The following is a 1153433-nucleotide window of genomic DNA, read 5'->3' on the forward strand; positions in this document are numbered from 1 at the left end:
AAAACTTATTTTTATGACTTTGAAAAGAATAAAAGATGCAGTCCATGTAGGAGTCTGCATTTCAAATACTTTCCTAATTCTCACAATTTTCTTATATCACAGGGGTAATGAACTTGCAGTTCGAAGAGTGTTCACACAGGGCCTTAGCAGTCCTTGAACCCCAGAAATTGCAAAACTGTATTCTTGAATAGAGGTAGATTTTTCCAGGGAGAATGCCCATAACTTTTACTAAGTGGATCCCCACCCCAGGGACCACTGTAGTGTTATATGTGTCTTTCACCATACTCTAGCTTTTCAATTATATACAAAATGTAATATTTCCTGCCTACCTTTATGGTAATAAAAATGGCTAAGGAGGGGGATGGGAATTGGATTAAAAAAGAGAATAAATCAGTAAATCAAGAGAAAAGCCTGGTGCAGAGCTACAAAGGTGGGATGAATACCCCCCATTCCCCGATCGGTGGCCCACTCAAAAGCAAGCAGCAAGCAGCAGCCCAGTGGCAGCAGATCCATGATGAGCAGGCGAACAGGATGATATTTGTAACAATAGTCAACATATCATCTTTTTTTTCTTCCTGTTGTATACATTTTTTCCTACTGTCACAGTCATGAAAATGTTTAATAAAAATGTAATGTCTCTATTGCAAACGTCAAACTTTGGAGCTGAAGGAACCATCTCTGAGCCCCAGGTGCTGCAGACCCAGGAGGGGCAGAGGGGAGCTCTGGTTCCTGCGGAAAATGTCCAGACCCTTCTCGCCTTCTTCACTCTCACCCCCATAGGCTGGTGTCCCCAGAACAAGGGAGAGTGCCCTTTGCCCTTCTCCCTTGGGCCTTCAGTGACGACTCTGGAGCCTTTTCCTGGCTGTGGTCTTTGGACTTGATCAACTTTCCCATGGGCAGGGCAGGGTGGCCTTCGGGCGCCTCAAAAATTTCCTCCTCTGGTAATGGATGCTTCCTAGAAACAGCTTTTACTTCTGCCACGTGGACCTTGGTGACTTCACATCTAGGGAGCCCTACGGACCCCAGGCTTGGCCTCCGCCTCCATCTGTGGACTCGAGGCTGCTCCCATCCACCCCCACTCTCCACCTCACTGCCATCCACATGGCACCGTCTCTTTGGGGGTATCTTGTAACAGGCAGTGATTTTCAAACTTTTTTTTCAAGTAGTGGAATTGTTCTTTCCAAATGAACTGCTGAGCCAAAATCCAACCTATAAAACAGCTTGAAGCAGAAAACAGAGCTTGGATAGGGAACTGGTCATATCTTCACAGACTGAGCTTCTTAGCCACAGAGCGACTCTACAGCATCCCACAAATCCCAGGAACACAACCGAGAAATGCTTGGTGGAAGGGAACAGAGCAGTCACTGGTCACTCGCCCTGTCAAGATTCTTGACTGTGCAGAGAGAAATCCAATTGTAGGCCCCCTGATCAGTGAAGAAATTCATAAAAAGGCTGCTGCAAAGCTAAGCATTATAAGGAATGCTGGGAGAAATAGGCTCAAAAACAGAAACAAAAGGGTCTAGATCAGCTGAGCTCTGAGAAGAAGGTCATGCATGAACACACAGTTTATGTACCGCACAATTCCAGGGTGCCAAGTGCGAGACTTGTGCAGTGTACAACCTGCACAGCTATCCATAACAATCCTAAGCAAGGCCTTTGGGGTCCCTTGGGAGGTGATGTTCAGAGAGTCGGCAGTTCAGAACAACAGTCTCCTTCCTGCTCCTGTGTGCCAAGTGCTTTACCTATTTCAGATTATTTCATCCTCTCCACAGTTTTCAGAACATCATACAAATCATTGGGAGCCCTTATTAAAATGCAGATTTCTACATTTTGCCCCCTGGGATTCTATCTGATGATAAAAGTTCTTGGGTGGCAGCCTGGAAATTTCCATTTTACAAGAACTTCAGCTGATTCTCATGAGGGTGGTATAGAAAATACACTTGGAGAAACACTGGTAGACATGCCAAACTTTATACAGACAGGGCAAGTTTCACCTACAGCCAAGATCCCACAGCTGGCAAATTTGCAAAGAGGGTGTTTGAACCCAAACTCTTCTGGCTCCAAAGCATGTACACGCTTCATTAGACTCAAGGTACCATCTCTTTGTACCTGTTTCCAAAACTTTAGCTCCCTAATGTCCCAAATATCACTTCATATGTTTCTTTAAAGTGATTTTATTAAAAATAAAACATTTATTTTAGAAGAAAAAAATGTTTATTTCCATAGAAAATTGGTGTCACTTGCCACTTGCTGTAAACGGGAATTTGCTATAAATGTCACAGATCCCAGGCCCGCAGCTGGAAGGCAAGAGCTTGGCCCATTCTGAGAACAGCCAGGCTCAAACAATACAGCCTCCACATGGAGCTCACTTGCTCACCCCTCCCTACTGAAAAACAAGCAAATGAACTTGACATTCATATCATACCCATAAGGTTTCCTTGATGTGCACATACAGGCTCAGAGGTGAGGTTTCCCCACTGGGGACAATTTTTTTCATGTTGCTTGAGCTATGTGAATGTCTTCCTGGGTTGAGGGTCCACAGCCCTCCTGAGTCTCAAAGGAATCCATTCTTCAAAAGAAGGCAAGAACTGCTGTTGAAATGAATGTTTTCAATCTTGCTTTTGTCTTTAGCTCCCACCCCTTGCTTCATCGTCAAGAATTCCTCCAGGTGTGCTTCGGTCGTTTTCATTCTTTCCAAGTGGGACTCGTTTGGAAAGGACATTTTGCCCCTGTTCCCAAGATGGCCCCTGGAAAGGTGCAAGGCGCCAACAGAAAGTCTGTGCCCTGAATGCATCACGACACGCAACATCTTGTCCTTCAGATGTCTGCTCTGTAACTAATCTGTACCTTTGGTCTGGATGTTGTAGTAAGTTGCAGCATTTCCCTATAGCTTTTATTTTTTTTTTTAAATTATAAATGGAACAGTGAATAGATGGATGGCAGATGGTGAGCGCCGGGTTTGTCACTGTTGGAGCGAGGGGAAGAGGTCAGAGTGACCCATGTGCTAATGGACTAGACCTGGCGATTCAGTATGAGGCTTTACTATTAGTTCTTGCTTGGTTTAATCTAGACCCAGTACATGTGAGTACCCAAGTTAGTACACACATTTATTTCCTTGTTCTATCAACTGAGGGGGCCTGGAAGCAGACACCCCAGTAGCAACAAGCATACCCAGTACCTAGATTTTGGTTTCTGATAGAATCCTCCAACAGAAGGAACCAGACCTCTTGGAGAAATGATTGCTTCCAGGACTGGGGAGGAGATAGATATAAAAGATCTGAAGTTTCTCCAAGTGGCAGGAAATAAGGAGGAGCTGAAAAAAAACAAAAAACAAAACCTCTGAGAACAAACAAAATGCAATGATGAAGACACGTCAAAGGGACCCAAAAGCCAATTGAAGAACTCCCAATAGCCAAAGCTGAAATAAAAGCAAAGCAAAATAAAGTTGAATTGAATTACAACCCCAAATAGGAAATAAATATACATGAGCTCATACTGACACAAATAATGACTAAAGAAAGGAATAAATGAGGAGAATAAACTAATCTCCCATGCAGAAGAACTCTAAATAATTTACGAAGAAACTCCACCATGAAGGAGAGGGAGCCTAACTTCCCACTCCTTAAGCATAGTGACTTTCTTCAAAAAGGGCAGAAAGGGAAGGAGTGGAAGAGTAACAGTGGAGAAAACTGATAAATTCTCCCTCAACCCGGCAATCGAGGCCATGTCGGGGTGCCTGTTTGTGTCCTTGATACGATGTGACAAGACGGCACTTGCTTCGTGGCTCTCCTCCCTAAAACACGTTATCCCCGTCGGATCATGAGAAAAACACCAGACAAATTCCAATCGAGCCACAGTCTACAAAACATCTGACCTGTACTTTTCAAAGCTGTCAAGGTCATCAGAAACACGGAAAGCCTGAGAAGCTCTCACAGTCAAGAGAAGTCCAAGAAGACATAACCCCTAAATGTGGTATGGGGATCTAGATGGGATCCTGGAGCAGGAAACGGAAATTACGGGAGAACTGGAGAATATTTAAATAAAGTATGAGCTTTAGTTAATAATGGTATATCGATATTGGTTCATTACTTGTGACAAATGTACAATACTAATATAAGATGTTAATAACAGAAGGAATTGAGATTGGGGTATACAGGAACTGTCTGTACTCCTCGCCAAAATTCTCTAAATTTAAACTGTTCTAAAATTAAAAGTGTATTTAAGAAAAGGAAAATGAAAATTATGAAATGATTCAACTGTAAAGAAAAGTCCAGAAAGTAATTGAATAGACACACAGGTACCCATCAGCTAGGTTTAACAGATACTAGCTAGGTTTAACAGATACTACATTTGTCTTTCCAAGAACCATTTCCATGCATATTTTATTCTTGGGTTACATATGTATATTTCCATTAACAAGATATGCTGTTGTTTTTGTGTTAATAGTTACATAAACAGTGCATGCGTGCATGGCTAAGTCACTTCAACCTGACACTTTGTGACTCCATGGACTGTATAGCCCTGGCTCCTCTGTCCACGGGGATTCTCCAGGCAAGAGCACTGGAGTGGTTGCCATACCCTCCTCCAAGGGATCTTCCCAAACCAGGGATCGAACCCAGGTCTCCTGCATTGCAGGCAGATTCTTTACCGTCTGAGCCACCAGGGAAGCCCTCATAAACAGTAGCATGTGGTTATTTAACTTTTGCAAGTTGCTCCTTCATACAATATTAGTTGTTAAATTTATCTATGTTGATCGTGATTACTTATATCTAGTTCACTCATCTTGACCTCTGTATAGTATCTTATTATAAAAATAACACACCATTTTTCATCCTTCCCCTGAGAGACAATTAGGGAAATTTTTTTTACTGTTGAGAATAATATTTCTGTGAACACTGTTACATGTGTCTTCCAGTGTGTATGTCAAAAGGTTTTAGGATATACTCTGTATGAGTGGCATTGTTGGGTTGTAGGGTAGGTACAAGAATTCAATTCTGCCGTTCATCCCTGTGAAAAGCTGGTACAGTCCAATTCTTAATTTTGCCAACCAGTTTGCTGAGTATATTTTCCTGCTTATTGGCTGTTCTGGTTTCCTGTTTCTTCTGGGAATTGCCTGTTTATAGCTATTGCTTTTTTTTTTTTGCACTGAGTTGCTTAAAAATTCCTTACTGAATACATATTTAATTTGTTACAAAGGTAATACAAGATTCTTGGGTATCTTAATCCAGTGAGGACTGCAGTGGGCTCACAGGGTCTCACAAAAGCCAGCTGTCCGTCTCTTCAGAATTCTGTGCTCAGTCATCTCACACTGGTTGCTTAAATTAGCCATAGTGGAATTTCCTTGATTTTCTAATCAAGGAAAATTAGAAAGTTCTAAAATTCAGGGCTCCCACTCCCCACTCCGACATAGCCCACTGTCGGACACAGCAGTACACCGGTTATCTTAACCTCCACCTGAGTCCCACTTGCCTCAACCATCTCCTTAATATGATTGGTTTGAAAGCAATCCCTGACCTCCTAACTTGACTTTCTGACCTGTTGGAACTCAGTTTTGGACCTCTTTCAGGAGCTATTTCATTAGGGTTTCTATAATATAAAATACATACAATATCCTATTAAATCAATACCTCTTCAACTTTGAAAGAAAGAAAGTCAAACTGTTAGTCACTCAGTTACATCCGACTCTCTGCGACCCCATGGACTGTAACCTGTCAGGTTCCTCTGTTCATGGAATTCTCCAGGCAAGAATACTGGAGTGGGTAGCCCCATTCCCTTCTCCTAGGCATCTTCCCGATCCAGGGATTAAACCCGGGTCTACCTGCATTGCAGGCCGATTCTTTACCATCTGAGCTACCAGGGAAGCCCAATATATCTTCAGCTTTGAAGCTGTTCACTATTCATTTAGAGCAAAGGGAGGCCCCTTAAGTGGCCATAATACACAATTATCCAGGACCAGAAGTAGAAGCCAAATATCTAGTGATCCTGGCATTGGAAGGGACCTCAGATGTTACCATGCCGGCCTCTGTCAATCCAGTGCTTATTTGGACCATTTGCCCAGTAGGTATGGATCCAGTCTCTGCCTCCTTCTGATGCTGAGCTCTTTCCCACACAAGGCAGTGCTGCAAGCAGAGCCTGCAAGACAATTGCAGTTTTTCATTTCTACTGCAGAAGAAGAAACATTCTTAAAAATAACTGATACCTCCTTTCCTTCCCATTGGACTGGCTCTGCCCATTGGAGTTACCCGGGTCAAGTCTAGTAATCATTTTCCAAGCATGTGAAAACAGACGTTGCATGAAACTTAATGTTTATATTAAGTTTATTAATATTAATGTTCATGATTATATCTTAATCACCCCTCACGGGATTCAGGAAGCAATCCTTTGCCATCCTTGCCCTGTGCCGGTACGGCGTTCTCTTGTGGATCCGTGGTCCTCCCCAGACAGACATAAACACGCCGATTCTCCAGATGTGGTCTGCACACTGGAGCAGCAGAGATCTATGTAACTTTAAGGTCTCACTTATTTGCAGCGGGTCCGTGAGGCCAGCAACAGAGTTTGGTGCTATTAAGGAGCCTGACACACTGATGCTGCTCAAATTATTTTTTTCACTGAAAAAATGTACAAATATATTCTATACAATAAGGCTTCACCAGAACTTAATATGCAGAAGAGAACATTTTGCAGGAACGTTCTCAAAGGTCAATAAAGGGATTATTCCTTCTGTGGGTCACCTGTGGTCACTTGTTACAGCTGCTGCTGTGGAGATATTTTTTGCTCATCTTTCCATATTTGTATTCTTGGAATAAATATGGGAATTTAGAACTGGTGAAAAAACCTGTTCTGCTCTAAGAAACTCCAATATGTGAAAAATCTAGATTAATAAAATACATTAGGAAACAATTATTCCTTGAGTCTGGCTTCTGTTGCCTGTGCATTGATTTATACATTATTAATTATTTGACAAAGAAACTAGAGGTAGAAACTACACTATGGGATACGAAGGTACCACTCTCAACTAGAAACCAAAGAAAGAAATCATGGTATTTTTAGAAGCAGGAAGGTCTACTCCAATATGATCATTTCATCGAGGAGAAAACAGAGCGAAGCGACCGCGGAGTCACACTGCTTTGCGGAGTGGGGCGGGGCATGCTGCTGACAAAACATCTCAGGGCTGGTGGCTTTAATCAGAGTGAAGAGAAATTTTGATTTAACTCCACTTTTCGGGTACTTCTAAGATGCATTTCAAAGATGAAGAAGCATCTTTTGTGCTCTCTGCCAGCCAAGGATCCTTAAGATTGAAAGTGAAGGAGTCAAGACGGCAGACCCATCTCAGAGATCAAGTGAAATAGACAAGTGAAGAAATACGGAGCCAGAACAGGGCTCCGGGCACGCTTACTTTCCCACAGATGATAATCGGGAGTTGAACACCCCCACATCCTCAGGCCAGCGCCAGCTTGTGGAAAGCTGGGCAGCGAGAGAAGCCTTCCAGCCTCCACCCTGGATCCGTGGTGAGCACAATGGTGCCTGTCCCTCCTGGCTCAGGCCTGGGTTTTCCAGGAACTCCCCTTACTGATGTTTCACCAGAACGTGATTCTGGAAGTAGTCCCCCAAAGATGTCCCTCTGTTCCTCTCCAAATGTTTTCTGAAAGCTCCACCTTGCCTTTCAAGTATTATGGAGGAATGTAGCACTGATGGCCCCGTGAGCTGGTGGTCCCTGAGCATCTAAAATAGGAAATCTTCTCAAGGTGAGTGTGAACGGATCTCAGGGAGACTGGGATTCACATCGCTGTGGCTGTGCAGGCACCGGGAACATCTGGAGATCGCTTGTCTCTTTCCTGCCCCTGGGTTGCTTTGTGGAGACCCGTTGGTGGCTTCCTCAGCTCAAGCCCTTTGTAGGAGACCTTGGGCAGATGTATCTCTGAAAGTATATTTATTCGCAGAGACAGCTGTGGGCATGGAGGTTGGAGACGAGCTCTACTAACTCACATAATAGCAAAAATGGAAAGCATTGTGCTAAGCTTTTTCAGAACAGCTGCAAAATTTCTAAATTACATAATGGACTCTTTAAAACTTAAAATTCAGATGTAATTACACACAACGAAGTGCATCCATCTTAAGTGTACAGTTTGACTTGTTTTTGATGAATGCATATGCTACCGTGCTTTTGAGGCTCATCTATGCTTTTGTATGCATTAATAGTTCTTTCTTTTTTATTGGTATGCAGTACTGCGTTGAATGGATAGATCACAATTTGTTTGCCCTTTTCCCTTTTGAGGTACATTTGGGTCGTTTCCAGTTTTTTGTCTTTAGGAGCAAAGCAAAGCTCCTATAACCTATAGGTTATAGGAGCAAAGTCCCCTATAGGTCTCCTTGTGGATGTATTTTCATTTCTTTTGGTTAAATAGCTAGAGGTAGAATTGCTGGATCATGAGTTAGGTATTTATTTAACCTCACAGGAAACTGCCCATTTACAGAATGCACTCAATGAACCTGATTACTTGTGAAGTCAATTCTCTGACATTTTTTGTTTCATGATTTGTTTTTGTCTTGAATTGCATTGATAGCATATGGGTAGTTATTCTTTGAAATATATCCTTAATAATAAGACCTTGATTAACTATACAATTTTAGTGATCCTTTAATGCTTCTGATTTGTTTAAACAAACAGCTTGTAACCTGGAAGAATCCCACTGGACACCTGGGATGATCTTTCATGAATCTCTCCCATAATTTTTAAATTTTCTTTAATATTTTATACATACAGAAATATGTGTAATGTATGTGTTAGTTATAAGCATAATTACAAAATAGAAACCTGTAAGTCTACCACCACATCCGAGGATGAGCTTGTTTCCCAGGAACACTGCATGTGCTTAGAGGTTCACTCCACTTCTTCTGGAAGTAGCCAAGATCCTGGGTTGTGTGCTCTGCATGAATCCCCTTGCTAAGACAAAACCAAAGCATAACAAAAAAAAAAAAAAATATCATAGCCTGTATTTAAATATTTTGCTTTAAAATTTGTCTCATGGTTCTTGTTTTCCCTGCTTTTAAGAGCTTTGTCAAAATGGGAGTATGGGTATAGTTTTTTGGAACTTGACTTTCTTTACCTAACACTGTGTTTCAAAGCTCCGCTGCTGTTGTGTGTGGCTGTCGTTTATTCACTCACTGCTGAATGGCATTCCTTTCTGGGAATATATCACAGTACACTGTATTACTTGTCAACTGTCATTTGTAGGGCTTCTCATATTTTTCACTCCATATATATTACACTGGCGGGGGGGGGTGGAACCTGGTACATTTAGCAGAGTAATTTGAGATATAACACTTTTCAAGTAAACAGTTTTTATAAAGTGAAAATGAGCAACCAGCTTCAGTTCCAAAATAAGGGAAATTTATAGGATACCTGAGGAAAACTGCATAAAACAAAACGTGTGACACATTGGCAGTGTAGTTGTAAAGACTCCAATTAATGCTTTACTACATGGTTTTATTTCCAAGGTTGAAAAAATAAGTTTGACTTTGGTATGTAGAATGTAATAATTGAAGAAAATACAAATCACCTTTGTGTAATCAAGGTAGAGCTGAAAGGCAATCTAAATTTTGATTCTGTTTAAATATTAAGGCATATAATTAAAAAATCTAACTTCTAACTGTCTATAATAATTTAATCTTATTGACGTCTTAGTACTTTAGGATAAAACAACATTTTAAAAAATCACAGATGAAAAGTCATTTTCTTTACAAAAAAATCCTACAATTTAAGTAACTATGCATTTCTCTTTATTCCATATACCCCTTATGTTCTCAGGGACAAATGAATGAATTTACTAATACTAAAACTATATTGTGTAGTATTTAAAGATTTTATATTAGCATCACTCTTTTAAAAACTCAACTCTAAACTTTTGTCTTAATTTAGAAGTATGTATTGTAAAATCCTGAATACTAAATATAATGAAGATATGATATTGATATTCCTCTACATTTAATGGCAAAATGGATCTGTAGGCATCAAGACCAACTTCATGTAGAGTATTGTCTGGAGAAATATTTTAAAATAAATTTAAAAAATATAAGTAGATCAAATTTTAATTATTCATATGGCAGTGCCTACTTTTAAAATGATACCTGCTAAGTTTCAATTTCTTTTTAAAGATTCTAATTTCCTTCTTTCTTTGTTAATGTCCAGAAATATCTAAAACTGGAACATTTTAAAATTAACCTGAATTTCAGTTAAACAAAACAATCCCATATGAATGACTTTCTTAAGTAAGAAAAGATTTATTTCCCTCTATCCAACTGACTCACTGAATTGAGCTAAAAATTTCCAAGAGGCAAATGATGTAGGGAATAAATATAGGGGGAAAAGGGCTAGGTTTCCATTATAATAGCTTTTGATTTGTTTTCAGCTCTTAATTAAAAAAATTATTTACGAACGATGGGATGCATAATGTAACGTGGAAATCTTTTACAATTAGAGTAAAAAAGGAAACCTACTTTCCTTTAGAACAGATCCGATCTTACCAGACAGCCTGATTATTTATGAGACAAACACTTCTACATCTCGACATCCACAACTCTTATTAGCCATCTTCTTTTTATTTACTGTTGACATCAATTAGCCTGAGTCATGAAGCCGGACCACCTTAAAGGCGACACGTGGTCCAATCACTATGCTTAAAAGTCCACGTATTTCAAACTCCTCTCTCTAGACCTCGCTGGGCTGTTTCCCGCTTTAAGGACCTGGTTTCCGCAGCATTTATTCATTAGATACCAGTCCAGGGGCAGGCTCTTTGGGGAAACCCCTCCTCGAGCACCTTCAAGAAGACCACGGAGGAGACCGGCGGGCGATAGTGTCCAGTCCTTTACCGAGCAAAGGAGGGAAGAGAGACGCGCCCGGAAGGACGCGAGCAGGTGCGGGTGGGCTCCCGCAGTGGCCGCTCGGCGATCCGGCGCAGCGTGTCCGCGTGCCGCGAGCCCGGCCGGGAGACTCCGGCCCCCGGCCCCAAGCGCATCCTCCGGGGACCCCCCCCCGGCACGCCCCCTTGGCCTCCGGGGGTCCCTGCAGCCCCGCACCGAGCACGCGCCCTGGACGCCGCCCGCAGCCGCCCACGTGGTGGGGCCCGCAGAGGAGCGAGTCGGCGAGCCGCTCCCCGGACCCGCCGCGGGTCTCCGGGGCCGTGCCGGCGCAACCCAGCTCGGCCGGCCCCCGGCCCGGGCCCCCAGATTTCCTCTCCCGGAGGGAGGGGACACTCAGCGGGCCGGCCCTCCCCGCGCCCGCCGCGCCCCCTGGCGGCTGCGGCGGGGACGCGCCCCGGGCGCGCGGGGCGGCCCGTCTGGGCCCCCCCTTCGCCCGCTCCGGGCCCCCGCGGGCCGTCTCCCCTGGCTCCCGGGCCCGAGCCGCGCCCTTCCCCCCGGCTGCCCGGGAGTTCCGGGACTGTGGGCTCCCCTGGGGCGATGCCGCGGCCGTCCCGGCCTTGCGCCAAAGTGCCCGCTTAGTAGCCTGGATGTGTGTGGGGGTCTCCTTTCTCCCAGGTATGCCCCTCCCGCCACATTCGAGCTGTCCAGCAGGCTGCGAAAAAATGCCGCATGCACGCACTTATTTATTTATTTTGCAACAGCTGCAAGACACAATGAAGCTTTTCAAGAACCGGGGCAACGCGCGCTCCAGCCGCGCTGTTGTTGTTTTCAATGAACCTCTCGGGCCTCACGCTCCCCGCCCAGCCCGGCCCAGCCCCTCCCCCGCTCCCCAGCTCGGTCCTCAGCCGGGCCGGGCCCGGCGCCGGGGGCATTGTTTTTGGAGTCTTGCGGGAGGGGCGCGCGCGTGCAGGCTGGCCGGCGCAGTGCGGTGGGGGTGAGAGCGGGGGCGCGCGCGCGCGCGCGGGAGCCGTTGCGCGCGGGCGGGGCGCGGGGGCGGCACCTTGCCGCTTCACCGCCCGCGCCGGGGCTCCGCTCCGCACGTCCCTGCGTTCCTGGGCTCCGGCTCTTGGCGCGCGCCGGCCGGGGCCCGGCCCTCCGCGCGCCGGGCCTGCGGCTGTGGCCGCTCCAATGCGCGCGCGCGCGTGAGTGTGTGTGCGCGGCCCCGAGCGCACGCGCGCGCCAGGCCCCAGTGTGTGGCAGCGGCGGCGGCAGCGGCGCGGCGGGGCTGAGGCTCTTGTTTACCAGCATTAACTCCGCTGAGCGGAAAAAAAAAAAAAAAAGGAAAAAAAAAAAAAAACAAAAACCAAACAACCCGAGGAGGAGCGAGCGCACCGGGCGAACTCGAGAGGCGGGCGAGGGAGAGGGACGCCGCCGGCGAGCCTGGCCCCGGCGCGCCCGTGCCTGGAGCTTGCCGACCCCCGGACCCTCCACGCCCCTCCCGCGCGAGGGGAGCTCCACGGCGCGCCGCGGCTTTGACCTTCAGCGAGCCGGAGCCCCCGCGCCGAGCCGGCGGCGGGCGGGGGCCGGGCGGGGGCCGGCGCGGGGCGGGCGGCGGGAGCGCAGAGCGCGGCCGGCCCGCCGCTTTGTGTGTGTCCTGGATTTGGGAAGGAGCTCGCGGCGGCGGCGGCGGCGGCGGCGGCGGCGAGCGGAGCCCGGCGGAGGAGGAGCAGCAGCAGGAGGAGGAGGGGAGCGGCTCATTCATTTTTCCTCCGCATTTCTGCCCCCGGCCGGCCTCCCCCGCGACCTGGGCTCAGGGGCCGTCTTGCGAACTGCGTCGCGCCCTCCCGCCGCGGAGGCTCGGGCGTCGGGCCGCCTCCCCCTCTGTCTGGGGTCGGGCTTGTTTTCCTTCGCTAAGACGGATCCGGGCTTGGCCCCCTTCTCTTCGCAGTTTTTCCTCCCTCCTGCCTCTCTGGGTTTGAAAATGGAGGCCGACGACGCAGACAGCCCGCCCCGGCGCGCCCCGGGTTCCCGACTTCGCCGAGCGCTGGGCCGCGGCTGCCGGCGCTGAGGGCCGCCCGCCGCCACCGCCCGCCCCGTCCGCGCCTCCCCGCGGACCCCCGGCCGGCGCCGCCTCGGGAAGTGTTGTCGCCTTCGCCCTTGTTTTTGGAGGTGGGGGGGGACGAAGACTCGGAGACTTTTTCTTTTCCTCCTCCACCCCCCCCCCCTTTTTTTTTTTTGAGAAAGGGGAATTTCGTCCCAAATAAAAGGAATGAAGTCTAGCTCCGGAGGAGGGTCCCCGACCTCGCTGTGGGGACTCCTGTTTTTCTCCGCCGCGCTCTCGCTCTGGCCCACGAGTGGAGAAAGTGAGTATGTGCCCGCCGCCCGCGGCCACTGCGGGAACTTTTCCTCCGAGGGGCTGCGCCCTGTTTGCGAAACCCGAGTTGCCACCGTCGCAGCTGTCGGGCTACCGGGCTCTGGGGCGGCGGGGCGGGGCGCCGAGGAGCTCGGCCGCAAGGCCGGGGGGGACCCCGGGGCCCAGGTCGTTGGTTCGGAGGCCCGCGTGGCCCCGGGCTCGGCGCATCCCCGCGCGGAAAGGGCCTCGGTGGCTCTCCCTTCCGCGGTCCCGAGAGCCCTGCCCCGCGGCCCGGCTGTCTGGGCTGCCCTCCCTGCCCGGCGGCCCGCGGTGGGGCCAGGCCCCCGGGGCTCCAGCGGGGAAGTTCGCGCCCGGCCGCCCGCACCGCGCGCCCTTCCCGGCGCGCGGGGCCTCCCGACACGCGGCGCGCGGGCGGCGGTGACAGCTCGCGCGGCGCCCTCGCGCCTGGGGCAGGTTCGGAGCCCGGGGTGGGAGCGGGCAGCCCGCCGGCCCCGGTTCTGCAAGGTGCCCAGGGGGAGGTGCCCGGCGGGGAGGCTCCGCGGCCCCAGGACAGGTTCCAGACATTCCAGCGCGACCTCCTGCCGCTCGCCACGCTTGGCCCCTTGGGCTCTTTGGGTTCCTGGCTTTCCCTGTCGCTTTCGCTCTCCGGCCTCCCGGGGCTGCTCAGTGCGACTGGGGGTGCGGGGAGCGTTCCCGCTTACATCTCGCACCCCTCGCTGCAGCCCTTGGGAAAAGGTGAAGTCGGGGGCTCGGCGTCAGGCGGGCTGTTCCGGACAGCGCGTCCGGATCCCGAGTTCAGAGGGTTTGGGGGACCCTTCTCCCCGTTTTCTAGCGGCCCGTGGACGCTCTTTTCGTTCCGGCGGGGCTAGGGCTGGTAGGGCGGCCTCTGAGTGTGCAGGAGTGGGTGTGTGGTCGGAGCCGACGTGTATTTCCACACACGTGCTCGCAGCCACACGGCCGCCCAGGAACACCGGGCCGCCGTGCCCGGGCGAGAGGTGGCCCGCGTCGCGGTTTCGGGCGCGCGGGGCCCCGCGGCGGCGGGCGTGCGGGGAGGGGGCTCCGCGTGGCGAGCGCGCGGCCGCGGCCTGGGCTTCGTGGCCGGAGTTGTGTTGCGCGCCCCCCCCACCCCCCGTCCGCACTTCCTCTGCTCGGAGTTAATAAGCAATATCGCTCCACGCGCTGCCGCTTGCAATCTGATAGCTTTTGTTTTGGTGGTGTCGGCTAGGGGTAGGGACGGGCAGGGAGGGAGGGAGAACTTAGCGCCCCGCGGTATGTGGAGGGCGGAGAGGAGGGGTTTCCATTCTTCTCCAAAAAGTAAAGGGAGGCTCTGCTGGTCCATTCGCGACGGCAGGGTATCTTGAGCACGATTATAAAGTTCAAATGCAGGCACAGAACTGGGGCTGGGAACGGCGAGGGCGTGTTGGTGAGTAATGTTTGCCGAGTGTATGCAGGTGGTGCCAATTAACTTCGAAAAATCACGACTGCGCCTTGCAGAGTGAGGGGGAGAGTCAGGAGGCAGCGGGGGCTGCCTGGCCCCGTCTTAGGTGCAATTCGGAAAGACTGTTCGTATAAACAAACCCTTCTTAAACGTTTTGTAAGAAATGCGTTCACGACCGAGTAGGAGCAGATTTTTAAGGATTAGGGTGTTGACTGCGTGGAGTGAGACTCGCCTGGAGTCCGGACACTCCCCACATCTGAGCTCTCCTGCTCTTTGTTTTCCGAAGTTTCCGCACGCTGGATTGGGCGAAAGGCTCTCGGCACCCTTCTAAGGCTCACAGATGGTGTTTGGGGGCACAGAGGAGGGCTTCTAGCTTTCAGGAGCTAAATATAGTTCAGGAGACACAAGAGAGTTAATCCATTTTATTACGGCATGTTGTTGAACTGTGTCGTGGCTCTAGTTTTATTGTTTAATGTTAGTAAGTTCTGAAATTCACAACACCAGGGTTGGCCTTGCTTCTCCGACGCAGGACTCCGGGATTTTAAAATAGGATGTCTTGTTGTTTGGAGTTCTTGATGAAAAATACCCTTTGTGAAAGGTGTATTTGTTCTGTTTTTCTTGACAAAACAGGCAGGAGGGGAAGGGGCGTTTTAACTACTTTTATAGTACAAGATGCCAAACTTTGCTCAAGGATCTCTCGCAAATAGTTGGTTTCTGAAAACTTGATGGATGGCCAGAAGGCTCCTCATTCCTGATTATGGTTTGTTGAAGTTCTAACTCACTACCTGCCCCTCCCTATAGCTAGGAAGTTTTCAGGAGTAAATGGTATGCTCAGCCTGTGTTCAGCTCTTAGTCCAAAAGGTGCTGGAATTCTTACTTCTGATAGAAATAAAACCAACAGCTCCTATCAGAGACAAGCATTGTTTTGTCTGTCTAGTATAATAAAGATTGGGATGCTGTTGATTAATAATGTGTTGGCCTATTTAGGGATTAGTGTTTTCTCTCAGTGTGATAGCAGTAGGGGTGATTAAAAAAAACACAAAAACCTTTAATTTGGAAAACCTAGGAGTTTTGAAGCAGATGAAGTCATAAAGACTTTTGTATCAATGTACCGTGAACAGTGCATCTAAAAAAGGGAGGTTTGGAAGTTAGGAGTGATAGCCAAATAATATGATGCTTAAAAAAAAAAATCGGTGTGCCCTTTAAAGGTATTGTGGCCATCTCATTAGAAAGATCCAGTCATCTTTCTGCCCCAGGCACAGTCATATTCTATTGTCAGGGAAATGTAGGTATGTGAAAGATGGGTGTTTAAAGAAGTTGCTGTTTTATTACCAGAAGAAGAATTCCAGAATAAGAAGTTTGGAAAGAACCTAAATAGCAAATTATAGTTTAGCCTCTCTAGAGGGAAATAGCAAGTAAAGGGTACTTTTGTGGAGGGGTGGGTGTGGGTTTGAAGTTTAAAAGGTTATATGTTTAATTTGTCAGAAGGATTAGAAAAGTCCAACATTAAGAAATATGCTAAGGTTGACTGGAAGAACCTTAAAAACATCGTGCTTAGTGAAAGAAGTCAGTCACAAAAGACCACATATTGCATGATTCCATTTATATGAAGTCCAGAATAAGCAAATCCGTAGAGACAGAAAGTAGATTAGTGGTTGCATAGGGCTGGGGAAGGAGGGGGTACGGGTTTCTTTTAGGGGTGATGAACATACTCTAAAATTAGATTGTGGTAATGGTTGCACAACTTTCTGAAAATACTAAAAACCATTGGATTGTGTACTTTAAATTAGTGACTTTTATGGTATGTGAATTATATCCCAATGAAGCTGTTTTTCTTTCAAGAAACATGTTAAGGTTAAAAAGAATGCATTGTGTTACTTTGAACATAGAATTTGTTGATAGATTAAAATTATTAAGTAAATTTGTCCAGCAGGTTGATGTCTCCTTTTTTAAAATTTATGGAGTTTTTCAGACTCATGAACTACAAACTGATCACTGAAGCTATAACAGCGGAGATTGAATGCCATAGGAGAAAGGACAGACAGGAAAAAAGAACCTTTGTTAGGAATAGCTCACATGAAGGATTAAGGGGTTGGGTTAAAAGAAATGCAAGTGCTGGTAGTGAAAGTCAGATTTGTGACACTGAAATCCTTGACTGAATCTGAAACGACGTTGGTCTTTCCAAGACTAGAGTTTAGGAGCTGAGTCTGATGGCATTTTGTATTCCAGTTTTCTTACATATTTTTTCCCAACAAAGAAATAATGTAATGTTTTAAGATGATAAAGAATTTCCACTGTCTTTTTTGGTATCCCATATTAACCACCCTGGTAGTAAAAACTTGAGGAAGAACTGCTCATTGTAAAACAGTAGGTTTTTTTTTTTCTCTTTTCTTTGTTACTTGTTTTATTTCTTAAATAGTTGCAGAGTCTGAGCAGGAAAGAGAACCTCTGTAGGATGCAGAAGTTTTTTTAGACACACAGTGATGATATTTTTTTAATTAAAATTTCTTATCAAGCAAAAGATTTAAAAACATCGCAGAGGGATTTTTATTTTCAAACTGGTCTGCCTTTACCCAGATTTACCTTGGCCTGTTAGTAGGAAAATACCTGAAGAATAACTGTTTACATTTGGTTTTGGTTTTTGTGTAAGACTCTGTTTACTAATAAAAGTGATTCCTGTTCTTCTTATTGTTGCAAGATCAGAGCAGTAATGACTATCAACTGTATCATTTTCACTTGCTGCCTTCCAGTTTTGCCAAGGAGAGCCCTCAAGGGACAGTAGCTTCCTTTTAAATCTGGTTTCATTTGTTTTGTAAGAATGTGCTGTAAGAAGCAGCTGAATCCAGCCAGCACTTATTTAGTACCTGCTGTATGGAAGCTGGACACTGCCTTACGTGATGCCCGCACAGAGAGAATTTCGCTTTTGTTCTTAGGACATTTTACATAATCCTGCGTGAAACAAAGTTTCTTGAAAATTCAGCTCTTTTTCAGACTTGGCCCAGGGTATGCAGTTCTAAAATAACATTTTAAAGGCCCTTTAACAACATTTCTATAGACTTAAGATAGGAAGCCTATCAATGTTACTGATTTTCTGGAGGCCTGTGTGGCATGCCTTGCCTTATGAATACCTGCCCTTGTATTGCATTGCTGCTGGCAGGCTGTGATGTACCTGTCAGTCACCCATCTCGATCAGCTGTGCTGCCTCCTTTATAACATTGGTTTGACAATTGTGATTAAAAATGGGCAGTGCCGTAGTTACCATTTGCCAAAACTTCAGTAGGAGTCACAGGTGTGCATGAGAATGTTGTATGGCACATTTTGATTTGTAAGGAAGATGTGACTTACTTTAAACCTTTTCTGAATTTATGCATTGCTTAGTTAGCTTTCTGGAAAACTTTAAGGAACTCTCATAATTGTAAGTCCTTGTTTAATTTCAAATACTTTGCTGCATTTAAAAGCATGAGATGGAGGAGGGAATTAAACCTTGAAGTATCTTTTAATTGTAAAACATCCAGGCCATGTTTCTTTCTGAGTTGTGATTTTTTTTTTTTTCAACTTGTTTTCAAAACTCATTTAAAAAATCAACCCTAGTTCATGGAGGAGGGATTTGTGCGCGTGGGCCAGCCTGTTTGAACTGCTGTTCTTAGCCAGCTTACGACAGGTGCCATCTGAGTCCGAGGATGCTCGGCGCTCAGTTGTACTAAATAGATAATGGTTGCACACAAGCCTGGGATGCAGTTTCTTGATTTCTCTGTCTGCGATGTTCTGAAGGAAAATTCTAAACGCTTTAAAGGCAACAAGTTGAATTATGAATGAAGCACTCTGACCTCTCCTTGAAAATGGTGTTTGGCATCTGATTACGAAGAGGAACTTTTCCAGTTATTTGTAAACAAATGATTTGGCTTAAACAGAAAGGTGGCCGGGTGAGGTCCGGGGTGGGGGGGGGGGGGGGTGCGCGTCGAAAGTCCTAATGTTTTTGCACGTTGAGACCTGTTGACATTTGGGGAGGATTTTCAGTATTTGGAAACATTAAAACTTTGCAAATGTGTCACCCTTACCCCAACCCCCAAGGATCTGGAAAGAACTGGTTGTTCTTAGGAAAGGGCATATGGTTGGTATAAAATGGTTGGTAAACAGAAGATCTTTAAAAACAAATTAAGTTGTTATCTCAATAGATGCATACTCACTGGGCATGATAAAGTTTGTTTCTTTTGTTAAATTATTTAGGTTATATTTGACTCAGAATATTAGCAATGTCTTTGATTTTGAAACTTTTGAACTATGAAGACTAAATTTATTTATTTTTTTTACTTGTAAAGCATCAGTTCTACTCATGTTGTAAAGTCCCTAATATCAGTTTTGAAGATCCCCTACTTTTCCCAGTTATGCCAACTTCACTTAGGGCTTATGAAATTGATTAATTTCAAAATCTGAAGGAAATACTGATATTTCTTTACTGGAATTGAGAATTTTTTTTTCTCTTTCCTCTTTTCCTAAATAAATATATGTTGAGTACTTATTGGACTCAGTTCTTTCAGTTTGACTATCTTCCCTGGTGGCTCAGACTGTAAAAGTGTCTGCCTACAATGCGGGAGACCCAGGTTCGATCCCTGGGTCGGGAAGATCCCCTGGAGAAGGAAATGGCAACCTACTCCAGTACTCTTGCCTGGAAAATCCCATGGACAGAGGAACCTGGTGGGCTAGAGTCCATGGGGTCGCAAAGAGTTGGACATGACTGAGCAACTTCTTTAAGTTTAAAAATTTGTTCTGATGTGATAAACATCCTACATACATTTTAAAAGATACGAGTCAAGCCATAGAAATTGGGCTCCCCCGATGGCTTAGCAGGTAGAGAATCCACCTGCAATGCAGGAGACACAGCAGATACAGGTTCAATCCCCGGGTCAGGAAAATCCCCTGGAGAAGGGAATGGCAACCCACTCCCGTATTCTTGCCTGAAAAATTCCATGGACAGAGGATCCTGGCAGGCTACAGTCCAAAGGGTCGCAAAAAGTCGGACACGACTGAGCGGCTAAGCAAGAATAGAAATTACTTTCTATGTTTGTTTAAAACACTAAAAAAAAAAAACTAGTAAGCAAGGCTTTCGTTTTTCTTACTTTTTCCTTACGGACTAGAAGAATTCAGATTTTACTGGAACGCAACAGAAAGTAGTTTCTTCTCTGGTGAGGAGTGAATGCCTGCGATCACAGCTCCTTGTCTGGTGCACCGTTGCTGTTGTTTCTGTGGGGAAAGGCAGGCAGGAGTCTGCCTGTTTTCTCCTGTCTGTCCTCTCCTTGGTCGGTGCTGGGGGTGTGTCCACGGAGCTGAGTGTCCCGACTCTGGTGGCTGATGGTCTTAAAGCCCACTCTTTCTTATTTGAAATAGATTGGTGACTAACCACATAGGGAAGATGTGCGTGCATATGATGGGTATCCCCAGATTCAGCTGAGATAGCTATGCCTGCTTTAAATTGTTCACATTGTAATAGTCTGGAAGTCTTAATTTTTTTTTTTATTTTAAGCATTTATATTTTTAAAGACTTTAGAAAGTATTCTATTCTTAATTTATTCCTAGTCCAGAAAGTTTTTCAGGTTTGAAACTTTATTTTTTATACCACTCCTCAGCCTCTTAGTCCCCTTATCAAGGCAAGCATCTACTTTAGTAATAGTTATATAATAAAAAAGGCCACTTATTCAAAATTGTGTGTATTTCCGTCCATTCATCCAAATTCTGACAGTTTCAAATACATTATTATTGCAGTTTTGTATACTTTTATATGGCTGCTTTTTTTTTTTTTTTTTAACCTGGCACTAACTTTCTTTAAACTGGCTGTGGAATTATTTGTCAGTTTGGTAATTCAGGTATATGCATACTGCTTTCTAAATTACTCTTGACCATGGGAGAGCAAATATGTGTTGACAGTCTTAAAGCATAAATGTTTTATAGAGTAGAACTTTAAAACTTTTGTGAGATACTTTGGATGCCTACTTTGAACTTGTCCTGTCAGATAAAATACAGTCAGTGGTTTGTCTTTATAAAATCAATGATTAGAAATGCATGTTGACTAAGTAAATGAGACAGTATCAATTTGAGTTAAGAAAATTTAGTTAATAACAGTTTAAGGGAGAGAAGTCTGATGATGATTAGGGAGAGATGAGTTTATAACAGTTTTTTCCAAATTGGAAGCATCCAAGTGACCTATAATAACCTCCTGGAGAAAACCAGGAAGCATAGGAAGCAAGCCCAGGTGAGAGGTCCTTTGTCTCCTTGCCTGGATCAGCTAGCAACAGGGGAGAGGTCCATGGTCTCCTTTCCTGAATCAGCTAGCAACAGGGGAGAGGTCCATGATCTTGCCAGTATCAGCTAGCAGTAGGGGAGAGGTCCATGGTCTCCTTTCCTGAATCAGTTAGCAATAGTTTTCTTAGGTCATCAGCTGTTAATTTAGGTTGTAAAGTCCTCAGCAGTTGTGCCGTTACTATCAGCATCGTCCTGTGTTTATTCTCCCCAGCTAAGTTTTGGGGGTCTCTCAGTAGTGGGGTAAAATACCTGCCATTAGCTCAGACTCTGAATTTGAAAGAGAAACACAGATTATCATGAAAACAAATGCTCAAAGAGCAGAGACGGAGGAAGATCTGCTGTTCAGCTTCCTTAGTTCTGTTGTCTGATTCCTGTGAATAATGAGTTCATGGAATATGTGAGGTCACAACATGTTATAGTCTCATCCCAGGAAATTCTTTTGTTATCACTGTTGTACTTGGTTGAGCTGTATACTTGGGATTTTCTGTCTAGCATTACCTCAGTAAGATTTTCAACAACAAGTGGTCAGGATGGAATTCCTAGTTACATTTCAGTTCATCAGCCCCTTTCTGGGGAGACTGGTTTATTGAATGTTTCCTTTCTCCCTCCCTGAGTCACTTGAAATTGTTCACATTCGCCCATTTCTGGCTCCACCCTGGTCCTGTCCAGACCTGCATGGACTCTCGGAGGGAGGAGATGCTTGGTTGGCCTCTGGGCCGGGCAGCTCTGACTCCAGCGCCCTCCCTCTGCTCTGATGGACTTGCCAGCCCCAAATTATCCGCGTGTGCCTTTTGTGGTGCGGCGCCCTGGTCCAGGAATCAAGTCCGAGGGCCCGTCCTGGGCTGTCATCCGCCTTTACCGAGGCTTTGCTGTAGGGATCCCGTGTGAATTCCTAGGACTTCCGTGGGCTCTAGCTCTGCGGTAAGGAAGCCCGTTCCTAGCTCCGTGGTTTTGCCCCTTCTGCATTCGAGGCCTGGAGTGCTTTTCCTCTTTGCTAATGTTGCCCCACAGAGGAAGTGCTGCTCTAGGGCACGGAGATCTCCCGGTTCTACTTGCTGCTTCCCTGACAGTCCATCCCACGGAAATGCAGAGACTTGAAACAACTGGGAGAGAGTCTTCTCCTTTTCTTATTAAATGCCAAAATAAAACCATCTTCTAATCTATTTAGAAGATTAAGGTCAGAAAAATTGGGGTTGGAATCTCTTTTTCATTTAAAAAAAAAACACAAAACACCAAACTCTAGGTTTCAGATCTGTGAAATAGGGACAAGACTGTAACTGTGTGAAGATGGGCCACTAAGTTAGTTCCTGTTCCCCAAATACCTCCCTAGAGTTTTAGTTCATCTGAGATGCCGTCTTTTAATTTCTAACACAGATTCCTTCTCCTCCATGAAGCTTTCCTTGATTACCCTCCTTTCTGTAGACCTGACTTCCTGCTTGTTCCTTTTGAGGTTGTACCCCCCTGCTGTGCCGGTTAGCAGTGATTGGTTTTGTCTGGGACCCGGGCTGTTGTCATTTTATGAGGCTGTAGAGAGAAGTGCAGGCAGAGGGCTTGGGTTTGAATCTCAGCTGCTCAGTAGCTAAGGCCTCAAGCCAATTGTTTAATCTTCCTGTGCCTCAGTTTTCCTCATCTGTAAAGTTATAATTCTAATAGAACCCACTCCATTTATTCTTAAAAGCAGAAAGGGAACTGATGCATGTGTCAGATCCTTAGAGAGGCCAGCATCTCCTAAGCCCTCCAACTTTTGTCTGCTGCTTCTCTAACAGACGTGGCATCCTTGAGCAGAGTGGTTGTTTGGATATGTCAGAGATACAGGATGCACTTGACCTCAGGCTTCCGTTGTCGTTTAAATGTTATGCGGAGCCTGGCACATAGTAGGTGCTCAGCTAATGCTCTGTAGTGAAGCTTTATTTTTCTAGGGTGCTTAATAGGATTGCAGCTTGCTTGTGTAACACAGTCTTGTGATTTTTTTTTTTTTTTTACCTTTTTTCATTAAACAGTGGAGGGTGCCTGCAGTGCATCGTCCATTTCAGAGGTCCGTTTATCATGCTTTCTCTCTGATGTTTGTCCGTTCCGCTGGTGACCAGGATGTGTCCAGGGTGCGCTTTGTCCGCCTCACCAATGCGTAGGCGCCATCTAGTGGCTAGAAAGGAAATTCGGCCTCTTTGGTGCCTGAGATGAAGATCGCCCGTGGCCCCCCGTCTGGCTTAGGTTCCTGGGAACCCAGTTGCAGGAAAATGTGGGGACTGCAGGCTTCTGTAACACCCATTGGGATATGGTTTTGAATTAAGCTTGCTTTGCTGCATCAGTGAACTGGCTTGAGAGAATTTGGGTCTCCCTAAGTGGCGTGAGCAACTTTTGACAAAGTTGTATCTATCTAGCGCACCTTTTACAGTTTGGGATTTAAGATGTTTTTACAGGATTTTAATAAATGACAACTTCTAAAATATCCCTTTCGAGTTTAGAGATTTAAAACATCTATTGATTCCTTTTGAAAAATAGGCAAGATTTACTTCCCGTTGCTCTACTTAAAATATGTGGTAAGACTTTAATTATCATTCTTATATGTGTCCTCTTGGGCAGTTTTATGTAGTTCAGGTGCTCACCAGTCAGAAATCCTAGCAAAGAATAGTAACAAACACTTTCATTGCTGCTGTTGGGTCTCACATTGGTTGTATTTTGTTAGACATTTTTCTGTATTTGGTTTCCTACTCGTTGTGTAGTTTCAGAATCCGCTTTCTCACTTCCTTAGTTGAGGCTACACTGAGGTAGTGGATAGGTGGTTCATTTAGAAAGTGTTAGGCTCATCTCTCTGTGATTGCTTTTGGCTCGTTTTAATTTGGAAGTCATTGGTTCGCTGGCTGATAGAGAATTGCAACTTGCCATCCTCTGAGACATTTTGAACAACAGCTCTGGCTGTTTCTGAAACAGACTGTACCCCCTCAAGTCTCTTTGCCTTGGCAGGTGGGCGCCCCTGTGCCAAGGGGCTCTTGGCAACTGTATTACCTCCTCTGATACAATTGTGTTACCAGCTCACCCTCTGGCAGGCTCCTTTCAGAATTAGCTGCATCTCTCCCTGTCCGGCGGCCTCGACCCTGCCAGCTGGATGGTCCCACAAGTCTCTTTATACCCCTGTTAGTGCGTCATCCCCAGACTGTTTCACTCTACTAGTCAGGGAGGTGAGAGGTACCTTGGTTATCCTTGAATTCTGAGGTCATGGCTCATGCATAGCACACAGGAAGATCTCAACTAACAGAAGACTTCTTAAAGGGACACACTCAGTCCCCTGTACCCCCTTCACTTTGAAGCAACGTGAACAACAAATTTATTTTCATCTTGTCATGATCACTCTTTGCCGACAAAGGTCCATGTAGTCAAAGCTATTTTTTTCCCAGTAGTCTTGTATGGATGTGAGGATTGGACCATAAGGAAAGCTGAGTGCCGAAGAATTGATGGTCTTGAACTGTGGTGCTGGAGAAGACTCTTGAGAGTTCCTTGGACTGCAAGGAGATTCAACCAGTCCATCCTAAAGGAGATCAACCTTGAATATTCATTGGAAGGACTGATGGTGAAGCTGAAGCTCCAGTACTTTGGCCACCTGATGTGAAGAGCTGACTCGTTGGAAAAGACCCTGATGCCGGGAAAGATTGAAGGCAGGAGGAGAAGGGGACAACAGAGGACAGGATGGTTGGATGTCATCACCGACTCGATGGATATGAGTTTGAGCAAGCTCCGGGAGAGTGAAGGACAGGGAAGCCTGGCGTGCTGCAGTCCATGGGATTGCAAAGAGTTGGACACGCCTGAGCGACTGAACAGCAGCATGATCACTCTGCCAGCTGAAACGTTTCATCAGGCCAGTTTCTCCTGCAGAGAACTTGGAAGCAGTAAAATTATCTTTAACATCATGGTTTAATCAGGCTTTTTGTACACTGAGGTGAGTGAAAACCCTAGAACCCCGGAAAGGTCACTTGTGAGTCCAGCCCTGTGTTGAGGCTGCCTCATCTCTCTGGAGGGAGGGCTTGTTGCAGAAGTTCCCTCTGCATGTGGTTCAGTCACTCAGTCATGTCCAACTCTGCCACCCCGTGGACTGTAGCCCGCCAGGCTCCTCTGTCTGTGGGGTTTCCAAGGCAAGAATACTGGAGTCAGTTGCCATTTTCCTCTCCGGGGGTCTTCCCGACCCTGGGAGAGAACCCCAGTCTCCTGCTTCTCCGGCATTGCAGGCGGATTCTTTACCGCTGAGCCACTGGGGAGGCTCTTCGAGCGTTTAACACATCTCTCTCGGCACCAGTTGGAGGCAGCCTGGGTCCCGCCATGTGGCGTGCCGGCTCGCCTGAAGCCTGGGGCAGGCGGGGCGTCCATGGGGCCCCCTCTGCCACTCCTGACCCCCACACTTTCCCCTCTGAACGACCACAAACACCCAGGCTGTTGCTCACGGCCTTCAGATCCAGAGACAGCATGCAGAGAGACAGGTTCTTAGGAAGGCCTGGCTGGCCCGAGCGGGACTTCTGTTTTTTGCACGGTTTCCTGGACGGGGCCAGTTAACTTTTGCCTTGACTCCTGGCGGGTCAATAGCTCACCTTAAAGACTCCTGTCACTTAAGTGCTCCCTTTCCCTCAGGGCTGTGGACGAGGCCTCTGACGGCCTCTTGTGGGGCCACTGAAGGTGGAAGCCTGCACCCCCCACCCCCCAGAAGTTGATGGAATAATAGGTCTCCTGAACGTAATTAACACCTGAGAGATTACCCTTGAAAGCTTCATACCCTAAGGACTCTAGTCCAGTGGGATATTTCCTACAGATAAATGGAAACATAACCATTTGAACCTGGTGCATTAATTTCAAGCATAGCTTGTTTAAGAGTGTTTTGGAAAGTGCCATGCAGATGTTGAACAGGGTGCAGGTGAGCTCCATCCTTACAAACCAGCACAGCGCCTACCTCTCGTCTGCCCCTGTCACGGCACTTTCTGCCTTTGAAGCCCCCCCAAGTCCCTCCGCCCTGCCACAGGCAGCCCCTGCAGATGTAGGCAGACGCTGGAGCCTCACTGTCCCAATCGGCGGTTTGCTGAGCCACGAGGGATAGTCTTGCATCGCAAGTGCCCGGCAGGACCGGCTCGTAGGGAGCATCCAACAGGCACATGTTTTAATCTGTCTCTTCTGCAGGCCCTGGTGGCCCTGCGCTCGCCCCTGGAGGACTGGCCCCCTTTCCTGCACTTGCCCTGACCTTCTGAACTCCTGAGACGGATGGGTGGCAGGGGTGGGGGGCGTCAAGCTGCTGAAGAGCTCGGGCGGCCGCGGGTGCTCCGACTTCTATGCTCCTTGAAGGTCTGATGCTCGGGTGCCGTGGGACAGGCTCCAGGGGTCGGGCAGGGCCGGTGGAGTCTGGGGCGGATGGGAGAGCTGAGCTCGCGGCAGGGAGCTCCTAGTGGGGGCGTGTGGGGGGCCCCGGGGGCCAGGTCACACCCTGACCAGTCAGAAGCGCGCCCCAGAGCAACGCTCGCCCTCGTCCGGGGCATCGGAGGTGCTGGGGAAGGAGGGGACCAGGCTGAAATGGGCACACAGCCTCCAGAGACATTCCTCTCCTCTGGAAACAAGAGTGAAGCCTCTTCAGGTGCGCTTGTGTGCGCCTCGCCAGGTACCGCTCTCCCGCTTTCCGGGGACCCAACCCGGCCGTGACCCCAGGTCCCCTCCGAGCCGCATGCTGGGCCCTGCACTGAGGCTGGAGGCTGACCACCCGGAGCAGGGAGGCTCATTTGATGGAAAGGGGAGGCCGGTTAGGCGTCCAGTTCTGGGCTCTGCTACTGGTGCTTTTTAACTTGAACGTGTATTGATGTTTCGAACTCAACCGGCACGTTGTTACTCCGCTGAGAAGCGGTCACTGGTCCTTCACAGGGGTGGGGGCGGTTGGTGCTGGACGATTCCTGCTGCCCTTCCCGCAACTGTTTCCGCGGGACAAGCAGCCTTAGAAACACACCAGACCCGCAGGCCGCCTGGAGGCCTGGGGCTACTTTCTGCTCTCAGCGTGCTGACTTCCAAGTTTTAAATGCCTTAGCCCGCGGGAGCGAGCGGACCTAAGGGGCGTGGTGTCTGTGTGCCGAGGGTGGAAACCACGCCTTCTGCTGGGTCCAGAACGCCCTTCTCTCCAGCCGTCTCTGATGCTCCAGATTCTGTACGGCTCGGGCTCTACCTCGAATGAGACGCCTGCTTATGGGCTGTGCCTGGACACCTTGCTTTCCTTGTGTGCCCTGGTTTTCTCATCTGCAAGATAGGAGTCGGTTGGTCCCATCTCAGAGGACAAGTCTAAGTATTTCCTGGGCAGATATGCCTACATTGGAATGTCGTGCCTGTCATCTGCCCTAGGGGGTTGGTCTTATTATTAAGGATGGAGGAAACCGGTGTTAAAAGTTGTTTACTTCCTTAAAAAGTGGTCAGTGCCCTCCTGGTGCTTATGGATTCTGATGTTCAGCTTTTAGGATCATTCGCCTTCTCTGACCTTCACATCAAGACTCTAGTAGCTTCAGTTGACTTAGAGGAGTTTCGTGAGTGCTGGCTCCAGCCTTTGTCTTTGCGGATAGAAGGCACCTTCGTCTGTTCTGTTCCCCTCTCTTCCTGTCATCCCTGCTGCCTCCGGGGAAGGATGCGGAACGTGCTCCTCCAGGAGAGGCAGTTATTCAAACCCCAAGATAGCCCAGGCGTCAGGGCTTACTGGAGCATGTTCAGCCCTGCTCTCTGCCTTCCTCGCGAGTGGCTCAGCGGCCAGATGGCCTTCTGGAGAGGAAGGTCTATATGAGAAGTGAGGGGAGCATCATATCCCCACCTGCATTTAGGACACAGATCCAAAACTACTTATCCAAAAACACTAGTTCACATATTCAAAATACTGGAAAAAGTGAGAACGTGTGGTGTGGGGTCCTGGCTGCCAGAGGTCTCAGTGAGGGGGTGGGAGCCAGCCCCAGAGATGGTAAGAGTCAGAGCGTTAGTGGCTCAGTCGTGTCCAGCTCTTTGCCACCCCTTGGACTGCAGCCCGCCAGGCTCCTCTGTCCATGGGATTCTCCAGGCCAGAATACTGGAGTGGGTAGCCATTCACTTCTCCAGGGGATCTTCCCAACCCAAGGATCGAACCCAGGTCTCCCGTATTGCAGGCAGATTCTTTGCCATCCGAGCCTCGGGAGAAGGTGGTGCCTGGTAGTAAATTCTTTGCTGGAGAGCCTCCTCTAGAATGGAGAGGAGGAACTGCCCTTCTGCTCTGCCCCCTTGGATGGTACAGGGTTTCTGGTTCCTGGGATGGAGATCAGGCTTAGTCCTGGTTCAGGAGCTTGTTAGCTGGGCTTGGGTGCTCTCGTTAGGGGGCTGTTACCTATGATAATGTTTCTTGGGGAAATGTGTTTTGAATTCCAGACCCCTTAATAAACCAACTTGATTAAACAGTTCACAATAAGAGCGCTTTTCTTAGCGGGAGGAGTTAATTCCTTTGGTTTACAAGTTATTCCTTGAGGTCAAAAAGCACTAGACAAGATGAGCCACTTACTAGACATTAGGGAAATGCAAATCAAAACCACAGTGAGACACCAGTTCATATCCGTGAGGACAGTGATTATCAAAACATTGAAAATAACAAGTGTTGGCAAGGATGTGAAGAAGTTACAGCCATTGTGCATTGCTGATGGGAAAGTAAATGGGGCAGTTGCTGTGGAAAACAGCGTGGGGGTGTCCCGGGAACAATTAAACACAGATTTGCAGTCTGATCAGCAGTCCTACATTAGTATATGCCCAAAGGCCTTGATTGCAGGGAATTGGAGATATTTGCACACCCATGTTCATAGCAGCAAATAATTGTTTGCAGTAGCTGAAAGCTGGAAGTGTCCATTGATTAAACAAAATGTGGCCCGTATAAGCAATCAAATATTATGCAGCCTTAAAAAGTCAGGAGATTCTGACACATGCTACAAGAAGGATGAGCCTAGAGGACATTATGTTACATGAAAGAAGCCAGTCACAAGTCAACAAATACCGTATGATTTCACTTAGATGAGGAACCTACAGTTGCCACATCGCCAGTGACAGAAAGTAGAATGCCGGGTATTAGGAGCTGAGGGAGGGGAGGATGGGGAGTTAGTGTCTGATGGGTTTGGAAGTTCAGTCGTGCAGGGTGGAAAGAGTTCTGAGGATGGATGGTGGCGATGTTTGTGCAACAGTGTGAATGTGCTTCATGACGCTGAACTGTGCACTTAAAGATGGTTCAAATGGGCTTCCTTGGTGGCTCGGTGGTGAAGGATCCACCTGCAGTGTAGTAGACCCGAGTTCAATCCCTGGGTCAGGAAGCTCCCCTGGAGAAGGAAATGATAACCCAGTCCAGTATTCTTGCCTGGGAAATCCCATGGACAGAGGAGCCTGGCGGGCTGCAGTCCATGGGGTCACAAAAGAACTGGACATGACTGAGTGACTGAGCAACAACACGTCGTGCTTATTTTACCGCAGTTTCAGAAAGTCTTGTTTCTTGAGTGCGTGCCGCGGGAGAGCAGGAGAGGCAAAGCCAGCCCGTGGCCGTGGTGGTGGAGGCAAGCGAGGGCTGTCACAGGTGCCCCGGGAGCTCGGGGGGGCTGTGTGAGGTCAGGAGAGGCTTCACCGAAAACGCAGCTTCGTGCTGAGTCACCAGGGACGGTCTGTTTGCCGTAATGAGAGCGGCTCTCTGATGATGTTTTCCTTTCAGGGAGGGCAAGTCAGGAGTCAGACTCCTGTGCCATCTAGTCACAAATGAAATTTATTACTAATCAGCCATGTGACGTGTAATTGCTTTTTCATTTTCTTATTTTTCCAGAAGAGAGATTTGTTTAGATATCTGGTTCCCTCACTGATGAGACGAGAAGTTTTTCATTTGCCTTGACAGCTCAATTTCTTCCCGCTTGCGGACTCCCCCGCCGCGTAGGAAGCCCTGAAGGAAAGGGCTTGACCCCTGCGTGCCCGAGTGGGAGCATCTCCTCAGCGCGGAGGAGGAGGCAGAGGCCCCGGGGTGTGGCCGGAGGGCCAGGGCACGTGCTGCCGTCCAGGCCACCTGCCCCGCGCCCGCAGCCGCTCTCCAGGCCTGCTTCTGCATCCTAAGCCATCACGCTCTGGCTTAACCGGGAGTCGGGGCTCAGGCCTGGGCCTGCCTTGTTCCACCAAGCCCGGGAGGCAGGCGAGCCTGCCTGGCCGTGAAGGGAGTCTCCTCCGCCCTGCTCGATGTGGGCCCCGTGGGAGGGATCTCATGGCTGCAGCTCCGCCGGGTGCGGAAGTTGGACTGGTACTTTGCCTGCGTCTCAGAAGTCAGCCGGAGTGACCACTCTGGTCTTTCCCTGGGCAGGAGGAGGTGTCAGGAGGGTGGGATCCTGCTCCCCAGCGTGGCGATGCGCTCCCATGAGGCTGGGGGGACGTCTGCATCGGCTCAGGCTCTTGTGACAAATCACCGCAGGCTGGGGGTTAAGCAACAGATACTCAATTCCCACAGCTCTGGAGGCTGGAAGTCCAGGATGAAGGCAGGGGCAGGGGCAGTGTGTGATGAGTGTGTGCTTCCCAGCTTGCAGATGGCCGTTGCCACGTGGCGGCGTCACGTGGGGGCGGAGGGAGGCAGGCGAGCAGCTCGGGTCTTCTAGCCCAGAGGACGCGCGTGCCTCCGTGGGACCCCCCCACGAGGTGCCGTGACCTCACTGATGCCATCCCGAGGGGCGGATAGGGCCTCAGTATATGAATTTTCAGGGGACACAAACATGCATTCCATAACGATGGAGTAATATACATACATATGAAGTTCTTGGTCAGTTTCAAGAGTTGGCTTCGGGTTCATTTGGAAGAACTAAGTGAAGCCCAGCACCTAAACGTGGATGCTTTTAAGATGGCCCTGGGCGCACTTGCCCTCTGATGCATTGGCCAGAGGCGTGAAATGTACAGGTGGTCTTCTGGGCACGCGGCTGCTTTTCTTAGAGCGGATGCTGCGTGAGAGGAGCGTAGTTATTGGGAAATCTCAGACGACCCCGCTTCCGCCAGTTTTGGACAAGGGAGTTGCTGCCTTTGAACTCTGCAGTGGCTCCTAGTGGGGCGTTATACTCCCGGCCCGTTTCACTTTGAGTTGTTGAAAGCTCAGGTCCTTGGTGAGGACTCACCTTTCCGATGAATGCAATGCGGTTCAGAGGCCCTCGTCTTAACTGCCCCCCACCCCCGGGTCTGTTTTGTGAATCTGACTCCAGCAGTGGTGAAGGGTTGGGCCGTGCCGGGAGCAGTCCTGCCGCTGGCCCGCTTGGGGTTATGGGCGAAACTCCCCTCTCAGCATGTCCACGCAGCTGGATGACTGGGGAGGTGACTGTTAATTGTTTATAAGCATGAACTGTTTACAAGTCGTACTTGCTATTTTCAATCTGACCCTGCTATTATGTTGTTTTGTTTCTGTTCACAGCTGAGTTTTAAGCTGGGTAGGATTTAAGGGTGAGTCATTCCCATGACGGTAAAATCGGTATCGATCAAGCCTTCCCGTTAATCCCACGCCCAGTTTAGAGAGGGATGAGGCGTCTTAAAGCTTCTGCCGGGAGGATCCCCGAGCATGCGGACCGCGCTAGGAAGGAAGCCTGAGGTCAGGCTTCCTCAGGACTCAGCTCACCGCTCTCATCTGCCTGTCTGGATTTGGCACGCTGCTTGGAGCCTCCGCTGCCTGAAATCGGGGCGTGTTTCAGTGAAGGGGATATGAGCCCCTGTGAGGGTTGCTCCCCTCCACGCAGAACCTCCCCTGGACCACTGGTCTGAATGTTCACTGAATATGTGTCAGGCATTCGTGGGGAACTTATGATCCCTTTCTTGCCACCCCGAGCTCTGAATTGAAGTCCAATTTGCCACCTCGTTCCTGCCTTGGTCAGAAAGTTGCCCTGAGGGTCGTGTGTGCCTGGCAGCTGTAGATTCTCCTGGATGGAAGGACGGCGGCACCTGGGGGGGCGGCACCCTGGCTCCTGGCAGGGCGGTGGGCCCTGTGCACGCCTTTCGGCCTTCTCTCCGACGCCAGGCCCACCCTGGGCACTGTGAGAGCAGACAGCCCACTGCCTGGATGTGGCCGCGGTGAGCAGCAGAGTGGAAGGGTCTGGTGACGCTTGTACTGCAGAGACGAGGGGGTGAGCAAGCGGATCAGGGGCTCGAAGGATGCTGGGCTGGGCTCCATAGAGAGGGTCTGGTTGGGAGAAGTTGAAGAGAGACAAATTGGAGTGTCTGGATGTTCAGGGACGTGCCAGCAGTAGGGCGGGCATGCCTGCCTTGGAAGGGCGTGCCGTGTGGCTGCAGAGAGATGCTCCGGGGAGCGGACCGGGGCCGTGATGAACAGGACCAGAGTGGGTGGGGGCACGGGCCATGGGAGCCCAGCAGGAGATCCTGGGGCCTCCTGGAGGAGGTGCTGGGAGGACTGGGGTTTACCCGGCATGGGGGTGAGCTGGGTGAGGGCTTACGCACATGTGCTGGGGTCCAGGGAACAGGCTGGAAGTGGGAGTGGAGAATGAGGCTGGGGGCAGGTTGGGGTGGGTGTCAGGGGTCCTCAGAGGCCAGGCTGACAGATGTGATGGAGTCTCACGGGCAAAAACAGTCCATGAAAACTGGTTCTCTTACTTGCATAAGTTAAACTAATATGCTGGCGGCCCCTGGTCTTTGTGAAATAACCCAGAGACTTTTTGGGGAGATGGTGGTGAGTGTGGTGTGGGAGATGGGAAAGGCTGGACCCTCCGTCACCCAAGCACCATCACACTGCATCCGGGGCTGATTCGGCTCTGTCTGATTTGCCAGAGTTACTCACTTCTGGGCCAGACAGAGGCCTCTCTGGTTATCACGTCCAATGGGAATAAGCAGAAACGTCCATTCTCTTCCTTTGCTTCGCACCCCGGTCAGCATTGTTTTAAATACGTCATCACATGCAGCTTGCTAGTGGAGGTGGTGTGTCTGACCCCCGTAGAAAGTAACCTGGGATGTTTTCCAAGCCCTGGCAGCTTTTTGGTGTTCGGACTGTGAGGCCTTTGGAATGGGGAGGCATTCTGGTTGAGGCGTGGAAGGAGGGAGACCTTTGCAGGGAGGATGAGAGTGTGGCCTTTCCCCCTCGGATCAGCATAGTAAACGCCTGTGCAGACGTTTGTAGGGTGTTTTTGTGTAGAGCGAGCCCTGCACTGTTGATCGAGCACCCTTAAATAAACAGGTGAAGGAGTGATGCCCCTCTCAAATCTGACATCTGAAAGCGTTCACGCAACTCTGTTCCACGGGCCTTTGAGTTTTACTCAGATTTAGTAGCCTCTGTCAGGTAGAGTTGGCCCTGAAAACCAATGTGACCATCATTATTCATCAACTGCAGGGTGTTCCGAGATGTGAAATACTTAGTCCCAGGTCTGAGGCGGGCTCCACACCAGGTATGAACACGGGGGCTGAGGCGTGAGGCCAGCTGTCTGTGCCCACCAGCATCCCACGCCCGCTTCTCTGGAGCAGCATCATAAACAAAACCCCATTTGTAGACAGTGAGTTCCCACCGAACCTTTAGTTATGGGGGCAAGGTATGTGTGCTGGTCGGGGCACCGAGCCAGAGGTTAGGGGCTTACTCACTGCTTAATTCTCCCTGGCCTTTCTTGCCCAAATCTTGGTTCTTTTAAGATTCAGAAAACAATGCAGAATGCCTAAGATTTCTGAAATTCCTAGTTCTGGAGACTTGACGACATGAAAGAGCCAGGATTTTCAGGCTGGCCATTTCAGCATCAACCATTTCCCACTTCCTGATTCATAGCTTCCAGGATTTGTAATGCCTGTGGACATTTTTTTCTCTCTCGTTTAAAAGCAGCCATTGAAAGAAAAAGTAAATAGCGAAATCCCCAGCCCAGAAGTTCTACTTCCTGTTGTTGTACTATTGAGCTCTGAAAAATAGCTTTGCAAGTTTAGGCTCTTGTTTGGGCTGTTAAAAAGGAATTCTTGAGATCTTTTTGTTTGGATAGGCTGTATGAAGGCGATCAATTGAAAGAACTTCAGTTTAATCGGCCCAGAAGTGCACAGGTGACATTTTAGGTTCCTTCTTAGCTTTATGGTGTGTGTGAGTGTGTGAATATAACCCAAGCAGTAGTGAGTTTGCTAGTGCACACACACATTTGCAACAATGCAGCTGTTTCCCTCATAATGTTTATTTTCGAAAGACTTACTCAGGTACAAGTGACACTTTCTGAATATAAAAGAAGTGGGAGTATTTATAATTCTTGCAACAAGGGAGAAAGATCCAAAGTAATCAAGAAAATGATGGAATGTCAGACTTTCCCTTTTCCCAACAACCCTTTTCGTGAAATGAAAGTGTGGAGCCACAGAAGTGTCTCACGTTCAAATGCTTCCATGCTACAAATTTTATTCCTCTGGTTTGAAAGTTCTGATCGAATTTGTGATCAGAGTCACAAGATTTTGAGAAATACAACAACCTTTTCAGCTTTAAGGGATGATGTCATGGCCACTGAAGTGGTCCTGGTTGTGGAAACTAATTCTGACCCCAGAATCATTTCGTCCGTGGTGAATGGACTCCCTACTCGCGGGCCCACAATCCAGGTGTCTAAAAAGTTGAAGCAGGATATCTAGTGATAACTTGATCTAGGCTTTCATGAAGGTGAATGAAAATGTTTCTGGGTAGAACTCCTATGTCCGGCTTCCAGTGTGTGGTTCAGTGCCTGTTACTTGCACCTGCTGGCCTGTGTTTGCATCTAGGAGCATGTGAAGGTGCTGCTGTCTGCCTTCCCTGGGGTTATGGTCTGTCTGTAGCATCTATTTGGAAGGCACGTGGTTTTACACAATCTGGTTAACTGATACGTTGGTGGAACAGCCTCTGTTCTGGGGGACGCTTCCTAAAGATCATAAGTGGGAGAATCTTTCCTCAGCTGCCCATCCAGTGAGGGAATAATAGCTCTCTATCTCTAGTTTTTTGGGGCCTCTCTCAACAATTAAAAAATGGGAAAAAATACATAATCCCTGGGTATAACTTTTAGTTTTTGGTGATTTATTTATTTATTTTTTTAAGCACAAAGACCTTGACTCTTAGTAGCCTTACACATGGGCTTCCCTGTAGCTCAGCTGGTAAAGAATCTGCCTGCAATGCAGGAGACCCTGGTTTGATTCCTGGGTTGGGAAGGTCCTCTGGAGAAGGGATAGGCTACCTACTTCAGTATTCTTGGGCTTCACTGGTGGCTCAGATGATGAAGAATCCACCTGCAATGTGGGAGACCTGGGTTCGATCCCTGGGTTGGGAAGATCCCCTGGAGAAGGGAAAGGCTACCCAGTCCAGTATCCTGGCCTGGAGAATTCCATGGACAGAGGAGCCTGGTGGGCTACAGTCCACGGGGTCACAAAGAGTCGGACACGACTGAGTCGCTCAGCACAGCACAGCCTTATACATCATCTTTGGAAACACCACCTTTTGAAGCAGGTGGTAACTGCTGGATTCTCCCACGCGAGGTGCAAGCTCTGTTACAGTTAGACACGCCTGCCTCACCTCTGGCGGATGAAGAAATCTCTCCAGTTTCTGCTGATGGTGTAGAGAGAGCTCTTGGGGGCAGGGTGTTTTGAACTAGCAGATGGAGCCCCTGCTTTTTAAACTTGCTGCTCATTCTGCGAACTAGTCACTGCACATACCTGACAAACAGCCCCTCTGTGTTGGGCTCTGCTGATTGGTTTCTCATTTTGTGTGTTTGAGGCCAGCATGTTCTTCTCTCTGGAAATCTAGCTAGCTCCCCTTTCTCTTCAGCCAGTGAACTTTACATTGTCATTGCAGTTTTCTCTAGGAAATATTTGCACAAACTGTGGAATCCTGTTTCTGTCATCTGTGACGGCCATCCTGGGGGTCAGAGACAAGTTCGGTTGGCAGAATGAGTTGGTGGTGGTCTCTGAATGGTCAGTGTTAATGCTATCTATAGCAAACCTGTGTCTTTAGGGGAAGAGTGGATTTTAGATATGCTTTAAAATAATGACTGCAGAATCTATCTGATTCTTGTATTGAGACAGAAGGGAGTGAGTGAGTGAAAGTTGCTCAGTCGTGTGTGACTGTTTGCGACCCCGTGGACTACATAGTCCATGGACTTCTCCAGGCAAGAACGCTGGAGTGGGTGGCCTTTTCCTTCTCCAGGGGATCTTCCCAACCCAGGGGTCGAACCCAGGTATTGAGATAGGATTTGTTATCAAATCATAATCGCTCGTATCAAAAGGACAAAACCGTGGTCACAATCACTTTAACCTAAAATTCTGGAAAGAGAAACTGAAGGTCCCATGAAAGCAAGAATTGTGCTCACTGTTGGGTCCATGGTACTTGATGGGTTTTATGAAAAGCAAAGAAATGGAGGCCAGAGAGCCCTCAGATCACAGCCCCAGCAAGGCCTCCTGCCTCTTCCACGCACTGCTCTCTCGGCGGAGCCCGCTGCCTCCTGGAGCCGAGCCTGCGGTTGAGAGGGTTCGGAGGCAGTGAGAATTGATTCAACAATCACGCGTGCATTGGCAATACAGCCGCCTCACACATTTGACCTGTTTAAACATAATATGCCACTACAATGAACAATGAACCTTTAATTAGGGGCAAATTTGCCTGCCACCTTATACTACAATTATTACATTTATTGCTTTTTTCAAATTATAATAGTAATAAATGGTTATTAGGGGAAAATTGGAAACTATCATTAGGAAAAAAGGAAAATAAAAATCATCTGTAGTCAGTGTAGAGGTAACCGTTGTTAATAGTTCGTTGTAATTTCCTGAGGTCTTTTTTTTTTTTTTATCTCCCTCAACTTACATGTGTACATAAGTGTGTATTTAAAAAAACAAAATGAGTGTTCAATAGATACAAATTTTTATCCTCATGCCCCTGCTGCTTAGCATCACATTGTGAATTTTTGTCTGCTGCATTGTATTTTTATCATCTGGAATATGGTCTTAAGTTATGAAATTTGTATAATTGTTAGATTTAAGCATTTTACAGTTTTTGCCATTAAAACTAATATGATAAAGTCATGTGTACTGTTGTTGGTGCTACTGTTATTATTTCTTTGGGTTAGACTCCTAAAAGTTGAAAGAGTGGAATACTGGGAATTTTTTTAAGTGTGTATACTTTTGATCCTAGATAAATATTGCCAGATTGCTTTCCAGAAAACTGTCGTTTAAACTTCATCGACAGTACCCGGCCCCCTGCTCTTTGTCAGTATTGAATGCTGAATTGAGCCTCGCAGTTTCAGTGTTTAAAAAAATTTAATATCACTGCTTTAATTTCCTTTTAAAAAATTAATGATGAGATCTTTTTTTCTATTTTTCGATTGGGCTTTTTATCAGTTCACTCTTAAAGGTTTGTGTGGACCTTTCTATCGAGGACACTTTACCCCGTGCAAAGTATGTTAACCCTGTGCTGTCTGGATTGCAGATGTTTCTTCTCGTTTTCTTTCTGCCTGCTTGCTTTTTCACTTGTTGAAATATACAGTGTTGCATTTTAATATAGAATAGCAGTCTCTTCACTATGATCTTTAATTATGGTCTTTCTTTTGCTTGGAAAGTTTGTACTCATGCCGAAATCAGTTTCAATTTTAGCTTATGTTTCACCTTTTTCTTTTAGTTCTTTAATGCTTTAAGGATTTATTTTGTATTTCAAGAAAATGAGATACTTTGCCTGTTGAATATTCAGTTTTCCCAACATGGTGGTGTTTTATCTTCAATGGATTATCTAAAATATTTTCTATTATAGGATCTGTTTAAGAACTATCTTTTCCCACTGATCTGTGTGCTGTTTGTGGTAAAAGCATACTATCTTATATATGGTAGCTTCATTCTGTATCTTCCAGGAAGACTCTCCACTCAGTTAAATGTTTTTGGAGAGGCATTCTACATGAAGTTTTGTGTGTGTGTTGTTTCATTTTGTTGCAAGTTGTCTTCTCCACTACCCTCCTAAAACATAAAAAATCCATTGGGTTTTGGTTTTGATTGTTAATAAATCAATTTGGAAGAAAATAACATTTCCAAAATTTGGACTTCTCCATCAAGGACATTTCATATCTCTCTATTTATTCAACTTTAATTTATCTGTTAAGAAATCATAGAATGGCATAGGGTTTATATTTTTCCTTCTGGGTTATTCCTAGGTAATTAACACTTTTGTTGCTAATGTGGGAGGACTCTTTATTTCCCTTTTTATATTTTAACTGATTATTGTTTATGTGAGAACAGCTATGGAATTTTGTGTATTTATTTTGTATTTACCCAATTCGTTGATTGCTTTTATTACAGTTTTTTTTCCCCCAGTTGATTCTCCTGATTTTTCTATGCAGAGTCACTGATAACCAATAAGGAAAATCTTGTCTCCAGTTTTTTCAGTACTTAACTCTGTTTCAGTTATGTATCATTTAGGACTATAAATGGCTGTGTTGGAGGGCTGCCTTTTCTCCAGTTTAAGAAGTCTAGAGGAAAGGAGCCTGTGGCCCCTGCAGTGTGCTCGGTGAGGGCATGGAGGACCACAGTCCAGGCTTCTGTTTCTCTGTCCCTCTGTGTGTCTTTGGTCCTCATGTCACAGGATGGCTCCTGTGCCTCCAGACATCACGTCTGTGTTTCAGGCAGGAAGAGGAAGATAGAAAGGCAAAGGGCAAAAGGGCAGGATGACTTGCCTGCAAACCTTGCTTTACCAACTGTCCCTTCCTCACATGGCCACCTGGGGCTAGTAGGTGGGAGATAGTTAGTGGGCCTGCTGTGGGGGATGGGTCAACCAAGCAGCATTCATTGGCTGCAGGGTCTTATTGCATTGGCTAGCTCATCTGAATAGTATTATATGCTGATTATGGAGATGTGTGTGTGTGCCTAGTCGCTCAATCGTGTCTGACTCTTTCTGACCCCATGGACACAGCCTGCCTGGCTCCTCTGTCCATGGGATTCTCCAGACAAGAATACTGGAGTGGGTAGCTATACCCTCCTCCAGGGGATCTTCCCAACCCAGGGATCAAACCCAGGTCTCCTGCATTGCAAGCAGATTCTTTACCGTCTGAGCCACCAGGGAAGCCCAAGAATACTGGAGTGAGTAGCCTATCCCTTCTCCAGGTGATCTTCCCAACCCAGGAATCGAACCAGGGTCTCCTGTGTTGCAGGCGGATTCTTTACCAGCTGAGCTACCAGGGAAGCCAATTATGGAGATATTTGTCCTTTTGGGTTATGTTAATGGTAATGGTATTCTTCAATATGTGTGATATTCTTTGGTTTAAGAGAGATTTTCATCGTGTTGAAGAGCTGTCTTGTTTTCACGGGTGACTAATTAAGGATGGGTGTTGAATGTCATCAGATGTCATTTTGGTATCCATTTAGACTCTGATGTTGTTGCTATACCCGTTGAGGTGATGTGGGAATGGATTACCTGGTAGTAATTCCTCAAATTCCTGAGATAGACTATTTTTGATTGTGGTGGGTAACTGTTTAGATTTCTAATTTAATTTAGTTTGCTCACATTTCATCAAAATTTTTAAGTGATATAATCTTGTGGTTCTGTTTGTATGCTGTCTTTCCCCAATTTTGCTATCAGGTTTATGCTAGCTTTGTAAAATGAATTACCAGTGATTTTTCTTTTTACCTTTTCTGCAACAGTTGATATAGTGGCAATACGGTGGAGGAGGATGTTTTTAAAAATGGATTGTTCTGTAACAACTTTAAAAAAATTCTTCCATGGCTATTGGTCTGTCCAGGTGTCTTTTTTTTTTTTTTTTTTAATTAATTCTGGTAAGTTAAAAATTTCCAACAAATCAGTCTCATCCCATTTAAAAATTAGTTGTTGGTAGAATTTTCTTTATGGTGTTATTTCCTCAGTATCTGCTTTTCACTATTTCTGTTTCTAGGTTCTTTTTTATTCCTGATTAGACCTGCTGGAGCTTGCTTTGTTTTGTGCTCCCTCCCTCCCACAAAGAACCAGAGTTAATTCCTTCCGTCTTTCAGCTTCCTTGGTCTGTTGCTTGTGTTGGGATTTTGTCTCTTCACGTGTCTGCCTTGCTGACAGATCGGGAGCTGCTTGAGGCCAAACGCCCTGTCTCCTTTCTCTGCATTGTACTTGTTTCACAGTCTGCCTGACACGTGACCCACACCTACTCGTTTAATTCTTGCTTTGCATCCACCATCAGCAGTTACTGTTGTTGTAAGGGAGATGTCCATTGATTTTGTAATCTGTGCGGTGCGTGTTGCATTGACCTTTCAGGCTTTATGAGAGGAAGATCCTGGCATATTTGGGTTCATCCCAAGTGGTAACCCCTTGGTAGACCAAGTTGAGGTAGCATTGTCGTTTGCTGGGTGTTTGGGGAGCTCCAGAGGGCAGCTTGCGTATCCTCAGGTCGTTACGGGCTGCAGAGCTGGGACACCGTCGCGCGGGTGATACTCTCTGATGGTGTAACGGGCAGCTCGGGTCCTTTCGGGCTCCTGCTTCAACCTCAGGGCTGTAAAAGTCTGGCTTAGGTTCATTTGAAAATTCTGCTCATGTCTCTGGCTTACACCTGCATCAAGCCAAGATTCTGAATTTAGGATTGCTCGGACATCATCTGAATTATTGTCTGGCACATGTAACCAGGAGGAGACAGTCATTATTCGGCATGGGTGGGTGGGAGAGGAGAAGTGCTGGGATTTGTCTTGGGTCATGTAAAACCGACCTGGGATTTTGATGGAGCCCTTGCACTGTTTCTTTTGCGCGGGGTGGTTGTCCGTGTAGGGTGGAGAGAGACTAGGGAGGGCTTAGGTGCCCTTGAGGGTGTCCCCAGTCCCAGGTTCCTCTGGGGGCAGGATGGTAAGCAAACGGCAGGGTGGATGTGCCTGCAGCCTGCATGCTGGACCCCACAGGGGTCTCCCGTGCCGTCTGGCCCCTGAGAGCCTGCCGTCATGATCTGGTTTGACGTGGTTTTGAGTAACTTCCGTCTCCCAGAGGATACCAGGGCCCTTTCATTCACAAACATGATCTGAGTTGTTTTCCAGGAAGGGCTGGGAACATTCTAGGAGATGCTGAGGGTGTACCTGTTGGGTGAACTGGTGTTCTGCTTAGGGTCTGAGGACACCTGCCTTCACATTGAAAATGCATGTCTGTGTCTTGGATTATTTTTTGTGTGGGGAAAAGTGTCAAATAAAGAGGAGTCTTTAAATAGTTGATTCAGAAATGTTAGAGATTTAATTGAAGAGCTTGTCTACATTTTTATATTTCCCTTAGGGACATAGAAACTAACATCTTTCTCTGGGATGCTTTTGAAATTTACGTTCAATTCTGTTCAATGGCTTGTTTGAGGACTGTCAGATGCAATGGGTGGTAATGCTGAACTTTTCTTGCTGTGCATTTTGCTCCAAGTAGGCTCTTGGGCAGCCCTCCCTGCCTAGAGTCGATTAACCTTGTGTGTCCGTGACCTCTTTACCCATCAGTGTATCTTGTATGCACTGCATGGTACTGGGGTGATGGCTTTATCTTTCCCTCACTGCCTGGTTACAGGGGTTCTTTAAGAGCAGGGGACATGTTCTTTTGTTTCCCTAGTGTCTGGCAAAGTGCCTGGCACATAGTAGGTGGTCATTAAGACAGATGGGGTTGAGTTGACGTTACAAGGATTTTAGAGGATCGGACTAGTTTGACTTCAAAGGGAGATAAAGTGCCTTTTCAAGGGTGCACCTCAGTGATTCCTCAAGTGATCTGGATGTTTACTTTAGGATTCAAAAAGTAAAGTGTTCCATTTAGTAAACTAAGTCTTTCTCAATCTGATGTTATCCTGTTGTGTTGACTCTCCTCTGGATTTGGGGGCCGTTCCCGCTTACAAGGCAGGGAGGGGGCTGGCTGGTCCCCCGGCTTCCGCAGATGGACATGTGCTCCTGTGGGCACTGTCCAGCCGGGCTACCGCGTGTTCACTGCCGTCAGTTTCTGAGGGATGAGGTAATCTTAGCTCAGCTTAGTTTCATATACAGTAGTTTTGCTCGTTGAGGAAATTGTTGTCTATTGAAGTTTTTAAGATGTAAGGGATGTTATGAACTGCAATCAAGTGGGTATCCTCTCATGTAAGTGCATCTGACAAGCCAATTTCACAAGCACATCTCATCAGTCACAGTTGGATGGCAACGTTTATTGTTTAAAGTTTTTTGTTTTGTGTGTGTGTGTATGTGTGAGTTGAGTATGGAAGGGAAGCCTCTATATAGAAACCAAATGCTTTCAGAGGCTAAGAAATGGCACGAAGGCATGGATGTTTAGACATCTGGACATAATTTCTCATTTCTCTTACTCTCTTTCTTCTTGGTCTCAGGGACACTGAGACAGCTGTTCATTGAACTCCTTGTTCAAAATATCGAGCTGTGATGAGATGCGAGTGTTGTGACCACCTGGTGGGTGTGGATCCCGGAATAGCTCTGCAGGCTGAGGAGGCCACTTGGAGCAGCATCTTTACCAGCCCGGCCTCTGAGCTGAGCCAAGCGCTTTTGTTCATTTGCAAACAGTGCTGCCCAGCCCTTAGCCAGTTGTTAAATCACTTTGGATGTGTTGACAGCCTCCAAAAAGTCACAACTTAAAAAAAAGTTCAAGCTTGGAAAAAAGGTAAGGAAATGATCTCCTAGGGAGACAACTTCTGCCTAAAAAATGAAAGCTTTAAAGACACAAATTCTATGTTATAAACAACTTGTAATTTTGATCTTTTTCAGTTGTAGCTCCAGCAGCCTCTACGATAGATCTAAATATGTTTATCACAGCTGGAAAAATGTTTTATTGTCATCCTTGTTTATCATAATATGCCACCTACTCTGGTTGTGTCTTACTGTAGCTCTGCTCCATTGTTTTATGTGTTTTCATAGAAGGGGGGCAGATGAATGTAAACTACACCTAGAAATTGAAACAGGGAAGGAAAAAAACACGATGTATTCAGCCAGCGCTCTTTCCAGGTTCTAGACGTCAGCTGGCAGCCTCTAAGCTGTGGTTTATTGAATAATACTTAATCCTTAGCACAGCCCTCAGTGAAGATCTTTTTATGGCCTTTTCTGAATGTTTTACAAACATAACTAGAGCTTATCCAGATGAGAGCAGGGAGCGTTTTTATTTTCTTTTTTAGAAGGAGCAAATTTAGCCATTGGGATGCGACCATTTAGTGACTAGGAGGGGAATTGCACTTGGAGGAGCTCCTCCCTATGCTGACAGTGTGCGTGGGGTTTGGCCTCGGTAAACCTGGGCTTGCATTCCACCCAGTCTTAATACTTAGTGACTGATTTGCAGCAAATTAATGTAGCCCCCCTGAGCTTCTAGATGTTTGGGATACCCTGGTGAAAGATGGGTCCCACAGTATGCATTCCACATATACATTTTTTTCTTCCTTTTCTTATCCTCCAAACTTGAAATCTTTCCTGTGTGATTTTTCAGAGCTTTGATTTTTGCCCTGCCACTCTGCAGATAATTGGGTGCCATTTGCTAACATAATTTGAAAATTGCAAATTCATTTTAATAATATCTTAGGCCAAGTATAATGAGGAAAGTCAGTTTTATGGCCCCAAATCATATTACAAAGCTAAATGGAAACCAGTTTTAGATGATTCTAATTTATCCATTTCTTGGCCATTCCACCCGATGTACCGGCTGATCTGGGTACCCACTGACTTGACCCTGATGGTTTGGGTAGGAGGAGAGAGGAGAGATGCGTGAACCACAGTTAGTGGCTGATGTTGTGTTTGTCAGTCATTGCCTGATATTGCTGAGACCCGCTACTCCTTAGACCTGGGTTGGGTGGGCCTTTGTGAAAGACAGACAATAAATACAGTCTCTGCCACCCAGGGGCTCATGGTCCAGTAGCGAGTGAGCCCCTAAACCCTCAGGCAGATGGATGCTGTCAGGGTCCCATGGCTGAGCAGAGAGGGAAGGGTCAAGTTGGCAGCAAGCTGAGTGTTGAAGGCTGGTGTGGAGAAAATGAGTGTTTTGCCTGAAGGAGCTCCTGGGAAGCCTGTGTACCTGATGTCCTGGAGTTTGGGACCCTGAGGTGGCTCCAGGTACTGTCCATGGAAGGGGAGTCCAGGAGCTGAGGCTGGCGACGTTGGCACAGTCGGACCACAAGGGCTCCAGGGAGGTTAGGTTTTGTCTGGAAGGCCCAGGGAGCCTTTGGAGGACTTGAAATGGAAGAAAGGGCACCGTCAGATTGGCATTTCAGGAGCAGGTAGCAGGTGTGTTGCGGTCAGTCAGCCAGGACCCAGCCCCCAGCCAGGTGCTGTGGGGTCATCAGGGAAGAGGTGGCCGCGGCCGCCAGGACTTGGCATCCGTGCCATTTGGCTCCAAGGCTGTCATCGTGTGATGGTTAAATGTGGACAAAGGACTAGATCTCTGAGAAGTCACGGCTGCAGAGCTGTGCCTCATTTTGTCTTTGCCCTCTCTGGCTTCGTGGGGAAGGCTGCAGCCACTCACCTCTCAGCCCGAGACACAGCTCCTGTGGCCCCCGCCTGGCTCAGGGCGGACTCAGCAGACGAGGACACGGGCATGGCGCCCCGGCGGTCTGTTCTTGTGGAGCCTCGCAGGCGCCGTGGCTCTGTGTTCCAGAAGGTGGTGGGCGCTGCAGCAGAGGGCCCTGGGTCCCGCCGGCTGAGGGCTCGGCGTGCCTGCTCGGTGTTGGGGGGAACGAGGTGGCCGCGGCCTGAGCCGCCTGTGTGTTCTCTGGTGACCTGAGCACGGATTCTTGCTTCATGAGCAGAGTGCAGGGTGTGGACTGGGCCTCCAGCCCTGGCCCGGGTTCCTGCAGGGCAGTTGTGCAGAGCTCTCATTCAGGCTTACTACGCAGACTGATACTGGGGGGGGTGTTAGGATGCTCCTGTTTCACGGATGTACCATTGTGCAGAGTTGGCACATATGGGAATGATGTTATAATGCTTTTTTTTTGGGCGGGGGCAAGGCTTACCTCTGCTGGGTGAGCTGCTTGTTCTCTGGAAACATCTCTGCTTGGCGTCATGAGATGAGGGCTGCTTTTCTGCCCTGCCACCAGCTACTGGGGGGATTTCGAGAAAGCCATCTGATTCCCTGCACCTCAGTTGATTTGTCTGTGAAGCAGTGTTATATTCAATAGATGCTAAAGACCCAAGAGTACTTGGTTAGTGATCTGTGGCTCAGGAGACCCAAAGATGAGGGCTCTTCTTGAAATTGCATGCAGAGTCTCTCTGAGTGTAGGCTTTTGGAGAAAAGACCCCGGTTTATATCAGGGAGGGACCCCAATCCTCGAAAAGAAACCACGATTAACCTCCAAGGCTCCCTTGAAGCCCCCGTGCATTAGCCCCCGCATTTGGATGGTCCCCCCACCACCCCTGGCCTGGTGTTCCTGTCTCCTGCCCGTCTCTGTGAGGTGGGTTAGTGACTTTGGCTTGCCCAGTTGTCAGTGTCAAGTAAACAGAAGCTCAGCCAGTGTTAGCAAAATTAAATCACTCCAGGAAAAAAAAAAAAAATCAATGTTAGTGAAATTAAGTCACTTGATCTTAAAAGCAACTTGGAATAGCGATTTCTCATATTTATTGTGCTGTTTCCTCCCTCTAGATGTCTTACAGTTCTGTCTCTTTGCTTTTGATGTCCTTTCAAGGAGCAGCAGCTTTGGGCAGCTGCAGTAGGTTTTCAGATACTCCGGTTGGGGACCCTGGGGTTTGTCCTAGGTTGATTAATCAGACAGTATTAATCCAAAATATTCGAATGTATTCACTGCAGGAGGAGACTGTGCATAGTTTACAGATGATTCAGAAGGCAAGTTAGGATCTTGCCATCCTTTCCTGTTGTTATGGGTATCAGTTACCACATTCTCCCAGCTCTGCCGGGAAGCTACAGGGAGAGTGGTGTCCACACTCGCGGATCCTGTTGGGCAGAGAGGCTCTGTTACCAGCGGTCCAGCTAACAGCTCAGGGAGGGCTGGGGGGCCATGTCCGGGGTGCTGCTTGATGGCACTCCTCCTGACTTCCCGCAGCCGCCAGGCAGAGGGGTGGGGGTGTCTGGCCCTAAAGGCAGAATTATAACGTTTGTCGGCTCCTTTGGGTGTGGTTCAGGGACAAGGAGATGGAAGGACAAGTAAGGGATGAACTGTGAGGATTTGTTGTCATTTTGATGATGATGATTCTTTAAAGATACATGCTTCTGATAAAACACTTGAGCAGAAGCTAAGGAGACAGAGTGCTGAACTCCTCACCCCCACTCTTCTTAGAGTCCTCCTCCTCCCAGCTTGTTTCCCAAAGGTAAGCGTCACAGATACCCACTACCTGGAGAAACATGTCATGTCCTGGGTGTTTTTTAAACATAAAAACTGTGCAGTTTGTGCTTTTTCAAGGTAATCTGTCTCAGATAGCTTCCTGTGGCAGAGAGAGCTACTTTGTTTTTAAAATGGTTTTGCATGCACACATAATGTACGAATGTGTGCTCCTTGTAAAAACAGCCCAGAGTCCCAGAGCAGAGGGGGTCGCGTTGCCTCTCCTCTCCCGCGTGTCTCTGAGTCCACTCCTCACGCCCCTGGAAGTAACCACTGCTGACAGCTCAGGGTGTCCCCTCCAGGCGTTCGCGCCTGTGTGTTTCTACACCTGCTGCCAGGTGAGAAGGGAAGCCGCCACAGAGCAGTATCGGTAGTTAAAAAACAGCGGGACCTGCCCTGGTGGTCCTGTGGCTAAGAATCCACCTTCCAACGCAGGGCGTGTAGGTTCGGTCCCTGGTCGGGCAGCTGGGGTCCCACATGCCCTGCTGAGCCCTCTCCCACAACTAGAAAGTCCGCGCACCCCCAGGAAAGGTCCTGCATGATGCAACCAAGACCCGACAAAGTCAAATAAGTGAAACAAGCAACAGAAAACGTAAGCAGGACCCCTCTTGTCCGAGTGTCTTCCTCCCTCTGTGTCGCGGTCTCTTTTTAGAGAGAACTTCTTCTGTTAGAGTAGTTCTGGGTTACCCAGAAGTTGCCCTGACGGTACAGGGTCCCTGTGTATCCTGTTAATATCCCGTGTTGCCATGGTGCGTGCCACAGCTAAGGAGTCAGCATTCCCACATCACTGTTCATTCATGAAAACTCAGCCCTTTTTTTCAGATTTTGCCTTTTCTGCCCTGGGTTTCTTTTCTGTCCCAGGACCCCAGGCAGGATCCTGCATTCATCCATTTAGTTGTGTCTGTCACCTCCTCTGGTGTGTGACGATTTCTCAGACATCGCTTGTTCTTGGTGGCTGTGACAGTTTTGAGGAACACTGGTCAGTTTTTACCCAGTGTGTCCCTCAGTTGGGGTCTGTCTGATGGTTTTCCTGTGAGTAGACTGGGGTCCTAGGTTTGGGGAGGGGGAGACCCCAGAGGTGAGGTCACAGTGTAGTCAGGGAACACACTGTCAACATGACCTGCCTTCAGTGATGGTAACCTTGACTTGCTTGGCTGAGGTGGTGTTTATTGGACTTCTGTATTGTAAAAGGGCTTTAAAAAATCAGCAACATGTTGATACTCTCTGTTCTTTTTAATTACTCTGTATTGCTCACTGTAAGGAGAACTTGCAGTTTATTTCTTATTTTTTAGGGTTCCCCAGGTGGCCCTAGTTGTAAAGAACCCACCTGCCACTGCAGGAGACATAAGAGATGTGGGTTTGACCCCTGAGTGGGGAAGATCCCCTGGAGGAGGAAAGGGCAACCCACTCCAGTATTCTTGCCTGGAGAGTCCCATGGACAGAGGAGCCTGGAGGACTACAGTCCATTGGGTCGCAGAGAATTTGACACGACTGAGGCTGCTTTGCGTGCATGCATGCATGATTTTTTTGGCTGCAGCATCAGATCTTAGTTCCCTGACCAGGGATCCAGGCTGTTCCCCCTGCAGTGACGGTGCAGAGTCTTAACCACGGGACCACCAGGGAACTTCAGCGGTTTCTTTAAAGATGGACATGGAGGTTTTTTCCTGGTTTTTGATTTTGTAACTAAGATTCTGGGGAATGCTTTCACATTTATCTATCTGCCCCACCTTACCCGAGGGATGGGTCCCCAGAAGAGGAGTTCCTGAGACAAAGAGTTTTGGGCACTTGAGTGTTGAGTCGGATGGTGCAGTTCAAAACAGCCGCACACTTGAGCTCCTACCAAAGGGAGGAGCGTCCCTGCGCTCCATCTTCACTCAAGCTTGGTGTTAGGAGATTTTTAATTGTTGCTCTTCTGATAGGGTAAAAATAGTTTGGTTCTCATTTGTCTAATTGTGGTGCCCTGGAAGTCTTTCTGTAGATGGAGGACCACAAATCCTGGACTCTCCAGGAGCATTTGCGTTACCAAGCTCTGCTAGAAATACAAACAAGATAGAGATCTCTTCTCCAGGAATCAGAGCGTTTATCTGAAATCTTTCCCACAGGCCCCGCATTTAGAAGTGGGGAGCACTCAGTACGTGTCCCCCGAGTTTGTTGCTTTCCATTTGATACCTTGGAGGCAACTGCTGCCTGCTGGTGTGGGGGCTCTGATGGGGAGAAGGACGGACGTCCTGCCCTGAGTGCCCGGGGCCCGGGCGAGGAAGGCCTGGAGGCTGCCGCGTGTGAGCAGCCGGGGGACCTTGGGCCCCGGTGTCTAGGCTTTGGCTTGTGTCTCCCCCCCGAGGCACTGCCCCGGAGTGGGAAGGAGGACCATGTTCCTCCCCTGGGGCGGGGGGACCTGCCTGCTCGCCCCCTTCCAGCCCTGCTGCCCGGTCTGTGAGGACCCCCTCTTTTTCCTGCCCCCCCCACCCCCCCTGCCGCCACAGACTCACCGCCCCACCTCCCGCCGCAGCGCTGTGCCCGGGAGCCCTGTTAGCCCCCGGGGGTGGGCCTGGACCAGCCGAGCACAGGGTGCCGGGATGGGATGGCCGCAGGCAGGCTGTGCTGATCTAGCCTGGGTGGGCTGCCCCGTGCCTGGGGGACGGGATTTGCCGATGGTTGAGACTTGAGGCTTTGGTTTAGACTCTTTCCTCCCTTGGGGAGCAGCTTCGTTTTCATCGCGTGCTTGGAGCTTGGTTCTGTGCAGCCCGTGAACACGGCTGCGGTCCAGGAAGCTCTGTCTTCAGCCACGGGATGCGGGGAACACGGCTGCAGAGGCCTCCCTGCCGGGGCCACGTGTGTCCCTAGTAGAGGAGCATCTCTTGTTTCCCTCCTGTCCACGGTGGCATCCTGAGAGGAGCACCGGGCCTTGTCCTGAAGAGGAGACGTGAGGGAAAGTCTGGGCTCTCTCAGAGCCCCGAACGGGAACCGCCTGGCAGCGCCCTCATCTCGTTTCTGGTCTGCATTTGGAAATGTGTCCGTTATCCAGTACCAGGGAGCTCTTGAAGGAACCCTATTGCACGAAATTGGCATACTTCTGTGTCTCCAGGTTTTCTTTTTTTTCTTTTTTTTTAAGTGTAATGGTTCTTGCCTGTACCGTGCTGCTGACTTCTAAGCAAATTTGCACAGTGCAGGCTGGATGTAAGGGTGCAAGGAGACTGAATCGGAGGGTCGTGTGAGGGGCATCAACCTGTTCCATTCCAGGCTCTTCAGTCCTCCAGGACAGCCCAGCAGGTGGGCTTGCCTATCACCTTCCACCAGTGAGAAGGAGCCTTGGATGGGCTCAAGGCCCACAGATGTATTGCTGTGTGGCTTTGTGAATATCTGCCGCCTTCTTGGAGTGAGGGGGAGTGGCAGTCTGGTATTCCCCTGCTTGGGACTTCAGACTGCAGTGCTCCTCCCCCAGCCCCAGCACCCCTGAGCGCTCCCATCTGGAAGGTGCTCCCCCAGCCCCCCCTGAGTCCACCCACCTGGAAGGTGCTCACCCCAGCGCCCCTGAGTCTGCCTACCTGGAAGGTGCTCCCCTGGCCCCAGTGTCCCTGAGCCCTCCCATCTGGAAGGTGCTCCCCCAGCCCCCCGAGTCTGCCCACCTGGACGGTGCTCTCCCAGCCCCCCTGAGCCCGCCCACTTGGAAGGTGCTCCCAGCACCCCTGAGTCCGCCCACCTGGAAGGTGTGGGTGAGAAGAATGCAAATGCTGTGGCTGCATTTGGCCCCTCACTAAGTGGTTTGCTTTAATTTTTTAAAGAGTCAAATATGTGCTTTATTACTGATTAGTTAGAAGTGAGGCTAAAAAAATTGTGTATGTAAAAAAAAAAAAAAATTGTGTATGTTTGCTAAGAAAAGTGTTAGTAAGTATGTGTGCTAAGTCACTTCAGTCATGTCTGAGTCTCTGCGACCCCATGCCCACCAGGCTCCTCTGTTCATGGAGTTCTCCAGGCAAGAATACTGGAGTGGGTTACCTTTCCCTTTTCTAGGGGATCTTCCTGACCCAGGGATTGAACCTGGGTCTCTTAGGTCTCTTGCATTAGGCAGGCAGGTTCTTTATCACTAGAGCAACCTAGGAAATTTAACATGAGGCTTATAAGCATGATATAGATCTTTAAAATAAAATCAGGAACATTTGAAGAAAGATATTTTTTTAAACGTTTTATTTTGTATTGGGGTATAGCTGATCGAATGTTTTAATAGTTTCAGGTGAAGAGCAAAGGGACTCAGCCACTCAGCCATACATACACATGTATCCATTCTCCCCCAAACTCCCCTCCCATCCAGGCTGCCTCATAACAGTTGAGTTCCGTATGCTGTGTTACACAGTAGGTCCTTGTTGGTTTCCCATTTTAAACATAGCAGTGTGTACATGTACCAAGCTCCCTAACCAACTCCTTTCTCCCATTCTCCTCTCCCCTCCCTTCTGCAGCCATAAATTTGTTCTTTAGGACTGTGGGTCTCTTTCTGTTTTATATGTAAGTTCATTTTATCATTTCTTTTTAACTAAGTGGTTTGCTTTAAAAGGCAAGTGTTGCTCAGTTTCTCAGAGTTCTCTGGGTACTTGAGGATTGTATTGTTCTCAACCTGAACTTGTAAAGACAAAGAATGAGCTTCTCAACTACTGTGAAAGAACATATAGATTTTTTCATTGGGTGGTAACTCTCTCAGCGTTAGGGCAGCTTGGTGTGATCAGAATTGCAGCACCAAATAAAGAGTGTGTGTACTACAGTCCAGAGGGCCGACTTCTCTGTGACTTGCAGAGGAAAGTCTGACTTGTTTATAAAGAGCAACTGATAGGTGGAAGGAAAGCTATTTGAGAATTGAGATAAAGGTGGGCATGTGCTTCCATGGGAACGCAAAGTAGCGGTCATCTGATGCAGTTGAAATCTTGCGTTCCAAATCTGTGAGCTCTACCTCTCTCCTCCAGGGAGAACTTGGCCTGGAGTTGGATAGAGTGTGTTTTCTGTCTTTATTTTTTCTCCGTGGCTTGTGAACAAAAGCAAGAATTTGACGTTCTGCAGTGGAATTAACTTGTGGCGACAGCGTATGCTTTTCCTCGGAATATGAGGTCGGAAACAGTAGCAGTTTCCCCCCATGGCAGGATTTCATGCCTTTCCACGTGGGTTGAGGTATCTGTGAGGCTCTCACAGGAGGGGTCCGGGCTTCGGGCTGACGGAGGTCTCTACCTCCGAGCCCGGGCAGATGGCTCTCTAGGTACACCGGCTGTGGGAGGACCCCTCTTTCGGTGACAGGCCCTGGGCAGTAGCATCCTTGCCAGCCTTGGACTGTCTCTCAAAAGGAGTTTTCTGCTCAGAATTGTGTGAGGGAATCCGTATTTTAGCCCCAGCTCTGGGCCCTGGTGACGGACTGGCCCTGGGTGGGTCCTTTGTTGGTTAGTGTTCTCAGCTGTGAACAGGGCAGATGTCACCCCCGCAGTTACCAGCGGTGGGCAAAGTCAGGACAGAGTCTCTGAAATGTGCCAGTCCACAGAAACCTTCGTCACCTCTTTAGCCCATTCTCACTTCACGTAAATCCTACTGTGTGTTCTTACACGGAACCCGAAGCCTCTGCACTGCGTTGGTTCTGTATTCTGCGTTTTCCTTCCCGCTCAGCCTTGCCCGGAACCAGCCAGCCGCCTCCTGTGGACCCTCGCTTGCTTGCTGTCTGCAGCCGTTCCCCGTGGGATGGACTTCACGGCCCTGTTCCTCCTGGCTATCCCTGGGGTGCTTTCCCGTTTCCTCTCTTCTCTTTTTAAAGTGCAGAGTCAGAAACCTCGTTTTGGGGACCCCCTCCTCTGGCCCCTCACTTTACAAAGTCTCCTTGAGTATAGTCTAAGATGGCCTGGCTTTTTTTTTTTCTGGCAGTCACAACGCCCCATCATCACATACAGAAATTATATCCAATTAAATCTCCTAAGTCTTTTTCACACCTCCTACATTTGTGCATTTCTTTTTTTGCACCCAAGTGTCCAAATAACATTATTTCCTCTCTATTGCAATTCCAATCTGTTGATCTTTTTAGCTCATGACTCTGTCATCCAATGTATTTGCCATCTCTCCTGGAAACTTGTCGTCCTTGATTAGATAAACATTTTATCTGTGCCATCACTCAAGTAATTGATGAAAATGTTGAAACATACAGAAAGAGCCTTGTCGCCTTCCACTAGAGACCTTCTTTGGGTCATTCGCGAGTCAGCACTTTGAAGGGTAAATTGTGTATTTACCAAGCTCTTCAAATGTAGTTTGTCTTGTTTTACCTTGTTGACAAGGATATGATGAGATTTTTAACAAGGCACTGTAGATGAAGTCTAGTGTCCCCCCAGTCTACCCATTGAAAAAGTCCTCAGGCCAAGAAGGAAAAAAAATCCCGAATTTCCAGGTCTTTGTGTCTTATGATGGTTTACCGTTTATGACCTCTGGCTTCACTCTGCGGGAGTGTTTTTCTTCTGTTCCGGCCTTTGGCTGATACCCCGAGAGTACAGGGAGGGAATGTTACTATGGCGGCGTGGGTGTCGGGCTGTTATCTGGAGCAGAGTGGGATTGAACTGCTTGAGAGAAAGGCATTTCACTGATCTTCGGGAAGCCAAGGCCTGGGGGTGCCCTGGGTTGGGGTGTCTTCTCCTGGCAGGATGCGGGGAGTGTCTTCCTGGAGGCTGCTGTCCAGGCACCGAGGGCATGGAGAGAGATCCCGAATGCGGAGGGTACCCGCCAGGCCTGCCTCAGTGGAGGAGTCAAGGATGCGACCGGCCTTAAGATGCTCTGATAGGAGCAGCTAACGCAGGGTACACAGTCCGTCCACCACCCAGGACCCAGGAGGACCCGGTGGGAAGGAAGGCGGGTCCAGCCACAGCCCCGACTCAGACAGGTGGGGCGTTGAGCCCTACGTTGCCAGGCCAGGCATGACTGGGGTGGGGGGTGGTGCTGTACCCAGTCCAGCTAGAAGACACAGGGGCCTCAGGGAGAGTCCTCCGTGGAAATGGGCTCTGAGCACACCAGAGGTGTGAGTGGTCAGACAGGTGGGCATCTGCACACATCTCTGTATAAACTGGGAAGAAGCTAAAAACCCCACTTGCACGGCCCCATTTCTGCAAACGAGACTGTGGCCGACCATCAGATGTGACTCAAGGGCAGAATTGTCTCGCTAGGCCATCAGTTTCCTAACTTTCCCATTCTCAGGTGGTTTCCTGTAGCCAGATACATCCGCACATCCTCGCAGCCCTTGTCTTGGAAGTGTGGTGAGGGGAGCAGCCTGTCCCCTTGCCCCAGCCCCTTCCCCTTCCTCCTCCCGCTCCTGCCAAGCCTTTGCATTTTCTGCAGCCTCAGCAGTGATGATTCTGCTCCAGCACCTGCAGATTCACCTCTCCTCCAAGGGGCGGGTATTCCTTCCACTCCGTGCTTGTCAGAGCCTCTGAGCTGCGTGCCCTGTCGTGTCTGTGCGGCGGTGCTCTGTGGCAGGCACGTGTTGACTGCGTGGGCACCCGTGGGACTGTTCTCTTTGTCTGAGTGTGCATCCAGCCGGCCGTGCGGACTGTGCTGGGGTCGTTGCAGGGGGGCCCTGGGCTCTGCCCTGGGGGGCAGAGAGTGCATGGTGTTAGGACCCTTCAGGACTTGCGTGAAGGCAGGAGCATGTTGGTTTTGTTCACTGATGACTTCCAGCACCTGGAAGGTACATGTTAGCGCTTGGGAGGTGTTTTTTACGTGTTTGTTGGGAGGATGAAGGTATCTAGCCCTGTGCTCTCATCTGATGTTGGAGGGAATGGAGGCAAAGCAGGGAAGGACCGAGCTTGGGCCAAGTGGTGGCTAATCAGTGATGGAACCAAGAGTTGCCTGGTCGCTGAGGACTGACCCAGTGCCCCTCCCTCTCATCAAAGGCCCCGATCAAGAGAAAAAGCTTCAGCAACTCAAGGGACGCACCTTCAACACCACGTTACGAGAAATCGCCTCACAGGGCCGGGGGAACAGGTGTGTGGGTTTTCTGCCCCGAGCATCAGTCTGTCTGGATGACTGGCTGGTTGAAGAGTGCAGGTCACTGGGAGAACTGGAGCACCGCAGAGGCTGGGACAGTGCTCATGAAACGAGGATGTGCACTGATACATGTTCTACAAAAGCCGATGAGATGGAGTGGGGGCCGCAGGGCTGATTCTCATTAGAAGGCTTGCCGGCTCCTGAGTAGGAAACCTGAAGTCCTTAAGGGAGAGGGGAGAGAAGGCAGACGAATGCCTATTTTGCAGGTCAGGCTGTGGCACACCTGCTTCCCTCTGCTGGGCTCCCCAGCGTCGTCCGCTGGCCGCACAGATTCAGGGTTCAGAGGCTGGGGTGCCGTCCCGCCCGCCTGGGTAGTGGGGAGCCCCACAGGGCCTGTGTGGGCCTGAGTGGGTAGCCGTAACCCAGAGAGGCTGGTCCCTGTGTGCTGCTTCGTCAAAAAGGCAGCCAGCCATCGGAACTGGAAATAACTAGAAAGGATGGGAGGCTCTCATGAAGGCACTTTTAAAATATAGAGACTTAGAAAGGATATCGGGCTTTCAATATTTTAAGATCAGAAAGGGATTTGGAGTAACCGTCAGAGCAGGCAAAGCTGTTCTTAATGAAAACCCAGGAAAACGGTTGGGGCACCTCCGTGGAAGCAAACCCAGCTGCCTTCTTCAGCAGTCTGTCTGGCTCCAGATGCTTTATGTGATGGGGTTGCTGGGGCTTGTGTTCGCGCTAGCCTTTGAATTAATTCCCGGTGAAGTTTCCCTTTCTCTGTTGGCAGGCAGGATGTAAACACCTTACCGGTCTTCGGAATTTCTGTGCCACATCATAGCTCTCTGTTTTCACGTTCAGAGCCTTCAGGACTACACCTCATGTGTGCACGGGTTTCTAGGTTTGTTTTTATGCATGGTAAACATGGCTCTTAGGAGGGGGGGCAGTGAATTTGTTCATTGCACATTGAAAATCTCACTTAATTTTTAATTTCTGTCCCCGGAGTCACGTGTGTAATGCAATCCCTTACATTCTGAAGATGGCCTGCAGTTATTGAATGCATCAGGTGCGTGGGTCTGTAGTCTGTAGAACATCCTGAGTCTGTAGTCCATGTAGAATATAAACGCACATGCACAGTGCAAATACATTCTCATTGATACACGAAGATAAAAGGCTTAACATGAATTGTATCTGTTTACATTTACACAGAAAATTCTATTTTAACAGACTCTGGAGTATCCGTAGTGTTTGTTATCACAACATTGTCTCTTCTCCCCTCCTCTGAGTTTTTTGGTTGTTGCAGTCTGCTGACAAGTGGGTAGAGACTCACGCTCCCACTTCCCTGAGGCTGGGCTGAGATCCTGACTCAGAGAAGGGGCTGCAGATGTAGCCGCCGTGGGTAGACCAGGGAGCGCTAGGGACACTCCGCCTCTGCCCCCTTTTTCTTCATCTTTGCTGTGCTTTCTGCATGGTGTCCATGGGCTTCCTATGGGGATTTTCTGGTGAAAATCACGTTGAGGCGCATAGGCGTGTCGCCCATCACATAGCAAGTATAGTCCGGGGGAGGGTACTGATAGGTTGGGGGCTTAAAGGATTATTTTCTGGGGCACTCGTTCTCACAGGGTGGTACCCAGGCCAGCAGGCACTTACTGGAAGTGCCAGTTCTCAGGCCCCTGCACCGTCTTGTTTTCCCAAGCCCTCCAGGCTGTTCGGATGCACGCTCAGGGTCTTGAATTCTGTCCTTCGGCCTGCAAAATGAAGCTGACCTACTGAGCACTTGTCTCAGTCTGCTTTCCAGCATCTGGTCTGCTGTTCCCCTGGTTCTCTTCCCTGTCTCACAGGCGGTACCCCTGGGGTTCCCCTGAACCGCTGCCAGCCAGCTCCAGGTGTGTGCCTCCCCTGCCCTCCCCCCTTTCCTGGCAAGACCCTGCTCACCTTTCAGATCATCTTTAGCGATCCCCTCCCCTGAGAATGCTTCCTGAACTCCCAGAGGTGGGAGGCCTGGCTCCCTTCTTTGCGGTCCCTGAGCCCTGTTCATTGACTGTTAAAACTTTTATCTTGTTTTATTTGCCCCAGCCCAAGAGGTGGTTATTGTATCTCCTTATACAAAGCTCAGTGACAGACACGAGTCCCCTCCTGACCTCTTGATTCAGCATGGCTTTTGCAGAGTGATAGGGTCCGGAGGTAATTTTGGTAGTACTAAGTGACTGGTCTCGAAGAGTTCATTTTAAGGGAAGTAGAGAACCCTTACTCTGGGCCTCAGGCTGAGACAGAAGGTTTGGTTTATAGGATTTTCCTCCCAGAACCAGAGGTGACAACTGGCTTTCTTATGAGCAGGTTTTTCTTTATTATTTGCCTCTAGACCTGCGGCAAAGTGATGCTAATTATGCTTCCCGATGTCTTTTATTTCCACGTACAGCCAAGGCTGTCCCATATTTTTAAAGAAGAGGTGATCAAAGTGGAGAACATTTTAATTAGGTAACTACCTTGGCTGTTCTTTAATGAAGCTGGTGTTAGAAGGCTAATCGACGGTTTTGTTCATTTCTCCCCATTGCGGTATATTAGTTATGTTTAGATTGGGGCAACACAACAGATGAATGTTTTTATTAATGTCTAATTTATGTAGTAATATTGCCTCAAGCTTACTCTTACGATAGGAACACAGAACACAGAAGTCCTCATCTGATGCTGTGACAGCCTCAGTGGGGTAGGTATAAGCCGCCCATTTTGCAGGTGTGGAAGATGAGGCTTAGAGATGGGAGCGGTATGACCTGTTGGGGTCAGGAACCAGGCTATATATATTTTATATATAGCACACTCCAGGGCTCAGACCTGAGTCACCCATTTTCTTTTTCTAGGACCCAGGATTGTGTTTAATGCAGAGCATGCAATAGCATTAGAATTGAATTTCTTTTCCAAATATTAATACTTAGATACACAGCTTTTGGGGGTTTTCTCAGCCAAATGCTTTTCATTAGCCCTTCTTATATGAGCAGTTTGTGGGATTTGTTTTCCAAAGATGTATAGTTTGTTTATGCCATTTACTCAAGTCCCTAGAGCAGAAATAGTGCCTTTTGATGTTGTGAGGAGGCATTTGTGAGGAATAGCATTTCTGTCGGTGGAAAGGCTGTTTAAAGTGGCATCTTAGGGGGAGTGAGCCCTGCCCGTGTCCCTCGCCAGCCTGGCTGCCCGCGCTCTGGCCCCTCCCTGCAGGGTGGCCCCCGCCGGCGCTTTGGTCCCCCCGCCCGCGCCCCCACTCCCGGTCTTGTCGGTTTCCCACCTATTTCACTTCTGCTGCGGCTGCTCATGGCTTCGGGGCTGCCCCCCAGGCCCCTGCCTCTGCCTTCCAGCTGTGTTCGTTTTCTCTGCTTCCTACTTGCCTTCAACTCCACGGGCTTCCATGATTCTTCACAGGCCAGCCTGTGCTCTCACGTGCGGGCGACTTTCCTAAGGTTTGCGACTTCTTTGGCTCTCCGTTTCTTTGAAAAGGGAAAAGCGGTGTCTTACGATCTCCTCCTAATGACCAGTGAGTCGCAGCAAGGCTGTGCCTCTCCTTCCCCCGCAGTGCGGCGCGGTCCCTCCCCGGCGCCTCTGTTATCTTGCGGCAGGGATGAAGCGTCTCGTGTTCGCGTCCCTGTTTGTGGCCTGTGCCCTGTGAGCACGGTGCGGGCGCTCGTGGCCCGGCCAGGTTTCCCCCTCTTCGGTCCCTATCACAGGACACCCCAGAGACCAACAGTGTCACTCACGGAATCCGAAACAGCTGGTGGCTGGGTCCTGCCTTGGACTTGTCTCTTGTTCCAGAAGAAGTGGGTAGTTTTTCCTGCCTCTTCCCTTTGCTTCTGTAAGTGGTGAGCAAGTGTCCAGTGTGAGGCAGTGCTTTGATCTGAAGAAGCTGTCGGTCCTGGCCCTGAACTGCGGCTTCTGTGCATGGAGTGGTGTATACTGGCCGTGGAAGGGGCCTGGGACGGCATCTCGGGATTCCTCCCGTGGCTGTTTGGGGGCCATAGAAAATTTCAGCAGACTTGGGTTTTGGGTCTTTATGCTCTTTCCCTGGGTACTGAATTTTTTGGTTTATTCGAAATGATTGCAAACAAATTGATATTAACACTTGCTAATGTCATCAGTATATGAATATCACTATGAATACTGCAATAATAAATTACATCCAAGTACTCCTGTATAAAAACTCCTTGTCCTATTTAGGAGTAAACTAATATACTTAATTTATAATGGCATGGAAAGAATATGAGTGTTTAGATTGGGCGTTGCCGTTGTTCAGTTGCTAAGTCATGTCCAGCCCTTGGTGACCCCATGGATTGCAGCACGCCAGATTCTCCTGTCCTTCACTAACAAACTCCTGGAGTTTGCTCAGATTTATGTCCATTGAGTTGGTGGTGCTGTCTAACCATCTCACCCTTTCTCCTTGCCCTCAGTCTTTCCCAGCCTCAGGGTCTTTTCCTGTGAGTTGGCTCTTTGCATCAGGTGGCCAAAGTATTGCAGTTTCAGCTTCAGCATCAGTCGTCCCAGTGAATATTCAGGACTGGTTTCCTTTAGGATGCACTGGTTTGAGCTCCTTGCAGTCCAAGGGACTCTCAAGAGTCTTGTCTAGCACTACAGTTCAAAAGCATCAGTTCTTCAGCTCTTAGCCTTAGGAATGATCTGGACATCACCAGATAGTCAATACTGAAATCAGGTTGATTCTGTTCTTTGCAGCCAAAGATGGAGAAGCTCTATAGAGTCAGCAAAAACAAGACCAGGAGCTGACTGTGGCTCAGCTCATGAACTCCTTATTGCCAAATTCAGACTTAAATTGAAGAAGGTAGGGAAAACCACTAGACCGTTCAGGTATGACCTAAATCACATTCCTTGTGATTATACAGTGGAAGTGACAAATAGATTCAAGGCTCTGATAGACAGAGCGCCTGAAGAACTATGGATGGAGGTTTGTGACATTGTACAGAAGGCAGTGATCAAGACCATCCCTGAGAAAAAGAAATGCAAAAAGGCAAAACAGTTGTCTGAGGAGGCCTTACAAATAGCTGGGAAAAGAAGAGAATCTAAACGCAAAGGAGAAAAGGGAATACATACCATTTGAATGCAGAGTTCCAAAGAATAGCAAGCAGAGATAAGAAAGCCTTCCTCAGTGATCAGTGCAAAGAAATAGAGGAAAACAATAGAGTGGGAAAGACTAGAGATCTCATCAAGAAAATTAGAGATACCAAGGGAACATGTCATGTGAAGATGGTTGCAATAAAGGACAGAAATGGTATGGATCTAACAGAAGCAGAAGATATTAAGAAGAGGTGGCAAGAACTATACAAAAAGGTCTTCATGACCCAGATAACCATGATGGTATGATCAGTCACCTAGAGCCAGACATCCTGCAATGCGAAGTCAAGTGGGCCTTAGGGAGCGTCACTACAAACAAAGCTAGTGGAGGTGATGGAATTCCAGCTGAGCTATTTAAAGTCCTAAAAGATTGTGTTAAAGTGCTGCACTCAATATGCCAACAAATTTGGAAAACGCAACAGTGGCCACAGGACTGGAGAAGGTCAGTTTTCATTCCAATCCCAAAGAAAGGCAACGCCAAGGAATGTTCAAACTTCTGCACAATTGCACTCATCTCACACGCTAGCAAAGTAATGTTCAAAATTCTCCAAGCCAGGCTTCAACAGTATCTGAACCATGAACTTCCAGATGTTCAAGCTGGATTTAGAAAAGGCAGAGGAACCAGAGTTCAAATTGCTGTTGGATCATTAAAAAAGCAAGAGAGTTCCAGAAAAACATCTACTTCTGCTTTATTGACTACACCAAAGCCTTTGACTGTGTGGAGCACAACAAACTGAGGGAAATTCTTAAAGAGATGGGAATACCAGACCACCTGACCTGCCTCCTGAGAAGTCTGTATGCAGGTCAGGAAGCGACAGCTATAACTGGACATGGAGCAACAGACTGGTTCCAAATCAGGAAAGGGGTACGTCAAGGCTGTATATTGTCACCCTGTTTATTTAACTTATATGCAGAGGACATCATGAGAAACACTAGGCTGGATGAAGTGCAAGCTGGAATCAAGATTGCCAGGAGAAATATCAATAACCTCAGATATGCAGATGACACCATCCTTATGGCAGAAAGCGAAGAAGAACTAAAGAATGTCTTGATGAAAGTAAAAAAGGAGAGTGAAAAAGTTGGCTTAAAACTCAACATTCAGAAAACTATGATCATGGCATCTGGTCCCATCACTTCATGGCAAATAGATGGGGAAACAATGGAAACAGTAATAGACTTTATTTTTTTTGGCTCCAAAATCACTGCAGATGGTGACTGCAGCCATGAAATTAAAAGATGCTTACTCCTTGGAAGAAAAGTTATGACCAACCTAGACAGCATGTTAAAACGCATAGACATTACTTTACCAACAAAGGTCTGTCTATTCAAAGCTGTGGTTTTTCCAGTGGTCATGTATGGATGTGAGAGTTGGACTATAAAGAAAGCTGAGTGCCAAAGAATTGATGCTTTTGAACTGTGGTGTTGGAGAAGACTCTTGAGAGTCTCTTGGACTGCAAGGAGATCCAACCAGTTCATCCTAAAGGAGATCAGTCCTGGGTGTTCATTGGAAGGACTGATGCTGAAGCTGAAACTCCAATACTTTGGCCACCTGATGGGAAGAACTGACTCATTTGAAAAGACCCTGATGCTGGGAAAGATTGAAGGCAGGAGGAGAAGGGGGCGACAGAGGATGAGATGGTTGGGTGGGATCACTGACTTGATGGACATGAGTTTGAGTAAACTCCGGGAGTTGGTGAAGGACAGGGACGCCTGGCATGGGGTAGTCCATGGGATTGCGAAGAGGTGGACATGGCTGAGTGACTGAAGTGAGCGAAGCCTTAGGAAGAAATAAATAGTACAAAACAAGAAATGACTTTCACGTTGAGTCGTGGCCTGAAGCAGGGTGGTACGACTGGGTTGGGGAGCGCTCCAGGGGCAGAACCTGATGGAGAACTTGCTGTCGCTGTTTCCCCTCGGCTGACTTAACTCAGGAGTGGGAAGCAGCCGTGAGGCTCCCCGGGCCCCCGCTGGGCAGCCCGTCTTTGCTGACGCCAGGCCTGGGAGACAGAGCAGGAAGCACGCAGGGCTGAGCCTCTGCCTTCGGGGATAAGAGATGGTGATCACTCAGCGAAATGCATCCTTTCAGGTACTGACACTCTGCAGGCTTGAAGAGTGCTCTGAAATGGGTGACAGAGAGAAATGAGGGAGCGGGAGGCGGTGGCGGGCTGGTGGAGCTTTGGTGTGCGGGCACAGCTCCGAGGAGAGGGCGTTTGAGTGGAATGGCTCGAGGCGGGAACGGGGCAGCCGCGGGGTGGGTGGGGGCGTGGGCTCTGAACAGCACGGGGTGAAGGAAGAAGCTTGGGGAACATACTCAGAGGAGGCAGGGACGGCCGGGGGTCGGGGCGGGATCCTGGGCAAGCTGTCGTCCAGGCCAGAGATGCGATGGCTCTGGTCAGAGTGAGGGCAGTGGGCGCAGACAGATGGGCGTGGGGGAAGGCACACCCACTGCGTGTGGACCGCAGCAGGCTCTGGAGGTAGAACTGTGGGCTACATGGGAAGTCCCTTCCTGTCCTCCCCGAGCTGCTGTTGTGGTGGGAGCGGTCAGTGTGGGATGCAGGACCAGGGCTTGGTCCTGGCGAGGAGTGGGTGGCGAGGGTGAGGGGCTGTGTGCTGCAGACGGGGGGCCTTGTGGCAGGAAGGCCACCTGAACCTCTCAGCTTCGCACAGGCTTGGGAGCTGCAGCCAGGAGGTCTGAGATGGTCCTGACATTAAGACATGGCATAAACATGAGTTTAAGGTGGGCAGTGTGGTTATTAGATCCATGTATACACGCCAGCATGATCGCTGATGTCAGATCCATTAACACCTCCGTCCCCTCTCAGAAACAGGACTTCTGCATGTGTCTGTGCAAGTTTATATGATAAGGACTTGTTCAGTGTGGTCCCCAGGCTGTGCGTTCACTCCCCCAGCCCTACTGGGGAGTTTGTACCGCGGGACCAACATCTCTCCCAGCCCCTGGCTCCCACCATTCTACTCTCTTTCTATGAGTTTGGCTTTTTTTTTTTTTATTCCACATGTAAGTAGGAGCATAGTATTAGTCTTTCTCTGACATTTCAATAAGCCTGAGGCCCAAGAGGAGTCGTTGCTGCACTGGGTGCCAAGTGGTGTGGGGTGGGGGTAAGAATCGCGAATAAGTCTGGTGTTTGATATGAGCAGTTCAGGGATGGGACTGTCAGTGACCAAATAGGGAGGCTTGGGCGGGGAGGACATGAGTTATTAGACCCCTAAGTGCAGCCAGGGAGTGGGCAGGTGGGTGTTCTCCCCCTGAGCTCAGGGCTCTGGACCCAGGATGCAGGAAACCTGTTGCCCTGTGAGATGATGGTGGGGGAAGCAAGGGGGAGGCCAGCACCTGGAGGTCGGGCAAAGAGGGAGGGCCTGGCGGGCAAGTGGGACCAGAGGGTCCTAGAGGAGGCGGCGAGGCCAGAGGACTCTGCCAGGGCCAAGTGAGATGAAGCCTGAGACTGTCCTCAGCTTTGATGGTGTCCTCGGGGGCTCTGCTGACCCTTTGGTGCTGTGACCAGGGTGGAACCGCCACTGGTTGGGCTGGAGATGACTTGTTGGTGAGGACGCTAAGGGCAGAGACTTTCGGAAAGCCTTGTGTCTGGTTTTGGGGAGGGGGCCGGTGTCTTGCCCGTGTACCCTTGAGCTGAGTTCCTCTCCTTCAGGAGGCGGTGGCATCGTGTGGTGTGAGCAGGTGTTGAGACCCGCGCGGGCCCGGGGGCACGCACGGGTGCGTGCAGAGCGCCCAGCACAGCCTCTGTCCGCTGCAGTGTTCTCCGACGTCTGGTTTGCCCTGTGCTCCTCTGTCTGAGAGGCTGCTTTTTCTCACCAGTGCAAGGGGGAAGTTGGGCCAGATGAAGAAGTTTCCAGGTCTAGGTTCTCATGCATTGCCCTCCGTTCAGCCGGGGTCACTGCTTCCCCCTTCCCGCTCTATCTGGTTTCCTAGCTGTGGCTGTGACCCCCTCTGGGCTGCCTTCTGTTCTGCCTTTCCTCGTCTCCTCCACTTGCCCTAGATGACCGGATTAATTCTCTGCGAAACCGCCTCGCTGAGGCTTCTCTCTCACCCAGGAGTACTGAGACAGGCCTCCTTTCTGAGGTCACAGCCATGACCCCGTGGGACTTGTGCTCCGCTGGACTCCCGTCCTCGGCCTCCTCTCGCCCCCGGCCGTCCGATTGGCGGCCCCATGACTGTGTCTGGCTCTGCCTTTCCTCTGGCAGGTTATACCCAGCTTAAACTAGGACCGTCCCTCAGGAGCCGCGGTGTGTGAGGGTGCCCCTGGGCACTGCCACGGGGAGGACCCTCCGTCTGCAGAAGCGCCAGCACCACCCCTGTCCTGGCCTTTTGGCCGCACTCACACGTGGCTCGGGCCGGCCGCGTGCACGCCGAGCGCCTCCTGCTTTGCCTGGTCGCCGCTCACGGGTCTCAGCTCCTTCCTCCCCCACCAGCCTCCTCCAAGGCTCCTGTGTCTCCTGCCTCGCTGTGCGTGTTGGGTGCTTCACAAGCTAACAAATCACACCCATCAGGAAACGTCACTTTGTCTGAGAAGCTGTAATGGGAGGTTTGGGGATCATTAACACTTTTAAGAGAGAATAGTAACCGAGGGTTTTTCTGCGTGTGTATATCTAGAATTTTAAAAGTTAAACACAGTTTCCAGTGTTGACATTATTTTATCAAAAACCTTTATAATCTGCAAATGTCTTGGCCCACAAAGTCTACTTCTAGGGATTTATCCTCAGAAAATAGTTTTGAATATCTGCAGGGAATGTCCACTGGAGTGTTTATGATGTGGAAAAATGGAGGTAACCTGGATATTCACCAGTAGGGTATTGGTTTAAAAAGAAAGGAACTCATGGTGCATATTTACGTATTACCGTTACTGTCTCCCTCATAAAATGGTGATGTAGAAGGGTGTTGACTTGGTAAAATGTTCATATGAAATGAAGGAAGTATGTTTAAAAGCATTATATTGTTGTCTGATTTCCTTTACCTTAAATTCTAGAGAAAGGATAATTTGCATAGTTAGTGATATCTTTGGATGTAGGGATTATTGATGGTTTTTACTGTCTTTTTGCTATCACCTAACCTTCCTACAGGAAGCGTCCTTTCTCAATTAAGAAAACACTTCATTAAAGTTGGAATTGGATACTTCTTTTATTCGTATAAATCACAGGTTCTTATCTCACTGCTGAGTTAGCCTTTCTGTCTATATGCAGTGCTGGGGAAGAGCCCAGGGCCGCCTGCCGGCGTCACATGGGCGTGTGCTTCCTGGGTCCCTGCCCTGCAGGCCACGGTGCCTGTTCTCCGGTGTACACGGCGGGGCGTCCTTGAGGCTGGCGCGGCAGTGGGCTCTTGTCCCTTGGCTGTGGGGTTGTTTGTTCGGGTGCGGGACACTGCGCCCTGCAGTAGGGGCAGGGCGTGTGTGGCCGGGCACCCGCTGGCAGGCCTGGGTTGCAGCCTTGCCCCTCTGCTGTGTCCCTGTGTGGCCCTGGGCTCCAGGCTGTGGTTTGCACGTCGGTGAGGTGGGGTGGCATCTTCCGCAGTGGTGAGGGCACTGCGTGCTCTGACCCACAGCGGGCCCATCCCGAAGGAGAACTGGCCAGTGAGCTCCCCAGACAGTCTACCTGCGCCCCGCTCCTATGGCAGTCGGTGGTGAGAAGGGGGTCTCACTTCTTTAGCGATAATGTAGGATTCCTGGAGACTGGCCGTGTGGAGGGCTGGGAAGTAGTTTGTGAACTGTGCTTTCCTTGTGACTGAAGCCTCCCCTCTTGTGTCCCTGCAGTCTGCGGGCCGGGCATCGACATCCGCAACGACTATCAGCAGCTGAAGCGCCTGGAGAACTGCACGGTGATCGAGGGCTACCTCCACATCCTGCTCATTTCCAAGGCCGAGGACTACCGCAGCTACCGCTTCCCCAAGCTCACGGTCATCACCGAGTACCTGCTGCTGTTCCGCGTGGCCGGCCTGGAGAGCCTGGGCGACCTCTTCCCCAACCTCACGGTCATCCGCGGCTGGAAGCTCTTCTATAACTACGCCCTGGTCATCTTCGAGATGACCAACCTCAAGGACATCGGGCTCTACAACCTGCGGAACATCACCCGTGGGGCCATCCGGATCGAGAAGAACGCCGACCTTTGCTACCTCTCCACGGTGGACTGGTCCCTGATCCTGGACGCCGTTTCCAACAACTACATCGTGGGGAACAAGCCTCCCAAGGAGTGTGGGGACCTGTGCCCGGGCACGATGGAGGAGAAGCCGCTGTGTGAGAAGACGACCATCAACAACGAGTACAACTACCGCTGCTGGACCACAAACCGCTGCCAGAAAAGTAAGACGAGGCTGCGGCCTCGGTCCCCCCGCCTCCCCGCGCCCCCTCCCGCCTCGTCCGCCCTCCTCTTTGGGTGCGTGTTTCTCCCGGGTGGGTGAGGCTCTATTGCCACGAGAATGTGGCATCTCAGGGGGCTTCCTTTCGCATCTGGGAGCCGGTGGGTGCAGCCCGTCCCAGCTGTGACACCCTTCCAGTGACACGCTAGAAACCATCCGCTGTACTCCTGGGCTGGAGGCTTGTGGATCTGCTGCTTTGAATTTCTGATGGGCAGGGTGACCCAGTGTGCTGGGAAGTGCCCAAGTCCCGCCAGTCAGGGGCTGTGTATGTATCGTCAACTCTTTTATCCTTTGTGTGAAAGGAGGTTTTTTGGTAATGCAGGGCTTCCTTTACATGAGTGCACCTGGATTATTATAGAGGAGAGGAGAGGTAAAGACGGGCTCATGTCCTGTGAAAGTGGTGAGCTGCACCCCGTCCTTGGTCCTTAATGATGAAGTTAAGTGCTTGAGCATCCTGGTTTATGATGGAGTGGAGTGTAGCCAGGGCGGTGCTGGCAGAGAAGCCCTGGACCGTGTCTAGGAGCCCCGGGTTCAGGCTGACCTGGCAGGTAGCTAGCTGCGCAGCAAGCTCATTTGTGTACCCCAGGCTTCTGCTTCCTTTCTTGTCTACCTCTTTCTTGAAGAATTGTGCAAATCTTGTGAAACCTCTTAGTGAAAGAACTTTGAAATGTGTTTACTGCTCTTGGGGGTCAGGTGGTGGCGTTTGGCGTTTGGAAGCTTCTTGTCTGTTTATCTGCTGTGTGTGATTTCCTCTGAGTATAACTGAGCTCTTGCCTGATTGTGATCCACGCCTTGAGCGCTGGGTTGTTGGGTGTTGAAATGGGACTCTGGGCCTTTGTCTTCTTGCTTTCGGCAATGTTTAGGTCTGTTGTCCAGGAGGGTTCCCCTCGCTGGCTGGAAGGCAGAGTGGTACCTATAAATAGTTTAGTGGTTGGCCCAGTTAGAGCCTCAAGGAGTCCATGTACTCCAGCTGGCCACGGAGAGCCAAGAAATCCCGAATTGGTAGGCTTGCCTAAACCGTGACGTGTGTAAGATAAACAGAGCAAAGGCCAGACCCCATAGGTAGCGTTGTTTCAGCTTCCTGCCAGCCCAGGGCAGAAGCAGAGAAAGGAGGCTCTGACACAGGGCAGGCTTTCATGCTCCCTGTCACTGCACTGGCGGGCGGGTGAACACTGGTCCAGTGAGGGCGGGGTTCCACGGGCTGCAGCCAGGACCTCGAAGAGCTGAGAACACCATCAGGCCACTTGGAACATCCCTGTTGGCTCGGGTTGGGGAAAATACTGTGCTAAAGTCACATTTGTGATTGATTAAAACACTACCCTGTCATTAGCTTACCCGCTGGTTCTGAAAAAACAACAAAGAATATTTTCAAGTAGTTTTGACATTTAAAAACTTTATTTTAAATGAAAAAGTCATCTTCAAATGAGGTGTCATGTGTCGTGGAGAGATGTTGGATGTGGTATAATGGGGGTGACCTTGGACTTGGATGTGGTATAAGGGGGTGACCTTGGACTTGGGTGTGGTGTAAGGGGGGTGACTTTGGACTTGGGTGTGTTATAAGGGGGTGACCTTGGACTTGGGTGTGGTGTAAGGGGGGTGACTTTGGACTTGGATATGGTGTAAGGGGGTGACCTTGGACTTGGATGTGGTGTAAGGGGGTGACCTTGGACTTGGATGTGGTGTAAGGGGCTGACCTTGGATGTGGTGTAAGGGCTGACCTTGGACCAGTCAGCCCTTCTGGGTGGTAGATGGCCATGTTTAGAACGCTCCATTGGGCAGCCCCATAGTACTCCTTAGTGATGGTCAAATGTGTGTGCAGAACTGTTCTGAAAACTCATAAGGTCTGTACTAAAGGGAGGTGTTACTTAAAAAGTCGTTTGGTGGGCACTTGTTCAGTGATTCATTTAGTATTTATTTAGGTCTCACTGTGGATTTTGGGCTGTTTCTGACCAGCTTCTTGTTGAAGAAGTCTGGTGCAGGGGCGAGGCATGAGTTCTGGTCCCAAGTCTGGTAGCCGTGACTGGACGTTTAACCTTGGGCTGGCCCTCAGTTTTCTCATCTGTGAAATGGGGTAGCCCCATGGTGTCGTCATAGGCTGTTGGGAGATTAGAGAGAAAAAGGGGAAAGGCTCCTGAGAAAGGCCTGGGGGGCGGGCATCAGACCGCTGCGTCTGATGCTGGCAGGCCTGCTGGCCAGACAACCTCTTCCTCAAGGCAGCACCCTGCAACCTTCTCCTGGGCCAGTGTCTCAGGCCTGCTCATGTTTTTCTGTGATTTCACAATGGAATATTTATTTAAAAACAATGACAGCGTTCAGGGAAATTGTCTTCCCTTCAGCTTGTACTGAAAGCTCCAGGGTTGGCAGGTTTCTTGGGGGTTTTCTAGTTGAATTGGAACTCTTTCCCTTTGCGTAGATTCCCTCCTGACCTGCAGGGTCCTGTGTGGTAGCCACTAGCCACACGTGTCTTGTCCAGTACTTGAACTGTGGCCTGTGTGAATTGAGATTTTTCAAGTGTGCAATACACACTGGATTTCAGAGCATAATATGGGGGAAAAGAAAGCTATTTCCTTAATATTCTGTATATTGATTACATGTTAAAATGATGCTTTGGACGGATGAAGTAAAACGTTACTGTGGTTAGTTTTGCCTGTTTCTCTTTACTTTTCAATGGGGCTCCTAGAGGATTTGAAGCCACAGATGGAGCTTGTGCTCTGATACGGTCAGAGAGCGCTGGCCCGGAGCATGCTGCAGAAGGTGCTGGGTTCTTGCCCGCAGAAGTCCTGTCTCTGCTGAGCACCGCAGCGCTGTGCTGCTCCACACCTCTCTAGGCAGAGCCGAGGGGTCGTCCGAGGAGCCAGGCGGGGGGTGCTGAGTCCAGACAGAACGTCTGCCTCGGGGTCCCCGTGAGTGTGAAGATGGCCATTTGAAAAGAGGAAGCACAGAAGCACCCCATTCTTCCCAGGGCTGGCTCCAGACGGAGGGGGAACGTCTGGAGAGATGTGTCAGATCAAGGATGTGTGTGAGATGTTTGACAGGATGGAGAAGCACTCAATTATGGGGTGCCCATAGGCAGTTTTCCCCTGACACCCCCCTTTAAACCCCCTCTGTAGACCCTGACTCTGCAGGGGCAAGTGGCTTTATTGACAACCACCCCTCCATTAAAGAAACTACGGTGTTGTGGGTGCCCTGCCCACTTCTGTCTTCCGATTTCAAGGGGTGTAAGTTACCCACCTCCTCGAGGTGATTGGCCTTTAAAGAGCATGAGTGTGGCTTCTTCCCTCCCTTGAGCCTGTAGGTGGGCCCCCTGAGCTGCGGCACGCTGACCCCGCCGTCCCCGCCTGCCTGCATCTCTGGTCCTCCTGCTTGCGCTGCAGCCTTTTTTCTGGCTCCTCTTCCGGGTCCAGTCTCTAGTCCTTGTTCTCCTTGGACCATCTTTCCACTGTCCTCTCCCCCGGAGTTTCTCACCCACTGCTTCACTGCTTCAGCAGCCTCCTGCCTGCATCGAGCTTCCAAACCCCATCTCCAGCTCAGACCTCGCCGTGAGCCCTCAAGCCCATCCCCAGTCATGTCTGGACCCCCACGGGCACTGCAGCTGCAGACAGTGGGGGAACCTCTGGAGAGAGGTGTCAGGTCAAGGATGTGTGTGAGATTTTAGACGTTACAGAGAAACGCTCAGTTCCGCGGTGTCAGCGTCTGATGGGGTCCCTGGCTCCTCACTTCCAGCCCGGGGTTCTCCCTGCCTCCCCTCTGCGTGGGCAGCGTTCCTGTTCTCCGAGCGCCTGTGTCAGACACTTGGGTACCACGTGGATGCTCCCTTTTCCAGCCGGACACCGAGGCCTTTCCACGCGAGGTGTTTCCCCAGTCTGCCTTCCTGTGTCTCCCCTCTGCTGGCTCAGCGACACGGCCTCTCCCTGGCCGCCCTGCCTGTCCGCCTCGCCCCAGTGGCCTTGCCCACACGCATGCTGACCCACAGGCTGCTCTCCCTGGAATCCTGTCAAGGAGCCCGTGGGAGCCCACGAAGCGGGCCTTGCACCTGGTCTTGTGCCTGCGGGTCCGTGGCCCCGCTGAGCAGCTGGCCGCCCGCTGCTGGAGGCCTGGGGGGCTTGGTGGACTCTGGTGGGCTCTTCCTGAGGAGGAGAAGCCTATCTCAGTAGATTCTGGGCATGTCCTGCAGTGCCTGGGCAGCACGGCCGTCCCCTAGGGGTGAGCCTGCTCCTGCTTTGTGAAAGACGGGTTGTCAGGAAGATGCATCTTCCCCCTCTCGCAGAGAGCGGTGTGGCCTAACTGCTTGGCGAGCCAGAAGCCGCAAGGATTATAAAATGCGGACGTTTCCTGTGTCGCTTTCATGGCCGTTGCTCCCCGGGGTCACCCCCGTCGTCCCCTGCCCTGGTCAGAGTGACCCAAGGCCGGGGATGATGGGGAAGGGTGGAGAGGGTGTGACCCATCCCGAAAGCTGAAGCCTGGCCCAAGGGTGCTGTTCTTTATCCTCTGGAGGATGGCGGCGTGCAGGGAGGGAACGGTGGACTTCCCCGGGCTCCTGAGTTCTCTCCCTGCCCAGAGGAATGCCCTGACCCTGTGTGGTGTTAGCTTACCTTCTGTGTTTCTGGTAGGAGATTTCAAGTATGGCACCCCCTGCCAGCCGGGAAAAAAAAGTCTGAAAACCTACTGCTAGACTTAGTCTCCAAGTACTTTCCAAGTCGTCAGAGTGAACACGGTGAGGTCCCTGACGTCACAGTGCGGCCAGTGAGCGGGCCTGGGTTCCGCCAGGGCCCCACCGGGCCGGCCTTGCTGCGGCGCTGCCTTCCTGCCGTCTAAAGGGGACGTCTGGGGACGGCGGCCCGGAGCGCGGTGGCTTTCCTCCCGCCGTCAGTGAGGAGAAGCCAGGGAGACAGGTTGGAGCCTTCAAGGAGAAGGCAGAAGCCGGCTCCCTTCGCTGACGAGTGGAACACGCCTCACTGCCGCCTCACCACCCAGGGGCCCAGGACTTAAAAGGAAGGCAGGTGGTGTAATCATGTATCTCCCCCCCAGTGGGTCCTCCAGCTTTTATCAACCTCTCCTCACGAGGGTGACCTGCTGTGACGGGTGGAGTTGCCCCCTTCCCCCTTTGCTTGTCTTGCTGTGTCAGGCCCGATGGGTGAGAGTGGCGACTTATTAGTGTCTGTAAACCGCCTGCTGGATTGAGATGAGGTGGGGAGACCCCGGGTGTGTGATGACGCCTCACTTCATCTCAACGGTTCTGCTAATTCCTCTTCTTGTTCTCGTTTTCGTTCTGCGAAACACTGTGTTGTGTTGCCGAGGCGGGCCAGCCAGGGCCTGCGTGCGCCCAGCGCTGAGGGGGTCCCGCTCGTCCCGGAGGAGGGGCAGGCCGTCCGGGGGCTCCGGCTCGCGTGTCAGTTGCGGCCTGTCTCTCCTCCCCTGGAAGGCCCCTGCTCCGGTCAGCTGAGCCCAGTGTGGGGGTTTCTTTATTTAGAAAGGGGGTCACATGCCCCGGGCCTCCTTTCTCTGCCTTTTATAGTCACGCGTGGAGATGGCGTTTCTGCTCCCTGGTGGTGACCCTGTTCCCCGGATGGAGAGGCAGTTTGAGCCCCTGTGTCCCTGGGACCCTCTTAGCTGGCCCCACCTTGGTCCCCGGGCCTTGTTGCTGAAAGGCGTCTTTCTGGGCTTGATGGCGCCGAGCTAAGGTGTCACTGTCCCACGCTCCCTTCAGAAGTTTGTTTTTTTTTTAATAGGGATCTCGTCTTGGAGATGAAAAAGCTTTCAGAATATGTCTCCTAGGGTGCTTTTTGCAATTCTAGATCTTTGGAAAATATTCTGGAGTCCCTTCCCATTTCCTTAGTTAAGCCTACTTATAAGACCATTCTGGTTTTTTTTTTTAACTCTTAAAAGGCCTCCTTCTTTTGTTGCGTTAATATTTCTATCTCACTCTCCATGTGTGGATGCCAGTGTGACATTGCCTACTAAAGTGGGGATGACGTGAAACGTGTGGGCCTGTGGCTAATCCTGTCCTGGACTGCGTTGCTCAACTTGAGGGCATGGGTGGGTTAGGACTTAGGTTTGGCTGGTGGTGGAGCCGGGAGCCGTGACTTGGAAACAGGCCTCCTCCTGCACATGGTGTGACTCTGGGACTCAGGCTAGAGGGGGAGGAGTCTCTGACACGGTTCTGGGACGGAAGGCGCCCCCTGACTTGGAGGAAGTGAGAGACAGCCCGGGTGTTCTGGGAACATCAGGGGCAGGAGATAGAATCTCTGTCTGCAACACACAGGATATTAAACAGAATAGTCATCTGTTTATCACTGTGCCTAACTCGGGAATCTGGATTTAAGAAATGTAGAGGTCTTTTGGTCGCGCTACTGGTAAAGAGTCCACTTGCCGATCAATGCAGGAGACATGGGTTCGATTCCTGGGTCAGAAGATCCCCTGGAGAAGGGAATGGCAACCCAGACCAGTATTCTTGCCTGGAGAATCCCATGGACAGAGAAGTCTGGTGGGCTACAGTCCATGGGGTTCGCAAAGAGTTGGACACGACTGAAGCGATTTAGCACGCATGCACAGAGAGGTCTTTTATGGGGAAGAGGGGAACCCCCGGTGGAAATCCAAAATCTAGACCATTTTGGGTTCTGCTGCTGGCTGACGCAGCCTGCGCCGGACGTTGTCAGGAGGGCTGGGTTTTGTGTGGGCTGACGGCCTGTCTTCCCAGTCCCTGGAGGAGCGGCTCCCTGGCCTGCAGGGGCAGGTGAGGGGGGAGCTTCTCGGATGTCAGGGGAGACAGCTGGCATCTCACGACAGGGAGGGATGGGGGCTCTGGGGCCTGCGTGCACAGGGTGGGGTGACCTGGAGGAGACAGCGCTCCTCCAGGGCCAGCGTGGCAGTTCTTCTGCCATTCTCAGGGGGCCGTGTTGCTGGCCGGGCCTCACTCCTGATCTCCCAGCGTGTTTATTCATCCCTGGCAGCGTCGTGGAGGCAGCAGCTAACCCCAGCATGCCTGCCACCCTCTGCCTCACCGGTCTTCGGGCATGTTTAGGCAGCCCTGCACCTGGACGGTGTGGCTTTCCCCTGTGGACCATCGTGGCATTTAAGATTGATGTTTGCAGGGATATATAATTTTGTACAAAATGGGACTCAAGAAAGTAAACCGCCTTCCAGCACGGGGACACGGCACCGTGTGGCGGAGGTTTGAGCACAGTCCGTGGGTCAAGAGGGCTCTGCCGCCACGCTCTGTGCCCCAGGCGCTGAGGCGCGGCTGCCAGGCCCATCCTCCGCCTGAAGCGGGGGTGAGCAGGTCCGGCGCTCGTAAAACGCCACAGGGCCCAGCACACAGTAGGTTCTTAGGAAAGACCAGCAGCTGCTGGCCTTCTTAAAAATTAAGTACCTAAGAGCTGCATTCTGAGATCGTTTAAAATTCTGAGCATTCTGACTGTGTCTGTTTATTGCCATGTCTTCTATGGTCTTTCTCTGTTACTTTTTCTAAATTGCAAAAATTCAATTATCATAAATAGCATGGCACAGTGTAGGAGTGGTTCTCGCTAATTTAATCCAAATTGTTCAAATTCCTATGTCTGTCCAGATAAGCTGTATCTTGAAAGAACATTCAGTGAGGACATATGTCCGTATGGGGAGGCGAGTAGGGGCCTCTGCCGTTACAGGTGAACTGTGTTTATTTGGTTATCAAACCCTATGAACTTATTGCGTTTGCAGGCTTGGTGTTGGGAAGAATTAAGAATATCAACAACAAGATTCTTGTTTGATACTAACCTTAAGTATTATCTTTTGTTAAAATTGTGTTTTCCTCAGCAGCAAAGTGGTTAGAGTGGGCCAATTTGGGGTAAAGATAACGAGGGTGTGCACTTTTATTTGTGACCACTGCAGGTCCCACAGAGTCAAAGCAGGTCAGCGCGTGCCCCTGCAGAAGCGCGTGCCCCTGCAGAAGCGTGTGCCTGTTCACGCCCTCCTTTGGGTAGCACGTGCTGTGTGTGTGCTCGCACGCACACGTGTGCACACCGCCGTGCCCTCCCACCCAGTCTCCTCGCCTGCTCTGGCTGTTCTGTTCTCTTTCCTCTCTCTCCTCTCACCCACAGTGCAGGAAACACACACTGGCTCCCGCTGTCCTCCCCGAGATCTTCCTTCCGTTCAGGGGGATCAGGTGGGTGGGAAAATGCCGTGCAGGAATGCAGGCCGTCTCCCGGAAGCCTGGCTCCTGTTTCAGCTCATTACGGAACAGAAGTCGCTGTTTGTTTCTCGGCCTTGGTCACAAGCAGCCGGCCAGCCCGCTTCCCTTTCTTTGTGCCGGTTTTCGCGGCACCCACGTGGGATGGGAACAGAGGCAGTGTGTTTGGGGACGCTGTGTTAAGGCTGTACGCGGGGAGCAACCCATGCGGAGCCGTCTTCTGCTTGTTTCTGCCCATCCTAATGAGGGGCTGGGGAAGGGGGAGGTTTGGGGGCCGGTACAGGGAGGCTGTGTGGCCCCCAGCCCCGAGCCGTCTTGCCCTGGGGCCCCGGGAAGCAGGGCCCGGCTGCAAGGGGCCTCCGCCTGCCCTTGGTGGCAGATCTGTGAACCGAGGCTGCCATTCTGGATTTCCAGATAGATGAAAAGGGCTTGGATGGTTTTTAGCAGCTGCCGAGACCGGGTAGTTGGGCTTAGTAGTAAAAAAGGGCAAAAAAAAAAAAAAAATTGGGAAGCAAAGAGCCTGCAATGCAAAAAAAGGCAACATGAAGGTTGCTATTATTAGAAGCACTTCCTGGACAGCCGAAGTGTTCAAATTAAGACTCTTTTTTTTTAACCCCAGAAGGTATTGGGTGGTAACTTGGAGACAAATGGAAACTGGTCAGATTCCCTGGGTCCAGACAAGGCAAAGAGCTTTGTTCCTGAGGTTCCCAGTGTGATGTTTCTGTCCTGACTTCTTGACTTCTGAATGGCCCCTTGTGCCTGGCTAAAATGATGATATTATTCATATCTTAGACTGCTCCTCAGGTTATAGGATGTATTTTGGTTCTCTTCTTCCGTGGACTAGAAGTGATGGAACTATTTTGTAACACACCGGTACTCCTCTAGAAGCATTTGCGTAACTGTCAGAGACGCTCTGGAGCAGGTTTTTAAGCAGGGTGGTGGGAAAGGCCCTCGACTTCTCCTCCATTCACGAGGAAAGACGGAGCAGCCCGGGTGCAGGATGGGGCGTCTTGGACTCCCCCTTGGAAGTAACTTAACTGGTGGTATGGGGGTACAGTTTAGGTGATGGGGTGTCATCCTCTGAGGTCACCGGATTCCCCACCACCCCGTCCTCGGCCACCCCCTCATCCTGACTGTCCTTTCACGTCCACTGTGGGAGTTGAGACTCTCAGGATCTTGATACCATCGTCGTTTATGAATAGAATTCTGAGAATGTATCATTTTTTTTTTCCCCAGAAGAATGCTTCTTTAGCTCCACAGATATTTCTTGTTTCCTAAGAAAAATATCCTTAGAAAACTCACTAGATGCCCGAGATGGGCGCCTAGGCGGGGGGTGAACTTCTGGGTCTGCTTCCATCAAGCAGTATTTTATTGAGAGGCGATTGATAAAACAGCCGCAGCCAACTTAACAGACTGTCACTGTAAGATAAATTTGTTTTGCAGGATTAGTTTGCTGTTCCGTTTTGGAGACGACAGCTCTCTGGGCCTGCCGGGCCTCCTGCCCGTTACCAGGCAGAGGCAGTGGTGAGGCTGCAGTCGCGGCTTCAGTGAACTTCATGCTCGTGAAGTTGGGGACTTCAGACACTCGACTCGACCTGGTTTCATGGGAAGGTTTAGACTGGGTAAATGCAGCTGTCTTGCTGGGCACTGTTGTAATTCATGGAGAGCCTCGGCCCTTAGAGAGGAGCCACTGAAGATGTGTAAGGAGGGACTAGATGGTGATGAGAGAGAGATGGTGATGGGGATGGTATTCAGACCACCCCTTCCGCAAGCAAATAAAAGGTGACTGGTTTGGGTGATTGGTTTAGCATGAGCCAGTGCAGATTCTCTTTGCAACAAGGCTGGTACACTTTTTTTTTTTTTTTTTAAGTGTGAAGCTTGGACTTTTGTATGCCAGCTCTTCAACCTTCAGTCTTAAACTCTTCCACAATTAGCAAAATAAAAGCAAAACTCTTGTCAGCATCTTCTCATCTCTGAAGCCAGGCTGGAGAGGCAAGTGGTGGGTGATCAAAAGGCGGGGAGGAGTAGGGGGCCTCCTGCCTCATGAGCTGATGGAATTTGCATGGAAACTGTGAACACATAGGCAGTGTCCCGCGGAACGCGCGGGCCAGACGCCGCTGGCCGCTTAGCTGAGCGGCCCAGCGCCAGCCGTTTGCCTGCCTGCTCCCCGTTTCCTCATCTCTTGAACTGAGTGAGTCCAGCCCTGTCTCCCTGCTGCGCTGGAAGGTGTTGGGGACCTGGGATGGGGCTGCTGGTGCTGGACTTCGGGAACCATGCTAGAGCATGAGATTACATGTTCCCAGCTTGCCATGCTGAGAAGCAGTTGCCTTCTTTTGGGGGATGGGCCCTACCCTTCCTTAGGGGCAGGCTCGCGAAGCGGGCCTCGGAGGGTGGGCTGCAATCAGCGGCTCTGACAGGCTCACCGCGGGGCAGCGGGTAGAGTGCAGGCCAAGGAACCATCTCAGGGGAAGGGTGGAGGGCAAGAAAGGCGGTCAGACAGGCATTGGGAGTAGGAAATTGAGTACAGTTTATGTTGGTCTTGTGTCTCTGACGGGACTTTTTCTGGTCTGGCTTTTACTGTAACCAAAGTGAATTATTCACAAGTACTTTTAGAAACCCCCATCTAATGCGGCTATGTTGCATGAATTTAAGTTCATTTAAATCATTCTTTTCAACTCAAGTAAGCGCTCCTTCACCCGCAGTCAGAGCAAGCTGACGGGCCCGCGAGCGTTTCCGGCTCTCGTGGCCAGCGGCTGACGTCTCCCACGATCCCGCCAAGGTGCCGTGGGCTCAGGAGCACTTCTGGATGATCTGGGTGGAGTCGCAGCACTTGCTGAGTAGCCTGGGAGTGGGGTGCGTTCTGCTCTGCAGCCTGGCTGTGGGACATGTGCATAGCTAGTTCTAGCTGGGCAGACGGCTGTGGCCACGCTCTCCGTGGTGGACCCTTACCGCCGTCCGCGGGGTCGTCACGGCTCGGCTTGGCTGCTCTTCCAGGACACCTCCCTGAGTCTCCCTCGTGGGGGGCTCACAGGCCTGCAAGGCCCACGTGCGAGTGTGGAGCCTGTGCCCCGTTCCTGGTCGGTGATGGTGCCTCCCGGAGCTCTGTCGGTGGTTTCAGAAGGCCCTGCACACTCATCACTAGTCTCTTTCTCCGGGTCAATGATGAGCCACTGTGGGTTCCGACTTGTCCTCTGTTTATAAATCTTGGTTCTCTAGCCTCACAGCCAGTGCCGGAGGAAGGCAAGGAGGAAGTCTTCTGGAGAAATGTGTCTGCCTGTGGGCCTGACCCTGCAGAGCTTCTGGGTGGGTCGGTTCTCATGAAGACTGGGGGAGCTGGCCGTGAGGAGTGGAGGTGCCCGGGACTTGCAGACTAAGAGGTCCTCACTCTTGGTGTCGTGTTGGGGTGAGGGTGAGTCCAGTCAGGATTTGGGGTCCTGAGTGCCAGTCTTGGTGCTAGGCCCAGTCTGGATAGGTATAGGAATTTTATTAATATAAAATGGGATTTATAACATGTTTTTGGATGACACATATGGTTCTCAGTTTGGTTGCTTCGTCATGTCCAACTCTTTGTGACCCCGAGGACTGCAGCACCCCAGGCTTCCCTGTCCATCACCAACTCCTGGAGCTTGCTCAAGCTCATGTCCGTCAAGGTGGTGATGCCATCTAACCCTCTCATCCTCTATCGTCCCCTTCTCCTCCTGCCTTCGATCTTTCCCAGCATCAGGGTCTTTTCCAATGAGTCAGTTCTTCACATCAGGTGGCCAAAATATCAGAGTTTCAGCTTCAGCATCAGTCCTTCCAATGAACACCCAGGACTGATCTCCTTTAGGATGGACTGGTTGGATCTCCTGGCAGTCCAAGGGACTCTCAAGAGTCTTCTCCAACACCACAGTTCAAAAGCATCAGTTCTTCAGTGCTCAGCTTTCTTTATGATCCAACTTTCACATCCATACATGACCACTGGAAAAGCCATAGACTTGACTAGACGGACCTTTGTTGGCAAAGTAATGTCTCTGCTTTTTAATATGCCATCTAGGTTTTTCATAGCTTTTCTTCCAAGGAGCAAGTGTCTTTTAATTTCATGGCTGCAGTCACCATCTGCAGTGATTTTGGAGCCCAAGAAAATAAAGTCTGTCACTGTTTCCATTGTTTCCCCATGTATTTGCTATGAAGTGATGGGACTGGATGCCTGATCTTCCAGTTGGAATGAATAAACTAAATGTCAGTAGAGTTTAAGAGCAACTGAGTGAGTGGGGGGTGTGAGAGGATGTGGACACACAAGATTTGGGGGAGTCTTACCATTCTCGTTTCTGCTGAGTCTGTTTCTCCTCCTCCCTATTCTCGTTAACAAAAATCCAGTCTCAGCAATGAGGTGGAAGAGCTTGTATTTTGTGCATCTCATTCCTGTGGTAAGGGAGAAGGGCAACAAGGTGTGGATTATCAGTAGCATCTGATTTCGGTCCTGATGCGTCTGTGCAGGTTTTGACACTTGTTACCTGGCCAAGATTCCCGCAGTTTCCATCAGTCAGCCTGTTGTGTGCAAGTCCCATGCCAGGCAATATGAGATGATAGAAACTTAGCATTTTATCTTGAGATAAGATAAAAGCACATGACATTCCAGAGAGACACACACGCAGCTCATACCATGTGACGAGCTACTCCACGATTTTTGCCTGAAGAGGAGGAGAGGCAGCAGGCTCTAAGAGCTCAGAGCGGGTAGAGTTCCGAATTTGGAGCTTTGCGTGGAAAGAGCATTTGCCTCAAGTGAGATAGAGGCCTTTCACGCAGCAAGTGCCCGCGCGCTCAGTACTGTTTGCCTAGCACTGTATACACGGCCCTCCACCCGTGAATAGCTTCCATTTCAGAACTTTGCAAGTCCTATGGAATGTGGAGGGTATCATTTCACAAAAGCAGAAGTCTGAGTGGTGGTTGAAGTCCCTGCTGGCGGTCCCGCCCCAAGCCTGTTCAGCTGAGATATCATTTGCGTGGAATTATTGCCCACAGCTTGGTTCTTGGAAGAAGAGACCTATTGAACTTTATCCCAGAAGGTGGTGCCTTTGCTGACCGACGGTTGAGGCAGGGGTGATGATGGGAAGTTGGTGGTTTCCACTTTATATCTGATTTTTAAAAAATCCTCCCTGAGGGCTTAGCACTTCCCAGGTAGTCAGACCTGGGGAACTAGGCTGGGTGTGCAGCGGGAACAGCAGTGTGAGGACTCAGCACTCTGGTGTCCTGCTTGGCCTCGGGGAGGGGGCGGATTTCAAGTTGATTCCAGGACATGTCCACCAGAAGGTGCAGTGTTTGCCCTTGGAGGACTCTGGTTGGTTATTGCGTGGCGGACTTTGGGTTCATTACTCACGTCATGATGTTTATGAAGTGCGGATTTGTGACCCATGTCTGGATTAGATTCCCTGTTCCACGAGGGCCACCAAGCAAGTTTTATTACATAAGGTCAGTGAAGTGTCTGACTGTGTTTGGAACCAGAACAGGCTCAGGACATCTCAGTTCTTCTTTTTTCCCTCTCTTTGGATCTGATGTGTAGGGCTGCCGATTTAAGTTTTGCGTTACTTGTCTTGCCATTAACTGTTCTTTGTGGCAACAAAGGGATCCCAGACAGCCCCCTCCCTCTCTTCCTGCCTGTCTTCCAGTTAGAGAAAAACTCAGCGTACGATCTTTGGCGTAGAGAAATGTTAAATCTATGTTAAGTATGCAGACATGAATGGGCAAAGGGAGGATTTGTGGCAAAGAGGATCTGCTGAAACAAATAAGTCATGTAAACCGGCAGAGAGAAATGTGAGATTGATTTCACCTTTTCAGCTCCTGGTGCTTACTGTGAAGATGAAGTACTGGGAACAGGTTGTCATTTGAAGTAATAGAAAGATGAGGGAGTTTTGAAGCTGACTGGGATTTTTCTGCCTGCTAGTAGAGTGACTTGGATTACAGACTATAAAAGTGAAGACGTTTGAGGAGGGCAGTTCCATTTAGTATGGATCATGCTTTCTGAGCAACCTCTGTTCCAGAGGGGAAGAAGCTGAAATCCCCAGGCCTGGAAGATATTGGATAACAGCTCATTAAACTCTTGTCATAAGCCTTCACTTAACGTTGTGGGAAAACTCACAGTATCTCCATTATGAAACCACTTAAATTTCTTTTCAAAATGCACATTATTAACATTTTTTGTTTATTAAGTGGAGCAGTAGATTGAAACTGAATGGATTTGATTCTCTTATCCTGTGTTGTATGCTCAGAAGACTAAAGTTTCCCAGAATTTTTATCATGGTAATGAGATCACATTTAGGTAGCAGGTTGGAAAAGCTTTGGAACCATTTAGGTCCATCCACAGTTAATTGGATCAGTGGTTAAGATTTTGAGAAAATGGAAAGAATTGAACAAATTTATATTTCTCCTAGGGTTTTGTTTTGTTGTTTAAGGTGATACTAAATGAGTTAACTTTTGAACTAGTAGAGCTAACTTTTGAACTAGTAGACTAGGAGATACTAAATGAGTTAATTTTGAACTAGTAGACTGGGAAATACTAAATGAGTTAATTTCGAACTAGTAGACTAGGAGATACTAAATGAGTTAACTTTTGAACTAGTAGAGCTAACTTTTGAACTAGTAGACTAGTAGATACTAAATGAGTTAGCTTTTGAACTAGTAAAGCTAACTTTTGAACTAGTAGAGCTAACTTTTGAACTAGTAGACTAGGAGATACTAAATGAGTTAATTTTGAACTAGTAGACTAGGAGATACTAAATGAGTTAACTTTTGAACTAGTAGAGCTAACTTTTGAACTAGTAGACTAGGAGATACTAAATGAGTTAATTTTGAACTAGTAGACTAGGAGATACTAAATGAGTTAGCTTTTGAACTAGTAGAGCTAACTTTTGAACTAGTAGACTAGGAGATACTAAATGAGTTAGCTTTTGAACTAGTAGAGCTAACTTTTGAACTAGTAGACTAGTAGATACTAAATGAGTTAGCTTTTGAACTAGTAAAGCTAACTTTTGAACTAGTAGAGCTAACTTTTGAACTAGTAGACTAGGAGATACTAAATGAGTTAATTTTGAACTAGTAGACTAGGAGATACTAAATGAGTTAATTTTGAACTAGTAGACTAGGAGATACTAAATGAGTTAATTTTGAACTAGTAGACTAGGAGATACTAAATGAGTTAGCTTTTGAACTAGTAGAGCTAACTTTTGAACTAGTAGACTAGGAGATACTAAATGAGTTAGCTTTTGAACTAGTAGACTAGGAGATACTAAATGAGTTAACTTTGAACTAGTAGACTAGGAGATACTAAATGAGTTAACTTTGAACTGGTAGACTAGGAGATACTAAATGAGTTAACTTTTGAACTAGTAGAGCTAACTTTTGAACTAGTAGACTAGTAGATACTAAATGAGTTAGCTTTTGAACTAGTAAAGCTAACTTTTGAACTAGTAGAGCTAACTTTTGAACTAGTAGACTAGGAGATACTAAATGAGTTAATTTTGAACTAGTAGACTAGGAGATACTAAATGAGTTAACTTTTGAACTAGTAGAGCTAACTTTTGAACTAGTAGACTAGGAGATACTAAATGAGTTAGCTTTTGAACTAGTAGAGCTAACTTTTGAACTAGTAGACTAGTAGATACTAAATGAGTTAACTTTTGAACTAGTAGACTAGGAGATACTAAATGAGTTAGCTTTTGAACTGGTAGACTAGGAGATACTAAATGAGTTAGCTTTTGAACTAGTAGAGCTAACTTTTGAACTAGTAGACTAGTAGATACTAAATGAGTTAACTTTGAACTAGTAGACTAGGAGATACTAAATGAGTTAACTTTGAACTAGTAGACTAGGAGATACTAAATGAGTTAACTTTGAACTAGTAGACTAGTAGATACTAAATGAGTTAACTTTGAACTAGTAGACTAGGAGATACTAAATGAATTAACTTTGAACTAGTAGACTAGGAGATACTAAATGAGTTAACTTTGAACTAGTAAAAGTGTACAGCAGGTGACAGTGAACTGTTCATACCGTGTGTCTCCCTCCAGCCCCCCGCACATTATTCCGTATCACTTATGAACCAAAAAAAAAGCCTGTGAACTTGCAAGATTGACTTTTGAGGAGGCTCAGCTTTCCAGATTTCCCTGGTAAGGGAGTTTTTGGTGCGGGCCCCAGGAACGAGAGCAGCCTGGGAGGAAGAGGCCGTCTCCCCGGCTGGGTCGGTGCGTTGAGCGTTGTCCCCTGGGCGCTGGGACAGTTCTGAAGCTGGCAGTGCCAGTGCAGGCTGAGGGAGCTGCTGCCCGTCTGTCTGTGTGGATCTCACAGGGGACAGGGAGCTGGGGGATCGTCAGGTCTGACCCCGACTTGGTTCAGAAGGCACCTCTCCAAGGACCTCAGCCTGTGCGTTCCCGTGTCTGCCCATTCTCACTCTTGGCTGCAGCCATCATGGTAACCTTCTCCTGGGCCCCCAGCCTCCCTTTCCCGTGGTGCTGAGACCTCTGTAGTGGACGCACCCTTGACCTGTCGCCTTGTGTCTGGAGTATGCTCGCCAGGCCTTCTAGCTGAGAGGGGTCTGGCTTGGAGCTGACAGACGGAGGGCTCCGGAGTCCCTTTCCCTCATAGGACATGCTCTGGTTCAGGAAGCGGGAAGAGGGCTTGTCCCGCTGTAGAGAAACAAGGGGCTGACAGCCCTGGTCTCCCCCTGGGGACTCTTTAGCCCTGCCGGGGTATCTTTGGCTTCAGTTATTCAAGGCTGTGGTGCCGTTAGAACAAAACAGAAGTCACTGGCCCTGGAATATATAGAAATTGAGTTAGAACTTTGTGTTCCATGAACACTTTCTAGGAACTTGCTTCACATGCCCTGCCTAATCCTCCTGAGAAGTCACAGCGAATCAGAGGGAAACTTCGACTTGGAACAGGTCTGGAAGGTTGAGCCAGGGCCAGCCCTGGTGCTCTGGGGGTCGAGCTGTGTTAGAAGCTGGGGTGCCCCCATCCGCCGTCTCGGGCTGGGCACGGCCTCCTTCCCCTGCACCATCCACCCTGCTCTGCTGTCTGCTCCGGGGCTCTGGGCCTGATGCGCGGATGGGCATGTGCACTTGGCCCCCGCGATACGCTGTGAGTGGTAAGAGAAAGGTGTTTGCCTGATGGCAGATACAGAGCCACAGCATCTTAGGAGGCCTGAATCTGTCTCCTCGTTCTGTCTCTGTTCGTGATTCAGAAAAAAACGTCCACGTCTAAATCCCAGGCATCTAACAATATTGACAAACGAGCAATTTTTGCTACTCTGGTTAGAGCTCTTCAGACCTGTTAGAAGATCCCCCGACATTCAGGGGTTCTGCAGATTAGAACCCCACCGGGCTTCTGCAAGTCCCGAAAGAGGGGGCCTCCAAGGAGCCTGCTGATCTGACCCTGGTGTGGGGACCCTGGCGGGTGGGGGCCAGCTGGCGGGGAGTTCTTCGGTGTAAGATGTCTGTCTCCATACGGGTGAGCCGCACTCTGCCCCTCTGGAGCCCGGTGGCCCCGAGGAAGGACTGGGTTTCTGATCATAGCTGGCACTCGTGGGGTAACTGTGAGTAACTGGGCTGCTGGAGTCACCCCTCCAGTGGTCTGCTTCAGGCTTTGTCACAGCCTGTGGGGTGTATGCAGACAGTCCGCCCTCCCCCCGCCCCGCCTTGTTTGGAGGTGAGGAAACTGAGGCAGGGAGACCTGACGTGACACGGGTGAGTTTTCATGCCGCCAGGCAGCCAACCTGGAATCAGACCTGCTTTTGTCTGATACCGTAGCTTGTGATTCTCCCCATCACACCACACCACTTTCCCGGGAGCCGCCCTGTGCCAGCCGGTGAACACGCACCTGGCAGTGACCGGCTGGTCTCTCTTGCCCTGGAGAAGGCAAGGTCCATGGTCGACCGGTTCTTGCTGTCCTCCTCTAGACAAGGGGCTTCAGAACACAGCTGCAGAGTGAAGGTCGTGAGGGTTCCGTTTGCACGGCCTCCTGCCTCCTCACCCTTCTCTCCCAACCTTCTTTACGTGACCAGAAAATGTAAGACTAAAGATAAAGATGAAAATGAAACAGTGAAGTAAGCGCAGTCAGAATACAGATGCTTAATCATGAAACAACTTGTTTCTGAATTTCAAATACTGTGCTTGTGTCTCAGACTTGACCCCCCATCCGCTCCCCTTAGGGTGGATTTATTTTTACATTGATGGATTATTTTCACATGGGGAGCAGAACTTTGATGCTGATCAGTGATCAGGTACCCTTGTTTGGCTGATTTGTAACTGGGAGAATTGTTTTCTTTTTAAAACCCTTCTTTAATCTTGTAAAAAAATATCTTTAATAAACAAGTGGATGCTCTAGCTCTGATGAAGGGCAAGTTGTGATAAAGGCAGAAAGGAAACTTGTTTTTCTTTAAAGAAATGAGTGAAAGTCATACAGGGAGTAATATGAAGTGTCAGGAACTGATTTCTTGAAATCAAATCTTGGATGGCCAGTTTCACCATGAATTAGTCTCCGTACATTTCTGCTTTTTAGTCTCTTTTATTTATTGGGCAGACCAAACTTGTTGCCTTTCCAGTGTTTCTGCTTCCTTGGAGCAAACCACCATCATTTGCTCAGAGTTTTATTCAGAGATAAAGGTGCACTCCAAAACTCTGTTCTGTGATGCCTCAGCAAAGGTAGGCCTCTGCAAGCCCCATGGAGGGTGGGGGGTCATGGGCTGTCATCTGGGCTTGGGTGCCTTGTCCTCTGCAGGAGTGACGCCTGTCCCTTCTCTCCTGCTCTCCCCGGGCTGGGGGCTGTGACCCCTTGTCCCGCCTGCTCTCCCTGGGCTGGGGGCTGTGACCCCTTGTCCCGCCTGCTCTCCCAGGGCTGGGGGCTGTGACCCTCTGTCCCTCCTGCTCTCCCCCGGGCTGGGGGCTGTGACCCCTTGTCCCGCCTGCTCTCCCCGGGCTGGGGGCTGTGACCCTCTGTCTCTCCTGCTCTCCCCGGGCTGGGGGCTGTGGCCCTCTGTCCCTCCTTCTCTCCCCGGGCTGGGGGCTGTGACCCTCTGTCCCTCCTGCTCTTCCCGGGCTGGGGGCTGTGACCCCTTGTCCCACCTGCTCTCCCCGGGCTGGGGGCTGTGACCCTCTGTCCCTCCTGCTCTTCCCGGGCTGGGGGCTGTGACCCCTTGTCCCACCTGCTCTCCCCTGGGCTGGGGACTGTGACCCTCTGTCCCTCCTGCTCTCCCTGGGCTGGGGACTGTGATCCCTTGTCCCGCCTGCTCTCCCCCGGGCTGGGGGCTGTGACCCTTTGTCCCTCCTGCTCTCCCCCAGGCTGAGGGCAGAGCTCAGGTTTTCTTTCCGGGGAAGGGGCCCTGGGCCGCTGCATCTGCCCAGCCATCCTGCTGTCCGGGGGGCCGGGCACCGCGGATTCCTGTGTGCTTAGTCACCGGGCCGAGGCTGTGGGAGGATGGGGAGACCATGGAGGCTGCTGTCACCCCAAAGGAATGCCCGCTGCCGGGCTGCCGGCCGGAAAAGGTCTTCTGCAGGCGGCGCGCTGAGGCCAAGGGAAGCCCCCTCCTCTCCTTTGCCTGACCAGCGCTGCACTCCCTGGCTGTGACTTTTTCAACTCACTTTTTAAATGCCTATTTTTGTTGTGTGCATTCCTGGGCCTGTAAACACCCATGGCTATTCAAGACAGGCGTTTTAGTGAAAAGCGAGGTTTCCAGCAAGAAACCCTCTCCACTGGATCGGATGGCCTGTCCAGGAAAAGCAGGCCAGGCCTGGTGGGGGTGCAGAGATCAGCTCCGAGGCTTTGGCCTGGGTGGTCTCCTGCTCCCGGGCCCCCATGAGACCCTGTTTGTGGGGCAGCAGAACAAGACGATGGGGGCCCCAGCCCTCCCCCTGAGCCAGCTCTGACTGAGACCCCCGGGCATGGGCGCTGGCCCTTGCCCCAGCAGCTCTCTCAGCGGCTCCTTTACTGCAGCGGGGAAGCCCCCAGGGTCGTCCGTTCTGCGGGCATTACCCGTGGAAGGTGGTGGAGCAGGCAGGGCAGCCCAGAGCCCTGGCCCTGTCAGCGCCGGCGCTGACACCTCGGTCAGGAGCTTCCTTTTCTGTGGCTTCCGTGAGCCGGGCTGCCTTCCTTTCCGGGCTGTGGGAGTAGAGGGCAGGGCCCGCGCCACGCCCGTCCTCAGCTGAGCTAGCAGACCCCCAGGGTGCAACTGGAGCCATTCTCAGGGTGAGGGGGTTACAAGGTAGGCGCCAAATATTGAATGGTCTGGATATTGGATCCGTCTGCAGAGAGTGACATTCTCACGACACAGCTTTTTTTTTTTTTACAGTTAGATCCTCACATGCTGATATAAATTAGATGTAAAAAGGTGCAGACCACTGCAGGTAGTGCAAGCCTTCAGGTCCACCTTTAAAAAGAATATTTATCTGGTAAAGACTGGTACAGTCAGGAAGTACAAACAACCTCCCAGACAGGGATAAGCACCTGCTTTCTGTGCGAAGTGGCTGGAGATGCCGGGTGACCCCCCACTGCTCATCTTGTGCTGAAACACTCTGTGGTCTTCTGACCATGCTCATTTATTGCTTTTATTCTTTTTGAAGGTCAGTAGGTATTACCTGGACAATAGGGTTATCATCCGTTTTTTATTTTCTTTATTTTACTTCTTTGCATTAAGCTGTTTTTTGTGTTTGTTTTCTTAGGTAGACCTCTTTCCCCATGTCTGATTGTCCTTCCGAGAGAGCCGGCTCTGTATGGGAATTTAGTGATGTCTCTGGCTCCCTGGAGACGGCAGCTGGAGACCTCCTTGCTGTTCCCACCAAGAACTGGGCTTTCTCGGGAGCAGGAGCCTGGGATTCACCTTCATCCTCTATAAGAGCCCAAACAGTAGGCGCTGGCAGAGGCCTCAGTTCAGAATGCCCTTGGGACAGTGTGTGTGTTTCCTTGGTAAACGGCCTTGAAAATGCCGTATGCTTTTGGCAGGCTTGGGTAAGGTTTTCCCTGCGTAACCCTTGGAAAGAACAATTCTCACTTGTAACACCCTGTTTCTGCAGGTCCACAATTTTGTAATTAAAAATTTATGGGATCCCAAGGGCCCAGTTACAGGGCGTCTGGCCTTAACAACACAGGTAAAAACAGAACTTGTGTCAGTGTTTTCCTTCAATTTCTCAAGTATGGTTATTTGTCAGTGCCTCCTACTGGATGCTTGTGTTGAATATTTTGTTGATGAAGGAGGCGAGATTACATAAGGGAAAGAATGTTTAAAAACCAGGAGGCCTCACATTTTAATGTCTGAATGCATCCCTGCTTCACGGGTATTACCTTGGGTAGGTCACCTCGCCTCTCTTGGAAACATGTAAAGGTGTTGTACCTCATCGGTGTTTTGCAGGGCTTTTGACCAGACCCACAGTAAGACATAGATTTATATTCTAGCCCCAGGACAAAATAAGGATTTGACTAAGATAAGTGTTTCCAAAACACTTCTTATCTGAAGCAGTGCTCACTGTTCCTACCTAAGAAGTACCATAATATTTTCTTATTTGAGTCTGACAATGGTGAGAAATGGGTTCAACTGATTTTGAGAACTATCACTGGTGGCAGCAGCTCAGGGTTTGAAAAGCACATTATTAAGGTCTTTTGAGCTCTGATTTTGAGTTGGTTGTCTCTGAGTTGAGAATCCTGACCCGAGTGCCTGTGAAACTGGCCTTTGAGTTCAGCTTTCCATTTTCTTACAGAAATCAGGAGGGAAGAATGCTCCGTGTTTCTCAGGGCTCCCCCAAGAACGGGAGGGTTATCAGAATTTGAGGGTGTGTTCCCAGTGGAAGGGTGTATTCTGTTGTCCACCCACAAGCATTTTTGAATATCTCATATACTTGCTATTACTTCCTATTTTATAAAATAGCTTAAAGTCAGTTATTGAAGTAACAGAAGTAATGGCAAATTTTATGCCTTCCTGTCTTTCCTCATACTACTTTAATACATACCAAAAACACAAAGAATGTATTGCAGCATTATAACCAGCAGTGAATTATTTTATACTGAGGGCTTTTTGTTAGGAAGGAGCTTGATTCAGAGTGAACAATTATTGTGCACGGGGTGCGTGTTCTGTTAACTCACACTTGCAAATAATCCCATTAGCCAACTCCTCACCAAGCTTTGCTGGGCATGTGAAGTCATTAGATGAATTTTGAAAATAACTTGGTCTGTTCTGAGAGGCTCTGCGCGATCCAAGCCCGTGGACTGGCGCCTGGTAACTCTGACGGCCATTTTGAAATGTTACCATAGTGATAATTCTTCTGGAATCTCAAGCCATTAAAAGTGATGTGGCTGACTCTGGGCTGTGTGCTGTAAATAGACGTCATGGGTCGTGTGAGCCCTTTTCCCAACACCGCGGTCTATATCAGCTGCAGAAACCTGCCGGTTGACCCAGAATCCTCACTAGGGACTCGATGCCCCGCTGCCCTTCTTGACGGAAGTCATCTATCCACGTAATCATTAACCTGCTGGAATGAGGGGCATTTAAAAAATGGCTCAATTTCCCCCTCGTTTGAATTCAGTTGATTTGCCCCTTGCTTCCTTCTGGTGAGTTTTTCAGAAGTTGGGTTATGACCAGAGATGGGTCACCGTTGATACTGCTCCCATGGATGGGCTTGTTTGCCTGTCTCCTTGGGCCTGTGGCTGGGACTTTGGCCTCTCACCCCCACCCCACGCCCCCACCAGGTCATGGCGCCTCTTTGCAGAGGCTTGGGACTTGGCACCAGCCATGTCCTGTTTCCTGGAATGTACTGTGGGCACGTCCGTGGACAGAGCACCCTTTCAGCTTTGCCCTGCCCGCTGCGCTCCTGAACCCCAGGGTAATAATTAAGAGAGTCTATATTAGTCCCTTCTCTAGGTAGCGGAATACAGGTTGCAGAACTCATAAATAGCGATTCGCTGATGGTTCGGGACACGAGGCAGGCCGCTGGAGAGTGTGGTCGGCCGTGACGGCTGACAGCATGTTTACACACAGTCGTGGTGCTGATCCTCCGTGTCGAGTGGAGTTCCTGGCCCTGGTGGAGGTGGTGGTGGTCCACCTTCACTCTGCCGAGTGGGGGCGTTAGGCTTGGTCAGCGTGTTTCACCGGCACGGTCCTCGCCTCCAGCTCTCGGTGCAGCCCCTGTGGGCTGGCCGCGGTCCTCTGCGGGCCCTGAGCTCGGCTCTGGGGATGAGGAGGAGGGCCCTCAGCTGCTGTCCTGGCAGAGACTGCCGTGTTCATAAACTACACAGCAGTGTGGCATGAATTTCATCAGGGCTGCATAGGAGGTGTCACAAGAACCTGGGAGGGGCTGGTTGGCATGGAGGGGTCAGGGGTGGGTCACTGATGAGCAGGGCCTCAACAGGTGGCAGAGGAGTTCGCTAGGTGCCGGAGCTTGAGGGGTGAGGAGAATACAGGAGTATGGGAATAAATCAGAGTGGCACGTTGCCTTGCAGAAGAAGGGCAGGGAGGCTGGGCTCCTTGGTCTATCTGTGTGTGAGGAGCCTGGACTGACTGTACAGGTGGGGGCTAGAAGCAGGAGCATGCTAAGGGCAGGTCTGTATTCAGTCATTAGGGGAGGGGGACAGAGAGGCTGGTGGGCTTGGTAGGTGGTGAGGGAGCCCCAGAGACCTTTTGGAGAAAGGTTTTAGCAGGACCTAGTGAAGGACGAGGGAGCTGGGTCAGCAGGAGAAAAGCAGAGAGCCCAAGGATGACCAAGACCAGCTGGAGAAACTGTGTAATCGCTGGTGCCATTGACCAAGACAGAGGAAAGCAGGGAGGGAAGGAGGGAGGGAGCGTGTTTACAGTTTCAACCTGTTAGTTTGGGGTGCTTTGCTGTAAGCAGGTGGACAGTCTCGGAGGCTTCTGGAAACACCAGTGTGTCTGGAGAGAGAGAGCCGTGGGCGCTGTTGTGGGAGTCATCCCAGGACTTGGGAGGGGTGTGCAGAGTGGGAAGAAGAGTCCCGGGGCCCATTTTTCAGGATAGATCTTCATCTTTTAAACAGTTGGTTTAAGAAAGAACAGCTGATACACAGAAGGCTGCGCCATAGTCAGGCGCCTGGCACACTCCCTGGAGGGGAGCTCAGTGACCCCTGCTTTTGCAGCTGGACCGCCCCCTGGCCTGGGCACTGGGTCCAGGGGCATCTCCGAGTCTGCAGGGGAGGAGGCCATTCTGAAGGGCCCCGGCTCTTCCTCTCAGGTTTCAAACGGAAAGACGGAGGAACCACCGAGAAAGCTTAGCTTAAGCTCCGTGTGGCCCAGAGGAGGTCGGGAAGGGAGCTGCGTCCAGGGCCACTCACTCACCCGTGGGGGAGCCGGGCGTCCCCTTGCTGCGGCCTTCCCCCAGCACTGTTACCTGAGAGAGGAATCCTCAGGACAAGCAGTGTGAGCCTGACCGTCTGATAAGGGTGAGAAGAGATGGGAACTCCACTCCACTCCACCACACTCAGTAAGATTTAACAAGATCTGGAGGTGACACAGGGCTGCCTGTGAGCCACTTCTGGCTCCGAAATCACCGGGAGAGGAACCCCAGACAGTGACTGCCAAGGTGTCTTAGGGAGGCAGAGCCTGAGGGTTTTGTCTGGTTTGCCTCTGATCACCTCTTCCTTCCCCCTTCTCGCAAGCCTGCTGTCCAGGTAATTCAGTGTATTCGATCTGCTGTGAGGCAGGAGCGTGAGGGGCTGATATTACACACCCTGCAAGTCCTTTGCAAACGTGACCAGTTTCCTGAGCAGCAGGTAACACTAGCCTGCCCCGGGGGACCCTCGGATGCCGCCCAGCATGTTGCGTCCTGAGATGGGAGTGTGTGTTTCCATCTGAGGTTTCTGCTGTACTGTCATTTCTTTGGATTTTGTATTTTCCGTAAGGGTATCACTTAATGTGAAGATCACTTGGGCTTCGTGGCTGGGCATAATCACAGGTATTCTCCTTTAGCTATTTTTCTTAGTCCTGTTAAGCTACAGTCATAGGACGTGACCCTTCCCCCCCCCCCTTTTTTAATGTTTAAAATACTTGGCCACAAAATGCATCCTTTTTTATTTCAAAGTAGGTCCACCTCAGTTAAGTCTCAATATTTCTCATCATGGTTTTTTTTTCCTGAAGTGGAAGCACAAGGGGAGAAAGTCACGTGTTTCTGTCCTCTGGCTCACCTAGTGCTGCCCAGAATGCCGTATGGAGTTTGCATCGAAGGAGGCTTTGTAAAGGTGGCATAAACTTTGCGGTAAAGTAACTGACCCCAGACCTGTGTCACTTCAGGATCGGTCAAGTGCTAACCGAGCAACTTAAAACTTAAACAGAGGTGTGAGCTTGATAAATCAGTGTGTGTTTTGGACTAATTGGTGACCACCGTTCTGAACATTAACTGCCCTTGCGTGCCACAAGGCTGATTGTGTGTAACCTTTGAATACCTCCCTGAGTTTGGACGAGCGCTAAACTCATATGGTGCATTTATTTTAAAGGACTTTGGTGGGGGGGCATGGATCCCTTTCTTTTAAGGGCAAGCTTTGCATTGTTTAGTTTTTATGCTGGTGGTTCTGAATTTGGCATTTCCTGTCCACACTAAGACAAGTTTGTAAGTTAAACTTAAAGAACAAAACAAAACTATATAAGCTTAAGTGTGAAAAGCAGTCCTGAGAAAGGACTGTGAAACTCTACAGGCAGCTTCCTGCATTTAGAAAGCATGTCTCTGTAGCAGTCTTCCTTTTCTCGTCTCAGCTTCCTGGTGGCTGTACGCTGCGGGCACGTGCCCGTGGCAGTGCTGACCGGGTCGTGGCTCTGTTCCCCGTGGGTTCCAAGGTTGGGTGGGGTGGGGGGGCTCCTGCCGCAGCCACTCCCCAGCCCTTCCAATTCAGGGAGGGCTCTTTGACCTCATAGGAAATGTGTTGTATGGAAACAGAAAATGTAGTTTCATTTCCAAGCGAAAACCCACCTGCTTCAACTGGTTAATGCAAAAAAAAAAAAAAAAGGAGGGGGGCATTTTTCATCTCACTTAATGAAAAAGTCTGAGAATGGATCAGGCTTCAGGAGAACCCCTGGGCACCTCCCTCTCCCCTCACCTGCCAACTGACGTGCCTGTACCCTGGCTTCACCCTTAGGATACGTGTGGTAGCGGGAGGGCTGTCTGCATCTTCATCCAGTGTCCGCCCAGCTTTGGGTTTGGGGCCCACGTGTCAGTTCTAAGGGCACAGACTCGTCTCCTCACGTCTCCGCTGGCTGAGCTAGGCCCCAGTCCCTGCCCTCCACCAGTGTGTTCCAGGGAAGTGATGCCAGGATGGGCCAGCCCAGGCCGCGTGGTCCCTGAACCTCACGGAGGAGGAGGACAAGGCGATCCCCTGGGGGTAAGTGTGGATGCTCTGATCAGAAGGACGGAGGTCAGGGAACAACACCCACCCACTGGAGACGGGCTGCACGGGGCCGGCAGAAGTGTATTTCAGCGTGTGAACAGGTTGGAGCTACTTCAAAGGCAAACAGGACTTTGGTTTCTTTCTCTTCGTGAGTTTAGAGAGGGAGATACTCTTTCTTCAGAGATACTCACTGTGGGGCAGAGACAGCCTCTGGCTTCTCCGTCTCCTCCCCGCTCCACCCACGTCTCTCTGCCCCGAGGAGGGCCTGGTGCCTCCGCTCTGTTCTGAGTTGCATTGAACAGGCACATCAAATTAAAAACTTTTGGGCTCACTCACCAACATGGTTTCCTGTACAGTACTCCCCTGAGGGTGGATTGCAAGTAGTTATTCATCCGTTTCATTGATCTATTGTTTTTATTAAAAAGAAAAAAAAAATCCAACCATCAGAGGAAGTGCAGCCAGCTGTCTCAAGAGGGGAGATGATGGGAGATGATATTTTGATTACATTAATCCATATCCTGTTAGTTCCCTTTGCTTCTGTCGCTGCCACTGGTGAAGTCACTAATGTGAACTAATTACATTTGCTCTGAAAAGCCAGAATTTTTAATGCGTCTCAGCAAGAAAGGTTAATATTATCAATTTAACAGCATGAATGAAACATTGTGTGTATTGAACTCGAACTGTCCTAAAAGCTTGGATAATAAAAACCCAGTGGCTTCTTTTGTAACTCACTGGATAAACAGCTGTTGGTGAAAGATGCTTCATCCCTTCTTCTTCTCTTTAGTCTGATGTGGGGAGGCAGTTCTGGATGCCCTCTGTTGACCGGGTGGTCTGGTGTGTGACATAGCAGACCACGTGATGAAAGGTGCTTCTCTCCCTTTGAAAAGCCTGGCGAGGGGGCTGCATATGTCTTCCTGACCATTGGGGTATTTTCAGAGAGAAACACAGATCGCCTCATCCCCAGTGCTAACAGCCTTCCTGTTCTAAAAGCCTCTATGAATTATCAAGACTTGGAGCACGGTGTTCACGTGCTGGCTGTTTCTCCAGAACCAGCCAGCCCCTAGAGGCAGCATCCTAGAGAGCTGGGTGTTCTGGAGGGGCGCTCTGCCCCAGGGGTCTCCGTGGCCCGGCCTCTGGCGCCCACCCGTGGCCCCTGCGGTGCCCGCCTCGGTGACGGCCTCTCGGGAACATCGGGCGCCTTTCTGCTGGCAGCGCGCCGAAGGTTCTGACTGGTGCCGCTTTGGTGACCACTGGGTTCCTTGGCGTCCTTCACTGTTCAGATTCGGAGCTCAGCGAGGATTTGTTCTGCTGGGAATGTGCCTGTCTCTCTCTGGCCCCAGAGGGGTAGTGGAGTGACCTGATGGGAGCTTAATGCCTGGTAGGAGCTGAGGATGAGATCTGTCAGATATGTTCCAAAAGGCCCTCGGCTAAGGTTTTCAATTGGAACTTTTCTCCAGTCATTTTTAAAAGAATAAAAGAAATGATTTTGTCTCCTTGTTTCCTGCCCCCTCCTCACTGGGATCCTAGGATGAAGAGAGGCAGGTTTAGGAAGCACATTTTTTCCCGCCACGGATGTGTCCGCAGTCTGAGCCTGTCGGGTGGCGTTAGACGGGGCGGGGGCGGTTCTGCAGCCTCCTCTGACCGCTTCTCTGGCCCCGGGACAGCCTGGAGCCTTGCGTGTCTGGCCGTTTGAGTGGTGCTAACAGGCCGCCCTGGCCACTGGTGTCCGTCGCGGGCGCAGAAGGGTCTCCCGGGCGCGACCCCTCTCCCCCAGGCGCGCTGACGACGCCTGTGAACCCGGCTCCCCTGGCCGCCCTCGTCACTCAGGGGTGTCTGGGTGCCCGCTCACGCGCGTGTGACTGAAAGCCCATGACAGGCACTCGCTGCGTTTCTAAATTTGGTCCAGGAGCCCGATGACAGCAAATGACGGCAGAGGCGGCAGCTACCCTCGCCCAGAGTGAGACCCGGCTTGCTCCTCACTGTGCTCCGGTCGTCAGGCCGCGGCAGAGGCCGAGGATGCAGCGCTTTGGCAGGACGGCTGGCCTGTTCACCTTAGACTTGCACGAGCAGCCGGTGCCTGAGGACCTGCTCTCAGACGGGGTCTGTCCGTGCCACGTCCCGCTGGTGGCGGCCCTGGATCCTGTGCCTGGCCCAGGGCTAAGCCTGATAAACATCAGAGAGGCTGTGGATGACTGTGTGCGGCCATTTCCTTTACGTTCCAGGTGCCTCACAGAACTTCAGTCCTGACATGTGCATTATTAGGCCATAGTCTCCTTTCTGAGGCCAAGTTGCAGCCCACCCCCACCCCCCTCCTCCCATTCAGGATGTAGGATGAATCTCAGTTTCGTTTTCAGCTGAATTTCTCCATTAAGATTATAAAAGACTGAAATGACTGGCAATTCAGACTTGCACTTGAATACCTAATGATGTCCAACACTCTTTTGAATCCCATCTTATGGGATTTGCCCAGCATACTCACTTGGTCCTCCTACCAGCTGTTTAGGTGGGCGTAATTAACTCCGGTTTACATTCTGGGAGTCTGAATGTTGTGCGTGTCTTTGCCCAGACTTCTTAAGTGGTTAAATGTGAACCCTCACACCCTTCCAGTGCCAGGATGTGTAGTCTTATATCCTGAAACACGAACAAAACAAAACTAAATAAGAACCAGGTCTAGATGACCTTTCGTTCTAGTTAAAATTCAAAGTTTACATTGCTTTAAAAAAGTTAGTTTTAGCTTTGAGCGTGGGAACGACACGCTCATTGCTTTTGCCTCATAGGTGTGCCATCTGAAGGCTGTCCTCTGCGAGTTTTAGACAGAACTGACCTTGATTAATGCTTGACTTGGGAACTATGCAGAACATCCAGGAAATGGTGATGGCTGATCCTGGCCACCCCTGGCTTTGTGAAATTGAGGCTCACGTGCTGCGTTATCTGGGTGACCTGGTGACGGTCCAGCGTGGGAGAGCCTGCTGTACTCCTGTTTGTCAGCAGTCCTCTTAGCGAATATTACTTGTACATGTTATTTTTCCGTCATATTCCTCAAAATGGCACTTTGGGACTTCCTCAGAGTCCTGCATCATAAACAAAATTATAAATCGATAAGACATTATATCTTTTGATAACAATTTGCTTGGTGCTTCCTCAAGCTCTTTCTTAAATATTTGTCTCTTGAACCTATATTACCTGTATGAGATCATTATGAAAATGTAAAATAGTTTGAAACGAGGTCCCTTTGCTTGGAGAAAATCCTGACTTCACGACTGGAAGTGGTCTGAAGGAGAGGATGGGTTCCTGTGACGGTACCCAGCCTTCATCCGGCCCCCTCTGCTCCACGTTCATGACGGGCAGGGTTCAAGCTCGTCCTCTGTGCAGAACACAAGCCCAGAGAATGTGCTTACATAGTGTCAGCATTCTACTGGAGATATTTTGGCTTCATTATGTACTTCAGAAAGTAAAAGCCTTATGACTCAATGTCCTACTAAATTTTGGTTAATTATCTTGATGCTTGAACACGTTAGCGTTCCTGGTGCTGCTGGGCTTGTGATGCAGCCTTTGACATAACCTCCGTACCTTGTGCAGGCGATGAATTCACCATGGGATGCCTGTGGTTTTTAAGGAACTCTTCCTTCCAGTTTTTCTTTTAGAGCATGTCGGGGCTGTGGTTAGGAAGATGATAATGAGGCCCAGAGTAAATGAAGGCTAAAAAATCATGAACAGGTCAGGTGTCTGAGGCTTTTGAGAAGGAAAAAAAAACAATAAACAAGGAACCCAAACAAAGCCGAAATACAGTCTTGAAGCACAAGCCATCCAAACCCGGGGCTCCGCACTCACACTAAGAGCCGCAGAGGCCTCTGTGGTTGGGCACGTGTGGCGGGAGGAATCGATGCGTCTCAGAGAAGGGGAGTTCTCTTTTCGAGGAGAAAAGGGCAACAGAGAGAAATGTTTTATTTAGAGATGTTTTATTTACAGTGAATGTGCGGCTTGGGCTCTGTAGGGCAGAGCTCGGTTGGTAGTGTTTGGAAGGCAGGGTAGGGAAGGATACTAAAATATCTGTGCTACGGAGCTTCCATTAGGGCTACATGTGTGAAAACATTCTAGAATTCACACCGTTTAGACAAATGATTGATTTGGGAATTTCTCCTTCCTGCTCCTTGGCACCCTCAAATGCCTCTCCCCTCTTCCCTGTTAGGAATCGGAACTGGCTCTTTAAAGAGATCGAGTGAAATTTAATCATGTAGGGAAACCTCCAGTTTATATTCCACAGGAATAGTGTTTCTGGTTGGCACATCTCAGAATATCTATAGACCCAAAAACCTCTTCCTGAGTAGAAGTAATGAAAGGATAGTATTTAATATTGCTTCAACTTTTGTTTTTAAAGATGTTTTATGCTCTGTAGTTCCCAGTCCGACTTCACATTTCTAGACTCCACACGTTAGAGTAAACTTCTTGGGTAAGTAATTAGCAGAAACGATGGTGCTGACCTGCGTTTTCTTTCCATTGAGCTGCCTCCACTGTAGGACTTCTACTAGGGCTTTAGTGAGGTTTTCCTGAGAAATGGGAGTGCCCAGGAATCTACACTCTAAAAGCAAAAACCCCTGGCTTTTCTGTTTATGTTGCTGCTGTTCAGTCACTAAATCATGTCTGAATCTTTGTGAGCCCCGGACTGTCACATGCCAGGCTCCTCTGTCCTCTGCTGTCTCCTGGAGTTTGCTCAAATTCATGTCCATTCACTCAGTGATGCTGTCTAACCATCTCATCCTCTGTCACCCACTTCTCCTTTTGCCTTCAATCTTCCCCATCATCAGAGTCTTTCCCAGTGAGTCGTCTCTTCGCATCAGGGGGCCAGAGTATTGGAACTTTAGCTTCAGCAGTGGTCCTTCCAATGAATATTCAGAGTTGATTTCTGTTTGTATGACTTCCTAAAACTTTTAGACACCATATAGGGAAGTGACTTTCTTCCAGGGTTAGGTAAAAGAGAAAAAGACAAACATTGTCTGATATCACTTACATATGTCTGTGTGCTCAGTTGATGACTCCTTGCAACTCCATGGACTGTATGTAGCCCTCCAGGCTCCTCTGTCTATGGAGTTCTCCAGGCAAGAATATTGGAGGGGCTGCCATTTCCTACTCCAGGGGATCTTCCTGACCCAGGGATTGAACCCACGTCTCTTGTGTCTCCTGCATTGACAGGCGGGTGCCATGTGGGAGGCCCAATATCACTTATATGTGAAATCTAAAAAAATACAACAAACTAGTGAATATGACAAAAAGAAGCAAACTCATGGATATGAACAAACCAGCAGTCACCAGTGGGAGAGGAGGACCAATACAGGGACTGGGGAGTAGGAGGTACAGAATATCAGGTATGAGATAGGCCACAAGGACGTGTTATATTATACGACACAGGTGAAATATAGCCAGTATTTTGTAATAATAATAAATGGAGAGTAACCTTTAAATTGTATGAAAATTTAAAAAATTATTAAATAATTCTGCAGAATAATTAGATTTAAGCTTTTGGGAATAAATGTGATTGCAGAGGTGAAAATCAATCAGTCATTCTGTTCTGAGAGGAGAAAAAGAAGACTTCCTTCCTAGATGACATTTGCCATCTAGTCTTTCTGCTTGGTTTGCTCATTTCCTTCTTCAGCAACAGGGTATTGCCTTTTGTCAAGTACCCAGAGGGCCGTGTAGGAAAATAGCAGACTCTTAGCAAAAGCATCCCCTTGTGGAGAAGAAACTGCCGAGTCCTTTGCAGGCCATCGGAGGGCTCCTCAAGCGTGCCATCGCCTGTGTTGGGGGACAGGCGCGCTCCTGTGCTTACTGGCTGACGCCAGTCCATCGCTGCCTCCTGGTCCTGCATTGCCCCCATGACCTAGGGTTGTTCTTCTTGGACTAGACGAACTCTTCGAGTTGTTGGATTTTCCTTGGAGATCCTGTGAAAGATCATCATAAAGAAATAAAATCATGTCTTGGTCTCAAGCTTTCAGCAAGCAGGTTTAAAGGCATAGCCCTGTCGTTCTCTTCCTCTGGTCAGTTCAGTTAAGTTGCTCAGTCGTGTCCGACTCTCTGCGACCCCGTGGACGCAGCATGCCAGGCTTCCCTGTCCATCACTGACTCCCGGAGCTTGCTCAAACTCATGTCCATCGAGTTCTCTTCCTACACGTGGATTTTTGTGTGGTTAGTAACACAATTGTATACATTTAATTATCTAAATTTCTGTGATCTGTCCCTGTTCGCATGGATACATATACACACCTGTGTTAATGACAGACTTCCAGCATCTTTGCAAAGTTTGAGATGCCTAGTGTACAACAGCCTCTGAGCAGTCAGGTGAAGGGGGCAGACGGTGAGCTGGTGTGTGGTGGGGACCTTAGGGCTTTAAGAACCAGTCTGTCCCTGGAAAGCTATGGTTGTAAGCAGCCTGCCAGAGCTGGGTCCTGAAATGGTTCACCCTCCTCTTGTCTGGGTAGGAAACACCTCTTCAAAGATCAGTCTTCTTCCTGAGGAGTGTGTCCAGCAGTCCCGCATGTGGATCCTGTGAAATATCAGTTTCAAATTAGCCCAGACCTGGGGTGTGGACAACATGGAGCCAGGTCTATAGCAGATCAGTTTGTGGACAAACAAGGAATTTAGCAGCATTTGAAAATAAAGCCACCAGAACTGATGCTGCTCTTGCTCCTTGTTAAAGCAGGCAGCATGTTTTGGCGGAGCAGTGAGATGCTTGAGGGGATGGTACGTCGCTCGTGGGGCGTCTGTGTGCTGTGACACTGTGGAGGTGGCATAAACACTTCTCAAGGGGTTAAAGATCATTTTGTAGCATTAACTCTAGGCTAATGTGACTTGATCTGAACCAGCCCTAGCCAGAACTCCTGTGATTTATGATTAGCGTAAGGTTTTCTGAAGTTCAAATTTTCAATGTAGTTTTCTTATTATTTTCTAAGAAGAGGTCCTGATCATTTGGTATTGTTTTAAAATAATATTCTCTTCATTTGTTATAAAAATTAAGTTCACCTGTATAATAATTGCCCTCATAACGAATCCCTTAAGGAAACATGTGTTAATTATGATTTCATGGTAAACAGGTTATTTTTAGATTTTTTAAAATCGCCCCTTCTTCCAGTAACTGGCACTTCTGTGTCTGCCTTTTGAAAATAAAGTACAGATTAGCTGGATGTAAACATAAGGGAGGTAAGATGGAAATGCATTTCTGTTTTTATAATTTGCTGCTTTTAAGATTTAGAAACATAAACACAACAGTGTTTCCATGACGCAGATATATCATCAAGTTCTTACAATGTACCTTGAGGTAACTAGGATTTTCATGTCATTTGGAGGAGGGCAGGCCAGTGACTCATTCATCTCTTATTTCATTGATTCATTCATTATGTAAACACACATTAGATGCTCACTGGGCACCAGGAGTCATTCACATCCATGGGTGCCTGCCCACATGGACTATTGGGAGATGCATTAATCACACCGACCACAAACAGATACACTGTTGTTGTTCAGTCACTTACTGCGTCTGACTCTTTGCAAGACCATGGACTGCAGCATGCCAAGCTTCCCTGTCCTTCACCACCTCCCGGAGCTTGCTTGAGCAAGCAAATCAGTGATGCCATCCAACCATCTGGTCCTCCGCCGTCCCCTTCTTTTTCCGCTTTCAATCTTTCCCAGCATCAGGGTCTTTTCCAGTGAGTCAGCTCTTTGCAACAGGTGGCCAAAGAACTGGGGCTTCAGCTTCAGCATCAGTCCTTCCAGTGAATATTCAGGACTGATTTCCTTTAGGATTGACTAGTGCCCCCCTTATTTGAGGGGTATATGTACATCCCAAGACCCCCAGTGGATGCCTGAAACTGACCCCTATATATACTGTGTTTTTTTCCTATGCTTATATACTTGTGATAAAGTTTATAAATTAGAGTAAGAGATTAACTGTAATAATTAACAATAAAATAGAACAGTTGTAAGTATACTGTAATAAAAGATATAAAAGTGGTCTTTCTCTCTCTAAAAATTAATGCCTTTCCCATCTTAACTAAGCACTGATCACACTCTGTGGCCATAACTTTTGCAGTGTGAGATGTGCGGGCAGAAGTAGCATAAGTTTTTTTTTTTTGCTTTGTCACGGTTTCCTGGCTACAGGCTTCATTCTTACCGTTGATCTCGACAACCTCAGAGTATGATTTTTCTTCCTTCTTTTTTAAGTCTAGAACTTTTACTTTGTCACTTAAAGGAAGCACTTTATAGCCTATCTTTGCCATGTCCGAGTTGCCAGCATCACTACTCTTGCACTTTAGGGCCATTTTAAATAAGATAAGGGTCACTTGCACACAAGTCCTGTGACACCATTGATCTGATAACCAAGGTGGCTACGGGCTGGGTAACGGATGGATGTGCCGGAGAAAAGGTGGACTCACATCCCGAGCCGTGTGAAACCGGAGCGCACGCTGTCGCATCGGGCTGTCGGCAGGACTGCGTGCAAGTTAAAACTCACGGGCAGCTAATTTCTGGAGCTTTTCATTTAATATTTTCAGACTGTGGTTGACTGAAGGTGACCAAACCCGTGGACAAGAGAAGGCCACTGTAGAACGTGACATCTGTGATCAGGGCCCCTGAGGCCAGAGGTGGTGCTGTGAGCCCAGGGGGAGAGGAGCTCAGCCAGGGCCCAGGGTGGGAACGGGGGTGGGGAGTGGGGCCCACAGGCCAGGTCCGGGGTGCATGTGAGCAGTGAGACATCAGCTGCAGGTGCGCTCATGGGGGAGGAATATTGTGTAAGGAATCACCCTGTTCAACCCCCCACCCCCACCCCCCAACAAGATTAGAGAGCAGGCTTACTAGGAAGCTATTGGAGGAGCCAAGGGGCTTCCCAGGTGGCATTCGGGGTAAAGAACCCGCCTGCCAAGGCAGGAGACCTGAGAGTCACCGGTTCGATCCTTGGCTGGGAAAGATCCCCTAGAGGAGGACCTGGCAACCCACTCCAGTGTTCTTGCCTGGAGAACCCCACGGACAGAGGGGCCTGGGGGGCCACGGTTCAGGACTGAAGCAATCAGCAGCGGCAGGCGGAGCGCATCTGTGGGCCAGACGAGGAGAGGATGAGAGGGCAGGGGGCCCAGGCTGTGCTGGGCGGGCGGCGTGCGGGGCTTGGGCTACACGCGGCCGCGGCGCCGCTGCCCCTGAGCGGGCCGCTGGAGGCGCGGGGTGGCGAGGAGTGGGAGCTGGCCTCTGCGGGCCGCGAGGCTGCGCGCCCCTGCGGCAGACGGGGTGGGATGTGCGTGGGGCTCTGAGGGCCCCTCTTCGGGGAGCCCTCTGGGGGAGGTGGCCCTTGAGAGCAGAGCCGGGTCCCCACGCGGACCAGACGGGTTGAGGGGTGAGGTGGCTGGGCCAGAGACGGAGCCGGAGGCGTGTGGATGGTCGGCCTGGCCGGGAGCACGGAACCGTCTAGGAGAATGAGGGCCGGACGGGAGGAAGGCGGGGAGTGCGTGTCTGAGACCAGGGCAGAGGATTTAGGGGGGCGGGTGGTCGAAAGGGCCCAGAGCCGCCTCCACAAAGAGAAAGGAGGGTGTCCACTGGCTCTTCCTGCAGGGAAACCTTGAGGAGGCGGCCTGACGGCTGGTGCTGGGGCGCGGGCAGGAGGACTGAGATGGAATTTGTTCTGTGGCTGTGGCATCTGCGATCTTAATTCCCTGCTGCTGCTGCTGCTAAGTCGCTTCAGTCGTGTCCGACTCTGTGTGACCCCATAGACGGCAGCCCACCAGGCTCCCCCGTCCCTGGGATTCTCCAGGCAAGAACACTGGAATGGGTTGCCATTTCCTTCTCCAATGCATGAAAGTGAAAAGTGAAAGTAAAGTCACTCAGTCCTGTCTGACTCTTCGCCGACCCCATGGACTGCAGCCTACCTGGCTCCTCCATACATGGGATTTTCCAGGCAAGAGTTCTGGAGTGGGGTGCCATTGCCTTCTCCGCTTAATTCCCTGACCAGTGATCAAACCCCTACACCCTGCAATGGTGTGCTAACCACTGGACCACCAGGGGCTTCCTTGTGGAGTTTGTTTTCTGTATCAAAGCCTGGAGTCCAGGGGTGGCCTGGGTGAGAGGGAAGGGCGGGTAAGTGAAGAAGAGGGGAAGGCCCCAGGGGGATCCAGAGGCCGAGGATGTCTGCGAAGAACACACGGAGGGACCTGCTTCGGGTCGGAGGAAGGGCCGGCGGTCCCTTAGGAGGGGCACTGGTGCTGGCGCTCCCTGCTGGGTGCTGAACTGTGGCATCGACTGGGTGTGCGTAGGTTTTCTCCTTCCTTACAGAGGCCTGTGAGCAGAAGCCACCATGCTCATGGAGGAGGATGCTGAGTCCTGGGGAAGCTTCAGAACGGTGCCCACAGTCCCCCAGGAGGACACGACCCCGGGCGCTGCCTTTCCGGGAGTCTGCAGCCCTGGCGGGGAGCTGGGCCGCCCTGGTGCCCTGACCCAGGGGCCTGGGGGCAGGGGCAGCTGCCACTGTGGCGTTCCTACCCAGTAAACGTTGACGTGAACTCAATGCTGTGGGAGATGGTTGCATTTATTTTAATGATTAGTTCTCTTCCAAGTAATATTAACTAGTGTCAGGAGAGGGAAGCTAAGCACTGTTGGAGTAAAATAGCAGGTCTGTATATTGATTTACTCGACTGAGCTTACTACTCAGTTACTGGCATTAATTTATACTTTGTTGACTCTTGGTATTATGAAATGATGGCCATGCATGTATTATCAAATGGTACTGGTTACTGTTTCTTGGAATGCACGCACCAGGCCGCTGGCTGCACTGAGCATTGTCTGCGTGAGCCCCATTTGACACCCCTGGCATCGTCTTGGGGTTTGTGTGTCTGCACTGACACCTGTTGCAGGTTAGGAGGCTGGGAGCACAGAGACAGGGCCTGGCCCGAGTCCTCGGCGGCACAGCGGTCTCTCCCTCCGGGTCCTTCTCTCTTTCTCACTTCCCTTGAAGTGAGGGCAGACTTGCAGACTTGCCTGTGTGGGGTCCCTGGTGGGGCAGGGGGGCTGTGCTTCTCTTTGGTCCTCTTAGGGTGTCCTGAAGATAAAGGAGAAAAAGGTCCTTGAGGAATTGCAGATGCTGTGTGAAAGATGTCAGGCTGAAGCTGCTGGGAGCTGTTCAAATTCCTCTTTGGAGAAACTTCTGTTGCCTCTTCCTTTCCTGTTTTGAAGGTTAAAGCTGCTCTAAAATCTGAAAATTGGTCCAACAGTCTCTATTGTCAAGACTTTGGAAAAACAGCAACTCTTACACATTGCTGTTGAGAATGCAAAATAGCCCAGCTCTCGTGGAAGACGGTTTGGCAGCGGTATATATGAAAGTTATGTAAATCTGAGTAACCTTTGACCCACAAGTCCTACTTCTGGGAATCTGTCATATGACACGCCTGCACACAGACAAATTGCAGCATGGCTTGTGATCGTGGTAACTGGGAACAATCCACGTGGGGGATTGGTTAATAAACTAAGATGCGGGCACAGGATGAAATACTCCGAAGCTTAAAGAGGCACAGAGGCACTCTGTTCTCTGTGTGGATAGATCTCCAGGATATTAACTGACAAAGATGAGATTTACTTCTTTTTTTGTAAAATTAAGGAGTGGAAATAGGACTGAATCATTGCACTTGCTTGTGTCTGTATAGACTGACACCAGAAGGAAAGCCAAGAAAGTGACTAATGTGAGGACTCCTGGGGGCGGGTGGGGACAGGGGGGAGGTGACACACTTCATGTACATTTTCATATCATTTTTTATTTTGTCTTGTGCTTATCTGTTTATCCGTGCTCTGTTGTGTCCCAGCTCTTTGGGACCCCACCAGGCTGTTCTGTCCCTGGGATTTCCCAGGCAAGAAGACTGGAGCAGGTCGCCATTTCCTCCTCCAGGGGATCTTCCCGACCCAGGGACCGAACCCACGTTTCCTGCATCTCCTGCATTGCAGGTGGACTCTTTACTGCTGAGCCACTGGGGAAGCCTCCCACACCTTGTGCTTACATTATGTATTAAAACTTAGAAAAAACTGCTGCGCTTTCTCCTGCTGAGGTAGCAGGGGGCGCTGGTGCTCCCTCTGCGTCGGTCTTGGGTGGCGTTCCGTGTTGTAGAAAGACCGAGTGACGGAGGCAAGGCCGTGCCCCTTGGATAGATTTCCCTCTTCTGTAGCTTCTGGGCCATTTGAGTGGCTGCCCCAGGACGCTTCTCGGAAGTCGCCTTGGTGTTCCGTGCTGCGGGAGCATTTCTCCCACGGCCCACACTGCTCTAACATCACCTGCACCAGGAGAGGAGGGCCTTGTGCGTTCCTTAGTTTGTAGAAAGGGCTATTTCCAGACGTGTTTGTCTTCTCCTTTTGGCTTCCTTATCTTGTCCTCATTCAAGTCACAAGGCCTGCTGGTCAAATATTTTCCCATGTTTTACAAGAACTTACTTTCTGATTGCTCTGTTTTACTTTAAACAGAGGGTTGAGGAATTCAAAGGACCACGTGGATGTGTCTCCCAGTTATTTCTTTGGCCCTCTTTGGGCACTTGAATGGTGTTGACTCTTTCACTAATAAGCATTGATGTAGAAATGCATTGAATGCTGATTCATTGTTGTTCAGTTGCTCAGTCGTTCCTGACTCTGCCAGCCCATGGACCGCAGCTCACCAGGTTCCCCTGTCCTTCACCATCTGACAGAGCTTGCTCAAATTCATGTCTGTTGAGTCAGGGATGCCATCCAACCATTTCATCCTCTGTCTTCTCTTTCTCCTCCTGCCTTCAGTCTTTCCCAGCATCAGGGTATTTTCCAGTGAGTTTGTTCTTCGTATCAGGTGGCCAAAGTATTGGAGTTTCAGCATAAATCCTTCCAATGAATATTCAGGACTGATTTCCTTTAGGATTGACAGGTTTGATCTCCTTGCAATCCAAGGGACTCTCAAGAGTCTTCTACAGCACTGAGTGATTCCTTATTAACTCTTAAAGTATCACCTATAATTCTTGTTTTGGTAGCGGAATGCTTCGCTTATGGTGTGTGTGTGTTGAGGGGTGTTATGGGTAGGGGATGGGTTAGGCCAAAGATGTTTGAAATACATTTGTAGGAGATACATGTTTGCCTATTGAATCATTCTAAAGCTAAAAGTACCCTGCTTAATTTTGATTTGCTTTGCTTACTACTACCAGGGAATGATTCTTATGTGACCAAAATATGCTTTCACGTATATACTTCTGCATGTCCTCTCTTTATCCATCAAGTGTATTCCTCAGTGATACTATATAAAACACAGATGTGCATGCAGATCATCTTATTCTATTGACTTTTGTTGTAAAATTTGAAAACTGGGATCTAAAACAAATCCCATTTATGACTCCTAACTTGAATCCCTGGTAGCTTAGTGGTAAAGAATCCGCCTACAATGCAGGAGACCATCTGCAATGCAGGAGATGCATTGCATCCCTTGGTCAGGAAGATCCCCTGGAGAAGGAAATGGCTACCCACTCCAGTATTCTTGCCTGGGAAATCCCGTGGACAGAGGAACCTACAACCCATGGGGTCTCAAGAGTTGGACACAACTTAGTGAGTAAGCCACCATCATTATTCACTTGTAGAACTCACTTTTCAGCATTCAGAATGTTTTAAAACTTTTTCCTCTGTAAGTAGAGTTAACCCATTGGCAATTAATCTGTGTTTTGGTGTCTTTGCTGCAAACATTTAGCTAATTGCTTTTATTCTTGAGCCATCCTTGCCTACTTCTAGGACTTGATTTTTGGCAGCTACCGTGGCTACTCCAAGAGTTATTAGAATTAAGAGCCAGAGGGAGATGCTGTTTAAATTCCATTTAGGTTGGGTAGGCGCGCTCACATATTCATGTGGGGTGTCTAGGAGCTCTGTGCTCTGGGTCAGGCTGGGGAGAAGGCCCTTTGGGTGCATCTCTTTTCTTTCAGTGAGACCCCACTAGTGAAGTGCTTCCTGCTGACTCATTATTCAACAAGTACTTGTTGTTCCTGGAGGTTATGATTGCTGCTTTTTCCCCCAATTAGTTTAAAAAGCTGAGTTTAGGCAGGATTCTTGTTGAAGCAGAATAATTTAATAGGTTATTGACCACCTCTCTGAAGCTCTTCATCTGTAAGATGGGACTAATACCACCTACCACACTGGCTCAGATTCTATAGGTTAACACCTACAGGTCAGCGTATGCAGTGTTGGGGGCTAACAGCCTAGTGATTGATTTCAGAGATGCTTTATTTTCATTTTGAGATTGCTTTGCACCTGGTAAGAGAAATTAACACTCCAGTTTGTGATGCTCTCCTCCGTGTGACACCCTTCTTGTTACTAATGCTTTAGAAACTATACTAGTACTCACCAGGAACTACAAAACTGTCCTTTTATTATAATAGTACCTTCTAGTTTAGCTGTTTTTAAAACTTAGGTTTTTTGTACTTGCCTAACATATAACCAAGCAAGAATGCTATCTTTTTAAGTGTGGAGGTAAGAGTTTAAACTGTGTCCTAAATATTTGTATTTCTGTTTGTTCTTGGTGACACGGAGTGCTTTGGGTCACTCTGACATTTAATCAAGTTAAACGGTGTGGCTCTTAGTAAATATGTCTAGCAGGTAATCTGAGAGCTTGATAACTAGTAACACCGCTGAGAAATTTTATCAGGACTAATTTATTAATTTCCTAAGCCCCTCTTGTCCAGTTTGCCTTTAATTTTCATTTTTCTAAGTTTCCATTAGCAACTGTGGACTGACTCGTTATTTAATAATGAATGGTTACAAATTGTTTGTGTGTTTTCGTAATTAGAATGTGATAGCAATCATCTACCGGATGAGCTGACACTGTAATGACATAAAGTCAGTAACAATTACGCCTAACAGGAAAATTAATTATGTAATCCTATCATACCCTATTTCACCTAGGAGATTAGATTTGGCCGTGACTAGGCTGGGCTAGGCAGGTGACAGGTGGTATAACACTTCTCATTTTTTCTGAGTCACTTATTCCAACATCATGTTCACTATATCACCCGGGAAAATCATTTGATTTAGATTTTTAAAATAAATATTTTCAGACTTTAGATTTTCTACTTAAAAAGAAAAAAAACTGCTTCTACTTGGATGGTTTATTCTTCCCATGTTTTTAGTTCATAAAGGTCTTTGCTGGATTTTTATTCAAGAGCAGCCATCTTTTCTTTTCGTCTTCGCTTACTTGTCAGGGATGTGAGCTGTGAGAGTGAGCTAACCATGCCCTCTGACCTGAGGCGCCCCTTCCTCCAGTACATGGAGAAGCTGCCAGTCCACGGTGCAGGCCAGGACCACACAGACCGAGGGTCCAGGGGTGACTCTGGAGCACCCTGCCATGCCTCTGTTGGGGTGCCCAACTGACTGGTCCCTCCCCACCTTGGAGGCCCTGTGGGTCTCAGGCAAGGTGGATGGTCTCTCAGGACCCGTGGGCTTAGTCTGAGAGGAACCCTGACATGAGCTTATCCAGCTCCTCATCTTTCAGGTATAAAAACTGCAGTCTGTCTAAGGGTCGAGCTGGGACCACAACCCACGTCTTCATGGTGTTCCTTCCATCACGCCTTGTTCCTACTTTGTTCTGTTTTTTAAAATTATTTATAACTACTCAGTATCTAGGGATAAAAGTTTGTCTCTAAGCAGAAGAATTTAGAAAACATTCAGAAAAGTCAAGCCTCCTATAAGTTCATCACTGATAACAGTTGTGTATATTTTCTTCTAACTTTTTAAAGCGTATTTTACCATAGTCTAGCCGCTTCTAGTGGCATGTTTATTTCTTGGAATCTTAAAGTTTATCAGTGCCATGAAGTCATCCTAAGCCTACAGGGTACTTAACCATTCTCCAGGGTTGGCATTTGCATGGGCTCCAGTTTTTCACAGTCTTTCACGATTGTAAGGAAGGCTGCAGTGAACACTGCCATACTGAAATCCTGTCCTTTACTTCAGACGAGCTCCTTAGGATGTCGGATTCCCTGAAGTCGGATTTCTGAGGAAAGGTATGAACTTAAGGCTCTTGCCCAGATGGCCTGTCCCGCTTTATCCTCTGACTTGTGCTCCTAAATCCTGTTGTGAGATGGTCACGTTCGCTTTGTGAGAAGTATCCACCGCACAAGTAAGACAGCCCCCAGAAGCCAGACTAGCACCGTTGTTGGGGGTGTGCTGTGGTTCCGCTGGGTCCCTCCTGCCTCTTTTCCCTCCAGCCTAGGCCAGTCTTGTTCCAGATGATCAGCATACACAGTGCAGACCCCTTCCTGTTTGCATTATACATCGGTCAGCGCCGTCAGCCTTTATTTCCGTGGCGGTCAGAGATCGGGCTGTCCTGGGGGTCCTCCCCACCCTTTGTGTATAGTGTATCCTCTTAGTTCTTTGGGGGTGGAGTCGAGGGGACCCCAGACCCACTTAGACACCTTCCCACGCTCCTGGCTTTGTCCCTGACTCTTCACATCTCCCTGCCGCAGATGTTAGTTGATGACAAGTCAAAACTTTCAACTAAGCATTCACTTGTGGACTTATTTTTTCTTTTTTCTGCTGAAGTATAGTTGATTTTTTTTTTCATTCTGAATTTGTGGACTTTTGACATTAATGACTATCTTCTAAACCCCAAACCAGGTCATTTTGTATAAAACTAGGTCACATAACTGTGAAAACTCAGGGGATGGGTTCGCACTCCTAGCCAGTGGGTTCTGATCTCTGTGGAATTGTCTTGCTTTAAATCTATTTTTAAGGAATGGAGTGTTTATCAGTGAAACCATACTTAAATCTTATCCCCTAAATGTATTTACATATGAATAATATAGCTCAAATTAGTGATTATATATAATTAAATTTACTTTGAGTTATTGTAAATGATATGTAATTGGATTTTAATTAAAATGCATTATTTCAATCAATATCAAACCTTCAAGAAAGAAAAACCTATAATCATAATTAAATAAAACAGTTATTCAGATGAGTTGAGAACTATGTTTGGGACTGGAAAATTAGGTAAATTTTGACAAATTCCTAGAGGAATGTAGAGGTTTTTTTCCTAAAGTATATTTATAAAGTTAGTGGGATTTTACATGAAAGCAGCTTTTGAGTCACTTTATTTAGTTTTTAACTTATCATCTGGGAGGAGATCGCGAGGAGTTCCCTGGTAGTGAGACTGTGGTGAGTTATGTTTCCTACAGATGGCTTTATTTCCTTTTTGTGACATTGCTTGGATCATGAAACAAGTATCTTGGAAAATGTGAGATGCAAAGATGTGAGTTGGGAGATCTCTGTGCATGTAAGCAAGCACTCTGTGTTAGAGAAAGGATACTTTCAGTTTAAGCTGCGGTATTTCTTCTTTTCCCCCTTGGCTGCGACTTTGTTCAGAGCTTCTGTGCCTTTCTGCTCAAGGACAGTGTCTGTGTCTTGGTGTTGCAGTGTCCACACCTCACCCTCTTGTCCAGCTTCTTTCCCAGGGAAGCCCAGTTTTTCTTTCTTGGAAACTCAAACGTATTTTCACACCCAGTTAAACTCCCTTCCCTATTGTTACTTTTTGCTTCTCTGTATTTTGTTCTTAAATACCATCTTACAGAATGGGACCAGTATCAAGATTGGGAGGAGAGGGGCCATACATATACCTATGGCTGACTCATGTTGATGTTTGACAGAAAACAGCAAAATTCTGTAAAGCGATTATCCTTCAATAAAGAAATATATAAATGAATGAAGATTGCGAGGGGACCAGGTCTCAACATTTTCTTTCCCTTTTTATTTTCCCTGATTTTAATGACCCCTCATTAAACAGGCAGCTTGGAAGCAGTAGCAGTGGCTTCTTCCTGAGGTTTTCTTTCTATGTTTCCTTATGGGATTTGGATGCAGCGGGTTCTACCTCTGCTTGCTTTGTCTTCTTTCATTGTCCGAAAGAGTCTGAAGTGATGTTCCCCACAATATCCCTGGCTGCTGTCAGGCAGCCTGCCTGTGAATGTTGGAGAGAAGTTGCTATCTTTTGAATCAGTTCAGTGCAGTTGCTCAGTCGTGTCCAACTCTTTGCGACCCCATGGACTGTAGCATGCCAGGCTTCCCTGTCCATCACCAACTCCCAGAGTTTACCTAAACTCATGTCCATTGAGTCGGTGGTGCCATCCAACCATCTCATCCTCTGTTGTCCCCTTCTCCTCCCACCTTCAATCTTGCCCAGCATCAGGGTCTTTTCCAATGAGTCAGTTCTTCCCATCAGGTGGCCAAGGTATTGGAGCTTCAGCATCAATGAATATTCAGGACTGATTTCCTTTAGGATGGACTGGTTGGAGCTCTTTGCAGTCCAAGGGACTCTCAAAGTCTTCTCCAATACCACAGTTTAAAAACATTAGTTCTTCAGTGCTTAGCTTTCTTTATGGTCCAACTCTCACATCCATACATGACCGCTGGAAAAACCATGGCTTTGACTAGATGGACCTTTGTTGGCAGAGTAATGTCTCTGCTTTTTAATATGCTGTCTAGGTTTGCCATAGCTTTTCTTCCAAGGAGCAAGCGTCTTTTAATTTCATGACTGCAGTCACCATCCGCAGTGATTTTGGAACCCAATAAAATAAAGTCTGTCACTGTTTCCAGTGTTTCCCCATGTATTTGCCATGAAGTGATGGGACCAGATTCCATGATTTTCGTTTTCTGAATGTTGAGTGTTAAGCTAACTTTTTCACTCTCCTGTTTCACTTTCATCAAGAGACTCTTTAGTTCTTCTTTGCTTTCTGCCATCAGGGTGGAGTCATCTGCATTATGTGAGGTTATTGATATTTCTCTGGCAACTTGATTCCAGCTTGTGCTTTATCAAGTCCAGCATTTCTCATGATGTTCTCTGCATATAAGTTAAATAAGCAGGATGACAACATACAGCCTTGACGTACTCCTTTCCCAATTTGGAACCAGTCCATTGTTCCATGTCCAGTTCTAACTGTTGCTTCCTGAGCTGCATACAGATTTCTCAGGAGTCAGGTAAGGTGGTCTGATATTCCCATCTCTTGAAGAATTGTCCTCAGTTTGTTGTGATTGACACAGTCAAAGGCTTTGGTGTAGTCGATAAAGCAGAAGTAGATGTTTTTCTGGAATTCTCTTGCTTTTTCAATGATTCAGCGAATATTGGCAATTTGATCTCTGGTTCCTCTGGCTTTTCTAAATCTCGAAGTTCTTGGTTCACATACTCTTGAAGCATAGCTTGGAGAATTTTCGGGCATTACTTTGGTAGTATGTGAGATGAGTGCAGTTGTGCAGTAGTTTGAACATTCTTTGGCATTGCCTTTCTTTGGGATTAGAATGAAAATTGACTTTTTCCAGTCCTGTGGCCAGTGCTGAGTTTTCCAAATTTTCTGGCATATTGGAAATTTTCCAAATTTCCATATTTGCTTTCACAGCATCATCTTTTAGGATTTGAAATAGCTCATCTGGAATTCAATCACCTCCACTAGCTTTGTTCGTAGTGATGCTCCTTAAAGCCCACTTGACTTCACACTCCAGGATGTATGGCTCTAGGTGAGTGATCACACCGTCATGGTTATCTGGGTCATGAAGATCTTTTTTGTATAGTTCTTCTGTGTGTTCTTGCCACCTCTTCTTATTATCTTCTGCTTCTGTTAGGTCCATACCATTTCTGTCCTTTATTGTAACCATCTTTGCATGAAATGTTCCCTTGGTATCTCTAGTTTTCCTGAAGAGGTCTCTAGTCTTTCCCATTCTATTGTTTTCCTCTATTTCTTTGCATTGATCACTGAGGAGAGCTTTCTTATCTCTCCTTGCTATTCTTTGGAACTCTGCATTCAAATGGATACATCTTTCCTTTTTCCTCTGCCTTTAGCTTCTCTTTTTTTCCCAGCTATTTGTAAGACCTCCTCAGACAGCCATTTTGTGTTTCTTTTCCTTGGAGATGGTTTTGATCACCGCCTCTTGTACAATGTCACGAACCTCCGTCCGTCGTTCTACAGGCACTCTATCAGATCTAGTCCCTTAAATCTATTTCTTACTTCCACTGTATAGTCATAAGGGATTTGATTTAGGTCATACCTGAATAGTCTAGTGGTTTTCCCTACTTTCTTCAATTTAAGTCTGAATTTGGCAGTAAGGAATTCATGATCTGAGCCACAGTCAGCTCCTGGTCTTGTTTTTGCTAACTGTATAGAGCTTCTCCATCTTTGGCTGCAAAGAATATAATCAGACTGATTTTGGTATTGACCATCTGGTGATGTCCATGTGTAGAGTCATCTCTTGTGTTGTTAGAAGAGGGTGTTTGCTATGACCAGTGCATTCTCTTGTCAAAACTCAGTTAGCCTTTGGCCTGCTTCATATTGTACGCCAGGGCCAAACTTGTCTGTTACTCCAGGTATCTCCTGATTTCCTTCTTTTGCATTCCAGTCCCCTATGATGAAAAGGACATCTCTTTTTTTTGGTGTTAGTTCTAAAGGTCTTGTAGGTCATCATAGAACCATTCAATTTCAGCTTCTTCAGCATCAGTGGTTGGGGCATAGACTTGGATCAAGGTAAATTGGAAGTGGTCAAACAGGAGATGGCAAGGGTGAACATTGACATTTTAGGAATCAGTGAACTGAAATGTTTGGACTGGAGTGAATGAATTTAATTCAGATGACCATTATATTTAGTACTGTGATCAAGAATCCCTTAGAAGAAATGGAGTAGCCCTCATAGTCAACAAAAGAGTCCAAAATGCAGTGCTTGGGTGCAATCTCAAAAATGACAGAATGATCTCTCTCTTTGTTTTCAAGGCTTTTTAAATAGTGAAGTTCAAGGCTGGTGGTGTGGTCGTGATCAATTCCCAGGGTAACTGAGGACCGCCAACATTTTCAGGTCACCTTTGACTCTTAATATGGCCGTGGTGGTAACACTGAAAAGAAATCCGAACAAAATCTTGGCTGTAGTTGGAAGCAGCAAAAGCTGTAGATTTAGGTACTGCCAGGCAGCCCTTGGAAGCCCACAGGGGGAAGTCTAGTTCCTTGTTTCTGTCTTTGTTTTTGAGAGGAAAGAGCTAATAAAAGGAATGAGTTAATAAAAAGACTTTAGTAATGATGAGCTTTTGCAGGTGAGATTAGACAGTTCTCTTAATAAGACAAAGAGGGATGGGAGACGCTAAGGGGCTTCCCAGGTGGCACCGTGATGAAAAATCTGCCTGCAGATGCAGCTGGATCCCTGAGCCGGGAAGATCCCCTGGCAGAAGCAATGGTAACCCACTGCAGTATTCTTGCCTGGGAAACTCCATGGACCGAGGAACCTGGCGGGCTACAGTCCATGGGGTCACGAAAGAGTAAGACACGACTGAGCACACACACACCCATTTTACAGATGAGGGGTCGGAGGCTCTGGGAGGCTGAGGAACTTGCTCCTACGAGAAGTCAGATTCAGACTTAGAGGTGGGTCTGAGGCCGCCGCGTCAAGGTACTCCTTTCCTACCTTCCCAGGAAATAACCGCGTGCAGAGAATCACTTTCCTAGGTTGTGGAAGGCTCTTTGTGCCATCAAAACAGGCTTCTTTTGGGGGGAGGATCCCTTTAAAGTTTTTTTTTAACAGAATGAAGATAATTAAACATGAAAGTTACACATGAAAGATAAAAAATAAAACACATCTCCAGTGTGTTTCTTTAGGAATATGAAAACATGCACGTTTATACAGTATAATTTCATGTTTTCATAAAAATGGATTCATCCATTAGTGTAAAGAGTATTATATAAATAGTATCTCTGTAGGATTTTTGTTGATTTTTCTTAAAATATGAATGTCACTTTAGGTCAGCTGCATATATTGAAATGAGTCAAAGTTATCGCAGTTTCCAATATGCATGTACTATAATTTGATCAGCCAGCTCATGTTGATGGACAACACCACCTTCTTGTTTGTTTTTTTCTTATGTTTTGTTTTGCTGCTAAAACAGGATTACAGTAAATTCACTTCCGTGTATGTATATATCCTTGTTTGTTTGCTGGTACTTGTTTTTCTATAGGAAAGGGCATTGCTACCTTGCTCCTGGTTTTAATAAAAATATTTCAGTGTCTTAAGCATTGAATATACCTTTGTTAAGTTTTGATAAATACAATTGATCATATTTAAGTATCATGTATCCATTCAGTATTTAGTTTTTATTGAAAGAAGTTGATGGATTTTATTAAATGCCCTTTTAGCATGATACAATTGTAAGCTTTTGCCTTTATTCTGTGGTGTAATAAATTATGTTGATTAGATTTCCCAGTACTGAATCATCTTTGCATTCCTGGAATAAACCCTGATTTGTTATGGTGTGCTATTTCTTTAATATGTTGCTAAATTTGATTTGCTAATACTTTATTTAATTTTTATGACTGCAGTCTTAAGATGGGTGTGGAATTTCTTCCATAGTTGCACTGTATCAGGTATTGATATTAGGATTTTGTTTTTAAAATGATTTAAGAGCAATCTGCTCTTTTTCTAAAGTCTGACAGCGTTTGTGTAATAGAGGAAATACCTAGTTTTTAAATATTATGGTGAAATCAACTTGAAAACTGCCTTGGCTTGATACCTCCCCAACCCTAACCCCCAAATCTTTTAAAGCACATTCTTTAATTTTTCAGAATATATTGCAGTTGTTCTACTTATCTTTTTACTTTTTCTCTGGATTTTTGATATTTCTTACTTGCTAGGAAATTAGTTTGCCTAGATTTAAATTTATTGCAGAGTTGTACGTAATATTGTTAAACATTTTTTTGATATCCATGGTAATAATCCCTTCCTCATTACTAATGCAGGAAGCTTTTGCTTTTGTCTTTTTCCCCCTTTAACCAGTCTTGTTGAGGATTTCCCTTGGTTCAGATGGTAAAGAATCTGCCTGTAATGCAGGAGACCCAGGTTCGATCCCTGAGTTGGGATGATCCCTCTGAGAAGGGACTGGCAACCTACTCCAGTATTCTTGACTAGAGAATTCCATGGACAGAGGAGCCTGGCGGGCTACAGTCCATGGGGTCTCAAAGAGTCAGACGCATTTTTTCCCCTTAATCAAGCTTGTTCAGCTCAGTTCAGTTGCTCAGTTGTGTCCAATTCTCAAGCTTGTTAGAAGTTTATATATTTTATTCTCTTCAAAGAACTAGGCATATTAATTTTATGTTCAATATATTTAATTTAATTTCAGTACGTGATCTTTATTAATTCACTTTTACTATTCCTTTTGATTTAAGTTTATTAAGTTGAATGCCTGCTTCATTTTAATTTTAGTCTTCTTAAAATAATGACATTTAAGGCTATAAATTTTCTTTAAGAACAGCTTTAATGGTGTACCTTTGGTTTTAGAGATCCATCTCCTTTTTGTTATTTTCTAGATGGTTTATAATTAAATTATTGTTTTTTGATCTTGAGATTATTTAGAGGCATGTTACTAAATTTTCTTTGGGGTGTGTTTTGATATTTTACTACCATCTATGAATGTAGCTCTGAAATCTCTATCTTAGGGGATTTATTAAAGTTTACTTGTGTCCAGGCAAGTATGGGCTTCCCCAGTGGCTTAGCGGTAAAGAATCTGCCTGCAGCACCGGAGACACAGGTTTGATCCCTGGATCGGGAAGGTCCCCTGGATTGGGAAGATCCCTTGGAGAAAAAATGGCAACCCTCTCCAGTATTCTTGCCTGGAGAATCCCATGGACAGAGGGGCCTGGTGGGCTGCAGCAGTGGGGTCACAAAGAGTCGGCCATGACTGAGCACACACACACTTGTGTCCAGGTACATGATCAGTTTTTAGTTGTTCTTGGATGTAAAAAAAGATTATATCCTTGGTCAAATACACAGCTTTCATTTTCTATATTTAGTAAATCAAGCTTATTGATTGTATTATATTCAGAGCCTGCAGATCTGTGTTTGTTTTTACTATCAAATTGAGAGTTATGTTAAAGTACCTTTTATGATTTTTAAGCTCTCGTATTTCTAAGAGCTTTTACTTAATGTACTCATGCCATTTTATTTGATTCATAAAGATGTATAATTCTTATCTTTGCCTCAGATTACATGTTTGTTATTATGTGATATCCTACTTTGTCAGCTTATTACTTATGGCCTTGAACTCTTTATTTGATTTTTATATTGCCATCCTTGCTTTCTTTTTTATTTGTATTTGCTTGGTATACCTTTGTTCAACTATTCATTTCTGAACTCTTTATCACTTTGTTTTGGGCAAGTTCCATGTTTTGTTTTAAACAGAGGCAGATTTTAAAAGTCCAAGGTGACAGTTTTGTCTTTGACAGGAAAATTCTGCCTTGTCTATTTTGATAACTGATAAATTTTGCTTTATCACTTTCGTCTTATTCAGTGGTTGCCCCTTATTTTACTTTGTTTTTCTCAATTCTTATGTTAGTTTAACACGGTTTTTAAATTAACAAAGGAATTGCTGTTTTCAATCCTGCCAGAGCCTAACAGTTGGAAATAAAACTCTCACATACCAGCATGAAGTCACTGATTTGTCCACCAGAATGTGCTGAATTCTTGTTGTCCCCGTAACTCTTATTTCCTGGGTGTGTCTTCAGATCTCTTATCTTTTGACTCCTGAATTCCAATTCCACGTTCTTATTCTTTGCTTCTTAATGCCTGTGTTTCTTCTCTTTAATCTTCTGGTACGTTTATTTGATACTTTAGAGCAGTAGGCATTTTCTCTTCATTTTATTTTATTTTTAAAATTTTATTTTATCCTGATAGGAACAGTTGACATGAGATTTACTTTCGTACAGATTGAAGTGTATAGTACGCTCTTGTGACTATAGGTACAGTGTTGTAAAACAGGTCTTTAGAATTCAGTCATCTTGCTTAACTGAGACTTTATGCCTTCCTGTTATTTTTTCTTTTTTTTAACTCAGAGTGTTTAAGCTGCAGTTGCATCTCCATGTGTGTTCTCAAGCCCTTTCTGGGTTAAGTTTCTCTGCTGCATTAGTTTTCCTTGTGCAGGTGGCGCTTGCAGTTCAGTCCGGCCTGGCCCCCAGCCCCTGTCCCTCCCCTGCTTCTGGCTGCCCTCGGCAGGCGCTGGGCCCCAGGTGGGGTCACCAGGCTGGCGGCCTAACAGCGTGGTACCCAGGATGGCTGGGGGCGGATCCAGGTAGCCTTGCGGCATTCTCCGTCCCAGCATCTCCTGGCCTCGAGGCTCGGGAATCGAGCCCCTCCCCTCCAAGCTCCCTTCCCGCGGGTCTCAGCGAGGCCCAAAGCCTTCCTCCATCCAGGCGGCCCCTCAGCTGCCCCGACCATGAAGGCTCACACCTCTTCTCTCTTCTGGAGATCCTCGCTGCCCCCACCACGCCCCCTTTGAAGCCCCTCAACCCCAGGCATTGCCTGCAAGCCTGATAGATGGGTGTCTTGTCACTTCAGGAGAGGATCTGGCAGAGAGTAGGATCATGTCTATGTGTTCAGGCCACCACGTGCCCCAAGAGAGTGTGTCAGGGTAGAAATGTGTTTGCTGTGTGTGATGTGAGATGGAAGGGGAAAGAGATGTGCATACCTGCCCTTGGAAGCAGCTCTGCAGAGTGATAATACATCAGTGGGGCAGGCCTGCCCTTCCTTTAACTGGGTGAGGTTAGTATACTTCTAGGGAGGAAGCCCAACACAGTAGGTTTGTTTGACAGAGAAGAATCTCTTTCTTACCTTTATCCCCAGCACCTTCTCCGCGACAGCACTCAGTAAGAGAATAAGATGTCCTCCCAATGGAGTAATCAGCGTCAATTATACACCTGTAAGTGTGTACACACACACACATACACACACACCACTCCTCCCCCCCCGCCCCCCCCCCCCCCACCCTGGAGGGAAAGTGGAATTTCCCACCCTTCACAGCTTGAAAACTTGAGGGAAAATAAGTAACCAGCTTGGCCCAAACTGGGTAATGTTACTGTCTGCATCTCAGGGGTGGTGTCTGTGGCTTATGTTTACAGGCTATTTATATAAAGTGGCACTGGGGTGTCCCAGAAAGGACTGCAGCATTAGGTTAAGGCCACAGATGCTTCCTTTTAATGAATCTTGTCTTTGGAATTAGTGTGTTTTTCTGCTCTCCAGTATCTTAGAATATAAACGCCCAAGAACCTCCAGGATTTGGTCCAATGTGGGAAAGGCCTTCCCTTGCATCACAGGATAAGGGCCCTCTGTGTAGTCCATTTGGTGAACACACAAATTATTGCAGCAAGATGCTATAGAAATAGCTTCATGTCCTTGCAAAATTGCCAAAACACGAACCTGGAAATTGTTGCTATGCATGTATGTCAGAAGATTTCTTAACCACTTCCACACTGAGTTTTAAAAAAGGATTAAAGATTTTTTTTTAAAGTTTTGTAAGCATCTGAGGGAGTATATCATATAAAGTTGCCTATTTTCACCACATTTTTAGATCCTTGGGTACATATTCTGTTGAAAGCATCTCTGTGTATCAGGTCTCAAAGTTAAAGTGCCTGTCACCTGCTAGTAAAATAGGTGTCTGCACTGGCCAGCTGTGGTTAAACCACTGCACGACTTGCTGGGTTACTGGATGTTGCTAGCTTTTTATTCCTCAGTTTAGCTGCCTATCCCAAAGTGCTTTGAGACTGACTTCTTATCTAAGTTGACCAGTATTTGCAGACAAGGCCAGTGCCTTTGCTGTCACTTTTACTTGGTTTTTGCAAGAGAGAACCATACTTTTTCTCTTTTTTAATGAAGCATTAAGGTCCGTTTACATAGTGATAAAGTAATTACTACAGCGATGGCATTCTGCCTAAGTCATCTCAAAAGCTGAATGCAAAATCTTTCTAATAGCCGCATAATGGTCTCTTGAAGTGTTATAGATTTTTATAATGATAGTTGTAATAGAAGTGCTATTATTTATTGGGAGGATTGAACCCTCTAGCTACTTCCCTGGGTGCTCACGTATCTCCAGCTGAATTGAGCGTGCATCTCTGCAGACCGTGTCCTCGGATGGGTGTCGGCCCGGGTTTCCCTCTGCCCGGAGATGGAGGCTGGCCTGCACCGTGTTGCCATGCCGGGGCTGGCTCGTCCAGTTCCCGGTTGCCATGGAGGATGTCTTAGGATATCTTCTTTTCTGGCAAAAGAGAGTTTCTGTTTTGGGAACTCTGAGGCATTGCCCGGTTTGGAGAGTGTTATGTAAGAAGTTTTCCTTCTTCTGTTTTCTGATTGCCCATCATTTGATAGGGACCAAAGAAAGAACGCTTCAGTGATGAAAGGGGAAGGGAACTGTCGCTCCTCTTCCCTTGCAGGTATCATTGGCTTCTTGATGTCTTAAGTTATTTCGACATTTTCAAGGGATATATATTCCGAACAGTCTCTTTTTGCCAATGTCAACTAGAGCCAAGCTGAGCCCAGAGCTGTCTGGACGGTGAGCGCGGTGCCGTGTGGCCCGTGGACAGGGGCCGCACGCTGAGCTGGGGGACCTGCAGCTTCATGTGGAAGGTGCCCGTGGCTCTCAGTCCCAGAGTGTGCTCCTGTGGGAAAGCCTGCAAGGGTGAGCTCTGCACGTCTGCCACTGGCCATCATTAGCTCTGATGGCTCGGGGTCTCAGGGAGATGTGCCATTGCCCCTCTCCGCGGTCTCCCTGTCGCCTTACAGCTTTCCAGCTCTTGCTGAGTCCCCGGCGAGTTTCAGGGACAGAGGCAGAGAGGGGCGAAGAATACAGTCCCGAGCCAAACTGGAGAAGAGAAAAAAGGGTTACAGAGTCGTGGCAGGATGAGGTGGAAGGGGCTAGGGTGAGAGCAGGTAGAGAAGTGACGTCACCCACAGTTCACAGAGGATGGCCCTGCTGAGAGCGAGGCCCTCTGGATTTGATTCGTAGCTGGTCTGGGATAGGCTCCTGGGGGACTGATCAGAGGCAGGGTACAGGCTAGACGTGACCGCCCCCCCCCCCGCCCCCGGCTGGGAGAGCCCACGGGAGCCTCCAGCTCTGGGGGACTGTGCCCTTTGCTGCTTGGGTCGGAGGTGGGCCGTCGAGCCACAGTCCTACCCAGTAGTCTAGTGGTCTCAGCCCTGGCTTGAGCTCCTGCCCCTGCCAGACAGGCCTTTCCTCCTGGGGGTACCCTGCAGGTCCCATTCAGCCCCGAGTCCTCTGTGATGATTCTCATCGATGCATCTTTTCAACAGACGTTTATCAGCCGCCTGTCACTGCCAGGAACCATGCTAGGCATGGAGGGGACAGTGATGAACTTGCCTCTGATCCTGCTCTGAGAGCACAGATGGTCTAGTGGGAGACAGGGAGAAAACTTACGTCTTAACTACACAGCCTTTTATTCCTCACCTGTTTTATCAGCCAGTCTTGCCTTCCTATCACTTATTCCCTGTCTGGAGTGTGTCTGAGGCCTGTGGCGCTTCCATACAGAGACTGCAATGTGCCTTTCCCACGTCTTGTAATGATCCCACTTACCTGCCTGAATTACTCATTATCAGTAATTCTTATCTGTGCATGGTGACTGTTACATTTGCATAAAGAAATGTGAAGTGTGTCCTGGAAACTCAGGAAAGTTGTTACCTCCTAAATGTATCATTTTGATGTTTGAACCATGTGATTATATCACCTATTTCAAAAAAAGTTTTAAATTAAAAAGAATGCATCTTTCAAAAATGCACGCATTCCAAAAGCTAATTTTTCTCTTCTGGAGATCATATTCACTCAAATGTGTAAATTAAATTTAAAAGAAAAAGTGCATATCTGAGAGAAAATGAAAACCAGTGTATTACCTATAAATGTAGGTATTTAATATTATTTATTTAATATTTAACATTTTATTTATTTAATTAATTAAATAAAATTTAAATTAATTTAAATTAAATAAAATTTAAATTAATTTAAATTAAATAAAATTTAATTAAAATATTAATTATTTAATATTAACATTTTCTGCTGTTCATCTGACCTGGTCTAGCCAGGGGAAATCTTTTCATTTTTATTCTGTCTGGCTTTGTTTTTCTTAGTGTATTTAGATCCTCTTCCGTTCTCTGTGTTAATTTTCAGTGTTGTGAAGTCATGTGAATTAGGGGTCACAAATGATCTTGGAGAGCAGGCGGACCTCTGCAGGGGCCGTGGTTTGTTTGCTTGTGTGTTTTTAGCAACAGTTGACATTGTACAACTGACATGGCTGGGACTCCCGTTTTGTGTTTTTACAACAGCACTGTGTGGTTGTCATCCCACAGAGGGACAGGTGCCCCCCGCCCCCGCCATCTGTAAGGCTTTGTTTGTGACTTTGTTAATGCGCAGCAGCCTCCCACCCTGGGAAGGATGAAGGGTCCCTTTGAAAGTCCATGGATCTTGGTCTCATCCAAGTTACAGCCTTAAATTCTGGTCCACACTTGCTTGTTAAAACTGGGCTAAGTGGTTTTAACCTCCTCTGTGCCTTCATTTGGAATGTTGGGGCTGGAGAGACCCTTGGAGACCACCAGGCTGAGTCAGGCCTGCTTACCTCTGCTGCCTGCAGGCTGCTTGGTCTTCACACGCGCCTGCAAATGACAGACCAGTTTGTTTTTTAGGTAACAGTTTAACTGAGATGCTATTCACATACCATGCAGCTCATCCATTTAAAGTGTACAATTCAATGACTATTAATACCTTCAGAGTTATACAGCCGTCACCACAATTAGTTTTTTAACAGTATACAATATTATGATTCGATATATGTATACATCGTGAAATGATTGCTGCAACCAATGAAATTAACACATCTCTTCTGCCTCACATAGTTATGTGGCTTTTATTTTGGTTTTTTTGTTTGGGTTTTTTTTTTTTTTTTTTGGTGATGAGAACACTTAAGTTCTAGCAAATTTTCTGCTAGCAAATTTCAAATATTATACAATAAAGTGTTATTAACTGTAGTCCCTGTGCTGTGCATTGGATCCTCAGAATTTATTCATCTTATAATGGAAAGTTTGTACGTTTTGAGCAGCATCTCCTCATTTCCCCCATCCCACAACAGTTGACAAATGTGTCTGGTTCCATGGGTTTGACGTTCTAGATTCTACATAGATAAGTGAGATTGTGTAGTATTTGTTTTTCTGTCGGGCTTATTTCACATAGCATAATGTCTACCAGGTTCATCCATGATATCACAAATGATAGTATTTCCTTCCCTTTTGTAACTGAGTAATGTTATATGTGTATAGAGTGGTAAAGAACCCGCCTGCCAGTGTAGGAGAGGTAAGACATGGGTTCAGTCCCCTGGAGGAGGGCACGGCCACCAACTCCAGTATCCTTGCCTGGAGAATCCCGTGGACAGAGAGGCCTGGTGGGCTGCAATCCATAGAGTACACAGAGTTGGACGTGGTTGAAGTGACTTAGCAAGCACGCGGGCATGGCCTGTATACCTACATACGTACGTTAGTGTGTGTACATGCACACGCATATATGTGATATAGAGGTAGCTCACACCTTCAGTTTCCATTCCTCTACCAGTGGGTGAGTAGGGTGGGCATGGATGACTTGACTCGTGAACAGTGCTGCAGTGAGCATGGCGCACGCTCCGCAGTGGGAAGCCTTGCGGCATTGCCATAAGCTTCTAGCAGAGCTCTCTGGCAGTGACGCCGTCCGGCCCAGTGTGACTCTGTTAATATGTGAGAGTGTCTTGTTTTTAAAGCATTTTTCCCCTTGTGGGTCCCTTAGGATCAGTCCTTGCCATGTGCGTGTGGCAGGTAGGGGTACATGTTTCGGCTTTTTTTATTCTTCTGGAGAACATAATTGCTGATAATGAGAATGCTTCGCTTGCATCTGACTTGTTCTTGCTGCTGTTGCTTTAGCAATAAATAAGGACTCAGTTTGTGTATTTAACATCCCATCTTCCTTCAGCCCACACCTCCACTATAGGATCAGCTTTTCATTGCTTGTACAGCTTTTAATTACATGGAGCTTTTCTGTCTTAACTGGGATATAACTTTTCTCCTTATTAATCAGAAAAAGTCACCAAGAATGTTATAATTGGGAGGAATAGTCACAAATAATCTTATTTTTCTTCTCTTTTTTTTTTGTTACACTACTTTTATCACAAGACAAGAAAAAAAGAGGATTTTTGGAAGTAAAAATAAATTATTCATTTGATGAAAGTTGGCCTAGTGTTTACAGCAAAGGAATTACATGCAGGAGAATGCTGGGGACTTACTGAATAAGAGAAACTAGATTTCATTACAGATACAGGCTTTCAGCACAGAGACAGGGACACTTTATAAATACTGTGAGGAGTTTTTAGAGATAATAGAATAACAGCAAATACTAACCTGGTTTCACCAATTTCTAGTGTATTTTTTTAATAACACTGTTTCAGTGATAATTTTTCATATTGTCTTCGAATTCACAGCTCCACTGAGGTGCCATGCGTTTTCAGAGCAATTGAGAGTCTGTCTTAAGATTTCATGATGTATGTGGTGGGACATTTGCTTTTTTTTTTTTTTTTGACATTTGCTTTTTTAAATAAAGTTTGTTATTTTTTTTTTTTTGAGGTAAAATTCACATAACATAAAATTAGCCCTTGAAGAGTGAATAGTTCAGTGACATTTAGTTCTTCATGGTGTGGTGCAGCCCTCATCTCTGTCTAGTTCTCGAACATTCCCGTCAGTCCTGCAGAAAGCTCTCTGCCCACTGAGCGCTTCTTTCCCTTCCCTCTTGCTGCCAGCCCCTCAGAACTGCTCATCTGTTGCTGTGTGTTTACCTGCCCTGGACTTTTCATGTGAGTGGACGCGTACAGTAAGTGACTTTTCCTTCCTAGCTGCTTTTACTTACCATATTCTTAAGGTTCGTCCATGTTGCAGTATATATCAGTCCTCCATTCCTTTTTTTAAAAGAATTGACATTATAATCTTAATGTTTTAAATTGTAATTTTAATGTAATCTCTTTCTTGTTCTAGTTCAATTTTTATTGAGGTATAATCAACATATATTAGTTTGTATAGATTAGTATAATCGACATGTACCGATTTGATTATTTGTATATTATAAAATGATCACCACAGTAAGCCTGGTTATCATCCATTACCACACATAGTTACAAATTTTTTTTCTGATGATGGGAATTTTTAAGATTTATTCTCACAGCAACTTTCAAACATGCAATACAGTATTATTAATTATGGTCATTGCTATGCATTACTTTTTAATGGCTGAATAATGTTCCATTGAATGCATATATTACAGTTTATTTATTCATTTTTTCCAGAAGATTTGCTCTGTATTGCACAAACCCAGGACTTAACATCTCAATCTTTGTTATGGGATGAATGCAAAGTTAGTGTATTCTTTCTCTGTTTCTAAAACGAAACAATCATGCCAACATTTATTTAGATATATAGTGAGAATGCCTCTGAGCAATAGAAATGAAAGGACTTTGAAAAGAAAATACTCTACAGTTGCTAGATAGCTTGTGTTCTCATGGCTCAGGCTAATGGTACCTTAATTTAGAGTGGCTGTATTCTGTACAGTCCTCTAGCATTGTAGACATTTGACAACTCACTCCTCAGCCAGCATGTATTACGCGTCAGCTGTGTACCAGGCACCACACTCAAGTTCCTGGCCTGGCTGGTCCAGCGGGGAGGAGACAGGTGGGTAAATGATGAGTGTTCCGTGGTGGGCAGGCCGACGGCCCACTGGGAGAGGACTCCCAGTCCTGCGCAGTAGCTGGCAGGGCTGGGGAACTGGGCTGGCCCAGGAGGGAGACTGGCGTCAGAGGTTGAGTCCAGCGCCAGAAGCTGCGTGTGCAGATGTGGTGGGAATGGGCGGGGGCAGGAGAGGCTGGACTGCAGGCGGGCAGAGCATGCCCAGAGCCGGGTGGGGTTCCTCCTTCTGCAGGCATTGGGCTTTCCGGGAGGGTTTTCCGCTGCACCAGCATGCCTCTGGTTCATTCATTCCAAAGTTTAAATAATTCAGTATTGATGAACCCAAGTGATGAGTTGAGTCCCACGAGGCTTTCCTCATCCCTGGAAGTCGTGGTCCCCTCCCACCTGACTTTGCTGAGTACAGGTCTACTCTTTGCTTCTCTTTCTTCTGATTCCTACCCTAGCTTTTCCTTGATTTTCTGCTTAGTGGATTTATATTTTAAGAAACTAAGGATGAAATAGATCTGAAAATTCAAATTTAATGAATGGTTAATAACTTTCATCCATTGATAGAGAAAAGCTAATCATTGTTTTTGTTGTAGTTGTGGAAGTGGTGGTGATGGTTTTTTTCTCTCTCTCTTTTTTAAGGGTTATTCTTAAAATGGCTTCATTTATCTAAGTATTTGAGTTGGTGATCGAATAACTCATTTCTTGATTATTTCACTCAATGGATCTACAGGGACCTGTCTTTATATCCCTATTTAAATCTTCTTTTTAAAAATTTCACAGTGTTAACCTCTGCCAAAGTGGGTGCAGTTACTGTGGCTGGTAGTAAGCAAGCTATTGATTTATTCTTGTAGGCATCAGAAGCAGCCGCCCCCCTTAAAGTGTTTTGTTGTGATCATCTCTACCACAACTCTGCACCAAGTTGTTACTTTGTTAATTCACAGTACTCAACAGGAGCTTACTTAAGCATGTGAGAGATTTATAATTTTATTTGTAGAAAGACCCATCTCATTGAGCCAGCCACTTTACCCCAGGGCTGCAGGATGTAAGAGTGGGCTTTTTCCAGATGTGCCCTTGACCCCTGCCCTCTCAGGATGCCCTCTGAGCTATTGGAAACTCATAAGAGTTTTGCATGGGCCAGTGGGAATCATTAGTTTTCCTATCTGTACTGTATTTGTTTTGTATTCTCTGGATCATTAGCTGTAAATAATCCATTTTTACATGCCTGTGTTAGATTCTTTGTGTAATTTCTTAATAAGTGCGCTAGGGGAAGAACCATCATGGTAGTGTTATTTTTAATGGTTCAGAGGAACTATCTTTTCTGAGCATGGGTTTTTCCGTTCCATCTTTCTTTTCCAGGTAGGCTGTAACTCTGTGCTGTGGTTTTGTTTGGAAGTGGTGTTTTTGTCAAGGTCGCTACCACTGTGAAGTTAGGAAGCGGATGTCAGTGCCTGAGGCAGAACCATAGTTACCTGGTTGGGCGTGACTTGTATAGTTGTGCGCCTCTTCATGAAATTTTGAAAAATTGAGTCCAAAAGTGAGATTCCCTTTTCCCCCCTCTAAAAACTGTTTTAAAAGAAAAAAAAATAAATGTAGGGGACACACAGTTTTGAGGGTATTAGCCCACTGTGGCCCCCTTTGCCTGGAAATAAAGCTATTCTTTTCTACTTCACCTCCCCCCCAACACAGTTTTTAAAAATGTAATGAAAAAGCTATATGACTGTTACAAATAACCCAGAAAATATATTTTTTTATTGTTGATATGCAGCAGTGTGCAAGTGTAATGGTCTCATAGGTAGATTTTATTTTGATATGTGGTTAGAAATGATGGAATCTAATATATTAAAATGCATGACTTAATTAAGGCAGGTTGTCATGGGGTGGAGAGCATGAACAAAGCTTCGTCCTTGGCCCTAAGCTCCTCTCATCTGGGCAGCCAGGGTCCTGGCTGGTGGGCCCAGCCTCCTGCTGGTCCTGGCGGGACAGGGGGAGGTGGGGAGCGCTGGGTCTGTCCCACCTCCCAGCCCAGACCCTGAGCATTGCTTGAATATTTGTGTGTTTGTGTGGGGGTGGTGTTCTCCTGAGAATGCCGCTAAATAGCAGGGATTCCCAGAGTTCCTCCGCCTGCACCCTACAGCTGAGTGATGCCTGCCTTCCAGCAGTGAGTAAGATTCAGGTTAATGGGAGACAGCCAGACTTAAAAAAGCACTCTAGTGGAGGCGGAGGTGGACTCTTTGGAAACCCACAGGTCCTTTTCCCACAGGGTCACCTGTCAGGACCCTGGATGAGCTCATTTTTCCAGGAAATTGGACGGAGGTCTCCTGATATCTTCAGCTCGCTGAGGCTTTCCGTTTCCTCCTGTAACTTTGATTTCATTGATATGTCGTCTCTCCAAAGAGAGTATTCATCAGATTCCCTTTTTACACCATGGCATTGTGCAAGAGGTATCAGATTTTAAAGTAAAAGCACGCCTTTCTGGCTGCTCCAAGCTTGCATATTAATACATTTAACCAGTGTGAAATGTTAACCCATTTGATGTTTGTTGCAAAAAAGTATAGTTTATCTCACTTCTTATTTTAACTTTTTTGGACACAGAGTATATCAGAATAGTCAACAAGAGTTTTAAGTTTGTGAATAAGTATTTTGCTCAGTGTTGTGAAAACTTTTAAACAGAAAGACCTAACATTTTCTTTGCCAGCAAAAACAACATCGAAAAATAGCCTTTCTCTGCTTTTCTGGTCTGCATCTCGCGACTGATTTGTCGGTGAGAGAATATGCTTTGTGTGGTATTGTTTAAATCACTAAAACCCTTTAAAATGTTATCAAACTCACCTCTCTCTGCTCCAACAAGTTAAGGCATCAGAAAGTGAATGGACGTTAACTCACATTCTCACACTTTCTGCCGATTCCCTTCTGTTCTTTTTCTGCAAAAACTCCTAGGGCTGTCCTCCCAGGCCTGCTCCCGGGAGCCTCCTGAGCGGGAGTGCTGTCTGCGAACTGGGAAAGGACCCACTGTCGATCCTTCCTTCTAGACTTGGGAAAGAAGGTGTCCCAGCGTATCAGATGCTGTCAGAATCATAACAGGTTGCACCGCTGGTAATTAAAACTGGGGCCCAAATTGAAGGAGAGGTGAATTTTTCTTTTGATCCCTGGCATTTGTGAAAAAGGTTTCATTAGATTGGGATACTATGGGGGCTTATTGGCACTTGCATCCACCAGCACTGACATGGGTCTTTGCTTGGAAATTTATGAGTCTCTCCCGCCTTCTGACGAGTGTGCCAGCACCATGGCTTTTATGCTCATTAATCATGGCCATTTTGTTTTGTTTTTAAACTTACACATCATGGCACATGCTCAAAAGTTTTCCTAGGCGCAGCTTCTCTGAAGTGGGACTTGAGGCTCTTGCCCCTTCTGTCCTGGGGCGTGTTGTCTTAGCCATTCTTGGTTTTCCTGTCCTTTGTGGCTCTCTTGGTGCTAGTGGGCCGCTAACTTCCTCTCAGGACCCTTCTCCCAGTTGTCTCCTGGCTCTGCATGCTGGTGACGTCTAACATGGACCACCCCCTGGAGATAGAATTTGGGGTCCACACCGGTGGACTCCCCGGTTTGGAGGTGGTGGTGAGTCACCATCGGCTGACCAGATGTCCTTCTGCAGGAATTAGAAGTTCGGGGAAGAGAGGTTTGAGCAGATTTGTATCTCAAGGGCCTTTGCAGTGGGGAGCGGAGGGGTAGGTTCAGGGTGTGGGTGTCTGTGAAACTGGAATATTGTGTCACAGTTTGTCTTTGTGTACTCTTCCGAGCTGGAGAGTCCCTTCTAGTCATTACATTCTCCGAGATTTCTGACCCCTAAACCTTCAGAAACCGCCTGTCGGTGTGACGGTTCCAGCTGTGCCTTGCTAGTCCCCATGGCGGCCTCTGGGGGACTGGCTCCCTCTGGCTCTGCCCTGTGGATGGAGCCCTGAGCGGGCTTGCTGCTGAGAACCGGGTCACTGCCGTATCGGGAGGTGCAGCTGTCCATCTCACGGGGTCTTCAGGGCGGGCCGTGGGGCTGGTTGGCTGTGGCCCTGCTGTTTCTGTTGACTCTGTCCATCCATTCATTGCGGATCTTTCTGTCCACATGCCCGATGTGGAGATCAGGAAGGGGCTGATCCGTAGCCTTTCCTGCTCCTGCTGCAGCACTGTCCTGATCTGTGGTGGGACAGTTGATATTTAGTCTGGGGAGCAAGTTGATATAGGATTTGGGCTATTTTCCCTGCACGCTCCCCTCCTGTGTTGTTGTTCAGTCACTAAGTCGTGCCTGACTCTTTGTGACCCCATGGACTGCAGCACGCCAGGCTTCCCTGTCCATCACCATCTCTTGGAGCTTGCTCAAACTCATGTCCTTTGAGCTGGTGATGCCATCCAACCACTTCATCCTCTGTTGTCCCCTTCTCCTCCTGCCCTCAATCTTTCCCAGCATCAGGGTCTTTTCCAATGAGTCAGTTCTTCACATCAGGTGGCCAAAGTATTAGAACTTAAGCTTCAGCATCAGTCCTTCCAATGAATATTCAGGATTGATTTCCTTTAGGATTGACTGGGTTGATCTCCTAGAAGTCCAAGGGACTTTCAAGAGTCTTCTCTCCAGCACCATGATTTGAAAGCATCAATTCTTCGGTGCTCAGCCTTCTTCATGGTCCAACTCTCACATCCATACATGACCACTGGAAAAACCACAACGTTGACTATACGGATCTTTGTTGGCAAAGTCCCAATGCCTTTGTTTGCCTGTCCGTCCCTGAGTTTCTCTGTCCTCACTGCTGTTGCCTGTGGGCTTCCCGGTTTCTCCAAATGGAGCAAACGCATTTGCAGATGTGTGTACTTACATGTGCATGTGTGTGTTTGACTTGAAAACGGGACAAGACAGTGGTGCAGCAGAAGGTGAGGCAGTCGGTCCGGGCCAGGCGGTGCCCACAGAGCAAACTCCAGTGTGGCCTGAACGCATCCCAGAAAGAGCGGCTCTCAGGCGGGGCTCCTGCTGCCCACGACGATCATCTGCAGATAGCAGGGACTTCTGCCAGAGATAAGGCCTTTGTTTCAGAAGGAACAAGTACAAGGATAAGCGAGAGGAAGAAAATAAAGGGCACGGTTAAGTTTGGATTGTTTGCTTGCTTGTTTAGATTCTGGCAATTGTTATAAAGCCCAGGGTGTTCTTTGTTTACCAGCCGTGCACAGATCGGGTTACGGATGTTCAGGCTGACTTTCCCTCCTTCCCTTCCTCCTTCCTTCTCCTGCTGTGCCTGCAATTTTTTTTTTTTTTTTTTTTAAGTAGGCAGAAAGGCTTTTAATTTTTTTAGCAGCATGGGAATTGCTTCAGTGTCCTCCCTTCTAGTGGTGTATTTGTAGCAGCTTAGGTGTGGAAAGACCAGTTTGCACAGCTGAGTTCTCAAATGAACAAGCTGCTCCTGGTTCTTTACACGCCTGCGCTGAGGGCTTCTCCACCGAGACCCCCAGACTGTGAATAAACATACAGTTTTAGTTGAACTAAAAGCATGAATTTTTTTTCTTTGAGATATAACCCCATGACAATTGTGGAATAATTTGAAAATTTCTGAAAACATGAAACAGGTGTTTGAGGATCAGTTTTCTGACTTACAGAATTTTTGCAATAAACCTTAAAACAATGTTATTAAAACTGGCTGTTTTACATGTGTGAATGTTTCTTACAGTTGATTTATTAATACTTTCTAGTCCCTGGTAAAAGAGGAGGTTTTTGAAAGTGGCTGGTACTTGTGCTGTACTTTTTTTTTTAACTTCTCATGGAGTAGTAGGCTCTGTTCCATGGATTAACATTGAACAGGCTATTCTGATCACAAGAAAGGTTTGTGAAGAATTGATGGAGGAAGACTTCAAAAGGTGCTTTGGAGGTGGGCAAGGTGCGGAGGGGGAAGTGGGCCAGGAGTAGCAGTCACGATTTACTGTTATTCTTTCCATGGCATGTGAATAAAGAGCAGGCCCAGAGCCTGTTGATCTCAGGACTGTGTCTGCTACTGAGTGAGGGGACGTTGACTTTCTCCTTCCCCCGTGGGGAGAGCCACTGCAACTCCTTGGTTCAGAGTGCTCCTTGCATTATAATACACAGGTTTATGTTCTAACCTCAGAGTTAGAGAATCTTGCCTCACAATTGCACGCTTCTCTTTCTGAATAAATACGGTTAAGTAAGATCAGGTCAAGGATAGATAAGAAAGTGAAAAGACTGTTTCCGGTGTTTATCACCTTCTCCCCTGGCTGAGGCACGCAGATAGTTTTGGGTCATTGTTGTTGCCCTGCAGGGCAAGTGCCTCCTGTTTCAGGGGCTCTCAGCCAGACCACTGGTCGTGTGCTCCCATTCAGGATGTTGGGGGCTATGCAAAGCTCGGGGTGCCAAGTGACTGTCATCTTCTAAAAGATAAATGTGGCTACTGTTGGCCTGAAAGTTCAACTTTATAAACATAGACATAACTAGGAAAAATTAAGGCACCTGTAAACTCTAACTTGATCGTAAGGGATGGATCAGTTCCCTGAGGCAGAAAGGGGAATTGTAATGCTACAAGCTTAATATTCTAATCAAAAAGTTCTTAAGAAGTACGTGAAACATGGACACAAGGCTTGCTATGGAGTGTTGCCCAAGCCATGAGGTGCCTTGGGGTGTATGGTCTGGCACCCATTTCCTTTTGCTTGCAGCACCCAGATTGTCCTTTGAGGACCCTATCTGTCCTGTGTAGTAGGGTCACGAATTGGATGACGTTAATCTCAAACTTGGCGTAAGGGGATCAGAGCATCCTCCCGTCCCCCAGAGACGCGCTGTTAACACAGTCCCACATTATAATCAGTGGGAGGCATTTCCTGGCCACTGTAAGCAGTATGATTTGGGTTGCCTCATTAGAATACTGCTCAGGACTTTGGGGGTTTTCGGAAGCAGTGTGAATAAGGTTGCATGATGCAGTTGTGCTGAAGCATTCTTGTGACCACAAAGGAAGCCAGTCTGAAGATGAAGCCAGTGGGGAGACGAGAGCGGGATGGAAGGAATCCCTGAAAGGTGGAGTGGGAGCCCGGAGCAAACTCTGCCTGAAATCCACCCTGTTTCTGCATGTTTCAGTTTTCTGCAAATCTCCTTAACTGCATAATCCATTTGAATCAATTGTTGTTATTCTTTTGGAGCTGACTGTTGGTCAATGGCTAATTTGGAAATAGCTGAAGAATTAGGCTGTGGGTCATACAGTACTATGACAAAATGAAGAGAATCTTAGAAGAAGAGGGCCCTTCACTGAAGTTTTATGAGCCCTCCCTCAGTCCCTTCAAATCGGATTTTAGTTTCTTCCCATCCAAGTCTTCTTAGGAATGTTGTATCTTAAATCACGCTGGTCATAGCGCTGTCATGGGTCCCTCGTGATTCAGGTTGGATTCATTGGTTTGATTGTGGGGCCAAGATACGAGGCAGAAATTGAAAATTAGAGGACATCTTTCCCATTGTCCCACAGAGGAGTAAAGGATCTATTTACCACAAATCACATGAGAATGGTGTGTTGCATGAGAGCAATGTCTGTGTTTTCAGGCATGGGAAGTGAAGAGCTTGACTATAGAGGTTAGTATTTTTCAACTGATAATTGTTTCCTTAAGAAGAAATGTAGAATATTATTCAGCCTTAAAAAAGAAAAATTCCATTGCACAGTATAATAAGGATGGGCCTTGGGGATGTTGTACTACTTACTTGAAGTGAGGAGGCACAAAAAGAAAAACTGTTTGATTCCGCTTGTGTGAGGTTCCGAGAGGAATCAGATTAGAGGCGGAGAGCTGGAGAGTGGTTGCCAGGGTCTCGGGGGAGCAGGGAGTGGGGAGTTAGCGTTTCTTGGGTACAGAGTTTCAGTGCTTTGAGAGGAATTGATGTCTGGAAATGGGTGATGATTTATGATGGTTGGTCAACAGTATGAATGTACTGAACAGTACTGAAATGTGCATTTAAAACTGGTTAAAATGGTAACTGTTATGTTTGCTGTTGAGTCGCTAAGTTGTGTCCGACTCTTTTATGACCCAATGGACAGTAGCCTGCCAGGCTTCTCTGTCCATGGGATTTGTCCATGTGTGTTTTGCCACAATTAAAATAATTAAAAAAACAAAGCAAGAGGAAATGTGTTGAGCTGCTCGTCGGACATTAGATAAGAAGACAGGAGGTAGGGTCTCGCGTGCTCATTTAGCTCGGGGAGCCTGGGGTTGAGCTCACACGGCTGCTGGGAGGTTCTGGGTGTGAGTCCTGACTCCAGTTGGGGGCTGTGTAATTATTGCCCTGCCTTAACCCCGGATTCCTCATAAGGAAAATAGGTAGATGAGAGCTGAGGCATTTGCATCGAGCCTTTGGTGATGCTGTGACCCCGTCTGCCCTCAGCGCGGGTGACACCTGACTTGTCCTAAGCCAGACTTCAGGTTCAGTTTACTGTTCCGCGCACCTCACGGCCCCTGTCCAGCCCGGGGTCTGTCCTCTGGGTCACAGGGCAGATCCCCTGTGTCTGGTATCTCTCTGTGCTGCCCTTCTTGTTTTATCAGTCAGGGATTAGCAGGTAACCCTGATCTTTTTTTTTTTAATGGCTGAAAAATATTCCACTGTGTGTGTATACACCACATTTTCTTTACCCATTCAGCCGGAGATGGACATGAGGCTGTTCCTATATCTTGTCTATTGTGAATAATGCTGCACTCAGTGTCAGAGTGCAGACAACTCTTTGGGAGATTGATCTGATTTCCTGTGGGTCTATACCCAGAAACGGGATTCCCGGATCATATGGTAGATGCACTTCTGATGCTTTCACGAGCCTCCGTGCTATTTTCCATGGTGGCTGCACCAGCTTACACTCCCACCGGGAGTGTGTAGAGGCTGCCTCTTCTCCGCATCCTCCCCAGCAGTTGTTGTCTCCTGTCTTTCCGAGGACAGCCGTCCCAGGAGGGCCAGGCGACACCTCACTGTGACTCCACTTTGCTTCTCCCCGATGGTCAGCTGGGTTAGGGCGTCCCAGGTGCGGCCCGTGTGGTCCTTCTCCGCGTGTCACAGCCCCGTGCTGAGGCTCTGGGACCCGAGCCCTGGGGGCTGGTGAAGACTCACCTGGTTGGGTCCCCTCTTCCGAGGGCTTTCTGACTCAGCGGGTCTCCTCCAAGCTCTCCAGGGACCCTGCAGCTCTGCTGGTGGTGGACCGCACTTTGAGAACCTCTGGCCTGCTGAACAAATGCGTGCCAGTTAGGGTGCCACGGGAGGTGGGTATCGGGAGTGGAACGAGTGTTTGCTTGAATACGTTATCAAGCATTTGCCAAGAACACGGCCTTCCCTGTGGCTTTAATCACACGTAGGCTTTCTAAATCTCACGCAACTGCACAGCTTTTAAGCAGCTTTTGACTGACTTTGGTTTTCTCTTTGTGGTGATTTTCTTAAAACTCCCGAAGGGAGGGTAGGTGGGGCAAGATGGTATTTCTTTTAAAAAAAAAAAAAAAAAGGAAAAAACCAAAACAAAAGGCGTGTTAGTTATTAGCAGGGTTGCCTTCTAAGTTCTTGACTTCAGCAGCCTTACCGTAAGGAGCCCCAGGGCCCCGGGTGGAGTCAGGGGTCTGCATAGCTTGGGCCCGCAGGGGCTGTCCCATCGGGCACCTGTGGTGATGCTGACCAGCCTCCTCTCCGCCCTGCCCGAGGCCACGGCCGTGAGCAAGGCAGGGGCTCTGTCTTGTCTCAAGGCTGTTTTCAGACTGGTTGCTTGGTCTGTGCCCAGATGTCAGTCCACAGGAAAGCCCGGTGGAGACCCGAGTCTTGACGGTCCAGGACCTCAAGTGGTCTTTCCGGCCGGGTGGCCGGCTCTGCGCTCCACTCGGCCCAGGTGTGTGTCCAGCCCGCCGTCGTGCTGGGCTGGATGGACACAGGTGCTTAGGAAAATTCCTCCCCGAAGGGCTTTCGGGACCGACAGGCTGTCTCTGCGACCTTGCACGGTGTCTGGTTTCACAGAAGGCTTTCTTTCTGGGTTCTCGCGGCTGCGCCCAGCCTGGCCCTGTAATCACCGGGCGCCAGGGAAGGCTGCGGTCTGCTTCCCGGGGTGTGTGCACAGACCGTGTCCGAGGCGGCAGGGGGCCTGGGGGCAGCGTGCAGAAGTGCACTCGATTCCTGATCGCAGCCTATGTTTGAATTTCGCACTTGCCCCAGACGGAGACATTCCTTGGAGCTGCTCAGTGGGGTTTGTTTGAAATGGGCCATCGCTCAGTGTCACGTGACCCTGAAGCTGCGTAGGGTAGGTCCACGTGCTTTTCCAGGCTTAAAGTCTAGAAGCTGTTAGCTGTGAGCTTTTAAAGAGGGAAGAACTTGCCTTGAATTTAATTTCAGGGTTGGGGAGTTTGGGGAAGGTGGTGAGGGGAAGGGGAGGCTCTTAGGAATGGACGTACTGGTCAGGGAGCCAGCCTCGTGGCCTGCATCAGAAGTCTTTAGTGAAGGAAGGGATGGTGACCCGAGGGGCGCCTCGGGGTGCAGATGGCTCTGGCATCACAGCTACACGTGTCCTTGATGGAGAGAGCAGCTCAGAATGATGCCCGTTGTAGATGCCACCCAGAGTCGGGAGATGGCAAGGCGGGCAGCTGGGCAGTGCAGGCACGGGCCGACAACTCAGGGAGAGAGTGGCCTTTTAGCTTGAGGAGGACGCAGATGCTTGCCCTGGACTTGGAGAGGAGCAGCGTGGAGCAGCTGTGTTGTTTATCTGAGAGTAGGGTAAGATCACTGTCAGGATCCCGAATGGAGATGGTTATAGTAAGACCTAGATGAGGACTGATGGGGGGAAGTAGAGGAGAGCAGAACCTGATGGTACAAAGACCCATGCGTGCCGTTGTGCTTTTGTGGGGGTGGGGGTGGGGGTGTTGACATTTATTAAGCGCCTACTGCATGCCAGGTGGAGTATTTCACAGTGACACTGCAGAACTCAGTGAGACCAGCCCTGGACCAGTCTGCAGGGGCATCAGTGAGACCAGCCCTGGACCAGTCTGCAGGGGCAAAAGGGAGCAGACATGGGCAGTTATGGCTCTGTGCTGAGAATGTGAAGAGTGGGGCAGTGGGCATCATGACCAGCTCCGCCCCTGGGCTGCTGAGGGTTTCACGGAGCGGGGGGTCTGCTCCAGGCTCTGTCACCACTGTCCTGTGTGGCGTCTGACTGTCTTAACTAGTGGGGAGCAGAGAACCTGTAAGGCCTGTTCAATCTACCGGTATCGACGCTTTCATTGTTTAGAAAATTAAGAGTGTCTCACTCCTTTGGGTCCTTTTTCATAATCCTTGATGCTAGGGGTATGGATAGACTTGGTTTATTCATTTATAATCCCTCATTTTTTATTATTCATTATTCCTGACCTGCATCCCTGCTGGAAGTCGCCCGGTCCCCCCGCCCTGCACAAGTGAGGACATCCAGGCTGAGGCTGTGATTGATTGTCACGTGGCGCAGAAGCCCAGTGGTCCAGGGGCTCAGCCTCTGGCTCTCTCTAGCCAGCAGGCTCTTTGAGAACAGGAAGGAGGACGCCTTCCCGGGGAGCAGAGTGGGGAATGGGGATGACCCTGGGCTGGGTGTCCACGCGCCGGTCTCTGAGTGAGCAGGCCCCCTCCCTGCTCTCTTTGTGGGGTAGGAGGCGAGGCTGCTCCCTTCGCACTGACCGCCTTCCCTTTCATCAGCCCTGCCCGGAGCCACAGGGTGGAAGTGGCCTCGCGGTGGGAGCCCCTGGAGCCTCGTGTCGGGCCTCGGACAGTGACCTTTGCAGTGTGATTGCTGGGGACGGCTCACTGTCTCGAGTCTCCGGAAGTGAGCGTGTGGGTAGTTCTCTGTCTTTTGAAAACAATGGAAAACCCATCACCAGCCCCCAAACCAGCTGTCTTCCTGCTGATGAGCAGACAGCACACCAGAAGAGCAGGAGAGTAGTTCCTTGTAAGTGCTCTGGGAGTGCATAATACCTTTTAAATGAGATTAAAAATTATGCATTATCCTTCCAGTCTGGCATCACTGTCAGATAATGGAGCATGACAGCCTTCAGCACTGTGTGCTAGGTACCAAGCAGTAACATCAATTCCGTTCAGTACAGCCACTTTGTTCAAGAACAATGTATTCAAGGTCAGTGTATTTTGGCTGTGCTCAGGGTTCTGGAAATTCCCAAGAGAATAAGTTCTTTTGTCTGTTATATAATCCAGCACAAGTGAATGCAGTAGCTCATGTTTAATGATTTTAAAAATGCAATTGATTCTAAAATTTAGCTTTTAAAAATTTTGACTATTTTTTTTTTTTAAAGTTCTCTTAAAGTTTAGGGTAGACTTTTGTTTGTTTCATTTATCCAAGAAATAGTTACACAGCACTGCTCTGTGCTAGGTACCATCCCAAGTGCTTTGCAAAGATCAGTTTATTTAATCTCAACCTCATTTGGTAAGTACTGCTGTGCCCACTTTACCGATAAGAAAACTGAACCACAGAGAGGCCAAAATAAGTTACTCAAGTGACATGGATAGTTGGAGGTTTTGATTACTTTTTAAGTCTCAGATGACCGCTGTGAAATTTTATTATCTAGAGCTGCACATTCAGAATCCTTTCTGATGCAGACCAGCCCTTGAACAGTGCCGTCTCTTCATCCGGAGTCGAGCGATAACAGAGTAGCACGTGGCTTGGGCTTGTCCCTGCAGGAAGGTGATGATGCCCCTGGGACCTGGGGCAGCCTCTGCAGCGCCTCTGGGACCACAGGCCTCCAGGGGCTCTGCCCGTCTCTGGGAGTCCTGCTGGAACAGAGGTTAAGGGACCAGAAGGGACCCAAGCAAAGAGGAGTCAGCGACAAATTTCATTAGCAGCGGAGCTTTCCTGCCAGGCCTTGGTGGGCAAGTCTGAGGATAGAGCTGGAGTTGCCTGTTCTTCTTTGATCATTAAAACACCAGGTTCTCTGGTTTGGGCATGTTCAGCTATTGGAGTGACGTGTGTGCAGCCTTACAAAGCTGTCGTCTAGAGAGTCCTGCACCAGAGGACTCCAGACAGCAGGTTCAGCAGGGTCTACTCAAAATACATACCTCATACAGTTTAATGCCACCTATGCAAATTAGTGGCCAAGAATGAAGCCAGGCAGACGTTTTCCTCTAATAACGACAGGCATTCGTATTTATTAAAAATATCTCTGTCTGTCAGACACGCCTCTTAAGTGCTTTGCAATGTATTATCTGACTTAATAATCCTTAATATTGTAAATTAATACAGTAGATGAGACTGTAAGGTGACTCTGTAGTCTTGACAGAACTCTTAAGTACCTTGACGAATTTTACTTTTTATTTACAGGTGAAATTAACATGCTAATTACAAGTCATCTTTCACTGTTCAAGCAAGCAGGTTGATTCTGAAGGATTCTCTAAAGGTTTAGATGGACGACTTAATTGAATTGCTCAACATATTTGAGATGAATAATACTGCATTCTTTTTAATGATATAATCCAGATGACAAAAGAATAACTCTCATAAGAAACTGCAGGATGTATTTATGGAAAATCTATCCAGTCTTACTGAGCAATATAGAAAAAAGATTTAAATATAGTGAAATGTCATTTTTCCGTGGTGGGAAGTTGGAAAATTACCAGTGTCACTCTTTTGTAATTGATTTATAATTTAAAATCAGTTTCACTGCTTCTGTACTTTGTTTGGAGCTTAATAAAGTGATGCTAAAGTTTTATGTGGAATCTTCAGTAGATGAGACAAATTTAAAGTTTTTTGGAAAAAAGAGGAATGTATTGGGATTGAGGAGTGGCGAGGGCTAGTCTGAGCACTTTTGCTAGGATTGAGTGTTGCCTCCATACTGCTAACGTTGCACCTCACATCGTATTTAAATCCGTCACAAGGCTTTCACCTTTTAAGGAGAACTACCAGATAACTGGGGACAACTCTGCTTATCACTTGTGGAACCCAGTTTCCCAGCTTTCAGTTGCTTTATTGAACTGAACTTTTTGTAAAGTAATACGTGGCTTTATTTTTCCTCTTTATCAAATGATTTTGGAAAAGAAATAGACTTGTCACATTTACTTTACCTTGGTAAATATGATAGTATTAACAAGATTATAAGGCAAATATGTAAACTACTTGGAACTGTGTATGTACCTTCTGGATTTTATAACTTATTTGCGTATACACATCACGTACGCCTTGTATTAATATGTGGACACCCTGTGCTATCATAGCACCAGGCGCTGAGCTCATACCGAGCCCGCTTCCTGCCTTTGTCTCCTTGACGGGCAGCATGGGCAGCGTCGGGGCATTGCACAGACGAGGACCACACTCTGTGTTTCTCAAACGCTGAAATCCACTAAGTGTCTTTTCACGCACCGGCCAAGTAACAGGCCGATTATCTTAGCCTCTTCCTGTTTATGTTTTAAACAGCATTTCTCAAATCTCTGAGAGCAGATAACTTTCTTATTAATATGTAGGGTTCCTTGAAAGACATGAGTTTATGAGTCCCTGTTCTAGTCACTTTTTAAGAAGGAGCAATTCAGTGACAGATTTGGATAAATGCCTGAATCTGAGAGATGATATGAAAAGAAGTAGCTTTTTTTTTTAAACCAAGTTAAATTAAATGGAAAACATACCTTATTTTAATCACAGTTGATTGATAGAACTCTAAAGTTGTGTTCTGATTTACTTTTTTTTTTTAACAATAAGATTACATTTTAAAATGTCTATAGCAAGAAGTCCTTCAACCATCCAAGTCATCACTCCTTTCCCTTGAATTATTACAAATAACTTTAAAAATACTCCATCTCATGTATTTACTCTATCTCATGTATTTACATCTGATTATTTTTTATATGCACATATTCTAATATAGTTTTGAAAACTGAAGTGGGATCATTCTTCTGCATTGTTCTGAACCTTTTTTCAGCTTAATAATTTACCTTGATTATCGTTCAGTGACAGTACATCTACCTTGTTATTTTTAACCACTGCGTAATGCTGGAATGATGGGCACGGTTTGTTTAATCACTCCAAATTAGGCATTTAGGTTGCTTCCAGTTTTTTAGTATTACAAATAACCCTGCAATAAACATGTCTTGGATATGCATTCTTTTAGTTTAAAATAGTCTTGTTCCTTCAGAAAGTTGCTCAATAATTGGCTTAGAAATTCTTTTGTACTAATTATTGTGATTGCTTACTTTTGAATTCTGTGTTTAGTTTATTGTTTTTGTAGTATGTAATCCTAAACTATTAAGATTGAAGTGGCCCTTCTGCTAAGAATGCAGTTTAGCTTAAAGATGAGATTGCTAAATAAAGACTTAAAAATTAACCTCTTTGGAGCTGTGACTTCCTGATGAAGTGGTAATGCATGGGCAGGATCTGTTTTACATCTGGACAGCCTACAGGGGAAAATGATGTGATTTGCAAGAAGCCATTTGTCTGCCTAGACTGGTGGAAGATGGCACATGAATGTATTGTCGTTGAAAGATTTTTTCCATTAATTTTTTTTTTATTTTGAGATGATAGAGTCACATATGGTTATAAGAAATAATACAGAGTAATCTTATACACTAGTTTCCCCCCCATCATGATATTTTGTAAAACTATATTACAGTATCACAGTTGGGGTATTGACATTAATATTAGCGTAGTCAAGATACAGAACATTCTCATCTCCACAAGGGTATCTGTCTCCTTTTGCCCTTTTATAGCCACATCCACTTCCTCTACTTCTCTGACGTTTTTAACCCCTCATTACGACTAATCTGTCCTCCATCTCTAAAATGTCATTTTAAGACGGTTCTTTAAGTGGAATCAGGCTTCCCTGGTGACTCAGGTGGTGGTAAAGGATCTGCTGCGATGCAGGAGACCCAAGTTGGATTCTTGAGTCAGTAAGATCCCCTGGAGAATGGCAGCCCACTCCATATTCTTGCCTGGAGAGTTCCATGGACAGAGGAGCCTGGCAGACCCCAGTTTCTGGGGGACTAACACGTTCACTTTCTGAAGTAGAATCATACAGTGCATACCGTTTGGGGACTAGTCTTTTCCTCTCATCATGATTCTCTGTAGCGTCACCCAGGTCTTTGTGTGTCCCGTTTATCGCTGACCAGTACTCCATGGCGGGGATGTTCCACTGCCTGTTTAACCATTCACTTCTTGAAGGACATCTGGATTCTTTCCAGTTTGGGGCTTTTTTTTTTTTTTTTAAGCTGCTATGGACATTCATATACAGGATTTTGTGTGAATGTAAGTTTTCATTTTAAGGGGTTAAATGCCCAGGAATGCAATTGCCAGGGTGTATAGGAGATGAACATTTAGTATTTTAAGAAACTGTCCGATTGTTTTCCAGAATGCCTGTACCATTCTGTGAACCACCAGCAATGTATGTGACCCAGGTTTTCCACATCCATGCAAGCATCTGGTGGTGGTGTTATTTTTTATTTTAGCCTATTCTGATAGATAGGGGATGCTATCTCATTGAGTTTTAATTTGCATTAGCCATCAGGATTTTAATGCATTTATTAGCAATCCATATATCCTTTTGGGTGAAACATCTGTTCCTATTTTTTGCTGATTATCTAACTAGATTGTTTGTTTTTTAATGTTGAGTTTTCAGAGTTCTTTCTGTACTCCAGAGACTAGTCCTTCACTCGATTATGGTTTGTAAATATTTTCTTCAAATCTGTAGCTTACCTTTTCATCTACTTAACAAGGTCTTTGCTGAGCAAATGTTTTAAATTTTGCTAAAGTGTAATTTAGCAATTGTTTTCTTTTGTAGTTTGTGCTTTTGGTGTCCAAGAACTCTGCCTGGTGCTAAACCCCTAAAAGACTTTCTATTTTACTTCTAAAAGATTTATGGTTCTATATTTTACATGGCTCATGGCCCACTTTAAGTTAATTTTTGATGTAGGTTGAGTTTCCCCCCCAGAGGATGTCTGCTTAAGCCTCATTTGTGGAAAAAGCTCTTGTTCCTCCATTTGACTTGCTTTTGCTCCTCAGCTGTGTGTATTTGTATGGGTCTGTCTCTGGGTTCCCTCTTCTGTTCCATTCATTGATCTCTGTGTCTCTTCCTCTGCTAGTGGCACATGGTTTTGAGTTTCGTAGCTCTATGGTAAATTTTGAAAACAGGTAAACTGATTCCTCCCACTTCATTCTTCTTTTCCAAAATTGTTTTAGCTATTCTAGTCCTTTGTGCCTTTTGATATAAAATCTAGAATAAACATGCCTACATTTTAAAATATCTTTTATGGCATTTTGTTAAGAATTACAGTAAACTTATGTATCAATTTGGGGGGAGAACTGACTCTATATGATGTTGAGTCTTTCATTCCTTGAGCACAATGTGTCTCCCCATGTATTTTAATTTTTCTTTGATTTCTTTCATTAGCGGTTTGTACTTTTCAGTATACAATTCCTGTGTATATTTGTTAGAGTTGTGCCTAAGTATTTACTTCTTTTCATTCCAGTATATCAAAATACAATATGCTGAATTCACCTGTTAGTTTTAGGAGGTGGGTTGGGGCTTGTTTTTGTTGGTGGTGGTGGGTTTTTTTTGTTTGTTTTTAGAATTTCCTGAAATTTTCTACACAGACAATCACATAGAAATAAAAGTTTTCTTTCTTTCTTTTCAGTATGTATGACTTTAATTTCTTTTTCTTGTCTTATTGTAGTGACTGAATAAAGACGATGAGGGGAGAATTCCTTGCCTTCTTTATGATCTCAGAAAGGTTTCCATGTTTTTTTAAACTTTAAGCTAAAATAAAATCTTACTTTTCCTAAAGATAGAGTAGACTGTTTTTCTATTTCAAAGTCTGTTCCTGTACTAGATGGTACTAACCGCTGTCTTATCACCACGCCATGGCATTTAATTTTAATTTAGTCTAAAGAAGTTAGTTTATGCACAGTATGTGTGTAAACTCCTATTATTTTTATTAAGAACCACCTGATAAATTTTATGGAGCATACTGATACTATTTCCCAGAAAAAGTGAGTTTATATATGTTTAACACAACTCTTTCTGTAAAATTCCTTGTTCTTAGGAAAGATCAGAAGTTATTTGGGTACTGTGTGCATGCACAGTTTCTGATTGATCTGTCACATATCAAATGACATTTAATCCAGTTTTTAAGTATAACAAGTTTTTCTCTACCTTGGGATTAGTTGCTATATGGTACAAAGAACTGGCGTTTTCCATCTTACGGCAGTAAACAGAGGAGGCCTAGGGGAATCTTTTCCAACTTTTCAATACAAAATATCTGAGAATCTTTTTTTTTTTTTTTTGCTTTTGTACTAGAAAGAATAGTGTCAGGATGAGGAAAAAACCAGGCTTATCAGGATTGGCCAAAACACGGATTATCCTGCTGAGTCCTTTAGGCCAGGCTAACTCATACTTGACCACATGTCCCAGTTTATGGTAATCTTTTACCTGAGTTATTACAATTTAAATCACTTATCATTTGAAACTGTATATTTACAACATGCCTAGTTTGTTGACAACTTAAAGTAGAAAGAATATGAACACACATACATTGTGTGTGTGTGTGTGCATTTAAGGGGGGGGGCAGCTAAACATGGGAAATAGTTCCTAGTCGTTTGTAATTTTACAGTTACAGTTCAGTTTCCAACTGAAATCTGTCTTGATTGGTTAATGTTTCATAGTAATTAACCTCCAACTCATCTTGTTACAAGGAATCTAATTTTCTTACATGAAGGATGTTTTTAGAAGCAATGCAGTGTATATCTTGTTTGTACCAAGAATTGAATGTACCCAGTCAAGTACTTGCAGGTTCTTTTAGACGTGTGAGTTTCTTCACCCCTCTTTCGCTCAGATGTTACAGTTCCCTGTTTCCCTGTAGCTTATGAAAGTAGTGTGTGTACACTGAATTTGGGAGCATCAAGTGATAGCATCTGTAGAAAATACTCACTCGTCATTGGATGTGGTGTGGATCGGTCCTGGGGGCGTGGGCTCTCAGAGCCCACAGACTTCTTGGCTCCTAGGGTTTTCCCCTCCTGCTTTTACTGAGATGTAATTGACATACTGTGAGTTTACGGTACACAGCATAGTGGTTTGACTTCCATGCACCATGAAATAAGCTAGTGACCATCATCCTCTCATATAGATAGAAAAGGAAAGGAAAAATAAGGAAAAAATACTTTTCCTGGTCGTGAGAACTCTTAGGATTTACTCTCAACAACTTTCGTACATAACGTGTGCTGCGGCGTTAGTCTTGTTAACCATGTTGTACGTTGTATCCCCAGTGCTAACTCGTTTTGTGACTGGAAGTTTGTACCTTTTGATCACCATTATCATGTTGCCGCTCTCCCCACCCCACTTCTGGGGACTGCAAATCTGCTCTCTTCTTCTGTGAGTTTGTTTGCTTTGCTGTATGGTTGACCTGCAACACTGTGTTAGTTCCTGGTGTCCAGCGCAGTAATTTGATATTTCTATACATTTCAGAATAATCACCACAAATAAATCTAGTTACCACCTGTCACCATACAAAGATATTACATTATTGTTGACTATATTCCCCATGTTGTCCGTTTTATCCCTGTGACTCACTGTTTTGTCACCAGAAGTCTGTGCCTCTTAATCTCCTTCACCTGGTTCATTCATTCCCCCACCCCTTCCCCTCTGGCAGCCCCCTGTCTGTGTCAAGGACTCTTTGTGTTTTGTTATGTTTATTTGTTTCATTTTTAGAGTCCATGTATAGGTGAAATCACATGGTATTTGTGTTTATTCTTCTGACTTCTTCCACTTAGCATAGTACCCTCTAGGTCTGTCCATGTTGCAAATGTCAAGATTTCATTTTCTATGGCTGAGTAATATTCCATTGTGTATTTATGCATATAACATATCTTCTTTATCCATTCATCTATTGGTAGGCACTTAGATTACTTCCATGTCTTGGCTGTTATGAATGATGCTGCAGTATGTAGAGGTGCATGCATCTTTTCTAATTAGTGTTTTTGTTTTCTTTGGAAGAATACCCAGCAATGGAATTGCTGAATTATATCCTATTTTCTATTTTTAATTTTTTTGAGAAACCTCCGTATGGTTTTCCATAGTGGCTACACCAGTTTACACTCCCACCAGTGGCACACAAGGGTCCCTTTTTCTTTACATTCTCAGCAGCACTTTTTATTGCTTGTCTTTTTGATAATAGCCATTCTGATAGGTGTGAGATGATATCTCCCACGGGTGTTGTGAAACTCGTCCAGAGACCTCATCAGTACATTGAGAATAAATACACCTTTAGAGGCATCTTGAGGATTCAAACATAATAAGTGGGTAAAGCAGTCTAGCTTGCTATTTTTATACTCTTAATGCTTTCCTGGTGGCTCAGAGGTTAAAGCATCTGCCTGCAATGCGGGAGACCTGGGTTCGATCCCTGGGTTGGGAAGATCCCCTGGAAAAGGAAATGGTAACCCACTCCAGTACTCTTGCCTGGAGAATCCCATGGAGGGAGGAGCCTGGTAGGCTACAGTCCCCCGGGTCGCAGAGTCAGACACGACTGAGCGACTTCACTTTCACTTTCAATGTTAATACTCAGTAGCCTGTGTCATTTCCCCTCGGAACTCCTTGCGGTCTGAATGCCTCCCCAGGCAGTAAGGGGAAGAGGGGCAGGAGGTCTGACCACGTGGGACGCCCAGCACAGGTTCCGTGTTGTGCTTGTGGAGTGACACACCCACACAGCCACTCGCTGAGCGCCGCAGCCTGGCTGGGCCGGGGCGCTGCGTGCCTGGGTTGCTGGTGGCTCTCTGACCCGATCATGGATGGCCTCTTCCTGCCCAGCCTTCTCATTGCTGTCTGTCTCACTCCCCCCTTTGGAGCACGGTCCATGCCTGCCCCAGACACCCCCATGCACTTGTGGGCTTCACCATGTAGAGGCTCCTGAATCAGAGGCATCAGAAGCAAGTTCTGAGGTCTCTGGTTGAGCATTAGATTTCCCAGCTCGTGACCTCTGTACCAGGGGCTTCTTCCTTCCAGCTATTCAGGGTTGGACACCCATGTTGAGGCCAGGAGATGCAGAGCAAGGGCAGGGAAATTTGAAGACGCAGCTTGGTTTCCTTGACTCATGGACCTCGGACTCAGAGTAATTATCATTGTTGCAGACGGTCCTTACTCGGTGGTCTTACTGTTGAGCAGGGAGTCAAAACAACAGCAACTAACATCTTGACCTTTTTGAACAGGTCAGCCATTTTTGGAAAAACAGTCGCTGACTGCAGGAGGGGTCCCAGGTCTCAGAGCGTGGGGCCCTCCATGCAGCGTCTTTACAGGTTGCATGCTACCGTGAAGCCTCCGTCCCCTTTTGCCCACGTTCGGGAGATAGTCCGGGTTCGTGTGAGGCTTTTTCTTTGACAGGGCTTGTCTGGCATGTTTGGGGGAGGACACTGTTGCCGGGCCAGCCGGTCACAAGATGACCCAGCAGGTGGACTGCAAGCTGGGCTGTTTGGAGCTGCCTCTGAAATGTGAACACCCTCCCAGCTTGTTGCCATCCTAACCTTTTGCTCAGCCACGGAGAACCGATCCTGGTATGGGCATTCCTCACCTCTCTCACCCACTTGAGGACTACGTGGGGCCTGCCTTCAGGGCAGGAACGGCACTATTTCTGGTTGTTGATGACATTCCCAAAGCCCGTGGCTCAGTTTAAATATCCCCAGGACTGCCCTGGATCCATCACCACCAGTGAGTCCTCGGTCATGAGACCTGGCCGGAGGGAGTCGGGTAGAGCCTCCCGCCCTGGCTCAGGGAAGGAGTCACCGTGCGGCTCATGTTCTGCCCTCCCCGGCGTCTGTCTGGCCTGCAGGGGAGAAGGAAGTTACCATGCAGGCCACTCCTGGCCAACCTGAGTGTTCTGCACCTGGGGCTTGGGTGGAGCATGCCCCCACAGCCTTCCAAATAAACACCTTCAGACAAGTGCAAACACTGTCACAGCGCCCCCCTCAAAACTCTGACCAGGAGGTCCCACCAGTCCGTCCTGAGGGAAATCAGTCCTGAATACTCATTGGAAGGACTGATGCTAAAGCTGAAGCTCCAACACTTTGGCCACCTGATGCAAAGAACTGACTCATTTGAAAAGACCCTGATGCTGGGAAAGACTGAGGGCAGGAGGAGAAAGGGATGACCGAGGATGAGATGGTTGGATGGCATCACCAACTCGATGGACATGAGTTTGAGTAAACTCCAGGAGTCAGTGATGGACAGGGAGGCCTGGTGTGCTGCATGCAGTCCATGGGGTCGCAAAGAGTCAGACACAACTGAGCAACTGAACTGATCTGAACAGGTTGACTAAATCCAGGAGAAGGCGTTGGGCTGTGAGCACGTGGAAATGGCCAAGGCAGTGTTGCCTGTCAGCGTCCAAGTTAACCTTACCCAGCCCCCTTGCCCTCACCTTTGCTAGAGCCCTGAACCCATGGAAAATGGGCACTGAGTGTCCTGTTTTTATTAAGCCTGAGAAAGGTGACCCTTTCTCTGGTTGCTCAGATGGTAAAGAATCCATCTGCAATGCAAGAGACCCAGGATCGATCCCTGGGTTGGGAAGATCCCCTGGAGAAGGGAATGGCCACCCACTCCAGTGTTCTTGCCTGGAGAATTCCATGGACAGAGGAGCCTGGTAGGCTACAGTCCATGGTGTTTCAAAGAGTCGGACACGACTGAGCGACTGATGCTTTCACACGGTCACTCACTTGCCCTCACCCCAGGTGTATTTCCAACCCAGATCAGTTCTGCATTGGAAACACTCTGTGGAAACTTTGAGAATCCTCAACTCAGAAGGAAAACCTTGGCATTCTCTGTTTCTGTGAGGGGTGTGTGTCTGCCTCTTGAATGGGTCACACGCATTTTATTCGTATGCCTGGAGGCCCTTTGTGGCGTGAGAGCCTCTCCTTTGAAGAGAGCAGGCGGGCAGCAGGAGTGAGTCGCGAGGCCCCCTCTTCGTGAGGAATGGCGGGGTCCCCAGTTTGCCTTTGGGACCCCCGGAGCCTGGGGTCACACTCCAGGGATGGCCAGGGTTGTTTTTTTCCCTTTTGTGGCATTTTTGGTTTTGGTAACTGGGTCCATGGTTGCTATAGGTTGGTGAAGAACACTGGGGTAACCTGCTTGTGCTAAAGCTGGACTGAGGGGCTTTGTGCAGAAGCAGAAGTTAGAGACACCCTCTGAATGGATAGATTTTAACCTGAAAGCAGTAGATTTGGGGCCACTTCCAGAGTCAGAGAGCAGCCTGCGTGGAAGCTGCCGTTGCCCTTACCCCGGGACTCAGGGGCGCATCGTGGGCACGGACGACGCTGGAGGAGGAGTCACGGGCATCTCCCTGGTGGGGAGCCGCGAGCTGGGACCAGCTAAGGTCAGAGGGCGAGTCATTCTGCTGTCTCCGGCATCCCAGACTCCCTTCCTGTGCTCTGAGCCCCGTCACTTAGGCAGGGTGCGCTTAGTCAGAGATACCAGTGTCTGTTTACATAGTACGTGCATCTCTTCCATTAAAGGATTTTTAAGGCATTTATCTAATGCATGTATCCTTCTGTCGGGGGATCTTTTCTCTGATTGCATGTAAATAATGATGTCAACTCTGCAGTTTGTGCGATTTCTCAAGCTGTGTGTTTACTGCTCGGCCTGACCGGGGCTCCCTGAGGCTCCTTGGGCCGTGCTGAGCCCCGACGGCCCTGCGGGGGAGGTGAGGGCTGGTGGCGTCCCCTGAGCTGCTGCAGATGATTCCGTGGCATGGGGACTGTGCAGAAGCAGCTTGGCAGCCATCCTTGTGCAAAAACACGCTTCTCTCTCCTCCTTCTTTCTCTTCGCTCAGTATCTCCCTGGTCTCCAGCAAAGCAGTGGATTTAGTGTTTATTTCTTGCCGTTTCTCAGCAGTTATTCCAGCATCAGTTTCAATTGATTACAGTGGTTCAAGAATTTTTATGCTCAGGAGTCAGTTAAATATTATTTTCTCTTTCAACTTAGAAATTAGTTTTAGAGTGACTTTTTTTTTTCTTCTGTAACCCCCTTCACCCTTTTTTTAAGTTTCTGAACGCAGATCCTGCTCGTAACAGAAGAGAACACGTGAGTTTGTGGCTTACTTTTCCCAGCTGACTTTCCTGGTCATTTACCTTTCTCTAAAATGGAAAGACAAACAAGCAAACCCTTAAACCCAATTCACGTCATGATTGCCAACTTCTTTCTTTGTGCGTAATATTTTCTTTGTATAGATATATTATTTCTAGGTTATGCCTTCTTTATTTATCTTTGCAAGACAAAAAAAAAAACAAACCTTTACACTGTTTACAAGAACTCGTTGTTCTAAGGCTGTACAATTGTGTCTGTGACGCTTTTTTCCATTTGGAACCATGGGGGCGATAAAGTTGATGTCAGCTGGCTAGCTGCCTTTTTTTAAAGGCAAAAATCCTTAATCTTTGTTTATACTGTAATCATTTTCATTATGTATGTAGTGTGTGTTTCAGAAAGTCAGATGTCACAGCTGCAGCCTCCTGTTTGCCCTTACTCTGCCCACTGCTTCCCTGTTCCTCCTCTAGTCCCTTTCCTTTGAGGAGGGGATCGTCTTTCATTTGAACATTCCATACCTTGTGAAGAAGGTGACATTCCATTTCTTAAATGTAGTTAAATGCAACCAGGACTATTGAAGTGGACCTTTAAACTTATGTATGCCGTTGAACTTTTTCTTTGGGGAAGGCGCTTTTTCATTGGATGGTCTCACAGTTTAATAAGAAAGAAAAAAGCAGGCTGTACATGGATATGTTCTTAAATCCTGTGACCAGGATCCCTAGTCTAACCCAGGGGCTCTCTTGTGGCCTTCGAGGGTCTCTGTCTCTGATGAGAGAGGGGTCCCAGGGAAAGTACCATTGGAGGAGATGGTCTGAGGGGGGGTGCTCTTGGAGCTCAAGAGAAGAAAGAAAGGCCATACTCAGAAAATAGCCCTGATTTGCTCTCGGTGCACTCTATCTGCCAGCATTTAGCATCTGTGACTTAGCCGGAGGAAGTGCATATCGGCTGCTGAGTTCCTATGGCCTTTGCACTGGGACTTTGCGCCCCAAGGGTAGTCTGTGAAGGAGCCGGTGGCTCTGTTCCACTTGGGTTTGGGAAGGAGCCGGGCAGGTGAGTAGAGGAGGAAGTCTTGGCCATGTCAGTGTGCATTTGGGGGTGCAGGCATGTGCCATGATGCTGCAGGTCTGAGTACAGCGGGGAAGCAGGGTGCACACTGCAGGGGGCACCTGGGTGACCTGTGTCTTGGCCTGGAAAGATCATCGCTTTGTTTAAACAGAGCGTGTGATGGAGCCGTCGGGGATCATCTCCCCCGTTTTTCCGGGTGGCCTGTCCGTCGGTGGGGCTGTGACAGGCCTGCAGAGGAAGCCTTCACTTCCACGTGGGAGCACACGGGGGGAGCGCGTCTCAAGCGCAGTTAGCTGCGTGCACAGGTGCTGGGGCGCGGCGAGTTGCCCAGGGAACCATCACCCTCATCAGGGGCCTGGGAAGGACGCTGACCGGGGAGCGGAGTCCCTCGTCCTTGCAGTTTCGATGGACCCTGTCTCCCTGGTCTCCTCTCTCTTTATGTTCTTGATATCTCCTGGTCAGGTAACTATAATTGCATACAAGACAATGCCCAGGTTTTCATGAGACTGAAGCTAGTCCCCAAATTTCCTTTAAAGTTTTTATAACTGTTAGTTCCTGTTCAGATGGCACCATGATCATGGATTCTTGAGTGCAAATGACTTAACAGTGCCTAGTGAACTACTGACTAATGAATGTTAGCATGTCTTCCTTTAGTGGCTAGATCACACCCTTGTGGTGCCAGGGAAGCTTTGTGTGTGTGGCTGCCCTCCTTATAGGGTGCTCTGCCTTTACCAAATGCAACAAATGTCACTCTGGTATCTGAAAAGAACTGAAAAGGCAGCAACCAACTTACTTTGTATCTTTTCCTCTAATAATCGACTTTTAACTTATTATTTGTAACTTATTAAACTGAGTAAGCAGTTTTTATTGTTGTTGTGTAGTCACTCGGTTGTGACCAACTCTTTGTGACCCCATGGACTGTAGCCCTCCAGGCTTCTCTGTCCATGGGATTTCCCAGGCAAGAATACTGGAACGGGTTGCCGTTTCCTTCTCCACAGTAAGCAGTTTATTTTTCATTATATTTTATACATACAAGGATGAAGCCAGGAAGAGTGGTGATCTGTTCAAGCATTAAAGTCCTTATCTGTGACCACCTGCCATGTAACGTGTGACCCATGGACTGTGAAAGAGGACAGTTTTCCAACCTTTGATATCACATTGATATCACAGATCGACAAGCTATTTTGCCACCTGATAGAAAGTAAAATGGGTGGATGGATCTTGGAGATACTGTCCAAGTGACAGAAGCCAGTCACATAAGACCACCTGTTGTCTGATCGCGTTTTTAAGTTGAAAGTGAAGAGGCTGTGTGATCAATAAAGGCTGAGTGTCTTACAGTAAACAGAATTGCAGTGCTGGGATGAGTCAGAATTCACAGGCACGCGTGGCGTAGTTAATGATCGGACAGTCAGCGCCGTGTTGCATGGCAGTGATGCAAAAGGCAGGCAGCACATTTAAGGTGCCTGTTATTTTACACAAGCACAGGTAGAGGGTCTTGGTGGTGTGGTTTGCAGGAAAAGCAGAAGGTGAGAGGAGAGTGGACATCCATCAAAATTGCCTCTGTGTGTACTCTCGTCATAGCTCCTCACCTCGCCGGGGATTCGGTGGAAGACACCGGGTAGGGTTTATACATCTCTCTTTCTTGGTAGGGCCAAGCAGGCAGTTAAGAGAAAAGTTTCTTTTTGTCCTCCTATTACCTTAAAAATCCCCAAATTCATTTCCTATAGAATACTTGAGTCAGATTGCCTTCCTGACATACAGGTTTAAGGTATGAAGGGTTGGCAGTAACACCACCCCCTGCCATTTATTTGCTGGTCCAAATGAGTGTTAACTGGCAGAATATTGTATACGTAGGGGGGATAGAATCGGAGCCTTCAAATGGTAGCTGCTTAATCTCGAGAGAAGTGAAAATGACTGGCACCCACACATGCCCACTGTTACATGAACTCAGCATTTCTGAGGCACTCGCGTGTATCTTGAGAGATAAGAGTACCCACAAGTGGGATTTCTGCCTGAGATTCATCTTTGGAAATGTAGAAGACAAATCAGCAAAACATGGCTAATTTTAAAGTGTGTGTTTTGATTTGATGTCTGTTTGTTTGGAAAGAGGCTTTTAAAGTAAAAGCTATCAGTGTGTAGCCGTTAGCATCAAAGGCTAAATCCTGGTGGGAAGTTACTACGCAGGTTACCACATTAGGATGGATCTTTTCATATGTATTTTTTATCTTACAACTTCAATCTTTTTGATTTACATCCCTAGATGGGGACAGGGGCCAAATTTCCAAAGCCTGAATTTTAAGCAATTATTATTCCTCTTAATTATTGGATGTTTCCTTGGAAAAGTTCACTTTCATTTTTGGATATTTTGTACCAATATTCTGGGCCTAAACACATAATTTTTTTTTATATGTTCAGTGAGTTGATATTTGGGGGTGGAGGGTGGCTGTGGGTTGCTTCTTGTGAGAGACCAAATACAGATTGGAGTTCAACAGACTTTTGAACCAGATATTTCTATGTACTAAAACTCTGTAAACACACGTAGCTTTGTCTGCCATTGTATATTACTGTATTGATTTTTTTTACCCCTCCTGAAAAGCTCCAGGCCTGTCTGTTCGATACCAATACAAAGGCTGCCCTGTTCCCCAGGGGCGCTACAGAAAACCTCGGGTCCGTGCACTATTAGATGTTACTGTCTGTGAAGTTGCTCCCAATTCTCTTGTACTTGATCATAGAATTCCATTCCAATTTTATATGACGTTTCGTTGTCAAAAAGAATAAACGATTGCTCAATAGATCCAGTTGTCAGTTGCTGACAGATGTGAAAATTAACAAACAGCAAAAAAAAAAAGAAAAAAGTCTCCCTTTTAGGAAAGGAACACAAGTACTCTTAAACACCTTGTATTGTCAATAAGTGACTCTGTTTTAAAAGCATTTTCAAATATTTGTAATGAAAATGGAGGCTTCTAATGTTTCAGAGCTTAGGGAGAGCCAGCTTGCATGTAATCAGATGCTCCCGTTACTGTTATCACCGCAGTAATAGGGCTTAGTTCTGCCCTTTAAGTCATGGACTCAGGGTACTCCTGGTCTTAGCAGTAGTCACTGTATGTTTCGCTGTGAAGAGAGACTGCGTCCCAACACTTCTCTATACCAAAACGCAAGGAGATGCCAGCCTGTTAAAGTGCCCGTTCAGATGTTTTTATTTTGACACAAATATTAGTAAATATGTCATGTTGTCCCTTGCTAAAATATTTATACCTTAGAGCATATGCTCTGGTGTATATAATATTTTATGAAAGAAACATCCGTTTCCTCAAATTTCTTCCACTGTGTGGACATCAATCTGTAATTTATATCCAGAGATCTGTACGAAAAATTCTCTGTGAAGACCCTTCTATTTCAATGAAGATAAAACTCTCTTCAAAGAGGGAACACCCTTGACTCTTTGTGACCCTTAATGGTAGAATGTCCTGAAATATGTGTGTTTTCCCCTTTGCTCAGATTTTAATAGCTTCACTTCTGCAAAACGCCTCAAAGCAGGGGTGACGTTTAGGGTACAGCTTTAGTTTCTGAGCTGACGCAAGGTGCACAGTGAGGAGTTGAGTTGATCTCGTTGCGGACGCGATGGCCATGACAAGTGTCCTGTGCGCGCCCTTCCAGAAGGGAAAGGCAGTTGTGAAAACGCCGTCTCTTCTGACTTCAGCTCCGTGACTGAAAGACGTTGTTCAACAGCTGTGGGTTTATAAGATGTTGCACACAGAGGACTTTCCTTGGCTTCTTAAAAAAAAAAAGAAACCAGTCTAGGCTTCTGCAGTTTGGGATTCAGGGCCGTAGTTCTGGGCTTGATGAGATGGCTCTCAGAGGTGCTCTTCAGGAGACAGGGGTTTCATGCCGGATGTCTGAGCTGGTCTTGCCTGAGTGTGGAGGGTGTAGACGGTACGGCCTTCAGGCGAGCGCAGTGCGTGTGAGAAGCCAGGGGGCAGGGCTGCAGGGGGAGGCGGGATGTCCCGGACAGCTCTGACAGCAGCCGAGTGACTCTCCAGGATGGGGCAGTCACTGTTGCTGTTCACGAAATGGACTTGAGAAGCAGTAAACAAACCGTCTCCTCCACACAAGTGGCGTTCTGACCTGTCTGTGCAGAGCTCCGCTTCCTAGCTGAGCTCCTCCGAGGCACGTCTGTGTACAGCTGCTCTGCCAATGTTTGCTCTCATTTCGTTGTAGTCGTGGGCTTCAAAATGGAATCGTTTCAGAGCTCTTCCTCTGCAGTAGTTTGGGGAACGCGTGCAGTACCACGTGACCGTGATTCACCACGAGCTCAACTGGAAAATGTGCCTGCTGTCTCCCCGAAGCAAGAACCGCTCGCCTCTTGACCCTGGTCATTTGAGGCCTGAGTGTTCAACCTCGCGGTGCGGACGTCAGCACTGTGTAATCTGTGACCTTCTCTGCTCTCTTCCAAGCTGTGGCCTGATTGTTTATACCTTAGCGTTGCTATCAGTTCGGACCACAAGTCATGAATCTTTCCCCGACCTTAACCTCACTGTGGGTTGGCTTAAGGAAGAATCTGGATCGGCTGATGTATAAGCACTAAATTATGTGAAAATTAGTAATATTTTAGCCCTCAGCTCCTTAAGTAAAGTAGTGGGAAAAGAATTGAATGTTTTATAGCAGTTGTAAATTATCTAGGAAATAGCTAAAAGGTAAGTTTTTATGTAACTGACATTTTAAAAGGTGGAATGAAAGAATCTGGGAAAGGAGAGAGTCATTAAGAAGGCTCACTTTAACCTGGATGCGGTGTTATTTTAACTTTGCCCTCTAGGCTTGGTTAAATAGTCATGTATTTTATGTCTTTAAAAACATATCCACATGTATTAGTAAGTTAAAAATTTAACAATACACAGTTTTGTTAGAATTATTATGTTTCTTGAAGAAATGATCTGACTTTAATGAGCATATTTTACAAATGCAATTTCCTGAGAGCCACTGCTTCTGGATGGAACATGCCAAATATTTGGGGTTTACACCCTTGTGTTACTCATGCTCTCTGCCTAGTAAGTTGAAACACTTATTTAAATTATTCTTTTGCAAACAATCTAATCGGGTCACCACTGAGGTTTGTGGTGTACCTTTTGGATATCTGAAATCCTGTCGATACTGAAGGACGGCGCTTGTCTGCTCAGCGTCTCTTTCTCGTGGCTGGACTGTGCTCCGCCATGTAGCCCAGTGGGTGGCGCGGGGTCATGAGCAGGTCTAGCGCAGGAGGCGGTGGCGCGGCCCCGAGCAGGTCTAGCGCGGGAGGACATGGTGCGGGGCCCCGAGCAGGTCTAGTGCGGGAGGCGGTGGTGAGGGGCCCTGAGCAGCCCTAGTGCGGGGGCCGTGGCCCCTAGCGGGTCTAGTGCGGGAGGAGATGGCGCGGGGCCCCGAGCGGATCTAGCGCGGGAGGCGGTGGCGCGGGGCCCCGAGCAGTCCTAGTGCGGGAGGCGGTGGCGCGGGGCCTCGAGCGGGTCTAGCGCGGGAGGCGGTGGTGCGGGGCCCGAGCGGGTCTAGCGCGGGAGGCGGTGGTGCGGGGCCCGAGCGGGTCTAGCGCGGGAGGCGGTGGCGCGGGGCCCCGAGCAGTCCTAGTGCGGGAGGCGGTGGCTCGGGGCCCCGAGCAGTCCTAGTGCGGGAGGCGGTGGCGCGGGGCCCCGAGCAGGCCTAGCGTGGGAGGCGGTGGCGCTGGGCCCCGAGCAGGTCTAGCGCGGGAGGCGGTGTCAGCAGGGCACCTGGGCGGCGGGGGCTGGGTGTTGTGTTGGGCACTGTGCTGGCTGGTTTGTAGTGGGTTTTTCTGTGCCCCCCTGGGAAGGTGGGGTGGAGGAGAGGTAAAGGTGCCTGGGTGTGTGTGGGGGGAGCAGTTGGGGGGTGTTTGGGATCTGTTGTAAAAGCCCACCCCTCTCTCAGTTCTGGATTAACTCCAGTCAGATCGAGAGGGTCCCTGGTCATGTAGCAGAAGTGAGAACTTGGTGCAGAGCATTTCGTGTCTGCAGCAAATGCTGCTGAAATCTGGCCTGTGCCCGGGGATCCTTCCTGAGTTGAGAGTCGCGCCGGGAGCCAGAGCCGCACGCTCAGCCTGGTCCTTCGGTTTACATTCCTCCGGGAGCATATTTGTCCTGCAAACAGCATCACTCCTCAGATGTCTCAGAATCCCGGATCCACAGTCTGAGCCGCTCAGTTCTCGTGATTGGTGATTTTAATCTGATTATTTTCTATATTTCACTTCTTATTTTCTAATATATGATTTAACTGAATAATGATGTCTCTTGGGTCCTTTCTCTCTGCATCCCCCTTAGCCCCACTTCACTTGACACGGGCAGGGATCTGATCCCCTTGCTTTTCTTCCCAATTCTCCCAGGCACCTAGGCGGAGCCCCGGTCACCACAGCTGCGGTCAGTGTTTGCCGAGTGCGCGTTCACACTGGGTTTGTTTGAACACTCTTGCTCACGGATCCTGTTGGAATTCTGAGAGTGCGTCTAACTCTCAAGGCCAGGGGCCCGGGGGGACAGCAAGCTTGCTGCCATCTCGTGTGGGGGACGCTGGTGCAGGAGTGGGTCCCCCACATCTCCACGGCTCTCCCCCTGCCCTGATGCGCGGGGCCCGCAGAGTCCCGATTCGTGGTCCCGGCTTCCCCGCCACCGCAATAGCACCACCATTCAAGTCCCACGTGTGGCCTGACGGGCGGCTGGTCTTGTTAGGAAGGTCGCCGGATGTTCCCGCTGCGTGGGCGGTGAGTGCATCTGAGGCCAGGGGCCTGGGTGCTGGGGTCCCAGCGCTGGTTTCTAAGCCCGTCTCCTGGCAGCCGTGATGAGCACGCTGAAGCCCGCTCAGGGGGAAGGGGAGCTGACGCCTGGTGTTTGGACAGGCCACGCCGTGTGGGATCCTTGGCCGTGTGTGGAGCTGCTCCTCTGTGGTGACAGATGTCGAGCTGTTATTTAGTAACTTAGGTTTGTTTTCCTTTGCGCACAAATAAGCCCCAGCTCTTGAGTGCTTCTGCCAGTGACCACGGAACCCACCAGCACACAGACGTCTGCAGGCGGCGGGGGTGTTGCATTGGAAGAGAACCTTCAGAGTGTGTGGTGCGGGAAGGACAGGCCCTTCCATTCTGTTCCCAGATTTGCCTTGTAAAAAACAGTCAGCGTGCGCACCACCATCCTTCACAAACCCAGCCCAGTGCTCGGGTGCGCTGCTGTGGGCAGTGGGGGCCCAGGGATGAGTAGATGCCCGCTTGGATGGAACCATTCTAGTGGCACAGATAGATCATAGTCAAGCCATCACGTTAGACAGAGATGGCGCGCTGTGAGCAGGAACAGATGAAGAACTCTGTGTGTGGGGTGGGGTTGGGGGGCTTGGTGTTGGGCTCTCCGAGGAGGGAATGTGTGCCCTGAGAGTGTGAGTCAGCCAGGAGGAGATGCTGGGACGCGATGGCAGGGGACCCGAGGCGGGAAGCTCCCGAGGCAGGGGTGATCTCAGGGTGTGTGTGTGGCGGGGCAGGGCTGTTTACTCGCCTGACACTCTGGGCACCTGCTCGGTGTCAGGCGCTGTTCTCGGTGGAGGAGTAGAGCCGGGAGTGTCTGCCTTCGTGGAGCTTTTGTTAAGGCAGGGTGGGCTGGGGGTGTGCCTGGTGGGGCGCTCTTTCCCATAGAGTGCTCAGAGGGGGTCTGCTGGGAGACGGCATTTGGGCAGAGACCTAAAGGAAGGGGCACAGGAAAGCCAGGAGGCTGGAGGGCCAGGAGCCATGGTGAGGACCTTGTCTTTGCCCAGGACAGGCGATGGCGGGGTTCTGAGCAGAGGCGCAGTGCTGGCTTCTGAGTTCACCGTGTACCCTAGGGCCCAGACAGAAGCAGAGAGGCCAGTAGGAGAAGGCACGTGCCCTGACCAAGGGCAGAAGGCGTGCACCTTAGACCAGGATGGGGGTGGAGGTGGTTGCGAGAAGCAGTCGGCATCCCAGAGGGCCAGCAGAACTGGCAGATGCACATGGGATGCTTATGGGATGGCAGAGAAGGAAGAAGAGGCAGGTCACGGGGCTGGAGCCCACCAGCGAGGGGCGGAGGACTGGCCAGGCCGATCATCACACGGGGAAGAACAGAAGAAGGGGCTTTGTTCTGTGTGCTGGAAAGTCAGCCGAGAATTTAGGTGGGACGGTGAGATGACACAGTGACAGCTGAGCAACCGCAACTAGCGTTTATTGAGCACTTATTGTTTACCAGGTCTTATGACTGCCTGCGAGTCAGCTCCATTGTTACACCCATGCTACAGAGGAGGACGCTGGAGGACAGAGAGCTTAGCCATCTTGCCCTGTACCACACATTTAGTTCCGATCAAGCTTGATTAGATGGCTGGATGGCATCACCGACTCAATGGACATGAGTTTGAGTAAACTCCGGGAGTTGGTGATGGACGGGGAGGCCTGGCGTGCTGCAGTCCGTGGGGTCGCAAAGAGTTGGACACGACTGAGCGACTGAACTGAGCTCAAGCTTGACCAAGTGATGTGCACCCTAGGGTGTATTTTAGTGTTCCTTTAGGGAAGTTGCCATGTCTTTGGGTAACTATACCCACACCCAAGGACTTAAGAAACATTTTATTGATTAGCAGTTGTTTAGGAGTGGGGCCAGAGACAATTTAAGTATTAAAATCTCCCTAAATCTGTATCCATTATCTGTGACTCATATACTTCCTCTTTCCATGGGCCCCTTAAGAATGATCTTGGGTACTTTCCCCTTACCTGTAAAGCCACAGAGAACCACAGACCTGTAGGTTTCTGTGTGGGAACTCTCATGTGATGGTCAGAAGGTCTGAGATGAGTTTAAAAAAAAAAAAAAAAAGATTGTGGATTCCTGGTAGCAGCCACTAAAGTAATCTCTTTATCAAGGCTGGTGTAATTTCTATAAGACTTGTTTATTTTGCTCTCAGTTTGTTATCTTGGCATTGCTGCCTTTGAGGAGGTTATAGAATTATTATGATTTAATTACAGACCGGGTATTTCACAAGATTCATTTGCTGTCTCCATGCTGTTTTCTCATTTCCTTGGCTGTCAGTCCCTGGGTGAAGGTGGGGAGGGAGACCTTCGGTGGGGGAGGGACTGTGGTAGAAATGGATGCTCTGTGAGGAGCATTGAGGGCCTCTGTCCCATCTAGCGGGGGGCTGGCAGGGGGTGGGTAGGGACATGGCTGCCTGGGCCCCAGCCCTGATGAGCACGGCCGGATTATCGTGGGACGGTAGTGTTAAAGTTAGGATTCTCTGGAAGTGTAACAGACTCCCCTGCACCCCTTGCCATTTGAGATTTTGAAGCCCTGCTTGTGTTTTTTTGCAAGAGTAGCAAGGGGACTAGTTAATAGCGCTGATCACCTTGTCTCTGGGAAGAATTTATATCTCAATTTACTGGAAGACAGCTCTGGTGTTAGGGCAACAAGAATGATTTTATTCCTGTCTCCGTCCTGCACTCTGTTCCTATTTAATTCTTGCATTAAAACCATTCCTGCTAAATGAGAACATGCTTTTGTGTTCGGGCCTTGTTTTGAAGAAGGCTTTGGAGTCTAAAGAAAATGGAGAGCCTTTCATCTATCGTGGTGATTTCTGACTTTCCTAAGGGAAGGCGTGTGTGAGCGAGGAGGCTTGTTCCTTTGCAGGAGGAGGTGGCCTGGGAGGTGGTGAGAGAAGCTGTGCTGAGAGGGGAGACATGGAAAAGGGGTGGACGTGGGGAGAGTCCCACCAGAAAGTGGCATAGCCATTGTTGTTCTCCGTAGAAATGTAAAAAGTAGAATTACAGTTGTGCATAACCTCCTGGAGATGTCTACCGTGGCTGTGAAAAGTTTGAGTGCGGTGCTATCAAGTTGAAAGCAGACAGTTTAAAAACTCCATCTCTTCTGGAGGTTTGTTGCCACCTCCACCCCAATTTGGCAGTCTTTAGGTAAACTGGCAGCCCCCATTTTGCCAACAAGGAAGAACCTTCGATTTTTGTTTTTTTGTGATTATTTTTTAAATAGCAGGGAGGTGAGACAGTCGGCGAGCGACTCAGCAGACGGGGAATTTCTTTAATACCACCAGCTGGGCCTGTAAGCCGGCTTCCCTGGTGGCTCAGCTGGTAAAGAGCCCGCCTGTAATGCAGGAGATGCCGGTTTGATTCCTGGGTCAGGAAGATGCCCTGAAGAGGGGCACTGGATTCAGCCCTGCTCCCCCAAGCCGCTCTGCAGAGGCACTCTGCCAATTCTATCCGGGAGCGGACCTGGAGCCGGAGAGGAGCGGCGCAGGAGCCCCAGAGAGCAGGCCCCTCGGGGCTGGAGGCTGCGGGGTTCCTCTGTCTGGGAAAATGCAGACACAGACCCAGTGCCGGCTCCGGCTCCGCAGCTGCTGAGGCAGAGCCGGCTTTTTATGAATGAGGCCCGGGCGGGGGAGGGAGGGCTTGTGTTACTGCCGCAGTCGGTTGGGTAATGCGTTTCATTCATGCCCAGCCATCTAGCCCCGGCTGTATTTTAAAGGATATTGTTCATTTTTTGTCAATTCAAATTAGGTTTTTCTCCCCCCCACCCCATGCAACTGTCCATAAATTCGGACACTAAGCATGGTGTGTGCATTGATTTTCTTTATTTTCTCTTCAGTGTTTGCTCCTTTAGTTGGAGGGAATGGCAAGGGAAGTGAACTGGCAAAGGGAAGGCAAAGCTCTGTCATCCCTGGGGCCCTTGGCCACGTCTTTGTCCCCACGCCACCCCCGCGGAGGCAGGCGGGGTTCCTGTGCCCGCTGGAGAGGGGGTGCTGATCTGGGCCACCTGCTGCCTGGGTCTGCCTGGCCCCCGGCCTGGCCCGGCCCGCTCTGCTGCTCCCAGTGGGCAGCTCGTTACGTGTGGCCCTTGAAGCCTCACTGTTGTGGCCACTGTTTGGCGTGAATTGGACGCTGTGTGACAATGCGGGCCGCCCTCCCTGCCCCCGCTTCCCGCTGGGAGCGGAGCCCAGAGGGCAGGCATTGTCCCGGCGGAAACGGGCCTCTGTGGAAACAGATTCCAGAGAGGGCGGCGGGGTTACAGTCCCCCCCAGCCCCGGCAGAGGGCTGCTGTCCTCGGAGAGGGCCTTGGGCCTGGGTGGGGCCTGTCCCCCTGACCGTCCCGCGTGCAGAGAGCAAACCCCAGACCGGCTGGCTGCCCACACCACCCTCAAAATGATTCCCCAGATCAGAAGTGCCAGGTGGGTGCTGTTGGGAAGGGAGTCGCTCTGAGGCTTCACGGCCGTGTATGTGGAGAGGGACTGCTATAAGGCGTGTGGCCATGGAGGGTGAGCATGCCCTCCACCGCGGACATGGAGAGTAGGGTGTGAGGCTGGTTTTTGGCCCCAACCTTTAAATAGGGCCCTGCCCTCCCCACTGCTAGTGGCAACCGGATGCTTTAAGACACCTGATGCCTGACATCACACACTCTCCAGATGTGCCGGTGCCTCTCTTTGGTGCTCCGTGTTCTGATGCGTATAAACGGAATCGGTGCTAACCCTCAGGTCCCCTGCCCAGCGCCCGCGTGGAGGCTTCCCGCCCCCTTCTGTTGGCCAGCTCTCTTCTTCCTGCTCCCCCTCTGCCGGCGGTGTGGACGGCCGGTCGGCCTGGGCTCTGCTCTGTGTGCGCGGGGCGGTCAGCGCGTTGTCCCGAGGCCTGCAGTTCACAGGACACTTTCTGGTGGCGCTGATTTCTCTCCTGTGTGGGTGTGGTGTGTCCCATCAGCATGGGGCCCGGCCCCGCCCCAACCTTGAATGCCACACCTGGGCTGTTTTAGGCATGGGTGATGCGACTTGGGTTTTTGTTTTGGTTTGGTTTTTACCCTGAAAGAAAAGTCTTTCACTGCAGTTACACCAGAGGAAGGGATGCTAAGGAATGCATTGAGGACTTGATATAGCTAGTCTTGGGTCCTAATTGTACAGTCTCTCTTTTTGGCCAGCAGCCAACATGATGTCACCGTGTCCGCATCCTGAGGGTCTGAACTAAAGGCCCGCTGCGTGGGCCAGCCCTGGGCACAGCGATGCCTTTGACCTTGAGGTTCAGCTGGGGCCCCGATTAGAAAAAAGTCAGAGCCGACCCCGGGTGTGCCTGGCAGTTTCTAAGATGACATTCAGAGTGTTACTGGTAACAGTGGCAGGTCACTTAAGCCCGCAGGCTAGGCCCTTGGAGGACTTCAGGAAGGAGAGGGATGGGGAAGGATTGCTGTAACAACTAAAAGAAGGAACAGGAGAGGACTGCTGTCAAAGGAGAGGGAGCAAAGTATTTCCAAAGCAGGTATTTCCTTATTTAGGAGATTGAGGTGTGGTAGTGGGTGACTGTGCCACTGGTGATAAAACCGTTTTAGTTGAGAGCGTGCTCCCTGGAGGACTCAGGGGCTAAGTGTCAGCAGAGGCAGGGGCTGTGGCCTCTTCTTTCTGAAAGATGAATAGAAGATGGAAGGGGTAGATAAAGCAGGACTGAGGGATGTTTGGGGTTTGGTTTTGTTTGGCTTTTATAGGTGGAGGATTTCACCAGTGAGGTCAAGAGAGCCAAAACTCTCAAATTCAAGAAGTATCTCAGAGATATTTTGACCAACAGCAACTTTGGGGAGCAAAGGCTTTGAACTTGGCTCCTTGAAAGACAATGTGTGGAAATTCACACTGAAAGCATGCATCCCATTGTAGCCACAGTCGTGTGTGCTTGTAGACATCTTCTGTATGCCTGGGCCTCGTTGAAACATAACTTTTGTGCTTGGGTAGATTTCCCAAGTAATCAAAGCTCACTTTAGAGTGCACGGTATTTGCAATTTTAATTGTTGTTGTTTGACAGCACTTTGCTTTCTTTAAAACAGATCATCTTTATGGCAACCCATGGCGCTATTGTGAAACCTGGTGCTTCAGAATCTGTTGCCTTGTGGGGCTCTGATTTTTCCTTGAATGGCCTTGGACATCTATACATGTGTCTATTTTATACATTTGGTATATTCTCCTGTATGCTGGGATTGCTAATTCTGAGCTTAGTCTAACTATATCTCTTGCTAAAGTAGATAACTGTGAGTTTTTATAAGTGATTTTCCATAATGGTGAGTTTTTATAGCTGATTTTCCATGAAGCTCAGAGGACTTTTGTGATTGCTTTTATGTTGGCGTCAGGTTGCACGTGTTCCGTGGTTGAGATTCTGTTAATAGAATTCTGTCCATCTGATCCATAGAGTGTTAAACGCATGCTCATAAAACGCATACTTGGCTATGAACTCCAAATGGGAAAGACGTCTTTTTAATGATTTTAGATTTTGAGTCATTGCTATGTATACTGTTACATTTTTCTTTCTCGCGTTCATGGTCTTCAGCAAATCAGGAATTTTTGGTTCATTTATCTTACAATTTTTTTTACACATAGTTCCTTGTGTTTTCTCAGACAGGAATTGTGCTGCTTGAAACGAAAAGTAAATGTAATGTGTCATGTTCTATTGGTAGTTGTTTGTTTCAACTTTAGGCCGACACTGAACTCATGATTTTTTAATTGTACCTGGCTTGAAACACAATGAAAACATGGTTTCCTACTGCTGCCGCTTCTTTTTTTCCCCTTAAGCTGGATTCAGTAACTTGGAGGTAATTAAAAATGAACAGATCTCGGAAAGGCACGTATGTTCATGGTCCTGGGTTCACTAAGTAGTGCTCATGTCTAATGGCTGGATAGGAGGTGAGAACACTGGGGTGACGAATAGCCTGTTTTATGTATTTATTACGTTATTGTTCATTGAGAGGAATGAACAAATCTTCCTCTGTAGTTCGAGAATGCTGTGAAATGTCTCTTTGAGGTATTATCGTGCCATTTTTGCAGGGTGAGCTTCTCTTCTGAATGTTGCTCTGTATTGTCAGTTTTCCAAGGACCGGTTTGGGACTAAGACAAAGGATTTAGGGGGCAGAAGGGAAGAAATAAACACATGCCTTTTCGTCTTAAAAGCAGGGTAGTAGTTGACTTCTTAATTTAGCTTGGAGACGGTGGAGGATGAAGCGCTCCCCGCAGGGTGAGTGCTGTGGAGGGGACCCTGAAGGAGAGGGGGGCAATCCACACACAGCAGGAGTGTGAGCGGGGCTGGAGTGGGGAGGGGGTGTGTGAGAGCATCAGAACCACTCAGAAGACACTCGCTAATCTGCTTGTTAGAAGATACACTGAAGTGGAGAGGATAAACAAAAACGGGAGATTCTTGCGGATAAGAAATCCAGGATAATCATCCGCCGGAGTTTGAAAGCATCACCATGTTCAAGGATGTTTTCTTTTGGGGTGGTTTTGTAGTGAAGATTTGCATTTAGATGCCTGATTCCAAATCCCGAGGGATTAGTGGAGTATGTAAGGTACAGGGGAATCTCGTAGACGAGCAGGTTAAATTTCATGTGAAGATGCACCTGTTTAAACTTTCTGCTGCTGGAGTTGGCAGGCAAGTGAAAAATTAAAAGAAATTTGGATAGGTCTTGTGCCCCAACCCCTTGAAAGGCTGACTTTCACTTTGGGGTGGAGGGTTTCTCTTTCTTCACAGAGCCTAATGTTCCTTGAGGGTTGTTTTCCCTGCAGCGTGCTCTCATAGACCCTACGTTTGGGCAGAGCAACACGACCAGACTTCCCAAAGGCAGGCTACATTGTCATGTGCTTTTCTGCTCATCCTCTCCAGGTCTCGGTCTGCTTATACGGGTGTGTGTGTGTGTGTTTGTGTGTGTGTGAGTGTGAGAGAGAGAGAGAGATTGATTCAAGGCACTTTCTTTCTGCCCAGCCTCACCTCCAGCACCCCTGCAATGCAGCCCTCTTGGCTCTTAGTTTCCCTGTAAGTGGTGACCTGTGATAGCTTCAGGAAGAAGGATTTGTTTTGCTTGTCTTGCTTAACTAACTAAACCTTTAACCATGGCCCTTAAAAGAACCTCTGAAACCCTAAAGTAGCTCTAAGTTATTACCATAAATTATTTTTTTCTTAGCTAACATAAAGAGCTTAAATATCCTTGTCTTTTGGTTGGTGGGCTTTACGACCCAAATCATTTCTAATAGTTGTACTCACCATTAGGGAAGACAAACGCATCTTTGGCCCTTTGAACTAGGAAAGCACTGGCCATGCATTTCCTGGCCCTTCGGGAGGGTGAATACTGGACGGAATTTGTTAGGGGCCCGGCCTGGGGGCAGGCGTGGACGTGTGTCTGTGAGGGGCAGGAGTCCGCGTGGACCCACACATGTCCCCATCCAGCGCCTGGTTCCTTATCTGTTTGCAGTTTCTGTGAGAGTCTGTCTGAATCTTTCCTGGGCTTTTGGGGAGCTAGTTAGGAGCACTGGGGAGGCCGGGTCAGCACAGTGACTGTGCCGAGGCCCAGCGGTCGGCCAGCGGCCCAGGGCTGTCCCACGCGTCAGAGAAGGCACAGGTCAGCCCCGTGCGCTCGGCAGCCCTCCTGGCTGCCCCCACAGCCCGCTCCCCGCCTCCCGGGTGCTCCCCCCGGCTGTTGAGGGAGTGCTGCAGTTTCTAGGGTGCTCCAAGGAGGTCCCCCCGTGGTTGTCACTCTCAGCTAGCCCACGAGCACCCCGACACAAAACGCAGCCTCTCCCCCCACCCCCGTCCTCGTCCTTCTCGCGCATTTGGGAAGTTGGGGCTCCCTGGCGAGAAGGTGGGAGGGGTGCTGGAGGCGGAGCTGGGAGCACGTGCACCACGCTTGTCAGAGGCGTGCAGGCCTCTCAGACAGGAGGGGGGAAGCTGCAATGCCTTGTCCACCTGCCGAGCCCCCGTGAGGTGGCTCAGCTGCATGTGCCGCGTGGACTCCGAGTGTCTCGCTGATTCCGTGTGCCTCGCTGTGTGCCATGCCGATTCCGTGTGCCGCGTGGACTCCGTGTGCCACCCCGGCTCCGTGTGCTGCGTGGACCCCACGTGCCTCGCTGTGTGCCACACTGATTCCGTGTGCCACGCCGATTCCATGTGCCTCGCTGGCTCCGTGTGCCTCGCTGTGTGCCTCGCTGTGTGCCACGCCGATTCCGTGTGCTGCGTGGACCCTGTGTGCCTCGCTGTGTGCCACACTGATTCCGTGTGCCACGCCGATTCCATGTGCCTCGGCGGCTCCATGTGCCACTCTGATTCCGTGTGCCACGCCAATTCCATGTGCCTCGCTGGCTCCGTGTGCCTCGCTGTGTGCCTCGCTGTGTGCCACGCCGATTCTGTGTGCTGCGTGGACCCTGTGTGCCTCGCTGTGTGCCACACTGATTCCGTGTGCCTCGGCGGCTCCGTGTGCCACTCTGATTCCATGTGCCACGCCGATTCCGTGTGCCTCACCGGCTCCGTGTGCCTCGCTGTGTGCCACGCCGATTCCGTGTGCTGCGTGGACCCTGTGTGCCTCGCTGTGTGCCACACTGATTCCGTGTGCCTCGGCGGCTCCGTGTGCCACTCTGATTCCATGTGCCACGCCGATTCCGTGTGCCTCACCGGCTCCGTGTGCCTCGCTGTGTGCCACGCCACTTCCGTGTGCTGCGTGGACTCCGTGTGCCTCGCTGTGTGCCACGCCAATTCCGTGTGCCTTGCTGTGTGCCATGCCGATTCCGTGTGCCGCGCCGGCTCCGCGTGCCTCGCTGACTCCGTGAGACCGGCACAGACCCAGCCCGTCTTGCAGGGCCTCTGCTGGTGTCTCCCAGCTGAGAGTTCTGCCCCTCCCTTCCCTTCCCTTTTTTCCTCATAAGAGAGAAACTAACATTTTAAAAAAGAAATTCTGATTGAATAGTAGGAGCCTCTCTTTCTAACTGGCGTGTGTAGGAATGAATATTAAACAAACACCTTCCGGTAGGTGTGACCAGCACCCTGTGGGGATTCTCTCACGATGCTTTTCAGCGTTGCGGGAGGAAGAGCCCAGGACGTGTCTTGCCCTGGTCTTCCTCGTGGGCGCGTGCTGAAAACCAGGAGCCTTCCTGTGGCTGGAAAGGCCCGTTATCTGGTCTTAGTAAGAGATGGCCGAGGGTGTGTGTTCACGGATACCAGGCCTCTGCACAACATTGACATGAGTGAGGCCACAGCTGACTAAACCAGAGGTGATAGTACCACTCAAGTTGAAAGTGCTGTAAGATCTGAGGGGGTGTGGTCTGCGGGCCCTGAAGTCAGAGCTGCCCCGCTCAGCCCAGGCCCACTCAGGTCATCCCCCTGCGTCTGCCTCGCAGCTGCTCCGCAGGATGCTTCGTCCACTGTAGCACGGTGGGATTTTTATAGATTCAAATAAGCCGGGCGTAGTTGTACATTTTTAACAGCTGAAAACATACTAATCATCCAGCTTAGATTCTCCCAAGTAGGGTGCTGAACACAGGCCGCGTCATGGATGTATTAGCAGAGGAACCCCATTGTGAGATGGACCTTTTCTTTGCCTGCCTGAACCACATGCCTCCTGGCAGTTTTCTGGAGACTCCTCGTGCAGTGTTGTCCAAGAAATGCATTCGCTGGTGCTGCCGGAGGCACTTTGGTCGTGTGGAGCTTGTTAGATTCCTGGCACGGTGTTGGAGGTGCTGTACCCTCGGGCCGTCCTGGCTCCGGCATCGGGGCCTCTCTTTCCCCCTCTGTCAGATGGCCTGGACAGGGGTGCCCCCTCGGGGGCTTGTGAGGTTTAAGGGGGTCTGTGCCCGTGAGGACCTCACTGCGGTGCCAGGAACACAGTAGAACACCGTCCGTGGAAGCGCCAGCCATCGCCACCGTTGTCAGCATCTTCAGTCGCTGATGCATGCGCTGTCCCTGACTTTTTTCTTTCTTTCTTTCTTCCAGCAGTAGGATTTTCTGTCAATATAAAGAAAGTCTCTATGTTTCACACAGTGTACATTTAGAGGAAACAAGAGCAAGCTGTATGAAAATAGTATTTGTGAACTTAGAACGTTTGAGCCACAAGTTTTCCTGTAGATATTGTCTTGTAGTTGGAAAATTGTCTTAAGAGCAGCTCCAATGAACGTTCCTTTTTGATGGCCGAGGTGTCACTTTTGCGTGGGAAAGAAGCTGTGATCCAAAGATACTAAATACACGCTGCTCAGGACACCTGTGTGACCCCTGGCTCGGGGCAGGGTGATGCTGGGAATCCCCACCAGGAGCGTGGATCCACCCAAGGGAAAGTCACATTTGTTGCTGTGAGAGCTATTAACATTGTCAAGAATTTTAAAGTAATAATAAGGTATTGGGATCTCAGCACCAAATTAGATAACTACAACTAAAATAGTGTTTCATTAATTCTGAAACCTGAAGTTGAAAGATTTCCGTTTGTCTCCCTCAAAAATGTTTCCAACTGTGGGATAAACAATGAGGAATTGTTTCACTTTGAGTTTTAATACTGCCCATGCAGCGGGTTTGCACTGAAAGAACAGTGGCTATAGGAATGATTATTTAGACCCCCGGGACTACTGTGTGTACCTGTGTTGCCAGCAACACATGGGAACCTAGAAAGTGGATCCATCCCCTGAGAATGCTAATCGGCCCTCATGGGGTTTGGTGCTAGAGTCAGGATGGTGACCGTGACATGACCTTCACCTTAAGTCTGTGCACGTGTAGGGCAAGTGTGTGCTTGAGAGAGTTCTATCAGACAGTTGAAATTAGGGGCTTTGAAGATGCACACCTATCCGGAACATGCCAGGCCACGCAGGTGCTAGGTGAGGAGGCTGCAGGGTTGCTGTGGTGTGGCTCATGGAAATCAGAGCAGGATACGAGTCCCAGGGCTCTGGCTCAATCCCTTTGACCTTCCACAAGGCCAGGACGCTGACTCTCCCAGGAGTGTCCTGGGCCAGGAGTCAGCCTCGGGCAGCACAGGGATTCAGGCCTTGGCCAGTGGCCCAGCAGGGTGCTGGGAGGCTTACGGACCTCCTGTTGTAAACTTGGCTTAGCCTTTCCCAGAGCACCTGAGATTGCACTCCACCAGCTCAGGGTCAGGAGCTGGAAGGGCTGGCTTCTCCTCTGGTAGACCCGGGAGAGGAGCCATCAGCGTGAGGTCCATGCCTCCCGGGTCCTGCTGGCTCCGGAGGCTTGCGTGGCGCCAAGGCCCAGGGCATCAGACGCACTGCCTGCCAGACGAGAGACGTGATCCACCGCGGTGAACCGGCAGTGACTTAGGCTCGCTCTTCTTCATTTTTTCCTCCACTCTGTGTTTTTGTAACTCTGCTGCGTGGACATGAGATTATAAACGCTGTGCGTGTAGTCTCAGAGTTGCTAGATTCAACCCCAGGGAAGACTCAGTTGGGTTTTGAGGAATGCTTAAAAAAAAGTGGGTCAGTTCCATTTTCCCATGTTAAGAACTGAATAGGGGCCCTGCCCTGCCCGCGAGGCGTGTCCTCACCGTCCTCGGGGAGTGCCTGCAGTGGACACGGCTGCTTTGGAGAGAAGTGGTTCCAATGGGTTTCTCACCCTCCGTCTTGGCTGCTGGGATCGTGTCCTCCGTGTTGGGTTTGTTCGTGCCGTGAGGACCCGCCACCCCCGCCGTGGGGCCTGGGGGAGAAGGACCGGGTCACCCAGCACTGACCCGGAGCTTGGCGTCCGCTCCTTCAGGGTGCTCCACGCCGAGGGGGCCCGCACAGGTCCTCACTTTGCGGATTTGGGGTGCACTAAGCAAAGAGTGGTCAGGGGAGACCGTGAAAGGCATGTTTATGGTTTGAGTGCAGGCCAGCCTTGGGAGGTGGGCCCAGGGTATCAGGCGTTACAGTGGGAGGTGTAGGGGGCGGGGGGCAGTTTTCCCTTGCATCTCAGAGTAACCTGACTAGCCCCCTGCTCTCTGCTTTCTCGTGGCCGCGGCTGTGCTGTTTGCTTAGTATCTGCAGTATATCAGCCCAGCCTATTCGAGCCTATTGTCAAGTTACTGCATAGTGAAGCTAGTACCGACATACTTTAGACAAGACTCCCCACCTCACCCTGAAAGTAACACTCTGCCATTTAAAGGTGAAAAGTTAAAATGTCTTGTTTTAGTCTTTTAGAACAAGTTAACGTTGAGAAGAGCAATACCTGTCAAGTGTTCACATGTGTATATGGCCACCCCTTTATATCGTATTCGTAAGTTGAGCACCTCTCCTGTAAACCAAAGATTCCAAATGATTTTCTCAAGTTTGAGTCAAGGTTTGGCAAGCTCGAGCCCACGCGGCCAGATCTAGCCCTCCATACCTGTTTTTGTAAATAAGTTTTCTTGGACCACAGTCATATGCCTTTGCTTGCCTCTGCAGCTGCTTTCTTGCTATGGTGGCCCTGCCAAGTAGTTGCCACACAAACAGCACGAGTTTCAAATCTCTTTTCAGAAAAAGTTTGCTGAACATCCATGTATTTGGTAGAGAAGTAACTGATCTCTGCCTGAACACCTCCGTGTCCAAGAACTTCCTCATCTAATGAGGCAACGTATTTCGTTTTCGGACAACTTAGGGGTGCAAGAAGATTCTTCCTTTTTAGAAACAAACAAAACCCTACTGGCTTGTAACTTGGTTCCTTTTATTGGTTCTATTTGTATCTTATGAGCCATAAAAAATAAGTCAAATATCCCTTCAAAATAATGGCCCTTTTGAATGTGTGAGGACAGCTCTTCTGTCCCATCTGAATATTTCCTTCTCCAGATTAAACATTTCTGGTTCCTTTACCTGTTCTTTACTCGAGAGTTTTTAGTCTCCCTTTGATAAATTCTCATTTAACAACCCTCTGAACCATGTCCCTGAGAATTAAAATACCATGTTTGATGGTCATAGCCAGTAGAAATCAGGCCCAGACTGTTGACTAGCCTTGGTTTGGATGCCACGGCCCCTGGGATGCAGCTGAAGTCTGTCATTTTCTTGGAGCTCGTTGACATGAGTCAGCAAAGCACCTTGGACCCTCTGACCCTTTCCGCTATTAGCCACATCACCAATGTATTGTGCTTGATGGTGGTCTACATCGATGTTATTTTCTATAAAGCTTTTTTAAACCTTGTTGTTTAACATTTGGACCCCCTTTCTAATGTGACCTTTTTATACCCAATTTTATCTAACTTATTTGCCCCTGCTGTCGACTTTATCTTTGAATTTTATACACATGTTGTTCAGGCCTCTCCTTGAGGCCTTGTCCTTGGGCTCACCAGTGGATCATCCCCTTGGGCTTGACTCCAGGCAAGCTGCCTTCACAAGGATCATGAAATGTACTGTTGTTGGCAAGCGACCATCAGCCCATTATCATAAGTCCATGGACGCACTTCCTTTCCTTTATGCTGTTTCTAATCTTCAGCTGAAAAGCAGTGGTTTAAGTGGCTTTGCTGGCCGTTCTGGTGAATTAGGAGTTCCTCTTCAGATGTCCTCATCATCCTCTTTGACTTGAACGAGGGTTCCTACCCGGGGCCTTGGAAGTTTTGACTTAACTGACGTATGCTACCCTGCAGGCTGCAGTCCATGGGCTTGCAAGAGTCGGGCCCGACTCAGCGACCAAACGACCACCACCGCCGCCTTTCTGTGTTAATCGTGCCTTTCTGTGCTCTGTGGTTCTGCTGCTTTAATACACTGAGGCCTTGCTGAGACTGCCCCTCCCAGAACCAGCCAGTATCTCGGGCAGTAGGTGAGCGCGCCTGTCACGTGTAAGCTGAGCAGCCCAGAGCCCGGGCCCCGTCCTCCCCCTCCTCTGTGGGGCTCTGACACTCGGCCCTTCTCACCCCGGGTACCAGACAGGCAGACTCAGCCCTGCCCCGAGCGCCCTCTCCAGTATTCAGCTCCAGCCGACCCTCAGCCTGCTTACCTGCCTCACCCACGCCTTCCTGCAGACGCCGCCGTGAAAGCTCCCCTCTGCCGCCTGCCGCCCCGGGACTTCCCCGTGGGGCTCTGAGCGGCGGGGTGTAACACTCCTCTCGAGAACCGGGGCCACACACTGCCTTTCAGTGGCAGTCGTCTCCTGGTCTGCTGGTCTCACCATACCCAAGGAGCAAGAAATGCACCACTATAAAACAAGTTGGGATTGCCTTATGCTGGGAAACGGATGGAAACGAGGGCAGTTTCCTCGATGCAGAGGGGGCCCATGCAGAGGGGGCCCATCGGTTTCTTGTGTCTGCGCTCTGAGACTTGACAGAAGGTGGGAGGTGCCTGGGTCCTGAGAATTTCCTCCTTTGGTGAATTAGGTTGGAGATAACCCCACCCAGCTTCATCATTATGACTCAATATGTTGAACATCACCGTGAGTTTTGATAACCCAGCTCCATCCAGTGGGAAAAGGTCTGTAACAGACTCTGGTCTGCCGTAGTTGAGACTTTTTACTTGAAATGCTGAAGCCCAGGCAAGTGTGGAGGCATCTCTCCAGTGTTTCGTCAGTCGTGAGATAAGTGAAGTCAGCGTGATACTGAGTAAACCGGAGTCTGCTGCTTGAGCCTCGTAACAAATGAAGCACATGATTGTGGCCTGCTCGCCTCACTAGGTCCTGTCGAGAAACCAAGATTAAACTTTAAAATACATTTAGTCTTAAGTTACTGGCATGAATGATAAATCCCCTCAGAAGAGCACTTTGCCATTCAGCTGAAGGTCCTTTTTCTGCCCCGACATTGCACTGATTACTGTAGCTTTATGTGGTTTGTTTACATGGTTTGAAAGAAAACAATAATGTGTAAGCTCTCCAGATGGCTTTCAGAGGCTTTATTAGTATGTTGGCAAATTGGAATTCCATTTCATCTAAATTGGGAGACTGAAAGAGGTGAGTAGGAGAAAGACCATTAAAATAGGAGAAGAAGAAAAAAAAAAAAATAGGAGAAGAAATCTCTTTGTGTCAAATGGCACTGGCTCAGAGTGGAAGAGTGGCCATTTTGAATTACTGGTAATAGAAAAATGATTTTCTGAATTCCTTAGTGGAAATACGCTGAAGACTTCCCTGGCGGCTTGGTCGGTAAAGAATCCTCCTGCTTTGTAGGAAACCCAGATTTGATCCCTGGGTCGGGAAGCTTCTCTGGAGAAGGAAATGGCAACCCCCTCCAGTGTTCTTGCCTGGAGAATCCCGTGGACAAAGGAACCTGGGGGGTTCCAGTCCATGGGGTCGCAAGAGCCAACTTGGCGACTGAACCACCCCCGCCTCAGTGGACACACTCCAGCTGGTAAATAGGGCATTCTGACTGAGGCACTTCCTTGTATCCGTGGGGAAAATCAAACTTAACTTCTGAAAGGGAGTCATAATGCTCTGTGTTTCTAAACACAAGTCAAGCAGCACCTATAAAGTAATGAGTTTGGTTCTTTAGTTCACCTTTTCCTAACCAGGAAGAGTACTAATAATTAGCAGAAAAATATAGGCACTCACTTAAACTCTATTTAATTCTGAAAGAGTATGAAGTTTTAAGACATAAAAACACGACTATTTTGAAACTTTCAACTTATTACAATTTAAAATCATGGGTGACATTTCCATAGAAAGCTTACAAGTGATCTCCTGCATAAAATCGCGTGGTTGGCATTTTAGAGCAGACGGTGAAAGGAGAGCTTCCTGGGCGAGGTCAAAGGCAGAGGAAAGCCTGGGGAACAGTGACCATTGTCCTGAATGGGCACTGCCCCTTTCCTCTGCTCACAGCCTCTTCCTTTCCTGAAGGAATCACTGCGGTGGAGTTGTTGAATAAATGAGGAGGGGGCATCGTACCCACCCTTCTGCAGTGGAGAGAGGCTGGCCTGTGAAAGCAAGCCTTTGTGTGCACTGGGCTGGGCCCCTGCAAACAGGGAACAATCTGGCTATTGTTTGTTTGGGGAAAGCTACGGCATCCTATTGCAATTATTTATGGAAGAAAAGAGGTGATGTTTTTGGAAGGGGTTGGGTGTGGGAGGGAAGGAGGCTCACCTCTTGGGCCGTCTACAGCCGCTGTCTCAGTTGGTGGAGAGAATGGCCGGTGGCCCTGCGTGTTGGGCTATGTTTGGGGGCAGTGACGGTCACAGCATCCCCGGCTTGGATCCCAGGGTTGAGAGGGCTTCGCCTTCCCCAGGTGAGGCTGCTGAGGCAGCTGTGTCCCCAGGCCGCCAGTCCCTCCGACCTTTAGGTGTTTTCCTGAGCCGCTGTCCACACCGCCCCGGCCTGGCTGAAGTCCTCACTCGGCGTCGGTGGGGGTGAGCACGCGTCTGCAGTGTCCCCCCGCCCTCGGCACGCCTCCTGCAGCCGGCCGTCCTGCCTCCTCCTGCCCGTGATGGGGGCATCGCGCGAAGCCCTGTTCTGAGCCCCCAGCCCACGTTCCCGTCCTCTCCGACTGGACTTCGTGCCCGGACAGTTACAGTCCTCGTGCCTGAGCTCACTTCATCTCCCCTGAAACGTCTGCCTCTCCCTTCTCTCCCTCATCACTCCCGTCTCCCCCTGAGGCTTCCCGGGGGCCCTCGTCAGGGTCTGCCATCCGCTTTCCCTGACCCTCTGTGACGCGAGCGCCTCGCCCTCCTCGGGGCTCTCCCTGAAATTCCCAAGCTGACGGGTGCTTTGCCCACATCAGGCCATCAGGACTGTGTGTGACTTTCTTTTACTGTACATTTTCCATTACAGAATCCTTATCCCTCATTCTGCGTGTATGCAGACTCCCTTTTCAAGGGCTTCCCTGGTGGCTCAGATGGTAAAGAGTCTGCCTGCAATGTGGGAGACCCAGGTTCAGTCCCTGGGTCAGGAAGAGCCCCTGGAGGAGGAAATGGCAACCCACTCCAGTATTCTTGCCTGGAGAGTTCCATGGACAGAGGAGCCTGGTGGGCTGCAGCCCATGGGGTCACAGAGCATCAGACACGAGATCCAGTAGTTTGGAAGCACCTGGGCTTATGGAGTGTGGTAGAAAGAACGGACAGCGATCCCAGCGGGCAGATCTCTCCTGGCCGCCCAGCCTGCACGACTTGCCTTGGGTTTCTGCAGCAGCTGAGACTGGGTCCATGGGAAGCCGCCTGTGAGCCTTACTCACGTGACACATGGACCCCTCCTCAGTCCATGGGTGGGGAGAACAGACACCGGGGACTCACTCTGTGCCTCCTTGGGCCTTTTTTCCCCAGGCCTGTGCTTCAGCATGACATTGATATCTGATGTTCCCCAGAGTGAATAAACATGGGTAACTACTCTCTGCAGATACTGCCATTAATTATTCTCTTCTGTCCCTCTCCACCCCCAGAGGACCCTGAGATTGGCACAAACGCGATGACTTTTTTGGGAGGTGGGAGTGGGCCAGGCCCAGAAAATGGCTGGAAATGCTCAGTTGTTTCCATTTGAAACCTGCAAAAGCAGAGTCATCCGCGTGCTTACTAAACTGATACATAGCCCCTACGCTGTGTCCTGTCCCTGGGTAGCAGTGAAGGAGATGGAATAGGTTTCTCTTGGGATGGGGGTGAGGAGACAGATGATAAACAGAATAATAAGCTAGAGAGGATTCCCCAAGAAGAACATAAGAAACGGGGCGCTGTGCTCGAAGGGAGGCGTGCTGGGGTGGGTAGGTGTGTGGCTGGGAGGGCAGGGGTGCTGTATTAGGCTGGGGAGTCGGGGAGGCCTCGCTGAGAAGGGTTGCCAGGGGTCAGCCCCCAGAAATTAAGGGGGAGAAGCAAGAACAAAAGGCTGTGAAGCAGATACGGACCGACGACCAGGCTGGACCTTGGCAGAAGAGGGAAATGGTGTGTGAATTAGCTCGGGCTGTGACGCCAGAATACCAGAGCCGAGGTGACTTCAGCTGGAGACATTTGCTGCTCACACTTGGAAAGCTGGAAGCCTGAGGTTGGGGTGCCAGGCACGGTGGGGTCTGGGGGCATCTCTTCTGGCGTGTAAATGACTGCCTCTGCTGCGTCCGCATGTGGCAGGGGAGAGCGGCTGTCTCCCAGGAGGACGCTAGTCCTGTTGTATCAGGCCTCTACCCTGATGACCTCTTTTAACCCTAATTACCTTCTTGAAGGCCGACCATCCAGTCCAGTCACACAGGGGTGTTAGGGCATCGCCCCAGCAGTTTGGAGCTGGGAGGGCGGGTTGGGACACGCACAGTAAGCGAGGCCGTAGCTCTGAGTTCTGAGATGGGCTGGACCAGAGCAGGTGGGGCCTGTGGGCTGCGGCAGGAGTGACAGCTTCCGTGACGTCAGCGGGGAGCCAGTGATGGGCTGGAAACAGACACGCTCTGATGTACATGTTGTAACAACATGCTGTTGCGTGGAGAAGGGACCAGGGGACTGGTGAGGACGCTGCTGGGATAACCCAGTGGAGACAGCCCGGGGGCTTGGACCAGAGCTGGCTGTCAATCTGGGGATGAGTGACAGCCGGGCTCAGGTAAGTCTTGGCTGGGGGGTGGTCCTGCACATTGTTGGGGGTTCAGCAGCACCCCTAGTCTATGCTTACTAGATACAGCGCTCCCTCCATATGGGCGTTTGTGAAGGGGGTGGGAACAGGTGGGCTGGGGCAAAATGGTCCCCTGATCACCTTGGGATCAGAGTGATGGCATCTGATAGTGGGATGGTCTAGAAATATCTGGGGATTTATAAAATGTGTAGAATATGAAGCATGGAGGGAGAAAAAGTTAAAGCCAAGAGAGACTTCGTGGCTTGGACAGAACAGGGGATGGAAGTGTTGGTTCCTGAGCCGGATGGGCCGTGGGGTGGGGCAGGTCTGAGATGCGTGCAGAAGGGGCCGCAGCTCTGACTTGGATTTGCAGAGTCTGAAATGTCTCTTAGCATCGGAGCTGAATATCAGAGTCTGGGGCTCAGCCCACAGAGATGAAGAGAAGCATTGGATAGGTTAAAAAGAAAAAGATTAATTCATCTGAAAATAATAAGCCCATCACATGTAAACATGTTTTTGTGGTGGGGGGAACCTTAACCCCCTCCGTCAGGGCAGTGAGTAGGGAGGCAGTGTGTTTCCAGATCTCTCTGCTGTCTGGCGTAATGGAATTCAGCTGGGTCCCAGCATCTGTTCCCACGTTCAGTCTGCTGTCAGTATCGCACGCTGGAAAAGTCTGCTGTGCACTCCTGAGACAGTGTGAGTGAAAAAGGCAAGTGATGTCTTTGCAGCGGTCTGAAATTGGTTGATCTCATAGCCCCCGCTCCTCCACATTCCCGACACGGACACAAGGGATGCAGAATCCCCAGGGGTCCACCGACCACACTTTGAGAACCACCATCCAGAGATTCAGTGCCCTGATTTTTATGCTGTTTAGCGTGTGTCCGGGGCTTCTCATCACTCCCTCTCCACAGATAGTGAGTTCTGTACCCCAAGCTGACATTTCAGTTTGGCCCTGTCTGCCTAGGGACTTGCTGAAACCATTTCCATATATGTATAAATTTAGATTTACTCTCTGCTCATCAAAAGACACATACATGTTGGTACCTTCATATTCCAGAAATACATCCTAAATAGCAGAAAACACTCCAAGGATATGAAGAAAAGTTTTCATATATATATAAAAGTTTAATATATATATAAAAGTTTATATAGATGATAACTGAGTTACTTGGATAGTGAAAGAGTCATCTTTTTTAAGCAACACAATTAAAATAATTATATTTAAAGGAAATATTTCTAAAGGACATTTTCAGTTGCTTGCATTGAAGAGAATATAATGAATATAATTGCGCTTTTCTCAGTACGCAAGGTCATCACAGTGAAAGTAGCTTCATTTTCTGATGAGATAATAAAGTGATGTTCCCAGGTGGGCAGAGCAGCTGTTTTCATGTGTGGCAGTTGAGACCCCTTTAAAGGTAAAAGATATTCACTGCCCCTCAGTGTCATTATAAATTACTCTGCTATAAAGATACTTAAATACTACAACCATTAGGGATAAATGTCTTATGATTCTGGATCTTTTTTACAACTATAAATTAAATGTACACATTAAACGCAGACTCCAAAATTCAAACCCAAACATCAATTTAGTGACATGGTGATCCTTTGCTAAGACCAAATTAGCATTCAGAACATGAATCAACTGCCGTCAGAGGCATGAGTGCCTGTGAGTTGTGGAATGCTTCTCTTTGGATTTCAGTTGGCTTTTCTCTTCAGGTATGGAAGAGCCTCAGTTCCCAAAGAACACCGTGACATAATGTGGTCTTCAGATGGGTGTGTAAACACGTGTTTGTATGTTAACTGCACCTTTTCTCTTCCTCTTGGTGTGCAACAGCTTAATAACACAGTTGTCTTCCGGTGTGTTTCGTATGTAAATACTGATGCTAAAATAACAGCGTTAAATTCTAAGAGGGTTAAATGGATGGACTCGAAGTTAGAAGGGTAGATCATATTCAGAATGGAAACAAACAAAATGAAAATTATAAAGGGGAACTCTCAAGCCCGCAGGAGTGTGCCTGACAAACTCTGATGTGTGAAACACGGCCCTGAGCTGAATGGCCAGTGAGTGCCAGGGGTTGGAGATCTTGTGTTGGCTTTTTTGTATAGTTGCCATTTCTGTGCATTCTTCATGTTAACTTTTGTTCAGATTTTACCACTATCTCCAGCCTCACTCCCTAAAATTGGCTGCTTATAATCTACTGTGGGCTTGGAACTTAAATATTTAATCATGCTTAAAGTACGTGCAAGTTAATGTTCAGTAACCATGAAATCAGATGAGTGAAACAGAATTGTGAATACATAGTCACCATGGACTCTTCCTTGCTAGATTTTGGGTTTGTAAGGGAGGTGACTTGCTAGCTAATTGAGTTATAGGTAAGGGAGGTATGAGATGTGGATTGTACTCTAAGATGCCTCAAATGTTTTACACCTAGTATGATGTCTTTTCCACAGATGATGAAGCCAAGGCAGAGAAATGAGATGTGGTTCTCTGACCTTTGTCCGTGATAGCAGTGCTGCTGGTTCATTCATGAAACTCGCCTCAAAATACTAAATTTGCTTTTGATATCTTCAAGGAGCTTTAAGAATAGGATGCCTGGGCCAACAGGCCAAGCTCTGAAGTATCACAGGGTGGAAGGGAATTAATTACTGGCCCAGCACGTGGAGAGATGTGTTCTCACACACACACGTTTACTGAATCCCAGCTTCTGAATCCCAGCTCCGGGCCGACTCGCTTTCCTTGTCCTCCACAGGTAGTCGTGAGCATACAAGGGATATAAAGTGCTAAAAACATTTGCAGAGTATATTGCAAATATGAACTACTCTATAAGTGGTAACTAATAACTGACAGGCAAATCTGGGCAGAGCAGATCTGTACAATCACAAGGAAAGAGGTGTCCAGCCTTTGGAAAAGGGGAAAATTCCCTTCATCTCTGCAGGCACTGTTTTCAAGTGGTTGAGCCACCTGCAAACGTTCTCTAGTGAGTGTTCTCCAGTGAAGATGGCCCGAGAGAGCAGCCCTTCCTGAGGCCCTGCCTTCCTGAGACTCGCTCCCAGGGCAGCAGTGGAGTGTGGGGCTTGGTCCCGTGGCCTGCGGAGGGGAGTCCCCACGTGTGTTCACGCATCTCTTGGTGATGTTTCTGCAGGGAGCAAGTTAAGTACGAGATTGGGGTCACAGGCATGTTCTAGCCTTGAGGCCTTTGTATGTTTGCAAGTTAATGTGGCTACATTTCCTACTTGATCCAGTTCTAGAGTGATAGGAGTTCCTGTCTTACAAGATCCCAGTGAGAATGACTGAGCTTAACTTAGAATTTAGAATGCATTTTGAACCATGGGTATTGGAAGCTGGTGAGTCATCGGGCTTCTTTATTGGTTTGGGTTTGTAAAGTCTGTTGATTTCTCTCTCTCTCTCTTTTTTTTAAACACATTATCCTAAAAGGAAGCATTTTGCTTTGAGTTGAACATGAAAAGTTAATAATTCACACTGGGAGCCTTGAATGCTTTGGGACTTGTGTGGTCACTGGCTCTAGGGAAGGTGGAAAAAATCAGAACAAACTGCTTTATTTTCCAAATCAGAAAGGAATTGTTCAGACTTCTGGTGGTCACATTGTTAACAGGAGAACAGTAGAGTTAGGTGAAATAAATTAAGATGACTTATTGTGGAGAAAGAGAGGTAGTGTTTGACTAAATTAGAAACATTCGCTGAGTTTTTGACGTGTGAATGATTTAAATGCGGCTCTGGCAGAGGATTGCATGTGGTTTCCATTTTACAGTTTTCCTGCTTGAAAACAAACTGTCAGAATTTTTATTTAAGTCAATCCGATTTAACTCACTTAAGTCTCAGCAGCAACCTTTTGCTCCTCTTCCCATCTCCCGCCTCAGACCAGGAGAAAGGTCTTTATCGGGGGTGGTGTTGATTGAAACCTGCATCCCACCAGTTCTGTTATAAACTGGGTGACTTCAGCAAAGGCTGTTTGACCCTTGATGCCTCCACAGGACGTGCCTCTTCTTCTTTCTCTTTTAAATGGCTTGGCCTGGTGAGGTCCTGAAGTCCCTGACAAGGGGAAGCTGAAGTACGAAGTTGAATAACAAAGTGATTTCACCGGGAGCCACTTGGAACAGTTGGCACCACGTGCCTGGCAGCGGCTTGAAATGCCCATCACACAAGAGTGGGGGCTTCAGACCCCTTGCAGACCCCCTTCCTCCCTTCTGGTCGGCATCTTTCAGGAACAGAGACAGAACAGTTACCGTGCCAGGCCTGGCAGTTCACGGAGCTTCACTGTAACCGGCTTAACGTAACTCACGCGTTCTCACAAAGCATCAGGGCTCATTCAGAGCTTGTTTTCTGTTTTTGCCCTACCGATCCGGCCAAACCGTTTCTTAGCGAGTGAGAACTGGGAAAGGGTCAGCCCTGATTCCAGCTGACCCAGGGAAGCTGAGCAGGGCTGGTCTGTGAGTCTTGTGGCGCCTTTCCAGGTGACAGACCCCTGGGGTTTTAAACTCACGTTACTTTTCCAGAGCTTAGAGCAATAACCTCTTGGTTTCATTAGCATGGGGAGGTTTTGCACAGCCTCCATAATTTTCTGTTTGTGACCTAATAGTTAAAACGCTCCCAGGACATGCTTCTCACTTGGACCACCCTGGTTTAAGAAAACATAACAACCACCACAAAAAACAAAAATAAACAAACAACTTGGTTAAACTACCACTTTCAGGCATATTCTCAGAGAGAGAAAAGACTGGACCTCCTTAAAACCAAGCAGGAGGAACTGCACTGATCTTTTATCACTCAGTTATTTGTGAATGATGTGGTTCAAGCAAAACTGAAAGAACAGTCTTTCTTACTTAAAATATGTTTGCTGTATCTGGACGGAAGTAACGAGCAGAGGTAACAGGAGAGCGTGTTCGCGACCTGGGCTGCCTGCCGGGCGGACTGCAGCTCACCCAGGAGAGGACGGTGGACGCCCCAGGCTGTTGTCTTGTTCACTTGTTCAGTCATGTCCGACTCTTTGCGACCCCGTGGACTGCAGCACGCCAGGCCTCCCTGTCCCTCCCCATCTCCCGGAGTTTGCCCAAGTTCATGTCCATCGCATCGGTGATGCCATCCAGCCGTCTCGTCCTCTGACGCCCTCTTCCTCTTCTGCCCTCTATCTTCCCCAGCTTCGGGGACCCTCCCAGTGAGTCATCTGTGCACATCAGATGACCAGGATACCCCCCAGCCAGCAGAGAGCAAGTGCCAGGCCTATGTGCACCCCCGCCTGTCTCCTCCCGCTTTCCTGGGTATCAAGCAGCTCCTGATAAATAGGACTTGGAAGGAGTTTTCTTCTCTGCCCCCTCCTTCCTTTTATGCAAATGCCCAACATTTCCCTCCCTGTCTCAGCCCCCCTGCCTGTCTCCTTAATTCGGGGTCACCCTGGTAGAGTCCTCACCATCAAGCCTTTCCTTCTCTCCAATCCATCCTGCAAAGTAGCCAAACGATTTTAGCTGAAGCACTGCTTTGCTTAAGACATTCGCCCACTCTAAATAATCCACACGGGCTCCCTATTGTCTCTGATGTGAAGTCCTAAACTGTGAGACTCAAGCTGTCCCCGCTCCAGGCCTGGGTTTATTTTTTGCAGCTTTCTGGAAATTTCTGCTTCGGTATCTCCCACCCTCCAGCCTCCAAGCATGCTTCCTCCTCCGTGATGGGACTTCCTTCCCGCGCTCCTTCCTTGACCATCACTCCCTAACTAAGGTCTATTTTCTCCCTAAGTTGTAATTTTCAGTCCCTCGCCTAAGACTTGATTGGGTACCAAGCTGGTTTTTCCTCTGACTTCACAAGCTTGGTATAATCCGGAGGCTGTCATGCTGGTGCCCTGGGTTGCTCAGCTCCCGGGACTTGGGAGCACTTGCCGTGTCTTTCGGGCAGAATGATCGTCTGTCTCTCAGGGACGTTGTGGGGATGGCGTGGTGCGGCCTGTGTGTGTCGAGTGCTCCAGCCAGTGCCTGGTGCATCCTCAGCGCCCACAAAGTGCAGGTCATGGGACCGTGCTGGACTCCTGGAGACCCGGAGATCCCCCATCCTCCTTGCAAGTCCAGATGCCTACACACCGAAGAAATACTGGTTGCATCCATGTCTGCATACACTACTGTACCTGCTGAAATTACCTGAGTATTTTTTAAAACTAGCCCAACTGTACATTTCCTTCAGGGACTTAGCTTGCTGAATGTAGGAAAATGATAGAATAAGTAAGCTGTGTTTTTCTTGTGATTCTACTTACTGTCCATATTGCAACTTAAAGATTTTTGGAAAGCAATGTAAAAATGATTTACTCTTCTATAATTGGTTCCCCGAAAGCAAAATTATATTTATGTGAGCTGCAGTGAGAGATGCAACTGCTGTAATTTATCGTCAAGGAGCACTTTCAAAGTATACGGGAGGACTAAAGCTTAAGTGTGTTAAACGTTCTAGAGGAAGACGTATTTAGACTATAAATCTATAGACTTTGGGGGAAATTTGTTTTCCTTCTTCTCTGCCAGGTGTATGAAGATCTTAAGTTCTTAGGCCTCACTGGGAGGAAGATTTAAGGTTCCAGGAGTACGTTTGTATCTCTTTTAAATTTTCTGTTGTTTATCAATGACACATGTAACTCGTTTGGGGTAAGTGTTTACTGCAACATTCCCCACGCCAGCTCTGAGCAGTTGTCTGGCAACCTTTGTGATAAAGACGGAAGGAAGCGTTGTGTTTCGCTGCTGACAAGGGTGTCTTGAAAGTGCTGGAGCGCCTGAATAGGCACACGCCACGCCTGGAGCAGTTTGCTCTCTGCGAGGTGTCCACAGGGTTTAAAATGGTTCTGACCATACAGCTGCCTACGACACCACTCCCATATCACACTCAACACTCTGCTTAGAAGAACAGAAAGATAGTTTATCTTGCTACGCACTTGCTGTATTACTAAGATTTGAATTTAGTACCAAGAATAAACGATTATCTGGTACAGATGCTGATGGGCTAAAACTTTTCGGCAGTGTTCCAACACCCCCACCCCCTGCCCAAGAAAAAAGAGGAAATAACAAATGAACATGACATGGAGTCTCATGCGGCATTTTCATACCTGTGTTCAGGAGTTTGAGAACCTGCAGCTCTTGGAAAGAGAATACATGGAATACAGTCTGTGTGGAATACATGGAGTGGGGGTCTGAATATACCCCTGAGGACCCGATTCCATTCAGACCCTAGTCCAGATGGCTTTTTTGCATTTAAGTGATGTTAACATCCTCAATGAGCCAAAGAGCCTGGACTAGGTGTCATTCTAATTCTTATGAAGAGGGTTGAAGGAAACCCTCTGACTTGGTGAACCAGGTACTTGGAAGTAGTGTGAATTGGTTTAAAGGCCATTTACAAGAGGAGGAGTAAATGGCCTCTTAAACCATCTCTTGCTCAGCTGATTAAATGTGGTCATTTCAACTGCTAGCAACAATCAGAAGGAAAGACGTCCCCATTGTGGTATTCTGCAGTGGAGAGGGAGACTTGAAAAGAGACGTTTCCTCCCATCCCCATCTCCCCTGCTGAAAACGGATGCATCAACCACACATCTAGTTTTCCCTCTTAGTGAGCTTCCCTGGGGGCTCAGACGGCGAAGAATCGGCCTGCAAAGCGGGAGACCTGGGTTTGATCCCTGGGTCGGGAAGATCCCCTGGAGGAGGGCATGGCAACCCACTCCAGTATTCTTGCCTGGAGAATCCCTTGGACGGAGGAGCCTAGGGGCTACAGTCCATGGGGTTGCAAAGAGTTGGACACAACGGAGCGACTAAGCACATTAGTAGTACTGAGTGTTAGTCACTAACAGTTTACTAACTGGCCTCCAAAATTTGTTGGTGGGAGTGTGTGTGTGGGGGGGCGGGATGTAAGAAATGTAGTCAGGAGACCTCACCAGAACATTCCGTGCTGCACAAGCGTGCCCTTTAGAGTGGTCCCTCTCAAAGGAATAAGACTGCCCAGTTTGACCCTATTGACTTGGTAAGGAGTGAGATACTTTGCCTTAGGAAAGGCTTTCCTTTGAGTCCCCCGGAGTCAGGCTCCGGGCAGGATCCTAAGAAGAGCCCTCTCTCCCAGTCATACAAGACAGGGCCCCTGGGTTGGGTCCCTGCCCCTGGATGGGCTGGCTCCTGGCTCTACAGGGAGGCGGGATGGCATGAAATGACTCCCCTGAACCTGACATCTTCCGTTTCTGACTCTGTTGGATTCTCTCTAGACAGAATGGCCTCTGGAAACACTGGGGAGGACAGGGGTGGCTGGTCCATTTTGGAGGAGCACACACGCTTTCTGAACCCCTCTGACCACACTGATCTTCAGCTCCTGTGCCCCTGCCTGCTGGCGGGGGGAGCGGTCTCTGGGCCCTACCTCCCTTGCCAAGTAATTAATGATTTGCAAAGAAACACTTACAGGTATGAGTGGGACCTATTATTCAAAGGAATCCTAAAGTGAATAGTTTTCTAATCCATATTTGTCCTGATTATTTTTGTGTTTACTGAGCATGTTTGTTTTTTCCTATTTTGAAGCTTGTTCTTTTTTTTTTAATCCTAGGGAAGGCCTACTACGTGCTATTTAGTAACTGGCTCATCTTAACCTCACAGTGCATGACTGAATGGACCAATTCAGTTAAATGCCATACAGTCCTTTAGATGAACTTAATGGTATTTGAACTACCAGAGAACGACTACTTTCAAGCCCTCAGAAACACTTAGTTACAATTGTTGGCTTAATTGCACATTATTCTTATTCAGTGAAACAAGTCCCTGAGGGCTTCTTGGGGTACTGCGCCTTGTTATTAGAAGTCCTTCTAGTTGTACATCCTTACCAGCTGAAAAACTTCATTAATTTGAAAATAATCTCCAATTCAGACTTGTATTCAAACAAGTCATTTTACCAGCAAGTCCAGCTGGAAGAGATTTTTTTTTAAAATACTTTTGATGTGTTTAGTAACAGGAGATTGTTTTTGCTCGATTCCCTGTTATTCTGGTGATCAGCTCCCTTCACGCCTCTGGCATTATCCATGCCGGAGACTACATGATGCTGAGTGGTCCTAGTGCTGATTTGACGTAATTGCTCCCTGACTTTTCCACCGAAGTAGCTGCTATTACCTTAAAAAATAACTTGAGTTCTTTCCCCTGCCCCACCCCCGTGTGAAGGTGTTACACAAACATATATTTAGGCTGTTTGGGGGTTACAGATGGTAAACAACAAATCCACATTTAAGAACGCATTTGCAAGCCAAAATCAAGTGGTGAGCCACTCCAGAGTGTGGGTCTGGGGCGGGCGGCGTGGGTGGGGGGGGATGATGTCTATTTTGCTTCGTTTTGTGGAATAATTTTTCACATTGCTGTTTAGCATTCATGATGCTCTAAATAGAAACAGGAGAACAGTGTAGCTCTTGGATCCTGGGAGAGACAGGCCATGGGAGCTCCTGCTGTTTGGGGACAGTCTGTGATTCTGTTCTTTTTATGTGCAGCAATTATGACCTTGAAAATGGGTGACTCTAATTGCGGCATTCGTCAAATTGAAAAATTTTTAATGCATCAGTGCCAAAAAGACCAGGTCATCTCGGACGGACCAGAATTGACCACTGCTGTGTTTGGAGCTCAGTGTTTTGGTGAAATCTGAAACCCTCGCTTTTCTCCGTGTACCTTGTATTTTATTGGGAAATTATTTATTTATGAAAATAACCGAGTATGAAAAACAAAGTATAATTTAAGTTAAGGGGCAGTTCCATAGAGCTGTAGCCAATTGACTAATCGGATGTCTATCATAAATGTGTTAAAGCTGATTTTTCAGTACTGAGACAACAGGGGCAAGTAGCTTGTCACTGAAGTCTTGTTTGTTTGCTTGTCCCCACTGTATCCTGGCCTGGAATGCCCTTTCCCCTCCATTTAGCAAAGCTGACCCACCCTTTGGGCTCAGCTCCAGCCTCTCTGGAGTGCAGTGTTTCTGCAGTCCGGACTCTTGGACCCACCTCCAAGCCTCTGGAGCAGTCGTCCCGTCTTCCACCTTTCTGTCTGAGTGGGAGCCACCTTCGTGGCTTTATCTGATACGGATGCAAAGTGTGTCCTGCCTGGACCTGTCTTTCCCCTGAGTGTTTTTTTTTCTTTCTTTTTGCCCCATGTCTCCCACGTCCACCGGGCTCACCATCATGAGGTGTTGGGAAAGGCTCCCATCACCTCATGCTCAGCTAGTGAAACACCACGTACCTTGCTTCTTCAAAGCCAGCATGCCTTCTGGAATGTACCAGTGATGAACTGGCCTCAGCTCAAAATCTTGAAATCTGTCATCGGGCACCAAATCCTGCCACTTCCTTTCTACTTAAAAGCTTACCTTTCCATTTCTTCCACCCTCATCCGACCCCAGGATTTCTAGCATCCCAAGTGGATTTTCTACACCCACTCTCTCCAGATCCAAATCCGTCTTGCATTCCCACCTGCCAACTTAATACTCCTTTGCATAGATCCTGCTCAGGGAGGAAGGTTGCTCACTGTTACTGGTTCTAGAACCCACCCCCTACTTTCTCACGTGACCTCCTCCCCCTGCTTCCTGGGGTGGGCAGCCCCTACAGTATCTTCACAGCATCTCTTCTGTTTTCCCCGAAATAGAGCTCACTCTCTTTCTGTGTGTCTACGTCCTTTTTTTATACAATTTCAGCAAATTCTTCCTCTCAGCTCGCAGACTTCACGTTGCTTTTACTCTGGTGCTCTCAGTTCATATCCATCTCAAGCTCATGTCCATCGAGTCGGTGATGCCACCCAACCATCTCATCCTCTGTCATCCTCTTCTCCTCCTGCCCTCAATCCCTCCCAGCATCAGGGTCTTTTCCAATGAGTCAGTTCTTCCCATCAGGTGGCCAACCTATTGGAGTTTCAGCTTCAGCATCAGTCCTTCCAGTGAACACCCAGGACTGATCTCCTTTAGGATGGACTGGTTGGATCTCCTTGCAGTCCAAGGGACTCTCCAGAGTCTTCCCCAACACCACAGTTCAAAAGCATCAATTCTTCGGCACTCAGCTTTCTTCACAGTCCAACTCTAACATCCATACATGACTGCTGGAAAAACCATCGCTTTGACTAGATGGACCGCCAGGGAAGTCCCAAACCACCTCTCATCCTAATCCCTGTGATTCACTGGGACTGACCCTGCTCTCTCCTTCCCAGGTTTGACCATGTGACTGCCCATCAGCATGTTGCATCTCTCAGTCAGACGAAAGCACGAGGCTCAAGATGGGCCCAGTTAGAGCTAATTCAGCACTTTCACTGGAGTTTTTGGGGAAAAGACTCTTGTGGTGGCTAAGCTGGTAATTCTGGAGTTATTGGAGTCCATCATTGTTACCATCTCTGGGGAGAAGCTGCTTGAGGGGGTGCAGCCTTCACCGAAGAAAGCATAGCTGAGAGATGAAGATTAAATATTGATGTCATTGCTTGTGCCCCTGGAACCAACCATGCCTGAAGCTGATTTCCACTGAAACTTACAGAAGCCAATAAATTCTTTCTTTGCTGAAGCTAATTTGAGTTGAGCTTAGGTTACTAACAGTAAGAAATGTTTACTAACAGCCGACACCTCATCTATCCTGCTTCCAGGCACACAGTGAACACAGAGAACAAATGTTTGTTTATTGAATGAGTGAGTCCATGTGTGGGAATAAATAAAACGTGAGAAACAACCCCCATTATCTCTCGAAGAGTTCAGATGAGGTGGTACTACTACCAGGAAGGCCCATAAGAAAATGGCTTTAAAAAATTTCTTTTGCTAAATTTAAATTCTGAAGCCAAACAAGACATAGGAAAGCTCACTCACTGCCACTCAGTTCTGTTCTTTTTGCTTTTAGACCATCAAGTCATCCTCATTAAACTAGGAAGGACCTTTGTTGGCAAAGCAGTGTCTCTGCTTTTTAATATGCTGTCTAGGTTTGCCATAGCTTTTCTTCCAAGGAGCAAGCATCTTTTAATTTCATGGCTGCAGTCAACGTCTGCAGTGATTTTGGAGCCCCCAAGATAGTCTGTTTCCATTGTTTCCCCATCTATTTGCCATAGATGTGATGGGACCAGATGCCATGATCTTGGTTTTCTGAATGTTGAGTTTTAAGCCAGCTTTTTCACTCTCTTCTTTCACTTTCATCAAGAGGCTCTTTAGTTCTTTTTTGCTTTCTGCCATAAGAGTGGTGTCATTTGCATATCTGAGGTTATTGATATTTCTCCCGTAATCTTGCTTCCAGCTTGTGCTTCATCCAGCCTGGCATTTTGCATGATGTACTCTGCATATAAGTTAAATAAGCAGGGTGACAATATACAGCCTTGCTGCACTGCTTTCCTGATTTGAAACCAGTCTGTTGTTCTGTGTCCAGTTCTCACTGCTGCTTCTTGACCTGCATACAGGTTTGTCAGGAGGCAGGTCAGGTGGTCTGATATTCCCATCTGTTTAAGAATTTTCCAGTTTCTTGTGATCTACACAGTCAAAGGCTTTGGCATAGTCAATAAAGCTGAAGTAGATGTTTTTCTGGAACTCTCTTGCTTTTTTGATGATCCAGTGGATGTTGGCAATTTGATATCTGGTTCCTCTGCCTTTTCTAAATCCAGCTTGAACATCTGGAAGCTCATGGTTCACGTACTGTTGAAGCCTGGCTTGGAGGATTTTGAGCATTACTTTACTAGCATGTGAGATGAGTGCAATCGTGCGGTAGTATGAGCATTCTTTGGCATTGCCTTTCCTTGGGATTGGAATGAAACCTGACCTTTTCCCATCCTATGGCCACTGCTGAGTTCTCCAAATTTGCTGGCATATTGAGTGCAGCACTTTCACAGCATCATCTTTCAGGATTTGAAATAGTTCAACTGGAATTCCATCACCTCCACTAGCTTTATTCGTAGTGATGCTTCCTAAGGCCCACTTGACTTCACATTCTGGGATGTCTGGCTCTAGGTGAGTGACCACACCGTCGTGGTTATCTGGGTCGTGAAGATCTTTTTCTTCTTTCTGGTGCTCTGCTTCTGTTTAATTTTATCACCATGTGCAGCTTCCGTGTACCCAAGAAAGTGAAAGTGTTAGTCGCTCAGTCGTGTCCAACTCTTTGCAATCCCATGGATTGTAGCCCTCCAGGCCCCTCTGTCCGTGGGATTTCCCAGGCAGGAATACTGGAGTGGGTAGCCATTCCCTTCTCCAGGGGATCTTCCCCACCCAGGGACCACACCCAGGTCTCCTGCACTGCAGGCAGATTCTTTACCATCTAAACCACCAGGGGCCTCAGCGAGCAGTCTGTGTACCCACGGAGCTCACAGCCTCCTGGAGGGCAGGATCGGGTCTCACAGGACCGGAGGGCAGGCAGGTGTTTTAATATCCTCTTACATGCCTGCCGCACTCAGAGGGGGAGGATTCACGTGTGTCTCATGCCGTGCTGGGTCCCTGGCACCTGGCGCAGACCCAGGGAGCTCGTTACACAGTTACGCGAGTGACTGAACGGAGGAGAGAGGCCAGCAAGGAAATATTTCATATTTTACATTATTAGATCATCACTGAGATGTTTAACCTCCTCACAAATTAGGTGTTTAGAGTTACAGTCTAGGCATTTTATTCCTACTCAAGCAGCGGAAAGATTAAGGATAATCCTTTTACAGATATATGTTGACAAGTCTCTGTGAATATGAATTAACTATGTAAATCTTGATTGCCTTTCGTGGGTGCTCAGTTTTCTCTAGAAAAGCAAACTTAGGTGGGATGCTTCATGAAGCTTCAGGCAGCTTTCTTTTCTATTTTTTAGGACACAATGAATTACCTTATGCTAAATGTAAATTGGCTTCTTAAAAGTTTACTTGCTGTGTCTACAAAAAAAAAATTGATGTAATATAAACCAGGGCTTACAGAATTTCTGACACATTCATAGGGTCCCTATTCCTCACAGATTTGTAAAACCAGTTTCTTACTGCAGATAGTACTATTATCGGTTAAATTGCTTCAGATCCTAAACAGCCTGTATCTGTGATAGTGATTACATTCATCAGTGGCCTTGACTGGGCCGCTCATTGGGCCACTAGGTTTCACTTAGTGTGGTGGGCTTGGATTGACTGGATGATGCTAGCCATTACTAGGAGGAGACGGTGGGGGCTGCATTATGGACCCTCCCTCCCATTCAGAACTGTCAAAGACAAGTCACTTTGGGCTGGAGTGTCCTGTCCCCTGGTACCCTCTCCTGAAGCTCAATGCAGTGATGCGATGTGATGGGCCATACTAGAAAAGCAAACAAACTTAGGTTCTTGTATTAACTCATTTGATCACCATTAACATCACTTTTCTCATCTGTCAAACAGAGATTTGAGCAGTTTTAACCTCAGTGCTCCCCATGTGGAAATTCTAAGAGCTGCCATTTATGGAGTCACCAGTTGCAGCATATTCTCTGTTCTAGACCTTTGCCTGTAGTATTGCTTAGAGTCCTCTGAGAATGAAAATGTTTGTTGCTCAGCCCTGTCTGACTCTTTGGGACCCCATGGACTGTAGCCCCTAGGCTTCTCTGTCCATGGAATTCTCCAGGCAAGAGTATTGGAATGGGCAGCCATTCCCTTCTCCAGGGGATCTTCCTGACCCAGTGATTGAACCCAGGTCTTCAGCATTGCAGACAGACTATCTTTACTGTCTGAGCCACCAGGAGAGAGTCCTATGAAGTGATATGAATGACAGTTTTTAGTGTTATATTGACTCTACTGATTGATTCAGTCTTGGTTGTTGACCTGGTCAGTCTGAGTTAGTTCCACCTCAGAATGGATTTACAAGTAGAGAGCTTCCTAATATTTGTTGCAGTTAAGCCACTGGAGTACAGTATTTGCATCAGCTGTTTTGTGGAAAGTGAGTGATATTTGATGGTTAATATACCTTTACAATTCCATATTAATGACTTGACAGTAGTTCCTATTATTGAATGGCTAGTTGGAGTTCAACTATTCAGTGGATAGTTGAAGTCTAAAATTTTCCAGAAATTACACAAAGAATTTTTAAAGTATGGTGGGAGTAGGCGTGGTGGAGGGGCATGTATCAGTTCCACAAGAATCTTTAGGGCAGTGTTAGGCTGCTAGGAAGAGCATGTAATAGCAACACAGATACGCAAGCTTATATCACACAAATCATTAATCATGCATGCTCTTGACAGGGAGATTATTTTCCAATGTTTCTTTTTTTTTTAAAAAAAGAAATCTTAAAAGCTTAAGCTTTTTTTGTTTGCTTTTTTTTTTTATTAAAAAGTAATTTGGAGCCAGTAACTTAACCTGTTTTTCATAAACGTGCTAGCTTGAGGCAGCCAAAAAAATATTCATGCTTACATAGTTGGGGTCCTCAAGTGAACTTATGTGTTGGATCATGATAGCTCTAGTAATTGCTTGAATTATCTTTGTTGAGTAATAGTATGGACCCTGAATACAGGGTTTGATTTTATTATGGCCAGATGTCCACTCTGCTGGGTTTATGGGACTTGCTAAATGCCATCTCTTAATTAAAACCCCCTACCACTCTTCTCCCCTACCCCCAGGAAATGAATCCATTCTGTCTTCATAGCATGTAATAGTTTGTGTTGTTATATGTTTACAGCTTGATCTTTGGCTAGACTGTGGCTTTTTAAAGGGTTTTTAAGACTTTTGAGCTAATTCTCACTTATCTTTGTACCCCCAGCATCACCATATACCTGGCACACAGTAGGATTTACACTTATGATAGAAACACTAGATGTTCGTGAGAGAAGTATCAGGAGTCACTTCCTCTGGCCGTGGTAGTTGTCAGCTGTTCAAAGTGGGAAATACTCTTAAGAAAATGGAGGCCATTAAAACCATCCAGCTTCGACAATATAATCTGTGTGCTTTTATTGTGTGAATTATTTCACTAAAGGATCAGGTTCTGGTGAGAACCCTTGGCTTCATGCTTGTTTCTGCTTTGTTCTGCCTTATTGACCATTTAGCCACCACAACTGATGCATGGGTCAATAAGGCCGTCCAGCCCTATTGGCACAAATGGAGCTGGAAAAGACACTGAACTCTGGGGGTTACCAGAAATATTGGAAATCAGAGCAGTTTCTGTTATGTGGAGATCTCTGAGCATTCTTAACTTTGCAAATCCTTAACAGTTCTGAAAGAAAGCCTTGCTAGATGGGCCAGCCCAGGCAGTCCTGTGGGGTTCAGTTGGCTTGGGCACTGGGGACCAAGGGGGCCCTTTGCCCTTGGACTTCGAAGGGTATTCATTGTGAAAGTTTAGGTTGTCCTCATAACCTAGCAGACATAAACCCAGCATGCTAGGTACATACTATTACTTGTACTTAGACGACTGTCACTGTTACAGCCGTTGTAGTTGGGGTTTTGGGGTGTGGGGGAGTCCAGTGGGACACACCTGAGTGCCTGCCTGTGTTTGTAAGTGGGAAAGTATTGAGCTGCCTCATAGGCTGTATTGTGAGCAGTGAGATCTTCGTCAAAAGTAACTCAGGCTTTTTCAGTGGCTGGGCAAGAGAAAACCCAACACACAGAATTTGAGGGCTCCGTGGAGAGGATACAGTTAATACAGCTGTTGTTCTTTTCTGTAAGTTACTGTTAAGAAAGGATACAGGTAGGACTGCCTACCATTAACTCTGACCAACTCTTAGCAGCAAAGGGGAAGCACTCGTCTTCCCTTTTTAGTGAAAGTTGCAGAAGAGGGATGCAATTTTCATGTGGCTTTAAAGTGGAGATTTCCTCCTGGAAGGATTACTCCTCTCAGTAGGAGAGAGGCTCCCAAAGTTGTTGAAGAGTGTTTGTGTTCCCCTCACAGATTAGCATGGGCAAACACGGTGACCCTCTTCAGTTAAAGTTAATTTTAGTTATTTTAGGCACACCAGGTCAAAGGGGAGGGTAAAGGTGGAGCGTTACCCGACCTAGAAACAGGTGAAGTTGGCTCGGCCTGGAAGGGCGTTGGGAAGGGTGGAATGCCAAAGCTGTCCCAGCAGCTCTCCATGCAGCTGTGGTCTGGGAGGAAGACTGGTTCCCAGAGCCTCTGACTTCTGCATGAGGAAGTCGCTGCATCATCCTTCAGTAGCTTACCAAAACCTTGTCAGGACTTTATTTTCCGCAAAGCCAAGTTCTGGATAAAGACTGTGCTCTGGAATTTAGCCCAACTACTGCCATGTTTTTGAGGGAGCTATGCCGACTGAAGGGGTGGGGGGTAAGGGAACTGTGAGGATTGTGCTACGTATACAGAATTTTATACTTCTCAGTAATTCCTTTTTCGTCAATGTCAGTGTGGCTTCTTTATGCACCTTCTTCCTTCAGTCTCTTGAATTTGAATTTCAGTATGTGACATGAGCAGTGCTGAAGATTATAAAGTCCATCAAGGGAGGAACGTCTGGAGTTGCTAGAACCAAAGCCAGCACGTCTGTACTGAGGATGACCCCACTCACTAGGGCGAAACGGAACAGTCTCTTTCTTTTCTGTCTTTTTAAAGTAACTTTGTGTTCTGTAATAATTTTAGACTTATACGAAAGTTGAAAAAATGCACAGAGAGTTCCTAAAAAGTCACCCAGTTATCCCTAATGTTAACATCTTACATAACCATAACCCGATTACCAAAACCAAGAAGTGAACATTGCCATGATACTGTTAGCTACAGACTTTATTTGGATGTCACCAGTTTCTCCACGAATGTCATTTTTCCAGGCGTCATTGAATTTGTTTGCTGCATCTGTGTGGTCTGCTCCGGTTCTGACAGTTCTGTCTTCCCTTGCTTTTACCTGGATCCTCTGGGAGATTATCGATCCTTTCTTTTAGAGCATGATCCTCCCCTTGTGCCTCTCCAGTGTCGTCTCATACTTAGACTCAGATTCTGTGTCTGGGGGAGGAGGACCACAGGCCTGAGCGTCCTCTCAGCGTCCTGTCAGGGTGACGCCAGTGTGTTTACCGCAGGTGAAGATAACTCTGATCATGGGGTTCAGGGCCGGTTTCTCTGCTCTGGAGTTTCCCCTTTGTAACCTAACTCCTTGGGGGTGGAAGGATGATACTTGGAGATGGTGCAGATGCCCTCTTTCTCATCATTTGCTAATGTTGGCACCCCTTGGTGGCACTTACCTGCAACAGTTACTGCTATGATGTTCTAATGGTGAGTTTCTGTTTCCTTCTATGTGTACTTAGAGGGACTTTTTTGTAAGGAAGAACTTCCCCTTCACCCCTGAATGTGCTCTTTAACCACATTTTTCTCCAGATAACTTTCTGGCTGGCTGAAAGTGATTTACAGAGAATGGAGATGCCTCTTAAATGTTGAGAGGACAGCGATGCACTGAATCCCAACAATGTCCTTACCAGGCATTAAGAATCTACAGACTGCCTTGACCACCATTCTGATTTAGAGCCATTGGATTACCAAACTTGTTAGAGATTTGAAAAATAGTTTCCAAGCGTTTAGAGTCCTTCTGATACTGTTTTTAGTTTTTTGTCTGTTTGTTCTTAGTATCTCTTTACCAACAACCTTATTCAGTAGGGTTTTATGGAACATATTTTGTGCTTACCTTTATTGGAAACAATTTAGATTTTTCTATTTCAGTGTTTCCATTTTCCTGCAAGCGTTTTAAGATACCATCCCGGCCTTTTTCTTTATCATCTGTCTGTATTTAACCGTCTCAGTGCTTCCGAGCATCTTCACCAAATACTGAAAGGTCAGCAAATAAAATGAAATATATTTCTTCAGAGTTGAATCAGAAGTACAGGCTGTAGGTTAGAAAAAAAAAGAAGTTGACATTATTGGCTAAAAGGGATTTCTGAGATTATCTGTAGATTTCAATTAGCCATGCTCTTTGGCCTTGCTTACCGCAGAGTATCAAAAGCTGGCCATCCTGCAAGGAGATAAGAGAGATAGGTTGCCAAAAATTCTACCAAATGATGATAATGATATATTATTGATGTACAATTGCTTAAATTGTGGGATCAAGATAGAGTCCTCAGCAGAGATGGTATGCAAACTCACTATGCTTAGTAAGAAGAAAATGAAAATATCCTCTATGTGTTGTATGTAAAGTGATGAAAACGAACATGTGACCCTGAAAAGTCTCTGCCTCCCATTTCTCGGTTTTGCAGTTGAAACTGATGTCTGGAATGTTAAGAACTCAGGCAGTTCTAGGACTTGTTGGAATATGCATACAGTATTTAGGAGGTGGAAATGGTAGGGGTGCCTGCTTGCTTTCCGGAATTCCAGACTGCTTGTTTAGAAGGTAGATGGCAGCCCGTCCACAGCCGGGCCAGGCTCCAGAACGGCCCGGGACCCCGTGCTTCTGCAGCACACGGCCTTCTTGTGCTCTCGCCCAGGGGCCTCTTCAGGACTCCAGGGTCAGAGGGCTGGGCAGCGTGCTGGTCTGAGCGTGGTGTTACCCTTGCCTCTCTCACCTCTGTTTATCGGTCGGGCCCAGGGGCCGGAGCATCCCTTGAGCAGGAGACCTGTAACAACTGAAGTCTGCTGCAGTCCCCTGGGCGCTGCTTAGGCCCCTTTGTCACGCCTGACACTCTGTCCCTCCTCTTTCTCCTCCTGACCACGGAAAAATACAAGAATTTGTTGTTCAGTGTCGGTTGGAGAGATAGGCTCCTGCCTGTGCTGGGAGAGTTTCTGTATCTCAGTCCTCACGCAGCCCCCGACTCCTGCCAAGGCCACTGAGGGCAGGCGGGAGGACCCGGGGACTCAAGGGCGAAGAGGCCCCCGGGTTTCACAGCGGTGCTGCCAGCCAAGCTGCAGCTTGTCAGCCGCTCAGGACTTGCGTTCCTGCTGCCGATGAGCTCACGCTTGGATTTCAGCATTTGCTGGGTGCTGGGTGTGACGCTTAAGCGCTTTGCACAAACTGAATCAGTTTTCACATAGCACGACTGTGCCCATTGCAGAGGTGAGAAGACTGAGGTTCAGAAAGGGTGAATGACCTGACCAAGGAAGCATGGTTAGTAAATGGTAGACCCGGGCTTGGAGCCCGATCAGTCTGGCCCCAGATCACTTTCTCTTAGACCCTCCTCTCGGCGGCCTCTTGGGAGCGGTGCCCCCGCTCACCCTCCCCCGCACCCCCTGCCAGACACACTCTGACTCTAGCCCGATGGCTCAGATGTTCAGATGGCTGGAAGTGGTAACTCAACTCTATATGCGTGAGACATGAAAATGTTAGATTCAAATGCCACTGAGACTTCAGATAAGCGGGTGGCTCTGTGTGGAGGAAGGAGGGCCTTTTTTAGTTGCGTTCCCCTTCTTCCTAGACTGGGGGGCAACAGCACTCCCCAGGGTGGTGGAGATGCCAATCCAACAGCCCCCGATTCTGCTTTGACCCCGTGAATGGCAGGTCCAAGACCTCCCATCTTGGGTGGATGTCTCCGCTCAAATGGTCCCTGGGTCTTCATTTCATTTCAGAAGGAAAATCATTTGCGTGCTGTCATTTTATTTTATATATATATATTCAAAACTTCTACCATATTATTAGTTTTTCAGTTACTCTTTTCACCTGCCTTCCAAAAGCTTAGTTGTTCCACCAAACTTCGGCATGGCCCTTGTGCTTAACTTTGTACTTAAATCAGTCGCCCTTATAGTTTTAACTGCATGTTCCATTCTCTGCTGTCTTCGTGGACATTACTGCTGGCACAGTTGGGGCTGGCAGCCATCAGGGATCCCCTCACCCTGAATGGGGGCATTCCAGCAGAGGAGGGCATTCGATGTGCCCAAAGCACGTGATGAGAGCCAGTGTTGATGAAAGATACTGCAAAAACAGTGTGTGCTATTATCAAACCTGACCGCCCTAAAACGTTGCTTTCTGTGGTAGCGAAACAGGCTTTTTGTATTCTTTTGAAAGAATTATTTTGAAAGAAATTCTTTCGAAAGAAAATTCTTCTGGAATTATCTGCCATTTCTTCTGGTATCATCTAAACCAGTGGGGGAAAAGTGAGTAAGTAGTAGCCTTCAGAGAAAAAGAGAAGACAGAGTGAGAAAATGTACCGAAGGGCTGGCTTTGCCATGAGTTGTCTTTAAAAGTGTGTGTGTTTCTGCAAGTGTGTGTCTGTGTGTGTGTGTGTTGAAAATCAGTCACCCAGCAGTCACACTGAAGGTATCTAGTGCATTTTCCAGGCTAGCGGGAGAGCTGTCTCCTCTGTCTTGCCTTCTCTCCGCTGGGACACTTGAGTGGTCACCCTGCCCGTGTGTGGCCGGCCCTCTGCGGCTACAGTGCCTTCCCAGCACAGAGCCAGACGATGGTGGCAGCAAGCCTTGGGGCGGAGTGTCTGAGGGACGCGGCTGGCCCGGGTGGGGGTGCGGCGGGGAGTCTATTTCCTGCCCCCTCGCTCTGGCCACCTGCTGCCAGGCCAGGGCTGTGAGCTGCTTCTCCTCCTTGTCTGTGGTCCTTGGGGACCCCCCCCCACTGCCACTGTGCTGTACATCTAACCAGAGGTTCCACCTGGAAAGGGGGCTTCACCGATGCTGCAGCATGTCAGCGCCCACGCTGCTGGCTTCCTGAGCAGGACTGTTCCCATCTTCCTGGAAAGAGGTGACCCCTGGCATCTTTGTTCTAGATTAACTCCCTCCTAAGACTCCTTCAAGAAGCACTTTTCTGGGTGCTTTGTTTTGCTTTGGTTTTGTTCTTCCCACAGACGAGAGCAACCTCCTGCTTAGAAACACCCTGTTATGATACCTAAAATGGCCTCCTTGGAAAGTTCCAGAACAGACCCCTCAATCTCTGCCCCTAGACAAGCAGATGATGTGTCTTCCTGGCAAGCCGAGTACCCACAACTGTTGCACAGTCTAAGCCGAGAAATCGACGCTTTGGACATTTGTTTTTTGGTTTTCACCTCTTTACTGCCTTTGCAAAGGCAGAGACTTCCTTATTAAAACGGATTTTGCTCTGAGGGGGCTAAGAGAAAAACAATCTATTGTCCTGTAGCGGTCAAAGCCGTGCTCAACAATGGGGCTGTTGTGCAGCCGCCTTGTGGGCTGGGGGACAGGGGGAATGTTTATAAAAACAAACTTCTGAAGCAAGGACAGTGCACGGCTTTGTTTACCTGGCACTCTAAACTTAAGGGACTTATTTTGCCTGAAGAACAATGAAGTGCAGAGCTGTGATTAGAAAAGGCTGGTGTAACTGATGCGTTAACAATCTTCCGAAGTTTCTCTCTCTCTGGCTTAGGATGGCCATGTACGTATTTTTCTGAAGCTAACATCAGAACTGTCCATCAAAGGCAAAAAATAGGCCTCAAGGAACACTGTCTTTTGGCAAACAAAGACAAAAGTCCTTGTTCTCCAGGCCAGTGTGCGTATGTGTGGAACGTTTGAAAGAACCATTTTGAAATGAACTCAGGACGAAAGGCTGTTCCAGAGTCATTCTTGCAGAGACGGGACAGGATTTGTGCAAAGTGGAAACACAGTCATAACAGGACTTGTTCTCTTTGACAGTGTCTCTCTCAGTCTGTGAGTGAACCTTTCCAGAAAATCTGTAGCAACTCAGTTGCGCTCTTTTGTCTTTATTAACAGATGACAGTATACACGTAACACGGTGGGTGGGGTTTAGAGTTCTCTTTTTGTTTCGAGGTCTGGGATCTAAGTTAGAAAGTTCCCGTTCTTAGGTAAGATATGTCTTTTGTTCACTCACTGGTATGTGCTCCATTTCCACTAACCAGCTGGTGGGTTTTAAGGTTTGCTCAGTAGCTTTGTTTCCTTATCACATCTTTCTTCCCCGACCTCCGAAAATTAGAATATTGGCAACTGGTCGGTATTAGTGAGATTCTCAGTATGCAGCTGTGCACCCTCTCACGTCTACAGAGAGGTCGCGTGCGTTCACTCTGAGTCTGGGAGTGGATGAGAGCTGTCGGCCCTGCCCTGGGTGTGATGTAGGGAGCCCCGGGGAGGACAGAGAGAGACGGGAAGGAGCCCTTTCGTGGGTCCTTCTCCTCGCCTTAGAGTCTTGCCGCCTCTGGGTGGCACCTGAAAGGAAATTCCTGTGCGCGCAGTAGATGGCTGGTTTAGAGTATGGTGGTCTTGTCTTCAGCGCTCACTTTCCCTGTGCAGCTGCATGCCTAGCTTTCCTTCCTTCTTTTCTTGTTAAATTGTTTCTCTACCTTTACCTGCGAAGGACACAGCTCCTCCTCCTGACACCAACATCCCAAGGAGTGACCGCAGCGCTGGGGACCTCCTTTCACACCAGCCTGAGTGCCCGACTCAGGCTCGCTGGGGAGCGTTTCCTTAGAGCGGGGGCCCACCCTGCCCTGGGTCTGGAGGGCCCGCGGCCCCCACCCAGGCCGAGCTGCACCGTCAGCCTTCGGTGCTCTCACCGTCACTCAGAGGCCATCCTGGAATGTGGAGGCAGGCAGAGCTGGGGCCAGAGGTCACGTCCAAGGTCTGACCTCTGCAGAAAGGCAGCTCCGGATGTCTTCAGCATCCTCTGGGTTCCCGTGGCCTGCCTTCAGTCCCGGGTCCCAGTCCTCGCTGAGAAGACCGGCAGCCTGTTCCTCGGGTGCACGGCCGGACACCCCTTCTGACGGCTCCCAGGTGTTCGGTTCCCCAGCAGAATCCCCGTCAGCCACGGCAGGGCCCCTCTTTAGATGGGCGCCTTCACCACGGGCAAGACCGTCAGGAGAGGTGCTCTGTGGTCCACCAAGCTCGAGGATCCTTGGTCTTCTCAGTCTCTTTCTCCTGACCAGAGTGCTCAGCTGGGCAAAGCCAGGGCCTGGGCCCCGGCAGGCTGGGGTCCATGCCTGGGGAGCCCTGCTCAGCACCGGGGGTGCTGCTGGGCCACGCGGTGCCTCTTCATTCCTAACCCGACCACGGAGAGCAACTTCAGTGACCATGGAGGTTCGCCTTGCTGTCATTGGTGGTGCAGAAGACACTCACTGCTGCTCACCCGTCTCCCGGGCTTTCTGCAGAGTGCGATTGTTTTTCTGTTTTACCATAAGCAGCAGTCTATCAAATTAACAGTTGCTAGAAGAGAAACTAGATACAGAATTATATTCTTGTCAGCAGTGCATTTTCATAATAGCAATGGAGAAAACAAAATCTTACCAGCAGCTGAAACACACTGAAGAGACTCCTGCGAACCGTGTCCTCTGCTTTTGTTTGCTTGTTTTTGGAGCAGATGGGCTTGTTTGCTTTTTGCTTAAACGTTAATCAAAAATCAATTTATGGCTATGTAAGTGGCATTAGATAATTCTCATTCTGACTCCAGTAAATAATATCTATTTGTTCACGTTAGATAAGTCTGGGGGGTGGTGAAATGTAAAATAGAATTACATGAGATATGACATATGGCTATGTGTTTTATAAATTAATACTTGTATGCATGTGGGAGGAGAAGTAATTGAGCTTTACTCACAAAAGGAAAAGCAAAAGGAAATTCCTGAGGAAAAACAGGGTAGCAAGTCTAAATAAATTTGGAAGATGAAGAGAATTGATAGTTTAGTTATGTCTATTTAACAAGTCATTTCTGTGTTGGAATTAGAACCATGAGAAAAGGAATATTCTAAGTGCTGAACATTTTAATGTACTCCATTAAAGTACATTAAGTTTAACTCTTTTTTAACTCTTCTGCTGACCAAAAAAAAAAAAAAAAAATTCATTTGATGACTGGGGTGGTATCATATAGGCAAATGTATTTATACATTTCCCCCCCTAATCTTTTAGCAGGCATGTCTGCATTTGTAAATAAGTTGCTTGAGCTAGTCATGTTTGTGCAAAGGAGACTAACATTTCCCTGATATGAGAAAATAGACAGTTAAGTTTTGCTGAGTAACTATTATATATCTTTATTCTATATGTAGAAAGGTATACATTCATTGAAATAGCCAGAGAAAGTGAGAGAATATTCAAATTGCTATTAATATTCCCTTTTTCATAGATGTGGATCTGTTAATTGTAAGAAATCTGTTTTTAAATTAATCAACGAGAACTTTTTATTGCTTCCCTAAGATTCATTTAGCCTTGAAAAGGCCAAAAGTTTAATGAAGCTTCTAAATGCCAATCTTTCCTTCCTTCTGTTAGAGAATACGCTTCAACTATAATTACATTTGCATTGTTTGAAATATTAGTAGTTCTACAGCCAGATCTCTGAGTTACCTGAGAAGTGTAAAGGTGAAATCTTGAAGGTTTCCTCAGGCACCCTGGAAACCCTCTCCTCACAGCACACATTGATCCACCAATAGGTTTCATATGAGGGTTCCCCCCACCCAGCTTTACTGAGCTGTAACTGACAAACGAAAATTGCCCGGCTTGACTGAGGTGTACAACTGAAGGTCCTCAGGTGCGTGTACACTGTGAGATGCTCCCCACAGTTGAGCTCATGACTATGTCTATCACCTCACCTTAAAGTGAAATTCCCCTCTAATGCTTTTGCCTGATTAAACCCGGAAGGGATCTGGGAAGTGCCCTCAAGCTTGGCAGACTCTTCTTGTAGCTCATATGCAGTAGGTAGGTACTCAGTGACTCTGAGAATCGGGAAACTAATACAAATACGCTTCTAACACTTTATTCAGGTGCTGTTAACAGAGTAGGCATTCTGACTTTTCCTGTGACTTGTGCCTTGGAATTTATTTTTCTTTTACCCTGATTCAGGATCAGAGCCGGCCTGACGACCTTAGAGGAGCTTTGCCTGCGCAATGTGGGAATTGAGCTGGTCCTCTGCTCCCGCTCCCCCACTCACAGAGGCATTCGCTCTTCTCTCTCCCCGGCCCCACTCCCCGTTATGTGCGCTCTGGTCCTCACCCCTGGTTTGCAGCCCTTGCTGTCAGTTGAGGTGAGCCTGTGAAGCTCCCTGTTTGCAACTGATTGGCAACGTTCTGTTCCCCTTCTGCTGCAGCAGCTGAATCATCCTCGCCTCTGTCAGCTTTCTGAACGCCTCACCTAGTGATCCTGGTGGGGAAATTACAGTGATTAGGGCTCCAGCTCTTGTTTGCCCATAAGTGTTCCAAAGTAGTATTTTTAAAAATTCCTCTAAGATATTTTCTTCTTTCATAGTAGATACAGTGAATATTAAATGTCCCCTAATTGCCTGAAATTTCTACTGTAAAATTGAGTTGGCAGCTTTACAGACTAAAAGGTTAGAGGTATCGGGTAGATGAAGGCTCATAATTTCTAACAGCATCCTTAGGTTGCCTTGCCTATCTTACTGTTGTCTGACTACTGTCAGTGGCTGTCTTTATTCAGTCTTTGTTCTTCTATAAGATATATTTATTTTCCCATAGCTTCTTTGATACCAACCATAGGAAAGAAACTTTATTTTGATTATGTATACTTTTCTCCCCTCCATTCATTGACCTTAGTATCAACATTTGTTCTTTCAAATGGCTTATAAAAATTTAAAATTACAGCAGTCGCACAAACAGGTGTGTAAAAAGCAGGTTTGTAAAAAGGATCCACTCATATCTTGTGTTGTTTAGCAGTTGTAACATTTTCTGTTGACTCCTTAGTGCTTCTGCTAGCTTGCTCTGATAAAGTTATCAAGGGTACCATGGGAGGCATGAAGGCACAACAGTGTGGCCTTACTAAATTTGGAAATAATAAATGAGTGAGGAGAGAATTTAAGGGTAATTTAGCTGAATTCAATTGGTCTTTCCTTTTGTGCCTATAGCTTCAACTGCAGTAGGAAGAATGTAACAATGGGGACGTTAGGACCCCTTTCCAGGAGCATCACTAGCAAGTAGGCGCCTTTGGTGTGACCTGTTGGTGTGTCCTAGCACAACTGCAGGGTGCTAGGAGCCCTGAGATGCTGTCCAGTCCCTGGGCGGGGGCAGGGCTCCCTGTCTCTGTGTGGGAGACACAGTGGAGAAGGGGCTGGTACCAGTGAATCAGGACCCAGTTCTGCACGGGCAGCGTGCTGCCTTAAAGAACTGTTTGAAAGTTGCCAGATAATCCCCTGTGTCCCCCACTCAAGATTAATTTTAGCAAGTCAGTGAATTAGTATGACTAAGGGAAGCTATACACAAACATTTTCTCAGGATGTCTTCAAGCAAATGTGTGAATGCTCAGTTTTTGGCCTGGTGTAAATGAAGTACAGCCTCGACCCGGGAACACGTTACTTGGCTACCAAATATTATGTTGGCTTATTAAGACACAGGCGCAGCAGACCATTCTGTGCAGGGAAACGTCTCAGTATAGGTAGAGAAGCGCTCAGGGATGCCCCGACAGCCCAGACCACAGCAGCTCTTTGACTCGGCGCTGATGAACTAAGAGGGGTGGACAGTGTGCTGTCAGGAGGGGAGAGCCTTCAGAACCAGACAGACGTGCTTATCTGGGCTCCACCGCTTCTGTACATCAGGTGGTCCCTACCTGTGAAATGGAAATGATCAGACCTGCTGCCGAAGATCGAAGTGAAGATGAATTTACCTGGACAAGTAGTGTAACTGCTAAGCATGTAGTAAATGCTCATTGATAGCCATGGAGGTTGCAGGATGCCTGAAATCTGATGACACTAACCTTTGAAATACGTTTATTTGATTCATGTGATTTGAGGCTTTTCTACTTCCAGTCTCAGAATTGTCTGGCCCTGCATTATATGGGGATTTTTATTCCCTTTTGTTCCCACCCAAATATTTGCTAATTATTAAGCACCTTTGTTGCAGGTTAGCTTCTCTGACAGACTCCAAGGTAATGTTAGGAATGCAAAAGATTAGTAAGGAGAAAGACTTGTGAAAGGGAGAGGGGAGGAAGATAATGATGGGGTAGGGAGGCAGGACACATGTGCGTCTAACTGGGATGCTGGTCTGACAAAGGCTGGGCCAGCGCTCGGAGATCAGTGCAAAGAGCGCTCATGTGAAGAGTCCTTGTGGGATGGAGCTAGCTAGGCCCTCGGAAAACCCCACTGCCATGCTCAGTTCCTGGCCAGGGGACTGCCCTTAAAGGGTATGACCCTAGAAGACGTAGCAGCTGGAGGCTGAGCGGCGCTGCAGCCAGACGCCGAGTCCCTTCTGGAGGAGGACCCACACCGTGCATCGCTTTGGTCACATAGCCCTTGTTTGAAGCTGGGGCCTCTCAATTTGAAAACTATGTGTTTTCAGTGGGAGTTTGGTTATTCCTGAGGGGGTATATCTTTAAAACATATGGCTGCAGGAGAGGGAACTCTTTCTTGACTAATAAAAATGCCAGCAGATCCTTGCAGTCATCACCTCAAGGGAATACAGGCCATTACCCATGTGTTCACACGTGAGTGTCAGTCTCCTTGGATGTTAGCTGGTTTAGACATTTGCACTGCTGATATAGTCAGCTTACTCAGCCTAGCCAAGAGAGTGCCCTTCCCAGGTGGCTGAGCAGTAAAGAATCGCCTGCCAATGCAGGACATGCAGGTTCTATCCCTGGGTCCGGAAGATCCCCTCGAGGAGGAAATGGCAACCTACTCCACTCTTCTTGCCTGGAAAATCCCATGGACAGAGGAGCCTGGTGGGCTACAGTCCATGGGGTGGCAGAGAGGTAGACACGCCCGAGGGGCTGAGCACACACATATACACAACCAGGACAACACTGTCTTCCTCCAGGAAGGCATGAAGTCAGCTGCTCATCACTGTTAGAATGAGTCCTTTTTTTCTTCTTCTGTGTATTAAAGCTTGAGGATACCATATTCTCCCTGCCAGCACCCTGCCTTGGCCCTCCAGTAATATACCCCACACCATTTAACTTACTTGTTTTGTGAATGCCAACTCAAAATGTGTCACTTGGATGCTTGATTAGGATCTTAACCCTTTTCTATTGTTAATGAGTATTCAGCCTTTGAGTTTTTCCATCCCACTGTATTCTTCTAACGGCACAGAATAGAATGTCTTCTGCTAGAAACATAAACACATTTATCGTAATTTAATCCTACAGTATGCAAGTAACTTGATAGATGATATTATAGAAGAAAAGAGTATTTTCAATGAAAATGGAAAAGCACCTAAGAATTAACAAAAACTTAATTTTATTAAAAAAATACAAAAACAACTTGAATAAATGGAAAGACATATTATCAGATAGGAATAATCAATGTTATCAAGATGTCAGTTCAAGTTAACTTGTAAATTTAATGTGATCCAAAGACCAGTTAGATGAATTCTAAAGCTATCATGAAACAAACAAGTTAGCCAAGAAAACTGTATCAAAGCAGTGAGGAGCCCCAGATTTTAAAATAGTCCATAGAGTCTGAATAATTAAAACAATGAAATACTGGTGCATGAACAGGCCATTAAAACAGAATAGACAGTCCGAATATAAACACAAGTACATAAGGAAATGTAGTATTTGATAAAGGCTGCCTCTGAAATCAGTGGAATAAAGATGGATTCTTCACTTACTGGCACTGGGGCATGGGTAACCATCTGGAAAAGAAGTAAAGTTGTGTCCATACATCATACCCTACACCATACTGAATTCCAAATGGATCCAAGGAAAAAATGTAAACAACAAAACTATAAAAGTGCTAAAACAACACATGGGGGAAATTCCTTTACAACCCTGAAGTGGGTAAGGCCTTTTTGGTTTCAACACAAAATATAGAAGGCAGAAAAGAAAGCATTCATAAGGACTGAATACATTATTAAAAATAAAAACAAAAACACTTCTGCATAGCTAAAAACCATGAGCAAAGACTAATGCTAAACTGGGAAAAATATATGCAACTTCTGTCTGAGACAGACAGCTAATCGTGCTGGTTAAAACAAAGAAAAGGAAAAATCAGAAATCTTGGAAATTGATAAAGAAAAGACTAACAATTCCAAAGGATTTGGGGTGAAATATTGAGCAGATCATTCGCAGAAAAGGAAATACACATAACTATTAAGCAATGGAAAAAATGTTTTAATCTCACTCACAAAAAAATGGAAATTAAAACAACACAGAGATACCATTTTTTTACCTCTTATATTGGAAAAAATTCAAAATGTTTGATAACACACATTTTTGGCAAACCTGCAGGAAAACAGCCCCAAGTTTCTGGGAGGACTGCAAAATGGTACCGTATCTGTGGAGGAGTATTTGGCAATATCTCTTAAGTTATAAATACATATACCCTTTGACTCAGCAACTTGGGGAAGGGCATTTACCCCAGATATACTTGCATACATGCAAAGTGACTATTGTGCAAAGTTATTCAATATGCCACTGTTTCAAATAGCAGTAGATGGGAAATAACTCAAATATCCATCAGTGATGTAATAGGTAATAAAGGTCTTCCCTGGTAGCTCAGACAGTAAAGAACCTGCCTGCCATGCAGGAGGCCGGGGTTCAATCCCTGGGTTGGGAAGATCCCCTGGGGAAGAGAATGGCTACCCACTCCAGCATTCTCGCCTGGAGAATTTCGTGGACAGAGGAGCCTGGTGGGCTACAGTCCCTGTGGCTACACAGAGCTGTACACAGCTGAGCAACTAACACACAATTAAGGGCAGTGACTTCCAAACCTGTGGGCTTATTAGAACCACTTAGGGAATTATTATTATTTTCTTAATTTCAAAGTTCAGGTCATACCCCGGACCAATTAAATCCATCTCTGGAAGGTGGGACACATATTTCATGTTTTGTTTTTTAAGTCCCTCAAGTGATTTCATTGTACAGATTTTGAGAACGATTGAATTAGGGTTTATCCATACAGTGGAATGTTATTTAGCTGTTGAAGTAGATATCTTCAACATAGATTAAGTGAGCAAAATAATAAGCAGAACAGTGTGTTGTTCAGTTGCTCAGTCGTGTCCAACTCTTTATGACCCCATGGACTATAGCACACCAGGCTTCCCTGTCCTTCACAATCTCCTGGAGCTTGCTCAGTCATGTCCATTGAGTTGGTGATATCATCCAACCATCTCATCCTCTTTTGTTCCCTTCTCCTCCCGCCTTCAATCTTTCCCAGCATCAGGGTCTTTTCCAGTGAGTCAGCTCTTCACATCACATGGTCCAAGTATTAGAGCTTCAGCTGCAGCATCAATCTTTCCAGTAAATATTCAGGATTGATTTCCTCTAGGATTGACTGGTTTGATCTTGCAGTTCAAGGGACCCTCAAGAGACTTTTCTAATACCACAGCTCAAAGTTAGCAATTCTGCGGCACTCAACCTTCTTTATGGTCCAACATTCACATCCATACATGACTACTGGAAAAACCACAGCTTTGACCGTACGGACCTTTGTCGACAAAGTGATGTCTCTGCTTTTTAATAGACTGTCTAGATTTGTCATAGCTTTTCTTCCAAGGAGCAAGCATCTTTTAATTTCATGGCTGCAGTCACCATCTGCAATGATTTTGGAGCCCAAGAAAATAAAGTCTGTCTCTGTTTCCATTGTTTCCCCATCTATTTGCCATGAAGTGATGGGACCGGATGCTATGATCTTAGTTTTCTGAATGTTGAGCTTTAAGCCAACTTTTTCACTCTCCTCTTTCACTTTCATCAAGAGGCTCTTTAGTTCCTAGTCGCTTTCTGCCATAAGGGTGGTGTCATCTGTGTATCTAAGGTTATTGATATTTCTCCTGGCAATCTTGATTCCAGCTTGTGCTTCATTCAGCTCGGCATTTCATATGATGTACTCTGCATATAAGTTAAATAAGCAGGGTGACAATATTCAGCCTTGATGTACTCCTTTCCCAAGTTTGAACCAGTCTGTTGTTCCATGTCTGGTTCTAACTGTTGCTTCTTGACCTGCATACAGGTTTCTCAGGAGTCAGGTAAGGGTATTCTCATCTCTTGAGGAATTTTCCAGTTTGTTGTGATCCACACAGTCAAAAGCTTTATCGTAGTCAATGAAGCAGAAGTAGATTTTTTCTGGAATTCTTTTGCTTTTTCTGTGATCCAGTGGATATTGGCAATTTGCTCTCTGGTTCCTCTGCCTTTTCTCAATCTCTTACTTGTGTGAAAGGCAAAAGCAGAAACATTCATATTTGTCAAATACTGTAAGCAAAGTATGGGAAGGAAGATTCTGTGTTGTATCTGATATACTAATATATATATATATATTTTTTCATTTCTGAGCTACAAAGTTACTACCTATGCCAAAATTTTTAAAAAAATTTTTATTGTTGAAAGTGCTGTTTGTCAATAATAATTCACCCTGTCCCACCATTAATCTGTATTTGTTTGGGAAAGTTACATAATGGATGATACATGTAACATGTTACACAGGGAGCAAAGAGGGACCCCTGGTTCCAGCTGTAGAACCTGGGATTCTCAGGACGACTGGGACTCCTTGGGTCAAGTGGGGCCACAGAGCTTAGTCCTGTCCCCGCCTTGTATGGTTCTGTGAGTGTCAGGTTGACGGTTCTGAAGCACACTCTCCCAGAAAACTCGTATTCCTGAGTTTTATATGCCCTGAATGTGTTGCTGAGTGGCTTCTTCTATGCTGTCCCTTATGGTGCTCAGAGTTGCTTTGGATCTACGTACGCTGGGGATGTGGTCGGGAGTCCAACAGAAGAAAAAGAAGACAGACTATAAAGCCAGCAAGTGGATAATCAGATAGGAAGGACGGTAGTTAAATCTCATGATGGAAATGAAACAGATCTGTGTAATCCTGGCTGGTAGGTGGGCGTGGTGGGGGTAGAAGTGACATTTGAGCAAGAGAGCTGAAAGGGGAGGAGGAGCCCGCCCACAGACAGACAGAGGGGGGTCTTCAGGGGGAGGCAGTGGGGAGGGACCCTGTGGCGGAGCCCAGCTTGAAATGGGTGCACTGTCGGCTCTGGAGACCAGAATGGACCGGTCTGTGGACACCTGGTGGCGGGGAGCAAAGCACTTTGTGGATTTGCCTTTCAGTTCTTGGTTCTTGGGTACACCCCGCCAGCTGTTGGACTGTCATTGGGTCTTGGCCTGGCGGAGAGAGGAGCAGATACTTGGAGGCCTCTGTCTCTGAGATGCTCTGGGGGAAGGGGTGGCAGGAGCTTGTGAAAGGTCTGCCCAAGGTAGGCAGTATTTTTTAGGCAGAAGAGGAATTTGCCTCTTCTCGGGAGAGCTGAAAAGGGCCTAAGTGGCAGAGGAGACGGCAGGAACGGCCGCGTGTGTGCAGGGAACACTGAGAGGGCAGAACTGCCAGGGCCTCCACCTGGGGGTCGGGCGGTTGGGGGTACGTGTCAGCCAGAAGCCAGCTCCGAGAGCACACTCTGAATGAGCTGGGGCGGGGAGAGGCTGAGGACCGCGCAGAGGTGCGGCAAGGCCAGAGCATGCCTACTGCAGGCCTGCATCCCCGTAGACACACACATCGGAAGCCAACACCACTGTTGCCCTTGGGAAGTTCAGTGTCTAGCGAGGCGGCCAGAGCTGCGATCCTAGTCTGCATGCAGAATTGGCCAGGCTGTCAGGGGCACTGAGAGGCGGGCTGCAGGGGCGGGAAGTGGTGGCAAACAGTGGCCTCTCCCGGGCTGGCAGGGGATAGCACAGAAGGCAGAAGGAGCAGACTGAGTGAAGGGCGTGAAGGGTGTGTGTGGCCGGCACTGGGGCCTGCGACCCGAACCGAGTGCCCGAAGGGAGGTTGGTTGGAAGGAAAGAGGCTGCAGACCTGGGGGCTGGGTCTAGGGTGGAAGGAACAAGGGCACTAACTCCACGCTGCAGGCAGTGTGCGCTATTGGAGCAGGCAGACAACAGAGGCTGGCAATCGGGGGTGGGGGCGGGGGGCGATACAGAGGACCCCCGGTTTCACTCTTAAGTTGCGTCCTGCAAGGAGCCCTTTGTATCTTTATTTTTAAAGCTCTCCAGCATTCTGGCTGTCTGGCCACGGGTGGCAACATGGCTTACCATGAAGAGTGTAGAGTCAGCAGGCAAACAAGTGTCGAGGAGATCCTACCTGTGTTCAGCCCCCGCCCCCCACCCCATCAGCGCCGGGAGGCCCCTCTGTGGACCTTCTCCCAGGAAGGTGGTTTCTGGAGACCTCTGTGTTGGGTGTCATGCCCCTTCTGGAAGCAGCCCCAGGAGCTGCCGGGCTTGGGGGAGCAGCACCTCCATGCTGGAAGCTGCCGATTTTCTTGCTGAGGTCCCAGGAGGATGGTGAGGCCAGGAGGGAGGAGTGGATTGTGATTCAAGTCAAACCAGATGGAGTTACCGTGGCATGCCATATCCTGGGTGAACTACCCCCTCTATAGAAAATGCAAGTTAACTGCTTATTTCTTGTCAAAGGAGCTTAATACAACATCATCTCAGTTTCTTTTTATATGTATGTTTCCAAACACAGTCAGCCCTGAGTGAGATCACAGCTCCAAAAACTTGTGATGAAAAGGTCTAACAAGGCGTCTAATTCACCTCTGTGAAGGGCACATTATGTAAGCAAACAATTTTTAGTACCAGGGTTTAAAATCACTTCTGCAGAGACAAAACTGTACACTGAGGAGGGAGGGGGGAGAGGGAGAGTCAAGTGAATCGGCCCTCACCGGCTCCCTTTCGGGGTTTTTTAAGTTGTAGGAAGAAAAAGGAGAGCGAGAATTGTAGAAACAAAACCTTTTTGGTTTTCCACGGAACAAAAATGATGTGAACCTGCAAGTCAGCAGTTCTCGCCCAGGGGATCTAAAGGGTGCTCACTCGTGTCTGCTTTTTTGGGGGGCCCTCGGCCGGCTCCCCGCCTCGGGTTTCCTTTGTCTCGGTGCCGCCCGGGCTCGGGGCGAGGACCCGGGTGGTGGGCATCCCGCGCCCTCCCCGCCGCGGCGGACCGAGGTTGTTTACTACTTTCTACTCCGAGTGGCACGCCAATCACGAGGGCCCGCCCTCCCCGCCGCCCAATCGGCTCGCTGGGAAAGTCCACCGAGCCAGGGGCCCGGGCGGCGACTGGCCGGCGCGGCCGTCAGTCAAGCGCGCATCCCGCAAGGATGCGGCGGGAGTGTTGGGGCCGCGATCAGCAGAGCGGAGGAGGAGTAACCTTCCCCATAAACAAGATCTGCGTTACCCCCCCCCCCCCCCCGCCTCAGTAAAACGGGGGTGCGGGCGCCGAAGCGTAACCCAGCCCTGGGGCCCCAGCGGAGCCGAGCGAGCGGCGCGCGGAGCCGGGGAATCCCTCCCTCCCTCCGCTCGGCCTCCCGCCCACCGCCGCAGTTGTAAACACGTTTCCCTCCATGTCTGTTTTCCTTCTTGCAGTGGCCATTACAGCCTGCTGTTTACCAGAATCTCGCAGGGCACGGACGGACTTCTGGCCCCGGTCCTCCGTTGCCCGCACCCCGCTGCCCTCATGCCGGCCTCTTTCTTTTCCCTCCGGGTAATCTTGCAGACTAAAGGAGGCTGGGTTGCCATCAGGCTGGTTTTCCTTTGATTCCTGCCCATGTGGGACAAGTCACGCTTTGTCAACATGCACCATTTTCTGCGGAGATCGTGCTTCCTTTTTAAATTGCGTGCTTGGGCTAGACGCATTTTGGTCAGGAACCCTGCACACGAAACTGGCGCAGCTCTGGAAGGACTGGGTGGGTTTTTTGTTGTTGTTCTTGTGACTGTTTTGGGAGGCTTGGAATGCGATTTTAATTCTGCGTTTCCTTCCAAAACGGGTCTTGAATCTCTCACCCACTAGTAGGTTTGAGATCTTTGCTCTACCATCACCAGCGGCACACGCAAGAAAGACAGCATTGTGTTGAGCTCAATGTTTTTGTACCTTCCTCTGTGGTCTGAATCAGGTTTCCCATTTCCAGCTGCACAATGTGGTTGTATTCAGTGTGATAGGGGCGTAGTGGACAGGAATTATTTGCGACAGGGCTGCCTGGAAGATGCGGACTGGAGTTTGCGCGGCCGGGAGCAGCTTCAGTGTCTGAAGCTTCTCTGTTTTGCTACAGAGGCTTCGAGCAGGAAGCGCAGGCAGAATGGCAAAATCCAGCATGAGCATGTGGCATTCGGTTCAAAAATGCGCCCCCCTTTTTAGGAGCGGCTGTTCCAGATGACATCCAGCCTTGTTTAGCAATTCTTTTCAAGAGAAAGGAAGAGTTCTCTATAAAGAGAGCTTGTTTTGGAATATTTTGTGAGAAGCCCCGTCCACAAAAAATAAATGATGATTTTGAGGTTCTGGTTTATTGAGTGGAGGTTAGGCCTCCTTCATGCCTGAATCACAGTCACAGAAAGAGAAGGCCCCTGCTTCTTGGTTTATAGTAGCTGCAGAAACACCGTGGAGCTGTAGCCATGGGGGTGGCCTGCGGCCTGTGTACCTTGTCAGCAGTGGGGCGTGTGAGGTGCTTACCGGGAATGAAAGGAGTGAAAGATACACCACAAATGTAAATACAAGGAGTGGTACGTGGTGGTTGTCATGATTTGCAAGAGCAGCTTCCAGGCCACTTAAGCCCTGGGAAATATGTCCCATTTCAACTTAGCCGTCCCATCCGATTTGGATTTCTTTCCCCGTCTCTGTCTCTTTGTACTCCACAACTAGGATAATTTTCCTGAGAGGAGGGGTCTCAGGGCGCTGTGGGTTGGGAGAGGGGCCAGGGCAGAGTTCCGCCCAGCCTCGGGGGCCCCGAGGTTCTGGGTAGCGGCATCACCCCACCATGTGAAGTTTCAGACCAGGCGAAGGCAGGCAGAGAGGCACTGCAGCGTCGGCAGGGCGCCGTCAGGCTCTGAGCCCCAGCTTCGGCCCTCCTGAGCTCGCGGGGGCCATTCCTTTAACCTCTGTGAGCCTCGGCGTCCCCCTGGGTGAGATGGAGAGCCTGACGCCCCGTGCAGGCTTGTGAGGCCTAGGGAAGCGGCCCAGGAAGGGCGCCTGGTCCCTGCGGGGCCCCTGGAGGTGCCCGACTGGCCTCTGCTCAGCCCTCCTTCTCGCGGCCCCTTGCCGCGGGCCTCCTCCTGGTTCAGGGGAGCACGCTGAGCCCGTGTTTCGCTGGGTTTCTCTGTCACCTGCTCTTCCCTGGCCAGGTCAGCCTGTTCGTTTTTCCACGCCAAGAGCCTCTGTGTGCCAGTAAGTCACGTCTGAATAACCAAAGCCTGTTTCCCTGCTGGCCGACGCCAGGGCAGGCGGTCCGGGAGCCAGGCGGCTGTCTCCTGTTCAGATAGAGCGGGGGGAGCAGGAGAGCCCCGGCGGCTCTGCTGACCTTGGTGGCGGGAGACCAGTTTGGAATCACCTTTAATCCCACCCTGGGGTCCGGTTCCCCGGGGCTTTCCCGCGTGACTGGGCTGGGAGCTCGTGGTGATCTGGCTGTAGCCCTCCGGGCGCCCGCCTCCAGACCCCTCAGCGCCCCTGGGTGGGCGCGGCCCCCGCGGCCACTCCTGACCAGCCTCCCCAGTTCTGGGTGCCCCCCAGGCCCACCCCGCCCCGCCCCACCCCGCCCCGCGGCTCTGGCCCCTCACCCTCTGCCCCTGTGAGCCTCATCCTCAGCACCTGAGGGACCCCTAGCCTGGCCTGGGTTGCGTCCTCCAGGACCTCGGGGGCATCTTTTACTTCCGAGGCATCCCCCAGCCTGAGTCATATAATGTCACACAATGGCACCCCGGGCTCCGGAGCCAGACACACTGGCCCCGTGGCCACATGACCGATCCTCTGAGCCCGGCTTCCCTCATTTGTAAAGAGAGGTGACAATACCTGTCCCTTGGGGGAGCCGCGAGGATTAACTGTGCTTGGCACCAAGTTTTCTCGTAGGAGGCACTTGGGAAGTGTGAGTTACGCTAAGAGGGTTTTGTCAGCCATAGATGGAGATGTAGGAAGGACCTCTGAGAGAGTAGGAAGTATGCAAAATCACTTACTGGAGAACCGTTGATGTTGCTACCTTTCCTCCAAGAGAACAGGTGCCCTTTACTGTTTTTATGCCTTTCTGTGTTCTACTTAGCCAGCCCTTGATAAATATTTATTAAACAAACAAAAAAAAAGTTAGCTCTTCATGGGTATAAATTTAAAATCTGTTGCTTTGTCAATAGTGATTTTTTATGAAATCACTTGTGAGTCAGACTAGAAGCCCGCCAAACAGGAAAATCTGAGCCCCTTGCTTGAAGACAGAGTGGTCCAATACACACCAGGGGCCCAACGGGTCCTTACTGAACCATTGTCAAGTGTGTGTTAAAAATAAATGGGAAATTCTCAACAGTGAAAAAAAAAATGATTGCACTTGCGGTGCCCGCAGCCCCTCCCGGTGCCATGCAGCGGGTTAGACTGCAGAAGCAGGCGGGCCCCTGATGTGGGATGGCCATGGTGTCCAGCGCATGAGGCTCTGCACAGAGGGCGGGCCCAGGGTCACCGTGATGCCCGCTGTTAACTGTGGGAGAGGTGTGGCGTGTGCTGAGCTTGCCCACTGCTGGGACCCAGGCACCTTCTCTGATGCTCGGGAGCCCTGAGCCATTAGGACTATTGAGTTTTGTTCAGAAAACATTTGTGGGATACCTGCGGGCAGGTGCTCGGCTAAACTCTGGGGGTACAAAGAGGCAGAGCTGTGCCCAGCTCTTTCCTTGAAAGTGTGCCCAGGACCGTCATCGCCTTCCTGACCCAAGCAGGAATTGTGTAACCTGGCATTATGATGAACCTGGTCCATAATTGTCACCAGGGGAGCTTTTCCAATTATACGACTACAGCTCTGTGACCTTGGGTAAGTCACTTAATTTCCCTAAGCCTTGATTTCCCCCTCCTCCTGGCAGAGAAAATATCAGAGTAGGGGGAGGGAGGCGGTGGTAGAGGCGATAACGTGTCTAAAATACTTTTGGAAGGAGCCATTGATGGAAGATACTGAACTGTAGCCTGCATACTTGCATGAATCAGTCTGCTGAGTTATTTTCAGTTTGTATCTGAAAATAAAGGGTGGATTGCTCTCCAAATATAAAAGAATTGGATCCAGTCTCTAAAAGGATGTTTGCTATTCTTCGGCAAAATACCATTCTTCTTAAGTTTCATTCAATCATTCCACAAAAATCTGAGCATCTGTTTTGTCCCAGGCACTGTGCTTGTAATGGGTGTACAATAGCAAACAGAAGACTTGCTTTCTGCTCACATCAAGCTGACAGTTGGACAGGGAATGTAGACATTAAATAAAGAGAAGTGTGATGATGGCCATATAGGGGGAAGCCTGGGATGTGTTTTAATATGTAACACCTGCTGTGTGTTTTAATGTTGAAATGAATCTTGGGGGAAGGTGTTTCCATCTGAAAATAATGATCTACCCTTTTGCCTAAGAACACCTCTGTTCTCTGTAGACAACAGGAATCCTTGTTCATGTTTTGGGTGAGAGGTTCTGTTGATAGGGAATAGGGGGATTCATGATAGAAAGTACACTAGACATGATGCGGAGGAGAGACTACGTATTGGATTTTCCTTGGCTTGAGCACTGATGTGGCTTAGGGAAAACAGTTGTGTGCGAGTAGAAAAGTGTTGCTTAGCTACCCTTAAGTGACCCCAAAATTCAGGTAAACCATTTTGTGCAGAGTTTTAAAAATAAAGGTACATACCCAAAGCTCACAGCTCTGTCTCTGATCTAGACCAGAGCTGTCCTGTGGAACTTTATGTGGTGATGGCAGAGTTCTACATCTGCCCCGTCCGGTAAGGGAGCCGCTAGCCACGTTTGACAGTGTAGCACCTGAAACGTGGCCGCTGGGGCTGAGAGGTGCATTTCAGATTGTATTTAATTTTTAATTAATTTAAATATAAATAGTCACATGCCGCTGAGGTGTGTGGCCACAAGTCCATATGGTTCCAGACACAAGATTAACTGACAAAATGCTTTTCTCTTAAAGTGCGTGTTTATTTTCACAAGGGTAACTAAGACCTGTGTATTTTACTTTTCCTGTCATATTTCAGGTTAATAAAGGGGGTGTGCAAAATTTTAAAACTGCAACACAGTCAGACCAGCTGTCTATTTGCACACATTTTCTGGAGCTATTGTTGATTATCAGCAAATGCTAAATAGTCCTAATGACCTGAGAACGATGAAACCGGCAAGTCATCTTCTGTAACCGGATCCCAGTGGGTTTCTTGGTTGAGAGACAACTCAGAACGGCTTCAAGGTTCTATCAAGTGGCTGTTGACTCACAGCCATTCAAAAGCTTTTGTGGCTGTGAAAGTAAGATGGATTTTAGAAATTTTGAAACAAAATTGAAGCTCTCATTTAAGGTTAAATTTTGAGTGGCCTTGATTTTATTTCTTCTTCTGGCTCATCTGTGGATCCCCCCTACACACCCCATCCCTGCTCTGTTGTTTCATCAGGGAGTGAGAATAAAGCCTGGCTGGTCAGTTTCAATTTTATTTAAATTCATTTTGTCTTCATTCCTTCTAATCTAGCACAGCCCTGTGATGCATTGAGATCTGAGTGTTCCCAGGAAACATTGACATATAAAAACAATTTTCATGAAAACATTTCCACTTATATTTAATGTTTCTTCTCAATAGAAAAATATTTCCAACTTAATCCTCCCTCTCCCCTCTTGAAATGAACTGCATGCTTTAGAAATAACATCAATCCACCCAAGTCCACAAGGACAATCTCAGCCATTTAATGGAGGTATAAAGCACTGAGAATGGTCGGGTGCAGAGGCACAGACTGCCTTTCAGGATGCTAACGAACGTGGGCAGGCCCCCGCCCGGACCCCCGGTCACCCACCCAGTAGCAGAACAGACAGCAAGCACTCAGCTGGGCCACAGAGCCATCTCGCTCCATCTTAAACCATCATCATCATTTTTACTTTGAACAGCTTGTGTTTGCCAAGGCCAGTTGATGTTGAAACTTCCTGTTTCCAAACCCCATCTGACATCTGGAATCAGCTTTGCTAGAAGGTGTTCAAACAGGCTATAGAGTGGCTCAGCCCTTCCTTAAGGAATGGCAGGCAAGCGTGCCCCTCTCAAGGCTGGACTTCGCTTTCCCTCCTACCCCTTTGTTTGGTTTTTGTTCCTCGGTGACTTCCCCTTACTAGGAAGCCCAGCCCTGGGGGAAGGTGAGCCTCTTCTTCCAAGGAAAAAATAAAAACTCCAAGAAAAAGACTTGGCCAACATAGAGACACATTCAGTTTGAGCTCCACCATGCAAAGCCTGTGAATATTGGGGTCTGTGCAAATACTTAGCACACACCTGCATAAAGATGAGTGCCTACAACATAGGAGTCAGGCTCATTTCATTTAGTTGTTTGCAACCACCTGTGAGTAGAGTCTACTAACATTGTTTTACTGATGAGCAAAGGAAGGCTTGAAGAAATAAATTGTCCATGTTCACACATCCAGTAGGCAGGCGAGACGGGATTTGAACCGAGGTCTGCCCAGCTTTTAAATGTATGCTTTTCTGTGCTCTGCGGCACCTACCATCATGGCACTCAGAAGTTAGAAGAAATTCTGTTTCCTGTTTTCCCCCAAGAGCTCAGTAAACGAAAATTTCCAGTTTGTAATCTTTTCTCTCAAGGGGGGGAAGAAAACCCTTGGGTTTCTAAAGCAGTAAGAAGATTAAAAAAAAGTAATTCGATTGTATCTGGGTTTTTCACTAAGTTGTATTTTGGTAATAATCGTGGACCTTTTTCAAACAATATCAAGAGATCTAGGATTTTTCCTGTAAAAAACTATCACTACTTAAAACACACATCTTTTCTTAAAAGCATTGATTACATGCACGGTGGTTCCGTTACGGGGTGTCACAGTTGAAATGTAAGAATGCATTGGGGTTAGGATTCTTTTCCTCAACAAGAAAAGCTGGCAAATTCAGGAACTATAGTTCTCTGGGCCTTTTACGTTGTTAGGTTTTTGGGTAAGCAGAGCTGCAGACCTTGGTCATGGGCGCTGGTCCTTGAAGTATTAACTGCGTGGATTCCTAAGTGTCTGATCAAAGTCTTAGACCAAGTTCAGTTGCTCATATCCAAAAATAAGTCAAAGCTTCTTTCGGTCTCAGTACAAAAGTGCAGATGGCCAGCTCTCCCGATTGTTGGGGTCTTGGGTATCTCCGATCCTTACTAGATGATGGTCTCCACGTGAGCAGACGTTTTGCTCTCACAGCTCTCTCTCCAGTGTGTTCCATAAATCATCCATCCGGTAAATAAAGCTGAGACTACAGCACCAGTGTTTGTATACTCTCAATCTGAAAACCTTTCCAGCATAGAGTATGTCCTTCTTCGCTTCTTATGCTCGTGAATATGATTTAATCATTTCTGGCTGACTCCGGGACAGCACAGAGCAGAAGTTGTTCTATTATGCATAATACAGCGATAGCCTCAAGGTCTAGTGGGAGGCAGTTTGCCCTATACTGGAGATTTCTCGTGCTTGTTGTGTTCTTATGGTCTGATTTTATCATTTTTATGTCTCCATTTCTGTTTTAATAGACTCTGCAGTAAGACAAGAAAGCTGTGTCTCTCAGCCCCTGTGTAGGTGATTACTGGCTGCTTGCTCTTTGCTGCGGGTATTTCAAACACAGATTTGCAAGCTCATCAGAATTGTGTGTAAGAGTAAATAGGCAATAAGTGCAATGTAGCTTCTTTCTGGTCCTTGGCTATATACCCCCAAACGTGGATTTGCTGGATAGCTGAGTTCCGGAAAAGTGAGGTATTAGTCTGTGAGCGGGATTTTCCTTCACTTCCTTCATCTGATAATTTTCTTCTTCTACTTCCCTCCTTCTTTCCATCTCTGTCTCTCTTTCTCACAATATGAAAATGGCTGGAGAAATGAAAGTGAATGGGACACATTCGTCCATGTTGAAAGCTAACGGAGTGGTCAAAAACCATCTTTGAAAGGCACGCTGTGCCCACTGTTGGATCCTAGACCAGCCTCATACCTTGTTTAATGACACCATGTTTTACAAGGGTCACCCTATTCCTCACTGTCAGATAAATATGCCTGCAGAGGCTCCTAATCAGCTTGGTGGGTCCTGCCACCCTGCTGGTCTCTCCGCTTGGCCCACAAGGACCCTGCTGGTCAGGGGAGCTCCATCACAGACCCTCAGACATACTGCTTAGCATAGCTGTGTTGCCCAGTTAGCACTCCTGGTCCCTCCAAAAGTCCCTCCTCCTAGGGAACACCAGCCTTCCCTTCTCTGCCCCACTGGACACCTCTAAGCCACTTTGTAAGTGAGCTGTGTCTTGATTTGGGAGGCCAAGTGGACAGTGGAGCCTGGATCCTGGAGTGAGGTCAAGCAGAACCCAGCCACACCTTCACGCACACACCCCCACACAAACATGCACACACAATGATCCTGGCAAGTCAGACCAGTCTTGGAGCCTTAGTCTCCTGTCCATATGAAGGAGCTTGTATGGATTTAATCAGCACTGCTCCTGGCCAGGCAGGGGCTGAATCAGAGGCACCCCAGTCCTGCAAAGATGTGGTTCGTGTACTTAAAGGGGTCTTGCATTCCTTAACAACAGTGCCCTCACCTTCTCTTGCACTCCTCATAATGCTGGGATCGCCAAAGTAAAAACTAATAGCCTTTGCACATTTGTTTTTGGCCTCAGTTTTCTGTTATTCCCCAATGAGGATCATTTCATTTGAGGCCAATATGTGAGAAAAGGAGATCAATTTTTTCCAATGAGATTTTAGTGCAACCCTGACCAACTCTTCTGATTGCCTTCGCTACCACATAGTGGCGGCTCAGGAAACTGTAGGACTTGCGATGCTAGGAAATTGCTGCTAATGCAGTGGAAATTTTTGCTGTTGAAAGAATTTGGTCTCTTCTGCATAATGGGAAGAGAGCAGAAGCCTGTTTATCTGCAGCAGATGACAGAACAGAGTATATGTTCAAATCAGGAAAATGCCATTCTGACTACATGTAAAACAAAAAGATAGAGAATTGTTATAAGGATCCAAGAGAGCCTTGCAGTTTTCTGCCATCCGTTCTGTTGATTGTTTTTCTTTACATCCCTCAACCATCTTACTTCCCTCTTGGAGGAATTAAATGTTCTGCAATACAGCAGGATGGAAGGGGCCCGCAACATGCAAGCCCAGTTCTCCACTGGGAGCTCCTCTGTCAGCTTTTCACACAATCTTTCTCTGGTAATCATCTTTAAAAAGCAGAGATTTGCCTTATCTCCAAACTGGGGTTTACCTTACCTAAGAAACTGTGTCTTGGAGGGATTGTTAGAAACTGGTTCAAGTGGGAAGCACACCAAGTGAAATTTTGGAGTTTACCAGTGATCGACGGGCATATACCCTAACAGCTCAAGAGTCCCTCAGTTTAATTGATGATAAAATTGTAAGTTGCTTTCTTTTCCTTTATGAACTTTTTAGTAAGGTCAGTTTGTAACATTTAGATTTAAAATGATTTCAGGCTGGCAAAAACTTAACAAAAGTACTGAGTTCCCAAACACCCTTCACCCAGCTTCATCTTATGTGACTGAAATACTGTGCATTATCTAGGCCAGGACATGGACATCGGTGCCAGATTCAGACCTCTCCCATCCTCCACTGACATCCTTCTGGCCCTAGATCCCACCTTACGTGTGTCATATCTCTTCAGTTTCCTTGACTAGGGACATATTCTTCAGTCTTCCTGAGATACTCACTCTCTTCACACATTTGAAGAGCATGGAGCAGTTACTTTGTAGAATGTCCTTCAGTCTGAATGTGTGTTTCCTCCTGATTAAACTCAGGTTATACATGATCAGGAGACACCGGATGCCCACGTGTTTCATGTCTGCCGATGATCACTTTGATCACTTGGTTCAGGTGGTCTCCGATATTGCTATGTCTCCCTTCATAATTAGGAGGCATCTATCCTGTTCATACTGTTCCTCATTATTTCATCTATTAATTTTAACATCCGTTACTGTGGTGTTTGCCAAATGGTGATTTTTTTTTTTTTCTATTTCTGTTTTCTACACTTAGTAATTGGAATTCTACTCTGAGGACCGTTATATATTTTTAAAAGGAGGGGCATAAAACTTTTTAAATAGCAGTAGCAGCTTCACTTTTTCTGGGAGGGCAATTATGAATGACATGAAGCAGAAAAATATGCAGAAGCCTAAGTAATCTCAAATATGAATGTCATTTGAAACGTCGTTGCCATTTTTCCCTTCAGAGGAGAAGGAGAAGGGAGGAGATCTCAACTGCCAAAAAGGTCCCATTAATTTTGGTCCTGGCTGAAAGGGCCTCTTGCTCTTGAGGACTCGGATGGAACATAATTGCAGGGCTGACTCTGAAGCAGAGGCCCTGAATGTTTTGGATGAGTTAGGAAGGCTTACCCACCATAAGAACTTCAATTAATAATATGAAATTTTATCTCTGAGCTTATAATGCTGTAATTGAAAAGGTGCTCCAGATACTGTTTTCTTCTTTTAGAATAGGTACTATTACTGGCGTCAGTGAATAATTTGGAGGAGCCCCCTCCCATTTAATTAAATTTCAGCAACCCAACATCATATTCATATAAGGAAATCTTTAATTTGAATTCTCTGTCACTGAAAGATTAAAATTACTCTTTAATCTTAGAATAAAAATATATTTAAATATATATTTTACAATATATATTTAAATATACTGGGCTATTTTATTCTTTGATTTTAATACTACTTATATGAGCTTTTATATTTCTTATGCCTTAAAAGATTAAGACAGTATTTGTACTCAACTATAATATTTTATTAAAGCTCGTGCATCTATTTGAAAGAACTGTGAATGACTACATTTTTTAATATCCTGCAATCCACCCCAGTTTGTAATTTTATCACACTCAGACAAGATCATATTAGGTACACTAGGCTTCCTGTGGCCCTCATTCTTCTTCACTTATATTAGTAACTTCTCACAAATTAAATTTTAGGAGTTTGAAATGTAACCGTTATATTCGGAAAAGGAAAAAAAAAAAAGAACCTCAGGCACTCTCAGCCATAGATGCTCAATGGGACAGACACACATTTTCAGGGCCAAACAGGAACGCTGGCAGCAGCACCGATGGTTCTGAATTAGTTTGGATGCTAAATATATGTGTCTTTTAAAGGTGTGGCCGCCTAGAATTCAGAAGACCTTGTACTAAGATTCTTCTATGTGTGCAGTTTCTTGGTGAATGTTTTAAACTTGGCCTCAGAGCAGAAGCAGATAGCTAACACTTATTTGTTATTTCTAGACCCCCAGTTCCCACGTTGGAATAAATCCCACCGAATTGATTGAATTATTGCATATGGAACAGCTTCAGTAGTTGTACTCGGACGTGCAGACTAGATGCCGTCAGCTTTTGCAACGCGGCAGGGTGGCCCCAGCCTTGGCCGGGTCGGGCTGCGGGCGGGCTCGACCGGCGCATGCGTGGTGCGGAGGGCGGGCCGGGCCACGTGACCGCGCCACGCCCCCGCCACGTCAGGTGGCCCGGGGCCCGCGGGGCGAGGGGCCCAAGAAGGGGGAGCTGCGGACGTGGCATGGCGGTCCCGGGGATCGCGTCCGCTCCGGGCTGCTGCCCTCTGAGTTTCCGATCCCGGTGGTGCCAGTCCGTAAAGCAGTCCCCGTGTGTCTCTGAACCCCGGGCTGGCTCACGTTTCTCCCTGAAACCGTGGTCTGAGGCGTGGGGCCGCTGGCGCGGTGTGGAGCCACGCCGCCGCCCCTGCGACGTGGCCGGGTGGGTGTGGCCGGGGCTTCCCGTGTCGAATTCCGCTTCCCGGTGGACGCAGAAATCGTTCACAAGAAACGCACTGCACATTCCGGGTTCTTAAGGAGGACTGAGTTTTGGTGGAAAACTAGCCGCCCTAAAGTTGTAAGGAGAGTGCTCTGCGGCTCCGGCCGCAGGACGGGCCTCGCAGGGTAGATGACCTGCTGAGGTCGTTCAGGGCGAGATTCTAAATCAAAATAAAAGGTGTAAATGTGATTGCAAGAGAGAAAAATTAATGCGAACGGAGAGGGTTCATTCTCACATTGAGCTGAAATCATGCGGTCCTGAGATTGCGCCCAGTTCCTTGTGCACTCAGGTCAAATACCGATCGACCTCGGCCGGAAAGTTGGCCCATCCACGGGAAGACGCTGGCGCCTCCATCCCCCGGCGCCGCTGCGGGCGCGCGCACACACTCTTTATTTCCCGGCACCCAGTAAACACAGATTCTAATTTAAATCCCGGCACTCTCATTTCTTCCCATTTTACGTGGGAATTTAAGGTTTTCTTCGGTTTGCTTTCTGTTCATCTTCATCAAAATGCAGTAAAGCAAGGGAGTTTGTTAATGGAGATCCAGGGTATAGAGACAATTTGGTGAGAGAGGGAAAGATTCGAAAGGTTAACCTCATCTTAAAAATCGGAAACAGACTTGTTATTAATAACTTTGAAAATGGACATCGAACTCTTGATGAATTATTTCAGAGGAGTTTTGGGGACCAGACACGCGGGAGGTAACTGTGTGTCTGCTTATCAATTGCCGTGATTTCCTTGCATCGGCTCCAGAAAATCAGAATATTCATGAGCTTTCAGGTCTGACTCAGACCTTCAGGAGCCCTGAAATTTTCCTGTTGGGATGAGAGGCAGTGCTGTCAGTGGTTTTGGCAGCTGAATGAAACCAGAAGGAGAGAAGCAGGGGAGAGAGGGGTGATGTACGTTGGTTTGGCCTCATCATCCTGCTTTTAATTTGTGAAATTTAAAGTTTTAAAAGTCATGTTGAATGTGTGATCCTTTTTAGAATTCACTGGTTATATATCGGAAGTGGTTTTGTTTTTGCGACTTTGTTTAAACAAATGACTGAGGTTTTTGTGTTTTGCTCTTTCTGCCCAGGCAGCATTGCTACACTTTTTTAAATTCATGAAATACTGACCAATGAGCCTGTTCTTTAGCCCTCCTCTCCTTTTGTGATGAGAGGAGAAGGAGGCAGACACCGATGGCGCCTCTCACAATGGAGGTTTGTTTGTTTATTTTTTAATTTAATGGAGCGATTTCGTTGTGCCTGGACAGAGAGAAGAGAGGAGAAAAAGGAATAATTAGTCTATTCTAAACAACTTCAGCAGTAGATAGTCCATAGGCATTAACTTCAGACAACAGCAGAAGCCTCATTCTGGACCTCATCCTCTGATGTTTTACACAAATTTGATTTGTTAATTAGAATCTTTCTTAAAGGCAGAAATGCACTGAAGTCGGTTTTAAGAACTTTAATTAAGTTACATGTTAATAAAGATGGCAATTTGTAATTTCCTGTTGAAATATATGAGAAGCCCTGCCCCTGCCCCTGCCCCTGCAACCCCAAGGCTCGCTGGCTGCTTTAAGAATTCCTACTCAGCTGCTTCCGTCTTCCAAGCCATGGTCCTCGCAGCAGCGGAGGTATGCTTGTCCTTCTGATGTGCATCTTTTATGACATGAGTGTTTACCTTGAAATTATTATCTGTGTGTACATCTCATCTTCAGAGCCTGCCTACAGAAGGCCTTGTGCATTTCTGTCAGCCCTCACGGTGCATGGTACGGTGCATGGTGTATCTTCCAGACACGTGCAATCAGGTGTCAGAAAGTGTTAGTGTTAGCTCAGTCGTGTCAGACTCTGCGACCCCATGGACTGTAGCCCACCAGACTCGACTGTCCATGGGATTCTCCAGGCAAGAATACTGGAGTGGGTTGCCATTCCCTTCTCCAGGGGGTCTTCCTGACCCAGGGATTGAACCAGGGTCTCCTGTATTGCAGGCAGATTCTTAACCACTCCACCAGGGAAATCCCAACCACCAGGTGTTAAATGAACAAATATTTAATCCATAAGAACTGACAGAAGAAATGCCCTGTGTATCTTTTTTTAAAAAAGCCATTGTTACTAAACACTGTGTTTGGGGTAGTACTAATTCTTTGCCCCACCAATTTGTGTGAATTATGACATGAAAAGTAGAAATAAGTGAGAAAAAATATAAATTTAGATTAAGCACAGCAATAAACATCAGGTTTTTTAGATAGCCGGAATCATGGGTTTTTGGTCCTTTGAGGTGGCCCAGAATGGCTCTGACAGATCTGTAAGGTACAGAACTGAGCCTCCGGTGGTCTTAGTGCTGAGCTGCTGGCCTTGAGTGTTTTTCTGCTCATCACCACTGACTTCCTGTTGAGTCACAGCCTCTTTGCTTCTCTGTCGCCTCATCAGTGAAGTAATGCTGCTTCCTTTCATCCTGAGCGGGTTATGAGAGTTACAGTGGAAGGTGCATGGTAGATACTGGTAGAAGATCGCCTGGGTTGGAATTTCTACCTCTTTGTCTTTCACGAAATGTGACTCTAAGCAAGCTGCTCTTTACGCGCCTCAGTTTGGGTTCAGAGGATGGGGAAGTAGCCTGGCTGTCCCTTTGTAAGTTGCAGAGATTAAATAGGCAGTGTTTGCCATACTCCTAGCGCATGCAGTGGTGAGTGCCCCCTAAATGCAAGTGCCTTGCTGTAATAACATTCATGTCTTCCCTCACCACCTAATACCTTCAGCTTTTACTTTTATCAAGCTTTTGAGAGAAAGAGAGAATTGTTTTCATCAAAAATTTTTAGGCTGCCCAGAAGCATGTATGACCTAAAAAACCTTGGTGTTGGGTCAGATGATTTCTTTGGTTATTCTAGGGGAAAACCAGCCGAGAGATAAACCAGTGGACTATGGGTTTATTTCATTTTATTCCTCATTATCTGAAGCGGCTCCTCTGATTTTTGTCATGTTTCTTCCTTTTTAGGTAGAGAGAATAGTTTTTCATATTATTATTGTCATTTGTTTAATAACAACTCACTATGAAAGAGTAGTTTTTCATATTATTCTTGTCATTATTGTTATGTGTTTAATAACAACTCACTATCAAAACATAGGAAAGTACTTATCCTGTGGGAAACTGTCTTCTGTTACTTATCTGCTTTGAATTTATACTTTGTCTAATGCCCAAGAGAATTAGAATTTTAGACTGATTTCAATTAAAGAAAAAAACAAAGACACACCTGGAGGACAGAAGACCTGAATGGCCAAGTCAGCAAGCTACCCCACACCACACCAGAAGGACTGTAGTAGAATCTTCCTGGGATCTAGTTGCTCTGGGATTCTTGGCACTCAAAGCAAGAGAGGAAATACAATAAAATCTGTATGTACCTACATGTATACCCTGTCCCATATACATATTTTATATACAATTTAAGAGCTTTGTCTTCCCTGGTGGTTCAGTGGTAAAGAATCCCTCTGCCAATGCAGGAGACTGATCCAATCCCTGGTCTGGGAAGATCCCCCATGCTGCAGAGCAACTCAGCCCGTAATCCACAGCTCCTGAGCCTGTCCTCTGGAGCCTGGAAACTGCAGCGACTGAGCCCACATGCCGGTACTACTGGTGCCATAGAAACCGTGCTCCCCAACCAGAGAAGCACCACAGTGAGAGGCCTGCACACCACAGTGAAGAGTAGCCCTTGCTCTCCGCAACTAGAGAGAAGTCCTCGCAGCATCAAAGACCCAGCATGGCCAAAAATAAGTAAATCAATACAATTATTTTGAAAAAGTCCAAGCGGTTTGCTCTTGCAAAGTTTGCATAAGTAACAGTCCAGGGTTAAATTAGCACCTGATCTCTACCTGTGTGTGAGGTCCTCTAGAAGGAGCTGTGAGAGAAATATAATTAAGGAATGGTATCCCTGCCCTCAGAGAGCTTCCAGTTGAGTAGGAAACATGTGAGTATGTCAAGAGCCGTTGAACTAGTAGCATCTGCTGTGGGCCAGAGTCTAGGCATGGCCCTGGAAACACAGTGATGCAAAAACGTAGAATTCCTACCCTGGGGGGCAAGAAAGGGTGAGGGGGATAAACCAGGAGTTTGGGATTAATGTGTACACAGTACTCTATATAAAATAGATAATCAACAAAGACCTACTGTGTAGCAGAGGAGACTCCTCAATGTTATGTGATAAACTGTATGAGAAAAGAATCTGAAAAAGAATGGATATATGTTAGGTATAACTAAATCACTTTGCTGTGCATCTGAAACCAACACAACATTTTAAATCAACTATATTCTGGTATAAAAGAAATATTTAAAAAAAGGATTCCCACCCTGGTGCAATGCACACTAGTGGACAAAAGAGGAAGTGGCGTTGCACAAAATTAAGTCCATTTTTTGAACTGCTATAAAATACATGCAAGATAAAATTTACCACCTTAACCATTTTTAAGTGTACAGTTCAATGGCATGGAGTCCGTGCACATGGTTGTGCACGCGTGCCCACTACCCATTTGCAGAACCCTTCTCATCTTGCACAACTGAAACTCCATACCCATTAAACACTAAGTCCCCACCCCCCTTCCCTGTAAGCCCCTAACCAGAAAAACAGTCTTTGATTGTTAACGTGGTCGGTGCTTTGTAGAAGGTGAGCAGGGTGCTGTGACATAAAGTGATGGGGCAGCAGGAATGGTCCCCACTCAGGAGAGGTTTTTTTGGGGTGAAGACAGTCAGGCCCAGCACTGTGGGCAGGGGAGGCAGGTTGAGGGTGGGAAGAAGCAGAAGCCAGGAGAAGGAACAGCCTGTCTGAAGGCCCAGAGGCTCCAAAGGGTCTGCCTTTTTCTAAAAGGAAAAAGAAAGCCTTGTATGTGGAGCAGAGGCCAGGAGGGCGGAAGTTTTCGGTTCAGTTTGTCTGTGTGCTTTGGTGTCTCTCTGTCCCGATTCAGTAAAGTCGCCCCCAACCTGGCACTAAACTAAAATGAGCGGTGTGCAGCTTTTCAGTAGCCTGGACCCCAACCTCCCAGCTGCATCCTAGAACTCCGGGCAGCGCCTGCAACCAGGAGATCAGAGATCCTCACTGCATGGGCGAACAAGTCCGTCCTCCCTGCTGCAGGCCTGCAGCCAGGAGCTCTGAGAGGAGCAGGTGGCTGTCCTGCTCCCGGCTGCCCTTCCCAGCCTGGTGGCCTGGAGGGGGGTCAGGATGCAGGAATATCCCCACGGCACTGGCTCACGGGATTGTTTCTGTGACGCAGGAGCAGTGGGTTCTAGATAGGGAGGTGCAGGTGGCGTGAGAACTGGACAGTCTGACGGGTGCTCCGGCCAACTGGCCGTCCTCCCCACCTCCACGAGGACGAGCCAGCCCAGGCTGCCCGTGCAAAAAGCCAGTGTTTTCCGGTTTTTTTTTTTTTTTTTTCCCCTCCAAACAGCCTGCACATCTTCTCAGTTGCAGTGCAGAGGTGTAGCCTGAAGATCCTGGAAGAGATTCCTTTGACTTGGAAAATTGCAGCAGCAGATATTTTCCCGCAGCTCTCAAGCAAGCCTCCAAGTGGTTCTTGCAGAATCCATAAATTTGAGGAACCTCAAAACGGACAGATAAACTAGTTGCAGAGCCCTTTTGAATGGTTGTATTGAGCACTGCCTGTTTGAGCATTGATGATGCTTGTCTCCAAGTGTTCCCCTCCTCCTCTCCCTCGCCCACCTTAGCCCAGAAATTAGCACGGTAGATGCTGCCTTATCTTTCTTTATTGCTTACGTGGAGTTTTTTCCTTCCCATGGAGGAAGGAGCTTGTATATTTCTTTGGTACTGTTCAAGAGTCTTCATTAAACCTGAAAAACAGTTGTGTTAAGTTATTTTGGAGCAGTTTGTGACTCTTTTTGAAGACTCAAATGAAGTCTTTGGAAACTTAGAAAATTTCTTTTTCTTTTCTAAAGCTTTCAGAGCTTACTGCTTAGTAAAAGTTGAAGTTTAACATCCATGCTCGTGAAAGCCTTCAGAAACTTTAATCTGTCCAGGAAAGTGAAAGTCACTCAATGGTATCTGACTCTGTATGACCCCATGGATTATACAGTCCATGGAATTCTCCAGGCCAGATTACTGGAGTAGCCTTTCCCTTCTCCAGTGGATCTTCCCGACCCAGGAATCGAACCGAGGTCTCCTGCATTGCAGGCAGATTCTTTACAAACTGAGCTATGAGGGAATCTGTCCTTGGCTCTCAGCATACCCACTCAACCCCACGCACCCCCTCGTTGATTTGCACCTTTAAAGATCTGCATCTTTAAAATAATAACTGAAACTGCATTGGACAGCAAATGATGTGTAGTCTTGGGTAAGTTACTGTCTACCTTGTGCTTGATGAAGATTATTTTGGAGCAAATGGATTTCAGAACAGCACTAAAAAAATGGAATCGGATGCTAAAGCTAATCCAAAATTTATATTTTAATTTGTTTGGACAGAGATGAAATTTGAGATATTTTAGAATCCTGTCTCTGGGTTTTCTTTCATTTTTCTTTTTTAGCCACGTTAACCCTCCCTTTGAAACAAAATCTTGTGTGATCCGCATTGTCTGAAACTGAGCAGAGACACAAAATCTTGTGTGATCCGCATTGTCTGAAACTGAGCAGAGACAAGGCCTCTAGGTCTCTCTGGAGAGAACTAGCGCATCATGGCCCATAGGCGCCTCCAGGGGATTAGATAAAGACATTTGGGTCACAATGAGAGGCCAGTTATCTCGTATGCACCGGTCAAGCTGAGTGGGCAGATAGTTGGCAGAGCCAGGATAGAACCCTCGGACCTTAAAATCCAGTCTAGGGACCAGATTGTCATGGCTAATATTTACAGAGGACCTATGACATGCTGGGGAAAATGCTCAGTACAGTTGCATGGTTTTACCACATTTAATCTTGCACCCAAAGCACAAGATGGTACTGTTTGTCTTCGATGTATACTGAGGACACTGGGTCCCTTTGTCATTCCATAGTCAATAAATGGCAAAGCTGGGATATAAACTCGCTTCTGTGTAACTCCAGGCCCGTGTTCTTCTCTGATCTGAACACTGCTCATTCTTGCCGTGTCTCCAAAACAGAGGGTGAACATCTCACAGTTTTAAACACTGACTCTCCCAAAACCAATTTATTTAAAAAGTAGATAGACATGACTTAGGCCCTTAAAAATGTGGCCAACCTGGCACATAAATGGGCATAGGCGGTTTCTAAGTTTTTGCTTTAAATTTTGCCAGCATAGCTTCTTGGCTGGTGGTCCTGTTTGCGTTGTAATGTATTTTTGACACGAGTTATGTGGAGAGAAATGCTACCACATGCCGTTGTGTTGCTCCACCCTGAGGGCAAACCAGGGGTGTCCTGGGGTCACATCAGGGGACGTGTGCCCAGAACCGGAAATTGCTGAGTGGGAGGAACTGGGGTAAAGGACATTATTCCAGGGCTGGTGGACTTGCTGCATAGAGTCTCTCACAAACATATCGTGACGTGTTAATATAGAAGCTGAGACTTGTTGACGTTTCCCACTCTTTCCTGTTCTGTTTCTTCATTTTCACTGATGCTTCTTTCAAGTATCAAAATATCTCCCATAGGTTTAGGACCCAGGTAAAGATTTATCTTTGTTGTTGCTCAGTCGCTAAGTCGTTTCCGACCCTTTGCAACCCAGTGGACTGCAGCCCGCCAGGCTCCTCTGTCCATGGGATTTCCCAGGCAAGGATACTGGAGTGGGTTGCCATTTCCTTCTCCACGGGATCTTCCCAACCCAGGAATCGAACCTGCATCTCCTGCATTGGCAGGCAGATTCTTTACCAAAGAACCACCAGGGAAGCCCAAAGACTTGGGCAGATTTATATTCTTAATGTCCATCATTGTCCAGTGTGAAGATACAGGAAAGAAGCCCCAGATAAAGGAAACAGGACCACTGGCTGCTTTCTCCTGGATGCTTTCGGTGTACACTAATTTGCAGATTGTTTGTATTAATCAAAAAAGCAAGACATGCCCCTTAGGAAGGGGCAAAGCCACGTGGCCGCTGCTCCTCTGCTCCCATATGTGAGACCTGAAAGCCAGCCAGGATTTGAAAGTATTGGATTGGGATAATGTAATTTTTTAAAAAACACCTGGCTAATTTAATATGAAGTGTTTATGGTTCATTTTTCTGGCAGTGGGTTTTCCATGTAGGTGGTAGAAGACTTCCTGTTAAGTTTTGCAAGTTCCAGGGGCGGGGGGGCGGTGGGGCGGTGGGGGGAGTTGCACGTGTACCCTCTGTGGTCACAGAGACAGGAAAGGGATTGCTTGACGCACTGTCATTACCACGGCGTGGGCGGATACAGGCTATTACAGAAGATGTCCTTGCAACCCCTGGACTGCTGCAGGTTCACAGGTATGCTAATGAAAATTAATAGGAATGGCCTTTTTAGGAATTCCAAATATTGAGTCTTGAGGAAGGATCGTCTTTCCCCCAAATGTGTGCTCCGGTTGGAATTGCTGTCGAGAGCACCCCGTGGGTGAAACGGATATTTCGAGCATGACTGAGCTTATTAAGAGCCTGAGGCGCTTCCTCTGCCGGGGGTTTAGAAATTTCAAAGGATGGGGGTTGAGGAGGGAGGAATTAAGAGCATGCGGTGTTGAGCTGGCAGGAGAGTGGAAGCAACAGGTTCAGTATTTATCTTCTGCTCTCCTGCAGAGCCCTGATGTGGGCTGAGGATGGGAATTTAGGAAGATAAGGTCTTACCGTCTGTGGAGCAAGAGAAAGTGGATTTGGGGGACAGTTTAGATGCTTTTATTTAGGTGGGGGGTGGGCAGGGCGGTCGCAGGGGGATGGTGAAAATACATTTAACAGGTTTTGCTTAGAGGAGAAGAGGTATATTTGTGCAGTGGGAGGAGTGTGCAATTCGGAGGGAAATACCTGAATAGGCAGTTTCAGCATTGGAAAATGGGGAACAAAGCCATTTTGAAATTTCTGGAAGTATCAAAGTGAATTTGTGGATGGGTTATGGCGAGGGATTCTGTGCTTTTAAGGTTTGAGATCCTTCTCTTTTCTGGGGAGTGTGTGTGTTGAGTTGGGGGGTGGGAACGTCACATCACAGGGTGACTGGAACCCTGGGCCCCAGGTCCTGGCATCAGCTCTCTGGGCTGAAGACAAGTGAAACCAGACATTGATCTGAACTCCGAATTCCAGAGACGCTCTCAGCTCCAGCAGACCGGGAAGACTCCTTCCTTTGGGCGTTTGTCTCATTTCAGAGATGCTCCCGGCTCAGTGGGGAAGCAAAGCAAAGTCCTGCAGCCTAGACTGGGAGTGGGGTGTGAGCCTTAGGGGAGGGGTCCTCCTGGGTGAACAGAAACCAAGAGGTCTTTGCCTTTCCCCGAGCCCGCCCCTTAAGAAGCACAGCATAGAGCCTGGCTCAGGCGAGGAGCAAACGCTGACTTCACCCTGGGTTTCAGGTCACTTTGATTGTTTGCAAAACACGTTCTCTCTTTGTCACTTGCCAGTACTTGTTCTCGCTGTGAGTAAAACACCAGCGTCCTGAGGGATGTGCTCGTGCGCCAGTCTGCAGCCAGGGCGGTGGCTTGCTTCTGCGCCTCCCTGAGCCCTCTGCTCTGAGGTGAGGATGCCCCGGAACGCAGGTTGTTTTCACAGGAAACTCGAGGAAGTTGCTACAGAGCTTAATCCTCTGAAGGAAAAAACAGATAGCTCTTGAATATTTTCAGATCTTTGTTTTCAGTTTATTCAAGTCCAGGATTTTGGATAAGATTTTGGAAGAAACGATTTATGCTTGAGGAGTCTTTTTTTTGTTCTTCAAGTGACTTGGCCAGTTTGAGGTTTCGTAGTTTTAGGGAAAGGGTTAAGAAGTTTACTTGGGTAAGGAGAGTCCTGTGTTCCGAAAGTTGCTTCCTGCTGACCCCTTCCTTTGCAGGCAGGCTTTGCGCACTCCCGCCGTGTGCCAAGCGCGTGCGTCATGGGCACACTCATTGGAGCCTGAGTGCAATTGGACCCCTTTATGTTTATGGACTTTTTGTGCAAATTACTTTAGTCTTCGAGCCAAGGGCAGAACGAAGGAATGATCCTCGGATGTGATTTCCAAGTTTGGGGCCTCATTTATGTTTTGCATTGCCCTCCTTTTTTTTTTTTTAAGACAAAGTTAGCCTGAGTGTTAAGTTGTTTCATCCTTCAAAGCAGATTCCTCTGAACCCTGAAAATCAGACTGTAGGATACAACAGACAATGTTCGGGAAGCAGTTGAAAGATGAAGACGTGGGGTGCAGGAAAGGTTGCTCAAACAGTCAAGCAGGAGGGGGAGACAGAGCCAGCCACCTCCCGGCACAAGCCAGGCTTGCCGTGTATTCTCTCTTGGTGGTCAGGTTGCTTGCCACGATAGCAGGGCGAATGAGTGGCAGTGTCTGAAGGGAAATCCCTGGAATTTCCACCCAGCATTTCAGAGCTCACAGTAAGCTCTATCATATTTTGCTTCAGATTTCAGCTTTCTTAGAGCCCTAAGTGATGTTGGGTGGGCCTGCAGCAAAACAATTCACTTTATAATCTAGGTAACACTCTGGGAGAAAACAGACACCTAAAATCAGAAATGATAAGCGGAAAAAATGATACTAGATATTTAATGGCTCAGAGAGCAAATAAAAATTCACTCTCAGATGTTTTATTAATTAATAGGAAAAGGCAGAAGATACCTGTGAGCCCATCTCTTGGGTATTTACAACTGAAACGCTGTCACCTAGCAGTGTATGCAGGAAATGCCTGTGATGCCACTCAAGTTGAACCAAATATTACCTGTTATTTACGAAAGAAAGCAAAAACCAAAAATCTCAACTCCTAGGGTTTTAAAAATGGGGAGGAGTTTTATTAAACTTGATTCCTTCAGTCACCCTTTCTGAAGTATTCAGTGCGGGTTTTTCTTGGTTGAAATGGAGGAGATGGCAGTTTCCAACACAATTGATTATCAGTATGAAATCTTAGCACTTTGCATACATTCTGGCCAGGTTCACAACATTTTTATTAAGTCTGCTGTCCCACCACCCACAAAAAAGAAAAGCTAAACAAAATATAAATATGAGCCAACAGAATTCTGTGAGAACAGCAAGTTTTGTAAGGACATGCCAACATCCTACATTTGTGTGCTTTTTCAAGGCACTTTGGAATCATGAGATAGATTAAATGTAAGTTCTGCAAACTTGGGGGTGTCGGTGTCCTCTTGTCCAGTTCTCCAAAGAGTGATTCTCCTAAAGTTCGTGTGGTAATTCTGTTAACCAGAATATACGACTATCTGGGACACCCGCTCTCCCTTTTCTCCCTATAACAGAGTCTACTGTACTTTGAAAGTCTGGTGGATCTTTTGTGGTTTCTCCACAGTAGTAAAAATAATTTAACTCCAGGAAATGGAGCCAGCAATCAGATTAGATAACGGAAAAGAATAATGTGGCGTTCTAGCATAACATATACTCCGAAATACATGTTTACAAGTCCAAAAGTGTACGACCAGGAAGTACCCAGATCAAAGGAAAAACGACCAGAGAGGCTGGAGGGTAATAAATCATTGGAAGGTTGTGATCTGTAGTGGTTGCTATTCATGCTCCTTGGGTAGATTTAATTACAGAAAAGGGGGAGAGGTGGGCAGGCATTTTTCTCTCTAGTCACCTAAAAAAATTTCGCAAGGCACAATGCTATGTTTAAAAAGCATAGACAACTGTAAGAGCTTAAACAAATTTAAATATACACTCAGAACTTAAGCTCCCAAGAAGAAAATGGACCAAAGATGTTGAGAGACCATTCAAGAGGTACTACAGTGGGGTTGGGTGGGGGTGAGGGTGAGGGTGGAATCCAGGTGACTCAAGGGACCCAGCCTTACAAGCAGCCAGAGAATTGAATGGAGATGCCTTTTTCCCCTTCTGACATCAGGAAAGAAAGGGGGAAAAAATGTAATTAGGGATCATTTCTCCCTCTTTTTAAGAAGACGTGCCCCACCTTGAGGCTGTAGCAAAGAATGGCACTATGGTCCCCAGAAGAGTTTTTTTTTTCCAAGAGTTTTCCAAGGGGGCTTTGCAAAATTGTGAGGTCCTCGGCGGCCAGGTGTGTGTGCTCCCAGGGAGGCAGCTTTGGAGGGACTCGTTCAACACCTATCAAGAGGCCCCAGCACAACCCATCTACGTGTGCAGGTCTGCGGGCCCCAGGCTCGATCCACACAGACTGTAAAAATCTACCTCCACGGCGACCTCACTCCTTCTGTTATCACTGTCTCCTGGTGAGCGGTTCCGCTGTTGACATACTTTATCCAAAACATTGCTGGTTTCTAAATAGTAGTTTCCCTGCGAGTGGCTGCCTCCAGTTGATTCATTTAAATTATGTTGACATAAATATTTATGCATATGGAAAGGGGCTTTTTCATGTTTCGTTGAAGCATTGCACCTTTTGGACTAGCAGTTTCTACCAAAATAAATAGGCAGAAGGGAAGTGTATAGCCGCAGCTATGGAGCATGGGCATGTGCGGTAGGCAGAGTATCCGTCACAATGATACTGGTCAACACCAGGAAGGCGTGTAATTGCCCAGAAATGGACCCTAACACCCGTTTTAAGAGACGCAGCCAAAACCCCAAAGCTGGAGGCCTCTCCCTCTGAGCTTGGTCTCCGCTTGGACGAAACAGCCCCCAATTTGTCCCTGCGGGACACAGGCCTGCCTTGTTTGGAAATCAGCAAAGTTTAGGAGCCCACAATACCTCACATAACTCTGTGTACAGTAACAGGGAGTGGAAATAGGGCTGTGAGCACGCACAAGCAGACAAGTTATAAATATAGACTACTCTCTCAATTCCTCTTCAGTTAGTCATGAGGGGACAGTGTGAGTTTTATAAACTTATAAGGAATATACAAACAGTTCCAAATTTAAAATAACTTGGAGTAATTTTTAAGTGTGTGAAAAGAATATTTTTTTTTTTCCACCCCGTCCATTTACGCGTCTGTGACAGCCGGTACCTCGTGTGCTCAGGCCTGGTGGTCACAGAACTGGGCGAGAGTCTCAGAAGAACTCCTCATCAGATGGGGATGTTTCTCCTCCTTTTTGGAGAAAGATTCAAGGAGAGCTGGAGGAAGGGTGAGGGGTGTGAGAGATACTGTGCTCCCGTGAGGAGAAGCCGGCAGAGACCCCAGAGCAGGGGCAGGTTCATGCTCCCGTGTCTCTTCCGTGGTTTTTCCCTCCTATTCGAACTTGTTCGTATTTGTAAAAATTTTTATACAGTCTTCGGATATGAGTTCAGCAGAAGGAATCTTTGGAAGATGTTAGATAGTTTAGGCTAGATTAGGATAGTTTGATTTTCTAAAGACTATATTCTGTTTTATAAATGCAGAAGCAGTGGAAGTCAGGTCCGCCCTGCCCTCTTAGCACCTGACTTTCTTCCTTTCCTTTTCCCTCCCATCGCTCTCCAGAGGCCTTTCTGGGAGGCAGCATCGACTCCATTTGCCAGGCCCTCCTCCAGAGGTGAGGATCATGAGGATACCTCATTTCCATCAGGCAGAGCCAGCAGGAGGGTCTCCGACTTGGGGACCCTTCCTCCACAGATTGCATGGCTTTTCCCCTCATTTCCTACTATCAGAGCGACAGAGTTTAGTCAGTGTGACAGGTTCAAGTCTTTCTCCCTGTAGGATAGATCCAGACCGTGAATAGATCCTGGAGTCCAAATAGTTGATGGAAGCATCAGCTTCTGACCGGCGTGCCTGTGTTTCTGTCACTCACAGGAACAGAAGGACTTGAGGGGCCAGCGTTGCTGCCTGCGGGTCACCAGAGGCAGAGCTTACGAACAGAAACGCAGGGGTGAGGGACTGATGCGCCACAGCGCAGACGGACCTCGGCTATGCCGTCCCACGTGGGAGAGCCAGCCCCAGAGGATCACGTGGGGACCGGCCCCAGCCACGTGGGCCCCGGGGACCGGTTTCGGGGAAGACACTTTTTCCATGGGTGTTGGGCTGGGGGCAGGGGGGTGGGTTTCAGGGTGATTCAAGCACATTACATTTATTGTGACCTTTATTTCTGCTATTGTTACATCAGCTCCACCTCAGCTCATCAGGCATTAGATCCCAGAAGAGGCAGATCTGTAGAGACAGAAAGTTGATCAGTGATCGCCTGGGGCTGAGAGGGGCAGGGGGGCAGGGGAGGGGTAGACAGCGTCCTCTTTGGGGTGATGTTTGTACAACTCTGTGAATATGGTAAAAACCATCAGTTTGTACACTTTAAATGGGTGAAATTGTGTATGAGTTCTATTTCAGTCAAGCTGTTATGAAAATTGTGAGGGAAGGAAAAAAAAAAAAAATCACAGCACCCACAGTAACCAAAATCAGCAGTTTAGCCAAAGGAAGATGCCTGGCCTGCCTTCTGCTCCTCACTTAGCTTTTGGTGTGAATTGCAGTCCTGTACTGTGTCTGCATTGATGGCTGCTCTTTCTTTATTCTTCCTAATTAGCTCTTGACATTTTTATTTAATAATGGTGCCCTGAAGAACCTCCCTCCTGGTTTCTTGATTGCCTTTTTCCTTTTTCTTCTGTTTTCTCAATGGTCCGCCCAGCACTGCATATTAGATCCTGGAGACTTCAGGGATCCAGTAGTAATTTCTGTGGATGATCATTTCTTTTGCTCATGAATGAAATCCTCATAGATGCCTTTAGTAGCTAGTATGAAACATATCGTCAAACATCATAGCTTACTGTGTACCTGTGTACTAGTCAGTAGGGATCTACTTGGAACTTGGCTGTTTCTGTGAACTTAGATTATATATGTTTATGTGCTCAACCAAGGGGAAGGCACAGACCTGTTTTTTCTTTTTTCCTGGCCGAGGTTGGAGCCTTGCTAAGACACAGGCATTGGTGAAGAGAGTGAACTCTGGTTATCTAATCTCATGAGTAAGACTTGTTTGGGTGGAAAGGGCTCTGTGGGTCGCTGAGTCTCCCGGGTCTGGCTGTCCTGGCTCCTGACAGCACAGTCACTTATATGCGTGGTTGCCTCTGCCCCACAGAACGCGCCCTCACTGCCTTCCACGACAGGAGCTGCTGCTTCCCCACCACAACCAAGCACTGAGGGCCATGGGTAGACTTGTCAGGGCTCAGCCTCTGAGAGTTCTGTCTGCTGTAACCCAATAAACGGAGAATCACTGCAGATGGTGACTGCAGCCATGAAATTAAAAGACGTTTGCTCCTTGGAAGAAAAGCTATGACCAACCTAGACAGCATATTAAAAAGCAGAGACATTACTTTGCCAACAAAGGTCTGTCTAGTCAAAGCTATGGTTTTGCCAGTAGTCATGCGTGGATGTGAGAGTTGGGCTATAAAGAAAGCTGAGCGCCAAAGAACTGATGCTTCTGAACTGTGGTGTTGGAGAAGACTCTTGAGAGTCCCTTGGACTGCAAGGAGATCCAACCAGTCCATCCTAAAGGAGATCATTCCTGAATATTCATTGGAAGGACTGATGCTAAAACTGAAACTCTAATACTTTGGCCACCTGATGGGAAGAACTGACTCATTGGAAAAGACCCTGATGCCGGGAGGGATTGGGGGCAGGAGGAAAAGGGGAGGACAGAGGATGAGATGATTGGATGGCGTCACTGACTCGATGGACATGAGCTTGAGCAAACTCCAGGAGTTGGTGATGGACAGGGAGGCCTGGCATGCTGCAGTCACGGGGTCTCAAAGAGTCAGACACGACTGAGCGACTGAACTGAACTGAATAAATAGAGGGCTTCCCAAGTGGCGCTGTTGGTAAAGAACCTGCCTGCTAATGCAGGCAACTTAAGAGACATGGGTTCGACCCCTGGGTCAGGAGGATCCCCTGGAGGAGGGCATGGTAACTCACTCCAGTATTCTTGCCTGGAGAATCCCATGGACAGAGGAGCCTGGCAGGCTACTGTCCATGGGGTCACAAAGAATCAGACATGACTGAAGCGACTTAACACACACACCAAATAAATAATGAACGCTTAGTGGGCACATCATCCTTAATATCACCTGCATGCTTGACCCTTCTCCAGAGCATGATGTTTTATGTTTTGTCCTTCCTCCAGACTAACTGGTTCACCTTAGAGGGAAGAAGAGGATGTTGAAACTGGTGATTTATTTCTTCCTGGTGGATGCCAACTTATAGAGAAAAGTGGCACGAGAAGAGCCCCCTGGCCTTTGCTCTTGGACTGCAGAGCCTGGCGAGAACTTTGTGCCAGCATGGAGCAGAGCAGTGGAGTCTGTGACCCAGTCAGATAGATCTGGGTTCCAAGCCCAGGTTTCCAGCTTGATAGTTACTCACGTGGATGATTAATAGCCCTGGAAAGTTATAAAATCTCTGTGCTTCCATGTGGGCATCTACCAATGAGCATAATGCTGTTGGCCCATGTCATCGTTAATATTAAGTTACATAATATATATACGATTGAGTCCTGTGTTTAGACTCAGAAAGCATTCATGTAGGAGAGACTCCAGCAGCTATTGTGAAAGGATAGGAACGTTAAGTGATTAGAAGGTCAGAGTGAGCTAGCTGGGTGTGACAATGGGAGTTATCTTGAAGGGTATACAGAAAGCCCCCGAGTGTGCCGCCTCGGTCATGGAAGACCGCTGCTGGGCTCCGTGCCCTCCTGTTCCAACTGTTCAGACGGCTTCTGCAGCCTTAGGTGGACAGGTGTTAAGGAGTAGTGATGTTCGTGTATGTTGAATGAACTGTATGTATGAAGGCTTGAGTATGGCCTTCAGGAGGAGGCCAGGATCACAGCCTTGGAATTTTGAGACTGAGCAACTGTCCAGGGCTATTAATCATTCACGTGAATAACTATTAAGCTATAAGCCTGGTCTTGGAACCCAGATCTATCTGACTGGGTCACAGGCGCTTCCCCTGCTCTGCTCCATGGTGGCAGAGGCCTCGCCAGGCTCTGCTGCCCAAAGGAAAGGTGTGCAAGACACCATCCACCTCCCTGAGTTTCAGACCTGAATGAGGCCTGGGGAGAGTGCCCTGTAGGAAAACGCATCCTGGGTGGGGGTGAGGAGGAACTTGGTCAAGCGGGGTGCGGTCGGGCAGTAGCACTTCCTCTAAGGGAAGGAGCTCCCTGCAGCACTGCTGTGAGGCTCGCCTAGGTTTCTGAAGAGCAGTGCCTCAGACACGCATGGGATGATGACCTCTTAACTTTGTTTCATCTCTGAGGATCGGGGCTTGATGAAAAGCAGAACGTGGATGCAGAAGCCCTGGTGTGTTTGAACTGGGGCAGATCTAAGGGCTCCGGGAGCTTCCCGCATGAGGGTCTCTGCTTCTGCATGTTCTGAAGCCACCTCCTGGCCCCTTGGAAGGAGTGAAGGCTGGAGAAGACAGGTGATGGGAAGGCAGGGTTGAGGAGGGAGGTGTATCACTTCCTGCCCCCTCTGCTTGCTCTGGCGCTGCAGAACATCCATCTGCTAACCCAAAGATGCTCTCTCCAGGGCCCTTCCTCTCAGGAAGGAAGAGGACTCAAAACCGAGTCTTGAAAACCCCTTCAAAGACTGCGAGGAGGAACTCCTCTGTGCACTCTGGACTCAGGAGAAAACGAGCGCTTTCAGGCTCACTGCGTTAATGGGTTCGGGAGCCGTGGTCTCCCTTTATTAATCAGCCTCTGCAGGCTCCCGAGAGCTCTGTTCTGGGATCTTCCTGCATGCCCCTGGGTGCCTTCCCCATGCTCCAGTGCTCATGCTAACCTTGCTGCTTCCAACAGAGAAACTGAAGTTACCTTCAGCTTCTAACCATGACATTGTCTCTTAGTCTGGCCACTATGATGATAGAATGTTTTCTCCTGCACAGGAGGTGGTTTCTTTTGGCTTTGAGAAGAGAAAGGTTAGAGCGGATGCAGCTCTTCTTTCTGAATGTTTCAGACACCAGGGTTACCACCCGATTCCTCTTAACGGCTACAGTTTTCCAGGCAGAGAAGCCGGCTGAAATGAACTCAGCCTAGGATTTCTAGGCAGTGGGTTCTCTGGAGTTTTCCAGTAGCAGTTTCTCAAGATGGTCAAGACAGAGTCTTCTTATCTTCCTTTTGAGAAAATTGTGCTTTACTCATTATATGTATGCATGATTTATAAATATATATACGCATGCATACATATGTTTGTGAGTGGAGCTCACACACTGTTGTGCCAGGTTTATTTTCATTTTATTTTACGAGTCTTAGCATTTTCGTGTAAGCCTACTTTTCCACGCTAGCTGACGTATTTAGAGAACTCCAGACTAAATCACTGGGGTGAGATAGCTTCACCTTGAGCCCCGGAAGCCTTGCGGCTCCTCTCCTCTCTATCCCTTTGGTGGTTTCTCTTCTTGGAATGGTGGGTGGGGAGGAGTATGTGCCTGAGGTCAAAAGGCAGGAGAGATGGAAGAGTACTTGGCAGGATGAAAGGCCGTGCGCCCCCCGGCCCGAGGTGGGCTCTCCCTGACCCTCTCTGCAGTCCGTCACAGCTCCTGGAGATGGGACATCCTTCTGTCCAGCTGGGACATCCCGTCAAGGTGGCTCACCCACCTTCTTGGCTGAAAGGACCAGCATGGAGCTCCCTAAGCGGCAGGGCCTGTGGGCCTCAGAAGCAGCTGCGGGGGTGAGCCTGTCTTTCTGCCCTCCTGCGGCTCGAGTTGATGAGCAGACGACGCAGTGAGCCTCCACTTTGCCTGTAGGTCCTCGGGATCACGTTTGTGAGGCTTAGAAGAGGAATTCCATAAATACATTATAATCCTTACTTTTAAGCCTGAGCGTTGTGTTAGGTCTATCAAGGAGTGGAGCAGGGACGAATAGAAATGTGGGACCCAGAATTCACAGCTGAGTATACGGAAATCCACTTGGGTGGGTTCTTTTAAAGGAATGTAGGTATCGGAAAGGGACTCTGGTGGGCGCCGCTGGGCCCCGTGGTTGGTGGAGGCCCCCGCATCCCGCTCCTCCACGCTGGTCTCTGCGTCCACCTGCTGACCGCACCCCAGGGCGCGGCATCCACGCAGACGGCGTGCCGGTTCGCATGTGTGCACGAAGCAGCACGCTCTGAACTGAAGCCGTCTCTCCCTGCCCCTGCTGGGGAACAGTTTCACCCTGCGAACCTGCCCGCTTCCCCCATCTGTGCGGCTTCGTCTCGGCCACCGCCACGGCTCACCGTCGTGGGGCCCGGGGCCCGCGGGTCGCCCGGCCTTTCTCTTTTCCGCGCAGCAGCCAGAGTGATCCTTGGAAACGGCCGACCTGCTCGTCCTCTTTTCTCTTAAGAATGTTCCAGACTCCTCCTCGTGAGTTAAAAGGCCCTTCTGGTGGCTCTCTGCTGCCTCTCGCCTCCTCCCCTCCCCACCCCCAGGTTCCAAAGCCCGCGTCCCGCAGTCACGCGAGTCTGGCTCTCTGGCCCCTGCACCCCCGCCACCCCTCCCGTCACCCCCATGCACCCCTGACTCCCACTGGCCTTTCAGGCTGGGGGTCCTGGCCGTCCCTTCCCCTGGAAGCCCTCCTCACCGGCCCTTTGCTTGCCCTCGTGTTCCCACTGCCGCCCTCAGGAGCTGGGCGGTCTTACCTGCGGAACCTGCAGGACCGGGCCTGGCTGATGTCTCTAACGGTCAAAGGAGGCTTGCCCATCCTCCCAGCGAGCTGGCTCAGAGGTCTCTGGAGGAGAGCCTTGGCTGGGCTTGTGGCCGTGCTGCATGGGGGCACTGCTGTGAGTTCAGCGGACCCAACCGGGGCCCCCTCCCCGTGGTGTCTAATGGAATCAGCTCCTCTCCTGGCCAGGCAGGAAAACCACAAACTCTCTCTGGACCACGTGTCTCCTGGATGTACTTGGGGAGTTGAAGTGTGCTTTCCTGGAGTTGCAGCCGTTCATCTTAGTGCAGGGTGACGCCTGTCTCTTAGGAAAGGCACCCTCTTTTTATGTGGAACTGGTATGTCCCTTTGGGTACCCAGAAATACCTAAGAGAACCCTACACTAGTCTGGATTTTGATACAGAAACTTGACCTTATTTCAGCATCCATGAACTGCTTCTGTCCTTTGGAAATTATTTGGGATAAAATGTTTGTGTTTTTTAAACTCGTGTGACTAAGTGGTCCCTTTCCCGTTTTTTTCTTGTGTGAAGAGGTTGAGTTCTCCATCTTCTCTTCCAAAACATGCTTTTAAAAATAGTTTCTCTGAAGTAAAGATTGTTAAAGAGCTTATTGGCAAGAAAAGAAAGAAACGTTTTTAAAATCCCTAGAAAGAATTTAATAAATACAAGGACTCTGGGGAGGGAAGGAGAGAGTTAAAGGCTGATGTATATGACTTTTTTCCTGTCCCCCAAAATGAAGAAAATGAGCTTTTAAATGCAGTGCCTCATTTTTATGGGATTGTGGCCCTGAATGAATCCTTTCAGTGCAGATGTGGGACCTGTTGTTAACTTTCTCAACAGTTTACATAGAGTTTGTTTTTATTGTTGGTCATTGTAAAAATTCCAATGACTAGAAAGATCTCACGGGCAAAATCAATTTGCTTTCCCCTCCGTGTATTTATTAGTTTATAGCACCTTCCATTTCCCTTTTATTCTTAGAAGCAGAAATGCCTTTCATCATGCTAGGTGTGCCCCTTATTCATGGAAGCCAAGGAAGACGTTCCTTCCTTTCTCCCATAGCTCTGTGATTGGAAATTTGGTAACTGTACTAAATTTTAAGTTTTGGCACTCGTGTGGAGCAGCCATCCGTCTGCTGGCTAGACACACTGCCCGGGGCTTTTCAAGAAATCCCTTAATAGTCCTGAACACTAATAATATTTATATACATTGAGATGAGGCAAAATTTACAGCGGGCTTCTGGGGCTGGCTCCAGGACTGTCTAATCCTGAACTTCTCGGGCTCTCCTGCCCGCCTCCCAGAGCCCTCATGGATCGTGCTGCAGGCAGGGGAACTCTGGCTTCCACCCCTGAGTTTATTCTCCAGCAAATGGTCCTCTTTTTTTCTCTCTCTCTCCCCCCATTATACCTGTTTTTATTCCCCCAAAGTATTTGATACGTGTTTGTGCACAGTGGTGTCATGTAACGTGAAGGATCTGTGGTCGTGATTTGTGATCCCTTTAAGAGGAATTGTTCTGTCTAGGAACAGGATTTTACCTAATTTAAGCTTTTACCGAAATTCCTTCTGTGGCAGCTCCCATTGCTGAAACAAAACCCTATCTCCTAGCCCGTGTGTTCCTGTGGCAGGAATTGACTAACGGTGCAATTCCACGCAGTGCACCCCTGGAAGGGGCGTGTGCTGCAGTGGACCACTGCCCAGAGATGCCATTTCCAGTGGAATAGGGAGCACAGTGCAAAACATTATCCACAGATGCCTGGTCAGGTTTTTTTTTCTCTTTCTCCTACTGGAAATGCCCAACATTTGTGTTTGAGTCTAAGCGTACACAGGGCATTTTTATATGCTTTTAAATGCTTTTAGTCTTTAGCGCTACATTAATACCTATTTGATATTGATGTCTGCTACTCATCATTTTATTGATAATGTAACATTTTATTTAAATTGTAAGCAAGGAAAAAAGGGTTTTACAAGTAGATATTGTTCCTAGTTAGTCTCTGATGACGAGCATAATATTCTTAGCCACTGTTCGTTCCTGCAAACACAAGCCTGGTGGTGGCTGATGGCCAGTGAGCAGCCCTGGGGCCTTCCGCGCTCTGAACGGGGAGTGTATGCTCAATAGGGCAGGTCTGTGCTATGACAAATGAGCACGGTTTCCACAGTTAGTTTCATTTTTAACTCTGTGAACCTCACAGATCTATTGTATTATGTGAACTCTGTAGGGACGGTGGAACATTTCTTCTCTGGCTTGATCCCGCTTCTTCTAGCATAGCCCCCTCTGTGCTGCTGCTGGATGACCTCTTTCTACCATGAAAATCAGACCATCGTGTTCTCCTGCCCGAAACGTTCAGTGATGCCCACTGTCCGCCACTGAGCCAAAATGGCTTGGACAGGCTTCCGAGGCCTCTCTGAGCTGCTCTCCTCCTCTCTCCCAGCATCACCTGTTACTGGATCCCTGCCGTCTTCACGAGCACCCACTTCTCTCATCGCAGCAACTCAATTGCTTTTACACATGATTTCATCTGTGTCATCCTTATTTCTCCTCGGCTTTTAGCTTTCAGCTCCAGCCTCAACACCTTTGTGAAGCCTTCCTGGGCACCCAGGTGCCCAGGGCAGGCTATGTACCACCACTTGACTCCTGTGCTTACCTGGTATATTATCCACCCCTTAAGAACAGGGTCTGGCACACAGCTACAGCACACACTCAATAAATAGTTGCTAGGTGGATGATTCGATGAAGGATAGGTAGACTTATTTTCCCTTGTTTTTAGTTTAAAAACCTGAACTTAGGATTTGCAAAGTTATTCCTTCTTTAGATCTTGGGCCTTGAAGTTACCTCTGTAATGGATATTTTGAACTTAAATAGTCATTTAATCTGCGATTATGAGATCAAGTGTGATGTCTGAGAGTCCAGTGTGTGGCATGCATGTGTGCGTTTACTGCAGATACAAGTTGGTGGTATCAGCTTCAAGATGCTGCCTTCCATAGACACAGCATTTTCGGAACTCCTACAACAACATGCTTTTTTGATGTGACTCCTTGTAATTTATTGGGTAGATTAGCTTTTGGAAACAGCCTGAAATCATTGAGAGGCAATTCTAGTAAACAACAATGACATAAACCAACAGTCACAGTCTTCTTCTTTGCTTATACATGGCTCTAAAGGCACTTCTCAGTTGGGATTTGTTCAGCTGCCTCTTAACAAATAGCAGGCACTTAAACAAGACACAAGTTTATTTCTTATTCATGTAGAGAAGTCTAGAGGTAAGCAGTCCAGGGTCAGCCTACTGGCTGCACAGTCATGAAGGACCAAGTTCCTTTGATCTTGCTGCACTGTTCTTAATGGGTCACCTTGTGACTCATTGGAAAAGACCCTGATGCTGGGAGGGATTGGGGGCAGGAGGAGAAGGGGGCGACAGAGGATGAGATGGCATCACCGACTCAATGGGCTTGAGTTTGAGTAAACTCCGGGAGTTTGTGATGGACAGGGAGGCCTGGCGTGCTGCGATTCATGGGGTCGCAAAGAGTCGGACACGACTGAATGACTGAACTGAACTGAACTGAACTGTGGCCTAGTATGGCTGCTTGAGCTTCAGGCATTATACCTGTATCCTAGCCAGCAAGGATGACAGGCATACCCCCTTTGTTTGAAGCACTTTTCTGGGAAGTTCCAGCCCAAACATTTGCTACTAGCAAGTGAGGAAACTCGGAGAAGGCAATGGCAGCCCACTCCAGTACTCTTGCCTGGAACATCCCATGGACGGAGGAGCCTGGTAGGCTGCAGTCCATGGTGTCGCTAGGAGTTGGACATGACTGAGCCACTTCACTTTCACGCATTGGAGTAGGAACTGGCGACCCACTCCAGTATTCTTGCCTGGAGAATCCCAAGGACGTGGGAACCTGGTGGACTGTCGTCTATGGGGTCGCACAGAGTCGGACACGACTGAAGGGACTTAGCAGCAGCAGTAGCGAGTAAACTAAAAGTTTACTCACTAGGTAGAACCTAGGTTGCTTTTAGCTATAGGAGTGGCTGGGAGATGTAATAGCTAGATAAGTGGCAGAATGCCTAATTAAAAATCAAGGTTCTATTACCAGAATAGATAAGAATGAATAATGGAAGGTAACCTGTTTGTCTCAGTCAAAAGATGATGATCAGAGGAGAAACCTGCAAAAAATTTTTTTAAGCCTGACAGTATCATGAGAATTTGTTTCTTTCGAGGTGACAGTATTCATTTGAATGTCCAAGTTCTGACAGCTGTTTTTAAATGCACCTTTTGGCAATAAAATAGGTACTCCAGCATGTAGCTACCAGATGTGTAGATTGGTACCAGCTTCCCAGAGGACAGTTCAACCCGGGAAGGCTAACTATGGAAATTGATTCTGTTGAAATAATTAAGAATTCTCATGAAGATTGACTGCTCATTGTCCTAATAAAATGTTGGGAATAAATGAAATATCTAATAGCAGGAAACTGATTACAACTTATGATGTACTATACTATGGGATGCGATACAGCTGTTAAATTATTGTCGAATTCACAGTATGTTATGCCAGAAAATGCTTTCAGGATGACTTGATCCTTTTTTTTATAGATGTTTACATTTGTATGTGCATGCACATGCACAGCAAATGATCTAGTGGGGGAGTGTTCATGGAGGTACTGATAAAGTGCCATTGTGGACAGGCAGACTAGGTGTTCAATGTAGTTTTTAATCTGATTTCTGAGTTTTTCATCTTTTTTATTATAAAGAAAAACAATAATAGAATCTTCACTAAATAATGCATGTCAGAGTCAATAATCTACATATTTAAATAATTTTGTGTTTTCCAACTCATGGAAAAAGTAGGAAGCAGATAATGCAAACCAGATTTCCTATTTTGTTGACTTATACTTTATTCGCTAAATAAGGCTAATGGAGAGTTAGTAAGGCACCTTTGCTAGTAAGGCACACTGCTCTAAGGCCCCTAGAGTGTGATCCTTATGGCATTGTTATAGAAATAAATGCCAGCTCATCTATTTGGGACAAGAATTGTGGCTCTCTGGCTTTTTTAGATATTCCTTTCACTTGTCTTTAACATAGATGGGCTCACGGGAGATGGTTTGTAATGATATCTTATGGTCCTCTGGGCTGGAGACACTGCCCACCCCTCCACTCTTATATGTGAGAAAAACCATCAGACAGGGGGCTTCTCTGTGATATATTAGGATGTGGTACATGAATAGGTTAATATCATTGTTTATCTGGGGTGAGACCTTTGGTATGATACAAGCAGACACAAACTTTCTAAAGCTAATTTGTCAACCGAATAGTATCCTCTTTAGCACATTCTAGTTTTAATCATTTTAAAAGTAAATGAGCATTTCTGCACACTATTTAAAGATATTTACAGATATCAGAAATAGTTAAAAGATATTTCAGTAAGGAACACATGCAAAATGCAGATTGAGTAGCACATATAAGCCTTCTAAAGTAATAATAAACTGTGTGGTCCACATGGTGCTTCCAGGGTATCACCCACACCACAGGTAACCTTCCAAGATGGGGGTTACGACCCCGTTTTGTAGGTGAGAAAAGAGAGGATCAAGGTCAGAGATTCTTAAGCACTCCTCCAAGACCAAACAGAGTCAACTAGGAGAGGCTGGATGTTAAACCCTGCTCACCTGACTTGACATGCAGAGTGCTTGCTCCCTGCCCCAGCGAAATTCTCAGCATGTAACACTGGGGATTCAAGCTTCGGCCCCGCGGGCGGCTGGTGGCTGGGGGGTGCCGGGTGGGGTCCCGGGAGCCCAGCGGTCTCACACCCTGCTTGTCCCCACAGTGTGCCCCAGCGCGTGCGGGAAGCGGGCGTGCACAGAGACCCACGAGTGCTGCCACCCCGAGTGCCTGGGCAGCTGCAGCGCGCCCGACAACGCCACGGCCTGCGTGGCCTGCCGCCACTACTACTATGCCGGCGTCTGCGTGCCCAGCTGCCCGCCCAGCACCTACCGCTTCGAGGGCTGGCGCTGCGTGGACCGCGACTTCTGCGCCAACATCCCCAACGCCGAGAGCAGCGACTCCGAGGGCTTCGTCATCCACGACGGCGAGTGCATGCAGGAGTGCCCGTCGGGCTTCATCCGCAACGGGAGCCAGAGGTCAGTGTGGGCGCGGGAAGGCGCGGCCTGGCTCCATCCGGGCGCGGCCCTGGGGAGGCTAAGGCAGTTGGGGCACTGCGGAGGGCTGGCGTGACTCCGGCTGCTGATGGCGCCAGGCGCAATGGGCAGGTCTTCTGGTTTGGAAGCGGCCCTCCTGGACGGTTGGAATGGAGTACCTGATTTGCTGGCTCAGGTCCCAGGAGGTCCCTGACTCCCTGTGCGCATGCGGGGCTCTCCCCCAGAGCGGTGGGTAGCGGAGACTGTAGACTGAGGTTTGCACACCTCCAGGGCTGCTCAGCACTAGACCAGTGAAGGCTTTGGAAGTACGGGAGGGAAGATGGAGCAACCCCACCAGCATCCGTGAGGCAGTGAGCAGGCGTAGGCTCTTAGCACTGGCTTCTGTCCTCCACTCCGAGCAAGCAGTGTGTTCCGTCACTTGCCACACACACACACACACACCCCATCACATTGCTGCACACACACACACCCTCTTAGCACTGGCTTCTGTCCTCCACTCCGAGCAAGCAGTGCGTTCGGTCCCATTGCTACGCACACAGCCTTTACCGTCCCTCCGTTTTCCCTGTGTCTCATTTTCCTTCCTGGACATTAAGCTTTGGAAGCAAAGAAGTTCCTGACAGCAAACAGCATCCCTCTTGTGCATGCAACTGCACTTCTGTGAAGCTGTTACTGATTTTCAGTTTTTGAAAAAGCAATGCCAGCATTCTTACAAAATATAGGATTATAACCCTGCAAGCAAGGTAAGGCTTGAGACCTGGGGTTGCTGGTCCCACCTCTGGAGCAGAGCAGAGAACTCTTCAAGGAGTCCTTCTGATGGAATGGACTAAAAATGCCTGCTTCGTGACTACACCAGAGGAGCCTTCCATTTCAGGTTTTTAAAAAATAAAGCTATTTTACAAATATACAGTACCGCTGGAAAAGGAAATCTTCATTTTGAGTGTAATGTGTAATTTCCCTTCTGTTTGCTGCCTTGTTTCTGCAAACCTCATCAAGCAAGTCTTGGTAAAGGGGCATCTGTTTCCGGTGTAATATTTGGAGATGTTGCTGCTTCCATAGGCTTAACTTCAAATCAGAGATAACACTCATGTTATTTCATAGTATTAAATGCAGAACACTCTACCTGTCATCATTTCTGTAACGACTGTAATAGTAAAAATTACTCTAAATACTTTAAAATGGTAAATGTGCCAAGGATACTGGTGAATTGTGGAGTATACATATTCCATCCAAAATAAATCTGCCACATTTTGCTCACATTTTATTGGCAGCCCTAGAACTTAAAAAGGCTTTACCAGTCCCTGGGCAGTGCCTGGAACCCAGTTTAGGCTCCGCCACAGTTCCTGCGTAGACTCACAGGACTCGGACACGACCTTAGCCACTAAATCACCACCGACACAGTTCCTCCCCGGGCTGGGGGCTGCGGTGGGCAGCTGGTGCATGGCCGGGGGGCTCGTGGCTTTGCCCTGCTGGTGTATGCCTTTTGATGCTGGAGGCATTCCGTCATTTGCAGCTGCCAGAGTCGTGGGTGAAGTAGGGGGCGCTGTGCCCTGTGACAGCTTCTTCTACTGGAATTCATCCTTTGAAGAATTAAGCTCTAATTTTTCCTACTCATGCTCGCAGTCACTTCAAAGCTACAGATACTGCCTTTTTCACTTTAAAAGAAAACACCATCAAGAACTAATAACAACCCCCTCCTCAGGCTTTAAGGCCTCTTTGACACTTATTTAAAATACTTACTTTTAATACTGTTTATACCCTCTCTGTAGCAGAATGGGTTTGAGGAAGCTTAAACTATAAACATGCAATCAGAGCACTTCCTTAGAAAAACATTTTTTAAAGTTCTAGCTGATTCCTAGACATTTTAAGAAAGGTGTTTGGCTCAGAAATTGCTATTTGAATAAAATGTCAGGGGAAAAAAACATACATTTAACCTACAGCCCAGAAGTTATGCCCCTGAGCATTTACTCCAGAGAGATGAAGACTTGAGTTTCCGCAAAGACAAGTGCACAACCACAGCCTGGAAATAGCACAGATGCTCCACAATAGGTAAACGGCCAAGCAAACCGTGATCCAGCACACCATGGAATATCAGTCAGCAATAGAAAGAAACAAACTATTCAGACGCACACAACATGGATGGATCTCAAGGACATTATCCTGTGTAAAAAAAAAACAAACCAGTCACAAGGTCACACACCCGATGATTGCATTTATATAAGATTCTGAAAATAACACCATTGCCGAGGTGGAGAATAGGGGAGTGGCAGCCCCGAGTTAGAGACATGGGTGCAGGATGGCCGAACGGGCAGCACGCGGGAGATGCTGGTGGGGGCGGGCCGGCTTGCTGCGGTGATCACTCAGGTGATGCGGGGACGTGGAAGTGCACGCGGGCATCGTGCCTGTGTCAGTTTCCTGGGCTTGATGCTGCGTCATTGTGTTGTAGGATGGTGCCATCAGAGGGGACTGGGTGAAGGGTACACAGAACCCGTCTGTACTATTTTTGTAATTTTCTGTGTGTCTGTAATTATTTCACACCAAGTTTTTAAAAAGGGAGGTGGGGCATTATATGGTATGTAGGTAAGGTAGAAGCAATAAAAGACCAACAAGGAATGCTGAGGAAAAGCTGCTGCAGTCTCTAGAAGTAAAAGTGTTGTGATGTCAGAGAAAGGGGAAACCTCTATCACTATGGTCGGCCCGTTTCCTCTGGAAACCTTCCCTCGTGTTCTCCCAACGTGAAATAAGAAAACAGTAGGGAAATTGTATTTGTCTATAAGCTTTTAAACAAAGCCCTTCATCTTTGCCTTAGATATGCAGTAAAGTTCAGTGATGGAGGGCGGTACTTAATGCTCAGAGCTTTAACTTACACTGCTTTCCTGGATGTTTCTCACTTATCTTCATGAAATTTGAAAGATCATTCAAGAATAATCATGTAAATATAGTGGCTCTCCAGTTCACCAACGTATTACACACACATCCCATAATGTTGTATCATTTATTTAGTTTGGAAATTGACCCAGCTTTCTGCGGTTCAGAGAGTTGGAGTCGTGTTTTGTCCGCTATTCCCTAAATAAGGAAAAGTACCAAGGTCACTCGTTAGTCCCTGGCTGTTGCTGGGTTTGTGGCATGTTCAAGATTGCGTGTGAAATAGGAGCTCATTACAAAGCAATGGAAGTTCCTGTTTTTATTGTGTATGCAGCAAAAACAACATTTGGATCAATTTACAAGTTTCTGCCAAACGCTGTCAAGAAATTATTTCAGTTGTGCTTTAGCAAGAAAACAATGGATCTGTGCTACAGCACGTGCCTTTTGGAATCCCCCCCCACCCCGGGCTGCCGGCTGCAGGAGTTAGATTCCGGTCAGCAGCGGGGACACTGCTGTCCCTTCGGCGTCCCCGTCCACTCTCCCAGTGGCTCCTCCGGATACGCCAGCAGGGCCCATGACCTCAGAGAGCAGCTCTGTTCTTGGGATCCCCTGGTGTCTCCCTTCTGCAAGGCTGTTTCTCGCACATGGGACCAGCTGGCTCACCAGCCCCAGCCTATGACACGCACATGCCTCAAGGGTGTATCATGTGTTTTGTCTGGAAACAGGCAGCACGCTTTTCCTTTGTAGTCAGTTTCTCCTTTGCATTGCCGTTTGAGTGGCTTACCCCGGGCAGGCTTGGGAATGAGAAACAGTATGACCACTCGAATGCTTCTGCCAGTTGCTTTCTGTAATGTGGACAGTAAAGACACCTGGAATAAAAGCACATCTTTTGAGATTTTTTCTAATGCAGGAAGACAGACTCAGCTCTCAGTGTGTTGGGTGGTTTTATTTTCAACAGCATGTACTGCATCCCTTGCGAAGGCCCTTGTCCCAAAGTGTGTGAGGAAGAAAAGAAGACGAAGACCATTGATTCTGTCACTTCTGCTCAGATGCTCCAAGGATGCACCATCTTCAAAGGCAATCTGCTCATCAACATCCGACGCGGCAGTGAGTATTCCCTCTTCCTGGAAGAGAGGACCAGACCTCTTGGTCTTCTTTTGTTGAGCTTTCCCTTCTCGTCCGTGACTCACAAGTAAACTATGGGCCTAGAAAAACAACATGGTGCGTAAGCCACATGCTCAGTGCCCCTGCTTGGAGCTTCCCTCAAAGATTAAAAAAAGAGAGAGCCAGAGATTGAAAGGCAGATGGCATTTTAGCCATCAGCGTTTATTTCTGCACAGGGTCAGCCCTCATCTCTCTTAAGTCACATCTTATGCAGGATATGCATGTCTCAACACATCCAAACCCAGGAGAGACGGATGGATCAGAGGTGTGACTCAGCAGACTCCAGCCAGAGCCAAGGCCTCAGAGCTTTAAGTCCAGAGAGTCTTGGTTACTTGGATATGTGGAAGAGACTGAGCAAGGGAGGGGTTTAATGATATCAGTTTAAAGTTTTATTCAGTCCAACACTGGCCCATCTCCCAAGTTTACTTCTGAGAACCGAGAGAGATACAAGTATATGTATGTCAGTGTGCATTTGAAGCTTCAGTCTCCCCATCCTCTGTAGGATTCCCCACTATTTGCAGTAGATGGTGTTCTGGGCAATTGCATGTGTGAAGCGTTTCCAGTTGACTTACTTGGTGATATTTTCAGTTCTGATCTGTAATTGACAGAGGCTTCTAGTAATGGTGCCTTAAATTCTCTGCCACTGGAATCACTTGATGAAGATACTGATCGTTTCCTAAGCTAAGAGAAATATAGTAAGAAGGTGTTGAGGTTGAAAGGGACTTTTTTCCTAAATTCTTAAAAAAAAAAAAACAAATTATATGGTTTGAGGGGCTTCCCTGGTGGCTCAGATCGTAAAGAATCTGCCTGCAATGCGGGAGACCTGGGTTCCATCCCTGGATTGGGAAGATCCCCTGGAGAAGGGCATGGCAACCCACTCCAGTATTCTGGCCTGGAGAATCCCATGGACAGAAGAGCCTGGTGGGATCCAGTCCATGGGGTCACGCAGAGTCAGACACGACTGAGCGGCTCGGCACAGCACACAGCATTCTGTGCATTTACTTTCCCTTAATGATACTGTTTGTGCAGTGAGTGAGTGCTAGTCTTAGGATTTAGAGATGACAGCATCAAGCTTTCTGCTTAGTTTTTTTGAATTTTGGATAGCCCTTGATTTTCACAACACCTTTCACCCCTTCACAACAGAGATAAGTTTATTTCCACACAGCTAGAATTTTATGACTTCCATGGTATTCTGAAGTTTTATTCTTTGTGCTCTTACTAGATTTCCTAATTTCTCATATGGAGTTCCTCATTTCCTAGAACATACCCTTTAAGTGCCTAAAAGTGTTAGTCGCTTAGTTGTGTCCAAGTCTTTGTGACCCCATGAACTGTAGCTCACCAGCTCTTCAGTCTGTTGAATTCTCCAGGCAAAAATACTGGAGTGGATTGCCATTCTCTTCTCCAGGGGATCTTCCCAATCCAGGGATCAAACCGAGGTCTCCTGTCTGAGCCACCAAGAAAGCCTTAAGTGCCTAACCCTTCTTTTATTTTCATATTTCTGTCCTCAGAATAGGAGAAGGAAATGACAACCCACTCCAAGATTCTTGCCTGGGAAATCCCATGGGCAGAGTAACCTAGTGAGCTAGAGTCCATGGGGTCGCAAAGTTGGCCATGACTGAATGACTGAGCATGCACACATGCATCCTCAAAATATTTTTTAAAAACTTTGATCCATGAATCAGGAAGTATAGTTTACTATATAGTTTGAGGAGAAACTGGTACATATCGGTGTGTGATCATGCAGTGTGGCTTCCAGTTCATGTCCACCACAGGAGATTGGTTGGACATCTTATTGGAAAGGCCCCTCCTCAGCCTTGACTGAAAGGCGTGAGTCCCGCCACATGTTTAATTCAGAATCTTTCCCCTGAAACATCAGCTGGAGGCAACCGTAGTCTTTACAACTTGAATTTCTCCATTTCTCTTGGAAAACCGTCACACTGTACAGAAACATAGGGCCTTGCCCTAGAGGACAGTACCCTTATTCTTTGATGTTTATCAGTTGAAAGCAAAACAGAACCTTTTATTAACTATGCCTTCACAGGTCATACACAGTACAGTTCCATTGGTTGAATCACATCCAGTTCATTATAGTATGCCTTGTAATTTTGGCATAAGTTGAACTGAAGTTTATGCTTTTTATTTACTATGAGAAAAAGGCTGTAAGAGTGAAGAAAATACATTGTTCATACATCTTGTCATTTTTGCACACGTGTTAGCAGTGATGTTCCCAACTCTTTTCCACCTGTGAGAATTATGTATGTGCATTAGAAAATTTAGAAGCATAGAAGTAAATGATTGAAAATTACCTGCCAATAGCCATTGTTAATATTTTGGTGCATTTTCTTGCAGTCTTAGTAAGATGGAGTCTTTAAATATAGATCACTGTATCTTAGGAACTAGGAATGCGGCAGAAGCAGCTCCTAGTGAGAGGGAGAAAACATTGTTTGTTTAGTCATGCCCTTCTACTGTGGAGGCAGTGCTGTTGACAGAGCATATTAGAGATGTTCCCTGGATGTGTCCGCCTCAGCTAATTGGCAGTCTGGTGTTTACGATTTTACATTCTGTTAATCAGCCTGGGAGCTGCAGTCCTCAGCCTTCTAGAAACTGCCCTCCCCCCGCCTCGGGGGCCCATCCCAGGCGATGGAAGTTGAAAGCCACGCTTAGGGAAACGTGTTTTTGACAAAGGGCAGGGATCCTGGGAGGCCTCACGTCTCAGGGGCACCAGAGAAACAAGACCTGAACTGAAGTGCTGTCCAGACGGGTCTGCGAGAAACCACGTGTGTCCCCCTTGTGTCAAGGCGCGCAGTAACCCTGTCCCCCTACCACAGACAACATCGCTTCGGAACTGGAGAACTTCATGGGGCTCATCGAGGTGGTGACGGGCTACGTGAAGATCCGGCACTCCCACGCCTTGGTCTCCTTGTCCTTCCTGAAGAACCTGCGCCAGATCCTAGGGGAGGAGCAGCTTGAGGGGTAAGAGCTCCGCGTTGCAGCAGCTGACGCTCTCCCGCAGCTGGGTCCGCACGCAGCGTTTAAGGTTTTCTCCTTAAAAAGAAGCGGCAGTGCCTGCGGTGGGGGCGCCCAGCATGGGGGCCGCCTCCTCGCAGGGAGTCTCCTGCAGTCAGGATTCTCCATCCTCACTCCTGGGTCGTGACCCGTTCGGGGTCGGGTGTCTGCCTGTGGCCGGCAAAGCTGCAGAAAGGGACGCGGCAGGGACCAAAAGCGCCGAGAGGGGGCTGAACGGCTCGCCTCGTCCCGGGCCCCTTGTCTCCCTCGGGATGCTGTGGTCCACTACATAAAAGCTATTCCATCTTTTCAGATGTGTTGGAATGCCAGAGATTTGGAGGCGTCTGAACAGTTCATTTTGTTACAAAGAAATCTTGATTCACAGAATAGTTTCTATTGATCAGCCCATAGGATTTGCCCTACTGATGGAATGTTTGCCTTCTGCAGAGATGCGCTTTGTGATAAGGGTTTTAGCCTCGCCCGAGGCCGTCCGCCGCTTGAGGAATGAAGTGGGTGCTTCGATCGCTGCGCACACACGGGCACTTTCCCTCCCGCATTCACCCCGGCTGTTACTGTGCGCACGCGCTTCTCTTCACACGCGCCCCTTTAAATATAATTCTGCCTCGCTTTAAGCTAATGCTTTGAAATAAAAGGAGACATCCATTAATGAGTTGACTCCTTCTAAAGAGAATTTGGGGAAATAATTTAGGAAAGCAAGATATGGGAAGGTCATGAGAAAGGTTGTCTTTGCTGATTTATGTGCCCCGATGGATAAAGTTACCACAAAAGGGTTTCCTTACAGCCTTCCTGCTTTTCTCAGACTCACTCTTGGTCAGTCTTAAATTCTTAAAATTCCATCATCTGATACAGCCAAAGAGAGGGGGCAGCACTTCATTCCATCCTTGAAAAGCACAGTGTCCTCCCCGCTGGGAACCCTGATTCTTTAGAACAACGTCCTTCTCGTGGTGAATCCACCGAGGCTGCCACTGTGCTCAGCCCAATGTCCCAGGTCACCAACATAGCAAGTCAAAGCTCTGCCAGTTTGAGGTGATGGTTATCGTTGGTTGTAGTAAATTTTAAAATGAATTTTAGCACAGCTATTTTTCCTTTTCCTCCAAGTAGGTTTTTCTGGAAACTCTGGTGATGGTAAGCACCTCTTCTTTAGCGTATTGGTACCTGCAGGTTTTCCTTCTGCTTGAGGATACACTTTTTTCCCCCCAGGTTGAGCAAGTGATACATATAGAGGGGAGAGCTAGCAGGAGAGTTTAATTAATTTTTATTAGGAATTATTACATAACGTGATTACCTATCAAGTTGTGTGTTAACTGAAAGTATTATGCACTCAAGTGTAGCTGAAAATTAAAGTGTGATTTTTATTTACAAAAATATTTATGACGTATTTCTTACTATCTGAATCTTGTGTAAAGCCCAAAGCCCCAGTGGGGCCTTCTTACAGATGCGTGTCGTCTCTTAGGTGTTTGGGCCACTTCCAGGCTCAGCAAAGCTTCAGGCCTCCCCTGCTCTTAGTACTTTATTTGTCAGGGGATGGCAGTGGTGAGCCTGCTGACCGTCTACCAGTAGCCCTGGTAGCTCTGAGGAGGCTGAGCTTCCAGCCTTGGATTTCTTCCTGCCATTGCTTCGGAGGCTTTCTCTTTAGCTGGAGCACTTGAGAACCTAGCCTCTTTTCCCAAGAGCTTTGTTCCTTTGACTGCCTTCCTCACTCATGACCAAAATGGTCTGGGTCGTAACCTTGCTTGTGATGAGTACCCGTGCAGCTGGCTTTGGGTCAGGTGTGACCAGTGGCAACTCAATTCTGTATTTCTCCTCCTCAGACTTAGGAAGGAGGTTAGGTCCAGCCTTTTCACCTGCTCCCCTCACCCCTATAAGAAGAGTCACACAGATACAGAGAACAAATGAGTGGTTACCAGCAGGGGAGTAGGAGGGGATAGGAGGGATAGGAGGAGGAGGAGGAGGATAGGAGAGTAGGAGGTACAAACTATTATGTATAAAATAAGCTACAGGGATAAAATGTACAACACGGGGAACATAGCTGATATTTTATAGTAACTACAAATGGAGTATAACCTTTAAAAGTTGTGGGGACTTCCATTGGCCCAGTGGTTAGGAATACAGGGGATACCTTGCAATACAGGGGATGCAGTTTCGATCCCTGGTCACGGAATTAAGATCCCACAAGCCATGTGGTATGGCCAAAAAAAAGTGAACTGTAAAAACCGTGAATCAGTATATGTACACCTAAAACTATAAAGAACGCAAAATGAGCTTTAAAAAGAGCCAATCTTCCACTCAAACCTTAAAAAAGAAAGAAAAAGGAAGAGTCCAAAGGAAGCAGAAAAGAAAGGAAGATGCTAAGTAGATAAATGCCAGCAGTGCTGAGTGAAGTTTGCAGAGTGCCACAGGGGAAGAAAAGGCACATGCCATGGGCATGAAGAATAGTCAGATATCTGATTAAGAAAGATCACACGGGCTTCTGAGAAGAGCTGGCTTTGGAGATGGGCCTTGGAGGGTTTCCGGAAACGCTCAGCGAGCAGAGGGTGAAGAAAGGCGTTTCAGGACAGGACGGCAGCAGCAGAGGCAACGAGCTGGGGCGTCCTGGGACCTGTTTGACAAAAAATGCTGGAGAGGTAGGTGGTATTAGGATTACGTAAGCTGTTATGCACCCAGGTGTGGAGGTTATAATTTGGATAGGCAGTGGAACCTATTCAGGACGTTTGAGTTACCAGAGTGTTAGTAGAACCTTTCACTTCCATGTGCTTTTGCTATAAGCCAAGATGACTTTTGCGCCAGGGGTTCCCACACTTTGCTATATGTAAGAGTCATCCGGGGGCCTTTAAGGAATCCTGATGCCCAAGTTGCACTCCATCCCAGTTCAGTCAGAACATTTAGGGGTGGGATCCGAGCATCATTCCTTTTCTAAAGATTGCCAGGTAATTTCAGTGTGTGGCCAAATTGGAAACCACTGCTTTACCCCTTTATTTCTTCTTCTTCGTAAGCATGTACCCGAAACACTTTGATTTTTTGCCTAGATATTTTCTTGTCACACTGCTGTCTTAAAGTATGACTTTTCTTATACCTCTCATGACCAAATAAGTGCTTCCACTTGGTCCAGTGGGAAGAAAGTTTTATAGCCTTTTGTTTTGATGCTGAACAGACAAATTGGTAGCACATAAATCCCTTTTATGTGTCACCCTTTGCTTTCCAAATTGGAACGGAGACCAGTCCCCAAATGTCTCCTGAGTAGCCCAGACTACAAAGTCAGGTCCAAAATATGAAATTCAAGAACGTTACCTGGGATAGACCTCTTAGTCCTCACTCCGAGTGAGCTGATTCTAGAATCTGACGTCCAGGACCATGATGGACACAGGGCAAAATCAGGTGGGAACAGGCAGCAGGGCTGCTTGTCTCTGGAGAAAGGGGCCGGACAACATATGTGGTCTAAAGGTAAGCCAGCAGAATTCAGATGGCCAGCGCTTCCTTGAGGACATCACTCTGTGTAAGGTGATGTGTTTCTGGAGTAATAACCTTAGACATTAAGACCAAAGTTCTGCTATTTTGGAAGGAAGTGGATTTTGGAATACACACATACAAGATATTTATGAAATGGCTAACTTGTAAGCCCTTGAAAAAGAAGATATTTCTGTTATCTGAAAAAATTCCCTGATGTTGAACAACCCGGTTTTGTGATAGCATGAGATAAATGAGTTAAAATTTCAGATTTGTTGGTGCCACCAAGGATGGTTAGCCTGAAAAGAATGAGAGTTAGACGGAGGTGGTAGGTTATAAGGATCGGAGTCTTGGATGCAGTCAGGCGTCTCTGCGCATGTCTCTCCCAATTGGCTGTGCAACACTTTGTGCTTTATTCTGTCTTCTTGCAATTCTAAGATTAGGTTGCATCATGGCTATACTTTAACACTTCTTTGGCACTTCCAAAAAATGTACAGTCAGACGTGTGACTCAGCAGTTCCAGGATCTATCCCAGTATCTACCCAAGAGAAACAAAAACATGCCCCCACAAGACTCGTACAGGATTGCTCATAGGAGGAGTATTCATGATACCCTCCTCCCCCCACAGCAAATAAAGGCCCCATTGGAAGCAATCCAAATGTCCATCAGCAGATGAGCAGATAAATAAAACGTGGCATAGTGGGTTACTGCCCAACAATAATGTCACAGCGGGAGTGAACCTCAAAAACATCAGGTTAAGTGACAAAAAGCCAGACACGAGAGACTCCACATTGTACGATTCCATTAATGGGTGATTTCTGGAAAAGGCAAAACTGTGGAGACAGAAAGCCGCGAAGGGCTGGGGGTGGAATCAGAGGTTGCGCACCACTGGGAATGCAGAGCTTTGGAAGTGCTGAGAGTGAGGAGGGGTGGAGAGGCTCCGACACTGCCTCGTGGGGATGGCTGGACCCCTGTGTGGGTTTGCTGAGCTCCCAGAACTGTAAAAACTTACAATGAGTGAATTTTCTTGGTAGATAAATTATACCTCAGTAAAGCTGTTTTTAAAACACTCAAAGAGGAAACATTTTTAGAGTATCTGTTTGGTTCTAGAGACATGTGAATATAAATTCCTACCCTTGCTGAACCCCCAAGGCTGGTGTAAATATTGAACTTCGGGGGAGATTTGGACGTGGCGGAAAGCAGTCTGTTGCAGACGGATTAGAGGCAGCCTCTGTACAAAGACCAAGCCCTCCATCCGCTGCAGAGTGCTGGAGACAGCCTGCATGTGCTGGGTTCTGATGCCCCCTAGGGACCGCAGGGAAGAGTCTGTGGATTTTTTTCTCTGAGAAATAAAGGGAATGGTGATTGCTTTTTTCCAGTCTGTCAGTGAAGTTTGGAAAGGGGGAGAGTGTTCCTTCCTGCCCCGCCCTCCCCCACCCCCCAGCCCCATCTGTCCCAGCTGGGGAGAAGCTGAAGAAATGCTTTGTCTAGAGTTGCTGCCTAGTGAGACTGGAGATGACGTTCCAGCCCTGGACCTGGCGTTGTCTTCTAAGTACGAGGAGAATCCCCAGCACTTTGCCTTCCTCTGCTTCCCGGCCCTTCCTTCCCTTCATCTGAGCAGGCAGGGAGGTGGTGGTGTTGACAACTCAGAGGTAAGACAGCCCTGAGTCTGGAGCCATAAATAAGACAGGTGTACAACATGTGCTGGGCATTTAGAATGTTGATGCAGGTGATATATAGATGTCCTCAAGGAGATAGCCTCCCACGGTGATCTACATTTTGGCAGATGGGACCCTCCCTAAGCATAGGAACAAACATTTTTTGCAACCTTAAGAAGAGCTGGGGAAAGGACTGTAACACAGATAAAATCCAGGCACCATGGAGTCTGTGTAAGGGACAGAAAAATAACCAGATAGTTTTTAAAAATACATTTTGAATGTAAAGGCAGACATCTTAGAAACAATTAGGAAATCACATTTACAGAACAATTGAGTTAAACAGCCCATTCCTTTAGGAAACAGTAAAATCTAAGTGTGTTTATGTGTGTTGAAGATGTGCAGACAAGTTTCTGCCTTTTCCCACCTCTTAATCCTCACCTGATCTCGGTAGGAATGTGAGGACAGCAGGGCGCCAGCTGGGGTTGGGAAAACAAGAACAGTATTGACAAGCAGCTCGTGAATGGCTTGGTTATTATTGTGATGAGGGTTTTATTTTTCTTTTCTGTCACTACTCCGGCTCCATAACGACCGGGTTTTATTGATATTGGTATCCTGGCTCCAGGCCTTCTCAGTGTTGTAAAAATAAAAAAAAAATGTTTATGTTTACTGTAAAAAGATAATCTTGCTTTTCAAAGTGATTAATCACATAGGCAGAATTTCAGTGTGCCTGCCATTCATTTGTCAAATTCCTGATTTATAATTCATGCTCCCTCCCCTGGGGAGAAGATGTTTTGTTCAGAAGGTATTTTCGGTAGGGTTATGTTCCCTGCTAGTGAAATTAGTTTACTAAAATAAAAGCCTCATCCTAGGTTGAGCCAGAAGTTTGACCTGGGTAACTGGCCTTCACTTCGGACTCAGAGGTTTCTGCACCAAGGAGATTTTGTCCTTCCCCGTTATGACTTGGACACCTGGGAGCCGCCAGGCCCACAGGGTTTGTGTTGACACCTCTGAGCGTCCTTCAGAGCTGGGACTAGCCCGAGGGCAGGGATGGCCCGAGGCATCCGTCTCCACCTGCGGACACCCCTCCTCCGGGGAGCAGCCCCAGCAGCCTGGTCCTCTCACGTGGCCTTGCGGTGCCTAGGCTGAGCCTCGGTTCCTTTGGACAATATGTCCTTTGCACATTTTCCAGCATATTCCTATGTTGGGGCGCAAGCTCTCGGTGAAAGGAAAGGATTTGTTGGCCTGCCCATTTCTGCCGCCTGACTTAGTGGCCCTGGATGAATCTGAGGCCTCGGGTGGGTCTGAGAGGAGCCCCTCTTGGCTCCTGAGCTGCCGCCTTCAGGCCGCGGGCTCACTGTGCCCTTCCCTCCCCGGCCCCCATGGGGTGCAGCCCAGCGCTTCTGAAGGGCTGGGCTATCGGGCAGGGGGCAGGTTCTCCCTGGGCGCAGCGGCTCCTTCTGGGCCCTGCCGAGCCGCAGGGCGCTCGGGTGACGCGGTACCTCCGCCTGCTGCCCCGTGAGTGAGCGGACGGAACCACAGAGCAGCTGAGGACCCGCGTGCACGCGCGCAGCTAGTAGACGGCACCGCTCTGGACCCTGTCTGGGAATGCCCGGGAATTCCCGGGGAGACGTACAGGCGGGACCCGGGCTTCAGCGTAGCTCAGCCTGTGGACTGACTGGCGGGTAGAGGCCTGAACCTCCCCAGGCGCCGGGAGGTGCCCAGCGCACCCCGCCCCAGGGCACAGGAGCGCTCCCGGCTTCCGTCTGGTCCGTCCCGGCTCTGGTAAGGGGGCCGGGGTCCGTCCTTCTCTGTGTGTGTGCTGGATCCCTGAGTGGGTCTTGGAAACCCACACAAGGGGCCACCAGTGCCTAGACTCAGTTTTGTAGAGGGCGCTGGAGCGAACCGCAGACGGGACCAGGCTGGGGTGGGGGGCAGGAAGGGGACGGTCTGAGGTCTGCGGTGCGCGGTGACCCTGCCCGCCTGGTGTACAGATGCGCTGCAGCTGTCCGCTCTCCTGCCGCCCCGAGGTGGGGGTTTTCTAGGGGACGCGGGCTAGCGGCTGCCGATGCTGGCTGTCCCCCCCCCCGCAACGTTTAGAGGCGGCCGTTGCTGCCGCTCTGTGCCCACCCACTGGAGTGGACGTCTCAGTTGGTCAGCTTTGGACCCCCGCCCCTCAGCACCTGTTAGACCAGTGCCTCTCCAGGTATGGTCCCGGCACTACAGCGTCAGCGTCCCCTGAGCGCTGGTTAAAAATGCGGATCTTCAACCCCCCAGACCTGCTCAGGAGAAACCCCCAAGGGGCTGGTGGGGGGGTGGGCAGCCCTCTGAAAATCAGCTTTGTGTGCCTTGAACTTGTTGGACATTGAGTTGCTGTCGCCTGGATGGGTGGCCTGGGGGGGTTGCCCCTCAGGGGCCATTTCTCCTCTGCCACCTTCTCCAGTGACCAGAGCTGAGACTTTGCAGGGTGGGGTGCATCTGGAGGAGGAACTGACCCATTTCCCAGTCCCGTTCTCTCTCCTACCTGCTGAGCTGCACGGAGGGGATGGGATGGGATTTAACTCCAAGGATAATGGCAGGCTTTCTACAGCAAATATGTAAGCTGTTCTGGTTGAGTAGCAGAGCATATCTGTTCTCCCGTGGACTGATTTCAAGTGCGTTGTACATACTCTGCTTGAGAGAAATAACCAGAGGCGTTTCTAGAGAATGATTTGAGTAACAGCCTCTAGTGTGAGAAGCATAATCGGGGTCATCAAATTAGTGTTTTATCTGTTTTGACATTATCCTTGAATCATATTGTTGCTATTGTTAATAGGGACTCTTCCTTCTTAGATACTGTTAAAAATTCCATGTCTGATCGGCAGAGGCGGTGTTTTCTGGAGCCACGTGGCGAAGAGTCCTGAGCAGGGTGGCTGGAGGCGAAAGATAACGGTCTGATGCTGATCTCTCTGCTTCCAGGAACTACTCCTTCTACGTCCTTGACAACCAGAACTTGCAGCAGCTGTGGGACTGGGACCACCGCAACCTGACCATCAAAGCTGGGAAAATGTACTTTGCATTCAATCCCAAATTGTGTGTCTCGGAGATTTACCGCATGGAGGAAGTGACGGGGACGAAAGGGCGCCAGAGCAAAGGGGACATAAACACCAGGAACAACGGGGAACGAGCCTCCTGTGAGTGTGCCCTCCCACACCGCGCGGTGGCTTCTGTTCGTGGCCCCTCCTCGCTTCACGCAGGCCTCTTAAACCAACACGTGGACAGCTTCAAAGGCAGTAGTGAGGCAGATTCGTATCTGTGTATAAACATTTATAAATGGGTTCTCACTCAGATTTTAAAGGGGTGCTTACAGAGTACACCGAGTTAAGCATCTTCTATGCTCACGCACACCGTTGGATTGTTTTCGAGGGGAAAGATGGTCCCTTCAGTGCTGGGAGGGAGTGAGTGTGGCCCTGAGTCCCTGGGGTGGAGGGGAGGTCTGAGGGCAGGGGGCCTCAGCTGCAGCCCCTGTGGCCTTGGGCCCCTGACCCAGATCCTGGTCCCACCACAGCATGAAAAATGGAGAGAGACTGCCTCCCTGAATTGATACTGATGTTTAAGTTTGGAACAGTATAATTATAATCTTATATTGGTTATATGACTTCTGCTTGAAGGTTTTGCCTCTGAGCGGTGAGTTTCTCACCTAACCCTGTATGTAAAACTGCTTTTAAAAACGGTGTGCTTCTGTGTGGCTGGATCAGGTTATGAAAGTAAACTGTCTCTCCACCATCAGCTTTTGATAAGGGACAGTATGGGAAAAACATAGACTAATCCCTGTGATCCGGGGTGATTTGCCTACGCGCACACAGGCAGGAGAGAATCTTAGAGACCGTCAGAATTGGAGTCCGTTTTGTGGGCTCTGGATTCACCCCGTAGATTCTCGAGTTGCCCAGGAAGGGATTTTAGAGGAGAGAAACCCCACACAGAGCTGGAGGGCCTTCTCCCTGCACACCCCACACCCGCCTCGCCACGCTCCTGTTTAAACCATCACAGAGTGGATGTTGCATAGCTCTGTCAAAGTGTTTTTCTGCTCAGAGTCAGCCAATCTGACCTTTCCAATCATGAATACAGTAGCCATTTATTTTCTTTTGGGGGGGGGGAATCATGTTTCCTCTCTAAATAACATTTTAGCGGAAACTGCAGCATTTTTTCCATCCCAATCCATCACGTTTTGCCCCACAGACATCTTGGTTTGTAACTGTTGCTGGCCTCTGCTTCACCTCCCTAGGGTGCGGTGGGTGGGACTCCGGTCAGGAAAAAGTTCAGAGGAGAGCTCGGTTCTCATGCCCGGCGGCTTCAGCAGCCCTCCCCAAGTTCCCGTCAGCTTGAATCTGGCCAGGGAGCACGAGGGGACTTGGGACAGCATCCCTGTGGTGCTCACGGGCCCAGGCTTCCTCCCACAAGGACGGGAGCCGTGTCCAGCGAGGTGGGCTCGGTCAGTGCTCAGTCCATTCCCTGCTACGCGTCGGCACTGCCGGAGCCTCCAGGGAGTTCCTGGAGGTGTCGTGCAGGAAGGTGTCGATACCAAGTTCAGACTAAGAAGCTTTCCCCTCTCGTGGCACACCTGCCCCGTTACTGAGGCGACCAGGCAGATCCACAGTGGTGAGACCGGTGTCACCATGTCTAAGAAGACATGCGTCAAGGTCCGCTCACGCTCCCCAGCCCCCTCGGCGGCCCACATCTCAGGCAGGGGCAGAGAGACAAGCTCCCTTGCTGCAGCCAGCAGTCCTCTTGTAGGTTATTAAGAATCGCTCACAAGTTCACATCCAGGGCCCCGAGTAAACGAAAACAAAGGACCTAGCCCCTTGCAGGCCCTGTAGTGCAGTGTTTGGGTCCTTAGTGGAAACAGTAGAGTCACGGAGACATTCAAACAGGGGCTTTGCAGGCACAGGGGAGAGGGCCGTGAGCCCGCGGGCACGTGGGAGGGGAGGGCGGAGATCGCTGTCCCTCACGGGTGTGCCTCTGCCCCAGGTGAAAGTGACGTCCTGCACTTCACCTCCACCACCACGTGGAAGAACCGGATCATCATCACCTGGCACCGGTACCGGCCCCCCGACTACCGGGACCTCATCAGCTTCACCGTCTACTACAAGGAAGCGTGAGTGTCTGCGCTGTGACGTCACTCTGTGGGCGGGGCTTCCTCCTCCCCCCACCCCCGCTGTCCGGTGACACCCACGACCCGCAGTGACAGCTGTAAACGGAAACGTGTTTTCTCAACGGCTTTCCTTCGTCAGTGGGTGCTTAGGGGTGCTTGGATAAAAAAAGTCCAAAGGGAAAAACTTAACTTTGTGACTTAGGTCAGTGCAAGCATTCACAAGCTGGGATGGAGCGTGTGGTCACGGCATCCTTGCAGCCTTGGTGCAATCACCCATAGTCCAGGGACACCCGAATCGGGGAGCCCAGCCCCCCTCGAGGTGACCCTCAGACGAGTCCATCGTCTAGTCCCGTCACTCTCCGTGGCCCCTCCCCAGATGTGCCCCTCCGCTGTAGATCGTAAGCCCTCCAAACAAGGGATGGAGAATGGAGACTGATCTCCATGTTGCGAACCTGTCAGGATCTCTCCCAGAATCTGCCAGGGGCATTTCTTGTCCTTCAGGGGACACCTGCCTGCCCGGGCAGTCAGCACATCTCTCCTGATGTCAGGGATGTCTTCTCGGTCCACTCCTTCCTTCCGGTGCCTCCTGTATCCAGGTGGCTGCCCGGGCCTCTTAGTCACTCTCTTCACCCTTGATGCCATAGGGCCCTCTCCCGGGCGCCTGGCTTCCCTGTAGCTGGAGCCAGAGCCACCGTGGCAGCATCTGGTACCCTTTCCCCTGCCCCAGCTGGGGCCCTGGGAGTGCTGGAGCCACGAGAAAGTCCAGATGCAGGATTCTCAGGCATTCCGTGTCCCTGCACTTGGGAGCCACTCGTCTTCCATCACGACGACAGGGAGGGGTGTGTGAGTGTTGGTTTCAGAAACCAGTGGCTGTCCAGCCCTTCCATCTGAGGGGCGTGGGATCCCTGCCCAGCTCCGCATCTGTGCAGAACCACCGTCCTCTTTGACAGTCCTACCAGTGCTCTGGCAGGGTCGGCTGGCACTTTCACCAAGTGGTTGACGTTAGTGTCTGAGATAATCTGGAAACTAAATATTTGAATGTGATAAAAATACTAAAGCAATCAGAATTGTTTGTGAGCAAATTAGATTTTGGAGGCTGTATTTGAGAAGCTGTTTTTCTGTGGCAAAGGCATTTTCCTCCAGAAGTTCTTATTCTTTATCAATAACTGATGTTTGCATTAAGTGACTGCCCTTGTTTTTTCTTTATGGTGGAAAAAAAAAATGCCACAGTGGGAAGAGAGGGAGCAGTGTTTCCAATCCCAGTAATTACAGAACTTACTCTTCCTGAGGCAGAGGATTTGATTCTGTAGTATATAGAGAACCAAGTGAAACCTGGAGTCTGGTAGCTTACTTTGATTCTGTAAGGATCTAACTGCTGATGTGTTTTACCTAGAATCCCCATTATGGAAGGTGGCAGGGGGCCCCCCGGGGAGGTTTCTTAGAGCTTCGATGTCAGCACCATAAGGCAGTGTCTGAGCTCCACTGACTGTGTTTCAGCCCCTTTAAAAACGTCACGGAGTATGATGGGCAGGACGCCTGCGGCTCCAACAGCTGGAACATGGTGGACGTGGACCTGCCACCCAACAAGGACGTGGAGCCCGGCATCTTGCTGCACGGGCTGAAGCCCTGGACACAGTACGCCGTTTACGTCAAGGCCGTGACCCTCACCATGGTGGAGAATGACCACATCCGTGGGGCCAAGAGCGAGATCTTGTACATTCGCACCAACGCCTCAGGTACCCTCGCACGGTCCCCGCCTCATCAGCTCACATTCCCCGCTCATGACAAGATTTAGTCAGAGGGCTGTCCCTGAGCTGCGCCCATTGTCTCCCCCCATCCTGGGCCAGTGTGTCTTTCATTTGTTTGTCTTGTCAATATATCAATATAATACCTTAGCAGTATCATATATTTTTTTTTCCTACTCCCAATACCCCAGCCTCCTCCAGGATATCTTCTGTGGACTTGGGACCCTCTTCCGTCATCATTCTGATTGTCCTGGACCAGTGAGCCCAGGTCCCCCAGGGTGCTGGGTTGGTTTCTTTGGAAGGCCCCAATGGGATACAGTCCCCTGGGCTCCCCTTCTTGTTTATTTGGATAGTTGGACCTCTGGGAACTGAAGCCCTGCTGGTTGGTGCTCCAGTTTATCTCGGGCTCATTGGTTTCTCACCTTCATCCTGTGGCGCCTAGGGTTCCAAGAAAACAAACACAAGTTGAAAAGCATGAGAGGAACCATGTGGTAGACACTGCAAATGATTGCTGATGACAATGTGCCTCCTTCTCCCCTGATCCCCATTTTCTAAACTACCTCATTTTTCAACTCCAGAATCTGAAACTAATGAGAGCAAACATTTGTGTCAATTTTCCAAGTGTATAAATACCAGGTTAGAAGTAGGGAAATGCACATCATTTTAAAAAGCACTTAAACATTCTTTGATGATAGCCATTGTTACAATGCGTAGGCTGTTAAAACACATATAAGCTAGCACAAAGTGAATTTAAATGGTAAAGAGGGAGAGGAAAAAAATGTTGGTCAGGAAATCCTTTTGCTCATGTTCTCTTCCCTCTTCCTCCCCTCCCCTGTTCCATCCCAATGCTCTTCTAAGTGGCTATGATCATGTCACGGATGGTACAGCATTTGTATCAATAAATGTGACACAGGCTTCTCATTCTAGGCCTGGGATGATGTAGCAGAGACTCAAGGGAACAGAACAGGTTGTTCAGCCTAAAAATTTGGAAGTAATTCATTGTGACTAATTTGGGGAAAATAAAAATCTTTCTTTGCTATGACCAATTCTTAAGAAACTTGTTTCCTTTCCCCAAAGATGGGAAACAAAACACTGCACAAATTGAGTCCGTTTGCTCCATTTGCACTATCCTTGCAGGTGGTAGTCAGAGAGTGGCTTAGTCCTCGGCTTCAGTTTTTGTGTGACACCTGTTATTGAAACATCTCCAGGTCAGCTGTGTGTTTCTTAAATACTTATTCTAGGAAGTGCTAAAATGGCCTCGCATTTAGTAGTTAAAACATTTTCCCAGAGAAAGTTAGCATTAGTCATAACTTTTTCGTAATGTGTCCTTCCCTGCAAGTGTTCAGAACCCCATGTATATGTTGTCCCTTAAGCTTTCGAATTTGAAAAGCAGCTTGCATAGGAAGCTCACTCAGCTCAGTGCTCTGTGATGGCCTAGGGGTGAGATGGGGATGTGTGAAGGAGCCTCAAGGAGGAGCGGACATATGTATACAAACAGCTAATTCATGTTGCTATACAGCACACTAACACAACATTGAAAAGCAGTTATACTCCAATTAAATTAAAAAAGCAGCTTCCATGACCACATTGCTTAAGTGGCATGTAGCGAAGGTGTTTTCTCGCACTTTAGTAAACCTACCAAAATCAATGCTTTTTTTGTGAACCTAATGAAAACAAGATTTCACTGGTCCCTGGATGCATTTGCCCTTTATACACAATTCAGCTCTGGGTTTGGGATTTAAGGGCAATAGTAAGTACAATTTGACCAGATTCTTATACTTTGCCTGTAATCAATATTCTTTTGATGGTAACAGAAGTCCATGACTTGAAATCAGGGCTTTATATGTGTTCCAGATATTTTTAGACTTCTCATAGTCATAACTCCATACTTCCACAGATTCATGGTTATACAGTTGTCAGACTTACAGACCCTTTTTCACCGCCTTTTCCTCCAGAGCCTCCTGTACTCTGCCCCCCACCCTCCATCATCCTTTTAAGGTCCCCCTTTCATTTTGGTTTTTTTTTTTCCTTTTTTTTTTTATCAGAGATTCAAAATCTCAAATAAAATAGAAGTCAGTCAGTTTTTCTTTTCTAATTTTTAAAAAAATTATTTTAATTGAAGGATAATTGCTTTACAATATTGTGCTGGTTTCTGCCACATACCCACATGAATCTGCCATAGGTAAACCTATGTCCCCTCCCTCTTGAACCGCGGCCCCCCCCCCCCCCCCCCCCCCCCCCCCCCCGCCCCAACACACACAAGGCAGTCGGTCTTACCATTTGCTGACACTGCCCGAGTTAAATGTCTTGGAGGATGGCAGCGCTGATACATGAGGACAGTCCAGCATTTGCATTAACTGTAGATTCTAAGTCATCTGTCCCAACCCTGGCTGCGCCCCCACGGCTCTTGGCCATCGACTGGTTAGTCATGTTTGGCATCGGAGATGACCTGAGAACAGATGCTATAAAGGGAAAGTAATACAGTTTGGAAACAAGGTTCGGTTTGCCTCTTGGGTCTCTGTGTCCACCGCCATTTTCCTATCCAGGTCACAGTCTGGTGGGTTTGCACTAAGCATCTGGCAGCCTGGGTCTCGACTTCCTTCCATTTTCTGAAGTGTCCTCTGCCCTCCTTCCCAGTTCCTTCCATTCCCCTGGATGTCCTCTCGGCCTCAAACTCCTCTTCTCAGCTAATCGTGAAGTGGAACCCGCCCTCCCTGCCCAACGGCAACCTGAGCTACTACATCGTGCGCTGGCAACGCCAGCCCCAGGACAGCTACCTGTATCGGCATAACTACTGCTCCAAAGGTGAGGGGGAGGCCGGGGGGCGGCCCGCGACCCCCAAGCCCCGGAGCCGCACCCAGGCCGCGCCCGCGTCTGAGGGGGCGAGGGGGCAGCGGCCGTCGTGAGCCCGGGTGCGCGGGGCTCTCCCTTCCCGGGCAGCCCGTGTAACTTGGCTCTCACGAGGCCACTCTGTTCCGAGCAGACAAAATCCCCATCAGGAAGTACGCCGACGGCACCATCGACGTCGAGGAGGTGACGGAGAACCCCAAGACCGAGGTGTGCGGCGGGGAGAAAGGGCCGTGCTGTGCTTGCCCCAAAACCGAAGCCGAGAAGCAGGCGGAGAAGGAGGAGGCTGAATACCGCAAGGTCTTCGAGAACTTCCTGCACAACGCCATCTTCGTGCCCAGGTACCGCCATCTTGGGGCCCAGGTACCGCCATCTTCGTACCCAGGCCCCGCCATCTTCGCGCGCAGGCACCGCGTCCTCCGCGGTGCTGCCGCACCCACCCCAGCCCACCATGCGCAGGTTGACAGCCCGGAAGTGAGGCCCCGGGGGCCGTCACGGAGAGACGACAGGGCAGGCGACCTGCTGGGCGGGTGGGCGCTCAGCCCTGACGGACGGGCCAGGAGCTCGCAGCCTGCACTGTGGGCGCCGTCAGGGTGACGGGCGACAGGGGACAGCCGCCCAGTCCCCTGTGGGCTGCCTGTGGGCTCAGGGAGCGGAGAGCACCGGCCACGGGCAGACACCTGCAAGTGAAGGAGCCGGGGTTTGGGCCCTTCCTGCGCCTCCCTGCCCGACTCCCAGCCTAGCCAAGGAGGAGTGAAGCGAGGAGAAACTCAAGAGTCAGTTTTGAAACGGGCTCCACCTCAAAGCATAACCGAGCACCACAGCGTCCCTCGAAAAACGGTTTGTGAAGCCGTGCCAAAGACAGCCTTTCCAAGACATACAGCTCGACCCCAGGGCACCTGTCTTCTCTGTTGCTCCAGCCTCCACTTCTGCCAAGTGAGGACAAATTGGAGGAAAATAAACATCTAGAGCAGAATTATTCAAGTTGCCAAAAGCTGGGAACAATCCATGTGTCCACTAGCAGATAAAGGGATGAGCCAATGTGGTCTTTCCCTGTGGTGGAATATTATTCAACCATGTAAAGGAATGAGATTCTGAACAACAGGAATGAGCCATGAAAACACTATGCTGAGTGAAAGCAGCCAGATGCAGAGGGTGATATTATATGATTCCATGTATGTGAAATATCTAGAGCAGGCAAATTCATGGCAATGGAAAGTAGATTACAGATTACCAAGTGCTGAGAGAGGGAAAATGGGTATTCCTTACTGTGTGTAGAACTTCTGTTTGGGGTGATGAAAGATTTTGGTGATGGTTACCCAGCATTATGAATGTCATCAAGGACACTGAATTTTACACCTAAAAGTGGTTAAAATTACAAAGTTTTGTTAGCTTTTTTTTCTGCTAAAAGTTTGTTTTACCACAACATAAAATAGTGGGAAAAAAAAAATCAGAGGGACATTCAACAGGGCAGCCTTGTAGTGTCTGGGGAAGGAGATGGAAATGGGGAGGTGGCTGATGGTGACTTTTTCTTCCTGAAAAATTGTAGCACAGGGTTTAGAAACAACCTCGTGCCTGAAATCTGGGCAGAGGAGCAGGATCCAGGCCAGTGTTGTACCTGCAAGCCCGTTTTCCCACCCCCGTGGTGTCCCTGCTGCCAGTGCGTTCTCTTGGGCATCCGTCTTCTCCCAGCTCCCTACCCGCAGGGATACCAGCAGCTCCTGGCTTCTGTTTATGCTGCATTTAGTTTGCCCTCAAAGGCATTTAGGTTGTAGCAACAGAGGGTTTTGAAAGAGACTTCTATTTTCTATCAAGTGACCTTCTTGATATTTGTACAGTAGTCAAAGATAGACATCTTATTTTAGAAGTCTTTAAAACAGGAAATCAAGACCTTTTAGAAGTGGAGTCACTAGTTTTTTCTTTTTTCCATAATAAACTTGGGTCATTTCACAGACTTCTTCCCCCTCCCTTCTCTGTCGCTGTTGAAACCATAGCACCTCCCACCCTGCCCCACCAGTGATGTGTTCTGCTCACAGTGGATGGTAGGGCTGCAGCTCATGTGTTAGTCCAGATGTTCTGTATGTTGTGCATGCTTTCAAGAATCAGGAAGTTTGAGGAAGGTTAGAAAAGAGCTCAAAGATGTTTTCAAACTAGAACCCAGGTTCAGTGGCTTTTCTACCACCCTGACTCATGAACAGTGAATCTGGGGTTTGGGCCCCCCTCCCAACAGACCAGGAAAGGACTGGTTCAAAATTGGAAATAGTGTACAAGGAGGCCGTATATTGTTATTCTGCTTATGTAACTTATATGCAGAATACATAGTGCAAAATGCCAGACTGGATGAATCGCAAGTTGGAATCAAGATTGCCGGGAGAAATATCAACAACCTCAGATATGTAGATAACACCACCCTAATGACAGAAGGTGAAGAGGAACTAAAGAGCCTCTTGATGAGTGTGAAAGAGGAGAGTGAAAAATCTGGCTTGAAACTCAGCATTCGGTGGCTCGGTGGTAAAGAATCCACTTGCTGATGTGGGAGACGTGGGTTCGATTCGTGTTCCTGGAAGAGCCCACATGCTGCAGAGCAACTCAGTCTGTGCTCCACAGGTGTTAAACCTGTGCTCTAGGGCCCATGCCCTGCAGCAAGAGAAACCTGAGCACTGCAACTAGAGAAAAAGCCCACACAGCAGCAAAGACCCAGCACAGCCAATAAATAAGTAAGTAAGTAAAACAAAACAAAAAAAAAAAACCTCAACATTCAAAAAACTAAGATCATAGCATCCAGTCCCATCACTTCATGGCATATAGATGGGGGAAAGTGGAAGCTGACTGACTTTATTTTCTTGGGCTCCAAAATCACTGTGGACTGTATGACTGCAGCCATGAAATTAAAACATGCTTGTTCCTTGAAAGGAAATCTATGACAAACCTAGACAGCGTATTAAAAAGCAGAGACATCAGTCTGCCAACAGAGGTCCACATAATCAAAGCTATGGTTTTTCCAGTAGCATGTATGGATGTGCAAGTTGGACCATAAAGAAAGCTGAGTGCCAAAGAATTGATACTTTTGAACTGTTGTGCTGGACAAGACTCTTGAGAGTCCCTTGGACTGCAAGGAGATCCAACTAGTCCATCCTAAAGGAAATCAACCCTAAATATCCACTGGAAGGACTGATACTGAAGCTGAAGCTCTGATAGTTTGGCCACCTGATGATAAGAGCCGACTCATTGGAAAAGGCCCTGATACTGGTAAAGATTGAGGGCAGGAGGAAAAGGGGACAAAAGAGGATGAGATGGCTGGATGATATCACTGACTCAACAGACATGAGTTTGAACAAACTCCGGGAAACAGTGAAGGACAGGGTAGCTGCAGTCCATGGGGTCACAAAGAGTCAGACATGACTAAGCGACTGAACAACAGCTATCGAGTAACCACTCTGGGAGCATGAAGTAGTTTGCATGGTGAGGCTGAGATTTGCGGTGCCGAGAAAACAAAATAAGTGATGCAGGAAATCTCCGTATTATTTGTTGGTTGTTATACAGGGGGTTGAATAGCTCCTTTTATTCCAAGGTGAAGATTTTTCTTTTATTTCTCTCACTCTGGCTCGAGCCAGAGGAGAGACAGGAGAGGCAGAAGCTCTCACTGACAGGCCACGTTTCTCTCTTCCTTGCAGACCCGAACGGAAGCGGAGGGAGGTCATGCAGATCGCCAACACCACTGTGTCCAGCCGGAGCAGGAACACCACAGTGCTGGACACCTACAACATCACAGACCCGGAAGAGCTCGAGACTGAGTACCCTTTTTTCGAGAGCAGAGTGGACAACAAGGAGAGAACTGTCATCTCCAACCTCCGGCCTTTTACTCTGTACCGAATCGACATCCACAGCTGTAACCACGAGGCTGAGAAGCTTGGCTGCAGCGCCTCCAACTTTGTCTTTGCGAGAACGATGCCTGCAGGTATGGTGTGATCCAGCTCACCCACACCCAACCTACTGGAGCAGACTATGATGTGAAGAGACAGAGGCTGACACTCTTAGTCTCAGTCCTGCTGATTAAAGAATGGTGGTCATCTGCAGGCGACCTGGTAGCCCAGTAGGGAGTGGCATTCATGCAGAGCAACCCCACTCCCACCCCAGTCTATCCATACAAAGTACTTGAGAGCAGGGAGCTTGATTCAGGATTGACTCTTCCTTTTTCTCGTGGGTTTGCATCATGCATTCCCACAGCCCTTTTCTGCCAGGCCCCTCCTGAGTTCCCAGAGTTTCAGTGAAATCCCCAGTGTGCAGCCCTGATTCAGAGTGAGCATCCCTCCTCAGGGTCAGCTCCCATGCAGTCTTTGGTCCTGCTTGCTTAGTCTCCACCTTCCTCTTGTAAGTTAGAAGCTGCCTGTGGCTCAGACAGCCCCACATCCACCTTTCAGGATGGGTGAACTGCAGCATTCGCTTCCCTGCAGAGCTGGCAGGGAACACAGTGTCTGTGTCTGGGGATGGGGCCTCCTGGGTGCAGTTCCAGCACGGATGTGCCTCTGCCAACCGACCCAGCCTTCGTCTCTTTACCCTCCCGGGAGAGACGCAGCTCAGCTGATTTCTCAGAGCCCTTCCCAGCTGGCACTTGCAGTGACTTTGCTCACCACCTGGCTTACTACTTTAAGAAAACAAAAGCAAGAGGGCAAGCACCCCAGCCTCCCCTGACAGCTGGAGGAGTTGCTGATTGCACCCCAGCAAGCTTACGCTCAGCACCAGCTTCCTGGCGGCCTCCTCACAGGCAGGCTGGAGGAGCATCCTTCACACCTGCCCAGAAATTGCGTCTGCCGTGTGCAGGTGCAGAGCATGGTCCAGAGCTTAGCCCGCGGGCTGGGGCCGCTGCTTCTGCTCACGCTGTGCCTTTGCTGTGCTGCCAGTATTGATGGCATCACATAGAAGCCGAGAACCAGACCTGAGTGACTGGAATTACCAAGATTGTCTTCCTGTGCTTGAGAGTAGGCTTTTCTGTTGGGGGACCTGAGCGGGAAGGGAGGGTATGATGGCATCTCGAGACTTACAGTCATTAGATTGTTCCGAGTCCAAAACCCCTGCTGTGTGGGTGTGGCCAGGCCAAGAGGAGTCACTGCGGCTGCTGTCCTCTGTCCTCTGTGAGGGGTTGGGGAGGCCGTTCTTAAGTTAGTCCAGTGTTTCTGTCCCTCCTTGGGGGCTGGAATCTAACTTTCTTGCCTGTTTCAATTGTTGCACAGAAGGAGCAGATGACATTCCTGGGCCAGTGACCTGGGAGCCAAGGCCTGAGAACTCCATCTTTTTAAAATGGTCAGAACCTGAGAATCCCAATGGATTGATCCTCATGTATGAAATAAAATATGGATCCCAAGTCGAGGTGAGTCTGGACAGTGGGCACGTGTGGGTGCATTTCTGTTACAGGTGTGGTGTATGTTACACCATGACACCGGGCACCCCCAGTCAGCTGAAGACTGAACGATGGAATAAGGAGGTGAGTCAGTGAGGATTTAGGTCTTTCTGGCAGCCCTATGCTCTTTGAGGAATTTTCACGGTGTGCAAGGAGCTGGCTTATCCTCACCCCCCAAGAAACTGTTTCTTTACAGAAAATGATCTTTCAGCCTGGAGACTGGTCTTAATAACTTAATCTTTCTGAAACTCCTTTTGGTTAAATAAATAAGGTTTGGTTAATGCTTGGGTGTGCTTTCAGTTACCGGAGAACTGCCACCATGTAAAGCTGGTATTTACGCTTTTCTTGCAAGTCGGGGTCAGCGTTCGGTGGGAGGCGAGAGGCCCGGCAGCCACAGCTGCTCATTTCCAGCGTGTGGGGGGGGACTGACGCGACTGTTTTCTTTCCTCCAGGATCAGCGGGAATGTGTGTCCAGACAGGAGTACAGGAAGTATGGCGGGGCCAAGCTCAGCCGGCTCAACCCGGGCAACTACACAGCCCGCATCCAGGCCACCTCTCTCTCTGGGAACGGGTCGTGGACCGATCCCGTGTTCTTCTACGTTCAGGCCAAGAGTAAGGCCGTGGTGGGACTGCTGATGGGGCCGGGCCGGGGACGCCTGGGTCGTCTGGTGTTCTGATTCCCGTCACCCACCACTGAGAAGGGGCGCCCTTCTGCCAGCACCCCGTCTGGGAGCTCAGGCCAGGGAGCTGCTGCACGTGGAGTCCCTGCCTCAGAGACCCTCTTCTGAGGGAGTCAGCAAGGGGGCCCTCGCTCTCAGCTTATGTCCAGAGCATTTTACAAAGCACTGAATTGACCATTCTGCCTTCTGCCTCGTCAGGGATGGTCGCTGGGGCTCAGACTCGGGGCTTAGAATCCTAGGGGGGACACAGACCTGGGGGCCTTCTGGTCCAGCCTGCTTCAGGGCAGGAGTTGTCACCGTGACGGAGTCCCAGGCCGAGGCATCGCCACGTCACTGCTCGTTGGTCAGATACAGGTGCGCTTATGAAGCAGCAGCACATACGGAGAGCTCACAGTACTCCATGTGGTGACGGGCTTCCCAGGAGGTTTGAGCGGTAAAGAACCTCCTGCCAGTACAGAAGATACTAGAGACTTGGTTCGATCCCTGGGTCAGGACAATCCCCTGGAAGAGGGCATGGCAACCCGCTCTAGTATTCTTGCCTGGAGAATCCCATGGACAGAGGAGCCTGGCGGGCTGCAGTCCATGGGGTTGCAAAGCATTGGACACAGCTGAAGCAACTTAGCACGCATGCACACACACACTCCCCATTTGGCACAGAGACGGCCGTGTGTTGAGTTTACGCTCAAACCATCAACACGACAGTATTCTTAGAAGGCCATTCTATGTGAGGATTTTTGATTTTAAAACTGAGTTTGTAAAATGTATGAGCACAAGGGCACTGTACTTGCTTGGCCAAGAAAATTCAGTATTTTCGGTTGGTGACATAAATATTCCTTGTTATTTCCATTTTGAGTTCGTACTATTTTGTAGTAGAAACCAGATTTTTAAGATTATTTCATGTTCAGATAGTGGGATCAGACTGGTCATAACACTGTTCCTGACTGCTTGCTGGAGAAAAAGTGACCCCCGCTTGCTAAGTGGTGCTTCTTTTGGGTTGAGTGGGCATTTCCCACTGCCCTGGTCCCCTCTGGTGTCCACACCTGTGTTGCTCTGGTCCGGAGTCTGAGTTATTGAACTCAGGATTCAATGAATCCAGCAGACCATCTGATTAGTGCCTCAAAGTCCAAGACACACATGATATTTAGAAATCTACGGCATGACAGATACCTAAAGAAGGATGGGGGGAATAGAATTGCCAACCTTGAGGCATCATTTTATGAGCCCGGCACTGTATGAGGAGGGCTAAACAGATGCTTAGATCGTTCCGTCATCTGAAATGGTCTGAATTCTCCATGCGCCCCGCTTCACCTGCTCTTTGCAGTTGGCGGGTGCCATGCCCTCCAGTGCGGGAGCTTTCTCCGTCCTCCCAGAGCCCTCCCCAAAGAAGTGACTTCCTGCCCTGCTCTGCTTCCTGCCTTCCCCTGTCCACATGCGTCCCTCAGGAGCAGAGCCCAGGCTTAGAGGACTCGTGTGGCGCTGTGTTCTTTGAAACAGCAGCACGGGCTTCTGAGGCGCAGTGAGCTTGGCTTGTCGGCGAGAAGACCGCGTCCTCGTTCTGTCTGCCGTCGCCCCCACTGTGAACCCTGTGGGTCCTGGGAGCGGGTGGGAAGCCCAGAGCCCCACTGGTGGCACCTGTCCAGCAGGAGGTGGCAGACATCCCCGGGGAAGTGGATCTGTGTGCCTGCTCTACTGTCAGGAGGCTCTTCTGGTGTCAGACCAGATTCCCTCCTGCTAGGATTGAGCCTCCTCTCCTGCCCGATCCTCAGAGGAGACGGAAGCTTTGGAAGCTTTCTGGCAACTGCTGTCCTTTTAGGAGCCCTTCATGTGCTTGAATACTACTAAATTACTCTTCAGGCTTTTCTTCTCCAGACTAAATAATCTCAAGTTTGGGGCCCTTTCTCATAAGCCAGTCTCAGAAACCAATTTTCCAGCCATTCAATCATTTTGTTCTTCTGTGGATGTGTTCCAGTTTCTCCATGTCCCTGTTGAAATGTGAAACTCAAAAAGAACACGGTACAACCTGACCAGTAGTATAAGTGATACAAATAGAAGAACTAGTCCTCAGGGGGCAAAAAAAAAAAAAAAAAAAACCCTCTGCTAGCTTCCCAGAAGCCCTGTTAACTTGCAACTGTATTCAAGAACTAGGAAATGTAGGAGCCTGCCTCCATTTCTAGAGCACTTTGATAAAAATACTTTAAAAATTAAAATAGGTTTAATAGTCCTTACAGAATAATAATAATAGTAGTATTTAGTGGCAAAGTAATTATTGATGGGGGGACTTAATAGATGTAACTGGGTCCCCAGTGAGTTCCACCCTCATTTCCACATAGACATTTCTCAAATATCCCACAGGCACTTGAGGTGTGTCGTGCACAAAACCAGAGTCACAGTTGGCACCTTCACAATCCCTCCCGCCTCCGTTCCTCAGCTCAGTCTGTGGCCCCATGACCCACACAGCACCCAATCCAGGAGCCTCATGGCCACCGCTCCTCTTTCCTTCTCTCCTGCCACCCACTTCCCATTCAAACCCACATCTCCTCTTTTCTGCCTCTGAGTTCTCTTTGGAGTCCAGCCTCTGTAGCCGCCACCACTACCTTGGCTCAGAGCCTCTAAGGCACTTACTTCGTGGGGAAAGTGCAAGGTGGGGTACAGGAAGCCTGGGTGCCAAGGCCAGCCCACTGCCTGTGTGACCTTGCGGGGGGCAGGTCATCTCTGAGAGTCTCGGTCATTCGTAGAAAAGGAGCAGTGATTCCCTCGTGAGGTCTGAGTTGGGCAATGCAGAACATGCCTAGGACCCCTCCCTGGGAGAGGGCAGAGGCCCCTGCCCGCTGCCAGCCACTCAGGCTGTCCTTGGGCACAGCCAGCTCTCCCCACCCAAGTCCCATCAAGTTCACTGCAGGGCTGGGGGGCTCTCCCCTGTTCCTCTTCATCTGCAGAGTACAGTTCACGCTGCTTAGCCTGGACAGGGCCCCTGGGAACCGGCCCTAACTTCTCTGCAGCGTCACTTCCAGCCATGCTCTGCTTGGCCAGCTTCTCCTGACTCCCTCCACACTCTTGTTCCCTCCGTGCCTCCTTGCAGTGCGTGTAGTCCACTTGTCTGGTGCTTCTGCTCCCTGTGGACATGTTGATTGCCAGCGTCCGGCTGAATTTTCTAAGCATGTGGATCAGTGTCCAGCCTGTCATCTGTCGTCTAAGAGCTGAGCGTGGTGATGAGCAGGTGTGGGCTCTGTGGTCTCAGACTGTAACCGTGGCCTCTGATGTTTGGGGAGAATTCAGAGCAGCTTTGGCAAGGGGTATCATCCAATTACTCTTGTTTTTTTTAAGTTGTCTGTGGAAGTGTCTTAAGACAGATTGAGCTTGAGCACTATATACATAAAAATCTATTCATCTTATTTTAGCAAATGTATGCAATGTCATTAATAGTCGTCTGTGTGTGTCTGTGTGTGTCTATGTGTGTGTACTCAGTTGTGTCCAACTCTCTGCAGCCCTGTGGGCCGCGGCCCACCAGGCTCCTCTGTCCATGGGATTTTCCAGGTGATAACACTGGCATGGGCTGCCATCTCCTACCCCAGGGATTGAACCTGTGTCTCCCAGGTCTCCTGCATTGCAGGCGGATTCTTTACCACTAAGCCACCAGAGATTAGTTTACTTGAATCCATCATTTGAGTTATTTCAGAATATACTTAGGTTGACAATAAAATGACTCTATTTCTCAGTATGCACTTCTTTAATATTTTTGCAAATGACTTGGTTTTCTCTTTTTTTGTTATAGCCAACTAGAATTCCTAGTTCATGTTAAGCAATAGAGGAATTCTCAGGGTTTTTTTTTTTCATACTTTCAACTAAATATGAAATATGTTCATCTCCTGACATGTTTTCATTTCTGGCTTGTTTCTGCAGCAACGTATGAGAACTTCATCCACCTGATCATCGCTCTGCCCATTGCGGTTCTGTTGATAGTGGGAGGGTTGCTTATGATGCTGTATGTCTTCCATAGAAAAAGGTGAGTGCCTTGGTGTGAAGTTCAGACACTTGCTGCTTTGGACTGATTTAATGATTTAAACCTGAGTTAAGATGAACTTTTTGAGGAGTTTAAGGAACTATCTTATGGATCAGAAAATCTGATTTTCCAGTCAAATGTTCTTTAAAGAAAAAGAGAACATTTTCTAATGATTCAACAGCAGAAATAATTTTTTTCTTGAGTCTGGTTGACCCATCACAGATATTGCTGCTTCTGCACAGCTTTTTCAAACATGGTATTTTAACCCTGTCCATAAAATAAGCTTTCAATTTCTAATGAAGTAAAGAAAGAAATGTTTCTAATTTGAGGCCAAGGAGGAAGCCAAGAGAGGCGTTAGGGTGAGCTGTCCTGATGGTACTCCCCTTCCCCATTCCTCCCGGTCCTTACTGAATCAGAACAAATAAAACAGATGAAAGTACAAACAGAAATGTGTGGGCTTTTTTTTTTTTTTCTCCCTAACCTAAATTTCATCTTTTTGGCAGAAATAGCAGCAGGCTGGGAAATGGAGTGCTGTATGCCTCTGTGAACCCGGAGTATTTCAGCGCAGCTGATGGTAAGTCCCTGCCTGAGGTCCCAGCTCGGGAGCTTTTGAGTGTTACTAATTCAGGGGAAGAGGTTTGCGTTGTTTTGAGGTACATTTGACCTCAGATCTGTCTTCATTAATACTTTCTTTTTTTAAAAAACAAAGTTTTGAGCAGTTCACTGCATGTGTCAAAAATTCTCGGACTGTCTGAGCTGCCCCAAGAGAAGACGGGCTTCAGAGATGAATGTGGCCAGCACAGTAATTCATTTATTTAATTGCCTGAAATTTTCTGCTAGAATGAAAAAAGCTGTGTAATTGTCAACATCTAGTTGGAAGATATGCTGCAGCTGACAAAGCAGTCCTTTTAAACTAGTTTTACCTCGAGTTTCATGTTTTTAAAATTGTCTTTGATCACCATGGCTTCTCAGCTTTCCATATCTTGGAGATTTTCTGTTCATTCCCTCCTGACTGGGGCCTTCATACCCTCATGGCCCATTCACATCCCCTCTGGTGATTACTTGTGAGAGCTGTTTATTTAAACAGCTGAGAAGGTCTGACTTGGAAGTTGGATCGTTCCTTTTCCCCCCTTTTTTGCTATCTTGTCTTCCTAGTTTGCCAAAATCCAAACTTTTCAAAGTTAGTCGGGGTGAGCCCTTGGCCATTGGGTGCCTCTAACTGGCCCTTTGCTAGGGGCATTCACAAATGCCTACCCATTTAATCCCTACATCCTTATGAAGATGAAAGTGTTAGGCACTTAGTCATGTCTGACTCCTTGCATACCCATGCATGGACTGTAGCCCGCCAGGCTCCTCTGTTCATGGGCTTCTCCAGGCAAGAACACTGGAGTGGGCAGCCATTCCCTTATCCAGGGGATCTTCCTGACCCAGGAATCAAGCCCTGGCCTCCTGCATTGCAGGCAGATTCCTTACCATCTGAGCCACCAAGAAACCCTGTAGGATGGATTTTCTGATGCTTCTCTGTCTCTTCATTGGGGGATGAGGCTCAGAGAAGAAACACGCCCAGGTCACAGAACTAGGCGGTTGAGAAGTCAGGGTAAAGCAGTCCCGGGCACCTTGTTAACGTGTGATGCTGTGGAGAAGGATTGTGAGGTTCTGGGGGTATTGGAGGCAGCTCTTCCATAGGAAGAGCTGGACCCAGTCTGTCAAATGCATAAAGAGTAGAATTAATTTAATGTGTTCAGAAAATTGTTTGACTCGCTCATGCTTCAGAAGTAGAAGTGTATATGCAAGAGACATGAAATAAAGAGTCCTGATTGTTCTAACTGCTCATCCTCATCAAATGAGGAAATGATTTAAAGCACTATATATATAAGTGTGTGATTTTTACTACTGTGATTTCTTTAATAATTTCTAATTCAAATTGTGTTTACAATAGAACCAGTCAAAAGCAGAGTCCTCTGAATGGGAATCAGATGTAGAATGATGAGGATATTATAAAGGTTTCATGAAGCTATATTTTTAAAAGTCATATATGTGCTTCCTTGGTGGTCTAGTGGTTTAAGAATATGCCTTGCAATACAAGGGACACTGATTTGATCCCTGGTCGAGGAAGATCCCGCATGCCAGGGAGCAGCTAACCCCTTGAGCCATGGCTGCTGGGCATACACTCACAAACCCACGAGCCACAGGTACTGAAGCCCGCACACCTGGAGCCTGAGCTCTGCCACAAGAGAAGCCTCCGCGGTGAGAAGCCTGCTCAACAACCAGAGAAAGCCTGCGTGCCGCAGCAGAAGCCCACCACAGCCAAAAATAAAATGGATAATGTTTTTAAACTAAAAGGCATATATGCGTACACACATACCTATACATCTGTTTGTGTGTGTATAAGGCACAGAGAACGTTCTGGAAGGATACATGCCAAACTTAAAAGAGTAATTGCTTGTGGAGAGGGTCTTTTTCTTTAAAAAAAAAAAAGATGATTTTTATGCATTGTTTATGTAAATGTAGTTTTTAATCAATCTAACATAGCTTATTATTATTTGTTTATTAATAACTTATTATTGATATAGGAAAATGTAAGGCCACTACCCTGCTCTGTCGGTTTGGAGTAAGCCTGCTGTAGAGAATAAAGCATATAAGATTGGCATTTGCAGCTTTGACTATGAAGTATCTAGGAAGTTTGAGAGAGCACAAGCAAATCAGACTCTAATGGCGATTTGAATTCAAGTTCTGTGTCTTTCCAGAGTGCTTTCATAATATAATCTCTTGATTCTTTAAAAATGAAACAAAGCTTACTGTCACTCAGGCCAACAGGTAGAAATCCTGTCACCTTATTTGAACTTAATTTATTTGGCCTTTGGACAAGCATCTTATAGCTAGTTTCCTCAAAGGGCAACAAAATGACATCGCAGTTCAAAAATGCTTAAAAAACTTCTCTCTCCGAAAGCTAATCTGCATGTCACCATTCTCCAAGCACACTGAAAATCCGCTCCAGGGAAACGCTGATAGCATTGTGCACATAAGCCTCTGCTGCCCGGCAGGGCTTAGGACTGCTGGCTAAAGTCAGAGCTCTTGGGTTGAATTGAGAGAAGGGATTGTGAGTATTGACTTCAGCCACCTCCAAGGGATGAATGTGATTGGTTTTAACTCCGTGTTTCCTGGCGTGCTACATAGTTAATTCTGATTAAAAGCAAGCCTGGATTTTCAGAGATAAATGGATATAGACTGTCTCTTTATACTTTCTGAGGGGTATCAGAAAGAGTCTTACCTACTGGGATGTCTTGCGTACTTACTCTCCTAAGCAAGCATCAGCCTCCTCTTCCAGGCTATAAACTGTCTAAGCCGTATGGAGGGTGGAATTCCATTTGTGACATTCCTGAACACATACCTACCTACTATGAAATACAAAAATGTATGTGAAAGAAAATTCTATATTGATTAACATAGTTCATATTGGACATTCCTTAGAGATGTAAATTGGTGGTATCTCCTGGGCGTGATTCATAGACATCTTTACGAGGGAGTTAGGATACAGCTGTCAACCCACTTCTTCTCTTACATCCAGCCGAAGGCCCACAGTTAACATCTAAAAGCATAAAGGCAACCACAGGTTCCCAGTCTTTCTGCATTTCTGAGCCAGGACCATCTCTTTCTGATCAGTGGAGCCAGCCAGGGGTTCCCCTCTCAGACAAGCACATGAGCATGCAGTATTAGAAGAATACGGTTATAATTGAAATTTCTTATGGATCTGTGGAACAAGTACATTTTATTTTAGTTCTCACCTACCCATCAGAGTGGTCGGATGGATTTTCTTCCGTTTTCTTTCTTTCCTCCCTTCTTCCTTTCCCTCTTTCTTTCTCTTTCTTCCTGCCTAGAATTATTTATTTTCTTAAACCAGCTTGAATCTGACCAGAAGCATAGGCTGGAGAGGAAATCATATTCAGGCTTAGTCATCGTCAGGCCTCATTCCCTAGCCCCTCACCCCAGTGGTGGGGGGTCCCTGAGTTCACAGAGCCCAGGCCCAAGTCCTGGGGAGACCCTTCTGCTCATGAGCTGTCCCTTCCTCCATGCTGGTCACCACTGACTACTCCTCGGTAGTAATGAGCAGTGAGACAGAGCTCATCGCTTCCATAGTCACTCAGTGCCCCAGGGTTTCTGACTCTGTCCAGGCTAGAACAGAGCTACCCATGAAAGTGTTAATGCCAGCCCTGTAAGAAACCTGAAATGTTTCTAGTAGCCACATGTAAAATTGGAAAAACAAACTAGTGAAATACATATTGATAATGTTTTCTTTAACTCAGTATATCCAAAGTAGTATCAGTTTTAATATGCAGTCAGTATAAAAATTATTGAAGTATTACATTATATTTTGAAATCCAGTGTGAGTTTTATACTTACAGCAACATCTGAAATTGGACAACTTTGTGTTTCTTACTTGCCATTGGTATCTTTGAATTATCTGGAAATCCGTGGGGACTTGAAAACCTAATGTTTGACTGTACAGTGGCCTTGCTGAAATCCCTAGCCTGCAGGAGATTCCAGAACAAGCCACATACCCGTGTCCCCCGATGCTCTCCTCTGTGGGCTTCAGGAAGTGGCAAAGTCCTCCTTGGCCTGGAGTTTGCCCAGACTGTGTTCTGCCCACCCCTGGTCCCGCTGGCTCAGCTCCGGCCTCTTCCTTCTCAGTGTACGTGCCTGACGAGTGGGAGGTGGCCCGGGAGAAGATCACCATGAGCCGGGAGCTGGGCCAGGGCTCCTTTGGGATGGTCTACGAAGGCGTGGCCAAGGGCGTGGTCAAGGATGAGCCCGAGACCAGGGTGGCCATTAAGACGGTGAACGAGGCCGCCAGCATGCGCGAGCGGATTGAGTTTCTCAACGAGGCCTCGGTGATGAAGGAGTTCAACTGCCACCACGTGGTAAGAGTGGGCCCTGGGTGTGGGCCACACACACTCACCCCGGCTTCCAGGGGGCTCCCCGTCACCCCGCTCTTCCCTTACACGCTGTGCACACAACACGGAGATTCCAGATGCGGTGCAGGGCCGGCCCGTGAGCCCCAGGGGCCCGTCATCCCGCTCTGCTCCGGCCCGGCAGCCCCGGCAGCGGGGGAGCCTGGTCGTGGGGGGTTCTCACCCGCTCAGCTCCTCTTTCTTTCCTCACAGGTGCGCTTGCTGGGCGTGGTGTCCCAGGGCCAGCCGACGCTGGTCATCATGGAACTGATGACCCGGGGGGACCTCAAAAGTTATCTCCGGTCTCTGAGGCCAGAAATGGAGGTAAGTTTCGATTTTCATCCTCATCCCATGTCATCTGTTCCCTTTCCTTTAGAACCTTCCCCAGAAGATGCTGTGCCTTTAAATTCATGTACTTTTCTTGCTGCATGCTTGGTTCTCCGTCCTTTATAGCCGCAGTCCCCAACCATTTTGGCACCAGGGACTGCTTTCATGGAAGACAGTTTTTCCACAGACCAGAGCCGGGGGATGATTTGGGGATGATTCGAGCACATTACATTTATTGTGCACTTTGTATGTATGCTAAGTCACTTCAGTCGTGTCCAGCTCTTTGCAACCCTGTGGACTGTAGCCCTCCAGACTCCTCTGTCCATGGGATTCTCCAGGCATAACGGAGTGGGATGCCATTTCTTCCTCCAGGGGATCTTCCCAACTTAAGGATCAAACCCACATGTCCTGCATTGCAGGCCGATTCTTTACCCACTGAGCCACCTTAAGGGAAGCCCTTATTGGGCACTTTATTTCTAATCTAATGCCGATGCCGATCTGACAGGAGGTACTGGTCGGTGGCCCAGAGGTTGGGGACTCCTGCTTTATACGAAGGAGTTCCCTGACTATAGGGAGACCTGGATCTTCAGTGAGATGCCCTTGCCAGTATGCAGATACCCTGTTAACCAAACCCCTGTGGGATTTTGCTGCTACCTCATTCTCTCTACCCCCGCGTGACCTCCTCCAGCACCATCTCTCCAATTCCCACCTACAGACCCGTCCACACTGCTGCCTCCCTGTAGCCTTTCCTGCCCCCTACTCTGTCTGGGGGTACCCATCTCTGCTGCCTCCTCTTGGGCCGAGCTCGTCAGAGTTCAGTGTCAGGTTGACCTGACTCCTCTGCCGGGATGGCTTCCCCCAGGTTGGTGCACAGACTCCCACTCCCTCATCAGCCCCCGCCTCACGTGCTCCTTCTCCCCTCCCGTGGGCAGTCTGAGCTGTTGAGCCGAGGGAGCCCTATTTCTGAAAATGGGGCTCCCCTCCTGCATCCGCATTCCAGCTGACTTCAGTCAACGTCTTGCTTGAGCTTCTGAATGATCACCGCCTCAGCTGAACTCATGATCTCTGCCTGGTCTCAGGAAAAATATCAATTTGTATTACAAGCTTCAGGTTCATCACTGTGGTGTGTCTCCTTCGGCAGCGTGAACCCAGCTTTTAATAATTTGGAGACATGACTTTTAAGAGAGTAGTTCTAGGAGTAAACTGGGAGATAAATACTTAGAAGGAATACCAGCCACATCTGCCTTCCACTTGACTGCCTCGCTGGGTCTCCGGTCCTCACTCGGATCTTGACCTTGCTGCCTATTGAGGAAGCACTGGGTCTGCTGTACGGCCTTGGGTCCTGCCCTTTCTTTACCCTTTTTGAATGTCTGCAGCCTGTCTCTGAGCTTAATCCTTTGTTTTCTTCTTTTAATTGGCAACTGAATCATCTCCCAAATAGTAGTTGCTTAATTTTTGTTCCAAGCACTCGTTCACACGTGGCTTCCTTTACTCACAGCCGATGGGTGTGGTTCTGCGAGGCCCACAGAGCCCCTTGTGGACCGAGGCCCCGAGCAGGGTGGTTTGCGACACGCCCACCCTTTGTTCTGCCTGGCGGGGCACCCAGCTCCCCTGGACCTCAGTGCTTTGCCCCAGCCCGCTCTGTGATTCCCAGACCAGCACAAGGAGAGAGGCTTCATCAGCTGGTGGCTGGAGACGTGGCAGCGTGTTTCCTATCAGGTTCATTGACGCCACCTCTGAGGAGCCTGAAGAACTCACTTCCTTCGTCCCCAGTCTCAGCCTCAGGATGAAAAGCCCGTCGCCCTCGGCCTGGCTCTGCCACTGCTGTCTGCGCCCTCAGGCGGTGGCTTCGGGCTCTGGGCCTTGGTTTCCTTCCATGTGCATAAGAGGGTTGGTCCTTCTCATATCAAAATTTCACTTTTAGGTTTGTCAGATTTAGAGCTGTGCTTTCTAACCCATGTCAAGTATAAAGCTGTGTGTGCTTGTCCTGTATTTCTGTTATGTTCTGCATCGCATCCTGCTCCCCGACCCGTGAGGTTCACACATTCCCCTCGCTGACTGTGGATGTGCGTGTGTGCGCGTCTTAAGTAGTTCTAAGCAAGTTAAAGATTTCTGTTCTCTAAAACATCTGAAAGCATGGCAGTATTAGCACCATGAACTGACAGAAAGTCAGCCCTCTCTTTCAATAATTAAAATCAGGTTCCTTTCTTTGCTTCTGTTTGTTATATTAATCATGAATGGCCACTTGTCATAAAGAAAGAAAGTGAAGTCACTCAGTCGTGTCCGACTCTTCGTGGCCCCATGGACTGTGGCCCGCCAGGCTCCTCTGTCCATGGGAGTTTCCTGGCAAGAACACTGGAGGGGGTTGCCATTGCAATCTCTGTCATATTAATCATGAGTGGCCACTTCTAATAAGCACCTAACTTAATACTCCACAACATCTTGAGCGTAAACTTAACATTTACCTGCCACTTTCCTAGTGTCCCAGGCACATCTAAAGCCCTGGAAAGGCTCATCCACACAAGGCCCCTTTGTAAAGGAAAGGGGTGTTCTGGCTTACCCTTCGGGTCGTCTCATCACTTCCCCAGGCAGCTCAGTGATGAGGATTTTAAACCACAGACATTGCTGATAGTAGCTTCAGGATTCAAGTGTAGGGAACCAACCCATAAGTACTTGGAAAGTTGTTACTCTGCTTCTCGAAGCCAGCTTTGGGGCAGAAACTGCCCCCTCAGTGGGCAAAGCCAGAAACCCGTAGGCATGGTGCCCGGTCATCCTCCAGCAGTGACCCCGCCTTGACCCAGGGGTGTGAAAGAGCCCAGGCAGGAGCCAGTGGACGCTCTTCCTGGGGCCCAGGGTTTGAGCTGGGGAGGGCATGCACGGGGCCTGTCAGAGCAGGACGGCTTTTCATGTCGCAAGAGGTGCTCTGTAGTCGGGGAAACCGAGGTAAAGTGTTGAGCTCACACAAGCAAGAGATGGTCAGCACAGAACCTTTTGGGATAAAGAAACTTGGCCACACATTTTATATGATGTTTTCCTAAGTGGACTTATCCTTTGGGGGTATTTCTTTTCAGTGCCGAAGTTGGTATGTTGCCCTCCTCTGCAAAGATGAAATGTTTACCCATGTTACTTGTTGGACATCGGTCTGCTCCAGAGTAGGCATCTGCTGGACTTAAATGAACTGTCAAGGGCTTGCTTTCCACAGCACGCACAGAAAATTATAATCCAAGGAATGCCACTCTGTAAGGGGAACATATTAGTCTTGATGTCTTTGTACTTTACAAGAAAGTGGAAGGGAAAGAGAAGGATTAAATAATTTATAACAAAGCTTTCGTGGGAAATAATGCATCTGGTATCCATTCAGGAAACCCGTTTACTTATTTCCACACCACCTTTGTAATGTCCTCTCCTTCCGTTTCCCTGTATGGGCTTGAATTGTAGACGTAAAAGGAAGACTTAGACTAATTGGACTTTGAGTGTCCAGAATTCTTAAAATCAAAAATCACTGGCTTCACTTTAAATGCTGTTGGTCCCACCCAGCACCAAAGGTCCGAGTTGTGCTCATAGGTGCTTCTCTCTGCAGCTCCGCGTTAGGTCAGAGGGCAGCGCCACGGCCTCCTCCTGAGCCCATCCTGCTTTCCTCGCAGAGTGGCTTGGGGTGCTCAGGTTGAACAAAAGAGGATTGACAAACCCTGAAAGAGCGTGGGGTGGGAAAAATTCCTAAATTCTCACGTGTATCTTTTTTTTTTCTCCGACTCCCCAACAGAATAATCCAGCGCTCGCACCTCCCAGCCTGAGCAAAATGATCCAGATGGCTGGCGAGATCGCAGACGGCATGGCGTACCTCAACGCCAATAAGTTTGTCCACAGAGACCTCGCTGCCCGCAACTGCATGGTGGCCGAAGACTTCACAGTCAAAATCGGAGGTGTGTGCCTAGCTGTTCAGATCTGAGCTAAAGTCGCACGTGTTTTAGGGACCCCGTGGGCATGAGCCTACCTGTGGAGAGGTCTCCCCACGCTTCCTGTGACTGCAGAGGCTTGCTCCTGGGGGTCATGTGATTGTGTCCCATTGGTAGTCAGCCAGCCAGGCTGGCTCTGATCTCGATGGCACATGGGCGCAGCGGGCCAGGCAGTGGGCAAGGGCGAGCTGAGGCCATGATCCCTGCGGTTGCCTCTCCTGGCATTTGGGGCATTTCTCGGCAGAACAGCTGTAAGCACCGGTTCCAAGAATAGTTGAGAAAATGTCCTCAGGAGATTTTGACTTGGGCCTTAAAGTCACCATCCAGGTGACCAGTATGTCCTCCAGTTTTCCAGCTTACAAGGGGTATTATCTCCCCCACAACAACCAGGGGTCCATGGAGTTTTCTAAGAGGTGAGGTCCCCTAGGTGAATCCCGTGCACCGAGCAGGAGTGTTGACAGGAAGGTGGTAATCCCTCGGCGGGGGAAGACCACCGCTCTCCAGGGCTCACACTTGAGCTGATCAGCCTCTGAGCTCTTGATGCTTGTGGTGTGTGCTAAGTCACTTCAGTCCTTGTGACCAACTCTTTGTGACCCTATGGGCTGTAGCCCTCCAGGCTCCTCTGTCCATGGGATTCTCCAGGCAAGAATACTGGAGTGGGTTGCCATACCCTTCTCCAGGGGATCTTCCTGATCCAGGGATCGAACCTGCATCTCTTACATCTTCTGCATTGGCAGGCGGGTTCTTCTGGCCCCACTTGGGATCTTCGTCGTAACCCTGACTTGATGTCTAACCAGACTGCTCCTTAGAACCCTTATTGTCACTGCCCACCATAACAGCAGAAGTGTGGAGTGGATTACATTTCTGGTCACTGGTTAGGAGTTTATTTCAGCCTTTAGGCTTGGTTTTAACTGTAGTCCTTGAAGCTTCTTGATCAACACACATGTAACATCAGGGCTGCTCAGGAACCACCTGCTCTTCCCACTATGAGATGACCATGGCTCAGAAAAATGCTAAATATTTATTCTGAGAAGCTGCAGGAAGACCTTATATTCAAAAGCTATTCAAAATTAGCCTCTTTGCCTAGCCCATAAGCTGTCTGTTCTGGACGTGTTCACCATCCTTTAGCAGCGCTGTGGTTTTTTCTCATTCACACAGTGATTTTGAATGAATATTTTGGCCCTTTGATGAACAGTGAGTAGCTCCTCTAGAATGCTTTCCCAAGTAGGATGTCTTTATCTTTCATTTGTAAGGTGCTTGAGGTGTTGGATGGAGCTGTATCACAGAGCAGATATACTTGGCCATCAATCACTTCATGTGTCCCTAGATTTGGCCCTTTGATGCCCCGAGAGTCTGAGAGGCTGTCCTGCCCCGGGGCTCCCAGGGAAGGCCCTCAGGCCGCTGCCGGGGCTTCCTCTGTGCGCCCCCTCCCTTCCCCGCCCTTCTCAGCGGTGACTCAGACTATTCCCACATGGATGCCCACCAGCTCCCCTTCCCCAGGTGTGGAGCCAGGCAGCTGCTAACTAGACTGAAACCTGGTTCTGCCACCAGCAGCCTCGAGGCTTGAGGCAGGTGTCTTAAGTTCTGTGAACCTCAGTGTCTTGACCTCAGAAGGGGGCGTGATGGTAAGAGCCGTGAGATGCTGGAGGGCTGGTGCGGGACGGCCCAGGGCGCCTCAGTGCCTGGCACGGGCACGTCCTAACTCCCTGCCGCTCCCTCTGGCCCTGCCGCCCCGCAGTGCCGCTGAGAACGCCCCGAGAGCCGTTCTTGTGCCACTTGCCACTGAGAGTCCAAATCAGCAAGGACTCAGTTTGCTGTTTAACCAGGTGGCGTATGTATCGTGACATTTTCTTTGTACCTGGGTTTTTCTTCCTAAAATTTGAACTTTTTCTTTTGAGTTAAGGAAGGAATAGTCTGTGCTGTTTTTCTGGGGTTTCCTTTTTCTTTTTTCCTTTTTGTGCAAGTAAAAGCAAATCCTCTATTTTGCATGTCACTGGATTAATTTGGAGATAAGACTTCAGCTCTTCATTTTTATTCTTTACTAGGGTTTTAAAATGTTTTTCTAATGCCCAGTGTCTGATGGATTACAAATACAGCAAGCAATTTTACCAGAGGCAGTTCAATGGCCCTTAGCATGGGACAAGGAAATTATGTTGGTTAGCGTCCAAGGAACTTTGTCCACTGTGTTTGCTTTGTAGCCTTACCTCTTTGTGGCAGAGTTAGAGACATAAATGAACATTTTAAAAAGGAGAGCGGCCCTTTCTCCTGAGGAGGATACAGAAGACGCCCTGTAAGGAGAGGTTACATGATTGAGTGGAAAATCAAAATCTGACAGAGAAGCAATAATTTAGGATTATAAAGCAAGCCTGCCATCAAACATAATTATGTGACTTCTTCTAGAGTCATGGAAAATGGAAGACATTTTCAAAAATGAGTGGGAGTATTATGTTGAAAAACATTATCGAGTAATAGCTTCAGGGCCTAGTAAATAGCATCTCTTAGGCAGCTTGCTGTGGACTTTTTTTGCAGTGAATTGGTACTCAATATTTTCCCCCTTATTAGATGGTGAAACTACTTTCATTTCCTCTGATAATGAGGTGGTGCTACCAAGTAAATAAAGTCAACATGCTCCTGGCTATTTGATCATGTTTTTAAACCACAGATAAATGACCTTTGCCCTACACAGTATGTATTCTCCTGATAATCTGTGGGTCTTGATAATTTGTAAGATGCCTCTCATTTTAAATGCAATGAGGGAGCTAACTTTTTAACAGAATTATGGTATAAATATATTTAAAGGCAGAGATGTCTGGGCATTTGCTTGTCGTGTGACTCACCGACCCTCAGAGTTTCCGCCTCATCAGACGGCAGCGCAGACACCTACATGAGTGCCCACTTGGCTTGGCCGCGGGCACAGGCCTTCTCTGAGCCGTCATTGTTCCTCCGCTTCTGCCCCGAAGTGCTCGCCCAGGGTAACCTCACGCCCTCTCTCCTCCTCACAGATTTTGGGATGACGAGAGACATCTATGAGACAGACTATTACCGGAAAGGGGGGAAGGGGCTGCTGCCCGTCCGCTGGATGTCCCCCGAGTCCCTCAAGGACGGAGTCTTCACCACTCACTCTGACGTCTGGTACGAGTCCTGTGCTGTCCTCCCGTTGTCTGTTCCCTGATGCTTGTGTCCAGCTTTGGCTGAGTGTGATGCGGGCCACCCCCTCGCCGTGGACACATCCCCATTGTCAGTGGGCACTTGTGGGACCTAAATTTGCAGGACCAATATTTCTTTCAGTACTGAGGTGCTCACCCGGTCGTTAGCAGAGCTAGAGACACAGCCCCAGAGGCTGGGAGGTGGGGACACGCCAGAAAACATCACCTCTTTCTGCTTCATCCCCTGCCTGCCTTCTCTCATTTTCTTTCACAATAAATGATAGCGTGTATGGGGGGTGGGGGTTTGCTTCACCTAACTAAACCTTCAGATTGCAAACATTGCTTATTTTAGAGCCAAAGCTTGAGTCTTGATGTGTTTTCCTGCTGGTCCCATCTGCTGTCTGCCCTCTTGCAATGGGTCTTCCAGGGGGTCATCGTTGTTGACCCAGGGATGGGGTGGAAAGCAAAATGTTCCCCTTGGTCATGGTCGTACCTCGGGGTAGGGAGTGTCAGTTGAGGGTGCAGGAGCCTCTCACTCGCAGTGCTTGTTGCAGCTCCTCAGCAGCCTTGTGGAGAGGTGGTCAGATTCTGAAATACGACTGAAGTTGTTGGCAGGCGAAGGCCCTGGCACGTCTGCCTTCAAGAACGTCAGCTAGTTTCTTGGCTGTCCTCTGGGGAGATCCCGTTGCTGATGGATCACAGAAATGGTAGTTGTTTACTCCAGCCATTGGGATGACCACATAGAGGAGCTATTTAAACAGTGACAGACGTCATTTTTTTTTTAAACTCTTGACCCTTTCCACACAGTTCAAGGACCTTGGATCCTGTTTTGAAGACAGGTGCAAATTGGAAATAGCATCTGAACATGACCCAGCAAAGCATGATTGCTTCTTGAGCTCAAGTATGAGATCTGTTTTGCAATCAGTCCGTTCAAGATGCTTCTCTCTTCATGGTCAAATCAAAGTGCTCAACGCCATTTTTAGATACAGAGATGACGGGGAGGGGCAGACTTGGGTCCATGCTGCGTCTGTTTATTCTGGGATCCCTGCTTCCAACAATTTTGAGGTCAGCTTACAGGACAATAAAATAGAAAACCACGGGAGCCAAGGAAAACAGGGGCAGGGCAGAAAGATAAAACTAGAGTTGTTGATATCCCATAGGCTAAGTTTACCAAATTCTGGTTAGCAGTGATTGTGACAAGCTGCAGCAAAGCGTGTTCATTGCCATTTTTCTTCCATTTGATGAGACAGATATTATGAACCATGAGGAAAAAATATATATATACAAATAAGAGTAGGGATTTCATCTTCATTCCATTCACTGTTCAGGCCTTGACAGTGCTTTAGCATTTTTTTTTAATAGTCCTTGAGGATAACACTGGTAAGGTGGGTAGGCCAGGATGATGGAGAATATAGAGGGCTTTTCAGTGGCCCAGAATCTAAAGTGCTCCCTCTTGAAGGAATGAAAATCATTTCTGAGTGTATTCAATGGCACAGGACACTCCTACATAGTTAAAGTCTAAAAAGAAATGCAAAGAAGTGTATTTGACTTTGAAGGAGATACCTCAGAATTTTAGGATAAGAAGGTGTTCTGAGGTCAGGACTGGTCCCCGAGCCCCATCTACAGCGCCCCTGACAGCTGGTTGTTGAGCTTCTGCTCACATATTTCCCTGGTACTGCTAATTCCTCTCCCACAAGACAGACTGCCCTGATCCTTAAGACATCCTTAAGTTGGCCTCTTGTTGATACCCCGTTGGCCCTTCTCTCCAGTTCACAGCCTGCTCTGGTTTTGATAAGACAGGCCTTGGAGTCACAAGGAAGTGGTCTCTTTTCTCTGCTTGAAATGTCTCTGTGTTTCCCTGCTATCCTCGGAGGCATTATCCCCAGGCCTTGGGCGCTGCGCTTGTCCCTCCTGTAGCCCCCTTGTAGCGGCGTGTCCCACAGGAGTGGCTCCTTTGGGTGAGAAGACCAGGTGTGCCTCTAGGCAGGGAGGGACCAAGCCCAGGACTTGGGCGTGGAACCCCCAGCTTGAAGGCGCGTCTCCTTCCTGAGCAACTGAATCGCCTACAACAGTCTCCATTTCCTGACTTACTGAGAAGCTTTCCAGATGGCCACAAGCATCCAGAGTCTTCTGCTCCCTCCTAGAGTTGTTGGTTCTTCAGTGGCAAATTCACATCAGCAGGGCGTGTGTAGGCTTCATTTGCTGATGAGTGGGACCTTGACCGTTCCTGTCCTGGTGTGAGGCGTGCTGACCTTAACCTGCACTGGAATTGATGTGAGACTCACACCCGGTTGTCCCTTCCTTGGGGAAAACACCCCGATGCTCATAATTAGGAAAGACTTCACACAAGTGCATTTGCCTAATCTTTAAGGACTAAATGCACAAAATTCAAGACTGGGTTTCGTATGAGGCATTGATGTCAAGTCACACTGTAAATGACCTGCTCCTGGAAAACCTGCAGGCATCACATATTTCCTAGTGTCTCTGGCTCTGTGGCCTTGGTCAAATCATGGCACATCTGTGGACTTCAGCTGCTCATCTGTGAAGTAAGATCTATTTGGGGACGTCTGAGGGACCTCAACATTCAGAAAACTAAGATCATGGCATCCGGTCCCATCACTTCATAGCAGGTAGATGGAGAAACAGTGTCAGACTTCGTTTTTTTGGGCTCCAAAATCACTGCAGATGGTGATTACAGCCATGAAATTAAAAGATGCTTACTCCTTGGAAGGAAAGTTATGACCAACCTAGACAGCATATTAAAAAGCAGAGACATTACTTTGCCAACAAAGGTCCATCTAGTCAAGGCTATGGCTTTTCCAGTGATCATGTATGGATGTGAGAGTTGGACTGTGAAGAAAGTTGAGCACCGAAAAATTGATGCTTTTGAACTGTGGTGTTGGAGAAGATTCTTGTGAGTCCCTTGGACTGCAAGGAGATCCAACCAATCCATCCTAAAGGAGATCAGTCCTGGGTGTTCATTGGAAGGACTGATGCTGAAGCTGAAACTCCAATACTTTGGCCACCTCATGTGAAGAGTTGACTCATTGGAAAAGACCCTGATGCTGGGAGGGATTGGGGGCAGGAGGAGAAGGGGACGACAGAGGATGAGATGGCTGGATGGCATCACCGACTCGATGGACATGAGTGGTTCCACATGAGTGGATATCACCACTGGGAGTTGGTGATGGACAGGGAGGCCTGGAGTTCTGCGATTCATGGGGTCGCAAAGAGTCAGACATGACTGAGCGACTGAACTGAACCGAGGAACCTCGACAGATCTTTAAATGGCCCCTGTGACAGCTGGTGACGACAGGAAGGCACATTGGTGGTGGAGAGAGATATGTTAGCCTCCATAGCTTGGGACAGAATTATGACCGAACTCAGCTAGTCATGTCCTATGCAGGACACCCGGACTCCAGCACTGCGTGGCCCTCACTGACAGGTGACACTGACATCAAACCAGAGTCGCTCTGGGGAAAGCCTGCGGGGAGAGCCGACTGTGTTACCTGCTGTGTTTCTCCACGGGTGTGCCCTGACATGGCCCAGGCTCAGCGCCCAGTGCGTGCAAGAGCAAGATGCTAGAGACCTGCTGGTGAACGAAGTCTTGTGGAGAACAGGAAGTGACCCTGACAGGCTGAGGTCATGGACCCCCTTCCCAGAAGAGCTGGAGTTGTGGGCACCCTGCAGTATGGACTGTCCCCTGTGGAGCAGTGAGGACGCTGGGGGAAGCCACAGTGGTAGGAAGCCACTGAGTGCATGTGGGGGACGGTGGGACTTCCTCGGGGGAGTCAGCGGAAAAGAGAGCGAGTGAGGCCCTGGCTGCTATGTGAGTGGTTCAGCGCTAGTTCTTCAGGCTCGAAAAGGACTTTCAAGGGTGCTGAGCAGGAGAGGGACCTAGAGCCATGTGTAAAGAAGTTGGTGATACCTAGAGTGTAAAGCTCCATCACGTACGAAGTCAGTGCCAAAAAGGAGGTGTCCTGCAGGCCAGGCGAGGGGGCCATCGGCACTGAGGCCGTGCTGGGGATCTGGAGGGAAGGAACCAGACCTTTGGGCAAGTCTGAGCCTACGTGGACAAGCTGTGGTGGTGCTCTGAGAGGCGCGGGAAGGAAGAGCTCAGGGTGCTGTCAGATGGGAAGAACAGGGTGACGAGACAGAGGTGAGACCCGGAGCTCGGAGGGGACAGCAGGCACTGGGGGCTCAGGGCGGCGCCACCCAGCGGGCGCTGGCTGCCTGGCAGCCGCCGAGGAGCGCACGGGGCAGGAGGAGCCATGGGCCTCGGGGAGCTGCATCTGCAGGTGATTCTTCAGTCCAGGCTTGCGGTCAGTTGGGCGCTGTGGCCTCTGAGGCGGTGACCTAGGTGACCAGGCTGGTTCTGTCTGCGAGACCCCTCAGCCCACACTGATGGGGGGCGCACACCCTCAGCCGGGCCTGTGAGCACCATGCTCGGGCCTTGGGCTTTGCTAGACCTCTCGTGCAATGTCAAGACTATTCCTTGGTCACTGAGGTCCAGGAGGACTTTGGCTGGGTCAGTCCTCTGAGGACTAAAATTCTGAATGTCTGACATCTGCTCTCAGCATCAGTTTGAGCTCTGGACGGGAAGGGATGCCCCAGAATTTTTGGTGCGACTTTGCCCACACCCCTGGCCTGCAAAGGTCCAGTCGGAAGCCCCTCAGGCTTGCTCTTCACTGCCGAGTGGCCAGCTTTAATCTGTGGAAATGAGCTGAATGGAAAGGCAAATAGACCGTGGAGAATTTGTGAAAGATGGCGATGTGTGCTGGGAAGGCACTTGTGTTCTGCAGTTTACAGCACTGCCCTTTTGAACGTCCTCGGTCTGAAGTCCCTGTGTATGTGTATATCTGTATTAGTTTGTTTTCCAGGAGTACACAGTTGTGTCCGATTCTTTGTGACCCCATGGGCTGTACCTTGCCAGGCTCCTCTGTTCATGGGGTTTCCTGGGCAAAAATACTGCAGTGGGTTGCCATTTCCTTCTCCAAGTAGTAGGATCTTCTAAATCGACCAGCAGAGGCACATTCAAGGCAGATTGCACTTGAACCTGCTCCCCTTGCTGACTTGGTTCCTTGGCTACCCACCTCCCCCTTGGCTCAACTCTGGGCTGAAGGATCCTTCCTGGTATGGGGGCCCTGCCCCAGCCAGTTCTGCCCACCGCTGTCCCCACCTGTGAGGCTGAACCCCCCTCTCCCCAGGCCTCCCTGGACCTGTAAGATCCCCACTGAGCTTTTCAACACCCTAAAGCCAAGGTTCCTAGCCCAGATCAGTGAGGTCAGTCAGGGGCCCGGGGCACGGGTATGTGTTAAAAACTTGACCTGCAGGCAGCATTGAGAGCCACGTAGGTTAAAGTTTCCAGAATGGGAAGTTTGTTGAACAGCTTGCTCGTCCCAGACAGCATTTGAGGCCATTGAGTCACTGTCCTAGCCAGGCCTGGGGACCAGCATTTGATTATCGGTGGGATAAACCACGTTTGGGAGACGTGGCCCCGCAGGGCCCTGAACTCCGTTCACCCGGGGCTCCCATCAGAGGTCAGGCGCTCGCGGGCCCTGAACGCGCTGTCCTCAGCTGGCAGAGTCCTGCCCCTGGAGCTGCCACGCACGAGGCAGCTGTTCCACACTTAGCCCACGCCTGGCTCGTGCCTGACGTGCGCTCAGTTGCCAGAAGGGAGGGGGCTCCCGGCCCCATCCTCCCTTTCCGAGCACCTCACGTTTCTTCTCTCCTGGCAGGTCCTTTGGGGTTGTCCTCTGGGAGATTGCCACGCTGGCCGAGCAGCCGTACCAGGGCCTGTCCAACGAGCAGGTCCTTCGCTTCGTCATGGAGGGTGGCCTTCTGGACAAGCCGGACAACTGTCCTGACATGCTGTACGTATGTGCTGGGTCCCTGTGGCCTGGCGGTGCTGGACCGGCCAGAGCAATTGAGACGAGGGTTTATCTTAACGGAAGAACCTGGGCATTTGGGCTGGTGCCTTAATCCCACCCCGTCTTCCTTAATCCTGGGAAGATTTTTGCATTGCAGTTTCTCAGGCAAAATGTCTTTGTGAAATACTTGACCAAAGCAATCCCTGCCAATCTTCTCTAGGCAGAGTTGTTTAAAAAAAAAAAAAAAAAGGAGCAACCTGATACTTGATTACTCTGAAACCACAGCCCTGGGCTGCTCCCCAGCCGTTGGCAAGGCTCCTCCAGGCTTCCGGGGGTGACCTCAGACCTGCTGCAGGCCGCTCCAGGACGCTGCCACCACCTGCGTCCCCCTCGGGTTTCTTCCGTTAGGTGTTTACAAAAGTCGTAAGAAGTGTGAGGGGTGGGCTCCTGGCAGCCTCCTCCAGCAGCCGTGTGGACCGGAAGGCAGTTCAGGGGGCCTCCTGGAACACGGCTTTCTGTCCTGAGATTCGTCAGGAATGGGAAATGGTCCACCAGCCTCGTGGGCCTCCCTGCTCGGTGTTCTTAGGGCAGGGGTGTTCTTATCCCCTCAGTCTGTGGTGGTCAGCGCTGCTGAAGGTGTGAGGGTGTGCAGGTGTGCTGCAGTTGGGTCGTCAGGTGCAGACAGGCATGGGTGAGGAGGACTGGGCTTGCTTTTGACATGCACCTTAAGGCAGGGCTCACGATTTTCTGGATCCCGATACGTGGAAGGTAGGCTACCACTAATACCTCAAGACCAATCCAAGAATTTTCCAGAAGCACTTTTCAGGACAGGTTTGGCCTCACCTTGGAAAAGACCCCAGAGGAGTTGGGCTGTCTCTCTGTCCATGTGGAAGCCCCCCCGCCCCCTCCAGATCTGCCGCCTCCCTGCCTCCAGCCACGCAGCACCAGCCTCCAGTGAGCCCTGGCTGGGGGGAGGGCCGCGCCGTGGCCGGATGGTGCAGACGTGAGTCAGGGCCGTGCCGAGTGGGGACCAGGGAGATCAGCCCAGCAGCCGGGAAGGCTCAGTTCACTTGGTCTCTCAAGGTTTCCATGGATCGGGAAATGGGGACTCTGGGTTCTCTGCTCCATGTGACAAGGTTGAGATCAAGATGTCAAGCCCGCTGTGACCATCTGGGGCTCCCAGGCCCCTTCGGGCTGCTGTCAGGAGTAGGCTCCTTGTGGCTATAGGCCTGAGGTCCCCAGGTCTGCTGGCTCCCAGCTCCTGGTCCTTGCCGCCACTCCCTGCCACGAGCTTCTCAGCGAAGCAGCTTTCTTCTTCAAGGCCAGCAAGAGGACTTCCTCTGCTGCTATTGGCATTTTTCTTTTTTTTTACTTAATTAAGTCACATCCATGCTGGGTAATCTCCCTTTTGATTAACATAGAGTCAGTTATTAGAAGCCTAAATGAAGGAGGGAGATCCCATCATGTTCACAAGCCCCTCCCACGCAGGTGAGGGGATCATACGGGGTGTTTGCACCAGGGGTGGGGATCTTGGGGACCATCTTAGAGTCTGACGGCTGCAGCCTGGGAAGCAGAAACTACTGTCTTGGCAATAAATCACAGTTTTGATTTTTCCTCTAAAGCATGTTTAGTGTAGCTTCCAAGACTGGATCCCTAAGCTCCAGGTAGAGTGTGGGAGGGGTGGTGGGATGGGAGAGGGGGGCGTAGGACCTGTTCTTCTGGCTCTGACTGTGCTGTTGCTTCGAGAGAACATTAGCTGTCCATAAGGAGTAGGCATCCTACTCCTTAGCTGCTGCCTCTGAGCATTTGCTCAGCCAAAGCCTGTTATGTCTCTAGGACAGCTTCCAGGGAGTTAGGAAAGAGGCCAGAGAATGCCACAGGAAAGGCAGCATCTTTGCCTCAGTGTTTGTGTATGTGTGTGGAGGTGGGGTGCCCATTGATCACCTGAGCATGGGTCTGGCCTAGGAAACCGGCACATGTCCTGGACGTGGGGCACAGAATACACCCACCGTGACAGGAAGCTCCACTTCTCAGGAGGCTGTGCGTCAGGGGGCACCAGGCGTCCTGGATCCCTCACCAACAGACTGCCTAGCACAGCGTCTTCAGGCTTCGGGACCCAGAGCTGGCAGAGAACTCAGACAGCTGCTCAGTGTGTTTTCTTGCCCCCTTGTGGAAACTCTCCCTCTTCTCCTCTGTATTTTTTTAATATTTTTTTTTTAGTTGCAGCATAACGTTATCTGAAACCTAACAGTTGAAGACGACAGTTAGCATTTTTTAATCTCTCAGTGTTTGTGGAGGTCAGGGAGCCAGGAGCAGCTTAGCTCTCCTGAGGTCACAGTCCGGCTGGCAGCCAGGGTTACACTCATCCGAAGGCTTGAGTGGGGCTGGGATCCATGTCCAGAGCAGAGCACCCCCCGCTGGGTGCCACGCGAGGCCTCAGTTCCTCTGTGATGCTGCTTCAGGGTCCTCCTGCTGTGTGGCTGGCTTCTCCTAGGGCAGGGCTCGGCAGGCCTTTTCTCCAGAAGGACATATGGTAAGTGGCAGGTAGTAAATATTTTCAGCGCTGTGGCCTCTGCAATCTCAACTGCAGCTGCTCATCTGGCTGTTTACAGGGGCAGCCAGAGACATCACAGGAGCAGGCATGACAGGCGCGCTGATGGTCCAGGGAAGCTTGATGTCTGGGTCCTTTATTTGAATTTCACATAGCTTTCATTTTGTCGCAAAATATTGTTCTTGTTTGATTTTTTTCCCAACCATTTATTGATACAGATATAAAAGTCATCCTTAGCTACCAGGCCTTGCAGAATCAGAGAGCAGGCCAGATGTGGCCCGTGGGCCCGGAGCTCGCCCACCATGCCCAGGGCAGTCGCTCGCATGGCAGAGCAGGAACCACGCATGGTGTTCTTCGTGGCCTGGCAGTCATGCTCTTCGGTGTCCAGCGCTTCCTGTGGGCTCTGTCTGATGTGACGGCAGATTCTGTGAGGCGTGGACACCGGGACGTGAGGGTCTTGGAGGTCAGCCACCATGCCCGACTGGTGACTGCCCTCCACTGTGAGTAGTGTAGCCACGGTACTGTTGGCAGCCCATGAGAAGAACGCTCTTCCTTCAGAACAAAAGCATAAGTAATGGACTTTGAGGAATGATGCCCGCTGAATTTGTATGAGCGTGTCTGGTGCCAGGAGAGAACCTAACGCTGGCAGTGGTGGTGTGCCAGCAAGCGTAGCAGCAGTCCAGGAACGCAGGTGTGAGCTTTGTTCGTGTGGTTTGGGGGTGGTGGGAGGTGAGGCACTGTTCCTGAGCTTTCTCTCTTTGACTTGAGTCATCATTGTTTCTGAGAAACTTGTGGGCCGCCTGAAGCTGATCTGCCTCCAGGTGACAGGAGCTTTATCATAATTTAATATGCCTTGGAAGCAGCACCCCTGCCCTGGGAAAGGCAGCGCATTTCCTGTTCCCAGCCTGGAGTGACAAGGAAACGTACGTGGTGCGGTCACTCTGGAATATTAAATGTATAATTCAGGAGGCCTTTCTGCCCTGCCAGCCAGAACCCTCTTGGCAAACTTTCTCCCTTCTAAGAAAGCGAGAGGAGGCAAGTTGGTTTCATAGAGAGTATCTATGTTGTCCTTTATTGATGAGTTTAGGTGAGGAAGACATGTTCTGGGAGATGGGGTTCTTTTATTACAAAACTGAAAGAATGACTGTTGTTTTCCCACGAGAGAGGAAAGTCACTGAGCCCCTGGGAGCTGCCTGAAAGCCGTGCTGGGCCCCACGTGGAAGAGAGCTTATGTGCTCCGGTTTCATGGTTCTGGAGGTGTGGATGACACCCACAGGGTAACGGGGCGGGTGTTCACGGGCTGCTGGGGGAGCTCAGCCCAGTGTCTTCGCTCGGCGGTGCCAAGGAGTTGCTGGCTGTTCTGAGCAGCCAGCAGTCCTGATGCCCTTCAGAGCACGGGCGCCCGGCTTCAGAGGAACGGCGTCGTGGACCGGGCCGTAGTGCAGCCGGGCCCGTGGGGCTCAGCCCTGAGATGCAGTGTGTACCGCTTAGCACGGGGTGGAGACCGATTGGCCTGCGGTTCCTTGACCTTGTCTCGCGCTCAGGCCTCCATAGTCACGCTGCCAGTGTCCTGGAGCCCCTCTGAGCACGTGCTAGCTGCCCTGGCCGAGCCGGGGCTGCGGGGCTCGGTCACCCTCCCAGCCGGCCCAGTGACTGAGAGGCCGGGGCGCGGGTGGAGCAGAACCGGGCACCGAGCAGGGAGCATGCTCTCTGCCAATGGCCCCCCAGATCGTGCAGCTGGACCTCGGCCAGGGAGGCCTTCAGGGTGCGCTGTTCAAGAGGACTTGGAGCTTCTCAGTCCAGAGTCGTCAACTCACAGATGAGTCTGAAGCAAACTCGGTAGACTCTGATTGTCTTGCAGTTTTCAAGCACGGTTTTTCCCTCTTGCTCACTGTTAGAGATCCCGGGCCAGTCCTCTGGGAACCGAGCACTTGAGTGGGACGCAGACAGGCTGGGATGGCACTCATGCCTGGAGAGCCTGCGGCTGCTTCCCCAGGGGCTGGGCCCCACCTGCGATCGCTGGCCTGAGCCAGAGGCACGTGGGCTGAGCGTTGAAGCTGGCCCCGGCCCACTGCCCCTGCCGGCCGAGGAGTGGGGCAGGAGCCTGAGTGTTCAGGGCTGCCGGGAGGCAAGGAGGGGTGCTGTGAGCCCTGCAGGTCCTCTCTGCAACGCCATCTCTTTGTCCTCATGGGGACGATGAGGCCACTCTTGGCAGGTGACCGCAGCCTGCCCACACAGCCGGGCTGAGGGTGGGGTGGAGACGGCCAGTGGCCTCCGCGGGCACACACAGGTGGCGGCTCCATCTGCCCCTGCCCCTGCCCAGGTGACGGCCACGCACACGTGCACCTCCTGTGCGGGCATTCATTGCAAGATGGCTCCTGCTCCCCAGAGCTGACCAGTTGTTAAAAAAAAAATCTGCTTTTTTTAAAGAGGAGTTTTATCAGCTCAAAAATCGTTCTAGAGTCTACTGGAAAGTTTTCTTGTGGAGATAGTGTAAACAAGGTCTTGAATCTCGCTGAGGGAAAAAACACTGCCTTTTATGGGCAGCACTGGGGGGCCGTGCCTCTGGAGAGGTTCATACGCTGTCACGTGGCTTGTGTCTGCCGATGTCATTCACAGGCCTCCTCCCCTGCAGGGCACTCCCCAGCCCCAGGCTGAGGCACCCGGAGCCAGGACACATCACGTGTCCTTGGCCCTGGCTGCGCTTCTATTCAGGGATAAGCCAGTCAGCTAGAGAGGAAATTGCAGCTGAGCCATCGAGAGGCATGTCGTGTATTTATGGCTCTTTATTTTTATTTTTTATTGGGGGGGGGGGGCGTTGGTCCTTTTTCATAGGAAATGATGAAGGTGAGGATATGGAAGGGGGCTTGTTTGCCATCTGACCCAAGAACAAGTCACCAGTTTATCTGCAAAGCCCCCACAACATCTGTGACTGTCCATGGATGGCCAAGAGAGGGAGACGGGGCAGGACTGTGGTCTCTCTTGTTGAGGCTGAGAGCAAGTTTCTCTTTCTGAGGTTGGTGGTGGTGATCAAAGTGCAAGCAGGTCATTTGTGAGACTTTCATTCCTGCCACACCCTCACTCATTTGGGGGTCTATAAAATGGGGCTTTATTATGATACACACCTTCCCAGAACCATGCAGAGGGATGCCGTATACACCCATAAAACTGAGAGCACTGGTCGACTACTGTGGGGTTAGCGTTCTGACCTCGTGTAGGTGGTTTAGTTGGGAGGGGAAAAGATAGTCTTCATGTTTTGTCTAACTCTCCGCTAGAGCAGAGGTGGCAAGCTTTTTCTGCCAAGGGCCACACCGTAGGGCTCACAGGCCAAACCATCTCAACTATTCAGCTCGTACAACTACTGGTTTGAAAGCAGCCGCAGACCATGTGTCAACAAACGGGTGTTTCTGCTGCAGTAAAACTTGATTTACAAAAGCAGGCAGCCGGCCTCTCTTCTGTTCCCGCCCTCACTCAAGGTCACATCCTCTCCTCTCCGACTTGACATGACACCCTTCTCCCCAGGTCTTTCAGGGTGCCTGGCGGGTCGACCTGGTGGGTCGACCTTCCTGTCCCCTTGCGCTTTCTCTCTTTGAAGTGGTCTCTGGGACCAGACTCAGGTTTGTCAAGTGTCAGCCTGAGGCTGGAAGCCAGTTTGGGGGCACTTTGAGCTTCCTAGATGTGGGGCGTTCCATTGGGCCATTTTTATTGAAAAGTATCTCATTAGCCAGAAGTTTTGAAACAAAACATAAAACAGTTTCTGGCGAGAAAACAGAAGTGGAAGGGAAGGCACTCTGGTCTCCATGAGAAAAGGCCGCTGTCTGCTCAGAGCCGCCTCCACACTCCTGGCAGCCTGGACCTTGGTTCAGCCATCTCCCGCACGCCTGGAGGTCTGCGTAGCTGGAGCCCTCTGCATGCCGGGTGAGTGAGGGGTGCCCCTCCTCCCGTAGCTGTGCTGAACCATTGTCAGAACCTGTGTTGGCTTTTTCTGCTTGCAGCCGCCTGTTATGGGGGCTCGGGCCCAATGCTGGGCCGGTCCCTGTGGCCATGTGATGCCGAGGCTTCCCAGGTGCCCTCTTTGCCCGCCCTGGCCCTGAGCAGGGACCCTGGCCCCAGGCTCTCACTGGGTTCAGGGCAGCCCGTCTCCCAGGCTGGCTCTGCCACCTTGGGGCAGGCAGTGTGCAGCCTGAGCCCCGGCACTGGAAGGGGGCTGTGCGTCCCTTCTGTCTTGCAGCCACACTGCCTGGCACTGCCTGTCCTCGGTTCTCTGCCAGTGGCCCCCTGCACCCAGGAGGAAGCCTGGAAACAGCGTGTGTAGAACTAAAGGCAAGCGCTGTGGGGAAAACTGATCGTTGCTCAGCCTCCTCAGCGTTCTCATTCTGGAAATAATGTTTACCCAATGGCTGCAGGAGATGCTTCAGATAGAAGGCTGGTTTGCATTTTATGTAAATACGTGTAGTAAGAGGCTTTTATGGGTGGCTCAAACACCTACAAAGAATCCTCCTGCAATGTGGGAGGCCCTGGGTTCCATCCCTGGGGAAGATCCCCCAGAGGCGGAAATGGCAAACCCACTCCAGTGTTCTTGCCTGGAGAATCCCATGGACGGAGGAGCCTGGTGGGCTACAGTCCATGGGGTCGCAAAGAGTAGGACACGACTGAGCGACTGACACTTTGGCTTGTAATAACAGATTCTGTGTGGGACCTGTATTTGTCCCTCTCGGGATGTGAGAGTTAGGGTTGAGTCCTGCATGTGGGTGAAGTGACTGCAGCGGTGGACATAAGTCAGGAGAAGCTGAAGGCTACCTGTGTCAGAGAGAGACAGAGTAGATACTCCCCCGTGTCAGAGAGAGACAAGTAGATACTCTCCCGTGTAGAGAGACAGAGTAGATCCTCCCCTCTGTCAGAGAGAAACAGAGTAGATCCTCACCTCTGTCAGAGAGAGACAGAATAGAGACTCTCCTGTGTCAGAGAGAGACAGAGTAGATCCTCCCCTCTGTCAGAGAGAGACAGAGTAGATCCTCACCTCTGTCAGAGAGAGACAGAGTAGAGACTCTCCCGTGTCAGAGAGAGACAGAGTAGATCCTCCCCTCTGTCAGAGAGAGACAGAGTAGATCCTCCCCTCTGTCAGAGAGAGACAGAGTAGATCCTCACCTCTGTCAGAGAGAGAGAGTAGAGACTCTCCCATGTCAGAGAGAGACAGAGTAGATCCTCCTCTCTGTCAGAGAGAGACAGAGTAGATCCTCACCTCTGTCAGAGAGAGACAGAGTAGATCCTCACCTCTGTCAGAGAGAGACAGAGTAGATCCTCACCTCTGTCAGAGAGAGACAGAGTAGATCCTCACCTCTGTCAGAGAGAGAGAGTAGAGACTCTCCCGTGTCAGAGAGAGACAGAGTAGATCCTCCCCTCTGTCAGAGAGAGACAGAGTAGATCCTCCCCTCTGTCAGAGAGAGACAGAGTAGATCCTCCCCTCTGTCAGAGAGAGACAGAGTAGATCCTCCCCTCTGTCAGAGAGAGACAGAGTAGATCCTCACCTCTGTCAGAGAGAGAGAGTAGAGACTCTCCCGTGTCAGAGAGAGACAGAGTAGATCCTCCCCTCTGTCAGAGAGAGACAGAGTAGATCCTCACCTCTGTCAGAGAGAGACAGAGTAGATCCTCACCTCTGTCAGAGAGAGAGAGTAGAGACTCTCCCGTGTCAGAGAGAGACAGAGTAGATCCTCCCCTCTGTCAGAGAGAGACAGAGTAGATCCTCACCTCTGTCAGAGACAGAGTAGATCCTCACCTCTGTCAGAGAGAGACAGAGTAGATCCTCCCCTCTGTCAGAGAGAGAGAGTAGAGACTCTCCCGTGTCAGAGAGAGACAGAGTAGATCCTCACCTCTGTCAGAGAGAGAGAGTAGAGACTCTCCCGTGTCAGAGAGAGACAGAGTAGATCCTCACCTCTGTCAGAGACAGAGTAGATCCTCCCCTCTGTCAGAGAGAGACAGAGTAGATCCTCCCCTCTGTCAGAGAGAGACAGAGTAGATCCTCACCTCTGTCAGAGAGAGAGAGTAGAGACTCTCCCGTGTCAGAGAGAGACAGAGTAGATCCTCCCCTCTGTCAGAGAGAGACAGAGTAGATCCTCACCTCTGTCAGAGAGAGACAGAGTAGAGACTCTCCTGTGTCGGAGAGAGACAGGCTGCTGGCCTGACACAGCCTGCGCGTGCTCGCTGCGCCCGGTGTGGCGGGGCTCCTGGCCCGGCGCCCTCCGGGCGGGGCCCACCTCTGCCGTCTCCCCGCAGGTTTGAGCTGATGCGCATGTGCTGGCAATACAACCCCAAAATGCGGCCTTCGTTCCTGGAGATCATCAGCAGCGTCAAGGACGAGATGGAGGCGGGCTTCCGGGAGGTCTCCTTCTACTACAGCGAGGAGAACAAGCCCCCGGAGCCGGAGGAGCTGGACCTGGAGCCCGAGAACATGGAGAGTGTGCCGCTGGATCCCTCGGCCTCCGCGGCCTCCCTGCCGCTGCCCGACAGACACTCAGGACACAAGGCCGAGAACGGCCCGGGCCCGGGCGTGCTGGTCCTACGGGCCAGCTTCGATGAGAGGCAGCCCTACGCGCACATGAACGGGGGCCGCAAGAACGAGCGCGCCCTGCCCCTGCCCCAGTCCTCGACCTGCTGATCCCGGATCCCGGCCGTGCACACAGTAACGCGCGCGCGCGGCGGCGGGGGTGGGGAGAGTGTTCACAATCTATTCACAGCTTCCTGTACCTCAGTGGATCTTCAGAACTGCCATGGCTGCCCACAGGAGACGGCTTCTCTGCAGTAAACACATTTGGGATGTTCCTTTTCTCAATATGCAAGCCGCTTTTTATTTCCCTACACAAACCCTTAACTGACACGGGCCTTTAAGAACCTTAATGACAACACTTAATAGCAACACTTGAGAACCAAGTCTCCTCTCTCTCCCTGTCTCTCTCTCTCTCTCTTTCTCCACACCTTTCTCTTTCTTTCTGCTTCATGGTGGAAACACATCTGCCGCAAGCCCAGGCGGGATGCCCTCTGCATCAGATCGAAGCCAGGGCTGCCCATCTGCGGCCCCACGTTGCCCTGAACACACCTGCCGGGTCACCGTAGGTCTTTATAAAAAACACGTTGAGACGGGATTTTTTAAACTGTCTTTAACATTTTTAGGGACATACGAAATTTACAAAGGGCCATCGTTCACCCAAGGTTGTGACCATTGTTAACGCTGCCAAATTCTGCCAAAACCCCAACGTTTCCCCTTCAGCGCCCCCCACCATTCTCTCGTTTCCAGAGACCTGGGCGAGCCGGGAGCTAGTCACTCGTTAAGGGCCGCGCTCCTGACGCCCTGCACCTGGTCGTCCCCAGTGTTCCGAGTCTCGCGTTCACACAGGTCCATTGGCTTCTGACGAGGTTATTATTTGGGGGCACTGGACAGAATGAGAGTCGCTCTCAGGATGGGGAGGAGCCGGCCTGGCCTCCCCACCCCCCCCCTTTCTGCACCCCCACCTTCTAGCCCCCCAGGAATCCTGGAGGAAACAGGCCCTGTCGGGAGCCTGGACGACAGGCTCTGAGTAAAGGTCATCCATGTGCCCGTCTCCTGCCCCCGCCCAGCCCCCAAGGACACAGATGGGAAGGGGTTGCCAGGGACTCAGCCCAGCTGTTCATGCAGGTTTGCAAGGAAAGCAATTCCAACACCACAACAGTGCGAAGAAAAGCAGTAAATGGATTCAAGCATTCTAAGCTTTGTTGACATTTTCTCTGTTACTAGGACTTCTTCGTGGGTCTTACAGTTCTATGTTAGACCATGAAACATTTGCATACACATCGTCTTTAATGTCACTTTTATAACTTTTTTACGGTTCAGATATTCATCTATACGTCTGTACAGAAAAAAAAAAAAAAGCTGCTATTTTTTTTGTTCTTTATCTTTGTGGATTTAATCTATGAAAACTTTCAGGTCTACCCTCTTCCCTCTCTGCTCACTCCAAGAAACTTCTTATGCTTTGTACTAGAGTGCGTGACTTTCTTCCTCTCTTCCCAGTAATTGATACTTATATAACATAATTTGCCATGAACTGTTTGATGCCTTTTTATAAATACATAGCCCTCCCGGCTCCCCTTGCCCCGTTAGTTCTGTTCTAACCCGTAGGCTCTGTGGGCACGAGGCTGGTGAGGGGGGCTCGGAGAGAAGGTGGGTGCCTGCCCCGAGCCTCTCTCCCCAGCCTGCCCTCACACAGCGTCTGAGTCTGTTACAGTGCAAGACATGATACAAACTCAGGTCAGAAAAAAAAGGTTAGATATATCGCACATCCTTGTTCAGTGTTGGTACCATTGTTGACAAGTCTCAGCTTCTCTTTCCCTTGCCTTTGTTTCAGTTGTGACACACATATATCTATTTTTTTAATTCTTGGGTACAACAGCAGTTTTAACTGCAGACACTAGGCATTTGGATTACTATTTTTTTTTTAATGGCTATTTAATCCTTCCATCCCACGGAACACAGCTGCTGAGTCCAGGGGTGCAGCGGCGCGCGCTCCAGCGGGCCCGTCTACGGCCTCCCGCCGCCACCCCGCCCCCGACCGGACCTACCAGAGACGCCCCGGGGGCTCCCCCGGCGCCCATGGGGAGTGGGGCGCAGGGTTGGTGTCCTCACGGAGCCGCTGGCAGCCCCCCGGCAGGTCGGGACAGCGGGCGCCGCGGGGCGGGGGGCCGGGGGCCTGGCCCAGGGCAGTCGTTCCCCGGCCAGCAAGCCGAGCGCTCGGAGCCCGGGGTCTCGTTTTGTTTAGCTCTTAGCACTTCTCACCAGAGTGATGACGGCACAAGAGTTGCTTCTGGGATGGAAATGTTTAAATTATGAGCAAGAACAAAGCGGTACAGTGTGATGATTGCTAGTTGCGACTGGAGATTACACACAGAAAAGGAAGTTGGTAGTGCTTTTTTGCTTGTCAGTAGTTTCAGTCCCACTATTTCCTCTAGTCTGTCCCATAGTTTTTCCCTTAAAAAAAAAAGATGACAAAAAGAAAAAATTAGGGTATTATATGTAGGAGTTCTAATTTATTTTGTGATACCAGTTTCAATCACTGTAGAGAAGCCCCCTTACGAATTTAAATACTGAGAAAAGGGTTTGTGTGTGTGTGCGTGCGTGTGTGTAAGACAGGACAGTTTAGGGTTTTTTGTTTTTGTTTTTTTCCCAAGCATTTATCTACCTCACTCTTATTTTTTATATGTGTATATATAAAAGGAGTACATCTCACATTTCTCAGCACCTGACAATATGCCGTTGATACTGGTAACCTCATGCACACCACAGGCCGCACACACCAGGGACGCGGGGCGAGGCCAGCCTGTGCCCCGGGGTCACAGCAGCGGGAGCTCACCTCCCCACTCGCCTTCCTCTGCGGCGGCTCGTTTGGCGCCGCTCCTGTTCTCCCCCTGACTCAGTTTCCCGAGAGGCGGGGAGGGTCCCGGCAGGTTGTCTTGGAAACCAGCTACTCGGTGCAGACTGGGGGGAGGGGCAGTGATTTCCAGTCTGGGGACCAGGCCGAGCCAGGGCCCCCACCTCCCCCTGTGGCCGCGGGGTGGCCGCTGGGCCCCCAGCCGGGTCAACTCAGCCCCCCTGCGGCCACGTGGGCTCCAAGAGCCGGCGAGCGCCTCCTACTGCGGCTTCCCGACCTGGTGGTGGCCAGCCCCAGGTAGGACGTTCGGAGAAGAGTCCCCGCCTCCCTGTCCAGGCTGTTCTCTCCACCTGGCCCTCACCTCCTTCCCAGGGGCAAACAAAGACGTACCAAACCTTTGGGCTGGAAGGGGCAGTGCCTCCTCCCCCCGCTCCCGCTGCTCACCGGCGGCCGGCGCCCCCTCCAGCAGCTGCTCTCACAGGCACTGGCGTTTCATCTGGGAAATGCAGTGGGGGGTGGGGGTGGAGGAATCGCCCCAAGTGTGGCGGCTCCTTTCTGCTCCCAGGACTGCCGCTGTGCTCAGGAGCTCCTCTCCTGCGGGAACACCCCTCTCATTCCCCAAGTCCCCTGGCATCTTTAAGGTCATTGAGAAGTAGTGTCTGATCAGGGTTTCCCGCTTCCACACTGTAGGTGCCCCCGTGGAATAGTGGCCTCTCCTCCGTTTTGCACATACCTACCGGTTTCCACAACTGGATTTCTACAGATCATTCAGCTGGTTATAAGGGTTTCGTTTAAACTGTCCGAGTTGTTGGTGTCACTTTTTGTTTTATGTAGGTGGTTTTCCTTTAAGTAGAGAGAAAACACTTAACAGTATAGCGCCCATCATAACAAATGCTTCAGAAACACTTAAATAAAAGAGAATTTTTTGCTTGTGTGATGGTGCAGTCATTTTACTGGACCAAACCACCCACCTTAACTATACCAAGGCATCATCTGTCCACAGTTCTAGCCTAATTTTACGCTCATTTCCCACCTCTTCTTGGCTTCCTCCTTTGTATGCTCCAAATAACTTAAGCTGAGTTGTGGCATTCTCCATGCAGCCTCCTTCTGACAGCAGCTTGCACTGCTTGACGTGACGTGAACCACTGAGGCACATCATTGAATTGATGTGAGCATTAAAACCTGATCACACACAGCCCTTCCCTGAGGCAGCAGGAGCTGGTGTATTCTGGAGACGTTGTTGAACTGCAGCTGGGTGAGACCCAGACCACCCCAGGACTCCCTTAGAGGATGTCCTGACATTTGACACAGTTGGAATGAGCTTCCTCCTTGGAAGATAGAAGACCATGTTCATGGCCAACACTGGCCTTTCCTTCCAGCCTGTTTCTTATGACTTGGAACAACATTTCAATAATAGAGAAAAAAAAGAATGGTTATTGTGGAACTACTCAATGGAAAAATGCTTGGCATGAAGTGGTATGTTTTCAGTTGGGTAACAGATGTCAGAGCCAAGTATGACGCCAAATTCTAGGCCAGTTCGTTCCACGGAAGCCTCTTTCTCAGCAGCCCACCTCTGCTGGCAGGTGGCTGTACGGGATACAGGCCGCTGTTCCGACAAGGTCACACGTAGCTCAGAGCGGTGAGAAGGCTAGGATACTTGGTCCAAGGTCCTCAGCTGTTACTGTTGGGTCCTCCGGCCAGACAGTGTCAAAGGCGACTCTTCCCAGAACACAGGCACCCTCCAGTTGACAGTAAAGCTCCATGGGATGCCTTGGCCCATTCCAGCAGTCCCAGTAATGCATTTAAGGTTTGGGGTTTGTTCTTTTGTTAATATTACTTTTGTGTTTGTTGGCTGTGTTTCCATTTCCTGGGCTAAGCAGCATTGGGAGACATGGCCCAGAGATCCACTCTTTAAGAACCAGTGATGAAAATCAAACTCTTAACTCCACTCTGACATAGTGGGTGGTACAAATGAGAACTTCAAGAGAGGATGTTGCTTAGATTGAACCTCTGTTGCGAGAGATGCTGAAGATACAGACCTTGGACAGGCCAGAGGGTTTCATTTTTGGCCTCCAGCTTAGATGACTAGTTGGTCATTTAGAGAAAAAGCAGATGAACACTCCTTGATGGTGGAATGAGGAGGTGGCAGGAAACCATTGTAACTGGGATCGTGAATGACATGGACAGAGGAAAGCATGAGCAGAAGGTACAGGGCTTGGAAGGAAGGTACAGGGCTTGGAAGAAGTGTGGGCTGTGCTTGGAACTTGATGGTTTCAGAAGGTATCAGACCACATCAAGGCTCAACAGTCATCCATGGGCATTTGGTGTCAAGAGATAAAAAATAACATCCTACTTTGGAAACTGTTACTGCGGAGTTCAGTCAAATTGTTCAAGAACACGAACTGCATCGCACCCGTCAGTTGTCAGTTCTGGGGCATGACTTTAGGGTTTTGTTTTATTTTGTTTATGCAAGAACATAATGATCACTCATCTGTATGTCCACGTTTGTGTGTGTCCACATCTTTCTGGTAAACATCATTGTAATTAGTCACTCATTAGCATTTTCAATAGGGCTCTTAAGTCCAGTAGATTACGGGTAGTCAGTTGACGAAGATCTGGTTTACAAGAACTAATTCAATGTTTCATTGCATTTTTGTAAGAACATAGAATAATTTTATAAAATGTTTGTAGTTTATAATTGCTGAGAATAATTTAAAGACACTTTTTTTCTCTCTGTGTGCAAATGTGTATTTGTGATCCATTTTTTTAGGACACCTGTTTACTAGCTAGCTTTACAAGATGCCAAAAAAAGGATTTTTCCCTGACCCAAGCCGTGGTTCACCCTCTTTCCCCCCTTGCTTTGTGCCCTAGTTTATAACAAAGGAATGATGATTTAAGAAGTAGTTCTGTATCTTCAGTATCTTGGTCTTCCAGAACCCTCTGGTTGGGTAGGGGGATCATCTTTTACTGCTCATTTCCCTTTGGAGTGTAGCTACTTTAACAGACTGAAAGAACCTCACTGGCCAAGCAAATCGCAGAGGTGTTGCAGCCCCGCAGTGCCGCGGCACCGTCCACACCGTTGGGCTGGCTGGTAGCTGTACTTTTAGGCGGTGCCCCGAGATGGAAGGACTCCATCGCATGGCTCCTGGTTTTCACAATGAGCACAGCACACAGACTGCCGCAGAAAGATGATAATTCTGGCGCACGCAGGCCATTTGCTTCCATGCCTCATATTATGATTAATGCTTTGCTATGACAAAGAAGAGACCCTGTTTTTATTTGAGGCAGAACACCGAACATAGATGTTTTTCAATAGAAAACAAACTTTGTAATAAAAACGACACACATTCAAGATCTTTTTTAAGTTTGACTCGTTTCTTCCTGCTCTCAGTGGGTTATTGGCCATATCAACACAGCTCCACAAAATCCCCACCACTGGAAACACCTGGGTGTTTTGTGCTACATGGGAGAAAGGTCCAGAAACAATTTGGGTTTTGTTTGCACTTTTCCTTTGGATGTTTGGTGTTGCGCAGACACAACCACAGGTGACGGATGCTTGGCAAAGACACCTGTCTGCTTTCTAAGCCAGTGAGGTTGAGGTTGGGGGTTTTGCCAGAGTTTGTCTACCTCTGGGACAAAAAAAAAAAAAAATCAAACCAGAAGGCACGATGGAATGGATGCATCACAAATAATGCATTTTCTGAGTTTTCTTGTTTAAAAAAAAGTTTTTAAAAAAAAAGGTAAAAAAATTAAAAAAAGGTAATAACATGGCCAATTTGTTACATAAAATGACTTTCTGTGTATAAATTATTCCTAAAAAATTCCTCTGTTTATATAAAAAAATCAGTAGATGAAGAAAATTTCAAAATGTTTTTTTGTATATTCTGTTGTAAGAATTTATTCCTGTTATTGCGATATACTCTGGATTCTTTACATTACCGAAAAAAAGAAACTTTGTCTATTTTGAATGGCTGAAGCTAAGGCAACTTTAGTTTCTCTTACTCTGCTTTTTTCTAGTAGTTAAAGTACTACATGGTTTAAGTTAAATAAAAGAATTCTGTATGCATGTTGGTCTCTGATTTTGCCCCTCCCCACCCCTTCTGGAAGAATCACCACACTTCTGAGCAGGGAAGCTGAGCTACGGGTGGTGTGTGTGTTCTGTGTGAAGGCTTCACCCCGTTTCTGACAGCTGAACCTTCTCGGCATGCGAATTATGGGTGAACAGGAAAGCTAGTCTCTCCATTAGGTCAGCCAGAAAAAATTTTGAATTTCTATAAAATATAGACACCTGTACTGGATTTTTGACTGCTGTGTAGGCTTTTCCATAGACAAAAGTCAGTCCAGGGCAGGTTTCGTCTGGGCGATTCTGGGGCAAAGGACTTTCTTCACACTTTGATGTCCTCGTTGGTCCCTCACGGCCCGCACACCTCCTCAGGGGGTACAGGCAAGGCCTCGGACACGCACACAGGGTGCTCACAGCTCACTGGTGCTGCAGAGACGTGTTAGTTGCTTTTCAGCCGATGATCCTGGCCTACCCCAGTATGTTGTGTGAAGTTGCTTCAGGCCTGTCCGACTCTGTGCGACTCTAGGGACTGTAGACACCAGGCTCCTCTGTCCACGGGGTTCTCCAGGCAAGAATCCTGGAGTGTGTCGTCATGCCCACCTCCAGGGGATCTTCCGGATCCAAGGACTAAACCCACATCTCTTCCGTCTCCAGCACGGGCAGGTGGGTTCTTTACCATTAGCTCCACCTGCGAATCCCTGACGCAGAGACTGCAAATCCAAGGGTCATTTTCTTTGCCAGAGGAAATGTCATGGTGGGAAGTGTGAAGACATGTTCTAAGGAAACAAGCTGTACATTTTCTAGAGTCAAACCTTACACATCGGAAGACAAGCTGATCATTTATTAGACTTTGATCATGGGACGTTATACATCAGTAGTAAAATCAGGCTACTGGACAAAGGGGGCTAACTAGCCAGGTGTAGGCAGTGCAAGTAAATGAAAGGCTGTGCTTGCTTACGACCTGGTGTCAGGGACTTGGACCTAAAAACAAGAAACAGGGGACTCTCAACTCTTGGTGTTGCCCTGGAGTTTTGCTTCCCATGGTCACGGAGGGCCTGGCACCCGGGAGACCTTCACTAGAGGACCCGTGACTCACAGCAGGCTCAACGTGCGGCTCGGGTGGGCATCTCACCTCTGGAAGGAGCCCAGATTCCTACCACCCCGGGCAGGTGGCGCTGCGCCTCCAGGCTGCAGAGGCGCAGTCTGCGCCTGTCCTCAGCCAGGGGAGCAGCAGGGTCTCCTGAGGATGAAGGTGCTGGGGCTGAAATGTGCGAGACCCTCCCCACCGCGCCCCTGCTCCAGCCCACAGTCCTGCAGAACTACTGTATCCACACTCTCAGGTCCGGCTATGAGCCCACACGCAGCGCGCTCTCACCACTGACGGACGCTCACATCCGTTCTCTCACCAGGTCTTCACAGTAACTCTGCAAAGGAAAGATTTCTATTCCTCTGTTTTATAGATGAGAAAACTCGCAGACACGTCCAAGACCCCACAGCTGTTAAATGACCGACCCAGGGCTGAGCCTTTTGAAGCTGTGTCAGCTTTCAAACCGTCTCAGAACTGCCCGCACCTCAGCTGTAACTAAAGAGACCCCAGTATGTATTGGGGGGATGGCAGGCCACTTAGACCACAAGCTGAGCAGGTCTCTGGCTGCTCCCGCAAGAACCCTGGAGGCCACAGGGGGTGGGAGATGACGGGTGTTCATCAAGAGCTCTGGGCCTCTGACTGATGACATCTAAACGTCTGCTTGGCGCCAAGCCACACGCATTTTACAATCTGAAATAACACTGGGGCTGGGTCCCAGGGGAGGCCTGGTGCCACTGTCCTGAGATGAGCTTAAAATAAGGCGGGGTGGGGGGAGTGGCCCAGGGCTCTGGGTAGCAGGTGGTTGCCTACAGTTGCAGAAGGCTCTCCTCATTAACAGCCGTGCAGCCAGCCCTGTGATTGGTGTCCAGACCACCCCGCCCCTCCTGCGGCCTTTGATCTGCTACAGTAGGACTTTGATCTGTTCTATGTCAAGTGAGCCCGTTCCATTTGCAAAGGGGTCCTGTAGAATCTATTGCAAACACACGAGTGTGCTGGAGGGCTAATGGTAAAGTGCGTTCCTTGGCCCAGTTCCTTTGTTACTAAGGTACAGCTGCTTTTTCTTACACTGAATAAATCTGGGCATTAAGTGATGATCTTTCTTTAAATGAAATTAAGTAGAAAATTACAGTGTGAGCACACCAACACAACAAGAAATTTCCCTGAGCTCAGCTCTTCCTCCAAAATATAATATGGCCAAAGGGGTTCCAATGGAAAGCTGCCCCTAGAACACACTGGAAAAGTAAAACCTTGCTGTGAGCAGCTTGGCACAGTGCCATAAAGCAAAATGAAAGATGTAAAGGGGAGGTTCTGTTTTTTAAAAGGCAGGAAAATACTGTCCATGGTAGAAGAGCTAAACCCAGCTATTAACCTTTGTTTTGGGGCCAGACACTACGGGGGGAATGTTACATGGCATGGCTACCATGAGAAGCGGTATAGCAGCACCTCCAAAAAAGTAAACTCAGAATTACCATATGATCCAGCAATCCCACTAGGTATTGTCACACATGCATATACACACACACACACAACTAAACCAGGATTCTAAGAGATATTTGCACACCAGTGTTCATAGCAGTAGTATTTTCACAACAGCCAAAAGGTGGAAGCAACCCAGTGTCCATCGAAAGGTGAATGGATAAACAAAATGTAGTCTATATATACAATGGGGCATTGAGTGAGTGAGTTAAGTTGCTCAGTCGTGTCTGACTCTTTGTGACCCCATGGACTGTAGCCTACCAGGCTCCTCCTTCCATGGGATTCTCCAGGCAAGAATACTGGAGTGGGTTGCCATTTCCTTCTCCAGGGGATCTTGCTGACTCAGGGATCGAACCCGGGTCTCCTACACTGCAGGCAGATGCTTTAACCTCTGAGCCACCAGGGAAGCCTCAGCCTTAAAGGAAGGAAATTCTGATGCATGCCACATGGATCAACCTTGAAGATATTTTGCTAAGTGAAATGAGCCAGTCACAAACGGACAAAAGTTCCATTAATATGAGGTGTCCAGAGTGACAGATTGGAGAAGGCAATGGCACCCCACTCCAGTACTCTTGCCTGGAGAATCCCATAGACGGAAGAGCCTGGGGGGGTGCAGTCCATGGGGTCGCTAGGAGTCGGACACAACTGAGCGACTTCACTTTCCCTTTTCACTTTCCTGCACTGGAGAAGGAAATGACAACCCACTCCAGTGTTCTTGCCTGGAGAATCCCAGGGACGGGAGAGCCTTGGTGGGCTGCCGTCTATGGGGTCGCACAGAGTCAGACACGACTGATGCGACTTAGCAGCAGCAGCAGAGTGTCAGATTCAGAGAGGGAGGGTAGAATGGTGGATGTCAAGGGCCACAGGGAGAAGGGAGAAGATAATGCTTAATGAGTGTGGAGTTTCAGTTTGGGGTGATGATGGTGGCAAGGGTTGCCCAAGTCAATGTACATATTTCCACTGAGCACTACAAAATGGTTAAAATGATGAATTTCATGTTATGTATATTTTATAACATTTTTTTATGAAGTTAGAAAAAGCCCAAACACTAGAGACTCGGTGGCTCAGAGGGCGCTTGCAGCACCTGGATGCACAGGCTCAGACGACCAGCGTGGGGCACCCGCAGTGGTGGCTGCACCTGTTTTCCCAAGGTCGGCCAGTTACAGGTCATCCCACCACATGGGGCTCTGGGGAACGAAGCAGAGGTCCCAGCGATCGGGAATCACAGAGGCCCGAGACATAGACTTTAAGAGGGGAAAAAGACATTACTAGCACTTCATTTTATTGTCAGGAAAACCATAACTGAAGCTAGTTAATCCCCTATGAAATGTCTGCCTTTCAGAGTGTTCTTCCTTCTTCTGACAATAAAATAACCCTTTGTGATTTCCTTGAGCGAATTCAGAACATTTTTCCTCTGTGCAAACTGTTTTATAAGCAATTTTTTAAAAAAGCCTCTCAAAGCACAGTTGAACTCTATTCACAGGATTGAAACATTTAATTCTCTCTAAAGGAGCAGTCCCCCAGTTGGTTCTCCCTGGCTGGAACTGCAAAGGCTGAGTTTCCCGTGAACCAGGTCTGGAGCCCGAGCCTTCTCAATCTCCTCCAGCATTTCCTGGATGATGACTTGCAGGGCTTTTCCCAGCAGGCTGGCGGGCAGCCAAGGAGATAACCGAGGAACGTGGATGAGCGCTGCGCACCCATTTCCATGATGCAAAGACAGGTAGTAGGCGTAATCGCAGACATACCTACAACCACACAAAATGCCAGGTTACTCCTTGGACCAGCCTGAACCTCAGCTAAACACAAGCAAAAGTGGCAGGGCCGCAGCTCCAAAGCACCAGGGGCCCACCACCCAGGAGACCCAGGCTTTGTTCTTCTGCCTCAGAAAGAACCTGCTGCTGGGAAACAGCCATGGAGAGGCTGGCTCCAGGCCTCGTGTCCAGCACATGGCTGATCCCTGGGAGGCACCAGATTGCCACCCCCAGGAGTCCAAAACGCTCTCTCCCCAGCCTGCAGACCCTCCTCATTCTTGTCTGCTTTGACTCATTTTACTGTCAGAGTTGCTTCAGGTCTTTGCTCACGACCCTCCAATCCCCACCTTTAGCAGGAGTTAACATAAATTCTTATGTTAAAAGATCCAGAAATACACAAGGAATATATAAAAACAACAACAACTAGATGGAACCAGCTAAGACCAAGATGGCCACAAACTTGACCACCAAAAGACCCTGGGGCTCATTATACCTTGATTTTTCTAAATTAGCATATTAAATGACACTGTAGCTAAATGACCAGACACTAAGGAACAAAAAAAGGATTAAAAGGCGGGGCGGTGGGGGGGAGGGGGGGGAGGGGTGTGGCACTCCACTCCCTGGAAAAAACCCCGACCCTTCCCAGGAGACTAAAGCATATGCCACCCCTCACCAGCCTCATTCCTCCTGCCTATGTCTTTATTTTTAAAATTAAATCCCTCTTACCAGGTGGGTGATAAGTTGGTCTATGAACTTAGCTCCCGCTTCTCTATACTTTTACTGCTGAACAAAGCTTGAAACCAAGTGGGAAAAAGAAACCTCTCCAACGCAGGCAGAGAGGGTCCGAGCAAGGTCCATACAGCTTAATTCAGTAACGAATTTTGGGGTTCAACTTGGGGCACAGTCTGTCCATTAATTCAGGTTTACTCACTGACCCAGGGCCAACAAAGCCAGCTAAGTAACTGAACCATGTGCCCCAATTCTTGACCTCTGGGCCAGTGAGGGACACTGGAGATAAATTAAGTTGGAGATGGAAAAGCAGCCGAGGATCAGTGGAGCACCCCCTGCCCCAGCATATCTACAGCAATGACGCCTACAGCAATTTGGGGAAGCCTGGCCTACCCCAGATATGCAGATGACACCACCCTCATGACAAAAAGAAAAGAGGAACTAAACAGCCTCTTAAAGAAGGTGAAAGAGGAGAGTGAAAAAGTTGGCTTAAAACTCAACATACAGAAAATGAAGATCATGGCATCCGGGCCCATCACTTCAAGGCAAACAGATGGGGAAACAATGGAAACAGTGACAGACTTTATTTTGTGGGGTTCCAAAATCACTGCAGATGGTGACTGCAGCCACAAAGTTAAAAGACACTTGCTCCTTGGAAGAACAGTTATGACCAACCTAGATAGCATATTAAAAAGCAGACACATTACTTTGCCCACAAAGGTCCATCTAGTCAAAGCTATGTTTTTCCACTAGTCATGTATGGATGTGAGAGTTGGACTATAAAGAAAGCTGAGCACCGAAGAATTGATGCTTTTGAACTGTGGTGTTGGAGAAGACTCTTGAGAGTCCCTTGGACTGCAAGGAGATTCAACAAGTCCATCCTAAAGGAAATCGGTCCTGAATATTCATTGGAAGGACTGATGCTGAAGCTGAGACTCCAATACTTTGGCCACATGATGCGAAGAACTGACTCATTGGAAAAGACCCTGATGCTGGGAAAGATTGAGGGCAGGAGGAGAAGGGGACGACAGAGAATGAGATGGTTGAATGGCATCACCAACTCAATGGACATGAGTTTGAGTAAGCTCTAGGAGTTGGTGATAGACAGGGAAGCCTGGCGTCCTGCAGTCCATGGGGTCACAAAGAGTCGGACACAACTGAGCGACTGAACTCACTGACTGACCCAACTGCCGGGTGCTGACCCCACTTCAGCCAATAAAGCCAGGGTTGGTTGTAGAGCCATCTGGTTGAAGCCATACCTCTTTCTAGAGGACTAGACTGGGTGGTTGGTTGTCTAAATTGAGCTAATCCCCTGGTAAGGGGAGAGGGTGATGAGACAATTGGTTACCTGATTGGACGGGTTCCTGGCAAGAAGATCAAACTGGATGGGATCTTTATCTGAGCAATTTATATGATTTAGAGCAGAGGCCCCAACCTCTGGGATCTAATGCCTGAATATCTGAGGTGGAGCTGGTATAGTAATAATATAAAGTACACAATAAATGTAATGCACTTGAATCATTCTGAAACTATTCCCCCCACCCCAGCCGTGGAAAAATTGTCTTCCACAGAACTGGTCTCTGGTGCCAAAAAGGTTGGGGCCCGCTGACTTAGAGAATGTTTTCCCACTCCCGCTTCACCCTGTCTCTGGAAACTGCTTGCTGAAAGTAGTCACCTACATCAGATATTTCCCACAGCCTCACAGTGGGTCTGGGCACACTGAGTCACTGATTTCAGAGGGGCTTTCTAGCTAAGACCCTCTTGTACAGTGTCTCCCCTTCCAGCCCCTGCAAAGACTGCTTCAGGTTGCAGTTAGAGCTCCCAAATCACTTGGGGTGGGCCAACCCTGTGGGATCCGCATGGTCACCAACCCTAGGAAGAGGCCACTGGGAAGCTGAAAAGAGACTAGAAACAAGGACCCCTCGATATGGGTAACCCAGCCTCTATCCCAGTGAATACTGCTCAGGTACAGTCTCCGTAACTGTAAACTCTTTGAGTAGTGCCCACTAACAAGGAGACGGCTGATTTTCTTTGCTAACACTGCACAGCTCCAGTGTAAACTGGTGGGTGGAGAAAGCTGGCCAACTAATGGCTCTCTAAATTATTTTTCAATTGGGTCACTACTGCTAGTGTTAAAAAAGAAATGGGATGAGATCCCCTATGTTGGATTTTTCATGGCGCTTAGCCAGAAAAGGGAAAAAATGTGAGGCTAGTTTAAATCTCTCTTTCCTGGGAAAGATTGAGGGCAGGAGGAGAAGAGGGCAGCAGAGGATGAGATGTTTAGACAGCATCGCTGACTCAATGGACATGACAGTGAAAAATGTTAGTTGCTCAGTCATGTCCGACTCTTTGCCATCCCATGGACTGCAGTCTGCCGGCTCCTCTGTTCATGAAATTCTCCAGGCAAGAATACTGGAGTGGGTAGCTATGCCCTTCTCCAGGGTATCTTCCCGATCCAGGGATCAAATCTGGGTCTCCCGCATTGCAGGCAGATTCTTTACCTTCTGAGCCACCAGGGAAGATCCCTTAAAGGAGGAAATGGCAACCCACTCCAGTATTCTTGCCTGGAGAATTCCATGGGCAGAGGAGACTGGTGGGCTACAGTCCATTGTGTCTCAAAGAGTCAGACATGACTGAAGCAACTTACTACATTTCAGTGGACATGAGTTTGAGCAAAGTCAGGAAGATAGTGAAGTACAGGGAAGCCTGGTGTGCTGCAGTCCATGGGGTCGCAAAGAGTCTGACAGGACTCAGCAACTGAACAACAACAAGCTTTGACAAAAATCAAAAAATAAAAAGAATACTCATGAAGCAAAGAAGCCCTAGCATGCATTAAGCCTATAATAGAAAGTCTATTCAAACAAGGGCTTCTTAGACCCTGCCAGTGCCCTTTCAACAGTCCTATTCTGCCAGTAAAAAACTCAAGAGATAACAGCTTGTTCATGACCTCCAAGCTATAAATACAGACAGGGAAGAAATTCACCCAGTGAGGCCAAATCCTCAAACCGTACTCTCTACCCTAAACCCCAAGAGCATCTGGTATTCCAGGTGGTGCCGGTGGTAAAGAATCTGCCTTCAGTGCAGGAGATGTTAAGAGAAGTGGGTTCGATCCCTGGGTCAGGAAGATCCCCTGAAGGGCATGGCAATCCACTCCAGTATTCTTGCCCGGAGAATCCCTTGAACAGAAGAACCTGGCGGGCTATAGTCCATAGGGTCCCCAAGAGTCGGACACAACTAAAGTGACTTAGCATGCACTTAGCTAGATTTTGATTAAAAGACACCTTCTTTTGTGTGCCCTTAGCCTGGTAACCTCAGTACATTTTTGCATTTGAATGGCAGGATCTAAGCAACAGGAGAAAATACCATTTGTGCTGGGTGATTCCGCCCCAGGGATTTAAAAACTCCCTCACCCTTTTAAGAAAGGTTTTAGCTGAGGATCTCAGTGACTTTGAATTAGAACAGGGGACTATCCTTCAATATGTGGATGAAATTCTAATCGCCAGCCCCATCAAAGAGCTTTCTGACCATAACAAAGTTAACGCCTTAAATCATCTGGCAGAGAGAGGATATAAAGTTTCAAAGGAAAAAAGCCCAAATCTCCCTCCAGCGGGTAGAATGCTTAGGATTTAATAACAGAAAAGGGACACAGGGCAGTATCTAAGAAGAGGAAAGAGTGGATTTGCCAGATGGTGCTCCTCATAAGAGAAAACAGCCCCAGGGTTCCTGGGGTGCCTGGCTCTGCCATGTGTGGGTCCCTGGTGCTGGCTTAACTGCTAAGCCCTCAAATGAACAATTAAAAGGGAAGGACCTTGACTCTCTTGACTCTGTGACTGAGCATTCCTGGAGCTGAAAAACCGTCTCATGAGAGCCCCCAGCTTAGCTTTACCCAAGCTGAGACACGCCTTCCATCCATATGCACCTGAAGGAGGAGAAACTTCCCTGGGGGTGCATACACAAAAACTGGGACCTCTGACTCAGGTTGAGGCCTATTTTTCTAAACAAACTGTAGAGGGCGGGGATAGACTTCAAAGGCCACTGCCATTGCTACCCCCAGATCCTAACTCTTACCTCCCATATACCCGCCAGAAGAAAGAGAAAAGGCTTTGTGATGGGCCTGTTTTAAAAGCCCAGAATACCTGGAATGGATGGTTAACAATCATGGGCAGCTGCTCTTCAAGCTATTGCACTTCAAGCCATTTTGAATGGGCACTTCAGGCCGTATTACAGGCTGTGCTGTGCCAAGTCACTTAAGTCGTGTCCGACACTTCATGACCTCCATGGACTGTAGCCTGCCAGGCTTCTCTGTCCATGGGGTTTTCCAGGCAAGAATACTGGAGTGGGTTGCCATTTCCTCCTCCAGGGCATCTTCCCGACCCAGGGATTGAATCAGCATCTCATAGTACTCCTGCATTGGTAGGCAAGTTCTTTACCACTAGCCCCACATGGCCCAACATTACAGACAGGAGACCCTATATCAATGGCTTATCACATCCATCACTACTCCCAATTTCTGAAGTCTCCTTAAACAGGTGGTTGAACCAAACCCTTTCTGCCTCCAGAATAACCTCAACACTCACCCCTCCAAAGTCAAGGGAGGGACCCCCACCTCATACAGAGGCACACAGCCAGGTCAAAGCTGGCAAACGGATTTTACAGTAATGCCCTGTGGAGAAGGCAATGGCAACCGCACTCCAGTACTCTTGCCTGGAGAATCCCATAGACGGAGGAGCCTGGCGGGCTGCAGTCCATGGGGTCACTAAGAGTCAGACACGACTGAGCGACTTCACTTTCACTTTCCTGGGCACAAGGAAATTTTCAGATATTTGCTGGTTTTGACTGACACCTTTGGCTAGATTCCTGACCCAAACCAAGATTACCTCAGAGGTTTCTAAGGCCCTGATCAAGGAAATAATCCCTCAATTTGGGCTCCCTAAATCTATTCAATGTGACAGTGGGCCCGCCTTTGTTTCTCAAGTTACTAAGGAAATCTCTAGAGCACTGGGGATTAAACGGAGGCGGCACCCCTTTGGGCTTCCCAGGCGGTACTAGTGGTGAAGAATCCATCTGCCAGTATAGTAACAGCAGAGGCGCAGGTTCGATCCCTGGGTCAGGAAGATCCCGTGGAGAAGGAAATGGCAACCCACTCCAGTATCCTTGCTTGGAGAATCCCATGGACAGAGGAGCCTGAAGGGCTACAGTCTATAGGGTTGCGAAGAGTCAGACATGAGACCACAATGCTCAGGAAAAGTAAAAAGAATAAATCAAACTCTCAAAAGAAATTAAGCCAAACTATGTCAAGAGATTTATCAAACTTGGATCTCTCTTCTCCCCACAGCACTTCTCAGAACGCAATTAGCCCCTAAAGGAAAGCTTGGCTTAAGTCTGTATGAGATCAGGTACAGGAGGCCCATTCTTGAAGGACCTGCCTACAAAGTCAAGCTTAGGGACATGGATGACTGAAATATGCCTTACAGACGGGAAAAAAAAAAAAAATCAAAGCTTTACATGTAGCCTTCCCCTTCTGACATGGTTTTACATCCTTTGTCCCCTGTTTATTTGAACACCTGGAAGGCTGCCCCAAGTGGGCAGGACCTTATCTTATAATCTTGACCAATTCAGTGCCTGACAATTGCAGAGCATAACTCTGGTGTGGGCCACCACACCAGAGTAAAGACAACACCTGTGTCTCTGGAAGTGACTGAGCCACTTGCTCAATTACAGCTGTGTGAACCTGTTACAGATCTTATGTTACTTTTCAAAGGGAGTAACCCTACCAATAAGTAAGTAACGTGACAGACAGGCTTAGCAGTTGGCCTTGTCATTGCCACTGCCTTATTTGGCTTCCATTGTTCTGCCAAACCTCCTCCTACTGGTAAACATTTCCTCTCTCCATGCTGGATATAGGGAATAACAACACTGGAGGCAGGATGAGTGGCCATTATTGTCTATTCCTTCTTATCTTCTCAGCTCTATCTCTTACAACCATCTGTGAAGAATGGGGATTTGGTGGTAAATTTCTTGAGAATTACAGCCTGCTGACAAAAGCTATCCCAGTGCTGAATCTGTCACCCCCACTCTCCAAGTGACACCTATAGATTAAAGGTATTACATTTTACCCCTAAGAATGACAACCTCATGCTCACCTTGGTTCATGGGTCTGTTAAACCTATCCCTCCCCCTGGAGGAGAAAATGGCAACCCACTCCAATATCCTTGCCCAAGAAATCCCATGGACAGAGGAGCTGGGCTGGCTACATCCATGGCGTTGCAGAGTTGAACACAACTGAGTGAGGGACAGCATAGCAAACCTATTCCTCCTGAAGTTTCTATCCCATCCCTAAAGCAGCTTCTCTGCTTGGAATCCCTCTATCAAACACAAAGCACGCACTCCACAGGACCACCGCTATGATCAGGCCTGCTGCCACTGCCCCTATTAAACACCCTTATGAAAAGGAGGGACTTACAATAACACCCTAGGGTTACTCTGGACTCTGACCACAACTGCTTCTATTACCCCACAATTTAAGTGCCTTGGGATTGACTCCTATGGAAATGTCACCCACTCTGCCCCTTGCACCGACTTGATGAACACCCACAAGGACCAGATGGGAGATGGACTTACTGCAGATGGAAAATGCCAGTTGTCAGACAGTTAGTATATGGCCCTCCTAAGGCCTGGTGAAAAGCTGCTGGTCAAGAATTCCTCAGTGACCCCCACTATGCAGGTGGGCCTCCCTCCTCACTCTGCAAGGGTACCCTCTGGGGCTAGCCACTTTCGAATGTGATTCAACTCCCCAGAACCTATGCTCCCTATGGGTACCTGTTCCTCTGTGGCCTGAGAATAAACCAAGTGCCCCATCAGAACAACTCTAACTCCTCTTTCCCTTCTGTGGGGTGGGCGCTAGTCCATCCTTGTTTAGATAAGCCCAATCTTGGGGACACCGCATGCTAGGGCAGCTAAGTTCTCAGAACCTAGCCATAATCATTCATAAGATCACCCAGCCTCAAGATAAAAGGGCAGCAGGACTCATTCTGGCAGCAGTAGGGACTTCTCTCAGACTAGTGGCCCCCTGGGGAAGGTTTATACACAGTGAAATCACTCTACAAAATCTCACCCAGGCCCTTGAAGACTTGTCTAAAAACACAGGGTATGCCTTATAAGAACTCCATACTTCTCTGGACTAACAAGTGTTGTTCTGAATAAGACTAGCCCTTGACTGTCTCCTTGCTGAGCAAGTGGAAGCCAGCACAGTTATTAATAAAACCTGCTATATATATGTCAATAACTCGGTTGAGATAAACATAAAAAAGATATGAGTAAGCTCAATGATTATACAGATAGAACACACAAGGTCTAGACCCAAGGTCCATCTGGAACATAGTCAAGCAGGGTCTTCCCAGGTTAACTTGGCTTTTTCCACTTCTTACCCCACTAATTGCCATTATCTTCCTGCTTATCTTTGGGCCTTGTCTTGTCAACTTCCTTAGTAAATGTGACTTTGATGACTTTGAAGTCATCAAGCCTCAGATGATACTAACACAAGTGTACAAACAACTGTGACTGCAGTTTGCTGACAATTAGACTTATGTTAGGCTAGTCAGAACAGTTCTGCTCCCCTAATCCAGGGGAAAATGGCACTCATGTTCAGCAGGAAGGAGCTTCAGAAGTCAGACCTTTGCCCTTCAGTGGCCCTTGAGAATGAGAAGCAGTAACTAGTTAAGTTAAAGGATCCAGGGATAAGAAAGAAAGCTACAAACAAACAAACAAAAACAGACGGTACCAGTTGGGACCAAGATGACCAGGAACCTGACCTCCAACAAACCCTGAGTCTCATTATACATTAATTTTACTAAATTAGCCTAATATTCTTAACATGACACACCTACTGGTAGCCAGGAACAGCCATTAAGGACCATAAAAAGGATAAAAGCAGAGTGACATCCTACTCCCTGGAAAAAGCCTTCCCAGGTAGACTATGCATATGCCTCCCCATCATTAGCCTCATCCTCCTCCCTTTGTCTTATCTTTAAAATTAAATCCCTCTCACCAGGTGGGCAAGGAGTTGGTCTGTGAACTTAGCTCCTGCTTCTCAATTTGCTGGCCACTGAATAAAGCAAGAACCTTCCAAGGCTAGCTAGGGCCTGAGTAAGGCTCGTATGATTTAATTCAGTAACGATTTCTTCATGCATTCTTTTGAAGGAGGATTAACTACCTCCTAGGGGGTCTTGAGGAAATGGCAACCCACTCCAGTATTCTTGCCTGGAAAATCCCATGGATGGAGGAGCCTGGTAGGCTATAGTCCATGGGGTCACAAAGAATCGGACATGACTGAGCGACTTCACATTCACTTTCACTTTCACTTTCAGGGGGTCTTGAGAGTCCCTCGCACTGCAAGGAGATCTAACCAGTCCATTCTAAACAAGATCAGTCCTGGGTGTTCATTGGAAGGACTGAAACTGAAGCTGAAACTCCAATACTTTGGTCACCTGATGCGAAGAGCTGATTCATTGGAAAAGACCCTGATGCTGGGAGGGATTGGGGGCAGGAGAAGGGGACAACAGAGGATGAGATGGTTGGATGGCATCACCGACTCAATGGACATGAGTTTGGGTAAACTCTGGGAGTTGGTGATGGACAGGGAGGCCTGGCGTGCTGCAATTCATGGGGTTGCAAAGAATCGGACATGACTGAGCGACTGAACTGAACTGAGGGGGTGAGAATCTGGAGAAACAAAGAAAAATTAATCTTCACCTGAGGCTAAACTAGAATGGTTAATTCACAACTTTGCTGCAATACATAAAAGTAACTCAGCAATCCCATTACTGGGTCTATACCCTTAAAAAACCACAATTCAAAAAGACACATGTACCCCAAAGTTCACTGCAACCTATATACAACAGCTAGGACATGGAAGCAATCTAGATGTCCACTGACAGATGAATGGATAAAGAAGTTGTGGTACACATATACAATGGAATATTACTCAGCCATAAAAAGGAATGAACTTGAGTCAGTTGTAGTAAAGTGGATGAACCTAGAGCCTGTCACACAGACTGAAGTGGGAAAAGAGAAAAACAAATATACTAAAGCATAGGTAGGAATCTAGAAAAGCCATGCTGATGAACCTAGTCACAGGAATGGAGGAATGGAGATGCAGATGTAGAGAAGAGACTTGTGAACACAGTGGCGGTAAGGAGGATGGGATGTACTGGGGAGATAGTATTGACATATATACACCACCAAGTGTAAAACAGGGCTAGTGGGAAGCTGCTATATAAGGCAGGGAGCCCAGCCTGGCGCTCTGCGAGACCTAGAGGGGTGTGGGGGTGGGGAGGGAAGGGGGGGGTTGCCCGGAGGCTCAAGAGGGAGGCGATATATATATATAGTAAAGCAATTATCCTCCAATTAAAAAAAAGAAGAAAATACTGCAAAAAAAAAAAAAAAAAAAAAAAACAAAACAAAAAAAAACACAGAGAAAACCATCCACAAAATGTTAGTGGCTCTCAACATCCTCTACCCACCCATTTTCTTCTGCCAGCTAGTGAGTGGGAGGGTCCTCTGAATCTGTCGTAGGCAGAAGTGAGCAACGTGCGGGTCTGCATGATGACTCTGGGCAGCTCCAAGCACCCAGCTGGATGGCACATCCTGGGAGGAAGTTTGGTCAGAGGCCACGTCAGCCCTTCCTCCTCCCCCACAAACCCAGTAACAGAACGCACCTACCCGCGTCTCGGGAAAAGGCCACCTCCACGCCCTGCACTGCCGCCCGCCGGCTGACCGCCTTCATGCTGACCTCTGACGCAATCACTTCTGGGCCATCCGGAAGGCACACGCCACACTCGGGCCGGAAGCCCCGGATGTCGGCGTCTCGGTAGCCTCGGTTCTTGCTGCACTGCTCCAGAAAGATGGCCTTGGCCGCGGGGTCCACGCCCACATGCACAACGAACTGTGTGAGCACATGTGGAGGCAGAAGATTAGGGAGACTGAGGTCTCCTCTGCTCTCCAGAGGGTTCAGAGGGAGAGCTCTGGGGGGCAAGACACCCCAACCCCCAAAATATGCCACCATCACACCCATCCCCTGCCTGCTCCCCTTGATGAATGTGCTGGAACAAAAAATAACTGGATAGACATCTATGTGGCACCTAATTTAAATATTTTCCTATTTCAAAATATTCTTACAGGGCAGTATACTCCCTTTTTTCCTGGGGGGGTCCCAGCTGGTATCTAAGACTGTCCCAGGAGAAGCTTAGTCTTTCCCTGGAAGCTTCCATCTTTTTTATGAAACTTTAATAAAGGAAGTTAGTAACAGTCTAATAAAACACTGTTAGAATATGTTGAGCTGATTATTTTTCCTCTTTGAAAAAATTAGCTCATTATATTATCAAAACATTGGGATATCATCATCTTAATGGTCTGGTGGAGTATGTTCTATTAACATCACCTGGTCTTCATATCTGGGGTAGGTTTGTACCAGTTTCCTGCATAGTAACTCTGTTCTGTTGAGATATTCTGGGAGTGATGAAATGGCCCTCCCCAGGTGGGCCACTCTCCCACCTCCCGGTGGGGGCCACCCTCCAAATGCTCTCCTAGGCCAAGAGGTCCTTGCCTCTCACCCCACTGCACAACCCACCTGCTCTGCAAGGGCCTGGCTGGGACTAACCCAAGGGCCTCCCTGTTAGTGGAAACTGCCTTTGAGTCCAGGTGGGGAATAAAGCTTCCATTTCTTCTCCCTCTTCTCTCTTTCCAGAGTCTTATTCTAAGATTCTACTCTGTATTTAATCTTAAACTTTTATAAACAGACCGTTTTGAAATTGTCTGGGCCCTTACTGCTGGGCAGAGGGCAGGGAACACTTGAGCCATCAACCCTAGAACCAGGGTCCTGGGGTTCACAGGCTCTGGGTCTCCACACATAATCAGACCACCCCCTACTCCCATCCCCTCTGCCTCCCTAGCTATCATTTACTTGCAGTCGAAGATCTTCCCAGATTCTGGCGACCCTCTGCTTCACTTCCCTGTAATCCACCGGCAGCTGAAGAATCCGCAGCTCTATCTGCATGTCACTCCCCAGGCCCAGCTTGGAGAGTTCCTGCAGAAAGAAACAGGTGGGTCACCTCGCTTGATAGAGGGCCACAGGGAGTTCCTGACAAGCCAAGCTCAGGGCCATCCAGTTCACTGCTGGGGCCTTTGGGGGCCTGGACCTGCCCCCAAGGAGCTCCCACAGTGGCGAGGGGTCAACAGGGGGACCGGAGCTCCTGCTGCCTGCACAAGGCCCCATATAGTTGCTCTTGGACCCCAAAGGCATGCCTGACCCCCTCTGCAGGGTAGGACAGAGTTCACAGAAGGGATGCAAGTAATTCTAGGGGACAGATGAGGGTGAGCCAGGTGGAGAAGTTGGAGAAGAATATATAAGGCAGGGGGAGGTACACCGGGAGCTGAGAATAGAAATTTATCACCTCTCAGTCTTGCGGATGGAAGTCCAAAACCAAGTTGTCAGCAGGGTGACCCTGCCTCTGAACCTTGCAGAAGGCAACTACCTGGCCTCTTTCAGCTTCTGGCAGCCCCCATAGTCCTTGGCTTGTGGCAGCATAGCTGCAGTCTTCACATCCTCTCCCCTTTGTGCGTGTCTGTCTTTCTGTCCAGGTTTTCCGCTTTATAACAACACCCCACCCATGACACTCTCTAAGGCTGATGGCTTCACTACTGCCAAAGCAGAAAGTTCAGGAAGGCCAAACTGTACTTCTCCGTGGCTGTTATAGTTATAGGTGTGGGATGGAGTGCATTGGACACTGAAGTGAAGTGAAGTGAAAGTCACTCAGTTGTGTCCAACTCTTGGCGACCCCACGGACTATACAGTCCATGGAATCCTCCAAGCCAGAATACTGGAGTGGGTAGCTGTTCCCTTCTCCAGGGGATCTGCCCAACCCAGGGATTGAACCCAGGTCTCCCGCATTGCAGGAAGATTCTTTACCAGCTGAGCCACAAGGGAAGCCCAAGAATACTGGAGTGGGTAACCTATCCCTTCTCCAGGGGATCTTCCTGACCCAGGAATCAACCTGGGGTCTCCTGCATTGCAGGCGGGTTCTTTACCAACTGAGCTAACAGGGATGTGATATTTCCGTGTGCTTTAATTATCTGAAAGACGATGCCCAAAGGTCCTGCTTCTGCTTATCAGCTGTTTCTTTTCAAGCTTCCAATATGGTGCTCAAACAGCCTCGACTACAAGCTGGCATTAGAATCCCTCCCCTGCTGGATTCCAGTGGGATTCCTAGTCTGGGGCTGCACTCTACAACCAGCCACCTTGACATTTCAGGGCAGGAAATAGGGACAGGCATTTTAGGTGGAATAAATACAGATGTCACACTTTGCCTCACACCAGCTCAGGTCACCTTTTGCCATCAACTAGATTAAGGAAAACGTCTAATGTTCAGAGATCTTTGGATATCAGAAATGCAGATAAGGAACTGCAGACCAGTATAAACTTGAACTTTTTCAAGGATCACCATGGAATTATTCTCCAGGATCCTCCTGACACATTTTCCCTTCCTAACTAGAGTGTCACCCTCTACCTCTTTCCCTCCCAGTTGTCCCAACACGGGGAGCTGGCACCTTGGCAGGTCTGCCATGTCACCAGCTCCAGGGACTCTGCTAAGGAGCAGCCAGCATCCCCTGGAAAGAGGTGACCACTGTCGCCCATTCTGTGGGGCTGGAAGTCCAGGGGCTCGCTGGTTCCCCTGGAGCCCTTGGAGCAAGGGGAGCAGCAGATAGAGCCAACAGACACCCCCCACTGAGGACAGAGGGCAGACAGGAAGGTAACTACTCCTCCACGGGCTACAGGCCTCCTGGGGCCTTGGCCAGGCTGCCTGGATGGCTCTGGGAAGTCTGCAGTCATCCAGAGATCACTGGGACGTTCGGTCAACTGTACTGGTATTGGGAGAGGGAGCTTTCGACTGAAAAGATGTCCCCAACCCAAATTCATATGTTGAAACCCTAACCTCCAATGTGATGGTATTTGGAGAGGTAATGAGGTTTAGATGAGGTCATGAGGGTAGGGTCATGCATGATGGGATTTCATGCATGCATACTAGGTCAGGCATGTCTGACTCTTTGCAACCCAATGGCCTCTAGTCCACCAGGCTCCTCTGTCCATGGGATTCTCCAGACAAGAATACTGCAGTGGGTTGCCATGGCCTCCTCCAGGGGATCTTCCTGATCCAGGGGTCGAATCTGCATCTACTGTGTCTCCTGCATTGGCAGGCAGATTCTTTACCCCTGAGCTACCTTGGAAGCCCACATAATGGGATTAACGCTCTTATAAGAAGAGAGGCCAGAGCCTTTCTTTGCCATTTGAGGCAGGACACAGCCAGAAGATAGTCATCTTTAAGTCAGAAAGAAAGTTCTCACTAGGAACCAAATCTGTTGGCACCTTGATCTTAGACTTCCCAGCCTCCATGTACTTCTCCATGAGAAATACACGTGTGTTGTTTAAACCACTCAGCCTGCAGTATTTTGTTATAGCAGCCTAAGTTGACTAATACAGGGGAGCTTCCAGCTGGTAACGAGATAAGTCCTGGTTGAGTTTCAGATACATGCCAGTTCATCCATCCAGCTCATTATAACTCTTGAAAGTGACACAGCCAACTTGGGACTGAAGTCAGAATCTGATTTGGGAATCTGAGGAACTCTTTCCAACCTACAATCATGCAAAGAGTCTCCAGGCACTGTCTCATGTGGACACTCTGCTCCCTCAAGTATGTGTTCTCTCTAACGCGCACGCACATGCGCACACGCACACACGCGCACACACACACACACACACATATGCACGGTGTCCTGGGCCATCTACACTGTGACCCATGGCAGACAAGAGCATTTTACAAAAACTAAGCCAGGCTGGTGGTCATCAGCAGCCTAAGCCTGGAATGAGGAGGGTACAGGGCAGAAGGGGGCACATGCAAAGTGAGACCCCACTAGAGCACCGTAGGAAAGGGCATGGACTTTGGAGTCAGAAAGATGCAGGTTTGAGACCTGACTCAGCCACCCCTTTTTTGGGCTACAATGGGCCTTTGTTGCTGTGCTCGGGATTTAATTGCAGAGACTGGGGGCTTCTCTTGTCATGGAGCACAGGCTCTAGGCATGGAGCTTCAGCAGTTCCAGCACACGGGCTTGGTAACTGCTGCTCATGGGCTCTAGAGCGCAGGCTCAGGAGTCATGCTGCATGTGGGATTTTCCCAGACCGAGGATTGAACCCATGTCCCCAGCATTGGCAGATGGATTCCTACCCATTGTGCCACCAGGTAGGTCCTGCCACCTTTCACTGGGCAAACGTGGGCATGTTATTTAGCTTTGGTGCACCTCCATTTTCTCATCTGTGAAATGGGCATAAATAAAAGTTGGAGGGGCTTTCACAAATATTAAATGATTCACAAAAAGTGCCCAACACAGTATCTGTCACATAATTGGGGCTTTATATGAAGGCTCAATACGTATAATTAGTCCATATTAATTGGAGAAAGTCATGCAAGAGGGATTTATTAAAAGCAATATTTATTAGAATTTGATTACTTTCAGCCTGTCAGAAGCAGAGAGTAGAACATTCTGCATAAGCAGACGGCAGGCCACTGGTTGCCACCACCGTTTCTGCCAAGAAGGGTTGGTGGTTTTAGCAAAGAGAGCGTCAGTTCTATGCAGAGAGAGCCAGGGGTTTGCACCTTCCAGACTGGCACACTTTCTCAGCTAGAATTGCAGTGTTTTGTGCTCAAGGGGCCAGGGACAAAGCCTGGTATAACTCTCACCAAAGTGGAATCCAGGGCACTGCTCTCACCAGAGGAGTCACCAGGCTCCACGGGGAGCTGAGAGCCTGTGCCAGGCCCACGATCCTTCAAAAAGCCTGAACCCCACCAGTCACAAAGGCCCTTGGGAATAAGGGAGCCCCACCTTCTGCCTCTTCCACCCACTTCTTCCTGCCTCCCTGTCATCCGAAATCTGGTCACCAGGACACACGGAGGTTTAACAAAGAGAACTCAGTTGCTCTCTGAATTTTTTTCAAATTCACCAAGGCTGTGGCACCAGCTGGTGCTGCAAAATGGTTGCTCTTTTTCCATAATCTGAGCCTTCTCTCATCTAATGGGAGTCTGTGGCTAGTACCATGAGGCAGGAAAGGATTTCTTCATTCAGACTCCTCGAGTGCTTGCAATGTGGTCCTCTGCTAGGGCATGGCCTGTCTGGGAGGTTCACATTCTCAGAGGAGATGGAGTACAGGAATGGGAAGTGATCGCAAGAGTCCTGATTCTGGTTCCAAGGGCTGTGTTGGGCCCCACTGGACTGTGGAAGTCTGAGGACCTTCAATGATTAGGGGATTAGGAAGGAGCTTAGACCCTACGTCTTCCTCTTCCTACTGTGTCTTTGTTGTTCAGTTGCTCAGTCTTGTCCAACTCTTTACAACCCATGGACTGCAGTACACCAGGCTTCCCTGTCCTTCAGTATCTCCCAGAACTTGCTCAAATTCATGTCCACTGAGTTGGTGATGCCATCCAGCCATCTCATCCTCTGTCATCCCCTTCTCCTCCTGCTTTCAATCTTTCCCAGCATCAGGTTCTTTTGAGTCAGCTCTTCACATCAGGTGGCCAAAGTATTGAGCTTTAGCTTCAACATCAGTCCTTCTGATGAATACTCAGGGTTGATTTCCTTTAGGATGGACTGGTTGGATCTCCTTGCAGTCCAAAGGACTCTCAGGAGTCTTCTCCAGCACTATAGTTTGAAAGCATCAATTCTTTGGTGCTCAGCCTTCTTTATGGTCCAACTCTCAGATCCATACATGACCACTGGAAAAGCCATAGCTTTGACTAGACAGACCTTTGTTGGCAAAGTAATGTTTCTACTTTTTAATATGCTGTCTAGGTTCATCATAGCTTTTCTTCTAAGGAGCTCAGTTCAGTTCAGTTCAGTTGCTCAGTTGTGTCTGACTCTTTGCGACCCCATGGACTACAACATGCCAGGCTACCCTGTCCATCACCAACTTCTGGAACTTGCTCAAACTCATTTCCTTGAGTTGGTGATGCCATCCAACCATCTCATCCTTGGTCATCCCCTTCTCTTCCTGCCTTCAATCCTTCCTAGCATCAGGGTCTTTTCCAATGAGTCAGTTCTTCGCATCAGGTGGCCAAAGTATTGGAGTTTCAGCTTTGGCATCAGTCCTTCCAATGAATATCCAGGACTGATTTCCTTTAGGATTGACTGGTTGAATCTCCTTGCAGTTCAAGGGACTCTCAAGAGTCTTCTCCAACACCACCATTCAAAAGTATCAATTCTTTGGTACTCAGCAAGCATCTTTTAATTTCATGGCTGCATTCAGCATCTGTAGTGATTTGGGAGCCCAAGAAAATAAAGTCTGTCACTGTTTGGGCAAATTATTGAAACTTGCCAAGCCTCAGTTTCCTGATCTGCAAAATGTAGTAAAAATAGGACCTCCCTCACAAGGGCTGATGTGAAAGTTAAGCAAGACCATGCACCTGGAGATACAGCCTAAGAGGACTGCACAGAGGTGCTTCTGATCTGAGCTTGGAGGCCTGGCAAGAGTGTTCAAGGGAAAGAAATTAAAGAGCGGGAGCTTGGAGGTGTGTGCAAACAGCCTGTCCTCCTCCCTTCTTCCCTCCCTACTTCCATCCTTCTGCTCCCCGCTCTCCTCCCTCTCTCCCTTCTCCTTCCCTCCTTCTCTCGCTCACTCATCCATCAGGCATCAGATGTGGATGCGACAGAGGCCCTCCTGGGGCCTCTGTGCTGGGCTCTGGCTGAGGGTCTTGTGTGCCTGTGTGTGCATATCTGCGGGCTGACCATGGAAGAGGAAGTGATAGCCAGTTCTTCTTGACCTGCAGGGTTGGAAGGAACCTGGGAGCCATTGGCTGATCCTGGAGATCCAGGCCTGTGCTCCCTCCAACCCCATCTAGGCTGGAGGTGCCCCCTGGACACAGAAACTAGGGTCAGAGCTGGGAGGGGCTCACCACACACAGGAAGAAGCCGTGGAGGTGACAGGGGGTCTGATGTATTAAGTACAGGACAGTCACCAGTGGAGCAGAATGCAGCCATTCAAAATGACTCTACAAAGAATGTATTGACACAGGAAAACCCATGAAGATAAATCAGTTTAAAAGTAGGATCTCAGACTGTTCTCTGCAGCCATTTATGGAAACAGGAACATACTAAAAATGAGGCAAATTAGGGGAGATTCTCATTTCTTTCTGTATTTTTTGTAACATTTTCAATGTGTATGTGGTATTCTTCTGGTTCTAAAAGCTTAACAAATAGTCTGGCTGGTAATCAGACTAGCTGCCCCAGCAGCACCCTTGCTATGTGCAGGCAGTATGCCCAGCACCTCACCCCAGCCCCCCTAACCTTGTCACCATTCTACAGATAAGGAAACTGAGGATGAGTTTAAAAGAAGGGAGCCGTTCCAGGGAGTCCTCACAAAGGAGATGCCACCAGCTGTTTAGGGCTGACCAGAGCTCTCACCAAGGGCTTGGAAAATCTTAGGATTGTTTCCAGGTCACTCTCTTTTCCTTAACAAAGCCAAGTTCCGCTCTCCACGTTTGACAAATGACAGCCCACGCCCAATATCCTTTGGTTATTCCTCCAAAAGCCCAGTAATGAACAACAGTAACCCAGTAATTCTTGATCCTCTGCTTAGAGCAGTTGTCTCCAAGTATTTTTGACCACATGCCACCATTGATGAAAAGATTTTAGTATGCACACATGCATGTGAGTGTGCATGCACACACACACACACACACCCACACCCACACACACTATCATTAGCTGGTATCTTCATGTCTCAAGGCATTTTTCATGTGGGCTTCCCTGTTCATGTTTATTTTACATACAAGTGGATGTAAATCTGTATTTAGAATGGTTCTCTTAATTCTTCCCTCTTTTCAGCCAATTTATTATCAGACTGCTGTTTTTACATCAAAATGTGACTGGCAGAGAACTCAGATGAGGTTAATTAAAGGATCACTTGGCTGTTTTCACATGTGCTCAGGTTTGCATCATATTATCTTGTATCTGTGGGTTTTTTGAAGATCCTTTTTGTAAGTATTCCTTGATCATATTTTGAGGCTTAGTTTAATTAAAACTGAATAATATTAATTCTGAAACACATTAACTGAAGTGAAATACTTTATCAGTCAGTTCAGTTGCTCAGTCGTGTCCATCTCTTTGCAACCCCATGAACTGCAGCACACCAGGCCTCCCTGTCCATCACCAACTCCCAGAGCCTGCTCAAACTCATGTCCATTGAATCGGTGATGCCATCCAACCATCTCATCCTCTGTCATCCCCTTCTTTTTCCGCTTTCAATCTTTCCCAGCATCAGGGTCTTTTCCAATGAGTCAGTTCTTCGCATCAGGTGGCCAAAGTATTGGAGTTTCAGCTTTGGCATCAGTCCTTCCAATGAATATTCAGGACTGGTTTCCTTTAGGATGGACTGGTTGGATCTCCTAGGAGTCCAAGGGACTCTCAAGAGTCTTCACCAACACCACAGTTCAAAAGCATCAATTCTTCGGTGCTCAGCTTTCTTTATAGTCCAACTCTCACATCAATACATGACCACTGGAAAAACCATAGCCTTGGCTATACAGACCTTTGTTGACAAAGTAATGTCTCTGCTTTTTAATATGCTGTCTAGGTTGGCCATAGCTTTTCTTCCAAGGAGCAAGCGTCTTTTAATTTCATGGCTGCAGTCAACATCTGCAGTGATTTTGGAGCCCAAAAATATAAACTCTGTCACTGTTTCCATTGTTTCCCCATCTATTTGCCATGAAGTGATGGGACCAGATGCCATGATCTTACTTTTCTGAATGTTGCCAACTTTTTCACTCTCCTCTTTCACTTTCATCAAGAGGCTCTTTAGTTCTTCTTCGCTTTCTGCCATAAGGATGGTGTCATCTGCATACCTGAAGTTATTGATATTTCTCCCAGCAATCTTGACTCCAGCTTGTGCTTCATCCAGTCTAGCATTTCTCATGATGTACTCTGATAGAAGTTAAATATGCAGGGTGACAATATACAGCCTTGACGTACTCCTTTCCCGATTTGGAACCAGTCTGTTGTTCCACGTCCAGTTCTAACTGTTGCATCTTGACCTGCATACAGATTTCTCAAGAGGCAGGTCAGGTGGTCTGGTATTCCCATCTCTTGAAGAATTTTCCACAGTTTGTTGTGATCCACACAGTCAAACGCTTTGACATAGTCAATAAAGAGAAGTAGATGTTTTTCTGTCTCTTCTTAATATCTTCTGCTTCTGTTAGGTCCATATCATTTCTGTCCTTTATTGTGCCCATCTTTGTATGAAATATTCCCTTGGTATCTCTAACTTTCTAGAAGAGATCGTTAGTCTTCTCCATTCTATTGTTTTCGTCTATTTCTTCGCATTGATCACCAAGGAAGGCTTTCTTACATCTCCTTGTTATTCTTTGGGACTCTGCATTCAAATGGGTATATCTTTCCTTTTCTCTTTTGCCTTTTGCTTCTCTTCTTTTCATAGCTATTTGTAAGGCCTCCTCAGACAACCGTTTGGCCTTTTTGCATTTCTTTCTCTTGGGGATAGTCTTGATCACTGCCTCGTATACAATGTCACAAACCTCCATCCACAGTTCTTCAGGAGTTCTGTCTATCAGATCTAATCACTTGAATCCATTTGTGACTTCCACTGTATAATCTTAAGGGATTTGATTTAGGTCATACCTGAATGGTCTAGTGGTTTTGCCTACTTTCTTTAATTTAACTTTCACTTAAGACCTACAAGACATTCTAGAACTAACACCAAAAAAAAGATGTCCTTTTCATTATAGGGGACTGGAATGCAAAAGTAGCAAATCAAGAAACACCTGGAATAACAGGCAAATTTGTTCTTGGAGTACAGAATGAAGCAGGGCAAAGGCTAATAGAGTTTTGCCAAGAGAACGCACTGGTCATAGCAAACACCTTCTTCCAACAACATAAGAGAAGACTCCACACATGGACATCACCAGATCATCAACACTGAAATCAGATTGACTATATTCTTTGCAGCCAAAGATGGAGAAGCTCTATACAGTCAGCAAAAACAAGACCAGGAGCTGACTGTGTCTCATATCCTGAACTTCTCATTGCCAAATTCAGACTTAAATTGAAATACTTTATAATAAATTAAAAATGATTCAAAGATGGAGGGCCTATCACCATGGCGTCTCTTGCTCCAAGGGTGACCAATTCCCTTTTCCTTCAGGAAATCAAGCCTGTTCAGGGACCTGCAGACACACAAAGCCAAGCTAGCTTTGGTACAGCTATGAAATATTATTTAAGGATAATTTCATTTTAATAGCTGATAGAAATTCTCACCCATTAGGTGGCCAATATAAGAATATAACAACTGTTGGCAAAGATATGGAGAAATCGCAACCTTTGTGCACAGTTGGTGGAAATGTAAAGTGGCACAGCTGCTATGGAAAACAGTATGGACATTCCTAAAAATATTAAAAATAGAATTACCAGATGATCCAGCAAGCCTATGTCTGGGTCTAATTGAAAAGAATTAAAAAGCAAGAGCTCACAGGGCTATTTGCATATTCATATTCAATGCAACATTATTCACAACAGTCAAGAGATGGAAGTAACCCAAATGTCCACTGATGGAGGAGCAGATAAACAAAATGTGATCTATACCAACAATGGAATATTAATCAGCCTTAAAAAGGAAGAAAATTCTGGCACATGCTACAACATAGATGAGTCTAGAGGATGATCTATGCTGAGTGTGACAAGCCAGTCACAAAAAGACACACTGTAAGATTCTACCTACATGAGGGATCTAAAGTGAAAGTGAAAGTTGCTCAGTTGAGTCCAACTCTTTGCGACCCCATGGACTATACAGTCCATGGAATTCTCCAGGCCAGAATACTGGAGTGGGTAGCTTATCCCTTCTCTAGCAGGTCTTCCCAACCCAGGAATCAAAGTGGCGTCTCCTGCATTGCAGGCAGATTCTTTACCAACTGAGCTATCAGGGAAGCCCATGAGGGATCTAAAGTGGTCAAATTCATAGAGACAGAAAGTAGAATAATACTAAGCAGAGATTTGGGGGAAGGAAAATGGGGAGTTGTTCAACAGAGTTTTAGTTTTGCAAGATGAAAAGTTCTGGATATCTGTTGCACAACAATGTGAATATACTTAACATTACTGAAATGTACACTTAAAAATGATTGAAATAGTAAATTTTAAATGGTAAATTAAAAAAAAAACATAGAAAATAGAAAAATAGAAAAATATCAGGAAACCCTGATATTGGCATGCTTCAATGGATCAACTTGCAAACTTGCAACTTTGCATTTTCAAAATCATTTTGAAAATGATTTTGGGCCCTCAAGAAAGTGGTGATGTAGGGAGTATTGGTGGACAAAGGTTGGATGGGCCTGCACACCTCTCGTCTCTGCTTAGGAGGTTGGGCAGGAAAGGGTTAACCCAGCAGGCAGGGGCTGCTCAAACTCTGCACGTTGCCAACAAACACCTGTCTTCAGGACTGGCCCTTGGCTGGCTCCTGGGAGAAAGAGCTCTGAGCCCTTGGGATGTTCTGCCTGATTAGAGCAGTTGTATATGCCTGTGGCCTTTGGTCACATCATGCTAGTTTGATTAGAGTTTATGCCAACAGTATGATTTATGGTGGACGTCTGTTTTTGCTCTGGAGTCTGAGTAGCTTAAGTCAGGCAGGCAGGCACTGCATACCTATGTGATTGATGCCAGTGAGAATCCTGGACACCAAAAGTCCGATGAGCTTCCCAGGTTGACAACACTTCATACCCGTTGTCACATGGCATTGCTGGGAGAGCTCCATGGCTCCAAGCAGCTCCCCTGGGAGACACCACTTAGGAGCGTGCACCTGCTCTCTCCTCGTCTTTGCTCCATGCACCTTCCCCTTTGCTGATTTCAACTGGGATCCTTTTCCTGTAGTGCGCCACAACTGCATCTGTGAGCGTAACAGCTTGAGGGTGGTCTTGGAGACCCCTGACACACAGGCATCTCAGTGTCTCTTGGACCCTCACTCTCCTTTGGAATCATGTCTTCATTTTCTCTTACTAGCTGTTTTTTCCAAGCAGAAAAGAAGGCAATTTTCTCTGTTTTCATTCATTTTTTTCCCCCCAACATTTTCCAAGTCCTTCCTTTGGCCAAGCACTGTGCTGCCCTATTCCTACCATAGTAGGAAATGCCCGGAGTAATGGTCCTCAGGGCAAGTGGGGGGTGGGCAGGAGAGACGGGAATACTAGGGTCAACCTGGAGGTCACAACACATTGTAGAGTCAGTCAGGAGAAAACACTTGGAGTCTGGTGGGTACAGTTCAGTTCTGTATTTGCCCCTAAAGCACCAACTGAGGCATTTGACTTCAGGCAAATGACTTCAAGTCCCAGAGCCTCGATGTCTCATCTATCAATTTAGTTCAGTTCAGTCGCTCAGTCATGTCTGACTCTTTGCAACCCCACGGACTGTAGCACACCAGGCTTCCCTGTCTATCACCAACTCCCGGAGCTTGCTCAAACTCATGTCCATTGAGTTGGTGATGCCATCCAACCATCTCATCCTCTGCCATCCCCTTCTCCTCCTGCCCTCAATCTTTCCCAGCACCAGAGTCTTTTCCAGTGGGTCAGTTCTTCGCATCAGGTGGCCAAAGTACTGGAGTTTCAGCTTCAGCATTAGTCCTTCCAATGAACATTCAGGACTGATTTCCTTTAGGATTGACTGGTTGGATCTCCTTGCAGTCCAAGGGACTCTCAAGAGTCTTCTCCAACACCACAGTTCAAAAGCATCAATTCTTCAGTGCTCAGCTTTCTTTATAGTCCAACTCTCACATCCATACATGACTACTAGAAAAACCATAACTTTGACTAGACGGACTTTTGTTGGCAGAATAATTTCTCTGCTTTTTAATATGCTGTCTAGGTTGGTCATAGCTTTTCTTCCAAGGATCAAGCATCTATTAATTTCATGGTTGCTGTCACCATCTTCAGTGATTCTGGAGCCCCCCCAAAGTAATGTCTGTCACTGTTTACATTGTTTTCCCATCTATTTGCCATGAAGTGATAGGACCGGATGCCATGATCTTAGTTTTCTGAATGGTGACTTTTAAGCCAACCTCTTCACTCTCCACTTCCACTTTCATCAAGAAGCTCTTTAGTTCTTCGCTTTCTGCCATAAGGGTGGTGTCATCTGCATATCTGAGGTTATTGATATTTCTCTCTGCAATCCTGATTCCAGCTTGTGCTTCATTCAGTCTGGTATTTTGCATGATTACTCTGCATAGAAGTTAAATAAGCAGGGTGACAATATACAGCCTAGATGTACTTCTTTCCTAAGTTGGAACCAGTCTGTTGTTCCATGTGCAGTTCTAACTGTTGCTTCTTGACCTGATTACAGATTTCTCAGGATGCAGGTCAGGTCGTCTGGTATTCCCATCTCTTTAAGAATTTTCCACAGTTTCTTGTGATCCACAGAGCCAAAGGCTCTGGCACAGTCAATAAAGTAGAAGTAGATGTTTTGCTGGAATTCTCTTGCTTTTTCAATGATCCAACGGATGTTGGCAATTTGATCTCTGGTTCCTCTGCCTTTTCTAAATCCAGCTTGAACATCTGGAAGTTCACATTTCACATACTGTTGAAGCCTGACTTGGAAAATTTTTGAGCATTACTTTGGTAGTGTGTGAGATGAATGCAATTTTGTGGAAGTTTGAACATTCTTTGACTTGCCTTTCTTTGGGATTGGAATGAAAACTGACCTTTTCCAGTCTTGTGGCCACTGCTGAGTTTTCCAAATTTGCTGGCATATTGAGTGCAGCACTTTCACAGCATCATCTTTTAGGATCTGAAATAGCTCAACTGGAATTCCATCATCTCCACTAGCTTTGTTCGTAGTAATGCTTCCTAATGCCCACTTGACTCCACATTCCAGGATGTCTGGCTCTAGGTTGGTGATCATACCATCATGGTTATCTGGGTCATGAAGATCTTTTTTGTATAGTTCTTCTATGTATTCTTGCCATCTCTTCTTAATATCTTCTGCTTCGTTAGGTCCATACCATTTCTGTCCTTTGTTGTGCCCATCTTTGCATGAAATGTTCCCTTGGTATCTCTAATTTTCTTGAAGAGATCTCTAGTCTTTCCCACCCTATTGCTTTCCTCTATTTCATTAATTTCTCTATTGCATTAATCACTGAGGAAAGCTTTCTTATCTCTCCTAGAACTTTGCATTCAAATTGGTATATCTTGCCTTTTCTCCTTTGCCTTTAGCGTCTCTTCTTTTCACAGCTATTTGTAAGGCCTCCTCAGACAACCGTTTTGCCTTTTTGCATTTATTTTTCTTGGGGATGGCCTCCTGTACAATGTCATGAACCAGTGTCCATAGTTCTTCAGGCACTCTGTCTATCAGATCTAATACCTTGAATCTATTTGTCACTTCCACTGTGTAATTGTAAGGGGTTTGATTTAGGTCATACTTGAATGGTCTAGTGGTTTTCCCTACTTTCTTCAGTTTAAGCCTGAATTTTGCAATAAGGAGCTCATGATCTGGTACCTTCTGGTACCTGCAAATCCTTATCATACTGCAGAAATTTCTGACTGGCTTCAGGTTCATGCTCAAGCCCCTGTGAAACTACTACAAGATGGCGGAGTAGAAGGATGTGCACTCTTCTTCTCCTGCAAGAACTCCAAAATTACAACTCACTGCTGAACAACCATCAACAGAAGAATGTTGAATCCCACCAAAAAAAGGTACTCCACGTCCAAGGGCAAAGGAGAAGTCCCAGAAAGACAGTTGCTGCTGCTGCTGCTAAGTCACTTCAATCGTGCCCGACTCTGTGTGACCCCATAGATGGCAGCCTACCAGGCTCCCCCGTCCCTGGGATTCTCCAGGCAAGAACACTGGAGTGGGTTGCCATTTCCTTCTCCAATGCATGAAAGTGAAAAGTGAAAGTGAAGTTGTTCAGTCGTGTCCGACTCTTAGCGACCCCATGGACTGCAGCCTACCAGGCTCCTCCGTCCATGGGATTTTCCAGGCAAGAGTACTGCAGTGGGTTGCCATTGCCTTCTCCACAGAAAGACAATAGGAAGGGCAAAATTGCATTTAGAATCAAACCCCAGAGATGCTTGGAGGGCTCAAACAAAATCTTGTGCACACCAGGACACAGGGTCCCCACAGAGACTGAGCCACACCTGCCTTTGAGTGTTTGAGTGTCTCCTGCAGAGGTACGGGTCAGCAGTGGCCTGCCACAGGGGCAACGGCTCTGAGTGCAGCAGACCTGGGTGTGGCAGAACTACAAAGGACTGGGGGAACAGACTCTTGGAGGGCACAAACAAAACCTTGTGTGCACCAGGACCCAGGAGAAAGGAGCAGTGACCCCACAAGAGACTGACCCGGACTTTCCCATGAGAGTCCAGGAGTCTCCGGCGGAGGCCTGGGTCAGCGGGGGCATGCTGCAGGGTCAGGGGCACTGACTGGGGCAGTGCCTGCCTGCATGGGACCTTCTGAAGGAGTCGCCATTATCTTCATTACCTCCACCATAGTCTGGTCTCAGGTCAAACAACAGGGAAGGAACACAGCCACCCATCAACAGAAAATTGGATTAAAGATTTACTGAGTCTGGCCACACCCATCAGAACAAGACTGTTTCCCCCTCAGTCAGTCTCTCCCATCAGGAAGCTTCCACAAGCCTCTTATCCTTCTCCATCAGAGAGCAGACAGAATGAAAACAAAAGTCACAGAAAACTAACCAATCTGATCATAGAACCACAGCCTTGTCTAACTCAATGAAACTATGAGCCATTCCTTGTAGGGCTACCCAAGATGGACAGGTCATGGTGGAGAGTTCTGACAAAATGCGGTCCACTGGAGAAGGGAATGGTAAACCACTTCAGTATTCTTGCCTTGAGAACCCCATGAACAGTCTCATCTATAAAACTGAGCTATTTCTGCTGCCCTTGCAGCGGCTCGCACGGTGATACTGTCCCTGTAGAGGTGTTTGAACAAATGTAGAGTGCTCTTAGAGCTTGAGGGGACACTGTGGACAATGCCTTGAGGCTGAGATGCTGTAATATCCTTCAATGCACCTTTCACTTTATCCCACACTCTAAACACCACAACAGTCTCAGAAGAATAATACTAACTCCACTTTAAACGACATGATGACTGAAAAGTTTAAGATATTAATTTTTGTTTTGTTTTTGCTTTTTATCCTTAAAGTAAATTGCTGTGTTTCAAAACTACTCATCACAGTTTCTGTGTGGTGTGTCACCAACCGGACACACCATTAGGCTCATTAACTCAACTTTACTCATGATGTCTATGGATTCCTTTTAAAAAATATTTAGTGTTGTTTTATTAGTATGTAAAATATGTTACATGGCTCCATAGTTAAATCCACAGAACAGCTTTACTTAAAGAAGTCTAGTTCCTTTGCTTTCCCCCTCCCCTCCATAAGAAACCATTCTTTTAGTTTTATGATTTATCCTTCACTTTCAATTTTCATAAACAAATATGTGACATATATTAAGGCATCCCACTGCTTCTTATATACACTTTCCCCATCTTTGTGAAGCTATCTTTTCTTATTTTTGCCAGCATACCTTTGGGAGAGCTTCCAGAAATTTTGCGGATTGCTGAAGCAACACGTACATCATCTTGCTGGGACTGCCAAACTCCTCTCCACTGGGGTTGTACCACATTGCATTCCCTCCAGCAAAGTATGACAGGGCCAACAGCCTCACAGCCTTGCACACTAGTTGTCAAACTTCTGGATTTTTGCCAATCTGATCTTAGTATGGCTTTAGTTTGCTTTTCTCTTATGAGCAAGTTTGAACATATTTTCACACAGGTAAGAGTCATTTGCATTCCTTTCTCTGTAAAGTGACTCTCCATATCTTAGGCCTACTTTTCTATAGGGTCATACGCCATTTCCCCCTATTTATAGAAGCTCTTCGTATATCAGCGATGCTTCCTTTCCACTTATAAGTTTATCAGCTACATCTGGCTTATGATGACTGGACAGGACTGAGTGGGGACGAGGAAGGATGGGAAGGAATGTGGAATAGCAATAGGAAGTCTGCCATGTTCAGAGGTCTGGCTAGAAAGGAAGGTTGGCAGAGACTCTCATTGGAATTTGCTTTGTAGAGGGACATGGTTGGATGTTATTAATCTCCGAATACACCTCCAGTGGTTTTTGTCCCAAGAATAAAACTACACCTTCATGGTCTGTGAACGGTACCGTCAGCCCCAGTGAGTCCCCATCTGGGAGCCTAGGGAGACTCCGAGACCTATGCAGGCCCCTGGTCTTCTATGAAGCCAGGAGGAGAGGTTTAACTGGAACAGCTACTTGATGCATAACAAGCAAAATCAAGGCTGTTGGCAGCGGGGAGGTGCTGTTTAGGCTACAAGAGCAGCAGTTCATGCTCTTGACAGGGGCTGAGCAGCTGTGGGAAGTAGAGTCATTAGTCTCATGGTCCTTCTGGCAAGGGAGACGTTTTTACAGAGTAAAGTGTTCTCTGGGTGTCAATCCCCCTAGACTTTCCAACCACAGAGGTCTTCAACCTCAGGTCTGCTCAGCTTACCCTGTCTCTGCAACTGGATGGAAACGCACCCTCATCCATTCAGCACATCTGAATTTCTCCCAGTGAACTACAGATGGAACAATCAACCCCAAATTATCTCAGCCCAGAAGAACATGCCTGCTGCAGGTCTGGTTTCTCATCACCTTTAGGCACACAGTCAAAGGAACGTGGGTCTGGAAAGTCGGGGCCCAAGCCTGTTGCCTCTGACCTCCTCTCTGCCTCTTCCAATGCTGATACCCATGGTTCTGCGATGCTGCCCAAGCCTTTACGGCAGCAACTCCCTCCTCATGGACCCCTTCCCAAGGGGCAGCTGCCCCCGCACTCAATCGAGATGTCACGTCCTCAGAGAGGCCTTCCTGGCCCACTCCTGCTGGAGGAGCGCCCAGGTCACCATCCACCACGTCACCGTGGCCGTAATCTTCATGGCTCGTAGGACTCACAGACACTTCTTACTCAGCTTTTTGTTTCTTGGTTTTGTTTCTTCTTTGTTTTTTGTGTCTTTTGCCACTGCAGAGGGGCAGCAGCACCAGAGCGGGCACTCCAGATGCTGTGGGATGAATCAGGCCCTGACCAGCCTGTCTCTGAACTCCACCCCACTGATCCTGAATGATCGCGTTCTTCACTGGGATTCCAGCAGGATTCCAAACAAAACACAGTGATAAATGCCTACTTAGACTTGCAGAATTTTATCAAACAATTTTTCCAATCACTTAGATCTGAACATTTGACTGAAAAGAAAAAAAAAAAATGTGCTTCATGGGGCACACGCTGGATAGGGAACCAGGAGTCTCTGCTATCCAAATGAAGGAGTGGGGTTTTATTTCAGTTTATTTTTTAAAATCACACGTGGGAGACATTTTTGCCTGTGTGTTACATTGGTCATGATTCTAGTCAAGCCAGACCACTTGATTCACAACAGTAATAAACCTTGGAAATAAATGTTCAAACACACAGATGCAGTATATTATTTTAAGTTACTTTTAGTTCCTAAAGTGGCCAGTCAGGAAATCCAAAGGGATTGAGTTAATGATACCTCTCCACTCCTTTCAGTGACCTTTGTCTTGATTTAAGGGTACTATTTAATAGAATTTATATTAACACTGTGCTGCTAATCAAACTGGCAAAGGTTTTACAAGCCGTAACACCCTAGTGTTGGGGTGTGTGATAAAGTAGCAAGTACTCTTCTTATTCACTGCTACTGCAAAGGGGAATTGGTTTAACCTTTCAGAAAGGTAACATTATTAGCTCATGTGGTAAAGTATGTCCAAGATGGGGTTACCAAACCTGGCCAAGCTACTGACACCAGGTTGTAATGAAGAAAGGTACAGCATTTACTACTGAGCCAGGCGAGGAGAATGGGCAGCTCACGCTCAGAAGACCCAGCCTCCCCGATGGCTTTCAGGGACGGAAGGAACACTGGGGGTGAGGGGTGCAGGGGACATGAGTTTCTTCTGGTTGATTGGTGGTGGGGTGACAGGGTGGTGTTTCAGGAATCTTAACGGTTAACTTTCTGGTTCCAATCAGTCTGGGATCTACACGCTTATAGTCAGTGTATAGTCACCATCTCTCACCTGGGTTGGGGTAGGGTGTCTTAGTTTCTGCAGAACAATGCAAAGATTTCCATCACAGTGTTCTGTATACCCCCTGGGGAGGAACTAGAACTCTGTGTAATCACTGAACTGTTCTTTAAGCTATCCTTGATTTTCTCGCTTGACTGCTTTTCCTTTGTTTCTGCATTCCCTCATGTCCCTAATTACTAACTGCTTGAATCTATTCTTTGGAACTCTGGGGAGGCCTAGGACATGAAAGCCTTTTTCTACAAACAAGAAATGTGGGACATGGAGGGGCCAGCATGGTCCTACTCAGTTTCAATAGCTCCAGTTATGGAATGAATGCTGGTGAGACTGTTGATGTCCTCCCCCAAATTCATAGGTTGAAGCCCTTATCCCTTGTGTGATAGTGTCTGGAGATAGGGCCTTTGGAAGACAATTTGGTTTAGATGAAGTCATGAAGGTGGGGCTGCTACAACTGTATTAGCATCCTTATAAGGCCATGATGAGATCAGAATTCTGTCTGCATGGAGCATGTATACACTAAGGCGGGACTCTGAGGTCACAGCCAAGAAGTGGGCCCTCATCAAGAGCCTAATGGTGCTGGTACCCTGATCGCAGACTTTCAGCCTCCAGAACCATGACAAATAGAAGCTTATTGTTCAAGCCACCAGGTACGGTATTCTGTTACAGCAGCCGGAGCTAAGAAAGCCCCCAGTGGAGCATGCCTTCTAGCAGTCATCTCCTGGTGTCCTAGCCTGGTGTTATCTCCTCCCCTGGTGAACCTGAGCTGGCCTGAGCTCATTTTCCCACCATAATTCAGCCAGTTCAGGGCCGAGGCCATAAGAGGGCTTGGCAGTTTCTAACCTAAGCTCTCCCATGGGGAGACCTCCTGTGGCAAGGTCTGCTGTCCCAGCACCCCAGCCAGACTCTGTGATCCCACCTCCGTCTCCTCCCTACTACAACCACACGAGAGATGCAAGCAAGACCAGCAGAACCGTCCAGCTCAGCCTAGCTGACCCATAAAGCCAAGAAGGATAATCAAACAGTGGTTTTTTGACACCATCATGTCCTGGGGCAGCTGCAGCAATAGACATCCAATGCAGAGCATGACGGTAACACTGTGAGGACACACACTACACTTGGGGTTCATTTTAGATGGGGAATCACAATCTGTTTTCCTGTTTCTTTGTGATCTTTGGAGGTCTTGTGTAACTTCTCCTTTGTAATTGGAAAAGAGAACAAAGCACATTGTTAAAAGATGTATTTTTTTTTTTTTTTTTGCTTCCTTGGGAATGTAGCTTCATTATTAATAACAACAGTATTTCTTCATAAATATTAATTTTGCCTCTGCCATGTCTCGAGGCCTGTGCTGGATGCTAGAGACAAACTGGAGACCAGGACAGAAGAGAAGCAACAGACACAGAGAAGAAAGTGATGGGAGAGCAAAGGTGGCCAGGTTCAGTGATAAATGTGGGCAGAAATAAAGACTGATGGTGAAATAAGCCAGACGCGAAGGACAGATATGAAATGAGTCCGCTGCCATGAGGCTGCTAGAATAGTCAAATCATAGAGAAAGAGAGTATAATGGTGCTTACCAGGGAGCAGGAAAAGGGTGGTCAGAATTTAATGGGTGCAGAATTTCTGTTTGGGATGGTGGAAAGTTCTGGAGGTGAATGTTGGTTATGGCCGCACAACAGTGCGAATGTACTCAAGGTCACTGAACTGTGTGCTTAAAATTGTAAGTTGTATGTTCTGTATATTTTACCACAGCTTAAAAAGATTACAGATTCCCCATCACTGTTTTCCGTCAATATGTTTTAACCTGACTAAAATGTACAGTCTGAAGAAAGACTAAATTCAAAGTAAGTCACTTAGGTTAGGCTGATGACTCCATATTTCAGACAGGGCTGATAATTAGCAGGAGATTCTAACAAAGTCTCCCATTTTCATAGCTGAAAGCCTTCTGGAATTCTATGGCGTCAAAATCTAGAAGTTGTCTTCTCAGATGACAGCAAGGGCATCTGAACAGTGTCTCAGCTGAAGTGTCAGGTTTGCTGAAGGAGTCCCAGAATTTGTGGAGTTCTTTTCTTCTAAAGAGATACCACCCTTCCAGCAGGAATTTTCTTCATCTTGAGGCTATAAAAACTGATCACTGGGCCACAAAAGGGGTCCACTCTCTCTGGTCTGTCAGGAAGTCAGCCCAATGTGTTTGCAGCACCCTTCACTATCTCTGCTGTTTGTTCTCAATAAACTCACTCTCTTCTGAGATACTGTGTGTCTGGAAACTCTTTTTCAACCCACACATGGACCACAAAATTTTGGTGGCCTGTATGGGGACTTGTGGGGGCTCCCCCCCAACTCTCTTATTTCCTTTTCCTGAACCCTCTGCAAACAGGCAAGCAGCTGTGAAGCAACTGAGGAGCTCTGGCCAGGGCCACTGCCTGGCACGTTCCCAAGGTCACACAAGCCATGGTGCCCCAGTGGCTGCCAACCCAGCAGGTGGAGGCTCTCCTCTCCTCTCTCTCCCTTAGGCTGAGAACCAGACCGACTAACAGCATGCAGGCATGGGTCAGGCCCTGAAAAACCATTCGTGTGCCTGCGACGTGAAGACTCCCGTGACAGAAGAGGGGAGTCATGGAACAGACCAAGCTATTAGAGCGTCCGTCCCCAGGAGGACAATTTCCATGAACCACGAGGCACATATTGTTTCAAACAGAACACTGGGCCCGCCCCCTCCTCTGGACACTACCCTCCCAGCAGGATAATAAGGTGGGTTCCTCAGCCTGTCTTCCCTGTTACTTTCACTTTTTGACTTACAGGAACCTAAGTGTTGCCTCTACGTCACCTCAGAAGTGCCTTCCCATGTTTCAGGGAGTCGTCAAATGATGCGTCACCCAGCTGCTCCCGGGAGGGAACCTCTTGTTCCTTTCTTTCTCTGCTCGAGTTGCATGGCCCCTTAGTCACACAGTTTGTGCCTTTGTCTCAGACTCAGCGATCATCTCTCACGGTTGGAGGGAACTGTGTGGGACATTTGGCCATTCTGTGCCTCAGTCACACAAAGAGATCACTGGGACAGAGGGGACATCTTTCTGACAGCCAGTGACTCTCAGTACCCCATTCTATGGCATTTAGGTTAAGAATGGGTTCTGGCACGCCTTGAAAATCTTCCTCAGACTCACTCCTTGGCTGCATTCTTAGGCACTGGAAAAAATTTGACACTGAAAATCTCAAAAAGAAAAGGCTCATTTCCTTTTGCGAGGCGGCCTGGCCCCAGTATAAACTGGGGGGCCAGGAGACATGAACCTCTTCATGGCATACTGAGTTATAACACAATCCTCCAACTCAATCTCTTTTGCTGAAAGCAGGAAAAGGACTCAGAGGTGCCTTACGTTCAGTCCTTTATGGCCCTTAGTCAGAATCTGGATATGAGGGACGTGGGCCACACGTGTCTTTCTGCTGCCTCTCATCCCCCCAACCCCTCTGTCTCCCTCCCCATCAGACCTTTTAGATGACTCCCTATTTGACCTTTTCTATCCACAACCCAGTCAACCCCTTTAGTTTCAGACTCAACTCACACCCCAACAGTGTCTCAACAACCATCCCTCATCAGGATGAAGGCCCCATCTCCCTTTTCCACACAAGATCGAGGACTACCCAACGCCAGGAAACAAAGTCTCATACGCTTGCCTTAAGGGAAGTGGTAAATGCTGGGAAAGATTGAGGGCAGGGGGAGAAGGGGACGACAGAGGATGAGATGGTTGGATGGCATCACCGACTCAACAGACATGAGTTTGGGTGAACTCTGGGAGTTAGTGATGGACAGGAAGGCCTGGCATGCTGTGGTTCATGGGGTTGCAAAGAGTCAGACACGACTGAGCGACTGAACTGAGCTGAACTGAAATGCAGACATGGGCAGCATTAGAGTCCATGGTTCCTTTCCCATGTCTGGCATTTCTCAGATTCAAAAAAGTTAGGTCCCTTCAGTCAGGACCCCATCACTGTGATTAAGGAATTGCAGGCCCTCACTATAGCCCTCAGTCTAACTCGGGAAGACACTCATGTAGTTGACCACTTGCTGTACTCACGAGGAAAAGGAGTGGATATGGGCCTTAGCCTAAGCTTGGGCAGATAAGGCACACACTCAGAATCCCAGCGAAAACTGAATGCGGGCAGCTGCAGTCCCAAGAATAGACCATGGATGAAGCAGCCAGGTGAATGATAATGGTCTGTCAGGGGGATGAACCAGGAAAGACTACATGATCACCTGCCTGCCAGAGGGTATGAGAAAGGCAATCATCAAAACCATTAATTATAGCAAGCTAGGGATGTTTCCCTGGTGGCTCAGATGATAAAGGATCTGCCTGCAACGCAGGAGATCCAGGTTCAATCCCTGATCAGGTAGATAGCCCCGGAGAAGGGAATGGCTACTCACTCTAGTATCCTTGCCTAGAGAATTCCATGGACAGAGGAGTCTGGCAGGCTATAGTCCATGGGGTTGCAAAGAGTCGGACACAACTGAACAACTAAAATTTTCACTTTTTCACTTAGGGAAGTTACTCAGGATCCTTCTGAGAACCCTGTCCTTCCTCAGGCCTGGCTAGCAGTCACCATGGGAAAACATACCCACTTAGATCCAGATACTAATGAAGGAAGGACTATCCTTGTAGTCCGCTTTATAAGCCAGTCAACTCCAGACACTAGGCAAAAGCTACAGAAACTACAACAGGGCCCACAAACACCATCCTGTGTCTTGCTTGATAAGGCCTTGTAAGGTCTCTAACAACAGGGAGGAAATTTCCAGGAGTAGCTGGGAACAGAGGGAGGAAGAAAAATTTTAAATGACATGCTCAGTACATGGCTCTTGCCATGCCATTTCAGTCCCTCCCACAGCAGGGGTCAATGGGTGTACCTCCCTTTCTCAGAAACCTCTGATGACCTGCTACCAGTGCGGTCAGCCAGGGAACACGGGCAGGAGCTGCCCCGCTCCACCACCGATACTTACTGTCACCAGAAGGGCCACTGGAAGAGGAGTTGTCCCTCCTTCCCAAGCAGGTGGGCCAACATCATAGCCGCCCAATATCAGAGGTGCCTCTGAACTCAGCACTCACAGCCGAAATCCAAGTCAGCTTCCGCTGTCAGTGGTAGGTGACCATTGAGAGTGGGAGTCAGACTGCATTTTAGGTCTTGACCTCCTGGACACAGATGACTGAAAGTGCCCGGGGCTCAAACTACAGGCCCCTATATCCCCTATAAAACCAGAGGCACCCTGGGTGACCCTGGATGTGGTGGGGGCCACTGTAACCTTTCTGATTGACCCTGGGGCTACTTATTCAGCCCTTCTCTGGTCCCACTCACTATCCCTCAAACCTCCTAACGGGGGTGGATGGACAATCCTCCTATGGCCGTTTCACTCCTCCCCTACCTCGTTCCCTGGAAAGTACTCTGCTCACCCACTCCTTCTTAGTCTTCCTGACCTGCCCCACCCTCTGTCAGGCTGAGATTTATTAACAAAATTTAAAGCTACATTATCATTTATGCCAGTAAATATGGCTTTAACAACAGCTATGAAACTGGTTCTAGCTAAAATCCTGCCCCAGATCCTCAGGCAAGTTCCTCCAGAAGAATGGGATACTTCTACTTCCAGGAGGTCTGCTACAGCCACCCCAGTAGTTATCCGTTTAAAGGATCCAAACTCTTTCTCTAAAGTATCACAATATCCTCTTAAGGAGGAAGGCTTAATAGGATTGAAGCCTCTAATCTCCGAGTTCCTCCAAACTAGACCTCTAATCCTATGTAATTCTCCCTGCAATACCCCAATCCCAGCAGTAAAGAAGTCTGACAGCTCCTAACATTTAGTCCTGAGGGTTGTCAACCAAGCAGTGGCCCCTATTCATTTGGTAGTACCTAACCCACTTAACCTTTGAGGTCAAATCCCTTCACAAACCCAATGGTACTCCTAGACCTGAAGGATGCCTTGTTTTGCATTTCAGTCCATACTGACACCAAATTCTTATTTGTCTTCAAATGAAAAGGCCCAAATACCAAATATACCAAACAACTCACCCGGACGGTCTTGCTTCAGGGGTTTCGAGACAGTCTTCATGTGTTTGGTCAAGCGTTAGCAAAGGCCCTTTCATTGTTAATGCTGGAGGGCGAAAGCTGCCTACTCCAATGTGGCAGAGATCTCTTAATTTATAGTGCTGGTAAACTAACTTCCCTGGTTGCTCAGTGGTAATCTGCCTGCAAGGCAGGAAATGCAGGTTTGATCCCTGGGTTAGGAAGATCTGCTGGAGGAGGAAATGGCAACCCACTCCTGTATTCTTACCTGGAGAATCCCATGGACAGAGGAGCCTGGCAGGCTGCAAGTCCATGGGGTTGCACAGAGTCAGACATGACTTAGCGACTAACAACGCAACAACAAAATAATCTCAGACAATAATGCCATTCTAGTTCTTAGCACCATGAGGGTACGGGTATTCCCTGCCAAGGCACAAATTACTGCCCAACAAGTGCCTTTCCTGGGGCTAATACTAACCCCTGGAAAAAGAAGTATCGCCCCTGACAGAAGGAAGTTCATCTTAGACAAGTCCACTCGAGCTACCAAACGACAGCTTAGGAACTTTTTAGGAATGACAGGGTTCAGCCAAATTTGGTTTTCCGCCTATGGCCTATTGACCAGGGCTCTTTATGATGCCCTTAAAGGACCAGAACACCCCTGGAATGGAGCCCTGAAACAGAGGCAGCTTTTACACAAATAAACAAGGCCAGCCTTAGGCCTACCAGATCTAACAAAGCCCTCTCTCTCTTTGTTCATGAAGAAATGGGGTGGTTCTGGGGGTACTAACCCAATCCCTGGGACCATCTCAGCACCCAGTAGCATATCTATCTAAAACATTGGACATAACATCTCAGGGATGGCCTCCGTGTCTAAGAGTATTAGCCGTCACTGCAGTTCTCACAGAGGAAGCTTCCAAACTCACAATAGTTTACACTCCTCACCAGGTCTTAGATGTCCTCAACTCCAAGGCATTCCATTGGATTTCAGATAGCAGAATTCAAAAGTATCAAGCTTTATTCTTAGAGGGGTCAGAGATATCAATCAAGCCTTGTACTATCCTGGATCCTGCCACTCTTCTGCCCAAACCAAATCCTAACACCTTCCTTCTACATTTCTGTTTAAGGTGACTGATCAAGCCTAGTCATAGAGCTAGGCCTTGATAATTTTGAGCATTACTTTGCTAGTGTGTGAGATGAGTGCAATTGTGTGGTAGTTTGAACATTATTTGGCATTGTCCTTCTTTGGGACTGGAATAAAAACTGACCTTTTCCAGTCCTGTGGCCACTGCTGAGTTTTCCATATTTGTTGGCATATTGAGTGCAGCACTTTCACAGCATCATCTTTTAGGATTTGAAATAGCTCAGCTGGAATTCCATCACCTCCACTAGCTTTGTTCATAGTGATGCTTCCTAAGGCCCACTTCACACTCCAAGATGTCTGACTCTAGGTGAGTAATCACACCATTGTAGTTATCTAGGTCATTAAGATCTTTTTTGTATAGATCTTCTGTATATTCTTGCCACATATTCTTAATATCTTCTGCTGTGAGAAAGTTCTGAACTGAGAACTTCCCGATATTCAAGCTGGATTTAGAAAGGGCAGAGATCAAATTGCCAATGCCCACAGAATCACAGAGAAAGCAAGAAAATTCCAGAAAAACATATACTTCTGCTTCATTGATTATGCTTTTGACTGTATGGATGACAACAAACTGGAAAATTCTTAAAGAGATGGGAATGCCAGACCACCTGACCTGCCTCCTGAGAAATCTGTATGCAGGTCAAGAAGAAACAGTTAGAATTGGACATGTAACAACAGACTGATTCCAAATTAGTAAAGGAGTACATCAAGGCTGTATATTGTCACTCTGCTTATTTAACTTATATGCAGAATACATCATGCAAAATACCGGACTGGATGAAGCAAAAGCTGGAATCAAGATTGCCAGGAGAAATATGAATAACCTCAGGTATGCAGATGACATGACCCTTGTGGCAGAAAGCAAAGAGGAACTAAAGAGCCTCTTGATGAAGCTGAAAGAGGAGAGTGAAAAAGCTGGCTTAAAGCTCAACATTCAAAAAATGAAGATCATGGCATCCAGTCTAATCACTTCATGTCAAATAGATGGGGAAACAGTGACAGACTATTTTCTTGGGCTCTACAATCACTGCAGATGGTGATTGTAGCCACAAAATTAAGACTCTTGCTCCTTGAAAGAAAAGCTATGACCAACCTAGACAGCATATTAAAAAGCAGAGACATTACTTTGCCAACAAAGGTCTGTATAGTCAAAGCTATGGGTTTTCCAGTAGTCATGTATGGATGTGAAAGTTGGACCCTAAAGAAAGCTGAGTGCTGAAAAATTGATGCTTTTGAACTGTGGTGTTGGAGAAGACTCTTGAGAGTCCCTTGGGCTGCAAGGAGATCCAACCAGTCCATCCTAAAAGAAATTAATTCTGAATATTCATTCGAAGAACTGATGCTGAAGCTGAAGCTCCAATACTTGGCCACCTGATGCGAGGAGCCGACTCATTAGAAAAGACCCTGATGCTGGGAAAGATTGAAGGCAGGAGGAGAAGGCGACGACAGAGGATGAGATGGTTGGATGGCATCACCGACTCAATGGACGTGAGTTTGAACAAGCTCCAGGAGATGGTGAGGGACAGGGAAGCCTGGCGTGCTACAGTCCATGGGATCACAGAGTCAGACATGACTGAGTGACTGAACAATATAGTGCTAGGCCAGATCTATGCCTTTACCCAATCCAGACACAGAATGGTTTACAGATGGCAGCAGTTCCATCCAGGAATGCTGAAGGATCTCAGGGTATGCCATAGTCAACTTTACAGAAGTAATAGAGTCAGGCCCACTCCACAGGGCAAATACTTCCACCCAAAAATCAGAACTCATCATTCTAACTAGAGCCCTCAAAGTAGGAGACGGACTATGAGTCAATATTTACATATAGACTCAGCACACACCTTCTATATAGTCCATGCCCATGTGGCCATCTGGAAGGAAAGGGGCCTATTAACTGCATGTCATACTCCAATTAAGCACTGGGCCAGACATTTTGGGCTTACTAGAAGCTATAAAATCCCCACTGCAGGACATCATCCACTGCAGGGCAAACCAGAAGGATTCATCAGATATAAGTAAAGGAAATAATAAAGCAGCTAAAGAAGCCAAAAAGGCCACCCTAAGCATCCTACAGGCTCCCCTGATCCCAAGTCTAGACTTCTTACCACTTCAGTACCCACCCTCTGAACTCACAGAAGGACAGAACTGCAGGTTCACTTTAATCCCTGAAGGATGGCTACTGAGCCCAGACGATAAACTCCACTTACCAGACGCTTTCCAATGGAAGATACTAAACCCACCTGCATCAGGCCACCCATTTAGGGGCTGAATTGCTTTTTAAACTAATGGGGACAATATTCACCAGAAAAGGAATCCTCTCAACCCTTCAATCAACATCCCAAGCCTGTCCTGCTTGTCTCCAGGCCAACCCAGAGGGGGCTATAACCTGCCCCCCACCATCCCACTGCTCCATCTGAACCAGAAGCGAGGAAACGAAATCTATTGGTGAATAGATCTGACTTACATGCTCCCTTGCAAAGGCTATAAGTACCTCTGAGTGATGTTAGGTGCCTTTATAGATGAAGTGAAGCCTACCCAGCTAAGACCGAGGCCACTGAGGTCACCACTGCCCTCTTGGAACGTGTTATACCTAGGTTTGGACTTCCAAGCTCTTTACAATCAGATAATGTCCCTGTGTTTATTTCCAGTCTGAGCCAAGGTGTCAACAAAGACCTACAAATGAACCACGATCTTCATTCAGCTTGACACCCTCAAAGGTCTGGAAAGGTAGAAAGAGCCAATCCGGCCCTCAAAAAGTACCTACTGATAGAAACTAGCAAACCTGGGTCACCCTTCTTTCCATCGCTTTCCCCAAATCCAGGACTCATCCAAGCCCTTATGAAATCATTTATGGGGAGATCATTCTTAAGCACAGACCTCTTCATTGACCCTGAGGCCCATTAATGAGTAGACTATCTTACAATTTTAGATTTAACTCTTAAAAATATGTGGGAATACTAGAACCAAAACAGTCCCAAGCCAGATTCTAATTTTTCAGAGTCCTCCCTGCCTTAACCCCAGGGACTGGGTATATGTTAACACTCTTACACAGGATGGAAATCCATCAAAGCAGTGTGGACAGAACCAAACTAAGTCTTGCTGACCCTCTCACAGCTGCCAAAATCCAAGGCTTTACCTCCTGGATCCATGTGTCACAACTGAAGACAGATCTTTCTCCAGAAGAAGAAGATCTCCAACCAACCCAAGACTCACAAGACGCCTCTTATGACTGTGAGCTCTGGGACACCCTCTGCTTCCTCTTCAAAAAACCATCAGGTCTGTGCTGAACATAGAGCCTCGCCAACCTGATTTTCATCTTGCTATCCTCCTTTTCATTCCCTGGGCTCTTTCCCTCCCATGGGTTATTTTGTCCCACGCTTGTGGGACCAGCCCGTGGCATCCTTGTCTTCCTCAAGCTTTGCAAAGGCAGCCTAACCCCAACTCCTAACCCAAAAACCTACACCTTCTGTCAACTCCTCTTTTTTTCTCTTTCTGTCATCTCCTTTGAACTGGTCTCAGATTTCTATCTCAACACTCTGCTTTTATTACCCCTTATTGTAGGATATAAATCTTCAGAACCCCTACCTACCTCTCCTAATCCCATCTCAACAACAACTGTGTGTATGTGTGTGTGTGTGTACCAGCATGGGACAAAACCCTTCAAGGAGACTTACAAGATTATTCCCCACAACAACTCTATTGATAACTGAATCTAGTCTCCTAAAGCTGTAATCATCATCTTCCTCTCTTTTTCTATCCTTGTAGATGCACATAATCGTCATCAATATTAACCAACAGTTCAGGAAGCCCTTAAACCCCTCCACCAACCTTCCCCAGGATCATACAAAAACTGCTAGATATGCACCACTGTTTTCCCCCAACACGGCCTAGTGGCACTTCCCATTGTCTTTATTGTTCAGTCACTAAGCTGTGTCTGACCCTTTGTGACCCCGTGGGCTGGAGCCCGCTAGGCTCCTCTGTCCATGGGATCTCCTGGCAAGAACACTGCAGCAGGCTGCCAGTGCCTTCTCCAAAGGGATCTTCCTGACCCAGGGATCGAACCTGCATTGGTGGGTGGAGTCTTTACCACTGAGCCCCCAGGGAAGCCCAGCACTTCCCACTCCCTGCTAAATGGAACCAACTTGAATCCTTTCTAGTCCCCTTAATTTGATCAACCAAGAGGGGCCAATAAATCCTAGAGTAAGGCTGACAGTGGCTCATACACGTCTGAACCACATACATCAGAAGTCATGTTACAACCTTCCAGGGCCCATATTCTCTTCAGTCCCCCTTATAAAGCCAGTCCTTCTCTGTGAATCTTTTCCCTCCCTATGAGGCCCCTCCCCCCATGCATAAATTCCTTAATATTTCCCAGGTCTGTAATCATACTTTCACACTTTCCCCTACCCGAATGTGAGTCCCCCTCATAACCAATGACAGAACACATCACCCCATACCTATTATTCTGACTCCCCCCTTTAACATTTACTTCCCAAACTCCCCGTGTGACCATCAACTAGACACAAGCTGGCTGTTTTGGGGTATCCCTTTGTCCCACCCCTCCCACCAGCTGCCTATAGCAAAACACAGCTTCTAGTTCCAGCCTTTCAATGTTAAACAAGAAGACAGAAAGAAACTCAAGACCCCTGAGAACTATGACATCAGATGGGACCCTGCTATCCCTTCATTTAATTGGGCTAAGGACTATCTTCCCTCCCCTCACAGATTCCCCTGTCTGGGACAACTCTAGCTACCAGTTATGAAGGCATGGATCATCCCTATACCCATTTAAGGAAGTTCTATTTCAACATCACTTTAGACATCAACCTAGACCCCAGGAATTGTACCTGTTTCTTCTGTGGCTTCAATGCCTACTTGTATCTCCCAGCCAACTGGACAGGCCCTGGCACCCTTGTATATGTAATTGCTAACCTTACTCTTATAAGTGACAATATCCCACTTCCCCTGTACTCTCAATCACATAGGTTGAAGAGCGCAGCCCCTGACATAATTTCAGTTCTGGGGTTACTCATTAGGGTAACATGGACTCAGCAGGCACTTAAAAAAAATATATATATATATAACCACATTTACTTAAGAATATATTCCAGAAGATGGCGGAGGAATAGGGCGTGGAGACCACTTTCTCCCCTACAAATTCATTGAAAGAACATTTGAACGCTGAGCAAACTGCACAAAACAACTTCTGATCGCAAGCAGAGGACATCAGGAGCCCAGAAAAACAGCCCATTGTCTTCAAAAGGAGGTAGGACAAAATATAAAAGAGAAAAAGAGAGACAAAAGAGCTAGGGATGGAGACCCGTCCCGAGGAAGGGAGTCTTAATAGAGGAAGTTTCCAAACACCAGGAAACCCTCTCACTGGCGGGTCTGGGGGAAGTTTTCGAATCTCAGAGGGCAACTTAACTGGGAGGAAAAATAAATAAAACCCACAGATTACATGCCTAAAAACAACTCCCAGCAGAAAAGTACCCCAGACGCTCCAGAGAGGAGTGGGCGGCATTGCTTAGGGTAAGGACTGGGCCTGAATGCCCTGAGGGCAATCGGAGGGAGCTAACGCGAGATAGCAACTTAAACTGTGGGATAGCAAGAGAGATAGAGAAAATTAACTGGCGAAAAGCGCTAACTGAACACACTGCTGGCCCGTTCGCAGAACAAAGGAAAGACTGAGCAATTCCAGAGGAAAACTAGCGGGCTGTGGACCGGCCCATCCCCGCTGGAGGCAGGAGGCAGTGGGGAGGGGAAAGGGGCAAATTCGGCCCCAGAGACGGCATCCCCTACCAAACTACAAACAGGCTCCCAGTTTCTAACCAAAGACTTCCTGAGATTCTGGATGGTTGACATCCGCTGGGAGGGTCATGGCTAGAGACCAGCTCCCCAGAACCGGCACAAGGCACACCAGACCGGTGCACGTGGAAACTGAGGCTGGGACCGCGGAGGGGATAAGGCGCACCGCACCCGGGGAGAGGGCACTCGTCAAGCTCCTGGCTCCCTGAGCTGCTCCAACCGGGAGGGCACAAAACGCAGGCCCAACCGAGTCCGCGGTTTGGGGAGTACCTGAAAACTGGAACCCCACGAAACTCAGGGCCCGCTCCCTGGAGAGCAGCCTAGAGCCTGAGCAGTGTAGACAGGGAAAGCACACACCCGTGAGCAGGGGCAAACCCAGTGAGGCCGGAACACTGAATGCTCCCCACACACGCCGGTGACATTTGTCTGCAGCGCCCCTCCCTCCCCACAGCACAACTGAACAAGCGAACCTTAACAAGAGACCACCTCCGCCGCCTGTGTCAGGGTGGAAATTAGACACTGAAGAGACCAGCAAACAGAAGCCAAATAAACAAAGGGAACCACTTCAGAAGTGACCGGTGCAACAGATTAAAATCCCTGTTGTGACACCGACTACACCGGAAGGGGCCTATAGATATCGAGAAGTGTAAGCTGGAACGAGGAGCTATCTGAAACTGAACCGAACCCACACTGCCTGCAACAGCTCCAGAGAAACTCCTAGATATATTTTTACTATTTTTTTAATTAAAAAAAATTTTTTTAGTTTTTTAAAAACTTTTTCTCTTTTCTTTTCTTTTAAAAGTCCCTATTACTCCTCTATTACTCCTTAATTTTCATTTTCTTTTATTTTCTTTTAAAGTCCTCTATTACTCCTTAATTTTCATTTTCATTTCACTATAACCTTGCAAAAAAAAAAAGACCCTATTTTTAAAGCGAACTTCATATATATTTTTAAATTTTTTGTGTTTTCATTTCTAATATTGTATTTTTAACAGTCTAACCTCTACTCTAGATTTTTAATCTTTGTTTCTCAGTATTTGATATCAATTTTGGACATTTAAGAATCCAATATTCAGTACCCATTTTTACTCAGGAGTGTGATGATTACTCTCTCCCCCTTTTGACTCTCCTTTTTCTCCCCCAGATCACCTCTATTTCCTCCCTCCTCTTTCTCTTCTCAATTCAATTCTGTGAATCTCTGTGGGTGTTCTGGGCTACGGAGAACACTTAGGGAACAGAGTACTGCGTAGATATGTCTCTATCCTCTTGAGTCCCCCTTTTCCTCCTCCTGCTCACCTCTACCTCCCTCCTCCCTCTCCTCTTCTTCATGTAACTCTGTGAACCTCTCTGGGTGTCCCTCACTGTGGAGAATCTTTTCACCATTAACCTAGAAGTTTTATTATCAGTGCTTATAGTTGGAGAAGTCTTGAGGCTACTGGAAGAATAAGACTGAAATTCAGAGGTAAGAGACTGAAGCCCAAAACCTGAGAACACCAGAAAACTCCTGACTACATGGAACATTAAGTAATAAGAGACCATCTAAAAGCCTCCATACCTACACTGAAACCAACCACCACCCAAGAGCCAATAAGTTCCAAAGCAAGACATACCATGCAAATTCTCCAGCAACACAGGAACATAGCCCTGAGCGTCAACATATAGGCTGCCCAAATACATAGACCAAATACACCAAATACATAGACCCATCTCAAAACTCACTACTGGACACTCCATTGCACTCCAGAGAGAAGAAATCCAGTTCCATGCACCAGAACACCGACATAAGCTTCCCTAACCAGGAAACCTTGACAAGCCAATTGTCCAACCCCACCCACTCAGAGAAACCTCCACAATAAAAAGGAACCACAGACCACCAGAATACAGAAAGACCACTCCAAACACAGCCATCTAAACAAGATGAAAAGGCAGAGAAATACCCAGCAGGTAAAGGAACATGAAAAATGCCCACCAAGCCAAACAAAAGAGGAGGAGATAAGGAATCTACCTGAAAAAGAATTTAGAATAATGATAATAAAAATAAATAATAAATGATAAAAATAATAAAAATAAATAATAAAAATGATCCAAAATCTTGAAAATAAAATGGAGTCACAGATAAATAGCCTGGATACAAGGATTGAGAAGATGCAATAAATGTTTAACAAGGACCTAGAAGAAATAAAAGAGTCAGTTAAAAATGAATAATGTAATAAATGAGATCAAAAACACTCTGGAGGGAACCAACAGTAGAATAACAGAGGCAGAAGATAGGATAAGTGAGGTAGAAGATAAAATGGTGGAAATAAATGAAGCAGAGAGGAAAAAAGAAAAAGAATCAAAAGAAATGAGGACAACATCAGGGACCTCTGGGACAATGTGAAACACCCCAACATTTGAATCTTAGGAGTCCCAGAAGAAGAAGACAAAAAGAAAGGCCATGAGAAAATACTCCAGGAGATAATAGCTGAAAACTTCCCTAAAATGGGGAAGGAAATAGTTACACAAGTCCAAGAAACCCAGAGCGTCCCAAACAGGATAAACCCAAGGTGAAACACCCCAAGACACATACTAATCAAATTAACAAAGGTCAAACACAAAGAACAAATATTAAAAGCAGCAAGGGAGAAACAACAAATAACACACAAGGGGATTCCCATAAGGATAACAGCTGATCTATCAATAGAAACTCTTCAGGCCAGAAGGGAATGGCAGGACATACTTAAAGTAATGAAAGAGAATAACCTACAACCCAGATTACTGTACCCAGCAAGGATCTCATTCAGATATGCAGGAGAATTCAAAAGCTTTACAGACAAGCAAAAGCTGAGAGAATTCAGCACCACCAAACTAATTCTTCAGCAAATGCTAAAGGATCTTCTCTAGACAGGAAACACAGAAAGGTTGTATAAATGCGAACCCAAAACAACAGAGTAAATGGCAATGGGACCATACCTATCAATAATTACCTTAAATGTAAATGGGTTGAATGCCCCAACCAAAAGACAAAGACTGGCTGAATGGATACAAAAACAAGACCCTTATATATGCTGTCTACAAGAGACCCACCTCAAAACAAGGGACACATACAGACTGAAAGTGAAGGGCTGGAAAAAAATATTTCATGCAAATGGAGACCAAAAGAAAGCAGGAGTTGCAATACTTATATCAGATAAAATAGACTTTAAAATAAAGGTGAAAAGAGACAAAGAAGGACACTACATAATGATCAAAGGATCAACCCAAGAAGAAGATATAACAATTATAAATATATATGCACCCAACATAGGAGCACTGCAATATGTAAGGCAAATGCTAACGAATATGAAAGGGGAAATTAACTATAACACAATAATAGTGGGAGACTTTAATACCCAACTCACACCTATGGATAGATCAACTAAACAGAAAATTAACAAGGAAACACAAACTTTAAATGACACAATGGACCAGCTAGACCTAATTGATATCTATAGGACATTTCACCCCAAAACAAGCAACTTCACCTTTTTCTCAAGTGCACACGGAAACTTCTCTAGAATAGATCACATCCTGGGGCCATAAATCTAGCCTTGGTAAATTCAAAAAAATTGAAATCATTCCAGTCATTTTTTCTGACCACAATGCAGTATGATTACATCTCAATTACAGGAAAAAAACTACTAAAAATTCAAACATATGGGGGCTAAATAACACGCTTCTGAATAACCAACAAATCATAGAAGAAATCAAAATAGAAATAAAAATTTGCATAGAAATGAATGAAAATGAAAACACAACAACCCAAAACCTATGGGACACTGTAAAAGCAGTGCTAAGGGGAAGGTTCATAGCATTACAGGCTTACCTCAAGAAACAAGAAAAAAGTCAAATAAATAACCTAGCTCTACACCTAAAGCAACTACAGAAGGAAGCAATAAAGAACCCCAGGGTTAGTAGAAGGAAAGAAATATTAAAAATTAGGGCAGAAATAAATGCAAAAGAAACAAAAGAGACCATAGCAAAAATCAACAAAGCTAAAAGTTGGTTTTTTGAAAAGATAAACAAAATTGACAAACTGTTAGCAAGACTCATTAAGAAACAAAGGGAGAAGAACCAAATCAACAAAATTAGAAATGAAAATGGAGAGATCACAACAGACAACACTGAAATACAAAGGATCATAGGAGACTACTACCAGCAGCTCTATGCCAATAAAATGGACAACTTGGAAGAAATGAACAAATTCTTAGAAAAGTATGACTACCCAAAACTGAACCAGGAAGAAATAGAAGATATTAACAGACCCATCACAAGCAAGGAAATCGAAACTGTAATCAGAAATCTTCCAGCAAACAAAAGCCCAGGACCAGATGGCTTCGCAGCTGAATTCTACCAAAAATTTAGAGAAGAGCTAACACCTATCTTACTCAAACTCTTCCAGAAAATTGCAGAAGAAGGTAAACTTCCAAACTCATTCTATGAGGCCACCATCGCCCTAATTCCAAAACCAGACAAAGATGCCACGAAAAAAGAAAACTACAGGCCAATATCACTGATGAACATAGATGCAAAAACCCTTAACAAAATTCTAGCAAACAGAATCCAACAACATATTAAAAAAATCATACATCATGACCAAGTGGGCTTTATCCCAGGAATGCAAGGATTCTTTAATATCCACAAATCAATCAATGTAATAAACAACATTAACAAATTGAAAGATAAAAACCATACGATTATCTCAATAGATGCAGAAAAAGCCTTTGACAAACTTCAACATCCATTTATGATAAAAACTCTCCAGGAAGCAGGAATAGAAGGAACATACCTCAACATAATAAAAGCTATATATGACAAACCCACGGCAAACATTATCCTCAATGGTGAAAAATTGAAAGCATTTTCCCTAAAATCAGGAACAAGACAAGGGTGCCCACTCTCAGCACTAATATTCAACATAGTTTTGGAAGTTTTGGCCACAGCAATCAGAGCAGAAAAAGAAATAAAAGGAATCCAGATAGGCAAAGAAGAAGAAAAACTCTCACTGCTTGCAGATGACATGATCCTCTACATAGAAAACCCTAAAGACTCCACCAGAAAATTACTAGAGCTAATCAATGAATATTGTAAAGTTTCAGGATATAAAATTAACACACAGAAATCCCTTGCATTCCTATACACTAACAATGAGAAAACAGAAAGAGAAATTAAGGAAACAATACCATTCACTATTGCAACAAAAAGAATAAAATACTTAGGAGTATATCTACCTAAAGAAACAAAAGACCTATACATAGAAAACTATAAAACACTGATGAAAGAATCAAAGAGGACACAAAAAGATGGAGAAATATACAGTGTTCATTGATTGGAAGAATCAATATTGTGAAAATGAGTATACTATCCAAAGCAATCTATAGATTCAGTGCAATCACTATCAAGCTACCAACGGTATTCTTCACAGAACTAGAACAAATAATTTCACAATTTGTATGGAAATACAAAAAACCTCGAATAGCCAAAGCAATCTTGAGAAAGAAGAATGGAACCAGAGGAATCAACCTACCTGACTTCAGGCTCTACTACAAAGCCACAGTCATCAAGACAGTATGGTACTGGCACAAAGACAGAAATATAGATCAATGGAACAGAATAGAAATTCCAGAGATAAATCCACATACCTATGGACACCTTATCTTCGACAAAGGAGGCAAGGATATACAATGGAAAGAAAACAACCTCTTTAACAAGTGGTGCTGGGAAAACTGGTCAACCACTTGTAAAAGAATGAAACTAGAACACTTTCTAACACCATACACAAAAATATACTCAAAATGGATTAAAGATCAGTAAGATCAGAAACTATAAAACTCCTAGAGGAGAACATAGGCAAAACACTCTCCAACATAAATCACAGCAGGATCCTCTATGACCCACCTCCCAGAATATTGGAAATAAAAGCAAAAATAGACAAATGGGACCTAATTAAACTGAAAAGCTTTTGCACAACAAAGGAAACTATAAGCAAGGTGAAAAGACAGCCTTCCGAATGGGAGAAAATAATAGCAAATGAAGAAACAAAGGATTAATGTCAAAAATATACAAGCAACTCCTGCAGCTCAATTCCAGAAAAATAAATGACCCAATCAAAAAATGGGCCAAAGATCTAAACAGACATTTCTCCAAAGAAGACATACAGATGGCTAACAAACACATGAAAAGATGCTCAACATCACTCATTATCAGAGAAATGCAAATCAGAACCACAATGAGGTACCATTACACGCCAGTCAGGATGGCTGCTATCCAAAAGTCTACAAGCAATAAATGCTGGAGAGGGTGTGGAGAAAAGGGAACCCTCTTACACTGTTGGTGGGAATGCAAACTAGTACAGCCACTATGGAGAACAGTGTGCAGATTCCTTAAAAAACTGGAAATTAGAACTGCCATATGACCCAGCAATCCCACTCCTGGGCATACACACCCAGGAAACCAGATCTGAGAGGCACGTGTACCCCAGTGTTCATCGTAGCACTGTTTATAATTGCCAGGACATTGAAGCAACCTAGATACCCATCAGCAGACGAATGGATAAGGAAGCTGTGGTACATATACACCATGGAATATTACTCAGCCATTAAAAAGAATTCATTTGAATCAGTTCTAATAAGATGGATGAAACTAGAGCCCATTATACAGAGTGAAGTAAGCCAGGAAGATAAAGACCAATACAGTATACTAATGCATATATATGGAATTTTAAAAGATGGTAACAATAATGCAAAACAGAAAAAGAGACACAGATGTACAGAACAGACTTTTGGACTCTGTGGGAGAAGGCAAAGGTGGGATGTTCTGAGAGAATAGCATTGAAACAAATACACTATCAAGGGTGAAACAGATCACCAGCCCAGGTTGGATGCATGAGACAAATGCTCAGGGCTGGTGCACTGGGAAGACCCAGAGGGATGGGATGGGGAGGGAGGTGGGAGGGGGGATCGGGATGGGGAACACATGTAAATCCATGGCTGATTCATGTCAATGTATGGCAAAAACCACTACAATATTGTAAAGTGATTAGCCTCCAACTAATAAAAATAAATGGAAAAAAAAAGAATATATTCCAATATCAAATGGCAAAGTTCAAAAATGCAAAATCAAAATTACTTTTGCACCAACCTAATAATTTTACACATGGTAATGCATATGTTTCAGTGCTACTCTCTCAATTCTTCCCACCCTCGTCTTCCTCCACTGTCTCCATAAGTCCATTTTCTATGTCTGCATCTCCATTGCTGCCTTGCAAATAGGTTCATCAGTACCCTCTTTCCAGATTCCACACATATGTGTTAATATACGATATTTATCTTTCTCTTTCTGACTTACTTTACTTTGTTTAATAGGCTCTTGGTTCATCCTCCTCATTAGAACTGATTCAAATATGCTCCTTTTTATGGCTGAGTAAAATTCCACGGTGTATATGTACCACAGTTTCTTTATCCATTCATCTGTTGATAGACATCTGGGTTGCTTCCCATCCTAGCTATTGTAAATAGTGTTGCAATGAACATTGGGGTACATTGTTGGGTCATAAGGTAGTTTTATTCCTAGCTTTAAAGAAATTTCCATACTGTGCTCCATAGTGGTTGTGTCAATTTGCATTCCTACCAACAGTGTAAGACAGTTCCCATTTCTACACACCCTCTGCAGCATTTATTGCTTGTAGATTTTTTTTTCAGCAGGACTTCTAAGTTTAGTTTTAAGTCTTACAGAACAGAAGGCTTTAGACTTACTAACCGTGAACCAAGTTGGGATGTGTGCAGTGCTGAAGGAAGAGTGCTGCTTCTTTAACCAATGAGGGCAGGTCCAGGCTGGCCTCTGAGGCACTATTGATGGAGTAAACAGAGAAGGCAGCCTCTGGGGAATCTGACCTGTGGCATTGTGAGACCAATATTTGGTCCTGGTTCTCCTAGCTAATCCCTCCTCTGGGCCTCTTGATAGCTCTTCTACTTCTACTAATCTTCGGGCCATATATCTTAACCTTCTTGTTAAGTTCGTTTCTTCTAGAATACAACAAATTTACAAATGGTAGCATGGCAAGAATATCAGCTGGTCAACTCCTGGACAGCACTGGAACAAGACACCGTACCATTCTGAGGACCCCCACTTTCTTCCTTAAGTATACCGTGACATAGAGCAGGCAAAGGGAACCCAGGGCCCTACAACGCCTGTGTTCAGCTTGAAGAAGTCAAAGCAGTCATCATCACCCTTTTTCTCAATGACCTGGGTCATGATAGCCTGAGACAGGGACAGATACGCAGCAGGGTAAGGGGCAAAAGATTTGGCCCATGAATAAAAAGATGGGGTAAGGTGGAGCCCTATACTGAGGTTGCAGGACCAAATCTCCAAAAATGTCCAAGCCCCATAACAACTGTTGCCATGAGCCCCCCTGACCTAAACCACCCAGTAGCCCAACTGTATGTTGGGTGAAATATTTACCATATTGCTTCCTGATCAATCATCTAACACCAGCCTTTCCGCAGAGATTTCCTTTGTCCTGAGGCTATAAAAGTTGGCCACTAGCCCATGAAAGGGGTTGGCTCTCCATGGACAGTCAGGATGTCAGACTGCTGTGTTTGCAGTGCCCCTCACCAGCTCCACTCTTTGTTCTCAGTAAACTCACTCCCTTCTGAGATATTTTGTGTCTGGAAATTCTCTTCCAACCTGTGCATGGACCACAACATTTTGGATGGCAATTATTCCCCCCCCAAATTCTGTACTGCAAACCCAGAACAATCTAATTGTGGTTATTTCCCCAGGAACCAAGGAACAGGCAGGGACAGTGGGGAGTCCAGACTTTTCTGGTGGCCAGAGTTTGAGGACATGAGCTTGTTGGAAGTGGGTATGGTTTTGGAAAAGTAAGCTTGTGATTAAGTAGTGTTTTCTTTGAGGCACTAGTGAAGATACGAGCCGAGCTAAGACCTTACAGGTTATTTATTATTTTATCTCATTGAATCCTAACAGCAACATATCAAGCCAATAAAAGGAGAAGGAAGGAGGATCTGGTCACCTTGGGCCTCAGTCTCTTCACCTCTATCATAGGAACAATAATAATACTGTATCTACCATAAAGACTATTAGGACCCCAGGGAGGTCAAGTAAAATGGCAAAAAAGACCTCTTTTTTAAGAGGTCTTTAGTGACTCTGATGGGAGCAGCTTGAGTATAGGACCAGGGCTGGAAGCCAGAGCACTGTAAGTGAATTTAAAAATTAACAGGAACTATTCTCTCTCTCTCTTTTCTTGATTCCTCTGGTTATACATTTATCAATTTTATTGACTTTCTCAAAGAACCAGCTCTTGGTTTCTTTGATTCTCATTATTATGTTTCTGCTATCTAGTTCATTGATTTCTGTTTTGATCTTTATTACTTTCTCTTTTCTCCTTAGTGTGGATTTAACTTGCTCTTTTTCTAGTTTCTTAAGGTAGAAGCTGAGGACATGGACTTGAGACTTTTCTTCTTTTCTAATATCCTCATTCAGTGCTATGAATGTTCCAAGTTCTGCATTAGCAACATGCCACAAATTTTAATATGTTGTGTTTTTACTTTCATTTATTTCAAAAGGCTATAATAGCGCTTCTTATTCCTTCTTTGATCCATGGTTTACTTAGAAGGGTATTATTTAGTTTCTAAATATGTGCAAATATACGCAGATTTTCCAGTTTCTAGAGCTAATTTCAAATTTAAATCCAGTGTGGCCAGAGAACTACTTTGCATGACTTGAATTCTTTTGAATTTATTCACACTTGTCTTATGACCCAGCATATGGTCTGTCTTGGTAAATGTCCTACATGTACTGAAAAGAGTTGTATTCTGCTTGGGGTGGAGAGTTCTATAATGTCAATTAGGTCAAGCTGATGGATAGTTTGTTCAGGTTTTCTGTATCTTTGTTATTTTCTGTCTATGTATTTCTATCCATTATCAAAAGGAGAATGTTAAAATCCCTGACTATAACTGTTAATAAGACTTACAGTTCTATTAGTTTTTGCTTTGGGTATTTTGGAGGCACTGTTATTCGTGGTACAAATGTTTAGAGCCATGTTGTCTTGATTAACTGGCTCCTACTATATGTGCATGTTGTGTGTGCTTAGTCGCTTTAGTCATGTCTGACTCTTTGTGACCTCATGGACTGTAGCCTGCCAGGCTCCTCTGCCCATGAGGATTTCCCAGGCAAGAATACTGGAGTGGGTTGTCATTTCTTTCTCCAGGGAATCTCCCAAACTGCAATCAAACCACTGTCTCTTCTGTCTCCTGCAGAGGCAGGAGGGTTCTTTCCCCCTAGCGCCACTTGGAAGGCCAGGCTATTAATATATGTCTACAAATTGTGAGCTCTTAGAACTTAGTTACCAAGATGGGTAAAGGACAGAAATAATCTTACAATGGGCAAAAGAGAGGAGGATCCCAGTAGGATGCTGCCTCAGGACCACTACCCCAAATGCATCCTCAGTTCAGTTCAGTTAAGTCGCTCAGTCATGTCCGACTCTTTGCAACCCCATGAATCACAGCACGCCAGGCCTCCCTGTCCATCACCAGCTCCCGGAGTTTACTCAAACTCATGTCCATTGAGCTGGTGATGCCATCCAACCATCTCATCCTCTGTTGTCCCCTTCTCCTCCTGCCTCCAATCCCTCCCAGCATCAGGGTCTTTTCCAATGAGTCAACTCTTCGCATGAGGTGGCCAAAGTATTAGGGCTCTCCAACCATATCCCCATCTCTGGGGAACCCAGGGCCTGAAATCTCACCTCCATAGATCTTTGGGTTCAACAGTTCCTGTCTAGATATTTCTGCAAATGCCTGTGAGAGAGGAAACCCTGTATCAGGACACTTTCCCACCCAGAAAGAAGGTGTAGCATGTGAGGAGGGTGGGACCCAAAGCTGGGACAGTCAGGAACATCCCAGGGAAATGTGACCATATCAAGGCTGGTCGGGGGTGCAGTTTAGCTACCTGTGATTAGATGTCAGCGCAGAGGCCCAGGACCCATCAGTGGTGTCTCGGATCGGCTTGGAGCCTGGTTCAGATCCACAAGGGCCTCCACAGCTTTTAGTATCCCAGGTGTAGCATCCTTAATGCAGTGTTGAAGTTTTTTTTAAAATGTGAAATGTGTGTTCAATGTGGATGTGAGGACCGAAATGAGAAAAACCATTCCTAAGAGCCTTTTGTTTGTTTCTCCAAAAGCTCTGTTCCTCCCCATAGGAACTAAGGGTTGCCTTTCAATCCCAGTTCAAGCTGACATTCTGCTGCCTGAACTCCAGGGTCACACTTGTTTGTGTTCTTTCCTCTGGGGTCAGACTGTGTGTGTTGCAGGATATATTTTCATCATATTTATGGCAACATAAATACAACAAATGCTGAATGCCCTCAACAGTCTGGTTTGGATTCCACAAAACAAGAAAAACAGACTGGAGTGTTTCCTATACTGATAAGAGTATGCGATCCAGAAAGGACATGATGTAGTTCATCAAACCTGAGCCCAGAGACTGAAGGCAAGGCATTACTGTATGAACCACCAACAAAACAAACGCTCTGCTCAACTGTAACAAAACGTAAGATGGAACTGACTGGAAGATTCTGATTTCAGAATGTCAAAATATTGTTTAAAAAAGGAAGTGCCCAGGTGGGATGCATGAGACAAGTGCTCGGGCCTGGTGCACTGGGAAGACCCAGAGGAATCGGGTGGAGAGGGAGGTGGGAGGGGGGATCGGGATGGGGAATACGTGTAACTCTATGGCTGATTCATATCAATGTATGACAAAACCCACTGAAATGTTGTGAAGTAATTAGCCTCCAACTAATAAAAAAAAATAAAATTAAATAAAAAAAATAATAAATTAAAAAAAAAAAAAGGAAGAGGCTCCCTGGTGGCCCAATGAGAATCCACCTGCCAACACAGGGGAACAGGATCCCGGGTCTGGTAAGAATTCACATGCCGCATAGCAACTAAGCCCCCGTACCAACTACTGAGCCTGCACTCTAGAGCCCCAAAACAGCAACTGCTGAAGCCCTTGTAACCTGAGCCTGTGTTTTTGATGAGAAGCCACAGCAATGACCAATCAAACGAGTGGGGAATGAGTCAGTCTGCTCTACTTTGGCACTGGGAAGGAGTTGAGGACTCTGCATTTGCTGGGGGGCAGTGGTAGGGGTAGGGGGACCCCCAGTAAGACCCTAGAAAGGTGCTGGTGTCATTTTAAAAGGTATTACTCCTCTTTTTCTGGTTGGTCATCCTATCGATGTGGGGATGGACTTAAGGTGCAATACTATAAAAGCATGGTCCCGCCCATCAGAACGAGACCCAGTTTCCCTCTCAGTCAGTCTCTCCCAAAGGAAGCTTCCATAAGCCTCTATCCTTCTCCATCAGAGGGCAGACAAAAGGAAAACCACAGTCAAAGAAAACTAGCCAATCTGATCACAGAATCACAGCCTTGTCTAACTCAGTGAAACTATCGGCCATACTGTGTAGAGCCACCCAAGACGGTCAGATCATGGTGGAGAGGTCTGACAGAATGTGGTCCACTGGAGAAGGGAATGGCAAACCACTTCAGTGTTCTTGCCTTGAGAACCCCACGAACAGTATGAAAAGGCAAAAAGATAGGACACTGAAAGATGAACTCCCCAGGTTGGTAGGTACCCAATATGCTACTGGAGATCAGTGGAGAAATAACTCCAGAGAGAATGAAGGGATGGAGCCAAAGCAAAAACAACACCCAGTTGTGAAGGTGACTGGTGATGAAAGTAAAGTCCGATGTTGTAAAGATCAATATTGTACAGGAACCTGTAATGTTAGGTCCATGAATCAAGGCAAATAGGAAGTGGTCAAACAGGAGATGACAAGAGTGAATATTGACATTTTAGGAATCAGCAAATTAAGCTGGACTGGAAAGGGTGTATTTAACTCAGATGACCATTATATCTACTACTGTGGGCAAGAATTCCTTATAAGAAATGGAGCAGCCATCATAGTCAACAAAAGAGTCTGAACTGCAGTACTTCGATGCGATCTCAAAAATGACAGAATGACCTCTGTTTGTTTCCAAGGCAAACCATTCAATATTACAGTAATCCAAGACTATGCCCCAACCAGCTATGCTGAAGAAGCTGAAGTTGATCAGTTCTATGAAGATCTATAAGACCTTCTAGAACTAATACCCAAAAAAGATGTCCTTTTCATTATAGGGGACTGGAATGCAAAAGCAGGAATTCAAGAAATACCTGGAGTAACAGCCAAATTTGGCCTTGGAGTACAGAATGAAGCAGGGCAAAGACTAATAGAGTTTTGCCAAGAGAATGTACTGGTCATAGCAAACACCCTCTTCCAACAACACAACAGAAGACGCTACACATGGATATCGGCAGATGGTCAATACTGAAATGAGACTGATTTTATTCTTTGCAGGCAAAGATGGAGAAGCTCTATACAGTCAGCAAAAACAAGACCGGGAGCTGACTGTGGCTCAGACCATGAACTCCCTATTGTCAAATTCAGACTTAAATTGAAGAAAGTAGGGAAAACCACTAGACCATGCAGGTATGACCTAAATCAAATCCCTCATGATTATACACTGGAAGTCACAAATAGATTCAAGGGACTAGATCTGATAGACAGTGCCTGAAGAACTATGGATGGAGGTTTGTGACATTGTACAGGAGGCAGTGATCAAGACCATCCCCAAGAAAAAGAAATGCAAAAAGGCAAAACGGTTGTCTGAGGAGGCCTTATAAATAGGTATGAAAAGAAGAGAAGTGAAAGGCAAAGAAGAAAAGGAAAGATATACCTATTTGAATGCAGAGTTCTAAAGAATAGCAAGTAGAGATAAGAAAGCCTTCCTCAGTGATCAGCGAAAAGAAATAGAGGAAAACAATAGAATGGGAAAGACTAGAGATCTCTTCAAGAAAATTAGAGATACCAAGGGAACATTTCATGCAAAGATGGGCACAATAAAGGACAGAATTGGTATGGACCTACAGAAGCAGAAGATATTAAGAAGAGGTGGCAAGAATACACAGAAGAACTATACAAAAAAAGATCTTCACAACCCAGATAATCATGATGCTGTGATCACTCACCTAGAGCCAGACATCCTGGAATGCAAAGTCAAGTGGGCATTAGGAAGCATCACTACGAACAAAGCTAGTGGAGGTGATGGAATTCCAGCTGAGCTATTTCAAATCCTAAAAGCAGATGCTATGAGAGTGCTGCACTCAATATACAAGCAAATTTGGAAAACTAAGCAGTGGCCACAAGACTGGAAAAAGTCAGTTTTTATTCCAATCCCAAAGAAAGGCAATGCCAAAGAATGCTCAAACTACTGCACAATTGCACTCGTCTCACACACCAGCAAAGTAATGCTCAAAATTCTCCTAGACAGACTTCAACAGTTCATGAACCATGAACTTCCAGATGTTCAAGCTGGTTTTAGAAAAGGCAGAGGAGCCTCAGATCAAATTGCCAACATCCATTGGATCATTGAAAAAGCAAGAGAGTTCCAGAAAAACATCTACTTCTGCTTTATTGACTATGCCAAATTCTTTGACTGCGTGGATCACAACAAACTGTGGAAAATTCTTCAAGAGATGGGAATACCAGACCACTGACCTGCCTCTTGAGAAATCTGTAATCAGGTCAAGAAGCAACAGTTAGAACTGGACATGGAACAACAGACTGGTTCCAAATCAGGAAAGGAGTACATCAAGGCTGTATATCGTCACCCTGCTTATTTAACTTATATCAGAGTACACCATGAGAAATGCTGGACTGGAGGAAGCACAAGCTGGAATCAGGATTGCTGGGAGAAATATCAATAACCTCAGATATGCAGATGACACCACCCTTATGGCAGAAAGTGAGGAGGAACTAAAGAGCCTCTTGATGAAAGTGAAAGATGAGAGTGAAAAAGTTGGCTTAAAACTCAAGATCCAGAAAACTAAGATCATGGCATCTGGTCCCATCACTTCATGGCAAATAGATGGGGAAACAATGGAAACAGTGACAGAGTTCATATTTCTGGGCTCCAAAATCACTGCAGATGGTGACTGCAGCCATGAAATTAAAAGACGCTTGCTTCTTGGAAGAAAAGTTATGACAAACCTAGACAGCATACTGAAAAGCAGAGACATTACTTTGCCAATAAAGGTCCATCTAGTCAAAGCTATGGTTTTTCCAGTAGTCACGTATGGATGTGAGAGTTGGACTATAAAGAAAACTTAGGAGTATATCTACCTAAAGAAACAGAAGACCTATACATAGAAAACTATAAAACACTGATGAAAGAAATCAAAGAGGACACAAACAGATGGAGAAACATACCGTGTTCATGGATTGGAAGAATCAATATTGTCAAAATGGCTATTCTACCCAAAGCAATCTATAGATTCAATGCAATCCCTATCAAGCTACCAACGGTATTCTTCACAGAACTAGACCAAAGAATTTCACAATTTGTATGGAAATACAAAAAACCTCGAATAGCCAAAGTAATCTTGAGAAAGAAGAATGGAACTGGAGGAATCAACCTGCCTGACTTCAGACTCTACTACAAAGCCACAGTCATCAAGACAGTGTGGTACTGGCACAAAGACAGAAATATAGACCAATGGAACAGAATAGAAAGCCCAGAGATAAATCCACGGACCTATGGACACCTTATCTTTGACAAAGGAGGCAAGGATATACAATGGAAAAAAGACAACCTCTTTAACAAGTGGTGCTGGGGAAACTGGTCAACCACTTGCAAAAGAATGAAACTAGAACACTTTCTAACACCATACACAAAAATAAACTCAAAATGGATTAAAGATCTAAATGTAAGACCAGAAACTATAAAACTCCTAGAGGAGAACATAGGCAAAACACTCTCCGACATAAATCACAGCAAGATCCTCTATGACCCACCTCCCAGAATATTGGAAATAAAAGCAAAACTAAACAAATGGGATCTAATGAAACTTAAAAGCTTTTGCACTACAAAAGAAACTATAAGTAAGGTGAAAAGACAGCCATCAGATTGGGAGAAAATAATAGCAAATGAAGCAACAGACAAAGGATTAATCTCAAAAATATACAAGCAACTCCTGCAGCTCAATTCCAGAAAAATAAATGACCCAATCAAAAAATGGGCCAGAGAACTAAACAGACATTTCTCCAAAGAAGACATACAGATGGCTAACAAACACATGAAAAGGTGCTCAACATCACTCATTGTTAGAGAAATGCAAATCAAAACCACAATGAGGTACCATTACACACCAGTCAGGATGGCTGCTATCCAAAAGTCTACAAGCAATAAATGCTGGAGAGGCTGTGGAGAAAAGGGAACCCTCTTACACTGTTGGTGGGAATGCAAACTAGTACAGCCACTATGGAAAACAGTGTGGAGATTCCTTAAAAAACTGGAAATAGAACTGCCATATGACCCAGCAGTCCCACTTCTGGGCATACACACTGAGGAAACCAGATCTGAAAGAGACACGTGCACCCCAATGTTCATCGCAGCACTGTTTATAATAGCCAGGACATGGAAGCAACCTAGATGCCCATCAGCAGATGAATGGATAAGGAAGCTGTGGTACATATACACCATGGAATTTTACTCAGCCGTCAAAAAGAATTCATTTGAACCAGTCCTAATGAGATGGATGAAACTGGAGCCCCTTATACAGAGTGAAGTAAGCCAGAAAGATAAAGAACATTACAGCATACTAACACATATATATGGAATTTAGAAAGATGGTAACGATAACCCTATATGCAAAACAGAAAAAGAGACACAGAAATACAGAACAGACTTTTGAACTCTGCGGGAGAAGGTGAGGGTGGGATGTTTCAAAAGAACAGCATGTATACTATCTATGGTGAAACAGATCACCAGCCCAGGTGGGATGCATGAGACAAGTGCTCCGGCCTGGTGCACTGGGAAGACCCAGAGGAATCGGGTGGAGAGGGAGATGGGAGGGGGGATCGGGATGGGGAATAAGTGTAAATCTATGGCTGATTCATATCAATGTATGACAAAACCCACTGAAATGTTGTGAAGCAATTAGCCTCCAACTAATAAAAAAATTAAAAAAAAAAAAAAAAAGAAAGTGAAAGAGGAGAGTGAAAAAGGAAAAAAAAAAAAAGAAAGAAAGCTGAGCACCGAAGAATTGATGCTTTTGAACTGCGGTTTTGGAGAAGACTCTTGAGAGTCTCTTGGACTGCAAGGAGATCCAATCAGTCCATCCTAAAGGATATTAGTCCTGAATATTCATTGGAAGGACTGATGCTGAAGCTGAAACTCCAATATTGGCCACCTGATGAGAAGAACTGACTCACTTGAAAAGACCCTGATGCTGGGGAAGATTGAAGGCAGGGAGAGAAGGGGCCTACAGAGGATGAGATGGTTGGATGGCATCATCAGCTCAATGGACATGAGTTTGAGTAAACTCCGGGAGTCGGTGATGGACAGGGAGGCCTGGCGTGTTGCAGTCCATGGGGTCGCAAAGAGGCAGACACAACTGAGTGACTGAACTGAACTGAACCCGGAAAGTAAACATTTGACTCACTTGTCTCTAATGGTAGATTTTACCCCAGATAAGCAGATTAAATGCATTTCCCTGAGTGTTTAATAAAAGCAAGATTTTTGAAAGCCACAGTGGACACTCGTGAACATGGAATGAAGGGCTTCCTCCACCAATGTGTGTTTTCTCTTCATCCTTGGGGACTGTGCAGTCAGGCTGCTTGGGTGGGCTGCCACTGCTATGGGAGCAAGCCTTCTGCCCAGGGCCCAGGCTCTTCATCATGGGCTCTCACATTCCTCATATCCTCATGCCAGTTCAAAATGAGGATGCAAGGACAGTGCTACTTCAGGCTGTCCCGGGGCCAGCATGAACTAGGGACAGTAGTACGGCTACTTCTCTTTCCAACCATAAGATGGCTTCACACTACATAGTCACCAGATTATGAAGTTATGGAAATGGGTTCAAGTGAGTTGGGGCTACCCAGCCTTCAAGGTCAAAGTCCACACAACCCCACCAAGTGGTTGCTCCAGAAGTGACTGGCACTGAGCTGGTTTCTGTCACAGGTGAGGTCCCTGCACGTGACAGGGAGATGCTGGGATCTCCCTGCACCCTCATGCTGGTGACTTTCATCCCAGGCCTTCCCGTGTTAACCAAGAAAACAGAACAAACCTCACTGTGGGCCAGACTGGAAAAATGTCTGTGATATACGATCTGTTTCCCACAGGTTGGAAACAGTTTTGTCATGGGATTTGGCAGGAAGAAGGCAGACACTCTTAGGAAAGAAAATAAAGCTGAATCAAAAGAGAATTTACTGCTACTTGGAAAGGTAAGCAGTTTCCTGCCTGTCTCTGAGTGTGGTCTGAACAACTCACCGTTCATTCTAAGGTGTTCTTCAGCTTGGTGCTCCTTTTTTCTCTTCTGATTCACTGCCATTTGTTCTTTATTATTATGCTTTTTATAGCAACATGTAATAAAGGCACAAAGCCACCTCATCTTTGGAGTGTAAAGAAATTACTCTGCATATCAAGTTGATCAAATGTGGCAAGAGCTCTGACCTCTTGGCCCCCCAGGCTGGGTTTATTTTAAGTGCAGTTATATAATATCCTAGCCCAACTGACCCAGGATGTGTTTTACAAAAGCCTTGTTTTATTTGCTGCCTTTTCAGGCTCAGGCACTTCTAAAAGAGTTCAGGACATAATTTCTTTTGAAAGCATATGAGGTGGTACTAGCTCCAAAATGAGAGTGTCCAGAAAACCGGAGATAAGGCACAGTCATCACATAAATCAGTAGATGAGATTTCCCACTGGGAAGGGCAGCATGCCCTGTACAGGCCAGTCTGATGTTAAAGTCTGGTACATCCTGTGGGTAAGTAGCATTGAGTCACCCTTCTGGGAGTTTGTAAGAGATGTCTTTGTTCGTCGGGAACTTTTAGCATTTATATTATTTTTTCTGTATTTTCATTCTTTTAGCAACAATCTCCCATTTAAACGAAACCACAACAAAAATTCACTACCTGTCTTGGAGACAAAATGCCATGAGTGTAAGACGGCACCCTTTTCCTTTCTCTGTCATTCCACATACCCCAACTTACAATGCCTGGCATTGAATAAGGACTCATGAGACAGAGCCACAATACTGACAAGGCTAACTTTTTGTGGGAGAATGCAGAAGGACAGAAACGACTGACAATCATTCATGTATCCAGTCAACTCAGAGCAACTGGTAAGCTTGCCTCAGGCCAGGCCCTCTGTGGGGACAAGGGACCGTAGTCCCCACAGACAGTGTGCGGCTTATACTGACTCAAGGAGCTATGTGTTTTCTTGCACATCATTTAGCCCATCAGAGCAAGTTCTGCATCTGTATAATGGGTTCAGCGTATATACCTGAACTAGCTTAGACCTTTGTCTTAATACCCCACTTATCAATGACTAGCCCTACGACGGGTGCTCTGTTGGCCATATGCTGGCACTATCAGTGGATACTCCCAGGGAGGTCCCAACCAGATTCAGAGGGTTTAATACTGAGTGGAGTCTACACACACACAACGGGGAGGACACTGAACAACCCTAGATGGTGCAGGAAGAAACAGTGGTCTGAGGACTGAGGGTGAAGTAGCCTGTAAAGAGATTGCAAGTACCTCTGCCCTGAAGAAAAACACCAGAAAAAAAGGCAAAGCAGAAACCACAGCTGGAGTGCAGGGCCCAGTGGAGAAGGCAAATGGTGGCAGAGGGCCCCAAAGCTGGGCTTGGGTTTGCTTCCTCATCAGCCGGTACGGAGGTTTCTGTTCTGGTCATCAACCCTGTGGTCTCACTGTGAGCAAGAAGATCAAGCAGCTCATCATCTGTCTGTGTCTCAGGCACCGATGGGAGAGCTTCAGAGACGGTCGAGATGAACTCACAGCAGAGAGTCAGCCAAGATGACATAGACATTGGGGTGAGGCATTTGGGTGAGCCTCACTTTGTGCACCCCTGGTTCACTGGGTAGTGGGTCTTGATTTCTTGAGTTCTGGAAAGTTTAAAAGCCATGCTGCATTTTTTTTTTTTTTTTGCCATGCCAAAAAATAAAAGATCCCATGGCTTGTGGGATCTTAGTTCCCCGACCAGGGATAGAACCTGGGCCCGGACAGTGAAAGTGCCAAGTCCTAATCACTGGAATGCCAGGGAATTTTCTAAAAGCTTTTCTTGGGCTAGTAGAGGTCTTCTTCTGGACTGAGTGTTGTTTTCCCCCAGGTGAAGAGTGAGGCAAGTGGCCTGAACCTGGACTTTACTTAGTAGAACCACCCAAGATTGGATTCTAGGCTTGGCCACTTTATGGCATACAGGTTTGATCGTCAACCTCTCTGAGCACCCATTTCCTCACCTGTAAAAGGGAATAACAGTATCAACCTCTTTGGACTGCAGGAAGAATTCAGCAAGCCACTCTGCATGAAGTGTCTTGGTGCACCCAGGCATGGAGGGTTGGAAAATTTATCCCCTCTTGTCAGAAGTTGCCCTGTCTTTCACTGCTGCTTCCACCAGATGGCCTTCGCAGTGTCCCCCTCCTCCCCAGGGGTGCAGCTTTTTCTCCCTTTGCTTTAGGTTCCTTTCTTTTGTATGTTCTCCGGAATGAAATTAATCTTTTCCTCTTCACAGTCTCATAGACAAGCCCTTCTTAGAATCTAATTTGAGTTATAATTATCTTATTCATGAGCCACCTCCTCTCCTTACACAGGAATCCATCTGGAGAACTGTGATATAAAAAAAAAGTACATCTGATCTTTGTCCGCAGGTCCAGGCATACAACATCAAAACTCTCATAATTTCCAGAGCATCAGGAGTGTCTTTGTTATGCTGATACGGTGACTTGTGGTAGCCTCTTGATGTCTGCAGGATGGGATCTGGTCACCAGAAAAACCAGCCACTTGATTAGTTGGTGGGGACTTCTAGTTGCTTGACCTTCAGGGAGGGGAGACGTAGTTCAATCACATGGCCAGTGATTTAGCCAACCTTGCCTACACAATGAAACTCCAATAAAGACTCAGCATACAGAAGTTCAGTGGAGTTTCCTGGTTGATAAACGTATTGATGTGCCAGAAGGGTGCTCGCCCTGACTCCACAATAAGGGCATGAAACGTGTGCATTTGGTAGCCATCCAGACTTTACCCTTTATGTATCCTTTATTAAAAAAAAAGTAAGTTTAGTGTTTTCTTGAGTTGTGTGAGTTATTCTAGCAAATTATCAAAACTGTAGAGGTCATGAGAATTCCCAAATTTATAATCAGAAGAACAAAGGACTTGGGGGCCCTTGAAATGCAGCTGGTGTCTGAAGGGAGGGTAGTCTTGTGGAGGATTTTGCCCTTTATCTGTGGAAGTCTGTGTGTACTCCAGGGGGTTAATGTCAGAATTGTATTGCAGTATACTTGCCTGGGGGCTTCCCAGGTGGCGCTAGTGGTAAAGAACCCAGTTGCCAATGCAGGAGACATGAGAGATGTGGGTTGGATCCCTGTGTCAGGAAGATCCCCTGGAGGAAGGCAGGGCAACCCAGTCCAGCACTCTTGCCTGGAGAATCCCATGGACAGAGGAGCCTGGCGGGCTACAGTCCAGTGTTGCACAGAGTTGGACATGACTGAAGCAACAGCGTGCACACACACACACCTAGCTGGGGTGGAATAGGAACAGGAAGAGACTCACGTATTAGTAGCCAGTCAGTCAGTCAGTTCATATGCTCAGTCGTGTCTGACTCTGCAACACCATGGACTGCAGCATGCCAGGCCTCCCTGTCCATCACCAACTCCCGGAGTTTACTCAAACTCATGTCCATCGAGTCGGTGATGCCATGCAATCATCTCATCCTCTGTTGTCCCCTTCTCCTCCTGCCTTTAATCTTTCCCAGCATCAGGGTCTTTGCAAATGAATCAGTTCTTCACATCAGGTGGCCAAAGTATTAGAGTTTCAGCTTCAGCATCAGTCCTTCCAATGAATATTCAGGACTGATTTCCTTTAGGATTGACTGGTTGGATCTTCTTGCAGTCCAAGGGACTCTCAAGAGTCTTCTCCAACACCACAGTTCAAAAGTGTCAATTCTTTGGCACTCAGCTTTCTTTTTGGTCCAACTCTCACATCCAAACATGACTACTGGAAAAACCACAGCTTTGACTACATGGACCTTTGCTGGCAAAGTAATGTCTTTGCTTTTTAATATGCTGTCTAGGTTGGTCATAGCTTTTCTTCTAGGGAGCATCTGTCTTTTAATTTCATGACTGCAGTCACCATCTGCAGTGATTTTGCAGCCCCCCCAAATAAAGTCTGTCACCATTTCCATTGTTTCCTCATCTATTTGCCATGAAGTGATGGGACAAGATGCTATGATCTTAGTTTTATGAAAGCTGAGTTTTAAGCCAACTTTTTACTCTCCTCTTTCACTTTAATTAAGAGGCTCTTTAGTTCTTCTTCACTTTCTGCCATAAGGGTGGTGTCATCTGTATATCTGAGGTTATTGATATTTTTCCTGGCAATCATCTTGATTCCAGCTTGTGCTTCATCTAGCCCAGCATTTCTCATGATGTATTCTGCATATAAGTTAAATAAGCAGGGTGACAATATACAGCCTTGACGTACTTCTTTCCCAATTTGGAATCAGTTTATTGTTCCATGTCTGGTTCTAACTGTAGCTTCTTGACCTGCTTACGGATTTCTCAGGATGCAGGTCAGGTGGTCTGGTATTCCCATCTCTTTTAAGAATTTTCCACAGTTTGTTGTGATTCATACAGTCAAAGGTTTTGGCATCAATAAGGCAGAAGTAGATGTATTTCTAGAACTCTTGTTTTTTCAATGATCCAATGGATGTTGGCAATTTGATCTAAGGTTCCTCTGCCTTTTCTAAATCCAGCTTGAACATCTGGAAGTTCACGATTCACTGTTTAAGCTTGGCTTGGAGAATTTTGAGCATTATTTTGCTAGTGTGTGAGATGAGTGCAACTGTCTTCCAAATCAGGAACTGCATACACACACACACACACACACACACACACACACACACATATGTTGAACTGAGAAGAGCTGACATAATATTTTATATATACATCAACATTATTATTTCTTTGGCCTTCCTCTGATTGGGGTGACCCATAAAATTAGGGCCTTGGTGGAAGGCAGGGCCCAGCTCCCCTCACAAATGCTGAAAAGATCAATCTCATTGAGGCCAGAGCACAATCACCCAGTCAGATGCACTCATCTTTGATTTCAAATCAGCAAATCTCTCTGACAGAAGAAACTTCCAGCTTCCCAGGGCAGCAACAATGCCAGTGAGAGTACGCAGCAGCCAGTGTCGTTGGGACAAGCTATAATAATTCGTATTCAGCAGATTTTCTATGGGTGATTTTTGGCCCCTTTGATTAAAGTTCTGTTCATTTGTTTTTTGTATTCTGTTTTGTTTCTGTGCTCTCTTGGAAGTCACAAATTTTTTCTACTCTTCATAGTTATTCTTGAAATTTTGCCATATATATATGTATATACATATACAATGCAATGCAATTCAATGCAATCCCTATCAAATTATACATATATATATATGGATTTATTCCAAATATGGTAGAATTTTTCAATGTCTGCAAATCAATCAATGTGATATTCCACATTAACAAGTTGAAGAATAAAAACCATATGATCATTTCAGTAGATGCAGAATACACTTGTGATAAAATTCAACATCCACTTATGATAAAAACTCTCTAGAGCATGGGCAGAGAGGGAGCATACCTCAACATAATAAAGGTCATGTATGACAAACTCACAGTTAACATCATACTCAATGGTGAAAAGCTAAAAACAATTCCATCTACCACCACATCAAAAAGAATAAAATACCTAGGAATAAAACTACCTAAGGTGGCAAAAGACCTATACTCAGAAAACCATAAGATAGTGATTAAAGAAACTGAAGATGACCCAAGCAGATGGAAAGATATACCTTGTTCTTGAGTTGGAAGAAACAATATTGTTAAAATGACCATTCTGCTCAAAGCAATCTAGATTCAACGCAATCCCTATCAAATTACCAAGGGCATTTTTTGCAGAACCAGAACAAAAAAAAATTTTTTTTTAATTTGTATGAAAACACAAAAGACCCTGAATAGTCAAAACAATCTTGAGAAAGAAGAATGGAGCTGGAGTAGTCACACATTCTGACTTCAGACTATACTATAAAGCTACAGTAATCAAAACAGTACTGTACTGGCACAAAAACAGACACACTGATCAAGGGAACAAGATAGAAATCCCAGAAATAATCTCTGCACTTGTGGTCAATCGATCTATGACAAAGGAGGCAAGGATATACAATGGAGAAAAGACAATCTCTTCAATAAGTGATACTGGGAATACTTGACAGCTACACATGAAACAGGGAAATTAGAACAGTCTCTAATACCATATACAAAAATAAAATGAAAATGGATTAAAGACCTAAATGTAAGATCAGATACTATAAAACTCCTAGTGGAAAACATAAGCAGAAAACTTTGACATAAATTGCACCAATTTTCTTTTTGAATTCATCTCGTAATGTTAATGAAATAAATAAACAAATGACTAACTAAACTTAAAAGCTTTTGCACAGCAAAGGAAATCATAACCAAAATGAAAAGACAGCCTACAGAATGGGAGAAAATGTTTGTAAATAATGCAACCAACAAGAGATTAATTTCCAAATTATGCAAACAGCCCAATTAAAAAAAAAAACCCAATCAAAAAATGGGCAGACCTAAATAGACATTTCTTCAAAGAAGATATACAGATGGGGCCAACAGGTACATGAAAAGATGCTCCACATCTTTAATTATTGGAGAAATGCAAGTCAAACTACAATGAGGTACCACCTCACACCAGTCAGAATGCTCATCATAAAAAAGTCTACAAATAATAAATGCTAGAGAGGGTATGGAGAAATGGAAAGCCTCTTACACTATCGGTGGGAATGTAAACTGGTGCAGCCACTATGGAGAACAATATGGAGGTTCCTCTAAAAACTAAAAACAGAGTTAACTCATGATCCAGCAACCCCACTCCTCGGCTTATATCTGGAAGGGACAGAAACTTTAACTCAAAAAGATGCATGTACTCCAACATTCATCATGTCAGCACTGTTTGTAATAAGCAAGACACGGAAACAGCCTAAGTGTCCACCAATAGATGAATAGAAGGAAGATGCGGTACATACACAATGGACTGTTACTCAGCCATAAAAGAGAACTAAGTAATGCCATTTGCATAGACATTACTTTGCCAACAAAGGTCCATCTAATCAAGGCCATGGTTTTTCCAGTAGTCACGTATGGATGTGAGAGTTGGACCATAAAGAAAGCTGAGCGCCAAAGAATTGATGCTTTTGAACTGTGGTGTTGGAGAAGACTCTTGAGAGTCCCTTGGACTGCAAGGAGATCAAACCAGTCCATCCTAAAGGAAATCAGTCCTGAGTGTTCACTGGAAGGACTGATGCTGAAGCTGAAACTCCCATGCTTTGGTCACCTGATGCAAAGAACTGACTCATTGGAAAAGACCCTGATGCTGGGAAAGATTGAAGGTGGAAGAAGGGGATGACAGAGGATGAGATGGTTGGATGGCATCACCGACTTGAAGGACATGAGTTTGAGTAAACTCTGGGAGTTGGTGATGGACAGGGAGGCCTGGCGTGCTGCAGTCATGGGGTCACAAAGAGTTGGACATGACTGAGTGACTGAACTGAACTGATTTGCAGCAACATGAATGGAACTAGAGATTATCATGCTAAGTGAAGTCAGACAGAGAAAGACAAATATCATATGATATCACTTACATGTGGAATCTAAAAAATGATACAAATGAACTCATTTATAAAACAAAAAAAAATTCACAGACACAGAAAAAATTTTATAGTTACTAAAGGGGGAAGGAGGAAGGAAAAATTAGGAGTTTGGGATTAACAGATACAAACTACTGTATATAAAATAGATAAACAAGAGCCTACTACACAGTACAGGAAACTATATTCAATATCTTATAATAGAAAAGAATCTGAAAAAAGAGTATATACACAAACACACATATATATATATAACTGAATATATTGCTGTATACCTAAAACTAAGACCACACTGTAAATCTGTACTTTAATTAAAATCAACTAGACTTCAACTATATATATATATACACATACATATACACACATATGTATTTATGTATACATATATACATAACACATTTCTGTATTTATATTTATTATATGTATATATAAAACTTAACAAAGTCTGAATTTGATTTGACATCAGGATGCCTGTCTAGGCAAGGGCCTTAGAACACTCAGTCACTCCTCTTGACTTCTATGCCTTCACTGTCCTATATTTTAGTTCAGTCCTTTATTTTTAAGCTTGAAAAAGTAAAAGTGACACTGTTAGTCACTCAGTCATGTCCAACTCTTTACAACCCCATGGGCCGCCAGATTCCTCTGTCCATGGGATTTTCCAGGTAAGATTATTGGAGTGGGTAGCCATTACCTTCTTCAGGGGATCTTCCCAACCCAGGGATGGAACTCGGGTCTCCTGCACTGCAGATAGATTCTTTAACATCCAAGCCACCAGGGAAGCCCTCAATCAGCCACTTATTATTATTTTCATTATAATAATTTCACAAATATTATATTTTTTTGTGACTGGCATCTTTTACTTAGCATAATTCGAAACCGTATTTAAGTCATCTGTTAAACTCTTCATTTCAACAATTATGTTTTAAATTGTTATAGGCTCTATTACTCCCTTTTACAATTTGCCTAATCTTTTGATAGTCTTTTTGCTTGCTTTTTGTGATTCTATCATTATTGTTTCAAACATTCCATATACAATTATGCTATTTTCTGATAATATCCAGCAGAATGACCTAGAAACTCATTTTTCAGGTTCTAAACCTGCTTTTGCTCATTCTTACAGTAGTTTGTTTCTTTGCATATTTGGTGATCTTTGATTGGAAGTAAATGCTGAGCTTATTTTGGGCAGCGGCAGTAGTGGTGGTTTAGTTGCTAAGTCGGTGTCTGACTCTTCTGACCCCATGGACTGTGGACTGTAGCTTGCCAGGCTCCTCTGTTCATGGGATTTCCCAGGCAAGAATACTGGAGTGGGGTGCCATTTCCTTCTCCAGGGGATCTTCCTGACCCAGGGATCAAACCCAAGTCTCCTTCACTGAGGAAAGATTCTTTATCGACTGAGCCTCTAGAGAAGCCCCTAACTTACTTCAGTTTGTGGAAAATCTGAGGCTTTAAAAAATCAAGAGAAATTGCATAAACTTTGTTGGGAGTCTGGATGCTAGAGACCACAGGATGCCCCTTCAAGGGTCCAGCTTACAGAAAGAGTTTAGGTTTCATTCTAACCCCTTTGCTAATGACAATGTTGATAATGGCATATGCCCTTCCTGCCTTCTTTGTGTTGTGGGTGCTGACCACTCACTCCTACAGGCTGCAGCCCTGGGTATGTGTGATGTATCTATGTGCATGGCATGATGTACATGAGCTTTCCTTTACTGCTGTGTGCCCAGCAATACACAGAAGTTCTGTCTTACCTAGTTCATCTGCAGGTGAAGGGCCCCTCAGAGCACCTAGTCTGCCATTCTGCTTCCCCCTTCCCGGAAACCCCTAGCCTGCTTCTGTTTCTGCCCTTCTGCCCTGCTTTTTCAGCTTTATTGGTGAATCTTAAATGTACCAAAAAATCTCTACCCTCATTCCATTTCCTGTGTGGATCTCCAAAGTCAGATTCCATTAGCCCACAACTGAGAAAACTGACTTGAGTAGTTTCTTATTAATAATAATATTTGTGCGCATTAGCAGTTACTCTGTCATGCTCTGAGGGCTTTACATGAATTAATTCCTATAGTCATTACAACCTTCCCATTTTACAGATAAGAAAATTGAGGCACAGAAAAGCTCAGTGACTTGTCTTGTAACCGTTGGCGCAGAGAGGAGAGCCCTGGCAGCCTGGCTCTTTTCCATTCTCATGACTGCAAAAAGAAGGGCTCAGGGCCCATTTTGGATTTAGCAGGAAAAGTCTTGTTTTTCGAGGAACTGGCTGCAAACATCCAGAAACTCATAAAGCTCTGACCTAGCCTTTCTGGCATGTTATGTGCAGCAGTGGGGCTTGGCAGTGAGCCTGGGGTTCTCTGAGTTTCTTTGCTGGTTGAAAAAAACCCAAGTTCTAACTCAAGAGTGGAGAGTTTCCTTGACTGCATCTGTGCAGACAGGCTAGAAAATCAATGCTACAGTGGCTGACAATGCATGATTCAAGTGGTTTTGCTACATTTTCAGCTTGACTGGGAAACTCTGAGAATAGACTCAAGACTCCACCTTTGGCTTGATCCAGCAGAGGCATGAAATTGATGGTCAAGTGTGAATAAATAGCCGGCTGCGCTCTGAGCCTCTAAGTGACACCGTGTGGGGACGGGTACAAGTGAAGCAATTGGTTCAGGGAGGAGAGGTCTGCTCTACAGACGAGACCGCCCTTCATGTCCTGTCCAAGGATGCACTTTCTTCTGATTACTTTCTTAAAAATCAAGCCATGTTGTCTATAATAATAATCATGTATTAAGCTCTTTCCATGCACCAAGCGCTATGCTTTATAAAGTTACCTTTATAGACTTACATGCTTCTTTGCTTCATACACTTGCCTCTCTTATTTCTCAGAACCACCCTGGAGGTCAGCACTAGTATTCCCCCGTTGCATGAATGAAGACACTGAGGCTGGGGGCTGTGACTTTCCTGAGACCCCGCAGCCAGAAGGCGTCTTCAGTTCTCAGGGCAGCAGAGCTTGCCCGGGCCACTCCCCACCCCTCCCAGGGCATCCTTTTAGCCTGTTTTCTTACTGCTGAGCTCGATGGGCCCCTGGGTGCAGGTGAGTCACCCCCAAGGACCAAAGCCTGGAGCGTGTGCCAGGGCATGCAGTGTGTGTTCTCTCCCCTCCCATGTGGCTCTGGTCACCAAGTGGACTATACGCTGGGTTTTCCAGAACCACAGAAGGAACCAGCTGGACCCTGAGTTCCTGGGTCTGGGCTCGTAGGGATTGTACCTTCACCGCTTCCCAGCTGGAATTCACCAAGTGCTGCCGGAAGGGCCCGAAACCTGAAACCAAAGACAGTCTGGTTTGCTCAGGCCAGGCTTGGGCCGAGGTGAATGCTTCTGCGTTGCTCCCCACACCTCCTTGGGGACCTCTTGTGGTTCCTGGGGCCATCAAGGGCCAGGGGGGCTCCACATACTCCTTTCCTGTGGAGGCTTGCAACCTTAGAATCTGGGAGCACTTCCCAATTCTCTTATGTGAGGTGTTGTGGGGGAGCCCAAAAGGAATGTGGAGCTGATCCACCGCCAAGTAGGAGGGCTCCAGAGGTGTGGCATATATGTTCAGTTACAACGCAGGCTGTGTAGAGAGCCGGAAACACACCCATGTGAGTATGCCTAATTGTTTGTGACCAAAGGCGCAAGAGCAACTCAATGGAGATGGAATAGCCTTTCAACAGACAGGGCTGGAAAAATCAGACACCCGTCAAAAAAAAATGGATCCCTCAGCCTACACTGTATACGAAAATTAATTCCACATGGATCATGGATTCAAATGTAATAAGTAAAATAATAAAACTTTTGGGGGCTTAGTGGTGAAAATCTTGGGACCGAGTGTTAGGCGAAGAGTTCTTAGACTTGATACCAGGTGCATGATCCACGAAAGTAAAAAATGAGAAAGTGGACCTCATCCAAATGAAAATCTTTTGCTCTGCAAAAGATCCTGCTGAGAGGATGAAGAGACATGCTGCAGACAGCTGCGAATCACATATCTGACAAAGGCATTGTATGCAGAATGTATAAGGAACTCTCAAAACTCAACTTTCAAAGACAGTCCAACTAGAAAAGGGGGAAAGACATAAAGAAACATTTCCCTGAAGAGGACATACAGGTGGCAAATAAGCACATGAAAAACTGTTCAATATCATTAGTCATCAGAGAAATACAAATTAAAGTCACAGTGAGATGTCACTACATTGCTATCAGAGAGGCTAAGACAGAAATACTGGTAATACCAAAAGCTGATGAGGATGAAAAGGAACTGGGTCACATGGACACTGTTGGTGGCAAGGTAAAATGGTATGGCCACTGGGAAATAGTTTGACAGGTTCTTTTAAAACTGAAAGTGGACTTCCAAGGACTTTCTCTGCTCCATATTTACCCCAGAGAAATAAAAACTTACACAGAAACTTGTACACAGATGTTCCCTGCAGCTTTATTTGTAATAGCCCATAGCTAGAAAAATCACCCCAATGTCTTTCAATGAGTGGATGGCTAAATAAGCTGGTTCATCCAGATCATAGAATACTGCTGAGCAGTGAAAATACAAAAGTGGGGACAACCCAGGTGTCCATCGGCTGATGAATAAACAAAATTGGTATTAGCCATACAATGGCATACTATTTGGCGATAAAAATGAATGAAGTGTTATGAACATATGACAGCATGGATGAAGCTTGAAAACATTAAGCTCAGTGAACGAGAACAGTTACAAAAGTGCATCACTCCATTTACGTGATAAGTCCAGATTGGCCACCTATAAAGACTGAGCTTGAGTGTGTGTGTGTGTGTGTGTGTTTAGGGGGGGAGTAGGGATGAGGATGAGGGAGGCGAGTTTCTTTTCAGGGTAATGAAAATGTTCTAAAATTGATTGTGGTGATAAGTGCATAACTGTGACTAAACTAAAAGCCATTGAACTGTACGCTTTAAATGAGTAAATTTTATAGCATGTGAATTACATCTCAATAAAGCTACTAAAATTGCTTTAAAAATGAAGGAATTATTGGTATACACAACTTGGATGAACCTCAAGAGAATTATGCTGAATGAAAAAAAAGCCAATCTCAAAATGATACACATTGTATGCTTCTATCTATATAATATTGATATTTACATTTACATTTATAAAATTAATTATAGAGATGGAGAACAGATTAGTGGTTACCAGGAGTTAGAGACTGGGGAAAGGGTGAGTGTGGTTCTAAAGGTATAATTCAAGGAAACCTTGTGATTTTGGTTCTGTTATTTATCTTGATGCTGGTAGTTACACGAAGCTAAGCATGGGATAAAACTGCATAGAGTGTGTACATGTGCACACACACACACATACACACAGAGTTATACCAAGGTCAGTATCTTAGCTCTGACACTGAAGATGTTAACACTGGGGGTCTGGCTCTAGGGGACCATGCTATACATTTCTTGGCAAATTCTTGTGAATCTATAATTATTTCAAAATGTAAAAAAAAAAGTGTGATTTGGTCCAGAGTTTCTCAAATGCTAAAGTGCATGTATATCTTATTAAAATATAGAATCTGATTGGGCAGGTCTGGGGTGATGCTGGAGATTCTGAGCTCCTAACAAGCTCCCCAGTGGTACTAATGCTACTGGCCTTCACCACACTTGGACTAGCAAGGCTTTGAACAACTAGGATCAGAATACTTCATAGGGGGAGAGAGCAACTGGAGTAGAGGTGATTGGGGAAGTCTCCAGGAGGAAGTGGGGGTGAGCCAGGACTCTATGGGGGTGAGGGAGAGGCAGAGGAGCTGCAGGGAGTGAGCCTGGGTGAGGAGAGCCCCATGGAAGAGGCTGGGGAGGCCTTTACACGGGGAAGGAGCGAGAGCTGGATGAGGCTTGTGGACAGAAGGGCTTGGTCCTTGAACAGGGAACACTGATCTACATTGTGTACGATTATGTCATTTAACTGCAATTTATTATGATCTCTAATAAAAGGAAATTAAGTAGAATTTTGCTTTGGGGAGGACAGCAAGCCCCCTCTGGGACTAGCTTAGGAAAGGTTTTCTGCTGGCCTGGGGAGAGGGACTCCCTCACCCTCTCACTATGATTGCTGCTCATTTTTACGGCATCCACACCATAGAGCGGCCCATCAAAGCTCAGGCCATGGTCTGACGACAGCCAGGAGTGGTTGGAGACCTCAGTGTTTGGGTTCAGGCTTCTGCTGTTGCATCTGATCTCAGCCCCACCACTTTGCAGCGCGGTGATCATGAGCAAGTTACTCAGCTTCAGTGCTTTGGCTTTCTCATCTGTAAAATGGGCACTAATCATACTAGTCTAATACAGTGGTTTGCAGATTGAATAAATCAATAAAGTGGAGCATTTGCAATACTGCCTGGGAAGTATGGGAAGCAGTGCCAAGTGCTCACCTTCATGGTGGTGACAGGTACGTACCTCCTGGGGCTGATTAAACAATGCTGAGTACGGCATGTATTAGTTCCAGAATCTAGTAGGTGCTCAGCAAATGCTAAATCCTTTTTCACTGTCTCTCCCAGAAGTATGGGATGGGCTCCAACTAGATCCTTGGTCTGCCCTATTCTCTCTGATCATTTGATGCCACCATTTCTCAGCCCCAAACCCCCTATCTGGGCACCGAGCCTATCGGTCAGGGGTCCTGCCCTTTCTTTTCCATGCTGAGATATCACCTGTACCTCAGGCCCTATTTCTCTCTCCAGAAATTGACAGGTGTGTACAGGTATGTATGTATATATATACATATATATCTGCATATATATGTATGTATATATATATGTATGGGGGCGATTTATTACAAGGTATTGGCTTACGTGATTATGGAGACTGAGAATTCCCCAGATCTGTCTGCCGTCTGCAAACTGCAGACCCAGGAGAGCCAGTGGAGCAAATTTCAGCCCGAGGCTGAAGGCCCGAGAACCAAGAGCGCCCATTTGAGGGCAGAAGACTGATGTATCGGTCCATGCCTTCAGACCGAGGGAATTCAACCTTCCTGGGCTTTTTATTCTATTCGTGCCCTTAATGAATTAGATGATGCCTACCCACGCTGGGGAGGGCACTGCTTTCCTGAGCCCACTGCTTTAAACGCTAAGCTCCTCCAGAAATACCCTCACAGACACATCCAGAAAGGAGTTTAACCAGAGGTCTGGGCACTCCGTGGCCAGTCAGGTTGACACACGAAATTAACCATCACAAGCCCCCTAGGATGCTGTGCCAGGAGGAGGGACCAGGCCCCTGGGGCCTCTTCCTTCATCTCTCCTGCAGTGCGGCCCGTGTTCAGTGCTCAGTGGTTCCTGCCTGACCCTGTAGGGAAGGTCAGCTACTGGCAGATGGGTCTATGACTGAGGAGGGACTCACTGCAGGGTGGAGGGCAGTGGGCTGCAGGTGGAAATAGCATTCTCCAGCTCAGCTTTACCAGGTGAGGCTTTAAATTCTAGCAGTCTGATTCCTTTATTGAGCCCATCTATGCATGAAAAGTTCCCTTGGTATCTCTAATTTTCTTGAAGAGATCTCTAGTCTTTCCCATTCTATTGTTTTCCTCTATTTCTTTGCATTGATCACTGAGGAAGGCTTTCTTATCTCTCCTTGCTATTCTTTGGAACTCTGCATTCAAATGGGTATAACTTTCCTTTTTTCTGGATAAACTCCAGGATTTGGTGATGGATATGGAGGCCTGGTATGCTGCAGTTCATGGGGTTGCAAAGAGTCGGACACGACTGAGCGACTGAACTGAACTGAACTGAATCTGATTCCTGGGAGGCATTTCTCAAATCATGATTCCGAGATAGGGAGGAGCTATGATTAACTACCAACCCTTGGAACCCTGCCCCTATCCCCACCCCTGGACCTCCAACCTTTGGAGCAGAAGCCAGTTCTGGAGAAGACTGTGCCTCTGAAGTTCGGGAACCTCTGGGTATATAGCACTCACAAGTTTGACTCACAAAGGGTAAAACTTTCTCAGGGAAGAGAAAAGTTTGAGACAGGATGTCCCAGGAAATCTAGTGGTATTTTCTGACTTTGACTGAGTCCTATAGAATAAATAAGACTGAAGTTGCCAAGCAAAAAAAAAAAAAAAAAAAAGGAAAATATTGAGATTAAGGAAAAACCACTGGGAAACAAAGTACCTTCTGGGATGACTGCAGGAATACTAAAAATGCAGTGACATTTTTAGTCCCCACCAAATCACATGCTGCTTTAGAATCATATTCAGATCAGTGTATCCAGATCATCTCTTATCTGTTTTCAATTAGGCAAAACAACTCAGCAAATGAAGGTCTGAAACTTTTGCTTTGCATGGGCAAACCTTACACTTTACACGTGGCAGGCCCTCGGGCGGAACTTGTGAAAAGTGGCTGGAGAAATCTCTTGGAATCAAGAGAGGCCCTTTGGAGGGAGGCAGGCTTTCTGTCTCCCATCATCACTGTGTGGGGCCAGTCTGAAGCCTTGGTCTTGGGGCAGTTTGTCAGAGCTCTTGTTCCCTCACCATCTGTCTATGTGCCAATGTCTTGGCGAGATTTACATGTGAAGCAGACCCAATTAAACGAAAAGACCGCCCCTGGCAGCTCACAGCATTTTTAATAAAGGAAGGCCACGCTCTGGAAGCCAGTGGGCATTCCCAAATCACCCCTGATTATCAAGTACCATCAAACAATCTAGAGTTTGCCAGCAAATCTCAAGCTGACAGGACAGAGGCAGGGGTCGTTAATGTGAGTCTAAGACCTGCCCTGGTGCTTCAGCATTCAGATTTCATTTGTGACAAGTATCACATTTACCAGGTTATAGTGTCCTTAGGAATTCAAGGGTAATTTGAACCAATCTCTAATACCCAAAATAACACAAATGAGAACAAGGGAGATAAAAAGGCTTTGGAAAGAACTTTCATTTTCTCAGAAGGTTAACAGGAGTTTGATTATAGTCTGAAAATATTAAAATAGGTAACGTTCAATTTCCCACACACAGAAACCCTTGTCTCTTGTTTCCTTCATCCATACAATTCAGAAAACTTCAAATATGCCAAATGTGACTGACTAAAAATAAAGGGCTGTGTGAAGAAATCAAGCCCTCCAGGGACCAGCTGTGACAATGACTGGGGGTGTCTGGGGTTCATTTGGAATGCGCTGGTAAAAGGTCGGAGTGGGTGGCTACCATTCCTTCTGGGGTTCAAAGTCTAACTGGTGGCTCTCAGAGGGTGCTGAGAGTTCCCTGAGTGGCTGCAAAGCCTCCAGTTTGCGGGGGAGCTATGTGCCCCCTTTGGGGTGGTCATCGCCCCCTTCTTTCTTTCTGGGTTCCCAGCGCCCCTTCCTTGCTGCCTATTAATAGCTTGCACCCTAGTAGATGCCACAGGGGCCCCAGCCTCCGCTTCCCCACCTCCGTGGGCTGAAGGACAAAGGTCTAAGCCACACGTGGGCACCACTGTGTGCTCAAGGGTTATTTGAAGTGAATGACACGACAGAAGCAGAAAAGCCTCTCCATCCCCTGGTTGTTTTTTTTTTTTAACGGGGCATAGCAGGAAGTTAGCTCCATTCGGAATAATTGGCACCGCCAGTTGCCACTCTCCCCGCCCCGCCCCTCCCCCGCCACGCCACGAGGGAACTATTTATGACCAGGATCAGGCAAGTGCGCATTCCACGGTCAGGCTAAAGGCAGCAGCAAGTGGAAAGCACAAAAGTCGCCTTACCGGTCACCACCACGCAGCTGGACCGGGAATCCATGGAACCGGAGCGGAGAGCGCGCTTGTGCGCCTGCGCGGGTCAGAGGCCGGGCCCACGCTGGTGTTGGCCTCTGGCTGGGATGGATGCGGACCGAGCACCCCGCAGCATTTGGGGGCTGCTGAAAGGCTGAAGACTCTGGAGGAGGGTGGAGGAGGGTGTAAACAATGCCCCTTGAAAGCAGACATAGCTGGCTCTGGGCGCAGGGCCTGCAGAAAAGCAGAGGGTCAGAGCGCCACCACGGTCTTTCCGGCCACCTGGCTCTGGGCACCTTGTTGGTTGCTAGGTTCAGACGTGAGTCTGGCGACCAGCTGTGCCAGATTGTCTGGGACTGGGATTGGGCGGGAGCTAAAAGCTGCTGCCACCCGTTACAGCCCCAGCAAGTCATGATGCTGGGGACACTTACAAGGTGTTTGTTTACACCCTGGCTTGATAAAATGTGGGAACTCTTGAAACTGAGTCTGCAGAATATGTGAGGGGGAAAAAAAGGAAAAAGAAACAGAAGCCAAAACCACAGATGAAGCTTATGGTTAAAAGTGATGGTTGAAAGCACCTGTCGTCTATAAGCTGTGGGTCCTCAGGCCAGTTAATCTCTCCCCACCCTTTGCTCCTTTCTGCGAAAAGGGGACGGTCACAGCACCCTTTTCTGGGTAGAGAGCGCCGGACACTGTCGCCAGCCCTCCCGCAGGCCTGGGGGCAGAGGCTCACACAGCCGGAAAGTCTGCGCTTGGCTGAGGTCTCACCAACCCCCATTCTGACTGCGATCAGTGCCCTAACAGGGCACCGGACTAGCTACATGCCCCGCGTTTGGCAATCTACAACATACAGTCCCTATCCAGCCCACTGCCTATTTTTGTGCAGCTTGTGGGCTAGAATAATTTTTACATTTGTAACTAGTTGAAAAAAAGTAAAAGGAGAATAACAGTTTGTGACACATGGACATTAAAATTTCAGCGTCCATACATAATTATTGGTACACTGCCACGCCCACCATTTGCATTTTATCTATGGCTGCTGGAAATACCACGTGGTCCAAAAGCTTAAGATATTTACCATCTAGCTGTACAGAAACTGTGTGTCCACCCCTGCTGGATTATTAAGATAAAAAGCAAAGTGATAGGGGAGGTTGACACCCAAAGGCTACCTTAAAAGAGTGACATTTTTCAAACTGCTTTGACAAGAGGCAGTTTGGCTATCAGTTCTATGTCTTATGGTAGAGTAAGTAGCTGATTTGGCTTGCCTCCTGGCTCTAGGGCTATTCCCTGCTCCTCCTTAATTGGGTCCGAGTAACCGAAAGAGCTAACACCTGGGGCTAGTTCCTCTATTGGAGAAGCCATGTCGTGAAACATGAAACATCTTGACCTTTCAGAATAAACTACTTAAAAAAAATTTTTTTTAATTACAAATGTTTATTTATTTATTTATTTTTACAAAAGCTTTCTAACAAGAGGTGCAAAACCCATAATTCTAGGACTTCCCTGGAGGCCCAGTGGCTAAGACTCTGCCCTTCCAAAGTAGGGGGCACAGGTTCAATCCTGGTTGGGGAATAAGATTTTACACATCTGGTGGTACAGCCAAAAAGAAAAAAGAACAAACAAACCATAATTCTTTTTCCACATCTGAGTGTGGCCATCATAGGCTCCGTCCAGGGGAAGCCAGTAAAACCCCATGTCCCCCAGCATCACACTGCTTCCCCAAATTCAGAATACTCCCTAACAGAGGGTGTGACTTTGAGGTTTCATCTTAATTGGCCCCCTGATTAAAAAAAAAAAAAGTATGCCTCCACCCCTACTTAATTGGGGTCACTGCCAACAAACTAGATTCCACCTGATGCCTTCCTAGGTCACTGAACCGATGGGACATTCCTTTTGATTGGCCCCTGGGGTGGGCTGCAGGCTTATTTACAGCAGACAACAGGTGGGAAGTGGCATTTGCCCCCAGTGGCCCTTCCCTGCCTGCTCTGGGAAGCTGGGGCCACCTTGTTTTGCAGGAAATACAGAGGGCTTTGCATGTCACCTTATTTTGAGATTAACATAGACAATACAAAAATCCAAGTTTAAAGTAATAACCAGCTTCTCATATTCTCACTGTTGATGTTTTCTCTTCCTCCCCGCCTCCCACCCTCATCTCTGATAAATGGATCCCCTGGTTCATGTCACTCAACTAGTCCTTCTATCAGAAGGGTTTGTCTATCACTTATAAATGAAGAGGTTAAATCACTGGAAATGCCCACATTTGTCAAGTTCATTACTGCTAAGGTCAAACTCTGATATCAACACAACTAATGAGGTCTGGGCATCTAACTTGTGTTTACTAATGTCAACTTATCATGCCTCAAAACAGACTCCTCAGCCGTTAAGACTGCCCATTTTTAACAACGCTACTTTTCTGATAATGAGACTGCAAGTTTTATTTTCCAGGATTTGACATGAGCCATTCCTATTTTAACTGCAACTGAAATGTGTCCTAGAATTTTCACTTTCCCATGATTCACTTATTTTCTTATATCCTAAAATTTTCTGTAATTTTAGAATCAATAAAAAAGAAAATGAGAGACATACATTTTTGAGTTAGCCACGGTGACACGTCTGATTGTATTCATCCCCCTTCGGGAGAAAGACACACACACATTCTCACTCTCAAAAATGAGAACAATTCAGAGAAGTATGGATTTAAAGTCTGAAATCTGCACTTTTTTCACTGTAAAACAAATGGTCCCCAACAGTCACCAATGTCAAACACAGTCTTTAGACCGATGAAATATACTAAGCCTGAGAATGAATAAGGCAACTAAAGAGAGCTGTTTTTGTTTAACAAAAAACACAGTGATCTTCCTTACAAGTTAGAGTCCAGAGAGGAAAATCCTTGTAATCATATTTGACTCTGGGATTAAGAGGACAAGGTGTGACCCTCTCTCAGTGAATCGGAAAGCAAGCAGCGGTGTGCAGGTGATCTCACCAGGGAGGACGCATGGGGTTGCCAAGATGACACTATCCCAGGACCTAAAATATTTCTCATTTTGAGCCAAACATACAGCTGTGAGGTTTGTTTTAATTTTCTCATTGGCAAGTTGGGACTTCCTGCTTAAGCAAGAAGGATTTAAAAGGTTTGTTTATTGTCTCTGACACAGACAACTCTTGCAACACATTTTGTACACTTGACATAAATGAGATGTAATCAAACTGGTCAAATTCCTCTTAGGAGGTGGAGAAAATAAATCGGCGAGAAGCACTGGTGGTTAAGATAATAATAATGATGATAATTTAATAATAAATAACAATAACTCTCCTCTGTCAAACATCACTGCTTCTAAATCAGCTACTTACTCTACCATAAGACATAGAACTGATAGCCAAACTGCCTCTTGTCAAAGCAGTTTGAAAAATGTCACTCTTTTAAGGTAGCCTTTGGGTGTCAACCTCCCCTATCACTTTGCTTTTTCATCTTAATAATCCAGCAGGGGTGGACACACAGTTTCTGTACAGCTAGATGGTAAATATCTTAAGCTTGTGGACCACGTGGTATTTCCAGCAGCCATAGATAAAATGCAAATGGTGGGCGTGGCAGTATACCAATAATTATGTATGGACGCTGAAATTTTAATGTCCATGTGTCACAAACTGTTATTCTCCTTTTACTTTTTTTCAACTAGTTACAAATGTAAAAATTATTCTAGCCCACAAGCTGCACAAAAATAGGCAGTGGGCTGGATAGGGGCTGTATGTTGTAGTTTGCCAAACGCTGCCCTAGAATACAATTTTTCTCCTATACAGAACATGGCACAGCTGGTGGTAAAGTGACCTTGTGGTATACATGAACACATTTTCAGTTAAGTGAGCAGGTTTTAATTAAAATCAAAGCAGGGATTAAGTAATTCAGAATGTTCCATCAAAAACCCATTGCTTTCTCTTTTTTTGTTGTTAGGTTCACCAGGTATTAAATTAGAGGAGCATTCTGAATGAATGTGGTAGACAGTTCTGTTTTCAAAAATGATACCATTTATGATTTTTAACTGCTGTGGAATTAGCTCTCTGAAGCAGTTATCCACTGATATTTTTTCTCACTCATCTCTGTGTAACTGCAGGTTGTGCTGGGCAAGATTTGGCTCCACCACCCAGGTAAGAAAGAATCCTGAAGCTGTGCTTCATCTTGGGGGAGAGTTCAGATGCCATGTATTTATGTTTTTAACCTTTCTACTAAAGCCTCATTCTCAATGCTTATGACATTTACTTATTTAAATATAAAAAATTTGAGACTTTTATAACATTCTGAAACAACCATTTAAAACTGTTTTGAAACAATTAGGAAACTGGTATGTTAGAGACCACATAACAATGCTGGGATTATCTTAGCATTCCATGGGAAACTGGTTTGAAAGATAATCATTTTTGTAACTTCACCTATGAAATTTGAATTAATAGCTTGAAAACTAGTGCTTTAAAATTTCTGACAGTCTGCTGTGATAGACTGTAAATCTCTTTCTTTTCTTTAATTACATTTACTAATCAGTTATTGCTTGTATATAAGAAAATTGTTAGCTTGGGTAAATGCCAGTCTTTATGAGATCCAGTAGTTTCTAAAACCAATTATCACAGAATTCCTAGGTAGACAATCAGATAGTCTATAAACAAGTTGTTGATTTCTAAACCATCCTGAAACAGTTTTCTTACATTTTATAGGAGGAAAGTCTGTGGATATTTTTCCTTGGTCTTGTATTTTTCCTTTGATTTTTGCTAAGTCTTGATTTTTTCTTTCTTTTTTTTTTAAGGACTACATTCTCTTGACTGAAAAGTAACAACTGCGGCTAAAGCCTTATTAAAATCCAATACCTCGCTAGCCCTATTGTTTAAATACTGGATTTTTCTTTCAAATTTCACAAATACCTTGGGAATGGCTAGAACAGTTGTGTTCTTAACACTGAGGAAATTCCTGTGTGGATGAGTGAGGCCATTTGAAGGACGAAGCAGAGTGCTTAACAACCTCCTGGAATGAAGGGAAGACCATCCTGAAAGCAAGCTCCAGGCCCCTGTTTTCCAGTTTACATATAGAAACAATATTTTTCATTTTTCTTTGTTAGAGTCAGGGTAATTTTGGTGTCAGAAGTGAGTGCCATGTGGCTAAGTAGGTTTGAGGATGGTTTATAAATCAACAACTTATTCACAGACTATCTGATTGTCTATCTAGGAATTCTGTGATAATTGATTTTAGAAACTACTGGATCTCATAAAACTGGCTGGATGTGAGACTGGCATTTACCCAAGCTAACAATTTTCTTATATAAGAGCAATAACTGATTAATAAATGTAGTTGAAGAAAAGAAAGAGCCATTAAAAATAGCCAACAAATATCAGAAATATATAGGAATAAACCTATCAAGAAATATATGAGATCCATTTATAAGAACTGTAGAACTTTGACACAAAAAAAAAAAGGAAGAGTAAAGTAAAAGACTTGACTAAGCAAGGTATGCTAGGTTCTTTGATGAAAGGACTCAAAACTTTGAAGACGTTAATATTCTGCAAGTCAGTGTTCAAAACTAGGCACAATCTCTATCAAACCTCAATGTCCTTAATTAGTTGGTTCTAATATTTGATGATGGCAAGTTTGTCCTCTCAGATATTTAAATATATGATAGAGCTGTGGTAATTCAAACAGTGTATTATTGTAGAAATAGTAAAAAGGGTAATAAAGCAAGAGTCATAATGTATATAGGGATTTAATAAATGGTTAAGGGAGTAATTAAAATTAGTGGAGGAAAGAATGGACCATTTGATGGTGTTGGAAGAATTGGCTATAGTGAGATGTACTCCTTATGCTACATACGTAAATAAATTCTAGTTGGATTTAAAATTCAAATCTAAAGACCCAAAATAGTACAAACACTGAAAGCAAATGTAGAAGGATTTATTTCTAATTTGGGGGTGGTCTCAGCCTACCCAAGCAAGACAGAACACTCAGAAACTATAAGGGAAAAGAAGTATTTGACTTAGCTCTAACTTTGGGACAGGGGTTGAATAAGCAGCTGAGAAGCAGGGAACTTTTCAGTTTACAGCTCTTTCTTTTTAAAAAAGTAACAGGAATTCAGAAAGTAACCATGAAAGTAATTTTAAAAACAACACAAAAACTTAAAAAAAATGTGTCAAGGCCTTTGCATGTTTTGTTCAAACAAACAAACATTGTATGTTTTGCAGCTGGGATTAATAAACCTTTAGCCCTTTGTGCCAACAGTTTAAGTAGCATCCTTGGGTTTATCAGGGGCTCCACACAGGCACAGGGGCTGAAAAAGAGATTTCTTCCCACCTCAGGGCCTTTGTACTTGCTGCAGCCTTGGCCATTTTCCCTTCCCACATTGCTCGCTTTCTTCATGGTTTTTCCCTCCTCCCATCCCCTTTCTCTATTTTTTTCCCCTTATTTAACATACTTATTTAACATACTATTCTGTTCTCTTTATCTCCTGCCCACTCTTGCCCAGAAAGTAGCCTCCTTGAGGGCAGGTTTTGTCCATTTTGTCCATGGCTGAATCCCTAGAATCTAGAACAGTATGGGCCCTAGGTTGCTTCAGTTGTGACCCTGTGGACTGTAGCCACCAGACTCCTCTGTCCGTGGGGATTCTCCAGGCAAGAATACTGGAGTGGGTTGCCATGCCCTCTTCCAGGGGATCTTTCCAAGCCAGAGATCAAACCCAGGTCTCCCACATTGCAGGCAAATTCTTTACCATCTGAGCCACCAGGGAAGCCCAAGAATACTGGAGTGGGTAGCCTATCCCTTCTCCAGGGGATCTTCCCAACCCAGGGATCAAGCCCATGTCTCTTACATCTCCGTGATGGCAGGTGGGTTCTTTAGCACCAGTGCCACCTGGAAGGTCTCATAAGGCCCATAGTAGGAACCTAACAAATATGCATTGAATGAAAACAAGGAGTGTTTGGAGGAGATGAGTGTCTGAAACGCTATCACTCAAGAAGCTCTGTGTTTTCATCATTGTAGAAAATGAAATCTCACAGTTACAAGAGATGAGTCAGGGTGGTTCTAAGAAGAGCCTCCAACTCTGGACACATCAGATACTGCAGTGATAAGCAACGGAAGTGAAACTGGGGCCACTTTTCATCTTCTGCTTGGGGATCCCCTGGTCTTGCTCAGATGGGTTGCTCCAAAGGTAGGGTTGCACTGTGGGGAGTAGCTAAGAGGCTCTCCAGAGCCAGTGTTGGCTGGGATGCAGGGAGAAAGCAGGGAAATGAACTCTAGACCCATCCTGGGGGCAGAGGGCCAGAAAGGCTGAGGATGGAGCTGGAGGGAGCCAGGCCAGAAGGGCAAACTCCAGAGCTGCCAGCCAAAGAGGGGAGGTGCCAGGTGACTGGCCAGAGGCCTTTGGGTCCCAAGGCCACTGGTGTTTTAAAAACACCCTGACAAAAAACACCCTGAAAAGGGCCAAGAAGAAATACTAGAGAAGCAGTTGTTTCTGATTGAATTTTGCTGTCTTAAGTGAGTACAAGCTTGAATATTTAATAAACAAAAGTATTAGTTATCAGAAAAAGCACTTTACAGTTGTTAGGAAAGAAACAGAAAAATGGGCAGAAAAAATTACTGGATGCCCTGCTTTTGAGTGACATTCGTTGTCTTTGAGCGTCTTTTCAACTGTATACATTTTCAAAAAGGTATAAAACCAGGGATTCTTGCCCACAGAAATGGAAATAGTAGAAAAAAGTGGGAAGGGGCCCAGAGAGTGGAGTGCTGGACCCAGGGGCCCTGGTGAGGACGTGAGGATGCGAACAACTTCTCTGCCAACAGGAATAGTTAGAGTCTATGAAAGTGAAAGTCGCTCAATCCTGTCCCACTCTTTGCGACCCCGTGGACGGGGGCCCGCCAGGCTCCTCTGTCCTTGGGATTCTCCAAACAAGGATACTGGAGTGGGTAGCCTTTCCCTTCTCCAGGGGATCTTCCCGACCCAGGGATGGAACCTAGGTCTCCTGCATTGCGGGCGGATTCTTTACCATCTGAGCCCCCAGGGAAGCCCCAGAGGAATGCTAACTACTCACTACTCCTCGGAGGTGGTGATGAGTGATGCAAACTCGTTGTGCAAACTGTGTAGGGAGCCGGGGTCCCTAGCGACAGCTTGCAGGTCGATAGCCCCGGGGCAGGGGGCGGGGGCCATGGGGACCCGGGCAATTCAGGGCGCGGGCGGGGCCGCCGCGGATCCCGGTGCGGGGGCACCCCGGGGGACCTGGCCGGGGCGGGGCGCGGGCGAGCGCGGGAGCATGGACGCGGAGGCCGCCCGTGGAGCCGCAGGTAAGGGGCGCAGGAGCAGTCCGGCCGCCTGCCCGCCCGCCTCCTCCGCCGGCCTCCGCGCGGGCCCCACCCCGCGTATCGGGTTTCAATGGCTGGGCATGTCTGAACGCTCCGGGCTCCCGCGCTGCAGAGCGAGACCGTACACCGCGCGCCGCGCGCGGCCAGGGAAACTTCCCCCGGAGTCGGCGCCAGGGCGCCGCGAGCCGCGCACCTGTGCCCGCCGCGGAGCGAGACAGCGGGCGGCCCGGGAGGTCGGGGGCTCGGCGCGCGGGGCTCTAGCGCCCACCGCCCTGGAGGCGCGCCCCCCAAGGGATCTCGGTCACCGCCCTCCCGACCGTTCCTACGATCCCCGGCCGCCGGGGACCCGAGGGTCTGACGAGCTGCCTTCCCGTAACCTCGGCGGCCTAGGAAGCTCACGGTGGGGGGTGAGGAGGGCCCCCGTAAAGCGTCTAGGGTGGCGGCCGGCGCCCCTGTGGCCCCCGCTCGGGGACTGTCAGTTCCGGCCCCGACCCAGCCGGCCAGCCGGGGTGCCTGGGGTGGCGGGCCGCCCGGGAGCCCGCCCCCTCTCCGGAGAACCCGGCGAAACCGTGTGACTTCTGAATTTGAAAGCACCTAGGACAAACAGCCGAAAATGTTTCCTGCAGCAAAGAAAGGAGTGTGTGGATGGGCGCAGGCATAGACAGGGGCGGTGGGTGCTCTTCTGCACCCTTCCCCCAACCCCGTCCCCTCGGGGACCAGCGGCAGGAAGGGCCCCGTGGCCAGTGCTCAAGGTCCAGTCTCGCCCTCCCACCAGCCCTGCGCCCACGTGCAGTCAGAACGCAGACTGGTCACTTTCTCCCACCACATATCTCTGTAAGAGAAAACTCAGTCTTATAGAGGTTCCTTGCCTTTTATTAGAAGCCAGCGGCGGTGAATTACTTGTTTTTATAACTTGCATTCCAAAGCTGTGACTGAGCTGTTTTTCCCCCGATTTCAAGTGAGGGAGTTAAGAACGGATGGTGGCCACGGCGACTTGTATGAATCAGTGACATCCCCCGTGAAAAGTTTGTCTTGGTCTAGAGATTGAGAAGGGTTTGTCTCTAAGTTTAGAAGGAGAAGGAGAAGTGATTTTTTTCTGTAGTGCTTCCTGGAAGGTTGGTTGATTGTGAGTGCTGTTGCCTGTCCATTTGAGAACTGGGGCAAGAAGAGAATGTGTCTTCTTCCTTTGATATCACCTTTCTCACCTGCAAAATGGAGGAGACCTTGCCCAGTTGGGGACTTACTGTACAGAAATACCTCATGTATTTTAAACACTTAGCAGGTCTGCACACAAAGCTCAGTTTGACTTTCTCCCCTCCCCTCCCTCTCAGAGTGGTGCCTGGGTCAGAGAGTTCCTCCCAGCTAGTGCCTTAGACCTGCTTATTCTACCCAGCTTTACTCTGTTTTAATGGGAGAAGTAATGGTCATTTCATCTTCTGGAAAAGTGCAGTTGGCCTAAACGGCTTCAGGATTTTCCTGTATTTATGTCAGCGTTTGCTGTGGCTTTCATGGTTGCTGATGGCCCAGATGACACACAGCAGTTGTGCATTTTTCATTCCCACATGTGCTAGATTCTAATGGATGGGAGTTCTGCATAGCTGAATCCATGCCCAAACTCTGATAGCCCATTTCCAAAAAGGGCTTCAGCCAACCATGCCTATGTGGGAATGAATCCTTTTTCTTTTAGCAGGGAGGCATGAGACTGAGAATTGTTGCTTTCAGATAAGGCTGTATGTCGGTCCCCGCTTAGTTCTAGCACGAAAAGCTAGGGAAAGGGCATGTGACATTCCCATGAGAGTTGCCTCTGTATCTAGATGAGGTTCCTCAGTTAAGGTGTGTCTGGGGTGGGGGTTACCCTCAATAATTCAAGACATATCCCAGGACCACACATGCAGTCTCTCTCTCTCTCTGAAAGTTTGTATGTGTTTTTAATTTCCCTGATATTGAAGGCCTTCTTAGGTTCCACCAGACCATCTGTTGCTGTCATTTTAGCTTGGAGTGTAAGAAAGAAGGAGACAGTCAGACACAACCAAGTCCTGTTACTCCTCTCATCTTTTACCTTGAACTTTCCTCATCTGCAAAACAAGATCTTAAACTGCCTCATGAGGATTAGATGAGACCTTGCATTCATCAGAGCGGACTGCTGGGTCCCTGGGGAAAGTTTCAATAGACTCAGACAAGGTGCTTTGTTTTTGCTCCCCACCCCCCATTTCTGGGGCTTCTCAGGTGGCGCTAGTGGTAAAGAACCTGCCTGCCAGTGCAGGAGACCTAGGAGACACGGGTTCGATCCCTGGGATGGGAAGATCTCTTGGAGAATGGAATGGCAACCCACTCCAGTATTCTTGCCTGGAGAATCCAGGCAGAGGAGCCTGGCGGGCTACATTCCATAGGGTTGGTCATGAAGAGTCAGACATGGCTGAAGTTACTTAGCCAAGTCCAAGTTTACACAAATAATTGAAGTGTTTGTGAGAATCATCTGTTGTATCATCTCCATTTAGGAAGTCAGTTTCGAGTTCCAGTTTAGAAAAGTTAGGTGCTGGACAGTTTGCCATGGTGATAAAAGCAGAGCTTTAGAGACAGGAAAGCCAGCAAGCTAGGAGGAAGCTTGCGTTGGGGGAACAGGGACTGTGGTGATGCTACTTAAGGGACTGATTCTGGGAGGGTCAGTCCAAACACGCGACATCAGAACGGTTCGGTGTCTTCCGGTTGGAGACACGGAAGAGCTGGTCAGACACGCTGACTCTGGAGCAGGCAAGGAATCTAGAAAGGCCGGTGCTGGCCCTGCGCTCCGTCGGGGACCCCTGTTCCTGAGAGGAGGGAGCAGAACAGACGGAGGTCTGGGGAGGGCGTCTCCCCAGGGGAGGTTAGGCTCAGGGAGGGAGAAGCCCTGGAAACCTGAGATGGGGCGGCGGGGAGGGCCCGGGGCTGAGGGAGGCCGGCAGGGGCAACAACAGGGCTCAGAAGAGGGGCTGGGGAGGGGGAGACCACAGGGAAGGGGGTCAGAGGTCACGGACCCCGAGGGCCGCCAGGCACAGCTGCTGTTTCTGAAACATTTTCAGGAAAAGAAGAGGGAGAAGACTGAGGAAGTGGTTAGAGTGCAAGACAGTGACTGTTTCTTCGCATTTTTGGTGGAGGAGACCTAAAGGCATTTTTGGTAAACTAACCCTTAGAAGCACTTTTCTGCTTGCCGACTATTGCTGTAAGCCCTTTCCAAGTGTTTCCATGTGCCGTGCTTGGTCGCTCAGCCGTGTCCAACTTTTTGTGACCCTGTGGACTGTAGCCTGCCAGACTCCTCTGTAGCCCACCAGGCTCCTCTGTCCTTGGGATTCTCCAGGCCAGAATACTGGAGTGGGTTGCCATGCCCTCCTCCAGGGGATCGCCCCAACCCCGGCCTCTCGCATTGCAAGCGGATTCTTCACTGTCTGTGTCACCAGGGATGCCCAAGAATACTGGAGTGGGTAGCTTATCCCTTCTCCAGTGGAACTTCCTGGCCCAAGAATCGAACCAGGGTCTCCTGCATTCCAGGTGGATTCTTTACTGACTGAGCTACCAGGGAAGCCCAATTGATCCTCATAGTAAATAGTAAAGGTAGATACTAATTTTATCCCATTTTACTGGTGAGGAAGCTGAGGCACAGAGAGAAGTCATTTGCCTAGTCATCGGGCTAGTAAGTGGCAGTGTTGGGATTTAAATTGGGGAGTGATTGGTGATAGTGGTGGTTTGACTCCCAGAGAAAGGGACCTCTCATGGGAATGATGTCTGCCCCCTTCCCCCACCCTAAAACCAAAGTGGAGGACCAGGAAGGTGAGCTCATGTTCCATGAGCCAGTTCCTCGGAGATGAACTCATGTTAACAAAACACTTCAAAAAATTTTTAAATATTCATCAGCCATTTTGTTGAATATTTTGGTCAAATATTCATCAGACCCAAAATGTAGAAGTGAAGAGGTGTCCTCTTAGAGGAACAGGGATCTGGCAGATTGGGGGGTGGGGTGTGTGTCTCAGTTCCTGGGGGCAAGTCTTCCCTGGGGGTTGTGGCAGAGGGCTGGACTGGGCCCTGGGCATCCTATAAGTGTCACTGCTTTTGTGCCCCGGGGCAAGTCTCCATTGCTTCATCAAGAGGGAAGGGAGAGGGTGAGACGATCTCTAAAAGTCCGCTCTGCCATGGAGTGTGTCACCCACCTCACGTCCCTGTAACCAGACTCTCATCCTGCTGAGGGTAGGACCTCACTGATCTTTCTATCCTCCTGCCCTGCTGGCTGCGGGCACATGGTCGGAGCCCTGCGAGCCTCGGATGGAGGAATCATCTCCTTTCAGATGCTGGGGAAGGCCTTTGTTGGTCCCCTGGCTGTAGGGCGGGTTGCCAGGGGGATTTTGCCGATTCGTGTATTAGGGTGTGTGATGGTGTGTGCTGCCCTGCCATCCCCGGGGCTGAGCGCCACTGGTCAGCCCATCCTCTGGGGGATGTCTTGCCAGGGGTCTCACTCTCCCTGGGCAGGCCTGGCTCTCACTGAGTCACCCTGATGCCTGGGCATTTTGTATGTCCCTGTCTGTCGGTTGTGATTCTTTGCCTTGTAACGGTGTCCATCCTATGAATGGTCCCTGTTCACCTCCACCTCTTAGACATCAAGGGGTATTTTACATGTATTAGATGGGTTTCTCTGCTATACGAGGCCGGGCCAGAGATGACTGGTGTCCTAACCTTCGGCTCCTGCTGTGGCCTGGCAGAATAGAGTGAATGACCGGGTGGCCAGGGCTGGGGCTGGGAGGTGGGAAGGGGGCAGGTGCTAAGGTGTTGTCTTTCTGACCTTTGAAACCCTAATCTGGTGGGTGACTGCCTGACTAGCCTCAGCAGGGTCCCTGCCAGCAGCTGGCTCCGAACTCCTCTGATAACATTCTTATTTGCAGCTCAGCTCTGGGAAATTCCAAACAGAGGATTATAGCAAATGGCTGTGCTTCCTGCTGTGTCCTGTGGCACAGAACACAATTTTAGGGCAAAATTCAAGCACACTTGTTGGTCAGATGCCCCTGGTGTCATGTGACTTTTAAAGTCAGGGTTATTGTTGGGGATTTAGGTGACTGTCCGTAGCAACTGAAGGTCTAGGGCCTTTGAATAATGCTTGTTTGGCTTTAACAGCTGTGGTTTACAAATTCCATGCCTTGTAGCACACCCATCCTCTGCTGTGGGCTTTCTTTTCAAGGCCAGCGATCAGCAAACTTCTGTGGGGGTGGGACACAGAGCATATATCCAAAGGCCACTTTGTTCTGTAGAAATCCAGTCTTGTCTTTCTCCCCACTTCTCTGAGCTGCTGGGACTGCTCTCCCAGCAGACCTTGTGCATTCCTTGTGCCCACACAGTGCTTTGTTTTCTGCTTAAACCAACACCTATTGTCTGTCAAGGTATATAGTTATTTTGATGTTTCTTTGCTCCTCCGAAGCTGGGCAGCGAAGGGGCCACCGGGAATGGCTTGAGGACTGGGGGCTCCCAGGGAGGGCAGAGGGGGAGCTCCTGTCCATGTGTGTGTTGGGGGCTCCCAAGGCCCAAACCCTCCTAGACCGCTTGGTTTCCTTGTCTTGCAGAAATTAAGACAAATGTGTTTTTCTTGGAAACCGAGTCTCTAACCACTACTTGCAAATTCCACAGAGAGAGCACGAAGGCTGTATTTGTTTCTCCATTGCACTGTGCTGAAATAACCCCTGATGAGACTCCCTGAGTATGTCGGTGTAAGTGCTTGAGAAGTCGAAGCTGTGATGATGCTAGCCTTGCAGTGACTTCTGCTCACCGTGCTGTCTCCCCGCCCACTGTGCTCTATGCGATGCTGCATAGTGGATCAGTTTTGCCAAGTGTTGTATGTGGGTAGAGGCATATAGGCCCAAACAGGGAATTATACATGTTCATTCATTTTTCCCTTTATGTTTTCTAGCAAGTGATTTCTGTAATGCATGTGTGTAGCCCAGCTTTGGGCTATTAGAACATCTTGGAAAACCATTATCGTAAGCTCTGCAGGAGGAAAATAACTGTTCTGTGTTTTTCCAGAATACATGATAACTGAGTAAAATTATAAAAAATGCTTGCTAAAAGAATTAATAAAAATCTGTCCTTGTGCAAAAGCATAGTCTGGTTACTTGTTGATGAATATGTTTTTAATCATAAGAGTTAAATGTGAATATTGACAGATCATCTTGTTTTCATTTCTTGCCTTTTTAAAAATTGAGATTTCCCCCACCCTGGCCCTAATTCCATTTTTTTCCTCTCTCCTATTTTGAAATTTGATATCTATATTTCCATTCTTTTAGGGGCTCACTTAGACATTTTAATATGCATGTTATTTCTAACTAACCCTGAAGTTAATCAGTTTTAAACTTTCTCTGAAATCATATGAGGGCCTTGAATGACCCCACTCCAGTTACTTCCTTTCTGATTTCTTTTTGTTTGTTGTGAAGCACCTTAGTTCTATTACGATTTTTTTAAAATCTCCTTAAATTAGATGTTTTTGTTTTGTTTGGTCAGCATTGGCTTGGGTTTTATCCACATGTTTCTCATTTTCTTTGCTCCCATTCCTTCTTGACTAATTTCCTCTTGAGGTCAGTTTCCTTTCCCTTGATAAGCACCCTTTTAGAAATAACTTTAGGGAAGATATGCTGGTAGTAAAACTCAGATTTTTTTTTTCTAAATGTTTTTTATTTCACCCACATTGCTGAAAGTTACTTCTGCTGGATTGGAGGATGAAGGTTATTTGTTCTCTCACTTTAAAAATGTTCTTCCACTGAGCTACACCCCCTTCCATTGTCTCCTGGCTTCCATAGTTGCCATTGAGAAGACCGCTGTCAATGGAGTTGTCCTTTTCTTGGGAGGATCTGTCTTTCCCTTCTGGCTACTTTCATCTTTTTGTGTTGTTGTTTTGCAGCTTGACTACAGTATGTTTAGGAGGGGAGTTTTCTTTATTCTCCCTGCTTTAGGGTTGGTTGGAATTCTAGAGTCAGAGGATTGGTGTCTTTCATTAATTCTGGAGAAATTTCAATCAAATTCCATCAAATCTTGACTTTTCCTTATTATTTGTTCTCCTTCTGAAACCTCAATTAAATTGTTGCTGGATGGACCTCATCATTCTACTCTCCATCTCCCTTAACCTGCCTTTCATATTTTCCCCTTGTTCTGTCTTTCTGTGCTGCATTCTGCATAATTTCTTCAGATACATATTTTCAGTTCATTGGCTATTTCAGACATAAATTTCTAGAAGCTCTATTTTCTTTCCCTCTTGAATCTTACTGGGCAATTAACAAATCTTGGACCTTTACATACATTCCATATTTAAACTTTTAAAAAGATATTTCACATCTCTATCTTCCATGTGAGATAATTTCGATATCTGCAGTCTTTGTGAGTCTGAACCTATAGTTTGTGCTGACTCTTTTGTGGCAGTTTATTTCATCATACATTAGAGATTTTTGAAATCTGGTCTAAATGACCCCAGAGCTCTTGCCCTCATGCTCAATCCTCACTGCCTATGTGGCTGCTTTAGCAGTGTTTTAATGCCAGTTCGGTTTGTAATATCTCAAGGAAAACATTTAGTATTTCAGAATAATGTACAGCTTGTTCTTCTGTTGGCAGGTTCATCAATTTCCCACTTTGGAAAGAGCTAGGATCTTAACAGCAATTAGACTGTTTCCAATGTTAGTTTATAAATGTGTCACAATATGAAAGCTACTAGTTGAACTGCACTGACTTATATGAAGTGGTGAGGCTAAAGTAGAAAGTCCGGCCCCTCACCCCCCCATCCATCTAGCAGCAAATTCTGCCCTGTCCACTGCCACATCTAGCTCATGTCTTCTCATCATCTTCACTGTCATTATTAGTCTAAGCCACTGTCACTGTCTGTCTCAGCTTGCACTGCCTCCGATTTGGTTTCTTGCTGGAGTATGACCTGGCGGAGCAGTAAACACACACTGCAGTTATGCCCCATTGGGGACCCTTCAGCAGCCTCCTACTGCATCTTCCTTGAAACCTGAAGTATGGAACTTGGCCAGAGTCCTGTTACCCTGGCCTCTGCCTGCCTGCTTCCTGTGACTTTACACTTCTTCTCTTGACAGGCATGCTGCAGGCACGCTGGCTGCCCTTGAGCATGTGGACTCCCTCTGCTCCTGTCTTCCTTCTGCACGGCTGCTCCTTTGGTCTGGGTGGCCCTTGATCTTGCTCAGCATGAGGCCAACATTTAGTTCTTCCGTCTTCTGCTTAATGGTCACCTCCTTAGAGAGACCGGCCCTGGTCATTCTGTCCTGTCTCCCACCTCCCTTGTCACTCTCCTCCCTCCATGCCATGGGGGTGTTTAACTTTTTATGTTTCCTGACCAGGCTGTAAGTTTTATAAGAGCAGAGGCCACTCCTGATTTTTCACCACTGTGTTGACTAGCACTTAGCATGGTGTCTGGCAATACGAAATTTCCTAAGTGATGGCCCAGTTTTATATTATACATTTATAAAATAGCTTTATAGCAGAAAGTTTTTTAAACCTTTGCTGTAGAGTTGGTAATGAATGTGATCTGGGTCTGATTAGACCTCTTCCTAGGACCATGGGTTATTGGGAAGACCTTGGTCTAAGCTGAGGTCACCCTTGGGCAGGGACTCTGGGAGCAGATATCATAGAGGCCTCAGGGCATCACTACCATTCTACTACTACCACTACCGCTGTTATTACTACTATTATTGTATTTTTAAAAATGGGTAGTGGTTTTTTCCCTCCAAGCCTTAAAGTATAAATGACAAACAGTCTGTTCTCTTTTCACTGCAGCCAGCTCCTAGCTTCTGCCACCTTTCTTGGGGGTGTGGCTTAGCTGGACAGTGGGCAAAGGTGGCATCATTGCCCTGTAATGCAGGTGCTGGAGGAATCCTGTGTAGGTTAGCCCGTTTCGACCACATCGGCCTTGCCACTTATCTCTTTGTGAATTCCTGTCACTCTTTCTAATTCTTACAAGCTTTTAAAATAGTTGTTAAAATTATTAATATATGGACCAAAGAGTTGAATAGACATTTCTCCAAAGACATAGAGATGGCCGGTAAGGGACTTCTCTGGTGGTCCAGTGATTAAGAATCCCCAGTGCAGGGGATATTGGTTCAATCCCTGGTTGGGGAACCAAGATCCCATGTGCCACAGGGCAACTAAGCCCACGTGCTGCAGCTGCTGAGTCTGTGCACTTTAGAGTCTGGGCACTGCAGTGAAAGATCCCGAATGCCACAGCTAAGACTCAACACAGCCAAAGAGAGAAAGAAATACTTAAAACAACAGCAACAACAAATGGCCAGTTAGCACATGAAAAGATGCTCCTCATGACTAATACAAATGAAAACCACAGTGAGATACCACTTCACACCCATTTGGATGGCTGTTATCAGAAAAAGCAGAAAATAACAAATGTTGGGTGAGAATATGGAGAAATTGGAACCCTTGTGCATTGCTAGTGGGGATGTAAAATGGTACAGCCACTGTGGAGTGTGGCAGTTCTTCAAAAACTTAAACATAGAACCAGCATATGATCCAACAATTCCACTTCTGAGTATATACTCAAAAGATGTGAAAGCAGGGACTGGAAGAGATATTTCTAGATCCATATTCATGGCAGCATTATTCACAATAGCCAAAAGGTGGAAGCAACCCAAGTGAACATCAACAAATGAATGGATAAGCAAAATGGTGTGTGTGTGTGTGTGTGTGTGTGTGTGTGTGTGTGTATAAAGCAGGATATTATTCAGCCTTTAAAAGGCAGATATTTTAAACAATGCTATACTGAGTGCTCGCTGCCATTTGTGCTGGTACACATTGTGTGGTCCTCGACATGATATAAATTAGTAAGCACACAAACTGGTAAAAGCCCTGATGGAAATTTCAAGATCTGGGTTTGAGTCTCAGCTCCATTACTAACTTTCCATTTCTGAGTATGTTTCCATATCTAAAAAATGGGTTTAATTTTTTGTTCTTTCTTAACTTCAAGGAGCTGATGTAACTCTCAAACAAATGAGGAAGTGCTATAGCCCTTTTGTTAACTGGAAAAAACTGTTCAAGTATAAGGTATAAAAGGGTACATTTTAATGTAAGAACATACCACTTTTTTTTTTTAATGCTTTCTTTCCCAACCAGTACTTGAGAAAATTGTTTATCCACAGAAGGCAGAATGTTAACTTTCTTTTATATGTCTTCTGTTTAAAATTGAGCTGGTACTCACCTGGATGCAAATATTTCTGTTCAGCAGGTACCTCTTCGTCTACTTTTCAGTTTTGCACAGAAAAGACCAATGCCTTTATAAAAATGTAGCTTTCTCCAGAAGTAGAGACAGATGCAGAGAACAAACATATGGATATGTTGGGATTGACATGTCTATACTACTATGTATAAAATACATAACTAATGAGAACTGACTGTATTGCACAGGGAACTCCACTCAATGTTCTGCAGTGACATAAATGGGAAGGGACTCCAGAAGAGCGGGGATACATAGAGCTGATGCACTTTGCTGCTCAGCAGACTCTAACTCAGCCTTGTAAGGCAATTACACGCCAATAAAAAAATGCAGCTTTCTCTACAGATTTCCAGATATTGGGATGTACCTGCGCCTTCCCTGCGTGGCACGCTGCCTAAGTCTAAGGTCACCCCACTCTTCTCCACTCATTCTCCATGCATAGCAGTCTGGGTGATACAGCTGAGTATTTAAAAAACAGAGGCTCCAGCTTAATCTAGAACTGAGTCATGGAGACTGAGGATTATTCTACTTTCAGTTCTCCTCGTTGCTTTGCACAGGGCTGAGCGTGCCAGATAGAGACCCAGTTTTTGTCTCCTTTAGAAATATTATTGTCACGCGACTGTATGCTCCTCGGTTCTTTGTCTCGTCACAACAAAAATTTGGAGTGACGGACATTGAAGCCCCCTTGGTGGGTCACAGCTCTCAGAGGACAGACCGTGTTATAGCTCTTAAATAAATCAGTGTTACAGCTCAGTGTTACAACTCTATTTATTTAGATAATAGCAGGAAAATCCATCCTTGAGGCATGAGGGCATGTCGATCCAAAGACGCGAAGAGAAGATCGCCCCATCGCGCGGGAGAGAGAGAGAGAGAAGAGGGCTTTGGCTCCTCTTTTTATATGTTCTCTGTCCCTGGGCCTGTCTTATGTAAATTGGGCCAGCCAGGAGTGTTGTTTGTTTTACCTGAGGTTCTCACTCAGGTCCTCAGACCTTCCTTTGTTCTATTTTCGCAGACTTTTCCCTTCCAGGTCTTTTAGCCACCGCCATTTTGGACTCTTTTTCCCTATTCTAATTACCTAACATTATTGTTAGCAGTGTAATAGATGGACATACAGGGATGTGTGACTTCTGGATGAAAGTTTACAAAGTCCTCCAACAGCCACAGTTTTTCGGTGGGTTCTGAGAAATGTTATTCTGTGACTACTGGGTAAAAGCATGCTGGTGGTGAGTTATTTTTTTCCTTCTCATTGTGTGCCGTGTGGTTTAGGGCTCTGTTTCCCTGCTGGACAGCTGTCCCCTCCCCCACAGCATTTTTCCCACCAGCACAGGACTGCCACGTGTTGTGGTGGTGTTACTGACCCTGGAGTTTGGTATTTTTACAAGTTCCTGGTCAGTTAAATTCAGGGTACAAAGAATCAGGCTTTCCATGTTTTCCTGAGTATGTGCCAAAGCCCTCTTCCTTCCTGGCAAAGGTTAGACCAACAGGGCACCATAACACTGACCATGTGGGGAGGAAGGACTCAAGGTCAGGGGCAAGGCGGGCCTGAGCCTCCTGCAGCTGCATCAGGTGAGGCCCCCTTCTGTTACCGTTTGTGAGACGTTTGAGATGCTATTTCCTTCTGTATGCCCCCGTAGGGCTCCACATTTGTCCCCCAAAGTGACACCTCTTTGAATGCAAAGGGAACAGTCTGTTTCAGACCCAGCTCATCTCCTTTCGAATGATTCAGAGGGAAAAATAGTTTTATCTTTGTATCATTTGCCTAACAATAAGATGCACCAATGCTCAGATTATGAGACCTTCATATTAAAAGCAATTAGGATTACATAAATCTTTGTGTGGGTGGCATACCAAGTCATCTGCATATTTTACCATCTTAGATTTGGGTGGGACAAGTGATTTATTCTCAGCCAAGGCAGTGACAAGTTGCAAGTTGGCCAATACTAAATCTGTGATAACAGAGCAACAGGCTCCCTGTCAATTCCCGGCGATGAGACCTACCCTGCTACCTACCACCTGCAGACCTTTCTCAGTGCTGCCTCCGTTCCCTGACAACTTTGCTCATCTGCTCAGAAATTCTAACATATTCTACATTCTGTCTTCCAACTTTTTTTTTTCAATTCTTTGCTAAGAATATTTTGGCGATCAGCTGCTCTTCAAAAACCAACAAAAATATATCCAAGTGTGTATTTGCTTCACCTTCTGTTCTCTCCTCCTCCAAGTGGAGGACTGCTCCGCTGACACCAAGCTCCCCTTGCCTGTGGTCCTTGGGCTGCAGACATCGGCAGGCTTGCTCTCTAAGAGTGATGGGTTGTCTGGCCCTGACATCATGACACCTCACTCTTCTCTAAGTGTCATTTGTCAAGTGTTAGTCAGTGTTCTGGAGCGGGGGTCCCTCGTTAAGTCAGTTGGGAGATAAACGCTGGATTAAGAAAATCCCATTACTGCAAGGTTCCTAAACGCCCTGACTGCTGATCGGTGCATAGAACCCCCAGTAGTGAGCGCCGAGCATCACAGCAGGTCCCCTTTTCCCAACTTGCTGGCCTCAGAAACCTCCTTCCACAGCATATCTTGTGAAGCTAGTGTTCCAGAGAATATATGTGTGAAAATGCTGGCAGGATACAAAGGAAGTCAGGAACCTTGGATTCTTTGATATTAAGTAAACCCCAGACACTGCCTCACATAACTGTGGATATTTCTCGCTGTGCGCAGTGGCCCTCTTTAAAAATTATATGTAATCATACTTCAAGTTAAAAGTAGTTCTCAGTTTTGAGGCGTGCTGTGGAGGGTCAGGATGAAGTTTGCATTTGTGAATACTGAACTTTCTCAAAGCAGACAGCTTGGAAGTGCATTTTTGAGGTGCATGCCTCACTGGGAATCAGGGACCCTGCTGAATTCCTGTTGCTGAATTCTCAGCCATGCAGGTGGCATTTGGAAAGCTTCTCCTTCAGGCACTTCCCTGCTGAACACCTGGGTGCAGACACTTCTTGTCAGATGCCCTCTCTCTGGTTGGCATGGAGGAGCTGAGCTCTTTGCCTAGCTCAGAGGAAGGCACTTAACGCCTCTCAGCAGATTTCTTCTGTAATAAGGGTTCCTTCTCCTAATAATTTCCTTTTAGAAGCAAATTACTTTCTGACGAAAACAACAGGCCTGCTTATGTGCAAAAGGAAAGAAAAAAAAAATTCTGTTCTAGTGATATCTACTCTTAGCCAATTGTTAAAAACAAAAGTAGCAGACTCTAATTTTGCATCCTTAAAATTGTTTTCACGTATAACCATGCGCAAGAATTGTTCTTTCTGTAGTTCAAGAATGACAACTTCCAGCCAGTTTTTCCCAGTGACATACGCCACGCGGTTACTGACGGGGGTTCTCAGTAAAGCCAGAATTCTTCGAGTGGGGTTAGCAGAATTTAGAATCTCCTTATTAATGTTTCTCTCAATTGTAGATCCATATGAGAAAAATTGCACTTTCCTAAAATGGGAGAATTTTCCTAATCTTTGGCGTGAGGTGGTGTTTGGAGAGAATACTCTGCAAGTGATACTGAATTGATAGTTAGGTGCAGAGCATTGATCCTTTTCAAGATCTTCATTAGTTGGCTTTGGTGTTTACATTGAGAGGACCAAGAAATGCTAGAAAAGCTCTGAACGTTAGGACTGGCGGCCGTGGCTGACGGATCAGCAGCGGGGGACGGGCAGTGGCTTGGAAGAGTGTGGCAGGCCCGTTATCAGCCCTGGAAGCTTTGGGAAGAAGATCCTGAATGACTTCGGCATTTTCCCTGGAAGAATGCTCTAAGACAGACCTCTGCTTTTGTTTTTCGGGTGACCAGAGCCAACATGTGCTTAGAGTGAATTCTTACATGCGGGGTTGGTTTGGGGATTTCAATTTCTTTATGGTCTGCACTGAATTATCATTTCAACTGTGGGCCTTTTTTCATGAAAGCGTTTTACATCACACTGAAAAGATTACATTCTTTTGGCTTTGGAAAAATATTTCCTGTCGGGTTCAAACCATTAAAGCCTCTTAGCGTTTCGCATCTGGAAGCCCCTGCCTGGGTCTGCCTTCCCTCAGCAGCTGGGCGGCCGGGCTGCCTGAGCGCCTGCGGAAAGCGCCCTGGACTTGTTGACTCCCCGCGGCCCCCCTGCAGCCCCCTGTCCGCAAGGGAGTGCCCTGCGGGGGGAGGCTGGGCGGGGGCTTCCTTCCTCCCTGTGTGATGTGGGGCCACTAGCCCGTGTTTGCGTGTGCCTGTGTGTATGTGTGTTTGTGACTATGTGTTTGTGTGTGCCTCTGTGTGTGCTTGTGTGTGCCTGTGTTTGTGTGTGTCTTTGTGTGCCTGTGTGTGCATGTATTTGTGTGTGCATGCATTTGTGTGTGCCTCCGTGTGCCTGTGTGTGCGTGTATTTGTGTGTGTGTGCATTTATGTGTGCCTCCGTGTGCCTGTGTGTGCGTGTATTTGTGTGTCCGTGCATTTGTGTGTGTCTTTGTGTGCCTGTGTGCGCGCATATTTGTGTGTGTGTATTTGTGTGTGCCTTTGTGTGCCTGTGTGTGCGTGTGTCTGTGTGTGTCTTTGTGTGCCCATGTGTGCATGTATTTGTGTGTGCCTCTGTGTGCCTGTGTGTGCGTGCATTTGTGTGTGCCTGTGTGTGCATATATTTGTGTGTGTGTGCATTTGTGTGTGTCTTTGTGTGCCTGTGTGTGTATTTGTGTGTGTGTGCATTTGTGTGTGTGTGCATTTGTGTGTGCCTCTGTGTGCCCATGTGTGCGTGTATTTGTGTGTGCCTGTGTTTGTGTGTGTCTTTGTGTGCCTGTGTGTGCATGTATTTGTGTGCGTGCATTTGTGTGTGCCTTTGTGTGCCTGTGTGTGCGTGTATTTGTGTGTGCCTGTGTGTGTGCGTGTATTTGTGTGTGCGTGCATTTGTGTGTGCCTCTGTGTGCCTGTGCGTGTGTATATTTGTGTGTGCGTGCATTTGTGTGTGTCTTTGTGTGCCTGGGTGTGCGTGTATTTGTGTGTCCATGCATTTGTGTGTGTCTTTGTGTGCCTGTGTGTGTGCATATTTGTGTGTATTTGTGTGTGCCTTTGTATGCCTGTGTGTGCGTGTGTCTGTGTGTGTCTTTGTGTGCCCATGTGTGCATGTATTTGTGTGTGTGTGTATTTGTGTGTGCCTGTGTGTGCGTGCATTTGTGTGTGCCTGTGTGTGCATATATTTGTGTGTGTGTGCATTTGTGTATGTCTTTGTGTGCCTGTGTGTGTGCATATTTGTGTGTGCGTGCATTTGTGTGTGTGTGCATTTGTGTGTGTGTGCATTTGTGTGTGCCTCTGTGTGCCCGTGTGTGCGTGTATGTGTGTGCGTGTATTTGTGTCTGCCTGTGTGCGCGTGTATTTGTGTGTGCGTGCATTTGTGTGTGCCTGTATGTGCCTGTGTGTGCGTGTATTTGTGTGTGCCTCTGTGTGCCTGTGTGTGCGTGTATTTGTGTGTGCCTCTGTGTGCCTGTGTGTGCGTGCATTTGTGTGTGCGTGTATTTGTGTGTGCCTCTGTGTGCCTGTGTGTGCGTGTATTTGTGTGTGCCTCTGTGTGCCTGTGTGTGTATCTCCTCGGCTGGGGAGGGGTTTCCCTTCCCAGCTGGCATTGGAGGCCCCCTCCCCTGTCCTGCCTTAAGCAAGCTCTGGTTGTTGCTCCCACCCAGTTTTCCAGAAAGCTCACCCAAGCATTTTCCATGTAAGAGGAAATCTGCCCGAACTTTTCGGATGGGGCCGTCTCCCCGGAGAGAAGGAAGGAATTAAAGCCCCAAAGGCTGGAGGATCATAGCTTCCCGCTGTCCCTGGCTGGCTCTGGGTGCATCTTCCTTCTGGAGGTGCAGCGGTCTGGCCCAGCTTAGAGGTCTGAAAGGGGAAACTAGCATGGGGGCCACGTTGCTGTGGGTATCGAGATGTTTGGATATTCCTCTTTCGGAGGGTTAGTGTTTCCCTAGAGGCAGGCCCCATGCAGCCCCCATGCTCACGCCGTCCGAATGATTGGTTTTGCTGGGTTTCTGTGGAGAAGACCCCCAGGGGCCTGCCCCTGGCTGCACTGCAGGAGCGCCCTGAGGGACCGGGGTGCCCACCGGGTTCTCTGAGGGGCTCTCTCAACTCCGGCAGCACAGCCGGCCGGGACGCATTTCTCCTGACCACATGCGGCCAGAGCCAATGGCGGGCAAGCTGTGACAGCCTCAGGGCAACCCGGTGAGGCCTCTGCGGCCGGCGGTCTTGGGTGAGGTACCCCTTCCTGAGCCTCTCTGGAAAAGCTGGGTGATTACACTGTACTCCTGTCCCCTGTTGTCAGGGGTCTCAGCTTGTGTGCATGTGTGTGCGTGTGTGTGCGTGCGTGTGTGTGTGCGTGTGTGTGTGTGTGTGTGCGTGTGTGTGTGTGTGTAGGGGCGGGGTCAGGGGGCGTCTGTAAGGCTCTTCCGGCGGCCCTTCCGGTGGACCGAAGACCCGCGTCTGTGCGGCCGGCCCCAGAGAGGACAGGCCGAGTGGGATTTCCGCTTCCTCCTTCAGACGGTGTTCCTAGGGGCGTCTGGAGAAAGGCAGCGGATTGAAACCGCGTTCGTGGGAGAATCACGCGGCCTGAGTCGGGTACCCGGGGCTGAAGCAGCCCACTCGCCTGTGCGTTTTCCTTAATTTACCAGGACGTGCGTGGAATCATTTTTCATATCTGTGGGAAGCCACTGGATCAACTGGATGAATAGCAGTGTGACCAGAGAGCTCAGCTAAACAACCACCCACATTTCTGAAGTGCTTGGGATGAAAAAGGCGTAGGCAGAGAGAGACCCATATTGGGGGTTAGGCAGGGCGGGGAGAAGAGAGAACCAGCGCTCCGAGGGTCTGCGGGGGTCTTCAGGTCCCCTGTTGACTGCTGTCAAAGTTTGGGTGTGCACGACCCTGCAGCATGGGGTGGGGTGGGGCGACCAGGGCGTCTCAGGTCCCATCCTGGGACTCAGGGCCTCTCAGAGCCCTTGCTTCCGGAGCTCCAGGAGCACCTCAGGAGCGCCGGAGCCTGAGATGGGCCTTGAGGATGGCAAGGCGGGGAGTGGGGGCCGCCAAGGAGGGGACGTGGGCCTGTAAAGGCCTGTGAGGTTGGCAGAGGAGGCTGTCTGGACGGTGTCACCAACGTCATCGGACTGTTTTACACACTCTGAGATCAGACAGGCCCTCCTGCCCTGGTGTTGCTGCTGACTAGCCAGCTGGTTGCCTCTGCAGGCCTCAGTTTTCTCAGCCATAAGTGGGAGTTAGGCTGGACTCGGTGAAATCGGAGGCAGGAGGACTCTGCAGCCTGCAGTCACCTGGCGCCAAGGACTGGCTACAGTGTTTTTATTGGGGGCAGAGGAAGGATGGGTGGAAGGGGAGAGGTGAGGCCAGAGGTTATCATTAGGAGATGCTGAGGCCTTGAACTGATGGCATCAGGATAGTTGGAGAGAGATGCTGCAGGCTGAGGCTTCAGTGACAGGTTTGAAGGGGTCCCCCAGTAAGGAGCCATCCGACGTGGCTTGGATCCGTCAGCTTTGAGCTGAAATGTCCAGAGTGCCCAGTAAGGAGTGGGAGTGGGGATGTGTATTGGCTCTGCCTGGCCACCATGTCTGATCAGCTGCTAGGGGCTTCCTGGCCCACTGTAGTGAGAAGGAACCTGGGCCTCCTTGAATGTGTGTGTGTGTGTGTGTAGAGAGAAAACATGCACACACACACACACGGATGCACACCCACACCCCAGTGTGTGCCTTCCATAGCAGGATATCTCCGCAACCTAGAGGCACAACCTTGTTTAGAAAGAGACCCCCAGCTTCATCAATGCCTTGTTCATCGTCACCGAACGGGCTGTTAATTCTTCACCTCTTTATCTGAAACATTTGCATCCGTGTATTTATAGTTGTAATTTTTTTGATATGTGTTTCACACTCAAATATTTAAAATTGATAGTGGGAGAGTGTTTTTACTCATATTTTCACCACTCTGTGTGCCAGTGACATTTTCACCATGAAGAGTCAGGGGCAGGGCGGAAACCTAGTCCGGCCCTGCTCTTGACAGCCTCTGTTGTCTCCGAGCACTTCCCCCAGTCAATGGCGGTATAAGTCATCAGAGGCAAACTTGGTGAATTGAGACATGAAACTTTTTGCTGCTAAGAGCAGTCTCTGTTCCCTGAAAAGTGGCTGGCAGAAGGAATGGAGATTCTGAGAGAGAGTAGGAAGCTGGTATTTCAGTGGGTGTTTATGTGCAGGCTTATCTTTCTTGAGGAGGCAGAGGAGGGGGAGGGGGAAGAAGAAAGAGGAGGAGAGACAGCTACTCTGACACCCTTCCCACCACGGGAGGCCCAGAGGTGCATCAGAGGAGGGGTCCGCAGGAGGGCAGAGCTGCGGAGCTTCCCCCTGCCCAGGGATGTGCCAGTCAGAGGTGAGCTAGCATCTCAAGGGAAAACCAACTGCCGGTTCTGAGCTGAACTGTGAGTTCAGCGTGTATGATTATTCAAGGATATAGTCTTCCTCTAAAAGTGTGGTGATAAGAAAGAGATGCTGAGTAGAGACAGGAGATAACTTACAAATTAATCTGCAATAGTCTGTGTATGGCCATATAGGTTTGCACATGTCGTTTCCTAGTTCATACTAACTAGTACATTTAAACTCTTACAATTGAGCAGACTGACAAACCAACTTCAAAGCAAATGTAAGCTGGCAAAATAATTACTCAGGCTGGACTTTGTCCAAGTTATCAAGGTTTTCACCCACTGGGGTCCACTCTCAGGGTACCTATTTGTACATGTGGCCACGGTGGCCGGCCCTACTGGAAAATACTTGGGAAACCATTTTATAATTTGAGGATATAAAGAAAGTTTCTGCAGTGGTCTAAGAGGGTTCACATTGAACCTCATGTCTTCTTGGGCTGGGTGCCAACCCCAGCATCAGGGCTATCTTCTATTTTCTTTTGATTCTTGCTGCTATACTGCTTTTTACTTTTACACTTAAAAACATAAATGAATGTACTTTTTAGAGCAAGTTTCATTTGGCTGCTTTTTTTCTTTTTCATATTCAAGAAGTAAGTGACCTTTATCTCGATGAAAGAGTGGAGCTCATGTCATTTTTTGCCTTCTTTATCCCCTAGCAGGCATTTACCCCGTGGATATTTTGGAAGACGACCCTGCTAGGCATCAGGAAGCGACTCTGGCTTACTATACCATGCTTGGGGAAGGAGCGGGGCCCTCACCAGAGGTCTTCTCTCTTCCCACTGGGGAGCAGGTATGTGTGATCTTCTCATTGGTGGAGAGTTCTGTATAATCTAACTTATTAGAAAGGAGAATGTTAGTGAAAGAGTATTACAGATTAAAAAAATAAATGCTTCTGGAATGAATACTAGAATGATTCCACTTTGAGAAGCAAAAGGAATCCTGGACTGGGGTTCTGGGGTCATGAGGGTGAGTCCAGATCTATAAGGCAGTCAGCATGACAATCTGCCGTGAACCTCATGTCTACCACTCTAGAGCTGTGTGACCTTAAGCAAGTGTCTTTACCTCTCTTGTCTTGCTGTTCTCATCTCAGGATTTGGGACAATAGCAGTGCTTACCTCATACTACTGTTCTGAGGATTAAATGAGAGCTGTGTGTGTTGTCTGGCTGGCCTCAGTTTTCCCATTTGTAAATGAGGGGATTGACTGACCTCTAGTCTCTAAGGTTTGATTAAGTCCTAAAAGTTTGTGATTTGGAAAGAAGTTGCACCAATTATGATTTTTAGCACTGATAAAATTATGCTTTGAATATGGACTGGAAGAAATTAGAAATGAAATCTTAGGATGGTGGGATTGTGAGTGAAATTTAATAATTGTACTGTTTTTAAGATCTTTCCCCCACTAAGTAAGTAAAAAGAATATGTGAATCTTGGACTGTACCTAAATTGGTTACCTGCTTTTCAGATTTGAGGCTGGTTTTTTGAAAGAGGCAAGATTTTCTTGTTTTATACAAATAAAAGTTCACTCATATCAGGAGTTGTTGCGTCTGGCAGGCAAAGTTAGTTGAGGAAGACAGGGTTTCATTTTGCTATACTGAAGTTGTTCGAGAGTTAATTAAAACAATGGCTTGTACAGTTTATATAGTGTGGCTTCCTTGAGATTTCGGAGATGCTTGTTTGTAATCAACTCCTGGAAGAATCCAGCTCCCAAGGGTGCTTCCTTATTCTGGATTTGCAGAGGGAGGTGGCTATAAGCACACGCTTTCAGCGCCGCCTAGTGACACCTATGCCGGAAGGCGAGTAGGCGCTCAGTCAAGGCTAGGGCCTTACTCTTGGGGGGCTTACTCTTGGGGAGTTGGGGGCTGGTGGGCTGAGGGCTGCTGGACAGAGTATGGGACATGCTGGGTAATCTAAAAAGTGTGGTGAAATGCAGGAGTTAGCCCTGAAGTACTTTAGGTTGCACTTTGACTCATCTGCTTTTATTTCATGCTTATTTATGGGTTACAACATTACTTACACAACAAAGCAAACTCTAATATGTAGTATGCTCACAAAGTGAATAATTTTAGTGTTATTATTAGCAAAAATCATAATAAAATAAGATTGTTACTAGAATTAAGTTGTTTTAATGTGATAGAAGTGCTGAAATGTCTTTCCACCAATTTGCTTCTCCTTCAAAAAAAAAACAGTCCTGAAAAGAATCATTTGGTTTCCCACCATTTCAGCAATTAATTAAGAAAGGGTAGCTGTTTCCTACCACGTGACAGGTTTTGAAATAGTTTGATTTGTGATGATTATGGATCTCCTCATTGCTTTTAGCAAATTTAACTTTTCTTTTTGATCCCAGAGAAATTTTTTCAAACAAAACAAGAAAAGACAAGATAAGGATGTACCATACCACATCATACTGGTCCTGCCCAGAATCTTTTCTTTTCATAATTAAGTCTGTTTTCAGTCTTGAAATTGTCTTATCATATTTAAAATACAATAATACTTATTGATTTCTCCTGGTTATAGAACAGTGTATGCTCAGTGTATACTATTTGAGAACTACAGCCAAGGACAGAGAAAATAAAATCACCCATGTTAATTGCTGTGGACATGTTGGAGTGTTTCTGTTGGTTTTATTTCTGGGCATGCCTTTTTAACATGCAGATAGGACTCGGAATACAATATTGTCTATAATAAGCGTATTTCCATGTCGATACGATGCTTCGTACATATTGTTTCTAAGGGCCTTATAATGGCTGTCTGCTGGGTGAGTCTGAGGGCCTCACGTGGCTACCTCAGGGGCCAGCTCAGGGACTCTTCGTTCAGGTGACTGGAACACAATCAGGTGCCAAAATGATGACGGGTCTCAGGATTTAAGAAGCAGTCCTCTGAAACCGTGGAGGCTACTATAAACTTTTACAGGCGGCCTGCCTGCCTCACTCAGTCCACACATCCTTTTCTCATTCTCCTCCCCTCTCCTTGGTTTTCAAAACAGACTTGGCTGTGGAATGCGTTGTCCTTTTGCTTAGGAAGCTGAGGCCTGTGGGTTTGGTGGCCGGGGACAGGACTTGGCACGTGGGCACTTGAGAGAAGGCAGCCCAGTGTCAGAGACCCTGCTTGGAGTCCTTAGGGTCATGAGCACACACGTGCCACGCGCTGCGGCTCTTCACCCCCGGGGCGCCTCAGAGCCAGAGGACAGCCTGGGTTCCCAGAGAGGGTGTGGGCTTCTCGAGGCTGCTGACAGGGGCCTGAGCCAGGGCAGCAGGCAGCCCGGCTCTGCGGGTGGGCGCAGGCTTGTCTTCCCTTGTGGCTCAGCTGGTGAAGAATCTGCCTGCAATGCGGAAGACTGGGGTTCAGTCCCTGGGTTGGGAAGATCCCCTGGAGGAGGTCATGGCAACCCACTCCAGTATTCTTGGGCTTCCCTTGTGGCTCAGCTGGTAAAGAATCCGCCTGCAATGTGGGACACCTGGTTCGATCCCTGGGTTGGGAAGGTCCCCTGGAGAAGGAAAAGGCTACCCACTCCAGTATTCTGGCCTGGAGAATTCCCTGGACTGTCTAGTCCCTGGAGTTGCAGAGAGCCGGACATGACTGAGCGACTTTCACGTCACTTCCCAGGCTTGTCCAGGCTGTTTGCACAGAGGGGCCACAGGAGGATCCTTGAGGTCAGCCTGGCAGGTGGGGCCTCACGTGACCTCTGGCTTTCGCAGGTGGAGACCCAGCGGGGATTTGGGTGGGGAAGGCTGCTGGGGCCAGAGGGGATGGAAGGAGAGGCCGCGAGGACTGAGGAGACAGTTGGCTGTTATCAGGTAGCCAGGTGAGGGAGGGGACGAGTGGGTCTGCTGGGGGAGACGGAGGAGGGGCCCTTGTCAGGCTGCGCTGGTGTTTAGCTCTGAGTGCCTGGGATTCCGTGTTCCTGCTCCTCCGTCCTGTCAGAGGAGCCTCTGTGTCACCGTGTTCTCTGAACGAGCAGTGTGCTGGCTTAACTATCCAGCAGTTTCTTGTGCTCTTGCTGTGATGATAGAACCAAATGGTGATTTTTTTTTTTCCAGGTTAAACTTGAAGCTTCGTCTGTTTGCTTTTGCACCATGCACCGTGATGAACCTCAACACAAAATCTTGGTCTTGGTTAATCCCCAGGACACAAAGACAGGTTAGTAGTTATTAATGAATTTAGTACATGAGAATTTTGATTTGTTTATAATGAATGGAATCAAATACCTCAGAAGTGATGGTTGTACTCTTTGGCTTGACTTAGAACACCAAGGCGGAACTGATTTATTTTCATCTTTTAGAGATCCATGAGGGTGTTATGGTTTCTGTTTATTGACACACGTATTGATTTTTGTATTAAAGACATCAGACACCTTCTGGCCCAGAGTCACGGTATTCAGAGCTGCTTCTGAGTGTCACACTTGCTGTTCTTATTATTAGTAACAGCATTGCGTGCACAGCCTGGAGGGTCACTGCAGCCCTGTGAAGTGCAGGGACTGTTGTTTTTTTTAATTTTGTTTCTTCTTATTTTTGACTGTGCCGGGTCTTTGTGGGCTTTTCTCTTGTTGCAGCGAGCAGGGGCTACTGTCTCTTTGCAGTGGCTTCTCTCGTGGCTGAGCATGGGTTCTGGGGTGTGCAGACTTCTGTAGTTATGACCCCCAGGCTCTAGCGGAGGCTCACAGCCTCAATAGTTGCGGTGCAAGGGCTTAGTTGCTTTGCAGCATGTGGGATCTTCCCGGACCAGGAATCGAACCCACATCTCCTGCATTGGCAGGCAGATTCTTTATCACTCAACCATCAGGGAAGCCCAGGGACCATTTTTATCCCTGCCAGACTGGCTGAGGAAAGCTGGTGCAGAGTAGGGGATTTTTGCAAGGTGATGATCTGGTGGGGTTTTGTTTCTGGTGGTGAAATTTATGTAGTCAGTAGCACATTTATTCTTCCTCTGCATTGTGAAGCACCTGTTTGTGACCAATTTCCGCTTTTTGGGTGAGTGCTCTGAGCTCGCGTGGATGGCTGTTCTCAGCTGCGCTAGTGGGGGAGCGGGCCTGGGGCCGCTGGCGGTGAGCAGTGTGGGGTGGGAGAGGGTTTCAGCCCAACAGTCTGCCTGGAGCCCAGGCCACCCAACAAGCTGGATGGAAGTAGAGCTCCTCATCTGTGACCTCAAGGGAGCCCCAACATAAGGTCAATCCTATTTAGAAATTTACTCCTTTGTTATACTTTAATATGTTTTCACAGATTTCCCGCAGTGACCATATATTGCTTTCCTAATAAGAAATTTATAAAACCAAACCAACGCTTAGTGAGTTACCCCTCCTTCAAGGATGCGGTGTCTGCTGAAAGTTTGGGGTTAGGGGTCTTCAACTACACTTTGCCAAAGGGGGCCTCCTTCAACTCTCCAGCTCCCTGGGGATGAGCTTTTGCCTTTCACCCTGTGTGTCTATCTCAGGCCTGTAGTCAGAGGATACCCCGTTCCATGGGTGTCATAAAGCCCAAAGTGACATCCTTGACCGGAGAACGTTGCTTAGCACATATCTATCATGAATGCTTCTCTCATTACTAATCCTGAGACACGAGTGTACTTAGTTAGCTGTCTTGGAGTTTTGGGCATGTTGGTGAAGCCTCCTACTTGCTTCAGGGCTAGGGTTGGCTGAACTGTGTGTGAGAGCTTTCTGGTCAAGGTTTAGGACACTTCCTATTCCTGTTTGGCCAAGTCCTTGTTGAACAAGGGGGTTGGGATAACCCCAAGACTCTGACTTTGCCTTGAATGCCCCAGGTTAGAGAAAGTAACAGGAGGTGCTCACAGATTGTCAAAACACTCTGAAAATATCATTTGCCAATTTTAAGAGGGTGTCCAAATATCAGCAGCCCTCTTCTCTGCCTTTTTCTGGCATTTAACAATATTCTGGTTAAAGGTCTTTAACTGCATTTGCATAATGTAAAAACATATGACTGACTCATAAATCTGTTTCCTATTTCCATTGTACTTAATTTTTCGGTTGTTTTTGAGAATGTATTATAATAAATATTCATAAGCTCTAAGAAATATCACTCTGGACCTTTCTTTATGTTTCATAGAGCTTTAAATAAAGTTTCCAAATGTTTTCCTGCTGTTGGGCTCCATGATCGTTGCTGAAGTTTTGCATGATTTCCAAAAAGCGCTCAGGTGTTATCCACACCTTGTGCTCTTTACTCTGGTATTTAGAAGCGGGCGTCATACGTAAATGGTCCTCTGTGGCTCGAGACATGTGGACTCCCGAGCAGCCAGTGGTACCACAGAGCCTCTTGCCTCTTGCCACACGTGCCGCTTCAGCCATGTGCTTCCCTGTGACCTTCCAGAAGGCTGGCCCTAGTTCCTCTGTAATTTTCCAGTGGCATTCGTGAAGGTCTGCGTGTTTGTGTGTGTGGGTAGCCTGCATGCAAGCTAAGTTGCTTCAGTCCTGTCCGACTCTTCCTGACCCTTTGGACTGTAGCCCACCAGGCTCCTCTGTCCATGGGGTTCTCCAGGCAAGAATGCTGGAGTGGGTTGCCGTTCCCTCCTCCAGGGGATCTTCCCAACCCAGGGATGGAACTCGAGTCTCTTATGTCTCCCGCATTGGTGGGTGGGATCACTACCACTAGCGCCGCCTGGGAAACCTGTTTGTGTGGTTAGATGGAAGCTAAAGGGATCAGAGCTGTTTGATGAGACTGTGTATGAGTTAATTATCACAGTAACTTCCGATAACCCTGTGAGCAAATGAAAGACATCCCGGAATTGTGAATTCCCTGGTGGCAAGCAGTTAATGTTCATGGCAGAATACTGTGAAGATGTGAGTATGAGTAGGCCTTGGAGACCTTATGGAGGTTCCAGACCACTGCAGTAGAATGAATATTGCAATAAAATGAATCCCACAAATTCTTTGGTTTCCTAGTGCATAGAAAAATTATGTTTATACTATTATCTATTAAGTGTGCAGTAGCATTATGTCTAAAAGAATGTACACACCTTAATTAAAAATACTTTATTGCTAAAAAAAGCTGATTATCATTTGCTGCTGCTGCTAAGTTGCTTCAGTCGTGTCCAACTCTGTGCGACCCCATAGACGGCAGCCCACCAGGCTCCCCCGTCCCTGGGATTCTCCAGGCAAGAACATCTGAGCCTTCAAAAAGTCATAGTAATCTTTTTGTAATAAGTAATATCAAAAATCACTGATCACAGGTCATCATAACAAGTGTAATGATAATGAAAGAATTTAAAATATTGTGAGAATTGACCAAAATGTGACATAAAGACATCAAGTGAGCAATTACTGTTGGGAAAATGACACTGGCCGAAGGTTGTCACAAACCTTCGATTTGTTGTTAAAAAAAAAAAATGCAATAAAGTGAGCACAGTAAAGTGCAGTGCAGTGGAATGAGGTCTGCCTGTAATGCAACCTTCCAGCTTTCTCCTGTAAGAACCTGGGGATGTGATTTCCGTGAAGGTGGTCTGAGAGGCGTGTGCCCTCGTCCCATCTGTCCGGCTGCTTCCTGCCGCGCTCACACTCAGCTGTTTCTCTAATCGGAGGCTGGTTTCTGTCCCCGAGGGCACACAGCCAAGGGCTGCCAGGAGCCTCCCTGTCTGAGCTGCTTCTGCACCTCCCGGGCCCTGTCTTTCATTTATTTCCCCTCATTCACTATTCCTCTTGTTTTTAATTTATTAACTGATCTCAAGTGTTTACAAAGATGAAAAAAATAACTCCTCTCGTCAAAAAAGTTGTCTTTTCTTACCTCTCATGTTGAATTAAAAGTGCTCATCCTAAAAAAAAAAAAAAAAAAAAAAAGTGCTCATCCTGACGTTCCAGATTCCTTCAGCTGATGGCCTTTTGCTCCCCTCATTTCCACCCAGGACCTTTAGAGAATGAGATGAACGTGGACTTTGGTATCAGACTCAACACACTTGGCGTCCTGGCTCTGCCAACTGACTGGGTGACCCAGATAAATGGTTTGGCGTCTCCAAGTCCCAGTTTGGTCATTTGCAAAATGACACCTTAGCTACTTCACAGAGTAGCTGTGAGGATGAAATGATTTGTGGCAGAAAATCTGATGCTTTGGACTATCCAGGGCAGAGAGCAGGCATGGGATTAGAAGTAATCTTCCATCATGGAGCATCTTTGCATGTTCTTCTCTGTCTTTGAGTATTGCGTTGTAGAGGCACAGGGCTGTAGAATGGGAGGCCTTCCCGTCAACTGCTGGCCAGGCTTCGGTAGCTGAATTACTTCCTTGGCAGATTCTGCTTGCAAGCCTTATGGAGGGGAAGGCAACCCCACGCTAAGGCCGTCTAGTTTGTTTTGGAACCACTCTAACGGTAAGACCATTGTTCTTTTTGCTAACCCCAAACTGCCTCATTGAATGAATATCATGCAGTCTGTCCCAAAGCAACCAGAGATCAAGGACAGGCCAGGGAACCTGCGTTCTCATCCTTGGAGCGCAGGGCCCCGGGCGCTGCAGTGGGGGTGGCTGGGAAGCAGATGGGACCAGGGCTGTCTTAATGGAAGGACGATGTTCCCGCTCAATTACAGCCCCATTCTCTTTGCTGCTGCTCAAGCTGCGGCTGAAACAAACTGGTGCTTATCTGTGGAGAGCAACAGGGGGATGAGAGGGCTTGAAACCATTTGAACAAGGCTCGAGAAACTAGGGCTGTTTAGCTTTAGAGAAAGGAGGCAGGGGTCCAGAAGCTCACGGTCGAAAGGGCATTTAGATCGTTAGGCCCAGTGCTTTCCAAGATGATTGAAGTGGTACTGCTGAATTTCAGAAGGAGAAAAAGGGTGATCTTTTGGATTTTATTTCCGTCTTAAATGTATCAAGGAAAGAGTTTCTGTTTCCTATTAACATGGCTGTAACACTTAGAACACTTGTTAATCTCCTTTAAAAAAAGAAAGAAAATAGGTCTCCCAGCAGAGTACCCTTAGCTAGAATTTAAAGACTTGTCATTGTAAGATTTATTTTTATAATCATAGCACATGATGCCTCTTTTATGATAGGGCTAAGACGATGGTATAGAGGAGCCTGAAGGGCTACAGTCTATAGGGTTGCAAAGAGTCAGACACGACTGAGCGTCTGAACACACAGAAGATGGAATAGAGGTAGGCCAGAATCACTAAGGTGTGGTCAGGGGCTCTGGCTTCTCGTCTGGGGCTCCTGTGTCCTGGGAGAGCCTGCTCTGCCCTGGGACAGCTCCATTAGGATGTTCTCCTTAAGGAGCCCACACCGATGTGTCCAGATGTCTCCTCATGGACCTACCGCCCTCCAACGGGCCGTCCAGGCAGGTGGGCACGGCCATCCCACACGGCAGGTCTTCCCAGGCTTGCGGCCAGCTGCCGTGTCTCCTGCGTCTTCCTTTAAGATGGCCACATGTCTCATACTCCAGCTGCCTGCCGTTTCCCAGTCCTTCTCTCAGATCTGGCTTCGGTGGGGGCATGGTGACCAGACCCTGAGTCAGGGGTGGTCTGGTGGAAAGACGCTGGGTTTTGGAGTCAAGTAAACCTGAGTTCGGATCTTCTGCCCTTTGTGAGTGGGTGGCCTGGATTAAGCTATTTAGCACCTCTGGGCTTCGGTTTCCTGTCTTCCTGCTCAGGGGGGTGGCCCGTGCCCCAGCAGCCGGGTGTCACCAGGGAACTTGTTAGAAACGCAGGCGCTTGAGCACCGCTGAGACCTGCTGAGTCAGCATCTGCCCTGTATCGAGATTCCCAGGAGCCATCTGGAAGACGGGCGCCAGAGAACTGGGAGGAGAGGGGTGGCTGGCGAGACCATGCCTCTTTCCTTGGATGTTCTGTTTCCACAAAATCACCTCAGCATTTCAGCAGAACCAGCCCAAAGCTGACAGCTCATTACCGGGCATAACCAGCCCCTGGGCTTTTAATGCAAACTTGTTGTCAAGACGTGCCTTTGTCCTCCAATGTTTGTGTAGTTGTTTTGAATCCACAGGAAGGACTATTTTTATTCCTATAAGTATATATGTATACACACACAGAGATTTATGGAGCTGTAGTTCACGTATCATGTAATTACCCATTTAAAGCATACAGTTCAGTGGTTTTTAGTGTATTCACAGAGTTGTGCATCTCTCACCACACTTAATTTTCATTACCCTTAAAAGAAACCGACTCCAATTCCCTACCCGCCTCAGCCTTAGGCAACCTCTTCTGTTTCTACAGATCTGCCTATTCTGGACAGTTCCTGTGAATGGACTCATCCAATGTGTGGACTTGTGCATCTGACTTTCTTCATTCATAATGCCTTCAGGGATTATCCATGTTTTAGCATCTTTTAGTACTGCATTTACTTTTTATGGCTGAATATTATTTCACTGTATGGATTTGCCACCTTTTGTTTATCTGTTTACTGACTGATGGACATTTGGGTTGTTCCCACCGTAATGCTGCTGTGAAAATTCTTACACACGCTTTTGTGTAGATGTATGTGCATATATCTTCTCAAGTTTTTTTTTTTTTTTCTTTAGATTAATACCCAGAATTATTACCCAGAATTGGGATAGCTGAATCATGGGGTAGTAATGTTTGAAAAAAATTTAAGGGACCCCCCCCCATACTGTTTTTCATCATGACTGCATCTCCACCAATTTACATCTCCACCAACAGTGCACGAAGTTTCCCTTTTCTGCACATCCTCAGCAACACTCACAATCTCTTGACTTTTGGGTAATAACCATTCTAACAGATGTGAGGTGATATTTCATTATGGTTCTGGTTTGTATTTCTCTGATTATTAGTGATGTTAAGCACTTTTTTGTGTACCTGTTGGCCATCTGTATGTCTTTGGAAAATGTCTGTTCAGATGAAATGTGTTTTGAGATCCAGTTTCCAGGGTGTGGAAGTGGGTGGTTTCCCACAGCATCAAGTAGGTCTCTAGACACCAGCTGGATGTTCTTCTGTTCAACTCAATTCGGACACTACCTGGAGAGACCACCGAAGTCTACAGGTTAAGGTGTCAGTCCTACCAGACTCCCCTGCTCCCCCCTTTAGGTGCCAGTCTCAAGCCCATGCAGTTCCTTCTCTGACTGGTTATAAGCCAGAGGTTTGCGTGATTCTATGCCTCCACGTGTTCACCAGCCCAGAATCTCTCTGAACCCAGTCCTTTTGGATTTTTATAGGAGCTTCATTACATAGTCATGATTGATTAAATCACCAACTGTTGGCAACTGATTAAACCTCTAAGCTCTCTCCCCCTGGACGTTGGGGGATGTGACCAAAAATTCAAGCTCTCTAATCACATGGTTGGTTCTCCTGGCAACCAGGTCCTATCCTTGCAATCCTCGTGTGTGTTAGTCACTCAGTCGTGTCTGATTCTTTGTGACCCTATGGACTGTAGCCTGCCAGGTTCCTCTGACTATGGAATTGTCCAGGCAAGAATAGTGAAGTAGGTAGCCATTTCCTTCCCCAGGGGATCTTTCTGACCCAGGGATCGGGCCCAGGTCTCCTGCACTGCAGGCAGATGGTTTACCATATAAGCCATGAGGGAAGCCCAGGTCCCATCCTTGATATGATGATAAGTCACCTCAGTCATGTTCGACTCTGTGCGACCCTATGGACAGCAGCCCACCAGGCTCCCCCATCCACAGGATTCTCCAGGCAAGAATACTGGAGTGGGCTGCCATTTCCTTCTCTAATGCATGAAAGTGAAAAGTGAAATGGAAGTCGCTCAGTCGTGTCCAACTCCTGGCGACTCCATGGACTGCAGCCTACCAGGCTCCTCCATCTGTGGGATTTTCCAGGCAAGAGCACTGGAGTGGGGTGCCATTGCCTTCTCCAGATCCCATCCTTCAGTTCAGTTCAGTTGCTCAGTTGTGTCCAACTCTTTGCAACCCCATGAATCGCAGCACGCCAGGCCTCCCTGTCCATCACCACTCCTGGAGTTTACTCAAACTCATGTCCATCGAGTCGGTGGTGCCATCCAGCCATCTCATCCTCTGTTGACCCCCTTTCCTCCTGCCCCCAATCCCTCCCAGCATCGGGGTCTTTTCCAATGAATCAACTCTTCGCATGAGGTGGCCAAAGTACTGGAGTTTCAGCTTCAGGATCAGTCCTTCCAAAGAACACCCAGGACTGATCTCCTTAGGATGGACTGGTTGGATCTCCTTGTAGTCCAAGGGACTCTCAAGAGTCTTTTCCAACGCCACAGTTCAAAAGCATCAATTTTTTGGCACTCAGCTTTCTTTATAGTCCAACTCTCACATCCATACATGACTACTGGAAAAACCATAGCCTTGACTAGACAGACCTTTATTGGCAAAGTAATGTCTCTGCTTTTTAATGTGCTATCTAGGTTGGTCATAACTTTCCTTCCAAAGAGTAAGAGTCTTAATTTCATGGCTGCAATCACCATCTGCAGTGATTTTGGAGCCCCCCCAAAATAAAGTCTGACACTGCTTCCACTGTTTCCCCATCTATTTCCCATGAAGAGATGGGACCAGATGCCATGATCTTAGTTTTCCGAATGTTGAGCTTTAAGCCAACTTTTTCACTCTCCTCTTTCACTTACATCAAGAGGCTTTTTAGTTCCTCTTCACTTTCTGCCATAAGGGTGGTGTCATCTGCATATCTGAGGTTATTGATATTTCTCCCGGCAATCTTGATTCCAGCTTGTGCTTCATCCAGCCCAGCGTTTCTCATGATCTACTCTGCATATAAGTTAAATAAGCAGGGTGACAACATACAGCCTTGACGTACTCCTTTTCCTATTTGGAACCAGTCTGTTGGTCCATGTCCAGTTCTAACTGTTGCTTCCTGACCTGCATATAGGTTTCTCAAGAGGTGGGTCAGGTGGTCTGGTATTCCTATCTCTTTCAGAATTTCCACAGTTTATTGTGATCCACACAGTCAAAGGCTTTGGTGTAGTCAATAAAGCAGAAATAGATGTTTTTCTGGAACTCTCTTGCTTTTTGGATGATCTAGCGGATGTTGGAAATTTGGTCTCTGGTTCCTCTGCCTTTTCTAAATCCAGCTTGAACATCTGGAAGTTCACGTATTGCTGAAGCCTGGCTTCGAGAATTTTGAGCATTACTTTACTAGCGTGTGAGATGAGTGCAACTGTGCAGTAGTGTGAGCATTATTTGGGATTGCCTTTCTTTGGGATTGGAATGAAAACTGACCTTTTCCAGTCCTGGGGCCACTGCTGAGTTTTCCAAATTTGCTGGCATATTGAGTGCAGCACTTTCACAGCATCTTCTTTCAGAATTTGAAATAGCTTAACTGGAATTCCATCACCTCCACTAGCTTTGTTCGTAGTGATGCTTTCTAAGGCCCACCTGACTTCACATTCCAGGATGTCTGGCTCTAGGTGAGTGGTCACACCATCGTGATTATCTGGGTCATGAATATCTTTTTGTATAGTCCTTCTGTGTATTCTTGCCACCTCTTCTTAATATCTTCTGCTTCTGTTAGGTCCATACCATTTCTGTCCTTTATTGAGCCCATCTTTGCATGAAATGTTCCCTTGGTATCTCTAATTTTCTTGGTGAGATCTCTAGTCTTTCCCATTCTGTTGTTTTCCTCTATTTCTTTGCATTGATTGCTGAGGAAGGCTTTCTTATCTCTCCTGGCTATTCTTTGGAACTCTGCATTCAAATGGGAATATCTTTCCTTTTCTCCTTTGCTTTTCGCTTCTCTTCTTCTCACAGCTATTTGTAAGGCCTCCTCAGACAACCATTTTGCCTTTTTGCATTTCTTTTCCATGGGGATGGTCTTGATCCCTGTCTCCTGTACAATGTCACGAACCTCCGTCCATAGTTCATCAGGCACTCTGTCTATCAGATCTAGTCCCTTAAATCTATTTCTCACTTCCCCGTATAGTCATAAGGGATTTGATTTAGGTCATACTTGAATGGTCTAGTGGTTTTCCTTACTTTCTTCAATTTAAGTCTGAATTTGGCAATAAGGAGTTCGTCCTTAGGTGGGTCCAAAAATCACCTCATTAATATAATAAGCGACACCTTCCCTGCTCTCAGGGCTTCCTTGATAGCACAGTTGGTAAAGAATCCACCTGCAATACAGGAGACCCCAGTTTGATTCCTGGGTCAGGAAGATCCGCTGGAGAAGGGATCGCCTACCCACTCCAGTATTCTCGGGCTTCCCTTGTGGCTCAGCTGGTAAAGAATCTGCCTCCAATGCGGGAGACCTGGGTTCAGTCCCTTGGTTGGGAAGATCCTCTGGAGAAGGCAAAGGCTACTCACTCCAGTATTCTGGCCTGGGGAATTCCTGGGTTGCAAAGAGTCGGACACAACTGAGTGCCTTTCACTCACTCACTCCCAGCTCTCATCACTTAAGAAGTTTCAAGGAAAAAAAAAAAAAGAAGTTTCAAGGATTTTAGGAGTACTGTGCCAGAAATGGGTCAAAGACCAAATATATATATGTATATATTTCTTAATGTAAACCACAGTATCACTCTGATCCTCTGCCCATTTTTTAACCACTTTATTTGCTTTATTTTTTGCTGTTGAGTTGTGTGAATTCTTTATATGTTTTAGATACAAGTCCCTTATCAGATTTATAAAAATTTTCTCCTTTTCTGTGAGTTATCTTTTTACCTTCTTGATGGTATCCTTAGAAACACAAAAGTTTAAAATATTTATATCGTATTTGTCTACTTTTTGTTGCTGTTTTGTTGCTTTTGGTGTTAAATCTAAGAAAACTTTGTATGAAGAATAAGTCCTTTCATCCAGTTACAGTAACTCTTCCTTCTGGCTCTATAGTTAATATCATATAGTTAATATAGTTCTGAAGGTGTGCATTCTTTATTCTTAATACAAGTATTTAAGAAATGCTTATTAAAATTCATTATTAGTTTATTTGTAGTCATTATACCACAAAACACATTTCCAACTCATTATTTAGTATACATTTCAAGAGACATTCAGAAAATGTCAGGAGACTTTATAATAGGTATGACGGTGATTTAGTCACTAAGTTGTGTCCAACTCTTACAACCCCATGGACTGTAGCCCACCATACCTGCAGTTAAGAATGGATGAAAATCTGGCTGCTGAAATTGAGATGACTTCTATTTCATTATTCTCCTAACACCAGCCTAGAACACTAATCAGAAAAGCCAGTTTGTCTTTTCTGGTCGTTCTTTTCTTGGGTACTTAGAGACCATCTTCCATAGTTCACTCCAGAGCATTGTGAGGCAGAGATGTTCAGGAGCCAGGCGTTAGTCCCAAGGCCTGCACCTCCGCTCACACGCCAGAGGCCTGGCTCATGCGTCTCTCTAGCACCTTGCAGCGTCTCATGCTCTAAGTGACTAGAGGTTACAGCTTCTCATTTGCAGAACTTCTGGCCCTTGAGATGTACATTCACTGAGTCTAGAGGCTTATACTTCTTTTTTTTTCCATTTATTTTTATTAGTTGGAGGCTAATTACTTTATAATATTGTAGTGGTTTTTGCCATACACTGACATGAATCAGCCATGGAGTTACACGGATTCCCCATCCCGATCCCCCCTCCCACCTCCCTCCCCACCCGATCCCTCTGGGTCTTCCCAGTGCACCAGGCCGGAGCACTTGTCTCATGCATCCAACCTGGGCTGGTGATCTGTTTCACCCTTGACAATATACATGTTTCGATGCTGTTCTCTCAAAATATCCCACCCTTGCCTTCTCCCACAGAGTCCAAAAGTCTGTTCTGTACAACTGTGTCTCTTTTTCTGTTTTGCATATAGGGTTATCGTTACCATCTTTCTAAATTCCATATATATGCGTTAGTATACTGTATTGGTCTTTATCTTTCTGGCTTACCTCACTCTGTATAATGGGCTCCAGTTTCATCCATCTCATTAGAACTGATTCAAATGAATTCTTTTTAATGGCTGAGTAATATTCCATGGTGTATATGTACCACAGCTTCCTTATCCATTCATCTGCTGATGGGCATCTAGGTTGCTTCCATGTCCTGGCTATTATAAACAGTGCTGCGATGAACATTGGGGTGCACGTGTCTCTTTCAGATCTGGTTTCCTCAGTGTGTATGCCCAGGAGTGGGATTGCTGGGTCATATGGCAGTTCCATTTCCAGTTTTTTAAGGAATCTGCACACTGTTCTCCATAGTGGCTGTACTAGTTTGCATTCCCACCAACAGTGTAAGAGGGTTCCCTTTTCTCCACACCCTCTCCAGCATTTATTGCTTGTAGACTTTTGGATAGCAGCCATCCTGACTGGCGTGTAAAAGCAGCTAATGCAGTCCATTGCCTTTCCACTATTTCCAGCTGCCCACTCCTAATTTGGAGGCCTTCACCTTCCCAGTGAAGAGCCTCCTGGTAACTCAGTCGGTAAAGAATCTGCCTGCAATGCAGGAGACCTGGGTTCAATCTCTGGGTTGGGAAGATCCCCTGGAGAGGGAAATGGCAACCCACTCCAGTATTCTTGCCTGGGAAATCCCATGGACAGAGGAGCCTGGCGGGCTACAGTCCGTGGGGTCGCATGCACCAGACACGCCTTGGCGACTACACCACCGTTGTCACCTTTCCAGTGAAGAGGCTTCCCTGTGGCCCTTAGCGCCTCTGGCTAAGGTGTGTTTCTGCCTCTCTCCTCTGTCTGAACAGCCTCCCCAGGGAGCTCTCCTGTCTCCCTGACCGTCTGCCTGGCCTGCCTGAACTTCCTCCCTCCCTGCCCGGTTTCTCATACTTTGATCTTACAGGACTGTGCTGGGCCTGGGGACCTTGGCCGTACGGGGCCCTCTTCTACCCTTGATGCTCGCCCTTTTTAGCGTTTGCCGTTTCTGATGGAAGCTCTCTGAGGGCTCCTAGGCCACGTGGAAACTTTTCCTAGATGATCTCCTCCTATTTTCCTTGTCAGGAAACTTGTCAGACTTTTTTTCAGCTCTCCTGACAATATCTGTTTGTTTGTTGTCTTTTTTCCTCCCTTATAAAACCTAGTAGTTGATGCTTAGAAGGCAGGACAAAGAAAGTCCAGAGGCTGATTAAAAATGGCAGTCTGTAACTGAGTCACATGTCAGAGACCCAATGCTGCAGTGCTACAGAAGTTTCCAGAATAAGGGGACTCTTGAGTATTGTGAGGTGTAGGAGGAGCATGGAGTCCTTGTCAGGGAAGTGCCCGTCTGGCCAGTGCAGAAGGTAGGAGGCCTGAGAAGTTCTCCACTACCCGCTCACTGAGACCTCTCCTCTCTCCCAGCATCCTGCTGGCTGGTGGGCACACAGTGGGCACATAGCCATTTCTTTGCCCTGCAGGGCTGGGCACTCTGGGCCTGAAGCAGCACCCACAGAGGCACCAGGGATCCAGAGGGGAGGCCCCCCTCATCCCAGGCAGCACCCCACCTTGCGACTCTGGCCCTGAGTCTCGCTGACCCCCTTCTCTGAATGTTTTGAAGTTTACTTTCATAAAGCCTGGGAGACCCTGGTGGCTCAGACAGTAAAGAATCTGCCTGCAAAGCAGGAGACCTGGGTTTGCACTCCGGGTCAGGAAAAATCCCTAGGCTGCCCACTCCAGTGTTCTTGCCTGGAGAATCCCGTGGACAGAAGAGCCTGGCAGGCTACAGTCCATGGGGTCACAAAGAGTTGGATGCGACTGTGTGACTAGCAGTTTCACTTTTTTTCACTTTTCTTAATGCCTTCTCTATGCTGCTTGCCCCCGACTGGTGGGGAGGCCGTGCTGGGGGAGTGGGCAAGATGCCCGGTGATGTTATGGAGGCTGGGTAGGGACTGGGGCGGGAGGGAGCTTCCTTCCTTTGGATCTCAGCCCTTCGTGGAATGTCTTAGTCACCATCAGAAGAGAGGGTGGAGAGAAGGGAAGACAAGTGTTGGGGGTCCAGGAGGCTGGGGGCGCCCAGAGGAGGGGGCTGAGAGCTCACCCGATGGAAACGTCAGGGTTTGGGATGGACTGGAGCGGGCAGGAGAGGAATTCAGGAGACACTTGGGCTCTGGCCTGAATCAGTGATACTGCCCAGGATGCTGGGTGATCGGGAAGGAAAAGCTTGGGGTGAGGGCAACCTGAGCTTGTCTGCAGGGGCCTGGGGGCTGTCAGATAGGAGGTGGGGACTGGGCGTGGACCCGGTCCCAGCTGCACACCATTCTACAGCTTTTCCTGGCTCTTTCTTCCTGGAGGGAGCGGGGTGAGTTGCAGGGGAGGCGGCACGGCTGAGAAGTGGAAAGCAGGGTCCTTGAGGAGAAGGGGAGTAGGGCGGGCTGGGGGGAAAGATGTTTGTGTTTGTTACCACATGCTGGCTTCCCTGATTGGAACATCGCTCCCCCCAGCTTGCCTCCAGGACATTTTGTGACCAAGCATAACACTCATCCTTCAAATTGCTGCTAATTTATTTACGGTTTTTGGTGATTGCATGTCATGTGCACCCTGAGAAAAACAAGCAGGGAATCAAAAAATGATGATTTTTTCCTGGAAAAGCGTGCCCATTCTAGGCCTGCAGTGACAGCAAGAGCCAAGGCAAACAGTCAGCTGAAACCAGAACCGCTGAGGAGCCGCCTTCCCGGTGGCTGTCGTGGGCTGGGCGGGGATTGCGACACGGTGGGCCCAGGGCCAGGCCTTGTCTGGGCTGTGTTTGGGGCAGGTGGGTGGTGGGTCACCAAGGGTGGGCGGTGGGGGGGGAGTGAGGTGTGCCCCGAGAGGCCCAGGGAACATCTGCAGGAACGGAAGGGTCTTTCTGGGACGTTCCTCACCCCTGCGCAGGCGGCACAGGTTTTGAGCAGGAGCTGGAGGGGAAGGCCACAAGATGGGAGTGGGGATAAGAAAGTGAAGGTCGTCTCTGACTCTCTGCAACCCCATTGACTGTAGCCCACCAGGCTCCTCTGTCCATGGGATTTTCCAGGCAAGGATACTGGAGTGGGTTGCCATGCCCTTCTCCAGGGGATCTTCCTGACCCAGGGATTGAGCCCAGGTCTTCTGCATTGCAGGCAGATTCTTTACTATTTGAGTCACCAGGGAAGGGGGGGTGGGGGAGGAACTGTGAATCTCTGAGCTTCAGGGAGAGGGGACCCGGCCAGAGCAGCTTCTGGTTCCCTGGGTGTCTTGAGGGAGTCAGGCCTCCTGGTGGGTGGGAGGGATGGCGCCAAACCCAGCGCTTTTTGCAGAGTGAGCCTACAGATGTGAGTCGGTGAAGTGATTTTTGTCTCTCTGGGAAAAGCAGGCTAATATGGTGGGAGTGGAGGAGAGGCTTGCTGACTTGGTATGCGGAGAAGTAATCGCAGTTTTCCTGGCTTTGAAGTGTGATGACCCCCGCAGACTCAAGGGTCCAGGGACCACCTGGTGAGCAGCTTCCTTGGTACAGCTTCCTTTCATTCCATGAATGTTGATCTTTTATGCCTTTATGCTTGCATTTTGGATAATGTGGAGGAAGGCATCAACCTGAAATGGATCCTATCCTCCTGCCTTCTACAAGTGGGCATCCCACTTGTGTGGGCTTGACAGTTTGGGGGAAAAGAGCCTCAGAAATGCAGCCTCAATTTAAGTACCTGCTCTGCCTGGTGGCTGAGGTACCGTGTGGTTGGGCAAGCGTGGGGGGGCGTCAGGCCGCCCCCAGGTTGAGCAGGACCTGCCTTCACAGAAGCTCTAAGAGAGCTCTGTGCTGGAAATCACAGGAGTTCTGTTTTCCCTCGGCCATGATGGGTACAGATTGAAGAGCTATTTGCAGTGACAGCACTGGGTTTTGGGAACACATGTTGGCTATTGTTTGGGATTTCCTTCCTTATTCCCTGTTAATTTATGGCACTTACTGTGAGCTGGATGTCAGTGTAGGGGAAAACAGCATCCCACAAACAGAGACATGTCATTCTTACCAAGGGACTGATGGTATTTGGAAAACAGGGAAACTCCAAGGAAAATATTCTGAGTGCCAAGGATGGAGCCATTGTCTGGGCTGGGAGGTGCTTCTTTGAGTCATCTGAGGGTTTTACCACTATAGCTTGGGCTGTCTGCACTTCTCTCTGCTTCCCCAGGCCTGAGAAATGTGCTGTGCTGGCCTGGGTGCAGCCTGTGATTTTTGAAGATGCCTTTCTTAGATAGACTAGCTCCAGAGTAGGTTTCTTTTTGCCTCCAACACCCCTTAGTCCAGCTGGGCCTCAGCATCCAGGCATCCCCATCTCACTCCATCTTCCTTGAGTTAAAATCTCCACTCATGGAAACCAAGTTGCTGAAAGCAAGAAGGGCCTGAGACCCACAGGGAGGCTGATGCGGATACAAGGCAAACCAGATGTTCCCTTCTCCCTGGCAGAGAGGCGCCCGAGTTCACAGGGCGTGTGGGGAAGTGTTTTCCTTTAAGGAAGACATCTGTATGGAAATGGTAGCCCAAGTAATGCGATGTGACAGTTGCCATGTCAACTCCTGTATTTTTCCCCTCCCCTCAAATTATTGACCGGCCCAGTCGCTGTTGCATAAAAGTCATGCAATGCCTTGGAATGTGTTTATGTGCTGTCCTCTGCCAGGACTTTTCAGCATTTTTTTCCTGCGTGTATTTTGCTTTCGGGAAGATGGACTGTCACTTTGGTTTAACTGTGCTCTATTTTGGGGGAACTACATATTTCTTAGATTTGTAACAAGGCAGTGGTGGCTTAGACTCCGGAGGAGCAACCAAGGGAGGAGGGTGGGGGGCAGCAGGCAGACCTGCCTGAAGTTCCTTCAGCTGTGATGGAAGAAGTGGGGACCAGGGGCCAGTACATGAACAACTGGCAGTTATCACGGGGAGGTAAGGGGTGTGAGGGCTTCGCAGGTGGCACTAGTGGTAAAAAACCCACCTGCCAGTGCAGGAGACATAAGAGGTGAGGGTTTGATCCCTGGGTCGGGAAGACCCCCTGGAGGACGGCATGACAGCTCACCCAGTACTCTTGCCTGGAGAATCCCTTGGACAGAGGAGCCTGGTGGGCTACAGTCCATGGGGTCGCAAAGAAGCTACATAGTACGCATGCAGGGGGTGTGTGTGTTTGTGAGCTTGCATACACACACACGTGAAAACTCCTCCCTCCTGGGCTTCTGTGATGGTGTGGGGCATGGACCTTCTCTGACTCTGCTCAGCTTGGGTTGTGTATCCCACTGGCCACCCTGACCTCGCTATCTAACAGGCTTTTCAGGACAGGAACCCTCACACCTCTCCCTCATCCTCACTCCCTCCTGGTGAAGCGCCCACTTCCTTCTGCTCAAGCCTCACCTCCCCTGTCTCTTCTGCCTTAGGGCCAGATTGGCTCACAGGTGGTCTTCCCTGCCCCCCCAGGCCTCCCCTTCCCCGGCAGCTGACTGCTGAGCTCAGCCTTTCCTTACTTCTTGGCTGGATCTTCATACCCTCCCACTGTCCTCCCTGGCTGCAGCCTTAACCCACCCCCGAATCCGGTGTGATCTTCTCAAGCAATGGTTTTGTTCTTCTTAATTGCAAAAGGGCTGATTCTTCCCACCTGGGCCCAACCTCCATGTTCTCTTTGTAAACCACCACTCTGATCATGTCTCTCATTGATTGGACTCCTCCAGAGACCTATTACAATGTCAATACCTCAGCCTGCTCCCCAGGTACCCCAGCATCAGAACCTAGTCTGGCTCATGCCTATTCTTGGTACTCTGCCCCAGCCCTTCCAGGCACCTTGCTATAGTCCGAATGTCTGTGCCACCCACCAAGTTTATATGCTGAAATCTTAAACCAGGTGATAGGGTTGGGATGTGGGGCCTTTGGGATGTGCTTTGGTCTTGAGGGTGGGGCTCTTTCAAATGGGATTAGCGCCCTTACCAAAGAGACCCCAGAGTCCTTCCTTTTCCCTTCTGCCACGTAAGGACACAGTGAGAAGTTGGCTGTCTGTGACCCAGAAGGCTCTCATCAGAGCCTGACCATGATCTCAGACTTCCAGCCTCCACAAGTGTGAGAAGTAAATTTGTGTTGTCATCCATGGTGTCTGTCACAGCAGGAAGAATGGATGAAGACACAGCCCTTGAGCGGGCGTCTGATGCTGCTCACGTCTTGGGTGCTGGTCATGGCGTGTTTGGTCCTAGCCTGATGGCCTGTCTTGCTCCTGCTGAGCAGTGTCTTCTGTCCTGGCTCCCTGGTGTCAAGCGTCTGCTGCATAAATGACCGCCTCCTTCCCATCGCAAAGTGCAGGGCGAGGTTCACTGTGTTAAGATCTTTCCTGTTGGCCTCCCCTTGCTCATCAATGTCTTGCCTTGCCACCTCCTCACCGCTCCTCTCGTCTCTGTCTTCCCTACTCTTCCGACCTGAGGGCCTGGTCCTGGCTCTGTCCTCCATCTCTCTGTCCATCCTGCACCTGGAGTATAGTGGTTAGAGCCGGGCTCTGGAACCAGTGAGAGCCGGTTCGTGTCCAGTCCCAACACTGCTGTTTGCAGACACTTGACTTTGAGTTTCCTAACCCCTCTGAGCCTCACCTGAAAAAATAAAACAGCCAGGTGCTTGGTAGGTGCTTGGACATGCGGTTCTGGAGAATATTATTACTTTAAGACAGTAATAGTATCCTGTTCCTCTCCTCCTCTGAAGCATGGTGGCCGCTGATGGTCTGTAGGGTGTGGGCCCAGAGGCCTCCCTGGCCGGAGGTGCTTTATGTCCCGGGTGCTGTCTCCTCGTCCAGGTTGTAGGTGTCTTAAAAAGAGTCTAACTTGCATTCCTCTGGTGGCTTTATGATGTGCTCTGTCCACAGTAGCTACTCAGCATGTGGGTTGGATGAGCACTGTGGGCTTCAGAACTGTGGCCTCTGGAGGGCCTTGAACCACCCTGCTGCTCCCCTGTCCTCGGTGCTGGCAGATGAGGGGGCCCAGCAAGCAGGGCACATGGGCCACCGTCCCCTGCCGAGGTCACCGATCCTTGCAGAACTGCTCCTGGATCCTCCAAGTCCTTCTCAGGAGAGCTCCCCACTGCCACAGCACCCCTGTGCAAGGTGACGGGTGGCAACCAGCTCTCCCTCACCCAACTTTTAAAAGGTGATTGTTTTATTTAAAGACATTTAAATAAAAAAGGATTTAGCTCCATTGAGAAATCTTAGGCAAGGGGAAAGGTTTAAAAATCCTGGGAGCTCCTGGGCAGGTGAAAGTGTGTGCCTTGATCAGGTGTGGTGTGTCCTCACAAGCCTGGAAGGAGGAAGCAAAGAACATGATGGTCGGCTAACATGCCCCGATGGAAAAGGACCAAGCGCGGTGGGTAGGAACGTGTCCCCACTCACACTGGGAGGTGGCGGACAGGATGGTAGTGGTCAAGGTGGGGCAGAAAGGCAGACGTTTCCCATGCAAACCGGAGCAGGAAGTTTGGCAAGGGAGCTCCCAGGAAGAAACAGGGTGTTAGCATGAGCTTCCATTGTGTCCCTGACAAAAGCCAGCAAATAACCAGGGCTTTTCATACTTCTTTGGAATCCCAGAGCAACACTTGAAGCAGGTGGAGGAAGTCTTTGGAAATGACTGAAAAGCTTCAGACACTTGGAGTAAAGCAGTTGAGTGAAGTGAACTCTTTCAGCAAAACTGTGTAAAGGCAGGTTAAGAGGATGTTGAGGGCTCCATATGACAGATGGGGGACCCAAGGCAGGCCAGGGGGTGAAGGTCATGCAGCTAGTGATTGAAGAAGCTGGACTCTGAGCCCCACCTGGCGCTGAAGTCTGTCTTCTCCCTACACCAGGTCCACAGGGATGTGTCCAAAGTGCTTCATATTTCCTGATCTCTGTCGGCACTGATTTATGTTTGAGGGGTGGCGTCTGTGAAGAGTGAAAGTTATGTGTTGAGATTTATTTCTCGGCATGTGGATGTCCATTTGTTCCAGCATCATTTGTTAGAAAGACTATCTGTGTTCTGTGTTCATTTGCTCTTCCGTCATGCGTGTGTGCTCAGTCATATCTGACTCTTTGCGACCCCATGAACTGCAGCCCTCCAGGCTCCTCTGTCCATGGGATTCTGCAAGCAAGAATACTGCAGTGGGTTGCCATTTCCTTCTGCAGCTCCTCTGTCAAAGTTGACTAAATAGAAGTAGATTACATTCATGTAGGTCTGTTCCTGGGTCTACATTCTGTTCCACTGATCTGTCTGTTCTCCTGATACCATACTGTCTGGGTTACCATGATCTTGAAGTTGGGTAGTATCCATTTTCCAAGTTTGTTCTCTTCTAGTATTGTCTTTTGCCTCTCTTTGTAAACCTCAGAGTCATTTCAGGGAAATCGATAAAATAACTTCTTGGAATTTTCATTTGGATTGTATTGCATCTATAAGTCAAGTTGGGAAGAACTGGCATTTTGATACTATTGAAGCTTCCTATTCAAGAACACAGAATATCTCTTTAGTTTTTCTTTGATTTTGTTCATCAGAGCTTTGCAAATAATTTTCCTTGTATAGCTTTTATACATATTTTGTATAAAATATGCATCTCATTTTGTATAAGCCTAAGTATCTCATTTTTGGGGGGTGCTAATGTAAATGGTATTGTTTGTAGTTTCAAATTCCACTTGTCCATTGCTGGCATGTAGGGAAGTGATGGGCTTCTACACGTTAGCCATGTTTGCTGCAACCTTGCTATAATTGGTTTGCCCCTCTGCCTCTCCCATGTTTAAGCCTCGCCCAGCACGCTGCTTGAGGTGTCCTGAGTGTGGCCTTGGATCTGCACGGCTCTGTGCCTCTGCTCGAGGGTTACTCTGCCCTTGCCTGTTGTCTCTGCCTGTTCTGACGCCTTACCTGGCAATCCAGAACCTGATCTGGCCAACTTCCTGTGGACGCATTCCTAGTTCAGTTCAATTCAGCCTCTCAGTTGTGTCCGACTCTTTGCAACCCCATGGCCCCATGCCAGGCCTCCGTGTCCATCACCAACTCCCGGAGTTTACTCAAACTCATGTCCATTGAGTCAGTGATGCCATCCAACCATCTCATCCTCTGTCATCCCCTTCTCCTCCCACCTTCAATCTTTCCCAGAATCAGGGTCTTTTCTAGTGAGTCAGCTCTTCACATCAGGTGTCCAAAGTATTGGAGCTTCAGCTTCAGCATCAGTCCTTCCAATGAATATTCAGGACTGATTTCCTTTAGGATGAACTGGTTGCATCTCCTTGCAGTCCAAAGGACTCTCAAGAGTCTTCTCCAACACCACAGTTCAAAAGCATCAATTCTTCAGCCCTCAGCTTTCTTTATAGTCCAACTCTCATATCCATATGTGACTACTGGAAAAACCATAGCTTTGACTAGATGGACCTTTGTTGGCAAAGTAGTGTCTCTGCTTTTTAATATGCTGTCTAGGTTGATCATAGCTTTCCTTCTAAGGAGCAAGTGTCTTCTAATTTCCCAGCCCCTCAGCAGAACTGACCCCTCCTCTGTGTCCTCTGGACTCTGGCTCCCAGCTCGACTCTAGCGTCTATCACATCCTGCCCCATATTGCAGCAGCTTGCCTAGCTCTCTCTTCTCTGCAGGCTACCGACTCCCAGGGGCAAGGATGCAGACTTACTCAGCGGCCTCTGGGGAGCTGGGCCATTTGTGCATCTGGAAACTCAGCCCCAGCTAGTTGAATTCAGTTCATCCTGCTGAGCCTTGATGAAGCCACGCCACTGGGAGTCAGCCTCACTGTCTTAACTTGTTTGGGAAACCTTGGGGTGTCACAGAGTACAGCCCATTACTGGCATCTTCTTTGTGGTCACCTGTCATTCACGGGAGACGGGCATTAAATCAGAGCAGTGAGGCTGGCCTGTCACCCACAGTGCCCTGCCGACTGCTGTCAGCACGGCTCAGTCTTTTGCAGGGGTCCTGTCTCCCAGGTCCTGTGTGGTGGAGAGCCAGGGGCTACTGATCAGGATTCTGTTTGTCTTTTAAAACTACAGATGTGCGGTTTCTGCTTTGTGCCTCTCGGAAACTGCTGGCCCCAGTGTCTCGGGAGTGATGCCCTGAGGCTGCTCTGGGGTGGCTGCCAGTCCCCGGAGGGCCCACCTTTTGTCCTTGCTGAGCTGGAAACAGCCTCTGTTCAAGGGCTCTGCCTTGTTCCTCCTGCCTGCCTCCTCTTGACTAGGTAGCAGGCTTTTCTGATCAAAAGCTGCTGTTCTTTGGAAGGCTGATTCTTCTTCAAGAGTCATTTTTGAGACAATTCATTTTAAGCCTATTAAATTTGATCAGACTTCACCTTCATTGTTATGTATACCTAACAGCTTAAGATTAGTTTTGAAAAAAAATTCAATCTATTCTGTGACAACTTGTGTGGCTAATTAATGCTCTGCAGTGCCCCGGGAAACTTTGCAAGGCACTGCACAAACACCAAGTCGTAACACATTTCCTGTTTGAAACTGTCTCAGTATATTGAACATCTGTATTACAAATAATATGCCATATTAGTAAATGGAACATCTTTTATTGATTCACCTTGTTAAGCAGGAAAATAATCCTTATGGTTTTATAAGCCTCCTGCAAGTTCTAGTAGGTGCCATTTGGAGCATGAATTTAGTTGAATAAATGAAGGCAGATGTCAGGCATTTAATTGGCTCTTCTCTCCCTCAGTCGGCTCTATCAATTTTGGAACTATTGTTGGAGAAGACAAAATTCACCACTGGTATGAAACTGACAGTGAATTAGACGCTATTGGGTTTTGGAAAGAAGGAACTGGCTGTGCAGAGTTAGTGCTCAATAATAGCTAATGTCATCACTTGGTCTTAAGTTCCTCCAAGAGCAGAGAGCAATAGGGAGGAAGATGGTGGCAGCTTAACTCAATTGCCTCAAAAAATTTATTTTAAAGTCTTGAGCCTGATGTTAAATGTTCAAGGGACTTTTGTTTTCTACTCTGGGTTGTTTTCCTTCAATTTTCCAACTAAAAAGATTTGACTGGGAAGATGTATTTTTTTTATCTTGTGGCTCCTGGACCCCTGGGGGCTCAGATACCTGTCTTGAGAAGCAGGTATAAAAATGGCAATAAAAGTAGTATAAAAAGATAGTGGAGGAGGACTAAACTATGGTACATTCAGACAATGGAATATTTTAGCACTGAATACAGTGCTGAAAATAATTTTGAGCTGTGAAATATCTATGTCTTTATGAAAAGACACATGTACTCAGTCGTGTCTGACTCTTTGTGACCCCTTAGACTGTAGCCCCCCCAGGCTGCTCTTGTCCATGGAATTTTTCAGGTGAGAATACTGGAGTGGGTAGCTGTGCCCTCCTCCAGGGGATCTTCCTGACCCAGGGATGGAACATGCGTGTCTTGTGTCTCCCACATTGGCAGGCAGATTCTTGACCACTAGCGCGAACAGACATGTGAAAGTGAAAGTTGCTCAGTCATGTCCAACTCTATACAGCCCATGGAATTCTCCAGGTCAGAATACTGGAGTGGGTAGCCTTTCCCTTCTCCAGGGGATCTTCCCAACCCAGGGATCGAACCCAGGTCTCCCGCATTGCAGGCAGATTTTTTTATCAGCTGAGCCAGAAGGGAAGCCCAAGAATACTGGAGTGGGTAGCCTATCCCTTCTTCAGGGGATCTTCCCCATCCAGGAATTGAACTGGGGTCTCCTGCATTGTAGGTGGATTCTTTACCAACTGATCTGTGAGAGAAGCCCTGTGAACAGACATAGAGCAACCTTAAAAGCATTTCACAGTTAGTTCAGTCAATCAGTCATGTCTGGCTCTTTGCGACCCCGTGGACTGTGGCACGCCAGGCTTCCCTGTCCATCCAACTCCCGGAGCTTCCTCAAACTCATGTCCATCGAGTCAGTGATGCCATCCAACCATCTCATCCTCTGTCGTCCTCTTCTCCTCCCACCTTCAATCTTTCCCAGCATCAGGGTCTTTTCCAATGAGTCAGTTCTTTGCTTCAGGAAGAAACTAATCTGAAAACTCTATATACTGTATGACTCCAACTCTATGACCTTCTGGAAAAGGCAAAACTATGGAGACAGAAAAAAGATCAGTGGTTGCCAGGGGTAGGAGGTAGTAAGAAGGGATGAGCAGGCAGAGCACAGAGAACTTTAAGGGCAACAAAAATACTCTGTGTGATATTGTAGTGATAGGTACGTGTGATGAGACATTTGTCCAAACCCATAGAATGTACAAGAGTGAACCCTGATGGAAACCTTGGGTGATCATGAAGTGTCAGTTTAGGTCCATGGGTTGTAACAAATGTCCCAGGCTGGTGGGGGATGATGATAACAAGGGTTGTGTGTCGGGGGAGGGGGAATATGAGAAATCTCTGTTCGCTCCTCTCAATTTTGCCATGAACCTAAAACTTGCCTCCTGTTTCAAAGCCCTCAACGTGCTTTTTAAAATAATTGTGTTTGTTTATTTTTGGCCGTGCTGGGTCTCTGTTGCTGCGTGGGCTTTTCTCCAGTTGCGGAGAGCGGGGGCTGCTCGCGTTGTGGTGCGCAGGCTTCTCATTGCGGTGGCTTCTCCCGTTGCAGATCGTGGGCTCCTGGGCATGCAGGCTTCAGTAGCTACAGCACAGGGGCTCAGTGGTTGTGGCTTCCGGGCTCCAGAGCACAGGCTCACTAGCTGTGGAGCAGGGGCTTATTTGCTCTGCAGCATTTGGGGTCTTCCTGGATCAGGGAGCAAACCCCATGTCTCCTGCATTGGCGGGCAGACTCTTTACCACTGAACCACCAGGGAAGCCCTAAAACTTCTTTTAAAAACAATCTTTAAAAAAAAAGCCAGAAAGCAGCCAAGGTGATTTTAGTGTTTTAAAATGTGATTTTTTTTAAGCCAGGAAAGGAGAGCTGCCCTGTTGGGAGATAAGTAGCGGAGGCCGTGACTGGATTTGCCTTCGGAGCAGCCCCTCAGGATGGAAAGATTGGCAGGGGAGACTGGGACAGGGGACCAGGTGGGGACAGACCAGCGGGCATCCGGGGCTCTGGAGGGGGTGGATCCTGTCGGGAGGCAGCAGGTGGAATGATGGGACCCAGCGGCTGCAGCAGGAGCAGGGAGGAACTGGTGTGTTAATAGCAGATGCTGAGGGCTCCTACCTGCCTAGCCCTGTGCTGGGTGTTTCACATCTGATCCTCATCCGAACTTGTCAGCCACCTTGGCTCATCAGCCTGGGTAGTTCCGATGAGACAGCTGGGGCCTGGTGAGATTGAGGGTGTTCCAGGATCACCTCTACTAAGCAGCAGGTGTTGGTCGCTCAGTCATGTCTGACTCTTCGCAAACCCATGGACTGTAGCCTGCCACGCTTCTCTGTCAATGGTATTCTCCAGGCAAGAAGACTGCAGTGGGTAACCATTCCCTTCTCCGGGGGAGCTTCCTGACCCAGGGGTCAAACTCAGGTCTCCTGCCTTGCAGGTGGATTCTTTATTGTCTGAGCCTCCAGGGAAGCCCCCATGTCCAAACTCAGAGTGAAAAAAATAAAAATAAATAAAAAAAAACAAACTCAGAGTGGGTGGAATCAACAGGTCTCAGTGACTGTCTCAGGGCGTGGGGGCAGGAGTGGGGTGGGAGAGATGTCTCTATCCTCCGTCTCCTTTAGGTCCTAGCCCCAGAGTTCTCTTACACAAAGACGCCCACCACCCCTGCACAATTTGCCACGTCTACAACTGACCCATCTTCAGCCTCTTGGAAAGAGCATTAAGCTTGGAGTCCCGGGTCTGAGGGGTGGACCTGACCTCAGCCCTCCTTGCTGATTGCCTTTCCTGCTCAGAATGTCTGTGTCCTCAGAAGAATGCAGATGTCAATTTCATCGTGAGAATGAAAGAAAAGCATGTAAAAGAAACCAATGCCAAACCCAGCACCCTGGATAATGAGGGGTCATTCCATGTCCTTAGATAATGTTGAGTTTGCCTAAATTTGCAGAGTTCCAAGTTGGGTCATATAGTTGGACTTTTTAAAAAAATGTAATTCTCACCCATTGAATTTGTCAGTTCTACTGTGTAGCCTCTTGCATCCAACAGCACTGGGGTACATCCTGTGTTGGGGTCGTTAACAGGCCATCTCTGCAGACACCTGTGAAGTCCTTTCAGGTGAGAGTGGTCGGTCTGTCCTGGTCAGTGCTCTCAGACAGCTCATCTGAGAAACGTCGTCTCTTTCCTCACACGTAAACTTTCCTTTGCTTCTTGACAGTGGCTGCAAGCTGATAAAACTGCCCCTTTGACGGCCATATGCGCTTCATCATTTTCTCTTGGCTTTCTCTTTCAGTTGTGGCTGTTTATGTGAAGGAGTCCTGGTGGACCACTGAAGATGTTCTAAGAACCTCTGATCCTTCAAGAGAAGGTCTGATGAAGGTGAGGCATTGCAAATTTAAGTGGATATTGTGAAAGGGGTTGTAAAGGTCAGTGTACTTATTATCATGTTACTAAGTTAGTCTACCCCTGTGGACTCATTTTATTAGGACTGCTCTAACAAAGTGCCAGCAGACTGGGTGGTTTAAACAACAGAAATGTGCTATTTCCCAGTCGCAGAGGCTGGAAATCCAAAAGCAAGGTGTTGGCAGGGTCGGTTTCTTCCAAGGCCAGTGAGGGAGAATCTGTTCCAGGCCTGTCTCCTCACTTCAGCTTTCCTTGGCTTATCAGTGGTGCTCCCCCTGTATCTTCCCATCCTCATCTCTCTGTCCCTGTCTGGCTCTGTCTAAATTCCCCTTTTCTATATGGACACCTGTCATGTTGGATTGGGGCCACCCTAATGACCTCACCTTGATGTGGTCAAGACCCTCTTTCCAAATAAATCACATTCACAGCCCTGGGAGTTAGGACTTTAATTTTGGTGGGCACCGTTCCATCTATAACACCCCACCTTCCAGAAATATAGTGTTAATGGCTATATGCAACAGGTATCTGGCTATTGGTAAATCTCTCTTGCCTTCCTGAGTGGCCTCTCCTGTCTTAATTCTGAAACGTTAATCCATATCATCTCTCTAGTGTGTAGGGAAGTTTTATTACATTCCAGTAGTTTTACTGGTACTTACTATGAATTAGACATTGTGCTAGATGCTAGCCTATGTATTACCCAGACTTTTGACAGGGATTATCTGACTTCAGAATCTTTACGGTATTTGCTTTGTAGACAAAGAAATTGAAGCTGAGCCACATAGCTAGTAAGTGATTTAACTGGACACAAACTCTAGCCTCTCTGATGGTAGGACTGGTGGGATTTGAGGTGCTGTGGCTTTATAGAGACCGAGGATGGCGAGGGTAAAGGTTCCCTGTGGCTAAGGATGTTCATGTACTTATTGTCCATTTTGGGGAAAGTAGCTATTAATATCCTTGGCCCACTTTTTAATTGGATTGACTTTTTACTGTTGAGTTGTAAGAGTTTTTCCATATTCTAGATGCAAGCTCTTATTGCATATATTATTAGCAAATATTTCTCCGTTTTCTATGGGTTATCTTTTTCAAGTATGTTTCACTCCCACCAGCTTTGTTGAGGTATAACGTGGCACAAGTGGTAAAGAAATTGCCTGCCAATACAGGAGACATAAGAGACACGGGTTCAATCCCTGGGCTGGGAGGATCCCCTGGAGATGGGCATGGCCACTCACTCCAGTATTCTTGCCTGGAGAATCCTGTGGACAGAGGAGCCTGACAGGCTGTGGTCCACACGGTCACAAAGAGTCAGACGTGACTGAAGTGACTTAGCACACATGCATGCAGTTGACATAATAACACTGTGTAAGTTTAAGGAGGGCTCAATGGTAGAGAATTGCCTTCCAAGACGTGGGTTTAGTGCTTGGGTTGGGAAGATGCCCTGGAGGAGGAAATGGCAACCCACTCCAGTATTCTGGCCTGGGAAATCCCATGGACAGAGGAGCCTAGCGGCGTACAGTCTATGGGGTCACAAAAGAGTCAGATAAGACTTACCGACTAAAGAACAAGTTTAAGGTGCTCAGTCTTGATTTGATACAGTGATACACTGCAAAATGATTACCACCACAGTGTCAGCTAAACCTGCATCACATCACATAATTGCCATTTCTTTTTGTGTGGTGACGTATGCTCTTAGCAACTTTCAAGTATATAATACAGGTATCATTAGCCACAATCACTGTGCTGTGTATTAGACCCCCAGAACGTGTCCATCTTATTATTGGAAGTTTGAACCTGCTGATCATCTTTCCCTTTTCCCCACGCCCAGACCCTGGCAGCCACCACTAAGTCTCTGCGGCCGTGAGTTTGACCCTTTAATGTTACACTATAGGTGAGGTCATGCAGTGTTTGTCTTTCCCCTTATTTCACTCAGCATCATGCCCTCTAGTTCCATCCATATTGTCACGAAAGGCAGAAAGTTTTCAGGTCTGGTTTTAATTGATGTGATAGATATTATTTTGAAAAGGGCTTTCTTCCAGTAAATTAATGATGGCTGGAGGTTCAGCAAATAAGCATGATGTACTCAGTGAGGCTGCCTGACGTAGCCGTCTGTGTCACTGTCCATACTGAAGCAGGTGGCATGAGCAACTGGGTGTTCTAAATTCCAGGAAGAGTCTGGTTGGCTCTTTAAATATATATATATATATATATTTTTTTTTTTTTTCCAGAATAAGAGTGGTAACTTCCTTTGTGTATCAATTCTAAATTTAGATGAGGAAAAGCCCTCACATTTTCTGAAAATGTGGCTAATGCTGTGAACAGAAACTTGAGTGTTAATTCCACTTAATGAACCAGGTTGTAAAGATCTGTCTGCCCCAGCTGTGTGTGGGGATAGTTCCTCTCAATTTATAGAACTTGGGGTCTTGACTTCTTTCCTTTTAATTGCATTCTATTTCTTAGCCAGCTCTTCTTCACAAATTACCAAACGAAACCAAACTGAAACCCAGCTTCCTTAGTGTTCTTTCTGTGAACATCATTAGTGGTCCTAATTGAGGGATTAGAACCGGATCTTAGTTTTTTGTTTTCAGAAATGTCTCTAAGTCAGAATCACATGTCACACATTTCCCCCCCTGTAATGAAATTGGACAAATTAAGTGCATTTCTTTTTTCCTTTCTTCTCCTGCCAGGTTTTGATTGGTTATTTCCCTTCTCCAGATGCAATCTGTTTTTCTCTTCTGGCTTTCCTCTGAACTTTTTGGTTTTATAAGTTGAAAAATATAACCTCCCACATCACACCCGTCGAGTTTCGTGATGAACTAGTTATTCTTAAAGTCAGAACTTGATTTGGCTGCTACTGTCTGAAATACAAAATTGGGGTGGCTTCTCAGAGTTAAGCTGGTGTGGCTTTTGCAAATCTTTTTCTCATCTAAGATTTGGCTCCAGATGAAGGTGAAATAGTTTGTATTCTGGGCCAATTAATAAGTTTATTGGCACTAAGCACTTCGTGCCATTTGTTAGAGGGCTGCAAGCTGATTTATTTTTATTATTGAAGCATCTGAAAAGCATACAAGTGTTTGAGAGAGTACTGAGGCAGTCTTCTCCCTCGACTAGTGAGTTGCTGAAGCTCTCCCAGCAAATCCAAGTTGAGAAGCCACAACCACAAGTGATGATGATGATGATAAATATTTAAGGGTCAAGTATTAAATATAAAGGGCTTCCCTGGTGACTCAGCAGTAAAAGAATCTGTCTGCAATCCAGGAGACCCAGGTTCGATCCCTGAGTGAGGAAGATCCTCTGGAGAAGGAAATGGAAACCCACTCCAGTATTCTTACCTGGAGAATTACTTGGACAGAGCCTGGTGGGCTACAATCCATGGTGTCACAAAGCGTTGGACATGACTGAAGCAACTGATCATAGCACACTTTAAATATAAAACCAAGCATCATATTTATGTCAAACTGACGGACTTCCCATGTGGCACAGTGGAAAAGAAAATGCCTGCAATGCAGGAGAAGTGGGTTCAACCCCTGGGTCAGGAAGATCCCCTGAAGGAGGGGTGGCAACCCACTCTAGTATTCCCGCCTGGGAAATCCCATGGACAGAGGAGCCTGGTGGGCTACAGTCCAGGGGGCTGCAGAGAGTCGGACAGAACTGAGCATGCACGCAGCAGCAGCTTCCTCTCCTAGAGCCCTAATGGATGAAAATGCAGAGGGGAGCAGCCTTCTGGGCTGCAGCAGGTCCACTGGGATGCAGATGTCCTGGTCTGGGGTTTCAGACCTGGCCTGCCTTTGGCAGAGCCCTCATCCAACTGTCTTAAGTCCTCTTGTGAATGAGGCAGTGAAATCAACAAATGGAACTGCTTACCTTCTTTGAGCTCCAGTCTCCTCACCTGTAAACCAGGATTTCCCTCGTGGCTGGGAAGAATCAACAGGTAGCATGTGGGTGGCAGTCTCAGCCCAGGCACTAATAATACTCCTGCTGATTTCATCGTGGTGCATACGAAGGGGTGATAAAAACCCAGACCCCTAGGCTGTCATACGGGAATGTTGTTGGAGTAAAATCTAATAACACTGTCATTGCGTCACTGGCTGTTTGGTTTTACCTCAAGTGCCACATTTTAGTGGTTTCTTGTAGTTGTCCAGAGGACTGAATTTAGACTGTATCTGGGCTCAGTCACATAGAATGGGGATTGATTAGTCAGGTCTACTGTGGGTGCAGGAGGCTTTCATTTGTACCACCTGTGCCAGCCGTGAAATTAAGACACTTGCTCTTTGGAAGAAAGGTTATACCTAGCCTAGACAGCATATTAAAAAGCAGAGACATTACTTTGCCAGTGAAGGTCCACATAGTCAAAGCTATGGTTTTTCCAGTAGTCATGTATGGATATGAGAGTTGGAACATAAAGAAGGCTGAGCACCAAAGAATTGATGCTTTTGAGCTGAGGAGTAGGAGAAGACTCGAGATTCCCTTGGACTACAAGGAGATCAAACCAGTCCATCCTAAAGGAAATCAACCCTGAATATTCATCGGAAGGACTGATGCTGAAGCTGAAGCTCCAGTACTTTGGCCACCTGATGCGAAGAACTGACTCATTAGGAAAGACCCTGATGCTGGGAAAGATTGAAGGTGGGAGGAGAAGGGGACGACAGAGGATGAGATGGTTGGATGGCATCACTGACTCGATGGACATGAGTTTGTGCAACCTCTTGGAGTTGGTGATGGACAAGGAAGCCTGGCATGCTACAGTCCATGGGGGTGCAAAGAGTGGACACAACTAGCAACTGATCTCTGCCGGCCTATTTGAATGCAAAGAATGCTGACAGGCAGGAACAGGAAGTCATTTTGACTCGTTAATGATAAAGCCCTTCTGTGGGCTTGACCTTGACCACAGTACAGTTTCCTCAAATGTCGTGACATTGCAATGGGTGAGAGATGGTTCCATATGTAGCCTTAGGATGGGCTGGGCCTTGAGTTCCAGTAACTCTGTGGGGTTGAGACACTAGCATGTGCTCAAAATCTGTCACAAGTCATTGAAAACCAGTTGATCTTGGTGTAGCAACTGTACACCAGTAATGACCCTCTGTTATTTACCTTCCTTCCAAGGGTCAGAATTTTGGAGCTGTTGTTAAAGATGGCAGACTGGGTTTCTCTCTGGATACATCCAGTGTTTCTGCTGAAATGGCTTGCCTGGAAGTCACCTTCTGTTTCACTGATACGTGACTGACTGATCTCTGTCTCTTCACGCTCCACGTCTGAGGCTCTGGAGACCAAGGGGGTCTTTCTGGCCCTGCCCCCTGCTCCTGGAGGCCAGGGAGGGTGTGAAAGGCCAGGGCTGAGAAGACCTCTGTGAGAAACTGTGGCCCCTAGTTTGGATCTCAAGCAGGAGAAGAAGCGCGGGGCGGGGGCGCCCACACCTGGCCCCTGGCGTGTGGGTTGGTTCCAAGCCTAGAGTTTATTGTGTCTGACTTTCCCTTCTTGTCTCACTTAGATGTTCTTTTTGTTTTTCCTTCAAAGGTTCAGTCATTTGGGGAAAGGATTGTGCTTTTCATTCTGAACGTCGTTATTTTTGGAAGACTAGAAAGGAATTTGGATGATGATGACATGTTTTTTTTACCTCACTCCGTGAAGGAGGAGGCTAAAATTCTGTGGCGAGATGGAGCAGCTGTTGGATTTTACACAACCAAAAGGAAAGGTGAGGGCTGTGTGGTCGTGTGGGGCCACCGCCGCTTCAGGCTTGCAGGGAGGCTCTGGGGGCCTGCCTGCTCGGAGGATGCCCTGAGCACAGATGTTCCTTGGAGAGAATCTTCTGGCGCGAGAAGTGTCAATAACTCAGCTGTCATGTAAATAAGCCCAAGGTATGGATTTTGTTTTCACCACATTTCTCGTTTTACTGGCAAAGAGGATGAAGATCTATTATGGCCCTTGGGCTCCCAGGTAGTGCCACGTCCCCCGTAAAATGGTTGTTGCCGTTAATGGTTGTAAAATGACTTTGCAAGCACAATGCTATTCGTTTCTTTTCTTTAATGTTACCAGTTTGCTGTCAGGAAAAACACCATTGCTAATAGCTGTCATGTGGTGCAAAGGCACGCTGGATGCCAAGATTTATAGACATTACCTCAGAAAAGAGGGAGGTCGGCCACAATAGCGAGGTTAGGGTAAAGTCCTGGGACTTATTTTTAGGGGTGGTGAGGAGCAGGGTGTGTGGAACTTGTGCTGTTTTGTCTAAGGGATCACGCTCTTCTTTAACACTGCTTTCTTTAATAGTTTCTTTGAAAGTTCTGTCAACATCTCTGACCCAGTTGGTCAAGCCCTATCATTTAATTCTTACAAAGTTCTGAATTTTAGCAAAAATAAAATTTTCGAGGACGTCACCACAGATATGCTGTTGTCTCAGCTAAGTGTTCTTCCCTGGGAATACAAAGGCTACTATTGTGGTTTTGAACTGTGTTCACATGTGTATCTGTTCCACATGTCCAGGATGGAGGAGATCTGCATTTCTCACTTTTTTTCCCTTCCCTCAGTGTGGTGTGAGACAACTTGCATCTCACGCAAACAAGTCGTGTAGGTCATTATTTGTCAAAGTCAGTCATAGAGGCTGAGGTACCGTGTGTGTCAGCTCCTTGGGGTTACTGAGAGCCGTCTGTCCTTCGATTTTGATGTACTGTTTCACTCCTTGGGGTGGTTGTGTTCTTTAGTCATTCATTTAGATAGACCAAGGGATCTGGAGAATACTCAAAGAGGAAGTATTTTGGTAATTTCTCTTTCTCGGGAGACTCATTTGTTGTCATCTTCTACCACATGGCTTGTCTTCAGTTTGTGGCAAAATCCTTTGTGCTATAAAAGTCCTACTAATAGTAACAAAAACTGTTAACAGATCCCAACTTGATGTGTGAGCCACAGTTTAGGGGCAGAAACAGCTCGACCTCGGTCTTGCCCAGTGCTGCTATTGCTGCTGGTCTCGGTGATATCCCAGACTTTGTTCCAAGAGACTCAAGCAGAGGCTGGGTGTGATGTCTCATTTATCTCAAGCAGACCCAGGACTGTGGCACGGAAGGAGGATATTAAGCTGTTGAATTGAGGCAGATCAGACTCGGTGCTTGGATTTCTGCCTCCTCTTCGTTTCTCATGAATCTACAAATCTGATGGAAAGTTCTCTGCTTGGGATTCCTTTGTGGCTCAGATGATAAAGAACCTGCCTGCAATGCGGGAGACCTGGGTTCCATTCCTTGGTTGGGAAGATCCCCTGGAGAAGGAAATGGCAACCCACTCCAGTATTCTTCCCTGGAGAATTCCATGGACAGAGGAGCCTGGTGGGCTACAGTCCATGGTGTTGCAAAGAGTCAGACATGACTGAGTGACTAACAGTTTCACATTCACTTTCTCTGAAGCTGCTTACTGGGTCTCGTTGTTTTCACCCATGAACTGAGTTTTTTAAGTGGCAATTGACTGTTAGTCACCCAGAAATTGAGTTAGTTTAAAAAGTATCAAATGAATAGAAAATTAAGTAAATAAAAAGTATTTTTCTGACAATTAAAAATATTTTTTTTTTACTGCTTATTTCTGGATTAGTTTGTTTTTTGGAGAGCCAGAATGAAAGTATTTCTGTGGAATAGTTATATAAACTTTGCTATCATCAGTGTTTGAGAGTTCCAGTCACTTCACATGCTTGCTTGTCCTTGGTGTTGTATTTTTAATTTTAGTCATTCTGCAAGTTGGTATCTGATGTTTAATTTTGATTTTAATTTGCATTTTCCTAATGGTATTATCTTGTTTTCATGTGCTTTTCTGATAGTCATATATCTTCTTTGGTGAAGTGTCTGTTCAGATACTTTTGCCTATTTTTTTAATTGGGTTGTTTGTTTTCTTATTAATATTACTGAGCATTGAGTATTCTTTATGTTATAGCTCTCTGTTCTTAATCAGATATATTTTGAAAACATTTTCATTTTGGCATAATAATTTTTTCAGAGCACAGAAGTTTTAAATTTTAGTGCAACTTAATTTATCATTTACCAAATTTCATTATAATTCAGCTCAAAATATCTTCCAATTTGCTTTATGATTTTTATGGTTTCTTTAAAAGTAAGTTTTTAATTTCCAGATGTTTGTGAGCACTTCCAGATGTTTTATTTTTTGTTGATTTTTAATTTAATTCTGTTGCAATAAGGTAATATGGTCTGTAACATTTTAATATTTTGAAACCTATTGAGAGTTGTTTTATAGTCCTGTATGTGGTTTATCTTGGTAGATACTCCATATGGACTTGAAAGAGTGGGTGTATTTTGCAGGTATTGGGTTTCATGTTTTGAAAGTTAGTTAGATTAAGGTGATTGATACTGTCATTCAATATTCTTACTAATATTTTTACCTGATTGTGAAGTTCTGAGGTAAGTATGTTCAAGTCTTTGTGATTGGGGATTCACCTCTTTCTTCTTTTAGTTCTGTCTGTATTTTGTGTATTTTGTACTTCATGTATTTTGGAATTTTGTTATTAATCACGTCTAAATGATAATTGCTATATTTGTCTGATATATTGACCTTTTGTCATTATGAAGTGGCCTTCCACTTGTATTCAGTGATATCTCTTGTTATGAAATTTATTTTCTCTGCTATTAATACGGCCACTTCATCTTTTTATGCTCACTGTTTGCATAGAATATATTCTTCCTAGCCTTTTACTTTTAGTCATTTTTGCCTTTATATTTAAAGGATGTGTTTTGTTGACAGCATAAAATTGGGTCTTAGATTTTAAATCTAGTTTTAATAATCTCTGTCTTTTGATTGGAATATTAGTCTATTTCCATTTAATTATTGATATGGTTGCACTTAGATCTTCTCTGTTGCAATTTGTTTTCTGTCTTCTGTTTCTTTTTCTCTGTTCTTCTTTTCCTGTATCATTTTGTTTTAATCAGATATTTTTACTATTTCATTTTAATTTCTTTCTTGGCATTCTAGCTTTATGTTTTTGTACTTTTAAAAGTTGTTTCTCTAGAGATTACATGTGCATCTTAAACTTAGATTAACTTAGAGTGAATATTGAATTACTTAAGGTAAAATATAGAAACCTTGCAATAGTATATTTTTATGTACCTATTATTATATTTTCATAGTGCTATTGTTGTGTTGATATATTAGATGTTTGTTATAAACCTGTTGCTACTGACTTATACATTTTAATTTAAATAGTTATATCTTTTAAAGGTGTAAAGAAAAAATGTGTAATTTAGAAATGTTTATCCAGATATTTACCATAAAATTTTTTTTGTATAGCTTCCAGTTGCCCTTCAGGCTAAAGTTCTTCCTTTAAAATTTCTTGTAGGGAGTTGATGGCAATAAAGTCTCTCAGGTTTTGTTTATTGAAAATGTCTTTATTTCACTTACATATTTGAAGTGTTGTTTATCCGGTTATAGAATAGTTAATGATACCTTTTTTTCCTTCAGAACTTTCAATATATTGTTCCAGTATCTTCTGGCTTTCATAGTCTTTGGTGAGAAGTCAGCAATTAATTTATTGTTGTTCTTCACACATAAAATGGCATTTTTCTCTGAATGCTTTCAAGTCTTTCTCTTTAGCTTTTTTGCAGTTTAACTGTGATTTTTCTAGGAGTGATTTTATTTTCATTTATCTCTTTGAGACTTTGTTGAGCTTTTTGAATCTAAGTTTCCTACCAAATTTGGGAAGATTTTGGTGATTAGTTCTTCAAATTTTTATGCTCTTTTCTTTATCTGGGATTCCAGTTATATGTATGTTGGGGTGGTTCATATTGTCTTGTACATCTCTGAAATTTTGTTCATTTTTATTCAAACATTTTCCTCTTTTTTGGTTGGATAATTTCTGTTGATCTGTATTCAAGTTTATCTGCCATCTCCAAACTGTCGTCGAGCCTATTTAGATTTCAGTTATTGTACTTTTGACCTGTATAATTTCTATTATGTATAGTTTCTATTTCTCTGGTTGAGATTGTCTATTTATTCATCGAGCATATCTTTCCCTTTAATTTAAAGGATTACTTTAATTCTTTGAACGTATTTGTAAAGTCATTTTGAGTTCTTTGTCTGCCACATCCAACATCTGGACCTATTTAAAATCAGTTGTATCAGAGTGACGTCAGCAACATGGTGGAATAAGAAGCTCCCCTTCAGCCTACACCCAGTAAAGCATTCGCAGTTCAGCAAAAGTGCCTCTACTCCACACACCAGCATGGTGGAAAATCCTCCATGTCTGTACATTTAAAGCTGGGTGGACTGGAATGCAGAGGGAAGGCAGAGCTAGGGAACAGCAGCCTGGCTGTCTGGCTGTGGGACCTGAGACCATTGTCCAGAGAACAGATAGCAACAGGGGGTGAGGAGAAGCAGCCCTGGCCTCTGAGGTGCCCGTCCCACCCCGACTCCCTCCCGCCAGGGATCCTGGGTGCCAGGGAAGGGGGCACGGCCAGTGACACTAGCAGCAGGAAGGCCTCAGTGGCTCCTGGAGGCACAAGAAGCAATAACGAGGGTACAGAGCCACATCTCCGACAGAAGTGGTGGAGGTAGAATGGACCAACTCTCAAATGGAGCTGGAGGCAGCTCAGGTAAGGAAAACCATAAGCTTGTGCTATCGCGCCACCTACTGGAAAACAGAAGACCGAATTTCTGCCCTGTTGAATCAGAATCGAGCAGAAAGACACTACTTCAAATACACTGACGGAGGTGCGACTCATCAAGTGCCATGAAGAACCAAGATAACACCATACACAAAAGGAAAATGGCAGCTCCCCAGAAGCCAAATGTAAAGTCATGGAATATCACAATTTAACTGACAAAAGATTCAAAATAGGTGTCATGAAGACATTCATTGAACAAGAAGAAAACTCAGAAAGGCAGTTCAGTGAGCTCAGGAATAAAGTTAATGATCAGAAGTAATACTCTACTAAAGACTCTAAAAAGAATCAAGCAGAAATTCTGGAGCTGAAGAACTCAATAAATGAGATAAATAATGCATTAGAAAGCGCTGGAAATATATCAGACCATATGGAAGAGAGAAGTAGTGAGTTCAAAGGCAGAAATCTATAAGTGATGCAAGTAGAAGAGGAAAGAGAAATAACACATGAAAAATGAGGACATTGTATGAGAGCTATCCAGCTTTATGGGCAGAGTAAACATGAGGGTAATGTGTATCCCAGGAGGAGAGGAGAGGGAGAAGGGATCAGAGAGGTTCCTTAAAGAAATCAAAGCTGAGGAGTTCTCAAACCTGTGAAAGAAACTGGGTATACAAGTCCTTGAAACTAAGAGAACACCTAATTGCCTCAATGCAAAAAGACCTTCTTTAAGACAAACCATCTTAAAACTATCAAAAATCAATGATAAAGAATTAATTTTAAAGGCAGCCAGGGGTGAGGGGATGATGATAACGTCCAGAAAAACCCACAGAGGCTACTAGCAGATTTCTCAGCAGAAAGTCGACAGGCCAGGAAGGAGAAGAATGATATTTTAAAGATACTGAAAGATGAAAAATGTGACCTGAAAATCCTTTATCCAGAAATATTATCACTCAGATATAAAGATGAAATAAAGACTTCCTGATATAAATAAAAACTGAGGGAATTCACCAACACTAGATGTGCCTTACAGGAAATGTTGAAGGAGTTTTTCTACCAGAACCAAAAAGGTAAAAGGACAGAAAACTAAGTTAATAAATATGAATAGAATCAGAAAATTATAACTGTTTATCAGAGTCAGTTTTAAACTTTTTATTATAGCATAAAGGTTAAAGGGGAAAAATCAGAAAAAAATAACTAGAGCTACTTCAATTTGGCAAAAAAACTTACAACATGAAAAGGGATCATTTAAAAAAAACAAAAATAGAGAAGGAGAGGTGGGGAAAAGGCAAGAACCCTAAGGTAAATGAAGATAAGATGCTATCAGCAGAAAAAGGATTATTTTATCTATGAGATGTTTTATACAAACCTCATGGTAACCACAAAACATAAATCTAGAACAGAGGCGTGAAACATAAAAAAGGAGGAAACTGTGAAAAAATATCATAGAAAACCACAAAACCAAGATGACAGGCTGGAACACAAAGAAAAAGAAACAGCAATGATATAGAGAAACCAGTAACAAATGAGGAAATGGGAGTACCAAGTCCTCATTCATCAATAATTACCCTAAATGTAAACAGAGTGAATTCAGCCCTCAGAAGCCATAGAGTGGCTGGATGGATTAAAAAACAAGAACCAGTTTGTTACTGGAGATTCCAGGAGACTCACTTCAGTTCTAAAGATAAACATAGGCTAAGAGCGTAGGGTTGGAAGGTGATGCTCCAAGGAAATGGCAGCCAAGAGAAAGTGGGTGAAGCCGCCATACTCATAGCAGACTAAATAGACTTAAAGTCAAATAATCACCAAGAGACTAAAATGGATGGTATGTAAAAATAAAGGGATAAAGGGGACAATTTATCAAGAAAACCTTATAGTGGTTGATGCACACACACACACGTATGCATTTAACATAAGGGCACCAAAGTATATACAATTGTTAACAGACCTAAAGGGAGAAATTGACAGCAACACAATAATAGTGGGGGACTTCATGGCTAAATCATCCAGACATAAAAATCAACAAGGAAACTGGGCCTTAAATGAAACATTAGAGCAGATGGATTGGATAGATTTGTACAAAACATTCCATCCAAATGCAGCAGAATACACATTCTTCTCAAGTGCACATGGAACTTTCTCAAGGGTAGGCCATATGTTGGGACACAAGACAAATCTCAGTAAACTTAAGAAGACTGAAATCATATCAAGCATCTTTTCTGATCACAATGGTACGGTATGAAACTAAAAGTCAACTACAAGAACAAAGCTGGAAAAATCACAGATATGTGGAGACTGAACAAAGTGTTACTGAGTGACTAGTAAGTCAAAGAAGAAGTCAGAGGAGAAATAAAGAATTACCTGAAGATTAAAGTAAGATGAAAAGACAACATACCAAAATTTATAAGATGTAGTGAAAGTGGTACTAAGAGGGAAGTTTATAGCAAAACAGGCCTACCTCAAGATACAAGAAAAATCCTAATGAACAATCTAAACTTACCCTGAAAGGAGCTAGAAGAGAAAGAACGAAGAAAGACCAAAGTCAGTAGAAGGAAAGAAATAATAAAATCAGAAATGAAAGAGGAGAAATAACAACGTATACCACAGAAATACCAAGGGCCACAAGAGAACATTATGAACATCTATATGCCAACAAATTGGACAACCTAGAAGAAATGCATGGATTCTTAGAATTGAACAAGAGTCCAAAGCTGAATCATGAATAAATAAAAAATCTGAATAGACTGATCACTGGTACAGAGATTGAAACAATAGTCAGAAGCTCCCACTAAACAGAAGTTCAGAACCAGGCAGCTTCACTGGTGAATTCTACCAAATATTCAAAGCTTTAAGGCCTGTCTTTCCCAAACTCTTCCAAAAAATGTAATAGAAGGAATGCTTTCTAACTCATTTTGCAAGGACAGCATCACCCTAATACAAAAATCAGACAAAGACAACACGTATATACACACACACAGAGTGATGAACATAGTTCAATATCTCTGTTAACATGGTTGTAAAAATCCTCAACAAAATATTAGCAAACAAAATCCAATAATGCATTAAAAGGTTTGTGTACCATGATCAAATGGGATTTGTTCTGGAGATGCAAGAACAGTTCAATGTAGGGACTTCTCTGGTAGTCCAGTGGTTATGAATCCACCTTCCCATGCAAAGGACACAGGTTCAATCCTTGGCTGAGGAACTAAGAGCCCACATGCCATGCGGCAACTAAGCCTGTGTGCCACAGCTAAGACTCAATACAGTCAAAAATAAATAAATACTTAAAAAATGGTTCGAACGTATGCAGATCAGTCAGCATGATGCAGCACGTAAAAAAATTGAAGGATAAAAAGCATAAAATTATCTCTGTAGACATAGAAAATCAGTTGATAAGATTAAACATCCTCTTATGATAAAAATTCTCAATAAAGTGATGTAGAAGGGACATCAGTTCAGTTCAGTGCAGTCGCTCAGTTGTGTCCAACTCTTTGCGACCCCATGGACTGCAGCACGCCAGGCCTCCCTGTCCATCACTAACTCCTGGAGTTCACTCAGACTCATGGTGATGCCATCCAACCATCTCATCCTCTATCCCCTTCTCCTCCCACCTTCAATCTTTCCCAGCATCAGGGTCTTTTCCAATGAGTCAGTTCTTTGCATCAGGTGGCCAGAGTATTGGAGCTTCAGCTTCAGCATCAGTCCTTCCAATGAATATTCAGGACTGATTTCCTTTAGGATGGACTGGTTGGATCTCCTTGCAGTCCAAGGGACTCTCAAGAGTCTTCTCTGACACCACAGTTCAAAAGCATCAATTCTTCGGCGCTCAGCTTTCTTTATAGTCCAACTCTCACATTCATACGTGACCAGTGGAAAAACCGTAGCTTTGACTAGATGGACCTTTGTTGGCAAAGTAATGTCTCTGCTTTTTAATATGCTGTCTAGGTTGGTCATAGCTTTTCTTCCAAGGAATAAACGTCTTTTAATTTCATGGCTGCAATCAAAATCTGCCATGGTTTTGGAGCCCCCCAAAATAAAGTCTGTCACTGTTTCCACTTTCCCCATCTATTTGCCATGAAGTGATGGGACCAGATGCCATTATCTTATTTTTCTGAATGTTGAGTTTTTTTTTTTTTTTTGAATGTTGAGTTTTAAGCCAACTTTTTCACTCTCCTCTTTCACTTTCATCAAGAGGGTCTTCAGTTCTTCGCTTTCTGCCATAAGGGTGGTGTCATCGGCATATCTGAGGTTATTGATATTTCTCCTGGGAATCTTGATTGCCGGGACATATGTAAACATAATATAGGTCATATATTGTAACCTTACAGCCAATATCACACTCAGTCATGAAAAACTGAAAGCTCCCCCTTGAAAATCAGGAACAAGATCAGGAACAAGACTCTTGTCACTCTTATTTAACATAGTCTTGGAAGTCCTAGCAAGGGCAATTAGGCAAGAAAAATAAAAGGTATCCATTTTAGAAAAGAAGAAGTAAAACTCTTTGTGGATGACATGATTTTATATTAATGTATAGAAAACCCTTAAGATTCTACCAAAGAACTATTAGCCATAATCTGTGAATACAGTGAAGTTGGAAGGTACAAATTCAACATACAGAAATGTGCTATGTTTCTATATGCTAACAATGAGCTAGCAGAAAGAGAAATTAAGAAAACAATTCCACGTATAATTGCCACAAAAAGGATTAAATACCTAGGAATAAATTTGACCTGGAAGTAAAAGACCCGAAATGGAAGAAGACATAAATAAATGAAAAGATATTCTGTGCTCATGAATTAGAAGAATTAACATTGTTAAAATGTCCATATGACCTAAAGCAATCTACAGATTTAGTGCAATCCCTATCAAAATACAAAGGATATTTTTCACAGAAATTAAACAAAAAAAATCTAGAATTTATGTGGAACCACAAAAGACTTGAAATAGCCCAAGGAATCCCCAGAAAAAGGACAAAGCTGAAGAGACCACACTTTGCGATTCCACACTCTGTTTACAAAGTATAGCAACTAAAACAGCACAGTATTTGCAGGAAAACGTACATAGGTCAATGGAATGGAATTGAGAACCCAGACATAAACTCACACATATAAAATCAATTAATTTATAACAAAAGAGCAAAGAACATACAATGAGGAAAGGATCATTTCTTCAGCAAATGGTGTTGGGGACAGCCAACATGGAAATAGGTGAAATTACACACTCTCTCACCCCATACCCCAAAATCAACTCAAAATGGATTAAAGACTTGAATGAAAGACCTGAAACCATAAAACTTCTAAAATGAAATGTAGACAGCACACTGTTTGACTTTGATCTTAGCAATCGCTTTCTAGATATGTCTCCTCAGGCAAGAGAAACAGCAGCAAAAGAGATCATCAGCAAAATGAGAAGATTACCTACCAGACGGGAGAAGATGTTTGTAAATGTACATATTATAAGGTGTTAATGTACAAAATAGATAAAGAACTTATACAATTCAACCACAGAAAAACAACTTGGTTTAAAAAATGGACAGAATATCTGAAATAGACTTTTTTCCCAAAGAAGACATACAGATGGCCAACAGGCATATGAAAAGATGTTTGGCATCACTAATTATTAGGAAATGCAAATCAGAACCACGATGAAATATTACTTTGTGCCTGTTGGAATAGCTGTTACCAAAAAGGCAAGAAATAGCAAGTGTTGGGCGAGGATGTGGAGAATAGGAAACCTTCGTGTGCCCCCATATACTGTTGGTAGGAACGTAAATTGGTGTAGCCACTATGGAAAACAGTTGGGAGATCACTGAAAAATCCAGAATAGAACTATTCTGTGATCCAGCTGTCCTACATCTGAGTATCCAAAGAATATGAAAACACTAATTCAAAGAGATATATGCACCCCTATGTTCATCATGGCATTATTCATAATAGCCAAGATACGGTAACAACTTAAGTGCCCATTAGCGATGAATGGGCAAAGATGTGGCATATATGTATGATGGAATACTACACAGCCATAAAAAGGAAACGTTGCCCTTCCTGACAACATGAGCAGACCTTGAGGGCATTATTCTAAATGAAATAAATGAGATGGAGAAGGACAAATACTGCATAATTTCTCATATGGGAGATATAAAACAAACAAAAACCCAAAGTAAATGAACAAACCTCGTAAGGACAGTTAGATTTTGAGAACAGAGCAGTGGTTACCACAGGGGAGGGGGCAGAAGGGGGAGGGTGAAATGGATAAAGGGGCTGAACTGTATGGTGAAAAAAATGAAATCAGTTATTTTTACTATTACTTTTCCTTTTTTCCCTGACTATAGGTCACAGTTTCCTGTTTCTTTGCGTGTGTTGATTGAAGACTAGCTGTTGCAGTCATATTGCAGCAGCTCTGACTTTATGTATGTGTTTTTGAGGATTTTTGATTTGGGAGGTAGTCAGCTTGCCTGGATCCAAATCACAAACTCTGTCTCCTTTGATACGTAGCCGCTAATATGTATTGGTACTTTGTCTCATGACTGCCTCTGTAGCTTAGCTCTGTAGAGGTCTTCTCTGTACCTGCAAAGTTGATGGTTAGACAAGATTTGGGCATGGATGCTGTTGACCCCAGTGGTTTCCTTGCTTCTGCTGGCTTTAGGTTCTGTACCCTCACCCATCAAGCCCATTTGGCTTCAGCTTTCTGCCAGCTGAGGAATGTCCTTGGTTTAAAAAAGCATAAAACTCATAAAGATCTGATCCTGTGTAGTTCCATCCTTCAAGGCTGGGTATCTCTTTGGTTTCTGACTTCTTTTGGTTGGGTTCCCTGGGGTCTCCTTCACTCGTGTGTAGATTATTTCTGAGCCAGGAATTTGGCAGTTGCTCTGAATTAGGGTTTCATTCATTCTGTGGTTCCATGTTGACACTTTGCCTTTAAATTTCTAGCTGCCTGAGAATTTCCTAGTCCTGAAATTTGATCTTTGACACCTTTAGCTAGTAAGGCTGCAGTTTTTCGTACCAATATTTTGTGTAGCCTTGGGGGTTGAGTTATGCCCCCATGGCCAATAAGCTGCAAACACACAGGTTTTAGTTATTTTATTTGCAATTTTTTGAAATTAAAATTTCTTCTGGTTTCTGTGCTCGCTTCGGCAGCACATATACTAAAATTGGAACGATACAGAGAAGATTAGCATGGCCCCTGCGCAAGGATGACACGCAAATTCGTGAAGCGTTCCATATTTAAAAAAAAAAAAAATTTCTTCTGGTTTCTATGTGCTTTTGAATGCCCTATGGCATCTGTGAGTCAGTTTTTAAAATTTATTTTTCAAATAGTTATTATATATGGGACTCTGCATGACCATTTCATTCTACCACCATCATCTGATGAGGACTCTGTCCAGGGAAGAATCATAAAATTTTATTCTTTGCTTTCCTATCCCTTTCTATAAGATAAGAGAGGAATTTACTTTGATGAACTAAAAAATGGTTGATATGAGCAACCTGCAGGTAAATTAAGCAAAAAATAATTTAGATAACGAATAGACATAATTTACAATGTTTTATTATTTCGCACATATGATTTGTGAAAAAAGTCACTGGCAAGTACATGTGGTTTAATTGACTACAGCAGGAGTTTATAGATCAAAAGTTCAGAACAGTTAATGGTGCTTCTTCAGTTGTGGTCCTATCCTTAGTGCTTGTCACAAAGTCTTGTAATGTTGTATCGATACCTTAGTTATGGGCATAGCACACGGCATGCTTCACAACTTTGAAGCAGTTAAATTTCTCTTCATTAATTTGTATTCACATGAGTCGGCTGTTGTTGTTCTGTCAACAAGTTGTGTTCGACTCTTTGTGACCCCGTGGACTGTGGCAAGCCAGACTCCTCTGTCCTGTACTATCTCTCAGAGCTTGCTCAAATTCATGTCCATTGAGTTGGTGATGCTATCTAACCACCTCATCTGCTGCCCCTTTCTCTTACTGCCTTCAGTCTTTCCCAGCATCAGTCTTTTCCAATGAGTCGGCTCTTCACATCATGTGGCCAAAGTATTGGAGCTTCATCATCAGTCCTTCCAATGAATATTGGAAATCAAGGTTGATTTCCTTTAGGGTTGACTGGTTTGATCTCCTTGAAGTCCAAGGGACTCTCAAGACTCTTCTCCAGCACAATTTGAAAGCATCAGTTCTTTGGTGCTCAGCCTTCTTTATGGTCCAACTCTCACATCTATACATGACTACAGGAAAAACCATAGCTTTGAGTATATGGACCTTTGTTGGTAAAGTGATGTCTCTGTGTTTTAATATGCTGTCTAGGTTTGTTGTAACTTTCCTTTCAAGGAGCAAACGTCTTTTAATTTCACATGATTCAGAATATCTGTTAATTTAGTTTCAGTAAGGCTACAGTTTGTAGTTTCATTCTGTGAGGAAAAGAACATGTGCAGATTTATTGCATCAGTTGGATCACAGGGGGCTTGTTTCACCTATTTAAGAGTATTCATTGTTTCTAAACACTTTTATGTGAACATTGAAGTGTTATTTAAAAATTACTGGACAGTAAGATTCACCTATTTTGGCTTTCCAGTTCTGTGAATTTTATAACCACAAACATACTTAAAATACAGGATAGTTCACCCCTCTCCAAAACTTCTTATTCTAGTCTTTTCCACCTCTTCACCCCCACCGATAACCCCTGGAAACCACCGATATGTTCTCTATCACGGTAGTTTTGTCTTTCTTAGAATATCACATAGTGGAGTCTTACCATGTATAGCCTTGTGAGACTGACTTTTTTCACTTTTTCATGATGCCTTTGTGAGTTATTCACATTGGTGTATCTGTTAGTAGTTTGTGCCTCTTTAGTGTGAGGAGAGCATCCAGTTTTGAAACAAGTGGGTGCCTTGTTGTAGAATGAATGAGATCTTTTCAGGTAGACCTCTTTGGAAGAACATTTGTTAATGGGCCAGTTTGAGTTTCTCCCTTAGTTTGATGGTTCTGTAATTGCCTTTCTTACAAAATATTGACACTTCAGTCATTTCATTATTTTATGTTGAAACTCTCCTTAGATAATCAAAATTAGTGGGCATTTTCTTTAACTTTTGCCCTCAAGCCATTGATCTACAAGACTTAGCATTCAAGGGAAGAAAACACTGGATTGGTAAGTGGAGAGTCAGCCAATTTAAGGCAGAGCTAGTAAGTATTTTGCTTTTGTATAAAAATATAAAAAGAACACTTTGCATTTCAGATTCCTGAAAGCCCAATGCTGATACAAGTCATAAAAATAGGAGCGGCACGTAAAAGTGTTCAACTGAGTGACTAGGCGTCCAGACAAGCGTGTGACCTGTGATGCCTTGAAGTGGCCTCAGCTGGCGTGTTGGTCACCAGGCCCTTCCGCTCTCCCGTCCCCTGATACCCCATGTCACAGGCCACTCCTGCCCTGTTGTCCCTCAAGCGCGGGCCCGTCACGCCAACCTCTGGACTTAAGCAGAGACATAAACAGCAGAACACCGGCTTCCCCGGTGGCTCAGTGGTAAAGAATCTGCAGGCAATGCAGGAGCCACAGGAGACCTGGGTTCAATCCCTGGGTCGGGAAGGTACCCTGGAGGAGGAAATAGCAACCCAGTCCAGTATTCCTGCCTGGAGAATCCCCATGGGCAGTGGAGCCTTGTGGACGACAGCCCATGGGGTCGCAAAGAGCCGAACACGACTAAAGCGACTTAGCGCGGCACACACAGCAATAGTGAAATAGTGGGAGTGTGCTGTAGGTTCGGGTACCAACTCTGCTGTCTGATGAGAAGGGGGTTTCGGTTGTAAAACAGAGCAGGGCTTGCAGGATGGGGTATTGGAAGGGGGCAGGGGATGCTCATGGGGTGCAGCCTGGCTTCCTGTGCTGGGATGGGTACCCAGAAGTTGCCCCATTCTCATCTTCGGAAGCCTTTACTTGCGTTTCCTGCTTCCTCATAACCTTGCCATGATGCCTACCCAGCTCTACCTGTACTGCCTCAAATGACTGGGACCTGTTACAGTCCTGGTTTAAGTTTACTCAGAACCTCCTGCGAGAATCTGGTTGCTCCAGCTGGCCTGTGAATCATGGGTCCCCGGTGGTGGGCAGGCTTTCGTGGGTCTGATGTGGTCCATGAGCCTCAGCTTTTTAGCTGGGGCTGCAGTTGGGACAATTGTAAAGAACTATGGCTGAGCAGACACCCCATAACCATCCAAGAGAGGAACTGGTAGATGAGGTCTCAGCCTGGGCTGGAGTGCTTCTGGTCAGGACCATCGGCAGCCCTTCATTGCTGCACAGAGGGTCACTCAAAACAGAATGTTCCAGCGGCATAGTCTGTGCTGCTTGGATGTCCTGGGCCACACGAGTCCTCAGACTCTGCCCTAGACCCCTGGCACCAGACCCTCAGCGCTGGAGTGGGACCCAGCCATCTAGGGTTTAATAAGCCCTTCAGGTGGTTCTCATGTTCATTCTAGTTGGAGACCCCGTCACCTAAGGCATGCACTTTTCAGTGGTAGTTTCTTTTGCTTAAAATTTTTTTCCTATGTTTTGTGTTGTATGAGCTGATAATGTTCAGGATCCATCGCTATATTAAACCGAAGCAGTTCTTTCTCTTGTAATTGATAAACGAAATGAATTGCTGATACATATTTTCTATGTTAAACCACCCAGGATAAAGCCATCATGGCCATGGTTATTTTCTTTAAGCAAAAAGTTTTTCTTCAATATTTAAAAAACATAGTTTTATCATGCCTTTTAAATAAATTCCTGTTATAATAGTCAGATACATAGAAGTAAATGATACTTTTAAAAGAGAAAATAATAACTAAACAATAACTAGAGCTTATCTCCAGGTATGTCTTATTTTGGGGAGGTTCATGTTAATGAATTCTCAGTTGTTTTGGAGAAAAGATGTTTTTGTACAAATAGGATTCTAAACACTTAGCCTTGCTTGTTAAAAGTGATGTTTTTCTGGAGCTGGTGTTGGCAGCTGTGGCCCAGAGACCAATTTTGCCTGTTGCCTATTTTTGTAAGTGAAACTTTATTGGAACAGAGCCTTGCCCATTCATAGTGTCCATGGCTGATTTTGCACTTCAACTGCAAGGGTGAGTGGTTGCTCCCAGAGCCTAACGTAGTTTCCACTTGGTCCTTATAGAAAAAGTTTGCCAGTGCCTGTTCTACAGAATACAATTTAAATGTCTCATGCTTTAAAGAAAATGACTTTATCCCGATTGATGTTAGTAATGCCCCTTGGTGGGGAGAATTCGGGAACATCTAGATCATTTACTGGTATCATCAATAGATGATCAGCTGCTCCAAGTGCCCAGGGAGTCTGGCTCTAACCTTGTGAAGTGGGCTCATGACAGACAAGGAATATAATTGTCATGAAAAGATAGTGGAAATGATTAGCAAAAGTTAACACTACTCTTGCTACTTCTGTTTTGAGTTTCCCTGGTTTAGGAGTATCCCACATATCTTTATAACTTGCACCTGATCTCTTGGACTGGCAACTGTGACTACTTGGCCTGAATTGGATTTTTTAGAGCAACACCTTAACTTTCCTGGTGTCTAGGCCTGGAGTAGCAAGACAGCGGGGCAGTGGAAGTGCCCTGTGGCGTTGGTCTTACCACTTGTCTTTTACATCTTCCTCCTTCCTGACCAGTCTCTTTTTGAGGCAGAAACAGTTTCTTTCGCTACTTCCTGGCTGTCTGCTGCTATAACTTCCCTGAGTGCACCGTCTGTGAAATCTGTCTTGGGTGTCCCAAAGTGAAAGTGAAAGTCGCTCAGTTGTGTCCGACTCTTTGTGACCCCATGGATTATACAGTCCATGGAATCCTCTAGGCCAGAATACTGGAGGGGGTAGCCTTTCCCTTCTCCAGGGGAGCTTCCCAACGCAGAGATCAAACCCAGGTCTCCCGCACTGCAGGCAGATTCTTTACCAGCTGAGCCCCCGGGGAAGCCCCAGACTCACTCCTTTCTTCCTGGAGTGACGGTCCTCCTCTCTGTCTTTGATCTGCGGTGGTTTGTGTTCAGGGGACAGGGGGCCCTCCTTTACTCTCCGCTGGGCTTCGTCTTGTCCTCACAGAGGGTCCTCCTTCAGGTCCTCCCAAGCTGTGGCTGGGAAAGCCCTCTTCCTCTGGTAGCGCGTTTGCCCCCGGGATGGTAGTTTCACCCTGGATACCTTCTTGATCACGTGCATCTCCCCCAGCACAGCCTTGGGCGTGAGAAGAGAAACCAGCTCCTCATGGTGATGGAGAGCGGCGGTCCCCAACCTTTTGGCACCAGGTTTTGTGAAGATGGTTTTTCCGTGGACTGGGGTGGGGGTGATGGTTTTGGGATGACTCAAGCACATTACATTTATTGTGTACTTTATTTCTATTATTATTACATCAACTCCACCTCCGATCACCGGGCATTAGATCCCAGAGTTTGAGGACCCCTGATCTAGAGTAACATTGTTTACCCTCTTGGGTTTGGTTTGTTAATATTGGTTTAAGCATTTTTGTCTTATGTTCGTGAATAGCTGTTATTTGTTTAATTATCCGATCTCTGTCTGCTGTGTGTATTTTTCTCTGAAAAGTTTACCCTGTACTCATAGACTGAGTTGGAGAAAACTCTCCTCTCCCTTTTAGGACTCTGGAAAGCTTTCCTGGAAAAGTTGGAAGAACTTATCTCTAAAGTCACCTGACCTGGTGTGTTCAGTGTGGGAGGGGTGCTGAGTTCAGACTTCCATGGTCATAGGATAGTTTAGTTTTTCTCTTTCTCCATGAGTCAGTTTTTGTGGGTTGTATTATCTTAGGTGGCTTCCCAGCCCAGGTGGTGGCTAGTGGTGAAGAACCCACCTGCCCAGGCAGGAGACTAAGAGACGAGGGTTCGATCCCTGGGTCGGGAAGATCCCCTGGAGGAGGGTGTGGCAACCCACTCCACTATTCTTGCCTGGAGAATCCCATGGACAGAGGAGTCCATGGGGTCATAAGAGTCGGACCTGACTGAAGTGACTTAGCGTGTGTGTGTGCGCGCGCACACACACACACACACACACACACACACACACACCCAATCTTAGGAATTTGTCCTTTTCATCTGTTTTCAAATCTATCAGTCTGCAGTTATTTATTGTATTCTCCTGCCTTTTAAATTTCTGCCACATTTGTAATGATATCCCTATTTTAATTCCTAATGTGCTTTATGAATTGTGTCCTCTTCCCTGCTTTAGCAACACTTGAATTTTTTAAAAAATGCTTTATGTTGTGACCCTGTTTTCTTTTTAATTCACTTCTATCCTTTCGTCTCCTTCCCTGTAATTTCTTTGCTGTGGCATCAACACTCCCCATGAGCTGACAGGAAGGCCACTGGGCAGTTGTTACTGACAAAAAAAGGAGCCAAGTCCCATGTTTCGAACCCTCCTTGGCCCTGTCAGCTGCCTTGTCTATAAAGTGGGTGGCGCGGGTGAGGTCATGGCTGGGGTCCTACCAACTGTTCTGTGCTATGTGCAAGGTTTCCTTGGGTTTTACGTTCTGACTACGAGTGGAGTCCATCTGTGTGCGAGCAGCTTACTGCCTCAGCCAGTCCACAGTCAGGCTGTAATATTCTTATTAGAGTTAATTAATATGCTTATTTAAAGGCAGATTTGTTGGCTTTGGGAATGGAGATGGTTTTATTTGACCAGCATGAAGGTGTGATGAGCCTTCATCATGCTTTCATGTTGGAGGGCTGGTGGAGTGTTCCCCTGCACTGTTGCAGATTTTTATTTTGAAATAGTTTTAGCCTTACAAAAGAGTTGCAAAGGTAGTGTAGATCATTATACCCTTCAGTCACCATGACCTAATGTTAGCTTCTTTTATAACCATGACGCAATGGTCAGAACTGAGAAACTAACATTGGCTGATTTTTCCAGCAGTGTTCTTCTCTTGTAGGATCTGACCTAGGATTCTTTGCTGCCTTTAATCTTCAGGTCTTCTTAGCCTCCTCTACCAATTTGGGACCATTTCTCGGTTTTCCTTGTCTTTCATGACCTGGACACTTTTGAGGAGTGCTGGTCTCTATAAGGAGAGTTATGGAATGTCCATTAATGTAGGTTCATGTGATATTTTCCTATGATTCACCCAGGTTTATGGACTTGGGGCACATGAAGTGCCCTTTTCCTCAAGTGCTCACATCAGGGGTGGGGGCACAGGATGCCAGCGTTACTGCGGATGACGTTCACCCTGATCACTCAAGGGGCTGTCTGTCTCTTTGCTATACTGTGAATTTATTATTTTTTCCTTTCCTTAATTGTATCTTTCTAATACAATTTATTATATCTTTTCAAGTCAATTTTATTAAACTATAATTTTACATCCCACAAGAATTGCCAATTTTAAGTGTACCATTCAAAGATTTTTTAAAGCAAACATAGAGAGGTGCATAACCAGGACCACAATCCCGATTTTGGGTGTCTCCATCACCCCAGAAGTTGCCTGTTTGGCCTCAGTCTCTCCATCTCAGCTCTGGGAGCCCTGTTCTGCTCTCCGGCTCCGTCAGTTTGCTTTTCATGGATGTTTCATGTAAACGGAAAGATGCCGTACATGGTCTTCTGCGTCTGGCTTCTTTCACTTAGCTTGGTGTTTTTGAGGTTCATCTAAATCATAGCAACTATTAGTATTTCACTCCTTTTTATTGCTAAGTAACATTTCATGGTATGACTATGCCACATTTTGTTTATGTATTTACCATTATAGTTTGCAGTTTTGGTTATTACGAATAATGCTGGTATAAATAAATATTCATATACCCATTTTTGTATGGGCGTGCATTTGTTTCTCTTAAGTGGGATTCTAGGAGTGAAATTGGTGGGTCATATGGTTAGCATATGTTTTAATTTTTTAAGAAACTGCCAAATTATTTGACAAAGTTTCTATATCATTATCCTCCCAGCAACATATGAGGCTTCTAATTTCTCCACATCTTGTCAACACTTGCTTGTCCTTTTTTTAAAAAAATTAACTAATTAATTTTAATTGAAGGATAATTTACAATATTGTGATGGTTTTTGCCATACATCAGTATGAATCGGCTACAGGTACACATGTGTCCCCCCCATCCCCACCCCATCCCTCCAGGTTGTCCCAGAGCACGGCTTTGGGTGCCCTGCTTCATGCATCAGACTTGCCCTGGTCATCTGTTTTACATATGGTGATGTGTATGTTTCAATGCTTTTCTCTCAAATCATCCCTCTCCTTCTCCCACTGAGTCCCAAAGTCTGTTCTTTACATCTGTGTCACCTTTGCTTACCTGCATGTAGGATTGTTGGTACCATCTTTCTGGATTCCATATATATATGCTAATGTACGACATTTGTCTTTCTCTTTCTGACTTACTTCACTCTGTATAATAGCTTCTAGGTTCACCCACCTTATTAGAACTGACTCAAGTACATTGATTATAGCTGTTTAGTAGGTCAAAAGTGCATTTCATTGTGGTTTTAATTTACATTTTTAAATGACTAATATATTGAGTATTTTTTCATTTATTATTAATAATTTGTATGCCTTCTTCAAAGAAATGTCTGTTCAGATCATCTGTCCATTTTTAATTGGTTGTTTATTTTCTTTTTGTTGAATCATAAGAGTTCTTTATATAATCTGAATATGTCATTTACCAGGAATGTGATTTGCAAACATTTTCTTACAGTTGGTGGCTTGTCTTTTTATTTTCTTGGTGGTGTCTTTTGAAGCACAAAAGTTAATTTTGATGAAGTCAGATTTGCCAGTTGGTTGTGTCCATTGATGTCAAAACTAAGAACTCTTTGCCTAACCCAAGGTTGTGAAGATTTTCTTCTAAAAGCTTTATAGCTTTAACTCTTATATTATGTCTAGACACATCTTGAATTAATTTTTATATGATGTGAAAAATCCAGTTTCATTTAAAAAATACCTTACACATTAAAAAATGAGCAGACTTTAATTTTTAGAGCAGTTTTTAGGTTTACAGAAAGATGGAGCAGAAAGTACAGCGAGCGCCCATCCCCTTCCACACACACTGAGTATCCTCTCTTATTGACACAGTGCATCGTGTGGTACGTTTGTTATAAGCCAATGGTGATGCATATATTAGTCCCCAGGCCTGCTGTAACAAAGCACCCACGCTGGGTGGCTTAAGCAGTTAATTTTCACATGATTCTGGAAGCTGGAAGTACAAGGTCGCGGTGTAGGCAGGTTTACTTTCCTCCGAGGCCTATGTTTTGTCTTGTGATGGCCATCTACTCGCCATGTCCTCTCCCGGTTTTCCTCTGTATGTGCTCATTCTTTGGAACCCCTCTCGTGTCCAAATTTCCTCTTCTTACGAGGACACCAGCTGGCTTAGATGAGAGCCCATCTGAAGACCTCATTTTGAGTTCATCACGTCTTAAAGGCCCTTTCTTCAAATACACTCATATTCTGAAGTCTTGGGGCTTGGGGAGACACAAGTCAGTCCATAAAGGATACATCATTAGTAACTAAAGTCCATAGTTTACATTAGGATTCATTCTTCATGTCATACATTCTGTAGGTTTTGACAGGTATAGAAAGGTGTGTTCTATCATTGTAGCGTCATACAGAGTAGCTTCACTGCCCTAAAAATCCCATATTCCACCTATTCATCCCATGCCCCCCACCCCTTGACAATCACTAATACTTTTATTGCCTTCATAGTTTCACCTTTTCCAAAATATCGTATAATTGCATTAACAGTTATATGGCCTGGGTCAGGAAGAGCCCCTGGAGACCAGGGATAGGCTACCCACTCCAGCATTCTGGGGCTTCCCTGGTGGCTCAGAGGTAAAGAATCCACCTGCAATGCAGGAGACCTGGCTTCAATCCCCGGGTTGGGAAGATCCCCTGGATGAGGGCATGGCAACCCAGTCCAGTGTTCTTGCCTGGAGAACCCCCATAGTCAGAGGAGCCTGGCGGGCTACAGTCCATAGCATCACAAAGAGTCAGACACGACTGAGTGACCAAGCACAGCACCTCCTTTGCAGATTGGCTTCTTTTAGTAATATGCTGTAAGATTCTCCATATCTTTTCATGGCATAATAGTGCATTTCTTTTCAGCACTGAATAATATTCCATCATCTGGTGCACCATGGTTTATTTACCCACTCTCCCATTGAAGCATATCTTGGTTGCTTCCAGGTTTATTTTTTAATTCTTTTTATTTGACTGTGCTGGGTCTTAGTTGCAGCATGTGGGATCTATTTCCTTGATCAGGGATCAAACCTAAGCCCCCTGCATTGGGAGCACAGAGTCTTAGCCACTGGACCACCAGGGAAGTCCCACTTCCAAGTTTTGGTAGTTATGAATATAGGCGCTATAAATATTTGTGTGCAGGTTTTTGTGTACACATAAGTTTTTAACTCCTTCAGGCACATATAAATGAGCACAATTGCTGGATCCTATAGTAAGAGTGGGTTTAGTTTTATAAGAAGCCACAAAGCTGTCAGTCAGAGTGGCTGTGCCATTTGCATTCCCAATAGTGGAGGAGGGTTCCGTCAGCTCCACATCCTCACCAGCGTTTGGTGGTGTCAGTTTTCTGGATTTTGGTTGTTCTAATAGGTATGTAGTTGCATCTCACTGGTTTTAAACTTGCATTTCCCTGATGCTGTATGATGTGGACCATCTTCTCATATGCTTACTTGCCATCTGCATAACTTCTTTGGTGAGGTGTCTATTAAGGTCTTTGGCTTACTTTTTAATCAGGTTCTTTGTCTTTTTATTCTTGAGTTTTATGAGTTCTTTGTATGTTTTGTATAATAGTGCTTTATCAGACATATCTTTTGAAGACATTCCACCCCCTGCCCCCCACCCTGCAATTTGTGGCATCTCGTTCTTTTCACAGTGTCCTTCACAGAGTAGAAAAATTTGATTTTAATGAAATTTAGCTATCAATTGTTTTTCATGAATCATGCCTTTGATGCCGTAGGCACAAGTTTATTGCCAAACCCAAGGTCATCTAGATTTTCTCCTGTTTATTTTCTAGGAGTTCTACAGTTCTGCATTGTACATTTGTGTCTGTGGTTCGTTTTGAGCTACATTTTGTGAAGGGTTTCAGGTTGATTCATGGTTTGCGTGTGGATGTCCAACTGTTCCAGCATCGTTTGCTGAAAAGGACTGTTTTTCCACTATGGACTTTGCTTTCCTCCTTTGTCTGAGAGCAGTTGACTATTTGTGTGGATCTAATTCTGGGTTTTGTTGTGTTACAGCTTTATTTATTCATTTTTAGTTAATTAATATTTAGCTTATGGATGTCTAGTCATACTACCACTGTTTGTTGAAAGACTATATTTTCCCACATTGAGTTACCTTGGTATTTTATAGAAATTCAGAGCATAAGTGTTACTTCTGGACCCACCCATCTGCTCCACTAATCTGTAGCTTACCCTTGCCCCATGATCACACTGTCTGATTTCCTTGATTTTATAAGAAGCTTTGAAACTGGGTAGTGTAAAACCTTCCAACTTCATTTTTCTTCTTTTTTTCCCCTCCAAACTGTTTTGTTTATCCTAGAGACCCATTTCATGTGAATTTTACTATCAGCTTGTCAATTTCCACAAAAAAAAAGCCTGCCAGGATTATGATAGAACTAAACTTACAGATCTACTTGGGAAGAATTGCCAGATCAACAGTATTGAGCCATCCAGTCCTTGAACATGGAGTTTCTCTTCATTAATTTAGATCTTCTTTAATTTCTCTCAACAATGTTTTGTCGTATTCAGTAATTTAAGGCTCATGCTTCCTTTGTTAAATATATTGAGTCTTTACTTCTCTTTTAGTGCTGTTGTGAGTGGGATTGTATCTTTATGTAATTTTGAGCGTTCTCAGCTTTGGAGGACTTTGCTATTTGGGGAACATTGTTCTTGTCATCTATAAAAGTTGGAAGTTATGTAATTCCAACCAAGTTTGTGCTGTCATTTCAGGCACATTGAGGGTAAAGTACAAATACTTTATAATTACCATCTCAAGTGACTTGGGGTTGCTTGTTGGTCATAGATTATGTATTCATTAACTTTGGGCACAAAATCAGCTATTTATTTGGCTCACATTCTTTTGGTGGTGATTTTGGCGAGGCTCAGCTGGGTGGTTTTCTGCCCTGAGCTGGGTTGGCCTTTGTGTCCACAGTCACCTGATCACCTGTTTCTTAGGACCAGCGAGATGTTGGCTGGCACCACGAGGGTGCCTGGACCATGTTTCTTGCATGGTGGCAGGCTAGCCCAGGTTTGTTCGCATGTGAGAGGTAGAGATCTGAGAGAATGGAGGGGCACTGGACCCCAGCAGGCCTGGGCTCAGAGCTGATGAGCTCTTGCCAGCTTCATTCTGCTGCTCAGAGTGAGTCACAGGTCAGCCAGATTGAAGGGGCGAGGAGATAAACCCCATCTCTTGATGGGAGGAGCCTCAGACTCACATGCAGAGATGTGTGGATATAGGAAGGGGAATAACTGGCCATTTTTGCAAACAGTTCACTATGATAGTGTGTGCTTCCGTAATTCAGCCTGGCTAATTAGTCTCTTTGTTTGTCTCTTTGGGAAATTACTTACCTTTGAATTTTTGCAGGCACAAATACCACCTCTTCCCATAGGCGCTGAGTAGGTGACATATTTCTTTTCTTAGATTCTGGGACATTCAGAGCACAAGCAACCGTGTAGTTGGGAAGTGAGGAAGGTGATGTAGTTGGGTGCATGTGGCATTTTCTAGCGTAGGGTGTTAACAGAGGTGACTGACTGCAAGGGCATATTCCTGTTGTAGAAACAGCAACTGTGGTGGTATTAGTTCTGGTTGCAGTAAAGTTAAATCAGTGTAGAAAAGTGGGAAAGGGGCCGGCTGTAGCCTGTCTTGCTCTGCAATAGCAGTGTCACTGATGTTGCATGGAAATCAGGACTTGGTCTGTTTGTGGTAAATGTGCTTTGCCATAATCTGCCAAGGTGAACTCTGAACAAGTCCTAGCCCGTTTCCCTGGGTTCAGGGGGAAGTCTGATGATGCCCAGATGCTCCTCCTTGGCTTTGGGGGGTCTCTGAACTGTGTACAGTGAAGGAGGGGTGTGAGAAGTCTGCGTGCATCGTGGCCTCACCCTGCCTAGTCCCCTGGGTTTGCTGTGATTTCAGGGCAAGAGCCGAGTGGCCTTTCTCGCAGCAGTTGAAAGCTTGTGGGCTGCCAGTCAGCTGAGGAGCGGGTGGTTTCAAGTGATCTTCTGTCTTGTCTTCGGGCATTTAGTTTGAGAGGCTGGCGCTGCTTCCAGGGGTACCAGGGACCTGCCCATGCGGGGTCCCGCTGGTCCAGCCGGGGGACCACGTGTGTCTCTTGCCTTCCCACAGGCAGCCTGTGCGGCGACGGCACGAGTTCCTGCTACCTCCTGCCGGTTTTCGACACCGTGTTTGTCCGGAGGCAGCACCGCCGGCGGGGCCTGGGGCTAGCCATGCTGCGGGACTTCTGCCAGACGTTCCGAGATGACGAGGCCTTGGGCATCAGCTGGCCCATCTCGCCCGCCATGTACCAAGGTGACGGCTGCGTTGGGGAGGAGCATCTGGGGAGTGGGACGCGTATCTCCCGTGTGTTCCAGGTGCTTCTGGGGCGGGAGATCCCTCGGAGCCCCGGCACCATGACAGGCCTGTGCGTTTTCTCTTCCTTCTGAGAAACCTCCCGTTGCTTCAGCACTGAGACCGCAAGCTTGATCACAAGGGGCAAACCTTGTCCAGCCCCTGAGAAAGAGCTGGATTTAGAAAATAATAAAAACGAAACCAGCCCAGCATCAGAGAGAAGCAGAATGCAAGGAACTTGCACTCCATTGACGGCTGCTGTCGGGCCTCAGAGGGCCTTTGCTGTCTCACGAGATGGTAATCATCACTCTGCCCTTCCAGCCAGGAGCCCCAGGGGGACCAGGAGCTGAGGGAAGCGTGCTCCAAGCCCTCCCTGGGTTCCCCTGGGAGGAGCAGGCTTCAGAGGACACGGCCCGCCCCTGGCCAGTGCGGCAAAGACCCTCCCATGGCCTGTATCTCCACCTGGCAGGGAAGGAGGCTCTGCAGGTGCTGACTGCGACTCACACTGGGGGTCCCAGTTGCTTCTGCGTCACCCTCGTGTGCCGGGGCTCGGGGGTGAGCAGGCCGTGTGTGGACAGAGCAGCAGCTGGAGGCTCCAGGCCAGCTGCTCCACGCTTCCCTGACCGCCTTTTATCCGGTACAGTCCTGCCTTGGAATGGCCCAGAGGGCCCGCTGCCCAGGGCTCCATGCTTTAGTGCCCTGTTGAGGCTGAACTTCTGTCCATGGAGTGAGGAATCTGTGGGCCCAAGGGGATGTTCTCAGCCGGGTCCAGGCCACTCCTAAACCAGCTCAGGCTACTGGAACCCCAGGATTCTTGCCTGGGGCTGCCAAGGGCCCGAGTGGACTCCGTCTTGGACCTATGCATCTAAGGGCGGACCGTAACACCCATCTGCCCGTCCTCATTCTGGTGGGGTGTCATGGAGTGTGGCTGTGGGGCCCACGTTTGTATGTACGGTGTGCGGGGAGCCGGACGGGGAGGAGAGGGTGGGCTGCCAGCTGGGGGCCAGCTCTCTTGGCATTGCCACCTTCAAGGGCAAAACACCCAGGAGTCTAAGAATTCTAAATTTAAAACTGGCTTTTCCTCTTGTTAAGGAGTTACATTTGTCAAGACAGGAGAGCAGGGCTTTCTATCTAGCACTCGACTAGCTCGGCTTCCACCTTCTTAGCATCACACCCTCTGGGTTTCCATCTGTGCTCTTGCCAGGGGCCTGATGCAGCCCCCAGCACCGGCAGGACGGGGTCTGTTCCCACTCGGCTGGGGCCCCTGTCGCATGGAAATGCTCACCCTCTGAACGTGGCACAGACGTCTACCACCTTGAGGGGGTTTGGAGTCTGGGTGTTTGTGGATGAGCTGGAAGGTTCCCTGGGAGAGGAGGGCTGCGGAGCTCAGAGGGAGGGACGGTGTCTGCAGAGGGGACTGGGTGGGTGATGTCATGGGGCTGACTTGGGTCCCCAAAGTCTAACCCCCAGGGTGACTGGATGTGGAGATGGGGCCTGTTGTTAGTCACTCAGTCGTGTCCGACTCTTTGTGACCGCACGGACTGCAGCACTCCAGGCTCCCCCGCCCCCTATGATCCCCCAGTGTTTGCTCACACTCATGTCCATTGTGTCAGTGATGCCGGGAGCTATAAGGAGGTGATTGAGGTTGGACGAGGTCCTAAGGGGGGCCTTGATCCAACAGGACTAGTAAGAGGAGGCCCCCGTAAGAAGAGGGGATAGGGCCCAGAGGGTACAGAAGGGAGATGGGGAGAAGACACAGTCAGAAGAGCCATCTCCAAGCCAAGGAGGGAGGTCTCAGGAGAAAGCAGGCCTGCTGACACCTTGATCTCGAACTTCCAGCCCCTAGAGCTGCGAGAAGATAACTGTCGGTGGTTTAGGGCCCCCCCACGTGTGGTGTTTCACTGTGGCCGCCCGCAGGCTAGACGGGGTGGGTGAACATGGGAGGCAGGGGTGGGAGAGGGGTCTGTGTGCGGCAGAGAGAGCCGGGGGTGGGCCGGGCGGGGGACCCAGGGGAGGGCCGGCAGGGCCAGCGGCCCCCCTGACCGCGGTGTGCGCCTCCCCCCAGTCTGCAGGCAGTTCCTGGCGGCCCACCCAGCCGAGCGGGGGCGCCTGTGGGAGGTGGAGCCCCCCGGAGCCTGGGGCCAGCGAGGCAACATCTGGCTGAAGGTTCAGCTTCAACAGTCAAGACAACCGGACTGTGAGTTGGGGTGGAGACGCGCCCTGTGGGCTGATCGCGTCTGGGGTCGGTAGCAGAAGCACAGGTTTGGATGGCCTCCGCCGGGGAGGCCATCTCTTTGCCGCTGTTGCCGGAACAAAGGAGGGAGCAACAGCCAGGTGGTGGCATCCAGGCCTGCTGCCGCCTCCTTCCTGAAGGAGCCACACCTTCCAGACCCTCTTGCTTAAATATCAGCTCTCCCTCAGTGTAGCCGGATCAGAGATTCCCTGGGAGTCGGGGTCCCCCTGCTCCGATTGGAAGGATCACGCCTTGGAGACGCCGGTTCCCGCAGGCTGAGTGCCTCATCTGTATAGATTCTGAGGCACATAGAGGTTCGTGGGGGAGCTGACTCTGCCCTCGTCCGCTGGGAGGGTTCCCATGGGCAGCGCCCCACGTTCTGTGTCTGTGAGGCCTGCCTTACGCTGGGTGGTGGGCAACCCTGTTAGAGTCACATCTGCCACCTCCAACAAGTGTGCAGTGGATTTGGCGACGGATGGCATCTGTGCCCGGGTGGGGGGGATCTCAGGTGGGGAGGCTGACCCCCCCAGGCTGGGTCTCAGCGGCAGCTGGGGGGCAGGGCTGCAGTGGGGGGCGTCTAACTTTTCAGATTCGCCGGCCGCAGTGAAAGCGTGGCTGCCCTCTCCTCCTGGCCCCCAGCCCCCTCCAGCGTCTGTGCCAGCCCCGCGGCTGCAGGCAGCTCGTTAGGGATGGGCGCGCTGGGTGCCAGGCCTGCTCTTCCCCTGGGAGATGGATTCCCCTGAGGTGGAGACCAGGGAGGCTGCCGGGGAGCTCATTGATGACAATAGCGATAGGTTTTGCTCCTTGGCTGCCTTTTGGCCAGGAGGCTTAATGGGTCTTTGCAGAAATTAACGGGGTGGCTGGCCACCGGGAAGGAGCCTGCTCAGGGCTGTGACTGCGATTCTAATGAGGCAGTTAAGTGGCTTGCCCTGCGGCGCACAGTCAGAGATGAAGGGAAACCCGCCGGCTCCCGAGCGCTTGGCCCGGTGGCCGTGGGGCTTCACAAATGAGCCTGCAGCCCCCACGCGGGCCCAGACTCTGCGGCTTGGACACTGCAGCTCCTTGGCTGGAAGTGGGGTGGGGGGGGGGGGGAAGGGCTGCCCTTCAGAATGTGGAAATAGCACGGGCTGGAGGGGGTTGGCAGGGGAGGACATTGTTGAATAATTGGGGAGATGGTTTCCTTTCAGGAGAATTCCCCTGGGGGTTATTTCAAGAGCTGAGGAAGCTGGTGTGGTCTGGTCAGGGGAAGCAAGCTAGGATTCCGATGATGCCAGCCCTGTCGCTGTAACTCACTCCGAGGTGCACCAACTCTCTCCTTAAAATGGCAAATGAACTTTCACAGAGAAGGTTCTAGAAACATGCTGGAGTCCCTTGAAGGAAGAAGGGTCATTATTATAATTAGGGCTGTAATTAGATTACTGAAACTGTAAGTTTTTGAAAAACTCTAAATTAGGGTCTTTTCACTCCCTGTGTAAATCATGGTTAGTTCCCAGTTTCACCCACACCTCCTGTCAATCCTCAGGGCCGGCAGTCAGGATTTTAATTCGCTCAGAAGGTTTTCTGCCAACCAGCTTCATCTTGTAACAATTTTGTCAGTTAGCGCTGACACTCAGGTTTTTTCCGCATGGAGGCCACAGATGCAGTCACAGATTAGCCCAGATGCTTGCAGTTTCTCAATTTTCAGTCTGTTTCTCTCCTTCCAGAGATCAGCAGGTGTTAGCCCACTGGGGTTTCCCAACCATCACCAAACAGTGCAGGTACTGGAAGCTTCTCCTCCCTGGAAATCTCATGAGACCATTTATTTTTAGTTTTTAATTATTCTTAGGGTCACTTTCTTGATTTGTTCAGTTTTTCAAGTTCTATCTTTTGTCCCTTCATTCCTGACTAATATTTAGGAGGTCTCCCACAGATTCATGGACCATAGGAATAGAACTTTAGCAAGAAGCCCGGTGGGGCCGTGGCTTTTTACATTCTAAGTAAGGCGTAGACATTTTTACAACATTCCACAACATCCCAGCGGGAAATTAACTTCTGCTCCTTTCAGATGTTTTAACATCTATTTTTGAAGCTGTGTCATTTGTGAACTGGGGCTTTTAGAGTTTGCATGGTCCTGACTGTTGATAACATCTGTGGCTTATAAAGGCCCTGAAAATATTTTCAGGGTTATTCGGATCTTTTGAGAGGAGTTTGTGGGAAACTTTTTCTTCCTACACTCAGTTACAGATGAAACCTTTGAAACTTGACCAATAGGATCAGAATTCTGTCTTATGTGAATTCCCTGAAAGCCTGCACATGCCTAAGTTTCTTTCCTGGAGGAGAAGAAACTAAATACATGAACAGTTGATTTTTTTTTTTTTTTTTTAAGAAAGAAAAGTTGCTGGAGGCAGGAAGTAATTACACACAGATTAAAAAAAATTTTTTTTTTTCATTTTTAGGTTATATTTTTGCTTTCTTTTTCCAGGTGAATTTTTAGTAGATTCAATTGTCATCCTCAGGGGAAAAAATTTTTTTTGTGTATTTATATGTAATTTTTAAGCTGGAGGGAATGGACATTAAGAGATGTGAAATATTTGCACTGAGGAGGTGCGGTCATTTTTCTAAAAGCCTGATGCTTTGCAGACTGCAGCTGTAACTTGTTCCAGCTTGTTCTGGAGCGTCGGACGTTATGGAGCATGTTTACGGGGGAGAGCTATGCTGAGAGGGGCAAAGGGCAGAAGCATCACTTCGGGAGGGCTTTTTGAGCTGTCGCTGCTCTTTGAAAGGTTGTGTGGCTCCCTCTAGTGGCCACTGTTATCGTCTGCAGCCCCAGGTGGTAACGGTAGCTTCTGCCTTTGCCCCGTGTGGCTGCTTCTCAGTTTCTCATCCTTATGGGTCCAAATTAGTGCGTTCATTAAAAAAAAAAAAAAAACAAAACCAAAAAAGAAGTATTGCACCTTCATTGCCTAGGAATAAAATGCAAGTGAAAGTCTGATACCTACTGGCATACTTTCATCCATAACACTGGAGAAGGAAATGGCAACCCCCTGCAGTGTTCTTGCCTGGAGAATCCCATGGACAGAGGAGCCTGGTGGGCTACAGTCCATGGGGTCGCAAAGAGTCAGACACGACCGAAGGGACTTAGCACACACGCACGCGTCCATAACACATGAAAAGCAAAGGTTCACACAGCAGGAAAGGAAGAAAGTGTATAATGAAATATCTACTTCATCCCCTCATTCAGCTGAGCACTGTTAATGGAGCATTTCTCAGCAGTTCTCGGTGTCCAGGTGACCAGGATACAGTAGTGAACAAGGCTGGTTTTTGTGAAGGAAGGTACATGGGCAATTAGTACTGTGTTGTATAAAATCTTTACATATCAGAGAGAGCTAACATCAGACTGGTGTTTTAAAATGCTATAATTAAATTTTGCCAAACCAAATTTTGCTCATTTATGATGTCTGGAAATGAAACTGTACACATTTATATAGGCAAAATGTAGTACATGTATACTTTATTTGAAAAATGCCATTTGTCTTTTCAGCTCAAATAGAAAACTGCCTATTCTTTTCCTAAGGTATCGGAACCCCCCACCACACCTTCACATATGGATTTTGAGGTGTGGGGAGGTTACACAGTAGGATAAGAAAGTCACCCCCTTCCAAGTTGGTGCTGGTTTGGTAGGACACAGAGGGAGGCTGAGTTACCGTGTGTGACTCTGGTCTCTCTTGTGAGTAAGAATTCCAGTGCGCAAAGGGGAGGGCTGAGGAATAGAATGGAAAATCTGACTCCAAATAATGCCTGAAAAGCTGGGGGAATGGATCAAAATTCCAGCTCAGAAATGCTTGAGTAGAGGTGCCTTCCCAACAACCTGGCAGCTTTTCCTGTCCTAGGAAGGCACGTAGCAGATGTCAGGGGGAAGGTCAAATAGGACAAAACTGGGTTGTGGGGAGCCATGCCTTACGTTATCATACAGGGCCCCCCTTCTATTAGTAATTGTTTGTCTGTCTGCTCCCTTGCGAGTCACTCCGTTTGCTCACCTCACTCTCTTGCTTGGGGAGGGCAGCTCACCCAGGACATTCCAAGGAGGCCTTGGCTGCTCGTGGGCAGACTTCTCAGGATGATGGAACCAGGCTCTCCCATCACGGAGGGGCCACAAGGTATGGTGACAAACCTGTGTCATTCTAGGGCTGATCCTCGGGCCATGTTCCAGCACCCTCCTGAACACCTCCTCTGGGCTCCTCTGCGGCAGTGGGCCCTTGATTTACGCTCAGAATCTCTGAGCTGTGGTGGATGGAAACACCATTGCAATCAGAGTTTTCGTGGCCCTCTTCTCTAAGCTTGACAAGCTCCAACGAAGCCAAGACTAAGCAGAGAACACGTGGGAATCGGCCATAACTTTATGTTAGGAAGTATGGAAAGATCTGAATTTCAAATTCTGCGACGGACCAGTGTCTTTCAGGCAGAACAAATGCGTGGACAAACGTGTTTTTCTTTCCTCCCCTGCCCTTCCAGTCCACATGCTCCTGCTTGGTCCCTTCCGTCGTGTCCGACTCTTTGTGACCCCGTGGACTGCAGCCCGCCAGGCTCCTCTGTCCATGGGATTCTCTAGGCAAGAATACCGGAGTGGGTTGCCATTTCCTCCTCCAGGGGATCTTCCCGACCCAGGGATCGACCCCTCATCTCCTGCGTCTCCTGCATTGCAGGCGGGTTCTTCACTGCTGAGTCCAGATGCTAGAAAATGGAATCGGGCCTTAGGTTATGAGCTGGCCCAGAGTGCTGGCAGACAGGACCGTGGGCAAGGCTGGGCTACTGGGTAGTTCTCTGGCCTGCTGTCACTCAGCATTTTGTAGGATTTCGGTGAGATATGATTCCGCGAGCGTTTTCCTGAGGCCATGCCAGACACTTGTCCCCACAAGGGGATGGCGCTGACATCCATTCGCTGGCATAGAAGGGCCTCTGCTCTTGAATTCCTGGAGAGGTGATAACGATGTTAAATTCCAAAACTGACAATTGCCCGTTGTGGGGAGTGCTGCTTATCTTGGAAAGTAGGTGGTTCTGGGATAGAAGAGTCAACATCAAAGGCAGAAAATATCTCAGAAAGTGCTGGATTGTCTTGGAAAAGCTGCCTGGTGTCTGACATCAATTCTCGTCCTCTTGCAGAGAAGGGCCTTCATGTTCCTCTAGTTGCAGTGGAAAGATGGGCTGACTTAGGACCCTCTCAGGCTACTGAGCTGTGCCTCTTCGCTGACCTCTGCCTCTTCTTTGCAACCCTGAAGGCCGTTAGAGGAAGCAGGAGGTGTTCAGGGTGCCCTGGTGCCCAGGGGTGTGCACGTCTGGGGACATCTGCATTTTCCAACTTTTGAAGTAGAGTTTCCTTAGCCTCGTTCTTTCTTTGACCTCCCTGGGCCGGGACTTCACACCCCACCAGTAAATATATTCCCATCAGTAAATCTGCACACGGAGCATCTTAGGTACAAAACATATGATGCCCACTCAGTGGCTGGCCTGGCGTTTGAACACGGCTTGCCTGCTCTGAGCTCGCAGTGTGGGGTGCAGCCAGACCAGGACCCCAAGAGGCCTTCAGCGTTTACTGAGATGCTCTGTTGCTTCTCTTCAGGTTTTAGGAGAGGATCAGCAGAGAAGACAGAGAGCAGACGGATGGAGACTGCGCAGTGAAGGCGGCAGCGGGGTGGCTTGGGCGAGCCTGCCGGGGGGGTTAGGAGAGGCGGAAGGCCAAGAGGACGGCGACGGATGCTGACTGCCCGGGGGGCGGGCCTGCAGCCCCACCCCTGACCCCCGCAGGCCGAGCTGACCCCCGCAGGCCGAGCTGACCCCGGGGAGGCCGGCCCCGCCCTCGGGGTTGGAGCGCTGCTGTCCCTCCACGCTCCTGTCGCTGGGCGCTGGCCCCTGTCCCTGCTGTGCTGTCTTTTGAGGGACAAACGACCACACGGACCCCCCCACCCCAGGCTTGATGTGTGGGCTCAGGTGACGGGAAGTCTGAGAAGCACTGAAGTTAATCCCGAAACACTGTTTGGGGCAAGTGCTTGGGACAGCGGCCTCCCCTCTCTGCATACCTGCCCAGCCCCGCTCCAGGCGGTTCCCAGGCGCAGTCGGGGTTCCCTCCCCTGGGCCCCAGGGAGGACAGGCGAGGCTCACCCTGGCCGTGCTGCTGGCGGTTCACAGGGTGAGGCGCAGTCCAGCAGCCCCACGAGGCCCCAGAGCCCGGCTCCTGAACTTGGGGTGGACTTTGCATGCGTTGGCCTGGCCTCACCCAGGGTCAGTAGGATTCTTCCCAGGGCAGGCTGGTCAGCCGTCTTGGGGTGGGTGAGCTGAGTGCTGCCCTGACTTCTGGGGCATGTCCATCTGACCGTATCACCGGTGACCCCCAGTCCCTTGGCTTAACACTGTCTTTGCAGCGCCCAGGGCCCATCACAGAAGCCCCCCAGCCGGCGTCCCCCTCTGTGCTCGCCCGCCCCGCCTTCTGTCTCCAGGGCCTCCCATCTTCAGGCACAGAAGGGTCTCACTTAGGGTCTGCCGAGGGTCTGTGCCTCCCGTCTCTCACCACCCCCTCATGCACACACACGTGCACACACACACACGCACACGCACACATCGGTCAGGCAGATAGTCAGGCTCCCTCCTGCACACGCACACACACGTGCGCACACACACACACGCACACATCAGTCAGGCAGATAGTCAGGCTCCCTCCTGCACACGCACACACACACACACACGTGCGCGCACACACACACACACACACACACACACACCAGTCAGGCAGATCAGTCAGGCTCCTTCCTGCACACACACACACACACGCACACACACACACACACACACCAGTCAGGCAGATCAGTCAGGCTCCCTCCTGCACACACACACACACACACACGCACACACATGCGCACACACACACACGCACACACACACATCAGTCAGGCAGATCAGTCAGGCTCCCTCCTGCACACACACACACACACACACACACACACACACGTGCGCACACACACACACGCACACACACACACATCAGTCAGGTAGATCAGTCAGGCTCCCTCCTGCACACACACACACACACACACACGTGCGCACACACACACACGCACACACACACATCAGTCAGGCAGATCAGTCAGGCTCCCTCCTGCACACACACACACACACACGCACACACGCACACGCACACATCAGTCAGGCAGATAGTCAGGCTCCCTCCTGCACACGCACACACACGCACACACACACGCACACACCAGTCAGGTAGATCAGTCAGGCTCGCTCCTGCACACACACACACACACGCACACACACACACACACACATCAATCAGGCAGATCAGTCAGGCTCCCTCCTGCGCGCGCACACACACACACACACACGTGTGTGCACACACACACGCGCGCGCATCAGTCAGGCTCCCTCCTGCTCACACGTCTGCTCTCAGCTCAGGCATCCCCCCTAACCATGGCCTCCACCCTTCCCACGTGGCCTCCACGCCCTGGTCTCTGCTGGGCCTCCCTGAGCCTGCACTGGGGTCAGCTCGGGGTGGGGTGATTGTCTCTCCTGTCCCCAGTATCAGGGCAGAGCTGGCCCTCAGTAACTGGGGTGGGGGGCAGGGAGTGGATGGTAACAGGTCTCCTCGGGAGGGAGGGGTGACACCTTCCTTCTGTTCCTCTGTTGCTGGACCCCCAAGAGGTGGGCGGAAGGACAGTTTTGGTTTTTCAGGGACACAGGGAAGCCCATCCTGGAGCCTGAGGTTGGGAAGGAGACCCCTGGTGCCCAGTGGTGCTGACCTACTGCTCCTGAGTGATCCCAGGGCGTGTGGGGTGGGACGTGGTACTTACTACTCACTCACTGTCTATCTGCCGTCTGTTCATCCCTGCACCCTCCCATCCGTCTCCCTGGCCCTCCTGCTCTCTCCCTCCGTTTCTCCACTCGTCTGCTCACCTGCCCATTGACCCAGCTGCCCTCCTGTCTGTCCACCCGCCATCTCTTCATGTCTGTCCATCCATCCACCCGTGGTCTGTCCGTCCTGTTGTACAACACATATTCAGTGTGCGTGCTCAGGGCCAACTCCGCATGTTACAGAGAAGTGAGCCATGGTCCCTGGACTCACAGAAACCATTCTCTGAAAGCATCCTTCCCAGAGTCTCCAGTGCACGTGTCTCTCTTAAACCGTTGGGAAGAGCAAGGAGGCCAGCTGAGCAGAAACAGCGCTTAGGGCTCCGTGCGGAGGTGCCAGAAGCCGCCCCCAGGGCACGTGGGCTCCCTAGGAGGAGGCACAGCCGTCCGGGGGTCTGGGGTGTGCAGCCGAGGGCTGCTGTGAGTGACGGCGGATGGAACCTCCCACACGCGTCGATGTGAGCTGCGAACATTGCACTATTTGAGGTCAGTCATTGGCGTTTTGTGTTTAGGTGGAGCTGAACTGATCAGAGTGGCTCAGGGGTTTGATAAAGTCACTACTCAATAAAGGAATCCTCCCAAGGAAGAAAAACCCATCTGTTGATGTAATTCATTTGAGGACGAACACACGAACTGCATGGGAGGGACACGTGATGGGCTCAGAGCAGCCTCTCCCGGCTGTGCCCGGCCCTGCTGGTGTGGGGCGGCGTGTGCGGGGTGTTGTTTGATTAAACCACCTTTTAAAATGTATTATTCAGTTCTCCATGTTCTTGCATGTTCTTATATAACAGCTCATTGAGATATAATTTACAGTCCATAGACTTTATTTCACTTAAAGCATATACGGCCACGTTTCAGTATGTTTACAGAGTGTGCATCCGTCACCGCGGTCAGTTCCTCAGGGAGAAGCCCTGTGCCTGTGAGCAGCCTCTCCCTTCCCACCCCCGCCCAGCCCAAGGCAGCCGTGAATCTACCCTCTCGCCGTGGAGTTGCCTGCTGTGGACACGCCGTACACGTGGGCTCACACAATGTGTGATCATGCGCACCTTTTATTTAAGCATAGTTTTTTAAGGTTCACTCATGTTGTAGCATGTATCACTTCATTTCCTTTTATAGCTGAAGAATGTAAGTCTGAATACAAGTGTCTTATCACAGGCATCATTGGCAAATATTTTTGCCTGTTCCGTGGCTGTCTTTTCACTTTCTAGGTGATGTCATTTGAAGCGCAGCATGTTGAATTTTGATGAAGTCCAGTTTGTCTGGTTTTCCTTGGGTTACTTTTGGTGTTTCAGTAATAATGGTTGTGTTTTATAAACGTGTGTCCTTTTATTCTCGTCTAATGGCAGTTATTGTGGAGAAAGTTATTTGACTCTACAATGAATATAGAAAAATCCACAGAGGAGCCATTACTTGGAAGAAAGCTGTCCTTAGATCCCAGACCCGCACCGTGAGATCCAGAAATCCCACTCTTGTATATACCCAAGGGAGCTGAAGGCCGCTATCCACACAAAAACTTGTACACACATGTTCATAGCAGCATTGCTGATAATAATAAAAATTGGAAATCAATTAAAGAATCCATCACTTGGTAGGGGGATAGATAAGATGTGGTATATCCACGTGATGGAATATTCTTCAGCTATAAAAACGGGTGAAGTGCCAATGTACACCAGAGCATGGATAAGCCTCAGCCGCACACTCGGCGAGAAGACCAGATGCAAGGGGGTGGAGCGTGTTGGGGATCTGGGTCCTACGGAAGCTCACCTCGGGGGGCAGGGTCCAGCAGTGGTGGTGATGCTCTGCTCCACACCGGACCTCAGCTGGAGTGTCAGTTCTAGGCCACCTCGGCATTGGGCATCTTGTCCCAGAGGGTCTTTGGGAACAAGCCCCTTTGGGATGAAGGATGAATGAATCCAGCGGGCTGGGTGGGAGGCCAACGCCTTGTGAGATGGTTTTTAGAATCCCTATTTTCTGTGAGAAGGAAGGTAAAATTTCTGGTTTTGGTTTAGTTCTCTTTGAGAGGAGAAAATGGTCAGCAGCCGGAAGTTCTGGAGGGAGGGGCTGAGTTTGCACGTTGAGAAGCCTCTGTCGGTCCCTCATAGGGCTCGGAACATCGCCGTGGCCATGTCGGGGAAGGGGAGCCGGGACACGTGGACACGGCCACGTGAGGCCCACAGGCCTGGCGCCCAGCCAGACAGCGAGGGGCGGGGTCTCTGTCGCTGTCAGCATCAAGAGAGACACAGTCAGAAAGAGTAGTTTCCTGTCAGAGAAACCCTGTAAACGGCCACAGCAGTGGAAAGGCTGCCATGAGCTTGGTTAAAACTTACTGGCTTATCTTACCGAGCCCTCCTTTCTACCACGCAAAAGTCACCTTCAGACTTGCTAGAAGGCAATCTCTGCACCAGGTACCCTGTCTTGCTGGGAGTTTTTACTTTTGTTTCAGGTTCGAAGGAGTCGTTAACAAAAGGAACCACTCGTTACACACAAATAAGTGACTCCAATATTTAACAGAGAATTATCTAAGTTACCTTCACTATACCATCATTAATAGAAAAGAGAGGTAGAGACAGTGGAGGAGAGGAACAGCACAGACGTCTCTGAATTGGGCTGACTAGCATCAAGATTCCGACAGCGCTGGAAGTCTCCTGTAGCAGCAGTGTGGAGTCCCTGTTGGGAGAAGGTCCTAGGCAGAGTGTCCACCCCAGGGGCGAGACTTCACATTGCAGTTTTGGGGGTTCCTGCTTATAATCCCAGGCCACAAACGGATATCATCTTCAGTTTTTGAGCAAAATTGCAGCTCTTGTTCCACTTTAATCTTTTTTTACAATGCTTGTGAGTGATGAGATTTTCCAGACCGCCGGGGGATTGGCCAGACCCTCAGGGCTCAGGAGAATTCCAAGTCTCACTCCCTTTCTTAGTGATAGCGCCTCTCTGCTTACTGGGGTCCACTGGTGCATTTGTTGTGAGCAGGCATGAAGTCAGGGCCGTGTCCAGGCAGGTCAGAGACAAGGTCAGAGGCCTCTCTTGTCTCTGAAGCCCGAATAAGACTACCTCCCTTCTGGTTTCCCTAACCGGCTTTTGACAGTGTGGGGCAGGCTGCAAAGCTTGAGGGCGCTCTTGGCCTTGGTTGTCCACAGCCTGAGGTGGCTCTCGGGTGCTGGGCAGGGCAGATGCTGAGCAGACGGAATCTTGGGTCCTGGGGTGTCCTTGAGGGCTCCAGGTCTGTTCACATCCTGTGGGACTGGGCACTCTGGAAGACTTTCTCTGGGGTTGCTCAAGTTGAAGGTGTTGGCTCGGTTGATCCTCATTCCTTCTCTGCTCTCCACTTGCAGATCAGGGGGCTTTGATTTGAGGAATGTTTGCTGGGTTCTCTTATGACCAAGAGAAGCAGATAAAATCAACATGATCATATATATATATGTATATGTATATATAGACAGACATATCTATAAATATATACATATAGGTATGTATGTGTGTGTAAACACTAAGTCCCCTCCTTACAAACCGTCAAGTTGCGAACTTTCAAAGCAGTGAGCGTGTGTTCACAGGCCCAATCATGCACGCTAGTTCAGGTGTCTTCTGTCCATTCCCACGGACACGCATTTCTCCCCCCGGCTCTGCCGTGTCCCTTCCTGCACCGCACCGTGTAGACCACAGCATCTTTACTGCAAACCCAGGACGGTGGGAAGCAAGCGGGAGAGCGGCAGGGATGTAGCCGGTACGGCTAAGAAGCGCCCCGCGACAGGCCCGGAACCTGCCAGGCAGCACGAGGTGCTTGCTAACGAAGACCTGATGGAATCGGAGGCCCAGAGGAGGGACAGAGACAAGAGCAAGGAGAAGCAACCCAGGAACCTCAGAGATGAGCAGACCGCAGGGGGCTGTCTTCGTTGGAGGAGGCACCGTTAGCTTTGAGGCGCAGGACCCAGATGTGGACCGCTCCGTGGAGGCTGCGGCAGCCACTCAGCACGCAGGCCAGGGCTCCTGCGTCATCTCTGATGAGGAGAGAAGAGCCGCTGCCCAGACACCCCTGGATTGTTTATTCAACAGGGTGGGTGGAATCGGATCCAGCCAGGAGCCAGGACCCACGCCATCAGCGCGGGCACGAGTGACGCTCAGCTGGGCCTCCGTCTCCTGCTGCTGACGGCCCTGCAGCTCTCCCGCCTCCCGTCTCCCCCGCCTGCTCCGTCAGTAACCCTGCCAACCTGTTCACTGGTGCCAGCCGTGTGCCACCTGCTGTACTGACCCCTGTAGTTTTATAGGTCCTGTACTGTAAGATGAAAAATGTTTTCTTTGTTTTTTTTTGTATTATTTGTGTGAAAAGTGTTATAAAGCTATTGCAGTACAGAACTCTACAGTTGATTTTGTTATTGAGTACCTAGGCTAACCGTGTAGGACTTAGGAACACGCTATCGGAATGGAACCCATTCGTATGCAGGGGGCTTACAGGGTTATATATGGGCTTCCCAGGTGGCCCAGAAGTAAAGAATCCACCTGCCGAGGTAGGAGCTGCAGTTTCGATCCCTGCATCAGGAAGATCCCCTGGAGAAGGAAGTGATGGTAACCCGCTCCAGTGTTCTTACCTGGAAAGTCCCACGGACAGAGGATCCTAGTGGTCTGCAGTCCACAGGGTCGCAGAGAGTCAGATACGACTTAGTGACTTAACGACAAGTGTAGAGTACAGTAGTTCAGTAACTTTATTTCCAATAGGACTGAGTGACTGAGCGTGTGTGCGCACACACACATAACCGACTAACCACGCTGTGTGTATAAAATAAGTATGAAAGCCCATGTAAACTAAATCCATGTAAGCTACATTAAAAGATGTTAAAAGGACTTTCCCCTGTGCCGTTTTCCTCCCAGGATCTTGTGCAGAGCAGACAGGGGCTTCAGTGAGGAGGAGACTCGGGCCCTGGGCCTGGGTCTGTGCCGCCCACCCTGGTGCCCGCTCACAGGCACGCCTCTCCGGGTCTCTGGCTCAGCGGCCACCCGGGGGGCAGCACGGCTCTCTGGAGCTCCCATCCACCTGGACTCCTGCTGCCGTCCACTGACGCTCCCCCTGGTCCCACAAGGAGGTGGCGCTGCCTCCTCACTGCTCTGGCCGCAGGGGCATCGTTTGCTTCCACCCAAGCAAGGTGGCTTTGTGAGGGGCGGGCCCTGGTGCCCCGGGGTGGCTCTCTCCTGCAGTCTGGCGCTCACAGGGGCCCTCTGGGAGCTCCCGGCTGGGGCAGGGCACACCTCAGTTCTACCCTCTCTGTTTCTCTTTAGTCGCTCAGTTATGTCCGGCTCTTCGGGACTCTGTCCATGGGACTCTCCAGGCAAGAATCCTGGAGTGGGTTGACATTTCCTCCTCCAGGGGATCTTCGCACCCAGGGATTGAACCCACATCTCTTTTGTCTCCTGCATTGCAGGCAGATTCTTTATCCACTGAGCCATCAAGGAAGCCCCCCTTTCTACTCTGGAGCCACCAAATCTATTAGAGACTTTCTATCAACCTCTTCCTGTCCCTACCTAACTGAATTTTTTTTTTTTTTGGACTTAAGAGCCAATTAAGCGGACATTCCTTTTTGGTTTCCTTCACTGAGACCTTGTATCCTTGTCCTCAGCACAGAGCCGAGCTCAGGTCTCGTCTCCCCAGCGAGACCTACGGTCCCCATGCCGTTCCCACGTCGAGCCCCTCAGGCAGGGCGGGCTCCAGGCTGACATTTGTCATTTCTGAGCCTCGTATGGGGCAGGGCTGTAGACGGCCGTGGGGCCGTTTCTCTCTCCGAGGCCTGACACGCAGCTTGAAGTCCCACCGTTAGAAATGGCTTCCCTCGGGGGGTGGCTGGTACCCAGGATTTGTGACACAGGGCGGGGGAGGGCATGGCGTTGTTCCCCCTCCCTCCCGTGGGTTCTGGGATGGCCACGTCCCTTCTGGGATCAGAAGGTCCTCACCGGGAAAGCCGAGGGGTGAGTCAGGGTCTGTGAACCAGCAGCTCTGTTTGCAGGTGAGACTTGTTTGGGTCGCCCAGGGCCTCGGGACGTGGGCGCTGCTCTCCTTCTTAGCGAGGCCGTGGCCCGTCACCCCCGGCTGTGTTGCTGACCTGTGCTCTCAGCTCTGCTGGAGCCAATTACATTTGTATTCACTTGTGCAGGTTGAGTAACCATCCCCCCAGCCCGCCCCAATGCCCAGGTCAGGCTCCCCAGACCCCGTGGCTATGTTCCCTTAGGTGATAAAAAGGGCTTTGCAGATGCGGTTAGTGATCTCAAAGAGGGACATGGTCATGGGTTATCCAGATGGGCTCACTGTCATCACATGGTCCTTCAAGAGGGAGACAGAGGCATATCTGACAACAAAAGACAATGTCGGACACGGATGTAGTGTGAGAAAAACTCCACGAACCCCGCAGGGTTTTAATTTGGAGGGAGGGGCCACGAGCCAAGGAATGCAGGCGGCTCCTAGGGTCTGGGAGAAGCAAGGATGTGGATTCTCCCTTAGAGCCTGGAGAAGGGACACAGCCCTGCTGATACCTTGACTTTAGCCCAAGGAGACCCACTGGACTTCTGACCACTGGGACTGCGTGATAATCAGTGCATGCAGCTTGGGGACACCAAACGTGTGGCAATTGTTAACGGCAGCAACAAGACCCTAGCAGACCCTCCGCGGTGGTTCTCAGCTGGTGCCGACTTGACTCCAGGGGACAATTGGCCCCATCTGGAGGCATTTCTGGTTGTCACCATGGGGTGAGGAGGGCTACTAGCAGGTGGAAACCAGGTAAGCTGCAACGTGAGGACAGCTCCCAGAGCCCCAGGAATTATGAGGCTTAAAATATCATCCTAGGTTGAGAAACCCTGTGCAGAATAAAAGCGCCCTTAGCCCTCCAGCCCTGGGTATCTGCAGGTGGTCAGTCTCAGGCTTGTTTAGTTAGGGCTTGGCAGCAAGCTGAAAGTTCTGCCTGGAGGAGATGTCTGTGAAGCACTAAACCACTTTTAACTGCACACTTCTTCTGTGCTGACCCGGTTCCCACACAGAGTGGGTTCCAGGGACTCACAGGGCTGTTTCCATCTTTGAGACTGAGGGCATCTTGGAAGATGACCCAGCAAGACCAGGCCAGTCTTATGGATGCCTTACCTCTTGGACCTTCCATCTGTCCTGATAAGAAAGTCCTTCCTTGCTTCCAGGAGAAATCACGGCATGCCTGTAGTTGAGTTCTGTGGAAGGGCCCATGAGATGCTCTGAAGAAGATTCAGACCTGGACGGGACACTTAGAACTTGATTTCCGTCTCATTCATCTTGAGCCCTCCTTCTGACCGGTGGCAGGAAACAGCGATCCTAGACTGGGGAGCGTGGGCCGTTTTCCCAGGGAAATACCCGCAGCAGCCACACGATGGCAGCCTTGCACAAACCAAAGCCCGCTTGGCCCAGGCGGCCAGCGGCTCTCGGCGTGTGTCCTCGGCAGGGCACCCAGCCTGCCTCCTGCAGAGTCCGCGGAGGAAGCCCAGCCCGAGCGGGCATCTCTAATCACAGCTGGGAAGTCGGCGCTTTGCAAGGGAAAGAAAGAGCCGTGCAGACTGCTCATGCCTATTTCTGTTGATTTTCAATATGGAACTAGTTTGCCACCGCCCCGCCCCCCAGCTCCGGAATTGCAGTGAGCAATACGACAGACAATAGGTTAGACTTACTCTTGAGAGAGCTCAGATCTCTTTCTTCCTTTTTACAGGAAAAATTGTTTAGCTTTTGTGAGTCGAGGAGTGCAGACAGATGCCAAAGTTTCCTGATTTCCTCACTCACCCCGTAGACTTGCGGGGGGTGTAGGGGGGAGACTTGGAGACACCAACCCACTAAAATGCACCCTGCCTCCCTCCTCTAGGTTGAAAGAGGCCTGCCTACTCCCTGGGTTGCTCACAGAGTGAGTGCTTCCGTGCTGTGAAAGGGAGGGAATGAAAAGTGTTGAGTGAACACTATACCATCTGCAGCGAACGGTGTGCTTCGGCAAAGGGAATTGTTCTCTTTCGATTTCCATGCATCGCTGTGTGCGATTCACACCGTTCCATCCGCACCGGGAGAAACAGCGAGAAATTCCATTAAGCTCTCTTTTTAAAAACAGCTTCTTGAGAAAGGAAGGGAGGTGGAGGAAGGAAGGAGCTGGAGGAGGAGGAGTATTTGGGGCATGGTTGATAAGGTGGGAGGCAGTGGCTGATGGCCTTGTCCGGGCCCCGGGACTTTCTGTTACCATGCTGAAGGAGCTGCCGGGAAGTGACGGCCCACTGTGGCTGTTTACCCTGCTTGTCAGCTCCCTAAATTCAAGATCTGGGCTCCTGACCTCGCAGCATTGAGGCAGTTGTCTGGACCCCCACCCTCCTAACCGTGAAAGCCTGAAGAGATGGCAAGAATGTCCAGAGATCTTGGATGCTGTCACATCTGGCAGTGACCCTCTGGAGAAGCCCAGGGCAGGGCCGGTGATCCCACACCCAGGTTAGGGGCCTGAGCTCCAGGAGACAGGTTTGTGGAGCCCGCAGGGCAGAGCCATGCAATCGGGCAGCCTGAGGCTCTGAAGGAGAACAGGTGCCCTTGCCTTTAAGGAAGTCAAATCCTGTTGTGTTTCTACCCTGCCCAGAAGTGGCGGTTGTTTTTCAGCTGCTGAGTCATGCGACCCCATGGACTGCAGTACCCCAGGCACCTCTGCCCTCCACTGTCTCCCAGAGTTTGCTAAAATTCATGACCATTGAGTGGGTGATGCTAGCTAACCATCTCATCCTCTGACACTCGCTTATCCTTTTACTTTCAAGCTTTCCCAGCATCAGGGTCTTTTCCAGTGAGTTGGCTCTCCACATCAGGTGAAAGCATTGGAGCTTCTGTTTCAAAATCAGTCTTTCCAATGAATATTCAGGCTTGATTTCCTTTAGGATGGACTGGTTTGATCTCTTTGCTTTCCAAGGGACTCTCAAGAGTCTTCTCCAACACCACAGTTTGAAAGCATCAGTTCTTGGCACTCAGCCTTCTTTGTGGTCCAACTCTCACATCTTTACATGACTACTGGAAAAACCATAGCTTTGACCAGAAAGACCTTCGTAGGCAAAGTGATGTCTCTGCTTTTTAATATGCTGTGTAGTTTTGTCATAGCTTTCCTTCCAAGGAGCAAGCATCTTTTAATTTCATGGCTGCAGTTACTGTCCACAGTGATTCTGGAGCCCGAGAAAATAAAATCTGTCACTGCTTCCGTTTTTTCCCCTTCTATTTGCCATGAAGTGATGGGACTGGATACCATGATCTTAGTTTTTTTAATATTAAGTTTCAGGCCAGCCTTTTCACTCTCACCCTCATGAGGAGGCTCAAATTCCTCTTCACTTTCTGCCATTAGAGTGGTATCATCTGCATATCTGAGTCTGTTAATATTTCTCCCGGCAATCTTGATTCCAGTTTGTGATTCATCCAGTCCAGCATCTCGCATGATGTACTCTGTATAAAAGTTAAATAAGAAAGGTGACAATATACAGCCTTGACGTACTCCTTTTCTAATTTTGAACCAGTCAGTTGTTCCATGTCCAGTTCTAACTTTGCTTCTTGACACACATACAGGTTTCTCAAGAGACAGGTAAAGGCTTTAGGGTAGTCAGTGAAGCCAAAGTAGATATTTTTCTGAACTCCTTGGGTTTCTCCATGATCCAGCACGTGTTGGCAATTTGATCTCTGGTTCCTTTTCCTCTTCAAAACCCAGCATGTATATTGGTTCATGTACTGCTAAAGCCTAGCTTGAAGGATTTTGAGCATAATCTTGTTAGCATGTGAAATGAATGCAATCATATGGTACTTTGAACATTCTTTGGCATTGCTCTTCTTTGGGATTGGAATGAAAACTGACCTTTTCCAGTCCTGTTGCCACTGCTGAGTTTTCCAAATCTGCTGACATATTGAACACAGTACTTTAACAGCATCATCTTTTAGGATTTTAAATAGCTCAGCTGGAATTCTGTAACTTCCACTAACTTTGTTCTTAGTAATTCTTCCTAAGGCCCACTTGATTTCCCACTCTGGGCTATCTGGCTCTAGGTGAGTGACCACACCATTGTGGTTGTCCGGGTCATTAAGACCTTTCTTGTACAGTTCTTCTGTCTACTCTTGCCACTTCTTAATCTCTTCTGCTTCTGTTGGATCCTTGCCATTTCTTCCTTTATTAAGCCCATCTTCACCTGAAGTGATCCCTTGATATATCCAAATTTCTTGAAGAGATCTTTAATCTTTCCCATTCTATTGTTTTCCTCTCATTGTACTGTTCATTTATGACAGCCTTCTTATCTCTCCTTGCTATTTTCTGGAACTCTGCATTCCTTTGAGTATATCTTTCCTTTTCTCCTTTGCCTTTTTCTTCTCTTCTTTCCTCAACTATTTGTAAAGCCTCCTCAGACAGCCACTTTGCCTTCTTGCATGTCTTTTTCTTTGGGATGGTTTTACTCACTGCCTTCTGTGCAGTGTTCTGAATCTTCATCCATAGTTCTTCAGGCACTCTGTCCACCAGATACAATCCCTTGAATTTATTTGTCACCTCCACTGTATAACCATAAGGGATTTGATTTAGGTCATCCCTGAATTGCCTAGGGGTTTTCCTTATTTTCTTCAATTTCAGTCTGAATTTTGCAATAAGGAGCTCATGATCTGAACCATAGTCAGCTCCAGGCCTTGTTTTTACTGACTGTGTAGAGCTTCTCCATCTTTGGCTGTGAGCAACACAATTAGTCTGACTTCTGTATGAACCATCTGGTGATGTCCATGTGTAGCATCGTCTCTTGGGTTGTTGGAAAAGGTGTTTTCTGTGACCAGCATGTTCTCTTAACAAAACGCTGTTAGCCTTTGCCTTGCTTCATTTTGGACTCCAAGGCCAAACTTGCCTGTTATTCTGGTTATCTCCTGACTTCCTACTTTTGCATTCTAATCCCCTATGATGATAAGGACATCATTTTTGGTGTTAGTTCTATAAGGTGTTGTAGGTCTTCATAAAACTAGTCAAGTTTCAGCTTCTTCAGCAGAAGTGGTTGGGTCACTGACTAACACCTCCAAAAAGAATTAAGTGGCTGGGTTGAAGAAGAAACGATGCCTAGTTGTGAACATGACTGGTGGTGAAAGTCAAGTCCGATGCTGCAAAGAACAGTATTGCATAGGAACCTGGAATGTTAGGTCCATGAATCAAGGTAAACTGGAAGTGGTTAAACAGGAGATGGCAAGAGTGGACGTTGACATTTTAGGAAACAGTGAACTAAAATGGACATGAATGGGTGAATTTAATTCAGATGATCATTTTATGTAGTACTGTGGGCAAGAATCCCACGGAAGAAATGGAGTAACCCTCATAGTCAGCAAGAGAGTCTGAAATGCAGTACTTGGGTGCAGTCTCCAAAATGACAGAATGATCTGTTTGTTTCCAAGGCAAACCATTCAATATCACAATAATCCAAGTCTATGCCCCGACCACTGATGTGTGGAGGTACACTGCTATATTTTGGTGTTTATACTTCTAGACCCGTTGTTTTAAAAGTAAGGCCATAGTAGTTAATATTGTACATGCAATTTGCTTCCTGCTTTTTTTTTTTCCCAATGAGCATTACCTGAGTTATTTTACCCCAATGTTTTAACCATCGTACTTTAGTCTGCCTAAGATCTCCTGGAATAGGTGTAGCACAGTTTACATGACCACCTTCCTCTTCTTGGATATTTAGGTTGTTTCCTATTTTTAGTGGTTCTAAAGAACAATCTGCCAAATACAGAGATCTTATCCAAGGAAATAAAAGCAAAGTGTGGAGGTAGGGGCAGATTCTTGGTTGGGGAGGATTTCTGATGTCTCTCAGACCCTTCCCTCATGAGACCAGCTTTCCTTGGGATTCTGTTTCCTTGGCCCAAGCTTTAGGTCTAAGAGTCGACTCCTGCCCGAGTCCCCTGGCCTGCCCCAGCCTCTCTCTGAAGGTTTGGCTCTGTGTTCTGCGCCCCTCTGCACACAGGTGGTCTTGGCTGACTTTAGTCTCGCTGGGCCTCAGTCTCCTCATCTGGGAAATGGGGAGACTGAGATCTGGTTCCCAGGGTTTGCTGGATGGTCCCATAAACTGATGTTTGTGCGGGCTTCTCAGCTGTAAGGTGTGAGCTGCTGGGCTGGTACCTTGGCTGTTCTGAGTGCAGAAGGCGCCGTGCGGTTTGAATGTGGCAGGTGACCCAGACCTAAGCCGGCCAGAGCAGGAGCTGGTCGAGACAGTGAATTTGAGCAGGCTGAAAACAGGCTGGCGGGAAGCGTGTGCGAAGGCAGCTGCCATCTTGTGGCCACAGAGGAGGGCCGGAAGGCAGAATCGGAGCGGAGGGAGACGCTGGATTCTGTGACTGAGTCCCCGAATCCTGCCAAATCCCGCCATGCCTGAATCTAGTGCTCTCCCTCGAGGGTTCCGTTGTGAGAGTTAAAGGTGTCCCGCTTTCGCCTAGGTCAGTCTGAATGGTCCCTTTCTTTCTTCCTCCCTCCCTTTCTCTGTTTCTTTTTTGGGTTACTTGAAGCCAAGTCCACACTGTTAATTTACTGTCTTTTGTGATAATGGAAGGAAAAGGAAGGTGACATGGACCGACAGATGGTTGGCGCTGTACACACCTTCAGGATCTCACACATGACTTTCATGGGACCTGTCATTTTTGCCTCCGTGGGTCTCTCCCTCCATAAAAGACAAAACCGCAAAACCCATTTTGCTACTGTATTTGCATAAGGAGCATAAACCAGGACAGACTGTATTCATTTTTTTCTTATTTAAAAATAAATTAAAACATTTCCTTGGGCCCTCGCACGGCGCCTATTGTGCTAATGGATAAGTCAGCTCTATGGAGGTTAACTTTTCTCCTGCTTGTACACACTTTTTTGTGTGGGCGTGCATTTGTAGTGAACACATAGTTCCTAGTTACAAGCAAGTTGCTACTTCAGTTGATGTATGATGCAACCAAGAGCCACATCAACTGAGATCCAGTTCTTGATTTTACAGGTACAAGCAGTGTTGGGTAGGGGCTCAGACCACTGACCACCTCTAACTGGGTCGATTCATTTGTGGTCTGATTGACTGCGATAGGGTGTATGTGTGTGTGATACAGATCACTAGCTCACTTCTGACTGGCTGAATGTTTTTGTGGTGTATTTGACTTGAATAGGATGGGGCGGGGCTCAAGGAATGCTGGCTTCTGAGTGGCTGAATACGCTTGTGGTCTGATACCAGAATGTAATAGGCTGTTACTAAGAGACTACTCACTTCGGATTGGCTGAATGCAAACACTGGCTCGCTGGCTCCAGTGTCCGCAGATGCCCCGAGGTACTCAAGACTGCAGGCTGAAGAAAATCACACTGTAATGGAATCGGGCTGGTTGCACCAGCAAAGAAGCTGCCCATCTGTGTCGAAAAGCCTCCAGCTTGAAGTGCCCCCAGTACAAGTCTTTCCGTAAAGGTTATGGAAATCTCAGGAACATTTACATTTTGCAGAGTTTACCGAAAGCTGTCCCTGAATGTTGGTGGTCGGTATTCTAACTTCATTGACTGGGTGGACACTGGGGTTAGAACCACGGGTCTTCCCGGAGTCAGAAGGTCTGGGGCTGGGCCCAGCCTTGTCTCCCAGTGGACTCCAGCCTGCAAGCGCAAGAAGGGTGGAGGGTAGGGGTAGGGGTGGGGGTGGGAAAGACAATTCTGATGTTCTGTTCTATCTTATCTCCTCTCCCACGTCCCACCAGCGTCTCCCCCGCCTTTCCTAAGAGTTCCCACACTGAGGCCCTGGAACTCTGCCAGGAGCAAGATAAGTGTGGACCTCGGGAGCTTGCCAAATGTCAGGAGGAAGCTGTCCGGGGTAGATAAATATTATTAAGCTTCAACAGCGGGTCTCAGAGTGGGGCCCTAGAACAGCAACATCAGCGGTCACCAAAAGAACATGATAGAAATGCAGGTTCTCAGAGGCTCCCGTCGTGGCCAGGAACCCTTGCTTTGACAAGCCCTCCAGGTGAAGTTGAGGCTCACTCAGGTCTGAGAACCTGTGCCTTGGTATGACGTCTGCTTGGAAGAACACAGTGTTTTCCTTTATTTGAGGGCATCCCTGGTGGCTGGGACTGTAAAGAATCTGCCTGCAATGTGGAAGGCCCAGGTTCGATCCCTGGGCCGGGAAGATCCCTGGAGAAGGGCATGGCAACCCCCCGCAGTACTCTTTCCAAGGAAATCCATGGACAGAGGAGACTGGCGGGCTACAGTCCATGGGGTTGCAGAGTCAGACAGGACTGAGTGACCACCTTTTCCAGGGCAGCTCCGCTCACTGGCTGCAGACCCAGCGTGCAGAGCCTGGACGGGCGGCTCTCATCTAGGCAAGTAGGCCCCGAAACCTGGGAAGTCTCGCATGAGGTTCCACGTGGGGAATCTGGGAATCCCACTCCAGCGACCCTTTTGGGTCCTTCATCGGCGCCCAAGCCGAACAGGGCGATCCGTGTGTACGCGTTGGCCTTTACTTCTCTTAGCTTTGTGGCATCGACAGCCACTTGCGGTGTCCGAGCTCCCCAGGCGGCGTCCCTGCCCGCGGGCCCGCGGACCCGCGCTTCCCGGGAAGGGGCGGGCGGCTCCGGCGCGAGCAGCTCCGCGCCTGCCCCCGGCGGCCGCGAGGTGGCGCTGTTGCACTTCCCCGCGGGCTCCGGCTCCCCGGCACCGCCGGCCCCATCGGCCGTGACAGCGCGCCGTCAGCGGGGGCCCCTTTCACTGGGGCGTCCGGGGAGGGACATGCGCCTGGAGGCCTTGGACCGAGGGGGCGCTGGCCGCGGGTCGGAGCTGCAAAGCCCCGAGGGACTTGACTGTCCCACCCGCAGGCCCCGCGTGCCCCTGGCGCCCGGAGGGCAGGGCTGGGTCACGGGCCGGGATATTATCAGAGGAGCGCGCAGAAAAGCGGACAAGGGCTGCTCCTCTGATCGCATGCCTCTTGTTCCTGTGTGTGTGTCTGTGTGTATATCCGTCTGTGTGTGTGTGTCTGTGCATCAATTCAGCCATGACAGGGAGTAAAAAGCAGAAACTGCCCAGAAGGGCAAGGGCCCTGCAGAAGGCCGCACAGAGAAAGCACGCCGTCAGTGTGAGGCGCTGGGCAGGAGCCCTGGGGCAGCCAGACTGGGCCCGGGCTGGGGGCCGGAGCGGGGTCGGAGCCCGGGACATGCTGGGCGCCTGAGAACCGCCCGCGGCTGCAGAGGGGCCGAGGGGCCACATGAGCGCCGCCCAGGAGGGCGCTCGGTGGAGGACGAGGCTGTGGCGGTAATAAGCAGCGGCGGCAGTAAATGCTTAGCAGGCACAGGCCCCGGTTCAAAAGCACCACCACCTGTGACCCCACCCTGCCCCGTGAAGGACGAGGTGTGTGCCCCAGTCTCGTTGTTTAGTCCCTAAGTCATGTCCCGACTCTTCTGGGACCCCATGGACTGTAGCCGCCAGGCTCCTCTGTCCGTGGGATTCTTCAGGCAAGAATCCTGGAGTGGGTGGCCATGCCCTCCTCCAGGGGATCTTCCCCACCCAGGGATGGAACCCACGTCAATGGCATTTACAGGCAGATTCTTTACCGCTGAGCCACTGGGGAAGGCCTGGGGAGATAGAGGCACAGAGAGGCGAGTCAGGCCGCACCACCAGCCTCTTTGGCTCCAGAACCTCCTGGACACAAAGCTGGTGGCCATTGGCTCCAGGAGGGGTCCCTGGAAACAGCGTCCTGACTGAGTTGCTGCCTCTGTTGGGGCCTCTTGGGGTTCATCTCTTCTCACTGTCTTCAGGCCAAAGAGGAGCCAGAGGGCCCCAGCCACTGCTCTGAGGGAGGCCCCGCAGATGAGCTCCAGGGTCCTGCGGAGCCGCCTCGATTCCCCACAGGTGCAGCTCTGGTTCCTCCGGGGGGACCTTTCAGAAGCGCTCAGTGCTCCCCGCCTCCTCCCCCCAAGGCTGCACAGACCAGGATCGCTGAAGCCGCAGCTTTAGAGAGGACCCCTTCTCTGGAGCAGAATCTGGGCCACAGGCAGGAGCGAGACCAGGTGGGGGCGCTAGGGAGCCCCGGGTCAGGACAGGCAGTCCGCCGGAAGCCGGCGTGTCCACGGGAGTCTGCGGTGGTCTCAGCCTGCTGGCTGGCACCCCTTCACCTCACTGCTCTGACCCCCACCCCTCCCTGGCGTCTGCCCCGGAGCGGATACAACTCTGAGACCGTCAGGATCGCCCCCAGACACCTAGCTCCTCACGCCTCCTGATGCTGCTGAAGCCAGCTCGGGTCTGCGCGCTCACGTGCAGTAAAGACCATGTACCGACACAGGGTTGGGCTGAAGGCAAGTGCAGAGTTTATTGCAGGCACCAAGCAAGCTGTCCAGGCAGCTAGCGCTCACGGGCTTGAACTCCCCGAAGGCTTTCAGGGAAAGGTTTCTAAAGACAGGGCACGTGAGGGGGGTTGTGATCATCTCGTGGACTTTCTTCTGACTGATTGGTGGTGAGGTAATTGGGAGTCAACATCTTCAACTTTCTGGTTCCAACCAGTCTGGGGTCTACGTGCTTGTGGACAGCAGGCAGTTAACTGCTTCCACCTGATGGGGTTTTAGTATCTGCAAAATGGCTCAAAGGACATGGCTCAGAATAGTATCTATGGTCCTTGAGGAATTCAATTCTTTGACTTTCATTTAATAATGAAACCATTATTATTTTGCCTTGCTTTACTGTGTTCCTTTTTTTCCTGCTTTTTCTCACTTCCCTGATTAAACTTACTCTTTGGAAGTTGGGGAAGCCTAGGAGGCTAAAGTTTTCTACGGACAAGAGGTAGGCAGAGGGCAGGGGCCAGTGGGTTTGTCCCAGGGAAGGCTGAGACATGATCTCATTTACGTTTCCGAGTTTACTTCCTCACACTTATATCTTTCTTTGAACTTCTCCCTTAGAGTTTCCAGCGGTTTGTGATGATGAATCTGCTTGTGGGTTCTCTGGTGTGTCATCCGCCTCCTCTTTCCCCCTAAGCTCCATGACACTGTCGATTTTGATCTCCACTGTGCTCAGGCCTAGGGAAGATTCTGGAACCTAGTGGGTCTGGAGAAAATTGGAGTTTGTCTCCTCCTGAGCCCCGCTCTAGTCCCATCTCTGTCAGGTCACACTTGGGTGCCAACTGATGCTCTGCTGACTTGAATACCATGGCCCTTCAGCTCTGTCTCCATGTTCTTTCTTTCTTTTTTTTTTTTTAATGACATTGACCTGTTTGAAGCATGTAGTAATGCTGCTGTTCCTACTCAAGCGTCGGGTCCGGAGGCAAGTTTAAAGTCAGAACCCTCCTGAGCGCCTTTCCTCAGGGCCCTCTTCCGATTCCTCTTTGCTTTCACGGTTTCCATGCAAACGCTCTCGCTTCAGGAGGCGGCTCTTTTCCCTTGTGGGCTCTGGGAAAAAAACGTCTTTCTTCTCAGCTCTGGTTGTCAGGCCTGGCTTCGGACGGGAGTGATGCTGGCGGCCCCCGCGGTTCCCTTAGCATCGCTTCCTCTGTCTGCACCAACCGCCAGGGCCTCCGGCGGACCGTCCGGAGGAGCGGCTCCGGGCTGGGACCCGCCTACCTTCCTTCTCCCTGGTGGTGTCCAGCAGAGTGTTGAAAACAGTCCAGTGTGTGCTCTGTCACAAACGGCAGGGGGTTGGTGGGATGCTGGGGCCCAGGGGAGGTGCTCACCCCCCAAGGAGAGGGGGTGCTGGAGGCTGTTACATCCCGGCGGGGTGCGGGGGTGACCGCAGCATCTCTGGAGGAGGGATGGGGCGTGCTGGGCCGCGGGGGCTCCGGGGCTCACGGCTGCAGCAGTGACATCCCTGCAGGCAGTGTTCTGTGTGGTCCTCGCCGGTCTAGGAAAGAAAGAAGGCACTTCTGATGTTCGATCTGGGACAGCGGCCTGGGGAGGTGGCAGGAGAGGCATGCTTGAGTCCTGAGTTCAGATCTTGGTTCTGCCTCTGACACCGTGGGGCCGGAAGTACTCCTGGCCACTTCCGTGTTCAAAGTTGGCATCAGTGACAGAGAAGGTGTCTAACAGGAATCGTGCTGCCCCATTGGGTTTCTCCAAAGCGCGGTGTCCTTGCCTCCTCTCGCCTCCTGGCTGCCTTTCCGCTCGCTCCTCTGCAGGGGGACGGGGAGAGACCCAGAAGGAGGCCCGGGTGCTGGGTGTGCTGCCGGGACCCAGGCCCTCGTGGGCACGGTCATCTGTGGGCTCCTGCTGCCACCTTTGACTTTCACTGTTTGGCACTGTTTGCGGGGTACCCAGGACTTGCTAGGACCTGGTCCAGAAAGACGTACGCAAACAGAAGTGATGGCTGTCCTGCAGCAGACTGTGATCGTGCTCACTGTTTTCAAGGAGCAGAAGGCACAGGTCCCACCTGGGCCACAGGGGAAGCGCCGGGTGGATCTGGAGGAGAGGGGGCAAGGGGCGGGGTGGGTAGCAGCCTTTACTGTGGTTTCCATGGAGGCAATGACTGAGGCAGTGCGCGGCCTTGGGCTGGCTGGAGTCATCTGAGTGCCCTGGGCGCACAGGCTGGTGGTCTGAGGCCTGGCCCTGGGGTGGGTGGGGCGGCTGGAGAGCGGTGGAGGCAGTGGAGGTCTGAGGGGAGCGCCGATAGGGTGGTTGAGGGTGTGTGGTCTGTATTGGCCGGTATTCCAGTGTCGTGAAATTGCTGCTCATCTGGAGGAAATGGTGAACCCTGGAAGGGACAGGCCCTCCAGGGTCAGCAAGGCCCGAGATGTCAGGGCCTCAGGAGACAGAAAATGAGTGACATGGTCAGTCAGGGGCCTTCCACCCCCAGGAAGGAGGAAGACCTGACTTTGAGGATCCCAACCCAACCAGGCTGTGCTCTGGCCCCTCAAGGCCACGGCTTGTGTCTGTGGTCTTCTAGAATGCACCTTTCCTGGCCACAGATAAAAACTTGCTGGGTGAACACAGAAAGGCTGGGCGTCTCATTCAAACAGAGATGCTTCTGGGGTCGCGCCAATCTTGGCAAGCAGAGTGGGCGCACTGATGCCTCGTGCAGAGCCCTTCTTCCTCTTCTTGCTCAATCATCAGCCGGGCGGTCACCAGGGATGCCACCCTCAGAGGGCTGGTGAGGCCCAGGAAACAGTGACCCCTGTGGGAGAGGGTGGCGTGGTGGGGGTGCCTCGCCCATGTCTCATCTGAGCTTCTCTTCTTTCTGCTGGCAACTCGGGAGGAGAAGAAAGAACTGCATGGACTCTGGAATGGCAGAGGTCAGAATTTACCAGCTTTTGTCTGCAGCTGGGAGTGAGATCGTTCTAGGTCACCAGCTCCGGGGCAGAGCAGTAGAATCGAGTGACCTTGCACGTTAGTTTGTGTGCGCGCACACGCATGCACATGGGTATGTGTGTGCGCACAGGCCATGGGGAGGTCAGACCTTTGTGGGTTCTCGGGATGAGGGTGAACGTCACTCTTGGGCTCTGATGAGTGCACACCCAGCGTGAGGAAAACAGACCCCTTTTTCTCAGCTCTCTGACCAGGAAGGAGGGGCTCCTGATTAGCAGTGATGCGGCCCAATGTCTTGGAGTGGGTCTGGCTTGATGGCATCAGTGGGCTTGGATTGAGGAAATTTCAGAGGCATTCAGACTCTTGGGTGGGAGACTACAGCCTGTCCATTGAGTCAGAATGACTAATAGCCCATCATCCAGCCTTAGGTTTTCCAGAGAATGTGTGATGCCTCCTTCCCTCTCGCCTTCCTTTCCTTCCTTCTGCACATCCGTGAACCCGTCACTGTGTCTTAGGCACGGGGCACAGAACAGTGAACAAGGGAAGGCCCAATGCCTGCCCGGCTGGAGTGATGATCTGGACCAGGTTTTTCGGTCTCACGCCTGGGGCCAAATGAGTCCTTGTGGTGGGGCCTCTGTGCCCTGGAAGGTGTTTAGCAGCATCCTGGCCTCTACCTGGAAGACCCAGTGTCCGTGGGTGACCTGGCAGCCCCACTCCTGGTGCACGGAGGGCCTCGATGGCGTCTGCCCAATGTCACCTCCTGCTCACAGTCAGGCCAGTGGAGCTGGCAGATGGCGCTCAGTTTGTTCCTGTTGAGAAAGTGATTGACCACGGGTCCCCAAATAAAATGCCAGTCCAGGAGAGGACCTGTCTTAATAACGTGGGCAGGATTGTCATGGAAACTCTTAATTGGCATCACCCGAAAAGGTAGGTGGAGGTATCAGAGAATAAGATTAAGAACAAAAGGACCTGCCCTGTGATTCTATTTTGGCCTTAGCTTCACCTTGAAATAACTGTGTGTAGGAGAAAGGATTCATTTGCTAGCAGACCGACCATCTGAATTTTGTCTACTTTTTGCATAAGCCTCGAATTCCCTCTGGGTTTCCCAGGCCCCTTGAAGGGGAGGCAAAGGAGAGTGTGCAACTGGATTTCCTTGTGCCTCATCCAGGGGGCCAGCCTCAGCTTTCGCCAGGTGTCTGGCTGCATCTTGAGCTTGGCGAAGGCATGTCCATATGCTCCTGTGACGTCCAGCAGAAGAGGACCATCTGATTCAAGAATCCTTTACAGGAGATGCTGTCGACACCCGCTGCATGACTCTCCCCACGTCCAGCTGGGTTTCTTTCTCTTTGCTCAGCTCCAAAGTGTTGATGGGTCAATCAATGCTGTGCTTGCAATTTTATCTCAGCTGGGAGTTCTGATGGGCGCCTGTGTGCCCGTGTGTGTACGTGCGTGTGAGCTCACTCCTTGGTCAACACATACTCGGTTAAAGTGCTACAAGATGCTGCTGGAAAGGATTTCATCTTGCTCATTTCAGTGTCGAAAGAGGCTGTGCCTGCTTCAAGTTGCTCAGGTGCTCAAGGATGATTACAAGCATTTTCGAAAGCAAGACGTGAAAATGGAAACTTCTTAGTGTAACAAGATATGCTTTGGCCATTTCAGTCATTGGAATGATGAGTTTGGAAACCCCTTTAAGTGAAATCCAGGACACCATTTTTGAGAAGATGTTTTTTAAAAAGGAAAGCTGTACTCTATCCCCAGACTAACAATGGTGATGGTGTTCATGATGCCAGTGACAGAGCCACATAATTTCCATTTGCAAAGGCCTTCAGACCCCTCTCAGTCATTCAGTCTCCAAACCTTGGAGTCATTTTTTATCTTTCTTTTCTAACTTCTCATCATCAGCCAGTTACCCAGATCCGTAGCGTTTCCATCGTTCATCACTGTTCCCACCACCCTCATCCAGCCCCTCACGTGTCTTCCCTAAATCTTGGCAAGGGCTGTCCACCAGGTCTCCTTATTCCCTTCACTCTGTCATTGACTCTCTCCAGGACTCCTGCAGGAGCCTCCGCTCTGGACTTACTTTTCATTTTTTTCCACATCCGCACCAATTTCTGGAGACGCCTTTGCGCATGATCTGTCCAAAGTGCACATCTGATCATGTTCACTCCTTGCCTAAAATCCCTGCTTGCCCTCCCACCAAGGACTGTGTCCTGTCCCGCCTTCCTCTGTGGCGCCTGGGACTCTGGGCCACAGCCTTCTGCTCCTGGGAGTCTTGAAGCCACATGGTATTCTGCAGCACCATCTTGCCAGGCACTCCCCCGCGTTAGCATCCTGTTTCTGTTTCCCTTTAGCAGGTGGGTTGAAGGACAGGGGAGAGGGGAAGCAGAACGGGGCGGGGGGGTGGCCTGTGAATGTAAGTCCCCAGAGTCCAGAGACATTTGGGGAGCACTGAACTTTATAGCTGGCAAGGAATTGGGTCCCCAGACAATTTTATGTGGGCCTCAGAGGACCTATATACTCTGAATCTACGCAGAGATTCTGAAACCAAGGTGCTAATTAAACTCCCTACTGATCTTGACCTGGAAGGCGAGGCCCTGTCCCGAGTCCCCCGTAAGCCCTGCAGCACCAGGACCCGTGCTGCTGCTGAGAACTCACAGCCGTCCCTGGCGGAGGAAGGCGCCCAGAGGAATTTCTGCTTCTCTGCATTTTAAACACACTTCCAAATGAGGGAAAGAAGCGCTTTGTCACCCCTATGCAAGAAGCCAAATTCTCCGAGGCGGTCCGTCCTATTCCTGCTCAACACAGACGGTATTGCGGGTGGCATGCGTGCTCATTAGAATGAGTACGGTTGGTTGTTTTTCCAAATTTTTTAAATTGAAGTACAGTTGATTTACAATGTTGTGTTAACTTTTGCTATACAACAGAGTGACTCAGTTATACATATATACATATATTCTTTTTTAAAAGCAGTATGAATACAGTTGACTTTTAAATAGAGCAGTTAGCTGATGTTATGTGGCAGTCTGGATGGGAGGGGAGTTTGGGGGAGGATGGATACATATATGTGGAGGGCTGAGTCTCTTCCCTGAAACGATCACAGCATTGTTAATCAGCTATACCCCAATAGGCAAAATGAAAAGTTTAAAAAAATGTTGAATGTTTTGACAAAAACTTTAAAGGCACAGAACAAAGAAAAAAAATAAAGAGAGCAGTTAGCAAATGCAGAGCTCCCTACCCTTTGCTAAATGCAAAATAACAACTTTTTTTTTCTTCAAATTGAAGTATAGTGGATTTGCAATATTGTATTAGTTTCAGATATACAGCAAAATGATTCAGTTATATACATATTTGTTATTGTTGTTTAGATGCTAAGTCGTGTCCGATTCTTTTGTGACCCCATAGACTATACTACCAGGCTCTTCTATCCAGGGGTTTTCCAGGCAAGGATACCAGAGTGGGTTGCCATTTCCTCCTCCAGGGGACCTTCCTGAATCAGGAATTGAACCTGTGTCTGCTGCATTGCAGGTGGATTCTTTACTGACTGACCCGCGTGGGGCTTCCCTGGTGGCTAAGTGGTATAGAATCTGCCTGCCAATGCAGGAGATGCGGATTCAGTCCCTGGGTCAGGAAGAGCCCCTGGAGGAGGGAATGACAACCCACTCCAGTATTCTTGCCCGGAGAATCCCATGGACAGAGGAGCCTGGTGGGCTACAGTCCCTGGGGTCGCAAAGAGTCAGACACGGCTGCAGCTACCGAGCACAAGCACACACGCACATAATATATACACACACGTATCTCAGATTATTTTCCATTATAGATTATTATAAGATACTGAATATAATCCATTGTGCTATACAGTAAATCCTTGTTGCTTATCTATTTTATGTATAGTAATTTGTATCTGTTAATCCCATGCTCCTAATTTATCCCTCCCCCATCTTTTTTCGCTTTTGTAACCATGTTTGTTTTCTATGTCTGTGAGCCTGTTTTGGTTTTGTACATAGATTCAGTTGTATTATTTTTTAGATTCTACATATAAGTGATATATATATATACACACATATGTTTGTCTTTTTGTATCTGACTTGTTTGACTTAGTATGATAATCTCTAGGTCCATCCATCTTACTGAAAATCGCAAAAATTAATTTTTTATGGCTGAGTAGTATTCTATTGGGCTTCCCAGGTGGCTCAGAGGTAAAGGAATCCACCTCCCAATGCAGGAGCCTCAGGAGATGTGGGTTTGATCCCTGTGTTGGGACAATCCCCTGAAGGAGGAAATGGCAACCATCTCCAGTATTCTTGCTGGGATTCTATGGACAGAGGAGCTTGGCAGACTGTAGTCCATGAGGTCACAAAGAGTGGGGCATGTCTGAGTGACTGAGCATGCACATACACAGGTATTCCATCATAGATGTGAATATGTATTTGTGTATCTTATATATATGTATATATATATCTGCATATAAGCATATATATCTCACATCTTAAGCCAGTTTTCTGTTGATATCAACTTGGATTATTTTCATGTCTTGGCTATTATAAATGGTGTTGCTATGAAGCATTGGGGTGAATATATTCTTTTCAAATTAGAATTTTCATTTTTTCCCAGATGTATACCCAGGGGTGGGATTGCTGGATCATATGGTAACCCTATTTTTAGTTTTTTAAGGAACCTTCACATTATTCTCCATGGTGGTTGCACCAATTTCCATTCCCATCAACAGTGTAGGAGGGTTCTCCTTTCTTCACACCCTCTTCAGCATTTATTATTTGTACACTTTTGGATGATAGCCAAGCTAAATGCAAAGCAAAGCTGCCTTCTGCACCAGCCCCCTTCCACTCTGAGTTTGCAGATATTGGGAGGGACTTGGTGCTTTTGCCTTCCAGTCGTCTTTGCCGCCACTGGTCAGGTTTGAGTGGACCTTCCTAGGCGTCTACTTCGTTGCAGTGTATGCTCATTAGTGTGATCCACAAAATATTTCCCTTTTCTTCTACTCTGTGAATATGCTGAGATTGCACTTCCTGGCTCCCTGGAGGTTGGGTGGTGCCAAGTGATTAGTTCAAGCTAATGGTTGTGGTTCACCCACAGAGGGGACATTTTATTGCCAATATGAGACCCTCCAGGGCTCACCTTCTTCTTGGCATTGGTGATCAGCACCATTTGAGATGCTAATTGTTCAGAAAGGCTTGATCTCTGAGAGGAGTCCCCTTGCTGACCTGCAAGGGCTATGTGACATGATATTTAACCCGCTGAGATTTTGGAGCTGTTTGTTACTGCAGCACAACCTAGCATTCCCTGACTGATACATAGTGTTGGCATTTTTGGCAACCTAATATTTGTTATAACTTCACTTACACAGAGAAAATATGTTTGCCTTTCCTGGTTTACCAATTTACATTCCTTGAGAGAATTTTCACTGATGATCTATTGGATGTTTAGAATTTACTGTCCTTTGCAAGATTTGGAAAAGAGGAGTTGTACTCTATTTTTGGCCACTCAGCCCAGTGGTCTGATAACCATACTTTGTGTGGTTAATCTTTCTGGCTTGATAACAGATACCCCAGCTTTGGACAAGCTACTCCATGGCAGAGCTTGGTTAATGTTGATAATGACTACAACTTAGTGAGTGCTGACCATGTACCAGGCAATGAGCATATCTTATTTCTGATTCTCTGCATAGGCCTTATTCTCAACAATAACTTTGAGGGACAAAGAGGCTAAATACCTTGCTTGAACTCACTTTGCTAACGGAACCAAGATTTGCACCCAACTCTGGATATAAAAGTCAATCTTTTTATTTTATCTAGCCTCTTCTTTGCAAAATTTCCAGAAAAGGGGTGAAAGGTCCCCTTTTCTTAGGGCTATTATCCTTGAGGATTTAGTACTCTGATGTTCTTTCTCTAGTTGGATGCTGTATTTTCATTCGTCCACTCACATTCACACACTCAGTTATAAATTTGTTCACTCATTCATTCATTCATCTATTCAATAGGCTTTTTTGAGTCTTTTAGGTGCTGGATTTCATTTGGGGCTGAGACTGAGGTGTGACCAGGTTATGATTCTTACTCTCAATTAACTCTGAATATTCATTGGAAGGACTGAAGCTGGCTGAGGTGCCAATACTTTGGCCACCTGATGCGAAGAGCTGACTCATTGGAAAAGACCCTGATGCTGCGAAAGACTGAAGGCAGGAGGAGAAGGGGACGACAGAGCAAGAGATGGTTGGATGGCATCACTGACTCAATGGATGTGAGTTTGAGCAAGCTCTGGAAGATGGTGAAGGACAGGGAGGCCTTGTGTGCTGCAGTCCGTGGGGTCACAAAGAATCGGATACGACTGAGCGACTGGACAGCAGCCGCAGCTGGGCCCCTAGAGTCCATCCTCGCCCCCGGCAGGCGCTCGACTCCCTTTCTGGTCTCCTGTCCCCAGCAATTACTGTTTCCCTATGTCTCTTACAGAGAAGGTTAGGTGGCCCCGCCTAAAGAATCCTAGCGCTTTGGGGGCATAAATAGATTTTTCCAGACTTTGGCCTGTCACTTGTTCTTAATGGCTTGGGGTTGGTTGCAGAACTCTTCTCCAGCAGGAAAAATGAACAGGCCTCTCTGATTGTGGGCTCCTGAGACGGCTGGGGTAATTTGAGCAGAAACGGCTTTGCAGCTCTGGGGGAAAATGTAATTCTCGTGTATGAAAAGCATGAACCAGAGTTGCCATGTTCACTTCTTGTTTTTAAACCCCCCACAGGCCAAGTCACATATCTGGGTCAGAGGGTCTATTGATTACCTGTCAGGGCCTGAGGTGCGGGTAATCAATAACACTAACCTACAGGAAAGGTGGCCTTGAATGCAGAAATCCCATCACGTTGACCCACTGTTTCTTTTGGTCTGTAAGTGCTTTGCAAGGAAGCAAAACTCTCCAAACTAGAGCCACAAACCTCCCCGATCCTGACCATGTTCCTTCAAGTCAAGGCTTTAGAAATGTTCGTCTGAATGAATCAAAGGAGTTTGTTCTCTGGGTCCCTCAGCTCTTAAATAGCCATGAGGTTTGCATGGGGGGGTGGGTAGGGAAGAGACATGTATTGCAACAGGAGAATTCCTCAGGAAGAAAGATGAAGAGGGATTTTGTTAGGAGGTCCCTAGGACCGTAACCTTGACCTTTTATTAATGTTTAATCAGGTGCTTAGAGCAAAGCGTTTAAAAACTCCCGCAGATCCATAGGACTAATGAAGAGTCCCGTGATGAGGCTGGCTTTTCCTGGGTCAGCATCTGACACTCCCTACACTTTCCTTCTGGAGAGAAGCGTCCCCGGGAGCAGGTGCTGGCATCTTACCACACGTCTGCCTGGAGGTCAGGTCCAGCATTTGTGTTGAGAGGAGCTGGTGACATAGCAGCTGCCCTGACTCTTATTTACCCAGCACCCAGTCCCTCTTCCTCGGTCCTCGGGGACCTCACGCCCCAGGGGCAGCTGTGGGAAGTGGGAAGTGTGACTGCGGAATCCGTGTGTAGCATCCCCTAGTGGCTGAGCTGAGTTGCGAGGGGAGCATATGACCTACGCTGGCCAATGGGAGGAAGGTTTCAGGGTCCACAGAGGGAGGAGGGGATCGCTCTCTTGAGGGATGAAGAGTCTACCTTCTCGTCCACCTGTTTGATGGATAGCTGCTGCTGGCCACCATCTTTCAGCTTCCTGGAGACCAGCATCATCATGAAGTTGACTATGGCCAGCGGAGCACAATCCTTGAAGATCCCATTGAACTAAGAAACCAGTGCTCAACCTAGGCACCCTGTTATAGAAAGTAATCAATGTTCATATTTTAAAACCAGTTTGAATCTGGGTTGTCTGCTACTTAGAGCTGAAAACATCCAAACCGGGCAGATATCATGGTATAGCTGTGATCCTGGATTGTGGTCAAATAATGCTGGTTAATATTAAAACCCACAGTCTAGGCCACTGGATGTGGGGAGGGAGTTTGAATTACAGAAAGTCTGAAAAAAAAAAGGTGTGTGTTACCCATAGGGAAGCCAGTGGGATTAATTACAGACCTCTTGATGGGGGGTGTTCTGGGCGACAGTCTGGGCAGGGACAGAGTGTGGGTGTTGGATGCCATAGACCAGGCCGGGTGAGTTGTTCAGAGTGGACTGTGGTTCACTATACCAGTTCCACTCGTTAATGGTTTGTCATCCCACGACTGATAGAAGTCACACGTAATGGTGCTTTACAATGGTTTCTTCTCTAAAGAAGAGCAGAACCTCAGATAGTCAGAGGCCAGCATTCTAGCACCTTCAGTATCAAGAGCAACTCCACAGTGGGAACATAGGGAGAGACCAGAAGCTTCTGAGGGGCAAGGGAGGTAGTGATCCCAGTGCCCCTCACCCGCCCTCTAAGCCATCTGTGGGGCCTGTGGACTCCCAGCCCCAGGCTTACAGAAAAGTGTGGTCTCCCAGGATGGGGCTCAGGCATCTGTCTTTTCAGAAAGTGTTCCCAGGAGTTTTTAAAATGAATTAATTAATTATTTTGTAGATAAAGCTTTCGGATAATTGCCTTGAGGATTAGCAGTGATAGTGGCAGCAGGAAAGCTGAAGATGACAGGGTCCTTTCTGGAAGGAAGAGACTGAGAAACGTGACTGAGGGATTAACTGTGTGAAATGGGAGGGGCAGAGGAGGGAGAGAGCACATGTTGTTCCAGAATGTGACGGACATGTGTGACTTGTGTGGTTACAGCACTGTGTGCAACGTGTACATGTGTGACTTGTGTAGTCACAGCACCACATACGACATATACATGTGTGACTGTAATCACGGCACCACGTACAATGTGTACATGTGTGACTTGTGTAGTCACAGCACCACATACGACATATACATGTGTGACTGTAATCACGGCACCACGTACAATGTGTACATGTGTGACTTGTGCAGTCACAGCACCACATACGACATATACATGTGTGACTGTAATCACGGCACCACATACAATGTGTACATGTGTGACTTGTGCAGTCACAGCACCACATACGACATGCACATGTGTGACTGTAATCATGGCACCACGTACAATGTGTACAAGTGTGATTTGTGTAGCCATGGCACCGTGTCCAATGTGTGCATGTGTGACTTGTGTAGTCATGGCACCACATACGATGTGTACATGTGTGACTTGTGTAGTCATGGCATTGTGTACAATGTGTACATGTGTGACTTGTGTAGTCATGGCACCGTGTACAATGTGTACATGTGTGACTTGTGTAGTCATGGCACCACATACGACATGTACATGTGTGACTGATCAAGGCACCACGTACAGTGTGTACACATGTGACTTGTGCAGTCACCATGTACAACGGGTACATGTGTGACTTGTGTAGTCATGGCACCATGTACAATGTGTACATGTGTGACTTGTGTAGTCATGACACATGTACATGTGTGACTTGTGTAGTCATGGCACCGTGTACAATGTGTACATGTGTGACTTGTGTAGTCATGACACATGTACATGTGTGACTTGTGTAGTCATGGCACCACATACAACATGTACATGTGTGACTTGTGTAGTCACGGCACTGTGTACAATGTGTATATGTATGACTGTAATCATGGCACCACATACAATGTGTACATGTGTGACTTGTGTAGTCACGACACCACATACAACACGTACATGTGTGACTTGTGTAGTCATGGCACCACATACAACGTGTACATGTGTGACTTGTGTAGTCACGGCACTGTATACAATGTGTACATGTATGACTGTAATCACGGCACCACATACAACGTGTCCATGTGTGACTTGTGTAGTCACAGCAACATGTACAATGTGCACCAAGCTAGGATTTGTCTCTGAAAATGAGAAAGGTTACCTACTAGTTGTGGCAGGAGCCTGGGCAGGGTGGACAGTGAGACCTGGGGCAGTGAAGTGCAGTCCCCGTTGTGGTGATTCGGCCAGTTGGGAATCTGGCCTTGACCCTGCGGCCCTGCGCTTGCACAGGATAAGCTCTCCCAGGTGAAGCCTGAGTGGTGGACTCAGCCTCTGTTAGGGACGCATTTCTGCAGGGGGAGGAAGAGACTCATACAGGCTGGCATCAGGCCCTGCAGCCTCACCTGACTTGCTCTAGAAATGGGAGTCTCCTGGGGAGGCCTGGACTCGGTGGGACTGGCCAGGTCTGGGAAACAGCACGGGCCCTGACTTACATGGTGCCTTTTTGTCCTTCCAGTTTAAAAAAAAAATTATGGTGAAATACACAGAACGTTAAATCGACCATCTCCACCACTTTCAAGTGTTCAGTTCAGTGGTGTTAAGTCCCTCATACTGTTGTACAGCCGTCCCCACTGCCCGTCTCATGCCTGCTGCCCTATCCCCGGCCACCACCATACCTTCTGTCTCTGTGAACTGACCTCTATAGGACAGGCGTGTGTTCACTGTTGACACTGTGCATAGAATAGATAACTAATGAGGACCTACTGCACACCACAGGGAACTCTATGCACTGCTCTGCAGTGACCAAAAACGGGAAGGAAATCCAGAAAATAGGGCATTTATGGGCACATATGGCTGATTCACTGCTGTCAGCAGAGGCTGACGCAGCAGTGTAGAGCAACTATATTCTACTAAAAGTTACAGAGAAGAGAGAGAAAATAGTACCTGTTTCTGCCCTCACACTGGTCACTCAGGGCCCCCTCAAACCCCCCCGAGTGTTGGGCTGCCTCTGAGAGGAAGCCTTCCTAGAACACCCCAGGGCTCACCTTAGTTCCACTCTGCAGTGAAGACCCAAGGGGATGAATGTCATGGCATCGGAAGCTGAACTTAAACCCGGGTCTGGTTGGCTGAGCGACCGGGGGACCCACCCCGTGCTCCTTAGAGACGTGCAGAGATTTAACCCCTGCATCCTGATAGCCTGATGACCGCCCAGGTGGCAAGTGCTGTTGGTAGATTGGGTTAAGTTCGGTTTTGAACTAAAAGCCCAACAAGCTTTGCAGTTAGCTCTGAAGCAGCATTTGTGGAGCTTACCGTGAGTCCAGTCACCTTAGAAGATCACTTTGCAGACCGCTTGGTGACAAGGCTCTGTCTCAGCAGGGATGGAACATACCCTCAAGTAGACAGGACAAACACGTGGTCTCCACACATGGTCTCACAGACGTGGGGAGGCGTGGAGCCCCTGCCGGGAGCCAGCTCACGTCTGGTGCAGGTGGGGGCCCAGTGAGTGAAGCGGGGCATCTCTGTGGGCTCAGCCAGCACCTCCCACCCCTGACCCCCTGTCTCGTCTCTACTGCCCCATCCCTGCCCGATGCTGCTGCTTCCTTCAGAGCCTGGTCCGCCCGTGTAGAAACAAGAGCACAATGACTAATTATAAAATCATTATGTGATTAAACTCAATTAACTTCAAATAACCCTTGAAATTTGCTTAATGTCAGCCCTTGGCCCCACTTGAACTGCTAAATATTGCTCTGCTTTGAAACCCGGAGGAGACGCGCTCTGGTACCGGCTGCCCTGCGGGCCGCCCATGTCTCTGTGTGTGGGGCAGGGGCTGGTGATGGTGGCGAGGGTCCTGGAACAAGTGGTGGGAGCTTCTGGGAGACAGAGGAGGTGAAGTTGGGGCGCTTGCAGCTCTGCTGGGTGTTAGACCATGAATTGCTGGTTGCGTACCCTGAAGGAGGCTTTCCCTTGGGCTCTGACAAGTTTATTCAAACCTTTGACTTTGGACTTGGTGCTTCTTACAGGCTGAATTGGGTCCTTTTACCCTCAATTTATATGTTGGAGGCCCGACCTCAGTATCTCAAAATATACTTGACTGTATTTGGAGATTGGGTATTTGAAAAGGTAATTAAATTAAAATGAAGTTATTAGGGTGGACCCTATTCCAGTTGGACTGCTATCCTTGTGAGACAAGGGTAGGACACAGACATGCCCTGAAGGAAGACCTATGAGGTCTCAGGAAGAAGGTGGCCATCGACAGGCCTGGGAGAGAGGCCTCAGCAGAAGCCAGTCCTGCCTACACCTTGATCCTGGGCTTCCAGCCTCCAGAACTGTTGTGTAAGCAACCAGTGTGTGGTATTCTGTTATGGCAACTTGAGCAGGTGAATAAGGACCCTTCATTCTGCTTGATTTGAGCCAACTGTCTTCCACCCAGCCCTGTGTTGGGGGCCAGCAAGTCACCTTATTGGGTGAGGTACCCTGTTAGTCTTTAAGGAGGTAACTGGAGCCCTAATGCGGAGACAGGCACTCCTCAGATTAGTTATGAGTAGAAAGATCAAGAGTTGGGAAAGTGACCAGGAGCCTTTCAGGGGGAGGCCAGCAGCCACCTGGAATCTCAGTACTGAATAAAGGTTAGCCTCCAATTAAAATAAATAAATTAAAAAAAAAAACCTCAGCATTCAAAAACTAGTATCATGGCCTCTGGTCCGATCACTTCATGGCAAATAGAAGGGGGAAAGTGGACATAGTGACAGATATTATTTTGGGGAGTTCTAAAATCACTGTGGATGGTGACTGCAGCCATGAAATGAAAAGACACTTGCTCTTTGGAAGGAAGGCTATGACATACCTAGACAACATATTAAAAAGCAGAGACATCACTTTACTGACAAAGGTCCGTCTAGTCAATGCTATGGTTTGCCAGTAATCATGTAGGGATGTGGGAGTTGGACCCTAAAGAAGGCTGAGCACCAAAGAATTGATGCTTTTGAACTGTGGTGTCGGAGAAGACTCTTGAAAGTCCCTTGGACTGCAAGATCAAACCAGTCAATCCTAAAGGAAATCAACCATGACTATTCATTGGAATGACTGATGCTGAAGCTGAAGCTACAATATTTTGGCCACCTGATACAAAGAGTGGACTCATTGGAAAAGATCCTGATGCTGGGAAAGATTGAGGGCAGGAGGAGAAAGGGGTGACAGAAGATGAGATGGTTGGATAGCATCATCGACTTGTTGGACATGAGTTTGAGCAAGCTCCGGGAGATAGTGAAGGACAGGGAAGCCTGGTGTGCTGCAGTCCACAGGGTCACAAAGTGTCAGACACGACTTAGCAACTGAACAACAACAGAAATGTTAGGAGGACAGGGTAGGGAGACACATAAATGACCAAAAGGTACATGAAAAGGGACTCAACATCATTAATTAGCAGAGAAATTCAAATCAAAACTACAATGAGACGAAACCACACATCTGTTAGGATTGCTGTTTTTAAAAAGACAGGAGATAATGAACATTGGTAAGGACATAGAGAAAAGGGAAACTTCGGGCACTCGTGGTAAGAATGTAAATTGGTGTAACCACTATGTAGAACAGTATGGCAGTTCCTTAAAAAATTAAACATAGGACTGCCCTATGAGCCAGCACTTCCACTTCTGGGTGGAATCAGGATCTTGAATTCACATTCGCTAAGATATGAAACAATGTAAGTGTCCATCAATAGATGAAGAGACAAAGCAATTTATAAATGTATGAGTACAATGAAAAATTATTCAGCCTTAGAAAAGGAGTCTCTTCTATTTGTAACAATATGGATGAAACTGGAGGACATTACGCTGGGTGAAATAACCCAGTTGTAGATGTAGAATCTAAAAAGGTTGAATCCATAAAAGTAGAGAGTATAATGGTGGTTCCCGGGGGATGGGGAGGTGGGGGAGAAAGGGAGATGCTGGTCAAGGGTATAGAGCTTCACGTAGGTCAAGTGACTGAGAACAGCAACAAGAACATGGAAACTGTGTGAAGAGATGGCCAGGTTAATTAGACTGTAGTTATCCTCTCACTGTGCATATGTGAATCCAAACATCAGGTTGTACACTTGACATGTATACAATTTTTATTAAAAGAAAAAACAAAAGAAATGGATAGTTCAGTTCAGTTCAGTCATTCAGTTGTGTCTGATTCTTTGTGACCTCATGGACTGCAGCACGCCAGGCCTCCCTGTCCATCACCAACTCCTGGAGTTTGGAGAAGAACTGACTAAATGCTCAGTGTCCTGGTCTCCTCACCTATAAAATAGGGATGGTAAGTGTCCACCTCACAGGGTCCTGAGACTCAGTTAAATTAATTACAACTTAGAACTGGCTGCCAGAAGTATTAGCAATTGTATTAGTTTTCTGTTGCTGTGTAATAAATGAGTAAGTGAAAGTCACTCAGTCGTGTCTGACTCTTTGCGACCCTATGGACTGTAGCCCGCCAGGCTCCTCTGTCCCTGGTATTCTCCAGGCAAGAATACTGGAGTGGGTAGCTGTTCCCTTCTCCAGGGGATCTTCCCAACCCAGGGATCGAACCCAGGTCTCCCGTATTGCAGGTGAATTCTTTACCGTCTGAGCCATCATGGAAGCCTGTGTAATAAATGAGCACATACTTAGTGGGTTCACATGATGAGCTTATGTTAGCTCACAGTTCTGCAGGTCAGAAGACCTGGCACATCATGGTGGGTTCTCTGCTCAGGGTCTGACAGATGGAATCAGGGTCGCGGTCAGGCTGAGTTCCCTTATGGAGATTCTGAGCAAGAATCCGCCTCTAATCTCAGTCAGTTTGTTGTTGTTGCTGAGACGCTAAGTTGTGTCTGACTCTTTGCAATTCCATGGACTGCAGTGTGCTAGGCTCCCCTGTCCTTCACTATCTTCTGGAGTTTGCTCAAACTCATGTCCTTTGAGTTGGTGATGCTATCTAACCACTTCATCTTCTGCTGCCTCCTCCTTCTTTTGCCTTCAATCTTTCTCAGCATCAGGGTCTTTCCCAATGAGTTGGCCCTTTGCGTCATGTGGCCAAAGTATTGGAGCTTCAGCATCAGTCCTTCCAATGAATATTCAGGACTGGTTTCCTTTAGGATTGACTGGTTTGATCTCCTTGCAGTCCAAGGGACTCTCAAGAGTCTTCTCCAACACTGCAATTCAAAGACATCAGTTCTTTGGTGTTCAGCCTTCTTTAGGGTCCAGCTTTCACATCCATACATGACTACTGGTAAAACCATAGCTTTGACTATACGGACCTTTGTCGGCAAAGTGATGTCTCTGCTTTTTAATATGTTGTCTAGGTTGGTCATAGCTTTTCTTCCCAGGAGCAAGTGTCTTTTCATTTCATGGCTACAGTCACCATCGACAGTGATTTTGGAGCCCAAGAAAATAAATAAAATCTGTCACTATTTCCACTTTTCCCCTTCTATTTGCCATGAAGTGATGGGACCAGATTCCATGATCTTAGTTTTTTTGAATGTTAAGTTTCAAGCTAGAATTTTCACTCTCTTCTTTCACCCTCATCCAGAGGCTCTTTAGTTTCTCTTCACTTTCTGCCCTTAGAGTGGTATCATCTGCATGTCTGTGGTTGCTGGTATTTCTCCCAGCAATCTTGAATGCAGCTCTTGTCAAATTCACTTCTTTACCATTGTAGGAATGAGACCCCTGTTTCTTTAGGCTGGCCTTCAGCCAGGAGCTGCTCTCAGCTCGTAGGGGTCACCCACATGCCTCACCATGTGGTCCCCTCCACCTTCAAAGTCATCCACAGAGATCAGTCCTTGTGTTGAATCTCTTTCAGGCTTTGAATCTCTTTAGCCATGGGGAGCCCTGTCTATTCTAAGGGATCACATGATTTACCCAGTGTGATTACCCTTTCTTAAGATCAGCTGATTTGGGACTTGAATTACATTTATGAGGCCCCTTCACAGGGGCACCTAGACTAGTATTTGACTGAACATCGGCGAGAAGATATGAGTATGTACCATCCCAGAATTCTGCTGGCCACAGCAATACCTGTTATTTTAAGTATATCATTCCAGCTGTATCTGGGGAGCTCGTTTGGGTGAAACCAGCCTGGTTTGCTTGCCTCTAGAAAAGCCTCCGGCAGATAAGGCTGCAGGGATGTGAAGAAAACTTTATCCCCTGAATCATTTCTATATACATTCTACTGACCTGCTGGGAAGTGGTCCTCACTGTTCTCCTCTTTTACTCCCAGCTCCTTTCCCCACCTATTGATTACATCCCCCTTCTCCCTCCTTGTAGCAGTTGCTATACCACGATAAGCAACGACCTTTGCTGACTCACCGTGGGGTCCCATGGTCTGGGTGCCCATCCCTCAGGTTAATAGTGGAGTCATGGTTGGCTGATGGATACAGCGGGAAAGTTTCCAAAGACTCCACTGAAAGGCCGTGACTTTTGTGCAGCAGGTTGGACCTCGGCAGGGTTGGGTGATGCTTCTCTTGGTGTCTGCTGAAGTCCCTCACCTGGTTCTTCAAGAAATGTGCCCCAACCCTTGAAGGCTGTGAATGTTATCATGTCTGCTCAGAGGGGAGCAAGCAGTTACCATGCTTGGGGACAGTGGAGTCCGATGGGGACTTTGATGATCTTTGTGATGGTTAATTTAATGTATCAGCTTGGAAGGTGTTTTTGGATGAGATTAACTTTTAAATTGGTGGGCTCTGAGCAAAGTGTTCAACTCTTTGTGACCTCATGGACTGTAGCCTACCAGGCTCCTCTGTCCATGGAATTTTCCAGGCAAAAGTACTGGAGTGGTTTGCCATTTCCTTCTCCAGGGGATCTTCCTGGCCCCGGGATCAAACCTGGGTCTCCTGCATTGTGGGCAGACGCTTTACCATCTGAGCCACCTGGGAATCCCATCATTTAAATTGGTGGGCTCTGAGTAAAGTAGGTTGCCTTGCACGGTGTGGGTGGGCCTTGCCCGATCACTTGAAGGCCAGGATAGACCAGGAAGACTGGTGTGTCTAAGCCAAATAAAAAAAAAATCTCTAGCAGACTGTCTTTGGCCTGGAAACGCACTGTTGGCTTTCCCAGGTCTCTGCCTGCCTGTCTGCAATGCAGAAGTGGACTCCCCAGCTTCCGTGACTCTGAGCAAATTCTCTGTGATAAATCTGTCTGTCCCAGGCCACCTCCTGCTGGTTCTCTTTCTCTGGAGGACCCTGATTGGGGCAGGTGTTTTCCCGGATCTGCTGTTTTCTCCCTCTGTCCAGGGGTGGCCCACCTTCCAGTCCTCCAGGCTGGGGGCTAGTGGCCGCCTCACTCTGTCACCTGCCCTCCCCACGCCTGCTCAGCCCCCAGTCTTGACTGAGCCCCTCTGAGTGTGTCAGCGGTGCCTGCGTGCCTCTGTTTGTGATTCTGTCCCCCGGGCCTTACTACCTTCTTGGCTAAAGAATTTTTAAGTTGTTTAACTGGTGTCTTTATTTGCAACTTAACCCTCTCCCTCTCTGCAGAGATGCTGTCCCCAAACACGGCTCACCGCATGCCACTTCCCTCCTTAGATTGGTTCACGTTCTGGCCACAATTACCCTTCCGTTTCTTGTCCTGACCTTCTCAGTTCCCCACTGCTGACTTACGTGACCTTGTTCATGCCCCATGACCTCACTCAAGGCCACCTCTCCAATGGAAGGCTTTTTCAAAGTCTCTGATCGGGTTTTTTTTTTGTTTTTTTTTTTTAAATAAAAGAACTGGGGATGTGGTCAAAACACAGCACGGTTTCCTCTCCATTTCTTGCCTGCCTGGACTCCGTGACCTCACCAGCCACTCTAAAGCAACGGAACGTCCTGTAGTGTTGCCAGCAAACAGGGTTTCCACGCAGGACTGAAGGTGCTCAGTCCCGAGCCAAACCCAATGCTGTGAATCAGATTCAAGTTAATAGCTCCCTTCTCCAAGTACCAGGGCCGGCTGCCTGCCCCATCCTGTGGGGGACAGGAGCAGCTCGCTTGCCTTCCTTGTTGCCTTGCCCCCCGGCTTGCTGTTTCTGCTAGAGCCTGGAGAGAGAGTGGGAGGGAGCTAAGAGCATCTCTACCTGATGTTTTGGTCAGTGTGAGCTTCCTAACCCACAGGGAGCGGGGCTTAAATATTAGAACTCTACTTCCTCACAGTTCTGGAGGCTGAAGTCCAAGATCAAGGTGCCATCAGGGTCTGTTTCTGCTGAGACCCCTCTTCCCGACTTGCAGGCAGCTGCCTCCTCACAGCTTATCACATGGCAGAGGAAGCTAGCCCTCTGGAGTTCCTTCTTGGGTGCTAAGTTGTTCAGTTGTGTCCATATCTTTGTGACCCCATGGACTGTAGCCCACCAGGCTCCTCTGTCCATGCGATTCTCCAGGCCAGGATACTGGAGTGGGTTGCCATGCCCTCCTTCAGGGAATCTCCCGGACCCAGGGATCGAACCCACGTCTCTTATATTTTCTGAATTGGCAGGCGGGTTCTTTACCACTAGCATCACCTGGGAAGCGGCACTAATCTCATCATAGGGACTCCACCCTTACGGCTTCATCTAAAACTAATTATCTCCCAAAGGGCCCTGCTCCAAATACCATCACACTGGGGTAGGGCTTCCACACGTGGATTTGCCGGGGACATGAGTCAGTCCATCGTCCTTGCCACCGGGAGATGTTAGCCGCTCTCTGGGTGTAGCTCCTTTCAGAGCTGCCTCTCCATCCTGCAGGGGTGGGTCTTCAGAGGCGAAAGCTGCTGTGAAGAGGGGTTCTTCCCTCCAGCTCTTGCCCCCTCCTCAGGTTCAGTTTCTCCAGGTGTCCCCCTGCACAGACCTCTGTGTGGTATCATCCCTTGAACGATGTTACCAGGACAAGCTCCCAATTGTGGATTCTGGGTCCTTAACTCACCTGTGGAAGGAAGACCCTCTGCCTTGGCTTCAACCTCTCTCCTGATCCCTTAGGCACGGGCCAGACTCAACCCCATGCATCCTGTACTCCAGAGCGGTCCAAGCATCTGCTCAGAGCCCCCCATTGAGAGAGAGACTGAAGCCTCAGTGAGGTCAGCACCTGGGATCCTGTTTCATTTCACGGAGGCCACAAGGCCACCCCCAGCTTGGGCTATGCAGGTGTGTGACCTTCCACACATCCACATTCACCCATCCTCCTCTGCAAGCGCGAGTCCACGTGGGCTTACTGCTGCTGACTGGACCACATCTACCTGCTTGGTCTTGTGGTCCTGCTTCCTAAGAAAGACGACCACCGGTTTCCGCCAGACCTTAGAAGGGTTAATTTCTTATCTGGCACCTGGATTTTGCCCTGTGAGTCCAGCTGTGGCTGGGGCCACAAGACCACCAGCCTAAACACAGCCACTGAAGCCACAGGAGGGGTGGGATCTGGACCAGTCCTCTGGGACATGCCTCCTGCAGCCTGGAGCTGGATTGTATTTTCCTGGATGTCCAGTTCCTGGTGTCCAGCCCATCACTTTGCTTGGAATAGGTACATAGTTTACCAGTGAGAAGAATGTACATCTTTGTTGAAAAAGATGTGCTTGCTTTTTTCCTTTGCCCCCACAGCACCTTGCAGCATGTTTTATACGACAGAAGTGCTTAATAAATATTTTTCACTGATGCACTGGGGAAAAGGTGGTCCAGACATGCCTTCTGGAAATGTCCAATAAGCCCCATTATTTCTGTTTTGCAGTCAGTGAAATGGACCTTTTGGCATTAATTCTGAAAGGGCAGTAAACAAAGATGGCTGTATAATTTTATTGTCTCTCATCTTCCATCAGAGCCGACTTCCTCGCCTCCATCTGCAGCTCTGCCTCATTGCATCTGGGTTCACCCCTAGTACAGCTGTTGGATCACGCTAATAGCCCCTGGATCTTCATTTTAAACAATAATGTTTGTTTCCAGAATAATTGAGTTCAGCAGGGATACAAAGGGTGTAGAACACTTCATAACACTTGATATGAAAAGGGGAAATCAAGAATTTGCTTGATGGCATTTAGTTCAGGGAACACAATTTGTCAGAGCTGTCTTTATCTACTTACATTTTAGTGATTTGGGGCTGGGGAAAAAGAGCCTCAGACATAAAATTCCAGGAGCACTTCTGGCAAAGCCTGCCGTTTTAATTCAGATGTTAAATATTTTCAGGAGGGTCAAGCTCTCAAGGCCCAGTATGTTTTGTCCTTTGAGTGAAACTAGCTCAAATAAAACGGAGATAATCAGTAGCCCCAACCTGGGATACACTTCACCGTAGAAGGGTCAGAAGTCCCAATTTCACAGGAAACTAATGTTCCAGCTCTGGGGCTCTGAGAAAAGAGTTTGAAATGTGAATAATTTCATTATGTAAAATGCAGCTTAAGAAAATCTTTGTTCCTGGAAAATAGATGCTTTATTTAAGGTTGATGAAGTTGGAACCCTGTCTGCAATTTGCCCAACCTAGATGAGTGGACATTCCCACCAAGGAACGTGCAGAGTGACTTTTCCAAAGAGGCCTGCCCTGCTTCCCAACCAAACACACGCTGCTCAGTTGTGTCTGACTCTTTGTGACCCCATGGACTGTAGCCCACCAGGCTCCTCTGTCCATGGGATTTTCCTGGCAAGAATACTGGAGCGGGTTGCCATTTCCTTCTCCAGGGGATCCTTCTGACCCAGAGATTGAACCTGTGTCTCTTGTATTGCAGGCAGATTCTTTAACGCTGAGCCACTTGGGGGTGGGGGGGTTCCTGTATTTCCCAGTGTCCAGGGCTAACCACCAGGAATGGGTGGATGTTTGTTGGCTCCCAGGTCTTAGGGAGCAAATCTGTAGGTCCTGGAGAGAATTTTGGCCTCTGAGGGCGCCAGGTTGCTTTGCGAGGTTTATACACACAGGGTTCTTTATTTCCTCCCTGGCACCTCTTACCAATAGAATTGACTTTGTGATCCCTTGGGTTAAGATCCCAAAGGGGTGGTTTTCTAGGAACCAAGCCAGCAGCAGGTTCTTCCCACAAAAGTACACCCTTGACACAGAGAAATCTTTATCACATCCATCACACACAATGGGCTAATTACTAACCTAAATGCTGCATTTAAATTTTACATAGGTAAGATGTAGGGAATTAAACTTCTATGTTCAACTTTTCTTATGGACTAGCTATGGCATCTGGAGGTAACTGGAAAGAATTCTGTTAACTGGAACTCTTTATTAACTCAAATTAAGTATAAACATTAACTAGTTTTAGTAAAAACATGGTCTTAAAATACAAAACTAGAGAAAGATTTAAGCAATTGGCTTTTTTATTTACTAGCTGCGCTTATGGAATACATTTGGAAGAAATGTTGGAGGTTGGAACATAGATGCAAAACAAGACAGAACCAAACACAGAGACTTACTTTTCAAAACAGGAAGTGACAAGATTTTAAAACAATTTGGAGTGATCCTCCACTCTTCAGGATCCTGGATTTGTAAGTGTTGTATACTCAGGGAACATTTAAATTATAAAGAAATACTCTATGGGCTTCCTTGCTGGCTCAGCAGTAAAAAAATCTGCCTGCCAAGGCAGGAGATATGGGTTCAATCCCTGGGTCAGGAAGATCCCCTGGAGTAGGAAATGACAACCCATTCTAGTATTCTTGCCTGGAAAATCCCATGGACAGAGAAGCTTGGTGACCTATAGTCCATGGGGTCTCAGAGAACCAGACATGACTTAGCTAAGCACGTATTCTAATTTACAATCCCAATTAGGTTTAAGGACTTGGTACCTAAGAATCTTATGGCCTGAAGTCAAGTCTGCCCAGGGTTTTTGCAGAGAAAGAGTAGTCAGTTTCCATAACAGCTGCCTCTTGGAATTCCTTTTATTATTCACTTAAAGTCTATGTAGCTTTGCAAATGTTTTAACCTTACAGTGAGCATACAGTTTATCGTCCAAGTCTGGCTATTTTTAACGTGAAAGGCGAAGCTATTATTAATAGTAATTAAGCAGACAATCAGATGTTAACTGGGACTATCAGGAGAGGCTTCTCAGGACCAGTGTAATCAGGGCCTCTTCTTTTTCTGTCTCTACATTTACCATCCTGGTATTTGCCTCAGGTTCCCCACCGAGCTATTCCTATGGGTCTAAAATGTGTAAGGCAGTTGTGCTAAGTTCTCCCGAAGAAGTGCTTGGAAGGCAGAAGAGCTCAGTAGTTAAGGGGACACATAATGGTGTTACCCTTTATTAGCTCTGTGACCTAAAGTGACTTATTTCACCTCGTGTGCCTTGATTTTCCTCATCTGTAAAATAGGGATTGCTATGAGGGTAACAGAACCTAAAATGACATTTATTATTGCCTCATAGTATATAATGCCCACTCAGTGACTGTAGCTATTATGGTATGATTATTAAAAACTTTAAAATAATGGATTTGGTCAGCTTCAAAAACCACAAAGACTAGGAGTCTGACTTCCCTAAAGATTGAGCTTTGCAAGGGCTAGGTAGTTTTGGAAGGAAGTACATTGAAAAGGTTTTCTCTTACTTTGTTAAATATTAAAACAGTTTTTCCCTTGGAAGAAGCACTTTGGAAAGCAAGTCTAGGAAAGGCCTTTGGTTTCCTGAATTTTCTCAGATCTGGGAAGGTCAGGGTTTGTACTTTCCTTGGTAACAGGCACCAAGATTACCTTGGTTTGCAAGCCCCTTTGTGGAAATCCATTCGCCTCCACTCCTTGAATCCTTCCTTAAGCTGTGCAAGGAAGTGATGTGGAGACATTTTGCAGATGAAGATACTGAGGTTCACTTGGTCAACAGAGGAAGCCCCGGGCAGAGCTAGGACTGGTGGCAGATCTTGTGACACAAAATTGGATTTCTTTCTGTTGTATCATTGCCCACCGGCTTCCTTTGAGGTTTAGCACGCAGGGCAGCCACAAGGACACACCCTTTGTGTGTTGGAGGCTAAACTCGGGAATGTGGACTAAGGGATCCAGGGTCATGCGTCACCGGCAGGGTCACCGTTGGGGGCTCCTCCAAGCCACCAGCAAGGCACCCATCCCATGGAGGCTCAGCTGGGTCATTTTATTCAAAAAACTTTGTTCTTAGAGACTCTGGTTTGTTCCAATGTAACAAATCAGGATGATACACAATCACAGTGATTTCCAAGGCGTACGGGATGATTTCTTTTTGAAAGATGAAGAAGAGCGACTGTTTCGTTGGGTATTTCCACAGCATTAACTGCCCCCATCCCATACAGATGTCAGATACACAGACGGAATTGCACATTAATGTGCAAAAGACACACGGCACTTCAGCTGGCTTGTGTGGTAACTGATGTGGTGTGTGTGTGTGTGTGTGTGTGTGTACACGGGCACATGTCCACTGAGCGGGGAGATTCAGAATCACGTAAGGACCTCCAGATGTCTGTCTGGGTGTGAATGGCCACACTCACCCACGCTTATGTCGAAACTCACTCCGCAGTGTGCATTTTGCTGTCCAACATCTTTATTTCTCAGCCGCTTGGCTTGAAACTTGGAAAAACTGCATCTGATGTTGAAAGCTACGTTCACACCAGACAACGTATTTTAAAACCCAACATCTGATGCCTGAGGTGTGAAAAAATTCTTTTTCATCCTTTACGTGCATACCAAAAGCTGGGAAATTTTTCTTAACTTACCAGGGAGCATAAAGCCTGGACAGAAGATGACAGGATTGTGAGGGTAACTTAGTTGACATTCCAGAATGTATTTAGAAACGATCCCTGACATTTCAGCCACAAAACTGTTCCAATGAATATTGTTTGCTTAAATAAAAAAAAAAAAAGGTCTAAATCTTCAATGACAGGGATAATCTTTTGAGAAAAGTTGCTCAAATTCAATAAATAAAAATAGTTTTATCTGACTTAAAAATTATGTAATTACACACATAGATTTTGAAGCTTATAAAACAAAAACAAAGCCACAAGAATCAGGTGAGGCAATCAAGGCTGAAGGAAGAAGGGGCAGCACAATTGTTAAGACGGAGGGCACGTTATTTTGCTGCAATAACTACTGCACCCTCCAGCTCATTTGGGCCTTCTGAGGGGCTGGTCACGACTTTTCTCAAAGTGGTCCCAGGGCTGGAGGCTCTTCCCTCCCAGCCCTCCCTCTTTCCTTCCCATCTTCTCTCCCGGTCAGACATGCATCGTCAGCTGAAGGCTCCCTGTTCTGCTCTTGATTCCTGTTCCCTTTACAGATCTCTTGCATGTTAACTCCCGGAGGAGCCAGCTGACGTGGGTGCTCGTCAGCCACCTGCCCATGATTCCCCATCTCGCACCAGCTCCAGGTGTGGCTGCTGGTACCCGGACCACGTGTTGAGTCCAGTGAGCCCGCCTTTGCTACCTGGGTGGCGCTTTGTATCACAAGTTTTATTTTATTTTCCGTGTATTCCCTGCCAGAGTGTAGGGGTCAAGGAGAAAATGAACCTTGTCTGGCTTAGCTTTGTTCCCTTCCAAGTGTCCTTCATAGCATAGCACCTTTCCCCCAGAGTCAACTCGCAGCTAAAAGGTGAGAGTTTTTTGAAGGAAGTTATAGGAAGACTGTCTCAGTCAAAGGATCTCCCAGGAAGTAGATTCTGTGTTTGCAAAAGTTAAACCTGGTTCCATAGTGGGCTTCAACTCTCCAGATGATTTTTTTTTTAAGTTAGAGTAGCTCAGAAAATAAATGATGGAAACTGAGAATTCTAAATCCTGCATCGCCAGTTGAATGGGGGTATTGCCCATGATATCGGCTGAAGCCTTGTTTCCAGGCTGTGCTACAGCTGAGGCGGGGAAACTCATGGGCATCATACTTAGTCCTCAGACCGCTGGGGTCCAGCCACCACCCAACACTAGACGGTAGTAAGAGAGATGACATGTGCCAAGCCCTGTGGCTTCCTTATTCTCTTCTGTTCCTTTAGAATAGCAGTTGGCAAACTTTGCCTATGAAGGGCCACATAGCAAATATTTTAGGTTTTGAGGGCCAGAAGGTTTCTGTTACAACTATTCCATGCTGCCGTTCTAGTGAGCGAGCAGCCATACACAATGAATGAATCAGCGTGTCTGTGTTTTCACAAGCGGTGGGCTGGATGTGGCCCCTGGGCCATAGTTTGCCGACTGCTGCTCTAAAACTGTTTGTGGCAATAGGAGAGGCGTATATGGAATAGATTCTTGAAGACCTCTCTTGAAAAGAATGCGTCCCTCCTGATCTCTTATTTAATATTCAAGGAGGAAGAAGGCAGCTTTGCCCCATTTGGTAGATGAGGATACCGAAGCTCCATAGCATCAGCCAAGTTGCCCATGGCACCAGCGCTGGTAGGAGATACAGGTAAGAGCTGAGTCCAGATCTACTGAGTCAGAATCCAGTGTTCTTTTTACTCTATGATTTCCTGGGTCTTGCCTTGGAGTGTGGGCAAACTAGCTCAAAATGCCACTGTGTAGTGTAAAGTCACCCCACCCAGCTCTCCTGGAATGACTATGTGTCCCATGCTCACATACATGGCAGGAAGCTGACTCTTATTCAACTCTTCTGCTTACACCAGCAGGTCTGGTACAGATGACAGCATGTTACCTTGAAACATGTGGAAACTGGCTGACTTTTCTACAACAGGCCTTTGTGCACAAGCCAGTGAATACCAATAGAAAAAAAAAATAACCTTATCTCAAATTAAAAGAACAATCTTTAGAAAATAGCTGAAATGTAAGGTTAATTGGAGCCAGAAATGTCAAATTAATGCAGCAATGCCCCGGGGAGCCTGCCCTGGCCTTTGTGCACAGAATCGGTGCACATGGTGAAGGGAAGCAGGGAACGACATAATAGGATTTTAGGGAATCCCCTGTCACATTAAACAGGCTTTGCAATTAATTTCTTGCTGCAGTGTTATTTTCATTGGCCTATATTTTCTTTGACCTCTCACATTTTTTAAGCTACCAATGCTGGGCAAGTGGGATTTAGGACTGAAATGGGACAAACCCACAAAACTGTTTTGACTTAAAATCAGTAGAAATGTGATAAAACTGCAGTGGGGTGAGTGGGTAGTCAGAGCGCTCCCGGGGTGAGCTAGGGTTCCAGGTTCTGCAGTGGGCACGCACTGACCTGGGGACAGGGGCCTGCTCTGCTTGGTCAGTATTTTTTAATGTCACTCCCAGGTCTCATCTTGCGCCGCTTGCTTGGGGTGCCCACAAGGAGGGCAATGGTCTTACAAGCCAAGGTCTTGCATTCACTGAGCATGAAACCCAGGCTAAGCACTTTGTAAAAATATTATGTTATTTAATCTTCATAAAACCTCATGAGATGTATCTTATAATTATTGCCATTTTCAGATGGGGAAATGGAGGCACAGGGTTGTTAAGGGCCTGGTGGAAGCCACATAGGTAGTAAACATTCCAGGCTTAGATTTGAACCCAGGTCTTCCTGATTCCGGGGGCTGTGTGTTTAAGTGCCCTTCCACATTTTCTCCTCCTTAGGATGATGCCCACGTTTACCCAGAATGCCTGCAGCCCACATAGTTGAAATCCATTTTATTTGCATTTTTATCTTTTTATTTTGAATCATGGTAAAAATACATATAACATAGAAATTTATCATCTTGACTGTTTTTAGGTGTACACAGTTCAGTAGATCTGTGTATTCACATTGTTGCAAACCAACCCCCAGAGCTTTTTTGTGTGGTAAAACTGAACCTCTGAAGCCATTAAACAATTACTCCTCATTCCTCTACCCATCCCCAAACCTTGGCAACCACTGTTCCATTTTATGTCTCTATGACTTTGACTAGGTATCTCATGCAAGTGGAATCATATAGGATTTGTCCTTTTGTGACTGGTTTATTTCACTTAGCACGATGTTGTAATAGGCATCAGAATTTCCTTCCTTTTAAGGCTGAACAACATTTTGTTGTGTGGATGGACCACATTTTGTTTAACCATTCATCCATCAGTGGGCATTCAGATGGCTTTCACCTTTTATCTATTGTGAATTATGCAACTGTGAATGCAAAATGGCTGAGTAACTGATAAAAAGATGAGAGACATTCTGCTATTGGGATTCATCTTTGCACGGAACAGGAACATTTAAACGAAATGCTGTGTAAGCTGGCTGCTTTGGGCTTCATGAGAAAGAAAACATGTATCTGAAAATTCTTTGGATGGACTTGGGGTAGAGAATTTTAAGGGCCTGTGTATTTTAAAAACTCATAAAATATGGGTATCACAACTAAAATGGGCCATCCTTTTCTTGGAAAATATTGGTCTTAGAATTATTGGAATGCCTGTATCTTCATTTTGGAGTAGTTCATAGAAGTGAGTGCAGTCTCCCTGTAGATCACATGTGTTAAAGCATTTGTCCTATGTCAGGCTGATTTGCAATAAAACGTCACGTTGATTTAGAAATGTGTCCCAGGAGACACGAGAGGCTTTCCAGGGCCACTTTCAATAGTGTGCTCTAGGACTGTAGAGATAACTCCTTGCCCTGTGATCGAGTTCTCTTCAAAGACCAGGGGTCCTAACAAAGGCAAGGCTGCGGAGGTGGCTTCCTTCCTTCTGAAAAGAAGAAAGGAAGGAAATGAGCATTTGGTTTCATTTACTTCAATCGTCACCACTACCTTCTAGGATAGACATTGTTTTGTCCACTTTGCTGTTGTTCAGTCGCTAAGTCGTGTCCGACTCTTTGCAGCCCCATGGACTGCAGCACGCCAGACTCCTCTGTCCTCCACTATCTCTTGGAGTTTGTTTAAATTCATGTCCATTTAGTTGTGATGCTATCCAATCATCTCATCCTCTGCTGCCTACTTCTGTTGCCTTCAATCTTTCCCAGCATCAGGGTCTTTTCTAATGAGTTGGCTCTTCTCATCAGGTGGTCAAAGTATTGGAGTTTCAACTTCAACATCAGTCCTTCCAATGAATATTCAGGACTGATTTCCTTTAGGATGGACTGGTTAGATCTCCTTGCAGTCCAAGAGACTCTCAAGAGTCTTCTCCAACACCACAGTTCAAAAGCATCAATTCTTTGGCACTCAATCCCAAGGAGGAAAAAGAATCTCAGAAGGGTCAGTAACTCTGTAAGTCAGTAAACAAAATAGCCAGACGTGGTCCTACGTCCTGAGTCCCAGTCCAGCTTTTGTTCCTGCAAACTGTGCTAAACTTCTTGTCATTTGGTTTGTTAACTTAAAAAATATTCACAGCCTAAAAGTTGCAAGTTATGTTTTATTTGGTGCCTCAGAGAACTGCTCCAAAGAGGCAAGGCGGAAGCCAGGTTATATAGAAGTTTTGCAACAAAGAGTAGGTAGTCAGAACATCAAAGGGTGACTGTTAATTAAAGAAAACCAGATATCTGAAGTTGAGGAATTTAGCACTTTTCTGTGTATGGGAAGATGCAGCAGTCTGGGTTCAGAGAAATCATTCCTTTGATCTACACCATAGATATCTGGTTTCAATGCTGTGGTGCTTTTGATTCTGCTTTTGAACTGTGGTGCTGGAGAAAACTCTTGAGAGTCCCTTGGACAGTAAGGAGATCAAACCAGTCAATCCTTAAGGAAATCAACCCTGAATATTCATTGGAAGGACCTGATGCTAAAGCTGAAGCTCCAATATTTTGGCCACCTGATGCAAAGAACTGACTCATTGGAAAAGACCCCGATGCTGGGAAAGATTGAAGACAGGAGGAGAAGGGGACGACAGAGGATGCAATGCTTAGGTGGTATCACTGGCTCGATGGACATGAGTTTGAGCAAACTCTAGGAGATGGTGAAGGACAGGGAAGCCTGGCGTGCTGCAGTCCATGGGGTCACAAAGAATTGGACATGACTTAGTGAATGAATAACAACAACTAGCTAACAAGGACCAGTATCCCTTATTTTCCCAGATGAGTCTCCTCAGGGATCACCATCGGGAGGGGCTACAGTCTGATGGCTGCTCAATGGCAGGTGTTCTTTCCTTCCTGCTTCTTTAGGGCTCACCAGCTCACCGTCTAGGGTGGCTGCAACTGTTGATGATTGTGACATCTTTTGTTTGCTGATATGGCTGAAAATATTCCATTTCTCAGGTTCTTTAGGATAAGTTGTAAAGTTAGAGGAAATTCCCACTTCCTTATACATTTCCATAGATGTATCTTCCACAGACATATCTTCCATATTTGTATGTGTTTATACACACATTAACACTATTTAATATATATAATGATAGAACTCAATCTTCCATATGCTAATTATTTTTCTGAATATGTGCAATTGTTTAAAATCCACCCAAACTGAAGAATGAGTTTGAGTGTGTTTAGCCAACTCAGTGATACATGATCTCTTAGGAGACCTGACATGTAACTTAGAGAGGAACATATATAGCTGGTGTATTTCCAGCCCTTTGTACTCCATTGATAATTTGGAATTCCGAATTTCAAACTTTCTCACCTTCCCCCTACAATGAGCACAACTGTTTGTATTTCTAGCAAGCTGCAAAGGTAGATGGATTTTAGAAGGCAGGAAGGATTTTGCTCTCATCGGAGCAAATCCTTAATTGGCCCTGCTAACCAGGTGGCCAGCTGATGAACCACTATATTTCAATGGTATAAGCAGCAATTTATAGTTAAATATTTGCACGTGTATCTAATTGCCTTTGTGAAATTGTTCCTGCCAAATAGAAGTCTGGTTGAGCCTTCAAAATAACTTGGCATCCAACATGCATTAATATTTTAAACCACAGCTAACACTTGGTGTTGCAGATCCAATTTTACTAATGTGTGTGTGTGTTTCTAAACACCTCCCACTGCAGTGTATAATTTTTGAATCTCTATAGCATGCTTAGAATACTATTGCAAGGTTCTGAGAACTAAGAATTCTGATGGTGTATCCACACTGCCCAGATAACCAGCAGAAACTACCCCGCCCCTCAATTCAGTTAATCAACTTTTTTCCCCTAAACGATGTCCAAAAACCAAGTTCACTTTGTGTTACTGCCTTGGACCACGGGGGAGGTCCGTCACTCAGTGGAACGTTGAACAGATGAGGGCATGGCAGCTGTGATTCTGGCTTTAACCCACGAATAAAGTCCTTCACGGAGCATTTGTGTTCTTGCTCTGGGCTGGAGCAGTTCAACCAGCATTTGCAGCAAGGCAGCAGGTGGGGGTTTGGGAAAGGTGATTCCCCTGCCTGACGGGGGCGAGGATGAGCTCAGAGTCCACTGCAGAACTGTTCGGAGGTGTCCTGCAGGGCAGCGAGGAGCCAAGATGATCAGGACAGAAGGAGGAAAGACAGAGCAGCCTCGGGGAATGAGACCACACTGGTTTGGAGCCTGGCAGGTGAGGGGCCCACGGGAGGGGGTGGGGTGCGAGGCTGGTAGGGACGGGATCAAGGTCATGGACGAACCTGCAAATTCGCAAAGAACTGTGGACTTCAGCGACAGCTTTCCTCAGGGGCGGTGCTCTAGGACCACTGATGGGTCTGGCTCTGAGATAAGCAACTCTTGGGCTGAAGCATCAATGCTCTGGGCAGGGGAACTTCATTTAACTCTGTTGAATACACTGTGATCCATTGACAATGAGGAGTAAATCACCCACTCCCGCCAACCCTGGGGTCTTACTTACACAAAGATTGTGAGGTTAAACATCATGGCCAATTAGAATTCAGAAGCAATATTGGTGCAGCTACACTCTCAGACACTGCAGCGGTCATTTATTGATTTAACAAACACTATTTCATTCAGTGGTTTCCCAACCAGACAAGATGTCTGGAGGCGGACACTTTTGCTTCTCATCACCGCTGTGGGAGTGCTCCTGGCATTGCATCAACGGGGCAGAGGCCAGGGGTGTTGCTAAACATCCTGCAATGCACAGGACAGCCCTACAACAAAGAATCATCTGACCCCAAGTGTCAGCAGTGCTGAGGCCGAGAAACCCCGGTTTGGTACTTGTGCGTGCTAAGTTGCTTCGGTCATGTCCGACTCTGCGATGCTGTGGACTGTAGCCTGGAGGCGCCTCTGCCCAGTGGATTCTCTAGGCAAGAGTACTGGAATGCATGGCCAAGATCGGGGGATCTTCCTGACCCAGGGATCGAACCCATGTGTCTTAAATCTGCTGCATTAGCAGGTGGGTTCTTCACCACTAACGCTATCTGGGTTTAGTACTTACCAGCTCTGATCTATAGGCCAATCACTGGGGATATTGAGATAACTTAGACTTGCTCATTGGCCTTGAGAAACCTGTGCGCTACAGCAAGGATAGACTTGGAGAGGCACAGCTGGGGTCAGGGGAGTGCTGTGGGCTGTATGTTTCCAGAAACAGGAGCACCTATGCCTAAGTCTGTGCAAGGACCGAGGTGTTTGCTCTGCCCTTTCTCGTGTGAAAAAAGAGCCATTTCCTTCCTTCACTGCTGGGCCAGCTCGTCTCTCGGCCTGCATCACAAGTGAGATGAGCATGGGGAAGTTGGAATAGAAAAGAAGAGTTGAAGGAAAACAGCTAAGAGAAGTTGCACAGAATTCAGAATGACTAGCCGTCCTTTACGCTTTATTCCTATATCATATTTTACTTGTAGAGGCAGGCGAGGACCTTGACTGAGTTGTTTGCAATCCAGGAGATCTTGGGTTTCCCAGGTGGCTCTACTGGTAAAGAATCTGCCTACCAACGCAGGAGACGCGGGTTGGATCCCTGGGTTGGGGAGATCCCCTGGAGTAGGAAATGGCAACCCACTCCAGTATTCTTGCCTAGAGAATCCCCATGGACAGAGGAGACTGGCAGGCTACAGTCCACGGGGTCGCAAAGAGTCAGACACGACTGAGCCACTAAACAAGAACAGGAGTTCTAGGTTCAGAGTCAACACAAAGGAGATGCTTAAAAAACATTTGTTGATGTGGAATCTCATCTTGGGAGAAGTCTCTTACACTCTCTCGTGGGTGTGCTTTCAGGCAGATTCTTTTTATGGTGTCCAGAATTTACAAACGATGGGTGAGCCCGTCCTAAAGTGAGAAACACCATGAAGCAGCAGCCACTGCTGATGCTCCGAGCAAGGCCATTGCTCCCACTCTGCCTGCTTTTGCAATCAGGCTAGTTACCAGGGTCCTATTTCCTGCTGACCTTATTCTGCTGGGGAGGGTGGGCTGCAGCTGCACCCCCAGCCAGGACCCCGACAGCTTCCCAGATGTTGGTGCTCCAGGGCCCCCACGCCCCTCTGCAAGGGCTCCTGCCAGCTCAGGCCTGCGGTGACCCTTTCTGAGACTCCCGTTGGTCTCAGAGCCGTTTGCTGCCACTCTGGTTCACAGCAGGTTGAGTGACAGGGTGGGAGAAGCACAGGGGGACCCGGGGCTCACACCTAGGTGAAACAGTGACATGAATGGGGAAGAAAATGTAAAAATTCCTCTGTGTTGCAGAGAGATTATGCCGGCTTACCCACTGGGCTCCCGCTGAGCGCAGTAGTAATTGGAATGTATTCTTTGCAAAGTTTATTGGGTCCTGGAGCGACTTGTTACTGAACTGGTCAATTAATCTATTTTTTTGTTTTTTAATGAGTTAGGGGATTTCCTTCAGCAGAAACTCACCAGGAAGCGTGACCCAATGCCCAGAGCTCAGGGAAAGGCTGGCCTTTCCTTCTCGAAAACCCTATCCAACAATTAAAGGAGGAAATGGACGCCTCCCTCTACAGGTGGCAAATTGGGCTGATGTGGGAGCCGCAGAGGAAGGGTTTACCCCGCACAGAGGTGAGTGCGGAGCGGGAGCGGGGATCACCACGAAACCGATTACTCAAGGGCAGCAGTTTGAGGATTCGGAAATAAATCCGTTAGTCTCCCTGCTGAGAGACAAATGATTTCTATTTAAAAACCTGCTTGTTCCACGCAGTAACTCCCAGCGTAGCAATAATTAATGATATCAGAAGGTTAAGAAAGACCTGCTGCTGGAATCCCTCTGCTCCAAGCATGAAATTGGATTAAAGTGAAGATAAACTTAGACACTAAATCTGTTGAGGAAATCAGTAATTATGTGGAAATGCACACATTTTGAGCTATTTGAGGGAGTCAAGTGGCTGATGGGGTAACAGTTTTGTCCCAGGCATGGGGGCCTTGGTGGAGATGAACCCTCAGAGGATGCAGAAAAAGGCATCATACCCACTTTAGTCCCAACTCTAGATTTAATTTTTCTTTTTTCCCCAAAGTGAAGTTCTGTGGGCCTTTTGGATACATCCCATGGCCAATTCTACTGGCTTCCTACCTAGTATCCATTTCTCTTCTACTTTATTAGCAGATTTTTTTTCAGGGGGGCAGTACACAGACTAAAGAAGGTAATTGTCAGGCAGTATGGTAGTTAGGGGGTGTCTCTGTGTGTGTTCTGGCCAAAGACACTCAAGTAGAAATGTACTGAATGGGGCTTCCGGGAAGGTTATTTTTCTTGATAAAAAAGGACATAATTGAGAGACTGGGATCTATATATATACACTACTATACAAAAAATAGATAGCTAATAAGAATCTGCTCTACAGCACAGGGGACTCCACTCAGCATGCTGTAGTGGCCTGTATGGGAAAAGAATCTAAAAAACAAGAGCGGACATATGTATGGATAGCTGATTCACTCTGCTGTACTCCTGAAACTAACACCACACTCTAAATCAGCTGTATTTCATGAAAATACTTTTTAAAAGGGACAACGTTAGTTAGTTGACAGGCATGTGCCCTTTGCCCTTTGCCTTTTGCCTTCCCTTCTCCTCTTTCCCCTGTCTGGAATAGCAATACAAGGGCTGGAGGTTCAGCAGCTCTTTTGTCACCATATGGATGAAGTTTCTGCCTTAAGGGTGGTGGGCCCAGAAGGAACCTGGATCCTTTGTGATTTCCTTGGGCAAATGGCAAGGAGAAAGCGGCACTATCAGTCATCTTAACTAATCAAGCCCCAAGCCATGAATTTTAGATTTAGAATACAGTAAATCATGTTACTGATTTCAGGCAAATGGCAAAAAGAAATTCAGTCATGGCCAGCATGGGGGTGCCGTTTTGGATGACCCTGGGGGAGTCTTCCCTGAGAGGGTGAGCTGGGCCCCCAGGGATGCATTCTCTGGGCACAGGAGGGATGGAGGAGGCACTGATGTCTTCCTCTGGTGTGTTGCTGAGGGATGTGGCTCTTCTTGTCCTCTCTGGGTCTCCCCAGTCACTCCTGGTGTATCACATATCTGCCTCCAGTGCCCTGATTGGTTCCCTTCTCTCTGGATTCTGAGTTGAATAGAAGTCATACTGTGCCTATGCCTTCAGGATTAATGGAAAGACCCCTCCCCCTGTCAGTATCCAAAGGTGATGGTCTAGATTGTCTCCCACCTGGCCAGTTCGCTTCTTTCTAGGATGCTGCTCCTTGGATGCAGGCAAAGCTGAGCCACAGGGTGCTTCCCTCCTTCCAGGCATCCCTGTGAAGGATCCATCATAGCTGCTTATTATCTGGGGTTGGGTTTCCTTCTCGGGGCTCCTCCACGTTGCCTCTTTGTGATGGGCTGGCTCTGCTGGGGGACTGGGGTGCGGGGATGAGTGCTGACCAAGTCTGCCTGGATTTGGGCAGGGCACAGCTCTCAGGCTGGGTACTTCCTGAAAACCCTTCTCCTTCAGCTCCCGCACACTTGCTAGGTGACATCAAGTCCTTCTTTGTCTGAAGGGTCCAGTATTTGGTGGTTCCTCAGTTAAAGCCCACACACTTCCATGCGTTACCTTAATTAGTCCTCATAACATCTTGAGCTAGTTATTCTTAGTTTTTTATTTTATTATTATTGAAAACTTTGTATTTATTTATTTTTGGCTGTGCTGGGTCTTTCTTGCTGCGTAGGCTTTTCTCTAGTTGCGGTGAGTGGGGGCGTATGTCCAGTTGTGATGGCTTTTCTTGTTGTGGAACAGGGGCTCTAGGCACACAGGCCTCAGTTTTGCAGCACGCGGGCTCAGCAGTTGTAGCTCTCAGGCTCAATAGTCACGGCGCACGGGCTTAGCTGCTCCGCGGAATGTAGGATCTTTCCGGATCAAACCCATGTCTCCTGCATTGGCAGGTGGCTTCTTTACCACTGAGCCACCAGGGAAGCCTGAGCCAGTATTTTTGCCTCTTGTCACATACGAGGAGACTGAATATGTAGGAGGTTTTGTGACTGGGTCTCAAAGTTATTTCATGGCAGAGCAGGGCCTGAATGCCACGGAGCCTGCTTCCTTCTCCCACCTCGGCCTCCACGCTCCTTCCCCTCCTCTGCACACATCCCCTTCTGTGCCATAGCCCCAGAGTCACAGGGACTGACGCCCGAGCTGTGTGCACGCACACGCCCAGGCTTCTACCCCTTCCTGGATGCACATCTCAGCCGCGATTTCCTGGCCTCCTGTGTGTTGGATGGTACAGTGAATTTCCCCAAGGATGTGGGCAGAAATGATTCCTGCTATTTTCAGTCCTGGTCTCTAGAAATTCCCGTGTGATAAGGTCCCTGATTGTGGCAGATCCCGGGGGACTTTGACAAGTCCCTTTATCAATGGCAGAGCCACAAGGTAACAGGAATCTGAGATATGTCAGAATGGAACTTATACTGGTCTGTTGTGCCAGTGAGAAATCTGGGACCTGTTTGTTACAGCAGCTAGTGTTCCTAACCCTCACCAACACAGGCCGCTTGGGTTGCTGACCCATAGATGTCTGTGCTGGATCTTGTAAATCTTCACTGGTTAGTGGGAAGAAACCATGTTCCAGATATTCTGTGATGGACGTAAGTTTTCCGTGGAGATCAGCCAGTCAGTCAGTTCAGTTGCTCAGTCGTGTCTGACTCTTTGCAACCCCAAGGACCGCAGCACGCCAGGCTTCCCTGTTCATCACCAACTCCTGGAGCTTACTCAAACTCGTGTCCATCAAATCAGTGGTGTCATCCAACCATCTCATCCTCTGTCAACCCCTTCTCCTCCTGCCTTCAATTCTGCCCAGCATCAGGGTCTTTTCCAATGAGTCAGTTCTTTGGATCAGGTGGCCAAAGTATTGGAGTTTCAGCTACTCTCTCACAACTGGAGATTCCTATGACCACACGTCTCTGAGGATGGTTGACCAGTACAATGTTTTTAAGAACAGAGCCACTGAAGTGTGAATATAGCCCTCAGCCCCCAGCTACCAGGACTGTCTGTCTTCAGTCTCTTAGAGTTTTCAACTAGTGCTGACTTTAATCCCCAACCTGAATTCCTCCTTGGGTTTTCCTATAAACATAAAAGTGATTTTTCTCACAATAACTTCTTCGATTTAGCTTAAAGCGAATGTTTCTCAAGCTGTAGAAGTAGCTCTAGACACCTTCATCACCTTCTGCCACATTCCCCGTCACACACACACACACACACACACACACACACTCACTCACTCGACTTTAAACTCAACAGAGTTTAAAGTTGTATTGTGTTTTGATCCCCAGTAGTGGTATGTCTGAGACTGTGTTTATATATTTGAGAGCAAGTCACTTCACTTCTGAAATTCAGTTTTTTCATGGGGAAAATGGAGATGAAAATATCCATGTCTGTGGGTTGTTGTAAGAACAGAATATAATCATGTAGGTAAAGCACAGGCCCTGAGTTTCCTGGGCTTCACGACCTGGGGGTGTGATGTCTATTAACTGCACAGATTTCTCTGGGTTAGAATCAGAGGGTGGGGCAAATTCAGAGATTCTTAAGATGTTGAACAGTGGTTTAATTAAGGGGCTTCCCTGGTGGTCCAGATGGCAGAGAAACTGCCTGCATGCAGGAGACCAGGGTTTGATCCCTGGGTTGGGAAGATCCCTTGGAGAAGGAAATTGCAGCCCACTCCAGTATTCTTGCCTGGAGAATTTCAGGGACAGAGGAACCTGGTGGGCTACAGGCCATGTGGTCGCAAAGAGTTGGTTGGACATGACTGAGTGACTAACAAATGCAATGAGAAGATCTATGATCTGAGAGGAAGTGCAGCTACTGATTGGCTTCAATAAGCCTATTTTAAAGAAGTTTTTAATGCCTTGAAAAGAATTACATTTTCTCAGGATTCCAGGACTTTTCTCCCATCACTGTGTTTTACCTTTTATCCTCTGTTTCAGTTAAAATGGACTTGCTATCATTTCCCTCAAGGCGGGTTAGTATATACTGTGGAGCTTGTTTTAAGTGAAAACAGGCCATAAATTAGAACACTTATTTGTTATTTATGGGAGTCGAAGAAGGCCTCCCTTCTCACGCTCTCAGTGGCCGTCTGCTGACACTGGAGGTCAGAAGCTGGATGCGGGATGCGCCTTCGTCTCGGTGAAGGCAGCAGCTGCCCTTGCTGTCCTCCTGGGATGCCTTCGGTTCAGATGCTGCTTTACGGCACCTCGGCCCTTCCTTTTCGTTGCCATTTCAACTCTGCTTCTTCTAGCATCAGCGGAAGTGGCCAGCGTTGGCAGCTCGTACATTACGTATCCAAAGAAATATTTTGGGGACCTATTAATTCTCAACCACTTCGGTTGGCACGCGAAGGCCAGGAAACAATGAGTTGGCGAGCGGCCCAGACTGGCAACCCCGGCTGCTGTCCCTCGGCGGGGACTCATCTTTTGTGCTCTGATGGGCTCTACTCTGCGGCCGGTTTCTTTATCTTGAGTTCCTGGACGGCTTTGGGATCTTGGGGGGTTATTACTTGACTCACTCAAGCAGGAACTGAGACGCTGAGTCGTGTGTGAAAGGGAGGCCTCGCTGGGGGTCTCTGTGGAAGGATCTTAACGCAGGCTTCTTGCCCGTTGTTTCTACTCCTGGCTCTCGAGGTTTGCATTTCAATCCTGTTAACGGGGAAATGTGGAGTCAGAAAAACACCTCTTTTTCTTTCCTTCAGAACAAGAAGTCGCTTCGGACACGTGTCATGTGAATTTCTCAGCTGCGAGCAGAGTCCTGTGCTTCCTGGCTGCTCCGTTGTTCATTTCTAATCCATTCTTCCCTCTCAGTCGCCCTCTTGTTCTCTGCCTTGGGGATCCACTGTTCAGGAGAAAAGTAGGGGAAGTTTCTGGGTGTTCTGTTTCTCCCCCTTCTCCTTTTATTTTCTTTGAGAAAATGATAGTTGTTTTCTTATTATAAAAGTGTTATCTGCTTTCTGTAGAAACTGCAAAATGTCTTTAGAGAGGATGCTCTAGCTGAGTTTCAGCTAGGAGTGAGATATGGCAGAGCCTGATCAGAGCCTGATCAACAGGGGGGGCTTCCCTGGTAGCTCAGATGGTAAAGTGTCTGTCTGCAATGCAGGAGACCCGGGTTTGATCCCTGGGTTGGGAAGATACCCCGGAGAAGGAAATAATCCACAGGTGGGGTGATGCGTTTCCCTCCCCCTGCCCCTGCTAGGCTATTTGTGTGAATTTACTGTTCATTTTCTTTTTACGAGGGTGCAAAGCAGGCGGCTGGCTAAGGGAGAAGAGACACCTCAAGCCCAAGCATTTGAACCATGTGTGTGTGCTCAGTCGTGTCTGACTCTTTGAGGCCCATGGTCTGTAGCCCGCCAGGTTCCTCTGCCCATGGCGTTTCGCAGGCAAGAATACTCGAGGGTGGTGCCATTTCCTTCTCCAGGGGATCTTCCCGACCCAAGGATCGAACCTGGGGTCTCTTGTGTCTCCTGCATTGGCAGGGGAACTCTTTACCACTCGCCACCTGGGAAGCCCATTTGAATCATAAGGACTGCCAAAGTGTACCTGGCCTTTCTCTATGCAACCTTTAAGAATTGTGTTTACCTTCCTAGAGCATCTTCTAAATCAGCCTTTTGTAAAGCATGATCTGAGGACCCCTGGAAATTCCCAAGACTCTCAGAGATTCTTTGAAACACTCCTTTACACAATTACATGTCTGTGTGAGGCAGAATTTTCTTCACATGCTTCAACCAAACAACATATGCAGCATACGGAGTGCAGAAGCAGGTTCAGAGATACAGCTGTCTTCTACAAAACCAGATTTTGAAGAGATTTGCAAAATTAAAACAATGCCTCCTCTTCTCACTATTTTTGGGAAATATAGTTTTTCTTTCAAAATACATTTTTATGTTAACATGTAATGGGTTTAATTATGGTTATTTTAAATGAACTAATAAATATTTAAACATTTCTTTTAGTTTAAATTTTCAATATAGTAAATATGATGGATAAAACCTATGTAAACAAAATTGCTTTGGTGTCCTCAATACTTTTAAATGTGTAAAGGAGTTTTGAGAACAACTCTTGTAGTTATCTCTTCCAGTGCATTGATGGATATTTTTGTGCCTTAAAAATTAGTGATTTTTTGAAGCATATTAAATGTCCCTCGATTATACTGGATAATAAATGGAATACTATACAGTGATGAATATGAATAAATTACAGCTACACACAATTACATGTTGAGTGAAAGAATTCAGGCATAAGAGCATACATATTCTAGGTTTGAAAACTGGCATACTAGAGTGTCCTTCTGTTAGGCAGTCTGGGACACCTGCTTCATCATCTGGTCCTTAATTTCCTTCTTGACCATAAATGAGGGTAAATAGTGCCCTCGGGGTATGGTGGGATTAAATGAAACGATGAATACTACAAGCTCCATAAATGGAGGCCTTAAAAGCACGGCAGTCGTCATGCTTTATATTCACTGAATTGGTGACTCTCTATCTGAGCCAAAGACTCGCAGCACCCAAGGTTTCGTTTCCCTGGAGAACCCACTGGCATCCTCGAGAGAGGACACTTGGGAGCCAGGCCAGTCTCTATGATAGTGTCCAGTGACTCAAATTTAATGTCACTATGTATGTCTTTCAATACTGTTTGGAAGTGTTTACACCGGAAATTGTCTCTCTCTTTTAATTGATCAAGTTTTTTTTTTTTTTTGATCAGCAAGTTTTAAATTTGGAAACTTTCCCCCCCACCTTGGGGTCTTATGTCCTCTCTTTGTGCCGAGTGTAAATATGGGAAAATTTATCTAGATTTATATCTATATAGATATAACACAGAAAAACAGATAGGGTGGGTTTTTTCTTCCCCCTTCCTTTCTCTGCCTTGCATCATTTCCTGAAATATTTTACTTTGTGGTTAGAATTAGAGAGAGTCAGTTAATACTATAGTTTAGGTCATGCTCTAAGAGGTGACAAATGATTGATGGCCGTGCAGGTGTTTCAACCTGAAGGAGGTAGAGGATGTCTCTAAAGAGCCTCTCAGGAGTCCTCTGATCTGGTGATTGTGAGCTGGGGGTCTGTCAAGCAGGGCGTGTGTGTGTGTGTGTGTGTAGTTGCTAAGTCATGTCCAACTGTAGCCTGCCAGGCTCCTCTGTCCGTGGGATTCTCCAGGCAAGAATACTGGAGTGGGTTTCCGTTCCCTTCTCCAGGGTCTCCTCCTGACCCAGGGATGGAAATTGTGTCTCCTGCATTGCAGGCAAATTCTTTACCATCTGAGCCACCAGGGAAGCCCTGTCAAGCAGGAAAGAAAAAGGTAAAGAACTGAATGTTGCGTGTGACCACGATCAGCTAATGGTGAGCTTTCTTTCCAGCAATGGATTGTATCTTCAAGTACTTTTAGACTTTGCTCACACAACTGAGTTTACACATACAATCTTAATATCTCTTTCTATCACCAGATGTTTTAAAAATGGATTCAAGTTGTTTTCTCATTTCTCTGTCATGAGTAGCACATAGCATATTGAGGTCAATTAAATTTTGCAATGAAGAGTAGCAGGTAAACTAGCCATACTTTAGTCATCTTTAAGGACACTGATGGCCCAAGCATGCCCTTAACACTCGAAAGTTATAGAGGGAAAGGTCTTTCTGTAGATGAGGACTCAGAGGCCTTAGGGCCTCAGGGTCATGTAGGAACACGAGCTGTCCTGGACTAGGAGAGGCCAGGCTCAGCCATCCTTTCATTCAGGAGATTTGGGGTTGGGCTCTGTGGGGTCTGTGACAATGGAAGATTTTACCTGGGCATTTATACTGCTTAGTTTGCTAGGTAGGGTTGCTGTAGCAAAATACCACAGTGGGTGACTTAGAACAATAGAAGTTTATTGTCTCACAGTTCTGGAGTGCAGAAATCCATGGCCAAGGTGTTGGTAGGGCCATATTCCCTCTAAGGTGTTGGGGGTGGTGGTGGTGAGGGTCTATTCTTGGCCTCTCTCCTTGCTTCCAGTAGCCTCAGGCTTTTAGGTCATCATCTCCCAGTGTTTCCACAGCGTCTTCCCTTTGTGCACGTCTGTGTCCACATTTCTCTTCTTATAAGGACATTGGTCATATTGGAGTAGCAGCCATTCTTATGACCTCATTTTAACCTGATTGTGTGTGTTAAGTCACTTCAGTTGCGTTTGACTCTTTGTGACCCCATGGACTATAGCCCACCAGGCTGCTCTCTCCATGGGATTCTCCAGGCAAGAATACTGGAGTGGGTTGCCACGCCTGCCTCCAGGGGGTCTTTCCTGACCCAGGGATCGAACCTTCATCTTTTATGTCTAACCTGCATTGTCAGGCAGGTTCTTTATCACTAGTGCCACCAGGGAAGCCCGTAATTTGATTACCTCTGTAAAGACCCTGTCTCCAAATGAGGTCACATTCTGAGGTACTGGGCCTTAGGACTCCAATACATCTTTTTACGGGGGGACACTATTCAATCCATAACAGATGCTTATAATGGATTGGAACTTTGGATAAGACGTGCTGGAAAAAGAAGTTCCTTGCTACATATTTTGAAAATTCACTGTCTGAAAGGTGAGGAAACTAAGGCCTAATGGGGATAGCTGCTTTGCTCAAGTTGTATAGCTTATGTGGCAGTTTTGGGGTTCAAACCCAGGACCTTGGGAGATCTCAGGGTGTTTTCCATTACAGTGGTGGCCATGCTAGTTCTGATTGCTAGCATCGCTGCTTACCCAACTTTATTCTTTAAAAACTGTATTAGTTTTTTTTCAAAAATGTCCCTTTTAATTGGAGAAATTGACATTGACATTCTGTTGGTTGGAAAGAGCCTAAGGCAACGTAAAGTAATTGTCTTTCATTAGATGAGTTCAGAAGTTTGATGATCTCCATCAGCTGCTGAAAAATATTCATTTCTTCCTGGAATAATTTTGAAGTGAAAAGGTGGAAAACAGTCCAACAGTTAAAGACGTACAATCAATACTCTGTAGAAAGAACATAATATGTTGTTAGGCTTATTTTATTTCTTTATTCCCTTTCCGCCTATTTTCCCCCATTATTTGACAAAACTCATTGATGCTAATTTAAAGGATTCAGAATTTCTGAAGGAGTGGAAGCCAGTTTGGAGATCTTGTGTAGTCTTGGTTCTCTTGTGACGGCTTGGGAATGTGGAGACCCACAGAATAGAACAGTCTGAGAGATTTATCTTGTTAGACCAAGATCTGTGTGGTACTGTTTGGCATGAAGGGCGGCCTGAGGTCTGTCTAAGCGTCCAGTTCTTTGACATGTTGGGTGGTGGGTCGTACGAGTCCTGGGGACCCCTGAGATTTTCCCCCGTACTCCTTCCTGGTCTTTGACCGTCTAGGCACCTGGGGCTCTCCTCATTTACTTCCTGGGTCACGCCCGAGGAACTCTGGGAAGATGGCCGCTTGCGTGCCCGTCCCTGAGCCCTCTTCCTCTTTGGAATAACACGACGACTCATGACCGATCCAAGCCTGGCTGTGAGTTTGTCTGTGCTCTCTGAGGAAGATGGGCGAGGCATTCTCCAGGGCATGGGGTACGCGATGCCCTGGGTGGGGACCAGCACAGAGACAAAAGCCTGCCTCCTCTGGTAGCCTAGAGGGAAGACCGCAGACATGGGGTTTCCTGAGAAAGCCTGGCCGGCAGAGGCTGGGTCCTCTGTAGGGATCTTCCTGAACCTTCTGCTCTGAGGCCGCCCACAGTGCTGACCCCAGAAAGCTGGAAGGGCCCCTCAAAGAGGCGGGAGAACCATTGTGGACTTCTGGTTGGGAGACAACCTGTTGGCTGAGGTGAAATAAATCTAAGAGTAGTGAGGCTCCTTTGGTGTTTCTCAGTTGAGAAATGAGATGGTTTGGGGTTCTGCAGGAAGCAGCTGCCAAAACACAGCTAGAAGTGCAAGCTATTCTTGGAGTTAAGGCTTGAGAAATCAAGGAGGAGAGGAGCAGGATTAAGCAGGGAAAACCTTCAGACTGTGATGCGGCATCTTTTCAGAAGAGGGGAGGGAAGAAGGATGGGGAAGCACCTCAGAGCTCGTGAGTGGTCCCAGTGTGGAGCTGCAGTGCAGAGTTTGCATCCCAGGGTCTTGGAGTGGAAATAACCAGGCCTGGTGCCTGACCGGGCTCAGTCATTGGCTGCAAGCTGCCCAAGGAGAATAGGCCCTTGGCTTGAGCACTGTGGCAGATCCTAAACGCACTGCAGCTGAAGGCTGCTACTTGCACTCCGGGGGGAAGTTCCTGCAGGGAGACCTGAACAGCTATCTCTGTGGCTGCTACAAGGGGTTCAGCTTGATCCCCTCATTTGCCACCAGCACAGAAGAGCAAGGTCTGCCTTGCCTTCTCGTTTTCAGGCTTGTGCTGCTGAAGAGATCCTAATGACCTGAACTGTGCCTCTTCTTCATACAACCACGAGGAGACCAGCTTGGAATAACTGTGCAAGGGGGCTCTGTAACTTGAGGGAGAATGTCAGGTTGCAAACTGGAATTAAATGAATGAATGGAGACAGGACACGAGAAGAAAGAGAGACAGAGTTGAAGATGGAGCTGTATTATATGTATATATATGTGTATAAGTACATATGATATGTAATATTTTCTCTTTCCCTCTTTTTCGTATGTCTATATCTACATCTATATTTAAGTCTGTCTGCCTAAATAGGTCAATTCAATGGCATGCAGTATAGCAAAAGAAGATTTTCTAGAATTTAAAAACAAAATATTCACTTCAAAGATTTTCTACATTTATTGTTTGTTGTTTAGTCTCTAAGTCATGTCTGACTCTTTTGTGACCCCAATGACTGTAGTCCTCCAGGCACCCCTGTCCATGGGATTTCCCAGGCAAGAATACTGGAGTGGGTTGCCATTTCCTTCTCCATTCTATGTTTATAGTCATTGTGTAATGTATATTTACATGTTATGCATATCAGTTCAGTTCGGTTCAGTTGCTCAGTCATGTCCAACTCTTTGTGACTGCAGCACGCCAGGCCTCCCTGTCCATCACCAACTCCCGGAGTTTACTCAGACTCATGTCCGTTGAGTCGATGATGCCATCCAACCATCTCTCCTCCTGCCTTCAATCTTTCCCAGCATCAGGGTCTTTTCAAATGAGTCAGTTCTTTGCATCAGGTGGCCAAAGTTACATATATGTAACATATGTATATATGTAACAAATGTATATAAATCATATGTCTATAAACAGGTATAAACAGGTGGATAGGTACATATGCCACCTCTTCATGTCTGTGTTTGTGTTCTCATAGGCATGGAGATGTGTGTGCAAAGATAGATACATTCATGAGACTGTGATGATTGTGGGGGTGAGAATAGAGAGGAGTTATATATCAATCCTGAATATTTTTTCACAACGTGGGATTGTAAGCTTATTACCACAAATTATTTGTGCATTAACGTTTTAATTTTATCAAAGTAAAACATGCCCATTGTAAACAATCTCGTAGTACCAAACAGATTGGTAATGAAGAAAAGAGGCCCTGCCCTGCTTTTTCCAACCAGCAATCACTTTTAATTATTTTGACTGCCTCTTTCGATTGTTACTCCCATATTTCTAAACAATATGCTCATGCTGCTCCTTCTTGATTTCTCCCCTTTTAGGCCTCATCTTCCTGCTGATGTGGGGGAGCATTTATCTCCCTGGCACCTCTCCTCCACACCCCACCAGCCTCTCCTCTCCTCTTCCCTATATGGTTTCATGGTATCACAAATGTTAGTTAAATCAATGAAAACTGTCCACATCATTACATCTGTAGGACTATGGTTTCCTGGGGAGCCAAATATAACACTATGATTGCATTTCTTTGATTATATAGGTTATTTTTTGTGTTTCCAATAAAACATGTTTTTCCACCATTGTTATCTCCTAGTAATTTGATTCCTACTACAGAGAATAGGCATTTCTCATCAATTCTTTTAGAGAAAATTATACACATGCAAGCACATATGTATATACTTTCCTTCCCCCAGAAACAGCAGATATTATACACAATGTCCTTCACTTAAAAAAATAATATGTCTTAGGAACTGTTCTGCACAAACATGCCTTGTTCTTTATAATGACTAGAGAGTATTCTATCATATAAATAGACCCAAATTTATGTAACTAGTGCTCAACTGATGAAAATTTGGGTTATCATCAGATCTGGAATGCATACTCTATACATGTGTCATTTCATGTGTGTGTTTATCATCTTCCTAAAAGGTAAATTCCTGTATGTGGAATTTCTGGCTAAAACAACACGGGCATTTAAAATTTGGATGAAATGATGAAGTTGTTCTTCAAGGAGGCTATACCAGTTTACATTTCTAGAAACAGTACTATTTTTCCAGGCTTTTGCCAGCACAGAATATTGCTAAATTATTTCTTCTTTGAAAATTGATAAAGAATTACAATGAGATATGATTATAGTTTTATAGTTTTATTTTGCATTTCTCTTACATGGATAAATTTGAGTTTGTTTTCATATATTTAAGAGCCATTTATAATTCTTTTTATATGACTTATCTAATAGTGTATTTTGCCAAATTTTCTATTGGATTGTATGTCCTATTGATTTGTTGACACTATTTATGTTTTAAAGAAATTGGCTTTTTTTTGGGTTATGTCTTGCAGATTATTTTCTTCTATTTGAGGTTTATGTTTCGACTTTGTTTACAGTGTTTCTTTCTAGCAGAAAATTTCAATTTTCATCTAATGAAATTTGGCAATTGTATATGGCCTTAGTCTACTTAGGAGAAAACTTCAGGCAGATCAAAATTGAGGATGATTTGACAAAATAATGTAATACTTTTCATACTAAGGTGAAGTAACAACTGAGTGCATCATGGTACCCTGGATAAGACCTGGAACTTATACAGGACATTGATGGAAAAGTTGGTGAAATTGAAATAGGCCTTTTGTATTGTGCCAATATGAATTTCCGGGTTCTGATAATTATACTCTAGTTATGTAAGACATTAACATTAGTGGAAGCTGAGTGGGGAAATATATTAAAAAACTCTCTATTTTTATAACTTTCTGTAAGTTTTAAAGTTAAACACTTGCAAGTTTGGCAGAGGCTGCCAACTGTCTACCTGATATTTATTTTACCCTCCTTCCTTATTAACAGAACCCTGGGCAGTGTTACAGTTTCTTTGCAGAACAGGGTAGTTAAAGCAGACTGTTAAGTGGGGCTTCAGTGAAAGTCAATTTGTCGTTCTCTCTCCAGCTGCCTAGGAAGCAGGAAATATGGCTGAAGCTTCACCAATCACCTTTGTTTTGATTGCTTTGGTGTTAAATGGCTAAGTTGTGTCCAACTCTGCAACCCCATGGTCTGCATGTAGAACACCAGGCTTCCCTGTCCTTCACTATCTCCTAGAGTTTGCTCAAATTTATGTCCATTGAGACAGCGATGCTATCTAGCCATCTTATCATCTGCTGCCCCCTTCTCCTTTTGTCTTCAATCTTTCCCAGCATCAGGGTCTTTTCTAGTGAGTCAGCTCTTCACATCAGGTGGCCAAAGTCTTGGAGCTTCAGCTTCAGCATCAGTCCTTTCAACGGATATTCAGTGTTGATTTCCTTTAGGATTGATGACCCTGGTTTGATCTTCTTGCAGTCCAAGGGACTCTCAAGAGTCTCCTCCAGACTTTTCCAAAAGCACCAATTCTTTGGCTTTCAGCCTTCTTTACAGTCCAGCTCTCACATCCATACATGACTACTGGAAAAACTATAGCTTTGACTATACAAACCTTTGGCAGCAAAGTGATGTCTGCTTTTTAATATGCTCTCTAGGTTTATCATAGCTTTCCTTCCAAGGAGCAAGCATTTTTTAACTGTTTGCAGTTAACTGTCACTGTCTGCAGTGATTTTAGAGCCCAAGAAAATAAAATCTGTCACTACTTCCACTTTTTCCCCTTCTATTTGCAGTGATATTATGGAACCAGATGCCATGATCTTAGTTTTTTACCACTGCACCACCTAGCAAGCCCTTCTTTGGTTTGTGAAGGAAGGGACAAAAGAACTTCAGAGACCTGATACTTGGCATCACTGATACTCTAAACCATCAGCAGCAAAAGTCTATTCTTTTGTTATTAAGTCAGTATTCCTAGAATACATTTTCTAACTGGCCTTTCTCACTTTAAGAACTTAAAAAAAAGATTCCATGTTCTTTTCAGTATGATTTCAGTTTCATTTTTATATTAACAATATCCCATCATTTGGAATTAGCTTCATCTGAAGATGCCCCAACCTATGGGTTGAGATAGAGATCTAACTTAAATTTCCCCAACTATCTACTCAGTTGCTCAAAACCATTACTGTATTGAATTCCCCACCCTCACCATATATTCAATGTCACTTTAATAATCTACTAGATTTTAATAGATATTTTGGTCTATTTTTGGAATTTATGTCTGGTTGCTTTGATCTAATTATTCACATGCTATTTCCATAATGTTTTAACTCTAGTTTTCCAATACATTTTAATATTAGGAAGGACAAGTGTTTCCTCAACTTCTTTTTCCAATTTTTGTCTGATTTTCTGTGTATTTCCATTTGAACTTTAGAATCAGATTGTGTTCTATAACTTTTGATTGGTGTTTATATTGAGATTGCATTAAATTTATGTATTAATTTAGGAAAGTTGGTTATCTTTATTTTAAAAATTTTTTCTCAATATCTTTTTAATATTGGGTCTTCCTTATTTCAACAAATTGAGTATGCCTCTTAATTTATTCAAGTATTTCAGTTTCTAGCACTTAGTACCATGCCTACCACATAGTACATGCTTAAAGTTACATGCATATATGTGTGATATATATGTGAATATATCATATATATATAAATGTGTGTATAATGTGTACATATATTTTGAAATTATTGAATGTTATTTAGTCTTTAGTTATTGACTAGATTTTTATAAAACAATAACAATAGAAACAAGAAAGCAATGATATTATATTAGTCAGGATTCACCTAGAGAAACATATTTTTATGTATGTATGTATGTATTTATTTAAGGAATTGGACTGCAAGATTTTGATGTCTGGCAAGTATAAAATCTGTTGGGCAGGCCAGCATGATGGAATTTAGGTGAAAATCAGTGTTGCAGTCTTGAGTCTGAGCTCTGCAGAGCAGCAGGCTGAAACCTCAGGCAGGATTTCCACATCATAGTTTTGAGACAGAATTGCTTCTTCTTCAGGACACCTCCAGTCCTTGCACCTGAGCCTTCAACTGATTAGACAAGCCCCATCCACACTGTGGCACACAATCAGATTTACTCAAAGTCCACTGTTAGGAGAGATTATCTTTGACCTTGAAAAAAATGCTTTCACAGAAACTGGACTGGTATTTAACCAAACAACTGGGCTCTGTAACCTAGCCAAGATATCACACAAAATTAACCATCGCACACAAAAATGAAACCTACTTTTAGACACGCATGTTATTGTGGTAGGCGCTGGGGCAGACACACCCTAGTGTGGCCCTGAAAAATTCCTGCCTATTGGTGTCTATGATTCTGTGTGATTCTCTCCCCCTGCATCTGGGCAGGACCTGGGGCTGGCTTCTAACCCAGACTTCAGAGGTGACAGGCTGTCACCCGTGACTGTCTGCATCATATAAAACCACACAAACAGACTGAAGTGAGCCGTACCCCTGTTGGTCTGGAGGAAGTAGTGTGGGGCATTTGCTGGGATGTGGTCTGAGTGGCGAAACCACATGTCAGGGCACTGCAGGCAGCCTCCAGGAGCCAAGGGCCTCAGGTCTACGAGGAACAGACTTCTGCCAGCCACTGCGTGAGCGTGCAAGAGGATCCTGAGCCTCACACAGGACCTCAGCCTCAGCCTTGGTGGCAGACCCCAAGCAGAGGACCTGCCCTGTGCCCAGACTCCTGACCCAGGGACACTGTGAGATAATACGTGTGCACTGTTTTAACCCTTGAGGTTTGTGGCGACTTTTTACACAGCAAGAGCAAGCAAATTCAACACTCCACTAAGACCAAAGGTAGGTGTCGGGGCCCCCATTTCCTAGATGAGGCCCTGGGGCTCGGAGAAGTCAAATATCTTGCCTACCTCTGAGCTACTTAGGAGCAGAGCTGGACTTCAGCCTAGGGTTAAAGCCCACAGTCACATTTCTTAGCGAAGTGTGGTGGAAAGCAGACCTGATACTGAGCTTTGTGAAATGGTGAGGACAGAAAGAAGAAAAAATTTGTTGTGTGTGTGTAAATGGAGAGTTGAGGAGGTGAGATTTAAAAGCCTTATTTTACCAAGAAAGTCTCCTGGAAGCTGGGCCGCTTTCTCTCTGGGCCCCCCTCTGCAGGTAACCTTAAAATGATGAAGGGTCTGAACACTTCTGAACACTGTCTGAACTGATCTTCTTTTGCACATATGCATATCCTTTGGTGGACTTTGATGCACACAGGGTAGGTGGGAGGTGAGCAGGATTCTGGGGACAGTATGGGGCAGAGGAGCGGCGTGGGGTTCAAGGCTGCTCTTGTTCAGGACTGAGCTGAGCCAGCCCGAAAGTGCTGGGAATCTGCTTGACAATTGCCTTCTACTCTCAGGGCAGCAAATTAGCTCCCTGCGGAAAAGTACTGCCTCCTGTTTTCTAAAAATACCAGGACTTTTAATTACCCTATCCTCTGGGTCCATTTTCCGTCTTAGTGTAGGAGATAAACTCAGACACGAGGCTCTGACCTATTTCACGCCGTAGCTCTGCGTTGGGGGATGCACGAATCTCATCTGGTCATGGGATGAAGAGTTCTAGGGCACATGGAACGACATGATGTTGTTGTTCAGTCATGTCCACCTCTTTGTGATCCCATGGACTGCAGCACGCAAGGCATCCCTCTCCCTCACTATCTCCTGGAGTTTGCTCAAGCTCATGTCCAAGTCGGTGATACCATCCAACCATCTCATCCTCCGTCATCCCCTTCTCCTCCTGCCTTCAGTCTTCCCAGCATCAGGGTCTTTTCCAATGAGTCAGTTCTTTGCATCAGGTGGCCAAAGTATTGGAATTTCAACTTCAGCATCAGTCCTTCCAATGAACACCCAGGACTGATCTCCTTTAGGATGGACTGGTTGGATCTCCTTGCAGTCCAAGGGACTCTCAAGAGTCTTCTCCAACACTACAGTTCAAAAGCATCAATTCTTTGGCATTCAGCTTTCTTCACAGTCCAAATCTCACATCCATACATGACTACTGGAAAAACCATAGCTTTGACTATACAGACCTTTGTCTGCAAAGTGATGTCTCTGCTTTTTAATACGCTGTCTAGGTCTGTCAGAAGTGGGCTCTCAGATGAAGAGTCCCTCCCTGAGTCTTTGTGGTTCCTTGGGTGGCATTCCTGCTGCGAAGAAATCCCTGGTTACACTTTCTCCTTTTCTCTAAAACTGAGCAGTTAATTGCTCCTCCTGAGTCCCATCTCACCTTTTAAGAAGCATCCCCAGCTTAGCTTTATGAGAACCCACTTCCTCCTCCATAGTGACTTCTGAGGTCAAGTCGCTGTCCTTCTCAAGTCTCTGCTTTGGTTTTATGTTCCCTGTTCCATGACATGTGACATTCTCCATGACTTGACTGCCCACGACTGTCTGGTTTTCCTCCTGTGACCTCCCCCGGTACCTGTAGTAGTAGTCAGTCGCTAAGTCGCTTAGTCGCTAAGTCTCCAGCTCTTGAGACCCCATAGGCTGTAGCCTACCAGGCTCCTCTGTCCATGGGATTCTCCAGGCAAGAATACTGGAGTGGCTTGCCATTTCCCTCTGCAGGAGATCTTCCCAACCCAGGAATCAAAGCTGGGTCTTCTGCATTGAAGGCAGATTCTTTACCACCCGAGCTATGAGGGAAGCCCGAGGTGCCTGAAGGTGTCTCAGGCCTGGAGCCTGGGATTAGGAACAGGTTTGGATGAGACTTTAGCAACAAGAAGTTCTCCTTTTTTCTGTTCTTATATCCATCCATCCACCCTTTTTACATGCTGTCAGAACTTTCTCATCTACAAAACAAGTTAGAGTTGGCTTATTTGTTAACTTTGTTGATCACTCAATGAGATCAATTATTTTGGTTATATAGAACCAGCTAAAACATTAACCCGTAGTCCTAATTAAAAAATATTGAATGGGGTCTGTCTTTATCTTCAGTTCCATTTTTGATGTGTCATTCATTCTTAAAAAGAATTTTTTTTAAAATTTATTTTTTTGGCTGTGCTGCATGGCTTTTGGGATCTTAGGTCCCTGACCAGGGATGGAACCTGGGCCCACAGCTGTGAGAGTGCTGAGTCCTAACCTCTGGACTTCCAGGGAGTTCCACATTCATTCTTAATATATATTATCATGAAGAGCTACATGATATAAATAAAAGTAGGAATTTTGTGATGTCTGAAGATCCAATGGGTCCTTGATAACTGCCCCATAGCCCCGTCATTACTGTAGGCACTCATGATTGATTTTTTTCCCCCAAGGCCTGGAAAGACAAGAAGCTTACTCAGGTGTTGATTGGAACCATTAAATGGAGCATGAGGGAAAAGCATGTTGTAATGATTATCATCTTTGCTAAATTGGATATAGAATCTTCTTATTTCATAAGGCCTTCAGCACTGATTTTTTTAAAAAAATTATTTTCTCTTTCATTTATGGATAGTGCCTCAGGCATCCATTATATGATAGGTGCTTAATAAATAATAATAACAGTTATTATTATGGAGAAGAAATCTGCTGATCCTTTCACATGAGGGGAACCTTGAGACCTCTTTTCTATTATGTAGGAGTCTGTATTTGTTTTAACAACACATTATTGTGGTTTTTTATTTCAATGCATCAGCATTCCATTTATCCATATGCTTCAGGATTTATGGTTATTACTGTGTCTGTTTTTCTGTCTCCTCTATATTCCCCAGCTTCAAATTCTTTTCTTTGAAAATTCCAAGAGTTCAGATAACAACATAAAATGCATAATAAATTTATGCCTCAGTAAATAATACAAGAAGTGAACGAAGCTCCGCATATGATTAAACTCATTTTGTCTGTATTTTTCTCACTTGAAAAAAATTTGATCAGTTTATTCTTTATCACTCTGGGAAATAATGTAAAATGTGATTGGAGGCCTAATAATGTGGGCTGCTTTCCCAGAACTGTTTTTATTTAGTGTTGCTGTATTTGGGTGATGAAATGCTTATGGCACAGAAACAGACTTTTTAAGTTACACTATATTCACAAAGATACTGCATTTTAACCTCTTATTGTCCTTTTGGAGTGATTAGGACAGGGAGTTTTTTAAAATTCTAAACATTATACAAAGTACGCTAAGTCGCTTCAGCTGTGTCCGACTCTATGCGACCCCATAGACTGTAGTCCACCAGGCCACTCTGTCCATGGGATTCTCCAGGCAAGAATACGGGAGTGGGTTGCCACGCCCTCCTACAGGGGATCTTCCCAGCCCAGGGATCGAACTTGCATTTCTTATGTCTCCTGTGTTGTCACGTGGATTCTTTACCACTAGCACCACCTGGGAAGCCCCTATACAAAGTCTATTGAATGAAAAATACTTTAATGACACATTTCTCACCATTTCATAAAATGAATATAATTTGATCTTTTCTTCATGACTCAAAGTTGTGATGAATCTAAACTGTGGAGCATCAGACTGATGCTGAAGCTAAAGCTCCAATACTTTCACCTGATGTGAAGAGCTGACTCATTGGAAAAGACCCTGATCCTGGGAGAGATAGGGGCAGGAGAAGAAGAGGGTAACAGAGGCTGACATGGCTAGATGGCATCATCGACTCAATGGGCAAGCACCAGGAGATAATGAAGGACAGGGAAGCCGGGCAAGCTGCAGTCCATGCAGTCGAAAAGAGTGGGACACGACAGAGTGACTGAATGACAAAGCAATGTCTTCAAGAGTTTCAAAATGTTCTCAGGCTTCTTTCTAGAGCTTCTAATTCATTGGTTCTGTCTCTTTCTGCATTACCAAGCTGTTCATTTTTCTCTCTTTGCTGCTGTTTCTAATATTCCCTTCTCTTCCACCCTACAGTCATAATGTAAACTTTGAGATTGAAAAATAGATAATCAGTACTGTTGATATTCCCTGGAGAAGGAAATGGCAACCCACTCCAGTATTCCTGCCTGGGAAATCAGATAGACAGAGGAGCCTGGAGGGCTATATAGTCCATGGGGTCGCAAAGAGTTGGACATGGCTGAGCGGCACAGCACGAACTGTTGGTATTGTATGTTAAATGAAGAGTCAGCACGCTCGTGACAAGGCCCTAGGCTCTGTGTGGGATCTCAGATGTGTGGACCCAAACTCTGCAATCAACCCTGAGTGTTCATTGGAAGGACTGATGCTGAAACTGAAGCTCCAATACTTTGGTCACTCTTTACCGTGTGAAGAGTCAGCACATTGGAAAAGACCCTGGTGCTAGAAAAGATTGAAGGCAGGAGCAGAAGGGGGCGGCAGAGGATGAAATGGTTGGACAACTTAGATTGCATTACTGACTCAATGGACATGAGTTCAAGGAGACTCCAGGAGACAGTGAGGGACAGGGAAGTCTGGGGTGCTGCTGTCTGTGGGGTCACAAAGAGCTGGGCACGACCGAGTGACTGAACAGACAAACAGAAACTCGGCAGATAGAGCCGCTGTTGTGTCTTCCTCAGGACCGCAGTCTCCCCTGTGTAAAATGACAGAGTTCGGTTGTAAGAGCTCTGGTCTTAGCATTTATGAGTCTTTATTCTTTGTACTTTATGACAGGTATGTTGCCTCCTTGGATGTCATTTCTGTTTACCTCTGGGTTTTGCTCTTGTTATCATCAAGGTGATCTTCTGGACATTTCCCCTCAAAGGACATTAGCCCAGTCATTGCCTCTGCCTCAGGTGTGAATCTCTGTCACAACAGGCTGTGTGCACGCTCAGTCACTCAGTCGTGTCCAACTCTTTACGACCCCATGGACTGTAGCCCTCCAGGCTGCTCTGTCTGTGGGATTTTCCAGGCAAGAATACTGGAGTGGGTGGCCATTTACTCCTCCAGGGGATTCTTTCCAACTCAGGGATCGAACCCGCGTCTCTTATGTCTCTGCTTTGGCAGGCAGATTCTTTCCCACTGAGCCACCTGGGGAACAACCCCCCCACCACCTCTGCCCCGCACCTACTGTAAGCTACCAGAATACAAATCTCCATCTCAGAGACTGCTTCTTACAAGGAAACCCTGATCTGTGACAGAGCTGATGAATAAAGACTTGTGTGATTGACTGTCTATGTTGTACTGAAGAATATTAGCAAAATAATATAGACAAAAACTGTAAGAATAGATGGTAGTACGAATAACACATCTACTTCCTAACACATCCACTTCCTAGTTTTTGGAATCTGTAAACATATTATCTTAAAAGGTAGAAGAGACTTTGAAGTTGCAATTAAGCTACGGTCCTTGAGATGGAGAGGTTATTTTGGATTGTCAGGTGGGTCCAATGTAATCAAAAGATCATTATAAGAGGGAGACAGGAAGCTGGTTTTGGAGATAGAGGAAAGGACGTTGAACCAAGGAATGCAGGCGGTCCCTTTAAATTGGAAAAGTCAAGGAAACAGATTCTTAGAACCTCCAAAAAGGATTGCTACTCTGCTGACTCATTGATTTCAGGCATAGAAGACTTCTTTTGCACTTCTGACTTCTAGAACTGTAAGGGAATAAATGTGAGTTGTTTTAAGTCAGAGCTGTAGTTCTTTGTGACTGCAGCCGTGGCTACGGGCTCTGTGTGATCGCAGAGCTGCTGTTCATCTCACGGTCTTTGACTTGTTCTCTGCCTCCTTGATACAAGTGCGCTGATTACGGGCTTCCAGAAAGGATGTCCTGGAGCCGTTTTCCCAGACATCCCACCCAAAACTGTGCTGTAGAGGACACCTGGGCCCAGTCCTCTGCTCCTCCATCCTGCCTGTTATCCGGTGTGGACTTCTTTGCAGGCCCTGGATCCTGGGACCCTGGCGTTAGGGGATGGGGCCTCTCCGGATTCTGCCCCCTCGCTGACATGGAGAACCAACATCTGCCTCTGTCTTCCCAGCACCCAAGCTTCTGCTTGTGCCTGCAGGAGGAGGGCCTTCCTGGGGGTGGAGGGTTGGAGGTGAGGGGTGGTCAGCCTCCACCCCCTCGGATCCCTGCCTTTATTTTGGTTTCCTCTGCAGGGTCCTGACTCTGCAGGCCCTCACTGCTGGTAATCTGGCTCTTCTTGCTCCCCCCGCTCTTGGGGCCACCGACGTTCCCTGCATTCCTCCCTGGCCTCCGTGACACCGTCCACTCCAATCTGGGGGTCTCCGTGGCTCTGGCATCAGCCACAATATTCCAGCCTGAGCACTTTCAACCTGGGCCTGTGTATTTTGCCTCTTTCAACACTCACACGCCAGAAGGGTGAGCAGGGGAAAGGACAGTTGAAACATAGCCTTGTAACAAGAAAAATGAGAGGGTGGACATTTTCCATGGTTTTTATTGGTGCGTTTTCCTTCCACTTTCTCCTAAGATAAACCTTATACCCTGAATGCTCTGTGAAGAAGCAGACTGTGCCTCATTATAATCAATAGGAAACTGTGTTTGACTTGTGTGTGTGTGTGTGTGTGGAGGGGGCTTGAGTGGGAGGTGGGGGGCACTCCCATTTTCAGACTGCAGCAAACGCCACTTCGGTTTCCTCCTTCTTTAGGGTGAGGCTACCAGAGTCTTTAGGATTGAGGATCTGTGTAGAGGGACCGCCCTGTTCTCCATTTATAGAATTTGTTCTTTCAAATGAAGGTGTTAATTATGGGCTTCTGAAAATTATGCTCTGGGCACTGCCCCATGAGGAAAGCAGGACAGAAAAGTAACTAGATGAGTTTTAATCTTGCTGGCACTTTAAGTGGGGAGCTCTGGGTGGTGCCAACCAAGTCAGCCCTGCCTGGGGGTCCCTGGCCCATTAACACAGCAGCTAAGATGGCTGTGCAAGGCACAGAATCAGCCAACTGTCTGTTCTGATCTGAAAAATTTGTCCAGGGAGGGTTGTATTGAAACTGGTTCTCTACCAGATTTGTTGGAAATGGTCAGATGTTCAAATATCATCAGCCTTGTTTCACTTATTACTGGTGTGGTTGCTATGAACTGGAGAGGAGAAGGGCTTGAGAGGAAAGAAAATGCAACTTCATGGAGTGCACCAGGGCCAGCAGACCTGGGTTCCAGACTCAGCTGCACCCTTTTATAAAAGATAAGATCCGGGCCGAGTGCTCAGTTATTTTATCTGTAAAATGCGGGATAGTTGTAGAACATCTATCTTTCGGGACTGTTGATGAGTTAAATAACATGATATAAAGTGCCTTGTTTAGTAGCTGGTGTACCTATTGGCAAGGGCTCAATAAAAATGTTAATGTCCTTCCCTCATATTATATAGCCTGTAATCATGACTTCTAAAGATCCAAACTGCAGGCACTTCCCAGTATGCTGTTGTTTTATGTGAAATATTTCTCTTTTTCTGTATTCTTTATTATTCTGTGATTTGGGGCTTCATGCTGGCAAAAGAATGGGTATTAGGTGTTCCAGGGATGTGTGAGTATTTACTGGAATGAGTCATTGCTCAGCTTTGCCCTTCAAATTAGATTTTGGTTTCATGCTGTTGGCATCATCGAAGGCAAAAGGATATTCCAAATTCTTTAGTGGCACTAGAATAGAGCTTAGAGGCATCACATCACATAGCTTCTCTATATTATGGAAAGGGTCTTCCTTCATGTAGGAAGGCTGGACCCTGAGGCTCATTGCCCAGTAGGAAAGAGGATATCATGTAGGAGTGGAAAGGCTAAGCCTGCCTCTCTGGCAGTAGAGCATAAAGAAGGGACAGAGTGGAGGACGGTGCCTTCAGGTGCATGAGTGGTGTTTTAGAAATATCCAAACAGGTTTTGGGGGATTCCCAGCAGATGGGGCTAATGGAGTACCCGTCTGGCTTATCCTCTAGGGGTAAGCCTGTTCTCTGCCTCTTCCACCACGACTCAGGTTGACAGTGCAGCAGCCCTGGCGGGAGGGGGCTTGCTCAGTGAGCTGGAGATTGGCCTGACCATGACAAAGCCTGGGGTGCAGAGGCTTCTGTGCTCCAGTGATGGGAAGTGCGGGGGTGATGGGACCAGGGGCTGGGCCTTGGAGACTAGTGGTAACTGACTGGTCCTAGCCATGACTCTAGAGGGAAGCTCCATCATGTTGAGGACAAAAAGCCACATGAGACCATTGCTTTGGAGGCAGAGACCAAGGAGGATCCACTGTGGGTCAAAGAGCCTTTTCTTCTTCCCTACCCAATGCCCATGAAGACATCCTCACACCTGTCGGCCCATCTTAGAGAAGAGGACAAGCTTCAGCCTGATGAGAAGGAGTCAGCCAAATGACTCCTGTCCTGAGGTCCGAACATTGCACAGACTGTCTATTTAAACCAAGAGGGGATTATTCAAACCCAGAGAGACAGGAGAATGGTTAATTGGCATTTTACATTTTTTCTGCTACAAGGGAGAAAATAGATTAAGTGCATTTTCAAAGCACATTTGAGTGTAATGTGAATAAATTTGCAAACACACTAGTTATTAAAGTATGGTATGCAAAACATTACTTCCATCTAACTTTAATTAAGAGCTATAGTAGATTTAATATGTTAGAAGGAGAAGAGGGTGTCAGAGGATGAGATGGTTGGATGGCACCACCTACTCAATGGACATAAACTTGGGCAAACTTCGGGAGGTGGTGAAGGACAGGGAGGCCTGGCGTGCTGCTGTCCATGGGGTCGCAAGAGAGTTGGACGTGACCGGATGACTGAACAACAACAACGTTAGATTTAATTCACTTCAGTGGAATTTTGAGTTTCTCTTTGATTCTCATGCTACTGCTGTGATTTCTAAAAATAATTGTGTCCATGTTTCACAGGTTGTCTATGAATCTTTCAAGATTTCCTCACTGTCTTTGGTTTTCTGCAGTTTGAATATGATATGCCTACGTGTAGTTGCTTTGGTGTTTACCCAGGTTGGTGTTCTCTGAGCTCCCTGGGTCTGTGGCTTAGTGTCTGCCTTTAGTTTTGCCAAGTTCTCAACTGTTTTTATTTTGAATACTTCTGCTCCATCCTTTCCTTTTTGTGTCCTTCTGGTATTTTGAACTTTCATATGTTACATCTTTTGAAACTGTCCCAGAGTTCTTTGATGTTCTGTTTTTTCTTTTTTTTAAAATGCTTTTTACTCTTTGCATTGGAGTTTGAGAAACTTCTTTTGACATGCCTTCAATCTCTCTGATTTCTTGGGCATGTTCAGTCTACTGAAGAGCTTATCAAAAAATTCATTTTTGTTATGGTGTTCTTGATTTTTAATTTGTTTTTAATTTTGGATTTCCTTTTTATTCTTTCTTAGAGTTTCCATCTTTTTGCCAAGTTGTATACTTTTCCCATTAGAGACCTTAGCATATTATTCATAGTTATTTTAAATTCTTGGTGTGATAAGTCTAAAATCTCTGCCGTATCTGAGCCTGACTCTGATTCTTGCTTTATTTCTTCAGTATGTGTTTTTCTTGTGCTTTGACATGTCTAGTAATTGTTGGAAGTTGAACATGTTGTATTGGGTAATAGGCCTTTGGTGCAAGATTTTATGTTGATCTAGCTACAAGTTGGGCTGTGTTTAACATTTGCTGTAGTGTAAATGCTGTCTAGTCAAGGCTATGGTTTTTCCAGTAGTCATGTATGGATGTGAGAGTTGGACTATAGAGAAAGCTGAGCACCAAAGAATTGATGCTTTTGAACTGTGATGTTGGAGAAGACTCTTGAGAGTCCCTTGGACTGCAAGGAGATCCAACCAGTCCATCCTAAAGGAGATCAGTCCTGAGTGTTCATTGGAAGGACTGATGTTGAAGCTGAAACTCCAATACTTTGGCCACCTGATGCGAAGAGCTGACTCATTTGAAAAGACCCTGATGCTGGGAAAGACTGAGGGCAGGAGGAGAAGGGGACAAGAGAGGATGAGATGGTTGGATGGCATCACCGACTCGATGGACATGGGTTTGGGTAAACTCTGGGAGTTGGTGATAGACAGGGAGGCCTGGCGCGCTGCCGTTCATGGGGTCACAAAGAGTCGGACACGACTGAGCAACTGAACTGAGCTTTCAAGTGCCAAAGGCTTTATTATATTTATATTTTAATGGTGCATAATATTTTTAAACATTGTTTTAAGTTTTAAATAACAAGCAGCCTCAAATTCCTCCAGTGTCCTTACTTTTGTGTCTCTTATTGACTTCGGGTTTCCCTGTGTGCTGGTCTGAATCTTGTGGCTCTTTCAGCGGTCAGCCCCTTGTGTTCTCTGGGATCCCCGTTGGTATGGTGTAATGTGTCTAGCAGGGGGAGTGTTCTCAGATCTTATGATTCTGTCTCAGTATTTTGGTGTGCCTGCACCTCTGGACCTTCACAAATGTCTTTCCAGTGATGCACATTATTCACCCCCAGTCTTGAGGGGCTGGAGTGGGAGGAACACCCTTCCCCCAACTGGGATGAGGCTCTTTTCCCTTGGAGAGTTGGCCTTTGTTATGTGAACCCTTGTGCATGCTAAGTTGCTTCAGGGGTGTCTGACTCTTTTGACCCCATGGACTGTAGCTTTCCAGGCTCCTCTGTTCATGGGATTCTCCAGGCAAGAATACTGGAGTGGGTTGCATGCCCTCCTCATGTGGAACCCTTAGGGGTATTTTATAATAATGACTTCCCTTTACTGCCAAACTATTGGGCGGATCTTTCTCAGATCCACACGGTGAATCTGGTGGCACAATGCAGAAAAGCATGGAGGCCCCCAGCGCTGTAGCCCCAGGGATTCCTCCCTCTTAACGCTGCTCCGCCCAGCCTCCAGCAATTCCTCAAAATGGCCACTTAAGCAACGAGGTCAGTTTATGACCACAGGGGCTTCTGCTCCAGGTGAGCAGATCCTGACTGTGACTCTGGATTCGCCTACTTTTCTAGACCTCAGTTCTCTGATGAGCTCAAGAGAAGGTGTTGATTTTCAGTTTGTTCAGCCTTTTCTTCTAAGAAAGGTAAAGACAGCTTCCAAGCCCTTTACATGTCAGGGCTGGAACTTGAACTCTGTTTGGGCCTAAAGTGTCTTCAGTTGTGAGCTGCTGGACTCTGAGGCAGGTCCAAGACAAGTTAGCATGCTGCCTAGAGTAGCCTGCAACCAGCATACACAACTCAATCCGCTTGGTGGTTTTCAGCCTAGGTTACTAAACCTAAGGACAAGGAAGGACTGGGAAGCTGGCGAGCTGCAGTCCATGGGGTCGCAAGGAGTCACACGTGACCTATCGATTGAACGAATCACTTATGAAGCTTTTAAAATCCACAGCTGCCCAGTCTGACTCCTGAAGATTCTCAGTGAGTGGATCTGATGTAAGACGGAGGCATCTGTGTTTTTAAATAAACTCCCCAGGTGATTCTGTTAGGTCCACCGTAGATGACTCAGGATGACGTCTGTAAGTCCAATATAGCTCATGGAGAAATAGGAGAGACTTTGGCCTCTTTCTCCTTCTTCAATCCCCCACCATCCTCAAGCAGATTGCATCACATTGTCTGGGAACAATGTTGGGGAGAACCAAGGAGGTCCATTATAGAACTTACAAATGAAATAGAGACAGTTGTGTAATTGTCAGGGCCCAGTCGGGAAAACAGAGAAACAGAAATCACAGTAGATACTTCAGTAGGGATATTTTAATATGAGGTTAAACAAATGTAGGATTGAAGGGAGGAAAGGGCAAAATAGGAATTCTGAAGTAGCACGGAGACACCAGCTGGCGGAACCTTGGGTTATCAGAACTAGGAGCTCAGAAGTGGAGCCCTGTAGCGTTGGGACTCAGATCTTTGAGGGAGAAGCACAGCTGGCTGCTGATGGGACTTCAGGAGGGTGCCACAGGGGTATCGTGGAGCTGAGACCCAGACTTCCACAAGGGATGGTGTGCTGCTGATTCTCAGAATGTCAGAAAAGCTTGAGGTTGGAACCAGTTGCAGCTGCCAGGGTGAAGTGCCAGGGCCTGGGCAAGATTGATGGGAGCAGTGAAGGGGCCAGTCCTTTATTCTGCCTCCAACCCTGCAGTCTTCCTCCTTCGCCCCCCTATTGGCAGAGACTAACAGGAGCGGCAGCCACAGGAGGAATGCTAGACCCGGCATCCCAGGGCAGAGAACAAAAGCTGAGTGGCAAGAGTTTAATAACCCGCATTCAGAGAGTTAAAATGACTGAGACAGAGAGACACAAAGTCACCTTAAAGAAGCCATCTCTAAGTACAGTCAGACTGGACCAGAAGTTGGTTTGAATGTGTTTACTTACCATGGGCTCCAAAATCACTGTGGACGGTGACTGCAGTCATGAAATTAAAAGACACTTATTCCTTGGAAGAAAAGCTATGAAAAACCCAGACAGCGTATTAAAAAGCAGAGATGTCACTTTGCCAACAAAGGTCTGTCTAGTCAAAGCTATGGTTTTTCCAGTAGTCATGTATGGATGTGAGAGTTGGACCACAAAGAAGGCTGAGCACCTAAGAATTGATGCCTTCCAACTGTGGTGTTGGAGAAGACTCTTGAGAATCCTTTGGACAGTAAGAAGATCAAACCAGTCAATCCTTAAGGAAATCAGCTCTGAATATTCATTGAAAGGACTGATGCTGAAGCTGAAGCTCCAGTACTTTGGCCACGTGATGCGAAGAGCTGACACAGTGGAAAAGACCCTGATGCTGGGAAAGGTAGAAGGCAGGGGAAGAAGGGGATGACAGAGGATGAGATGACTCAATCAACATGAATTTGAGCAAACTCTGGAAGATAGTGAAGGACAGGGAAGCTTGGTGTGCTTCAGTCCGTGGGGTTGCAAAGATTTGGATGTGATTTAGCAACTGAACGATAACAACTTCTCTTAAGGGGAGCCAGTCTGTTCAGAGGTTCAGAGAAAGGCATTGCTTATGATAGCAGTTGATGGTTGGTCCCGTTTGACATCGTTATAACTTTATTTGGTTGCAAGTGACAGATATCTACTCAAATAAGAGGGAGGAGTCTCCTATGAAGGTCAGACAGTACCTGAAGTCTGATGTGTGGAGCAGGGAGGGACTCAGTCCCCAGGGTGATGAGCTTGTGGACTGGGCAACAGGAGTTTGGGGTGATGGCTTCAGCAGTGTTCTTCTCATCATTGGGGAGGGTGCCTCCATCACTTTAGCTGAGCTACACTCTCTAAATCTGGCTCAGGTCTTGGTTCTGATTTCATGTACATCAAGGCTATTTCAGATTATTATTTGATTTTCTGTTCTGAATTTTCTCCTGCCCATACCCAAGAAAACTGTCCAGTCATGCCAAAGTCATTAACCAACAGACATTGGGTTTATACCTCAGTTTCTGTTAATTTGACTATGGTGAGTCTGCCATGGGTGACAAATCTTTGCGGGCTGATAAGGCCAGACTCTGAGCCTTTGAGATTGAAGGATATGACTCAGCTCTCTGGTGACCTCTTCAAGAAATATGCCATTCCATTTTCTCCTGGAAATGTTCCAAATGCACAGCATATCTTTCCTACTAAGCAAAAGGATTTTGTCAATTTAATTATGTAAATCTATGAAGGAAGAAGTTCTTAAATATTTCTTTTGTTATCCTGGGCAAGCCTAATTTCTCCCTTTTTCCTTTCTGTTTTTTTTTTTTTTTTAATGTCTCTAATCCCACATTTTGTTTTACTCATACTTGATATTTTAAGACAAGAGAAATACAGCACTATTTATAATAGCCAGGAGAGAGAAGCAACCTAGATATCCACTGACAGATGAATGGATGAAGAAGCTGTGGTAATATATACAATGGAATATTACTCAGCCATAAAGAGGAATGAATTTGAGTCAGACGAAGTAATATGGATGAACCTAGAGCCTATTATGCAGAATTAGGTAAGTCAGAGAAAAATATATACTAATGCATATACACGGAATCTAGAAAAATGGTTCTGATGAAACCTATTTGCAAGGCAGAAATAGAGATGCAGACGTAGAGAAAGGACTCTGGACAGAGGGGGAAGGAGAGGTTGGGACGAATGGAGAGAGTAGCACTGATGTATTTACACTATCATCTGTAAAATTGATAGCCAGTGGGAGCCTGCCATATAGCACAGGAAGCTCGGCTCAGTGCCCTGTGATGACCCGGGGAAGGGTGGGATGGGAGGGAGGCTCCTGAGGGAGGGGTGTATGTACACTTGCAGCTGAGTCACGCTGTTATACAGTAGAAAACAATACAACACTGTAAAGCAATTATACTCCAATTAAAAAAATAAAAAATAATTACACAATATCCTGTGAACTGCCTAGGCTACCCTGGGCTCCTTCCTGGTTAAATGAGGACAGTATTGTTAACTGTGGTCCCTTCACACGGAAGTGCTCATAAAGCACGCTGCTGCTGCTAACTGTGTCACCAACAGTCCCGGAGCCAGAAGGATGCCTGCTTGGGCCACAGATTTGGTCCTGGTGGTTTTCAGAGGACGAGTGAGAGTCCCACTTGCAGCCGTCACGCATTCTCAGACCGACGTGTGCCGCCTTTGGCCTTGACTGCAATGCCGCAGTGCCCCAGTCTGGGCAGGATGTGGCTGGATGTAGCTCTCTCCCTGGCAGTCTCCAGTTTTATTCATCCCTCACTGATAAAATCACACCATGCACAGTGGAATCCCATCAAATGAACACCTAACTTACTCAGATTCAACTCTATGAGCTCCTTCTGGGTGGAAAACGATCCTTTCTCTGGCATTATTAGGAAGGGAAGACTTACCCCAGGACAATACAGAGGATTCAGCTGCATTCACAGTTGATCAGAGTGTTTGATTTTTAGACAAAGACAATAATCTACTGGGTAGTATCTAGCATACCAGGTGTACCAAGTGGCGGTAAAGCAAGGGATTTGGGTGAGGGCTCTGGAGCCAGACTTCCAGGGTTAGAATCCCAGCTCCCTCACTTGGTGGCTCTGTGACCTTGGCTGACTGTAGCTGAATTGCTCTGGGTCTCAATTTCCCGAAGCTCTACAATGGAACTCATAATCATACCTACTTCTTATGGGTAGAATGAAATAATGCTGGCACATGGCTCTCACTGGGTGCTAGTTATTATCACAATTATCCTTACTCAGCTCAGAGCTATATAAGGGATTTTCAAGGGCAACTCTGACTCCACGTGATTTTCCCATTACTTGCTGATTTTATAAATTTCATGGGGCCAACCTACAGAAAGCAGGGCTCCTCTGCCAGGAATATCTCCCAAGCTAAGTCCTCCCACTGGGGCTGAGAATTATAATCTTCCAGCTTGGTGGGAAGGAGGCCCACACCCCTGCCCAGGCCCCCTTCCCTCCTTGTTGCTGAGCTGACCTTGATAGAAACTTTCAGCCAAGTGTTTCTGCAGAGCAATCCATAAAGCATGACCTAGAGCTACATTAAGCCTACAAAAATCAACTTCCAATAGTGAGAAACAGTGTTATGTGATAACGTAGTGATTACATTTTCTAATGATTGCTCAAAGTATTTTGTAATCTGTAGGGAATATATTTCACAGCTCCTGGGAGCCCTCCCAGCTACCCTATTTGTCATTCTAAGCTTTAAGTGGAGCACAGAATAAGAGGAGAGCAATCTTGGCATACATTATCCTCTGGGGAACTCAGTGGATGCAACACTCATGCAATTAACCTGTGTTTAGCCAGGCTGCTCATGATGATGCTGTTTTGTCCTGGAAGCAAATATGAAACATTCTATGAATTGCACATTGGGCCCCCTACCCCCATCTCATGTTTCTTTTTTTATTTTTAAATAAGATCAGTTTTTTTCAGACCCTGAGTGAAGTGCCCTGTGTGTGTGCTCAGTCATGTCCAACTCTTTGTGACCTTATGGACTGTAGCCCACCAGGCTCCTCTGTCCATGGGATTTCCCAGGCAAGAATACTGGAGTTGGTTGTCATTTCCTCCTCCAGGGGATCTTCCCCAGCCAGGGATCAAACCCAAGTCTCCTGGGTCTCCTGCATTAGCAGGCAGATCCTTTATCACTGAGGCACCTGGGAAGGCTGGGTGAAGTGCTTGCATTTCCCATTTTCTCATGAGAAAATTTTTCTCTGTTACAAAGTTTTGAGCTATAGATTCTTGGCAAATTTTTGGAAGAGTTTGAAGTAATGTGTTGTGGGTCCTGACAATATATTTATAAAAGCAGTGTCCTGATCAGAGATGCTCTAGCTCTTTTCCCTGCTTCTTTGTCGAACCTGTCCAGGTTTCCAAGGCAAGCATTCCTGGCTAGAGCTTAGACCCCAAGCACAAGAGTTAACAGTTTTTCTGAAGAGAGAGCATGTGGTCATGAAGCAAATGCTCTGGGTCTGGATTCTAGCTGGTTGTGAAGGAGATAGAAGGAAGGAAGATAATAGAACAAGGAAGTGCAGGGTTAAGTAGACTTCTGGACTGGGTTGGTGTTGGGCTGGAGAACGACTCTGTTGCTGATGTCCATATGGGGATGACCGGCTGCTGCTGAGAAAGACCTGCCCTGGAGTAGATCAGCCTACTCTGTACAAAGATGTAAAGGTCATTTTCTTGTTAGCAAATATGCACTGGCTCTCGAAGATTTCTATAATATTAAAATTATAAGCTAGGATGACTATTCTAATAAAGGATATAAAATATTAGGTTGGGAGGGACTGAAATAAATTTAAAAATATATATACACAGGACATGTGTATACAGGTATGTTTGTATACAAATATACACTATACACACGTGTGTGTGTGTGCCCCAGTGTCAAACGCCATGCTGCATATGTGTGTGTTTCATCAAAGGAGCACAGATTTGCAGCCTAGGCGATTATTTCCAGTGACTTGCAGCCTCGGGGGCAGCAGTGAAATGGAAAAGATCACGGCAGCCTGGTCTCCAAGCGATGTTCCCTGCGTTTGAAAGGTCATGTCATGTTTCCTGGCAATTGACTCGGTGGGTTGGGATGCTACAACGTAAGTGCGGGCTGTTTCCACTGCCTCTGTTTCCTGGGGCACGTGACTCACAGTTGTTTTCATGTTGACCTCATTACCCAAGCCTGGCCCAAGCTTGGCAGAGCCGCACTTCAGCTACCGCCTGCCCTGGGAGGCCTGGCCCCCAAGTCCCAGCACCTCTGTCCTGCGGGGGAGCGTGCTGGGTGTGGATGCCTCTCTCTTGGCTCAGGAAGGCTGAGCCCACCCCCAGCAAAGACCAGCTGTGGTCACTGAACAAGGACCGCTGGAGTGTGGGGATGTGCTACAGAATGGGGGAGCGTGGGGGACGGAAGGAGGAGAAGACAAGGGATACTGAAGCCCCCCATCTCAGATTCTTAGCTCGCGAACAGAGGGACCCAGGCAAGACCAACATAAGATTTCCAAATTTCCCCACACCTCTTTGGATCAGTTCTGGAAGTTCATTTTGAACCATGAGGCAGTAATGTTTTTGAACCTGCTGACTCATATAACTCCTGACTGCAAAAGGCTCTCCTGGTCATTTTCAAAAGTATCACAGTTCTTGGAAGCAAGACTTATTTGGCAAAGAGGATTGTCTTGGGAAGGAGATTGATTGCCCAGAGATGGGAACACGTAGGTGAATTTGTTTCCCAGAGTTCTAGATGGGGTTTATTTGGCCACGGCTCTGGTATGTTCCTAAGATAAGTAATTGAATTGTTGAAACTGTGAAACTGAGCACTTGTGTAAACTTTGGAAGACCCCTAGTGTATAAGTCCGGGGGTTTGTGTCCGTTAAATTTTGTGTGTGTATAACTAATTTTAGACGTGATAAAATTGGGGCTTACTTTAAAAAAAAGAGTTATAGTTCTTATGAAAACAAGATTATTCCAACCCTGGGAAATGGACCTTAAGATACTCAGTGAATTTAGAGCTTTATCTCCCCAGACTATTGAAGAACTTGAACACGAGTCAGTGGCCAAAGTGCTTCTGTCGCTTGGATATGAGGAAGCCAAGTGGGTCTGGATGGGTCCGGGCTTGCGCTCATCAGCCCTAGTCTCAGACATGACCCCACTCCTTCTGTTGAGCCATGGCTGATTTATTGGAAATCTCAGAGGCTGTCAAATGCAGATCATGTTCCATATTCTTGTTATGATGATTAAATGAGATCTCATCCAGGGAGAACTTAATCAAGGCTCATTTAAGTCATTTAAAACCGTATTTCTGAGTTTTACTGTAGAGCTAATTCATTCACTGGAGTCCAGCCAGCTATGTGCTTTAGTCAGAAGAAGGAAAACTAAAGTCTGACACGGAGGAAACAGAACATTCTGAAGCATGAAGGTCAATCAGGCAGTAGAATAATTTTGCTCGGGGAGCTGTCAAGACACTAGGACTAGAGATATTCAAGGGAAAATTGGATGTAATACTTAGGGAAATAGTATGGGAAGACTTTGTGCCCTTGTGTTCGATGTCTGAAGGAGATGACCCAGCAGCCAATCTATAAATAAAATTCTTTTTGTTGTTGTCTAAGATTTTGGTGCTTTGGGAATGATGGGATGTGTCGAGCACGTTGAAAAGTGATAATAAAAAAAGCATTGCAGTAAAATGAAAGCCTGATGCTTCTCTTCATCGCAAAAACTATATTTGATATGTGGGACCCATTCTAAAATGTAAATCTGAACACGTTACTCACTTTTTGCATTAAAGTAGACAGCTTGTACTCTGTACAAATATGTATAATGATTCAATACCTCAGAGCTTTATTTTTTGCTGCATAGTTTGAGGCAGCTGTTCTGGCCTGGTAGGAAGTTTTCTTCCACACAGTGATTCAGGAATCCACTTCCTTTTGTCTTCTGGTTCCACCTGCCCTACACCCTTGCCATCCTCTGCAAGCACCCATGGGAGAAATGAGTTGCTTCTGAAAAGCCTTGACCAGATCAGACACCATCTTCCTTCTCCCATCACACTGCCTGGGACCCAGACATGTGGCCACACCCGCCAGCAAGGTGTGCCCAGAAACAGGGTCCACTGGATACCTGGGGAGAGGAGGAGAGGACTCACATACTTTGTATTAAGATCCCCACTGCTCTGAGACTGGTGCATTTACACCAGGCAGAACAAACTCACAGTCTTCTTTGGGAAACAAATAAAAGCTACAGAATATCTCCCAGTCCTTATACCAATTGCCAGTTCTACCTGCATGTTTAGAGAGCATTCCCAGATGATGTAGGCAGAATCCCTGATCTAGAGGGACTGCAAAATTGTCCTCTGAAAACGGTCCAGTCTATTAGGTAACTGTTTCATGAAAACACCAGTGCACCTTCAGAAGGCCTGGAGCGGATGGGACTTATTGCAAGGCCAATGTCCCTAAGATTGGTCGCCTGAAGACACACATGGGTGGAAAGTGCTAGTTTCACACACAGGGAGCTGAGCCGTTTCCTCCAAAGGCATTGCTAATGAGGCCCTGAGTGATCTCCGTCCTCTGCCTCGTGAGACCGTCCTGGCTCCCCAGCCTTCAAGGCGAGGCTGATTTGTATACACAAGGTAGCCAGTCCCTGAGGCCCAATTGCAGAGAAATGCTTGCAGGTGTCATAGTTAGCCATTTCCTGGCAAAATCCCACAAATGAGCTATAATCCTCAAGACACAACCCTCTGGAACCGCTTACAGGATTGTTTGCAGACCAAATAGTACTCATCTGTAGCCTGTTTAATTACCCACGCTGTGTATTTAACTGCCCTAGACTTGTTGTTATGAGTCTTACAGTGAATTGAATGTGAGGGGGGTTAAGAGCAGGAAGGGCTCCTGCCACCACGTGGAGCCCCGTGAAGCCCAAGCCGAGGCAGGTCTTCCCAGAGACGCGTTAGATGGGTTGCAGTTCCCTGCTCTGTTCCTTGCCTGTCAAGAACAGTCAACACGTCATGAAGTGGCCAGAGATGTGGGTCATTGAGCAGAGTGTTTCAGTGGCCTGAGCAGGCTCTGCTGAGCCCTACAAGGGCAAGTGAAGGCACGAGCTTGCTTGGGGGGGAATCTCCCTTGAATATTTCCCGTTCCTCCTCCAGGTAGTCTGTGTACATCCAAGCATTTGGTTGTACCAACCAAACATTTTCCCTTTTAGGAGAAACTCAAATTTCATGTTAGTGTCTAAATGATGTTTCTTTGGGCTGCACTTGTCCCAAATGGCATAGATTTGGCATAGATTGGGCCTTGTCCCCCCCAACAGCAGGTCATTGGGGAGGTACCATGAATTTTACACCTCAAGAGATGTGTCTTCTGGGGGCACACTCATGTGGTGAGCCTCTAGGTGTTTAGAGGGTGCAGTCATTGGATAAGCAATGGCTCAGGGTGTCTGGAGTTTTATGCCAACGTATTTTCATCACCGTTCATCTGTCCATGAGTAGGCATCACTGCCCACTCTGCTCTGAGGAGACTGTCCTCGTGTGCTTGCGGATCCCATTAACCTGCTTGGGCTGGGGTTTGCAGAGACTGTTCTGAGACAAATGCAAACTTAACTGCATGGTTAGATGAGAAACTCTGATGAAAAAGTATTTACATGAAACACAATGCATTTCTCTTTGGCAATATTGGAAATCAACAAATTGTGATATGATGGAGAAACAGCAGTATTTTCTCCTGTATTTCCAAAGTGTAGAACTACACACGTTAGACAGAGAGGGTAACCTGGTCATTTGGGCAAAGCTTAATTTGTTTCATTTATTTGAAATAAACCTGTATTGTTTCCTTTCCTTATTGTAAATAATTCTTCAATGAACATCTTCCTACAAGTAACTTTTCTTCTTCTAAACTATTTCCTCAAAGTATATTCTACACATGAGAATAATTGAAAAAAGGGTACGCCTGTTTTTGACGTTTAAAGTGTATTGTCAACTTACTTTTTAGGAGAATTATTCTAATTTATAGCAAATAATGAGCTTAACAATTTCACTACAATTTTATCAGTGTTGGATTTTGCCTCATTCTTTTGTTCATGTACTAGGTCTGAAATGACACTCATTATTATTTCAATTTGCTTTTTCTTTTATTTATAGCAATGATATTTTTCCATGTGCTTGCTTACTCTTTGTGGTTTTTTTTGGTGAATATTCAAATATCGTGACTTTTTGCTGATTTGGCTATACAGTATTCTTTTCCATTTGAATGAGCCCTTTATAAAACATGAGCATTATCCTTTTAAACAAAGTGAGGCCTGGCAGTGATAATTATGTTCATATCTATAAAATGTGCATAATAATTCTTCCCTGAGCTATTGCATCAAATTGCTGTGATAATGCATTTGAAAGTGTTTTGAAAAATCCCAAGCATTATATACACGCAAGGTGACCTTAACACAAAATTTAAATGTAAAAATTTATATTTAGAGAAAAGTGTGAGTATAAGTATAAATGTATACATATATATATATATATATATATATATATATATATGTAGATAGATACATAGATATACTTTGGAGATAAAAGTTTTAATAGGAGTTCACATGAAAAACATCTGGGTATTTTAACTGATTGCAAACTCAATAAGAAACAGTGGTGGGACCCAAGTGATCAGAGGACAATATGAGACACAATTTGTTCCTGAATGCACGTTTTTTTTCTACCAAATTTATTCATCAGAAAAAAGCCTTATATTCAGGTTCTAACAGTCTCTAATATTATAAGGAAATATATTAGAAAGATATATTAACTTAAAAATACCTCAGTCAATGCTAGTTTTGATACTTACATAAGCTCCTTAGTAGAATGAGTTAAAAAAGGAGGCAAAGAAGTTTAACATCAATTTAGTGATTATTCCCAAGTATATGACCTCACAATTTAAAAACTTGAATATTAATTTAAACAAGTCTTTCACCGATCATTTAGCAATAATCATGCAAAGCCCAACCCATCAGGAGTTATATTGTAGAAATCACACACCTAAACCTATGAGATAAATTTAAAAAGCCCAGTTGCTTAATTTTATGCTAACAAATATCTGTGGCGTGGGAAAAATTTTTTTAGTAAATGCACTACACATAGATTTATAGAATGAACTATGGATGAACACTGACTAAAAGGAGCTAAATGCAAAAAAAGCACTTAAGCAAAATTCTAAAACAAGAAACTCTGACTGACTGTGTTAGAATTCAGGATGGTGGTTGTCTTCTAAAGAGGGCAAGGGGGAGGCTCCTGGGGTGCTGGCCATGTGATGGATGCAAGGGTTCGTTCACTTTGTCCAAAACCAATGAGCCAACATGAATTTGTGCATTTCTGTGTATATGTAGGTTGTATGTCAGTGAAATATTTAAATAGAACTTCATTTTGAACAACTTAGAACTGAAGATGGTGTGCTTTGACAAACTGTTTTATATGACTCCAGCAGAGGTAATTATTTGTTAGAAATACTTGTAGAAGGGATTTCCTTGAGTGGACTAGCTTGTCTTTTAAGATTTTTATCTCAACCTCATGAGCTCATGACTTTGTGGGAACTTTCTTAGCTGTCTTTCCCTGCAATGTTTGGGGTGTGGAGAGTTACTCTGTGAAGTTTTCCACTCCACAGAGTCAAGCTATTATGACACCAATCCTAGACTAGGAGATCTGGTTTCATTCTTCACGGAGGTCATATGAACAAAAATCAACTGTTTTTTTCTTTGTTAATTTTTCTAGGTCAAAATTCTGAAGCACTGATGTGCTTTGCTTGGCTTGTGCTATGCTTAGTAACTCAGTCGTGTCTAACTCTTTGCGACCCCATGGACTGTAGCCTACCAGGCTCCTCTGTCCATGGGATTCTCCAGGCAAGAATACTGGAGTGGGTTGCCATGCCCTCCTCTAGGGGATCTTCTCAACCCAGGGATCGAACCCAGGTCTCCCGCATTGCAGGTGGATTCTTTACCATCTAAGCTACCAGAGAAGCCCAAGGATACTGGAGTGGGTAGCTGATCCCTTCTCCAGGAGATCTTCCCAATCTAAGAATCAAACTGGGTCTCCTGCATTGCAGGCAGATTCTTTATCAGTAGAGTTGCAAAAAAAAGAAAAGACTCTTTTGGCACCATTTAAAAATCAGAAGTTTTTACAGAAAACTCCAGGTTTTTGGGGGATTTTCTTGAAAAGTCTGTAGGCAAGTAATGCTGGACACATTTCCTACAGGCTGCAACAGGTGCATGTGGTCTTTTCTCCCTAAAGATGGGACTTTCCTGGGTTCACCAAGCCCCCATTCACTCATTAACATCATCTGCCCAACCCATATATCTTCTGAGTTTTCAATCTTTATTATAAGAAGATAAATGAAAAAAAAATTTGCACATAATTTCAATTGCCTGTAAAGAGCAGTTAAGTTTACAGGAATCAGTCCACAGCACTGAAAACACAATGTCTAATGCTTATCAGTCAAATTTACATTGTAAGTACAAACTGATCCAACTTAAGAATTGTTGTAAGATCTGCTACCTTGCTTTTCAGTGTGAATTTCAAATGTTATTTTTCTTGCCAACTTAATCTCTCTGTTCCTCAGTGTCCTCCTACATAAAATACAACATAAAATAACAGTAACTACTTTATGGCATAATTTTGGTTTAGATGGAGACATGCTGCAAAGCAGTATGCCAGTGCTTGGCATGTAGAACACTTTCAGTAAATATTTATTTTGGGGAGGAGTATGATGAAGGTATAATCTAAACTTCACACTGTCTAAAATATACTCAACAAAACGTACTGAGAAGAACTATGATATTGAACTGACAAACATTCAGTAATTTGGTTGCATTGTATTTGATGAGCTGGGAAACTCATGTCATTGTCGTGTTCACTCTCCAGCTCTCTGACCCAGCGGTCACCAGCGTCACCTCCCTTAGGCCGGGAGTGCTCACTCCGTGGGACTGGGGTCTCTTAACAAATAGTAGTAGTTTCCCCCACATTCTTGTCTAGGACATATCTGGAGGGAGGCATTCCAAAAAACAGAACCAAAACCCAAACAAATGAGCCCACAGACAAAACAGACAAAATAGATAGATAGGCAATTCCTTTTGGAATGAGAGAATGGCATAAGTCTCTTAGGTACTACCTGGAGTTAGCCAAACCCAAGGTGGAAGACGCAGTCCTCTGAGACTGCCAAGCCTGCCCAAGATTTCTGATGCTAGCTCTGCGAGTCAGCATCCTCAGGCCCACCTTCACATGAAACCATTTAGTTATAAGCTTGGGGGTCTTCGCGGACTTCCTCTGATTTGGTGATGTGCTAAAACAGCTCATAGAACTCAGGAAAGCACTATACTTGCAATTAAAGTTTTATCATAACAAAGGGATGCCAGTTGGAACCAGCCAAAGGGAAAGGCACATAGGGCAGAATCTGAGACCAGGAGCATCTGACTTGCAAATCTTCAGTGTCCTCAGCGACGGGCTGCCTACTCCTGTGTAGGCATGTGACCGTATGTGTGGAATACGGCCAGCCCGGGAAGCTCACCAAGTTTCAGAGCCCCGAGTTTTTGCTGGGGTTTCATTTTGCAGGCATGATTCATGGAATCCTTGACCTTGTGATTGGGGGCCTCAACCTATAGGCCCCCTCCCCTCCCTGAAAGGCCTGTTACTGTTGGGTGGCTCAAAGCCCCAGCCCTCTAATCGCAAGCCTGGTCTTTCTCACAGCCAGTCCCCATCCCGAGTTACCAGCCAGGGACCTACCATGAATAACAAATACATGGCTGTCACTCAGGAAATCCCCAGGTTTAGAGGTTCCCTCTCAGCTGAGAGGGAGCTGGGACAGAGGTTTACCCAAATTCTTCACCACACAGGTATGTGTCTGCAGCAGGCAGCCTCTAAGATGGGGCCCAATGATCCCCCCGGCCTGGTGTTCCCACCTTTCTAATTCCCTTCTTTTGAGAGTGGGCTGGACCCAGAGACTCATTTCTAGTAAATAGAGTTCTGGAAAGTGATGGATGTCCCTTCTGGGATTAGTTACAGAAAGACTCTGGCGTCCCTCCTGTGGCCCATCTTCTTGCGTTGATGAAGTCAGCCGCCATACTGTGGGCTGCCCTGTGGCGAGGCCCATGGGGAGGAAGTGAGGAAGACCTTTCACCAACAGCCGGCAGGGAGCTAAGGCTTTAACCCATCCAACAGCCTGTGAGGAACTGAGTCTTGGCAACAACCATGCGGGCAAGCTTGAGAGTAGACCCTTCCCCAGCTGAGCCTTGAGATGAGACCCATATGATGTCTTTTTTTTTTTTTCTTTTTTTAATTTTATTTTATTTTTTCTTTTTTAAATTTTATTTATTTATTTATTTATTTTTAAAATTTTTTTTATTAGTTGGAGGCTAATTACTTCACAACATTTCAGTGGGTTTTATCATACATTGATATGAATCAGCCATAGATTTACACGTATTCCCCATCCCGATCCCCCCTCCCACCTCCCTCTCCACCCGATTCCTCTGGGTCTTCCCAGTGCACCAGGCCCAAGCACTTGTCTCATGCATCCAACCTGGGCTGGTGATCTGTTTCACCACAGATAATATACATGCTGTTCTTGATCGGCATCTTGACTGAACCCTATGAGAGACCCTGGCTTCCTTGAGACACCCAACTAAACCACACTGACCCGCAGAAACCATGAGAACGTAAATGCCTGCTATTTAAAGCGGCTAAGTGTTGGGATAGTTTTTCATGAACTAACATAAAAATATCACATTAGCCTATCCTCTGCTCTTTTCTCTTGGAAATCTGCTTGACAATAGGTTATAGAAATATCTTTCAGATCAGCAGGTTGGAAGATGGATTACAGATGCAATATTTAAGTTTAAATATGACCTTTATGGCTGTTCATATGAACTCTGACACATAGAATGAAATTAAGACATTCTTACTTACCTCTTCTTTTCCTTGCAACAAGTCAGTATAAAATTAAAACTACAGTTTGTAGGTTTGTAATTTTCTTAATTCTTTTAAGACAAAGCACATACATTTACCCAATGTTATTCAAAGGATAAGCTTCTCCTCAATAGGAGAAATTAATGGGATTTTTTTAAGGTTTGTCTTCATTATACATCAGAATGTGTAAGTCACTAAGTGTTGGTCACTCAGTTGTGTCTGACTCTTTGCGACCCCACAGACTGTAGCCCGCCAGACTCCTCTGTCCATGGAATTCTCCAGGCAAGAATACTGGAATGGGTGGCCCTTCTCTCCTCCAGGGGATCTTCCCAACTCAGTGATGGAACCTGGGTTTCTTGCATCTCAGGCAGATTCTTTACTGTCTAAGCCACCAGAGAAGTCCATTACATTTTCCCCAAACTGAGTATAATCAAAGTAACAGGGGATTGAGCTATTAAAATATTACTTTGGGAGAATACGTGTTTAAAACTATGAACATTCAACCCAAAAGCTATGTTTTTCCTGAAAGCTGTTTTTTTTTGGAATTTGAATTTTCTTGGAGCTAAGCCCTCTGATAATTGTAAAGTCTACACCTGTGAATTTGCTCCCTAGGTGACACTTTCATTTAGTGACCAATTGTTTCTCTGTGGATAAATTCAATTATAAATTACAATAGAACTGACTTTTTCATAGCATCCCTCACTCTCCAAGTATCTTAAAGCCCTCTGTGGATTATAAAGTAATTACAGTGCTCGAAGGACAGCTTAATAACTGTGGACTTGAACACAGACTCTCCTCTCTATTCAAGAAGGACTCAGTCCCAGCTGGGAACATTAAGTTGGGTTTTATTGAGACTGAAGCCAGGCAGCTGGGTGATCCCTGGAACTGTTTTGAAAAGTATCCTGGGATCTTTAATTTCCACCTGGTTGGTCAGGGAGGTGAGAGAATGACCTCACTGGGAGTGACCTTGAGTTGCATTTGGGATCTTGGACCAGGCAACCTCCCACCCAGGAGGTGAGATGTGTAACATGGGTGAATAACACAGCCTCCTAATGATTTGTGCTCAATCCCAACTGCATTCCCACGGTTGGTTCTCTCCCATGTGAGCTCAGACGAAGAAAAGATTGAAAGTTTTCAGATCACTCTTTCCTAAAAATGTTTTGATTAGACTATATATGCCTTATTTTGTTATTGTTGCCTTGTGACACAATTTTTAAATTTTTTCTGGAATGTCATCTGTATAATCCATGTGATGGACACTCGAGCTTGTTTGGTTGTTTGCCGCCATCTTCCTTTGGTGCATCTAAGACACAGCCTCTCCATCTTTCTCTTTTGTTCCTTCTCATCTGTTGCCTTGGCACTGCTGACTGATTTCATGATTACTGTGTCTTCTGCACTTCACCTTGACAGACTTCGCTATCAAAAGGTGCTTGTTAAGCTGTAGCTGTTGGCCCTTTTTTTTTGTGTTGTTCCAGGATGCATAAGGGGCTTCCCTGGTGGCTCAGATGGTAAAGAATCTGCCTGCAATGCAGGAGATCCGGGTTCAGTCCCTGGGTTGGAAGATCTCCTGGAGATGGAAATGGCTACCCACTCCAGTATCCTTGCCTGGAGAATTCCCTGGGTAGAGGAGCCTGGAGGGCTGCAGTTGATGGGGTCACAAAGAGTTAGGCACGACTGAGTGACTAACACACACTTGTATAAGGACACATAAGACCCAGGTTAGCTTGTCCATGCTTGTGTGTGTGTGTGTGTGTGTTCAGTTTCCAGCTTTTTGAGGACCTGTGACCAGTGAGATGGAGAAGGCAATGGCACCCCAGTCCAGTACTCCTGCCTGGAAAATCCCATGGACGGAGGAGCCTGGTAGGCTGCAGTCCATCGGGTCACTAAGAGTCAGACACGACTGAGTGACTTCTTTCACTTTTCACTTTCATGCACTGGAGAAGGAAATGGCAACCCACTCCAGTGTTCTTGCCTGGAGAATCCCAGGGACGGAGGAGCCTGGTGGGCTGCCGTCTATGGGGTCGCACAGAGTCGGACACGACTGAAGCGACTTAGCAGCAGCAGCAGCAGCAGACCAGTGAGAATTGGTTTAGAGCTTATCAGCATAAGTTCTTCAAACTAACTATGGGGTTGCCTCCAGAGCAACTCAAAGGGAGTTTGGCAGCTAAATTACATGCTGTGCAGTTTGTGGTAACCGTAACTCCATGTCTATGAAACTGAATAGTTTCTGAATCCGCAGAGAAGTATGTGCACCCTGGAAACAGTTGTTATCTTCTTCCCTTTCTTCACTTTGTAAATGTTGGGAATGTAACGGAGAGGATGCTACTTCATCAGTATTGAAAGTGTGAGGTAAATTCATGCCCCTGGCTGGCCCTGGGTTCTCACTCCTGGGTAGTGAGAACCATGATCTCCTGGGGTTTGGTTCCCAGGCATTGAATATGCTTCTTCTGAAGCTAAGTATTTGGGTTTGCTTCCATGCCTTTGACTATAACTTGCAGCATCAGCAAGTTTCTAAAGCACACCACTCTGCATCTTTCACAACTCATGAAATTACAGGATTATATCTTGAATTTATAGGATTCCGTTTTCACCTGGGGTGAGAATCTATCTTGTTGTAGCACTGTTTTTCTGAAATCCCATTCATCTCTACATGAATCCCATTTTCTTGCTATAGTTAAAAAAAAAAAGATCACCAAAGCTTTCTACATAGATGTAAAACTTTTTGTTGTGATTTCCTTGATGTTAAGTAGGACTGGAAAGCTTTAATCCTTGTATCCTGAATGCCTCTCATACTGCCCAGAAACAAGCAGACACTCAACAGTTATTGAGAAGTAGAGAGTTGAAGAGTGGTCACTAGGGTAGGGAGGTGGGAGGAAGTGTGGAGGTGCTGGTCAAAGGGTACAAAGCTGAATTTACAGGCTGGGTAAGTCTAAGATCTAATGCACAGCATGGAGATTATAATTAATAATATTATTTTAAATACTGGAAATTTGCTAAGAGGATATTTCAAGTGCTTCTGCCACTCTCCCCTGCCCCCCAAAAATGAGGGACTTCCCTGGTTGGTGGTCCAGCGGCTAAGCCTCCAAGCTCCCAGTGTAGGGGGCCCAGGTTGGACCCCTGGTTGGGGAACTAGATCCCACATGCCGAAACTAAGAATTCGAATGCTGCCACTAAAGATCCTACATGATGTGACTAAGACCTGGTGTGACCAACACAAATACTTAAATAAATAAAAATAAATATATAAAAAAAGAAGCCTGGAGAAGGAAATGGCAACCCACTCCACTATTCTTGCCTGGAAAATCCCATGGACAGAGGAGCTTGGTGGGTCACCAAAGTGTTGGACACAACTGAAAGAGTAAACAACTGCTGAAAAGTGGCAGAAAGCATGGAACAAAATGGTGAATACTTTGTTCAATAAGATGTTTGGTGAAAATGAAAAAAACAAAAGCAACAAGGGTAACTATGTGAGGAGATGAAGATGTTGATTAGCCTGATGGTAGGAATCATTTCACTATATTGTATACCTCGTGTGTGTGTATGTGTGTGTTAAGTCACTCAGTTGTGTCCGACTCTTTGTGACCTCATGGACTGTAGCCCGCCAGGCTCCTCTGTCCATGGGATTCTCCAGGCAAGAATACTGGGGTGGGTTGCCATGCCCTCCTCCAGGGGATCTTCCCGACCCAGGGATCAAACCCTCATCTCTTACGCCTCCTGCATTGGCAGGCTAGTTCTTTACCACTAGCGCCACCTGGGAAGCCCTTAAGTATATACAGTTTAAAAATTAAAGTCAGTTATTGAATGATGTAATGATGGAACAGTTCTCTAAAACAATCGATTGAATTAATTTCATGCACTTAGTTCATTGGTTGACTGAATTAACCTACTGCAGGGTTGCTTTGGGGCTTAGGGATATTCATACATTTCTGGAGAAATAAAGTCACCTTGGTTAATAATGTTTGTTGGAGGCATTCTGTTGCAACGGACACAACAGTAGTTGAATTCTGCTTGGGTATAATGCCATTTTCTCCTAGAAAATGATTAGAGCTTTCTGATAATTGATGTGAAATTTTCAGCTCTGAATGACATCCAGAAAAATCTCCTTCTGCAGTAAACAAACAAATGTTCGGAGGGGATTGGAGACGAGGCTGTGTCTTTTATCTCTTACAGAGCAGGGAAACCCTTGAAGTCTCTTAGGAGAGGATGGTCTCATTATGATATGGTGGAAGGGCTGAAACATCAACCAACGGCTCACGGTGGGAAGCAGAGAGGGAGCTTCGAGCTTAGGGGAGGACCGATCATAATAGCGAATGACAGCTGAAATAATAAAGACATGCCTTCCATGCTACTTTTTTGCAGAAACCCTGACATCCTTGTGAAAGTTAAAAGGGAGAAGAAAACTGCGTATTTTGAAAAGGGAGGTGAGGGAGGGAGGTTGGGCGTGGAAACAAAGAGTGGTTTGATGCCTCTCGTTGGCGCCTTTCAGCTTAGCCCCCGAGGCTTTTACCTAACCCTGTCACTGTCCCGACACCTTCTCGCACTGACAGTCTTGGTAATTGATGGGTTGGTGGGGGCTCTGTTCTGCAGACTTAGGAAAGCAGGAGGGAATACTCCCGGCCCGCCTCTCGCCGCCTGGCATGGGGACCCAGAGGCGAGTAGACCCAGGGCCTGGTGATGCTGGAGAGAAGAGGGATCGATTCTGTCAATCAGGCTGCCCGGCGACTGTCAGGCTCCAGGACCTTTCACCTGCTCCTCAGCGTCGTTAGAACTCCCAAATCTCTTTGCAGGCCTTTTCTATTAGACACAGACTCCCAAGTTTTGATTTTTTGCTCCCAGAGTCATTTTTTTTTATAATTACCTGCATTGAACCACACTTACCATCTGTGTGCAGAGAGAGGGCAAATGATTTATTAGTCTTGGTTTCTAAGTGTGCGGAGCAGCGTGGGATTGATCTGGCTGGTGACACACACCGCCGATGGGTGGGGGTGCGTGTCAGGGTGCCGCTTCGCTGACACGCGCGTGGGGACCGAGTTTGATGTTCGGTCGGCCGACTGTGACATTGCCAGAATGCAGACTCGAGTCAGGGCGAGTCTCGGCTGGCGGAAAAAAGCAATGAAGGCTGCGTGGGACATTTCTCTTCAAGTTGAAAGTAAAACTGTGTGTGAAGAGAGGAGATGGCGTGTAGGACTCAATGGTTTCTGATGAGGCTCTGGATCTGTTTTGCCCACAATGCCTGCCTCGTGTCCCAGGGTTTGACTGCCGCAGTGGCAGGCCGTGGTGGGGTGTTCCCGGCTCTTTGACCAGGCTTTTGGGTGTATATCTCGATTTAGACCCGCATCAAAGTATCCGTCAATATCTGTATCATTTCCCACTGATACGGCATTCTGCTTTCAGGGCTAATTTTTACACTTTTAAGTCTCTTTCTTTGGAGTATGGTTCGTTTACAGTGTTAGTTTCTGGTGTACTGAAAAGTGATTTAGACATATACATATATGCATATGTGTTTATATACAGATTCTTTTCCATTATAGGTTATTACAAGATATTGAATGTATCTTGTATTGAATATTTCTTGTGTCAAACAGCAAATCCTTGTTGTGTATTTTATATACAGTCGTGTGTATCTGTTAATCCCAAGCTGCTAATTTATCCCTCCCCCTGCCTTTCCCCTTTGATAACTGTTGAGTATATTTTCCATGTCTGTGAGTCTGTTTCTGCTTTGTAAATAAGCTCATTTGTATTTTTTTTTTTGATTCCATGTATAAGTGGGATAGATATCATAGGGCTTCCCTGTTTGCTTAGCTGGTAAAGAATCCACCTGCAATGTGGGAGACCTGGGCTTGATCTCTGGGTTGGGAAAATCCCCTGGAAGAGGGCATGGCAACCCACTCCAGTATTCTTGCCTGGAGAATCCCCATCGACAGAAGAGCCTGGTGGGCTACAGTCTGTGGGGTTCATTTTTATTTTTTTTTAGATTTCACATATAAGTGATATGACATTTGTCTGACTTACTTCACTTGGTATGAATCTCTAGTTGCATGCATTTTGCTGCAAATGGCATTATTTCATTGTTTCTCATGGCTGAGTAATATTCTATTGTTTATACGTACCACATCTTCTTTATCCATTCATCTGTCGATGGACACTTACGTGGCTTCTGTGTCTTGGCCACTGTAAATATTGCTGCAGTCAATATTGGGGTGCATGTATCTTTCGGAATTCGTTTTTGTCTTTCCCAGATATAAAGGGCTAATTTTCCTCTAGGCTGATGACCCAGTTGCAGCGTGGGTCGCTAGATGGGTCTTCTTGGAGAATCTGCTGTCCTCCCACAGAGGATGTGAGTTTACGACACCGGCCTCAGTGCATGGCCTGTGGGCAGCGGCATTATTTCCTCAGATGGAGCCCCTCTTTCTTGCTCTCTCATCCTCCACTGCCCAGAACAGAAAGATGGAGACTGACCCCCAATGCTTGGAACGTTGAATAAATGATGTGAGGAAAGAGTCAGGGTCCAGCGTGACGTCTGTGCGCTCTAAGCACTTTTGCCTTCATGGTACTCTTTCCATGAAAAAAAAAAAATGAAAAACCATATTTTATTACCCATTGCTATAAAGATGACATTATTAATATTACCTACTAAAGCTTTTTCTTCCACCTTAAGGTTTGTATTGGTTTTCTTCTGTTTCTAAAAGAAAGGAAAACATTTTCATGACCCTTAGAAGTCTTATGGGCCCTAGGCACTGTGTCTGTTGGCTCTGGAGAAGCGAGGTCAGTGACATTTAACGTCAAGCAGAAAATGTAAAATAACACAGTCTTTCCCTAGTGATACACTAAGAAAGGTATACAAAGCGTGTTTTGTTTTCTTTTCTTGAGCGAACTCTGGTCTCAGCTGTGAATGCTCTCTCTTTTAGATTTGTATGGTAAAGTTCAGTTCAGTCGCTCAGTCGTGTCTGACTCTTTGTGACCCCATTGATTATAGCACACCAGGCTTCCTGTCCTTCACCATCTCCTGGAGTTTGCTCAGACTCATGTCCATTGAGTCAGTGATGCCATCCAACCATCTCATCCTCTGTTGCCCCCTTCTCCTCCTGCCCTCCATCTTTCCAGCATCAGGGTCTTTCCAATGAGTTGACACTTTGCATCAGGTGGCCAAATTATTGGAGCTTCAGTTTCAGCATCAGTCCTTCCATGAGTTTTAAGGGTTGATTTCCTTTAAGATTTACTGGTTTGATTTCCTGGCAGTCCAAGGGACTCTCAAGAGGCTTCTCCAACACCACAGTTCAAAAACATCATTTTTTTTTCAGCTGTTCAGTTATGGCCCAACTCTCACTAGAAAAACCATAGTTTTGACATAGCTTTGCTGGCAAAGATTTTGCCAAAGCTTTTACACTGTCTAGGTTTGTCAGAGCTTTTCTTCCAAGGAGCAAGCATCTTTCAGTTAAGAAAGAGTGCTTCATTTCATCAACATAAAATTTTTAATAGTCAGCTACCTTTCTTCAAGGTTTTCTGCCGTTTTCGGGAGGGTATCTGCAGCCTCACCATCAGCAGCAGTTACTGCACCTACCATCTTGAAAATAACCTTTCTTTTACATTTCCTATCTTCTTTAATATGCCCAACCATCCAGGCCTTGGTTTAGAGCTCCGCTTCTCCACAGTATGTTCTTTCTCCTTCTTCTGACCTTTGAGGATGCTTAATCCCATCTATTGTTCCTACAGAAGGTTCTGGCATCCCATGGTGGCCAGCAAGCCCCTCACCTGTTTTTTTTTTCCAGTTTCTCATAAGTATAATGATTTCCTGAGTAATACACTGAAGCTCTCCACAACCAGCTACTTTTATAGTTTTATTTTCCCATGCATAAAAATGTGGGCTTGTATGTGATAAGTGTTATATCTTCATGTGCCCATTTCTTAAATGTCCACATTTTTGTCTAATGTATAGGCTTTTCTAGACATCTTAATCTCACAGAATTTTCCACTTTCTTAGTAGATGTTTTTGCTCCTTAATGTAAGGAAGATACTAGCAATAAGACACATCGTATTTAAGCACTACTTAAACAAGGTTTAAGTAGCTTCATATCCCCTCTCATGAGATGCAGGAACATCAAATAGTGACTTTTGGGTAAACTCTTTTTGCAAAGCTTTCTAACAAATATTCTACTAGTGAGATTCAGGTAAGGCATACTTGTAGCACCCACCTCATGGAGCAGCTAGGAGGATGAATATGGAACCCAAGGGCAAGAGGTTGTATGGGAGCATACACTGACATTGTATTGGGTCTCTGAGCCCAGGAGCCCAGACATGTGGGTCGTCAGTCGTGAACGGCTTCTGCAACCTGCCTCTCCTACATGCAATTGTGCTCAAAGCTTATTCAATGGTTGCAAACGAGGTTCACTTCTGTTATCCTTGTTTTATGGCTGCGAAACTACTGTAAGAAGAAGCCCAGAGAAGCTGTTCAAACGAGAGGATCCAATGGGGCTTGGATGTGGCTAATGGGAGACACAAGAAAAGAGGTAGAGAAAGAATGATAAGGATAAAAGTGAAAGTCCTTCTTCTGAGGAAGCTGGGGGGCTCTGCCTTGGGTCTCTGGTCTGTTAGTGTGAGAGGCTGAGACGGAGCCTACAGGTCTCTGCGTCCAGGGCGACAGGAGGTGGGAGAGGTCTCTGGGATGACCTGAGAAGGGTGGATAGAGAATTTCCCAGGAAGCACCTTGCTCACACAGTCAGGATGCCCGTCAAGTAGCACAGAGAACCATCAGCTTCTGCTGCCGCTTTCTGAGTTGACTTAAACACGGTATTTCTGAAGGTCAGCTCTGCTAGTGCGGGATCACAGTTAGCAATGTTAATAAGACAAGTGTAGGATGAGATGTTTCCACGTTCAGCACACACTAACAACTCAACCGTCCATATAACTTTTGATCTGGGCACTTCATGTCATAGAGAGGTGATGTTTAGATGGTGAAAAGAGCTATTGTTTTTGTAGAATGCTGGAAGGATAGGGCTGGTTTTTGGACGTGGTCTCATATTCTTTTTAAGCCAGCTGGTAAATTTTGAATCGAAAATGCCAACATTATTTTGGGTCAGGTTTATGTGGTATAACAATGAAACATTTCATTGGACTAAAGGAACGAGGTGGCGGAACTCCACAATTCATTACCTGTGGCTTTTTAAATGTTATTGCTTCTCCAGGAGATATTTGTGCAAATGACGTGGAGAGAGTCAGAGCCTTGTAACCTAATTCTTGGTGAATATAGAGGAAAAAATGTATGTGGGGAAAACACACATAAGCCACGTAGAACTTTGGTACCAAAAGCAGGTGTGATCTAGACTACCCACGTTAAGAGTGATGGCTAGATTTTAAACTCTTGGTTTAAAATTACTATTGCGCCACCGCCACCTGCTGGCCAACGCAGGTATCAGGTCAAGGCACCTCAGTAAAGGGTCTGGACTTCAGGTAGAGCGAATGCATTGCTCCCCATTGTTATTTTTGTCTGTATACATAAAAGGTAAAAACGTGAAAAAGTTGAAAAATGTGTTAAAAACTTTTTCTGCCTAGAAAATGTTTTGTTTTTCTAAAATTGACATTTAAAAATTTGTTAAAAATAAGACCACTGTCCTTGTGGAAAATTGAGGAAACAGAAAAGAATAAGGATTGTGTCATGTATTTTCTTTTTTTCGGTTCTATTGAGAAATAATTGACATAAGTCACTGTATAAGTTTAAGGAACACAGCATGAAGATTTGAATTACGTATACTGTGAAATGATTACAATAGTTTCAGCCAACATTCAACTTCTCATATCTTCTTTACATAAATATTCTTTGAAAAAAACCCCAATTGACTTTGTTTTATTTGGTTACTTCTTTTTATCAAGAAATGTTTTAAACATACCCCAATATAGAATATAGCATATATCCATGAACTCACTTATTTAGGTTTAATTCATTTTAGCATTTTGCTGTATGCTTGCTCTAGAACTTTTTAAAAAGGAAATACAACTTTGCAGGTATGGATGTAGTTCACATCTGTCCCCACCCTCACCATCAAATTCCCTTCCATATGTCTATAAACAATCTGTCAGTATTATTTAGTATATTTATAATTGTAAACAGTTGGGTGATGCTGTATTGTCTTCTCAATGTGCTTTTTACACTGAACATTGTATTTATGATATTTATTAATGCTTCTATAAGTAAATCTAGCAGAATTAATTTTTGCATATAACTAAATTAAAATATCCAATCTGGAAAAGTTGATTTTTAACTGGAGAGTTTAACCCATTTATATTTATTGTGAATAACTGCCACATTTTTTGTCTGTTTACCATGCTTTGTTTTAAATATCTTTTTTTCTATTAGAGGCTTAATATTTTTAAAAATTCTTTTTCCTCATTTGCTTACTTTGAAATTATATATTCAAAGATGCTTTTCTACCTTTAAATTAGTATTGTAATACAGTGTTTTCTTTAAATAATAAGATTTGATTGATAGATAATTTTATATTGGTTTTAGGTGTACCTCATAATGTTTTGATATTTGTCTACACTGTGAAATAATCACTAGAGTAAGTCTAGTTACTCTTCATCACCATACAAAATTAAATTTTAGGATTTATTCTCTTCAGTTCAGTTCAGTTGCTCAGTTATGTCCAACTCTTTGTGACCCCATGGACTGCAGCAACACCAGGCCTCCCTGTCCTTCACTATCTCCTGGAGATTACTCAAACTCATGATCATTGAGTCGGTGATGCCATCCAACCATCTCATCCTCTGTCGTCCCCTTCTCCTCCTGCCTTCAATCTTTCTCAGCATCAGGGTCTTTTCAAAGGAGTCAGTTCTTCACATCAGGAGGCCGAAGTATTGGAGGCCGAAATATTGGAGGCCAAAGCTTATTCTCTTGGCAACTTTCAAATACGCTCTAAAATATTATTGGTTGTAGTCATCATGCTGTATATCACACCCCCAAGGCTTATTTAGTAAAGTAATTTGACTTAACAAGTCTAAAGGTAATAGTCATTGCTTCCCTTCTCCTGAATAGTCTAAAGATCTTAAACTGCTTGAAATTCCTTTCACATTTCTTCATTTTCTATGTTACACTCTCTAAGACAATTCCAGGTTCCTTTAGATATCTCACAGTAGCTGCCACATCACCACTATCATTATCAGTCCGTCTATGCTTACTTAGCTTTATCCACATCATAGCTAGTTAGACATTTTTTTGTGTGACTTATTTTAGATTTTTGTGTTTGTATTCTGTAATCTAGCAATTTTTTTGGGGAGAGGGAATATTCATTTTTGGAATGAATAATAGAAAGAAAAATCACTACCTAGAAGAACTCAATTAAATCCCTACAGCCTTTGAGCCCCAGTTTGATTGTCTAAAAGATATGTCTTTTGGACTCGGTGAGTTGAGGGTCTGCATGTCCCTGTAAGTTCCTAGAATTTTATGGAGCCGCAAGAGGTTCTTTCTAGAATTTGCCTCTCATTGTTTCAGAGTCAAACAATTAGTGACGCAGAGGAGAGGTCCCAGTGCTCACAGCCCAAGACCAGGGCCAAGGCTATAAGAAGGACTGTCGGAAAGGAGGGACCCCTTGAGATCTTGACAAAGAAGACGAAAAGAAAGCTGAGTTTGTCCTGGTGTTTGAAGAGTGACTTCGGCAAATTGCAGGAGAATGAAGAAGGGCCAGCTTCCCAGGTGGTTCAGTAGTAAGGAACCTGCCTGCCAATGCAGGAGACGAAGGAGATGTGGGTTTGATCCCTGGGTTGGGAGCCCCTGAAGAGGGGCGTGATAACCCACTGCAGTATTTTTGCCTGAAAAATCCCATGGACAGAGGAGCCTGGCAGGCTACACAGTCCATAGGGTGGCAAAGAGCAGGACACGTCTGAGCATGCATGTAGGCTGGAAGAAGGGACAGGAGCTCCAGCGTGCCACGTTAATGGCCAGTGTTTGCGTGCAGAGGGAAAGGCAGCTTGTTTATTTCACTGTCTAGAAAAGCTGAAATGCTTTGTGCAAACTAAAATCAATATTGCATGTCATACACACACACACACACACAAAGAAAGGATGGGGTAGCAATGGGATCTAAATGAGGATGTGGTAAAAACTGAAAGAGAAAAGGAAATAAGAACCTAAAGAATAAGAAGATGTAAAGATTCATGACCAGCAGAGAATCTGCCTAAAGCAGTAAGTGGGGTTATTCCCCCTTGCCATCCCAGATATGAAAGGAACATTCGTGGACTCTAAATTATTAGCATGTGAACAAGAACAGTCTACTGCTTGCTCTGACTATGTGATCATGTAACTGTGAGATGCTATCAGTTCATACACAGTGAACATCTGTTAGTAAAATCTACGCTCCTGGAATTGGAAAAAACTGGATAGAATATAGAAATAATCTCTTAAACTTGAACGACACATAACTTTTCTTACAGTCTGATATGATGGAGCAGGATACTAGGTCAAATTTACTCACTTTGATAAGCAAGCAGATGAAGAGACAGGATCAATGTTATGTGACATTTAGAGATGCCCTTTATTATTTTTTAAATTTTTTTCTTGCATTGCCTATTGTTTGCTCTTTTGGGGAAAGCCTTTGTCTTTGTATGACCATAGGTGTAGCTTATTAGAATGGAACATTAAGTTGCTCTGCTTTTGGAAGTTGCTTCTACAGTGGAAGGCCAGTGGGGATTGTATTTTTATGGCCTCATCTTGAAATGGGCAACGTAGGAAAGGGTAATTGGCCAGGGTGGCGGTGGTCAGGTTCTCTCACCCCGATGGCCTCTTGCTCTTGCCCTGCGTTTTGTAAATAATGATTCTGTAACAGCTGAGATCATTTATAGCACTGCGCATGTGCGTAACCTATATAAGCACCACCTGACAAGTCCTTGCAGCTGCATCCGCTGGGTCAACCAAGAGAGAAAGTAGCATGTCTGCTGCCGCCGCCTTGCTGCTGCGAATAAAGAATGCCTCTAGTTCCTATGGCTCCTTGCATCTTCTTCCATCTTCCCATCTGCTTCCCGGCTCCCACCTTGCCTACCCTGGGTTCACCGAACAGCGAGACAGGCAGCTACTCCAATGAGCTGAAGCAATAGGTGAGTAGAATATTTGAGTTCCATTGGCAACTTCTTTAGCTGCTCCTGACAGAAGGAATTTCTTTGAAACACTCACAGTAGACACATTTAGATCATAGACTACGTAGGTTAGCCTGGAAAACTCCTTAGAAGTGTATTCATTCAGCCCCATAACTTTCCAGAGAAGGAAATGAGGGGTAGGCCTGGTTGGTGGTTTGTTGCACTTATTCCCTAGCTTGCCTTCCAGAACGTGTGGCTCATTCGGAGTTCTGGAACACTGGAAGCATCTTTGTGAACTCAAAGATCACCCACAGATACGCAGAATAAATAGTAGCATCTCTTGTTAGAATCGTGGGTTCTACCTTGTGGTCAGGGGAGCCTTGAGCTGGGAATCGGGAGACTGGGGTTGTACTCCTGCACGGCCATCCCCAGCTGGTGACCAGGAATTTCATCTATAACATGAAGCCATGGGGAGCTGAGCCCTACCTCTTCCCGTGTTTCAGTTCCTGCCTGGGTGACATGTGTACCAAGCTTGCTGAATAGACTCTAGGTGTGGATGTCCCTTCTGCTGGGGCTTTATCCAGGGGCCTTTGCTATAGACTGGATTGTTTGGTAAAGCTGAGCCACTGAAAATACAAAAAGATGTGACCAGACCATATATAAAAACAAAAACTCTGACCAACTACCTGTAGCAAACTGCCTAGGAAAGCATCTCATTATCTATAATAATGAATTTCAAAAACTGAAGATCATGGCATCTAGTCCCATCACTTCATGGCAAATAGATGGGGAAACAATGGAAACAATGAGAGACTTTATCTTCTTGGGCTCCAAAATCACTGCAGATGGTGACTGCAGCCATGAAATTAAAAGACGCTTGCTCCTTGGAAGAAAAGCTATGACCAACCTAGATAATGTATTATAAAGCAGAGACATTACTTGGCCAACAAAGGTTCATCTAGTCAAAGCTATGGTTTTTCCAATAGGCATGTATGAATGTGAGAGTTGGATTATAAAGAAAGCTGAGTGCCAAAGAATTGATGCTTTTGAACTGTGGTGTTGGAGAAGACTCAGAGTCCGTTGGACTGCAAGGAGATACAACCAGTCCATCCGAAGGAAATCAGTCCTGAATATTCATTGGAAGGACTGATGCTGAAGCTGAAGCTCCAATACTTTGGCCACTTGATGCGAAGAACTGACTCACTGGAAAAGACCCTGATGCTGGGAAAGATTGAAGGCAGGAGGAGAAGGGGACAACAGAGGATGAGATGGTTGGATGGCATCACCAACTCGATGGACATGAGTTTGAGCAAGCTCCAGGAGTTGGTGATGGACAGGGAAGCCTGGCTTGCTGCAGTCCATGTGGTCGCAAAGAGTCGGACACGACTGAGTGACTGAACAGATCTATAAAAACCAACCCAAGAAGACAGCCTGCTCTAAGCCATACTTGCAGGAAGCCATACAGTGATGTCTAGTGATAATCCAGGATAACCGGCCCCAAATGGGCTGGACTTGATGAATAACTTACTACTTCCCTTAATTTTTTCACTGCTTCCAATTTAGGACTAAGTGGACACAGCTGAATCACATAGGACGTCCCTAACCAATCACATAGGACGTCCCTATTCTCGTTAGCTGCCTCCAGCTTCCTCATCCACAGTCTTTATTGGGTCACACCTAAAGCCTTCCCTTTATCCTCGATGAAACTCCCCCACTCCTCTGACAAAAGTGGCCTTGGCGACTCACCGGCTGCAGCGATCTAAGGAAGGCCTTTGCCTCCTCCCTTTGGTTGATCTTCCTTTATTTCCACACGGCGGTCATCCCAGGAAGAGAACTGGAACCTTGGGCCCCATCTACCCCTGCCTTCCTCACGGCCACTGAAGGTTCTAGCAACTTTTGAACTCTGTGGGAGAATGTGAGGGTGGGATATTTCAAAAGAACAGCATGTATACTATCTATGGTGAAACAGATCACCAGCCCAGGTGGGATGCATGAGACAAGTGCTCGGGCCTGGTGCACTGGGAAGACCCAGAGGAATCGGGTGGAGAGGGAGGTGGGAGGGGGGATCGGGATGGGGACTACGTGTAAATCTATGGCTGATTCATATCAATGTATGACCAAAAAAATAAAAATAAAAAAAAAGAAAAAAAAAAAAAGGCAGGGACGCCTGAGATGGCAAAAGACCCTCACCTCCAGCCCCTCCCTTTTTCGGTCCTTTCAAATCCTGTTTTCTGACATTTCCACTGTGGTTGACCCCAATGGTATTGATGATGACAGAATAAAAGAATTTTCACGATATATATAAAATCCGTGTAACTTCAGCCTGGGTCCCTCTGCTGGCAGTGTGTTTAGATGTACATTTCCAGTGAGTTTGTGACTTGTGAGCTGGAAAACTGCTGGGGTTAGGCCATGGGTATGCAGTCAAAATTCCCTTTGAGAGCAACTGTGTATGAGACCCAGTCCATTGTGCTTGGTCCTTCATAATCTTACTTCAACTTGCTTTTGCTGATGATAAATAATGTGGAACAAAATTTTAAAAGTAATTAAAAAAGAGTGTCACCTGAAAAAATGCACATCATGAGAGGTGTGAGTTAAGTTTTATTTGGGGCAAAATGAGGACTATAGCCCAGGAGACAGCATTTCAGAGAGTTCTGAGAAACTGCTCCAAAGTGGGGTGGGAGGTCAGTACATATGTGATTTTGGTGAAGGGGGCTTATGTGCAGTCAAGCCCATGTTTTTTTGCAGAAGGTTGCTGCAGTTGACAGATGCATCTATTCATCAGTTATTGAGCTCCTCCTGTTTACCAGGCTCATGGCTTACTATCAAAATATATTTTCAGTATTTCTATGAAAGGACAAGTTATGCTGACGCCGTTGATTTGTCATTACCCTTCGTTTTACTTTCTCCTCTCCACAGTTTACACATTTTGTTGATCAGCAGAATGTTGGATGAGAAAAAAGCATGAACTGCTGTTTTTTTCATATAAAGTCCTCTGACCGCCCATATCCACATGTTCAGAGATGCTTATTCTAAAAGTGCTGTTCTCCAGGCCTCGCCTAGACTTAAAGAATCAGAAATTCTGAGAAGTGGTGCTTGCATTTTGGGCAGGATTCTCAGGGGACGTTGAACTTTGAACCGAGCCCCGGAGCGCTGAGAGTCTAGGTAGTGAGGCTTCTGCATTATTGGATGGAGAGCGATTCTGTTATGTACAAAGAAACTCTGCAGAGCAGGTTAAGTGGCCTGCTGAAGGTCACCGAATCAGTTAACAGGTGGTTGCAACATACAAACCCCAGGGAGTTGAATAATAAATTGATGTGAATCTGTGAGTCTCTCTGGCGCTTTAAGTCAAGTGCCAACTATTTGCAGCTCATAAAAAAAAAATCACTTAATAAAATGTGATACTGTTCCCACTCAAAAGTTCTTGAGATGGAGGTGGAAACCTGATGTTCTTTCCAGAGCCTTAGTTTCCGGGCTCCTAGGGTGTCAGGTGTTAGGGTCTGGGAGACCTGGGTCCCAACCCAGCACTTGGCTCAGAGTGGGTTCCTTAACTCCCCCAGTTAAGGAACTGGAAGCTCCAGTTTCCACCTGCAGAGCCACTATAATGACGCCCCTCCCACCCCAGGAAGAGTCAGGCCCTCATAGCATCACTGAACGGAAAATTCAGGGGCATAGATTTTCCCTCGCGTGTGTGTGGACTAAGTCACTTCAGTCGTGTCTGACTCTGTGTGACCCCGTGGACTGTAGCCCGCCAGGCTCCTCTGTCGGTAGGATTCTCCAGGCAAGAATACTGGAGTGGGTTGCCATGCCCTCCTCCGGGGGATGTTCCCAACCCAGGGATCAAACCTGCGTCTCTTACGTTCCCTACAGCAGCAAGCAGGTTCTTTACCAGTAGCACCACCTGGGAAGCCCAGATTTTCCCTTGAAGTCTGGGGAATTTGGGGAAGGCTTAAGCACAGATTAAAAAGAAAGAACCTTTTCCATTTTGTTTCAAATAACCTAACCAGAAGGTCCCTTTCATTGTAACTGACATCCCCTCTTCCTTGCCCCGCAATTTCCTTTTGCATTTCTTTTATTTTACTTTATTATATGGCAGTTACTCTGCAGGGCTGGTCATCTCTCTGGGGTGGGCTGCAATCTGAGTTGAGACTTTATCTTCTGAAGCAGCAAGCCGATGCCTCAATGTCACAGGGGTCCTTTTTGCCTGCATTACTTCTTCTGGGTAACTGCCCAAATCAGGCAGGTCTGTTGACCCATTTGCAACAATCTGGTAGTTTGGTGCCCAAGTCACAGATTGTACGCACTGTGCAGTCGGGTCCTGACTGAAGCATCCGGTGCCTAGGACAGGGCTGGCATCTTCAAAGGGGCAGGGCTGGTCCTCGTCTCTCTGCTCTCACCTGGGTTCTCTGGGTTCTTTTCCTGGATATCATGCTGTTCTGGATTGAAGCAAACTTGCTCAGGCTGGATGGGTCCCTGTGGATGTCTGTGCTCGAACTCACTCAAATTTCCAAGTCTGAAGTCTTCTCTGTGAGGCTTACAAGGAGGCACTGCTTTCTTCCAAAGTGCTCTGAGAAATGCTGGCCACTGATTACTTATTAATAACCTGTCCGACACTTCAGCTCTGTGCTCTGACCCGGGCTATCTGCTGGGTCAGCGTTGCAGCCCCTGAGATTCTCTGCTGCTTGGGGGTGAAGGAAGGATGAAGGAAAAGCATCAGCTACACTCCCTTCACTCCTTAAAAGCATAATATGATCACATAGGTTTAAAATATACAGCAACGTGTACCTAATAAATACAGATGCCGTGCAAGTTAGAAAATACAGAGGAACTAAAAAGAGAGGGGTGTCTTCCACGGTCTTATCCCAGAAGTAACAACATCAGCGTGTTAGTCTACAGCAGGGACTGATTCTGCCATCTGGCAATCTGCTCTCCACTTATGTGGCATCTTGAGCATCTTTTAAGGTCATTCTCTTATTTTTAAAGTTTATTAAAATTTATGCAAGTGATCATTTCAGTGGCAGTGTCTTTTTTTCCCTCCTGTGTGTTTTAGAAATGATAATTTAGTACATCATTGTGTGGACGGTCTGTATAACTGACTTCTGTTGGACGATATAGGTTGTTTCCAGATTTTCAATATTTCCAACCACGTTGGGGTGAACGCCCTGCAACTACCTGTTTGCACCACCCTTGATTATGATTATGGAAAGGCTGCTTTTAGAGTTCTTTTGCCCGGATGAGGCCTGAGCTGAAGATGTTTCCCACAAGGCAGAAGTGACTGTGTCCTGCTGTTCCTTGGCACCAGGAAGCATCTTCCTTCCAGCAAAGCCTGGAGGTGTCCTGCTTTCTGCTTTTCCAGCTCCCTTCTGGGGCTGAACTTTCACTTCTCAGTGATGCCTCCTCACTTGGGAGTAGGGAGGAGGGAAGAAGTGAAAGTGTTAGTCACTCAGTCCTGCCTGACTCTTTACGACCCCATGGACTGTAGTCCTCCAGGCTCCTCTGTCCATGGGATTTCCCAGGCCAGAGTACAGGAGTGGGTAGCCGTTCCCTTCTTCAGGGGATCTTCCCAGTCCAGGGATTGAACCCGAGTCTCCTGCATCTGGGGCAGATTCTTTAGCGTCTGAGCTGGGCACCAGGGAAGCCAAAGGGAGGAGAGAGGGGCAACAAGTTTGTCTCGTGGGACAGGGAGCAGGTTCATACCAGCCAGGCTTCTCCATCCACCCATGGCCGCCACTTGGCTTAGGATCTGTTTTCCCGTCTGCTAATGAAATCCCCTTTTTAAACTGTGGTCCGTGTTCAAGGCCGAGCATATTCTGCATACCCTTTGTGGCTCCTTTTCTTAGAGCGTTAGGGAGGGAATCATTTGCTCATATCTTCTGTTTGCTTCTTGCTCTGTGAGCCCCTCAACCTCAGCACACAGGCATTGATAACCCAAATAGAAGTTGCGTGACTGCCAATTTCACACATGGGTTTGGAAAGGAGGGCTGTGGGTAGTGGGCGTTCTCTTTTGGGTTTCCTGGGTGAAAGAGAGGTGCTTCAGGAGACAAGATTTCCCTGAGAAGGTGGACCTGGCTTTTTCTTCTTTGCTTAATTATAATTGCTTCCTCCCCTTTCTAAAACCAAATCCAGCTGACCACCCACACCCCACCACAGGGAGACAAATCTCTGTGTCCTTCGAACAAAATGGGGGATGCTTGCGTGGCACTGGCGACCCTTGCTCCTGCAGTTTGGGTTTTAGAGTTTTCAAGTCAGTGGTGCAAATCTGCGTAGGAAACAGTGGTAGTTAGGCCCCAGGCTCTCCACTTTCCAGGGGGCCTTGGCCAGGCACTTTGGGGTCAGAAGGGAAGGGCCTCAAGGTTGTTGGGTCCAGTTGTCAGAGTCCAGGTGCATTTTGTGTTTATCAGTCATGTCTGAAGGGCAGGGGTGTGTTAATCAAGATGGCCTTATCCACAATAAAAAAATAAGCCATTTCAAAATTTTTGATACCCTTTGTTCCAGCACTTCAGGAATCTATTATTAAGGATTTAATTAGAATCATCAAATAAACATTTTTAAGGATGTTCATTGTAGTGTTGTAATACTGTTATAGAGAGGAAGAGAAAAATAAAAGCAAACAACTAAGATGGACAACTAAATTTAGGCCCCAGAATTCAGAAAAGGGGATTCAGAAAATCAGGGTAAATCAGGATGATCCTGAATAACCATGACTGCACCTGGGGAAATGTCCTGAATCTAACGCCGAGGGGGAAGCAGGGACAAGACAACAGGCATGTGCGTGCTTGGTCGTCCAGTCATGTCCGGGTCCGCCTCTCTGTGACTCTGTGGCTCCTCCGTCCACAGGGTTTTCTAGGTGAGAATACTGGAGTGGGCTGCCATTTCCTTCTTCAAGGGATCTTCCTGACCCAGGGACTGAACCCTTGTCTCTGACATCTCCTGCACTGGCAAGTGGATTCTTCACCACTGAGCCACTTGGTAAGCTGACAACAAGTATAATTTGATACAGTTCTGTTATACACATACACGCATACATTTATACCACTGATGGACATGCACCGGTGTGTTCACATAGTTGGAAATGGCTGGAGGCATTTTTTGTTTGTTTATTGGTGCCATTCAATTCTTATTTTGGGGATAGGTTTCTTGTTACTGTGATTAGTAAAACCCCATAAAGAATGCCTCTGCAAATCTATAATTAGAATTCTGGTGGTGCCATAGCCAGAGTTTAAAACTCCAGAATAGAAATGGGTTACTCCCCATGTTTTTTATTTCTTTTTTAAAATTTTTATTTAGTTTTTAATTGAAGGATAATTGCTTTACAGAATTTTGTTGTTTTCTGTCAAACCTCAGCATGAATCAGCCACAGGTATACATACATCCCCTCCCTTTTTGAACCTCCCTCCCATCTCCCTCCCCATCCCACCCCTCTAGGTTGGTACAGAGCCCCTGTTTGAGTTTCCTGAGCCAGACAGAAAATTCCCGTTGGCTGTCTATTTTACACATGGTAATGTAAGTTTCCATGTTACTCTTTCCATACATCCCACCCTCTCCTCCCCTCTCCCCAGAAGCAGAGAATTGGTTGAGGTCTCATAGTTTTGTAGCATGTTTAACTTTTTCATAGCACACACATCTTGGCTGGTTCACTTTGCCCTTGCAACCTCACTCTTGCAATGAGAAACAAAGATAAATGACCCACTCAGGTCTAAAGTGATGGTATTTTCTCGGTCTCAGAGTACTTGTGTGGAATATAAGACAGTGTATTTGAAATTGAGACTTGTCTAGAGAAAGCAGCACAGTCACATTCACCATAAGCCTGCATTTTCCTCCAGACATCCAAGGAAGACGATGCTAGAAACCACCCCCTGCTGCCTTTGTGGAAATTGTGGCTGAAGTCTCACCCTTATTGTAAAACTGCTTAAAGTAAGAGAAAGTGCAGTGGCGGAGATGGGGATGAACCTATTTGACGCGAGGTTCTGTCGGAATCCTCCCTGCAGCGTGCAGGGGAGAGTACGCACGCATTGCAGGGGTACGCATGCACTGCAGGAGTATGCACGCACGCGTGCGCACACACACGCACACACACACACAGAGCAAGCTATGTGGATGTGGAGAGTGAGCTTGGATGGATGCAGTTGGGAGGGGGCAGCCTAGATGGAAGGCTCACCCCTCTATCCCCCCAACCTCACTCCCTAGGAAGAAGGGGAGAGCGTGAAGCTGTAAAACCCATAATCGAAACCTGAGGAGAAGGAGGACATTCCCCTGAACTGACATTTAGATAAAACAGCATCTTCTTTATTGGTAGCATCAGGGGGTGCCTGGTTGGGAGTCAGAAGAAATGTTATTCTGGAGACATTTTGCAGGGGTTTGAAGAGCTGAAGGCAAGCTCCGTGGGGTCCAGTAGGAGGGCGGGGGCCCCAGAGAGGAGGGTACACAGGGCCTGGGGACCTTACAGATACGGGAAACCAGAGGCAGAGATGGGTGGTAGGGGCAGGGCCTGGTGAGCGAGCCATGTCTGGGCTCCTTGGAAGCAGAAAAGGGGAGAGACAGTAGGGAGGGGCTTCCTGAGGAAGGAGCCCACCCTTGGCAGAGCTAAGTGACTCTTCAGCCTTCAGAATCAGATGGCCTGTTAGTGGGAGCCAGGTGAGGGGTGTTACCTGGGCACCTGAAAGGATATGAACCATATCTTTTTATTCTGATGTTTTGATGTCTGGGGACTTACTCACTTGACCCCAGGGAGCCTGACTTCCCCAAGACTAGCTGATTTCTAGGGACAGTGGAGGACTTCCCTGTGGGTGCATATTTCACGTGCAAGCCACATGATGCAGAATCACCCCCCAAACTGATTAGGCTCTCATGCATACTGCGTGCTCCGTCCCTCAGGCGTGTCTGAATCTTTGGACCCCGTGGACTGTAGCCCGCCAGGCTCCTCTGTCCATGGGGTTCTCCAGGCAAGAGTACTGGAGTGGGTAGCTATTCCCTTCTCCAGGGGATCTTCCTGACCCAGGGATCGAACCTGGGTTTCCGGCAGGTGGAGGGAGTGAAATGAAATGAAAACAGCTGAGTCTGTTCTGCGCAGCATTTCCAGTGAAGGCCTGGTCAGGACGATGAGAAGGATCCGGGTGATTATATTATATAGTGGTTGTGCCTCAGAATTCAATCCTTCACACTAGTAAGGGGGAAAAATGCACATGTTTGTATAAGCAATGATGTAAAATTCTGTAACTTCCGTGATTCCACATTTGAGCTTGAGATGGATGCTCTTCTCTTTGCCTACTAAGTTGGCATTGCATGATGTAAGGATAAATGGTAAAAGTAAAAAAATAAGATGTAAAATTTTCTTCCCTTCAGTTCAGTTCAGTTGCTCAGTCATGTCCGACTCTTTGTGACCCCATGAATTGCAGCACGCCAGGCCTCCCTGTCCATCACAAACTCCCGGAGTTTACTCAAACTCATGCCCATCGAGTCGGTGATGCCATCCAGCCATCTCATCCTCTGTCGTCCCCTTCTCCTCCTGCCCCCAACCCCTTAGGAGGCATTAAATGGAAAATAAAAATACCATATCGAGTCAAGAGAGAGAACACAGAAGAAGGGAAAAGGCTTCATATTTTAGTACCTTTAATAGCTCATTTCCTCATGCTGCAAATTAAGCAGCCCACCCTGGTCAACAAAACTCTGGGCCCTGCCCACTCCTCGACAAGTCCCAGCAAAGCTGAGTTTGAGTGGGAAACATGAGTCAGCATCACACACACAGCCTTGATCCTAGAGTTTCCCACGTGGTTCCCCCGACTCCACATTTACTTTCAATGAGTTAGGAGAAGAATTTTCAAAACACTCCCCAAACATCATATTTGGATGGAGTCAACACTTGTCAATTCTCCTTAAGAAGGAAAAAGAAGGCATCTAATTGTCTGGAAGCCATAGAGTACTCACAGCATGCATATTTATGAAAATGAAATTTCACACAACCTCAACACATCATGAAAGGAAAAAAAAATTATATAGATCTTCTATAAACCCTTTGGAAATTTCCATGACAGAAGGTTTAGTTAGTGCATGCACTAACTAAAGGTGATTTAAATACTGAACGAGATCACATCTCTATCTTATTACCTTACAAAGATTTCCCAGGAAGAGTAAGGCTGCGTGAGAGAGTAATTTTGGATGTGATTTTAAAAATAGATTCCTTCCCTTTTAACACTAGAGGTCACTGTGCCACCACAGATGTGAAGTAAGCATCCAGGGGCAGGGAAGGTCAGCACAGCTAATCTGTATAAATTGCTGAACCGTGAGCCAAATTTGTACCTAATTATGAGTTGCTTTGATGCGGCCTCGCTCCTATTAAAAGTTTCCTTTTTCCCACAGCACTGTGGTGGCTGTGACGTGTATATTTCAACCCCAGCCCTGCAATTTCTTAGTGAAAATGTTACATTTCAGGCAGTTTAACTGAGGACGCTCCTCTCCTTACCCTCCAAACTTTTTGATGTTCATTTTTCAGTTGGAGAAAAGCACCTGTCACTTTGATTTCAAATGCTGATATGGTTTATATTTCTCTATGAAACCGAGGAAGAGATGGGTTTAATACAGCTCTGGATATGGACTAGTTTGGTCCAGTTTGCTAGGCAAACAATGATCTAGAAATTTCAGTTTCTCATTCCTGTTTTGGAGATACACAAGACTAGCTACTAGTATACCACTACTAACTGGTGTCTCGTGGGAACAGTATTATTTGCATCTGAAGCGGTTGAGGCTGGGATCTGAAACTCAAAATGGCTTGTAGTTGTTCAGCTGTGAAGTCCTGTCTAATTCTTTGCCATCCCATGGATTGCAACATGCCAGGCTTCCTGGTCCTTCAGTGTCTCTGGGAGTTTGCTCAAGCTCATGTCTGTTGAATTGGTGATGCCATCCAACCATCTCATCATCTGTTGTCCCCTTCTCCATTTGATCTCAGTCTTACCAGCATCAGGGTCTTTTCCAACGTGTCTGCTCTTGGTATCAGGTGGCAAGTTATTGGAGCTTTAGCATCAATCCTTTCAATGAATATTCAGGGTTGATTTCCTTTAGGATTGACTGGTTTGATCTCCTTGCTGTCCAGGGGACTCTCAAAAGTCTTCTCCAATACCACAGTTTGAAAGCATCAATTCTTTGGCACCCAGTCTTCTTTATGGTCCAGCTCTCACATCCATACTTGACTACTGGAAAAACCATAGGTTTGACTATGTGGAACTTTGTCAGCAAAGTGATGTCTCTGCTTTTATATATGCTGTCTAGGTTTGTCATAGCTTTTCTTCCAAGGGACAAGCATATTTTAATTTGATGGTGGCAGTTACATCCCCAGTGATTTTGGAGCCCCCCAAAATGAAATCTGACACTGTTTCTACATTTTCTCCATCTATTTCCCATGACGTAATAGGACTGGATGCCTTGATCTTCATTTTTTGAATGTGGAGTTTTAAGCCAGCTTTTTCACTCTCTTCTTTCATTTTCATCAATAAGGTCTTTAGTTCCTCTTTAATTTCTGCCATTAGAGTGATATCATCTGCATATCTGAGGTTGTTGATATTTCTCCCAGCAATTTTGATTTCAGTTTGTGATTCATGCAGCTCAGCGTTTCTCATGATGTACACTGTATATAAGTTAAATAAGCAGGGCGACAATATACAGCCTTGATGTACTCCTTTCCCAATTTTGAACCGGTTTCATGTCCGGTTCTGTTGCTTCTTATCTTGCATACAGGTTTCTCAGTAGACAGGTAAGGTGATCTGGTATTCCCACGTCTTTAAGAATTTTCCACAGTTTGTTGTGATCCACACAGTCAAAGACTTTAAGTGAATGAAGCAGAGTAGATGTCTTTCTGGAATTCTCTTGCTTTTTCTATGATCCAACAAATATTGGCAATTTGATCTCTGGTTCCTCTGCCTTTTCTAAATCCAGCTTGTGCATCTTGAAGTTCTTGATTCACGTACTGTTGAAGTCTCGCTTGAAGGATTTTAAGCATGACCTTGCTAGCATGTGAAATGAGTGTAGTTGTACCGTAGTTTGAACATTTTTTTGCCATTGCCTTCAGTTTTGATTGGAATGAAAACTGACCTTTTCCAGTCCTGTGGCCACTGCTGAGTTTTCCAAATTTGCTGGCATATTGAGTGCAACACTTTAACGGCATCATCGTTTAGGATTTGGAATAGCTCAGCTGGAATTCCATCACCTCCCCTAGCTTTGTTCATAGTAATGCTTCCTAAGTCCCGCTTGACCTTACACTCCAGGATTTCTGAATCTAGGTGAGTGACGACATCATCATGGTTGTCCAGGTCATTAAGACCATTTTTGTATAGTTCTTCTGTGTATTCTTGCCACCTTTTCTTAATCTTTTCTGCTTTGGTTAGGTCCTTGCCGTTTCTGTCCTATATTGTGCCCATCTTTGTATGATATATTCCCTTGGTATCTCCAATTTTCTTGAGGAGATCTCTAGCCTTTCACATTCTATTGTTTCCTCTGTTTCTTTGCATTGTTCACATGAGAAGGCTGTCTTCTGTCTCCTTGCTATTCTCTGGAACTCTGCATTCAGTTGGCTATCTTTCCCTTTCTCCTTTGCCTTTTGCTTCTCTTCTTTTCTCAGCTAGTAAGGCCTTCTCAGACAACTGTTTTGGCTTTTTGCATTTCTTTTCCTTGGGGATGATTTTGATCACCACCTCCTGTACAGTGTCATGAACCTCCATCCATAGTTCTTCAGGCGCTCTGTCCACCAGATCTAATCCCTTGAGTCTACTCATCACTACCACTGTATAAATTAAAATCCCTATGTCAGCATCACTAGAAAATTTCAATTTTCTTTGGCTTGAGCCTTTTCAGAGTAACTAACAATATTTCTGATTTGGATTCCTGAGGTTTTGGATACTTGTCCTTGCAGAAATATGTACACTTTAGGCAAAAATCTGTGCTTCCCATTAACACCTTGTCTTCATTGCTGTTCTATCTGTGATTGATGAGACTTATAAAGGACTTTGCAGAATCCTCATCTGGGGGCCTGGGGTTCCAAACTGGGTAGGCATCAAAGACATCATCAAATATCAGACTTCACGAGAAATCACGGGGACAGTGGACACTTGTCACTCTGCAGTAGCTTCATGGATTGCAGGTAAGGCCATCACAGGAGAGGCCAGTAATGCACAGGACATGCACGTCCAAATCAGAAAGACCTTAACCACAGGCGAGGAGACCCTCCTCCTGGGATTGCACCACAGTGACATAATTGCCCTGACCGCTCTGTGTGGCATCCAAGCCTGGATTGGATTTGTGTGTGTATTTCGCTTAGATTTAGAGCGTTCAAGGTGGTTGAGATCATTATTTTCTGTAAGGAGACAGAAAAAATACTCTATGGTCTCTTATCTCAGCACCTACCCATCTGCCAACCATTGATTTCCTCTGTTGATTCCCAAGGTGCTGAATGGAGCCGATCAATTTCACAGCGCTGGTGCGACTCAAACATTCCCATAATCTATATTATCAGTGGGCTGCCTTCCTGATGTCCTCGTCTGACCTGGTCTTAGTGGCTTCTTGACCTGAAGAGTGAAATGAGGATTCGGGAGGTCTTTATGGGAGTATGGCAGCTTTAGCCTTGAGGCTCTGGGGAGCTGGGGGTGGGGCTCCTCATCTCCATCCCCCGTCCTAATGCTCTTACCGTAGTACATGCTCGCATCTCCCTGCTTGGATTCAAATTAAAAGCTCTAATTAGTCTCCTATTTTCTAGCAGACTGAAAAAAAAAAAAAAACACACCACCATTTAGGGAAGAACAGTTTAGAAAGCAGGTTTTTACTTAATAAACAGTGATCAATCGAATCGATTAACCATGAACACATTCCCACAGAGTCTGTGGGTGGTGCTTGTTGTTGCTAATTGCAGTTCACGTGGGCCAGACTATTACAGACGATTTCCCAGCTCTCTGCACTTAACAGGACTGGGGTGGGGGGTGGGAGTGCCCCTCTGTTGACAGCACTTTTCTGGCTGCGACTGTGCCTCGAGCCAGGCTTTGTTTCCAGCGTGTCTTTGCAATATCTCTATCAATTGTGGCTACTTACTAGGCACTTGCAGGCATTTCTGGAAACATCACATCTGTTTTTTGACTCATTCACGTGGTAATTAAATCATCTTCTGCTGGCTTTGGGGCTTTACAGAAATCTGAAGTGTTGGGAGCTGCTTGTGCATCAGAATTAGTGCTAGGCAAGGCTTCTTACCATCCGGATTCTCTCTGTTGGAGAAGACTACAGCTAGAAGCTGGGAGGTGAGCTTCCTGGCAGCTTTGGCAAGCTAGCTGCCTCTGGGGAGATGAGGGTGATGGAGATGAAGGCGGTTTGTGAAGGAGGCCACCCGCCATCCTGCTGAAGCTGCTGTCAGAGCTGGAGCTGCAGCTGATGGATGCAGGCCGGAGCAGGAAGCACGGCTGGGTGCACCCAGGGGAGAAGCCTCTGTCTGTGGGACAGAAGGGGAGACACCGAGGCAAGGACGCCTGCCAGGTGGAGTCCTTGCTGATGGTCCAGCTCTTGTGCAACAGGCTTCTGAGCCTTGCTGGGCTTAGTTTATCAAATGACCAAAAGTACTAAAGAGCAGCACAGTGTATTCTGGGTGATTAGGCTTCAGTACAACCTAGACAGTATGTTAAAAAGCAGAGACATTACTTTGCCAACAAAGGTCCGTCTGGTCAAGGCTATGGTTTTTCCAGTGGTCATGTATGGATGGGAGAGTTGGACTGTGAAGAAAGCCAAGTGCCGAAAAATTGATACTTTTGAACTATGGTGTTGGAGAAGACTCTTGAGAGTCCCTTGGACTGCAAGGAGATCCAACCAGTCCATCCTAAAGATCAGTCCTGGGTGTTCATTGGAAAGACTGATGCTGAAGCTGAAACTCCAGTACTTTGGCCACCTCATGCGAAGAGTTGACTCACTGGAAAAGACCCTGATGCTGGGAGGGATTGGGGGCAGGAGGAGAAGGGGATGACAGAGGATGAGATGGCTGGATGGCATCACCAACTTGATGGACATGAGTTTGAGTAAACTCCGGGAGTTGGTGATGGACAGGGAGGCCTGGCGTGCTGCGATTCACGGAGTCGCAAAGAGTCGGACACGACTGGGTGACTGAACTGAACTGAAGATTTAGTGAGGAGTCCTGGGAGACGGGTGTGTTTGTGTAGGTCAGAATGCCTGTTGTGCCTCTGGTACTATCCCTAGGGGAATGGGAAGCTGCCAAGGATGTGGATCACGGTCCTGCAGGCTCCTGATTCCTCAGGGCTGCTATCTCTTGCACCCTCTGTGGTTCACCCACGCTCTCTCCATGGGCTCCTAACCTATGGTGCTGGGCTTTGACTGGGAGTCCCAATCGCCAGGCCCACAGGGTTCGTTGGTCTAAGAGGACACGCAGGCATGGGTGAGTTTTACGAGATCCCAGCCTGACTCTAAAGTGCATCCTGGCTGGAGAACTGATATAAACCGAGGAAGGACAGAATCCCACCTGGTAGGTGGTAAACCTTATACTTTTGGCTCTGAAATGCTTATTATTTGTGTGTTTACTTTTATTTTACTTAACATTTACCTGGGTAGTTCTAACCTGACAATGTCTAATCCTCTGGGAAGATCCTGCAGGTTGCCTAGCCTGACAGCCACTCCCTGCCCTGATCCCACCTGGAACAGAAAGTGAGGAATGAGAGTGTCTTGCAGGGGGTGGCCATGTGACAGAGAGCTGGTCAACAGAATGCAAGGCAGAGTCCGCTATCAAGTGTTTCTGGGGAGCCTTTTTTTTGTGTTAGAAGAGATGTAGAAGACCACCACCACCTCTTCCCTTTCTTCTTGCCTTCAATGGAGATGTGGTGCCTGGAACACACACAGCTATCTTGCAACCTTGAGGGTAAGACTAGGAGAAAGGGAGAGACCCCAGAAACAAGTCAACCTCAGAAGTGATTTGCCTCTAAATGTTTTGTTATGGGGGAAAGCAAGCCTCTATTTTTTTGGACATTTTATTTATATATTTTTGGCTGTGCTGGATCTTCATTGCTGTGCACGGACTTTAGTTGTGGCGAGCAGGGGCCTCTTCAGTGTGGCGGTCAAGCTCAGTGTGGAGGCCTCTCTTGTTTCAGAGCCTGGGCTCTAGGGCATGCAGGCTTCAGCCGTTGTGGCTCAGCTCATGGGCTTAGTTCCCCCCAGGCATGTGGAGTCTTCCTGGACCAGGGATTGAACCCACGTCCCCTGCATTGGCAGATGGATTCTCAGCCACTGGACTACCAAGGAAGTCTGAAAGCCTCTATTTGTTTAAAGCACTAGTAGGTTACCTGTTACTTATGCAAATATTTCTTACCAAGTGCACTTTTAAATAGAACATCATGGTGAGAAGCTGGCTAGGAGAGAGCCAAGAAGAAAACCACATTTCTCTACAGAATCTACCACAAGCCAGGCACTGGGCTTTCACTGGTGTTATCTGAGGCTGCATCAGAGGCATTGGTCTCATCATTACCATTTCAGTTGAGAAAACTGGAGTTGAATCATTGTCCCTTGTTCAAACAACCAGTGAAGTATCAATTACCAAATAAGAATCAAATCTCCAGTGAGTTTTATCTGTCTTTAGAGTGCTTGCCCCTGTTGCTTGTCACAAGGAGATGCTCAGTCCATCACTGCAGAGAAGGATAGTTAATCCAGAGAGGCTGCTGCAGCCACAGGGAGGTGAATAGCGTGTAGGTGTCTCGCGTGTAGGTGTCTCGTGTATCGCGTGCAGGTGCATCATATATAGGTGTGTTGCATGTAGGTGTGTCGTGTATGATGTATCATGTGTAGGACTTCATGGAGAGTGTGCTGTGTGCGGTACTCAGCCTTGAACCCTTGTCTCCTGAGTGCGTGGAACAACGATGGGGCCAAGATGCAGGGCGGGCATCTTCCATCAGAGAAAGACGGACAGAGAGGAGGGAGGGAAGGAAAGCTCCAGGCAAGCTCTATTTGAAGAGAACCTTGATTTTGGATGATAGAAAGACAGAATATCCCCCAATGTAGGCCCTGAGATGAGAAGCAACAGCCCTCCTCCAGGTCTGCACCAAGAGCAAGGGATCTGTGTGCTTAATAGCAAGAGCTGGAGCGCTGATATCAGAAACTCACCGGCAGTTGTGCTTTTTAGCAGACACATTATAAAACCTCATGTGTTATAAATAGTGTGGACCCTCATCACTGACTGTGGGGTCCATCATTCCCTATCCACCCAGCATGAAGGGAAAAGCCCTTTACCTCCGGGCACTGCTGTGCGTGGCCAGGTGGGCAGGGGCCGGAGGGGCTCTGAGAGGTGCCCGCAGAGTGTCCCCCTCCGTCTTCAGCCCTAACCACCTGAGCTGGCACCGCAGCGACCCCTCACTGAGTCACAGCCACCAGCCTCGCCTCGGAGTTCCCTGTATCATTGATTCACACCTTCCCCGACTGGAAAGATCATTAAGAGAATTGGTTTACAAGGCTCTTGCTGAGTTGTTGGCTGTGGGGGAGAAAGTAAACAGACGCTAGATAGAGCTGTAACATATGATGTTCTATCCAGTGTTTAATGAGGCCAGTAAAAACAGGAAAGCAATATTAGCTGTAGATAAATGAACGCGCCTTGTGTAGAATCGAGAGTTGACTATTTTATTTGATTTAGCCCTAGAAATAGCAGATGTTGTCTCAATTACTGCAAGTAGTTCTCACTAATCTCTTCATTGAATTCATCTTGTTGACTGAAATGGATTAAAAAGTTACTTCTTTTCCCATGCTTGTAAGAGTCAAACAGTTTCATGCAGAAAATATAAAGAAGAGTTGAGACTTGAAATGACCAGTAATCCCACCATGAATAACAATTTATGATAATAGATAACATTTATAAGTGCCTGTACGGCTTCCGCAGTGGTGCTAGTGGTAAAGAACCTGCCTGCTAATGCAGGAGACATGAGATGCAGGTTCAATCCCTAGGTTGGGAAGATTCCCCTGGAGGAGGAAATGGCAACCCACCTCAGTATTCTTGCCTGGAGTATCCCATGGACAGAGAAGCCTGGAGGCAGGTGACCCTCCATAGGGTCACCAAGAGTCAGACATGACTGAAGTGACTTGACATGTAGGCGCTACACGCTATGAACCATTGCTCTATTAGCACATCAGTCTAACCTATGGGGTAGGAACAGCTAGCAGCCACTTTCTTTTTAAAAAAATTTTTTATTTTATATTGGAGTATAGCCGATTATTGGCTTCTCTGATAGCTCCCTTGGTAAAGTATCTGCCTGCAATGCAGGAGACCCTGGTTTGATTCCTGGGTCAGAAAGATCCTCTGAGAAGGGATAGGACACCCACCCCAGTGTTCTTGGACTTTCCTTGTGGCTCAGCTGGTAAAGAATCTGCCTGCAATGTGGGAAACCTGGGTTCCATCCCTGGGTTGGGAAGATCCCCTGGAGAAGGGAAAGGCTACCCACTCCAGTATTCTGGCCTGGAGAATTCCATGGACTGTATAGTCTATGGGGTAGCATAGAGTCGGACAGAACTGAGCAACTTTCACATAGCTGATTAATAACGTTCTGATAGTTTCAAGTGGACAGTAAAGGGATTCAGCCATGCATATACATGCATCCCCCAAACTCCCCTCCCATCCAGGCTGCCACAAACATTGAGCAGAGTTCCATGTGCCATATAGGAGGTCCTTATTGGTTATCTATTTTAAATATAGCAGTTTGTACATTTCCATCCCAAACTCCCTAATTATCCCCTGCACCCATAAGTTTGTTCTCTACACCTGTGTCTGTTTCTGTTATGTAAATTTACTTTGTGTCATTTCTTTTTTTGATATAAGGGATGCCATACAATATTTCTCTTTCTCTGTCTGACTTACTTCACTCAGTATGACTATTTCTAGGAACGTCCATGTTGCTGCAGATGGAATTATTTCATTCTTTTTGATGGCTGAGTAATATTCCATCATATATATGTACCACATCTTCTCTCTCCATTTCTCTGTCGATGGTCAGTGGACATTTAGAGAGCTTCTGTGTCTTTGGTATTGTAAACAGTGCTGCAGTGAACATTGGAGTGCATGTACCCTTTTGAATCTTGTTTTTCTCTGGGTGTATCCCCAGGAATAGGATTGCAGGGTCATATGTAGCTCTAATTTTAGGCTGCTAAGGAACCTCCATACTGTTCTCCATAGTGGCTGTGCCAATTACATTCCCACCAACAGTTTATGAGGGAACAACTAGCAACCACTTTCTTAATAAGAGGAAACTGAGACACAAGAAGTTAAAGAGCTTCTCCAGGGTCTCACACTCAGAAGGGATGGAGTCAGGATTCACACCTGGCAGTCTGGCTCTGGAACCTGCATTTTTAGCCATGGAGCTCTAGTGTCTCTGAGGGAAACTACAAATAACATGTGGTTTTCTCCTTCTGGAATGCATGTACACATAACACATATTTACAAACTCAGGACCTTGTCCAACATGCTGATTTGCAGTGTGCTTTGCCATGTAACTTTACAAATTGTTATTATAAGTAAAATTTTGATGTTGTTGTTCAGTCACTCAGTTGTGTCCAACTCTTCGCCACCCCATGGACTGCAGCACGCCAGGCTTCGCTGTTCTTCACCATCTCTGGGAGTTTGCTCAAATTCATGTCCATCGAGTCGGTGATGCCATCCAGCCATCTCATCCTCTGTTGTCCCCTTCTCCTCCTGCCTTCAATCTTCCCCAGCACCAGGGTCTTTTCCAGTGAGTTAGCTTTTCTCATCAGATGAACAGAGGTGATTGGAGCTTCAGCTTCAGCATCAGTCCTTCCAAGGAATATCCAGGGTTGATTTCATTTAAGGATTGACTGGTTTGATCTCCTTGCAGTCCAAGGGACTCTCAAAAGTTTTCTCCAGCACCCTATGAAGGTGTACTGAAACATTTTAAAAATCAGTCTCCTTAAAGTTCAGGCATTTATGTTCTTTTCAAGTGTTGGTTTATTTTATAAATCGTGCTGAGATGAAACCCAATTTTATACACACATCTCTGAGTAAACCCTTTGTTTCCTCTGTGTGAATTCCACAAGAAAAATTGCTGGGCAAAAAAGAACGGTTCTAATCATCTCAAAGTTTGCAGAGATTTAGTGATGTGATTTGTTTTGATCATGATGATGAAATAAATGGGCCAGTTTCTAGCTTGTAGTTGTGATTGCAACTTGTTCTTGTCCCGGCTGAATGACAAAAATGCATTTGACAGGTTGGAAAATGATGCTGTGGCTTTAAGGAACCCCTAATTCATGGTAATGGGCTGGACTTCTGGACCCCTCAGAGGGTGCTGTGTTGCACCCCTCTTGCTTGTCTGCCATCCCCTCTGGGCTGTCAGCAGGAAGAGAGTCCAGCAGGAGGTTGCTCAGGGCCACTGAGCCTCCTCTCGTGGCCAGTCACGCGGAGGCAGGTCCCCTGACCTCACCTACTCCCAGCACTGGTGCAGATCTCAACGCTCTGGGCCAGAGAGGGCCATCCAAGGGGCACCCTCTGCCTCTGGTTCACCTGATGTCCTCACACTCAGCCTTCAAAACTCACCCCAGATGCCTTCCCATGGGATGGGAACAGTTACGGCTGACAAATGTGATGGCCGACCCAACCCTTGGAAACATCTTGAAAGCTGTATCCTTCGTGGTGATCCCATTTTACAGATAAGGAAGCTGGGGCACTGAGATGAGCCCACACTTCTACAACAGAAGACTGGGGTGTTTGAACCCATATGTGCTGAGTTCCCAAAGCTCCGTTTTTTTCACTTCCACCCTGTGGCTTTTAGGAATGAACTTCAGTGATTCTGGTTAGAGTTAATCTTGGGGTTCAGCACTTGCCTGAGCTCCTCTAGCGTTTGTGTGACGTAGCCCTGAGCCACCCAGAGAGCTGGGGCTGGATCTCCTGGCCGTACCTCCAGCTTCAAGCGATGGATCTAGACATCCTTTGGGAGGGGAGGGAGCCCAGTGATTGCAGCAACCCTCAGGTTGTTGAGTGTTTAGATGGATCCCCTCTGGTAGCACTTTAGCCTCTTCCATCTGTGGCAATAATCTCACCTTGCTTCTTAGAAAGGGGACTTTTGTTTTCTTTGTTGTTTGGAGTAGACAGTGTCCACTGCATTGTCAATTTCGAATAAGGAAATCCAAGAGTTCTCTCATTTGATCGTTTGTTTGGCCACTTTTGAGCCCTTTCTGTGTGCCAGAACTTGATCTTGGCACAGAGAATTCAGACAGGACAGAGGGAAGGCTTCTCCCTCAAGGGGCTCCCAGTTTCGTGGAGACACACCAGGGAACAACTCGTGTGTCACACAGACCTGGCTGATGGCTCTAGGGGCAAGACGTTCTGGGTGCAGGAGGAAGGCATGCAGATTCCAGGAGAAATTATCTCTACCAGAGACAGAGTGACTGAGAGAAAGCTTCTGGGGAGGATGCTTTTTGAGACAAGAACCTTAACCAAAAATGTTAGAGAGTTGTAAGCAGGAATGTATTACTATGGAACAAGCTAAAGAGTCAAGTGCTTGCTCAGTGCTCAGACGTGTCCAACTCTTTGTGACCCTATGGCCTGTAGCCCGCCAGACTCTTCTGATCTTGGGATTTCCCAGGAAAGAATACTGGAGTGAATTGCCATTTCCTCCTCCAGGGGATGAATATACCCAACCTAGGGATCGAACCTGCATCTCCTGTGGCTTCTGCATCGGTAGGTGGATTCTTTACCACTAAGTCACCTGAGGGCTTAGGAGAGGGAAAAAAAAAAAGAGGAATGATTGGCAAGAAATTTACATCACAACTGAGCAGCTGTAAAGAGTGTGCTCATTTTAGATCCTTTTTGGCCAATTAGTGAAACAGAAAATGAGGAGGCAAATGGGAAATAGTGATTAAAAAAAAAGATTGATTTCTCTCTTTTATGCCAGCAACGTTTGCAAAGCTTGACATAATTTGTACTGATATTTTCCTGTGAAATGCATCAGGACAACACTTCTTAAAATAATTATGCTCTTAAGGGTCCCGTGCAGGCTAGGAACTGGGATGCCGCACAGGAATCTGAGAACAGAGCCTCTGGGTTCTGCGGTTCCCAAGGGTCCCACTCCAGGGGAGAGGAGCAGCCGCTTCTGCAGTGGGGTTCCCAGAGGCTGGCAGGTGAAGGAGGGTCTGCCCACATGTGGTCTGTAAGCCCAGAAGCTGTTCTTGGAGTTACATCTGAAGGGAGAGCGATAAACCCCTACAGACAGTCAGCCCGGATGCTCCTCTCTGCCACGGGGACCCTGTCCCTGAAGCGACCCCCAAAGTCCTGACGTCAGGAGCCCTCACCAGGCACGGGAAAACAGACAGAAGTTATAAGTTGAAGACAGGCTCCCCTCCTTTCTCTATGCAGAGAGTATATTTTTGTTCTTTAGTCTGCTCTGTGAACTAGAATGTTATCTACAGTTGAAAAGAAGTACAGACAATGAATTTTTTTTCTGAGTCCAACGGCTACAGCATGTATGGAGTGATGACACTGTTTCTTGAAAAAAAATAAAAAGAAGAAAAGCGTACTGGCTCTCAGCTTGGAGATGGCTTCTGGGGTCCTTCCTTTTTTCTGTTCCTGGATTGAAGCCAGATACGTGTGGCATTGGGCCCCCTCTGAGGATCCTGACTCAGCCCTGATCCTGCAAAGGGCTCTGTCTGTGACATTGCCCTGAAACCCTGAGGCGTTCTAGGGTCAATAATTTGCAAATTAAAAAGGGTTTCCATTTTTAAGTTGTCTTTGCAATAGTTTCAAAAGGAGATGCCGGAATCTTTCAGATCAAAAGACTTTAAAAAGTGCCTGCTGTTTTCACACTACTGGCTAGACTGAGTCCACTGGGTTGGACTCAATAATTCAAGCTTTAAAAATTCCATTTCTATGTTGTATGTTTAAACATTACAAAGCTCTGTCGTAAATCACCGCCCTCCCATAGCAACCTCCTCCATCGATGAGAAACTCTGGTTATAAATCAGGATCAAACCAGACACGGTGGACCATCCCCCGCCCCTTGCCTTTAAGAAAGTTTATGAGATGTTTTAATTATAAGAAATAGCGCTCCTTGTAGACATTTTAAACAATAAAGATATAATGAATTTGTAAAAACCAACTATAATCCTGCCAATCAAAAGCAAACCAACTGTTAATTCCATTTCTTTTTTTTTAAACAGCATGGCTATCGTTATGCTCATTCTTTATACTGAACAAATAAGGATGGACTAGCACCCATGTACTCTGGTGTGCTTTTTAATTTTTTTCCCTTAAGCCAGTTTTAGCAGTTTGGTGCCACCATAGTGTTGTGAGGTAGGTGCAGAGACAATGCAGATTTTTCTTTCTCTGATGGTCTCACTTAAACTATTTTAGTTACTATGGTTGTTGTTCAGTTGCTCAGTCATGTTCAGCTCTTTGCCACCCCACGGACTGCAGCATGCCAGGCTTCTCCGTCTTTCACTATGTCCCAGAATTTTTTCAAACTCATGTCCATGGGGTCAATGATGCCATCCAACCATCTTGTCCTCTGTCATCCCCTTCTCCTCCTGCCTTCAATCTTTCCTAGCATCAGGATCTTTTCCAATGAGTCAGCTCTTCGCATCAGGTGGCCAAGGTATTGGAGCTTCAGCATCAGTCTTTCCAATGAATATTCAGAGTTGATTTCCTTTAGGATGGACTGGCTTGATCTCCTTGAAGTCCAAGGGACTCTCACAAGTCTTCTCCAGCACCCCAGTTTGAAAGCATCAGTGGTTACTATGAGGAGAAGTAATTTTGGGGCAAGATTAAAATGCAGCCATCTCTGGGGGTGCACACGTGGATGGAGTAGCTCAGTCTTCAGTTTGAAAGCACGATGTTTGAGTCTGCTGGAGCTGCTCTCACATAATATCATGCATGGTGTGGCTTAACCAACAGATATTTATCTCCTCACACTCTGGAGACTGAGCAGTCCAAGATCAATTTGGCTTGGCCAATTTGGTTTCTGGCGAGAGCTCTCTTCCTGCCTTGCAGACTGCCACCCTCTCACCTCGTCCTCAAATGGCAGCTCTCGGCGGTCTCTTCTTAGAAGGGCACTAATCCTATCAGGTTAGCACCCCACCCTTAAGACCTCATTTAACCTTAATTACCTCCTAAAGGTTCTATCTGCAAATATTATCACGTTGGGGTTTAGAGTTTCCACATATGAATTTTGAGGGGACACGATTCAGTCCATAGCATATGTGGTTGCTGTTGAGAGCACTGGCATCCAGAACGCATCCTAGTCTGTCCTGGAGGTTGACAGGCGGGGACTCCACCACATGAGCCTTCAGCACCTTTCAGAACAGGTCCTAAAGGAAAATCAGGGCACTTTTCTTTCTAGGTGACCTGAGTTAGAGAACTATAGCCCAGTGGTTCTCAACTGGTGGAAATCGTTCCCCTAAGGGTATTTGGCAAAGAGACGTTCTTTGGTTGTCATGACTGGGGAGAGGAGTGCTCCTGAGGCTGGTGAACCTGCTAAATTCCCTGTAATACACCGGACAGCTCTCCCTCTCTGCAAAAGGGGAGCAAAGGATGATCAGGTCCCAGATGCCAAGAGTGCTCAAGCAGGAAGCCCTTCTTTCTTTATGAAAGTAAAAAGTAAAGATTTAGCACCAGGAGGAAAATGTCGAGAACTGACTTGCATTGATCACCATGGACTTGCTCTGTGTTACATTCCTCATGGATTAACGTGAGCCATGTTCGGTTGGCATGATGGTGGGTGTCATCCCCATTTACAGATGACACAGTTAGGCTCAGAGAGGTTAAGTAACTTGCCTAGAGTCGTACCGGTAACACATCCGAACAAAAATCTATCTTGTTGCAGAGCCCACACCATTTCCACTGGATGTTTCCTACAGGCGATGGGACCTTGATCACTTCCTGACAAAGTGTGTTATATGAAGACCTCATTAATCTAGAATCTGAAAATTTGACTAGGCTGAGGCTAATGTTTCCCATCGCATCATCTACTGAGGAAAGATTGGCCCTGCGGAGATAAGTCGTCGGGTGGCCATGGGGGACTCTTTCGGGGACTGCTGTTTTTAAAGTGGCGGTTGTTGCTTAGCAGGACATCAATGGCAGCCGTGTCCCTGTTACTCAGCTGTGTCACCTGGAAAGTGCTAGCTTCCCAGCACCCTGCCTTCCCAGGGAGGTGGCCGCCCCACCTGGGTCTGCTGTTAACGCCTGCAACCCCCATTTACTGAGCACCTGATTTGTGGCTGCTGTGCCCTGGGGGGGGGGCCTGGGGATAATCCTAATAAGACCCACAGGAAAGGTTCAGAGTCTACTTAAGGTGAGACCTAAAATAAAGAGTTTTGATACCCTGCGTGAAGTTCCACTACTCGGCGTGGGTTGAGATGCGTGTATCACTTGGTAGGTGGCAGGAGACGGCAGAGGGGACGGTGGGTGTCCCATTGGGGGAATAAGCACAAGGAAAGCCTCTTTGAGGGATCGAAGCTGATCTGGGCTTGCTCCAGGGTGAGTGGAAGTTTATCGAGAGTGGGCCTGGGTAATAAGGGCACAACAGACAGAGGAAGCAAAGGGGTGAAGCCTTGTGACCAGAGACTGGGGTGTTCTCAGGGGACAGTGAATATTTGTTCATAGACAGATATTTGAGCGCCTACTGGGCACTGCATAGCGATGACTGTGAGAGACAAGTAAGATTTGATCAGAGCCAGAATGCTACAAGGAAGAGAACAGAAGAGTCATAAAGTAGAGAGACAAGGATATTAGAAGGTGGATGGAATTGCATTCAAGATCCATGTGGCCAAGTGACAAGTTATGTGACCAGCAAATTCCGGGGCTAGATTCTGCCCTTCTCCTGCCTCAAGCCGCTGCCCACACATTTTGTTTTGGCAGTAGAGCCCATCTTTGTTGCTAACGTTCCTGGGCAAAGGTCAGCAGGGCACAGGAAGGGTCACCCGGAAGGAGGCAGTCCTCCTGCCTCTTCATTTTCTGTGCTGATCATTGTGGAGAGGAGGGGCCCACGCTAGTGTCGACCAGCCTCTCGAAGACTCCCTGAAGCTCCGCCCTGGAGACGGGACATGCTGCGCTTCCCACCAGACACAGGCTGTTTCTCTGACTAAGGTACCACTGGGAAAATCCCACTTCCTTCCTGGGGATGGTGCATATCCAGGGTCACAGTGATGTGAAGTCACTGAGAAGGTGCAGACCCACTCTGCACTGGTATTTCCCATGGGGTGAGCCTGGGCAGAGCATCTTCTCATGGGGAAGACTCCTGGGTAGGGAGGGGAGGATGCTGGGTACACACCTGGGCTGTGTCGGGAGGAGGGCCATTAGAGCATCGTCTCCAATACCCAGGGCTGCCTTGCCATGGGATGATCAGCTGGTTGAGAAGTGAGCAAGTGAGAGAGGTGGGAAGCCATCCGGGTGAGTGGGTTGGGAGGGCTGGGAACCCAGGAAGAGCCTCGTCCTAAGTCGTGTCCCAGACCTTGGATTCCCTTGTGCATGTGATCAGGGGGCACCCGAGAGTGTTGGGTGGTGAGTGACAAGGGCAATTTGCACTTTAGAAAGAGTCCCTCTGGGGACAGTTGAGAAGCTGACTGGCTAGAAGAGGGGCATAGATGATGTGACCGTCTCAGAGGTGATGGCGTTGGGACCAAGTAGAATCCAAGTGTCCCCAAGTGGGCCAAGCAAGTGGATGTTGGTTCTGTCATGAGATAGAGAATTTGGAAGTTCCCCAGACTTGCTGGGGAAAGATCAGGAGTTGGGTTTTGAAGATGCTGGGTGTGGAGAGCCCAGTCAGCCTCTGGAAATCCAGGTCTGATGCTCTGGAGGCCTGGACAGGGTAGAGGACAGAGTGGGTGAGTTGTGGGTGGCGGGGCGGTGACACCCCAGACATGGGGACAGAGAGAGAAAGCGGAGGACAGAATCCGGGCAGATCCCAGCTTGTAACAAGCAGACTGAGGCAAGCATTCCACGAAGGTGACTGGAAGCGGCAGCCCACAAGGCGGATGGGGAGAGAGGGTGCAACCACCTTTGAGAAGAGTTTGTTCCTTTTCATGGCAAAACTGAAGCTTGGAGGGTTAGATGATTCCCTCTGGTCACCAGCTTTTCCGTGGAAGAGAAGGGAGGCCTTAGGGACAGATCCATCAACCAACCCCTCAGTTTAGATTCATCGGGCATGCTTGCAAGAGCCATGTTTACAAGAGTGATGGATTTGCTTCTTTTTCCTACCATACTACTATGTATTTTTCCATTAGAAAGAACATAAACGCAATGCAGAGAATTTGGACAATAAATGAAAGGGAAAATTATCAACCATAATCCTTTTCTTTTAAACCAGTTGCTGTTTGTATTTTGGTATGACTTTTATGATGGTGTTTCTTTTTTCTGATTTATAGTCCAAATTTCTAAACCTAATATTGTAACCAATGGTTCAGATTTTGCACAATCTCCATAATCATCCTTTTTTTAATGGTCACGTAACAATCCATTCTGTGAATGTGCCACTTAAATGAACATTATTCCAATTTTGAACAGTTAGATTGTTTTCCCTTTTGTCACGGCTGTTTTGTGTAATATTTTTGCACTGTATTGAACACTTCTCTGAATTAAAGATTATTTCCTCATGAAAGTTTCACAGTCAATATTTTTATTGTTCTTAATACATATTGCCAAATTGCTTCATGAGAGGGCTTTACAAGTAATTATCCAGCAAATGTGTGACTGAAGATGTTTATTTTTTAATTCTTGATTTCTTCATGGGAATCACTCAGCTCAGTGAGATGGGAGTCAGAGACAAGAATGCCACCTCTGGGCTGCAAAGTGGCTTCAGGGCAACATTTAAAGCAAGTGGGGATTTAGACAAGCTCAACTTGATCTTTCAGCCCAAACTTTACTGTTAAGTGGCAGAATTTGCAAAGATATAGGAGAGGCCAAAAGGGGCTGGGTGGGATTGGGGGTGGGCGAGCAGGAGGAAGCAAGTGGGAGAGGAAATCCCGATGGTGTGTAACCAAGAAGAAGGCACGAGAGGGTGAGGTAGGCAGCAAGCAGACACGGGGGACCCCTCAGTCACCTTTGCCCACTTTTAAGCTCCTCGGAGGATTTACCACTGGAAACTGGACCCTTTGCATTCTTGGGGGACTAATTTATGGGCCTAGCTGAGGATCCCACCACATCCTCTAGGGAGCCGTGAATTCTGAAGGCGCCTCTCACACTCTGCCTAGTGGCAGGTAGAGAGAGGGACCCTGACAGCCCCGTGCACGGCTCTTGGGAGGGCTGAGCCTGGCCACCGCTAATGAGTCCCAGGCTAGCGTCTTAGATGTCAGGGCTGTGCGCACATGGCCAGCTGAAGCGGGCTAAATGCCACTCCTCTGTGTGCATGCTCTCACTTCTTTGGCCTCTTAGAGATCCTTAGAAAGATAATAGTAATAGAGTTAAAGTGATGGGAAGGGGTTGTGCCCAGGTTTCAGTTAGAGATACTGTATCAGCAAGACCTAAATTCTGCATCGCCTGGGAAAGAATGGACAGTGACTTTCTGATCCTTGTCCTTGCCACCCTCCCTGACCCACCAAGCAGGAATTAGTGGGTGGGAAAGGCTTTCAGGTCCAACTTGCCTCCTGTGTGTTTTTAAATCCCCAAAGGTTCAGATAAGGCCTCTGCATTCCCAGTGGAGTGAAGGAAAAAACACCACACAATTGCCACTTCCTCAAGAAGCCTTAAGACAACAAAGCGCTCATTAATAGAAGAAATATACGGAGGCAGACACCTTTATTATTGTTTAGTCTTTTGACAGGGCTGGAATGAAAAGAGTTATGTGATGGAGGCAGTGGGGGGCAGCCCTCCCTCTGTTTAACTTGCTGTGTGCTACAGTCAGGTGTAATTACCTGTAAGTGTAATCACAGAGGAGACAAATGGCATTTGAAGCTGTGGTCTTAAAGAGGTGAGTTAATTTCCGACTTTGACCAGAACTATGTTAATTAGCCTCACGCTCTGTCTTTCTCTGAATGGAGGTTCCTTGCCCAGCACTGAGTGTGGCCTGCCTCTCCTGCCCCTTTGAGTAATGAAAGGACATCGTGTGCCAACCGAATCGGGGCTGCTGTATTAATAAGGCTTCCTTCTTGTCCATTTATCATCAATTAAAGGTGCGCTAGTTTGTAAAGTAACCCCACCTTCGGCCTGGCCGCCCAGAACGACTCCTCATTTATTTTCTGCCCTGTTTCGGTTGGAGTTAGACCCACCTTGCAGCTCAGAGGTGACAGCCAGGATGAAAAAGTACACTAATTGAGACATCTCGAGGGAGAAATATAAGAAAACTGAAACGGTAATTAGAATGAGAGGATTTCAAGCGGGGTGAGGAAAATCGAATAGAAAGAAGCATATCAGGGGCTGTTACAAATGGGGATGGAAGTACTTGGAGGGGGGAAAAGAGAGAGGTTGATCTCAGAGTAAAGTGTAGCCTTTTAACACTCCAGGGAGAGAGGGGGGAGTATAGAAATCTCCTGGGTCAGGGGCAGAGGCATTTAGGAAGTGCAGCCTGGCACGCAGGCTGGAAGACAAAGCAGGTAGGAAAACCTACCAGCACCTCTCCAGGGTTTACACGGACACTGACATTCTGGGCAGAGGGAGATGCTGCATCTCTGGTAGGGAACGTGGTTCTGAAATTAAAATATGATTTCAAGTGCTCCCAACCTTTTGGGCAAAAGTGGTGAAGGCAGCTTCAGGGATATTTCCTGTGATTTGGAAATGAGAGAGTTCCTCGGCTTCTGTCTTGAGCTTCTGCACTAGATGCCCTTAAAGTTGGGAGGTTTGCATAGGATTTGGAGGATGCGACCACGAGGCCAAAAAGTAGCAAAGACAGACATTTCCCTCCATGTCACGTCTTGCAAAAGTTTGAGTGGGGACACATTTTTTTGGGTCACAGATCTGGATTCCAGTTGATCATTTTCTTCCTTTTCTTTCTTCATTAATTCCCAGAAACCAGATGCAAATACATCTTAAGAAATGATCCTCTAGGTGTGAAGATAGTTTTGAGTTGCTGGTTCCTATGTTAGCTTAATAGATTAGAAATCCCCAGTCAATGCCTACCAGATGCATAAGCTCAGAGAACACGGCAGGGGGAATTTGGCCCAGCGTTCTCATCTAGCCGATAAAGCCTTGACGTCCAGAATGCAGTTCCATGGAAATGCATTGACAGCCCCTCCCCCACCTCCCACCCCAGGCTGGAAAAGAGAGAAACTGTCTCATGGCCCAGCCCACACTGGGGACCTTGTTGAGTGTCTTGCAGACTCAGGTTGGACATTTTCAGCAGGAGGAGCCTCAGGAGGCGTTGTCCCATCATCACACACCTGCACTTCTCTCTACCGAGTAGACAACCGCATTGTCATATGCGATCTTCAGATACGTGTGAAAAGTGGCTGAGACCTTCCCGCCTTGTGTCCAGACTATGTGGGTGTAGTTCCTTTGACGTTCTTGGGAGAACATGGTTTTGAGCTCCCCAGTTTCACCATCATCTTGATGTATCTCCCAACATAAACCCTGGTGTGTGACCTGACTGGCACAGAAAGGGTCTATCACCTCCTTTGTCACAGAACACATACCTCTTTTGATGCATTCCAAGAGCATCTTGATTTCTTTGCCAGGTATATCACACTAAACGTCATTATCAATTTCTTCCTTTCCTTTCTTTTGCTGCACTGAGTCTTAGTTGTGGCATGTCCAATCTTCAATCTTTGTTGCAGCATGAAGGATCTTTAGTCTGTTCCCTTTAAGTTGAGTCCTGTGATATGCTGGGAACTGGGAGTAGTGAGATGAGCAAGACAAACACGCCCCCTCCTGCACAAGTTCGCAGTGTGGTGAGGAAGATCCAGGTGGGTGGAGGGATTGGTCATGCGGGTGAAGGAAAGAGAGGTCTGGGTGATGATGGGATTGTAGGGCATGGGCTTGGACCAGGTTCAGTGGAGGTGGAAACCCCCTGAGCAGCAGATGTTCCAGCTGAGACCTGGAGGTGGTGCAGGTCTGCCTCTCGGGTGAAGAGGGGTGGTACTGAGGTGTGGCAGGTGTTCCTGGAGAAGGACAGCATGTGCAAAGGCCCAGAGGTGAGGGAGGGTAGGGTGCGCTGCATGAATCACCCTGGGCAGACGTGACTGGACCAAAGGGAGCGGGAGCTAGGATGAGGAAGAGACGGGAGCCAGACCGTTTTCGGGAGGGCCTGGAATTCAGACAAGGATTCTGCCTTCTGCTAAGGCGGGGAGGCCCTTATAAGCAGGAAGACACATGATTAGACTTTCATTTCACTTACATGAGCAACCCTTGAGCCTTTTTCATACTTCCTCCTGGGAGACCCCATTCCTTCCCGCATTTCCCTCCTTAGGGAAAGTGTTTCCCTCCTTAGGATTGTGGCCTGGTTTTTTACATTCCCACAAAGAACTTCGTATTCATCCATATTTTAGACTCTATTGTATGCAGTCATGACCATCTGTACGGACATTTATTTTTGGATTTTGGTTCTGTTCCCTTTATATATTTCTTCTCCCTCCCAGGTCAGTTCAATTTTGCTAAGCAAAATTTCCTCCTCTGGCTGATTCAGGTCGATGAGAATTTTGAACCAGATAGAGCCCCGTGACACTGCGCTGTCTTCCAGACTGATGTAGATTCATTCATGGGCACAAACTGGGTCCCCAGTGAAACGTCCCTTGAATTCTCCTGGTAGTATTGACATCAGCCCATGCCTTCCGCTTTCCATCATCTGTGAGGGTGTAGGGGGTGACGGCCATTGGGCACGGAGGCCCCAGAGCCATCCCCGACAGTGTGGAGATCTCACCTGCAACCACTTAGCCCCCCTCACAGACCTTTTCCTGAGGGGTTTATGAGAAAGGTTAATTCCCATAAGTCCTGTCTTAACCGTGGCTGAGAAAGCAAGGGCCAGATGACGGCCACCATCAGGAGAGTGAAGAGACCTTCAGTGGGAGTGACTCTGAAACCTACCAAACATCCAGAGGCCAGAATCTGACTTTCCTTCCAAACATTTTTAGAAGAGAATGCTAACACTCTGACTCAGTTGTCAGGTGGCCCACATGTTTATTTTTGTTTGCACCTGAGGCAATTTATTGTTGTTGCCGCTGCTAGGTCATGTCCGACTCTTTGTGACCCCAGGGACTGCAGCGTGCCAGGCTTGCCTGTTCTTCACTCTCTCCCTGCGTTTGCTGAAACTCGCGTCCATTGAGTTGGTGATGCCATCCAACCATCTCATCCTCTGTCGCCCTCTTCTCCTCCTGCCTTCAATCTTCCCCTGATGTGAAACAGTTTGGGGCTTTCTAATTATTACTCCAGAAAGCTGACTAAATTCCTCTCAGCAAGCACTGTGCCCCTGAGTGCTGAGTGGGCTGGTTCTGTTATTAACCCTGGGTCCCACTCACATTCACGCCCTCACTGGGCCTCCAGGACTGTCCCGGTCGCACTGAGAACTCTGCTTTTTGTCAGCCTGGTAGATGCGTCTGCTAGGCTGCTTTGGGTCCACCTCCTATGCAACTCTGAGTTAGCATGACCTCTGCTTTCTTGGTGTTTTCTCTGCCCAGAATCGGGAATCCTTAGTCTCTCCACCCACAGTTATATAGCAGCTGTCCTCAGACTCAAGGTGTCAAGAGATATTCCTGAAACATATGGTGTCTTGCTTCCCTCCAGTGGGTACTTCCTGCCAATACGTGTCCTGCACTCAGTCGTGTCTGACTCTTTGCGACCCCATGAACTATAGCCCGCCAGGCTCCCCTGTCCATGGGAATCTCCAGGAAAGAATACTGGAGTGGGTTGCCATGCCCTCCTCCAAGGGATCTTCCCGACCCAGGGATTGAACCTGGGTGTCTTGCATTGCAGGCAGATGCTTTACCCTCTGAGCCACCAGGGGAGACCAATACCTGCCCTGGGCCCTGTCATCAGCTTGAAGGGCTCACTCTGGGACCTCTGCTAGAGCACCAGAAGGCCGTTTGCACAGACTGAGCCCCGGCTCCCTCCCAGGACGTGCACGCGCCCCTTGGCAAGTCTGGCCAAAGCACCTGCACTGTTGAGATGTCACGGCTCCAGTCACCTCCCTCCACTGACTCTTCCTATTTTGTCCTGGTGGCATCAGAAGATGGCTCTTTTACCCTTTTGTGCCTGCTTCAAGTGTACAACCCTTTTCTGAATTGCAACTGCCAATTAGCATGCCTTCCTGTTAATAACCATAGTAATGGCACGACGGATTTCACTGATGAGGCAGAAACAGTTATCAAGGCAGCATATTTGAGTGAGAATGGGTAATTTTATAAAGCCAAAAGACATGACTTTATGAAGGTTGAAAATTCAAAGCAAGCACCACTTGGATGGCATGGCGTTGAATTAGCTAATTATAGTGTTTTATATCTGTGTTTGATCATTATTAAAAAAAAAGTTTCTCCCTTCCCCCCAACACACACACAAAAGCAGACAAAATCCTATCAAACAAGTTTCTCTTTGAATTTAAAATTACTCTTGGGGCTGGGAGGTTTCTGAATCACAAATGAAAATTTGGACATCAAAGAGATTTTCTTCCCTCTTCTAAGGGAAGAAGAGCTTTTTGTTACCAACTATATAAGAAGAGGGGAAAAAAAGATATAGATTTGAAAGTAAATTTTCATCAAGGTAATGAGAGAGTGGAGAACACAAAATTCTTATGTGTAGACAAATTCGAATGTTGCTTTAATGAGATAAAATGTGGCCGTAAGATAGAGACTGAGGCGAGTATAGCATTTAACGTGTACATTACCATACGCAAAATAGATGGCCAGTGCAAGTTTGGTGCATGAAGCAGGGCACCCGGAGCCTGCACTCTGGGACAACCCAGAGGGATGGCCTGGGGAGAGAGGTGGAGGGGTTTTAGGGTCAGGGGGTACCTGTGTACCCATGGCTGCTTCATGTTGACATGTGGCAAAGACCAACACAATATTGTAAAGTGGTTAGAGTTGTATCCTGGCCCTCCCACTTCCAGATGCAGGCTGGTCATGGCACCTGTGAGAATCCACACTCCTGAAACCAACAGAGTGGCTTCTGGGCAGGACAGAGAGTGCTCCCGCCTGGGAGTCACCACGCTGCTGTCCTGGGGGACACCTCCTCCAAGTCACTTGCCGCGCAACTGGGTGTGGGCGTCCCAGGCGGCGTTAGAGGTGAAGAGCCTGTCTGCTAGTGCATGAGATGTAGGAGATGCGGGTTCGATCCCTGGGTTGGGAAGATCCCCTGGAGAAGGAAATGGCAACCCACTCCAGTATTCATGCCTGGAAAATCCCATGGACTGGGGAGCCTGGCAGGCTACAGTCCATGAGGTCGCAAAGCACTGGACATGACTGAAGTGTCTTAGCACATATGTGTGTGTGTGTGTATTATGTACTTGTGTGTGTGTGTATGTGTATGTATATATATATATATATATGAGCATTAAAATGTAAGTACTGCATGGGGTTTTTTCTTTTAATTTCTTAATTGGAACTTGTTTTTCAACGGAAAAGGAAGAAAATCATATCTATATAAAACAAAAAACCAAATGCAGTACTTACATTTTAATGTTCTTTGAATTTCTGAGGTCATTTGAAAATATGGTCTGGCTTTTCTCTTGAGAATATGTTGCTTACTAAGTTAAATAGACTAGAATAGTTGAGCCGGGCGAGTGATTTAGTGATTGATTTTCATTTAGTGATTTAGTGATTGATTTAGTGATTGATTTTCATTTTCTTAGGTTATAAATTTAGTGATTTATTTTCATTTTCTTAGGTTATAAATTAAATTTTACAAGACATTGGCATAGTTTTGGGCAGAAGTCTGCACCGAAGTGGAAGGATAACAAAGATGTGGTGATAAACGGCTGGACTGGGCACGTCCCCTGGGCCGGGCTCCACTGTATCGGCGACAGGACAGGGGGAGCCCCGGGAAGTCTAGCTTTAGGGCCCCCGTGCCTTGGCCGTTTCTCCATCTGCTCCTTACTAGGAGGGAAGGTCGGGGGAAGGAGGGGGGATGGGGAGGAATGATGCGGCTTCTGCTTCTTTCCAGTTCTGTTTCCATTTCCTCCCTCTCTTAAGCTTCCTCCTTGTGGCCACAAGGGGGCCAGGTGGGGCTGGAGGGGGACTATCCTCCCGTTTTCAGGTAGAGATGCTCCCTGAGTGAGTGAGCTCCAGGTCTGGGCCACTGATTTCCAACTGCTTCAAGCCTAGGGGGCAGAAAGCCATTTAACTTCAGTGTATGTAGCTCCAGCCACATAGGGTCAGTTGTTCTAGGAGAAAGTCAGTCATTCAGAAGTGCGTACAGTTCAGCTCGGTTCAGTCGCTCAGTTGGTTCCAATTCTTTGGGCCCCATGGACTGCAGCACACCAGGCTACCTTGTCCTTCTTCAACTCCCAGAGTTTACTCAAACTCATGTCCATTGAGTCAGTGATGCCATCCAACCATCTCATCCTCTGTCATCCCCTTCTCCTCCTGCCCTCAATCTTTCCCAGCATCAGGGTCTTTTCAAATGAGTCAGCTCTTTGCATCAGGTGGAAAAGTATTGGAGTTTTAACTTTAGCATTAGTCCTTCCAATGAACACCCAGGACTGATCTCCTTTAGGATGGACTGGTTGGATCTCCTTGCAGTCCAAGGGACTCTTAAGGGCCATTTCCAACACCACAGTGCAAAAGCATCACCTCTTCGGTGCTCAGCTTTCTTTATAGTCCAGCTCTTATATGCAGCTACTCTTTACTACTTCCTTTGCTACTGATGCAAAGGGTATTTTTCTTTTCTATAACGGAAACAGCATAATGAGTTATAAATTTCCTTCCTGTTATATATTTCGAAGTTGATCTGGGATTGTGTTTTGCTGTTGCTGTTGTCATCTTTTATTTAAGTTCATTTTTATTGGAATATAGTTGATATGCAGCGTGTTGGATTCTGCTGTACCGCAAAGTGAATCAGTTACGTGGATACATACAGCCACTCTTGTTTTAGATTCTGCTCCCGTGTAGGTCACAGCAGAATCCTGAATAGAGTTCCGTGCGCTGCACAGTATGTTCTGATTCGTTGTCTATTTCCTATTTAGTGTATTTCTGCCAATCCCAGTCTCCCACTTTATCCCTCCTTCCCATTCACTCTGGGGAACCATAACTTTGTTTTCTACATCTGTGACTCTACTTATGTTTTGTAAGTAGGTTCATTTGTATCATTATTTTTCAGATTGCACGTATGAGTGGTATCCTATGATATTTGTCTTTCTCCATCTGACTTACTTCATTCTGTGTGACAATCTCTAGGCCTATCTGTGTCACTGCAAATGGCATTATTTTGTTCTTTTTTACTGCTAAGTAATATTGCATATATGTACCACATCTTCTTTGCCCATTCCTCCATCAGTGAACTTTTAGGTTGCTTCTGTGTCCTGGCTACTGTATATTGTGCTGCAGTGAACACTGGGGCAGATGTATCCTTTCATATGGTTTTCTCCAGATATATGTTTAAGAGTGGGATTGCTGGATCATATGGTAGCTTCATTTTTAGTTTTTAAAGGAAACTCCATACCATTCTCCACAGTGACTGTATCCTTTTACATTCCCACCAACAATATACAAAGGTTCCCTTTTCTCCACACTCTCTGGCGTTTATAGTTCGTAGATTTTGATGATGGCCATTCTGACTGGTGTGAGGTGATACCTCATTGTAGTTTTGATTTGCATTTCTCTACTAACTAGTGATGTTGAGCTTCTTTTCAAGTGCCTCTCGACCATCAGTATGTCTTCTTGGGAGAAAGGGCTATTTAGATCTTTTGCCCATTTTTTGATTGGGTTGTTTCTTTTTCTTTTTTTGATATTGAGCTTCATAAACTGTTTGTACATTTTGCAGATTAATTCCTTGTTGGTTGCTTCATTTGCAAATATTTTATTCCATTCTGTGAGTTTTCTTTTCGGTATTGTTCCTTTAGTGCAGCTAAGGCTTCAAGTTTTGGTAGTAGTAGATTGCTCTTACTTTGTGTTTAGAATTGGGGTTTGAGTGTTGAACGTATTTTCCCAGTCTTTCTGCTTTCAAATTAGCTACAAGTTATCTCTGCATGCCTGAAGCATGGTGGGAGGGTGAAAGGCAGTCTCCTAAACTTTTCTTTGTGTTCTGTGAGATGCTGGAACAGTCTCATGCAGGCTCATGAAAGCCAGCTCTGCACTTCTCTCTTCAACTCGGTGTTCAGCGATGTCATAGATCATAGTTTGAAATAAGACATTGTGGCCATGCTTGCATCAAGGAAATTGGCCACATTTCTGACAAATCTGCAAACGAATTTCTTGTAAAACTGCAAGTCTAGAGTTTCTATCCCAGAAAACTGGTGTTTAAACTTTTACCAACACACTATCTCTTGTATTTAGTCTTTAGTAGGCAAGCATGATGATCCTTCCTCAGTGGTAAAAACCAAAACAAACAGCCCCTTTCCCCCCAAAAAACAAACAAACCAAAAAATAAAACCTTCCATTTAGGGTTGACACTGTGGTAAGAGAATCTGCCTGCTAATGCAGGAGACACAAGAGACCACATAAGGGACCAGGGTTTGGTCCCTGGGTTGGGAAGATCTCTTGGAGAAGGAAATGGCAACCCACTATTCTAGTGTTCTCGCCTGGAAAATTCCATGGACAGAAGACCCTGGTGGGCTACAGTCCATGGGGTCGCAGAGTCGGGCGTGATTGAGCATGCAGTCCTTTGTATCAGTTTAAGGTCCTAACTGTAATACTATTTCTTGCTCCTCCTGGGGGTAGAGGGCTTGATTCTACCATTCCTCCAGCAGCAAGGGGTTTTTGCCTGTGCTTTGGAAAGAGTTTTCTATCTTTTCTCCCAAAGCAGACAAATCTTGCTTCTATTTTTCTCCCAGAACTATGAATCTTTGTCTGTGCCCTTGTGAGTCAAAGGCCATATATGCCCCTTTCCCAGTGGCTGAGGTTTTTGATTCACAGGAGAGGAAGGTGTGAGAATGAAGATGAGGTTTCCACCTGTTCTCTTGCTTCCATTGATCACCTCCTGATGCCTGTGCCCCTGCGTGCTACCGAGGGAGTTTTCCCCCAAGTCTCCTGTCCCACACCCAATCTTTCTCATCAGAAGCTGGTGGAGGAGAGGTGTGAACACCTGCAAACTCCCTTTATGGCTGAAGCCCCCAGCCATTCCACAGTGACCTACCGGTCCATACTTGCCTCTAAGAATTCATTAAAATTTATTCAGTTTCTTTCTTTCAGGCTTGTGTGGTGCCCACTTCTTTTTTCCAGGTAATGTCAAATATGAACAGTTCACAAGTCTCATATTCCCTTAGAAGGACCAGTCACTCATGAAAAATGGGTCACTTGGTTGCCTAGTGACTACAGTTTAATGATGGGTTCAAGAAGTAAGTTATGCTTTTGTAGATTATTCAAATTTCCCTTGTTATTAATGTGGGAGTAATATTTTTTGCAGTTTTCTAAACCCTAACAGATATCCTTAAACTTGTTTTTTCAAAAAAATATTTAGTTTTAAGGCATAATTTATGTACAGTAAAATACACATATTTAAAGAATTTGACGAGTTTGACATATGTGAAATAATTCTCATATCAACATAATGACCATATTAGTGAAGTTTCCTTGAATCCTCTGTAAAGTATCTTCTCCTACCCTCACCATAACCCCATACCCTAGCAATAACTGATCTATTTCTGATCTTAAATAATTTTTTGGTGAAAGAAATAGATTGCAGAATTTACCTTTTAGAGTCACAGTTGACCATTTATACTTAAACAGAGACAAATTGTAACATGATCCTGTTGATCTTGACTAATAAATAGTTCACAGTATATATGATTCATCATGAGTTAGGTATGATTTTGTGTGACCTGAATATAGCTATACTCTACTCAATAAGATGAGTCCTCTGTCCAGGGGCTTGGATGTTAGATTATGTTACATTGCTGTAAGCTTTTCTAAATGCATCCTCTCAATTTTTATAATTATCATGGGTCAGTAATAAACAGTTTATGGATTACATTGTCAATAGATTATGCGTTGAGTAGCACTGCTATAGACTTTCAAGTCTGTATTTTGCTGATTACATTTTTGTAGTGTTGTTTAACATCTTCTACTGTAGCCACTCCCCACACCCCTGCCAAACTGATAATCCTGGAGGCTTCATTTGATTCAAATTTGTTTTTCAAAAGTATTTTTTTCAGTGGTGATGTGTATTTCCATTAGGGCTTATAGAATGACTGGTTTTCTTCCTTTCTGTGATTTTATCAGGCCACAAATGATTGCTACTTAGATCTATTAGTTCATCAGAAGTTGAAAAATCATGTCCTTCTAATTTTATTGTTAAAAATTTTTTAAGCAGGTTGCAATTACAGTGCTTTCTTTTGTGGAAGTACTGACATTATCCTGCTGAAAGAAAATCTGTTGATTGTTTTTGATTTTGCCATTTATGGGGGTAAAATCATGACAGATTGACATGAACAGTTGATGGGAAAAAAGAAAAAAAATTTTTTTAGCAGGTTGAGTACCTCTGTAAAATGGTACTTCCCTTTATCAATTATTAAATTAACTTTCCATATTATTCATTTGGAAAGTTGGATAAATACCCGATTCTTTCCTTTATTTTCTAAGTTTGAAAACAATTATTTAATGAAGAAACATCCTCCAAAGACAGCCAGTAAGTTTAAAAAAATAATTTTTACTATGAGCTCATATTAATGCATTTGATAGGTTATAATTCATTGCACCTTTTATTCTCAAATTGTATCTCCTTTGGCCAGTGGAAGGTCCTTAAGCTGGCTTCTGAATCCTTTGACAGAATTCTATTGGTGTTTGAGTGTTTTTTTTAACTTTCGGATACAGAAAATTCTAGATTTATTTTGTCCATTTCCTGCTCCAGACTTGGCATTAGGACCCTGGTTTATTTTTTAATGGAAGATGGTATTTAGAGACTACAATCTGGATGCTAAGTGACCTACATTAATAATGATTAGGGCATCTAAAATAATTTTAAGGGAAAGTTAATCACTTTCCAACTGACAGACAATGACTGCTCAATTTTTAACTTCAAGTCTTTACACACACCCCTTAGTTGCCGAATGTCTGTTTTCAGACTTGGTGAGATCAGAAGGAAGAAATCAGCAAAGTAACACATGGTGCCCATACCAGCATAGGAATTCTTATAACTTCTCAGATCATGCTATTCATGTGATGGGTGGGCAGAGGTATGTGGTAGGAACTCAAACAAATAATCCTAATTCAGACTCTAAAACCTGAATCTGGCAAAAAGAGGACAAGGATAGATTCTTCTCAATATGAATTAACCATTGGGGGGACTGATAAAATAAGTTTTATTTTCTTCCCTAGTCTTCTGTAGCCAAGTCCCAAGGCTTTTCCAGATTCCATAAGATTTCCTAATCTGAGGGGAAAAAACTAGAATCTGTCACTGACTTAAATAAACATTGCTGTCGAGTAAATACCATCCATCAATCAGGGAGCCTTGACGTCTCCAAAGCGAAAAACTAAAAGTCCCTTGACAAGGTTTTGCTGTTCAAAGTGAAGTGCACAAACAGATCCTAAAAACAAATTAAAAGAGGAGGCGGTATAAGTAGAATCCCACAGAAGACTATTTTCTGTTGCTTTTTGGGAATAAGAGAGTGAATGCAGTCATAGGCAGAGCGGTGATTTGATAATGAAATGTTCACAGGTGGTGTTAAGAAATCACATGACTGCCTATTCCTGTGTATGAGTTTGGCACATTTGTATGAAGAAAGATGTTTCTCTGCCTAAACGATGAGAATAAATGAGAAAAATGATATTTACTTTACTGGAATGAAAGTATTATTTTCTCTGCAAAAAACATTGTGAAAACCATCGTTAATTGTAATTTAATAAATAAATAACATAACGATGAAAAGAAATAAGGAGTAAACATTAAAAAACAAAAATTCTGTATCTCCAGCTCAGAGAAATGTGATGCATTTTATTTAGTGAATGCCTTACGTACCTGAGTGTGTCGTTCTTGGCAACGCCCTCTTTCAACAGACTGGAATTTCCCAGCCCTGTTTCTCATCTCCTTCCACTGCACAGTTTTTTTCTCCAGTGATATTATCCAGTTCTCTGGCTTTGAATACCTTCTATATGCTTTTGGATCTTAACATCATATTCACAGCCTTGATCTTCATCCCTGTCCTCCGCACTTACATAAGTGAAGTGAAGGTGTTAATTGCTCAGTTGTATTTGACTCTTTCTGACTCTATGTACTGTAGCCCACCAGGCTCCTCTGTCCAGGGAATTCTCCAGGCAAGAATACTAGAGTGGGTAGCCATTCCCTTCTCCAGGTGATCTTCCTGACCCAGGGACTGAATCCAGGGCTCCTGCATTGCAGGCAGATTCTTTGATCTGAGCCACCAGGGAAACCCCCCAGACTAATATAACCATGACCTATTCAACATGCTAAATCTTCCCCACTCTAGTCTTCTCTGCAGCAAGAAATTGTACCACTATCCACCTAGTTGTTGGGCAAGAGATCTTGGAGTTATCATTAGCTCTTATTTCTTCTTCAAATTACACAGGGCCAGTGAGCAAATCCTGCTATTTGTTATCACCTCCACCCCCACTGTTGTCCAAATGACCATGACTTTAGCCAAGGTTTCTGCAGCAGTGTCTGAATCCACGTCACAGCCTTTGACCTCGTTGATCATCTGCTGTATTCCAGACACTGTGTGTGGCAGGCACCCCACCCTTGGGAATTCACTTTTAACGGAGGAGACAGACATGGAGACACGCAGCTACATTATCATGAGGTAAGTGCTAAAGTCCCTTGGACTGCAAGGAGATCAACCAGTCCATCCTAAAGGACATCAGTCCTGGGTGTTCATTGGAAGGACTGATGCTGAAGCTGAAGCTCCAATACTTTGGCCACCTGATGGGAAGAACTGACTCATTGGAAAAGACCCTGATGCTGGGAAAGATTGAAGGCAGGAGGAGAAGGTGATGACAGAGGATGAAATGGTTGGATGGCATCACCAACTCAGTGGACATGAGTTTGCATAAACTCTGGGAGTTGGTGACAGACAGGGAGGCCTGGTGTGCTGCAATCCATGGGGTTGCAAAGAGCTGGACACGGCTGAGCGACTGAACTGAACTGAACTGACTGATGCACTAAAGTGGAGGTAGGTGAAAAGTGCAGTAAAAGGAAAGCAACTAACTGTGGCCATTGCTGAGGAATATTTGAACTGTGACCCCAAAGATGGCTTCACTGGTGGCTCAGATGGTGAAGAATCTGCTGGCAATGAAGGAGACCTGGGTTCGATTCCTGAGCTGGGAAGATAACCCAGAGAAAGGCATGGCAACCCACTCCAGTATTCTTGCCTGGAGAAATCCCATGGACAGAGGAGCCTGGCAGGCTACAGCCCTTGGGCTCTCAAAGAGCTGGATATGACTGAGTGACTAACACTTCCACTTTTACTTTTTTCCCCAAAGATGGGTATGAATTTATGAAGTATCAGGGTGGTCAAAAAGTTTGTTTGGGTTTTTCTGTACCATTTTATGAAAAAAACAGAACAATAATTTTTTTTTTTTTGCCAATCCAATATATGAGTAGGAGAAATTTATTCAAAACAGAGTTAATGGTAAGTATAAGATTTATAAAAGCACATGGTGTCTTCAGCAGTACTCCTGGTAGTTGAAAGTTCTCTGGGAAGTTCACATATACGGACAGTTTTAAGGGAATCCTTTCCCAGATTTTCCACTTTCAGATATGTACTTTCCGGTAACGTTCTGCCTAAGAAGATGTCCATACGAGTGATAACCCTTCTCCACTTTCCAGTAGCAAGACGTATCTCTCACCCCTTCCAGATCTCACTTTGACGAATTGTTATCTGCTAGGTTGTTAAAACCCCAAGGGTGTCAAATAAAGGGATAAATAGAAATGATCAGGCTGTAACAACACACAGTGCTCCTAGGTTTCTCTTGTTTTATACACATTTCTACTGAAGGTGTTAGAAACAGGGTTTGAAAATTTTAGAGTGTTCTAAATTTCAACAAGCAGGAGTTGTATTAAACGGCAATGCTATTCTTCTAAAAACAATGTTCTGTGAACTACCAGAATTTTTTCAAGATTCATTGATGAAAACTAATGTATATTTTCAGGATTACTTTTGGCGTTAATGGCCTTTATTCAATAAGGTAACTAAAAACTATATTTAGGCATACAATTACATAAATTTTCCAATTCCAGTTGATCTTCTTCCTGTGAATCATATATAAGAGACCCATGTGCAGAAACTGAGACTTTGTTGTAAAGAAGCAGCTGGGATTTGAGTCAAAGTCCACTTGACCACAAAGGCCCTGCTCTTGGCCTCGTGAATGTGACTTCTGATGGGTCTGTAGGTTCTTTGGGGCTTCCCAGGTAGCACAGTGGTGAAGAATCCTCCTTCCAATGCAGGAGATGCAGTAGACTCGGGCTTGATCCCTGGCTTGGGAAGATCCCCTGGAGAAGGGAATGGCAACCCACAGCAGTATTCGTGCCTGGACAGTCCTGAGTACAGAGGAGCCCGGTGTGCTACAGCCCATGGGGTTGTGAAGAGTCGGACACGGCTGAGAAACTGCACATGTGGGTCCTCTCCCCATCTATGGAGTGTGCCTCTAGCCAACAGCCAGTGAGGGTGGATGGAGGGCCCGGGCCCAGCACTTGGGTCTTGGTCCTTAAAGCTTGATTCTGCCGCCTGTCAAAGGAGGCTGGTGACCCCACTCTTTCTAGGTGTAGTCTTGGGAGCAGACAGGATTTTGTCAAGAATAAAAAAGCTCTCAGATAGGATTGATGATGTCAGAGCTTGAAAATGATGCTCTGCCCAAACTCTTCCCAATGGCCTCTCCTGATTTGTGAATCATTTCCCATTTGAAGGCACATCTGAAGCAAGAGTATACTTCTTTTAGGATGTCTGCACTCACAATTTCCTTTTCTTTGCATTTTGAGAGTTCAGTTCAAGTGTTTGGGGCTCTAAGAAGGAAGGAAGGACAGAGAGATTGCTGGTAACCTCTCCCCTGGAAACCCAGGTTTGAGTAGCCCTGGAGTTAAGTCCGTGTTCTGTTCTGGACTGGCTTCAAAAAATTTTCTGCATTCCTCCTTAAATTTAGTAGGGAAATAGAGGCAGGCAGACCACAGACTTTTCTTGGGTAGAAGACTAAGTTTGCTCCTCCAACCCCAACACTGGCATCAAAGTCCGATGGGTAGGATGCTGGCTCTTCCTTCTGCTGACCCTGGACCTGTCCTGGAGGGTGAAGCAAGTTCTGCTCGATGCAGGGAGATTCCTCTAAGGAAAGTGCTTGGTTCTAGTTGTGAAAGTGATCAATGTCCTTCTAGATCCCACAGGCTTCCGCTGTCATTTCCAAGCAGAAAAAAGCGCAAGTGTGTGGGGGGAATTGTGTGAAAAAGGCATTTTTCTTTATTTTGTCCAAATGGAGAGGAGAGAAAGGGGAATAAAACGCGAGAGTAAATACTGGGCTTTTGTGATAAATAGACTGCTTAGATTTTAACGGTGAAGGGACTCTTCTTCAAGAAAGAATTGTTTGGCAATTCATTCATTCACTGAGCAGACACTGAGACCTTATTATCTGCTGGACCCTGTGCTGCCTTTGGGATAAACCAGGATGAATAAAATTGAGTGCCCCCATGTGTGGTTCATAATCTTGTGGCAAATACATATGTTTAAACAACAACAACAAAATATGACAACGCCACTTGAGATACGATGTAGGAAATGTGGAAATACTGCAGGAATGAAGGGCCCCTTTCCGGGCTGTTTAAAGGGAAAAGGATGGGCTTTACAAATGGTAACATTTAAAAAATTTGCTAATATTTTATGGAGGAACAATGGATTTTAAATATCTGAAAATATCATTATTTACATAACACTTTAAAAAGCTTTTTGTTGTGAAAATTTTCAAATACACTCATGCTTTTGATACTCATTTTGATAAACTCTCCTGTGTCTGGTACAGTTTTAACAATTATTACAACTGTAAAAAAATGAAGACAGTGACATTTGGGCTAAATTTTCAGAGAAGCATTTAGCATGAGGGCAAGAAAACTGGCTGGGAGTGGGCTGCGTGGGTCTGTAAGCTTGCCCCCCTACCTCTTAGCTTTGTGACCTTGGCCATGCCCACATTTGTCAATGAGCATCATAGCATCGTAGTGGTGTTGTGAGCTTTAAATGAGATGTGCCTGCAAACAAAATGCTTAATGCACTGTGATGCGCAAAGCAAATCACCAACAAAGATGTGATCTGTCTCTACGATCCTGGCTATTGTTTTTGTTGAAGGATAAGTAGGAATCTGTCACTTGGGGAGAAGGGGGAGGGCAGATGAATGGGTCATCCAGGGAATTGAAATTTAACAGGCTGGGTGGAGGCTCCACGGATAAAGGCGGGGGTAGGGGAAAGGGGACAAAATTCCCTCTATGACAAGGGACTTGATCTTCTTTGATTTTGATTTGTATTTAGGGGTGGAGTAGGGAGCGGTTATACCTCCCCAAGGGCATTTAAAAAATTAAAGAGAGGATGATTTGATTCAAATTATTTTGAAGATGATGTGAATCAAGACCCATTCTCAGGAGGTGCCCCTGAGATGAAAGATGAAGTAATTGTGAGTGTTCAGAGTTGATTTAATTTTATAGATGCATCTTTTTTTTTTTTTTTTCCTGGTGAGCAGCAGGCAGGCTGGATGTTGGTTGATTCAGAAGGTTTTAGGCATGAACTGTGGTGGCACTGGTGCTGGTGGGCTTCATGGGATTCTAATGAAATTAACCTGAAATCTCCTTTCCTTATCTTTCTTTTAAGTCAGGTTTGTATTAAGCCAGTGGCTCTCACCTATGGTTGTACATTAAAATCACCTTGTTGTTTAATTGCTAAGTCATGTCTGACTCTTTGTGACCCCATGGACTGCAGCAGGCCAGGCTCCCCTGTCATTCACTATCTCCTGGAGTTTGCTCGTCCATTGAGTCGGTGATGCTATCTAACCATCTCACCCTTTGCTGCCCTCTTTTCCTTTTGCCCTCAATCTTTCCCAGCATCAGGGTCTTTTCTAATGAGTCAGCTAGTGGAACAAAAGTACCCCTAAAGACCCTGTTTTACCTGATTAGGGGAATGCCCCTGGCCCTAACATTTTGCAAAAGCACCCCTCCCCCGCCAAGTCATCCCAAGGCACTGTCAACGTTTATTGTCAATGTCTTGGAGAGTCCAAGGCTCACTGATGGTGTGGGTTAACATGACCTTGACTCTACCTACTGACCTTAGGCCTTCTTTGTAGAGGTACAGCTGCCTCAGTGATAATGTGCTAGGATGCTTCGTTTCCTGCAAAGTCCCTTCCATGAGGAAAAGTATCTTTTTAGTAAATGCATTATATTGGGAAGGCACTTCCGGCTCAACTGAGCCAATAGTTCACCTTCACCCACTCCACCCCTGGAACTTGGGCTTGGATGCCAGGAAGAATCGTTTCTGGGTCTTCGGGTGTGATTGCATAGGAGCCCCTATTTTGCCCTTGGTCTTGCTCTCTGTCTCTCCTAGCTCTGCCCAACTTCTCACCCAGGGGCTCGGCAAATCTGCCTTTAGAGCCTTGACCCTTGGAGCTGCCCAGACGAAATCACCTAGTTCTGCTGTGACACTGGGGGCGCTCTGAGCAGGATGCCTGCCTTTTTCAGCCCTGTTGGCAGACTCTCTCCTCCCCCTGAGCTTGGCCCACACCCCACTCCCAGGTGTGATCACTGACACCGTCTCTTTAGAAAAGGCCTGAGGTAAGTCAGCTGTTGAATTGGTTCAAACATGTTCCTCTGAGGAACATGAAATAGTGCCTGCCCCCCAATAAAAGGTTAAATGTATATGAATTACTTTTTGCCAAAAGCAAGATGATTGGACTCGCAGAGGGGGAGGCGAGACCTTTTGATCTTTTGCTGAGCACCCCTGGGCAATTCTGACTTCTGGACTGAATTCTGGGCAGGTTAGCTCACATCAAGGGCAGTGCCAGGGCTTGAAGGTTACAAGTGTTGTTGTTAAGACTTCCAGCCTTAAGAACCATCGCTCTGCAGATAGGGACATTTGAATGGCTCAGTGCACTGTGATTGGAGGGAAGAGAAAAGGTCAAATAATAGAAGAGACAAATCTCAGCATCAGGAGGACTTCAGAAATCTTTAGGTTTAGTCTCTTATCACCCAGAAAGGAAAGGGTGTATTCTTCACATAAGAAGTATCTTACGTATTCATTTTTGATATTCCAGTAAGATTTTTTTAGTCCTTTGACCAACTACAATGGGAAAAAAAAGCTCTAAAAACTTATGCTCTGAAAATCACAATAATTATAGATTATTCTCTTATGCCTGACAGAATATCTAAGTAATAAAAAAACCTAAGCATGACTGAAAGGGATTTTTTTTTTAAAGTTACATAAAACTTCTATGCATAGAGTTAGAGAATATACATGTAGAAGAAGTTATTATTGAAGCAGTGACATGAGCAATTTCAGTAAGCAAAAGGTGGTGGTGAGCCTAGCTTTCCTCCTGCAAATGTTGGCTGCAAATGAAAGCTCACGTGGCAGGGTGCTGCTAGAGAAAAGGCGTGGGACCTTCACTCCTTTCGCCAGAGCCGTGTGATAATGCAAGCTCGTTAATCAAGGAAGAAGATGGCATGGCATTCCTTGCTCTCGATGGCAAGACCACACATGTTGTCACCTGAAAAAAATGGGCATAGATGTGGTTCCGTTGCAAAAGAATTGGGGGCATGAAAATTTGTTTCTTCTTTCTTTTGGAAACATACACTTTCTAGAAGAGTTAAGGTGGTTGAAAAGTGGTTAAATAAACAGCCTTTTCTGACCATTGTCGGTAGACTGTCTTGCAGTATTAGCTGTTTATTTCACTGACATATTCTGAAGGGTCTATAGGGGGCTTTTGCAGAAGTCAGGACCTCAGTGTAATATACAAGCATTGATTCTGATATTTCCCTTGATAACAGTGCTCGACCATACTGGGGTCGTAAGTCAGTAAGGTTCATTGGCTGCCGTGATGCTCGCTATCACCAGTAATAAGTACAAAGGACTTGCTCTAAAAGCTGGCTTATAAAACTTTAAGGAAACTTGGATTGCTTAAGTGAACTTGCAAGGCTCTGGAGGGGGGCAAGTGGGCCTTAGTTGTCTACTTATATTAATTTCACAGAGTTTAAAGGGTCAAGAAAGGCGGGTGGCGATGCTTATTAATTTATGAGAGACAGACTCTTGTCTGTCTCACTATCTTGCTTTGACTATCCTGCCTTTCCTTTTAGAAAATTTAATATAAATTAAACCTTACCAGACAAGAGTGCCCTAAAGGATTAAGTCTAAAGTTCACAGCTAGACTAAAAGGATCCAAAGATGCTATGTTTTTTACTGGCACAATTTCATTTGCAGTGATGTTCAAACAATAGAACCACAAAATGGACATAAAACCTGAGGAGAAAAAAGCAATTACAGACATATTGCAGTTAGTCAAGGGTTAGGATATTTTAAAAGTATGAGACATGCTTGCTCCTAAGGATTTTTTTCTTGTTTCTCCAAGAAATAATGACTTGTAACAAGAGCATCTTCTTGGCTTTAAGTGGGGGCATGGTTCTTGTTAAGATGGGAATGTTTGTATGTCATTACAGTGTCTCCAAACATATCTGATGGCTGAGGCCAGACTGCTGAGAAAAGGGAAATGGACCATTGCCATAGAAACTCAAGACAGTCTTACTGATGGAAATGTTCCTTCTTGGTTGATGTGCTTTGGAATAAAGAGGGAAGACCATAGTCATGTAAAGGCAGCCATTTAAAAATGCAACTCCTTAGTTCTAATGAGGTGGGTGAACCTATAGCCTATTATACAGAGTGAAATAAGTCAGCAAGAGAAAAACAAATATCATATATTAGTGCATGTATATGGAAACTAGAAAGATGGTACTGATGAACCTATTTGCAGGACAGCAATGGAGGATGGCGGAGCCTGGTGGGCTGTGGTCCATGGGGTCGTTAAGAGTCCGACACGACTGAGCAACTTCACTTTCACTTTTCACTTTCTTGCATTGGAGAAGGAAATGGCAACCCACTCTAGTGTTCTTGCCTGGAGAATCCCAGGGGCGGGGGGGCCTGGTGGGCTGCCATCTGTGGGGTTGCACAGAGTCGGACACGACTAAAGTGACTTTGCATACCATAGCATAGCAATGGAGATGCAGACATATGTTCTCTATGTGGACACATGTAGACTGTGGGCACAGTGGGGGAGGAGAGGGAGGGACAAATTGAAATAGTAACATTGAAACATGTACATTATCATATATAAAATAGATCACCAGTGGGAGTTTATTGCATGATGCAGGGAGCTCAGACCCATTACTCAGTGACAACCTAGGGATGGAATGTGGTGGGAGGTGAGATGGAGGTTCAAGAGGGAGGGGACATATGTATACCGATGGCTGATTCCTGTTGATGTATGGCAGAAATTAACACAATATTGTAAAGCAATTATCTTCCAATTGAAAAAATAAAAATGCAGCTCCTAATTTAGTGCTCACAAAGAGCTTTGAATGCTTTTCCCATTTTATGGACGAGGGCATTGAGGCTTAGAGAGAGTAACACTTTTTCTGAGTTTGTACACCTAATAATTGCCTGAGGAGTCCTGGGGAGTCAAGGGGTATCCCTTCTCACCTCCCCATACCCCTTAAACCCAGACATCAGATTGAGGATCACTACTATCAAGCCTTCTCGGAAGGCTTTTCAAGCAGCACATCCCAGGTAGGAGACAGCATGTATGTCAAGGCCTGGTGTGAGGACAAAATCTGCTTCTTGGCTGCAGTGTGGTGGGCATGGGACACTCAGGGAATGCAAGGTAGTCTGGGGAAGTAGCAGGCAGACAGGCAGCAGAAAGTAGCTTGTAATTTGAATTTCACTCTAATGACTGTTGCTGTTACTCAGTCTCCCAGTCATGTCCGACTCTTTGCGACCCCATGGACTGCAGCACCCCAGGCCTCCCTGTCCCTTACTATCTCCTGAAGTTTGCCCAAGTTCACGTCCATTGTCTAGTAGGGGACATTTGGAGATGTGAAGCACAAGAATACTTAGATTCATAGGACCGGTGAGTTTAAAAAGGTTACATTGAGAGACTGCCAGGAGTAGCTGGTAGCAAAGTTTGATCCTGTAGAGAACAATTGAAAAAAAAACAACAACAAAAGCCTGGATAAAATATAGAAACCATCCCTTTGAAGGCAGCAAAAAAACTGCTGAGACAAAGAGGATGAGGGTGACTCAGACAATGGAAAAGTGAACTGACTTCTGTAGCCTCTTGGGTACAGGCAAGAGATTGAATTTCCAAGATTTGTGTTCGTGGAGGCTGGTCCTGGGGAGAAGGGAAACCAGTGGAGCTTGTAGAAGACACTTGGGAGGCCTCACGCTTGCAGCTGGTTCCCCCTCAGTTGGATTCTGAGGCTGCATGGACTAGGAGGCAAAAAACCTATGTGAGAGTCCTCTGGGGGAAAAAAAGTGGCAGAGTTTTCATTTTCAAGAGTCTTCATAGTGTCAGGAGATGAAGTTTACAGTCAGAACTTAGTATGGGAAGGTGATACAATGAATGCACCAAGCTTTTAGGTGAAAATTGTGGAAGACTGCACCTTAAATAAAGGCAAACAGGAAGTATTGGGTTGGCCCAAAGGTTCATTTGGGTTTTTCTATAAATGCTATGAAAAACCTGAACCAACTTTTGGGCCAACCCAGTAGATTGAGCCTTGCACTGATAGCAACACAGCCTTGTAATGGCATCATTTGTGATTAGATTGCAATGATCAACTATATGCCTAAGTGAGGAAGGGATTAAATTGTCTATGGAGCAAAATAACATCACCTGGAGTCATACAAGTTTTATTAACAACACACATGAGTTCAATGGTTACTAGACATGCCAGAATACAGGATCACATGAGCTAAAACCAAGAGAAAATCCTTAAAAGCAATAAGGCAAACTCACCAGTTCACACACTCCCAGCTTCCCAAAGACTCTGCCTCATCTCTAGGATGGTTTTCTTCCTTCTTTGGAGGTCTCCTGAGCCACTTCATGGACCGACTGGTTGACTGAGATGAAAACACATCTTCCCCACAAGATCATCTCTGTGGTAGTCCTATGCTTCTTCATTCTTGCCTTCACATTTGATGCCTAGCAGCTAAGCCCTCCTCTGGTCTCTGCGGAGAATCTCACATCACATCATAACAGAAACTCTGGCCAGGGGACTTCACCTCTGGTCTTATCCAAGGTATGTGATGGTCAGACCGTGGGGTTACACACAAGTGGCCATAATAATGGGCAAAGGACTGGGTGGGGTGGATGTGGCATTTTAAAATTTTTTTGGAGTTCCTCAGTTCAGAGAAATCTGGATGTGGGGACGCTGACTTCAAGTCTAACTTAACTGAGTCTAAACACCACTTCTGCCAACTCCTGGTTGTACAAATTTGGGTCTCAGTGTCTTTAATCTGGAAAATGGGATTGCTGTAATATCTGCAAAGGTGGTGCCAGGTACAGAGGCAGAGGGATGTCAGGAACACCGTGCTCTGTTCCACTGGCCGGCCTGGACTGAGGAGGGTGGTCTGACACGGAAGCCATTGGCCAGGATGAGTTGCTCAGAGGCCAGACCATAACAGCTAGTCCTCTCAGCATGAGCCATAGTGATCATTGGGCTCCTAATTGTTCATTCTGGGTCAGGAGAGGATGGGGAGGATCTAAGAGAGGAGAAAAGCCAGGCCTCTTTGACCAAGACATAGTCATGGGAGTTGAGAGGGGTGACAGATCAAACATCAGTAGCTTCTCCGTGAATTCAGGTCGAGTCTTGATAAAATCAGAACTCTTCTAGTTTAGCACCTGCTGATGAGAGAAAACTGAAGCCAAGCTGAAATCGACTGATTCGTCTTTGTATCTTGCACTTGTGATTACTGTAGCTTTGTATCTGCATTCGTGATTACTGTAGTTTTGCAATAATTGTGATATCAAAATGAAACGTGAAATCTCTATTGCTCTAACTAAGAGTGATTACCAGCTGGCAATTTGAGGTGTCTCTGTGATGTCTTTTGCTTTTGCTTATGCCGTGAAGATGAAGAAAGTTTATTAACCTTATGAAGATGAAGCATGTTTTAGCTCCCATTGAAATTCCTAGATATTTGAAGACAAAGGCCTCTGGAAATTTCTTCTAGGCTCTGGCCCTCATTTGACATTTATGGTTGTCTTTAGATGCAGGAAAAAGTGAGAAGGAACAAAATATTTTCACCCAACTATAACTCACTTTTTTTTTTTTTTTCCAATACCAGTGATTTTTTATTTCTTTTGACTCTTTTTTTTTTTTTTTTTTAAATTTTTTTATTAGTTGGAGGCTAATTACTTCACAACATTTCAGTGGGTTTTGTCATACATTGATATGAATCAGCCATAGATTTACACTTATTCCCCATCCCGATCCCCCCTCCCATCTCCCTCTCCACCCGGTTCCTCTGGGTCTTCCCAGTGCACCAGGCCCAAGCACTTGTCTCATGCATCCCACCTGGGCTGGTGATCTGTTTCACCATAGATAGTATACATGCTGTTCTTTTGAAACATCCCACCCTCACCTTCTCCCACAGAGTTCAAAAGTCTGTTCTGTATTTCTGTGTCTCTTTTTCTGTTTTGCATATAGGGTTATCGTTACCATCTTTCTAAATTCCATATATATGTGTTAGTATGCTGTAATGTTCTTTATCTTTCTGGCTTACTTCACTCTGTATAAGGGGCTCCAGTTTCATCCATCTCATTAGGACTAGTTCAAATGAATTCTTTTTGACGGCTGAGTAAAATTCCATGGTGTATATGTACCACAGCTTCCTTATCCATTCATCTGCCGATGGGCATCTAGGTTGCTTCCATGTCCTGGCTATTATAAACAGTGCTGCGATGAACATTGGGGTGCATGTGTCTCTTTCAGATCTGGTTTCCTCAGTGTGTATGCCCAGAAGTGGTATTGCTGGGTCATATGGCAGTTCTATTTCCAGTTTTTTAAGGAATCTCCACACTGTTTTCCATAGTGGCTGTACTAGTTTGCATTCCCACCAACAGTGTAAGAGGGTTCCCTTTTCTCCACAGCCTCTCCAGCATTTATTGCTTGTAGACTTTTGGATAGCAGCCATCCTGACTGGTGTGTAATGGTACCTCATTGTGGTTTTGATTTGCATTTCTCTAATAATGAGTGATGTTGAGCACCTTTTCATGTGTTTGTTAGCCATCTGTATGTCTTCTTTGGAGAAATGTCTAACTACAGGCCAATATCACTGATGAACATAGATGCAAAAATCCTTAACAAAATTCTAGCAAACAGAATCCAACAACATATTAAAAAAATCATACACCACGACCAAGTGGGCTTTATCCCAGGAATGCAAGGATTCTTCAATATCCGCAAATCAATCAATGTAATACACCACATTAACAAATTGAAAGATAAAAACCATATGATTATCTCAATAGATGCAGAGAAAGCCTTTGACAAAATTCAACACTCATTTATGATTAAAACTCTCCAAAAAGCAGGAATAGAAGGAACATACCTCAACATAATAAAAGCTATATATGACAAACCCACAGCAAGCATCACCCTCAATGGTGAAAAATTGAAAGCATTTCCCCTGAAATCAGGAACAAGACAAGGGTGTCCACTCTCACCACTACTGTTCAACATAGTGTTGGAAGTTTTGGCCACAGCAATCAGAGCAGAAAAAGAAGTAAAAGGAATCCAGATAGGAAAAGAAGAAGTGAAACTCTCACTGTTTGCAGATGACATGATTCTCTATATAGAAAACCCTAAAGACTCTACCAGAAAATTACTAGAACTAATCAACGAATATAGTAAAGTTGCAGGATATAAAATTAACACACAGAAATCCCTTGCATTCCTATATACTAACAATGAGAAAACAGAAAGAGAAATTAAGGAAACAATACCATTCACCATTGCAACAAAAAGAATAAAATACTTAGGAGTATATCTACCTAAAGAAACAAAAGACCTATACATAGAAAACTATAAAACACTGATGAAAGAAATCAAAGAGGACACAAACAGATGGAGAAACATACCATGTTCATGGATTGGAAGAATCAATATTGTCAAAATGGCTATTCTACCCAAAGCAATCTATAGATTCAATGCAATCCCTATCAAGCTACCAACGGTATTTTTCACAGAACTAGACCAAAGAATTTCACAATTTGTATGGAAATACAAAAAACCTCGAATAGCCAAAGTAATCTTGAGAAAGAAGAATGGAACTGGAGGAATCAACCTGCCTGACTTCAGACTCTACTACAAAGCCACAGTCATCAAGACAGTGTGGTACTGGCACAAAGACAGAAATATAGACCAATGGAACAGAATAGAAAGCCCAGAGATAAATCCACGGACCTATGGACACCTTATCTTTGACAAAGGAGGCAAGGATATACAATGGAAAAAAGACAACCTCTTTAACAAGTGGTGCTGGGAAAACTGGTCAACCACTTGCAAAAGAATGAAACTATAACTCACTTTTTAAATTCAGTTCCTTCTTTCTCCTTTAATCCAGGTACATGCTTTTAGATTAGGCTGCATATATTAGAAAACAGAAGAAAATTAGATGTTTCTCTCTCAGGTAAGGAAGTTCTAGGGTTGGGCAATCCAAGGATTATGTGAAGCCACACAAACTTTTCAGGGACCCAACTTACTTACAGTTGCCTATTGTGCCTTCCAAGATTGTAGCTTCTATTTTCTTATTCCAAGATGAAACCTGAACCTTGTTACTTATATGTTACATGACAGCATCATCTAATCACATCATACTATGTCACATCACAACAGTTTGAAGGAAAAAAAAAGGAGGGATTTGGGTTTTTTAAGGAGACTTCCTGGAAGAATTACACAACATTTCCAGTTACTACTCATTGGCTGTAACTTAGTCACATGGCCACAGTTCTTCGCAAAGAAGTTTTGGAAATAACTCTTTGCAAAGATGTCTGGGAAATGCAGTCTTTTGACTGAGTTAACTCTGGCATTGTATTCATGAAGGCAGTTGTTAGGAATCAAAATTGACATCTCTGTAACAACTTTGAATATCATCAATATAAAATTCTGTGTATGTAAATTCTCTAAAGTCTTAATTTTATGCTTTGTACTGATCTAAGATATATATATCTCCCCGCTTCACAGATCACAGCCTTATCGTGATGAAGAGGCTTGCATAACTCAATGAAGCTATTAACCCTTCCTATGCAGGGTCACCCAAGACGGATCATAGTGAAGAGTTCTGACAAAATGTGGTCCATTGGAAGAAGGAATGGCAAACCACTCTAGTATTCTTGCCTCAGAAACCCCATGGACAGTGTAAAAAGATAGGACACCAGAAGTGAGCACACCAGGTTAGAAGGTGTCCAGTTTGCTACTGGGGAAGAGTGGAGGGCAATTACTAATAGCTCCAGAAAGAATGTAGCAGCTGGCCAAAACAGAAATGACACTCTGTTGTGGATGTATCTGGTGGGGAAAGTCCCTTGGACTGCAAGAAGATCAAAACAGTCAATCCCAAAGGAAGTCAACTTTGAATATTCATTGGAAGGACTGATGCTGAAGCTCCAAAACTTCGGCCACCTGATATGAAGAGCCAACTCATTGGAAAAGACCCTGACACTAGGAAAGATTGAAGGCAAAAGGAGAAGTGAGTGTCAGAGGATGAGATGGTTAGATGGCATCACCGACTCAATGGACATGAGTTTGAGCGAACTCCGGGAAATACTGAGAGACAGGGGAGCCTGGTGTGCTACAGTCCATGGGGTCACAAAGAGTCAGACATGACTTAGCAACTGAATAACAACAAATACATACCTACATACACACACATATATATATATATATATATATATATATATCACATAATAATCCTATTATATGTATTAATATACATCTAGCAACATGAACAAGGGTTGGATATTCATCACTGTGACAGAACAGGATATAAGTCTATAAGACACTGCTGCCTGGAATGAACATAGATGGCTCTGGTGATATCTGAATTTTTAAACCCAAACATATTCCTATCCCCTTTGGGGTACCATCATTAACCTTGCACTAGCAGGTGGGTTGGCATTTTTATTTCCTCCTGCTTATTTGCCTTTGTGGCCTTATTGCTTTGCTGGATAATTTTATGTGATCTCAAGGTCATGTGACCCACCAAAAGAAAGGCAAGTTTAAGCAAAGCATCATATGAAAATTGAGGCAGTCTAGTTGGCCTGCCCCTCTGGTCACCAAAATTCTGACTGTAGTGGTTCCTTGGAGTTCACAGACCCAGATATCTATCTAAATATTAAATATTCCATTTAATCTGGAGCTAAAAGATTCAACAAAGGAGTTAAAAAATGGAAAAAGAATGCAACATTTACTCTAACGTTAAATTTAGCAAAGGTATACGTACCGATATGCACATGTGCATGCATGTTAAGGCACTTCAGCTATGTCTGACTCTTTGCGACCCCATAGACTATTGCCCACCAGGCTCCTCTGCCCATGGGATTCTCCAGGCGAGAAGACTGGAGTGGGTTGCTATGCCCTCCTCCAGGGACTCACATGCGTATATGATGGCTACTCCCACCTCATGAAAGAATGACTGACATTCTTTTCATATGTGGCTGAAGAAAATCCTTCAGTCCCATTCCAGTTTAGAGTCTCTTATTACCCACCCATCCGTTTATTCTCTGTTTAGTTTTTTCATATCTTCTGCCTTTGCTTTAGAATATTGTTTCTTTAATTAGAGACTTTAAGGATTTTAAAGTATTAATTGCAGAGATTTTTCAAAATTGGCATCAACAATGGCTCAGAGTCACCCTTTCCTCCGAAATGATTATATTTTTTAGTTCCAGTGGCATATATATCCATGCCATGCTGAAATTCACAAAGTCTCCTTCTCCTTAAAAATTCTATATTAATTTGTTGGGAACGTTGCTGTCTCCTGTGGGTTCCATGCCCTCTCCTCCCTCACTGACCCATCCCCTGTTTGATAATCAGTGGCTCAGTTATTAAGACGTTATCTTGTACATAGGATGTGTTTCTGCCATAAGACACAGTCTATAATTTGGTTGAAAGTAATGATTCTAGAACATTCTTGGAAGGCTTTGCAAAGTAGATCCAAGGACATCTGTAAAGAATTTTTTCTCAAGTCTGAGGGTCAAATGTTTCATATTTTCCAAAGCTTTTCAGATAAATGGACTTGGAAATTTTTCAATCGAAGAATATCATTAAGTGAGTTATTTGCTGATTGTTGGACACCATGTGTGATCAATACAGGCTGACTGCTCCCATTTCTCCCAACACACACACTTTGCTTTCTCCACCTACAAAGTAAATTTGTTAGTCTTTATCTCAACAGCTCTGAGAGTGTTGGGAATGATAGTGATTAAAGAGCTGTCCAGATGGCTGGGAAAGGACTTATGACAGAAGTCCCAGGTTCAAGACTCAAATCCCTCATTTGTGAAATGTGGATAATAATAATATTCACTTTGTCATCTCCCAGAATCTCAGGGAGTATCCACTTTGACAAGAGATGTGAGAGTGTTTTGTAGATTATAAAACACTGTAAAAATGCTGTTTGTTACTACAACTTTCATGCTATTTCTTGGCCCAAGGTGATAAAAAGATTGTGGCCTTTATTTTTTATTTTTTTTACAATTTTTGTTCCTTCTTCCTAAAAGAGGTTTGCTTTATTTTAGTTGCAATTGACAGAAATTCAACTCAAAGTAACTTGAGGGAAAAGGAGACCTTGGTTCATCTTATTGGGAAGTCAAAGCCATCTTCAGCCATGATGAGTTTCTGGATCTCATATAATCTCTTCAAGACTCTCACTCTCTTAGTCTCTGGTTCTGCCTCCCTCATGTAGGAATGTTGTTTCCTTTGGGCTTAAGTTTCCTCCATGTGTCCAGGGAGGATGGCTATTGACATCACCACGTTGCATCCATTCCTAGAGAATACAAGTCAGCCTTAGGTATTGACAGGATGATTTTTAACTCATGTGGAAAATTTTAACTCATATGGGAATAGTTTAAATTTGTATTCCTGTTAGGATTTTAGGACTGGATTTTTACAAAGCCTGGCATTTTCCTCAAAGGAATTATGAGTTAGGCAGAGATCAAGGAAAATGATCTGTAACAAAGAAAATGATAGAAAGAAGGATAAAAAAAGAGGGAAAAGAATGAGGGGTAGGAAGGACAGGCTTGGGAGAATGGAGTGGTGAAGAGCCTGGGGCTGGGGGAGTTGCCCAGTGAGGTTGAAGTCTTCCTCTGCCACACTCTGCTGTGAGATGTGGACCAGTGCCCCAGCATCCCTGACATTCAGTGGGCACATCTATGAAGCGGGGATACCAGTGTCCACCTCCCCTTGTTGTTATGGGGATCACGCCCTCTGCAAGCACACACAGTCTGACCCAGGAAGAAGCGATGAAAAGATGTAGGGGAAATGAGCCCTGTTCTGTAACATATACTGTAAGAGAAGGGGTTCTGATGAAGGTGGCTCTGTGTGAATGACTAGTGTGAAGGATATTTTCAAAGGGTGGGACTTTATTTCTTTTTGCCTGGTGCCAGCCCTGTAGTTGAGCTTATAGCCTGTTAACCTCTGTTGAATGCAGGTGGTGTGTCCGGTGTGCAGATGGAATGTTAATAAATATATTTGCACTGTGCAGTCCACCATGTTTTTTGTTGTTCTTTTCCAATTAATGCCAGACTGGTGACTTAAAAGGAAAGTGAGACGGTGTGAGTCCACCATTAGCGGTGGGTTAGGTGTATACAGGGTCTGTATCAGACAATGGCCAATTGAGGGTGGTCCACCCCAGGAAGTCCTCTCTGGGAAGCGGTGGTGATGAAAGAAAAAACATCTGCTCTGCAGCCAGGCATGCTGAGAGTTAAGCCCTAGTTCTGATCTTCACAGCTGTGTGACCTCAGAGAAGTCACTTTACCTCTCTAAAAAGTGAGATAGCACCATACTTTCTTCTGATGGCCACTTGACCTTTGTTTTTTAATCATGACTTTTGACATTTCTCTATGGACTTGACCATTGCATTTGGGATCCAAAACTGATATAATGAACATTTCATGATAAACCACTGTGTCACCCACTCCCTATTACCTCTCACCCCAATGGAACTCAATGGAAGGGCCCGAGATTTCTTCATTGCAATTCAGCCATCACTGTTGATAACTTTCCCGTCACCTGGGCACATCATGATGACAGTTGCTTCTGAGCAGTACTGAATCTGCATGATTGCTCAGTCATTAATTCTGTGCAACGACTGCGGTCCTTGCTCCTCCCCGTCTAGGGATCTCCGGCTGAGGTCCCTGTTTATCTTCCTCCACGAAGGGTCACCACATGCACACGTTTTTCCTCGATGGGGCTTCTGCCCCCGATTCATGCCTTCTCTCCATCTCTGAACTAGAAAATACGGAAGGAAATCCCAAGGTTCTCTTTCAGTTTCTCCTTTAAAAGACATCAGAGAGACATCAGTTCTAACCACTCAGATCTTTTTCTAAAGATTCTGTCCTGGTCTCTCTTGCCCTCTTCCGAGCATAAGGGCCTTCCTACCTGGAAAACAGTCTAATCCAAGAGTCTTGGCAGCCCAAAGGCTACTTCCGTCCAAGAGCCCCCCAAAACGGCTCTCTCTGAAGCCTCTTTACTCTTCCTACAAGCACCTCCCACCACCAGATCTGCGGTGTCTTCTTGAAAGAGAGAGAGAGTGGGGTTGAGTTCATCCCTGGATGCCTACAACCTAAGCTATTGTTTGCTCTTGGCCCCCTTCTGTGAGTCGACTCTGGAGAGAGGAGGCAGGGGCCAGAGCTGGGGGTGGCATTCAGATTACGGGGGCACAGGTGTCAGCCACAGGTGCCAGAGGATGTTGTGACTTTCAAGGTCCCATTTGCAGCCCAGCTCACTCATGGCCTGAGTTCATATAGCTCATAATAATGCTTGGGGAAGGGAAAGACCAAAACTTGCTGAGCACCAAGGCATACCAGGGTTTTTATGTGTCTCCTGTAGCTTTCACAGAAACTCTTCATGCAAACTATTATACCCTGAACTTAAAAAAATCCATTTTACTGAGATGCAGTTGACATACAAAGGACTATGCATATTTATATGTACACACACACATATATGTACACATGTGTATGGGCTTAATATCTGTAACTTGATGATATTGGAGATAAATGTATTATTAATACATCCCTAAAACAATCGCTGCCATACACAAATTCAACATGTTCAAAAATTTCTTCTCCTCCTCTTATTATTGTTATTTTTTTATGATTGAGAGTACTTTATATACCCTTCAAGCACATTTTTCAGTATACAATTTAACACTGCTGACTGTAGGCCTGTGCAGTAGATCTCAAGGATGGAGTCATCTCCCATAACGGAAACTTTGATCTTGTTACTCACACCTCTCTCTTAGCTGCTGGTAACCACCATTCTCTTCTCTGTTTCTGTGAGTTTGGTTATTTTATTTTATTTATTTTTTTTTTTTTGTGAGTTTGGTTATTTTAGATTCCCTAGTGCTTTCCTCCAGATCACTCACTGAAACTCTGTATTAGCCTTTTAGGACATCTGCGTTGGTCTGCTAATCCACACCGTCTTCTGTTTTGACAAAATACACAGTTCATCCAAACCTCAGGAGGGAGGCATGGATGACATTTTGCAGATGAAGAGGTGGGTGCTCATGGGCTGTGCATGGGAGAACGGGTCAGGGAACGGAATCTTTTTAAGTCCAACCAATGGAGTCATTGCATGGAGGAAAAGGAGGAAGACACATTCTTGTGTGATTCTGTGGGTAGTGTGGAACCCAGAGGGAAGGGATATAGACAGACTTTTGGGTGAACCAGTGGGAAGAATGAACCCCGAGTGGGAGCTGACCACGAGGTCTGCCTCTGCCTGGTGAGCTACAGTTGTATTGAAGTTTGGCCAACCAACTCTAAGTACCTATGACTCTTGTGGTTCCAGGAGTTTCTTCCTTCCTTTCACAGAATTATTGATCATCTTATCCTAATGCCAAGATTGAGAACCAGTGTCTCAGCGTTCCAAGTGCCTTACCATTGCACACTTGGAGGATGGAGACCATAAATGATTCATCTAGTGCTCCCAAGAATTCCGGCTGATTTGCCTATTGATTTTCTGCATTTGGCAATAGCCTACCTGCTCTGTGGAATATGATTTTGACTGCAATCCATATTACAGAGAATCTACTCTTTTGTTTAAAAAGCTCATCAATTTTCTAAACTTGAAAAATACTGCTCTGAAATGCACAACCCTAGATGCTATTACAACCTAAAAAAAAAAAAAAATCAGCATTAACTGTTAATATTTCCCTAAATCTACCCCTTCTCAGCTCACATGCCTACAATTCAATGCTACCAGGCCAGGTGGGTGTATTTCAAATGAAATTGCAGTTAATGGTAAAAAATATTTACATTTATACCCTAGATCCAAAGAGCCACCAAACTTTATTCCTCCTTTTGTAGTTTCAATATTTAATTAGTGATGAAGTACCAGAAACCTGCAGGGAAAAAACACCCCATTATTTTTTAAGTTATAGTGTATTTACAACCCGTTTCCACCTGCTCCCTCTATCTCCACCTGTCTCCACCGTACACAGATTCGTCTCGGCCGGCCCCTCAGGAATACAGCTGTGTCATCACATACCGTGGCATCCCAATATTTCACACTAAGCTTTAAACCAATTAGGAATGACTACTGACTGTGCTGACTCATGGGAAGAGAAGGGGATAATGTGTCCTTCAGGTAATGGACTTCTTTGGGGACTTAACACATATTTCACTTTTTAGCACCGTTGGTTTTCCCTTGTCACATTTCTCTGTCTGTGGCTTCGTTTTGCTTCACTGTGCTTGGAGGATTATGAAAGATGAATATTTGTGAAGTAACCAAGCTTATTGTAATAATGGCAGGAATTGGCTGGGTACATGGTGAGATTATCGGGCCAACCTTTGAGGCCTCAGGGGTGTCCTGGGATGATAGAGATTGCCTGGGTGCTGGGACCCATTTAAAGGGGCAGCCTCAACTGACTTGGGGCTGTTTGTGGTACATAGAAATCAGAATTTCAGGTTTTGTGAAATGAACCCAGAATCTAGATTTATAAAATATGTGTGTGTGCATGCTAAATTGCCTCAATGTGTCCAACTCTTTGTGACCCTATGTACTGTAGACCACCAGTCTCCTCTGTCCTCCGTATTCTCCAGGCAAGAATACTGGAGTGGGTTGCCATGCCCTCCTCCAGGGGATCTTCCTGAATCAGGGACTGAACTCATGTCTCTGCATCTCTTGCATTGGCAAGTGGGTTCTTTACCACTAGCGCCACCTGGAAAGCCCTGTAAAATGTGAAATTTCTCTATTTCAAAACGGAGGCACCGTACAGATGACACAAACAAACCACCTTTGGGTGATATCTCGGCTGGCTCTCAGCTGCCTTTGCAATCTCTGGCCTCAACCCATCTACTGACTTTTGTTTTTAAGAGAGAAGACAGCAGGATAGGTGCATAGCAGCCTGCGCAGACTTTCTGTAGGGTTTCCTTCAGCTTTGCCATCTGCCCATCCTAGTCCAATGGAGGACTTGGGTCTCCATCCCCTATCTGGGTCCATGTGGTTAAAACCTAAGGCAGGGGCTGGCCAGCTGGGGACAGGCAGGCTCAAAACCCTAGTAGGCAACTAGAAAGTGGTGGGGAGGTTCTGTGCAAGTGACGTGGGATGAAACTGACTGTTTACGGAAGAGGATCTAGCCCTTGATGGTGGTTGAAGCTGGAGTAATTTCTCTATTTATTATTTATAATTATGTTTATAATTATTACTTATAAAACAGTAATTTTTGTGTTTATTATTAAGTAGGCTTTGATATAGCAGTTACCACACAGAACAGTTACCCACAACAGAAGAAGAATAAGACTTGGCTGTATCCTCTTCATGGAGAACACTTGTCCTTGGAGCTTTCACATGCTACATTTCACTTAGCCTACACACAGTGTGATGAGGTTGTTATCGCCACTTTTCTGAAGATGGAATTAAAGGTCTGAGAGTTTTAGCAGTCAGTCAGTAAATGTTTGAGCTGGGACCTGAATCTGGATCATCTGGTGGGATGATAAGTGACCCATCACACTGAACTCAGGGTAATATGCCCCTGTCTCCTTGCCCAGGAATATAGGATGACAAATGGCAAGTACATCAAGGCTTTCACCTAATTTTTTATAACCCCAGATTTTATAATGGGAATCTGGCCTAACATTTGCATATATTCCTGCATAGGAAGAGCTTTATTTTCTTGATTAGCATAAAAAACGACTGCAGGAGAAGTTCATTCGCAGCTCAAGTAACTTGTGTTGAAATAGGATGTTAACAGAAACCTCTTTTACCCTGCAGAGTCCACTTCTGAGTCATTAACAACCCTGAGTTTGAATGAGGCAGCTCCTAATTCTTCAACTGAGATTTCTTTGCTCCACTAAGTTCAATCCATGTTGGGGCTATTAAAAATATCTTTTTAGTGCTTAGTCTGAAATTACCACCGTTTACGAAATTCCCCATTACATAGATCTACAGCCTTTTAAAAAATGAGTTGTTTTTCATGGTGAGGGGGGAATGTTTGCGATTTTAATTTTATTATATAATGTATCTCGATTAATCAGTGTTTGAGAGTCATCTAGCTCTAAGCAAAATTACAAGAAAATAAAACAGATTTTGAGCCTTCCCTCTGCCTCCATAAAAAGCCCTCGAAAATGGAGATGATAGGAGTAAGGGGATGGCAGGATCTGAGCTCAAGAACCTGGAAGGTTGAAGTGGAGTACTTAGTATTCATCTGGTAGTCATTGCACTAACATCAATCTTACCAAATTCTCCTGGTATTAACGTAGATGTTCTGCATTTAATATATATTTCCAGTGGAATTTCATTATAATTGAGCACTAAATGATACCCACTTATGGTAAAGTGATTCCAGAATTTTTTTGTAATAAATGGATTTTTGTAGAATAGAAGATTCCACATTCATCTCTGAGTCTATATTAGACTCTTTATGCTCTAATTGTCATTGACTGTCTTTACTGTATTATTTCCAGACAGTTCATAATTTCCCCTGTTGAACAGATGATGATTTGTGAGTGAAGTAAGACACAGACTAGATAATGAGGTGCCGTTGATTTCTTTATTGCTCTTGTTTCACAAAATCTCTTTTAAACCATTTGAATCATCTCTGTTGGTGTCATTACTAATGGCTGCAGATTTATAAGGGGAGTGACTTGTAGAGCAACAATGATGGCTAGCATTTATTGAGTGCTTACTATGTTCTAAACACCCTGTAAAGGTAAGTGCTTTACATTAATCATCCCATTGGAACCTTATAACCATTCGATTGGTCTGGTTACCATTTATATTTTTTTCATGTAAGCTGGACATCAGAGGTTAAAGATTCTGTAGGAAGCCATAAGCTAGAAAGAGGCAGAGTTGGAATGGAATTCATATCCACTGGCTTTAGACTTCAAAGTCTGTGCTTTCAGCCACCAGACCAGATGGCTTACGGAATGGAATCTCTCTGAGTAGATGGAGGAAGCCGTGGATTGTGAGAAATCCCTGGGTTTCTTTATCACAAGCAGATAGTTATTAAAATAACTCAAAAACTGTCTCTATGATAAGGCTCACAGATGCAGTCTGATGTTTAGGGGAGTATCTGCCTGAAAACTGGAGACACAATGGTTCCATGAGGTGAATTACTGGTGAACCAAATCAATTATTACTGTATTTGTTTGCATGGAAGGGTTTTTTACTAGATGTGAGACAGCAGCTAGTTAATTCCAGGGTTAGGGCAAGTGTTGTTAGAGTCAAAGTTGAAATCCCTGTGTGGTTCACGACCCTCACATTGTTCAGGCTGAGTGTTGTGGGAGGCACCACGGGAAGGGACTGTCCCAGCTCTGACATTGACCAGCCAACAACCTTGGTGAAACATCTCGACTTCTCTCATCAGCAAAATGAAAAGACTGAGCTGAATTCCAGACTTCCAAACAAATAACTCAATTGAAAAATGGGCAGAAGAGCTAAATAGACATTTCTCCAAAGGAGACATATAGGTGGCCGATAGGGACATGAAAAGATGCTTAACATTGCTAATGACAGAAAAAAGCAAATCAGAACTGTATTGAGGTACCACCTCACACCAGTCAAAATGGCTATCATTAAGAAATCTACAAATAACAAATGCTGGAGAGGTTGTGGAGCAACGGGAAGCCTCCTACACTATTGGTGGGAATGTAAAGTGGTGCAGCCACTGCGGAAAACAGTATGGCGGTTCCTCAGAAAACTAAACAGAATTACCATATGATCCAGCAATCCCACTCTTGAGCATATATTCAGATAAAACTAGAGCTAAGAAGATACATGCACCCCTAGGTTCACTATTCACAATAGCCAAGACCTAGAAACTACCTAAACGTCCATCAACAGATGAATGGATAAAGAAAAAGGTGGTACATATACAATGGGATGTTACTCAGCCATAGAAGGGAATGAAACGCGGTCATTTGTAGTGATGTGGATGAACCTGGAGTCTGCATACAGAGTGAAGAAAGTCAGAAAGAGAAAAACAAATATCCTATATAAACACATGTATATGGAATCTAAAAAAAATGGTATAGATGAACCTATTTGCAGGGCAGAAATAAAGATGCAGATGTCGAGACTGGACTTGTGGACACAGAGGGGGAAGAGGAGGGTGGAACTAATTGAAAAAGTAGTATGAAAATATATATGTTACATATGTAAAATAGATAGCTGGTGGAAATTTGCTGTATAATGTAAGGAGCTCAAATCTGGTGCTCTGTGACAACCTAGAATGGTGGGAGGTGGGAGGGAGGTTCAAGAGGGTGGGGATGTATGTATATCTGTGGCTGATTCATGTTGATGTATGGCAGAAACCAACACAATATTGTAAAGCAGTTATCCTCCAATTTTTAAAAAAAGGAATTGGGTATTTTACATAACTCTGCAAACCACTTCAAAAATTTTCTTTTGAGCAAGGTGGATTAAGAAATGAGCCAATTGACAAAAACTATCTCCCTCAAATCTTTTCAGATTCCAAGCATACAATGTGTCATGAACTCCTACACATTTTGTAGCTTGGGGCACAATTGCCGTTTCCTCAGGGAAGCCACCCTGGTGACCCCCATCCTTACTGGTGTGCACATGCTGAACTTGTGTGATTACACGATTCAGCTCTGAGCTCACACTGAACTGCAAGCTCTCTGAGGGCAGCAAACATACCCATGGTGTTGGCTATTTTATCCTAATTATTAGCACAAGTCTTGGCATGGGGTGAAAATGCACCAAGTGTTTGTGCAGTGAAGCAATGTTGAAATCATTTCTGTTTTGGGGCAGTCTAATCAGATAGCTGTTAATTCATGGTGAAGCTCTGGAGCTTGGCTCCTTGGTTCAAATCCAGGATCAACCAATTACTCATTGTGGGTTGTTGGATAAGTCACTTAAATCTTTTAAGCCTTGATTCTTTTATCTGTGAAACAAAAGTGATACTGCAGGGTTTGTGTAGGAAATAATGAGAAAACTTATGTAGGACACGTAGTTCACGGTCTGATTTATAGTAAGCCTCCACAAATTTTGGTTTCCTAGTATTATATTTATTACCCCAACAGAATGCATAGTCCCATGCAATATACTTGGTAAGTCAAAACATTTGACTCAGTTTCATAGGGGTTCTGTTGCAATCCATTGGAGGAAATGGAGAATGAAATGAATAAAGAACACCAATTATTCATTTATTTATTCATTTTATGACTAATTCACTTATGACTAATAAATGACTAACTTATGTATTCTAGCCCTGGCTTAGATATAGGGCTACAGAGAAAAATATGATAGTGTTCCTTCTTTTTAAACCTTATTCAATCCAATTTTATTACCCCACTCTTTTTTAGATTAATTAATTTTAATAGCCCAATAATTGCATTTTATTTATTTTTGACATTCAAATTTTATTAATAAGGCATGTTACTTGCCTTTTTAAAGCTAATTCCTTTTTTTTTAAATCCAAGTATAGTTGATTTACAGTGTTGTGTTAATTACCGCTGAACAGCAAGATGGTAACTGTTCTTATCACTGGGGAATTTATAAAATTTGGTTTGGGAAAAATATTAATAAAATTACTGTTGTATAATATATGACTTAATCCCAGCAAGATTCAGACCTTAGTGTCCTTAAATTATGAAACAGTTATGGTTTCACCCTTATTGCTCCTTCCCCTAAGAATTCTGAATGAAATAATAAAATAAGTGTGCGTGCGTGCTAAATTGCTTCAGTCGAGTCTGACTCTGTGACCCTATGGACTGTAGTCCATTCTCCTCTGTCCATGGGACTCTCCAGGCAAGAATACTGGAGTGGGCTGCCATGCCCTCCCCCAGAGGATCTTCCTAACCCAGGGATCGAACCCGTGTCTCTTATGTCTCCTACATTGGCAAGCGGGGTCTTAACCACTAGAGCCACCTGGGAACCCCCCAAATAAGCGTAAGGAAAGCCAACGAAATCCTGACTTTTCCTGGGATGATTATTGGGATACTAGTCTGAAGCGCTGCTCTCAATAACATGTCTTTGGGGCCCCTGTTCTCCTGACCTGCACCCATGCTGGCGCTCCCCTGGGTACCCAGCCCGGAGCACAGGCCTGAGTGCCTGGCACTGGCCATGGTGGGGGTACGTTCAAGGCACTTGGGAATTCTGGAGCCTGCCGAGGCTCTGGTGATAAAACCTGAAGCCTTTGCATCACGTCTGGGCACTTGCTCACCCTGTCACCACTGGCCTCTCATGTCCGGTAGACTCGATAGGTGAGCTAGAGGTCTGGTTATTTCCTAAAGCATCACTCAGGTGCGCCTCTTGGTGTTTTTTTCCCTCGGGCCATTTCCTGCTCCGAGTCATCACCACACACACTATCAAAGTAGAAAAATTGTGTTTTGATAGCTCTTGTGAATCCTCCCTCTCTACCCATGCAGTATGTTATTTAAAACGTGTTTTCTGATTGGTTGTTTTGCATTTGCTTCAAATGCGTACACATACACACTTTCACTGAGAGAGACAAAGGCTCCTGGGAGCAGAGCGTGGCTGCCCGCCTCCTCTGTGCCCTCAGCTCACTGAGAGGCAGTCACCTCCGCTGGGCGTGACCCAGGAAGGAGGCACGCACGCCGATGACAAGCAGGGCCTCGTCCTTTGGGGTGACATGTACTCTGGTCCCTAGTGAGCTCCCTCAGCAGAGTGAAGTAGCAGGTACGAGGCAGTGGCATCCTCTGCCCTGGAGATTAGAGAAATTCCACATGACCCTAAATGAGAAAACGCTCTCCAGTCAGAGAAAGGGCTTGCCCTTTTGTGTGGTTGAGTATGTATATGTGTGTGTGTATTCCATGGTGTGTGTATGTATGTGTGGGTGTGTAGCATCTATTGCCATGCACAATGGAATACTACTTATCAGACCGATTCATTCACCTGTCAATGGACATTTAGGTTGCTTCCATGTCTTCTAAGTGCCAAAATAATACCATTTGCATCGATGTGGATGGGCCTAGACATTGTCAACTATGTAAAGTAAGCTAGACAGAAAAAGACAAATGTGATATCACTTACATGTGAAATCTAAAAGAGAATGATACAAATTAACTTATTTACAAAACAGAAATCGATTCAGAGACACAGAAAGCAAACTTACGGTTACCAAAGGGGAAAGGGGGGAAGGGGTGAATCAGGAGTTTAGGATTAACACACACACACACTCCTGTACATAAAGTACTTAACAAGGTCCCACTGTACAGCGCAGGTGATCATACTCAATATTTTGTAGTAGCTTATAAGGGGAAAGAATCTGAAAATTTACTGTATATATAACGGCTTCATTTTGCTGTATATCTGAAACTAGCACAACATTGTAAACCAAGTATACTTTGATAAAAAAAGAAAATAAAATTATACCAGACCAAAAACAAAAACAAAAAATAATGAGAGAGAAAGGAGTTTGTGTGTTAGTGTATGTGGAAGGGAGGTTTCTTTTGCGTAATGTGTGTGGGTATAGGATTGCATGTGTGTGCTTTGGGGGAGTTGCGGGTGTGTGTGAGTGAGTATGGGAGGATTGTGCATGTATATTATATATGTGTGAAGGAGACTGTGCGGGTAGGTGTGTGTGGGTGTAAGTGGGTGTGGGGTTTGGGGGTTTGTTAGGAAGTTATATGTGTGCCATGAGGTTGTGGGTATGTGTGTAGGGATTGTGGTGTGTATGGAGGGATTATGGGTGTGTGTGGGAGAATTATACGTGTGTGTGGTGGGTTGAGGGTGTAGCACCGTGGGAATGCTGTGTGTGTCAGGGCTGTGTGTAGGGATTGTGGTGTGTATGGAGGGTGTGTATGGAGGGTGTGTGTGGGAGAATTATACGTGTGTGTGGTGGGTTGAGGGTGTAGCACTGTGGGAATGCTGTGTGTGTGTCAGGGCTGTGTGTAGGGATTGTGGTGTGTATGGAGGGATTATGGGTGTGTGTGGGAGAATTATACGTGTGTGTGGTGGGTTGAGGGTGTAGCACTGTGGGAATGCTGTGTGTGTGTAAGGGTTGTATGTATGTGTATATGGGATTGTGTGCGGATGTTGTGGGGGGTTTAGGTGTGAGCGGGGTTATGAGTATGTATGGGGTTGGGGATGTGTGGATGGGAGGTGGGTGTGTGTGTGTGTGTCTGTGTGTGTTTGGCTGTTGGCAGGCATAGGTGGGTCCATTAAAGATAGAAAACACACACGTCCAGCGAATGGAGCACGGGGAAAAGCCGGGCTCATTGGAGGATGCTGAATTTTTAGGAGAGGAAGCTGGAACAGTTTGGGTTGCATTAAACTAACCCCAGTTAAGGCTGGGACCATGCTGAGGGAGTGAGACTTTACCCTGTTAAGTTACAAAGCCACACACACAGACAGTATGTCCTCAGTCAACCATTGCCGAGTGATTGCAGAAGACAAATGAATCCCTAGAGACTTCCCAGAAGGCTGCCATCGCCACTTAAGACTCCACGATGGGGAAAAGCAGTTCTTTATTGTTAATGCCAACACCTCAGATAATACACTTTTTATCTCTGCTCATAATGGTCATGTAGATAAATTCCATAAATCAAGTCTCCGCAGTAAAAAGGTTAATAAGTTTACGCTATATAATTGAAAGCCATATTGGTGATTAAAAGGATTTTATATATCAGTTTTCTGGGTCACCAACTAATTATTTTCAATGGCCGGTAATAAAACACAGCACCATGGCTGGCTAGACTCTGCAAACTGTCAGATGTTAAATCGTGTAGAAAGGACTACAGCAGGTTACCTTAAGTTGGCTGGCCTTTCCCTTGGGAGGTGATGTCATTAAAATCTCTGTTGCTTGTGTTGTGCCAAATGTACATGATGCTTTGGGGTCCTCTCTTACCCAAAGTCCGAAGCTGGACAATCCCCTAGATGTAAAGGACGTGGTAAGTTGCTGTGATCCCAGGGTAGCTGTAATCATTCATGTTTGATGCGCTCGCTACTAGTAATACTGGACAGTTTCTCTTCTAGAAGATGGTAATTGGCCATCCTTTCTCAGAATGGAGGATTCAAAAAGGCAAGGAAAAATGTGTGACACGGAGCAGATTCACATTTATTGATCCCCTAAAATGTTCCTGGAGTGATGCTTTGTGATTTATATCTGCTAGAGGCCACTACAGTGCACATTATTAACCCAAGGTTAGCGATGTGAAAACTGAGGCTGAGAAAATGTGGATGAATTGCCCTAGGTCACGGCTTTTAAGTGATATTGCAGCTCTTAAGCTTGGGTCTGTCTGAACCCACAGTGAAGTGATTCCACTATTGGGTTATGCATTGTTTGCTTCTGGCTTCGTGGAGGACCCTCTGACAGCACAAGAACAAAACAAAGACAATAGTTCAGCTTGGTCCTGAGCTTGATTGGAGGTTTTTGCTGCTAGCAGGTGGTGGAAACCTGGTCGCTGCATTGCATAAAACACACTTGCATAAAGGTGGACAGAAACAAGACTGGGAGAAACGGTGGGGGAGTGGCCCTGGTTTCCACCCCCAGTTTTATTAGAATAACCTAGGAGCAAGCCCAGTGGACCACTTAGCCAAAGTGCCATCATCTCCAGAGTTCGTTCAGAAGAAATATGTTTACAGAGTGTGTTTATATAATTAAAGAGCATAATAATAGTTTCATATATAAGTATGAATTCATGGGTTTAAACCCAGAAAAATTGCTAGAAACAATGGTTAGTGTCTTTGACACTTGAGTGTATCTGGTCTTGCTATATTAAGAGGGGAATACATTAAGGTTGGAAACTTACAGTTGAAGTCTTCCTGTTTCTCTAGGTTCTTGTTAGGTTCTGGTGTTAAAATAGGCACTATGCGGGGCTGTATGGACTGTGTGTGGTGAGGATGATTTGTAAAATCCTTCTGTTGGGGCTCTACAAGGTCTGCCAATAACAGATGAATCAGGATGTTTGAACTACTCAGTTACTTTCTTTGAAGGCAAATGATTTGCAGATGAAATAAAGAATGAAAATTGGAAGGTGAATGCCGTTGTCTTGACTGCGAAGTTTAGATGTTTAAAGACCAGCCAAGAGCATCCAGGATCGTGATGACTGGTTTAAAAAAAATGCAGTTGACAGATATGGTAATTATTTACCAAATAAGGGAAACAATTGAAGATGGCGCCGAGATTGGACATTCCTGGAACTCTCCATGGGTTTGGTAATTAAATCCAGGTGCTTTCTCCTCTGGGCATCCAGTCCTAGGAAAGGCTGGCTATCAGTAACTCCCTAGTCTCATCTGCCATCAGGTCCATCAGCTCCTACGTGTGACGTAGGAGCAGCCTCAGGTCCTTCCTAGAGGAAGAAGGAGACGTGATTAGCTCAGTAACCCAAAGGGAAGACTCAGAAGCCTGCACAGAGAGAAGGCAACTAATACTCCTTCCGCTCGGACTCGAGTGATTCACCCTCCAGGAAAAGCTGGGCTTCTCCCATTAGAAGGATTCTTCTTTGCATCCATTGTGACAAGAGGTTCTAAAGACGACAGATCCCTTAGCTGCTGGGCCATGACTTAGAAGGAAATACTGGGGTACGGTGAGGAGTAGGAGGCAAAAGGGAGAGCAAGAGGAAGTGTGAGGAGCAGATTAGAAAGCGAAGAGAGAACGGAAGAGAGAATGGCAAATGCAGGAAAACAAATGGGCACAAGTGACGTTTCTCTTCCACGGGAAACACGCAAGCAAGCAAGCGTCAGTCATCATCTTTCCTCCTGTTACGCCTTAACGACCAGCGTACACGAGGCCAAGTGAGACTCACATGGGGATTGAGGGTGAGAGCCTCAAGAGGAAAGGCTTGTCTGGGCTTTAGGAGAACAGCGCTGGGCACCCAGGGGTGGCTGCTGGTTGAAGGAAGCCAACATCAAAAGTCCCTTTAGTGGACTGCTTTTTAGAGGGAAGTCTATCTCTGTCATGGGCAGACCCATTGCAACAGGCTAATTTCCACCCTAACTGGGGGCTGGTAGAGAAAGGAAGGTGAGAGGTTGGGTTGCGGGCGGGGGAGGGGGGCCATAAAAGTGTGTGCATTTGCTCTGGCCCCGTCTCTCCCTCCAGGGGCCTCCCCCCGGCAGGCTGGTTCTGTCTTCTTGCTCTCTCTAATCAAATGTTTTATGCCCTGTGCTCACTCTCAGCTCATCTGATGAACACAGTCAGTCTGGCATGAAAATACCTACTAATGGGTTCATCTGTTATTATCAGGTAATGGGCTAAGATCACAAAGAGCCTTTTGGGAAACAACACCATAATCCAAGGACAGACTTTATGGAAGAATTTCAAATTCTGTTGTAGTCAGGGGAGGGATCGGTGGGAGGTGAGTGAGGCACTCTCTGTGGGCACAAAATTGAAGGGAGAGTGGAAAAAAAACCCTCAAGAGTTAAGACAATGGACAGTTTATTACAGCATTTTAATAAATAAAACTTAATGCAAGTCCATGATGAACCAAATGTCAGAGTTGTAAATATAGACCCCATGGGCATGATGAGGGTGAGGCCAGGAAGCTCACACTCTCAGGGTCATGCAAGCCTGGGGTTGGATCTGGTCTTCATTTAAAACGCTTTGTTCATGTGGCTGGTGAGGCCAGGACATGCCCGTAGCTCCTTGTATAGTTCTAGGCTCACCCTGTCCTGCAGCCCAGCTAGAATTCTGTATTCTCATCGTCTCTTTGCAATAAATTCCCTTTTATTTAAGCTGGGTTGAGTGGGGTTCTCCTTCTGGCAACCGATAATCCCTAAGACAGAAATAAACCTTCATTTCTTTCCCTTCCAACTTCACTGAGTCCTATCAGAGAATTTTTTCTTCTAGATTCAATCTTCAATTGCAAAGAGAAATTTTATCACAATAATAAAGGATTTCTTTTGTAAATGTATTACCGCTAATCTCATACATCGAACATGGTGGTTTCATTTTTACATGTTCCCTTAGAAGGTCTCCCCTTGAGAAGTTAATGGCACCCCACTCCAGTGTTCTTGCCTGGAAAATCCCATGGACGGAGGAGCCTGGCGGGCTACAGTCCATGGGGTTGCAAAGAGGTGGACACTACTGAGCGACTTCACTTTCTCTCTTTCTTTCTTTAGAAGGTCTGGCCATAGTTTCACACAGATTTTCCATGTTGTTACCAAAGCTGTTTCTGTCAATGGCTCTAGGTCAGTCTACTCAGCTTAGGTTCCCTGTTTTACTTATTAAATGTTTTACTATTTGATTTATAAATTGTCTCCAATTTTTACCTGTAATAGATAATGTGAAAATGAATATGTTCATTTCCATGAGTTTTGTTTCTTCGGTTATTTCTTAACATGATCACCACAGAAGTATGAGCCAAAGCCCCTTTGCTACACTTCTTAATTTATAACTTTTATTACCATATAGTTTTTAATAATTATTAAAATAATTTAATTAAAAGTGAGGACAATAGGATTTGAATCTAAAGAAATCTTAACACATAAGCTGCCTCATTTTAAACTTAAGTGGGACTAGGGGAAGTAGTCATCTTTGAAATTTGATTTTCTGATATTGTTTATTTTTAAAATTAAGCCTCAGGTATATATATATATATATATTCCTTTTACTTGCAGCAAAGCCTTATGCCTAGGACAACAACTCTGTCTTTCTCCAATTTATTTTGTGAACCTGAGGAGCAATCATATTTTCTTGGTTTCTCTACCAAAAAATTGTATTTGGCACCTCTGCTGATAACTAAATAGTCACAGAAGTTGCAAATTTAAATTGGAAAATACCAGCAGATATCTGATGACAAAACATTTATTTAAAAAAATAGCAATATTAATGTTATTGCCTCTAAGAAAGAATCAAAATATTTTGTTTCAATTGTGGACATATGCTGTAATGCACAGTATCCCCTTTACTACTGAGGAATCAAATATATGCAAATTAAAATCCATATTTCACATTTTTGTGCTTTATTTTCAGTGAGGCATTTCAGATCATTTTTAAACAAACAACAAAGACAAGAGAAGGACCCACATTCCCCAAAGACTTCGTTTCCCCAAATTGAGTCAACGATTGCATTAGTGATTAAGTAAATATTCCTTATACATGGGTCATTGTCTCTCTATAAAAGAATTCTATAAACATTATCCCCCAAACCAACATCTTGAAACATTAAACTGGTTTTCAACCTAGATAAATAAAATGGAGGTAGAAAGTCAAATGTGACTATTGAGAGATCAGCCTTTTAAAAGCAAATCTAGTTGTGGCTACATCCATTAACAGAAATACTTTTGTCAGCCACAACATGAAGTCGACAGCTTTAAAGTCCAAATCGCCTTTCAAAAGAGGGATTTTCAGGGCTAGACAGGGAAACCGAAAGCAAAGGACAGGAAGAAATTTGGTGCACCTCGGAGAGCAAGTTTCAAGCATGTAGGAAAAACTAGGGAAAGTCCAACTCCTGACAAAGAGACCACTGGAGATAGCAAGTATCTTGAGATTAGCCTGTAAAAAACCCCCTTGTCTCATTTATGAAGAATCAAAAGCTCCACAGATGTCCTAAGTCCAGTGGTTAGATGGTTCCAGCATCAAGGCCACACTTCAGCTTTTTGTAATTCTGGGCACCTTCACTTCCTTTTACTAGCACGTCACTGACAATGATGTTCTTCCTGGTGGCACACCTCGATTCCTGCCTCTCTTCCTCCTGAGTTACCTGCGTCTCTACCCTGGGAATCAACTGGGGGGTGGTCCCCATTCCAGGCAATGCCATAATCTGTGGGTTGTTCATAATGAACAGTGCTGTAAGGTCTGTCCCCAAATTCTCTTCCTCTGTTCTCTGAGGCTGGGACCCCCACCACCATTCAACATCTAGGTCTTCTGCATAGAGCAGAGTAGAGAAGGGGTTTGGGGAATAAAAGAAAAATAAAACAAACAAACAAAAAATGACCAACTCCTTTTCTATAAGTCTTCTCCTTTAATAGTCAAACAGTCCCATTGTGTGGTTGAGGAATCTGAGATACCTTGACAAGGTCCACTGAATCTTTTCTGAAATAAGGTAGTCTGTTCATCAATTAATTTGTTCACAGTCACAGAGTTAGTGTTTTACTGGGATATGAGCACCTCTGTTTGACCCCAAAGATAATAAGAGCATTTGACATCAAGTATACAGATAACATTCAGGCATAATCAAGATATTCACAATAGTTATCTCATTTCATCTTTGCAACAGCTCTGGGGACTACTTTCCACCACTCTTTCAGGGTGCCAAACTTGAGGTGCTCCATCGTTAGGAGGCTCCTGGTGAGTTTAACGGTCATGAGATGTCTCCCTTTATGGAATAATGATGATTTGAAATGACATTTTCCCCAGTCCTTAGAACAAACGCCTAAGTCAGGTGGTGTCCCCACCTTACAGATGGACGAGTTCAGGTTCTGAGAGACGCATGGCTCAGGCAAGCTCAGGTGGTCCTAAGTCACAGCCAGAATTTCAGCTGTGTTAGGCCAACTGACGATAACATCTGCCCTCTTAGCTTTAATTCCCATATTTCACTTTCTCATCCACCCTAAACTCAATTAAAAACCTGGAAAAGAAATCCAGCCACTTGTTTCTCAGAGTCAGGTAGATCTAATATATTGCCCCTCTGGCAATCCCCATGTCTTCATCCAAACAGAATAGTAATTAGCCTCCAACTAATAAAAATAAATGGAAAAAAAATTAAAAAAAAAAAAAAAGAATGAATCCTCCTGTCTCTTTTTGTCCGAACAGAGTAATTGGAAAAAGTGAATGAAAGAATGAATGAGTGAATGAATAAGCACAGGTATTCTCCTTCTGACTCTATGAGATCCATAATTTAAACCTTTTATTGTGTCATTAAAACCCTAGGATTGGTGGTTATTCCTGTTTTACTGAAAATCAGGTCTTGGAAGAATAAAGCTGCATGATTTAGTTTTCCTTGTGCTTTGCAAGTTGCCTCCACTAACCTTTCAGATGGTGGGGGCTGAGAAAGCCTGCAGCAAATATTTAATGGATGTATTTATTTGGTGTGTTGGTTACTGGACAGAATCCTTTGAGAGTTTATAATCTGAGAAATGGATGTTAAATTCTGTAAATTAATGGGGCCGTGCAACTCGGCCAGGATCAAACGCCCAATAAATGGCCCTTGAGATGCCTAATCCAGATTTTCTTCTTGACAACAGAATGGTCCCCTTGAAGGGGGATGTTGTCCATTAAAATTCTGGCATTTGGAGTTGGGAGGACCTCTATGGAGCCATGAGGAGGAGTGGGAGATGTGCTCAGCCACGCACATCACCTGAGTGAGGTCTGGTGATCAAAAGGTGGCTGATAGGTACCTCTCTTCACTGGGCAGATATTATTTCCAGAGTCATGCTTCTTTAACTTCATATGTACACAAATGACAGGGGAGTCTCGTAAGAGCACAGATTTTGACTCCAAGTCTGGAGTGGGCCTGAGTTTCTCCATTTCAAACAAGTTCCCAAGTGATGCTGTCATTGCTGGTTGAGGGACCACATTTTGAATAGCAAGGTCCTGGGATAAGCATTTATCTTATTGTGGTCTTGATCTCATGATTAGGTCAGTGATTTATAAGAGGCTTTACCCAGGCCAGGGCTGGTCTTTATACAAGAACGTTTGAGGCCATGGAAGTCATTGTCATTGCCATTGTACTCATTTTGGAGTCATCACTGTTATTGCCATTCTTTGTTGAGGCTCTCAACCAGGGCAAAATGCTGGCAAGCACCAAAAATTCACTCGAGGTGCAAATAAAAAGGAAGATATCTTCATTGGAAGATACCAACAAATCCCTGAGAACCTAATTACAGCTCCGTGGGGTTGGGTTAGAAAAGCAGTTTCTCTATCTTTGCTTCCCTCTGCTCATCTGCTCATTCAACTTTGTGCACATCAAGACCGCCCATCCGTGGTGGCATAGTGACCACCTACATAGCCCAGAACCTCAATTCCTCATAGCTAACTGACTGGACCAATTCCAAATTCCAATTCCAAATGCCTATTGGTCTAGTTTCAGTCTTGGGTTCAGCCTGGGTCCATTGTTAGAGAGGAGTGTAGCCAGGATCTTATGGCCCAAAGGTTGCCAGGACTGAGGGCTCAGAAAGGGCCTTTAGTGGGGAGGCCTGATGAGTGTGTCTACTGCAGGTAGGACTTATTACTAGTTTCCTTGTTTAATAGAAGATTGAGATTTCCTAGCTTACATAGCTGTGAGTGGCTGAACTGGGATTCACATACATCTTTCTTTCCTTTTTAATTGAAGTATAATGCTGAAGCTGAAACTCCAGTACTTTGGCCACCTCATGCGAAGAGTTGACTCATTGGAAAAGACCCTGATGATGGGAGGGATTGGGGGCAGGAGGAGAAGGGGGTGACAGAGGATGAGATGACTAGATGGCATCACCGGCTCCATGGACATGAGTTTGAGTAAACTCTGGGAGTTGGTGATGGACAGGGAGGCCTGGCGTGCTGCAATTCATGGGGTCGCAAAGAGTTGGACATGACTGAGCGACTGAACTGAACTGAATTGATAGTTGATTTACAGTGTTTCAGGTGTAAAGTGAAGTGATTCAGTTATATATATGTATCTGTGTATATATATTCACTTTCATTTCTTTCCTATTATAGGTTATTACAAGCCATTGCATTCCCTGTGCTATAGAACAGGTCCTTGTCGTTTATCTACTTTATATACAGTCGTGTGTTTCTGTTACACATGTCTTTCTGATGTCCCACTCTGGAACTTGCCATTCTATTACACCTCTCTTCATGAATGAAGGACCCTGGTCTCCTCGCCACCCACTACCTTTAAGAAATTCCCTTCTTCGGTTTAACATCTCCCCTCTGGAGAACTGCAGCTCAGAAGGTGGTGGCCACCCCTTTCCAAGGGCATTTCACAGCTAAGCCTCTGAATGTCTGCCCTGCAGTTCCAGTTATGCAGCCAACACTGATGGGGGAAAACCTAGGGTTAATCATCTTCTGGGTCTAGGCCCTAGGATCATCTACCCACAGCTACTTGGCTTCCTTGTGGCCGTCACACAGCAGCTCCTGGTATCTTTCAGCTCACACCTTGAGTGTCTCCTTCTCACTCCTGCCCTTTTTCTGCTCCCCGTGAGGGTCTGCCAGTTTCTCTGTCCTGCACCCTCCCTGGCCCGGGCTCCTGCAGGTTATGGACAAGTCTCCTAAGACCACTGCCAGTTACCCAATGTCCAGTCTACATCACCACATTCCTGTGGGATTAGAAATCCAGGGATCAAAGTAGGCTGGCGGTCATGACCTCACTGGCCCTGCATGTTTGGTGCTTCCGGATCCCCTCTGAAGTCTCGTCTTTATCTCCAGCGTATGTTTCAGTTTGGTGGGCCAGTTGGGATGCTTGTCCTGCCCCATAGCTTCCTGCTGCCCGAGCAGGACATCAGGCCTTGCCCATAGTCACATCTGCTTTTCAGTGACAGAACCGGCAAGCTGAGTGGGAGAAGAAAGGAGAGAGAGGTACCCAAAGGCAACGTCCCCTGCATTTATGATGCGCCCTGAGGTCTTCTTGACACTGAGTCTCACGGCTCTTTCATGAGCAAAATGTCCTCCAGGTTGATGGTGTTCCATCTGCTGAGGGCAGTGATGCTGCCTCTGTCAGGAGAACAGTGGGCCTCCCCTGAGGTCTGAGGAGGAGGATTCAGGGAGAAGCAGGGCCCAGAAGGAGAAGGAAAGGCTTCTGATGGGCGGCTGACACCAGCCTAGACCTGTCTGGGGAGTGAGGCTGCTGTGGCTCTGACTTCCAGCTCATCAGCTTCAGCTGGGACAGGCGCCATGTCACAGCCAGGGCACTTGGAGAGTCAGCTTGTCAGGCTGACGTGTCTCCAGCAAAGGAGTACAGGGGAGGTGGTGGTCTGTGGGTATCTGCAGCAAGGAAGCTGACTGCAGGTGGTGGGCCTGGGGAGACTCACTCAGGCTTGGTCCCACGGGATGCTTGGTTTTAAATCCCAGCTACATACTTCTATGGCTTCCCGGGTAGCTCAGGGGTAAAGAATTCACCTGCCAGTGCAGGAGATACAGGAGATGTGGGTTCAATCCCTGGGTCGGGAAGATCCCCTGGAGGAGGAAATACTGGAGGCAACCCACTCCAGTATTCTTGCCTGAAAAATTCCCTGGACAGAGGAGCCTGGTAGCTAGAGTCCACGGGGTCACAAAGAATCAGACGTGACTGAGCACATCAGCATACGCGTATATACTTCTGTAACAATCTGTGTGTCTCTTTACTTCCCCCAACCCCTTTTTAAACGTCAGTTCTGGCTCTATGGAGATGGGAAGGATTAATTGAGATAACGCATGACAAGACATGAATTTCTATCCTATAGTGGGTGGGAAGACTGGACTAGTTTAGGCAAAAGTGGAAGGGAATTGTTGAATAATGAAAAGATTACAAGCCTTCAGCAACACTACTACATTAAAAAAAAAAACAAAACCAGATATTTTGAAAATGAATGGAAGTGAAGTTTTGACTAGCAGCTGCCCCGATTCATTTAGTGATTATCTTCATAAGTGTAAATTCTGTGCCTCTAGCAAAACACCCTGCCCCTTGTTAACTGTCACCTGAGTGGTCTCCCGAGAGGCCTTTCTTCCCCCTCACCCTGCCCCCTACCCTGTAAACTGGTATGTTTGCCTGTGGCATCTCTCCGTCCTTTGAAAAAGATTGTAAAAAAGATCCACAAAAGAAAAATTAAGCACCCTTTGACTTTTAACCCACTTTCTACTTTTCAAGTTTCATTGACCATTAAAAGTTTTTATGGGTCGCGAGGAAAGGCATTTTGCCACTTGAAGTTAAGGTGTGATTCAAATTACAGGACAGCAGAGTCTATTTCCAAAGTGGTGTTTAGCGAGTTTCACAGATATCTTTTTTTCACAGGACATTTCTTCTGGAGTAGAATGCCAGAATGCGGGAAAGACTTAGAAGCTCCTTGGTAACCAACCTTGAACCTCAGTCTGTTTACCATACAGGCTGGCCCATTCTTTTTCTCAGGCCCTTTCCTTCACCCCTTACTGAACAACCTCAGCATGCTCTTCCATGGACGGCTCCTTACCTGAGCTCCCACTGGGCATGTCCAGGTGACTGGGATCAGTGGGTGCCCCAAAGGGCCTGCCTCAGTGGGTAAACGTGGTGTTTGTGTTCAACTGTCTATGGGGTCACATGTGACATCTTGGCTTTTATGCCATTTTAATCTAACTATTGTCCTCACATTTTGTTCTTTTATTTGGGTAAAAAAGAACCACATACAAGTTGAAATATAAACCACTGTCATTAATCCTTGCAAGACTTGGGTTTTGAAAGCTGCAGACACTTCTGTTTTCCAAAGGATAAGAAAAAACAAGCAAACAGAGTTGCTTCATTATTTAGTAGAATGGGTATGCAGTATTGACACACAGATTAAATTTTTAAAGAACCGCAGATTTAAGAACCATGACCTAATTTATACCCACAGCTCTTGCAGTGAAAACATGTGAGCCTGTTCTCTTTCTTCTTGGAAGCAATGTCTTCTTGCCCAGGGCATAACCATCTAGTTAATCTGGTCAATAATTCAAATGATTTTTTTTTTTATGAGAGGGCTGATTCATCTTTGATTTTTTTTTAACGCTTGTCAAATTAGCTGGATAATCATATAAATGATACTTTTCACTTCATGAGACCCAACGTGAATGCAGAACAAATTAAAAAATGATTTCCCCTGCCAATTTAGAAAAGAAAAACAGTTCTCACTCATATATTGCTAGATCCATCATCGTCTATAAGCAGTGATGGAGAAAACAGTTTTGGGTGGGGGGTAAGCAAACCCATTGTGAAAGTCTTACTGTCTTTACATTGGACATAAGATCATCTCCATCAAGGCAGAGTGGTCTGTTTGACTCAACTACTATTAAAATTCCTTTAAAAAGTAATGATGAATACCCTCCAATGTCTATTTACACAGATTTCTGACTGAACTGAAAAGACACGGGAAACAAATTTTTTAAACTCGCAAGAGAAACCTCTTCTCCCCTTAAAGTCAAGCAAATCTGAGTTGACTTCCCTCATAAATTCAAGAACAAAAAGTTATAAATTGAACATATGAAGGACACTGCTTTTTTTTTTAAAGTGGTGTTTCCTTGCCTTAATGGATTTAGCTGTGGCAGAGAGAGTAAAGCTGTCTTAACTAAATCTTTGACTGATTATGCATTTTTTTCCTTATTCATACAAGATAGATTCATCATCCCAATTTGTCAAGCTGGCGAGGTTCCAATTAATTACACCCGGCAAACCTCAGCTTGTGCCCTGCCGGTGTCAGGCCTAATCTAGTGCCTCATTTGCTGGCGGCCCAATGAAGAGGTATCAGAGGTGTTGTTCCTTGGTACTTACCGTGATGGATGCCCCTGGCGGCACGGCCCGTGGCAGAGGCAGAGCGGTGAACGCCTCTCTCCTCCAGCCGGGGACGCGCAGCTCCTGCACTAATTTGAGGGCTCATCTGTATAGTGGATGTTGTCGGAGAGTCTATCCTTCACGGCTAGGCTGAAGGCTCTCCCTGATGCTCGGGCTGTTTAAATATCTATGCAGGTTCTACATTTCTGTCAGATTTGTCCTTGCAAAACGAAAAAAAAAAAAAAAAAAAAGAAGGAAGGCGACGTGTCCTCGAGCTGAGTTTTTGAGTTCTAAAGTTTAGCGGCCTGTGTGTGTTGCAGGAGACAGTCAGAGGCACTAGAGAGGTGCACCAAGGCAGTTAGGAGGGTATTTGTATGTGCTCGTGGGTTTCCAGGCCATGTATAGGCAATGTCAGGCTGTTGGGATTGTGGTGACTTTCTTTCATGTTCTTAGTTTATCAGACAATGTTGTTGTTTAGATACTAAATCATGTCCAACTCTCTTGCAACACAATGGACTGTAGCCCACCAGGCTCCTCTGGCCATGGGATTCTTCAGGCAAGAATACTGGGCTGGGTTGCCATTTCCTGCTCCAGGGGATCTTCCTGACCCAGGTACTAAACCCACGTCTCCTGCATTGGCAGAAGGATTCTTTACCACTGAGTCACCTGGGAAGCCCATCAGGCAATGATCTGATAACAGTTATCATTTATTAAGCAACGTGAAGTCCACAGGATTTTGATATGCATTCTCTAGCATGTATAGGAACTCACGTTTGATGGGTGACTAGAGCCATCTGCTATGTCAAGACCTATATTGGCATAACATCTCTGTAGACCAATTGTTTCTATCCTTGTGTAAGAATGGGAAAGCTTAAATCAGAGAGCTAAGTGATTTGCACACAGTTACACAACTATTAAGTGTGGAGTTGGGATTTGAACCAGTTTGTCTGATAATAAGCTCTGAGCTCTTTCCAGGATGCAGGGTCATTTCTTTTAAGTGCCTGCTTCTTCCTCTTCCCCCCTTCGCTCTCTGCCTTGGCCTCTGACCCTTGCCTTTCTCACAAGCAAACCTCAGGGGGAAGCTGCAGACCCTCTGCCTTGAGGGGTGCATAATGGCACCGCTTTGGGGGCTGTGTCTCCACTGGACCCATGGAAACATCAGGCCCAGGGTGCCATGGGGCTAGTGCTGGGCCTGTTCCCAGATGGCTGTGATGGCTTCCTTTCTTTCCAAGTCTCCCCCTCATCTCAGGCGCTCCTTCGTTCTCAGATCGGGATGATCACCTGAAAGCCATCCACCTGAAAGTCATTTGAACTGTGGTGTTGGAGAAGATTCTTGAGAGCCCCTTGGATGGCAAGGAGACCCAACAGTCCATCCTAAAGGAAATCAACCCTGAGTACTCATTGGAAGGACTGATGCTGAAGCTGAAGCTCCAATACTTTGGTCTCCTGATGTGAAGAGCTGACTCATTAGAAAAGACCCTGATGCTGGGAAAGATTGAAGGCAGGAGGAGAAGGGGATGACAGAGGATGAGATGGTTGGATGGCATCACTGACTCAATGGACAAGAGTTTGTGATGAGCAAGTTTCGGGAGATGGTGATGGACAGGGAAGCCTGGCGTGCTCCCGTCCACGGGGTCGCAAAGAGTTGAACGTGACTTGAGTGACTGAAGGAATAAAGTCCTGAGGTCTGGATCCCAGAGCGGCCACTAGAGGGCCGCATGGTGCAGCCCACGTGGGTCAAGGGGCGATGGAAAGGAGCCAAGCTGATATCCATCCTCTTCCTTGTGCTTTCATGGACCACCCAGGGAGCATGTCTGCAGAGTTATGGACTGTTTCTGAGGCTCACAGTGAGTCTGCGGCTGGCCAGTAACACACTGCACTGCTTGCTTTGTGTCTTGGCTTCATTTCATCTTCTTCTTCTTTTAACCCAACTCCCTTTTGAAGCAAAGTGTTGGCGTCTTGATCCTTCCCTCCAGACCCAAGACAGGTTCCAGTGGCGCTGAGGCAGAGCTGACTCATGTGCAGCCTCTGCAGATGAGACCCTGAGAGGGATTCTTATGTTTGGGGAAGAATCAGGTCACATCCAAGACCAACTTTTAATTTAAATAAGACTTCAAGGCATTAATATTCAGCATTTACATTCCTTCCTGGTTCTTAAATATGTGTTTTACAGTTATCAAAAACATATGCTCCTTTTCCACAGCATTTTATATACAACTTGTTCAACAGAAGGTGCTGGCATCCCAATATGTTTTGCTTAGTTTTGGCTTTAACTATTGTGATGAAAGAATTCAAGTGCAGGAGAGTCATCTTTATGGAGCTGTTGCCAAAGAGTGCCTCATGCATCCAGAAAAAAAGAAGGGAATTATTTATTATTTGTTTCACTGAATTGATTTTTTATGATGTTTCTAATATGAGGGAGGCTCTGTACCAAACTTTGTGAGAACTACATGGATGAATCAACCTCAGATCTTATTTTCAAGGAACTTTCAGTCTACTAAAATACTGTCTTGAAAAAGTTGGTAGTGGTGTTCTTCTTATTAAAGGAGTTAGAGCTGATCTATAGCTTCTATACATGTGGAGTCATATTAACTGGCAAAATATTGAAATACTTTCATGCCTGTTTTAAAATGTGCATTCTCCTAACCCCTCCCGCACTTGGCATAGCTGGTTCCTCTGCTTTGGTCCAGCGACTGAAGCAATAAGTGCTTGGGAAAGTGGGGGATTCTGAGACTTTCCTCCAGCACTATGGCCAGTGTCTGTTTTGATGGCTCAGAACCCATGACTTACCTGTTAAATTATCGTGATGTTCTTCCCGAAAGAAGAGATGTGGTGACAATTATATTCATGGGCTCTTCACCCTGATTGTTACAATCTCTAATAAGGATTGTGGATATGTCTCTGCCTCCTCTTAGATCTGTCAGTTTTTGCTTTCTGTATTTTGAGACTTTATTAAGAGATGCATATTCATTCAGAGTTGTTATACCTTCCTGATGAATGGACTTATTTATCACTATGGAACGTCCCCCTTTAGCTCCTTATCTTGATGATTATTTTACCTGGTAGAGTAAAGTCACAAACCCTGAGTTTGCATGGTCTTTTCCCATCTTTTTATTTTTAACCTATCTATATCTTTATATTAAAAGTTCTTCTTTTATAGGTGGCATGCAGGTGAATCTTGGGTTTCTGTTGCTGCTGTTGTTTGTTTATTTTTTAATCCAGTATAACAATCTTTGTGTTTTAATAAGAAATGTATGTCTGTTTACATTTAATGGATTTTGGGCTATGGCTGGGTTTAGTCTGGCATTTTGTTGTTTGTTTTCTCCTTGTATATTGGTTTTTTGTTCCTCCTTTCTTGACTTCTTTAGGTGATCAAATCTATCTTTATTATTTCATTTTCATTTCTCTAAGGGACCTTACCTACTCCTCATAGTGTATTTTTAGTTATTGTTCTAGGGATTATTTTATGTAGAATGCAGAGTGAAAGTACAGAGTCCTGACCACTGGACCAATCATAATATGATTCCTCCAACTCTATTTATTAAGCATAATAATATGATTTTACATTCTGGAATTATTTTTCCTTTTTTTCTACTTTTCCATGAATGGATATGGCCGTCTACTTTTCTTGCAGCCTAGTATCCCATATCTGTTTGCTATATTTTTTTACATATTCATAATTTATAAGAACACTGACAGTGGCCTGGACGCTTCCCTGATGATTCAGTGGTAAAGAACCTGTCTGCCAATGCAGGAGACAGGGGTTCGATCCCTGGGTCGGGAAGATCCCCTGAACAAGGAAATAGCAGACCCTTCCAGTATTCTTGCCTGGAGAATCCCAGGGACAGAGTAGCCTGGCGGGCTACAGTCCCTGGGGTTGCAAAAGAGTCAGGCACGACTCAGTAACTTAACAACAACTATATATGTATATTTCTTGTATTTCTGGTGACAAGTCATTTCTAAGTGGCCGGCCTTTCTGCCAATGCACTGGGAACGAGATTATAAAACTGGGAGTCTCTAAACTGGCTATGTCTGCAGACTGACTTTACTGACCTACACAGGGTTTAATGTATTTTAAACTTACTTTTAGATTTGGAAGATTTTACATAAAATTTGTAGATTTCTGACTTCTCCTGAATATAAAAAGTCCCATAAGTTGAAGCCCTAAATTCTGTTTTTCCATTTGGCCCCATCAACCAAGGCAAATAGTATTCCTGCCCTAACAAAACTTGTGCTATTTACTTTGCCCTGGTTTTCCACCCCAGTTCACACACCAGCATTATCCTGTTGGTCCTCAAGTTTAAGAACAAGAATTAGAATTTCTTCATGTCCCATTCAGGCCGTATCCTGGGGTGATCTAGAAAGTGAATTGAGATAATTCACTGATTCACATCAATTAAGAGATTAGGTAGGAGGCTTGGGCTAGTGCCTCTTTAAGACCAAATGAAATCTACAAAGGGAATGTGACTTTGGGGAACTCATCATAGTAAAAAAAAAAAAAAAAAAATCCCTCGAATTCTTCAATGAGGACTCCCAGCCTGAATAAATAGCACTAAATTTCTCTGGCTGGGTGAGTTTATGCATACTAGATAGAGGACTTCCACTTCTAAATCATAAAGGAGTCCACATTTTCTGAATGCATTTCATCTATGAAAGTAAACCTTAATCATAAAAATTGGCTCAAGATTACAATTTTTTCAGAGATGACAAGGTTCCAGATTGTGCTGGGAAAGATACAGGTGACATGAAAAATAATCTCACTACAACAGTGATTAGACGCACTGGGAAGCACTTTTGTCTCTTTGCTCTCTTAGAATCATTTTTTCCCCTCTTTTTTTTTTCATTTTTATACTTTTATATATATATTTTAATTAATTAATTTAAATTGGCAGCTAATTACTTTATAATATTGTAGTGGTTTTGCCATACATTGACATGAATCAGCCATGGGTGTACATGTGTCCCCCATCCTGAAAGCCCGTCCCACCTCCCTCCCCACCCCATCCCTCAGGGCTGTCCCAGTGCACTGGCTTTGAGTGCCTGTTTCATGCACTGAACTTGGGCTGGTGATCTATTTCACATCTGGTAACATACACGTTTCAATGCTCTTCTCTCAAATCATCCCACCCTCGCCTTCTCCCACAGAGTCCAAAAGTCTGTTCTTTATATCTGTGTCTCTTTTGCTGTCTCACATATAGGGTCATTGTTACCATCTTTCTAAATTCCATATATATACGTGAATATATTGTATTGGTATTTTTCTTTCTGACTTACTTCACTCTGTATAATAGGCTCCAGTTTTATCCACCTCATTAGAACTGATTCAAATGCATTCTTTTTGATAGCCGAGTAATATTCCATTGTGTATGTATACCACAGCTTTCTTATACATTCATCTGCCAGTGACTTCAGATTCAGACACTTTGCTTCTGCAAGCTGTTAGCTTGCAGAATAGCCCTGTTCAGGAGCCAGTGCTGTGGGGCTGAGCAAAAGGATGGGAACCAAAGAGAACAAAGAAGAAGGTATCCTAAACAAGGAGTGTCTTGGTGGTCATCAGTGAAGAGTGATATTAATGACCTAGTATGAGATGAGGTTAAGTTTGTGCTATGCACTTGGCAAGAAAAAACTTCACAGCCAGCTGGAGTGGTTTTTAAATTTCAAATAGCCATCTGTCAATGTGGACAGAGAGACAAGCACTCTTCAGCCATTTTATCCTCTTTGGCGTTCCATAGAGGGGAAAAAGAAAACTTTCTCTGATGATAGAAAATTAGAAAAGACAAGAGCCATGGAATCTCTGCCCCAAATCCATCCTTTTAGATTAATGCTCACTAATGGATATTAAAACATGGTAGATTAATGAGGGCCTGATAGACCATGCAGCTGCAAAAACACACTTTATTTTGACAGCCAGGCAGTCAAGAGCTACCCAGGGATTAAAGAGCAATTCAGATTAAATTACCCTCTCCATTAGGACATCCTTTCCTTGGTAAATCCTGAGCTGGACGAGAGGGGCAAAGAGATGCCTTGAGCACCAGAGGCCTTTCTTCAATCTAGGGTTTGCGGCCGCAGACATAAAGGGCGCACTTAGATTTTATGTCCTGGCGGGTTAACCAAACACAGGCCAACAGGAGGAAGGGAGGCTGGAATTTTGGATCAGCAGTGGTTGGAAGTCATGAGGAGCTTGGATGGTGGGGAATGAAGGGGCCGCCGCATGATCCAGTGGCCAGTATAGCAGTGAAGTGTGTTTTCATTGTTGTGTTGTTATTTACTCTCTGGGGTAGTTATGTACTGCGTGACTTTAACTCAGCTGGAGCTATACTTCCCAGGTTCCCTTTTCTGTCTGATTCCTCATCAGGGTTGGTCGCAGGAGAAATTTGTGAGAGATTTGGAAGGTGAACGTGAAGCAGCAGCCGACCTGATGCTCTGGGGGTTTCGGAGGGAAAGACGGTGGCGGCCAACACGCACCGCCCTTCAGGTGCCGCCTCACCTTCCAGGCTCAGGAAGACCCCGGACCACCAGCCCGCTGGCTCCCATCGAGTCTCCTGTGAGCACCTCTGTGGCAGAGGATGCCCGCTCTTCCTTTGGGCCGCCGTGAGTTTTAGGTGGTCAGAGACAGATGTGGGAGGTCCAGGGTGTGTCTGTGGCTTCCAGCTTATGCGTGTGGGTCCAGCCTTTCACTGCCCTCTCCCAGATCACACACAGCTTCCCTGGAAGACCACCCGCTGGCTGACTTAACTTAATAGTGGTGACTTCAGCAACAACACCAGAGGGAATCACCTTGTATAGACTCTCCTCTAAGCTCTAGGTCTAATTTTATCAACACTTATACTACTCTAAACACCTTATAGTGGTCTTGCTTCTTGGGTCAAATCCCCAGCGACACCCAGATGATGTGCAGTGGGTTAACGTCTGGGGTTGTTACCAAAGCAAACTTGGGTCTGTTTGCCTACATGTGGTAAAGCCATGACTCTGAATTGTGGTGAAGAAAATTGTAGTGTTTATTGTAGGGCACCAAGCTTTCAGAGAAAGGGTTTTTTAAAGACAGGATGAGGGAGAAGGTTAATGGGTATATGATCAACTCATGGACCTTCTTCTGATTGGTTGGTGGTGAGGCAACTGGGAATCAATATCATCAACCTTCTTGTTCCCAGCTGTCTGGGGGTCTACCTTCTTGTGGTCAACATACAGTTAACTTCTTCCACCTTGTGGGGGAGTTTTAGTATCTTCAAAATAGCTCACAGGATATGGCTCAGGATATTTTATATATACATATACATATATATATATATATATATAACCCTTGAGGATAAACTATAAGCCCTTGATTTTATTTAATGTCTCTACTAGTATTATTTTGTCTTGCTTGACTGTTTTCTTTTAATTATACATGTTATCACTTCTCTGATTAAATCTCTTCTTTGGAACTCAGAGAGGCTAAAGTTTTTCTGCAAATGAGAGACAGGTGGAGGACATGGGAAGTCTGTCCTAAGAAGGCTGCACAGAGTCCTGCTCTGTGATGGGGGATTACTGCAAAGTTGTTGGGAGAGTCTCTGTCCTCATAAGTACAAATCTCCTTGTTAGCTTCAGGCTTTAGGGCAATCTAAGTTAAACTGTGATGAGCTCTCTGTACATTCTGTACAATGATGAAGGCTGCTGAGACGGAAAGACTCTGGCAGAATTACGCTGTATTGATAGGATACAGACTGTTGTTTCTGCCTGCCACTGCCTTTGACATGCATCCTCTAGGGTAAACGCAATCACTGCATCTTAGCTCCCATTATAATTGAAAGTTGGGAGGTTGATCCATGTTTTTTGTCCTCTGCCTTTAAGAATTAGCAGTGTAGTCACCTTCCCAATCAGGAAAAACAGGGGTTATTTTTAGTTTTATGGAGTTGTCATGTTCAACTCTTTGCGACCCCACAGACTGCAGCATGCTAGGCTTCTCTGTCCACCGCTATCCCAGAGTTCACTGAAATTCATGTCCATCGAGTCGGTGATGCTATCTAACCCTCTCATCCTCTGCCACCCCCTCCTCCTTTGGCCTTCCATCCTTCCCCGCATCAGGGTCTTTTCCAGTGAGTCAGCTCTTCCATCAGGTGGCCAAAGTATTGGAGTTTCAGCTTCAGCATCAGTCCTTCCAATGAATATTCAGGGTTGATTTCCTTTAGGATTGAGTGGTCGGATCTCCTTGCAGTCCACGGGACTCTCAAGAGTCCTCTCTAGCACCACAATTCAAAAGCGTCAATTCCTTCAGTGCTCAGTCTTCTTTATGGTCCAGCTCTCACATCTTTACATGACTACAGGAAAAGCCATAGCTTTGACTAGATGGACCTTTGTTGGCCATATGGAGATGTCTCCACTTTTTACTCCACTGTCTGGGCTTTATGGAGATTTAGCTATAACTCCTAGGTTGGCAACTCAGTGAGTGCAAGGCTTGAGGTTATTTTTTAATAAACTACTTTAAATTGTGGGGCTGAGAGCTGCAAATCATTGCATCTGAGATCTTTTGAGTGGAAAGAGAGGAAATAGCCTTTGTTATTGTCCTCTGATTTGTCCTCTGAGTTTCACATGCATTTTCTGTGTTATCTCATCTAAACCTCAAATTATGCAAGGAAATGAGTGTTAGTATTTCCACCTCACAGGTGAGAACCTGGCGTCTTGGAGAGGTTAAATTACTTGGCTAGGTTCTGTTAGTATGTGGGTAGTTGGTTTTGAATCTAGAGCTTTCTAGTTCAAAAGCTCTCAATTTCTTAATACAGGTATCCCCTGCTTTATGTCACTTCACTTTTATGAAAGTCTATGTTAATACTTGTGTATGCTAACCAAAAGGAATCTGAAGAGGATTTTCACTTACAGAAAGGTGAAAATAGGGCTCAGCGCTTGTTTTGCAGCAGCAATTATAGAGGCACCACACACCGTAAGCCGTAGGAGCAGCCCCGTCAGCCTCCTTCCCTGAGAACCACAGTGGGCAGCTCAGCATCAGGCCCCAGTAGCTTTGGACTGTGTCTCTGACCATCTGGGCTGGCTCTCGATTCATTCTGTGCATCCTTTAGCAAGATGAGATCTAAGGTACTTGCGTCTTTGCTTTACGCCATTGAGGCTTGCAAAAGTTCTCAAGGAACACTTTGCCTTCGAAAAGCAGGGGAGCCTGTGATGGCTAATTCGGAGTTTCAGTTTGTTTATTTCTTCCACAAATCTCTTTCCAGCAAATAATGTAAACTTTCCCCTAAAGAATCTGAAGTGTGTATGTACGCAACTCAAGTAGGACTAGTGACAGGAGGGAACTTCCACTGAAAATATCACTTCACCCCTCCCCTCCCCCTTGTCAGGGGCTTCCTTTCAATCTATTTGCTCTCTCCAAGCTCCATCATCTCATGAGGCGTTCTGTGGTTTTCTTGTATAAGCACCATCCTTTTGGCAAGGTCCAGGGCCAGGGGCCACTACTCTGCAGTCGTTCTTTCAGAGCTGCGTGTTATCTACATTCACTTACCACTAACTTTGGGAGGAACTTGACTTACTTATTTCACACGCATAAGTATCTGCATGCCATAAACAATTCTGTTCAAAGATAAAGTTGTCTCATCATTCTTATCTCACTGGGCTTGATGAGAGCTCCTCTTTATTAGTTTGCTTAAGGAAGAGTCAAGTTGAATTAGAAGTCCAGAACCTCGGGACTTTTTCCATAGTAAGTCAGCTATCCAATATGCTTCTCAAATACAGTGTTATTAGGGTATCTTTTCAACCCACTTTCAACTCAATTTTCCTTGCTTTCCCCATCATCATCCTCACTGTCCCCACAAGAACTACTTCTTGAGTGTCTGTGTGTTGTGATGCTTGTCAATGTGATGTGAGCGTGTAAGGTGGGGCACTGGTGCAGAGGAAAGAAGAGGGGCCGGGGCATCCAGTTCCTATTCCAGCTTTCCAACTGAGCCAGTTCTGTCTCAGAGCGCTCGTAAAATGAGAACATGGATGCCTTCTTTCATCTTTTCTTCTCTCAAAAAGTAAATGAAAAGAAATTTTGTAATTTGTGAATATGAAACCACTTTGGCCAGCTAGGAAAGAAAGGAAGCACTGATCAAACCAAAGCTTAATTTTTATTGGGTTTCTTTATCATGTGGGCTTCTGTACATAGTTTATCTTAGGATGACGGCTTTCAAGCAGTGTGTGCCAGTGTGTGGTAATGGCACCCTGGTGCTGGTGGAAGGACTCAGTTCCATTCTCATCAGAAGAACTCTATTTTTACCCTCTTTAATAATGATATTTTAAAAAATTAAGATTATTTTAAGAGCAGTTTGAGATTCACAGCAAAGTTGAGAGGAAGTTACAATGATTTCCCATATACCCTCTGTCCCCCTGAACACTTAGTTCAGTTCAGTTCAGTTCAGTCGCTCAGTCATGTCTGACTCTTTGCAACCCCATGAATCGCAGCACGCCAGGCCTCCCTGTCCATCACCTATTCCCGGAGTTTACTCAAACTCATGCCCATCGAGTCAGTGATGCCATCCAGCCATCTCTGTCATCCCCTTCTCCTCCTGCCCCCAATCCCTCCCATCATCAGGGTCTTTTCCAATGAGTCAACTCTTCGCATGAGGTGGCCAAAGTACTGGAGTTTCAGCTTCAGCATCAGTCCTTCCAATGAACACCCAGGACTGATCTCCTTTAGCTCCCCTCATAATCAATATCCCTCACCAGAGTAGTACACTGTTACAACTGATGAACCTACACTGATACGTCCCAGTCACCCAAATCCATAATTTACTTTAGAGTTCTCTCTTAGTGCAGTACATTGCGTGGGTTTGGACAAATGTAAAGTGATGTGTATCCATCATTACTGTATCATAGTACAGAGTATTTTCACTGCCCTAAACACTGTGTTCTCTGCCTGTTCATCCCTCTCCCCACTCCTCATAATGAGATTTGATATTGGAATAATGAGTAAGTTTGATTAGAAACAGAAAAGTGAGAACAAGCTTCTGGTACTCAAGTTTGAAAGGCAGTCATGCTGGATAAAATTCTTGATGACTTCATGTCTTTTCTACATGAGTTGGAAAGGAAAATATCTGTGTTGTGTCCAAAAGTTGATAAATCTGGAGTGGAAGGCAAGTTTAGGTGTATAATTAGAGTATACATTAGGGAAAGTAATTATGGAGAGTCCAGATTCAGTTCTGATTTTGTGTTTGGCAGGGGGTGTGAGCAGTTCTCTGACTTTAGGAGGAGAGGCTAGCAGTGGCTCAGCTAACTAGGAATCAAAATGCCAAGTGACAGAGGTCCAGGAAGAAACAGCAGTTGGGAAGACAGGAGACACAGGTCTAGGACAGCGATTGTACTCACACGTGGTAATTAGCAAATCACTCCCCCGCACAGACACTCATTTGAGCATTCACATAGATTAAGTGTCTTTTTTGTGTGTAGGTACTGAAGTCAAAGTAATGATATCACGAGTCTCTAAAAATATTCTAATATTTTATGCTCAGTTGCTGCTGTTTACACGGTGTGCAGATGAGCAGAGGAAGTGGGGAGTGTTGTTCAGGGGGTGGGGAAACAAAGAGGGAAGGGGGTGTGAAGTTGGAAACAGGAACATTGCCTGAGTTTTCCTCTCCTATCATCGCTCTCCGCTCCCCGCTCACCCCTTCCCCCAGGTATTCAGATAGATGGTGGGGTTTTGGTGAAGTCCATTGCCTGAGAGTATTTGCTAACTCCTTGATCTAAACATCCACAGGGGGCCATCCTTCACTTGAGTGATTCCAGCAGCCAACAGAAGCCATCTAGGGAACCCAGTCCTTCTACAGAGGTGACTCTTTTTGGAGGAGGAAAATGGGAACCCATCAAGCTGACCTTTGGTTTTTGCCAGCAAAGTGCGTCAGAGCCGGCCAGCTCATTCGCGGACAGTCGTTTTGGGCAGCAGTCTTGAAGACAGCAGTGGTGGAGAGCTTTTTATGAGGATGCAGAGTATCCAAAGACATAAAAGGCAACAGAAATGCTTGTTAGTTATGGGGAAGGTGAACGGCTTAGAAAACTGATTAGCGTAGCAGTGTGGTCAGATGGAAATGAAAGCTCAGAAGCATAATCGTTAATTGGGTGCTTACCTACTAATTTGAGCTTGGATGTCAGCAGAACTGCAGTTCATTTCAAACTCAGGGTCAGACTTTAATGCTACATCATAAATTACGTAAAGGCGCAACACTAAGGATTAGATAATTATGGAGACCCATGCTGTTGCAATTTAACTGGGCAAGTTCAGGGCAAACATGACAGGATTACGCTTAACCCTCAGGCTGCTGGCAGGGTTTTCCCCAAAGAGACACATGGATATATAAGTTGATGTTGTTGGCTGGTTTTCAAAGCCTAGGGGTTAAATGATTTCTTTCCAGTAGCTAGGTTCATCAGATGACTGAAGCAAACTCAGAAGAAATATTAGAGAAGTGTTAAATATTTCTTAGGAAAACCTCGTCTTTAAATCCACACCAGTTAAAGCTTCTGGGTTGGGCTGGGTTACAGCTGAATTTGAAGCTTAAGCTTAAAAGTCAAAGCTAGTTTTTACCATTTGAGGACTTTCTGTAGATGAAATGTGTGATCTTTCAATTCCAGGTCCTTCACATTAACATGTGAATCAAAATAGAAGATTCGGGGTCCATATTTTATTCTCATTGCATTCTTGCTGGCGAACAAGTGGCTGATTCAGTTGATGAAGATGTTTTCATGATCAGTGTGAGCTGACAAGGCTTTGGTGGTGATTCTTCGATGCGCGTCACTCACTCATTCATTCATCCGCTGATTTCCGACGTCTTGAGTACCTCTGTGCTGGGGGTCAGGGATATAGGCATCATTCAGTAGGTATTTAAACATGAGTGTGTTTTCCTGGTGGAGTCAGATGTGTGGAGGGTTGGCCCACATGCCAGCATTAAGGGTGTTTCTGGGACAGTTTTATTTTTATTATCAGAATATGAGCTTGAGAAAGTCGATAGCCTTACCTTGTTTTCCTTCCATTCCCACAGCCCCAGCACAAGAACAGGGATACAGTCAGAGAAACAGGTTTATGAGCTTTGCTGAAGGAATGAATAATTTTTATCTGGAAATGAAAAAGGAAAAAGTGGTGTTTCACCAAAGTTTAGGTTTTGGAAACTCAGGTTATTTGGCAACTAAGATCATATTTTAACTTTTGAGAAGTTGAAATTGAACTCTGTCATTAAATAACTATTTGTTAAATACAGATCTGATGTATTTGTTTCTTGCTCCAAAAAAGAAATAATGTGATCCCCTCAGTGCCTACAGCTGGGATTACAAAAGATCATAGAAATAGGACCATGGAATTTAAGGTTGTGGGATTCATGGGGAGTTACATGTTCAGTGCCTTTTTAACGTGTAAGAAAGTGAGTTTTTCTGAGGCCTTGGCATGGGGGCCCTAGACTCTGATTCAGGGCTATGATTCGAAGATGGAGATGGGAAGGATCTGAGACTGGAAATCTCCCTTGGGCTCCCCAGCCTGGGATTGAGGACATCCCAGGGGACCACTGCTATGTGTGTGTATATGCATGCACATGTATGTGTATATGCATGCACATGTATGTGCATGTGTGTGTATGTGTGTGTATCAACAACCAGCAGAGTAGTACAACTGAGTTTAAGATTAGGGTGTGTTAGAACTAAGCCTGCAGAAGAGAGATGTCCTTTTCTACCCAATTTCTCCTCTTGCTGATGAGAGATGGTGCTTGGTGAGCTGTCCTCCACCTGCTTTCTTGGTTCACAGGGTGCATCCGCAGAGTTCCGTGGTTGCACTTGGCAGGTCATCACTGAGCCTCCAGAGCGGACCAGAATAGCACTGACCAGAGAACGGGTCTCAGAGGAGCTCTCATCTCTCTCATCAACAAGAGATGACTCAGAGCTCTCATCATCTCTCATCTCATCTCATCTCATCTCATCATCAACGGGATTCAGAACTCAGATCGTCAGAGCTCTCTCTTCTGCAGGAATGTAGCTAGGACTAGCCTTGCAAACCTGGAGGACACCCTGGATTTCTGAGATAAATCATAAGAACGTGAATACCGAGGAGAAGAGAAATATTCTCTTGCTCTAGGTAAGGCAGGATCTAGCACTCACTTACTTTGTTTTTTGACCTCCATTTTATTTCCTCTTGGGTCTTTATTGTTTCCTTTCTTCTACTGACTTTAGGTTTTATTTGTTCTTCATCTAATTCTTTTAGGTGGTAGGTTAGGTTGTTTGAGATGTTTCTTTTTCTTTTTTTTTTTGAGGAAGGCCTGTACTACTATGAACTTCCCTCTTGGGATTGCTTTTGCTGCATCCCATAGATTAATGTGGTTGTGTTTTCATTGTCATTTGTCCTGAGGTATTTTCTGATTTCCTTTTTGATTTCATTGTTGACCCACTGGTGTTTCTAGTAATGTTGTATAGTTTTTACATGTTGTATAGTCTCCATGTAATCATTTTTCATTTAACTTATACCCCAAGCTGCTTTCCAGGTGCTGCTAGTGGTAAAGAACCCACCTGCCAATACAGGAGACATAAGAGATGGGGGTTCAATCTCTGGGTTGGGAAAATCCCCCAGAGGAGGAAATGGTAACCCACTCTAGTATTCTTGCCTGGAGAATCCCATGGACAGAGGAGCCTGGCCGGCTACAGCCCATGGGTCCTCAAAGAGTTGGACACGACTGAAGTGACTTAGCACATGTATCCCAATATACTTAAGTGGGAATATTAGCTCCATGTAGACAAGGAAACTGAGGGTTTGGGGACAATAATGAATGAGGATGTTTCAGATTGTAGAGACTACAAAGGAACCATCCCCTCAACAAATGGTGGTCATTTTTTTGGTATATGGTCGTGATACACAAAATGAGAAAGAACAGTTCTCTACTAAAACAATGCTTATGTAGGATAAAGAAGAGACACCTCTCAGAATACCATCTCAGCACTTGCTTTGGTCAAAGTCTTTTTACCACCTTACCTTTTTGTCCTTCCACCTTCTCTAATGGGAAAGCCTGAGTCATGATAAAAGTTCAATAAGCCTAACACATTTCATAAGCTATCAGTTCAGTTCAGTTCAGTCATTCAGTCGTGTCTGACTCTTTGTGACCCCATGGACTTTCGCACACCAGGCTTCCCTGTCCATCACCTACTCCCAGAGCTTGCTCAAACTCATGGCATTGAGTGATGCTCTCCCACCATCTCATCCTCTGTCGTCCCCGTCTCCTCCTGCCAGAAACTATGCTCATCCTCAAACTCTGAAGTGTCTTCAGTGGCCACCAGTGCTGACAGATATGCGTTGTTCATAACAGATCTCTCCATAAAGGAACTCTTGGGAATTTTGCTAGTGATTGGGATTTGATACATTTTTTTCCCTCCTGTGCACAAAGACGTCTGATGGTCCAACTTTGAACATTAACTCATTTAAAGTTTAAGTGATGGTCCACTCTCTTCTTTTTTCTTTATTCTGGAAGTTTGTACCTTTTCACCACCTTCTCCCATTTCCCCCAACTCCACCCTCTGCCTCTGGCAACAAGCAATCTGTTCTGTTTCTATGAGTTTGATTTTGTTAGATTTCACATTTTAGTGAGATTATACAGTATTTGTTTTTCCTCTGTATGCTATTTCATTTAGCATAATGCCATCAAAGTCAATCCATGTTATTACAAATGGAAGCATTTCATTCTTTTTATCGCTGTATATCATTTTATATAAATATCTCACATTTTCCTTTTTAAGATTAATTTTTATTGGAGAATCAGTTCAGTTCAGTCACTCAGTCATGTCCGACTCTTTGTGACCCATAGACTGCAGCATGCCAGGCCTCCCTGGCCGTCTCCAGCTCCCGGAGTTTGCTCAGACTCACACCCACTGAGTCCGTGAGGCCTTGCAGCATAGATGCTTTTCAGTGCTATGTTAGTTTCTACTGTATGACAAAACGGATCAGCCAGAGGTGTATGTACATTCCCTCCCTTTTAGATTTCCTTCCATTCCAGGTCACCATAGTGCATTGAGTTGAGCTCCTTATGCTATATAATATCTTCTCATTAGTTATCTATTTTATACATAGTGTCAATAGTAAATATGTGTCAATCCCAATTTCAGAATTTCTCCCACCCACCTTCCTCCTTGGTGTGACAGTCTGTATGCATGCTACATCTCTTCAGTCGTGTCCGACTCTTTGCGACCCTGTGGACTGTAACCCTCCAGGCTCCTCTGTCCATGGGGATTCTCCAGGCAAGAATACTGGAGTGGGTTGCCATTCCTTTCTCCAGGGGATCTTCCCAACCCGGGGATCAAACCTGTGTCTCTTATGTCTCCTGCATGGCCACCTGGGAAGCCCATTCCTCCTCGGTGTCTATACATCTGTTCTCTACATCTGTGTTTCTATTTCTGCTTTGCAAATAGCATCATCTATACCATTTTTCTGGATTTCACAAATACTTGTTAATATATGATACTTGTTTTTCTCTTTCTGACTTATTTCACTCTGTATGACACCCTCAAGGTCCAGTCACATGTCTGCCAGTGACCCAATTTCATTCGTTTTTTTATGGCTGAGTAATATTCCTTCATATATGTGTACCGTATCTTCTTAATCACATTTTCTTTATCCATTTGTTTGTCAATGGACACAGCTTTTTCCCTGTCTCAGATACTGCAAACAATGGTGCAATGAGTATGGGGATACAGATACGTCTGCAAGTATATGTGCATTTCCTTTGCAAATATACTCAGAAGTAGAATTGCTGGATCATATGATTGTTCTATTTTAATGTTTTGAGAAACATCCATACTGTTTCTCACAATGGCTTCACTGATTTAAATTCCTACCAGCAATGCACAAGCGTTCAAAAGTAGATGTTTTTCTGGAATTTCTTTGCTTTTTCTGTGATCCAATAGATGTTGACAATTTGACCTCTGGTTCCTCTGCCTATTCTAAATCCAGTTCGCACATCTGGGGGCTCTGGGTCCCCGTACTGTTGAAGCCTGGCTTGAAGGCTTTTGAGCATTACCTTGCTAGCGTGTGAGATGAGTGCAGTTATGTGGGAGTTTTACCCATCTGAATGCAGAGTTCCAAAGAATTACAAGGAGAGATAAGAAAGCCTTCTTAAGTGAACAATGCCAAGAACTAGAGGAAAACAATAGAATGAGAAAGACTAGAGATCTCTTCAAGAAAATTAGAGATACCAAGGGAACATTTCATGCAAGGATGGGCACAATAAAGGACAGAAACAGTATGAACCTAAGAGAGGCAGAAGATATTAAGAAGAGGTGGCAGAATTACACAAAACAGCTGCCCAAAAAAGGTCTTAATCACCCAGATAGCCATGATGGTGTGATCACTCACCTAGAGCCAGATATCCTGGAGTGCGAAGTCAAGTGGGCCTTAGGAAGCATTACTTAGGCCCTTAGGAAGCAAAACAAAGCTAGTGGAGGTGATAGAATTCCAGCTGAGCGATTTCAAATCCTAAGAGATGATGCTGTTAGAGTGCTGCACTCAATATGTCAGCAAATTTGGAAAACTCAGCAGTGGCCACAGGACTGGAAAAGGTCAGTTTTCATTCCAGTCCTAAAGAAGGGCAATGCCACAGACCAAAGGGCATGTGCATTTAAAATTTTGATGGATGTTGCGACATTACTTTCCAGAGATTTGACAGTGATTTGGGATGCTGACTAGCTATGGGATGCTAACCAACAGTTCCAAAGGCATTTTTAGATAGAACTTGATCAAGTGAAATTTGTTCAGACAGTAAGAGAAACACTGAACTAGAGGCTATAGTAGGAGGAAGACTAGGGAAGGCTGATGGTCTTTCTATCAGGTATAAAGGGGAGGAGTTTGCCTTGTCCTGTAGGACCCAAAGGCACTGAACCTAACAAGCGGATGAGACACACTAAGGCTTAGTATGAAGAAATAAATATTTTTAAATATTTAAAAAATTGTTAATGAATTATAGTGGAATTACAGTGTTATTTTAATTACCACTGTAGAGCAAAGTGACTCATTTATGTATACATTCTTTTTCAAATTATTTTCCATTATGGCTTGTCGCAAGATATTGAATATAGTTTCCTGTGCTGTGCAGTAGGAGCTGCTTGTTTATCCATTCTGTATATACCAATTTGCCTTTGCTAATCCCAAACTCCCAATCCATTTCTCTCCTACCTCCCACCCCAGCAATCACCAGTCTATTCTGTGTCCCTGATTCAATTTCTGATTCATAGATAGGTACATTTGTGTCATATTTTAGAGTCCACATATAAGTGATATCATACGGTATTTGTCTTTCTCTTTCTGACATAATTCAGTTAGTATGATAATTTCTAGGTGCCTCCATGTTGCTGCAAATGGCATTATTTCATTTTTTTTTTAATAGCTGAGTAGTATTCCATTGTATTGTGTAGACCAAAATATTTGTTCAGATTTTTCTGTAACAGCCCCCAAACCCGAACGAACTTTTTGGCCAGTCTAATATATATGTACCACATGTTCTTTATCCATTCATCTATGAATGGATATTTAGCTTGTTTCTATGTTTCAGCTATTGTGAATAGTGCTGCCATGAACCTAGGGGTGCATGCATCTTTTTCAATTATAGTTTTGCCTGGATATATGCCCAGGTGTAGGAATGCTAGATCATATGGCAGCTCTATTTTTAGTTTTCTGAGGAATCTCTGTATTGTTTTCCATAGTGGCTGTACTTAGATTTTCCATCAACAGTGTAGGAGGCTTCCCTTTTCTCCACACCCTCTCCGATATTTATTTGTAGACTTTTTAGTGATGGCCATTCTGACTGGCACGAAGCGGTACCTCATTGTAGCTTTGATTTCATTTCTCTAATAATTAGCAGTGTGGAGCATCTTTCCATGTGCCCATAGGCCATCTGTGAAGAAATACTTTCTCAGGGTGTTTTCAAATGTTAAACTGTCTCCAAGGAAGTCAGACTGCTCTGACTATGTGTGTCCCAGTCAAGCCTGGTTGCCTTTGGTCATGAGTGTGTGTGAGTGTGCGTGTGTGTTTGTGTGTACACAGGGCAGTTGTGTAGAGGGGACATGGATATCAGATGAGAAGCTGCAGTGGATGACTTTAAAACCCTAAGTGTCCAAGACACTGATTTAATGAATGAGTCTAAGTATAGAAAATTATTATTTACGCAAGATACAAGTTTTTGTTTAGCTGAGTTGCTCCAGTCTGAATTCCCCTAGAGACCAGTTTTACTGTAGTATTATGCTATTTAGTCATTGTTTCCATGAGCATGTATTGAGTGCCTGACTGAGAGGCAGAAAGAGGATAGAGTGGAAGACGGACCAGGTCCCTGCCCATGGGGAGTATGCACAAGGCTGAATGACAATACACAGTCAAGGCAAAGGATGGTAAAAATCCGTGTGTCTTGGGAGGGCACAGGTCCATCCCCTGTGTAGGACAGTGGGTGAGATTAAAATCTGAAGGCTGAGTACGGGAGAACTCCTTGGTGGGCATGGGCAGAAAATGTTGTCCAGAGACCCGGAAGCTCAAGGAACTGAAAGAGCTGGTGTGGACATTTGAAGCGTGGCAGCTACAGGGAAGGTAGACAAGAGTGTTTGCAGATGAGGCTGAGAAGGCTGGGGACAAAGGCTGAAGGGCCTTAGGGACTCTGTTCCAGGAACCATGATATTTGAAGAGTCACATAGTAAGACTTCTGTCTTATGACTCTGACACCTTGGCAGGGAGATGTTTTAGGGCAGTTTGTCAGTCTCAGTGCTACTGACAGTTTAGACTCCTTCTCTGCTCTGTGAGTTCTCCTGTGTATTGTAATGATATTTAACGGCATCCTTGGCCTCTAATCGTTGAATGTGAGTAGCATCATCCCAACCTTCAGCTGTAACAACCAGAAATGTCTCCAGACATTGCTAGATGTGCCCTGGTGTGTGGGTGGGTTGGGGGGAGGGGGGAGAAACGTGAAGTTGCTCCTGGCTGAGAACCTTCGTTGTAAAGACTAGATACCATGATGATCTGAACTGGAAGGAAGATCATGACAGAAGTGTGGATCAGAAGGGAACAGGTGGCATCGGCAGATCTTCGGAATGGGTTGACAAAGAGAAACAGGGAGAGCTGAAAGATGAAGCCTAGGTTTGGGCATTTGGCAAATAAGTGATGGGTGGTGTCATTCCTGAGTTGCGGGACCCAAGACGAGTTTTCCAGAGAACATGATGAATCCTGTTTTGGAAATGCTGGTATTTAAAGTGCCCAGGGGACAGCCAAGTAGATAACCGATGGGGATGAGTCTATCTGGGGTTCAAGGGGGTCTTGCAAGGGTTCTCAATTGGAGAAAAGACTTTTGAGAGCGGCCGTCCTTTTGGTGGAGCTTCCCAGGTAGCGCTAGTGATAAAGAATCTGCCTACCAGTGCAGGAGACGTAAGTGACATGGGTTCCTTCCTCAGGTTGGGAAGATCCCCTGGAGGAGGGCTTGGCAACCCAGCCCAGTATTCTTACCTGGAGAATCCCATGGACAGAGGGGCCTGACAGGCTGCAGTTCATAGGGTCACGCAGAGTTGGACACGACTTAGCACACCTGCCCGTCCTGTAGGTGGTGGTTGATATTTCATCTACGCTTTCCTGACTCCACGGATAACACTGTCAATGATGCATCTTGGGTGCCCAGGTGTTTGGGGTGCTTGCTGGGCCCTGTACGTAGGAATGTGTGTCTGATTCCAGGTGCTCAGGGCGCCTGGCGATTCAGCGGGGCCTCCCCGCAGGAAAGAGCTCCATGTGACTTCCTGACTGCGGAGGGGCGGCCCTACCGGGCTGACCTTTCCTGCTCCAGGCAGCTGAAGTGCTTCTTAAGTGATGGCTGAGCGGCTGAAGCTATTACTCTAACTGTAATTTGTAATGGCTCTCTAATGCTTTAGAGAAAGCTGGGTTTGTTGGGATGAAAGGTGACTTTTAAAAGTCAGTAATTATACTTCCAGTGAAAATGTGTCTTCGGCATGGTGCATAACCATAGCATGCAGGGCAGCCAAGAATTCACTCCTGGACAGGGCTTATATTAATCATAGTTTCAATGCCCAGAGAACGTGTTCTCAGTAGTTAACCATCCTCTTTCCCCCTCCTTTAGATGTGGGCCTTGTAATCAAAAGAAAGACACACCCTTAACTATAACAGGGCTGCTGCACTAAATAAAAAAAAATTATAGTTATTATACAAGGACTTCATACTGAGCAGGGTCAAGTAATAACACATCTGGTAACCTCCATTAAAGAACTGAGTTATGTTCAGCTTGTGTTTTAATTAGCCTGTGATAAACAAAGAATCAAAGGCCATTCCGCTCTGGTGGTTTTTATATTTACAACTGACTTCACCTGCACTTAGATACAGGTTTATGAAGTATAAAAAAGCGAGGAGTTCCAGTAGTGCTGTCTAGACCATTTACTGTAATAGATCAGTTAGGAGGCTGTATTTCTGAACTAGCCAGATGTTTACAATGCCTACAGAGCTGCTCGGCTGCTTGGTTTACAGAAACATCTTGGACAAACACGGTGTCACCTCCTAAGAAAGGATTTGGTATCAATACTTTCAGATTGCTCAGAAGCCTTCTCAGTTTGTGCAAAGGTATACAAATGATGGAGTTTAGGAAAAGAATTTGTCATCTTCTGAGTTGAGAACTAAGTCTTCCTCAAGATTGAGAAAGGTTAGAGGATCCAATGGAAAAACATTTTTATAGGGGTGGGGAGTTCAGCCAAAAAAGACAGCTGCCCGGCCCACCTTGCCAAGTTCCCAGCTGAGATTAAATACTGAGATGGTTTACGGGGAAGGCTCTAAGAACATTTTCTATAGGTTCTTCTTCTGAACTTTAACGATCTCCCAGGTATGTTCCAACTCTATAATTCTCATGTAAAAGATTAATATATGTGTTGTACTCTTCAGCTTATCTCACAGTTTCATGGGTTGCGCCTGTGAAATTGGCCTGAAGTAAGCATCTTCAGTGACCCTGTTCCTCTCTGTCCCCTGGGAGAGCTCACCACCGTCTTCCTGTCTGTTCCTGTTGGGTATCTGGGTCAGCTCCCAGGACAAGGACTGTGATAGATTCAGCTCAATGTCTGTTTTCTTCCTTTCAACCACTGAAAAACAAACAAACCAAAAAAAAGAAGAAAATCCTTCTGTATTTTGAAGTATAATATATATGCAGAAAAGGGTGAAAATGTCAGTAAGCATACTCTGCAGCCCCCACCTGGGTCAGCAAGTAGAATATCAATAGCACCTCCAGAAACTCCCCTGAAGTCCCCCCACTTACTTTATTCCCCAGAGTAACTGTTCTGACCTCCAAAAGAGATTTGTTCTGCCTCTCTTTGAAGTTGGTATAAACAGACTTTAACAGAACGTGCTCTTTCGTGTCTAACTTCTTTCACCAGCGTTTGTGAGATTCATCAATGGTGTAGCAAATGGCTGTAGTTGTTCTTTAAAAAAAAATAATATATAATCTTCCTTTGCATGAATATACACCCCAGTATACTTATTCATTTTACTGTTGATGGACATGTGTCCAATTTGGGATCATTAAGCATCAAAAAATGGACATTTTGGTACATGTCATTTGGTGCTCACAGGCACACATTTCTCTTGTGCCTTGCACCTGAGTTGACCTCTGACAAGTCATTCACCTTCTTAAGATCCTTTTCCTTCTCTTTGGAACAGGTTAATGAAGTCAGCCTGGACAGACTCTCTCTGCCCCACTGTGTGTGGCGGGTTTGCAGGAAGCTTGTACTATCCACATCTCTGCATTCTTGCTCCTGTTTCCTCTGTGTTGCATATGTTTGCAGTAAGCTCCCTGACGTCAGGGGAGTCACAGTAAGCTTTTTTCTGCAGACCACTAGTTCTCGTGGTGTGGTCCACACCTCTGCAGCATCAGCATCACCTGTGAGCTTGTTATAGATGCGCATGCTCAGGCCTTTCCCCAGACCTACCCGATCAGAGGGTGGGTTTGGAGCCCAGCACTCTGTGTATTCATAAGCCCTCCAGGGAGTTCTGATGCCCACTCACACTTGAGAACTGCTGTTTTAGTCAACTATCCTCTCCCATTACCTTTTTTTCAGCTTTTACACAGTGCAAAGCACTTGGTAGGAAAGGTATTCATTCATTTGCTATTCATTTATTCACTCAATACTTGCTAAGTCCTGCTAAGCAAGGTACCTGCTAAGGGTACCTGCTAAGTCCTGGGTAACACTGGGCTAAACATTGGAGTTGGGAAGATGCATTCTAGATGGTCCTGGCTCCTAGGGAGCCCAAGATCAGCCAGTGGATGTGATACTGTAGATAGATGCATGGAGATAAGAGAAAAAGGAGTGATCAACTCTCCCAGGGAGGTCGAGGAATGTTTCACTCAGAACATGAGACGTACACTCAGAAAAGTGTAGAACTAAATCATTAAATGGCATGCCCCCAAGTGAGAACTGATTAATGCAGGCACACTGCTAACACTCCCTTAGTATAAAATGCAATATCATCACTTTTTAAACCCAGGTGATTGGATCATCTGTTGTTCAATCGCTCAGTCGTGTCCGTCTCTTTGCAACCCCATGGGCTGCAGCACAACAGGCTTATAGCCATCCATTAAATATGTGTTGGGTTTCTGAATGAACTGGCTATATTTTTCTATGCGTTTTTGGTCCTGTGTTATATTCATTCAACATGCATTTATGGAGCACCTGCTGTATGATGGGAACTCTGCTTTATGCTGGGTTACTGAGGTGAGTGGAAAGAGAGTTAATTAGCACAGCAGAAATAGACAGAGTCTTCATTTCCTGAGACCAGGAGTTGAGATTAAGGTGAAGAGTTTGAACGGTGGGCAATGGTAGTGTTTACTTTGTGGTTTTGGCTGGTCCCAGAAAGTGATTTCAATGCATCTAAGTGGTCAGATCAGTCAAGACGGCTGTGGGGCTGGAAGAAGCCTGTGTGTTTCATCTTCTTGCATGAAAAAATGGATCTGCTCAGTCCTTCAGGGTGTTTTATAAGGTTTAAAAGTTCTTTTGATGGCATGACAGAACATATGGGTGCTCACATAGATTCAGGGCACAACACTTCATTATTTATAGCTCAAGACAAGAGAAGGCTGCTAGTCAGGGCCGTGCAGGGAGTTGAACCTGGGGGTGGGGTAACAGCAAAATGGGCCTGTCGGGGCAGGCGTTGTATGGCCAGTTGGGTGCGGTTAGCTTGGTTTCTTGTGCTCCACGTAGACTAGCTAATTTGAATAATTTGTGGGCTCTGGGGTAGAGAGGCTACTGCTAATCATCTGGTGCCTGGGTCTCCCCAGAAGGACAGGTGCACAGTGAAAAGATCCAATCAGGGAAGTGATCGGTGTGTGCATTCAACTGCTCATGAAGGGGGACTAACTGACAGGACTCTATCTAGCTAGGGTCTGAAAACTTAAAAGTCAAGATAGACTTTTAAGAAAGAAATCACATTCGCACAAGGAAAGTTTGGGAATGACAAAATCCTATTTTACTGCAGGGGAGCACTTGTTCAGCTTTGGGGTGGCTGTCCCCAACATTTCCATCTGTCCTTGTCTATACAGTGGATGTTTTTTTTTTTTGGTTTTCATGTGGGAGTAGATCTGGGAATTCAGCATCAGGATGAGTGAGCCAACATTTTCACCTCCATGATACACAGTATGTCTAGCCTGGTGAGGGGAGTGATGTGTTAACAATAAACCCTACAGATCCTGTTTAGTTATTCCAGTTGAAGTTACCGGTGATGGAAGATGGTCCTCAAAATAGGGGTGGCCAGACACTCCTGATGTGTGTTGTCAGTAATCGGCAAATTGCATAAGAAGTGTCTGTGATTATCTGATGGGACTCCTGCATGAAACTCACAGGCCCTTTCTGGAGAACAGATTTATCAGAGGCGAGTAAGCACTTAAGCTGTCTAAAAGATTCCAATTAATGTTACTGTGGCCTGTCAAGCAGTATTTTTTTCCTTTTTTCTGGAGTGAGTCAGAATAAAATCTAGTGAGGCCTAAGAGAGGAGTCAGGTCAGAGATGAACTTCTGCTATTTTGGAGTCCATTCCCCGCCGCCTCCCCCTCCCCCCCGAAGTTGTATGCATGGATTACAGCAGCGGGAGCCGGTCTCTCTTAGAAGCCTGTGTTGTGAGCTCTGTTTTCAGGAGGTAACTTTTTGCTTGAGCTTTTTCTGAGCCAGGAGGATGTCTGAGTCTGCTGCTCTCAGAGCTGGCTGTGTGCAGGATTGCACACAAGCAAAGCTGGGCCGTTGGGCTAGACACCTGGGAAGAACAATTAGGTCCATCCCAGCCTCCAGACAACCTCTTTTCCCAATAAAGCTTACGTTCTGCCAGAGCTGCCCTGCGATGCAGACATGAAGTTCATTAAGAGAGACCGAAGAGCATCCATATGTAAAGCACTTGTTGTCCCAGGATGCACAGGTAAAGTGGGGGGCTGTTATTCTTGGCGGCTGTGCTGTCTGAAACCTCAAACAGTCCTTTCATATAATCTGGGCGCAGTAATTCATTGTTTATTTTTTTAAAAAAAAATTCAACTTGCTTCTACATTAAAAAAAAAATACCACAACTACTGTGCTTATTTTAGTGAGCTTCTTTTTTAAAAAGACAAAAATCAATATTCTCCCTTGCACGGCTGATGTCCTGGGGGATGAACTACGGGAATCATTGTTAAATTGCTGCTAGTCAGTCTGTGTGAGAGAAAAGGTCAATATTTTTCTTTTCTAGAAAGAAAGCCCTCTGCTTTCCTCTTGGGGGACAAGAGAATGCAGCAGCGGTAAATTACTGGATTTTGTGCCCAGATGATTGCTGGGGAGAATTCTACTCCTTGAATGAAAATACCCCTCCTCTCTTACGTTTCTTCCCTCTCACTTCTCACGCTCTTAACCCAGGAAGCAGTTCCTTTGGCCCAGGTCACTTGCTTGTCCCTGCAGAACTTCTCTGTGAGGACTTCGCCAGCCCCTTAACCGACTCCTGTAGGAGGTCAATCCTAGAGGTCGTCTCTGAAGAGTTCAGAACTAAAATGTCATTGTGATCAGTCAGGATAGTCTGGGTTATGTGGCGGTAACAAAAACTCCAGTCTTGGTTACTTAAAACCACTGGGTTTAATTCAATTTCTGTTCATACTACTCGTCCACTGTAGGTCAGCAAGTGCCTCTGCTCCTTGGAATTGTTCAGAGATCCAAGAGGAAGGAGACCGTCTCCTAACACTGACCGCTGAAGTGGTGGAGACAGAGTGGGATGAGCTGCGCTCCAACCCTGACGCTTTGCCTTAAAAGACACACATCACATCTGTTTATACTTCATCGGCCACAACAAGGGATAAGGCACACCTGCCTTCCAGATGCCCAAAAGGCAGAAGCAACTTGAATGTCTGTGCAAAGCCTTAACGATCCCTGTGGTCACCCATCCAACACCCTGGAAAGTCGGAGAGGTTCTGAGAGGCCGTCTCCTCTAGACTTCCTCCTGAGGGAGACAGCTTTCCTGCAGTTCGTGGATCGCCCCGTGGTGCTCAGCCTCTGCGGCAGCGTCTCTAGTGAGGCGGACTCACGGCTGCCGGTGGAGACCCTCTTGCTCTGGGGCGGCCCTGGTCGAGCTAAAGCTGCTTAGAGCCCGAGGGTCTGGAGCTTGGTTTCGTTCTCTGGCCATGAGACCCTGACTACACAGCTCACCTTGCTAAGTCTCTGTTTCTCCTTCTGCAAAACAGGAGTATTATTTTATTTAAATTTGAATTGAAGATTCGATAAGATAAGTTCTATGAAGCCCCTCTATGATTGTCACATAACCAAAGACAAAAAGGCTTGCTCCCTTCATCTTGCTCCTGCTGTGGGGTTGGATATATTGAAACTTCTCTGCACATTGTAGATGGTAAAAAAAAAATTAACTTGACTATGAGCACAGGTTAAAAACATAATATTTGAGCAGAAGTGGCTATGGAAAGGTTTTGAAGTCCAGGGGCGTAAATATTTATAAATTGCTCAATTATAATAGACATTCATTTATTTAAAACTAGATGGACTTTTATTTTTATCTTTTCTCTGCTTCCAGTTTCTTGCCTGGAGTGTATCCGTCTCCTTCTTTTACTTTGAATTACTTTTCCTGTCTCAATCTCTTTTCAATGTTCACTGACAAAAGTGGCCTGCATTTTCTCAGAATGTAGCATTTTTCTGTGACGTTGCCGACAATATGAGTACCTGGGCACTGTGTTTGGAAGCCATTGTGTCCGCCCTTGCTTTTTGGAATGAATGAGTGGGTGACATCTTCAAAGTGTCCATCAAGGTCTCTAGCGCTTAGTAGGTCCTCAACATATGGTCCCTCTTCTCCCTTCCCCTTGGGTCACCTTGGAGGGCAGTTCTCATGGCTGAAGCTCAATATGCTAAATAAAATTCAGAAACAAGTTGCTTGTCATTGCCCTTCATAAAATATTACCATCATTTTGGACAAATGTCTCAGAGGACATCTGGCTATTCCCTGTGAGTTATGATGATCTAGCAAAGCAATGGCTATTTGAAGAATGGTTAAAGGCATTCAAGAACAGTGGGTAAGCAGAAAATACAATGGGGTCAAGAGAGTGCTAGGGAGGAAGGGGGCAAATAACTTTCTGACTTTAAAATATATAAGTTGATATAAATACTGCTTTCCTTCAGACATGTTTTGTTGAATGAATACAGTGTTTTACAACTTCACTACTTAATTAGACAGGGAATCTGGAGAGCTGCTCTGAATTGCCACTTTAAAGAGAAACAGGATAGGAGCTCACTTGGGTGAATTACCTTACACTCTATCCTGTGCCCTGGGTGATACCTTTTGGTCTGAGTTCAACCTTCTCATTTTCCAGTTGAGAAGATGGGGCCTCAAAGAAGTCACAGAAATTCAAATTTGGACATAGGCATCCACTCAGATTCTCTCTGTCCTTCCCTCTGAAGTCAGATGTAGACTCTGGGGCCAGCTGGGGAGTGTACTGAGCAGAGATCCCACAGGTGAGACTTCCCTCCGTCTGGTTGTTGGGTCAGTATGGGAGGCTCCAAAACGCCTTTCCTGGGGAGATGGTGGCACAGAGAGATGACGCCTTTCTGAGACGACCTCATGACCTTCCAGATTTGCCCTTGGGATTTGCTTCAGCTCGAAGCGGCCTTGTTCCCTTCAGATGTATAAATATCCTAGATCTGAGATTTTGATCAAGAGGCAAAAGATCACTGAATGTTGTTAATTCTTGGGCTGGTCGGTTTCAGGAGGAAGAAAAAAAACTCATGCCGAGTGTTCTTGTATGAAACAGAGGCCGTAAAAATTGAGTATGTTTGATGTTGAAGCTGTCACATTCTGGGTTGATATTCTTACTGTCAGAGACAAGGACAAATGTCTGTCATTTGTTCCTCTGTTTTCTATTTGCTTCCCCTCCTCTCATCTTTTTTGTTTTTTCTTTTTCTTTTTGGAAAAGGCCCTAGGAAAGGACACCTTCTGCTTCTGGTAGGAATTTGCCTGGAACTTCAGGTGCAAGCCTTCCTTGACTTCTCTCTCCGACCACGTGGAAGGGTAATGTCTCACTCTCAGCACTCAGAGGCCTCATATCAGTGTTTCCCTGTAAGAGACTGTCACCTTTAATTCTTCATAATAGGGGAGGATATTCAGGTTGCATTTCCCATTGTAGAATACGAACTCCTCCAAGGGTGTGTCATCAACCGATTTATCCTTGAATCCCCCACAGTACAGTGCGTCCCCTTGGCAGTAGCTTAAAAATGTGTCTGAGAAGCATTTCGTCAGACACTATTGTTAGGTTGCCTCAGATTAACTGGCGGGCTGTGCTGAAGCCCATGCAAATCTAAGTGTGTGTGGCCTTCACTTCAGGGAGACGAGGGTAACGTGCATGGGAGGTAACAGATCTTTCTCTGGTGGTTCTGACCAGTATGACTGCTATTTAGCACATGGCAAGGCCTGTACAAAGTGCATGGCACACTTGGACAAAACGTCCAAGAAACCAGTATCTCAGGGTGAATTTGAGATGAGGCATGGCAAATTCGGACATCAGGAGGCCACATTAGAACCTGCCAGGGTGCAGGGTGGCGAGTGTTCACAGTGAGCTTCCTGTGGCATGGAGGTGGCAGGGGCCCTGATTTGCAGGATTTGCTGATTTCTGCGGTGTGGGTGTTATCCCCGTGGCTGGCTTCAACGTCAGCAGCTTTAGAGTTGGGAGGAGACGCAGGCACTGTGAGTCTCCTCCAGCACACCCCAGACTGACCTTATCCCCTTTCGGGCCCACAGACCCAGTAGGGTGGTGGGGCTGCCCTGAAGTCAAGGCTGTGTGGGGTCTGGGTTTCGGATGACCTCGTTTTCTGTGGCTCTATCAAGCCATCCGTCTAGCAGGTAAGGCTAGTATTTCCAAGTTTATGATTTTCCCATGTCATGAGCCTTTCTTTAGGCCTTATTAATTCTGCTTCTGTTGCCAATATAGTGCCTTGGACGTCAGAATTAATAGCTAAACACTTGGAACTGAAAGCTGGCTGCATTCTGAGCTCAAACAGCTGGTAGCAATGCAAAAAAAAAAAAAAAATAGTTGCATCATCTTTTTGATATTATGTAGCTTTATAGAATTTGAATACTTCTAAAAGCTAGATTAAGTCCAACTGGTCTGGGTATGAGATGGCAATAATATGGGGATCATTAAAACTGTGGAAATCCCCACCTAGAATGGTCGCTTATCTTCATTCATTTCCATGTACACTCTGGATGAGGAAAAATGTTAAATTAATTGTTTAATTAGAAATTAATCTCAGAATATGAAATGTGGAGTCAGACAGACCTAGATTCAAGATCTAGCATTGTGACCTCTGGCCTCTGTAAGCATTATTGTGCTCATCAACAAAATGGGTATGATGATGATAACAGTAATGCTGATGATAGTAAATTCTTAGAGCAATTATGAGGCTTACAAAAGAGAATGCTTCCACGTTGTTCAGCACATACAATGTCCTATATGCTGAACTGGCGATGATCGAGGACCCTGAGATGCTTCATCAACACCAGAAGTCTCATGATACTTTCTTGGTTAGTGCTGCTTTGGTGCTTTCTTTAATACAGATGTTCATCTTTGTGAAGCAAATTATATTGTTTGAATTGATGCTTACAAAATCCTGAGATATATACACTTACCTGATTTATTGCCATCTATTAAACCAATGTGCTCAGCACGGGTTGTTTGAGTGTGAAGCTAGGAGGCTCTGTCCGGCGCTCTTCATGCCCAGGACTGGCCTCTGCCACCCCAGAAGGTGGGAAGTGTCACAGAACAGAGGCTGCTTGGCCCAAACTCTTCCAACCACAGCAGCTGCTCTTCAGGGAAGGTACAGCCTTCATCAGACTTGGATTGTCCTCTGAGGATGTTTGGGAGGTGAAAACTACAAATTGACTCAGAGGGTTAATGAATAGTTATTATTGGTGATTGAGGATGAGTTAAAGTTACCTTTTCCTTGAGTTATATTTTTCCTCCAGTTGTCCAACATTGCCCACAGTATATAGTTGTGGGGTGTCTTTACAATTCTATTAATTTGATCACTGTGTTATTTAATCCTGTAAGGGGAAATTTGTACTGATACCTACTGATTGACAAGAAAATCAAATGAACCAAAAGCCAAATTAAAAGATAGCTCATGTGGCACAGAGGGGCTTTCCTCCAAAGAACACAGTATGAAAAGGGACAAAAATAACTTACAGTGTAGAAACCTGACCAACATGACCTCAAGGTCAACATCAAGGTCAAGATGAGCAATGATGAATCATGTTGATAGTGTATATCCTTGATATGATGTGATGTGAGAATGGCACTTTCCCGCTGTGATTTTCCTTCCAGAACACGTAACTGTTCTCTAATCATGAGGAAAACAGCAGACATCACAATTTGGGCGTATTTTTAAAAATAGTTGGCCAGTATTTCTCAAAACTGACAAGGTCGTCAAAAACAAGGAGCGTCTGAGAAACTCTCCCAGCTAAGAGAAGCTTAAAGAAACATAACGACTAAATGTAACATAGAAGCCTGGGTAAGATTCTGGATCAGAAAATGGGCATTAGGTAAAAAGTAAGGCAATTGGAAAGAATTTGGTTAATACTGTACCAATATTGGTTCATGAACTGTGACAAATGTGTGTGAGCTGTGCCACACTCATGGAAGATACTAGCAAAAGGAGAAACTGGGTGAGGGTATATACAGACTCTACACTTTGCAATTTTTATATGAATCTGAAGTTATTCTAAATTAAAAAAAATCCATTGAAAGCAGGCAGCTCGGCCTTGAGGCTTGTTTCGCTTATTCACTTATTCATTTATCTATTTTTGAGAATAAAATTAAAAGTCATAATTGTGGCTATAAAACTGTTCAAAGAATTGGGAACTCTCTGATGGTCCAGGGGTTGAGACTCTCTGCTTTCACTGCCGAGGGACCAGGTTCAATCCTTGGCCAGGGAACTAAGGCCCCACAAGCCGCAGACAAACAAAAACTACTCAAAGAATAAAAAGGTGAAAATATAACTCTTGATCATATACTTTTGACCATCCAAGGGGAGAGATGTGAATGTGCAAGGAGAAGGAAAGTGCTGTGGAAGTGAAGAGACGTCCGGAGAGATGGCGGGAGTCGGGGCAGGAGACGGCCATAAATTGGAAATCCAGCCTGGCACGGAGCAGAGGCTCAGGTACCAAATCCCACTTGAAAAAGAAACATAAGAAGCTACTGGGTTGATGGAGACAGCAAGGTTTCCATCTTGCACCTAGTCTGTTCTTGCTGCTCAAGTTGAGACACATCCATTGCCTTTTTACAACCATAGTCTACAGCTTTATTGGCTGTGGGGCTGAGGAATGTTTGTCCCGGGGTCAGAAGTTCCACCTTGCTGCATCCCTAGGCCCTTTCAAAATAATACTTTATCAATATAATAATTTTAAAATGACTTTGCCTAAATAAAACTTGCCACAATGTTATGATAAAAATAATAATTAACTGGAAGTTCAGCTGTTGCCTAACAAAATTTACAGGAAGTGAGAAATGAGCATTTTAGTGTTTTCCAAATAGCCTACTTTAAACCCAAGTTTATACACTTAGTAAATGAAGAGACCTTAGCCATAAGATAATAATTAGTTTACATTCTTTGTGGTGCTGGGAATGTCTACGGGCCTGAGTTTTGCAATGCCTCTAAGCGTCTTTCACCTTTCATTTGGGGACAAAATACCATATTGGTCATTACCTGGCAGGACTTTAGCATGACAGCAAGAGCTGGTGAGCAGACAAAAATGGCAGCAGAATCACACTTGACTTTGTGGCTCCAGGTAGTGGTTTTATGTATGAGTCGTTGTACACGACTTTTGCTTATCTATCGTGAGTGCTTGCAAAATAATTTGTATTTGAGCACTTCCTTTCATGCATTATTTTTAGTTTACTGGAGTTTCTCGTTCTCTTTTCTTACTGAGAAAACAAACATATACCCTTTGTATCACATTTCTTGACTTTCGGCTGCTGAATCATATTGTTGAATAAAATCACTTTAATTTTCTTATGTTTACCAAGCATGGTAGGACTTCCCTTGTCTTTGGATCAATTTCTAGCTTGTTACACAGCATGGATGCCAGGGGTTCATTTTGTTTCATCCGAAGTTAATTTCTCTGTTGTTTTAGATCCTACGTTTTCTTTCATTCTGCCTTTGTTTTCATTTTCCTGAAGTATCTCAAACAATTTTAAAAGATTTTGTGTTTTTTTTTTTTGGTGCGTCTAAAAAAGCATTCATTTTATTATTCCTGACTGACAGTTTGGATAATATGGAATTCAAGATTTGAAATAACTTCTTTTTATAACTCTTAAAGCATCTCTTCATTATCTCCTAGCAGTTAATTTTTCCGATGGTAAGTCTGATGCCAATCTGATTCTTATTCCTTTGCAAGTAAACTATTTTTCCATTTCTCTAATAGTTTTTAAGGCATTTTTTTTATCCTGGCATTCCATGATTTGTTTACAATCTTTAATTCACTGCTTAACATTCAATGGGATCTTTCAATCATAATCCTATTTCTTTGGTAATTTTTAATTGTTTTGATTAATTTTCTCTTCTCCATGAAAAAAACTGTATCTATTGAACTTCATGGATTTATCTGTGTTGCTTTTTCCCTGTCTTAATATTTCCTCTTTTTCTTTTTGAACAATTTCATAGAGATTTCTTTGACTTTATATTTCAGTCCTTTTTTTTTTCTTGTTTAAAGTTCAGGATATTTTTAATTTCCAAAAACTCACTTAGTGTTCCTACTTTTGTTTTTTGGATTTCATAATGGGACTTTTCCCTGGGATTCTAACAGCTCTCTTCTATTCCCTGACTTCTTTGCCCTGAGGTTGAAAGTTATATTTCCTCATATTGGTTTTTCTCATTCATGTTACTTTTTTTTCCTCCTTCAAATATCTACTGACTCTTGGCTCATATTTGTGAATGAAAAGGTGTGTTGGTAAGTGCATCTGCTGGCTTGGCTTTCCTAGGTTGTTGATCACTTCTGTCTCTGCGCGTGGGCCAGTGTGACTACAACCCAACTTCCCGAGGGTAGGCAGGTTGACAGACAGGCTGACGTCACCTTCTCTGTGCATCCTCCATGCGACAACATGGGGGCTTCAACGTGGAGACGCATCATCCACCTGAGAAGCCCGCATGTTCTCCTGGCCAAGGCTTCATTTGCTTTAGAGAAGTCCCTAGGTTCATTCTGGAGGTAACAAACATTGCTTCCAGTGGCCTGGAAACAGACCCACAAAGTCACAGTGCTTAAGGGAGGGCGCCGGTCCCCCAGACCTATTCTCCCATGCCCCCTTTTCCTCTTGTTCCCTAAGTTTCTTCATCCTAGGAAAACTGGCTCTAATCTCTCCTCCAGTTGACTTTTGCACTTATTATGGCAGATGGCACCTTCTGCTACACGCACACACACACACACACACACACAATCAATATCTAATTTTAACCAGCCTACTTTCTGTGTCTTAGAATAAAGTTTATGTTTTGCTGATTGCCTTACCATTCAACCCTTAGTGTCTTAAAACAGTCCTGGATTTATTTCCTGTTTCCTGCCTCGGTTCTGTACTTTCAATGGGAGATTTTGTGGAAGTGAATGTACATGAGTGTGCTCTATCTACCATATGGAACAAGAAATCCTTTTAATTTATTCTTAATGGTACAGGTGGGACCAAAGCATCCAACTCTCCTTGGACTGTGAATAAGAAAATGGAAAGAGGCGTTCACTGAATACTTTAATCAAGAGAAAATTCTTATCATGCATGCGTGCTAAGTCACTTCAGTCGTGTCCAACTCTTTGCAACCCTATGAACTGTAGCCCGCCAGGCTCCCCTATCCATGGGATTCTCCAGGCAAGAATACTGGAGCGGGTTACCATGCCCTTCTCCAGGGGATCTTCCCCACCTAGGGATCGAACTGACACCTCTTCTGTCTCTTGCATTGGCAGGTGGGTTCTTTACCACTAGCACCACCTGGGAAAGCCCCAATTCTTATACAGTGGTTAAAAGAGGAAGTTTAATTCCAGGTCCAACACTCCCTAAGCTGAGGGCCTAGGGGCTCATTTCTTAAAGGCTCCCTGACTCTCTTTCCTCATCCTTATAATCAGAGATAAAACCAGTATCTTATTTAAGGGATGGTATGAGGGTTGAAAAAAGGCTCCAAGCCTGAAACGCAATACACCGTCAACAAATGTGTACTCTATAACGTGTGCCTTTTCCAATGCTGTCTGCAAAATTTTTGTTGAAACTGTGCAAGGTTAAGTCTGATATAGATATTGTTTATATCTCCACTTCAACAAAGAATCATACACATTTGGTCTAAAAAACGGCATCATAAGTGACAAACCTCAGGTTAACCATGAACAAGGCTGGAAGGGGCTGTCAAGTCTGGCATATGCAATCGGCTGGTTTCTCAGAAGAAGAAAACATGACCCAAGAAGTAGGAGTTGATGACCATGTGACAGCCCTCATCTGTATCTGTATCCAGGTCTCCCAATTCTCCATGGAAAAGGGCAAAGGACACCTAGTTTTTGCCAGGCATTGCTCAAGTCTCCTTTAACCCTCCCGACCAAAAGCTACTTCTGCTATTTCTATATTTTATGGAGAGAAAATTGAATGTAGCAGAGAAGCAGCTTATGTGGAACTGAGTCTTGAAGTCAGCATGTAGAGGGAGAAGTATCTACAGTTGAGTCATCCTGAATTTCCTGCCATGGATCGCTACAATGGAGAGCAATATATTAGACTGCCCATAAATCCAACACAACATGTCCTCCATCCCGCTGCCTTGAATCAAACCATTATTTCTTCAACCAAACATCAGGTAAAGCAGTGGACTTGCAATTAGCAGTGTGTGATGTATGAAAAAAGTGAACTTTATCACAGGAATCTCCTGGATGGAAGAGAAGCCTGAGATCTCAGCTGAGGATGGCAGAGTCCCCTGGTCTGTGTCCCTGTTTCTCTGGGACTTACTGAATGAAACAGTGGGTTTTTCATTAAACCTATCATTAAAAGGGTTTTTACCTTTTAATTCTCTTTCTTTTTCACAGATTCCTGCAGTTGAATTGTGAAGTTCAGCTAGTATAGAACGGAAGCCCCCTGCTAGTTGAATAAGTCAGACAGCTGGAGGATGGGAGGTTTGGAGATTTGTACCCATCCTCCGAGGTCCAAGCTCTTTTCCTGGGCTCCTCCCTATGGTCCCAACGGGGACTCCTGTTCTCTAGTTCACCATGCTGGGCTAATTTAGTTCAGTTTGACATTCAACACACACGGCTTCTGTTTTCTGCTATAAATCTCCAGACGTTTTATGGACCAATAATGTCCAACGTGTACATGGACTGTTCTGCTGCTTGGTAATTACCACTGACCTCTTTCCAAGACCCTTCTCCATAAAGAGGCCACCTCTTTGGGGCAGCTCTGCCATCCCCTTCTCTCCAAGGCTGTAGGTGGAACAACCAAGTTCTTAATTAGGCAGCCTGCACAGGGAAGCTTGGTGTCAGATTTCCAGGTCAGCCTTTGATAGAGGGGTAATCAGGGGAGGTGATGCATTGACTTTGATTAAAGAGCTGTGATGAATCAAGATAAAATTGACATTTAATTTCTTTTGGATGAACTAATCTTGTAGACCAAACTTAAAGGTGAATTGTCTTCTCTTTTGGTCTGTGGGGCAGGGGCAGTTGCCCATGATGGAAAAGGTAACCCTGAAAAAAATTGCTATAATTTCTTTCTTAAATCGCTGATATTTAATTGAACACAGGCTCATGGGGGTGATTTAGTGGAGTTACAATTCCTCTCAAAGTTTTTTTCCTAATAGAATTCCACCCAAATCTTTGCAGTACTCAAGAACAACTTAAGCACATGCCCCTGCTCTCCACTGGGGACCCTATCCATGAGGGATCCTGACCACTTCTTGAGCATCTCATTTACCACCCTAGCTGCCTCACTCCTTAAGTCAGTGGGAAAATGATCCTTTGTAATTCAAAAAACAAAAACAAAAAACCCCTAAATCAAACCAAAATAAAATCCTGGGTGTACAGCAGCACAGGTAGAGTAATGATATGCTTTGAAAAAAACTACCACAAAATGTGTGATTTTTTTTTCCTAATTGAACTGATATACCTTTTCAAAAAGAGGAAAGAGCTTCAGGAGATAATTGTGCTGGCTTTTTATTGTCAAAGAAAAATAATAGGAAAACAGTAACTCACCTGTCAATAAACCAGGCTACTGTTAGATATTCTCAGAATGTACACACACACACACACACACCCAGTGCCCTGACAATCTCCACGGTGAAGTGACTTATGACTGCAGTGGGTTCTCAGGCTTTGGATGCCTTGGTCGTGGCGAGGGCGGGCAAGGAGCTCCCGCGAAGCAGCAGCCTCTTATCAGTAGATGGGAGTAGAGCACCGCGGATGGCCCGCCAGGCAGCCGGGCTGCAAACGTTGCCCCGCTTTCAGCCTCTCCTGCTCTTTTGGCGTTACTGCAGGGAACAAAATGAAGACAAGCAGAGGCGGTGAATCAGATAAGAGGACTTTTAAACCCTTGTCACACAAGGACTTACGAGATCGAGGCAGTAACGTAGCAAATTCAGGAAACTGTATTTCCTGCTAAGCTGTGCGTTTCATTTTGCACTTTAATTTGCTTAGGAAATATAATGATTGCCTTTTGCTTTAATTCTCACATTCTTTCTCTTCCCTCTCTTCTTGTCTTATTTGTTTCCTCTTTCCTTTATAGCTACAATTCCTTTCGTAGTCATAACATCCTTTTTGGAGTGAAGTATAACTAAAGATTTTTAAATGGTTATCAATGTTTCTTGTGAAGTGTCTGATTATGAAAAGTTTTCTCAAAAGTACAGAAGGAAATGAAGTCAAAAAATTTCTAGTATAACTTTTCTATTTTCTTTGGAAGAAGATCAGGTAGGATTTAAACTATTGTCCTGGTGTTAGTTAAAATACCATACCCTAGCATAGATATTATATATAGAGAACCAATAAAAATATATAATAAATTTAGATATAAACTTGTAAATGCTCCTCTATTCTTGGCATATTTGTCAACATGAGTGAGTATAAAGATTTTCTTTTAATTAATTAATTCATTTTTTCTTTATCCCCATTTCTTGCTCTCATGCCAGCCATCCCCCTCGTTTCTTCACAGGCAACTATGCTAATGCATTGCATATACCTATATATACATATATATATATATATGTGTATATAGTACATGTTCTTAGAAAACATGTATTGCTGTTTGTGAGCATGTTTTCTAATTTACATTCATGATATTGTGCTATGGACCTCATTCTATTTCTTTTTCCACTCAGTCTTCTGATTTAGGAATCTATTCACATTGTCACGGGTGCGGCCAGTCTCTTGCCCCCAGGAGCTGCAGAGGATTCCAAGCTATCAAATGATGCATCTCCATTCCCTCACAAGTGGACAACTCGGTTGCTGATAATTATCCATGTTCCAAACAATACTGTGGTGAACATTCTTACTCCTGCCTTCTTGTGGACTTGTGTGGCTCTGAAACGTATGCCAAGAAACAGCATCGCTGTGTTGCTGGATATACCATAACTAATTTGACGGCTCCGTTTTATGTTCCTACTAGCAGCTCCCTATCAGACATCTCTGTATCCTTGACTAGAAGTTGTCCAGAGAGCAGGGAAGTTCTCTCTGCTTATTCAGATATTCTTTTATATTCTTTGTTAGACTTTAAAAACATTATTCATAGAAATTTTGTATATTCTTGAGTAGATTTCCAGATGTTTTATAATTGTTTCAGTTATTGTGTCTTTTCCTTAAAGATATATTTTCTGGTTGTTTATTGCTGGTGTTGACAAATTCTATTAATTTGTAAGCAATTTTGCACTTAGCAAATTTTCTGAACAATCTTAGTGATTCTAATAGATTATGTGTTGATTTTATTGTATTTTATTGGTAAGGAATATATTGCCTGCAAATAATAATACTTCGCTTCTTTATCCTTACACATTTTACTTATATATCATTTCTCAAAGTATTATGCTAAATAGTGACAGTAATAATGGGAGTTCCTGTCTTGTTTCTAGTCTAAAGGCAATGTTTGCAATTTTCCCATTAATTTTAAAGCTTGCTATAAGTTTCTAGTTTTATATATATATATATATATATATATACACACATACATATATATATAACACACATATATATATAGTCAATTTAATGAAGTTCCTTTCTGTTTCTAGTGGGATAAGATATGTTTCTGTATCTATTGACATGATCATATGATTTTTGGTCTGTGGTATATTGAATTGATCGCTTTCTCAAATATTGAAATATTCTTACTTTTGGGGGAGGGATGTTTTGGTGATAGCAAAGTAGGATGACTCTAATAAGAAATTCTCAGCAGTAAATTTCTTTGATACACTGTGCTAATTTATTTTGCAAATTACATTTATTTATTTATGCTTTTAATCAGTTAATATAGTTTTTGATTTGTCTGTATCAGGCCTTGGATTGTATACTCGGGATATACTTTTCATTTCATCAATATTGAGTCTGGAAAGTGAGTGACTTGGTTCTACGGTAGCTGGGGTTTCCACTGGCTCTCTCTGCTGGTAAAGTGGTAAAGCCTCTGTTGACTTTTGTCTTGGCTGTAAAAGGTAGGTTGTCAGTTCTTACTGCCATTTAAGAAGGTAGGGGGCGGGGGAGCGCTAAGATGGAAAGCAGGTAGCCTTGGGAAGTAGGAGCTGAAGAAACTTCTTTGCATATGAGCTAGGCTTCCATTCAGGTTCACGGCCAATAGTATACGGACCAGTTGCTGAATTCACCAAGACTTAAAAAAAAATACTGTGATCTCCTTGTCTATTGCTCAGTTGCTTTGGTCACTTTGACACAGTTACAAACCAATGAGAATGATAGGCAAGCCTTGCAAAACAAGTGTTAAAAAAAAAAATCCCAATTGAAAATTATTGAAACAATGAAAATAGAACTCATTCTCAGCCAAAAAATTTTTTTTTTCTGAGAAAATATATCAACTTAATAAATACTCTGTTCTTGAAGGGAAGAAGGATGCGCTGTGAAAAAGATTCCAGCTTTGAATCTGAGCTGTGAACTGCAGATGCAAACTGCATGGTCACCGGAGGCCCACATGGCTGAAGTATTAGGTGGTATGTGGTCAGGGTGCTCCTGTCACTGAAAATGGTTTGGGAAGAAGTAACAACTTAGGATACTTGAGATGAGGTGATTGGATTTTCGGCTCCCTCTTCTCACCTAATTGAATGTGTGAATAATCTGTCTGCGCGACGAGCTCATGCCCATGGCTCTTCTCTCCAGCATTTGTATGCGGTGAGCATGTGCGTGTGTATGAATTCACACCAAATCTCACAGGCTCTATTTTCCTGCAGTGAGATCTGTGTACCCCAGAACAAAATGAAAAATGGCTTCTTAATCGTGATAATCTTTGCAACTTTACCATGCAGTCTCCTGGTTGTTTTCTCTGACCTGTCATAAAAGCAGGGGATGAAGATGAGGCGGCGACCATTCAAGGGGATTGTTAAGGAGCTTCTGCAGCGTGTTGGTATATGTGTTGCACTCAGCAGGGGCCACTTGATTATGTATAAGTGTAATATTTGCCTGTGTGTCTCCTACCCCGACATTTGAGACGTTGATTTTCTTTCAGCCACTCCCCTATTGTGAGGCTGCTAAGTATAGGCTAGACTCTGATCCTATGGGAAAATCTCTCTGTGGTCTGAAATCCTTTTAAGGATTAGCATCTCAACTAATGTCATTGCATATTTCCATATGAGCTGAACTAAACTACTGGATCAATTTGCCTTAATAATCTGTGACTTCCTCCCACTTTTCAACCTTAAATGTCTGCAGCTTTGGGCAGACTTAATATACCCTAGAGGGTGAACATTGGGGAAGTCAGCATGAATTCCCTGGAAAGGCAGCTTTATGTTGGAGTCTTAAAGAGGACGAGGGAAGAGGGGGAAGGGTGCTGCAGGCAGGGGCATAGAGAGGACAGTGAGTTAAAGATGCAAGGGCCAGTGGCCCATTTGGGGAGGTGAGGGAAACGGCTTGGTAGAAGAATGGGAAGCAGCAGAGTGTGGGGAAGATGGAGCAGGCAGACCATGCGTTTCATGTCAGCTGTTATCCTCGCTGACTCCGGAAGCCACGGCAGTGTTTTAAGCCCTAACTTTGCACGCACTTAGGCTCTTGTGGCTTTCTCAGCCTGTGAATCTGCCTGGTTAGCTTCTGTCTTCATAGGAGGCCAGCTTAAGATCAACTTCTCCAGAGTAAAAATATGTATCTAAACTTGGGGCATTTGTCATTCTTTAGGTTAGAATCTTTCCTCCTTTATCACCTCTTGTTTAGGCATACCCCTGCAATAGTAACTTCACCTAAAACTGGTAAGTAAATAATGCCCCTATGATTCTCATTACATTAAAAAAACTAAGATTGTGGCATCCGGTGCCACCACTTCATGACATACAGATGGGGAAACAATGGAAACAGTGACAGACTTTATTTTCTTGGGCTCCAAAATCACTGCAGATGGGGACTGCAGCCATGAAATTAAAAGACATTTACTCCTTGGAAGAAAAGCTATGGCCAACCTAGACAGCATCTTAAAAAACAGAGACATTACTTTTCCAACAAAGATCCATCTAGTCAAAGCTATGGTTTTTCCAGCAGTCATGTGCAGTCATGTATGAATGTGAGAGTTGGACCATAAAGAAGGCTGAGCACCGAAGAACTGATGCTTTCAAACTGTGTTGTTGGAGAAGACTCTTGAGAGTCCCTTGGACTGCAAGAAGATCCAACCAGTCCATCCTAAAGGAAATCAACCCGGACTATTCATTGGAAGGACTGATGCTGAGGCTGAAGCTCTAATATTTGGCCACCTGATGTGAAGAGTCAACTCATTGGAAAGATTCTGATGCTGGGCAAGATTGAAGGCAGGAGGAGAAGGGGACAACAGAGGAAGAGATGGTTGGATGGCATCACTGACTCAATGGATATGAGTTTGAGCAAGCTCCGGGAATTGGTGAAGGACAGGAAGCCTGGCGTACTGCAGTCCATGTGGTCGCAAAGAGTCAGACACAACTGAGTGACTGAACTATACTGAACTGAATTGATAATTCTCAAGTTATCAATTTGTTAACAGTACAGGACTCCAACATCCTCAGACTTCTGTTTTTCAGTTGCATTCCTGAAATCCACAGTTATGAGTCATGTTGATGGTGTCACACCTCATGAAGGTCAAGAAAAGTTAGCTGTGGGGGAGAACACTTCTTCTGGCCAAGACGGAATGACATGGACTTGATTTACCCTCTTACCCAAAGCTACTGAATTTACCTTTGAACTCTACGCTAATTCAGTTATTCTCACCAAGGACTCAGAGTATGTGTGACTTAGACTCATGGTAACAAGATCAATCATGAATTTTGGATTGTATAACTTTTTATGGCTTTGCAAGCATGACACTATAATGGAAGGGGGCTTCCCAGATGGCTTAGTGGTAAAGAATCTGCCTGCAAGGCAGGAGATGTGGGTTCCATCTCTGGGTCAAGAAGATTCCCCTGGAGGAGGAAACGGCAACCCACTCTAGTATTCTTGCTGGGAAAATCCCAAGGCCAGAGGAGCCTGGTGGGCTACAGTCCAGGGGGTCACAATGAGTCAGACATGACTGAGTGACTAGTAGGTATTCACTGTAATGGAAAGAGTATTGATTTACAAAGAACGCTAGGTTCATGGGGTCACAAAGAGTCAGACACGACTGAGTGACTGAACTGAACTGAACTGAACTAGGTTCTTGGGAAAGACAGCGTGGAAAGGAAAACCAATGTTTGCTGCATACTTCTTATGTGCCAGGGATGTGAGGAGCATCTCCCATGTATTATCTCATTCACTCCTTACTCAAATCTTGTGAGGAATGAGTTATTGTTTCTGGGCACAAAAACTGAGAATCAAGGGTCTTGTTCAAAGTCAAACAATGATAAAGGGTCACATTGTGCACACTTTTTCTATTGCACTGAGCTGAATGATGGTGTTGCTTTTTATTTTCCTAATTTATTTCAGGCTAGTTTGTAAGTAGACACGCACAGAATAAAACATTAAATGCTCACTGAGAGCCAGGATCTTGTCTCATGAATTTTTGACTCCCTAGAGCCTATGTCAGAACCTGTCACCTAGTGTCTGGGAATGTTTGCTGGATGTTTGAGAGGAAGAAAGAGAGAAGGAAAGAGAAAGAGGGAAATAAAAGAGAAGGAGGAAGGAACATGGAGAGAATAAGAGAAAAGAGGGAAAAAGAATAAAAGGGTAAAACCCAAGCAAGAAAGGGGGCATAATTAACCAAGAAACAGGCTATAAGAAGACCACTGTAATTGAGCATGCAGTTTCATGAGGCACTTGCTGCTGGTTAGTGGGACTGAAGTCATGTTTGACTTCATCCATGAGTCAAGACCAGGATATCACGATTCCTGCTTCTGTCCGAGACTAAGTAACATGGACTGGATTTACCCTCTCACTTGAAATAACTGAAAAAAAATCAGACAAAATATATGAAAAAGTGGTTTTCGAGATAGTGGACATTTAGGCCTGAAGGACAGTGAGGCCTGAGAGAGGGAAACAAACCAAGTGAATCCTACAGTGGCCCCCGGCTCACTGTCTGGAGAGTTTAGGGGTCGCTGCACAGGGAGGGTAAGTCCAGGCACTGCCAGGGGTCTCTCTGAGTTGAGGAGATGGAGAAGGGGACATAGAGGCCAAGAGTTTATGGGGTAGAGCCCCAGACAGAAGAGAATTCTAGGGAGTCCCTGCTGAGTCTTCAGTTGTGATTGATCCGCACACATGTGGGAGGAGTCTACCCAAGGCTTTGGAAACAGAAACAAAAAAGGATTAGTATGAACAATCCCCAGGACTCCCATAGGGCCCAGAACAGTTCCTTTTACCACCAGCCAGAGTGGAAAACCTCAGCAGTATACTAGACATAAGATATAGTATTCATAAGAATTCTGTCTTATTCAGTGCATCGTAGGTGGGGAAACGTAGCCCTAAACTAAATGTTTTATTTTGAAGTAACAGAGCTGGCTCAAAACAATAAAATTTATGATGTCTGGAATTCACTTAAAAATTACCATCCATAAAAAAATCAGGAAGATATGAACATAATGAGGAAAAATAAAATCAATCAATCTAAACTGTTGGGGAAATAACATAGACAATAGAATTACCAGACAAGAATATTTAAACAGCTGTAATTGTATTCCACATATTCAAGAAGCTAGAAGAAAGAGTGATCATATTAAGAAAATATGCAGAATATACAATAAGTCTCTTACATACACATGAGTTCCTTTCTGAATGCACTCATAAGTCCAATTTGTTCTTAAGTTCAACATAGCTTAGGTACCCAACTAACACAATTGACTATACAGTACTGTACTGTAACAGATTTGTAGTACTTTTCATGTAAACAATACATAAAAAAACAAAAAATAATGAAAAATTTAATCTTACACACAGTACCTTGAAAAGTAGAGTAGTCTAGTACAGCTGCTGGTAGCACTGAACTGCATTCTGAATAGCTGCTGCAGTACCATTCTTCGTTCAGGTTTTGTACCGCAAAAACTAACCATGCCTCTTCAAAGAAAATCCCCATGTTATTTCCTGCATCATGAATCTCTTCTTACTCTTATCTCTCTTCCTCTTTTCCCTGGGCCTCCAATTGCATCAGGTCTTCATTAGTAAGCTCATCGTATCGTACAAGGAGAGTCCACTAGAAATGTCCTCTTGCAGTTCTAGCTCCAGCTTCTTGCTGAGGGTTGCTAAGTTGCCATGTTTCTTCTTTAAGTCTTCATGAAACTCTTAGATTCCTCTTGAATCAGAGTTAAACTGAGTGGGAATTGAAGCTGATGTTGATCCTACATCCACATGTTGAGGAATTTCTCCATCTCCTCCATCACTTTTCCATGCTACTTTGATAGTATTGTCAACATAACTGGCACAGCAGGCTTCACGTATTCCATGATCTTGTCCTTGTTCTTTAGAATCACGCTGATGGTTGAACAATTCATGTCATAAGAATGAGTGATGTCAATCATCTTTTCACCTCACTCCACTTTCTCAATGATTTTCACTTTTGTTTCCATCATTATCCCTTCTTAGCAGTACCAGCTACATCACCACTGCTTTTACACTTGCTTTTGGATATCCTGGACTTGAAATAAAGATACTGTATTCTATATAATACTGTATAGTAAAGTACACAAAAGACAACCAGTTGTCAAAGATGCACACATGTGACAATGTATGCCAACATACATTGATTGGACATGCAAACACATGTTGCAACTTTGAAATTGCACAACTTGAGTAAGTTCGGGACTTACTGTACAAAAAGACCTACAGTGTATGAGATGAAGAAATACACTGGATGAAATAACAAACAGATTGGACATCAAAGAAAATATCCATGAACTTCAGAACAAAGCAATAGTAGACTATTCAAAATGAAACATGAAAAAGATTCAAAGAAAAAGAACATCAGTTAGCCTTGGGACAAAATATAAATGTGAAATACACACACACACACACATGAAAAAAATAAAATGGAAATTATTGTAGGAGACTAAGACAATAGATACAGGAAGAAAAAATGACTCCAACTTTTTCAAATATGATGAAAATTCTAAACTCACAGATCCAAGAATCTTAGCAAACCCAAAGCAAAAAAGCATGAACAAAATCACACCAAAGTACATCATAATCAAATTGTTCAAAAGCAGTGGTAAAGAGAAAATTCTAAAAATGATCAGAGAAAAAAGACATACTACATACAGGAAAACAAAAGATAAGAATGACAGCAGATTTCTCATCAGGAGCAATGCAAGTCAGAATACAGTTTATCAACGTATTTCAAGGTACTGAAAGAAAAAACTGTCAAGCCAGCAAAATGGCTTTCAAAAACAAAGACGAGATGAAAGCTTTTTTAGACATAAAGCACAAAAACAGCTCATAATTAGCATACTTTCCTACCAGAAATGTGAAAGGATATCTCTCAGGCAGAAGGCAAGTGATGCTAGATGGAAGTCTAAATCTATAGAAAGGAATGAAGACACTCAGAAATGCTAACTACATGGGCAAATATAAAGGACCATCTTTTCCTTGTCATAGAAATATCTTTAAAAGATAACAGCTTAGAGGAAAAATAAAAATATACCTTGGAGTTTTAACCAATGGTAAAAATATAATGTAAAATAACAAATGATACAAATTAATTATTTTGTTGTAGGTTCTTGGGGCTTCCCTGGTGACAGAGAGTAAAGAAGCTGCCTGTAATGCAGGAGACCTGGGTTCAAACCTAGGTCAGGAAGATCTCCTGGGGAAGGGAATGGCAACCCACTCCAGTATTCTTGCCTGGAGAATTCCATTCACAGAGGAGCCTGGTGGGCTATGGTCCATGGGTCTCAAAAGAGTCAGATTGACTGAGCAGCTAACACTTTCACACTAATTAGTGAAGCCTAAGGATGGAAAAAGATGTATCATACCAACACTGATTAAACAAAAGTAGTGGAGTGGCTACAGTAACATCATATAAAGCATTTTTGGAGCAAACACATTTTATCAGACTTAAAAGGTCATTTAATGATGATGACGTTAATTCATCAAAAGAACATTTCTAAATAGGTACTTAATAACAGAGTTTCAAAATATGTGAAGAAAGCCATCAGAGGACTCCTTCCATGGGCTGTGGAAAGCATCATCCCTGCTGTGCACTCTGACACCACACAGCTCAGCCTTCTCTTAGGGCATCATGACAGATAACGCCTTGAACCTCACAGGTCAAGTTTCTGTAATAAAGTTGTTGAGAACTTTGTGTATCATCCAAAATAAAAGTTAATCCTTTTGGAGAGGACCTGAAAAGTATGTTTTCTCTAGCCTCAGTATCAGCAAATGCATGCATTTAAAAAAAATAACAGTAGCTAACCTTCCTTAAACACATATTATTTACATATTTAATAGAACTGCCTTATTGCTTTACATGTATTATTTCATTTAATTCTTTCAGAAATCTAAGAAGTAGATGTTACTGTTTTATCCATTTGATAGATGGTGTATTTCTCCTCCTCCTTGATACTACCAATTGCTCTGACTTTTGAGACTCAACCATTTCAAGTGCACATAATTTTGTTATTTATATTTTGCAAACTATACTCATGTTTATCCTCAACTTTTCTCATTTTCTCTTTCAGTCAGTTCAGTTGCTCAGTCATGTCCAACTCTTTGTGACCCCCTGGACTACAGCATGCCAGGCTTCCCTGTCCATCACCAACTCCCGGAGCTTGCTCAAATTCATGTCCATCAAGTCTGTCATGCCATCCAACCATCTCATCCTCTGTCGTCCCCTTTTCTTCCTGCCTTTAATCTTTCCCAGCATCAGGGTCTTTTCCAGTGCATCAGTTCTTCACATCAGGTGGCCAAAGTATTGGAGCTTCAGTTTCAGCATCAGTCATTCCAATGAATATTTGGACTGATTTCCTTTAGGAATGACTGGTTTGATCTCCTTGCAGTCCAAGGGACTCTCAGGAGTCTTCTCCAACACCACAGTTCAAAAGCACCAATCCTTTGGTGCTCAGCTTTCTTTATGGTCCAACTCTCACATCCATACTTGACTACTGGAGAAACTATAGCTTTGAATAGATGGACTTTTGTTAGCAAAGTAATATCTTTGCTTTTTAAGATGCCATCTATGTTGGTCATAGCTTTTCTTCCAAGGAGCAAATGTCTTTTAATTTCATGGCTGCAGTCCCTATCTGCAGTGATTTTGGAGCCCAAGAAAATAAAGTCTGTCACTGTTTCCATTGTTTGCCCATCTAATTGCCATGAAGTGATAGGACTGGATGCCATGATCTTCGTTTTTTGAATGTTGAGTTTTAAACTAGCCTTTTCACTCTTCTCTTTTAGTTTCATAAAGAGGCTTTTTAGTTCCTCTTTACTTTCTGCCATAAGAGTGGTGTCATCTGCATATCTGAGGTCATTGATATTTCTCCCTGCAATCTTGACTCCAATGTGTGCTTCATCCAGCTCAGCGTTTCTCATGATGTACTCTGAATATAAGTTAAATAAGCAGGGTGACAATATACAGCCTTGACGTACTTCTTTCCCAATTTGGAGCCAGACCATTGTTCCATGTCCAGTTCTGTTTTCCCTTTACTTCATTTTCCTTTTACTTCATGCTTTTATTCATTTAAAATTATTTTTATCTAGCTATATAGTATGAATTGAAGCATTATGCAAGTCAATACCTAACAAGCTTTATTAGTCTATTAAAAGAAGACACCAACTGAGAGACTAACTTTTTCTCCCATGGGAAGGTTATATATTTACTAACGACTAGTGTTTGCTGCAACAATGTGAGAGGCATACATCTGACCCTATTCCTATGTCTTTGATAAATGCTGAGGGCATAGGCTAAAGCGGGTATTTGGAAGGTGTGTTTGTCCACCTGGAGTAGCTGACATCAGATGGAAGTTCCAGACAACCAGAGCCCAGGGGAAGGGTGTGTTCACTGGGTGTCACTCAGACTGCCTGGATGACAGCTTCATCTATAATCTGAGTGGTTGGTGCAGGTAGATCTTCAAACCATCACCACTGGGGTAAATCAAGATCCATGTGAGAGGATCCAGGGTTCAGGATTCCAGTGGGAGAATCTGAATCCTGAGATGCAGGAAGAGATGGGATCTTCAGAAGCCAACATCAGGCACAAGCCAGGAAAAATAACTTGAGGTGGGATAAGGGAAAAAAAGGGCTTAGGACATGGGTTATGTGCCAAACGCAGGTATCTGTAGCTTGGTTTGTGTGTGTGTGTGTTAGGTAGAGATGAGTAATGGGAGGGGTGTTCGATTTGGGGGATGGTGTATGGGAAAGTTGACTTCTTTAAAGTGCAGAGTGAGGTATAGAGTGAAGCACCCCAGACACACAGCTACCTGGGGCCCGGGCTTCCCTGAATCATAGATGAGAGAGTCAGAGGAATGGGTACCAGTTCCCGGCAGGGCCTCCGGACTGGTCTCTGCTCCTGTGATGTGGAATGGCAATGCCAGTCTCTTTTTCTCACAGCCAGGAGGAGAGACTCATGCTCAAATGAGAGGATGCTCCTGAAATACTCTGAATACTGAAGAGGCTTTATTAGCAGCCAGCTTGTTTTGAGAATGGGAACAAAGGAAAAGAGGATCTGGAACTCTCAAGTGGTGAAGGAATTAGGTCAGTTTCAACAACTTCACTTCTGATTTGCCGAAATCAGATATCTTAGGTAGAGCTACCTGGAGAGCCACTGAGAATGGATGAGATAGCCCAGGGCTTACTCAGTACTGCTGCAAATCTTGTGAGGCTTCTCAGAGTGTCCTTACATTGCCCAGGTTGGGGGCAGAAGGGCAGAGAGTGGGGAAGGAGGGAGGCGAAGGACTGTGCTGATTATAGCCCCTGGTACTTCTTCCGACAGAGCACTATAGCCTGCATCTGCTTTATACACTATGTTTTATTTAAAGATTTCATCTGAGTGAAAAGTCCCAAGGCTTATTAAAAAAAAAAAAAGACTGAAAGCAATGCTTCTAGAGGGGTATTCTAAGACATGGCTGGGCAGAGCAGGTACAAGAATGAAATGAATGCCCTCTGTGCATTCAGGAGCCCAAGTAAAAGTTATGGAAAAACTTGTAGCTTTTGGATAAACTATGAACTCTGTTTGCATGAGGATTAAGGGTATTGTTTTCATGATCAATCAAAGCATAGGTACTGACAGTTTTCTATAGCATTTATCTTTCAGTTAACATAAGCCAATTAAGCAATATGAACAATAATCAATACACAATAAAGTTCTAGCCTCAGCTCTCAATCCCTCTTCCCTAGGGACTGAGGAAATGCTTCACCAGGACTTTTGTGTCCTGTTTGGATTTCCTTGTCTCATCTGTAGGAGTCCTACCACCATCACTCTGCAGACTGTGCAGCCTCTCGATGGGGCGGGGAGTATTCAGCGTTCAGGCTTTAACTGAGCATCTTCACTAACTGCTTCTTCTGCCCCCCCTTGCACTCTTCACTGCAGAGGATCCTGGAAGTTACAGCTGCCTCCCATGCATGCTGAAAAAACAAATGACTGTGCCTGTTTAATTTATTGCTGCAGGTGGGCCTTGGGTTTTCTCTGTCTAAGTGCTTCCCTGGTGGCTCAGACGGTAAAGAATCTGCCTGCAATGCAGGTGACCTGGGTTCAATCCCTGGGTTGGGAAGATCCCCTGGAGAAGGAAATGACAACCCACTCCAGTATTCTTGCCTGGAGAATTCCATAGACAGAGGAACCTGCCGGGCTAAAGTCCATGGGGTTATAAAGAGTCAGACACGATCGAGTGACTAACACAAGCTGTCAAAGTGCTAGAATTTCAACCCAGCCTCTTGCCCTTCCATAGCTGCCCTCACATGAAGCCTGCCATGGCAGTGGGAGGTCTTTTTTGCCCCTGAAGTTTTGGTATCAAGAGTAGCTTCAAGAATGTGTCAGAATTGGAAAGGGAGAGGCATCAATTGCACCAAAGTTATTCATTCATTACTTTGACATGTGTTAGGAACCTTCAGGTTATTCCAGACATTGTGCTGGGGATAAAGGGATGAATTCAACAGCAAGGTCGCTCCTGCAACAATGGGGCAAATGGAAGTATTAGTCAGGGAGTAGGTGGTTAGGAGCTCTAGATTGCTTCTTGTAGAAACCATCTCATGGTAGTTTCTCCTCTGGATGAAGCCTCCTAAGGAATTTTCTATTTACCTATCTGCAATGACTTATTTGTCTTGTAAGTTACAGATCACTTTGCAAAACACAAAAATTTTTTACTGATAGAAAGAATTCTTTATTACATTAAAACTTAACTCAGAGGTGATGATCTATCAGCCCAATGGGCTACATTGCCTATGGATCAAATTTGCTGCAGATTATTTCATTTGATTGACACAGTAATTATTTTCTCATTAGAATGCTTTTAGATAGGCCACAAACACTGTGCTTTGTCACAAGCCCCACTGTACCTTATTGTTCTACTCCTAACTATATTTACTTGCCTTCTCTAACTGCATCCTGTAGATATTTGCATTTACAGCTTCTGGAAGACACTTTCCAAGTTATGAGACCAAGACAAGTAAAACTGTTGAAAAGCTGTAAAATTCTAAATAGATGATTTAATGATTTAATAAATATCTATTGAGAATCTATCAGGTGTCAGGGCCTGTGCTGATGTACAATAGGGATTTAGAGAAAAATAATATAGTATGTAAGTGAAGTAAGCTACAAAAGTGTCATTGGGGGCTATGAATCCTTCAGTGAGTATTATGGAATGCGTCACAGAGAATGCTAGTGAGTTTGGGACTTGTTTTGTACATATGTCTTACTGTACCTATATCTGCAGCTCATCATGGGATTTTTAAGCAGAAAAATTACATCAGTAAGGTAAAAAAGATAGCAATATCAATAGGTGGGAGAATCAAAGGAGACTGAAACTAAAGGCAAAGTTATCCAGTAGGAAGTCTATTCTTGAATAATGTAGAATGAAAATAAAAGTTAAGGGGCCTTCTGGGATGTCATAGGGTGTAGATATAAGCAAAAACCTTGAGATTGTAATGAACACAGTACGTTCTCAGGGCTTTGAGGAAAGCAGCTTGTGAAATGGTTATGTCTGGAGAACTGGGAGACATTGTGGAGTGGGATTCAAGGTCCTAGGTGCCACACAGAGAAGCTTGAGTTATTTTTAGTATCTCTCCATATTGCCCAATGTCTTATCACACTGGCTTTTTCTTGGAGGCTCAGACTCTCTTTGTTTCCTTTGTATCATCCCTCATACTCACCATATTCAAGCTCATGCAAGACCATTGACTCTACTTTCAAAATAAATCCAGAATCTGGCTTCTCTTCCCCTTCTCCACCACTATCACCATCACCAACACTTACCCTCCATTGTCCGAAGCAAGTTCCCTCAGGACTGAATCTCTGTTTCTTTAACTCCCCAGGCTGTGCGCACAGGTGGTCCTATGTGCATAGCACATTCTCACTCAAGACTTGCATCTGATAGGTGCACTAAGGGCCTTGGGAAATGCAAGTCTAATAGGAAAAGTGATAACTAAATTGAGCTAGTTAAGCTCCTAGTCTAAAAGCTCTGATATTGAAGAGTAAGTTTGCTGGGGCTGAGTAGAGAACTACTATGTTTAGAGAACTGCACTGGAGTCTCCAAATGTACAAAGTCCAGAACTGTGTTGTCCGGTTTGGTAGTCACTGGCTACTTGTAACTATTTAAATCAGATAGAATTAAATACAATTATAAATTCAGCCCCTTGGTCATATGAGTCACATATCGAGTCCTCAGCGTGGCTAGTGGCTACCATATTGGATAGCACGCATATAGAGAATTTCTGTCATAGTAGAAAGACTTCTTGGACATCACAGACCTAGAATCAAGAGACAAGGTTAAAACTGTCTTGATCTATGGTAAGGAAAATGCCTAGAGGCAGGGGTGTCTCCACAATGGTTACCCAGATTACCATTACCACTCTCACCATCGTTGGGTAAGAGCTGATGATTATAGTGAATAGCAGCCAAACACCAGACTCAGGTCTGCCTTTGATGAAGGCAGGTCATGACACTGGTCACAGGCTGAGCTCTTGAGATGGGAGCCAGAAACCAGGGGAGCTAGTTGGTCACCTAAGGGGCCCCGGTCTCACTTGGGCCTGCAGGTAGACATATGCCAGCCTTAGGCGTAGGAGACTCCCATTGGGAAATGGGGACAACAGCGCCGTTGGGGCAGGCCCGCTGGTGAATGGTCATCTTTACGGGACTGGAGGGGGCAGGTGCCGCACGAAGTTTCCCAAGCTGTTAAGGCGTTCCCCTTTAGTCTCTGCAGCGCCTCTCACTACTTGGGGGCGAGACATGCACTCTCACCTCACGTGTCGCTTCCCCATAGATACAACATGGGAGTTCTACCCGGGCACTGAAAGGTCGCTTGTGGTTTGCTGACGGTCTGCCGAGCCCCTCCTCTGGCTCCTCCTCACGCGCTGACAGGGTCCTGGTCAAACCGACGTGGAGAGGTAGACGTTCTCTCCCTCAGCCGGGGAATGTGACACCCGAAGGGGTGAGTGGCTGGCCTGAGGCCACAGCGCCGGGACGCGGGGGGAGCTGGGCGTCACTCTGCTGACGCGAAGTCCAGGGTTCACTCTGCTCGGGGTGGTTCCCCTGTTTGTGTGCCCATAAAATTCATACACTAAACGCAACCTCCGAGTGTCGAGTGTCGGTGTTCGGAGGTGGGGCCTTTGGGAGGGAATTAAAGACTTAATAAAGGAGACCCCAGAGACCTCCGTTCCTCCATTTGGGGGCCTGAGAGAACTAAAGCAGGAATTGAGCTCTCACCGGACACCGAGTCTCCTGGCATCCAGAGCTGTGAAAAATAAATGTCTGTTGTTCATAAGCCAGCCAGTCTATGGTACTCTGCCACAGCAGAGAGGCCCAAACAGAACACCTTCTGTGGTAGGTTTGAGGATTCCAGGGTTGACCAAGGAAGACAAAGGACGCAGCACATTTCAGCGGGTGAGGCCTGCACAGGGTTGTGTAAGAGGGGAGATCTCTTCCGAGGCTATTGTGAAGTCACCGCCTGAAGGAGAACGGGCAAGGAAACTCTCAGGGGAGAGGGGGATAGGAGAGCAGCAAGGTGGGATGTCTGTGAGTCTGAGAACTTTGAAAGGAAGCAGTGGCTTGGGATCTTGTATAGTTATAGAGCTTGTCTTATCTGTGGTTGGAAGATGGTTCCATGTGGTGCAGTTTCACAGGGCGTGTAGAGTAGGTAGGCTCTAAATAGCTAAAGGTCTGTGTGAGGCTGCCAGGGTTAATACCATGACGGGCGGCCTGGACCTAAGTTTTAGCTTCCCCCGAAATGGTAAGATTCCCTACCCCCATCAGGTAACCTGGAGCCAGCCAATCAATATGCGCCCAGTAAGAACAAAGGGAGAGCTGAAAAGCCCGCGAAAGTCTGTACCGATAGAATTACTTTGCAAACATGTAACCAATCCGCTTAAGCCAGCTACTAACCGCTTTTGCATATCTTATAAATCTGTGTAACAAGCTTGAGCTCGGTGCTTTCTGACCCTGCACCACTGTGATGTTTGTGGCAGAAGGCCCTGGCTCGAGACAGTAATAAACTTCCCTTTTTGCGAGTTGCATTGTCTTGGAAGCCTTCTCTCTCTTCCCGCTCGGGGATTCGGACATCGGGCATAACATTTGGGGGCTCGTCCGGGATCCCTTGACCGGGAGAAGGGAACGCTTACAGGACAAAGGGGAAGGATAAATAATAACACCGGTGCTCAGGAAGCAGGGAGGTATCTGGCACAGAAAGAAGGCTTTTTATAAAGGGGGAGCCACACGGCGTAAGGCCGGGGCCAGCGGACGCGCTGGGCGGCAGCCGACTCCGCGAGAAGGCTTTTTATAAAGGGGGAGCCACACAGCGTAAGGCCGGGGCCAGCGGACGCGCTGGGCGGCAGCCGACTCCGCGAGAAGGCTTTTTATAAAGGGGGAGCAAGACGGCGTAAGGCCGGGGCCAGCGGACGCGCTGGGAGGCAGCCGACTCCGCGGGAAAAAAAGTTCCTCTCCCGACCCCGAGTCTGGTGAACAGCGGACGCCATTCGGTAAGGTGAATCTGCTACCGGGAGGCAAGAAAATTCAGGGGGCCCGAAAACCCAGCGCTGTGTCGTCGGCCGACGTTTGTTTGTCCATGTGTTTGTCTTTGGCTCTCCATGTTTTTGTGTGTGCCGGCATTGTCTCTAGTCTCGTTCTCTTCTGGTGCATCGTTCTTTCTCACTTCTGACTTATTCTCTCTCTCCCTTACCGTTTATTCTTTGACCATGGGGCAGGGAGAATCTACCCCACTTTCTCTCATGACTGACCATTTTTCGGATGTCAGGGCCAGGGCCCATGACTTGTCTTTGCTAGTCAAAAAAGGTAAATTAATAACTTTTTGTTCTGCAGAGTGGCCCGCCTTTCAGGTTGGATGGCCTCCGGAAGGCACCTTTCAACCGTCCATCATACAGGCTGTGAAGGAGAAGATTATGGCTCCTGATCCCTGGGGCCATCCAAGTCAAATCCCCTATGTCATGGTCTGGCAGGATCTAGTGGAAAATCCGCCTAAATGGTTAAAACCTTTTGTTTACAAACTTCCTAGTTCCTCCAGTTCACAGGTCCTGGTGATGGAGACCCCCCCGGAGGAAACCAAAAAGAAAGAGGACCCAAAACCAGTCCTTCAGGAATCATCTTATCCAAACCTGATAGATCTAGAAACGGAGATAAGGCCTCCGCCATATGTGCCCTCCTTGCAATCCCCTCCGAGGAGAGAAGCTCCCACAGGTGAACCGAGAGGATTAAGAGGGCCAACGGGAACCGACCATGAGGGGGGACCGGCATTGGGGACCCGGGGGAAAACTAAGGGAGATAGGGGTAAGCAAGACCCTGGGGACCCAGAGTTACCTTCATCCACTGTTCAGGCGCTCCCCGTCCGAGTGGGACCAACTAACCCGGACGGAGAGCGAACCTATCAGTACTGGCCCTTTTCCACGAGTGACCTGTACAATTGGAAGACCCAAAACCCTCCTTTCTCAGAGAAGCCCCAAGGCCTCATTGACCTCTTAGATTCCATTTTGTTCACTCATAATCCCACCTGGGATGATTGTCAGCAGCTGTTGCAGGTGCTCTTCACCACGGAAGAACAGGAGCGAATTCTGGCAGAGGCACGGAAACGGGTACCAGGGGTCGACGGGAGGCCAACCGCCCAGCCTCATCTTGTGGACGAGGGGTTTCCTCTGTTGCGGCCTAACTGGGATTTTGAGCGGGTGGAAGGTAGGGAGCGTCTCCAAGTGTACCGCCAGACTCTAATGGCTGGCCTGCGGGCTGCAGCAAGAAAGCCGACAAATCTGGCAAAGGTAAATTCAGTAAGGCAAGAGCCCACTGAAAGCCCGGCAGCCTTCCTAGAGAGGCTGATGGAAGCTTTCAGGCAATATACACCTATGGACCCCCAGGCTGAGGAGTCACGCGCTGCAGTTTTGTTAGCATTTGTGAATCAGGCAGCTCCAGATATAAGGAAGAAATTACAAAAGGTAGAGGGATTGGGAGAACAGACAATACAGGATTTACTGAAAGTAGCTGAAAAGGTATTTAATAATAGGGAGACCCCAGAAGAAAGGGAAGAGCGAATTCGGCGGGAGGAAAGGGAATTAGCGGAAAAGATCAGGAAAGAAGAGAGGGAACATAGGGCGAGGGAAAACCGGAAGAACCAGAAGGAGCTAGCCCAGATTCTTTTTGCGGGGTTAAAGGCCGGAACAGAATTGAGGGAACCTCGAGACCCCCGGACGGGAGAAAAAGAAAAACCAAAAAGGCAGGCCCTAAAGAAGGATCAGTGCGCCTACTGCAAAGAACAGGGGCACTGGAAAAACGAGTGCCCTAAGAGGGACTCAAGGAGAGGAATGACCCAGAGAGAGAAAATCGCCCCCGGAACTCGAGTTCTATATGCGGGGGAAGACAGTGACTAGGGGAGTCGAGACTCGGCACCCCTCCCCGAGTCCTGGGTAACCATACATGTGGAGGGGAAATCCATTGGCTTCATGGTAGATACTGGTGCCCAACACTCTGTTTTAAATAAAAAACTGGGACCAATGTCTAAGAAAGCCAGCTTAGTGCAAGGAGCCACGGGGACAAAAAGATATTGTTGGACCACAGAACGGAAAGTAAATCTGGGGACCCACCAGGTGTCCCATTCGTTTTTGGTGATACCAGAATGCCCAGCCCCTCTACTTGGAAGAGACTTGTTGACTAAAGTTAATGCTCAGATCCATTTTGACCCCGGGGGAATGTCAGTCACGGATGGACTTGGACAACCAATACATGTCTTGTCCCTAGCCTTAAGGGATGAATACAGACTTTTTGCACCTAAGTCCTCAGAGACCATAGCACTAGATGTACAACCGTGGGTCCATAAATATCCATTGGCCTGGGCAGAAACAGCAGGAATGGGACTAGCTAAACAGAGACATCCGGTCATCATCGAGCTAAAGGCCGAGGCAATTCCTGTGAGGGTGAAACAGTACCCTATGAGCCAAGAAGCTCGGCGGGGGATCACTCCCCACATTCGACGGCTCATGGAGGCCGGAATTCTCAGGCGATGCCAATCCCCTTGGAACACCCCCTTACTGCCGGTGAAGAAGCTAGGGGGGACAGATTACAGACCTGTCCAAGACCTGTGAGAAGTCAACAAACGGGTGAGTGACATACACCCAACTGTCCCTAACCCGTATACCCTCCTGAGCAGTTTACTGCCTGAGTACACTTGGTACACTGTGCTGGACTTGAAGGATGCCTTTTTCAGCCTACCCCTGGCAGTCCAGAGCCAGGAGATATTTGCCTTTGAGTGGACTGAGGGGGAAGGCCAACCGGTAGTACAATTAACTTGGACCCGCCTCCCACAGGGGTTCAAGAACTCCCCTACCTTGTTTAATGAGGCTCTGAGTGAGGACCTCTACGAATATCGGGCTTGCCACCTAGAGGTCATTCTGCTACAATATGTAGATGACCTTATGTTGGCTGGAACCACAGAGGAAGCTTGCGGCCGTGCCACTGGGGACCTATTACAGACCCTAAGCATCTTGGGGTATCGCGCTAGCGCAAAGAAGGCACAAATAGCCCGGCAAGAGGTCACCTATTTGGGGTATAAGATCAGGCAGGGGCAAAGGTGGCTAACTCAGGCCATGAAAGAAACAATATTGCAGATACCAGTGCCCAAAAACCCCCGCCAGGTGAGAGAGTTTCTGGGGACTGTTGGATATTGCAGACTGTGGATTATGGGGTTTGCTGAGAAGGCCCGGCCCTTATATGAGGGAAGCAAAGAGACCCCAAAGTGGACTTGGACTGAGCCAATGAAACAGGCTTTCCAGACACTCAGACGGGCCCTACTAGAAGCCCCAGCCCTTGCCCTGCCTAACCCAAATAAGCCATTCCAGCTGTTTGTAGATGAAAAGCAAGGAATAGGAAAGGGGGTCTTGACTCAACAATGGGGACCATGGAAGCGGCCGGTAGCATACCTTTCGAAGCGATTAGACCCGGTGGCCGCTGGGTGGCCCCCTTGCCTTCGCATCATTGCAGCTACAGCCCTCCTCGTCCGCGACGCTGACAAGTTGACGTATGGACAGCAACTCTCGGTTTACACCCCCCACGCCGTGGAAGGGGTTTTAAAGCAGCCGCCGGGTAAGTGGATCTCCAATGCCCGCTTGACACACTACCAGGCCTTGCTGCTCGATGCCCCACGGGTGCGTTTTCAGATCCCTTGCTTCCTAAATCCGGCCACGCTCCTACCCAACCCAGAGAAGGACAGCCCTCTCCATGATTGCAGTGAGATACTGGCTGAGGCCCTGGCGGCACGAAAAGACTTAACTGATGTACCCCTAAGCAACAGTGAGCTAGTATGGTTCACCGATGGGAGCAGTTATGTAAAAGATGGGCAAAGGAAGGCGGGAGCAGCCATAGTTGATGATTCAGGGCAGACGATATGGGCTGAGACACTACCCCCAAACACTTCTGCACAAAAAGCAGAATTGATTGCCCTAATACAGGCTCTGGAGCAAGCCAAAGGGAAGAGAGTCACCATTTTTACTGACAGCTGATATGCTTTCAGCACTGCCCATATTCAAGGTCCCATATACCAAGAAAGGGGATTTCGGACAGCTGAGGGAAAAGAGGTCAAAAATCTGCCTGAGATTCGCAGGCTCCTGGAAGCTGTCCAGCTGCCCCGGGCAGTAGCTATAGTACATGTCCCCGGTCACCAGAAGGGAGAAGACCCTAAGGCGCGGGGCAATCGTGCTGCTGATGCGGCCGCTCGAGAAGCGGCCAGCCGGGACTATGCCGCCCCCATATTAGCCGTGGGACTTCCACCCCCTGGTATGGGGACCTTGCCACCAGTTCCCGAATATTCCCTCCCTGATCTCGCCTGGATCAACAAGGATACCACCCTCCAGAAAGATGACCAAGATGGATGGTACGGAGACCAAAACAACAACCTGATCTTGCCTGCCACCCTGGGTCGTCACCTGTGTGAACACCTGCACACAACTACACACTTGGGAGAAAAAAAGACCCTACCACTTCTCTAGATGGCCTGCCTGAGGTTCCCTCGACAAAATGCAACTGTACGAGAGATAATTCAAGCCTGCGAAGCGTGCCAGCTGATGAGGGCAGAGAAGAAGCAGCACTCAGGAACGAGGTACCGAGGGGAAAAGCCAGGGCAACATTGGGAGATAGCATTAAGTAAGGTGCATAACCATGTTTGGAAATTGATTCGAGAGATACATGAGGACCAAAACAAGAGGGCCCTCCCCTCACATAATATTAGCCCAGGTGATTGGGTTTGGGTAAAACGACACCAATCTAAAGTATTAGAACCTAGATGGAAAGGCCCTTATGTCGTTCTCCTTACCACTCCTACCGCTGTCAAGGTCGACGGGATTGGACCCTGGGTTCACTGCAATCACGTGCGGCAAGCCACATCGGAAGAACAGGAAAAAGCGCGAGCAGAATGGAAGGCGAGTCCTCACCCGTCAAATCCTTTGAAACTGAAACTCGTCCGCTGGGAGGCCTCCTAATTCTCCTGCTGATGGCAGCTCTCATCGACCCAGGAGCGACCAGTCATAACCCCCATCAACCTGCTAAGATCACATGGAAACTCAACGACGGGCAAACTCATGAGCTGCTCAATGAGACCTCAGGAATCCACCCTCCAAACACCTGGTGGCCGGACCTGAACTTCGACCTCTCAAGCCTCTTCGCAAAGCAGGACGGTCTCTATGATAAGTACTATAGGGATGGGATAAAAAACCATAGGTTGGGGTTTTGGGCTTGCCCGGGCTATGTAAAAAATAACTGGAAAACCTGTGGTGGCATAGAAAGCTATTATTGCAGGAGCTGGAGTTGTGTGACCTCTTGTGATGGACCCCAGAGGTGGGATGTCGGAAACAGAGATCTAGTTAGCTTCACCTTCAAGGACCGTAGACACCAGGGGCCTCAGGTACGAGTACGATTTAACCAGGAACGGGCGAAAAAAGAAAACCGCTGGACCTCAGGACTGACTTGGGGTTTTCAGCTTCACGTAAATTGGCCCGGCCCCTACCCAGGCGAGCTTTTAATCATTAAACAGGTTATTGAGCCGGTGCAGGTACATAGTTTAGGTCCCAATCTGGTCAGAGCATTACAGGGGCACAAGGCGACCCCCAAGCCAACCCCCTTCAGACCAAGCTTGCCAGGAACATTTAACATCTCCTCTACCCCGAGCCTCAGAGGAAAACTGACAGAAAGCCCTGGCCCTCTGGCTGTTACCATTAGCTCAGCAATTCAGGACCCCCTATAGGCCTTAGTGAATGCAGCCTTTACGGTCTTAAACCATACCAACCCTAATGCAACCCAGTCCTGTTGGCTTTGTTATAATCTTCACCCCCCCTTCTATGAGGCCATAGGCCTCAATGTCTCTTACCACTTATCTTCAGGCCAGAACCCACCCCCATGCCGATGGGAAGAACGCAAGGTTGGCCTCACAATGAACGAAGTTTGGGGACAGGGACTCTGTTTGGGCACAGTGCCACGTGATAAAACTTCCCTCTGTGCCCGGACTATTAGTAACCTACGCTTATATGGCAAAAATTGGATTGTGCCAGAGGTTGGGGGCTGGTGGATTTGTTCACATACTGGGCTAACCCCATGTTTAAATGTGAAGGTTTTTAACCAGAGTCAAGAATTCTGTGTCCTGGTTGCTGTAATGCCAAAAATCTTATACCACTCTGAAGAGGTTATGTACTCACATTGGGACCGAGAATTGCCAAGACAAAAGAGAGAGCCAATCAGTGCGATCACCATGGCAGCCTTGTTCAGTCTTGGGCTGGCAGGAGCAGGGACAGGAATAGCTTCACTATCTCTGCAAGGCCAAGGGTTTTCTTCCCTACGAGCCGCCATAGATGAAGATATAACTCGCATAGAAGAATCAATCAGCCACTTAGAGAAGTCTCTGACTTCCTTGTCTGAGGTGGTCTTGCAGAATAGGAGAGGATTAGACTTGATTTTTCTCCAACAGGGTGGGGTCTGCGCGGCTCTGGGAGAAGAATGTTGTTTCTATGCAGACCATACAGGAGTGGTAAGAGAATCTATGGCAAAAGTAAGAGAAGGGCTGGCGCAACGAAAGAGGGAACGGGAGGCCCAGCAGGGATGGTTTGAGTCTTGGTTCCAACGCTCCCCCTGGCTGACCACCTTAGTTTCCACCCTCCTGGGCCCGCTCATAGTGCTATTATTAACACTTACATTTGGCCCTTGTATTTTAAACCTGCTAATGTCATTTATTAAAGAACGTCTAAATACCATTCAGATTATGGTATTGAGGCAGCAATATCAGATGGTAGCCCAGGATGAAGAGAAAGATTCCTCTACAGGAACAAGAAGATAGGGGGGAATGTGAGGCTGCCAGGGTTAATACCATGACGGGCGGCCTGGACCTAAGTTTTAGCTTCCCCCGAAATGGTAAGATTCCCTACCCCCATCAGGTAACCTGGAGCCAGCCAATCAATATGCGCCCAGTAAGAACAAAGGGAGAGCTGAAAAGCCCGCGAAAGTCTGTACCGATAGAATTACTTTGCAAACATGTAACCAATCCGCTTAAGCCAGCTACTAACCGCTTTTGCATATCTTATAAATCTGTGTAACAAGCTTGAGCTCGGCGCTTTCTGACCCTGCACCACTGTGATGTTTGTGGCAGAAGGCCCTGGCTCGAGACAGTAATAAACTTCCCTTTTTGCGAGTTGCATTGTCTTGGAAGCCTTCTCTCTCTTCCCGCTCGGGGATTCGGACATTGGGCATAACAGTCTGTTTATTTGAACTATGTTTAAAATAACTGAATGTGCATGATCTCGAATAGAGTCCATGGGATTCTGCAGGGAAGAATACTGGAGTGGGTTGCCATGCCCTTCTCCAGGGGATCTCCCCAACCCAGGGGTTGAACTCATATCTTTTAAGTCTCCTGCATTGGCAGGTAGGTTCTTTACCACTAGCCCCACCTGGGAAGCTCACCCAGTACTAACCTGATTCAAAGAAGTAAACAGTCTGGGGGCAATTTTAAGATGATACTCAGAGACTATAACTGGCCCATTTTAAAGTACTCTCTTAGATAATGAGATCACTATTTGTGGTCCAATTTCTGTATCTGTAATTTTTTAAAACATAGATTTCATTTTAGTTACTATTCTTTCTTTTTAGAATAATTTTCCTAATGAGGATGGGCTTCCATTTACCTTTTCAAAAAGACCTCTAATACAATAAAGTTTAGGATTATACTAAAATCTCTTCACTGGTAGCCCAACTGGTAAAGAATCCCCATGCAGTGCAGGAAACGTGGGTTAAACCCTGGGTTGGGAAGATCTGCTGGAGGAGGGCATGGCAACCCACTCCGGTATTCTTGTGTGGAGAATCTCATGGACAGAGGGGCCTGGGAGACTACAGTCCATGGGGTAGCAGAGTCTGACACGACTGAGTGACTAAGCACAGCACAGGACAAAGTCTCTTCCTGAAACTTGGCTGGCAACTGCTGTAGCGTGCGGGCTTCCCTCCTAGCTCAGTCGGTAAAGAGCCTGTCTGCAATGCAGGAGACTGCCTGCAATACAGGAGACCTGGGTTTGATTCCTAGGTCCCGAAGATCCCCTGGAGAAGGAAGTGGCAATCTACCCCAGTATTCCCGCCTGGAAAATCCCATGGACGGGGAGCCTGGCAGGCTGCAGTCCATAGGGTCGCAAGAGCTGGACATAACTTAGTGACTAAACCAGTTAAACCGCCACCACCTGTAGCGTGTTTCTCACTTTCTATTTTAAACTAGGGATAATTTTCCTACAGCTCTTATTTCTGCTCCTGGACTTAAGGACAGACGCCGTGATTTCAGTATTTCTGATTTCCTGCAGCGCCTAACATCAGTATTATTTGAAGAAAAGTAGAGAGGGAAGCTGCTGGCTTCCTGCCAGTATCCAAAACCTCCCTTCCACACCTGAGGAGGTGGGTGGGTAAGATGGCCCGTGAAGCCCTCGTATACTCATGGATTTCAGTAAAAACAGAACAACCCACCTCATTCTTCTTCAGAGGATGCTCCAAATGGAACACTCCAAGGCACCTATGTTGTTTCTGGCTATCACGCTGGATCCAGCCAGAGGATTCAATGTGGCAGCTGATGTGATCTCAATGACCTGCCCACAGCAGGCAGTGGGCCCACATATTTGGATCATCTTTGGCATTCCCCCTCCCAATCTCACATTTCAATCTTTCACTTAGACTTGCTTCCAGTAGAAAAGTTTATGGCCCTGATGGCCATTCAACACCTCACACAATGCCAGGTACCCAGTAAAACCCTGAAGCACACATTACTGAAACCAAAGCCCTGGGTGGGGAAGCCTTTCCATCCCCTGTTTCTTGCAGGAAACTGACTCAAGCCCCCAAGGCTTTCCCTGAGCTCCAAAGGGCAGAGATTCAAACAGCTGCTAAATTGGGAAGGGAAGGGTTGCAAAGACAAGGGAGGAACAGCCAGGAATGCAGTGCAGCCTTGGGGCAGGGTCCTGGTTCCACCTCAAGGGACACATTTAAACTTTAAAACACAACAAATGGAATTTGTTCATTCAAAAGAAACTCACCAGGATTCGCTGAGACCAGGTTAGAGTGCAGGCCCTGCACACACCCGTCTTACCAGCAACACTCCCCTTGTTCCCTAGTTGCTATTAGACTCCTAACCAACTTCTCCTAGGTTGGGACACACAGTTCTTTGGGAGCAGGCATCCACTGCATCCACCTTTGCCTGGCAAAGTAATAGATCTGTTCTTTTCTCCTTCACACAAAACTCTGTCTTTGAGATTTGATTCGGCACCAGTGCACAGAGGCTGAAGTTTTGGCATCATTACTCCTTTTTAACTCTGGGAGATCCATTATTGTACCTGTGTTTTAAAAAAGTAGAAACTGAGGTCAGAGGGCTAATGAGTGGTAGAACAGGGACACAGATCCAGCGGTTTTGACTTTAATGTTCTAGTTTTGGCTATTTAGTGTTTAAAGTACACTGTAAGTACAAGTGGTCTATTGCTCAGTCATGTCCAATTCTTTGGAACCCATGGACTGTAGCCCACCAGGCTGCTCTGTCCATGGGATTCCCCAGGCAAGAATACTGGAGTGGGTAAGCCATTTCCTCCTCCAGGGACTCTTCCCAACCCAGGGATCAAACCTGCGTCTCTTAACGTCTGCCTACATTGGCAGGTGGGCTCTTTCCCATGAGCGCCACTTGAGAAGTCCTAAAAGTACACTATGTACAGACAATGAAGTCTGCTTGCATCCGTCCCCATGGCAGCTATGGTATTATTACCTGTGTTCTACAGGTGAGCACCCTGAGGCTGGGTCAGGGAGGCCTGCTGATATTCCCGAGGTCAAGAACTAGAGTGGAGTGTTTCCTGGATGAGAACTTTCATCTTTCTGAACGCAATTCCTCTTTTTGTTCTACTCCGCTCCTCTAAGTGTGAATAAGCCCTGAATTCAAAGATAGCCTTTTGAAGAAAGTGTTTGAAGAGATCAGTGGTTTTTTAGTAGCTGAGGTTGTTCAGTGGTAACTTTCAGTGTTATGTGCTGCTCCCTGACATGCTGCCACCCTGGTCCAAGCCTTGGGTGAGTTTCTCAGAGATGCTTCACTCCTGCTTATAGGTGGTCCCATAAGTGATGCATTGGCTCTAGAATGTAGCACCAGGGGCTCTGGGGCATGGTTGACAGGACCTTGGTGTGGTTGCATTGGTGCCCTGAGGAATCTTAGTTTCTGCCTCCTAAGAACAGAATGACCTGGTGAATTTCTCTTACCTGGTAGCTGTTATTGTTATTATCTTTTTCACCTATAAATCCAGGGACAATGGGCCATGATTTTGAAGGTTTTCTCCTGCTTGGGAACAATTTATATTAGTATTTACCAGTGCTTCCCACCCGTGCCATGTCACTGCTCTCTGCATACCAAACTGCAGTTTTTCTTTATTATCTGACTTCTTCTTGGGATCTCAGTTGGATGATCTCAATATCAGCTATTACTTTAAGAGCAGTAGTAAAATCTCTGTGCAAGGCACTATTTGAATGAGCCCCAAAGATGAGAGATTTATATTTTAAACCAACTGCTCATCCCATTTAAAAAGAAAAAGGTGTCGGCCATCCCCACATAAAATACTGATGAGTCGGATTAACTGTCCAAAAGTGCTTCACCAATTCACTTCCATGTAATCGTGAAGCAGAGAGTGGAACTGCTGTAGCATTTACAAAGCTGACACCAGGCATATTTGAACACGGTGAGATATGGTATCACTGGGGACAGAAAGTGAGTTTAGTTAATAATGAATGGCATATCCCATAAAATACCATTACACAGTGTTCAAGGCCCAAGAATGATGACATAATTATTAGGAGACTGGGAGATTAAGATATAATTTAAAAAAACATGACAGGGGAGGGTATAATTGGGGAGACAAAATACACAGGAAGTTTGTAATTTACATGTCAAAATACCTTTTTCATGTTTTGATTGGATTAGACGCTGCCTTTCCACTCCATTTATCCTGGCTTCAATTAGAGGCAGCCGAAATGACATCTCACGTTCATATTCTTGACACACGCTGCTCATAGGCACTTTCTAATTCTAACCGACAGGAAGGGGGAAAGGGAAACTCGGTCTTGCCTCCGTCATGCACTTCGTACTTAACCTCTCACTTGTTTCTAAATGAGCCTGTCACTGCGGTTCGCGTGGCTTTGCGCGTGGGCTGCACCTCCTGTTCTGCTGGAGACTCCCGTCATAAGTTGATGTGCCCTGACCCCCAGGCATGTGGGGAGACCAAATCCAAGCAGAGGCGGATGGCAGAGGACTGCATATTCCTTTTTGAACAGGACAGGGTGAGGACATATGTTGAGAAGCCATGGAGATGTTATTAGCATTATTTTTTTCACAGCGTCAAGCATAATCTCTCCAAACCAGAGGACACGGGGTAGCTAGCAAGCTTCTTTTTTCCCCTTTGTTCCCTTCTTACTGGGTTTTACCTGGAGACAACCATACATTCAGCAGGGGATAAATCCTGAGGTTTTCATTTGCCTTGGATGCCTGGCACCTCCTCTCAGAGATCTAACAGCACAAAGCCCACCTGAAAAGCATCAGTGAGATATTCAGGCTAACTGTCTTTCAAATCAGAGATCCCTGCATCTACCAAGCTGAAGGCATCAGCTACCCTGTGGCAATTATAATTACGAGCAAGATAGAAGTTATTGTTAATTTCTCATCTATTTGATGGAAGCACCTATGTTTTTCTTTTATAATCTTGATGTTTTTCTTTACAGTGGAGGCAATGACACCGCTATATCTAGATATGTTTTAGTATATATGGTAAAAAGTAGCCTATTAGGACCTCACATATCTCAGGTGACTGATGAACATAGCCAACTGATCCTCCTCATCAAGTATCTGGCTTCCGCTTTGAGGAACAGACTTGGCTAAAATAAATGCCAGGCCAAATAAATGCCATCTGGTAGAAGCAAGAGGTTCTTTTCTACCAGCTGCTCCCTTGGTTCCCATTGCCACTCATACTCACTGATCCTTGATCAACAGTTTTAAATTGGACATTATTTATTTGGGTCACTGAGAAAATGCTTAAGATGACCAAAATAAATGAGGCTTGTAATAAGGAGGCGATATCCTGGGAAGACAGCAGAGTGCATAGAGGTTCAGATCCCTGATTGTAAATCCTCTGCAGCCATTGGTGCCATGTTGGACTAGATACACCCACCCTGAGCCTCAGTTTCCCCATCTGTAAGTTGGACACTACAGAGTACTTGCCTCACACTGTCTAAATGAGGGTTAAATGAAATAGATCATGTTAATGCTTATCAGGAAGCTTGGTATAGTGAAGTACTAACTGAAGGTTAGCCGTTACTTGTTATTTGGCTCCAGTCACATTTTCTCACCATTCCTGCTCAGTTCTGCTCTCTGAGCCCTGGTATTGGGTCCTGGCTTCATCCTGAGTCCAGTGGCCAGCCTCCAACAGATGACTGCTATTCCTATAAGAGAACTTTCCTCTTTTTATGGCTCAGGTTCCCCCTTTTATGGATCTGGTCCTGTTGGGAGACGCCTGTCATGTGATAATATAAGTAGATCCCCAGAGAAAATGGTGTCCATTCAGCTCTCTGTAGCAATGTTACATTAAGTCAGGCTTGGGAGACTTCTGAGATTTCTCTGCCTGGTTAAGGAGGTGCAGGGTTTGCTGTTCTTGGGATGCACAGATACCCAAGTGTCTCCAGAGTTCACACACCTCCTACAGCTAGGGTGAAGAAAGAGACAACTTGAGAACTTGGTCCTGAAAGCAAACCTTCTACCCCTGAGACTGAGAGTCAGTCCCGAGCCTCCTAACATTTGCTTCTCCTGCTTTAGGCATCTTGTGAAAAAGTCTGATACTTGGGCTAGGAAAGATCTCAGATCTCACTACTCCCCTGGGTAGTGAAACAGTCCGTCTTAACCATCAGGTAGGGCATGGCCAGAAGGGGGATTGTTTTTTTCTGGAATTCTGTGCAATGTGTGACGAATAAAGAGCAGGGAATCCCTTTCTGGATTTTTTGCTAAGATGAAACCACTAAGTATGCAGTGTCATCATGTAATATAGAGCTCATATTAGTAAAATGCAGCACAAAGCACTTACACTTATTTGATTAAAAAAAACTAAACAAACTGTTAGTTTGTTAATCCATTTTAAAGATAAACAGTTGAGGTTGAGGTGATTGCCTTTCTTGAAGCCATGTAGCTAAAAGGTGGAAGGGGCCACCTAGAGTTCCTGATTCCAAATTCAGTGGCCTTTCTGTTAAATCTCTGCATTACCACCTAAGTCATCAGACTCTGTACTTCTCCAAACTCCTACCTATGCAACAAGGCATTCCTTAAACCTGAGACCATCTAGTTCCAGATTTGGCCCAAAGAAAAAAGTCCCCTGAAGCCTGAACATAGGTTCTGGGTGGGTGTGATTCTCTTTGAACAAAGGCTTAAGACTGCATTATTTAGTTCTTTGTGAGTTTACTTTTTCTTTCTTATTATTACTCTTTTAATTGAAAGAGATAGGGTGTGTGTGCTAAGTCACGTCAGTAGGGTCTGACTCTTTGCAACCTTATGCACCACAGCCGGCCAGTCTCCTCTGTCCATGGGATTTTCTAGGCAAGAATACTGGAGTGGGTTGCTATGCCCTCCTCCAGGGGATCTTCCTGACCCATGGATCAAATCCACATCTGTTATGTCTCCTGCATTGGCAGGTGGGTTCATTACTACTAGTGCCACCTGGGAAGCCCTCAAAAGAGATCAACCAACTATAACATATTGTTTATTCTAATAGAGTTCAAATTCTCTACAGACTAGGGGTGTGCTTTAATTTCATGTAAAAATTTGAATATGGTGAGTATTGAGAGCCATTTGGTTGGTTGTATCAGAAATTGAATGACAGGAAAAACTCAGTTAAGGAAACATTGTACAGAAGTTGAGGGACCATCCCCTCCTTCTCCCTTAGACAGTTCCTTGGGATGATTTACTTAAATCTGTTTACCTTGATATTATAGATAGCACTGGAGAAAAAGCTCTTGGCTTCTTATAAGAGCATTTACATGCTGATTTTGAAAAGCACATTGAGCTCAGATGTGGAGTCCATGTCCAGCCCTTGTTGTCCAGTCACTGGGGCTCAGAGTTCATATCACTTGTCCACATGACTCTGAAGTGCTGGAGTAAAAATTGCCCGGGGTCACAGCACATCACCTTACTCCTCAGCCTCTGGCGCAAAGCCTTCTACAAGGGCTGCAGATTGTCACTTTGCATTTATCTGGGCAGATGTGGTGAAAAGGCTGAAGAAAGAGAGGAGGAAAATTTATTAGATATGATTCCCCAGAGAAATAGAACCAATAGGAGATGGATCTACTTCTATCATCTATCTATCATCTGTCTTCTATGATTATCTATCATCTATAACTATCAATCTACCTATCACCTACCTATCTGTCTACTGAGACTGATTAATTTTCAGGACTTGGTTCACACAGATGGGCAGAATGGAAGTTCAGGGAAGAGTTGATGCTTGAGTTTTCACTCTGAAATTTGTAGGCCAGACACTCAGGCAGGGTTTCTATGTTGCGGTCTTGAAGCAGGAGTGCTGCTTCTTCAGGAGTCCTGAGTCTTTGTTTAAAAAGGCCTTCAACCGATTAAATTACGTGTACTATGGAGGATAATTTGATTAAAATGTGAGCATCTAGACTAGAGTTTGACCAAACAACTGGACCATAGCGAAGCCTAGTCATCACATAATGTAACTATTGCAGGGAAATTCCCAAAATGATCGGTGAAGGACCTCAACAGTGCTTCTTTCATCCAGCTAAGGTTTTCTCCCTTTTGGCAGAGAAGAAAACAGAAAGAAAGGACAAACTAGTGGGGAATGGGAGGCCAAACTGGATGAAAGTTTTTCACAGATGATCTCCAGCTCTTTTCTTCTCTCCTCCTTCAATTTGAAGCTCAATAGCTAGAGAAATGCATTTGTCGTTAACTGTTGGGAGCTGCCTACTCACACTCTGCCCAAATTGCAATTGAAGGCTTTTCTTCCACTGGAGAAATTAAATTAGAGCAGATGACACACATGAGCAGCATTCCCGATGGGCCCATAGTTCTGTCAATGATATCCTGTGTTCAGTGCTAAGTTATGCTCAAAGGTTTGGAAGCACCAAATATCCCACAATGAAAATGACTTGATGCCTCATCAGTGATAGCAGAGGCGTTTGATAGGTGCCTAGAAGAAAAGGCACAGCTCATTTTCTAGAATTAGGAGGATGACTGAGGACTGCCAGTCTGGTGAAACACACTAATCAAATTAGATTAGCTTTTTTTCTTTTAAAATTAGCATCAGTGAATTTTCAGAGAGCAAAGAACAAATGTTAAACTCACTTCTATCATTTTAATTTATATTTCTGACTTTATTTAATTCAGTAAAAGCTAGGGTGCCCACTGCTTTGTTCACAATCCTGCCCCTTTTTAATTTCCATTCTCTCCTTATAGAATCTTATTCAATCCCATTGTTTAAATATCACCTCAGTGCTGGTGACTCATCTGTTTGTATCTCCAGGTTTGCCTTCTCCTGGGAGCACCAAACTCTTATTGAACTATCTATTAGACATTACTACTGGGTCTATGTTTATATTCATCTTAGACAAAATAGTGCAAACAGAACTCTTTTTTAAAGCTTATTGAGGTATAGTTGACCAATAGAATTGTAAGATATTTAACATGTAAGTATGATGACTTGATATACATTGTAAAAGGATTTGCTGTATCAAGGTAATTAAGAGAAGGGAATCCTGTGATGTACAACAACAAGGTTGAATCTGGAGGGCATTATGCCAAGTTTAATAGTTCAGACAAAGAAAGACACATACTGCATGGTATCACTTATACGCAGAATCTAAAATAAAACATCAAACTCATAGAAACAGAATAGAATGACGGTTGCCAAGAACTGAGTAATGGAGGAGATAGGGAGAAGTTGGTAAATAGGTACACACTTTGAGTTACGAGATGAATAAACCCTAAGGATCTAATGTATAACATTACGCTATGGTTGATAACCCTATATGATATTGACCTTTGAGCGACATGCAGGTTAGGCAGGCCAGTTCTTCTTGAAGTAAAATGTCTGCCTAAATTGTACAGTCCATCTTCCATATCTGTGGTTCCACATCTGCAGATTCAGCCAACCTTGAGTCATGTAGTGCTGTAGTATGTATGGATTGAAAAAATTCCATGTGTAAGTGAACCTGTGCAGTTTAAACTTGGGTTGCTCAGGGGTCAAGTGTGATTGAAATATGCTAAGAGAGTAGAATTTAAATACTCACACCAAAAACAAAAGTTAAATATTTGCTGTGTCTGATGGCTGAATAATATTCCATTGTATGTATACACCCTATTTTTCTTCATCCATTCTTCTGTTGACAGACATTTTATTTGTTTCCATACTTTGGCTATCAAATAGAACTCTTTTCTCTTCCCCATTACCTATATCTCCTCTTGCAAGTTGTGTTACTGACTCCAAGCTCATACTGCTTGCCTCATGACAGACCAACATGCTGCGAGAGATGAGCTGTTGAGGCAAGGCATAGCCACTTTATTCAGAAAGCCAGCAGACTGAGAAGATGATGGACTAGTGTCCCAAAGAACTGTCTTTCCAAAGTTAGAATTCAGGCTTCTTTTATACTAAAAGGGGAGGAGGTGTGGCTGGTTGTTGCCAACTTCTTAGAGAAGGAATCCTTTGTCCTTGCAGCTGTAGGTCTGGTCACAAAGTTCCTGTAAACCTTCAACAAGACAATAGTTATTTTCTATTCTGCAGCTTTTATCTTACATAAACGGAAAAGTGTTATGCTTTGAAAGGTCAGAGCCTTGAGAATGGGCTATTAAGTATACTTCAGGCTATAGCAACTTTCTTTTACAAAGGTGCAGAGTCAGCATGACTAAGCACAGGCAACAAGGCACAAGGGTTAGAGCTAAAGAAGCAGGTCTAACGTGGAGTCAGGTTTGTTCTCCTTTGTTATAGTTGTATTGTGGGAGAAGGTCAAGGCAAACGCTTTTCATTCCCCATTTATGTCTCAGCTGAATTTTGTTAAATGAGTAGATATTCCTGAATTATTTTTGTGTAGGAAAAAATATTCTGACATGCAATACTAGTCAGGTTGTATATCTCTTAGATGTCCATGCTCAGTGAGTTGAACTTGTCCCAATTTGGGGAAAAAAATTGCATCATAAATGTTTTTAGAGTTGGTCTCATTTTTCAGCTGTTGCTACTTTTTACTTTTAATGGTAATTTGCCATTGTTTTCACTTTTTAAATTTAGTTTGTTGTGTGTTTTGTTTAACTCCATGATGTATAGTGATGTTTATTTGTAACAATAGCATTTTTTCCCATTGGAAAGTGGGGTTGGTAATGTCAGGAACTTATCAGCATTTTCCTTACTTAAGGTGGCTTTAAACATCTTAGAGTCTGCTCAGTCATCTTCCATGTCTTGGGGAATTGTCTTTGGCATGGACAACACCCTTTATGTTGGCATTAAAGTTTTCTTTGAGAATATTTTAACTTATAGGACTGGAGTCCCAGGCAGAATACAAGGTACCATCTCATTTAAAAAAATTTTGAAGCACTTTCTTAACTTTTTAGATGAAAATTTTTGGTCTATTTTTATCCCAATTATGTGTTTAATGAAGTAAGAATGTCTATAACTGTTTAAAGTTATCTTCTTGGCTTTGTTCATATATTTTATTTATGTGTGCACACACATACAGAGTATACAGCGTATCTCAAGAGACTTGCTTGGAAGCTGACCCTTCTTTTTCTCCCCAGTCTATGAGAAATCTCATAATTACTCCTTCACTTTCTTCTCCAGAATTAGGCTCACTTCTTGTAGTTCTTTAATTTTAAGGAGTTCAAATTCTTTTTCACATATTCATTGGCCATTTGTATCTCTTTTCTGGTGAAGCATGTCCATATGCTTTGTGCTTTTGTGACTTCTTTTTCTCATTTATAGGTAAGAAATTTTTTGTATTAATGTCAGAAACCCTTTGTTAATCATATATACCACAAACATTTTATTGTTGTTCAGTTGCTCAGTCATGTCCGACTCTTTGCAACCCCATGAACTTTTTAGCGTGCCAAACATCCCTGTCCTTCACTATATCCCTGAGTTTGCTCAAACTCATGTCCTTTGAATCAGTGATACCATCTGACCATCTCATCCTCTATCATCCTCTTTTCTTCCTGCCCTCAATCTTTCCCAGCATCTTCCAACAAGTCAGTTCTTTGCATCATGTAGCCAAAGTATTGGAGCTTCAACTTCAGCGTCAGTCCTTCCAATGAATATTCAGAGTTGATTTCCTATAGGATTGACTGGTTTGATCTCCTTACAGTCCAAGGGACTCCCAAGAGTCTTCTCTAGCACCATAATTTGAAAGCTTCAATTCTTCAGTGCTCAGTCTTCTTTATGGTTCAACTCTTATATCCGTATATGACTGCTGTAAAAATCATAACTTTGACTATACAGACCTTTGTCAACAAAGTGATGTCTCTGCTTTTTAATACACTGTCTAGGTTTGTCATAGCTTTTCTTCCAAGGAGCACGTGTATTTTAAATTTTTGGCTGCAGACACCATCTGCAGTGATTTTGGAGCCCAAGAAATAAAATCTATCACTGTTTCCACTTTTTCCCCACCTATTTGCCATGAAGTGACGGAACTGGATGCCATGATCTTAGTTTTTTGAATGTTGGGTTTTAAGCCAGCTTTTTTACTCTCCTCTTTCTCCTTCATCAAGAGGCTCTTTAGTTCCTCTTCACATTCTGCCCTTAGAGTGGTATCTTCTGCATATATGAGTTTCTTGATATTTTCCCCTGCATCTTGATTCCAGATTATGATTCATCCTGCCTGGCATTTCACATGATGTACTCTACATAGAAGTTAAATAAGCAGGGTGACAATATAATACACAGCTTTAATATACTTCTCTCCCAATTTGGAACCAGTCCATTGTTCCATGTCCAATTTGAACTGTTGTTTCTTGACCTGCATACAGGTTTCTCAGCAGAGAGGTAAGGTGGTCTGATAGTCCCATCTCTTTGAGAATTTCCCACAGTTTGTTGTGATCCACACAGTAATTTACTATTTATTTGAGGCAAAAACTTTGCCTCAAAAAGGCAAGAAAAAAAATTTCTCTTGTGAGAAAATTTCAAAAAAATATAAAAGTAAAGAGAGTAATTTGAAAATCCTATGTAGCCATCACTGGCTTCCACAATTATTGACAGATGACCAGTCTTGCTCAATCTTATCCTCATAGCCACCCATTTCCAGCTCCCTGAGTTATTTTGAAGCAAATCTTAGACATCAGTCTATTTTACTGGTGGCATTTGAGCATACATCTCTAAAAGATAAAGCTTTTTTTTTTTTTTTCATATACACAGTTACTCTATCTTTATCTCACCTACAACCTAACAATATTATGAAATATCCATGTTCAGGTGTTCCAGATGGTCTCATAATTTTTTACAGTGTCTTCATTTGAATTAGGATTAGAATCATACCCTCATTACTAGTGATTTTTTGCCTTTAATTCTCTTTTATTCTGTAGACGTTCTCTCTCACAGGTATTTAATGAAGAAACCAGGTTGTTTGTTCTACAGAATTTTTCATTGTCTGGATTTTTTATGGTTGTGCCCTCCAAGTATTCTTCATATATTGTTCTAGATGTATATCCTGTAAACTCATAGTTAGATCTAATGATTTGAGAATATCTAGGTTATGTCTGAGTGTTTTTGCAAGGCTAATTCACAGATCTTGTTGGTGCTTCTATCACTAGGCCCCTTGTGTCTGGCGGTCCTTTCTGTAATCACAGTAGCTCCACCATGGCAAATGGTAGTTTTGGTCTTTTATTGCTTTAGGTTGTAAAATGCTGATACTTTAATCTGTCATGCTTTTTTATTTATTAGTGAGAATACTTCTGGAAAGATAAACTTTCTCTTATTTACTCAGTGGTATAGTTCATAAGAAAGGCAAAAAACGTGTTTGATTCTTTTTACTTGCCTGTTTCCAAAATGAGGTAGCTCCCTACCATTCTCATAAGGCAGTTAATAAGTATTCTTTAAAACTTGATATCAATATGAACTCATGAATTTAAGCATATTTGAAGTGTTTGAATGCATTGTAATTATTATTCTTTTTGGACACAAACATGATAGTTGAGGATAATCATCCAATCTATAAACCACGGCTGTTTATACCATTTGTTATACATGTCTACATGGTGCTTTTTGAGAATTTCTTGAAATAACAGTTATAATTCTTCTATCTCATCATTTAAAATCAAAATTCAGAGACAGTGTGTGTGTGTGGGGGGGGGGTGGGCACTGATTTTTTTAAAGTGCAAAATGAAAGAACTCCGTATATCAGGTTATAAAAGCAGCTTCTTTCTTTTTATAAGTCTATTTTGATGATACAGCATAAATTTCAAAGCTTGTATTCATTTGGCTCCAAATCAAATAATATATAATCTGGCATTAAATAATTTTTTTACACTGAAAAACCATGCTTTAAAGATTCATCCCTATACTCTTCCCCATTTTTCAGGATTTTTAAAAAGGAATCTTTTATTCTAATTTGCATTCCATAATAATGACATGAGGTTTTATAATTTCATATTTTTATAGATATAATAGAAGTAAATGTATAAAAAGAAGTATCTGGAAGGGTGAAAGAAAAGCAGTAACACAAGCACCCATAAGCCCACCGGTAAGGTAAAGAACTAGAACTTTGTCAGTGCCTGGGGAGACTCTGGGTACCATTTCCCTGCCCATTCCTTTTACTCCACCCATCCCCAATTTTGTGTCAATTATTCCTTTATATTTTAGTTCCCTCAGAATATAACCAGAAACAATATACTGTTTGGTTTTGAGTACCTCTGTGGCCAGCACAAAACAAGTTATGCAAGGAAAAGGTAGCATTGCTGTTTCAGAAGAAGATGGGAGATACAAAATGATAAGATACATAGCTACCGATTTCAGTCCGGATTCACTGACTTGAGATTTGCAGGACCCTCTCCAGGGAAAGTCAGCAGGCAGGGTCTTGAAAGTCCTGGGAGTCAGAGATCATTGATCTGGGGATCTGGACAAGCAGGCACTTGTGTCTCACACTGGCATCTGCTGGGAATACAGCCACGGGGGAGTGGGTGGCTCTGGGTTCTTCAGTGGGGTGAAAGAAGGATGCTTTCCGTAACTCCATGGGCATGGGGCACAGAGCAGGTATTTTGGATGAGTAAATGAGAGGTGATGATCTAAGCCAGGTTCTTTCATCTTAGGGTTGCAAAGCATTGTGACAGCAGCGATTTTACCAAAGACAGCCGTCACCTTGCCTAACTCTTGATTTGCGTAGCACTAAGTGGGACTCTGTGTCCACCACCCTCCTGCAGTTCCCTGAGCTCCTCTCTCCTGGATTCTTCTTCTTCTTGCACCCTGGGTGTTCCCCATTCTTGATTTACTCTGTGTGGAGCACACTGTCTATCAGCATCTTGAGGGGAACAGTTTTTGAGACTTTACATTCCTGAAATTCTTTATTCTCTGATCATATTGATAGCTTGCATGGATTTTAGGTTGGAAATAATTTTCCACATAATTTTATCTTTCTTCTCCTGGAGTTCCCTTTGAGAAGTCTTAAGACACTCTGCTTTCTGACTCTCTGGATATGATCTCTTTGTGCACACTCTGAGCCCATATGGTACGGGTCAATTTGCATCTATTATTATGCCCACTTGGTGGTCTCTTCATTCTAACAACTCATATCTTTCCATTTTGGGAAACTTCTTGACCTATTAATGATTTCCTTCCCCTTTACTTTTTTTAAACTCCTATCATTGGGATGTTGGACCTTCTGGCTCATTCTTCTAACATCTTCTATTATCTACCTCTAGTTCTTTCTTTTCTACTTCCCTGGAAATCTCCTGAACTTTATCTTCCAACTCTTTTGCTGTTTTTCATGTTTATTATGTTTTATTTTCCAAGAATGTGGTTTTTTTTAATTAATTTGTTTTTTATTGAAGGATAATTGCTTTACAGAATTTTGTTGTTTTCTGTCAAACCTCAACAAGAATCAACCATAGGTATACATACATCCCCTCCCTTTTGAACCTCCCTCCCATCTCCCTCCCCACCCCACCCCTCTAGGTTGACACAGAGCCCCTGTTTGGGTTTCCTGAGCCATACAGCAAATTCCCATTGGCTATCTGTTTTACACATGGTAATGTAAGTTTCCATGTTACACTTTCCATACATCTCACCCTCTCCTCCTCTCTCCCCATGTCCATGAGTCTATTCTCTATGTCTATGTCTGTTTCTCTATTGCTGCCCTGTGAATAAATTCTTCAGTATCATTTTTCTAGATTCCATATATATGCATTAGAATATGATATTTATCATTCTCTTTCTGACTTACTTCACTCTGTATAGTATGTTCATCCATCTCACTAGAACGGACTCAAATGTGTTCTTTTATATGGCTGAGTAATATTCCACTGTATATATATATATATATATATATATATATATATATATATATATCACAACTTCTTTATCCATTCATCTGTTGATGGACATTTATGTTGCTTCCATGTTCTAACTATTGTGAATACTGCTGCAATGGACAATGGGATGCATGTGTCTTTTACTTTTGGTTTCCTCAGGGTAATGCCTTGGAGTGGGATTGTTGGGTCATATGGTGGTTTTATTCCTAGTTTTTTAAGGAATCTCCATACCATCCTCCATAGTGGCTGTATCAATTTACATTCCCATCAACAATGCAAGTGTTCCCTTTTCTCCACACCTTCTCCAGCACTTATTGTTTGTAGACTTTTTGATGAGGGCCGTTCTGACTGGTGTGAGGTGATAGCTCATTGTTCTTTTGATTTGCATTTCTCTAATAAGCAATGTTAACCATCTTTTCATGTGTTTGTTAGCCATCAGTATGTCTTTGGAGAAATTTTTGTTTAGGTCTTTTCCCTACTTTTTAATTGGGTTGTTTGTTTTTCTGGTACTGAGTTATATAAGCTGCTTGTATATTTTTGGAAATTAATCCTTTGTCAGTTGTTTAATTTGCTATTATTTTCTCCCATTCTGAGGGTTGTTTTTTCACTTTGCTTATAGTTTCCTTTGCTGTGCGAAAGCTTTCAAGTTTAATCAGGTCCCACTTGTTTACATTTGTTTTTATTTCTGTTACTCTAGGAGGTGGGTCATAGAGGATCTTGCTTTGATTTATGTTATCAAGTGTTCTGCCTATGTTTTCCTCTAAAAGTTTTATAGTTTCTGATCTTACATTTAGGTCTTTCATCCATTTTGAGTTTATCTGTGTGTATGGTGTTAGGAAGTGTTCTAATTTCATTCTTTTACATGTAGCTGTCCAATTTTCCCAGCACTATTTATTGAAGAGGTTATCTTTGCCACATTGTATATTCTTGCCTACTTTGTCAAAAATAAGGTACCCATAGGTGCATGGGTTTATTTCTGGGCTTTCTATCTTCTTCCATTGTTCTATATTTCTGTTTTTGTGCCAGTACCATACTGTCTTGATGACTGTAGCTTTGTAGTGTAATCTGAAGGCAGGAAGGTTGATTCCTCCAGCTCCATCCTTCTTTCTCAAGGCTGCTTTGGCCATTTGGGATCTTTTGTGTTTCCATATGAATTGTGAAATTTTTTGTTCTAGGTCTGTGAAAAATGCCATTGGTAATTTGATGGGGATAACATTACATCTGTAGATTACATTTGGTAGTATACTCATTTTCACAATATTGATTCTTCTGACCCAGGAACATGGAATATCTTTCCATCTGTTTATGTCATCTTTGATTTCTTTCATTAGTGTCTTATAATTTCCTGTGTACAGTTCTTTTGTCTTCCTTAGGTAAGTTTATTCCTATTACTTAATTCTTTTTGTTGCAATGGTGAATGGATTTATTCCTTAATTTTTCTTTCTAATTTTTCACTGTTAGTATACAGAAATGCAAGTGATTTCTGTGTATTGATTTTGTATCCTGCAACCTTCTAAATTCACTGATTAGCTCTAGTAGTTTTATGATACTATCTTTAGAGTTTTCTATGTACAGTATCATGCCATCTGCAAATAGTGAGAGCTTTACTTCTTCTTTTTTGATGTGGATTCCTTTTATTTCTTTTTCTTCTCTGATTGCTATAGCTAGGACTTCCAGAACTATGTTGAATAATAGTGGTGAAAGTGGACACCCTTGTCTTGTTCCTGATCTTGTGGGAATGCTTTCAGTTTTTCACCATTGAGAATGATGTTTTCTGTAGGCTTATCATATATGGTCTTTACTATGTTGATGTAGGTTCCTTCTGTGCTCATTTTTTGGGAAGTTTTAATCATAAATAGGTGCTGAATTTTTTTCCAAGGCTTTTTCTGTATCTATTGAGATTATCATATGGTCTTTATCTTTCAATTTGTTAATATGGTGTATCACATTGATTGATTTGCGTATACTGAATTCTTGCATTCTTGGAATAAGTCCAACTTTACTTTTTGTGGCTCTAAAATCACTGCAGATGGTGATTGCAGCCATGAAATTAAAAGACGCTTACTCCTTGGAAGGAAAGTATGACCAACCTAGGTAGCTTATTAAAAAGCAGAGACATTACTTTGCCAACAAAGGTCCGTCTGGTCAAGGCTATGGTTTTTCCAGTGGTCATGTATGGATGGGAGAGTTGGACTGTGAAGAAAGTTGAGCACTGAAGAATTGATGCTTTTGAGCTGTGGTGTTGGAGAAGACTCTTGAGAGTCCCTTGGACTGCAAGGAGATCCAACCAGTCCATCCTGAAGGAGATCAGTCCTGGGTGTTCATTGGAAGGACTGATACTGAAGCTGAAACTCCAATACTTTGGCTACCTCATGTGAAGAGTTGATGCATTGGAAAAGACCCTGATGCTGGGAGGGATTGGGGGTAGGAGGAGAAGGGGATGATAGAGGATGAGATGGCTGGATGGCATCACCAACTCGATGGACATGTGTTTGAGTAAACTCCTGGAGTTTGTGATGGACAGGGACGCCTGGCGTGCTGCGATTCATGGGGTTGCAGAGAGTCAGACACGACTGAGCAACTGAACTGAACTGATCATGGTATATGAGTTTTTTGATGTGCTGCTGAATTCTGTTTGCTAAAATTTTGTTGAGGATTTTTGCATCTATGTTCATCAGTGATATTAGCCTGTTCTTCTCTTTTTTTGTGTTGTCTTTGTCTGGTTTTGGTATCAGGGCGATGGTGGCTTCATAGAATGAGTTTGGAAGTGTTCCTTCCTCTGCAGTTTTTTAAAAGAATTTTAGAAGCATAGGCATTAGCGCTTCTTTAAATGTTTGATAGAATTCTCCAGTGAAGTCACCTGGTCCTGGGCTTTTGTTTTGGGGGAGATTTTTGATCGCAGCTTCAATTTCAGTGCTTGTAATTGGGTTGTTCATAATTTCTATTTCTTCCTGGTTCAGTCTTGGAAGATTGAACTTTTCTAAGAACCTGTCCACTTCTTTAGGTTATCCATTTTATTGCCATATAGTTGTTCATAATGGGCTTCCCTGTTAGCTCAGTTGGTAAAGAATCTGTCTGCAATGCAGGAGATCCCGGTCCGACTCCTGGATCAGGAAGATCTATTGGAGAAGGGAGAGGCTACCCACTTCCGTATTCTTGGACTTCCCTTGGGGCTCAGTTGGTAAAGAATCTGCCTGCAATGTGGGAGACCTGGGTTCGATTCCTGGGTTGGGAAGGTCCCCTGAAGAAGGGAAAGGCTACCTACTCCAGTATTCTGGCCTGAAGAATTCCATGGACTGTGTAGTCCATGGGGTTGCAAAGAGTAGAACATGACTGAGCAACTCTCACTCACTCACTCTGTTCATAATAGTTTCTTATAATCCTTTGTATTTCTGCATTGTTTGTTGTAACCTCTCCTTTTTCATTTCTGATTTTGTCGATTTGGTTCTACTCTCTTTTTTTCTTGATGAGTCAGGCTAAAAGTTTGTCTATTTTGTTTATCTTTTCAAAGAACAAGCTTTTAGTTCTATTAATCTTTGCTATTGTTTCTTTCATTTCCTTTTCATTTATTTCTGCTTGGTTCTTTATGATTTCTTTCTTTCTACTAATTTTGGGAGTTTTTTTGTTCTTCTTTTTCCAGTTGTTTTAGGTGTAAAGTTAGGTTGGCTGTTTGATGTTTTTCTTGTTTCTTGAGTTATGATTGTATTGCTATAAACTTCCCTCTTAGAACAGCTTTTGCTGCATCCCAAAAGTTTTGAGTTGTCATGTTTTCATTGTCATTTGTTTCTAGAAATTTTTTGATTTCCCTTGTTTTCTTCTCTAACCTGTTGGTTATTTAGAAATGTGTTGTTTAATCTCCAAGTGTTTGTGTTTCTTACAGTTTTTTTTTTTCTTACAATTGATATCTAGTCTCATAACATTGTGGTCAGAGAAGATGCTTGATATGATTTCAATTTTCATAAATTTACTGACGTTTGATTTGTGACCCAAGATGTGGTCTATCCTGGAGAATGTTCCATGTGCACTTGAGAAGAAGGTGTATTCTTCTGCATTTGGATAGAATGTCCTGAAGATATCAATGAGATCCATCTCATTTAACATATCATTTAAGACTTGTGTTTCCTCATTAATTTTGATTTGATGACCTGTCTATTGGTGTGAGTGGGGTGTTAAAGTGTCCTACTATTATTGCATTACTGTCAATTTCTCATTTTATGTCTCTGTCAATTTTTATGTGTTCCTCTTGGATTGATCCCTTTATTATTATGTAGTGTCCTTCCTTATCTTTTGTAATCTTCTTCATATTAAGGTATATTTTGTCTGATATGAGGATTGCTACTCCAGCTGTCTTTTGCTTCCCATTTGCATGGAATATATTTTCCCATCCTCTCACTTTCAGTCTCTATGTGTCTTTATAGACATATAGTCTCTATAGGTCTGAAGTGGGTTTCTTGTAGACAGCATATATATGGGTCTTATTTTTGTATTCATTCAGCCAGTCTGTGTCTTTTGGTTGGAGCATTTAATTCATTTACATTTAAAGTAATTATTGGTCATCCCAGTGCACCATCCCCGAGCACTTGTCTCATGCATCCAAACTGGACTGGTGATCTGTTTCACACTTGATAATATACATGTTTCGATACTGTTCTCTCAGATCACCCCACACTCACTGCCTCCAATTAATAAAAATAAATGGAAAAAAATTATTGATATATATGTTCCTATTGCCATTTTCTTGTTTGGGGTTGATTTTGTAGATCTTTTTTCTTCTCTTGTATTTCTTGACTATATAAGTCCCTTTAACATTTATTGTAAAGCTGGTTTGGTGGTACTGAATTCTCTTAACTTTTGCTTGTCTGAAAAACTTTCCAATTCTCCATCAATTTTGAATGAGATTCTTGCTGGATACAATAATCTTGGTTGTAGATATTTCCCTTTCAGTACTTTAAATATATCCTGCTATTCCCTTCTGGCCTAGAGAGTTTCTGCTGAAAGATCAGCTTTTAAGCATACAGGGTTTCCATTGTATGCTTCTTGTTGCTTCTCCGTAGCTGCTTCTAATATTCTTTCTTTGTGTTTAGTCCTTGTTAGCTTGATTAGTATGTGTCTTGGCATGTTTCTCCTTGGGTTTCTCCTGTATGGGACTCTTTGTGCCTCTTGGACTTGATTGACTATTTCCTTTTCCATGTTGGGGAAATTGTCATCTATAATCTCTTCAAAAATTTTCTCATACTCTTTCTTTTTCTCTTCTTCTTTTGGGACCCCTATAATTTGAATATTAGTGTGTTTGATATTGTCCCAGAGGTCTCTGAGACTATCTTCAGTTCTTTTCATTCTTTTTACTTTATTCTGCTCTTCAGAAATTATTTCCACCATTTTATCTTCTAGCTCACTGATTTATTCTTCTGCTTCAGATATTTTGCTACTGATTCCTTCTAGAATATTTTTAATTTCAGTAATTGTGTTGGGTTTATTCTATGTTTATTCTTTAATTCTTCTAGGTCTTTGCTAATTGAATTTTGCATTTTCTACATTTTGTTTTCAAGGTTTTTGATCATCTTTACTATCATTTTTCTGAATTCTTTTTTCAGGTAGTTTGCCTATCTACTCTTCATTTATTTGGACTTCTATGTTTCTAGTTTTTTTCCTTCATTTGTGTGGTATTTCTCTGCCTTTTCATTTTTTTTTTTTTTAATTTGTTGTGTTTGAGGTCTCCTTTTCCCAGGGTTCAAGGTTGAATTTTTTTCTTCCTTTTGGCTTCTGCCCTCCTAAGTTAGGTTCGGGGGTTTGTGTAAGCTTGAATAGGGTGAAATTTGTGCTGAATTTGTGTTTGTTTGTTTGCTTTTCCTCTGATGGGAAGGCTGAGTGAGGCGGTAATCCTGTCTGCTGATGATTGGGTTTGTATTTTTGTTTTGTCTGTTGTTTAAATGAGGCATCCTGCACAGGGTGCGACTGGTGGTTGGTGATGCCTGGTCTTGTATTCAAGTGGTTTCCTTTGTGGGAGTTCTCACTGTTTGATACTCCAGAGAAGTTAGTTCTGTTAGTTCTCCAGAGAAGGCAATGGAAACCCATTCCAGTACCCTTGCCTAGAAAATCCCATGGATGGAGGAGCCTGGTAGGCTGCAGTCCATGGGGTCGCTAGGAGTCAGACACGATTGAGCGACTTCACTTTCACTTTTCACTTTCATGCATTGGAGAAGGAAATGGCAACCCACTCCAGTGTTCTTTCCTGGAGAATCCCAGGGACGGGGGAGCCAGGTGGGCTGACGTCTATGGGGTCGCACAGAGTTGGATACGACTGAAGTGACTTAGCAGCAGCAGCAGCAGCAGGGTTAGTTCTCTGGTAGCCTAGGGTCTTGGAGTCAGTGCTCCCACTTCAAAGGCTCAGGGCTTGATCTCTGCTCAGGAACAAAGATTCCACAAGTGGTTTGTTACTGCATTAATTGAGATGAAAACAAATACCCAAAAATGAGAAACCAAAGATGAACCCCAGACAAATGGTAGTTACAAAATCAGGCAAATGATAATTAAAATAATGGAATATACACATAAACATCTACACCCATAAGCAAAGTCAAAACCGTCCAACAAAAATAAAGTACAGTAGATTGACCCAGCAAACAAAGGAAATCAAAAATTATATTTACCAGTTAAAAGCAAAACTAACTAAAGCACACACTGGAAAACAAAACTAAAACAAGGTGACAAGTGGGAAATAAAGCAATGAAAACAAAACTAACAAATATGTGGAGAAGAAAGGAAAGAAAGAATAGATATGCAATGTTAAATGGAGGTAGATGAAGAAGATTTATATAAAGTTTAACTGCAAGCAAAAAAGAACAGTAGGAAAGATAAACAAAGGAATAAATATAGAAGAATATAATAGGTTTAAAAAATTAATAATTAAAATTTTAAAAATAGAAAAGAAAAAAGGAAGAAGGGAAAAAAGAAAAAAAAAAAAAAAAGGAAAACTCCAAGAACTGTAAAAACCCAACATAGAGGCAGAGGTTTATAACAACAATAAAAAATGTAACTGAATATACACATATGAATATACACCCATACGTAAAATCAAGACATCCCAAGAAAAGTACAACAGATTGACCTGGTGAACCAAAGAAATCAAATATTCTATCTACCGGTTAAAAACAGAACTAAAGCACAAACTGGAAAACAAAACTAAAGGAAGGTGACAACTGGGGAATAAACATGAAAATAAAACTAACAAATATGTTGAGGAAAGGAAAGAAAGAATAGATATGCAAAGTTAAATGGAGGTAGATAAAGATTTATATACATTAAAGGTTAACTGCAAGGGGAAAAGAACAGTAGGAAAAGCAAACAAAGGAATAAACGTAGAAAAAATAATAATAGGCTTAAAAATTAAAAATTAAATTTAAAAAAAAGAGAGAGAGAGAAAAGGAAAACTCCACAGAACTGCAAAAGCCCAACGTAGAGGCAGAGGTTTATAACAACCATAAAAACAATGTGACTGAGAAGAAAACAAACTCAAAAGCTTAATCAGATTTCATAGCACCAATGAACGGGGGGAGCGGGGGCGGAAAAAAAGATCCAAAAGAATCTACATAACAAGTCAAAACACAAGACTAATAAATGTTTTTCTTGAGTCACTGCTGTCAGAGTCCTTTCCCTCGCTGGGAGTCACAGTCCACCTCCCCTCCCTAGGATGCCCTCCAACACTGCTGATCTCTGGACCTGCTGTGGGGGCAGCTCAGATTCCAGTCTGGTCCTACTCCTGTGTGTTCTTGCCTCCAGTGCCCACAGCTGTCAGAACTAGTGCGTTTTCTTTTGTGGGAGCTCTCAGTGTCCTTTTGTATATTCCACAGACAGAGTCTGCCTAGTTGATCGTGTGGATTTAATCTGCAGCTTGTGCAGCTGGTGGGAAGGTTTTGGGTCTTCTTCCTTAGTCACATTGCCCTTGGGTTTCAACTGTGGTTTTATTTCCACCTCTGCATGTGGTCGTCCACTGGGGTTTGCTCCTGAGGCTGCCCTGGAGGGCTTGGGTCTGCCCCTGTGAGGCCAGGCGTGGAGGTGGTGCAGCTGCTTGGGTCGCAGGGGTTCTGAAACCACCAGGTACTCAGGGGGGTTGGCGGCTAGGGCAGCAGGAAATACAGTGCTCTAGAAGGGGATGGCAACTAATATTGGCCCATACACCCTAGTATTCTTGCCTGGAGAACCCCCTGACAGAGAAGCCTGGCAGGCCATAGTCTATAGGTCACAAAGAGTTGGACACTACCAAAGCAACCCTGCATGCATAGACGCAAGACATTTTTTGCCTGTGGCAGCTCTGCTCCAGTGAGAGTTGAGCGTGAAGGTGGTCCAGCTATTTAGCTTGCAGGGACCCTGGCAGCACCAAGTGTTCAGGGACACAGACTGCCTCCACCACAGGAGTTATGACCCTCTCAGAGTCTTTTTTCGAGCCTCTTGTAGCTGGTGATCAGAAGGCCTCTTCGGCCAGTCTCTCTGTAGCTCCACCCGTTCAGGCCTTAGAGGGCTCCCTTGCCTGGGGTCCTTCTCTGCTGTTCGGTGCATCAGGCATATAGAAGGGCCCCCTGGCTGGGGTCCTACTCTGTAGATTGGTGCATCAAGTGCTTAACGGGGCACCCTGGATGGCATCCTAGTCTGTCATTCAGCACATCAGGCACTTAAAGGAGCAACCTGGGTGGGGTCCTACTCTGTAGTTCAGTGCATCAGGCATTTGATGGGCCAGCCTCTCTATTGTTCAGCTGCCAATACTGGCCTGTGGAGAGAGAGGCTATGGTGATGGCTCCACCCCCTACACGTGACTCACCAGTGTCACCTTGCTTCCATGGCTGCCTGGCTTTCCTCTACAGGCATTTCCCACCACGATCTCCTCCCTCACATCTGTCTCTTCGCAGTCAGCAGCAGCCCTCGCCCTGGGATTGCCCCACAATCCCTAAACTCCAGCTCCCAGCCGCTGTGCCTTCCAGGTGACCTGCGTCCCTGTCCAGGGTATGTATGGCTGCGGCAAGTACTGTCCGATTCTCATTCCATTTAGGCTGCCACAGATCAGCTGTTTCACTCTCAGCAATAAATGTTTGTCCTCTGACTCAGACAATTGCCCCAATGTGGGGATCGAACCCCTGCTTCAGTTCCCCCACCTGCTGAGGGCAGGTCCAGTCCTACTAACACTCCTGTTTTTTCCCCCAAGCTCTCTCATCCTACCAAGTTTTATGTAGTTGTAGTTCTATATATTCTTTTCCTGTCTGCTCTCAGCTGCTGTTCTGCATGCATTTCTGTGTCTGGAGTTGTTTCCCTGATGTATCTGTGGAGGGAGATGTACTCCATGTCCACCTGCTCCCCACCGTCTTGTTCTCCTCTCTGGGATATCTTTTTTTTCCTTCATGCTTCTTATAGTTTCACTTGCTCACAGGGAACCACATATGGAGGCCTTGCACTGGACACTTCAGATCAGGATTCCAAGGGGAAATATCTGTACCCAACTCAGACAGCTCAGTTCAAGATGGTGGTGGCAGCGGGCCAAGAATGTCCTTTAAAATGTTGTGTCTTCTTTACCTTTCTCTTTTCCCTGTATCTTTCTCTCCTCTACCTCTTCAAGATTCAAGTAGAATCTTATTCTAGTTTCTTCTTTCATGTACCCAAGGCTATTAATGATAGCTTCCTTTCCTTGCATACATTTTATCCAAAGTAGTCATAGTCTCCCTCCCCTAGCTCCCCACTTTTTGTTTGATACTATCTTCTGAGCTTCAGCTTCTTTGCTGGAATGGGCCACGAATCCCAGGGTAGGGCTTGGGACTCAGTCAGTCCCACCCTCCCACTGTTTCACCAAATTGCTAGTCCCAAGACCCTGCTTGTCAAGGATGACCATCAAGCAGACAGTGGTTGTTACAAAGAAAAGTATTCCAATCATACGATTGTTAATCTGCGTTTTGAAGATTTGTTCCTTCTCTGAAAACAAGACAACTTGAATAAGTTCATCTGGGGGGTTGTGAGTAGAACCCCAAGGTGTCATAGGAATACAGACTTGAAATTCACACCGTGTCCCTTACTAACATGTGACTGAAAGGAAGTTATTCAATTTCTCTGAATCCCATTCCCTTAAAACCAAGGATTTTCATTTTCTGGTCACTGTGCTATTCCCAGACATAGAACAGGACTTGGCACTTGTTGAGGGGATGACATTCATCACATGCTTAGATGAATGAGTTTAAACTTGAATGAATGAATTATAGCATTCCTAGCCCAACTCAGAGTAGCTAATAGATGCTCTATTAACATTCCTTTCTTTCCCCCTCTTTAAGGGTGAATCTATCCATAACAATATTTATGACTATTACTGCAGTCAACATGTGTTGTGTGTTGGGTGCTCTGCCTACACTAACTCATCTGATTGTTGCTATTTAGTTACTAAGTCACATTCAATTCTTTTGTGACCTTATGAACTGTAGCCCACCAGGCTCCCCTGTCCATGGGATTCTCCAGGCAAGAGTACTGGAGTGGGTTGCCATTTCCTACTCCAGGGGATCTTCCCAACCCAGTGATTGAACCTGCGTCTCCTGCGTTGTAGGCAGATTCTTTTACCAGTGAACCACCTGGGAAGTCCCAACTCTACTTATAAATAACTCTGTGAAGCGTTATACCTCTGCTAAGCTGGAGGAAACTGAGGCACAGACAGCATAATCAATTAGTTGTCCAAGGCTGCACATGGTAGTATCGGGACCTGATACAGCTTGGACCTAAGTCATCTCTTTAGCCAACAAAAGGCTTTCATGGTTCAGGAGACTCCAAGGGTTTTCCGAGCTCTGTATCAGGAACTAGGGATAAAGACCAAATAATAATTTTTTTATTGTACACAGTTGCCATACTCCGTCTCCAGAGGAATGAACTTCACCTTTAAGTTCTTTGATTCCTAACTCACATTCTGATAAAGTGCTGGATGGAGGCATTTACAAGGTGTTTAGCTTCCTTGGGTGGAAGAGAAGTTAAAAGCTGTCTTGTACAACCACCACATTTTACTCCGACTCTTAGGACTACACTGATGCTTTGCTTTTGTTTTCCTTCTGTGGAAAGGTGTGTGGTATTATGAGTTACACGAGGGGAAGATGAGATAGCCAGTTTCTGACTCCTACAGGTTTAACCAGGCTGAAGCAGGATGATCACAATAACCTTCCAAGTGTTCTCACTAAATCTGGTCTATACTTCTCGGGAAGGTGCTGTCTTGCCTCAGCCCTGCTGAGTTAACTCTTCAGTGCCCAACTAATATAGCAAGTGGGTACACAGGCTGCCCTGAGATCTGGTACCAACTTACTTTTTTGGTTGTTATCTCCCATCACCTGTCCCACTCACAGACGATACTCATAGAAGCCACACAACTTGCCGACTCCCTACACCCTGTCTGCTTCCAAGTCCTCTCTTTCTCATGCCATTTTTGAAGAATCCTATCCCTGATTTTGGCTTTGAACACACCCTACACTTCCTTCCATGTATATTTGAGTTTCCACCTCCACCACCACAAGGCTCTGCAGTCAGGAGCCTTGTCCCAAAGCAGCAGAGAGTTGTCACTCCTGCTCCCAACTTAGATGCTGCAGGAGGTATGGATGCTGTTGCCTTCAGAGACTGGACAGAGATGCTGCCACCTTGACCACCTGGATAGCTTTGGTGGCACAAGGGTCATCTGCTTATGGCTCTCTGTCTCCCTGGGCAAGTCCAGGGAGCGGTGTGTGATGGGCAGGACCTAGGTCCTGACCTGTACCTTCCTGCAAGGGAGGCTGGGAAAGTGAGTTTTGGTCACTCTGGCTTCTAGGGTGGCATGTGGGCTCTGCCTGACACCAGAGGAGATTTGTCACACACACAGGAAGTGCGTTCAGAATCTTGCTGGCTAAAAAGAATTGCAAAGGTGGACACGAGTGCTTTGAACAATGGTACTTAGGCAGGAGGGACTTGCAAGTGACAGAGAGCAAAACTCCAATTACAGATATTTTATTATTTAATTTTCACCACAACTCTATAAGCTCAGCCTAAGTAACCTCCAATTTGTATAAAACAAGGATATCATATATGATAAACTCTTCTATGTTCATATATAATCAACTGAAACCAACATAATTTGGTGATTTTTTTCTGTCCACAGACGGGTCCCGACTTAATGACTGTTCCATATACTATTCTGCAAAAGCAAATATCCATTATGCATTCAGTAGAAACCATGCTTTGAATTTTGATCATGTCCCTGGCTAGCGGATACATGGTACAATGTGTCGTGATGTTGGGCCACAGCTCCTAGGTAGCCATGTGATCATGGGGGGAAAACAGTATACACAAAACCATTCCGTATCTAGACAACCAATCTGCTGTTCACTTTTAGTGCAGTATTCAGTAAATTACAAGAGACAGTTCACACTTTATTATAAAATAAGTTTTGTGTTGGATGATTTTGCCGCACTGGAGCTAGAGTAAGCATACTGAGCCTGTTTAAGGTAGACTGGGAAAGTATGGGGTTCAGTAGGTTAGGTGTATTCAATGCATTTTCAACTTAACATTTTCAACTTGCAGTGGGTTTATTGGGACATAACCCCATGCAGGTCAAGCAAAATCTGTACATCACAGTTTAAAACTTCTTATGAACTTCCCTCATGTGCAGTGATATGGCACCGGATAAAGAATATTAGGTATGAGATTGAGTCCTGGTTTAAGCATTGGTTCTCTTATACAATTGATGTGATATTAGAAAAGTTACCTCTTCTTTCTACCGTTTTCTTGCTTATGAAATGGGGTACTTAAATTGTGCATGAATGTAAGTGAGGAAAGAGAAATAAAGGAACTTTACAGACTTTCCAGGTACCCTACTCCTTGTGTGGCCTACACATTTTTTCAAGGTCAAATGTCTCCTCTGGGGAATTCTTCCCAAATCTCCTAGTGTAAATTAGTTGTTTCTTAACTGCTACAACAGAAGCACATGCTATAGATCCAAGAACTCTAAGTAAGAAATTGCTGATTTGGTGTGGGGAGTAGGAGGATGGGATGGGGAGAGGAGGAATGTCAGAGAAGATTTCATTAGGGTGCTCACACTTGAGCTCCTCTTTTCCACCATCTGTTCATCCAGCCAGCCAGTCAGCCAGCCAGCCAGCTGCTAGAGCCCATTGCCAGGAAGGATTCTGGAGCATCTTCCTAGGTGATCCAGGGATAACTTTAGCTGAACAAGTGCTGGAGAAACTGTTCTCTCTGGAGCTGACTGCTGTCCATGCTCTGACTTCTGGTTATCACTGGAACACTTGCCATCGATCGCTGAGTTATCTCATCACCTGAGACTCAGCTCAGGGGTCCCTCCTCCAGGAAGTCTTTGCTCACTGAGGCCCCATAACACCATACTTCAGCTGGATTTAATGCTTGTATCAACCAGTATGGGTTAGGTTATGCTATAATAATAAACACGTCTAGCATCTCAGTGACTTCAAACTACAAGACATTGCTTGCTCAAGCTTATGGTACACAGCCATGGCCAACAGGCTGGAGGCGCTGCCCTGAATCTTTCTGGCTCAGCCCAGCTGACGGGGCTTTATCTCTGGGTCTTAAGAATTGCCAAGGCAGGCACTGCTGTTACAGCTTCAGCTGCAAGTGGCACGTGGCACTTCTGCTCATGTTTCATTGCAAAGCAGATCATAAGATCACCACTGTTTTAGGAGACAGGGAAGCAGAATCCTGCCATATGCCCCAAAGAGGAGCAACTGGAAATCTTCGGTGTGCTGCCAGATGATCCAGAATGGCCCTCTTCTGTGCCTTGAATATCCTGTGCCTATAGCTACTCCAGGCCTTGCACATTAAATATATACATCTTCCTATACATCCATCTCCTCCCATGACCCTAAGTCTACTTAGGGCAGGATTTGTGATGCTGTCATATCTGTAGTAGTAGTCCAGAGGGTGAGGGAAGCTTGCTCAAGTCTGATGGTCCTTTGGAGACATTCAACACCATATTTAAGACCTCTTCCGTAAGTGGCCTTTCTAGACTTTTCCAACAGTTGAGTGATCTGAATGCTGCAGGTCAAGAGCACCTTGTCTCTTCTGTTCTGAGTGAAGCTCTGTTTCCATCTGAACCCCAGGAACTAGTTCTCAAGTTCCTCAGAGGATAGGGGGGCAACTGAGAACCAGTCCTTGTGCAGTGCAGGCTCTATGGGTGCCTAATATCCACACACCCATCAATCTGGGCTCAGGATGCTGGTGTCTGCTTCCCACTCTCAGAGTTGTAACCCACACCCCAGAGATCAGAGCTGCCTGATGGCAAGCAAAGCTCTATCCATACGCGGATAGAACTGTCTCAGAGCTTGGCCTCACATCTCGCAGAGATGTCCCTCCCCATCTCACGTGGGAAGTGCTGGGAAGTCAGCCATTGGTTCTGCCAGGAGATCACACACTGATGGGACAATCTGTCAGCTTTTCCCCTCCGCACCCAAAAGGCAATGAATGGGGCCAGCTGGCAGCCCCCACCAAGCCCATAAACGTGGCTTTGGAGCTTCTCCTGCAGACGTTCGGCCTTTAGGCAGAGACCCTCCCTGAGCACGACTCTCCTTTGCTTTTCAAGAACGAATGCCAGGGGAATCTGGGTCAAGACTCCCAGGTACTGATCTGTATCAGGAATGTTGACTTAGGTGCTGAATCCTGTTTGTCAGCCAGAGCCTCTGAAGAAAGAAAAGTCAAGAGAGTCACCATCTGAAAGAAAGAAAACGAAATGGACCATAGAAATTTTGTTCATATCTCAGATTGCTCAGAGATGAAATAGCCCAGAGAAGAGATTCCCATCAGTTAAAAGACGCAGTGCGAGGTTTTTTGATGTCAGTGATAGAGATTTGATCTCTCTTTATTTCTGTCTTCCCTTTGCTGACGGCTCTCCCCTCATTGTCTTAAATATGGGTTGCCAGAGTCAACTAAATATTCAAGAGGAAGAGTATACATTTTGGGGGAAAGTAATGATTGTTACACCTTAGAGCAGCTTAATGAATACATTAATAAACAATCCTTCACCATGATTTTCCCCTAATAGCCGTCAAAATCTTTGTAAACCTACAGCACAATACATAACATCTTGTTCCAAGATTTGCTTAAAAAAATCAATGCATACCTAAGTTATTTGTGTCAAAACTCATTTATTTTCACAATAACACGGACTGTCAAACCTGACATCCTGCTAATAACATCCAGCGCATTTCCATATTATTCAAGCATTTCCTTTTATGAGATGAGGACTTACACATGCGCACCGCCCTGCTCGCCATGCACCAGGCGTCTGCACATCGGCTCAGTTCACACAGCCAGAGTGGGGTTACCTGTGGCAACTAATTATGCCACCATCTATGCATATTAATGAGTCTGTGAGCAGCCATCCTCTGCTCTGCAGAGAAGAAAAACAATTCCAGCCTAAATGGGAAACCGATTACAGGCGGAATACCAGGGTGTCAGTGATTTTCGATAATTTTCCATTTTTGATGTCCATAGATGTATTCATTCTCTATTACTGCTGCAACAAATGATCACAAACTTTGTGGCTTAAAACAGAAAAATTATTATTTCACAAATCTCAAGGTCAGAAGTCCTGCTAAATTTAAGACATCTTCAGAGCTGTGTTCCTTTCTGAAGGTTCCAGGGATAAATCTGTTTCCTTGCCTTTTCCAGCTTCCAGAGGCCTCTTTGGTCCTTACAGACATTTCAGAACCAGAAAGTGGTGTTGAATCCTTCTTTTGTGGCCATCTCTCTCAGATTACAGCTTGGGAAAAAAGCTCCTTTTAAGGACTTGTGTGATTAGATATGGCCTGCCTGGATAATTCTGGGTCATCTCCCCATCTCAACGTCCTTAACTTTAGTCATATCTGTAAAACCTCCTCTGCCATGTAAATACTGACAAATGGACAAGTTCTGGGATTATGACGTGGGCATCTTTACTGGCAGCTGGCTTTACCTGCCTCTCACCCGCTGCCTCTTTTACACCCAGCTGTGCTTATATGCATCTGGCTTCCCAGGTGGTCCCAGTGGTAAAGAACCATGCCTGCCAGTGCTGGAGACCTAAAAGACATGGGTTCAATCTCTGGGTCAGGAAAACCCCATGGAGGAGGGCATGGCAACCCACTCCAGCATTCTTGCCTGGAGATTTCCATGAACAGAGAAGCCTGGCAGGCTACAGTCCATGGGGTCGCAAAGAGTTGGACATGACTGAAGTGACTTAGCATGCAAGCACATTCTTGAAGAGGCCTCCACGCAAAAAAAGTCTTGAGTGGAATTTCAAATTTCCTTCCAGGTTAATTGCTCATTTCTCATTTACTACTTCCCTTCATTCATCTTTCTTCTTTTACCGACAGATCCATTCCTTTATTTTCTCCACTCTGCTCCCACATCCATTTCCTCACTCTTTCTGCCACAGTTGCTCCTGTTTGCTGTTCAGTTACTTGGTCATGTCCGACTCTTTGTGACCCCATGGACTGTAGCACATGAGGCTCCCATGTCCTTCACCATCTCCAGAAGCTTGTTCAAACTCATGTCCATTGAGTCAGTGATGCCATCCAACCAGCTCATCCTCTGTCATCCTCTTCTCATCCTGCCTTCTATCTTTCCCAGAATCAGGGTCTTTTCCAATGAGCTGGCTCTACATATCAGGTGGACAAAGTATTGAAGTTTCAGCTTCAGCATCAGTCCTTCCAATGAATATCCAGAACCAATTTCCTTTAGGATGGACTGGTTGACTCTCCTTGCTGTCCAAGTGACTCTCAAGAGTCTTCTCCAACACCACAGTTCAAAAGCATTAATTCTTCAGTGCTCAGCCTTCTTTATGGTCCAACTCTCACATCCATACATGACTACTGGGAAAACGATAGCTTTGACTAGACCGACTCTTGTTGGCAAAGTAATGTCTCTGCTTTTTAATACTCTAAGCTGGTCATAGCTTTTCTTCCAAGGAGCAAGCATCTTTTAATTTCATGGCTGCAGTCACCATCTGCAGTGATTTGGGAACACAAAAAAACAAAGTCTCTCACTGTTTTCATTGCTTTCCCATCTATTTGCCATGAAGTGATGGGAATGGATGCCATGATCTTAATTTTTTGAATGGTGACTTTTAAGCCAGCTTTTTCACTCTCCTCTTTCACTTCCATCAAGAGGCTCTTTAGTTCCTCTTCACTTTCTGCCATAAGGGTGGTGTCATCTGCGTATCTGAGGTTATTGGTATTTTTCCCGACAATCTTGATTCCAGCGGTGCTTCATTCAGCCTGGTATTTCGCATGATGTACTCTGTGTATAAGTTAAATAAGCAGGGTGACAGTATACAGTCTTGATGCATTCCTTTCCCAATTTGGAACCAGTCTATTGTTCCATGTCCAGTTCTAACTGTTACTTCTTGACCTGAATACAGGTTTCTCAGGAGGCAGGTAAAGTGGTCTGGTATTCCCATCTCTTTAAGAATTTTTCCACAGTTTGCTGTGATCCACACAGTCAAAGGCTTTGGCATAGTCAATGAAGCAGAAGTAGATGTTTTCTGGAATTCTTTTGCTTTTTCTAACAGATGTTGGAAATTTGACCTCTGGTTCCTCTGCCTTTTCTAAATCCAGCTTGTACATCTGGAAGTTCTCAGTTCATGTACTGTTAAAGCCTAGCTTGGAGGATTTTGTGCATGACCTTGCTGGCATGTGAAATGAGTGCAATTGTGCGGTAGTTTGAACAATCTTTGGCATTGCCTTTCTTTGGAATTGGAAAGACAACCGACCTTTTCCAGTCCTGTGGCCACTTCTGAGTTTTCCAAATGTGCTGGCATATTCAGTACAGCAGTTTAACAGCACCATCTTTTAGGATTTGAAATAGCTCAGCTGGAATTCCAGCTTTGTACGTGGTAATGCTTCTTAAGTCCCACTTAACTTTACACTCCAGGATGCCTGGCTCTATGTGAGTGATCACCAACATGGTTATCTGGGTCATTGAGATCTTTCTTGTACAGTTCTTCTGTGTATTCTTGCTACCTCTTCTTAATATCTCCTGCTTCTCTTATGTCCATACTGTGTATGTCCTTCATTGTGCCTATCTTTGCAAGAAATATTCCCTTGATATCTCTAATTTTCTTGAAGAGATCTCTAATCTTTCCCATTCTATTGTTATCCTCTATTTCTTTGCATTGATCACTTAGGAGGTCTTTCTTATTTCTCCTTACTATTCTTTAGTTCAGTTCAGTCACTCATTTATGTCCAACTCTTTGCGACCCCATGGACTTTAGCATGCCAGGCCTCCCTGGAGTTTACTCAAACTCATGTCTATTGAGTCGGTGATGTCATCCAACCATCTCATCCTCTGTCATCCCCTTCTCCTTCTACCTTCAGTCTTTCCCAGGATCAGGGTCTTTTCAAATGAGTCAGTTCTTTGCATCAGGTGGCCAAAGTATTGGAGTTTCAGCTTCAACATCAGTCCTTCCAGTGAATGTACAGAACTGATTTCCTTTAGGATGGACTGGTTGGATCTCCTTGCAGTCCAAGGTACTTTCAAGAGTCTTCTCCAACACCACAGTTCAAAAGAATCAGTTTTTTGGTGCTCAGCTTTCTTTGTGGTCCAACTCTCACATCTATACATGACCACTGGAGAAACCATAGCTTTGACTAGATAGACCTTTGTTGATAATGTAATGTCTCTGCTTTTTAATATGCTGTCTAGGTTGGTCATAACTTTTCTTTGGAACTCTGCATTCAGATGGGTATATCCTTCCTTTTCTCCTTAGGCTTTGCCTGAGAGGCCTAGCATCTTGGCATAAGTCCTTTGGAGTAGGTCACCATTACCCTACCATAGTTTGGCCTCAGGCCAAGCTACAGGGAGGGAACACAGCCCAACCTATCAGCAGCAAATTGGATTAAAGATTTACTAAGCATGTCCTTGCCCACCAGAGCAAGACCCAGTTCTCCCCACAGCAAGGCCCTCCCATCAGGAAACTTTCACGAGCTTCTTCTCCTGTTTAGTTTGACTGATTGTTCAAAGACCCTTTAAGTCACCACTTGCTGAGCATCTACCCTGTCCCCATGCTCATCCTGCTACATTTCACATGGCAGCATCCATGGCCCCTCTTCATTCATCCTAAACCTATTGACCACTGGTACATACCAGGCTTCCCCCAAGGCAAGGACACTAAAGACACGGAATGGAACAGAAACCTCCGTGTCCTGCCCATGGGCCCTTGAAACACGCCTGGTCACTGAAGCTGTTGCTGGATGGGGGACCCCTTCCAGGGCCCAAGAGTAGGCTCCTGTCTAAGCCTTGGAAATGAATTGTCCAAGAAAACATACGAGCTGACATGACTTTATTGGGAAGGGGTGCCGGGTGGAGAGCAGCAGGATGAGGGAGCCCAGGAGGGCTGCTCTGCCACGTGGCTTGCAGTCTCGAGTTTTATGATGATGGAATTAGTTTCCAGGTTTTCTGTAGCCAGTCATTCTGACTCAAGGTCCATTCTGGCATGTGCTTCACTCAGCCATGATGGATGCCAGCAAGAAGGATTCTGGGAGTTGGTCAGACACGTGGTGTGTCCTTTTGACCTTTCCCAGACTCTTCCAGTTGGTACTTGTTAGTTCTGTGTTCCTTACTAAGATCTCCTGTTGCAAAATAACTCACTCAAATGGTTAATAGGGTGTATTGCCAGGGAGGGCAATTTCAGTCAGTGTGTTTCTCCCCACAGAGACACTTCCCAACTGTGGTTTTCTTTTCAAGCCAGAAAGCTTACTCTTCCCTGGATGGAGAAGAGGGGACAGTGCCTGGGCTCTGATGACCCAGGAGCCCCCCTCAGCTGGCCAGCATAGAGGCTGGTGAACAAACACTCCAGCTCCCTCAGTCCTCACTGACACAACACCGGGGCCTGTCTATACAGGCTCTCAGCAGTGAAAGTGGGTGGAGTCCCATTACTTGCAGTGCAGTCCACTTTCTTCCCTCCTATCTCACTCCCCTACATCCTCCTAGGATTACCTTCCACACAGAACACTCATCCCATTTCTTGTTTCTGGGTCTGCTTTTGGGAGAACCTCAAATCCAACAGAAGACTGATTCCTGTGCTGGGAGACATCAGGGTGGTGTGAGCATCATTGGGGACCTGGAAAATTGTGCCCCATCTTGGACATTGACACCTAGTAGGGCCCTGTGGGACTCCTGGGCACAAAAGTCTTCCTGTGTCCCCCATTTCTTGATTACAGGAAACAGGCTTTATTCAACCTCCATGAACTTCCCTGAGTTCCAGTGAGCAGGTTCAAGCAGATGTTAATTAGGGACGGGAAGGGCCATGGAGACTAGAGAGAAAGAGTGAAAAGAAACAGAAGAACATCTTGGGGCAGGGTCCTTTGGTTCCTCCTCAGGGATACACGTAACAATATCTATGAGCTGTTTTTCAGATACTAAAGAAAGTTAATGGTTTCTACCCACAAGCACGTGGACCCCAGAGCTTGATGATGCTGACTCTCACCTCTCCACCAACCAATCAGAAGAATGTCCATGACCCTCTTCGAATCATTACTATAAAACTTCTCACTACCTCTGCCAGGCTGGGACACACAGTTTTGAGAACATTCACCCAGGGTGGCCTCCTTTACCCAGCAAAGCAACAAAGCTATATTCTATTTCACCCAAAGCTCTGTCTCCAAGATTTAACTGTGTTAAGGTACAGAAGCTAATTCAACTTCAACCTCTACACTTTTAGTAAACCTTCCTCACAGATGAAACAGTATGTTTCCTTTCCCTTTGCTATTAGAAAGTTTTTATATGAGAACTGTTGGTTGGGGGAGGGATGAATTACGAGTTTGGGGTTAGCCGATACAAATTACTGTAAATAAAATAGACAGTCAGCAAGGTCCTACTCTATAGCACAAGGAGCTATGTCCAACATCCTGTAACAAATTTAATGGAAAAGACTATGGAAAAGACTAAGAGAAGACTACGAATCACTTTGTTATACATCAGAAACTAACATAACATTGTAAATCAGCTATACTTAAAAAAAAGAAAAGTGAGAACTCTTGGTTGACATGGAACTTACTGCCTGCATCATAAAGACAGGGGGCCCAACTCCTCACCTTCTGGAAACAGGAAGTGAAGAAGGTAGGGAGGTCTGATCCACGGCTGGCCCATTGTCACTCCAGGAAGAAAAAACTAAAGGGGCTAAAGCAGGGCCAGGTTTTGTGCAAGAAAATTGAATGAAGAGTATCCCAGGCAGAAATCCTATACCTTCTCTCACTGACGGTCTCGGGCTGGTTCCAGGTGTCCAGCCCCAGGTGCAGATTCTATCTGTGACGTAGCTCCTTGACCTGGTGGAAGAAATTCAGACTGCCTGCTGTCCCCCAGGGGTACATTCCTGAACTCCACCTACAGCAGGGAGCTTTTATTTTAGGAAACCACAGCTGCCTATGAAGGCACCATGGCCAAATCAAATTGGGAAGCTAATCTGATTTCAGAAGTGTGGCCAAATTTCTGCTTAAAATTCCCTCACAATTGTCAGGGCCTTGAATCTACCGCAATCATCTCAGACTAAACGAGAATTTATGACCCAGAAAGTCATTAATATAGGTTCTCTGTACTAGCACGGACACCTAACTAGAAAAGTGAAAGTGAAAGTCACTCAGTCCTGTCCAACTCTTTGCGACCCCATGGACTACATAGTCCATGGAATTTCTCCAGGCCAGAATCCTGGAGTGGGTAGGCTTTCCCTTCTCCAGGGGGTCTTTCCAACCCAGGGATTGAACCCAGGTCTCCCACATTGCAGGCAGATTCTTCACCAGCTGAGCCACCAGGGAAGCCCTCACTATGTCAGATCTTAAAGATGACCATCATGCTCTGGGTGGAGGTACAGTTACATGTGACTGAAAGGAGTCCGTGTTTTTAGAAGGATGTGTAAAACTAATCCATTCTGGTGGACTTTGACTACATGGACCTTTGTTGGCAAAGTGATGTCTCTGCTTTTTAATGCTGTTTGTCTAGGTTTGTCATAACTTTACTTACAAGGAGCAAGAGTCTTAATTTCATGGTTGCAGTCACCATCTGCAGTGATTTGGGAGCCCAAGAAGATAAAGTCTGCCACTGTTTCCATTTTTTCCCCATCTACTTGCCATGAAGTGATGGGAATGGATGCCATGAGCGTAGTTTTTTGAATATCGAGTTTTAAGCCAGCTTTTTCACTCCCCTCTTTAACCTTCATCAAGAGGCTCTTTAGTTCCTCTTTGTTTTCTGCCAAAGGGTGGTGGTGTCATCTGCATAGCTAAGGTTATTGATATTTCTCCACAATCTTGATTTCCAGCTTGTGCTTCATCCAGCCTAGAATTTTGCATGATGTACTTTGCATAGAAGCTAAATAACCAGGGTGACAGTATACAGCCTTGATGTTCTCCTTTCCCAATTTTTAACCAGTCCATTGTTCCATGTCTGGTTCTAACTGTTATTTCTTCACCTGTATACAGGTTTTTCAAGAGGTAGGTAAGGTGGTCTGGTATTCCTATCTCATTAAGAATTTTCCATAGTTTGTTGTGATCCACACAGTCAAAGGTTTTAGCATACTCAGTGAAGCAGAAGTAGGTATTTTTCTGGAATTCCCTTGCTTTCTCTATGATCCAATGAAAGTTGACAATTTGATCTCCAGTCCTTCTGCCTTTTCTAAGTCCAGCTTGTCTGTATGGAAGTTCTTGGTTCATGTACCGTTGAAGCATAGCTGGAAGAATTTTGAGCACTACCTTGCTAGCATGTGAAATGAGCACAGTGATTATTCCTGCTTTACAGATAACAAAGCTAAGCTTCAAAGAAGGTATGTGATTTGACTAAATTCACATGAGTATTATGTGGTACAGACAGAATTTGTTTGCAGGTCTGTGTGTAGAAGTTAATTCTCTATATGCGCTCCTGGATTAGTCTTCTTTAAGAAGTCTGCTCAGCGCCATAGTAGGGCAAAGCTGAGAGCAGAGAGAACATTGAGGGCTTAACATGGCAACCCTGCCAGGAACTGAAGAGGGTGTGTCTGATGAGTGGGTCTGGAGAAGAGGGCTAAACTGAGACCTATTCAGGAAGTGGAAAGAATAGGGAGGTGGACAAAGAATGCTTTTCTTTCATAATATATTTTTGAGGTTACTTTATAATTTTTAATAATCATATATTATAGGAATATGCCAAATTGTATATCCATTTATTCTGCTGACATTTAGGTTATTTTGCTATTATGAAAAATGCTTCTGGCACAGGAGCTAGAAATAGATCCCAAACTGTGCATTTTTCTTTTGAGTTTCTACCATGCAATTATGCACTGTGCCATATATTTTAACATTTGCATATGAGTAAAGGCAATGAAGCAGTAATCCTATGAACTGACTATTGTTTCAAAATGTGATATTCTTCTCTAAGTATTTTTTCTCGTTAAATTATTTTCTGTTATTATAATAGTTTTTTTTTTCCCATTGAAATTTATATTGGTAATGGTGCAACTGGATAAGCCACAGAATCCATGGCTAAAAAATGTTCAAATATTGTTTTAAGGAGAGATATAGAATTTGGAGTTGTAAAAAATACAGATAAAAGAAACACGGGCAAAACATGACTAAAATATTCCTCATCTAATCAATGGGTATAATCATGGCTACCACCAAGGACTGGAGTAATCATTATATCAGGTAATGTAAATAAAAATTTCTTTATAGTAACTATGTGCTAGGAATTCCCTGGTGGTTCATTGTGTAGGACTCTACAGTCTCATCGCTGAGGGCCCAAGTGCAATCCCTGGTGGGGGAACTAACATACCACAAGCCGTGTGGGATGGCCAAAAAATATTACAAAGTGCTGTATAAATGCTGTGTATTGAATATATATTCCTCTTGGAATTCCCAAGAATTTAAGTTTCTCTTTAGGTAGATTTTTCTGAAAAGCTAATGCTAGTATACAAATATATTTTTACTGAAAAGAAAACACAGATACAGAAAACCATTTGACATCTGTGTGTGGCTTAATAAATCATAAGGTGAACATCCTGCAACCACTACCATAGATAAGACATAGACTTGGCCATGTAGGCTATCTTTGTCACCTAGGAAGCACCCACTCCCACCCCATATGTCCCATCTCTATCACAGACCCTACTGTCCTGACTTTTATAAAAGATATTTCCTTGTATTTCCTTTCATTACCCAGATGTGCATCCCCAAACATTACGATATAGTCTTGCCTTTAAAAGGTTAGTGATACGTCTTTTAAAGCTCTTTTAATATACCTTGACTCTCCCTTGCACTTTGTATAGATCTGCAGTTTCCCACAGTTAGGCTTTGGCTGACGGCACACACAGGGTGCAACTCAATTTGCTCCTCTCTCCTCTGCATTTCTTGCACATGGTCAGTTTGTTCAGATTCAGATTAGACCTTCTTGGCCAGATGAATGGGTGACCCCGTGTCCTTTCACAGGAGGCCTATGGTTTCTCGTTGTCTCTTTTTTATAGTGTGAAGAGTCATGGATGGGCAGTACCTAAGTCCATTACTTAACAGGGCTGCTAAGAGAGATATTGTAATTCTATCATTTCTTTGCCATATATTCACTGAACTTGTTTCAAAAAGAGATATTTCTTCTTATTTGCCTTTTGGTTACTCAGTTATTCAGTTCATGAAAAAAAGCAGAATAAATACTTGATTCTTTCCCTATATTAAACAGTTTTCAGGATAACATGTTGGTTCCCTTTCAGTTGCTGAACATGATTTATTTTTCCCTTAAAGTCATTGTGAATTAATGGATTTAAAGATACCTATTGGCTTAAATCCTTTGAAATTGTGCCAGCTCTCTCCCGTGGTATCTTTCAAAGTCAGAGCTTCTTGTTATCAAACCCTTCCTCCACTTTCACGCTGCTTCTGCATTATTAGCTTTTGCATAGTGAATGACAGCTTCTTTCTGCTTATGGTCTCACGTCTCCTCCAATCCTTCTTTTTTTAAAAAAAAAATATTTTATTTTATTTGGATGTTTAACCTGTATGTAGAAGGGCATAATGCATAACATACAGCTCCATAAGTTTTCACCAAGCAAGCAGTTCTATGGACAGAACCTGCCAGCACCCTAGAAACCCTTTTGCACATGCCCTGCCAGCCACTATGCCCTCCATCCCTTCCCCCATTCTGAGTTCTGACACTGTGGTTGGGTTTTGTCTTCCTATTTAACATCCCACAAATGGAATTATGTGGGATGTATTTTATCGACTTCGATTTCTTTTTACTCAAGATCATGTTCCTGAGCTTCATCCATGTTTTGTATGCACTGTGGCTCAGCATTCCATTGAACAAATATACCACAATTTTATTTGTCTATTTTTCTGTCTTGGGGTCATCATGAATGACACCAGTGTGAACATTTTTGTACAAGTCTCTTGATGTCTATGTGCACATATTTTTGTTGGATTGGAATTTATGATTTGTAGGACATGCATATATGTGTGTGATTTGTAGCTCATGCATATATGTATGTGTGTATGTGTGTGTGTGTGTAAGCATGTATGTGTATACACATACATACATACATTCAGCCTAGGTAATTTCAGTTTCCCAAACTTCTCGTCATGATTTCAAATCCCACCAGTTGCATGTGAGACCTCCTATTACCCTCTAGTCCTTGTCAGCACTCGATATTGTCAGTCTTTTCAATTTTAGTCACTCTAGGTAAGTGATATTTCATTGTAGTTTTAATTTGCAGTTCTGATTACTAATGAGATTGAGCAAATTTTCATTCATTTATTGTCTACTTGGATATCCTTTCTTTTGAAGTTCCTATTATACATTTATTTTTGATTGGTTTGTCTATCTTTTGAGCAGATTGATTTGCATAAGTTCTTTACATACCCTGGATGTAAGACCTTTGTTACCTATCTGTGCTGTAAGTATCTTTTCACTGTTTCCCCTTTCACTCTTATAATGATGTCTCTGGAGGAACAGAGACATGGTTTTAATGCATCCAATTAACAAACCAAACTTCTTCTTAATGGCTAATGCCTTTATAAAGAAACATTTCCCTTCCCTGAAGTGATTAAGATTAATTACTCTGTTGCTTTTCACATTTAGATCGATCAGTGCTCAATGTTCAGTTGCTCAATGACTCTCTGTCAATGACCTCAGCACCATGGACTATTGCCTGTCCATGGGATTTTCCAGGCAAGAGTTCTGGAGCAGGTCGCCATTTCCTATTCCAGGGGAGCTTCCTGACCCAGGGATCGAAGTCACGTCTCTTGCATTTCCTGCAGTGGCAGCAGATTCTCTACCGCTAGTGCCACCTGGGAAGAACTTAGATCTATAATTCACTGGGAATTTTTGTATACACTGTGGGGTAGGGGTCGAGTTTCATTTTTCCCCACATGAATAGGCAATTTTCAGACTCAGTCTCATCTGAAATTAATATCTCCTTGCCCTGAGGAAAAAGCCTTTTAAATATTGACCCCCACCTCTCTGTTTTTCATCTTGGCCCATAATTCTTCACTACCTTGTTAGTGCTCTGACATCTTCAAGAAGATATTTTGTTATTGTTATTTCACTTTGTCCAGCCTTTTCTATTTCTCCTCAGAGATAGGGTTGGCTCAGGTGATATACTCTACAATTATCCAAAAAGCTTCCCCTCTCATTTAGTCTTAGAGAAGGAAATGGCAACCCACTCCAGCACTCTTGCCTGAAAAATCCCATGGATGGAGGTGCCTGGTAGGCTACAGTTCATGGGGCTGCTAAGAGTCAGACACGACTGAGTGACTTCACTTTCACTTCTCACTTTCATGCATTGGAGAAGGACATGGCAACCCACTCCAGTGTTCTTGCCTGGAGGATCCCAGGGACGGGGGAGCCTGGTGGGCTGCCATCTATGGGGTCGCACAGAGTCGGACACGACCAAAGTGACTTAGCAGCAGCAGCAGCAGCAGCAGCTCATTTAGTCTTTATTGTTGCCAATTATCAGTTCTAAAATGTAAATAATGAAAACTTATCTCACTCTTTTGATGAAAACATTTCAATCACTCCTGAATACCTTTGCAGAACATTTTCCAATATGTACTCTGGGTCTTTGCAAATCTATAAGATTTGCAAAGAAAATATAAAGTTTCTATGGTCAGTCTATGGTCAGGTCTTCCTAAGAGTTTAGAATATGCTGGTGCCAACAACCTCACTCATGGTTTTTACCATAAGCTTCCTAAGGACCTCTGGGGTACAGTGTGCATTTTGGGGAAAGTGGTAGAAGAGTGTTCCTCAAATCTGTTTGACCATGGAATTCTTTTCTTGACAAGCATCTCAAAAAAAACTACTCTTTCAGGAACACTCAAGGAAGTGATGCTTTAATTATTAATAAAAAGGATGTCCTCTTCTACTTTCCAGCCTCACCCCTGGGCTCCTCCTTCCCCAGACCACATCCCAGCCCACAGGAACTGCTCAGACTTTTCTGCGCTCTCTGTGTAATGTTTTGTTCCTTTGCTGATGGCTAGAACATTTTCTCTTGCTTCTTGGCCTGATTAACTCATACTTACTCTCCATGTAGGGTCTCATCTTCTCCAGGGAACTGCTTTGACTCCTGGGCCTGTGAAGTCCCTTCTTTGATCTTTCAGAGATGCGTTTGGGAATTCTTTCTCCTCATGGTACTGATATAACAGTACTGACATAATGGTACTGATATAACAGCATAGAATTATCTACCTCCCTACCTGCTTCCTTCAGCTTCCCTTGTCATGGCTCAGCCATAAAGAATCCATCGGTAATGTAAAAGATGCAAGAAACATGGGTTCAACCCCTGGGTCAAGAAGAACCCCTGGAGAAGGAAATGGCAACCCACTCCAGGATTCTTGGAGAATACCATGGACAGAGGAGCCTGGTGGGCTACATTCCATGAGGCTGCAAAACAGTTGGACGTGACTCCTGGGCCTCCCAGGAGAATAGGAGTAGCCCATCCTTCTTCTAGCTCCTTTGTGCTTCAGTCAAAGTGAAGTATTATATGCATCTGACTCTGTGTGACCTCATGGACTATAGCCCTCCAGGTTCCTCTGTCCATGGGATTCTCCAGACAAGAATACTGGAGTGGGTAGCCATTTCCTTCTCCAGGGGATCTTCCTGACCCAGGAATCAAACCCAGGTCTCCCACGTTGCAGACAGACTCTTACATCGAGACAATTACAGTGGTCCCAATCATTCATTTACGTATCCTGCCAACATTTACTGAGTATCTCAGGCTAGGCTCCATGCTAAGAGCAGAGAAGTAAACAAAGTCAGCTTGGACTTCACATTCTCATAGATGCAGGTAGTTTCTAGACATGTCAGCACTGAAAATATAGGACAAGACACCTTTGGTTTACGTAAGCCCTGCCCCAACCTCAAGGAACCATGGGGCTACCTCTAGATGCTGTCAGATCTTTATCAAGGGAGCTTGTAGCTTGTCTGCAGTCAAGGAGGAGCTGGAAACTGGAGACCATAGGGGCCTATAATGTTGTGTAATCTGAAGATTCTTAATGGAATTTGAGATCTACCAGAATGTTCACTCACATACAGAGTCCTGTCACAGTAGGATAATGGCTTGCTGTTTCATTAAACAAATAATCTGTCTCTTCACATGAGAGGAGGTGTTCCAACAGGGCCCAGCTTTGGGCAACTGTTCAGGCTGAGATCATCTTTCTCCTTATCTTAGTCTTCATAGGTGAATTTAAGTTCTCGTGTGAGTGAAAGCTTGAGTAATTTATGTTATTTACTATGCCTGGTAAGATAGTAGAAACTATTACTATTATTATTAAAGAACAGGAGTACAACAATGGTGGTTGCCATTGATTGAATGTCCCACATGTTCTAGTCAACAGTCAATAAATGCCCTGTTTGGGATAGAGTCCAAACACTAACCAACTTGTTAAGGAAACGACACGGCTCAGCAGAAAGCACATGCCGAGGAGTCAGATAGAGCATGGTTCTCCTTCCAGCATTGTCGCTTATGAGTCGGGTGACTCAGGCAAGTGTCCCACTTTTCTGAGCTTCAAGGTCCTCTCCTGTAAAATGATCAGCTTGGGCTCATGGGGTTCTTGAGAATAATGAAGTCTAATGTATGAATTGCATCTTGCTTAGCCCATGGCACACGGTTGGTTCTCAAAGCTTTGTTGCTTTTCTCTGTGGCGCACTGGACAGCTCTCTCTGGGCATCTTGGACTTGTGCGCAAGGAAGAGGGGCGGGCCCTCGACCCCATACCTGAGGTCCCATCTGGGGCTCCTCTTTTCCCAGGGCCATGAACGCTGCGGGGCTGGGCATTTCGGGTTGGGGAGAGTTTCTGCTGCCTGCTGACTTTGTTATACTTCCTGATTGGGTTTATTTTATTTTTTTCTTATTTCAACTTTTAAAAAAAATTAATTTATTTTTTATTGAAGGGTAATTGCTTTACATAATTTTGCTGTTTTCTGTCAAACCTCAACATGAATCAGCCATGGGTATACATATATCCTCTCCCTTTTGAGCCTCCCTCCCATCTCCCTCCCCACGCCACCCTTTAGGTTGGTACAGAGCCCCTGTTTAAGCTTCCTGAGACATGCAGCAAATTCCCATTGGCTGTCTATTTTACATATGGTAATGTAAGTTTCCATGCTACTCTTTCCATACATCTCACCCTCTCCTCCCTTTGGGTTTTTGCTATGGATTCTGACTTCAAGCAACCCTGAGCTCTTAAATGTTGAGATCCTCTTCTTTGCTTGAGTTGAGGAGAAACATGGGTTTTACAAAATGTTCCAACATCCCGTGGAAGTCCAGTCAGTGAATGAGAAGAGGGCCAGTGATCACTCTGTGGAGCAGGTGTGTGGAAAAGGGCAGTCCTGCTTAGAGCCTTCCAGGGGGAGATGGCTCAGACCAGCTCTGAGGGCCAGCTGATGATGGGCTGGGAACAGAGGGAACACAGCTTGTTCACTGATGATATCCCCTCTGTGTTGTAGTAGACTAATTTCCACTACCTGCCAGGTTTTTTTCCGAGAGCCTTTAGCTCATTATCTCTAATCCTTCCCCAGTTATCTTCTGAGGGGTGAGTAGGCTTGAAGGTTTGTGAGGATTAAAAAGCTGGTGTAAAAAGACCCCGGCACCATTTCTGGTGCATCATTGGCCCCCAATAGGTGGTGCAAGTTACTTTAGAAGGTCAGGTTTAGTGATGTTAAATAACTTACCCAGGGACTATACTTGATCCCCTGAAAGTCTGTCTCTCATTTTTCTGCCAAGACTTTCCTGCAACTAGAAATGGTAGCTATATTCTGCTGCTGCTGCTGCTAGGTCGCTTCAGTCGTGTCCAACTCTGTGCGACCCCATAGACAGAAGCCCACTAGGCTCCCCTGTCCCTGGGATTCTTCGGGTGAGAACACTGGAGTGGGTTGCCATTTCCTTCTCCAATGCATGAAAGTGAAAAGTGAAAGTGAAGTCGCTAAGTCATGTCTGACACTTAGCGACCCCATGGACTACAGCCTACCAGACTCCTCTGTCCATGGGATTTTCCAGGCAAGAGTACTGGAGTGGGATGCCATTGCCTTCTCCGAGCTATATTCTAAGGGGACTTAAATATTTCATTGAATATTTATTGAATAAAGGAGATAAATATTTATTGAACACATAAATGAGTGAATGAATGTATGGATGCTTGTATGAAATATGACTTCTTTTCTTCTGTAGAAAGCATGAACTATAGAGCCTTCCAGAAGAACTGGATAAACCCCTTCTCTCCATTCCCACAAACACACCCAGCTTCTTCCTCAGGACACCTTATAACTCAGTCAAGAAATAAAGTATGTGAAGGGGACTAATTTAATCTGGAGGATCTTGGAAATATCAACCAAGGTTCCTAAATGAAACATATTTTTGTCTCATTTTCTTGGATAAAGCCAATATCTTCATGTATTTATATATTCACACATACATTTATTCAGTATATATTTAGAGATTAACCATATGCTAGATAGTCTTCTATATGCTGGGAATAAAAAGATAATTAAGAAAAGTCAAAGAAGGCTCTAAAAGAGTTCATACAGTTGTTGATAATAGTCTCTTATGATCCTTTGTATTTCTGTGTTGTCTGTTGTGATTTCTCCATTTTCATTCCTAATTTTGTCCATTTATGATAAAAACCCTCCAGAAAGCAGGAATAGAAGGAACATATCTCAACATAATAAAAGCTATATATGACAAACCCACAGCAAACATTATCCTCAATGGTGAAAAATTGAAAGCATTTCCCCTAAAGTCAGGAACAAGACAAGGGTGCCCATTCTCACCACTACTATTCAACATAGTTTTGGAAGTTTTAGCCACAGCAATCAGAGAAGAAAAAGAAATAAAAGGAATACAGATTAGAAAAGAAGAAGTAAAATTCTCACTGTTTGCAGATGATATGGTCCTCTACAAAGAAAACCCTAAAGCATCCACCAAAAAATTACTAGAGCTAATCAATGAGACTAGTAAAGATGCAGAATATAAAAGTAACACACAGAAATCCCTTGCATCTCTATACACTAACAATGAGAAAACAGAAAGAAAAATTAAGGAAATAATTCCATTCATCATTGCAACAAAAAGAATAAAATACTTAGGAATATATCTACCTAAAGAAACAAAAAACCTATAAATAGAAAACTATAAAACACTGATGAAAGAAATCAAAGATAACACAAATAGATAGAGAAATATACCATGTTCATGGATTAGAAGCCTCAATATAGTAAAAATGAGTATACTAACCAAAGCAATCTATAGATTCAGTGCAATCCCTATCAAGCTACAAACAGTATTTTTCACAAAACTAAAACAAATAATTTCACAATTTGTATGGAAATACAAAAAAACCTCGAATAGCCAAAGCAATCTTGAGAAAGAAGAAAGGAACTGGAGGAATCAACCTGCCTGACTTCAGGCTCTACTACAAAGCCACAGTCATCAAGATAGTATGGTACTGGCATAATGACAGAAATATAGATAGATGGAACAAAATAGAAAGTCCAGAGATAAATCCACACACCTATGGACACCTTATCTTTAACAAAGGAGGCAGGAATATACAATGGAGAAAAGACAATCTCTTTAACAAGTGGTGCTGGGAAAACTGGTCAACCATTTGTAAAAGAATGAAACTAGAACACTTTCTAACACCATACACAAAAATAAACTCAAAATGGATTAAAGATCGAAATGTAAGACCAGAAACTATAAAACTCCTGGAGGAAAACATAGGCAAAACACTCTCTGATGCAAATCACAGCAGGATCCTCTATGACCCACCTCCCAGAGTAATGGAAATAAAAGCAAAAATAAACAAATGGGACCTAGTTAAGCTTGAAAGATTTTGCACAATGAAGGAAACTATAAGCAAGGTGAAAAGACAGCCTTCAGAATGGAGAAAATAATAGCAAACGAAGCAACTGGCAAAGAATTAATCTCAAAAATATACAAGCAGCTCCTGCAGCTCAATTCTGGAAAAATAAATGACCCAATCAAAAAATGGGCCAAAGAACTAAACAGACATTTCTCCAAAGAAGACATACAGATGGCTAACAGACACATGAGAAGATGCTCAACATCACTCATTATCAGAGAAATGCAAATCAAAATCACAATGAGGTACCACCTCACACTGGTCAGAATGGCTGCTATCCAAAAGTCTACAAACTATAAACGCTGGAGAGGGTGTGGAGGAAAGGGAACCTCTTACACTGTTGGTGGGAATACAAACTAGTACAGCCACTGTGGAGAACAGTGTGGAGATTCCTTAAAAAGCTGGAAATAGAACTGCCATATGACCCAGCAATCCCACTGCTGGGCATACATACTGAGGAAATCAGAATTGAAAGAGACATGTGCACCCCAATATTCATCACAGCACTGTTTATAATAGCCAGGACATGGAAGCAACCTAGATGTCCATTGGCAGACGAATGGATAAGAAAGTTGTGGTACATATACACAATGGAATATTACTCAGCCATTAAAAAGAATATATTTGAATCAGTTCTACTGAGGTAGATGAAACTGGAGCCTATTATACAGAGTGAAGTAAGTCAGAAAGAAAAACACCAATACAGTATACTAACGCATATATATGGAATTTAGAAAGATGGTAATGATGACCCTATATGCTTGATAGCACAAGAGACACAGATGTATAAAACAATCTTTTGGACTCTGTGGGAGAAGGTGAGGGTGGGATGATTTGAGAGAATAGCACTAAAACATGTATATTATCATATGTGAAACAGATCACCAGTCCAGGTTTGATGCATGAGACAGGGTGCTCAGGGCTGGTGCACTGGAAAGTCCAAGGGATGGGATGGGGAGGGAGGTGGGAAGGGGTTTCAGGATGGGGAACACTTGTACACCCATGGCTGATTCATGTCAATGTATGGCAAAAACCACTACAATATTGCAAAGTAATTAGCCTCCAATAAAAATAAAAAATTAAATAAATAAAGAGTTCATAATCTTGTAATCCGTAAGATATCATAGTTCTGTGGGGACACAAAAAGTTGAGTTTAAAATGATCAATAGGTGTTTGCCAGACAGAGGGAATAGCATATGCAAATGTGCAGAGTATTGCACCTGGGAGACTATTGCATTTGTGGGAGTTCCAAGTTCAGTTACAGCTGGAGGGGCAACACAACAGACAGGTGCAAGCATGGGTATTGACTCCTGTTCTGATACAGCTAGTGGATCTTGGACAAATTATTCAGTTCTCTATGTGTCCAGGGCTTCTCTGGTGGCTCAGATGATAAAGCATCTGCCTGCAATGCAGGAGCTGGGTTCAATCCCTGGGTTCGGAAGATCCCTTGGTGGAGGGCATGGCAACCCACTCCATTATTCTTTCCTGGAGATTCCCACGGACAGAGGAACCTGGTGGGCTACAGTCCATGGGGTTGCAGAGTCAGACATGACTGAGCAACTGAGCACACAGCTCTGTGTCATTTCCCTTCTTTTTAAGCATAGAATATTGATGATGATGGCAAATATAATGATGAAGAAAAGATAAGCTTCAGCCCATATGTGCCTGGTGTTGTTCTGTTTGACATATATTAAATCATTTTTTCCTTAAAATACCCTAATGAGATGGATACTATTACTTCCCCCATTTTAGAAACAACAAAACCGAGGCAAGTACCTCACTGAGTTACTGACATGATTCCATGAAAAGCGATATTCATGTATGTGTGTGCATCCATACATCCACATGTAAAATCTACTAGCAGGATCCTTAGTTCAGAACCATGGTTCTATGCATTCTGAGGTAACAGGAAGAAATAAAACTTGACTGATTACAAGGTCTTAGAGTATTTTTGTTGATATTATGAAGTCTGCCACATTCTGGGAGCAAGAGATAGATCCTTCCTGCCAGGATTTTAAAGAAATCATTGGAGAAACAACCCTCACTCAAGGAAGCTTACAATTCTCTCTGAAGGTCAGATTTCTCCTCCTACCATGACCTCTTTCAACATTATCAGGGGTGAGTTTTGACAGCCTGCTGCTGTGAACTTTGCCCCCTGTTGCAAAAGGCTTATCTTATGACATCTTTTCTGATTTTCTCCATGGGAACTCTCAGCATCTTGCATTTTGGAGCTGAATCCTCTCCTATGTTTAGCACCAAAAGATCAAACAGATGCTCTACATTCCATAAAACCTTCATGACAACAAGAAAGACGAAGCTTTCTAAAACAAATTCAAGAGGACAACATGCTCCTAGTTGGCTTTTAATGGATAAAGACCAATGGGATCATAAAGAAGCATCAGTAGGAGGAAAAGGAAGTTTTTGACAGAGGAACTCTGATCCCAGAACTCTGTATATGAGCATGCAGTGGAGTGGATATGGAGAATATGGCCAAATTGAAGGGGAGAGGTCTTATAGGTTAAACTATGTAGTCTGAAAGTATTTCTGTAGTCAATAGGAACTTTTTGAAAGATTAAATCAATGACATGATGAGATTTGTAGTTTGTAGAGATGACTGTAGCAGTGGAGGAGAGAAATGGAAAGGGGCCATAGAGAAAGAGAGGAAAATGAGTTAAAGAGCTATTTCCATGTCACATTAGGAAAGGATGAGGCTTTGAACAATGTGTTATAGAGAAGTGGCTGTAGTTGTGAGATAATTGGGATGCCAAAATTGTAGGGCTGGGAATAATCTAAAATTAATGAGATTATATGCAATAGAATACTCCTCAGCCATAAACAAGAATGAAATAATGCCATTTGCAGCAAAATGGATGGACTTAGAGATTATCAGACTAAGTGAAGTAAGCCAGAAAGAGAAAGACAAATACCATATGATATTGCTCATAGGTAGGATCTAAAAAAAATATGCAAATAAACTTATATACAAAACAGAAATAGATCTGCAGACAAAAAGACAAACTTATGGTTACCAAAGGGGAAAGTGGGTGAGGGATAAATTAGGAGGTTGGGATTAACATATATACACTATTATATACAAAATAGATAACCAACAAGGACCTACTGCATAGCACAGGGAACTGTAGTCAATATTTAGTGATAACCTGTAAAGGAATTGAATCTGAAAAATAATATGTGTGTGTGTGTGTGTGTGTGTAACTGAAGCCGTTTGCTGTATACTTGAAACTAACACAACACTGTAAATCAACTATACTTAAATTAAAAATATAAAGTTAATGAGAAGTTATTTGTAGCTCTAGTCTCTGATTCAGATTCTCTAGAAGACCCTGAGACAAGGATTTGGATGTAAGTTGTTTATTTAAGGAAGACATCTCAGGAAGCAAAGATATTTCCTCAGACAGAAACATAGGTCCTAATGAAAGGCAGGGAAGGGAAGTATGTTGATATAGGATGCCTTAATAAGTAAATCACCACTGTGGGCAACCAGGATTCCTCCTATTATGGCCCTCGGGGAGTCTGTGTAGAACATGCCTCAGTGGACTGGGTTATTTTTCCTCCAACTCTGATCCAGAACTGTTGAGAGCTGCTCACAGGAACAGGCATTAACTCTTTGGCTTTTCCATCCTTTCCTAGAGCTGGACTCATACCCTCTCCCCACCAAATAGGCTCTATTAATAAGCAGAGGATTGAAAGCAATCAGGTGGCAAGCTCCTTTGGCCAGCAAAAGCCCTAAGCAGGGGATTGAAAGTGCTCATAGAAAGAATCCCTGGGCATGTACTAGAGGGTGAGTGCTAGGGTGATAGGAATGGGTACTAATGGCATCTACTACAGCTCCCTCAAATTTTCCTTTTAAGATGAGATAATGGGGAAAGTTTGGCCACAAGCCTGCATCTCAGAATGATAAGGTCACCTGGGATGGCAGTTGAGTATAGCCTCTATTTGGGGTTCATCTCTGACAGGTTGGGTCCTGCTAGCTTGGAGATGAGTCTGGGGCACACTATCCAGCTGAGAGCCTGTCCTGCCCAGATCTGCTCTGGGTCTAGAAACCCCCGCCTCATGGGTCTGCCAATGCTTACTGACTTAAAGAAATATAAAGGTGATGTCAGAAAAGGATTTATTACTCCTGGCAGAAATAATAAAGGTGAGGAAACCATGTCTCACAGAAAGCTACCCAACAGTGATAACTGCTGGCTGATGGGCTTAGGGTAATCCATTAGTGACCAGTAGATGAGGAGCACAGTCTTGGATGCGATAAATGCTAGCTCGGTGACCCAGCTGATGGAACACCTTCCCCCTTCTGGCAGAGCACTCACCAGCAATGTAGCCCTGATGACTCTCTGCCTCTCACATCCTCAGCCACCCACTGGTGACATAATAGAGATGTCTAAGCTGGAAAAGTGCTGATTAGTTTAGAAAAGCTGGAAAATGGAGAAGAGAGTTGATAGCATGATAATCTGATTTAAATCGCCAAAAGGTAAAAAAAAAAATTTTTTTTTCCTTTTAGATTGAGCCTTTAAAGGTCAACATGACTTATTCAGACTGAACTGCAGAAATTGTTAAATGTCTTCATGCTTTGGGCACATATACAGACCATGGCTCTGGGAAAGAGGACACCATGTATTAATACGTCATGATAAGTGCCTCTGTTCTGAGAGGATCACCACATTTTATCTTCCATTGCCATTGATTCTAAGTCTAGGTTCCTGTGGAACCTGTCTCTTCTTTTCTCCATGACCATCACCACTGCCCCAGTTCATTCTCTGTCATCTCTCATCCCAGTGATTCAATAGCACCTTCTTCATCCATCTCTTCCTGCCTTTGTTGTTATTGTTCAATCACTCAGTGCTCAGTTGTGTCTGAGAACTCTTTGCGACCCCATGGGCTGCAGCATACCAGGCTTCCCTGTCCTTTACTAGCTCCTTGATTTTGCTCAAACTCATGTCCATTGAGTCAGTGATGCCATCCAGCCATCTCATTCTTTGTCACCCCCTTCTCATCTTGCCCTCAATCTTTCCCAGTTTCAGGGTCTTATCCAATGAGTCAGCTCTTCGCATCAGGTGGCCAAAGTATTGGAACTTCAGCGTCATGCATCAGTCCTTCTAATGAATATTTAGGGTTCATTTCCTTTATGATAGACTGGTTTGATCTCCTTGCTGTCCAAGGGACTCTCAAGAGTCTTCTCTAACACCACAGTTCAAAAGCATCAATTTTTTTGCACTCAGCTTTCTTTATGGTCCAACTGTCATATTTGCATATGCTACTGGAAAAACCATAGCTTTGACTAGACAGACCTTTTTGGAACCATGATGTCTCTGCTTTCTAATACACTGCCGAGGTCTGTCATAGCTTTTCTTCCAAGGATCATGCCTCTTTTAATTTCATGCCTGCAGTCCCTGTCCACAGTGATTTTGGGGTCCAGGAAAATAAAGTCTGTTACTATTTCCATTTTTACCCCATCTATTTGCCATGTAGTTTTGGGACCATATGTCATGACCTTAGTTTTTGAAACTTGAGCTTTAAGCCAGCTTTTTCACTCTCCTCTTTCACCTTCATCAAGAGGCTCTTTAGTTCCTCTTCACTTTCTCCTGCCAGGGCAGTCTTCTCCAAATCCCGACTGATCACATGATTCTTTCAACACTCCCCATCACCTATACTGGTGTCCTGCAGATATAATCTGACCTGAAGACACCTTTTATTCCACCAGATCAATATCCATTTGTACTACTAACTTTGGAAGTTTTTCACTGGGACAGAAACTCTAAGGAGGACCACCCCTTGCCTCTCTTTTCTATATTCTGCATACATTTTGGTTGCTTGTCTGACCCCTATTAGCATGTGAAATTGCAATGCATACCTGTGATGATAAAGGGGTTCATATTATCTGCCTTCTCCTTATTTCTCTGCATCATCTTTGTCACTTCCACCTAACAAACCACAGAAAATTCTGGAATTTGCTCTGCTTTCTCATACCTCCAAACCTTTCCAATATGCTATTCTTGTTGCCTGAGTGTTTTTCCCGCCTATACTTTCAGACTCATTCAAATGTCACTTACTTGGCAAGGGTTTCTCTGAACTCTCCAAACTGAATTGGCTACTCTTGTCTTTGGGTCCTCAGTATATTATTCATTAATTCATTTATTCATCCATCTATTCCACAGTATATTGCACTTATAGAAAGCATCCAGTGCTGAGAGAGGTACTGTGAATATAAAGATATTCAAGGCATTGGCTTTGCCCAAAAGACCATCATAGGTACACTGCAGAAGGTTGGCTTGGCTAGAATGAAGGGTGTGAATGTAGCGGGGAGGAGACAAAATTGGAAAAGACAGCAGGGACCAAACCACAGAGCACCTTGTCATTTATGCCATGTATAACATTATGAACTTTGCATGAAGGATTTTCACAAGAGAGTGAAATGGTCAGACTTATGTTCAGGCACTGCTCTTCTGGAAAAGAGGAGGCTAAATTAGAGCTAAGTTAGCCTAGAGTCAAATAAACAAAATTAGGATTCTGTAGCCACGAATCTGGTGTCAGATGCTGAGGGGCTGAACCAAGACCCACACAGTGGGAAGGACAAGAGGGAGGAGATTGCTGTAGGAGGAATTTTCACTCAGGGGATAGCTGATTGGGTGTGGAAGGTGAGGGTAAATGTGGCACAACAAATACCAGTTTGTCTGTTGATGACTGGTGATGGTACAACCACAACAATGAAAAATACAGGGAGAGAAGGTGGAACAGATTTCAGGCAAAGACCAGAAGTTTGGTTTTGAACTTGTCATCTTGGTTTTAAAAAAAATTAAATAAAAATTGTGTATAGTTAAGATGTACAAGATGATGTGATATACATGTACAGAGTGACATGATGATTGTGGTCAAAATTATTCACGTATACATCTCCTCACATAGTTGCCATTGTGTGTGTGTGTGTGAAAGTACCTGAAATTTGCTATCCTAGCAAATTTCCAGTGTTTAATACCTGTCGATGTGTTGAGTCGATCTCCCTGTGGAACAGCAAAGTACTTGAGAGAGCTCGGGGTGGGTGTGTTCCTGGGGTGTGGGGACCATGGCCAGCTGGGACTGTAACCTGAAGCGATGTTGGGTGAGCACAGGAGAGAGTAAGGAGAAATGAGGTGGGGACTAAGCTTTGGAGAACAGCAACAAAGGCAAAAAAACAGAGCCCTCCCCTCGCCATCAGAGAGGAAAAAAGAAACCAGGATGGCGCAGTGCCATAGAACCCAGCTCCCAGTGAGAGTCACGATGGTCACTTAGGGGACCAAATTCCACTAACAGACTTATTTCCAACTCTCCTATAAGTGGCTGTGCCCAGGCCCCCTTGTCTCCCTTTCAGCATTTCTTTGATTATTTCTCGGGGCGGACGTATCTTTGCTAAACTTCCTCTAGAGGGGCTCGCCCCATTGCCCCATCGTTTTAGTCTGTCAGTGCCTGTGGGGGATCTGTCAGCAGTTATCCACAGCCCACCCTCCAAATTCCTTCCAGCTTTAGTCATCTGCACATATGGAGAGCATGTGTCACAAGCGAAAAATAAAATAAGTGAAGTGATGTAAATAAGAGTAAAACTAAAAATATCCTGGAAGCCCCACAGTGGCCTGATAGACAGTCCCCTTGATATGGCCTGGGCGCCATCATCTCTGGCTGGGTATAGCTGTTCATCTGGCTACTGATTCACCTCTTTGTCCTTGAATCCAGTCCTTGTTTTCTCCAATGTAAGTTCAAAAAGAGTGGGTATACTTCCCTATTTCCATTGTCTAGCACACTACATGGTACACTGTAGGTACTTTCAGTCTTTGTAGAATGAATGAGTGAATTAAAGGTCATTCCTCCCCCGCCAAAATAAAAGTCACTCAATCTATGATGCAACAAGCTTATAACCCTATTGAAATGAAATGATGCCTAAGTGTCCATCAGCAGATGAATTAATAAGAAGGTGTAGTGTAAATATATATGGACCTCTCAGGTGACTCAGTGTTTAAAGACTCCACCTGCCAAGGCAAGAGTCATGGGGGCACCAGTTTGATCCCTGGGCTGAGAAGATCCTCTGCAGAAGGTAATGGCAACCCACTCCAGTATTCATGCCTAGAAAATCCCATGGACAGAGGAGCCTGATGGGCTATAGCCCATAAGGTCAGAAAGAGTTGGACACCACTGAATGACTAACAATTTCACTTTTTTCATACAAATATGTATACATATATATGTATATAGAGAGATATTGATAGATACGTAGACACAGATACCATGGAATATCACTCAGCCATGAAAAAAGAATGAAATTTTGCCATTTGCAGCAGCATGGATGGACATGGAGGTTACTATGCTAAGTGAAATAAGCAAGAGAGAGAGAGACAAATACTGTATGATACCACTTATATGTAGAATCTAAAAAGTACAGTGAACTAGGGAATATAACTGAAAAAAGAAGCAGACTCACAGATACAGAGAACAAGCTAATGATTACCAGAGGGAAGAGGGGAAGGGAATACAGGGGTAGGAGACTAAGAGGTACAAACTCCAGGGAATATAGCCAATATTTTAAATAACTATAAATGCAGTATAACATTTAAAAATTCTGAATCACTATATTGTGCACTTATAATTTATATATTATATATGAACTATAACTTCAATTAAAAAAACTAAATGAAGGTTATTCATAATTTTCCCACTAAATAATGAGAAAATCACAAGATTGGGCTCAAGGATCTCTAAAGACCTCTTGAGTTTGTGAAGTTTTGGAGCTAACTTGAAATCAAGGAGATGTTAGCCTCACTTTGCAATTGGATGTCTAGGGCTGAAAACTGTGTTAGTCAGGGTCCTCCAGGGACACTGAACCAATAGGATGTACACATATATAATATATAATATGTAGTACCTAGCACACCTCCTATAGCTTCAGAATTGTTGCAATGGCCCTAAATCACAGCTGCTTACATTTTCCTGTTAGCACAGATAGTTTTTATAAGCTGGGCCATCTTCCAGGAAAGCATAAGTTGGGGTTGGTTCTATGGGCTTTGCTTGGCACCTAAGAGATTCTCAGGAACAATTCTCTTGATTTCAACTCAAGTCCCACTGATTAAAAAAAAAGCCATTATTAGCTATGATTAACAGCTTCCTAATTAGTTTGTGATGGACAGGGAGGCCTGGCGTGCTGCGATTCATGGGGTCGCAAAGAGTTAGACACGACTGAGCGACTGAACTGAACTGAATTAGAACTTAACATGTGGCTGTCTAGAATATATTTTTACCTTGTATCAGGAGACCCAATGGTAAATCATTGCTGTCCCTCTACAAAGCGGTGGACTACACTTTGAGGAAGCTGTTTTATTTAGTCCACCTGAGCCAGGTAATATAGGTATAACAGGTCCTATCCTTGGCTCCATTTTGTAATGAGAAAATGGAGGCTCAGAAAGCTTGAGAATCTGCCCATTGCCTCTTGTTCTGCCAGCAAAATCTATGCATGAAACCAGGGCTGTTAAATTCAGAGACAGTGGGAAGGCAACTCTGCTCCACTGTGGTGAGTCCTCAGCTCGTTTGGCCCCAGTGACTGGAGGGGGCTGGGACAACTTGGTTTGGGTTCAGCTCTCTGTTAGATTCCTTGGTTCTCCTATCACACTGGCTGCAGCTGGAAAGCCCACATGAACTTTTCCCCCTCATCTGCACTTGGTCTAGCTGACACCACTCTCCCCTTCCAGCCCCCTTCTCCACATTGCTAGCCTGGCTTCCTCACAGCAGAGTGGCCTCGGGCAGCTGGACTTCTTGCCCAGCACCTGGCCTTCCCCAGGCCAGAGGTTACAGAAGTCTACAAGGCTTCTTACAGTCTGGCCTCAGAAGTCACAGATTGTCACAGCTGCCATATTCTGTAGATCAAGCACATCACTGAAGCCAGTTTAGGCTTAAGAGGAGAGAGATTGGATTTTATCTCAATGGGAGGAGTAGCAAGGAATTTTCTCTCTTTCATCTACCACACCCATATTTAGTAAGAGGTAGAATGGGGACTTGGAGCCCAGATTTGCTTACCTTCAAAATCCTTGTCCCCCCCACCCCCCGGTCCCCAAATTGCTTTGCCTCTGCTGCATCCTCTGTATGATGGCCACAGGGTTCCTCATTACAAGCAGGGCTGGGTCACCAAGTAAATAGACAAATAGCTGCTGGTAGCTTATGGTGAACAGTGTCGAATTTGTGATCTCCGAAGAAGATTTAACTTCAGGACCAGGGACTGGGCTTGATCACTCAAGAGCCTTTGTGTAGCAGAATTTTATTAAAGTATAAAAAGGGACAGACAAAGCTTCTGACACAGACATCAGAAGGGGAATGGAGAGTGGTCCCCCTGCGAGTCTTTAGTAAGCTGTTTTATGTCTGTTTGGTTTAGTTCAGTCACTCAGTCGTGTCCAACTCTTTACGACATCATGGACTGCAGCACGCCAGGCCTCCCTGTCCATCACCAACTCCTGGAGTTTACTTAAACTCATGTCCATCAAGTTGGTGATGCCATCAAGCCATCTCATCCTCTGTCTTCCCCTTCTCCTCCCACCTTCAATCTTTCCCAGCATCAGGGTCTTTTCAAATGAGTCAGTTCTCATCAGGCGGCCAAAGTATTGGAGTTTCAGCTTCAGCATCAGTCCTTTCAATGAATATTCAGGACTGATTTCCTTTAGGATGGACTGGTTGGATCTCCTTGCAGTGCAAGGGACTCTCAAGAGTCTCCTCCAACACCACAGTTCAAAAGCATCAATTCTTCAGCACTCAGCTTTCTTTATAGGCCAATTCTCACATCTGTACATGACCACTGGAAAAACCATAGCTTTGACTAGATGGACCTTTGTTTACAAAGTAATGTCTCTGCTTTTTAATACGCTGTCTAGATTGATCAGAGCTTTTTTTTTATGTCTGTTGGAAAGCTGTTCATCACATAAGAGACACCTCAAGGCTGATGGAGGCCCCTCTCCCACAACATGCATTTCTGAGATAGGATGACAGGAGGTGTGTCATCCCCCAGCCATAAAACAATCGATACAAATACTAGTTTGTTGAGCTATTATCAACCCAAGGTTTGAGAAAAGAAAAAAGTTAGTCTCAGGTGGAACCATTTTGAAGAAAGGCAAATTCCAAAGCAAATATATAGTTTCATGAACATAGCTTAAGAAAAACATTTCCACAGAGAAACTGCCTTGTAATTTTGTATGGAGAAGGAAAAAGAAATTTGACACTTGTAGTTTATTTCCTCCTGCAGCTTAAGGGAGAGATAAAAAATGTCTGACACTTGCAGCCTATTTCCTCCATTTGGAGACCCCTGGCTTTCCTGTCTGTTACCCTCTCACTGCAAGAGGTTTGTGAGATGATGCCCCACGACGCGTCAGGGTGAGACAAGGAGAAGGGCCGGTAGGGTAGAACGTCCTGCTGGGTAGAACATCCTGCCGGGTAAAATGGACACCAGTGTCACCCCTCATGTTGCAGGGGGCCTGGCCCTGAGGCGGTACAGTAGTTCAGAGCTGAAGGGAAAATGTTGATGACCAGCGCTAATGAGAAACAGGAAGCAAGGCAAAGAGTAGAGGAGTCGAGTGCGTGGGAGGAGAGGTGAGGGGGTCGTCTCCCACTGCGGGGTCGTCTCCCACTGCAGCATCCTCCGGGAGGATGAGGGCCTCCTATTAACCATGTTCAGGTGGGAACGCGGGGGCCTGGCTCTCCTGAGCCCTCTCTTCAGTGGCCAGGCAGGTGAGGACAGGAAGGAGGTCAGGACATTGGAGAGGGAGTCAAGAGAACACCTCATGGGCCCATTTATTTCCATCCGTCCAGCCTTTCCTTTTTCCCTCTGGAGACGATTCTTTGAATTTGTTGGAGAATTAAAGATGACTCGTTAAAAATGGACTAAAGCGTCGAATCCATAGCTCTTTCATGCTCAACTCTTTGTAACTTGTTAGGAGTTCCTGTCTGAATTCTAAAACAGAACTTCTTTTCTAATTTCTGACAATGGTATTTTCATTCATTTAAAAACTCTGCTTCTAAAATGAAAACATGGTGCTTACTTTCCACACAGAGTTGCTCTTTCAGCGTGTTTGCAGCCTAACAAGAAGAGGGTTGATAAAATGTTCACCGCCTCTAGTCAGTTCATCCCTTTCCTCTTCTTTGCTCTTGTCTGGAGTAAGTGTGTTCATCTCCTGACATGAACCATGATTACTGTCCATCAGTCATGACAACGCCAGACCGTTGGCCAGTGTTTGGTGTAGAGGTGAGCATATCTTCCCATCCTGGCTAATGAGATGTCATGGAACCTGAGATGGGGTTTTCTGGGTAAAACCTCCCTTGTAAAGAAAGAGAGCAGCACAAGAGGGAAGGCACTCTTGACTCCTATACTGTCTGTTTTAAGTAATATTATGTGGGAAGTGGATGATTTGAGTTCCTGCAACCATTTTGTGACCACGAGGAGAAAGGTAAGAAAATACCAGAGTTGTTGAGCCAGCTCCCTGGCATGGCTGAGTCACAGAATCAGTCCCGCAGCAGTCTTCCTTCAGACTTTTTGTTTCTAAGCCATTCTTAGTCAGGCATTCTGTTATTTGAAGCCAAAAGTTGCTCAGCGTGTATGTTTGATCATGGGGTCCAACCACCCAGGATTTGCAACCTGGCTTGCATTTCAAATCAAAGAGCAGTGTGTCCCAGAGTCTCCTGGATTTGCTGCTGGTTCCCCTGAGTGAAGTGATGTTAAGTGAAAGCCACTCAGTCGTGTCCGACTCTTTGCGACTCCATGGACTATACAGTCCTTGGAATTCTCCAGGCCAGAATACTGGAGTGAGTAGTCTTTCCCTTCTCCAGGGGATCTTCCCAACCCAGGGATTGAACCCAGGTATCCCAGTAGAGCAGGCAGATTCTTTACCAGCTGAGCCATAGTTCCCCCTAAGAGGGTAGTGTATTTCCTAATTCTAAGCTAAGGTTTCTCATCCTGGCCTACCTTTCACACACACACACACACACACACACACACACACACACACACACACACACACACACACACACACATATACAGAGAAAGAAAAGTAGTGGAGAGATGATTTTTCCACCCGAGACAGAGCAATTATACTTTCTTACTTTTTTGTTTACAATTTTAAGCACAGGACATAATCTCCTAAACTTGAGACAGCTGCTGAAGAACCCATTTTGAACCAATGCCTCCCTTAAAGAGGAATCCACTCCATCTCCTATTTTCCTGGCATAATACATTTTGGGCTGTGTGGTTCTTATGATGGAAAAGTCAACATTTTAGCTTTCACTGTGCCCTGGCATGGATTCATCCCCCCATTGTTTTCTTGACTCTACCGATGAGCAACTTTTTGTTCTCAACTCCGAATTCACCTCTGAGGCCCCGTTTCCTCCTTTGCTGTGACCGCAGTTTGGAAAGGACCTTTACAAAGGGCTTTTCTCCTTCGCTCTGACCGCGGTGTTAGGCTTTGCCAGGAGAGGGCGCCGGTGGGTCATCGCAGGAGGAAGCAGCTCCGCGTGCCGTCTCCAGTTGCCGTAGTCCCACATGTGGCTGCGGCGGGGACGTCCGTAGGTCTCTGTCCCAGCCCTGCGCTTAGACTGCACACACCCTGGCCTGTTGGCCACCTTTTTGGAGCCGTCCCAGTGCAGACACACACCCAGGCCTAGCATTAGCTCACCTGTGAGTGGACTCTGGGCACTGTGACCCCTCTGTGCCCACTGTCAGCCTGCACCCTGGAAGGCAGCTTCCTGCTTGCCTTTTGCCAGTGTACCAGCTCCGCCTGGACGTCCAGGTGAACCTCTCCATCATCCAGTCGTCTGTAACCACACTGTCTCCAGTGAGGTCTGAATCCCAGCCTCGGGGAGGTGTGTCCTTCCTTGAGCTCCCTTTGGGCGCCCTTCGAGTCCTTGTTACATATTTACAATGGCATAACCATTCTTTATATTAACCCTCTCATCCTGTTCTGGGGCAGGCAATTCTTCCCCCAACTTGCCATCTCTCATCAGATTTCTGTCTCCTGATTGCAGCCAGATTGGTGTCTTGAGTTTCAGAGTTAAGAGGTCCTTGGGATAAGACTTTACGTTGCAAGTCAGGGAACACATGTCTGCATGAGGTGGTTAGGCTCCTTGCCGCTAAGTGCAAGTCTCTTGGGGACTGAGTTGGCAATGCTCGGGTTCAAGCGTGTGTGTGGAGGCCTAAGGGGCACTGCAGGCAGGCGGTTGCTGACTTCTTCAGAAGCAAACAGGCACTGCCAAGAGTGGGCGCTACAGAGGACCCTCCTCTCCCTGTGGCTTCCTGGCCAAGTGCCTGGGAACTGCCAGTTCAGTTGGATAAAAATGCTAGGAAAGAGTCTAAACTTCTCTATCAGCATTCCTAAGGAGTGTGCCTAGGAATCTGCATTTATGTGCACAATAGAGTATGCCCACACTCTTGTGCCCACAATAAACATAATGCCCACATAGAGTGTGCCCTAGGAATCTGAAGTTAAAAGCCCTCCTAAGGGGGTCTTTGGGCTTTCCTGTTGGCTCAGATGGCAAAGAATCTTCCTGCAATGCAGGAGACCCCGGTTCGATCCCTGGGTCGGGAAGATCCTCTGGAGAAGGGATGGCAACCCATTCCAGCATTCTTGCCAGGGAAATCACATGGACAGAGAAGCCTGGTGGGTTTGAGTCCATGGAGTCATGAAAAATCAGGCATGACTGAGCAACTAACACACAAGGGGATCTTTAGGCACAGGAAAAGCACGTGTCTCCCTGCTGGGGGAAGTGCCTCCACCAAAGGCCCTTTCAAGAGAGGAGGCAGCACCTGGAGAAGGTGCTGAGATGTCAGCTGGGCCCTGTGTGGCCCTGGGCCCTGGGGATGGACTTTCACAGATTGGGCATCCTATATCAGGGATGCTTCAGCTATGAACACTACTTAGAGACCTTGGACATGGAACGTCCCCTGGTCCTTCAGTAATCGAAGGATGCTGTGACCATTGAGCCTTGGCCACAGCAGCACCCCCTCCCCCCAAATACAGGGATTCAGGTTGGGAGAGAACAAACTCTAGGCTCACTGAAATCCTTCCTTCCATGTGGCCCTTAGCTGTCTAGGTCTAGTATCCTGTTTCTCCATCCTGAATCCCTTCAGGGTGCACAATTGGGCGGCAGTGGCTGAAGGTTTGATGGCTGTTTAATGATATTGCAGGTGGCATTTTTTGTCCATGTTTTTGTAAGTTAAAATGAAGCCATAAGTGCAGACCATAAGTGCAATGCAGGAGACCTGGGTTCTACTGCTGGGTCGGGAAGATCCCCTGGGGAAGGAAATGGCAACCCACTCCAGTACTCTTGCCTGGAAAATCCCATGTATGGAGGAGCCTGGTGGGCTATAGTCCACGGGGTCACAAAGAGTCAGACATGACCGAGAGACTTGACTCTCTCTGTCTCTCTCTTTTAGGACTTCAAGCCCTGGAAACAGCATCGCAAATGACCCTGAGAGGACTGCTCCAAGGAGGTGAGGGGAGGAGCCAGGCTATATGGAAGTTTGCAACAAGGGGTGGGTAGTCTGAATATCAAATGACTATTGTTAATTAAGGAAAATCAGATATCTCAAATTAAGGAATTTATCACTCTTCAATATATGGGAAGATGCAAGTGTTTGGGCTTACTGAAAGCATTCCTTTCATATGCATCTCAGCTGTCTGGGGCCAGCATCCTGCATATTTTCAGATACCCCACCACCACCCCCCAGACCCTCAGTACTAGCCCAGGGAGTGGGGGCAGCCCCATGGCTGCCAGGTAGTAGGCACTGTTCTTCCCAGGCACCCTCAGGGCTCAGAAACTCACATCCAGAGGGCGGAATCACTGATAGTTGGGACATCCTTATTTATGGATATGGCAGGAAATGCTTCGTCATTTGAGACTTGGTCTCATGGTCTGCTGAGATAGGAACCCAAACCATGAAGACCAGCTGTCCTTTCATCCCCGCAACACATGTGGAGGTGGGCTTTGTAGTTATCATCTTCATTAACAGGTCAGCGAAGTGAGGCCCACAAAGATAAGGGGAAGGGCACGTGGCGTTCAGTTTTGCGTAAATCCCACCCCATGCTCTTTCCCATGCTGTCCCTGCCCAAAGCCTGTGGCTGATCTCATTGAGGGACGCTTTCTGTTCCCTTTGGACTTGGAACTTGTGACTGGCCTCAATGAGACTTTAGCCTGGGGATTGCTTTTCTGTCAACTTCCGTGGATCAAGAAAGGCTTGGTCGTGTCTCCCAGGGAGAGCATGATAGACCTGGCGAGGCTCTGCTTCCTCTCCAGTGCTGGTTATGTGGCTCCAACCTAAGGCTGAAAGACAGACGAGAGGAAAATGTTTCCAGCTTCACCACTGATGCTTTGACTGTTGGAAATGGTCGGAGACCTTCAAAAGGGGGAAAAAATAAACTTGGAATGCAGCAAAAGATGGGGAAACTAATGCCTGACCTCCCCGAACTGGAAAAGACTGTGGGTGTGTCGATGACCTGCGGGGAAAGGAAGCAGGACTGAGTCCCCAAGGGAAAAGGGGGGCAGGGGTCCCAAGATGGTGGGGGCCAGTGGGGTGGCTGGAGCCACGGTGAGCGTCCCTGTGTGGGAAAGGAAGCTGGAAACACAGGTCATTACGAGGAGGCGGCCCAGGAGCCCAGTGTCTTGTCATTTCCAGGTCAGGGAGATTTATCCCAGTAAATGGCTCGTGGTTCTTGGAGACAGATGTGGCCCTCGTTCAGCACCGCAGCCAGATCATCTGTTTTGCTTTTTTTTCCATAAATACGTCTCTCTCAATGCTGACATGGGGAGATTTGGAAATAAAACACAAAATCGTTTTCTATGAGCGTGAAAGGCTTAATTTATCACCAACCTTTCAACCAAATGAAAATGATTTGCTTTTTTTTAGAGACTGTTTGTTGAACAAATGTTTTAAAAATGCGACAGATTATTGCAATTATTGTACCTACTTTTTAAAAAATTTACCAACGGATAGACAGGTGCTCTGAGAATGTTTTCATACATTTCTCTCTGAGAAGGTGGAACTTGAGATGAAATTGCCTGGGAAGAGTTTCATGTACAGACTCTGAGTTTGCTGCTCCTGCTGCTCCTGGTGTGGTGCCTGCGATAAGCCTTGAGGTGGGCACCAAGCAGTTGCCGTGAAACAGTTGCTGTTACACTGTTCACAGGGGTGCTGGTTGGCCTTCTCGTCTGGTTCATGGAGTCCGTGATCTGTCAGGATCCAGAGGAGAAATACATTTTAGATTTCACCCACAAGAAAAGCAGTAATGCTCTTGAGGGTGTGGGCTTCCCTGATAGCTCAGTTAGTAAAGAATCTGCCTGCAATGCAAGAGACCCCGATTTGATTCCTGGGAAGATCCCCTGGAGAACGGAAGGGCTACCCACTCCACTATTCTGGCCTGGAGAATTCCATGGACTGGATAGTCCATGAGGTCACAAAAAGTCAGACATGACTGAGTGACTTTCATGTTCTAGAGGGTGTAGGACACATTTGTCTTATAGATTCTGTGAATCTTGAAGACGATCACCTTTCCTCTTGTTACCATCTCCGGGAAGCTTACAACCAAGTTTGTGGTTCCTGTTTAATAGATGTGTAGCATCTTTGGGGCAAATTTTTGTTGCTGATCGAAATGGGTCCACTTGCCCATAAGCAATAAAGCCAATTTACTGACACTGGGTTGTGGTGAAGGAAAATCCGGCATTTATAACAGTGCTCTGTGTAAGGAGTCTGAGAAGGCCAATGCTCAGAAAGCCTTTACTCCCAGATGGATTTGAGAAAAGCCTTTTTAAAGACAAGGTGGGGTTTCCCAAGTGGCGCTAGTGGTAAGGAACCTGCCTGCCAATGCAGGAGACGTAAGAAGTGAGGGTTCAATCCCTGGGTCGGGAAGATCCTCTGGAGGAGAGCATGGCAACCCACTCCAGTAGTCTTGCCTGGAGAATCTCACCGATGGAGGATCCTGGTGGGTTACAGTCTGTAGGGTTGCAACGAGTTGGACATGATTGAAGCGACTTAGCACTCATGCACCAGGGAAGGGGGTCACAGGGTTTGTGATCAGCTTATGCACAGTTCTCTGACTGGTTGATAGTGAGGTAACAAGGCGGTGTCTCAGGGGTTAACATGATCAACTCTTAGGCGAGGATAGCTCTGGGGGCAGGTCTGGGGCTACCACTCATGGTCATCAAGTAAATTTTTTCCGCTTGGTGCCTTGAGCATCTGTAAAGCAACTCAGGAAATGTGCATCAGATACTGTTATCTAGGTACTTCGGAGAGGAACCATGGCAGAGCATATGGGGAGGGGTCTGTCTTGAGGAGGCCCCTTCGCGTGCTACTTGATTATTTTTTGTGTGCTTTTCTATTTCATTCCTCTTTTGTCACCTCTGTGTGGTATGGTTTCTACAAGTTTCTTTGATTTATCTAGACTAAGATGCTCTAGTGGATGCTGGCTATGGTGCCTGAGTCTCCCTTTAAGACCAAGGCCCTCGTTCCCCTAATTTCTGGGGGTGCTGCCTGCTGACCACTGGAATCGTGTCTCTCTCCAGGCATTGTCCTCTCTGGATCTTAAGGGACGTGTCTCACCCGTGACTGCACCCCTTCTCTGGAGGCAGTCTGCATCCAAGGACAGGTTGATGGGGACTGAAGGCTGGACAAACCTGCTTCAGTTAGAGACACCTCAGTTTCAGGGCCATCACAGCCTGTTTTCTGGGGAGCTTGACCAACAGCAGTTGGTGCCAACAGTGATCTGAGGAAGTAGATTCAAAAATGGGATTTGGGGGCTGGGTCACTACTGGCCAAGGGACAGTGAAAGCACCCTCCCCTGTGATAGGTGGAGTCTGATGGTCCTGGCCTGGGCACTGCTGTACTGCACAGGCTGGGCTGGGATGGCCAGAGGAAGGTGGGCACAGCATCTAAGGGAGTTTGGTAAAACTTGAAAAGTTAGAAATGATAAGGCTATTAATAGCGCTACCAATGCATCAGAGAAAGACAATGAGAGGCGGAGGGTGGCTAATCAACAATGTAAAGCAAAGTGTGAAAACACGAGGGCCTCCTTGGCAACTGATGAGCAAGAAGATGCATGGAAGTCCTTGGTAAGACACATAAACTCCAGAGAGTAAGAGAGAACCTATAGAAATTCAGGAGGCTGCCATATCAGTAAAGTTTGCAGGGGTCTAGTGGTCTTATGATACTCTGACAGCTCCTTCAAAGAATAGAACAAATGATTGCTTCTTGCAGAACAGGAAAGGGCTGTAGCAGTTTCAGGCTGTGGTTCAAGCTACTGAGCAGCCCCTACGGTAACTGCGATGGAGGAGCTCCCAAGTAGTGCGAGAACCATCATGTAGGTACCTAGGGTTCTAGGACAAGACCGTGGCATCTGCATCAGGAATTATCAACCACTTGAGGCAAAGATCCTGACATGCAACTGGCCCTAGCAGAGGCAGTGTGTTAGTGGCTCAGTCATGTCCGACTCCGTGACCCTATGGACTGCAACCCACCAGGCTCCTCTGTCCATGGAATTCTTCAGGCAAGAATACTGGAGTGGGTAGCCGTTCCTTTCTCCAGGGGATCTTCCCCAACACGGATGAAAACCAGGCCTCCCACATCGCAGGCAGACTCTTTACTGTCTAAGCCACCAGAGAAGCCCAACACAGCTGACATTGGATATCACCAGGTGACCGCATCTTCCCACAGTGAGTTTGGTTCCATCTGACTCACCAAGGCATAACGTGACAGTGGTGTGTCCAGGAGTGGGACCGAGTAAGCGTCATGAGCAGGTGGCCCAGGTTCTCAGATCAACCAGCACCACCAACCCTCTGCATCTCCATCAGCTCAGACTCACAGCTGCAAGGGGGGCTCCTCAGGACCAGTTAATGGAAGAGGCAGATAATGAGCTGAGTTCTCCAATAGCTGGGCTTGCTATAAGAGTGCAAGATGAGGATGGCAAGCATCCCACTTAGGGAGGAGCCTGCAAGACAGCAGTGAGGGAGGTCCACCCAGTGGGCAAGTCTTGTCTGCTGCCCCTGAAGCTTCTCTCCTAACTAGAGAGTTTCCCCATAAACTTTATAGGTAAGAACTGAATCATATGGGTCCTCCACTCTAACCACAGCAGAGGTTGAGAACCTGGTTGTCTGACAAAGGAGAATGGTGTTGCCATCCTAAGCGGAATCAATGTGACTCATGACCTTGGCAGAGCACAGAGTCCTGATACAAAGCCAGAATTCAGATGGCATGGAGTGAGGTGAAGGGGGAATGTCTGTTAGGCAGGCAAGCACCAGGGTCTGCTGCAGAGGCACTCATGGGATACTCAAAGAATGGATGATAATTATTTTATGAAAGTTTCCTCTTCTTTTCTCCTGCTTCCAAGCTCCCTGACTCCACTTCCAAAATAAATAGTGTGTCATTCATAATGCTGTGTTGTGATAAATACATCCTGAAATAGTGGACAGTGTATTATTGAGTTCCCCTTATCTCTTGAGAACATGTGACTCAGATGGTAAAGCAAGCACCTGCAATACAGGAGAGCTGGGTTCAATCCCTGGGTCAGGAAAATTCCCTGGAGAAGGGAATGGCAACCTGTTCCAGTATTCCTGCCTGGGAAAGCCCATGAGCAGAGGATCCTGGTGGGCTATAATCCATGGGGTAGCAAAGAGTCGAACACAACTGAGCAACTAACACATGTGCACATCATCTCTTGCAGCAGCAGCAATGCTGAGAGACTGTAGCTGTCTGTGCATGTGTAGGTAGGTGTTTCATCAGAGTGAACATCGACATATGAGGAATCAGTGAACTAAAATGGACTGGAACAGGTGAGTTTAACTCAGATGACCATTAGATCTACTACTGTGGGCAAGAATCCCTTAGAAGAAATGGAATAGCCATCATAGTCAACAGAAGAGTCCAAAATGCAGTATTTGGATGTAATCTCAAAAATGAGAGAATGATCTCTTTTCATTTCCAAGGCAAACCATTCAATATCACAGTAATCCAAGTCTATGCCCCGACCAGTAATGCTGAAGAAGCTGAATTGTTCTATGAAGACCTACAAGACCTAGAACTAACACCCCAAAAATGTCCTTTTCATTATAGGGGCCTGGAATGCAAAAGTAGGAAGTCAAGAAACACCTGGAGTAACAGGGAAATTTGGCCTTGGAGTGCAGAATGAAGCAGGGCAAAGGCTAATAGAGTTTTGCCAAGAGAACGCACTGGTCATAGCAAACACCCTCTTCCAACAACACAAGAGAAGACTCTACACATGGACATCACTATATGGTCAATACATAAATCAGATTGACTACATTCTTTGCAGCCAAAGATGGAGACGCTCTATACAGTCAGCAAAATCAAGACTGGGAGCTGACTGTGGCTCAGACCATGAACTCCTTATTGCCAAATTCAGACTTAAATTGAAGAAAGTAGGGAAAACCACCAGACCATTCAGGTATGACCTAAATCAAATCCCTTATGATTATACAGTGGAAGTGACAAATAGATTCAAGGGATTAGATGTGATAGACAGAGTGCCTGAAGAGCTATGGACGGAGGTTCGTGACATTGTACAGGAGACAGTGATCAAGACCATCCCCAAGCAAAAGAAATGCAAAAATGCAAGATGGTTGTCTTAGGAGGCCCTACAAATAGTTATGGAAAGAAGAGAAATGAAAGGCAAAGGAGAAAAGGAAAGATATGCCCATTTGAATGCAGAGTTCCAAAGAATAGAAAAGAGAGATAAGAAAGCCTTCCTCAGTGATCATTGCAAAGACATAGAGGAAAGCAATAGAATGGGAAAGACTAGTGATCTCTTCAAGAAAATTAGAGATACCAAGAGAACATTTCATGCAAAGATGGGCACAATAAAGGGCAGAAATGGTATGGACCTAACAGAAGCAGAAGATATTAAGAAGAGGTGGCAAGAATACACAGAACTATACAAAAAAGATTTTCATGACCCAGATAATCACGATGGTGTGATCACTTACCTAGAGTCAGTCATTCTGGAATGCAAAGTCAAGTGGGCCTTAGGAAGCATCACTAGGAACAAAGCTAGTGGATGTGATGGAATTCTAGCTGAGCTATTTCAAATCCTAAAAGACGATGCTGTGAAAGTGCTGCACTCAATATGCCAGCAAATTTGGAAAACTCAGCAGTGGCCACAGGACTGGAAAAGGTCAGTTTTCATTCCAATCCCAAAGAAAGGCAATGGCAAAGAATGTTCAAACTACCACACAATTGCACTCATCTCACACGCTAGCAAAGTAATGCTTAAAATCCTCCAAGCCAGGCTTCAACAGTATGTGAACCGTGAACTTCCAGATGTTCTAGCTGGATTTAGAAAAGGCAAAGGAACCAGAGATCAAATTGCCAACCTCCATTGGATCATCAAAAAAGCAAGAGAGTTCCAGAAAAACATCTATTTCTGCTGTTTCAACTATGCCAAAGCATTTGGCTGTGTGGATCACAACAAACTGTGGAAAATTCTGAAAGAGATGGAAACACCAGACCACCTGACCTGCCTCTTGAGAAACCTGTATGCAGGTCAGGAAGCAACAGTTAGAACTGGACATGGGAACAACAGACTGGTTCCAAATAGGAAAAGGAGTACATCAAGGCTGTATATTGTCACCCTGCTCATTTACCTTATATGCAGAGTATATCATGAGAAATGCTGGGCTGGATGAAGCACAAGCTGGAATCAAGATTGCCGGGAGAGATATCAATAACCTCAAACTTGCAGATGACACCACCCTTATGGCAGAAAGTGAAGAGGAACTTAAGAGCCTCTTGACGAAAGTGAAAGAGGAGAGTGACAAAGTTGGCTTAAAGCTCAACATTCAGAAAACTAAGATCATGGCATCTGGTCCCATCACTTCGTGGCAAATAGATGGGCAAACAATGGAAGCAATGACAGACTTTATCTTTTTGGGCTCCAAAATCACTGCAGATGCTGACTGCAGCCATGAAATTAAAAGACACTTACTCCTTGGAAGAAAAGTTATGACCAAACTGGACAGCATATTAAAGAGCAGAGATGTTACTTTGCCAACACAGGTCCATCTAGTCAAAGCTATGGTTTTTCCAGTAGTCAGGTGTGGATGTGATAGTTGGACTATGAAGAAAGCTGAGTGCTGAAGAACTGATGCTTTTGAACTGTGGTGTTGGAGAAGACTCTTGAGAATCCCTTAGACAGCAAGGAGATCCAACCAGTCCATCCAAAAGGAAATACCCTGAATATTCACTGGAAGGACTGATGCTGAAGCCGAAACTCCAATACTTTGGCCACCTGATGTGAAGAACTGACTCATTTGAAAAGACCCCGATGCTGGGAAAGATTGAAGGTGGGAGGTGTAGGGGACAACAGAGGATAAGATGGTTGTATGGCATCACCTACTCAGTGGACATGAGTTTGAGTAAACTCTGGGAGTTGGTGATGGACAGGGAGGCCTGGCGTGCTGAAGTCCAAGGGGTTGCAAAGAGTCGGACGTGACTGAGCGACTGAACTGAACTGAACTAGTGGACTGCGTTATGACTGCATCAATATGCATCATGGCATATTGATACTGATTTACTCTAATATGTGTGGGGCAGGAAAATGATACTTTCATGGATGAAATTGTCCTACCTCTTTGCTCCAGATCAGTGCAATCATTTTTCTTCTAGTTGTAATTCTTCCCAGAGCCATCCTGCTCCACTGCATAGACTCGGTTCTCCTCTGTGAGGTCACACACCCTCAGGATTGCCATCCATACTGCATTCTTACCATTTGTAGCCTGATGCACTGGCTGCTGCAGACAGCCCTGGACTGGGAGTCAAAAGACCCCACAACCAAAGTCATTTCACCTTTCTGGGCCACAGTTGCATCCTCATACCCTGAAAAACAGGTTGGAGGTGAGTAGGTGGACCAGTGTGGACTCTGTGATGTCTCGTAACTACCTAGTGTCCATAACTACCCTTGTCTGATTCTCCTTAGGATCCTAGTCACGTTGGGTCAGATGTCTTGACCACAAACCTCTATAGCATCTCACGTGCAGTAGGTCCTCAGTAAACACTGGTTGCTTGATTCCTGTTAGTTTCTGTTTAGGTAGCTAAGAGGAGTGCTGTGCTATGCTTAGTCACTCAGTCATGCCTGACTCTTTGCGACCCCATGGACTATAGCCCACCAGGCTCCTCTGTACATGGGATTCTCCAGGCCCCCCTCCAGGGAATCTTCCCCACCCAGGGATCGAACTTGAGTTTCTTGTGCCTCCTACATTGCAGGCAGATTCCTTACCCATTTGGGAAGCCCCAGATTAGAGGAGATGATCCATTAAATGGATAAAATGGGATGATTTTAGAGCTGCTTTTTCAAATTCATCCTGGCTGTGTTGCTCACTGATTTTGCAACCTTGGGCAGGAAACTTCACTGCAGAGAACTCCAGATCAGATGACAAATACCTCCCAGATTTGATGGGGATATCCTTGCTCAGAGGGAGGTGGGTGCTCATCATCTGTGAGTCCACAGCTCCTGCCTCTGACCCCATCTGGACACTTCTCACACGACAAGGTTGAACTCACCCAGGGCAGGCACCAGGGCTTGCTTATCTCTGATGTCTGAGTCCACCTGGGACAGCTGGTTGGCCTTAGTTGACCCACGGTGTGTTTGGCCTCTTTGCCTTTCTTCTTCCCCATGGTACTCTAGTGCTCCCTCCAAAACCCATTCTCTGACCAGGTTGAGAATTCCCATGTCTCCTTCACCCTCTTTATCTAAAATTGTAGACTCAGCAAGTCCGTGTGTTCATTTCACTTGATGAAAGTAAAAAACAGGGATCAACACAGGGGAGAGAGAACTTGCATGAGGCAAATGTCTGTGCTTGATTTAGACTCAACTGGGTTAATACACCATCACCCGGATGAATTTTTTTTTTTCATTGAGGTTTAAAAGAAGTTATTTCAAGATACCAAGACATTATTTCCACTGGAGGCAGCCAGGGTGTGAGTGAGTTTTCCAGGGCTCAGATGCTTTCGACCTTTAGTTCAAAGACCACGGTTGGGGTCACTCGTGGCCTTGTTTCCCCCAATGTCAAATTCTCCGCTCACCTTTTCTAGGACTTACTTCCCTGCACTTTAATCATTTTTACTGCTTTTCCCTGGACCATTTCTAGGTCTTGACATCTTTCTTAAGATGCAGAGGCCTCAAACTGGGTAAAGAATGCTAATGAGGAAGCAAGCAATGTGGAATCCATTAGGAGGATTAGTTCCTGGACTTCCATGTGCTGCTTATTCATCTCAACTTTGAAAGTCATGTCCAGGAGGCTCACTCGCCTCCAGACCTGTGGTCCTTGATGACCCACAGGGCTTTCACCGCTGCTCTGCTCCTGCGTCTTCTGAAGCTCAGCCCTCCTGGGTTTAAGGCTTTTGTTCCTGATCAGTCTGCCTTGTATTGTATGTATCTGCTTTGGGTGAAGACTCTTTTTAAAAGATTTGCCTAGAATTTAACCTCACTTAATCTGCAAACTTCCCATTGGTTCATCAGACCCAGCAGGAAAGGTGCTCGCAGAAGCCCTGGGCCTGGTGTGGTGGCCTGAAGACACGGCACGCGCTGCTGGCAGCTCCTGGCTCTGAACAGGCTGTGCGGCTACTGGGCTGACCTGGACCCGCGCCGGGTGAGGTGCCTCACCCCACACGTATCCTGAGATGCTGCGGCAGGAATGATGCTTCCTCAGCTGAGGCAGCAAAACGCAGCCATCTCCATGACCACATGGCTGGTCTGGAACTGGCTGCCGTGGATTTGTGAAAAATAAGTGGTAAAAGGCTGCCCTTGGTACTTTCTTACTCTAGCCTTGGCTGAAAGCTGAAAGCGTGGTTTTAAATTGTAAATAAGGGAAGTCCTCTGTGTGTGTGGGTGAGATGGGGGCGTTGCCTCACCTAATATTATACAGAGTTCCTTGGGATGAAAGCCAAAGATGCTGCTTAGGGAAAGCAGACACTGACTGAGGTGGGGGCCCTCCTGAATGGTTGTCTCAGGGGCTGGAGAACAGTCAGGTCAAGGATGAGCCTTGCCAAGTCAGGCTAATTGGATGCAGAGACTGAGCTTGGGCCCAGGGCATGACAACTCAGTCCTAACCAACAGCTCTGGCCTCCTGCCACCTAAGAGCCTTACAGTCTTTTCATATATGTTTTTAAAAAAGGACAGGATATGATTTACCTGCATATCTCTCAAGGTTGTTAAGAGGATAAGGCAAGACAGGGATCTTATAGGGCTGTGTCCATGCCAAAGGATTCTACACTAGGGAGCAAAGCTTATATACCAGTTCACATTAAGTTTGGTGGCATAAAACCTCTAAATAAAAAAGGCTTAAATACAATGAAGATGTCTCCTTCTCATGTAAAAGCAGAGAGGTGTGTGTTCCTGGACAGGTTAAGCTTCCCAGACTACTTTCAGTTTGGCTACATGTGGCTTCATCCTCATTGCCCAAAGGTGGCTCCTAGGGCTCCAGCCATCACATCATGATTCCAGATGGTAAGATGATGAGAGGAGAGAAAGGAGAGAGTGGGTCTTTCTCGTGAAAAGACTTCTTGGGAGTTTCACAGAAAACCTGTTTTCATCTTGTTGATTAGGACTTAGTCATCTGTCACACCTAGTAGTGAGAGGGACAAAAGAGGGGCATTTTGTCTGGACAGCATTGTGTCCAACTAGACATTGAGGTCCAGGGAGAAGAGGAGGATGGAGAAGCTAGTAGGATCTGCCACAGATTATATCTTCTTAATAAAAGTGAAAGCCTAATTAATGCCCTTCATCTGGGCCTTTCCGGCCCATCTCACCTCCATGGGCAGAGCACGTGACCCCCTCTGATTAGGTTTTCTCATCTCTGAAACAAGGGAACTTCCACACTTCAACCATTCATAGAACACTTACATGGTGTGGCCATGCTCCTGTCTGGGCACGTATCCCTTCCCAGTGCTGGTATCTACAGAACACCCCCTGATTTGTTCTCTTCCAGTGGACTTGTTTTGAGTTTCTGTTTATTTTGGAAAGAAAACTTTGTACCATTCCCACAACTGGAAATCTATTTTTATTTGCCACAAAGAGAAAATAAGTATAAAAAAAAAAAAAACAAGTAAAATAAAAGCAAGGAAGTATGACGGCTCCCAAGGCTCAGACCTGAGGCCCTGTCCCTACTGGTTGAAGAGAACCATCAATATGTGGTGGGGAGTGTTAGAGAAATTGTACCACCAAGTTGGAATTTTCTTCTTTCCCTAATGAGAAGGATTGAAAACTTCTTCTCTGTGTGATTTAATTTCTCTTGATGTCACCTGAGATCATCTCACTTTCCCCTAGTGATAAGGGCTTCATCCTTTAGGAGACATTCTATTCTATGATTCCTAAATTTCTTTCTCTTGCACTGAGAGTTTTTAAAAGACACGTACCCTCGAGCCAATGGGTCCAAGTACTGCTTTGCAGCCTCAGGGATTTTCCAAGGGAACCCAGGTCTTTGGGGTTGACTGAAGGTTCAGAGACCTAGGCGATGCCTTGAAGTTATCCTAAAATGACATTTGAGGCCATCGGAGGACAGATGAGGGCCTGAGCTCAGACCAGGGCAGCCAGGAGGCCAGGTGTGGAGGGGTTCATGCTAACTGTATGACCTTTTTGCATCGGACTTGTAGCCTAAAGGGCAGGAAGAGGGCCCAATTTGAAGGATAGGGGGCTTCCTCTGAAGGCAGAAGACCCCAGTGGCTGCTATTGCTGCAGCAAAACACCATGCAGACCCTGGACTGCTGACCCCACCCCAGTGACTTCCCCTGTGTGGCCTCTGACAGAAGTCTCCAAATCTTGAAAAAACTGGAGCAAAGATGAGAAACGCGTAAAGGAAGCTGGCTCTGTTTTTCTCACAGCACATTTCAGAGAGCCCTGGGAGCTGGGGAAGATCTTAATGGAGAGTCTATTTGGACACAGTTTTCTTAAATTTTATCTTCTGTGGCTTGTTCTTTTAACTTGTGCTGGGGAAATGGCTTGATCTTTCATAGTTAAGGTAGCTGGTGGTCCCCATCAAATTCAGTAGATCAGAAGGGTCCCAAAGGCCTTGGGCAAGGCTGTCTACCGCCGGTTAAAACCTGAGCGACCAACAAACCCAGAAGCAAATCCAGGAGCCCTTTGAACTTGGGGCCTAGTGTGATGGCTTAGCTGTCAGGGTCTAGGGGAAATCTCACTGGGGTTCCTCCTTTGTGTATGTGGGGCTGTTGGAACACTGTATTCCTGAGGGGGAGAGTGATGGGGTGATGGGGTGACAGTGGGAAGGATGGGGCGGCAGGCATTGAGGTGCAGCTGAGGACACTGCCTTATGGAATGTGAGAAATGACATCTGAGTGAAGGTGAGGCAGATCTCTGTGAGTGGACAGGATCGGATTTGGAAGGATCCATGTGGTCTTCACTGTCCTGCAGAGGGGAAGGCAGAGAAACGAGAGGAGAGGATGGTGGTGGGGGGAATGGGGCGGAGGCCAGGAGCCTATCTCATCTGAAGAGGAATCAGCGCACTGCCCATGCAGAACACAGAGGTGGACCAGCATGGCATCAGCTCTGTGTCGCTCATAGCCCCCAGAGTTTGGGCCCATGTGTTTGGGAAAGGCTGGGTTAGACAAGGTCCCTTATATAGCCCTCTTCAACCTTAATTTGCTCATGTGCTTCCTGGATCTCTAAGGAACAGAGCATGCAACTTCAACCACAGCATCTGATATTTTCTCCCCCCTGGGATAGCTAATAAACAGAGGCAACTGGGATAAAGCATTAGGTCACATCTGGAAAGACCCCATTTTACCACTCACTCATAGAAGCATCTGCTGAACACAACTCAGGGTCAAGACTAGGGATGTAACAAAAGAAATAGTTATAATCTTTATCCTCAGAAGTTCCCATTAGACTGGGAGAAACTGACTTTTAAACATCTAAAACCAAGTGAATATGTGTAAATGCAGAACCATGTAAAATTCCAAGGACATTCAAGGGCAGTTCAGAGGAAGCAGGTCAGCTCTGCCTCCAGGGAGCGGCCTGAGATTCACCTGAGGACCTCCCAGGAGTAGGCATGGGATTTACCCAAGAGGAAAGAAAGTGAAAGTGAAAGTTGTGTCCGACTCTTTACCACCCCATGGACTCATGGAATTCTTCAGGCCAGAACACTGGAGTGGGTAGCCTTTCCCTTCTCCAGGGGATCTTCCCAACCCAGAGATTGAACCCAGGTCTCCCGCATTGCAGGCCGATTCTTTACCGGCTGAGCCACAAGGGAAGTCCAAGAATACTAGAGTAGGTAGCCTATCCCTTCTCTCTTCCCAACCCAGGAATCAAACCTGGGTATCCTGCATTGCAGACAGATTCTTTACCAACTGAGCTATCAGGGAAGCCCAAGAGGAAAGAGGGTCTTGGCAAAAGAAAGGCAAGTGCTCAGCCACACACCCTGGAGGCCGTGTGAGAATTTCAGTGTAGCTAAAGCTCACAGCAAGGTGGGGGTGGGGTTGGAGAAGATGCTGGACAGCTACACAGAATCAGCTTCCAGGTGGGCTGAGCGCCATCTGACAGGTGAGCTGTTCCCCATAGGGACCATACCAGCACTTTGAGAAGGACAAAAGATATTCAAGGGAAGAAAACACCCTGGGGTCAAATGCACTTGAGGAAAGCATTAATTAACTAACTGCCCATCAACAGATGAATGGATAAAGACATGGTTTATATAGACAGTGAAATACTCCTCAGACATAAAAAATGAAAATTTGCCATTTGCAGCAACATGGATGCAGTTGGAGGGTATTCTGCTAAATGAAATGTCAGACAGAGAAATAAAAATACTGTATGATCTAACTTATTTGTGGACTCTAAAAAATACAACAAGCTAGTGACTATAACAAAAAGAAGCAGACTCATGTATAGAGAACAAACCAGTGGTTACCAGTGGGGAAAGGGTAGGGGATTAAGAGGTAAAAACTATTATGTGTAAAATAAGCTACAAGGATATATTGTACAGCATGGGGAAAATAGCCAATATTTTATAATAATTATAAACAGAGAGTCCTGGTGGCTCAGACAGCAAAGAAAAAGCTTGCAAAGCGGGAGACCCAGGTTCGATTCCTGGGTTGGGAAGATCTTCTGGAGAAGGGCGTGGCAACCCATTCCATTATTCTTGCCTGGAGAATTCCATGGACAGAAGAGCCTGATGGGCTATAATCCATGGGATTGCAAAGAGTTGGACATGACTGAGCAACTTACACTTTCACATAAATGGGGTATAATCATTAGAAATTATGAATCACTATATTGTTCTAATCTGTCAGTTATATCATATATCAACAAATCTTCAATAAAAATTATTTTAAAACATTGCCTTTTTGACCAGAGAACACTCAGACCATTAACTGAATTGATGTGCATTTTGAGTTTTCTAGGGTTGTTCATTGTAGTGCTGGCTGAGAGCTCACTGTCTGTGGAACACTTGATGTTGTGACGTGATGAAAAACGCTGCTGTGAGCTATGGAGGATTAGGAAGGGTTTTCAGCAGCAGATTGGCCTGGCCAGGTGTTAGAAAGATCACTTTGGTAGCTGGTGTGGAGGATGCACTGGGGTTGGGGTGAGGGGGACTCAGTCTCTTGCCTGTCACATACTTTCATGGTCTGACCCCAACATCTCCTTCTCTAGTCAACGTTCCCATCTCTCCGTTCACGAGAAACCTTCTTCCAACAGGTGGACTCCTGGGGCAATTTAACTGAATGTCTTCAATGGATAATTACGTTATCTCCCCTATTAGAGAATGAAATAATTGAGGGAAGATCTTTCGTCTTACTGTGCCCCAGTAGATACACTCTTAAGTTCGGTCTATCAGGGTAACCGTCCCATTAGGTGCTTCTTCATTTTGGATAAAGAGTGGTCAGCACACTGCAAGGTAGAGCTCCATGTTTGCTACTAGCTCAGGGAGACAGCCAGGCGCAGGCTGCTTGTCGAGGACGGCGTTACGGGAGAGGTCACCCTGGACTTGGAGGAAGGGTAAGTTTTAGATGGAGCAAAGGGAGAGAGGCAAACATGTAGGCAAGGTGGCGGGGCTGGAATGATCAGCACCCGCTTGTGAAACCAGGAGAACTGGAGCGTGTGATATGGTAAAGGGTTAGGGATCACAGCGCAGCCTGTGTGAGCTGGGGCTAGATGATGGAGGTTCTTGCAGGTGAGACAGAGGAGCTGATTTCTTATGACAGGTGGTCGTGGTCATCTCCACATGTGCTTTTGCAGAATGGCTAGTGACTCACACATAGGCTGGTCCTCTGATGTGTTTTCCCTAAAGAATTTGATGTCTGTGGCAAAGAGAGAAGCCTGTCCATCAGAATCTATTTTCTCTGATACTAGGCACCCGGCTAGATTAGATTACATTTCTGAACCTCCATCCAAAGTAGATATCAGCCATATAACTAAGTTCTCTCTAGTGGAATCTGAACAAGAGTTCTACGCTGCTCCAGGCTTTGGTCCTGACTAAAACAATGCCCTAGGGTTTGACAAAGAAAAAAAGGAAAGACTCTGAACCCCCAAATGACCAGGGGAGTCCTAAGGCTCATTTGACTTTCACATGGGACAAGAATGGGAAAGTCAAACCAGAAGCTGTAAAAAACAGAAATTTGGAAACTACACATCATTACATAAATGTAAAAGATTTGTTTGACTTTAAGAATGTATTTAAAAACTGAGATATAATTCGCATGACATAAAGTTCATCATTTTAAAGTATACAATTCGGTGTTCTTCTGTATATTCACTAGATTATGAAACGATCACTACTATCTAATTTCAGAACATTTCACTATCCCAAAGAGAAAACTGGGACCTTAGCAGTCACTCCCCATTTCCTCCTCCCTCCAGGCCCTGACAGCCACTAACCTACTTTCTGTCTCTATACACTTTCCTATTCTGGACGTGGTGTGTAAGTGGAATCAGACTTACGTGACCTTTAGTGTCTGACTGCTTATACTTAGTGTAATGTTTTACAGGTTAGCCATGCTGTAGCATCAGTGGTGCTTCACTCCTGTTTGTGGTTGTATACCAGTCCACTATATGGATATACCAGCTTTTGTTTATCATTTATCAGTTGATGGACTTGGGCCTTATGACATCCATGGTTACTTCCACCTCTTGGGTGTTATGAATAATGCTGTTGTGGATATTCATGTACAAGAATTTGTGTTGTGTTTTTATAACAAGTTTGTGTGTGTGTGTGTGTGTGTGTGTGTTATGTTTCATGATGCAGGTCATGTCTCATTCTCTTTACAATATACCTAGAAGTAGAATTGCTGGGTCACATTTTGAAGAATGCAGGGTGTTTTCCAAAGTGGCTTCCTCATGTTATATACTCAAGACATGTGTGAGGGTTCAAATTTCTCTATAACCTCACCAACACTAGCTATTGCCTTTTTTTTTTAATTTAAAAAATTATAATAGATATCTTAGTAGGTGTGAAGTGGTATCTCCTTGTGGTTTTGATTTGCATTAACATCTTAATTATCAGTGATACTGAGCATCGTTTCAAGTGCTTACTAATCATTTGCATATCTTCTTTGGACAAATGTCTATTCCAACCCTTTGCCCACTATTAAATTAGCTTATCTATTTTGTTATTGATAAGTTATGAGTTTTTAAAATATAAGATTTTTATGATTTTAGTTATTGCATTTGGGTCTTTGATCCTCAGGTTTGAGGTATTTTTTATATGTGTAGGGGTCCGAGCCTGTTCTTTTGCATGGGAATGTCCAGTTATCCAAGCACCATCTCTCTTTTTCTGTTTGTTTGTTTTAATTTTTATTGGAGTATACGTGCTTTATGATGTTTTAGTTTTCTGCTGTACAGTGAAGCGAATCAGCTCTACATGCAAAGTGTACAGTGAAGTGAATCAGCCCTCCATGCACGTGTCTCCCTCCTTTGTTGGATTCCTTCCCAGTCAGGTCCCCACAGAGCAGCGAGCAGAGTTCCCTGTGCTGGGCAGTATGTTCTCCTTATTTACCTACTTAATGCAAAGTATTAATACTGTGTATCTTGTCAATCCCTATCTTCCAATTCACCCCCGCCCCCCACCTTCCATTAAAAAGACCATTCTTTCTACACTGAATGATCTTTTTTTTTTTTCTCCTTTATTTATTTATTATTTTTTTTTTCCAGTGGGTTTTGTCATACATTGATATGAATCAGCCGTAGATTTACACGTATTACACTGAATGATCTTGACACCTTGTCAAAACTCACTTGACCAAGGGTATATGGGTTATTTCAGGACTCTCAATTCTGTTCCATTGACCTACATATCTTATTCCAGTTTCTCACTATCTTGATTACTGTTGTTTTGCAGTAGGTTTTGAAATTGGAGAGTCCTCCAACACTGCTTTCTTTTCAAGATTGTTTGACTCTTCTGGCTCCCTTTCATTTTGATAGGAATTTTATTATTTTGCCAATTGATGCAAAAAAGAAAGCTAGAATTTTGAAAGGGATTGCATTTAATATGTAGATAAATTTGGGGAATATTGCCATCATAACAATGTTTAGTCTTCTAATCAATAAATATTGGATGTATTTCCAACTTTAGATCTTCTCTTTAATTATTTTTGAGAAAGTTTTGTATTTTTTATTGTACAAGTCTTATATTTCATTCATTAAATTTATTTGTGACCCCATGGACTGTAGCCTGCCAGGCTCCTCTGTCCATGAGATTCTCCAGGCAAGAACATTGGAGTGGGTTGCCATTTCCTTCCCCAGGGGATCTTCCTGACCCAGGGATTGAACCTGCATCATCTGCATTGCAGGTAGATTCTTTACCTTCTAGGCCAAGAGGGAAGCCCTTATTAAATATGTTACTTATTGTTAAATTTTGTTCTTTTTGGTGCTATTTTAGAACCGTTTTCTTAATTTCATTTTGGTTTGTTCATTTCTAGTGTAGTACAATTGACTTTTGTATTTGACCTTATATCCTGAAACTTTGATAAACATATTTATTAGCTCTAATGTGTTTTTCAATGGATTTTTTAGGATTTTTCTATATTCAGGATCATGTCATCTGTTAATTGAGTTAGTTTCACATCTTCCTTTTCAATCTGAATTCATTTTATTTCTTTTGTTTTCCTGAGTTCCTTTAGCTAGACTCTCTAGTACAACATTAAGTGGAAGTTGTGAGAGCAGATATCCTTGTCTTGTTGCTGAAGTTTTCAGCTTTTTACCATTAAGTAAGATATATTAGTATGGGGTTTTCATACATCTGCTTTATCAGCTTGAGAAAATTCTTTTATTCCTAGTTTGTTGAGTATTACTGCTATGCAGTGGTCTTGTATTTTGTAAATTTTTTTTCTATTGAGATTGTCATGGGTATTTGACGTTTGTTCCATTAATGCAGTGTATCACATTGATTCTTACATACTGAACTACTCTGGCGTTCATTGGATAAATTCTACTTGCTCATAGAGTATGTCCTGGGGCTAGCGCTTAGTCGCTCAGTCGTGTCCAATTTTTTGTGACCCTTTGGACTGTGGCCCACCAGGCTCCTCTGTAAATGGGATTTTTCAGGCAAGAATGCTAGAATGGGTTGCCATTTTTCTCCTTCATGGAATCTTCCAGACCCAGGGATCTAACCCACATCTCCTGTGTTTCTTGCATTACAGACAGATTCTTTACACACTGATCCATTGGGGAAGCCCTCGTACAGTATAACCCTTTATATATGTTGCTGGATTTGGTTTTCTAGTATTTTGTTGAGGATTTTTGCATCCATATTCATAAGATATATTGGTCTGTAATTTTATTTTCTTGTGATGTCTTCATTTGGCTTTGGTATCAGGGTAATACTGGCTTCATGGAATAAGTTGAGAAAAATTTCCCTTCTATTTTCTTTTTTAGAAGAATTTGTGAAGGGTTAGTATTAATTCTTCTTTAAGTATTTGGTAGAAGTCACCAGTGAAGTCATCTGACCATGTGCTTTTCTTTGTAGGACCTTTTCTGATTAATAATTCAATTTCTTTACTTGCTTTAAGTCTATTCAGATTTTATGTTTCTTCTTGAGTAAGTTTAGGTTGTTTTTGTCTTTCTAGAACTTGTCCATTTTATCTAGGTTGTCTAAGTTGTTGGCATAAAATTTTCTTAGTATTCCTTGCAAAGCTTTTTATTTCTAAAAGGTTAATAGAAACATCCTTTCTCTCTGGATTTCAGTAATTTAAAATTCTCCCTCCACTAGCCAGTATAAAGATCTTTTTGTCAATTTTATGGATCTTTTCAAAGAATTAAGTTTTGGTTTGTCTTTTAAAATTTATTTATCCATTCTCTTTTTTTCATCCTGATATTTATTATTTCTTTTCTCTGCTTCCCTTGAGTTTAGTTTCTCTTTGTTTTCTAGTTTCTCAAAGTAGAAATTTAGGTTATTGAATTAGATCATGTAATTAAAAAAAAAATCCATCTTGCCAAGCTCTGCCTTTTAATTGGAAAGTTTAATTGTTGTGTATCTATGTCTGTTATATAGACTTATACCTGCCATTTGGCTGTTTGTATTTTATTTATCTTATGCCTTTTTTGTTGTTGTTCCCATTACTAACTTCCTTTTTGTTATATATGTATATATTTTCTGATGTTTTATTTTAATATCCTTGATGATTCTTTTACTATATATTTTGATTGATTTGTGATTATCTTGAGGATTATAATTATCATAACTTCTTAGAATTTATTTTATATAATACAACTTAATTACAATAGTGTACAAAAGTGTTGCTCCTATATAGCTATGCTCCTCCCTCTTCCTTTGTGCTTTTATTACCATAGAAATTGCATTTCATACATAATAAGCCCATTAACATAGGTTTATATTTATGACAATTCAGCTTTCAAATCAGATAGGAGAAACAAAGAATTATAATCAAAAATACATGCTTTTGGGAGTTTGGGATTAGTAGATGCAAAGTACTATATATAGAATGGATAGACATTCTATATAGCACAGGGAACCAGATTCAATATCCTATGATAAACCATCATGGAAAAGAATATGAAAAATAATAAATAAATATATATATGTAATTAAATATATATAACTAAATCACTTTGCTGTGCAGAAGAAATTAATACAACATTGTAAATCAACTATACTTCAATAAAAATGTTAAAAATACCTTTATACAGTGTTATATATTTACTTATGTAGTTACTGTTCCTGGTGTTCTTTATTTCCTTATATGGATTTGAATTGTTTTCTAATGGCATTTCATTTCAGTCTAAATGACTCCTTGCAGAGCAAGTCTAGTGATAACTTCTTTTAGTTTTTGTCTATCTGAGGATATCCTAATTTTTCATTTGTGAAGAATGGTTTTGCTGGATACAGAATTATTTGTTAGTAGGTTTTTCTTTTAAGGTCAGCATTTTGAATGTGTCCTCCAACATCTTCTGGACTTCATGCTTTATGATGAGAAATCAGCTGATGAAGGATCCTTGCAATGATAATTCTCTTCTCTCTTGTGCGTTCACTATTATTTCTTTACCTGTATCTTTTAGTAGTTTGATTAGGAAGTGTCTGGCTGTGTATTTCTTTGAGTTTACGTTTCTCACTTGGACTTTGTTGAGTTTCTTAGATGTGTATATTAGTGTTTTTCATCAAATTTGGAAGTTTTAAGTCATATTTTTTCCAGTGGTCTTTCTGTTCCTTTGTCTCTCCTGTCCTTCTGGGATTGTTGCATAAGTTGGTTTCTTGATGGTGTCCCATGAGCCTCTAAGGCTGTGTTAATTTTTTAATTCTACTTGCTTTCTCTTCTTCAGACTAGATAACATTAGTTGACCCATCTTCAAATATGCAACACTTTCTTCTGCTTGTTCTAATTTGATACTATTCCCTATAGTGAATTTTTCATTTCAGTTATTGTACTTTTCAACTCCAGAATTTCTATATTTTTAGTATATAATTTCTATCCTTTTATGAATATTCTATATTTGGTGAGACATCATTTTCATATTTTCATTTAATTCTTTAGATATGATTTCCTTTAGCTTTTGGAGTATATTTAAAATGACTGATTTAAAGTCTTGTAAAGCACAGTCCATGTCTTTACTTGCTCAGAGACAATTTCTATTGATCATTTTATGTCCTTTTAAAGAGCCATACTTGTTTCTTTACATACACTGAAAATTCTGTTGAAAACTAGCCATTTAAAACAATATACAATGTGGCACCGCTGGAAATCAGGTTCTGCCTTCCCCATGGAGTATTGTTAGTTGTTCTTGTTTATTTGGTGACTTTTCTGAACTTGTTCTATGAAGTCTGTGTTCTTTATCATTTGTGGCCATTGAAATCTCTATCTGAAAAAAAAAAAAAGAAAGAAATCTCTATCTGGTTTGCTTAGTGATCAGCTAATGATTGGATAGGGATTGAACCAGTAAGTCTCCAGGTCAGGTCAAATACAGTGGCTCATATGGTAAAAGAATCTGTCTGCAATGCAGGAGACCTGGGTTCAGTCCCTGGGTTGGAAACGTTCCTTGGACAAAGGAGTGGGGTAGCCTGGAGAATTTCATGGACAGAGAAGTCTGGCGGGCTACAGTCAAGTCAGACATGATTGAGCGACTAATACACACACACAGACAGCTTTGCAAGTGGTCTTTCAGCGAACCCCTGGGCAGTCTGACCAGATAGGTCAGATAATTATAATTCTTTGCAAATGAGGCCTTGAAGGAGCTCCAGTTCCACTTTGCTCCCTCTGGTGGCTCTGAGCCTTCACTGGGAATGGCTTTCAAGGTTCCTGCTGAGCTAGAGAGAGATAGGACTCAGTTAAGCAAACCCACAAATCTCATTGTTCTCAGCAAGATTCAGCTGGTTTTTAATTACATGCTTTTCCAACTGCTGCAAGCTTTTGATTCATTTCTGGCGTTCTGAAAAAAGTTGATAGTAGTAATTTTGGCCAATCTTTTCATTGCTTCTAGGAAGAAGAGAACTTCTGGGTCTTTACTCCAACATTCATGCTGACTTGACTCATTGATTTTTTTTAAGTTAATTATTAAGTTGTAGTCACAGTTATCAAAAGAGCACTGGAATATGACTTCTTGGGTTCATATCCTGGCTTTGTCACTTATCAGCTCTTGGCTTTGGCAAGTGACTTAGCTCCTCTGGGAATCATCATCCTTTTGTGAAATGAGCATATTCGTAGCACATTATAAGTGTGTGTTTATGCTTAGCCACTGAGTGTGTCTGACTCTCTGTGGACCCATGGACTGTAGCCCTCAGCTCCTCTGTTCATGGACTTTTTTCAGGCAAGAACGCCGGAGTTGGTTGCCATTTCCTACCCAAGGGAATCTTCCTGACCCACAGATTGAACCCATATCTCTTGCGTCTCCTGGACTGGCAGGTAGATTCTTTATCACTAGTCCTGCCTGGGAAGCCCTTATGAGTGCACTGTGACTAAGTAAACTGAGGTAATATGGAGAGTTCTCATAAGGATGCTTAGCATAGAATAGGGATACGGTGGCTCTTCGCTATTACTACTGGAATCACTACATGACTGAACTGTGGATAGACTCGCTTTTAAACTGAAGTGGGTAAAATTATTTACTGAAGTCATAGAGGCAATGAATAAATGATTCAACCAATCTTGCAGAATTGTTGCAAGGATTGATGATGATCTAGTCGCTAAGTTGTATCCGACTCTTGCAGCGCCATGGACTGTAGCCTGCCAGGCTCCTCTGTCCATTGGATTCTCCAGGCAAGGATACTAGAGTGGGTTGCCATTTCCTTCAAGGATTAGCAGTATGTAAAAATTTAAAATTGTACTGAGTAGGTGCTCATTAAATGGGAGCTGCTCCTACAAATTATGGCTCTTCATACCTTCCCACATTCATGAAGTACATAGCTTCTCCAACATTTCGTTTGATTTTCTGATACGAATATGTGTGCTGGGATTAAGTGTATCTTGTAGCTGCCATGAGTTTTGGTGAAACTGTTCTTATGTCTATTATCTGGGTTTTGGCAGAGCTCAGAGACTCAGAAGGAAGAATCAATCATGATGGGCTTCTAGGCAGGCTAATGGCCACATGGACAAGCAAGGGTGGCTTGATGTGAGGCCTCAGCACAGTCTAGAATTTACCATCATTTCTGAAGTCCTTTGGAGGAGAGGGAGGCAAGTGAAAGGGCTTTCAGAATACAGTGAATGGGGTGGAAACAGTTGATCAGGAGTGGCTAAAATGGAACAGGTGGCCCACATAAATACCAGCTGTGCATTATGGCCAATTTTATTGCCAGTTTATAATGTTGTCCATGGTGATTTTACAGCAGTTTTCTTTATTCTTGGCATTGCTATAAATCTTGCCGTAAAATGGCTTTAATGCAGCAGAAAAGCTATGAAATGAAAGGGGAAACTTCAAGGATCAGTTGATTGTAGTGGAATGGAAAGGAGGCTAAGAATGCCCAGAGGGAAAATAATGGAAAGCCACAGGGAAAAATTGAGGGACCAAATGTCTCATTATGTACTAGAATCTGTCCTCCCAAGTAAGTCAATTTAATTGCAAGAACAGATAGCACTTTTAGGATGAGTCCACCAGATGGCACCATCGAAAACGTTTCTTAAAAGGGCCCTTTTCCCAATTACTTGGGACAATTGAGCAAACCTGCTCTTTTCAGAGGAACAAACAATAAGCTCCCCTGGTGGCTCAGTCGGTAAAGAATCCACCCGCAGTGCGGGGGACCTGCGTTCAATCCCTGGGTTGGGAAGATCCTCGAGAGGAGGGCATGGCAACCCACACCAGTATTCTTGCCTAGAGAATCCCACGGACAGAGGACCCTGATGGGCTACAGTCCATGTGATCACAAAGAGTCGGACGTGACTGAGTGACTAACCACAGCCCAGAGCACAGCTGTTTTCAGAGGAGGAAACAATATTTGTTTGGTTTTGGATGGAGAATAAGTGTTTGCCTAATATTTTATCCTATTGTGTGTGTGTGTGTGTGTGTGTGTGTGTGTGTGTGTGTGTGATAGTTTTAAGCAATGAAAAAACTTTTCTCAAAAGACAACTTCAGCTTGGTTAGATTCTGGGCAAGTCTGAGCTAAACATCTTAGCTTCAGGTATGCAGTTTTGTATCTTCTGATTAATTGCCACATACTTTGTGTTTTCTTCTCGTTTCTTGGTCTAGGACTATACAAACCTACAACTCTAATTTTCTTTTTGTCATTCCTGCCAAGAGCTAAGGGAAACTACTAAACACCCCCACACCTTCTCCTCCTCAACCCTGACCTCTGACTCTGCCCACATCTTTCCTTTCCAAGACCTGTTTCCCAAGCCTGAAACTCTTGGGAAACTCTTACAGGAGAGGTTCCTATGGTTCTTAAATTTATACACCAAATATAGCACAGAATTGGAATCTGAGAAAACCAGGTCCATCCTGCCTCTTACTAGCTCACTTGTTATTTCAAGGGTTATTGCAAGGATGGGAGAGGATACTGTGTGCAAGGTACTTAGCATACAGCCTGGCACAACCTTGGTGTTCAGTTTACACAGAATTTTTTTTTTTAATGTACATGTATTAATGTCTTCAGCAGAAGCCCCCAAATAACCTCTTGTTATTCTTTGTTTCTGTTTTCCTCACTAACTTTTCCAAGAATCAGGGAAGATGAGAGAAAGCAGGAACTGAAATTTGGTATTAATTTCTGTTTACGGTGCCAGAGGGGCTTCCCTGGTGGCTCAGACGGTGAAGAATCTGCCTGCAATGTGGGAGACCTGGGTTTGATCCCTGTGTCGGGAAGATCCCCTGGAGAAGGACAGGGCAACCCATTCCAGTATTCTTGCCTGGAGAATCCCATGGACAGAGGAGCCTGGCAGGCTGCAGTTCATGGGGTCGCAAAGAGTCGGACCCGACTGAGCGACTAACACTTACTTACTTCCTTACTGTGCTGGAGAAGGACCTTGCCTGTCAGCTATGAGACAGACTGCTGTTTTTGACACTGAATTTTTTTGTCCAGTGTTCAGCATTCTCTGTGATGAGACTAAATGCCTACACTGTAGACAGATTTAGGGGAAAATGGAGATGGGCCCAGTTCCTGATACTGTCTGGGAAGGACCGCAGGGAAGCAAGCTTGCAGACACAGGTTCAGGTGAAAAGAGCCCCAGTGAATTAGAGATGCCCTGGGCAGTTTTAATTTTCACTGTCCATTTCACTGGAGTCACTTCTGTAAGGATGATTGACAGATGGAGGTGGGGAGCAGGGAGCTACGGTGCCGCTGAATACACAGAAATGGGTGTTTTATCGCAGTGAGCCTCTGATAGTTGTTTGCCTGGAAAGCTGGAGTGAATGGACAGGCTCTTCTGGCCACGTTGTTTCCCCCTCCCATCGAGTCTGGCCGTGTACCCCTGCCCGCCTCCTCTCCCTGTAAAGCACCTCCCCAATCTCATGGGCTTTCACGGAGGCATGAAGTAGAGCAGGGCTGATGGATACTGTTTGGAGGCATGCCAGACGGGAGCACCTGGCCTGGTCTGTCGCTGGAACCTCAAGTTCAAATTCCAGGGGAACTTAGGACTTCTAGAGGGTTCAGAAAACCAAAGCAGTGGTCTGAGAACCTGAGGGCAGGGCGGGGAAGGCTCACCGGTAAGGAAGGCGTTACACCCCAGCCTTGACAGCTCGCGTGGCCCCTTTGCAGTTTCAAATACTTGCAGAGCCTGTTGGTCACAAACATCCCTGCAGTGGCCCAGGGTCAGGGGGCAGAACTGGGTCTTGTTCAGACTGAAAGATAACAACTCTACTCTTCAAACAAATCTCCGCTGCGGCGGGGCCTGAACTTTGATTACATCTCTTGTTTGGATTCCACAAATGCTTCCTGACTGCCGGACAGGTTTCATGCTTACTATCTCATTTCCTCTTCCGAATTCCCAGGGTGGGGGTGGGGGGCAGGAGGGAGATAGTCTGCCAGTTTAGTTTGGCTCCTTTCAGGCTGGAAGCAGGTGGGGTTCTCAGACTCTCCTTGACCGTCCTTAAGGACTGTAACCAGAAGTCTCTGGATCCTGGTGGGCCGCAACGCTGCAGAGGAAGAGACCGTAGAAGATATCCTGCCCAAGGCCATGTTAATAAACACTGCGGGCTTGGGGTGTGTGTGTGTGGAGTGTCCATTTCTTGCCCCAAATGAGGCAAGAGTGTTGTGAGCAGTTGTCCCCTGGGCCTACCCCATCCGGTGCTGGCTCCTAGCCCTGACTGCTTGGTGGCCACCCCTCTGCGGTCTCCTCCAGTCCTATGAGTAACGTCCACTCTGGGGCCCAAGGCCACTCATTAAACTGAAGAGTCTCACCTTCGGGTAAGACAAAGGATAGATCTTGGGTTTGTGGGTCTGAATCTTATGCCATTGTGGGATCGTCTCTGAGAATGAGAATACATAGTTACAGATTAGTCAAGTTGGGTATGAAAGAGAATATGTAGAATAGAAAATAAATTATAAGTTACAAACTTTTAAAGCTGACAAATATTGCAAATGTAACAAAAAACTCTTAATTTATAATTAATTATCTGTCTGACATACTCAGTAATTTTTTTTCCCTAGATCTTCTGGCTGTATCCTCTTTAATGACAATTTTGTGATATTTTTTACAGATAACAAGGCAAGATAATTTAGCCCTTCCTGTGGCATGGTTAATTAGAAAAATTTGGGGAGGGGGAGGTATTATTGATTGTTTGGAAAGCTTCTTTTAGCTTCCCAAACAACTACTCTTAGAAACACAGACAAAAATCACAGGTGATGTCATGGAAATGTTTAAGATTGTTATCAAATTTTAAAATACCTCAAGTTGCTTTCATATGAATATATGAGCTATGAGGTTTGGAAGGATATTTCACAGACTAGCCTCTTCTGTGTTTTTCCTGTGTTTTTCCTCCTCCCATCCTGTAGTTTTGATGTTGGACATGCCACGCAGCACAGGGCTGCATCCGGACCTCTGGACGTCATGACACTGGATGAGTCCACTTGGGGTATGGTGGAGTAGCCCCGGTAGCCAGGACACCACCAGGACAGTCCTTACTAACTCAGCTCTACAAGGGAGTGATTCCGAACCACATGTACATATTCCATGAAAACCAAACTAAATGTATCACCAACTTAACATCCCCTTAGCTTGGCCCCAAAAGTACTCATGGCCTCTCCTCCACCACCGGATGTGATGGGAAGCATGCAAATGGAATGTCAATAGAAAGACCCAGCCTTAACTGATTGGCAGTGAAAATACCTCACTTTTGAAAATTTCACAAAAACATATGATTATACACCCCTATCAGAACCCTTTCCAGAGCCTCAGAGGGACCTGTGCAAATGAGACACTCTGAAGCTTCAATGTCATCAGCCTCTTGTTAGCTTCACCTCTGGGCTCAAGGAAGGGCAGGTATTGCTTTTATCAGGTTCAAAGGGAATAAAGAGACAGTCAAGGCCTTGGGCTACTCTCTGTAGCTTGCATTTTCCAGTTCTTGTGATAAAAAATAGATTTAAATTATGTTCTAGGACAAAGATGAAAAGCATTTGCTCTCTTGGCAGGCCCCACAACACCACTTCATCATCCAGTCCTAGGTGGGGAAAGGCTCTCTTTGCTAACAGGGGCTGGGCCCTCCATCTCAGGAAGTCCTTAGAGCTCCGTGCTCTAAGTGAAGGCAATGAAGGAGAGGAGAGGAAGGCAGCCTGCATTTACTGAGTGCTTGCTGTGTGCTAGACACTGATTCTGTGTTTATCTGGTGTAACAAAGCTACATTAGACATTCTTAATCCCAACTGAATACCAATTAGGTGTTAGACCTGTTGACACTCAGAGAAGTCATTTACTCAAGTGTTGAGCTGGTGAGCACACAGCCAAGACTTTAACCTGTGTCTCTGTGACCTCCTAGCCCATGCCCTCTGGGCTATTGCCAGTATGGGAAAGGCTGCCGATTCCAACACATGCTCCATTTTGCACAAAATAATCATTGCCTCAAAAAAAAAGTTGGGATTTGGACTGGAAATGAACTGAATCTATGGACTGCTTTGGGGAGAACTGGCTTTTTCTTTCTTTCTTTTTTTTTTAAATGATATTGAGACTTCCTATACTTGAATATGAATGAATTCTTTGGTAATTTAGGTATTCTCTAGAAATCATTGTTAAAAAAAAAAAAAAGATGACTCCGAAACTCATAGAAACTGATAGTAACATGCACTCCTGATAAAGGATTAGTATTCAGCATATATAAAGGACTACTATAAACCCCCAAAACAATCAACCCAATAAAAAATTAACAAAGGATATGAATAGACATTTCACAGAGATGGGAATAAAAATAGTCAATAAATCTATGAAGATAAGTTCAATCTTCTGGGTAGTTGAGAAAACAAAAAGGCCACCATGGAATACTTTTTTGCCAGTGAATTCTGAAAATTAAAAAAAAAAATCTGTTAAGATCAAATATTTGAAATATAAAGAACAAGAACACACACACAGTTGAAATAAGAGTAAACTGATATAAATACTTTGAAAAACAATATCTTAAAAACTTGCCTGTAAGTTAATACTATGACCCAACAATTATATACTTTGGAAAAGCTCCTTTCCATGGGCACTCAAAAGGCATGTATCAGAACACTTTCAGCAGATATCATAGTAGGTAGTAGCCAAAATGAGAACAAATTAAATCTCCATCCACAAGAAAGTGTATAAGTAAAGGGAGAGTATATTCACTCAGAGGAATATTTCACAGTTAAGAAAACAAACTAGCTAATGCCGCCCACCTACAGGTAATGATGAAGAATTTCCCCGGCCGTCCAGGGTATAGATCTCTCTGCTTCCACTGCGGGGGGCTTGGGTTCAATCCCTGGTGAGGAGACTTAAGATCCTGCATGCTGGGTGGCACAGACATCATGTAAACAAATGTAATGACAAGTGAAAACTACTTTCTCAGACATTCCAAGTCAGATAAGATGATATCACTTTTATCAAGCTAACTACCAAACAAGGCAAAAAAAGTATATTGTTTAGGAATACATGCACAATTAGCAGCATTATTTTTTTAAAAAAGCAAGAGAAGGAGAAGCACAGACTGAAGGGCGGTGGCTCCTTCTGAGCAGAGGCAGAGTCACGGGGTGGGAGGATCCATGCAGGTTCCATGTAGATTGGCCACGGCACCTTCTGAAGTTGGGTGGTGGAATCAGGGGTACCCACTTCACAATTATGCTTCATAACTTTAACACAGTCCTATCTGTTTTGTGAACTCTGAACAGGTGCATCCTCAATGCCCCCTGCTCCTGACACATAATGACACTTTCCATAAATACCAACCATATCAAAAAAGTCAAGTGCTAAATACTGAGAAAAGTTTCCAGAGGCGGGAATTCTCTATCTGACCATGCGTGATGGTTGGTGTAGGTGGGGCCCCGGGAAGGAGGTCTCCCCACCCTTCAGGCGCACACCTTCCCTCGGTCCTATTTCCAGTCCTCTGCCTTACACTGCTATGACCATTTCCATAGCAGTGTAAGTCATAAGTCATGGACATAAGTCCATAAGTCATTTCCATTTCCTGGAGTGACTTCTCAGGCCTTGCAAGAGTTGGAGGGCAGCAGTTGCTGGGTGGGGCCCTAGGGTCCACAGTCCCTCGATTTCAGGGTCAGAGAGGAGAGCCACAGTGCTTCTGACTCCCCGCTTCCCAGCGTGGGTGTCTGAACTTCTCTCGATGGTCTCAAGGCTCTGCTGGGCTGGCTTGCCCAGCTCCACTCAATACCCAGCTTCCAGGAGGGCTATCTCTCTCCTCCCCACTGTTGCTTCTACTTCTTCTCTTTGCCCTTATCACTTGATCTTAAAAATTCCCTTTCTTTCCATGTTAGTGGCATTTGGGGAAGTCACACTAGGTTCAACCCACCAATCCCACTAGTTCAGAGTAACTCGTTTCATTGGAATGTGTCTTTTCTGAGTGGAATAAGGAAGTTCCTGTGACTGGATCTTCTGGGTGGCTGAGTTCCGTTTGTCTAGGTTTAGGACAGAAGGACCTGTCAGGCCCCTTGACATGCCTCTGTTTCTAGTCAAGCAGCCGCAGCTGCTCCCTGTGTGGTTCCCAGGAAGATTGCTGGGTTCTGAGGAAGCAGTTATGAAATAGTCACAGCATCATGGTTTTTACCATCTCCGCCACTACTACTGCTGCTTCTCTTTCTGCTTCTTTCCCTCCCTTTTCTTTCTTTTAGCTTTAAACTTTAACATATTAATGATCAGTGTTAAATTTGCTCTCCAGTTTCAATCATGAGGCAGATATAAAAACATGCTTATCAAAGGGATTACTTTTTGCACTTTATGTACCAATTTATCTCTTTCAAGGTAGAATGGATTCGTTGAATCTGTCTTGAGAGATTAAATTACTTGATTCCTTTACACTGCAAGGGGTGACACCTGGCTTCTCATGACAATGGCGTCCAGTCAAGTGGAACCTTCTGCATGTACCTGCTTCCTGCCTCTGCCCTCCGCTCCCCTCAAGTACCATCTGCGTGATTAAACTTTGTAGCGCTGTTGACAAACGCAGAGTTCAAGTTAATTTAGAAAATATCATGCATAACCTGTCCATTCTTTTCCTAACCCCAAACACTCAAGACTCATACAAGCCATGAGCATGTTATTTCAGCTGTCAGAGTAATGAAACTAATAACCAGGAGGTGCAGGTAATTCTAGATTATTGAAGACAAAGTAGTTTAGCAGGGCATTTGAATAGGTGTATGTCTGTGTTCAAGCTAATATTTTACAAGTGAACATCATCCAAATAAATTATATTATATTGTAAATGTACTGGACAGTCAAAATAGAAATGCCCACTAAAAGGATAATTGTCAATGCAATGGACAAGGTTATAAAGAAGTGTACCTGTCATATCCTCTTTAGAGTCTATATCTGGGCTCATGTTAGTTTCCCAGTGACTGGCTTTGATCAAATTCTCCCATCTCCTTCTAACCTCAGTGCAACTGTCTTCATAATCAAGTTGCAAAGAGGAGCATCTAATTAAGATTACATTCAAACTTGAAATCTCCCTGTCCAGTGGGGAAAGATAATATTGTCACTCAGCACTTGGGGTAAATAAAGCCAGTAAATGCTTTTCCCTGGGGCAACATGATTGAAACAGGGCTCTGTCTGCCTTTGTAGAGACTCGAGCATCTTTGAAGAGGGAAGGTTAGGCATGTTCCCAGGGAGTCAGGCAGAACTGCCTGAATTTTTCATGACCCTTTTCCCTCTCTTCAGGAAACAAGAGTTTAGATAGCCAACCATGGTTCTATGCACTCTGACAAATATACACCATTGTGTAATAATCACATTACCCACCAAAGGACCCCTTTGTAGCCAATCCCTTTTTTCCTTTCCTGATAACCAGTGACCTGTTCCGCCTCTTCCAGAGTGTTGTATGATTGGCATCATAGCATATAGTCTTTTGTAACTGGCTGCTCTTACTTAGTATGCGTGTTGTATGCTAAGTTGCTTCAGTTGTATATGACTCTTTGCAACCCCATGGCCTGCGAAGCTCCTTTGTCCATGGGATTCTCCAGTCAAGAATACTGGAGTGGGTTTCCGTGCCCTCCTTCAGGGGATCTTCCCAACTCAGGGATCAAATCCAGGTCTCCTGCATCTGCTGCATGGGCAGGTAGGTTCTTTACCACTTTTAATATAATGCAGTTTTAGTATAATGCTCCTGAAATTTATCCATGTTCTTTCAGTACCTTAGTGTTTTCTTTATGTTCTGCTTGTTTGTTTGTTTTGTTTTGGTATTTTTTGTTTGTTTCTGAGTAGTATTTTGTTGTCCGAATACACCACAGTTTATCTATTCATCAGCTGAGGGACATTTGGGTCATTTTTTATTTTTGGCAATTTCCAACTAAGCTTCTATGAACATGAGCATACAAGTTTTTGTATGGATGTGTTTTCATTTCTCTAGAGCAAATACCTGAAAGTGAGATGGCTAGGTCACATGGTAGGCATCAGTTTACTTCTAAAGGAAAATGTGCTATCCAAAATAGGTGTATCACTTTGCATCCCTGTCAGCACTAGTTATTGTGCAGAGGAGTTTCAGCTATTCCATATACTCACCAGCTCTAGTTATTGTCATGTTAAAAAATCATTCTAATAAGTGTGTAAAGTATTTTAGTGTGGGCTTAATTTGCATTTCTCATGATGCTATGGATCTTTTTATATGCTTTTGGTCATATCTCTTCTTTGGAGTGTTGGTTTACATAAAGTATTTTTTTTTGGTAATATAAAAATCATTTTTGTTTTATTTTTCTATTTTTGAGCTTTAAGAAGTCTTGGTATATTTTGGATGTGAATCCAGATATGTGTTTTATAAATATTTTCTCCTAGTCTCTGCCTTTTTGGATATATTTTTTAGATTATTTGAATTTCATTGTTTATAATCAGTACTTTATGTCCACGGTTCAAAAGGTTTGAGAAAATACACAGTGAAAAAGAAGTCACCTTCCCATAAATCCTAGCAATCCAATTCTTCTTTCCAGAAGCAATCAGTCTTACTAGTGATTTTTCTTTTCTTTCTTTCTGTTTTTTTGGAGAGAGGGAATTACACAATTAGAAAAATGTACCTTTTTTTGCATTGATACCTGATAGTATGTGATCCACACTGTTCTCTCTTGCTCTTTTCATTTATCAGTTCATCTTATCAGCCTTGCCATATCCTTGCGTACAGAAGGCATCTCATTCTTTGTAATGGCTGGTCAGTTTTCCATTGTGTGTATATACCGTGACTTGTTTAATTTGTCCCCTGTTGGTCTCTGATCTTTTGTTATTGCAACAATGCAGCAATGTTTATCTTTGTACAGTAAGAACAACCATTGGAATGACTGAATATATCATATGTATTTTTATATGCATATGTATTTTTAATGTTGCAAGTTGTTTCATTTCAAGCACAGGGGTTGAGCCTGTGTAAATCCCCAGTAGTGGTACAGGAGAACACTTGTTTCTCAACATCGTTTCCAATGTATGTCTTAAATATTTTTATTTTTGCCAAACTTATAATGAAAGCAGATGTGGTTTTAGTTTTAATTTCATTCCTTTTATTATTAATGAGATATCAATATCCATTGTAGTTCCTTGCTTGTGAGCTGTTTATTTATGTATTTTGCCCAGTTTGTACTGAGTTTTTACCCTTTCCCTAATTGATTTAGAGTTCTTTGCAGATTAAGGAAATGAGTGCCTTGCATTATGAATTGAAAAAATATATTCCTAGTTGCTTTTCTGGTAACTCCATTTGCAGCGTTTTTTTTTTTTTTCCCTTGAAGAAAAGGTTCATTTAAAAAAAAAATCTCAGCTAAAGTGTGTGAAGTGATACAGTGATCAGAAAAGCTCCTACAGAGAAGTAGAGTTGTCTTGGCACACTGGTCTGTCTCCATTACTGAGCATGTGTCACAAGTAATGCGTTATCAATAACAGAGTGGGCAAACCCGTGGTAAATGTGAATGCCATTGTTTGAACATTCAAGGAGGTTAAGCTTCACAAATGCAGTGATGGGTGGCGCTAGTGGTAAAGAACCCACCTGCCAATGTAGGAGACATAAGAGAGGCGGGTTTGATCCCTGGGTTGAGAAGATCCCCTGGAGGAGGCCATGGCAACCCACTGCAGTGTTCTTGGCTGGAGAATGCCACGGACAGAGGAGCGTGGTGGGCTATGGTCCACAGTGTCACAAAGAGTCATGCACAACTGAAGCGACTTAGCACGCATGCAGTGATTGAGTCTCAGGGTTGTGCCTCCCCTGAACAGCGGGCGACTGGATTGAGGGCAGAGTGGCATCCGGCCAGTCCACGAGCCTTGCGCTTCCACACTTCGGAGTGTGTGGTGCAGGGAAATCACCCGTCGTGCGGGCTTCTACTGCTAGAGTTTGAGAACCCTTGGCTTGCTCTCAGCGGGGTTACAGCTACGAGCAGCTGGAGGCAATGAGTGTGTACTGCAGCTCGGGGCAGGCCTGAGGGGCAGAGGTCAGTGCAGAAAGGTGAGTGTGCACTGCAGCCCGCGGCAGGCCCGAGGGGCAGAGGTCAGTGGAGAAGGGTTTCCTTGAGCAGTGTGTATGAGGAGAGGCCTTGTGTTGGAGCAGGATGGGGCAGGATGGGGAGTCAGCTGGGCCTCAAGAGTGGAAAGCCAGAGAAAGAACTTCAGTGTAAAGACAAGCCCATCACTTTTAGGAACTGCCTTCAGAAGGCAGTTGATTGAAAAATCAACCTTTATTCCTTAAGCAGTTTTTCCTCAAATTCTGTCACACAAATTATTTACCTCGCCTGGGTGCACCAGACTTTGTTCTAAATGGGTCTTAGGCCCCAAAGGCTTCCAGATGCTTTGAGCATGTTTAGCCTGGCTCGTAAAGCATCACGTGTCACACCTGGTGGCAGGCTGGGCCACATGCCCCTCACTTACCCCCAAGGCCAGTGACTAATTCCCTGCTCACTTTTTCTCAGCCCCAAATACAGGTACAATCATGACTCATCATGCTTTAGGAAATAAAAGGTCGGATTTTTCTAGAATGGGACTACGGTCCATAGAGAGGCTTTGCCAAACTAAGTTACAATATATACCCACATGTAAGGAGAAGTTCCTTCCCTCTTCCCCAGACCATCTTTTTGAAAGGAGGGAATTGCCCTCTACTCAAATCCTTACCAGTTCTCTTCTGTTACAGGGCAGCCTCTTGATTACTGTGTTCTGAACAGTAAGTACCACGTAAGAAAGACACAGGAGCTTTAACTGAGCTCAATCGATTGTAGTTTGGGGTGCCTGTAGAAGTCACTGGAAAGAATTCATGAAAGAAAGAGAGGGAGAGGGAAAGACTATTAGTGCAGGAGTAGTAGTTATCCTTAGAGAAAAAGCTTCGCTCTTCCAAGTTTTGTCAATTGTAAATTAGCTTTTGAAAGATCCTTTAAAAAGACATATTTTGTCAGATCACTACAGGAGAACTGGGGGAAAACACTTACTGATGTTGTGCCACCGGATACTTAAAGCTTGGGGTAAAGACTGGAATAATCATATCATTTACAGACTTAGAAAAGTTCATTATCTTAACTCAGGAGGGAAGTTGATATTTCTGGGAAATGGTGTGTGATGACTCACAAGCAGTTTCTAGGGATGCTGAAGAAATGGATTTTGAAGCATGTGGCCAGTTTGAATAAAGTTATGTTATGTGATAGAGAGCAAAAAAAGCTATGAATTAAAAAGTAATACCTTATTCTGTGGTATGCAAGATTTAAATTATCTACGTATAGCTAAGTTATTTGACTATGTAATCTGAACTATATATTACAAGTTTATTTGCATCAGTTAAGAATGCTAAATTAAAATCACACTGGGAAAATCAGGGGTCCCCTTATATTCAGAAATTTACAGTGAGAGGAGATGGAGCACTTTTTAAAAATTTTTTAATAACATTTGCAGGTTCAATAGAGAGGCGTAGAATCAGAAGGGAAAGCCCAATTATGCCCTATATCTGCAGTTGGAGAAATGGGGAAATAGTGCCTCATTCAGAGCGAGAAGCTTTGGTGATGTTCCCAGAGCACGTTGATTGTTCAGCGCATGCTAGGTACAGTACAGCTGTTATCTTTGTTTTATGTTGAGAGTTTTTAAGCTTGATAATATTTTTAATGATTATAAAAATTAATACTATTCATTCTCATTATTTCTGAATTCCGTATTTGTGAATTCACCTACTAGCTAAAATTTACTTCTAACCCAAATCAGTGCTTGCCTCATAGTCAAGGCCACTCATGGACATGAAATGTGGGACAAAAAATTGAGGCGTGCTCATTCCCAGCTAAGGTCAGACAAGCCTCTGTCTTCCTGTTTCGGTGCTCACACTGTAAATAAGCTCCTTTTGAGATCTCTTTAGTCTCATTTTTGTACTTTTTTTTCAGCACTCAAGGATGGTGCTGAAGTGCTGACTGGTGCTCCTAAGCGCAAAAAGGCTGTGATGCATCTTATGGAGAAGATATGTGTTGGACCAGCGTCGTTCAGGCAGCCATGGAGCCACTGGCCATGAATTCAATGCTAATGAGTCAACTACATATATTATATAGGGTGTCTTTCAACAGAAACACACTTAAAACAAGGTGGTATATTGATTGGTTGATGGAAATGCTATGACTAAAGGTTCACAGGAACCTAATCTTTCCCGTTTCCCTTGGCAATGGTTCAAGATGTGCTCATTCAGTGTCCATGGCCCGTTTAGAGAATGTGAATACCACGGATCATGACATGTGATGGTCCTGTGGCGCATTCTGTTTGGTGCCATGAAAGAAAGTGAAAGTTAGTTGCAGAGTTCTGTCCGACCCATTGTCTGACCCCATGGACTGTAACCCATCAGGCTCCTCTGTCCATGGGATTTCCCAGGCAAGACTACTCAAGTGGGTTACCATTTCCTCCAGGGGATCTTCCCGACCCAGGGATCAAACTCAGGTCTCCTGAATTGCAGGCAGATTCTTTACCAACTGAACCACTAGAGAAGCCCTTTATTGATATATCCATACACATTTAACAATCAAGATTATTCTAAAACACAATTCAGGGGGTAATTTGCCATCATAAAACTGGGATGAGTGGCTTCTAATTTTTTAATTCAGGTCCAAAAGTGCGAAAATTAATGAGAGAAAGTTCCGTCTGTATGAGGTGAAAGGAGGGAAGCCAAGTGAGGTTTTCACATTTCCTCGAGATATTTGCCAGAAAGCTGACAGTCAGCTCTGCTGCTGCTGTTGCTAAGTCACTTCAGTCGTGTCCGACTCTGTGTGACCTCATAGATGGCAGCCCACCAGGCTCCCCCGTCCCTGGGATTTTCCAGGCAAGAACACTGGAGTGGGTGGCCATTTCCTTCTCCAATGCATGAAAGTGAAAAGTGAAAATGAAGTCGCTCAGTCGTGTCCTACTCTTAGCGACCCCATGGACTGCAGCCTACCAGGCTCCTCCGTCCATGGGATTTTCCAGGCAAGAGTACTGGAGTGGGGTGCCATTGCCTTCTCTGATAGTCAGCTCTAGTTGAGGTCATATTCATCTGGTCACTAAAACAACACCTTTCATCCACCTATTTATAATGGGAAGGAAAGGGGGTGAAGAACTTAGGCAAAGTACAAAATCTACCCACATGGGCATTTCAGAATGAGTATTCTGCATGAGACAAATTCCAGAAAGTGCTGGTAAATGTTACCCATGGAGTGCAGTTCAAATTTGCCATCACCGTGAGACTCGAAGTGTAAGAACGTCTTCTTACTCTCATTCCCCAAATCCAATCAAATATGACCCTGAAACCCCATGCACCTGTGAGGGAAGGCATTGAAGCACATTTATTTTAGGGGTATCCTTCTCCTCGCCACACTCCAGGAGGAGTTTTCAGGGGACTCACACTTGGAGGAACACTTGTCAGAGGCTCTCAGAGGTTGGTGCACACCAAACCATGCCGCTGTCTCCGTTTCCAGGCCAGCGTGGCCCCTGCCGTGGAGGGTGGTGCTGGGGGGAGGTGAGGGCAGCTTCCTGTTTCCAGTTGTTTGATTCTTGCCTGAGGTTTGGCTGCAGACGCATAGGGCCCATCCCTGAACATCCACTGTATCCTCAGTGCAGGCCTGCCCTTCCGCAGGGCACAAACTCCAAACCACTGACTGTTTCTCTTTGGAAAATCTCTTTTCCTAAAGGTTAACTCCTCCTAACCCCAGAGACCCTTCCATTTCTTGGATCAATTAATTTTTTTCATGCAAGGATACTTGAGCTTGACCTCAGATCAAAGGAAAGTCCCAAGTCTCCAACATAAAGGTCTAGGATGGGTGGGTGGGTGGGGCACAACCCTCTTTTATTTGTTCTTTTCATGGTCATGAAAATGTATCTCATTTTCAATAAATTTTCTCTCATTCCTCTGAAAAACAGGTGAGGAGGCGCTCAAAAGAAATTTGCCATTAACAGTGGACTTCCTTGTTTTGTAGCTTCTCAGAGCAGTTATCGTGCACTGTGAATCTCCAGGAGGGGGCTGGAGCTGCGAGTGCCTCTCAAATGTACTGAACTCTGCATCCCTGGGATATGGAACATCTCTTGTGGTTGGTGCTTGGTGACGGTACCTGGGTACCCAAGAAGGTAAGTGGCTTCCGAAGGCCCTGAAGTTGGCTGATGATTTCCTCCTCTTGAGTGTATTTCTCCAGCAGACAATGAAATCATTTATCCCAGGTCCACCTGTGAAAGTGCTCTTAGGGGAGCCTATATCATCACTTGCATTCTGTGTGGTTTCAGATTTTCTGAATTCCTTGCAGCTCACAGGGCTTTGGTCTGACAGGTATGCAGTTTTTGCTGTTTTGCCCCAAAGAGAGTCACCTCCCTTGCAGAACCTGATTCTTGCTGAAGTCCTCTTGGTGGCTGAGGGATGCTGAAAGCCTGGCTTGGGACTAAGACAGTCTGGGCCATGGCTGCCAGCCTTCCTTTTGTGAGTCAGAGAAGGAGTTCAAGATAAGCCATAATGGAAAATATCATTAAAAGAATGGGCATGTGTGCATGTGTGCATGGCTATCTGTCTTTCTACTTGAATCACTTTGCTGTACAACAGAAATGGACACAATATTGTAAATCAACTATTCAATTAAAAAGAAACCACAGTTTCTTAAAGACAAGAACAAATGAGACTAACAGAGTACATAACACATTGTAGACAAGAAATAAATGTTTATTGTATTAAGGGAACTAAGGAGTGCTCTAAAAGATAAAAAAACAAAACAAAACAAAACCCATAAATGATGAATCCACAAGTGATGTGATAAAGAGACTACCCTTTGTTTAGCTTTGGTGTTACCTTCATGTCTAGAGATGCTCATTCTCTCTCTCTCCCTTTTTTCAGAGACTTAGCTGGAAAGGGGGGTGGGGTGGGTCCTCTGGTGCCCACTGGGCTCGCCTTGGAAGCAGTGATGAGCAGTGTGAGTGTGTGGACACGCCTCGCTCCCCAGGTCACGTCTTCCTGGAAGAGTTTGCTGAATGAATCTTCACACCTAATTGGCTGTGAAACTTGAGAAAATTGCTCTTTGATCCTTGGTGTCCCACATTTCAAATTTGGATAGCTATATCTACCCAGTGTGGTGTGCTTCTTTATTAGAATTACATCTGAGAACATGTGTGGATCAAGTTGAAAGCCAATTTTATCAGCTCTGAAGTGAGGGTCTGGTTGACACAGTTCATCATTGCCGTCATGGCCATGGGCAGTACATAGGGATGAGCCCCACCTTTCTGTGTGATTCATGGGTCAGGAGAGCTAGGGTCTGAGAAGCAGCCCTTGGAAAGGAAGCTGCTGGTAGTTTTCTGGTCATCTGGCTTTCAGGTAAAGGATGGGTCCCAGGATCCTGCCGTGGGGGAAAGAGGGGAGAGACCTCTGAGGAGCCTTAGGGTTCTGGGAAAGGCTTGAAAGAATGTTCTGGGTCCTGAAGGAGGAGACTTCTGCTCCTACATAAATCAATAGACCACTGTTGTCATTAACTTTGGCAAAGTTATTATTCCTACATCCTCTCTCCCTGTCTTCCTGTTTCAATCTACAAAGTAAGGGAGGAATTCCAGCACCTGAAAACTGGTTTTGTAAACTAGGAAATCACATTACCACTGATAACAGAAAGTGACATGAAAGAAGAAAACATGAGAAATTAAGTTGCAGGGAATAGGTTTTGTTGGACTAAATCAGAGATGAGCAATATCTGCCTCTCACTTCAGGCCTGGGCTCAAAATAAGATTCGTGTGTGGCTTCTTGTTGGCACATTCTGACGTGTGAGGTGCGGCAGGCCACGGGGTGAGCATCAGAATACAGGTAATGATTATTTTTTATAGCAATGTCTTCTGCAGCTTCAAAGAGAGGAGCCTCTCTTCTTATAAGCTTTGATTTGGGAGTTGAGGAAAGGTAATTTTCACATGCAAATGCATCTGAGTTGAAATGAGCAGAGGCGATGAGCCAGCTGTTAAAGAGACACCAGCTGCCTTCTCTTCCAAGACCAGCGAGACAAGAGCTTGAGAGAAGCAGCAGTTTCTTGAAGGAGGAAATGTAGAAACCTAAGGTGTTTCTTTGCTTGCATCCCCTGGATGTATTTCTGCTTCCAACACTGCTTCTCCAAGAAGTGTTTTGTTTCCTGGGGATCCAGTGGTTAAGAATTCACCTGCCATTGCAGGGGACATGGGTTCTATCCCTGGTCTGAGAAGATTCCGCACGCCATGGAGCAACTAAGCTCATTGGCCACAACTACTGAGCCCACGCACCACAATTACCGAAGCCTGCATGCTCTAGACGCTGTGCTTTGCAACAAAAGATGCCGTGGCAATAAGAAACCCGCACACCACAAGCAGAGAGGGGCCCCTGCTGGTCGCAACTAGAGAAAGCCCACGCACAGCAGTAAGACCGAGTTCAGCCAAAAATAAATAAATTAATTAATTAAAAAAAAAAAAAAGATTCACCTGGCAGAAAAAAAGGGCTATCTACTATGGTGAAGTAAAAGGTGTGGGTTTGGAGAATCACATGACCCCAGAGCCTACTCTTCTGCCTCCTGGCTGTCTGACCTCATCATGGGTGCCATCGGGATCAGTGGGAGTCACCAAGGTCCCCACTGAATCACAGCTCACAAACCCAGGGAAGGAGCAACAAAAACCACTGCATTTTCCACGATAGCCGTTTCTAGGTGAATCCCTCACTCAAGCGTCCCTTTCAGTGGTCTCCCTTCCCAAGTCACACCAAGACCTTGATGCCCGGATAACTCACAGCTTTCCACCTTCAGGGTCTGTGGCTGAGAACCTCTGCCATCGCACACCGTGGGTGGAGCAGTGGAGCTTTTCCAAGGAGCCTGAGCCCCACGTGCCCAGATGAACCCTCAGTCACTCTTTCTCTTGCCCATGCTGTTTGGAGAACAGGAGGAGCTCTGGTCTTCCAACCCCCAGCTGTTCCCTCAATGCCCCACACCCACTTTGAGGAGATTCTTTTATGTTTTTGTTTCTGGTCAGTTCAGTTCACTTGCTCATTTCACTGCAGCCACTCAGTCGCGTCCGACTCTGTGACCCTGTGGACTGCAGCATGCCAGGCCTCGCTGTCCGTCACCAGCTCCTGGAGTTCACCCAAACTCATGACCATTGAGTCGGTGATGCCATCAAGCCATCTCATCCTCTGTCGTCCCCTTCTCCTCCTGCCCCCAATCCCTCCCAGCGTCAGGGTCTTTTCCAATGAGTCAGCTCTTTGCATCAGGTGGCCAAAGTACTGGAGTTTCAGCTTCAACATCAGTCCTTCCAATGAACACCCAGGACTGATCTCCTTTAGGATGGACTGGTTGGATCTCCTTGCAGTCCAAGGGACTCTCAAGAGTCTTCTCCAACACCACAGTTCAAAAGCATCAACTCTTCTGCACTCAGCTTTCTTCACAGTCCAACTCTCCCATCCATACATGACTACTGGAAAAACCATAGCTCTGACTAGACGGACCTTTGCTGGCAAGTCGTTCAGTCGTGTCCAACTCTATGACCCCATGGACTGCAACACACCAGGCCTCCCTGTCTGTTACCAACTCCCGGAGTTTGCTCAAACTCACGTCCATCGAGTCGGTGATGCTGCTATTTGTGATTGTCTCTAGGTTCCCTTGGGGAACAAACACCAGCAGGCCATGTAGGGAGGCTCTGCCTTTACGCCCTGCCCACCTCCTCCCTCTGAACTGTGAGCACAGGCTGGTTTTCTGCAGGACCAGGGGAGGGGTGGGAAAATCAAGAGGAATTGAATGCCTCCTCATGATGGTGTCACCATAACCTCACTCAGCTTCATGTAAGTGTGGAAGTCACGGCTCACAGAATAAAGGTAAGTGCCCTTGCCTTTCCCGCAACCCTGGACTAGAAGTTAAGAGAATCCTCCCTGACCCTCTCAGTTCCATGATTCTCTGAGTCTGTAAAAGAGGAACAACTGACTTATCATTTCATCCTGACTTTGGGTGAAGTCTCTACTAGATGCTGGCTGCTCTTCATTATCAAAAGCTTTGGCATTGTCAGTGCAGAAAGGACTAAAGGGCTTCAAGTGCACCTTTCAAGTGAATGTCCCAGTAATTTTAGGAAGGACTGGCTCGGGAAGATCCCCTGGAGAAGGAAATGGCAACCCACTCCAGTATTCTTGCCTGGAGAATTCCAAGGACAGAGGAGCCTGGTGGGCTATAGTCCATGGGGTCGCAAAGAGTCGGACATGACTGAGGGAATTTCACTTCACTTCACATTGAGAAATACACCCCTGCAAAGTTTCTCACATTTTGTGGTTAGCCCAAATATTAGCCAAGAGGGTTTCACTAGATGGTTGAAAGCTCTGACCGCAACAGAAGGAAATAGAAATTGCATGAGAACATATTTAATATCTGGGCATGGCCAGGAAAGCCCCTCTGGTTTTCTGCTTTTGCCCCTATGACCTCTGAGTGATCGCCAGTTTCCAGACCCTGATGGGTAAGGTGACACAGGGCAAGTTGAAGCTCATTTTCTCTTGTTCCAGAGAGAGATTAACAGCTGATTCATGATTATATGATTTTTCTCCATATTTTTCCAACTCAAGGCCCTCCCAGTGATACCCAAGGCTCACGAAGTAGACTAAGTACTTTGGATCTTACATACAAAAGAAACACATGATAACCCTGAAAGGTGGGGAAAACACACCAGCTAAGGATTTGAGACCCAATGGATGACATGGCAGTGAGCTCCCTGGGTTTTCTCTGCTTCATACATCCTGTCTTGGGGCTGAGGAAGCCAGTGAATGCCAATGAACAGGGGAAAAAACAGCTTCTAGAAAAGCCTGCTCTGTCTAGTGGGAGGACCAGGAAATAGGCAACCTCGCAAGACAGAAAACTTCCAGACGATAACACTCCAGTCTACCCAGACACCACAGGAATATGACAGCTCCACTCTTAACCATGGGCCTCCCCTGTGGCTCAGTCGGTCAAGAATCCACCTGCAATGCATTAGACACAGGGATGCGGGTTCGATCTCTGAGTTGGGAAGATACCCTGGAGAAGGGCATAGCTGCCCACTCCAGCATTCTTGCCTGAAGATTCCCGTGGACAGAGGAGCCTGGCAGGCTACAGTCCATCGGGTCATGAAGACTCAAACACGGCTGAAGCAACTGAGCACTCTTAACCACACCTGCGAAGACTGCATAGGGAGCTCAGCCTTTGACACTCACGGGCTGTAAAGAGGTGTCCCTCCAGCCCTCACCCAAACAGCTGACTCAAGAGGCCAACCTGAGACCCCAGAGGCCCATCTGAGATCTCCTGCTCCAGCCCAGGGTCAGTGGAGACCGTGTGGGGGGCTAGAACTCCCCCTCCTCCAGTGATGGGCCCTCCCCACCTGTGTGTCCGAGTAGAGAACCTGAACTTGTCCTCTCATCTGTCAGTAACAAAGTGGCACTCAGCCTGCTCTTGCCAGAGTGGTGTGGAAGAAAGTCAATGAAGGTGGCAGGTTCCCATCAAACCCTGAGTCTCAGAACATAGTACCAAATGCTCAGGTTTCAGTGGAAAATCAAGAACCAGGAATATCTCAAATTGAATGAAAAAAAGAAAAAGTAATCCATAGATGCCAACATTGGGATGACCGACATGTTAGACTTATTTACAAAGATTTTTAAGGGGTCATGATTTCCACAAGAAATTATGAACCTATTTGAAGAAAATGAAAAAAAAAAAATAGAAAACCTTACCAAGGAAATAAGAAATTTCAGCAGAGAAATAGAAGACTTAAAGAAGAAACAAATGGAAATTATAAGGCTGAAAACACCGCACTTGAAACAAAAATCTCAATGGATGGATTCCACAGCAGAATCAAGGGGACAGAGAAATAAGTGAACTGCAAGAAAAAACAATAGAAATTAAAAATTGGAAAAGAAAATGAGACCCAGTAATCAGTATTTAAGAAAACAGTGAGTTCTGAGGTTGAGTTTAGCTTGATATAAAAATCCCTAAAGTTACCACCATCGACGGCTTCACCTCTGCAGCCTCACCTGGCCCCCTCACTCCCTCTCTCTTACCTGTCTCTCCACTTCAGTTGCACTGTATTCTTTCTGTCCCTGTAATGCCTTGCTTTCTTCTGCTAAGGGCCTTTGTGCATGACTGTTCCTGCTGCCTTCCCTCCATCTTCATTTGCTAGGCTCCTACACATTCTTTGGGCTTCCCTCATAGCTCAGTTAGTAAAACATATGCCTGCAATGCAGGAGATCCTGGTTCAATTCCTGGGTTGGGAAGATCCCCTGGAGAAGGGATAGGCTACCCACTCCAGTATTCTTGGGCTTCCCTTGTGGCTCACCTGGTAAAGAATCCACCCACAATGTAGGAGACCCCGGTTCAATCCCTGGGTTGGGAAGATCCCCTGGAGAAGGGAAAGACTACCCACTCCAATATTCTGGACTATGGAATTCCATGGACTATAGTCCATGGGGTCGCAAAGAGTCAGAAACGACTGAACGACCTGCATTCACTCACTACTCACCCTTTTAGATCACTTCCCTAAGATAGCTTCTGTGAACAGGTAACATTGTCCTCCTGTGGCATCCTGGGTCTTTGCTACATAGGACCATGTCATGTCACGGTCATGCTATGTCATGCTGCCTACGAGCATATCAGTGCTCATCATGTTGAATTTCTTTTTTTTTTTTTTCATGTTGAATTTCTAGTTTGATTTACTTAAGGTCTTCTTTGCTCACTGGTCTGTTAACTCACAACCTGTGAGGACTGAGTTGGCTTTGACTCATCCAGCATCTGGAGTGGTGCGTGGCATGTAGCAGGTGCTCCCCAAGTGTTTGTGGAGGGAAAACTCAGGAGGATTAGCCTCCTTTGCCCTCTCAACCTAATCAAGGTCTTCAAAACCCAGGCTAAATTATTCCTTCCTGCTCCCAGTGACCTACCATCCCAGAAAGAAGTCACTGTTGTATCCTTTGAGCATCCCACCAGCTTTGCTGACCCAGACCAGTTTGTGGAGGCACTCAGGTAATGTGGCACGATCATATTAGAATTCCAGAGGGAGGATGGGAGAGGCAAGAGAAGGTGAGCTCAGAGAAAGTCTGTGTGATGTGTCAACAAGTCAGCCTTCTCTGGGGAGCGGAGTCTTCCCCTCAAGAGGCTGCTCATCTCAGTGGCTCTCCAGTATCTAGTAAGCGTGGAATGACTCACTGCAGTTGCGCATGTCTGTGATGATTCTCGGTCTTGGGAGAAGGCAGCAACCTTCCCCAAAGACTGGGCTCAAGAGAGAATAAAACATATACTGTGTTTGCTTATTCATTGCCATTCTTCGACCTTCCAGCTCAGCCAACTGCTCCTCTGTTCCCAGGTGGCTATGTCCTCTGTGGACAGAATCACTGCTGGTGGAAAGACGGCAGGCTGACCAGGGCTGCCCCAGCATGGGGAGCATGGGGGGCCAGGCCTTGTCACCACAGCCACGAGGTCGTCCTGTGCCACATCCATCACCACACTGCCTCCACACCTGCTGCCCCAGTCGAGATCAGCCCTCTGAAGAAAAGAAAGGGGCTTATCAAGCCTGTTCCCCACTGTATCCTCTGTATCAAATTCTGCCCATCTCATAGTAAGAGTTCCATAAATGTTGGCTGTTTAAATGAATCAAATTTTTACCATTTCTTCACTGGACTTTTTTTTCAGATTTTTTTTGTCCTTTACCTGAATCCTAAACATTCACAGATTCTCCCTCATTTTTGTCACCATTCCCACCTGCATTTAACCCCTGTGACTATATCACATTCCGCTTTCAAGCTAAAGGTGTGTCTAACTAGCCCAATCCAGGGGGTGGAAATTGTCCCGTCAGTTCAGACCTTTGAAGGTTGGTCCTCCCAAATAGGCAAGGTTTTCCAGTTACAGTTGAAAGGTTTATTGTACCCGACAGTGTGGTGGATGCTACGTTTCATGTATCTCGTCTTGTCCCTCCCTATGAGAGAGGCATTTTTATTTCCATTATAGTTGGACTATAAAGAAAGCTGAGGGCTGAAGAATTGATGCTTTTGAACCGTGGTGTTGGAAAAGATTCTTGAGAGTCCCTTGGACTGCAAGGAGATCCAACCAGTCCATCATAAAGGAAATCAGTCCTGAATATTCATTGGAAGGACTGATGCTGAAGCTGAAACTCCAACACTTTGGCTACCTGATGTGAAGAGCTGACTCATTGAAAAAGACCCTGATGCTGGGAAAGGTTGAAGGCAGGAGAAGGGGACGACAGTGGATGAGATGGTTGGATGGCATCACCAACTTGATGGACATGAATTTGAGCAAGCTCCAGGAGTTGGTAATGGACAGGAAAGCCTGGAGTGCTACAGACCATGGGGTCGCAAAGAGTCAGACTAGACTGAGGGACTGAACTCAACTGAACAGAGAAGGGAACTTAGATTTACAAAGATAAGCTTTTTCCCCCTGGCCAAGCAGTGAGAGAGCAAGCACCAAGGATTCAAATTCAGGTCTGCCTGATTCCTAAGCCCTTTCCCACAAGGGCAGGAGTGTCTCTTGGACATTTTCCTGCCAACAATTTTAGCTTTAGGAGAAAGACTAGACACTGTTTTTTTGACCTTTCCAATTATCTTACAAGCCCAGTGTTAATCAGCTGAGTCAGAATTGATGACCTCAGAACTGCTTCTGCCCCAAACCGTCTTCTGATGAAATGATAAAATTAGACTGCTAGGCTCATTAACAAGTGTAAAAACATTGTATGAGTTCCAATGATGCCTTTGCTTCTGGTCCATCCTACACTTTCCCCAAATAAGAAAGCAGCTAATTTGCAAAACCCTTGCTTCTGTGAAGCAGCTGTGAGAGTCACTGACATATATGATTAGCATAAAATTAATTCCTGTAGGTAAGTAAGTAAGTAAGTTTAGTCACTCAGTCATGTCCGACTCTTTGCGACCCTGTGGACTGTAGCCCACCAGGCTCCTCTATCCAAGGGATTCTCCAGGCAAGAACACTGGAGTGGGTTGCCATTTCCTGTAGGCGAAGCATTATTACCACCCCTAATGAGGTTTAGGAAGTGATTACTAGTGTATATGAAGGAAGGTGGATACTGCATACTGTTCTTTCAACTCCAGATGAAATGTGTATGGGATGCAATTTTCAACACCAAGATTTGCGCTTAGGAATCAGGTGTTTATGGAAACTTGTGTGAAATAGGTATTTCTCAGTGATTTGAGACTTGGAACACTTCCTGACAATGTAAATAGGTCTCTTTGGTATATTTTTATGTTTTCCTTTCACAAGAAATTTCTGTGTGTAGAAGCTAATTGTGACAACCTAAACCCCTGGAATTAAATGTCCTTTAACTGAGCTATAAATTTTATCATTCGTTCTATTTATAATTCGAAATGGAAAAAGACGAGTGAGTTATATGTGAAAACATTTGTTTCAGTCACAGAAAACTAGCCACCCATAACACTTACAGTTGTAGATAAAGAGAGTTAACTGAATTATGTATTTCCTCTTAGGCTTTTTCTATGCATATAACTTTGTTATTTAGCTAAAATCACACACTATATCAAAATTTGCATCTCGTTTTCTCTATATACAATAATAATATACGTGTTTTTCCTTACTAAAAATTCTTGATATGCATCATTTTAAGGTTTTCACAGTATTACACTTTATGGATTTGCCATAATTTACTTAGCCATAGTTTTCTAGTATTGGATTTTATGTAACTTATAGTTTTTTCACTTTTGTGAATGATAATGAGATTTATGTCTTTGTACCTCTTGCTTTATTTTCACTTTAGTTTGTTCCTATTGGTTTTCTAAAAGTAGATTACTTGGTCAAAGCAAGCATTTGATAAATTTTAGGCTCTAGACAAATATTGATGAATAGACTTCCTAAATATAACTGCCAGCCTAGCATTCTATCCAAGGAAAACATTCTTTAAAAATGAAGAAAACATGAAGACATTTTTAGGAAAACCAGAACAATTTATTGCCTTTAGGCTCACACTAAAAGAAGTACTGAAGAGAAGGAAACACAGACATATAAGAAGAATTTAAGATAAATGGGAAATGTAAATATGTAGATAAATCTAAATGAATATTGGCTATACAGAATAACAATGATTTAAAACACCTGAAGAACAAACACATTAAAAAAAAGTCAAGTAATAGAATTGAAATTGGCAAAGTTCTAGAATTACCTGGAAGTGATCCAAGTACTGATTTGTTTTAGACTTCAACAGGTTAAGGATGTTTCTTGTACCCACTGTGTAACCATTAAAGGAAAACAAACCATATAACTACCAAGATAAGGGAGAAGGAACTGGAAAATAATTTTTAAATGTTTTTATTAGCTCAAAGTGTTGCAAAAAAAGGCATATAATAGAATGTAGAACAGGTATGACAAGAAATAATAGCTGAAACGCTAAATATTTCACCCCTAAATGTCCCTCATAGCTCAGTTGGTAAAGAATCCACCTGCAATGCAGGAGACCCCAGTTCAATTCCTGGGTCGGGAAGATCCGCTGGAGAAGGGATAGGCTTCCCACTCCAGCATTCTTGGGCTTCCCTTGTGGCTCAGCTGGTAAAGAAACTGCCTGCAGTGTGGGAGACCTGGGTTCAATCCCTGGGTTGGGAAGATCCCCTGGAGAAGGGAAAGGCTACCCACTCCAGTATTCTGGCCTGAGGTCCATGGGGTTGCAAAGAGTCGTATATGATTGAGCAACTTTCAGTTTCACTATACTAAATGTAAATTAACTAAATCAATTAAAAAACAAAACATCTGAAAACGAACAAATAAAACAAAGATGTTTCTCATGTAGAAGGACACAAAAGAACTTAAAGTACAGACACTAGTAAAAAGGAACATGGCCTAATTTTATAAGACAAAATAGACTTTGAGGCAAAAGGCATTCCTGAAGATAATGAGTGACATTTCATAATAATAAAAATATCAATCAGCCAGAAAGTCAATACTTCTTAAACTGTAAACAGACAATAATGCAGCATCAAAATATATAAAACAAAAAATGAAATTTAAAAATATGGATAAACTCACAACCATATTGGCCAATTTTAACATGTTTTCTATAACTGATAGGTTAAGCAGATAAAACCAAATTATTAGTATATATAAAATCTGAGAAATATTTACCAACTGTACAAGCAACCTTTGAGTTCACATTAATTTTAAAGGTACATAGCAAAACTGATGCTGGGCCATATGTTGGGCTATATGTCAAATCTTAAAAAATTCCAAGTATTCAAATTATACAGTGAAATAAGGCTAGTAATCAATGATAATAGTACTGGAAAGCCACCAAATGGTTGGAACAGTATAGGTCTAAATAATCTATGAACAAAGATTAAATCATAATGAAAATTTAAAATAGTTTTAATTAAAATGAAAATAAAAATATGGCATACTAAAATAAGTCAATTAAAAGTATGGTTGAAAGGAAAATCCATATATCAGAAAAGAAGATATGCTGAGAATTAGTCATATATTTATTTTCTTGACTGTACCCATCAGTTCATTTCAGTTCAATTGCTCAGTTGTGTCTGACTCTTTGCATTCCCCATGGACTGCAGCATGCCAGGCCTCCCTGTCCATCACCAACTCCCGAAGTTTACTCAAACTCATGTCCATTGAGTTGGTGTTGCTATCCAACCACCTCATCCTCTGTCATCCCCTTCTCCTCCTGCCCTCAATCTTTCCCAGCATCAGGGTCTTTTCCAATGAGTCAGTTCTTCGCATCAGGTGGGCAAAGTATTATTGGAGTTTCAGCTTCAGCATCAGTCCTTCCAATAAATATTCAGGACTGATTTCCTTTAGGATGGACTGGTTGGATTGTATCCATACCAGGAAATTAAAAAGAGTATCAAATTAATCACAAAGAATGAAGACAGGAGATAATAATCATGACAGCAGACATTTGTCAAATATAGAACAAATGTAAAATAGAAAGAAATTGCAAAACTCAAAATCAGTTCTTTGAGAAACTAAACCCTAAGCAAGAATGATTAAAAGAGCAAAGACACATGAGACCAAATCAGAAATGCAAAAGAAATCACCACAAATCCAGCAGACATTTAAATGAAATAATGAGAGGATGTGGTGAACTTTATTTCAGTAAATTTTCATATGTAGGTGAAATGAAAATCTTCCTCGGAAACCATGACTTACTCAAATGGAAACAAGAAGAAAACGTCTCAAATCTAAGTTAAGTAAATTTAAACTGTAACTACCAACATGCACACGAGGAAGTCTCTAGGCACAATTGACCTCACTGGTATTTTCTTCCAGATATTTAAAGAGGAAATAACACCAATTTGGGGGCTCAGATGGTAAAGAATCCACCTGCAATGCAAGAGACCTGGGTTCAATCACTGGGTTGGGAAGATCCCCTGGAGAAGGAAATGGCTACCCACTCCAGTATTCTTGCCTGGAGAATTCCACGGACAGAGGAGCCTGGCGGGCTACAGTCCATGAGGTCTCACAGAGTTGGACATGACTGAGCAACTTTCATTCATGCATTCTTTCAACACCAATTTCAAACCAACATCTCCAGAAAATTAAAAAACAAAAATGGAGAACATGTGTGTCTTATTTTATGAGGCAAGTATTTCCTTGAGACCAAAACATAAACATTTTCAAGAAAGAAGAGTTAAGAAACAATCTCAAGGACATATATACAAAAAATTTAAATAAAATCTTAGTAAAATGAATCTGACAATATGTTAAAAAGGCAATATGTTTCTTTTAATTTGGGTCCATTATAGGAATGTAAGATTCATTTCACTTTGGAAAATCAATCAGCATATTTTATCACACTGACCGAATGAAGGAACAAAATGATATAATGGTCTTAATAGGTATAGAATCAACATTTAAAATCTATGATCTGTTTCTGATAAGGCTCAGCAAATAAGAAATAGCAAATGACCTCCTAAACTGGCAATTAATCAAAAATTAATTTTTGAGTTAAAAAATCCATAGCAAAAATTATACTTTATAATGCAACCTAGATGGCAATTCCCCAAAGCTTAGAAAGAATTATTTCTAATTATAATAATTTCCATTCATTGTTGTAGTAGTTGTCCTAGGCAGTGCAACAAGGCAAGAAAAATAAACAAAAAGTACAAAGACAAAAATGGAAAAAATAAACTCACATTATTTCCAGACCACAATGATTTTGAAGTAGAAAATATAGAGAAATTTACAAATAAGCTGTTGTAATTAACAAATGAATTTAACAAGATCTCTGGGAAAAAGATCAATGTACAAAAACTCAATAATATTTCAAAATATCAATGACAAGTACATAGAATAGCATATAAAATGACACTTGATTATGAGAACATCCCAAAACATCAAATATATGCGAATAAATTTAGCAAAAGATGTACATGACTTCACCATAAAACGTTACTGTAAGCGAGAAAACGTGAGTAAAGAGAGGGATATTCCATTGCTATGGGTTGAACCATATCCCCTCTCTGACTCATATGTTGAAGTCCTAATCCCCAGTAACTTGGAATATGCCCTTATTTGGAGATAGGACTGTTAAGGCATTGAGTAAGTTGACTCACTGCAAGAGACTCTGATGCTGGGAATGGCTGAGGGCAGGAGGAGAAGGGAGCAACAGAGGATGAGATGTTTGGATGGCATCATCAACTCAATGGCATGAGTTTGAACAAACTCTGGGAGATAGGTCTAGAAAGTCTGGCATGCTGCAGTCCATGGGGTCACAAAGAGTCGAACATGCCTGAGTGACTGACCAACAGCAAAGTTAAAATGAGCTCCTTAGGGTTGGCTCCAATCCAGTATGACTAGTGTCCCTATAGGATGAGTAAGTCTGGAAACAAATCTGTATAGAATAGCGACCATGTGAAGACACAGGGAAAATATTACCATCAATAAGCCAAGCAGACAGATCTAATTCAACCCTGCCAACACCCTGATCTTGGACTTCTAGATTCCAGACTCATAAGAAAATAAATTTCTGTTGTTTAAGTTGCTTCGTTTGTGGTATTTTCTTATGGCAGCCTTAGCAAACCAACACATTCATATTGGTAGAATAGAAAACTCAGTATTGTAAAGATGTCAATTATCCACAATTTAATCTATAGATTCAATTAATCTGATATTGTTTCAATCTAAATATGTGTTGTGCTCAAATGCTCAGTCATGTCCGACTCTTTGTAACCCCATGGACTGTAGCCCACCAGGCTTCTCTATCCGTGGGATTCTCCTGGCAAGAATACTGAAGTGGGGTACCATTTCCTAATCCGGGGGATCTTCCCAACCCAGGCATCAAACCCAAGTCTCTTATGTCTCTTGAATTGGCAGGTGGATTCTTCACTGCTAGCACCACCTGGGAAGCCCTAAATATACATCTCTGCTGTTCTCTCCAAGCTCTCCTATTCTTTCCTATCCTGGTATTCTGCCAAATATCTCTGTATTTGATGTAGTAGAGGATACCACACATAAACATAAACAACAGACATTTATTTTTCAGTCTTGGCAGCTGAGAAGTCCAAGATCAAATCCCTGGCCCATTGAGTTCCTGATGAGAGCACTCTTCCTGGTTTGCAAATAGCCGCCTCCTCACTGTGTTTGCAATTGGCAGAGAAAGAACTCTGCCAGACACTAATCTTATCACAGGAGGGCTTTACCCTTATGGGTGGCTGTGTGGCCTAATGGATAAGCTGTCTGACTTTGGACTTGGATCCAAAGGTTGAAGGTTTGAGTCCTGACCTGGTTGCAAGGGGTCAGTTACAATTTTGCTTCCCAGGCAGTGCAGGGGTAAAGAATCTGCCTCCACCCTTATGGCCTCATTTAACCTTAATTACTTCCATACTCCAAACACAGGCACCCTGGAGGGTAAGCTTCAACATAGGACTTATGGAGTGACACAACTCAGCCCATAGCACTACCTTTTCTCCAATTCAGCAGGGGCCTCTGACCTATAACTTTGTAATGGGGTCCAGTTTTCCAGAAAGTCAACATAAGTAGTTGAGGAAGCAATGTTAAGTTCCCTCAAATCATTCAACCTCATGGCTTTGCTTGAATTAGTTGTCTGTAAGTCAAAACTAATATGAATATGTTTCTGTAGGGACTGAACAGGTCTGGGGATGAAGAGCTAGTCCCTTGGGGATTAAGTATGTGAGGAACTAGAGGGCAAGGGCTTCTGGAGAAAGAGCCCATCATATGGAAAGCAAGAGTGGAGATGCGTAAGGCTGATGGACTCTTGGGGCACAGTTTAGGGCAGATGGGCAGGAAAAAGGGGGTTCGAGCTGGGGAGATTCCCTCAGCATCTGGGGAGTGGAGACTGAAGAGAGAGAGGAGGGTGAAGGAGGGGGAAGTTCACGCAGAGGCGAGCGTGGTTGGTGGCGCATGTCCCCCAGAGAGAGCAAGGCCAGTTCCTGACCTGGACTCAGCGTTGACCTGAGACTGGCTGCTTGGGGCCTCCTGTGTCTGTCCTGATGCCCTCAGGAAGTGTGACCCATCCCGGCAAAGAGCCCGCGGAAGCCTGGGAGCCTGGTTCACCTCTGCAGAGACTCCTTCTGGGGATCCTCCAAGGAGGGGTCAGGATGCTGGTTCTTAACTCCTGCAATAGCAGCTGGGCCAGAGGCGGGAAAGCGCTCCAGGCTCGGTGGTCCCATTCATGCCCTACGTTGCTGTGGTCACTTGTGGGTGGGGGCTGCAGGCACAAACACACCATAGTCATTCTCTCTTTTCTGCACTACTTTGGCCTAGCGAGAGAGCCCTGTGACGGCAGCATTGCCATGGTGATTGTGTAAGGAGCAGCTGTCCCTGGAACATTTTCCCTTTAGTGGAGCTGGTGAGACGAAGCCTGCTCACATATGAGCATCAATGAGTAAAAAGTCAGTGTGGGATTTGGGGGCTCCTCTGTAACATCTGCAATGGTAGAGGACATGCTGTTGATGTAATTAGCATCATATGAGCATCATAGATTTTGCCTAAGCAAGTACTTTCTCCTGCTTTCCCAGGGCTGCCAGCCAGGCACTCAGGGAAGCCTGGATGGTAAAGGGCCCATCCTGCCGTCTTCAGGGATTACTGGGAGTCTCAACAATGGCATTGGCTCCCAGAGGTGTCTCTTTGTTACTGAACTGAAAGGGAGGGGGCTGTGGTTTAAAGATAAAATCAGAAAATCACAGTTTTAAGGATCAATCAAGTAGAGGACTGCAGTGAGAGTTGGTTGGCTCAAGGAGGACCTGGGAGGATTCCCTGAAGCAGGCACAGGTCCTGGGAGGTCGTGACCCAGTGATGCTACAGATTCATGACCCATCCCTGCAGCACCTGTCTGCCCCCACCTTTGGGCATTGAGTTGTATTGTTCACCTTTGTTTCCTTAGAGCCCAGGGTGGTACCTGGCACATGGGAGACATTTATTAAATATTTGTGGAATAAGTGAATAACAAAAATACAACTTTGTTCTCGGAGCTCATCGTGGTCCCCAAGTTGGATAAATAAACGAATAACTAAATTGATACATTCATTCTTCCCTTCACTCATTCTTTTAATCGTTTAAAAAATATTTAGGGGATAGATAATATTTGCATGTAACACAGCACCTTGCAGATATAACACATTTGATAAAATCTTTTAAATTATATTGTAAATTTATTTTTTTTTCTTGTTTATTTATTTTAATTGGAGGCTAATTATTTTACAACATTGTGGTGGTTTTTGTCATACATTCACATGAATCAGCCATGGGTGTACATGTGTTCCCCATCCTGAGCCCCCCTCCCACGTCCCTCCCCATTTCATCCCTCTGGGTCATCCCAGTGCACCAGCCCTGAGCACCCTGTCTCATGCATCCAACCTGGACTGGCGATCTATTTCACATATGATAATATACATGTTTCCATGCTGTTCTCTCAAATCATTAAATTATATTGTAAATTTAATACAGCCTGAAAGACAGTCTCCTTTCTACATTTATATATAAACATTCTTCCCATTTCCCACCTATACACACACACACACACACACACACTCTTTTTTGAATAATTCTTTTGAAATAGGATAATATCTCCAGAAAAATCTTATTTTAAAAAAGCAATTTCAAATTTAGAAATTCAGCTTGATTAAAGGCCTGCCACGTGCTGGTCTGTTCTGAGAATGGAGTGTAGCTACAAATGGAATTGGTGGACATCTTCTTCAAGTGCACACTCGGCAGAGACTGCATTTGATCCTAGAGATTGTGCAGGGCAGGGTGGGGGTGGCGGTATGGTCCAGAGAAGGAGGTCAGCACCCGATAAGTGCAGGAAGAGGGGCACAGTCAGACCCTTGCCCTGCTAAGGATGGCACAGAACTCTGAAGACCCAGGAGAGATGGTGGGGAAGACCTGATGCTGCAAAACCGCAGGGTGAGGAAAGCTGGAGAGAACCTTCGTATGTGTTGTAATTTCTTGTTAAACCCGCGCTCTGATCATGGCAAAGGGCTGTTCCTCCTTTGCGCTCAGGGTAGGCCCAAGGAGTGGTCTGGTGGGGGCACGGGGAGGAGGTGAGCAAGCTGGCAGAGGGGGTGTTAAGACGCCAGGGACTGGTTATTTATAAAGTTGAAGGAGACGGGGAGTCCAAAATCGAAGATAACTCTGGGCTTTCGGAGCTGTGTGACCAGAAAGTCAGTGGCCCCTTCCCAGATGCAGAGAGGCCGGGAGGATGGAGGGAGGCGGGTTAGAGAGGGGCGGCTGCTGTGATGTGAACACCAAGTGTGTGATGGCCACAGGAGGGTGTGGAAGGGTGTGGAGGGGGCAGCTGAGGGGGGGGGGGGGCGGTCACGGCTGAGTTTGGACTGGGGATCTTCTCAGAGAAGTGAAAGCTGAAGCAGGGGAGTCCTGTGGTCCCTGAAGAAGGAGGGTCAGAGCAGAAATGGCATTTGGAGGAGCTGAGCGTATAAAGGCTAAGAACGCACTGGGGAGCCAGGCAGACCCGAGGATGACTGGGAACTGCCCTGGAGCTTCGTGTTCTTAAGCCCGGGCCTTCTCAATTTCCACACCTGCAAAATCAAAGAATGCAGGAAATTCGCTTAGCACAGTGCCTGGTACATAGAATGCATCCATGTTAGATGTAATTACTAAGGGGCCAGATCCAAAGCTGGGCAAACGTGGACAAGACAAAGACCCTTCATGCCATAACTGAGACCTGACACCATCTGATAACTAACTAAAATTTAAATATTTTTAAAAATGAAAACAGTTTCCCTCCTAAAAAATGAAGGTGTTGGATCCTTACTCTGACACTAGTAGTTAGCAGAAGAGAGGACAGTCCAGTATTTCCAAGCAACATGTTCCCTTCAGGGACCAGGAGACCAAGCATCCCAGTGCACTTTGGAACTTTGATTGATCCCACAGCCTCTTGGTGCCCACAGGTCTCCAGGGCAGCCCAGGAGATGCCCTTTCTGTCTACTGCTCAGTTGCTGGGTCCACGTGGACTGACTTCAGATGCCATATACCAGTGCCTGGGCACAGCTACTAATTTAGGTATCCTATGTATCCTCATTATCATTCAATACATTATCAAAATTAGGAAGGGAAAAAAAGATTTCTTCATAGCAGCCTTATACCCATTGGGTATTAGTTCTACAATTTGCTCAGCTGTTGAATTAAAATCTCCCAAATGTTTTGGCTCTGGTACTGAGGTCTCTTTCAGGGCAATTGTGTCTTGTTCCATCAAGTTCTAGCCAAAGGAATCAATGGGAAATGAGCTGAACAGCTTCTGGGACCCTTTCAATCCACATTATGGACAGTTTTTAGAGCTGGAGACTGGGGGAAAAAACTGAAAGTATATGAAGAATAAAATCAGATTTTAATTGAATTGCTGCAATGTACTAGTAAGTCTAGTTAAGCATATAATTAATTGTTGTAACTATAGCAACAGGATTAGCTGGAACTATTAGAGTGGCACCAGGGGTTCATGGGAGACTCTTAAAAAGACAAGTGGTGGAGATTGCAGAAAATAATTCATTCTCCTCCAGTAGTTCTCAAGAGGGCCTCACACTATTTAGCAAACCCCAAATAAATCTATTTAATAATATTTCGTTAGATTCATGCAGCTTTTCATATCCCCAAGGGCCCCAAGGTTCTTCATAAGCCATGGAAGCAAATATGGATTTGGAAAAATGTGTTGGGCCAGATTTTCCCAGTGCTTAAAGCTCTCTGGTGGTTTGTTCTACACCTCTGGAAGCCCCATTACCTTGAGGATACACAGAAGCAGTCATTTGCTAAGTGGCATCCCCACAGGACTGGGGCCTGAAGCGCCAACAGAGTGTAAACTTAGGTAGGGGCAGAAAAGGCTTCAGAGATGGCACTTTTATTTATTTATACCCTACCTCATTCCAAAAACGCCTCCAGAAGGCTTACAAAATACACAGGGTATACCAGGATAAAATAAACACAGGAGGAATCCCAAAGCAGGGGCAAAAAATAGTAGGAAAGGAAAAATTAGATGTTTGGAAATGTCAGCACAAGAAATACACACAGCAATCTCCAATCTCCTGGTCTGTGTGTGCTAAGTCACTTCAATCATGTCTGACTCTTAGAGACCCTGTGGACTCTGGCCCTGCAGTATGCTCTGTCCATGAGATTCTCCAGGCAAGAATACTGGAGTGGGTTGCCATGCCCTCCTCCAGGGAATCTTCCTGACCCAGGAATTAAACCCACATCTTTTACGTTTCCTGCATTGGCAAGCAGGTTCTTTACCCCTAGTGCCACCTGGGAAGCACAAACTCCTGCAGAAGCAGGAAAAATTTCTGTTGTTCCTCCTACTGTCCAAAACAGAGGAAAACAGGATCCATTTATGGAAATAGATGCTTGGTGCTAAGACCTCACAAGGTGCTTCCCAGGTGGCTCAGCAGGTAAAGAATGAGCCTGCGATGCAGGAGACACAGGAGATGTGGGTTTGAACCCTGGGTCAGGAAGATCCCCTGAAGAAGGGCATGACAACCCACTCCAGTATTCTTGCCTGGAGAATCCCATGGTCATAGGAACTTGGTGGGTTATGGTCCATGGGGTCACAAAGAGTCGGACATGACTGAAGTAATTGAGTATGCATACATGCAAGACTTCACAGAAATCTTCTTTTTGCCTTTAAGAATCTACTCTTTGGTGTAAATATCTCCAGCTCCTCTGCTAGGAGATAAAAGGGGCCCCTGTAAAGGTGCACTTCCTCAAAGGAACCACTTTGGGCTATATTTGGGTGGATAACCATGGATTGTTCACCTAACCTCATTCCAGGCATCTACTCTTATAGGGAAAAATGCTCCAACTTTCAATGTTTTGTGGTATTCCGATTTGATCTACAGTTAAAATTTAGCCTTTAGAGCAGAAGTAGCAATTGGTGGCCACAAGGCAGGTGTAGCCCATAAACATGTTTCATCCTGCTCAGTGGGGAGCTCCGTTTTCAAACCCAGATTTCTAGTTTCTCCTAAAAAGCTGGAAGACCTGTGATACTGGTCTACCATCCGACTGCTGCTGAGCAGAGCAGAGACGACCTCCTTGGACAGGACAACATTCCCCAGTGCCCACAAGTCCCCACCACGTGCAATGTCATACAACTTTTGGCATGAGCTGCCATAACAGCCTCTACCTCTTATATTACCTGCCTAGGTTCTCTTAATGAAGGTAAAAGAGGAGAGCGAAAAAGCTGGCTTAAAACTCAACATTCAAAAAGCCAAGATCATGGCTTCCAGTCCCATAACTTCATGAAAAATTGATGGGGAAGCAAAGTGTTAGGTAGTTAGAATAGGAAAAAGGAGTCCAGAATGGCAGTGGCTAAAAGACAAAGAAAGGAAAAACCTGCAAAAATGGAACAAAAGAAAATCTGAGGACTGGAGTGAGAACCTCAGGTGAAACAAACAACCCTCCTGGCTAGCCCAATTTACACAGGACGAACTCAGGGGGAGGATAAAAAACACATAAAAAGAGGAGCCAAAATTGAGCTTTTGAGTTGGCCTGCCCTCATGTCTCAAGAATGTATTTTCCCTTTTGCTTGCCAAATAAAACTGAACTATAACTGAGCTGTAACACTGGTCCACCATTTAAATTGAGCTGTAACTGAACTGTAATGCTGGTCTGCCATTTCAAATTTTTGCTGCGGCAAGACAGAACTGAGGAAATTACACACTCCCCCAACATATCTGGCACCGTGTTTCATATTTAACCTGGCTGAAAAAAACCTCAGCTTAGCCCCCTGCAAGGCAGAGGCCAAGCACAGCAGAAGACCAACTTGGCAACAGCTCATATAGTGGAAGCTGAACATGGAGAAATCCCAGTGCAGTGGAAGTGACAAGAAGCCCAGTGGTGCTGGAAACTGGCACAGCAAAAACAAACTTGGCAGAAAGCTCATGCAGCTCAGTCTCAGATTCCAGAAGACCTCCAGTTAAGGTAGGAGGTCCTTGTCCCTATGGCTGGAAGGACACATGGCTAAAAATATCTTAATTCCTTTACAATCTCTTGTTTCTTGTTTCCTCGAACCCCCTGGGAATAGATGAGCAGCAGTGGGTGCAATTGAGGGACTCTGGCAGGGGTTACTCCCCAGTGTATCCTGAAGGCTCTACTATCTACTATGCCTTAGTAGCTGTTGCCCAAGCAAGCGAGGATTCTTCTGTCCTTAATCTTCTTTGTGCCAAGGATCAGGCCAATGAAAACTGTGAGCACAAGTCAGGTATTTAGCAGGCTTTCTGGCAGGTTATGAAGGAGATTGCTTGGCATGTTTTTCCCATTGATTTTTCTTCCCATCCTTCAGCTCCTCTCTCCATATATGCCACTGCTTACAAAGTATTGGGCAGATCATCATCATTCCATTTCTGAAAGTTGTGTTTGAAACTGCTTACCTAAGATTGGGACTCAAACCCACATGGCAGGGACTCTGCTATGCTAAGTCACTCAGTCATATCCGACTGGGACTTGAGCCCAGCCAAAACCCACGGTTCGTGGTTTCAGGACCTAATGATGCTCAGGTTCTTGATGTCCCATTGCAAAAAAGTCAGTGAGAGACACAGAAATAGGTAAGAGGTAGATTTGTTCAGATTCAGAGAGAAGCACAGTCCACAGAGTGTATGCCATCACAGAGGGTGTATGTGGAGGCCATGAAATGTGGTGTGGTTAGTTTTTGTGAGCTGGGTGATTTCATATGCTAATGAGTGGGAGGATCATTCCAACAGTTGGGGAACCCCCCATTCCTTGGTCTTTTGGTAGTGCCTTGGAAATGTCAGGGAGCCTCTGGGTGTGCATTTAGCTTGTAGACTGAGGATCAAGGTTTAGTTGAATTTGACTTGTCTGCCATCTTGGGCCCATTTGATTTTAACTGGTTTGTGCTATGCCCTTGGGCTATGTCATTCTGTCAAAAGTCGTGCCCTGTCCCCTTTGCTCCTGTTTCATGCTCTTTTCCTGAGCCCCCATCTTTGCCTACAATGTTGCCTCTGCAATCTGGGGGGGGACAACCAGAAAATAGCTGGCCCTTGGGAGGAAAATACTGTATAATATCCAATCCCTCTAGACACTCAGGCCTTCATCTTCCATGTTTCCTACAACATGTGCAACACTAGCATCTCTCAGTGAAATGACTAGGGTGGGTGACAGGCACACCCACCTGCTAAAAGTTCATCTGTTGGTGGCATCCTTTCAAGGGAAACTGGGCTTCCAGGGATAATGCTTGCCACTTTGGAAGTTAGCCCTGCAGGCTGTTTGGGCCCAAATCCTTATCACCCTTCTCCTAAAGTTACAAACATAACCCCAGATCAAATCTGCATTCCACTTTTATGGAACATCTGGTCTGTTGCCTCTTATCAATTTGTCATTAAGCCACTTCCTAACTCCTACAACCAGGACCCTGCCCCCTTGTAGGCGATATCACTCTACCCTGCTTATTATTAAAATATTCTTAATGCCTCTAACAGGACCAGATAACCTACTCCTTTGTCATTACTTCTGTTATTACCTAGAGCGTGTCTATGACAATGAAATGTCTACTGTTGGAGACACTCTCAGCTGCACTTATGGAGGACTAGGAGAAGAAATCAATGACTTACATTCCCTCAGAGCAATAAGAAGGTAAGGCTTGTGGCTGTTTCACCAGGCTCCTGGTCTCAGGGCACAGGCTTGGGTCACTTTACATCACGGTATCTATTCCCATCCATGGTGGACAAACCGGCAATGAGTTAAGATTATAACCCCTTAATCCTCCCCAGCACTGGTCACATTGGAGACCACTCAAGTCTAGCTGGGGGTCCCAGGAGGTTGACCTGCCTCGACCTGCCTAGGGATCTGGTTCTCAGGAGGTTGTCACACCTCAGCCTACTTGGGGATCCACCAGTCCAGGGGTCCCAGGAGGTCTACATGCCTTGATCTGCCCAGGGACCTGATTCTCAGGAGACCAACCTGCCTCAACCTACCCAGAGATTTGATCTCCAGGAAGTTGTCACACCTCAGCCTGCCTGGGGATCTGCATCCTTACCTGGGGATGCCCAGCTCTCAGGCTGCAACAGTACTGGGTAGGATAAGCTTCAGGAAGACTCCCCCACTAAGGAAGTCCCCCCATAAAAATAGAAGGAGGGCTATTAGGTTTTTTCTTTTCCTCCCTGTCATCACTGTCTTTCAGATGGGAAATAACCAATCCACTTCCCGACAGATACCCTTGAGATGCATCCTTGGTAATTGGAAGCTGTTCAACCCTCTAACTCTAAAGAGAAGTTGCTTAAAATTCTTTTGTGCCACTGCGTGGCCACAGTATTCTCTGGGAGATAAGAAACACTGCCCTGAGGATGGAAGCCTAAATTACAATACCATCCTGCAGCTCGACTTATTCTGCAAAAGATAAGGGAAATGGACAGAGATCCCCTATGTCCAAATTTTCTTCCAACTAAGAGATATGAAGGAACTCTGTCTTAAGTATGGGTTAGTTGTATGCCCTAAAAGTGAGCCTACCAGGCAAATCGTGTTAGGCATAGACAACCAAGAGAAGGAACCCCCTGTGAATGTTCACCTCCCATGGCTTCTGAGTTGCTTGGTGCTCCTTCCTCAAGGGCCAAATGTGCTCCCATATCCAGGAGCACCACCTCCACAAAAGTCAACTCAACTATGTCCCTTAGTTGAAACTGGAGGAGAATTTGGACCAACCCGGGTCCATAAGCCCTTCTCCCTCTTAGAACTAAGACAGATCAAACAAGACCTGGAAAGCTATACAGATGACCCAGGCAAATATATAGATAGATACATTCCAACACATTACCTTGGCCTTTGACTTGACACAGAAGGACATCATGATCATATTTAGTCAAGCTTTATCTGACCCTGAGTATGCTAGGGTCTTAAAAGAAGCCCAAAGTTATTCTACGGGGCTTCACATGTCAACTGATAAATACCCAGTGGGGGAAACTGCGGTCCCCTCCTCAAATCCTAGTTGGAATTATAATAACCATGAGCACATCTGGGAAAAGAATCATTTTCTGATCTGTGTGAAGGCAGGACTAAAAGCAGCCCAGCAAAAAGTCATCAGCTTTGCCCGGGTCTCAGCAATAACTCAGGAGCCCAATGAGAACCCTATTGCCTTTCTGGAAAGACTAAAAGAGACCCTCCAAAAGTTTACCAGTCTGGACTTAGACTCTTATGAGGGACAGGTGATTTTAAAGGACAAATTCCTGTCCTAACGTGCATCAGACGTCAGGATAAAGTTACAATAGCTACAGCAGCCTGACCCTGCTGCCTCTTTAAATGAGATGATCCAGCCAGCCACCAATAGATTTTATAACAGAGAACAGGAGAGGGAGGCTAAGGCCCAGGAAAGGGAGAAAGGAAAGAGATAAGTCATGCCCAGATGCTGGCTGCCCTCCAGGGAAGCCCTAAGGTGAACTCCGAGTCCTTAAAGAACAAGGCATGAAGCAAGTGCCTAATCTGTAGACAGGGAGGACATTGGGCCAAAGAGTGTTCAAATTTTGACAAGTCTCCTAAAATGGCTTGCTACAAATGCCATCAACTGGGACACTGGGTGGCACTCTGCCCTGGGGACCCAAGAGTCTCAAGGTCAAGCGCCAAGCCTTCCCTCATGATGGTTCAACAGGACTGAAATGGCCCACTCCGGCCAGCCTGCCTGGCACAGATAACCATCACGGGGCTGGAGCCAAGGGTGCAGCTGGATGTGGCAGGTAGGTCTGAGAATTTCTTAGTTGACACAGGGACTACTACTTTGTCCTGACCTCCTACCTAAGAGCCTTCTCCTTCCAAACCTGTATCATTTTGGGTGCTACAGGAAAAACAATTATAAAAAGATTCATCCAAGCACTTCTTTGTTGCTGGGATGGATAAATATTTTCCCACCGGTTTCTGGTGGTCCCTGAGTGTCCAACTCCCTTATTGGGAAGAGATCTTTCCCTGATTTTGAAATCTTGCAGCTATTGCAGTCCTGAGAGATGATGCTTTAAAACTCTCTCTTTGGGGGCAAACTAACTATTCTTATGAGCCACCCAGTGAAACAACTCCTGAATAGGAGAGGCCATTTATGGATGTGTGATCAAAGGATCCTCAGATATCAACTACTGCTAATGGAAAATCCAGGCCTGACTAATACCCCCTTGTGAGGTTCTTAACCCAGCTACCCTCCTGCTTATCCCCGAGGGCCCTCTCCCCTTTCACTCTTGCCTAGAAACTTTGGACCACTGGGTAAAACCCCGAGAGGGATTGTCAGAAGATTCTCTGACCAATCCTGAGGAAATCTGGTACACTGATGGAAGCAACTTTATCTTGGATGGAAGAAGAGGCTGGATATGCAGTAGTCTCCAATTTTGAGATCACAGAGGCTAAGCCTTTGCCACCAGGTACTTCAGCCCAATTAGCTGAGCTCATAGCCCTGACTCGAGCTTTAGTGCTGGGAAAAGGAAAAGAATAGCCGTTTACACTGACTCCAAGTATGCCTTTCTGGTGCTACATGCACAAGCTGCTATTTGGAAAGAAATAGGGCGCTTGACCACCTGAGGGTCCCCAATCAAATATGGTGATCAAATCCTTAGGGTCTTGGAGGCGGTCCATCTGCCCGCTGAGGTTTCAGTCTCCCACTGAAAAGGACACCAAAACAGGAGCACGGAAGTGGCACAAGGGAACCAAGCAGCTGACCAGGCAGCTAAGAGAGCAGCGTTACAGAACCATGACCTAATAGGGGTTGCCACCCTAGTTCCACAGACTAATTTGCCAGAAACTCCTTCATACACTGAAGGTGAGACTCTTAAAGCTAAGAGTGAGGGCTTTCAAGAAGATCATATGAGGTGGTTTCAAATGGAAGGACTCCTTTTTCTGCTTGGGAACCTCCAATGGAACTTGGTCAGCTCCTTACATGCCTCCACTCATTTAGGGTTGAAGGCCCTCCAAAGATTATTAGAAAGGTCCTTCAGAGGAAAAGGCCTCCAACTGACTGTAAGGCCTCTTGTTCCACTTGCCAATTAAACAACCCCCAAGGAGCTTGAAGACCCCAGCTGGCCCAGCCTGTCCAACAGCGTGAGACCTACCCAGGAGAGGACTGGCAGATGGACTTCACCCAGATGCCAGTTTCTCAAGGGTATAAATACCTATTAGTCATGATAGATACATTCACAGGATGGATTGAAAGCTTTCCCATACAGACTGAGAAGGCTGAGGAGGTGGTAAGAAGAAAACTGCTCCGTGAAGTCATTCTGAGATTTAGTCTGACCAGGTCATTACAAAGTAACAATGGGACATCATTTACTTCTAAGGTCACCCAAGGGCTCTCTAAAGCTTTGGGCATTACTTATTATCTCCATTGTGCCTGGAGGCCTCAGTCTTCAGGAAAAGTAGAAAGAACCAACCAATTCTTAAAATCAGTGATGAAATAGATAACCCAGGAGACCTCCCTGTGATGAAAGGAGGCTTTACCAATAAATAGCTCTCCTCCACATCCATATTGCCCCTAAGGAACAGGTTGGTCTTAGTCCTTAAGAGATGCTATATGGGAGACCTTTTGTTTATGTCAATGACCTTTTCCTAGATCCAGAGGCTCAGATCCTCTGGTCTTATACTATGGCCATTGGGCAATTCCAACAGGATATATGCTTGTGGGGTATCAACCAGGACCCAGAAGGTTCTAAAGAGCTACCACTATATGCTCCAGGGACTCAAGTCCTAATTAAAGTCTGGAAAGATGGGTCCCCAAAGGCTCATCTCCAGGCCACATGGAAGGTTCCCTACCCTGTAATACTTTCTACCCCCACCACAGTCAAGGTACCAGGACATGGATCCTGGATTCACTACTCATGAGTCAAGCCATGGAAGAAAACAGAAGAGGACACTCAATCCACCTGTGAGCCCTGGGCGATCTCAGATACCTATTCAGGACTACAAATGAGTGCCATTCCAATGAACATCCCAAAATTAAGTTGCTGGGGATAAACTTTCTTAGGATAGCTCTAAAGAGCCAACACAGCTTGGCAGGGGTTATACTCCAAAATAGACAGGAGATAGATCTCCCGATTCCTAAACAAGGTTGGACTTGAGCTATCTTGAATGAGACGTGTTGTTTCCAGGTAAATACCTCCAGCTAAGTTAAAGTCCCACAGTCCTCAAGAAAAAAATTCAGATCCTATGGGATCTCAATGAGCTGGAGAGTCCTCAGGGTAGCTACAGTCTCTCTTTGGGGGATCCTTCTCCTGGCGAGGGGGAATTTGGAGTTGGCTAATGCCCCTACTAATCCCTGTTCTCACCATATTGATGCTGCTTATGATTGCTCCATGTATTATCAATTGTCTAATCCATTTCGTCTCTGCCCAGGTCAACAAGCTACAACACACAGTGCCAGTTCAACAAGGCTATATACAACTACAGCTGACCACAGAAAATGTCACTCAGGCTTAGATGGACACTGCTATAAGGACTATGAGGCTTGAGACTAGCAAGAGGGGAAGGCCCAATGCCCCTCGCCATCCCGGCTCAGCAGAGAGTAGCCAGAGAGACTTCAATGCTCATATTCCCAAAGAATTGGGCCTCCCATCTCTTGAGGAAGGAATGTTAGGTAGTTAGAATGGGAAAAAGGATTCCAAAATGGCAGTGGCTAAAACAAAAAGCAAGGGAAAAGGCTGCAAAAATGAAACAAAAGAAAATCCACAGACCTGAGTGAGAACCTCAGGTTAAAAACAAACAAACAAACAAACAAAAACAACAGTCCTCCTGGCTAGCCCAGTTTATATAGGGCAGGCTCAGAGGGAGGAGAAAAAAACATAGAAAAAGAGGAGCCAAACTTGAGCTGCTCACCTCTTTTGGGTCAGCCTGCCCCCATGCTTCAAGAATGTATTTTTCTTTGCTTGCAAAGTAAAACTGAGCTATAACCAAGCTGTAACACTGGTCCACTGTTTCAAATTTTTGCTGCAGATAGACAGAACAGAGGAAATTACACACTATCCTGACATATTGAAACAGTGACAGACTATTTCCTTGGGCTCCAAAATCACTGCAGATGGTGACTGTGGCCCTGAAATTAAAAGATGCTTGCTCCTTGGAAGGAAAGTTATGACAAACCTAGACAGCATATTAAAAAGCAGAGACATTACTTTGCCAACAAAGGTCCGCATAGTCAAAACTATGGTTTTTCCAGTAGTCATGTATGGATGTGAGAGCTGGACCATAAACAAGACTGAGCACCAAAAATGATGCTTTTGAACTGTAGTGTTGGAGAAGACTCTTGAGAGTCCCTTGAACTGCAAGGCGATCAAACCAGTCCATCCTAAAGGAAACCAGTCCTGAATATTCATTGGAAGGACTGATGCTGAAGCTGAAACTCCAATACTTTGGCCACCTGAGGCGAAGAGCCAACTCATTGGAAAAGACCCTGATGCTGGGAAAAATAGAAGGCAGGTGTGTAAGGGGATGACAGAGGACAAGATGAGTGGATGGCATCACCAACTCAATGGACATGAATTTGAGTAAACTCCAGGACTTGGTGATGGACAGAGAAGCCTGGCATGCTGCAGTCCATTGAGTCACAAGTCAGACACGACTTAGCAAATGAACATGAGTCTTTTCCACCAAATACTCACACTTTTTACCTCTGTGGAATCTACAAGAAGAATAAGATAGCCAGAGTGTTTAGCCTTGGGCATTTCCAGGCCTCTGTTACTCCACTGTCTTCCACTGGGACACCCCGATCAGAGCTTTTGCTCCAGGTGAGCCTCTCAAGTCACGGGTCCTCCCAAGGCTTCTGTGCTTATCTAAATCACACCCACCCTCCAGGCTCAGCTCAAAAGAACTCCATGAAGCTTTTCCCAAATCTTCTAGTTCATTGATCCTCCCACAAGGATGGCTCCTGGTCTTCTCAAGGGAGTAGAACTAGTTTTCTAAAGCCATTTTCTAAAGGCCATTGGCCTTCATGCTTGGGCTTCCTTCAAGGTGATCTTCCTGTGAAAGTGTCTGTCATGCCGCCTCCCCTATTTTGCCTTCACAAGCACCTCCTCCCACTCCTCACCCACCTGGAATCCTAAAATCCTGCAGAGACTCAGGATCCAGAAAAGGTGCTCTGGACACCAACCAAGGGAAACTTTGAACTTTGATGTTAAGAAAGCAAGTGTCCAGGAAACACATCTTTTTGCAAGCAGGTGGATTTTAGTTTCTTACTTTCAGCAATATTGTAGAAGGATCTCCTGGAGTGGAGAGATGGTAGATTCGTAAAATAATTTCTGAAGATTGATTACTATGTGGTTTTTGGCGTATATCTCAGATGGCATTCTTTAAAATAAGCAACATTAACAGTATTCCTTTCATTCTTATCTACTTGTTTGTGTAAAATATTTCTTCAGTATGTATATTTATCAAATAAAAATAGGAGTATAAATGATGTCATATTGTATCTCAGTCTAGCAATATGCACTAACTACCCATGCATACATGATCAAGTTGAAAAAGACCTCCTGCATCTCATTAAATGTACATCTACAACACAATCATATGAGATTCTGTTCAATTGCTCAGTCGTGTCTGACTCAGCAACCGCATGGACTGCAGCTCCCAGAGCTTGTTCAAACTCATGTCCATTGAGTTGGTGATGCCACCCAACCATCTCGTTCCCTGTCATTCCCTTCTCCTCCTGCCTTCAATCTTTCCCAGCATCTGCGTCTTTTCTAATGAATCAGCTCTACGTGTCGGGTGGCCAAAGAATTGGAGCTTCAGTTTCAGCATCAGTCCTTCCAATGAATATTCAGGGTTGATTTCCTTTAGGAAATTGATTTCTTTTAGGCAAAGGAATGAGAAGTACTTGCCTATCAATTATGCAGTATTAATAACTGTAATGTTAAACCCACTGAGAAAAAATAAAATCTTGTCAGTTTCATTGACTAGAAATACTAGTTAAAGGAGAAAAAGGAAGGATATGAAATTTCTGGTAAAGAGGAACTTGTCTGCATTTTTATAATGGGTGTTGTTGTTGAGGTGCTAAGTCATGTCTGACTCTTTGCAATCCCATGGACGGCATCATACCAGATTTCCCTGTCCTTCATCATCTCTCAGAGTTTGTTCAAGTTCATGTTCACTGAGAGATATCCAAACACCATAGTATCTAGATTCCATTGGATGCATTCAAAATGAAGAGAGAGCACTATTTTTGGAAAGTCACTATTTACATTATACAGAAAAATATGTTCTTTGTAACTAGATTTATAATGATGCATTTTGGAAATCAAATTTTAAATATGCCACTGAATATGTTATTCAGTGTTTTGCAGAGAGTTGCCAAACAGAAAGATTTAAAGACCACTGTCTTAGTGTATTTTTCACCTTGTAACTTGATATTTCATGACACCGTTACATACTCTGTCTTTAGTTTACTACTATGTGACTTAATCTCTGGGCTCCAGTGTTAGAAAGAGCCTGTGAGTTTCAAGAATTGCCACTTAACCAGGGTTTATCAAGCATCTGCTCTGTGTTTAGAACAGCAGTTCATGCACAAATGTAGCACACAATTGTTATAAATAAATATAATATAATATAAAATATATTGTATATTATATACATTATATATTAATGTACATTTATATATTTAACATTATATTATATGTTAATATATAATATATATTAGTCTTCATATATGTCTTTATATGTATTATATATATTAATAATATATAATAATATCATTGTATATATTATATATTAATATTATATAATAATATTAACATTGTATAGAATATATAATATATAGAATATAGAATATATCCATATATTAATATATAAATTATTATATTATTATTATTTATAATATATTATTGTATATAATAATAATATAACAATTTATATATTAATATACAGTATTAATTATATTTCTAATTATTAATTAATTATATTAATAATATATTACTATATTGTATAATATAGTAATATTACATAATATAATTTTATATATATTATATATTATATTACTTATGATATATAAAAATATATAAATATATAATATTATAAAAATAATATAGATAACATAAAATAATATATACAATATATAAAATAATATTTATATTATTAAAATATATAATATATATTATGTATACTATATATAATTCATATATTATTATATATAAAATATATCATATATTATGTGTATATAATATATATTACATGCATAATATTATATATATTTATAAATTTTACAATATATTATATTATAATATTATTTTATACAGTATATATAGTGTATATATATATACTGGATTATATATATATATAATATTATATATATCATATATATTCAGTCTTCACCTAAGTGAAGATTCATGGGGTCACAAAGAGTCAGACATGACTGAGCCACTGAACTGAAGTTAAGATGACAGATGTGAATAAAATATTGGTTAGAACTGATATTTTACACTATATTTAATTGTATTTAAATATACAGTTGAATTCATTAGAAAAGACCCTGATGTTGGGAAAGATTGAAGGCAGGAGGAGAAGGGGACGACGGAGAATGCGAGGGCTGGATGGCATCACTGACTCGTGGACGTGAGTTTGAGTGAACTCCAGGAGGTGGTGAAGGGCGGGGAGGCCTGGCGTGCTGCAGTCCACGGGGTCACAAAGAGACACGGCTGACTGAACAACAACAAACTGTATTTAAAAGACAAGCAAACATCTCATATTGGGAGGTTGTTTCTCTAATACTTAAACTAGTCAGAGCATAACCAATAAAAACTCTCACAAACAGTAAATAAATAAATTTCTGACCCAATCATATTGGAAATATATACAAAAACCCATGGGGGTAAGAAAAAAAAAAAAAGTCTTTACTCAGAGCTTATTTACTCATATATTTAAAATAACAAGAAGCTGTGCTTCTGTTGTCACAATCATAATAAAACTGTGGAGGATTGTAGAGGAGATTAGAAATTGGTGCTCTCTGTTCGGAGGGAGTGTGAAGTGTCTTCCTACCAGTGGGGGAGGAGATGCACTTAGAGAAGACGTGAAAAGCAAAGCATACGGGACTAAGAGACATAGCCACATGCCACGTGAATATCACTTGGGGAAGAACAAAGTAATTAGAATTAGCATCCGTTAAAATAAATTCACAAGATTTTGTTTGCTTTCCTTACCAAGGCAGAAAAGTATGAAAGGATTTTAGAAAGATTTCCCTCAAATCTTTTTAAAATTGGAAAGTAAAATTGGGATTAACAATATAAGGTAATTTCTAAATGTCTAACTGGAAATCTCTAGTAAAGGAACTCCTCATTCCCGCAGGCTTACAAGGCTCATTTCCCCTATCATTTCCAGGTAAACAAGGTAACTTAGTCTAAAGTTTCTCCCCCCTCTCCTCTACCCCAGCCCCGGCCTGGACTGCCACTACAATGTCTTGCAAGGTGACTGGAGGCATGTTTTGAAAGCAACTTGCTATCAGCTGCAGTAGCTGAATAAATAAACTGGACTGTTCTTGGCAGGACACAGGCTCCAGAGGCTGTGTCTGTATCAGGAGGCTCTTTTGCAAGTTCTGAACTCAGAGCTGAGCCTCCAAGGAGACTGTAGTTTGATTTCTGTGAGTGTCAATGAGGTCACTGGCCTTTAGCAATCATCTGAGGGAGACAAGTCATTAGCAGAAGTGATTTTCCAAAGAGACAAGGAAGTAGGGAGACAGCTTCTCTGGAACTAAACTAAAATGAAAGTGCTGGGTCATATGAAGATACAAATAATGTTAGTAAAAAACATGTTACAGAATTCTCAGTGATTTTTGATGTGTGGCCTCTACCAGTCTGTTTTTCTTTATCTATACAGTATCCACATAATTATTTTGTGTATGTGTGTTTGTGTGTGAGGCATATTACAATTCTCCTATCTTTTTAACCACACATTTTGGGCATTCTTCCATGTTATTAGATATTCTTCTATATCATGGTCTTGAATGGTTATATAGCATGCCAATGTAATCACGTATCAGGGCTTATTTAACCAAGTTCCTCTTTTGAACACTTGGTTATTGTTGTTTTAAGGGTTTTAGTTTTATTGCTGTGACCAATTCAGTGGTAAAGGACTTGTGCTAGTGAGTAAGAGGGGGTTTTATTCTTGCTCCTGCTCCTGTCTGTCTAGACCTTTGCAATGGGTGAAATGTCTTCAGTCATTTGTGGGTTGGAGTTTCTTATTTTGGTGATCCCTGAAGAATGGCCAATTCTGTCCCTTCTCTTCTGTTAAGATTAAAATTAGAGAGAACTTGAGATTTAGGAACGGAGATTAGAGAGAGCCCCAGTTCCCTCTAAGAATCTGAACCAACAGCGGCTCTGTGCAGGTTCAAAAGTCATGTCATCTCAGAGGCCACAACCTTTAACAGGGTGGCTTGACAATCTCAAAGATAAGCACTTATTTTAATAAGTAAAGAAATTAAGCAATTGGAAAGAAGAAATAAGCCAGCTGCTAGGTTCTGAGCGGGTCTATTGACCCCTCACTCTATGCAACAAAGAGATGTCCAAGAGGTTTCCCATATCAACGCCAAAGGATGATGCCGTGCCCTTGAGCTGCAGCAGCCCAGGACTGTTGGCAAGTGTTGGGAGAGGAGGCGAAGGTAGGAAGGGAGGGGGGCGGTTACTATGGTCATGACATTGGTCACAGGAGGGTTGCCTTGATTTCCCATCACCATAGATACTCCTCCTGGCGTTGTGTTAACCAATCTCAGAAGCAGGGCAGAGGGAACTCTGTAATGGGCTCCTCCTGAATTTTCAGTGCTGTCATCCAATCTTTGCAGCTGATGGTCACGGTATGCTGCTGTGCCTGGGAAGAGATTGTTTGTTTCTAATCCCAGTTACTTGCATCCCGCAAGAATACATCCAGCTCTCTGAAGGAAGAACTGTAGTAGATGCCCTGAGTGAGGAATCAGACTTTGTGGGAAAATTTGTGCCCCACATAATTCCAAGCAGTAGCATGCTGGTAAATGTTTAACAATAGGCTCCAAAACAAAAGTACAGATAGGAAGCATTTGCCCATTTCCATGGTGTCAGTGCTCTCACCGTGGCTAATTTTCAAGCAATCATTTGTGATGTCATGGATATGGAGGTAAGAAGAGCTGCATACAGGTGGATTTTCATAGCTGGCCTGGAGTTTTCTCTAGTGCACCCAGATATGGGGTGGGTGGAGAGCAATGTACTGGAGAAATTCCCTCCTTTGGCCATAAGTACCTGAGGAAATCTCCCTGTCTCCACTTCAGCCCCCCACCAGCCACACCTGACCATTCTTGGTGAAGATCCTTTGTCAGGGATGTCCGCTATCGAAATCTCATTTCTCAGGGACCCCTGCCTTCAGTTCCCCACCGTCCCGTGGCCTGCGCCTCTCACACCTTCCTATTCTCTGGGAACCTGGCCAGAGCAGACGAGGGTGTTGTAACAGGCTCTGGCTGCTCCTTGTTCTACCCCCACTGCTTAAAGGGAAACTGGAACTTCCTCTCTCTCAGAGGAAGGAGATGCTAGGACAAATTGCGAAAGCAGCAATGAAATATATACACTATCATGTGTAAAACAGATAACTAGTAACAAGCTGCCGCATAACAAAGGGAGCCCCGCCTGGTTCTCTGTGATGACCTAGAGGGGTGGGATGGTGTGGGGGATAATTGCTTTCTCATGTTGTGGTGGTCATGTGTGTATGGCAATACATCAGCGTAAATCAGTCATAATTATATGCATATCCTCCAATGAAAAGATGAATAAGTAAAATTTTTAAAAAGAGGAAAAAAGAACCCTTGCATCTCATTTCTGCAAGGCCAACTGAGCCCAACTGCTTCCCAAGTTATTTCAAGATCATGCACTTATAGCCCCTTCCCTTTAAATTCCTTTATTTTGTCTCCATGATTAATTATAAAACTGATTATTCTCCAAGAGCCAGCTGTCTTTTGGATATCTCCTCTGTCTGTCCCAGGATAGAATTAAAGCCTCCCCCATCTCCCATATAATTGTGGAGCTACCTCATCTTTTGAATGTGTAGAATGGGGTTTCAATTATTTGCTTATTACTCTGTTTCCATTCTCAGGCTAGGCGCTCCTAGAACACAGAGCCCAATCTTCTCTGTCTTCAGCCTTCAGTACAGTGTCTGGTATGTGAGCAGCCCTCCAAACATATTTGTCAAAGTCATACATGAATCAATACTGAACCAAAGTCTAGAGTCATCTGAAAACAGGATGCCTGTAAAAACACTTTTGGTCATAGTTTCCTGAATATATATTTCCAAATGGTTTAAATAATTAAGGGTAACAATTATTGACAAAAAAGTTCAAAGGTGGAGCAGTTCCAGTGCTGGGACCAGTCAGGGTCTCAGGAATGTCTTCAAGGGGTCCGCTGTCCTCCTCTGCCAGTCTTGACATATTGATTTTTGTGAAAAGGTAGCAAGAGAATTGTATATGGCAGCAAGAAGGTTGCAGAGGCTCCAGGCATCACATCCATACATAAAACAATGTCCAAACTTTAGAAGAAAGACTCTTTCTTGTGTCTCAAAGAAAATTTCCCAGAAATTCTTTTTCTCTTTTCCCCATAAGCAGATTTCCTCTTGTGTGGTAAGGGAACTGCAATGATTGATTTGAACTAAGAAAAAAGTTCTCTTAAAGTCCATGGCCAGCCAGAGCTCTGGAGGTGGAATGTGGGTGACTATCTGGTAGACAACCACCAGTTGCCACACGTACAGTCAACTGAAGTAAAGTATTGAATTGTGATTCATATGATCAAGCTGCATGCATTCCACATGTGCAATGATGGCTGAACATTAGAAAATCTGATGGAATTTATGACACCAATTGTAAGAGAAAAAAATGTTCATTTTTAAAAGATTCAGAAGAAGCTTGGGATAAAATTCAATACCTATTCATGATTTTTAATAAGATTTAGTAAGCATTGAAAGAAACACATAAAACAAAGCAAATATGTTTAGTGATTAAACTTACAGATATCAGAAAAATATGCTCAGAACTACTGTTTTATGCAAGACTCTTCTATAGAGCATAGTCGAGTACAAGAAAAAGAAGTAAACTTCATGAGTTTGAAAGAAGAAAAAAGCTATTATTATTTACAGAGGACATGATTATCTTCAGAAAGTCTTAGACTCTTCAGACAAATTATTAGTATTAATGAAAGTTTGAAATATCACTGGAAAAGAGATTAAGTTTTATAAAATCAGTCACAAAGGTACAGATCAGCAACAGTGAAAAAAAACACTCTCCAAAAAGAAGTATTTACAGTAACAAAATATATAAGTTTCTTAGGAATAAATTTAATGAGAGCTAAGAATGATGTTTTGGAGAAGGAACTGGCAACCCACTCCAGTACTCTTGCCTAGAGAATTCCATGGACAGAGGAGCCTGGTGGGCTGCCGTCTGTGGGGTAACACAGAGTCAGACACGACTGAAGTGACTTAGCATGCATGCATTGGAGAAGGAAATGGCAACCCACTCCAGTGTTCTTGCCTGGAGAATCCCAGGGATGGAGGATCCTGGTGGGCTGCCGTCTGTGGGGTTGCACAGAGTCGGACACGACTGAAGTGACTTAGCAGCAGCAGCAAGAATGATATTTATGGAGAATATAAAAATTATTATTAAAATATATTTTAACAGAGTCAAATCAATGAGGGAGATAGATTATATTTGTGCATAGAGAAACCCAAAAATCACAGAAAAATTTTACTCTCCCCCAAATAATTTAAAAATCCAGTATAACTCCAAACAACATACCAGAAAATTTTATGAAAATTGACAAGGCCAACAAATAATTGCTATTTTTCAAAACAATTTTGAAGAGAACTAGCTAGGGCAGAGAGGTGATGTTTGACCAGAAATTGAGACTTATTCTGAAACTATGGTAATTTGACCAGTGTGCAATCAGCAAAAGCCCAGATATACAGACCAGTGGAAGAAATAAATGACCCCAGTATCTAATGCTTAAACAGAAACTTATTATATGAGAGCGTTGTATTGTAAATCAGTGTCAAAAAAAAAAAAAAAAACAGTCCATTTAACAAATCTTTTGGAGCAACTGGTTATCTACTAAGGAAAGAAATGAAATTTATCCTTACGTCACACCATATGTAAAAATCAACCTTAAGAACAATAAAGACATGAAATATGAGAATATTGGTTTTTTATAAAAACATTTAATAAAACATCTTTGTGATCTTGTGGTAGGGCAGGAATTTTTTTAAAGATACAAAGAGGATAAACATAAAGATGACTGATAAATTCAACTCGATTAAAATTATGGAAAGTCTGTGCTTCAAGGCAGAAGGGAACAAAGGGTGGGGGGAGAAAACCATAGACAAGGATAAGGTGTAAAGATGTTTGCAATGTATACATACAACATATAAGTGAAAGTGAAGTTGTGTTGGACTCTTTGCGGCCCCATGGACTGTAGCCTTCCAGACTCCTCGGTCCATGGAATTTTCCAGGCACGAGTACTGGAGAGGGTTGCCATTTCCTTCTCCAGGGGATCTTCCCAACCCAGGGATCGAACCCGGGTCTCCTGCATTGCAGGCAGACGCTTTACCGTCTGAACCACCGGGGAAGCCCACGACATATAAAGAACATTTAAAATTGGATGATAAGAAAACAGATAATCCTATTAGGGAAATGAGCAAATGATATAAACAGATAATTTGTAAAAGAAAATACCCAAATGAGCCATAATGAAAAAAATACTTAACCTCATCATAACCAGGAAATGCAGTTAAAGAAATACAAAGTTGGGCTTTCCTGGTGGCTCAGCTGGTAAAGAATCCGCCTGCAATGTGGGAGACCTGGGTTTGTTCCCTGGGTTGTTAAGATCCCCTGGAGAAGGGAGTGGCCGCCCACTCCAGTATTCTGGTCTGGAGAATTCCATGGACTGTATGGTCCATGGGGTTGCAAAGTCGGACATGGCTGAGTGACTTTCACAAAGTTAAAAGACAATCAGATTGGCATCAGACTGACAGAGACTGAAAACTGAAAATACTAAGTGTTGATGAGAATGTGGAGAAAGAGGAAGTCATACTTTGCACGTACAGAAGATGTATACAACCAGTGTGTTACATAGCGTGCAGTTGTGCAAAAAAATACTCAGTATTGCTTAGCAGTGCAGGATTGTGGATGCCCAGGTATGATGAGCATCCCCAGGAGGAATCGGACAGGGAACACAGACTGACTCAAGATATGTTAGTGCAGTTCTATTTCTTAAGCTGAAAGACAGATACCCTTGCATTTATTATATTGTTTTCTCCATAGTTTTGTATGCCACAGATATTTCACAATATTTTTCTCAAGGATCGAAAAGTGAAAGTGAAGTCGCTCAGCTGTGTCCGACTCTTTGAGACTTCATGGATTGTCGCCTACCAGGCTCCTCCGTCCATGGCATTTTCCAGGCAAGAACACTGGAGTGGCCTGCCATTTCCTTCTCCAGGGGATCGAAAGAAAGAGGCAGCTCTCCAGTAGCCATAAAGGAACACTGGCGAGCTGATGAACACCCTTTCTTTCATGCGTATCACTGAAGCGCACAGGAAACGTCTTCCCACGACCTGGGAAGAAGGTGCCGCTCTAACATCCTGCGCTACATGGAGCATCTCCCACAGAAGAAGTGTTCATGCGAACAGTGTGCTTTGGAGCGCATTTTAAAAATTGCAAGTTAGTTAAATGCTTGTATAAAAATCTAAAATGCTTTCCAAGGAGTATGATTCTCTCCCTACATTGTGAGTCCACTCAGTTCTGCCTGGAAATATTAGGGAATGCAGGCCAAAGGCCAACTCAAATGCCTTTGTCAATTGTTACCCGGTACGTGTGGCTCCTCCCTTGATTTCTCAAGTCTTCCGGATCATCTGATCATAGGTGATGGTGGAGCATGAGTTTCTTGTTTCAACCTCACCTGGTTCTGCAATCCAGCTCACATTAGTGGACTTGGGAAACGAGAAACTTTTTACCAGGGAGAACCAAGGACTGCCTTTGAGAGGTCAGATGCCCCAGTGCAGTTTTCTCAACCACTTGATGCTGCTTGTAGCTGGCTGTGAAGGGATGGCTTTGGGTCAGGTTGTGGTCAGTAAGAGCTAGACCAGTTCTTTCTTCCTGAGAAAGACTGCTCAGTCAGACTTGGGGAAGACAGCCCCCAGACCATGGGCTTACAGTCCAGCTCTGCCCTGTGCCATTTTTGAGACCTGGGCTGAGTCAATTAACCTCCTTGAGCCTCTGATTCTTCATCTGAAAAACAATATGTTTTTAACGTTAAATCTAGCCCACGTGAAAGATGTTCACTGAGATCACTAGCCTAGTGAAGACTCTTCCAGGCCCCCCGAAACACTTTCTGACTCTCCTCTGACCATGCGAAAATGATCCTTTTAAATCCAGTCCTTACTTAAGGCATTAGTATAAATGAACCTGTAGGTTTGCTTAAACATCTCTGGAACAACAACAACAAAACAGTCTATGAATGAGAGACTTCAAATTACAGCACTCTGTAAGTGTGGTACGCATGTGCTTCATGAGAAGGTTTTCAATGGTGTGGTTTTATATGCTGAAATTAATGACATTGTTTGGTTTTCCTTGGAGACATCTTTATAGTTGCATCCTGGTGGAGAATGGATGTGAAGCGTTCAGCCTGGCACACAGTAGGTCCTCAGTGGGTGGGGGTACTGTTATTAATGCCCTTTTCTCTAACCAGCATTGCTCCTCGTGGGAACAGTGTCACATCAAAACGCTAGAGTTCTGTGGCATCCACACTCTTGGGTCGCGTGGGGGTGGGGGCAGACTGCAGGCAATGAGGCACTCAGTCCATCACTTTTCCCCACGAATTTTCCAAGAGTTGAGAAAAATAAGACCAATCACCTTCTCATGAAATAGTGTATGTGGTAAAGTAATGAAGCCTGGATTGCGCAATGGGAGACCCACGGTGGAGACGGACTTCCTGCGCAGTGGCTCAGGCAAGCTGGTGTGATTCCTGTCCTTGGATCTCCTAGAGGGATCTGTGAGGTCTCTAAGGTCCACTGCTGTGTCCTCAGAGCTTACCTATATGTCCCAAGAGCCTCACCCCCTGCATCATCTTTTCTTGTACTGTATCATGTTAGCATGGTTGTCAGTTGCCTTCACATCATCAACAGGTTCACAGCCTTCTGATTCATGACATAATCATCATGTAATCACTATACCCTGTATCCAGCAGGGGATGACTCAGAAAGAAGCTTCACTTTGCACATCGTTAGATCATGCTTCGGGCTTTCCCCCACAGAAGGGAACAATGCAGTCCTGGCTTCTAGGCTCTGCCATTCACCTGCATCGTCTCCTCTAATACAAGGCTGGGTCCTGTGAAATGGATGGGTGGGTGTTGTAACAGCTATAGGACCAGCTTCTCACTAGGAGTCTGCACAGTGCCTGCTAGTCAGAGGAAGGGAACTTGATTTAAATAACTCGTCCAATGAGCTTTAATTCTTTTTCCCTGGAGGCAAATCTTGAAATCCAGAATCCCAGTGTGTATGTATTATCTTTTCTGACAAAAGTGAGAGCTTGTATTTATGTAAAAAACAGTGGATTGTATCTCCCCTTTTTTTATATTTATATTTCAAAATTTATATTCTGATATTCAAGAATATGAGCTACCTCGGTGGCTCAGTCGGTAAAGAATCTGCCTGCAATGCAGGAGACACAGATTTGACCCCCGGGTTGGGAAGATCCCTTGGAGGAGGGCATGGCAACCCCCTTCAGTATTCTTGCCTGGAGAATACTAGGGACAGAGGAGCCTGGTGGGCTATAGTCCTTAGGGTCGCAAAGAGTCGGACAAGAGTGAAGTGACTGAGCACACACATACAACAATATCTTTGGGTAGTGAGGTCAAGATTCTATATTATATAGTAGGAAGACTTCTAAGATGACTGAACTTTCTTCAGTCCTTCTTAAAGAGGTGTATTCCCTAGTAGACAGCTGATAAAGAATCTGCCTGCAATGCAGGAGACCCTGGTTTGATTCTGGGGTTGGGAAGATTCCCTGGAGAAGGAATAGGCTACACACTCCAGTATTCTTGGGTTCCCCTGGTGGCTAAGATGGTAAAGAATCCACCTGCAATAAAGAATCTACGTGCAGTGTGGGAGACCTGGGTTTGATCCCTGGATTGGGAAGATCCCCTGGAGGAGGGCATGGCAACCCACTCCAGTATTCTTGCTTGGAGAATCCCATGGACAGAGGAGCTTGGCGGGCTCAATGGAGTCCATGGGGTCACAGTTAGACATGACTGAGCAACTGAACACAGCACAGCACAATGAGGGGTCATCAATCTTTTTCAAGGAAGGGTCTATTTTTTTTTAAAGATATCTATTGACCAGAGAGAGATAGCCATACTGGAGAAAATCAGGAGATTAGGTATGTATTAATGTTGTCCAGCTACTGGACAGATCCAGTTGCTCTACTATGCTGGCTTATGAATCAGTCTGAAGCCAAAATTTTAAGCCTTCATCTGTGGTCCAGCTTCTTAAGAATGAAGACCAAAATTTTATATGTGACCAATTCTCTTCTCTCAAGACTGTGTGATTTCTATTTCGTCTCTAATAGTTTTGTTGAAAGAAAAATCCCTTAAATATCTTAACTGAAACAATGTTTATTGGAAAGGGAATCTTTTCTGGTTTAGCAAAGTTAGAGTCCTGATTGTGAAGGCTTTAAGTGTTCTCAGGGACTCCCCAGTCCATTCCTCTCTGCTTCCTTCATGGCTGCCTCTGCCTGACCCCAGCCCTGGAGGGTACCCAGGATGGGAACTCAGCTCTGCAGCTGAGAACACGTCAAGCTAGAACCCTTAACCCCAGAAACCTCTGTCATTTCTTTCTCTGGGTGAGCTGCTGAGATTCTGCAGAGCTAGAAGGTGACCATTCATAATGGCCCTGAGGGCTATGTAAGTCTCCTATACAAGATTGACCCCAGAAACCTCAGTTATTTCTTTCTCTGGGCGAGTTGCTGAGTTTCTGCAGAACTGGAAGGTGACCATTCATAATGATCCTGAGGCCTATATAAGTCTCCTATCCCAGAATGTTATGAAGCAATAAAGGGCATTAGAGTCCATTGTTGGCTGAACTTGAGGCAACAGGAAAAGTCATTACATGGCCTCTACCACTGAAAGTTTGAGTTTGGTATCACAAATGATGGGGAGAAAAAAGAAAAGGATCAGTGGAATAGAGTAGCTTTATCACATTTTACCTTTAAATGAGGCCTCTGCCATACTTACAATATCAGATGGACTTGCCATCATCACAAGCATTTAGAATGGCAGATTGCAACCTCTGTGTGTGTGTGTGTGTGTGTGTGTGTGTTAAATATCATCCTGATTTCTTATGATGGGGAAAACAATTTTTCAAAGTTAAATGTAGAATTACCATATGACCCAGCAATTCAGTCTTTGGAAATTCCAAGAAGAACTGAAAGTAGGATTTCTAAACTGTTATTTGTACACCCTTGAAAAGATATTGTGCACAGTAACGCTACTGTTACTTATAGAAGCATTATTCACAATAGTCAGAAGGCCCATCAGCCAAATGCCCATCAGAGGATGAACAGATAAATAAAATGTGGTGTATACATAGAATGGGATATTGAGTCATAAAATGGAATGATGTACTGATACACGCATGCTACAAAGAATGAGCCTGGAAACATTACGATAAGAGAAAGATGTTAGACATAAAGGGCCACATATTATATGATTCCATTTATATGAAGTATCCAGAACAGACAAATCTACAGCCACAGAAAGTGTATTAATGACCACCAGGAGCTAGGTAAACGGAGGATGGGGAATGCCTACTTTTTTAAAGTCTATGAATGTCAGAGATTTACTGTGCTTTACACATACATAAATTTTTATATTCTTTTCCATTATGGTTTATCTTGGGATATTGAACAGAGTTCCCTCTGCTATACAGTAGGCCTTGTTGCTTATACAGTCTGTATGTAATAGTTTACATCTGCTAACCCCAACCTCTCACTTCATCCCTCAGCCAACCCCCACCCCCTTGGCAGCTACAAGTCCGATCTCTGTGTCTGTGAGTCTGTATCTGTTTCATAGATAGGCTCCTCTGTGTCACATTTTACTAATAGATTCCACATATAAGTGGTATCATATGGTATTTGTCTTTCTCTTTCTGACTTACTTCACTTAGTATGGCAATAAAAATATGGAATGTTTCAGGAGTTTGCACGTCATCTATGTGCAGGGGCACAATCTTCTCTGTATCATTCCAATTTTAGTATATGTGCTGCCAAAGTGAACATGGGTATGACTACTTAATGCACATAGGGTTTCCCTTTGGAGTCACAAATATGTTTTGAAACTAGATAGAGGTCATTGTTGTAGGACATTGGGAGTGTCCTAAATGCCACTGAATTGTATACTTTAAAATAGTTAATTTTATGTTATCTGAATTTGACCTCAACTGCAAAAATAATCTATGGTGCAATTTCAAGAATTCAAGAGGGGAGCTTTAAAAACAAGTCAGAAGAATACATTTCTTAAACACTATACACACATATATAGACACACACACTGGTGTGGATACAGAAGTCCCAGTGCAGAAACTGTTAACATATATTGGACAGGTATGATGGTTAATTTTGTGTCAACTTGACTGAGCCAGGGGTGCTCAGATATTTGGTTAAACATTAAACAGGTATTTCTGTGAGAGTGTTTTTCATGAAATGAATATTTAAAATCAGTACATTATATAGAGCACCCTTCCCTCCCTGATGGGGGTAGGCCTTGATCAATCAGTTGAAGGTCTGAATAGAACAAAAGGGCCGACTGTTCTGAGTAGGAGACTCTTCTGCCTGACTGCATTCAAGCTGGGACCTTGACCTTTGCTTGCCATCAGAAATGCTCCATCTACTCTCGTGAGTCTCCATCCTGTTGAATCATTCCGTAGGTCTTGGGACTTGTCAGTCTCCATAAGTGCATGAGCTGTTTCTATGTGATAACTCTCTTTACATTTGTATCTCTGTCTATCATCTATTTTCCTATCTATCTCTCCTATGAGTTCTCTGGAATCAATGCGGAGAACCCTAACACACCAGTTTACCTGGTTTCTGACACAATTATTCCTCTTTTCATTTTCTTTCCTACATAATGTCCTATTGTCTGCATGACTTTACTTAAGTAGCCTCCCACTTAATCGCCAACATTGCATATCCAACTTGAAATTACAATTTTTTAAGAAAATAAAGCTACCAATGCTACTGTTCTTTTGACTGAAAGTTAATTTTACCAAGTGTGAAAATGTCACCAAGTCATGCTTCTGTGTGTTTCTTTATAAGAGCAAAGGCACTGTTTAATTGTGCATTTTCTGACATGTTAGTTTTATAATGGCATGTCCAGGTTCCCCTCCAATCACATTGCCATTGGTATGTTATGAGACAGTTTATAAATCCCATTCACTTTGCTGGTTATAATTAATCGAAGCTGTGAAATACATGTAGGGCCAGCCCTCTGGAGTGTGCCTAATTCAGTTTCCATAGACATTTCTGAGATGATCAGTATAGCTAAGTCAGAGTCTGTGATACTATGACTTAAATTATTGTCTGAAAAAAGAAGTCTTTCCCTAAGGAAAATAATAAAAGGCCAGACGCTGATAGAAGTCCACATGGAGAGATCACTGCGGATTAGCACATTGACATAGTGGACAAAGTTTCAGAGAATAGCTGGTGCTGGGGTGGGGAAGTGGGGAAGGAGAGATAAGAGGCATCTATTGACTCCTTACAATAAGCTCTCATTAATTCTCATGAAAGCCTTGTAAAGAACACAACATCACCCCAGAGATGAGTAAAGCCATGGTTTCATCCTGTAAACTCTGGGGCAGAAAGCAGATGGCTCAGCCATGAGAGCTGAAGCCATGTACATCTGAGAGTTCCAGGCATGTCCGGATGGTGAGGGGTGCAGAACCACCAGCTGGTGTCTGCCGGACAGTGGGCAAGGATCACAGAAGCAAGTGTCTCTCTGTGTCCATTCCTCCAAGAGTCTTGCACTGGCATCTCATCACCTCATGCCTGATTCAAGGAAGACAGGGCTGGAAAAAGATGTGAGAGAAGACAGAAAGTCACTGAGCCCTCCAGAAGGTATCCCGTGAGTAAGGAAGCGTTCTCGGAAGGGGCGACCAGGTGGCACCCAGGGTTGAAGCCAGGGGATTGAGTGTGTGTGCAGTGCGTCACTTCACAGAAGCTCCATCAGGCATTCCCTTGGGATGCCGAAGCAGAAGTAGGAAGTGTCAATGGTTAGACAAAGTGTCTCTGGAGCAGAGGCGAAAAGCTTTCCAGAGATGCTGAGAATTCTGAGCAGAGGGGTCAGGAAAAGCGGACTCAAAAGGGCCTGCCCTAGTGATGGGGGCTGAGTCAGACACCTGCTGCTCCCCGTCCAGACTCTGAGCTCACCCCTGCCTCACTACAGGGCCTCACTACAGTGACCTGTGGGTACCCTTCTTTGGGTCAGGCTCTCAGCTTCACGGAAGGGAAGCACTATTGGATTCTAAGAAATACGCTCAGAAAGAGTAGACAAGTAGACCAGTGCCACAGAATACAATTCAGAAAGCAATTGGTGAATAACTGCAACTTCAATCTATGCTGAAAGTGAACTTCCAGCCAGTGTGTAATGAATGGTGTTGAAATAATTTGGGATCCAAATCAAAGTAATCAAAAGAGAGAAAAAGTAAAGTTAGTTCACTCTCTCATGCCCTGAGAACAAAATTCTAGACAAATCAAATTCCTAAACAACTAAAACTTCACGAAAGCATTAGGAGAACAGTAGAATATATTTCTAACCTTGAGAGTGTGAGAAGAATTTTATAAGAACGTAACTGCAAAAGCAAATGGCTCCATGATACAATCATATCAGGGACACATAAACTCCCGGTCCCACTGAAACCCTTTCCTTGGTTTGAGTGAACAAAGACTGGTCAATTCTCTCTCTCTCCATGGATGTGAGGTCCAACAACTTTTGCCAAAAACCATCACTTACCACCTAATATTCTTATCAAAATCCTTCTGTGCCCTAGACATGGTCTATGGATGATAACCACTGATGTCCTCCACATAGATCTTATATCTCACATTGGATTAGAGCATCTTGGGGCCTCAGGCAAAGCTAAGATGAAATAACTTTTTAAAAACATTTCTGTGTGTGCATGAGTGTGCTCCTGTGTGTGTATGTGTGTGAGCTCGTGTGAACACACAGGTATATGTCTGATGACACTTAAATTGATAGCAGTAGTAATCCCGGAGAGGGCAATTGAGGAGAGTGGTGAGTGGTCAAGAGGGACTTCAACTTTATCTGTATTGTTTCCATTTTTATAGTGACAATATATTCATGGATTACTCGGGTAATTAAAAATAAATGAAATTAACTATTCTCTAGTCTGTGCTGATTGAGTTTCTGCAACTTAATTTCCATCTGCCAATGAGATAAATCTGAAACCTTTCATCTGGGTTAATAGCCTAACTTAATGTGCTGCTCTGTTGGAAGAAAACCAAATTGCGAGGTACTATTCAGAGCTCTGTGCTGTGGATTGCTCATATGGTGTCAGCATCTGTCTCTTGCTGCTCCCTCTTTCTAGATACGGACTCCGTGTGTCATATACATTTGCCCTGGCACTTTGACTTCCTGGCCCAGCTGACCCAAAGGCATAAGCAACAAAGCCAGCAACTTCCTCTCTTTCAAACATGAGAGATACACAGCCACCTGGTCCATTTCCAGCTGGAAGCAAAGCGCGGTAGGTAGGGTATTTATTCCTACTGCGAAATGAAAATGGGTCTCTATTTGGCTTCCCCAAATAAGCTGAAGAACCACTTTTCTGGTGTTCAGACAGCATCCTGGGGATAATTTGGTGAAGCGGCAGTCATAAAATGAACAAGGAGATTAGTCTTCACATGTAATGTAACGTTGGCTGGAAGCACGCAAGGCAATGCATGGCAGTAAAGTCACAGGTCCCAAACTTCTCCAGGTGTTTCCTCCGGGCAGTTTCCCATACTGCATTAATAATCCTTAACGATACCCACTTGGAGTTCTGTAAACATTTCAAGGTGCTTCTACATCGCCCTTGGCCCATTTTACGTCACATGCCCACGGTTGTCGGTTATGGGCTTTGGAGCAGAAAAAGCCATTTTCTTTTTTCTCCCACAGAAAGCTCAGAGTAGATTTCAGGGAGGCAGACACCTAAGCCCACGTTACAGCAGAGAAAATGTCCTGAGAGAAATACAGGAGCTGTGGGAGAGCAGAGCAGAGCCCTGGGGAGAGGTGTAAGAGAGCAGGGCTGCTTTAGGAAGAGGAAATGGTGCATGCAAACGTTCTGAGGCATAGAATTGCATCTTGGGTTTTGAGGAACATAAGTTACTGGGGGCAGGACATGAGCAGAATGGAAGCTATGGGCAAATCAGGGAGTGGGGTGGTCTTGACCTGGAGACAAGGAGATGATTCAGTGGCTTCTAATCAAGGAGGGGACTTGAACATACTTGCCCTGCAGGATAAAGAACCAATTGGAAAGAAGCAAGAGTGGAGGCTGTGAGAACACTAAGAAGCTATCTGAGCAGTCTGCAGGAGTGAGACAATTCTAACACAAAGGTCCTAGAAAAAAGGAAGAGGTGTCTGAAGCGTCGTTTTCATGTTCTCATAACAGAGATACTGATGTGTGCCAAGTTGTTTCAGTCATGTCTGACTCTGTGACGCTATGAACTGTGGCCTACCAGGCTCCTCTGTCCACGTGACTTCTCAGGCAAGTATACTGAAGTGGGTTGCCATTTCCTCCAGGGGATCTTCCCAACCCAGGGATCCAACCCACATCTCCTACATTGGCAGGTGGGCTCTTTACCATCAAGCCACCAGGGAAGCCCCAGCACAGACTGGAGAAAAAGACAAATTCATACTGAAGGAGTGACACCCTGGATCCTGCATACATAAAGCTAACTAGCAAGTACTACATTCATTGAAAAGAGGAGGTGAGGTTGCCTAAGAACTATCAGATGGACAGAATGAGGAAGGAGCTGGCTAGAGAATGTCTTACACTGTAAAATAAATGTATTGGGAAGACTAGGTGTTCCCCTGAAGATGAATAAAACATTGGATTCGCACTTTGTACTTTACCTTAAAGCAAATCCCAGATATGTTAAAATGTTAAAAGCCAAAGAGTGAAATTATAAAAGCATTGTAAGAAACTGCAGAAGAAATTTTAAATGTCACCTTGAGGTATGGAAGACCTTTTTGAGAATGCCTCAAAAATAAGAATCCCCAAATTAAAATGCTGATAAAGTTAATAAGAAGATCTTCTTATGTGAATAATGCAAAGAAATACAGGAAAATAATAGAATGGGAAAGACTAGAGATCTCTTCAGGAAAATTGGAAATATCAAGGGAACATTTCACACAAGGATGGGAATGATGAAGGACAGAAATGGTAAGGATCTAACAAAAGCAGAAGATATTAAGTAGAGGTGGCAAGAATACACAGAAGAACTGTACAAAAAAGGTCTTAATGACCCAGATAACCATGATGGTGTGATCACTCATCTAGAGCCGGGCATTCTGGAGTGTGAAGTCAAGTGGGCCTTAGGAAGCATCACTATGAACAAAGCTACTGGAGGTGACAGAATTCCAGCTGAGCTCTTTCAAATCCGAAAAGATAATGCTGTTGAAGTATTGCATTCAATATGCCAGCAACTTTGGAAAACTCAGTTGTGGCCACAGGACTGGAGAAGGTCACTTTTTATTCCAATCCCAAAGAAGGGTAATGCCAAAGAATATTCAAACTATAGTATAATTGCAGAAATTTCACATGTTAGCAAGGTAATACTCAAAATCTCAAGGTAGGCTTCAATAGCACATGAACCAATAATTTCTGTATGTACAAGCTGGGTTTAGAAAAGGCAGAAGAACCAGAGATAAAATTGCCAACGATCATTGGATCATAGGGAAAACAAGGGAATTCCAGAAAACCATCTACTTATGCTTTGTTGACTACACTAAAGCCTTTGACTGTGTGGATCACAACAAACTGTGGAAAATTCTTAAAGAGATGGGAATACCAGAACACCTTATCTATTTCCTGAGAAACATGTATGTGGGTCAAGAAGCAACAGTTAGAACTGGACATGGAACAGTGGACTGGCTCAAAATTGGTAAATAGGAGTTCTGTCAAAGCTTATTGGTTACTTTGCTTATTTAGCTTCTATGAAGAGTCAGTTCAGTTCAGTCGCTCAGTCACGTCCGACTCTTTGCGACCCCATGAATCGCAACATGCCAGGCCTCCCTGTCCATCACACACTCCTGGAGTTTACTCAAACTCATGTCCGTCGAGTCGGTGATGCCATCCAGCCATCTCATCCTCTGTCGTCCCCTTCTCCTCCTGCCCCCAATCCCTCCCATCATCAGGGTCTTTTCCAATGAGTCAACTCTTCGCATGAGGTGGCAAAGTACTGGAGTTTCAGCTTCAGCATCAGTCCTTCCAATGAACACCCAGGACTTATCTCCTTTAGGATGGACTGGTTGGATCTCCTTGCAGTCCACATCACACAAAATGTCAGGCTGAATGAAACACCAGCTGGAATCAAGTTTGCTGCGATGAATATCAACAACCTCAGATATGCAGATGATACCACTGTAACGGCAGAGAGTGAAGAAGAATGAAAGAGCCTCTTGATGAGGGTGAAAGCAGAGAGTGAAAAAGCTGGCTTGAAACTCAACATTGCCTCCAGTCCTATCACTTAATGGCAAATAGAAAGGGAAAAAGTGGAAGCAGTGACAGATTTTATTTTTTTGGGCTCCAAAGTCACTGCGGATGGTGATTGCAGCCATGAAATTAAAAGATGCTTGCTCCTTGGAAGAAAAGCTATGACAAATCTAGACAGCATATTAAAAAGCAGAGACATCACATATTTAAAGATATGGTTATTCCAGTAGTCATGTACAGATGTGAGAGTTGGACCATAAAGAATGCTGAGCCCCAAAGAATTGATGCTTTTGAACTGTGGTGTTGGAGATGACTCTTGAGAGTCCCTCGGACTCCAAAGAGATCCAACCAGTCAGTCCTAAAGGAAATAAACTCTGAATATTCATTGGAAAGACTGAAGCTGAAGCTCCAGTAATTTGGCCACTTGATGTGATGAGCCAACTCATTGGAAAAGATCCTGATGCTGGGAAAGATTGAAAGCAAAAAGAGAAGAGAGTGGCAGAGGATGAGATGGTTGGATTGAATCACTGACTCAATGGACATGAATCTGAGCAGACTCTGGGAGACAGTGAAGGACAGGGAAGCCTAGCATGTTGCAGTCCATGTGGTCACAAAGAGTTGGACATGACTTAAGGGCTGAACAACAACAAAACAAAATTTAATCTTATACAAATATAAATATTCCATATAGCTAAAAAATAGTCAAAATTTTAAAAATACAGGAGAAAATATTTGTAATTCATAGGACCAATAAACAGCTAATTTCCAAGGCATGTGAAATCAGAGAAATAAAGACAAATGACCCAAATGGGAAAATTAGGAAAGGTCACTGACAGACATTATATATTGATATAATTTGCATAAAAGGTGGCCTGGCAGCAGCTTTCAAAAAAAAAAAAAAATCTATACACTTTGTCCTGGAAATTCCATTATAGATAGTTTTTCCTACAAATCAAATTTTATGTATGAGAAATATTAACCACAGATATTTACAAAAGGATTGTATTTAACAGAAAAATATTGGAAGAAACCTAGAGATGGATTATAAGTAGTGGAGTAGTGTTATAAACTATGAAACAGTTATACATAGGACTGCGATGTAGCCATTGTAAAGAACAGAGCAGCTCTTATACCCTTATATCTCTAAGATTCATTGTCAAATTTAAAAAAAAAAGACATCTAGAATAGTCATAGCTTGTGCCATAGAAAAAAGACAAATACTAGAAAGTGGTAATTTTGTTAAACCTCATTGGTAACCCAGAAAATGTAAATTAAAACATTAAGACAATAGCATTTTTTTAAAATTACAAATTAAATATATCCACCATTGGTAAAGGTGTGGGTAAATGGCTCTTTTGTAGATTATTAGTAGCAGTATAAACTGGTAATTTGAAGTATCCAAGTGTATTCAAAATGCATTTGCTGGTTGACCAAGCAATTCTGTTTCTAGAAATTTAAACTATATGAGTATTCATAAATGTTCTGCAAAGTGTGTAGAAGATATTAATTGCTTTATTACTTGAGTAATAGTACTCATTATTAGAATAGAATAGAAACAAATTAAATGTCCATCAATAAAGAATGATTAAATAAATTATATTTTATGTACACCATGGGCAAGTCCAAAGTGCATGCTCTTAACATACACTGTCTCTCATTCTACACTATCTTCACATATTCCTAATAACATTTTCTGAAATAGCACTCAATCTCGTAGTTAATCAATTAGCTCATCCATCCAATTATCCTTTCTTGCTTTATTTCACAATCACTCAATTAAACTAACTAGGAACCATGCCTTCTGCTACGTTTCCTAATGCTCAAGTGGTAAAGAATCTGCCTGCAATGCAGGAGAAATGGGTTTGATCACTGGGTTGGGAAGGTCCCCTGGAGAAGGAAATAAAACCTACTCCAGTATTCTTGCCTACAGTCCATAGACTTGCAAAGAGTTGGACATGACTGAGCATGCATGCACAACCTTTGAAGAAATATCTCCATCCTGCTTACTAAGATTAAATTTTTTGGACTTCCTTTGTGGCTCAGCAGTAAAGAATCCACCTGCAATGCAGGAGACATGGGTTCAGTTGCTGGTTCAGGAAGATCTTCTGGAGGAGGGCATGGCAACCCACTTCAGTATTCTTGCCTGGAGAATCTCATGGACAGAGGTTCCTGGTGGGCTACAATCCATGGGGTCACGAAGAGTCAGACATGCCTGAAGCATGCATGCAGTGGATATTTGGATTTTTAAAGGATGTGGTCCTTGCCCTCAAAATAGCTTCAGGTGCATGTTTTATGAACTTAATGTCACATCATTTATCATGTGGCAGATGCTCCAGAGTTGCAACGCTAGCTATAAACAAGTTTCTGCTGGAAATATCTTTCCTACAAAACTGGTGTAAAGTAGTTGAATCTAAATATTATTTTTGACCCAAATTATCAGTGTGACCTTGCACCAGTTGCTAAAACTCACGGAACCTTGGGTTCTTTGCTGTGTAATGGAGTGATGATACCAACTTTGCGATATTTAGGGGACAATTAAGTGAGAGATGAACATGACACATAAAAGAGGCTAAACAAATGTTTCCCTGGTGGTCCACTGGTTGGAACTCCATGCTTTCACTGCCAAGGGCCTGGATTCAATCACTGGTTGGGGAACTAAGATCACACAAAACTGAATGGGCAGCCAAAAAGAAAAAGTGTTTGTTTGAAGGGCTATCATCAAGGAACTTGCACTCTAGACAGTGAGAAGACAAGTGACTAGACAACTTCAGAACTATGTAAAAAAGTCATGATGGAGAAAAGCACAGGTAGGCGTGACACTGACATGTTTAGCTTCTAGTTTGGCTTGGGTACCAACCCATGGTGCACATCCATCAGTGACCAGAGATGCTGATACGGGGCCCTGCAAGCCCAGTGATGTCCAGACGTCACTCCTTTCACGGCTGGATCCAGGGGAGCTGGTGGGGGATTGGGTGGGGGGTGGGGACAACCAGGCAGAGAGGCCAGGGCAGCCAGAGGTATGGGAAGGATTCAGAGGGTGGCGTGAGTGAGGCTAGTACAGTGGCTGTTTTCTGCAGGAACAGAGTATTTCAATATTTTGACCATTAGATTAAAATATTACTAGTTAATGCTGGCTCTGTGGGAACACAGAGAGACGTTTATACTAAGTACAGTCAGAGAACATTTCCTGGAGGAGGAAACTCGCCAGAAAAGAAAATGTGTGGAAGTAGTAAATGAATTGAAAGTGTATGCCCAAATCCTCCTCCTCCAAGTCTAATAAAAGGAACACCACCAACAAAAGGTAAAAACAAAATCACAAAATTTTTACCAACAGTAAACAAATAAAGGACTTGAGCTAAAGCCTCAACATCCACAGGCTGAAGCCAAGGAAAGAAATGGAAGACCCAGAGAGAGGAGAGACCTCACGAAGACTGTTTCTCGTCCAGCCCTTGAGCTGCCAGAGCCTTGAAATTCCCACTGTGTGCCCAGATCTTCAAAGAAGAGGATCTCTTTAAATTTTCTTTATCTGAGAGAAACATAGAAACATCTGCTGGGGGAGAAAAAGAGGCGAAACAGGAAAAGTAGGACATGACAGCTACCTAAGACACTGAGGCTAATCTCAACGGGAGTGGGACCATCACTTCCCCCATTTCACCCCACCTAGATGACATGAGCTCTGCTAAAGAATATTCCACAAATATTGGAGGGAGAGCAGAGCACAGGCACTCTTTGAAAGAGAAGACAGGAAAAGGAAAAGCAGCATCCAATGAGCATTGCCTGCACCTCTCCTTAAGGAGTTTTCAGGGTGGAGAAAAGCAGGTGGAGTGGAACAGAAGAAACGCATTCATCTGTAAGTTACAGCTCAGTGGGAAATCAGCAACCCACACATTGTTATCAGAGCAAACAAAAGCCTGATCTGAGCTGGACAAACCAAAGTCGTTTGGAAATTAAGGCAATCTAGTCAAGCTACTTCAGGTTATTCAGGGGAAAATGTACTTTGTGTAGGGGTGGGGTGGAGGTAGGCAAGAGGAACGTGACAGGGAAAATAAGAGGATGCCAAATAGAGGAAAACGTGGAAGCAATTCTTAGCAATTGCTTTATGCTACAGAACAACTCAGTGAAAGTAAAAATTTGGGTTAGTTCAAGAGGAATTGATAAACAGCTAAATTAAAAAAAAAAAAAAGTGTAACTGACAGACCTAAAGACATAAGCCCACAAAATCATTGCTGACCTCAAATATAAATTAGTTTTCAAATGTTAAGAAGATACGTCACAGACTGGGGGAAAATATTTGCAAGTCACTTATCTGATAAAGGACTTGTACACAGAGTATGTGAAGAATACTCAAAACTCAACAGTAAGAAAACAAACAAATCAAGTTTAAAATGTTCTAGAGACTTACCCAAGTTAAATGAAAGCCTATGCTCACATAAAAATCTACACGTGAGCATTGACAGCAGCTTTATTTGTAATGGCCAGAAACTGGAAAGCAACAGATGTCCCTTGCCTGAAGAATAGACATAAACTATGGCACGTCCATAAAATGCAATAGTCTCAGCAATAAAAATGAACAAGCAAAATGGGGGTGAACCTCATATGTATTATGCTACATGAAAGAAACCAAAGTCCACTCACTGTATAATTCTATTTATATAACATTCTGGAATAGGCAAAACAACAGAGATGAAGAGTGGATGAGTAGTTGCCAGAGCCTGTGGGTGTGGGGTAAGCTAACTGCCAGGAGGCATGGACATGCTTCAGAGATGATGGGATGTTCTTCTTGCTTGTGGTGGTGGTTATATTACTGTTTGTTAACCTGCAGAACTATACACTAAAAAAGAGTGAACTTATGGTATATAAACTGTACTTTAACAAGAAAATGGAAAGAATTTTTAAAAGTAAAAAAAAAAAAAAATAGAGAAACAAAAATACAGTATGAAAATGAAATTAGTGATCCAAAGAAAACACTTAGCAATCTCATCAAGCCAAAAACATTTACATTTTAGGAGACTTCCAATCTCTAGTTCTACATGCAAGGAGCTTGGAAGTCTCCCCTCAGTCCCAACTACAAGTAAAAAGCTAAGCAAACTGAAAAGTCAGTAACTCTTCTAAACTTTGTATGAGAAGTCAGGTCACTGCCCATGAACCTGGGGAGAACAACAGGTGAGAGTCACAATTTATCAGAGCAAAAAATCTTCAGCTGAAGTTTCTGGGGACTCAAAGGTGAGGCAGAAAATCCTGAACTAGTATTGATGAATTGCTGGAGGCTCAGTGTGGACAACTCGGAGAGTTAAAAACTCCAGGGGGATCCCAGTTACAGGGCACCCCCTACACTTCTCTAGGTTTTACCTCTGGGAACTTGACTATGTTTTCATGATGAATATCAAAGAAAAACACCTCATGTTTCTGGCAGGGGGAGGGCATGGCAGCCATTTGAAGTTTGTCAGACAGCTCTGTTCTAACAAGGCCAGCCCTTGAAAGAAACTATATAACCAGATCCTTACATTCTGGGGTTTCTCCAGAGCCTAACTGAGGCTGGGGAAGGGAAATACCCAACTCCAGCCCACCTTACTCATCCTGTCCTGCTTAAGGGAGGAGGAGGTTCCCTCTGCAGAGGCATGTGCTCACTGAGGGCCTGAGACCTAAGCCTAGGCTTGCAGAGCATCTCCCTCAAACCACACCACACTGCAACATACCAAAGGCCTCGTTACAGCAGCTTCTTTTACCCAGGACACCATGTCTGTCTATCAGGAAAAATTACAAGGCATACTAATAGGCAAACAAACACAGTTCGAGGAAACACAGAAAACATCACAATCACACAGAATCCAATAACCAGGGTTACTGGAATTATCAGGCTGAGAAGTTAAAACAGCTGTGATCAGTGTGTGAAGCGCTTAAATGGATAAAGGGGACTGCATGCAGGAACAGATAGGCAATATAAGCAGAAAGATAAAAATTCTTAGAAAAAGCTTGAGAGATACCCTAGAGATTTAAAAACAAACAAAACCCACTGTAACAGAATGCCTTTGATGGGCTTATTAATAGATTGGACAAGGTTGAAGAAAGAACCAGTGAATTTGAGGATATATCAATAGAAACCTCCAAAGCTGAAAAGCAAAGAGGACAAAGATGGAAAAAAAAGAACAGGCTATTCAAGAAATGTAGGACAATTGGAGAAGGTATAGTGCTAGGTAACGAGAATACCAAAAGGAGATGAAAGAAAGCAGGGACCAGGGGAAATACTTCAATCAAGACTGAGAATTTCCCCCAAATTAATATGAAACCTCAACCTACAGATCCAGAAAGCTCAGAGAACATCAAGAAGATAAATGATAAAAATAAAACCATCCCACTACATCTAGGTATGTCACATTCAAACTACAGAAAAATCAAAGATAAAGGAAACATCCAGAAAACTCCAGAGACAAAACACATCTTACCTCTAAAAGAATAAAGACAAGAAGTATATCTGACTTCTCAGAAGCCATGCAAGCAACAAGAGTGTGACTTGCCATATGTAATGTATTGAAATAAAAAACGCAACTAACACACAATTCTGTGCCCTGCAAAATTATTCTTCAAAAGTGAAAGAGATGTAAAAACTTTGTCAGAAACTGAGGGAATTTGTTGCTAGTAGACATGCCTTGCAAGAAATGTTAAAAGAAAGTCTTTTGAGGAAAGGGAAATATCTTGGCCAGAGTTTCAGATCTATATAAAGTAAGGAAAAAAAAAACTGAAGAAGAAATGAGTGAAAATAAAATGAAAAAATATGCTTATGTATGTATGCATATATAAGGAAGGAGTTAGGTTTATTATAAGGTACTTACACTACCCATGAAATAGTATAGTGTTATTTGAAAGTAAACTTGGATTACTTATATTACAAAGGTATATTGCAAACCCTAGAGCAACTACTAACTTTTTTTTTTTTTGAGAGTAGCTGTTTAAGGAGGGAGAGAAAATATAATCATATAAAAAGATTGGTTAAAACCACAAACACTAGAGAAGGAAGACAACAATAGGAACAAAGAACAGAACAGCAAGCAGAAAACAGTAACAAATATGGCAGCTATCAATCCAACTATGCCAGTAATTACTCTAAACCATAATGGCCTAAATATGTCAGTTAAAGAACAGAGATTTTTAAGAGTGGATCAAAAAAGCAAGAACCAACACTATGTTGTCTATAAGAAATTCGCTTTCAATATGAAGGCACAAATGGGTTAAAAGCTAATGGATGGAGAAAGACATGCCATGCTTACATGAATTAAAAGAAAGCAGGAGTGGCAATCTCAATTTCAGATGAAACAGATTTCAGAGTAAGGAAAACTGTCATTATTCCTGATAAAAAAGGGACATTACATACTGATAAAGGGGTCAATTCTCCAAGAAGGTGTAACAATATTAACATGTATGTGCCTAACAACACAGCATCAAAGTATGTGAGAGAAAAACTAATGGAAATGCCAGGAGAAATAGATGAATCCAATCTTACAGGTGGAGATTTCAACATACCTCTGTCAGAAATGGACAGATCCAACAGACAGAAAATCAGTAAGACTATAGTTGGACTTAACACCATCATCAAAATACTGAATACAATGAACATCTATAGACTAATCCAATAGTAACAGAATACATATTCTTCTCAATATCCCATGAAACTTTCACCAAGATAGGTAATATTCTGGGGCATAAAATATACCTTAACTAGCTAAAAAAATATAAATCATAGAATGATTGTTCTCAACCACAGTGGAATTAAGCTAGAAATCAATAACATAATGATAACTGGAAAATCCTCAAATATATTGAGATTAAACAACATACTACAAATAACACAAAAGTCAAAAGAAATCTCAAGAGAAATTATTTAACAAAAAAAAACATTTTGAACTAAATGAAAATGAAAATATAACTTATCAAAATTTGTCGGATGCAGTGAGATGAGAGCAGTGATTTTAGGGAAATTCATAGTTTGAATGTGCATGTATTAGAAAAGAAAAATCTAAAATCAGTGATCTAAACTTCTACTTTTGGAAACTAAAAAAGATAGGCAAATTTAATCTAAAATAAGCAGAAAAAATAAAATGGATTAATTCCTTGAAACACCCAATTTACCAAAACTCATACAAAAAGAAATAGACAATCTAAATAAGGGTGTGTCTATGAAAGAAACTGAGTCAACAGATAATAATCTTCCAAAACAGAAAGCATTGGACCAGATGTGTTCACTGGCGAATTCCACCAAACATTTAAAGAGTAAATAATCTGTTTCAGAGTATAGCAGCAGAGGGAACACTTTCTAACTCATTCAGTGAGGCCAGCATCACCCTAACACCAAGACAGAGAAGAGAGAAGAAAAAACTACAGATCAGTATCTCTACTGAGCATAGATACAGAAACCTTTAACAAAATATTAGTAAATCAAATGCAACAATAAATGTAAAAATCATATGTCACAATGAAGTGGGATTTGTCCCAAATATGCAAGTCTGTTTCACCTTTCTCCAACACACATTCAAGATAAAACTATAAGTAAGCTAGGAACAGAGAAGAATTTCAAGTTGATAAAAAAAAAATCTACAAAAAACTACATTTAACATCATACTTAATGGTGAGACACTTGTGGCTTTCCTACTAAGATAAAATTCAAGGCAAAGATCTGCCTTCTCACCACTCATTTTCAACATCGTACTGGAAATTCTATAGAGTTCTAGATCTGTTTACTGTATTCCTGAGGCTAAAACAGTCTTGTAAACCAACTATATTTCAATTTTTTAAAAAGGCAAAAAAAATATGGATCTAAACATGCACTTTACATCCTTAATTAAAAATGAATCGAGGGAATTCCCTGGAAGTCCAGTGGTTAAGATTCTGTGCTTTCACTACCAAGGACCTGGGTTCAATCCCTGGTTGGGGCACTAAGATCCCACAAGCTGCATGGTGGCCAATAAATAAATAAATAAATGGATCATAAGCTGACATGTAAAACATGAAACTGTAAAACTCTTCTAGAATAATATAGAGGAAAATCTACTAGATGATCTTGGATTTAGCAATGACTTTTTAGATATGATACCAAAAGCGTGATCCATTGAAGAAAGAATTGGTAAACTATGCTTCATTAAAATAAAAAAATTCTGTTCTGCAAAAATCACTCTCAAGAGAGTGAAAAGACAAATTACTGACTGAGAGAAAGCATTCACACAAGATATGTCTGACAAAACATGTCTTGGTACACACGTGGTTATCTGAAGTGTGTAAAGAGGATGGTTATCCAAAACACATCAAAAGATCTTAAAACTCAAAAATAAGGAAATGATTGGACCAAGGACCTTAACAAACACTTCACCAAAGAAGGTAGACGCATGGCAAACGTACATATGTAAATGTGCTCCACAGCAAGTGTCATTAGGGAAATGCAAAGTAAAACGACAGTGGGATGCCAGTACACACCTATTAGAACAGCCCAAGTCCAGGACCTTGATGGCACCACATGCTGGTGAAGATGCAGAGCAACTGAAACTTACTGCTGGTGGGAATGCAAAAATGGTACAGCCACTTTGAAATATAGCTTGGTGGCTTCTTACAAAGCTAAACATAATCTTATTACAAGATCTAGCAATCATTTGTAATTTGTCCAAAGGGATTGAAAATTTATGTCCTCACAAAAACCTGCACAATAATGTATATAAAAACCATTCATAATTGCCAAAAATTTGGAAGATGTCCTTCAGTAGATAAATGAGTTAATAAACAGATACATCTAGACAATAGAATATTAATCAACACTAAAATTAGATGAATTGTGAAGCCATGAAAAGACATAAAGGAAATGTAAATACAAATTAAAAAGTGCGTGAAACCAATTTGAAAGGGTTACATACTATATGATTCCAACTATTTAACCTTTTGGGAAAGGCAAAACTATTGTAGACAGTAAACAAGCCAGTGGTTGCCAGGAATTGGTCAGGGCAGGGAGAGATAATTAGAGGCAGCATAAAGGATTTTTTAGGGCTGTGCAAGTACTCTGTATGGGATGCTGCTGCTGCTGCTGCTAAGTTGTTTCAGTCGTGTCCGACTCTATGCGGCAGCCCACCAGGCTCCTCTGTCCCTGGGATTCTCCAAGCAAGAATACTGGAGTGGGTTGCCATTTCCTTCTCCAATGCATGCATGCATGCTAAGTCACTTCAGTCGTGTCCGACTCTATGTGACCCTATGGACAGCAGCTCACCAGGCTCCTCTGTCCATGGGATTCTTTAGGCAAGAGTAATGGAGTGGGTTGCCAGCATCTGTCCAAACCCATAGAATGTACAAGCCAAAAGTGGACTCTTATTTAAGCTGTGGGCTGTGGGTGGCAACAGTGTGTCAATGTGGGTTCATGAACTGTAACAAATGTTCTCTCTGGTGGGGCTTGTTGATAATGGGGGAGGCTATTCCTATATCTGAGGGGGCAGAAGGTGAATAGGAAATCTCTGTACCTTCTTTAGTTTGCTGTGAACCTGAAACTGTTCTAAAAAATTACTTAAGAAAATTAATTTTAAAATATTAGGAGAGAAACTAGTACATTATATAGAAATTATTCAACTAGAGTTAATGCAAGCCTCTGAAATAAAAAAACCCCAAAATAGATATATTAAGATGGAAAATGGATATAATTAATACAAGATAACATATATTACAAGAAAAGTTTTCTGAAATAAAGAATAACTTACCATGTATGCTTTTTAAAAAGTTCCAGAACACTTAAAATAGAGACCTATCCCATACGAACTTTATAAACAGATTTTTTTTTTCTTTTTCATAAATCCAAGCAGAAAAGTAAAACTCGTTTCTACAATGAAAAAAGAAAAAGTCAACTATCCTCAGGGTTTTCTACATACCAGATAAATGTGGAGTTAGGCAAAAGGATCATTCCAAAATGTTATACATAGTCAAGTTGCCATTAAAATCTAAAGGTAATAAACAGACACTGTCAACCATTAAAGAAGGCAGAGAATATCTTATGAACCATTTCAGAAAAGTAAAAACGAAACAAAGACAACAAAATCTCTGTATAAGTAATATCCAACTGAGAGGTTTAAAAAAAAAGGAAAGAAATCAGAATGGATAAAATAAGATGACTTGTACTGAGCACTGAATCCATTTAAATATAAAGATTATTATTAATAGTCATAAGAATCACAGATACAGATGATATTGCCAACATTATCAACTTGAAAATCATTTGAAAATTCTAAAATAACAAAACCCTGTGGCAGTAGGGACACTACCAACAAACATCTTGGCAATAGTGTTCAATAGGCCCAGTCTAAAACTGAAGCATAAAACTTTTAAAAAATGACTTTTACCTCTATTTCTTTTCCCCTTAATCTCCACTTTTGGCTTTAGAGAGATCTTTTTAAAAATTACACTACTTGTGATAAAGAAGAATTTAATTCAAAGTGAAGTTCCCTTCAGTTAATCCTTTCATTTTCAAAAGGGAAATTTCCAGGTGGCTCAGTGGTAGAGAATCCGCCTGCAGGAGACACAGGATACGTGGGTTTGATCCCTGGGTCAGGAAGATCCTCTGGAGAAAGAAATGGCAACCCACTCCAGTATTCTTGCCTGGGAAGTCCCCATGGATGGAGGAACTTGGTGGCCTAGAGTTGATGGCATCACAAAAGAGTTGCACACAACTTAGAGACTAAACACACACATAATAAAATACAATAATTTTAATAAATATAGAGCCTATAAAATGATTCAATGTTTCCAATCAGCTTGCTACTTTCCAGCTCTGCATATGCACAAAAAGATGCCTGTTGGGACCTTCGCTGGTTCCCCAGTGGTTAGCACTTCACACTTCCAGTGTCGGGGATATAAGTGTAATCCCTGATTGGGGAACTAAGATCTCATAAGCCTTGCAGTGTGGCAAAAAAAAAAAAGTGCCTGAAGTAATAATAGCAACAGGGTGTGCTAAGCCACTTCAGTCATGTCCAACTCTGTGCGACCCTAAGGACTACAGCCCACCACCCTCCTCTGTCCATGGGATTCTCCAGGCAAGTATCCTGGAGTGGGTTGCCATGACCGCCTCCAGGGAATCTTCCTAACCCAGGGATTGAACCCTTGTCTCTTTACCACTAGCACCACCTGGGAAACCCAATAACATAATACTAAGAGCAATAATACTTATTATTTAGTGTATGTCAAGCAAAATTCCAGGTGTTTTACGTGGCTTAGCTCATGTATATCCATCCTGTAGTGAAGTTACTATCGTTGTTATCATCGCAACTTATGAATGAGGAGACCGAGACGCAGCTGTGTCCATGGACAAACATGAATGGACCAGGAAGCATCCGAAAGCCCCACACTGAGCGGCCTCCCTGTGATTAGTGGTGGCCAGTCCTAGAAGGATTTTTTTCCTACTTATATCTTTACGCATACGTTTTCAAATATTAGTTGAATTCTTTCAATGCAGTGTATTAGTTTAAACAAAACAAATAACTTTTCTTTAAAACTTTCGTAAAGAGTTTCATAAAGGAAAAGAGGTAAACTAGGAGGTAGAAATGTTTTGCTTCTTTGAATTATCTGTATTTTAACTTTTTATTTTATTTTTAATATTGAAGAAAATTCAGTGTTTGAATCAAAGATAGATTGACTCTCTTTTAGGCAGACAAGGCAAACATCTATTTTTCTATGAGTTCAACTTATCTTTTAATTTTTATATTTATGGCACTTGATCTCTTGCCTATTAATTTCTCCCGAAGTCATTGCTTAGAAATATACTCATTTCTGGTTTTTCTTAAAGTGCTTTGGGATTGAGCAACAAAGGGAGTGCTACATTTAAAGAATGAATACAAATCATTACAGTGAAAAAAAATTGGAAGGAAAATGTACCTGTGGAGGAAAAGATACTATCTTTAAATGACTGTATTCGTAAGAACTAATGTAGGGTCTTTATAAACTTCATTGTGGGATTTTTATACAATGCTTGCCACCAGCTCTCTGTTCCTCTCAACTACCAAGAAAATTTACAAGATACTCAGACTAGAAATAATGGCCCCAAACACAAATTCTTTGATTATTTAAAGTACTACTCTATGATTTTTTAGGTTTGGAGGCCCTTAGTTAGCATGATTTCATGTCTCAGACTGTGAATGCAACATATTACTTTCAAATCTGTTATATTTTGAGTTTACAGGGTCCCTTGATATCCCACAGGGTACTAGCTCCAAGACTGCACAGATACCAAACTTTGAGGTTCTCAAGTCCCTTATGTTAAAGTGAAAGTCACTCAGCCGTGTCCAACTCTTTGCGACCCCATGGATTGTAGCCTGCCAGGCTCCTCTGTCCATGGAATTCTCCAGGCAAGAAGAGTGGGTAGTCATTCCCTTCTCCAGGGGATCTTCCCAACCCAGGGATCAAACTGGGGTTTCCTACACTGCAGGCGGATTCTTTACCAGCTGAGCTACTAGGGAAGCCCGTGACATCACTTATGTAAATGGCACAGTATTTGCACATAACCTATACACACCCTTCCATATACTTAGAATCATTTCTAGATTACTATTAATGCTTATTACAACTTAATAAATGCAATGTAAATAGTTTCTGGGTGTGGCAAATTTTAAGTTGTGCTTTGTGGAACTTTCTGGACTTGTTTTTCTTGAATATTTTCCATCCGTGATTGGTTGAATCCTCAGAGTGGGGTCCTTGGTTAAGGAGGGCTGACTCTTCACAAAGTAGTATCTGAGCTCTTTAATTAGCTCAGTATGAAATGGGAGGCAGAAGTATTCGGTGACCAAGAACTTAGGCCCTGGAGCCAGGCCGTGTGGGTGCAAGGTTCAGCCTCCCCACTAATAAAGCTTTATCATCTAGCTTTTAGTATCCCTGTCTGTAGAGTGGGGAACACTGTAGAGTGGTATGCTGTGGCTATACCAAAGAGGTGTTGAAAGGATTAAGCAATTTAGTATGTGCACAACACATAGAACAGTAGAATGTGTCACACAGTATCCCTTCAGTAAATCTGCACTATTACCGTCTCTTCCACTTGACAGATGAGGAAGGGATCTGGGGATCAGGGTGGCCAAGGGTCAGGCCTTAGGCCAAGTCTTGGGGTCTCAGCAGGATGACCTGGTTGAAAACTATAACTTAATATGCCCTGTATATGCTTCTTGATTTTAAAACATCGTGACTTTCATTAGAAAGATCTGTATATGTGTTTACCAGCCTTATACACATTTATACAAACAACAAACATATCAATGAAATACTTTCATCATATGAAAGTGGCTAGATGGATTATCAAGAAATTTGGGAGTATACATTTACTCAAAATACAGGCTATCTAGTGAGCAGGAAGTGATGTTTATGGGGGGGGGGGCGCGGTGGAACTCATTTCAGAGCAGCTGAGACAGAAGAAAGTTTATCAGATTTGTAGTTTGTGTTTTGAGACAACTTAAAATATAGCCTTTGGAATAGAAAAAATTTTTCAGTTTTTTTTTTTAAGGAACTCCTCCCAAGGACGGGTTTGTCCTCTAGGTAGGCTGACACTAGGGCTTCCCTGGTAGCTCAGTCAGTAAAGAATCTGCCTGCAGTGCAGGAGACCTGGGTTCGATTCCTGGGTTGGGAAGATCCCATGGAGAAGGAAACGGCAACCCACTCCAGGATTCTTGCCTGGAGAATCCCATGGACAGAGGAGCCTGGCGGGCTACAGTCCAAGGGATAGTAAGATTGAACGTGGGAGGAGAAGGGGACGACAGAGAATGAGATGGCTGGATGGCATCACTGACTCGATGGACATGAGTTTGAGTAAGCTCCAGGAGTTGATGATGGACAGGGAGGCCTGGCGTGCTGCAGTCCATGGGGTCACAAAGAGTCAGGCACGACTGAGCGACTGAACTGAACCTAACCAAGGGATGGTAAGAGGGCTGCTGTGACTGCGGACTGGCCCACCTTGTCCTTGCACAGAGGAAGCAAGTGGTGGTTTCACATACAAGCCCAGATGGGAAGTCACAAGGGCAGACCCCACAGAGAGCAGGCGCTGGTGGTGGCCCGGCAGGGATTTACCTGCTTAATGATGGTACTGGGCACCCTGGGGAGGCGGGCTGGAAACAATAATAGTAACAGCTTGTACACTGAGGGGTCAACCTTGGGGTTCCTCTCCCAATTCCATACCCTGTACGTGCATAGACCCCTTCTATCCCGACGACTGGCCAATGAAGTAAATATAATTATTTAGTGAGAAAATAGAGGCTGTAAGCAATGTCACTTTCCCAAGGTGACATCTGTAAGAGAAGAGGCAGCAGACAGATCAAAATCTGCTCGAAGATATCCTCTGTGCTCTTAGCCATAAAATTTTAAATCCCTGCTCCACCAGTGTCTAAATGTGCAATATTAGCAATGGCCTTAACTTTTCTGTCAATCAGTTTCCTTGTTCCTAAAATGGGCAACATAATAGTATCATCATGGCAGGGCTGTAGTAAGTATGAAGGCGTGTGTGCATGCATGCTCAGTTCAGTTCAGTTCAGTCGCTCGGTCGTGTCCGACTCTTTGTGACCCCATGAACCGCAGCACGCCAGGCCTCCCTGTCCATCACCAACTCCCCGGCATGCTCAGTCACGTCCAACTCTTTGAAACCCCATGGACTATATAGCTTGCTGGGCTCCTGTGTCCATGAGGTTTTCCAGGCAAGAATACTGGAGTGGGTTGCCTTTTCCTCATCCAGGGAATCTTCCCAACTGAGGGATTGAACCCATGTCTTCTGCATTGGCAGGTGGATTTTTTACCACTGAGCATCTGGGAAGCTGAATAAATGTTAAATGAGTTAATAACTATAAACCCCTAGATGATGCACTGCACAAGCCCCCCAAATGTCAGCTATAGTTATTGTGATTATAATGGTGTTATGCTGCTCTTCTTTTATACCCGACAGAGCAGCTAGAAGACAGTGGATGATCAAAAAAATAGAAAATTTGGTTGAGTTTTCAAATTAAATAGTGGTTTTGAAAATTACACAAGGCCCTTAATTCGAGATTCCATTACCAGAAAAACTTCCTTAGGAGTCTCTGATTCCAAGATCCAAATGATGAATGGCAAAGCTCAGAGTAAGGGTGTGGCTTGCAAGCCGGAAATGGCAACTTGTCTGCAATGAAAGGAGACTCCTGGAGGATTTCTAATGGCAGCCTGCTTGGTGGCTAAGTTGGTCCCTCCCCACTCCTCTGCTGTGCTAGTTGTCTTCTGTTGAAGGTCGCTAAGGAATTATGACAAACAGGAACATTCTCACTAAGCAGGGAGGTGCAGGCCCTGTGCATATGACACCTCTTGATTGAGCTAAACTGATGACTCAGGCAATGTTTTGGCTCAGGCAGACAACTTCTCTGATGGTTGTTTTTGTTGTTGTTTTCGTGAATAAAAAAGGAGTGTTTCAGATAAAGTGCCTTACCCTCCTCCTTGTGTTGATATCCCGACTTCTTTACCAAACTGACCAAATGCTGGAAGTTTTCCTGTGTCTCACTAACCTGGTTGATATAACCATAAATACTAATCTGTTGTTACATGTTCATTTTCTACAGAAATCAACTTTGGGGAAGAAAACTGATCTCCTTTTGACTAAGCGGTAAGAATGAAAGCTGAACAATGAGGTCAATATTCCAAAGTGAAAAATTATAAGTAGTTTGTGAAATAATAGAAAATATCTATACTGGCCTCTGCCCCTCAGTTCCTGACATAGAGCGCCTAAATCCCTTGGGTGATAGGAGTGTCATTTTTTCTAAGGAGGTGACCCAGAAACGCTGGGCTGGAAGAAGCACAAGCTCGAATTAAGATTGCAGGGAGAAATATCAATAACCTCAGATATGCAGATGACACCATCCTTATGGCAGAAAGTGAAGGGGAACTAAAATGCCTCTTGATGAAAGTGAAAGAGGAGAGTGAAAAAGTTGGCTTAAAGCTCAACATTCAGAAAACTAAGATCATGGCTTCTGGTCCCATCACCTCATGGGAAATAGATAGGGAGGGAGACAGTGGAAACAGTGTCAGACTTTATTTTTGGGGGCTCTAAAATCACTGCAGATGGTGACTGCAGCCATGAAATTAAAAGACGCTTACTCCTTGGAAGGAAAGTTATGACCAACCTAGATAGCATATTAAAAAGCAGAGACATTACTTTGCGAACAAAGGTCTGTCTGGTCAAGGCTATGGTTTTTCCAATGGTCATGTATGGATGTGAGAGTTGGACTGTGAAGAAAGCTGAGCGCCAAAAAATTGATGCTTTTGAACTGTGGTGTTGGAGAAGACTGTTGAGAGTCCCTTGGACTGCAAGGAGATCCAACCAGTCCATCCTAAAGGAGATCAGTCCTGGGTGTTCATTGGAAGGACTGATACTGAAGCTGAAACTCCAGTACTTTGACCATCTCATGCGAAGAGCTGACTCATTGGAAAAGACCCTGATGCTGGGAGGGATTGGGGGCAGGAGGAGAAGGGGACGACAGAGGATGAGATGGCTGGATGGCATCACCAACTCGATGGGCATGAGTTTGAGTAAACTCCGGGAGTGTGTGATGGACAGGTAGGCCTGGCATGTTGCGATTCATGGGGTCGCAAAGAGTCGGACATGACTATGTGACTGAACTGAACTGAACTGACCCTTGGTGGACTCCTGGATGGCCATAGGATGATCATGATAAAGACTGAGCCATGATTAAAAGACTGGAACTTTCAGCCCTCCCTGCTCTCTTCTGGGAAGGGGAAAGGGCTGGAAATTGAGTTAATGATCTATCCTTCCTACTTGTTGAAGCCTCTGTAAAGATACCAAAGTACGGACTTTGGAAAATTTCAAGGTTGATGGACATGCCAGGAGAGGGGTGGATTCCAACTTCCTGGGATAGAGCTTCTGTGCTTGGGGCCCTTCCAGATCTTGCCCTATGTATCCCTTCATCTTGGTACTAAACCAAGCAGCAAAGCCCATCTACTGCTGGTACCATCTACCACCAGGTTGTGGTAAAGGAAAGATTACAGCATTTGTTGCAAGGCACCAAGCAAAGAGTATGGGTAACTAATGCTCTAAAGTCCCAAATTCCCCAAGGGTTTCAGGGTAGGGTTTTTAAAGCCAAGGTGAAGGAGAGGGTAATGTGGTATGTGATCAGTTCATAGTGATGTTTTCTGATTGACTGGTGCTGATATAATAGGATGGTGTTTTGGGAATCTCAGTTATCAATTTTCTGGCTCAAATCAGTCTGGGGTCTGTGTGCCTGTGGTCAGCATGCTGTCAACTTTCTGTTTGGTGGGAGTTTAGTATCTGCCAAAAAACTCAAGGGTATGGTTCAAGACATTATCTATAGCCTTTGAGGAGGAACTAGAAGTCCTTCACTTTGTTTTAAAGCTTAACTATTATTATTTTGTCGTGTTTGACCCATTTTCATTGTTTCTGCTTTCTATCACTTTTCCAATGGAATGTGTTCTTTGGAACTTGAGGAAGACCTCAGAAGCTAAAGATTTCCTATGAACAAGAGGCAGGTGAGGGACATGGGGTGGGAATCAGGCTATCCCTGGGAAGGCCTCCCAGGAGGGTTCTGCTCAGTTTCAACCTGGAAGTTCGTTTGTTTCTTTTATTACATCCTTTTCAATAAACCAGTAAATGTGTTTCTCTGAGTTCTGTGAGCGATTCTAGCAATTTCTTGAACTCAAGCAGAGGGTCTTGGGAACTCTAATCTGTAGCCAGTTGGTCTTGAGTACAGGTGACAGCTTGGGATTGGCAATTGGCATTTGAAGTGGAGGCAGTATTTGGGACTGGGTCCTCAACCTGGGGGATCTGATACTATTTATAGGTTGTTGTTCAGTCACTAAGTTGTGTCTGACTCTTTGGGATCCTATGAACCGGAGTACGCCAGGCTTTCCCGTCCTCCACTGTCTCCTGGGGTTTGCTCAAACTCATATCCATTGAGTCAGTAAGACCATCCAACCATCTCATCTTCTGTCCCCCACTTCTCCTCCTTCCTTCAATCTTTCCCAGCATCAGGGTCTTTACCAATGAATCAGCTCTTCGCATCAGGTGGCCAAAGTATTAGAGCTTCAGCATCAGTCCTTCCAGTGAATATTCAGGGTTGATTTCCTTTAGGATTGACTGGTTTGATCTCCTTGCAGTCCAAGGGACTCTCAAGAGTCTTCTCCAGCATTTATAGGTAGCAACACTGAATTGAATTGTAAGACACCCAGCTGGTGTTGCTTAACGTGTGAAAAAACCAATGTGCACTTGATGACATGTTTTAAACATGATAGCAGCATGAGAATAAAGGAGAAACACACAGGGAAGTTTTCCAATACAGGGTTTCAGAGTAGTTTCAGGAGTGTAAAATAGAGAAAACCAATGGTAAAGAAGGGTTCAGAGTAATAGCATCCCATTGGATCAATGACAAGCCTCATCACTATCACTCTGAGCATCAGGGCCAATACTCAAGCATCTAAAATAGAGAGGAAGGTGAGCAGATGGAGAAAGAAAGGAGGAAACTTCATAGTTTAATTTTTCCAGAAGAATGGCTCAAGTAATGGAAAATCACCAAATCAAAGAGTTTTTTTTTAAGTCCTCACTTTATGGAAATACTGTTATATTTATGAAACGCAATTAATTCTCTGCCTGTGTCAGCCTTTCCTCTGAATCTAAACTGGACTCTTCTCCCAGTTTATCCTGAAGGTGGAGGATGCCTATTTAGCAACAGGCGTTATGAGCCGGTCATCCTTGCCTACACACTAGCTGAACCAGCCTTTTTGGTTGAGTAATGGCGGTGGCTGGATTCTGCACAATTATAGGTTACTGAGTGCAGAGCGTTATGCCACTCAGGTAGTTTCTTTCCTATGACAGTAGGCACACCCACTCACTTGATCCTTTGCTCTGGAAACATCCAAATGTATGAATCAGTTCCTGCAGCCTAGAGCCCCATGGACAATAATTGGTATCCAGGTAAACTTGAGGAAACTGGCCACCTTCGTCACCTAGAATGTCCCCTTAGCATCCTGTCTAGGTTTCTTTCCCTTTTGCCTCTGCTGAAACTATTAATACCTGCTTCAGTGCAATCCCCACACACTCTAAATTCAAATGTGGCCTTGCCTCCTTCTGCTCTGAACTGTCTGTCACCTTCCCAGGCCAGTATTTCTCCACCTCAGGCAGACTGCCTGCAGCTCTCCACCGTTTGTTTTCATTGCTTTGTTGACAATCCTGCCTCTTCCTGGAATGCTTCCCTCAGCATCACCATCAGGCCAGCTCTACTCATCATTCAGGTATGTACTCAGGCATGACACTCTCCAGGAAGCCTTCCTTAAACACCCGGATTCCTCCCCTGACACATAGGCATGGCTCTATGTCTGTACTGATCTCAAGATTATGTGCCCATCTCCCGGATGACGCAGTGAAATCCCTTCGGGCAGGGCCCTGGTCTTATCTGACTCTGAAGATCTAGCACCTGACACAAGATGCGTTCATAGACATTCAGCTAATGTTGGTCGAACTGACCTGGTTCCCAACTCCCATGGCTCTGCTCAGATGTTCGGATCAGATTCTCATCAATATGTCTCTCTCTTTGTTGCTGAAACCAGTACTCGAGAAACGAAGCACCACACTCGGAGAGTTGGAGACCTCAGGTTTATTATGCCGGTGGGCCGAGAGGAGTTAACAGTCTAAGCTCTGAGCCCCGAACAGGACTTACAGTTTTTATGGACAGACTGTAGTGGCCAGCACTAGCTGGTTTAAACTAAGGGGTTTCACACATGTGGAGATAGCAGTCAAGATGGGGAGGGGGATGCCTGGCCTGGACAGGCATGATTAAGCAGGTTTGCAGGGGCTGGGCCATTGCAAAGAGCAGGGCAAGGGTGAGTGAGATAAACTCCAGTTCCTAGTATTGCAAGTCCCCACTTTCTAAGACCACGTGACCTACATGAGCTAGACTTTGCAAGGGGCAAGTTGAATCACAGAGGCAGAAGGAGAAAGAGGTTATGTAAAATTTTAACTTGTTCTCTTCATATTCAGCTTACACAGCCCTTGATCTTACAACGAGGTCAAGTGGAACAGGGCCTGGAGTCTAAGTTGAAGATGATAAATAACTTCTTTCTGGAACACAGCGCCTGTCTCGAGCACAACAGAGGGAGACCAACCTTTGGGTCTTTTGAGAGCATGAGCAAAACATTTGAACTGCGTTTCCTCTAGCTGTCTGGCCCTTGATGGGTGGCTTTCTGTTCCTCGATGCATGTGCTCTGTGGTCTGCTGTGCCTCCTGGTCATGTGGGGCACAAATTGCACACATCCAGCATGCACCACCCAGAGCCTTTTGGAGGCTCCAAGGACAGCGGCAGGAGTCTTTCAGGGACTGTGCCTGAGTGAGGGAAGTGGAAATAGACATCCTTGGTCTCTGATTGTTACCACTTTCCCCTTTCTTCTTATGCCTCCTGGCAGATGGCAAGTGAGGGAGCTGCCCAGAGCAGCTCCTTAGGAAGGGGACATGGATAGTTTGCGGGTGTGAGTAGCAGCCCCCTGTTGAGCACCCCCAAAGGATGCCCTGGAAAGGAACAAGGAAAGCACACCTGTGGTCTCAAGACTCATGCAGAAATGCACACGCACACATGTGCACACACACATACACCCACATTTTTAATTCTTTGGTACCTTCACTCCTAAGCAAAGTCTGTCCTTGGAGACAAATGAATGGGATAACCCCTTAGACAAATACGAGAATTATTTTCATCTTTGTCGGTTCCAGTGCTGTAAGAATGGGGTGAAAACTGTTCTGAATCAGGTAGAACTGGGCGCAGAATTGATTTCCAAAGTGGCTCTTAGGCCAGGAGATTCATGCGGCCCTGACACATCTTGAAGTTTCTTTTCTCTTTGAATAAAAGATGGTGATCTTGGAGAGGAGGGGCAGGTGACCGGAGGGCATGATGAACATTGTCAGTGAAAGTGAAGCCTCTTAGTGATTTTAGCATTTTGTGACGTTCCAGAAAGAGTCCAGCTAATTTTCTTATGCTGGATAATAGGGGAGTTGGTTAGAATAAACAGCTATATTATTTGTTTGGAGCATTTGTTCTCAGCAGTTCTTCATGCTGGGGAAAGTTAAAGCACTGCTTTGCTTCTCTTCCATCCTGGTGGAGGACTGGGCCCTGTGTGGATTTTAAAATCCACAACCCCTGGCATGAAAGACTCTGGAACGGGGCCCAGCAGTGCCAATGCACTCCCCTCCACGGGGCCTTGCTCGGTTTATCTCTGTTCACGGTTTGTCTGTACACCATGACGTTCTCTTGAAAACGAGGCGAATTGGGCTCCATCCGGCACAGGCTATTGGTGGTTTTCATTTACTGGAGCCTCCTTTGTGGAAGAGAGGAATTCTTGATTCTTATCACCCAAACATACCATTTAGAGTAGCCAATGCTGAATTTTTTTCCTTTCCTGTGATTTTGCTAAAGACTTTGTTTTCATCACAAAGGAGATTTAAATCAGGGAGGGTCCTCTGTCATAACAAAATACTAAGAAGCCACTTCCTGTTACAGTCACTCTTTCCTAGGGAATTTCCCGGACCCCTCCCTTGGGTTTTTATTAAGAGCCAGAAGTCTGTGTGTCTACCTTTTCCCAGTGCAGCCCTGGGCAAAGTATAATGGTGCTGTCTGATTTAGCCCAACACAGAGCAATTGCCCTTTTAACTCTGTTGTCCTTCAGAGAGAGAACAGGCTCCATGGAAATCAGTAGGAATTGTTGGGGGTGGGGTGGTCGAATTGATTTTAAGTTACAGGGAAATTGTACATGTTGCGGGACCAAGGCGATCAACAATCCTTCCAACCTGTTCCAGACCCATGGACCTGGCCTCCTTCCCAGCACATTGCTGGGAAAGTTCCCATTCATCCAGCCTCGGTCCCTGCGCCGAGCATCTGGGGAATTCCCAGAAAGTTTTGAAGCAGAATGACTTGTGTGACTGCAGAGTCTTCAGCTTTAGTTCTGAGAAACTCCAGCCCGTGTGCAGAGCCAAACTGGTGGAGTGAGGGGCCCCACGCTCACTCCAGCATGCTGGAGTGGCTGGAAAAGACGTGCTGCTGAGAGAGTCAGCACAGATCTGATGATCTGGCTCTGAAGACAATTCGGAAAGAGAGGTTGCAAAACCATGTGTGAGCAATGTGAGTGGGCCTGCAGCAACTCTGAAGGTCACAGCCTTCGCTGTATTTATGCAGTGTTCATTTAAAAAAAAAATCAGCTTTAATTCTTTTTACTTTTAATCAATAAAGAGCAACAAAACTTATTACATTTTTACTGAAGTGTGGTTGATTTTTGGGCTTCTCTGGTGGCTCAGCAGTAAAGAATCCACTGCAATACAGGAGTGGCAGGAGATGCAGGTTCAAGTAGGACCTTGTTGTTTATCCATCTTATACACAAGAGTTTGCATCTACCAGTCCTGAACTCCCAGTCTCTCCCCCCCATCCCCCTCTCCCTTGGCAACCACAAGGCTGCTCTCTATGTTTGTGAGTCTTGTTCTGTTTCATAGACAGGTTCATCTGTGTCATATTTTAGATTCTACATATAGGTGATATTATGTGGTATTTGTCTTTGTATTTCTGACTTACTTAGCCTAGTGTGATCATCTCTAGGTCCATTCATGTTGCTGCAAATGGCAGTATTTTATTTTTTTTTTATGCCTGAGTAATATTCCATTGTCTATATATACCATATCTTCTTTATCCATTCATCTGTCAATGAATGGTTTTTTCCATGTCCTGGCTGTTGCAAATAGTGCTCTTATTAACATTCATGTGCATGCATCTTTTCAGGTTATAGTTTTGTCTGGGTATATGCCCAGGAGTGGGATTGCTGGATCATGTGGTAACTCTATTTTAGTTTTCTGAAGAACCACCATACTGTTCTACATAATGGCTGCATCAATTTACATTCCCACCAAGTGTAGGAGGGTTCCCTTTTCTCCAGTCTCTCTCCAGCATTTATTATTTCTAGGCTTTTTCATGATGACCATTCTGACCTTTGTGAGGTGATACCTCATTGTAATTTCAATTTACATTTCTCTAATAATTAGTGATGGTGAGCATATTTTCATGTGCTTTTTGGCCATAAGAACAGACCTTTTTTGAGTACCTGCTCTGAGCCTAGAAATGGGGTAAGCACTGGAAAAGTAAAGAAGAATTCAGCAGTCATTTTCTCAAGCAGCAGACACAAGAATGCACTCGTGTGTACACAGTGCGGTCAACACTGTACCCAAGGAGTGTCCTCTTTGGGGATGGGGGAGGGGGCAAGGGAGTTATAGTTTGGCTTCTTCCTCTAGAGAGGAGAGCAGGGCAGAAGTGGATGGGAATAAAGATCACTACTCCACCAGCCCGAAGAAGGAAATGGCAGCCCACTCCAGTACTCTTGCCTGGAAAATTCCATGGATGGAAGAGCCTGGTAGGCTACAGTCCATGGGGTTGCAAAGAGTCGGACACAGCTTCACTTTCTTCTTTCTATAGTTCCTTTGGACATGGGCTTGGGTGGACTCCGGGAGTTGGTGATGGACTGGGAGGCTTGGCGTGCTGAGGTTCATGGGGTCACAAAGAGTCAAACACGACTGAACGACTGAACTGAACTGAACTGAACTGACAGTTCCTTTTGGAGAAGGAAATGGCAACCCACTCCAGTGTTCTTGCTTGGAGGATCCTATGGATGGAGGGGCCTGGTGGGCTACAGTCTATGGAGTTGCAAAGAGTCAGACACAACTAAGCAACTAATGCACACACACCCTCTACCAGCCCAACTATTGGCTCGATAATGATAGTAGCCCTTCTATATATATTTTATTTTTTAGCTCTTGTGAGATTCCATGTCTTTAGAACAAAGGTTGAGTGCATTCAGGTGAGAGCTAAGTGTCCAGATTGTCCAGCCTGAAAAGAGATGGGTCAGTTGCAGCTTCCAGTCTTGGAGGAAGGAGACCTCAGTCTCAGCATCCAACTTCACCTGTGCAGACTCTGAACGAGCCAGTCTTACTCCAAAGTCCACCTCTTAAAGGGTTGACCCCTTTATCCACCTTCTGGCCCTTTGTCCTGCTAGGAGTCTGAGAATCCCAGGGCCAGTCAGGACACGGTCCTGAGCTCTGCCTCAGAGAAGCAAAGGCAAACAGCCTAGTGCCCAGTGAAGGCAGCTCTCAGGGGGAGGAATCAGGGCCAAGAGGGGCCTGGGGCTCGGTGAGGCTTAGATAACACTTGTATCTGCTCTCTTCCATACCTTTCCCCCATGGTCATAAGGTGAAGTGAAAGAAGCTAAGAGTTTAAGGTAGGAAAATTGGAAACAGTTTGAATGCCCAACAGTAGCATACTGGTTAAGTTAATTACTGCAAACTCTAAGCCTGGACTGTTATTTCAGCATAGTGACTGAAAAGGCAGGTTTTACAATCGAGTTCCCAATGGGATCTCAATTATATCTAAACTCATAATTTAAATGAACCAAATACAAAGGTATTCATTTATCTGAATGTGAGATTGTTGATTTTGTTTTACTTTCTCTGTACCATATGAGTTGATACAGACAATAGAAGTTATTCAATTTTTTGAAGATTAACAAATCCTCCAAACCAAGTACCAAAGAATGCTCTAATCTTGCAGATGACCTCTGGAGATTAGATTTCCCAAAAATTTGTGTCTTCCCTCCTTCCCCCCACTACGTTCTCATCACTTCCTGGCTAGATCATGAATCAGAAAATGCTCCACAAGCCGCAAACCAAACCAACTGGAAATGAACCCACATCAACCATCTGGTGTCCTTCAGGTGTCTCTTCCCAGCTCCTTCACAGAGGACCCGGGCCCTTTAAGAATACTCATCCCACAAATATTTGTTGAGCAAGTGCTATATTCCAGACACAGCTCTGAGCACGGACAGTATACTTGTCCTAATTTTCACCTTTTTCTCCCTCTACCAAATAGCATCTATCTCTTCTTGAGGTTCGGTTTCCCGTAGTCTAGATGGTTGGGGAGGGAGGGGGGAGGAGATAAAACTAAAACCAGCTGAGCCTCCACTATTATCTCACTTAGTCCTCTCAATAACTATGTGAGGATTTTATACAAGGGGAAACAAGCTCAGAGAGGCTAAGCAATTTGTAAAAGTCACACAGCAATTGGGGAGACCAGCATGGCCACATTCTTGCTTTTCTTAAGGCATTATCCTGACACTTTGGAGCTGTGTAAAACAATTCCAGTTCCAGACCCAGGTTTGTATTCCATTAGCTTTAGTAAGACATCCAGACAAAGGAACTCTCCAGAATTCTGAGTCATCAGATTTAAAGAGGATTGTTGCCATTCTTGATTCAAACAAGTTTTTAATTCCCATAGACAACAAAACAGAACTAAGAAATTCCTATACTTTATTTTTTAAATTTCCTCTTTCATTAGACCTCACCAGCCAGTCACATTCCATAAAACGCTGGAGATTATTTTCCCTCAGAAATTCCGTAAGCTGATCTGAGTGACAGGGACACAGGGTCCTGCTTGTGTCCAGAGGCACAATCAGCTCATCGGCGGTCTTCCTGCTTCTCTCCAGGCTCCTCTCCTTGATTTCTTTCACCCTCTGGGACTCACCAAGTGCTTCCACCGCTCCAAACTTTGCACCTGCTCTTCAGGTCAGGAGCAGTCTTCCGGCTGGCCCCCAGGGCTGACTTCTCATCATCATCCCCATGTTGCTCTCACGCCATTCTTTCCCAGAGGCCTTCCCTCTGGAAGCCCGCGGGAAGGCTTCCAAACTGGCCTCTGGAGACTGACGGAACGACTCTGTGCCAGGACACACCGCCTCCAGGGAGAGAAAGTCGGGAGAGAGCAGCAGCGTGAGAGATAAGGAAGCCAGAAAACACATCAAAAAGCTGCGCCACGATACTGAGCCCACCTGCAGCAACCACTCAGGCCACGTGCCTAGACCCCATGCTCCGCAGCAAGAGAAGCCACCGCGATGAAGGAGGCCCTGCGCCTCAGTGAAGAGTGACTCCTGCTTACGGCAACTGGAGAAAGTCTGCGGGCAGCAACGAAGGCCCAAAACGAAGCAGCCACAAATAAATAAATAAATCTGAAAAAAAGAAAAAAAAAGTTGGGAAACTAGGTCATCTTTTAAATATCTAGATATTCCCGTTCATTCCTTCCACATCTGTTCTTCCTTCCCACCTGAGATCTGATTATGAGAGGCTTCTCTCAGCCACCTTGACCAGAAGATTATTTTTTTGCCCCCTCTGAACACAGTGGCATCAATAGATTTTTTTATATTGGAATTCATTTCTCATGTAAAAATTGTTCTACTGCTTGCCATTGAATGCTATTTCTTTGTTTTCCTCATTACAGAATTAACCTGTTCCCAGGGATCAGATCTTTGGGAAGTTTTCTCAGGTTTCCTGAGGGCACCAATTGACTGTGAAAGTCAAGCTGATCACCTCAGATAATGAGACAAGAAGTGATTTAAGTCAGAAGGTGACCCAATTACCCAATTGTTTGTTCTGTGTCCCATGGAGAAAACCAAAACTGAAATTCAGTAACTGGTGACAGAAAGATCTGGGGATAGAAATTGACTTGACTTACGAAAAGGAAGTCTGAGTAACACGCTGGCGTTTCTCCAAAACCTGCTTATTGTGTGAATTCCTGGAAGACAGTGTGGATCCCCGAACCGGGCAAGAGTAGCACGCCTAAATGATCACTGTCCAGAGATCTGCAGAGACTACAGGGAAACAAACTCTGCGGCTTGGCGAGCAGACGGAGTGGAATCTTGGCAGACTAAGTTTTTTCTGTTTGTTCTGTTGTTACTCTTGTTCCTGTTAACTCTATGGGGTCAACTCTATGGAGAGATCAAAATTAATATCTTCTATTCTAAAACTTGCCTGTAAGCAATAGCAACAACCCCAAGTATTTTTGACCAGCCACCATCAGATAGACACTGCTCTAGGCTGTGGAAGTGCAGCAGTGGGAGCCAGACCTCATTCTGTCTTCGTGGAGACACCACCTCCATACGAGGACAGAGGACCTCCAATCCTGAGGTCTGTAAACAGGACAGTGGTGCTTCTGATTACACTGCAACATGAGAAAAGACAGCCTACGCGCTGAAAGTTCTAGTGCTCGCATGGACCTCAGTAAAGCACCTCTACAGAGGAATTTCACTCCCCACCCTCTCATCTACCCTTCCCCTGTCTCCACTGTCATAATGTCTTCAAGTCATGAAGCTCTTTGGTCTAAAAATATTCGGTCAGAATCCCAGTAAGCAGAACCTCCCTGGTGGTCCAGCGGTGAAGAATCTGCCTTGCAATGCAGGAGATGTGGGTTCGATCCCTAGCGGGGGAACTAAGACCTCACAAGCTGTGCAGCAACTGAGCCAGAGTGCTGCAACTCCTGAGAGCCACAAGTCGAGAGTTCCTGCCTGCCAGTGAAAATTTCATATGCCGCAGCTGAGACCTGGTGGGCCAAATAAATGGATTAATTAATATTCAGAAAGAATCGAGAAACAAGATCTCTCAATAGACTTATAAGACATGGGAGCATTCTCTAGCTTCAAACCTTCCTGAAACTGCCTCTCTTTTATGATTTCCTGGGCTTCCCTGGTGGCTCAGATAGTAGAGAATCCACCTGCAACGCACGAGACCCGGGTTCCTTCCCTGGAAGCTCCCCTGGGGAAGGGAATGGCTGCCCACTCCAGGGTTCTTTCCTGGGGAATCCCATGGACAGAGGAGCCTGGCAGGCTACAGTCCATGGGGTGGCAAAGAGTAGGATATGACTAAGCAACTAACACACACACACACACACACACACACATGACTCATCTACTTGAAATTTAAGCTGAACTTTCTTTCTTTTTTTTTTTATGTATTTGAAGAGTTTATGTCTTAGGTTATAAGTGTAAGAGATTTTTTACATGCAAAGACTGAAGAGCCATAGAAATAGTTCTTTGGCAGTTTCCTTTGATAGCAAACTCATTTTTAGGCTCCAGAGAGATTTATTTGAACACTGAAGACAGTGTGACTGTGAGAGGAGAGAACGCAGCAGAGCCAGCACAGATGAGATAAGAGAAGCCTGAGCTCTGATGTGAGTCCGGATGGCCCACCTCTCCCACCCTCTGCCTTGTCCAGAGTGAGACATAGTATCTGGGGTCCTCTGAGGTCACCAGGTTCTGTGAGCCCATGAAGGACAAACATGGCTATCACACACTATTTGATTTAGGACCTAAAGGAAATCAACCCTGAAAATTCACTGGAGGGACTGATACTAAAGCTGAAGCTCCAATTCCTCAGCCATCTGATGCAAAGAGCCGACTCACTGGAAAAGACCCTCATTCTGGGAAAGACTGAGGACAGGAGGAGAAGGGGGCGACAGAGGATAAAACAGTTGGATCACAGACTCAGTGGACGTGAGTCTGAGCAAGCTTAGGGAGATAGTGAAGGACGGGAAGCATGGTGTGCTGCAGTCCATGGGGTCACCAAGAGTTGGACATGACTTAGTGACTAAACCACAGCAACAAGGTAATGAGTAGCAGATGTTTGTCAGACAATCCACTTGAATTTAAAAAAAAAAAATGGTTATAAGAATGAAAAAATGTCAGACTAATAATAACTGACATTTGTCAAAAGTTCATATTGTGCCAGACTCTAGGCTTTAAGATTTCCCATATTGAGCCTTTCTTTAAATTTCATGACAACCCAGGGGCAAAAGTAGCATTATGATCTATTTTCCCACATCCATGGAAACTGAGGCTGAGAAAAGTGATACCACCAGCCAGAAGTGCTAAAGCTGGACATTGGCAGAAATAAGGCTCAAACCCAGGTGCTGAGCTGCAGCTGCTGCGTCCTAAGGAGGGAGCCTCGTAGGAGCAGTTACCTGCCCCAGGAATGGTCTCTGTGAGCTGCGTGAGGGGGCTTTAAGGTCATGGCTGTCTCTCCAGTTGTCACGTGAAGAAGCAGCCTCATAGATCCATCCCCCAGGATGGAGTTCCTGCAGGCAAGCTGAGGCCTAACCTTACAGCTGACTGTCAGTTAAACAGAACCACCACTCACCCAGGATTTGGTGCTCAGACAAAGATGCTCAGACATCACCCTTATGGCCCAGGACTCATCTAATTGTCTACCGGTCAATGCCCTAGTCTTTGGACATTCTTAGCTGTCTATTCATGTATCAGGGACACGTCTCTGAGATGTAGTATAAGGTGTTTTGAGGGATTAGGTGGTGTTGAAGTGGGCAGCATTTGAGGAAGGGTTCACTGAATCCCAGGCCTGGTGGCAAATGATTAGGTGGGAACCAAACCCCAAGAATGGGTTCTCTAGGAGAGTAAAGTTTTAAAACAGGGGGATGGCTTAAAACAAAAGGAATCTCCTTTAGAAATCTGCAAGGGCTGCAATCATGAAAAGTTCAAACGCAAGCTAAATTATTCATTCAGTCATCAAACATTTTCCGAGTTTTGTGTGGGGCTCTGGGGAGGCAGAGATGAGTAAGAGAAACTGCCTGGATTCATGATCTAGTTGGGAGATACTGCTTGTCAGAACACTCCCCCAATTTTCCTGGGAAATACAAATGATATCACACGGTGTATGTAGCTCTTTCTTTGGAATCAAAGTATCAAACCTGAGTTCAAATCAGAGCTTCATCTCCCACTCTAGTTACATAACCACTCTGAACCTTAGTTTTCTCTTCTGTGAATTGGGAATAATCGTTCCTACCTCATTGTATCATCCAGAGGATTAAGGGAGATTCTTTATGGGAAAGTCAGTTGCAGGCGATTGAATGTAAAGGACAGGGAATAAAGTGGGTGCATTTTTGAGCTTGATAAACAGTTTTCCCTCTGCCTTTCATGTTCCAAAATTTTACTTAGCACCGTTATAGACAACGGGTTCATTTTTTTAAAATGTTGATTAATTGAAACTATCTCCCACTTCTGTTCCTAAAATGATACATACTCCAATTTTTATTAATTTATCAGGGTTGCCAAGCTTAGAAATTCTTATATGAGTTACAGCTCTTGGTTGATAAGCAGTTCGGTTCAGTTCAGATAAGCAGTTAGCGTTACTCTAATCTAAAAGCGCATTTCAGGGCCAAGACAATGGGGGATTTTGGTAACTGGATTCTTGCAAGAAGAAAGCAGGAAGCAATAGAGCTTCAGGATTAGGGACCAAACCTTTCAACCAATTTCCTCACCCCTGTCAAAACAGAAATAAGCTTGAGTGAGAGCCACAGAGGCGCTTAGGTTTGCTGTGAGGCACTGTATGCCTCTCCCACCCCAGGAATTATCAAGGGCTGACTTAGTTCCCCATGCTGCCGGCAGTAGGCATTAAGCAAGTCCTTCTGTTTATGAGCAGATCAGAGTGAGGTGGGCTCGGGTCTAACTGGCTTACTTTGTGCAATCATATCCTTGGCCAAGCTGAGCTGCTTATCCGCAGAGTTGTCGATCTCTTGACCTTCCTACACCCTGGGTCCTCGTCTGAGCACCCCTTTCCCCGTCTGCCTCCTGATCCTCCATGCCCATCTCTTACCTGCCTCACCTGGAGTAGACAACTCATCTAGTCCCCTGACTAGATGGATTTTGAATGCCTTTGAGTGTTCTAGCTTCCAAATATTCTTCAAAACCACAAAGCCCAAGTGCCCTGTCCAGACTTCTTTTTTCTGCTTTCTAAAATGGCAGAGGTAGTTGACAGCAGAGTGTTTCCAAATTTCTGGACTTGTGGAAGGAAAGGTGTGGAGATTCCCTGCCTTGGCAGAGCTAAATGATATGATGCATGACTGTCCAGAAATCTGTACTTTAACATGTTCTTTAGGGGAGTCTTACGGTCAAATGAGTTTGAGAAACAACTTGACTTCTTATTGAAATGAGAAGAGTTGAAAATATGTTTACTTCTTCAAGTACACCTTTGTTTTGTCCTAGCAGCGTCTGAGTTGCTGAAGGACTGACTGTATAGATGGTCTGATCAGCGTGGGGTGGCTCTAACGGAGCAATAAGGAACGCTGTTCACGGAAAGTTGGGAAAGGGGCCTGGATGCTGACATATTCCAGCTTCAGCTAATTTTTATGAAGCATCTTTTGGTGTTGGAAATATGAGCATGTGTTTTCATGGGTGGCAATTTAGTCATGGAAGGTAGAAAGGGAGAGATTTATGCTCAAAGGTTTTATCCTTTTTCTGCATAAAAAGACTGCCTGGAACACATCGAAATAATTAGCTTTATGAGCGTGGAGACAACTACATGCTTCCTACGGTGTCTGACACACAATAAGCTTTCAATAAAACAACAAATGGATCAGTGAATGAGTGAGTGAACCCATGAATGCACTCCAAGAATGTGACTGTGGCAGAGCTCCTTTCTTCCATCTATATATCTTTGTCTTCCCCTCTGTGTGATACTGGGAAGATCTTAGCTAGACTTGCAAGAGTCGAGAGAAAACTTTGGTTCCTAGTCCATCATCTGTAGGGCAGACATTCACTATCTGTGGGCTTCCTGAGCTTTATAGATAAAGGGGAGGACTGTCACCCAGGACTCTGGGTGGGGGCCAGTGGAGACAGTGGACCTAAAGGGCTCTGTCACCACCCATGTGAAGGATTATCTTGTGTTTCCTCTGCTCAAATACTTCCAATTCTCTGCTCTTCGTGACACCATCATCATCCCTTAGTTTCATCTTCCAGGGGAGGATCTTTAGGAAGAGTCAGTGCCCAAGATCTGGGAGACACTGGTACATATTTGCTTCTTTTTCTCAGCATATGAACAGTCAATATATCTCAAGTCTATAAAATTAAAGGTAAACTCCAATATTAGCAGTAGAGGATGGCCAGAGAGGAGAATGTGCTCTGTAACAAATTCTCTTTGGGCCTTAGTACCCTCCCATATAGACTGAGTCACTGTTTCTGCCGTCTATGTGGTCCCTTCTGTGTCGGCGGGGAAGCCCCCTGCCAGGAGCTGAAGGGTTGTTCCGCGTTCCGAGGATACATGGGAAGAGGCTCACATATGTAATCATAATAGAAGGAAAATGAAGGTTACGTCCCCTTCACCCCTTTCCACGGTGCAAATATGAAAAGGTAAGTATTGCTGAGACAGAAATGCACTTTTTGAAAGAAAGCAGCAGTGGCCTGATCTGTTTCTCCTCTGTGCTGAAGTACCCTTCCTCGGTCTGCTTCCCCATGTTGTATGTGCATTTTTATTTTTTTCCTTCTTCGTTTATGTGCTGTGTGTGTACTTAGTTGCTCAGTTGTGTCCTACTCTTTGCATCCCTGTGGACTGTAGCCCACCAGGCTCCTCTGTTCATGGGATTCTCCAGCGAGAATCCTGGAGTGGGTTGCCATGTCCTCCTCCAGGGGATCCTCCCAACCCAGGTCTCCCACATTGCAGGCAGACTCTTTACTAGCTGGGCTACCAGGGAAGCCTTTAGTTTGTACACTCTTTGTTTATACACTCATTCAAAAAACATTGATTGAGAAAGTAGAATTTTATTGGCCCTCTTATCTGTGCAATCACGGACCCAGGCTTTGTGTCTCCCTGTTGCTAAGTTTTCATTTTCTCAGGTCAAAGAGCCAGTGTTCTGGTTTCTCTGCTTGGCGTCTCACAAGGACTGACTGTGACACTCTCTCAGGCGATACGGCCCTGCCCAGCCTTTGCTCTCCAGGAGGCTGAGGAACAGCTGCTTGGAGGCCATCAGTCCATGTGTCTGGGGTGGTGGGAGCCCTTCGCTGTCTGACCTACTCCCCTTGGCCAGTGCCCAGGCGGCAAGTGACCCCTGGACTCTACAAGCTGGCTTCCTGCCCCTCGAGCCATTGAGCGTAGTTGGGTAGCAAGAGTGAAGGCTGTGAAGTCAAGGAAACCTGGGTTTTGCATGAAATTCCAAAATGTCTGGCTTTGAGGACTTTGCCAAATTTCCTCTGCAAGCTCTCTGAAACTCGGGCTCCTCCTACATGAAAAGACTAATCATAACTACTTTACAGAATTGCCTTAAAGCTCAAATGAGCTAAGATATAAAAATTGTTCAAAGAATGCACTGATATTCACTCATGAAATCTCTTCCAGGTCCGTGTCCTCAGCTCTGTCCTTGCATGATCAATTTCTGTACAACTTTCAAAGTCAAACTCTTTTGCCAATTTTACTGTGAAATATCCAGAAGTACTTCCACTTTCAGCTGGGTTCTCTTATGGCCCAAATTACATTTTACCATGTATTTTAGGTATTTGTGTTGTTATCATATCCCCAACTAGAAAGTAAACATCTTATTTGCCCTTATTTTGCCCCAAAGCTGCCACAGTTGATTGCCCATGAGATACAGTACTCAAAAACATTTGTAAAATGAATTAGTGAGTGAGCATTCAACGAATTATTATCTGGATAGGGTAGGAAGAGAAATTTCTACCTGTAAGAGCCCAAAGGGTTTTGAAAATGGTCTTTCTGTAAGATATTTGAGCCCATATAACTGATAAGAAGTTTAGGATATAAAATACATAAAGAATTCTGTGATTCAGTAAGAAAGAAGGACTAATTATAAGAATGGTCAGAGTAGGAACAGAAGATGTCAGAGAAGATAAAATCCCGAATGGGCAATAGACATATTGAAATGTTGTTGGACCTTATGTGTAATTATAAAAGTGAAAATTAAAATAATGAGGGGCCAGTTCATAAAGTGGAAACTTTGGAAGTACTAAGTATTAAAGAAGCTGAGGAAACAGCTCAAAAAATGCATGTTTTATCTCAATGTTCATAGCAGCACTATTTATAACAACCAAGACACAGAAGCTAACTAAATGTCCATCAACAGATAATATATATACATATGCCTAATATATAGATATATAGGTATATATATATATATATATATATATATATATGCCAAGTTACCTCACTCAAGTCTGACTCTTTGCAAGCCCAGGCTCCTCTGTCCATGGGATTCTCCAAGTAAGAATCCTGGAGTGGGTTGCCATGTCCCCCTCCAGGGGATCTTCCCGACTCAGGGATTGAATCCAGGTCTCTTATATCTCCTGCATTAGCAGGCAGGTTCTTTACCACTAGTGCCACTTGGGAAGCTCACACACGCGTGCGCACACACACACACACACACACACACACACACACACACATATGTATTATCCACACACACAAAAATGAAATAATGCCATTTGTAGCAATATGGGATGGACCTAAAGTTTATCATAATAAGTGAAGTAAGTCAGACAAAGACAAATATCATATGCTGTCACTTATATGTAGAATCTAAAATGAATGATATAAATGAACTCATTTACAAAACAAAAATAGACTTACAGACATAGAAAACAAGCTTATGGTTATCAAAGGGGAAAGATTGGAGAGAGGGATAAATTAGGATCTTGGGATTAAAATATACACTCTATGTATATGAAATAAATAACCAAGGATCTACTGTACAACACGGGGAACTATACTCAGTATCTTGCAATACTATATAATGGAAAAGATTCCTTAAAAGAGTATATATACATTCAGTATAACTGAATCACTTTGCTGCGCACCTTAAACTAACCCAACACTATAAATCAAATCTACTGCAATAATTTTTAAAAAAAATGCATGTTTCAACTTGATCATGGCATATTCCTACAGTGAAATACGGACACGTGTGAAAACAGTGAGCCTGGTCCTCATGTGTCATCAAGCATAGACATTGAAAACAGAACAGACAATGATAAACACTGACAAAGGCTACTTGCAGAGGTCTGGAACAGTATGACCACATTTATGTGTAACGTCCACACACATATACACATACACAGAAATTCCCTGTGTTATTTTTGGAGGGGGAGACTTAGTAAGATTATGAAAATACAGGCAAGGTAGTCACACAATACTGGTGGCCTGGTTGACTCTAGGATGGAGGGAGGGAGGAAGTCATCAGGAGAATATAAGGGTGGAGAAAAACTAGGTGGTGACTAGGAGCATTTTTATTTTAGTCTTATTTTCTCAACTATAAAGTCCTAATAGTGGAAAATATTAAATATAGTATATAACTTTGGGGGACACAATGGGTTACTCAGTGAAATTCAGGTTTACCAAGCACCAACCTGTCCCAAGGACTGGCTGACTCCCAAATGTTTATTTCCAGAATGTTACAGCAATAACCACAAAAGAAATGATCAGGGGTTTTATTGACCTATACAGAATCATATCTAATGTGATTCTGAAAATCCAGATACATTATTAAAAAGCATTATTTGGGTTCAGCTCTCCCTTGAGCTGGTCTGCTGTCTCCCACTCTAATAAACTTTATTCTCTTTTCATTCTGCCTCCTGTCTGGAAATTCTTTTCCAACTCACACACAGACTGCGACGTTTTGGTGGCCCACACGGGGATTCTCAGGGGTTTCCTCCTCCCTAATTCTCTCGATTATTTTTCCTCAAACCCCTTGCGAACAATGAATAGCTGTGGAAGCAACTGAGGAACTCTGGCCAGGGTTACTCCCAGCGTGTTCCAAAGGCCATGCAGCTTACTGCGCCCCAGTAACTGCCACCCAAGCAGGTGAGGGCTCTCCTTTCCCCTTTCTTCCTTAGGCTGAGGACCAGGCCATTTACAGTCGTGTGACACTTAAAATTCACTAGGACACCTGCCACTTGAAGACCCTTCTGGCAGGATAATGGGATGATGGGATGGACCAGACAATTAAGGTCTGCCCCAACAACAACAAAAACGTTATGCAAAAAGCTTCAATTTTTGCTGCAGAAATAGCTTCTCCTATAAGATGAACTTTGTGTTATTTTTTTCTTCTTTTCTAACTAGGGCTGTTAGCACGGCCACTACTGATAATTCAGTGCTCAATGCTGAGTTTGACATAGGCATTTCAGTTCAGTTCAGTCGCTCAGTCATGTCCGACTCTTTGTGACCCCAAGGACTGCAGCACGCCAGGCCTCCCTGTCCATCACCAACTCCTGGAGCTTACTCAGATTCATGTCCATCAAGTCGGTGATGCCATCCAACCATTTCATCTTTTGTCGTCCCCTTCTCCTCCTGCCTTCAGTCTTTCACAGCATCAGGGTCTTTTCAAATGAGTCAGCTCTTCACATCAGGTAGACAAAGTATTGGAGTTTCAACTTCAGCATCAGTCCTTCCAATGAATATTCAGGACTGATTTTCTTTAGGGTGAACTTGTTGGATCTCCTTGCAGTCCAGGGGACTCTCAAGAGTCTTCTCCAACACCACAGTTCAAAAGCATCAATTCTTCAGTGCTCAGCTTTCTTTATAGTCCAACTCTCACATCCATACATGACTACTGGAAAAACCATGGCTTTGACTAGACCAGACCTTTGTTAGCAAAGTAATGTCCCTGCTTTTTAATATGCTGTCTAGGTGGGTCATAACTTTTCTTCCAAGGAGTAAGCATCTTTTAATTTCATGGCTGCAGTCACCACCTGCAGTGATTTTGGAGCCCTTAAAAATAAAGTCTGTCACTGTTTCCATTGTTTCCCCATCTATTTGCCATGAAGTGATGGGACTAGATGCCATGATCTTAGTTTTCTGAATGTTGAGCTTTAAGCCAACTCTTTCACTGTCCTCTTTCACTTTCAACAAAAGGCTCTTTAGTTCTTCTTTGCTTTCTGCCGTAAGAATGGTGTCATCTGCATATCTGAGGTTATTGATATTTCTCCTGGCAATCTTGATTCCAGCTTGTGCTTCATCCAGCCTAGTGTTTCTCATGATGTACTCTGCATATAAGTTAAATAAGCAGGGTGACAATATACAGCCTTGACGTACTCCTTTCCTGATTTGGAACCAGTCTGTTGTTCTATGTCCAGTTCTAACTGTTGCTTCCTGAAATGCATACAGGTTTCTCAAGAGGCAGGATAGGTGGTCTGGTATGCCCATCTCTTTCAGAATTTTCCACAGTTTATTGTGATCCACACAGTCAAAGGCTTTGGCATGGTCAATAAAGCAGAATCTACATCTGCTTTTCCTGTTTTTCTGGAACTCTCTTGCTTTTTCAATGATCCAGCGGACATTGGCCATTTGATCTCTGGTTCCTCTGCCTTTTCTAAATCCAGCTTGAACATCTGGAAGTTCATGGTTCACTTACTGTTGAAACCTGACTTGGAGAATTTTGAGCATTTGCTAGTGTGTGAGATGAGTGCAATAGTACAATAGTTTGAACAGTCTTTGTCATTGCCTTTCTTTGGGATTGGAATGAACACTGACCTTTTCCAGTCCTGTGGCCACTACTGAGTTTTCCAAATTTGTTGGCATATTGAGTGCAGCACTTTCGCAGTATCACCTTTTAGGATTTGAAATAGCTCAACTGGAATTCCATCACCTCCTCTAGCTTTGTTTGTAGTGATGCTTCCTATGGCTCATTTGACTTCTTATTCCAAGATGTCTGGCTCTAGGTGAGTGATCACACCATCATGATTATCTAGGTCATGAAGATCTTTATCGTATAGTTCTTCTGTGTATTCTTGCCACCTCTTCTTAATATCTCCTGCTTCTGTTAGGTCCATATTGTCCTTTATTGTGTCCATCTTTGCATGAAACATATTCCCTTGGCATCTCTAATTTTCTTGAAGACATCTCTAGTCTTTCCCATTGTATTGTTTTCCTCTATTTCTTTGCATTGATCACTGAGGAAGGCTTTCTTATAGCTCATTTCTCTTCTTTGGAACTCTGCATTCAAATGGGTATATCCTTCCTTTTCTCCTTTGCCTTTTGTGTCTTTTTAGTGGAAATTAAAAAACAAACAAACAAACAAACAAAAACCTCTCCCCAAGGTCCCGTCACCACCTTCTTCTGCCTGAATGGCATGCCAAGGGGGCTGGATAGAAGTTGACCACCAGGGCCTGAAGTGGTGGCTACACTGGCCACCCCAGAACTGCTATAGGAGAGGGGAGGAGGGTGTGTTTTAGAATTACAAGGTAAGGGGTGCAGTTCGGGGAGCGGCAGAGGAGGAGTCTAGACGTTCAGCCTCCTTGGAATCAAATTTAACTCATCTCACCACTGAACCTGGGTTCGATCCCTGGGTTGGCAAGATCCCCTGGAGGAGGGCATAGCAACCCACTCCAGTATTCTTGCCTGGAGAATTTCATGCACAGAGGAGCCTGGCGGGCTAAAGTCCATGGGGTTGCAGAGAGTCAGACACGACTGAGTGACTGAGCACACCCCTGAAGTGAATGAAAAATGTAACTTTTGTGGATTCGTGGCCCATTTATTTAACATCCATTTTGGCTTCACATTTGATGGAATCTATGCTTTGCAGATGGTACCCTGTTATTTCTCTAAATGACCACTGAGGTTATATTATGATTTCCTTGTGTTCAGATGAGGAGATTGAGGCCCATAGAAACTGAGTGACTTGCCTGAGGGTGTACACTTATGGAGACAGAAGTTAAAGCTGCTGTCTCTCTCTTAGATAACCCTCTGACTTGATCTGTTTCACTCTCTTGTCTGTTTTCCTCTCTCAAAGCACGATTTCTTATCTCTGTTTCTGGGACAACCAGAAAGAACCAGGTGTCCTTCAGTCACCTGTAAACACACATTTCAAGAATAACATGACACTTTTTCATCCAGTATCCCACTTGATGACCTCACTGGACACAAACATAGAGACAGAACCTCTTTTGTTAACTTCACAGACCTTTGTAACCTGCTCTAAGTCAGAGTTGAGGCTGATGTTATCCTCAGTGACTGTTTATTAAAGGGCTAACAGAAGAGAGCTTTTGAAGATAACTTTTAAAGGAGAAAACAAGTTTATCTTTCTTTATAGTGTGTGGCAGCTTGTGATGGCTTGCAAAATGGTTTGTAATCTTTCCCCAGGGTCTCAGAGAAAACACTTCTTTTTAATGTTTTCTTTCATTATCTGTTCATTTATAGTTGAGTAGCTTCTTCAAGTCTTGTCTCCTGAAGGCATTAGTCATCAGAGTTGAGACAAGCTATGTCCAGTTGCAGAGGTCCTACTGTGTCTTCTGGGGTTGGACCCACAGGAAGGAAGGTGAGGGTTTCCTGTTTCAGACATTGTTTAAGAGGTTCATGGGGTTTTATGGGAGTTTATGGAATTGGTGTTTCAAGTTTTTGGAAACTACCTGAAATTCCTCCAGTAGCCCTCTTTACCTGTTTCAGTTTTGCTTTCAAAGGAGAGATCCAGGGATGATTTGAGGGCATCGTGAGGCTGGACAGGTTTGAAGGTATTTCTCAGTGTGGACTTCAGCATCTCAGCTCTAGCTCAGTGTCTGCCCACCCCCACCAGATCTGGTGTCTCCTTGCCTTTTGTGCTGTAAAACCCAAATGAGAGGCTCTTAAATTATTTCTGTTGCCTAGAAAAGAGAAATATTATCCCTGGTGACAAAATCATCAAATTTTATTATGTGCAAACCACTGCTATATATTTCAGAGTTTTGCTTTAAAGGATATCATTTAGAAAAATGGCACAGCTTTTCATGGGCTTGGAAGTTTCTATTGTCAAAACATATTACCAGGGAAGTACAATACATTGTAAAATTATAAGGAACTGCAATTCAGCCCTGTTTTGACTTTATTTATAAAAAACAGATTAATAGCAAATGAATAAAACTTTTAAACCATTCTCTGGGTAATAATACTAAACAAAACAACTAATAAAACAGCCGCATTCAAACAGCTGTTTAAGAAACCCCAATGATATTTCATCCATTGTCAAACTTGGCATTTGGGCAGAATAAAGACCAAAGTAAATATTTATTGATTCATGGGAGAACACTGAAAATCCCTCCTTTATAAGTAGAATAAGCAAATAAACCATGATTTATAAAAACCCTGGCTAACTAAATCAGCTAATGGGTCTATTCAAAAAATTCTTATCATGTAAACTGTGAATTGACAATTATAATTGAAAATTACCAGTTTCTCTATGAATTTAATATACATATAGTTAACCACCTGCTTGACTGTTATACAGAGCCATTTAAACGTGCAAATGGAAGTACAAATGTTTGAAGGCTTTTGAACCAAACACATTAATTGCCAGTGTGTGTTAATGGAAGCAGGCAGAATGGATGCTTGCTTCTCTCTGTAATAAGTATAAAATTTCCCTGGGCTTCTGAGCCTGTGTTGAGCACAAATGGAGGCCTTTTATAAGAGACGCTCATTGGAGAAATTGAGGCCCTCAACCCCAACAAAACAGGTGAAAAGGAGATAGGGTGAAAGCTGCATCAGCAAGATTTACTACAAGTGCCACACTCCTCTCACGGTTCTGTCCAAGCTGGGAGTCAGAGGGCTCCCTTTGAGCCCAGGGCACTGTGGAGTCGGCAGTGAGGACCGAGATGAAGTGAGAAGCAAGGCCACGGGCCCATCCGTGGCTGCTTCACTCCTACTGACAACCTGTCAGCACGTGGCCCTGTGCTTAGCTGGACCTGCCCTCATTGCAATCACCCACGTTTTCAAAAACACTTCCTCCTCCAAAACATACACCAGTCCTCTGTTCCCCACGTACCTGCTGGCTCTGGGGTTTTCCAGATAGATGCATGCATGAGAACCTATAGATAGTTGGGTGTGTCCCTCTGCCCGGCTCTCATTGGAAGGGACCACTGGTGCCCAAGACTCTGGGGCAGGCGACACCCCGGTTCCCTCCTGCAGCCGAGCTCTGGCTCACCCTGCTTTTCCGTGACTCTCTGGTCACTGCGGCGCAGAGGGAGGGACCCAGCCTGACTCCGAGCTGGAGCTCACTGATGGATGCAGTTGCCTGGGAGATGGTTAGGGAACTTCTGGGGGTGGGGAAGAGCCATCCTCAGGCAAGAAGACACCCAGTAAGAGGCCCAAGTCAGAGCTTTAGTCTTAGAGGAGGTCAAGGTGGTGAGGAGTATGGGTCTCCCGCCCGTGCCAGCAGTCTGGTTCCAAGCTTTCACATTGGGGGTTACAGAGAGGGAATTACAAAAATCAGAAGCTAGAATTGCAGCTTTGATGGAAACTCAGCCATAGATTGGGACTCAGGAATCTGTTTTGAGGGGGTGGATTCTTACAAAACAAACTACAAAATGGCGGGAGTGGTTTTCTCTCCATTTGTTACAAATCAACCTCCCTCATTCTGGGTCTGTGAAGCCTTCAGAGCATCACAGGTGATACCAGAACTGTGAGAATGGACTTACTCCTCGGGACCTTGGGACATTCCTGGGAGTAGGAGAGGGACTTGGCAAGAAGCTAATTTTTTTGAAGAGCAAGTTGAGGTAATATATTTTTAATGAGATTTAGTTCTCCTCTACGGGCTGACGGGACCTGGGAACACCCAGGTAGAGGAGGCGTGAATAAGGTATCACATTTGAACTTTTTCTTCAGAGCCAGCTGGTCAACACCCAGGAGGGCACCCTGCTGACTGCTGTCCCTCTCCTCTGCTCTGGGAGGTTTAATCAGTGCCCTCTGAGCCCATCACTCAGCTTTACACTCCAGGCTGGTTTCTGGGTGGTCTTTGGACAGTCTCACAACATAAATCCCCATCTCAGAAGACAAAGACTTTTCACCAGGAAGATACTGAGAAGACTGTGCCATAGGCTCAGGGGGCAAGTTGTGGGGAAGCCATCCAGATGTCCTGTGGGCACAGCGATGCCACGGTACTTAATGATGGGTCCTCCTGTGCTTCCCAGCTCATCCTAGGGATTACCCAGCAAGGTGACTACTCTCTGAGAAGGCCCAGCTCATCCTGGACCCAGGTCTCTGTTGGGGTTGCTGCAAGTGGAAGAAAAGGACCCCAAAGCTCTTGGGAAATCAGGCTCTCCTTTCTTTGAAAAGAGAGAGACAGAAAAGGAGAAGTCAGCCTAAAGAGCACCACGGCAGCCTCTGACCACATGCATCTGTGCACAAAGCTCACAGCCTGGGAGGACGTGGCTGCAGAGATGTGACCCAAGGTCCAGACACTGGTCCTGGGAGCCCAGAGTCGGCCTCGGGCAGGCCGGGGCCTCTGCAGCAGAGCGAGGAGGAGATGGGGGAGGTGGAGCCTGGACCAGCTGTTGGGCTGGCCTCCACGGGGGTCCCAGTCCAAAACCCAAAGCTGAGCTGCCTCGCCCTGTGTGTTTACGGGGGACCCTCTGCTGCAGGGAGCTGTCGGGTGACAGGAGAGGGTTTTGGTGCTGGAGGTGCCCAGGCAGTGACTCATGAGGGGATGCTGTGCTGTGTCCAGGAGCGCGGGTTTGCCCCCAGTAACCAGGCAAGCCTAGGGGACCCACTGTGCCCTTGTGTCTGTGATTGAAGGGGTCCTGGCATGTGGGGAAAATCCCAGGCCAGCAGGACAAGTTGGTCTCCCTGGGCGAGGACGAGCAGCCACGGGTCAGGGCACCGAGGCTCTGGCTAGCGGGAGGGGTAGCATCTGAGACGTAACCTTTCTTCACCAAATTCAGGGGGAAAATCTCATACCCCAATCCAAAACCACCACCCAAAGGGACAATTTCCTGTCAGCGAACTTATCTGATACAGGGAGCCCTCATTTCCACTGATGGCAACCACTTCTGATTTACCCCTGGGTTGAAGGAATTTCTTGTACCTTCCTCTCCCTGGTGTTGGGAGTGAGGTTCTGGGTCTCAGCTCTGCAGGCTGGGGAAGCGCTGGCTCCCAGCACGAGTCCAGTCCTACGTGTGAGGCACACGGTCAGCAAGAGGCGATTGAAGAGTCAGGGGATAAACCAAGCTCAAGGCAGACGTGGGGCAGTGAGAGATATCCCAGACCCCAGAATCTGCCTCGGAGCCTGCCGCGGGACAGCTTATCTTGGAACCAGCCAGACAAGGCTGAAAGGTCAAAGACCTGGTGTCTGTGGCTGGGTGAGGCTACAAAAGAAGGTTAACATGTAGATTGCCCAGCTACCACCGGATCAATTTTCCCCGTGAGACTTCTGTATTGCAATCCAAAACAGATCTGAGCCCATCAGGAATCCCTCTGATCAATGCAGATATCATTTAAAACATCTTCCCGTTGGCAGCAGGGATCATTCTTGTTTTATCTCTGGGAGGACAATTCTGAAGCTGGTTGGTTTAAGATGGTTTCAAGTACAACGCAACTAATTTTCTTGAAAACATCACATTTATCGGATGTGATCCTGCCACTCTCTCAGAGGAACAGCTGTTGGGTTTGCATCCCTCTGTGTTTGAGATAAGCTATCTTTTGACATCAGAACAGGTTTTTTGTTATGTCAGATGAGATAAAAGTGGGTGTTTGTTGCTACAGTTTCCCTTAGTACCTAGAATTCTGCATTTATTAAAATCTAAAAGTTCCATATGTTGATTTGAGGATGGAATAAAAAAACATTGTGATTTGCTTTTAAAGCCACAATTTTAGAAGTAGGCTCTCTTAAGGGATTTACAGGGAATCTTGGAGTTCATCCTTTTCTAAAGAAGATAAACTAGATTTTTGCTTGGTATTGTACTCCGGCTATATATACACATACTTATGTTTTAATTTAGGAAAGAGAAACAATTGTAAAAGTACTTAGTTCCTAAGCTGTTTTTCCATAATCTCAGGTCTCTTGAAACTATTTAAACGAATCTGCATAAGGCTCTCAGATAGTGAATATTCAGTGTGTGGTTTCTTACATGTTCTCACATGGGTTCCTGGATCCTTCTGAGTTATGCCAGAGACTATCATGGTTCAGTATCAGGGTTTTGCTTTTAACTTTCTGAACTGTAGTGACACAGGGTGTGTATGAAATATGGAATTGCTTAGTTGAAATCTTCCTTCTCTCTTATCTGTTTACTGCCCACCAGTATATCAGGACCAAAAATAAGGCTAATCCTTTGTCTTCTAGGAGAGGGATACTTGGTGATGGCAATGTGTCCTTTCTTGTGTTCCCAGATACATAAGCAATGTAATTCTTGATAGCTATCTTGCCTGCAGAGGGAGGTTTCCAGGTAAGAAAGTGTGTGTGTGCGTGTGTGTGTGTGTGTGCACGCACGCACGTGAACACACATGCACACACAACATATTTTGAAGTAAGCTAACTATAGAGCATAAACCAGTTTATATACATGGGCTTCCGTGGTGGCTCAGAAGGTAAAGAGTCCGCCTGCAGTGCAGGAGACCTGGGTTTGATCTCTGGGTTGGGAGATGCCCTGGAGGAGGGCATGGCAACCCACTCCAGTATTCTTGCCTGGAGAATCCCGTGGACAGAGGAGCCAGGCGGGCTACAGTCCATGGGGTCGCAAGGAGTCACACATGACTGAGAACCAAGCACTGCAACTGTAGACCATAAACCTTTATACTTTATGTGCATCAACTCAATAAACTAGTCAGGACTGAATATCTGCAGTGAAAGATACTACAAATAAGCTGTCATATACCACATGCTTATCATGTGGACTCAGATGGATTCTGGTATCTAAAAGACCCAATTTAAAAAATGGACATTTTTATGTTATGATAAGGAGTGTCTATATGGAAAGTTAGCATTTTTAGAACAGTTTATATCCTTTAGTCATCAAACAGATATGGGGCTGGGGTCCCAGTGGGGAAATGGCTATAGTATCAGGAAGTAAATTTTTAAAGAAGTCTTCCCCTAGATAGTACAAGACTTGTAGAGAGATATTTGTTGTTGTTCAGTTGCTAAGCTGTGTCTGACCCTGTAGCCCACCAGGCTCCTCTGTCCATGGGATTTCCAAGGCATGAATACTAGAGTGGGTTGCCGTTTCCTTCTCCAGGGGATCTTCCCGACCCAGGGATCGAACCTGTGTCTCCTGCATCAGCAGGTGGATTCTTTACCACTAAGCCATCAGGAAAGCCCCAAGAGAGGTTTTGTGTGCTCAGTCATGCCTGACTCTTCACGGACCCATGAGCTGTGTAACCTGCCGAGATCCTCTGTCCACAGCATTTTCTGGACAAGAATCCTGGAGTGGGTCACCATTTCCTCTTCAGGCATCTGCCCGACCCAGGGATTGAACCCACATCTCTTGAGCCTCCTGCATTGGCAGGCAGCTTTTTTATCATTAGTGCCTCCTGGGAAGCCCCAAGAGCGGTACCAGGGAAATATTGTTAAATGAATTAATCAAGGGCAGTTGATGCCCTTGTGTTTTTGTATTTATGTTCACAGACTTCATGGATTTTGGCAAGCTGAGTCCCTAAGTTTGTGGAAAGCAGCACTTATGTATTTTCTGCATAAAAGGTAGTTCTCAAATGTTAAACCAAAATATTTACAAAGGTAGCCTGTGCACATATGCGTTACATATTTTCTTTGAAAATTGCAAGATGACATTTTAAGCAATAGCCAATTTGTTTCTTTTGAAATTTTGTAGGTAGCTGAAACACAAAGGAAAAAACTCTCCATGTGAGTATGTACAACTTGTATGGATCTTCAGGGTGTTATGCTGAGTGGAAAAGGCAGTTGCAAAAGGTACATATCTAAGTTAAGCATTCTCAAAATGATAAGATTACACAGATGGAGAACAGTCAGGGATTAGGGAAGCAGAGGGTGTGAGTGCCTTAGGGCAGCCCAAGGGAGTTTCCTTGTGGTGATGAAGTTCTTTATCTTGATTTGTAGTGGTAATGTAAACCTCAACATAGAATTATATACAAAACCAAAAATATATATGCATACATCACTGCAGATGGCAATTGCAGCCATGAAATTAAAAGATGCTTACTCCTTGGAAGGAAAGTTATGATCAACCTAGACAGCATATTAAAAAGCAGAGACATTACTTTGTCAATAAAGGTTCATCTAGTCAAGGCTATGGTTTTTCCAGTGGTCATGTATGCATGTGAGAGTTGGACTGTGAAGATAGCTGAGTGCCAAAGAATTGATGCTTTTGAACTGTGGTGTTGGAGAAGACTCTTGAGAGTCCCTTGGACTGTAAGGAGATCCAACCAGTCCATCCTAAAGGAGATCAGTCCTGGGTGTTCATTGGAAGGACTGATGTTGAAGCTGAAACTCCAGTATTTTGGCCACCTGATGCGAAGAGCTGACTCATTTGAAAAGACCCTGATGTTGGGCAAGACTGAAGGCAGGAGAAGGGGACGACAGAGGATGAGATGGTTAGATGGCATCGACGCAATGGACATGGATTTGGGTGGACTCCGGGTGTTGGTGATGGACAGGGAGGCCTGGTGTGCTGCGGTTCATGGGGTCGCAGAGTCGGACATGACTGAGCGACTGAACTGACTGATCCGTGCCCGAGAACAATGAGTGCATTCAGAAACTGGTAAAGTCCACAGGCGGCCTGAACTCTCGTCCTCAATTATCGTCAATGTCAGTTTCCTGACAAGGTTATAGTTACTGGTGGGGGAGCCTGGGTGATGGGCACACAAGCTCTCTCTGTTGTGGTAATGCAACTTTTTGTGAGCCTGTAATTATTTCAAATTATAAAGTTAGACTCAAATGTCTCTGCTAAAGAAAGGATTCCAGCTACCAATCAAAAGTACTTAAGAAGCAATTTAGTCAAAGACTAGTGTGGTATCCTTTCTGGACACAGGTCTTTAGATATAAATGCTGAGACTCTTCATTTAGTATATGCTTGGTAGTACCCAGGTCTGTAAGTTTTAAACTGTGTCATTTAAAGCAATTGCTGTTTCCATAACTTCTATTAAAGTTGTAGAATCAGCAAGTTTTAAGAGTGAGCAGGAATCTTACAGAGAATGTAGGCCAAATTTTCAGCTTACACCTTTGGGTTTTGGTATTCCCATTTTTAATCTGTAGGTTATATCCTAGACTGCAATGCCCTGCCTCGTCCTAAATTTTATAACCCACAACTTTACAAAATAAATGACAGCAACTTTAATGGTGATCTTATAAATTTTTCCTCGATATTTAGTGCATGAGACAAACTTCTCAATTTACGGCTGACTGCAAATGTGGATGCAGAAGAGACTCATTTAACATCACCTCACACATTATAAACACTTGGAGAGTACATTATCTGGGTTATGTTTGCCACTTACCTAAGGTTTATAATTTTCTAGGACAGAGGGTCAAGGCAGTTTTCTGAGGTTACATATTGCTACATATTCCCTGTACAAACGCATGACTTCTGTCCATTTGCGTACATATGTGGAGAGAGGAGGCTACTGAGACCTACCTAGCAGGTCTGCCACCAGACCTACTAAATTAATCCTGGAAAGATTCTGGCCAAACAAACATGACAACTCAGGAAACTTTGAAGCAGCGGTCATTATCATTTGAGAGAAAATGGAGATATGCTCTCTCAATGACCAGTATAGCTTAAGCTTAATCTTTCACATCAACTCCTCTTTTTCCTGGAATGCTAAAAACTGATTACCCTTTGGGGAAACTGAGGCCACCAGAGAAACAGGCTCAGAATGCACCAGGGCTGTGTCTGGCCTGATGACAGCATACATCTACAGAACGACCTCAGCGGTAACACTGTGTCATGGTGTTGATTTCCCTTAAGTCTGTAACAACCCGAGTCATGGTCTTACAAAAACAAAACAAGACCAGTAACTCACAGCATCAGTGGAATCATTTTATTAACAAAAGGAACCCATGGGGTTCAGACAAGAGTACAAAATACAATTTTTTTTTCTTGTGGGTTAAATTGTTACATTTTTATAATAAAAATAAAAAGCTTTGATAGTTAACTTATCAAAAACATAACCCCTGCCTATTGAGTTTCTTATTGTGCAAAACAAAACATGAAAGTTCTGCCCATGGAAGAGTTTTGTGAGCCAAAAGATGCACATTTGCAATTTCAAAAATTTTGCATCAAAAAGAAAATTCTAAGGCCACGGTTTCTTTGCAAACGAAACAAGAGGAGAATAAACAAGCAAATAGCAGCTAAATTTTTATCGTCATTCCCAAGGATTTTCTATTCCAATGTAGAATCTTCTCCATCAAATAACTTCTTGATTATAAAAAGGTATACAGTTTCAACCTACTGCTTAAGGTCAGATATACCAATATCAATTCAATAAGGCAAATCATACCTTTTAGCTATTCTCGTAAGTGCTAGAAAATCAGCTGTTTTAATTTGATGGGTGCACTTTATGATTTCTTTAAAAAAGGTGGCAAGACAATCCAAGTGAAGACCCTAGTAAGCAGCTGCCTTTCTACCTTCAGTCAGATAATTAAAACTTTCTCTTCCTCTGTACAATTTTGTTGTTTCTTTCACTGTGTTTTGGTATCATGGAGATGGACAATGTCTTGATAAAACATGTAAACTGTAATTTAGAGGTCAAGAAATAGCTGGAGATGATCTTTTTTTTAAAGTACAAATAAAACTGATGAGACAACGCATCAGACAACGTGTGTGTAAACTACTTACACACAAAAACAAAGCAAAATAAAACATCACCAAAAAACCAAAGGAAGGAGTAACAATTCATGACAATTTCAGTACCGCAATTATTGGGAGAACAGCTTGCACTGTGATTTTCAACAGGGGCTTACAACGGAAGAGCGGCTTAAGATGCTTACGTGATTACAGAGAAGAGAGGTATGCCCAGAAGGATTAAAAGTGTACATTTACCTAATGTTTGTATAAAAATCCCTGATCAAATGTCCATCTAATTTTTACATACAAAATTTAACCTTAGGACTTTTCTAACTGAGTATACTGATTCAAAGAAAAGCTAATCGTTCAGTTGAGTGAAGTACAGTATTTGGCATGGGAAGCACCAGGGTTTCTAGATAAACCCTTAGGACGTAGAGAAAACCAAAGTACTGGGCTGGTCCAAAATGTCGATCATGGGGATCCCTACCTCCCTTCCACTCAGCATGCAGAAATACTCTTCAGCTCACGAAACCAACAGATTAAAGTAAAAACAAGTGAACGTTTGACTGACTAGGAGGTGAGAGAGGGACGTAAAAACACTGCTCAGACTTCTAGCAGCAACACAATCTTGTTGGTCTGAATATCCTGAGGTTAAAGGATAATAAAATATTGCACCAAAATGATTAAAAAAAAAAATCACAGTTTAAACAGAATTACTAAAGAAGTGGAATAACAATGGACAACACAGTGACTGCCATCGTATCAGTACACTTATGTCTCTTGAGAGGAATTAACTTTATGACTTAAAAAAAATGGTATTTCTGCCTTCTTGATTTTACATTAACTTGAAATACCCTTTGGTATACACATACTAACCTTCATCTAATACTAACCTTCATCTAATGCTAACCTTACAAGTTTTGCCCTTAGTCCAGTTTCAGGTTTGGGGATAGGAGACTGCTTGCTATAGACAAATGAGCAGAAACTCCAGAGAAGACTTCTCAGGCCTGGAGCTTTAAACCGAATCGGATTCTGATAACACCGTTAGAGGTAGGTAAGAAAAGGCCTTTTTCCCCCCACTGTGCAGTTATCAATGCATCCTAAGGAAGCAAGCTTTTTTGTTTTTTTTAACCCTTTTTAAAATATGCTCCTAGGTAATTAAGACATGAGGAAAATCAAACATGTACCCTGCTAAAGTACTTAAAGGGGGTTAAGAAGTGGCAACTTCAACAAAATGTGTTCTCAAGTTGAAATTCGCCTTTCCCCTTTCAACTGAGAAGCCTTTCAAGGAATTCATTCTTGGTTTCATAATACTGTAGAGCCAATTTATAAACTACTTCTTAGACTATCACTAAAAGAGTGAAAACTGTACTTCATTAGTACCTCCAAAGATCCTGACCTCAGAAAAGGATTCTTTTAAGGACCTTCAGTCCTATCGAGTATGGTAAGAAACCATGACGGCCCTGACACGGGAGGGTCTTGCTTCGTATTTAGAGTGGGCCCCCTTCCTGCTCACGCACATTCTTGTGCTGCTACATTCTCTAAAGTCAAGTCTCCTCCCAATACGTCCACATTGCCTCAAAGCTTAAGAAACAGCTGCTCCACTTTGAGAAAACCTTCTAAAGACATGCTCACAGTGTTTCCACTCTTCACAAGCACCCTTCTTCCTCCTGGGTTGACACAGGCACCCCTTCAACTTACTCTATCACCATCTGGACTTTCAGTACATTCTGAGACTTTTCACATCATATCTTCATCCCATTGTTCAAAGGGGACACAAAACCACATCACAAACTTGCGCAACAATCCTGTTGGCCCACTGGAAAGTTCTTGTCACATTTTTTAAATTTCTTCCACCTTCAGTCTTGACGTTATGTTCTTCCCAAGCTAATCTTCCCTCCCTATTCCCCAAAAAGGCAGGGGGAAAGAACCGGCATTCTAACTTGATGATGAACACAGTGATTCCTGAAACATGTTCAAAGAATGAAGGAAACAGGCTGGCTCTCTTCTACATCACTAGGATGCGGATCAACCTGCAAGAATGAGCAGACCAAGGTTACTACTGTGATGTTTTTTAACACAACTAGAGAATCTATTTCTAATTACATGATGATAGTTAAGCCAAGCTGCTTAAAGCTACTATTAAGAAGTCCCAAAGACTTCTAAATTCTAAGAATACTATTAAGGTCTCTATATTCCGGGTCCTTAAAGGCAATTCATGGTACTCTACATGCATGCTAGAGAGTACCAAGAAAATACTGCAAAATATGGTAAATGGACCAGTGATAATCTATCATCATCATCATCATACAAAATTGTCGTATGTGTCTTTTAATAACTGGGACTCAACAACAGACACAAGATTATTTACAAACAGAAAAACACAAACCTAGTTTTCTTTTAATGTGTTTACCTCTGAATAAAGTGGCGGAGGCTGAAATCGGAATTCCTGGATGCAGGCAAACATAGGACAGCATGACTCTCCCTCACAATTAGGGGGCTGAGGGTAAGGAGGAACGTGTCTAGAGAATTCTTCCTCTGACACCACGTCTGCATAATTTGGTGGTGCTGAAAAAAACCAAAAAACAACAAAAAAAAAACAGTTGGATCTAAGAAATTCCCAGGCAGAAATTAATTACATTAATGTCTTCTGAACTCTGATAAAAATACGAAATTTAGTTTAATTTGAGAATAAAACAAATGGTATTCTTTCCTCTAATTGGGACGCTTTTATGCCCATTACAACAAACAATATTCAGTAGATTCTGCTTTTATTAAGTACTACTAACACCGATACTATTCTACTCTTTTGAGTTGTGTACGTTACAGTCTAGGTAAAGAAAAAAAAAACAAATCATGAAATGTGACTACAAAAAATACCTACATAACAAACCATACTCTGATTATTTTTCATTATTTAATTATTATAAACAGGAGTCGGGAGATGTGGATGGTATTTCTGGACGTGCCATTGGGAATTCTGTGTCTTGGGTAGGCTAAACTCTTTAAGTCCCTGCCTAGAATAATGTTTGCTGATTTTTAGTAATAAATAGAGTGAGGACAGTCATAGTGGCAGTGGTGAGTATCATCTGAGCACTTTCTATCTCATATGTGCTGCTCTTACGTACTCTGTATGTATGACTTCATTATGAAAGAACCTCAGACGTACTCTGTATGTGTGACTTCATCATGAAAGAACCTCAAAACATCTTACCTTCAGGCTGTTCTGGCAGAGTCAGTGTCAACCAGCTCATATCCATAATGAACTGGCTGGCAACGCTGGAGTTTCTGCTGCCAAAACCATTGTATGGAACTGTGCCAATCACTAAGGGCAGCTCGAGCATCAACTTTTTAGCACCAGGAATGTGAATATACACCTAATACGCCAAAAACCAAAACAACAAGAGAGAGAGGCACATTGTAAGTGAACCTCAGAGTGAGTAGCCTGGTTATTTTTTCATAAAAAAGCTCCTTTGTCTGCTACTATTCCCCACACGACCGCAAACTGTCCTGACAGAATAAAGTGCCCACACTGAATGAGGAGCCCACAAAATACAGAGCACACTCTGTGCTGGAGAACCGTGACCTGGACACATGTCACCGTCCCACAAAACCACAGGAAGCTGAGGACGCATCTTCACCGCAATGGGCAGCCCCGACAGCACCTTCCCTCTCCCATTTTAATTAAACCCCTCGGGGGCTAGTTTTTGATGGAAAAACAGAGGCTGATCCCCTGTGTCACAGTTTGCTGTGACCCCTCTCGGGGCACAGCGCCCGGCGTGGCTCCACGCCACGTGCCTTACACCCCCCCCCCCGAGCGCCGCACTCACGGCTAAGGAGTAGTCCACGCGGATGATGCAGCAGTCCAGGATGGACGGGGTCACGGGCGGGATCTTGAGGGTCTTCCCGTTCCAGGTGTCGGTGCTCCCGGAGGCGATGTGGTTCCCGCGCACGTTGGCCACCATGAGCCGCACGGTCTTTGTCTTCCCGCTGGCCAGGTATGTCTGAGTCTGGAAGATGGCAGCTTTGGGAACAATCAGACGTGAGGAACAATTCTCTATTTCTGCATAGATCGGAATAGCTTCTCCTAAAAAGAAAACAGAAACACCTTCAGAGACTCTTCCGGAAGTTCTCACCGCAATGGAACAGAGTTTCCTGACGGAAGCTGAAATGTAGCAATGTGACTTTAAGAAATTGAGAAGCCTCATGGAAAAATCTGAATCAGAGAAAAGAAAATTCACTGCAGCTTGTGCAGATAACGTTTTCTAATTATTGCATGATTCACTTTTCTAACGTAGCAGTATTAGGCTACCAGTTCTAAAGATCTATAAATGACCATGATCTATAAAAATTGAGAGAAGATATATAAATAAATGATTTAGTACTATCTTAAGTACCAAACTCATCAATGCTTAACAAAATCTGCCCACAAAAAGAACAAGATTTGCATTTTAGGAACTGATGTTAAGCAATGGATGGCGTAAACAAGTTTCACACCCACATTACACATCCACTGTCATACTATCCCACACCACCTCTGTCTCCAACAAGCCAGAATCCAGGGGCAGGGCCAAATCCACTGGATGGAAATGGGCCTTGCATAGATGGTTGTTCTGGTATCAGTCTGACTGTTAGGAGTGTCAACGTTCTACGTTTCAGCCCTGCGTGGACAATTCCCAGCCTGGAGTCAGAATGCCTAACAGTATTTTCATATAGCAGTAGCTCTCTTCCAAGCAACACTGCTTGGAATATTCTTCTGCAACATTAAAATAAATGCTGGCATCTTCCCATTCTGGTGTTAGTCTTAGTTATGAACGTACCAGGACTGAAGTCAGAAATATTAGGATTGTTGGGATCTACTCATCTATTTACAAATATTTAAATATCAATGATTTATACTAGAACCAGAAAATTGTATTACTCATGTTTTAAAATAGTACATACTTCATTAATCACAAAACATACTATTAAAAATTACTTCCAACTAGCTAATTAATGAATCTTGCATTTGGAATTTTAGACAGTTTGCTTACCATTGCAGTATCCCTTTCTTTCAATTTTGGCACTCAGCGAGACTGGACCAGAAGTGAAAAACCAACAGCCAACCATTTTCTCTTGAGTTTTCAATACAGGGGTCTTTAAAAGTTCAAAAAATAAAATTACTTAAATTGATCTAGAAAATTCATACAACTTATGCCATTTTTTAAAATAAAATAGTTGTAAAAAAAAAAAGTCTTCCAAAAAACAAATCAACCTTTTTTATCTTCCTGTGACATTTTATGCAACATACTGAAAGAAAGCATTAAAAATCACTCCATTTTCAGGAAAACTAAGTGATCTTTCAGATTTAAACTAGGACCTATTTTATTTTATATTTTCATTGCGTTTCTGGGAAATGATACATCATCCTTTAAAAAAGCAGTCAGAACCTAACTGTAGCAGTACCTATTAACATGATAGAACTACCTTTTCTAAAAAAAGACTTTAGGTAGATCACGAGAAGAAGAAACGGCATACAAATCAATAATCAGAATGTTCTATTTGTCTTGGCATTTAAAATGTTGAATAAGCAAACAGCCTTTTGTCCTTACTTCAAATGCATTATTAGGCAGAAATTTCAAGTGTTCTTAGAATGATTTGGGGCTTTTGTGTTACGACAGTACAACACACCAATGTAATGGATCTAAAGGATTATTAAACTCACCACCCACTTTCTATTCTATTTCAGCAAAAGAAACAACACAAGGTTTAAAATACTCAAGTTTACAACAGGCACAAGCCAAAATTCACTGTAAAACCCAAACTTGCAGTATATAGCTTTTTAATTGTTGAAGGATAGTAAAGGATAATTAGCAGCTCTTTTTCCAAAAAAAAAAAAAAAAGCCACTTTAAATTATTTGCCACAAAGGCTCCATAAATAAATTAGAATTAGTTAACCACCGAATTCTAAGTAGTTTTTAAAAACACAAGGCAGTTATTAGCATCATCAATTTTCAAAACAGGTATTGAACAGGTGATAAGTCACAGCTGGGTCAGGCTATTGCATGATCTTGGCTGAAAGGGATCATGCAGCTAGGGCTTATCTGTTACATTTTCATAATTTCATAACAGAGTAAATTCTATTTTATTTTGTGTGAAAAAAGAGTTAAGCAACTTCTCACTCCTGTTTTTTTCTTCCCCTGATCTTTAAAAACACTGGCTAGAAAGAGGAAACCTCCAGTACTAAAAATACATCTCTGCAACATCAGTATCATGATGGAAAGTTTAAATTATTAAGTAAAAAAAAATCATTCATTCATATTTAAATGAAGAACCATTAGGTCCTTACTAGCTATCATGAAAGTATAAGGTATAATTTTATATTATTTTGATAATATGGGTCTAGATAAAAGAATCTACCTCATTAGCTCCCATCTTGCCTATTCTGTTGTTACTTACAGCCTGATCTTTCTTATCAGCCTACAGTATTTCTGGTGATTATTAGAAGTTCAATGCTTTAACGCAGCCAAATCTGTCATAAGGAAATGAGAAGTGAAAGGAAGTCCAGAGCAGCTGCACATCCTCACTTAGTGTTAGAAAATGACATGCAAAATGCACGGAGACACAGCATAATGGCCTGAGCGTCAATAACAGGCTGAGCGTGATTAGTACTCTTCCGTAATTACTGTTCCTCACCCTGCTATTAGGGAAGAGTTTAGAATACCACAGCCCTGTGACTGCGGCTGCTCTGGGAAAAGTAACCACTCTGTGTGTGCGCATGATTATTATTAAGCCTTATTAATGCATTTCGAGCCCATGTAACTTTTTGGCAAAAGAAGCCCTGAATAACAGCGACACAATCAAGAGTATTACCGCACACAATTTGTAATTTGCCCGACTTAGAATCACATATTTGTAGTGAATGCATAAGGGTTATAAGATTACATCAAAAAGTGACAGGACAGGCGGCCACTAGACTTGCTAAATGCAGGGATGATGGCTGAAAGCAAAGAGGAAGAGGGACAGGGGAAGGGAAGGGGGAAGAACGTACTAGTAATGTTGGTGTGTTGACATCGATGTGACTGACGACCTGGAGTTCCCGCTTAACGCTCTGATCAGGTGCCTGGGGTCGCTCCAGAACCGCTCTCACACAGTACTGAATGCTTCCATACTTCCCAGTGAAGGAGGTTACCAGAGGTCTGAGAGAAACCAAAGACGTGATTTTTAAAGTTTCTTTTTCAGTTCAAAACAGGGGAAAGCTCTTAAAGTGTTGTAGTGGTGGTTTTTAGTCGCTCAGCTGTGACTCTTTGTGACCCCATGGACTGTAACCTGCCAGGCTCCTCTATCCATGGGATTTTCTGGAGTGGGTTGCCATTTCCTTCCCTAGAGGATCTTCCCCACCCAGGGATCAAACCTGTGTTTTCTGCTTGGCAGGAAGATTCTTTACCACTGATCCACATGGGAAACCCCTTAAATTAAGTGTCAGTTTTGCTTAAAAAAAGAAAGGTGAAAGGGGTGGGGTCTATCGGAGTTAGTCAGGATAAATAGTTACACCTGAGTGTTAGAAGGTACTCAGTACCCATACAATGTACAGACATATTCCAGGGAAAGAAAACCCCCAAAGCTACACAGTTTCACTTACTCAGATGGAAGCTGAAAACTAAATGGAAATTCATGTTTTCCAGGCTGTAGTAAGAGGATGCCTTCCCCTAAAAAAGACAATATATTTTTATTTAAGTTTCATATTAGATCAAGAATTTTCAGTATAAACCATAATTTTTTTTAAAGGGAGGTTTTTCTGGCTGTACCACTGAATATACTTCAAAAAGTACATTAACCTGAGATTTAGAGAATTACTGATAAATTTTGAATCAACTTTTACCAAATTCAATCAATTTCAAATCACATATATATGTGCATATAGTATACTATTAACCTGAAATACAAATATTACATAGGACCAAAAACTAATTTAGAAAAAAAATAGATCTACTTATTTTAGGTATACCACGAAAATCAGACGATATACTCTTTGAGCAGAGCTGGAAAAGGAGGTGAAAAATTTCCTTGGTGTGTTATGAATATTGGGTGTAATACTTAATAGCTAATTCAACAGGGCCAGTTATTAGGCAGGAATCACTACTGATCAATAAGAGAATGTTGCTTCAGTTGGGATAGAGAGGTGCGGATGGCCAAGCATGGCCACAACTCCTTCCTCCTACTCTGGGGTCTGGTCAGCCGGCCCCACTGCAGTCAAACAGAAGCTTATCCCTGACCGTGAGAAAGCTGGGAGGCAGGCTGTGGATGAGCCAAGCAAGGCCAGAGGCACTGCCAGCGCGCCAGCTGAGTGCACAGACTCCCGGTCAGCTTCAAAGCCGACGTCAGTGTTGGCCGGGTGGCCCCCTAGAGAGACCTGTACACGTTCTCTTCCTTCTATGTGCACAGATCCAAGCACAGAACTAAATCCCCTCAAGGGTGGGGTGACTGAGCGCTTTCTCTGAGATCTGCCTGGTCAGCTGATACTAAAATAGAGATTTTTATTGTAGCCATTCATAAAAGAAATTTTAAAGGCAAGAAATCACTAGTGAAATGGGATAATTTTTCGCTTAGTTAATAGGTCTTAGAACTTAAAAGTCTAAGCCCTTCATCAATTCAGTTAATATTTCAACCCTGTACTTTTCAAAGTTAAAAGTGTTAAGTCACTTGGTCATGTCTGACTCTTTGCCACCCTATGGACTGTGGCCTGCCAGACTCTTCTATTCATGGGATTCTCCAGGCAGGAATACTGGAATGGGTAGCCATCCCCTTCTCCAGGGGATCTTCCTGACCCAGGATCAAGCCTGGGACTCCTGCACTGAAGGCAGATTCTTCACCATCTGAGCCACCAGAGGTCCTTCTCCCTTCCGACCTTGTACTTTTAGAAAAAGGGAATGCATCATTGGCTCATTAAATCTCCTAAATCTATCTCCGATTTTCAATGTGTGATAGATTAGGGGGAAAAAAATCCTAACAGCATTTGCCCCTTACGGTCATTCAAATAGAAATGCTCAACAGGTGGTTAACTTGGAGGCAGAGTGGTAAGCCACAGGGACAAGTTAAATGACATGCTAAATGACAGTGACGGAGTTGGTCCCAGGGCTCAGGTGTGTCCGGGGCCACCCCACGAGCCCCAGCACCGGAAGGCGGGAAAGCCGCTCCACTCTATCAAGCACTAGGCTCGAGGAATCCCAATACCCCTGAGCTGGGCTAAAGTTCCAATTTGTAGTCATCAGATAACTGAAGATGACAAAGTACTTAAAATGTTTAAAGATGTGGATTTCATTACGTCCAAAATTTACAGTGATTGTCAGGTACAAAGCTGATACAAAGCTAAGTAACTTCAACCTCCAAATAGACCTTGGGAGGAAAGATGGCTAAGACACTTGTATGCAAGTAATGACCCTACGATGCCGAGTCTATTGGTGGTGGTTGGGGGTGGGGTGGGGCTAGCATCTTTAGAACCATCTTGGCAGTTGATGTTAAGGGGCTGGCATGGAGACAAGGGTTAGGTGAAGGGAAGGGCATGACAGGCAAGTGTGAAGAACAGAGTTGTGCAGGACATTGGAAGAGGATGAGAGAGAGATGAAGTTCTCCCTTCAGAGAAAAAACAAATAGGAACCAGAATATTTAAAATGACTTTGAACTACATCAAAACATAAACAGGGAAAAAAAAAATGTTCAGAAAGTTGGGTAGCTCAGCTGGTAAAGAATCTGCCTGCAATGCAGGAGACCCTGGTTCAATACCTGGGTTGGGAAATTCCACTGAAGAAGGGATAGGCTACCCACTCCAGTATTCTGGGGCTTCTGTGGTGCCTCAGACAGTAAACAATCTGCCCACGTTGCGGGAGACCTGGGTTCAATCCCTGGGTTGAGAAGATTACCCTGGAGGAAGGCATGGCAACCCATTCCAGTATTCTTTCCTGGAGAATCTCCTTTATTAATTTTTAATTAAGAAGGTCTATAAACTGAATCATGTGTCCATTTCTGCTCTCAAGGTTTATTATCTTTGCCTTATGCAATGAGACCTACAATGTCACAAGATGCTTCCTTCACTCATGGTTCCTCAGGCCAAGCTCATAATTCAGGGCACTGGGGAGTCCTGGGAGCTACCAGACCAACAGAGGCAGAGCCTGGAGCTCAAAGGCTGAGGAATATACACAAGGTCATCCTCCTGGTGTGCTGCCAACACTTGAAACCAGCTCTCTGATGTGTCTTGTTTTTCTACCACTATTACTGATAAAAATATGAAGAAAATCAACCACCAAGATAGAAAATAGGTAGATTAACAAGGCTAACAAATTATCCAGTAGATTTTTTGAAAACACATCCCATAGCCTAGATTTCTAAGAATCTCTTCACGTGACTGAAATTCAGCTAGATTTTGAAATTAAACAAACCTAAGAATCTATAGCTATATCACGTTGCTAACTTCTCCCAAGCTATAGATATTAGTTTTTTTTTTTTTTTCCTCCATGAAGTCAACTAAAATAGACTTATGATTTCACTTTTCGCCAGTGTTTGTAATGGTATGTTCTAAAACAAGCTAAGATTTTTCAGGTTGTCTAGAGTGAACCATTCTATTTCATCAGAATGACAAAAAATCTGACTTGTGAATCAGAACACTATTTGATAGTCCATATTTTACCAAAGTGTTTTTCCCACTGCAAATCTAACTTCTATTAATCTTACATCTATTTACTCAGTAGTTATAGGCACAGAGATACAGGCAGTTTAAAGCCCTGGACAAAAACTCAGTAATTATGGACACAGAGAGTCTAAAGTCCTGGACAAAAACCAATTACTTCCCTCTTCCATTGCCCTTGACTCCAGTCAGCCATCTTGAAAATCTGTGTTGTCTGTTACCTTTGGGGGAGGCCTGTGTGGGTTGATTCTGGAAACCATACTGATGAAAGGGCATAAAGCAAGAAAGAACTGTCACCTAACATACTGCGTTTATTAACCCCAGAGAGGACTTTGGTTCACATGTGCTTTCCTCACTGAAGTTTTTGGAATTAGTTGATTCTCACAAACCTTGAGGATTTAACTGTTAACAGTCTACTGTTCCATAGCAGGACAAGGAAAAACTTCATTTACTATTGATTTTTGTATAATACATAGCAAAGGGTAAACACTGATACACTGCATTTTACTCTTCAAGAGCGGAGAGTCTACATCACTGTTTCATTTTACAAATAAACGCTGAAGCTGATGAGGCAGAAAGGTAAAACAGTTTAAAGGAGCTCCTCAACTAAAAGAAGACTAAGACTCACTGTCCCTGGTACTTTAAGAGAATCTATTTTTGCACCGAACATTGATGGAATCCACGCTGTGAATTTCCAGAAGTACATGGGTACTTCTGGAAAATCCTACACTATTAACGACTTCACAAGCAGGGTCATCATTCCTCCACAAACTCTCTCAGTGGCCAGATCCCGTTGTCACTCAAGGTTTATAGGGGGTGCAAGGAAGGAAGAAGATGCAAAGAGAACAAAAAGAAGCGAAGGATAAAGACAAAGGTAGAACTCTTAAACCCGCTCCCCAAAAGGGGGGAATCCAAGGATGACGGATCAAGTCAAAAAGCACTTCCTTTGAACTCCTTATGCTCAGGGAACGACTTCCCTCCTCCTAAGATTTGAGCTTTTTGCTAACTCACCATGAAGCAAGAAGGATGCGAGTTGTGGGGGCTGATGGCGGGGCAGGGGGAACGCAGGTGAAGGGAAGGCCCGTAAAACACCGGGCACATCAGGACACTCTGGTTCTGCCCTCCATTCCTTAGGCCACAAGGAACAGGACCTAGAGCCCCAGATCCTTGGTTCCCATGGCAACGGCTCACTCCCACAGCTTGCCTAGACGGTCCTGGGACCCCGATGCAGCTCAGCGCCCAGCGAGGCAGGGGCGGGGCGCCAGGTGGAAAGCAGCACCGTCTCCCCGGGGTTGGGAGGTGGGGGTGCGCAGGCATTGTTGCCCGCCCGTCACAACCCCAACCGGGATGCTGGGCCACCCCGCGAGCGGACCCCACCCCCGGAAACCTCCCCTCCGGCCCCCTGGCCGGCGGGCGTTCCTCGGAGGGCTCCTTCCCCGTCCCCCTCGGCCCCTCTCCCAGGCCGGGGTCGGCGCTCACCGGCCGGGGGTTCGCGCAGGCTGAGGCGCACGTTGAGGTACTCCACCTCCGAGGCGGCCGCCGGGGCAGCGGCACCGGCGCTCGGGCCCCAGGCGGCGGTCGCGCGGCCCTGGGCCTCCAGACGCAGCGCGCGCAGGGCCACCGGCTCAGCCGCCTCCAGCAGCACGTGTCCAGCCACGGTCTCGCCGCTCGAGTAGCAGCCCTTGCGCTCGTCTTCGAACACCAGACCCAGGCTCTTCACGCGGCCCTCGAAGCCCACCGCCGCCGCCGCGGACCCCGCCTCGCCGCCCATCCTGCCGGGCGACGCGGCCGCGCCGAGGCGGTCGGCAGCGGCCCGGAGCCGGGGTCGCGAGCCGAGCGGCGCCGCTGTCACGGGCGCCAGGCGCACGCCGAGGGCCCCCGCAGCCACCCTGCGCTGCCCGGTGGAGCCACGGCGCGCCGTAGGGCCTGTCGCTTTAACAAACCCAGCTGGCGAAGGCGAGGGGCCGGGACAGCCCACCCCCGGCGCGCGCCCATAGGCCGGCTGGGAGCCCCGCGACGTGCCGATTGGTTGTAAAGGGCTACTGAGTCATTTCATTGGCGCCCCTGCGCACGGGCTGTCGCAGGCCGGCAGTGCGTGATCAAGAGGTGGTGACCAATCAGGGTACGCAAGGGTGCACGTGCACAGGCCGCTTATTGGCTGGGGCAAGGCACGGTCCTGGGGCCCTGACCAATAGAGAGGCGTTGCGCCCATGTGGACAGCTAGTGGGAAACAATATTCGTTAGGGAGGGGGCGGAAACAGGAATCTCCGGCTTTCGGCGTGTCAGCCGTTCCCATGGTTACAAGTGGAGGCGGGGTTTCTAGTAGCCTGGGCTTACGGGGATTCACACTGGGACGTGAGGTGGTGGCTGCAAAGGGCTTGTGGTTCTGGTTACATCTGTATTACTTAAGAGGTTGTACGTGTCCTGGAAAAACGAACTCAACAGTATATCTTTGTGAGATCTGGGAGACGGCCGCCTCGGAATTTAGGTTTCCGAGCCCCAGCCTCTCCCGTGTTTCAGAATTGCCCGCCTGAGATAAAGCTGCAGACAGGGACTGAAAACTGCGGTTCTCAACCTGAAAGGACCCTCAGGAGTTCAGCTGCCCACCTCCTCTTTCAGCCTCTTTAAACTGAGAATGCTTGGAATGGTCGTTCTTCCAGCTGTGAATAAGGTCATCAACCAGGTTGTTTGTAAACAACGTATGCCACCCAAGTTTCTGCCCAACCCTAAAGGAGTTCCTGACTCCGTGTCGTAATTCACGAAAATTTCCAGTTGCCTTGATGACTTGTTCTCCTTGTCCGCAGCTCCTGTCGCCTTTCCTTAGTTTCGTTTTCTTCTTTAATCCTTCATTCCTTCTCAATTCTAATTTTATTATTGTTGTTATCTAACGTCTCTGCCACTATCTGGCCATCATTTTCTAAGCCTTATAAATTCTTCCCTTATAAAAAATACCAACGTTGTGAGCGATCACGGAATGACCAGTCATATATTGAGATTTAAAAATCTTCCCTGATATCCGTGTTTCTTTTGTTTTCTAAAATAATCCCAAACTAAAGGTTGATTTTCTGCTCTAAATTTAGCGTGTTAACATGGAACTTTAATAAGGTTTTACAAGGTTTACAAATTTTATCTCTTCCTAAAGAACACGAAAAAGGCCCCAAATCCATCTCTGCATAAATTCCTGAAATAACTGCTCTTCTCTTTTTTTCCAGTTTATCTAGATTTGCCCCCAGCATGCTCTTACTCTACCACTTTTCTTTATATCCTAACCTAACCTTGTATACGCAGGCTTCCCTGGTACCTCAGCTGGTAAAGAATCCGCCTGCCATGCAGAAGACCCCAGTTTCATCTCTGTGTGTTTAGACCAACACAATCATTAATATGGTTGGTTTTAGGGTTTTAGGTGTATTATTTTATTATTCGCTTAGTTTGTGCCTGTGGTGGGTGTTTCTCTATTACACTTTTCCTGTCTTTTCAAATATTCCTATATCTTTTAGTAATCTATTTAAATGTATCCACTGATTTTGAACTATATCTCTTTGTAGTGTTTTTGTTTTTTTTAGTAGTTGCTCCAGGGGTCAGTAACCCTTTGATGCCATAGTTGGCATGTATATTACATCCACATATATTGACAACTCTATCAGACAGTGTTTACATTTTTGCTTCAGGTAATAACATGTATTTTAAAGAATCTAAGAGAAAAATTGTCTATTATCATTTCTGTTACTCTTTCTTTATTCGGAAGTTCCAAGTTCCCACAGGGAATAGTTCAGATTGAAGGATTCCTTCTAGTATTTTAGAGAAGGCCTGCTGCAATGATTTCCCTTAGTTTGTCTGAGGAAGTTTTATTTTGACATCATTACTGAAGGATATGTGTGCTAAATATGGACTTCTGGGCTGGCAATTCTTTTTCTTTTTTTACATTGCCACATACCTTATTTTTAAAATTGAAATACAGTTGGTTTACAACATTATGTTGGTTCAGGTGTATAGTGTAACGTTCTTTCTTTTAGCACTTAACAGATGTTACATCATTGCCTTCTCAGAACCTTGGTTTCTAATGAAAAACCAAACAGTCCTTCCAATTCTTCTTCCCATGGACATACATAAAGGGAATTGTTTTTACTGTCTACTTTGAAGATTTTTTCCTTTATCTTAGTTGTCAGCAGTTTGATTATAATGTGGATAGGTTTGGTTTCCTCTGAGGTTATTTTGTCTTACAGCTGTATATTTATGTTTTTCACCAAATTTATGTTTTATTTGATAATGTCTACCTTTTTTTCTCCATTTTTCTCCTTCCCATCTCCTGCTGGGACTTAAATATCATCAATATTAGACCTTTTGATATTGTCCTACAGGACCTTGAGGGTGATTTTTTTCAATCTTTTTTTTTTTTTTTTTTTCTGCTGTTATAGAAATTGGATAAATTCTGTTGATCTGTTTGCAAGTTCACTGACTTTTTCTTCTGTCACCTTCATTGTGTTATTGAGATCATCCCATGAATTTCTTTGTTTAAAATATTGTATTTTTTAGTCCTAAAATACTTTAAAAAATAGTTTTTATTTCCCTGCTAGCAACATCAATCTTTTTGTTTATTTCAAGAGTGTCTACCTTTGTCTCATTGATCATGATGATAATAGTTGTTTAAAGGTCTTTGAAAAAGTTTCTATATCAGGATAATCCTGAGCTTGACATTTGATTGTCTTTTCCTTTGAGAATTGGTCACATTTTCGTGTATTTTGTATGTTGAGTAATTTTAGATTATACCATAAACATTTTGAATCTTATATGATTATGAGTCCTGTTAAAATGCTCTGGAGAATGCCAGCTATTTTCTGTTGACAGGTAGTGACCCTGTGTATGTTCAGACTGCCCTGGGCTCTCCTTCTGTGGGCAGAAGTTCCTTTATCAGTTCAGTTCTTAAAAGCTTTCTTCTCCTGCTATGGGTCTTTACCCTACGCAAGCAGCTCAGAGTGAGCCTGGGACTCTTACCAGTTCATACATAGAATTAGGGGCTACCTTACCCTATTTCTTTCCCCTTTATTATTTTCCCCATTTCCTGTGGCTCCCAGGGGCCCCTTCGTCCAACCCTCTGCGTAGTAAATCTGGTGTTCTAGGAGTTTTAGCTACAGTACCGCTGTGATTGGAGTTACTATCAAGGCAAAACAGTGAGGGAACGGAGAGAAGAAAGTGGGATCTTCACACTCCAGGGTGTAGGGTCCTCCGTCCAGATGGACAGGTTTTTCTCCTTGGATTCAGGTTCCTGTGCCACCACGGCCTCCTCAGGGCAGGGCCAGGAGGAAAAAAAGACAAAGAAAATCCCAAATCTATGAGAGTCAGTACTGATCACAGCAGTTATGTAAACTAAAATATGGAGGAGAAGAGACAAATCTTCCTTACAGTATTCCCAACCATTGCCGTAGATTCTCTTCTCTCTCCTTGAGTGTGCTCTAGACTTAGTCACTTGTCTCCAACTGGCAAACACGTTAGCCAGGTTAACACCACCAGTGATTCATTATGTTGACAGAAGTTACCCTTGATGTGAGAGCATGAAAAAGATACTTCGCTTCTTTAATGTTCTTTGCTAAAACCCAGAACTCCAGTCTAAACATGAGCAAAACATCCAGCAAACCCAATCTGAAGGACATTCTACAAAGCACCTGATGAGTGGGCCTCAAGACTCAAGGCCAAGAAAGCAAGAGAAGACCCAGAAACCCCCAGAGAACCGTGGAGACATGATGACAATGAAATGTGGTGTCCTGGAATGGCGCCCGGAACAGTAAAAGGACACAAAGTCTGGAGTTTAATCGTAGTTAGATACCAGTATTATTTTCTTGGTTTTAAAAAATGGAACGTGTTAACATGAGATGTTAACCATGGGCGAAATAGAGTGAGGGGTGCTCAGGGACTCGATACTATCTTTGCAGTTTTTCTGAAAACCTAAAGTTATTCTAAAGCGAAAGTTTACTGGAAGCAACAATGACAGCAACAGGGATTTCCCCATACTTTCTGGCTTGTGGAAACACCTTTTCTTAGTTCTCTGACTAAAAGCTAAGAATTCTCTCTGAATTTGTGCTGCCTGCGTTGTCTTTGTTAGTTTGACACAGGGGCCACCCTTGGTTTCAAGTCAGGAGATTAAAAAAAAAAAAAAAACCCTCCACAAAACTCACTTTTAATACGGTTTGCTTTTTAAGTTTTGACTTCCCTCCCTAAGCTACTAACTGTTATTGGTGCTCAGATACTTACTATTATTATTATTGTTGTTGTTATTTTAACCTCATCAGAGTTTTAGTTGTCATCACAGTGAGAAAGGTTATTGTATGCTGACTCCAAGTTGCCCAGTATCTTTCCTGATCCTTCAGGTCTTATGGTGGCGGTGGCTTAGTCTTTAAGTTATGTCCTACTCTTGTGACCCTACTCTTGTCCTACTCTTATGAACTGCAGCCCACCAGGCTCCTCTGTCTGTGGGATTTTCTAGGCAAGAAATATTGGAGTGGGTTGCCACAGGGAATTTTCCCAACCTAGGGATCAAACCCACATCTCCTGCAATGCAGGTGAATTCCTTACTGCTGACCACAGCTGCCTTTATAATTACCTCATGCTGCTGCTGCTGCTAAGTCACTTCAGTCGTGTCCAACTCTGTGTGATCCCTTCCCCTGTCCCTGGAATTCTCCAGGCAAGAACACTGGAGTGGGTTGCCATTTCCTTCTCCAGTGTGTGGAAGTGAGAAGTGAAAGTGAAGTCGCTCATTTGTGTCCGACTCTTAGCGATCCCATGGACCGCAGCCTACCAGACTCCTCCATCCGTGGGATTTTCCAGGCAAGAGTACTGGAGTGGGGTGCCATTGCCTTCTCCGATAATTATCTTATAAAGGTAATTAAATCACTGCATAAGTACCAGCTCCCATTCATTCTTGTGTCATGCACACATTCATCTTGTTTTTGCCTAGTAAATTCAGTTTATGCTCACCCATACCCGGATCTTAATTTAGGGGTGGCACTGACAAGGTTGCTGACATTTGAAATCTGCTTGCTGTCTGAATTCCTGTTTCAGAGCTGGAAATTGAGTTCACAAAGCAAAGATGTCTAGGAAGCAGGAGAAGGGCCTAACCTTTATGGCACACCATTGAATGCCAGTCGGGATGCTCAATGTATGCAGGCCCATTCAGCCTCACAGTAACCTGGGGGAAGGGGCGCCTTGGAATGAGGTCCAAGTGTACAGGGTGGGAGCCCGAGGTTCAGAAAGGTGGAGTAGCCTGCATCATTCCACAGCCAGTAAGTGCAGGGCCAAGGTCAGAACCAAGGCCTTCCGTCTTCATTAAACTGCCTTCAGTGTAAGTTAAGGGAAAAAAATAAAGGAAGGGAAGAAGGATGGAAGAGAAAAGAGAAAGGAAAGATGAACTTACTTTGGTAAGGAATGAGATCAGATGCTGACCGCTCCCGGCGGGCTTCCCCACCATCACAGTGAATGTGCGTTTGACTGCCACGCTCTGCCCTGAGTTAGTGATACCCTTTGGACGTGGCTGGCACTGTTCTGGGGCACCCTGTCTGTACTTGTATACTCGGCCGCTTCGATCGTGTCCACTGTGTGACCCCGTGGACTGTAGCCCTCCAGGCCCCTCTGTCCATGGGATTCCCTAAGACAGGAACACTGGAGTGGGTTGTCATGCCCTGCTCCAGGGGATCTTCCCGACCCAGGGATCAAACCTGCAGCATCACCTGTGTCTTCTGCATCACAGGCAGATCTCTTACCGCTGAGCCATCCAGGAAGCCCACCCTGTCCATCCATGGACCTAGATTGACCCTCTGCTTTCTTCCAAAAATGATTTGTGGCAGCTGCAGAGGAAATAACTGAAATGAACCTTTTTTGCTGTTGTTTGTTTGTTTCAAGGAAAGCTGGAAGGGAAAAGGCATATGAGGGAAGAAGGCAACTGAGGACAGGGATACAAGAGAAAATAAAACACAATTCTATAAAGAAATACTGCAGACAAGTTTTATTTGATTCTCCATTTTGGTGGAGAGACTGGAATTCACATAAGGGCAGAAGGACTGCTTTGCTAAAGATATCTTATTCTAAACAGCGTAAGGATCCTGCCTTCTTCTTGCATGGTTTACACACAGGTAATGTAGTTGTGTTGTGATGACAACTGAATAGGCAGAGCCAGGAAAGTTGTCTCCTGTGGATGAACTTAATAGCAGATTACAATTCCACTATGAAACAGGCAGATCAGAAAGCAAGGCATGCGAGATAAGTAACCATTAACGATCTTCGGTAAATATAATTAGATCTATATTGAATGCAGGCTCGATGGGAAAAGCTCATCGTGACCCAACATCATTCGTTCTACATGACTGCCCCGTACTCTGCCTTGGAGAGTCACGCGGTAACAGACTCTATCATTGATTTCACAAAACACCTCCTTGCAAATATTTGATGCTCAGGAAGAATTCTAATTAAATTAAGTAATAACACTATCATGAAAGCAATGTAAATTGTAATAACATTTAAAAATCACTTTGTGAACTGAGTCCAGAGAATCAAGACTGTTTTCAGTGGACTCCTGCTGTGAACTTGTGAACGGGGGCCCGTCCCATGCCCCTGCTCTGGTCCCTTTCAGACCCTTCCGGCACTGGAGCGCTTCTCGCTGGTCTGAAGCCATACCCACTGTTGTCAGCTTAGTATGTACATTTGTCAGCTTCCCAGGTAGCTCAGGAGGTAAAATATACACCTGCAATGCAGGAGACCTGGGTTCAGTCCCTGGGTCAGGAAGATCCCCTGGAGAAGGGAATGGCTATGCACTCCAGTATTCTTGCCTGGAGAATCCCATGGACAGAGGAGCCTGGCAGGCTACAGTCCATGCAGTTGCAAAGTCGGATACGACTGAGTGACTAAGCATGCACGCATAATGTGCCTATTTAGTTTTATGTGTTTGTCTTACACACACTCACGTACATCAATTATCTTATAGTTATGGGTCTACACCTTATTTTTCTTCACGTCGAAGTATCCTGGAGCTTTTTTTTTTATCAGTACCTAAAGGCCTTCCTTTATGTAATGCACAATTCCATTTTGTAACAGCACCATTGTTTGTATAATCGTAGTACCCCTAATAGGCATTTAGGTAGCTTTAGATTTGGGGTTATTAATAATAACAGTGCTGAGCATCTTGTGTAAGTCTCTTATATATGTGTATAAGTATTTCCCCTAGGATAGAAACCTTTATAGTGTAGTTGCTGGGTCAAAGGATGTGTCATTTTAAATGTAAATAGATGCTGCTAAAATGTCCTTCAAAAAATTATATCCTCTTAATGAGTGGATGGCATCAATTTTTTATCTTGCCAACACTAGACATAACCAGTCTGAAATATTTTCCAGTCAGATGGTTGAAAAATGGTATTTCATTAGGGGTTAAATTTACCTTTTTTATGAATATCAGTGACAGTGAGTGAAACTGCATATTTTCACATGGCGTGCTGTTCTGGGAGATGGCAATTCATCTTGTCCTTTTTCTCATTGAGTTGTTATTTTTTATGTATTTTGAATATTGAAACTTGGTGTTATATATTGCAAACATTTGCTCTCATCTTGTGTATTTTAGTCCTTTATAAATATTACGGATACTTTTAATTTACACTGAATATGAATTCATTTGCTGTGGTCACATGTATCAATCATTACATTATGCTATCAATTGTTTTAATCATAAAAAGACCTTCCCTTTCTTGCAACTATAAAGCCTTTCTCTATATTTTTTTCCAATTATTTTTTATCTTAAGCTCTTAAATAATCTGAGTCTCTTGTCAGGAAAAATACTTATTTCCCCCCCAAGAAATAGCTAATTCCTTCTACATAATTTATAGTGATTGGTCTATCCCCATTCTTCAGTAAGAGAATATGTCTTTCTATCACACAATGAATTGACAAAGTCCATCAGTCTGTTTAATAAGAAAAATTCTCTCTTGTACTTCTCTGTTGGCTGTGCCTACACCAGAGCAACATTTTTGTTTATTTCAGGTTTTTCTACAGTATGCTTTGGTAACTAGTAGAGCAAATATCACTTCCTTCCTGTTCTTTAAGCATTTTATTTTGGCTATTTTTATGCATGCTTTCTTCCAAAAGAAATCTTAGAACCAACCTGTCTGGTTTTCAGTAAACACAGCAACAACTGTATATTCAATAGGGATAGCATTGGAGAATATTGAAGTTATGTTAAATTGTTGGGGATGAGCAATTGTAAACACCATCCAGGAACTTATGTGTTCTTCAGTAAAATTGTATCTTTTCCTTCATGTGGGTCTTACACATTTTTGGTGAGGTTTATTATATATATTTTCTCTGCTATTTTGATGTGATAGGATTGTTTTCCTCCTATATATTTTCAGATTGCTTATTGCTAGTGCGTGGGCTTCCCCTGTGGCTCAGCTGGTAAAGAATCTGCCTGCAGTGTGGGAGACCTGGGTTCGATCCCTGGGTTGGGAAGATCCCCTGGAGAAGGGAAAGGCTGTCCACTCCAGTATTCTGGCCTGGAGAATTCAATGGACTCTGTAGTCCATGGGGTCACAAAGAGTTGGATACAACTGAGTGACTTTCACTTTCTTTCAAGAATAGTAATGCAGATGACACCACCTGTATGGCAGAAAGCAAAGAAGAACTAAAGAGCCTCTTGATGAAAGTGAAAGAGGAGAGTGAAAAAGTTGGCTTAAAGCTCAACATTCAGAAATCTAAGATCATGGCATCCAGTCCCATCACTTCATGGCAAGTAGGTGGGGAAACAGTGGAAACAGTGAAAGAATAGGATTCAAACCTTATTTCTAGCATTTGCTGTGTAGAGTTGAGGAAGGGACTAAGCTCTCTGAGCTTCAGATGCTAACACCTTCCTCGCTGTGGGTCACGTTATTGCATGAAAAGTGCTTGAAGGTGGAAGTGAGAGTTGCTGAGTCGTGTCCAACATGGAATTCTCCAGGCCAGAATACTGGAGTGGGTAGCCTTTCCCTTCTCCAGGGGATCTTCCCAACCCAGGGATCGAACCCAGGTCTCCCACATTGCAGGTGGATTCTTTACCAGCTGAGCCAGCAGAGAAGCCCTGAAAAATGCCTGCTATCCAATAAATGCCCAACAAATGGTGGCCTTTGTGGTCCTTGGTAGAGATGGCCTTTGAGTCTGACACGGCTGGTTTTGAGCCCTGGCTCTGTCACTTCCTCATGGCATGACCTTGGACAAGCCATTTGGACTCTTTAAGCCTCAGTTTCTTCAAAGTCAGGCTGGTCATAATTAAAGGATTCAGGGAGAACACATATGTGTCAGTACTTTGTAATAATTTTTTGTAATATTTCACGTGACAGTAGCTGGTAGTCATGTCACTTCTGACAGTCTTCCTTCTCAAGGCAAGAAAAACGAATGCTCTTGTTGAGATGTAGAAAAGAAATGTATTTTACTGGTTAACATTAAAATCATATTTGTAATTAGAACCTTTAAAGGAAGCTTCAAATACTATCTGTAACCAATGAAGAAGAATTTCAGGACTTTGGGTGTCTGGAGATGTGGGTGTTTTGAAGACATTCTCACCTAGGCTGTTTTCCATAAAGGTGTGTAATAAGGATCCCAGGTAAATCATCCAAGCCATTTTCTCAGAACCTCATGTCTCACTTCTTTCTTGGACCTGAGCCACACAGGATGCTGCTTTTTGAAGACATAATGACACTGACTTACAGCCTTGACTTCATGTCTAAGTCACACCATCAAAGATTATTTGGGTGGGGGGCAGTGAAGACATCTCAGTTGCTTGGGTTCACTATGCTTTCTAACTAACAGAGTAGAAATAATCTTTTTCTTTTATTTATCAAATGTAGGCTGGCATAAGAGGCATTTCGATTACTGCTAATAAAATGGATTAATTATCACAAATGTTGATTCTGAGTCAGAAATTCTTTAAAATTGGACACAGTGGGTCGCAGTGTAAGAACATTTGATTGAAGGAAATCTTATTGATGAGACTTTTTTTTTTCATAATATCATATCCAGGCAGGTTCTGTAATCAGGCAGTGGCTGATTTGAACATCCTCAAGGTGAAGCCCGATGAACCACATCCACCAACATGACAACCATCTATTCTAACCTTGAAACAAATTATTTTGTAAAAAAGCCGTTAGAAGTAATGAACTTTTCCAAGTAGAACTTTTAAGACTGCCAATTAATTCCTCACAATTGTTGCCAATAACCTTGAGCTTTACATTTATTGCTCAATGATTTTCAGAGAAGTAACACACTTTACGCATTGACTGGAAAAATCCATGTTCTCGTCAAATGCAGGTGGAAATGATTTGCATATACAGACCAGAGGTGGAGTTATAGGAAGGTATCTTTGGGATACTGACACTTGTTTACAAACCATCAGATGATTCACCTGAAATTTCGCAACTGCTAGTGGTGATTCTGAGAGAAGTCAGAGGCACGTCCCCACCCTACTTGTGGAAGACCTTTGTATGTTGTACAGAGGGGGGGTGAAGGCTAAGATTCACGACTTATTGACAGGTATTTGTTAAACTTGGATTTTATATTGCTGAATATAAACAGAAACAGACTCACAGACACAGGAAACAAATGTGGTTACCAAAGGCAAAAAGGAAATTAGGGGGTGGGTGGGGAATAAGAAATATGGAACTAACAGATGCAAACTACTGTGTATACAATAAGTAAGGAACAGTGGTGTAGCACAAAGTTATATACTCAGTATCTCATAACAGGGACTTCCTAGGTGGCTCAGTGGGAAGTAATTCTCACAGGCGGTTTCAATCCCTGAGTCGGGAAGATCCCCTGGAGAAGGCAATGGCAACCCAATCCAGTATTCTTGCCTGGGAAATCCCATGGATAGAGGAGCCTGGAGGGCTACAGTCCATAGGGTTACAAAGAGTCAGACATGTCTGAGCGACTGATTTCTTTTTTAACCTTGTGATGATCTGTAATGAAATATAATCTGCAAAAGTACTGAATCACTATGCTCTACACCTGAAACTAACACAATAGTGTAAACCAACTGCACTTTAATAAAAACTTATTTATATTGGCATTTTTTCAGGTTTCATGTTTAGGATGTAAACAGGATTCTACACGAGGGCAAGGATTACAGATAGATTTTCTTCATCTCACTTGACCCGAGGTTGCGCACATGTGCTACCAGAACAGAGGGGTTGCTGAGAGCAGCCGGGGAAGGTATGGTAGGTAGAGAGGCTGCTGATTACCCCAGATCCATTGTGGGTAGTCAGCCCAGAGCAGTGGTTCTCCACTTTGAATGCACTGTAGAACGTTCTGGGAGCTTTAAAAATACAGCTGCTTGGTGTATTGCTGACCCTGATCAGAGTGGCAATTGTCTTGCCGTTCATACTGTTGGCTGAACCCAGGGTAGGCAAGGTGTGAGCTCAGAGGCTGGAAGGAGCTAGGAGGAGCCATAGGGACTGCAGACACGTTTCTTCTCTCCTGGCTGACGCAGCAGCCACAACGTAACCATAACGGAGCCAAAACATAACCATAACATAGCCTCACATGACAGAGTCGTGGGGTCACTCCAGTGTAGCCCCAGCGCAGCAGCTGGAGGACTTTGATGTGAGGTTCATCCAGGGGTACTACACACACACTAGCCCCCGGCCGAGCGAGCGCCTCGTGACGCGCATGTGCAGTGCTAGAAACGATCTCAGCTGCTACATCGTCATTATTTACAAAATGTGGAGCAGAGCCTGAGCACACCATCTTGGCTCATTTGCTCTCTCCCTATACTTGGGTTCCACCCAAACAAATTGAATCAAAGCCTCTGGCCTCATCACTGATGTTTATTGTGAGCTTTCCCAGAAATCCCAGCTTAAATAGCATATCTGGTGCAAGGACCATGGCTCTGAATATTTGTTGTCTGAAAGGTGAGTTTGTTTTCACTGGAAATGGAAAACAACCTGGTAATCCTTATTTGTTTAGAAACAATGGTAGTAACAGGGCTTAAAGTTAGGGATTCAAAGAAGAAATAAAAATGTATGGGAAGTGCCAGACTTGAGTTCTTAACCTGAGATCCCTGAAATCATAGGAGTTCTGTAAACCTCTGAAATTATGTGCCAAGTTTGGAGCATATGTGGATGTTTATGTTTAGGGGATGGGGTGTTAGTCACTCAGTCGTGTCTGACTCTGCAAACCCATGGTCTGTAGGGACCCAGGCTCCTCTGTCCATGGAATTTTCTGGGCAAGAATACTGGAGTGGGTTGCCATTCCCTTCTCCAGGGGATCGTCCACATTCAGGGATTGAACCTGTGTCTCTTATGTCTCCTGCATTGTCAGGCAGGTTCTTTACCACTAACGCCACTGGGGATGGGGAGAGAGGGGTAAAGATTCATCCCTTAGAGAGGATTCTCAGAAGAAGCCACAGAGGGAAAAGTCACTTTCATGAAATTCATACCCACACAAAGATGCACAGTGTTAAAGAAAATGTGGGAGGGTCCTGAGTACTTCCCCAAATTGTCACTTTTCTTCCGTTTCTTTCACATGCTCTGATTCCTTTGGTCACCAGTTCCTTGTTGTCAGGGGCCTGCTGTGGCTCCCATCTGCCGTCCTGCCCTAAAGAGAGTCATCTTTCCTTGGAGCACCTTAGCACAGCTGAGTGGGTTCCATCTCAAAACTACAAATGATGAAGTAGAGCAGACAAGATGAGTCAACAGCGAAGACTGTTGACAAGATACTTCATAATACTCAAGAGTCACATGAAGCGTCTTCTAATTCTTACCATGCTCCTGCTCCAGATTTCTGTTCCACTTTCCAGAGATCTTAATATTTGACTTCCTCCTGACCTTCCATCTCCTCTTGGCTGGGACAGTCTTAGTTCTGGCTACCGGCAACCTTCTCATGAGCCAAAAGTCGCTGGCAGACCACTTGGAGATTCCCGTCTTGTTTCTGAAATAAGGGATGTCTTCATGCCTTCAGCAACCCATGATTTCAGTCTGTTTTCAAAGGGAGGATGGCAAATAGGTTTGAACTTACATGCTAAACCCCACCAATTGGTAGAAGCCTCCTCACAGAAATTCTTAAACTGAAACACGTGTGGGCATTCCGTGGGCATCTTGCTAAAATGCTGATATTGATTCCCTCTGAGGGCGGCTGTGAGTAGCAGGCTGTGGGAGAGTTCTGTTGAGAATGACTCATCGGCTCGGATCCTTTGAGCACGTCTGTCCAAGGGTCAGGGAGAGGGTGGCGGAAGGTGCCCTGAGTTTGCCAGATGAGATAACAGCTCCCACTCAGGCGGGCAGCCCTGTTCCCGCCTGGAGTGCTCTGCGGCTGCCACAGACGTCCTGCTCCGTGAGCCCCAGTTTTCCTTTTCCTTATTGACTTTATTCCTTCCCTTAGCACAGAGAGGGGATCTTATTGTCCCTACAACCCAGGAGCAGCTCACATTACAGCCCTGCCATCACTGTGCTGGAGATCTGGCCTTGGCAGCCCTGTAAGGACTGGCCCTCTTCTGCCGATTGAATGGGTCTGGAGAGCTCTGCTGCCCCAGCCGGCCCCATGTGACCAGAACCCTGGGTGTTCCCGAGCTTCAGTCAGACCCTTGAAGTTGTCTTGTGTCTTGCCCAGGTTGAGGCCTCCACTCCGGTTCTCTGCTGAGTCCGGAGCCCAGCCCTTCTGAGGGTTGGCTCTGCTTCAGATATGGCTAATCCAACCCAGACGGAGTGTGAAGGTGAGATGCTGACAGCATCTCGGGATGGAACTTGGACTCTGAGCCGCAGCATTTCACCCTGCCTCCCTGGATGCTGCCCTTAGGGGCTGATGCCAATCCTGCCTGGGCCAGCAATAGCTCTGCTACTGCAACTTGGTGAGTCAGATGTTGTTGGGACTTGCTGTTCCAGTCCTGGAAGCTGCTGGCATGTTAGATTATTATTATTAATAGTAGTGGTATTAGTATTAATAATAATGTTACAAGCACTAACAATTTGCATTTATTCTTTCGTATGTTGCAAGCTATAGACTAAGTGTATTACACATAGTTTTTCCATATAATTCTCAGAAGAACCCCATGTTTCTCTTTTTGGCACAATCTTTGTAACAGAGAAACTGAGGCCCAGGGAGTTAAAGAGCTTGCCCCAAATCACTCAGGTAATGAGAGGTGGAACGAAGACTGGAATGCACAGTTTTCATTCAATTTTAAAACCTGGACTCCTAATCACTAGGCCACACTGTCTCCACTGCTAAGTGCCCAAGCCCATCCCTGATTGACAGCTGCCATAACTTCAGCAGTGAAAACCCACTCATGAGTTTCCTTTAGAAGCTGCTGAATGTCAGAGGGAGAAATGTTTGGGGGAGGCATCTGATTCTGCAACCTTTATGCTCTGGAACTCTGCATAAGCGAAGTTCTTAAAAGTTCCTGGGCACACTATTTGCATATAAATGACTACTCACCGTTTAAATATCCGGGAAGGGAGTTGATACCTTCTGTCATTCCCGATTGTTTAGCAAATTAATAAGGAAGCATGACCAGCTGAAAGTGGAAATCATTTCAGGCTGGGAGTGACTATAAAGCTATACTGCAGTAGATGGGTGGAGCCAGCAGCAGCCTGAAGCAGCCATATGTCAGTGGGAGGCAGGAGGTACAATGCCATCGCCTTCATAGCCTGAATATGAGTATTTGGTCCAAGTGCCAGAAACTTTGACCTCTCCTGCTCCATGATTTCCCTGGCAGACAGTCACACTGCCGCATGGAAATGCTGCCAGGCAATGCAGTCAGCCCTTGCCAGATACAGCATTTCTTTACTGATACACAATCCATCAGGCTTTTCTCTTTTTTTTTTTGGCTGTGACAGGCAGCATGTGGGATCTTAGTTCCTTGACCAGGGATCGAACCCACACCTCCTCCACTGGACTGGGGGAGGTCCCCAGAAAACACCATTTTAGGGTAGTTTCTATACCATTAATTATGATTGCTTTGCATTTTTATTACAATTGTCCTTAAGGATGTTTAAAGAGTTTTCAAAGATATTTTTTGAATGCCAGTGATCATCTGAAGGATCCCCTGCTGCTTGGTCTGTGGCATCTTCCAGCCCCTAACTTTGGAAGAAATACTGGAGCTAGTGTGTCCTGAGCGGAGTGCTGCCAAGGTCACTGGGTTCCTTGCCTGGGTTTCTTGATGGTAAACAGAAACTGGCTCCAGCTAACGTGGGCAGGAAAGAATGAGCATTTATAAGAAAGCATCTACTGGTTTACAGAAGGAATGACTGAAGAACCAGACGGGACAGGAAGTAGGAGAGCTCCAGAAACCTAGGTGTCAAGAACTAGTGCTCCGCCTTTACAAATTGCTCACTGTCAGGAAGGAAACCATCATTTTTCCTCTTGAGTCATACAGTCCCAGGGTGGAGAGCACTTGACAAACTTGCTGCAGTCAAGAGCTCACTCCTGGGACCAAGGCAGGGAAACACCTTGGCTGACAGACAATTCTGTTTGGGTAGCTTGACTGACAGTCCGGCCCCAATTATTACCCTCCCTTTATCTATGGCCCTTGTAATGACTTCACAGCTTTTTCCCTCAACGGGGAGGCATTGTTTCTTCATCCTTGAACCTTGGCTGGCCTGCTTTAGCCGATAGTCCGTGATATTTTGGGGATCGCCTGCCACTGCAGGAGAGGCAGGTTCGATCCCTGGGTTGGGAAGATCCCCTGGAGAAGGAAATGGCAACCCACTCCAGTGTTCTCACCTGGAGAATCCTGTGGACAGAGGAGACTGGCGGGCTACAGTCCATGGGGTCGAAAAGAGCTGGACGCGACTGAATGACTAACACGTCAGCCACAGGTGACATCCCTGGGGCTGGGCCACAGCGGGCTCACAAGCTTCTGCTTTCTCATTTGGGAAGCTTCAAGTCCCGAGAACAAGTCCAGGCCAACATGGCGGGGCATGAGAGGCTGTGTGCCATGCATAGGGGCCGTCCCAGCTGAGTCATCCTGGCCAGCGCGTCCATTCATTCCGCTGGGCCTCAGACGGCTCCCCAGCCTCAGCAGTTCAAGGCAGCGGTCCACATTTATTACCTCACACAGTCTCTGAAGGTCAGGCGTCCACATGCCATTTAGATGCGGGGGTTCAGCCTGGGAGTCTCTCACGAGGTTTGGACAAGACTTTGGCCAGCCCTGTAGTCATCTGAGGCCAGAGCTTTCTCTTCTGGTAAGTTGTTCTTACAGGCCAAGTGGCTCCCTCACTTGGCTGGTAAGTTGGCATTACTTGTTTACTAGACACCTTCGTTACTCCTTGCGGGGGCGGCTCTCCACAGGTTGCTTGTATGTCCTAATAACAAGCCCACACCCCTCCCCAGAGCAGACAGTCCAGGAGAACAAGCTGGAAGCAACAATGCCTTTTGTGACCTCAGAAATCCCACACCATCACTCTGCCGCATTCAATTAGAAATGAGTCTCTACATTTGGCCAATATCCAAGGGGAGGAGAATTATGCTCCACCTTTCAGAAGAAAGAGTGTGAAAGAATTTCCAGACACATCTTGAAACCAGCACAAAAAGCCAGCCTCTAGTCACCTGTTCAGCTGATTGCAGAGGCTTGGGCACCTGGAATCAGCCAGACCAGCCCACATCAGCAGAAGGTCCCAGAACACCACATAAGCTTAAAAAAAAAAAAGTGTGTTTTAAGCCACAGACATTTACAGTATATGGTTTGTGATGTGTGTCTGTGTGTGTGTGTGTTAGACTCTCAGTCCTGTCTGACTGTGCTACCCCGTGGGCTAGAGAGCCGGTTCAGCTCTTCTGTCCATGGAATTCTCCAGGCAAGAGTTGGGCTGGCATTCCCTTCAGGGGATCTTCCTGACCCAGGCATTGAACCTGGGTCTCCAGCATTGCAGGCAGATTCTTTACTGTCTGAGTCGCCAGGGAAGCCTCAGAGTTTGTTATGTAGCAATTGTTAATTAATACACTTAATAAGACTGCATGCAGTGAGATGGCTTCCCCGACGGCTCAGCAGGTGAATTCGCCTGCAATGCAGGAGACATGCGGAGAAGGAAATGGCAACCCACTCCAGCGTTCTTGCCTGGAGAATCCCAGGGATGGAGGAGCCTGGTGGGCTGCCGTCTATGGGGTCGCGTAGAGTCAGACATGACTGAAGCGACTTAGCAGCAGCAGCAGGAGACACAGGAGACACAGGTTCAATCCCTGGGTCAGAAAGATCCCCTGGAGTAGGAAATGCCAACCCACTGCAGTATTCTTGCCTGAAAAATTGCAGAGACAGAGGAGCCTGGAGGACTGCGGTCCACGGGGTCACACAGAGTCAGACGTGGCTGAGTGACCGAGCGCACGCAGTGACAGAGGGCCGGCTCTCCAAAGGAATGTCAGACTGAGGTCTGCTGGCACGCCTGCCTTCACGAATGCGCAGCTCTGTGAGGGAAAGGCACCGGCAGGTGTCATGAAGTGAGAGGACCACAGAGGAAGCATCGCAAGGCCCAGAGTCCTGTCAGACTCTAAGCTCCTACTGCCGGTGCTGAGTGATTCTGCTTTCAAACTTATTTATGGAAGTAGAGCTTGGTTTACAATGTTATGCTAATTTCTGCTGTGCTGTAAAGTGATTCAGATATGTATATATATATATATATATACACACACACATATGAAAAGTGAAACTGAAAATGAAAGGCAGTTAGTCGTGTCCGACTCTTTGCGACCCCGTGGACTATACAGTCCATGGAATTCTCCAGGCCAGAATACTGGAGTGGGTAGCTGTTCCCTTCTCTAGGGGATCTTCCCAACCCAGGGATTGAACCCAGGTTTCCTGCATTGCAAACAGATTCTTTACCAGTTGAGCCAATAGGGAAGCCCTATATATATATGAATATATATATATGTATATATATATATATGTATCTCACTCTCACTCACTCAGTCAATCATCTCCAACTCTTTGCAACCCCATGGACTGTAGTCCACCAGGCTCCTCTTTTCATGGGATTATCCAGGCAAGCATACTGGAATGGGTTGCCATTTTTTCCTCCAGGGGATCTTCTGGATTCAGGGATTAAACCCGAATCGCCTATGTCTCCTGTTTTGGCAGGTGGATTCTTTACCACTGCACCATCTGGGAAGCCATATTCTTTTCCAAAATGGTTTATCACAGGATACTGAGTATAGTTCCCTGTGTAAGACCTTGTTTATCCATTCCATGTCTAGTAGTTTGCATCTGCTGATCCCAAACTCCTAATCCAGCCCTCCCCCCATCTCCCTCTTGGCAACCACAGATCTGTTCTCTGTGCCTGTGAGTCTGTTTTTGTTTCATAGATAAGTTCATTTGTGTCATATTTTAGATTCCACATATAAGTGGTATCATATGGTGCTTGCCTGTCTCTTTCTCACTTACTTCACTTACTATGGTCATCTCTTAAATCCATCCATGTGGTTGCAAATGACATTATTTCATTTTTAATGATTGAAAACTATACAAAAAAGATCTTCATGACCCAGATAATCACGATGGTGTGATCACTCACCTAAAGCCAGATATCCTGGAATATGAAGTCAAGTGGGCCTTAGGAATCATCACTACAAATAAAGCTAGTGGAGGTGATGGAATTCCAGTTGAGCTATTTCAAATCCTAAAAGATGATGCTGTGAAAGTGCTACACTCAATATGCCAGCAAATTTGGAAACTTCAACAGTGACCACAGGACTAAAAAAGGTCAGTTTTCATTGCAATCCCAAAGAAGGGCAATGCCAAAGAATGTTCAAACTACCTCACAATTGCATTTACCTCACATGCTAGCAAAGTAATGCTGTTAATTCTCCAAGCCAGGCTTCAACAGCACGTGAACTGAGAAATTCCAGATGTTCAAGCTGGTTTTAGACAAGGGAGAACCAGAGATCAAATTATCAACACCCACTGGATCATAGAAAAAGCAAGAAAATTCCAGAAAAACATCTACTTCTTTTTTATTGATTACACCAAAGCCTTTGACTGTGTGGGTCACAACAAACTGTGGAAAATTCTTCAAGAGATGAGAATATCAGACCACCTTATCTGCCTCATGAGAAATCTGAATGCAGGTCAGGAAGCAACAGTTAGAACTAGACATGGAACAACAGACTGGTTCCAAATTGGGAAAGGAGTACATCAAGGCTGTATATTGTCATCCTGCTTATTTGACTTATATGCAGAGTACATCATGCGAAATGCTGTGTTGGATGAAGCACAAGCTGGAATCAAGATTCAAGGAGACATATCAATAACCTTAGATATGCAGATGACATCATCCTTATGACAGAAAGAAAAGAGGAACTAAAGAGCCTCTTGATGAAACTGAAAGAGGAGAATGAAAAAGCTGGGTTAAAACTCAACATTCAGAAAACAGATCAGGCATCTGGTCCCATCACTTCATGGCAAATAGATGGGGAAACAATGGAAACAGTGAGAGACTTCATTTTCTTGGGCTCCCAAATCACTGCAGATGGTGACTGCAGCATGAAATTAAAAGATGCTTCCTCCTTGGAAGAAAAGCTATGACCAACCTAGAAAGCATATTGAAAAGCAGAGACAATACTTTGCTGACAAAGGTCCATATTGTCAAAGCTGTGGATTTTCCAGTAGTCATGTATGGATGTGAGAGTTGGACTATAAAGAAAGCTGTGCACCAAAGAATTGATGCTTTTGGACTGTGGTGTTGGAGAAGACTCTTGAGAGTCCTTTGGACTGCAAGGAGATCCAACCAGTTCATCCTAAAGGAAATCAGTCCTGAATATTCACTGGAAGGACTGATGCTGAAGCTGAAACTCCAGTACTTTGGCCACCTGCTGCAAAAAACTGACTCATTTGAAAAGACCCTGATGCTGGGAAAGATTAAAGGCAGCAGGAGAAGGGGCTGACAGAGGATGAGATGGTTGGATGGCATCACCAATTCAATGGACATGAGTTTGAGCAAACTCCAGGTGTTGGTGATGGACAGGGAGGCCTGGTGTGCTGCAGTCCATGGGGTCACAAAGAGTCAGACATGACTGAGTAACTGAACTGAACTGAGTGTTCCATTGTGTGTGTGTGTGTGTGTGTGTGTGTGTGTGTGGATAACATCTTCATCCGTTTGTCTATTGATGGACATTTAGATTGTTTCCATGTTTTGGCTTAACTGTGAATAGTGCTACTATGAACATTGGGGTTCATGTATCTTTTTGAATTAGAGTTTTGTCTTGATATGCTCAGGATTGGGGTTGTTGGATCATACAGCAACTCTATATTTAGTTTTTTGAGGAACCTCTGTAGTATTCTCCTGAATATTCATTGGAAGGACTGATGTTGAAGCTGAAATTCCAAAACTCTGGCCACCTAATATGCAGAGCCAACTCATTGGGAAAGACCCTCATGCTGGAAAAGATTGAAGGCAAAAGGAGAAGGGGCATAGAAGATTTGATGGTTATACAGCATCCCTGATTCAATGGACGTGAATTTGAACAAATTCCAGGAGATAGTGAAGGACAGGGGAACCTGGCGCACTGCAGTCCAAGGGATCACAAAGAGCTGGACTGAACAACAGAATTCTCCACAGTGACTGGACCAGTTTACATTCCCACCAACAATGCAGGAGGGTTCCCTATTCTCACACCCTCTCCAGCATTCTTTATTTATAGTTTTTTTTTTTTTTTAATGATGATCATTTTGATCTGTGTGAGGTGGTACCTCACTGAGGTTTGATTTGCATTTCTCTAATAAGCAGTCATATTGAGTGTCTTTTCATGTGCCTGTTGCTCATCTGTATGCCTTGTGATTGACTCTTAATTAAGAGACTGGTTAACCCTGGAGGGACATTAGCCTCAGTATTTCCTAAGAGATGCCATCTAAGCAGGGTTAAAAGCTTCATAGGAATTTCTGAAGTACTGGATATTAAATACTGAACTATTCAGAGGGCTTGAATATGCAAAGCCTTAATGGTGTGAAGCAAGATGGCGTAATTTAGAAACCAGAAGTAGTTCAGAATTCCTAGAACCTGAGGTATAAGGGAAGACTGGTGGAAATGCAATGTAAACAGGTAGAAAAGGGGCTGATAATCAAAACCTTCATATGAGGCTGATCATCCATCTTACTGTTCCCAGGGCAGTCCTGGAGGAGGGCAGTCCTCCTGATACTGTCAATATGACTCCCTTTTGATATCAAGTAAATCCTGGTTTGGATGATAAATTCCGCCCTATGCTGGGATAAGAAGAACCAGTTTTCACAGTTTAATCAGTGATGGCACTTTCACTCTATGATGAAATAATGGCGGGGGAGGGGGGGCGGAATGTAACTTTCTGTGGGTTGAGAATAAATTGGACAGAAAACTAAGAATTAAGAAAGTTATTTTTGATGAGTGATTAGAAAGGCAAGACTTTCCAAAAAGTCTTCTTAATCCTGTTTTTCAAAAGATGAAATTTATTTCTACAGCTTCCTATTAGAAGTGCAAACTTACTGTTTAATATGAACTGAAAGTTTTCTTTTCCTAGATTTCTACCATGTTTTCATGTTGGCTGTCTCTTCTTTTTAAGAAAACTGCTGATAATTTTAGTGTAATTTAAGGTAAATATACTATGTTGTTAATGTTCCCCATTAATTACTAAATTTACATTATTCTGAAAATAGAATTTTTAATAGTTATCTTTTTCTTTTTATGTCTTATCACTAGTCTTTCATCACATACAATACAGATAGTCCTATGTGCTAAAACCAAAATACTTTTATACTGACTGAAAAAAACTTGCAAGCCTCTCTTGCCAAGGAAAGATTTTAACTCAGAAAATAGCAATTTTGTGATGAGCTACCAGATAATTTACATTATCTGTCAATGGTGGTATTGCTTATACATTTCCTTTCAGATCCACAGTTACTAAAAATAGAATTCAATTAGTGACTGGTTCTTAGGAAGCGCTGGCATTTATGATTCAACTCAAAAAGATAGCATTACATGGACAGCAAGTGATTATATAGCAATACTTTTTAGTACATCAGAGAAATTTCAACAGTTACTGAAAAGAAAATAAAATTTCTCATTTCTGCAGGTTATACATTTAGATGTTTTCTGTCTTTAAATCAAAGATTTTAATGTCTCTTCAATGTCTCCAAGATATTAATTCTTTACCTTGGTCAGACACTTTTATGGTTGTTAACTCATTTGTAAGTTTCTTATATAATTTTTGCACTCATAGTTATTTAATATTTATCTTAAAAATTTAGATTGCTACATTTCCCCCTTAGTTTCGGTATAAAACTAAAGCAGAAAATAAAGGGATAAATACACATTAATGTAATCCAGTATGATTTTATTTTTAATCCACTTTGTTGGCTTAATGATTTTACAGAGTTTTACCAGCTGAGCTACCAGGGAAGTCCAGTGGTTTTATAGAGTATATCTTCACTTACCACAGTCTACTTCAAAGTGCTGTTTCGCCGGTTCATAAAATAGTTAAACAACCTCATGTTAGTATACTTTCATTTCTCTCCCTGCAGCCTTTGTTGTATTATCATGATGAATTTTGCTTTTTACCTATTATAAACAGTGAGCTACACTGTTACCAGTTTTGTTTTAAATAATCAGCTACCTATTAACAGTGGAAATCACTCGCCTCAGTGGAAATCACTCACCTATGTATCCAGGCAGTCAGTTTCTAGTGCTCGTCATTCCTTTGTGTAGACCCTCATCCCATCAGGTATCACTTTCTCCCTGCTTTGAAGGAAGTTCATTTTGTCATTGGCCATAATTTTTTTTTTAGCCTTTGTCAGCCAGAAAACGTTTCTATTTCAACTTGGGTTTTTTAAACATCATATTGGCGTAGAGTTGATTTTCAGTGTGATGTTGGTCCCGAGTGCATGGCAGAGGGATTCAGCCGTGCGAACACACACAGTCATCTTGTTTAGATTCCTGTCTCACGTGGGTTGCCACAGAGTACCGAGTTCTCTTCTGTGCTATACGGTGAGTCGTGGCTGTCTACTACTACTTACGTATACCCGTGTGCGTGCGTTCCTCTCAAACTCCTGATTTGTCCCCCATCTGCCACGATATTCCCCCTCTGGTTATCTTCAGCTCTTGAAAGCCATTTTCATAGGTTATAGAAGTCTAGGTTGGCAGTGTTTTCTTTTGCTACTTTGAAGATATTACTCCACCGGCTTGTTTTTCACATTGTTTCCTTGGAGAAATATGCAGACATTTCCTTCTGCTTGCTTTACATGTGTTCTCTCTGTCAGTGTTTTTGGGGAGTTGATTATGATGTGAGATGTCTTGAGTTCTTAGATCAGTGCATTTATTTTTTTATTTTATTTTATTTTTTTTTATTAGTTGGAGGCTAATTACGTCACAACATTTCAGTGGGTTTTGTCATACATTGATATGAATCAGCCATAGATTTACACGTATTCCCCATCCCGATCCCCCCTCCCACCTCCCTCTCCACCCGATTCCTCTGGGTCTTCCCAGTGCACCAGGTCCGAGCACTTGTCTCATGCATCCCACCTGGGCTGGTGATCTGTTTCACCATAGATAGTATACATGCTGTTCTTTCAAAACATCCCACCCTCACCTTCTCCCACAGAGTTCAAAAGTCTGTTCTGTATTTCTGTGTCTCTTTTTCTGTTTTGCATATAGGGTTATCGTTACCATCTTTCTAAATTCCATATATATGTATTAGTATGCTGTAATGTTCTTTATCTTTCTGGCTTACTTCACTCTGTATAAGGGGCTCCAGTTTGATCCATCTCATTAGGACTGATTCAAATGAATTCTTTTTAACAGCTGAGTAATATTCCATGGTGTATATGTACCACAGCTTCCTTATCCATTCATCTGCTGATGGGTAGATCAGTGCATTTAGAGTATACATCAAATTTGGGAAACTTTTAGCCATTATTCTTTTAAAATATTTTTCTGTTTATCTCCCTTCCCCTCAGGCACTGCAATTGCCAGCATACTAGGCTGATTGAAGTCCTGTGGCTCCCTGAAGCTCTGTTCAGTTTTGAGTCTTTCTGTGTCTATCTTTAGTTTCTTTTGTTATGTTTCTAAGTTCACTAAATTTTCTTCAATGTCTAACCTGCCATTAATCCCATCTAGTGTTTTATTTTTTAATTTTTAGCTCACACATTGTAGTTTTTATCTCTTGACCTTTTATTTGGGTCTTCTTTAGATCTTCTGTCTCTGTAATTTTCCGAACATATAGAGTAGAGCTATAATAAATGTTTTGATGTATTTTTTTCTGACTGTAACATCCGTGTTAGTTCTGGGATGGTATCTGTTGAACTTTTCTTTATTATGGGTTATATGTTTCTGCTTCTCTGCATGCCTGGTAGTTTTAATTAGATGCCAGGCAGTGTGAATTTTATCTTTTATGGATGTTGTATATTTTTGTATCCCTATGGATCTTCTTGAGTTCTGTTCTTGGGATAAAGTTAAGATAATTGGACAGAATTTGACTACTTCACATCTCACAGTTTTAGGCATTGTGAGAAGGGTAACGGTCAGTCTACAGCTCATCATTCCCAGCTGCAAAGCCCTCTGAGTACTCCACCCCATGCCTTGAGGACCATGAGCTTTTACAGTCTGGCCACTCGGAATAGGCGTTATTTCCAGTCTTGCGTGGACACAGACCCCTGTTGCCTCTCATCCTCCCTGTGACTCTTCCCTCTGCTTTAAGCAGTTTCTTCACAAGCCGGCACTGCTGTGTACACAGCTGAGTCCTGCAGGGAGAGCCTCTTCACACCACAGCCCTGCCCCGCCTTTCACCTTCTCTCTGTCCCTCTGTTATGGACTCTGGCCACCTGGTTCCCCCCAGACGGTTGATTGTGTCTCGTTGAATTAGGAAGTTTGCGTGCCTTCTTGTGGGTTCCTTGTCCCTGCTTGTTGAATTAGAAACTCTCTTCAGGCAGTGAGTATCAAAAGTGTAAGGGCATTCCAGAAAAGCATCTACTTTTGCTTCATGGACTAGGCAAAAGCCTTTGACTGTGGGGATCACAGCAAACTGTGGAAAATTCTTAAAGAGATGGGAATACCAGACCACCTGACCTGCCTCCTGAGAAACCCATATGTGGGTCAAGAAGCAACAGTTAGAACCTTACATGGAAAAACTGACTGTTCAAAATTGGCAAAGAAGTTATGTCAAGGCTGTATACTATCATCCTGCTTATTTAACTTCTGTACAGAGTACGTCAGGCAAAATGCAGGGCTGGAGGAAGCACAAGCTGGGATCAAGATTGCCAGGAGAAATATCAACAACCCCAGATATGCAGATGACACAGTATGCAGATATGCAGATAATGGCAGAAAGCAGAGAGGAACTAAAGAGCCTCTTCATGAGGGTGAATGAGGAGAGTGAAAAAGCTGGTTTAAAACTCAACATTCTTTCTGGCTTACTTCACTCTGTATGATGGGCTCCAGTTTCATCCATCTCATTAGAACTGATTCAAATGTCAATGTATGACCAAAACCACTACAATATTGTAAAGTAATTAGCCTCCAACTAATAAAAATAAATGAAAAAAAAAAAGAAGAACATTTCTCCTTTAAAAAAAAAACCAAAAAAACCTCAACATTCAAGCAACTAAGATCTTGACATCTGGTCCTAACATTTCATAGAAAATAGAAGGGGAAAAGTGGAAGCAGTGACAGATTTTATTTTCTTGGGCTCCAAAGTCACTGTGGACAGTGACTGCAGCCATGAAATTAAAAGACTCTTGCTCTTTGTAGCAAAAGCTATGACAAAACTAGACAGCGTATTTAAAAGCAAAGACATCACTTTGCTGACAAAGGTCCATATAGTAAAATCTATATGTATAGAAAAGGATCTCTTAAATGAAACCAAGGAAATAAGGGGATTAAAGAGAGTAATTAAAGTGTATTAAATTTTGTAAAAGTCTATTCATTACACTATAAGATGTATACTAGAAGAAGCTAATTGCAAAGAATATAACTTTCAAAGGGTCAGTATCAAAAATATGTTTTAGAAAAGCCTTCTAAAATCATTGAGACAAAGTTTATTAGTACAAATAAGGGCAAAGTCAGTGATTCTGATAAAATGTTTCTTTAAAAAAAAAATCAAGTAACCATAATATACCTTACTGGTTAGAATGTAAATTCATGCAAGCATTTTATAAAATAATTTGTCATTTTTTAAAAAATTGAAAATGCATATGCTAGTCTACAGCCCATTCCTAGGGATATACCCAATGCATTGAGATGTGTTCAGAAGTGTTCATAGCAGTAATATTTGTAATAGCAAAGTTTTAACAACAAGAAAAGTCCACTGATAGGAAGATGACTGGGTTGTGGTATATTCATGTAACAGAATCCTATTCAGTAATGAAACTGAGTTGAATACAGCTCTATATATCTCAATCGCAACAAGTGTCATGATGGTGTTAAAGGAAAAAAGCAAGTTACAATAAGAACCAAATAGCATAATACTTTTTATACGAAGCTCAAAGGCACAGGAAGTATAAATAACGTATTATCAAGGGATTCACGTGTTATGACAGTAAACAAGAAATAATGTATATAAATTTTAGAAGATTAGTTGCTCCTAGGAGGTGATGAAAAAGAGAGAGGACAGTTGGTACAGAAAGGAAAGTTCAAAAGTATTGCTAATGCTCTATTAACCTTTGTGGAAGATTTGAGTATTTTACAATTATTTTTACACCTTATACCTTTATATTATTTATTTTTAGGATACATAAAGTATTTTACAATAATAAAAATTAGTGAAATAATTTTTTATTCATACTAGCTATAGGGAGCAGAATTTTAATTGTTTAACTTAATCTTGTTTAGACTCTCAAAAGAGCTGTCCTTAAAACTTTAATTTATTCAAATACATTATAAACTAATTGAATTTTAAGATAGTATTTGGAGGTCTCAAGTTCTTTAAAATAATTGTGTCTGTTGAAAGATAACTTATGAGTGACCAATTAAAACATTTAATTGGAAATATTAACCTTACATTGACATAAAGTGTAAACACAATCAACTTATTTAAAAATTCCTGTTTGAAATAATTAACATGTCTTTTGAAAATGAAAAGTTATAATTTTTATTCATTTAAAGATGAATTCCTAACAATAATATTAAAATACAATTACATTTCAAACTGTTTTAATCATTACTTTTGTTTTTAATTGTAACATTACATTAAAAAAAAAAAACCTCTTTATTGTTAGAACTGACAAAAATACCAAAAAATGTACTCATATAATAATAAGACACAAAATGAAACAAATTTGGTGTGAATGTGTGTTCAGTGTGTATTTCACACGTAACATTCTCCAGAAGTTAACAACTTAAGGGAAAAAGCTATCATTGTGAGTCCAGGAAGTCATGGTTTAGAGTTGAGAGGAAGAAGTCAATCTTCTCTCACGTCAGGCATGCTGACCCCAGGGCTTTTTCAGATGTTGTTGCCTTTGCCTGGAATGTTCTCTTTCCTTAGGTATCCTCATAGATACCATCTTTACTATATTTAGATCTCCACTCACCTTTTCAGAGAGATTTTTCCTTGTCATTTTACCTAAAATAATAACTTCAGTTCAGTCGCTCAATCGTGTCCGACTCTTTGCGACCCCATGGACCGCAGTACACCAGGCCTCCCTGTCCATCACGAGCTCCTGGAGTTTACCCAAACTCATGTCCATTGAGTCAGTGATGCCATCCAACCGTCTCATCCTCTGTTGTCCCCTTCTCCTCCTGCCCCCAATCCTTCCCAGCATCAGGGTCTTTTCAAATGAGTCAGCTCTTCGCATCAGGTGGCCAAAGTATTGGAGTTTCACCTTCAGCATCAGTCCTTCCAATAAATATTCAAGACTGATTTCCTTTAGGGTGGAGTGGTTGGATCTCCTTGCAGTCCAAGGGACTCTCAAGAGTCTTCTCCAACACCACAGTTCAAAAGCATCAATTCTTCGGCACTCAGCATTCTTTATAGTCCAACTCTCACATCCATACATGACCACTGGAAAAACCATAGCCTTGACTAGACGGACCTTTGTTAGCAAAGTAATGTCTCTGCTTTTTAATATGCTCTCTAGGTTGTTTATCCCATCCTTAATAGTTCATATCTTCTTATTTCTTTTCATTTTTCCTCCATTTCATTTACTGTATTCTTTTTAAGAAAAACTTTTAATTGTATATTGGAGTATAGTTGATTAACAATGTTGTGTTAGTCTTAAGTATACAGTGAAGTGATTCAGTTCTACATGTGTTTATTTTTTTCAGATTCTTTTCCTATTTGGTTGTCACATAACATTGAGCCAAGCTCCCTGCGCTGTATGGTAGGTCCTGGTGCAGTTGTCGTTTTCTAACATGCTATTTATTTTACTGATTTTTACTGTCTGTCTCCAAAAGAGAATTTAATTTAACTTCTCAAGGATAGGGAATTTTGTATTTTCTTTCCTATCCGTTTATCTATCCAACCATCTGTCACTATATCACTGATATGTTAATAAATATATTAAATATTTGTCAAATGAACACAAGATGAATGAATGTCATTATAAAATAAGAACTCTCCATCTTTAGAAGATCAACAGTTTAGGTTAAAATAAACTTAAGTAACCAGGTTGAAGTATATAATAGACCTGTATCTTTTACAAGTTCATTGGAATCCAAATTGTTACAAACAATGCAAAATGCTAATTTCATCATAAAGTATTAAGAGATATATGTAAAAATTGTCACAAAAGAGTTTAGTGGCAAGTCTTATATAGCACAGTTCTATCCTGATAAGTTTTAGAGATACTTTATTGTTGGAGAAATAAATAAATGTTTATATTTATTTTAATTAATATTTTATTTAAAGCCATATTACATGGCTTATCAATTTAGAATAGTTTAGGTAGAGAATTAAAAATTCAATTAAGCACATAATACAAAAGGGTTAACAGTAAATTTAAAATACCAGTTTAAGCTCTACATTTTCTATCTCTGTCACGATATGGGAAAACATCACCTGTGCTCACAATAAATGACGTGATTTACACCCCTAACCCTAGGTTTGGGCTCTAATGCTCTTAGTATACCTTATCTGGGTTGCTTGGAGAAAGTTGAATCCATGTTTTGGAGTAGGGAGTTTTCAAGGTGGGCTGGGGTTTTTGTTGTTCAAAAAAATGCAAAGAATGCTTTTAAAGGTTTAGTGGCGGCATAAACAATTTTCAGAAACTACATGAGAGGTGGCTTTCACTGGAAAGACTGTAATGAAAAGTGAATGAAAGTGAGAGTGTGAGTCTCTGAGTCCCATCCAACTCTTCGTAACCCCATGCACTGTAACACTCCAGGCTCCTCTGTCCGTGGGATTCTCCAGGCAAGAACGCTGGAGTACATAGCCATTCCCTTCTCCAGGGGATCTTCCCAACCCAGGGGTTAAACCCGGGTCTACTACATTGCAGGTGGATTCTTTACCGTCTGAGTCACCAGGGAAGCCCAGAAAGATTGTGCTAATTTGGCCAATTCAGATAAGGGTAAATTGTAGATTAGACAGCTTTCATCTGTGAAAAGCAGGGGCCAATATGATATTGGAAATAAAATAAATTTCTTTACAGATAACTAGTACTAAAGTTCGTGTGATTACATTCAAATAGAAAACTCTTCTTCAGTTTAATCGTGTGTTACCACCTGCATATACTCCTGCTCTGTGACCCTGGGGTGTGCCCCGGATTCTACAGAACACATTCCTTTTCTGTCAGCTGCCTTCACGTCAGGTTTTTGTCACTTGGGGCCCTGAAGAGAGCCTGCAGGCCTGGTGGAGGGAGACTTAGCAGATTCTTTCACCTTTGCTCCTGTGGGTTTTGCATCCAGTTCCTTCTCCTGCCCTTGTAGAAGCAGTTGATGAAGTTTGCGCTTTTTCTCAGATATGAACAGATGCCATGGCACCCCTCAGATTCATCAGCTGGCTAGCATCTAGTCCTGAGACATGGGTCCCAGGTCCACAAGAACCCGCTTCTGAGTGGTTTCCTGTGATTGCTCCCCTGTGATACCTCAGAGTTCTCTTTCTGCCTTTTTAATTAACCTTATACCTAGTTAACATTTTTTCATATTGCATTCTTCAAAATAACTTATGATTCTGTCTTCTAACTGGTCCCTGACTGATATCTCTCATCCATTCCTACTCTCGTCTACAAGGTAATATCCATCAAAAGTTGCTGTGAATCCTTTTGTACATTTCACCCTGCTTTTAGAATTACACGTACACACACACACACACACACACACACACACAGATACACACAATGTGTAATCTGCAGAGCCTTGAATATTTTATCATATAATGTTTAGGGAAGTCAAAACTTCTCCCAGATTCTTTTTAACTTCTTGGACCATCTCTTTCATCTATCGTTCTTCTCTGTGTCCCATGGCTTTACTGCTTGACTCTGGACCATGCTAACCCAATGCAAAGTCCAAAATCTCCCTGAGTTCCCCTTAGAGAGAGAGTGAAGTCATACAAAAGCACTAGTGGGCAACAGACTTTGCTCATGATTCCACATGGGGATGAAAGAAAGGTTTCCAGTAGTTTATACTAAAGATTTCTACTCCCGAAAGTTTCCTCTAATTTGTTTTGTAAATGAAGGTTTTCACTTTATAAGTATGTGTAAAAGCTGTATTGTTCAGGGCATAGGGATTCATGATCATTATATGATTTTGGTGGCTTGTACCTTTTATCTATTTTAAAACATTCCTTTCAACGTTCTTTGTTCATCCTAGACATTTGTGTCCGCATACCCATTCCTTGCCCACCTCTGCTGTGTATTACGGTAGCTGGTGTATGAGTCCGTGTTTCCCATGTTCCCAGGTTTTCAGGGGGGTTTGTCAGTGGGAGACGGATAAGAGCGTGCAGGAAAAGAAGAGTTAAGGTGGTTATCCCCCTTCCTCCTCGCCTGCTGTCTAGGCTGCTTCTCCCGGTGATTCCAGCTTCTGCCCGCCAACCCACAGCGGTCTTAGTGACAGGGCGCTGCCAACACTGCCTCCTTCGTCTGTCCCTCAGTCTGGGGTCACCACACCCCCTTCCCTTTTGATATCTCAGCAACTCCACACCTATGAACCGTTCTCTCCATTAAACTCTCTATACTGAAAATATTTGCAGTGGTTTCTATTTTCCTAATTAGACACGAGCAAAACACCCTTTCAAGGCTTCCAACTTGTCTGACTTGAACGTTGCTGTTTTCTCTTGTTTTTAGTATTTGCCTGACTTATCTTCGTCTGCTTCTGTGTTATGTCTGTCTTCCTTTAGTGCTTTTCTTTTAAACACACAGAACTGGGTTTTACATTTTAGCTTATTCTAAAAGGATTTTTACCGTTAAAAGGTAAAGTTAACTCTTTTGCATTTATTGTGATCACTTTTTTGTTATCCTATTTTATAATCTTCTTATTACTCCTTCTATTGTTCTTTCAGTCCCTTTCATGACTTTTGACTGTTTAATCATTTTTTTTGTTCCCTTTAACAGTTTGAGTTTTCTAATATTGTATTTAGGCATTGAGATTTTTTTCCAGACTTTATTTTTTAGAGCAGCTCTACGTTCACAACAATATTGAGAGGAAGGTACAGATTTCCCATATTCTCATGCCCCTATATGTGCATATATTTCCCCCATTTACAGCATCTGTCAATAGTACATTTGTTATAAAAGATGAACCAACATTGATGCATCACAGGTGTCCAAAGTCTACAGTTCACATTAAGGGTCACTCTTGGTGTTACGCATTCTGTGGGCTTGGACAAATGCATAAGGACATGTATAAGGATATTTAGCATTATAGTATCATGTAGGATATTTTCACTACCCTAAAAATGTTCATCTCTTTCCTTATACTGCTGATCTTCTTACTGTCTTCATAGTTTTGCCTTTTTCAGAATGTTGTATGTTTGAAATCAGTAGCTCATATCTTTTTCAGTGCTGGATAATATTTCATTGTCTGAAATTACCAGTTTATTTACTTATCTACTGAAGAATATCTTGGTTGCTTGCAAGTTTGGGCAACAATGAGTAAAGTTAAAAACATCTAAGTGCAGGCTTTTTGGACAAAGTTTTCAAATCCTTTGGGTAAACACCAGTGGGCACATTGCTGACTGGTATATTGTTTAGTTTTGTGAGAAGCCACCCAACCATCTTCCAAAGTGGCTATGCCATTTTGCATCACACCAGAAACAAGCGAAAGTTCCTGTCGCTCCCACATCCTTGCCAGCTTTTGGTGGTGTCAGTGTTCTGGATGTTAGCCGCTCTGCTAGGTGTGTAGAGGTGTTTTTAGAAATTATTTGTTTATATAATTTTGGTTGTGCTGGTCTTCATTGCTGCATGCGGGCCTTCTCTGGCTGCAGTGTGGGAGCTTCTCCATGTGGTGGCTGCTCTTGTTGCAGAGCACGGGCTATAGGGCATGTGGGCTTCGGTAGCTGTGGCCCATGGGCTTAGCTGCCCCATCCCATGTGGAATCTTCCCAGACCAGGCGTCAAACCAGTGCCCCCTGCACTGGGAGGCAGACTCTTAACCGCTGAGCCACCGGGGAAGTCCTCTGTTGTGTTTTGATTTGCATTTTCCTGATTACATATGATGTAGAATATCTTTTCATATACTTATTTGATATCTCTATATCTTCTTTGATATAGCGTCTGTTAAGATGTTTGGCTCATTTTTTTCACCAGGTTGTTTATTTTCTTACTGTTGAGTTTAAGTTTTTCTTTTTTTTTTTTTTTGTCTATTTTGGAAAGCCATCTTTACCAGATAGGTCTTTTACAAATATCTTTTCCATCATGTGACTAGTCTTCTCATTCACTTGGCACCACCTTTGACAGAATAGAAATTTTAAATTTTAGTATACTCTAACTTACTTCTCGGGGAAAGCAATGGCAACCCATTCCAGTACTCTTGCCTGGAAAATCCCATGGACGGAGGAGCCTGGTAGGCTGCAGCCCATGGGGTCGCGAAGAGTCGGACACGACTGAGTGACTTCACGTTCACTTTTCACTTTCATGCACTGGAGAAGGAAATGGCAACCCACTCCAGTGTTCTTGCCTGGAGAATCCCAGGGACGGAGGAGCCTGGTGGGCTGCCGTCTGTGGGGTCACACAGAGTCGGACATGACTGAAGTGACTTGGCAGCAGCAGCAGCAGTACATATTTTGCTAGATTTATACCTAAGTATTTCACTTTTTAGATGCTAATAAAACATTATTGTATTTTTAATTTCAAATTCCACTTGCTGGTATATAGAGAAACAATTGATTTTTATATGTTAACTGTGTATCTATCCTTCAAGTTTTATTTAAAGTGTAGTAATTATATAAAATTATAGTACTATAATAATTATGTTATTAATTATGATAATAGTATATACAATCAGTCAAATCAAAAGTGTAATAATATAATTATAATTATATGATTATTATTAATTATAATGTATATATAATTGCTCAAATCATAACTATAGAGCATGATGAATTTTTTAAATGTGAGAACACTGTGTAATCAGTACTCAAGAAATTTCCTTGTTCTTTTTCAGTCATTTTTTCCCCCAAAAGTTACCCCTAATTTCTGGCAACCTTTTTTCAGTTTATGTTTTTCTCTTACATCAGTGTCTATAATCTCTGAAGCAAATAAAACATTTAGCATTTCTATAAGCTTGTTGCCTGCTCCAAGACTCAGTTTTTTCATATTATTTGTAATTTAAAAAAAAAGACTATTTTAGCTCCAGAGTTTTTAAATTGTTTTAAGTTTTTTGTTATACCTCTTGTTTTTATAAGTATCTGTTCTGAACATTAAGCTTTAGAAGTGTATTATCACCATTGTTTTGATGTTACTCTAGGATTTACTGATTGCTTTTCTCTCCAATGTGTTTTATATCCAAGGATTTTCTCTTTTTTGGATATATACATGTAATTCTTTATTTGGCTTGAATATATAATTGGGTAATTTTCCTTTTCAGAAAAAATAAATTTGCTGGTATATTTTTGAGTCCTAGAAGTGTTTAGCTTGTCTTCATGTGCAAATGATAAAATGCGCTGTTAAAGGATTCAAGGATCACCAGTATTTTCTTCTGAGAAATATAGACATTTCTTCACTGTGTTTTAGTACTTAGCATTTTATGATACATTCAGTATATGTTTATTTCTCTTTCCTTTGTACTAAAATTGTTTTCTTACAGTATTTTTTTACTGCTCTGAACCTCTGAATTCAGAAACAATAGCAAGATATGTTTGGGAATGTGTATCTACTTTCAGTATTTCTTTTTAGTGTTTAGATGATACTTTAATTATGAAAACTCAAGTCTTTCCCATATAATCTATACATATCACTTGTCTTTTACTTTACATTCTTAAATTGGACTTTTAAATAAACCACTTTGGATTTGAGTGTATGTGCATTTTGTTATTCTGTCTCCCTCTGTGTTTCATTTTATGCTAATCATATTTTTATTTGTTTAAGATTTTTTTTAAACTTTCTAATTGTACTTCTTTATCAGCCTGCTTTTAATATGTGGATGCAACATTGCTTTCACTATCACAAGGAATATTTCAATTTTTGGCAGCATTTCCTTCTCTTCTCTACATTAATGCTGTTTTCTTAAGAAAACATTTGTTTTACTTTTACAGGGTAATACCTCACTTTCATGCCATTATTTTTTTTTAATTCCTGTTGATTCTTGCTTGTCTAGAATAGTCAATGTTAGTAGCTGATGTAGAGCTCTACCTTAACATATGCTGAATATACCTGAAAATACTAAAACTAAAGCATAATGAAGAAATTCCTATATAACAATCTTAGGTCCTTCTTCCTCCAGCCATAAACGGGAATGTTATCTATAGTTTTATGGGGTTAGGAGATGTGGGCCAGTTTCTTTTAGGCTATATGGGCTCACACTGTGATGGCCTGAAGTTGCCTTTAACTGCTGCATTTCTCTATTTGGCTCTGATACCCACTCCAACTAGAGAGACTCTTGATGAAAGTGAAAGAGGAGAGTGAAAAACCTGGCTTAAAACTCAACATTCAAAAAATGAAGATCATGGCATCCGGTCCCATCACATCGTGATAAATAGATGGCAAAACAATGAAAACAGTGAGAGACTTTATTTTCTTGGGCTCCAAAGTCACTGCAGATGGTGACTGCAGCCATGAGATTAAGAGATGCTTGCTCCTTGGAAGTAAAGCTATGGATCAACCTAGACAGCATATTAAAAAGCAGAGACATTACTTTGCCAACAAAGGTGAGTCTAGTCAAAGCTATAGTTTTTCCAGTAGTCATGTATGCATGTGAGAGTTGGATTATAAAGAAAGCTGAGCGCTGAAGAGTTGATACTTTTGAACTGTGGTGTTGGAGAAGACTCTTGAGAGTCCCTTGGACTGCAAGGAGATCCAACCAGTCCATCCTAAAGGAAATCAGTCCTTAATATTCATTGGAAGGACTGATGCTAAAGCTAAAGCTCCAATTCTTTGGCTACCTGATGCGAAGAACTGACTCACTGGGATGATACTGGGAAAGATTGAAGGCGGGAGGAGAATGGGACGACAGAGGAAGAGATGGTTGGATGGCTTCACCAACTTGATCGACATGAGTTTGAGTAAGCTCCGGGAGTTGGTGATGGACAGGGAAGCCTGGCGTGCTGCAGTCCATGGGGTCGCAAAGAGTCAGACAAAACTGAGTGACTGAACTGAACTGAACTGAACCCACTCCAAGAGTACTCCAGCAGCCCACAGCTTACTTCTGCTCCCTCGTCCTGCTGACTCTGTATTTGAAGATTTGGGGGGCCTTCTTGAAAAATTATTATTCACTCCTTCAGTCACATCCTTGTTTGCCTTGATTAGGTTACAACTCACTTTGATCTCAACCTCAGTTCTGTCCCACTATTTTGTGTCCTGTAGATAATTTCCAATGTTTCTTGTCTTCTAGTAGAAAAGTTCTTGGCCCTTTATTCGTCTATCAAATAATTACTATTTTTTTAATTTTGTGTTTGTCACGCAGTGGGATTTTTTTGGAAGATAGATTGGTAATTTTTAAAGTGTGGTGTTTAGGGTACTGAATACGATGCCCTTTGGTCAGTTTCAATGAATTCCTGCTACCTGAGGTGACCTTAATCCAGTACGGTTAGTCTGTCTGATGAAGCATCAATACCTGACTAATAAAAACACCCTTTGAGAATTTGGAAATACAGCAAAACTGACCCATTCCCAATGCTTACCAATGCCACCAGGATCTTTACTAGTATTTTAGTATCATTCAACTCTGGATATTGAGGGTATCCAAGCTGTAGTCTGTCCTACCTAATTACTGAGTCTAGAGAACCAAGGTTGGCTGGATGAGGGATCTGAGCCAGACCAACCATTAGACATATCCAACAATTATCTCTTGCCAACTTTTTGAGTGATTCTCTGAAATCCAGGTTCCTTAGTCATCTCTCAGTGATAACAATCATTTAGCTAGGTTCATGCATGGTTCATCCTTGCCTATGACGCAGGCTTTGACATTCAGCCGGTTTGAACGGGACCCTAAACCCATGACTGACCTATCAAAGGTGTCTTTCTCTAGAGATATCAAAGCTATCCCAGTACTTATAGCTGCTGCCTGGGATCATGTCCAAATCCAGAGAGCTGCTTGAGGAGAAAGTTCCATCTGTTTGTCATTGACCCAGAAGCTTCAGAGATGGTCACCTAGTTGAATACAAGCTTTATACACAATACTTTAGATTGCTAACCACTTTCTTTGGAGGTCAAACTCTATTTCTACATCACAAACAGCCTTTCCCAACAAAATTTCATATACTTTGACAGCCTATATATAGCTGAGATCCAAGCACATCTCTTGACTAAGGAAATTTTATGGCAATTCTAAGGGGATTGCTTCAATTTAAAAAATGTAGTTAATGGTTAAAAATTGTTATATATAGGTATTAATATTGTAAAAGGTTCTCTTTCTTCCCTTAAATCTATAGTAAGTATATACTACATTTTAAAGAAATTAAGCCCCAAACTTATTTTGAACTCCTGTTGATAATAATTACATTTCTACCTAAGAATGGAATGCAGGGATACTGAAAGATGATATAACCATTGAAGGAAGCAGCTTTGCAGATTGTGAATCAGTAACTTGGGGGTGCTTTCCCACCTTCCACTGCTCCTCTCCTGATACTCCCAGCCTATTTTTCTACAGAAAATTATTAGGATTGAATGATTTGAAGTATATTTCATTAGCGAGAAAGTAGAGATTTAATGTGTTATAAACAATTTTAGTGACTGCTCTGTTACCTATGTTTCAGTTGTAGAAATGTTTAAATATTTAGATTCTTGACTTTGATAAATTGATTAATAATGTATAGTCTATTGACTTTTCTTTGAAGCTCTGTTCTACCCCAAATCACAGTATCTGCTGAATAATTAAATGTCCAAGGCTTTATATTCTTCTCCTTGTTCCTTCTCTGGTATCATTTGAGTTTTGGACCATAGTTGGTACAGTAGAAATAACATGCACTTTAGTAACGTTCTCATTTGAATTTCAGTATCACCAGTTTCTAGGCTGGTGAATTTGGTCAAGTCACTTAATAGCTTCAAGCTTCTTTTTCTCCATGTATATAATCATGAGACGAGTAATATGACATAAAATGATGAAGGGAGTAATACCTACTTCACAGAGTGAAGATTAAGAGAACAGGGTCTGGAATTAAATTGCTTGGGTTTGAATCCTCATTGAATGCCTGCCTATCTAACCTGTCAAAGCCATTACTCTCTCCGAGGCTGTTTCTTCAGACATAAATTGAAAATACTAGTGATATCGTCCTCATAGGATTGTAGTGAAACATACAGGTATATTTTATTTAAGAGTTAAGCATGTTACAAATATGTAATGTATTTAAACTTTTTATGATTATCACAATACATTAAAAATATGGTTATTGGCTTTTCTTTCTCTCTCACTCCTCTTGTCGTCACACCTTTTATTTTACTGTGGTATGGAATACATTCACATTCTGCTAATCTATTGTTTATCTACATCATACATTGGAGGGAAATCTAGAAATAGTCAACACAGTTGTGAAGCAGGTGCACAGTGGAAAAGGGCTTCCCTGATGGCTCAGCCGGTAAAGAATCCGCCTGCAGTGCAGGAGACCCCAGTTCGATTCCTGGGTGGGGAAGATTCCCTAGAGAAAGGATAGGCTACCCACTCCAGTATCCTTGGGCTTCCCTTGTGGCCCAGCTGGTAAAGAATCCGCCTGCAATGAGGGAGACCTGGGTTCGATCCCTGGGTTGGGAAGATCCCCTGGGGAAGGGAAAGGTTACCCACTCCAGTATTCTGGCCTAGAGAATTCCATGCAGACTTGACAGTTATTGGATATATTGTGATTGAACAGTTTGCCAAAGAACCAGGCACTTACTCAGTTTTTATTCAGTCGTTATTGCACATCCTTTAAAGACATTTTTTGTAAAGTTGTGACATTTTTCTATATGCCTTATAGTTTGCTTATTTATTTATCATTATTGTTATTTTATTTATTTTTATTTTTTTCATTATTGTTATTTTAAATAGTTGTTCTTTTTGTGAGATAGCTCTCAATTAGATCATGCTGGTTTGTAAAGATGCTATTGATTTTCTGTACACTTCTTGAGCCCAGAAACTATATTAAGTTTTTTTTTTTTATTCTACTGGTTTGTTTGTAGATAAGAGGTGTTTAAACTTTTTCTGGGAAAGGCCAAATGGTGAATATTTTTTTGTCAAAACTACTTAACTCTGTAGTTGCAGGATAAGAACAGCCACACACAATGTAAAAAGAAATAGATTTGGACCATGGAAGTTACTGAAGTTGGATCATGATAGGTTTGATTTGGCCCGTGGACTTTATTTTACAGACCTCTTAATGTATGTAGTCATTTAGGGCATTTTTGTTCTTAAAGGTATACCCTAAGCCTCTTATTCAGGTGGTGCTAGTGGTAAAGAATCCACCTGCCAATGCAGGAGATACAAGAGATGCAGGTTCAATGCCTGGGTCAGGAAGATTCCCTGGAGTAGGAAATGGCACCCCACTCCAATATTCTTGACTGGAAAGATTCCGTGGGCAGAGGAGCCCAAAAATTCCATGGGCAGGCTACAGTCCATGGGGCCACAAAGAGTTGGACATGCCTGAAAAAGCAATGCATATAGTCATTTAGGTCATTTTTGTTCTTAAAGACATATCTTAAGCCCCTTGCTCCTTTTTCTTATCATGTTTCATGGTCTAGGATTTCTATATTATAGTATTGTTCAGTGACACCAATACCAGTTATTCTTGCCCTTTTCTTGAATTTGTTGAGATTCATTACAAAATTTGAGGTTAAGAATGATGTCATCTTTAACTTAAGAGAGTTTCTCTCTATCCCTACCTTGTCAAAAGATTTTATTCTAGATAAATATTTTTATTTGAAAATTTTCTACATCTGTTGAAATAATTGTATTAGTTTGTCCTTTACTCTTAGTGTTGACTGATTTTATAGTTTTGAAATATTTTTGCCTTTCTAAAATAGATCCAGCTCATTCATGATGTATTATTTTTATACACTATTAATTTAACTTGATACTATTTTGTTATTTTTGCATTTATACTTGTAAGTGATTTGGACTTAATTTTCTTTTGCACTGCCCTTGATTGATCTCAGCCTAGGGATATAATAACATCAAAGAATAAGTTGAAGAAGTTTCACTATTTCAGTGTTTTTGGAAAATTTTGTAAAGCAGAGAGAGAGGGGGAAAGAGAGATTTTTGGGGTCAGGTTAACAAAATTATCCCATGAAATTGGTTGGGGAGAGATGGTTTTTAGATTGTTAGTTCAAATTATTTAATGTTTGCTGGCTTATTAAAAATTTGTTTTTGAGTCATTTTGGTGATTAAAGTATTTTTTTAGGAAATCTTACATTTCATCTATGTTTTCAAAGCTACTGGTGCATGCACACACACACACACACACACACACACACACACACACACATATTTGTATTTTAAGCAGCTTTTGGCAGGGAAGAGCTCTCTGCAGGAGGCCACTTTTGTCTTAACCTTAAACCAGGCACCCCCATGTTCCACTCATCTCCGGCTCAAGTACAGCTTTCAAGTCTTTAAATCACATAATAGTTTGCCTAGCTTGTCAGTTCTTTCCGTAGATCAAAGAAGCAGAAATGATGAGTAAGTTGCTAAGAGATGACCAGGTCTCTTCCCTAGCTTCCCCACGTAATCTCCTGAACAAAGTATGTGAAGAAGATAGGATCTAGAAGATCACCAGGAGTGGACAAGCCTGCACACGATGGGGATGACAACAACCCTGATCCCCATCTCAGCGATTAACTGAGGTTCCTTCCTTGTTTCCCTTTAAAAATGTCAAGGCCAGGCAGAAACTTTGGAGGTGGTTTCTGAGGGACGCTGAGTGCTGAGTCCACCATCTCCCCAGATTGCTGGCATTCTGATTAAATGCACTTTTCCTTTCTACCATTTGTATTGATTTTGTAAGTGACTAGCATTGGGACCCCCTATTCAATAACAACAATTTTAACTTATAACATCTATAATTATGTATAAGTTATCTATAATGTTTCTTTTGCATTTCAAATTTTGCTAATTCATGACCTCTCTGTTTTTCTTTGATTAGTCTTGCTAGAGATTTATAAATAGTACTCATCTTTTTAAGAGACTCAATTTCAGTTTTGTTATTCATCTCTGTTTCATTCTCTTTCTTTGTATATATACACACATTATGTACATATGAAGTTTGAATAAATATATAAAGTGTGAATTTTTATTTTTATGCTTATTTTCTTTCTATAACTTTATTCGAATTTGTTTTCTTGGCCTTTTTTATGTCTACTTTAGTTGAATATTTTGGTCATTTCTTCTCAATTTTTGAAAGTGCTTATTAAGGCTTCAGAATTTCCTAAGTGCTCATTTAGCTGTAACCTAAAATTTTGACATTTGCTATCAGCAAATTATAGATATTTTATAATGTCTTTTAATTTAGGAATGCATGTTTTAGTCTCCAGTGGGTGGTGGTATTTTGGGAATTTTACTATAAATTAAATATTTATTGCATATGATTAAATAATATTTTCATTGTATCAGATTCTTGTTGAGACCTGTGTAGGATAAAAACATCTGTGTTATGTTTCATACATTCCTTGGCTTGCTGGGGTGGTGCAGCATTAAGGACCAGGGAATTCACATATGGGTAGGTTGAGGAATGCCGGCAGGTAGATGTCAGCTTACCAAGGAAGCAAGCCTGTAGTGTTCCTCAGTAATCTTAAGCTTTCTCATTTGTCAACCTATCAAACTTTATGATGCAGATTTTTGTAGTATAACGTCTTGCATTTTTACATTCTATTCCTTGGCATCAGGTATGTGTTTTACTTAAGGACAATTTACAAATCAAAACAGAAACTTGCAATAAACTCCCTTTACAGTTGTGGATATAAGAAGACTCAAATCCCCTTAGGCTTGATTGATAAAACATGGCATTTATCCTATTCCTATGATGATGTTCAGCAAACTTTATGACAGAGGGAAACAGCTGGTAAAGTGGGTTCATTGAAAGGTGAAGGTAATACAGCCATAAAAAACAAGAGGATAATGATTTTAAAAGGGATAATAGTTGTAACAACACCATTAACCTTTTGCTTCAAATTATTGAATGTGTGGTCCTTTTCAGAGGTCTAATCAAAGGTTTTCAGTAACTGCAATGTGGGAGAAAAAAGAAGTGGTATAGAAATTGCTGTAATTTCTTTCCTTCAAATTATTCTTTTCCCTAATCCATTAAGAGATCAAGACCATTGCTGGATTTGGACTTTTTTTTTTTTTTTTTTAAGAGTTTATAACTTTGCTTTGTAGTGGAGAGAATGTCAAAGAATGTAGACACATATCCATACAATAGACCAGGATTTAAATACCTGATTGTAAGACACACAGCAATGCTGACAGGATAAGGCATTTTTATGAAGCTTAAGCATAGCACGGTGTTTTCTATTTTAGGTTTATGAATCCATTTGGGAGCTTGTATGACATTTGGGCAACAGTTCAACTTAGTGGAAACTGGAATCAGTCTCCTTTTTGACTTTGTGATTTTAGAACTGATGTAGGTTGCATATATGCAGGAGAGGTGAAATTAATTGCAGAGTGAATGAGATCAATGAAAACCAGATAATGTAAACATTAACGGGACTAATTTAGATGAGGAACTGCGATAACAGAATTTACGCTGAGAGAAAGGAAAGCTGTCGAGACTGTGGGCTCTTAAATTGGCATCCAGGGTCAGATCAGTATCCTTGGATTTTTGTGAATCTCTTATATTCTGCACAATTCTGTAAGGAAGTATCTGCATGGATTCCTTAGGAGGAGGTTTATAGCATTCATCAGTTTTTCAAAATTATGAAGACAATGGGTCTGTGACCCCCATAAAGGTTAAGAACAACTGCTATAGATTTTTCTTTCCATATTTACCTGATAACTGCTCCATTTCCTGTTTATATTTCTATAGCTAGAGATTTGAGATTTGATGCTTCTCAATACCCTCCTCTCCCCAAACTATCTATTAAAAACCCTCTTTGGCCACCTTCTCAAAAACTTGAATTTATGTGGAATTTACTTTTCAAACTAACCTTTGGGGTATTTGGTCTGTCAAGAAAGAGAGCACTTGTAAGTTCAAGAAGATGAGATATTGAAGAAGATTGGCCTGTCTTGGAAAATCTGTGGCAAGGTTCCTATACACGCATGAATTTCTCTGCTTTAAGTATAAAATATGAACCACATACACTTGCCCTATTGTCAAGGCCTTTGCTTATTTTTTTAAATAAATGCAAATACTATATTTAAAATCCTATTTGTTTTATATATGACTCCTGTACAACTCTTACATTTATCTCTATTTTTAAAAACTTTCCACTTTGTGAATTGAGCTTAGGCCAGATTCTTTTCAGCTGTAGAATGTTATTACTTCAGCTCTCAAATGTTTTGGACTTCCCTGAGAACCAGGGGAAAAGTACTGAGCCTTTCCTCAGAGACCCCCTCATTCCCACATTAGGAACATATGGCTTGAGGGCGTTCATAAATCCTTCAAAGAGTGTCGATCCCAGAGGAAGAACTCTCAGTTTAGACTCCGCTCAGTTTTTACCTGATTGCATGGCCTCTGACTTGGGAAACCATAGTCCCACTTCCACAGTGGTCTTTCTCAAAGGCCAATGCGGTTATTCTGGGTATCTGCTATAAAAGCTTCCAGTGGCTCCCACAGCTTACAGGCTAAAATCCGTAAAACCTAGCCTCACTCAGGTGCCGCAAGCTTCTTGTGACCATCTTGTCTACCTCACCTGTGGTCCTCCAACTCACTGTATACTCCAGTCATGCCATGCCCTGCCTCAGTTACCCCTATTACACATACATGCTGCCTGGCTCTTTCTGAACTCACCACACTGTTCTGGAACCCCCGCCCTGGTTCTGGCATTCGCTGCTCCCTGCTTGGCTAGCTACCCCTTGAGCGTGCTTGGTGATGGCCCACCAACCATCACGGTTGGGTTGGGACCCAACCATCTCCTCTTTTGTAAAGTCACTCTGATACCCTCCCTGCTCACTCACCCTTAGTATGGTGGCTGTTGGTCCCTTTGGACCACCATAGGTCCTTGTACTGGCCTCTCCAAAAAATGGAGTTTTTATGTTTACATGTTTATAATTTTTCTATAGTTGGAAACTAATTTTTTTTTTCATCCATGTAACCTATTTCCTGGTAGGGTTCCTTTCAGTCAACTTTTTGGTTGAATTTTAGGTTTGTTGAATGAGTGTTTCATTTGGGCTAGAGTATCATGGGAAGTTTATTAGGAAAGACTAAAAAACTTGAAGAGAGAATCATTAGTAGATAATATACAATCACTCTGTCTTCTTCCTATTTTGTCTTTGTTTTAGCATATGGCACCATAATAGTTTAAAGATTCAAGAAAGTCTATCAAGAGAAATTTTCTTTGAATGCTGAAAAATGAAATTCAAATTCTGTATCTGCCATTTATTATTAGGTGATTTTGGTGGAAGCCCATTGTTCTGCTTAAAACTTAACCTCTTCATCTCTAAATTAGGGATCATAAAAATACTTATCTTGCAAGAGGCCTGTTAGGATGGAAATAGTAGGTGTAGGTATGTGCTGTTTGGGGTAGTGTGCCGTAGAACTGTCGGTTTTGTTAGTTATTATCATGCTGCTAGACTGACTTGTAGAACCATTACCTTGATTTGAAAGTGAATGCCAAATGAGAGTGTTAGAACAGGAATATAAGAGAAGGCATCTTCAACCCCATTCTCTCTTCCTGTGGGTACCCATTTCAGGCATCACCAATGGAGAGCAGAACTCTGTGTTGCTAAGGCCACACTTTCCCTCAGACTCTCTCAGTAGTCATTAATCAAGGTTAATGATTAATCAAGCAGTCATCAATCAGGTTAAACTTTAATCAGGGTTGCCTGAAGATAAAACTTGTGCACTATATTTAATGCTAGAGTCTGCAACTGATGAAAGAAACATTGAATAAGGAAGACTCTTGTTAATGATTAAAAGTTCACAGGCAAATGCACATTTCACCATTCACAGCAACTGTGCTGTTCCATTGTCTTCTTTCATAATGGTAGGATTTTGCCTGGGCACATGGTTCTTCAGAAAAAACGAAATGTTCTGGTCCGTTCTTTGCAGCTGGATGTGGCTATGAATGATACGTTTGGTCAATGGGATGCAAGGCTCAGCATTATGTGGAAGTTTCTGGGAGACACTCTTTGGAGGCAGTCGATGCCAGCTTTTCACCTGTCTTTCTCTTGATCTCTTCCTGCATCCTGCTGCCTGGACCGTGAGGAGGGATGACAAAGCAGTGATCTGGAAGAGCTTACATCCTTGAGAACATTACCAAGCAGGGCCTCTGTGCCAGTCCCAGACTAAACTTCTGTTTTGTTCAAGACCTTGTTAAATAGTCATTGCGATGTGCTCCAAGTCTGCCGTTTGTTGTAGTGTTTGTTTATTTAACCCCTTCATAAAAGTTCTCAGCACATTAAAAGGGTGTTAAGGTAAAAACACAGCAGGGATAGAAAAGCATACAAAAGCCATTCCGTTGAGAAACTTTTCCATATTGGAAAAACATGTAATATTGACATCCACGAAGATAGGTGACCTAAGTGGCAGCAGGCATGAGATGATTTGGTAGACAGAGCTATGGATTGGGACATGGGGGTGATGGATTTGGAGTTTGGCCTTAGATCAGCTATCTTAAACTGTTCTAACTACACAGAACCTCAGTGTTCTGTTGAAAATGATGTGTACTTCTGAGGGGACGTAGTAAGAGGCTCCTAATGATGGGGGAGGCGAAGGGGTGTGAGGGGGTGAGGAGCGAGGAAGGTCGTGCCGAGTCCGAGGTAACCGGCCCGTGGGTTGGGGGCTGACCTGCTGGCTGGCAGAGGCCCAGTCGGGGGATCTGCTGACAAGGGCCAGGAGGTAAGCGGTGCCTGGTGACCGTGGCATCCCCATCTTCATACTCACAGTCACTGCACCTCATAAATTTTCAAAGTGAATAGCTTTCTGCATTTTGGTACGTACCTCTCAATTACATTTCTATTCCAAAGCTCAACTTTCACTCTTGTCTTTGCATATATTCTGTTTATGTTTGAAAGCTATATTTATACTGACTACAGTAAGGGGAAAAAAAGCATGTAATAAAGTCATCCAACATCAAGTACAGCTTTGTATCAGCTTTGTCAGAACACAGTTTAGAGAGCTACATTCTCTTAATGCACAGTAGTTAAATAAACTCTAAGATTCTTATTCTGCAATAACCCATTAAATCATCTTAAATACTATGTCATAATGACAACTTGATGCAACCAGATGTGATATTTGGGGATTTGAAAGAAATATGTTTCTAAAGACATAGCTTCCTCATTTTATGTTCTTAAGCCCGTTTTCACAGCTGTTTCATTGCACCCACCACTCTCCGTGGGTGTGTATCACTTGTGTGCTGTCTCACACACGGCATGACTGAAGTACAGACGAATGCTCCCCAGGACGTTGGGATATGCACTTCTGTGAGATCTGCACCCACTGTGATCTTGTTCTCAAGGCATGATTTTCTCACCCTGGAAATGCACAAGTATGTGTGATACACATTGACATCAGACCTTGCAAGGATCCCCTGCTCCAGAAGTCATAGTTAAGTCAGCCAAGCCCAGAAGGACAGTATTCATCACACCCAGGGCTAGAGAGAAGGCAGGTTGCTTGCATAATATACAACTGAACTGTACTCATCCACTTTGGGTGGATTTGTGTTTTTAATACCATCGAAATAGTCCCTTAACACTTCCAGTTTCTACCCTGCTTTGCAATTCCTTACTTATCAAAGGTGTAAGCTCTACAGTATTTGAAGTTTCAATGTCACATGGACTGGAAGTGAACTTTTGAACTTTTGATTTGATCAGTTGGCACAATTCAAAGTTGTGTATGTTGTGTATGTGATGAACCATCAAAGGGAGAGAAGCCATTTGACAGCCGTGTGATACACTGTGTGCAGGGGAAGATAATGCCACCATCAAGCAGGAATCCTAGAAATTAGGTCATAACAGGCAGTGCAAGTGGGCCCTAATGAACCTGGATTCATGTCTGTGGTGAAATTAGATGCGGGATAATGTCCTCAGAAAAGCTGCCACGCTTCAGTCTGGAGAGAAGCCCACTGCTGATACAACAAATCAATTGATAAGAAGTGTCTTTATTGCACTCAATAAAAAAACAGCACAACCCCAAATAAGCATGCATGGCTCATAAAACAAATTGCACACCTAAAATGAATTACACTCCAAGTTTTTTTTTTTTAAAGTAAATGACACCACAGAATATTCAGTGATGTTTCTATCCACTAAAGACTAAGATTATAAACAGCACTAAAAGTAAATGTTTTCACGTTTCTTTTTAGTTTAGTTTTTTTTTTTTCAATCTACAGGATTACCAAGAGCAAAATGTAAAAGAAAAACATGGTAGAAATTGCCTGTTTTGTGAAATATAGGAAAAAATATACCATCTGTGATTTAGCACAGTTTTCAATATTCCATCTGTGGTCTAACTGCCGTTCTTCACAAAGGCTGAGTCCATTGTAGTTCAGTATGATTTTTTAAAAAGTTTTTCTAAGAAGACTACTTTTGTAAAACATTGTTATTCTTGACATGGAGTTTCTTTTGAATGAAATAGTAAATATGGCCTTTGGACTGCAGCCCCACAGGCTCCTCTGTCCATGGGATTTTTCAGGCAAGAATACTGGAGTGGGTTTTGCTTTTCTCCTTCAGGGGATCTTCCCAACCCAGGGATCAAACCCGCATCTCCTGTGTCTCCTTTACCTTCTTTACCTTCTGAGCCATTGGAGAAGCCCAATATGGCCTTAACAATTGTTGTATTTGTCGTTGCACACAAGGGCTTAAAATTCTGAAAATCACCCCATCATTCTCCTGTCACCCCATCTCCAGCAAACTTCATTATATAAAATGTACTTTGAACCCTATGTGATGGAATTTCTGTTTCTTTATTTGTTGATTAAGAAATATTTATGACTGAAAATTCTGTCAGAGGGGTTTTGGTGTATAAAGGATCCCAAAGAAGTATGGCACTATTAGGTTGCTTCAATCAACATAGTTTGGTTCAGTATTAAATAGAAAACACAGTGGTGCATCTCACAGTGACCACTGGTCTTTTCTTGAGATGATGCTACCATCTACTCACTGCCCTGTGATGATCTCATTTGGTGACAAGAAGCCACATGTGGCAGCTCCCCCAGCCACCATCAAATACTACAGAAATGTCAGCATTACTGACACTTTAGACCAGATAATTCTTTGCTGTGGGGGGCCTGACCTGTGCAACATAGGGTCAGCAGCATTCCTGGCTTCTGCCCATTAGATGCTGGCAGAAGCCAACTCTCCTAATTGTGACAACCTCACCTGTCTCCAGGAATTGCCTAATGTCCTCCAAGGGAAAAAAATCACTTTTGAGTGAGAGTCGCTCATATGAAAGACTAAATGTTCATATCAACAGTTGTTGAACATTATTAAGTTTTCTTTTTCTTTCTCTTTGCAGGGTAGTAGCCAATGAGTTGTACCTAGCTTCTCACAGTAGATGAATTTTTGATGGCAATTGCTACTGAACATAAAAGGAAATAGAAAGTGGGAAATGGTTTAGGAGAACTAGGCCTGCGAGATCCATTTGGTAATGTAGGAAGATCAACCAGGACTGTTGTCACTAAACACAGTTCAGTTCTCCAGCCACCCAGGACTATTTTGAAGCTAACTGTGCTGTACCAGACCACTATTCCTTTCTTTGTGCTAGCTCCTTGGTATGGGCAGTCCAGCATTCCTTGACTTCTTTGCAAAATGAAGTGCCTGTGTGGCTCCAATGTCTTTCCCATGTTTTCTGTGAGAATTTCCTGGGTCCTATTGGTAACACAAAATTTATCTTTCTGCTTCTATGTTTGGACTTTTGCTTATTTCAATTTAGTACTGTTCATATTCTGCTCAATAGTTTGGTTAATTGGTTAGATACCTGCCTCTCTTAGATGTGGTATACTCTTTGCTGCTAGGCTGCCATCATTGTGGCCTGTCATCTAGTCTAGGAATTGCATTTGGCTGTAATAGAAATCTGGCTTCAAATAACTTGAAGTGGGAAATTTCCTGCCTTATATTATAAGTAGGCAACTAAAGTCATTGGCTCAACAGCTCAACAACAACTAAGTTAACTCTCCAAAGTTCTCTTGTTATTCCCTTCTTGGTTGCAAAATGGCTGCTGTGTAGCCAGCTTTTATTTGTGCGTTCCAGAGGTGGGAGTAGGGTTCTGAAGAGACCAGCAGACTTCCCTATGTCTTGTAGATCAGAACTGAGTCACATAGCAATTCCTGACTATAGCAGAGGTGGAGGGATGGCATTTTATAGTATAAAGTACCTATGTAGTGTATAGTTTTACAGTCTGTAATAGAAAAGTGCAAAGAAAAGAAAGTTGGAATAGATTTTGATTACTCATCCTCCATTGATAAACAACATGCCAAGGGTTGGAAGGAATGTCAGGAGGACTCCACTCAGACCAGAATTCTTCATCCCGTGGCCTTTGATATAGGAAGAACAAACACAAACACTTTATCAAAGAAGCTTCCTCAAGTGTGACATGAAGCCATAAATTAGACCTTAATTTGGACATTGCTTTCAAATAAGAGTTTATTAAACATTCAGGCATCCTTATCATTGTTTACTGTGATTCTTCATAGCGCAGGGAAGGGATGAGATAAAAGGAATTTGTATGAGATAAAAGGAATCTGCCTTTTGTAGAAGGCATAGGGGTCAGAGGAGAAAAGTGTGGTGCCGATAAAAAGAAACTAGTGAGCCAGGAGGACTTTGAAGCAGAAAGAAAGTCGAAACCGATGATGTGAGCAGTGATGTCACAGTGGGGTTTCGATAAACAGGTCAAATGTTGAAATGTGATTTTAAAATTAATCTGCCAGAGCAAAGTTACACTATTTTTACTTTCTTAGACCACCTGCAAACTCACAAAAAGACACCACACCTCATAACTATTAGACATTTAATCTACTCTTTGCTTTCCGACTGCAACGCTTCCCCAAATGGGTTTTTTTTTTATTTCCTATTTTATTTATTAATATTTAATTGGAGGATAATTGCAGTGTTGAGTTAGTTTCTGCAGTACCACAATACATATATATCCCCTCCTTCTGAGCCTTGCTCCCGCCCACCTAGGTCATTAGCACCGAGCTGAACCGCCTGTGTTTAGGCAGCTTCCCACTAGCTCTGTATTTCACACATGGTAGTGTGACTTTATTTTTTGGGCTCCAAAATCTCTGCAGATGGTGACTGCAGCCATGAAATTAAAAGACACTTACTCCTTGGAAGAAAAGTTATGACCAACCTAGACAGCATATTAAAAAGCAGAGACATTACTTTGCCAACAAAGGTCCATCTAGTCAGGGCTATGGTTTTTCTAGTGGTCGTGTATGGATGTGAGAGTTGGACTATAAAGAAAGCTGAGTGCCAAAGAATAGATGCTTTTGAACTGTGGTGTTGGAGAAGACTCTTGAGAGTCCCTTGGACTGCAAGGAGATTCAACCAGTCCATCCTAAAGGAGATCAGTCCTGGGTGTTCATTGGAAGGACTGATGCTGAAGCTGAAACTCCAATATTTTGGCCACCTCATGCGAAGAGTTGACTCACTGGAAAAGACCCTGATGCTGGGAGGGATTGGGGGCAGGAGGAGAAGGGGATGACAGAGGATGAGATGGTTGGATGGCATCACCGACTCAATGGACATGAGTTTGGGTAAACTCCGGGAGTTGGTGATGGACAGGGAGGCCTGGGGTGCTGCGATTCATGGGGTTGCAAAGAGTCAGACACGACTGAGCGACTGAACTGAACTGGGTGTGTGTATATGTCAATGCTGTCCTCTCAATTGGTCCTACCCTCTCCTTCTCCACTGTGTCCCAAATAATCATATTGATATGAAGCCTACACACTTGTGTTTTAGGCTGTGTGCTTATATATTTTTCTTTCCCAAATATGCACATTGACGTATTTTATCCCACCACTGCAGGATTAAGTAGAATGCATTTATTTTATTTTCTTCTTCTGTGAGTGTGACAAGGTGTACGGTTTTGGCTTTCACTTCTTGGTTGCAAAAAGGCTGCTGTGTAGCCAGCCTTTACTTGTGCATTCCAGAGTCAGAGTGGGAGTAGGGTTCTAAAGAGACCCTCATCTTTTCTTTTTTATAATCCTGAATCAAACTCTTTTTCAGAAGAAGATCATTGTGCCTTTCCATTAAACAATGTAACATGTTCTGCTCTCATATTGAAGGAGAACCTCAGTCTCCTGTTACTTGACTTCACTGACATGAGAGATCATGAGGGAATGTTTTCCTCTGGAGACCCATGGTTTTTCCTCTCCAACAGAGATTTCTGCTGCTTCTTCCGGTCTTGGGTGTGATGAATGACATGAGACTTGTGGCCTTTATGAAAACTCAAAAAGAAAAATGGAAGTAGAGAGTATTTTCTTTTTCATATCCAAATTAATAAACTTGTACTTAATTGATTTGTGGAATCTTTACTCATGAAATCATAAGTTTTAGAAAAGAGATGGACTTCCCTGGCAACTCAGATGGTAAAAAATCTGCCTACAATGCGGGAGACCTGGATTCGATCCCAGGGTTGGGAAGATCCCTTGGAGAAGGGCGTAGAAAACAGACAAGATAGTAAATAGCAGGGGATCTTTGTGAAGGTTAGTCATCTGTGGTAACAGTGGTAGGAAGGGCATTACTGCTCACGTTTGGCCGCCTCTGGCTTCTTCTAGTCCAGTCACCTGCCATTGGCACCTTTCCCAGGAAACGTGATTGTTCAGGGTGTTTCCATTAAGTGCAGTTTGTCCCTAATCATCCCAGTGGACAATTAATGCCAGGTCATCCACGTGTTTGGCCAAGCTACAGATTTATGCTTGTATTTTCTGGAGGAATACCTCCCGAGGAGAATGATTATTGTTTTGTGTGTGTGTGTTTTGGCTGTATTACTCATTTGAGGGGTTCTGATATTTGCTTGCATGTTGGGCTTTAAGGGATGAACCACCATGTATTTTACATAGCCGTACTAAGAGGGAGCATAAGATTTGAAAATTCTGTATACAGAATTTTATATAGAACTCATACAGAACTTAAACTTATACAGAACTTACACAGAATTTTTGAGTTTGGAAAGCAAGTTCCGGTTCCCCTTATCTTACTCTTGTTATTTAAAAAATTATTTCATATTATTTAAAGCAGTTACAACACCCTCAAGAGTACACACAATAGGAAAAAATCATGAAGAACTCTTTGGGAGCATGAACAAGTGTTCAGAAGGCTGTGTATTGTAGTGCTGATGGCAAAAGTGAGCATGGGAGGAGAAGCTACATGTCCATCAACAAGGAAACATCTTGCAATGCAGGAGGCCTGGGTTCAGTCCCTGGGTTGGGAAGATCCCCTGGAGAAGGAAGTGGCAGCCCACTCCAGTATTCTTGCCTGGAGAATCCCATGGACAGGGGTTCACAGAGTCAAACAGAACTGAGTGACTAACACTTTCACTTTTCCATAAATGTTGCTATTAGGGAACATATCGATTACTTAGGTATTAAGATCTTGAGTTGAACATATTAGTATGTTAAAATTATTATATTAATTAGCTCTTAACAAATCAGGTAGATATTGGTGTCTGATATAGATAATGATAAGCAACCTTTCTAGGACCTATTCTTAATTGCAAAAAGGCACTTGCAGAACAATGCAAGAAGTGAGATAACATTTCTATTGTTAAAAATACCAAACAATTATACATTTCTGTACATATTGGTGTATCTATGCCAATGAACAGGGAAGGCTTGGAAGATGCCCACTGCCCCTGGAGAGAGGGAGAAGGATTATAAGAATGTGTTCATTTTAAACTAAATCATTTTGGATTTGAAAAGAAATATAAAAGAGTTATTTAAAATGAAGGACGAAAGAGATTCCTAATGCTTCTTTCTCTAACAGAAGTACTATTAGAACTGTTGTGATTTTCTTTTTAATCTGTTTTCATTCGTATATATCTTACATAGTGGTGCTAACAGGGAGCATAACATTTGAAAATGTAATATTGGTTAAATACTGAAAAGGGTGAAAAAGAAAACCAAAGTGTTCTGTAATTCCAGTGTGCACACAGTGCTATGGAATAAGGTAGAAGTTTAGAGCATGCAAACAGCTCAGAAAATGAAAGCCATCCTCCTGTTGCCCAAGAGCACACTCCACCCACTGCTGTCTTTCCTCCCAATTTCAAAGGACAATTGCTGATAATGTTTGCTTCCAGGAAAAGAATTAAAAAGGAAACACCAACATGTATAAGATAATTACAACATTGCCAACATTTAGTAAGCATTTATCATGTGACTATTAGACCATGTTCCAAGGGTCTTTGGATGGGTTCAGTTCAGTCACTCAGTCGTGTCCGACTCTTTGCAACCCCATGAACCGCAGCACGCCTGGCCTCCCTGTCCATCACCAACTCCCGGAGTCCACCCAAACCCATGTCCATCAAGTCGATGATGCCATCCAACCATCTCATCCTCTGTTGTCCCCTTCTCCTCCTGCCCTCAGTCTTTCCCAGCATCAGGGTCTTTTCCAATGAATCAGTTCTTTGCATCAGGTGGCCAAAGTATTGGAGTTTCAGCTTCAGCATCAGTCCTTCCAATGAACACCCAGGCCTGATCTCCTTTAGATGGACTGGTTGGATCTCCTTGCTGTCCAAGGGACCCTCAAGAGTCTTCTCCAACACCACAGTTCAAAAGCATCTATTCTTCGGTGCTCAGCTTTCTTTATAGTCCAACTCTCACATCCATACATGACGACTGGAAAATTGGAAGGATTAGCCCATTTAATTTCCATAGTTCTATGAGTTAGGCTCTATTGTTGTTATCATTTTACTGATGAAGAAATAGAGGCACAGAGAAGTTAAGGAAGCTACTGACAATCACATAATAGGAAGTGGTGAAACAGGCACCCAGATGCAGGAAATCTGACCCCAGAATCTCAGTAGTAACTATCGAGAGTACACACACTGCCCCAGTACTATACAGCGATGGTTTTAGACCCTTAAAAACCATACACGTATATCACTATGTATCCATCAAAAGTCAAAGTGTCAAAGTGAATGTCGTTCAGTTGTGTCCAACTCTGCCACCCCATGGATTGTAGCCCACCAAGCTCCTCTGTCTGTGGGGATTCTCCAGGCCAGAATACTGGAGTGTAGCCTTTCCCTCCTCCAGGGGATCTTCCCAACCTAGGGGTGGAACTCGGGTCTCCCACATTGCAGGCATATTCTTTACCAACTCAGCCACCCAGGAAGCCCAAGAATCCTGGAGTGGGTAGCCTTTCCCTTCTCCAGTGGATCTTCCCGACCCAGGAATCGAACTGGGGTCTCCTGCATTGCAGGCAGATTCTTTACCGTCTGAGCTACCAGGGAAGCCTATATGAGTCTGTAAATCTTACACCAAGGTCACATTACATCATATCTGCTATTTGGCTCCTTGCTTTTCCCTTTTAAAAATTTACTTTCACACCAGCTCATCCAAAGCAGCTTTATTCTTTTAATATATTGCAGTTTTCAATGAAAGGGATGCAGCTTTTCACGAATCCTGTAGTCATTTTCTGTTTCTTTCTTTGCTGTTTTTCACTTGTATTGTTTTCCTGATGTCTTTTCCCTCTTTTGAGGTCAATTTTGTACCTGCTTTTTCCTAGAAAATGCCCCATTTCCTTCTCTTCTGTTTTGTATTTGTTTCATTTGCATTCTTACCTTCATCATCATCTTCTGGGTATCTTATTGTTTTTATTAAGCTCTCCAATTTGGGTGTTTAGGTAATTCATTTTTCTTATTTAGTTATGCAGGGTTTTGATACCCTAGATCTAGAAAAACACATTTCCCCTCAGATATTCTGCTTAAAATATCTATGAATGATTTAAAAGATAGTTTAAAACTTTCTAGATGGTTGGCTAGTTCTCTTCCAATTTACATTTAAACTTCTTGCCTTGTACATGCATGACTCTTCTTGTTCCTGCCTTGCATTTCCTGTTTCATGATTGTTATATCTTCATATTTTTATATGATCAAGGTGTATGATGTTTATCTGTTCTACCCATGTTTCCCATAGTATGCTAAGCCACCTCAGTCGTGTCCGACTCTTTGTGACCCCATGGGCTGCAGCCTGCCAGTCTCCTCTGCCCATGAGGATTCTCCAGGCAATAATACCAGAGGAGGTTGCCATTTCCTTCTCCATTCCTATAGTAATTTCGTTTTAATTGCATATTGAAGTGAATTTAATGTTCATACATAGGATTTTTATCCAGCATTTGAAAACTAAACGTGATAGTTTTGTTATCATTTCCAATGAAAGCAAGCATAGTATTCTACATATATCATAATTTCCTTGGCCATATCTTCATCATTGCACATTCAGATTGTTTCCCATTTTCCTCTCTTGCAAGTTTTACTGCAGTTACTGGTTTTGAGGATGTATCCCCAGCTCCATATTTTGCATTATTTTCCCAACAAGGGCGCCCAGTGAGTGGGACTGTGAGTGTTGGTCTTTTTGAAGCCGGATTTGCACGTTGATTCACACCTTAGTCTTGAGCATCCTGACTCTTATGGGAATCATGTTAGACTGCCCTCCTCTGGCAGCTGCGGTAACTGCACTGCACGTCCGTGGTCCTGGCTTCTTTCTGTCCGATTAACACTGGCCGCCAGAGCCGCGCCAGGTACCTAGGGAGAGACGGTGCTCCTTGTAGTGAAGTGGGTTTCTCTTTATTTCCAGGACCTTCTTTCGATGTTTAGCATATTTCACGTACTGCATCTCGGAACCTTTGCCTAAATCGTCCCTGAGAATTGAGACTGACAACACTACTTGAAGAAAACCATTGAATTTGGACTCTAAGAATAGTTGGGATCATTTTCCTAACAGATAGCTGCCGTAGACTTATCTGTGTAAATATCTACTCTCCACTTTTTTTCTTTCACACAAAACCTTGAAAGCATTTCTCTTTATTCCCCAGCAGGTGTTAGCCTCATAAATCACATGCTGCCTCAGTGCCTGAGAAAAGGATTTTCTTACTTCTTTTCAGTAGTCATGGGTAACTGGCCTGGAGATGACCCATTGACACAGCCATGAACAAGAGAACAGTCTGTTGCTAAGAAATAAAATTTTTCTGTAGCGGTGATGGGCACAGTATAGTCCATGAGCTGATTCTCACATCCCCAGATTTGTTCAAGCTGTGGCCAAAATCTGGCCTCTGTTCATCAGTATTAGACTAAATCTTGGAGACAGACTTTGGGGTGAAGTAGGAAGAAACAGCTTTGCCAGGCAAAGGGGGCCACAGCAAGCTAATGCCCTTTAAGACTGTGTCCCGCTCTTGAGAGGGTGATAAGGAGTGCCATACTGTTCTGGGAGAGGGTTGTGATCAGCACGTGGACATTCCTCTGACTGGTTGGTGCTGAGGTCATCTAGAGTCAACATCGTCATCCTTCTGGTTCCAACCCGTCGTGTCTACGTGCTTGTGGGCAGCACACAGTTAGCTTCTTCCACCTGGTGGGAGTTTCAGAATCTGCAAAACAGCTTAATAGACATGGCTCAGAATATTATCTGTAGTCCTTGAGGAAGAACTAAGTTCCTTGACTTTAATGGCTAAAGTATCATTGTTTTGTCTTGCTTGGCTGTTTTCTTTTCTTTCTGCATTTTCTCATTTCTCTGATTAAATTTACTCTTTGGAACTTGGGGAAGGCCTAGAAAGCTAAAGTTTTGCTACAGACCAAAGGCAGGCAGAGGACATGGATGGGGGTCTCTTCTGAGACGCCCTCGTAAGTTCTTGCTCAGTTAACAAAACCAGGACACTGAGCCCCTCTTGACTCTTTCCCTTCCTGTCCGCATCCTGCTGAGGCTATCTGCCGAGCATCACTCAGATATATCCCTTTCTCCCCTCTTACTGCCAGCCTCCCGCCTGGTCCCGGCTGCCCGAGTGTCTCACCCAGGCCGCTGCTCTGGCCTCCCAACTGGCCTCCTGTTTTCACACTTGCCTTTTTAGTTTCTCAGCATAGCAAGGGATTTTTCTAACATGAACAATCTTACTTAAAGGCCTTCAACAACCTCTATCAATGTTGTGATAAATTTCACAACAGTGCGTCCTTATACATGCTCTTTGTCTCCTGGAAAATCCTCCAATTCCCTCTCTGTGTGGCTATGTCCAGTCCATTGTTAGTTTTACCCTTAGATGCTTCTCTGGAGAAATATTCCTGTATCTTATCTTGCTGGTTCCCTGGATTTATGGCTTCTATAATCTCCTATCTCATGTTTGTTATGCTGCGTTAGTTCCAGCTGTTGAGCCTCTAACCTTTATAAACTCAGGGTATGTTGGTCTTGTTTGCTGTATCAGTTAGAAATTGTATTTGACTGCTACAGCAGAGACTCAGAAGAATAAGGTAAGAAGCAATAACCAGAGCTGGTAAGGGGGTTCCAGGCACCCACTGGAGAACCAGCAGCAAGAACTGCTTTCATCCCCAGTCCTTGGCTCTGATCCATGAGGTTGCTCTGTGATCAAATAGCTGCTAAAGCTCCAGCCATTACACCCACAATCCAGATGGGAACAGGAAGCAGTATAGAAAGGCAAAAATATTTTGCACAGCCATTTGTCTCTCCTTAGATCAATGTAAAGAAATAGAGGAAAGCAATAGAATGGGAAAGACTATAGATTTCCTCAAGAAAATTAGAGATACCAAGGGAACATTTCATGCAAAGATGGGCTCAATAAAGGACAGAAATGGTAGGGACCTAACAGAAGCAGAAGATATTAAGAAGAGGTAGCAAGAATACACAGAAGAACTGTACAAAAAAGATCTTCACAACCCAGATAATCATGATGGTGTGGTCACTCACCTAGAGCCAGACATCCTGGAATGTGAATTCAAGTGGGCCTTAAGAAGCATCACTATGAACAAAGCTAGTGGAGGTGATGGAATTCCAGCTGAGCTATTTCAAATCCTAAAAGATGATGCTGTGAAAGTCCAACACTCAATATGCCGGCAAATTTGGAAAACTCAGCATTGGGCACAGGACTGGAAAAGGTCAGTTTTCATTCCAATTGCTAAGAAAGGCAATGCCAAAGAATGTTCAAACTACTGCACATTTGCACTCATCTCACACGCTAGCAAAGTAATGCTCAAAATTCTCCAAGCCAGGCTTCAACAGTATGTGTACCATGAACTTCCAGATGTTCAAGCTGGTTTTAGAAAAGGCAGAGGAACTAGAGATCAAATTGCCAACATCCTCTGGATCATCAAAAAAGCAAGAGAGTTCCAGAAAAACATCTATTTCTGCTTTATTGACTATGCCAAAGTCTTTGACTATGTGGATCCCAATAAACTGTGGAGAGTTCTGAAAGAGATGGGAATACCAGACCACCTGATCTGCCTCTTGAGAAACCTGTATGCAGGTCAGGAAACAACAGTTAGAACTGGACATGGAACAACAGACTGGTTCCAAATAGGAAAAGGAGTATGTCAAGGCTATATACTGTCACCCTGCTTATTTGACTTCTATGCAGAGTACATCATGAGAAATGCTGGACTGGATGAAGCACAATCTGGAATCAAGATTGCCAGGAGAAATATCAATAACTTCAGATATGCAGATGACACCATCCTTATGGCAGAAAGTGAAGAAGAACTAAAGAGCCTCTTGATGAAAGTGAAAGAGGAGAGTGAAAAAGTTGGCTTAAAGCTCAACATTCAGGAAACTAAGATCATGGCACCCAATCCCATCACTTCATGGCAAATAGATGGGGAAACAGTGGAAACAGTAGCTGGTTTTATTTTTCTGGGCTCCAAAATCACTGCAGATGGTGACTGCAGCCATGAAATTAAAAGACACTTACTCCTTGGAAGGAAAGTTATGACCAACCTAGATAACATATTAAAAAGCAGAGACATTACTTTGTCAACAAACGTCCGTCTAGTCAAGGCTATGGTTTTTCCAGTGGTTGTGTATGGATGTGAGAGTTGGACTATAAAGAAAGCTGAGCGCCAGAGTTGATGCTTTTGAACTGTGGTGTTGGAGAAGACTCTTGAGTGTCCCTTGGACTGCAAGGAGATCCAACCAGTCCATCCTAAAGGAGAGCAGTCCTGGGTGTTCATTGGAAGGACTGATGCTGAAGCTGAAACTCCAATACTTTGGCCACCTGATGTGAAGAGCTGACTCATTAGAAAAGACCCTGATGCTGGGAAAGATTGAAGGCGGGAGGAGAAGAGGATGACAGAGGATGAGCTGATTGGGTGGCATCACCAACTCAATGGACATGGGTCTGGGTGGACTCCAGGAGTTGGTGATGGACAGGGAGGCCTGGTGTGCTGTGGTTCATGGGGTTGCAAAGAGTTGGACATGACTGAGCAACTGAACTGAACTGAACTAAAGAACTTTTGGAGAAGAAAATGGTAACCCACTTCAGTATGGTTGCCTGGAGAATTCCATAGACAGAGGAGCCTGGTGGGCTACAGTCCATGGGGTCACAAAGAGTGGGACATGACTGAGTGAATAATACTAAACACTTAAAGAACTTTATTGTAATCCTCACTAGTAATGTCTGCTTCTCTCTCATTATACTTGATTACATGGTTATATCTAGCTACAAGGTAGGTTTGGAGGTAGTCTTTACCCAGGTACAATACTACCTCAATTAAAGCTGGGGTTTTGTTACTGAGGAAGAAGATGGAATGGGTATTTTGGAACAAGCTACAGCCTCTGTTATTCTCATTAAAGTGTATCAGAGTCCACCTATTTGGGTTCTCAGTAAATGTTTGTGAGAGAGTGAACTTGCCTCATTCCACCCAAAGGCATGGACAGCCTTGGACATAGAGTGTGAATGAGATAAAGATGGTTAGGATAGGAAAAGTCGCGCTGCCGTCAATGGAAACCATCTCTCTTACAAGGACAAGCATGGGCCACCTGTAACTGACATGGCCTGATTCCCGGAATCAGGCCATGTCAGTTACAGGTGGCCCATGCTTGTCCTTGTAAGCTGGAGTCCAGCACGAAGAAGCAGGCACATGTAGTGGAGAGATGCCTGAATGTGGAGTCAAAGATTGGTGTCCCAGGGCTGCTCCCTAACCAACAAGCTAGAGGGCTTTGCTCTGGTCACTTCTCCTCCTGAACCATTCTCTTCCTTTGTAAAATAGGGCTTGTAGCATCAATCCTATTCCTCTGCTGTAGGGTTGGGGGAGGGTGTGAGAAGCCAATATGACGATACCTGGATATGCGGGCCTGGTCCTCAATGGGTGAGTGCCCTCATGGGCCAGCTGCTTATGGCGGCGCTTCTCATACGCTTACATGCCTGTGCATCACCAGGATCTGCTAACTCGTGGATCTGATCAGTAGTTCTGGTGTGAGGTCTTGTGTTCTGCTATTGGAAGTTCCCCAGTCCAGCTCCCCCTGGTGGACCTGGCGGGTGTGGGCTGAGCAGAGTGAGGTCTCAGCCCAGCAGTCCGTGGGTTCTAATCCTACTTGGAGAGCTACACGCTATCAAACTCACTCCTCAAGCTCATTCTCACCCTTGTGGAGCGTGTTCACACAGTCCTCACGGGTCTGCAGGTGCCCCCTCTGTGTGTGCATGCTAAGTCACAGCAGTCGTGTCCAACTCTTTGAGACCCCATGGACGGTAGCCCGCCAGGCTCCTCTGTCCATGGGATTCTCCAGGAAAGAACACTGCAGTGGGTTGCCATGCCCTCCTCCAGGGGGTCTTCCAGACCCAGGGATGGAAACTGCCTCTCTTATGTCTGTCTCCTGCATTGGCAGGCGGGTTCTTTACCAGCAGTGCCAGCTGGGAAGCCTACAGGTGGCCCCATGGAAGCTTTTATTCTGTGCTTTGGCCCTGTGCCCTTGACCTTCTTCATGTCTTCACTTGGACTAAGTGGTATCCAGGTCATCACTGATGGCCAGGTCGTTTTTTTTAGTTTTATGTGACAAAATTGTCCACTTCAAATAAATGGAAACTTTAAAAAAGTGGATAAAGCAAATAAAATATATAAAGCCAGGTTTGCCAATAAGCAATAAAAACCATGATGAGACTTTGTGTGGAAGGTATAGCTTTCCCCCACTGCCATTTAATTTTTGCAAGAAGATCAGATGCACTAGAACCCAACCTCAGCCTTAGACTCCTATATTCTGAGAGCATTTCTTGGCCAAGGCAGGAAGGGCAGAAGTAGTGATGTTTGTTTCACTACTGTCACAAAACTGGCTTGAATTTTTAGACTATGCTACATTTTTTTATTACGAATTATGTACTTAATTAAAAATGAAGCTGGAGGAAAAGAAAAAGCAGAAGAAAATGAGTCCCTCATGATTTCATTTTTGAAAGGCAATCATTTCAAGCATTTTGAGGTCTTGAAATATTTTTTTTCTCTTTAAAATTGTAGGCACATAACAATAGACCATGTCACGTGGCTTGGGAAATCTGATTTCCCCCAACCAGGGACTGAACCCTGTCCATGGCAGTGAAAATGCTGAGTCCTAACCACTGGACCACCAGAGAATCCCATAAAATTACATGCCAACATCGCTGATGAACATACATGCAAAAATCCTCAACAAAATACTAGCAATAACCCAACAGTATATTAAAAGGCTCATACACCATGATCGAGTGGGATTTATCCCAAGGATGCAAGGATTTTTCAATATCTGCAAAGCAATATGATGCACCATATCAACAAATTGAAGAATAAAACCGTCTGATCATCTCAATGGATGCAGAAAAAGTTTTTGGCAAAACTCAACACCAATTTAAGATAAAAACTCTCCAGAAAGTGGGATACCTCAGCATAGTATAGACCATATATGACAATCCCACAGCAAACATTTACTCAATAAGGAAAAGCTGAAAGTATTACCTCTGAAATCAGAAATAAGACAAGGATGTTCATTCTTGACACTTTTATTCACCATAAACTTCTATGACAAACCTAGACAGAATACTAAAAAGCAGAGACATTACCGACAAAAGTCCATATAGTCAAAGGTATGGGTTTTCCAGTGATCATGTATGGATGTGAGAGTTGGACTATAAAGAAAGCTGAGCACCAAAGAATTGTTGCTTTTGAACTGTGGTGTTGGAGAAAACTCTTGAGAGTCGTTTGGACTGCAAGGAGATCAAAGCCGTCCATCCTAAAGGAAATCAATCCTGAATATTCACTGGAAGAACTGATGCTGAAGCTGAAACTCCAGTACTTTGGCTACCTGATGCAAAGAGCTGACTCGTTGGAAAAGATCCTGATGCTGGGAAAGATTGGAGGCAGGAGGAGAAGGGGACAATGGAGGATAAGATGGTTGGATGGTATCACTAACTTGGTGGACATGAGTTTGGGTAAGCTCCAGGAGTTGGTGACAGACAGGGAAGCCTGGTGTGCTGCATTCCATGGGGTTGCAAAGAGTCAGACATGACTGAGCAACTGAACTGTTCTGAAAGTTCTGTATATTTATTTTTATTTTTAATTGGAGGAAAATTGTTTTACAGTGTTGCATTGATTTCTGCCATACAACAATGTGAACCAGTCATAATTATATGTATATATCTTCTCCCTTGTGAGACTCCTTCCCGTAAAATTCTGTATATTTAGACTGTCTTTTTACATAACTAGTGTCTCCCATAAGAGATGTGTGGAGAGGTGACTGGGAGATGATCCAGAGGCAGAGGCATGTAAGTCCTGTGTAGATATCTGTGAGAGGAGCCTAAACAAGCTTCCAGGGGCCTGGTGGGAGGCTGGTGACCATCCTGAGATCTGGGTACCAACTGAATGCTTCTTCTCTGTCTCCACCTCTGTAATCAACGTGCACAGTTGGAAGTTGTACCCTCAATTCTTAGCAAAATAGAATATCTCAGGGGCATTACACAAATGAGTATTCTTTATTTCCTCTTCACGGCAACCCCTGAGGTGTACACCTTTGTTATGCCTATCTTATAGATGAGGAAACTGAGGCTACAACCTTACTGAGTTATTGTGATGATTTTTTCTGAAGTCCTCAGTATACATATGTATGCATGTACACTCTGGCATCATGTGTGATAATTATGATGAAACTTGATCCAAGGACTGTGTTTTGGAGGGCATTGGAGGGAGGGGTCTCCCAACTCAAAGGACGAGAATCAAAAACAGCCTTTTGGAGGAACGACCAAACAGAAAGGGGGCTTCCCGAAGGGGATCTGATGGAGATGGCTTAGCTTCTGGGCATCACTGTACCCTCCTTGGTTAGGATGTAAGTTGCGTGTGGGGATGACTGGGCCATCCACATCCTCTCATTCGTCACAGCTGGATGCTCAAAGTGGGTGTGCTGACGGGAAGAGCAAGGCAATCTTCCAGAAGCCACATCTGGGGCATTGCTAGCCTCAGCAGGGACTTGTGCAGATTACAAATAGTTTCTCGGGATATAGCTGGATGGTATGGGGGAAAGCTCCGTCCCTCTGCGGGGAGGTGGGGGGGAGGGTCCCACCTTAGCCCCTGCTCTCGGGTCTTTAGCCTGGGCTTGGCCCCCATGTGCCCCTTGTTAGGTATCTTGTACCCACATTACACCACTGCTCTTAAAGTTCTTGGCTACAAACCCCAGGTTCTTGGTGCCTGGTCCCTGAACACAGTGACCCTGTTTCTCCAGCACTTGGATCCCTGTCCATGGGGAGGACTGGCAAGTGGGGATCCTATTGGCATCTCATCGGGGGAGTAATGACCAACACCAGATTCTCCCGAGAGGGCGTTAGGATGGTGGCAAGAAGTGAAGCGCTCTCCGAAGGCCCCGAGTGCCCAAGGGGAGTGGGAAAGAGGGACTGAAGACAAAAATGGCAAGCCGAGGTACCCGGAGAAGCCTGCTTCTGTTCTTTTCAGAAATGCCCAGGGCAGCATTGCTAACCATGCCCCTTCCTGTATCTGAGGAACAACTTCAGGGAAAACAACTTCATTTGTCCCTCATTATTGTTGTGTGTCTAATAGACCACATATAATCCCCGCTCTTCCTAACAGCAATTAGAAGAAACAGTAAGAATCATTTCAATGGCTTGACAGCTCAGGTTCTAATGAGTGAAATGCAGATCATGTGATGAGGATTTGGACAATTCATTAGCTGGGAGCATAAACACTTAAAACGAATGGAGTCTTTAGCTAAATTATTTTAAAAAATTGAACAGGAGGAACAGAAGCCAGAAATAGGCCATATTCTTCACATTAGTGGAAAACGTATACTGAAATTGTAAAATGGATATAGGAACACACAGGAAAGGCAGGAGTGGAAATAATCTTCCTTTTCTCTCCTCCTTCTGTCTCTTTTTTTAAATTGAGGCATAATTTCCTGTAGTGAAACACACACTTTTTACCGAAGTGCATACCATGAATATGTACACACTTATGCAGACCTGCGTAGCCAACACTGAAGTCAAGAACGGGAACGTTTCCGTTATTCCCAGAAAGTTCTGCCGTGCCCCTTTCCAGGCAGTCAGCACCCACAGAGGCCCCGCTGGACCGCTTCCTATCACTGTAGATGCGATCGCCTTTTCCGGAACTTCATCAAAATGGGACCACGGAACATTCCGTGTTGGCGTTTGGTACCTGGCTCCTTTCACTTTCCATGAAGCCATGCTGTTCCGTGTCAACAGATCATCCCTTTTGATTTCTGAGAGCGCCTCTGTGGTATGAATATACCGCAATTTGTCGATCCATTCTGTTGACAGACACTTGGGTTGTTTCCAGCTTTGGGCTATCAGGAATGAATCTTCTTTGAGCACGCTTGCTGCATACACGTTTTTTTGGACACCAACACTTCCCCCGCCAAGAGAGGAATTCCTGGGTCGTAGTGTGGGTTATGATTCATTTCATTGTCATATGATTTTTTTTTTTTTAGCTAGTTCTTTTTTTTTTGTTTGTTTTGTTTTTTACATTCCACCTTATAAATGTTAATTGTTCAACTCAGACTTTACCCACAGGCCAAAGTGACAATTTAGAATAATTTCATATCGTTTTGATTTCCTCTTAAGCAGTTCAAATCCCTTTTTAACTAAGGATAAACAGACAAAAGCCTCAGTCTTGCGTACATCTCGTTTTGCTTGTACATCTCTGTTGGGGGTTGAGTGTTAAAAAAATAAAAGATGTTGATTTGCTCAGCAATTGCTAACAGGAAGTCAGAGACGCCCTGTGGATGGGGCAGAATCCGCGCCCCTCCCGGCGGTCGCCTCGGGCTGCCTGGCTGCGCGGCGCCACCTGGCGTCGGCCGGGCGCCGGGCCGGGCTCGCCCCGAGCCTGCTTTCCCCGGGTTGTGAAAACAGCCCACGTTCCGGGGACGTCTTTAGCCACAGACGGGAGAGCTTTGCTCAGCACCCTTGGCTCTCATTGCGCACGGTTCTGGAAAGCCCGCTGCGCCCTTGGCCCCCCGTCCCCGCTGCGCCTTCATTCAGCCCCTCTCTCCGCCTTGGAGCGAGGACCATGGACAGCACCACCTGCCCGCGAAGCTCCGCGCTTCTCCGCCTTCCCCCGCCCAGGCTTTCCGCTGTTCCTCCCCCGTCCTCCCGAAGCCTCTGTTAGGATGGCGTCTCCTCTGAAAAGTCCTTCAGAGAAGTCAGAAAAGGAGCGGGCCCTGGGAATCTCTTGGATTAGGCCTGCCAAGCTGTGAGGCGTTTTATAATGATGTTCCAGGAAACCTGCGGGGCGGCTATCTTTGTCTCACTTTATAAACAGAGAACGTAGGATGCAGAGAGGTTAAGTGGGCTTCCGTGGTGGCTCAGCTGGTAAAGAATCCGCCTGCAATGCGGGAGACCCGGGTTCAATCCCTGGGTTGGGAAGATCCACTGGAGAAGGAAAAGGCTACCCACTCCAGTATTCTTGGGCTTCCGTGGTGGCTCAGATGGTAAAGAATCCACCTGCAATGTGGGAGACCTGGGTCCCGTCCCTGGGTTTGGCAGATCCCCTGGAGGAGGGCGGAGAAGGCACTGGCGACCCACTCCAGTACCCTTGCCTGGAAAACCCCATGGATGGAGGAGCCTGGTGGGCTGCAGTCCATGGGGTCGCTAAGAGTCCGACACGACTGAGCGACTTCACTTTCACTTTTCACTTTCATGCATTGGAGAAGGAAATGGCAACCCACTCCAGTGTTCTTGCCAGGGGAATCCCAGGGACGGCGGAGCCTGGCGGGCTGCCGTCTATGGGGTCGCACAGAGTCGGACACGACTGAAGTGACTTAGCAGCAGCAGCAGAGGCTGGAGGAGGGCATGGCATCCCACTCCAGTGTTCTTGCCTGGAGAATCCCCATGGACAGAGGAGCCTGGCGGGCTAAGCACAGCAGAGAGAGGTGAAGTACATTTTCCAAGGCCACACAGCAGTGCTGGGAAAGAATCTTATCTCAAACTCATCGCTGGCTTTGGCCAGTAGAGCGGCACTTTTCAGTTCAGTGCTCCGCCTCCTTTATGTCTTTTCCCCTCCCCCTTTCACCTCTCTTCCCACTCTCCGGGGATGCTCATAAACTGCAGCCCTCCTGTTTCAGATTCTACATATCACGTGGTTGAAACGAACTCTAGCTGACCCTTCAGACGTTGGTCTGGCCCCTTAGCCCCCTGTCCTAAGTATCCTCGAGAGACCTGGCCCAAACGCAGGCATGCGCTGACTTCCACCAATCTCACTGCTTGTGAAAAAATAATAATAGTGATAAAACGTTCTGAGATTTGAGACTTTGGTACTTGAATTCCATTTTCCCAGGAAGTGATGATTGGGATGAAACAAATAGGGAAAAGGGAAAAAAAAAGCTTAGAGAAGGAACGTTTCTTGAAGCGCAAGAAGTTGTGGAGCTGCAGTAGTGTTGGGACATTCACCTGCTGAGTGAGGTCGCTCACAGAGCCAGGATGGGCTCATGTCTCCTCTGCTGCCCCAGGCCCATCTTCCTGCAGAGAGGGGCACACAGGTGTCCATAGAGGGTGTATGCTGCATGCCAAGCCGCTTCAGTTGTGTCTGACTCTTTGCGACCCCATGGACTGTTCCCTGCCAGACTCCTCTGTCTGTGGGATTCTCCAGGCAAGAATACTGGAGTGGGTTGCCCTTCCCTTCTCCAGGGGATCTTTGGAGGAAGATGTTAGTTTGGGGTTGGAGGGAGGATAGCAAGATACACACACACAAAAAAGAAATCTGAGGGAAACAGTCACCTGTCCGAAGGACCCTGAGTGTCAACCAGTATCCTTGACCAATCTGTGTAGAGACACCCTATTATGGGTTCATTGATGTCCACTCAAATTCATGTGTTGGTGTTCCAACCCCCAGGACCTCAGAATGTGACCTTATTTGGGGTAGGGTCCTTACAGAGGAAACTCAGCGGTGGCGCTAGTGGCAAAGAATCTGCCTGCCAGTGCAAGAGACGCTGGAGACACAGGTTTGATCCCTGGGTCGGGGAGATCCCCTGAAGGTGGAAATGGCAATCTACTGCAATATTCTTGACTGGGACATCCCGTGGACAGAGGAGCCTGGCGGGTTCCAGGCCACAGGGTCCCGAAGGGTCGGACACGACTGAAAGACCAAGCCCATACGTACAGGTTAAAATGAGGTCCTGAGGGTGGATCTTAGACCAATACGACTGGTGTCATGGAAACAGGGAGGTTGCAGATAGACATGCACACAGGGAGAGGGTCACGTGATGACCGAGGCAGAGGTTGGGTGATGTTTCAACAAGGCACGGTGCTGAAGGTGGTCAGCGAGCCACCAGAAGCCGGGAGAGGCTGGCCACACATTGCCCCTCACCGCCCTCAAGAGAAGCCAAGCCTGCGGACACCTTGCTTTCAGACTTCCGGCGTTAGAAGTTGTGTGATGTGTTCCTATTGCTTATCTGCACTGCTTTGTTACCACAACCCCAGGCAATGAACCCGTACGTTACTGCGTTCCAGGAGGTGAAGACAGGGACTTCGTGTGGAGGACTTCATGCTGGTTCCTACATTTCTCTGTCCTTGAAGAGCTATTTAATGTGTTTGCTAAAGATTGCAACCCCCTTCCTCACATATTGGAATTGTTCCCACCTAGAGATAACCCTGATGCTGGTAGTAGAAATGGTTGTTTTTTTTTTTCTGTCTCCCAAACCATTCAGGTCAAAGAGCAATAACCTGTATTCTCAGGGTCAGGATTAAGGAGAGGAAAGGGAGGCTCCCAGGGCATAAAATCAGAGGCTTCTCTCTCGAGTGCTGGCCCCGCACCTGCCCTGGGACTCTGTGCCCTCCTTAACCCATGCGCCCTACATGCCTTCTTCGCCTTCTCCTAGTCCAGACCCCGCACGTTTGAACTGGGAGCCAGAGAAGATAATAGGCGTGAAGACTGTCTAGAAACTGCCATCTGGTTGCCGGAACTGTGGTCACAAAACCTAAAATGATTATAAAAAAAGCTTCTGCATATTTCCCTGAAGTTTTTCTATTTGCATGACTATGCACAGGATTGATGTTGGGATTTTCATTTTTAGTGATTCTCAGATGACGGTTTGGGGAGAATTTAGGGTGACTTACATCAGCAAATGCATTCCAATTTCATGAGCTCAAGCTGGCTTTGGAATGATGCTAGGAGGGTAGAGAGGGTTGCAGCCTCCCTCAGGGATGGTCGGCGTGGACAGAGCACTAAGGACGATTACTTTTCACATGGCAAGACCAAGTCAGATGCCAGAACTTTTCTTTTAACTCTCGGTGATATAGAAATTTCAGATGAGACACCTGACCCTGCAGCTTTGAACTAGGATCGCAGATTTAGTGCACAAAAATGCAGGACATCCAGTGACATTTGAGTTTTAGATAAGCAATGAATAATTTTTTTTTTTTTAGTGTGAATACATCCCAAATGTTGAATGGGTCATACTTACAAAAACTATTTATTATTTATCTGAGACTAATGTATCTGAATATTCTGTATTTTACCTGCCAGCTCTATTTGGGTCATGTGTAAGGCACCCACCAGAACTGACTTCTGGCATTTTAAGTGTATGATGAGGTCTGAAGGGTTTCTGCTGGTGGATGTTTTGGCCTCCTTCTTTTGGGATTTGAATTATTCCAGGTCCCAAAAGAGGCCATTAATCTCAGTAGATCAAGTGCCTCTAATTGCTTAGGCAGTTACGTTTCACCTGTAAGAATTCAAACCAGGCTTTTGAGACGACAGTAGAGCTACATTTGTTGGTGACATAAAGAAATGGGGGCAGAAGAGCAGGCTGTTTGATTTGGAATTTAAATGTGGTCCAGCTTCAGAGACAAGTCTTTCATGATTTAGAGCTCTTTCCTAGAGACTTCCTTCAAGGGTTAGTGTTCAGAGACTATCTTTGAATGTAAATTAAATTTGCTTAAAAAAATAATTGGTTCTTAAGAATCGTCCAAGCAATGTGGCTGGAAAGAACGTCCTTATGACAGCTGTGATGGGGATGGATGTCCTTGGCAAGTCTGCAGGACAGGGGAACCCAGAGCCCTCTCGCTGGGATGCTCCTAATGGTATCTCTACCCACACAGCCATCCCTCCATCCATCTGCCAAACACCTGGTTTGGGCACATGGAGGAGAGAAAGAAAAATGATGCAGTTATGTTCTTCAAGGAGCACAATTTCTTAGAGAAGACAGGCACGTAACTAGACCATTATCATAAATTGTGACTTTGCTGTGATAGAGATGAGCACCGTGGATTATGGAAATCCTCAGAAGCAGGATTTGATTTAGGTCCAGGAGGGAGAGCCAATTTGGGGGAGGAACTGATGCCTTAGTAAATCTAGAAGGATGAATAGGAGTTACTTCGTCAAGTACTATATTTGGAAAGTCGGGGCAGGAATCATGGGTCATTTTCTGGGTAGACATACTGGGGGGGTGGAGGGAAGACTTTAAGGGCTTCATTTCTGGCTTGGCGCATGCGTGGAATGTGAACACAGCTGGAGAAATTGGCTCTAAGGACAATTACTTTCCACTTGGCAAGATCAAATCAGATGAATGCTGGGAAAATTTTAACATGTTAATTATCTGTGAGCTTGGGAGATTTCACATTAACCCAAGAGGAAAGGTCCCCTCTACTTTCTGGCAATTGAGACACAAAAGTGCAAAATAACAAACTTCATTGCTGATTATTTATTTACATGTCCTCTATCATTCTTAAAGGTTTTCTTTTCTTTCATTTGGGTTAGTTGCTCAGTCATGTCTGACTCTTTGTGACCCCATGGACTGTAGTCCACCAGGCTCCTCTGTCCATGGGATCCTCCAGGCAAGAATACTGCAGTGGGTTACCATTCCCTTCTCCAGGGGATTTTCCTGACTCAGGGATTGAACCCAGGTCTCCTGCATTGCAAGCAGATTCTTTACTGTCTGAGGCACCAGAGGGGGGCTTTCTTTCATTTGAATCCATAGTAATAAAAGTAGAGCATGTCTATGTGGTTTCAGGCTACACAGAATAGACAGGGGGAAAAGAAGGCTGGCCATGTGGCCCTGCTCAGCGTAGAAGGCGCCACTCACAAAGAGCTGCCCGGAGAACTTGGTGAATCAGTAAAACAGGGCATATTTGTCTACAAAGTTGGACTGCATTACTGGGTGGTACACTGCAGCAAAGTGGGTGATACCGAGTTCCATAGATTTTATTTTTGGGCAAAATGTACTAGATGAGCTACAGATTGTATTTTCCATGTCTTCATGACTAATGTTTGCAATTACTAATAGTTGGGGACAGTTCCCACTGGAACAGACGTCTTCAGTATTTTTTAATACAAAATTAGTCACGTAGATTCCCTGGGACTTGGTGTTTTATTAAGTCTGTCTCTCTCTCTTTTCATAGGAGAGCTGTGTGCTATGTACTCTTGAAAATATATTTTTTAAAAAGTGAAATGTGCATTAAAAGTGAAGTGGGCTGGTTTCTGCTCAGAATTCAAATAAATGCCTTTTTCTGGTCAAAAATGAGGAAAGGATCTAAGAGGCAACTCTTTGATCCACATGATCAACTATTGGATAATACTTTTGTTCTACACCAGTGCAGCTTGCAGAATGTTTATTTGGCAATAGAAAAAAGGTCACCATTTTAAGGCAGTTCAGAAACCAAATGTTCCCGTAATATGGCAGCTTTCTCACAAAGCCACCCTTGGCTTTGCTGCTTTGGAATCTGTGCTTTTGACAAGCTCAAGCTCTCTTAGATGTGTTAGGCATTAATGTGTGTGCGTGTGTGCATCTGTGTGCATGTGTGTGTGTGTCGGGGGAGTCAGTGGTTAGAGGTCTGTTGTTTGCCAATGCTGAGGTCTCCAGGATCAGGAAACTATTTTTATCACAAGATGAGTTCTTTAAATAAGACAAGGAGAAGGTGGGGATAGAATATCTAGGTGCAACATATGCAGAAACAGAACAGCGTGTGCAGAGAAACTTGAATCAGGTTGTGGTTTTTTTTAAACTACCCAATCCTTTCTTTTAAGCAGCATTTGTACAACCCCGTCTGAAATAGAAAACCTCCTTAATTAGCTCCTGCAGAATGTGTATCTTTACTGCCACCTGTTGTTCAGGAAAATGTAAGGGCTCAGAGGGGGCCCCGGGAGATGGTTCAAAGGCCTGAGGTGTGTCCCCATTGTGCACAGTCATCCTAAATGTAACCCTTTGAGACACAACTTGCCTGTAAGTTGTACTCATCTACTCATCAAGAGCCAGCAGAGGGGCCCGGAAAGTGACATATTTTCTTGACAAAGAACAAGCTGCACACTTAGTTGCCGATCATTATTGATTAGAATCTTAAAAAGCCATGCTCCCCATTTCAGTGGAAGCAAAGCAAAGTGTTTTAGAGATGGAAATTGCCTCTCCAAACAACATGAAGGAAAAATAAAGGGAGTGGAAGGATTCCAAGGTTAGGATCGTGTTCCATGGTGTCTCAGCCTTTCGTGTGCTAATTACAAATACGTGGGAAAAGTTGAAACTAATCACAGCCACAGGTCAAAGCCCCAGTCAGCTGCAAGTTAACCCAAGTGGCCCACTGTATACATTATATTTATTTTTGCTTCTCTTGGGTATAGTAAATGTGTCTGGTTTTGTTCATTAAAGCCTCAGATTGGGTTTATTTGCTTAACATCTGTTAGGATGAGGGTCTTGCTCTTAATTGGTACCATCTGGAAAGGAGGAGGATGCTTGGAGGATCAGCATAATGCATTGAAGGCCCAGGACTTCTACATCTTGCAAAATTATTTGTTTTTATTTATTAAGCTGATATATATATATATATACACACACACACATATATATGTGTATATATATACACACACATTGACATATACATGTAGAAACAGAAACATATTTGTTAATGTGGGAAACTATGATTTTATAACTCAGCATTATTACTGGGAGCTGAGAGTTGCATGGCTTAGGGTACCAGGGAAGGCTATGTGTGTGTGTGTTCAGGGATGCTGAGTGTCTTCTTTCTGAGGGTTTTTCCTTTTCCGCATCACCTTACCTGCTTACTCTGGCATCTTCTCCCACTCCCCTGGCTGTGGTTTCCATGGCTGCAGCAGGCAGGTCCTCCTCGCTTGCAGACAGATGCCATTCTGTACTCAGAGCCACAACGCCACAGGCTTGCCTTGGACGGTTTCATTTCTACCCTTTAGATCTCTCTTTATGTAACTTGAGAGCTCATTACTAAGTACCATTTTGTGTGGCTGGAAGATAGAAAAGTACTGGCATTAAACATAAAACCCGAGAAGAACTGAATTAGAAACACAGCACACTTCTTTTTCCTCTTTACACCCATTACAGTCTGGGGACAAATGGAAAGCCAGAGGTTGTCGTCTCCCACCAAAACCTCTGCAGGAGGCGGTAATCGGAGCAGATTCTTTGGCCTGACTTGCAGATGCATCTTTGTTATGGCAGGGATGCTTCTTCTAGCATTATAATTTTATTCCATCTACTTCTTGCCATCCTATTCTTTCTGGGAAGATTGTGTGTGTGTGTGTGTGTGTGTGTGTGGTGTTTTGGGGGTAAACCTTTCAGCACTGACTTGGGGAAGTCTTTCCACAAGGATGCTAGGAGTCCCACCTCTTCAGAGGTCCTCTGCAGCTGCCTGTGCTTCTATCACCCCCAGAAGATGCTGGCTGAAATGGAAAGTCACCTTCCAAGCTCAAATTTCATGTTCATTCTGCAAATGGGGTCAAGTAATACTGTGACAATGGGCCATGGAGCTGGCCTCTGAGGCCACAGAACTCCTGACAGCCTCAGTGGATGCGCCCTTCCTACATGGCTCTTGGCCTCTTTTCAGGATTGGGAGAGTGGCAGGAAACTTCCCTCTGTTATTCACAACCCTGTTTTCACAGACCGACCCTGGCGCAGGCATCGAGACAGACTGTGTCCCTGCTGGAAAGGTTCGAAGAGCAAAAATGTGTATTTGATAAGAGGCGTCATGTTTTACGTGGCTCCGGCATGTTTAATAATATTTTTCCAGCCCTCAGTTTTCTTCCTTTATTTGATAGACATGTGTGTCTTGGAATAGTCCATCCTTTGTACCCATTTCTTCTCATATTCATATCTTTTTCTGGGACAATGTATACTTACAGGATGAAATTATTCCACTCTCTAATGGGCCAACGATTGAATGATTCTGACACCTCTGGAAGCTTTCAGTGACCCAAGGCTCAATACTGTGACCATTTTTCAGGACTGGTTTCAGGAGGTAAAATCTGTGTGCGAGTGGAGGTGGTTTCTCAGCCTCTGGGGGCAGCCTCCAGCCACCCACACATCCCCGTCCCGCGGAAGGCTCTCCAGGCTGGGTGCTTGGGAGGCAGCAGGGGCCCACCCTGGACCTGCTTCTCAGAGACATGTTCATCTCTGAGCAAATGGGCTCCGTGCCTGGGATGGGGAGGCTCTGCAGACACTTAGCGTGGTGATGAGACTGTTGTGGTCACTGGAATAGCAAAGGAGGACTGTAGACCAGCAGACTCGAGACATTTTCTGAGCGTCCAGTGAGAGCACTTCTAAAGGGAAACTGGAGTCTCAGAACACAAGGTAGTTACATTTCTTGTGAATATGCATTTTGTATAGACACTTATTTCCAAAATTATTTAGAGTCATGGGGATGTGTTCTCAGAATACACAAATTGGAGATAGGGCTTACAATTTACAAAAAAAACCCAAATCTTTTAGCCTAGAAAGATAGAGAAATCATTGATGAATGATTCACTTGATTCTTAAGATGGTGCCGCTTCTAACTTCTTTTCCAAATTTATTTACTTTCTTTTTTTTTTTTTTGAATTAGTGGTGGTACCACCATGTAAGTGGAGAAGGAAATGGCAACCACTCCAGTATTCTTGCCTGGAGAATCCCATGGACTGTAGCCTGTCAGGCTCCTGTGTCCATGGGGTCGCAAGAGTTGGACACGACTTAGCAACTAAACCACCATCTTGTAAGAGCTTGAATTTCAAGGAAATAGCCTAAGAAAAATTTTAAATTTATGAATGTGTATTTAAAAGTAACAACTCAATGTTCACTAAAGGCATGTGCTGTTCAGTTGAGAAGTTACTGCCAAAGATGATGGAATTTTTGTTTGTTAATGCTGCCACATGTCTTTAACAGTTTGCAGTTCATTTAGCCCTTGAACCCTAAAATTATATAGTTCTTGACTATGTACCAAACTTTTTTTGCCATTATTTGCCTCCAGAACCCTTCACCTCTTACAAAACTGAAACTCAGTAAGTATTAAATGATAATTCTCTGTTTCCCTGCTCCCCCGCCCTGGCAAGCCCCATTCTGCTTTCTGTTTCTGAATCTGATTACTGTAGGTATGGTCATGTGTCTAATACTGTCATATGACTGCATGAGCGGAGCTATGCAATATCCGTCCTTTTGTGATAGCTTGTTTCAGATAGCATAATGTTCACAAGATTCATCCTTGTAATAATATGTGTCAGAACAGCCTTCCTTTTTAAGGTTGAATAGTATTCTGTTGTATGCATTTTTTTTATCCATTCATCTGTCAATTTCCACCTTTTGGTGATTGTGATTGACATGGTGATTGTGATTGCCATGAACATGGAAGAAAAATAATCTTTTTGCATCCCTGTTTTTACTTCTTTGGGGATATATATCCTGTATGGATGTGAGAGTAGGACCATAAAGAAGGTTGAGTGCTGAAGAATTGATGTTTTTGAACTATGGTTTTTGAGAAGACTCTCGAGAGTCCCTTGGACTTCATGGAGATTAAACTAGTCAATCCTGAAAAAAATCAACCCTGAATATTCACTGGGAAGGCTGATGCTGAAGCTGAAGCTCCAATACTTGGCCACCTGATGTGAAGAGCCAACTCATTGGAAAAGACACTGATGCTGGGGAAGATTGAAGGCAGAAGGAGAAGGGGACGACAGAGGATGAGATGGTTGGATGGCATCACCGACTCATCGGACATGAGTTTGAGCAAACTCCCGGAGGCAGTGATGGACAGGGAAGCCTGGCATGCTGCAGTCCGTGGGGTTGGACCTGACTGAGTGACTGAACAGCAACAAATATACCCTGATTTGCATTTTTGTGCCTGATATTCAAAACAATTTTTGTTCATGGTGTTCACTCTGCTTGGAATATCCTTCCTTCTATTTTACCACCACCTCAATCCTATTCATGCTTAAAGGACTAGTTTTAAGATCTGCTCTTTAGAATACCTTCCTGAAAATTCTCAGCAGAAAGCAGGCTCCATACGGTGCTGGCATGATACTTTGTTCTTTTAGGATGGGTATGGATTAGAGGGAGAACGAGTGGAGCTTGATGAATTATGTCCACCCGGTAGGGCTGTTGATGTGATGGTGCCAGCCAGACATGGTGCTAGCTCCTAGGTAGTCCCTTTCTGGGAGGAATTCTCAGTCTCCTTGTGAAGACAGGACCTGTTTATGTAAAAGAGACACATGCAAGGTATCATCTTCCTTAGTGAGAATGGTGTTAGTGACCATATAATTCTAGTCTGCAGTACCAGAGGTGGTACCAGCATATTTAAATTTGGCCAGATTTAATTGGACACATGCTGTGTGCCTTGCACAATGGGGAACACAGGTCTTAAAGCAGTTTGCAAAGCACATGATCACAAATGGGTTGAATGAAATACTTTACATCCTGGTATTGGAATCATGTATGGCCCATTAGAACTGTTATACATGCTTTTGAATGAATGGACTTGAATTTTGAAATCCTTTAGAGAGAGTCATCATGTTTTTGCTTCTTTTCTGCATAAATGATGTTTTCCAGCATCTAATAGACTGAAGCTCTTGGTTGACTGAAGATTTCACTGGTGACCTCTGAATAGTTGCCCTTACAGGAAATTAAGTAGAGAAAGAAAGTTGGGGCATGGGGCAGAAGGAGCCTCTTATCAAAGGGGTGCCCTGATGAGCCTTTTTGGCCAGGGTTCTGTGCTATCTTTCGATGTTCTACATTTAGTAGTTGAATTCCTTTTACAGATGGCCCCTAATAGGCTCACTGGCAACTGTTAGCCAGTTGTTAGGTGGCCTCAACATATCTGCAGCCATTTGGCTGGTGGCTGATGAAATGACAACCACCTCTTAAAACTGTTGTCTCCCCCTCTCCTTGCTAGTTTTAATGATCTATGTATTGAAGATCAGCCGCATAAACAAATTCATAAAATCATCAAGTCAATAGTCATCGATTCATTGCTCAACCTAAAGGGCAAATTTGGCTGACATCCCCTCCCCCAACTTAATGTGTGGATGCAATTTGAGTGAAAAGAAGTAGAAGGCACGAACAGGCCAGTTGGACTTTTATTTTCATATAATTACTTTTATTAAATCATGTCAAAATGAATCACAAATTCTGATCATTGATGTGGATGGGACAAAGGGATTCAACTCAGTGTTGTTTTTGATTTGAAAGAACTTTATGGACTCCTTCCCATGTGCTCAGCAATGGACAGTGGGAGGAGTCAGGGGGCTTCCTGAACCAGTGAGGATTAATATAAGGTCCTTAAATGAGAAAATCATAGAAACCACGACAGCAGCAGCCAGCATTTCTGGAGCCTTACTATGCACTGGGCACTGTGCATGTTTGTGTACCTTATTCATATCACCCTCAAAGAACTCTGAGGGAGATGCTATTCCTGCTTTATAGATGAGGAGACAAGGCCCAGAGAGGTTGCTTCATTTATCTACACTTGCACAGCCGTCAAGCTGGAGAGCCAGGATCTGAACTCAAGCGCTCAGTCTCTAGAGTCAGTTCTGTAAGCCTATCACACTGCCGCTTCTTCTGCTAATATTAATAGCGGCCAGCCCTTACTGGGTGCTGACTCCTCAAAACCGTGCTGGGAAGGAGGTACCATTGTCACCTCCATTGTAGAGACGGAGGAGAAGGACGCCCAGAGAGGTTCGTGACTGACCAAATTCAGAGTCCATGGTGAGGAGAAGATCTGAGCTTCTTAGCTCAGCACCCCAGCATGGCTCAGCCCAGCGCCCCAGCGACGGCTCAGCTCACTGCCCCAGTGACGGCTCAGCCCACTGCCCCAGCGACGGCTCAGCCCAGCGCCCCAGCGACGGCTCAGCTCACTGCCCCAGCGACGGCTCAGCCCACTGCCCCAGCGACGGCTCAGCTCACTGCCCCAGCGACGGCTCAGCGCAGCGCCCCAGTGACGGCTCAGCTCACTGCCCCAGCGACGGCTCAGCGCAGCGCCCCAGCGAAGGCTCAGCCCACTGCGCCAGCGACGGCTCAGCCCACTGCCCCAGCGACGGCTCAGCCCACTGCCCCAGCGACGGCTCAGCGCAGCGCCCCAGCGAAGGCTCAGCCCACTGCCCCAGCGACGGCTCAGCCCACTGCCCCAGTGACGGCTCAGCTCACTGCCCCAGCGACGGCTCAGCCCAGTGCCCCAGCGACGGCTCAGCTCACTGCCCCAGCATGGCTCAGCCCAGCGCCCCAGCGACGGCTCAGCCCACTGCCCCAGCGACGGCTCAGCGCAGCGCCCCAGCGACGGCTCAGCTCACTGCCCCAGCGACGGCTCAGCCCAGCGCCCCAGCTGTGGCTCAGCTCACTGCCCCAGCGACGGCTCAGCGCAGCGCCCCAGCGAAGGCTCAGCCCACTGCCCCAGCGACGGCTCAGCCCACTGCCCCAGCGACGGCTCAGCTCACTGCCCCAGCGACGGCTCAGCGCAGTGCCCCAGCTGTGGCTCAGCTCACTGCCCCAGCGACGGCTCAGCACAGCGCCCCAGTGATGGCTCAGCCCACTGCCCCAGCGACGGCTCAGCCCAATGCCCCACCGACGGCTCAGCCCAGTGCCCCAGCGACGGCTCAGCTCACTGCCCCAGCGACGGCTCAGCGCAGCGCCCCAGCGACGGCTCAGCCCAGCGCCCCAGCGACGGCTCAGCGCAGCGCCCCAGCATGGCTCAGCCCAGCACCCCAGCGACGGCTCAGCCCACTGCCCCAGCGACGGCTCAGCCCAGCGCCCCAGCGACGGCTCAGCTCACTGCCCCAGCGACGGCTCAGCCCAGTGCCCCAGCGACGGCTCAGCCCACTGCCCCAGCGACGGCTCAGCTCACTGCCCCAGCGACGGCTCAGCGCAGCGCCCCAGCGACGGCTCAGCCCAGTGCCCCAGCGACAGCTTGTACACGTTGTGCCGTCTCCCTGTGGTAACAATAGAGAACAACCATTTCTGGTATTCTAGGCGAAGGAAAGCATTGTGTTTTGAAGAGAACTGACCCGATCTCCTCTTTCTCTGTGGATCAGTAGAGCAGGCACCCCCTGTGGTGGCCTGACCCCAGGGCAACTGGCGCCTGAGTGTCCCTCACTTGTTGCCCCCCTTCCAAGAGCTGGGGTGGGGGTGGGGATCCTTGTGGTGTTTCTCTGGAAAACATCGGAAAGCAAATAGATTTTGCAAAATGTGAAAAAGAATCCTGCATTCTTTTTCTCAAAGAGCCACACCCCCCAACTGTAGAAACCAGTAGTTCTCAAGTGGGAATCCTCTCCAGGTGGAGACCAGGAACATTGGCATCACAAAGGGAACTCATCAGAAATGAACTTCCTCAGTCCCACCCCAGACCCACTTGAATGGAAAGCTCTGAGAGGGGCCCAGCGTTTGGATCCCCCCAGGGAAACACAGAAGCAAATCCCAGCATCAGCGTCTTCTCAGGAACGGTCCCTGTAAAGCCTTGTGGCCGTGCTGGGCTAAGTCACTCCAGTCGTATCTGACTCTTTGTGACCCTGTGGGCTGCAGCCCATCACGCTCCTCTGTCCATGGGATTCTCCAGGCAAGAATACTGAAGTGGGCTGCCTTTTCCTCCTCCAGGGCGTCTTCCCGACCCCAGGGATCGGACCCACGTCTCTTATATCTCCTGCATTGGCAGGCGGGTCCTTTGCCACTAGTGCCACCTGGGAAGCCGGAAGCCCTGTGGCTGATTTTATACTAATAACTTAAAGGTCTCTTCTTAAGGCCCAAACTGAACACATCTCAGAACCTCCGCTCCTGCTCACTGTGTCCCAGCTTTGAATGTGCTCCTTCCCCCAGCCAGGACTGGGGTCTTCCTGGGCAGCTTCGTGTTTCACACAAACTTTATGAAATTTCTAAAATGTTGGAACTTGATGAGAAACACAGTGATGTGACTTACCCAGAGACAAAGATTTGTCTATATGTATTAACCACTCAGTCATTTCCAACTCTTTGTGACCCCCTGAACTGTAGCCCACCAGACTCCTCTGCCCGTGGGGTTCTCCAGGCAAGAATACTGGAGTGGGCAGCCTTTCCCTTCTCCAGGGCATCTTCCCCACCCAGGGACTGAACCCGGGTCTCCTGCACTGCAGGCAGATTCTTTACTGCTGAGCCGCCAGGGAAGCCCTGTCTAGTAGGAACTTCAATTCCCACACTCAGTTCACTTGCTGAAGGGCAGCCCAGATTGCCCCAAGCTCACAGGCAGGCTGAGCCCCATCCCCTTTGAAGTTTAAATAGACCCAGAAACAGAGCTTCTGGGAGGTTTTTCACATCTGCCCTTGCCTGTCAGGGAAAAGCAGCTTCCCACCCCACCAAGATGCCCAGGTTTCCCCACTGAAGGGCTCTGCCAGGCTCTGTTCAGGAGAGGCTCCTGCAGGAGCCTCTTTCATGAAAGGCCGGGGGCAGGGGTGGCAGGGTTGCAGAAGGCTGCTGCATCCTTGTTGGGCTTCTCTCCTTGCACAGAGGTCCTGACGTCCAGAAAGAAAAGGGAGGGCTTAGGGACAGAGGAGGTGATGGTGGAACATGCACGACCCAAAGGCTCCTACTGACCTCCGTGGGTCTTCTCACTCTGTTCTGCTGCCTCTTGTTTACTTTTCCATGCAAACGCTTTTTAAAATTTATCCTTCAGGATCCATTGGCTCAGAACTGTGTGGCAGGAGTTACCTGCAAGACTGTTCAGTGCAATACATTTTTTAAAGTCAGAGGGAAAGGCAAGAAAGACCATGAAGATCCCAAATTAGCAGAGAATTGCCTGTATTACAGGGGTGCTTAATATATACTGTCACTAAATTAAAATACAGTCATTGAAATGATGACAGGAAAAATTGCTAAATGATAAGGCAAATGATGTTTATGATTAGTGGCTTTTAGCTGGTTTAGCAAAGATGTTGCAATTTATTATACCTAGATCAACCCTAATTTTGCAAATGCTGTGTGTAGAAAGAATAGTGGAAACGAACACTCCACAATGTTAAGGGGCCTATCTTATAAACATGGTGGGGTATTTCATGATTATTTCCTTTGTGCTTTTTCTTTCTTCAAAATAACATACATTGATAGATTTGACTTTGCATTTACAGCAAAGAAATGCTAAACTAGCAAACTGGATGGGAAGTAACATTTAGTATTTGTTAGTATAGCACAGCCGTTTTAATGTCTCCAGATTTAAGGAAGACTTTTCAGTGTGTGTCTGTTGAATATACAAACTGACAATGGCCTGATAATACACAAAAACAGACTTCTGATTGCAACTTGCAGCAACTAGTCCAGGATGCCCGAAATGGCCAGGAATTTTATCAATCAGACACCTTCCTTAATTTATGCCTGTGCTTTCAACTTACAACCAAGGAGAAAAAGCCAAATGTGTTCATATAACCAATCATATAGGATGCCCTCCTTCTAGCGGATCCATCTTCCCTATCAGCTCCCTCCAATCCTTTCTTTTTGAACTATAGTTGATTTACAATTTTGTATTATTTTCCTTTTAAGTAAGTTCATTTGTGTCATTTTTTAGGTCCTTCATATAAGTGTATCATAAGATATTTGTCTTTGTCTGACTCAATGTTGTGTTAGTTTCTCCGTACGGCAAGGTGATTCACTTATACATAAATTGTGTGTGTGTTCAGTTGCTCAGCTGTGCCCAACTCTTTGCAATTCCATGGATTGTAGCCCACCAGGCTCCTCTATGGAATTTTCCAGACAAGAATACTGAGTGGGTTGCAATTTCCTACTCCAGGGGATCTTCTTGACTGAGGAATTGAACCCATGACTCTTGTGTCTCCTTCATTGGCAGGTGGGTTCTTTACCACTGTGCCACCTGAGAAGCCCTACATATATTACATAAACATTTCAAAGTAAAATATTCTTTTCCATTGTGTTTTGTCACAGGATATTGAATATAGTTCCTTGTGTTATATAGTAGGACGTTGTTATATATCCATCCTATATGTTATAGTTTGCATCTGATAACTCCAAATCTCAATCTATCCCTTCTCCAAATCCCCTCACCCTTGACAATCACAGGTCTGTTCTCTGTGTCTATGAGTCTGTTTCTTTTCATATATAAATTCATTTGAGTCATTCTTTACATTCCACATAGAAGTGATATGTGGGATTTGTCTTTCCTTTCTGACTTACTTCGCTTAGGATGATAATCTCTAGTTCCATCCATGTTGCTACAAATGCCATTATTTTGTTCTTTTTTATGGCAGAGTCATATTTCATTGTATATATGTACCATTGTATATATGTTCTTTATCCATTCATCTGGTGATGTACAATTAGGTTGCTTTCATATTTTGGCTATAGTGAACAATGCTGCAATGAACCTAAGGGTACATGTATCTTTTTAAGTTATAGTTTTTAGGAAGCACCACTTTTAAAAATTTTTTTCATTGCAAAGCTTTCCCCACCTCTGTCTGCCTTTGAGTCTCTGTCAAATGCATGGGATGGTGGCTAACTCCCTTGCTACAGCGAGCTCAGAGTAAACAGCTTTTACTTGTTCTCATCTGGGTCATCTTTATTTCCACATAAAATTCAGTCTTTTGGGAAACTATATACGGTGTATGTGGGGCTTCCCTGGTGGCTCAGATGGTAAAGAATTTTCCCGCAGGGCAGGAAATCCAGGTTCAAACTCTGGGTCAGGAACATCCCCTAGGGAAGGGAAAGGCTACTGACTCGTTTTATTGACTATGAAGTCTCATGGACAGGGGAGTGTGCTACAGTCCATGGGGTCATGAAGAGTCAGGCCTGACTCAGTGACGAACACACACACACATGCTCTGTATGTAGCATTGTGTTATCACTAGTATGAAACAGCTACTTCTTCGTTACTGAGAAAATTTTAATCTCAAACCAGTTGCTAAATCCAAATGACCCAAAGTGATTTGGAGAGATTAAGGTCCAAATTAAGAGTGAAATAAACTGATCTTGAAATGATCACTATGTTAAGATTTGACTGATTTGAAATTATTATTGTGGTAAGATTTCCCAGTCAGGAAAAGAAGCATCAGGAGTAGAGAAATCACAGCTTTTATTAACAGATTCATGGGATGTTAATGTTCCCAAACTATTTGGTAAGTTTCACTACCTTGTCCCTCTGGAATTCAATTCAGTTTATAGAAAAATTAACAAAAGCTTGATTAACAGGCAAACAAGCTGAAAACAAGACAACCTGCAAAAGTATTGCTCTTGAACAGAGCTCTGCCAGCTGCCTTGTGAGTAGTCAAACTAGTGTCTTTTGCTGTGTGAAAGATCATGCAATGGTTGATTGGATAGATCAAATTACATTGTTAATAAGAATAACTTAGTATTTTAGGCAGTTTTCATCAGAGAGAAGGCTGGGGCTAACTTTAGAAACTTTGGAGAAGAAGAGTGCCAAACAATTAGGGAAAATGTGTTGAAATCATGCAGGAAGAACTGAGACACACTCTGAATATGAATGAGGGTTTCTGATTATCGAACAGGTTTTCAGAAGACATCTGTGGTGAAACACCCTGATATGAATTAAAAAAGGAATAATCTGATTCCTGTATTAATGGGCATGTGTAGGTGGGGGTGTGGTCACAAATCCAAGCTATTAAATAGAAATGCTTCTATATTGAGGCTGAACAATTGTTTCTCAAAAATCAGATGATTTATATCCCACATAAGTCATTGATTCACATAGCTACTTTGTATATGATAGGTCCGGTAGTATGTGTGTACACATGTGTGAATTCAGCACAATTATCTGAAGATCAAGTGGGATTAAATGAGGTCAGAAAAGTTTTCAAAATTCTAACTGATAAATAAAATTTGCTGAATAAAACTCTTAGGTGGGTGGTTTTCTCATTATAATTGAACACTGCGTGCTTTTGCCATACACTTGAATAAATGCTTATGAGTTCAGAATTAGGTGAAAACAGTCAAATGTGTATGCATATGGTATTCAAGAACAGTGGCAATTTATTTTGTTTTTTCCACTTCATTTAAATATATGGCAGAGTTGAATATCTTAAAGGAGCAGTTAAGCCTTAAATCATTAAACAGTCAAGGATGAAGAAGCTGGCAATGTCCCCGCAGAGCATGTGGTACACGGACCATTCTATCCTCACAGTCTTGAATCAGAAGGGTATGTTAGAAGAAGAGCCAGCTCCATGGGCAGAGGGTGTGGTGTCCTCAGAGTTTTATTTTGGATGTGAGAGTTGGACTATAAAGAAAGCTGAGCGCCGAAGAATTGATGCTTTTGAACTGTGGTGTTGGAGAAGGCTCTTGAGAGTCCCTTGGACTGCAAGGAGATCCAACCAGTCCATCCTAAAGGAAATCAGTCCTGAGTGTTCATTGGAAAGAACTGATGTTGAAACTGAAACTCCAATACTTTGGCCATCTGATGCGAAGAACTGACTCATTTGAAAAGACCCTGATGCTGGGAAAGATTGAAGGCAGGAGGAGAAGGGGACGACAGAGGATGAGATGGTTGGATGGCATTACTGACTTAATGGACATGAGTTTGAGTAAACTCCCAGAGTTGGTGATTGACAGGGAGGCCTGGCCTGCTGCAGTCCATGGGGCCACAAAGAGTCGGGCATGACTGAGCAACTGAACTGAACATTACCTATGATAAAGCACTCACCTTACCCACCTTCTTTGGCAGCTATGCATGCTTATCTTAGCGATAGCGGTTTTTGCTTTGGGAGTGAGGCGATGATGGAAAATCGTTTCCCTCTTTCAGGCTAACATTGGAAAGTGGTTGCTTGGAATCCAGTGTTTAGATTTGTATGATTATGCCTGGGTTTAGAGGGAACAAGTGCAGGCTGGATGGGAATTGAGAAGAGTTGTCTTGATTTCCTGGATTTCCTCTCAGAAGCCTGACGGTAATGCTTACACTTTAGCTCTAACTTTATTAGTTTAGCTCTTTCAGTGTCTGCAGGTGAGTAAGGTCTACACAGGCTAGGTAGACTTGGATAGGAGTTGGAAGAGAAGATTCCATTGCCGGACATGGTGAAGGTGAGGATGACTGATCCAGTCTGAGCTTCTGCAGTGGGGAAGATGGGGCTTAGGAAAGTACCTGGAGGCAACAGCAACAGCAGAAGAGGGGAGAATTCATGGGAGGCAGAGAACGTGGCTGCTCATCCTTCTGCCAGTCATGATTCCGTCTCCTCCTTTAACATTCGTGGGCTTCCCAGTTGGAAGAGGGCAATTGCTTGCATCATACTTCCCATTCTGATGAAACTCCTTGTTTCCCAGTGTTCTCAATGCAGTCTGCCTAGATCTTTTATTGTAGTTTTTTAATGTTTTGAACTGTGGTGTTGGAGAAGACTCTTGAGAGTCCCTTAGACTGCAAGGAGATCAAACCAGTCAATCCTAAAGGAAGTCAGTCCTGAATATTCATTGGAAAGACTGATGTTGAAGCTAAAGATTCAATACTTTGGCCACCTGATGGGAAGAACTGACCCCTTGGAAAAGACCCTGATGCTGGGAAAGATTGACGGCGGGAGGAGAAGGGGACGACAGAGGGTGAGGTGGTTGGATGGCATCACTGACTCGATGGACAGGGTTTGGGCAAACTCTGGGAGTTGGTGATGGACAGGGAGGCCTGTCGTGCTTCAGTCCATGGGGTCTCAAAGAGTTGGACATGACTGAGCTACTGAACTGAAAGAGGAACAAAGAAATATTGGGGTAATGAAAACTAGATGCAGGTGAGTGGGAGATGGCACATTATAGATATCATTCTGGGAGCTACTAAAGGCAAAACTCTATGTACAAGTATTGATTTTCAAGTAGAATTAGGTGGGGGGGATGGTCTTTCAAAGTTGGCTAAAAAATGAACTTGCCTTTTCTAAGGTCTAATTAAGATCTTCTGTCAGAAACCATAAAAAGAACTGCATACAGTATCACTGGGGACGGTGAAAACTGTTGGTCCCTTTTGCATTTAATAGGATATCATGACTCAAAGACATTGCCTTTTTTTAAAAAAATCAAGGCTGGAAAATAAAAAAAAGAAGCTCATCTCATTAGACTCTATCTGGGTGACCCAACTGGTCATATATCTGTAACACAGTTGGAGTAAAATTCATGGATCGATAATGGTTTTCGAGACAGGAGGCTGCATTTCATGTTGATGAGATTCAGGTTCATTTCCTCTGTAGCATTATTAACGGATGTTGCTTGCTGATCAACCCTTGTATGATTTTTTAATCTAGAAAAAGTTAATAAAAAAGGGAATTTGGGGAAAGATTTCTGGGCTAAACTGTTGCCCCATTTTATTCTTTCCCTCCCAGTGAAAGAAAACCGGACCAGCAAATGGTCCCTGGCTACATATGGATGCAATATGAGTATGTGAATGTTTGATGACAGAAAGCAGAGTTGTAATCTATTCCAAATGGACCGTCATCTGGATATTTGAAATGCCATGTTGTAAACAGTGTTCTCTTGTCTTATAGGATGTTATGTAGGGTTGAATGCAGATGAAAGTCTAACTTTATATCATGAAGCAAAGTATAAAATGAACATTAACCTCCTAAGTACTCCTTTTTTTTCTTTGTTAGACTCTGTTAACTGCCTGTCTTCTAATAGCAGTGCAACTAAAAATCTTTCTTTAATGCTTTGGCCATTTGATGACCCTCATCATTTCTCTTCCTTTCTCTTCCTCTCAAAAAGTGGGTAAGAAATTTAGAACTCAAAGGAATTTTGGAATCCTTTCGTCCATGCAACCTCACTTTATAAATCAGAAAAGTAAGACATACAAAAGCTATGTGGTCACACAGCTCAGTAGGTAGTAGGTGATCCAGGAATTTAGGTATGGACTGCTCGAATAGGATAATTTGCACAATGCTATGTTGCCTTTCAGTAAATGTCTGCCTTATTCAGTAATGCTTCCATTCCTAGGAAAGGAGTGATTTTATCAGCTGTTACTTATAAACTGAATAGGCATACAGAATTAGTCATTTGATTGTACAGACTTCATTCATTTAATAGCCATTCAATCATTTAGATAATATTTATACTCCTTAACCTTTTATTGCAAAGACATACATATTCAGTGTAAAGAATATCAACACTAAAGAAATATGTAAAAAGGTAAAATTCCCTTTTCGTCCACCACATCCTTCTTCCCAGAGGTATTTGCTTATGCAAGCATAGAGTATATCCTTTCTAATATTGTAAATGTAAAAAATATGTTACAATACATAATATATATATTTATATATAAATATATATATAGTCACTTGTTAAAAATGGGAGCATGAAATATATACTTTCCACAAATTTCTTTTTTAACTCTTTTCACATAATAATATTATGGACACTTTCTCATATTTTATTTATCCAGTTTGCTCCTGTTATGAGGTACCAAGTGTTTATATTTTATTATATTTTGTACATGAGGCAAGCTAATCCATAGCTTGTATGGTATGGGTGTTTTTTCACCATTCCTCAGTTGGTGAGCATTTTATGTCATCTCCAGTTTTCATTGTTGAAAATGGTGCTCCAATGAGTATCTTTTTGTATTTGAACCAACACATGTGTAGGGTGCATTCCTAGAAGGGGAATTTCTGGGTCCTTCCATTTATATTTATTGAGTAACTATTTTGAGTAAAGTGCTCGAGAGGCTACAAAGGGATAGAATTCAGTCTTTGACAGTAAAGCAGTGTTTCCTGCTTTCATGAAGCCTGTAGTTTAAGTATCAAGAAATATACAAAAATAGCGATTTCAAATAGAAAATCATGAGTGCTCTTTAGGAAATGCAGGAAAACTTCCATGAGAGGATAAAAACACCTTGACTTCCTAACCCAGCCTGTGCAAAGTAATAATTACTTGGAGATGGGAGTCTCAGAGGAAGGCATTGAAAATTTCCAAATAGAGTTCCTGGCATCTGTTAATATGAATGAGTTGAAACATGGGCATGCCGAAGGTGACTTGTTTATTCAATGAGGTCCAGAGAGCATAATTGGTTTTGAACTTTTAGAAAATATCTCTACTTGTGAAGGGAGGATTGGTAGAGTTCACTAGAGAATCAAAGAGTGGAAGAACGTTTGTTTCAAAGATCTTTTCTCAATGTTTGATACAAAGAAACATTTTTATTTTGGCTCAAGGCTAATTCATTTTAGTTTTCAGCTTTATATATGTGTGGGCTCAGCTACATAACCTTTTTTGAATCTAGACTATTTTGATAAAGCACATATTTGTCTTTAGCATAGCAGAGGTTAAGAATGAGTGTTTCATTTTTTATCTTTTTTCAATTACAATCCCAATACTGTTTTATTAGGGAAGCTTCTCTTCAAATTCAGCATCCTTTAGTTGAAGCAAAACCCCTTTCAGAATCTTACAATAGTATGCAGGCTTGTGAGTTTTTAAAATGTATCCAAGCAGAAAAATATTCATGTAGAGATGAAGGTTATAAGCCATGTGCTCCAACATCTTTATCTTTCAGGCGAGAAATTAGTGGGAAAAAATTGAGATTCTTCTTATTCTGAGTATGGTTGGTGTTTGGCAAAAATTCCTTCAGTAAAATCTTAGAATCCCCTTTTCCTCCATGTATCTTCATGTCGTTGAAGTTACTTCACCTAATACATAATACAGGCTTAGCTGAGCCCCACTTGTAACGCTCAGCAAGTTCAAAGAACCCATCACTACACAGGGAAAACCCACAGGGTACCGGGGAAGGGCATCAGCCACAGAAAGGACTGACATTAGGGCAGAACAAATGGCAATTTTCCAAGGAAAAATTTAGGGAACTTTAAAACCTTGTGATCATTTGAGGCATCTCTCATTATTAGAAATAAGAGGTAGCAACCAACGAAGTCGTTGGCGACTGGCTGTGAAGTCAGGTCCCAGGTCCCAGGTTTCCCAGGGGGCGAGGTAAAACCAGGAGGCAGGTCAGACGCACATTCTAAGAGGGACACAGCAGTCAGGCTTGTCTAAAAGCGCCCTTTGGTCTCTGATGTCTTTATGAGGCAGTCAAGTGGCTCCCCAGGAGCCTGTCAGGCTCGGCCTCCATCACTTCTTCAGGAAGCTCCGAGAGCTGATCCCATGCAAGGGCCCCCGCAGCCTGTTCTGAGCAAGGCCCTCATGGAGGGTCCTAGGGCAGGCCTCCCACCAGCAACAAGCTGCAAAACAAAAGCAAAAACAATTTTGTCTTTCACAGGTGTCAGAACTTCATGCAATGGACTGTTTATAAAAGATCTAACACCGCTTTTAAAAAGTCAGCTTGAGAGGTTTAAAGCCACGCTGGGTAGTTCTCAAGGAAGAATTTTAATAGGGATGAACCTTTCTATAGAGAAATCCTCTGGAAATGGAAGAGTTAACTTGTTTATTGGTTATTAGAAATATTAAAAAAGAAACCGAGGCAGTTCATTTTCAATTAGATTTTAACTACTGTAGTATAGTGAAACGTACCATAGTGCTTTTTTTTTTTTTAATTGTGGCTTCTTTGTTGTTAAAAATAATAACTGAATCTAGTTGGTGTGGTCATGGGTTAAGACACTGGGCTTGGAAACAGGTAGAACTGGGTTCTAATCCCACCACTGCCACTCAGATCTGCCGCCAGGTACAGATTATCTTCCCTTTCTGTGCCTCAGTTTTCTCAACTGTAAAATGAGCCCCATACCACCACCTCGCATATAGGTTACAGGGAGTAATAAATGAGATGATTTCCAGAAGGCACTTAGGACAGTGCTCAAAAATGGTCATTACAAAGTCTAACTAGTAATAATTCATGCTATGTTTTGAATATCAGTCACATTGAAATATTACTTAGTGTTAATCATGTTCCAAAATTAGGAACGTTTAAACCAATAGACTGAAGGCAGGAGGAGAAGGGCATGACAGAGGACGAGATGGTTGGATGGCATCACTGACTCAATGGACGTGAGTTTGAGAAACCTGATGGTGATGGACAGGGAAGCTTGGTGTGCTACCATCCATGGGGTTGCAAAGAGTTGGACACAACTGAGCAACTGAGCTGAACTGAACCCAATAGGACTATATCGTGCTTGGTTTTATTAAACACAGCTTCATCCAGAATGTGTAGATAGTGAGAATTAACACTCACTCATGTCAATAGGTAGACTCTATATAGATCACCAGTTTTAGAAGTCTTCTAATTTAAAATCTTAATCATTCAACATCTCTTTGATGATGCAGGAAGCATGCATCATTATTCTAAATCCAGATCTTGTCATCTATGAAGACAATTCTGGTGTTTGAGATCTTGAATTTTAAAGAGACTTATACAAAGCCTGGACATTGGGTAAGCACTTAATAAATACAGATTACTTTTATCATCAATTCATCTGATTTGGTTCCCTTTTGACTTACCTTTGCAGATGCACCTTTCAGTTTGGTTCAGTTCAATTGCTCAGTCGTGTCTGATTCTTTGTGACGCCATGGACTGCAGCACACCAGGCCTTCTGTCCATCACCAACTCCCGGAGTTTACTCAAACTCATGTTCATTGAGTTGGTGATGCCATTCAACCATCTCATCCTCTGTAATCCCCTTCTCCTCCTGCCTTCAATCTTTCCCATCATCAGGGTGTTTTCACATGAGTCAACTCTTCGCATGAGGTGGCCAAGTATTGGAGTTTCGGCTTCAGCATCAGTCCTTCCAATGAACACCCAGGACTGATCTCCTTTAGGATGGACTGGTTGGATCTCCTTGCAGTCCAAGGGACTCTCAAGAGTCTTCTCCAACACCACAGTTCAAAAGCATCAATTCTTCGGTGCTCAGCTTTCTTTATAGTCCAACTCTCACATCCATACAGGACTACTGGAAAAACCATAGCCTTGACTAGATGAACGTTTGTTGGCAAAGTAATGTCTCTGCTTTTTAATATGCTGTCTTGGTTGCTCATAACTTTTCTTCCAAGAAGTAAGCGTCTTTTTATACTTAGATGCATCTGTAAACCAGTTATCATGTAGGTAATTTCTCTATACATGTCAGGTTTGAGGATGGGAACTGTGTCTTCTGCATGTGGGAGATAGTGGCTCCTGCTGAGCATGAAGCATGTAGCATGATATTTGGCATGTAGTAGGTTTTCGGGTGATTTAATTCTCTTCCTCCCCCTGGAAGCAGTGCTGTTGGCTCACTGGCCTCCTTCTCCATGAGAAGCTGTGGCGATCCTTGTCCTCCCTTGGCTCTGTGCAACACCAGGACTTCCCTTCTACTCTTGTTGCTATCGTTCAGTCACTCAGTCGTGTCTGACTCTTTGCGACCCCGTGGGCTGCAGCATGCCAGGCCTCCCTGTCCTTCACCATCTCCCAGAGTTTGCTCAAACTCATGTTCATTGGGCCAGTGATACCATCCAACCATCTCATCCTCCGCTGCCCTCTTCTTCTCTTTCCTTTCCTTCTACATTGAGTCACTTTTAGTTAAGAAATCAGGATTCTTGGCAGTCAGGAGACAACAGTAAGCATGGCCAGCAAAAGCTGCACCTGCCCCTGGCCTCATGATGGTTGGGGTACAGAAACGTACCCCATGAGGGTGGGTTAGTTGACACTGCTAAGGGGCATAGGAGGCTGCTGGGGCAGACTTTTAATTTTTTTGATTGTACCCCAGATGCACTCTCTTAAGCAGAAGGTATATTAATTGTTCATTGTTGCACATTAACAAGGAAGTGTTAGATAGAAAACGTAGACATGTTGAGGAAAAGTACGCAGCATCTTAGAGGAGGAGTTGGATTCGTTTAACTGCCTGTTGAGCACTATTCCCATCACAGACAGAAAGATGGTGGCTGGCATTACTGAAGGGCTGCCAGAGAAGTTACAGGCTTCCCAGGTGGCTCAGTGGTAAAGAATCCGCCTGCAGTGCAGGAGCCGTGGGTTTGGTCCCTGGACCAGGAAGATCCCCTGGAGAAGGAAATGGCAACCCATTCCAGTATTCTGGCCTGGGAAGGCCCATGGACAGAGGAACTCGGTGGGGCTATCTGGGGTCACAAAGAGTCAGGCATGACCTAACGACTAAACACCTCCACCACCACCAGAGAAATGAGGGTGTGAAGGAAAGCCAGATTATGCCCAATAGAAGACAGGGGAAGCAAAACCGCAGCAGCTGGCATGGCCAAGAGAGGATGAGGAAGTCACCGCACAGCGCCTTCAGACTTAGTCTGCGCTCACCCGGTTGGAGATGCATAAGTCAATGGCTAGAGTTAAACACGTGTGGCTCAGTCCTGTCCAACTCTTTGCGACCCCATGGACATCCATGGAATTCTCCAGGCCAAAATACCGGGGTGGGTAGCCTTTCCCTTCTCCAGGGGATCTTCCCAACCCAGGGATCGAACCCAGGTCTCCTGCATTGCAGGCGGATTCTTCACCAGCTGAGCCTCCAGGGAAGCCCAGAGCAGGTGACTCATTGTCTCTGGCCTGCCCTGCACAGGTGCGCCCGTATCCTTTCTGTCATCCCCACCTTGCGATGACTAACCCCAGCCACTGCGACCGGTAGCTGAACTGTGAGAACAGATAAGAGAGGGTGTAACGGATCGTGAGGATGGAAAGGGGGTAAAGGAGAAGGAAGAGGAGAGTAGGTGCAGCAAGAAAGCTTTCCTTTCCCAGGTGTCAGCAAACAGCTCAGAACCTGATTGGCCCTACCGTGAGTCCTTCCTTAATTCATCGGTTGCAATATCCACAGAAAGAAAGCTCAACAGCAACTTGGTCTCAGGCTGTTTGTGATGATTCAGAAAGCATTGCTCCCCATTTCCTGCTGGAGGCCCAGCGCTGCCTCTTGCAGTTTCCGGCCCCTCTGTGAGTCCCCTGCTCTCTGCATCCCCCACACCTCCCCTCCCCTGCCTTCTGCCTCTCCCGCCCCATTCACCCCCCACCCCTCCTGTCCCGGGACCAAGAAGGCTGCTGCTGCAGCCAAGTGTAAGGGGGCCACTCACGAGGGCTTTGATTTTCCTCAGCTTCCAGAATGTGTCTGTCCCTGGTCTTGGTGAGAGCGGGCAAAGGCTTTGGAGACAGAGTGGAGAATGAGGACGGGAACAGCAGTTGCCGCAGGCCCAGCAGTGCCAACAGGAGGGAAATGTTAGCCTGCCATTTCTAGAAGCTGTGGAGCATATGGAGAGCCCAGAATCGCTGTCAGCAGCCCAGATCCAGGCTGTGCCATCCCGGCAGCTTCATTGTGGCTTTTTAAAGAAGGCCTGCAGTAAACTCCCTTACCTGTGGTTGTCAGAGGAAATACCTCACGTCCTGATCCCATGAAGTTTTCCATAGTCCTAAATACGCATCCATCATTAATAAAGGCTGCATTATATTCCACTGTGTAAAATGTACCATAAAATTTACCTAGCAGAATCCTAAGTTTTGTTTTCCATCTTTTAAAACTGATGCTAAACAATGCTATAGTGAACATCCTTCTACATACATTTTGCACACTTCTCTCATCACTATTAGCAGTACAATGGCTTAATCAAAGGATACAGATTTTTCTAAGACTGGGATATAATGATGAGCTGGTCCCTAGAAAGCTTGAACCAGCTTTGTGACAGGCCACAAAACCGAGATAAAGTATCTCATGTACATGTGTATGTATGTGTATATTTTGCATAGGAAATGTTCTGAAAAATAAACATCACAATATTTAAAATGGACTTTTCAGCCTACTAGGTTTTTAGGGATTTTTTTTCTTTTTTTTGTGGAGGAAATGGTGTTGCCATTATTTTCTACAGTGAACATTGACTACTTGTGTAATTAAAGACAATTCTATAGTTCTAAGACTGGGTATCTATAAGAGAAAATAATACCCTGGTTAATTCTAATTAATTGATTCCTATTTCTTTTTTTCCTTATAGACTGATGAACTATTAGGGCTATAAGGGACCTTAAAGAAAGTTCACCTGGTCTTTGCGGAAATGCAATGTGTGGAATTGTGTGGAAATCAAGTCTTCAGGAGACATCGTGAATTGCTTGTGTTCACAGAGCTAACCTAGGGCAAAGCTGAAGGCTAGACTCCAAGAACATTCTTGACTATCTGTTTTTTTTTTAAAACTTCTCTATACTCTTCCTTCTGTTATTAAAAATGCTAGTTTGGTTTTATTTACTTCATTTTATATTTTAGAATTATTTATACCAGCTCATGACTAATTGCTAAAGCACTGTATCAATATGTTTAGAGGTCCAGAACAGAGCTTTTCACTTTGCTCAAGGGAGGATGTGGGGCTTCCCTGGTGGGTCATTGGTAAAGAACCTGCCTGCCAATGAGGAGATGCAGGAGATGTGGGTTCGATCCCTGGGTCTGGGAGATCCCTTGGAGAAGGGCGTGACAACCCACTCCTATATTCTTGCCAGGAAAACCCCACAGACAGAGGAGCCTGGTGGGCTACAGGGTCACAAAGGGTCAGACACAACTGGAGGGACTGAGCTCACATCCATACACAAGGGAAGATGCCTGTTCCATCGGATTTAATACGTGCTCATTTAAATCACTGGGTGCTAAGAGCTGTAAGAAGACCACGAAGGGAGAATCAGAAGACAGACCCCTGGACATTTACTGCTGGTGTTGCTTATTCTTTTCTTTGCCTAATTTTCTTTTTACCTTTCCAATATTTCCATATTCTTTCTTATCTGACATTAATTTTTTTTAATGTTTATATTGTCCATTTAGGGCATTTTAGACCACAGAGAACTGTCTTCAAGTCTTCAATATGCCTGAATAAGCTCTCTACAATTTAATGGGAATGGGTTGGGCTAAAATCACTATTTTCAGACATGTGAATAGGGAAACTGTAAGTTCACCACTGACATCACTAGATACATGAAGGCATCAAACTGTTTAAAGAAAGGATTTTGGTCACCTGATGCAAACAGCCAACTCATTGGAAAAATCCCTGATGCTGGGAAAGACTGAGGGCAGAAAGAGAAGAGGGTGTTAGAGGATGAGATGGCTGGTTGTCTTGACTAATGCAATGGACTTGAACTTGGGCAAACTTCAGGAGATGATGAGGGACAGGGAGGCCTGGCGTACTGCAGTCTATGGAGTTGCAAAAAGTTGGACACGACGGGGTAACTGAACAATAGAGATTTTAAAAAATTGGAAAAACACTAATACTGAATTCTGGATTATGCACACTTACTAAATATTTGGAAAACTGCTGTCTAAACTGGCTCTATTTTTATGCAAACTGTAAGAGTGACATTGAGTTTACCGTATTTACTGTACCTCCATTTGACTAGCAGCATCCTGGAAATATAAGGGCCTCCTCTTAATGGGTAGTTTAGCTGGCTTATGAAAAGGCAGGCCACTGATCATGTTGACTTTAGTTCAATTCACCTATGGCTTCAGAGGAATACTGACTTTAGATGAGCAGGGTAGGTTCAGGCACTGTCTGAACTTTTCAAAACATGATGCATGCACTTTTCCTGGTAAGGCGACAAGTTATAATTGGATGGGCACTGGTCTCCACCTCTTTTCTCTCTCTCTATATGTATATATAGTTAAATAATAAATATATAATACATAATAGAAATAACATATCAATAATAAAAAGAAATTAGAATAAGTATGTATTTTATACACAAATAGATATGTATAGCATTAGTCATTCAGTCATTTCCAACTCTTTGTGATCCCGTGAACTGTAGTCTGCCAGGCTCCTCTGTCAATGGAATTCTCCAGGCAAGAATACTGGGGTGGGTAGCAATTCCCTTCCCCAGGGGATCGTCTCAACCCAGGGATCAAGCTCAGGTCTCCTGCATTGCAGGCAGATTCTTTACCATCTGAGGCACTAGGGAAGCCCATAAAATAAGTGTGTATTTTATACATACACATATGTGTGTGTGTGTGTGTATATATATATATACACATATATATGTATATATATATATATTTAGAGAGAGAGAGACAAAGACAGAAACTATTTTTCTCTGTACAGAGAGCTATTTTTTGTATATAACAACTTTCTGAAAAATAAGCATAATGTAATATAAGAAGAGGAAAATACTTAATAAAAGCCTTCCTTTCTTGTATTTATGGTTGGAAACAATGCTAGTTAGATTTTTTATTAAAAAAAATAACCTTTTTTTTCTTTTTTTTTCTGAGAAATAAGTAGAAACTAGGCAGATCCTTAGGTTTGAAAGCTCTGCATGGCACCTCCTCCACCCCCTCACTATTGTTAGTCATCCTGAGCCTGACTGCACGTTATCACCTTCAAGAGAACAGCTGGGTCACTGTGAAAGGGTGTTAATCTCCCAGTGTCTTCCCTAACACCTTATTGACAGCTTGAGTCAGGGTGGCCTACTTTGGCTTTGGTGAATCCGACTTGACAAAATTCCCTTTCAACTTTATATTCATTTAAGAAATGTGGTCTCTGCAATTTCCTGAGCAAGATCTGCAATGATCCTCATTCTGAATGACCTAGCAGAGCTGTGCGGTGACTTTCCCATCCCTGGGAGGCTTTCTGTACTGCTGCAAATTTCTACCTGCATAAATCTGCAAAGCCTGGCAGATTTAAGCAGCAAGAAACAAACATACATCTAATGGGTTATAGACAGCCCTCTACATTGTGCTGAAAAATTGGGTGCTCTGCCATGGAAGATTTCAGTGTCATTTACTGAGTTTTTTAGCTGGAGGAGAACGAGTGCAGTTAGCTCCAGATTCTCCATTGTTCTCCTTCCTGGCCTTTAGCCTGCCCTGGGATTAGGCCTGCCCTGGGATCAGAATCATCAGATCCATCAGCAAATCTGCCCATTTGATGACACCCTGGTATGAAGAACTATGCTGGGTATAGGAGGGAAGCATGGGTTCGAATCATAGGGCCTTGCCCGAAAGAATCACCTGGAGGGGAGACAGCTGTCTGAGAACTAGACCATAGACCAAGGGTCAGTGGGTGAATAGCTAAGATGCAAGGCCAAGGGAGTTGGTGATGGACAGGGAAGCCTGGCGTGCTGCAGTCCATGGGCTTGCAAAGAGTCGGACACAACGGAACTGAGCTGAAGGCATAGTTGAGTATGTGAGAAGGGAATGTCTGATAAGAGAAACGCATTTGAACCTGGTGTTGAAAGGCCAACCATGGGATGAGAGCGTTTTAGGCAGAGGATAAAGATTTATTTATTTTTTTCATTTATTTTTATTAGTTGGAGGCTAATTACTTTATAATATTGTAGTGGTTTTTGCCATACATTGACATGAATCAGCCATGGATTTACATGTGTTCCCCATCCTGATCCCCCCTCCCGCCTCCCTCCCCATCCCTTCCCTCTGGGTCTTCCCAGTGCACCAGCCCTGAGCACTTGTCTCATGCCTCCAACCTGAGCTGGTGGTCTGTTTCACCCTTGATAATATACATGTTTCAATGCTATTCTCAGGATAAAGATTCAGAATGCAAACCTTAATCTGTGCTCGGGCAAGTAGGTAGGTGACCAGCTATCCTGGCACTGGATGGGCTCCGGGGTTGTGAGATTTTAGTGCTAAAACCAAGTCCCAGAGAAACTGGCACATGTTGTTCACCTTTGAAAAAGCTAGAGTGAAAAGGCAGGTTATGGCCACACTAGGGAGTCATGGTACCACTTCAGAGGCAGATGCTGTTGGTTTAAATAGAGGGGAGGGGGAAAGCCCCAAATGAAGCTGGCAATCTAGCAGATAAAGTAAGACTAATAGGCACATAACTATTTTAGCATTAAAAAGGAGCACTTGAGGTAGAGCAAGTTAGTGTTAATTTGTGCTTTGCACACAATTAGAGCCTGGGCCAGGTGCTAATTGAGTAGCTAGAATGAATTACAGCAGAAGGGGTGTTGAATAGTTAAGAGGATCTATAGAGTTTATCTGTGGCCTTGAAGTAGGGGAAAGACAGAGGGTGGCATGATAAGAAGAGAGAACTTGAGTTTGGGCTGGGGTTTGAGGGAATCTCCCTGGTGGTTCAGATTGTTAAGAATCCACCTGCAATGCAGGAGACCCAGGTTCAATCCTTGGGTCGGGAAGATCCTCTGGAGAAGGAAATGGCAACGCACTGCAATATTCTTACCTGGAGAATCCAGGGACAGAAGAGCCTGGTTGGTTACAGTCCATGGGGTTGCAAAGAGTTGGACATTACTAGACGACCAAGCACACACACTAGTGCAGGTAGAATATTACCCACTGCCCACTATCAGAAGAAAGAATTTTCATGCTAAATAATAATGGGGAAACATGATCACACAGGACCTAGAAGTTCAGACGGAAACTTGAGGCATTAAGAGGCCAGTGTTTCCAGACCGATGTTGACCAGGTGAATGGACCCATGAGGGTACTCAGTTTGTGAAACATTGCATGATGCCACCTCTTTGTGGGAATTCACAATTAGCAGCAACACACTCCAGGCTTGGAGAAGTCCTACAATAATGAAACTGAACAACCCATTGTTTCCAACACAAAAGGTCACAGACTCCCCTCTGTTTGAGGAGGGGTGGGGATCAAGGCGGAAAGGCAGACGATTTGTTAATATTTTGTAGAAGAGGGATTCTTTGGAGAGCATTTTGTATCATTTACTACAGACATGAGTTAGGTGTGACTTCTGTTTAAGGCAAAAGTGAGATTAGGAATGTATTTGAGTAATCTTGCCTTAACAATGATTGCAAAAAATATTAAAAGAGGTACCAAGGGCCGCACAAGAGCTAGAGAGGGAGACACAGACCTGAGTTCCAGTTTGCTGCTCACCCTCTGATAAGCCTCCCAGGTTTGCATGGTGATCTCGGCACAAAACCTAGCATGTGGTAGGTACTCCCTCTACGGAAACTTGTCATTATCTTCCCTTTGTGGTAATAAATTGGGACACCATGGCCAAATCATCAAAATTGGCTCACTCCTGGGCTTTGTTGACTTCCCCAGAGCCGCCTCCACTTCCCTCTTCAAAAATATCCATCAAGTACACAGTCACAGCGCTATCCTTCCTGAATGGACTGTTAAAGGACTGAGCTAGCACCCCGCAGAGGCAGAGCCCAGCAACTTGTGGTCCGGAGTCTGTCAGATGATAGAGCTGCCGTCTCAGCGGGGGTCCAGCACACACACCCCGGGAAAGAAGAGTCTGGATGCATGTAACACGGAAGACGCTCAGGAGGTGGGGGAAGCGCTGTGTGCGGCTGGGCCTGTGTGGGGAGGGGAGTGACCGACAGCCGAAGGCTGGCTCAAGTCTTCGGCTGGAACATCCACCAACATCCCTCAGGTGTTACACGGCATCCTCCTGGACAAAGGCACTTGCTTTCATTCTTAATTTTAGAATCAAAGAACGTTCTTAATTTTGGAACAGAAGCACAGTAGTGAAATGTGGTTGGCCAAAACCCAAGCAAGGAATGAGGGGAAGGAGACAGGACCCATCTGCCCTCGTTCATCCAAACAATCCGTGTTTCACTGTGAAGTCAGGGAGAAGCCAAGCCACGTGGTGGCCAGCCTTGTACACTGACTGTGGCCTACCGAATCACAGTGCCTCTCCCAGACCCTGCAAAGCATCTGTAAGCACAGTTCCTTGGGGGCAGCCACACAGTGGTGTGAAGGGAGGATCTAAGAGGCAGGAAGGGGTAGGGGGGTTTGGGGAGCAGAGCCGAGCCGGAACTCTTTTCTGTTCTCCTCTTGAGATGTTTTATGAAGCCTGCTGTCATAGTAGAGTGAGTTGATCATTCAAATGGATGATTTTGAGAGTGAGAGGATGCTATGTACAAGTTACCCAGGGACAATGAACTTACCCTGAGTGTCCCAGGCAAACCAGAGTATAGGGATACTGTTCTGGTCTGAATTCTGCTCCTCCCAAAAAAAGAATCTGTAGAAAGCCTAAGCCTCAGTGCCTCAGAATGTGATAGTACTTGCAGACGGGGCTTTTAGAGAGGTGGTGAAATTACAATGAGGCCTACAGAGTGCGTTGTAACCCAATCTGACTGGCATCTTTATAAGAAGAGAGGCTCTGGACACACACAGAGACACCGGAGATAGGTGTGCACAGAGGAAGGGCCGTGTGAGGACACAGAAGGAAGGCGGCTGTCTGCAAGCCAAGGAGAGAGGCCTCAGAAGAAACCTATGCTGCCGACGTCTTGATCTCAGACTTTCAGCTACCAAAACAGTGAGGAACTCAATTTCTGCTGTTTAAGTGCCCCACCCTGGGACTATCATTTGTTCCCTGGTGGCTCAGTTGATAAAGAATCTGCCTGCGATGTTGGAGACCTGGGTTAGATCCCTGGGTTGGGAAGATCCCCTGGAGAAAGAAGTGGCAACCCACTCCAATATTCTTGCTTGGGAAATCCCATGGACAGAGGAGCCTGGTGGGTTACAGTCTGTGGGGTCACCAGAGTTGGACATGACTTAGAGACTAAATCAGCCCCAAAACAGAGGAGTACGGCCATTGATTTTCTCCAACTTTCCTCATCTATAAAAATCGAGAGAATCATGCCTACCACTTGGGCTTAAATTAGATAATATACATGAGGCTTAGTATCCTTTACTGCTTGTATCCTAGGTATGCCTGTGATATAAACAATAAGGCATATTTGGTAATAAAACAAATCACAGCAAATTTTTGATTTCCCAGTGCATATACAATTGGTTTCAACACTAAATTGTAGTTTGTTAAGTATGCAGTAGTGTTATATCTAAAAGACAATGGTGGTTTAGTTGCTAAGTCATGTCCAACTCTTATGACACCATGGACTGTTGCCTGCCAGGCTCCTCTGTCCATGGGATTCTCCAGGCAAGAATACTGGAGTGGGTTGCCATTTCTTTCTCCAGGGGGTCTTCCTGACCCAGGGATCGAACCCAGGTCTCCTGCATTGTAGGCAGATTCTTTACCAATTGAGTTGTGAGGGAAGCCCAAAAAGCAATGTGTATATATCTTAATTAATAGATGCAGTTTTGCTGAAAAATGCTAACCATCATCTGAGCCTTCAGCAAGTCAAAGAACATCAAAGATTGCAGATCACAGACCACTATAACAAACAAAAAAGAATGAAAAAGTTTACATACTGTAAGAATTATCAAAATGTGACACAAAGGCATGAAGCAAGCAAATGCTATGGAATAATGGCACCGATAGACTTGCTCAATGGAGGGTTGCCACAAATCCTCAATTTGTAAAGAAACAAAACAAAACAAAACTGAAACACAGTATCTGCAAAGCACAGTAAAGCAAAGCACAAGAAAATGAGATGTGCCTGTACCTTGTTCTGTACATCAGTATGATGTGTACACACCTTGACATAAGCCTACTAAGGCCACGTCCTAAAAGTTCTTGTTTTTACCAATTCTGGATGATGCACTGGGATCTTGATTATAAAATCAGTAAATACTCATCAATCCCATATAGCCCTTGAAAATATTAGCCTGAAGGTTTTCCCAGTTGGGAACTTTAGGATGAAAACAAAATGATCAGTTGAGAATCATGAAACCTATACTCTGGAGTGTGAACTAGAGACCCAGTTTGTTATAATATAGTTAACCTAAAGAGAATCCCAGAATTGCAGGTGGCTCAGACAGTGAAGAATCTGCCTACAATGCGGGAGCCCTAGGTTCGATCCCTGGGTAGGGAAGATCCTCTGGAGAAGGAAATGCTACCCACTTCTGTATTCTTGCTTGGAGAATTCCATGGACTGAGAAGCCTGGTGGGCTATAGTCCATAGGGTCACAAAGAGTCAGACACGACTGAGCAACTAACACACACGCAGACACAGAATCCCACACCCCTGAACATTCAGTGATGTGCAGTGGCATTCTAATGGGCAGGCTTTTCAGGTCAAGGCCACACGGGGACAGACAGCCCTGTCTCTGACACTGTCAGCTCATCTGTATGACTCATCCCATAGCATTGGGCACATTCTGCAGACTCTGTTTTGGGGTCCTTCTGCAGTTCTTAAACTATCTGCATGTGGGGGTCCTTCCCATCTTGTGTAGCCTCTGTGGATGTTTTCAGGCCTCACTGGCCATGATTCCAAGTTCATTCTGTGACAAAGCTTGGCATCCAGTCCCATCACTTAATGCCAAATAGATGGGGAAAAAGTGAAAGCAGTGACAGATTTTATTTTCTTGGGCTCTGAAATACCTGCAGACAGTGACTGCATCCATGAAATTAAAAGACACTTGCTCCTTGGAAGAAAAGCTATGGCCATCTAGACAGCATTTTAAAAAGCAGAGATGTCACCTTGCTGATGGTGATGGCAAAGGTTTTTCCAGTAGTCATGTGTGGATCTGAGTGTTGGACCACAAAGGAGGCTGAGCACTAAAGAACTGATGCTTTTAAACTGTGGTGCTGGAGAAGACTCTTGAGAGTCCCTTGGACAGCAAGAGGATCAAACTGGTCAATCCTGAGAGATATCAAACCTGAATATTCACTGGGAGGACTGATGCTGAAGCTGAAGCTCCAATACTTTGGACACCTGATGCGAAGAGCCAGCTCATTAGAAAAGATCCTGATGTTGGGAAAGATTGAAGGCAAAAGAAGATGAGGTCAGCAGAGGATGAGATGGTTAGAGAGCATCACTGACTCAATGGACATGTACTTGGGCGAACTCTGGGAGATGGTGAAGGGCAGAGGAGCCCAGTGTGCATGTTCATGGAGTCGCAAAGAGTTGGCAGGATTTGGCAAATGAACAACAATAAACAAAAATTCCCAAGCAGATCTGCCTCTTTCACACACTCTGCCAGGGGCCAAGCCTAGTTAAAACGGTGGATGCAGGGCGTCTTCCCCACTTTGGGGCTGGGCTCCATGCAACTTTGCCCTCTCACGTTGGGACTCTGGGTTTTGTCCCCTGAAGACCTGTGACTCTTTCTACTCAGCAGAAACATCTGGAATGTGCAGAACATCACCCTCCTAGCTGGATGGACTCAAGCAGTTCTCTTGAACCACTGCATCCCGGTGTCAGGAAGAAGCTCCTACTAACTGCTGTGCCCAAAGAATAGCAGGGCTGAGCACATGATGCCTTTTCCCTCCAGGGGTTTTAACTAGGAATTACTCCAGGGTTATCACCGTTTACTCTCCTGCTCTGAGGAATAAAGAAGGCCTTGCTTCTCTCGGTCAGATGTGTAAGGGGATCTGCAACATTCACAGTAACAGGGGCCAGCATCAGACAGTCACATGACTGACCAATGCTACTGGAACCCTAGGTCTCTGCTCAGGCATTTTAGGGGACAGTGGGCCCAGCAAAGGGGCAGCAAGGACAAAGTCACAGCAAACTGAGGCTCGAAGACCTGACCCTGGGTTCAAGTTCCTCTTGCCCTGATTAGTTTTCCATTTCTGGGCTTCAGTTTTTCACACTGGCTGAATCTTTACTGATTCTTTTCCACTAGAATATGCTGAGGTGTTCTGCATGGGCCAAAATAGATGGCCCTGCCCTACAGGAGGCTGATTCCTATTAAGAGACAGGCCTTATTAAAAGAGCCAGTTCCATTCAGTCATTCAACATACAGTCATCCAGGGCCTACTATTAGTCACAGACTCATTCATTTATTCACTCATTTGTCCATTTGTACACCATCATTTTATGGGGTTCCAGGAAATGGTTCTAAACACCTGAGTTTGTCAGGGAACCAAGCAAGGCCTCTGCCTCCATGGGAAAGAGCAAGATATTACCATTCAGGAACAACAAAATGTGATGTGTTAGAGTTGATCAGAATGATGGAGAAATTAAAGCAATGTATATTTAAAATGGATAACCAACAAGAGCCTGCTGTATAGTGCAGAGAACTCTGATCAATATTTTATACTAACCTAAATGGAAAAAGAATTTGAAAAAGAGTTGATGTGTATATATGGATAACTGAGTTTGTGGTATACCTGAAACTAACACAATATTGTTAATCAACTATGCATGCTAAATTGCTTCAGTTGTGTCCAACTCTTTGCGGCCCTTGGACCATAGCCTGCCAGTCTCCTCTGCCCATGGGATTTTTCAGGCAAGAATTCTGGAGTGGGTTCCCATGCTTTCCTCTCCACGGGATCTTCCTGACCCAGGGATCAAACTCGCATCTCTTATGTCTTGCATTGGCAAATGAGTTCTTTACCACTAGCACCACCTGGGCTCAGCTATATTCCAATATAAAATAAAAGTTAAAAAATAAAGCAAGGGAACAAGGAAAAGAAAAAAAAAAAAGCAAGGTAAGGAGGTAAGGGGGCTTACCCGGTGGCTCAGAGGTGAAGAATCTGCCTGCAGTGCAGGTGACCCACATTTGAGGCCTGGGTCGGGAAGATCCCCTGGAGAAGAGAATGGCTGCCCACTCTGGTAACCTAGACTGGGAAATTCCATGGACAGAGGAGCCTGGTGGGTTATAGTCCATGGGGTTGCAAAGAGGTGGACACGACTGAAGTGACTTTGCACGCACACAAGGAGGTAAGAGATGCTTAGGAGGAAGGGTTGAAATGCAAATTTCCATAGGATAACCTAGTCTGTGAAGGGCCTTTTGGTTTAGGAGAAAACAGGTGGGATGAACCAGGTGGAGAGCAGGAGAAAGCACCTTCTAAGTAGGGGATTGTGAGAGCTGAACCTGGCATGTTGGAACCAGTGTGGAGCTTGGGGAGGCTGGCCAGAGGGAGCCAGTGGGTGTGAGTTGGGGGAAGTTGCGGGTGAGAGTGGCCGGACCAGGCAGAGCTTTGGGCAGTAGAAGAACTTCGGCTGTCATTCTGTTAGATTTGAGTCAGGTCTCATGTTTGAAAAGGATCCCTTCCTTTTTTTTTTCACCAAGTTTTATTAAGTACTATGTGTACACATTATTATATTTTTTATTTATTTTTAATTGGATGATAATTGCTTTATGTTGGTTTCTGCTGTACAACATGAATCAGCTCCAAGTATACATATGTCCCCTCCCTCGTGAGCTTCCCTCCCCGCCTCCCCCATTCCACCCTCCCCCCATCCCACTCCTCCAGGTCATCGCAGAGCAGCAGGCTGAGCTCCTGTGATACACGGCGGCTTCCCCCAGCTATCTATTTTTCACGTGGTAGTGTGTATACGTCAGTGCTACTTGAAAATGATCACTTTGACTTTGATGTAAACAACAGATATTGGAGAGAATGTGTCAGAATCAGTCAAGTAGACCTGTTATTTATAAGCTATCGCAACAGTCCAGGGGAGAGGGGATACCTGGATGGGTGTTTCTGAGCCTGTTTCTGTGGTGTGAAATGGTTAACTGGATTCCCTCCAAGCTGCCGGTCTTGGGAGATGTTCACCAGTGTAGGGTTGTACCACGTGGGACAATGATCAATATAAACCCTCTTCAGGGTTCATCCAGTGTCCGCCATATACCAGGAGATTTCTATACCTTATGTCCAAGTCTCAGAGCAATATTTCAAGATAATGTGACTGCCTCCAAACTATTAATAGAGAAACTGGGGACCAAAGAAGTTAAGCCCCTGGCCCAAAGCTACACAGCTCATACTTGGCAGAACCAGGTCTCTCTCCCAAACCCATCTGCCTTCAGATCTGCTGTTTATGCACTCCATCCTAAAGCATTTTGCATATTCCTTTTTCATATGGGATCCTTGAGATGTAGCACCTTTTGGTACTTGAAAACTTTAACAGTTATAAAAAGGATTCCCATCAGCCGTATCTACATCACCTGTAAGTTTCTGGCATATGATTGTCCCTTATCCCCATGTTCACCAGGAAAAGTTCTGAATCCCTATTGAGAGACTGATATCCTTCTAGAAGTCTAAATCATACTTTTTCTTAAAATTAATTTTATTGGAGTGTAAGTAAGTAAGTTTTAGTCACTTTAGTTGTGTCCAACTCTTTGCGACCCCATGGACTATAGCTCACCAGGCTCCTCTGTCTGTGGGAATTCTCCAGGCAAGAATACTGGAGTGGATTGCCATCCCCTTCTCCAGGGGATCTTCCTGACCCAGGGATCGAACCCAGGTCTGCTGCATTGCTGGCAGATTCTTTACCAGCTGAGCCGCCATGGAAGCTCTTGTTGGAGTCTAGTTCCTTTACGGTGCTGTTAGTTTCTGCTGTATAGCAAAGTGAGTCAGCTCTATGTTCCCATATATCCTCTCTTTTTTGGATTTCCTCCCCATCTAGGTCACCAGGAAACACTGAGAAGAGTTTCCCGTGCTATCAGATTAGTTATCTATTTTGTGCATAGAATCTATAGTGTATATATGTCGGTCCCAATCGCCCAGTTCATATTCCTCCTACCCACCCCCAAAGCATACTTTTCTGTTGCAAATGTCATGGTAAACCCCTCACATTCTAATGCTGTGTATATAAATGCAAAAAAGAAAATACCTACACAAATTTTTAAATAACTTATTTTGGTCTTGCCTTTTATTAGATCAAATTGTGGATAATATGACACATTTTTTTTTTCTATCAAATTTGAAATAAAATCCACCCACATCACCTAAATATTTTATTCCTCTAGAAGAAATAAATTAACACCCTGATCATTTCAATACAGGATAAATACATTTGATGTAACGTTGTATTCCCCTCAGGCCTGGTCTCCCTCAGTACAGGGAAACCCAGCAATGAGACAGTTATTAGGATGATCAGAACAAAATCACTTTTGCCCTCAATCATCTATAGAATTTAAAACAAAGTATTTGGCTTTTGTTTTGTGAATTACCCTGCAGTTTTATCTGATTTTAATATTGGTGTCGGAACCTGAGGCATCCAAGATTGCTCTTCAGGTATTTTCTTGCTCAACAAATGTGATCCAAGGGAGCCCAAACTTTGGCTGGAGGCTGTGGGTCTTTCTTCAAGCTCAGAAAAGGTTCTTCTGAATTCTGAAAAAATGTGGCACAAACTGTAATCTGAGTCACTGGGAAGGTCAGTTGGAGGCCGGTGACCCCCCTCCTGAACCGAAGCTGAACGGGGCCCAGGTGGGTGCGGGGCCTTCGTGACCTCCCACACGTTTTAACTCCACCTTCGGCCCCGGACAGCTGTCGGGAGAGAACAAAGGGCTGTTTTCTCTGAGGTTCCTGGTCGCTGACCTGGAAAGAGTGACGTTTATCAAGTGGATTTGGAGGGGGCACCTGCGGCGGGGGGCAGGGCCAGGCGTCAGGGTGGTGGCAACTGGATCCCCAACACCTCAATGAGCAGAGCCCCCAAGGTGAGACTCTTGTTCCCCCCCAGAAATATTCTGCCAACACCTTAGTGTGGGGCTTGAGCCTCCCGTGATTTTCAGGTCTGCCTCACACTTCTGGGTTGCACCCACGTCATACTTAGGTAAGGAGCTTTCGAGCATCTTTCATGTCAGGCTTTATCTGGGGGGCGAAGAGGAGTTAAAGTGGTGTTATGCACATCCCTTCTCTCTCTTCCTTAAAAAGCACGATGTAGTCTTAATCATGGGGCTTCCCAGGTGACTTAGTGGGAAAGAACCCGCCTGCCAAAGCAGGAGACGCAAGGGACACGGGTTTGATCCTGGATCAGGAAGATCCCCTGGAGGAGGAAATGACAACTGGCTCCAGTATTCTTGCCTAGAGAATCCCATGGACACAGGAGCCTGGCAGGCTACCGTCCATAGGTTCACAAAGAGTCTGACATGACTGAGCATAGCACAGCAAAGTCTTAATCATAAAACTGAAAAATAACAATAATGCATTTCTCTTTTGTGGGTTCTGTTTGACTCAAGGAAAAGGAAGTATCCTATAGGCTTGCATTCAAAGTATGGGCCCTGCTTGGAAACTCTTAGGAAAAGTGATTCCCCCAGACCTACTCAATCATAATCTGCATTTTTAATGTGCTCCCTGCAGATCCTTTTAAAACTTAAAAGGGGCTTGTGTCTGAGGGCAGTGTTTCTGGTCCTGGAGATGGCCATGTCAACTTGGGCAAACTCTTTAACCTGCTGTGGCCTCAGTTTCCTCATCTGTACACTGGGGACAGGAGAGATTGGATGAGGGGAGGGATGCCCAACGCCCAGCCTGGTGTTTGGTGGGGAGCCGGGGTTCCTGGGGACCTAGGGATCTTCCTCCTGCAGGGTGGGTGCAGCGCCCTCTCAGAGGCAGAGCACGGTCAGCTAGCCCAGATCACGTGGGAACACGTGACTGCAGGCCTGGACAGACTGCTTAGCTCTGGAAATGCGGCCAGCCCTGACTTGCTGGGAGCAGCAGGCTCTGCTGTGATGCCAACTGTCTGCCAGGCTCAGCCCAGCCCCCCGCACCGAGCGCACCGCGTCCAAGTGCCAATCAACTGCAACAAACCCCAGTGGGCCCCCAACAACAGGTGTCTCATTAAACATCTCTCACCCTCCCGGCTTAGCCACTGACAGGCCCCAAACTAGCACTCAATCACCAGTTAATCACAGCCAAACTCCATTAACAAGTCATACTAATTACCAACTTCTAACAGTGTCTCCAGTTTGGAGGCAAAATACCTTATTCTTTTTAGATAAAAACTGGCTTGTGATCCTTCAGAAAGGCCCGTAATTAGGTCCTTTAAAAATGGGGATGAGGGGAGGAGGCAGGGGAAAAGCTGACAGACCCAGGGTAGGTTCAGCCCTGAAAGGGCACAGTGAGAGGCCCTATTTGTTTACTTTTGTGCCCACTGGTGGCCCACAAGGGTCCAATTAGCCTCTTACAGCTGCTTGTATTGGTTCCATCCTCTGGTCTCATCCTTCCTCCCCCCCGCTTTTTTTTTTTTTCCTAGGAGGGATAAACTTGTAGCACAGATTGCAGGCCTGCAGGCATCCCAAGATCAACAACTAGCTTTCTGTGATCAAACCCCCTGTGAACCAAGAACACTCATTTGCAGAATTCCTAATGCATTGGATGAGGTGGGGATGGGTTGACCTGAGCTTGACGTGGCTGTAACAGGACCTGGTGCCTTTTGAAATGACCGGAAGCCAGATATTCTTGGAATGAGAGCAATTTTGTAGATTGGCTTTTTGCCTTTTTTCAATTTTATATGGGATCATAATAAAATTATTATTATTACTGTAATTCCTATAATTATTTGCCTTACTTTTTCCATCATAAGGCACTCCATTTTATTGTTTGAGATGGATTTTTCTTTTCAGAACTTACATACATAGAGAGCATCCTTTGTCAGTCAAATATAACGGATACATTAAAATGAATTTCCTATTAATTGGATAGGCTCATGGACTCAGCCTGTAGACAGTGGTCACTCTGGTATCAAGGTCAGTATAGCCAGTACTAGCAACAGCAGAACGAGTTAGGGCAAGCGGCAAAACTGCATTAAAATATGGCAGAAATTCGGTTGATTACCTTTAGTCCTAATCTTCTATTGTCAAGTGAAGCACCATGTAGTTTAAACTTATGAATTAATTCTACCTTTAACTGAATCCTTTGAAATTGAATCAAATCACATTTTGGAATCATGATCTCTGTGTTCCCTAGTGAGAGTAGTTTTAAAGGTTCTTATTTATACAGTGTTTTAAAAAAAATCTTCTCTAAGAATTCTTGAAGTTTGGAAAGATTCAGCCAGCAAGTTTTTTCACCCTTTCATATTTTCTGTCATTCCATCTCATTGATCAGATTTCTCTTTTCTTTGTAATTTTATTGGAGTAGGAAATTCCCTGGTAGTCCAGTGGTTAAGACTCTGTACTTTCACTCACTGCCATAGCCCCAGGTTCAATTCCTGGTCAGGAGCTAGGATCCCACAAGTTGGGCAGCATGACCAAAAAAGAAAATCACTCAGCAAATGTGAACATTTTAAAAATTTTATTGGAGTGTAGTTGATCTACAATTTTCTGTTAGTTTCTGGTACATATCAAAGTGATTCAGTTATACATACACATATATCCATTCTTTTTCAGATTATTTCCCCATTTAGATTATTGTAGAGTATTGAGTAGGGTTTCCTCTGCTACATAGTAGGTACTTGTTGGTTATCTATTTTAAATATATGTGTGTACATGTTAATCTCAAAATCCTAATTTAACTCTCCTCCCCACATTTCCCCTCTGGTAACCATAAATGTGTCTTCAAAATCTGAGTGTATTTTTGTTTTTAAATAAGTTCATTTATATCATCTTAAAAAATTAGATTCCACATATGAGTTACATCACATGATATTTGTCCTTCTCTGTCTGATCTTCTGCACCTAGTATGATAATCTCTAGGTTCATCTATGTTGTAACATATGGCATCACTTGGATTCAATGCAATTTCTGTCAAATTACCAATGGCATTTTTCACAGGACTAGAGCAAAGACTTAACTTTAAGATGGGAGACACTACTTGCTGATGATCCTCACTGGAGATGAGGATCTTGATTTCTCTGGGAGTTGCTGGGTAATTTGGATGCTGCTATGTAGGAGTTGGTGATGGACAGGGAGGCCTGGCGTGCTGCGATTCATGGGGTCTCAAACAGTCGGACACGACTGAGCGACTGGACTGAACTGATGTATATAACTAGGGCTTTCCAGGGAGCTCAGTGGTAAAGAATCTGCCTGTCAATGCAGGAAACCCAGGAGACATGGGTTCGATCTTTGGGTCTGGAAGACCCCCTGAAGCAGGAAATGGCAACCCACTCCAGTATTCTTGCTGGGAGAATCTCATGGACAGAGGAGCCAGGCGGGCCACAGTCCATGGGGTGGCAAAGAGTCAGAGAGAACTGAATGACTGAGGATGCATACACACAGGGAACTATCACTGCGCAGGAAGAACATGGTCTTTAGGGAGGACAGACCTTGATCCAGTTTGTCATACCATCCCTGGGGCCTTTGGCAAATGATACGTTGGCTCCTTATCTAGAACATTGGAATATTTACCCCAGTGCTGTGAGTATGCAAGAGGTAGTAAACATTAATATTTGTAGCCACTTGCAGCTCTGCTGTAGGTGCTCAGTAATACTTTCTGCCATTGCCTTCTTTTGCTTTAGCCAGTAGCCCCTTTCTTTAGAACTTCCAGAATGGGATAAACTTATTAAGCAGTAGTGGATCATAAATTCAGACAGTGAACTGGAGGCAAGCTAAGTACTCATACCTGGCAGGCTGGCCTCCCGGGTCACCAGTCTTGGCAGCTGCTAATGCAGCTTTAGAAGGGGTGATGGAACAGCAGGAAGCCTAATGGGAAGCCTAGAAAACCCAGACTGACAAAGTCCTGTTGAGACCAGATGATTAAGACCTGAAAGGCAGTCATCAGTCTGTGATCCTGCAGGGGCTCTGAGTCTGGCCACCTCCTTGGATTCATCTCCACCAATGTTTCTGATATATGCCCTTGAGGGTTTCCTTCTGAGAAATGCATCGTTGGGTTGGTGATAGAAGTCTAGAGAAAAATAGGGTTTCCCTAACAGTTATTCATTCTAGAGCCATTTTTTTTTTCAAAGAGAATACTTTTTTTCTCTTTCTTCTAAGTGGAACTAATGACAAATTTCATTTTCTTCGGCTCCAAAATCACTGCAGACAGTGACTGCAGGCATGAAGTGAAAAGACACTTGCTCTTTGGAAGGAAAACCATGATAAAACTAGAAAGTGTGTTAAAAAGCAGAGACATCACTTTGCCAACAAAGGTCGTATAGTTAAAGCTATGGTTTTTCCAGTAGTCATGTCTGGATGTGAGTGTTGGACCATAAAGAAAGCTGAGTGCCAAAGAATTGATGCTTTTGAACTGTGGTGTTGGAGAAGACTCTTGAGAGTCCCTTGGACAGGAAAGAGATCAAACCAGTCAATCCTAAAGGGCATTAGTCCTGAAAGTTTATTGGAAGGAATGATGCTGAAGATGAAGCTCCAATATTTTGGCCACTTGACACGAAGAGCTGACTGGTTGGAAAAGACCCTGATGCTGGAAAAGACTGAAGGCAAAAGGAGAAGGGAACAGCAAAGGATAAGATGGTTAGATAGTAAGACCAACTCAGTGGACATGATTTTGAGCAAACTCAGGGATATAGTGAAGGACAAAGGAGCCTGGTGTGCTACAGTCCACGGGATTGCAAAGAGTTGGACAGAATTTAGTGACTGAACGCAACAAGCAACATAGAATCTCATGTAGATCAATAAGGCTGATATATCAACATTTAACAAGTTTCTTAAATGTTGTAGCTCTGAAGGCAACTTTCAAAGCCTTTCTATTTTCAAATTTTCAAGTTATGGGCCCATGCTTGTGTTGAGGTTGACTCTAAGATGCTGATTTGGGCAATAGGAGCGTAGGCCCTCCTCTTATCATTAAAAATATCAGAACTGCAATAAGAAATACTGTACTTTTTTGATGGAAATAGAAAATGCTTATTCTACTTATTTCTATGAGCACATGTGATTTTTCCAGTTATTTTTCCAAAAAATGACAAATCTGTCAGAGCACTGAGTGTTATGTAATATTAAATTGATGGGCCCTTTCATCTTCCATCCTATGGCTTTCTCCCAGTCTTCTCAGACATTGAGCAGCTAGTACACATTGCTCATGTGAGCATGATTCAGTATTTATTATATTGCTGTTGTTTAGTCGCTAAGTCATGTCCAACTTTTTGCGACCCCATGGACTGTAGCCTGCCAGGCTCCTCTGTCTATAGGATTCTCCAGGCAAGAATACTGGGCGGGGTTGCCATTCCTTTCTCCAGGGGATCGTCCCAACCCAGGGATCAAACCTGCATCTCCTGCGTTAGCAGGTGGATTCTTTACCACTGAGCCACCAGGGAAGCCCATATTTATTATACATTTAGCTTAATATAAGCCCAATAAATGATATTGTATTGTCTCCTAAGTCACAATTTTAGGTTTTTATGCAAACAGACAGCAAAAGAATTTTAACTCCAGATACCTCTCGGTGGTAGGAAAGCATTTTAAAGCTCAGAAGCTCGTTGCTGAGTTTGTCATTTTATGACAACTTTAAGCTAAACCCTGGGACAGAAACAGCAGACATAATGTAGAGTAGAGGAACAACGGGGTTGGACAACAGAAGTGGAAGTGTTCTGGATGCTATCAGCCCTCAGACCTTGATTACGCTCACTGAGTCGTTTCCCACATGGGAAACGAGAGTGTTGATGCCACTCCTTCAGTGGACCAACCCATGAATAGAACTAGACTAAATACAGCAAATATTTGGGTAATGAACAAGGCAGAAAGACATTTCTAGGCTATTCCAAGGTTGTTATGTGAGGGAGGGGGACTGCACAGGGGAAAGAGAGAGAGAGAGGGGTGCATAGTTATGATCTCCAGGCTGTCTCCACTTTCCAAGGTAGGGTAAAAATATAAAATACGAAATGTCTGTTATGTTTTTAATTTGTGACAAAGTTAGGCTATGTATGCTAAGTCGCTTCAGTCTTGTCCGACTCTTTGCGACCCTGTGGACTGTAGTCAGCCAGGTTCCTCTGTCCAAAGGATTCTCCAGGCAAGAACACTGGAGTGGGTTGCTGGGCCCTCCTCCATGGTGACAAAGTTACCTATTATACTGTTAATACTACTGTGGCATACATTTATAATGGAAGGAAATGCTAAGTTTCAATTAGAGGTTGATGAAAACTAAGATGAACTTTTACTACAGGATGCTTGAGTTTTCTTGAGTAGGGTTTTTTACACTAGAGTTTGCAGACCCCACAATGGTCTTTCGATAGAATTGAGAAGGTCTAAGAATTTGAATGGCAGAAATTTTTTCTATGTAGTGGAAAAATCAAACTTAAGATTTTATGAGTTAGCTGGATAAAAAGGGGGAAATCAGACTTCAGATTCTCCTAAGATAGAGTAAGAGGGAACAGATTTTTTTCCCTCCTACCTGGAACAATGAAAAATAAACAGACAAATATATGTAAAATAATTTTGAAGACACTGAAAATCAGGCAGTGAAAGACAGTTACCACCGAGAGACCAGAAACCAATATAGACAGCTTCATAATTTTCTCCCGTTGATTGCATTAGGAGAGTTGCTAGGCCATGGGACAAGGAGGGAGATATTAGGGCAAAGTTTGCTGACGCTGATCTGGGGAGAAGTAGCTGAGTGTCCTGGGGGATGAAAGTGACATGGGTTTGCAGGACAGAGCACCAGAGAGGAGACTGCACCAGAGAATCTAGAATATCTGCAGATTCAAGCTTCCTTGGCACATTCAGCAGAACACTCTTCAGCACATGTGTGGGGGGAAACTACCTGGTTCCAGGGAGAAACAAACAAGCGAAATATCTGAAAAGGCTAGAAAATAGTGCCTGGAATTCACACATGGCTGGGGATACTGTTGATACCCATTATTTGGTTGGAAAAGCCCATAAATCACAGAACATTGGGTAGAAAACTCAGGAAGTTCCTGCATTAGTAATGGGGAGTAATTTGCCATAGACTGAGCAGTGTGCAAAACCTGCATAATATAACATAAAGGCTAGAACAGAAAGGATGAAACTGTTTCAAGGTAATTTAACTCTATTTCAGATCAAAGTTCAGAATATTTATGGGAAGTAAAAAAATATCCAGCACTCAACAAAGTCAAAAGTCCATCATCCAAACAAGTTTACCAGGCATGCAAAGAAGCAGAAACACAGAATTTGTAATGAGAAAAGTAATCAATCAGAGCTGACCTAGAACTGGCATAGAATTAGCAGAGAAAAACATTGAAATAGTTACTATGCGCTTGCTTCATGTGTTCAAAATGTTAAGTAGGTACAGAAAAAAATGTGAAGAAGGCCCCAGTCAAAATTCTAGAGATGAAAACTTTGAGAAGAAGCATATTGGGTAGGGTTAATGACAGATGATATACTGCAGAAGAAAAGATCAGTGAATTTGAGAGAGATAATGGAAACTATCTAAAATAAAAATAGAAATTATTTTTAAAAAATATTAACAGAAAAAAAAATTAACAGAGCCTTGATAAGCTGTGGGACTACTTTAATCAGCCTAACATATGTGTCGTTGTACTCTCTGAAGAAGGAGCAGGGGATGCAAAATATTCAAATAAGTAATAGACAAATATGTTCCAGATTTGATAAAAAGCTATACAGAAGCTCAATAAATCCACAAGATGTAAGAAGAAAAGTGCAACAAGGCATGCCATAATCAAGTTTCTCAAAGCCCATGATAAACAGAAACCTAAAAGGCTGCCAGAGAAAAGTGATACCAAACGGGCAGAAGAGCAAGGATGAGGCTGGCTCCAGGTGCATTGTGGGAAACCGCGTGAGTGAGAGGGCGGTGACGCAGTAAGGTGAAAGCGCGGAACGCAAAGACTATTAACCTGAAGTTCTATGTATGTTGAACATACCTTTCAAGGAATAAAGGCAAAATAAAGTTTTTTTTTCCTTTTTTTCTTGATGTACTATAGGAAACTGAAGTAATCACCAGCAGATCTGCCCTACAAGAAGAGGTGAAAGAAATTCTTTAGGCAGAAGGAAAGTTTAGCACATGGGAATATGGGTCTACACAAAATACGAAGAACATCAAAATAATACTAAATGGGTAAATGTGCAAGACATTTTCTTATTATATAAATCACTTTAAAAGTCCACTGAAAATTTAAACGAAAATGATAATTTACTGTAGGGTTTGTGGCAAAGGTAATAATGTTTGACAAACTGATGTCTTTAGGTTCTATCTTAAGAACATAGAACACTATGTGCAAATTAAATCCAAGTAATGAGGGTAAGGGCTTCCCTGGTGGCCCAGCTGGTACAGAATCTACCTGTAATGCAGGAGACGATGGTTCAATTCCTGGGTTGGTAAGATTTCCTGGAGAGGGGATAGGCTACCCACTCCAGTATTCTTGGGCTTCCCTAGAGGCTCAAATGGTAAAGAATCCACCTGCAATGCAGGAGACCCGGGTTCAATCCCTGGGTCGGGAAGATCCCCTGGAGGAGGGCATGGCAAGCCACTCCAGTATTCTTGCCTGGAGAATTCCATGGACAGAAGAGCCTGGCGGGCTACAATCCATGGGGCCACAAAGAATTGGACGTGACTGAGCGACTAAGCACAGTGTAGCACATCAATGAGAATGAAGGTATAATAAATACCAAAGTACAAACCAATGAAATAGAAAAGGTTAAATATTTTGAGTTAGTCACTGAAATAAAATCTGATTCTATGGACAAATTAAAAAAAAATTGATACATCTCTAGCTAAACTGGTCGGAAAAAACAAAACACAGATTGCCAATGTCAAGAATTATGCTGGTGACATCACAACAGATTCTGCAGATAAAAGGATGTAAATACAACATTATCAGAAGTTTCATAATAATAAATCAGATAATTTAGATGAAGTGGACAATTTCCTTTAAAGTCATAAACTAACAGTGATCACTCAAAAATAGCTCTGTATCTACTGAAGAAAAGTGATTTACAGTTTAAGACCATCTCAAAGGAAAATTACAGGCCAGGTGATTTCACTAGTAAATTTTACCAAACACTTATGGAAAAAGAAATCCAAGAAACAATTCTTTACAAACTCTAAAAGAAAATTGAAGAAGAGTAAATATTTTTCAGCTAATTCTCTGAGGCTAGTACTGAATTGATATGAAAATCAGGCAAAGATACTACAAAAAAAAAAAAAGAAAGAAACCCATAAACCAATATATTTCATGAAACTATATAGAAGAATTCTAAAAAAGTTTGATCAAGAACAACATTTTATGAAAAGGATAAAGTAGGGTTTATCCTATGAATGCAGATTTGTTTTGATAGTATAAAATATCAACCAATATCATGCATTGTGTTATCAACATAAATAAAAAACCTTATGATAATCTCAATAAATTAAATAAAACATTTTGAAAAAATTTCAACATCCATTCTTGATAAAAACTTAGCAAATTAGGAATGGAGGGGAACTTCCTAAACCTGATAAAATTAACTAAAAACCTCAAGGGAACATTGTTTTTATATTTAAAGACTAAGTGTTTCCCCTCTAAGATAAGGAACAAGAAAAGGATATTTAATCTCACAAATTTTAATCAATATTATAATATAATTTCTTGTCACAGCAATCGAGGAGTGAAAGCATCCATATTAGAAGAGAAGAAATATAATTTTCTTTATTCACAGATGCAATTGTATCTGTAAAAAATCCAATGGAGTCTTTAAAACAGCTATGAGAAGTTGTTAGTTTAGCTAAGTTACAGGACATAAATCATTATGTAGAATATAATTGTAATCCAGTGGCTCAGACAGTAAAGAATCTGCCTGCAGTGCAGAAGACCTGGGTTCAATCCCTGGGTCGGGAAGATCCCCTGGAGAAGAGAACGGCAAGTCACTCCAGTATTCTTGCCTGGAGAATCCCATGGACAGAGGAGCCTGGTGGGTTACAGTCCATGGGGTTGCAAAGAGTCGGACACAATTGAGAGACTAACACTTTCACTTTTCTTGTATTAGCAATAAAGAAATAGAAATTGAGATTATAAAGAAATTAAATGCTGGAGGTCTACCCCACCCGCCAATGGCCTCACAGCAGACTTGCACCACTGGGTCTCAAAGCCAGCCATGCTGGGGCCCTGCCCTGCCCAGCAGTTTGCCCTCATCAGTCATGGGCAACTAGGCTTCTCCGCTAACTTGCTGGGACGTGCCTTACCTGCCAACACATCCACAGCAACTACACGAGGCCGGGTCTTGAGCCAGAGAGGCCAAGGGTCGGCCTCCAACACCAGCAGGATACAGCAGTCAGCCCACAAAACCGACAGACATACGCAGCCCCTAGGGAGCGCTCCTGGGCCCAGAGGCTCTGCTGGCCAAAGGGAAGCATGCAGTGCCCCGCAGGACATCTACACGGGACTACTTCTCCAAGATCAAGAGGCACAACCGACCTGCCTAATAAAAGAAATAAACACAGAGAATTAGGCCAAAGTAAGAGATCAGTTCAGTTCAGTTCAGTCGCTCAGCCGTGTCCGACTCTTTGCAACCCCATGGACTGTAGCACACCAGGCTTTCCTGTCCATCACCAACTCCCAGAGTTTACTCAAACTCAAGTCCATCGTGTCGGTGATGCCATCAAACCATCTCATCTTCTGTCATCCCCTTCTCTTCCCTCCTTTAATCTTTCCTAGCATCATGGCCTTTTCCAATGGGTCGGCTCTTCACATCAGGTGGCCAAAGTTTTGGAGTTTCAGCTTCAGCATCAGTCTTTCCAATGAATATTCAGGACTGATCTCCTTTAGGATGGACTGGCTGGATCTCCTTGCTGTCCAAGGGGCTCTCAAGAGTCTTCTCCAGCACCCCAGTTCAAAAGCATCAATTCTTCAGTACTCAGCTTTCTTTATGGTCCAACTCTCACATCCATACATGACTATGGAAAAATCATAGCTTTGACCAGATGGACCTTTGTCGGTAAAGTAATGTCTCTGCTTTTTAATACACTGTCTAGGTTGGTCATAGCTTTTCTTCCAAGGAGAAAGGGTCTTTTAATTTCATGGCTGCAGTCATCATCTGCAGTGATTTTGGAGCCCCCAAAAATAAAGTCTGTCACTGTTTCCACTGTCTCCCCATCTATTTTCCATGAAATGATGGGACCAGATGCCATGATCTTAGTTTTCTGAATGTTGAACTTTAAGCCAACTTTTTCACTCTCCTCTTTCATTTTCATCAAGAGGCTCTTTAGTTCTTCTTCGCTTTCCGCCGTAAGGGTGGTGTCATCTGTGTATCTAAGGTTATTGATATTTCTCCTGGCAATCTTGATTCCAGCTTGTGCTTCTTCCAGCCCGGCATTTCGCATGATGTACTCTGCATAGAAGTTAAATAAGCAGGTGACAATATACAGCCTTGATGTACTCCTTTCCTGATTTGGAACCAGTCTGTTGTTCCATGTCCAGTTCTAACTGTTGCTTCTTGACCTGCATACAGATTTCTCAGGAGGCAGGTCAGGTGGTCTGATATTCCCATCTCTTTAAGAATTTTCCACAGTTTGTTGTGATACGCACAGTCAACGGCTTTAGTATGGTCAATAAAGCAAAAGTAGATGTTTTTCTGGAACTCTCTTGCTGTTTTGATGATCCAGAGGATGTTGGCAATTTGATCTCTGGTTCCTCTGCCATCTGAAAAACTCAGCAGTGGCCACAGGACTGGAAAAGGTCAGTTTTCATTCCAATCCCAAAGAAAAGCAATGCTAAAGTATGTTCAAATGAAGAGATGGAGGAATGTAATCCAAATGAAAGAATAAGACAAAGTATAGAAAAAGAACTGATCGAAGGTTGGTGGACATCTGTGTGCCAAGGATATCACCAACAACCTGCTCAAGTTAGGCACCTAAATCCAGCACAGCAGAAGGAGAGAAGCAAAAGGTCTTGTCCCTAGGGAACTGTGACCTAATTCCAACAGCAGGTTGTAGAGTTTCAAGTGGGTGATGCAGAAAGGCCCCGGGTCTCTGTGTTTCCTTGCTGTGATAAGCTGTAACTCATCGTCAAGGGTTCAGGGAGGGCATATAGGGAGTCTGGGGAGGAGATTCCATGGGGGCACAGCCCAACGCAGCCCCTGTGCACCACCAGACTCCAGCCTTTAGGCAGATCCTAATATAATCACTTTATAGGGAAAAAAGCCTATTTTCAGGAGTCTTCTGTTGGCCAACTCACTAGCTTGAGCTTTAGCAAATTATCTCAAGGATTCAGTTGCCTCTTCTTTGAAATGAGAGTACTGAGTCCCTACTATGTAGGCTTGTTGTCAACATTAATCTCCCACTGTTAGTGGTGCTATTAATTTACTACAATGTACCAAACATTAATTTAGGAACCAGAGCCATAAAGGTAAAGAGTCGGTTCCTGACCTCAGGGACACCAGCATCTAAGGGAGAGACAGACCTTAAGCAGGCTAATCATACAATGCGGTAGGGGTCTTGATAAAGATGGCAACCTCCCATTGTGTCCTAGGGTTTAGGAAGCATTAGTTAAGGGGACCTGAGTAGCAAAGGGGAGGCAGGGTGGGAAGAGGGGTGGTTCAGGTACCTGCAGAGGCATGGAGTGGAAAAGAGATGTGGAGGGCAGGAAGTTGATGCAGAGGCAGGAGGAAAGGGGTAGTGGCTTTACTGAAGTAAAGGATGTGTGCTTTGAATCTGGAACTTGATCCTATGAGATGGTAGACTGAAAGGGTGTTCAACAGGGAGTTGACATGATGGTATTGTCTTTTTAACTTTAGATAACATGCTTTTATGGTCAGGAGGTAGTACACAAAGGAGATAATGCAGGAAGCCAAGGTTAGTCTGGACTAGGGTAGCTATAGTAACCATCTGTGTGTGTGCTAAGTCACTCCAGTCATGCCTGACTCTGTGCGATCCCATGGACTGTAGCCCACCAGGCTCCTCTGTCCATGGGATTCTCCAGGCAAGAATATGGGAGTGGGTTGCCGTTTCCTTCTCCAGGAGATCTTCCCTACCCAGGGATCAAACCCGCATCTCTTATGTCTCCTGCATTGGCAGGCAAGTTCTTTACCACTAGTGCCACCTGGGAAGGTGATAGACGTACATACAGATATATTCTTCTACCTTATAAGTCACTACAAAATATTAAGTATAGTTACCTGTGCTATACAATAGGTCTCTGTTGGTTATCTATTTTATGTATAATACTGTGTACATATTAATCCCAACTTCCTAATTTCTCTCTCCCCTCTCCTTTCCCCATTGGTAACCATAAGTTTGCTTTTTATGTCTGTGAGTCTATTTCTGTTCTGTAAGTAAGTTCATTTGTGTATATATATATATTTAGACTCCATATATAAGCAATAGACTATGATATTTGTTTGACATACTTAATATGATAATCTCTAGGTCCATCCACATTGCTGCAAATGGCATTATTTCATTCTCTTTTTTTATGACTAACATTCCATTGTATATATATCACATATTTATCCGTTCTCCTATCAATGGACATTAAGGTTGCCTCCTCATCTTGGCTATTGTAAATAGTGCCACAGTGAACATTAAGGTGTGTGTATCTTTCCAAGTTATAGTTTTCTCTGGATAAATGCATGGGAGTGGGATTGCAGAATGTGGTCCATGTATGTCCTGACCCCTCTCACTCTGATCTGTTTTCTCCATAGATCTTACCATCTTGTAGTATCCTATAGTGATATAGTTGTTTATCAGGTTCATGGTGTCGCTTCTATGCCATGTCAGCTCCAAGATGTCTGTTTTGTTCACTAATGCAGACCAAGAAGCTATAACGGTGCCTGTCATGTAATAGGCTTTTCAATAAATAATGACTGGATCAACACTAAAGAGTTGAGTTTTAGGAGTCAGTGAACTAAAATGGACCAAAGTGGGTAAATTTAATTCACATGACCATTATATCTACAGCTGTGGGCAAGAATCCCTTAGAAGAAATGGAGTAGCCCTCATAGTCAACAAAAGAATCCAAAATGCAGTACTTGGGTGCAATCTCAAAAATGACAGAATGATCTCTGTTTGTTTCCAAGACAAACCTCTCAATATCACAGAAATCCAAGTCTATGCCCCAACCACTAATGCAGAGGAAGCTGAAGTTAAATGGTTCTATGAAGACCTACAAGACTTTCTAGAATTAGCACCAGAAAAGGATCTCCTTTTCATCATAGGGGACTGGAATGCAAAAGTAGGCAGTCAAGAGATATCTGGAGTAACAGACAAGTTTGGGCTTGGAGTACAAAATGAAGCAGGGCAAAGGCTAACAGAGTATTGCCAAGAGATCTCACTGGTCATAGCAAACACCCTCTTCCAACAACACAAGAGACAATGTTACACACAGACATCACCAAATGGTCAATACTGAAATCAGATTGACTATATTCTTTACAATTGAAGACAAAGAAGCTCTATACAGTCAGCAAAAACAGGACCAGGAGCTGACTGTGGCTCAGATCATGAGATCCTTATTGCAAAATTCAGACTTGAATTGCATAAAGTATGGAAAAACACTAGGCCAATTAAGGTACGGCCCAAATCAAATCCCTTGCAATTATACTCTGGCAGTGACAAATAGATTGAAGGGATTAGATCTGATAGATAGAGTGCCTGATGTTCATGACATTATACAGGAGGTGATGATCAAGACCATCCCCAAGAAAAAGAAATGCAAAAAGGCAAATTTGCTGTCCCAGGAGGCCTTACAAATAGCTGAGAAAAGATGAGAAGTAAAAGGCAAAAGAGAAAAGTAAAGGTATACCCATGTGAATGCAGAGTTCCAGAGAATAGCAAGGAGAGACAGGGAAGTCTTCCTAAGTGAACAATGCAAAGAAATAGATGAAAACAATAGAATGGGAAAGACTATAGATCTCTTCAAGAAAATTAGAGATACCAAGGGAACATTTCATGCAAAGGTGGCGCCGCAATAAAGGACATAAATTGTATGGACCTAACAGAAGCAGAAGATATTAAGAAGAGGTGCAAGAATACACAGAAGAACTGTACAAAAAAGATCTTAATGACCCGGGTAACCACGAAGGAGTGATCACTCCCTTAGAGCCAGACATCTTGGAGTGCAAAGTCAAGTGGGCCTTAGGAAACATCACTATGAACAGAGCTAGTGTAGATGATGGAATTCCAGTTGAGCTAATTCAAATCCTAAAAGGCGATGCTGTGAAAGTGCTGCATTCAATATGACAGCAAGTATAGAAAACTCAGCAGTGGCCATCGGACTGGAAAAGATCAGTTTTCATTTTAATACCTAAGAAAGGCAATGTCAAAGGTGGTTCAAAACTACTGCACAATCGCATTCCTTTCACATGATAGAAAAGTGATGCTCAAAATTCTCCAATCCAGGCTTCAACAGTAATGTGAACTGAGAACTTTCAGATGTTCTAGCTGGATTTAGAAAAGGCAGAGGAACCAGAGAGCAAATTGCCAACATTTGTTGGATCATAGAAAAAGCAAGAGAATTTCTGAAAAACATCTACTTCTCCTTCATTGACTATACTAAACTCTCTGAGTGTGTGGATCACACAAAATTCTTAAAGAGATGGGAATACCAAACCACCTTACCTGTCTCCTGCGAAACTTGTATGTAGGTCAAGAAGCAACAGTTAGAACCGGACATGGAACAACGGACTAGTTCTAAATTGGGAAAGAGTACATCAGGGCTGTGTGTTGTCACTCTGCTTATTTAACTTTTATGCAGTGTACATCATGCGGAATCCCAGACTGGATGAAACACAACTGGAATCAAGATTGCCGGGAGAAATATCAATAACCTCAGATGTGCAGATGATACAACTCTTATGGCAGAAAGTGAGAGAAATTAAAGATCCTCTCGATAAAGGTGAAAGAGGGGAGTGAAAATTTGGCTTAAAACTCAACATTCAAAAAACAAAGATCATAGCATCCTGTCCCATCACTTCATGGCAAATTGATGGGGAAACAATGGAAGCAGTGAGAGACTTTATTTTTTGGGGACTCCAAAATCACTGTAGATGGTGACTGCAGCCATGAAATTAAAATATACTTGCTCCTTGAAAGCAGCTATCACAATCCTAGACAGCATATTGAAAAGCAGAGACATTACTTTACCAACAAATATCCATCTAGTCAAAGCTCTGGTTTTTCCAGTAGTCATATATGGATGTGAGAGTTGGACCATAAAGAAGTCTGAATGCTGAAGAATTGATGCTTTTGAACTGTGGGGTTGGAGAAGACTCTTGAGAGTCCCTTGGACTGCAAGGAGATCCAACTAGTCCATCCTAAAGGACATCAATCCTCAATATTCACTGGAAGGACTGATGCTGAAACTGAAGCTCCAATACTTTGGCCACCTGATGAAGAGCCAATATATTAGAAAAGACCATGATGCTGGGCAAGATTGAAGGCAGGAGGAAAAGGGGATGACAGAGGATGAGATGGTTGGACGGCTTCACTGACTCGATGGACATGAGTTTGAGCAAATTCCAGGAAATGGTGAAGGACAGGGAAGCCTGGAGTGCTGCAGTCCATGCGGTTGCAAATAGTCGGACTGAGTGACTGAATAGCAACAACAGAAGAGTTGAACGCCAATTCTCTATTCTGGACATCCTAACAGCTGCTGCTTACAGTGGTCATGTTATTAAGCGGTTATATTTCAGTGTTTCGTGAATTAAGACATACACCTCACCAAGACTGATTTCTTAAAGATGCTTCTTCATGATACTTAGTTCTGGAGAAGTGAGTTTGGCTCTTGGGTGGAGGAGCCAAATGTCATAGAGAAAAGAAGTTCACTGTTTTATCATAAAGGCCAATGATGTGCTGATGCAAGCTGCCCGAGGGTGGAGACGTGTATTTCTCCTCTGTAAACTCAGTTTTTTCTTCCTTGTATACTCTGATGCTTAGAATAAGAATGAATGAGTGAGCTATTTGTCTTTTCTTCTTCTACAGCCTTCTTTTGACCAAGTAAAGAGAGTTTCATTTGACCATTGAGACTAGTTCTGACCCAGATCCAACTGTCCGTCTTGTACCTCAGGGTAATTTCACTGCAGGTCATTCTTGGTGGGATTCTGCTCTGGTTGTGTGCGAGGAACTATGCTCTTCATGGTCAGAACCCTGGTCTTAAAACTCAGCTTCTCCATGAGTTTCTGGACACTAGTCTTATATCTTCTGCTTGTGTCCTTTGCCAAGAATGTCAGCTCTTGTTCTTTCAAACTGAGTCCCCTTCTTTCTCTGCCACCCAGCACACACATGCACACACACACACATGTGCACACGCGTGTGTGCATGCATCCTGGGATGTCCTCCGAGGGCAGCACCCAGATGGCTACTGTTGGACTTCCTTCTTCTCGCTCTATGCTGCCTACCATCCCGAGTTCTGCCACATGTGCTACTTCTGGACTTTAAATCCTCTAATAATTGTTTCCCGGAAAGCGACTTGCTTCTGTAAGTTTTAGTTTTGGGTTTTGTATCTGGCTTGGTGGCTCAGACAGTAAAGGATCTGCCTGCAATGCAGGGGACCCAGGTTCAATCCCTGGGTCAGGAAGATCCCCTGGAGAAGGGAATGGCTATCTACTCCAGTGCTCTTGCCTGGAGAATCCCATGGGCAGAAGAGGCTGGCTGGCTACGGTCCATGGGGTCACATAGAGTCAGACACGAATGAGTGACTAACCGACACTTTTCTGGCTGAATGTTTCCTTATTGCTAGTCAGTTCCTAAAGTTCGTACCCCCAACATCTATGCCTACATTACTTCAAGAGCAGATATAGTTTTAGGTTTTAATTCAGTCTACCCTGGCTGTTTCTCACCTCATCAGGCAAGTATGTCAGAAAGTACACCATACATTATTGTGTTGGTCGTTCAGTTGTGTCGGATTTTTAGCGACCCCATGGACTGTAGCCGGCCGGGCTCCTCTGTCTATGGAATTTTCCAGGCAAGAATACTGGAGTGGGTTGCCATTTCCATCTCCAGGGTATCTTCCCAACTCAGAGATCAAACCCAGGTCTCCTGTACTGCAGGCAGATTTTTTTTATCATCTGAGCCACCAGGGAAGCCCAAATCATACATTAAAGAAACCCAAATGCAACTTAAAAATCCATTTTCAAATTTGTGCAGACCCGGTGACTAGTTAGAGACAACTTTACCTTTGTTTAAACATCTTTGAGGTGACTTGGTTCTGCCTCTGAAGCCCCCACCGCCTGGTTAACGTGAATACCTCTAGACACACCATTCACTTTCAGCCTTAGAGTTCGACAAAGTTGAGTGGTTGTAATGAACACACTCAGAAATTCTGGAGCTCACATCTCCCTTTGATCAGGATTTCCTGTGACGGTTCTCTGAGTGCTGCATCAGTAGATTCCGCGTCTATTTCAGGACTGCAGTCATTTGGTGAGGACCCCCCTCCCACCAAAGGATGTTGGTGCATCAAATACAGATGAGGACCCCTGCCACCTGCATTTCAGGAGAACGGATGATGAGGAAGAAAGATGCTGTCTAAGCTAAGGATTTGCAATTTCATCAAGTTGCTTTGAAATGAGCATTTTGCATGTTTAAAAAGCTCTATTAACAATAGAACCACTGAAATATCCCCATGGTGAAGAAGGCAGACTAGACTGGCTCGTGCCTAGGTTATAAATATAGCTATTATTGAGTTCAGATTTATTAAAACTGATGTTTCTCTTTTGGCTCCTATTTCATCATGAGGCAAGGAAAAAACAAAAACTAGAGTCATGGGATAGATACAGGTAAGACCCTAAAAGGTTACTATTCAGGAGTCTTCAAGCTATGCACCTCAAGCCCCAGAATTCTCATCGTTACCTCCAGGGGTAGGACAGGGCAGGGAACAGACTGATGAAGTTTGGGACAAAATTAGTTAAATGGCCAAGTCTTTGGGTAAATAGGTTCACTTTCCCTGGTGTAAATATTAGTGTTTATATAAGATTTCTTTTGAATAAAAAGACTATCATTTTAGATAAACTTTATTTTAGAACATTTTTAGCTTTACAGAAAAATTGTACAGAAAGTACAGAGTTCCCATGAATCCTGCTACCACACTCAGATGATTTCTCCTATTAGTGACAGCTTGTGATAAACTATACATTTGTTACAATTGATGACTCAAATATTGATACACTATTATTAACTAAATTCTTAGTTTACATTGGGTTCTTTATGTTGTATATTCTATGGGTTTTGAAGAATGTTAGTGATGTGTATCTATCATTACAGCTTCATACAGAATAGTTTCATTGCCCTAAAATACCCCTGTGCTCCGCCTATATCCCTCCCCAAAAGCCCCGGCAACCACTGACCTTTTTACTATCTCTATAACCCTGTCTTCTCCAGAATGCCATGTAATTGGAGCCACACAGCATGTAACCTTTTCAGGCTGGTTTATTTTACTTAGAAACATGTATTTTAGGTTCCTCCATATATTTTTTGTGGTTTGATAATTTTCTTTTATTGCTGAATAATGCTCAGTGGAATAGACAAACCAATTTGTTTTTTGATTCACTCATTGAAGGACTCCTTGGTTGAGAAAGCTGCGATGAACATCCATGTGCAGAGATGTGTGTGGGGGTGTGTGTATGTGTGTAGATGTGTTTTCAGCTCATTTGGGTACATATTTGGGAGTGAAATAGCTGGATCAGCCGGAAAGTTTCCGTTTATTTTTGTAAGAAACTGCCAAGCTATCTTCTAATGCTGCTGTACCATTTTGCATCCCCATTCCCACTCCAGCAGGAGTCGCTTCACATTTTCACAAGCATTTGACATTATCAGAGTTTAGGATTTTAGTCCTTCTAGCAGGTGTGTGGTACCATGTCATTGTTGTTTTTATGTGAAATTCCCTAATACTAGCTGCATATCTTCTTTAGTGAGGGGCCTGTTCAGATCATTTACCCATTTTTATTTGCATTGTTTCTTTTCTCATTGTTGAATTTTAAGAGTTTAATATGTATTGACTTTTAATGTTAGATATATTAATTTAGAATAAGAAAACTAAGATTTTGCCTTTATATAATTTTGCTTTCATAGATTCCTTCTCCAGAACTCTTACTTTCTTTGTGTAGATCTGCGTTTATATCACTTTGCTTTTCTATGATAAACTTCTTTTAACATTCTTGCAAGCAATATCTACTGACAACCTGTTCCCTTAATTTTTGCTTTTATGAGAAAATCTTTCTTCTTCGTGTTTGAAGGATAATTTCCCTGGATACGGGGCTTTCCTGGTGGCTCAGAGGGTAAAGCATCTGCTTGCAATGCGGGAGACCTGGGTTTGATCCCTGGGTTGGGAAGATCCCCTGGAGAAGGAAATGACAATCCACTCCAGTATTCTTGCCTGGAGAATCCCATGGACAGAGGAGCCTGGTAGGCTATATAGCCCATGGGGTCGCAAAGAGTTGGACACGACTTCACTTTTGTTTTCCTTGGATACATAATTCTGATTTTGACTTAAAAAAAAATCAACAATTTATTTCCCTCCATTCTTTTTGTGTGTTCATAGTTTCTGAAGAGAATTCTTATGTAATTCTTATTGTTGTCATTCTGCAAGTAAGATAATTTTTCCTCTGACTTCTTTCTAGATTTTCTTTGCATTTTTTATTTTTCCAGTTTGAATATGATACACTGAGGTTTGAAATTTTTGCCATTTACTCTGCTTAGTGTTCTTTGAGCTTCCTTATCTGTGGTTTGGTGCCTAGCATTAATTTTGTAAAAAATCTCAGACATTATTTCAAATATTTCTTCTGTTTCTTTCTTCTGGTATTTTTATTATGTGTGTCAATAAATCAGATGAACTTTATGAAATGGAGACATTTCTAGAAAGACAAAAATTACCTAAACTGACTCAAGAATAAATAGAAAATTTCAGGAGAACTATAACAAGAGGTTCAATAAGTAATCAAAAACCTCCCAACAAAGGAAAGTGCAAGACCAGAGGCTTTGCTGGTGAATTAAACCAAACATTTAAAGAACAGTGAACACTAATCCTTCTCAATCTTCCCCCCCACCAAAAAAAAAACAAAAAAACAAGAGAATGGAACACTTCCTAACTCGTTATCCAGTACTATTCTGATTATAAAGCAAGATAAAAATAAATAAGAACATTGCATACCAAAATGCCTTATGAATATAGATGCAAAAATCCTCAAGAAAATACAAGCAAATCAAACCAACAATATATTGAAAAGTTATCCATTATGACTAAATGGGGTTTATCCCAGGAATTCAAAGGTGGTTCAATATAAGAATATATATAATACACACACACACACACACACACACACATATATGTATGTAATACATCACATTAATAGAACAAAAGAAAAAATTCACATTATGATCTATCTCAAATGATTCAGAGGAAACAACTGACACAAGTCAATGCCCTTTCATTATAAGCACACTCAACAAACTAGGCAAAGAGCCCACAGCTAACATCATGATGAAAGGTGGATGGTTTCCTTTCTCCCTAAGATCAAGACAAAGATACCAATTTCTACTTCTACTATACAAAATTGTTCTGGGAATTGTAGCCAAAGGAATTAAACAAGAAAAGGAAATAAAAGATGTATTATTGGAAAGGAGGACGTAAAATCATTTCTTCTCACAGATGACATGATCTAATACATAGAAAATCCAGAAAAATCCACAAAATGGCTCCTAGACCTAATTAAAAAACTCAGCAGAACTGCAGGGTATAAGAGCAAGACACCAAAAATAACTTAGTTTTCTATATTTCAGCAATGAACAATGTGAATGGAAATTAAGAAAACCATCTCATTTTCAACAGCAACTGAAAGAAGAAAATAATTGGGAATGAATTTAACAAAGGGAGAAAAAGACTTATACACTGAAAACTATAAGAGGTATTAGAAAGAATAGGCCCAAATAAATGCAAAGACATCCCCATATCACAGATCAAGTGATGAAACTAAGTGCCAACATTGCCCGAGTGATCTACAGATCACTGTGATCTAAAAACTATGAAACTATTTTTTTTAATGAATGGAAAAGCCAGTCTTCAATTGCACATGAAATTGTAAGGAGTTCTTTAAAACAAAGAACAAAGTTTGAAGAAATACACATTCTGAATTTAAAATTTACCACAAAACTATAGTAATTAAAACAATGTGGTACAAGCATAAGAATAGACAGATAAATAGATAAATAAAATGTGCCATATATATGCAATGGAGAATTATTCAGCAGAAAAATGAACAAAATGCTGATTCATGTCACATCAAGGATGAATTTTTAATATACTCTACTAGGTGAAATAAGCCAGTTACAAAAGTACAAATATTGTATGATTTCACTTACATGAAATATCTAAAATATGCAAATTCATAGAAACATAAAGTAGATTAGAATTTACCAGGAGCTGAATGAAAAGAGGATGGTAATTTATTGCTTGATGTGTACAGAGTTTCTATCTGGGATGATGAACAAATTTTGTAAATAGCTGGGGGTGATGGTTGCATATGTAATTTGTGAAAAGAGTTGTACACTCCCCCCACCTCTTCCTCTTCTTCCTTCTTTCCTTCTCCCTCTCTACCTTCTTCTAACAGTTTTATTGAAGTATAATTTTTATGCCATAGTATTCATCCATTTAAAGTGTTCAATTCAGAGAATTTCAGCTATCTTTACCTAAGGGTGCAATCATCATTATAAATAAGTTTTAGAATACTTTCATTCCTCTAATATGATTGCTCTGACCTATTTATAGTTAACCCCTTCCCCGCACCTACCCAGTTCTTGCCCCCACTCCAGGCAACTGATAATCTAGTTTCTATCGCTACAGATTTTCCTTTTGGGGGCATTTGAAATGTAATTATACGATATGTGATCTCTTGTGTCTAATTTCTTACACCTTAGGTGATGATGATGTCTGTCTATGACATAGCAAATGTCAGTGATTTGTTTACTTTTATTACTGAATACTGTTCCTTTCCATGGCCATGCTACATTATACCTGTCCATTTGTCAGTTGATGGACATTCGGATTGTTTCCAGTTTGGGTTGTTGGGAATTATGCTGCTGTAAACATTTGTGCAGAAGTATTTGTTGTGCACATGTTTTCATTTCTCTTGGGTGTATACATAGAAGTAGAATTGCTAGGTCATGTGAAAGTTTTAACTTTCTGAAACGTTGCCAAATTGTTTTACAACCTAGCTGCACTATTTTGCAATGTCATCCGCAATGTGCCGAGTTCTCATTTCTTCACATCTTCTCCAACATATGTTATTACCTGTCTTATTTATTATTACCATGCTAGTTTGCACGAAGTGGTATTTAACTGTGATTTTAATTTGAATTTCTTTAATGACTAATAACGTTGAGCTTCATTTTGTGTGCTTATTAGACATTTGTGTATCTTTGGATAAATGTCTCTTCAAGTTTTTGCTCATTTTTTGCTTGTCTTCTTACTATTAAGCTGTATATATTCTTTGTAAATTCTGGATATAAGTCTTTCATCAGGTATGTTCTTTGCAAGTATCTCTGAGTTGTTTGATGAGAAGTGTTTGAGGCCACTGGGTGTGGGCTAAGATAGTGGGAAGTAACAGGACCTGCGGCATTCACAGCTCTTTTCCCACAAATGGCATTTCTTGTTGTAATGTCTATTTATGTGAAAAGTCAAGCTGTTGATACTTTCAGATGCATCCAGGAAGTGTCTCTTGGATGGCAGGAAACAACGCAGACATTCTTCACTGCAATATTTAGAGGTGGGGTGGGGCTGGGGGTGAGGGAAATGGTTTCTTGTATCAATTGGCAACAAAACAAGCTCCCAAAGAAAACTTCCAGCTGGCAACATATAATTTTATTTGAATATACATGAATCATTTATTCTATGCATATTCAAATCAAGTGTGTGTGTGTGTGTGTGTCTGTGTGTGTGTGTGTGTGTGTACTCAGTTGTGTCTGACCCTTTGTGACTCCATAGACTGTAGCTCACCAGGCACCTCTGTCCATGAAATGTTCCTGGCAAGAATCCTGGAGTGGGTTGCCATTTCTTACTCGGGGGATCTTCCTGACCCAGGGTTCAAACCCACGTCTCTGCGTCTCCTGCCTTGGCGGCAGATTCCTTACTACGAGTGCCGCCTTGCTATTGTTCAGTCACTAAATCCTGCCTAGTTCTGTGCAACTCTAAGGACGTCAGCATGCAGGGCTTCCCTGTCCTTCACTGTCTTCTGGGGTTTGCTCAAATGCACGTCCATTGGATTGTGATGCCATCTAGCCATCTCACCCTCTGTTGCCCCCTTCTCCTCCTGCACCTTGGAAGACCCTATTCATTCCTTATGGGTATTTCAGTGACATCTCCTGAAGCGGGCAGAGCACAAGTGTGCAGGCTTGCCTGCTATATCCTTCCTTTGAAATAGGCCTTCAGCATCTGTCAGACAATGTATATAAAAGTCATGACTTCATTTACTCTGATCTGGCTGAAAGTACTTGTTCTTTTTTGAAAACAGTACTTTTTCATATGTGAAAAATGAGAATAGAATTAACTCTGTGAAATAAATACAATTCAGTCTAGCTTTTGGAAATGAAACAAATATACATGTTGACATAATGCTTGGAACTTTCCTTTAAGTACTTGTTTCCTTAGTTGAGTATGTAGCTACCCAGAGACTTACAGGACAGTTTCTCTACAAACTTCTTCTTTTTCTCACTTTGTGTCAGTTCATCATCCAAAATAACCTAAAATGAATAGCATCCTAAATATAATTAGCATCCTAATATGAGCAGGATCCTACTAATAAATAGTGTTCTAAGTTTCTACCTAAATTATAAGCTTAATGTATGACATTTCCACTTTTGTAAATCTGCTTCCCTATTTGTTTGACTGTCTCACTTTTCGGTGGGAACATTCCACAGAGAAATATATATGTGGCTAAAATTCCAGAGAAACCTTGTGGAATCCAATGAGGTGATTCATGCAAATGTTTTAGCTCTTCAGGGAAAATATAGGCTATTAAAAAGCATTAGCTCAGTCAAATTCTATTCCATTGATAAAATTTCCACTGTTTTGTGTGAAATTAATGAATTCTCACTTCTTTCCTCACTGGCAAACCTTGAACATTCATTAGGGAGGGGCAGTAAGCATGTGCTCCACCATCACACCCATGCGAAATTCCCACACTCCAGAAAGGGACAAATAGTTGTAATTGCTAAAATTGCCATCATATTGCTAAAGGTATGTGAAAGCAATTAAATATGTTGTGTTATATAATTCCTGTTTTTTTCCCCTCTGAGACAATAAAATTTTCGTCTTTCATAAAGATAGAAAAATGGCAAATAAAAGCAAAGACAACGAACATAAGCAGAAAGACCTTTTCCTGCTCAAATTGCTACCATACCACCCCTCCTCCCCTTGTGGCTTCCCATTCCTCTCTTCTTTGCATTGATCTATAACTAGTACACTCAAAATTCCCTTGAAACAGGATGCTCATGAAAATCAAGTCAAGATGGAACAGAAAAATAAATGGTAGTGATTATTCATACTTCTGGCCTGAATTCTTCTAGGTCATTGACATTTCTCTCCTTAAAAGAACTCAAAATTGCTTCTACATATTGATTTGCACCAACAATACCCATATGAAGATGACTGGAGGTAATTAATCACTCAATGTTAGATCCAGGAATGTGGTGGCTTAGTCACTAAGTCATGTCCAACTCTTGCGACCCCATGGACTATAGTCTGCCAGGCTCTTCTGTCCATAAGATTTTCCAGACAAGAACGCTGTAGTGGGTCACCGTTTTGTTCTCCAGGGCATCTTCCTGACCCAGGATCGAACCCAGGTCTCCTGCACTGCAGGCAGACTCTTAGATTAAGGAATATCAAATCACTGAAAAAAAAATACTATGAAACCCTACCTTAAGTTAAATGTGTGTTCTTGAAAAAGTTATTTGCTATTTAAGTAGATTTAAACAATTTAAATGCACTATGAGGTTTGTATATTTATAAACAGGCTGGATTGTAGGAAGTGATCAAACGCAGTATTCCAGTTTGGTAACTTCTGATGGACTTGCTCTGTGATTAAGTGGAATTTAGCTTGTGTCCCTGGACCTGCAGCCTGACTGACCGTTTCTGTGCCACAGCGGGTGCTCCTCACACCATGGTGGAGGTGTGGGGGGCAAATAGGGACAGAAAAAGACTTTAAAGTCTCAGACTTGGAGGTCATCCACTGGCCCTTTGTCCTCTTCATCCAGTGATCCTCAAAGAGCTAGACCCTACAGGTGATCAGAAAAAGGCCATCCTCTTCCTGAAATCTCACCCAAACTGAGCCCTCATTGGAAATCAACCAAGATGAAAGCAGGGTCTGGTAATCATAAAGAAGAACCAAATTTTGACTTAACGAAACTAACATTAAACTTCTCATGCAACACCCAATGAAACTAACATTAAACATCTCATGCAACACCCAATGAAGAAATTCTCACTTTCTTGGTGTTTTGGGGGCCATATGTTGTCTAGGTCTCTATCTCCATCTAAATGTATATTATCATCACACATATACATATATGTATATACGTGTATATATATATATATATATTTTTTTTTGTACACATATGAATACACTCCCTCTTTTCTAATATGTCTTTCCTTAGTCTCCCAACTTGTTCTCAAAGAGTCTCTTCACACCTGATTACTCTCCACTTCCTTCTATCAATCACTTGCACACTTCTCTTCAGAAATAGGAGTCATAAATCATTAGGAAAACCTTGCTGTTCATAGTCAAGTCATGTTGGGACTCTTTTGCGACCCTATGGACTATAGCCTGCTAGGCTCCTCTGTCCATGGGATTTCCCAAGCAAGAATACTGGAGTAGGTTGCCATTTCCTACTCCAGGGGATTTTCCTAACCCAGGGATTGAACCTGCATCTCCTGCTTGGAAGGTGGATTCTTTCACCTTTCACAGGATCATACTACTTTGATTTATTATTTTCCCAGGAAAACAGACAAAGTCATGGAACTTGGTTAACATAATCTTGAACAAACTCCTTATAAAATCAGTCCTGCGAAATACTTACTGAGCATTTGTCTCCTTCCTAAGTTTACTTATGCTATAAGAGGCTTCTATACTGTGTAAAATAACTCTTAGCTATTCAGAATGAATGGATTCTTTCTGATAACACAATATCTAAGCAATTAATGTACAGAAGAGGGTAATAGCTCTTACATTTTCTTTTCACTTCTGTGATGTCGTGACCTACTTCAACTGCTTAAAGTATAACAGGTCAGTTTGATTTAAAGTTTTCAAATTAGCCCCTACTGAGCCTCCAAGTTCAGATAAACAGGGTCTGGAGCTTCTTCAGGGACCAGTCTTTGTTTAAGAATTCAGGGACTTAGTCAGCCTGCAGGGACCAGTTCTGTCTATGATGCTTTATCCATAAGTGCCAAATGGAATCAGTTTGCTATCAGGATCCTATTGCCCAAAGTCCTGGTGGCCATTATTCTGGGGCTGTGAGGAAGGCATTGTTGATGCAGATAGCCGCAGAAAACACCAGGCTTTTTTGTAAGCAGGTAGCCCACCTCTTTAGTGTCTTTCTTGGCCATGGGTGTGCTATCTTGGGCTTCTCCAGTTACAGGTCTTCAGGTGATACTTGTATGCTTAGCCGACATCTGGACATTGTTGGTCAACCAGCTACCCTGCTTTTCCTGCTCATTAGCTCTGCTGTTAGCACACTTTCTTTTCTATTCCTTGAACCCACAAGGCTTATTGACTCTCTAGAATATCTGCACAAAGTATCCCTCTGCTCAGAAATGCTTTGCCCCTGTTCTCAACAGAAAGTAATTTTCTTGGGAGCCCAAACTTAATCTGTCTTTTAAAATTCTGTATTGTAGATCAAAGAACAGTGATTGGCATATAATAGGTGAATATTAGCCATTAAAAAAAAAAACAGCTAGGAATAGAGGGAGGGGACAGAAAATTTACAGAATCACACCTGTAAGAAAACATTTAAAAAAATAATTTGTCTAAATAAAGCTTCTTTCTTTCCTCCACTCTTCACCCTCTGTCCCACACCCTCTTTTTCCCCTCCCTTTTATAACTTGGTTTTCATTTGTGCATTGTTTAAAAATGGAGGCAGGTAGATACCAGAGAATAGTACATGGAAAATCTAGGTATTGATTCATTGTTTTTTGCCTATTCATTTAAAATGACTTAACAAATTAATTGAGTTATAGTTGTCATCTTGTTGTAAATTATATGTTTTATATTAATAAAACTTATAGAGTTAGCAAAGGCAAATAGTTCTACAAGTCTTAAAATGAAAATGGCTATTTATTCTGATATTTTCCTCCATATTTCTAAAAACATTACATTTTATGTATTGATTTAAACTTTTTTATATATCATCTATTAATATCCCACTATGAAGGATTAGTATTTAATTCTCTTTCACTTTCCCTCTCTCCCTCAGTTGCATTCATTTCCTAGTACTGTTCCTAATATTGCTAAATCAGAATTTGGTGTTTACATTATTATGTCTATAAAATATTTTTCACAAACTACCTGGAGTTCCAGAATTAAAATAAATACTCTTTTGTGAAATTTTAGGTTTTCTTGTGAGTTATTTTTATTTGCTTAAATTTCTATGCACCCATCATATATTTGCTCTTAAATTCTCCTCAAGGCTGTAAAGTTCCTCTTAATAAGATTAAACACATTCCAGTAATATATCAATTCCAGTTGTTTTTTTTTCCCTCTTGAAGAGCTTCCCTCCATCTTCCTGCTTCTAACTGGGAAGTTTATACTTTAAGTCTGGGATCTGCAGACATTTTCTGCTATGGACCAGATGATAAATATTTTATATTTTTGTTGTAACAGCTCAATACTATTGCTAGAGCAAGGGAAAAAAAAAAAAAAACAGCTCTAGACCATAAATGAATTAAAGAGCATAGCTCTATACCAGTAAAGCTTTATTTACACAGAGTGCCATCCTGCTACCAGAGTGTGTAGACTTCAGCCCTGGGCCCAATTTTAGGTATTATCATGGACCTTTTCTACCATCAATCGGGGAAGGCCATTCATTTCCCTCCTGTATTGGATTATCCATTTCTGAAGTTTATTTCTTCTTATTTCTGGTTTCTTCTCTTGTCTTAGTCAAACTTAATCTTTCAGTAGATTTCTGATAATATTTTCAAACATTGAATTTAAATGTCTGTATTTTCCTCTTCCACCTGTTTAATGGCTTATGTGGGTACAAAATTTTAGGTTGGAATTCAGTTTCTCATGATATTAGAAAGCATTTTTCCATGATATTTTAGCTTCCAGTGCTCTTTTTAAAAAATCTGTTGCCATTCTGGATTCCTAATTTTCTTGAAACTGGCTTGATTTTTTTCATTTTTTTTCTCTTCTATTAAATATACCAGATATACTAAATGGTATAGATAATAGATGGAAATATCCATGTTTTTACTACTTAGCTAAAAAAAATTATAACCCAGAGTACGAGCTGAAATTCCTAACCTCATTTCCCTTTTTCCTTTGCAAAGGCAATCTTAACTGGGGCTTTAATGTTTCATTACTTTAAAACTTTATTATGCAATAATGTATCAATATACAATGTATAGTATTAATTTGCATGCATTCAAACTTTATATAAATAATATTATATTATATATAATGCTCTGAGGCTTTTTTCCCATTATGTTTATAATATTTACTTATGCTGACCCAAGTAGTTCCACTTATTTAATTTTTCTTTTTAATAAAAGGACTTGAGTTTCTACATCATAATGGCCCACCAGCTCAGCTGGGAAAGAATCCACTTGCAATGTGGGAGACCTGGGTTCGATCCCTGGGTTGGGAAGGTCCCCTGGAGAAGGGAAAGGCTACCCACTTCAGTATTCCATGGGCTGTATCGTCCATGGGGTCGCAAAGATTCAGACACGATTGAGTGACTTTCATTTTCACCAAATAGCTATTGCAATAAGTGCTACGCTAAGGCACATCATTATGGCATTTTAGAATGCCAGATGTGAGATCCTAAAAGTTTCCAGAGGAAAAAAAAAAATAGGTCATTTGGTGCATTGGGCATTTGTTTGCCCTTAAGTTCAGTCCTGCTTTTCTGTGCTTAGGGGGATTAAAAACCTCCAAACTGCATTTCTTAGACTCTTGACAGTGGTTCTAATCATGTTCTTCAATAGAAAGCGCTGGCATGAGAGCCAAAGATGAGAGGAAGAAAACAGCCACAGCGGTGCCTCTTTATGGCCCCGGCACAAGCTGTGTGGTCCCGCCGGCGATGTGGAGACAGCGCAGGCTCAGGGGTCCAGTGGGCTTCCGTGGTAGCTCAGCTGGTAAAGAATCCGCCGGCAACGCGGGAGACCTGGGTTCAATCCCTGGGTTGGAAAGTTGCCCTGGAGAAGGGAACGGCTACCCACTGCAGTATTCTGGCCTGGAGAATTCCATGAACTGTATAGGCCATGAGGTCACAAAGAGTCGGACACGACTGAGTGACTTTCAGTCACCTTTAGGAACTAGCTGTTATCACATATGTCTAGATATTCAATATGATAGGTGGTGATATTTGGATGTAAGTAACAAAACAAAGGTTTACATAATTCACAAGTTAACAAGTATTATTCCAGAAATAATTTTTCTTGCCACAATTTCTGCAAAATCTCTATTTATGTAATATAATTCTATAATAGAAGTAGAATAATTTTTGTTCTCTTGAAATAATGAGCCACAAAACTGAAAAATAAAATGTAATCATATTCAAAGTGAGCAAAATTTTATTATATTTTCATCAAAACATAATTAAAAGTTAATGCAAAAATTTAAAAATCAAAAAGTCCTTTTAAGATATCTATTTTTCTATTAGAAATTAAAAAATATAAATTATATATCAAAACTAAAATATATAAGTAAAACTGGAATGTTTTATTACCTCTTGAAAAGTTCATTAAATCTCAATAATTAGTTTTATAAAAATAAAACTTTTCTCAATTTTCCTTTCTGCCAATGTGAAAAAGAGCCTCATACTTTACTTATAGTTAACCTGTATCCATAGCTATTGAGACTTTATAGCTTAATATATATATATATTTTTAATGCTGCAAAATGGACCTCAGCAGCAAGGGCAACTGTTATGAATAGTTCATTAAGTTGCACAGTTTCACTCTAGAAACACAAATTGGAATATGGTGAGAATTTAGAAATGGCTCTGGGCGCTGTGGGGAGATGATAGGCAAAATGTTTGGTAGAAACCAACACCATATGATAAAGCAATTATCCTTCAATTAAAAGTAAATAAATTAAAAAAAACCTGTCACATTTATTTTATCAGAAAATCCTGACAAGTTAAATTTGTTTATTCACTTTCCCAAATACTTTTTGCTGTTCAAACCCTTTCCTCCAAATGCACTTCACAACCTGTTTGCCTACACCTCTTGAGACCAGTCACCTTTATACGGGGACAGAGTACAAAAGATATGGCCTCTGAGATGTTTGTCACCAGCCTGGATATTTAGATGAGAGGTCATGCTACTTCCAATCCCAAGCAACAGAGGCACCTGTGTGTTCCCTAATAAATGTATGTCTTTGTGTTTATGATTTGTGGATCTAAAGCATGTGGTCCAGTATAGGGGCACCTCTTGTGAGGCCTAAACATGGTGCTATTAAAAATAACTGAAGTACATTTAAGCCTATTCGATTTCCCAAGATCTTGGAAAATGAGTCACAAGTCTTGAGCTGGTCATTCTAGGTCATTCCAGACAGCATATCCAAGCAAAAGAAGAAAATTGTGGTACTTTTTTTTTGTAGTGTATACTGGTAGTTTGCTCTTTTTTGTTGCTGAATAGTATTCCTTTGCATGGACATACCACTATTTGTTTATCCTTTCACCAGTTGATGGACATGGGCTGTTTCCAGCTTGGGGCTATTATGAATAATTCTTCTATGAGTCTGAATGTATGTCTTTCTATGGACTAAGTTTGTGTTTTTCTTATGTTTAAAACTGTATTGTAAATACATGTTTAACTTCATAAGAAGCCACAAAACTGTTTTCCAAAGTGGCTTCACCATTTTTCATTCCCACAGGTATGAGGGGTTCAATTTCTCCATGTCCTCACCAATGTTTGTTATTATCTTTATTTTGGATAATGATCATTCTAATGGAGGTGAAGTAGTATCTCATTCTGTTTCTATTTATTTTAAACATTTAGGTATAACTGACATACAACATATCAGTTTCAGGTGTAAAACATAATGGTTCCATATGCATATACCTTGCAAAATGATCACCTATCTTGATTAGCGTTCATCACCACAAAGTCACACTTTTTTTCTTGTGATGAGAACTTTCAAGATTTATTCTTTCAGCACATTTCAAATACACAGTACAATACTAATTAACTATGGTCACCATACTGTACATATTATTCCCAGGACTTAATTCATTTCATAACTGAAAATTTGTACCTTTGGATCACCTGCACCCATTTTGCCCATTCTTCACCTCTGCCTCTGTTTCTATCATTTCAGTTTTTTGTTTGTTTTAGATTCTACACAGGAGTGAGATCATGTGGTATTTGTCTTTATATGACATTTCACTTAACATAATGCCTTTGAGGTCCATTTAAGTTGCCACAAATGGCAAGATTTCATCCTTTTTCTGACTGAATAATACTCCATTTAATATATGCATAGATAGATAGGTAGATATGCCACATTTTCCTTACCTACCCATTCACTGATGGAAAGCTCTGTTGTGTGTATGTCTATGTCTTGATTATTGTAAACAACGCTGCAATGAAGTGGGGGTGCCTTTATCTCTTAAAGTTAACATTTTAATTTCCTCTGGATAAATATCAGAAGTGGAATTGCTGGACAATATGGTGGTTCTATTTTTAATATTTTAGGAACCTCCCTTATGTTTTCCATAGTGGCTATACCAATTTAAATTATTACTAAATCAGCTTTTAAAAATTAATATGAGGGAAGTAAATGTTGAAGTAATATAATGGATATTTTTCCCCAAATATTTTTAATACCCTTTTTGTGCTTTAGGCAATTTTAAATAGTAACAATAGTTCATGGTGCCTCAAGGAAGTACTAAGGTTTTGAACATACTATCTCATTTAGTCCTTGGGGCATCCTTGTAACACTGTTGTCTTTAGGGGCCCAGTGGTTTTGAGGCTGGTGGCCAGTAGAACTGAAGTTCAGATCACAGATATGATATCAAACCCCTTTCCCTTAACCACTGTCAAGTTGTGGGTCCATGAGAACATGTGGTATTTACGGATGAATAAATAAGCAAACAGTGGTACATCCATAAATGAAGTATTATTAAACCAGAAAAAAAGAACAAGGTACTGATTTATGCTACAACATGGATGGACCTTGAAAACCTTATGCTAAGTGAAAGAAGCCAGACACAACAGGCCACATACCATTTTATCCATTTCTATGAAGTGCCCAGAATAGGCAAATCCACAGACAGAAAGCAGGTTAGTGATTGCCAAGGGAGAGGGGGAAAGGAAAGTGAGGAGTAACTGTCTAATGGGCTCAGGGTTGACTTTGGAATAATGCAAATGTTTTGGAACCAGATAGATTTTTGCAACATTGTGAACGTATTGTATGCCACTGAATTGTACACTCTACAATGGTTAATTTTGTTACATGAATTTCACATCCATAAAAATATGTAAACTTAATTTTCTTTCATTCTTCTATCATCTCTATGCTAAATCTTTAGTCTGCCATGGTATTGTACTTGGGCACTTTTAATAAAACGATGTGGCATTTTTACACAATTTTGTTCATCTTATGCAATCTGGAATTGCAAAAAGGAGCAATTTAAGATATGTCCAAGTGTATGTGCACTTATGCATATTTATACCTGCATATCTATAATGTGTGGTTATGTGGGGGGGGGGATGGTGATGGGAATGGGGGATGTATTAGACAGGAAACTAAGGGGCATGTGTGGAATGACTTGTGAGTAGCCTCTCCTGGAGCGAGCGTACTCACCAGCTCCGTCCCTAAAGGGTCGCAGACATGTTTCTATGCTGTTAGATGCTACTGATGACTCCAGGTTCTAGGCTCTGGTCTGGAGCAGGTGGCTGAGTAAGTGGGGAGGATGGTTCACGCGCCCGGGGGAGGATGGTGACTGACCGGCTTCATGAGAGCAGGCAAATTGGACCCCTAGGGACAGCAGCTAAGACATGTGGTGACTCACCCCTTTTGGATAACATTTGGCTGCTGGAAAGTCTGTCCTTTGGTATTTGATGACATAGCACAGAATGTGAGTTCTCTTTAACGAATTCAGTGTCAGTGTCAAGTAAATAATAACTTAATCATGTTGCTTCAAGTATATTCTGAGACATCTTAAAGTAATCCATGTAGTGAGGCATCTCATTTCCCCTATCTAGTTTGATTCATTCACCATTTTGACTGCTAGTTTATTGGGCACCAATTATATACTAGATAGGTTGAGGAGATTTTTTTAAAAAATGGGTAAAAATTTCATTATACATGGAGCAGGTGCACTTCATCACACAAAGCAGTCCTTTCCTAGAGATTTCCAAAAGCTGAAATTATTCAACAAAAATAGCTGTTGTATATAAAATAGTTACCCAAATATATGAACTGTTCTTACCCATAGAAAACAAAATCAATGTATCCTAGTGAAAATATTTTATCCAGCATAATTCACATTGTCATAATAAAACCCTTGGCTTTTTTGCATAGATGCCACAATACCAAACACCCAATTATGGATTAGCAGGAAAAAGCTTATCAGCAGTGAATGCAGGTAGCTGCCTGAATTCCTACAGGACTGGCTGCCCCCTTAAATTACCTCACAAGTAGGGAAGATAGGGTACAATGACTGGAACCTGGGGTACATTGCCTTATGCTTTTCTATAAGCTGGAGTTCAGATTTGCTTATGACTAACTTCTCCATTGAGCAGACTTAATCCTACCCTTTACACACTGAGGTCTCATCATGTGATTTTGCTTTTTCAACTACAATATTAAATATTTAAATATGGAAGAACATATATGTATTCTGTATTATTTAAACACAACAGGATTAGACACTAAAGCTAATGCCTTTCCTTCAGGGAGTACTTTTAATCAGGTAATATTTAGTGTGCATCTAAAACACTCAGAGGCATTTGCAAGCACATTCCCTTTTGGTCAGGGAGATAGATTTTAATTTTCCAGTTCTAACAAGAGAGAATGCTTCGATCACCTGACAGTTTGGGGGTTCATTTTTTTTCCAGTTGGCTGCAGAGGGAAGGAAGACAGCGGTGTGTATAGCAGCTGCCTATCACTCCTCCCAATTACAGCTCCTTTAGGTTGCTATCAATATGCACCAGCGCTTTCTCACAATTTTTTTTTTTTTTAGCCAGAAGCAAATGAATATATTATCCATCAGCAGCAAGACACAGGGCAAATGGATCTATGAGTCGTGGGTGATTGGGATTCCACGCGTGCGTGGGGGTGTGACTATACTTCAGAACTCATTTTCACGGATGCTGACATGCGAGACAGTCCTTCGAGACCTGTCTGTCAAACTGCAACACGCTCTGCAGAAAAATTAGATTACTCATGCTCATACGGAGGGGGTGACAGCAATTTATAACGGCCCCTTAAATACCAATTATACTTGTGTTTACAAAGCAAATTAAACCCACGCAAAGGACTTTGTTCCTACCGGCTACTCGGACTGCGCATGAACCTGGCTTCACTGATGTTTCGAAACTCATGAAGAAATACAGGTGCATGCACACACGTGTGTGCACTGTGTGTACAGTTTTCCTCCCCATTTTAAATTTAATTTCATTATCCCCAAAAGGCTCCCTTTGTTTACTTTAGTGGCTAGATTTATTGTTTTACTTTTATTGAACAATGAAGCTTTGCAAAATCCACTGCCTGAATACCCATCATCTATATCCAAATACCTACTATAAGCAAGAAATTTGCAGGTGAATTTCCTTTGTCAGAGCAGAAGCTGGGGCAAAGCTCCCTAAGCTCATGGTAAAGATATATTACTGGTCTCCGCATTTCAATCACAGTATTTGCATAGTTACCAAAGACTACAGATGTGTCAGAATCCACAAGATGAACCCGCTGGGTTCGTGCTCAGGCTTGTCCCTGAAATCTATTTTTTAAAGAAAAATATAAATGAGTAAATCTCTTGTAATGAAAAATTATATATCAAAGGGGCAAGGAAGTCTCTCTGAAGGGCAAGGAGAAGAGCTCTGGGAAGAGAGATTTTTAAAGAACTCAGAGAAACGCAGGGTGACTCTTGTCTGGAAATAGATGATGGTACATGGGGAGGTGGGGTGTTTCCCAGGGCCTCCTGAAGGCTATTCCACGTCAAGGGAAAGAGGCTGGAGGGGATAAAATTCACCTTCTTGTCATCACATGTCATGCTAGGAACTCCCAGGGTTTGCTCTGGAGTGTTTGGATCCTCATCTAGCGGGGTGTTTATTTGGATTTACTTGCAGCCACTCAATGGCAAATTCTTCTGCTTTTTTTTTTTTCTTCTTCTTCTTTTTGCAATCAGAGTAGAAATTGTGGGGGACTTCTCTGATGTCCTCCAACTGCAGCACTTGCAGCTTGGACACAACTTTTTCCTTGTCTCCATATTTTGGCATCTTTCTGCATATAATGCAGCAAAAAGGTGTTTATTCAGCATTCTGTCATCCAGAAAACTCTATTAACTTTTGCATCTGTTCTGTGTTGCTGTTGGGCTAATTGATGTTCATAATAATGAATGGGAAGCAACTCGGGTGCCTCATGAATCATGCAGGATTACATCCTATTTTGGAGGGTTAGGTGTAAGGAAGTCTCCAGGGTCCTGAAAGAGTGCAGTGGTCTGAGCGTCACAGCCACGTCTGGTGGGGCAAACTGCAGCTTATAGAAGTTCTTGTTCACTCACGTTTCTCCATCTTTTATGCATGCATCCAGCATATGTTTTCTGAGAATGTAGGCTTATCAGGGGCTCTGCTAGGCACCAGACATACAAAGATGGATGAAACTCAGGTCATGCCTCTAGGAGACCCTCAGGCTGGAGATGAAACAGGCTTATGCCCTGATAGTTGTAAAATACCGATCGTGATTCACTGAGTGCTTCTGAAGCACTCAGAATGAGCACCTAGACTGGCAGATGCTGGTGGGGATAGTGCTCCACGTGACAGTAAAGTCCTGAATGGGAGCTGTGTGGGGTGCAGAGGACCTGGCAGAGAGGGGAGGATGAGGAAAAAACCGGGGCTGTGACACCACACAATGTCTGCTGGGAACTGTGAGTGAGGCTGGGAGATCACGTACAAGAGGAAGATGCTGGGGCTTTGGAGGGGGTGAGTGATGCAGGGCTTTGCATCACATAAAGACGTTGGACTTCATTTTGAGCCTATGAAGACCATTATAAGGCATTAAGCAGTAGCCTGTCATGATCAAATTTTTGTTTCCCATTGGAGTTTCCTGTAACTCTTCTTTTTTGCCTGCAGAGCTTGTCTGTTTTGTTTTCCAGGGACAATTTTAGCAGGAGATACACCCAATGAAGCAGATAGAAGTAGAGCTTTTGAGTTTGAGGCAGAGTTATTGGTGGTGAGCTGCCCAAGTGATCTTGTCCATCTCAACTGTCCCTGAGATCCTGGGACTCTGTCTGGGGACTTGGAGCTGTCTGGGTGTGGGGAGGTGATAAGGACCTGGATTGGAGTGATGAGAGCAGGACTGGGGAGAGGGAATGATCCGAAAAATGTTAAGAAGGAAAAGTTGATAGGTGCAGCAGGGAAACTTATGAAGAATTTTCCTGTGTTTGATTCTATTACTTCAGCAATTGAGAAACAAGAGTCCAAAGGCTTGACCCTGGGTTGGAGATTTATTGTGTGCTACCATGAGGAAGACACAGTATTTTCCTTCCAGAGACAGAAAAGAAACTTTATAGTGTTCCTGAATTCTGAACTCTTCTTAGAAGAGCTCAGACTCTCTCAGGTGTGAAAGGGAGGGGAACAAATGCTTTGTCATTAGAAGGTGGATAAAGCAAGCTACTTCCCCAAGCTGGAATGAGGGGCCATGACTCTGAAGACCCTGTTGGCAGAGAGGCCCCAGAGAGCCCTTCCTGTGGGTAACTGAAAGAAGTCAGCACTTGAGACCAAGGAGAGTGTTGGCTTTATTCTAGGGTCTCAGTAAGGGAGATTTTGTCAAGGCAAGAACCGCTCAGACAGAGGGGGGATCCGTACTCATGGTTCCATCATTTGGCGATGAGGAGTGAAGGCGGAGACCAGGTCAGTAGGCTGGCCACCACCAGGACCTGTCCCAGCATGGAACTGGCCATTGCTCATTGCTTGAGCAGACCTCCCCTCGTAGTGTTCTAGAAGATCCAGAAGGTGGGCAGTGAAAGAGTAGCGATAGTGGATTTTCTACCCATAAAGCAAATGGAAGTTTATGCTGATGCTAATATCGATAGACACAGAAGATATGAAATTGTGCAAGTGTTTCAAATGCTATGAACAGTTCATTCCTGGGTGATTGATTAGACTCATGAATGGGGGTGAGTCAAAGATTACTTTCATGTTTTTAGCTTGAGTCAATGGTTAGGTGAAATTATATGCCATTCGAGAATAATGCAAAAGAAAATGTGCGTTTTCTTTTGAAAACTCAGTTTGGTGAAAGTTTGGTTTGAGGGCATTAATGTGAGGTGCACAGTGGTTCAAGCAAACCTGGAGGCGGCCGAGTTTGGAAGTGAGAAGTGTCAGGTATTTGATCCCTGGTGAATAACCTCTCTCTGTGCTTCAGTTTCTTCATTTGGAACATCGATATCCAGAGAGGATGGTGGCTTATAAATTGGCCAAATAGTTCTTTGGCACTCTTTCCATTGAGAGGTTGGGTATATTTCTCCTATCCTTGACCCTGGGCAAGTTTATGACTGCTTTGACCAATAGAGTATGGCCCAAGTGACAGGATGGGATTTCAGAGGCTGCGTCATAAAAGGCAGTGTGGCATCTACTTTGTCTGCAGGGAGACTCACATTTGAAGCTCTGAAAGTCCATGGGAGAAACCAGGCGACCCTGAGGCTTCCATGATGCGAGGAAGCCCAGAGCATATGGGATACGTGTAGGTTCTCTGATTAATAGCCCTAACTGATGCCCCAGACCACAGTCGCAGTGACTGCTGCACGTTTGTGAAGAAGCTTCCAGGTGAGTCCAGCCCCCTGCTGTTGAGTTACCCCTTGCTGTCCATCTTCCCAGTTGAGGCCCTAGACATCGTGGAGCAGAAAAAAAGCCATTTTTACTGAGTTCAGGATTCACAGAAATCATCAAATAATTATCTCAATAAACTTGAGTTAATTTTTTATACAAAAATAATGCATCAGTCTGGGTCATCTGAGAAGCAGACACCAAAAAGGGATTAAATGTCAAGATGCTTATTAGAGGATATACCTGAAAGAGAAAGTATAAATAAACTAGGAGGTCTGTGGAGAGCCATCAGGCCATGGTGACTGTCTGGTCCCTAGGGAAAGAGAAAGAGAAGAAAGAGGGAAATTTGGGCAGATCTGAGCATTTCTAGTGAAAGTTCAGCAGGGTTTTTGGGGGAGTCTTCAAGTCGAATGTGCCTATCAGGAGTCTCAGTTCTCCAAGTATCAGACTTACCCTGGTATCCCACCAACATTCAAGAGTGCGCCTCTGAGACAAGGGTTGTGATAGATTTAAGGGCCCAGAAGTTGGGCTGTTAGTCAGTAGCATAGATTAGAGAGAAGAAGAATTGTGGCCATAAAAAATTCTAACTGGTACCAACAGTACCTGCCTCCTTTGATTGTTCTGAGAATTAAATTATACATGTATGCATAGTATGCCTGGAGTGTTACCTGATAAAATCCTCACTAAATATTTACTATTATTAGTAATCATCTTTGAAACAGAGTGGATAAGACCATCTAAGAAAAGTATCATAAGAAGAGCCATGTGCTCTGGATAAAACTATGGGGATATTAACGTTCAAGAGGCCACTCTGAACAAAACCATGGATAAATCCAATAGCTGATGTTGGCTGAGCATTTACTATGTGCAGAAACTATGTGTCACTAAAATATATGCCCCAAGGAAGCAGGGCCTTTTGTCTGAGGAGTTCACTGGTATATCCCTCGTGTCTAGAATAGTCTCTGGTTGTAGCTGAGAAAGTTTAGTTTCAAGGGAGCAAGAAAAAGTGTTTTGGGTGAGAAGTAACGATTGAACTAGAATATTATCATTTTGAAATCTCGGGTGAAATAATGGATCAAAGCAATGTTCAACAATATTTGCTAACATCAAAAATGAGAGACAATCTGGCATTTAAGTACCTTTTGGTGGTGAGCACATTATAGATTATGGGGTGTGTGTGTGTGTGTGTGTGTGTGTGTGTGTGTGATCAACTCTATAGATCTGACTACAAAGTTAAAGAAATAAAAGAAAGAGAGAAATAAGTGACACTAAATTTTACGGTCATCAAAATTCAGATTGTAGGAAACTGCAGGACAAATCCCACCCCTCTTTGTTCATTCTTTAATTATTTCTTTGTTCAATAAACTACAAGAAAAAAAGGGATATGTATTTAATTACTTGCAATGTATGGACCTTATTTGGATCTGACTCACACAGTTATAAAATATCTCTGTGATTATGAGAATTTGAACACTATTTGGATATTTGAAGCTATTAAGGACTTATTAATATTTTGATTTGACAATAATATTTTAAAATTATTTTCAAAGGCATTCTTTATCTTTTGAGGTATACAGAGAGATACTTATTGATGAAATGACACAATGTATGTGCTTTGCTTCAAAACAACCCAGGGTGAGGTGGTGGGAGAAGGAATAGATGAAACAATATTGACGACTTAAGAGTTTTTAAAGCTGGGGGATGGACTTGTGGGAATTCATTATATTAGTCTCTTGATTTTTATATATATTTGAATTCTTTGGAATTTACTAAACTATAAGTTAAATAGTAAAAATTAAACATAAGTGCTGTGGCATTAAATAAAACAAATGACAGAGTGAGGCAAAGTAACAAATGACAGAGTGAGGCAAAGTGTCAAATGTAGCAAAGCTCTGGTTAAATGAAAACTGACAACTTACCCCTTTGGTATTAGGAAGCCAGTGCCTATGACTTGCATGGTTGGAAAGTGAATTTGTAGTGAAGAAAGCACGTAGAATGTCAGATTCTTCGAGGAAGTTTGAAACAGGAAGAAAAAAACTTAGGGATGGTAGTTTGACAGGACCTGGGGTCAAGTGATAGAACGGAGGTGGGGATGTAAATAGACTGGTTAGAGGTAGATAAACATTGACTGCAGGAGAATGAAGCGTGGAGGAGTTTGGCATAAACAAGGGGGCATCTTTTGAAGGGAGGAACATTTAATTCAGCTGAGAGGGCAGTAATCTAGAGCTTCAGTGAAGTAGGAAACCTGTTTGCCTGCCGAGAGAGGATGATGTGTTTGAGTAGACGTTATGAGCTTCTTATGCTGATGGCCCAGTTTAGCTTAGAGATCTTGAGTGGGTCTTGCGTTAACCCACTTGGTTGGTGTGACTCTTGTTATGCAATGCTTAGTCACCAGAACAGAACCAGTGAAAGAGAATACTTCCAGCTCTGGTGGAGAGAGGAGGAGGAGGATGGGGTCCAGGCCTGGAGACGGCTGTTCCCAGGCAGGTTCTGACCGTCAGCCCTGTGCTTCTAATAGGGTCAAGAAAGATGCCAGAGAGTCAAGGACAGTTAAATAGGGTGATGGTGAAGGAACCAAAGGATGAGGCTATGATTTACCCAGCAAGGAAGTGAATGTGCCGCAAAGGCCAGAAATTATGCTTGAAAAGTGGAATGTAACCTCTTTGGAGTGACAGAGCATTCTAGGGTGTGACTATGTGGAGTCTGGGTCACGGTCATTGGAGGCGAGAAGGTCAGGGACTGGTGAAGGCACGGGTATTGGATGGTCGCCTACATGGGGTCTGAAGTTACCCAAGGTGAAATCTGGCCTTGTGGTGACAGAAAGGTGCCCAGCAAGATGGCAAAGTTCTCCAAAAGCCTAAACCTAACACTAGCCCTAACCCTGACTCTGACCCTCACCCTACCCCTAACCTGGTGGGACTGTGATCCTAAGGCTTCAAGACCTCTCCAGGGAAATCCCAGTCTAAACGCCAGATAGAATGATATCTAGCTTGATCAACTTAAATATTTTTTGAGCTTTTATTTTCTCTATAAAAAAAAGTGATTCATTGTGAGCTTTTTTGCTTTTTCACTTTTTGCTACAGTTTTTTCTATACCATTGAACTGTCATCTCTGTTAGCTGTCCCTCTAGTTCTCTTTCTGAGAAACACAAGCTCAGGCTGGAACAGAATAACTTGATCATGACTACCCCCCCACCCCTTCTGAGCTGTGGGTCAAAGGAGAAAGCAAGGCCGAGATGAAATTCTGTGACAGCTAGAACAGACATTTTCCGGCAGCTTGATAGTTTCCGATGAGATGGAGAAATAAATTGGTCATTCCCGTGTCCCTGTCTTACTTTGTGTTTCTCAATAAAGATGGTGTTTAGGTTTATGTGGAAACCCATCCTTTTATTACATTTACCGTAACTTTTCCATTTGGGTGTCACTTTTACAAAATACAATTTAAAATACAAACTAACACCAGAGAACTGACCAAACTCTCCCCATGTCCAAGTTGCTGCAGCCTTGGAGGCTCCATGAATGATGTCTGAGAGGGAAACGAACCAGAAGCTAGCTGCCAGCTTGCCCGAGGTGTGCTGGCTGGCCAGTGCCTGGTGGGTGGAGAGCCAGCTGAGGACCCGGCTGTCATGGATGCAGATGAGGACGGGGGCGGTGGTCTGGGCCCCCTCTTGGACCATGGTTCCTGTGATGCAGAAGTCCCTCTCCCTCACAGCTTCCACACCCTGCGGGTCTCTGCTGTCCTTTCTGTCACCACTAGCCTTATAGGCACAGGATGGTCTGCTGGCTGGGTCTGCTGGATGGTTGAGACAAATATCACACGATATCACTTATATGTGGAATCTAAAAAATGATACAAGTGAACTTATTTACAAAGCAGACACAGGCTTTGAAAACGAACTCATGGTTACCAAAGTGGAAACCTGGGGTGGAGATGGGTAATTTAGGAGTTTGGGATTAACAAATACGTGTACTACTATATATAAAAAAAAACCAAACAGATAATTAACAAGGACCTGCTGTATAGCACAGGGGACTCTACTCACTGTTTTGTAATACCTACATGGGAAAAGAATCTGAAAAAGAATGGATATATGTGTAAGGATAAATGAATCACTTTGCTGTACATCTGAAACTAACAGCATTGTAAGTTAACCGTGTGTGTGTGTGTGTGTGTGTGTGTGTGTGTGTGTGTGGTTAGTTGCTCAGTCATGTCCAACTCTTTGCAACCCCATGGAATGTAGTCCACCAGGCTCCTTGTCCTTGGAATTCTCCAGGCAAGACTACTGGAGTGGGTTGCCATTTCCTTCTCCAGGGGACTTTCCTGACCCAGGGACTGAACCCAGGTCTCCTGCATTGCAGGCAGTTAACCACACTCTAATATAAAATAAGAACGAAGAAACAGAAAGAGCCTTTTGGTCTCCCCAATCTTCCTGCTAGTATTTACTTTCTAGGGTTTGCTGATAACTCATTCCTTCTTACCTGGAACTAGAACCTCACAATTGCAATTTGATGCTAGTATTTCAAAAAACATATTATTTTAATCATTCACTCCATTATTTTAACCAGAATATTTTTCCTTTTCCCATAACCTTTTAATTTCAAAGTATTTAGAAATGGTACATTTAAATTTAGATCTAGAATCAGAAAACAATTCCCTATTAAGAAAAAGGGTATACACCAAACCCTTGGTCAAATTTAGTCCTGAAAATTCAGGACTGGACCCATTCTGGAGCAGAGAGCATGACTGTGAGGCCAGGGTGCCATGCTGGGGGCCTGACTTGAAGGAAGACAGAAAATCTACCTACTCTTTAGCCACAGACTTTATTTTTCTTTCAAACAGTCCAATAGGAAGATTGGCATAGTCTTATGCCAATGAAGTCTACCTGGATTTACAAGAGAAGACATGCAATTTGTTAACAGAGAACAGAAATTGAGGCAAGAGGTAAGGGGAAAAAAGGCAAGTGGGAAAGACAGAAAAATTTCATAAAGAAGCAACCTCTCTCTGACATTGTTGTGAAATTCTCTGAACTTTCTAATTTCCAGTAAACATTTCTTCATCTACGTCATTCATTCTTTCTTAATTTGTATGCGTATACGTGTTCCTTTTGTGATCAAGCAACTGTAAAAGAGTATTATTTAACATTTATTTAAATATGTCTTCCGTTGTGGTATATTTTGTTATCTGGTGCTTCTGAATTTGATTAAACCCCTTATCAATACCAGGAGTTAATGTTTCATGTTTATGTATTTCCAGTGATAATAAAGTTCTTGACTATATATGTTCTCTGAAATCACAGTGTGTATTATTTAGAAAATAACGATGTTATTTGAGAGAAGCCACAGGCAACAGACATCCTCTCTGGCTGAGGTCCTTGAGATATTAGCAGAATGCTAGAGAGCCTGGACGGGCTTGGAATGAGACCCACTGGAGAAATGATGGTGGAGATTCTGGAATTTCCATTCAGGAGAACCAAGTGCTTTTCTTCACTTTGCTGCTAATCAGCTCCATAACTTTGAGAATTAAGATGCTTTTTCTTTGAGTACAAAATAAGGGGAATTAACACAATATTTTCTAAGGGCAACCCACTTCTCAGATGTAAGGAATCTAATTTGTGGATACTTTGAAGATTTTCTTTTTCTCCTGAAAATCAAATCAAGTCAGCTTTTACATTAAGAAGGATGTGCTTAGTCACTCAGTCGTGTCTGACTCTTTGCGACCCCATGGACTGTAGCCCGCCAGGTTCCTCTGTCCATGGGGATTCTCCAGGCAAGAATACTGGAATGGGTTGCCAGTTCCTTCTCCAGGGGATCTTCCCAACCCAGGGATCAAACCCAGGTCTCCCACACTCCAAGAGCATTCTTTACTGTCTGAGCCACCAGGGAAACCCAGGAATACTGGAGTGGGTCAGCTCAGTTCAGTTCAGGCGCTCAGTCGTGTCCGACTCTGCGACACCATGGACTGCAGCCCTCCAGGCTTCCCTGTCCATCACCAACTCTCGGAGCTTGCTCAAACATAGTGACATTGATGCCATCCAACCATGCCATCCTCTGTTGTCCCCTTCTCCTTCCGCCCTCAATCTTTCCCAGCATCAGGGTCTTTTCCAATGAGTCAGTTCTTCGCATCAGGTGACCAAAGTACTGGAGTTTCAGCTTCAACATCAGTCCTTCCAATGAACACTCAGGACTGATCTCCTTTAGGATGGACTGGTTGGATCTCCTTGCAGTCCAAGGGACTCTCAAGAGTCTTCTTCAACACCACAGTTCAAAAGCATCAATTCTTTGGCACTCAGCATTCTTTATGGTCAAACTCTCACATCCATACATGACTACTGGAAAAACCATAGCTTTGACTAGATGGACTTTGCTGGTAAAGTAATGTCTGTGCTTTTTAATATGCTGTCTAGGTTGGTCATAGCTTTTCTTCCAAGGAGCAAGAATCTTTTAATTTGGCTGCAGTCACCATCTGCAGTGATTTTGGAGCCCCCCAAAATAAAATCTCTCACTGTTTCCATTGTTTCCCCATCTATTTGCCATGAAGTGATGGGACCGGATGCCATGATCTTAGTTTTCTGAATGTTAAGTTTTGGTCAACTTGTTCACCCTCCTCTTTCACTTTCATCAAGAGTCTATTTAGTTCTTCTTTGCTTTCTGCCATGAGAGTGGTGTTGTCTGCGTATTTGACGTTATTGATATTTCTGGAGTGGGTAGCCTATCCCTTCTCCAGGGGATCTTCCCGACCCAGGAATTGAACTGGGGTTCAATTTACATTGCGGGTGTATTCTTTACCAACTGAACTACTAGGAAAGCCCTACATCAGGGAGAGATAAACCTAAATCAATAACTCTTAAACATGGCTACAAATGAAAATGATCTGGATAATTAAAACATTGAAATCTCTGAACCCCAATTAATGCCTTCTAATTTATGCTCTCTGATGGAGAGGTTCAGGAATCTGTGTCCCATAACTCTCTCATTGTCCTCAAAACTCTTGATTTTGATGAAACAAATTCAAGGACTTGAGTCTGAAAATCTCTGCTTTAGGTGATCTGCAAGGGTTCAGACAATTTTGAGCATATTTGACTTTCATTAATACTTTTAAAGTACCCTGTCAAGTGGCATGCAAGTGGTAGAACACTAAAATGAAGACAACCTGCCCTCAAGAACTTCAGTGTTAAAAAGGTACACACACTATACAAATTGCAAGTGAATCCACTCCGTCATGAAGCGCTTTATACAGGTATAATTAAAAACTATGCAGTTCTACCAAAATAGGAAAATAACTTCAAGGGAGCAATATCTTAAAAACAATTAAATTCATGTTATTTTGTCAAAAACTCAGTTAAAAACTTTTAAATTTAGAATGTGCTGGATATATTCAAAGAAGACAGAAACAAACAAACAAACCCGGGGGTCAAGTGCCAAGGGCGATTAACTTGTCTGGTGTGACACTAAGACGCCGAATGATGATCTTCTTGCAGAGCCACAGAAGAAAGGCAACTTATCTTGCCTTATTCACATATTCACTTACATGATTTCCCTTTTATTCTAGTGCCCTGTGAGATTGAAACTGTTTCTATGCTCGTCATTCATTTCAGTCTTTGTTTAAAGCTGGGTTTGTGTCTGGTTAAATGGGGAAACATTCACTGGAGCACATGTGTTTTGAGGCCAATGGTAATTATGGGTTTGGTAGCAAGCCTCTAAGAACATAGGAGTTCAGGGATCCAGGTTGCAGAACAGAGAACTCCATGGGAACTGTCGGGAGGTGGCACCGAGGGAGACTTTCTCTTCCTTTTCTTCTTGAGTAGATATGTGGGGACTTTATTCCATCCCAGTCCTTGCCAGAAGAATGGGGAACTGGACTCATTAAGTGATATATAAATTATATATATATTTATATATGTTTTCTATCATCTACCTCTTGCTATATATATATATATATGTACATATATTTCTGAAATTTCTGTATATAAATATCATATTTATTTTCTATCATCTCTGTGTGTATATATATATATATATATATATATATATATATGTATGTATAAATGTATTTGGAAAAGAAGAAGAAGGACTTTGTGTTACCAAAAAAAAAAAAAAAAAAAGACTAGCTTGGAGGAATGAGATGATTGAGAAGAAAAATGGTTGACCAACCATGTGGAAAAACTTTTGAAAATGTTTCTTTCATTCACTTTCTATTAAAAAGAAAATGTCAGTTAAAAATTCCATTTAAAAAGCTCTTGGCTCTTTATTTTTAGGATCTTGAGATAATCTCTACCTTGAATAGAATGGTAGTGGTTACAGAGTGCATATGTATGTAAAAATCCATTTGGCTGTGAAGAATTGAGTGCTTTATAAACACTATATGTTAAAATTAAAGCAAATTGCTTTTACTTGCACTTTGATAGCAAATTTAATATCTTAATAATGCTACACTTTTTGATCCAGATGAATATTTAGAATTCAGTATTTAGTACTAGAGTCATGGGTTCAGTTCAGTTCAGTTCAGTCGCTCAGTCATGTCCAGCTCTTTGCAACCCCATGAATCGCAGCACACCAGGCCTAACTCTCTTTAACTGAGATGCGCCCAACAGAGCAAAGTGGAACCTCTAGGTGATTCATAACATCAAACTAAACATGGTTTTGAACCAAATGCAAGGAGAAGCAAAAACTAAAACAAACAGCAGCCACCAAACAGTTGAAAACTACGAAAGAAAGGCAAGGGAAATTTCTTATGAATAAATCATCCATCATCTTTGATCTCAGCAAATGACCGCTGACTTGGCAAACGCTCTAAAGAACATTTCTTTTATTTGTATAGAAGTTGCGATGATTCCTCATCATGTAATTGTTGGTGCCAGAACTGAGTTTATTTTCTCTGGCTCAACATCTGTGGCTGCCCCTAGGAACTAATTGGGCAATAAAAGTTTTCAGGCTCATGAAAATCAAGTATTAAAAAGATGACTGATAAATATTAGTTTTATAAGTATAATAAGGTTTGGTAACTGATCTCTAACAGTTGTGCATGGAACAGATTTCAAAATGCCGGAAGTGAAACTGATGTGGCCAAGTGTCAGAGTTGAGGATGTCTGTCTTTGTCTGCACATGAAAAAACTTTGATGTGGCTTAAGATGTATTTTTGTATTTCAAACAGCCTGCAGAGGGGAAACCAAATCAGCAAGGCATCAAATTATTTACCCTTCCCTGGAAAATATTTTAAAAGCTCCACTAGGGCTCCATTTCCTAAAGCCACCTGTCACCTTAAAGTATACGTAATCAGCCCCAGATGCTGGATCCCAACCTGCAAACCCCGTGACTCGCAGAGAAAATATTTCACTCATTTCTCGGCACATCCTTAATTTGTTCGAAGCTAAACTTTCAGGCCGTATTTTCTGCTTAAACTTAATAACTCAGCTTTGACATTCCTACCCAGTGACCCCAAAGTTCCGTTTGGCCGCCTCAACACCTGCTCCCTAATGCATTAGAAGCACTCAGGTTTTTTCTTTTTTTTTTTTAAGTATCAGTTTTGTTTTCTTTGCTCAGCCTGAGGCCATCCTTTCATGGAAGTAAAGGATACTAACTTCAATTGCATTGTGAATTTTATTTCTGTCTTAGGTTTCTCTCAAGGTTTTGTTGATATTTTGGAGACAAAAATCTGTGGTTCATAAGATCTTGGAAATCTGTGAAACTTGTGGTTTCAAATCTTGATTTTGAAAGATAATGAGGAAAGATCCCAACTATCCCTATAGTTAGCTATATATGTAAAAGAGTTTGTGATATTAAACTTAACTCTGAACATTTTCTGTGATGCTAAAAACAAATCTGTGACTATCTAGAAATTCTGGCATAAACATTAACCGCATTAACATCCCAGCATGAACTGGTCAAAATTTTAGTTAATGATATAAAAAAGTGTAATTAAGATTTTAAATAGAGTTGAGGCTTTTTAATTTGATTACATTTGTTAAAAACCTGAGAATATAGGAAAATTGAAAATCTCTTGAAAAATAATCACTATACCCATTTCCAGTGGGAGGGGATTATAGGTAAAATTACTGCAGTATGAAAATGTGGCTAAAATTACTCTACTGTCCTGTATGAAATCATTCTCCCATATTTACTTATTTTTAAAACTAAGCCTATCTCACATTAATGAAGTTACCAATCAAAACATGTTCTATAAGGGGAAAATGTGTTAATTCTGGAGTTTGTGTGTGTGTGTGTGATTACTGGGAATAAAGACATTTATTTAATGTGTTTAAGACATGTGTTTAAGAAAAAAGGAAAATTAGAGCATGAAAGAAGTTTAAGCTTTAGAACTCAGATATCTTTATAAAATATGGAACTTTATTTGGGAACATTTCAGGGGTAAATGATTATTTTTGCTTTCATGAAGGCAGTAACACCTATCCTTTATCTATCAATATATCTCTCTGAGAAGATTTAGGAAACACTTCTCCAAATTGCTGTGTGTTACAGAAAGTGACTGAAAGTGGGGGTCTTTTATTTTTTGGGGGGGAAGATCGAGAGGTTAAAATAATAATCTCTACAAACAACTTGTTTTGAGCTGCCTTTTCTCTGTCAAACTGGGGTGGGCATATGTACAGTCCTAGACACTGGGTTTCCCTATCATATTTCCCTCTAACTCCAGATAACACCAAATAAACCCTTAATCACACAAGAAATCACTCAGCTTTTACTACTCCGCCTGCTCCCTGACCCGTCACGAGCCCATTTCATTTCCCATGGTCTGGCCTCTTGGCCTCTCTCTTTATAAGCCATATCACCTGGCCATCAAGCAACTCCCAGCCCCTGGATCCTGTCTGGTTTCTGGTTTCAACAGGTTACCCAGAGTTTACCGACTGGCCGGGCTGCCTCTAGTCCTTTTCTGCCCCTGGAATTGCTGTCTACCCCCTCCCCCCTCACCAGCACCCCCACCCCCACCAGGCATAGAATCTTTCTCTAACACTAGGTCTCCTTCTACCAGCTATTTAGAGGGCTTGATAGCTTGAGGGAGATTTTCTTTTCTTTCCCACTAGGGAAGTGAAATACTGCTTCCCATACTGAATAACAGATTTAAAATGGTACCTCACCAGGCAACTTTCCATGTGATTTCCATCCACAGGTTGACTGTCTGTGAGAGTAGGTCATCCACTTCTAAGCCAAAACCACTCACATTTTCTTCATGATGCACAATAAAGACACTATTTCTAACCTGGATATTAGTATAAACGCCCTAAAAATTTTCATCATCTCCACCTCAACATGTCCCAGATAACCTGACCTCCATTTGTCCTTTCCCTCCCCTTCACCCAATGCTTAATTAACCCTTTTTGTTGGTGTGTCCCATCTCTGACCATGGCACCAAGGTCCATCTGTCACTGGACCCTAAACTCAGTGGGCCCTTGCTTCTCTCTCTCTACTATGGAAGAGACAAAATGTATTAGTGGTGGCCAACCACCCAGAGTAAGATGAATTATAGCTTTGAATCAAGTGCTGAAACTTCGTAGGTTTGTGAACAGCTAAGATGATCTCTAGCTGATAACAGTGGAGAGTAGGAGTCATTTATAGAGCTATTTTAAGTATCAGTGAGATTATACAAATATCTTGCATAGCACTGGGAAAATAGTAAGTGCTCAAAAATGTTAATTATTTGTTTTACTATTATTAGTGACTATGATTCTTACTAATCTTTAATATCCTATCTCATTTCCTTTTTGTATCAGTGAGGGTTAAACCAGAAAAGTAGAACCATTGTGTGATTATATTATATATAATATATAAATAATGCATATTATATATGCATGTGTATATATATATAATGCATATGTATATGTATGTGTATATATACTTCTTAGAAGGATTTGCATGTGTACATTCTAAGTTATTTCAGTTGTGTCTTTCTTTCTCTGCCCCTATGGACTATAGCCTGCCAGAAGCCTGCCAGGCTCCTATGTCCATGGAATTTTCCAGGACATGAATTCTGGAGTCAGTTGCTATATGCTCCTCCAGGAGATCTTCCTGACCCAGGGATCGAACCCACATCTCTTCTGTCTCCCGCATTGGCAGGTGGGTTCTTTCCCACAAGCACCACCTGGGAAGCCCTAGAAGGATTTGGTATTATGTAATCATGGGAGTTGGTTAACAGGTTCTGTGAGTGTAAGGCTGTTGTGTTAGACCCGATGCTAGAGTTTCCAGCCCACAGGGCATGCAGTGAGGAAGGTAGGAGGATGTATAGTGCAGGACAACAAGAGCAAACTAGAACCTATGAAGAAGATGAAATAAAGTGTCAATTCTTACTTCCTTGGACTTTGGTGGTGGGAGTGTCCTATAGACCCCAGCCTAGGAGTTGGAAAAGCCGAGGGAGGACCTAGGGGAAGATGGAGAGTTTGGGGCCCAGATGCTGTGTCACACAAAGGAGGACAACCAGCAGATCAGCCACACAACATCTCCTGCTTCCCTTGACCCTCCAAATCTGCCCCCAATCTCCTTGGTGGTCTACATAAACCAGACACATACACAGAAGAAGAACCTGGACAACACAGACCCTCCTGGCCTTGTGGATCTACTGTGCAGCAGGCCTTCCTTTCAAGTATGTCTCCAGGGCCTTATTTTCCAGTTTCCATCAGAGCATTGGCCTCTAAGTGGTTCTCCAGTTTTTAATTTTCCTCCTGTTTCCATCAGTTCTCTTTCTGATTGCTCTTCAAAGAATGTTGCTCTTATCACACCACCATTCCTAATCTGACGCCCCTGGAGGTTCTTCCCAAGATGGGCACACTAGTTCCTCCCATCGTAAGTGCTTGGGATGGCTGGATGGGTCTCCTTTCTCTTCCCGAGGCACACTGGGCTGTTTCTGCAGTGCTCCCACTGGGAAATCACTCCTCACTCCCCACTTTCCTTTGACTCTGTTATCTATAATTTAGCGACTTTAGTGTGCAAGCTGTTTCAGTTGTGTCCAACTGTTTGTGATGCCCTGGACTGTAACCCACCGGGCTCCTCTGTCCATGGGATTCTCCAGGCAAGTGTACTAATGTGGGATTGCCGTGCCCTCTTCTGAGGATCTTCCTGACCCAGGGACTGAACCTGGGTCTTTTGTATCTCCAGCATTGGCAAGAGTGTTCTTTTATCACTCGTGCCACCTGGGAAGCCCTGGCTACTTTAGAGACCAACTAAAATTCTACCTTCTCTCTCAAGACTCTCTCAACCCAGTCAATTCAGATCTTGTGCAGCTTCTGGGAACAACAAACATTGCTCCTTATTTGGGCTGGGGCTCTTATGTGGTCTATAGGTTCCCCTTGAAGTCTCTTGCAGAACTGGGAACCTGGTGGGAACTAATTAAGAATTTTACAGTGAAAGAAAGAGCATTTTATATGATTTGTATTGTGCACAAGTAGAAAACCACACATGATGTTTTGCTGCCTGGTAGCAGAATTCTGTTCCCCAGTGTGATGATGTAGCATCCATCCCCTGGCTGGTATGACAAGGTCCAACCAGGAACTCATGCCTGAGTTGTAATGTATGCGGTTACCACTGAGTCTTTGTTTAAAACAAATGCACATAATTCAGTTTTAATATTCCTCCAGGGAGAGATTTTTCTTTTGTATTTTGTTTCTTAGAGGGAGGAAGTGTGGGCTCTGCTCATTGGAGGTGGGATTTGATCTCTATTCAAATTGTACTTCATCAGAAAGGCCTTGACCATTCCCCCTAAAACCCCCTGCCTCTTGTCTAATTTACTTTTTTTATAGCGCTCATCCTCGGCTCGTGCTATAGATTTTTACTGCACAATTACACGTTGTGTCTCTGCAAGGTCTCTGGTTCACTCATTGTGGAGTCTCCAGTGTCAGGCACTTAGTAGAACTGAGTAAATATTTGGCAAAGGAATGAATGAAGCTGGCCTCGTTTGCTTCTTGCTGGCACACCAGGTCACTTTACCTCTCTGGGTTTCTGTGCAATGGCAGCATTAGAACTGGGCTGGCTGACGGTGAATCTACTGCTAGTGCCTGGGGAGTGCTGCCCATAGGTGTGGGGCACGTGGGCTAGGGCCCCAGAGCTCTTACGTTTGGGTAAGAGCCCAGGCTCCCGGGTTAGACACACTAACAGGAATCCTGCCTGAGCCTCTGTATGCTGTGTAAACATGGATGGATTCTCAATTTTGAGTTTTGGTTTTTAAAAGGGGAAAACAATTGTACTTCTCTCAGAGGGATGTTGGGAGGATTAAATAAGAAAGAAAAGAACTCAATGCTTCACACGTAGTTGATGCTCATTAGATATAAGGCTGAATGATGGCCCCTGCAGTTGCCCACACTCTAATACAAGCACCTGTGAATCTGTTACTTTATGCCAAAAGGAGACTTTTGGATGTCATTAAGTTAAGGATCTTGAGCTGAAAAGCTCATTGTGGATTATCTGTAATCCAGGACCCTGAATGTAATTCAGGGCCTCATGAGTCCTGTAAGAGGGAGGAAGGAGGATCAGAGATAGGGAGAGAAGACATAAGGACAGAACCAGAGGTTGGAGCCATGAGTTTTGAGGATGGAAGGGGAGGCCACAAGCTGAAGGATGCAGGTGGCAACACGGGGCTGGAAGGAGCAAGGAAATGGGTATTCTCTGAGCCTCCAGAGAAACCAACCCTGCTGACACCTTAATTTTCATCCTGTAAGACTCATTTCGGACTTCTGACCTCCAAAAGGATAACACATTGGTGTCACAGTTGGTGGTAATCTACTAAGGTGGTGATAGTAACACCCGCAGTGTCCCATGCATCATCCACTTGTCATTCAGCATGTTTCCATTGTCTACACATCGGGTTACTATCGCCTCTTCAACTCCCAACCTGGCCAGACACATCTCCTGGGCTGTCTCTGCGCGGGGACTCAATGTGAGTACAGGCCGGACTGATTTCCATTTCACAGGCCAGGTCAGGATTGTGACAGGATGGTCAGTGTGATTTTTCCTCACTTTCATTTTCTGATGACATTTCCCCTTCCACTCTGGAGCTGCATTTTAGTCCTCAGGGCCCTCGGACTTCTCTCTGTTTGAAGTGGTCCTTAGTTTCCTTCTCAGTAATCTACTGCTCCATCAAACACCACCTTCCACTTAGCCACTTGAAATAACAATCACTTGATTATCTCCCATGCCTCAGTAAGCCTGTGAATGGCTGGTGTTCTAGTGGCCTCTTGGAGGTTATAGTCTCACAGTTACTGGAGCTAGGGTCACAGAGCCTTGACAAGGAAGCTGGGGCCCTCTTTCCCACTGTTTATACTCAGGGCCTTTCCTTTCCACGTGACCTTCCCAGTAGGAAGGGGCACTTTCTATGTGGATTCTCATGTTGCCTGTCCTAATTTCCTGGGGCTGCCATAGGACAGTACTACCTGTGTGGCTTAAAATGCCAGAAATTTATTCTCACAGTTTTGGAGGCCAGAAGTTGGAATCCAGGCTTCCTAGGTGGTGCTTGTGGTAAAGAACCCGCCTGCCAATGCAGGAGACCTTAGAGATGCAAGTTCGATCCCTGGGTCAGGAAGATCCCCTGGAGGAGGGCATGGCAACCCACTCCAGTATTCTTTCTTGGAGGATCCCATGGACAGAGGAGCCCTGTGGACTATAGCCCATAGGGTCGCAGAGAGTAGGATGCGACTGCAGTGACTCAGCATCTAGCAGCTGGACCCAAGGTGTAGGCAGGGCCAGACATGCTCCAGAGGGTGTGGGAGAGAATGCCGGAGAAGCCCCTTCTGGATCTGGTGGTTTCAAATGTTCATTTGCTGCGGGCAGTGTCAGTCCCACCTCTGCTTCTTTCTCCAGGTGGACTTTCCTCCTCTGTGTCTTGAATCTCCCTCTGCCTTCTTCTTATAATCTTGTTGTTGGATTTAGGGGTCTCCACCTGGATAATTCCAGACAATCTCATCTCAAATTAGTAACTGAATTATATTTACAAGAACCCTGTTTGTTTGTTTTTTCAAAGAAATTTGCGTTCAGAGGTTCTGGGGCTTAGAACATGGACATCATTTTTTAAGGAAGCCTCATTCACTCTCCATGATGCCAAAAAGCAAGGCTCAGAGAGAGGAAGTGGAAGCTGTCAGGTCTGTTAGATCCAGAGCTGGCCCAGGCTGGCCTTTGCCCCATCCTGCTGGTTGTTGTATATCACGGGTCCAGCCAAGATTCAGTGAGCAAGGAGTCTTCACGTGGGTATCAGCCAAGAAACGTGGCTCTTTAGAGCAATGGTTGGCCACTAGGCACCTCACTGCTGACCTCCCTTCTCCCAGAACTACATTTTTTCTGGAGGCATTCTCCCTGCAACCCCACGCATGACCCTGCTTAGTAGTCAGGTTCCTCAGCGTAGACGGACAGGAACCTGGCCTCTTAGAATGAAAAGGTAACTAAAACACAATAATAGTTGGGTGGTTCATTTCCCTCCACAAAGGGTTCTTTTTCAGTCAGCCTCTTCAAGCTTTAATTCAAATTCACAGCCTGGTATGAAAAATATTTTTGAGGGAGTGAGAGCAAGGGTGGTTTATTGGTGTTTTTCAAGTCCCGACGTGAAGGCCATTTCCTCCTTTGCTGTATGAGGCCTGCGCAGACCAGATTATTGCCAAGGACCTGCAGCTTTGAAGGGTGTGGGCTTTTGCAGGAAGACAGTGTTCTGCGTTTATGGCAGCTCTGAGACCTAGGGTGGGTAACAACGTGCCTCCTCTGTAAAATGTAGAAAATAAGGCTAAACTCCTAAGGTGAGCTTGAGGTTAACACTGATGACAATGATGAGAAGGAAGATGTGATATTGTGACCCATTTATTTACCATGGCTTATATTGAGAAATATCAATAACCTCAGATATGCAGATGACAGCACCCTTACGGCAGAAAGTGAAGAACTAAAGAGCCTCTTGATGAAAGTGAAAGAGGAGAGTTGAGGAAAGGAGAGTGAGGAAAAAGTTGGCTTGAAACTCAACATTCAGAAACCTAAGATCATGGCATCCAGTCCCAACACTTCATGGCAAATAGACGGGGAAACAATTGAAACAGTGAGAGACTTTTTTGGGCTCCAAAATCACTGCAGGTGGTGACTGCAGCCATGAAATTAAAAGGTGCTTGCTCCTTGGAAGAAAAGTTATTACTAACTTAGACAGCATATTAAAAAGCAGAGACATTATTTTGCCAAAAAAGGTCCATTTAGTCAAGGCTATGGTTTTTCCAGTAGCCATGTATGGGTAGTGAGCATTGGACTATAAAGAAAGCTGAGTGCTGAAGAATTGATGCTTTTGAACTGTGGTGTTGGAGAAGACTCTTGAGAGTCCCTTGGAATGCAAGGAGATCCAACCAGTCCATCCCAAAGGAGATCAGTCCTGGGTGTTCATTGGAAGGACTGATGCTGAAGCTGAAGCCTCAATATTTTGGCCACCTGATGTGAAGAACTGACCCGCTGAAAAAGATCCTGATGCTGGAAAAGATTGAAGGTGGGAGGAGAAGGGGCTGATGGAAGATGAGATGGTCGGGTGGCATCACTGACTTGATGGACATGAGTTTGAGTAAGCTCTGGAAGTTGGTGATGGACAGGGAAGCCTGGTGTGCAGCAGATCATGGGATCACAAAGAGTTAGACATGCCTGGGTGACTGAACTGACTGAACTTATACTGATAAAAAGGCTTCTCTGGTGGTTCATATGGTAAAAAATCCACCTGCAAAGCAGGGGAACTTGGATTCAATCCCTGGGTTGGGAAGATCCTCTGGAGCAAGAAATGGCTATGCATAAGAAATGGTATTCTTTCCTGGAGAATTCCATGAACAGTGGAGCCTTGCGGGCTATAGTCCGTGGGATTGCAGAGTCAGATACAACTGAGTGACTAACACTTTTACTTTTCACATATTAATGAAAAGTATTGAAGTAAAGTCAATTCAAGTGAAATGAAACAGAAAAGTACCTTTTGCTTGTTATCTAATAGCTACATTATTAAGATGTAACTCAATTTCTTTTCATTCATACACATTCTCTCCTTTTCTTTTTTTCATGAATAAATGTTCAATACACAGCATCTGCTGGCTTGTGAATACCATAGATAAACTTGTGATAATTTTGCATCTCAAATTTGGCTCAGGGGTAAGAAAAAATAACCAGCTCAATGATTTCCAGAGGACTTTATTTTGAATTTACCCTGGGTGGAAAGGAAACCTTGGTTAGGTAGAATCCAGGTCACCTGGGTCTCCTTGCCTCTCCATATGTGGACATGGCTTCTCAGAGTCCCTTGCACAGAAGTTGTCAACAGAGTGAGAAGTCACACTGATGGCCGGAGGCTTCGATTTTGCATTTGATTTCCCTTCCAGTTTGTGTGGTGCTCCTCAGAAGTTTCTTAAACTTACTGGCAAATGATGTCTTTGTCTCTCTAATCCGTCCCGTACCACATGGGGTGCTCTGCTGGTTCACAAACAGGAGCTGGAGAAGGACCACAGGCCACAGAGCCAACCAAGGGTCCAGACGTCGGTGGTAAAAGTAGACTTGTCTGAATCCACTTCCTGGCACGCTGTGGTCCCCAGCGGACAGCAGCTTCTCGGGTCCTTCACCTCGGCTGCATCTGTCAGAAGCCAGCTCTGTCGGGATGACACTCACTGTCAGCCATGGTGACGCTTCCTTAACCGTGAGGGCGCTTGCTTCCTTCCTTCTCCCTCCTCAGGGCTTCCCTTTCACATTTACCTCCTGATCAGTAATCTATACAGGTATGGAATTTAGCGTTAGAAAGCCTGCTTTTAAAATCAAGTTAATTGCTGTTTCTTCTTCTCAGATCTTCGTTAACCTATTTCCCTTCCCTGAGCCTTGAAGGTTTTTATCCATAAAAGGGAAAGAACAGAGTCTTCCCTGATCCTGGTGTGTGTAAAGATGATGTGATTAATGAGCCGGTGTCTCTGTAAGCTCTTTGTAACTTGTGAGTGCTTCCCAAATGTGAGCAGTCATTTGTACATTCCTGGTGGGTCATGGGTGGGTCATGAGTGATCAAACACGTGGACAGGTCAGGAGTGTTTCGAGAAAGTGCAGAAAGGGAGTGGACATGTAGATTTAAGTGGCTAGCACTGATTGAACTAAGCGTTCTAGGTGCAGGGGAAGAGACTTGAAGAGTTTTCAGGATCATACCCATTTTATAGGTGGGAACACTGAGGCCAGAAGGATGAAGGGTTGGGCTTAGTTAGCTTCCAGACTTTCTTCTCTACTTTCATGATTTTAGCTGAGTTTATTGTCACCTGCAAATATTTCCTCTATGAATTTGTTTACTGTTTATCTACTCTCACCTGCCATACACATTACTCTAATCCTCCCCAGATGGTCAGGCCCCTGGAAACTGGAACCTGGAAGCTGGTTCATCTCCTTGTGCCCAGAGTGGTGGGTGGTGCTTGCATAGAACTGGCCCTGATGGAGCAGTGCCCTGTGAATGATGTGTCCAATGCCTGTCTTGACTTGACCTAGACCAGAGGTTTTGCTGGTTCCTCTATCTCTCCCTGCTTCAGGGGTAGCGGGTGTACCCTGGGAAAGTCCTGCTGGGTTGCCCTCTTTTTCTTTTAGCCCTTAGGAATCTCTGCAAGAGAAATCCTCGACAGAGGTTAGCTGCCATTTCCTGTAGATTTCTAGGAAATTAACAGGCCCAGAGGTTGCCAGTAGATCAAGAAGCTACTCATATGGAAAGTGTGAGAGACATGAACTCCGTGAGGTCACGGATCGGGCTGCGTGCTTGTGATTGAGTTGCAATGACTGGGTGAGTGACCGGCCCCTAGGAGACTCTGAGTAATGTCTGCTGAAAGAGCGAGGGGGTGAATGAATGGTTTCTTTGGAATATTGATAAATTGGGAGCACAGCGGCAAGATGATTGTTGGGATGACACTTAAATGGCCCTTGAATACTCCGAAGAGAGAGCTGGGGGCCGGCAGATGACAAGAGGATGCGGCATGCTTTCATCTGTCACTGGGAGTCAGAATTATCTGGTTGGGTAGTTTTCATGCAGATGGGGGTGAGCAAGGAAGCCAGCGCAGCTGTGGTGGGGAGGAGCATGCCGTCCCTGGAACCGTAAATATGCCAGGGACCCACGCTGTGATGCTGACAGACGCCCTCCCTGAAAGGCTCGGACGGGAGGGACTCACCAAGTCCAGATTCTAAATGAGATTCACCTGAGCCCCATCAGTGAGCCGTCATCCTGCCGATGGAATGGAAAGGGGAGGGGCGCGGACGGAAGGGAAATCTTTGTAGCTGAGCCTACCTGACTTTCCTCCTGTTTCATGTCAAGGAGAGGTGGTTAAAGTGCAGACCGCTCACTCCTGGGCTCAGAATTCCGGAGGTGTGGTTCGTGCCTGGAGACCACTCATCCTCCCTTCCTTTGATCTATCAGTTGATGTGGAGAAAGGCTTTTATGTGTGATTCCTGTATAATGGATAATTTAGTCCATCCCATTATGAAAAAGCAGTAAGTCTAGTTCTAGTACATTTGCTTCAGTTATTCTTTAAAATATCTAGTAACATTTTATTCTCATGTGCTTTCAGTAGCCTGAACACTTTTTCCCAGTTGTTTCAGAATATAATTCAGGGGCTCCTTTCAGCCAGTTTAAAATTAGTTGCAAATTAAAAAAAAAATTAGGAATAAAGACATGTACCAGCATACACATTTGTGTAAGAGAAGTGACTGCAAAGGAGATATACATTAGCACAGCAACCAAATCAGACTTGCCTTATTTATTGTTGAAATTAGCATATCATCATGCATGCTTTCAGGTCCATTTCTGACCTTTTTATGCAACGATCCATACTTTAAAAAATACCCTCCCTCTGTTCAAAGCCTGAACGTTTTATTTCTGAATTACCTTTCTCAGATAGTCAAATGAGAGTTTTAAACTATATGGTTTGCAAGGAGTCAACTGTGGAAGTCTACCTTTGAAGCTCAGATACGATCCTGTTTGTATGAACTGGCTGTCTGTAGAGAAGTTCAAGTTCATCAAATTGATGTGGTAAGCCATGGCAAACCAAGACTAGTAACTCTTGATTACAAACCACGTATCTACTCTTTATTTTAAAATGATTCAAAACCTTCAAGTTTGAAGAAAAAATAGTCCTTTTTCATGTTTGCGTTTCTCATAGGAAATTCTCTGTGAGATTGATATTTCTCCAAGAAAGAATGTGTGTGCATGCATGCATGATAAGTTGTTTCAGCCATGTCTGATTCTTTGCGACTCCATGGACTGTAGTCCGTCAATCTCCTCTGTCCATGGGATTCTCCAGGCAGGAATATCGGAATGGGTTGCCATGCCCTGCTCCAGGGGATCTTCCCAACCCAGGGATCAAACCCACATCTTTTTCCTCTTGCATTGGCAGGTGGGTTCTTTACCACTAGTCACCTGGGAAACTCCAAGAAAGGAAGTACTTTAAAATAATAATTGGCTAAATTGCCCTTTAAAATACTGTTTCAATCCTTTGAAATAGATACTTTGTGCACTTGGCTTTTCTTGGAGAGGGCTTAAAGAAGTAGAGAATAAAAAGCAACAAGAACATTTGAGTTTGGGTTTTGGTTGAGGAAGCTTGCTGAGAAGGTGTGTTAAGGCCAACACACAACTTTTTCTGCTTTAGCTGGTGTTTGAATGGCTCGGTGGTAGCCCTCTAGGAAGGAAATGGGGCTCAGAGAAGGATGAAGCTAGCATCTGACTGGACACTGGGCTTGCCTGCCTGGACCGTTCTGAGGTCCACATCAGAGATCAGTCAGATTGCAGATCAGTCAGCACCTTTTAGGCTTTAGCCATGATTATATTGGTTCATCCTAAGCATAGTTTTAGAGATTAGAGGCTTTCCTTATCTTTCCATGGATCCAAGTTAGTTCTGTGGATTCTAGGGTGAACCTGGGAGAAGGAATATGGCGCAAATATTGGCAGAATTTCCTTGCAATCCAGTTAGATGGGGACTAGGCTAGCTTTTCGGTCCACAACATTTTTTGACATTTCTCCCTTCAAAAAGTGCAGTTTGTTTCCTTTCTCTTGAGTGTGGATTTTACATGGTGTCTCATTTCCAGTGAATAGTCTGTGGCAGAAGACTTTCCAGTGTTAGGTTGTTGACATTAGGCTTCTATCTTGGGAGTGTTACCCCCCACCCTCTCTAGTTGACAGAGAGAAATTGATGATGTCTGCCAATAGCCATGGGAGTGGCAATAATCTCACAAATTACCTCCATCACCTCTGATATGCATTATCCTTTAGAAGTGAGTCACTAGGGCCAGCTCACACTCAAGAGAATGGTTTACACAAGAGTATGTATATGAGGAGTTGGGGGATGACTGGAGGCCATCATATAGGCCACGATAAGTACCAATTTAGCTTCAAAACTGTATTTTAAGGATGAGGCCAAATTTTCCTTCTGTAGATCTGGATGGCTCTAGGATTAGAGAAAATTTGCTGGAGAGATATATCCTTGGTATGTTGTTTTATGGAAATATCAAAACAGGAAGCAAAGCCCTGATTCCTCGTCAGGACACAGTATCTGCTGTATGGTGTGTGGAGGGCGCTGTCCACAGACTTCTGTGAGTCTTTCCCCTCTAATAAACCAGGTCTTATGAGAATTTCTACATCAGAGCTTCTTAAACTCAGGCAGGTCCTGCATTAAGTCACTTCATGTAGACTCCAGAATCAGCACTTTGACTTGGAAATGTGGCCTGAGGCATGATAGGATGGTTCTCAAGAGTCAAGGAAGACAGTGACCGCCCTGATGGAAATCACCGCCTCAGGAAAATAGTTCCTTTAATGGCATCTGTGCTTGCTACTAAGTTGCTTTAGTCATGTCCGACTCTTTGTGACTCTATGGACTGTAGATTGCCAGGCTCTTCTGTCCATGGGATTCTCCAGGCAAGGATACTGGAGTGGGTTGCCATACCCTCCTCCAGGGGATCTTCTCAACCCAGGGATCAAATCCACAGCCCTTATGTCTCCTGCATTGGCAGGTGGTTTCTTTACCACCAGCACCACCTGGGAAGCCCAATGGCATCTACAGAACTTAGAAATGAAACTCTAGTACTGACGGTTTTCCTTTTTGATTTACAGAATAAACACAGAGAGAAAAAATAAGTATGAAACTGTTATAGCCATGCTTTCCGGGAAACAAACTCACTCAGAAGGACAATGCAGATAGTGGAGTGCAGTTTATTACACCGGCGGGCCCAAGGCAGAGTCTCCTCTTAGCCAAGGACCCCAACCAGCATTTGTGAAAATCTTTTATACCCCATGTACTGTCCAAACCCACCAGCCCAAATCCCTTGAGGCTTACAAAGGAAGGGTAAATACAATCACAATAACCCCATCATTCACGTGTTATGTGTTCAAACAGTTAATAATTAATAAGCCCACGGTTATATTCCAGCCAGTTAATAACCGATAAGCCTGTGGTTACATTCCGATAGATACTGTCCGGAGGCAGGGGTGATTAGTGTCTGTTTTCTCTTAGGCAATGAGTAACCTGGATGTGATCTTCAAGATTCCCCTGCCCAGAGGGGGTCTTATCCTTCCATTGTCATTCCCGCAGGCGCTAAGCACAGAGTTCAGAGTCCATTGGAGAGGCAGCCTAGCACGATCTGCACGGACAGGCCTGAGATGGAGCCCAGGCCCTGTGAATTCCTTCTTCAAAACAAAACAGCAACACATTAGGAATAGTCTACTGCCAGGCTAATGGTAACCTTTCAATACAGACTCCATCCTGGTGCCTGTCAGGGAGTGAGAGAGACAGAGAGAGAACCTAATTATGTACTAGGATTCTGCAGTTTTGAACCCTTTGAAACAGCAAAAAAAAGATGAGATGCTATCAATATTATAAGAACCAGGTAATGAGCCAGGAGCAATTTTCTCCCCGAGAGTCCAGCCATTTATGCTCCCTCTGCACGCCTTCCCCTGGGGCTATGCCGAGCAAGGGAAAACTAGGTTCTGTCCCTCTTATTTTATTGGTTTCTCCCAGGGCTTCCACCATCAACATCCCTGCCTCTGAGTGCTGCTTGCGCTCCTGTTCTTCAGGTCTGCTTCTCAGGACTTCGAAATACAGATCTCTAAACTATAATCTCTTTCTCTTTTTTCAGAAAGAAAGCATTGTGCTAAATGAGATTTTACATAGACACGCTAAACGTGTCTCATAGTGACTCTTGGCCCGTGTGACTGATCCATGTAATAAACCGTCAAGCGCCAGGATTGTTCAGGCAGCAGCTGGTGGTGACTTTTAGCCCAGCTGTTGCCCCAAGGTCATGGGCTCAGGGGGGCTAGATTTACTGAGTCCTTCCACTCTTGACTGCCAAGGACTCCATAACTCTGAAGCTCCTTGGAGACACGGGATGTGTCTTGTTGATTTAAGTTTTGTCCCAGCTCCCTGCCTATAGAGCTTTTTCAATGAATTTATGTATCCCTGAATCTGTGAATAAAACATTCTTACATTGTGCTAGATTTTGAATGAGCTACTGCAAATAGCTCATTTGCAGTATGAGTTCTTATATTCATATAATATACGAGGTTAAGCCTTCCTCTTTGTACCAGCTGAGGAAACAGGGACATGTTAATTAAACTCCCCTGTACACACACAGTGTATATAAGACTGGTGGTATTGGTTCTATAGGGTCTAAAAATATAAACACAGGAAAGTCACTAGAGAGTACTTGGCATTTAGTAGCTGCCCAATAAATGTTTGTGCCTCAGGCATGGTAGGTAAGTGAATGATACAGACTTTTTTTCTTTACATTAAATTTTTGCTCATTCTTTTTTATAAACTTATTAAAGAATACACCACACAGTATGGTACTGGCACAAAGACAGAAATATAGATCAATGGAACAAAATAGAAAGCCCAGAGATAAATCCATGTACCTACGGACACCTTATCTTCGACAAAGGAGGCAAGAATATACAATGGAAAAAAAGACAACCTCTTTAACAAGTGGTGCTGGGAAAACTGGTCAACCACTTGTAAAAGAATGAAACTAGAACACTTTCTAACACCATACACAAAAATAAACTCAAAATGGATTAAAGATCTAAATGTAAGACCAGAAACTATAAAATTCCTAGAGGAGAACATAGGCAAAACACTCTCCAACATAAATCACAGCAAGATCCTCTATGACCCATCTCCCAGAATATTGGAAATAAAAGCAAAAATAAACAAATGGGACCTAGTTAAACTGAAAAGCTTTTGCACAACAAAGGAAACTATAAGCAAGGTGAAAAGACAGCCTTCAGAATGGGAGAAAATAATAGCAAATGAAGCAATAGACAAAGGATTAATCTCAAAAATATACAAGCAACTCCTGCAGCTCAATTCCAGAAAAATAAATGACCCAATGAAAAAATGGGCCAAAGATCTAAACAGACATTTCTCCAAAGAAGACATACAGATGACTAATAAACACATGAAAAGATGCTCAACATCACTCATTATCAGAGAAAAACAAATCAAAAGCACAGTGAGGTACCATTACACGCCAGTCAGAATGGCTGCTATCCAAAAGTCTACAAGCAATAAATGCTGGAGAGGGTGTGGAGAAAAGGGAACCCTCTTACACTGTTGGTGGGAATGCAAACTAGTATAGCCACTATGGAGAACAGCGTGGAGATTCCTTAAAAACTGGAAACAGAACTGCCATGTGACCCAGCAATCCCACTCCTGGGCATCACACTGAGGAAACCAGATCTGAAAGAGACACGTGCACCCCAATGTTCATCGCAGCACTGTTTATAATAACCAGGACATGGAAGCAACCTAGATGCCCATCAGCAGACGAATGGATAAGGAAGCTGTGGTACGTATACACTATGGAATATTGCTCAGCCATTAAAAAGAATTCATTTGAATCAGTTCTAATGAGATTTATGAAACTGGAGCCCATTATACAGAGTGAAGTAAGCCAGAAAGACGAAGACCAATACAGTATACTAACGCATATATATGGAATTTAAAATGATACTAACGATAACCCTATATGCAAAACAGAAAAAGAGACACAGATGTACAGAACAGACTTTTGGACTCTGTGGGAGAAGGCGAGGGTGGGATGTTCTGAGAGAATAGCATTGAAACAAGTATACTATCAAGGGTGAAACAGATCACCAGCCCAAGTTGGATGCATGAGACGTGTGCTCAGGGCTGGTGCACTGGGAAGACCCAGAGGGATGGGATGGAGAGGGAGGTGAGAGGGGGGATCGGGATGGGGAACACATGTAAATCCATGGCTGATTCATGTCAATGTATGGCAAAAACCACTACAATATTGTAAAGTGATTAGCCTCCAACTAATAAAAATGAATGAAAAAAAAAAAAAAGGCTGAAATGCCACTTTGAAACAACAACAACAAAAAAGAATACACTACATTTACAGTTATTACAAAATATTGGTTATATTCCCAGCGTTGTGCAGTACACACAATGGTTTGCATCTCTTACTTCCCCTACCCTTATAATTCCCCTTTCCCATCTGCCCACTGGTAACCACCAGTTTGTTTTCTGTATCTGTGAATTTGATGTTTTTTGTTATGTTCACTGGTTTGTTGTATTTTTTAGATTTCACATATAAGTGATATACTACAGTATTTTGTCTTTCCCACCTGATTCATTTCACTTAGCATAATGCTCTCCAGGCTTGTCCATGTCGCTGTAGGTGGCAAAATTTCATTCTTTTTTTATAGTTGAGTAGTATTCCATGCTTCCAAATTGTGGTGCTGAAGCAGACTCTTGATAGCCCCTTGGAAAGCAAGGAGATCAAACCAGCCAATCTTAAAGGAAATCAAGCCTGAATACTCTTTGGAAGGGCTGATGCTGAAGCTGAAGCTCCAATACTTTGGCCACCTGCTGCCAACAGCTGACTCATTGGAAAAGACCCTGATGCTGGGAAAGATTGAAGGCAGGGCGGGAAGAGGGTAACAGAGGATGAGATGGTTGGATGGCATCACAGATTCAGTGGACATGAACTTGGGCAAACTCCAGGAGATGGTGAGGAACAGGGACCTGGAGTGATGGGGTCGCGAAGAGTCAGACACAACTTGGCGACTGAAGAACAGCACAGCATTCCTCTCTGTGTATATGTGACACCTCTTCTTCATCCAGTCACTGTTGATGGCGCTTAGGCTGCTTCCTTATCTTGTTGCTGTTTAGTCACTAAGTCATGTCTGACTCTTTTGTGACCCATGGACTGTATCCCTGCAGCTCCTCTGTCCATGGGGTTTCCCAGACAAGAATACTAGAGTGGGTTGCCATTTCCTTCTCCAGGGGATCGTCTCAAACCCAGGGATCAAACCCAGGTCTCCTGCATTGACAGGCAGATTCTTTACCACTAAGCCACCAGGGAAGACCCTCAATACCTTGGTGATTGTAAATAATGCTGGTGTGAACATGGGACTGCATGTATCTTTTCAAAATCGTGTTTTTGTTGTTTATGGGATATACACCCAGAAGTGGAAATGCTGGGTCGTTTGGTAGTTCTATTTTTGGTTTTTTGAGAAACCTCCAAACTGTTTCCCAGAGTGGAAGCACCAGTTAACATCCCTACCAACAGTGGACGAGGATGCCCTTTTCTCCACATCCTCGCCAACACTTGCTATTTGTGTTCATTTTGCTGATGGCCATTCTAAGGAGTGTGATACGATATCTCATTGTAATTCTAATCTGTGTTTCCCCGATAATTATTGCCGCCGAGCATCTTTCCGTGTGCCTGTCACTGCGTATGATTTACTCTTCATGACTTTATTGTGTTTGCAGGAGAGCTTCTTTCACTCAGACTGGAGGCCGCTCCCTGAGGCGCGTCATCCCCAGCACCTCAGCGCCTGGTTGAGTAGTTTGGGGCTCTGGGGCTTTCCTGGTGGCTCAGACAGTAAAGAATCTGCCTGCAGTGTGGGAGACCTGGCTTCGATCCCTGGGTCTGGAAGATTCCCTGGAGGAGGCTGTGGCAACCCACTCCAGTGTTCTTGCCTGGAGAACCCCATGGACAGAAGAACCTGGTGGGCTACAGTCCATGGGGTCACAAAAACATGACTAGGCACAGCACACAGCCTGGTTCCCTGTGATGACCTGGAGGGTTGAGATGTAGGGCTTGGAGGAAGACCCAAGTGGAGGGGCCATTTGTATACTTATAGCTGATTCACTTGTCAGACAGCAGAAACCACCACAGCATTGTAAAACAATTACCCTCCAAGTAAAATTTAAAATTAAAGAAAAACAGACCAAAAAAAAAAAGAGTTGATTGAAAGAAAGTCTACACTCAAATCCTGATTTGAACTACTCTGTGACCAAGAGGGTTAATACTTCTGGTCTCTTTTTTTCTTACTTCTACAGATTATTTTTTGAAAAAAAATCTGCCTTTTAGGGTTACAGTGGAAAATGAATATTGAAGTACTTAGCATGCATCTAGTACATAGTATGTTCATAAGAAATATCAGTTTCCTGCTTCCTTTTATGGCAAAATTCCTTCAGCTATGCTCTAGCTCTTGATGGCCTTGGTGAGGTCCCTCCAAGTGCCAAGGGGCACATGAGTGGAGGCAGCAGATGAAATGTGTATGAGGCAGGAGCCAGCCCTATGAACCCACCTTCCCCTATTCTTCCCTCCTCTGTCCCTCCTGCCCGCCCTCCTGTATTTCTTCCTCCCAAAGGCATCTACCCAGTTGATTGGAGTAGTTTCTTGTATGCAACCTAAGGGTCATTCTTCACCCTGGACCTGAAGAGTCTGCATCAAACAAACATATGGATTAAGAGGAGGGTCAAAGTCAGGGTGCACGGATGGGGTAGGAAACAGTGGAAACCAGAATGCTTTTCTGCTGTTGCTGCTGCTGCTAAGCCGCTTCAGTCGTGTCCGACTCTGTGCGACCCCATAGACTGCAGCCCACCAGGCTCCCCTGTCCCTGGGATGCTCCAGGCAAGAACACTGGAGTGGGTTGCCATTTTCTTCTCCAATGCATGAAAGTGGAAAGTGAAAGTGAAGTCGCTCAGTCGTGTCCGACTCCCAGGGACCCCATGGACCGCAGCCTACTAGGCTCTTCCGTCCATGGGATTTTCCAGGCAAGAGTACTGGAGTGGGGTGCCATTGCCTTCTCCACTTTTTCACTAGAAAAGAGAAATGGATGGTGAGCTGGCCAGAGGGAGGCATATCAGGTACAGGTGTGATCCCCCGGAGAAGCAGCTGGAGAGATCGGTGGGGCCTGGGGAGACAATGTTTGGGGTGCTGCCCTAGGATATTTGGACTCTATCACATAGCGGTCTGTGGAGCACAGATGTTGGAGATGGGAGGGGATACTGAAACAGGAGAGGGAGAGACTGTTGGTATTCATCAGGCATGGATTCTGGTGAAGCTATGTTCTCATTTTTCAAAGAACACTAGTTTTGTTGGTTGTCTTAGTTCAGGCTACTGTAATAATATGCCATAGACTGGGTGGCTTAAATAGTGAACTTTCATTTCATTGGAAGAACTGATGCTGAATCTGAACCTCCAATACTTTGGCCACATGTTGCAAAGAGTCCACTCATTGGAAAAGACCCTGATGCTGGGAAAGATCAAAGGAAAAAGGAGAAGTGGATGGCAGAGGATGAGATGGTTAGATAGCATCACCATCTCAGTGGGAATGAATTTGAGCAAACTCAGGGAGATAGCGGAGGAGAGAGGAGTCTGGTGTGCTGTAGTTCATGGGGTCGCAGAGTCAGACATGACTTAGCAACTGAACAACAAAGTAGAGGCTGAGAAACCCAAGTTCAGGGTACCAGTATGGTTGGGTTCTGGTGACAGTTGTCTTAGTGAGTTATGGATAGCATCTTCTTGTATCCTCACATGGCCTTTTGGGGGGTGCATGCATATGGAGATAGAGATCTCTCTCTTCCTCTTCTTATAAGGGCACTTGTACCACTAAGAGGAATCCCTAATGACCTCATCTAAACATAAGTACTCCTCAAAGTGCCCATCTCCAAGCACCATCACATCAGGGGCTAAGACTTCAAGATAGAAATTGGGCAAACACAAATATTTGTCCATTACTAACAGTGGAACAAGAATGGACTCGAGACTCTTCATATCCCCCCCTCATTACAGAGGGTCAGATTAGGCTATAAAAGTCATCAATTTTAAAATCTGTTATCATTTGTTAAGTGCATTTGGAGCCCCAAGTAACACACTGTTTAATGGACTTGGGAAGAGAGGATATAATATCTTCATTTATAATGCTTAGTAATTTGAAGATTAAGATGTTTTTATCCTGTGGGAAAGGGATCTTGGGCTCTTATTTTTCACTAGAATTTGTTACTGCTATACAGTCAATCAGGTATCAAATGTGATCCTGCCAGCATTCCTGGATATCCATATTGGTGTCTACTGCATATCCCTATTGATACCTGAGAATTCTAGCAAAGAAAGACTCATGTTCAAAATACTCCAACGATTTATGTAACACATGTGCTACCTGAAATCACCCAGAATCTGATCACTGCAGTTTTGGAAATAGTCATCTTCTTTTGAAGTTTTGTCTTTAATTGAAACCAAAAAGAAAGGCTACAGCACAAAATAAATGAAAAATAGTGACTTTCTTCCTGTGTTTTCCCAAGAGGTTTAAACATTGTTTTAGGACTTGGCTTACAGGTCCTGCATATTTTTCAGAGTTCACCACTCTTTAGATTTAAAAGGTAATTGCATTTAATTATCAGTGTCAGATAAAACACACAGCCATGTGGAACTACAGTGATGAGGAGAGGGAGGATGGTCACAGAAAACTTACAATTGAAGATAGAGTTCTGACTCTTTAGAAAAGAAATTCCTTGTCATGAGACTTCTCTGAAAGCATATCAGAAGAAATTAAGGTCGAGGTTCTCGATATCAAGAATGTTGGGAGAGAGAGATTGATGTGCCAATTTTCAGATTTATTTTGATAAATCATACTGTATCAATATGTAAAAATCTAATAAATATAACTCTTTAAAGCGGGGGCTGCTCTAATTTTACTGTTTCAGAGAAGAGGTTTGGCAAAAAGTCAGAATGTGCATTAAAAACACACTTTCAAGAAGTCTAATAAATAAAGTCTTTGAATTATGGTTTCCCAGTGAAAGGCACTTTAAATCATTTTGATAAAGAATTTAAATTAGACCTTTAAATAAGAAAGGCAACTTTTCCGTAACTTATTATTTATAGATAGTTTGAAAATAAAATCTATGCAAGCTGATTTCTCCTTCCATTCTTTATAAGGCAGATAAATATACTGTCAACTTTTAACAGCACATATGGTTAACCAGAGATTGTCATCATTCAAAGAGGGAGGTGAAGGCTAGCTGGCATTTACTGAGCTCTTAGTGCTGGGCGCTATGTGAAATGGTTTATGTGCACTGTGTCATTTAGTCCCTGCTGAGGAAGTTAAGCACGTTAGTCCTGGGTCCAGAATGCTGTGTGGCCTTCAGCAAAGTACTCACTATCACTCTGCCTTAACTGCCTCACCTATGAATGGGGCAGATAATAGTACCTGACTAATAGGGCTATTGGGAGGTTAATTGAGTTTGGAGATGTAATGTGCTTGGTCCTGGACCTGATACATGGAGAGTACTGGCAAGTGCCTGCAGGGGTGTCCTCGTTTTCCCTCGGCTCAGATGATGAAGAGATTTCCCGCCATATAAATATCTGGTTAGATACAGAGCCTGAACTCATACCCTGGGTGTCAGCTGTATTTGGGGCATCCTCAGAGATGTGCACATTTACAGCAAAGCTCTTCACCACCTTCATCTCAGACTCTGTTGTGCTTTTGTTTGTTCACTGAATCATATTTTATATATATATATATATATATATGTATGTATGTTATATAGCTATAGTATGCAATATATAATGAAGTATATATGAAAATTATGGTATGTTATAAGGTTGAGGGCCGAAGAATTGATGCTTTTGAACTGTGGTGTTGGAGAAGACTCTTGAGAGTCCCTTGGACTGCAAGGAGATCCAACCAGACAATCCTAAAGACAATAGTCAGTCCTAAATATTCACTGGAAGGACTGATGCTGAAGCTGTCACTCCAATACTTTGGCCACCTGATGTGAAGAGCTGACACATTAGAAAAGACCCTGATGCTGGGAAAGATTGAAGGCAGGAGGAGAAGGGGACGACGGAGAATGAGATGGTTGGATGGCATTACCTTCTCAGTGGACATGAGTTTGAGCAAGCTGTGGGAGATGGTGAGGGACAGGGAAATCTGCCATGCTGCAGTCCAAGGGGGTGCAAAGAGTCGGACACGGCTGAGTGACTGAACAACAACCACACAATACAGTATGCAACACATTATATAGTATTATGTAATATATTCCATATATGACAAGAAGCTTAAATAAATTATATTTTATATTATAATCTACATATTATATCCTATATATATTTATATTCTATATTATGTATCACAGTATATTACATACAATACATATTATATATTTACTATATAATTTTACCATATTATTATAAAATGTAGTGTATATACTATGTAATATATAATATCCATGTATGCATGTACAAATATGTGCACATACACAGATATCTACACATATACGTACTGAGGACTTACTCTTGCCGAATTCTGGGAATAAGCTGTGGCAAGAAAGACCCTGTCCTAGGGGACTGAGTTACAATTGAACAAGGAGGACAGGCTACGGCAAGAATTAGAAGGAAGCAGGTTAACTACTCTGATCAAGGGACGTGCAGGTTGCAAATAAAGCAAGTAATGATGACGGAGTCTGGGCAGCTACTCGCTGTACGGTGAATGACGACCTGGCTGTTCCCATCAGACCACACTTGCTAGATGGCACAGAGGTAGAGAATCCACCTGCCAATGCAGGAGACGTAAGAGACACAAGTTCGATCCCTGGGTCAGGAAGATCTCCTGGAGAAGGAAATGGAAACCACTCCAGTATTCTCACCTGGGAAGTCCCATGGACAGAGAAGCATGGTGGGCCATAATCCCTGGGATCACAAGTAGCTGGGCATGGCTGAGGGACTGAGCATGTGTGTGGGTATGCACACACACACACACACACACACCCAAACACATTTGCTAAGGCAGGATTTCAATTTACTAGAACACCCCATTTCCTAAATATTTTGGATAACTGAGCTATTACTGAAACAGCCAAAAAGATCAGAAACAACCAAGATGATGCTCAAGGCAAAGTTTATGCTGACTGCATGTTAACTTGGTAAAGTAGAAAAAGATTCGATCCGGTCAGCCACGCTTGGGTTAGGATCCTGTGTCTACTGCTTATTGGTTGGGTGATTTTACTAGGACATTTAACTTGTCTGAAATAGGGAAATGATGTTTCCTTCACAGACTTGTGTTTCCGTGCTCTCTGCCCCTAGCTTCATGTCCAACACAGTCCCCTTTTCCCAGCCACATGTGCAGGGGAGAAGTGTCCATCAGTGATGGGTTCGGGGGTCAGGCTCCTGGTCCTGGGACACTTCAAAGCTGAGTAATGCTTTAGCATGAACCTTCTTGGTGACTGTCCATTCTGCCCATAGAGTCCTGATGAAATGTCTAAGCTTTGGGCAGGATAGGAAAACACTCAGAGATTTCGGAATTTGTGATTCATTGCTGGGAGTTCATCTGTACAGACGCCCTTAAGTCAGTTTGTGGGTCGGTCTGAACTCTTCTTAGAGTTACAGAGTTTGGGGTGACCTCCTTGGGTAGTCTGGGATCAGTCTGTCCTTGCTCTTGCAAGCTCAAAGTCAGTCCCCAATTCCCTTCTTAGCCTCCAGACCCAGCTTCTCTCTTTAGAAAATAACACTGTGTTCCAAGGAAATATTTTATGACTTGGCAGCGTCTGGGAGATGATGCTTCAAAGTGAATTCGAGTTTAGTTTTGCGCTTAGTGACTCTGCTAAGCATTGGTTTGAAAGGCACCGGAATCAGACTATTCACTGGGGAGGGGCACATGGACGTTCGGAGTTCTCTTCAGAGCCTGTAATCTAAATAGCCTCGCTGGAGAACTTCTGCACTACCACATGCCTTCTTCCATCCCTGAATGGCCGGAATGGCAGGAAAGAGTGAGTTGCGTGCACTCAGTCATGCAGTCATGTTTAACGCTTTGTGACCCTATGGACTGAAGCCCACCAGGCTCTTCTGTCCCTGGAATTTTCCAGATAAGCATCCTGGAGCAGATTGCCATTTCCTTCTCCAGAAGGGTGGGTTGGGGATTTAAATGTTTCTTGTGTAAATTCTTCATCCTCTCCTATGCAGGCAGAGAAACACATATTTAGTGGGAAATGTATTTGGTAAACATGGTTTAAAACTATTTAAAAATCAATTTGTATTTATCAAAATGCTGTCTAGCGCCATTGAGGCTTAGAACCAATCATTTAGCCATTCAAACTTAATAGCAAAATACCCCAAAGAAAATGGCTACTCCATTCCTTTCAACATTCATCGTCAGGTAGATGCCAAGGGCCATCACTTTTCATATTAAGGTAATCCACATTTGTTCATATCTCCAGCACCGAAGGAACAGGAAACTGCATCCTTGATGAATAAATTTCATTTCTCTGCAAGAGGAAAGACACAGCAGGGTGGTTAAATGTCAGGAAAAATCACATTGAAAAGCCCATCTGAAATGAAAAGTATGTCACAAAATGTGACATTCTTAACTTCATTGCTACCAAGTAATCGTGAATTAGATTAATTACTGTTTGGTACCATGAGCTGAAAACTTCATTTTCATGCAATAAGGTGTGAGGTTGGTTGCTTCCTTTGCCAGGGACTGATCTTGGGGCTTAAGAAACTGCAGGAAGCAGTGCAGCCATAAGATTCCTGTAGCCGCAGCAAAAAATAAAATAAAATACAAAATACAGTCTCAAAAGCCTTCTAGTGTCTGCCCTTCCTCCACAAACCCACTCGTCGATTAAATTAAAACATTCCTCCAGCTCAGCTCCCCAGTCTTCAATGCTTCTCGATAAACTGTTTGAGATCTTAGCCCTTCTAAGAAATGAATCATATTTTCTCTGTTGTACTTGATTGCTGTTGACTACTAATTCACCCTGTATTGATCTCAAGTCCATATTTCTTACCGTTTAGATGGGGAATTATCTCATGCTTTTAAAATGCTGCCAAGTCTCTGAGGCCCTTACAATGGCAGCACCCAGAGGGCAAGCTCCTCCCTGTGAAACCTGGAAGGAATGGGTACTTAGGCACGACTTTTTGCCCCTCAATTTGGTCTGTGGGTCAAGAGGACCTGTGATCTGGGGGGAGGGAAAGGAGACATGGTGCTTGAAAAGAAGTGAAAATAAGTTTATAAAAAGATTCCATCTTTATGGAGAAGCTTGCCAAATTGCCTTATTCTAACATTTTTCTCTAGTTCTGGAAACTGAAAAGAGAACTTTATGAAAAAGACTCCTTGGTACTAAGATATTTTTTTTTTACCTTGTCTGAAATGGAATGTGACAAAAGCAAGATTTAAAATATCATTTTTTTTTCCTGATTAGAAATATAATATCCGTTCATCATAGAGAATGTGGGTAACTTAGGAAAGCATAAATAGCAAATACAACTGATCCACAGTCTCACCTCTCACAGGTTGCTGTATTGTTAGCCTCTGTATTTGGGAAGAAATAGCAGTATAGTGTTCAAAATTGCAGCCTCTGACCCCAGGAGTTAGAAGAGTGAGTGTAGGCACCACTCTACTGGCTGTGTGACCGCGGCAGTGTGATCTTCTATATCATGGGAATCACATTAGTGACCCTGTGGCGTGCTGAGTCCCTTCACCTGTGTTCAACTCTGTGCGACTCTATGGACTGTATCCTGCAAGGCTCCTCTGTCCATGGGATTCCCCAGGCAAGAATACTGGAGTGGGTTGCCATTTCCTCCTGCAGGGGATCTTCCCCACCAAGGGATCAAATCCGCGTCTCTTAAGGCTCCTGCATTGTCAGGCAGGCTGTTTACCACTTGCACCTTCTGGGAAGCCCCACGTTAGTGATGACTTTGACCTTTTAAATTTAACAGATGAGATGGTTCATGCAGGGAACCCAGACCCATGCCTGGCACATAATAAGTATCAGATATGTGCCGCTCTCACCCTTGATTTTTCGTGCTAGGATTTCTTTCCTCTATCAGGAGGCATGAACATATTCACACGAGATAAGCATTTTTAAGCATTAGCTGCCACGTCAGAAAGTGTTGATTGAACATTTTGTATTATTTCATATTGAGCACCTGAATTTAATGTACTTGTTATACAACTTCACTATGTTGAGTCATAGTAATTTATACTGTTGCATAAATCATAAGTCTGGATAGGAAATGAAAGTCCATTCCCGCCCCGCACCGTGCCCCCTCCCCACCCAGGCAGCTGAAAGTGATACCACTGCAGATCTTGGAAATGGAGCCAGATTCCTTATGGGATGGTGGAGGGCCAACTTGGCTCTGGGCACCGACCTCATATTAGAATAAGGGAAATGAAAGATAACCTCCTGTTACCTTTCCCAGTAGGACAGTTATTGAGGCAAAGAAAGGAAAGCGAGGAAAGCATTCCTAGGGCCATTTTCCACCCCTTGAACGTTAACAGAAGTCTTATTGAAAGCAGCTCCTCTACAGGATTTGAACCTGTGACCTATAAAACATGAAGCAGCCCCACTGCCCAGCCTCCTGGAAAAGCTCTTGTTCTGGTGGGTGGAATCAAATTGACCAAAACTGGCATCTGGCCAAGACCCCAGGAAAAATACTTACTTTTTCTTGGAGGTGGAAAGAGGTGGTGGGAGGGAGTGTCCAAGCTGCTGTAATGACTGTCTTTCCAAGAAATGACTTTGGTGGACAGAGTGCGATTACCTAGGCTGAGGTATAGCCAAGACCCCTGGGTTAACCTCTGCTTAAGTAAGAAGAGGCAAGGGGTTGTTAATGACCCTCCAGGTTAAGACCCAGGCTTGTAAGAAAGAAGAGACTGAAAGAAGAGAGGTTTTGGATTAGAGAAAAGCAGGTTTGAGCCTCCAATCTTTTCATCAGTCATGGGTTCGATGCTGGCTCAGAAGGACAAGCAATAGCCCTGGGGTTGCCTCCAAGGCCTTTCTGATCTTTTTCATGTATGTATCAGCCCTTCCTAAGTTATTCACTGGTGTTACTGTTGAGGTATAGGCCCTAGTTTAACGGTGTAGAGGAATAACGCCAAGCTGATTGGGAGCAGGTTTTTCTGTTGACCACAGCTGGAATGGTTTCCAAGGATCTTAGGGCCTGGCAGCTCCAACAGGTCTGGGTCAAAAGTCTTTAGAAGAGCAGGGCTGCTACCCCACCTCCCCAGTCCCAGACATTAATCGTCCTTCCCCATGTCCATTGCAGCCCGTCATTCCCTAGTACCCACCCTACTTTTCCTGACCTTTCTCTATCACGCATTTAGCAGAATGCTGCATTTCTAGCACTTGGACACTTCTGCTGAAATCATGAATATACATTTGCCTTTTCAACACATCTGTACAGTCTTTATGCATACTTTTGGTTCAGTCTGGAAAACTGGCTCACTTTCCCATCACCTACGTTATCTGGGAGGTGAGCAGGCCATGCCATTTCACAGATGAAGAAGCCAAAGCTGAAGAGATCAAATGATTAGCCCAAAATCAGCAGCTGGTAAGTGGTGGAGCTGGGCTTCAAACCAGCCTTGATCTCAGAATCCTTCTGTGGTCTTTCTACTTCTGTTAGGAAGGGAAACACAGAGTAAGCTTTCCCACATTGCCTCTGTGGGAGAAGTGATGGAGCTCTCTAGCTGCGGCTCTTGGTTTTGTACAATAGATCAGCCCATCACTCAAATTAAGGAGCTCTGAGCTTGCTGTTTACAGAAGAGAATCCTGCATCCCTTCGGCAGGTCTGCCCTGAAGGCAATGTCTCCTGATGGTCTTTCAGCTTCATGGCAAAAGGACAATAAAGTTCAGAGACCAATGAGACTGCCCAGTGGGAGGGAAAGAATTTGAATTTAAACCCCTTTAGCTCAAAGCTATGATTTTTGTAAATGAACACTGGAAAGGAAGAAAAGTGCTTGGTCAGGGAGAGCAAGAACAGTTACAAGCAGGGAGGTTTCACGCATTTTTCTTAACTAATACTTGTTACTGACCATAACATAACATGCAACATTTAAAAAAACGTTTTTAATGCGAAATAATAAAATAAAATAAAATTCTTAGTTCAATAACTACTCACCAGTCTGTATGCTTCTTGTAGGTCAGGATATTTTCTTTTTTGTTTACTGCCGAGTCCCAACAACTCAAAGACTAAATTATTGGCACGTTGAATGAATGGAAAATGATCTGAATTCTCCACTACCTAAAGAGAAGAACAATTTATATTTTTGTGTCTGCTCATCAAGAATTGAATCACTCAATCTATCATCTATCATTTATCTATTATATCTATCTATCATCTAACTCTATTTTATCTATCATCTAACTATTATATCTATTGGTCTATCTGTCTGTCTGTATATCTGTCCATCTATCACTGAGAAAGAAGCAAAACACAATGTAGGATTCAGTGGTTATTTCATAACCTACTATTTTTTTTCCTTTCCATCTTTTGAGGAGGATTTGATTTCACTCATCCTAGTGAAGGATCATTTTCCTGTGGATTTATTTGGTTGGGTGTGGATTTGGGGGTCTACTTTATACTTTCCCCCTTCCCCTTCCCCTTCACTTCTCATGGCTTGGGGAGCTTCAGAAAAAGCTCAGAGTTTATTCTTACTGTGAGGGAGGTCTCAGGTAACATTTTGCTAAGGAGAGTGGTCCTCACGCCAGGATAAAAGCAACTTTGCAGGAAGGACAGTTGACCTGAGTGTGGGCTGTCTGCCTGGATCACAGAGCATACACCATTAAGGGGTTTCCCCCTCAGGCCCAGATCCTCATAGGGTGACCTCAAGAGGCCTTTTCTGGATTTAGTAGCCCCTTTGGAGGAAGACTGGGTTTCCCTCATGGCGGCTCGGATGGTAAAGAATATAGCCTGTAATGCAGGAGACCCGGGTTCAATCCCTGGGCCGGGAAGATCCCTGGGAGAAGGGAATGGCAACCCACTCCAGTACTCTTGCCTGGAGAATTCCATGGACAGAGGAACCTGGTGGGCTACAGTCCACGGGGTCACAAAGAGTTAGATACGACTGAACACTTTTACTTTGGAAGAAGACTACAGCCTGAGGAAGTTGGCCTAGGTGCATTACATGCAAGCTCTGAAATGTGGTCTTCTGGTCTCCTCTATTAGAAATCTCCCCTGATTAGAATACTTTCTCTGGATTTCAAATAATCCCCTTTCCTAATAGTGGTGAGCTGCCACTCTGACACAATGAAGAATCCAACTTTCTTTGAATTTGAAAAGAGGAAAAGTACCATCAGTGAGTTTTCACCGTTAATTTGGCTTTTATAAAATATAAAACACTTGGTTATTGCATTCCAGACACACATCAACCTTGCAGTGAGGGGCTGAGGCTGTGGAATACAAATCATTCTGACCAAGTTTGCAGATACATTTGCCCTGTGCTCACATTTGACTAACGTAAATTCTAGTAAAAAACAAGGAACTATCTACCAAATCACAAGATAGTGGAGCCCTGGGAAATGTTTTCAACCTTCTTCAAAGGGAAAGGGGCTGAGTCTTGGAGAGTGCAGTGATTTGCCTGAGGACCCCAGCGGCCAGGCCCATGCTCTGCCCCCCAAGCCTAGGAAGCTTGCTGAGCTTCAGATCTACCTGCTCTGTTGCCCGGCACAGGCCTCAAAGTCAAGCCTTTCTTGAGGCCCAGAAGGTTCCTGCACCTTTCCTCACAGCTCCCTCCAAGACCTCAAATATAGACCATCAGCCCCAGATCCGGGTGTCTCATCCACATGGTAAGATTCTTTTCATCACACCCATCTTATGAAGCCAGGGAGTGGTGCCAAGTCCCAAGAGCCCTGTGAGATGGAAAATGTGATCATTTAACACATGAAGACACTGCAGCTCAAGGGGATGAGGTTGCTTCCTTAAGGAGAGGGTGGTGGGGATGTAGGGCCTGGGCTCCATAACAATCTTGTGTCAAAGCTCTTTGTTTCTTTATTCAAATGTTCTCCAGACTCCCCTAATGATAACAGCTACTGCTGTTTATAGTTACATGCCAGGATTTGTGCTGAGAGCTCTACAGGTGAGGGATCACTTAATACAACCCTCACAGCCACACTGTGGAGTAAGGATTGAAACAGTGGTTGGAGGGCATCGGAGGCATGAGAGAGAGGCAAGCCTGGTCTGGCCTTTCTGGCTGGGGACCACGTGGATGTCTGCACACCTTCCTCTCACTGCTGACCCCAGCCTCTGTGTGGCTGTGGATACTGAGGGAGGGTGGTGACACGGGCTTTGGTAGCACAGCAGAGAGAGGCTCCCTTTCTCTTTTCTCCCTTCTTAGAATGACAGACAAGCAAATCTTTTGTCATAGTTAGCTCAGGCTGCTGTAACAAAATGCCACAGACTGGCAAACTTAAACCGCAGACATTTACTTCCTCCCAGGTATGGAGGTTGAGAAAGGAGTACGTCAAGGCTGTATATTGTCACCCTGCTTATTTAACGTATATGCAGAGTACATCATGAGAAATGCTGGACTGGATGAAGCATAAGCTGGAATCAGGATTGCCGGGAGAAATATCAATAACCTCGGATATGCAGATGACACCACCCTTATGGCAGAAAGTGAAGAGGAACTAAAGAGCCTCTTGATGAAAGTGAAAGAGGAGAGTGAAAAAGCTGGCTTAAAACTCAACATTCAAAAAACTAGGATTATGGCATCCAGTCCCATCATTTCTTGGCAAATAGATGGGGTAACAATAGAAACAGTGAGAGACTTTACTTTTTTGGGTTCCAAAATCACTGCAGATGGTGACTGCAGCCATGAAATTAAAAGATGCTTGCTCCTTGGAGGAAAAGTTATAACCAACCTAAACAGCATCTTAAAAGCAGAGACATTACTTTGCTGACAAAAGTCTGTCTAGTCAAAGGTATGGTTTTTCCAGTAGTCATGTATGGATGTGAGAGTTGGACTATAAAGAAAGCTGAGCGCCAAAGAATTGATGTTTTTGAACAGTGGTGTTGGAGAAGACACTTGAGAGTCCCTTGGACTGCAAGGAGATCCAACTAGTCCATCTTAAAGGAAATCAGTCCTGAATATTCATTGGAAGGACTGAGGCTGAAACTGAAGCTCCAATACTTTGACCACCTATGGGAGGAAATGACTCACTGGAAAAGACCCTGATGCTGGGAGAGATTGAAGACAGGAAGAGAAGGGGACGACAGAGGATGAGAAGATTGGATGGCATCAGTGACTTAGTTTAAGTGAATTCCAGGAGTTGGTGATGGACAGGGAAGTCTGGCACACTGCAGTCCATGGGACTGCAAAAGGTCAGACACGACTGAGTAACTGAATTGAACTGATAGAGGTTGAGAAGTCCAAGGTCAAGGTGCTGGCAAATTCTGTTCTGGTGAGAGTCTCTTCCGGGTTTGTAGGCAGCTGGCTGCTCACTGTGTCATCACATGGCCTCTCCTGTGTGTGCATTCAAAAGCAGAGAGAGAGACAGAGAGGGAGAGAGACAGCATGCTCTGATGACTCTTCTTATAAGGACACTAACCCTAGCAGATAAGGGACCCACCCTTTATGACCTCATTTTACCTTAATAGCTTCCTTAGAGGCTTCATAGGCAAACTCAGTCACACTGGGTATTAGGGTTTCAACATACAGATTTCAGGATGGGAGTAGACATTCTGTGCATAACATTCACCAAACTGCAAATGCTAACAAACTAGCCCAGCAATGCTCCCTGGGGTCTCATTCTAGTTTGTTTGGCTTTCACAGCTTAGGGGGTTTCCAGCGTTGTCTAAATACTTTTTAAAAACATATTATTAAAATGCTGAGTTCTTTCAAATTAGCTTTCCAAAATGTGGCACTGTTAGTCTTCTCCTGTGGGTCAAGCCAATCCTGCCCAGGGTGCCCTATCCAGTGGCCTGGAAGCAATGGTCAGGTCCAAGGTCAAGAGTGTTCTTTTCACAACTGAGCCTTGTGATTGTGCAATGTGTTTGCCATGATCTCAGCAAAAATGAACACCCTTCCCATTTCACTATGGTTGGGACTCCTCCTAGCATTTGCAGCATGGGTTACTGTTAAAGAGAATTCATGAATATCACGTGAATTCATGTACATTAAACAGTACCTTGCCCATAAGAGGCATTTTATAATTATGTGCTGTTATCATTGGTGTTTGCTGTTAGTAGTGGTTCCTGAAGCTGTTCTCCAGTTCAATTCAACTCCATTTGACTAAAGCCTTATTGACTGACACCCTGCACTGTGCCACGCACTGGGGATTCCGTGTTCGATAATGCAGACGTGACCTCTGACTGTACTGAGGGTTATTGGACTTGCAGTGGGGCATAGCTGCGGGCACTGGCTAAGTGCCACACTCACTTTGAAGGTAGCAAGGTGGACTGAGCGATGCACTGGGCTATCAGAAGGTCTGGGTTCTAATCCCAGACCAGCTGCTGACCAGCTCTGTCAGAGGGAGGAGGAGCTCTCTGGCTTTAGTTCTCTTGTATATAATCAAAAGAATCAGATATATAATCTCTAAGGCTTCCTCACTCTGGGCATTCTCTGAGGTTAGGCATAAAGATGCCCGTGCCAGTGGAATTCTCTGTCCCCAAATATCTGCTACAAAATTATTTTTCAGTCCATCAGCTTCTGTAGATTAAATTTAGATTCAGTTTGGCTTTATATATCATGTGTGTGTGTTAGTCCCTCAGTCGTGTCCAACTCTTTGTGACCCCAAGGACTACCAGCCTACCAGGCTCCTCTGTTCATGGAATTCTCCAGGCAAAAATACTGGAGTGGGTACCCATTCCCTTCTCCAGGAGAACTTCCTGCCCCAGGGATCAAACCCAGGTCTCCAGTGTTTCAGGCAGATTCTTTACCATCAGAGCCATCAGGGATTGTTAGATACAACTATAAAAAAAAAGGGGGGGAGGATCCATTTTCTGAGCCATTTAGTCATTAGTGAAGTCCCAATAGTTAGGTATTTCACTGACTTTGCAGTTTTTGTTCACATATTTCCCATCATGAAATCAGAGCTGTCACTCACTATATGGATGAACTGGGATCATTTGTCTGCCAACTCACAGTATCAGTTTTTTAAGGACTGTGTTGGTTGGTTCTGAAGAGTTGGTTCTGAAGAGTTGGTCCATCACCTGTAAACAATTGCATCTTGAATAGAACATCGTTTAACTTGAATTTATACAATCCTATATGAAGGCAGTTTGAGATGGAATATATGAGAGCTTTCTTCTAGAAGAGGAAGAGCCAAGAGCCACATCAAAAGAACAACATAAACTTCTAAATGTCAAGCCTTAAGTCATTCTAGCAAATTGCTTATTTGCTGGTTTCTTTTCTGGCCCCCAAAGCTTGATGTAGCTCATTATGTTGAGTAGTTGCTAGAGTGATTAAGGGCATGTGTTCTCCACAAGGAACAGGTCTCTTTCTGAGAGTGTTGACTGTGGTAAAGTCTTTTAAGTTTTGATGAAGAATACCTCAATTTAGAGGGCCTCCCCTATACCCTGAATGAATGGAACTGGCTGACTATTGGGGAAGCTGTTCATCAACAGGCAAGAAACACACTCAAAAATGTCTTTTTCCACTTTGTGGGCAAGTGTGTTCACTGAGAAGTCTTTATAAGCATGTTTGGAATTTGTTGAATTTAGACAAACCTATGATATTGATGAATTATACTCTACATCACCATTCCTAGGGTTGGATACATGTTCTTAGTGGATGGAAAAACTAGAGTACAGAAATACTTTCTACTTTTCCCAACCTTATTCAGTTATAAACGACAACATGAGAGCCATACCCACCATGATTTTCCCTTTTTTGGAGGCATTTTTAACAGATCCTAATGATCCTGAACTCACATCTTTGTTAATATAGGCAAAGTTATGATATTTTGTCCTCCTTGTAAAGAAGAAACCATTCATTTAACCTAGTTTCAATTGACTCAAAGCAATAAAAATTTCCCCCAGAACTCTGTTTTACAGTATCTTCAGAGAGAAAATAAGAAGAAAATATTCTTTAATTCTAGGAACTTGGAAAATTCCAATAAGATTCTTTACAGCTGTGTTACCCAGAATCGAATTCTTTACCTTATGATACCATTTTCATGGGGCTCTCTGGTGGCTCAGTCAGAAAAGAATCTGACTGCAAGACCTGGGCTCAATCTGTGGCTCGGGAAGATCCTCTGGAGAAGGGAATGGCTACCCACTCCGGTATTCTTGCCTGGAGAATCCTCACAGACAGAAGAGCCTAGTGAGCTACCGACCACAGGGCCTCAAAGAATTGGACATGACTGAGTGACTAACACTGTCACCATTTTCATATATTTTAGAAACATATTTCTATTTTTCTAAACTTAATATTTACTAGTTTTCCTTTTCCATCACCAGTATCCAACCAATCTTATGGAAAAGGCCATTTCATTTGGAACTGCAAAACAGTGGCATTTTAAATAGAGTTTTTACTTCAGAGTATTCCTCTGAGAATTTTCCTTGGGGCATCCCCTTTCCAAATAATTCTTCAGTGGCCATCACACTAACATTACCTTAACATAAATTTCATTTTAAATTGTGAATTTTAGCACTTTATCATCAATTCACAAATGTACCATTTAATATATCAATTGAAAATGGTTAGGGTTGTATTTTAAAATGTGATTTACATATTGCTTATGGTGGTGTTGATATATTCAAGAAGTGAAAGGAATGAGTGTATGCTTTATGCTTTGAATAGAAACTTCAAGCTTTTAACCTTCTTCCATGTTAGTGTTCTAGGGAATGTTCATTCTTCTTTGGTAAAAGTTAATCCTCTTCAAAGTGGGAAGACCATGTCTTCATTCATCATATGAATGTAGAAAATAACCAATACCATCAATGGTTATAAAATATTTCCTACTGCAGTAACCCTCAGACACGGAATCATGAGTTCCCCCCAATTCTTTTTGTTTTATAAGACTGGTTATTTTTCCCCTCTCTTTTGTCATGTAAGTATCTTGCATGACCATAAGAATTGTACATTATTCATAATATACAATCTCTCTTTCTCTTAAAGGTTACCATAGAATGAACAGTGAATTTCCCTTCTTATTTAGCTTAAATACTGGCAGGAATCAAGGCATTCTTGTCATTTCATCTTGCCAGCACCTAGCATGGGCATTGAATCTAGCAATGCTCAATCAATACAGGCTGAATTTATGTCAATTAGAGAGGATCACAGAGAAAAAAAAAATTTGGAGAGATGCCTTTCCTGTCCCATTGCATAGTGTTTTGGGATCACACAGTCATGAAGACCAAAACTGTGACATGCCCGTAGGAAGCTGAGTTGAAAAATGCTCTCCTGCTGTACTTTCTGGGGTTTTCCAGCAGTCCACCCTTAGTCTTGTGTTCCCTCAGGTATTTGAAGGTAGACTACAGGAGGGTCTATTTGTTTCAGTACAAATCAGTCGGTGATAAAATCATCTGGAAAGCTCTTAGAATGGTAACATGAGCCTGGTCTTTGCTTCGGGAAACTTTTGGGACTTCCCCCAGCATACCAGCTACTAATAGAGATACACTCTAGAGTTGGTAGTATTTGGTTTAGTTTTTAGTTATGTTGGTCTATATATAGCAAATTAGAAATGAAATCTCTTTTAGACTGGAGTTTTAAAACTCAGCTGTAGATTCCACCTTCCATCATGGTTCTCCAGATTAGGGACCACTCAGCTTACACATGGGGAGCTGAGCCCTTTTGAACTAATTCTTAAACGTCAGTCTACCTAATAAGAAAATAGACTACAAATGTAGCAGCCCCCCAGCATGCCAGATGCTCCCTCTGATCTAAGTCTCCTTAGAGGTGCCAATTAAAGCCTGCATTGATTTGTTTATGTTTCTGTTAAAAACAAATTTCCGGCCTTTCTTTTGCCACATGAAACATAAGGTTTCATCCACAGAGAAGAACAATAATGAACAATGAACTGAGTGTTGGGCGTAGCCTTGATGTGCAGTTGTCACACCAGAGCCAATGAGACAGGCTTGTAAAGAATCTTGTTAATTGCACCCTGAGGCGGAAGCCTTTCTTCTGAGGATGGTTTAAGGATAGGGCTGAAACAAATAGTCCCTCTGCCTCTTATGAGGACACAGGGTGCACATGTGTGGTGTAGTTATTCCTTCTCCTATATCCATAATGCTGACTGCATTTGGAAACATTGCCTGAAGATTGGGCAGAGAAATAAGAAATTTAGAACATCTTTCTCTGTGTATAGCATATGCGCAAAATAGATGCTCACTCTTTGGAGTTATGTGTGGCAGTATTTTTATACTCACAGAGAAAACCAGCACATTTCCCAACTCTGATTTTTGTTGTTGTTTTTTCAGTTTAGAAGCTGTTGCAATGTTTATAAATAGGCCCCCCCACCCCATAGCTCAATGTGAATTTTTGTGAATAGCAACTGTTTCAGAAAAAGCAAAAGGAAATATTCACAGCAGAGGCAGCTTCGCTTCTTCTGAAATGCATGATTTGCCTAAAGAATGTATTTCGGAGATTGCAAAAGCAAGACCGTTTTCTCTCAGCCTCCATCCACATGCAGGTCAGCCTCCAGCCACATGTTAATTTTATGAGCGAGTTACACGCTTGGAGAAAGAGAGGAGGAAGGGCTTTCATAATAGAAAAGCAGAGTGACCTGCACTCTGGAAGAGCTGGGAGAAGATTCTTTAACTACAAGCAATTGATTTTATTTTCAGTTTTAAGGGTTTCATTACTGACAAACAGGATACACAAATTGATGGCACTTTCTCTGTCACTGGTGGATTAAGCCCTACAGACAACATCTGATGGTTCCATAAACACTCAGTCCCCTTATTATTAGCAGTAGAAGGATTAAAAAATCTTTTAATACCCATCTCTCTTCCATATCACCTGGAGATCAAAGTGGAGAGAAATAGGATTAATAAATATTGGAAGGACATTTTTTTCTAGAGAACACAACTCATCACACTGTTATCTCTATAATATTTCTTTATCAAGCTCTGCTTCACAGTCAAAAATCAGTGCTTCTGTTGGCAATGAAAACTGCATTGCTGAAGTGTCTTCAAAATAGCTGAGATCACTGCAGCCTATCAAGGAAAACAAAGCAAACTTATGGTTGAGAGGCAAGAAGGATACAGGCGTTGATGGTCAGATGAGGAGGAGAGTATGCAGGAATGCTAACCTATGGGTTTCTGGGAGGAGTCCTGAGTCTGTGCTTTCTTTTTCTGCTCTTAACAATCTATTGCTTCCATCATGGTGAAAGCCTCAGATCTAGCTTGCTGGCAAACAGCAGGAACTTAAGCTACCTTGAACTTTCTCTTTTAGGATACACAGTGATTTCCTGAATGCTACCGGATCTTCACAATAGAGTCTTGATGTGTGCATCTCACAAGAGAATTAGGGCTGTGACAGGTAAGGTGAAGTGCTTATAGTCATGCAACCAGACTACAGAGGTTTCTATGGAAGCCAGATCTGTATCTCCAATCTGAGTTCTTTCTAAGATACCAAATTTCTCTGAATTATAGGGGAAAATGGTAAGAGAGTGTCCCCCCGCAACTCCAGCTGCACCACTTTGTTACCACCTGGCTTTTCTTGCTTTTGTTGTTGTTGTTATCATTTTCTATCTGGGGAAATCAGTGTTTATAAGATAGCCCCAGCTGCCTGCTGGCTGAGTGGTTATGCTGCCTCTCTATGCCATAGGTGAGCGAAGGCTTCGAGTTCAGAAAATCGGGAATACAGTACGTAGGGAAGGAGCAGTTAGCCAGCGTGGCGTGGTCAGGCTCTCGCCCCACGGCCTCCCGCTCGCGCCCCACTTTCTGTGAGTGGTGATTGTGGAACAGCGGAGGCCCTTCCAGCGCTGCGCATGCGCGTCGCGGGGCCCTCGCTTGGTCCTGGGCGGCCTTGTTATGTGAGCGCCGGCTGGGAGGTGGCGGCGTTCCCGCCGCATCATGTCCGCGTCCGCTGGGTCAGCCACGGTGAGAGAATACAGCGTGTCTGCTGCTGCGGCTGCAGTGTCAGCCAGGAGAGAACGAACGTGTCTACACTTCCTGCTTCCCGAGTCTCCTCCCTGCCTCTTCGCTCCTGCTGGCCGACCCCGGGTTCAGCGGACAGTGCGGACCGTGTGGAGAGCATGGGCAATGCCCAGCGCCCAGCCTCCTCCCAGCTTCGGGCTGAACCCAGCCCTCGTCTTCCTGACCCTGTATCTTCACCTTCCATGGCCTTTCAGTAGTGAAACCCCTCCGTGACTGGCAACAAAATCCCACACTTTTATTGTCGAAGGTGGAGGAAAAGAATATTTTATTAATTTTTTCACATTAGGAAAGTCATGGATTTTCATTGTAAATAATTATATTTTATAACAATAAAAGCAAGCAAATAGTTCCCCTATAATCTCACGTTTATCCTATTCACTTTGAATCTTGACGTTTATATCCTAGTCATATTTTCCACGGCATATCATGTTAAGCGGTGCCATATAGTACAAATGATTTCTAATAAGAAAAGATGTTTTATATATTTATGTCTAATCTTGTTATATTTAAACAACTTTACTGAGATAAGTGACAATAAATTGCATCTATTTAGAGTGTACTATTTGTTAATTTTTGACATGCAAATATATTTGTGGAACCATTCTATTATAAAGACAGTGAAAATATCCATGACCTGCAAAGGATTTCTCATGCTCTTTTGAATTCCCTCTCTTCTTGCCGCTCCCACACTCCATCCCTGGTACAAGCATCAGTTCTTACTATAGGTTAGTTCATATTTTCTCAAATTTTCTGTAAATGAAATCTTATAGCAGGAGCTGTTAATATTTTTTTTGTCTCAGTTCATTCAGTCAGAATAATAATTTTGATCTATCCACATTGTGTGCCAAATGTTCATTTTGTTTTATATTATGGCCACAGGATTGGAAAAGGTTGGTTTTCATTCCAATCATAAAGAAAGGCATTGCCAAAGAATGTTCAAACTGCTATACAACTGCACTCATCTCACATGCTAGCGAGGTTATGCTCATAATCCTTCAAGCTACGCTTCAGCAGTACATGAACCAAGAACTTCCAGATGTACCAACTGAGCTTAGAAAAGGCAGAGGATCCAGAGATCAAATTGTCAACATTTGTTGGATTA

General features: G+C 45.0%; 4 protein-coding genes, 2 long non-coding RNA genes and 3 other non-coding genes across 16 annotated transcripts; 6 read left to right on the plus strand and 3 right to left on the minus strand.

Annotated features, from left to right (window-relative positions):
- The first annotated feature begins 13092 nt into the window (after nucleotides 1–13092).
- IGF1R (insulin like growth factor 1 receptor) lies at nucleotides 13093–314194 on the plus strand. Of its 3 annotated transcripts, none has more exons than XM_043921449.1 (21): nucleotides 13093–13223; nucleotides 65041–65586; nucleotides 247651–247963; nucleotides 251802–251950; nucleotides 254836–254980; nucleotides 263092–263306; nucleotides 265141–265267; nucleotides 266762–267000; nucleotides 269647–269814; nucleotides 269993–270197; nucleotides 273531–273814; nucleotides 275088–275224; nucleotides 275707–275866; nucleotides 279835–279937; nucleotides 280438–280508; nucleotides 284624–284853; nucleotides 285097–285207; nucleotides 288974–289133; nucleotides 292169–292298; nucleotides 298051–298185; nucleotides 307007–314194. In XM_043921449.1, exons 1-21 carry the CDS (start codon nucleotides 13130–13132, stop codon nucleotides 307386–307388), a joined length of 4104 nt encoding a protein of 1367 aa, XP_043777384.1. In that variant the 5' UTR covers nucleotides 13093–13129; the 3' UTR covers nucleotides 307389–314194. The 3 variants fall into 3 exon arrangements, with proteins under 3 accessions (XP_043777384.1, XP_043777385.1, XP_043777386.1); XM_043921450.1 differs by lacking the exon at nucleotides 13093–13223 and adding an exon at nucleotides 14558–14657; XM_043921451.1 differs by lacking the exons at nucleotides 13093–13223; nucleotides 65041–65586 and adding an exon at nucleotides 230623–230674.
- Nucleotides 40612–57047, plus strand: LOC122706313. Its single transcript, XR_006344370.1, has 3 exons — nucleotides 40612–45205; nucleotides 48866–48872; nucleotides 57036–57047. It is a non-coding gene; the product is annotated as an uncharacterized LOC122706313 (long non-coding RNA).
- Nucleotides 314195–317761: 3567 nt separating the features above from the next.
- PGPEP1L (pyroglutamyl-peptidase I like) lies at nucleotides 317762–397014 on the minus strand. 6 transcript variants are annotated; one of them, XM_043921934.1, is made up of 6 exons: nucleotides 396913–397003; nucleotides 390484–390536; nucleotides 330195–330317; nucleotides 329025–329177; nucleotides 328756–328879; nucleotides 317762–318499 (listed from the first exon to the last, which is right to left on the minus strand). In XM_043921934.1, exons 1-6 carry the CDS (start codon nucleotides 396944–396946, stop codon nucleotides 318249–318251), a joined length of 738 nt encoding a protein of 245 aa, XP_043777869.1. In that variant the 5' UTR covers nucleotides 396947–397003; the 3' UTR covers nucleotides 317762–318248. The 6 variants fall into 6 exon arrangements, with proteins under 6 accessions (XP_043777869.1, XP_043777870.1, XP_043777874.1 ...); XM_043921935.1 differs by having other exon boundaries at nucleotides 328951–329177; nucleotides 396913–396995; XM_043921939.1 differs by lacking the exon at nucleotides 396913–397003 and adding an exon at nucleotides 353398–353527 and having other exon boundaries at nucleotides 317763–318499.
- An 8166-nt stretch (nucleotides 397015–405180) lies between these two features.
- Nucleotides 405181–494132, plus strand: LOC122706929 (protein FAM169B-like). The gene is made up of 9 exons (XM_043922511.1): nucleotides 405181–405226; nucleotides 424597–424730; nucleotides 427976–428075; nucleotides 453952–454037; nucleotides 459570–459747; nucleotides 484942–485124; nucleotides 487229–487360; nucleotides 491439–491532; nucleotides 492993–494132. Exons 1-9 carry the CDS (start codon nucleotides 405196–405198, stop codon nucleotides 492997–492999), a joined length of 945 nt encoding a protein of 314 aa, XP_043778446.1. The 5' UTR covers nucleotides 405181–405195; the 3' UTR covers nucleotides 493000–494132.
- On the plus strand, nucleotides 471753–471859 carry LOC122707292. Its single transcript, XR_006344804.1, has one exon. It is a non-coding gene; the product is annotated as a U6 spliceosomal RNA (small nuclear RNA).
- A 147215-nt stretch (nucleotides 494133–641347) lies between the features above and the next one.
- LOC122707258 lies at nucleotides 641348–641478 on the plus strand. The gene has a single exon (XR_006344773.1). It is a non-coding gene; the product is annotated as a small nucleolar RNA SNORA69 (small nucleolar RNA).
- A 70359-nt stretch (nucleotides 641479–711837) lies between these two features.
- On the plus strand, nucleotides 711838–715578 carry LOC122706509. Its single transcript, XR_006344402.1, has 5 exons — nucleotides 711838–711975; nucleotides 712434–712528; nucleotides 713255–713356; nucleotides 714837–715023; nucleotides 715541–715578. It is a non-coding gene; the product is annotated as an uncharacterized LOC122706509 (long non-coding RNA).
- A 175008-nt stretch (nucleotides 715579–890586) lies between these two features.
- LOC122707081 lies at nucleotides 890587–890687 on the minus strand. The gene has a single exon (XR_006344611.1). It is a non-coding gene; the product is annotated as a U6 spliceosomal RNA (small nuclear RNA).
- A 54758-nt stretch (nucleotides 890688–945445) lies between these two features.
- ARRDC4 (arrestin domain containing 4) lies at nucleotides 945446–958787 on the minus strand. Its single transcript, XM_043922063.1, has 8 exons — nucleotides 958346–958787; nucleotides 953828–953894; nucleotides 953237–953384; nucleotides 951240–951342; nucleotides 950037–950293; nucleotides 949421–949583; nucleotides 948620–948774; nucleotides 945446–948239 (listed from the first exon to the last, which is right to left on the minus strand). Exons 1-8 carry the CDS (start codon nucleotides 958635–958637, stop codon nucleotides 948183–948185), a joined length of 1242 nt encoding a protein of 413 aa, XP_043777998.1. The 5' UTR covers nucleotides 958638–958787; the 3' UTR covers nucleotides 945446–948182.
- Between the last annotated feature and the right edge of the window lie 194646 nt (nucleotides 958788–1153433).

The sequence above is a fragment of the Cervus elaphus genome, chromosome 13 (assembly GCF_910594005.1).
Source record: "Cervus elaphus chromosome 13, mCerEla1.1, whole genome shotgun sequence".
In the NCBI taxonomy this organism is placed as follows: domain Eukaryota; kingdom Metazoa; phylum Chordata; class Mammalia; order Artiodactyla; family Cervidae; genus Cervus; species Cervus elaphus.

What these genes read in the sequence shown, in the direction of transcription:
- IGF1R (XM_043921449.1), top strand. Translation starts at nt 13,130, where the DNA reads ATGAAGTCTAGCTCCGGAGGAGGGTCCCCGACCTCGCTGTGGGGACTC. An exon ending in GGGGAGGAGCAGCTTGAGGG is followed by an intron (nt 254,981 to 263,091) that starts GTAAGAGCTCCG and finishes CTCTGCTTCCAG; the next exon opens with GAACTACTCCTTCTACGTCC. An exon ending in CTTCTACGTTCAGGCCAAGA is followed by an intron (nt 275,867 to 279,834) that starts GTAAGGCCGTGG and finishes TTGTTTCTGCAG; the next exon opens with CAACGTATGAGAACTTCATC.
- PGPEP1L (XM_043921934.1), bottom strand. Translation starts at nt 396,946, where the DNA reads ATGGATTCCCGGTCCAGCTGCGTGGTGGTGACCG. An exon ending in CAGCTGCGTGGTGGTGACCG is followed by an intron (nt 390,537 to 396,912) that starts GTAAGGCGACTT and finishes CTTTGGTTTCAG; the next exon opens with GTTTCGGGCCCTTCCGGCAG. An exon ending in GGGAAGATCTTCGACTGCAA is followed by an intron (nt 329,178 to 330,194) that starts GTAAATGATAGC and finishes GTGCTCACACAG; the next exon opens with TTCGTTGTGCATGTGGGCGT.
- LOC122706929 (XM_043922511.1), top strand. Translation starts at nt 405,196, where the DNA reads ATGGACGCGGAGGCCGCCCGTGGAGCCGCAG. An exon ending in TCCCCAGGACACAAAGACAG is followed by an intron (nt 428,076 to 453,951) that starts GTTAGTAGTTAT and finishes TTTCTCTTTCAG; the next exon opens with TTGTGGCTGTTTATGTGAAG. An exon ending in CTCGCCCGCCATGTACCAAG is followed by an intron (nt 485,125 to 487,228) that starts GTGACGGCTGCG and finishes GCCTCCCCCCAG; the next exon opens with TCTGCAGGCAGTTCCTGGCG.
- ARRDC4 (XM_043922063.1), bottom strand. Translation starts at nt 958,637, where the DNA reads ATGGGCGGCGAGGCGGGGTCCGCGGCGGCGGCGGTGGGCTTCGAGGGC. An exon ending in CCTGCGCGAACCCCCGGCCG is followed by an intron (nt 953,895 to 958,345) that starts GTGAGCGCCGAC and finishes TGTCTTTTTTAG; the next exon opens with GGGAAGGCATCCTCTTACTA. An exon ending in TCAACACACCAACATTACTA is followed by an intron (nt 951,343 to 953,236) that starts GTACGTTCTTCC and finishes GAACTTTTAAAG; the next exon opens with ACCCCTGTATTGAAAACTCA.